The 1,153,433-nt window shown below is 42.0% G+C and overlaps 1 non-coding gene across 1 annotated transcript; it reads left to right on the top strand.

The window, feature by feature from the left end:
• Positions 1-127,045: 127,045 nt before the first annotated feature.
• Trnat-ugu lies at positions 127,046-127,119 on the top strand. The gene has a single exon. It is a non-coding gene; the product is annotated as a tRNA-Thr (tRNA).
• Positions 127,120-1,153,433: the final 1,026,314 nt, after the last annotated feature.

Genomic DNA, 1,153,433 nt, shown 5'->3' with positions numbered 1-1,153,433 from the left:
TTATGAAGCTCTATCATGAGAACACCAATCTGCTGGTGGGTAATAATTTTGATTTTTAATATATTTTCATTCGTTGTCAACACTAACAGTATCTGACGTTTTTGAGTCCCAGTGAGACACAGAACTGTATGCGAAATCATTGTAAATTCAAGGATGTTATTCCGAGCTGCTGGTGGAGAAAAATTCGGTAGCTGACGTCTCTTTGTGTGCAGTCAACAACGATATGTGTGGGGCTCGATTCCCAGTCAGCACTGAACTCTTCGTCATATTATTTGTAGTTCAAACATGCTCACATGTCGCTGCTGGTGAAACAAACCCATTTTTAACGTTAGTTTTCTCTAGAATATAACATCGATAGGTGCCAGGCTGGAGTCCTGAGAAAGAAAAAATTAATGTTTCGTATCGTCATGTCAGTTAAAACATCTAGCTACTGCCGAGAAAATCCGATATGTCACAATTGATTGTGCTTGGATGACAATCCAATTAGGTTCCGGGTTCGAATCCCTGTCCAACACAAAGCTTTACCTCACGGCATTTCAAGTAAGTTACTTGTGAAGAAGCAATATTTAACATCTCTCGTAGTTCGTAAACAAGAGCAATAGATGCTGGGTAGGAATTCGCGTCCGTTAACAATGTTTACGTTATGTAAAATGGCTCTGAGCACTATCGGACTTAACATCTGTGGTCATCAGTCCCCTAGAACTTAGAACTACTTAAACCTGACTAACCTGAGGACATCACACACATCCTTGCTCGAGGCAGGATTCGAACCTGCGACTGTAGCATACGTTATGTAATTTGAAGTCGATATTTGCTAACTGATACTGTCTAAAATCGAGGTATATCACTCTCTGTATGCCTAGTCAGGAATGACTGTTAGTTTCCGTCAGTCACGAAGTCTTTGCTTAGTCTGCATGACCTGGGTTTGAATCCATATGCAGAACGAGACGGTTCGTCGTGTCATTTGTAGTTCACACATATTTTCAACTAGCTGCTCGTGAATAACTTAAATTTTTAGTGTCATTTCGTGTTGAATAATCAGTACGGTATGCTATTTTGAAGAGGAAATCATGAATACGACAAACTCACTACGTGAATTAGCTATGTGACTTAATAATGGGAGTGGTAACATTTCATGTATGTCATTTATTGTAATAAATGTGAACTTAGAAGCCTGAAGAACCGTCTTATCTGCGCTAAGACGTTCCCTGATATTTATAGTACCTTGGTATTACTTTAAATCTTGAGTTATTGCGATACAGAGCAGTTTTTTGTAGTGGTGACTTTTTGGAACCATTTTCAATAGTCAAACGACTGTACCGAGGGGCGATTAGAGGACCTGATAGACAGCTGCGCTATGTGGGTTGCATTCGAATCAGGCGAGATGCAATTCGATCGTTCGGATACTTTTGAGCACGACTGTACATAGACAAGATATTGCAACAAGTACCTCTCCTTCCCCTGCCCCCCCTCCCTCCTTTTTTTCTTTAGACGCTGGCAGAAACAGTGAACGCCCAGAATGGGCCTGATAAGCGTCAGCGAGCGCACCTTCGCCGCAAAGAAACATACGGGAAATTACGGCGATACACCACTGCTGACGGCACTGTGCAAGGACTTCACCACGCCCAAGAGACAGGCCCACGGGAACCGATATTAACATGTCCTCAAGAGAAACATATGTATATTGTGCCATGAGCAAGCTAATTAATGTATCCGGCTCACGCCACGCAAAATTCGTAAGTTACTGCAAGAATGAGACTTGAAACTTCAAGAGAATACATCAGAAATAAACGCTCTTATATCCACACAAGACAATCAAATCCTCAGTGTTGAAAAACAGTAAAACCAGCTTCACTAAAGGACTTTAATAAAGTTTGAGAGCCTCGTTCGAGTTGCCTGGCGTAAATTTACACTACACTTCCTCCTAAATCCGAGTGATTACTGTGGAACTGACAACCAGTCGCCACACTAGGGCTGGGCAAACGATACCCGCATTCTAACGGGCTCGAAATTTCCCTGTACAGTTCGATATAGTATCGGGCTTGTTCAAACACGTGACACTTGCCACGCGTGGTGCGAGTGCAAAGGATGCGAAAGAAACTACGTACTTACCACATCAGTTAGCTACGGCTCAGCAGAAATTTCAGTGGAGGAAATAGCATTAAATCCTATCACTACACAATGTCTCGTTGCGTTATGCAAATTTACAGTACGAGATTTCATACAGTATATAAGGATATGTAGACGTTTACGCCGATTTTTGAGTAAAGATTACAAAGATGAAAATGTTCTCCTCAAAAAATATTGCTTGACTGAACTCAGTATAGTACAAGAGACGTTCAAAAGCAAACGAGCCGGAGGCAAAATTCCAGAAATCAGTACCTGTATGTCAGAAGTACTGACCTGGCCGATGAGACACTTGTCCCACTGTGACACAAAGCAGTGAATGGCTGCCTCATAAACTTCCCAGGGCTGCGACGTTAAACAGTCCTGGACGGACAGCAGGACGTCGTCGTCCGAGGTGAATCTTTGCCCCTCAGAGCCTTTTTACGGGGACCAAAAATTCATTCCTCATTATTCACTTCCTGCAACACGGGACAACAGCCCAGCGTTACTCGCAAACCTTGACAATCCTTCGCCAAGAGATCAAATCAGAACGACCAGGCAATCTCACCTGTGAGGTCATTCTGCCCCACGACAATGCGAAGCCTCATACGACCAACACAGTCGCGGCACTCCTGCAGAAATTCAAATAGGAGGCTCTCGGCCACCCTCCACACAGTCCGGACCTTCTCCCTGAGATTACGCCATTTTTGGTCCCCTTAAAACGTCTCTGAAGAGCAAACGATTCACCTCGGACGACGACGACCAGCTGTACGTGCGGAACTGGTTAACATCGCAGCCCCGGGAATTTAATGAGACAGCCGTTCACCGCCTTGTGTCACAGTGGGACAAGTGTCTCAACTGCCAGGGTCAATACTTCTGACATACAGGTACTGGTTTCTGTAATTATGTCACCGACTTGTTTCTTTTTGAACGCCCCTTATATATTATTTGATTGTCAGTGGCGATAATGATTTACCAAATAGTTTGGAAGTAAGCAATTCAATCCCTGTTCACATATTTGTAAAACTTCAGCAAATTGAAATCAGTTTGGAAACAACGCGGCTATATTCAGATGAAACAATCAAGAGAATTTATGAAGAATCAAGTTCCAAACAAACGAAACGTATCGTAATAACGCATAATTTTTATCGTGGATTTACCCGTCTTGAAGACAGTACCATCAGACCGCACCATTTCGGAGGTCGACGGAATTAAACAGAATCATGATCTGCAATCTTCTATTTATTTATTTGTTGCCGTTCTTACGCGTGACATACACGCTTAAAATTGCTTCACTCTGTGTTTCACATTTATTATTATTGGTGAAATCCATAGTACATTAAAAACAAGACATATGGTTGTGATGTTGTTGTTGTTGTGTTCTTCAGTCCTGAGATTGGTTTGATGCAGCTCTCCATGCTACTCTACCCTGTGCAAGTTTCTTTATCTCCCACTACTTACTGCAACCTAAATCCCTCTGAATCTGCTTAGTGTATTGACCTCTTGGTCTCTCTCTCTACGAGTTTTATCCTCCACGCTGCCCTCCAATGCTAAATTTGTGATCCCCTGATGCCTCAGAACATGTCCTTCCAACCGGTCCCTTCTTTTTGTCAAGTTGTACCACAAACTCCTCTCCAATTCTATTCAATACCTCCTCATTAGTTATTCTTCTGTAGCACTACATTTCGAAAGCTTCTTTTCTCTTCTTGTCCAAACTAATTATCATCCATCTTTCACTTCCATACATGACTACACTCCATACAAATACTTTCAGGAACGACTTCCTGACACTTAAATCTACACTCGATGTTAACAAATATCGCTTATTCAGAAACGCTTTCCTTGCCATTGTCAGTCTACATTTTATGTCCTCTCTACTTCGACCATCATCAGTTATTTTGCTCCCCAAATAGCAAAACTGCTTTACTTCTTTAAGTGTCTCATTTCCTTATCTAATTCCCTTAGCATCACCCGACTTAATTCGACTACATTCCATTATCCTCGTTTTGCTTTTGTTGATGTTCATCTTATATCCTCCTTTCAAGACCATGCCCATTCCGTTCAGCTGCTCTTCCAGGTCCTTTGCTGTCTCTGACAAAATTACGATGTCATCGGCGAACCTCAAAGTTTTTATTTCTTCTCCATGGATTTTAATACCTACTCCGACTTTTTCTTTTGTTTCCTTTACTGCTTGCTCAATATACAGATTGAATAACATCGGGGATAGGGTACAACCCTGTCTCACTCCCTTCCCAACCACTGCTTCCCTTTCGTGCCCCACGGTTGTGATAGTAACAGCAAAAGTCGCCAGATCACACGATAACCAAAACATCGAACAGAAGCCGAGATTTCCCGATCTGTGGCGTAGACTGTTCGAAGAGTTTGAGTCTCATTTCAACAAAGTCCTAAGCCAGACCAAACAGGAGTGGCCGGGGAAACAACAAATTCACACAGTGATGGCAGCTAGCCCATCGCCAGTGCTCAACACGGTGGTTTCATTTTACATTAGGGAACCGAACCAGTAAGCGGCAGCCCCCGGCAGAGTTCAAGATAACAGTCACAGTGAAAACATGCTGAATAGGTGAGACAGTACATCAGTCGTGCGAGGCACGACCAACTTGAACGCGCTCACCCACTTTCACTTGAAAGAACCAGCCATCACCAAATCCAGTGGCAAGGAGGGCAATAGCAGCGGAACACACTAGCCGCTCTCCAGAACAGAGTCGGACAGGTCACGCCGGACGTCTACGTCACAGCCCTGGCGACCTGGCCGCGCAAGAGCCCCATCCCGGCTCTACTTGTTCCAGTCGCTAACTCCTTGCAGTGTCGGGCAGACAGACGAAACGTCTGCTGTTCAGCAGTGTCCGTCCCTAACTGTCTGAGACGCCGAACCACCCCTCTGAATCGCGCGGGACGGCCAGCAGAGGGCAATGCGGCTCAGGCCAAGCGCAGAACGGAAACCAGCCGAAGTGTCCGCGTCGAAATACCGCACGCAAGCCACACGGCTCAGCATTCATTATATAGGTATCCCTAATCATTATCGCAGTGATATTATCTGCAATAAAACTAGTACGTCAATTATTTTATAATGTAACTGTTTTTCATTTTAGAGGGAACAAGGTAACCCGACTATAGCATAATATATTATTGCTGTTATTTTCGTAGAAATTACCAAGATAGCTGTATACATTTGTAAATAAAAGGTATTTCAAAGAATTCTATTGCGGGATCGAGGTAAGGCAAATTGCCGAAATCTAGGCGCTAGCCGACGCTCACAAATTCCGCACTTGACGCCAGGCAGTAGGCTCTGCAACTACAGGTACGACTTTGAAGTAGTATCAGCTTTTTGCGACATTTCTGTGGTGCTTCGCAGGCCACATATGTGACCTTCGCCGCAGAAAGACACGCCTGTGCGAGTGCGAGAGTGGTTTGATAAGCCTGGTAAATTTACATGAAAGACAGGAACATTTTTGTTGTACCTCCGTAGTTGGTAAACGTGATTATTCCACGTATCATACAAAGAATTTCAACAATGTAGAGCGAAGAGAAAATTGCTGACAGCCTTCTGAATTTGACAGTGTATCCATCAAAAATGGAGAGAAACGATTTTCGTGCTGTTATTGAACATTTTCATTTAAAGGGTTAGCTGCAGCACAAATCGAAGCATAACTCAATGACGTCCGCAAGGACTTCTCTCCATCATTAAAGAGTGTTTCCTTTTGATTGATGATTTTAAACGTGGTCGGACAAACACCTAAGACCAAGCGCGGTCCATCTGTCCAATTGAGGTCAACACTAAAGAAACCATTGACCTAATCCATGATATGGCAATATAAGAACGCAGATAGTACTGATACTATAGGCACTTCATCTGAGCAAAAGCATAACATCTTGCAGGGAGAAATGCCTATGAAGAAGCTGTGTGCGAAGTGGGTGTCGCACTTGTTGACAGTCAAGCAACAGCGCATCTGACACAACGTTTCTACAGAATGTCTGGCAATGTTTCGTAGCAACCAGATAGACTTTTTGCTCCGATTTGTATCTGATGATGAAATCTGGTTCCAACATTGCACACAAGAGTCAAAACTGCAGTCAAAACAATGGACAAAGGCTGATGAGTACGCACAGAATATGGAAAAAACCATTTTGTTAACTGTTAACGAGATGTCCAATGTCCTCAGGTATTGCCAAGAATAATCGTCAGAGTTTACTTGGGAAAAGGAAGAAACATAACTGGATCCTTGAAATTTTAAACATTTGATTGGCTGTGATCCAGCAACCGTAAACAATTTAATTACAGGACGCATAGACATCCACTCTGTTGCACAAACTTTTGACAGTTGACCTCGGTTTCGATTGCACTAGGGCATTATTTAAAAAAATGGTTCAAATGACTCTAAGCACTATGAGACTTAACATATGAGGTCATCAGCCCCCTAGACTTAGAACTACTTAAATCTAACTAACTTAAGGACATCACACACATCCATGCCCGTGGCATGATTTGAACCTGCGACCGTAGGAGCAGCGCGGTTTCGAACTGAAGCGCCTACAACAGCTCGGACACAGCGGCCGGCGGCATTAGTCACCAGAATAGAAAGTTACAAGGAAGCATGTAATCAGACAATGGTTTAAAACATCTCAGGAAAAGTGCTCTCGTCAAACAGAAATGTCATAGGAATAAAAACCAAAATCTGAAAGTATAACATGGTTGTCAACCAGATAAAATACTCCATGGAATATTATGACAACCGCAAGGTCGCTTAGGACCAAAGCGGCATAATATACCCACTAACCTCAGACTAAACGGCTAACACGCCGAGGCAGGCACTAGGTGGACACGAAAACAGATTCACGCCATCCAGCAGGAAGTAATCGAAATATAGATGACTTAAGAGCAAATGAGGCACTGAAAGGACAATTTCAAACGTTACTCGTAAGATACAGGAACCAGTGGATGGAAGTTACAACATAACGTAATAGTCTTTTACCGGTAATATACAGCGAAATTTTTGAACACTTATCTCTGAAGGACGGTCTCATTCCTAACGAACAGTTGCAATTATGCAATAAAAACTTTTTTCAAGGTATAGAGCCGCTAAAGGCAGTGCTGGCCTAGCTGCTGCAGTGTGCGGAGCTCGCCGCGAGTGGGGCGCGTCGCCGGCCTGGTGTTGCTCAGACGTGTGTGAAATCTTACGGGACTTAACTGCTAAGGTCATCAGTCCCTAAGCTTGCACACTACTTAACCTAAATTATCCTAAGGACAAACACACACACCCATGGCCGAGGGAGGACTCGAACCTCCGCCGGGACCAGCAGCACACCCCATGACTGCAGCGCCTAAGACCGCTCGTCTAACCCCGCGCGGCCCCCGGGTGTTGCTGTAGCTTGTGAGTGCATTTCAACGTAGACTTCCTAATCTGAGCTTCCATAACTGGATAGTAATGGAAGTTCAGGTTAGGATGTTTACGTTGACATTTTCGTTTCCGTTCGGATACGACAGACCGAAAGTTTATGAAATCGACGACTGGTTGTTCGAAAAGATGGGTTTACAAGATTATGACGTTCACGTGTTGTTTTATGATTTCCTTGGTAACACAGTGTATGTTAAAGTGAGAGACGTTGAAACATGTGCCAGCATTTTTGACGAACTTTCTTCATTCCAGTGGCGAGTCTAGTTCAATTGCGATCAGTTACGCTGGTTTAGGATTGCGATCTGTGCGCATAATCAACCTTCCCTTTGAACTGAAGATTGATCTCTTCAAACAGGCGTTAACGCCTTATGGAACGGCTTTGCAGGTTACTAGCGAGAAATGGACAGCAACAAACATTTCATTGTTGCCAACGGTGTGCAAATGTTAGAATTGATTTTCATAAGCATATCCCTTCGTTTGTTATGGTTCAAGGCTTCAAAGCCTTAGTTGTTTACGATGGCCAACCAAGGACCTGCGTCTTGTGTGGATCCACGGATCATCTTAAGGAAACCTGTCCCAGTGTCAAATCTTTGCGGAAGAAATACGAGGCACTCACCTCCGCTAACGATGTGCGACATCAACAGAAAATATCATATGCGGAGACCTTGTCAGCCCAATTACAGCAAACCGGGAATGGACAGGGTCCTGATATAAAACGTCAGGGAGAAAATGAAGGAAAACAGGATTCAACTACACGTAGCGGATTGACAAATGAACAGAGTTCAACGGTTACTGTGTCAAAACATTCTAATCAAGCCTTTCTAAGAGAGAATAGTTCCCAGGTAGCAAGAAATGTAGAAAAGAAATTACTATGCCTATTAAACATCCCGAGGTACCACTAGGTTGCGTTCCCGATGGTGTTCCAGTGTAATCAGCAGGTAGTGATATGCTTGTTGACAAGGACACAACCCCAAACAACCAAACATTAAGCGACCGGTCTGATCACCCAGTACCATGTAAGTACAATTCAGAAAGTCGTCTAAACAAACGAAACGGCCACTAGAATACGAAGTCAGGAAGAGACACAGGAATTAGAAAGGAAAAGAACACGCACAAGAGAAATCCTTAAGGAATCTCAGACAGGGGAAACGGCCGTGGCTGATGCAGAGAGGGTAATTCCTCCCATTCGGAATGAGGGCGTTCAGATGGAGCTAGACAATCACGTGCATACAACCGCATTAGTATCTTCCGGGTCTTTTCCGGTTGCCATCACGCTTTCGTCGGAATGTAGAGCAGTAGTAAACAGTTACATGCAGACTTTCTAGCTGGCTACAGTTAACGTCTCACTGATAGGTTCGGTGGTAAAGGTAAAATTTTTGAATGATTATATTTATGCCGCTGACATAGATGTCGCCATGTTACAAGAGGTTGTAACAACTAAAGTCGAGGACATAACAGGTTATAAAGCTATCATCAACGCCGTAAGTAAAGGAGGAACGGTGGTTTTATTCGTTTGTCGAGCTCAAGCTATTTTAGAGATTGTTCTACTTCATGGCACTATTTTAATTAATGTATATGGATCATCCGGGACAAATGAAAGACGGCACAGAAGTAACTTTTATCGGAACGGGATGGTTGAACTGTTAAAGAACGTTGGGGCCGGCGCTATGCTCGCCAAAGATTTTAACTCTGTGATGCGCCGTGAAGACTAGACGCCCAGTTTTAACACTTGTCAAGAGCTCCAAATATTGGTGACTGAATTAGAACTACAGGACACCTGGACTTAATTGAATCCCCACCATGCCTGATACGCTTACGTCAGTAGCACGTCAGTAAGCAGGTTAGATAGAATCTATGATGCTAAAGAATTCATGTGCAATTTTGATGATTGTGAGATATGGCTTATAAACTTCTCCGATCATTGTGCATACCATATTGCATTCAGGTATATACGAGAAAAAACTTTTCGTGGACGTGGGGTATGGCAACTTAACATCTTACTATTGCAGGATGCTGAACTTAGGCAACAGTTTAGACAGACTTGGCACAGTTGCTTGCACCCCCAAACCTGGACGGGGTGCTTACGCGAGCCCGAGGCAAGGACCGTCTTATGCAGGAACGTACGTCGTTATACCATGTAATAACGGAGGCACGTAGAGGGAAACAGAGAATAATAACCACGCTAGCATACGATGACGGAGAAGGGTACACTACTCAGACCGCCATAAAACAATGTGTGGCGAAGTATTACAGGGCTCTACGGTGGAACGGAAGTAGACAGACTGGACGGTGAAGAACTTTTGACAAACGTTACGAAGGTAATACGTGATGCCAGTGAGGATGATTTCAGTCTAATGGAACATGTAACTCAGTACGAAATGAAAACCGTACTTAACGACGCTCCGAGGAACAAATCAACTGGTCCCGATGGGATCCCGGTCGAATTTTATGTACGCATGTGGGACACAATAGGGAATAGTTCACAGATATGTTCAAGAGTTATTAACTAACCAGTCGTTCCCTCCAGTATTTACGGAGGAAATGATTGTATTCATTTAGAAAAAACCAAGAAGCAAAAGGATTCACGATTTACGACCACTTACCTTACTCAACGCTCACTTTAAAATTCTCACTCGCATTCCGAACAGAAGGATGAAGCCACTCCTGCAAAATGTCATACGTCCTTACCAAACGAGTGAAATAAAGGAAAGATCAGTGCTAGATACCTTATGTGAGTATAGGGATGTCATGCACTTGGATAAGTGACAGTTGTCCTTCTTTATTGTTTTTAGATTTTGATAAAACCTTTGATAGGATCAGTAATTGCTTCTTATTCAGCACCGTACAGAAAATGGGTTTCAACGACCACTTTATAACTGTCATACTTAAGCGTATCAGTGTTTTTTTTTTTCAAGGATTAAAATCAATGGACTGCTGACTGAAAAATTTCCAGTTCATCAATCAGTATGTCGAGGATGTCCCTGTCTATGACATTATATGCCATCGCGGTTTAGCCTTTGCTTTCGGCAATGCACAAGAAATTGAGAGGGCTACACATTTTAAGTATTAAGATGGTTTGTCACGGTTATGCTGACGAGTAAGCATTATCGTAAATTCGAAAGGTGAGGTCGATGAAGTGAGACGTTTGGTACACCGGCACTCGCAATTCTCTGGCGCAAAACTGAATCTTCCAAAATCCAAAGTAATGCATCTCGGTTCTTACAATAGTGCAATAGGTGAATAGGTGCGCACTGGTTAGATATAACTGAAGAGAGACTCAAACTGCCGGCCGAAGTGGCCGTGCGGTTAAAGGCGCTGCAGTCTGGAACCGCAAGACCGCTACGGTCGCAGGTTCGAATCCGCCCTCGGGAATGGATGTTTGTGATGTCCATAGGTTAGTTAGGTTTAACTAGTTCTAAGTTCTAGGGGACTAATGACCTCAGCAGTTGCGTCCCATAGTGCTCAGAGCCATTTGAACCATCTTTAGACTCAAACTCGGATTGTGGTTAAGGGCGAATACCAAGCTCATGGCTACGAACAATTGGGAGCGGAAACTTAATGTCATCAGAGCCTTGCTGAAGGACTATGACATGTGATCGTAAGACCGATTGCAGAAAGTTCAGTTTATAAATACATACATACTTAGCAAAATATATCACGTCTCGGCAGTCTTACCATTACCGCATCACTGCAGAAAAAAAATACTAGCTGCAGCGTGTTGGCATGTGTGCAGAATAAAATACTAACTGCAGCGTGTTGGTGTGAGTGGAAACAAAATATCTTCAAAGTATCCTTCGACACGGCGACTTTCCAGAGACACAATGGCGTACTTGGAATTAAAGGCGTTGATTCTAGATGTGACGCACTGTTTCTAACTCGTGCTTTTAAACTAATACATCCCACTAAGACAGGCATTACGAAACCTCTATACCTCTCGTTAGATCCTGTGGACAATAACGCTTCGGATAATGTAGCACATGTAGATGCCAGCCTGTATTACGTCCGAAATTACTATATCGATTGGAGCTGTATAACACTTCCACCAGCACAAACCAACGCTAGAACCGTCTATGATTATATTACCACAAATCGTCTTCACAACACAGTTCAGGTAAAATATCCTGCTAAAAACTGGACGATCATTTTGAAAAATACCAGCAACAAAATTCTACCAACTAGACTCAGTGCCGTATGATACGACGTCGTAAACGAAACCTTACTCACAGCGGAAGGTTTATGGAAAATCAAATTGAGACCGTCTCCATACTGCATCTACATCTACATATGTACTCCACTAGCCACCAAGCGGTGTGTGGCGGAGGGCACATTTCGAGCCAAAATCATATTTCCGCTCCCCCACCCCGTCTCTGTCCCACTCGCCGATCGCGCGAGGGAAAAACGACTGTCTCAACACCTCAGTACGAGCTCTAATTTCCTTTATCTTAGAATGGTGATCATTGTGCGATTTGAAAGTTGGTGGTAATAATATATGCTTTACATCCTCGGTGAAGATCGGATTTCGGAATTTAGAGGACAACCCCTTCCGTATAGCGCGTCGTCTATTTGCAAGTGTGTCCCATTTCAAACTTTCTATGAGATTTGTAACGCTCTCGCGATGGCTAAATGTACCAGTCACGAATCTTGCTCATCTTCTTTGGACCTTCTCAATCTCTTGAATCAGACCCAACTGGCCAGGGCCCCATACAGAAGAACAATACTCTATGACTGGATGAACTAATGTATTGTAAGCAATTTCCTTTGTTGAAGGACTGCATCGCTTCAGGATTCTACCAATAAACCGCAATCTAGAGTTCGCCTTACCCGTTACTTGTGTAGTCTGATCATTCCATTTGATATAACTTCGAACAGTCAACCCCAGATACTTTACGGATGTTACCGCTTCCAAAGTGTTGGCATTTATGTTGTACCCGTACGTAAATGGGGGTTTTCGCCTCGTGATACGCGCTAGGTTACACTTACGAATATTGAGGGATAACTGCCAGTCATTACACCACGCAATTATTTTCTACAAATCCTCATTGATTTGTTCACAACTTTCATGTGATACTACTTTCCTGTAGACTACAGCATCATCGGCAAACAGTCTATTGGCGCTGTCAATACCATCAACCAGATCGTTTATGTAAGTAGTAAAAAGCAGCGGTGCCATTACGCTGCCCTGGGGCAAACCTGAAGTACGCTTGTTTCTGTTGTGGTCACCCCGTTCAGGACAACCTACTGCTCCCCGTCTGTTAGAAAACTTTCTATCCAACCGCATATATCATCGGATAGACCGTAAGCGCGCACTTTTTGGAGCAAGCGACAGTGCGGAACTGTCAGCTTGTAGAAACTGTTGCGTACATGTTCTTATGTGAAAATAAAATTAGAATTTGGATCGGAACTAGGAAGAAATAGCACTTACCAATAGAACTACAGAGAGTCATATGCCGATAACTGAAGCTTTACAACCCGACTGGAGATGTTACCCGCCCGCAAAGAATAACAGTTACCCGTGGCTTCTGCGACAGTTTGTGTTTCACGTGTTAACGAAAAAAACCTCGAATTTAGTAGAGAATATGTTTTATATTGCAGACGAACATTTCAAATTGAAGAGTAAAAGTAAATATAAGGAAGGGTTTCAAATTTTTTATCTATTTCTCTATGTGGGCTTCAAGAAGAGGACAGTTTATTGATTAGAAGCAGAATACTTATTTTTTCTTACTATTACTCCTGGAATCTTTTTCTGTTGGTTCTAAAATGAGAACAGTTCTAATTTGACAAAGCCCTCCTCCCCCGAATTTTATTTCATTTGTTGAAAATTATATGACACCATAAACATCTAGTGCATAATAACTTAAATTGTGAAAATGTTTATGAATGAAAGTTTATTACGGGTTTTGCCCTACAAGGACCTCACGCCATTGGAAGAGGCAATCAGTTACTTATTTTACCATAATAACTACTTCTGTTACGTTCTACAATTTAGGACATATATGGGAATAAACAGGAGAATACATGGATATAATGGAGCAACTCAGTGACAGGTATGGGGGCACTGTGGCCAGGCATCGGATCTTCGACATCTGCCCCCTGTGCCTCCACCTGCCAGTGGCTGAAAGACTTCTCAAAGATCATAAAAAAATAAGAACTAAAACATATTACACAGAATGTGAGTGGGTGAGATATGCGGGCGGCATCGTGGAAAGGCCTCAGAATTCTTGACCCCTGCCCTCTTTGCCGCCACTTGCTCGGCTCTCACTCGCAAAAAAAACAAACAACCAAAAAATCCTGAGTTCGACTTCTAGTTCGGCGCATATTTTCAGATTTACAGTAGTCGCTGCTTAAAAAAAAAGTTAAAATTGTCTGAATGGCGATACTCTCCTCAATGTAGTTTTCCAAACATCGTTTTCCTTTCCAATTTGATGTTTTGTCTGTATGTTACCTGAACTGTAATTTCTTTTTTAAAGAGACACGTCGTGTTGCTATTTTCATACACAGGTTCCTGTTTGTTTCTAGTAATGTTTAAGATTGTCCTTTGAATGACTCATTTGCCCTTGAGTTATCTGTATTTCGATTACTTACTGCTAGATGGCGCGAACCGTTTTCGTATCCACCTCGTGGCTGCCTCGGCTTGTTAGCCGTTCAATGTGACGGTAGCGGCTGTATTATGCTGCTCTTGGTCCTAAGGGACCTTTCGGTTGTCATTATACTCCATGGAGTATTTTATCTGGTTAACGATCATGTAATACTTTTACATTTTAGTTTTTATTCTTATAACATTTTGTTTGACAAAAGCACATTTGCGAAGAAGTTTAAACTATGGTGTGATTACATGTATTCCACGTAACATTTTATTGTGATGAAGATTGCTCTTGTGCAATCGAAACCATGGTCAACTGACAAAATTTTGTGCAATCGAAGTGGCTGTAAATACGTCCTGTAATAGCTGGATCCTATTATTCTTAGTTTTCAATCGTCTGAAACTTGCGTAGACTGGAAAAAGGCCTACGTTGCCACGCATCACCCTACGTAGCGAAATCACTTATAACGGACTTTGAATTGGTGCCTCATCTACCCTATTAACCCGACTTAGCCCTAGGTGAATTCACTGTGAAACTTGAAACTTGAGCTTGGTGGGTAGAAATTTTCATCATATGGGGAAACGATAACTGCAGTCAACGAGTACTTAACAAAGCTTAACAGAACCCACTCTTCCAATGGGATGCGAAAGCTAGAGGATCACTGAACCAAGTGGATATCCCTCAGAGGAAACTACGTCAATGAGTAAGGGTAGCTGATTAAGAAACAAACATTATTTTTGATTCAAATGGCTCTGAGAACTATGGGACTTAATATCTGAGGTCATCAGTCCCTTAGAACCTAGAACTACTTAAACCTAACTAACCTAAGGACATCACACACATCCACACCCAAGGAAGGATTCGAACCTGTGACCCGTAGCAGTCGCGCGCTTCCAGATTGAAGCGCCTAGAACCGCTCGTCCACGCCCGCCGGCCATTATTTTTGTTTCTGCTCTTTTACCAGCCAAGCCAAACCACCTGGTGGTAATGCTGGGTGATCCATCCACTTGGCAATGCTGCTGCAGACTTAGATTTGAAGCTGTAACTGTGGCAGAGCAGGCAAGGCCGGGCGCCCGGGCAGCAAATTCGCGTCCAGCGGCGTGGGCGCCGCCGCCGAGCCAGCGTGCTCACGTGTCGGGCGGTCGCCTCCCAGCTGCGTGCGAAGCGCCGCTGTCTGGCTGCCTCGTCGGGCGCACCGACTGCAAGTGTTAGGAGGCAAAGCCATACGGCACAAGGAGAAGAGAGCACACGAATTTGCTCACACACCATTTGAAAGCCGGCGGCTTCCGAGTTTAATTTATGAGTTGCCGATGTCATTTTCAAATAGCATCAGCCCGATTCGTAATCGGATAATTTTGTGTTTTAATTTGAGTGTGTACCTCTATTTCTACACTACAATTTCATTGTTGCTCTCTGGTTCTACTGGCACCATTGTACCGTTGGTTGTTTTGTGTTTTCTATTTTGGGTTTTCCTTTTATTTTAAGTACGTCTATAATTCTCACATTGGCATTTCATGTTACCTACAGTTCTGTTCATCAGCTATTGTTGTACTTACTGTATGATGGACAGTATTTACCCTCTAATGTTTTGTCTATTCTGTAAGAGGATGTGTATGTTTGTCAAGTGCTGTATAGTGCTATTTGCAAATCTGCTCCAACATCATTGTCATCACTGTCGTCGGCTTTCTGGTGTCTGTATAATTGCGCTTTTTGCTTTAAAAGTGTGTTTATATGCTGACATTGTCATTTTGTGCTATTCTGATTTTTTATAATTATGTTTCTTTGGCACTTTATAAATGGTGTTGCCTGTATGGTCCTTGTAATTAAAAAAAAACAAAAAAAAAGAAAAGCACCAGTTAGCTTTTGTTCTACAATATAACTTTTACTGTTAACCGGTTTTCGGCTTACTAGGCCATCTTCATACATTTACCATTACCACCAAAGAAGTTAAATGTTAGCAAACAACAACTGAAGTCCTGTTTCGTTCTGCCAGCGCACTACACTAATTCCAACTATATCTAACATTAACATATCCAGTAATGAAACTTCCTGCCAGATTGCCGCGCAGGGTAGCCGCGCGGTCTCAGGCGTCTTGTCACGGTCCGTGCGGCTCCCCACGTCGGAGGTTCGAGTCCTCCCTCGGGCATGGGTGTGTGTGTTGTCTATAGCGTAAGTTAGTTCAAGTTAGATTAAGTAGTGTGTAGGCTAAGTGACCGATGACCTCAGCAGTTTGGTCCCGTAAGACCTTACCATAAATTTTCCTTGCAGACTAAAACTGTCTGCTGGACCGAGACTCGATCTTGGGAGCTCTGTTTTTCGAGGGGAAGTGCTCTACCACCTGAGCTACCCAAACGGTACTCACGACCCGTCCTCACAGCTTTAAGTCTGCCAATACCTCGTCTGCTACCTTCCAAACTTCACAGAAGCTCTTCTGCGAAACTTGCAGAACTAGTACTCTTGGAAGAAAGGATATTGCGGAGACATGGCTTAGTCTTGGAAGGTAGGAGACGAGCTACTGCAGAATTGAAGCTGTGAGGACATTTCGGGAGTCGCGCCTGGGTATCTGGGTTTATAGCACACTTACCCGCGAAAGGCAGATGTCCTGAGTTCGAGTCCGGTCTGTCACATAGTATTAATCTGCCAGGAAATTTCATGTAGAGCTCGCTCCACTACAGAGTGAAAATCTCATTCTGCATATCCCATAATCTTTTTAATTTCTGTGGCGTCTCTGCCTTATTGAGAGATCTAATATTGTAATCTCTGAATCGTAGAACGACAGTTTTGTTTTCTCCTGATGATGATATCGCGCTGAGTAATTCCTGTCTGGAGATCCTAATGGGGAACTATGTTATCTCCAGAATATTTTCCGAAGACAATACCGTCACCATTAAGCCATACAGCTCTTTGAAGTAAGAAAACAGCAAGGCCAAGTTTGCTAAACATTACACGGCCAGATCAGTCAATTACACTGGCTGTTTCCCTGAAATTGTCGAAAGCGCTGCTGTCCCTATTCAGGATAATATGTTTGCTTAGCCTCTCTACAGATGCGCCCGAATGTGGTCGCATGTGAGGTACTGCTTTCTCTATCGTCGTTGCACAGAGACTATCCTACCGTACAAATCCTTTGGATTGTGGTGAAATAAATAAATTATTGAAATTAGTGTCGTAGTAGTTTCTGGATAAACAGTTAAAACACCAACATTCCCGTTTTCTGGTATGAAGTTTTTTGAATTTATTGTGCTAAACGGGAGGGCAGTTCAAGTGAACACCCGCATTTTCGGGTAGATCAGTTTGGCGAAGCTGAGCATCAGGCTACTGCTACAGCTCACATATGCAAGGTAATTCAGCTGCCCCTAGCGCTATCGTGTTATGCAACACGTAATGTTATAGCAGGCCATATTTAAACCTCATGTGATATGTTCATATTCTATTGCTTGATAAGAACGAGCTTTTACTCCTACAGAAAACAATTTAACACGACCTTGTTATTCGAAATTTAATGTAGTTACATTCTTCACCAGCACGAATTTTCGCCAAAGAGCGTACTTTCCGAGTTATACAGGGAAAAAGAAAAAAAAATACCTTCAAACGCGTCCCCGCTCCCACACTCAGCTCCCACTTGTCAGGATTTCTAGTGTGCTGTTCATGGAATTCCCTCCAATCACTGTGCAAATATTTAGTACAGCAAGAAATACGTCCCACATTCCACTTTCTTTGACCTTCATTGTGTGGCCTTATTACGCCATCAGCTTAGGCGAGCATTTACCAATAGCAAAATTGATATTTGTGTGAATTTTACCTAGCAGTTTTGTGGCTATTAACAACATAAAATAAAGAATAACGCCGTTGTATTCGTCATGTCTTCTGGTTACGAAACTACTGTGCTTGTATCAGATAAATTCGGATTAAATTGTCAACGTGATTAGTTTTAGCGTAACGTTTACAAAATTCCTTTATCATTCATTACCTTCGCGGGCACGCTTAGATTGATAATGCTTACGAAGTTGCCGACTATACATGTGGCTTGATAGCCCAAACAACAGAGATAAAAAAGGGTTGAATACTGACAACAGTTTACGTAGTCGGAATATTTTGTAGAGTGGTAGGTGGAAGTGCCACGAAAAGCATACTAGATATCCTGAGTGGTGAGAAATGAGCTTGCGGATGGAGGTAGGCTAGTGTTTGAAGGTTACCCCAACGCACTGCTGGTGGTACCGACAAGACGGTGATGTATGTAACTGGGTCTCTCAGTATGGCAAGAGCTCTAGACTGATGGAATCTGTCCCAACAGCCATCTTGGCATTCTATCTATTGTAGGTGTTCGTGTAGTACGCGTATGACGGGATACAATGTATACCCATCACGCCTACCCGAAATATCGCTTCTGCTATAAGTAGCTAGATCTACTGAACAATTCTGAGCAACTGACACGAACGAATCATGCTACACAGTTCTTCCCACAGCACATTACAGCATGCGATATGCATGTTTGTGAAACCCTATGAATGATTTAAACGGAGGCCCCTCAGTTGTATAGAGGCAGCCCCTCATTGTGATAATTATGGAGATTGTGAGAACTGGAATTAGCTGAAATGTGTAACTGTTGAGGCCTGTTCGGTTAGTTTTGGATGCTTTGTCCGGTGGAACTGGGCGTGCAGGGCTCAACTGAACACCTTGCTCACGGCGGCTTTGTCTGTTCTGCCGCATTTGTCGGTTAAATCTCGCATACTTTAACATGTGGCGGATAATTGTGCGCAACAATACCACGGATAAACGAGAGACACGCCGTTGAAAGTAAAGGGATGAGGGGAACAGCGGGGTGAGTGGAAACACTAAATAAACCATCAAACGTACCAGGCCTGTGCACTTTTTTTACATAATCGGATCGGAGGACATTAAATTTGTGGCTGAATGCAATAAAATTATTTTTATAATGTGGTAGAATCACAGAGCTCAGGTTTACTTTTCTTTTTTTAATCCTCATCAAGCAACGATTAACGTCTTAAAGTGTGTAATAGTAATGACATTCAATGTGTGATTTGTGCCAATTATTTGTTACCTCGCATGCTTAGCAAATCAAATCGACAGGTCGACAGCTGACAAACTCCTGCAGGCAAGAAATATCTTTTTCTTATAATGTACATTTACGTAGTGCTTTATATGTCATCATTCTGTTATACTGGTAAAGGCTACGTATTTGAGCCCAGAGAAGTGTAAACACATTATAACAAGTACACGATAAGGTTTCAGCAGCACGAACAGGTTAACACATTTTTAGTTTGTACTTAGGGATTACTACAAGGATTTATGTACTCCCTCTGTCAGAAAGCATCCAGAACTGGTATTTTTATTTCTGAGTCTGCAATACTAACAAGGAACAACTGTTGTTTGTATGTTACTTGGTATGCGTGCGTTCTTGAAATGATCTTGGCTGTGTTCACGTGCTAACTCAGTAGGTGGAAGGGCTGTGCTTTGCAACACACTATTTGGATTCTTGGGGCATTACTTACGGAGACAGAATGGACGCTGATTGTGAACAAAGAGTCAACATTAAGTTCAGCGTTAAGCTCGGGAAAATCCGAAGTGAAACGTGAACAACGTTTAAACAAGTAGATGCAGGCAAGGCACTTTCAAGAAGTCGTGTTTCCGAGTGGCACGAAAGGATTCGTGAAGGCATAAATGCAGTGCAAGATAATCCCAGAACTGGTCGCCCGTGTAGAGCACATACAGTGCAAACGCGGAGCCTGTAAATGAGTTATTGCAAGGAGACCCTCATACAGCTGTGCGTGCGATGTCAGAAGAACTTAATATTCAATTGTGATGTGAGTCATAAGATTTTACGCGAAGCTTTGGAAACAGAATCTTAATGCAAAACTAGTTTCTCACACATTAACGGACTATCGAAAAGAGGAAAGACGAAGAATTTCTGCTGAACTATTGAATAGAGCTAGATGTCATCCCACATTTCTGTCAAAAATTATTGCTGGGGATGAAAGTTGGTGCTACCAGTATGACCCTCACACGAATCGTTAAAGTGCTGAATCGTGGAGCCCTGAAGCACCAGCATCGAAAAGAGTCAACCTTCGAGAACAAAGACCGTATTGATCGCATTCTTTTATTGTAAAGGATTAGTTAACCATGAGTGCGTTCCTCCAGGTTAAACAGTGACGCAAACTCTTTTCATCGAAGTCTTGAAACGTCTGAGACAAGCAATTCTATGTCCCCATCCTAATTTGTGGCTTTCTCAGGACTGGTTCCTACTGCATGACAATGCTAGACCCCATACTGCTTTATCTGTTACCGAGTATCTGTCCAGACATTCTGTTACTGGTATCCCCATCTGCAATATTCGCCCGACCTCACCGCCTTGTGATTTTTCCTTGTTTCAAGTAGTGAAAAAGCTGAAAGAAAGCTTCATCAAGATATCGCACACATCCAACGGGCTGTGACAAATGAGCTTTCAATTATCTCAGTTGAAAGTTTCCCCGCTTGCTTCCGTGACCTCCAGAAACACTGGCAACTGTGTATAGATAGTCAAGGGGACTACATCGATAGGAGCTAGGATCATTAGACCCTAAGTAAAATTTTCTGTTTTTAAAAATAGCCTGTCCTGCAAACTCTCTGACAAAGGAGTATACGGTGTGAACCCCAATTTCACCGAAAAGCTTTCTAAAGAAATGCTCCTGATCTATATAAACGATCTGGGAGACAATCTGAGCAGCCGACTAGGGTTATTTGCAAACGACGCTGTCGTTTATCGACTAATAAGGTCATCATAAGATCAAAACAAATTGCAAAACGATTTATAAAAGGTAAGTGAATAGTGTGGAAATTGGCAGTTGACCCTAAATAACGAATGAGGTCATCCACATGACTCCTAAATGGAATTCGTTAAACTTCGGTTACACGATAAATGAGTCTAATCTAAAGGCCGTAAATTCAACTAAATACCTTGGAATTACAATTGCGAGCACCTTAAATTGGAGGGAATACATAGAAAATATTGTGTGGGAGGCTAACCAAAGACTGTGTTTTGTTGGTAGGACACTTAGAGAATGTAGCAGATCTACTAAGGAGACTGCCTACACTACGCTTGTCCGTCCTCTTTTAGAATACTGCTGCGCGGTGTGGTGTGGGATCCTTACCAGATACGACTGACGGAGTACATTGAAAAAGTTGAAAGAAGGGCAGCACTTTTCGTATTATCGCGAAATATGAGAGAGAATGTCACAGAAATGACACAGGATTTGAGGAGGACATTATTAAAAGAAAGGAGTTTTTCTTTGCGACGGAATCTTTCCACGAAATTTCAGTCATCAACTTTTTCCTCCGAATGCGAAAATATTTTGTTGACACTGGCCTACATAGGGAGAAATGATCACCACGATAAAATAAGGGTAATCAGAGATCGTACGGAATGATATATGTGTTCGTTCTTTGCGCGCGCTATATGAGATTGGAATAAATATTTTTGACACCGACCTACATAGGGAGAAATGATCACCACGATAAAATAAGGGAAATCAGAGATCGTACGAATTGATATGTGTTCGTTCTTTCCGCGTGCTGTATGAGATTGGAATAATAGAGAATTCTGAAGGTGGTTCGATGAACTCTCTGCCAGACACTTAAATGTGATTTGCATAGTATCCATGTAGATATAGATGTAGATGTACCGGGATAAACCAAAGCAAGACAACGTTTCTAGCAAATATGGGTCATAAAATCCTTATTTTGATCTTCGATACTGTGAAACACAACTCTTGTACTGTAAGCTCTTTGATTTACATGTTTTCGAACAAGGTACTATGAACCGAAACGAGATAATAATATCCAGTAAACATTGGCTCTAAAATGCATACCTTCACAGATAAAAGCAATTATTCAATAGAAGAGTGGCATGCACAGTAGCGAATATGAAAAACTGCTCATAGCTCTTAAGATGCGTATTTTCAATCCCACTTTTGTCAAACTCTTTTTCTTGTTTTAGACCAAACTCCGAGAGTTCGTCATTGGTGTTCTGTTTTATAGATAACGACAATCTTCGTATATATGCATTGCTTTGAATAAAGAAGGAACGGTTTTCTAATATTTATTGCTTCCGAACTGTGAAAAATAGAAACTCAATTCCAACTTTCCTGGAATGAGAAAAGTTCAAATTTTTATGTATGCAGTGTGAACACCATGAGTTATAGGACAAATACCAAAATCTTGGCTCCTTTCCTGACACAAACGAAGCAGCTGGTTTCTCGTTATCGAATTCACAGCTTCAACGACATAATGTCAAGAGCCTAAGACTTAGTGGGGATAAACACGCGGTCTTTTAAGTAAGCCCACAAACAAAAGCCACAATGTTTGAGGGCTGGAGACAGACGATGAAGTTCATTTTCTGCCCCTGCTCTTCCATTCCAACGTCCTTGAATAGTGTCATTCAGGTAACGTCGGACGTATATATATTTATATATACTACGCATAGTCGGCGTTACTCTGTGCGGATTTCTCATCTGAGGATAGCTTTCTGTTTTAATTGCGATGACACCTACAAGTGCTTTTAGTTCGTCTCAATTCCCATTTAGAACCGCTGAGAAGTAGCCGTTCCTATCTTAAATGGCCAGCGGTCGTGATACTGTGGTTTTATTTTAGTAATTTACGACTAGCGAAAACAGGAAGTGGTTTTCTACTGACAGAGAGTTCTCTGATTTTACATAGCGGAGAGGTTGGATGTTTTTATGTTAGTGTGCTCAGTCAGTGCCAGTCCCGTAGGTGGTACTCGTTCCCTTTTCCTAGAAGAGGAAATATTGACTAAGAGCTTGTATGTTAGCGGGAACTCAAGTCGTTTAGTGCCAATCGCACATGGAGGACTCGTTCCCCTTCTTAGAAGCGGAAATATTAACTTGGATTAATGGAAGAACAGTTGAAGGTAATTTTATTTCCTTCTTATTAGTTTCAAATTCTTATCGACGCTAGATAAAGGGCGTTGGTGTTCCATCATTTTCAGAGAATAATAAAAATATGAAGTTGAAATTCTTGGCGACTTGAATTCATTTTTATTTACCAAAGAGAAATTAACTGTTTTATGCTGACAAAAACATGCTCTAAATCCTTAATGATTAAGCCTGAACATTTAAAGTCATTTAGCGTTTATCTCCCACTTTTAAATAATGAAAATGAAGCAGTATTTACATCTTGTTTAAATGCTCTGCCATCAGCAAATTTATAGATCACTGGTGAATTTTACGGTCATAAGAAATTCGAAACATATAAGTATTGCACCTATTTCTGTCACAGCCAGGCCGACTATTACAGCACGTGCAATAAGACTTGCAGTTTTAAAGGCCATATTCTCTACACAGAGAGCAGTAAAACAGTATTTACTTGATTTAACGGTGACTAGGATAATCATCTCCAATACTGTTGTTGTGGTCTTCAGCCCATAGACTGGTTTGATGCAACTCTCCATCCTACTCTATCCTGTGCAAGCTTCTTCATCTCCCAGAACCTACTGCCACGTACATCTTTCTGAATCCGCTTAGTGTATTCATCTCTTGTTTTCCCTCTGCGATTTTTACACTCCACGCTTCCCTCCAATACTAAAGGGGTGGTCCCTTGATGCCTCAGAACATGTCCTATCAAGGGTCTTCTAGTCAAGTTCTGCCACAAATATCTCTTCTCTCTAATTCTACTCAGTACCTCCTGATTAGTTATGTGATCCACCCACATAATTTTCAGCTTTTTTCTGCAGCACCACATTTCGAAAGGTTCTATTCTCTTCTTGTGTAAAATATTTATCGTCCATGTTTGCCTCCCATACATGGCTACACTCCATACAAATACTTCCTGACGCTTAAATCTATACTTGATGTTAACAAATTTCTCTTCCTCAGAAATGCTTTCCTTGCCATTGCCAGTCTGCATTTTATATCCTCCCTTCTTCGACGATCAGTTATTTTGCTCCCCAAATAGCAAAGATCATCTACTACTTCAAGTGTCTCATTTCCTAATGCAATTTCCTCAGCATCACCCGATTTAATTCGACTACATTCCGTTATTCTCGTCTTGCTTTTGTTGATATTCATCTTACATCCTCCTTTGAAGACACTGTTTATTCCGTTCAACGGCTCTTCCTGGTCCTTTGCTCTCACTGGCAGAATTACAATGTTATCGGCAAACCTCAAACTTTTTATTTCTTCTCCATGGATTTTAATACCTACTCCGAATTTTTCTTTCGTTTCCTTTACTGCTTGCTCAATATACAGATTGAATAACATAGTGGATAGGCTACAACCATGTCTCACTCCCTTCCCTTTGATGCCCCACGACTATTATAACTGCCATCTGGTTTCTGTGCAGATTGTAAATAGCCTTTCGCTCCCTATATTTGACCCCCGCCACCTTCAGAACTTGAAAGAGGGTATTCCAGTCAACATTGTCCAAACTTTCTCTAAGTCTAAAAATGCTAGAAACAGATTTACCTTTCCTTAATCTATCTTCTAAGATAAGTCGTAGGGTCAGTATTGCCTCACGTGTCCCAACATTTCTACGGAATCCAAACTGATCCTCCCTACATCCTTTCCTCCCCCCCCCCCCCCCCCCCCCCCCGGTTTTCGCATCCGTCAACACCTGCTTTCTTTCGATTTGGAAATACTATATTCTTCTTGAAGTCTGCGGGTATTTCGCCTTTCTCATACATCTTGCTTAGCAGATAGCAGTGTTTTGCCAGGGCTGGCTCTCCGAAGGCTATCAGTATTTCTAATGAAATGTTGTCTCCTCCCAGAGCCTTGTTTCGGCTTAGATATTTCAGTGTCTGTCACATTCTTCACACATTACGATATCTCCCATTTCATCTTCATCTACTTTCTGTTCCATTTCCGTTATATTGTCCTCAAGTACATTGCTCTTGTAGACCCTCTATATACTTCTTCCACCTTTCTGCTTTCCCTTCTTTGCTTAGAACTGGTTTTCCTTCTGAGCTCTAGATTTTCATACAAGTGGTTCTCTCTTCTCCAAAGGTCTCTTTAATTTTCTTGTAGGCAGTATCTATCTTACCCCTAATGAGATATACCTCAACATCCGTACATTTGCCCTCTAGCCATCCCTGCTTAGCTATTTAATGCGTTTTTATATTTTCTCCTTTCATCAATTAAATTCCATATGTCTTCTGTTACCTGAGGATATCTACTGGCCTTCGTCTTCTTACCTATTTGATCCTCCACTGTCTTCACTATTTCATCCCTCAAAGCTAAACATTCTTCTTCTATTGTATTTCTTTCCCCGTTATTTTCAATCGTTCCCTAATGCTCACTTTGTAACTCTCTACAACCTATAGTTCTTTCAGTTTATCCAGGTCTCGTTTCCGTAAATTCCCAACTTTCTGGAGTTTCTACAGTTTTAATCTACAGTTCATAACCAATAGATTGCGGTCAGAGTGCACATCTGCCCCTGCAAATGTCTTACAATTTAAAACCTGGTTCCCAAATCTCTGTCTTCCCATTACATAATCTATCTGAAACCTTCCAGTGTCTCCGGCCTCTTCCATGAATACAACCTTCTATCATGATTCTTGAACCAAGTGTGTAAGTTATGCTCTGTGCTAAATACTACCAGGCATTCCTTACACCCATTCCACATTCACCTACTACGTTTCCTTCTCTTCCTTTTTTTACTATCGAATTCCAGTCATCCATGACTATTAAATTTTCGTATTCCTCCTCTATCTGAATTATTTCTTTTATCTCATTATCAAACATTTCATCAGTCTCTTTGGCATCTGCAGAGCTATTTGGCATATAAATTTCTACTACTGTGGACGGCGTTGGCTTCGTGTCTATCTTTGCTACAATAATGCGTTCACTATGCTGTTTGTAGCAGCGTACCCACATCCCTACTTTGTTATTCATTATTAAACCTACTCCTGCATTACCCCTATTTGATTTTGTAATTATAACCCTATATCCATCTGACCACTTGTTCCTCCTGCCACCAATTTTCACTAATTCCCATTATATCTACCTTTAACCTATTCATTTCCCTTTTTAAATTTTCTAACCTGCCTGCCCGATTAAGGAATCTGACATTCCACGCTCCGATATGTAGAACGCCAATTTTCTTTCTCCTGATAACGACGTACTCTTGAGTAGTACCCCCCATCCCCCCCTGGAGATCTGAATGGGGAACTATTTTACGTCTGTAATATTTTACCCAAGAGGACACCATCATGATTTAACCATACAGTAAAGCTGCATGCTCTCAGGAAAAATCTCAGCAGTAGTTTCCCCTTGCTTTCAGCCTTTCGCAGTCACAGCACTGCAATGCTGTTCTGGTTATTGTTACTAGACCAGATCAGTCAATCGTCCAGACTGTTGCCCCTGCAACTACTGATACGGCTGCTTGCCCTTTTCAGGAACTACACGTTTGCCTCGCCTCACTACAGATACCCCTCCATTGTGGTTGCACCTACAGTACAGCTATCTGTATCATTGAGGCACGCAAGCTTCCACACCAATGGCAAGATTATAAAATTATTTTTTTCTTGCAGTGACAGGATCGGTGACGTCAATAATCATAAGCATTTCAGGTGTTCTGAATACTCCACATAGAAAGAATTCGGAACAGTACACTATGTTCAAAGCAGTTTGATATGTATATGAAGAGATCACAGATTGGTAAATTTCGTTTCTTAGCGAGGTCTTAAGCGTAAATGTGCGCTACCATATTACACACACAAAAAAGATCATGCTATGTCCAAAACTAACGAGCTCACACATATCGATGTACAGTGGACTGGTATATGTTGGTGTTGCTCCCTCACAATCTCACACAGTTTTCACAGCACCTTAATTTTGCTCCTACATCGTCGATTTACTTGATACCATACACACCAAGTACATTTTCTTGTGTGGATGTTAGTAAGCGAATCCAATGTACTCGTCCAATTCCCAGTTTATAGCACACTGTTGAGAGACAAGCTACCCTCTCACCAATTTTTTGTGTTTGGAATATTGTTACAGATTTTGTTACAACCTTATGCACCTTTAGCGAGACTCTAGAATGTTAATGGTCTGAGCGGAAGTTGATGGGCCTGGAAGGGCACCAAAAGCATTGGGTATTTTTATGGTTCTTAGTTCATAGACACGGCATGTTGGGAGTTAAAAGCAATTGGCGGCAAGGCCCATCCCTTTGTAAATCTTCCTGGCCAGGTCCACTGTCATACAGGGCAGACAGAGCAGCCCGTAGTTGGGACAGGTCTCCAGCAGAACAATGCCGAGCTACCTGCTGGGTCACAAGCGAAAGGCTGGGCTGAGGCTGACAGACTGAAGGGACATGTCCAAACAGAGGAGTCTTAAACCGGGCTTTGTGTGCCGAGTCTTGGGTAATAAAAATTCACAAGCTTTTGTGTTCGCTGATACTGCAAATAGGACTGTGACCCACTTCCATTGGCCACCAAGAAACTCTGTCATCTGAGAAACGTTTAGAGGTATAATCTTTATTACACCTCATAGCTAGTATTCACAAGCTCCAAGGCACAGGCGAATTAGATAAAGATGTGTAAGATTGTATCTGTTCACTTGTTGCCGTGGGAAGTGACATGACTTTGGGGAAAAATCTTCTCTCTCCTTGAACACTTAAAACAGCCAGTGATTCGCAGTATTATTTTTTCCCAGAGATGCTGGTTTCTTAACTCTTGTGCTGGTTCGACATGGGTCTTTGCTGTCGTGAAGGAGGGGAAATTTAGCACCTCTAAAGTCCTGTGGTTGGCTCAAGATGGGGGTGTAGGTGGTGTCGTTCACTTTGTAGGGAAACAGAATTATTTATCTGGAGAGGTGTGAGGCACTCGGGTTTTGACGTCAGTCCGGAAGCAGCTTCTGGTGGAAGCTCTGACATGTGTGGTTGATCCTTGGGTCCTGTCCCGAAACTGACTTCACTTGCAGCTAATTAGACTGGAGAGCTTGTTATGAAGTTCTTACTGTACCGACAGTGTGACTTCAAACATCTTGGACTACTCATTTGCTGAGGGCACACTTACTCGTTTTTGGTTTACCAATATCAACGTTATGTAACCTGGTGCGCATTATCGGATAAGTGAGCCAAATATGTCCATGGTATGACCAGCGACCGAGTGTGGCACACACTGAAATCTACCGTGATTCCAGGGCTCCAGTAGAGAGTGAATTGCGATCCATCTGCCTGATCGCTAGACCGTGAGATGTTTTGCATTTCTTTAGTGGCCACGTCCGATTCACAAGTGCCGCCTCCATTTATTTCCACCACCGTGCACTTCTCGCCAGCTGCAATTTACATCACCACACAAAGAAAACAGGGTGACGTACTACTGCTCCAGCCTTGTCAGAGCGTACAAATCTCAATCGCTACTTGCTCTCAGCTGCACCTATATTGAGAAGCGTCTGTAGATTATCAATCAAGGTCTGCTCAGCGTCAGATCAATTCAGATTGCATTATCCACATTTTTAGGGCCAGAGTCCTTGACTCACGTCTATCACCCAAGATCCTTGTCCATTGTTCTCTTAATCCAACTGTTAGTTGTTTACAATGTTCTATCAATAACTGTAATTTATATCTTTTTTCTTATGAAAAATAAATGTTGTTAAATTTTACTACATTCTCAATTATTTTTTAATAGTCTGCACAACGGGTTAACTTTCACTATGGCATCCCATGCCAGGATAACACATTATACTAAAATATATTGGACGAAGAGAAGACATGCAGTTCATTGTGACATACATTAAGCTGACTAAAGTCATCGGGTAACGATATGCACTTATGCAGATGGCCGTAGTATGGCGTACACAAGATATAAAAGTGCAGCTAATTGGCCGCTCTATTGTTTGAACTCCGGTGATTCATGTGAAAAGGTTTCCATCGTGATTATGGGCTCATGACGGCGATTAACAGACTTCGAACACGGAATGGTAGTTGGAGCTAGACGCAAGGGCATCCCTTTCGGAAATCGTTAGGGAATTTAATATTCCGACAACAGAAGTGCCAAGAATGTGGCGAGAATACCAAATTTCGCACTACAGCAACGCAGTAGCCGACGGCCTACAACTGGCGACAGAGAGCACTGGCGTTAGCGTATATCAGAACTAACTGGCAAGCAACACTGCGTGAAATAACCGCATAAATCAATGTGGGACGTACGACGAACTTTTTCGTTCGGCCAGTGCCGCGAAATTTGGGTTTAATGCATTACAGCGACAGACGACCGGCCTGAGTGCCTTTGGTAATAGCACAGAATCTCTTGCAGCCCTCCTGTGATCATGATCAAAACGTTTGGAGCATAGACTGTTGAAAACCTTGGATTGGTCAGATGAGTCTCGATTTCAGTTGGTAATATCTGATGGTAGGTTTCGATTGTGGCGCAGACCCCACAGTGCCATGGAAGTTGTCAACAGGACACTGTGGAAGCTGGAGGTGGCTCCATAATGGTGTGGACTGTGTTTACATGGATTGGATCGGGTCCTCTGGTCCAACTGATCCAAATGAGACAATTTGCAGCTATTCGTGACCTTCATGTTCCTAAATCAAGATGGAATTTTTATGGATGACAAAGTACCTTGTCACCAGACCACAACTGTTCAAGACCGGTTTCAAGAACATTCTGCAAATTTCGAGGGAATTAATTGGCCACAGAGATCGGACGACATAAATGTCATCGAACATTTAGGGGACATAATCGGGTGGTCTCTTTGTGTACAGAGTCCAGCACCGGCAACGCTTTTGCGTTTATTGACGCAATTAGCTGCAGCATGGCTTCGTATTTCTGCAGGGAACTTCCAACGACTTCAGTCCACGGCACGTCGCATTGCTGCAATACGCCAGGCATTAGGAGGTCCGACACGATATTAAGAGTTATCCCATAATCTTTGGCACCTAACTGTAATAGGCACTACAGGGTGGTGATCCATTTCATTGATTAAATCACAGCTGTAATGTGGTGACGTGAACAGGTTGTGCTACACAATTACGACTACATAACATATCAGGGTGATGGGTACACTGCAGGTAATGCACGGTTTCAGACTACTCGCTACCGGCAATAGAACGCAAATAAAAGGTTATAATCTAATTACTAATTAATTAATTAATAGAGCCACATTAAATCGTTAGCTTCCTTATAAACATACATTCAGGTAAACTTTAATGCTGGCAACAACAATCACGCCAAAAATTTTCTGCGGATTATTTAATAAAAAATGGTTCAAATGGCTCTGAGCACTATGGGACTTAACTGCTGAGGTCATCAGTCCCCTAGAACTTAGAACTACTTAAACCTAACTAACCTATGGACATCACACACATCCACGCCCGAGGCAGGATTCGAACCTGCGACCGTAGTAGTCGCGCGGTTCCGGACTGAGCGCCTGAACCGCTAGACCACCGCGGCCGGCTAACCTAAGGACATCACACACATCCATGCCCGAGGCAGGATTCGAACCTGCGACCGTAGCGGTCGCGCGGTTCCAGACCATACTGCCTAGAACCGCTCGACCACACCCGGCCGGCGATTATTTTTCAATTTCGTATTTTAGTAGGGTAACAACTATATCTATATGTAAACGTCACCAGTATCTCCTTCTTCAGGCAAACCCAGTTCATTCAAATAATTACAAACTGTATTCCATGGAAACAGAACTCTCATTCCGTGGAGCACACCTTTGGAAATTGTGCTCCGGTAATTTACTTTTCAGCATAGTCCTACGCCAAATATGCAAGTCAAAATATCACTTTACTCATAGTTGATTACTTAGTACAGTGCTATCTCAAATAATTTGGTTCCAGAAATACACCATTACAGTTCTAAAGAAATAACTCTTCAGATCGCTTTCTCGCCATATTCGAAACAATTTTGAATTATTGTTGTACCCATACTTCCATCAAGTTCGGGACTTTTTCTTCTCTTTACTGGACAAAGCAGAGCCATTGTTCTAGGCACTGAATGTCCCCTTCAATGGAACTCCCTCGCTCAGATGTTATAGGAGATTACAGTTCCGAGAACAACAGCGGGAGAGAAGCAAAAGCTTTTCATTTGTATTCAGACGACATTATCTGAGGTCACGAGCACCCGTCATAAGAGCCCATTACACACTCACCAAGTCCTGCACTACTTACTGGCCTGGCGATCATACACACCCTATGACTTTTCTAGTTGCTATGTTTGCTGTATCTACAAGTACGTGAATGATCCTAAGAAAACACTGTGCAGTGTGTGGTGGAGAGTACACTGAGCCAATGTCAGTGAATTCTTATCCCACTATATACGTATCTTCAGCGAGAGAAAGATGTTTACAAGCATCTACAACTGCCTTAATCGCACTTACTCTCATGCTCCTAATTCGAGACGTACGCAGCACACGTGGCAGAAAAACTGTTATACTCTTTTTCCCGAACTTCTGTTCTCTTAATTTACCCAAGAAGGTTTCCCCCATCATATCTGTGACACTCCGTGTGGGGTTTATCGTCTTGTTACGATCCTAGCATCGCGTCTGCGAACTCGTTATACATCTGCGCTCATGCCTACTTGCCACAGACTCCAGAAGCCGGAACACTACTCGAGAACTCGGCGCTCCAGCTTCTTCTATGCAATTTCTTTTAGCGATTCGGTGTACTTTCTCAGTACCATTCCCAAACCATTTTCATAAATCTGTCTTCCGTTCGCTTTCCGTACTATTGATTTTATATGTTCTTTTATTTCATAACGCTTCTCGGTATTAACCTTGACCAAATAAATGGGATATGGTGCTCTAGATGTTCTCCACTAATTCTAAATTGGAATAAATTTCCCATCCTCTCTTTGGTACGGAAAATGTCTTTAATTATCCGCATTTAAATTGACGAGTCATTTATTACACAACGTGTAAGTTATGTCGAAGCCTTTCCGCAGCTTCTTGGTATCGTACAACGACGATACTCTTCTCTATACACTAACATCGTGAGTGAACATTCTGATAGTGCAGCTGATTCTATCTGACAAAACATTCATCTATACTAAGAATACTGACCTTTTCGGACATAACAGATTTCTTTTTGTTTCTATCGAATATTTGCTGTCCAGTGTAGCATATTGGGTTCTATTACTCAAAAGTTCAGACATAATAATTGTGGTAGTGGTTTACTCAAGGTTGTGAATAGAGTCTCTCATCTCTGGCTGCATCAATCACCTTTCAGATATTGTAACTACTATCAGATCCAGCACTTCCTAAGAACAACTGGGAAAACATTCATCCTTCTGCAAGAATCAGTTAATTTACCTCTATTTCACCCACATACATGAGCACTTCATGCGCTATCCCCTGCAACGCTATCAGTTACTTAGACTTGTAGTACCTTACGAAACATAATGTATATAATCGATCTAAGTTTTCAGCTACTGTCGTCTAGTTTATCGTTGTTTTAAAAGTGTTACGACACTTTTTGCGTCCACCATTATTGTTTTTAATTAAGATTGTTGTTCTTGTTGTGGTCTTCAGTCCAAGACTGGTTTGGTACAGTTTTCCTTCTTACCGTATTCTGTGAAAGCCATTTCATTTCCGAATAACTGCTGCAGTATACAGCCATTTGACCTTAGTGTGCTGAACTATTAGTCTCACCCAACAACTTTTACCCATCACGCTTCCCACCAATACCAAACATAGGATTCCTTGGTCTCAGAATTTGTCCTGCCAACCGATCCCTTCTTTTGGTCACACCACAATTATCTTTTCTACCTAATTTGATTCAGAACTTCCTCATTACCCACACGATTTATCCACCTAATCTTCCTCATTCTTGAATAGCACCAAATGTCAAAATTTTCTATTCTCTTCTTGTCTGAAATACATATCTTCAACGTTTCACTTCTTTGGAAGCACTTTTCTTTCCTCTCCAGTCCACATTTCATATCCATTCTACTTCGGCCATCGTCATTTATTTTACTGCCTTTCATAGCAAAACTCATTTACTACTTTTACGATCTCATTACCAAATCTGATTCCTTCAGCATCGCCTGATTTAATTGGACTAAATTCCATTACCCTTGTTTTTAGTTTGTTGGTGCTGACGCTATGTTCTCGTTTCAAGACACTGTCCATTCTGTTCAACTGCTTTTCTAGTCCTTTTCTGTCTCCCACAGAATTACAGTATCATGAACAAACTTTGATGTTTTTATTTCTTCTCGCTGAATTTGAATTCATGCTTCAAATTTTTCTTTGGTTTCCTTTACCGCTTGCACATTGTACAGACTGAATGACATGCGACTCTTTCATGAGCTATGACCAGTACAAATGTCGCCCTGTTTCTATATAAGTTGTATATAACCTTTCGCTCTTGTATTTTAATCCTGCTCCCTTCAGAACTCCGAAGAGTATGTCAACATTCTCGAATGCTTTCACTAAGTTGACAAGTGCTGTAAACATAGGTTTGCCATACTTCAAGTCATCTTGTGAGAGTAGTCGTAGGGTCAGTATTGCATCGCGTGATTCTTCACTACTCTGGAACCTAAGCAGATCTTCGCCAAGGTCGACTTCTATTAGGTTTTCCATTCTTCTGTGAGTGATTACTGTCAGCATTTTGCAACGGCGACTTATCAAAGTGATAGTTGGGTAATATTCACAATTGATTTCTTTGAATTTGTAAGTATTACGTTCTTCTTTAAGTCTGAGGGAATTTCCTCTGTAATATTCTCCTAGCGTACCAGATGCAGTAGTTTTTTCGTGGCTGGCTCTCTCGGGAATATTAGTAGTTCTAAAGGAATATCACCTACAGCAAGGGCCTTGTACAAATTTAGGTTCTTCAATGTTTTGTCAAATTCTTCTCGTAGTACCATATCTCCCATCTCATCCTATTCTACTGCGTTTCCCTTTCTATAATATTCCCTTCAAGTTCATATCCTTTGTTTACTTTCTCTATACACTCCTTCCACCTTTCAGCTACCCCATCTTTCCTTTCTCTCCATTTGAGCTCTTGATATTCTTACAGTATCTTCTCATTCCTCCAAAGCTGTCTTTAATTTTCCTGTTGTCATTGTCTTTCCTCTAGTTATACATCATTCTGAGGACTTGCATTTGTTCTCTAGCCATTCCTGCTTAGCCATTTTGCAGCTGCTTTCAGTCATATCTTTTAGGCTTCAGGTATTCCCTTTCGCTTGCTTCATTTGACGCATTTTTATATTTTTTCCTATCATCAATTAAATTTAATATCTCCTACGACATTCAAGTATTTCTAGCAGGCCTTGTCTTTTTACGTATTTGATCCTATGCTGCCTTGCCTATTTCACCTCTCTGGTTGACCATTCGCATTTTACTCTATTCCATTCACCTGTTATTGGCGATCAATGCCCCCTCTGAAATTCTGAATCACCTATGGTTCTTTCAAATTATCCAGGTCCCATCTCCTTCAATTCCTACCTTTTTGCAGTTTATGAAGTTTTAATCTCCAGTTCATTACCAATGTGTTATTGGCAGAGTCCACATCTGCCACCTGGAAGTGTCTTACAGTTTAAAATTTGGTGATGCGTCTGGGCTTCGTGTCCGTCTTGGCTACAATGTTACAATTACTATGATGTTCATAAGTTGGTTGGTTGTTTGGGGAAGGAGACCAGGGAGCGTGGTCATCGGTCTCATCGGATTAGGGAAGGATGGGGAAGGAAGTCGGCCGTGCCCTTTCAGAGAAACCATCCCGGCATTAGCCTGGAGCGATTTAGGGAAATCACGGAAAACCTAAATCAGGATGGCCGGACGCGGGATTGAACCGTCGTCCTCCCGAATGCGAGTCCAGTGTCTAACCACTGCGCCACCTCGCTCGGTATGATGTTCATAGTAACTTTCCCAAATCCCCATTTTCTTATTCGTTATGAAACCTACTCCCGCGTTACACTATTTGGTTTTGTATTTGTAGTCCTTTATTCACCTTCCAAAAAGTCATGCTGACACTGTCACCGGGCTTCTCTAATAGTCACAACATCTAATTTCACAACATCAATCTATCCATTTCCTTTTTGCATTTTTCTAACCTACTTACACGATTAAGGAATGTAAGATTCCACGCTATGATCTGTAGAATGTCAGGTTCGATTTTCCTGACGACGGTGTTCTCCGAGGTAATCCCTGCCCATAATTCCGAATGGAGAAGTATTTTACCTCAGGAATATTTATCCGAAGAGGAGGTCATTATCATTTACCCATACCGTCGTGCTGCATGCCTTTGAGAATAGCCGTAGTTTCCCCTAACCTTTGGCCGTTCGCAGCACTAGCATAGCAGGGCAAATACAGACTGATATTAGAGGGTCAGAGCAGTCAATCGTCCAGACTGTGGCCCCTGCAACTATTGAAAAGTCTGTTACCCTTGTTCAGGAATGCCCAAGTTCTCGTTGAATCTCTATCATTGCAGCACGCAAGCAAACCCCATCTCGGCGAGGTTCGTGGTTCGTCGTTTTTTTTTTAACTGTTACTGTTACTGTTACTATACATCTTATTGTGGATTTAGCGACTTGCAGCTCGTTGCAGAATGTTTCAGTTTCCAGGCTGCAAATAAACAAATAAACAGAAAATAAAACGAAAATAACTAAAACAAAATGGCAGTGACACTAAATGTAGTAAGGGTCTAAAACTGTCCGATACCATGATAAACAATATGAAAGCAAAAGGAGAAACTTATACAGTATTTTCCACAAAATATCACGACCACTTAATAACAGGCAGCGTTGTATGATGCAAAATAAATACGAAATTCCGTGCAAGATAGTGCGTAAAGTGTTCAGATACATATGATGGAAAGACACATAAATACTTTTAGTCCAGGTAGGGCCAAACTTCTCTCCCATCTGTTGTGAGTTATGCGGGTACGATTAATGATTGTCCGACATATCGTTTCGCACCTGTTGTGTTTCCTTAAGTGAATCAGAGGAATGGAGAAGCGAAGGTAAAGCCAAGTACTGACACGCGGCCCATGCCTCTAGAATAACATCAGACCTAGTTTAAAAGAGATCTGGGACTTTACTCAGCAGCAGTTTGACACGAGGTCACATGGTGTTCTAATGCGTGCCATCACCTCCTACACCGTCGACAAGCTCTACAAAACAGGAGTAGACCCTGGAGCCCTTTGTTGCCAAGGGTCGGCCTTTTTCGAGGCACTAAGATAATGTTAACAATGTCCTGCTTTTCTCTGTGTCCTAGAAGGTGGCGGTACTAGGGGCAGAGAATGATACTGACTGTAGCTGCCTCGTACTGTGCTATTCCCCATTAATTATGCTTCGGTTAAGGCTGCTTAGTCTTCTGACCGCCGCGATACCTCGAAGCAGACGTTACGAAAAAAATACCTGGCCTATATTTTACTAAATATCCCATCTTAGTACTATTAGTGGAGCACTGCTCCGTTAATAATTCCCACGTGAACTTTTGCAGCATGCCCTCTAATATTATTAGCCTTTTATTTTTTTCTGATTACCTCATTACAAACAACACTGGCGAACTGCGTGCTTCGTGTGTACGCATTGGCTCTGGAAACTTCAGCTCCTCCTGAATGTATTCATAAAAGCGTAAATTCAAAATCTTTGTTCTTCTTGTTAATCGAAGTTTCTGCTTTACCGCTTACGGTAATGGTGTTATTTTATTCATGGCTGTTGTGGCCTTCAGTCCGAAGACAGGTTTTTTGCAGCTCTCAACGCTAGTCTTCTCTGCCCAAGTCCCTTCATCTCTGCATAATTACTGCAAACTACGTCTATTTTAACCAGCTGACAGTGTTCAAATCTCCTTTTACAATTCTCCCTCTTTGCATTTCCCTCCATTAACAATTTAACTACACTTCGTGCTTCAAGATGTCTTCTCAAACGATCCCCCTTGTAGTCAAGCTGCGAAATAAACTTCGTTTCTCCCCAGTTTGTTTCAGGAACTCTTAACTCGTTAACCACTTAATCTCCAGCACGTTTCTACAGCACGTCTTTTCAAACGATTCTATTCTGTTTTCGTCTCACTTGCTTACCGTCCACCTTTCATTTCCTCAGAAGGCTACTTTGCAGCCAGAAACCTCTAGAAAATATATCCTGGGACTTACATTTCATGGGGTGGGTTCCTGTAGTCATGTCCTAGTTCATGAACCACGGGCAATGTATGAGTGGCCAAGTAAGTGGTCCCGACAGTCGGGATACCAGTTACTTTGGAATAAGGCTGGGCATCTCGGATATATTCTGAGTCGTGGTCACCTTTGTGCTCATACGGCAAAGACTACCAAATCCACCGGTTAGTCCCTCAACCGCTAGGGGTAAAACTCAATGGCACTCGGGGAAAGTACGGCTAGCAACCTGCTTCCCTGGTACTTTAAATATGGTGCTGGCAACAATTAGAACAAAATGCCTCGGTCCTTTGGAGGTGACGGAGTCCCACCTCTAACTGACAAACCAGGGACTCCTAAGATACGACTTGGCAAACAAATGGTAATGAGATGGGGAGCAATTAATACCAATGGGAGCTACTCTAGGAAGAAGATAGAGCTGTCAGAGGCTGCAAGTAAGATGGGGCTGGACGTTTTAGCTGTTAGTGACATTCGGGTAAGGGGTGAGAAAGAAGAGGAAGTGGGAGAATACAAGGTCTACCTGTCAGGAGTCCAAGCAGGATTAGCACAATGGGGTGTAGGGCTTTACATCTGGAAAGGAATGGAACCCAGTGTAGTTGCAATAAGGCATGTAAACGAACGACTGATGTGGATAGATTTGACAGTGTCTAGCAAGAAAATTTGGATTGTGTCAGTATATTCGCATTGTGAAGGGACAGATCAAGATAAGATGGATAGTTGTTATGAGGCACTCAGTGATGTAGTTAGAGTAAAGGACAAGGACAGTGTGCTGCTCATGGGTGATTTTAATCCAAGGATTGGAAATCAAACAGAAGGGTATGAAAAGGTTATGGGTGAATTTGGAGAGGATATGGAGGCCAACAGGAACGGGAAACAACTCTTGGATTTCTGTGCCAGTATGGGCTTAGTAATCACAAACTCCTTTTTTAAACATAAGAACATTTACCGGTATACTTGGCAAGGCAGGGGAACTAGGTCTGTTATTGACTATACAATAACAGATCAGGAATTCAGGAAGGCTGTGAGGGACACACGTGTATTCAGGGGATTCTTTGATGAGACTGATCATTATTTAATCTGCAGTGAAATTGCGATTGAGGGGCCGAAAGTGCAGGAGGTCAGGTCCATATGTAGGAGGATAAGAGTGGAGAAACTTCAGGATAAGGAAATCAGGTACAAGTACATAACAGTGATCTCAGAAAGGTACCAGTTAGTTGAATATAGTCAATTACAGTCATTGGAAAAGGAATGGACAAGGTACAGGGACACAGTACTAGAAGTGGCTAAAGAATGTCTTGGAACAGTGGTGTGTAGAGGTAGGATGAAGCAAACAGCTTGGTGGAATGACACAGTCAAGGCAGCCTGTAAAAGGAAAAAGAAGGCATATCAAAAATGGCTACATACTAGAACTCAGGTAGACAGAGAAAGTTATGTTGAAGAAAGAAACAAAGCCAAACAGATAATTGCAGCATCCAAGAAGAAATCTTGGGAAGACTTTGGAAACAGGTTGGAGACTATGGCTCAAGCTGCTGGAAAACCATTCTGGAGTGTAATTAGCAGTCTTCGAAAGGGAGGTAAGAAGGAAATGACAAGTATTTTGGACAGGTCAGGAAAACCGCTGGTGAATCCTGTGGATTCCTTGGGCAGATGGAGGGAATATTTTGAAGAGTTGCTCAATGTAGGTGAAAATACGATCAGTAATGTTTCAGAGTTCGAGGTACAATAGGATAGGAATGATGATGGATATAGGATCACATTTGAGGAAGTGGAGACCAATTAGAAGGTACCTGGATTCGGTTAAGAATGATTTTGAAGTAATAGGCTTAACATCAAAAGAGGCACCAATGTTAGCACTGAATAGGGGATCATGGAGGAATTTTATAAGGGGGACTATGCTCCAGACTGAACGCTGAAAGGCATAATCAGTCTTAAATGATGATGATGATGATGACTTAAATTTGTATTCGATGTTAACTAATTACACGTTTTAGGTTAGGTACATTGTGCTACAGCATTCTGCATTATCTATGCTCTCTGTTTAGATATAGTCATTTATCTTGCTGCCTAAACGGCAAAACCAATCGACTACCCTTATTTAATTTGATTACCTTCCATTACTCTTGTGTTAATTCCTTGATGTTCATCTCACAGCCTCTTTCAGCTGATCTTCCGTGTCCTTTCCTGTCCATCACAGGATTACAACGTCATCGAAAAGCCTCAAAGTTTTTATTTCTACTCCTTGAAGTATAATTCCCTTTCCTACTTCCTTATTTTTCTGATTCCTCAGTCCACAGATTAACATAGGGGAGAGGATACAACTCTCTTATCAACTCCTGCTCCCCTTTCAAGTTGACTCTGTAATAATTATATCCTTCAATGTGACGTTCTGTGCTTCAGTAAATTATTTCTTGCCGTGGATTGCACTGGCAAACAGTTGTTACAGGGGTACTACAGGGGTACACCGCACAAGACCTACGATAGTAACTCAAGAACAGCGAGCGGCTAAAAGAAATCACCTTAGAATAAAATGAAATTACGGTCGTCACTAGCTCCCCGGTGAAGGTGCTGATACGAACAGGAAGCCGGCCGAAGTGGCCGTGCGGTTAAAGGCGCTGCAGTCTGGAACCGCAAGACCGCTAAGGTCGCAGGTTCGAATCCTGCCTCGGGCATGGTTGTTTGTGATGTCCTTAGGTTAGTTAGGTTTAACTAGTTCTAAGTTCTAGGGGACTAATGACCTCAGCAGTTGAGTCCCATAGTGCTCAGAGCCATTTGAACCACGAACAGGAAAATCAAAACTAGAAGCTAAGGAGAACAATAACCGTGAAATATGTCAAAGAAACACACACGAGCCGAAGACACTTGCATATCGGATTGCTGCTTTTGTAACGACCACGCGCAATAAGATCCTTCTTCTGCAAGTTATAGCAGCTCTATGTGTGTCTAAAATGTTTGAAAGTTTGGTGACAATCAGTATGTAGCGCTTCAACTATATCGACAGTGAGTGCGTTAGATTTACTCCTCTAATAAGTTACAAAGATAGAAGACACTGCCGGCCGGTGTTGCCGACCGGTTCTAGCCGCTTTAGTCCGGAACCGCGCTGCTGCTACGGTCGCAGGTTCGAATCCGGCCTCGGGCTTGAATGAGTGTGATGTCCTGAGGTTAGTTAGGATTAAGTAGATCTAAGTCTAGCGGACTGATGACCTCAGATGTTAACTACCATAGTGCTTAGAGCCATTTTTAGAAGAAACTTCTGAAAAAAATTTCTCAGCCGCTGGCCGAAATCACAAGTGTAGGGTTAGCCATATGCTAATTTGTTTCTAAAATGTTTGTAGCGACACGCGCAGTGTCCGGAAGCCCTGGGGAGATGACTACCTGCCCGGACTGCGCCTGCAACGACAAGTGGTCAAGAAGACTCTGGCCGCTATGGAGCGTCGGGACGACACCGCTGCTGTCGAGATATTATAAAAATGTAATGTAACAGTCGTTAGTGTCTTGTAGAATTATACAAGGCCCGGTGATTTACTGAACTTAGTGATTGAAATGACTCAATATTTAAAAGGTAGATAGGAAAATACAGACCCCAGAGCATGTAGTATTCTCCTGAATATATGTTTAAATTGCATTCCAGCAATTAACTGGTTTGATTCTTAGCTTGAATGTAAAACTTTGATAGTGATATAATGTGATTATGGATTTGAATAATAATGATTCATCAATCCAACATTTAATCCCATTTGAAAAATACTTATGAGTATCAATGAGACATATTTACTCTTTGATAATCAGAATTAATGTGTTTAAAATTAAATTTTAAGTTCGTCTAGCGGAGAAACTGCGGTCTAGGAGTAGCGCCTTTGATTTCTAATCAATGCCTCTTCTGTCCCGGTATCGAACCCCATGACCGCTTAAGTTTTCGATAAAAATCATCAGCTTTGGGCACCTAAGACTACCGGCACAAGATATCACCCTCACGGCCTTGTCAACGACAGTGGAGGAGCGATTAGAGGTTCAGGGCACTCTCTGACAATTGGGGTGGAAAACTGCCCCTAAAGGCAGAAGAAGTGGCCATGATTAACTGCATGAGGATGCAGAAACAAAGGAAACCACGGCATTAAAGAAGCATAATATGTTTCCACAGGACCTGAACTTGTAAAACGCGGCATGATGATATATCCATTGGCACAGATTGCACGACAGTATGACATTCGGATCGGCGGGGTGGGACTGCCAAGCGGGAGGTGACCATGAGAAGAAGAATGAACAACTAATGAAAGGATAATATTCTACGAGTCGGGGCGCCAAATGTCAGTAGTTTAAATGTGGTAAGGAAGCTAGAAAACCAAAAAATTGAAATGCAAAGACTCAATCTGGATATAGTGCCGGCCGGTGTGGCCGTGGGTTCTAGGCGCTTCAGCCTGGAACCGCGTGACCACTACGGTCGCAGGTTGGAACCCTGCCTCGGGCATGGATGTGTGTGATGTCCTTAGGTTAGTTAGGTTTAATTAGTTCTAAGTTCTAGGGGACTGATGACCACAGATGTTAAGTCCCATAGTTCTCAGAGCCATTTGAACCATTTGATATAGTGGGGGATAAGAGGTGAAATGGAAGGAAGACGAGGATATCTGGTCAGATAAGTATAGAGTAGTATCAACAGCAGCAGAAAATGCTATAACGGCAGTATTCGTTATGAATAGGATGGTAAGGTAGAGTGTGTATTACTCTGAACATTTCAGTCATAGGGTTGTTCTCATCACAATCAACTACAAACCAACACCAACAACACATGCCGATGTCGCAGGCTGAAAATGAGAAGATACAGAAAATATACGAGAATACTTAAAGTGTAATTCAGTACGTAAATGGAGATGAAAATCTAACAGTCATAGGGGGGGGGGGGGGCTGGAATGCAGTTGTAGCGGAAGGAGTAGAAGAAACGGTTACAAGAGAGTATGTGCTTGAGACAAGTAATGAGAGAGGAGAAAGATTGAGTTCTGAAATATGTTTCAGCGAATAATAGTGAATACTCTGTTCAAGAACCAGAAGACGAGGAGGCACACTTGGAGGGGACCTGAAGATACGGGAAGATTTCAGTTAGATTACATCATGATGAGGCAGAGATTCCTAAATCAGAAACTGGATTGTAAGCCGTACACAGGCACAGGATCAGATATAGACTCAGCTCACGATTTAGTGATCATGAACAGTAGGCTGAAGTCTCAGAGACTAGAATAAGTGCGCAAAGAAGTGAGATACAGAAGTGCTAACGAATTAAGAGACACGCTTGAAACTTTCTGATGCGACAGATACTGCGCTAAGTAGGCAGTTCGGCAGAGGAGGAATAGACATCTCTGAAAAGACCAGTCACAGAGCCTGGAAATAAAAACATAGGTACAAAGAAAGTAACTGCGAAGAAACCATAGGTAACCGTAAAAATACTTCGGTTCGTCACGAAAGAAGGAAGAACAAAAATGTTCAGAGAAATTTAGGAATACGAAATACAAGTCGCTGAGAAATGAGATAAGTAGGAAGTGCAGGGCAGCTAAGACGAAATGGCTCCATGAAACAAATTGAAACAGAAATGATTTTTGGAAAGACGGACTTAGGGTGCAGAAAAGTTGAAACTCCCATAAGTGACATTAAGAGTGCAATGGGAATCCTACTGTTAAATGCAAAGAAGACAGCGGACAGGTGGAAAGAATACATTGTAGGCCTCCATTAGGGGGACGATTTGTCTGATGAGACAGAAGAAGAAACAGGAGTCGATACAAAAGAGAAAGGAGATCCGGTATTAGAATCAGAATTTGAAAGAACTTTGGAAGAGCTATGATTAAATTGCAAAAGGGATTGATAACATTCCATCAAAATTCCTCAAGTAATTACAGGAAGAGGGAACAAAACGTTGGTGTGCTCAATGTACGAGTCTGGAGATACACCATCCGACTTTCAGCATAATATCATCCACACCGACGACTGAAAGATCTGACAAGTGCGAGAATTATAGCACAATCAGCTTAAAATCTCATGTGTCGGTGTTCCTGACTAGAATAACACACAGATGAATTGAAAACTAAACTGCCGGCCGGTGTGGCCGAGTGGTTCTAGGCGTTTCAGTCCGGAACCGCGCTGCTGCTACGGTCGCAGGTTCGAATCCTGCCTCGGGCATGGATGTGTGTGATGCCCATAGGGTAGTTAGGTTTAAGTAGTTCTAAGTCTAGGGGACTGATGAGACTGTTAAGTCCCATAGTGCCCAGAGCCATTTGAACCATTTTTTTGAAAACTAAACTGGTGATGCTTTAGATAGCAATCAGTTTGGCTTTACTTTGAAAGGGAACGAGGGAGGTATTTCTGACGTTGCTGTTGATAATGGTTGAAAGAATAAAGAAAAAACAAGACCCGGTCATAGGATTTGTTGGCCTAGAAAAAGCATCGGCGTTCGACATTGTCAAATGGTGCAACATTTTAGAAATTCTGGGGAAACAGGGGAAAGCTGTAGGAGGAGACGGGTAATATACGACATGTACAAGAGCCAAGGTGGAAGAACAAAGTAGTCGGATAAAAAAGGTTGTAACACAGGGATGCAGTCCTTCAATCTTACTAAAAAGCAATGATGGAAATAAAATAAATGTTCAGGAGCGGAATTAAAATTCAAGGTGAAAGGATATGAATAATAAGATTCGCTGATGACACTGCTATCTTCAGAGAAAGTGAAGAAGTTTTACAGGATCTGCTGAACGGAATGAACAGACTAACGAGTGCAGAATATGGACTGGGAGTAAACTGAAGAAAGAATAATGAGCAGAAGCACAAATGAGAAAAGTCGGAAACGTAACATCAAAATTGGTGGTAACGAAGTAGGCGAAATTACGAACTTCTGCTACCTACATAGCCTAGTAGTGCATGACGGACGGACCAAGGAGAATATTAAAAGCTGTCCAGCACAGGCAGAAGAAAGAAATTTAATAATATCAAAGACACGGCTGTGAGAAAACAGAAACAGAAAAGAATCGAAAGATCTTGTTGAAACTTAGGTGGATTAATTAAGTAGGGAATGAGAGGGTTCTGCGCAGAATCGGAGAGGAAAGGAATAGATCGAAAACAATGACAAGATGAAAGACAGTATAATAAAACATCTGTTAAGAGATCAGGGTATAGCTTCCATGGTACTAGAGGGATTTGTAGAGAGTGAAACTGCAGAAGAAGAGAGAGACTGAAATATATCCAGCGGAAACTGCGAACGTAGGTTGCAAGTGCTACTCTAAGATTAAGAGGTTGGCACAGGGAGGAATCCATGGCGGACCGCATGAAACAAATCAGAAGATCGATACCCAAAAAGAGAAAAAAAAAGTTAAGAAGTGATATTAACGCGGTCAAGCGGTAAGAGCGTTTAAATAAACATTGCAGCTTAATAATCCGTTGCGCCTGTTGTGGAGATTTAAACACTACGGCCCGGTCTCAGGTAGTTTCACCCAGACCGGAGTTAGATTATTCTTTGAGCATGCAGGACTGGGTGTGTGTGAGGCGGTGCACGCTTGTAAATAAAATCTGACACCTCCTGATAAGAGGATCACCACACTGGTGACTTTTCGCCCAGGATTTGGGAGACATTTTATTAGAGGAATAGGTGATCGGGAGCGGGATGATGTAAATTTATTTAGTTTATGCAATACAGCAAATCTGGGAATGCTGCACGGTTTGTGATTCGGCTCATCCCTAGAGACTACGGCAGTAGCTCTAGGTGAATCTGGGGCGGATGGCACAGTGCTGACTCCCTAGACAGAGGTCCTAATTTCGATTGTACAGTCTTCGCCGCGGCACTGGTGGGGCAACTGTTGTGTTTGCTCATGTGTGGTCTGTCATTGTCATGTTGAGGGAGAGGGTGCTCCATGTGTTGACGAACTCTTCGAATTCGAAACTCGTACAGAACCGCCACTGGTAAGGGCTGCATTCAGTTACATTAAAGGAGTGGCACTGCACAGGCGCACAGCTAATGCCCGGAGGCCTGTGTCGCTGCAAAAGTAGCGCTGGAAGCACACTTTTAAACGCTGCAACCCACCGGTCGCTCATACCACCAGGGTGACCAGATTCCCAAAATCAAACTGTGCGACACAGATTAGAAGTTGACGAGATTCGACATTTTGTGAAAACTTTCGTTAATAATATACCTATAAAGTAGATTGGGTTAAAGTACTTGGTTTTCGCTACGTCTATATATATCATCCTACTTTCTTGATAAAACAAGCACTAAAATAAAAAACCTTGCATTACTACTCGAGTTAATATAACTAGGTCTTTAACTAGGGTAGATAATGATTATTACTTACGTAAGTCACTCATTTTGCAGAAGAAATTATGCCATTCAGGAGACTAACATTAGCAAACATAATTTTATAGAAGTCAACACATGAAGCTTATACGTACCGCTCCAAAGAAACTCACTATGAAAGATTAAACACCACAACGTCTTAGCTATATTTACTTCTTTAACGTGTTCTTCACTAAACCTATTCTTTTCATCAGTACATAAGGTATTTCTGACAGAACGCTTTCTCCTGCAGCGTAAATGAAATGTATATCTCATCCTTAAGCTTCTCGCACAATTGATGCATTTCATATGCAGCCAACGTATTTACCATTATAGATTCAGTCTTCGTTCTGGCTCACGTAATTTTTTTCTCAGAGTGTTTCCTGGTGATCGCAGCAGTTCAGTCGATTAAACTGAAGGAATAGCTATGTTTCGTTGTAGGAATAGCTAGCAAAATTTCCTATCTGCAAGACGCTTTCCTTCATCATTTACAATGGCGTTAATCTCGCGTTTTGTCTTAAAAGACGTCATACTTTGTGACAAAGTCTATTGTTTGAGTATGACCACATTTTTCCTCCATCAAGTTAGTCTACATGTTACTCAAAAACTTGCTACATCCAAATATACTGGATAGTTAATGTAAAATTGTACACTATACGGATGTATTTCGTCAGGACAACCGGATACTTAAAGTAAATAAGAGACATCCCATAAAATACGGGAGATCTAGCCACCCCACCATGTGACCTACGTTAACTGACAAAGCAAACAGTCCGTGTTTATTATTAAGCACTCAGGGAGACTTCAGGTATCCTAGATTTAGTTATAGACGTCATCGTTTATTATGAAGTAAGCATTGCAAGATAATTTGTGCTGTTATTCAGAAGCAGGTGTGGCTATTTTCTGTTAGCACAAAATATTCCTAGCTCTTTGGAGGATGTCCATCGTCCATGTCTGAGACTCTTTGTCAATATGCTGACATGCCTAGTACAGTTGTGTTTTGTGTATTAGTGTGTTAGGTCCAACTCCTCCTCACCAAAAATGCGGAAATTAAGCAGGGTCACAGTCGGAATTTTTTTTTTCAGTCATCACTCCTCTGAAGGGTTTGATGCGGTCCATAATAGATTCCTCAATTATTTGGCTTACGTACTCCAATCGCTGTCTTACTCTACAGTTTTTACTCTCCATAGCTTCCTCTAGTACCATGGAAGTTATTCCCTGATGTCATAACATATGTTCTATCATCCTGTCCCTCCTCCTTGCCAGTGTCTTCACATTTTCCTTCCCTCTCCAATTCTGCGCAGAACCCCCATTCCATACATTTTCAGTCCACCTAATTTTCAATATTCATCCGTAGCACCACGTCTCAAATGCATCGATTTTCTTCTCTTTCGGTATTCCAAGAGTCCATGCTTCACTGCCATGCATTACTATGCTCCAAACACACATTTTCAGAAATTTCATCCACCAATTGAGGCCTATGTTCTATCCCAGTAATTTTCTATTGGCCAGTAATGTCCTTTTTGCCACTACTAGTCTGCTTTTTAGGTCCTCCTTATTTCGTCCTACAAGGGTTATTTAGCTGTCTAGGTAGTGCAATTCCTATTCATCTATATCGTGAGCATCAATCCTGATGTTAAGTTTCTCGCTGTTTCCATTTCCGATACTTCCCATTGCATTCGTATTTCTTTGATTTACTCTCTATCCACTGTTTATTCTGTTGAACACATCATGCGATTCTTCTTCAGAACTGCCTCTTTGGTGCCTTTAATTTCGCTGAAGCCAAACTGATCGTCATCTAATACACCCTCAATTTTCTTTTCCATTCTTCTGTATATTATTCTTGTCAGCAACTTGGATCCGTGACCTCTTAAGCTAATTGTGCGATAATTCTCACACTTTTCAGCTCTTGCAGTCTTCGGAACTGTGTGAATGATATTTTTCCGAAAGTCAGGTGGTGTGCCGCCAGACTCATTCATTCTACACACCAACGCGAATAGTCGTTTTGCCGGCCGGAGTGGCCGTACGGTTCTAGGCGCTACAGTCTGGAGCCGAGCGACCACTACGATCGCAGGTTCGAATCCTGCCTCGGGCATGGATGTGTGTGATGTCCTTAGGTTAGTTAGGTTTAATTAGTTCTAAGTTCTAGGCGACCAATGACCTCAGAAGTTAAGTCGCATAGTGCTCAGAGCCATTTGAACCATTTGAATAGTCATTTTGCTGCCACGTCGCTCCCCCCCCCCCCCCCCCCCCCCCAATGACTGTAGAAATTCTAATGGAATGTCATCTGACCCTTCTGCCCTATGTTAAGTCTTCCAAAGCTCTCTTAAATTCTGATTCTAATACTGGATCCCATATCTCTTCTAAATCGTCTCCTGTTTCTTTTTCTATCTTATCAAAAAGTGTTCTCCACATGACTGCCTTCAATGTACCCTTTCCACTCTCTCCTCTGCAGTTAGCAATGGAATTCCCGTCACAGTCTTAACCTTACCCACCTTGCTTTTAAATTTACTGAAGATTGTTTTGACTTTCGTATGTGCCGAGTCAGTCTTTCCTACAATCATTTCTTTTTAAATTTCTTCATCATTTTGATGCAACCATTTGTTCCTAGCTTCCATGCACTACATATTTATTTCATTCCTCAGTGACTTCTACTTTACTGAATAAATTATAAGTCAAATACTTTGATTTAACGCAGACAACAAATACTGTCCGCAGTTGAGAAGAATGCGCGGGGCAAGAATGTAGCTGTAAGTCTAGCGATGATATGTGCATGGGATATAACGCGATGTTATAAAAACATATTCATGAATGAACCTGTATTGACCGACGTAAGAGTGAATATAATGACGGGGAAAAATCACAGCACAATGAAGAAGCTCTATGATGCAAACGAAAGGTAATCTGCTGTTTCTACGTATGAACGATGATGTCCACTCAGACTTCGTGCTGGTCGCGTAAGAGTGGGCTAATAGCTGTACTATGAGGACGCCAGTCAGGTTTGCTTTAAATACGTGCTGTAACCGTCTTGAGCGTTAACCAGCTTTAAGAATGGAAGAGGTGAGTTGATGTTAGCCAAGAACGTTCTGAAGGCGGCAAAAAGACCTTAGTGAGTTTGAGCAAGGTAGTGTGAAAGGACTACGAGAAGCTGAATGCTCGTTCTATGATATTGCAGAAGACTCTTGGCAAGAATGTAGTCAGTGCACATGATTGCTGGCAAAGGTGGTCACGGGAATGTACGAACGCAAGAAGACTCTGATCCTGACGCTCACGTGGCACTACCGAGAGGGAAGACAGTCGCGTTCGGCGTATGGCTCTGGCACATTGTTCTGCATCTGGAGCAGCAATTTCAGCAGCATTTGGCACCACAGTGACACAACGAATTGTTACAAATGCGCTACTTCAATGACATTGCCGAGCCACATTGCCTATAGCGTTTATTCCACTGGACCACAAGCCACCGCCATATGCGATTAATGATGTCCTGCGATAGCTCATTGGAGGGCGTGGTGTTGTGTTTTCTGATGAAAGCTGGTTCTGCCTCGGTATCAGCGATGACCGTGTGCTGGTTAGAAGTCGACCAGTTCAAGGCCTGCTACCAAACTGTCTACGTGCTACGCACACTGGACATACACCTTGAGTTATGGTCCGCAGAGCGATTTCATATGGCAGTACGAGCAATTTCGTAGTTATTCTACGCCCCAAGACTACAAACTTGTTCGTCGGTCTGCTGAATCGACCTGTTGTGCTCCCAGTCATGAACAGCATTGCAGGAGGTCTTTCCAACAGTATAACCCTCGCCAGTATAGGGCTGTTGTAAAACAACGAGCTGTACGGAGTGTCGACATTTTGCATTGGCCTTCTGGGTCACCAGCGCATCATCTACAAACAGCATTAACCATCCCTGTGTTGAGCGGTCAAGTACAAGAAGCAGGATCTTCATACCAGAAGCTGACATCCGGCACATGTACAACACATTGCATGCACGTTTGCATACTCGCATCCAACTTTCTGGCGGTTGCACCAGTTATTAATGTATCACCATTTTACATTTGCGATGACTTACCTCGCGCTTACATTAACCTGTGATCATGAAATGTTAACCACTTAAATATGTTACACAAACAAATGTATTCCCGAGATTTCATTGCTCGATGTTAATTTTTTTTGGTGTTCCGATTTTTTCCGCCTGAGTATATTAAATCTCCTCACGCCTTCACTGCAATTATACTTCGAAAAAATGTCTGTGAAATTATCGATTTGCGTATACGGTACAAGTAACTGCTACATCAATGATTTATTAATAGTAGTACTGTTTATGCAACTACTCGATAGGGTTTTTTCCTTCCGACACGCGTTTCCTTCCATTCAGTTAAAACATAGCTAAAGACAGGATTTTCTCGACATTTTCCTGCTTTTAATGTAAATGTGATGTCGTTTCATTAGAATTTTCCCATTGTCACTGGTGCTGTACATACTAATGAAAGAAACTGTGAGACTATTATCGGTGAACAACGAAACATAACAGGGCTGACATTAAAGTCTACTAGTACGGCAATATTTTTCAGACGACCAATAGCACAGTCCATGGGCAGTAGCGGGGCAGAAGAGAGTCAGTGGAAGGACTGCTTTCCTGCTCCCCTCCTCACCCCTCTCAAGCACTATCTAAGATGCCTAACTTGTAACTGTCACAAATTGGCGCCCAACACGGGGAATTAGGCAAGTGCTGTTAAAATGCATGTTTTGGCTATTGATATGACTCTAAAACAAAAGGTTCACAATATTTGCAACAACCACCTGCGAAATCATGCGATAACACTGAGGTTTCCGAGGCTGCAGTATTCATTATTAGTAGGTATTGCTATCTTCGAAGCACTGTAATGTGTCTGTATAAATAAATGAAAAGTTGTTTCTTTTAATCGCATACGTGTTAGCTTCCTTTTGTCTATATATCTTCCTACGTGGCCTCCAACACATCTTTTCTTTATGTTTACAACACACACTTATCCATTTTCCGAGGTACCTTGCTATATTACAATTTTTCGTTATTTTCTGGTTGTTAAATAAGAGACAACGTCTTGGAGCAAGAGCTTCGTAAGATAAAATTACTATTTGGTTCCACTCAATGTACATTCACTTACAGTAGAGTGTTTAAGTGAACTCGAAAACGCCGAAAATCAGATCTGTTGGAGATCGTAGGGTGACATATACGTACTAATAAAATCTCAAAATCTCGTGAGTACAACCTAACAGCACTTTATCCTTGCTAAACTTGCTGTTCAAGCAATAAGGCAATAACGAAAAACTGTAACATTCCTAGAAACATTCAACTCATATTTTATATGTAACCAATAAACATTTATTACAGGCCACTGAAGATATTTCGTAAAAAAAAAAAATAAATAAAAACCAAGCGAAAAGCATATGGCATAAAAGCAAACTGAACTTTATGATCTTAAACGTCGCTGCATATCAGCAACTGCGCATGCAAGTGCTTCGATGGACTGGAAATAACAGCTAACCCAATTGTAAAACACAAGTTTACGAAACATTGTCTATGATTTCGACAGTTTTTAAATGTTTTCTGCAGAAAATATTGTGGTATTGTACATAGAATCACGTATTATCTTTGTCCGATGTGGGAATCGTTGACTGTGTATGCTACATGTGCTTGTCATCCACATAATCACCATCTAAAATACATTATTTAAACGGTTATTAAGTGAATGGGAAGCACGGTTAAGACAAAGTCCTACTGTAGAGAGCTACTATTTTTAAATTATGTGTTTTAAATCGTTATTAAGTGCATGACAAGCACATGTACTAGACAGTCAACGACTCACACATCGGATAGAGGTGATATGTGGTTCCACGTACAATACCTTCTGAAGAAGACAGTTAGTTGTAAGGCTGTCGAAACCATGATCAAGGTTTAATGAACTTGTATGCTGGAAGTGGTTAGCTGTTACCTATCGATTGAAACAGTCTTTTATTTACTTGTAAATACAATCCGTATCTCAAGGAAGATACTAACAGTAACGTAGAACCAAGGAACGACGGGAAACCTAAAAATGACGATTATCGGAATTATCTAGTGTATAGCCCGCACGAACCGATAAAGACATTAGGCTGATTGCGTCCATAATTAACGGCGACAAAGGCATCTTCAGCAGCCATAGGGAGGGGCGCGCCGAAGTTTGTTCCCCTTCTCCCGCCCACCCTTTACCTCTCCTCCAAATCACCGATAATACAGCGTTCATTAAATCCGGACAGAAGAATCTAGCCCCACAGAAGAAAGTTGCCCGCCGAGCGCGAGGTGTGGTATTTTTATCGCAGCATGTTTCAACGAGACCTCATCGGACCAAAAGTATACAGGCACCCCTACCTAACGTAGAACTTATATCTGGATGTCACGTGATTCCGACCCGTTAGTAGAAATGGTGACGAGAGGGACTGTGTTGGTAGTAAAGAGACAGTAACAGCATAATTGGTCGATCAGGAGATTTCTGAGACTTCGTGGACTAGACACAGGACCTCAGCTGAGTGACAAATCCGTGAAAGACATTTCATCCCTTCTAAAACAGTCCAAGTTGACGGTTGGAGATGTGACTGAGGTGTGGAAACAACCACTGCTATACGAAGACAGACAGGCTTTATGTAACGAAGGACAGGGACCACCGGGCGGGTGGTTGCAAAAATAGTAAGCTATCATCGGAAGCAATCGCTCTGGTGTTCCAAGTGCTTCTAGCAGCCAGGTTAGCACATTGACCGTGCGTAACGAATTAAAGCCACACATTTCCGTTGTCAGTGCTAAGTGGCCCTTGCGGTGGTGAAGAAACGACGCCAACACACGCTGGATGCGTGGAAATCAATGATTTGGAGTGGAGAATGAGGCTGTATCTTGTGGCAATCCGATGGGAGGAACTGAGATAGGCGAATACCTGGAGAATCGCACCTGCTGTCTTGTGGAGTGCCGTCAGTGAAGTACAGAGGAGGTAGTGTTACGGTATGAGGTCGTGTTTCGTGGTTAGTGTGTGGTACCCTAAACGCGTTTAAGAACACGCTAATCGCGGAAGGGTCTGAACACATTTTACAGCACTCTGCACTGAATTCAGTAGAATAACAGTTCAGGAAGATGATTCTTTGCATCACCATGACAGTGCCCACAACCCTCCGCCCTCATAAAGCAGCAGGTGTGACGCAATGGTTTGTGAAAAATAGCATTCCTGAATTGGAGTGCTCTTCCCCTAGCCCGTACCTGAACATAGCACAACACCTTTGGAAAGTGTTATAACGTCGACTTTGCTACAGTCTTCAGCATCCAACATCACTACCATCTCTGGTTCCGGATATCGAGATAGGATGGGTTGTCATTCCTCCACAGACATTCAGGCACCTAGTTGGACATGACCACAGCAGAGTGGCGAACGGCGAAAACATGACATATTTATGTTGATTACGAGGTGTCTCTATACTATAAGATAGTGTGCTTTACTTATTAGGTGGGATAAATTTGTCATGGTACGTTCTCCCAAGGAACAGATTACTGTGAGCAAATGCTGTCCGCTCTAGGTGCTTTTTTTAGTTATGTTTTTTCCAAACTGTTCCAGATTCATCTCTCATTAGCATTTCTCCCATCTCATCCTCACTTACTATCGATCTCTTTCCAGTATTATTGTCCTCAATTACATTTCCTTTTTGTAGCTCTTTTTTGCATTCGTTTCACTTTTCAAGTTTCAATCTTTACGTCATGGCGACTTGCAGTATGAGCTCTTAATATTCAGAAAAGTGCTTCTCTTTTCTCCAAAAGTTTCTGCATCTACCTTTCTTATATTCGTACATAGTTATACAGATATTCAGCGTTTTCGTTCATGAATGTTAAGCAGCTGTTTGCAATGATTATATTATATTGTGTGCGAAGTTACACAAGGATGCACATCATTTCATTTCTTTCTCGTAGTTCGTGATCTACAATTATTTTATCCTTACCATCATCATGGTAAAGTTTTGATTTGTCTTACCGACGTAAATAGTTTGTTTTTTGTCAGCGCACTTCCTTTCATTATCTTGCAGAAGTAATAGGTATACAAGGAAGTGCTACTGTGATGGGAGCTTGGTTTCTATCCTGCCCACGATGAAGCTTTCACTGCGCTGTTATTAATGGAGTATTCACATCCCTACCTATGTTTTCGTTATTATACGTACTTCTTAAATGACAATTTCGATTTTTTGTTGATAATTCTGTACTTACCTGAACACAATTTCTGTTCCTTTTGTCACCACAAATCACTAGTTAGTGCTTTCTTTAGCTTTAACCTATTCACTTCCCTTATGAAACTTATAACCTACCTACCTGATCAAAGAGTCTGAGGTTCTATACTCCGATCCGTACACCGCAGGTTTCGCATTTCCTAATAACGACTTCCTCCACAGTAGTCCACGCTGGACGCTCAGAGTGGTGGCATGTTTTATTTTCTGATTATTTTTGCACGTATGATGGCATCATGATTAAGCAGTATTGTCGAGTTAGATGTCCTTGAAAAACATAACGGCTGTAGATTTCATTCGCTTTCAGTCGTTTACAGTTTAGTGAAAGGTCTTTTTTGTCAATTTTACAATGTCATATCATCCTATCATCCAACCATTATTACTGCCTGGCTGAAAAGGTTGATGCCTGTTTTCAAGTACCTTATATGTTTATGTGGCCACTCCACAGATGCCCCTTTGATGTGGTTATGCCGACGTGTATAGCTGAGCATGTAAGACAACCTTCCTTGGTGAGATCCACGACTACAGAGGAATTTGAAGATTACTCACTCAGTACTAGTTCTAATTTTAAGCAGCCTTCTACTGTGTGGTTTGCGTGTTCAAGCGTCTAATATGGCAGTTTACGTTGCTCACCATACTGGCGACGCACTCTCGAGGACCAGGAAAACATCTGAACATTCGTGTCACCATTCTTTATACACGTTCAGTATCCCCTGTTAGCTCTATCTGATATTGACTCCACACATTTGGGTAATATTCTAGGGCGCATCCCTAGTACATTCCTCTGTCTCCTTTGTAGACCGATTTCGTTTTCGTAGCAGCATTTCGATGAAACGAAGTCTCTAATCTGATTACCTACAATTGAACCTAAGTCTACACTCCATTAGATATCCCCACGAATTGTTACATTTAAATACTCGTTTTTGTAAGAGCTGCTTGATATCAACTGCGATTCGTTGATATTGTTGTTTCTGGATTAAATGTTTCTGTATTTTATGAATTGCGTGGCTTTAAGTTTCAGAACACATAAGGCAAGTTACGAGCCATTGTGTCACTTTAAAACATTTTCGTGGTCTCCTGCAAACAGATATCTAAGCCTCCTCGAGACAAATGTGATGGCGTTGTCCCCATCTGTCGATACACGTCTCCATCCAGCCAACTCCCTATGTCCTTCTGCCTCTACTGAAGATATCACTCATTTCATTGTCACTGTCCTTCTAATTCTCTATCAGTTCGGGCGTTCCCACGTCGCCATAAAGTTAATCTGGTTGCGGGTTCCGTGTTCCATTTAGATGCCTTTGGTATTATTTTCAAAAACACTCTCTCTTTTTATTTTCCCGACTAGAAACCCTCGTGTAATACTTTCCCACTAACGTTTGGGCAGCACACTTAATTCCATTACACCCTACTGCATGCAACACTGTGGAATGATATCTCCCGTCTTCACAGCCCTCACAAACTACACATAATAAGCATTTCAGCACATCTATGTCCATCCTCATCCTCCAACCTCTTTCCACACTGATTTCATCACACTGAGGTGTTCTGACCCATTACATTGCTTTAAGGTGCCCAATGTTGTTTAACATTAACGATAGATTCGTCACCTTCACTTTTGATAAATATTCACGGATGGCCCAAGTATTTATTTAATCAATTAATTTGATAAATCTTTAATTGAAAAACTTATCGTAACGCTAATACAGAGGGAGGGGGAAAGCAACCAAAGGAGGTGACTGAATGAAAGCACTTGCACCATTGTCTGACACGATCAGTAACCACATATGTTTACGATTTAGAGATTAGATCATTCAATATTTCTTTTATGCTTGTGGAACTCTTCACGAACAGTAGGATTGGATGTTTTATTGTTTTGTATATCGGGTGTATTTTCATTTTTATGGTTCAAATGGTTCAAATGGCTCGGAGCACTATGGGACTTAACTACTGTGGTTATCAGTCCCCTAGAACTTAGAACTACTTAAACCTAACTAACCTAAGGACATCACACATTTCCATGCCCGAGGCAGGATTCGAACCTGCGACCGTAGCAGTCGCGCGGTTCCGGACTGCGCGCCTAGAACCGCTAGACCACCGCGGCCGGCTATTTTCATTTTTACTAGCCAATTCTGTTATGAGCATTGTAAGCAGGTCGCGTGCAAGTAGTTGTGCAAACGTGTATGCCATGTGTTATGTAGATGGAAGCTAGGTGAGCGAACGGACAGAAGCAAGTGTGTACCTTGCAACGCGGGGCAAGGGCTGCTTTGCCAAGAGAGACATAGCAAATATGGCCATGGATAGCTGGGATAATGAATCGGTCCCAGCTGACCCAGAAAGAGCGCTGTTAGGTGAACAGCCTGGCACAGAAGACAACGTGGTCTCTGCCCTAGCCGCATGGCCTCCACGCGTTGACACACAACAAATAACTGTTGTCTCAAAGCTCAAACAATCGGATGTACTCACCCTATTTTTGCAATGTATGGATATGACCCAAAAGGAGACTGAAGTAACAGAAATCATTTAGTAAACAGATTGTTGATCAGTTTCAGATATTAGGAAATCAGAATAAATCATTTAATAAATAATTTGACGATAAAGAGAAACGTTTTCATGATCAGGATAACAAGTTAGATAAGAAATTTGATAATAAAAGGAAGGTTCTCAATAAGAGATTTAGTGACCGAAATAAGAGATTAGTTGAGATCAATAATAGAGTCTATTCTGTAATTCGGGAGATCTCCTGAACATGAAAACAATGCAGACTGGCATAAAAGAAACTAGGCCAAGCGTGAGTGGTGTGAGTTGGCCAGTTGTAGATCGGTTTTCTGTCAGTGAAACAGTTTGTTGATTCGTGGCGGTGTTATACCGGGCAATGGTTTTGCCGGAGAAGCAGTGGCAGATTGGATTTTAATAGATTCAGTTTTCGTTCCATGTATCCAAAAATGAGATGATTTTCGTGGGTGTGCAGCAAGTCAGAAAGTATAACATATAAAACGTAAAACATTTGTATATAATACTCATTACACCGATCATTTGTCAGGAGATTATCAAAACATGTGAGTACATTCCAGTAAACTGGAAATATTAATAACTTTTTTCATAATGCGCGCCGGCCGGAGTGGCCGAGCGGTTAAAGGCGCTACAGTCTGGAACCGCACGACCGCTGCGGTCGCAGGTTCGAATCCTGCCTCGGGCATGGATGTGTGTGATGTCCTTAGGTTAGTTAGGTTTAAGTAGTTCTAAGTTCTAGGGGACTTATGACCACAGCAGTTGAGTCCCATAGTGCTCAGAGCCATTTGAACCATTTTTTTTTTCATAATGCGGGGCCACAGTCATAAAATATTTCTTTAAAGTCAGTACCGCCATTAGACTGTTGTTTATTTCCAGTGTCACATTTACACTTACACAACCATGATTTCGGCTTCAAAGTGCCATTATCAAGTGTTTTAAGTGTTATACAGTGCCTAAGATGGCATACTGTCTTATTTAAAATACACTATTAGTAACATTGTCTAAGGGTCGATATTTCTGGTAAAGTCTACTGCATTGTTTTACCACTGAGTATACCATCTTGACTGAATAGCAGTTGGCTAAGTGTAAGTGTTACTTTTTTTTAGGAAACCACCCTTTTGGCTGATTGTTTCATCGGCAGCATTCATTCGAGCATTGCATCCACAACTCCAGAATCACCATGTAAGAGAACCACTCTTGAGTGTCGATGACATACTTATTGCCGAGAAATCCTGGGTAGAACGAAATCATGTGTAGGAACAGATTCTCCAAACGTTTGATTAGCCGCAGCAAATGTAATCATGGGAAGAATATAAATAAAATTTTTTGTGTATGTTTTTACCCCATGTGGAATTCGAAATGATACCGAGAAGTTATAGGCGGTTAGAGAGTATCCAGTATCCAAAACAAAAGACGTTTGTGGATATATCTTTGGCTTGTAAATTTTTACAAACGATTGAATTAGATGTTAATTTAACTACACCTGTGTTATGCACATTGACAGAAAAGCAGACATTGAGGAACTGGCACGAGGATGTGCAAGGGGAATTTGAAGCACTGACTGATGCACTTTTGCTCGTGCCACTACTCACACATCCACATCTTAGTTCAGAGTTTTGTGTCCCTGGGGCAGCTCATGAGATGTTTGTGTGTTGCACTTTTTCAAGAGTCTGAAGAGGTTGGAGAGGCTGTAGCCAAGCCAATAGCATTTGCGAATCGTGTCCTCACTGAGGCCGACAGCAGTAAGCTCTCACCAAACTGGAATTGTTGGCGATTACATGGCGTTTCTCTATATTTCATTACTATCTTTTTGGATGTAAGAAAAAAATTTACACCTAGCACAAGGCGTTACTTCTCCTCACGTACGCGTAAATGGCCCATTATCGCTTAACGACATGGGCACTGTATCTTCAAGCGTTCAAATTTAAAATTATTTCGACACTGGGTCCACAAAATGTTGTAACAGATGCACTTTTCTGTCGTCGGTTTGGGCTGATATGAGGTAATGATGCAGATCTAAATGAGAATATGTACGATTTGATGGACATGAAAGCAGATGCGTTTGAAAATTTTATTGGGGCAGATCTTACGTACATGGGCAAGGAGTTAGATAAAGATACAAATGGTTCAAATGGCTCTGAGCACTATGGGACTCAACTGCTGAGGTCATTAGTCCCCTAGAACTTAGAACTAGTTAAACCTAATTAACCTAAGGACATCACAAACATCCATGCCCGAGGCAGGATTCGAACCTGCGACCGTAGCGCTCTTGCGGTTACAGACTGCAGCGCCTTTAACCGCACGGCCACTTCGGCCGGCGATAAAGATACAGCCTGGGATATAATTAAAGCCAAGTTGAGAAACGAAGGGAAAGTCAGAATATGGATTTTGTTTAGTAAGAGGTGATATCCTATTTCATCGATGGCACACAGATAAGCCTAATTGTGTAGAGTGTGTTCCCGAGGAAGAGGTTAATAAATTAATTTGGTACTACCATCTGGGCTATGGAAGTTTTCGATATAGAAAGTGTCTTCAAACTAGCCAAGTCTGTGTATTTCATAAGTATGGAGCAGCGAGTGAGGCGGATACTTCGTGCATGGAAAGTTTACCAGAAGGCTATATCCTTCACCACCACCTGTAAAGCACCTTTGTACCCATTTGTACGAGGTCGTTTTAAAGAATTCACGGCGACTGAATAGTTTGGACCCCTACCCATAACGATAAATGGATATCAAAATGTGTGACTTTCATTACACTGAGGAAAGCAACAGCGAGGAGAGTGACAGCCGCTTTTGTGAAACGGTTCCTCAAGGATGTAGGTCATGTTGAAAAAGTTATTGCTGATAATGGATTGCAATACAGACTGAAGTTGTGACAAGCCATATCGAGATGAAACGTAGTTAAAACAGTGTTTACTTCGAAATTTCACCTTGCCTCAAACCCTACAGGACATCTAATTAAGGAACTGTGTACGTTATGTCGTACTTACTGCAATTGGAATCATCATAGTTGGATTTGTTCGAGCATGATGTGAATAATGAGATGCCATATGGGGTAACGATATGAGTCCAATAGCAGAGCAGAAGAATCGAGCACCACTTGATAGAATGAGGGACTAGTAGGTATTCCACCAAGCGCTACACAGCGACATTCAGAGACAGTCAATATGGCAATAAAAAAAAATGAAGAAAGAAAATTTAATTTGGCAGAGAAGACAGTAGGGAAGATTACTGGTGTTAAAGGAAGAAGACAAAATGTTGGTCAAACGGCATAGGTTATCTAAGAAACAAAGATTTTTGGCCAGTAAATTCTTTAATATCTATGTAGGACCTTTCCATGTATGAAGTGTGCTACACGAAAATGCAATAGAAGTAGAAACGCTTAGAGGTAATAAATCAGGCAGACTGCAGCACACCTTGAACGTGGAACCATTCAGAGAGCTAGCTTTTTTTCTCTTCTCGGCGTTTTGAAAGTATTCGTATGATATGTGATACTCCAGTGAAGTTGTATTGGTTTCGGTGTGAAGATATGTATTGGCTGGATGTTTTGATTGTGTAGTGATGTACTTGAGAATATTTGGCATGGGGTTCAGGGAGTAATCTATTGAAGGTGATGATGATTTAGTCACGCCAATGGATCATAGGAATCTTTTCTGTGTGTTTTTGGCCCATATATTTATACCCAAGAAAGAGCGGTGCCAATGCAACTCGTTCTGTTGTGCCGACGGAGCGCTGGAACCTGGTCAGGGCACTCTCAGAAGTGCAGATGCAGCATAGAGGCCTGTAGGTGAGTTGGGTCGAATGAACCCTGAGGATAGAGGATGCTGTAGACGCTCGTTTCAGAGAAGTTAGAGTACATCACAGCTCCTGTAGTAAGAAGGAATGAATGGTGACCAAAGGAAGAAGATATGATGACTGAACAGTTGTGACCAAAACATCGAACAGCAGAAAGTATAAGCACGTGGAATCAACTTAAGTGTACTGATTAATAAGAAAGCACTGCAGCTATGATTTACCTTTGTGGGATAGTAATTTTCCTATGTTTCTGTAGTTTTGGAAGAGTGAGTTATGGTTAATGATGTGTTTTCATTAGCAGGAGGAAATCCTTATTCAGATGGCGTATATAAGACGTGGTTGATGCATAGATGTTACAAAGATGAGACTGTGATGTGAGAACCCCCATATTCACACTTAGCCATAGCAAGTGAATGTAGAAAGGAAGTGAGGATTCCAAACGATGGAGGTCAAGTTATGTAATGTATCGTTACCAAGGGTTTTTCAGTAGATTTTCAATGGAATGAGTGTACGTGGACAAATACGAGTCGTTTTGTATTATTGATGTGTTGTCGGATGTTCATGGGGAATTCTAAGTGGATATATGCATATGAGGAAGTTGGGTGTGTTTGTCCACACTCCTGGATTATTTCTTTATGATCGATAATAGCTTTCATGGCCCCAGTGCTAATGATTTGGTAAGCTCTAAATGTGCGATTTATTCCTGAGCTGAACAACATATTTGTGTTTGTTATTACGATGCAAAAATAAAAATAATTTCTAACGTTTTGAATTATTGATGTGTTGTCCGATGTTCATGTGGAATTCTAAGTGGATATATCCATATAAGGAAGTCGGGTGCGTTTGTCCACACTCCTGGATTATTTCTTTATGTTCGGTAATAGCTTTCACGGCCCCAGTACCAATCATTTGGTAAGCTCTAAATGTGCGATTTATCCATGTGCTGAGCAACATTTTTGTGTTTGTTATTATGATACAAAAATAAAAACCATTTCTAACGTTTGAATCGAGCTAACCAAGGGTTTCTTAACTCAACCGAGAAAGAAGATTTTGTCGATAACATGAGTATATTACTAATGGGATGGTGGTGGTAATTTCTAAGATTGTAAACATGTTGCTAACAACCGTTAGCCATCATATGTCTACTGTCAACAAGAAAAAAACCCAAGAGAGAGAGAGAGTGAGTGATCACAAAACGTTTCCCTTTCCACTTCATTATAGTGTGAATTATATTCCACAACAGGGACTTTATTGATACTGGATTTGTAAATTAATGCTATTAAGTAAGTAATGTGCGTACTCTGCCACACTTGTTATGGTAGGACATAAGTACTTTGTAAGTAAAAAATGGGCTTTCTTTTCTGAAAGTTCTGATTTCGGAGGCTAGGCGTTCCAGTGTTGTATAGTTAGGTTATTCTGGCACATCTGCTGTATGTAATTAAGGTAGCCTCTGCTTTGTAAAGTATCTGTGAGGGAGGCGTTTTGGAGACTAAGCGAAATGATTAAAAGATTAATGTGGGTGATAAGTACATACGTTAGAGTTTTTTAATTAGTATCACTAAACTATTATTTGCACATTTTGTGTATTTTGAGGATCTTGTCGCTCACGATTGTATTTTGTCATAGTAACGTAAAGTGGTAATATTTGTAAGAGTTAAGTGAAAATCAAACAAGTAACTGCCAAGCACAGAGAATAGTAGAGTTTCAAGTCAGAAGAGAATATAACTGTGGGGCAGGAGATACTGATTCGATGCTTATCCCCATGTATGCTAATGTTACAAGTGACAGAAGGCACTTGTTGGTTGGCAGGGAGACTGATGCGGTCGCAGGCAGACTCATAATGGAGCGGTGAGTGGCGTGTCTACTTGCTTGAATGCCTCCATCCGCGCTCGCATACCTACTCGGAAACTCGCCTGTGGATTTCCCGCTACCCTTGTCCTTTTCAGCAGTGTGGAATATATAGGGAAGGACGAGTAATATGCAGTATGTACAAGAGCAAATACGTAGCAATAAGACTGGAAGACCAAGAACGATATATTATGATTAATAAAGGCTGAGGACAAGTAAGTAGCCTTTCGCTCCTGCTGTTCAAGTTCTAAATCGAAGAAACAAAAACAAACACCGTCCGAACAGGCCGTAAAGGCTCAACGGGACCGACCGACCGCCATGTCATCTTCAGCCCTTAGGCGTCACCGGATGTGGATACAGAGGAGCCTGTGGTCAGCACACCGCTCTCCAGGTTATCCTCAATGAGAGAGCTCCTTAATTGGTCTCACAATGGGTGAGCACACTCCGCTTGCCAACAGCACTCGACAGACCCAGACAGTGACCCATCGAAGTGTTAGCTAAGCTGCACAGCACTTGACATAGAGGATCAGCTGGGAAATTGTGTTACCACTGCAGCAAGGCCGTTGGCCTTACTTCGAAGGCGCAATGACGGAAGTGAAAGAAGAATTTAAAAATGGAATTAAATTCAAGGCGAAAGTATATCAATGAAATAATCGCCGATGGCACTGTTATCCTCAGTGTGAGTGAAGAAAGTTACCAGATCTCCTCAGTGAAAATGAAGAACTATTACAAGATCTGCTGGATGGAATGAACAGTCTAATGAGTGGAGTATATAATACCAAGAAAGACAAAAACAATGAGAAGTAGCCGGCCGGTGTGGCCGTGCGGTTCTAAGCGCGTCAGTTTGGAACCGCGTGACCGCTACGGTCGCAGGTTCGAATCCTGCCTCGGGCATGGATGTTTGTGATGTCCTTAGGTTAGTTAGGTTTAAGTAGTTCTAAGTTCTAGGGGACTGATGACCTCAGTAGTTAAGTCCCATAGTGCTCAGAGCCATTTGAACCAATGAGAAGTAGCCAAAATGAGGACAGCGTTAAAATTAAAATCAGGATTGTTGGCTGCACATATCTTCCTTCCTTACTGCTGCCCCCTTGACAGGTAGGTGATTCTTACCACGACAAAGATGATTTCCGGACCGTAGGTGATATGTGTACCATGTTTGGTTGAAATCGGTCCAGAGGTTTAGGACGGGATGTGGGACATACATACATAATGTACATCAGTTTTCATCATATGTATGGATTACCTTGAATGGAAGGTTCCAGTTTCATGTAGTGGTCGGGGGTGAATGACATCTACGACGGGCGGTGGAGCCAAACTAGAGCACATGATGGCGTTAGGCGCTCGCCTGCTCGATCTGGTTGCAGCAGGGCAAGGGCCTGAAGCAAATAGAATCTACATCTACATGACTACTCTGCAATTCACATTTAAGTGCTTGGCAGAGGGTTCATCGAACCACAATCATACTATCTGTCTACCATTCCACTCCCGAAAAACGCGCGGGAAAAACGAACACCTAAACCTTTCTGTTCGAGCTCTGATTTCTCTTATTTTATTTTGATGATCTTTCCTACCTATGTAGGTTGGGCTCAACAAAATGTTTTCGCATTCGGAAGAGAAAGTTGGCGACTGAAATTTCGTAAATAGATCTCGCCGCGACGAAAAACGTCTTTGCTTTAATGACTTCCATCCCAACTCGCGTATCATATCTGCCACACTCTCTCCCCTATTACGTGATAATACAAAACGAGCTGCCCTTTTTCGCACCCTTTCGATGTCCTCCGTCAGTCCCACCTGGTAAGGATCCCACACCGCGTAGCAATATTCTAACAGAGGAGTGTAGTGTAAGCTGTCTCTTTAGTGGACTTGTTGCATATTCTAAGTGTCCTGCCAATGAAACGCAACCCTTGGCTCGCCTTCAAAATTGGTTCAAATGGCTCTAAGCACTATGGGACTTAACATCTGAGGTCATAAGTCCCCTAGAACTTACAACTACTTAAACCTAACCAACCTAAGGACATCACACACATCCATGCCCGAAGCAGGATTCGAACCTGCGACTGTAGCGATCGCACGGTTCCAGACTGAAGCGCCTAGAACCGCTCGGCCACACTGGCCGGCGGCTCGCTCTCCCCCACAATATTATCTGTGTGGTCTTTCCAACTGAAGTTGTTCGTAATTTTAACACCCAGGTACTTAGTTGAATTGGCAGCCTTGAGAATTGTACTATTTATCGAGTAATCGAATTCTAACGGATTTCTTTTGGAACTCATGTGGACCACGTCACACTTTTCGTTATTTAGCGTCAACTGCCACCTGCCACACCATACAGCAATCTTTTCTAAATCGCTTTGCAACTGATACTGGTCTTCGGATGACCTTACTAGACGGTAAATTACAGCATCATCTGCGAACAACCTAAGAGAACTGCTCAGATTGTCACCCAGGTCATTTATATAGATCAGGAACAGCAGAGGTCCCAGGACGCTTGCCTGGGGAAAACCTGCTATCACTTCAGTTTTACTCGATGATTTTCCGTCTATTACTACTAACTGTGTTCTGATAAATCAAGAGCAAAACTTCGGCAAAAGTGTACTTAAAAATTTACAACAATAAAGGTGTGTCTTGGAGTCATAGTCGTGTGTCAGAGTCGTGTGTCAGCTCTGATGGGCATCATGGTTGATAATCTCAGCGATCAGCTTGGAGGGCATGGGCAAGCCGTAGGGACAGTATCGTTCCTCAGCACTCCGCAAGGTGGTGGAGAGGAACGTCCAGGCAAGTGCTCAGGCCCTGGGGGTGTGGAGTAGTAGTGGCCTCCGGGAGAATACGTGCTCCGACTGCCATCGCAGTGCAGGGTACACCAGTGCAGGCATAGTCGAACTGTGGACCCAGTAGTGGTGAGAGCGTCAGTGCTGGCTGCCTAGGAGTGTGCCTACCCAGGGCCATTAGCAGCAGCAGGGTGATGACGGTCAGCACCTTGGTGGCGCATACGTGAACTGCAGACCTCGATGTAAGCTACCTGCAGTGTTGGGAAGTCAGCTGGCAGGTAGCCCTGCACTTGAAGGCAAAAATCAACAGCATTCAGATTTAGGCACAGTTATTCACCCAACAGCTAGTGAAAATAGTATCTAGCGATGACAGCCCAGGTGAACAATTTCAAGGTGATGACCACTAGACATCCTCTCATAGCTGGTCGTATGCAGTTATTAATACCACTTGTCTCAAATGGGAAGTATTTATGCAAGCTCAGTCCACCACTTTCAGAAATGTGTAAATCGCAACAGAACCAATGCGGAAAAAGTGATTTTTAGGAAATCATGACTTCCCCACTTTAGTGTCCGTCCCCGGTAGCTGAGTGGCCAACACGACTGAATGTCAGTCCTAAGGGCCCGGGTGTTCGATTCCCTGCTGGGTCGGAGTTTTTCCCCGCTCAGGGACTGGGTGTTGTGTTGTCCTAATCATCATTTTATCCCCATCGACGCTCAAGTCTCCGAAGTGGCGTCAAATCGAACGACTTGTACCGGGCAAACGGTCTAGCCGACGGGAGGCCCTAGTCACACGACATTTACAGTTTTTTATTTACCACTTCAGTGTCAAATCTTTACTCTGTGGCAGCGGTATCACAGCTGTGGCTGTGCTATGTTGTGTAGCAACATACCCTTTCAGGGGAACTAGGTGCTGACTTCTGCGTTGGCAGCATGTTTGACTTCTTCTTCAAGATCACGCTCCTGCCCTTGAGGTCTCTTGCGGAAACCTGCCACGCTGTTTTTCTCCTAAGACGGTGATACAAGGCCTGCACTAGGTTTTTTCAAGCTGTGACGCAGCAAACCCCCCCCCCCCCCCCCCCCTTCAGAAAATCCGGTCCATCGGATCGCAAACTGCCTATGTTTCTGCACAAGATATCTGCACGTACCTTACAGTTAACATAACTGGCGGGAAAAAAATGACGGTACTAACAAAGAGTTGTCTGGTGTAAAGGAAATGTGTTAGGGGAGTTTATAAATCTGAATGAATATGTGTTATCAAATTTTGCACCAGCCGCGTAAGCGCTGGGATGAGGATGCAAATCAGCTTTGCTTTAAATAAGCTTTGTAGTTAGCCAATTTTGATACTGGACATGGTGAGCTGATGTTAGTTAAAATGCCATTAATGTGGCAGAGATACCATTATCAACACCTCACTGAGCTAGAACCAGGTGGCGTAATAAGGCGACAAAAAGGTGGTGGTCATGAGAAAGTACAGTCAGAAGATGACCGGACTCCAGACGGCCACGTGGCACTGCCGTGTTCAGCGCATAGTATTGCATCTGTAGCGGCAATTTCAGCTGCAGCTGGCACCAAAGTGACACATCAAAGTCTTTCGAATCAGTTACTTCAAGGACAGACCCGAACCATACGCCCTGTAGCATTCATTCTATTGATATCTGCGACTTCAGTGGTGTCTAGCGAGAGCCCACGTGGCCTGCTTTTTTGTGATGAAAGCTGGTTCCGCCTCTGTGCCAGTGATGGTCGTGTGATGGTTATCAGAACGCCAGTTGTGGGCCTGCCACGAACCTGTTTACATGCTAGACACATTAGACCTACACTTGGACTTATGGTCTGCGGTGCGATTTCTTATGATAGCAGGAGCACTCTGTGGCTATACCACTCACCATGACTGCAAATTTGTACACCAATCTGGTGTCTTGACCTGTTGTGCTGCCATTCATGAACACTAAACCAAGGATGTCTTCTAAGTGGGTAACGCTTGCCAACATAACGCTGTTGTAACCCTACAGTCTTTACAGTGCGTCGAATGTTACCTTAGTATGCTTGATCACCAGATCTGTATCCAATACGGGACATACGGGACATCATTCGACGACCAACATATTCATAAGCAGCATTAACCATCCCTGCATTGACTGGCCAAGTCCAACAGGCATGGAACTCCATCCCACGAATTTACATCCAGGACCTCTTCGACACAATACATTCGCGTATGCATGCTTAAATACAACATCCGGGGGGCTACACCGGTTATTAAGGGACCAGCAATTTACATTTTCAGCGGCATATGTTGCGCTAACATTAACCTGTGATCTTTTAAATGTTAATCGCTTAACTATTTACCTAGACAATTGTAAATACAAAATTTCATTACTCCATATAAACTACTTGTTTGACGATTTTTCGCGTCTGTGTACATATGCATAACTTTTCCATTTTCATTATACTAATTCGTCCTTATCTATGATGTTCATGGTCAAATGGTTCAAATGGCTCTGAGCACTATGGGACTCAACATCTTAGGTCATAAGTCCCCTAGAACTTAGAACTACTTAAACCTAACTAACCTAAGGACATCACACACACCCATGCCCGAGGCAGGATTCGAACCTGCGACCGTAGCAGTCCCGCGGTTCCGGACTGCAGCGCCAGAACCGCTAGACCACCGCGGCCGGCTGTTCATGGTCAAATTATTTAACTAACGCTCGCTTTCTTTTGATCTTGTTGACAAGTATGTCGTGCAAAGGGAACTAAGGCGTGTCGACACTATTTTGGCTGATATAGATTCAGGATGTACAAAGAAGTGTGAAAAGTACAATGGTAACCGAAATCGAAACACTCATTACCATGACCTTCGGTGGCGGCTGCTAAAGTTGCTGTACATGTTGGTTGATCAGCTCTGCAGTAATGTGTCTTTTCTAAATTGTGGTTAAGTCATCCAGTGAGGGAAGCTTCTCGAATTCCAAGTTATCGTTGAGGTAGGCTTGTTGCGGCGCTAGAAGCACATTCAGTTGTTTTTCTGGCCATTACAACAAGGATTCGTGACTTTTACAATGGTAACTCCAGTTACGGTATCTGGGAGATGAAGAGTTGGTCTTGAGACGTCGCAGACTATGCAGCCGATTAGCAAACAATCGCTCAGTGTTTACAGTTTTGTCGTACTCCCATGTCGACCTTGCTAGCAACAACCCACAACAACTATGGAATATATGACCACTGGTGGAGAGGGAGGATCTCATAACAGGAAATTGAAGGGTATATTGTTTATTTATAAAAAATTCAGTTTGTGTGGTTGGATTTCTCTTGCTCATCTTTCTCTGCTGTTTGGAAGCATGTAAGTCTTGTAAGAAGTAATAAAATGGAGCCAACATTTTGCATAACCTAATGTTTGGCACAGTATTCTGGGTGTCTTATTGTAATATTCAGCCCTTTGTCGGCACTTAACCTATTGTTCCGTTAAGTGGTCTTCCACGTCACCCCCCCCCCCCATTTCCTTAAACTACTGTGCAACCTTTGATACCAAGATAAGTAATTAAGTAATTACTTATGTCCTCCCACCATTTTCTGGTACACTTTTCGAATTTCACATACTTTTGAACGCCATTTCTGGCGCATTCTTATTTGTCACCCATCCCCTTAAACTACTGTCAGCGTTTTACATAAAAATTATTAAATTAACTTAGTGTTCTGCACTTAATTTACTGTTCTGCTCCATGACACCCACTCACACACACCATCCCCTTAACTATTGTACCGCTAACACCACGCTGATATAAAAAGATTATGCAAATTAATAAATCGATATACTTCACATGTATAGGGTAGGGTTTTTTTTTTTTTTTTTTTTAATTTGCAGCATCCTACTGGTCAGTGAAATCGATGGAATATAGTTTAAATTCATCCTGCCACCTGACGCCTGACGCCAACGCTGGAGTCGGGGAGCACCAGGTGCTGAGACATGCACAGCCGTGTGTTTGGGCCCTGCAAGCATGAGGCGGTGGCTTCCCTTCCATACTTGACACCTGAGAAATTCCTGTCGATGTACGTATTCACCTAAACACTGTTGCTGGGGTGATGTAGCAGAGTTGCGGGTTGAGCGCCTTAGAAATCTGTTTGACAGCCTTCTCTCCATTGCAGTCCTAACAGGACATGTGAGATGTGTCGGCCACGAGAATATGTTTACCTGCCCTGCGAGGCTGATGCATCGACACGAGATGTGTGTGTAGCGTGGCTGAAATTTTCGGTGTCCTACAGCTACTGGTCTGGAGAGATCCTAATACCTCAATGTCAGATAAAGGACTGCATCACGCCAGAGATGGACAGTCTGCTTCAACTTGTTTTTGAACACACGAACAAAGAATACGTGATCTTACACTCAGAACTTTCCGTAAATAAACCCCACAAAAGTTGTCTACATATCATCAAATACATACAAGACTCACAAGAATATTGGGAAAGAGGAACATATTTACCAGAGTAACTACAATTAAATGTTACTATTGCTGCTGCAGTCTGACACCGATCGATGTGGAGGTAATGTCAGTGAAATGGCCCTTGATGGCTGTGGTTCAGGAATGAATCTCAGTACCTACAGTGCACATAATATTCCACATAAAAATCTCTCTCATACCCTCGTGGTTGTCAGTAAGTTGAATCTATACGTCCCTCACGATAGTACATACACTCATTTTCTCTGGTCATGCCCCAATATAAGCCACAGTAACATTCCACTGTAATATACAGACATTTTACACATACAGTGCAGTGATCTTTTATACCTGTACAGCAACCAAAAAATTATGGTATGCCTACATTCACACCGGCTATATGTTGCGATCCTCCTCAGTCCTAGGAAAGGAGACGCGCTCCTGCCGTCGTAGCGGAAGGAGCTCTCAGCCGGTGATGGCCGCTGCAACGGTAGCTATTGGGGTTTAGGCCTCGCTGACCGCTCTGCTCTACAGAGAGTTCCTTTCGAGGCGCCAGTAGCGCTCGGTTGATCGGCGGAAGGTTGAGCTTGCTCCCTTTCGTCGAGAAGCCGCGTAGCTCGCGGAGAAGCTCTATTGTCGCCAAGAGTCACTGACTCACAGTAACCCGTAACTTCGGTTACAAGCTTAGCGAGACTCTCTCGTTCTTTGTTAGGGTTGATCAGTGCCAGGGGCCCGTTCACGTCGGACCACCCCGCGTACTGTAGGCCACTTCTCTTCCTCCGCACCTCCTTTAGGTGCCGCGCCACTGCACCAACGGCGCACGGTAGGCCGTAGGGTATTCCCCCTCTTCGTAGGACCTACTATTAGCCTTTTCTTTTCAGAAAAAGCATAATTGTCGTGCCCACCCACACCAAATAAAGCTCCTGCAAACACACGATGGCAGATTCCGCCGGTGTTTCCCCCGCCCTAACCCGCAGCAAGGCTGCAGCTAAAGAGGCGCGAGAGTCGGCTGTTCCCGTCGACGTCAGCGTCCCGCTTGCCGCTGTTGAGGAGGTGTTGGCCGACAAGGACCGGCAGATCGCTGCGCAAGCGCAGGAACTGCTGAGCCAGCGTCGATTGATAACCGACCTCTGTGGCACAAGTGAGTCCCCCACGCGGACAAGTACACTCCATATAACATTACATTCACCTGCATCTGGTGACTCATGCACCACTGTCCCACTGCGGCAACCGACTCCAACGGCGGAACCGGCAGCCGCAGATGCGGACACAGAACAACACTACACTGGGCCCTGGCAGGTGGAGGGCCCACGACGCAAACAAAGAAACACCACGCAAACAAGCGAGCAAACACACTCGCAAGGTAGCCGAAAGGCGCTGCTACCTACACCAAAACCCGCGCTTCATGTTAGGAACACCAATGCTACAACAACAAACACGACCCGACCTGCGGTCAGCAACACCACACAAGCACCAACCGCAGCTACGCCCACACAACAGAAGACTGGTTTTCCCCCAGTCGTAATCAAGAACTACGGGGACCTCAGCGTCCTCAACACAACATTCGCGGAAAGGCACTCACCTTGCACGCTACACACGAAGTACTCTGGGGATAGGGCCTCACTGTACGTATCAACTAACAGTGAATATAAAGATCTCCTTATCTTCCTCAAAGAAAAGGAAATCGAGCACTATACGTACAGGACCGCCGAAGAACGGACACAGCAGTACGTGGTAAAGGGGGTGGACCCCAACACCCCAAACAACACAGTACAAGCGGCGCTTAACTTCCTTGGATTCGACTGCAAAAGTGCTTCCAGGATGACAGGCTTCCGCTCCCACCACCGTCTACCACACTACCTGGTTGAGATGGCCGATACGGCCGCCTCCCGCGGCCTTCTCCAGATAAAAAGCCTTCTGCGGATGGACGTAAGGGTAGAAATCTACGAACCGCCACAAGTCCCCCAACAATGTAACAACTGCCAGCGGTTCGGTCATTCGGGCCTCCGCTGCGGCCTGGCACCCCGTTGCCGCGGATGCGCTGGCAATCACGCTTCCAACGCATGTACACTAATACATGAAAACATACGCCGTTGCGCCAACTGTGGCCAAGCCCATGCGGCCAACTACAGGGGCTGCAACGTATACAGAGAGGCGCAGAGGCGCAAAAACCAACAGTCGAAGCCACCCAACGTCATAACACGACCAAGGCCCGCACCAAACCCTGTCAGGAACGGAGTGTCGTTCGCCATGGCTACACGCCCTGGAGGAGCAGTGCAGGCCGCGGAACCTCTGCGCCCAGCACACACACCTATCACAACCGCTGCGACAGCAACACAATTGTCTCAGCCAACACATGACACTGCACCCACACCGGTACCAACACCAGCCCCCAGAAACAACACGACCCCACCCCCTGTAGCCACTGCCTGCGAACCTACACATGTCACACATGAAAACACACTAACACAGGGAGCCCCAGAACCGAAAACCCAGAGAAGGCGTAGGCGAACGCGTGGAAACAGGAGCGGGAACACGCGCGCACCACAACAGAATACCCAGCGACAACAAAACAATGACACACAGACACACAGTCAGCAAGCCAGCAACACCAGCACACACACTACTCCTCCCCCCAACACATCTAATACACAGGCACCACAAAATGTTCCACGCAACAACACCACAAGCGCCAACCCATCCATAACGCCAACACCCGCACCAGCGGCCGCTAACACCACAACTGAGCCACAGGCCGACACACACAACGCCAACACAACATCCGGGGGTTTATTGGAAACACTATTCCCCCGTCACACGACCACCCAGATCCTTCACAAGATCTGGGCGGCCGTCGCCACACTCCTTACACAGCTCACGACTGCCCAACCCGGGCAGTACTGGGCTGCCATACAAACAGCATTCACCACACTGTTTACACACATACATGGATAACACACCACACCCCGCCCCCATCGCAAACAACCAGACACTGACACAGATCCTGTTCTGGAATGCAGACGGGATCAATAACAAAAGGGCGGAATTCGCCGCGTTCATGGAGCGTAAGGGTATCCTTATCGCACTGCTGAGCGAAACTAAGCTCAAACCACGCAACCAACTAAACTTCACCGGCTACTGCGTCTATCGTACCGACCGACCGGACGGCTCCGGTCACGGCGGAACAGCCATCATCATACACAAAGACATAGAACACACAAACATAGTGCTCCCTGAACTCGAAAAACTAGAGGCAACCGCCGTCAGGGTCGTGTTCAACGGAGCCTACACTACACTGGTGTCAGTATACAACAGCCCTAAAAACATCAAAACACGCGACATCAGCACAATACTCAACACATCACCGCGCGTAATAGCCGCTGGAGATCTTAACGCAAAACACCCGGACTGGAACTCACGAATACGAAACTCCAACGGCAAGAAACTATACGAACATGCACTAGGACGAAACTACATCACACTAGCGCCGACCGAACCGACGCACATTCCCTACCGGAGGGGACACAGGCCAGACGTGCTAGACATGGCCCTCATCAAGGGCATAACAACGACACTCAACGTTGTCGTTGAAAACGATCTGCCCTCAAATCACCAACCCGTTATACTATACATTGAAGAAACACTGCAGAACATGGAACAACGTAGGATGTTAGACTACAGGCGCGCGAATTGGACCCAGTTCAAGGAAGCGCTTGACAGTCGCATCCCACCAACCCACGCGATTAACGAGACAGCCCAAATTGACGAGGCAGTCGAAACCCTCACCGGCGCCGTCCAGGACGCAATAGCCAACACCATACCAATCCGCACGCCACAACAACACAGTGCTGCCCTGCCCCAGGAAATCCTGGGCCTAATCTCAATGAGGAACCGCCTCAGGAGACACTGGCAGCGTACCAGGCGCCAGCACTTCAAACGGCACATTAACAGGCTCCAGGGTATAATCCGGGAAAAAATACAAACATTCAAGACACAACAGTGGGACCAGAAACTCGAAGGGCTAGACACCACGCGGCCTAGCGTGTGGCAGCTAGCCCGACACTTCACCAGGGAGAAACTGTACACCCCCACGTTACAAGGGCCAGACGGACCAGCATATTCGGCGGAAGAAAAAGCGGAACTGATGGCCCTCACACTCGCAGCGTCATTCACACCGAACCTGGATCCCTCAGACCCAGCATTCACACTTGATACGGACCAGGAGGTCACACGCATCTTGGCCCAACCAGCGCGCAACAACATCCGACAAGCTAGTACAGCAGAAATCAAATGGGCCATCATGCACACCACAGCTAGGAAGGCCCCTGGTCACGATGGCATTCAAAACCGTGTCCTCCAGGAGTTCACGGACAAAGCTGTAGACTACCTAGCACACATTACGAATGCCATACTCAAACACCAACACTTCCCCGCCTTTTGGAAGACGGCCAAGGTCCTGATGTTCAGGAAGCCGGGGAAAGACCACTCCCTCCCACAAAATTACCGACCCATCAGTCTGCTGAGCGCGCTCAGCAAGATCGTTGAGAAGGTAATATTAAAACGACTCACCAGGCACTGCATCACAAACGACACCCTGAGACCGGAGCAATTCGGTTTCAGGAATCACCACTCAACAACGCAACAACTCCTCCGCGTCGTTGAATACATAACACACGGATACAACACAAGCAAGGCAACTGGGGCGGTGTTCCTGGACATCGAAAAGGCTTTCGATCGTCTATGGCACAACGGCCTAATACGCAAACTCAGTGACGCAGGGTTCCCCGACGGGCTCGTACGTCTCATACACTCATATCTCACGGACAGGAGTTTCAATACTGACGTGCAGGGCAAACAATCGACACAACATGGTATACAGGCAGGAGTACCCCAAGGAAGTATCCTAGGGCCCTTACTGTTTAACCTCTACATCAACGACCTCCCAGCTACACATAACACGACGGTAGCAATCTACGCGGATGACACTGCCATCCTTGCGCAAGATTGGAAGCCGTCTAACATTAACTCACGACTACAGACCGCACTCAGAACGGCGGAGCCTTGGCTGGTGAAATGGCGTGTTAGAGTAAACGTCGACAAGTGCGAGGCCGTTCTGTTCACTAGAAGACCGAAGCAACTGCGCAAACATCAGCACTGCAACCCAATAACACTACACACACGCCCAATACGTTTCCGCGAGAAGGTCAAATACCTCGGTGTCTGGCTGGACAGGAAACTACTCTGGGGGGACCACATTCAACACGTGACCAACAAAGCTAACGCGAGGCTCAAACAACTCTACCCTATGCTTAACAGGCGTAGCACACTAAACAGGAGGGTGTCTAGGTCCATGTACATGACACTTATTAGACCCCTGATGACGTACGCAGCCCCTGTCTGGGGATACGCTGCGCCAACTCGCCTGCGCCGTCTGCAGCTCATACAGAACAAAGTACTCAAAATCATAAGCAACGCTCCGCGCTACACACGCATCGCGGATCTTCACCGGGAATACCGGCTAGATACTATCTTGCAGGTATTCCAAAAACTCTCCACACGACTGTACAATAACACGGGACACTCGCGCAACCCGTTTATCCTTTCTCTGGGTAACTACGACCACAACCATAGATGGAAGCATAACAGACCAAAGAAATTACTGGCTAGGAACTGAACATCTATGGTCTATAGAACGCTAACACGACAGTACTGGCGAGCCCCTGCAACACAGTTATTACTGGAAACCCAGATGTGCGACTAGCCGAAAAACAGGCAACCGCAGGGAAACCGTACTGTACACAGCACGCAAACCAGCCACACCCCCCCCCCCCCCCCCCCCTACACAGTCCGTGAGCCGATCTATGACCGATCGCCCACTAATCCACAACGACCTTGAACTGTTGCAGGGACGCAGCAACTGCAGCAAGCGCCGCAACAAGCTCCAACAACGACAAAGGTAACGATGCACGATACCTCGAACTAACACAACCACACCTTGCATGCACTGTCGCAGATAGCAAGCCGCTACTGCCCTTACTACCCGTCCTACTGTCGCAGAGGTTTTTTTCCCTTGGCGCTGGCCTTGGCACTTTTTTTCCTCTGCTCTTACAACCGCTACCCTTCGATCGCTTTCGACCACTTCTATCTCCTGATGGACCATGTTAATGAGTAGTCTTACCCAGACGCATGGATAACATCACAGCCTGCATCCTGTGACGCCTTGATTCAAAACTAACATGCATACGGAGGTGACAGTAGAACTTTTGTGTTGGTCACCACGTTGGTGCGGGCGTGGAGGGGCCCCATCCTTTGTTAAAAAAGTCCTAGGAAATTATCTGACAAAGTCTTTGAATCAGCGCTTCTGGAAAGTGCTGTATCCTGCCGTGATTCAGTCAATCAACTATTATGAAGGACATGCGTCCGGCACTATGTGATAATGAATACCGCACCAGCGGACGTAATGCTTGGAAAGACAGCAACAGCGCGGGTTGGTGGACTGTAATCAACATCCCTATCGATAGAACAACAAGGAAAACGCGAGGGTACGCTTCGGGGTGCTGATGAGGGGACATATTGATACAGCCGTATTGCTCGCCCTGTTTGTACACTATAGCAGGTCCAGCTGAACACTTCAATTGCTATATTGTACAGCTGTTTACGAAATGAATCTATCACCTTTTACGTTCGTATATACTCCTGAGTGCGTTGAAATCACAATTCACCATGTCCAATCTATCCCTCTATTATGACTGGACGTCAGTAATTTTTTTTGCTTTTTACGTGAATAGTAGTTTGATTATTTCCCACAAACGTATGTCGAAACATAAGCCACAGACCCTTTACGTACAAGCAGTAGCATAACGTTTCACACTATCAGTTATAAGTGCATAAAAAATTATGATACGTCCACACCTACACCAGCTGTGTGTCGTTTTCGAACTGCAAAAAGATCTCCCACCATCGCATACTTGTCGATAAATAAAGGATGTAATTATAATTTGAAAAAAGTCCTAGTCTTTTCGGTTTATCGATTTCACCACTTCCACGAAACCTTTTGGTATTTTCGATACTTGAAAATCTAGGCCAACACACAGTGAAATCTTTTATATACATATATTCAGATCGCCAGGTCGGGGTTTTGTCAATGAATTCCACGCATATCTTGAGTGGCAAAGATCACACAATTTTCCCTGACTAAGAAATTATTGTGAGGGCAAAATATACTCGAGCACTTTCGTTCGGAATGAATTTTCACGGGCAGAGTAGGTGGGTGGAGAAACCGCAAAACTGTTGTAGTCTAAGCACATTTTTAAGTTCATGTTGCTAGGCACCGTACGTACCTGTTTAACACTTTGGAGCAGGAGTAGGATCACCGCGAGACAGATCTGTTGTTTCAGTTGGCAAAATTGAGCTTCTTACGAAAAAACAAAACAGCCTGTTAGAGTGTCATACGAAGATTTTGTTTGTTACATGTGCGAGAAACGGATACTCAGTGATACAGACCTGTTAAGATACTATAACGTGTGTGTGTGCGGGAGATGAATTTTCAGAAATGAATATGATGTTACGTAGAATCCTCCTATAGGCCTGAATGCAGAGAATGCTTTATTACAAGCGTGAAATAGACTTTGTCTGTTTCAGTCAGTGCACTAGCTTTATGTAACCGAATAATCAATATAAATCCATCGTAATTCACTTATTCAACTTGAAGCGTATGCTGGATGTCTGTTAGTAAGGTAATGCCGTTGTTCTGAGGAGCGTTGGTGAGTGTAGTGTGCAAAGTACGGTCATACTTTAGTTATCGCTATTAAAGGGGGACAGTGAGTGCGCGACTCTGCTCGTTCAACAACAGAGCTGCAGCCACACATTAGAAAAGAATATTCCATAGCTCTTACTTCTTCAACATGTTACGACAATTAACCTTGAGAAATACGGATTCAAGGGCAAAGTGAATGTTACTGCTTAAAGTGTGTTTGAGCTGTTGAAACCGAGAAATGCATGTAATGTCCTCTTGGACATTTATATGAAACTGATGTAGAGTCATCGCCACGTGAACGCTTTTGATTATTACGTGCTCTCTACACAACTTGTACCACTAATACGTGATACATATTTTATTTGCCTCCTGACATATTTTCAAAGTATGAGCCACGCTTTAAGTACCATGACTCGATTACGCAGTACCACACTGATGAGCCACCAGCAATTAAGATGAATTGTATCGGGTGTGCAGCTGAAAACTTCAATATTGTTAATAATAACAATGTCTGTTCTGTAGCCATAAAAGATGCTTTTACATTTTTAGTGATAATTTCGTTACTTCATGGTTTCTATGATAATGAGCATAGATAGATAATATTTAAAGATATGGCGTACACAGAAGATCCAGGTATGAAGAGAAGTTCTAAGCAAACATTACATCACCGAGGTCTTTCAAGTATGTGAAGTCTGTTGAGACACGGAAGAGTGCAAAGTGGTTAACACATTTCTACCATGGAATTCACTGAGATGATCCTGGCATATCCTATAAAGAAATAGTCACGGCGCTTCAATTATTCGATCACACGTATACCATCATCCACGTGAACGGGAAGGAGAAGATCTCATGGATCCGTCGAATCCTTATGTTTGTTGTTTCTCAAGACCTGGAATTCTACGGGTGTCCCCTCCATCGACTCAACAAGAAGAAGAAGAAGATGTGTGAAAATAGTGTTGCTGTGTCTGCTTATGATAATGTAAAATTACTTTGAGAAATGAATGAATTTTTACCTCACACCCTCTATGTTGTTTTTTCTTTCAACCCTGTTACCGTTTTGAAAGTGTAGAGTTTTTTAACAAAATGCTTTCCATCTTATACTTCATCTCCTTAATAGCACTCATCTTCAGCAGAACTAAAGTCAGTTGAGACATGAACAGCCTTTATACACTCCTGGAAATGGAAAAAAGAACACATTGACACCGGTGTGTCTGACCCACCATACTTGCTCCGGACACTGCGAGAGGGCTGTACAAGCAATGATCACACGCACGGCACAGCGGACACACCAGGAACCGCGGTGTTGGCCGTCGAATGGCGCTAGCTGCGCAGCATTTGTGCACCGCCGCCGTCAGTGTCAGCCAGTTTGCCGTGGCATACGGAGCTCCATCGCAGTCTTTAACACTGGTAGCATGCCGCGACAGCGTGGACGTGAACCGTATGTGCAGTTGACGGACTTTGAGCGAGGGCGTATAGTGGGCATGCGGGAGGCCGGGTGGACGTACCGCCGAATTGCTCAACACGTGGGGCGTGAGGTCTCCACAGTACATCGATGTTGCCGCCAGTGGTCGGTGGAAGGTGCACGTGCCCGTCGACCTGGGACCGGACCGCAGCGACGCACGGATGCACGCCAAGACCGTAGGATCCTACGCAGTGCCGTAGGGGACCGCACCGCCACTTCCCAGCAAATTAGGGACACTGTTGCTCCTGGGGTATCGGCGAGGACCATTCGCAACCGTCTCCATGAAGCTGGGCTACGGTCCCGCACACCGTTAGGCCGTCTTCCGCTCACGCCCCAACATCGTGCAGCCCGCCTCCAGTGGTGTCGCGACAGGCGTGAATGGAGGGACGAATGGAGACGTGTCGTCTTCAGCGATGAGAGTCGCTTCTGCCTTGGTGCCAATGATGATCGTATGCGTGTTTGGCGCCGTGCAGGTGAGCGCCACAATCAGGACTGCATACGACCGAGGCACACAGGGCCAACACCCGGCATCATGGTGTGGGGAGCGATCTCCTACACTGGCCGTACACCACTGGTGATCGTCGAGGGGACACTGAATAGTGCACGGTACATCCAAATCGTCATCGAACCCATCGTTCTACCATTCCTAGACCGGCAAGGGAACTTGCTGTTCCAACAGGACAATGCACGTCCGCATGTATCTCGTGCCACCCAACGTGCTCTAGAAGGTGTAAGTCAACTACCCTGGCCAGCAAGATCTCCGGATCTGTCCCCCATTGAGCATGTTTGGGACTGGATGAAGCGTCGTCTCACGCGGTCTGCACGTCCAGCACGAACGCTGGTCCAACTGAGGCGCCAGGTGGAAATGGCATGGCAAGCCGTTCCACAGGACTACATCCAGCATCTCTACGATCGTCTCCATGGGAGAATAGCAGCCTGCATTGCTGCGAAAGGTGGATGTACACTGTACTAGTGCCGACAATGTGCATGCTCTGTTGCCTGTGTCTATGTGCCTGTGGTTCTGTCAGTGTGATCATGTGATGTATCTGACCCCAAGAATGTGTCAATAAAGCTTCCCCTTCCTGGGACAATGAATTCACGGTGTTCTTATTTCAATTTCCAGGAGTGTATAAATATACATATATAATGCAATAGGGGACAAGGTTTTCTGTAAATAACAATGACAAAAAAGTCGTATCGTGACAAGTATTTTTCTTGGTTGATTCAGTACACACAAATACAGTATAGTTCTTGAGGTACAATGTAAATCTTGAGGTACAATGTAGCTTGTGAGGTCCAATATAGTATTATTGAGATATAAATTGCCTCAGTTATTCCCTCTTGGAATTAGCTATCCACATGATCAGAAAGAAAACAACACATAACAAAGTTAAGGCTGCGATGACACTTGGCACAGAGGTGCTCAAAATGATCGTTATTTGCCGTTGCCTTTCCGTATACTGAGCGATATGTTGCACAAGCTGTTCTGCTGATATGCGCCCCTCTTGCTCTAAAATGAACTGGTTTACGGATCTCGACATACCTGGTTCCAGAGTTTGATTTAGCAAGGTCACATTTTGCCTTGGCAAAAACTCTAAAGTGGCTTCTGGCCAGTACAGCTGTGGCTGCGCAACATTCAATTGCGTGACTCCTGAAATTGACTCTGGCAGGTGGAAGGTTGGACCTATTATGTTACACGCAGTTCCATTGATTAAAATTCCGCTCCCGTCGAGCTCTATACGTTTCGCCTCTGCAAATACTGCCCGCTCCTAACAACTTGCTACTACTACCAAATTCTCGTAGGTGGAGAAGATCCAATGCATCCCGACCCGTTGTTAGCTTAATTTTCGCTCCACGATGTTCCTTGGACAGTCTGTTCCTTTCCCCCTGGCTAAAAATAACTGCACCGTGCACGTGTCCCATATTTGTAGCTTCACAGATTTTCCCCCAACATTCACTATATTTTATTCAGACTCAACACCGATTGTGTGACTACTTTCACCCTTAAATTACATTATATGAACTGTTGCAATAAACACGACTTTCCTGACCCAGCACTGCCGATAGTTAAAAATTGAAACAGGAAATTGAACAACTCTGACGTAGATCAACACAAATTTATTACGGCTTTGCCACCAAGTTTACTCCAACGCTTTTATTTCTCCAGAATTGCGTTCGATTTCTCCTCCAACAACACTCCACATACGTCAGAGGCTACATTTCCCTTTTCCGTGACCTGAGGACAGGGCCCATATGGGAAAATAAAATGTCTAATTACCAAATGATACATGACACGAAAACAAGAAAAACTACAAATGCTCTACTACTTTCTGGGTCGCAAAGCATACGGTACTTCATGCTGTACTGTATCTTCCTGGTTTTCTCTGTGCTTAGTACCTCTCTTCACTCTCTCTTTCTTCCTCTTTCCTTCTTATGGCACGCCTGGAATCACATCCGGGCAACTCTTAAATGGCCGTAACCGCCCAATGTGTACTCTCGTTGCTCTAGTTGGCGGCTGAAGCTCAACATTAACGGGGGATGTGGTTTCAACAACTTGAACTTGGTATGGCTCTTGATACCTAGTGAGGAACACCTTAGTTTTCCCTTTTTGTGTATAGGGGCTGGACAGCATTACCCATTGTCCCACTCTATACTGCGGTAAGCCGGCCAGAGTGGCCGAGCGGTTCTAGGCGCTACAGTCTGGAACCGCGAGACCGCTACGGTCGCAGGTTCGAATCCTGCCTCGGGCATTGATGTGTGTCATGTCCTTAGGTTAGTTAGGTTTAAGTAGTTCTAAGTTCTAGGGGACTGATGACCACAGATGTTAAGTCACATAGTGCTCAGAGCCATTTGAACCATTTTTATACTGCGGTAAACTTTCTTTCCGCTTTGCTGCGTCTTCCTACATTTCCAAAGCCTTGGTATTCGCATTTGGAACCCGTTTCCAAACATCCCGAATTTTCCTTGCGAATTGAGGTACAGATTCACCGGTCCTTCCTTTCTGTAGTTTCACTAAATCAAATTATTACGGCATTTTCCGCCTGTACACTACCTCATATGGAGGCAAACCGGTATTTGTACGGACTTCTGGATTGCATGCTCATACAATATGCTTCAAATACTCGTCCCACTGATGGTAATGAGAATCCACATAAAAACTCAGCATCTTTCCGATTATTCTGTGTACTCGTTCTGTCCTTCTGTTGGCCTGTGGGAGCAACGCACTCGTCCTCAACTTTTTTACGTTCAATATTTTACACATTTCCTTCATTAAATCCGACATGAAGTTGGTGTCTCGGTCAGTAATTGTCTCCGGTACACCAAACTTCAAAATCCAGTTGTTTACTAATGCTTGCGCGACCATTTCTGCCTGTTGATTTGGCATAGCCACCATCTCCACATACCACGAGAAATGATGTGTCAGAACGAATCTGTTCCCCGATGGTGTTCGCCTGAAAGGTCCTAAGACATCGATCCCCAACAAAGAGAATGGACACGTGTGCTTCCTTTGAAACCTCATCCCTCAGCTTCGCTGGCACTACTACCCTTGGCCCTAACTTCGTTTCCCTGCACAGAAGCCCGTCATACAGGGCACTGATGACCTCGATGTTGAGCGCCCATAAGCCCCAACACACCACCACACACACCCGTCATACATATTAAAATGTGGCTGTGCCTGATGCAATTTACAATCGTTGTCAGCGTCCTGTAATTCTTGCCATACCGCTAGGTCATAACCTGTGACTTCTACTATTGCCACCTTCCTACTTAGTGCATCCGCATTACCGTGCTTCTTGCCAGGCTTGTGCATCACGTTGTAGTCGAATTCACTAAGCATCACAGCCCATCTACCGAGTCTAGTGGACGGATCTTTCAACCCCAACAACCACCTCAATACAGCATGATCTGTAGCTAACCAAAATCTTCTCCCATGCAAATAACATTTAAAACATGTGATGCCATAGATTACTTGAGTAATTCCTCTCTGCTGCATTCAGTTGCCTAGACGCATAAGCTACATGATGTTCTTTCCCATCAGTTTCCTAAGATCACAAAATAATGCTTGATTCGATGCATCGCATGCTAGTACAAACTCCTTTTATAAATCTGCAAACACAAGAACCGGACTTGATGTTAACACTTCCCTTAGTTAGTCAAACGCTTTCTGACACTCTTCTGTCCACTCAAATTTCACACCCTTCCGTAACAATTCCGTCAACGGCTGTGCTAAATCTGCAAAACCCTTCACGAACATTCGATAGAAATAGCAAATTCCGATGAATGACTGCACTTCCTTAACTGTTTTCGGTTCCCAAAAATCCCTTACAGCCTGTACCAACCTCGGATGCGACGGACGGCGCTCACTGATGCACTGGTGTCGCGTTGTCGGAATTACTTGTCTGTGTTACGACGTCTGCTGGCTTGAGGTGAACTTGACAACACGATTCTCACTGCGTTTGTTCCTTGGAGAACTCTGTCGCGGACTTCTCTCTCTGTTGACGCCTAAGAGACATGCGGCCGGCCGGAATGGTGGAGCAGTTCTAGGCGCTTCATTCTGGAACCACGCGAGCGCTGCGGTTGCAGGTTCGAATTCTGCCTCGGGCATGTATGTGTGTGATGTCCTTAGGTTAGTTAGGTTTAAGTAGTTCTACGTTCTAGGGGACTGATGACCTCAGATGTTAAGTCCTATAGTGCTGACAGCCATTGGAACCAATTTGAGAGACATGCGAAGAATGGAGAGAATCACACAGAAAGCCACGATAATCACATACTCGTAATTCACGGTACGTCTAAATCAAAGCTCACAATTTTGTGTTCTCCTAGTTATATCTGCGCCCAAAGGATCAAAATGTAGGCAGCCGCAAAACGCGCGGTTATTTGTGCGCTGCGTCGCTCTTTCCATAGTCCAAACGAATGCATATCATTCGTTGGAAAGGAAAGGCGGTTGAAATGAAAGTACATGACTGATAAAAGTAGACTGTATTAGGACGTTACATTACGAGACACAACTACAGATGCGTGCGCGCAGCTTGGCGTTCACGACCCGTCTCCCTTGTCCCCGTCAATTCGTCCGTGCATTGTGTGAACGGGCGGGCAGAAAAAATTCTTACCTGCTACCAGCGTCCAGTCGCTGTGACGCCCTTGTGGCACATTGCACCAATACAGAACAAAGTCGTAATGTGTAATAGGCAGACATCTGCTTAGACCATCACACAGAAATTTCAAACTGCATCTGGATCCACTGCAAGTACTGTAACAGTTAGGCGGGAGGTGAGAAAACTTGCATTTCATTGTCGAGCGGCTGCTCATAAGCGCCGGTAAATGCCAAACGACGCCACGCTTGATGTAAGGAGCGTAAACATTGGACGACTCACAAGTAAAAAAACTTTGTGTGGAGTGGCGAATCACGGCACACAATGTGGCGATCCGATAGCAGGGTCTGCGTCATCTGCCAGCGTGTGTAGTGCCAACAGTAAGTATCGGAGGCGATGGTGTTATGGTGTGGTTGTGGTTTTGATGGAGGGAGCTTGCGCCCTTGTTGTTTTGCGTGGCACTATCACACCAGAGGCCTACATTGATGTTTGAAGCATCGTCTTGCTTCCCACTGTTGAAGAGCAATTCAGGGATGGCGAATGCATCTTTCAACACAATCAAGCAGCTGCTCATAATGCACGACCGTGGCGGAGTGGTTACACGACAGTAACATCCCTGTAGAGGATTGGCCTGCACAGAGTCCTGACCTGAATCCTATAGAACACCTTTGGGAAGTTTTTGAACGCCGACTTCGAGCCAGGCCTCACCGACCGACATCGATACCTCTCCTCAGTGCAGCACTCCATGAAGAATGCACTGGCCAAGAAACCTTCCAGCATCTGATTGAACGTATGCCTGCGAGAGTGTAAGCTGTCATGAAGGTTAAGAGTGGGCCAACACTATACTGAATTCCAGCATTACCGACGAAGGGCGCCACGAAGTTGTAAGTCGTTTTCAGCCAGGTGTCCGGATACTTTTGATCACATATGTACCTTGCAGCTTACTTCCGCTCACCCTGCGGGGTCGAATCCGTCCGCATGTATAGGTATCACTCCTCTCGGCGTTCTAGCATAGTAGTAACTCAGTTAGATATAAGATTTGCTAACTGTAGTTTGTAGCTGAGTTGCTTAATCGGCTGTAATTCGTAGTAAACTTAGCATGAGGCATTCATACATTAGGTACGCGTAGCTAGTTTAACGTAAAGTGTATTTAGTTTTAGTAAAACCCGTTCTTTTGTTCGCTTAATAATCTCGTTATATATAGTCTTTCCAAAATCTGTGTCTCTCTGTGTTTTTAATTGTTCGTGTGTGTGTGTGTGTGTGTGTGTGTGTGTATTTCCTTTCCAATTGTATATATTTCTTCACTGCCTTAATCTACTTTCTATTTTATCTACAAGTTCATGATGAATAGCAACACCGGCTCTACATTTTATCATGCAAATATTCAGAATGCTAGCTCGTTCCTGAAGATGCTCAGTGTCATATTCTTTACGATAAATATGTGCATAACTTTGTCCTGAATATTTAGACTACTTATTGCTACTTTATACTACACATGAATGTGTTAGCGCTAACCAACGAAGTTCTGTTTAGAATATTTACTCTCCGGTGAATTAAGAAATCTTTATCTGATCGGTCCAATTAATTACTCTTTTAGTTGCGCAGGGTAGGGCTTGTCACTTTGTAGGAAGCTGGACAAGATATTGCTAGCATTTTGCAGTCCTCCCCATGCGCGAGATGATTACCTTGTTCTCATGTAATTAAGTAAGAAGAATGAGTGTGTGTGTTTGGGGAGGGGGGGGGGGGGGGGTGAATAACCTTCCAAATTGTCTCCTTTCCTGCCGCACCGTAATACAAGTGAAATTGCTCTTAGAAACTAATTCCTTTGAAGTTATCTTTCTTACCTCAATTTACATTATATTTACACCTCTATCTATACACAAGTGCATGTTCGCTTGGTTCCTTCATCTTCATTTGATACGCGAACCCCCTTATTATACAGGGTGTTTCTTCAAAAACATGTGAGAATAGTTTCAATAGGGCACGTAGCTCATGCTTTTGTTCTTGGCTAAGTTTGGTTGACTCTTCAACGTTTTGGTGTGTATGTTATGGAGTGGTCACGTTCTCCAAATTTACATCGTTAAATGTTTCGTGTACGTACACATTGACACAATACCTCAACTGAATATTAACCTTGTCTGTCAAATGACTGTTTACCCTTACCTTCATTTTCAACAAATCAACTGAAATAGGCACTTAGCCTTGCCTAGATCAATCTTTATCTGATACATCCTGAAAAATTTCATGCCTGACACACTTAACTATTAATTTTTCGACTACTAGAAATATGCAAGTAAATGTATTTTCATTTATATTAATAGGTAAACCACTTCGCAGCCTGACAATCTTAGATTTAATACCGAGTGCAGTTAAAATGTGACAATTTTGTACTAGTAAAGTAGGCAAGTAGAGTTTGTTCCGCGGCTCATCAAACAAACTTTGCAAAATTAAATTCGCCACTATACCAATGTCTAATACAACCTATACGTCTGCGTCGCTAATTTGTGGGGTTTATAATAGCTTGTACTTCATCCTCCAATCTCTTACTATTACCATCTCTTCATCTACATAAAAATCGTCCCTCATGTCATTATCCTGATCGTATCTTATAAAATAGTTATTCAGAAGACTTATGCCCCCACTTGCGTTCACGATTGCTGGCAAGGGACCTACCGAACGCTGTTACCCTGTGGCGGACGTGGGGGCTTAAGACATTAACTATGTGTATCGTAAGTTCAGAATTGTAGCACGTAAGGCACTGTAATTGACCGGAGCCTGCATAACACTGTTCTGGGTTCCTGCCGCTCTCGTTACCACTGTTACTATTGCAGCTACTCTGTGGCTGGTTATAATTGTCACCGAAAGTTTGTTGTATGTTGCCATTCGTGCCATACGCATTATACCATCCATTCTGTTTATTACGGTGTTGAGAACCGCGATTTCCTTGATCGTATTCCCAGCCGTTACGGCCACTCTTACCGATTTTTCGGTTGTTTGCGAAACTATGGTTCACATCATGCTTCTGGCGTGATGCGTAAGAATAATACGGTTTTTGCACTGTACCATATTGGTTGCAGTGGTTGCTACTATTATTGTTGTTATACTTGCCCGCACTGGTAATATTTCCATTATTGTTGTAGTTAAAATTTCCATTTCCGGGCGCCTGACGGAATAAGATTTCATCGTTTGTCTTAGTGCTGCTTTCACATATAAAATCAATGGAATCGACTAATGATAAAAATTATTCTAAGTCAAAAGTCGGAGCTGTGAAAAGTTTCTCACGTAACTGTGTGGCTAACCGTCCTTTTAATATTCTTAAGACGGCAACATGTGACATCGTATTACTCCAGTAGCTAGGCTTGTTTAAATACTTTTCGAAGTACTTTCGCAATCCACCGTGTTTTGCAGTGAAACGTTGCAGGTCACAGACTTCTATTCGAAGATTCTCTTATATTCCCTGCTACCAGTATTTCTCTAAAATGGCTTGTTCAAATTCCTCGAACGTGTGACAATTGCCGGCTTCTCCCACTAACCATAAACGGGCGTCGCCCTGAATCCGTCTCACAACAAATTGGATTTTTTGTTGTCCGCACCAATGTCGAGGTAATAGGTTCCTAAATGCTCGCACGAATACTATTGGTTTGTATTTTTTGATTCTTGCGAGAAGATCGGAAACTTTTTGTTTTCGAGCAGGCCTTCCTCAGTAACCACTGACGATGTTGTTTGTGCTATTTCATCTGACTGTGATGTCGGTCTCCCCCTCTTTGTTGACGGCGTGGCAGTGTTTGACAACGCTGGCACAGTCGCGAAATTATTTTCAAATTGTTCCGGCTCGCCTGTCTCGTATTCGGGTAGCAGCGAAACCGTGTTCGCGCGATTGTTTTCTGTACCTCATCGATTTCTATTTGTAGCCACAGACTCACACGTGGTCTAGAATGTCGCCTTGCGCGCCGAGCGAGCAGGTCGTAGCTAACTACCGCCTGTGCGGCAGCGCCACTTGTGTCGAAACTACTCAATCTTGTTGGTGCATCTGCCGGAGTCACATCGTAGTTGGGTAGCGGAGTTTGTTGTCGTTTTCCTCTTGGCGGCGGTGTTTTCTGCCCGCGCCATGGTGTCTGTCGAGTCTCCTAAATCTATTCCTCGTCGAGCTACTGTTCGTTTCAGTTTTGACAAGAGTACGCGTCGTTTTCAACTTGGCCCTTCACAAATTCACGATTGGTTGGCTGATGTTATCCCTGTTACACCTGACCAAGTAGATACTGCTTACTTTGATTATGATTTGTATGCATTCTTGGTGAAGTTTGATGATCCCGTTCAAGCATAATGACTTCTCTCTAGGGTTGGTTCTGAAGTGTTGTTTACACATCGAGATGGTACCGTTGGTCATGTCCTCCTTTAAAATGTGGGACTCGAGTTTACTCCGGTTTAGAATTTATAACCTTCCTCCTGAAGTGGACGATTCATTTCTTAAAACAGCGTTGCTTCAGTTTGGAGTAATACGCCATATCCGATGGGAACGCTGGTCAGCACAACATCGCATCCAGTGTTATAATGGTATCCGGACTATGGACTTGTGCGTTAAAAAGAATATTCCTTCCCACTTAAATGTTTGTGGTCACCGAATTCATAATACATATGTAGGGCAAGAAGGAACATGTTTTCTCTGTAACTAAAGCGGGCATCTGAGATATTACTGTCCGCGCCGTACTACTGTTCTGACGTCGTCTTATCGAAAACGTCTTCCTTCAACGTTAGCAGACACAGTGCCATCGCAGTCAGCTGTCTGTCAGTCTCCAGCTTTAAGCGGTGTAGGGGCTACATTACTCCCTACTCCTCGCGAATTTCTACCGTTACCGACGTGTCCCAGTGCGGCCTCTGTCCAGGAGATGGCGACGGCTCCTGCAGCGCAAGTTAAACGTCAGCGGACTGAAGACGGTACAGATTTCGAGGACGCCCCACCCCAGTCTCGTTCTTCTGATACGGCGCTGACAGACGGTGCACCTTCTGGCGGTAATGAGTTGTCTACTGACGTTTATTGTGATTCCAGTATTATCAGAGATGATGTAGCTGCTTCTGTTGATGTTTAAATGTGTGAATCTGCGACCCCCTCTTCACCGTGTGCTCAGACGTTCCCGCAGAGACATTTCCTGCTGGCCAGTCTTTACAGTGTTCCAGTGCAATACCACCCCTCCTCCACGATGAGACGGTGCAGCAACAGGATTCTACGGGTTCTCTTCCTGATGATCAGGTGATGCCATCCGACACCGGCACTGCATTACCTGTCTCTTCTGTACCTAATGTTGCTGCTAATCGTTCTGAGTTGTGCTCCCCGATTTCCGATGAGTGCAGTAGCGATGGCTCCTCTATCAAAACGGAGCTTGACGTGCCCCCAACCCTTCCACATCAATAGTGTATGTTTTCACGCAGTGGTGTGAAACAGTGTTTTCAACCTGCACGTGCAGCGGCGCATCGTAAAAAGAAAAACGAGGCTCCTCGGCTTACGGTGGGGAGGAATAGAATTATACCTTGTTTCCCCCGCCTCCGGACGCTCAAAAGAGAAGGACATGATGAGTGGTTTTTCCTTAGTGTTGTTTCATTGACCTTACATGTGCTAACGGTTGCAGGTATATACATTTCTAAGCCCTCAATGATATTAGGAAATGTTCCCAATTACGGCTTGCTACGTTACACCAATTTATTTACAATTCTGAAAATTCTTCCGGTATGTTTTTGCTTTATCGAGATGGAATCCCGATAACGGAGCCGGCCGCTGTGGCCAACCGGTTCTAGGCGCTTCAGTCCGGAACCGCGTTCCTGCTACGGTCGCAGGTTCGAATCCTGCCTCGGACATGGGTGTGTGTGACGTCCTTAGGTTAGTTAGGTTTAAGTAGTTCTAAGTTCTAGGGGACTGATGACCTCAGATGTTCAGTCCCATAGTGCTTAGAGGCATTTGAACCACTGACGGACTTCGAAACTCTGGATGATGGTCCCGGTAGAGGCTTTAGTTTTTATGACCTCACCTTAATTTTATTTATGCTCCGTCTGGATCCGGTCGTTCATCCGATCGCCCGTGGTTTTATACGGAAGAAGTTGTTTCTTTACTCCGACGGAACCCGTGCAATGTTTTGTAGGGAGGGGTGGGGGGCGGGGCGATTTTAACTGTGTCTTACATCGTGCAGGTCAGACCCCCAATAATACATTTTGTCGTGAACTTAATGATTTGGTGACGTCTTTGCTTCTCCAAGATGCTTGGGTTTTCATTGGTGCGGTTTACGTTTTTTACAGCTACTTCAAGTAGCCGATTAGGCCGCTTTTATTTATCGGCTCCATATGTAGTCAGCTTCTATCGATTGATGTAATTCCTAAGAGTGTCACTGATCACTGAGCTGTTTCAACGACTTTTAACAACGTCCCGCACCGGATCCATCTTTCCCGCCCTTTATGGAAGCTAAACACTCTACATCTCACGGACCTCACTCTGAAAGGCATCATCGAAGACGTATGGCGGCGGACAACCCAGACCCAGGCGTGTTATTCCTCACTATTAGAATGGTGGGTGACCTTTACTATACCGCGGATTCGAAATACGCTCAAGCATTTTAGCGCTAAAAAAGCGGCTGGAATAAGGCGAACTAGATAATTTTATTATGTTATTCTTCGCGATCTTTACGATAATGCTCATGATGCCCCCCAGATAGTCGTCGACGTCCAAAGTGTGAAGGCGAAACATCTACAACTCATACTTAGGCAAATGGATGGTGTCCGATTGTGTTCCCAGCCTCGTTCAATCGTACACGATGAGTTGACCTCTCCCTATCATCTTCTTCGGCTTCACAGGCGATATCATAGGACGTGTCTTTCTACCATTCCTTCTCTAGATGGGCGTGAGTTGTCCTTCCAATCTGATATCATGCGTGAACTTTACCGGTACTTTTATGAACTTTATAATGAAGTGGATTCAGACGGTCCACTGGCTGTTGATTTTACTTCCCTCCTTGATAGTGTTGTTACGCCAGCTCTCCAGAAAGAGTTTTTCTCTGTATTCCATTGTGGCTCGTTCCCCCTCCCACATATCGCCTGATCCCGGTGGCCTTCCCAAAGAACTTTGTATTCGATTTTGGCCCCTGTTAAGAGATAAGATAACTTCCGTGGTGAATGAAGTATTCCACGGAGGCCTTCTCCTGCCCAGCTTTAAGGTTGCTAAAATTGTCCTGATCCCCAAAAAGGCGGGACGTTTGCATGCGGATCAGGCACGCTCGATAACCCTATTCAACTATGATTATAAAGTAGTGGCGCGTCGGTCAATAGCCGACTATCGGTATTCTTGTCTATCATCATCGCGAGTCATCAAAGTTGTCTTCCGGGTCGTGCTCTCCTGACTCCCGTTACTGAATGTCGAGACTTAATTTCGATTGCTTCCACCATCCCCGTGCCAAGCGCTTTGCTTTTCATTGATTTTCACCAAGCGTTCGACCGCGTCAATCATGGATTCTTTATGCGAGTATTGACGACTGTTGGTTTTAACAGTGCTGCACGACGGCTGTTTAGCTCCCTAATCACTGGTATTCGGGCGTCAATTGACGTAAATGGCCGTCTAACTTACCCCATCGCGATGTGTCAGGGCGTCCTTCAGTGGAGTCCATTATCAGTGTCGCTCTACGTGTTGTTTCTGGAACCATTACTGCGAACTATAGCTGCTCGTTTAAGTGGCTGGTCGCTGCTGGGAGAAAGGTTTACCGTTCGTGCATATGCCGATGACGTTATGGTTCTTCTTCATACCTTTGATCATATACCATTGCTGAAGGAAGTTTTGGATGCCTTTTGTCGTCTTATGAAGCGCGGGTTAATGACCAGAAATGTCGCTTACTCAGTTTGCGAGCATTTGACGCTGTTGAAATTCCATGGGCTTTGAAGGTGACACTATATCGATCGTTAGGTGTTATAATTGACAGTTGTCCGCTAATGATGGTTACGATAAACTGGAAGTCTCCTTTAATTTAATTTAACTAAAGGAAACTTATTACATATACGGGTCACTGTTTCATCGCGATGATGTCACAGCTTCTGAAACTGGAAGTCTGTTAGGGATAAGATTTAGGGACCAATCATTGAACACGAGCGTCGCTCCCTCTCACTTCTTCATAAGGTCCGGGCCATGGAAATCTACGTGTTAAGTAAGGCTTATTTTATTCCACAAATCTTTCCACTTCCTGCGATTATGTACCGCAAGTGGCAAAGTTTAGCTGGCAGGTTTATCTGGCGCAACTCTATATTTCGCGTGTGTTATGGGGTTGTGGCGCGCCGCCGTCTGCTTGGAGGTCTCGGCCTCCCTGACTTTCGGGTTAAGGCTTTTGCCTTATTCCTCCGTCGCACCGCTTAAACATGTCAACGCCGCTCGGGAATGGCCGAGTGATCTAGGGCGTTGCAGTCATGGACTGTGCGGCTGGTCCCGGCGGAGGTTCGAGTCCTCCCTCGGTCATGGGTGTGTGTGTGATTGTCCATAGGGTAATCAAGGTTAAGTAGTGTGTAAGCTTAGGGACTGATGACCTTGGCAGTTACGTCCCATCAGATTTCATACACATTTGAACATTTTTGAACATGTCATCAACGTGCACCGCCACCCCCCCACCCCCCAGGTCACTCACAGCTCGCCTTCATGAATGTATCCGACCGGCGAGTTTAACACCTCCTTTAGATATTGGCAGGACTGTTGTAGACTAGGACACCTTAATGAATTTTTTCTGGACGTCAGTTATACAGGAGTAAAATATCCGTTCCCTAAAAATGCTGTTAAGCCGTTGACCAATTACTCATAGTATTCCCTCTGTGGAAGTCCTGTCGCCAGTAGCAATTTGGTCAAACGTTAGCCTCCCGATTTGCACGATGGAAGTGGCGTCCTCGTGGTACCAAGTTGTTCATGATATTGTGTCTACCAACGTGCGACTTTTTCGTATTGGTCTCAATGTGATGGATCGTTGCAATCGTTGCCATGAAACTGATACATTATATCATCGATTGATCTCCTGCGGTCGTGGCCACTGGAGATGGCTTCGCCGACATCTGGCTTCTCTCCTCAGGACGCCGGAGGCAGCTCATCCGTGTGCCTTTTCCCAATGTATGGCCACAGCCAATTGGATGTGGCTCAGGATGCCCCGTTATCGTGAGCTTTTTTCTAATATGCTGTACCTGGTTTTTCATTGACAAAGAGTAGGATGAGTTGACATCCCCCCCCCTTTTTTTTGTGGACACTCTTGTTTGGATTTAGATGTGCCACGATGTAGAAGTGACGGAGGAAATAAGGTGTGGGCACGTTAAAATTAACGCCATATTCCTTCACGTACTTTTTCTGGTGTAACCCTTTTATTTTTGTCGATATGACTTCTTTTGTTTTATTTTAATTGATTGCCTTGAATAAGTGCTTTGTAGGGGGGAAAAGGTGGCTATCGTTGCTGCTAGTGGATCACGGGTTCCCAGGTATTAAAAGTAAGATAGCGTCTTTAATTAAGGAACAAAACGTCCGCGATCCAGGGTTCGAAATACGCCACCGCTTAAATTTTGATTAATAATCAGAACTGGCGGCCGAAAAACTTACTCTCATTCCGTCAACGGCCTTGCCACAGTGTTCGGAGGAGCGGACGGAGGTTCAGAGGTGAGAAACTACCCCTAAAGGCGGAAAAATCAGCAATTACCAACAGCGTGAGGATGCAGAAGGCACTGGTAACCACTGTATTAAAGACACGTAACGTTTACCCACAGGACATGTGGCCTGTAATTGAGAAAAGTGTCAAGATGAGTTTCCCATTGTCAAAAGATTATGGAACAGACCCCCACTCGGACTGCAAAGGGGCAGGTGAGCATGAGAAAACGATAGAATAATCAGCGATGGGGTAAAGTTCTACAAGTCGGGGTGTGGAATGTCAGAATCTTGAATGTGGTAGGGAAGCCAGAAAATTTTAAAAGGGAAGTGCAAAGGCTGAATCCAGACATAGTAGGGGTCAGTGAAGTGAAATGGATTTCTGGCCAGATGGGTATAGCGTAGTATCAATATCAGCAGAAAATGGTGTAACAGGAGCAGGACCCTCTATGAATAGGTAGGTAGGGCAAACAATTTGTTACTGTGAACATTTCTGTGATGGGGTTGTTCTTATCAGAATCGACAGCTAACTAACATCGACAATGGTAGATCAAGTATACGTGACGACATCGCAAGCTGCCGATGAGGAGACAGAGAAAGTACATGAGGATCTCTAAAGTTGCGTAAAGCGAGATGAAAATCTAATAGTCATGGGAGTCTGGAATGCAGTTGTATGGGAAGGAACAGAATAAAATGTTGCAGGATAATATGGGCCTGGGACAAGGAATGACAGAGGAGAAAGATTAATTCAGTTCTATAATAAATTTCAGCTATTGATAGCGAATAATTTAATCGAGCATCACAAGTGGAGGAGGTATACTTGTAAAAGGCCGGGGGATACGGAAAGATTTCACTTACATTATATCATGGTTAGATAGAGATTATGAAATCGGATACTGGGTTGTAGGACCTACACAGGAGCAGATATAGACACAGATCACTATTTAGTAGTGACGAAGAATAGGCTGAAGTTTAAGAGATCAGTCACGAAGAATCAGTACGCAAAGAACTCTGATACGGAAGAACTAATGGATGATGTGAGACGCTAGAAGTTCTCTAAGGCTGTTCTTACATTGATAAGGAAGAGCTCAGTAGGCAGTACTGCTGAAGAGGAACGGACATATCTAAGAAGGGTAATCACAGAAGTTGGAAAGAAAAACGTAGGTACGAAGAAGGTAACGGTGAAGAAACCATGGGCACAGTTGATCGATGAAAAAAGAAAGTGCAAAAATTTTCATTGAAATTCAGGAATAAAGGAATACAATTCGCTGGGAAATGAAGTAAGTAGAAGTTTAGGGAAGCTAAAACAAAATGGCTGCATGAAAAATGCGAAGAAATCTAAAAAAGAAATGACTCTCGGAAGGATTGGCTCAGCATACAGGAAAGTCAGAACAACCTTCTGTTACATTAAAAGCATGGGTGGTTAACATTAAGAGTGCAGCCGAAGTTCCATTGCTAAATGCAGAGGAGAGAGCGGATATGTGGAAAGAGTACATAGGAGGCCTGTATCAGAGGGAAGATTTGTCTGATGTGATAGAAAAAGAAACAAGTGTCGATATAGAAGAGATAGGGGATTAAATAGTAGTATAAGAATTTAAGACAGCTTTTTAGGACTTAATATCAGATAAGTTAGAAGGGATAGACAACATTCCATCACAATTTCTAAAATCATTAGGGGAAGTGGCAACAAAACGACTATTCACGTTGGTGTGTTAAATGTATGAGCCCGGCAACATAAAATCTGACTTTCGGATAAATATCATCCACACAGTTCCGAAGACTGTAAGAGCTGACAAGTGCGAGAATTATCGTACAGTCAGGCTAACAGCTTATGCAGCAAGGTTACTTACTAGAATAATCGCGGTGGTCTAGCGGTTCAGGCGCTCAGTCCGGAACCGTGCGACTACTACGGTCGCAGGTTCGAATCCTGCCTCGGGCATGGATGTGTGTGATGTCCTTAGGTTAGTTAGGTTTAAGTAGTTCTAAGTTCTAGGGGACTGATGACCACAGATGTTAAGTCCCATAGTGCTCAGAGCCATTTGAACTAGAATAATATATAGAAGAATGAGAAAGAAAACTGAGGATGTGCTAAGTGACGATCAGTTTGGCTTTAAGAAATGTCAAGGCACCAGACAGGCAATTCTGACATTGCGGTTGATAATGGAAGCAACTCTAAAGAAAAATCAAGGCAAGTTCACAGGATTTGTCGACCTGAAAAAAGCGTTCGACAACGTAAAATGGTGCAAGATGTTCGAAATTCTGAGAAAAACAGGGGTAAGCTACAGGGAGGGACAGGTAATATACAATATTTAGAAGACCCTAGAGGGAATAATAACAGCGGACGACAAAGCACGAAGTGCTCGGTTTAAAAAGGGTGTAAGACAGGGATGTAATCTTTCGCCCCTTCTGTTGATTCTCTACATCGAAGAAGTAATGATGGAAAAAAGAAGAAACGTTCAGCAGTGGAGTTACAATTCAAGGTGAAAGTATATCAACGATACGATCCGCTGATGAGACTGCTACCCTGAGTGAAAGTGAAGAAGAATTACATGATGTGCTGAACGGACTGAACAATCTAATTAGTAGAGAATATGGGCTGAGAATGAATCGAAGTTAGACTAAAGCAATGAGAAGTTGCCGAAATCAGGACTGCTAGAAACTTAACATGAGGATTGAAAGTTACGACGTAGATGAAGTTAAGGAATACTGCTACTTAGGCAGCAAAATAACCAATGACGGACGGAGTAAGCAGGACATCAAAAGTAGACTAGCACTATCAAGGAGGGCATTCCTCGCCAAGAGAAGTCTACTAGTATCAAATATAGGCCTTAGTTTGAGTAAGAAATTTCTGAGAATTTACGTCTGGAGTACAGCATTGTATGGTAATGAAACATAGACTGTGGGAACAGAAGAGAATCAAAACATTTCAGGTGTGGTGCTACGAATGTTGAAAATCGGGTGGACTGATAAGGAAGGAATTGAGGAGATTCTGCGCAGAATCGGAGAGGTTAGAAATACGTAGGAAACACTGAGGAGGAGGTGGGTCAGGATGACAGGATCTGTTAAGACATCAAGGAATCACTTCTGTGATACGAGAGAGAGAGCTTTAGAGGGCAAAAACTCTTGATAAAAAGAGAGATTGGAATACATCCGTTAAGTAATTCATGACGTAGGTTGTAAGTGCTACTCTGATGTGAAGAGATTGGCACATGAGTGGAATTCCTAGCTGGTCGCATCAAAACAGTCACTAAACCGATGACCCCAAAAAAAAAGCTACAGATGTGCCGCTTGAACTGTCCTTTTCGGTTATTAGCTCAGGTCGAATTTCATCTTCGAGCGTTTTCATGTCACTGTCAATTTTAGCAAGCGTTTCTTTTTTCTTTTTTTTCACGTTTGCTAATTACTTCCTCGACATTCGTCCTGTGTTCCCGGATACACTTTCCTGCGAGCGTGAGGTCACCGTCGAATATTCCGCTTCGGCTATTTCGTTTAATTTCTTTGCATTATTCTTAAGAGCTTCGCATTTGGTTGTTAGAAATGTGTGACTCAGTTTTAAAAGATAAACATCGTGTGTGAGTTTGCGTACGTCCTCTAGCACTTGTCCGCAAGTCGATTCAAATTCGGCTACTGTTGTCTGGATAGTCGTGATCTATTCGGTCAGATCTTTTTGCCCATTTTGCAAGGCTTCTTGCGCTTCTATTATCTTTCATACTTGGTCTGCAGCTTTTATTTGCTCCTATCTGATAACTTTTGGCTGAACTGTGTAGTCATGCTGGAACTAGAAAAGTTCGTGTCATGTTCGTTAGTGTTCCCCGTTAGAGCTGTAGTCCGGTTATTACGCGAAGTTTCAAGATCACCAGCTACCGTATTAACTTTTTATTTTACCACGATTAGGACGTTTTTGATCTATATTGCTGATTTCTGTTGCAACAGTCTTGATTTTGGAAATTAATCGTTTGTAACAACTATTGATGTTGCTACTTATTTTCATGTTATCTGAACGTATACCATAAATTTCTGCACGTGTGCTGGACATTTCTGAACTCATTTTTGATATTACCTGCAATATCTGGTTACTCTCTGTCTCGTCCTTCCCATTACATGCTGATCTATCCACATTACTCATTCTTGCGAACTCGCTTCGCTTGTTCAAAATTGAGCAGCAAAAATTTTCGTTGTCGGTTTCATTACTTCTTTCTCCATTACTGTCAAGAATTTCACCTTCCAACAGTGGTTGAGGACGCGTCTTATCAAGCGTGACCCCCGTAATATTGACAAAATGGATGTGTGGTTCTCTAGTAAAAGTCACTGAATACTCTCATAACTTGGAAAATTACAACCTTGTTGCGATTCATTGTTCTTCTCTCTATGTTACTTGGTAAATTTACACTATTCATATTTTCCACTATTTCGCACATATTTTCCGCTTCTGACTTATGAAATTCGTAACCTAACACCAGACCTTTTCGTGACAGGAATTTGCGTTTCATCCCATGCAAAAGAACATATAATTCATGTGTTAAGACGAATTACACCTGCATCGTGTACGGAATAAAATACAGAAAATCGTGACTGAAACCGTTTTTTAATTCATACCTCAAAAGACTTTTGAAAACTGTCCTGAATATATTTGCCCACTCTACAGTTATGTAGTACATTCATCAGGTTAATCGTACTTGGCGTGCGTACACATGCGTTCCGCCTCTTTGAGATCTGAATACAGAGAGACATGCAGCTACAAATTACATAGTGCGCGCTGAACTGCTGCTGAACAATCATCTCTGGCCTTTCTATCATTCATTGCTCTCGCAGTTGGTATTCCATTACAGTGCTCAGAGAAAGCATTCTTTCATCAACTTAAAAATTACCTCCACGTCGAGTTATCCATTACTTGATGGAGAAATACATCCGTCAAACTGAGTGTGGCGATTGATCTATCAAAGAAGTAAACGGAGGCAGTAGGTGGCGCTAGCTTTAATTGCAGAAAGCAAGCCAGGAGTTACTTTACTGATTTCTATTCATCGTGCTTAAGTACATGTTAGAAACTCATGAGCAATTTGACAAAAATACATTAATGCTATTTTTATGGGAGAGAAACTCACACGAACAGCATGAAATGTGGGTGCGTTAGGTAATACCGTGAACAAAGTTATAGAGAGTTCAAATTATTGCCATTTATCTAAGCTGACCTAAATGGTCATACTGCATCTCCTCTATTTTTTTGTTCGACTGCTGTAATGTTGACAGTTCGCCATACTCACGTAACATTTCCTTCTGTGAAGTTTGTAAACTGCTAGCAGCCGGGGTTTTATGACCTAACACTGAATTACAAATTATAAACAGTCCTTTTTATTGTATTAAAATCCCTTATACTGTATAACAGTTCTTCTTTATCCTAAGTTGTATTCACTAATTTGGGCTCATCTAAGTAATTCGTCACATCATTTACTACATTTTCGTCTACTGTAGTGTGACTACATATGGTGATACTTAAGTAACGTTTTATTTAGTGATGGTTGGGAACTTATTACTTCACAACTTATATTGGACTTATTATCTATACTGCTTTCATGTTTATATCGTAAGACACTAATTATTGTTTGACGATATCTTCTGTTTCGATTATTGACTATAGACTACCTACGTAACGTTGTTCGCTGTGTTACCCAACGCCGCACTTTCGGTATTGTTAGTACATGAGTTTATCGTCCATAAAAGTAGCATAAATGTAAATGTGTGAAATTGTTAACGAAGTTCTAATATGAAATCACAAAACTTGGAAGTCTATAAAATTTCGCTAGTGCTACCTATTGGCCTTCGTTTACTTGTTTGATACCTTAATCGTTCCACTCAGCTTGGCACTGGTGATATTCGAATAGACAATGGCACTGTCAAATATGCCTACATGAGATGAGATCTGTATTGTATCAGTCTCTGTGCTCACTTTCGTGAGCTTTGCACTAAAGCTTAATTTTAATGTAAATACAACACAAACTGAAATTTATATTTGGTGGAATACTTAGATATGTACTTATTTGCAATCATTAATCTTCTTTTACATTTCATTCCACACCTTGAGTCTGATGATAAAATTTTGAAACACATAGCGCTTAATAAAGTGCAATCAAGGCCTTTCTATATTTTAAAGTTGGCGTGACGAAGTTAGAGATTAGACTAGGTTAGATTCAGTTTCTGTCCCATAGACCCAAAAATGAGATGATTCTCGTTGGTGTGGAACATGTCAGAAAGTATAACATAAAAACATAAAACATTTGAATATAATACTTACTACCCTGATCATTTGTCATAATATTGTCGAAAGAGGAGTATACAATGCGAAAACTAGAACAGAATTAATATGCTGTCTGAATGAAACATTGTTATGCACTTTTAATAAATTTATAATACACAAAATACCTATTCTTGACTGTTGTGACCGAGTGCTGTAAAAACTGAAATCTAACAGATATTTTTCCTTATGCTGGCTTAAAAGTCTCTCATAGATATTCATCTATGGGGTAGAAGGAGTTGTCCATCAAAAAGTCTTTCGAACTCTGTTTAAACTGTTCTTTATCTGAAAACATGATTTTAGTGCTTGCTGGCTATTTATTGAAAATGTGTGTTCCTGATACAATGTCTTGAGCTATTGGTTGGAAACAGAGACGTATTACTTGCAAAATATTTCATTAAGGTGTCAATATACTGAGAAGCAGTGGTTAGAATACTAAGTTCTTTGAACAGGTTTCTTCATGATGTTCTAGGATTTACACCACAAATGACTCTTACCACACACATCTGTACCCTAAAAGCTTTTGCTCAGTTTGATGAGTTGCCCCAGAATATGTTCCCATATGATTTAGTAGACTGAAAGTCAGAAGAATAAACAAGTTATTCTATATTTATATCTCCTGCATCTGACATCATTCTCATGGCAAATACGAACTTGGTTAGGCGCTTAAGCAATTCTGTGGTATGCCCTTCCCAACTGAATCTATTATCGAGATGTAGTCCTAGAAATTTAGCACTGTCAACCTCTTCGATCTGCATGTCTTTATATCTTACACACATGCTAAAAGGAAATTCCTTACAGTTTGTGAACTGCATATAGTGGTTCTTCTCAAAGTTTAATGACGATGAATTAGCTCTAAACCACATATACTTGCAGCTATTTGTATATCTGTACTTGACTTGCTGCTTATTGTAGTCCTTTATCATCTGCAAACAAAACAAACTTAGAATCTGGCAATGTAACAGATGAGAGGACATTATTGTACACAAGAAAAAGCAGTGGGCCCAAGATGGAACCTTGAGGAACACCACATGTAATTAATTCCCAGTCAGATGCAGACTGACTGCTTACTGCTCAGGTATTTCGCAACGACACCCTTTCATTACTATTAGACAGATTGGACTCAAACCATTCTGCAGCATTTCTGGTGACACCATAATATTCTAATATATTTTATAGAATGCTATGGGTCACACAAAAATGGTTGAAATGGCTCTGAGCACTATGGGACTTAACATCTATGGTCATCAGTCCCGTAGAACTTAGAACTACTTAAACCTAATCAACCTCAGGACATCACACAATACCCAGTCATCACGAGGCAAAGAAAATCACTGACCCCACTGGGAATCGAACCCGGGAAACCGGGTATGGGTCACACAGTCAAAGACGTTTGACAGGTCACAGAAAATGCCAGTAGACTCTCATTTATTATCTAATGAATTATGTACATTCTCACTGCAAGTGTAAATAGCGTTCTCTGTATCAGAACCCTTGTTGTTGTTGTGGTCTTCAGTCCAGAGACTGGTTTGATGCAGCTCTCCATGCTACTCAATGCTGTGCAAGGTGCTTCATCTCCCAGTACCTACTGCAACCTACATCCTTCTGAATCTGTTTAGTGTATTCATCTCTTGGTCTCCCTGTACGATTTTTACCCTCCACGCTGCCCTCCAATACTAAACTGGTGATCTCTTGATGGCTCAGAATATGCCTTACCAACCGATCCCTTCTTCTAGTGAATTTGTGCCACAAATTTCTCTTCTCTCCAGTTCCATTCAATACCTCCTCATTAGTTACGTGATCTACCCATCTAATCTTCAGCATCCTTCTGTAGCAGTACATTTCGAAAGCTTCTATTCTCTTCTTGTCCAAACTATTTATCGTCCACGTTTCACTTCCATCTATGGCTACACCCCATACAAATACTTTCAGAAACGACTTCCTGACACTTAAATCTATACTCGATGTTAACAAATTTCTCTTCTTCAGAAACGCTTTCCTTGCCATTGCCAGTCTGCATTTTATATCTTCTCTACTTCGACCATCATCAGTTGGTTTGCTCCCCAAACAGCAAAACTCCTATACTACTTTAAGTGCCTCATTTCCTAATCTAATTGTCTCAGCATCATCCGATTTAATTCAACTACATTCCATTATCCTCGTTTTGCTTTTGTTGGTATTCATCTTATATCCTCCTTTCAAGACACTGTCCATTCCGTTCAGCTGTTCTTCCAGGTGGTTTGCTGTCTCTGACAGAATTACAGTGTCTTCGGCGAACCTCAAAGTTTTTATTCCTTCTCCATGGATTTTAATTCATACTCCGAATTTTTCTTTTGTTTCCTTTACTGCTTGCACAATATAAAGATTGAATAACATCGGGGATAGGCTACAATCCTGTCTCACTCCCTTCGAAACCACTGCTTCCCTTCATGCCCCTCGGCTCTTATAACTGCCATCTGGCTTCTGTAGAAACTGTAAATAGCCTTTGGCTCCCTTTGTTTTACTCCTGTCACCTTCAGAAGCAACATTTTCAAAAGCATTCTCTAAGTCTACAAATGCTACATAAGTAGGTTTGCCTTTCCTTAATCTACTTTCTAAGGTAAATCGTAGTGTCAGAACCCGTAAGAAATCCAAACTGTCACTTGAAAAATACATTATTTGCAGTCAGAAGCTTAAGGAGACGCTTGGACACAACCTTTCCAAATATTTTTGAGTAAGCCGAAAAAGAGCAATTGGTTGATGGTTTAATGGTATCCCATTATCTCCCTTCTTGTAAAGAGGCTTAACTTTAGCATATTTTAGCCAGTCTGGAAATTTTCCGATGATAAGAGACTGATTACAGAAATAACTAAGATAGAAGCTATGTTACTAGCAGTTTGCATACGGCTAAGTCTGAAGTCTCAGTCTTCCAGGTCTAGAATATATAATTTCTCATCTAACAACATCTGTGGCAAATTACGAATTTTTGGGCACTGATGTGAACTACTCTCCTGAATTTCATTGTACTTGTGCCACACTTGTACATAGAAAAGGTCACCCGTTTTCTTGATAATTATTCTCTTCCGCATAATACGTTGACCGGTAGTTCCGTTCCCATGATCGCCCAAAGTAATTTTGCTGTGCTTTATGGAACTCTATAATGCGAACAGAATATTAATGTCCTCGCACGCAGTTTAACGGGCTTGTCTCTAATGACAGACGAACAATGCGACAGTGCATTCACTGCCAGCGAATAAGAACATTCAGGGATCTAACTGCGTTGTTTATTAAAGCAAGAACTACGATGTTCGACTCATTACAGATGTTCGTCATACCATAATTAATGAAAGTAAGTTTGTTGCTGAACCAACACGAGCAAAATTACGATAAACCTTTGCAGCAAAGAAGTGAGTGGTGAAGACTGTGAAGTCTCTATATTTATAAGTTTTTCCTGTAATTAACGTGGTGAAAGAGATAGTATACTTAGGAGAATGTCAGAAGTAAACAAAAGTAAGTCAGAGATTCTGGATAACGGAACTACTGAACGCAAGGTAAGCCAAGTTTAGATGTTCCTCTGACTCACATACAGTATACTATTTGAACAGAGGTGATAGTCTCGGTAGTGAGAAATTTTATTTTGTAAATCAATTAATACACTTTCTTATGCCCATTTATTGACTTGAAATCTTAATTTTTTTACTGTAAGTATAAAAATAGTTTCTATCATTTCATACCGATCAAGGTTTTCCGCTGTTCTTCATTTTCAGAAAATGTACTGGAACTGCAAAGTCCCTCTAAACTGGCTCGATTTCGAGAGCTATTCATCCCACTCTGTGCCTAATAACGAACCTGATAACAATCAGACCTCCGTATCCATTAGGACAAGGAGTCAAATGTGTTAAAATATACAAAGAACTAAATTAGTCTGAAAATTGCATACTGGTTGTTCCATTTACCTGGATGCAATTAAACTACGTTTTAATTACAGCGCATCTGTTTCAACTGCATACGAAACGCATTCACGTAGGTAAACGTCAGCCAGTCCGCTGAGTGTTGCCATGTTGTGGGAAATGCAAGTTCAACTGCAGTACTCTATCCCAGTGTTTACCTCTAAAACTACTGAACTACAAGTGTGTCTATGGGTGTTCGGTTTTCTCTCTCTCTCTCTCTCTCTCTCTCTCTCTCTGTGTGTGTGTGTGTGTGTGTGTGTGTGTGTGTATGTATGTGTGTGTGTGTGTTTGAGAGAGAGAGAGAGAGACAGACAGGAAGGAAGGGAGAGAAGGAGAAAATGAGGGGAGGGAGACAAGAGAAGGAAGGGAGAAGATGAGAGAATGAGGGGACGGACAGGGATGGTGAGGGGAAAACAGAGAATTCGGGAGGAAAAAAGGAATATACCCATCCTGCAGGGCCTGCTTCGTTATAAACTCATCAGAAACTGGCCTGACAGTTATTTATTATTTGTGTATACTTCTGTGCACAGTTCCCCAGTGTTTTAGAAAATACTGGCAGAAAATACCATGTTTAAACTGTTCAGGCAGTTTTAAGATACAAAATTATAGCAGTGTGAATGTTTGTAAAGACATTAAGCAAATGGAATCTCGTAGATTGCATTACAAATAACTACGTAAGAAAGAAACATATGTGAAGATGCCACGTTGCAAATAGTATGTACAAAGTGTTGTCTGAATTAATGAAATGCCGATAGGAAGAGAATGCGAAAAGGAAAACAGTCTGTCGACGTACGTCATGAGGGTGATCTTTTAAACTGGAAGACCTAAAAATGCTAATTCTGGACAGTAGATAATGAAACTTACCTCTGAAAAGGAGGCTAAATACAGCGGGACAGAGGGGAACAGGATATTTTTGAAATTGGAAGTACGAAGCATCTGGGAATATAGAAACGAGCAAACAGCGGGCACTAGTCTCGGTATACAATCTCATTTTAGTAGGGACGGAACAGGGTACGATGAAACTGCATTAATGGATACGACAGGTACCCTCGGAATGGGGGATCCGTCGCAGCAGCTCCGTAGATTTATAGCGTCAGTATCAGGCTTGGGAGTCTATTTGCCTTTCACATCCGCAGCACCATCCTCAGCAGTTCTAGGCGTTTGAGAATCACTGTAGATAAAGAGTAAATTTCCTCTTCTGAGAAGGACTGTAAGGTGTCTTGAAACCGTCGAGTGGTAAGACTAGTGCGGATCAGGAGCCTAACGCGATCTACATGGAAAATAGAAGTGAATTTAGATTACTTCGTGAATCGGTGTACGTAATTTAGTGAGAGGATGTGAAGTTACATCCACATAAGTGTGTGTTATTCAAAAGACTTTGCGTAAGGGGAAGCCTTTGGTATTGAAATACAAGTAGTGCTTGAAGGAAATAAACGTACATTGCGCGTAATATGTGTTAAGCAGATATTCCTTCGAATGTGAATAATGAGCCACATATTTTAGCAGGGAAGGCTGGGCGTTAGGGCTTAGCAATGGCTTTTTAGAATTTACAGTGCAGATAGCAGAGAAAACATGGAAAATATTGTCTTACCTCGCACAAGCGAGGTGCCTGAATCGTACATGATGACCTCAGTGAAGACATAACGTCATTATGACAGCACAGCTTAACATCGGTCGAGAGAGCAGAAGTTTCACAAAACACCCGTCAGCCTGCCGATATTGTGGGAAGGTAACTGACTGAAGCCCTGAAACACATTATTGTGAAAGAAAGGAATCGTGAAGACTGCTGATAGGCTTGGAAATGTGGGCCACATTTGGTCATCGCTGGCCAGGCATAACGTCATTTCCCCACACAAACAATGACTATGCGGCCCCCTGAGTTTTCATAGGAACACGTTGCAGTGCACAGGCTATGAGCTGTGATGTGCTGCTACCATCCGCCAAGATGGCTACCGCTTTCGAAACTGGTAGCTGTCCAGTGTGCTGTACTTGCTCGCGGTGAAATGCCGACCTCTCAACCACTATCCAGAGCGACCTGAAGTGTAAAGTCACAAAGCGAAGTTAGTGGGAAAAGCAGATACCAGACTCAGATTCATCTGACGAATCTTAAGGAAATGCAACTCATCCACGAAAGAAGTGGCTAATAAGGCACTTGTTCACCCGATTCTTGAGTATTGTTCACCTATCTGCGATCCCTATGAGGTACGACTGATAGAGGAGAACAAACTCCACTGGCAGACGTTACAAGAGAGGCATTGTACGTCACAGAAAGATTTACTATTGAAATTTCGGGACACCACTTTTCACATCTCGCTACTGACCACGTGGAGAAAATTCGAGAAATTAGAGCCAATACAGAGGCTTACCGACAATCATTCTTCCCACGCACTATTCGCTGATGGGACAGGGTTGGAGGGATCAGATAGTGGTGCCGACAGCATCCTCCGCCACAAACCATTAGGGGGCTTGCGGAGTATGATGTGTAGATGACAAAACCTGCAGCCATCTTGCTGAGCCGAATTTATGGTGCCTGATACACTGTCAATCAGTAGCAGTATTGAGCACTCGCACTAACCTCTCCTGCCTCTGTCTAGTTCTGTAAGCAGTCGTCTATATCCCGGGCTTTCTTGGTTGAAGCACTGTGCTATTGTTCATTTCCACACCGTTCACAGCTGCTGAGAGATTAAGCACATCCATTCGACGTCCACAAGAGTGGTAACATGCGGTCACTGTTACGATTTTGCAAGAGGCATCGACAACCGGACAAAAAATGCACAGGAAGGCGGAATCACGAGACGCGTATAAGATGCTAGGAAGAAGCCGTGCCTCTCGTAGTTCCGAAGCGCTAGCGCGTCTGTCTAGAAACAGCGTCCCCAGGAGACCGGAGTAACGTCGTTGTGCTGTCTACTCGCCGTGACACAGCCAGTGTCAACCATCGGAGACTCAAGAGATATCCGTCTACTGTGAAGTGTGCGTACGCGCAAACGCTATCAGAACTGTAAGTGTCTACGAATTTGTGTTTGCTAGTGACTGTAGCGAAGCGACAGAAAGACTATTCTGAACTTGTGTCAATTGGCCATTCAGTGACTGTAACTCATGTAGTGCGTTCTGAGCCGCAAGCCTACGTGTACAGTTTCATAGCTAGAGCTGAGAATGGCGAACAAAGACATGTTTTGTTGCAATTAATAATGTATTATTTATCCTGAGTGTACTGCTTAACTGTATTACTACTAGCTATCTCAGTGTCCAAGAAGTCGTACACAACAAGTAACATGACGCCGAGGATGCTCGCAATTAGCTCACTGTGGTATACTGTATACCTAACCCTGTCTTGAAGCAGTGTTTTTTTCTGATTGTTTGTGATATTGTGTTTTCACGACGTCTTTTCCAGTTGTGACTTTAAAGCAAGTTATACAGTGACAGGGACAAAGCACTGAACAATTATTAAAAGCACTGATAGGATTTGTGCCAGGACCATGACTGCCTCCTGTAATGGTACTTGAATTACGTAACCATTACGGCAGCTCACCTGAACCTCTCGATACCAGCAATATTCTACTGTGTTTCTGTAAAGTAGTTAACATGTTTCTGAGACAATATTCAGATTTGATTTCATTAATATAGGGGTACTTTGATACATCGATATGTTTATGTTGCAATGATATTATTCTTGTGTGTATTCTTTCTTCTGTCACTATGATCTTTAACGTACTTGTAACTCCTGATTTTTGGGCGCGTAAGTAGTTAGTTGTTAGAGAGTCGGACCTTGAGAAAGTCAAGTCTTGGACGTCATGTTGGAAAGACGCATATTATCGTCAGCTTATAAAATGTGAACTTTAACAGTGAGGAAGATGTTTTCAAGTATGTTTTGTATTGCGAAGTGATGTTTTGTGTGTTACGTGATATTGCAATAAAAGCAATTAAAAGGAAGTGTAACTTAAATTCGGAGTGCTGATTATTTTTTTTACATCACCATTGTCCTGCCAAAGTGCAATCTTCAAGAATGGATGGTGAAATACATCTATAAAACTTTTGAATATCGCAGAATAAAAACCTAGGCCTCCTTGCATCCGAGCTTGGAATCTACACCACCCAGATTTTCGACGATTGAGCCATGATTTTACGACGAGACCAGCGTGGGAAACAAGAAGAGATGAGTGCCTAGTTTATTTATTATTACATGAAATGACTTTATTAATTGTGCTCTAATGACACCTGCCACATAAGAACTTTGTTGTTGCCCGAAAATGCAGTACTTAGCAGCGTGAGCAACTCCAAAATCATTATTAAATTTTGACCTTTGTTGTGGTAGTGTTGTTAGACTCCTCAACCTGTTCAATTGGAAACAATCTCAACAAACGGTTCAACTGCCTAAATTCAGACAGTTTATGGGGTAAAGCGAAGACTGGTCTGATTATGTTGCGCTGTTGACGACTCATTTCAACGCGTAAGGCATGACAGGTAATCAGCGTATTTACCTTTTCCTCTCCACCGTAGGCTCAGATGTATTGCGGTTGGTGGGAATACTGTTTCCAGATCAGCACCCCTACCACGACTTGGTTGACAAACTGTCAAATCTGGAGGAACTGTTTGCTACGCTCCTCAACCGCGCTACCTATGAATGTTTAAGTAGCCCACAGTTTCAGCGGCCACGTAACCCGTTGTCAGCATGCAATGGATCACCTGGCCACAGCGCTATTTCATGTGGTGTGGTGGGGCATTTTGGCACTGACAGCTTTGACACAAATTAATGCAACTGGATTTCTGGCCAATATTAATGCATTATGTGACGAGTACAACCCTCTGTTCTATAGTATTTTAGGCAAGGCCCAAGTGATCCAGGCCCATGTGACATGGAAAGACAATGCTCAACCCAAGATTTCCTAGCTCGTCCTGTCCCTCATGGAATACGGACCGGAGGTGGCCGCACAGTTGCAGCGGTTACAGAACACCAACATGATCAAACCAGTGTCGGCTAGTCAATGGGCGTCACCCCTGGTGATCCTTACTAAAATGTCGGGCGGATTGAGACTCTGGGCACACTTTAGAACAACAGGCAGCCAACAAACTGTTGTTGATTCTTTCCCTTTGCCCCACCCCGAGAATATGATAAATAATTAGGGAAGGATCATTTCTTTTCAGAAACAGATTTCCTGGAGGCCTACCTGCATCTGCCTTTAAATGATGATATTTGTGGCCAAGACACACAAGGGTTATTCCAGTTTCAGTGGTTAACATTTGATAGTGCTTCCACCCCAGCTATTTTCCAGGGGTACCTTCAGCAACTGAGGTCTCGTACAGTACGCCAGCAGAACACTTAAAAATTTAGACTCATTGTTTCAAGTATTGTGCAAAGGGGAGCTGACGTGCAACCGTTCTAAGTGTTTCTTCATTCTCATTGAAATGAAGTATCTTGGCATGTGATTAAAGCGCATGGCATCCATTCGTCACCACATTTAGTGGCCATCCGCAACTTGGATGTGCCAGCCAGTGTATCAGAATTGCAAGCTGTAATGGGGAAGTTATCATATAACATCCTGTAAGGGATGAGCCAGACAGTAAGAGATTTTACTTTATTTTATGTGCTTCCAAACGGTAACTTCATTTTTCCATAGCGGCCAAGCCACGGCCGGCAGTGTTAGGCGCCTGTAAATTCTTTCATCCCACGGTCTAGTAATAGGAAGTCAGCACCGACGAAGGGCACACGCCTCTCTCAGTTGCTGACGAGGTAACGCCGCCCCAGGCGTAGCTTAACCGGCAACGCTCTGGAAAGTTCCATGCCGCCCGCACGGTTTGCTCGGTCCACCAATCAGGGCGGAGGAAGTCGCGTGGTGCGTCGAATATACCCGGCCGCCCGTCGCTGGGCTCTCCTTCTGGTATTCTTGCCCACCCGCGAGTCGGATGCGCGCTCTGTAGCATTGAACATCTCCCGCTTCTCCCAGTGCTGCGGCACTGTGGACTTAGTTTTGGCAGACAACAACTTTCAGTAGCTTCGCGAACAATGTTTCGCCAAACTCTAAGCTCTGGCTCACCCTCACCTCCCTAGGCCTATGTAACCCCTTTCAACATGATTTCGCCAATAAATGGCCTTTCTCTAAAAATAACCCTAATCATTCCACAACGTCCACCGCAAGCCCATACGCCCGTCCTGTACAATCCGTTTTAACCCCAATGCCGCTTAGATCACCGCGCCTCTTAATCAGTTGCGCCACAAGGGCACTCCGTTCGTATGGACGACCGAGTTTCGGACCGCTCCTGTCACTGCAGTGACTCAGGAGAAATTCGGCTTTAGGAAGATTTTCCAGTCCTCTTACGCTATATGACGCAAGAGATGGCATCGGACCCGGTGTTGCCGATGTTATTCCAGTTTGTTTGTCGTGGGTGATCACGGAATCTGAAGCAGATTCGCCACCCGGTGGTTCGCCTCTACTTGGCTCTTCACAGTGCCATCTCTGTACCGATGGGCGTCCTCCTGAGGAGCACCAAAAGTGCCGATACAAAGTGATGGTCCCTCAGTCACTCCAGCTCGAAGCTCTTTAGTTATTGCATGAAATACAGTAGAGTATTGCCCGTACACCAAGCACTTGACAAGGCGCTATTGTACATGGCCGGGAGTGGATACACAAGCACAGGCCATGATTTCACAGTCTGAAATGTGTGCAGAGCATCAACCTGCTCTCCCAAAGTAGTACTTTGAGAGGCCTCGTCCTGATGGACCTTTGTTGGACCATATTGGAACATTCACTGGCTAGTGGCTGTCAACGCGTACGGTAAGTTTCCCTTCGTCGTTCCGATTAAGTCTTCCACAGCAGTCAGCACAGTATCAGGTCTTACGTCGGTCTTCTACACTGAAGGCTTACCTGAGGTGATAGGGTCGGATAATGATATGTAGTTCACGTCTTGGGAGTTCGAACAGTTCTGTGCAGACAATGGTACGAAGCGTGTCCTTACAGCGTCCTTTCATCCGCAATAGAACCGTGAAACCGAACGCTTCGTAAGGACCTTCACATCACACATCAACAAGCTGCTAGCCACCGACTCACGGGACAAGGCTTTAAAAGTTTCTCTGTTGTCATATCGCTTCGTACCCAAAGATGGAACGTCTTCAGCGGGGATCCGGCAATGTGGACTCCACTCCGTTTGCTACGCCAGCCACAAAGACGTTATGTTCCTCCTTTCGAGTCACAGTTTTGGACTCAGCAACCAGTGTTCTTTCGTTTGTTTGGCAGGAGTTGCAGGTGGGAATCGGGCATGGCGTCTAAGGTGTTATCCCGTTCCACCTACATCACCCACGATCCGACGGGGTTGCACAGACGGCATCGGAATTATCTTCGGCCAATCAACTCGAGAGACACTGCTGCCCCCTTTTCGTTCACTGATCCAGCACGCAACCAGGACATGCAGCAGCCACCGTCACAGTCAGAGACGTCACCTTCTTCAGTATGGCGAAAGGGAGAGTTTTAGTTTTAACGAATCAAAATTTACGATGTAAATTTTTTTTGTCCCTAACTATTTTCCACTTAAAAATTGGATCATAGATTTTGGCTCTGAGCACTATGGGACTTAACTTCTGAGATCACCAGCCCCCAAGAACTTAGAACTACTTAAACATAACTCACCTAAGTACATCACACACATCCATGCCCGAGGCAGGATTCGAACCTGCCACCGTAGCGGTCGCGCGGTTCCAGACTGTAGCGCCTAGACCCGCTCGGTCACTCCGGCCGGCGAACATGGATTTTCTTGAATTACATCGCCAACTACTAACAATGAAAACAAATGTTTAAACAAAATGTGCGTAGTTTTTTATGTAGGATCTGATTCTGCAATAAAATATGGGGGTTCCCATTTCCGATTTTAAAGTATCCTAATACCCTACCCCCAGGGGTCTGGGGTGGCGGGCTAATTTTAGCACCAGCAGATGTACCCCACGAAAATAATCAAATTTGCATTCTACGCGTTTTTTCGCATGAAGCTTATTTTTCGAATTATTCTGGTTTGTTAACTTAAAATTTAGACCCTGTATATTAACCTTGCTCCATTTTCACTAATGCTTCCCTTTGATGGCCATCGGCTCTTATAACTGCCGTCTGGTTTCTGTATAAGTTGGAAATAGCCTTCCGCTCCATGTATTCTATCCCGCTACCTTCAATATTTCGAAAAGAGTACTCCACTGAACATTTTCAGAAGCTTTCTCTAAGTCTACCAATCGTGTAAATGTAGGTTTTCCATTCCTTAGCCTATCTTCTACGACAAATCGTAGCTTAAGTATTGCCTCGAGTATTCCTAGATTTCTCCGCAATTCGAAGTGATCTTGCCCGAGGTCGGTTTCTGTCAGCTTTCCATTCTTCTGTAGACAATCCGTGTTTGTGGTTTGAAGCCACGATTTATTAAACTGATAGTTCATTAATATTCACATCTGACAGCACGTGCTTTCACTGGATTTGGAATTATTACATCCTTCTAGAAATCTAGGGTGTTTCGCATTTCATATACGTCCTGCTCACGTGATGGAATAGTTCTGTCATCGCTGTCTCTCCAAAGGATAGCAGGAATTCTGACGTAGTTTCGTCACTCCATAGGCCTTGTTTCAGTGCGCTGTCAAAATCTCCTCACTGTATCATATACTCCATCTCATTTTCATATACGTCCTCTTCCGTTTCTATAATATTGCTATCAAGTTCTTTGCCCTTGTATAGCGCTTATATACAATCCTTCTACCTTTCAGCTTTCCCTTCTTTATTTAGTACTGATTTCCATGCGTCCTCTTGATATCCGTATAGCTACTTCTCTTTTCCTCAAAGGCCTGTATAACATTCGTATGGGCTGTACCTATCTTTTCCTGCGTTAAATATTCATTTATATCCTTAAAGTTCGTATGTTATTCCTATCTACCAATTTTGAACGTCCTGTCACTCTCATTTATTAGATGTTTTCAGTCCCTTTCGCTTCCTTTATTTGCTGCAATTTTATAATTTCCCTTTTCATCAGTGAAATTCAACATCACCTGTGATTTGCAAGGATTTCTACAGGACCTTGTATGGTTACCTATATGAACATCTGCTGCCTTCGCTATTTCATATCTCAAAACCACCCAGTTCTCTTCTACTATTTTACTTTTCCCTATTTTCGCCAACTGTTGCCTAGTGCTGCCTCTGAACAATGTCTCGTTCTTTCAACCTATCCAGGTCCAATCTTCTTTATTTCCTACATTTTTGCCATTTCTTCTGTTTTAATCTACATTTTATAACCAATAATCTATGTTCAGAGTCCATGTCTGTCCCTGGAAATGTGTTACAGTTTAAAATCTGGTTCCTAAATCTCTGTCTTACCATTAAAAAATCTGTATGGAACCCTCCCGTGTCTCCAGGTCTTTTTCACGTATACAGCATTCTTTTATCATTCGTAAACCGAATGTTGACGAGGATTAAATTGTTCTCTGTGTAAAATAGTTCCAACTTGCTTCCTCTTCCATTCCTTTTCCCGAGTCCACATTTTCTTACTGTTATTCCTTCTCTTCGTTTTCGTATTACCAAATTCCAGTCCCCAATACAACTAAATTTTCCCTTGCCTTAACTTCCGGATTAATTTCTTTTGTTCCATCATAATTTTTTGTTCAGTCTCTACTACTAACTACTCCTGCTACAATAACATGTGAGTATTTGACACTTGTTATCACCTCTGCATCTCCTACTGCGCCACTGAAGAAACGCACATAGGGAAGAAGCACCATTTCAAAAGTGTACGACAAGTGTACCACAATAACGTTGACCGATGAGTTTACCGTGTTCAGAAATATGGACGTCACGCAAAGCCTGCCAATTCAGCGAAGTACCTGGGTGCTAAAATTACGAACAACTTCAGTTGGAAAGACCACATAGATGATATTGTGAGGAAGGCGAGCCAAAGATTACGTTTCATTGGCAGGACACTTAGAAGATGCAACAAGTCCACTAACTACACTCGTTCGTCTTCTGTTACAATATTGCTGCTCGGTGTGGGATCCTTACCAGGTGAGATTTACGGAAGACATCGAAAGGGTGCAAAAAAGGGCAGCTCGTTTTGTATTATCACGTAATAGGGGAGAGAGAGTGCGGCAGATATGATACGCGAGTTGGGATGGAAGTCATTAAAGCAAAGACATTTTTCGTCGCGGCGAGATCTATTTACGAAATTTCAGTCACCAACTTTCACTTCCGAATGCGAAAATATTTTGTTCAGGCCAACCTACATAGGTAGGAATGATCATCAAAATAAAATAAGAGAAGTCAGAGCTCGAACACAAAGGTTTAGTTGTTCGCTTTTCCCCCGCGCTGTTCGGGAGTGGAATGGTAGAGAGATAGTGTGATTGTGGTTCGATGAACCCTCTGCCAGGCACTTCAATGTGAATTGCAGAGTAATCATGTAGATGTAGATGGTACTCAAGATGTTATGGTGTGGTGAGACATAATGTTCCATGGCCTCCGAATATCTGAAAGCGGCACAGTCACCGGTAAACGTTATTGTGACAGTGTACTACACCACCTCTTCATGGGTGCGTTCGACGGTGACTTCGCTTTTATGGATCATTGAATAGACGGGGTGGAGGCGCTCTTCAGAGGGATGGTTTTCGGTGAATTGACTGACCTGCATGTTGCCGCCGTCTTCAGTCTCATCGAGCACGTGTCGGATGCGTTGTGGAGACATATCGCTGTACGTTTAGATGGCATCAACGGCCATCCACGAGTTACCAACTGCGCTGGTGGAGAAATGGAATGCTCTGCCACAAGAACTACTTACCAACTTTGACGAGCGGTTCTAGGCGCTACAGTCTGGAACCGCGCGATCGCTACGGTCCCAGGTTCGAATCGTGCCTCAGGCATGGGTGTGTGTGATGTCCTTAGGTTAGTTTGGTTTAAGTAGTTCTAAGTTGTAGGGGACTGATGACCTCAGAAGTTAAGTCCCATAGTGCTCAGAGCCATTTGAAACAACCCACTTTGACGTTCTTGTCCGTGGTGATCACACACTCCGTTAAGAACCATGAACCCTGTTTTGTAATCTCCATCTACATCCATACTCCGCAAGTCAACCGGCGATGTATGGCGGAGGGCACTTTGAGTACCTCTACCGGTTCTCTCTTCTGTTCCAGTCTCCTATTGTTCGTGGAAAGAAAGATTGTCGGTATGCCTCTGTGTGGGATCTAATCTCTCTGACTTTATCCTCATGGTCTCTTCGCGAGATATACGTAGGAGGGAGCAATATAATGCTTGACTCCTCGGTGAAGGTATGTTCTAGAAACTTCAACAAAAGCCCGTACCGACATAATGAGCGTCTCTCTTGCAGAGTCTTCCACTGGAGTTTATCTATTATCTCCGTAACGCTTTCGCCATTATCAAATGATCCTGTAACGAAGCGCGCTACACTTCGCTGGATCTTCTCTGTCTCTTTTATCAACCCTATCTAGGACGGATCCCACACCTGTCAGCAGTATTCAAGCAGTGGGTGAACATGCGTACTGTAACCTACTTCCTTTATTTTCGGATTGCATTTCCTTACGATTCTTCCAATCAATTTCAGTCTGGAATCTGCTTTACCGAAGAGTAATTTTATATGGTGATTCCATTTTAAATCACTCCTAATGCCTACTCTCAGATAATTTATAGAATTAACTGCTTCCAGTTGCTGACCTACTATATTATAACTAAATGATAAAGGATCTTTCTTTCTTTGTCTTCGCAGCACATTACACTTGTCTACATTGAGATTCAATTGCCATTCCCTGCACCATGCGTCAATTCGTTGCAGATCCTCCTGCATTTCGGTACAATTTTCCATTGTTACAAACTCTCGATATACTACAGCATCTTCCGCAAAATGCCTCAGTGAACTTCCGATGTTATCCACAAGGTCATATATATATATATTGTGAATAGCAAGGGTCCTACGACACTCCCCTGTGCCACACCTGAAATCACTCTTACTTCGGAAGACTTCTCTCCATTGAGAATGACATGCTGCTTTCTGTTATCTAGGAACTCTTCAATCCAATCACACAATTCTTCTGATAGTCCATATGCTCTTACTTTGTTCATTAAACGACTGTGGGGAACTTATCGAACGCCTTGCGGAAGTCATGAAACACGTCATCTACCTGGGAACCCGTGTCTATGGCCCTCTTTGAGTCTCGTGGACGAATAGCGCGAGCTGGGTTTCACAGGACCGTCTTTTTCGAAACCCATGCTGATTCCTACAGTGTAGATTTCTAGTCTCCAGAAAAGTCATTATACTCGAACATAATACGTGTTCCAAACTTCTCTAACTGATCGACGTTAGAGATATAGGTCTATAGTTTTGCACATCTGTTCGACGTCCCTTCTTGAAAACGGGGATGACCCGTGCCCTTCTCCAATCCTGTGGAACGCTACGCTCTTCTAGAGACCTACGGTACACTGCTGCAAGAAGGGGGGCAAGTTCCGTACTCTGTGTAAAATCGAACTGGTATCACATCAGGTCCAGCGGCCTTTCCTCTTTTGACCGATTTTAACTGATTCTCTATACCACAATCGTCTATTTCGATGTCTACCATTTTGTCATCTGTACTACAATCTAGAGAAGGAACTACAGTGCAGTCTTCCTCTGTGAAACAGCTTCGGAAAAAGATATTTAGTATTTCGGCCTTTAGTGTGTCATCCTCTGTTTCAGTACCATTTTGGTCACAGAGTGTCTGGACATTTTGTTTTGATCCACCTACCGCTTTGACATAAGACCAAAATTTCTTAGGTTTTTCTGACAAGTCCGTACATAGAACTTTACTTTCGAATTCATAGAACACCTCTCGCATAGCCCTCCTCACACTACATTTCCCTTCGTGTAATTTTTGTTTGTCTACAAGACTTTGGCTATGTTTATGTTTGCTGTGAAGTTCCCTTTGCTTCCGCGGCAGTTTTTTAGCTCGGTTGTTGTACCACGGTGACTCTTTTCCATCTCTTATGACCTTGCTTGGCACATACTCATCTAATGCATATTGTACGATGGGTTCTGAACTTTGTCCACTGATCCTCAACACTGTACTTGAGCCGTCAAGGGGACCATCATCAATCGCTATGATTACAGTGTTATTGCCTTTGAATAAAAATGTCATTTATATTCGTCTAACTGTGTATTTCTTTCAGTTACCTTCTGCACTTTACTATAGCAGTTCTCTTACGTGTGGTCCAAGTTTCATCGAGCTACATTAGTTGGCAGAGACGATACTTACGTCCTTAAGTTTTCCTACGAGTGTTTATAACATTACATCATACATGGATAAAATAACATAGTAGCTATTCAGGTAATGAAACTGATTTTCACTTACTGTATTGATTACTGTTCGACTGAAAAACTTCCATGCACCATGACACTTGTTTTCTTAGAATTACCTTGAGGAGTGAAGTAATCCTTTAACAGAACGCGGCCTCCATGGACGGCAGACGCCAGAGTTGGCCCAGGGCCAGAGTCCGTGCCGACGCTGGCGTGTTGCGGCCTGATCAGAACACGCATCAGGTGTTCGAGACCTCATCAGTAGTCCGCCACCGCTAATGCAGTTCTGTGAGAGGAGGGAGTGGGAGGGTCCAGCCGCATACAGCACCCTCGGCCGCGGGTACACAAACCCTGGCTCAGCCAGGCCACTCAGTTACAGAGACAGTGAGGGGGAGTCCCCGCTCACTGACGTCACCCCCTGTTAACTGGTGCCCTACTTCCAGTCCTCCCGTTACGCTCAGGTGCCCTGCACGAGCCCTTACCTATACTGTGCAAACGGTTCTGAAGCACGGTAGAAGGTACTTGGCGTTCTTCAAGGCAAAATGTGGTAAGGCACACACGGCAGTCCGCGTTTATCAAACATCCTATTAAGAACCATGACCCGCCCTTCCTAGTGTCAAGGGGACCATTATAAATAGCGGTGACGTCAGCGTAAGTGTTTTCCTGAGAGTCTTCATTTGATGAATGAAGCAAACCAGAGACCTTCAGACACCAGGTAATTTATTCTAGGTTCCTGTTATGACTACACACGAGATTGGATTCCTCCTACTTTACTTCCGAGAAGTGGCCTGAAGTTGGTGTAATGGAACACGGAAACTGATCCGTAAGTAAATTAAATGAAAAAGAGACGGCGGTACGTGTTTTAATTTTCTTTTCATACTGATCAGCTACAAGGATGAACGTAAAAGATTATTAGGGCTTCTTCCATTCGCATATGAAGCACAGGATGAGTAATTCCATAAATACCGCTGTGTGCCCTTTATTTAGCTTGCCCTTCCCATTGAGGAGCAACTACGGGATAGTAGTATATTGTAAGCGCGCTTTCAAGTGCATGCGGTAATGTTGTAGAATGACTCATGAGTTTTTTCTAAAGTATGCCTTTTGAGACAGACTGCATCATCGTAGTATAAATCAAAGAATCAAAGTGTGCCATCTCGCTTTAATTGCTCCTGAAAGATTTTGAAAATGCCTACATATCCTTGTATAATCTGAACTATTTCAGTTGTGACTCAGTGATATGTATTCATGGGACAGTACCTTATTTGTCTTTTTTGATGTACGCAGTTTTCCGTTTCCAAACAGTTCAGGCAAGTTCTTAGTCTTTCCAACCTTTCAATATTTGTGTTATTCTTTCCAGATAATATTTTATTATAGATAATTACAATAACAGTGCAACAAAGCGGTATCTGTGACAGCGCTATTCGAAATACAGCAACGAAGTGGCTCCTGTCAAGTTGAATTGTTGTCAAATCTCCTCTAAATCTGGCACAGCCTGCACTATTGCCAGATCTAATGCCTTACAAACCCACTACCCATTTCCTTTTTCCCTTCCCCCAAGCTCTAGGCAAATTCTGAGTTCTGTTGTCCAGGAAAGCTGGCGCAACCTGCACAATTGTCAGATGTATCCAAGTTTTGTTTGTGCTGTGGCATTCACTTATTCACTTACGCTAACCATCAGATGAACTCATCACTCATGTTCTACACACTATAGTGAAAGGTTAAACATCATGAAGTGCCAGCAACTGAGATCAGGCACCATCATCAAGCAGAATAAGGAAGATAAGTGACATGTAAGTATTAAAGCACTCCTCTCTGTATTCATTAATCTCGTGTATGTGTGTAAATTCACGATTACTTACGACATTTCTTCTCTTCCAAGGTGCAACAGCCCCCAAAAGCACTTCAAATGGTGCAAATGGCTCTGAGCACTATAGGACTTAACATTTGAGGTCATCAGTCCCCTAGAACTAGGAACTACTTAAACCTAACTGACCTAAGGACGTCACACACATCCTTGCCCGAGGCAGGATTCGAACCTGCGGCCGTAGTGGTCGCGCGGTTCCAGCTCATATGATGGAGCAGGATACGCAGTTATTTTCTGCATCGCTACCGCTCCCTGAGAAAAACGTCATACCTGAACTTTCTGAGCACGACTCACAACCACTCGCCGAAAAAGAATCAGCACTTGCTGATGCACAGCTACTTGATCCCAATGTGCTACTATTCGTAACAACATATACACAAAGTTTCGCATCATTCCGGTTCCTAGGACTGCTGAAGATAGACTTTGACTGTGGATATTGTATCACAGACACAGTCCCTTTCACTATCAGACATGTCACAAAACCCACCCAAAGACGTAAATAACCATTACACGAGCAGCTCCTATAAGACAGACGGGTCCTACAGCCGATAAGTTCCAGTCATTACACCAGGAATGAGGTACACGGCTCGCGTTGGGTGTAGTTCAGCCATGCGTAGGCGGTCAGTACCGCTGTTCGATCGCATCCGCATTGTTACTCTGTGCCAGGAAGGGCTCTCAACAAGGGCAGTGTCCAGGCATCACGGAGTGAACCAAAGCGATGTTGTTCGTACATGGAGGAGATACAGAGATACAGGAACAGTCGATGACATGCCTCGCTCAGGCCGCCCAAGGACTGCTTCTGCAGTGGATGACCGCTGCCTACGGATTATGGCTCGGAGGAACCCTGACAACAACGCCACAATGTTGAATAAAGCTTTTCATGCAGCCACATAATGTCGTTTCACGACTCAAACTGTGCGCAGTAGGCTGTATGATGCTCAGGAGGTTGAAAATATTAGATGAAGACCTTAGCACATTAGAGAGGATCGCGGTCACCCGCATGAAACCAGTTCCCATTAGAAAACAGAAAACTTGTATACCACTGAAATATACTAGTGCATTTATGTTATCAAAATAAGTTCTTAGCTATTACGAGATCATTAAACTACTATATTGTCCCAAGGTTTGCGAAGACTATTTTCCTTCTGTCATACTTTTTAATTTCAATACGTGTACGAAACAGCTGTTTTCATTAATACACGTCAATTTTATGTTACTATTGATGTGACTAAAAATAACATACGTTAATTTCAATTCACCTTTTACATTACGAATGGCTATCCCTCTAAGAATTGCATGAGAGCAGAATATTTGGTTGAGAGGTTTGTTGCTCGGCCAGAAGAGTCAGGAGTGGCCAAGGGCAGAGTGATGTTGCAGTTAAGGCGAGCCGTGAGTGACCAGCGGCTATTTGGTGCTTCACAGGAAATAGCGTGGAAGTCCCAAATGGTAAGGGCAGGAGGTTACAATGGCATGATTTCCGAGGCGACGTGAGATGACCAAGTGACTGAGTGTATAAAATAAGCCTAAAATATTAATTTAAAATACTGAAATGACTTACAGACATGCTACAGAAAAGCTAAAGACATATTTATACTCTCGGCAGTGAGACAAGTAGTCATGTGAATTAATAATCAAATAAGCAAGTACTTATAAGTTATTTGTTGAATAATTGAAGGAAATGTTGCTAAACTGAGATTTATGTATACAAATACAGTTGACTAGCACCAGCATGAGAATCCAAGTCAGCGATCGCACTGATTCCAATACTCACTTAGCAATAATGCAATTTTTCATGTACTTAAAGTTGTCATTTCGACTAACTTAGGGCTGCAGCGCCAACAAGAGCAATGTCGTTGTTTTTAGTAGTTTCATCGGAGAACAGGAAGTGGTGTTTAGAGCCAATATAGCTATTCACTTTTGCTAGATTTAGAGTTTAATGTTGTAATACAATTAATTCAAGTTACTAACTGTATAAATGTCTCTACATTGATTTAATCGATCTGTGGCAGGTTAACACATGACTCCAACTTTCTGACTGCCGAATGATACCATGATGCTAGCTATATGTGATAGCAATCGGGTACGATGTTGCAGTGATAAGAGCGTGCCAATCTCTAGTGAGCTCGCCGCCGATGGAATATTTAACTGTAATCTTTCTTCCTTTATTTCTGACAGCATCATTCCTAAGAGGTCATACGCAACTGCAGTTACCCTACACACGAATTTCAAGGCTTCTGGTGCTCTATTGATTATATCTGGTACTTTACTTTTAATCTTAAACATATAAAAAAGCTGTAGGATTTAATTTCTAACTTATTCATTTCCCTCCTGATTGTGACGCGGTACCCACCACTTAAGTAAAAAGTTGAAATACACCGTTTGTATAAAAAAGTGCTCGTTGCTGTTGGGGCCACCAAGCAACAGACTGACATAGCCATTCTGTGAGTCACACTCTCCAGTTTACCTACTAAAGCTCGATTTCAAAAAGCAGCATTGAGAATGAAAATTCGCAGTAGAATGTCTGTGAAGTTTGGAAGGTAGGAGACGAGGTACTGGCGGAAGCAAAGCTGTGAGGACGTGTTGTGAGTCGTACTTCGGTAGCTCCGATGGTAGAGCACTTGCCCACGAAGATAAGAGGTCCCGAGTTGTAGCCTTGGTCTGGCGCAAAGTTTTAATCTGCCAGGAAGTCTAATATCAGCACACACTTTGCTGCATAGTGAGAGTTTCATTCTGGAAACATCCCCTAGGCTGTGGCTAAGCCGTGTCTACATGATATCCTTTCTTCCAGGAGTGCTAGTTGGAAGTTTCGCAGGAGAACTTCTGTGAAGTTAGGAAGGAAGGAGACGAAGCACTGACGTAATTAATGTGAGAACGGGTCGTGACTCATGCTTGGATAGCTCAGTTGGTACAGCACTTACCTGCGAATCTCAAAAAGTGGCGAGTTCGAGTCATGGTCGGCAACATACGAGGGTTGAATGAAAAGTAATGCCTCCACCTTCGGTAACTGGGTGTGGGTGGTAATATTTTACAACCTCAAACGCACATATGATCATTAGAATGTACCCTTTAATTACCCATATTAACTTTTCCACACAGGCATCAGAAAATTGGATACACTTCTGCCAACGATTAACAAGTTTTCTGAAGCCGTCACGGAAGAAGTCAACACTCTGTTTCCGCAACCATCGGCTCAGAGTTCTTTCAACGTCTTCATCAGAAGCATAATGATGTGCCAGCAGATCGTCTTTCATAATCAGGAACAGATGGAAGTCAGACGGTGCTAAATCTGGACTATATGGAAGATGCCATATGGAGGTGAGATTCAGTCTCTGAAGTTCTGTTGTGGTGGCAAGTGAAGTGTGTGGTTCAGCATTGTCATGCTGCAGGAAAACATTTCCCTTTTCCCTTCGGACCCTTGTTAGCCGTCATTTCCGAGTTCGCAGCGTTGTGATATAATGCTCTGAATTTATTGCTGTTCCACGGTCAAGGAAATCAACATGGATAACACCATCTACGTCCCAGAACACAGTGGCCATGATTTTTCCAGCTGAGGCCTGCGTCTTGAATTTCTTTTTCTGGGGTGAGTCTTTGCGTCGATAATCCATAGACTGACGTTTCATCTCCTGGTCGTAATGGTGTACCCATGTTTCGTCGCCTGTCACAACTGAATGGAGAAAGGCGTCACCTTCATTCTCGTAACGAGAAAGGAGTTTCTGGCAGATTTCAAGTCTGTGCGCTTTCATGTCAGGAGTCAGCATCCAGGGTACCCTTCTTGCACAGCTCTTCCGATTGCCAAGCAAAGCAATAATGTGACCCACATATTCTTGTGAAATGCCGATTGTGCTTGCAATTTCTCTGTGAGTGGTACGACGATCATCCTCAATCAATCTGTCAACATTTTGTGTGTGAAATCCAGTGGTTGCTGTCTCACGACGTCCACCTCTTTGTTTGTCACACAGGTCAGATGTTCCCACCTCAACGTCTTTAAAAGTACTCGCTCAACGACGCACAGTACTCACATCAACACAATCACCGTAAACTGCTTTCATTCTCTGATGAATCTCCTTTCGGGTGACACCTTCTGCTGTCAAGAATTCAATGACTGCACGATTCGTAAATCGTATGAACGACCCTCTACGCAGGGTTCCATGCTTTACACCGTAACAACACAACCATTCAATGCTAAGGCTTCCCGCCAACTGGAGCTCTAGAGAAGAGCCGGCCGATATGGGCGAGCGGTTCTAGGCGCTTTAGTCTGGAACCGCGCGACCGTTACGATCGCAGGTTCGAATCCCGCCTCGGGTATGGATGTGTGTGATGTCCTTAGGTTAGTCAGGTTTAAGAAGTTCTAAGTTCTAGTGGACTGATGACCTCAGATGTTAAGTCCCATGCTGCCAACTGCTGAAGATTTACGAAGGTGGAAGCATTACTTTTCAGTCAACCCTCGTAGTTTCAATCAGCTACGAAGTTTCAAGCTACGCTGAGAATATCTGCAGCAGGCTAATCAGCATAAACCTATTTACGATTATAGTGCAGATCAGTCAAGTCGAAGTCTGTAATTACTGTCACTATGTCAAATAAAAAGTTGTTCACTATTTAAAGTCACTTCATTTGCTGCAGTACATAGTCCACTAGCAAAGTCAAACAAACTACTAACTTACCTTACTGCTCCACTGATATTCGACCACCACAAGCGACATTACCTGCGCTCCGCCAACCATCTACACAATCCTTCTCAGTCAAGGGATAGCTACCCATTCAAGCAGATTTTGTAACACATCTGATGCAGGGTTCATTAATTTTCATAGCTAAAATTATGAAAGACGGAATTACAGAGTGGTGGGATATTGAAGCTTCTGCAACTTGCGATATTGTTTCAATATGACAAAAATCCAAATTTGCAATATAGCCCTATTTAGTACTTGATGATGATTAGTTTCAGATTTTTATTCATAACATATTCTCAAATCATCCTGTGAAACAATAGACTAAAATTACGATTTTTACATAAAGTAAAAAAGAGCGAATGCGTGTCACAAAGTGCGATGTCGCACGTATGAAAATACATACCGTCCAGTCCGAATAAATATTACTCCACACAGCAAAAAATCAGGACAATTATTATCAAAAGGAGTACAATGTGAGTGATCATGAAAGCGGATACGAACACAAACTGACAGCCTAACCTCAGTCAGCATGAGGAAATTTTCCTGCAGTTGGCGTCCTTTTGGGACGTTTAGGGAAGTTTTTATTGCATACCATAATGATCATCTGCACAACAATATAATGAATGGAGGAGTGTGTAAGTCACATCGCTAAGAAATTATTCATCGTTTTCTTATGGAGGGTTTCTTAACTCGTAACAGGAAGTCAATTTTCAAAAGGGACAAGAAACATAGCGCAACACTCGGCGCACGAAATCATTACATGAGCCATCGTTTACAAACAAGCATACGTCAGGCCAAACAAATAGTCTAAAACAAAACCTGATAATGTAACCAATTCTAACTTTTTATGGAGAGACGTCAAATTTTAAAATTAAAATCAGAAAAGGCAGATAGTCTGGAAACAAAGCTTTATAAGTGAAATTAAATTTTAATCTTTTGGTAACGAGGAAGACGTCGATTTTGAATGTAAGAATCTCAGTAACAGCTACTGACAACATTAACAAACAATAATCTCTTAGTGCCTTGTAGGGTATTACTCAACACATTTTCCCACTATAAGTGGAACCCTTGTCTCCATATTCGAAAACAAGGATTTCTTCTTCTGCCGCCACATAACACAAAGGGGGGTACTACGCCCGGTACGAACGAAGTACGACAATAGCAGGGAAGAGAAAAGACCAACGGATACAACTACTAAAGTTACATGGCGTACTGCAGCACACCTTAAAAATTATCCTAGCTATCTGATTACAAGGTACTTCCAGCTCTGAGCTGGTAGTTCGTTAGGAAACTGATTTCCCCGTAAAATACTGTGTTACAGGCACCAGTCACTTCAACAAATCTAAAATACATTTCTTACTCGGTACTTAATTTAAATTACTTATAATAATTTGCTTTGAGAGGAGGAAATAAGAACCCCCCCCCCCCCCAAAAAAAAACTCGTATTTTAGCTCACTGTTTGACAGGATGAATGGAAAATGTGTTGTGAATGAAAGCCCGAAACTAATCATTATCTACTTGAAACGTTGAGAGTCTGTCATGTGGAAATTAAAGTTCTTGATGTTTGCACTAACCGTGATGATCGCTTATACCCACTCGGATAGACTATTATGAGAACTGTAGTACGTAAATTGCATCCCTACTGACGTACTGATTCTTATCTCTTCAAAGGCATGAAAGAAACAACTCCTTTGAGCCCAAGGGTTATTTCTTCACTCAAACTGCGCCTTACTTCGTTTCGCCGACAGTATAACCAATAACCAACCGTCTACGATTCGAGGAAAGCCGCGTTGGCCCCACTGCATAGTACGGCGTCCAACCACGTTAGTCTTCTCCGCTGCTCTCCAGTCCGGGGTGCTTTTCTTTTCGTCTCTCGGAACTATAACAGATACGGCAGTCGTGCACACTATTGAATCATGATGTTACGTTAGCGTGAAGACATAGGGATAACCGGCATGGTTGCTCAGCGTCTTGATTTCTTTTTATTATTATTATTATTATTATTAAAATGGTTGAAATGGCTCTGAGAACTATGAGACTTAACATTTGAGGTCATCAGTCGACTAGACTTAGAACTAGTTAAACCTAACTTACCTAAGGACATCACACACACCCATGCCCGAGGCAGGATTCGAACCTGCGACCGTAGCAGCAGCGATGTTCCGGACTGAAGCGCCTAGAACCGCTCGACCATAACGGCCGCTATTATTATTTTTATTATTATCATTATTATTATTACTAAGAAATTGGCCCCTCTTGTCTATTAATTCTTAATTTATTTAGCAGAATGCTCTTACACCAAGCGAGGCGTCGTTTGGTATTTACTGGCGTGGTGTGTGTTTTATGAGCAGGCGCTCTACCATGAAATCATAGTTTTCTCACCCCCCTCCTAACTGTGGTAGCACTTGCAGTGGATGCTGAAGCAGTTTGGAATTCCTGTTTCATGGTCTGGATAGATGACTGCCTATTAGACATTACGACCCGCCTCAACTGTCGGCTGTCCCTGTCAGTCAACATAGGAGGTCGGCCTGTACGCTTTTGTGCCGTACGTGTCCCTTCACGTTTCCACTTCACTATCACATCGGAAACAGTGGACCTGAGTTTGTTTAGGAGTATGGAAATCTCGCATACAGACGTATGACAGAAGTGACACCCAATCACCTGACCACGTTCGAAATCCGTTTGTTCCGCATAGCGCCCCATTCTGCTCTCTCACAATGTCTAATGACTACTTTTGATCACGTAGTGTATTTCTGCTCTTGTAGCCCGGTACTGGTATTACAGGATACGAGTACATGTCCAAGATACATAATGTGACTGACATTATGCACAATCTGAAACCATTAGATACAGTATGGCGTATAAAATGAGTGAGAAACGGTTATTGTGTTTGATTAACGATCAAAACGTCCTCGGTCCCGGGTTCTAATGAAACCACTGCTTACATCTTCAATAAAAATCGACAACAATGACGTCCTAAAGCTCGCAGCTTAAGATGTTACCCTCGTTTGCCAACAGCATTGTCAAAGACGTTGGAGGAGTGGACAGAGGTCCAGGGCACCCTCTTGCCATTCAGGAGGAAAAATGACCCTAAAAGGTGGAAGAATCATGAATGATCAACAGCGTGAGGATGCACAAGGAAATGAAAACCACCGCATTAGAGACACAAAATTTATATCCACAGGACATGAGGCCTGTAACTGAAATAGTGTCATGATCATCTCTCCATAGGCAAAAGCTTCCGGCAGAGTCCTCCATTCGGGTCTCTGGGTGAGGACTGCCAAGGAGGTGGAACCATGAGAAAAAGGCGGAATAACCAATCAAAGAGTATCGTTCCGTAAATAGGGGTATGGAACGCCAGGAGTTTGAACGAGGCAGGGAAGCTACAAAATCTGAAAATGGAAATGCTAGGGTTCAGTGTCGATATAATGAGCGTCAGTGAAATGCAATGGAAAGAAGACAAGGTTTTCTGCTCGAAGAAAGTGATATACCGACGGTAGGACTCGTTATGAATAAGAAGGTAGGGCAATGATTGAGTTCCTGTAATCACTTTAGTGACAGTTTTGTTCTCATCATAATCAACAAAAATTCAACACGGAAAATAGTTGAAGTAAAAACACCTAAGATGCAAGCAGATAAGAAGAAATAGAGAAAATGTATGAGGATATATTCGGTACTTAAAGGGAGATGGAAATCTAATGGAGTGGGGGCACTGGAATGCGGTTGTAGGGGAAGAGTACAAGACAAGGTTACTGGAGAACATGGGCTTCGCAGTAGCAAATGAGAGAGGCTCACCGGCCACTTGACCATCTTCTTCTTTTGTGTGAATGCATAAGCAGTGCCCGAACTCTTACGGGAATCGGCAACGCGCCGCGAGTAATGAGTATAATGGGCGGGGGCACTACGAATGTAGTGCGGTAAATTACGTTGAGAATGTGGGTTTCGCGGGAGCCGTGCCAGAGATAAATCCCTGTACTCGCACTATCCTCTGTGACCTCGGTGGCTCAGATGGATAGAGCGTCTGCCATGTAAGCAGGAGATCCCGGGTTCGAGTCCCGGTCGGGGCACACATTTTCATCTGTTCCCATTGACGTATGTCAACGCCTGTAAGCAGCTAAGGGTGTTCATTTCATTGTAATTTCATTCTAACTAGCAGATACCATCTTAGAATATATATATATATATATACATATATATATATATATATATATATAAATGAGATAGGAGGAGCTAGTAATTCAACAGCCAGAAGAGGAAGAGGTTTACTTCTGAAACGCCAGGGGATACGGGAAGATGGTAGTAAGATTGCATTATGATCAGGCATATATTCCGATTTCCAATGTTGGATTGTAAGGTGTACCCTGGAGCGCATATTGACTCAGATCACGATTTAGTGGTCATGGAGACTACTGTGAAGTCAAGAAGAACCGATGTGGAGAGGAGTAGGTTACGGACGTACGAAGAAATCTAGAGAGACAACTGTAGTTTTCTGAGACTACAGATACTGCGGTAATGAAATATATGCACTTCAGTTGAAGAAGAATTGACACCTCCAAAAATGGCAATCAAAGAAGTTGCAAAGGAAAACATATGTACAAGGAAGATAAATGAAAGAAATCATGGGTAACAGAAGATATACTTAAGCTGATCGACAAAGACAGGAAATACGAATGTGTTCAGAGAAATTCTGGGATCCAGAATTACAAGTCACATAGGAAATAAATAAATGGGAATGCAGCCAACCTAAGGCAAAATGGCTCCCCGAAAAATGTGAACAAATCGGAAAAGGAATGGTTGATTGGAGGATTGACGCAGCGTATTGCAAAGTCATAAAGTAAAAAAAAAAAAAAAAATAGCTCTCCTGTGAAATGAAAATCAAGGACTGTAAGAGTGCTATGGGAATTTCGATGTAAAATGTAGAGGAGAGAAAGGATATGTGGAAAGAATACACTGAAGACCTCTGTGAGGAGGACTTGCCTGATAACGCGATGGAAGGAGAACAGGGGCTGACACGGAAGAGATAGGGCACCCACTATTGGTATTTAAAAGGAACTGGACGATTTAAGATAAAATAAAGCAGAAGGGATAAACAACATTCAATCGGAATTTCTGTAATCGTTGGTGGAAGTGGCAATAAATCGACTGGTCACGTTGGTGTGTAGAATGTATGAGGCTGGCAGTCTGACTTTCGAAAAAAACGTCATACACACGATTCCGAAGATTACAAGAGCCGACATCCTCGAGAATTAGCCGACAATCAGCTTAAAAGCCCATGCATCCAAGATGGCGACAACAATAATATACAGATGAAGGGAAAAGAAAACTGAGAATCTGCTAGATGACCATCAGTTTGCTTGAAGAAAGACAAATGCACGCGAGAGGCAGTTCCGACACTGCAGGTGATAATTGGAGAAAAAACAAGACACGTTCATAGATTTTGTCGACCTAGAAAAAGCATTCGACAGTTCAAAATGGCGCCCAATGTTCGAAATTATGAGGAAAATAGGAGTAAGCCGTAGGGAAGACGGGTAACAAACAGTATGTACAGGAAACAAGAGGGAGTAATAAGAAAGAGATACCCAGAGCTGAGTGCAGGCCATGCAAAGGGTGAAGACGGGGAGGTAGTCTTTCGCACCTACTATGCAATCTGTACCGCCACACACCGTTGGGTGGCTCGCGGAGTATAAATGTAGATGTAGAAGGAATGATGGTAATAAAAAAAAAGATTCAACATTGGGATTAAAATTCAGGGTAATGGGTATCAATGATAAGTTTCGCTTATGACATTGCTACCCTCACTGAAAGTGAAGAATATCTACAGACGCTGCTGAATGGAATGAATACGAGAGTAAATCGAAGAGAGATGTAGGTAATGAGAAACAACAGGAATGAGAACAACTAGAATCTTAACATAAAATTAGGTGGTCGCGAATTGGACGAAGTTAAGGATATCTGAAACCTGGGTACGATGAACGAAGCAAGGAGGAGGTAAATAACAGACTGCCACTGGCAAGAAAGGTATGCCTGACGATGAGAGGTCTACTAGGATCACACATGGGTCTTAATATTACAAAGAAATTTCTGAGAATGTACTTTTGGAGCACAGCTTTGTTTACTAGTGACACATGGACTTTGGGGAAGCCGGAAAAGAAGAGAATCAAAGCTACAGAGGAATGCTGAAAGTTAGAAGGCCTGAATAGGTGTAGAATGTGGAGGTTTTCTGCAGAATGGTGAAGACAGGAACGTATGGAAAACTCTGACAAGAAAAACGAACAGGAAGGTAGGACGTCTCATAAGACACCAAGGAATAACTTCTGTATTACTAGGCTAAGCTGTGGAGGATAGAAACTGTAGAGTAAGACAGATAACGAAATAAATTCAGCACGTAATTGAAGGTGAAAAGGTTGGAATGAAAAGGTTGGCACAGGAGATGAAGACGGTGGCTACACCGAAACAGTCAGAAGGATGATGACCAAGAGAAAATCAGACCACAAGTTCGGCTCAGCTGTCTATTGGGTCATTAATAGGAAATTATGTACGGCGTATCTTTCTGCCACCAGAAGGTATTACTAACGCTGAGTAAGGCCGTGTCGTGGCGCTAGTAGAACACGCCTTTGGGAGTGTGCTGTGGAAATCTACGGCTGTTGGATGCAGGCCAATCACTAGGATGGTTGGTCAGCTGCGCCTTTGTGAGGACGATTGTCCAGGGGCTTTGAACTACTGTATTGTCTAGACGCCTAAAATAGTCGGTGTTTCTCATAAACCACCTATTTACTGTTGGCTAATCGAAATATTTGCGTGTAGTTACTGGATTGGATCGAACCATATAATTCTTCTAATTATAGGAAAATCAAATACAGCAGATTATGAATTCTCCTACTACGCTTCCACGCCAAATCGCCTCTGCGTTCGGTCTTGTAAATATCTCGTTTGTATTCGAGCCTCTGACGTAGAGTGATTGTGTGTTTTAACGTGAATTTGGTGGAAGCGAGTGAATGAGTGTCATGTTGTAGGTTTCCTCTGCACCGTGCGGCAACAATCTTTTGACATTTTATCCACAGTCGTTTCTTTTAATATGTGTAAGGTCACTGATATTCTTATCCTTGAGCTCCCGTAAGCTCCAGGCACACATACACACACACACACACACACTCGTGTACATATGTTTGACAAGTCGAGTGTATTACTATGGTTTCTTGAAATACGGTTTTTCCATGCATACATAACGAACAACGATAGGTAAGTAAGGAATTCCGACACATTACTGAAGGATTTCGTACATTAACATGTATTTTTGTTGGAAATCTAATTTCCTTTGTAAACCACATGGGACGTATGAACGGAGTGAAAATGTTCGTCTCTCTTTACATGTCACTGAATAAGGTGTATCAAATTTATCGCCTTTGCGGCAGTTCGTATCTAGAATCATGAACATGGTAGCAGTCAACAGCTGTAACATTATCGACGCAATAGGAATCACAGAGGCAACCAGCTGGTCCCCAAAAGATTATTCAAACCTTTACCTAGGATTCTACAGATATAGCACTGTCTTCCTCAGAAAAAATAATAATGAGTGTTACATATTTGTGGAAAGAGAAACGAAATCGTAAGGCTTAGTCAACAGTAAAATGAACCACATAAAGACCATGGCAAAGCGATAAGGCTAAGTCAACAATAAAATTGATCCATGTAAAATCTAAGGCAGACGTGATGACGTAAATAACAGTATGTGTGCTATGCTGTCACATCAAATCAGCCATCTATTAGTAAGATCTTTATTTAACTTTTCTAGTTATAAAACTCTCCATACTTACAGGTCCTGAACACGCAATGGCACCGACCGACCGACGGCTAGTAGTGTGAATTCTCGTGACTGAGCAAACGGAATAGGAAGCTGTGTTTTAAAATGTTCAAGAAAGGTTCAAGAAAATGTGAGTAAAAACAATATCCTAAAATTGGATGCCGGATTTAATTCAGAAATCTCCATTTCAAAATGATGTGTACGGAATAATAAAATCCAATAGTTCCTCCAAACAACAGAATAGTTACAATCAACAATCATCGAGAGCCTGGGTCCGTGAAGAACAGTACAATCAATTTTTCGCTTCTCGATCTTGAATGATTTTAAATAATTTGCAACCAACTCCTCACCTTAAAGGAACTTATACATTCAGTATAAAATCTGTCTTCATGAGACAATAACGGCCGGACCGTTACATTCAGGAGAATCCGAGAAATGGACAAATTACGAAAACGTTGTCGTACATATTAAAGATTTAACAGTATCAAAACATACACTACCGGCCATTAAAATTGCTACACCACGAAGATGACGTGCTACAGACGCGACATTTAACCGACAGAAAGAAGATGCTGTGATATGCAAATGATTAGCTTTTCAGAGCATTCACACAAGGCTGGAGCCGGTGGCGATAAGTGCAACGTGAGGACATGAGGAAAGTTTCCAACCGATTTCTCATACGCAAACAGTACTTAACCGGCGTTGCCTGGAGAAACGTTGTGGTGATGCCTCGTGTAGGGAGGAGAAATGCGTACCATCACGTTTCCGACTTTGATTGCGGTTTAGCGTATCGCGACATTGCTGCTCCCATTGGTCGAAATGCAATGAGTGTTAGGAGAATATGGAATCGGTGGGTTCAGGAGGGTAATATGGATCGCCGTGCTGGATCCCAACGGCCTCGTAGCACTAGCAGTCGATATGTCAGACATCTTATCCGCATGGCTGTAACGGATCTGCAGCCACGTCTCGATCCATGAGTCAACAGATGGGGGCGTTTGCAAGACAACAACCATCTGCACGAACAGTTGGACGACGTCTGCAGCAGCATGGACTATCAGCTCGGAGACCATGGATGCGGTACCCTTGACGCTGCATCGCAGACAGGAGCGCCTGCGATGGTGTACTCATCGACGAACCTGGGTGCACGAATGGCAAAACGTCATTTTTTCTGATGAATCCGGGTTCTGTTTACTGCAGTATGATGGTCGCATCCGTGTTTGGCGACATCGCGGTGAACGCACATTGGGAGCGTGTATTCGTCATCGCCATACTGTCGTATCACCTGGCGTGATGTATGCGGTGCTATTGGTTACATGTCTCGGTCGCCTCTTGTTCGCATTGACGGCACTTCGAACAGTGGACGTTACATTTCAGATCTGTTACAACCCGTGGCTCTACCGTTCATTCGATCCCTGCGAAACCCTACATTTCAGCAAGATAATGCGCGACCGCATGTTGCAGGTCCTGTACGGGCCTCTGTGGATACAGAAAATGTTCGACTGCTGCCCTGACCAGCACATTCTCCAGATCTCCCACCAATTGAAAACGCCTGGTCAATGGTGGCCGAGCATCTGGCTCGCCACAATACGCCAGTCACTACTCTTGATGAACTTTGGTATCGTGTTGAAGCTGCAGGGGCAGCTACACCTGTACACGCCATCCAAGCTCTGTTTGACTCAATGCCCAGGCATATCAAGGCCGTCATTAGGGCCAGATGTGGTTGTTCTGGGTACTGATTTCTCAGGATCTATGCACCAAAATTGCGAGAAAATGTAACCACACGTCAGTTCTAGTATAATATATTTGTCCAATGAATACCCATTTATCATCTGCATTTCTTCTTGGTGTAGGAATTTTAATGGCCACTAGTGTATGTAATGGGAATCATATAATGACCAGGATGGTACCAAAATTACTTATTTCACATAACGTAGAAATAAATTATTGTAACAGGCGGGACATAAAGGAAGAACTGAAGTATTTAATAAATTTCACTTGCTGTCTGCAATGTTTTCCACTGCAGATACAAGTGCAGTCTACACTGCTAGTTGAAGATGAGTGTGATTGTGAATGGAATGAATAACGTACTGATAAATGGTGGGAAAGTCTAGTCCCATACTGCAGGTCTTGTCTTTCACCGTCTGTGAAAGACGATGCAGAAAATTTCCACGAGATTTTTGCAAATGAGGCCAAAAGCAACTACTTCTGAATGTTCACCAGACATTCAAAAGCGGTAAAACAGAATATAAAAACGAAATACCTCGCAGGAAGTGCGCGGAGATGTGAAGAAAAGGCGGAGGCGTGCTCTCGCTAATTTCCTTCCTCTCGGCAGCGGTCGGACGAGCCCGTAAATTTTTCGTGCCTCCGTCGGTGCGCAGTGGGCTGGTAATCCCTTTATTCTGGGCGAAGCCTGCAAAACGCCACGATAATTTTGCGGCTGGACTTCCTTTCCGCTGGCACTGCGCAGCAAAGCCGTAAGATTAGTGCGAGCTGATTACATGAAAAAGTACCAGAGTTTGTAAAATAACAATATAGTAGCCCACTACAGGAAAGCGGCGGCGAAATTTTTTAATGCTTGTACGTAGCTGTTAAAGTGGAAAACTTAGTCCACAGACACATGAAAAATTTTATCGTTTAAGAGTTGAGTACACTCATTATAAATGGGTTAAACAGATTAGTGTCCCAACGCTTACTGCGTCGAACTACTGTACTTAAGGAAGAATAAACTAATTCTTTACAGTCTGTAAATTTAGCTGCCTTCTGAGTACCAGTATGTGACTGAATTACTTAACTGAATACAGGCGTATACTCGTTATAATATGAATTATAAACATGTAACTAGTTGGAAGGTGTTAGTCGTAGATAAGCACAGGCAAATAAAAGAGCCTGACTTCAGTAAAAGAGATCTACTCGCATCACACATTGAAAGAGGGAGCATTTGAAATGTATTATCAAACCCTGTTAAAACAAAATGAATGCGTAAGCTAATCGGAAAATATCGTATTTAAGAGCAGCCACATGAAATATAGCTTCATGGAACAACAAAGGTCAGGAAATTATTAAGGAATTCGAAGAGCATATAATAAGTGAATGTGCAGTGACTGAGGTAAATAGAAAAGCGAAAGGTTCAGTCTTAAAGAGGAGTTACACACTATTCTAGTGTGGTGTTGATAAATATCTACGATCACATGCAGGCGTGGGGCTTCTGAATCACAAGACTGACGTTAACTGTGTCAAGGATAGAGGAAGATGAATCCGTATTTTACACACTTTCTTTATGCGAACCTGACGTGGGAAGACTTAACAAGAAAGAAAAATGTTCTGTTATAATCTGCAAGCCGAAATTGACACTGTGCCCAAAAAGGGAAAAATCTTACTCGCGGGAGATCTCAATGGATTTGTTGGCATTTCGGTTATTCCAGGCATTAAGCAAATATTCAATGAAACAGACATAAATGAATGTGGGGGATACCTAATTCATTTTTGTGCATTGGACTAACTATGCATTAATAACATATACTTCGACACCAAGCCGCAGCACAAATACCCCTCGATTAATACAAGAGGTTAGTGCTCAGTTACTGACTAATCTTAACCAATAGAGCTGTTCATCGAAGTCAAATAGCACGTGTGACAATGTTAACATCAGCCAATGTAGGGTCGTATCATGGGCTGGTCATGTGTAAACTGAACCTGAAGCTTAGACCGAAACACACACAAGGTAAAAAAGAATTGAAAGGCTGATTAAAGAAAGAATTAAAATTGAAATGGGACGAGATTACGAAAATGTAGCATCAAAACAGATTAAAGGAGGAAATCCAGAATAACCCATGTTAGACGAACAAGCTGTAGAAGCTACATGGACTACGCTTAGATCGAATATACAAGAAGCAGAACGAGAAGCTATACGTACGAAAAGAGGAAATGTGACAGGATGCAGTATTACATAGAAGAGAGCATAGTTTAAGCATGATGTTAAAGAATTAGCCTTTCACTAGAAGGAAGCATTGCTAAAATATGAAGCCAGTCAAAGTCAAGACGATTATGTGGAGTATAAGAACATTGGTAAGTGTATGAACTTGGATATTATCGGGAGCGATATACAAAATGTATGAGACCTTTATGGTTCACAAGAGAGAGTATGGTGGATGATCCAAAACCAAAATAAGGAAATTATGGCACATATTCAGGTACTCAATGTTGGCAGAATTCATTGGGAAAATTATTTTAAATTATAGTATAACTATGGAACGAAGGTGGAAATTGGAACTCGTCACGAGAGCACAGAAAACGATAGCCACATGGAGTTCTCATTGGAGGAAATGTGCACTGCAACAGAAGTGCTTAAAGTAGAAAATCTCCAGGCCAGTAGGCATATACAACGAATTAAAAAGTATGAGAGGCAAGTATTATACTAATAGCTTCTTAATTTATGTAACAGTATCACGAAGGAAGGCATACCAAAAGAATCTAATTCCAGTGCATAAACAAGAAGATAACCAAGTATTAGGTAATTATGAGGGAATCATCTTGCTTGGGACCAGGCTGGTATTGCTATGGCTGTAGATGTTATCTTCTTAAATAAATGCTCTTGTTTACTAGTGTTAGTGGTAAGGTTCGAAAAGTTGATACTGTATCCTCCCAACTCCAATGTGAACTTAATCTTACTGAGGTGTAAAATTGAATTTTGAAAAACATTTTATTTCATTTCCAGGAAGTTCCTGCCCTCAAGCATAGCACATTATCCACATAACTGTAACTCAATCTGGACAGCTTCCAGAAAGTCCCACGGTACCGACCGATCGTCTTGTCATCCTCAGCCGGTAGGCATCCCTGGATACAGGAATGGAGAACATGTGATCAGCTCTCCCGCACGTTCCCAGTTTTCGTGACCAGTGCCGCTATTTCTCAGTCAAGTAGCTCCTCAGATGGCTGCAGAAGGACTGAGTGCACCCCGCTTGCCAACAGCGCCCGGCAGACCTAGCCAATTCTAGGCCAGCTGAATAGCCCTTCGCTTCGTCGATCTGACGGGAACGAGTGTTACTTCGGTGGCAAGTGTACCATTACCTGCTTTCTGACTAATTGTCACGATGCTGAATTAATTCAGTTATTCCGTATAAGTCAGTGCAGATTGGCACGTGCGGTTTGAAATACTCGAACAGGCGTCAGTGGCAACCTACAGCGGTGAGAATGTAACGTAGCAGTTTAAATTCTGAATACTCTTTTTGGAACGCCACGTATTTTTTGAGCACGAGTAAATGCATCTTAAGTATACTTAGCGTGACTTAATCCCAATACTCAGCAAAAAGTTATTTATTATTAACGGAAATGTTACGCTCTCTTTCAATGAATGACAACGTAACGTAAGCTGCAACTAACCCAGCGATAAAATACAGCGTGAAATGATTTCTTTCCCAGCAAATTAGTTTAATGTTACTTAGAAAGAAAGACTGGTACAAATATCTGCGTATTTCTTGAAATAATTGCAAATAATTTCTGTAACTTTATCTCTCTAAGAATTCAGTTACCTTTTAATCCTTCGAATCAACTGAAAATACTTTAAACCAAAGGTGAAACCTTACATAAACCTTGCGGTCTTAAATCTCCAAATAAGTTTCGTAATAAAAAAAATATGAACTAATTTTAATATTTAAAACTGACTGTAAAAATTCAGCGCCACCGAAACAGTGGAAGCCAGATGGGTAATAGACACCAATATTATTATTATCTTTAAATAAATTTCACGTGGCATTATGTACATACCTAGTCCAGTAATGTCGAACTTAGCAAATCTCTATGTAAAAATGTTTATTCAAAGTTATGGATTAACCTTTCAGTTAATAAGGGGCTCAGTCAGGATTGCACTGCTAACCCATCTTACTAGCTGTACTGAGTCTGTTGAAATTAGGGACTGTTCTGCTTCAAGCACAACTCAGTTGCGAATCTTATGTCATCTATCTCGATAGCATATGTTCTGATTTTCAACAGCAATTCTCTCAAAATTTTCTTAGCATCTCCCACATGAATATTGAAAAACAGGATGGTTACATCAAATCTTACTAGCTTAGCACTAGGTAGAACAGATGTTTGTTCTAGTTTTTTCACCAATGTAAGTTGGTTAGGTATTCCTAATTATCTTCCCATTAAACTTTTGTTTCAATTAATGAATCTAACTATTTGGCTAATTTACGACAAGGTGCTGGAGCTGAAGATGCTACAGCTAATACGGGAATACCTTCATTGTGAAGTTTAGGTTACCCATGGTGCTATTGGAGTAGTGATTGTTAGGTGTTTGATATCGATTTCAGTTATTATGGACAGGCAGCTTTTAATAAATTTCTTCTTATTCATAACATATTTCATTGTGCAATCGTTAGATAACTGAAGGAATTCAACAGGGTTGAGGAATGTAGACAAATTTTCAATATATTCTGACATATTAAGTAACACCAAGATGTTCAGAGTGTCAGCCATGTGATCAACACATTTTGCTAAGTACAACTAGTGATCAAAATACCTGTATTGACAGTTACATGTGCTGCTAGATGTTTTCTTGACATACAGTCTGCCAAAAAGTTTCGAGCTCCACTTACAGTGTGTCTAGCGTGTTTTCGGAGGTACTGAATTTCAGAGCATATTCAATTCTCGTGTTTAAGACCTAGAATTCTTCTGAAGATAAATTTAGATTTAATAGGTTAATGACATGTTCTGCAAACAGTCACGTTTAATGGATATTTGACTGGTTTCAGTTTAAATAACTGTTCGATTTTACCTTTCTGGCGGAGGTACATCAAGTTATTCATGGCAAGTGAATATCGTTGGACAACATGATTTTAGTTGAAATTCTAGCTATTAATAAATTCCTTCTCTTCTTTAGCTACTTCGGGCTACCGAGCGAGGTGGCGCAGTGGTTAGCACACTGGACTCGCATTCGGGAGGACGACGGTTCAATCCCGTCTCCGGCCATCCTGATTTAGGTTTTCCGTGATTTCCCTAAATCGTTTCAGGCAAATGCCGGGATGGTTCCTTTGAAAGGGCACGGCCGATTTCCTTCCCAATCCTTCCCTAACCCGAGCTTGCGCTCCGTCTCTAATGACCTCGATGTCGACGGGACGTTAAACACTAACCACCACCACCACCTACTTCGGGCTGAGGAATGTCGACAATTTATCAATGCATTATGATGTATTAAGTAGCACTAAGCTGTTCTGCTTGTCGTCAACACCTTTTGCTCCCTACAACCAGCGTTGAAAATACTTGTATTAACAGGTATACAAACTACCTGATGTTTTGCTGACACATAGTCTGACAATGAGTACTTCAGTAAGTCTAGCTGTTTTTCGGAGTTGTTAAATTTCAGAGCGTATTTAATTCTCTTATTTAAGATCCAGAACTCTTCAGAAGACGAATTTGGATTTCATAGGTTAATGGCACATTCTGCAAATTGTCACGTTTAGTGGATATTTCGATGGTTTCAGTTTAAAGAAACCGTTCGATTTTATCTTTCTGGGGGAGGTACGTCAAGTTTGTCACGACAAGGGAATCTTGTTGGACAGCATTATCAAATATATCGAATGCCACGCAGATGCAGGAATGACATAATTTACATTACAACATCTTTCAAATGTAAGCACAGAAGAAACAAAAGTGATGGTCTCCGTAGAGGAATTAAAGTCGGAAAACTGATTTTACTCGAAATTCTAACTATTAATAAATTTCTTCTCTTCCATAGCATATTTCATTGTGCGATCGTTAGGTACGTAGAGAATTCAACAGGGTTCAGGGATGCAGATACGTTTTCAATATATTCTGACATATTAATTAGCATCAACTATTCTGCTTGTCAGCCTTGTGGTCAAAACTCTTTACTCCCTACAACTAGTGGTGAACATGTCTGTATTGACAGTTACATGTGCTGCCAGATGTTTTGCATGTTTTCTTGACACACAGTCTGACAAAGAATATTCGAGCTGCGCTTTCAGTACATCTAGCTGTTTTTCGGAGGTATTAGATTTCAGAGCACATGTAATTCTCTTATTTAAGGTCTACAATTCTTCAGAAGACAAACTTACATTTGATAGGTCAGTCACACGTTCAGCAAACTATCACGTTTAGTAAATATTTGGCTGGTTTCAGTTTAAATATCTGTCCGATTTTGTCTTTCTGGCGGAGATACGTCCAGTTAGTCATGGCAAGGGAATGCTGTCGGACAGCATTATCAAATACATTGAATCCCACTCAAATGCAGGAATGACATAATTGCCATTTGAATATCTTTCAAATGTAACCTCAAAAGAAATTAAAATTAGGTTCTCCGAAGGGAAACTAAGGTCTGAAGACTGATTTTAGAGGAAACTGTAGCTATTAATAAACACTAATCAAAGGATTCATACCTGGTCCTTATTGACTAGCAACAACTTCTCACCACTAAATATGTGCTAGTTATAGCTGTTCCCATCCACTGCCCATAGCTTCCTTTTTCCCGTCAGCCCCAGTCCTCTTTTTCTCCTATTCAATACATTCACCAGTCTATCTGTAACCTCCCAGTTCCTTATGGCTGTATTGGATTGCGATGTACATGACCACGATCGCATATGCGTAATGAAGTTTTGCAGGGAATAGTGCTATCGTTACCCCAGGATAATAACACCTGTTAGTTTCAGCAGACATTTCTGAAGAAAGACTGTTATAAACCTAATCGCTTAAGAACCAAACAGTGGGGAAGGGCACCACGTAATATATAATGCAAAAAATTCTGTTGATGGGCGACTCCATAGAGCGCTGTGTGCAGAACGACCATATGACAAGTAAATTTAGCAATGCCGTAATTTTAATGATAGCTTCTGTTACTGCTATTAACTAGATACCGGTGCCTAAGAGATTTAATTTGTACGCTAAAGCACTGAAGATGATCATTATGTCATAGAAAATCGATTTTGCTGTTAATAAATCATCAAAATTATGGCCAATGCTACCTTCCTTCTAAATTTACAAAAAATTCTGGTTAGCAAAGACAAACGATAATTTAACGATCGCCAGCCCAATAGGGCAATGAATATCCAAAATCGTAAGAAAGGTAACTGAAAACAAAATTAAGCAAATAATCACAGGCGAGGTAACAGTAGGTTGTCACGCTTCTCCACAACACAACTCTTCACGGGAAAATAAATGAATCAGCAATCACTGAGTTTGCAATTACCTATTCTGAAATACTAAATTTTTAAAAAGGTAAGTTAAATGAAGATGCTGATTAAATAAATGACTGGCTGTAACTGAATTTAGTTATGTAAAAAATGACTTTCAGTAACCTCAATGTAATGCAATGTAATGCATAATTTGGAAGAAGGCCAGCAATTTACTTTTAATTACTGAGAGACTGAATTGATTTTACTTTAAGCAAATGAGCAACTGACTTACTTCAATAGAAGGAGAATAAAATACATACCAAACCACCCGAATCACCTGCTAAGCTAAATATAGAATAAACAAAACTGTGTACCCTTAATTTGTGCTGTATTTATAGTTATTAGTTATCCCAGAGAAATTTTACGTTACTTTTAGTGAGTGAAGTTGATACTCGATATTACAAATTATTAGATGTTATGCAGTACAAGAATAAGCAGAAAAATTTAGACTGAAACTGCTTATTAGGAAACAAATAAAAATGTAAGTAAATAGTTAATCAATTTTCATATTTTTACGACACTCGGTGAGTGCATGGAAAGGACAGGTACCCTACTTGATAACAATGTCTGAGGACAATGACAACACAGGTGCCCTACAAGTTTTAACTATTGCAGGATATCATTCAAGAAAGTTAGTCTCAGTTCGATAAACAACTGCCACTTGGTAATGGCTGTACAGTATTGGTTATAGTGTCAGTTAATAGTCTTAGGAGGTTCTAGCTGTGCAGACAACGAAGAAAGTAGCCGATGAAAATGCTGAGCTGCTGCTGTTGCTGCTGCTGCTGCTGGTTGAGAACCACGAGTCGTCTCCAGAGCCACAGATAATTGTGGGACAGGCAATAGTTAGAATCGCAGCTTGCTCCACCTGTCCACTCCGACCGTGCTGTGAAAACCCGTTGGTTAGCGAATCAGAAATGGCTCTGAGCACTATGGGACTTAACATCTATGGTCATCAGTCCCCTAGAACTTAGAACTACTTAAACCTAACTAACCTAAGGACATCAGACACATCCATGCCCGAGGCAGGATTCGAACCTGCGTCCGTAGCGGTCACGCGGTTCCAGACTGAAGCGCCTAGAACCGCACGGCCACATCGGCCGGCGTTAGCGAATCAGGCGCGCCTAGATTGGCGCGATCATATCTGCACACCGCGTCTGCGGGTGCGCCCAAGAAACACTTCCGCACTCATTCTTGACTCAAGATGCTGCGTGTCCTCCCTGTTTGCAGCGCGACACAGACTCTCCATACGTAAAGGTAAACAACGACACAGCTACTGCAATTTCGTCGTTGCTATAGATTCATTTAAACACCATTCTGTCGGCGATTACTCAGCAATTTACAATATTTACTTTATAGTTATAACCAACCATATACATTCACAAATAAATACTTTACTAAATCCATTATGTATTGAATATAATTTCTGTAGTAAAGGTTACAGGTTCAGAGTTAGAACTATATTACCGGTTAGCAACGGATATTGGTTGGTTTGTTGGTTGGTTGATTTGGGGGAAAGGACCAATTAACTAGACTATCGGTCCCATAGGATAGGGGAGAATGGGAAGGAAAACCTAAATCAGGATGACCGGACGCGGGTTTGAACTGTGAATGTGAAGAATTTACTGAATGGAATAAACGGTATGATGAGAACAGAATATGGTCCAATATTAAATCGAAGAAAGATTAAAGTAATGAGAAGCAGCAGAAATGAAAACAGCGAGAAACTTAATACCAAAATTTAGGATCACAAAGTAGATGTAGTTGAGGAATTCTTTTATCTGAGAGGCAAAATAACTCATGACAGACAGAGCAATGACGACACAAAAATCAAGCTAACACTATCAAAGATTTCATTCCTCGCCAAGAGAGGTCTACTTGTATCAAATATATGCCATAATTAGATGAATAAGTCTATGAGAACGTATGCTTGGAACACAGCATCGTATACGGTGAAACACGGACTCTGGGAAAACCGGAACAGAACAGAATCGAAGCGTTTGAGATGTGGTGCTACAGGCGACTGTTGAAATTAGTTGGCCTGGTAGTGTAAGGAACGAGGAGGTTCTGCGCAGAATCGCAGAGCAAACGAATGTGTGGAAAATACCGACAAGGAGAAGGGACAGGGTAACAGGACATCTGTGAAGAAATCAAGGAATGGTTCCGTGGTACTAGAGGAGCTGTAGAGGGCAAAAACTGCACAGGAAGACAGAAGCTGGAATACATCCAGAAAACAGTTGAGAACGTAGGTTGCATGTGCTACTCTCAGATAGAAAGATTGCCACAGAAGAGGAAGTCGTGGCTAGCCGCATCAAAACAGTCAGAAGACTGATGACACAAAAGGAATCTCGACATTGTAGGTTTTGTTAAAAGTTCTGCACCAGACAAAATACGCGACTACATCAAAGTGGGCTCAAGCAAATCCACAACAGTTGCCAAAGAACTGGGACAGCGGATCTATAGAGTTTTGAGATGGAAAGTGGCGTCCGAAATGATTCCGCATCAAAGGCGAGTATCAGTCTGCTTCTCCAAGGCGCACATATTTAATTCAGTTGATAAACTCCGTCGTAATATGGAGCACACACTGACAAAGCCTGTGGGATAAGGAGCCTGTCCTGTCCGCGATCCACTAGCACTCTCAATGGGCCATGGTGGTCTTTCCTTCATCTCAATTTTTGGCAGACAATATAACGTTACTAGTCCAGATGGCTCAGGGAGCAAATTTTCACTGACAGTCTCTTCCAGAAATGACCACCTGAGTGAGATCTTCCTCATTATTGTAGAACTGGATTCCATGCGAATTATTGGTTCGTTTCCTTCCCCAGCAAGAACCAGATATTCATGTCGCACTTGGCTTGATCCATCATGACCGCTGCATTGCCGTTGTCAGCTAGCATGATTGCACTCTTTTCAAGTGCGATTTATCTTTTTTACAGTGTCACTGGGAATGGTACAGACAGCTTTTTCAGCACCAGGTATTACTTCAGCAAAAGGGATACTCTGTGACGATGGTGCATAGCTAGGTCCCTTCTTAAATGGCGAGTTGTTACCCCATAGTTTTAAACTCTATCCCATGATGTAATGAAATCTGATGGAATTTCCGTTCGTCATTTTTAGTGGTTTTCTTGAGGTATGACATCCATCGTGCTACTGAGGCTGTGGCGACCCAGTAATAATCTAAAGATGACGGTCACTTCGTCAACTAAAGATGGACTGATAAGTTCGTGACCCAATGTATCCGACTGATTTCTGGAAACATACCAATAATGGTTAAGTAATACTGAACATCATGTACATTAGTATCAATATTAATTGAGAGAATAAGGAAAATGAAAATTTAAAAAGGTGACTGAATTTAAATTTAGTATGTGTTTCTTTCAGATCCCTCTAATAACACACTCTTGGTTTCGACTTACTAGGAAGACATCTTCACAGGGTTGTTTCGACGATGATAACGGCCAACAAATCGTTCAATGTGTTCTTTTTTTTGTTAATACTTATTAAAGTGCCGCTATAAGTGACAAACTACTTGTCTGTGTCGATGTATTGTAGTCTCTTGCTTCATAAAACATAGCTAACTGTGCAGTCTCAAGGTTAAACATACATTGCCGGAACCTAAACAGCCGGCAAGAGCGCAGCAGCTACGTACATATGGAAATGGTTACAATGATCAGTAGTGCCCCCACAACACTGCTGATCGTCACACCGTTTACCTATGTGTTCTACAATCAATGCAAGGATATCTCCGTAACAAATTTCATTTCAGCGTAGAATACTGACAGCCAAATATTAATCGTAGTTCCAGATAGAACCAGCTATTTCCTGTGCTACTAGGACTGGTCGGTGCAGTGATCTCAGTGCCAGGACGGATGGGCCTGCTCCACATCAGGGATTCATACCACCACCGGGGAATGTAGATGTGATGATGATCTCTGTAGCAGATAGAAACCGATCGTGCATAAATAAAAAGTAACAACTTATACGTGACCAAGATTGTGTTTACTAAATAATTATAAGATTTGTTTATTTCGTGAGCCAATACGATAGGCTCGCTGAGTGTTCATGAAACGAAGAACGAGTACTTGCAGCCTGAAAGGATACAAAATGAAATATAAAGCGTGTTTCCTATGGAGAAGGGACGGAAGTTGAACAAACGGCGTTAATACTGGACTTTTGCCTTTGTGCCGTGTTGTGGAGTGCGTTCATGCAGCGCGGTCGCCGCACGCTAAGACGCGGCCACAGCCCTCTCGAGTACCGTGTGCCAACGCTCCAGTGGCAGCAGCGCGGAATACTTCAAAGTACTCACAGTGGGGCCGTCACAAAAGATGTAGCAGTCATACCGCTGGTGTAGTCGGAGCCAATCAGGATGTATCGGCGCGTGATTAAGTCACGACGTCGAGGTCCGGAAGGGCAGTCGTCTGGCGGGCCACCTGGAGCACGGAGCACGTCTCCTCTAAGTCCTGACGCTGTTATTGTAATAGTACTTACGGGAGCTGAACTTGCGCTACGGACCTGGACATGAGTGATTACTATGAATTGCGTTTCACCTTGTTTTCAGAATGAATCTTAGAAGTTGTAATTAATTCTGACATTTGGTAGGTTGTACCTGGGATACAACATGCAGATCCGTCAGCTAGTCAAGTAAGCTGCTTAAACTGCTACTCAGAAACTGTTCTGGGTTTTTCCGGAGTGTAGCCGTAAGGGTGGACCTTCCCGGCTTTAGGGAAACGAACATCTCTATTTATACACTAAACACACCTGCTCATTAGATATACGAGGGTCGTCCACAAAGTAAGTTCCGTTTCTATTTCTATCTGCGGCAGCGATACGATTTCAGTTCCGAGCATGCGCGGAAGTTACTCTGACTCAAGGAAAAGACATGTACGACATTTTCAGATCGCTGCTGCAGACGTGGGCTTTGCAGTGTTTCTTTATAATGTAAGCCGTAATTGAAAATGCCGCCGGGTGTGAATTCAGATCTGTGATTTGTTTTCCAAATGCAAAGAAAGTTAAACCAAAGGAAATTCATCGGCAAATCGGCGAGGTTTACGGACAAAATGCTATTAGTGATTCAATGGTTAGAAGATGGGTCAAACTGTTTAATGAAGGACGTGATAAAGTGCACGATGAAGAACGAAGTGGACGCTCATCTATGGTTACTGATGAACTGGTTCACACAGTTGAAGAGAAGATTAAGCACAACTGTAAGATTACACCTACTGCCCTTGCCATGGAAGTTCCGAAAATCTCAGGATCACTAATTGATGAAACTGTTACTGAAAAACTGAACTTTCGAAAATTTTTCTCAAACTAGGTACCCAAAATTCTTACTGAACAATACGAAAAACAACGGATGGGCAGTGCACTTCATATTTGACACAATACAATGAAGAAGACGATGGTATTTCTTCTTGGATAGTGACGGGGGTGAAACTTGGGTATCGTACGACACACCTGAAACAGAACGGCAGTCAATGGAATGGAGGCACACTTCATCTCCAACGAAGGTTAAGCTTAAGCAAATATTGACACATTGAAAAATCATGTGCACCGTTTTTGAGACAGAAAAGGCATTTTGATGACTGATTTCTTGCCACGAGGCCAAACAATCAATGCACATGGTTACTGCGAGACCATTAAGAAACTGCGCCGCTCAATACAGAACAAGCCCCGAAAATTACTGTCAAAAGGTGTTTTTTTCCACGGTAATGCCCGACCTCACACGGTCAGTACTTCAACGATGACGATGAGCTTAAGGAACGTATCACCGCATGGTTAAATACACAGGTGGCAACGTTCTACGAAGAAGGCATAACAAAACTTGTGACATGCTATGACAAGTGTCTACAAAACTTCGGAAGCTTTGTAGAAACGTAGGTTAACAGTTGTAGATTTTTGTACAATAAACATTTTTTCTGTATCTGTACACGCTTTTTTATACAATCAAACGGAACTTACTTTGTGGACGACCCTCGTATATGTGTTTGCATAAGGAGGACAAGAGATATGCTCTGTTTTGTGTTCTGTATGGAGTACAGTTAGTTCAAGAACATCACGCAAAGCTAACTGCATGACGATTCAGATTAAAATAGAGCCAGCACTTCGGCTCTGTTAGTTCAGAAGTCACTGTTAATATATCTACCTAAACGATGAATATTAAGTATACATTTACGAAAAAGAACAAGTTCTGTGCTCACAAAATATTTAGAGACAGTTCTCGTGAAGTGCAGCAGTGGTTACAGCGAGTATTCAGTAAAATATGCATAAATATCTGTCATAACTAAGAAATAAAAACGTGAGTTTTTAGAAAATACACAGGCACTTGCACATCACAGTCAACCGATGCAGGCTGCTTTCCTCCTACTTGAGACACTGCATTTTTTCAGCTGCTGAGAATTCTTCCAGATTGTATGGCCGTAGTCATACAACCCGGAAGAATTCTCAGCAGCTGAAACATCCGGTCGTGAAAGCCGTCATTGTATGACTGCATTTTTTGTTGTTAAATTCAATTTCTGTTTGCAAACTGGGCCTAGGTAAAATTTAGATACAGTGTTTTACTAAATAATATAAAAACTATGTAAATCAATCAATTTATGTATGTAACTCACGTAATTTCTCTTGGAAAATGAGTCTGAATTAATTCCGTTGTTTTATTAAAGAAATTATTTCGTAAATAAAAAAATATCATGCATGAAATTGCAAACTTCTGACTTAAATTCACCTGAGCTAGCTACGCATTGGTGGGGCAATACCAAACAACAACAACCCGGTGGTGTACGTTTTAATTAATTAGGTAGATGCAATTTTATGTTAGACTGACGCCTTTTGGCTGCATTTTAATGTACCTCTGCCACAATATCTAATACAGATATATATATTTCCTTGTGAAGAATACGTTTTTATGAAAGTTGAAACCATGGTGACGGTGCTTCAAGAAACCTTTCAATTTGGAGCTGATTGACTGTTAACTATTTCTACAAGAAGATTTGTAAGAAATTATTCATCTTCTCATTTTAAATTGACCATTCACTGAAAGATTAACGTCACTAATGGCTTCACTACTGGAATGATAGCCCAAAGCTGTTACCAATGCTGGGAGAGATTGATAGAATTGGAAAGGGCAAGTTTGTGCTTGAGAACTCACATGGTGCACGTCAGAGGAAACATACGCATTTTGGAGAGTTGTGCATGAGCACAGTCTTGGTTCAATTTTCTTTCGACGGTATATAGCCATATGTCTCAACGCTCATAGGCCTTTTTCTGTATAATTTTAATATCATACTTGGAAGTTTTGTCAGTTCATCTGATGACTGGACGTTTATTTGTGGGAGTAGTGGATCTATGCCATAGGCAGGACAGCTCAAAGCTACCCTGTTCCATCTACCCATCAAGGTCACCCCTTACCCCCTACCTCAGTGACAGGCCTTAAGATCAGCACCTTTTCCCCCCAAAATCCACCCTCACGGACATCATTTCTTTACCAGTTTCAAGGTCACCCATTTCCCTACATCCTCCTAGTTACCCATCTCCTGCTCCCCCCTTTCCTTCCACCATGCCACATAATCATATTTCTAACTGGAAAATTTGAAGATGGGAGATCTAGTCTACTTGTGCTAGATACACTTACCCTCTCACGGTTGCCAGCAACACTATTCTCTACCTCCCTCTCTACCTCTCCTCATGTAGCATAGTCATATTTATGAACGGGAAAATTCCAACATGATGGGTGTAGACCACTTGTGCTACATAAAACTCAAAATGGTAGAAACAAGCCACTTAAAAAAGGGCCAGTAAAAATACTGGCAGATTGTTGATTAAAAAAGAAAATGTTGACCGTATCAGGAGTTTGAATCTGCATTTTGTCTACTGCTATGTAGGAGATAGATCACTTGTGCTACTTAGTAATTCCTACAATACCCTCCTCTTCAACTCCTTCTTCCATTCCTCCAAAATCCTCCCACCCCTTTCTGTGTGTGCTGTAAAAAATTTTCGAGAGCTTGAGATGTAGGCAAATTATTATTAGTGTTTGTTTATCAAAATCCTGTGTGAGTGCTGGAGCAGTGTAAGAGCACTCTAGCAGTCAGAGACCATACATGCAATGTACATTACAAGGAATTACTGGCTACTGAAGGGGCCCACACTTCACTTTCGGAGACCGCAGCTGCTCGCTGCGGTCACCAGCTAGAGGAATGGGTGTGGAGCAACTGGATGGGGCGCTGTGAACAAGGACTGTGGTACTGTCTTGTGATAAGGTCCTGTCATTTGAGCACAGTTTTAATGAATGATCTATGACTGTGTCATAGCTGCTGCAACCTGTCTGAATTGAATAGAAAAACAAGATCTGAAACACACCTGCTCCTTTTGCCACGCATCCAGGTGACTGCCTGGGAAAGAGTCAGGTGTGTTCTACGTGTTCTTCTTTCCAGCTCAGACTAGTATACTTTGTTCATGTCACAATCGTAGATCATGAAACAACGTCACCCAAATGACCTGACCCTGGTATTGGGGGTCTCCTTTTTCCCCTACTTCCATGGCACTTCCAGCGCCATGGCGCTTCCAGCGCCCGCAACACATCCAGAGTCTCTGGACAGCAGTTGTGCTCGCCCCGTGCGTGGCACAGGTCCCCTGTCATGCGCTGTGTGAACAGACACTGCCTGCTCCTGCATTGACATGGATATTGCTTATAAATAATAATAACAGAGTTCTCAGCTCTAAATCTCTGAAGTTGCTTAGTGCACCAACTGAAAGGGGATGGAGGACAGGGTGAAGGGAGGAAAAGTGGGCCATTGTGGGCATTTCTAACAAGCAGAAATACGTTTTCAAAACACTGGTTCTTTTCTGGTCATCTTTACATTTTTACTTTCTTCTAGAACAATCTCGCACTACCTATTTCCGTGATCTTGAATTTTAAGTTATGCAAGCGAGCTAGATGTGCCATCATGTTTTCTTTTTCTGTTTTTCCTGTCAGGAATGACAGTGTCTGTGGGAGGAGGAACATAGGGAGGGGTGAATTTGAAGCTGAGTGGAGATTGTGACCTTCAGCTGTCTTAGAAACGGCATTCACCCCTGCTGGTATCACAGCATTCGTGTACAGGCTACTGTTACTATTACCAACTATAATTAACAGTTTATCAGAGATCTCTAGGGCTCCATTTGAAATAAACGCGTGAAAATAAAAAGTTAACACTCATGTGACATTGAAATTAATTTTATTAATATCAGGGAATTTTGATGTAATATCTGCAGTTTATGTTGCTGTTAATGAACTTATTATATTCAAGGATTGGACTGTACAATGTGTAAGAGAAACATTTTCAAAAATGCGATTTTTGCTCCTCATTCGGTACCAAGCTAGCTGCCCTATTACTACACTATTACCTAAAATAATAAATAAATTTTAGTGTCAAGTTGCAAGCCGTGTGAGCATGGCTGTTGTCATCTTGGAAGATGGAAGAGTCCACAACAAACTCCTGATGAAAATGTACGTGATAGGGCTACAGCTGGTGACCGATTATGTTGAAATAAATATTACTATTCACCTTCACACTAATCTGAATGAGAGGACTCTAGCTATGGTACGAAAAATACGCCGTAATAGAACAACATTCAACCTGAACTACACTCTTCACATACTGTAAAGAGTGTAATGTTTCAATGGACCGTTGATGGAGTTGATACCTTAGTTCATTTGAAAAGTGGCAAAATAGTGAGTTGTTGCACAACTCTATATGTTTACAGTCAACTCCTGTCCTGTTTCTCTCACTGAAAGCAACAATTCCTGTTGGGTTTCGAAGCATATGTCATTGATAAAGCGTGACGTTTGTCTCCGGTCCTTGTAACGTAGGGTTACACGGCAACGAGTAGTGTACTCCTTCCTTTAGACTCATTTACATGTACACTTATATCCATACCCTGCAAATTACTGTGAATTGCGTGACAGAGGGTACATCACATTGTATTAATTTTAGGGGTTTCTTCTGTTCCATTCATGTGTAGAACGTGGGATGAATGACAGTTTAAGAGTCTCTGTGTCTACTGTAATTAAAGTAATCACGACGTCACGATCCCTATGGGAATGACTTGTAGGAGGTTGTAGTGCATTCCTTAATAACCATTCAAGGTCAGTTTTTGAAACTGTCTAAGTAGAGTTCCTCGAGCTAATTTACGTCTATCTTCAACAGTCTGCCAGTCCAGCTATTTCACTATCTCTGCAACACTCTCCCAAGGGTCAAAAAAACCTGTAAGCAGTCCTGAACAAACCTGTGATCATTCCTACTGCCCTTCTCTGCATATGTTCAAGATCCCCTGTTAGTCACAAGTGATCTGTATGCAGTCATTGCAGTTGACTGTTTGCCTTTGCCTAGTATCCCACCAAGAAATCGAAGACTGGACCTGCTTTACCGATGACTCAGACCAAGTGATCGTTCCATTTCATGTCCCAACGAGACGTTAAACCAAGTTGTTTTTATAAGCTGACTGATTCCAGCTGACACTCTTAGATGTTATAGTCATAGGATAGTACGTATTTCCATTTTGTGATGATCACAATTTTACTTTCTGAACGTTTATAGCAAATTATAAGTCTTCGCGCTACATCACAGTTTTATCAAATCTAGGTGAATGTTGGTGAAGCTTATTTCAGACTACATTATAGAAAACCATGTTATCAGGAAATGGTCATAATTTACTATTAATATTGTCTGCCAGGCCATTTATACATACCGGGCACAACACACTTTACTGTGGCACACCCGAACTTATTTCTACATCTGTCGATAACTGTCTATCGAAGATTATTTGCTCCTCCCTCCTTACCAACATATCCTCAATCCAGTAAAAAATTTTGATTTTTGATTGATACGTTATACCATCTTGCTGTCGGCAATAAGCGTAGATGTGGTACTGAGTCAAGTGCTTTTCGGCAATCGGAAAATACTGCAGTTACCTGACTGTCCTGGTCCGTAGCATTCGGTATGTGAGAAAACTGCGAGCTGGTTTTTACATCATCGATGTTTTCGAAATCCATGCAGACGGGACATCCTTTTCAAGATACCTAATTCTGTTTGAGCACTGAATATGTTATGAGATGCTAGAAGACATGGATGTCAAGGATACTGGACGGTAATTTTGCGGATCACTGCTGCTAGCTTTCTTGTAGACGGGTGTGATCTGTGCTTTCCTCGGTCGTTGTGCGGTGATCAACACTGATGTGACTAAATTCATGGGGTACCTCGGAATATCATGTCAAACGTACTTTCGCCCGCTCAGTGCAGCAACACAGTATGGAATGGACTCAACAAGTCGTTGGAGGTGCCTTGCAGGAATATTGAGGCATATTGCCTCTACGGCCACACGTAATTACGAAAGTGTTGCTGGTGGAGGATTTTGTGCGTGAACTGACGTCTCGATTGTGTCCCATAGATGTCTGATGGTATCCGTGTAGGGAGATCTGGCTGATCAGATCGTTCACTCGAATTGTGCAAGACGTTCTTCAAACCAACTGCAAACAGCTGTGGCCCAGTTACATGGCGCACTCTTATCCATAATAATTTCTTCGTTGTTTGGTCACCAAGCTGCCGAACATTTCCAGTCAGTGATCTGTTCAGTTCCTAGTAAACTGTACAGGGTGGCAGCCACTCATGGAGTATTTTAGGGAATTGGTTTAAATTTCAAAGGCCGAGTCAAATGTCTATGACGTACCTCTAAGCAACTTCCGCTATGCCTTCGTGATACAAGTTGCCCGCCTTTCAGAACCGAGGCAGAGAGGAATTGAGCCTTCTGCATAAGTTGCTAGCGAATTCACGCCGTCGCCTTTAGCCAATAGCGTGCGTGGGATACAGGTCACGTGTGTAGACGGTGTAGCGTTCCGCAGTACATATCACAGTTGCCTCGCTCCCTTCTGATCTAGACATAGAGCAGAACAGACGTCTTTCATGGGAGGCAGAGCCTCCGGCTGTGCGTTTTACGACCGGCCACCGACATGAATTAACATGAACCACCTCCCCTTCCGTTTCCAATTTCAGTTAGTTGTTCGTCATCCTAGACGAGCCTACACCCGGAAACTTCCCTCCTACGCGCGCCACTTGTATACCGTAACCTGAAATATATTCTCTTTATTATACCTAATTTAAAGGTAGCCCTGGATGTCCACTTACAATTCCTGACCGTTCGACCTCCTGTACATTGTCATCGTAAGCCGAATCCAACAATCTTCTTCCCGTCACATGATTATGGAACTATCACCAGCTTGCACAGTGCCTTGTTGATTACTGGGGTCCATGGCTTCGTGGGGTCCGAGCCATCCTCGAACTGTACCATCACCTCGTACCAACGAAAATTGGGACTCATCTGAACAGGTCACAGTTCTGCAGTTGCCGAGAGTCCAACCGATTTGATCACGAGCCCTGGAGAGGTGCTATTGGTGATGTCACGCTGTTTTTGCAAAGAGACTCGCGTCAGCTGCCGGCTGCCATAACCGCTTAACGCCAAACTTCGCCGCACTGCCTGTAACACTAACTGCTTACATAGTATGAGCTTACTGTTAACACATTTGGTTTATTACGTACTATACCCCAACAGAACATATAGTCCTGTCACGGAAAAGCCAATTATCACTGCCTCTCGTTTATGTTCTGAAACTATTTTGTTAACCAATTATGGCATTTAGAAGCAGTACAATATTACCTTCTGAAAGGAATTTTGTTGTTTTAACCGTGATGTACCTAAAGTAGGTGGCTTATCGGACGTGAAAGTCAAAATTAAGTAATTGTTCAACAAGTAACAGATGAAATTTACCTATTTAAACTGTCCAAATAATAAAGATAACGGTCGCCAGCCTAATTAGGCATAAGAATGTGTAACACTCCTGTTCAAAAAAATACATTTAAGTACCTTCAATGGATAGACACAACCTATACTTTGCCACAAGAGAGTGCAATGAACACAGTCACAAGCATATGTTAACGTTAAAGAAAGTACTGGCAATCATAGCAGAACAAACCTATCTGCATGGACACAACATATAGTACCACACACTCTTGCCCTCAGGGCTTAGTCCAAACTGAATGGTTTCAGTAACATTGCTATTGAAGTTCACTTTAGAATTATAAAATTAGACATGGATTTAGTCCCCTATCTGACATGAAATGTGAATATAGTTCACTGAAAAATTATGAATTGGGCATGGATTTAGTCTCTCTCTTTACCAAATACTTTTCTACTTGACATGAAAATTAAATGGAGTTCACTAGTAAACAATTCCTCACTGTCCACTGAATAAAAGAAATTACTATTTTGATAGATAATAATACTTCTGATAATTCCACTTTCAGTAGGCAAAAGACAAAAAAAAACAACAGGTAGGTGCTCATAAACTGACATTATCTCTTAACACACATAAGAAGCATAAATCTCAAGACCAGTTAGCATTTTCTTTTATATAGCAACCTTGAGTATATTGATTAACTTTCAAGAGCGGGGACCTTTAAACTTTACCACAGTAAGAAATCAAATTGACACATTTTAGGAAACACTGACTCACCTCTTGCACTGTTTCAATTGACTGCACAATAATTGTTTACTAAGAAGAACATTTAAAGCCAAACCTTAGTAAAATTTACTTTTGGCGTTAACCTCAAGATGGTTTATTGCCTGTCTATATTATCACAGTCTTCTACTTTAAAGTCAGTGATTAAATAGGTAACTTTGAAAGTCCACAAAACTTTAAATTGGACTGTTTCAGTCACTGGGAGGCTTTCACAAAGCTGCATTTACTACCTCCCACTGTAATACCAAATCCACAGTAAATATGAATACTCCCTTCTTGCCAAATATCAAACAACATTACATAATTAACTGTTTGGCTTTGAGGCTTTCATTTTTCCACAACAAGGACAATCGGTAATAATAGTTGAAATGGCGAGGAACCTGAGAGGTGTTTTGATAAGGAAAAAATCAAGGTAGATACATAAATTAATGTATGAGTAACCTTATAGCTGAGTACACTAAAACATCCAGTGAGCTGATCCTTCATTTACATATCTACATTTCCTCCATTCCATTACAGTTATTGTGCAATGCGGTGGTGAGTACGTCTTGGCAGATGGATTTGCAGTGGGTAATTTTGAGCTCTGTCATTTCTTGGTAGCGACGATCCTCAAATTAATAGGTAGAGGCAAAGGTGGAAAAATGGGCCCCTGCTGGTATTATGGGCCCCCTACATATTTGGAAGTACAGGCCATGAATTCTAGCGGAGAGCTCATGAACTACTAAAACTAGTTGGCAAACTTCACCGTACAGTGCGCCGACGTAGTAGCTGTCATGGTTTGTGAGTAGTTGTGCTGTGAATTTTTTCGCTGTCATCAAAATTTGAAAGGTTAGTGTTTACTTGAATAAAACTCAAATTTCTAACATGTTATCAGTAGAACAGAGGTAAGGTACGTATTAGGCTTGCTGTTGGGATACCGTTTTACGTTAATTAACGTCGGTTGCGAACCAAACTACCCGTAGGCAAGATCGTTTTTCCCAAGATGGCGAGGGTGGATATATGGGCCCCTTTTGCTGCTGGTATTATGGGCCCCGTAAATTCAATCAGATATTGCTACTCTTTATGTTTCAGATGCCTCGAACACATCTTGTACCACCAAAAAAATCGAAACGGCTATCGTGGGACAAAGCAAATACGGCAAATGCTATTGTAGCTATTACAGAGAAAAATATGGGGTTGAAAAAAGCGGTTAAAGTGTGCTCTGTCCCTCGTTCTACGCTCCAAAGGCTTTCCACCGGTTTTACCACAGGGACTTGAGGACGAACTGGTTAAATATCTTCTCATTATGGAATCCAAATTCTACGGCCTTACCAGAAATGACGTCAGGCGCATGGCCTACCAGCTTTGCACAAGAAATAAAAAGTTGGTGTTTCTGTCCCTGATGTTGACAACGCTGTATGTCTATTTTGTGAAGGGATTTTTTTAAATGACACAAAAGGTGAACATTGGGTCCAGTGTATAGCCTGTGAGATGTGGGCTCAAAACGAATGCGCTGGATGCGAAAAAGATGCTTATGTGTGTGACTATTGTAAATAGGCTAGGCGTAGGCTGTGAAAATCATCCCACTAGTTGACTAATTAACAATGTTCTGAGTGAATCTTTCTTTCATTATACAGAAAAATTAAATAAAATTATATTTTTAAGATTTTTGTTTCTTTTTATTTCAAACTACCTTGGGGCCCATATTGCCAGCACAACTTCTTGACGCAACAAAATGCAGAGTATCAGGAAAAAAATAAAATTTTGTTTAAAATATTAAAAAGTTGGACCAAACCATGTCGTAACTATTGCAGGCCATACTAGAGAAATGTTTTATGTTAATTTCAGGTGATTATACTAAAAATAAAAGGTGTTATATAAAAAAGCAGAGTGGGGGCCCATTTATCCACCTTTACCTCTATCATTTCCAGAGTAAGTGTCATTTCCAGAATAGAACCAGCTATTTATACATCCATCCGAGGCTTTGGCACATTGGTAAACGGCAGAAGAAGCCTATCTCGGTACCAGCACAATACACGACTTTAACATAAGCTGTTGACAGTTTGGTATCTCGTCACCGACTGACTCTTCCGACCACCTTTCTATCCATGCCAACCACAATTTGCGCGCGCTGCACGATTTCGTTCCCTAGGGGAACCACAACACCTTTTATACACATAAACAACTAATAACCCTAAGCGAGAATCAGCAAATAAAAAGTAGCACCTAAACCTTTTTAACAAAACATATCATTTGCACATATTGGTGGTTCAACATAAAATTATTTAAACAAATTTTCACTTATGTATAATAAATTTATGTTTCCCTCCAAGTGAGGCAAAGTGTTTAATGAAGGCAATTCATTGCATATGTTTTTATCAGGACACCAAAACTTTCACATAGAAAAAAGTAAACACTTTTATACAGTGACGAACCAATCATACAATAATTACCGAAGTTCAACGATGGAATGTTGAACAAAAAAGCAAAGTAAATCAGCAAAAAGTGTGTAGTGTCCGAGCTATGGTGTTACATGCCCTAAGGTATACGTTTGTCATACGTCCCACATTGATTTATGTGGTTATTTCATGCAGTGTCATTTGTCTGTTAGCACTGACAACTCTAGGCAATCGCTGCTGCCGTCAGTATTTTTGTGGAGGCTGATAGTTCCCGTTCTGCGGCCATAATCACATTGGAAACTTTTTCACATCAATCTTCTGAGTAGAAATGCAACACTCTACTGCGTTTGCGCTACTTCCGCCACCTGTATATGTGAATATCGCTATGCCGTGACTTTAATACGACAGTTTTCAATAGATTATAGTTAACCGAGGGGCTAACTCAGCCCCAAACTGGACGTACAACGTAATAGGTATTCCATTAAGTCCTAGAACTTAGAACAGTTTTAACGGTTTCAGCTGCTTCGCAAAGCCACTGACACTAATATTTAAACTTGGATAATACTTACTTTAGAATACATTGTGGGAGTGAACAGTGATCAATGTGTTACAAATATTTACTATCAAAAACAGTCTTCATCACAATTTATTTATTACGGTGACCGGTTTCGACCACTACTGTGGTCATCTTCAGACCAATGAACCTCCTTCTGGTGGTAAATCACTACTCATCTGCGAGTAGTGAATTACCATCGGAAGGAGGTTCATACTCATTGGTGTGAAGATGACCACAGTAGTGAACAAATCCAGTCACCGTAATAAATAAATTGTGATCAAGACTGTTTTTGATGATAAATTTTGGATAATACTGCAGAGTTTTCTTTGTAAAAGAACATTTCTAAACAGAATGAAGCATGGGTTGTAGGTCTGACGGTCTCGCAGTGGCTTCTGCAGCCAGTGAAGCCGCTTTGGCTGCCTTCCAGCTGCCGGCACTGACGGACGGGGAACACCGCAGTGGCTCCGCTCCCGCTTTTTACTGTCGATCCCCCTACACGCCCCGCCTGCCCCCTCAGACCAAGCTGTCCAGTGCGGAGAGCAGATTAGGCGCTACTCTACGTCACTGGCTGGCGGCCAGCGCTGCGCCACGTCACATCTGCGAGTCGTCGTCATCCGCTCTCCCTGCCACTGCAGTACGCGGGACTACTCTATGCTACACCGAAGATTATCGTAAACGAGCCAGGCGGTGCACTGTAGAAGAACTCGTTCGACGGTGCTGAAGTTCAGTCTGATACTGCGATACGGTGAGGGACCCTCGTGACAAACGTGATGCGCAGCCAGCAGTAGAGGTCTATTATGAAACCTAACATTCAGCAGGACGCCATATCCCATATGTTGCAAGAACTGGTTACGATGTAACAACACACAGTCCACTGAATTACACAAAGTGTACGCTAGTGTAGCAGCCCTTTTTCTGTTTTCGCTTTTTCGTCTAATAGGTGAAAGTTTGATTTTGTTTTTTACACATTGACTGTCATTGAAGGGTTTTGCTTTTATTTAATATTGTCCCGGCTAAGTATCAGTTTGATTACTTTTAAAACCCTATGTTAAACGTGTGTCACTACACGTATAGTCTTCCCAACTCCGAGAAAAAAAATCTATAGTAGCTTTACTATAATGTTTACAGACGACGATACCTTTAACCTTTCGTTCAATTGCTTTAGTTACGAATCGCTAGTTTGTTATTGGCATACATCACGTAACCGTAACGTTTATTAATCGAAGTTAAATTAATGTTCCAGATTTGTATTATGTTTCAAATTAACAACGTCAGTTTATTGGCAAGAATTATTAATAAATAGGTTCACTCATACGATCTCATTCAAAGAAGTTCTTTAATTAGATGTCTGAGTTGGATTCCCGCTGGCATCAGAGATGTTAGATAATATCCTGTCACTTTCGGTAAATACGTTATTTCTGTTTAATATCCGCAAACTGTCATTAACTATGATCACTAGTCGCGTGAAGTTAAAGTTCCCCACTACTACAATTCAAAGTCTGAATCCGGTTAAAATTCTCAGTTTAGTAAAGCGTTTAAATATTCACACGAATTAACATTAAAGCCAAAGACATTACTATTCACCTTCCCGTTTATCTAATCTGATAAATGTCCAAATTAAAGTCTTGAATCGACAATCCTCAAAAACAATCTCGTCACGATCTATTCCTGATCCCCGTTTAGTAAAGCCCCAATAGTTGTTCTCTCAAGCTGTACGTCCTAAATAACTTCCGAACTAGAACAGACTAAAGACTGGAGTATAGTAATTACAACGTATGGCTATTTTTACTTTAATAAACACTATCTTTGGTGTCCCAGACCTACGTTCTATGACTACAATATTGATTTTCTTACGTATTGGAATAACTAACATTTTAATATTTTCTACTGTTTTTCCCATTCCCATGTTTCTAAAATTTATAATTAAGTTTTCTTTTCCTTTTCTTTTGCTTTCTATACTATATATTTGCCTCTATTTGTTTTTTTATTTATTTTTCGTAATTACTACTCATGGAGGGACTTGGATCTTTTTGTGAATTAATATTTTAAGGACATGGGAGCTAATTTGGGAGCTATTTTTGTTTTTTCAACACCGAGAGGCGCTGTAGGTGTTACACTAGGCAGGGAGGCCGAAGCCGTTTATTGACAATTATATCGCCGCTGCTATAGGTGACGGTACTTCTACTTTAAAACGGTCCCTTTCAAACGTAACACTATCTTCATGTACATCTTGTGGCATGCGGCTGAGTCAATTTATTTGATGGTACATCGTTTACATATTGCAAATATAAAATACATATAAATCCCGGAAAGGGCACAATTGAATATAAATTAAATATTAAGACTAGAATTTGTCAATCATTGACTGGACCGCATGAGAGCAGACACTCTATTACCTATACCACAAACCTGGAAATCTGCGCGGTAAAAATGTTCTTACCCTTTTGTCTTCTTGCAGATTTGAGAAGCGCACAGCAGACACGAAGTATGAGATATGGTTTAACATAATATATCCATATATTGTTGAGCTAGGAGTTTATGTTTAGTTTACTGTCACAATTAACAGCTGCATTACTGCAAAGCCACTTAGCGCACATCGAAACCTTTTGAGTATCAACGGAATTATTACTTACGTCAGTGAGAAATAAATGCAGAGCAATGGTGATCGTATCCAGCTTTTACGAATACTAATGTCCGTCAGATACTGGAAAAGGGACTCCTTTCGCTGGTCCAGTATTAAACAGCTGGTTGGCGAACATCATCCTAATGAACGCAAAGTTATTAACAAATTGCTAAAATGAGATTTGTTTGTTATAATATGCTAGAATCTGTAGTCCAAAAGCGAGTTTTCGGTAGGCTTGGAGAGGGGTTTCTTACACCACTATCTCTTCCGCATTTCACTGACTTGCGAGTTGGTTTATCTGCCGCGTGAACTCTAACTTCTCTGTTTTCATTGTAGTGGTCATATTGCAAGATGTCTGTAAGTGGAAGTAATTTGGTGCCTGACTCTTTTCGACAACAGACCTTTCCGTGATTCACAACGCTTCTATTGAACGGTCTACCATGGGAGTTTTTCAGAGCACCTATGTAACAGTGTCGCGCTTACTATACGATCCTGTAACGAACAATTCGCTCTTCCCTGTCTCTTCTCTGTTTCATCCCTTAATACAAACTGTCAATGCTCTCAGAGTTGTGAGCATTACAATAAAGTTGGAAGAACAAGTTTTTTGTAAGCGACGTCTTTTGAAGATGAATTGCGTTTGCTTAAGAATCTTGCAAAGCGTCTTAGAACATTTTATGTGGTGATTCTACTTTGGGACGCCCAGCATGTCTACTGCTAGGTATTTTACGATTCTTTGCATTTCCACAGATTGATAGCCAATAGCGTAACTGAACAGCAATGTACCTCTCAGGCTACTTATGTACAACAAGCCACATTTACTTATTCTGAGAGTCAGTTGCCGACCACTGCACAAATCATCGATTCTCCGCAGGTCTTCCTATATATCTCCAATTTTCTGTCGTTTCAATCTTCGCACAAACAACAGCATCGACTAAGAGCTGCCTGATTATAGCTTCCAATATTACCTACTAGATCATTTAAATACAAGGTTAACCAGAACTCGAACAACTAACTTTTATAGGTTGTGGTATTGACAAGAACTAGATGTTTATTATGCTACGTCTCTAAAATGCGATCCATAAGAGCTATGAGCTGTAGCTCATCTTAGCTAATGTTAAACATATCTTTTCTACTGAACAAATGCTCATAGCCCTTAAGGTAGGCATTTTAGAGCCTATGTTTACTGTACACTTTTTTTCCTGTTGTGGTCCACACTACCACCTCCAAAAGGAAAACAACGAGGTAGCAGTAGAAAATACGTGTTTCACTGTATTAAAAATGAGCTAGTGTTCCTAGCTCTTAAGGCATCCATTTTGGAGCTCATGTTCACTAATTTTCTATTTGTTTTTGTCCACACTGACACCTCTGCAAGTTTGTTAGTGGAGTTCGGGTTCACCTTTCGTATTGCAAATATAACGCCCCTAAAAACTCATTCGAAATACCTACGACTTTACAATACATATGTTATTGAATTGGGTCCACCTCTAGCAAAATAATATTGTTTTGTTATCCCAGACATGTTTCACTGCAGTTGCAGCATCATCAGTGGGTTTTTTATTTTATGACTTTTAAACATAAAGTTGTGTTCTTTACTCTTTGTATACATGTAAATATTAGTTTGTAAAACGTAACTAAGGATTTTTGAAGAGCACATCAAATTGTCTATTCATATCTTTTTACTAAATGCTCTGGTTTTCCTGCTGTGTTGTGTTTTTATGTTTGGTTTCGCGTTCTCTTGATTCACTAGTTGTATATTTCCTGAAGCGAAGTCATGAACCCGTTACAAATTTAATTCAGTACTAGGTAAACTGTAATTTATCCACCAGACGACAGTATCAGAGGCTTTCTCGAAATCGATGAATGTGCATTGAATTTATGCAACGTAGTCTACGGTACACTGGATTTCATGAACGTACGAACCGAGCTTCGTGTCGGATGATCTCTATTTACAGAATCCGTGTTATTTTGGCTTAAGAGATTTTCGTTCTCTTTCAGTGGTTTGCTGCAGTCGTGTGACCAATTGTTCGTGGGTTTTCTTTTGCTACTCTCTGTACTCTACTTTTCTCAATGGCATTCACGTTACCATCATGTCTGCATCGTGAAATCGTTCCCCGTCCTAGACGTGCGATGAGGATAGGTTCATGTTGGTAGCGTCTGTTCTTTCCCTTTTTCTTAACCTTTGTGCTTTTTATGTGATGTGTACACACTGAAGAGCCATAGAAACTGGTACACCTGACTAATATCGTATAAGGCACCCGCGAGCACGCAGAAGTGGCGCAACGCGACGTGGTATTCACTCGACTAATGTCTGAAATAGTGCTGGAGGGAGCTGACACCATGCATCCTGGAGGGCTGTCCATAAACCTGTAAAAGTACGAGGCGGTGGAGATCTCTTCTCAACAGCATGTTGCAAGGTATCCAAGACATTCACAGTAATGTTCCTGTCTGGGGAGTTTGGTGACCAGCGGAAGTCTTTAAACTCAGAAGTGTGTTCCTGGAGCCACTCTGTTGCAATTCTGGATCTGTGGGGTGTCGCATTGTCCTGCTGGAATTGTCAAAATTCGTCGGAATGCACAATGGATATGAATGGATGCAGGTGATCAGACAAAATGCTTACGTACGTGCCACCTGTCAGACTCGTATTTACACGTATCAGGTATCCGATATCCCTCCAACTTCACACGCCCCACGCCATTACAGAGCCTCCATCAGCTTGAATAGTCCCCTGCTGACATGCAGGGTCCATGGTTTCATGTGGTTGTCTCCATTCCCCGTACAAGTCCATCCGCTCGATACAATTTGAAGCGAGACTTGTCCGACCAAGCAACATGTTTCCTTTCATCTACAGTCCAATGTTGGTATTGATGGGCCCAGGCGAGGCGCAAAGCTTTGCGTCGTGCAATCATCAAGGATACACGAGTAAGCCTCCGGCTCCGAAAGCTCATATCGACGATGTTCCGTTGAATGGTTCGCACGTTGACACTTGTTGATGGCCCAACATTTAAATATTCAGCAGTCTGCGAAAAGGTTGCACTTCTGTCACGTTGAACGATTGTCTTCAGTCGTCGTAGCTTCCGTTCTTTCAGGATCTTTTGCCGACCGCAACGATGTCGGAGATTTGATGTTTTACCGGATTCCTGATATTCATGGTACAAAAGTGGTTCAAATGGTTAAAATGGTTCAAATGGCTCTGACCATTATGAGACTTAACTTCTGAGATCATCAGTCCCCTAGAATTTAGAACTGCTTAAACCTACCTAACCTAAGGACATCACACACATCCAAGCCGAAGGCAGGATTCGAACCTGCGACCGCAGTGGTCGCGAGGTTCCGGATTGAAGCTCCTAGAACCGCTCTGTCACAGAGGCCGGCTATTCATGGTACAATAGTGAAATGGTCGTAAGTGAGAATCTCCGCTTCATCGCTACCTCGGAGGTGCTGGTCCCATCGCTCATGCGCCGACTGCAACACCAAACTCACTTAAATCTTGATAATCTGCCGTTGTAGCAGCATCAAACAACTGTGCCAGACACTTGTTGTCTTATATAGGCGTTGCCGACAGCAACTCCGTATTCTGCCGGTTTACGCATCTCCATTTTTGAATGCGCATGCCTATACCAGTTTCTTTGGCGCTTCAGTGTATGTGAGCTATCCCAGCAGATTGCGAACCTAGAGAGTGTACCTGTTAGCGTTTTAAATATACCTCCAGAAGTTTGATTCTCTTGCTCAGTAACGGCTTTTGCTAACATTGTACTTTACCTTATGGAATTAAGGGGCTCCGGAAAGGCTCAAAATCACGAAAAGTTCAATTTTTACTTTTTTGCGTTTTCTGAATCTGCAGACTATTACCTTTTAATAGATATATAATTTATTCAATTCCGAAGACTACAACTATTTTTAAATTTTTTTTGAAATGTGTTCTACATGGGCGTGACCCACTGTGGCGCTGTTAAACTGCTGTCAAATGGTGTTATTATTAACGTCCATGTTCATCAGGTACATTTTAGTGATGTGAGATAAAGTATGTGTTGTGGCTAACCTGTGATGGTTCAATATATATCGCTGGTGTGATTGTCGATTATTTCATGTTTATTTACTCTGTCGTTATCTCGAAAATTTTCGTAATTAATTCTGTTTCTTGAGTCTCTGTTTTGTTGAAGTATAATAATGAGTAAAAGTAAAGTTATTAGAAATCCTCTGAAGGCTTTTAAGAAAAGGAGAAATGTTGGAAAGCCAAAGGTATGTGTTATTACTGTAAACAATAAAGACGATAACCAAGTGAGTGAACCTAACCTCTCAAGTACACCTGCCCATAGCAGTCAAAGTGGGAAAGAAAATACTTCACAGAAGAAGCTTGGTTCAATGAGTGAAAACTATGAATGTTTTATGGGCGAATCGGATGTGAAAGAAATATTTGATATGTCGGTTCTCAAAGGAATTTTTTCAAACTGTGTAAAATGTATTCATTGTAGTAAAGTTGGTCTGGAACTCTCCATAATAAAGCACGTAGGACTTGCTAGTGGAATACAACTGAAATGTGATAAGTGTTCATACATGAACAGTGTTGCAGTGACTGCAACTGAAGAAAATGGTAGCAAAATCTACGAACACAACAACGAGCGATGCTTGCTTTAGACAAGGAACGCCTTCGGGCTGCAGACAGGGCTGTAAAGAGTCTAGAAATACAAGCAAGAGTCAACAGGAGGAGGAACAAGAGGAAGCTGAAGGAGGAGTTTGCAGAGGATTAAGATAATCCATCCTATGGACCTGGAATGCACTAAAAAGTTAATCCAGTCTTTGTCGCTCGATTCCGAAAACTTTTATTTTCTCATACTAATTACATGTTTTCTAAGGATCTTCCAAACATATTTGTTTCAAACTTTCCGTAAATGTTACACAGTACCTTCTGCATAATTTAACACAGCCTTTTTTCAAAAAACTGTATATTTTTGAATATATAAATAAAAAATTGCAAAAAAATGTGAATTTTCATTACAATTGAAAAAAAATCATCTTTAATAGCTGAACTAAAATTTTGTAAAATCCCTGAGTTAAGTTGTAGCCCATATTCCAATAAATAATCTGTAAAAAGTTCAACTTCCTACCTCAAATACTTTGTGAGGAAAGATGTAATTTACAAGCGTTATTTTAACATTGCAAGTATAGGGCGTTCCGGAGCCCCTTACATTAGTTACGTTTTACATCGTACTCCTTGCTTTCAATTGAGTGTGAAATCTTATGGGACTTAACTGCTAAGGTCATCAGTCCCTAAGCTTACACACTGCTTAACCTAAATTATCCTAAGGACAAACACACACACCCATGCCCGCGGGAGGACTCGAACCTCCGGCGGGACCAGCCGCACAGTCCAGGACTTTGCTTTCAGAGACCGTGAGGAGCCAAGATCATAGCTTATTCTTCCTTCCTGTACCTGTAACTACTGTTCATAAAGCATTTATGCACTTAATATAAAGCTATATTCGAGTAAATGTGTTTACTTGAACGAGGCTGAGTTCATGCTTAACACAGTGGTCGGCGGGACAGAGCAGCAATTTCAGGACAACCGGCGCTTCTTATCGTGTTGTCAGTTGAATGTGTTTCTCTTACACTTACGCGTACTGGGTTCTCTAGTTTAGGACTATATGCATCGGGGAGTAGGGAACTAAAACTGTAGGGGGAAGACTGCAACTGGAATACTTCCAACAAATAATTGAGGATTCTGTTGATCCATTTTGGACGTGCGACAGTGGCTGATCAATTATTTGACAAAGAAATTCGCAAACAGCTGTGCAGAGTGAGAAGTTATTTTATTTTATTTTCTCTACCTGTTTCGGTAATTCAGTATGCTACCTTGAGGGCCGATATGCTCCTCTGAAAAATTCGATTTTGGCGAAATGGGGTCATCTGTTTCTAGATGTAAGGACTTCTCAAGTGCTTCCTTCAAAGACTTGACTGCAACCGAGCACTCATACCGGTGTACATATCGATAATTTTCTAGAGATGCATATTGGGCCTGAAAATAGCGCATTAGACTACGGTACCGAAACTGATAGCAATAAGAAAATAAAATAACTTCTCTATTTGCACGGCTGCTTGGCGAATTTCTTTGTTAAGTAACTGAGGACGCTGAGTGCCAGTAGCACTCTGAGATCAAAGGTTTGGTTCAGGAGATGAATTCGTAGCGGGCAAGTCAATCCAGTCGGACCAGTCGGACGACTGACGAAAAATAAAAACCAAACTATCACATAATCACTTACCTTAGCACGTTGGAAATCAGTGTGCTGCCTTATATACAACTGGTATTTAAGACATGCTTCAATCACGAACATTTCTACTAGGAGAAACAGTCTTTCAGTGTACGATGACAGTCGACGAAATTGTTGTTCCCCGTCAAACTGTCGACATCATTTACAACCTTACGGTTTTTAGTATTTCCTCGTGCTTAATTACTCTAGTTGTCTCATCTTGTCTTTTCAACTAGATCTTACACGCTAATGATACATCTTTCTAAACTTTCGTTGCCGAAGTCAGATTTCATAAAACAGTTTCAGGGACCGCCTCAAGTTCTAAGAAACGCTGTGAGTGTAGATTATATTACATTGTAGAGACGGAGTGACGTATTAGGATCTGACTACAAGAACAAAGCAGCCACGTACGCCTACGTTTACATCTGCATACACACTCCACAAGCTACTGCGTGGTGTGTGGCGGCGGGTACCACGTACTACTACTAGTCCTTTCCTTTCCTTTTCCACTCGCAAATAGAGCGAGAGAACAACGACTCTCTAAAAGCCTTTATGTGAGCCCTAATTTCTCGCATATTATCTTTGTAGTTCTCGCGTGATATGTATGTTGTCGGCAGTAGCATCGTTTTGCAGTCGGCCTCAGATGCCGGTTCTCTAAATGTCCGCAATAGCGTCTAATGGATAGAGGTTCGTCTTTCATCCAGGGATTCCCAGTTGAGTTCCCGAAGCCTCTCCGTAATACCACCTCGATCATCGAACCTACCAATAACAAATCTAAAAGCCACTCTCTGAATTACTTCGATGTCTTCTTTTAATACCAGGTGATCGGGTATCAAACACTCAGGCAGTACTCGTATTCTACACGTGGTCTGTTTTACGAATAAACCACACTTCCCTAAAATTCTTCCCATAAACCCTAATCGACCATCAGCCTTCCCCACTGCCGTCTTTACGTGCTCGTTCCATTTCATATCTTCCATATATTTAATCGATATGAGTGTATCAAACAGTAAACTAATAATGTTGTATCCTAATATTACCCGGTTGTTTTTCCTGCTCATACGCATTACTCAACATCTTCCAACATCTAAAGCAAGCCGTCATTCGCCACACCAACTAGAATCTAATGTCATCCTACAGTCACTCAACGAAGATATGTTCCCCTACACCAAAGCTTAACTAACAAACAGTTCAGATTGCTGCTCACGTATCTGTCAGATCATTTATAGTTATATAGAATAAGAGCGGTTATGTGACACTTCCCTGGGGCACTCCTGATGATACCCTTGTCCATCATAAACACTGGCCGCCGAGGACAACATTCTGGATTCTACTACTTAGGAAGTCTTCGAAACATCACATGTCTGGGAACCTACTCCATCGATAGGAGTCTGCAATGGGGTGCCATGTCAAACATTTTTCGGAAATGTAAGAAAATGGTTTCTGTCTGCTTTCATTCACCTTGGTTCACAGGATATCATGTGAGAAAGTGTAAAACTGAGTTTCGCACGATCGATGTCTTCTAAATGAACAACATGATAAATGATCACCAGCAGTACATCGAAACGCATGCGGTAAACATACTCATTTCGAAGCAGCATGAACTTCCTGCAACATGAAAGCCAACGGACGTACAAACAGTGCACGCAAGGCTACCCCTTCCCTTCCCCCCTCCTCTTGTGATCACACATTTCTGCGAAGCTGAAGGCATACTATGAACTGCCTCCTCAGAACTCTTTGGACACCACATTTGTAAATATTATTTGTATTTTTACGCTGGTTCTGGCCTAAGGAAAACTATGCTATCGAACGATTACATCGATAGGTCGTGTAGAGAACCAAAGTGTGTAGGATCTTTGGTAGAGTTAACTCTGCCGCATGGAGCGCGAGCAGAGGGAGTCTGCCTGGAGTAGGGCCGTGGACCAGGTGTGTTGTGTGACGCTCCCGCGAGTTGCCGCGCTGTCGGGGTTTGGCAGCTTGTAATTGCGCTCGACTTGCTGTGATAGTTTCTGACACGGTGTCGCGGACGGGAAGCATTAGCTGGCGCACATCAAGAGCCCGTTTCGCCTGGTGACCGTGTCGAGAAGAAGGTGCGCCAACATCCAGCTTCTGCAACAGCGACGGCCGACAATGAGTGACTGTTGCCACCTCCTCAATCGACATCTTCAAACCTTGCCAGACCTCAGATTTTCAAAATGTTCAAAATTGGTTTAAATGGCTCTGAGCACTATGGGACTTAACAACTCAGGTCATCAGTCCCCTAGAACTTAGAACTACATAAACCTAACTAACCTAAGGACATCACACACATCCATGCCCGAGGCAGGATTCGAACCTGCGACCGTAGCGGTCGCGCGGTTCCAGCCTGTAGCGCTTAGAACCGCTCGGCCACTCTGGCCGGCTCAAAATGTTCAATTTGCCTCACAAAATTACAGCAACGTAGCATGAACCTTTGTTGCTCATTGTCCCAATTGCATTACCAAGCAAGGTCCCTTCCTTCTCCGGAATGAACCCAAGTGTCGTTGAAATTCAAACCCCAGCATTCAAGTAATATCACTCCATTTCACTGATTTAATTTGAAAATTCAGTTCAGGTATTCATAGCTGGTTACAATAATTAGATTACACAATCGCAAATTAAGAGTGCGAGTTTTGTTACCATATTTTAACTTACCTGTGACTGCAGCTGAGCTTGGTACGTACTAAATTTTACTATTGTTAATTGTTCAGAATCATTTAATACATGTTCAAAGTTAAATCTATTGTTTCTAAATCGCGTAGATTCAAGTAGCTTTTGAAATTATTGTTGAGGTAGCTCACGACTAACCTTATTTTATTGAATTTCGTAGTGCTAAAGTGAGGAAGCAGGCTAATACCTGCGAAGAGAAAAAGAGGGAAGTGGAAACGCTTGCGACAACTACTTGCCAAGTAATTACGAGAGTGTCGGAATTAGAAAAGAAACTTGACGAAGAACACAGCTATGTGCCAACCTGTGCACATTGTTCGGAATTGTTGACGAAAGAGGAGCGGTTCGACCCCTTGAAAAAAACCGGTATAAATACGACGGATTTCATTAAAAATTGTGAATGAGTTTTACCCAGATCATAGACTAATGAGAGAAAAATTAATACGGTTATTGACGTGTTGGCTGGTGATGCCAAGCGTTGGGGCTTAAACCTCATGATCACGAACCTGACTTTTGACGAGTTTAAAAATTTGTTTCTGGCTCAATACTGGTCAGAGCAAAAATATCAAAGTGCCTGGCACGAATTTGTCGTATCGAGGCCTTTTGATGGGAATTCGCGTGGCTCGATGAAGGAGTTTTGTGAGGGCTGGATCCGCAATTTGGAATATTTGCGTGATCGCCGCACGGAATCCGAAATAGTCTGGAAACCCTACAAGAAGCTTCCTGATGATACAAAACGCTACGTAGGAAGCAATTATAAGACAATGAATGATTTCCTGGAAATAGTTGAGGACAAGCACAATTTGCGCAATAATCGCGACAGTGGTGGAGGCCGTGGTAACAACAACGGATACCACAACAACCACAACAATGATAACCATGGCAACAATGCATACCGCAACCCTGGCAGCAATAACAATAATGTTCGGACCGTAATGACAATCGGTACAATGCAAATAATAGCAGGAATGACGGAAACCAGTATCATACTAACGTGATACGGGCTTCACAGAATAGTAATAACGCCAGAGGGTGTGATAAGCCGCCTCAGCAGCATCCGGGGAGCAGATCTGCTGGGACGAGACAAGGAAACCATTAGCCGCGCCGGTGAGGGGCCGACCGGGCGTGGAGAAAATTTGGCGGCCCAATAACAGGAGAAAATCCAGGTGTCGCCGTTCTGAAAATTCCGTATGGAATGACCATCGGCGGGAGAGTGTGCCAGAGTTAGGAGAAAGGAGTGCACCCACAAGTAGTAGATCAGCTGTAGACACGGCAGTAGAAAATACATTCACTGTCAGTAAGATCAATTTAAGTAGTGTTCCGGAAATCGATTGTAAAGTGGCAGCTGTAACACCCACAGTGGAACCGGAGATTGAGTATTAGAATGATTCGCAAGTGTTGAGAGAAGATCCGATGTCGGATAACACGTCCGTCATCGAGCGAGGGGATACCGAGAGGGATGAGGTCTGGTTAAGGCAGTTCGGTCGCTTATACGACGAACTAAGAGATTATAGTGGCCTGTATGGGAGAAGTGTTTATGGGGAGCGCGTGCAGGATTTGTCGCGTCTCGTCCCGCAGGAAAATAGTGTTTGTGAAGTGATAGAAAGTTCTGGCCCTAACCGGCACGCTTTACCAGAAATAGTTGATGTTAATGGGGAGCACGAGCAAGATTTGTGGTGTTTCGTCCCACAGGAGCTGGATGTTCTGGCCCTGACCTGCAGACTTTACCAAAAGTTATAGTGGTAGAAGTGGCCGACCCATACGACGCAAAACTCCAATTTATACATTGCGAAAGTATTAAGGAGAAAGATTACGAGAATTTTAGTGATAGTCGGACACGATTGGTAGAAAAGCACGTAGATTACAGCGTGTATGAGGTTAGAGCTGACGTTATACGGTCGGACGGTAGCAGTGTGGGTTGCGCAGATCCACAGGAAGTAATTGCAGATACTACTGGGCACATTCCTCCAGGTAGATTGGCAGATGAGATCTATCTGGCAAAACAGGAATCAACGAAGGTGACAATTAGTGAATTGACAGCAAAGCAACAGTCAATAGTTGACGAGTTACAGGAAGAGGATTAGGTGTTGGAGGCGAAGCTACAGACTAAGCCTCAGGACAAACGTGTTGAAATTAAAACTGTATGTGAACAGAGGCTGAAAAAGCCGCCATATAAGCTTGATTTAGGATCAAAGCCGGATGGTTTGTTTTGGAATGACCTGGATATAGACGAGGATTTACTGTGGGAAAATAAAGAAACAGTAGAGGATAAGTGTAGACAGATAGTAGTGTCTGTTAATATGCTCGGCCTACAACTAAACGTGTTGATTGACACCGGTGCAGAATTGAGTGCTGTATCTGGGAAAATATTTCAGCTACTGAAAGACAGACCTGGTATCGTATTTACGCCAGTAAAAGGAGTGAAAATTATCGGTGCTACTGGGAAGGCCAGTAAACCGGTCACAAACCAATTTTTTTCAACTTAGAGATACGTGGGGCACGATCAACTTAGAGATACGTGGGGCACGATTTGAACAAGAGTTTGTCGTCGTGCCAGACTTAGCTACGGAAGTAATTATCGGGTTAGATTGGCTATTAAAGTACCGTGCAGTGATTAATTGCGAAACCAAAACTTTCACATGTACGTCACAAGATAAAACAATAGTAGTTAGTGTTGACGAGGCAGGAGATAGTGTGCATTGTTAACTGGCCGGATGCCATTGACGTAGGCATGAATTTGAACTACTGCAACGTGAAGAATCTCGGCATTGCCAATAGTGTAGAAAGCGAATTGGGTAGCATTGTAGACGGCGTGTCAAACGAGACACACGAAGAAAGACGAGGCCAACGCGAGCTATGCCGATTTTGCCGTACCTATTGCCATCACAACCATAGGGCTTGGGGCAAATATGTAGCAGAATTTGAGAGAATTGCGAACACCTTGAGACATGAATCTACGGGATTTTCTCCAGAGGAAACCTGTTGCATAACAGAAGTAAAAGTTTAGTGGAAGAAATAATCAAATTCCCTCCACAGACATTAGTATTGGTGTGAAAAAAGGTCGTTTGCGAGAAATAATGAAGCTGAAAGTCGATGCTCGCATACGTAGTTATGACGCTAAAGCGCGTTTTGCTAAGTTTGCAATCGGAGACTTAGTACTTGTAAAAAGCTCATGAGAAAACGAGCGAGATAGACAATGACATCGCTAAATCTAAGTTTGTTTGTAGTGGACCATATAAAGTCATTGGTATACCTCACTCAAATGCTTATTGCTTAGAGTATCCAAGCTCTGAAAAACTATTAGGTATACGAAACGTTGTAGACTTGAATTTGTGCCAACCAAGGATTCATTAATACCACAGAATGGGTAATTTGTACAGTATGTAAATATAGAGTGTAAGATTTAAGGATTTGCTGGGTTGCCATGCTTTTGCCTGACCAAGAGGTCATTAAAGAAGCTGTAATTGATAAGTAATTAATTTTTATTAAATGATTTAAGAGTAACTGATTGTTAATCAATTGAAAAATCCAAGCTGCTAGTTTAAGTTTTCAGCTGAGTCACAGTAGATTAAGGAATGTAAATATGATTTTGTAACTAGCTGTAAGATTTCATGAATATGTGATTTATTAGTCATCGTCGATGTACTTAGACGCTGTTCTAAGTTTCAGGCTAGTACATGCGTGTGATGATGGATAGTGTTGAGTTATCCACTGTGATAGTATTGATGGACTCCTTGAAATTACTCGGGAGTGAGTTTTTCCGACAGAATTCAGTGAAACGGACGTTCTGGAAATGCCGTTACACAGGCCAGTGAGATCGAGCGTGCCGCACAGGCGGGCGCAACAGTACTGGCGAGGCGGAGCCCCTGTCGGCTCCTGTGTCGGTGGGCATTCTTTGTACTTGCGAGTACGGAAGGCGGAGTTGTTTTTCTTCTCGGACAGCTGATGTGAAACAATTCTACTGTCAATACTTATGTTTTTATCGATCTGCTGTATATTATTATCTTGTTTAGCGTTAAGTACACTCTCATGACCGGAATATTAATTATGAAAAGGCTATATAAAATGTGTATTCTATATAATTAATTATTAATTTGCGTATTTTGATGTACCTGTTTTATGACCATGTACTCTGATTAATTTTGCAAATAGTATTCCATTTCTTGATACTCCTAGGAATTTTGCTGATTTTAGAATGGCTAAACGATTTTCTATGTTTTCTATGAATTTTAATATGTTGTCAACCTGTTTTCTTTTGTGTAAGATGACAGAGTGGAATGAGGTTAGGACTGTCCCCACTCAAATATTACTGTCTAAAACTTGGTTTATGGTTAACTAGCCTAATGCTAAATTTTCTTGATGTTTTGAGCATATGCATTTCTGCTGTTTTCTTTTCCTTTTTGGGAGATTTTCTGAGTCTGTTTAGGTTACACGAACATCCTCAGCCAATGTGGGGCACGTATAACGCCGGAAATGCATATCCTCCTGTTTCCATCTATTGTACTATAAATTTTTTCCCTTGTTTTGTTACCTGAAGATATGACATTTCTGTGACTTTATATATTGTAATTGTTTTGCTTTATATATATATATATATATATATATATGTCGATGTATAATTGGTTTGTTTTGTAAATATTATTTGTATATTTACGCTGGTTCTGGCCTAAGGAAGTCTATGCTATCGAACGATTACATCGATAGGTGGGCTTACTGGTAGTTGGGAGCTCCAACGTCAGGCTCGTAATGGGGCCCCTTAGGAATATGGCAGCAAGAGAGGGGAAGAAAACCAATGTGCACTCCGTGTGCATACCGGGGGGAGTCATTCCAGATTTGGAAAGCGTCCTTCCGGATGCCATGAAAGGTACAGGGTGCACCATTCTGCAGGTGGTCGCTCATGTCGGCACCAATGATGTGTGTCGCTATGGATCGGAGGAAATCCTCTCTGGCTTCCGGCGGCTATCTGATTTGGTGAAGACTGTCAGTCTCGCTAGCGGGATGAAAGCAGAGCTCACCATCTGCAGCATCGTCGACAGGACTGACTGCGGACCTTTGGTACAGAGCCGAGTGAAGGGTATGAATCAGAGGCTGAGATGGTTGTGCGACCGTGTGGGCTACAGATTCCTCGACTTGCGCCACAGGGTGGTGGGGTTTCTGGTTCCGTTGGATAGGTCAGGAGTCCACCACACGCAGCAAGCGGCTACACGGGTACCAGGGGTTGTGTGTCGTGGACTGGGCGGTTTTAATAGGTTAGATGGCCTCGGGCGAGTACAGAAAGGGCAACAGCCTCTAAGGGTGCGGGGCAAAGTCAGGATATGCGGGGACCAAGCAGCAATCGGTATTGTAATTGTCAACTGTCGAAGCTGTGTTGGTAAAGTACCGGAACTTCAAGCGCTGATAGAAAGCACCGAAGCTGATATCGTTATAGGTACAGAAAGCTGACTGAAGCCAGAGATAAAGTCTGCCGAAATTTTTACAACGGCACAGACGGTGTTTAGATAGAATAGATTGCATGCAACCGGTGGTGGCGTGTTTGTCACTGTTAGTTGTAGTTTATCCTGTAGTGAAGTAGAAGTGGATAGTACGTGTGAATTATGGGTGGAAGTTACACTCAACAACAGAGCTAGGTTAATAGTTGGCTCCTTTTACCGACCTCCCGACTCAGCAACATTAGTTGCAGAACAACTGAGAGAAAATGTGGAATACATTTCACATAAATTTTCTCAGCATGTTGAAGTCTTAGGTGGAGTTCTTAATTTTCCAGATATAGACTGGGACACTCAGATGTTTAGGACCGGTGGGAGGGACGGAGCATCGAGTGACATTATACTGAGTGCACTATCCGAAAATTACCTCGAGCAATTATACAGAGAACCGACTCGTGGAGATAACATCTTGGACCTACTGATAACAAACGGACCCGAACTTTTCGACTCTGTAAGTGCAGAACAGGGAATCAGTGATCATAAGGCCGTAGCAGCAACCCTGAATATTGAAGTTAATATGAATATAAAAAAAGGGAGGAAGGTTTATCCGTTTAGCAAGAGTAATAGAAGGCAGATTTCAGACTACCTAACAGATCAAAACGAAAATTTCTATTCCGACACTGACAATGTTGGGTGTTTATGGAAAAAGTTCAAGTCAATCGTAAAACGCGTTTTAGACAGATACGTGCCGAGTAAAACTGTGAGGGACGGGAAAAACCCACCGTGGTTCAACAACAAAGTTAGGAAACTACTGCGAAAGCAAAGAGAGCTTCACTCCAAGTTTAAACGCAGCCAAAACCTCTCAGACAAACAGAAGCTAAACGATGTCAAAGTTAGCGTAAGGAGGGCTATGCGTGAAGCGTTCAGTGAATTCGAAAGTAAAATTCTGTGTACCGACTTAACAGAAAATCCTAGGAAGTTCTGGTCTTACGTTAAATCAGTAAGTGGCTCGAAACAGCATATCCAGACACTCCGGGATGATGATGGCATCGAAACAGAGGATGACACGCGTAAAGCTGAAATACTAAACACCTTTTTCCAAAGCTGTTTCACAGAGGAAGACCGCACTGCAGTTCCTTCTCTAAATCCTCGCACAAATGAAAAAATGGCTGACATCGAAATAAGTGTCCAAGGAATAGAAAAGCAACTGGAATCACTCAGCAGAGGAAAGTCCACTGGACCTGACGCGGTACCAATTCGATTCTACACAGAGTACGCGAAAGAACTTGCCCCCCTTCTAACAGCCGTGTACCGCAAGTCTCTAGAGGAACGGAAGGTTCCAAATGATTGGAAAAGAGCACAGGTAGTCCCAGTCTTCAAGAACTGTCGTCGGGCAGATGCGCAAAACTATAGACCTATATCTCTGACGTCGATCTGTTGTAGAATTTTAGAACATGTTTTTTGCTCGCGTATCATGTCGTCTTAGGAAACCCAGAATCTACTCTGTAGGAATCAACATGGATTCCGGAAACAGCGATCGTGAGAGACTCAACTCGCTTTATTTGTTCATGAGACCCAGAAAATATTAGATACAGGCTCCCAGGTAGATGCTATTTTCCTTGACTTCCGGAAGGCGTTCGATACAGTTCTGCACTGTTGCCTGATAAACAAAGTAAGAGCATACGGAATATCAGTTCAACTGTGTGGCTGGATTGAAGATTTTTTAGCAAACAGAACACAGCATGTTGTTATCAATGGAGAGACATCTACAGCCGTTAAGGTAGCCTCTGGCGTGCCACAGGGGAGCGTTATGGGACCATTGCTTTTCACAATATATATAGATGACCTGGTAGATAGTGTCGGAAGTTCCATGCAACTTTTCGCGGATGATGCTGTAGTATACAGAGAAGTTGCAGCATTAGAAAATTGTAGCGAAATGCAGGAAGATCTGCAGCGGAGGGGCACTTGGTGCAGGGAGAGGCAACTGACCCTTAACATATACTAATGTAACGTATTGCGAATACATAGAAAGGAGGATCCTTTATTGTATGATTATATGATAGCGGAACAAACACTGGTAGCAGTTACTTCTGTAAAATATGTGGGAGTGTGCGTACGGAACGATTTGAAGTGAAATGATCATATAAAATTAATTGTTGGTAAAGCGGGTACCAGGCTGAGATTCATTGGGAGAGTCCTTAGAAAATGTAGTCCATCAGCAAGGGACGTGGCTTACAAAACACTCGTTCAACCTATACTTGAGTATTGATCATCAGTGTGGGATCCATACCAGATCGGGATGACGGAGGAGATAGAGAAGATCCAAAGAAGAACGGCGCGTTTGGTCACAGGGTTATTTGATAACCGTGATAGCGTTACGGAAATGTTTAGCAAACTCAAGTGGCAGACTCTGCAAGAGAGGCGCTCTGTATCGCGGTGTAGCTTGCTCGCCAGCTTTCGAGAGGGTGCGTTTCTGGGTAATGTATCGAATATATTGCTTCCCCTTACTTATACCTCCCGAGGAGATCACGAATGTAAAATTAGAGAGATTCGAGCGCGCACGGAGGCTTTCAGACAATCGTTCTTCCCACGAACCATACGCGACTGGAACAGAAAAGAGAGGTAATGACAGTGGCACTTAAGGTGCCCTCCACCACACACCGTTGGTGCCTTGTGGAGTATAAATGTAGATGTAGATGTAGGTCGTGTGGAGAATCAAAGTGTTTAGGATCTTTGGTAGTGTTAACTCCGCCGCATGGAGCACGGGCGGGGGGAGTCTGCCTGGAGTAGGGCAGTGGAGCAGGTGTGTTGTGTGACGCTCCCGCTAATTGCCGCGCTATCGGGGTTTGGCAGCACGTAATTGCGCTCGACTTGCTGTGATAGTTTCTGACACGGTTTGGCGGACGGGAGGCTTTAGCTGGCGCACATCAAGAGCCCATTTCGCCTGGTGACCGTGTCGAGAAGAAGGTGCGCCAACATCCAGCTTCTGCAACAGCGACGGCCGACAATGAGTGACTGTCGCCACCTCCTCAATCGAAAACTTCAAACCTTCAGTCAAACAACAAGGAAGACTGGAAGCACGTAAAGTTTTAGAACTGTATGCCACGCCCCAGACTTTCAAAATGTTCAAAATTGGTTCAAATGGCTCTGAGCACTATGTGATTTAACAGCTCAGGTCAACAGTCCCCTAGAACTTAGAACTACTTAAACCTAACTAACCTAAGGACATCACACACATCTATGCCCGAGGCAGGATTCGAACTTGCGACCGTAGCGGCCGCGCAGTTCCAGCCTGAAGCGCCTAGAACCGCTCGGCCACTCTGGCCGGCTCAAAATGTTCAATTTGCCTCACAAAATTACAGCAACGTAGCATGATCCTTTGTTGCTCATTGTCCCAATTGCATTACCAAGCAAGGTCCCATCCTTTTCCGGAATGAACCCAAGTGTCGTTGAAATTCAAACCCCAGCATTTTAGTAATATCATTCCATTTCACTGCTTTAATTTCAACATTCAGTTCAAGTATTCATTGCTGGCTACAATATTTAGATTACACAATCGCAAATTAAGAGTACGAGTTTTGTTACCATATTTTAACTTAATAATTGTTGAGGTAGCCCAAGACTAACATTATTTTATTGAATTTCGTAGTGCTTCAGAAACAAAGTTCACTATTAATTTCAGTCACTATATTAACTTTCAATTTTCCAGTTTTAATAATTCTTATGCTAAATTAAGTCAGAGTGTGGCGAAATTTATTACTTCTGACAAATATTCAGTTTTCACACAACACATGTCATCCTTCAGTTGCCACACTTTTAGTGCTAATTGTATGTGCATTAATCTTTCATTTTCAGTTACTATAGTAGTTGTCCATAGGATTGGCGACCGTAATTTTCCACAAATCTCAAATATGTCATTAACGTCAATTAATTGTTAACGTAACGACCGCACATTTACTTTCATTACTTTTTCTCAAAATTAATTTCCACCAATTTCATTTGCATCTTTTCTTTCGTTTAGATGTAACCCTTTCCTCCCTCTTTACCGACAGATTAACTTTGGTGACGATTGCTTTTCCCAAATTTCCATTACGAACATGCGGATTAATTTTTCACTGTCATTAAGGTCGATTAGTGAGGGGGAAGTTACAACATATCACAACATACAATCCACCTTTATTGTCCAATGTGGGCCAACAAAGTTAATTTAGTTTTACCGTCAATAAAGAAAACTCAGTTCCTTTACTCCTCACTTCCTACATCCAGTTGTGTGACAAATTGTGTATAGTGGAAAACATATACACCAGCAGCGACTGGAAAAAATGTTGTTGAAGTGAGCAACTCGATTCGGTCCATGTAGATCATCTTCTGGCATATCGTACTGATACACAAAAGATGACAGTGTCACCAAATTGTTAAGGCTTTCGTGGCCACTTGACTAACTGGCTGTTGGCTTCTGACTCAGGTTCTTCACCCGACGTTTGTTTGATGAGTTTCTGTCGTTGCACAGGCACAAGTTGCTCGCACTCTCAGAACTTCACTCTCCACTGCTGTTGGTGGCCTCTAGTCCACCACCAGCTATGGAGGCTGAAGGTTTGACAGCCACTCATTTTGGTGAAACGTAAGGAAACTCTTCAAACAAACGTCGGGCGATGAACCCGAGACAGGAGACAGCAGGTCGTTTGTTATCTCAGTATCAGATCATAAACATCTACAAAATTCTTATGACGTATTCCATGACATCAGTAGGTTATGGGTGGTTATAATTATAGCTGCAGGTATTTGCAGAGATCCAGTGTGGACTGTAGTTATTGCAGTGTCAGCAGAACTTGGAATATATTGTAATGCGTTAATGTGGAATGGGTTTATGTTGAAAAAAATTAGTTCGAGTTTTGGCCACCAGGTGCCAATCTGTCGCTGTGAATGCAAGTAAGATGTATAGAGGTGTTTGCGTATGTAATGGAATAGGAATGAGACATGTGAAAAAAAGGTCAAACAAGCCAGAAAGGCATAATTCTCTCATATCCCTATTAACCACCAGTGACACAGTGTATTCAATATGAGAAGCAGGGCGTCAAGGGGATGCAATACTGCGCCACATTTGCATCTGACGGTCAAAACTGGAACTAATGTTTTTCCAGTGCAAATCGGTTCCTCATTAAGGCTTTAATTATCTACCAAATTTCGCCGAAACACGATAATTGCAGCCCACACCTCCATACGTTGATGCACTTTAATGATAAACAATGTATTTTTTTGGTTCTAATAAAATCCCATGTCATTCCAAGCATGTGTGTCAATTTGTACCTCTCTATCTATATTATTCCGTGATTTATACAGTTTTCAAATTTATATTGACTTTTGCCTGCCGTAGTGGACGATCGGTTCTAGGTTATTCAGTCTGGAACCGCGCGACCGCTAAGATCGCGGGATCGAATCCTGCCTCGGGCATGGATGTGTGTGATGTCCTTGGGTTAGTTAAGTTTAATTAATTATAATTTCTAGGGGTCTGATGACCTCAGATGTTAAGCCCCATGGTGCTCAGAGCCATTTGAACCATTTATACTGAATTTTTGATCACCTGGTATACACATTTCGTAAGACCTGTGATAAGAATCGCCTTAGAATTTAATCTTGGTAGTATATGCCAAACACAAATTTCTCCTTCCATCAGTATCCTGCCCAAGTTACTCTAATTACTCTGACAACACTCACGCTATTTTTAATGGTTATGTGGCTTTACCGAGTACATTACTTACACCAATGACAAACGATTTCAAGAGTGAAACGATGGTTCAGTCTATCGCAATATGAAACTTTCTTGAAAGTAGGAGACTTCCATAAAGTATTTCAAATAGGCAGAAGTTTAGTAACGGTGAGACGTGGAATAACTAAATTTTGATTGTAGAAGTAGTAACAGTTTTACGTCTTGGAAATGGCGTTCAATAAATGATCTGCTGTAAATGATCTGCTAGGTTCCAAGAGTTAAGTACATGTTTGTAAAACTATTGTGGGTGGTCATTAGTGATTTAATTTTTTTGTGGCCTTGTCACAATAGTAAGAGAGATTTTTTACTGATAATTGGAAAATAATCTAGCCATTTCAGATTACTTTATTTACTGTTGTGTGAACTGTGATGTAGTCTACTGAACAGCAAATAATTTTTTATCAAAGGAAAACCAAGAAATTATGGTACAGTAGAATATAAAGAGGTAAAATTGCCCTTTGGTGAAGACACGGTATTCATCTGCCTCGATAGCTGCGTGGTCAGCGTTGCAGATTGCTATCGCATGGGCCCGGGTTCGATTTCCTGCCAGATCGGAGCTTTTCTCTTCCTGGGAACCGGGCATTGTGTTACCCTTTATTCCTACCATCATAACTGACACGAAAGTAGCCTCAAAAACACTGTCGCGTAATCTTTCCACTACTGAGATGGGTGTATTGGTTCGAACAGAAAGCCAATGCACTGAAATAATAAAAAGGACGTTTTGAAGAGATGGTAAAAATACATAGATAAATAGTTTGACAGATCAGCTTTGTCGGAGGATGTAATGCGGAAAGAAGAGAAAGCAGAGGAAGATGACAAAGGAGATGACATTTTGCAAGAAGAATTTGAGAAAGCTCTTAAAGGTCTACGTGTGAAAAAAGCAACGGATATTGATGACATTCCCGCAGAAATAATAAAGAACGTTGATGTCAATATGTAAATGATGATGATGAAATTGATAGGGCAGCACAAAATGTTAAAGGTACTGAACCTTCGACTAAGTGTAAGAAAAATTCTCGTAAAGATAATTCTGAGGAGAACTGGAGAAAAGTTGGAAGATAGGCTGAGTGAGGATCAGTTTGGATTCACGAGGGGATAAGGAATAAGAGAAATAATTCTGGCACTGAGGCTTCTTATCGAAAAGTTAATACAGGTAAATTAACTAACTATATTTCCTATCGTACCTAAAAAGGCATATGATAGTTTTATCTGGTAAGAGATATTCAGAGTGATGAAGAAAGCACATATAAAATACAAATACACGTGGGTGATACACAGCCTCCATAATAACGAAGTGGCTTTGGTTAGAAGTTTTCACAAGGAGCAAGATGCAAAAATTAGAAAAGCCATGAGGCAAGAATGTATACCTTTTTCCTCTTATGTTCAGTGCATACATCCAGGAAGCTATACACCATGTCCGTGAATCTGCTGAGGAGGGGATCAAAATTAATGGGCAGAAGGTAGACATGCTGCGTTACGCAGATGATATTGCATGGAGACGAAAGGAGATGTAGAGCAGGTCCTCAATACAATGGAAACGATTTTCTGTAATCGGTGTGGCATGAGAATAAATAAGCCAAAGACTAATGTAATGGCATGGAATGCTGAAGAGGAGTGTAAACCTATGTTGTGGTGGTCTTCAGTCCTGAGACTGGTTTGATGCAGCTCTCCACCCTACTCTATCCTGTGCAAGCTTCTTCATCTCCCAGTACGTACTGCAGCCTACATCCTTCTGAATCTGCTTAGTGTATTTATCTCTTGGTCTTCCTCTACGATTTTTACCCTCCACGATGATCTCCAATAGTAAATTTGTGATCCCTTGATGCCTCAGAACATGTCCTACCAACCGATCCTCCTCTTCTCTCCAATTCTATTCAATACCTCCTCATTAGTTATGTGATTTACCCATCTAATTTTCAGCATTCTTCTCTAGCACCACATTTCGAAAGATTCTATTCTCTTCTCGTCCAAACCAGTTATCGTCCCTGTTTCACTTCCATACATGGCTACACTCCATACATATACTTACAGAAACGAATTCCTGACACTTAAAAATCTATACGCGTTGTTAACAAATTTCTCTTCTTCAGAAACGCTTTCCTTGCCATTGCCAGTCTACATTTTATATCCTCTCTACTTCGACCCTAATCAGTTATTTTGCTCCCCAAATAGCAAAAATCCTTTACTACCTTAAGTGTCTCATTTCCTAATCTAATTCCCTCAGCATCACCCGACTTCATTCGACTACATTCCATTATCCTCGTTTTGCTTTTTTGTTGATGTTCATCTTATATCCTCCTTTTAAAACACTGTCCATTCAGTTCAACTGCCCTTCCAAGTCCTTTGCTGTCTCTGACAGAATTACAATGTCATCGGCGAACCTCAAAGTTTTAATTTCTTCTCCATAGATTTTAATACCTACTCCGAATTTTTCTTTTGTTTCCTTTACTGCTTGCTCAATATACAGATTAAAGAACATCGGGGAGAGGCTACAACCCTGTCTCACTCCCTTCCCAACCACTGCTTCCCTTTCATGTCCCTCGACACTTATAACTCTACAAATGCTAGAAATATAGGTTTGCCTTTTCTTAGTCTAGCTTCTAAAATAAGTCGTAAGGTCAGTATTGCCTCATGCGTACCCATATTTCTACGGAATCCAAAGTGATCTTCCCCTAGGTCGGCTTCTACCAGTTTTTCCATTCGTCTGTAAGGATTTCGCGTTATTATTTTGCAGCCGTGACTTATTAAACTGATAGTTCTGTAATTTTCACATCTGCAAACGCCTGTTTTCTTTGGGATTGGAATTATTATATTCTTCCTGAAGTTTGAGGGTGTTTCGCCTGTCTCATACATTTTGCTCACCAGATGATAGAGTTATGTCAGGACTGGCTCTCCCAAGGCTGTCAGTAGTTCTAATGGAATGTTGTCTACTCCTGGGGCCTTGTTGCGACTCAGGTCTTTCAGTGCTTTGTCAAACTCTTCACGCAGTATCACACCTCCCATTTCATCTTCATCTATTACCTCTTCCATTTCCATAATATTGTCCTCAAGTACATTGCCCTTGTATAGACCGTCTATATACTCCTTCCACCTTTCTGCTTTCCCTTCTTTGCTTAGAACTGGGTTTCCATCTGAGCTCTTGATATTCACACAAGTGGTTCTCTTTTCTCCAAATGTCTCTTTAATTTTCCTGTAGGCAGTATCCATCTTACCTCTAGTGAGATAAGCCTCTACATCCTTACATTTGTCGTCTGGCCATGCCTGCTTAGCCATTTTGCGCTTCCTGTTGATCTCTTTTTTGAGACGTTTGTATTCCTTTTTGCCTGCTTCATTTACTGCATTTTTATATCTTCTCCTTTCATCAATTGAATTCAATATTTCTTCTGTCACCCAAGGATTTCTATTAGCCCTGGTATTTTTACCTACTTGATCCTCTGCTGCCTTCACTACTTCATCCCTCAAAGCTACCCGTTCTTCTTCTACTGTATTTCTTTCCCCCATTCTTGTCAATTGTCCCCTAATGCCCTCCCTGAAACTCTGTACAACCTCTGGTTTAGTCACTTTATCCAGGTCCCATCTCCTTAAATTCCCACCTTTTTGCAGTTTCTTGAGTTTTAATCTACAGTTCATAACCAATAGATTGTGGTCAGAGTCCACATCTGCCCCTGGAAATGTCTTACAATTTAAAACCTGGTTCCCAAATCTCTGTCTTACCATAATATAATCTATCTGAAACCTGTCAGTATCTCCAGGATTCTTCCATGTATACAACCTTCTTTTATGATTCTTGAACCAAGTGTTAGCTATGATTAAGTTGTGCTCTTTGCAAAAGTCCACCAGGCGGCTTCCTCTTTCATTTCTTACCCCAATCCATATTCACCTGCTACGTTTCCCTCTCTCCCTTTTCCTACTACCGATTTCCAGTCACCCACTAATAATAAATTTTCTTCTCCCTTCACTATCTGAATAATTTCTTTTATTTCATCATACATTTCTTCAATTTCTTCGTCATCTGCAGAGCTAGTTGTCATATAGACTTGTACTACTGTCGTAGGCGTGGGCTTCGTGTCTATCTTGGCCACAACAATGCGTTCGCTGTGCTGTCTGTAGTAGCTTACCCCCATTCCTATTGTTTTATTCATTATTAAGCCTACTCCTGCTTTACTCCTATTTGATTTTGTATTTATAACCCTGTATTCACCTGACCAATAGTCTTGTCCCTCCTGCCACCGAACTTCACTAATTCCCACTATATCCAACTTTAACTTATCCAATTCCTTTTTTAAATTTTCTAACCTACCTGCCCGATTAAGGGATCTGACATTCCGGGCTCCGATCCGTAGAACGTCAGTTTTCTTTCTCCTGACAACGACGTCTTCCTGTGTAGTCCCTGCCCGGAGATCCTAATGGGGGACTATTTTACCTCCGGAATATTTTACCCAAGAGGACGCCATCATTATTTATCAATACAGTAAAGCTGCGTATCCTCGGGAAAATTACGGCCGTAGTTTCCCCTTGCTTTCAGCCGTTCGCAGTACCAGCACAGCAAGGACGTTTTGGTTAGTGTTACAAGGCCCGATCAGTCAATCATCCAGACTGTAGCCCCTGCAGCTACTGAAAAGGCTGCTGCCCCTCTTCAGGAACCATACGTTTGTCTGGTCTCTCAACAGATACCCCTCCGTTGTGGTGGCACCTACAGTACGGCTATCTGTATCGCTGAGGCACGCAAGCCTCCCCACCAACGGCATGGTCTATGGTTCATGGGGGGGTGTAAACCTATATGAGTACGAAATGCAAGAGGGGAGCTAGAAATTACAGAGGAATTTACCTATTTCAAAAGCAGGAAAGAAATTACGAACAAAATGGAACAGGCTAAAATTGCATCCAATTTAAGAAAGAACAGAATGGCAAGATCATGAGTACGGAAATAAGTAAACGAGTTATGAAAGCATTTGTTTGGAGTGTAGCTCTATATCGCTGTGCAGCTTGGACAATAGGAAACATGAGAGATGACAGCTAGGAGTACTGGAGATTTGCTGCTGCAGACGAAGATCTCGCGGAGAAACAGAGTTACCAACAAAGAAGTGCTAAGAAGAGTACAGGGAACCAGATCTCAAAGGACGCCCATTCAAAGAAAAATAGACAAACTTATATGACCCGTTTTAAGACAATAACATCATTGGAACAATAGCAGAAGGAGCTATTGAGGGACAGGATCGCCGGGTACGAGTAATCGTGTCATATATGCAGCGGATGATGATGTGAGACGCACTACAAACGCGGAAATGAAGAGGAAGTCAGAGGGAAGAGAGTAATGGCGTACTGCTGCAAACCGACCTCGTTGTTGAACACTATGGAGAGAGAGGCTGTTGTAAATGTAGAACTGATGGTCTTACATTCAGATAGTTCTTTATTTACCTGTACGACTTTTACGTTACATTAAGGAAGAGTGTTCCTGATTCTCCAACTAAATGGTGGTATCCCACAGTAATTACATGCATAGGAAAGCAGCCTTTACATAAAACAAACATAGGTGGAAGTTAATTTTTTCGAAATGGTATTCAAACCTTTATGACCACTCCTCTTAAAGTTATATAAAGATTACTAAGGATGACAGTGAAAATTTTACCCAATTATGTTCTAGATTTTGGGACTCATGCTACAGGAATGCAACACTTTCACGTTCCCTTATGTAGAACACCGACTTACAGGTTCATGAGGTGGGAACTACGCCGTGCTCTCGGTCTTTTTGTGCGTGTTTAGCACACCTCACCTATCTTTGGGAGAAAATCGTTCGTTGGGTGCATTAAAAAGCGTTATGCTCCATATAATTTTTAGAGTACACCAGAAGCAACGTAACAAGTATGTGGACAAAATTCAAAAAGTGAATAATATGTCCTGCGTCTTGGCAGATGTAAATGTTAGGTCTCATAATGGAAAACTTTAATCGGTACCCCAAAGACTTTATTAAGCATGAGTGTTGTACAACTTACATCTTGCAGCCTGATTGTAATTTAATAACGATAATTCTCAAAGTAGTGATAGAATCTTACAAATTGTTCGAAGAATTGTTACCTAAAACGTTTATCATGAGTTTATGCGACCGTCTTTCATTCTTCGACATATTAATGTTTGTTGAAATACTGTGTACGCTGCGAGCGAGAGGAGAACTGTAAAACAAATATAATAAAAACAACAGGATAACTGCAGAGGTGTATTGGACGCCTCATATATATTTTACAAACAATTTCGAGAAATAACATTAAATTCCGAATACACCTATTATAAAATTTCAATGTTCTGAAATGAATTCACCAGTTTTATTATTCTAGAATAAACGGAAATTTTTACAATTATTCTTTCTGTTTGCTCTCTTTCTTTCCAGTCACTTTTGAAAAGTGCACAACTTATCAGAATGGTGTTTTCATCAACAGTTTTCAGTATTTATGTTAATAAACTAACAGACAAAGCATCCGGAAAAACAAGATGAATAATAGTAAAAAGTGAAAATATAAAGACAATTACATATGCAGTTAATGAAGTAGTGTTGGCTGAATTGGATGAATAACTGAATTATTTGTAGGTGAGCATTGAAAAATTAGTAAAATGGAATAAAATGAGGTTAAATAGAGGAACTACCAAAATGAAGAAATTCAGCAAATGTTACGGTTCCGGTAAAACACGCCTGGAATGAATGACCTTTGATAAGCAATCTGTCTAAGTTACGTAAGACGGAAAAAGGAAACTTTATGGATGAAATAGCAATTATAATGTACATGAGTAAATGGGCTCATATTGAAAAGGTCAAAGATTTGTTAGTAGTAAAAGAATTCTCATTTCAACTAGCATATTCGTTGCGAGAGAAATGAGCAGGTGTTTTGATATTTAAAATAATGTTGATAATACGTTCATTTTTCAGTCCCAGTTGTACCTTCTTTTCACAGTATACTATGTCGAGTTTCTATATCAATTGATCATCGTCAGATCTAGAAACAAAGTAAAACTAAATATGTTTTGTCTACAATTTTACAAAAACCAGAAAAATATTGTACACATCTGTTGAATTTTCCTCTGTCGTTGCGTCAGCAACCCGTCGTGTCTGTATGGGAACCACATTTCAGAATACTGTGAGGTGCAACTGTAGTCCATATTTTAAATAGGTAACTGGTGGAGACAGGGGAGAAGGAAGAGAACAGGAAGAGGGGAGGGAATGAAAAGTGAAGCAAGAGGTTTGAGAAAGGGGAAGGAAGCCAGTTGTACCGATACACGGCACAAAATATTAAATTGTGCGACGAAAAGTCATACACAAAACAAATTAATATCAAAATTGTAAGAAAATTCTGAAAATGCGCGTGCAATTAGCTGTCGTAACACTAATTTGTATTGAAGTGAAATAATAATGGTACAAGCAGACTCCATAAGATAACTTAGGATCTTTGTGGTAATTAATTATTCTTTTACTCGCAGACGAAGAGAAACTTAAAAGACCAGCTTTATTACTCACTCTCTGTTGTCTCGAAGCTAACGCACGCTACGGCGGCCATTTGGCATTTTAAGTTGTATATTTTAAGTAATTCGGCGTGTTCAAAAAGTCTCTCCGCAGTGCCATAAGATTGTTAGCCGAGCGTGCCGTATGATTGTTCTCCTGACTGGGTTGCTTCCCTTCAAGTGGACTCTCCCAACATTGCTCTGCTTCGTTTATCTCAGCTAGCGTCAGTAGTATAGTTGGTGTGTGTCGTTAAATGTTGACGTGAACGTTTAAGTTCCTTTGTTCGTTTGTTTCGTTTTTGTCATTGTTAAAATGCAAACCATTGAAGAACGTGTGTTTTTAGTCGAACAAGTGTTCAAAGCTGGCGGTAAGTACACAATTTCAGTTAGTCAAACATTTAATTCAGTTTTCCCGCGATACTGTGCGAGATTTCATTAACAAATTTCGAAGTACGGGTTCAGTGACAGATGCACCGAGACTCGGTCGTCCTAGCGTTTTGTCTGAGCATAAACTACTCGATATTTCCGATAAAATGTCCAACAATTCCAACAAGTCAGTAAGAAAACTCGACCAGGAAATCGATGTTAGTGTCGGAACAGCCCACAAAGCTTTAAGGAAAAAAATTAGAGCTTTTCCCATACAAAGTGACAGTCGTGCAAGAACTGAAAAATACTGATCATGGCAAGAGACTGTATTATTGCCAAAGGTTTAAAATTTAGTTCAACAGAATGCTAGGGATATTCTTAATGAAACGTTTTTCACTAATTAGGCGTGGTTTCATTTATCCGGGTACAATAACTCGCAAAACTCTCGTATGTGGAGTACTGCAAATCCATTGTGTATTCATGAGGAACCAGTTCAATCTGTGAAAATAGGAGTTTGGATTGCAATTTCTAGTCGTCGGATTGTCGGTCCCATATTTTTCAACGAAACAATATACGGAGAACGATACTGCAGTGATATTCTGTACCCATTCATAGGAGAACTTGTGTTAAGTGAAATACTGAACGGTTATTTTCAACAAGATGGTGTAACCGCGCATACAGCTCGCGTTTCAATGTCACTGCTTGCTGATGTTTTTGGTGATCGCATAATTTCACAGGGAATTTGATCTCCACGATCTCCTGACCTAACACCACCTGACTTCTTCTTCTGGGGTGCATCGAAAGTTCCTGTCTACAAAAATCGTTCAAAATCCATCGATGAACTGAAAACTGCAATATCCACTTTCACTGCTTCTGTTACAGAACAAATGTTAGAGCTTGTGCTTGGGAACATGATTAGACGATTTGAATTGTGTATTCAACAACAGGGGGGGGGGGGGGGGAGGCACTTTCAATATTCAATGTGAAAGTTTCTAAGTAAAAATGAATATTCAATAAATTAATAACTTATATTTCACTGAGTTTCATTTCGGTATATTCACTGCAGCATGCGGAACGTGCGGCTAACAATCATACGGCACTGCGAAGAGCCTTTTTGAACACCCCGTACATGATAATTGATGCTGATCTTGCTTTTTTTTCTTTCACATAATATACTTTCAAACTTAATTTCATTGCGTTCGGTCATCAACGGACGCTTTAAAGACTCGCACCGTAATTATTACGGAAAAGAAAGTGAATATATTAATTTATGTGGTACAAAGGTAAAAACTAAGAACATTCAATTAAGTTCAGACATAGGCCGCTTCTCGGCAAGACGAAGATTATAACGTTTGAAAAAGGGAAATACTTTCTTTCATTACAAGGTTTCTATTAATTAAATTTCACTTCAGTAAAGATACCCTGCAGTAATATTTTAATGTGATAACACGAAATACAATCCCTGATATTTTTTTTATTTCTTTTTTTGTCAGTATGAACGCTCGACGTAGACATCAATTTTAACAAAATCTGAAAGCGCCTCAAGCAATCCTATATTTACAAGGCGGTGAGAGGTGCGCTATTAAATAATCAGAGTTCAGAGAGCTTTTTTGTGAAAGTATAGATTCCTGTCTTCCATATTATCCTTATTCTTTCTTCTGTCCGCTCCGCCATGTAAGTGATCACGCTCTTGCCGGGCGTAAATATCAGTCGGGTTAGGCGGTAAGAACCTACACTCTTCTTGTCACACTCATTGAGTACAGCGTAAGTATACTTGAGACGGTGTCTGGACCGGGGCGTTAGCGGTACACAGTGTGGAGCACTGGATGGAATGCCGTGAGCTTTACGGACTTACATTCGGTAAAACGTTATAGTAACTTCCGTGAAGGGAGAGAGTCTCATGCTAAAATTATAAAGTAAGACTGTGGTACAATGAGTGTGTTAACTATAAAAGATATAGAACAGCACATATTTACTTTAATTCTGCTTTTTTTTTTTTTTTTTTTTTTTTAATACTAAAGATGATATAAGGCGACTGAAACTGTTCATTATGTAAAAATTATGAGGACTGAAAAATAAAAGATTTATTAAATCTGTTATACAACAGCGATAGAGTGAAAAAGACATTTACCAAGTGTTTTGTCTGAAGTGTAGTATTATATAGCAGCGAATAAGTTACTGTCAGCAAGATGAAGAAAAAAATACTTGGAGATTGTCATACTGTAGTCGTGGAGAAACATTGTAAAAGTGAAATGGGGTGACCGACGTTCGAACAAGCACTTCTGAGGATAGAATAGGAAAGGAAAGAAAAAAAGTGGAAATGATAAGAATTAGATAAAATTCTTGCCTGAGACATACACTGTGAAGAATTTGCCAGCAACGGAGGGACATTGAAAGAAAGATTGCAGTGAAGAGAACGAGTGGAAAAGGAGGGAAGGTAACCTAGAGTATTAAAACTGTCCGAAGGTAGCTACAGATTAAAGAAGAGACACGTCAACACGTTCCTTTCGTCCATGTCTTGGAGCTTTCTTGACGTTGCGCGAAAACATACTCGTGGACGCTGCGCCGGCGCGGTTACGTTCGTCCATTACCTGCACCCATCTGTGAAGTCGTTGCAAGAGATTGCCGGTAGGAAAGCCGAGCTGGAACCTACCGAACTGCAACTCGCACCAGGCTGCATAAACGTAACTATTCTAAGAATCGGGAAAAGGTCTTAATTTTGAATGAAAGGTGAGAATAATGGCAAAACTTCTGTGTATTCTGAACCTTCACTGCCAAGCTAGTGCTAATTTTCACACAGTCGTGCACAAACCGTTTCATTCACGCTAGAAAGTTTATGGTAACGTATTTCCCGAAATCTGAACACCTGATAAATACGGATTGTTCTCTAACAAAGAATGCTCGCCATACTGTTAAGTTTATCGGTGTCTCATGCACTCAAGTTCTTAATCAGCGATCTGCTGAATATGCCACGCGGAATTACTGACTTTCTCCTACACAAACTTACTTAAAAAACCGTACTTTCTAAAAAACACACTGGAATAAATATGCATTCACTATAAAACACTTTTGAAACATGTCGCACAGCTAAAACCGGCAAATTATAACTTCTTTCGGTGCTCGTACTATACACGACCTTACCACTGAAAGTTGGGCTCCGACCTCCTTAGACGGCTGTAAGCATTCTGCATCTCCAAGGGAAATGATGCGCGAAGAATACTCCGTTCTAACTGGTCAGTCTTCTTTAAGGCCAATAGAAGAACATTATTCTCCCGCGTTAGTCCGCACTTTTCATGACTAACCAATCAACAAACGACACACTTTCGAACTGTACTTTTTCCTCATATAAATATTTAATGATATTATGTTCGTGCTTTACATTATTAACTATTTTCATGTGCACTCGAATTAGTTTTCCTTTTACAATAAGCTTACTTAGCATATTATGATACAAAATTCCCTGTCGTCTGTATTCTCACTACCTTAAAACTTTCTCACACTAGTTCGTACAGTGTTCATTAGTATAACAATGATCTACATATTTGCTTCAGACCACGTTCAAGCAGCATTTGCACTACTAAAAGCATGTACAAAACTGTACAAACAGAAATAAACAAAAGGCCTTAAAGAAATAAACATAAGAATTCACAAAAACATTCTCTTGACCTGTTTCTTGAATGTTTCTGTGCACTACTGGACGCTGGTGGTCAAAATTCTTAACTTCATTATAGTTTTTCTGTTTAGTCCTGTCCGCTACTGCCCACTAGCAGATGAAAATCAGAACTACGCTCTCGACTGAACCCGCTTCACACCATCTGCCACTGTGAACGCATGAGTCAGCCTTCCGATACACAGGTTCTACACAGGAGTGATAAGAGATAAGAATCTACACGCTCCTGGCAATATGGGGCGCGCTATAACCCGATATAGAGCTTCACAGACGTAGTCTGACACGTTGACTCATGGACCTGGGTTACTTCTCAGCTCTGCATTCTAAATGCATGTCGCCCTGTCTTGTATTGACTCACGAGATTGGATTTAGCTTCTCACAACTCCAACGTCGATAATTAAAACCCCTTTAGCCTTCTAAATACTTGCAGGAAACGTTCCGAGGTTAGACCGCAGGTATGGATTGCTTTTTAACAGTTCAACTCACTGTAATCTAATGGCTACTGACAATCTCCGTCCATAGTTACCACAATAACGACAGGAGTCCAGTTCAATATCATTAAAGCGAAAAATCTCACAAAACACAACACTCAAATTTTCTTGAAAAGAAATGTTATTTTTACGCTTCATTTACGGATCACTCAATCCGTTTCATTCAGTAAAGCATTACGGTATCAATGAGGTGATATAAGTGCTGTGTATACGGGGCATGTGCACACTCGCTTAAAGGCATCCGCCGCCAAGTAGATCCGTAAAGTGAGTTCCACATTGAGTCACAGAAACACATTTTCGTTTTATGCAGACTTACGGTACCGGAAGAACGACTGTGTTCGCCGGCCGGTGTGGCCGAGCGGTTCTAGGCGCTTCAGTCTGGAACCGCGCGGCGGCTATGGTCGCAGATTCAAATCCTGCCTCGGGCATGGATGTGTGTGGTGGCCTTAGGTTTAAGTAGTTCTAAGTTCTAGGGGACTGATGACCTCAGACGTTAAGTCCCATATTGCTCAGAGCCATTTGAACCATTTTTTCGACTGTGTTCGTCAGTTATAGTGACCAACTACTGACTTCAGAAACATTGGAACATTACTTCATTCCCAGAGGGCACACAACACATCTTACACTCACTGTATGGAGGTCTTATGCCCACTCTGCCAGCAATAAACGTTACATACAAGTTACATGGGCAGCCAGCATCCTAGCAGACGAACCACGAAGGCTGCCATGCGTCACTCGTTCAATGGAAAGCAACCTAAGCGCTGTCTGAGGTCACAGGCCCCATAGAGTTTTTTCTTATGCCAGCCACGTGACAGGAAGCAGGACAAGCTGTACCCTCAGGTGTGGGGCAGTACCTAGGCCACTACTTTAGCCCTGAGGAGTCAGTTCAACCTGATTAGACTGCCTGGGCCAATTTCCAAATGCAACATCATTTCATTCATCAGGAGGTCAATACGGAGCATTCGCTACGCCATCACTGCTCCCCGTGCCATTCTTCACATCCTGGAACATCTGACGCAGCCTTTACAGAAGATTACGTGGTTCAGAGGATGTGCAGATCATGTAACTAACGAGGAGGTACTTAGTAAAATTGTGGAAGAAAAAAATTCGGATGTAAATAGGTTATACAGAACTGCAACCAGTCACTTTTTTGAATAATTTTGTTTTATTCCATGAACCGGTTTTCGAACCTTTGCACGTATATCTTCAGATGGTTTCAGGACGTTAATGATGTAACTTCCTGAAACCATCTGAAGATGTACCTAGAAGGTTCGAAAACCGGTTCATGGAATAAAACATAATTATTCAAAAAAGTGATTGGTTGCAGTTCTGTATAACCTATTTACATTCAATATACACTCACGGGTCTAAATTATCCGCAATAGATAAGCATAAAAAATTCGGAGCTTGACTAAAAAAGGAAGCGGTTGACAGTGAGCCATATCTGCTCGTATCGATTTCTTTCGAGTGACCTCTTCTGCTTGATATCTCCTTTGGTCGTCTGGCGGTGATGCCACCACGCCGAATTTATGCGGCGTGCAACTCTCGTTTGGACAGAAGCGGTAGGGACGACGGTTGGCCGATATTGCGGGAAGTGACCAAGGTTCTGTTCCGCGAGAGACTGACGGATATCGGTTTTCCATCGAAAGTGTATTGCTGCAGCCACCCATCATGTTGCCATCCGTCGAAGCGACTCCTAGGTAGCAAGCTGTCAGATGGTGATTTACTTGCAGTTTTTTCTTTGCGTGTGATTTCATCGCGTACTATCGTTGGTTGGTGGGTCGATCGTCTCAGCAGACGACGTGTATTGGGTATTTTGGCCACTTCTGGGTACTGTGCCCCAGAGTGCTTGCATTTCATCCCTATTGCTGCACAGTGGCTCGTTTTGGTATTGTTAGAGTTGCTTGTAACCTTTTTTTCTGTGTATCTGTGAAGGGGTCCATTTAATAGAAGTCCTGTTAGTATAGACAGAGAAATTACTGTGCCGAGTTATTAAATTCTTTTCTTTAAATTGTGTTTCAGAATTAGCCGTAGCTGCATACGGAGACACCTGTCGTATATCGGACGTAGTGGACTTTTGATAAATGCCCTCTTTTGGTAAGGTGCCATAGAATTTTTTCATGGTCAGTCAGTCTTAACATTATCCTAATACTGGGTTTGTGGGGACAACTTGTCGTAATTACCTTGGATCTTGTGATTAACTATTATCTGCTTGTTTAAATGTTTGTCTGTATATATATATAGTCCTGGGAAAAGTAATAGTTTTATTGCAGTTACCGTCAATAACTTGTTGGGCTTAAGTGTTATAACCTTATTCAAGTGTTTGTCATTTTTCCTATAAAAAAGAGGAAAAAATTCGCAGACGGTTTTAGTGGAGAATAATCCTAGTGTTTTATGTGGTTAGTGTCAAATTCAATCAGGAACTAATATCAGGGTGTCTGTCTTACAGGGTGGGCTAGTTCGCCATATTGTACGCTGACACTGCAATATATACATGGCAGCCATATATATACGGCAGCAATTACATATAGATTAGGTTAGGTTAATATATGCATAATTGCTGCCATTTTACCAAACCTTTAAGCCCCTAAAGGCTTGTTTGGTGTCACTGTTCTTACATCTACATCTACATCATAATCCGCAAGCCAACTAATGGTGTGTGGCCGAGGGTGCTTTCGGTACCATCCAGCCTTGGTCCATTCGCGAATAGTGCGTGGGAAGAATGATTGTGTATGTGGGGAGAAGTAATATGTTATTCGACTCCTCCCGAAAAGTGCTGCCCCGAAATTTCAATAGTAAATCTCTCCGTGATGCACAACGCCTCTCTTGTCTCGTCTGCCAGTGGAATTTGTTTAGCATCTCCGTAACGCTCTCTCACCAGCTAAACGATCCCGTGACGAAACGCCCCGCTCTTCGTTGGATCTTCTCTATCACCTCTATCAGACCCACCTGATAGGGATCTCAGTATTAAACATGGCTGCGTGATCAGTGACCGTTTGCAAATTAAAATAAAGCAATTACAGCCCTCAGTCGCAAAAATTTAATCTTTTGTCCTGGTTTTGGCACTTCCATGAGTGCCTTCATCAGAAATAAAACTTCAAAACTGGCCTATAACATAAGTACAAAAATTGTGGGAAAAATTTCTTATAAAAATACTGACTAACAGTACAAGAAAGAAACAGTACTTACATGTCACGTATAAAATAAATATCAAGCCATAAAGCTTGAGTCACAATTTTTTTTCCATTTGTTCTCCACATCTTCGTCCTTAACACCGAATATGTGATGCTGACTACTGACATGTTCTGAACTCTGTATCCTGCGACCCTTGCTGAGCAAATATATCTTCCTACCTCTCTTAATATTCCTTGTAGGACCTGTCGTCATAATTGCTGTCACAGCCTTATGATCGCTGATACCTTCCTCTACGGTAACTGATATGATAAGTTCCAGTCTGTTTGTTGCCAGGAGGAATAAGACGCTATACCCTCAAGAGTTGGATCTCTATTTGCTCATGGTAATTTTCGGACAAGACATACAGAACAATGCCACACGATTCCCGGTCTCTGTCACAAGTTTTTACTGCATAATACTCCCAATCTATACCTGTCAAGTTGAAGTCGCTCCCTATTAGAACGGCATGATCAGGAAAATTACTAACGATATTCTGCAAGTTCTGTCTGAAGCGCTCTACAATTACGGATCCTGACCCAGGTGGTCTATAAGAATATCGAATCACCAATTTTTACCGTTCTTTCATAGTCAATTTCACCCTGATTCATTCACATTCGGAATCCGTGATACCCTCGCCAGATATTACTGAATTTTTTACAGCGATAAACACGCCACGACCATTGACGACTAAACTATCCTCATAATAATATTGCAGTCAGAACTCGTTCATTGCCATTGATGTCCGGTTTCAACCAGCTTTCTGTTCCTCATACTATCTGTGCATTATATAGCCTTCAGTAAGCGATACTAATTCTGGGATCTTTTCCTGCAGTTTACTAAAATCATATTAATCTTTTCTATCTCCGATCTGCGAGGACCAAGATTCTCTGAGGTAGCTGTGGCCGATTTAAAAGGCAACTCGTCTTTGCTCTCAAGTGAGGGGTACTCTAACCCAAAAAAGCCCCATGGGCACGCCATACGTACTCCGTTAGCATAGCAGCCGCTTCCTGCGTGTAGTGGACGCTTGACCTATTAAGGGGAACCCTACAATTCTTCACCCGACAGCGGAGGTCGTGATATTCACATCAGATACCGTCGGAGGGACGTTTGAGCCTTTGGTATAGACCCTCCACACACCTCCATACCAGAGGACAGCGATCAACCCTGGGTACGAGGCTATAAATAGACTGCGTAGCCTGCACCCCACGTGCGTTGCTAGTTGCCTTCACCAAATGAGCCATCCACCGAAAGGAACCGAGGATAGCCTCAGAAACCAAGCGGTAGGCGTCATTCGTGCCGACATGTGCCACTACATGCAGGCGGTTGCACCCACTGCTCTCGATAGCCGCCGGCAGGGCCTCCTCCACATCACGAATGAGACCTTCCGGCAAACATACTGTATGCACACTGGAATTCTTTCCCGCTTTGCCTGCTACCTTCCTGAGGGGCTCCATCACTCGCCTAACATTGTAGCTCCCAATGACTAACATACACACAATTTGTACTTGTGAGGACTGGGTAGAAAAATCGATCGCTGGCCCAACAGGAGAGGCATCCAGTGCTGGCTCAATTATCAGTACTGGATAGCACCTCATACCTGTTGCTAAGACGTAGGGAGCCAGTAGCACGACCTGCTTCCTCTTTCGCCTTCCGCCCAGTGACACGCGAACCCACCACTGTGCGCCACGCACTTTGGACTGAAGACGGACTGGTCAGATGTTGCATATCAGAAACCGCAGCGATGTTTGGGTCCCCACGGGATTCCAGCGGCACCAAAGGTGTCGCAGGTCTGGTCACTGCCGCCCCGACGTCACTGCAACTTTGAGCACTAGCTAGAAGCTAGTCGACGGTAGACAACGCAGCTTCCAGCTGCTTACGGACAACAGTCAACTCTTCTCGTGTCCGCTCGCAACAAGCACAGTCTCTAGCCATATTGTACGCTGTATAAAATAGGTATAATGTCTCAAACGGTGATACGGAGTATGAAAATACACCGAAGGAGAATAAAGTAACACTAAAAGTTTCTATGCAGATTTCTGACTGTACTCTAAGACCGCAGGCTGTTAAGCAGAAATAAATCTTTCTACTTAAGTTGACGTATTTACAGATACCTGTTATTAGAAATCCTGTTTACCGAAAAGTTAGTGCACGAGATAAGTATTCAAACTAGAATGCACTGATCTAAGATGTGTGCTGTCTTCTAGCACAAAATTAAAACAGTGGCGTGACGGATTTTCCGGTGACGGAACAGTTTACACTGGGAAGCTGCCCTACACAAGGTTATCCACAAGACTTACGCAAAAACGAAAACTACGATTAATTTTCTAAACACTAATCTACACAGTAAAATATAGACGCACAGTTCACTTCTTTACGGAAGCACGTGAACAAACAACCAAGACTAAATGAACTTACAGTTTGTCAGACAAGTGCTGCTGCTGTTCTGCTGCGTGTACTCTCGGCTCGGCGGCTGCCGCTAGACTATGCATTTCTTTATATTTATTGTATTTCTGGTAGCCAACATTGTGGCCTCATTGTTTGCAAGCGGGCATTTACTCTCTTAAATTATTGGGAAGAATTGAAAAAAATATCTTGATATGTGTCTGTTAAAGTGTCTGCCTTTAATTTTGTAAAGGGAATATATCTAAGCCTTCTGGAGGTCTTCATTGACCTTGACCTTGTTGTAATGTGGCAATTCCGAAGCATTCTGGTGCTGGGTGATTTTGATCTTGTTGTAAATTTTGTAAGAGAGAATTTTATATGAATTTCTAAGCATTCTGGCGCTGTGTGATATTCTTGTTGATCTTACTGTATTTTTTAAAAAAGGAGGATGAATTTGTAAAGAAATTTTTAAGCTCTTCTGGAGGCTGTGATTATAGGTTATTTTCAACAGGCATTTCGCTTCATTTCATTGTAAAGAAAATTTTTATAATGTTTTCACGGATTAAATCTAGATGTGGTGAAGCATAAGTGATGAAATAAATATATCATTTCAGATAGGACACATTCTGAGACACCAACGAAAAATCAATTTAGTATTGGAGGGAAGTGTGTTATATACAAACTGCAGGAGAAGACCTAGAGATAAGCATAATGACCAGGTTCAGTGAATATGTATTACAGTAATTATTCGGAGATGAAGTTGATCGCACGTGACAGAATAGCACTGAAAGCTTCATCAAGCCACTTTCTCGACTGAAGGGAGTACAACAACCACACGCAGTTCAAAAATGGCTGTGAGCACTATGGGACTTAACTTCTGAGGTCATCAGTCCCCTAGAACTTAAAACTACTTAAACCTAACCAACCTAAGGACATCACACACATCCATGCCCGAGGCAGGATTCGAACCTGCGACCGTAGTGGTCGTGCGGTTCCAGACTGTAGCGCCTAGAACCGCTCTGTCACACCGGCCGGCCCACATGCAGTTGTGAGCATATCGTAATTCTACGAAAATTAGTTCAACTGCTTAGTTGATGAGTAACTCTCGACGGTGCTGTAGTGCTAATGGTGTTGGAACAAAGCAGAGCAAGGCAGCGATAAACAAAGCAAACATTGCGTTATTTCTACGACAACAGCTGTCGAAGTTGAATTTCGTCAGTAAGGAACGCGACGAATTTCACAGAGAGAGAAAGAAATGGCAGATAGAATATTAGCAGAATGTGTTATATCATATACGTTCGACTTTGCGGACAATGTACACGAGTATTACAATAAAAGGTACGTGCGTAACAAGCGAAAGTGCTACTGAAACAGGTGTCGAGCTATGTTCATCACCCTTGTCGTACAGTGAGCCACGAGTCAGGTCTCCAGTGGAACGTAGTAAAGGACAATCGTTGTCCAAAGAGCGGATGTTAAACATTATTACGTATAAGGAAAATTATCCGCAGCACACCAAATTGCGTACAACGTACGTTACAGTGATTTCAAGGGAGCAGTAGATGATTGCATGGTTGGAAGAAGTAAAATAACAAAATATCAAACAATGCGCAAGCTTGACGATACATAGCAAATAGCGAAAACGGCCAGAAAATTTGTATAGCAGATATACAAGCTTATCTCACCCTTACTGAAGTAAGTAATTTGTTTTCAAGTCCGACTAGTCAGGATGCGTATGAGAGTAACCCTGGAAATTAGAGGTATCGAGAGAGTTGTACCAAGATCAACTTTTCTCGTGTGCGTGATTTTGCAAGGACAGTAGGGAATACGTACGTAAGAGGAAGCAAGAGTGGGAAAATTGTCAGAGAACAGAAGCGTACTGCTGTTTGAGGAATGTACTTGGTAATGTTACGTAATTGTCTATATCAAAGATTTTCGAAGCTTCTCTGAAGATATTCACCGGTAATCTTGGGTGGATTCTCGTCATCACAGCACTTTCCACCGATCTGTGACCAAGGTTTCAATTAGTTCTCCTAACATACACAGATGAAACTCATCAATCTGTATATAGAAAAGAGATTCTTCTTTAACACATCGCTTGAGTGACAGCATTGTATCAACGGACGTAAACAGAGCTTCCCTCCTTTCAGTTCGTCTTCTAGATTTTGGCTGGACTTTAATAACATCAGTCAACGCAAACACTGTATCTGACATTCATCGTCAGCTACCAGGTTACTCCAATTTGTGGCCTGTCGAGTCCGTGGATGTATCTAGGTGGGGTAAACTTCACCACAACCACTAAACGTGGGTGTCTCAATCTACTTCTGTCTGCGGGATAATCAAACTTTAAACAGAAATACACCCTTGCCAATGCACGGCTTCTGGCTCAGATGAAATGCACTCTGGATTGTTTCTGATTTTACATATCCTTCTAGTCTCAAATATGAAACATCCATAAACTTAATAGAACACATACAGTGCTGTCAAAGGGTTCTAGACGTTTAATAATTTGTGGTTAATCCTCGGGTATCCCCCCACGTCATACCGATCAAAGTAAGATTCAAGCAGCAAGCTGTACCTGCTTTATATTGTGAGAATTGCTATAATTTTAACATCTCCAAGATTGGGATTCGTATAGTACACTGGGTTGAACTCCATCACTCTTCATTACGGTGAATCATACACCTGGATAGATTTCATTCATGCAATGGGCCTCCGACATGGTATTGGAGATTTGTATTGAAGCTCTAAGTGTTACGTCTGCAAAGATAACTCCTTGGTGGTGGATGTTTTTACTTCATTAACACGCAGCTCCATCTACAGTGGTGTCTCGGTGTATTATTCAGACGCAAAGCACCTGTTATGTTTTTAAATGTCTGGGTCGTTATGAACAAGTATATGTGGTGAATTTACCGGGTGGGTGTTATCGTGGAATAACACCCCTTCAGGCTGTCTTTGTAATCGTTCTTCTTGGACTGCGCCGGCGAAATACCTCAGATTTGACAATAAAGATCAGCAGTGATCGTGGTATGTGTACTGGCTATGGACAGAAAAGGCAGTTCCAAGATAGTTATATGGATTTCATTACAAGTCTAAATGCAAAACAAAAAGATTTTTGAAACACACAAAGTAACCATCTACTGGCCACTTCTCAGTCCCACAACGAATAAATTAAATCAGGAAAATGTTCCAGTTCAAACCCAAATGAGTACAACTACACAAGGCGGAAGTTCGAATTTCCCGTAAAAGTTACTCAAAAAAATGGCCTAGTAAGTCTGGCTGAGAATCGTCGGAAACCACGTAACCGTCTGGGATGACAGATGATGTAAAGATTTCCAGGTGTCGATAGGACGGCGCCTCTACTGGTGCCAGGAGCGGCTCCGTCAGTGTAGACACTTCCAGTGCGTCGGCGCGGGCCTACATAGTACACCCGCTGCAGCATACATTGCTAAGTATGTCCCGTCACGTGGTGTGCGGAAGAAAGTAGATAGTAGAAACTGTGACCTCTGGTGGCGCATGTAATGCTGTATAGTGGCAGCCGATGAGAGTTTGCGTACATGGGGGACCGGCAAAGCTAACCCCTACTCAGTCTGGAGCCGGCTTTACAGGTACGTTGCGCGTGTGGCCTGTATCGCAGGCGATCCGCGTGGACACATTAGATGGTTACAACTTACGCAAGCGTTTCGTTGTACGTTACACCGTCGCTGTTCCACCGGATGCATAACATGATTTTTGTGGATGTGCGTAGGTCGTTGTACTGGGAGTTGATGCATTGTTTGAGATCAATCACTGCTTTCTTTTTCCCCTACCTTATCATAAAGACACCGTGCTTGTCACCACTAACGATACAAGATGGGAATGGTTGGTACTGTTGGCGATCAGGCAGTATTACACTATCTGCTCACTTTGGACATTGACTCAGACCACACTCAAACTTATCACCCGATTTTTAAACCCCCTTCCCCTCTCACCCCATCGCCTTCAATTGTTGCACTATAATGGATGATGTAGGTTAATGCGTCAAACGATCTTCATCAACACCAGGCGAGTCGGTAATGTGAAAAATGAGAAAACCGTTTCCTTACCGTGCTCTGTTCATTGGCATTATCACCATACATACCGTAGAATTTTTCTAGTTGCCTCTGGTGCTATCAGCACTCTACTGAGCGTATCTAGAGCTGATACTGAAGAAAGTGCCAAGACATTTCTAAGATGGAACGCGGAGTTTCACACATTAAGGATAATAGGAGGAGAAATCTAATGGTTTACTAAGTTTTAACTCAATCTATTAAACGAGACTGGACAGTTAAATTGATTCGATTATATTTTTTTCTAAATAAAAGGACCTGATAGATTTCCTACGCAGCTTTCTGTCAAGAAATTTCAATTAAGTTATGTCGACAGTGCTTGATTCCTAAAGGAATCCAGCGGTTACGTTCACTTATGCCTGGAGGCATACTTTACTGCTGAGAACAACACCGGCAACAAAAAGAATTACATCGCTGCTGGATCTGTTTCACATATCCTTAATGGATATTGGTAATCTTACTCACTGTGTTATGCTTACTACGGCGGTACCTACGTTAGATTCATCTAGATTGAGCATTCGATATCCTATATCATTTTTCTGTGTTAGTACTGTACCTAATGACTTTCGGATAATTATAAATGTCTTGCTTCTTTCATCTGTGCTGTGTTTCATTCAAGCAATGTCTCCTGATTCTGTGTATGCTTTGTTATATACCGTCCAATCAGTACAGGCTAGTGCTCTTCGCTGTAACGAGAGCCCATTACTCCACTTGAGATTCATGGCAAATGTGATATCGACTGACTTGTTAATTAACAGCTATCTGTGGTGTTTACTAGCACTCAGAGCCAAATTCGTGGCGGAATTCAGTACGCAGTTGATATTGTGTGTGTATGTGTGTGTGTGTGTGTGTGTGTGTGTGTGTGTGTGTGTGTGAGAGAGAGAGAGAGAGAGAGAGAGAGAGAGAGAGAGTGTGTGTTGGTGGCCCAGAAAAGCGTTCGTTACCACCACAGGTGGACGAAGTACCAGGGTGGTATTTACCGTGCGATGGGGAGGAGAGAAAGGTTGAATTTATAATTGAGATTATGAGAATAGATTATAGTCTTACATTTTAGTTACTTTTCAAAGCTATATTTAGATCACTATTCCTTTCTCTCTTATATACGTAGCACCTTCAACGAGACTAATCCCTCACAATAATGTCCTTGAGTATGTGTGTGTGTATGTGTTTGTGTATTTACACTAAATACGAACATAAATTTCCTGTACATGTGAATTATGCTCTTTGACGGAACTTCGTAACTATATACCCTGTTACATCTACAATGATAAAGTTTGGGCGGCTTTCCCAACCATTTACGCCTATAGATAGTACGAACTGACAAGCGTTCTACCACCACTGTCCATTTACTATACTGTCGTAACGTTCGGAGACTACCGTCTTTTTACCATGTGTTGAAATTTACGGTAAATAGGGAAGTACGTTCCAGAGCGCTTGGAGGGACGTAAGAATTGACGAGAGATGTAGCATGACAGGGGGGGGGGGGCACATACACTATGTGAATGTGCTGCCACCTACTGCCATATACTCCATATCAGCGATCTCAATAGTCACTTGATATCGTGAGACAGCAGAATGGGGCGCTCAGCGGAACTCACGGACTTCGACTTTGGTCAAGTGATTGGGTGTCACTTGCGTCATACGTCTGCACGCGAGATTTCCACACTCCTGAACATCCCTAGGTCCACTGTTTCCGATGTGATAGTTAAGTGGAAACGTGAAGGAACACGTACAGCACAAAAGCGTACAGGCCACCTCGTCTGTTGACTGACAGAGACCACCGACAGTTGGATAGGATCGTAATGTGTAATACGCAGACATTTATCCAGACCATCACACAGGAATTCCAAACTGCATCAGTATCCACTGCATGTAGTATGACAGTTAGGCGGGAGGTGAGAAAACTTGGATTTCATGTTCGGGCGGCTGCTCATAAGCCACACATCACGCCTGTAAATGCCAAACGACGACTCGCTTGGTGTAAGGAGCGTAAAACTTGGACGATTAAACAGTGGCAAAACGTTGTGTGGAGTGACGAATCACGGTACTCTATGTGGCGATCTGATGGCAGGGATTGGTTATAATGAATGCCCGGTGACCGTTATCTGACAGTGTGTGTAATGCCAATAGTAAAAATCGGAGGCGGTGGTGTCATGGTGTGGTGGTGTTTTTCATGGAATGGTCTTGCACCCCTTGCTGTTTTGCGTGGCACTATCACACCACAGGCTTACATTGATGTTTTGAGGACCTTCTTGCTTCCCACTGTTGAAGAGCAATTCGAGGATGGTGATTGCATCTTTCAACACGATCGAGCACCTGTTCATAATGCACGACCCTTGGCGGAGTGGTTACACGACAATAACATCCCAGTAAAGGACTGGCCTGCACAGAGTTCTGACGTGAATCCTAAAGAACACATTTGGGATGTATTGGAACGGCGACTTTGTGCCAGGCTTCACCGACCGACATCGATACAGCTTCTCAGTGCAGTACTCGGTGAAGAATGGGCTGCCATTCCCTAAGAAACCTTCCAGCACCTGATTGAACGTATGCCTGCGAGAATGGAAGGAGTCATCATGGCTTAGTGGGTGTCAACACCATAGATAAGTTTTTTGTTACTCTGTAGTTTGCATCATGTACCACGTAAAGACCTGCATAAAGTTTCTGGTCTCTAAAGAAATAATTTCCAATCCTTATCTTCAACATTATACTGTGAGATGATCGGTTGCATACTGCTATGCCGTTGATATCGAGAACAGTTGCATGAATGATATGTGATTCAGGCAAACGATTATTTATTTAATTTCTTTATATTTTTCATCTTTTTTATTTTTTATTTTATTATTTCTTTTTTTTGGCGTTTGAGATCGGATAATGCAGTTGTTATCGGTTTCGAGCTCCTTAAATTAACTATCAGTTGACGAATCATTCCTCATGGACAGGCCTCAGAAAGTCATCCCAAAGTCTTGAGAGGGTCGCAACTGGTTGTGGAAAACACGGCAGCAAGCAGGCACGGCCAGAAACAGTTCAATTATTAGCCGATAGGTTTGTGCCGAAGGAAGCAGCCCACCAATTCAGAGAGTGGCCGCTGTTTGCAGAGGGAGAGGGGGGGGGGGGGGTTGCTCCAATAACGCCTCAGGCCAGTATTTGCAGGGGGAAATTGCCTTATGACCGCTGTCCACAGTTGATAGCCGACCCACCTGTCTACACTGGGACTATTTATGGTGCATGTACTTCTGTTTTTGGAAATTGTGTGTCTTCGTGGTTTATGTAGAAGTGCCTGGCGGTCGATAGCTGAAGTACGATGTGAAAGTGATGATTTGGTATGGTGCAGGATGTGAAATGTGTTTACTACAACGATTTAGTGATATGGAATGGTGATAGAATCATTTGTGGTGGTATATCCTGTTCAGAGATCGGTTTTACGTCGAAAAATTCAACCTTTCCTCCACAGTAGCAGAGCAATGTAATTGGCTAATTATCTTTGGCAGTAGTTTCCGTATTGCATGACCTGTAGACCACATTTGCAGTGTTTAAGTGTGGACGCAATATGACAGCTGTACATGTTTTTTAGTCTGTACAGAAATAGTTTTCCGCTGAAATTCCCGTAATTTGTCCATCAGTAGAAAGTTCAGACACTGCTCCTGCACCACCAGCGTCATTTTAGCAAATAAATTCAGTAAGAACCAATCAAGATGCCCCATTCACGGGACGTTCCCTGATGTCAGAAAGTCACGTGACGTCTTCTCTGTTCGAGCGTTCAGAAACACGTCCAAGCAGACCAGCCACCTCTGGTTTGAACAGGAGGGTTGCTATCCTTCACCCTCCAATATGGCTTTATAGCATCTCAAGACCAGCAGTTGTAGGACATCGAAAATTCACAAAAAATTCCAGCAATTTTCCTCGCCTGTAGGGCAGTGCTTCGAATTTTAGGCAAATCTTTCATACGTTACATCTGCTTTGTGACCATGTTTTTTCACGATCTCTTGTGGTTTTCTAATTACGTGATAAACCTTTAGTTATGTCATTTTTTCTGACTTTCCCGTCTGTGCTTAGACGACAGTCTGGGTTTGACACTGTAGAACTGTGCCTCGATAAATGAGGAAAACAAAAAGTAACTGCCTTAACATCCCTGATTCCAGCGGCAAATATAAACTAAGCCCACACATTGTTTTAGAAATGTGATGAACGCCACAGTAGCTGCAGTCCATGAAATTCTTTTCTCTCTGACAGTGTCTCCAAACAAGCAGCTGAAATTCGAAAGGCGGGGGATAAGGGGGCACATGCAGGGTGGAGGGAGACTGTAGGCTATCTTCGAGTACCCTCTGCCGGTGGTATTGTCAACTAGGGCTGTCCATCTTTAATCTGAGAGGTGGATATGTACAAGCACGAGCGAAAAAAGTGGGGATGGAGGACGGATGAAATTGGGGATGGGAGTGAGTAGATGGGGAAGGGCAATGCATCAGCAGGATAAAACCAACATATTTCCTGACAAAATAGATGTTTAAGTTCTAACGTCCTTCCTCTCCTGCAGCTCAGCACAGACTAACCATTTTCGCCAATTTCGGGGGTGGTGTGGTGATGGGTTCAGAGTGACGTCATAGGAATGGGGGTGAGAAAGTTGGGAGGAGTGAGGTTAATGGAGGTACTTCAGCATCCCTATTTCCATGATTGTCACACCTGTTGCCACTATCTTGTATGCGCCGTCTTGAATAAATTTTGCAACAATACAAGCTGCACCAGAAACCACCTAGCTGTTGTACTACTGATAACAATGTGTCACAGAGGACTGAACATATCAGTGTCCTTCAAATGAGCACTCAACATCTAACAACTTTCATCTCCCTTATGTGCTCCACCAAGCCTATTAAGAACACTCAACCTTAAAACACTAATCCACTCTGGTGACCGTTCTACCAGAAACAGGGAAATGCAACTCTAATCATTTATATTCGCCAATGATGTGTATGTGTACCTAGTTACAATGAAAACTGAAAATGTATTCTGAGTGCTTCACATTTTTTCAGACTGTGTACGCAGTCAATAATACATACGCAGTTATCCATAATGAAGTAATGCCTGAGAAAGCTGTACGAATATTCAGATGTATATTGATGAGGATTCAAAGTGGTGCAAATATAGGCAACTTGCTTTAAAAGCTGAGGTACGTAAAATTACAAAACGAAAAAACAAAGTATACTATGACTATAGTATCAAAAAATCACAATTTGAATCGTTCAACCCATACAAGAGCCTGGGTGTAACAATTTGTGGGGATACAAAATGGAACGATCACAAACGTTCAGTCCTACGTAAAGAAGGTGGCAGACTCGTTGCAATGGTAGACTGCTAGGGAAATGCAATCAGTCTAGGAAGAAGACTGCTTAGAAAACATTCGTGTGAATCATTTTGGAATACTGTTCAAGTGTGGGACCACTTTCAACGAGTGATACTGAAAGTGAGTTAACACAAGTTTTTTTGGCCCATGGGAGAGTGTCACAGAGATGTTGAAGAAAGTCAGCTGGGAGACTCCTGAAGTCACGTGCAAAGTGTCCTGAGAAAGATTACTTACGCACAGAGTTTCACTAAGCATATTTAACTAAGGAACCTAAGGATTTACGTCGATCCCTTCGTGTCGCTCCATAGAGACCGTGAGGAGCAGATTTGAGTAATTACAGTTCGCACAGAGGCATTTAAGAAGTCATTTTATCTCGTGCTTCATGCATAGATGGAACGGGAAGAAGACCTAATAACTTGTGCAAAGGGAAGTATCCATTATATCGCTCTTTAAGTTTAGTAAGTTGGTAATACTGGCTGTACTGAATACAAAATACAAAGGAGAGGAAGTGCGATTATATATAAAATAAGAAAAAACTAGCCACGAAAATCGGCTAAGCCTGTGTTGTAGGCTATCTTTAACACGGTGATACGTGACTGTTGAAAGATGATTCATCAGTTTTGCGCAGCAGAATTAACTCTGCAATAAAACGACGTTCACAAATCGGCAACAAACTTCGCTATCAAGCAACTGAATGTAGATGGATTCCTTTCCTAGAACGTGAATTGTCGGATGAGTACAAGGAGTAAATTAAACAACACAAATAAATAAAGTAAATATTCATATTAGTGTAATTCAGCTTATTTAAAATATCATGATGACGCACCACGTTTTAGTCCATCCCTTTAGCCACGAGAGGTCCGTAGCTCGTGGTCTTGAGGTAGCGTTTTCGCTTCCCGCGCACTGGGAACCGGGTTCGATTCCTTCACGAGGTCATAGATTTTCCCTGCGTCGAGATGACTGGGTGTTGTTGTGCCGTCTTCATCATCATAATTCATCCTCATTACGGTCGGAGAAAGGCAATGGCAAACCACCTCCGCTGGGACCTTGCCTAGTGCGGCGGTGCGGGTCTCCCGCATCGTACCCTACGCTCCTAGGAGTATAGGACCTCATCAGCATTAATAACCGGAAATATGATAAGTGTGAGGTCGGGAGTTCAATCTTTAGTAAGTCTCATTTGAAAGTTTTGTATTAGCAGTTATGGCAGAGAAAATATTAGCTGCTACAGAGTCACAATGTGCCTCATGAACGTGCACAGAAGAAAAGTGTCCGGGAGGTGCAGAGATCACCCTTCCGTAGGAAGTATGTACGAGTATTCCACTTCACAAAATGGACATGGTCGACATTAAAGACATGTTAAATACAAAGCATTAACTTGCACCATGAACATCGAAGTAAAAATGGCGCGTCACAGGAATCGAGCAAAAGGAATCGATTTTGAACAGCTGTAGCTCGCTCTTTCTGATGTAATAAGTATATTAACATATTCGGATGTTGTCGGAAAACCGTACTAATTGATTACGATGCATGAAGTACATAAACGATGAAATAAACTGGGTGGCAGCTGCTTATTCATGGTGTGTCCGAGACCGCCTTACATATTGAAATATGCAATTCTTAGCCATGAGTCGATGGGATACATATTTGATGTGCTGTAATTCATATAAATTAAGTTGTTAATGGGTGTTGTTTACTATCCGTTAAAACTGTGATTAAGAGCTTATTACATATTTTCAACACCAGGGAAGTTACCAACAAAAGGAATTAACAGCAGGAAAACTTTGTTGAAGTTATTTACACGTAAAAGTATATAAATAAGCACAATATACCGCCCAGTTTCAGCTGTCGATCTACACTATTCTCAAGAAATTTCAGTTGAGTGATACATCAATGTCGTCTCCATTTATGTTGAGTAAAAGAATCTAGTGCTTACCTTAGTTCACTTGTGCCTGGAGGCAAGGCTGTACAGCTGAGTACGAAAAAAAATAATCGTTGCTGAACCTATTATATAAAACTTTTAATGATATCGATAACCGTACCCAAAGTGTTATGGTTAATAGGGACTAATCCAAGTTACTTAGATTTAGGTCGAACATGTCCTGTAACATGGTCCCGTTTTAGAGCTCTACCTAACGCTTTTCGGATACATATAAACCTCTCTGCTCGTTAATATCTGTGCTGTGTTTTACTCAAGCGATATCTCCTGATTCTGTGAAACCTCTGTATTATACCGTACATGCAGTACCGGTTGGTGCTCTTTGCAGTTACGAGAATCAGTCATCGAAAAGGTTTTCAGAAATTACTGCAACCAGTCGCCTTTTATGTAGATGTATTTTATTTAACCATGACCGGTTTCGAGCTGCCTAGCAACTCATCATCAGATGGTATATACATTTAGTGCTTATTTGTACCCATTGTATGGGTGGTTGAGTATCTGTGGAGATAAATCTTTCTGCAGGTATATATATATCTCTCTTTTAGGACGTATTTTTGAAACCATTGTGTCTTGTTTTTCACAATTTCACAAGTTTAAACTTTCACTAGATGTATATTACTTTTATGAGGCACTGTTGGAAACATATATCTTGTTTTTCGTAAACATCGCTGAACACACTTAGCCACAGATACGAATACAGGATTTACACATTATAAACAAGCCAAAGATCAATCTTTGGCTTGTTTATAATGTGTAGATCCTGTATTCGTATCTGTGGCTAAGTGTGTTCAGCGATGTTTACGAAAAACAAGATATATGTTTCCAACAGTGCCTCATAAAAGTAATATACATCTAGTGAAAGTTTAAACTTGTGAAATTGTGAAAAACAAGACACAATGGTTTCAAAAATACGTCCTAAAAGAGAGATATATATATACCTGCAGAAAGATTTATCTCCACAGATACTCAACCACCCATACAATGGGTACAAATAAGCACTAAATGTATATACCATCTGATGATGAGTTGCTAGGCAGCTCGAAACCGGTCATGGTTAAATAAAATACATCTACATAAAAGGCGACTGGTTGCAGTAATTTCTGAAAACCTTTTCACACCACAGTCGCAGTGTTCCACATCCACAATGGATAAAAGTCCTAATCAGTCATCGCTCGTGAGATAATCGTAAATGTGATATTGCCTGACTCGATGTGAACAAATATCTGTAGTGGAGTTTCTTAATACCCAGAGCAAAATTGCTGGTGGAATTCGGTACACAGTTGTGTGTGTGTGTGTGTGTGTGTGTGTGTGTGTGTGTGTGTGTGTTGCGTGTTTTTGTGTTCATGAATACTATGCTATTTGGCAAGACTTGGTAAACATATTTTTCCATCGCACACACACACACACACACACACACACACACACACACACACACACACACACACAAAAGATCCGGAAACCGCCAAACACATATGTTTTTCATATTACCTCCATTGTGCTGCCACCAACTGCCAGACACTCCATATCAGAGATCGAGCGATCTCAGTAGTCATTAGACATCGTGAGAGAGCAGACTGGGACGTTCTGTGGAACTCATGGACTTCGAACGTGGTCAGGTGATTGGGTATCACTTGTATCATACGTCTGTACGCGAGATTCCCACACTCCTAAACATCGCTAGGCTCGCTGTTTCCACTGTGATAGTGAAGTGGAAACGTGAAGGGTCACGTACAGCACAAAGCATACAGGCCACCTCGTCTGTTGACTGACAGAAACAACAGACAGTTGGATAGGATCGTAATGTATAATAGGCAGACATCGATCCAGACCATCACACAGGAGTTCCATAAGGCATCATGATCCACTGCAAGTAGTATGACAGTTAGGCGGGAGGTGAGAAAACTTGGATTTCATTTTCGAGTGGCTGCTCATAAGCCACACATCACGCCAGTAAATGGCAAACTACCCCTCGCTTGGTGTAAGGAGCGTAAACATTGGATCATTAAACAGTAGAAAAACGATGTGTGGAGTGACGAATCACTGTACACAATGTGGCAATCCGCTGGTAGGGTATGGGAATGGCGAATGCCCAGTGAACGTCATCTGCCAGTGTGTGTAGTGCCAATAGTAAAAATTGGAGGCTGTGGTGTTATGGTGTGGTCGTGTTTTTCGTGGAGGGGGTTTGCACCCCATGTTGTTTTGCGTAGCACTATCACACCACAGGCCTACATTGACGTTTTAAGCACCTTCTTGCTTCCCACTGTTGAAGGGAAATTCGGGGATGGCGACTGCATCTTTAATCACGATCGAGCACCTGTTCACAAGGCACGACTTGTGGCGGCGTGGTTACACGACAATAACATCCCTATAATTGACTGGCCTGCTCAGAGTGCTGACCTGAATCCTACAGAACACCTTTGGGATGTTTTGGAACGCTGACTTCGTGGTAGGCCTCACCGACCGACATCGATACCTCTTCTCAGTGCAGCACTCCGTGAAGAATCAGCTGTCGTTTCCCAAGATAACCTCCAGCACCTGATTGAACGTATGCTTGCGAGAGTGGAAGCTGTCATCAAAGCTAAGGCTGTGTCAACACCATACCGAACTCCAGCGTTACCGATGGAGTGCGCCGAAAACTTGTAAGTCATTTTCAGCCACTTTTGATCACATAGTATAGCTTCCAGTAATATTAAATTCTTGCACATTTACATGTTGTTTTGGTCTCCCACCTACACAGGGAAAAAGAGCCACCATAATATAATTGTCTATACACCGAATTGATAAAATAAACATAGTATTAACGTGATACTTACAACTACTGTGGGCTGCTATTGAATTCCTTTATAGACTTCTTAGGTGACCATCATGAGCGAAAAATGAATTAATATTCCAATCTTGTGATGCAGGACGTAATAAATATTAGGCTGATAAGAACATATTTCTTTTACCGGATGAGAGAGAACTTAGAGGAAATATACAGTCTATGACATATTGTTTTACGTGATTTTCACGATACTTCAGAGAAGAGAAAAGGTGCATTTGCTCAGTCGCTACGAATACGAGGCAGGGACATACATTTGGGAAGTGGTGATCAGCAGACAGGTATTTTACCATGGTTCACAACGCAGGCTTATTTCAGCCTGCAGAAAGCATTTTCCCTCAGCTCTAAGAACTATCTTTGAAGCCAGAGTGCTCAACGATTCGTGGGATATTCTTGGTAAGAATTTCGTTAACGAAGAACTTTCTGCCCGACTGCTTGGGTACCATACACGCAGCTTGTGTTTGCCTTCGAGCATCCTCTGGTTTTGGAGAGGAGAGATGCTGCCTCCCTCCCGCCATTGGGGCTTGAGAGCATCTAAAGACCAGCAGTTGTAGGGCATCGAAAAATTCACAAAAAATTCCTGCAATTTTTCTTGACTGTAGGGTAGTTTTTCGAATTTTTGGCGAATCTCTTAGACATCCGATCTGCTTTTTGTTCTTGCTTTTTTCATGATCAGTTGTGGGTTGCGAAATACGTCATGAACCTCTAGATATGTTATAGTTCTGATTCTCCTGTCTGTGATGAGCGACCAGTGTTGGTTTTCCCTTGTAGAATTGTGCTTCCAATAGTGAGAAAAATATGAGAAAACTGTCATAACGTCCCTGACTCCAACAGCAAATGTAAACTAATCCCGTTAAACAATAGAGAAAGTTGATGAATACCACAGTAAATGTATGACACTGAACTTTTTTTTCTCTGACAGTGCCTCCATACAAGCAGCTACAATTGGAGAAGTGGTGGAAGGGGAGGGGGTTATATGGACAACAGAGAATGTGGATGGCTCTATGGTAGTTTTCAGCACCATCTGATGGCGGTATTATGGACTAGGATTCCTGTTGTTGTTGTGGCCTTCAGTCCTGAGGCTGGTTTGATACAGCTCTCCAAGCTACTCTATCCTGCGCAAGCTTCTTCATCTCCCAGTACCTACTGCAAACTACATCATTCTGAATCTGTTTAGTGTATTCATGCCTTGTTCTCCCTCTACGATTTTGACCCTCCACGCTGCCCTCAAATACTAACTTAGTGATCCCTTGATGCCTCAGAATGTGCCCCACCAACCGATCCCATCTTCTAGTCAAGTTGTGCCACAAATTTCTCTACTCTCCAATTCTAATCAGTACCTCCTCATGTAATCTAGCCATCTAATCTTCAACCTTCTTCTGTAACACCACATTTCTAAAGCTTCTATTCTCTTCTTGTCCCAACTATTTATCGTCCTCGTTTCACTTCCATACATGGCTACACTCCATACAAATACTTTCAGAAACGACTTCCTGACACTTAAATCTATACTCGATGTTAACAAATTTCTCTTCTTCAGAATCGCTTTCCTTGCCATTGCCAGTCTACATTTTATATCCTCTCTACTTCGACCATCATCAGTTACTTTGCTCCCCAAATAGCAAAACTCATTTACTACTTGAAGTTACTCTTCCAATAATGTAATTCCCTAAGCATCACCAGACCTAATTCGACTGCATTCCTTTATCCTCGCTTTGCTTTTGTTGATGTTCATCTTATATCCTCCATTCAAGACACTGTCCATTCCATTCAACTGCTCTTCCAAGTCCTTTTCTGTCTCTGACAGAATTGCAATGTCATCGGCAAACCTCAAAGTTTTTATTTCTTCCCCATGGACTTTAATTCCTATTTCGAATTTTTCTATTGTTTCCTTTACTGCTTGCTCAACATACAAATTGAATAACATTGGGGATAGGCTACAAACCTGTCTCATTGCCTTCCCAACATCTGCTTCCATTTTGTGCCGCTCGACTCTTATAACTTTCATCTGATTTCTGTTCAAATTGTAAATATCCTTTCGTTCCCTGTATTTGACCTCTGTCACCTTTGAAAGAGAGTATTCCAGTCAACATTGTCAAAAGCTTTGTTTAAGTCTACAAATGCTGGAAACGTAGGTTTGCCTTTCCTTAATCTATCTTCTAAGATAAGTCGTAGGGTCAGTATTGCCTCACGTGTTTTTCAATTCATCTGTAAAGAATTCGCGTTAGTATTTTGCAGCCATGACTTATTAAAAGGCCGGGCACAGTGGCCGAGCGGTTCTAGGCGTTACAGTCTGGAGCCGTGCGACCGCTCCGGTCGCAGGTTCAAATTCTGCCTCGGGCATGGATGTGTGTCCTGTCCTCAGGTTTAAGTAGTTCTAAGTTCTATGGGCTGATGACCACAGTAGTTAAGTCCCATAGTGTTCACCTGCTTTCTTTGGGATTGGAATCATTATATTCTTCTTGAAGTCTGAGTGTATTTCGCCTGTCTCATAAATCTTGCTCACTAGATGGTACGGTTTTGACAGGGCTGGCTCTTCCAAGGCTGTCAGTAGTCCTAATGGAATGTTGTCTACTGTCGGGGCCTTGTTTCGACTTAGGTCTTTCAGTGCTCTGTCAAACTCTTCACGCAGTATCATATCTCACATTTCGTCTTCATCTACATACTCTTACATTTCCATAATATTGTCCTCAAGTACATCGCCTTTGTATAGACCCTCTATATTTTCCTTCCACCTTTCTCTTTCCCATCTTCGCTTAGAAATGCGTTTCCATCTCAGCTGTTGATGTTCATACAAGTGGTTCTCTTTTCTCCAAAGTTCTTTTTAATTTTCCTGTAGGTAGTATCTGTCTTACCCCTAGTGAGATATGCCTCTATATCCTTACATTTGAGCTCTATCCATCCCTGCTTAGCCATTTTGCGCTTCCTGTCGATCTCATTTTTGAGACGTTTGTATTCCTGTTCGCCTGCTTCACTTACTACATTTTTTATATTTTCTGGTTTCATCAATTAAATTCAATATGTCTTGTGTTACCCAACGATATCTACTAGCCCTTACCCACTTGATCTCCTGCTGCCTTCACTATTTCATCCCTCAAAGCTACCTAATGTTCTTCTTCTGTCTTTCCCCCATTCCTGTCAGTCGTTCCCTAAAGCTCCCTCTGAAACTCTCTACAACCTCTCGTTCTGTCAGTTTATCCAGGTCTCATCTCCTTAAATTCCCACTTTTTGCAGCTCCTTCAGTTTTAATCTACAGTTCATAACCAATAGATTGTCGTCAGAGTCCACATCTGCCCCTGGAAATGTCTTACAATTTAAAACCTGCTTCCTAAATCTCTGTCTTACCATTATATAATGTATCTGAAACCTTCCAGTATCTCCAGGCCTCTTCCATGTATACAACCTTCTTTCATGATTCTTGAACCAATTTTAGCTATGATTAAGTTACGCTCTGTGCAGAAATGTACCAGGTGGCTTCCTCTTTCATTTCTTACTCCCATTCCATATTAACCTACTACGTTTCTTTCTGTTTCTTTTTCCTGTTATCGAATTCTAGTCACCCATGACTAATAAATTTTCGCCGCCCATAACTACCTGAATAATATCTTTTATCTCATCATATATTTCATCAATCTTTTCGTTATTTGCAGAGCTAGTTGACATGTGACCTTGTACTACTGTGGTAGGGGTGGGCTTAATGTCTATCTTAGCTACATTATTGATTCACTATGCTTTTTGTAGTAGCTTATCCGTACTCCAATTTTTTTTATTCATTGTTAAACCTTCTCCAGCATTACCCCTATTTGTCTTTGTATTTATAGCCCTGTATTCAACTGACCGGAAGTCTTGTTCCTCTTGCCACCGAACTTCACTAATTCCCACTATATCTAACTTTTACCTATACATTTTTCTTCCTGAATTTTCTAACCTACCTGCCCGAGTAAGGGATTTGACATTCCACGCTCCCATCCATAGAACGCCAGTTTTCTTTCTCCTGATAACGACGTCCTCCTGAGTAGTCCCCTCCCGGAGGTCGGAATGGAGGCTACTTTACCTCCGGAATATTTTACCCAAGAGGACGCCATCATCATTTAACCATACAGTAAAGCAGTATGCCCTCGGGAAAAATTACGACTGTAGTTTCTCCTTGCTTTCAGCTGATCGCATTTTAAGAACAGCAAGGCCGTTTTGTTAGTGTTACAAGGCCAGATCAGTCAATCATTCAGACTGATGCCACTGCAACTACTGACAATGCTACTGCCCCTCTTCAGGAACCACACGTTTGTCTGGCCTCTCAACAGGTACCCCTCCGTTGTGGTTGCACCTACGGTACGGCTATCTGTATCGCTGAGACACGCAAGCCTCGCCACCATCGACAAAGTCCGTAGTTCATGGGGGAGGGGAAGAGGGTTATCCATTTTAAGGGTATCCATTTTTAAACTTCATGCGAACATATTCATGCCTGACTGGAAAAATGTATGGTGATAGGTGGAACAAAGATTGGTCAGAAGGTGGCGGAATGGGGAGGACAATCCACCACCGGGATAACACTATCAAGAATACCTTCGATAATTTACAATAACGTTTCTTATGACGGCCAAACTCTTGTGGTAAAACCCAATGAGAGATTCCTGAAGGCAGAGAGAGTGCAGGATCTGAAAGCTTGCTTAGGATTTTCGTACGTTACTAACAGAGTAATTACGGATATCAAAAGTGAGGATGGCGGCAAGCTGGCGGCTGAAATTGTTGTTTCTTTTTCTTTTTAAAAAAATCATAAAGCCGGAACATGTGTTTCTGTTATGAATGGGATTTCATTTTGTTGGCGCTGAGCATCGTGAAGAACGGGCACGGGCCTTCCGATTACTTTCCTTACGAGGACACTGTTTCTATATCTCAGGAACTAAGGGTACAGCTACAAATCTGCTCGTAGCTGAATTACCAACGCCTGGTTGGCTGTGATGGGAACGCATAAGCTAGTGTAGGAAAATAGTGACATCAACGGCAGATCTGAATGTTTACTGGAATACCTACTGGAGAGCAACGAAGAGATCCTGAATAGGGGTATGGAACCTACCTTCAGGGAGCCGTAGAAAGTAAGAAGTAACTGGCACCGTCACTGGAACCGTCTTTATCTGACTACATGTATATTAAGTTTGAGACTGATAAGGGAGTTAAATAGACCATGGCTTATTGTAATGCTAGGAAAACAAACTGGGACTTATACAGGAAATACATAAACTGACACTTATCTGAATACAGTAGATTTAGAGAAAATGACAAACTAAGTGAAGTCTATGATTGTGACCTCTTATTTCGAAAACTGTCAAATCACCAAGTAGAGTACACAGAGGAATACGACTTGGAGGAGCAGTTTTCATGAACTGTAAGGAAAGGAGGTAATAAATCCAACTTCGCAAGAAGGAAAGTACAATGGATAAAACACCGGGATGCTCTTCCCAAACGCCATCTTCCTATTAAGAAAAGTGAAAAAATCATCCTCTAAGGTATTCTGTCTGGTGATGGAAGGTACAGCTATAAGAGTCAGACGTCGCAAAGTAGTTACAAGAATTCCAACAAATACAGGAGGCACTCTAAGGAAGCAGGGTGGTCAATAGAAAACGACGCATGAGATGCTGTAAGCGCTCCTCAAGACTCACATTCCTCTGTGCATTCTGGCAGATGATACGGACCAAGGTTGTCCCTGTGAGGTACTTCATTATATTCAACCAACAGGAGAACTGTAAATCTGCCAAGTAATGCGTTGACCTCAAGAAAATCCAGTGGGCAGTACGAACGTTGAACCATCGACTCACCAGGCCTAGAATATCTGGTTACTGTGCACGTTGGAGAAAAGATGTGAAAAAAAAATCTTCATCTACATAAAAACCCACATTCATATCACCCAGGCAAATTTTGATAAACATATTTTCACCAACTTGTTATGAAGGTAAAAGAAGCTCTGTATTTTCAGAAAATTGCTTCCTGTATCTTCCTGCGTATTGAAGGGGGGGTTGGGACGCCTTTATCAATAGGCTGTCTAATCCGCGATTAAAACTGCAAAAGAGCATGGCGTTAAGACCACTATACGTAGTTACTGAGTACACGAAAGATAGTAGCCACCGTAATGCATGCCAAAATGGTTATTAAAGCAGCCAGAGGGTGTCCACAAGGCGGTATTGTTTCCTGACTGTTGTGGGCTCCACTGGCGAATGAAATTTTTGAAGAGTTAAATGCTAAAGGTTACTCTTGCCAAAGATACACAGACGATTTAGTCATAGCATACTTGGGAAATGTTCCAGTACCTTTAGAATATAGGCACAATGCGCTCCTAACGATGTGCAAAACTGGTGTGTAGCGTATCGACTGCAGTCGGTTAGAAAATACACCAGAGACTAAGTGAGTTGCAACAGAGCCAGCAGGCGGGCGACAGTGTTACGCCGGCTGCCGCTGCGAAGCGGAGCCGACTGGGCGCGGTATACCCAGAGGCGAAACTGCAGTATGCTAAAGGAAGGACTGAAGCCTTTACTCACTTGCCACAAGGAAATGTCTAGGGTATGTGCCTTAAGCTCTAAACTACCGTAGTCCTTAGCGTTTATGTACTCAGCCAATCATGTACTAAATTATTAGTATCACAGCGTACATCAAGAGCCTGCGACACCCAGAGCACCATCCCGGAATGCAGTACAGGGTCCGCTGTTTGACCACGAGGCAGGGCAGCCTGCCGTGAGAAACGAGAGAACCACCCGCTCGCTGTAGGGCATTTATGACCATCGTCAGCTGCGCCGCCACGCTGTCGTAACGGGCGCAGCCGGAGACGTCGTTGACAACGCCATTCGTGTGATGCCGCTCTCGGTCAAGCTCTTTGGGCTGTCAGCAGTACCGGAAGTCTATTGCTTTGCATGAGAAGCAACTGGACGCTGCTCCTGATGTACTACGGCCAAGGCTCCAAATATAGAAATTACTTGTGCAAATCTATTATTGTCCCAAGTCTTATTTCATCCACGGGTGACAATCCAAGCGCTGTTTAACAATGGTGCTCCTTAGAGGGACCTTCAGCCTGTGGCGCGGTGAGTCAAAATAAAAATAAATAAAAAGAATTGTGTTTTGGTCGTGGAGATATGTTTGACAGTCGTGCTCCTCTCGATGCTACGATACCTACCGTCTATAGCACGGCGGGTGGCGAAGAAGTTATGTCCAGCGTCCCTCCTGCTCCCGGAGTGGCTCATACTGAGCTGCATGTGTGTGGAGAGAGAGCGGAGCCCCTTCCTTCGTCCTTGCCCTCCGCATTGGATCTTGACGCTCAGCTGTCTACCTCCTAATTGTGCTCGGTACTTTCCATACATCCCTGCATACCTCTGATCAATGACTCAAGCTTACGCGTTCCTTTCCTTAAATGTGAATCGTATGGAATCAGAACTGCAATTGGCTTCGCTGCGTCAGTTCATTTATGATTCGTATGTGGATATTGTGTTCTTACAGGAGGTGCTATTTAGGGATTTGTCCTTACCTGGTTTTCGTGTGATCCTTAATGTAGCACCTGAGTATTCTACGGGGACCGCCTTATTCTTTCGCGAAGTTATTCCAATTGCTAAAGTGGAAATGTTGGATTCTGGCAGGGGTATATATTGCCAACTTTTTAATCTTACCTTGGTGCTTGTATATGAACCTTCTGGCGCTGGTCACACAGTGGATCTTTTGCGTTTTTATAAAGAGAAAATTATTTATCTGTTTCGTAAGAGTCCTCCTATTGGGTGGTGATTTTAACTGAGTGTTGCGTCCTGCAGATCAGTCTCCAAATTTTAATTTCTCTCGTGACTTACATGAATCGGTCCGCTCCTTACTCCTGTAAGACGTCTACATATGTAAGTACCCGACGTTAGTTAAATTTACCCATTTAACAGCGACTTCAGTAGCAAGTTTGATAGGTTGTACTTATCATAGTAGCTGCGCTATAATGTTATTAATGTGAAAGTCATCTCAGCTTCCTTTTATGGATCACTGTGCTGTGACTGCAACTCTCAACCTCGAACGGCACCCAGTCAAATTGTTTCGCACTCTGTGGATGTGAAACGTTGCTCACCTAGCTGAACCCATTCTCGATGGCGTGATGCGAGCCTGTGGGAGCGTACTCTACAGTCCACTGGAAAGTACTCTTCCATCCACGACTGGTTGACACAGCTGGTAAAACCGAGGCTCAGGCTAAATTTGATACTTTTCTGTGTTGCCAAAGCGCGAAACATTTCAAGATCTTACTAATATTATTATTCATCCTGCGCGAACTTTATGCTGCTGCAGATCACACCCATCGGCGAATTGCGGAAGTTACGTGTATAAAGGCAAAATTGTTGACCTTGAAGAGAATACAAATGGAAGGTTTGAAAATGCGATGCAAGCCACGTCCATTCGTGACGGAGGATCTGACTTCGTTGTATCATTTGCTTCGGCATCACACCCGTCGCCGACGCGATTCTATTCATTCTCTCACAACAAATAATGGACGTATCGTAACGGCGCAAGCTAATACAGTGCGTGTCTTATACCAATACTATGTAGATATCAACGACACCCATGAGTCCATTGAAACCTGTTACGACCCACTAGTCACATTTTTGGATAGAATGATTACACTTGAAAAAAAAAGAAATTCTCTTAGCTGCCTTCCAGTCTAAGGAAGTTTGAAAACGTATTGTGAGATCCCCTTCTCAAAAGTCTCCGAGTCCGGATGGACTTCCCAAGGAATCTTACGTCCGCTTTTGGCCGTTGTTGGGAGCTATCTCTACGTCCCTTTTGAATGAAGTGATACAGGTGCCGACCTCGTTCAAAGTGGGAAAAATTGTTTTAATCCCGAAACGCCCTGGACGGGCTGCCCCTGATAGCTTTCGCTCAGTTACTTTGATAAACATCGATTCTAAGACTGTGGCGACGGCAGTTAGTAGTAGAATGTCGGCTCTGAAGTAGATTATGGTTGCAAAAAGTCAAAGCTGTGCACCTGGCCGAACCATTCTTATCCCTGTAGTCGAATGTCGTGACGTGGTTTCGGTTGCTGCTGGACGTCCGTCTTTTGTTCCCTTGCTTTCCTAGACTTTGATAAGGAATTTCATGGTGTTAATCACGAATTTTTGCTTCGAATTCTGGAGTCTGTTGGTTTTTCTTTTGACACACAGCGAGTGCTGTTTAATGTGTTTTCGGGTATTTCAACTTCGGTGGTTGTTAATGGCCAACTGACGTCCCCGATAAATATCCGTCGGGAAGTGCCTCAAGGAAGCCCGCTGTCAATGACTTCGTTTGTGTTGTCTCTGTAGCCCCAACCTCGGATGCTAGCATCCCAGATGAAAGGTTGGACGCCTTCCGGAGGGACTAGCGAAAAGTAGGGGAAACGTGGGCACCTAAGCGAAACTTTTTTTAAAATTTTGACTTCGTTAAGTAAAGTTTATTTTATATCAAAACTTAGAGCAACTATTCTAGTATCTATAAAAAATTAAGATAGCCCAAAATATTCAAAAATAAACACACCGAAAACAAAAGTGCGAGACACTACCTAAGCGCATGGTTTCCCAAACGTCGGGGAAACGTGCGCATCGGGTGGGGTAATTGTGCGCATGTTAGAAGAATTGATATGCAGTAATACCTGGAGAGGACAAAAAAATATAAGGTTTTTTTCAAAGTTTATATTGATAAGGCACATATTAGATTAGGTTAGGCATAAGTTTCAATCAAAATTTACAAAATTTAACATTGTTCAGGACTATGAGTTTTCAAACAAAATGCAGTTTTCGTTGATGTTAGGGGCCTACAATTTTAACAAGTTAGATAAGTTCTTCACAGCACATATCACATATAAAATCTTTAGCAGAATCATTTGCGGTACAAGCTGCATGGTACCATCTTCCGCACAAAATACATCTGCGCCACAATTCCCTGTCTTTACCATGATCTCCACAAAGTCCGCAAATGTCGTCGTCGGCTCCTTGAAGTCCGCCAGGGTCAAATAGCTCCATGTCGATATCAGTGGAACTTCAACATCTGAATCGTCTGATTCTTCTTTAATCATGTTCTTGTTGTTTACCTACTTTTGTAAGTGTTTCTCGTCAAAATTCTGATTACCCTTTTCCTTCATTTGAAGTCTCTTCTTGTCCATACCTTCTTTTGCATTAGGCTTAGGCCTATTGCCGAGATTAAGCTTTCTAGGAACTTTTATGTTTTTATTGGGAATTCTTTACTGTTTCACCTCTTCTTTTTCCTTTTTCTTTTCTATATCCAACTCAAGCTTTATTTTAATGGGTGTGCTAGTTTATATTTCAGAGCACTGCTTTTCTCTGGGCTTTCTTGTTTTAACCTCAGTAGGCTTAGGCCTATCAGATTCCTTCTTTAGGTCAAAAGCTGGTAGATAAGTCATAAACTTCTTATGGCTTTCAGTAAAACTTCCAGTGGATGTTGAGGAAGTAGGACTTGTAGCAGTCGATGGGATCTTATGTGCTGCGGATGTTGAAGGACTGTCATAATCTGTGGCTGCTTCCACTCTTAGCTCGTTTTCGAGCTGGGGCAAAATAAAATTCAGAAAACTTGTCAGGGTTGTATGGGTGAATATCAGCTGCACGGAAGTCAGATAAGGTTCAAATGGTTCAAATGGCTCTGAGCACAACTTAACTTCTGAGGTCATCACTCCCCTTCAACTTAGAACTACTTAAACCTATCTAACCTAAGGACATCACACACATCCATGCCCAAGGCAGGTTTCGCACCTGCGGCCGTATTGGACGCGCGGTTCCGGACTGTAGCGCCTAGAACCGCACGGCCACTCCGGCCGGCCCCCAGATAAGGCATTTGACAATGCAGCAACCTTAAGAAAAGCATTCTTCACAAGTTCAGCAACTTCGTACTCAGTAATTCTCTGGTGCCCTGTTCGTATCATGAAATGGTCATATTCTCTAGAAAGAGCATTCTTCAGAGGGCCAGAAAAGGTTAGATCCAAGGGTTGTAGGCCGTGGAACGTGTGCTTTGGCAGAGAGACCATGTGGATGTGGTTTTCGTTACAAAACTTATAAGACTCAGTGGCTGTTGTGGTTGTCCAGTATAAGGAGCACTGGTTCATCAGCTGTTGGGCGAGTATGTTTTTTAAATGAAGAAGCCACTCATTGGGTAGTTCTGTGTTGGTCCACCCATTGTTGTAACAACAGTAAATGGCCCCATCCGGTCCATTTTTCAGAAGATTTGCACTAATTCGTTTTCGTGGATAAATCATCATAGGAGGTATGAAATGACCCCCAGCGCTCATACAAAACACACCAGTGATGGTCCTGCCCCTCTCAGCGGAAGTTGCAGCGCCTACCCTCTTTGAACCATTGTTAGCAAACACCTTAGAACACATTTTTTGTACAACGGTTATTCTAATTTCACCTAGGTTGTACATTCTTGTGGGATCAAGATTCAGTTTTCCTTTTAAAGTTAGCAAATTCTCAAAAAATCGAGTAACTTCTTCTTCCTTGCTGAAAGCATTGATTCTATTCACACTAGTATTTTCCGGCTGCTGCAGTCTGATGGTCGGGTGGCGCTTAAGAAAACTGTACACCCAATCCCTGCCGGCTAAGCCACTCTCTTTGTTGAAATGGTGGTTAATAGCATTCTTCTCAACGTAGTCGTATGCCAATTTTCGCAAGCCTTTAGGTGTTAGGCAATAGGACAAGTTGCAAAGAAGGACGATAAAATCAACCATTTCTTGCTCAGTACTTTCTGGAATAATACACTTACACCCCAGACTTGGCTGTGCTACCTCGTTAATGGGCTTCGCCAGGTATTTTCGTATTGTTGATTCTGGTATTTTGAAGTTCCTACTGACTTCTCAGATTTTCCTCCCATCTGTTCTTACTGCATGTATTGCTTGTATAAGCATGTCTACAGTATAACTGTACTGCTCTGTTTTCCGGACGTACTTTCTCGGTAACTAAGAACAAAGAAAACAAAACGACTTGTTGGTGGCCTGCTGGTATTTAACTACATGAGGGGGAAACGTGCGCATCGGTGCACACCTGTACCCCATAGTGTCTTGGAAATAAATTTTGGCCGCAATTTTCTTAAAACTAATTACAACCAAACAGGACTCACGTCAAAACATACCCATAACGTACAGGCTTTAACTATATCACAAGTAAATTTAGTCATGGTAATAAATAGAGACTCACCGTCTTAAATCCAGGGGACTGCAAATTAGATCACAACGTCACGTTGCACCATTTGAAAACTTACTAAACGTAAGACTGTAATGGCGGCCCAGCGACCAGACGAAAGTAGTTCGCTAACCTGTCGTTAGGTGTAGCACTGGTTACAAAGTTCAACAAAGCTTTTAAATCAGAGAAACACCAATGCGCATGTTTGCCAGCTACGCACGTTTCCCCTACTTTCTCCTATATGTTTGTCCATACGCGGATGACGTGATGGTTCTAATCCGCAATCCGGCAAAGATACCTTGACTGAAGGCAGTAATCGTAGATTATTGTAAGAGTTCAAGTGCACTACTCAATGAAGGTAAATGCAGGCTTCGTACTTTGCGAGGTTTTCATGACGCGGTTGTTCCCTGGGCTGGATTCGTGACTAGTATGCTGCGGTGAGTTATTTAGGGGCTGACATTTTGTGGAGACCCGCCTTTATCATGAAATTACTAAATATTCGTTCGGAAGCAGTCCCTTGCCCGAACATCGTTGAAAGAGAATTGTTGCAAACACCTGGATGACAGTTTGATTCAATATCAGTCTTCCTATCTGGCCGATGGGCGTAGCGTCCTCGTGGTGTAAGGTAGTAAATAACTTGATTTGAACGAACGAGTGATTTCTCCGTGTTGGGCCTACGGTCGGAGGTTCGAATCCTGCCTTGAGCATGGATATGTGTGATATCCTTAGATTAGATAGGTTTAGGTAGTTCTAAGTCTAGGGGACTGATGACCTCAGATTTTAAATCCATAGTGCTTAGAGCCATTTGAACCATTTGCACCGTATTGGGCTTAGCTACACGGATTTATGTAGTCGCTGTACGTCTACAGATACGATCGACATTACTTTACTTGTGGAGGTCATATAGCGAATTGGTCTTGGATTAGGACACAATTGTTCTTCTTTATTCGATCTTCCGAAACTGTATACACTACGGGCATCGTATAGCGTCCGGATTCTTCTTTCTTTCCGCGGTCGAAAACTCGTATAGTTATGTGTTTGCTGGACCACTTCATTATGTTGTGCAAGTCGAAGGGGAACATCACAAGAATTTCATGCAGTACATGATCACGGCCTAATGGACATGCTTGCGAATGTCTCCATATCGAGATGCCTTCGTCAACATGTTGAAACATGTTTTCCGTCGGCAAGGTGTTGGTTAACTTAATTTTTTTGTTGATAGGTATTTTCTTTGTTATGTATGTTCCCATCTGATTTGTTTCGGCTTCTTCTCTCCCAGTTTCCTTGTTCGTTTTATTTTTTGTTTTGACTCTGCATCACTCCAGTTCTACCGTAAAATGTGTATAGATGAATTATATATACACATGAGCTATCTAACTTGAATTTTTCTCAATTTGCTATTTACAATATAATCCGATTTCCTTGTCTTTCTGGGTTTAGATACTATGAAAAAATTAAATCAAGAATCACAAAAAATATAAAATCAATAACAACTTTTTTTTTTAAATTACAGAAATAGAAAAAGCTACAAAACGTTATTGAAACGTATCATGAGTGTACATATCATGAGAGCTAAGTGGTTGTTTGTTGGCTATGTTCTCGTTTTTTTTCTCTTTTTATTTATTATTCTGTTATCATAATTAATTTTACTCTCATCTGCAGCTTATTTTACGTGATGATTTGACTGTGGTCTACTGAAATTTCATGATAGTAGCAAATCATTCTGATAATAAAGAAAAGTGGTAGCTTCTTTGATTAGTATCAAAATCGTCTTCGGTCCCATGTTCTAAATCCACCATCGCTGAAATTTTGATTAATTATCAGCACCGGGCACCGAAAGGCCTTCTCAAAGCGCGTGGAGGAGCGGACGGAGATTCAGGGCACTTTCCTTTTCTTGAGGAGGGAAACTGCTCCTGAAGTCGGAAGAATCAGCAATGATCAACGGCATGAGGGTGCAGAGGGCAACGACCAGTGCATTAAAGACACGTAACGCGTATCCACAGGACATGTGCCCTGTAACTGAAAAAGTTTCATGATAGTTTCTTCATTGGCAAAATGTTCCTGAATAGTCCCCATTAGGTTCTCTGGCTCTGGAATGGGAATACCAAGGAGGAGGTGACCATGAGAGAAAGACTGAATAACCAACGAAACGAAAGCGTTCTACGAGACGGGGCGTGCAATGTCAGCAGCTTGAACAGGAAGGGAAGCTAGGAAATCTGTAAGGGGAAACGCAAGGGGTCGATCTCGGAGGGGCTCAGTGAAGTAAAATTGCAAGAAGACGAAGATTTCTGGTCAGGTGAGCATTGGGTAATAGCATTGGATTCGTTATGAACAGGAAGGTGGGGCAGAGATTGTGGTACTGTGAACAGATCAGTAATAGAGTTGTTCTTATCAGAATATGCAGCAAACCAACAACCACAATGATATTTCAGCTATACATGTAGACGTCACAAGTTGAAGATGAAGAGAAAGAGAAAATATATGACGATACTGAACGGGTAATACAGTACGTAAGAGGAGATGAAAATTTCATATTCATGGAGGCCTGGAACGAAATTTTAGCGGTAGGAGTAGGAGAAACGTTTACTGGAGAATACGGGCTTGGGACATGGAATGAGAGAGGGATAAGACTAATTGAGTTCGGTAAAAAGTGTCAGCTGGTAACAACGAATACTCTGTTCAAGAATCACAAGAGGAGGAGGTATACTTGGAAAAGGCGGGGTGGCACGAGCAAACTTTAGATAGATTATATCATGATCAGACACAGATTCCAAAATCAGATACTGGGTTTTGAGGCCTACCCAGAAACAGATATAGACTCAGATCACAATGTAGTAGTGGTGGAGAGTAGGTTGAAGTAAGAGATCAGCCAAGAAGAATGAGTTCGCAAAGAAGTAGGATACGACAGAACTGAGAAGTGACGAAATACGCTTGAAGTTCTGCAGGTCTACACGTACAGCAGTAATGTTTAGTAGGCAATACAGTTGAAGAGGAATGGGCATCTCTAAAAAGGCCAATCAAAGACGTTGAGAAGAAAAACGTAGGAACACAGAAGGTAACTGAAAAGAAACCGTGGGTGACGGAAGAAATACTTCAGTTGACCGAAGAAAGAAGGAATTACAAAAATTTCCGGGGACATTAAGACGTACACAAATAGAAGTCACTGAGGAATGAAATAAATAGGAAGTGCAGGGAAGTTAAGTCGAAACGGCTGAATAAAGAATCTGAAGAAACTGGAAAAGAACTGATTGTCAAAAGAAACGATTTAGCATACAGGAAAGTCAAAACAACCATTGATAAAATTAAAAACCAGATTGGCGACATATAGAGTGCAACGGGATTTCCACTGTTGAATGCAGAGGAGAGAGTGGACGTGTGGAAAGAATACATTGAAGACCTTTACGAGAGGGAATATTTGTCTGATGTGAAAGAAGAAGAAACACAAGTCGATTTAGAAATAAATAGGGGATTGTTCAGGACAGTGAGGGGAAGGAAGCTAGTGTGCATTCCGTGTGCGCGCCGAGGGAATTCATTCTGGATGTGGAAAATCTGCTTCCGGATATGATGAAGAATACAGCTTGCAGCCAACTGCATGTCGGTACCAATGACTATGTCTCTTTGGATTGGAGGAGATTCTCTCTGGTTTTGGGCAGCTAGCGGAAAATGGTAAAGACTGTCAGTCTTGCAAGCAAGATTAAGGGGGAGCTCACCATCTGTAGCATCGTCGTTAGAACCGACAGTGATCCTTTGGTGCACATCCGAATGGAGGGTCTGAATCAGAGGCTCGGGCGGTTCTGTGACCGTGTAGGCTGCAGACTCCTTGACTTGCGCCGTCGGGTGGTGGGTTCCCGGGTTCCGCTTAATAGGTCAGGGGTCCACTACACACGGCAAGCGGCTAAACGGGTAGCGAGGGCTGTGTGGAAGGAACTGGGCGGTTTTTTAGGTTAGAGGGCCCCAGGGAATCATAGAAAGTGCGTCCATCTAAAAGGGGGCAGGTAAACCACAGAAAGTTAGTTGTAGAAACGATCGGTATTGTTGTTGTAAATTGTCGTAGCTGTGTTGGGAAAGAACCAGAGCTCCAAGCCCTAATACAAAGCACTGAAGCTCAAAAGCTATAGGTACAGGAAGCTGACTAAATACGGAAATAAGTTCACCAGAAATTTTTTTCTAACCATCTAATAGAGTTCCGAAAGGATAGATTAAATACAAATGGTGATGGCGTATTTATTGCTGTCAGAAGTAGTTTGCCCTGTTGTGAAATTGAAGTAGGTAGTTCCCGCTGAATAGTATGGTTAGAGGTTGTACTTGACAATCGGACTAAACTATTAACTGGGTCGTCTTACTTACACCCCGACTCAGAAGGTACAGTTGCTGTACAGTTCAAAGAAAACTTGAGTCTCATTTGAAATAGGTACCCCACTCATACAAGTATAGTCGGTGGTGACTATATTCTACTCTCCATATGCTGGACAAATTTTACATTTAAAGCCGGCGGCAGGCATAAAATGTCATCCAAAATTGTACAGAATGCTTCCTCAGAAAATTATTTTGAACAACTCTATCATGAGCCCACTCGAAGCGTAATTGGTTGTGAAAGCATACTTGACCTCTAGCAACAAATAATCCTGGCCAAATAGTGAGTGTCGTGACGAATACAGGGATTAGCAACCACAAGGCAGTAGCTGTTAGGCTGAATACCGTAACTCCTACAACCATCAAAAAGAAACGCAAAGTAAACCTATTATAAAAGAAGCTGATAAAAATGCTCTTATCGTCTTTTTAAGAGACATGCTGCACTCCTTCCGATCTGATCATGTGAGAGTAGAAAAGTTGTGGAATGATTTCAAAGAGATGGTATCGTCAGCAATTGAGAGATATATACCACATAAATTAATAAGTGATGGTACTGATCCCCCGTGGTTCACAAAACGGGTCAGAGAGCTGTAGCAGAAGCAGCGAAAAGAGAATGCCAAATTTAGAAGAACGCAAAATCCCAAGGACTGGCAAAGTTTTGCAGAAGTTCGAAATATAGTCCGTACTTCAATGAGAGATGCTTTCAATAATTTCCACAACGAAACCCTGTCTCGAAATCTGGCAGAAAACCCAAGGAGATTCTGGTCACCAGTGGCAAGACGCAATCAATACTTACACTGCGCGATTACAACGGTGAAGTCATTGATGACAGTGCCACTAAAGCAGAGTTATTAGACACGATTTTCTGTAACTCCTTCACGAAAGAAGACGAAGTAAATATTCCTGAATTCCAATCAAGAACAACTGCCAAGATGAGAAATATAGAAATAGATATACTCGGTGTCGCAAAGCAGCTTAAATCACTTAATAAAAGCAAGGCTTCCAGTCCAGATTGCATACGTCGGGTTCCTCTCAGAGTATGCTTATGCAATAGCTTCATATTTAGCAATTATATACAATCGCTCACTCACAGAAAGATCCGTACCTAAAGACCGGAAAATTGCCCAGGTCACACCAACACCCAAAAAGGGAAGTAGGAGTAATCCGTTGAATTACAGGCCCATATCACTAACGTCTATTTGCAGCAGGGATTTGGAACATATACTGTACTCGAACATTATGAAGTTCCTCAAAGGAAACGATTTATTGACACGCAATCACCACGGATTCAGAAAATACCGTTGTTGCGAAACACAACTAGCTCTTTATACTCATTGAGTAATGAGTGATATAGATGTCAAATAGATTCCATATTTTTAGACTTCCAGAAAGCTTTAGGCAAAGTTCCTTACAAGCACTTTCTAACCAAACTGCGTGCCTGTGGAATATCGCCTCAGTTGTGCAGCTGGATTCGTGATATCCTATCTGAAAGGTCACAGTTCGTACTAATAGACGGAAAGTTATCGAGTGAAACAAATAATATCTGGCGTTTCCCAAGGAAGTGTTATAGGCCCTCTATTGCTCCTGATCTATATTAACGACCTAGTAGACAATCTCAGTAGCCGTCTTGGATTGTTTTCAGATGCTGCTGGCATTTACCTTCTTGTAAAGTCATCAGATGACCAAAACGAATTGCAAAATGATTTAGATAAGATATCTGTATGGTGCGAAATGTGGCAAGTTTTATTCACATGAGTACTAAAATAAATCCGCTAAATTTCGATTACGCGATAAGTCACACAAATCTGAAGGCTGTAAATTCAACTAAATACTTAGGGATTACAATTAGAAATACACTAAATTGGAACGATCACATAGATAATGTTGTGTGTAGAGGCATCCAAAGACTGCGATTCATTGGCAGAACACTTAGAAGGTGCAACAGGTCTACTAAACAGACTGCTTATACCACGCTTGCCGCCCGCATCTCGTGGTCGTGCGGTAGCGTTCTCGCTTCCCACGGCCGGGTTCCCGGGTTCGATTCCCGGCGGGGTCAGGGATTTTCTCTGCCTCGCGATGGCTGGGTGTTGTGTGCTGTCCTTAGGTTGGTTAGGTTTAAGTAGTTCTAAGTTCTAGGGGACTGATGACCATAGATGTTAAGTCCCATAGTGCTCAGAACCATTTGAACCATTTGAACCACGCTTGTTCGACCAATTCTAGGGTTTTTCTGTGCGGTGTGGGATCCGCATCAGATGGAACTGACGGATGACATCGAAAAAGTAAAATGAAGGGCAGCTCGTTTTTGTATTATAGCGAAGTAGGGGAGATAGTGCCACAGACCTGATACGTGGAGTGGCGTTTTTCTTTGCGACGTTATATTCTTATAAAATTTCAATCACCAGTTTTCTCCTCCGATTGCGAAAACATTTTGTTGGCACCCACCTACATAGGGAGAAATGACCATCACGATAAAATAAGCGAAATCAGGGCTCGCGCAGAAAAATTTAAGTACTCGTTCTCCCCACGCGCCGTTCGAGAGTGGAACGGTAAAGAGAAAACTTGAAGATGGTTCATTGAACCCTCTGCCAGACACTTTACTGTCAATAGCAAAGCAATCACGTAGATGTAGATGTAGATGGGAGGCGAAATTTTGTGTTAATTGGCTATGACAGCAGACGACCGACGCGCATGTCTGCTAACAGCATTACATCTACATCTACATCCATACTGTGCAAGCCACCAGACGGTGTGTTGCGGAGGGAACCTTGAGTACCTCTATCGTTTCTCCCTTCTATCACTACATCGCCTGCAGCGCCTTTGTTGGGCTTCACACCATATCGGTTGGACGCTAGACGATTGGAAAACAGTAGTCTGATCAGACGAGTCTCCATTTTAGTTGATAAGAGCTGTTGGGAGAGTGCAATTGAGGCGCAAGCCCCACGAATCTATGATACCAATTAGCGCAGACTGCTGATGGCTGCATGATGGTTTAGTATGTGCGTACTTGAAATGGACTGGATGTTCTACTCGAGCTTAGACGATAATTGAATGGAGATCATTTTAAGCCATTCAGGGACTTGATTAATATGGATGATAATGCATCATGTCAGTGGGCCACAATCGTTTGTGACACTTCGATCGAATGGTTTGCCCACCCATGACATGAATCTTAACGAACACTTATGGGACGTAATTGAGAAATCAGGGCATGCATAAAATCCTGCACCGGCAACACTTTCGCAATAATGGACAGCTATAGAGTAAGCTAACGTAATACTTCTGCAGGGGCTTCCAATGACTTTTTGAGTCCATGCCACGTGGAGCTCCGGCACAACGCCAGACAAAAGGAGGTCTGACACGATATCACGCGGTTTGCCAAGAATTTTGCCACCTGTGTGTGTAATCTACCGGTTACGTGTTTACATTTTTTTCCAGTGCCGTGTGTGAATACTAAAGTCTTATAGTATGAATGGTTAGGAGACCCAAATGGGAATCTCATCCGCCTGAACTGGAAAGATTTTTTGTGTCTTTCGCACCCTTAGGAATCTTTCTCCTTTCTTCGCTAAGTGTGAACACCGAACACAGGTTACAAGCGGTAGCTAAAGGGTAATGCACAACACTTATGCACATTTTTATACTACGACACCCCTTCTTGGAGCGAAGGAAGTGTTCTACCACATTACTCTATATCACGAAGTGCATTTAGTTACAGAAACTAACTCTACCTGGAAAGTGGCTGATCTTGTGCTATCTGAACAGTAGTGAAGAGAGCCACGTGAAGAGTTAATTTCCTGGAGAGACGAACGGCGCTCGCTGTACTTCCCAAAGGCCAGCCGGGCGGTTCAGCTCGACTGATTAAACTGCTTTATACACTGAGACCTCATTTTCCCTAAAAGCCATAGCGCTAGAAATTTAATTTTCCTGCTTTGAGAATTCACGGAGCCACGCGCCTCTCAGAGAGGGACGTAAACTGGTTAGCGAGGCTGTTTCCTGGCGACTGGTGGGGATTTTGTCGAATTGTCGTCCGAGTTATGCTAACAGGATCAGCAGCAAGTAATGCGTGCGTCGGCAAACAGGACCGAGAGACACTCCGATACTTTCACTCTGTCTCGTCTTACTTACAAAACTAATTTGAAACAGACAGGATGCAAACACATACATACATAAAGGAATAGAAATGTATGTGTGCGTTCCAGCATAGATCGAAAATTTCTGGGGAAATTTTTACCAAACTTGTTTCGTATGTTGTTTATATCGAGGATAAAATCGCCGTGGTTGTAAGATACACTAGCATCCCCGTTTATGGGGTTGGGAGTGGGCTAGTGCCGACTATAAGCATAGATCTACAATGCAAATCGCATTTTCAACTAAACCTTGCATGTGTATAACTAACTATATGACGATAGAGTACTGTGGGGCCGGCCGCAGTGCCCGAGCGGTTCTAGACCCCTGTCGGGAACCGAGCGAACGCTACGGTCGCAGGTTCGAATCCTGCCCCGCGCTTGGACGTATGTGATGTCCTTCGGTTAGTTACGTTTAAGTAGTTTTTAAGTTCTAGGGGACTGATGACCTCAGATGTTAAGTCCCATAGTGCTCAGAGCCATTTGAACCAATTCTGTGGACTAGCATACGAGTCTCTCTTACATTCTAGAGAAATCTAGGACACCCTTAGCACCTAAGGATGTGTTTGATGGTGTGGAAGAAAAATGAGGGGCGATACATGAGCTTAACGATCTGTTGCTATTGTAGTTCATTCCGAATACTGCTTTGAAATAGATCTGGACACTAGTTTACCCTATTCATGCGTTGTAATCGCTTCGTAACTGCTGTATCCTGTACTCACATGATTTTGCGTACCGCAGTTAAGTCTTGGCACACCTCTATAATTTTTACCCCTACATTTCCTTCCATTAACATGTTGCCACATGGTATTCTAGAAACGCATTTCTTCTTTTTGAGAAACAATACCATACATAAACCGATGAGCCAAAAAATTACGACCACTGCCCTCCGCGAGGTTGAATGCCTCCTGGTGATGTTGCGGGCACGAGACACAGTAATTAGCGAATACAAGCGGAAGAGAGGCGAATGGACAGTAATTATAGTGAAGAAACGGGCCGTAAATGCGGAAATCCACTTATATAAGTGGTTTTGTCAAGGGGCACATTGTTGTGGCAATGCGGTAGGAAACGAGAATTTCTGAAACGGTGAAGCTGGTCGTCTGTTGGTCTACTACTGCCGTGAGCACCTATGGAAAATGGTTGACGAATGATAAAACAATGAGTATGTTGTATGGTACTGGACGATCATGCCTAGTCTCAAAACGTTGTGGTCAAATGATCCCCATTGTGTAGTCCAGGATAAGCAGTGATGTGTGGCAGATCTGTTGCAGGCACAAGCGTTTCGGAGCACATGGAGCTCCATATCACATGACCCCGTGTTTCTGTGTTAACCCTGCGACAGCGTGAGGTAAGGCTGCAGTGGGCACAGTACCGAGTTTTCACTGTGGGTGAATAGAAAAGTGTCGCCTGTAGAATTCATCGTATTTTGTGCCGCAGCAGGTTGGTGGTTGGGTCTTTACACGCCGTCGTCCATGTTAAGGCCTGCACAAAAGATGGACCACGCCATAAATGCAGGCCAGTGAGGTCAGAATTATACTATGGGGTGCACTGAGTTGGGATTCCATGGGATCTGTGGTGGCAGTCGAAGGCATTATATCGGTAGTGAATTACGTGAAAATTTCTTCGGAGCACCTGCATCGCTTCATGCTTAAAGTCTCCTCGTATGGTGATGACATTTGGTAGCAGGATAATTGTTCGTTTTTAATTTTAATAACCAACAGACTCAGTTGCACCGCTTACCTAGAATTTACCTAGGTTTCAGTCGGGATAACCCAACCTTCCTCAGAATAACAGTAACTACCGTTTGTCCAGTGCCTGCCCCATTGCGGTCGCGAAGTGGGGCCGAGGTAGTTTCAGACAAGTTTTTGCAGTTTGACAATAATTTATGTATTTGTATTTTTAGCTTGACGATGTCCACTATGGACAAACGGTAGTTACTGTTATTCTGATGAAGGTTGGGTTATCCCGAGTGAAACATAGGTACATTCTAGGTAAACGGTGCAACTGAGGCTGTTGGTTATAAAAATTAAAATTAATATTGATACAGTTGCTGATAGGACCGCGAAAAGTTGATAATTGTTCGTGTTGCAATGTCAGAGTCGTGCTACAGTGGTTGGGGCGTGATTATAGAGAAATCACATTGATGTCATTGATGTCTTCGCCAGCAAATGTGTCTTATCTGTACCCATTGGAACACGGATCGGGCGCCAACTTAGTGCCTGTAAACCACCCTCTCTTAAATTATGGGAAGTGCTTAACTTGTGCGTAGACATCTGGCACCATCTAGAATCCTATAAAGGACTTGTAGAGTGTATGCCAAACAGAATCTCTGTTGACTGCGTTTGAGAAGTCAAATAACACGCTATTAAGGGGGGACGTTGATGAAATTGACCAAAAATGTCAAATTTCGATTTATTTTTTATTTGTTAGTACAAATCATGGACAATAAGTTCCCAAAGTTTCAATGTTGAAATCGCATCCGAAGTGCCTGAAAATTAATTAAAAATGTGTGACGTGGCCTCCCTGCCACGCCCACATTTTGAAGCAGCACTACTATTCCAGCTTAGTGAAGAACTATTCTGTGCATTACTTTCAACCAAACGTGTGCCGGTTACATCTATAAGGCCGTGATACATACTCCTTGGTTTTATACATCATCTTTGACTCTGTTCCGTATCTTATAAACAATAACAACCTAGCTGCATTGGTTATGACGAAGCAATTCGTTTTTTGCCTTGTGATCTGGGAAGACGTGAGTAACAACGACAAACCAGCAATGAGGCTACGTCCGAAGTGAGCATCTGCTGAAAACGTGAACTTGTCTCCTAGCAGCTCCAAGCGAGAAATTCCTGATGTAAATGGTGCATACTACAGTGATGAATCTCGGTACACTGGATTTGGATTCATTGTCCTTGAATTATTGACTGCAGCAGTGAAATTTTCTTGTGTTTGTAAAATGTGTGGTAGTGATAAAATTCAGATTATAGATGATGGTAAGGGACTAGGCTTGGCAGCCAATCTGCATATTGTGTGCAAAAAATGCGAAGCTAATATCTCATTGAAAACTACTAAATGTAGAAGCTCTTACTATCAAGTTAACTGTGTACTGGAAAACTTAATTTTTTACGTGTGTGAGGACAGTATGATAGCAGCTACAATCGAAGCTTTTACGGACAATGACCCATTAGATGAGAACGATTCTGGTCGTGTTAGAAGAGATCTTGTTGTGTCATGTGATGGTACAGTCATGAAAAGAGGGCATACGTCTTTATACGGTGTGTCAAGTGTCATAAGTGTCGACACAGGGAATGTACTAGAGGTTCAAATTATGAGTAAATTCTGTCATAACTGTGCACTTAGTGGAGAATGTGAAGACAAAGTAAGAGGTAACTGTAGCAAAACATTTTCTTGTTCTAGAGGTGGAATGGAAAGAAATGGTATGCAAATTATTTTTAAGAGATTTGTCAAGGAAAGTGCTGTCAGATATACGAAATATCTTGGGGATGGTGACTCCAGTGCATTCAAGTCTGCGAATGAGAACAAGCCTTATAGAGAACTTGAATGCATAGGTCACATCCAGCAGAGAATGGGCTCATGATTGAGGAAACTTGTCAGTGACATGAAGGGCAAAAAGTTGGAAGATGGAAAGGGCACTGGTGGACAAAACAGACTCACAAAGATGATAGACTCTCTTCAAGCGTATTATGGCAAGGCTATCATACAGAATCTATCCGCTGTAAATGACATGAAAATGCCGTATGGGTTAAACATTGCCACACGTTGTCAACAGATGAACACCCTATTCATAATATGTGCCACGTATTATGCGTATTATGGCAAGGCTATCATACAGAACCTATCCGCTGTAAATGACATGAAAAGTGCCGTATAGGTTAAACATTGCCACATGTTGTCAACAGATGAACACCCTACTCATAATACGTGCCACGTTAGCTAGTATGAATATCTACAAGCTCAGAGGGATAACAACCCCTACATTCTCAAGGGGAGGCTTCCAAATTATATCCTGGATCTTGTCAAGCCCACTTACAGGTTTCTGGCCGATCCTGCACTACTCAAAAAGTGTGTTCATGGCAAAACTCTAGATCGAAAAGAGTCTCTAAATTCACTCATATGGAAACAATGCCCTAAAAACACATTTGCATCTGCTGTAGCTGTCAGACTTGCAACTTATGATGCAGTTATTGTATTTAATAATGGGAACGATGGGAGGATGAAGGTATTATAAAGAATGGGCTTCAAGATAGGAACTGTTACTCAAGACATCCTGAGAAAAACAGATTTCCAGCACGTCTCTGCAGCTGAAAAGTCAGTTAAAGACCTGGCAAAGGAGAGGAGACAGACAAGAAACCAGAAGAGAAGACTTGAAGGGAAAGACGACCCAGAGTACAATTGTGGTGTCTTCTGAAGAAGTGACATAAGGAAAAAAGTTAGGCTGAACTTTAAATTGCGTTTCCTGAAAAGTTTGATTTTTAAAGTTAATGTATCTTTTCCTCAGATTCTATAAATGCTAGAATCATAAAATTTTGTATACATATTTCTGTGGACATAATAAAAGTTGTCTCAAGAGCAAATTTTGAAATTCTGAATGCAGGCTGAGATATGGGACAAAGTGCTCGGAATTTTGTATGAATTTTAAAAATTGCACTTATGGAATTGTAGTAAAAAAATTATGAAAATTCTGCTATATGTCCTATTCCAAAAACCTCTTGAGAGAATTTTAAAACATATAAAGAGATGAAACAGAGATTTTTTTGTAGAAATCTCTTGAATACTTTCTGTGAAAAAGGAGCATGCATTATTTTTTGAAAATAAACTTTCAAATTTCATTAAAAAGTTGAATATATATAATCAAAGAATTTTATATGTAAGTGTGTTACTTTCATGTAAAGCGTGGACAAAATTTCATTGCCGTATCTCCAAAACTGTGGATCTGGTGCATTTTTAAAATGGTGTGTTTCGCATCAACGTCCCCCCTTAAACTTACTTCCGTACTCATTAGCGCTGCAGCCTATGTATGGCCTTGGCCTCCCTTACGATCACAATCCAATCCTGAGAGTCTTCTGCTCGTTTCCTCTATCTTATCACTGCCATCTTTCTCAGATCATTTTCCACGTCCTCCAGTCATCGTTTCAGTGGTCTCCTCATGGACCTCCTGCGGCTTGGGTTTTCTTTCCAGACGTTACTGACAGATCTATACTTCGACTCTCAATCTGCATGGCTCAGCCCCTCATTCTCTTACACTTGATTTCCGTAACTGAGACAGCATTATTGTACAGTTCTCCCATTTTCTTGTTTCTCCATAATCTCCATTCCCCCATCTCATTCACAGCCCCAAACGTTTTTCTTGATATTCTCCCATCTTCTCAATAAATTCTCTTCTTCTATAGTCATTGTTCACTTTTCTGAGCCATACATTACCACCGGCCTTATGACCTATAGACGGTCAATTTCGATTTTCTGCTCGTGCTACGTGACTGAAAGATCTTAATCAGGGCGCTTTTTTTCTACCGTCATTGTCCACGTTTCGGAGCCATACATTACCACCGGCCTTACGACTGTTCTATAGACGATCAATTTCGATTTTTGTGCTCGTGCTACGTGACTGAAAGATCTTAATCAGGGCCCAGTAAGCTCTAATTCCCGCAGCAATCCTTGCTTTTATTTCTTCTCTTATACTGTTGTCTTCCATAACATCACTCCCAGATATCGAAATTTCTCACCATTCTCACAGTTGCCTCCATTCAGATTAATATCCTTCTGTTTAAAAACAGTATTTTTCCTGAAAGCAAAGGGATAGTATGTTTAGGTTTTATTTACTTGGAGTCCTAACTGTCCTGCTTTCTTTTCAAGTCTGCCAAAACTTTCTCCCAATTTTGAACCTTCTAGACAGCATATACACATCATTGACATATTCTAGATATTGGCTCATACGGTTAAACAGAGTGCCACCTGCGTTGTCAGTCTTCACCCCTCGTATCACTCTCTCCAACATTATGTTGAAGGGTAGTGTGGATCACCTGGTCGTAACCCTTGGCTGATAGCAAATTCTTTAGAGAGTTTTCCTTCTACTTTGTCTTGGCATTTTGTGCTAGCGAGGGACATTCGTACCAGTCTGATTAGTTTATAAGGAAGTTCCACCTCCATTAGGGTCTGATACAACTTTTTCCTTTTAAAACTATCACAGGCCTGTTTGAAGTCTACAAAAAGCTGCTGTACATCCACATTAGATTCATATCAATTTTTCTTTATTTGCCTTAGAGTGAAGATCTGGTCAGCTGTTGATGTATCCCGTGGGGATCCACACCCGTAATCTCCAAGTACTTCTTCTGTAAGTGGAACACGTCTCGTAGAAATTGGCTAATATTTTGTATACAATACTGACCAAAATGATACCGCGGTCATTTTAACAGTTTGCTTTATGCTTATGAATTGGACTGTTCTGGCAATACTTCCTTTCCCCAGATTTGAAGTATTAGTGACGGGCCTGTGACCGAGCGGTTTTAGGTGCTTCAGTCCGGAACCGCACTGCTGCTATCGTCACAGGTTCCAATCCTCGGACATGTATGTTTGTGATGTCCTTAGGTTACTTAGGTTTAAGTAGTTATAAGTTTAGGGGACTGATGACCTCGGATGTTAACACCCATAGTCCTTAGAGCCATTTTGAAATATTAGTTGATGGACATATCTTTTCAGACGTTCTCCTCTATGCTAAAATTATATCATTACCTGGAGGATTCTAGTTTTTAGGCTTTTTATTGCTGTCTAACTTCCTCTGTTGTAGGTGTAGGTAGAGGTATTTCGCCCTGACTAACATTTTTCCACGGTTGGTTGCTCTCTGTTTCCTTTTCTTCCAGTACGTGTCTCTCTGTTGTGACGTTCAACAGCTCACAGAAATATTTAGCTCACCACTCTAAAATCTGTTCTTCTCCTCCTATAAACTTACCTTTTATCAATACAGAATACACTACGTGACGGAAATCCTTTCTTCAGTTCCTGAAGTCTCCTGTAGACTACCCATAGTTCTTGGTCTTTATATTCTTCTTCTAACTCCATAATTCATTCCTTTTCTAGCTCTAGTTTCTTTCTTCTAGAGTTTCTATCTGCTGCTTTCCTTTTCTTCATGAATCATTATGTTTATTATTTTCTTTCTTGACTCATTTCTCTCTTCCACCGCCTTTTTACACTCTTCATCAGATCATCCTGTCTTTTCCACTCTTTCTTCTGTACCTAAAACCACTTTTGCAGTTTCTTCTTATGCATCTTTCATCACATTCCACTTCCCTTCGATGCTTTCCTCTTTTCTCGTATTCGCTTCTCATTTAATTTGGGAACATTGTGTGTTCGTGGAGCTTTTCTATTCCCTCTGGGTCTAAATGAAACTCCTCATTGTCTGTATTTCACTCTTACGATACAATTACCCTAGTAGCAGTCACCCTCTGCAACTTTCAACCTCATAGATATGAGATCCTAGTCTCCTGTCAATTACTACATGGTCAGTTTGATTAAAAGTAGTGCCATCTGGTGTCTCATGGAGACTTTAATTTCCTGCTGTTTCTCTAAAATCTTATTCTTTTACCACTTTTACATTGAAGTCGCTATTAAACAGGTACTCATAATGTTTTGTCTCAGAGATGATTATTAAGTCCCTAATTTTATTACGTACCACTATCTACCCACTTCATCTACAGCATTCTTCTTTCACAGTGCATTTCAAGGCTGCAATTTCTTTCTCCTCGTCCTACTTTCACTTTTGTACAAGGATACAATATAACCGTAATGTTTTAGAAAAGAATTCATAACACTTAGATTTTTACGTCGCACTCATTACAGATACGATCTTTTTAGCTTTTGGCAATCTGTACCTTACAGCTTCTTTACTTTGGTAATTTTCAGTTATTTTGCCGTCCACACATCGCAATTGATGACCAACTTTTTCCGCCTCACTTCCTAATCTAACTCCTTCAGTGTCGCCTGATTTAATTTGACTGCATTAAATTACGCTTGTTTTACATTTTTTGTATTTGTCTTGTAGCCTCTTTTGAAGACATGGCCAGTTCCGTTTAACAAATCTTTTAAAGCTCTGTGCTGTCTGTGACACAATTACAATCCCTTCGGCAAACCTCAAACTTTTTATTTCTACATTTTGAGCGTTAACTTCCTTCGCAAATTTCCACTTGCTTTCCTTTATTGCTTTCTCAGTGTGCAGAGAATTACATCAGGGATTGGTTATAGCACCGTGTCACTTCTATCAGAAAAACTGCTTCTCTTTCATGTCCTTCTGGTCAATAATTTCAGTCTGATTTACATACGAATTTTAGATCTGACTCACTATCTCGACAAAATATGGCCAGGGAAGAGTATCTAGCGCTTTTGGATCTGGGGCTGGGCGTACGAAGGAAATTACATGTAACAGTAACCGAAAACTAACGACATTTGTCTCTTGTACTTGTTTTTGTGACTGCTGTGCTGATTGCTGACAAATCTTATAAGGATAGTCCTACTATTTATAATAAACCATAAAAAGTTTATTTTATAATGTTTATATTGTTTTTTATTTTCAACACGTCACTGACCCATGCTTATTATTACACTATACAGTGAGTCATTGTCTTTCCTGAATATGATAAACTGCAAATAAGGTAAGTATGTATCCAAGGAACAATTGTTAACCATTTATTATCTTATACAGAGGAAATTGATTTGTATAATCTTTTTGGTGCCTTGTGGGTGCTTTACGGGCGAAATCGTATGTCATGGTAGTTGGAGTCTTCCATCTTCTCAGCAATGGAACGCCGAATGAAAGTTGATACTTACGAGCGGTGAAATCCGTCACAGATTTACATGTACTATAAATGAATGATGGATTCCACTGTCTGGTGCACAGTTAAAGTTTCGGTCACTAGCCAGCGACAAAGACAAGGCGCAACAATTACAGTTGGAGACAGAAAATTCGAAGATCTAAGTTGACAGAGAAATAAATTTAAATAACGCATGATGGTGTTGGTGCGAAATTTAAAAACGCAAAGCTACACTGGCGGTAAACTAAAAAATTCGAGTTGGCGGGAAATGAAAAACGTCAAAAAACTTCAAAAATTAAAGACAACGAAGGTAGTTGTTCAAGGCCAGCAGTGGATTGTCGTTCCTCTCCCTCCCCCTTCCACAGATTTTTTCAGTGAATATCCTCGTAGAATTAACAGTCCATTTCACCTTTATAATCGATATTTCTGGAAAGCCTGCAACTGTGTCACTGATGATTTAAAAAATGTCGTAAGGGTTGTACCTCGCGCTATACTAACATGTAAAATAAGTCAGCACCACACGTGTAATAAGAGTTCGTTACTTGCACCTGTACTGCGTAAGTGGCGCCATGTACACAAACACATAAGCACACACGGATACACACACACACACACACACACACACACACACACTCACACACACACACACACACACACACACACACACACACACACACAAGCACACGCACACACACACACACACACACACACACACACACACACACACACACACACACACACAAACACAAACACAATAGGTGTCTAAAACATGATTGCAAGCTGTAGAAATCTTAACTGTGTCACAATGCTATTTTAATGTCCAAACACATGTTGCCATGCTAAACAGACAGCTAAAGTTCCTGTAGTTCGTAACGGCACAACAAGACAAAATTTTCAGCTGAAAAATGAAGGTAACTCTCTAACACAAGTCACTATTATGTTGGACTAGTTATGATATCGGAGGAGTTTTTGTCGATATGATGAACTTATTTACCTTGGTCATTGTCGTCGAATAGCGTTTTGTAAGCTGTGAGTTATGTCAGCTGTAGTGCCCACGTGTGTTTTACAAAGTTATAGTACCAGGTATTACTCATTTCGACTAATTTCATGCGTGGAACAGAGATCGAATTAAGCTCTTCTACAAACTATAATTTATTTCTATATTTGTAATAAGTAAGCTGCGTGTATTTCAATATCATATACAAAGAAGTTGAAAGGTCTCTGTTGAATTCCTTTCATGTTAATTTCTTAACTCTGTTGTCATTTACGGCATAAATTCCTATTCTAAATTTACTGTGGTGTTTCTGACTATCTGGGAGGAGACTGAGCAGTGAAACGTGTTACTTTTACACATAAACAAGAACGAGCTGTCACACTACTATACTTTAAAACACAGTTTATATGTAATTCATGTCACAAGGCCTCATATGGAACCTACATCCGCTTTCTTTTATATACTGTATATGATAAGATACTGTCATCCCCCTTCCCTTCTGTGTGAGAGGATGAATGAGCAAATGTATTTCTAGTTGCATGCTTGATGGTAGCAGACAAGCCTCTCTGCTAGAGAACAGTAGGACCAACGTCGGAACCGGTAGCCATGCTTTCTAAAAGCACAGAGGTTTCTATTATTAGTATGGTCCTGTCCGTTCCTTGTCATGTTGGTATAGGAAGCTGCCTCTCTGGTCACTTCCGTTTCTATCTGTTAAGCACGCTCGGCAGGGGCCCAGGTCAGTCGGTCTGCGGCGAGTGTCTGAAGTGGTAAGATCTCCAGCTAAGCACGTGTCTGCTAAGTCCATAGGACAATGGATTTCTTAAGTTCAGCCTAACTGAAAATTTAATCACCTTTATTTCAGGTTTAGCTCTAAAATATCTAATGTTATCTTAAATTGCAACACAGTATAATGTGAGTGTGAAGTTCAGAATATCTTCCAGTTGTTGCTTTGTCACTACTTAGTGAGTAAAGTGGAACCACGTATTGATCAGTAACTCTAAGATCATCAGTCTTAAATGCGAATGTGCATGAGATTATAAAGTCTCGCCTTGACAATATTTTTCAATATAGCAACTTTTCTTTATGATCAACCTACGTGGGGTGCACTTTGTGAGACCAGTACCACGTACTTATACTATTGTTTGACCCATCAGGTTAATACTAAGACGATAGTAACCAGTTCGAGGTTTTTCTTTTGTAAATTGCGTTTCGATGTAATTTATTTTAATTATAAAAATTATTGTGGAGTTACACTCTTTGTGTAAACCAAGTTGACCACATGAAGCATGTGGTGTAATCATCAAAGTAGCCCTCACCTATTCTTTTTGGGAAGATTTCACAGAGAGTTAGTATGAATTTAGTATACCAGTGTGTGGTAACTTCTTGACAGACAGGATTGCGCTACGAATGTAACTTCTTTGGGTGATAATTGAATCGGTTGGTTGTGGTTAATTTCCTCTTGGATATGTTTCAACGTTCTTCGTGTGTTATTTTATGAATGTAGTGTTGATTAGGTGGGTAGATCACGTAATTGATGAGGAGGTATCGAATAGAATTGGGGAGAACAGGAGCTTGTGGCATAACTTAACTAGAAGAAGGGATCGGTTGGTAGGACATGTTCTGAGACATCGAGGGATCACCAATTTAGTATTGGAGGGCAGCGTGGAGGGTAAAAATCGTTGAGGGAGACCAAGAGATGAATACACTAAGCAGATTCAGAAGGATGTAGGCTGCAGTAGGTACTGGGAGATGAAGAAGCTTGCACAGGATAGAGAAGCATGGAGAGCTGCATCAAACCAGTCTCAGGACTCAAGACCAAAACAACAACAATAGTATTGTATGTAGTCTCCCAATCTTGGCTCCCTATTTGATGTGTTCCGTAAGATTAGAAACTCACATTTTCACAATCCAAAATAAGGCACCAGTTTAGTTATGGATCAAGTATGATACGCTAAAATTTTAATGGAACAAAGATCAATGTTAAAACAAATGTACAAATATAAACTGATTTATTTCATTTTATTTAAACTGTTTATATATATATATATATATATATATATATATATATATATATATATATATATATATCTGGTTATGGTAAAATGAGTACTAAGAGATTATAATTAATGTTAGTCTGGTTGGGAATTTGGTAAGCTAGACTGGATACCTGGTGAAACAGTTGCGCAGTAATGCAAGGTTAACTTCCTCAGATAGATTACAGCTTTCAACCCACTTTTATGGTCTTGAATATCAGCACCGCAATCAGAACAAATTAGTGTACAACTTACGTATGGCGACCCTGTTCTGTGATTCTGCTAGACACTGGAATCTCTGAAACGTTAGATTGCGAGCGTTGTGTAATCTTAATTTTTTTCCCAGCAGCGCTCAAACTTCTGCATTGTTTCTGAGCAGACTTTCAAAAGATACACGGCGTTGTTGGGCGGCATTGTGTTGTTTGTCTTGTTTTGTTTTCTATATTTGTGTGTTTTATATGCACATGCTTTTTTCTCGCTTGTAAATTGCACTCCCCCCCCCCCCCCCACCGCCCTGAATCATGGACCTTGCCGTTGGAGGGAGGCTTGCGTGCCTCAACGATACAGATAGCCATACCATAGGTGCAACCACAATGGAGGGGTATCTGTTGAGAAGTCAGACAAATGTGTTGTTCCTGAAGAGGGGCAGCAGCCTTTTCAGTAGTTGCAGAGGCAACAGTCTGGATGATTGACTGATCTGGCCTTGTAACGTTAACCAAAATGGCCTTGCTGTTCTGGTACTGCGAACGGCTGAAAGCAAGGGGAAACTACGGCCATAATTTTTCCCGAGGGCGTGCATCATTAAATGATGATGACATCCTCTTGGGTAAAATATTCCGGAGGTAAAATAGTCCCCCATTCGGATCTCTTGGCGGGGACTACTCAGGACGACGTCGTTATCAGGAGAAAGAAAACTGGCGTTCTACGGATTGGAGCGTGGAATGTCAGATCCCTTAATTGGGCAGGTAGGTTAGAAAATTTAAAAAGGGAAATGGATTGGTTAAAGTTAGATATAGTGGGAATTAGTGAAGTTCGGTGGCGGAAGGAACAAGACTCTTCGTCAGGTGAATACGGGGTTACAAATACAAAATCAAATAGGGGTAATGCTGGAGTAGGTTTAATAATGAATAAAAAAATAGTAGTGTGGTTATGCTACTACAAACAGCATAGTGAACGCATTATTGTGACCAAGATAGACACGAACCCCACGCCAACTACAGTAGTACAAGTTTATATGCCAACTAGCTCTGCAGATGACGAAGAAATTAATGAAATGTATGATGAGATAAAAGAAATTATTCAGGTAATGAAGGGAGACGAAAATTTAATAGTCATGGGAGACTCGAATTCGAGAGTAGGAAAAGGGAGGGAAGGAAACATAGTAGGTGAATATGGATTGGGGCTAAGAAATGAAAGACGAAGCCACCTGGTAGAATTTTGTGCAGAGCATATCTTAATCATAGTTAACACCTGGTTCAAGAATCATAAAAGAAGGTTGTATGCATGGAAGAACCCTGGAGATACTAAAAGGTATCAGATAGATTATGTAATGGTAAGAGAGAGATTTAGGAACCAGGTTTTACACTGCAAGACATTTCCAGGGGGACTCAGACCACAATCTAATGGTTATGAAGAAGAGGGCTAGTAGAAAACCTTGGGTAACAGAATAAATATTGAATTTAACTAATGAAACGAGAAAATATAAAAATGCAGTAAATGAAGCGGGGAAAAAGAAATAGAAACGTCTCAAAAATGAGGCTGATAGGAAGTGCAAAATGGCTATGCAGCGATGGCTAGGGGACAAATGTAAGGATGTAGAGGCTTATCTCACTAGGGGTAAGATAGATACTGTCTACAGGAAAATTAAAGAGACCCTTGGAGAAAGGAGAACCACTTGCATGAATATCAAGAGCTCAGATGGAAACCCAGTTCTAAGCAAAGAAGGGAAAGCAGAAAGGTGGAAGGAGTATATAGAGGGTCTATACAAGGGCGATGTACTTGAGGACAATATTATGGAAATGGAAGAGGATGTAGATGAAGATGAAATGGGAGATACGATACTGCGTGAAGAGTTTGACAGAGCACTGAAAGACCTGAATCAAAACAAGGTCCCTGGAGTAGACAACATTCCATTGGAACTACTGACGGCCTTGGGAGAGCCAGTCCTGACAAAACTCTACCATCTGGTGAGCAAGATGTATGAAACAGGCGAAATACCCTCTGACTTCAAGAGGAATATAATAATTCCAATCCCAAGGAAAGCAGGTGTTGACAGATGTGAAAATTACCGAACTATCAGTTTAATAAGTCACAGCTGCAAAATAGTAACGCGAATTCTTTACAGGCGAATGGAAAAACTGATAGAAGCCGACCTCAGAGGAGATCAGTTTGGATTCCGTAGAAATGTTGGGACACGTGAGGCAATACTGACCCTACGACTTATCTTAGAAGAAAGATTAAGGAAACGCAAACCTACGTTTCTAGCATTTGTAGACTTAGAGAAAGCCAACAAAGTTGATTGGAATACTCTCTTTCTAATTCCGAAGGTGGCAGGGGTAAAATACAGGGAGCGAAAAGCTATTTACAATTTGTACAGAGAGCAGATGGCAGTTATAAGAGTCGAGGGGCATGAAAGGGAAGCAGCGGTTGGGAATTGTGTGAGACAGGGTTGCAGCCTCTCCCCGATGTTATTCAATCTGTCTGTTAAACAAGCAATAAGGGAAACAAAAGAAAAGTTCGGAGTAGGTATTAAAACCCATGGAGCAGAAATAAAAACTTTGAGGTTCGCCGATGACATTGTAATTCTGTCAGAGACAGCCAAGAACTTGGGAGACCAGTTGAACGGAATGGACAGTGTCTTGAAAGGAGAGTATAAGATGAACATCAACAAAAGCAAAACGAGGATAATGGAATGTAGTCGAATTAATTCGGGTGATGCTGAGGGAATTAGATTAGGAAATGAGACACTTAAAGTAGTAAAGGAGTTTTGCTATTTGGGGAGCAAAATAACTAATGATGGTCGAAGCAGAGAGGATATAAAATGTAGGCTGGCAATGGCAAGGAAAGCGTTTCTGAAGAAGAAAAATTTGTTAGCATCCAGTATAGATTTAAATGTCAGGATGTCTTTTCTGAAAGTATTTGTATGGAGTGTAGCCTTGTATGGAAGTGAAACGTCGACGATAAATACGTAGTTTAGACAAGAAGAGAATAGACACTTTCGAAATGTAGTGCTACAGAAGAATGCTGAAGATTAGATGGGTAGATCACATAACTAATGAGGAGGTATTGAATAGAATTGGGGAGAAGAGGAGCTTGTGGCATAACTTGACTAGAAGAAGGGATCGGTTGGTAGGACATGTTCTGAGATATCGAGGGATCACCAATTTATTATTGTAAGGCAGTGTGGAGGGTAAAAATCGTAGAGGGGGACCAAGAGATGAATACACTAAGCAGATCCAGAATAGTGTAGGCTGCAGTAGGTACTGGGAGATGAAGAAGCTTGCACAGGATAGAGTAGCATGGAGAGCTGCATCAAACCAGTCTCAGGACTGAAGACCACAACCACAACAACAAATTGTACTGACTTCGATCAAACATATAAATTTGTTTTGCGTGTGAAAAAGTGCGTACTAGGTTGGGTACCTTTCGTATGACTGTCGTAAGTTTTGGGTGATACATTTATTCTAATTAGTGTGTTGTGTGCCGGGTATAAAAAGATCTAATACAGACACGTAACCAAGCTAAAAGTAGGCGGTCCAACAACTTAAGCAACATGGACCAAGGGGATAATTTGATTTCGGATATTAACGCGTCGGACGGTTCCGAAAACGCATTGGGGAATACTTCAGAGGAAATGCAAAAAAGGACGAATAAGCTCACACCAGAGCCAGAAATTAATTTGCCGCCAACTAACCAAATTGATTTGGCAGAACTCATGAAAGCCTTATTCCAACAAAATAAAGAAAACGCACAGAAATCTGAAAAATCGATCCGAGAGCTAGGCGAACAAATGACGCAGAAATCTGAAAAATCGATCCGAGAGCTAGGCGAACAAATGACGTAGAAATCTGAAAAATCGGTCCGCGAGCTAGGCAAACAAATAGACAAAAAACTAATCCAGCACGCAAATAAAATCGACAAGTCGATGCAGAGAGTGTCCGATGATATCTCACAAAGAATAAACAATCTGGCACGAGAAATAAAAAGCGATTTTATTAAAGAATTTTGCCGTACATTTGAACAAATTGATGATCATCTGCAAGCCTTAGAACAGGGCAAGCGGAGTCGCGATGCGGAATCGAAAGAGATGGAGGAACAGCTGCTTAGGAATTTCCAAGCGCTGAGAAAAGAATGCCAAAGGGAATACCAGCAGGTACTCTCCAGGGTCCAGGAGGCGGAAACGCATTGTCCCGCGTCCGTTAGCAACACAGTAGCGGACAACAGTCAAGTAATTCACGCACTCTAATAGCAAGTAGAACAATTGAAGCAGACTGGGACAGAGGACAACAGACAAATACATGATAAGATTGCGGCATTAGCGGACATCATAGGCACGATGAAGGTGATGGAGAGCGATAACAATACTACACCGGTAGTGGTCGTAGAGACTGAAGAAGTAAGTTCGCTTCTTAGATTTCAGAAGGGACAGTTCGAAGTGAACAGGTGGCACAAAGCTGTAACAGGCAAATTACAAGAACGCGTTGCGCACCTGGAAAGCCGCATGGGGTGTAATTCTGAACTCGCCAATAGCACTAAAAATAACTGTACGAACAGTGCAGAGAGGAACTCCGGCTACAAGGGAGATTTTGACGACAGGGAAGAATGTATTTTGAGTGGCAGACATGAAAAAAATAGAAACATTCAAGGGCCTCGCTGGGAGGAAATGTGGGGATTTGATTTCAAACATTTCCTTACGGTGAGAAAGTTTGAGATATTTCGAAAGTCGCAATAAGGAATACATCCACGAGCATGGCTCGAGCAATTTCAGTTCTGTCTTCTCCCCGACTGGGCAAGTTCACATAAGATAGAATATATGTGTGGCTATTTGGAAGGCGAACCGGCGATTCGCATGAGGTCGGCAGCGTGTCACTGCAACTCCACACGGGAGTTTCGACAAGCCTTTCTGCCCGCCTATTGGTCGGAAGCGGCACAAGATAGGGTCAAGCATGGCATAATTATGCTGCCAAATTTGAATCAGTCTGGTTTCGGCAGCCCAGCACGCCTATTCGACCACATGCTGCAGGCAAATCTATTTCTATACGACCCATACGGGCCTGCGGAACTAATTAGGATATGCATCACCAAATTCCCAATGCACTTGCGCCACGTCATTCTTGTGGGACGATGCAAAGAGGACGTGGAAACGTTTAGGAACAAGATAGGGTCAAGCATGGCATAATTATGCTGCCAAATTTGAACCAGTCTGGTTTCGGCAGCCCAGCACGCCTATTCGACCACATGCTGCAGGCAAATCAATTTCTATACGACCCATACGGGCCTGGGGAACTAATTAGGATATGCATCACCAAATTGCCGATGCACTTGCGCCACGTCATTCTTGCGAGACATGCAAAGAGGATGTGGAAACGTTTAAGACACTTCTCCAAGAGTTGGAATACGATACAGGAGAATGCCCGCCTAATCAGGCACAAAGTTATTACCGGGTACATCAGCGCGATCGCAGTCGTGGCCGTAGTACTAATCAACGGCGTGACTGGCCGTCGCGACGCGAACGGAACAATAATCGGGACCGGCCGTATGGAAACTGGGGTAACAGTCGTGGACACAGGTGGAACAACGGAAATGATCGAGGACGTGGACAGGATCGTGAACGCAACAGTTACGGCAACCAGAACCGATACTATGATGAACACGGTGGGAATAGGATTGTAGGCAGAGCGCCATATGATATTAAAATTCGGCCTGCCAACCCTAGACATAATCCAGCAAATGGAAATGAACAAACCGGCAATCACAAATGATCAGCGCAGAAGGCGCCCAATCGGAACATATGAGTGACATGGCAAATGAGTACATAGTGAGGAGTAGAGAGGACGATGAGGAGAAAGAATTGATTAGTTTCCATTTGTGACGTGCATTTTGTATAATATGTTGGTAAAAATAATGGTAAAGATGTTTCTATGTGATTGATTGAAGTGATGTTTGTGGGTTTTTTTTCTTTCCTTGTGCAAGCAGGATTTAGGTTGGTTCAAATGTGAAGTTAAGAGGTTTCTTTGTGGACGAGTGAAATGCTATTTATGGTTTATTTTGTGTAAATTGAAAAGAGTCGGCCGGCCGAGGTGGCCGTGCGGTTAAAGGCGCTGCTGTCTGGAACATCAAGACCGCTATGGTCGCAGGTTCGAATCCTGCCTCGGGCATGGATGTTTGTGAGTCCTTAGGTTAGTTAGGTTTAATTTGTTCTGAGTTCTAGGGGACTAATGACCACAGCAGTTGACTCCCATAGTGCTCAGAGCCATTTGAACCATTTTTTTGAAAAGAGTCGCTCCTGAGGGAAGCAAGATCTGTGTTGAATTAATGCAAAACTCAGGGGAATATCCGATCTGTGGGTATTATGGGCCTGGCAAACCCAGGTCCCCAGCTGTTAGTAGCCTTGTTTCTGATTTTCTGCTTTCAGTGCTACTGTCTATCTATTACTATTCTATATCTGTCAGTATAAATGAGGATCTCTTACTATAGTATGTGCGCTGTATGAATATTTTAAGATAGGACAAATCTGAGAAAGGAATGAGTAAGTTTAGAATCTTGAAAACAGGATGCAGTAATACGATTGTTTAACCATTGGCGTCCCAGTATGCGATAATATGTTAATATTGATCATATATGTCTTTTTTGTTCTTTATAGCTGAGTATGTAAAGTGCTGTCCGTGGATTTCGTCAGTATATTGATTCCCTTCAAGGTGAATGAAGAATTGTGGTTTGTGTAATTTACGTGGCCCTGAAATATTATTGTGGTAGTCAAATACGAGCAGTTTTTCAGCAAATGGAGAATGGAACAGAAATATGGATCCTTTCTGTAGTCTTGATTGATGTTGAGCCAGAGGCTAAAAAATTATTCTGCGTTAATACTTGTCCTAGAATCCCAGGTGTTTTACTGATGCTGTGAGCATTACAGCTTACTGTTTTCGCTGGTGCGGGATGCACTGCAGCAGCCTATGTGAGTTAAACTGAAGAAATCTCCCTCTTCAAGGTAGAGGAAGATTAAATGATTTTGGTTATGGGACCGCAGGAAAGCTTGGTTTAATGTAATAAGGACGAAGTAAAATATTTGTCATTTAAACTACAGGAGGATTCGGATCTTTTGTGTCAGTTGTAAGTTCAACAGCATGTTAAGATGAAACTGTTTTACAGAATAGAGAAGACCACAATTTTGCCATTCATGAGAAATGAATCCAGAATAACCACAGAGGCAAAATAACTGATTTCGAAGCGAAAGGTAACTTAAAGAAGGAACGATATTGGAGCAAAATGGGTAAGAAAATGTAGTATAGCCTGTATGATGAAAATATTTTACCCTTCTCAGAGTCATCTGTGTGATTAATTCTTGTGATAACGTAATCTTACATGAAATTGTCTTACTGTTTTATGTATGAACATATGAGTATGATAAATGTATAATTGCGAGTCTCTTATCAGGTGTGTCAACTGGTATAAATGTTTTGGCGTGTAAATAACCACTGTTCTTTTTACTGCGTATGTTTAAGGAAAGTTTCTCCATTTTTCATCATGTGACATGACATATGCCGCGAGTGTCAGGAAGAGGACGAACTAGAACAATGTTGTAGTGGTATAAACGCTGTGTTGAAGTAGCATTGAAGTAGCTTGTTGGATTAACTAGTAGTGGATAGAAGTAAAATTTTGAGTAATTCATGTTAATGGGTAGTTAGTTTGTAGAACAGACAAAAGGTGTGCATGTATGTGTGTAAATAACATGTGAACCCTACGCTATCCTGACCTATACTTGCACAAGGCATAATCCTATTCATTTTAGTGGATTAATAAGTAGCATTTGATTTATTATAACGCAAGTGAACCACATTAGTGATGTGGATTTAGATATTATATTCTCAGTTCATTTAATTTTTATTTTTATACTGTCAAGTCATTTCACTTTTATATTTTATATTGTCAAGTCATTTAACTTTTATTTTTATATTGTCGATTCATGAAACTTTTTTATTTAAAAAAAATTAAGTCTCACTTTTGTTCTTAAAAATTGTGATGTGGTATTATGTATGACATTTTGTAATCACATAACTTTGATGGACAATTTCTGTGAATGCAGTTGAGATCGTGAAAGCGAACCAGCTAAACTCTAATGAGACAGCGGGAGCAGCGAGGAGGAGGACTAGTTGTAAACAGGAGGGTTTCCCAGCAGGACACACTGTCAACTGGGCCACTTCGGGAGCGCTGTCGACAACAAAAGAAGGGTACGGGACAAACACTTTCCCTTGCACTCAGAGCTAATGGCCGGCCGCACCTGTGCGACCCTTCGTGGTGGCGATGACCTGAGATGGCCGAGCGGTCCACCGCGCGGAAATCCATCTGCTGGCAACACACCACACGCACGCGACCGTGACGAGACAGCCGCGGTGAAACGACAGAAGACAGGGGATAAAGGGGCGTGAAGCCTTTTGACAGGTACTGTCCAGAGAAACTTGCAGAAGTCAATGACGACTATCAACACTTCTTGGCGGAAGCCCATTGTCAAGCGGCAGTAAATCATGGTTCGGTGTTCTCTGGTTGCTAAGGGTGGCACAAAGGAGAGCCCCTAAGTGTCATCCTTGCCCAGGAATATCAAACCGGCGAGCCAATTGAGGATAACTCAAGAATTTAACAACAGAAAGGGCGTGGAGCCTTTTGACACGTACTGTCCAGAGAAACTGGCAGACTTGAACGACGCCTATCAACATTTTCTGGCGGATGCGCACTGTCAAGTGACAGTAAATCAAAGTTCGATGGTCTCTGGTCGCTAAGGGTGGCACAAAGAAGAGCCATTAAGTGTCATCCTTGCCCAGGAATATCAACCCAGCGAGTCAAACGAGAATAACGCACGAATTTGACAACATAAACATGGAACCAAATCGAGATGCACATGACACAGGCCACTAAGAGAAACTTCATGAGAGGGCAGAGACGGCGGGATTGCACGCAATAGAAGGATAAAAAATCCCTACTGACAGCTGCGACGACCACCCTCCCCCCTCTTATATTGTACCTCGGAACAGTGGAACTACTAAGTGTGCCAGTGAACAGTGATTATACAGTTCTTAGTCCAATGCATATACATGTGTTCTTTCAGAGAAACTTTGATCATGTATTTTGCAGGGGTTCGATTTATTGGTATTATTTTTATTAGACTGAATCTTGTATTTTGCAGGTGTTTCATTTCTTGGTATTGTTTTTAGACGTTGACTACTCTACTTTCATAGTTGTTTTATTTCTCAAAGTTTGTTTTTGTGTGATGTATTAGATTTGTGATATTTTGTTTTGTAAATTCATTCCTGTGGCATTGCTTCATTTATCAGTCAGATAGCTATTCATTCTCATTGGACTGTGGTCGATTAGCCTTTGCATGTGGCATATTTATATTGAGGAACGCCTTAGGGGTAACAATCACATAATTAACTATAGTTTCAGTATAATGACACAGTGATCATTGTTTGCTAACTAACTCAAATATTGTAGAGTGATTAAATTAGTGCCACAAAGTTATTTTAATTCTACAATTTATTAGTTTTTAAGATATAAAATATTTTTTGTGATAACCACTTTGTAAAATATTTTTTTTCTTTTATCATTTTTTTTGCTTTTGCGGATTGTGCATTGTAATGTTCTGCTTTATAATACTGACGTTATTTTCAATTTTTTTTAATTGCTGTGGTACCTTTGCTATTTTCATAAATTTTACTTGTTAATAAACAGTCATAAATTTTCCTGTGATCAGTTGGCTCTTGCAATGAGCAAATACTGGTGAACTCCATAAGGGTAACAACCAGAAATTGTTTTCATATTAATGACACAGGGACCACTGTTCTTACTTGCTTACCGAATTAGGTGTACACTATCTTTAAATAGGTGTCACAGATTGTTTTTTTTTCTTTCAAATTGGTTGATTCTAAATATGTGTTGGAATTATTGTGTTTTAGCAAGTAGCTGGTGACCTTTGGCCTTTTCTTTACACTTTTGGTTTAAGTTGGGTGTGAGAAGCCTGCTTGGGAATGTCCTAGCATGGCCAGTAAATTCCCTGCACAGTCTTTTCCCGGAGAGCCGGGGTTATGAAAGGTCTCTGTTGGATTCCTTTCATGTTAATTTCTTAACTCTGTTGTCATTTACGGCATAAATTCCTCTTCTAAATATACTGTGGCTTTTCTGACTATCTGGGAGAGACCGAGCAGGGAAACGTGTTACTTTTACACATAAACAAGAACGATCTGTCACACTACTACACTTTAAAACACAGTTTATATGTAATTCATGTCACACAGTCTCATACAGAACTTGCATCCGCTTTCTTTTATATACTGTATATGATAAGATACTGTCATCCCCCTTCCCTTCTGTGTGAGAGGATAAATGAGCAAATGCATTTCTAGTTGCATGCTTGATGGTAGCAGACAAGCCTGTCTGCTAGAGAACAGTAGGACCAATGTCGGAACAGGTAGCTATGCTTTCTAAAAGCAGAGAGGTTTCTATTATTAGTATAATCCTGTCTGTCCCTTGTCATGTTGGTATAGGAAGCTGCCTCTCTGGTCACTTCCGTTTGTATCTGTTAAGCACGCTCGGTAGGGGCCCAGGTCAATAGGTCCGTGGCTAGCGTCTGAAGTGGTAAGATCTCTGGCTAAGCGCGTGTCTGCTAAGTCCGTAGGACAATGTATTTCTTAAGTTCAGTGTAACTGAAAATTTAATCACCTTTAGTTCAGGTTTAGCTCTAAAATATGTAATGTTATCTTAAATTGCAGCGCAGTGTAATTCGAGTGTGAAGTTCAGAATGTCTTCCGGTAGTTGCTATGTCACTACTTTGTGAGTAAAGTGGAACCATGTGTTGATCAGTAACTCTAACTAAGGTCATCAATCTTAAATGTGAATGTGCGTGAGATTATAAAGTCTCGCCTTGACAATATTGTTCAATATAGCAACTTTTCTTTATGATCAACCCACATGGGGTGTACTTGGTGAGACCAGTACCACGTACTTATACTATTGTTTGACCCATCAGGTTAATAGTAAGACGATAGTAACCAGTTCGAAATTTTTCTTTTGTAAATTGCGTTTCGATGTAATTTAATTTAATTATCAAAATTATTGTGGAGTTACACTCTTTGTGTAAACCAAGTTGACCACGTGAGGCATGTGGTGTAAGCATCAAAGTAGCCCTCAGCTATTCTTTTCGGGAAGATTTCACAGAGAGTAAGTATGAATTTAGTGTACCAGTGTATGGTAAATTCATGACAGACAGTATTGTGCTATGAACATAACTTCTTTGGGTGAAAATTGAATCGGTTGGTTGTGGTTAATTTCCTCTTGGATATGTTTCAACGTTCTTCGTGTGCTATTTTATGAATGTAGTGTTGTATGTAGTCTCCCAGTCTTGGCTCCCTATATGATGTGTTCCATAACACTACAAACTCACATTTTCTCAATCCTAAATAAGGCACCAGTTTAGTTATGAATCAAGTTTGATATGCTGAAATTTTAACGGAACAATCATCAATGTGAAAATAAATGTCCAAATATAAAGAGATTTATTTCTTTTTATTTAAATTGTCTCCTTATATATATATGTCACCGGTTATGGTAAAATGAGTACTAAAAGATTATAAATAATGTTAGTCTGGTTGGGAATTTGGTAAACTAGACTGGATACCTGGTGAAACAGTTGCGCAGTAATGCAAGGTTAACTTCCTCAGATAGCTCACAGCTTTTAACCCACTTTTATGGTCTTGAATATCAGCACCGCAATCAGAACAAATTGATGCAACAACATTACAAAGTTAGATGTGGAAGTAATTAATGTAAGGTCCATTGTACATGCACAGTGCGTTATCGGCTCGAAATCTTGCATATTTGGATAAATGAAAAACTTTATTTTGAATGTTGGTTTGCAATCAGAGATTGCACGTGTTTCGACAAATACCTTTATTTTAAAGGCAAGGAATTTACTTTCGAGATATCAATCCCATCTTGTTGCACCATCGTATTTAGTGTTTTTTTATCTTTGGCTTCTTACTACACCATCTTTGGCAACCTTGTGTGTATACGTAGATGAAATTGTCTATTTTTATTGCGAAAATATCCAGTTCAAATATTAAGGCAGAAAAAAAACCTTAAAAAACACCTCCTTCTCACCTTCATAAAATGATGTTTTGGCAGTTCGTTTGTCGTTTGGCTGTGACGCGTGTGTACGTGTGTGTGTCTGTGTGAGTGTGTGTGGGGGGGCTGTTTGTGTGTGTGTATGTGGTGCTTTTACACCTTGTATTTTTATTAGAGGTTTTTGTTATTTAGTGGTTATTACGGAAACACAGTTTTAGAGAGCCTTGGTATCATGGTTGCAATTGACAAATATTCAATCCTACATCAGAAATGCGCCTTTTATTTAAGATCTGCAATGTGTAGTTTAAAAAAATCTCAGGCTGTTAATAAGAATTATTATTTTCCAGTGTTAAACATGGTGCGTGCTGATACCATTGAAAACCTTTTAAAAACAGTAGGTAAGTATAGCATCTTCCATGACATTTTCTCAGACTGAAATGGCAACAGCCCTTGAGTATTTTGGATGTGGAGACACCACTGAAACATTACAAAATTCATAGAAACATTTGGATGTGAAAATATTTAATCTGAGGCTGCATTGGCTTTACAACGGGAATATCAAATAATAGATTTAGTTTTACTATTCCACTAACGAGTAGTAAGTTATACTGTCTGTTTGTTTGTTTGCCTCCTTAGCAAATTACTTTAGGTTATGAGCTATTCATTGGCAAGAGATACCGGAATAGCCCCCATTTATACCTTCGGGAGGGGACTGTCAAAGGGCATATGACCATGAGAAAACGGTTCAGTTGCCAACGAGAGGATAAAGTTCTACCAATCGCAGCTTGAACGTGTTAGTGATGCTACAAAATCTGAAAAGTTAAACTGAAAGGCTCAGTTTAGGTATAGTAGGAGTCATTAAACTGAAATGGAAAGCATACACGGATTTCTGGTCATATGAGTATAGGGTAATATCAACAGCAGCATAAAATGAAATAACGGGAGTAGGATTCGTTATGAACAGGAGGGTAGGACAGAGAGTGTGTTACTGTGAACAGTTCAGTGATAGGGTTGTTCTGATCATACTCGGCAGGTAACCAACATCGACAATGATAGTTCAGAAATACATACCGGCGTCGTACGCGGAATGTGAACAGATATAAAAAATATATGGGGATACTGGAAGGCTGCTACAGTACGTAAAGGGAGATGAAAATCTGATAGTCATGGGGGACTGCAACGCACTTGTTGGGGGAAGGAATACAAGAATAGGTTACAGGAGAATGTGGGCTTGGGGGAAGGGATGAGGAAGTAGAAGGACTAATTCAGTTCTGTAACCAAATTCAGCTAGTAATAGCGAATACTCTGTTTAACAATCACAAGAGGGTGAGCTATACTTGGAAAAAGCCGGAACATACGGGAAGATTCTTGTTAGGTTACATCTTGGGCGGACAGATATTGCGAAATCAGATGCTGGATTGTAAGATGTACACAGGGGAAGATATAGACTTAGATCACAATAAAGTAGTCGTGAAGTGTAGGCTGGAGTTTAAGAGATTATTCAAGAAGAATCAATACACAAAGAAGTGCGATACCGAAGTACTGAAGAATGACGAGAAGTGCTCTAAGGCTATAGATACAGTAATAAGGAATAGCTCAGTAGCCAGTACAGTTGCTGTCGAACGGATATCTCTAAAAAGGGTAATAAGAGACGTTGGGAGGGAAAACATAAGCGCACAGAATGTAACTGCGAAGAAACCATGAGTGACAGAAGAAATATTTCAGTTGATCGAAGAAAGAAGGAAGTACAAAATCGTTCGGGGAATTTAAAGCATACAAAAAAATAAGTCTCTGAGAAATGAAATAAGTAGGAAATGTGGGGAAGTTACGACGTAATGGCTCCAGGAAAAATGTTAAGAAATCGAAAAATAAATAACTGACTCAGCATATAGGAAAGTCAAAAGAATCTTCGGTGAAATTAGAAGCTACGGTGGTAACATTAAGTGTGCCACAGGAATTCCACAGTTAAATGCAGGGGAGGGAGCGGTTAGTTGGAACGAGTACATTGAAGCCCTCTCTAAGGGGGAAGACTTGTCTGATGTGGTAGAAGAAGAAACAGGAATAGATTCAGGAAAGATAGGTGATTCAGTTTTTGAATCAGAATTTAAGAATGCTTAGTAGCTCTTAATATCAAATAAGACAGTTGGGATAGATAAAATTCCATTAGAACTGCGAAAACCATTGGGGTAAGTGGCAACAGAACAAGTGTTCGCGTTGGTGTGTAGAAACTATGAGCCTGGTGACATACCAAATTGACGTTCGGAAAAATATCATTCACACAATTCCGAAGATTGCCTCAGCTCACAGGTATGCAAATTATCACAGAATCGGCTTGATATCTCAGGCATCCAAGTTGCTGACAAGAATGATATACAGAAGAATGGAAAAGAAAACTGAGAATGTGTTAGATGACGATCAGTTTGGCTTTAGAAAAGGTAAAGTCACCACATAGGCAATTCTGACGTCGTGGTTGATAACGGAAGCAAGAGTAAAGAAAAATGAAGAAACGTTCATTGCATTCGTCGAACCGAAGAAAGCGTTCGACACTGTAAAACAGTGCAAGAGGTTCGAAATTCAGAGAAAAACAGGGGTAAGTTATAGGGGGAACGGGTAATATACGATATGTCCAAGAGCCATTGGGGAATAATAAGAGAGGACGACCAAGAACGAAATGCTCGTATTAAACAAGGTTTAAGAGAGCGAGGCATTCTTTCGCACCCACTGTTCAGTCTGTACATCGAATAAGCAATGATGGAAATAAAATAAAGCTTCCGGAGCTGAATTAAAATTCAAGCTGAAAGGAAATCAATCACACGGTACGCTGATGACATTGCTATCGTAAGTGTAAGTTAAGAAGAATTACATGATATGCTCAGTGGAATGAACATTCGATTGAGTAGAGAATAGGGACTGAAAGTAAATCGAAGAAAGGCGTATGTAATGAAAAGTAGCAGAGATGAGAACAGCGAGAAACTTAACATCAGGATTGATGCTCACGAAGTAGATGAAGTTAAGGCATTCTGCTACCTAGGCAGAAAATAACCGATGACGGGCGGAGCAAGGAGGAAATCACAAATATACTAGCGCTGTCAAATAGGGCATTCCGGGCCAAGAGAAGTCTACTGGTAGCAAATATAGGCTTGAATTTCAGGAAGAAATTTGTGAGAATATACGTTTGTCGCACAGCATAGTATGGTATTGAAACACGGACGGTGTGGAAAACGGAACAGAAGAGAATAGAAGCACTTGAGATGGGATGGTACAAAAGAATGTTGAAATTTAAGTGGATTGATAAAGTAAGGAATAAGGAGAGTCTGCGCAAAATTGGAGAGGAAAGGAGTATGTGGAAAACACTGACCAGGAGAAGGGACAAGATGATGGGACATTTGTTAAGTCATCAGGGAATGACTTCCATTTTGATAGAGAGAACTGAAGAGGACAAAAACTGTAGAGGAAGAGAGAGATTGGAAAACATCCAGTAAATAATGAGGACGTAAGTTGTATGTGCTACTTTGAGATGAAGAGGTGGGCACATGAGAGGAATTCATGACGGGCCGCAATCAAACTAGTCAGAAGACTGATGACTGAAAAAAAATGATACTAATAATCTATGCACCCAACGCCACACATCTTATAACGGCTGGCGCAGTACGGTGTAGGTGGTAACCGTAGAACATCCGTCGAGAGGCTCAGGCCCCAAAGTTGTTGAGAACTTCCAGCACAGGATTCGGTGTCTGGTCAGGCATTCAATTAGCAGCGACGTGCATAATTAAAAGCACAATGAGGCTGATTAGCGCGTAATTATCGCGTTTCCTGTCCCGCTCCGCTCTCCGAGCGCTGCCGTTCCACATGAGGGGAGGCGTGATGTATGAATGCGCGTTATGGGAATAAAGGTGAGCGACCGTGCCTGATTAACGCGATTTATGGCCTGGGAATTAAACGAACATGATGCTCCAGTCAAGGGAGGCAGACAGAAATGCAGTGCAACAGTACAACTTGGCACACAAATCACAGCCGTTCCGCTGTATTATAAGCGTTTCCTCTCCCTGCTTGATATCAAAGAATGTTCGGACTCACTAGAGAAGCCAGATCCATTAGTTCGAAGCCTTCTTTGCTGTCTATTGTAATATAGTCTCTGAAGCCTTTTAATCTCTTAGTAACTATCACAACCTAAATCCCCTACAAAGCCTGTTGTAGTCAACCATAGTCTGTCTGTGACACGAACATTTCCACCTGCTACCAAAGTGACGAGTAGACCTCCAGCCTCAGAGCAAAGCGGAGATCAGCAGCAGCAGCAGCTTATTGGTTGTACATTCTGTTTCGTTTAGTTTAGTGTTCTAATTTACTTCTGAGCAGAAGTGACCAGTAGCTGATTATTTAGCTGTTTTAGTTGTGCTATATGTCCGTTTTGCAAGAATTTGCATATATATCTATCGCTTGCCTTGAGCGAGTTTACTTGCTCGTGAAGTTTCCCGCCGCTGAAATCGCTAGTGTCGCTTCATTTACTTGATTCCACGACCATTGCGAATCGTAAATATTCAGTAAACCTCCAGCCTCAGATTCTTAGAGTTTAATCTCAGACTTCCTAAGTGTATAATCAATTAGTCATTAGCGCAGTAGTTGCTCAGCTGTTTGCTTTGAGACTAGTGACCTATCTAGTCAGAGCAGTTAGGTGTTCAGTTCGCTGCCACCTATCGCCTGTGAGACATCTCCAGGGCATCAAGTTACGTATTTAGCTTCTCCTGTGTTTTCTTGAATATATGTTTGGTTTAACTACTTGCATGATTTGCTAAGTAACAAGTTTAGTCTCGTTTTCTTGATGGCTGAAAGTGTAAATTCAACAGTCTGTAGCTCAGCTGTCGTTTCTTCTGGATAGCCAGCTACGTAGTTCATTGAGGAGTGATCGTCCCTTGGTTACAGACCAGGAGCGTAACAAGTTGCTTACCGAGGTTTCTGCCAGGTAAGGAAACCACCCTTGGTTACACGACATCAGTGTAACAAGTTAATTAAATTTGTATACTGGGGAATCCCCGGTTATGTAGAACATTATAAAGACATATCTACGCCAGTGACTGTAACACTTTCCTTCTTTCACTATTGCAATTTCGGACTTGGGCCACAAAAATTTGCAGTGGATAATGGACTAAGGCCGAATTAGCTATCGTGAAATACAGAAAGTGCTACAGTCACTGGCGTAAATATGATCTCTTTTATAGGGTAATAAGTTGCTTATCTATGTTTCTGCCAGCTTTTAATGTTTACACTTTAGTAAGTCTTACTAAAATTGCTGTGCGCGGACGCAGGATGAGCTGTCTGTAGTTTGTGAGCAGTTGAATATGGTTTTGGCTGCGATCAATCACCTTCAGGCTATCGCCTCAATGTGTAGCGCAAGTGGAGAATCTGCAGGGTCGGATAGGACACCTCAGGTGTCGCTTGTTTCGTCCAAGGAATCCACTGCGGAAGCACCTTCTAGTGTACCCGACGCGGTGGACTCCCGAGTGACGGGTGGTAATGCGTTCGCGTCGATCGAGACAGGACCAATGTGGAGGCTGGCCGTGTGCCTCGACTATTCACCTTGTGAATGAACAGTTAGCCGTTCCTTCGACAGGGTCCGAGTCGGGGTATTGGTAGCTTCAATGTTAGGTGCATTAAGGAGCCCCTGAGATGATAGCGTTCAGGAATGGAAAGAAATACAATCTACACTCGGTATGTCTTCTGGGGCACCTCATTCGAGATGTGGAGGTGGCTGCCGAGCGCACAGGGCACAGTCGTCTGCATGTTGTGGCTCACATCGGCACCAACGACGCCCGTCACATGGGCTCTGAAGCCATCCTCAGTTCTTGCAGGCGGCTCGAGGAAGTGGTGAAGACTGCTTGCCTCACACGTGGTGTACAAGCAGAGCTGGCTGTTTGGACCATCATTCCCAGAGTTGATCAAAGTTCTTTGGTTTGGAGCATACATCGTCTTGGCTGCAATTTTTGGACCTGCAGTATCAGGTGTATTCGTAGACCTCATCTTGATAGTTCAGGGGTGCACTACACAAAGGAAGCAGTACTACCGTGGCAGAGTACTTGTGGTGTGTACATGGGATCTTTTAGGCTAGGCGGTACTTTGAGGTGCTCTCGTGAACACTCGCCAGTCGATACTCAAATAGGAAAATGAGACCATGTTCAGAATAAAGACACTTCGAATGTAAAAATTTTATCACTAAATTTTGAAGTATTCGTTCCCGAATTTACTGCCTTACAAGAATGTTGCCTACCTCGAATTGTTCCTGGGACTGAGAGGTATCGGAAAGACAGATTACAAGCCGTAGGACGTGGGGGGGGGGGGGTGTTTATTGCAGTCTAAAAAATCGCCACTGAGGTTGAAATTAAGTGTGATAGTGAAGCTATGTGACCACATGCGTAACAGGTCCAGGTGAATCCAAGATAATTGTTGAATGTTTTTACCGGCCGCCTGACTCCGCTGCGACATTTCTCGAGTCCTTCAAAAAAGGTCATGTTGTGCATAAATACTCAGAACATGAAGCACTAGTTGGTGGTGATTTTAACCTACCGAGTATGGACTGGGATTCACTGTAGGATACAGACAGAAGTCTTGTGAAATACTTTTGAACTTGTTTTCCGAAAACTGTCTTGAGCAGCTAGTTCAGCAGCAAGGCTGTAGCACTCTCGGTTCGAAAGAAGACACGCGAATGACGACATGCAATTAGTGGAGATAGGTGCGTCTGTGAGAAGATCCCTGCTCGAAGCCTTCAGCAGATACCACCGTCATAACTCGGCAGAGTATTTGGCGGAGAACCCGAAAAAGATTCTGGTCCTATGCAAAATCGATAAGCAGGTCTGACGCTGACATTCAGTTATTCGATTACCCGTCTGGTTTGGCAGTAGAAGATAGCAAACAGGCGGACGTTAAAAATCGTTCACCCGAAAGAATCGTACAAACTTATCGTTGTTTGAGCATCACATGGAGTCCCAATGGATGGTAAAAAGCATGCTTGGTACTTAGAAAGAACTGAAAGAGTTGCAAACAAATAAGACGTCAGGCCTGGATGGATTCTTAATTCGCTTTTACAAACAGTACTCTACATCATAGGCCCCTTAGTGTGCTTTTATAGCGAATCTCTCGACCAGCACAAAGTGCCAAGCGACTGGAGAAAGACGCAGGTGAGTCCTGTATATAAGAAGGATAAATGAACAGATCCGCAAAATTACAGACTAGTATCTTTAACGTCGGTTTTCAGCTGAACTCTAGAGTATATTCTGAGTTTGAATAAAATAAATTTGTTAGAGACCAAGAAGCTCATGTCTACGAATCAGCATTGTTTTAGAAAGCTTCGGTCGTACGAAATCTAGCTTCCTCTTTTTTCACATAACATATTGCGAACTAACTAAGGGCAACAGGCTGATTCCAGAGCATTCACGACGGTACCGCGCTGCAGACTGTTAACGAAGGTACGAGCATACGGAACTGGCTAGCAGTTGTGTGACTGGCTCGAAGACTTCGTAAGTAATAGGATACAGTATGCTGTCCTAGACGACGAGTGTTCATCGGAGACGCAGGTAACATAAGGGGTGCCCCAGGGAAGTGTGATACGACAGTTGCTATTTTCTATACACATAAATGAGCAGACAGACAATCATGTTCTAACAGATCCTGTCCCTTCTCCTTATTAGTGTTTTCCAAATATCCCTTTCCTCTCCAATCCTGCGGAGAACCTTGTCATTCCCTACCTTATCAGACCACCTAATTTTAAATATTCCTCTGTAGCATCACACCTCAAATGCTTCGATTCTCTTCTGTCCCCGGTTTTCCCACAGTCCTTGATTCACTATCATGCAATGGTGTTCTCCAGATGTACGTTCTCCGAAATTTCCTCCCCAAATTAAGGCCTATTTTTGATACTAGTAGACTTCTCTTGGCCAGGAATTCCCTATTTGCCATTGCTAGACTGATTTTGATGTCTTCCTTGTTCCGTCCGTCATTGGCTATTTTACTACCTAGGTAGCTGAACTCTTTAGCTTCATCTACTTGGTGACCATCTATTCTGATGTTAAGTGTCTCGTTGTACTCATTTCTGCTACATCTCAGTACTTTCGTTTTTCTTCGATTTACTCTCAACCAATATTCTGTACTCATCAAATTGTTCATTCCCTTCAGAAGATCATGTAATTCTTCAACACTGCCACTAGGGACAGCAATGTCATCAGCGAATCGTATCATTGATATCCTTTCGCCATGAATCTTAATTCCACTCCTGAACCTTTCTTTTATTTCAGTCATTGCTTCTTCGATGTAACGACTGAACAGTAGGGAGGAAAGACTACACCCCTGTCTTACACCCTTTTTAATTCAAGCACTTCGTTCTTGGACGTCCACTCTTATTATTCCCTCTTGGCTCTTGTACATATTGTATATCACCTGTCTCTCCCTGTAGCTTAACCCTATTTTTTCTCAGAATTTCGAGCAATTTGCGCCATTTTACATTGTCGAATGCTTTTTCCAGGTCAAACAAATCCTATGAACGTGTCTTCATTTTTCCATTAGTCTTGCTTCCATTTTCAACCGCTACGTCAGAATCACCTCTCTCGTGCCTTTTCCTTTTCTAAAGCCAAACTGATCGCTGACTAACTCATCCTCAATTTTCATTTCCATTCTTCTGTATATTATTCTTGTCAGCGACGTGGATGCATGAGTTGATTGTGCGATAATTCTTGCACTTGTCAGCTCTTTAAGTCTTCGCAATTGTCTGGATTATATTTTTCCGAAGGTCAGATGGTATGTCACCAGACTCTCATATTCTACACACCAACCTGAATAGTCGATTTGTTGCCATTTCTCCCAGTGATTTTGAAATTCTGGTGGAATGCTATCTATCACTTCTGCTTATTTGACCTTAAGTCCTCCAAAGATCTTTTAAATTCTGATTCCAATACTGGATACTGTATCTCTTCCAAATCGTCCTGTTTCCTCTTCTATCACTTCATGAAAATCTTCCCCCTTATAGAGGCATTCATTGTATTCTTTCCACCTATGCTCTCTCCTCTGCATTTAGCAATGGAAATCCCGTTACACTTAATGTTATCACCCTTGTTTTTAATGTCACGGAAGCTTGTTTTGACTTCCCGATATGCTGAGTCTCTCCTTCTGACAATCATTTCTTTTTCGATGTCTTCACATTTTTCCTGCAGCCATTTCGCCTAAGCTTACCTGCACTTCCAATTTATTTCATTCCTCAGCGACTTGTATTGCTGTATTACTGAGTTTCCTGGAACACTTTTGTACTTCCTCTTTTCATCAGTGAAATGAAATATGTCATCTTTTACCCATGGTTTCTTTACATTTACTTTCTTTGTACCTACGTTTTTCTTTCCGGCTTGTACGATGACCCGTCTTAGAGATGTCAATTCAACTTCAACTGTATTGCCTACTCAGCTATTGCTTATTGCTGTATCTATAGCCTTAGAGAACTTCAAGCGTATCTCGTCAATCCTTAATATTCCTGTAGCCCACTTATTTGCGTATTAATTCTTCCTTACTAATGTCTTAAACTTCAGCCTTCTCTTCATCACTACTATATTGTGACCTGAGTGTATATCTGCTCCTGGGTAAGCCTTACAGTCCAGTATCTGATTTCTAAATCTCCGTCTGACCATGATGAAATCTAACTGAAATCTTCCCGTATCAACCGGCCTTTCCCAAGTATACATCCTCATCTTGTGATTCTTGAACAAAGTATTCGCTATTATTAGCTGAAACGTGTTACGGAACTCAATTAGACTTTGTCCTCTCTCGTTCCTTGTCCTGTAACCTATTCTTCTACTACTTCCCGGACAACTGCATTCCAGTCTCCCATAAATATTAGATTTTCGCCTTCTCTTACGTACTGTATTCTCCTCTCAATATCCCCATATACTTCATCTATTTGTTCATCTTCAGCCTGCGACGTCGGTATATATACCTCAACTATCGTTGTCGGTGTTCGTTCGCTGTCCATTCTGATGAGAACAATCCTATCACTGAACTGTTGACAGTAACACACTTTCTGCCCTAAATTCCTATTCATAATGAACCCTACTCCTGGTATACTATTTTCTGCTGCTGTTGATATTACCCTACACTCATCTGACCAGAAATCATTGTCTTCTTTCCATTTCACTTCACTGACCCCTATTGTTTCTACAATGATCCTTTGCTTTTCCCATTCAAGATTTTCTAGTTTCCCTACTACGTTGAAGCGTCTGACATTCCACGCCCCGATTCGCCAAACGTTATCCTTTCGTTGATTATTGAGTCTTTTCCTCATGGTCACCTTCCTCGTGGCAGTTCTCTCCCGGAGATCCGAAGGGGGGAATATTCCGGAATCATTTGCCAATGGAGTGATCATCATGACACTTTTCAATTACAGGGCACATGTCCTGTGCATACACGTTACGTGTCTTTAATGTAGCGGTTTTCATTGCCTTCTGCATCCTCATTCCGTTGATCTGATTCTTCCGCCTTCTTATGCCGGAAGTCTTCGGCCGCCAGTGCTGGTTATTAATCGAAAATTAAGCAGTGGCGAGACTCGAACCCGGGCCGAGCACCTTTTAAAAATGGTTAAAATGGCTCTGAGCACTATGGGACTCAACTGCTGAGGTCATTAGTCCCCTATAACTTAGAACTAGTTAAACCTAACTAACCTAAGGACATCACAAACATCCATGCCCGAGGCAGGATTCGAACCTGCGACCGTAGCGGTCTTGCGGTTCCAGACTGCAGCGCCTTTAACCGCACGGCCACTTCGGCCGGCGAGCACCTTTTAATTCCTAATCAAAGACACTACCTCTACACCTAATATAGCATTGCTGCAAGAAATAGATTCAACATTATTATGAATTACGATTTCTCAATCCAATACCTCGATCCAAAACTCAACTGGGACAGCCAAGAAAGTGTGAACAGATACTGATGTTGTCGGCATCAGAGTTAGGCTATAATATGTGACCTACGCTTCCTAACGGAAGAGGGGGAGAAATGTTACCTTCAGGGTACTGTGGCGTGGCCGGCCGGTGTGGCCGTGCGTTGCTAGGCGCTTCAGTCTGGAACCGCGTGACCGCTACGGTCGCAGGTTCGAATCTTACCTCGGGCATGGATGTGTGTGATGTCCTTAGGTTAGTTAGGTTTAAGTAGTTCTAAGTTCTAGGGGACTGATGACCACAGATGTTTAGTCCCATAGAGCTCAGAGCCATTACTGTGGCGTGCGCTTGCTTCGATACACGACCAACACCCTGTGACAGACTTTCTTACCATTGTTGTTGTTGTTAGTGTTCTTCAGTCCGAAGACTGGTTTGTTGCTACTATCCATGTCACTCTCTCTTCTGCAAGCCTCTTCATCTCCAATTAAGTACTAAAACCTACATCGTTCTGAATCTGCATACTGTATTCATGCCTTGGTTTTCCTCTACGATTTTTACCCCTACAAGTTTTACACCCACACTTCCCCCCAGTACTAAATTAGTCATCCCTGATGTCTCAGAAACTGTCCTATCAACCGATAGGACAGTTTGTGACACGAATTTCTTGTCTCTCCAGCTCTATTCGGAATCTCTTCGTTAGTTACGTGAGGTAATCTTCAGCAATCTTATGTAAAAGCTTCTCTTCTTGTCTGAACTGTTTATTATCCATGTTTCACCTCTATAAATGGCTACTCTCCGGACCAATACGTGCAGAAAATACTTCCTAAAACCCAAGTCTGTTTTATGTTAACAAATTGCTCTTCTTCAGATATGCTCTTCTCGCTATGCCAGTCCACATTTTATATCATTCTCTACTTCGGCCATCATCAGCTACTTTGCTGTCCAAATAACAAAACTCATCTACTACTTTAAGTGTCTCGTTTCCTAATCCAATTCCCTCAGCACCACCAATTCGACAACATTCCATTATCCTTGTTTTACTTTTGTTGATGTTCATTTTGTATCCTCCTTTCAAGACTCTATTCCGTTTAGCTGCTCTTCAAAGTTCTTTGCTGCCTCTGACAGAATTACAAAGTCTTTGGCAAACCTTAACGTTTTTATGTTGTTCCCTTGAACTTTAATTCCGAAACCTAGTTTTCATTTCGTTTTCTTTATTGCTTGCTCAACGTACAGGTTGAATAACATGGGTATTAGGCTACAACGGAATTTCACTACCTTTTAAACAAACATTTCCTTTTCAAGCCCCTCGACTCATAACTGCCATCTGGTTTTTATATAAGTTGTCAATAGCTTTTCGCTCCCTGTATTTTACCTCTGCTACATTCAGAATTTCATAGAGAGTATTCCAGTCAACCCTGTCAAACGCTGAGTCTAAATCTACAAATAGTATGAGCGTAGGATTGCCTTTCCTTTTAACCTATGTTCTAAGATCAGTCTAAGGGTCGGTACTGCCTCGCGTGTTCCTACATTTTTCAGAAACCCACATTGATCTTCCCCGAGGTCACCTTCTACCGTTATTCCATCCTTCGGTACAGAATTCATGTAACTATTTTGTAAACATGACATATTAAACCAATAGTTCGGTGATTTTCGCACGTGCCAGGAACTGCCTTCTTTGGAATTTGAATTGTTACGTTTTTCTGGGAGTGTGAGGATATTTGGCCTGTCTCATACATCTTGCACACCAAAGGGAAGAGTTCTATCACTGTTGGCCGTCCCAAGGCTGTCAGTAATTCTGACGGAATGTCGTGTGTTCCTGGGGCCCTGTTTCGACTTTGGTCTTTCAGTGCTCTGTCTCTGCTGCGTTACATTGACAGATCTCATCCTCAGCTAGGCTTTTATTCGGACTTTTGAAGTTATCTCTTCAGTATGTGCACACTTTGAAGCTCCTTATTTATTTCATGTATCACGTAACTGCGATTGACCTGTTCAGTATGTTCAGAAAGGGCTTCTTAATACTGAAATTTATATTCGATAAAACAAGTTTTTCATATTCAGGAATGCTTTTCATACTCCTTCTAACCAACATTTTATATTCTCTTTACTTTGATCACCTTCAGTTATTTTTCTGCTTGAATAACAAAATTTTTCTGTCAACTTCAGTGTCCTATTCTCTAATGTAAGTCCTACGTACCACTTTCGAATAGTATAAGATAGGGAAAATAAGACTAACAGACTATATACTTTCTGCCACACACCATAAGGCATCTTGCACACTACGGACGCATCATTGCACTGTTGTGTAGCTCTTCCATTGCGTTGAGTGAACCAATCGACGACGTCCATGTCGGCCAACTCTTCTTCAGTAAATCTATCCATTGTACTTTCGTGTAGCACTATCAATGCACAATCAACACTGCTGTAAAAGAAAACCCTGGAAAGATCCGTGTACTACGGAATGCAAAAAATGGCTCTGACCACTATGGGACTTAACTTCTGAGGTCATCAGTCCCCTAGAACTTAGAACTACTTAAACATAACTAACCTAAGGACATCACAAACATCCATGCCCGAGGCAGGATTCGAACCTGCGACCGTAGCGGTCACGCGGTTCCAGACTGAAGCGCCTAGAACCACGCGGCCACTCGTACGGAATGTAAACGTGAGGGCAAGGAGGTAAAAATGACATTATTCTCGTCAACACTAGGTACAATAAGTCACAGGAAAAAAGACAAAAGGCGCATACCGGCAACATTTGCTCTGTTGTGCACTACTTTCAGTGATGTACACATACAAAACTAATTGGGATAGAGCATCAAACGATAGTAACGGGCCGCCAGACAGCGTGGGCCCTTTATACCAAAATACTCAAAAAGAATCCCTGAATAACATTTAAAAGTTTGTTGGTGGAGTTACAATTCACACAGAAGATGGCGGAGGTGTGGGTTTTACTCTTCTGCACAGGCTGCATATTAGAAATCACCTGCCTCAGAACGATGTCCCTCCACTCGGCAACGTAGATACTTACAAGATGATGTAAAAGCAGCGTTGATAGAAAACACCGTCTAATATCTACGATTACTGAGGCCGCTCATCTCTAATAATGAAATAAAGTTCTGTAGAAAAACCGTAATTAAAAAATTTATCGGGCTGTAAGAAAATGGATTGGATTTTGGAAAATAATGTCCGAAATTTCCACACAAAATGTTTATTTTGTCCATATAGCCAAAGAAACTGTATTATTAAGTCAACATTTAAACTATTGGCTATTACCTTCCCGTTCACAACTCATACACACATTTCGCAAGCACAGCAGCCAGAAATCTGTCCAAGTCCAACCTGAATTAAACAACATTTTCACAGTCATTAATTTCACCACTAACACGAGTTATTACATTCGGTCTATCTGCTGGACTTAAAAAAAGAAATTGCTTGCCAAAAATGCTCAGTGGTTGAATACTGAAACATGCCACCCGGATACTACGAAGGCCAAATTTTCTAACTCGAAAATCATTCCAACAAAACAGTTCTAAACCTTCCAAACTTCACAAAACTGTCCGTAACTACAGCGGTGTTAGACGCGTATCAAACGCGAGGAACCCAATATTCCTTCATTTTAGACACTATTTTGACTCGCACAAGTAACATGACCGTCCGCGTCCGAAGCTAGCGAGAGAATCCCTACCTCCAGCCTCACTCCCCGTACATGTATCAGGTAACGAGCGGGAAGCGTCTCAATTCTGATTGGCTAACCATACTCGCTACCAATCAGAATGCTCGCTCGTGATCATACTCGCTCCAAAACTGGCCTGCACCAATCCTTACATACAGACGCATCTACGTCATTCTCCTATACAAATATTAAAGTAATGTTTAGTAAATGAAAACGAAAAGGAAATAAATTTGGAAATATCCTTTAGATACAGATAATACTCCAGCTGACTTTGTGGCTGCTCTGTTACAATAGCAGTCAACCCAGACATACGTCATCACCACAGTGGGTTAATCCCCTATGAACATTATCCCACGACACGCTTGCGAAGCTCTTGCAGGTTACTTAAGACGGTATATGATGCAACATTAAAACTTGACGAATGACACACTTACACACTCTCATTCACTCGTATGTACTCGCACAACAATCTTAGACACCTATAATAATTTTGTCTGATTTTTACACTATGAAAGCGAAAAATAATTAAAGTTATAATTATAAAATCTCAATTAATTAATCCTGGACACTGAGAGTTCTGTTTATGCTTTTAGATAATACCAAAGGATAGACTATTATATTTCCTAACTTAATCTAGTTTCCTAAGTGTCGGTTTTTGACTTTTTTAGCAATTATTTTGTCTCCGAAACTATGATAGTTATAAAGCTAAAATTTGGATAGAATCTTATCCTGAATGTCAAAAGGTAGTGTATAGATTTTGAATATGATTGAATAATATATAATACCATTTATTTAGGTTCTTATAGGTGGTGAATGTACGGTCGCTAAGAAGTGACGCAGGAGCCGTTCTCACGCAGCCGTAGTAGCAGGTGTACATGACTCATTGGCTAAGACACAAGTGGCGATTTCTTTCACAGCTTCCGGCTCCAATACTGCGGGTTGTATAGCAGCGAATGTTATCGCTCATTAATTGGCGACGATAGAAGAGGTAATCGTAGGATATTCCACATCTTACTAAAAAAAAAGAAACGGAAACAAAATAAGATTGTTTGGGTTGCCCGGTACAAAAAGAAAAGGGTTTAAGGTGTTATGACACGAAAGCGCAACACATTACAACGGTCTCCGTACTGGAGGCCACAGAAAGCAGCTGCAAAACAAAGAGACACCGGTGTGCTGTTTACACAGTCCAGTCACACTATTGTGAACCACATCGAAAGTTTGGATAACCACCTGTTGGAGAGTGAAATGTGCAGTAAGGGATTAGAGCTAGAGCCATTCCGAATCCAGTACCATGGACTGTTGCACTATGTTTCTCGGTTGAGGATTCATGTCGCAAACAGCCCGGTCGATGTGGTCCCATAGATTTTCGACTGCATTTAAGTCCGTGGAATCAGGCGGCCAGGGAATACGATAAATTCCTTCTGGGGATCCTCGAACCACGCACGTGCACTGCGAACTGTGTGACACGTTGCATTCTCCTGCTAGTAGACGCTATCGTGCCAAGGAGAAACGAACTGCATGTACGGCTGGACATGGTGCCCTACGATAGACACAAATTTTTGTTGATGAATTGTGCCTTCCACGATGACAAGATCACCCAGGGAATGTCATGAAAACATTCTCCAGACCATAACCCTCCCTTACTGAAGCAGGGTGCTTGCTTTCAGACATTTCACGTCGTACACACCAACAGCCATCCATCCGATGAAGCATCTGGCGCTACTCAATTTACGCCCAGTTGCGGTACTGGTGTGCAAACTGCAGCTTTGGCGCTGATGAATAGCATCAGCATAGGTGCATGAACCAGGCGCCTATTGTTAAGACCCATATGGAGCGAAGTTAGCTGAACGGTTGCTCAACAGTTTCATGTCTATTCTCCAGTACACATCTCTGCAGCCGTCGTTCACCCCAGTTAACAACGGCCCGTGGTGCACCACGGTTTTCGATAGCGCATTTTTACCGTGGACGGATTACTTAATCCACAGATGCAGGCGAACAGTTTAGAAACTTAGCCATTGCGGAAATTCTTCCTCCGTTGACGCGAAAGTCAAAGATCACGCCCTATACGACATCAGATAAATCACTCCATTTACACGTTACGATAATGACTGCAGTGGTTTCCACGTTCCCCAACATGCTTTATATACCCTCTACTGCTGGTGCTGCCACCTGCCGTCCATGAGTGGTTATTGCACTCTGACATCGAACTTAGGTGATGGTCACATTAATGTGCCTGAACATTATATAAGCACCCACCCAGCCACGACGGTATCGAGGTGGTGTTTCAGGGATCCATCGGAGATAGAGCCATTCAGCTGCCTTGTGGCCAGATCAACCATCCGTTCAGCGTCTGCTGAGCTGCCTCAGTTCTTTCATCAACTGCCACGGTATGTCTGGAGTTCGAAATCGATTCATCACTGCCCATAGCGCACTAGGCTGGCGACCACAAGCAGCTAGGTCATTACTGCCAAATGCCGACGCTGCCGCCACCGCCATTGTAGCTCAAACTGACGTCCATACACTAAATGCATTCGCAATTGTGAATATGAACAACCATCAGCTGTAGAATAGGTTTAGCGCTTATCGTGAGCGGCAGCCTTACCATTTGGCTATCCGTGCGCCACTTACGACCAGATGCAAACCTCCGTATGTCGTCAACTATGGTGACGACTGTCGACGCATGTATAGGACACCGCTAGTCTAGCGCTGTCGCAAGTACTAGACGCCGTTGCCCAGTTCCTCGACTCTACACATGGTACAGCTTCCGACACCAGACCATACCCGCAAAATGTGAGCACGTGTTCTCCGAACTGCTTGGTCACTGACTCATTCTACGTGGACAATACATCATCTATATATCTAATATATGACATAATTTCAACGGGCTTGTTAATTTAAATGAGTCCGCTGCTCGTGGTCTCGCGGTATCGTTCTCGCTTCCAGAGCACGGGGTCCCGGGTTCGATTCCCGGTAGGGTTAGGGATTTTCCCTGCCTCGAGATGACTGGGTGTTGTGTCGTCTTCATTATCATCATTCATTCCAGTTACGGTCGGAGGAAGGCAATGGCAAACCACCTCCACTAGGACCTAGCCTAGTACGGCGGTGCAGGTCTCCCGCGTCGTTCCCCTACGCTCTGTCACGGAGTATGGGACTCCATCATCATCATAATTTAAATTAGTGCTCCAGTAAACACTACTAGTTAGTTTCTACCGTGTGTTCACTCTCCGACGCACAGTTGGATGTGGACGTGTCATTCTTCTAACTGTATAACGAAAATCACGTGGCATGCGTAACTGCACTTAGCAAGGTCATCAATGGTCACGACCTCACAGTAAGTATCCGTACACCCTCAATAGCGTACATTTACATCATTATTCATGAATTTTTCATCTGACAGTAACCAGACTGCTACAGCAATAATCACGATCCAGTATTTGACAGACATGTTGTGCTTCTGAAGGAACATACTTACACCAATGAGCCAAAATATTTTGACCATCTGCTTGAAAGCATGTTGATCCATCTTTGGAACGAAAATCAGCAACAAATTTGCATAAGCTGAATTCGTTAAGACCTTTGCAGTTCTTGGAGGTATATGCGCTTGCTATTAATTACAGGTTGGTGGGCGCAGTGATGGCACCCGTTAGTGTCCCAGATGTATTACACCAGGTTCAGATCACCCGAATTACGTGATCTCACCATTATGGCCCTGAAAGCACTGCAGCAAGAGTCTGTTCATTCGACACGGCATCTAGCCTGCTGCAGTACGCCACCGCCGTCACCTAAGGCCCCAAATATGAAGGAGTGCAGGTGTTCCGCAATAATTGCCACGAAAAGCACACCTCTCATGGCAACTTAGATTACTACCGCAGGTTCTACAGAATGCCTAGTGAATGTTCCCATAGCATAACACTGCCCCATCTGCCTGCTTCCTTAGCACAGGGTATGTTTCGATCTATAGTTCCTCTGGATGATGACATTTACTGACCCAACAATAGACCTGGTTTGAAAAGAAACGTGGTTCACAAGATCTGGTGACACGTTTCCATTGATCCATAGGTCAGACTCAGTGTCCCTATGCACATTGAACCTTGACTATTTCGTTTAGTCAACGTGGGAACAGGTGTGGGTCATCTATTCCGGAGTCCCATGTCAAAAAATGATTGCTGAAAAGTGTGCTGCGAAACGTTTGTAGATGAAGATTCATTCTGTTCTCTCGCCACATCTGGGGTCTGTCACTACCTATCCTACACCGCACAGCGTGTAAGCCTCTGACCTCGATGTTCTGTCACAAGGGGTGGATTTCACCGTCCTTGAACCATCTTCCATAAATGCTCACAACAAAGTAGGTCGCGAACAGAAAATAAGCTTCGGTGTAGCAGACACATTCGTTCCTAGGCACCAGTGTGTACCAATATGTCGTGTACTGTTGGGTTTCCCAATATGTCACCCGCATTTTCACTTTCTTTTAATATATATAACGTCACATATCGGCAAAACCAACCGGCAGCTTTCATTCTCGCGGTAGGTAGTTGTCATTTAATTTTGCCTCATCAGCTTCTATTCAGAAGTAATCGTGGGAAATAAATATGTTAAAAGTGATCTACAGGGTTCCTCAAATCTATGCTGGATACGGAGGCTATGTTTATCTATTTTAAAGCCACGTTCTAACTAATCAAAAGACGATAGTTCAATTGTCTATGAACCGTTTTTAAAGGTTACTTCAACTGAATTCATGCTAACCACAACTTACACATTTGTAATAGGAGGAGCAAGCATTGCAATTCCCTTAAATAACCTAATGGCGTTTAGTGGTCCTTTAATGGAAGTGAGTAGTCAGTGCAATTTGGAGAAAATATTTTGATTTTTAAATACTGTTATTACTCTTAAGATGCTTAATTTCTGAGACGTGTGTGACTGTAATAACTGTTGTGTTGTTAGATTTTGATTTGGTGATGGCATTGCCAGTGGTGCAGTTCTCCCACGTCCCGTTGTGTAATTAATTAGTTATGAAATTCTGTACGATCTTTCCACCTTCCGCACAACATCATTAGCGGTTATTCTGTTTTCAGTCTGGGATAGCTGCTGTGACTTTCATGTTAATCACGCAAACAATAATCACTAGTAACATATTCAAAGTGATTCCCGGGGCAATATTAATAAGACTAATCGTAAACAGGAAGCTCATCTGCTTGTGGAGCTGGTGACAATTTCTGCAGTGTTAGGATTATGGACTCCATTGAGACTCTGATGCCTGTAGCACTCCATAGGTAAGTAATATTGTGCACGTAAAGCGAGTTTGTCAGTTTTTTTTACGCTTTTTATGCTGCACCCCATGACTGCATATCTTGTGCCAAATTTTTCATCTCACTGTAGCAACTGCATAAAATGTCGTCAACTATTATCTCGATGTATTCAAGTCTCTGTCTACAGTTTCAGCCTCTGCAAATCCCTCTGTTACCATGAGAGCTGTTCTCTGATATCTTAACCCCTGTCATCTCATTACGTCCCTTCTTCTTGTCAGTGTTTTCCCCATATTCGTTTCTTCGTCGATTCTGCGGAGATGCTCCTTATTCGTTACCTTATCAATGCACTGAATTTTCGACATTCTTCTGCAGCATCACTTCATAAATGCATAGATTCTTTCTGTAGCGCTTTTCCAATAGTCCATGTTTCTCTTCCATAAATGCTGTGCTCCAAACATACATTTTTAGAAATTTGTTCCTCAAATTAACGTCTATATTTGATACTAGAAAACTGCCAGGAATGCCCTGTTTGCCAGTGTTAGTTGCTGTTTTTGTCCTCCTTTGTCCGTCCATCACGGGTTATTTTGCTGCATTGGTAACAGAGTTCGTTTACTTTTTGATCACCAATTCGATGTAAATTTTCTCGCTGTTCTCATTCCTACTACTTCTAATTGCTTTCCTCTTTCTTTGATTTACTCTGAATCAGTATTCTGTACCCGTCAGACTGTTGATTCCATTCACCATATTCTGTAATTCTTCTTTACTCTCGCTAAAGATAGCAACGTCATCAGCGAATTTTATAATTGAATTTTAAGCACAAACTGACACTTTTACTCCCGTCGTAGCTTGTTCAATGTGAAAACTGAGCAATTGGAGCGAAAGACTTTATCCCTGTCTTACACCCTTTTTATCCGAGCACTTCGTTATAGGCACTCCAGTCTTGTTGTTCCTTCTTAGTTCTTGTACATGTTACCCATTTTTTCCCATAGCTTATCCCTATTTTTCTCAGAACTTTGAACATCTTATACCAGTTTACATTGTCGAATTCTTGTTCCAGGTTGTCAAATTCTATGAACGTGCTTTCATTTCTCTTCGGGTTTGCTTACGTTATCAACCGCAACTTCAGAATTGCGTCTCTGGTGCCTTTACCTTTCCTAAAGGCAAACTGATCTTGATATGACAGATTACCTATTATCTTGTCCATTCATGTGTATGTTATTGTTTTCAGTTCGTTCAACGCATGAAATTTTGAGCTGACTGTGCGATAATTCTCTCACTGGTTGGATCTTGCAATCTGCGGAATTGTGTGTATGACATTTTCCCGAAAGTCTGATTACATATCCCCAGTCTCATACATTCTACACACTGACGTGAATATTCATTCTGTTGGCACATCCTCCTACTACACTCCTGGAAATGGAAAAAAGAACACATTGACACCGGTGTGTCAGACCCACCATACTTGCTCCGGACACTGCGAGAGGGCTGTACAAGCAATGATCACACGCACGGCACAGCGGACACACCAGGAACCGCGGTGTTGGCCGTCGAATGGCGCTAGCTGCGCAGCATTTGTGCACCGCCGCCGTCAGTGTCAGCCAGTTTGCCGTGGCATACGGAGCTCCATCGCAGTCTTTAACACTGGTAGCATGCCGCGACAGCGTGAACGTGAACCATATGTGCAGTTGACGGACTTTGAGCGAGGGCGTGTAGTGGGCATGCGGGAGGCCGGGTGGACGTACCGCCGAATTGCTCAACACGTGGGGCGTGAGGTCTCCACAGTACATCGATGTTGTCGCCAGTGGTCGGCGGAAGGTGCACGTGCCCGTCAACCTGGGACCGGACCGCAGCGACGCACGGATGCACGCCAAGACCGTAGGATCCTACGCAGTGCCGTAGGGGACCGCACCGCCACTTCCCAGCAAATTAGGGATACTGTTGCTCCTGCGGTATCGGCGAGGACCATTCGCAACCGTCTCCATGAAGCTGGGCTACGGTCCCGCACACCGTTAGGCCGTCTTCCGCTCACGCCCCAACATCGTGCAGCCCGCCTCCAGTGGTGTCGCGACAGGCGTGAATGGAGGGACGAATGGAGACGTGTCGTCTTCAGTGATGAGAGTCGCTTCTGCCTTGGTGCCAATGATGGTCGTATGCGTGTTTGGCGCCGTGCAGGTGAGCGCCACAATCAGGACTGCATACGACCGAGGCACACAGGGCCAACAGCCGGCATCATGGTGTGGGGAGCGATCTCCTACACTGGCCGTACACCACTGGTGATCGTCGAGGGGACACTGAATAGTGCACGGTACATCCAAACCGTCATCGAACCCATCGTTCTACCATTCCTAGACCGGCAAGGGAACTTGCTGTTCCAACAGGACAACGCACGTCCGCATTTATCCCGTGCCACCCAACGTGCTCTAGAAGGTGTAAGTCAACTACCCTGGCCAGCAAGATCTCCGGATCTGTCCCCCATTGAGCATGTTTGGGACTGGATGAAGCGTCGTCTCACGCGGTCTGCACGTCCAGCACGAACGCTGGTCCAACTGAGGCGCCAGGTGGAAAATGGCATGGCAAGCCGTTCCACAGGACTAAATCCAGCATCTCTACGATCGTCTCCATGGGAGAATAGCAGCCTGCATTGCTGCGAAAGGTGGATATACACTGTACTAGTGCCGACATTGTGCATGCTCTGTTGCCTGTGTCTATGTGCCTGTGGTTCTGTCAGTGTGATCATGTGATGTATCTGACCCCAGGAATGTGTCAATAAAGTTTCCCCTTCCTGGGACAATGAATTCACGGTGTTCTTATTTCAATTTCCAGGAGTGTATTTTACAACTTCCGGTGGAATATTATCTACCCCTTGTCGCTGGTGTCTTAGTATTCTGTAGCCTGGCATTCCACTGCCAGTGGTGAAACGGACCGCTACGTGCTGTGGCAGCAAGCAGGGATCTAGTTCCTTTCCTAACTGTTGTGTTGGTTAGTGTGGGAGTCAGCAAAGATACAAACTAAGAAGGAGACAAGTTGCGATGGCCGCTGACAGGAATCCAAATCATCTGTACAAAAGACATTCTAATTAACAGAAAATTTTATTTCTATTAAGGAAAGAAGCATAAATTGTCTCCTATGCTTCCTGTGCCCCCTACACACAAGTAGTTTACTGCCTGTCTAAGCTCTCTTCTATTACTGCAGTTACTCTCAAGTCTGCCACCGAACTGGGCCTGACAGAGATGGGCGGCTGCTGAAATCAGCGGTAACAGGTGGCACAGAACCCTGTCTTCCTGGAAGTGTGGCGCAGATCGCTCTTTCCGTTGTGCACGGGTCAGCGCCCTCTGAATGCCGTTTCACGGCGCTGCGCCTTTCCGTGCGCAGCCGATGCTTTAGGACTGCACACTAACAATCTCTTCCAGAGAGTTTACGTGTGCGCCCAGTTAACTTGTAGTGAAAACACTTAGGCGCCGTGCTGCTGACCTCCATAGTCTCTACGTCAGTTGTAACATACTTCCCAGCCAGCATTTTAGTCCTGTCACAGGAGAAAGCGAAGTTTAACACTACCGGCTACTACTAAATTAGCAATAGCTTCATAATGTTATTCTTGTGAAAGGATTTTAATTTGCCAGTGATCGTTCTTCATGGAAAGATGTCAGAAGCAGTAGCCGAAGAAACGGGATTAGAGCCAGTAAATGTAATGAATTAAACTGCGTAAAGGGGAATGGTCACCAGCATAAATCGACAGGTTCTACCAAGCACTAGCATTGTTTATAAAGAAAGTTAATTATTGGGATTTTCTGAACTTCATACTGAAATTCTGTTGGACAAATAATATAGAAGACAGTAGCACACTTTAGCGAGGAATGTAACGGTACGTTTCGCATTAACAACACACTAGGAACAGTAGTCGTTTTTGCAACAACTGCCACTCAGGAACACTTACTATCTATATAATAAAGAAACAAAGTAATGATCATTACTAATAAAAGATTTACTAATTGTGGAGCATTACTAACTTGGACACGTCGTACCTAGCTCTGGTATATTTTCAGTGGTAGTAACCAGTAGCTTATTACAGCACACAAACATTAGGGAATTAAGAATACACTTCATTAATACTGAAGTTGTGATATTAAATTTAAATATGGCTCAACAATTAACGTGGGAACCCATAAACCAATCTATCAACTGGCTTAGGTGAAGGCTGCACATTTGAGTCACAACACAATAAGAGAAACACTATTATCTACATGCATATGAAATTTTAAACACTGTTGCTTCCAAACCCGCAAATATTTAATCCTTATGGTGGCCCTTAAAGACTATTAGCCAGTAATTACAATGAATCGTAACAGTTTTTGCCGATACCTCTAGTACTGAACTGAGACTTCAATAAGAAGACTCTATACGATGAATACTTTAAATCTTCTCTTTGTAACTGTAATTTGATGACACTTTAATCATCGTTTTATGAAAAATACATGGAGTACTTCCGACTACAAAAAATTATCAAATTTTCTACTCCACAAAGTTCATTAGCGTTTGTTAAAGAAGGGAATTACTTTTTCAGTTCAGTGAAATAGGATACTCGGAAATGTTGTAGCACTTGGAACAGGACCCTGCCTATGTAAGTGACTAAGGGTGTAGTATGGATGCTCGATACAAGTTATAAAGAACACAAATTTAAGACTGAAAAAGAAATTGCATAACTGATTCACGCTACCATACACTACTCAACTCATAATTTGAGATGAAGGTGGTGGTAACGTGTGTCTCCTGTGGCTACTCAAATAAGCCGGATAGTTATCCATGGCTCTTGCTGTAGAACAAGGTCTGAAAATTCTCTTTTTAGTGATGCATTTTCGTAGTAGAGAGGTAACCAAACTAAGCCATGAATAAAAAACCAAACTGCTTCCACCTCCGAGGCTGTATTACGTAATACTGCTATTTTGCTCACTTCGTTTAGTTCAAAAGATGAAATACACGACTAAGTCTTGCCACAAACGAGCCTCGCAGTTCGATACCCAAATCCAACCTTTCTGTTCCCACCAAGCCAGTTTCGTTCCGTAGGGACTGCCTTGTAAGTTTGCCTATTCATGAACAAGTAATACAAGTAAGGTTATAATTATTCTATTCTTTTACAGATAAGGTAAGTATAGGTAATATCAATAACAGTGTTACACAGTGACTAGTTGAATCTATGATAAACCTGCTACAGCATCATCGAACACGGCTATCAACTAGGTATAGACGTTGTTCTATGACTCAGGCCCAGTTGTAGGACGGGGCTGGGGCTGTGAACCGTGCCGCTGCCCTGGGCGGCAGGTTTTTGAGAGTGGTACATTTTTTATTTTGATATGCTTCCGAAACAATGAATCAAACAAGGCAATGAAAGCTTTCCATAAATGATGAAATGTGAGAACAAGTTGAAAACGCAAATACATTCCAAAAATCTAGTGTCTTACTGGAAATTATCTACGGTCTCACGAGGTAGATGACATATAAAGTGCTGGAGTACTTCCCCTTGGACGTGTTGTAGGGAAGCAGCCTACTCATGCCGTAATAAATGCATATCAGTCTTTCCATTGTGTGCCAGCCAGTCCGCTGTAACTAGCTCTGACGTCATAAATGTTGCGCAATACTTTAAAAATCAAGTAAATAACCTAAAATGTTTCTAGCATGTCAGGAGTAATACTAAATTAACATGTGTTGAATATCAGTTCGATAACTTTAACCATTTTCGAAATTTGGACATTTTTCTGTAAAAATCATTGGCGCAACAGAAAAGAGCTAGAGATTTAAAAATTTATACTTAGATTCCTTTTCAATAATAATTTAATAGAAACAGTACTTTGGATCTCACAAATTAAGATTTTAGTTGAAATTCATAATTTTCTGGTTTTTGTCTTAAAACTTAAGGAAGCAAGACAGATTAAGTAGGCTAATAAATAAGGCTAGGATGTTTATATTTAAGTAGAATGGAGATCCACTATAATCATAGAGATGTGAGAAGTTTCATTTAAATAACTACCAAACTATAGCGATAGCGTATCTCCAAAGGGCAAGTTCAGAGCTCATCTACTGCGCCCAGTGTAATTAAATTAATTCTCTCGCCCAAAATATTTAACTTAGCCACATTAAACTTTTATTATGATTACTTACCTGTGTGCTGAATGCGCATTTAAATTGAGAGCTTCATCTGCCGTCAGCAAAAGAAGCTATGATTTATTCGGTAACTTAATGTGGTGCATTACTAGTCCAGCGGCTAGTCGGGAGAGCCGATTTGATCAGGCGTTCCCTCAACCGTCCGCACCGCGGCTTTATATATAAGAACGCTGCGCGAGGAAGGAAGGCCCCAGTTCTCTCCAGACGCTGAATAGCACGCCATCTGTGTTGGGAGTCGTGTCGCGTCGGTGTCATTGCTACAAACAGCCTCGGATGCCGTATTAAGTTACTCGGGATACGCGTAACCATGAAATCATTTTCGAGTGAAGTGTTAATTCTGGGATGACTTTAATTATCGATCTCCAGTTTGCGTATTGTCGTATTTTCACGTGCCGCCGCGGGACAAACATTCTACCATTATTTAGCGTGGCGTTTGATAAACCTAATCATCAAATTGTGGCAAGCATTCATTTAAACATTTAATTTGGACATTTATAGTTGCATCAGCGCATTGGACTCTGAACTGCTCTGTTAGTTAGATTGTGTGGATTCTTTTGTTTTCATCTGTGACTTTCAGAATACAGAACGTTTTTTCACGACCGTTTTTGATTATAAATCCCAGACAATCTCCTAATTCATCAGAGCTATAAGCTGTAACTATAAGTGTATTCTCAGATGAAGTGGGCACTAGGAATTCTAATTACAGGCTTCACGTTTTGCTAATCAGTTTCTGGTTGCCAATATTGTAGTTAGAGAGCCAGTGCTGAGAACGGCAAAACAACAGCATAAATAGAAGGAACACTTATATAACAATTAATACCACCTGCCACCCCACATATGGTAAAACGGCAAGGAATGCATCTTTTCTACATTACAAACATTTTATATAAATAACAACATAAAATTAACATAATTCCACCCGCCGACCCACATATGGTGCATCGGTCGGGAAGTGTTTCTACATTCAAACGTATATAACAACAAACAAATTTTCCAACCAGCCGCCCCAAAGTGTCGCTTTGAAAATACCAAATCTGTCTAGTGGCAGTGTTCTTAAATGGAACTGAGGCCACACAGCTCGTAAAATGTATCCACGTCAGCATGAACCTGTACAAGCGATAATCTTTATATTAGAGAAAGTGATAGATACGTATCGATTTCTCCCTCGAGTGGGCTACAATGGAGCAAGGAGTTACACTTGCTACTCGTAGCGAGTACTGTAAATCAGCTGAATATAGCAATGTTACCGAATACCACTGTATCACTCTGTTACGCCCCTCGACGCTCTTGAACTTGCTCGGCCTTCTGACAAAATACGGTGTGGTGGGTGCTGGCTTCAGGTCGGCCGTCTGGAGTCTCGGGTTTGACACACCGACGGCGCAACAGTTTTTACAGGGCTTACACTACGCGCTCCCCTCCTCTCAGGGAACGATAAAAAGTGAACATATTTTAGTTATTATTTCCGTGAGTGATTTTGATTGACATAATGATGAGGTGCGTTCAAGTTATGACACCTCCGACTATTTTCTCACAAACTAATCACATGAAAGCTGTAAAACTTAACGTAAGCTACGTGCAGCAGTACACGTTTTTCACAACGATCACGTCTTTATTTTATTACATTAGTGAGTGCTTCTTTAGGTATATGGTTTGAGTACCGAAAACCGCAAGCACGTCTCATCCATTGTTACAATAGATGGAAAGGAAGTGCCATTCATTCCGTCATCACTAGTCTGAATTGCTTGGTAACAAGCCAAGCGCGCAGCGTTCGTGGCCCCCACCTCGAAGACATTATTCGCAATTTTAACTTGCAAAAGCAGTCCACACACTCCGCTGCTACCGCTAGAGTGGTGTGTGCCATTCAGTGCCATAAAGTGCCACCTCTGTCAAGCATTCAGCTCGAGAGCGCGCGTAATTCAAAATAAACCGCATTTTTTATCTGTTTCCAGTCCTGATAAAGAGGATCGAACATGTTATAGCTGAAATGCATCTCGTAATATTTGAGTCTTCACGTAATATGTTTTGTTTTAATGCGGTGTGGGCTGCAGTTATCATATGGCAGTGGAATGGAAAGAAGTTCAAAATCAAATGGCTCTAAGTCTACGAGACTTAACATCTGAGGTCATTAGTCCCCTAGACTTAGAGCTACTTAAACCTAACTAACCTAAGGACGTCACACACATCCAAGCCCGAGCAGGGTTCGAACCTGCGACAGTAGCAGCCGGCTGGAAAGAAGTAATTACAGTTTTGGTCACCAGGTGAAAATCTGGCGCTGTACACTGTTGGTATAACGGTATGACATCCACGATTTTCTTTGATAAACCATAACAAGTGTGAGCAGTATGGCTATGGAGAACAGAGACCATGCGCTGTCACTGAAATTGTTTTACATGAACGGCAGCAACTACAGTGCTGCACGGAGAGAGTATCGCCGGCCGAAAGATCTGAGGAGAGGCCCAACATCATTAAATAGCTTGAAGAAGGTGATAATGAAATCTTGGAGCAGCCCCTGGAAGGACAAGGCATCCTATCCCGGTGGAAGATAGGAACGACGTTGCTGTTGCTGTAACTGACCATACAACAAGTTCCACGGATACTGCTGGTGCTCGTGCAATGTCATGAGAATTGTTCATCACATGGTCAACGATACGGAACGTTTCGTGGCCTATTTTACACAAGTGTCCATACAAAATCCGGACGGCACAACAACTGAAACCTCATGGTATGGAGTGACGTTTTGAAATTCGTTTTCGGTTTCCGTCATGGATAGAATTGACATGTGGCAAGGCAATATTCTGTGGAGTTATGATGTACATTTTACACTAGAGTGCGCAGTGAATACATAGAACTTCCGAATCTGAGGGGTGTTAAACCACATGTTGTGTACGGAGAATCGTTGCACTCGGCTTGTGTGAATACCTGGTGTGGATTCACAAGCCACTTCATTCTCTGTACGTTATTTTTTGAAGAGAATACTTCCACGGGGCCTGTCATGTGCACCGAGACCTCCTTGTGCATCTTGTGAGACCTGCTTCGGAGGAGTGGAACTATGTGGAAACCACTGTTTTCTTGCAAGGTAAAAGCACCAACTCATGTCGCTCGCCCAGTGAAAGATTTGCTTAATGCAGCCTTCCACGTTCGGTTTTTCTCCTGGCCTATCGCCTGTAAGATTCCTAGTGACTTTTGGCTCTGTGTATATCTAAAAGAACGTGTTTACCAAGGATACATTCAGTCTCCAACTGATCTGAAGTCCAGTACACAGGAACATTCTCCTCAGATTCTACCGGAACTGGTGCGAGCAACTGTTGATTACGTCGTTTCTGGATGCAGCATAACCTTGGCCTCTCCGGTGCTCATACTGAACAAACTCTGCACGGGACAGTTAAGGATAAAATCACCAACTTTGACTCCGTGCCGGCCGGAATGGCCGAGCGGTTCTAGGCGCTACAGTCTGGAGCCGAGCGACCGCTACGGTTCGAATCCTGCCTCGGGCATGGATGTGTGTGATGTCCTTAGGTTAAGTTAGTTTTAAGTAGTTCTAAGTTCTAGGGGACTGATAACCTCAGAAGTTTAGTCCCATAGCGCTCAGAACCATTTGAACCATTTGACTCCGTACGGAACCGTTGTCCACAACGACTGTATATAACTAAAATGAATGCTAGGAGCACAGTAATCAGTCGCAACCCCATCGATTTATTATTGTTGCATATCCAGATTTAAGCAATAAATAGCCATCTTCAGTACATTGGAATGAATCATGATACAACACACTCCCAGCAGTACATGTCAATATACGACTTTATTCATGTACAGGCAGTAGGAAACGCTTTCAGCCGTTTCTAAGCTGCCGCGGTATTCCGCTGTCTCAGCACAGTCCCAAGCTACTCACTGCCCACTACCGCTCCCGTCGACGCTCTCATCGACCTCCTGTACAGAAGCATCGAGTGATAAAGTGGCTTGTTGTTGAGCAAGTATTCTTGAATCTACGCCCGCTATGGTACTGGGGATCCCAACACACAGCTCTCTGCCCACGCCACACTGGAGTCTGGAGCGGCTGTACTCCAACAGCGGTGCCAGCGTAGTGGTCAAAGCACAATGAGACCACTACACAAAGGAGACGCTCGTTATCGATTGTAGCAGGTAGCGCAAGGTCTGAGTGAGGTATGCTAGCTGTGGTGAGCTGTGGGATCGGTCTGTGGTCTCTCCAGTTGTGTGTGTTCTGATGACAGACCACTGAGCTGAAGCCGTTTAATCTGCAGTCCACGGTCTACTTTAACAAACTGCGATGGGCGACTGCTTATGGACTCGTTAAGTATCATGACACAATGTCATGTGTAAATCTGACGTTTGACATATACGAGGGTTATTCGGAAAGTATAACCCTCGTATATGCCAAACGTCAGATTTACACATGACATTGTGTCTTGATACTTGTGTCATGACACAATGACTTGTGTCATGAGTCCATAAGCAGTCGCCCATCGCAGTTTGTTAAAAGTAGACCGTGGACTGCAGATTAAACGGCTTCAGCTCAGTGGTCTGTCATCAGAACACAGACCACTGAGCTGAAGCCGTTTAATCTGCAGTCCATGGTCTACTTTAACAAACTGCGATGGGTGACGGAAAGTTCTCGCCCCATGAACCATAGACCTTGCCATTGGTGGGGAGCCTTGCGTGCCTCAGCGATACAGATAGCCATACCGTAGGTGCAACCACAACGGAGGGGTATTTGTTGAGAGACCAAACAAACGTATGTTTCCTGAAGAGGGGCATTAGCCTTTTCAGTAGTTGCAGGGGCAACAGTCTGGATGATTGATTGATCTGGCCTTGTAACACTAACCAAAACGGCCTAGCTGTGCTGGTACTGCGAACGGAGGAAGCAAGGGGAAACTACGGCCATAATTTTTCCCGAGAGCATGCAGGTGTACTGTATGGTTAAATGATGATGGCGTCCTCTTGGGTAAAATATTCCGGAGGTAAAATAGTTCCCCATTTTTATCTCCGGGTGGGGACTACTCAGGAGGACGTCGTTATCAGGAGAAAGAAAACTGGCGTTCTACGGATCGGAGCGTGGAATGTCAGGTCCCTTAATCGGGCAGGTAGGTTAGAATATTTAAAAAGGGAAATGCATAGGTTAAAGTTAGATATAGTGGGAATTAAAAAGTTCGGTGGCAGGAGGAACAAGACTTTTGGTCAGGTGAATGCAGGGCTATAATTACAAAATCAAATAGGGGTAATGCAGGAGTAGGTTTAATAATGAATAAAACAATAGGAACGCGGGTAAGCTATTACAAACAGCACAGCGAACGCATTATTGTGGCCAAGATAGACACGAAGCCCACTCTTACGACAGTAGTACAAGTCTATATGCCAACTAGCTCTGCAGATGACGAAGAAATTGAAGAAATGTATGATGAAATAAAATAAATTATTCAGATAGTGATGGGAGACGAAAATTTAATAGTCATGGGTGATAGGAATTCGGTAGTAGGAAAAGGGAAAGAAGGAAACGTAGAGGGTAAATATGGATTGGGGGTAAGAAATGAAAGAGGAAACCGCCAGGTGGAATTTTGCACAGAGCACAACTTAATGATAGCTAACACTTGGTTCTAGAATCATAAAAGATGGTTGTATACATGGAAGAAGCCTGGAGATACTGACAGGTTTCAGATAGATTATATAATGGTAAGACAGAGATTTAGAAACCAGGTTTTAAATTGTAAGACATTTCCAGGGGCAGATGTGAACTCTGACCACAATCTATTGCTTATGACCTGTAGATTAAAAATGAAGAAACAGCAAAAAGGTGGGAATTTAAGGAGATGGGACCTTAATAGACTGACTAAACCAGAGGTTGTAGAGAGTTTCAGGGAGAGCATAAGGGAACAATCGACAACAATGGGGGAAAGAAATACAGTAGAAGAAGAATGGGTAGCTTTGAGGGATGAAGTAGTCAAGGCAGCAGGGGATCAAGTATGTAAAAAGTCGGGGGCTAGTAGAAATCCTTGGGTGACAGAAGAAATATTGAATTTAATTGACGAAAGGAGAAAATATAAATACGCAGTAAATGAAGCAGGCAGAAAGGAATACAAACGTCTCAAAAATGAGATCGACAGAATGTGCAAAATGGCTAAGCGGGCATGGCTAGAGGACAAATGTAGGAATGTAGAGGTTTATCTCACTAGGGGTAAGATAGATACTGATTACAGGAAAATTAAAGAGACCTTTGGAGAAAAGAGAACGACTTGTATGAATATCAAGAGCTCAGATGGGTACCCAGTTCTAAGGAAAGAAGGGAAAAAAGCAGAAAGGTGGAAGGAGTATATAGAGGGATCACCAATTTAGTATTGGATGGCAGCGTGGAGGGTAAAAATCGTAGAGGGAGACCAAGAGATGAATACACTAAGCAGATTCAGAGGCATGTAGGCTGCAGTACGTACTGGGAGATGAAGAAGCTTGCACAGAATAGAGTAGCATGGAGAGCTGCATCAAACCAGTCTCAGGACTGAAGACCACAACAACAGCAACATTCGGAAAGCAAGGAACGATCGGTTGCGAAATGGAAAATACAGAGGAAATCTGATGAAGCTTTGCACTGATGCGCTGGGCACTGTGTCTAGTAGGCCCGTCGATCGCATTTTGTCGCTCTTTTCAGTTCCGAGCTCGCAATAAGAACGTAAAGATGTCTAGAAATTAGCGTCACCCGCCAAGTATGAGGGCCTGGTGAAAGATGTCGCCTGAAGCTCTGCAATCCACATAACGTAACTGTCATGCGGTTCGTTCTACACGACAATTCTCGGCCGCACTCTGCAGAGGCAATGAAGATGCTCCTTTTGCGTTTTCGAGGGGAAGTGTTTGATCACCCAAAATACAGCCCGTAATTGGCTACCCCTGAGGTTCATCTCTGCTCAGTGAACCGCTGGCTATGAAGACAATATTTTGACACGGACAACGACCTGCAGTCTACAGTACAAAATTGTCGAAAAGCACTGGCGGCTGTCTTCTATAACGAGACAATTGAAAAGTTGGTACAACGTTACGACAGATGTCAAATCTGAGAGACGACTGTGTAGAGATGTAGCTGGAAGGTGTAGCTAACCGTTGTAAATACATCAGTTTTGATTTTCACTGTGGTTACCGTTTCGCGACCTATCGTTCCCTACTTCCCGAATAGCCCTCGTACGTACCAGGAAGATACGTCCACCTCAATTTGCGCACTCAAATTGAGCTAAAGCTCGACATTAGCAAGTAGTGCTAGATAAAGAACTCACTTTCACCAAACGATATGGTAGAAATTACGCTTTTCGTGAAATATTTAAGTAGGTTCCTGTAAGGAGTATGCCAAGACTGAAACTTCATTGTTTGCTTTCTTCGGAGATATGTATGGTATGTCAGCAGCTGCCGCGCTTTTTAGGGGAAAAGAAGGTTGGAGCAACGATCATTTAAAACTAATCGACAAAAATCAAGGATAGTGAATAGATTAGCAACACAATTTTTAATTAATTCACGATTGGGGCTATTCCTAGATGTTGAAAACGTTGATCAGAGAATCCGAAAAGCTTTTGTTGTACGATAGGATGTGCTGTTAAGGAAAAATATCTTTACGTTGCAATGAAGTGTCGTCAAACGTGATCTTCGTTTGCTTTCCTAAAAACGAACAAGAGAGCGATTTAAATTGCACATGAGACGTTAGTAAATATCGAACCCGAGCCAAAGGCTGAGCACTCTCTTGCGCCATAATCCACGTTGTGAAAACAACTTACTGTAACTGTACCTGGCGATCCACTTGAATTTACGCACGTAGCGTCCTGATTGATTAACGTCAGTGCTAAGTAAGTCGGAAATGGCGCAACCTATTGAAATTTTTTCTTAAAAATTACTAGTCAGCACAACCTACCTTGCAACACACTTACAAGCTCGTGATCACTCTGTATAAAGTAATTCAAGGGTTAACATATCGGTTCATACCTGTAAGCCAGAGGTAGTAATAAACATGGAAGATGTTTTAACGAATGTGAGGATAGTGTATTATGTATTTACTGTACGACATTACGCTTAGTAAATAACACTCTCTTTTGCGTGAATCCGCCTTGTGAAGGACGAGTCATTGCCTGAGCTTGCTTTGGAAGGTATTTGCTAGAAACCTGTCTTGCACAGAAGTAAAGTGTGGACGATAAAAGAAAAAGAAGTTCGCTCAAGAAGAGAATACAGTCTTTCGAATACTTGTGCTAAAGAAGAATGCTTAAGAATAGAAGTGGATATCGGGTAGTTAATGAAGATGTAGTCCACTGAACATCAAATTGATAAATAAAAATTGAAAGTTAAAGCATGAATTTATTAAAAAACAGTATCGATTGATAAGGAACATCTTGAGGCTTCGAATCGTCAGTTTTGCCATAGGCAGATTTTGGGAGGAAAAGTTGTAGACAGTGGGCAGAGCTTGAATAGATAAGGAAGGCTGAATTGTATGTAGCTACTTTCAGTCGAAAAAACTTGCTAAAGGCAGACTAGCGTGTGAAGCTGTGTCAAGCCACTGAAGTACACCAAAAAAAAATACAGCAGAACGAGATGTTTAGGGTAGCAGCCATTGGGAAACAATTATGTAACGACAAAATTGCCCACCACGGATGCACGTATTTTTACAACATCGTCCATACCTAACCAACATAAGTGATTTGAAGTTACGTGAGGGAAGGTAAATCGTGTACCATTATCAAACCCCCTAACACCCATCCAACTTCTCCCACACTTTTGTGTCCGCTTGTGAATACTAGGAATAATGCCTCGAAGTAGGCCTATGTTACAACTCTAACTTTACCCATAGCACCCTGTGTGGACAATTGCTGTGGTTTCTTAAATACTGACAGGTTATATTCTACTATTTAAACCTTGAGAAGAATCGAAAACACTGAAAGTTATCTACTCTCGTGGAATGAAAAACACTTTAAGCTTATCCGTGGGAAAGAGGGGAGTAGGTGCGACTTAGGGTGTCTTGACTGCCCTTATTGAATGAATTCCTGAATGTATTCTGTTGAAAATAGTTCGCTATGCGCAACAGGCAATATCTGTATACTAACGTGGAAATAAAGAATTTTACCCAATTGATTGGGAAGAACTGTTATATATAAGCCAGAATTGTAGTGTCTTGAATTTATAAACTTATTGTAAGAAACATAAAAACAGATCATGTTCAATGCAAGAGGGATGTTACGCTTCAGCTGTTTCTACGCACAATGTAGCCATAAAGATCATTTGTGGCAGCTAAACATCCTGCATCTTACTACATTTATACAGTTAAAGGCTGACAAGTAGGTACGGTTGCATTGACAAGTGGTGCGAAAATGTTCATTAGAAGTATGCAAAAAAGTAAAAATTAACTACAAGAGACACAAATATATGGTTTCGTTCACGCAGTCAAAAGAAAGAGATCCTACAAGGAATACCTATACCATCGATGTACCACTAGAGAGCGAGTGAGTTAATTCAGCTATAGACCAACGCAAGGTCGCAAAAATCCGTTAAATTTGCCATTTCTGAGATAGAAAGACATTTCCTGGACATTTAGCAGTTCGTTAGAATGTTAACTTCGAGTTCTACTAAAAAAAAAGTTTAAAAAATCGGCCTATGCAAAATGTTCGGGATAGAAGTACGAAATGGTCTGATGGACTATTCTATGCACATTTTCTTTTACATTTAATAATTCCTATATCAAAAGAACTCACTGATGAATCTATGTATTCGCCAGAGTGATAAGATTACGTACTCTGTACAGGAAGCACTGGTTCATATACATAACAGCAACACTTGGTTGATCTGATGGGCTAAGGCTAGGCAGTGTGAGTGAAAGAAAACTCGAGAAATTTGTAGAAATTCGGTCACGGAATAAAAATAGGCACCTCCTGCATAAGATACAAGATACAACAAAAGAAGTTTGACCTTGAGGGTTGAAGGCACAAGTACCATCGTGGGAACACAAGCGAAATTACTGAACACAGCCACATGTTTAACAAGCAAACTTCAAACAAAATCACTGCTAAGTGTTTTAAAGACACATGTGCTCCTACTAAACAGTTAATGCAGATCATCTCTCTGAGCTACTTGCTACACTCTACAGGCTGGGACCACTGTAATCCCAAGCTACAGGTTCCCATCACCAGCGAAAATTGCTATCAAAAGAACCATATAATCCACTTCTCATTCACAGAGTGAGAGAACAGAAGGAGCATAAATGTGCATACGGTATCAATACATAGAATGAAACATAAGCAGATAAGGTGAACACAACCGTTTTTTCTCTTACAGTGACTTGTTACCATCACACCAAGGGCAAGTAGAAACTAGAACAAATGATAAAATGTCTTAATTAAAAAATTTTACGGACTTGTTTCAACATGAAGAAACTGATACTGAATGTGGCGATCTTTACTCAGTTTCAAGTTTATGATTGTGAGTACAGCTCAGAGTAAAAATATACTCCATGGTAAAAAGAATCACACGGGAAATCTGAAACGTATATTGTAAGAGTTCACTTGGAATGTGTTCTATCAACCTACCCCTCCCCTTACCCAAGTTCTGCTATAAAGCTCTTTTATCCCGAATTCAATTAGTTATCCGAAGCGCCAGCATAATACTCATTATTCTTTCGTGATACATCATATCAGATAATTTGATTCTCTTCCTGTTTGTGCTGCTACTGACAAGTTGCGGCTGTACCACGATATGACATCCAGTATTTCTAAGTACTTGTATAAGATCAGATTTTCTAGTTTCTCATGCATAGCATTGTTGCCTCCGTATTACTTTGCTTTGCTCCATTGACTTTTATATTTGTAGGTGCTAGAATGAAAAGTAGAACCAATATTACAACATCTAAAAGGTTCTTCAGCCATTAATGTAACATCACGTCCTTTACACAATGATAAAGGCTATGGGCCCTTAATACAAGAAGCTAACTTTGATAATTACAGTTTCAGGAAACAAGAAAAGATTAAAATGTTTCTATTCACTATTCGACCCCGAAACCACAAGATGACATTATCATTTAACATTAACGTTTTATCAGAATGATACTGAAACGTTGCATGATATTCAGCCAAAATAATTGATAAAACACACAGGATTACAACATATTTGTGTATTTCTTATTGTATGTTGAACGCAGAAAATTATAGTATGTTTTCAATTCTCATTTTATAATGAACCTTTACTAAGAGTGATTCGTAGATATAATCTAGTAATCACAACGATATGTTTATAATGAGTTGGGTTTCATGGAACTACTGTGAAGTAGGTGTTCTCCTTATAGAAAGAAGCAAAATTATTAGTAGGAGTAACTGACACTGGAATACTGATGTTTCATTTAAGCGTCCACATTAGAAGCTTTGATGTTCTACAACGTTCAAGTCTTTCTCATCAAGTGGTAGTTACGCGCAATAATTAAAGTCGACAGTGCTGTTTGCACTTGTTATTACTATGCACTGTACTAAAAACTATTGTTTTTTATACGTGGTATAGTAAGTGTGAAATCGGGCTATTTTTCAAAACTGTTCCATTACGCAGAGCTGGGGGTCATGCTGTGTGCAAAAGGCTGGACACAACGTGGGAGAGCAGTGCAGTTTACTCCCGGAGTCGTCAGTGGGACAGTGGCATCTGCAATAACTTTCATTTTTTGCCGCGCGGTATTAGCCGAGCGGTCTTAGGCGCTGCAGTCATGGACTGTGCGGCTGGTCCCGGCGGAGGTTCAAGTGCTCCCTCGGGCATGGGTGTGTGTGTTTGCCTTAGGATAATTTAGGTTAAGTAGTGTGTAAGCTTAGGGACTGATGACTTGGCAGCTAAGTCCCATAAGGTTTCACACACATTTGAAATTTTTTTTTTATTTTGAAGCTTGAGGTTACAGCTGAGACAGAGTGTCGGACGGCAGCCAGGCATGCTTGCATGGTCCGAACATCTGCTGACGACTCTATAGAAAGTAGTGACCTCAGAGACACGGGTCAGTGAGCCATGGCCGTGTGTTGTTCTGGCGACAGCATGGGGCATCGCCCGTCCGACATTCTGCGGTACAGTCCGGTTCACACCTCAGCGCTGTCATAGACAGTGTATCGAACGCTTTGGAAGGAACACGCGACTATGTGGTACAGGATGTCGCTTTTCGTGGAGGCTAGGTCCTGGTCATCCACCATGAGTCTTCCAAGACCACACAAGACGTCCAAGAGTCAACCAGGAGTCTTCGTCAACGCACCATGCCTGGTTGATGTGGAAATGACAGCTTGCGAGTCATCCGTGATTGAGCCTCCGTGGATGAAGTCTGGCCGAAAACTAGTCTTCTCCTCGTCCGTGAAGTACCAATAGGTAACAACTGAAGTCACGTGGTTTCACCTCATATCACATGTGGTTTAGCACTGTGGCGTTTCTGTTTCACTGCTTGGCTCACTTCGAGGTTGTTTGGCAATGCTGTCTTGGTGCCATGACGTCCGCCGCAGCGGTGATACATCTTGTTCACTTTCAAAATGGCATACCAGACCGGAGTTAGTCATCTCGGTTCTGAGGTCGACAGATAGAACTAAAAAATTGAAGCATGTACACTGAATAATTCTGTGGCGAACAGTACTTAGAAGAAACAGTTCGTAATTTGAAGTGAAACTAACTTATATAGGTACCTAGTCTTAAGTTTATGCTTTGGGCAGGCTCCAGGATAATATACCCAATGTATACCCCCCCCCCCCCCCCCCTACTGATACAAGAAAACCTAGCTACTTCGCATATTATGTGACGATAAAATATTGCTAGTGGGAATGTGTGTGCTTTGTTCCTAATGTAATTACGAAATGTATTTACCTGTCCGGTAGAGCATTGCGATTAAATATAAATTTCAACCAGTGAAACTTTGGTCATTCAACAACATTTTTATTTTACAAGCAGTCCTTAAAGAAAATAATAACGGCAATGGTTTACTTCAGGTACACAGATGTAATACCTTGGTATCTAGCATTATTTCACTCCAAGAAAGTTTTAAGTAAAAACATACTTATACTTCTTCAGTGGTAAAGTTATCGATGGGTGTAAACATTAGAAATTGTATTTCAGCACATGTATCTGTGGTGTGAACGTTATACACCATGCTAGAGGTAGCGATAATCGATAGCGGTCCAGCACTTGCAACCTCTCTAGAGTCGCTGGCGCTTGCAGCGCCGCCGTATGGCACGGGCAGAGACTGGCAGATCGCACCGACCGAGTCAGCTACAGGTCGATTAGAATAGCCTTCAGCTAGCTAGGTTCACAGCCTCTAGTTCGCGGACGTATTACGCACGTAATACGAGAATTGTGTTATCTTACTTGTTGTATAATCCAGTTAATGTTTGTTAATGAGTCATTTGTATTCTATTAAGACAGTAGTTATTAGTTATGTTCCTGGAGTGCAGCAGCAGGACAAAGTTTAGTAAAAGTTATTTACTAAAGTATTCCAGTACTAATTATTATAGAATGTTCTAGATTCCTACAACCACCCCACTCGTGCTAGCCTCTATCATATCACTGCAAATCCCAGGGTTACCGATCGAAAAGCATCCTCAATTTGTGTCAGGTCATAACATGCTACCATCAACCTTCACATCTGAATCATTTTATGATCAGTTTACATTTGTAACTTTACAATTAATCACAGTGTAAGTGAAGTTAATTGCGTAATTGCGTACTTCATGGTGATATATCAACAATATACATTTGTTCCAGTCGTGATATGTGTCAGAATGTACTTGTAGTAAAATACAACTGCTAGAATACTGACAACAAATGTTAAGTTATTGCAAATGAAATACTGCTTGATTTATGAAAGATGACCCATAGGATTAGGGAAAGACGAGGAAGGAAGTCAGCTGTGCCATTTTCAAAGCAAGCATCCCGGCATTTGCATGAAGCGATTTAGGGAAATCACGGAAAACATCGATCAGGATTACCGGACGCGGGTTTAAACCGTAGTCTTCCCGAATGTGAGTCCAGAGTGCTAACCACTGAGCCACCTCGCTCGGATGAATATTATTAGGGCGAATATAGTAATTCAGGATACCAGATCATGCAGCACATGTTTAATAAAGCTTCGATATCCATGACCACAAAATATTTCTGTTTATTTATTTATTTATTTATTGTTCTGTGGGACCAAATTAAGGAGAAGTCTCCATGGTCATGGAACGAGTAAATACATGAAATTATAACACGATATTAGAAACAGATAAAATGAAATATAAAAAAACGTATTCAGGTGACACGTCGTAAGTTTAAATGAAGAAAATCAACGATGTAACACAGGAATTTGCTTCATTTTTTAGCTCTTCCAGGAGCTCCTCGACAGAATAGAAGGAGTGAGCCATGAGGAAACTCTTCAGTTTAGACTTAAAAGAGTTTGGGCTACTGGTAAGACTTTTGAGTTCTTGTGGTAGCTTATTGAAAATGGATGCAGCAGAATACTGCACTCCTTTCTGCACAAGAGTCAAGGAAGTGCATTCAGCATGCAGATTTGATTTCTGCCTAGTATTAACTGAGTGAAAGCTGCTAACTCTTGGGAATAGGCTAATATTGCTAACACCAAACGACATTAAAGAAAATATATACTGTGAGGGCAATGTCAGAATTCCCAGATTTTTGAATAGGGGTCAACAAGACGTTCTCGAACTTACACCATATGTAGCTCGAACAGCCCGTTTTTGAGCCAAAAATAGCTTTTTGAATCAGAGGACTTACCCCAAAAAATAATACCATATGACACAAGCGTATGAAAATATGCGAAGTAGACTACTTTTCATGTTGAAGTGTCACTTATTTCAGATACTGTTCTAATGGTAAATAAAGCAGCATTTAGCTTCTGAACAAGATCCTAGACATGGGCTTTCCACAACAGCTTACTATCTATCCGAACGCCTAGGAACTTGAACTGTTCCGTCTCGCTTATAATATGCCTATTCTGTCTGATTAAAATTTCGGTTCTTGTTGAATTGTGAGTTAGAAACTGTAAAAACTGAATCTTACTGTGATTTAGCATCAAATTATTTTCCACAAGCCACAAACTTATTTCATGAACTACATTATTTGTTACTGTTTCAATATTACACACAAGATCCTTCACTATCAAGCTGGTGTCATCAGCAAACAGAAATACTTTTGAATCACCTGTAATACTAGAAGACATATCACTTATATAAATAAGAAACAGCAGTGGCCCCAGCACTGACCCTTGGGGAACGCCCCACTTAACAGTGCCCCATTGGGACTGAACACCACTACCACTCTCAACATTGCGGAGAATTACCCTCTGCTTTCTGTTCTTAAAGTAAGAGGCGAACCAATTGTAAGCTACTCCCCTTACTCCATAATGGTCCAACTTCTGCAGTAATATTTTGTGGTCAACCCAATCAAAAGCCTTCGTTAAATCAAAGAAAACAACTAGCGTTCGCAACCTTTTATTTAATCCGTCCAAAACCTCACAGAGAAAAGAGAATATAGCATTTTCAGTTGTTAAGCCATTTCTAAAACCAAACTGAACATTTGACAGCAAATTATGTGAATTTAAATGCTCCAGTAACCTTGTATATACAACCTTCTCGATAACTTCAGCAAACACCGATGGAATAGAAATAGGTGTAAAATTGTCAACATTATCAATGTCTCCCTTTTTATAAAGTGGCTTCACTACCGAGTACTTTAATCGGTCAGGAAACCGACCACTCCTAAAGGAAAAGTTACAGATATGGCTGAGAACTGGGCTACGATTCATAGAACAATACTTCAGTATTCTGCTAGATACCCCGTCAAATCCACGAGAGTTCTTGGTCTTTAGTGATTTAATTATTAACTCAATCTCCCTCTTGTCAGTATCATGGAGGAGCATTTCAGGTAACAGTCTCGGAACACTTTTTTCTAAGAGCGCTATATGATTCCCTGTTGGGACTAGGTTTCTATTTAGTTTGTAAGTAGGCTGCTTACGTTTTCTTATTGGCAACGTTACGTAGCGCTCTGTATGAAAATCACTGGCTGTGCTGTGTGCAGTCTGTGGCTAGTTTGCATTGTTGTCTGCCATTGTAGTGTTGGGCACCGGCAGCTGGCTGTTAACAGCGCGTAGTGTTGCACAGTTGGAGGTGAGCCGCCAGCAGTGGTGGATGTGGAGAGAGAGATGGCGGAGTTTTGAAATTTGTAAGACTGGATGTCATGAACTGCTATATATATTACGACTATTAAGGCAAATACATCATTTGTTCTCTATCAAAATCTGTCAATTGCTAACTATGCCTATCAGTAGTTAGCGCCCTCAGTAGATAGAATCTTTTATTTAGCTGACAGTAATGGCGCTCGCCATATTGCAGTAGTTCGAGTAACGAAGATTTTTGTGACGAAAGTGATTTGTGAAAGGTATAGGTTAATGTTAGTCAGAGCCAATTTTTTTGTAGGGATTTTTGAAAGTCAGATTGCGTTGCGCTAAAAATATTGTGTCTCAGTTTAAGCATAGTCATGTATAATTTTTCTAAGGGGATGTTTCATATGTCGACCCTTAGCCGAGAATACCTCACTGGAATCTTCTGATTTTTTTCTTGTAGTTTGTGTAATTAGTGTAGATTGTGTTTATTGCTAGTGCGTCATTGTAGAGAGAATCTCCTTTGTAGTTGCAGTCTTTCATTGTTGTTGTGGCATGCATGTATATTTGCACCAAGTATTTCGCTGCTGCGCTTGCAATTAACCAGATATTATTTTCAGTGCTATGTTAATGTGTTCTCTTATTTTTGGTCTTCAAATTGTGTTTTTCTGTGTTGTCGTGTGAAATAGTGCGACAATAATGGCGTGTGAAAAACGTTATACTAGGCTTCAAAGTAAACTGAGAAATGACAGTGAAGACGAAAGCAGTGTGTTAGCGCCGCAGAGTAATGAATTAACTAATGTTCAAAGTAGTAATTTGGTAATTGTGCATATGGAAATTAAGTGGGCTGCAAATAATGGTGTGGGCAGTGAAACAATTAGTGAACAGGGAAGCATTATCGATCGATCGGTCGGCAACAGCTCGGCTCAGGATTCAGAAATGACAGGACACAATCTTGCAAATACTGTAGATTCAGGTTTTGCGTCCTCACCGTTTTCTCAAATAAATCACGGCACATTTTCTGCTTTTCAAAATGCGAATATTGCCGGTTCAAATGCACTGCCGAAAAGCACTGAGGAACATGTTTCAGACACCAGTGCACTGATATTACAGTTAATGCAACAAATGGGACAAAGGCTACAAAAGTTAGACACAATGCTTGAACAAAATCAGAAACAAATGGGACAAAATCTTCAAAAGTTAGACACAATGGAACAAAATCTTCGGAAGTTAGACACCACACTTGAACAAACACGTGAAGATTTAACTACTGAGTTACATAACATTGAATCGAAATGTCAAAAAGTCTGTAATGACGTAAAAACACAAATTTGTGAGCATTTTCAACCTATTTTTTCGCGGCATGAAAATGCATTACAGAATGACGAAGCAGCCATAGAAGAACTGCAAACCATTGTTCATGAAAATCATGAGACCTTGTGGGCTAAAATTGACTCAGTTGCATCTACCGATTCGGTTACGCAACTTGCAAAAACTCAGGAAAACTTAAAGGACACAGTAGTTTCGATTTCAACACAAATGGACACTCTGAAACTTGGTTCAGAAAAACACACTGAGGAAATGTGTTCACTAGCGGAGAAAGTAGCCGAACTTTCGGATCAGTTCACTAACTTATCCACAAAGGTGGATGATAATCTGAATGACACAAAACCGGTAGTCTTTAATGACACAGAAGAGTGCGAACAAATTAGGAAATTCAAACAAAATCAAATTAATACGCAACACCTAAGAGAAATCCGGGAAGTACAAGATCAGCTGACACAGGTAATACAAGAATTACGTATTTCAGAGGACACTCACGCCCCAATACGGGAAGAGGGACATAGAAATACGGAACAGCCACAAATTAATAACACAGCGCATTTCGGAAATTATGAAAGAAATTGGCAAGGTGCACCGAATTTTGAAATGGAACTGCCGAAACGACGTAACAATGACCGATATGCGACTCGCCGGCACGATGACTTTGACTATAAGCTGTTCATTACCACACGTGAATTCAAAACATTTAAGAATTCTGGCAACGACATTCATCCACAAGCATGGCTCCATCAATTCTCTCATTGTTTTCCTCCCAATTGGTCGTTAGAACACAGATTAGAATTTATGTGTGGCTAATTAGAGAATGAACCAGCTGTAAGAATGCGATCGGTCATGCACGATTGTCACAGTGAAGGAGAATTTTACCATGCCTTCCTCTCAGCATATTGGTCTCAAGCTACACAAGACCGAGTAAAACATAGCATCATGATGATGAAACACTTTGAACAATCTGAATTTTCCAGTCTTCTCAAATATTTTGAAGACATGTTGCATAAGAATCAAATCTTTCAAACCCATACAGCCCTTCAGAACTCATCCGCATTTGCTTAATGAAATTGCCTGATCATTTAAGAAATATTATTTTGGCAGGACGTTGCAGAGATGACATTGAAGCTTTTCAGGGACTGTTGCAAGAACTGGAAATTGACACTGACAATCGCGGAACGCGAAAACAGGAGCCCAACAATTACAGGTCACATCTGTCACAATTCCATGATGACAGAAATAATACACGACAAGGCTATTCTTACAACGTAAATCGCGTCCAAAACAGACACCACCCGTATGACAACCATTGGCAGAGTAGTAATAATTACAGGGAAAGATCACCTCTCCGCAGTAATGACTATCACAGAGACAATCAGAGAAACAGACAATATGGGAACCAAAATAATTATTATCAAGGGAGACAGAATAACTTCAGATGCAATGGTCCAGCGCACAGTTCCGATTCAGGGAGAAATTGTCCACCACGTGACCGACAATAAAGAAACTATGGAATCTACCGACATGACGACAGACGTTATGATCATAACGACAGACCTGAATTGCATCAGAACTGGCGGGATTCAAACAGAGCGGGGCCCTCTCGACAAGGTGAATTTGTAGAAATTAGGTCTCCAAACTCCAATAACGACGCGCACCAACAAAGACACAATAGGCAATGACTCATACCACTGGCAGCTACAAAACGTACTTATGAAACTGACGACGCAGCTACCATAACTAGTAATTACGTGAAAATGGAAGACATTAGGGACATCTTACTCCAGGAACACGATGTAAAACATAACAACATTGCAAATCCTGTGATTCACATTACTGTAAATGACGTAAAATTTACGGCAGTACTTGCCTCTGGCAGTCCCATTTCAGTAATTAATGAAACAGCTTTTAGCAAATGCAACAAATCGAACGATTGTCCCACACTTCCGTTACGTAAGATTAAATTACAAGGTGCAATCTTTGGAAAAAGTGTAGATGTACGCCAACAAACCAACATAGAATTATTTTGTCAAAGCCAAAGCTTCTCTATGAACTTTCTTATTGTTCCATTATTGTCGATGGACATTATATTGGGAGTAGACTTTTTGAATGAATACAAAGTAATCTTAAACTTTCACGATGCTGAAATAAGTTTAGAGAAAGAAGGTAGGTCAATAGCTTTGAAATTTAAAGATTGGCTCTCAAACCATGACGAGGAAAGTAATCGGCTTTATCCTCTGTTAGACAACAGCTCGGAATTTTCTACGGAACTAGACACTAACAATCACTCTGCAAGTACTGACAGGGATGATATCGACGGCATATTTGAAACTAATGAGTTAATTCAGAATAAAATTCAAACAATTGAGAATTGTAATGACACTGATAGGCAGGACCCTTTTGAGATTTTAGAAGCACATTCCACAGTTTTTACTCACAAAACAGGAACAATCAAGGGATTTCAATACCAGTTTCGTATTCGTGAGCATACTAAATTTTGTGTTACACCATACGTAATTCCAGCACATTATAGGGACCGTGTTAGAACAGAAATACAATCTATGCTTGACGAGGGCATTATTGAGCCTGCAATAACTTCATACAACAATTCATTACATGTTGTTGAGAAGAAAAATGGATCGATCAGGCTTGTCTTAGATTCGAGACAAATCAATACTATCATTATTCCTGAAACAGACAGGCCGCAAACGTTGGAAGAACTTCTTCAAAATTTTAATGGTGTAAAAGTGTTGTCTTCCATTGATCTCAGATCCAGCTTTTATCAGATCGAACTTCATCCAGAATGTAGAAAATACACAGCTTTCCTTTGTTTCGGCGTTTGTTATCAGTTTCGGAAACTTCCTTTTGGTTTGAACATTTCTTCGGCAGCATTCATTCACGGGCTAAATTCCATATTACCTGAGTTCTTAAAACGTCACATCACCTTATATGTGAACGATATTCTGATAGCAGAAGCCTCATGGGAACAACACAATCACATCCTCAACAGCGTGTTTATATATTTTTGCAGAATCTGGAATTACAGTTAACTTGGAAAAGTCTGAATTCGGTAGGACAAAGGTGAAGTTTTTGGGACATATTATTTCTTCTGAAGGCATTCAGCCGGATCCTGAAAAGTTAGAAGCAATCAGAGCCATTCCAGTTCCATCCACAAAAAAAAAACAAGTCCGCAGTTTTCTAGTTCTCGTAAATTTTTACCGTCGTTTTCTTAATATGCAAATTCTAGTTCCACCAAAACTTTGTTCTCTCACTGGAAAAAATACTATTAGGAACTGGGACGAACAAGCACAGTTGGAATTCAATTCTTTGAAAGAAGCGTTACTTAACGCGCCAATACTAGCTCATCCAGATCTGTCTGCATTAGCACGGATTCTTCTAAGTCGGTCTTGGTGCCCATTTATTTCAAGAAGCCATAGAAAATGACACTACTGTTCAGAAAACCATTGCTTTAGCTAGCCGAGTGCTAACAAAATCTGGAAAAAATTATTCCGTTACGCAATTAGAAGCTTTAGCTATCGTTTGGGCATTTAATAAATTCCGCTTCTTTCTTTCTGGTAAGCACGTAAAAGTATACAGTGATCATCGTGCATTACAATTTCTTATGTCTTCAAAATTTATCATGACAGGTTAAAACGTTGGGCATTGTATCTGCAAGAATTCCACTTCACAATAGTCTACATTCCCGGCAAGGAGAACATTGTTGCGGACACACTGTCAAGGGCACTGGCTGGGCTTGGGAAAAGTAACACAGAAGGCAACCTCGAGAAAAATTTCAGTATTCTTTACATTCAGAAAGTCGCCTTTGAAAACTTCATCACCACATCTTTAAAGGACATTGCTCATGAACAAGATAAAGATCCGATTTGGAAAGGCATCAAGAGCAAATGGCATGAAAAGACACACACACAGATTCGGCATTATTATCTGGTTAGAAACAACATACTGTTCAAACGCTGCACTGTTGATGACAAGCTATGGGTACTTTGCATTCCTGACGATTTTGTTAATAAGCTCATTTGGTACATTCATTTCAGCTACGCACATTTTGGCCCACGAAAATGTTATCATATTCTTCGAACGACTTGTTATTTTAACAATATGGAAAAGAGAATTCAAAGAGTCTTGTCTATTTGTAAACTTTGTCAAATGGAGAAACCATCTACTATCTCCCATCGTGCTCCGCTGTTTCCTATCATTCCTTCTAAATTAAAAGAATTTGTTGCTGTTGACCTCTTGGGACCGCTTGTTAGAACATCTAATGGATTTTCGTACGTTCTAGTCGCTGTTGAACTTACTTCAAAATTTGTTTGTTTCACACCGTTACGTAAAGCCACTGGACGGCCTGTATCCAACGCCTTTGTTAAAAATTTCTTACGTGAAGTTGGACACGTTAGTAAAGTCATTTCAGATAACGGACCGCAATTCAGATCTGCTGTTTGGTCACGCATGCTTCGGAATCATAAAATCAAACCTTTGTTTATTTCATTGTACTCACCACATTGTAACCCGTCTGAACGGATTATGAAAGAAATCAATAAGCTTTGCAGACTTTACTGTCACAGAAAGCGTCAGCATTGGGACGGATATTTACACTAATTTCAAAAGGTGCTGAATGAAATGCCTCATGATTCCACTGCTTTACCACCTACTCTTGTACTGAAGAATGGAGAACCACCGATCAGAATCAGAGAGTTTATACCATTCCCGAATACACGTAAACTTCGACACAAAGACATAATTGATTTGGTTCTTAAAAATATAAAATCTGCAGCAGACAAAAGGAGAAAACTACACGGTAAAGCAAATGCAAAGAAATTATATGTTGGTCAGAAAGTTCTCATTAAAGCTCATTCATTGTCACATAAGAAGAAACACTTGAGTCACAAATTCTCTCTAGTTTACAATGGAACTTACAGAATCCGATGTATACCGCATGATAATTGCGTTGAAGTTGAAACTCTGTGTACTAGGAAAAGTTTCACATGTAAAACCGTTTGTTGAAAGATAATCTGCTTTTTAACTTTGTCTTTGCCATAAAACTTTTCACTTAACATTTCTAGTATGCTCTGTCAGACTTAGAATCTGTTAATATGCAACAATGTTTAAAGTTCAATATCCAATCAAGAACCAAGAGAACTTATTTAAACAGAAATTACGAATGCATTGTTATAGTGAACAGACGACACAGTGTTATTGTGTGTGTACATTCTTGCAACAAGTTGCACGATTACGTAACGACTATCAGGCTTACTTACTTAGAACTTATACTGCTAATGAGATATTAATGCAACATTTTGGTTTACTTGAAAAGATACTCTTTATTTGAAGTACATTCGGTGAGATGAAAGATGACTTAGCATTTGGTTTCTGTGATTGCTACACGATTATATCATGACGCTATTAATATGTGACACAATTTACAATGTTGCTTTTGCGGTGTATCTGTTTTATATCTGCACAGTTTTTCTGTATTATTCTGGAAAGTAAAACATGTTTTAGTAGTAACTTTTGTGGTATAGCTACAATGAGACTGCCTTTTCAGTAGCACAACAATACGTTACAGCCCACTACTTTCTTCATCACAGTAATAAGCGTAATAACTAAGATATCTATACGCAAAGCATTTCACTTTTGTTTATCATGAGGTAAGTACATTGACTTCTGCAGAACTTAGCTTTCGGAGGACGATAAGTACGACACTTCCACAGAGATTATCTTACAACAATACGCACAGTGTAGCACTACAGTACACGTATTTGAGTGATTAATTTGTGCTTAAAACATTTATTTTTAAAGATATTTGAAGTACAATGATACGAAGGTTTTCCGTGATACATTTCATTCCATTGCTGTAATCTGTAACACCTGAGGGTATTATTCGTTAATCCTCAGGGGGGTACACGCTTACTTTGTGTACCATGTGTGTGGCAAGCACAAGGAGCCCTAGCTAATATGGTATTTGCTTATACAACTTTACACATCGGTACCATATTTCTCCAACTCAGAATTACACAGCTAACTGATTATTTAACAGAGAAACAAACATTTTTTTACTACATCAGTGGCACATGTTTACGCAATTACACAGTTGGGTAACTTCACACTTACGAAATTGTGTTTTGTCTGTACTTTGTGAACTGTACATATTTTTTGGAACCATTGTGATTCTATGAGAGCTTTGAATGATGTATTTGATATGGGATCATGATTTTTATAGTACATTTGAGGCAGATGACACTTTTGACATGAGCAGAGAATTTTTTTTAGGTTTTGAAATTATTGGAGGAAGCTACGACGATTTTGAGAGTTGACTGTGGTGTTATGATGTTATTATTACGACGACGATGTGTATTATGCTGCTGAGGTATGTTTATGATCAATAAGCTGATGCTCTATGAGGAATTTATTATGATGAAATATTGAAGAAATGTCGACGAATATGCAAATGTGTAATAAGGTAAGGAATAATGAGTAGTGGTTAGGGACTCTGACTTGTGAAAAAGGATGTCGGAAACCAAGATTTGTACTTTAAGTGTTATGAAATGTATGTACATGCATGAATGTTTCACAATGCCGACGAAAATGTTTTGGACACTGTTATATTTGTAGGATTTTGTTTCTACAGATTTGTAACGCAAATTCTTGACCTGTGAAATTTTTTTTACATAAGACTGTCACTGTAGCGCAAACTGCTGTCGTAAATATTTCGATACGGAAGCTAAGTGACCCAGGTGGCGCCCAGGTGTGCCAGATGCCTGGAGAAAAAGCCATTAGTGTGTGCCTTTTCAGAGGCACAGGTAAAAAAAAAAGAGGGAGGCCATTATCCTCGCTATTGACATTCCTTTGTAGAAAGCATCGTAAATACGACACCCTCAAACTTGAAAACATGATTACACTGTAGAGTTCTTAATTTATGATATTTACTGAAATGAACTGATGAGAAACATTTCGCGTCTATTGTCTTGCTAGTTGAAAGATTGTTTACTGCACTATCAAATGCCACATGGCTAGTGAATGACGTTTCACGCCTTGCTTAGCCTATTTTGTTTAATATCTAGTTCCTAGCTGCACTGCAGCATTGGTTAAAATAAAATTTTATAGATGTACTAATATAAATATTTTATGCCTACCGATCCAGTAAAAAATAACTTTATGATGGATGTACTCAAAAAAATGAGGGAGCACAAAAAGACATTTCCACTTCACAGGAATTGCATACATAATTTTTGTCAGTGACTTGGTAACTTGTCTGCTAGAGCAAGTTACAGTGATGCATCACTCTAGTGTTAAGATGTGACATAGGTATTAAACATGGCCATTTTTACTGTAATATTTTTTCTGCTTGAGCTTTCTCATGTTTAGATATAAGTTATTGCATTTGCTGCTGCTGTTTGCCAGGCATAGTGTTATTAAATTTCACTTTGTACTACTCTGTTAATCTAGTTTTATGGCTGATTTATTTTTCTTGTTTGCTGCACATTGCCTTATATTAGTTGTAATATTGCATTTGCTTTCCTAATTTATGCTGTGTGTTTTGCCATTTGTATTTTTTATCATTGCTGTTTGTGTCAATTGTTTTGTGCTGCTGCATTGCCTCGTTCCTTAGTTTAGCATCTGAGCTCAGTAGATTTAAGTTAGCTTAAGATGGGGTAGGCCATATAAGAGAACACGTTGTGATGAATTGGAAGAAATGCATTGAGAAGCTATAAGAAAATGGTTGGGCCAAAAAAGTACTTTGAAAGAGGATATGAACCAAAAAAGTACGGTTTAGGGACAACAGGTTTAGGTAGGATTTTCTTGGAAATAAATATGTGAACATATAAATGCAGAAAGCATGCTTGGATAGAATTTTTTTGGTGGAAACAAATGTTGAAATAAGAGGAAAGACATATGGAATGAAGTTTTGGGGTGGACTGCAGTACCAAATGTCACACTGAAAACAAACCCTGTCCTGTCTCTTTGTGTTATTACACTATGTATATTTGTGTTTTTCCTGTCTTTATGTGTTTATCTGATATGATTTATGTTGTAGAATTTTTCTAATACTCAGCTACATTCACTCTGATGGGGATTCTGTTATCCTCAAATATAATTTACATTTATAATATGTTATTTTCTTTGTAAAGATGTTTAGACATTATTAATTCTGTTCTGTTTCAATTATCATGTGTGAAATTAATGTTTCGAAAACTATTCTTATTATTTTATTTATTTACTTATTTCATAATGCCTGTAACACTGATGTATATGTTTAATTCTATTCTTTTGTAAATTCTGTGTCACTGCAAATGTTATCTGTACTATTATGTTTTTAATGATGTATTTTGTGCCTTTGTAATTGTATTCTTATGTTATAATATTGTAATTGACACCAGTTCATCAGATTAAGTAACTTGTAAGCTACATTTCACTGCACACGTTTCTGTTGGTCATAGTATATGGACAATATGTGAGAAGGAGGGACTGTTAGTGTTTGCACGTGTTTTAATAATTCAGCAAGGGACTGGATAACAGCATTGCTGGTTCTAAGGACAATTCCAAAAACTTTGGGAGTGCACAAGTGGTGGTTATGGACTTGCTATATTATCTGCAAGACTCTTCAATGGCGATTGTGCACCTGCACAGTCACAACAGATGGCTGCTGGCCATCTTTACAAGGACTGCAGTGGGTCTGCATCTTTGATGACCCACTAATACCATTGTTTCTACAAGGACTACAGTGGGTCTACACCTTTGCTGACTCACCAGTACCATTATTTCTACAAGGACTGCAGTGGGTCTGCACCTCTGGTGGCCCACCGATACCATAATCTCTACCAGGACTACAGTGGGTCTGCTCTGTGATGACCTACCTACCAATAGTCTTCAAAACATCGAATGACTCTGTTGTGGGTTTGCTCTGTTGTGGCCCATTACCTGTCTGCATGTCAAGAGTCAGCACTGTCTTTTCGTTGGAAGGACAACACTACTTCTTCAAGACTGCATGGAAATCCACTACTTCCGTGTGCATTTTCTTCTACTGCTCAGACTTTGAGAAAAACACTGCTATTTTACTGTGATGAACGATCTGGACTGTCTTTATGGACTGTGAGAAAATTTTAGCTTTTGACCAACATTTTATCAATAAGTGTGTGCATTTGATATCTTTGTTACTGTAATTATGAAAAATTTTATCAAATCGTTATTGGCCACTGCCCAAAACAATTTGTAAATTTTTTTGTGGGGAGCATGGGGGCTGTGTAAATAGGTTGTTTATGTTTTCTTATTGGCAACGTTACGTAGCGCTCTGTATGAAAATCACTGGCTGTGCTGTGCAATCTGTGGCTAGTTTGCATTGTTGTCTGCCATTGTAGTGTTGGGCAGCGGCAGCTGGCTGATAACGGCGCGTAGTGTTGCGCAGTTGGAGGTGAGCCGCCAGCAGTGGTGGATGTGGGGAGAGAGATGGCGGAGTTTTGAAATTTGTAAGACTGGATGTCATGAACTGCTATATATATTATGACTATTAAGGTAAATACATCATTTGTTCTCTATCAAAATCTTTCATTTGCTAACTATGCCTATCAGTAGTTAATGCCCTCAGTAGTTAGAATCTTTTATTTAGCTGGCAGTAATGGCGCTCGCTATATTGCAGTAGTTCGAGTAACGAAGATTTTTTTGAGGTAAGTGATTTGTGAAAGGTATAGGTTAATGTTAGTCAGGGCCATTTTTTTTGTAGGGATTTTTGAAAGTCAGATTGCGTTGCGCTAAGAATATTGTGTGTCAGGTTAAGCACAGTCATGTATAATTTTTCTAAGGGGACGTTTCAAGTTCACCTGCTATATTCAGAAAGTGATTATTAAATACTGTACATATATGCAACTTATCAGTAACACGGACATTCCCACTATGCACTGATTCTATATCCTCGACCTGTCTCTGCAGACCAGCAACTTCCTTTACGACTGACCATATGGTTTTAATTTTATCCTGAGACTTAGCTATTCTATCTGCATACCACATACTTTTTGCCTTCCTAATAACATTTTTAAGCACCTTACAGTACTGTTTGTAATGGGCTGCTGCATTTAGATTTTGACTGTTTCTAACGTTTTGATACAATTGCCACTTTGTTCTACAAGAACACCCAGCCACCCAGGCTGCCTGTTTGTGCTAGTACCCTGTTTTAAACGTTCTAACGGAAAGCAACTTTTAAAGAGCATGAGAAAAGTCTTGAGAAAAGCATTATATTTATCGTCTACTGTATCAGCGCTATAAACATCTTGCCACTCTTGTTCCTTTATAAGGTTTACAAAGGTCTCTACAGCAGCTGGATTAGCTTTCCTGAACAGCTGATGACTATATTTAACACGTGTTGCAGCACAAAAATCTTTTAAAGTTAAAATTTGTGCATCATGATCTCAAAGGCCATTCACCTTTTTGCTAACAGAATGCCCTTCTAGTAATGAGGAATGAACAAAAGTGTTGTCTATGGTTGTTCTACTGTTCCCTTGCACTCTCGTTGGAAAGAATATGGTTTGCATAAGATTATGTGAATTGAAGAGGTCTACCAGCATCCTCTTCCTTGCACAATCACTTATACAATTAATATTGAAGTCACCACATATAACTAACTTTTTGTATTTCCTATAAAGTGAACCAAGAACCTCCTCTAGCTTTAACAAAAATGTTGTGAAATCGGAGCCTGGGGATCTATAAATAACAACAGTTAGTAGTTTAGCTAGGTTAAATTTAACCACACCTGCACAACATTCAAACACCTTTTCAGTGCAGTACTTTGAAACATCAATTGACTCAAATGGGTTTCCGTTTTTCACATACATGGCTACTCCCCCACACCGCAAAGAGCTCCTCGAAAAGCTGCCAGCCAATCCGTATCCTGGTAAAGGAAGCCTCTGAATTATCTCCTTATTTAAGAAGTGTTCAGATATACCAATAATTTCAGAGTCAACATCTATAAGCAATTCACTAACTTTATCTCTAATACCTTGTATATTTTGATGAAATATACCAATTCCCTCATTACTCGGATACCTAAGCTTTGTCAAAAGCGATTCCCTTGTTAGAGAGACTTCCCTTAAGCAGGAATACCTATCAGCTGACTTCAATCTAAAAAAGGTGCAGCTCTAACACCCACTACTGCAGGAATTTTCCCATGAGTGATCCCACCAACCCCACCTATGCTGTCACCTATAAACTTTGCCAACCTCCCCTTCCCATACCTGTTGAGGTACAGGCCATGTCTAGTGAAACCCGTCCTGCTGATTGACTCCACCGACACCACTGAAATGTGACCCATGCTTTCTGTCATCAGCACACCTCCAAGTCTCATGTTATTACACCTGACGGCTGTATTAAGATGAGGCAGATCGTGACACTGAAACAGTTCCACGAAATGCACATTCGTGTTGCCAGTCTGAGTGGCTATCTCTTTAGGAAAATCCCTACTAGGCCCCCTATGTTAACAGTCACCTGAGCCAACCCTGCATTAGGCTCCACAATGCTGGTGACCTGGTACTCACTCCCCAGCACATCCTGCAACTGCTGGCCTACACCTCTGACATGAGAACTACCTAACAGCAGAACCTTCTTCTTCCTCTTCGACTTTGCAACTGTTCTAGGCACAGTAACTACTGAGGTCTGCTGCATACTTCCTACATCTACAGCTCCTAGAGATTCCTCTCCACTAGACTCTGACAGTTGGTCATATCTATTGTAAACACCAGTAGTAAAACTATCTGAAAATCTTCTTCTCCTAGCAGATTTCTTGCCAACAGCCAGCTCCCATTCCCCAACCCCCTTCCCCCTCCTCATCCTATCTAGCTCCTCCTGTGCGTTTTTCAACTGCACCTGAAGGGCACAGATCTTATGCTCCTGCTCCTCTATCAACTTACTCTTGCCACATAACCTGCAGTTCCAGGAGAGGATCTCACCAGAATGCCCACTGGCTTCCCCACTGCATTCCCCCCAATGAAAATACTTCGAACAAGTCTCACACCGCAAACCACTACTCACGAACCTACGGCAAAGCCCACACTTCTCAGTCACGGTAAAATTTTACTTTTTCTAAGTTCCGCTACTACAATAACAAGACGTTAAAAACCTGACTACAATAATCACAAACTTACTCTACAAGGGAAGCAACGACTATTATTAACAGTATTAATAGACAACAAATGTGAACATAACAAAAGACTAATACAGAAAGAGAATCAAACGTCTAATGACACAGTAACGAAGCTGAAAACAGTTCCCAAAAGGTTCTTCTGAAATTATTTCACCAGGAAACACCAAGCACACCGGTTGAAGGCTACTAAAGTTACTAAAAACACCACTATACACAAACAATTAATTAGTACTTAGCTTTCGATGCGCCACTACAGCTGCAACTGGTCAGCGCGGAATGTAAACGCAGGCAAGAGGTTAAGTTTCTCGATACGAAACACTCACAAATATCAGGTCACAACACAAGAAAGGCAGAGGTGAATGAAGAAACCACTAATACGTCACTTATACAGTAAATATTATCACAAAAACCGTTAAAATACGTATCTGAAACCTAAAAAATATGAAAACTTAGAGAGCGATCTCACACGCAGTCACTCGCTTAAGACGTCACACAAAAGACCTTAGTGTGTTCAGCTTTGTGGTTTTTTTTTGTTTTTTTTCCATCTACAACTCCTGTGGTGTGTCCTGTTTGTTTTCAGTTTTATCCCATGGACTTAGTTCAATGGAACAAGGGACCGATGACCATGTAGTTTGGTCCATTTCAATATCAAACCAACCACAAAATATGTAATTGTCTAATCCGTTATTATCCTGAATATAGTTTCTATTCTTCTGTTGTAGGCGAACTGAAACATTTATCACACAAACAATTATTTACCTGTAGTCGACTTTCCCACAACTACACTCCTGGAAATGGAAAAAAGAAGACATTGACACCGGTGTGTCAGACCCACCACACTTGCTCCGGACACTGCGAGAGGGCTGTACAAGCAATGATCACACGCACGGCACAGCGGACACACCAGGAACCGCGGTGTTGGCCGTCGAATGGCGCTAGCTGCGCAGCTTTTTTGCACCGCCGCCGTCAGTGTCAGCCAGTTTGCCGTGGCATATGGAGCTCCATCGCAGTCTTTAACACTGGTAGCATGCCGCGACAGCGTGGACGTGAACCGTATGTGCAGTTGACGGACTTTGAGCGAGGGCGTATAGTGGGCATGCGGGAGGCCGGGTGGACGTACCGACGAATTGCTCAACACGTGGGGCGTGAGGTCTCCACAGTACATCGATGTTGTCGCCAGTGGTCGGCGGAAGGTGCACGTGCCCGTCGACCTGGGACCGGACCGCAGCGACGCACGGATGCACGCCAAGACCGTAGGATCCTACGCAGTGCCGTAGGGGACCGCACCGCCACTTCCCAGCAAATTAGGGACACTGTTGCTCCTGGGATATCGGCGAGGACCATTCGCAACCGTCTCCATGAAGCTGGGCTACGGTCCCGCACACCGTTAGGCCGTCTTCCGCTCACGCCCCAACGTCGTGCAGCCCGCCTCCAGTGGTGTCGCGACAGGCGTGAATGGAGGGACGAATGGAGACGTGTCGTCTTCAGTGATGAGAGTCGCTTCTGCCTTGGTGCCAATGATGGTCGTATGCGTGTTTGGCGCCGTGCAGGTGAGCGCCACAATCAGGACTGCATACGACCGAGGCACACAGAGCCAACACCCGGCATCATGGTGTGGGGAGCGATCTCCTACACTGGCCGTACACCACTGGTGATCGTCGAGGGGACACTGAATAGTGCACGAAACATCCAAACCGTCATCGAACCCATCGTTCTACCATTCCTAGACCGGCAAGGGAACTTGCTGTTCCAACAGGACAATGCACGTCCGCATGTATCCCGTGCCACCCAACGTGCTCTAGCAGGTGTAAGTCAACTACCCCGGCCAGCAAGATCTCCGGATCTGTCCCCCATTGAGCATGTTTGGGACTGGATGAAGCGTCGTCTCACGGGGTCTGCACGTCCAGCACGAACGCTGGTCCATCTGAGGTGCCAGGTGGAAATGGCATGGCAAGCCATTCCACAAGACTACATCCAGCATCTCTACGATCGTCTCCATGGGAGAATAGCAGCCTGCATTGCTGCGAAAGGTGGATATACACTGTACTAGTGCCGACATTGTGCATGCTCTGTTGCCTGTGTCTATGTGCCTCTGGTTCTGTCAGTGTGATCATGTGATGTATCTGACCCCAGGAATGTGTCAATAAAGTTTCCCCTTCCTGGGACAATGAATTCACGGTGTTCTTATTTCAATTTCCAGGAGTGTATATTCCAGTGACTAACTACTGTGATTGAGACCTTCAGGAATGTTCATTCATTCTGAAATGCACTACTGGTTGTGGAATTCAGCATCACAGACACAGCTGCGAAAGCACATCATCACACCGCATTGTCTCCGCATGCCACGTCATTGAGCGTTGCTTCTCTTAAACTTCAGATTAGCGTTCATTGTAAGTATCCTGTGACCTGAGTCTGTATCTGACACAGGTTTCGCCTGACAATCCACTGTCTGGTTTCGAAGTCTGGAGCACCCTGACGTAATCCTTGACGTAATTCTCCTGATAGCGAAGGGAGACCTCTCAAAGTTGTTATCGGAAGCGTGCGATTCGCAGTAAATTTGGTTTGGTTGCCTGAAATATGTTGTACACTGTGTGTGTGTGTGTGTGTGTGTGTGTGTGTGTGTGTGTGTGTGTGTGTCGACAGCCTCAAAGGCAGATCAACAGTTTACGGTGGAGATGGTTATGAAATTGGGATCAGTGTGTAGAATGTTGTAAACACCTTATTGTTTAATATCGGCAGTTGCGAATGTATCATGAAAATGTTACGGAAAGCGAAGACCTTGGAGCAAGGAAAATACATTAGGTTCTTAGGTAATTAGGAAGTTAGCTGATACCCTGTGTCGAAGAGATAAGGAACAGAGAAACAGATGTGCAATACATGTGGATAAAAGCACTTTTGAAAGGTAAAAGATTCATTAAAACCGAACAATTTCCGACGGACACAGAGTTAAGCAACCACGCTGTTTGGAGCCTTTATTAAATGGCAGTGAGTCTCCGACTGCTACAAAACAGAGGAAAAATTCAAGGATAGTTTTGAAATGTTGCTGCGAAGTAAATTACGTCAAGTGAAGTGCACTGATAGATTGAGTATTTCAGTTGTACTCCTCAGAGGAATAGTAATTAAAAGAATTTTCATTGTAATACAGGATATTACATTTCCTTGGATACATTTTGCATGGAAATTGCCTGCAACAGGGAATCATTGGAGAAAAGATTCCAGGGATGAAGTGACAGGAAGAGGGTTGGAAAATCTAGAATTCTAGATGATGTGAGTAACCACGAAGATAGGAACACGTCAAAGAAGAGACACGGAAAAGGGGAAAGTGGTCACTCGATTCTGGTCATAACACAGATATGCTAAAGGAGAAAATTGTGTGTGTGTGTGTGTGTGTGTGTGTGTGTGTGTGTGTCTGTGTGTCGGAGTTTATCAACAGCTGCACCTAGAAGACAAAGCACTTCGTCAACTGACATGAATAGAGGGTCTGAGCTGAAGATAATCATGTCATCTCTGTATATGGCCATCAAATTGTAAAACGACTAGCTGGCCATGATAGGGGAGTTATTCAACGTGATTCAGCTGCTCCTACAGCTGATGTTTTACGTAAGACACTGTGTTGTACCTGGCCTACAAAAGCCTGCCGAGATTTTCATATTCTGTCACTCGCTAGCATCAAGCTATTAGTGGCACAGAAAATTGAGAGAGACATTTTTGTAAGAAATTTAATACAGTTAAATTTTGTAACGCGATATCTTTTCGCTGGAGGCCACGGTTCTCTAGTTATTCACGAAAAACGTACAAAATGACCTTCAAACGCACATCCTCCCCACACTCTTCCCTCACCAGTCAGGATTTCTTGCATGTTGGGAATTATAAAATTTCCCGGCGAACTTAATGTTCAGACATACACTCCTGGAAATTGAAATAAGAGCACCGTGAATTCATTGTCCCAGGAAGGGGAAACTTTATTGACACATTGCTGGGGTCAGATACATCACATGATCACGCTGACAGAACCACAGGCACATAGGCACAGGCAACAGAGCATGCACAATGTCGGCACTAGTACAGTGTATATCCACCTTTCGCAGCAATGCAGGCTGCTATTCTCCCATGGAGACGATCGTAGAGATGCTGGATGTAGTCCTGTGGAACGGCTTGCCATGCCATTTCCACCTGGCGCCTCAGTTGGACCAGCGTTCGTGCTGGACGTGCAGATCGCGTGAGACGACGCTTCATCCAGTCCCAAACATGCTCAATGGGGGACAGATCCGGAGATCTTGCTGGCCAGGGTAGTTGACTTACACCTTCTAGAGCGCATTGGGTGGCACGGGATACATGCGGACGTGCATTGTCCTGTTGGAACAGCAAGTTCCCTTGCCGGTCTAGGAATGGTAGAACGATGGGTTCGATGACGGTTTGGACGTACCGTGCACTATTCAGTGTCCCCTCGACGATCACCAGTGGTGTACGGCCGGTGTAGGAGATCGCTCCCCACACCATGATGCCGGGTGTTGGCCCTGTGTGCCTCGGTAGTATGCAGTCCTGATTGTGGCGCTCACCTGCACGGCGCCAAACACGCATATGACCATCATTGGCACCAAGGCAGAAGCGACTCTCATCACTGAAGACGACACGTCTCCATTCGTCCCTCCATTCACGCCTGTCGCGACACCACTGGAGGCGGGCTGCACGATGTTGGGGCGTGAGCGGAAGACGGCCTAACGGTGTGCGGGACCGTAGCCCAGCTTCATGGAGACGGTTGCGAATGGTCCTCGCCGATATCCCAGGAGCAACAGTGTCCCTAATTTGCTGGGAAGTGGCGGTGCGGTCCCCTACGGCACTGCGTAGGATCCTACGGTCTTGGCGTGCATCCGTGCGTCGCTGCGGTCCGGTCCCAGGTCGACGGGCACGTGCACCTTCCGCCGACCACTGGCGACAACATCGATGTACTGTGGAGACCTCACGCCCCACGTGTTGAGCAATTCGGTGGTACGTCCACCCGGCCTCCCGCATGCCCACTATACGCCCTCGCTCAAAGTCCGTCAACTGCACATACGGTTCACGTCCACGCTGTCGCGGCATGCTACCAGTGTTAAAGACTGCGATGGAGCTCCGTATGCCACGGCAAACTGGCTGACACTGACGGCGGCGGTGCAAAAAAGCTGCGCAGCTAGCGCCATTCGACGGCCAACACCGCGGTTCCTGGTGTGTCCGCTGTGCCGTGCGTGTGATCATTGCTTGTACAGCCCTCTCGCAGTGTCCGGAGCAAGTATGGTGGGTCTGACACACCGGTGTCAATGTGTTCTTTTTTCCATTTCCAGGAGTGTATTTCAGGTGTAAGTGATTTTCCGTCCACTACCTAAGATCGCAGACTGTTTGTAATTAGCGAATGACGACTTCCTATTGCTGAAGGTCGTAAATTACAAAATATCTTGTCAGGGTTGTATGACCTGCACAGGACTGTCAAACAACGGTACACTGGACATCACCGTAGCGCTCGCTTTTTGCAACCAAGTAAGCCCATTATTTCTCCGTTATTGCTGAACACTGTGGACATTCAATGGAGTAAGATAGAACTATGAATCCGAACACAGCAAACTTTTTTTGAGACTCCGTTATTAAAGAAGCCATAGAAATACGCATAGCGGAAAAGGTTATGAACCGTAATAGTGCGTACGAGTTGCACACCATCAACGGCGTAGCCGCAGTGGTAATACCGGTTCCCGTCATATCACCGAAGTTAAGCGCTGTCGGGCTGGGTTTCCGCGTGAATGGGTGACCATCCGGTCTGCCGAGCGCTGTTGGCAAGCGAGGTGCACTCAGCGCTTGTGAGGCAAACTGAATAGCTACTTGAGTGGCACTGGTCTCGTAAACTGACATACGGCCGGAAAGAGCGGGGCGCTGACGACATGCCCCTCCGTATTCGATTCCATTGCCCCCTTAGGCTTATGATTACACGGCGGTCGGTCGGTACCGTTAGGCCTTTCTGGCCTGTTCGGGCGGAGTTTAGTTCAGTGCAGCTAGTTGTACACCATGGATCCCCATCACCTCCATGATTTGTTCTAATTGAAGGCGATAGAGTGCACCAACGGCAGCGGCGGGGAGAGGGCAGGGTACAACTGAATTCTGCGGTTCTGTTAGCCAGGACACTGCCGCCGGGAAGTGTGTTCCGTCTGTCAACTCCATTTGACGAATGCGGGAACACTCGTAGTGCGGTATACATGGTGTTACAAAAAGGTAGTTGTGTTCCATCTTGTTTCCTACCTTGAACTTACACCGTCGGAGAGTGGTATGGGACTTACCGTCCCACCACCACACCTCCAGCGTGCACTCCAATGAAGTCATTGTATGACAGAAAAAATTTACTCTTGCACCAATACAGAAAGCCCACCACCCACCGGTGACGCTGTACCTCAGCCTACCGCCCAAGAAAAGCACGTGTTCAGTCGAAATAATCGTGGAATGAATTAAACGAGAACCGGCTGCAAGCCCGAAAGTTGGTTCAACATTTCTGTGTGTTGTTCATGGCACCCCCTCCTACCACTGTACAAAAATTTCCGACTACACGATATTCCCGGTATCCGAACTTTTTTCTCTCTGTTGATTAGACTAACCAACACCATGACATTATTAATTTAATGTGCCTGTGACGGAAACGAAAGACAAACGACATCCAGTTAACTATAAGCCAAAACTAATTACGTTGATAATTCAGTCAAACTCGACTCTTATACGCACAGTAGCTTCGTAGCCAGAAGGCCTAACGAATACAACGACGTAATTGTTTACTTTATACTGTTAAACTTCACAAAATTGTTAGGTAATTTCATACAAAAATTAATTTTACAAACTGTACATGCTCGACCAAGCTGGCGTTAATGCCAGTCAATGAAGATCAAAGAACGTAAATGTGGGAAACAATTCGCAGAGTCGTAAATATTTGTACAGTGGTCTGAAGGAGTGCCGTGACGAACATTCTAGAAATCCTGAGCCTGAAGAGTGGGAGTAAGTTTGAAGGCCACTTTCTTACATTTTCTTGAATAACTTTAAAATTACAGGTAGTAAAAACGTATCGAAATACAGCATTTATCCACTTTAAATTTACTACAGAAAAGGCCAGTCTGTTCTTTCTGAGGGACAAATAGTTTACTCGTGGTTTACGTCATTGCGGGTTGCATAAGTGGGGCAGTGGGGCAACTGAATCATCCTGCATAAGAGAAGTCTGACGATAACCTCGATTTTGTTTATTATCAGTGAGAATCTACATGATTCGATTTAAAAAATCGTTCACTTTACTCTTGAAGAGACGAGGGGTGACAAAGAAAATCTCCCGGTATCTTTCCTTTTTCGGTACAAAGTTGGTCCGTTTTGCTATACGACAGTTTCCTTTGGCGAAGTTTCGAGATTTACAGCCCCCGGCAGAGAAGCCGTTGATCGCATCTCCGAGGGGATTCGAATCGAGAAAAACTCTACAGAGTACCACGGCGTGCTCGCGGAGTAATACATCCCAGTCTCCTCCACGAAAAAGTTTTGTGTCCACACGCGGAAAAGCGAGGGCCTGCGTCGTATCATCTGATTCCAAGGCTCGAGAGGTCGTTCTGAGAGTTACTCACCGTTACTGGCTTTATCTGCGCATTGTTCGTAGTTGAATATCTTTACAAAGACATGACATTTGCGTCCAAGTACATAATAATTTTGTGTTCTCTAAACCATCAGTTTGGTGATAATTTTGTCGTGTGACAGAATTATTGATCCTGTTGCTTTATAAACCATAATGTGACCTTACCCACTATTACTTGGTAAGTATTTACCAAATGCTTAGCTTTTGATGTTAATGTTGAAAGCGCAACACAGCGTCGAATACTTTGTTGGGAGCGGACCATCGGCGTGGTGGTCAGAGTGAAATTTAGCCGACGGTCAGTGAGGGCGAGAATACATCAACTTTTTTTCTCGTTCCCTGTGGCCACTGTTTGAATGTTATATTTGTAAGACAAACAAAAAAATGAAATCCTAAGCTGTATAAATTAACCATTGTAACAAACATTGTAATCTTGTATCTGATACCCAATGGCTCTCTGTCTTTTAACTTATAGAAATCTAATCGACTTTAATCACAACTACAACTCATAAAATTCTCAATCATACTACCGCAAGGTGTGAGATTACTTATTTGTTGATGAAGTGTCCAAATGAACTGTACTGCCTGAGGACTTTACTTTACTATTATCTATTGGAAGCTTTAAACGACAAATGAACGAAAACAATTATGCACTTGTAAGGTATGAAACAAAGATGACATACGACTGACTTATTAATGTGGGAGGATGTACAGCCTAAGGGACTTCCAAGGTTACAATATGTTAAGAGGTTTATTAAAAAGAAATCCAGAAAAAGTGTGCTAGCACTGAAAGTATCGAAGATTGGGGAACATAATTTCATGAAAGGCAAAGTTGAACTGTATGTCAAGCAAAGAGTGACAAAGTTTATCTCTGGTTGACGCTGTGGCAACAATAATTAGCGATATCCGGAACCGATAACGTACTTCGTCGACCAATTTGTCATAAAATGCCATAATATCTGGATGCTAATAATAATTTTTTATGGATAGAATTTTCGATTACACAGAAAATACATATAATACAACAGCTATGCAATTACATCCGTACCTACATGAAGTATGTTGTTAACGATACACATGAAACGATGACATAACAACGAAGTGTATCACGACACAGTGTGCTTTTATCCTCTTCTTTCTATCATCGTTGTGGCCGTGCGGTTCTAGGCGCTTCAGTCTGGAACCGCATGACCGCAACGATCGCAGGTTCGAATCCCGCCTCGGGCATGGATGTGTGTGATGTCCTTAGGTTAGTTAGGTTTAAGTGGTTCTAAGTTCTAGGGGACTGATGACCATAGATGTTAAGTCCCATAGTGCTCAGAGCCATTTGAACCATTTTCTATCATCATCCTCATACATCTCCTTGATACTTCATTTTAAATATTTCTCAATTTTTTTTTTTCTGTCGTCAGTCCTTAGATTTATTTGACGCTCTTCAAAATCTTGTGCTAATTATTTAATCTATTAATAACTTTTGCCCACAATATCATCTTCAATTTATTTTGCAATCTCTATTCCTTGTCTAGTCCGTGTGGAATTCCCCTTTGGAATTGGGGAAAGCTCGCTGGCTCTGCCGCCATCAGAGTCGGAGGTTAGTGAGGAAATAAAACACTCACTGTGGAAAAATAACTGATCTGGTCCTCCAGGCTGATGGTTCTGCAATGTGCTAAGAACTCATGCCATGAAAAAGAGCTAGTTACGAAACGTCAAGAAAATGCCTCGGAGGAAAGTATAAACAAGAAATTTAGAAAATGGCTTACGAACAAGGACTTACGATTTACAACTTGGAGCATTAAGACTTTCTCCATACCTAGACCTCTAATTATTCTGTCACAATAACTCGGAGAATATGAAGTAGATCTTGTAGCACTGCAAGGAATTAGATATCTAGGAACAGGAAAACTGGAAAAGGAAAGGCGCACACTATACTACAGTGGATTCGAAGATGCAAAGTTCCAGGAGGGAGTATGTTTTACGGTCACCAAAAGCTTAGCAGCGGCAGTAACTGATTTCTAACCGATTGATGATTCAGTAGCTGTAATGAGACTGAAAGGCAGAAAGACGAAGATTAGGAAAGTTTTAATGAAATTCTCTAAGAGGTAATTAGGAAGACACCAGGACATTATATGGAGCTCATTGTGGGAAATGCCAATGCTAAAGTTGAAAGGGAGATCTTCTGGACAGGAATAGCAGGGACAGAAAGCCTACATGTTGAAAGTAATGATAATGGAGTGAGGCTACTAAGCTGTGCAGGTGAAGGCAACCTAGGGGTTATGAGCACACACATTCCTCAGTTGATGATGCTGATGATGTTTGGTTTGTGGGGCGCTCAACTGTTCGATTATCAGCGTCCATATAAAGTCCCAATCTTTTCACAGTCCAGTTTTTTTTCACAGTCCAATCTAGCCACTGTAACGAATGATGAGGATGATGATGAAATGATGAGGACAACACAAACACCCAGTCCCCAGGGAGAGAACTGAACCTACGACAGCGTGATCCAGAGGTAACAACGCTAGCCACTAGACCACCAGCTGGGAAACACACATCCCTCGGAAGGACATAGACAAGGCAACTTGGGTATTACCAAATGGAAGAACAAAAAACCAAATAGATCATGCCCTGATGAATCAAAGACATAAAAGCAATATAATGAATATGAAAATCATAAGGAGAGCAGAAGCAGGCACAGATCATCATCTTGTCGTAGCAGAAGTACACCAAAGGATTGCCATAAAAAAAACCAAGGGGGGAAAAGAACATAAAAGACCATAACATTGACACAGACAGGTTGATGGATAACGACAAAGCACAGGAGTTTGTCATTAAGCAGCAAAACCAATTTGGTGTTCTAACAATGGAAGACAACCTTGACAATGAAGACCACTGAGAAATGATACAAACAAATGTGGAAGAAGAGGCAATAAAAATATGAGGAAAGAGAAAAAGAAGGCAGAAAAATCTATGGTTTTCAGAAGAATGTGAGCAAAAAGTGGAAGAAAGAAGAGCAGTGAAGGAAAAAGATCTACAAGAGGATTCCAACGAAAGCAAAGAAGCATATGAAAATGTTAATAGAGAAACTAAAAGTCTTCTCAGAAGGAAAAAGGGAGAACATGTCGATAGTTTAATAAAAAGAGCAGAGGAGGGTAAACGTGCAGGGAATGCAAAAGGTTTTTTCATATCACTCGGATTTTTCGGAAAATATACATACCACGGTTGTATGGGATTAAGGGAGGACAGAATAGAAAAAAATTGTTTTTCTCACATTTTCGGCTTTTTATCTCATTATAAAATTTGCAATTTATCGAATAATTGATATATACATCACTTATAAAATCAAATGGGAAGTATTTTATTTTAATTTTTAAATATAATTTACACTAGTTGAAAATGTTAAAATTTTTACATGCACTACTTCAATATCTAATGAAAATGGTAATTTATTATATAGAAGGCTGTGGATTGCTGTGTTATAAAGGTTCAATTACGTGTTTGTATTGGTAGCATTGTCAAAAACAGTATCGCATCGTTTCCTAGTATAAACAAGCGTTGTATGTCGAAGTGCTAACGTATTTCTGAGGAAAAGTGACGAATAGATTGGTAAATCTCTCAAAAGGTAAAGTATTATGCCAAACCGAAGTGTTTTCATGGTAATAGATTTCCGAATGAAGGGAAAAATTGCGTTCAACATGTGGCGTGTGAAGTTATTGACAATGAAGTACAGTCAAACTCATCGTTATCTAGAGAAACACCCATTAGTGCTTCGAAGATTAAAATAAAATGTTTTGATACACAGTTGTTTCAAAACAAAAGTGACGTAAATGATAGGTTAGGTAATTTTCTAATAGATTTACACATCCTAACAAGGGTGTTAGGTGAATGTATGTGTTGTAGAATATGTGGAGGGCCAGTTAATTTACATGAAGACAGTGAGGCATCAAATGGACTGCCCAGGAAACGTATCACTCATTGTGCCATTTGTAAATATACATTTTCATTTGAAATTCTGTTAAATTCAAAGATAATTATTTTGACGTAAATATGAGATGATTTTATGGATTGGGAGCTATTGGCAAAGGACACGGCAGCAGAATCAATGTGTGCTGTGATGAATATGCCACACCCACCTCGTAAAATCGACAAGTATGCAGGATTTATGGGAGCTGCTCTGGAATCTGTCGCATTGGAGTCAATGAAGGGTGCTGCGGATGAAACTGTTTGTATGACTGAGATACCAGTAGCTTTTGACGGCACTTGGCAGAAGTGCGGCTACTGTTCTAAGAACTCTGTTGGTATGGTGACCAGTGTGGATACTTAAAAGATATTAGATTTCCAGATTTTAACCATACATTGCTATAAATGTAAGTCAGGGAATGAAGAAGGGCATATCTGTGACAGGAATTATGAAGGAAAAAGTGGTGATATGGAGGCCTCTGCAGCTACTGAAACTTTTAGTCAATCTGTGACTGAAAGCGGAAGGTGTTACACTAAGCTCTTAGGTGATGGAGACTTAATATCATATAACACTGTAGTAGCCACTCAGCATTACGGTGAGAAGATTATCAAAAAACTGGAATGTGTTGGTCACGTCCAGAAGATGTTGTTGTAAAAGTTAAAACGAAGTTTAAGAGACAAGAAACTTTCTGATGGTAAAACCACAAGAGGCAGGCTGGCAGACAAAATTATGGATGAACTACAGCAGCATTATGGGATGTCCATTAGAAATGCTACCTTCTTCCACAGACCGTCAACCGATGAAAAACCAGTACACCACCTTTGCCCTCCCGGACCAGATTCATGGTGCAATTCCCACAACGCCCAATACTCCAGTAGTTCATGCAGCCGTAAACATTCCATCCTAACAGCAGTCATGGATATCATAAAACTTATTTACAGAGACCTGGCAAGACCTGAATTACTGAAGAAGTGTCTGCATGGTCAGATTCAAAATCCCAATGAGTCGTTCAGTAATCTTATATGGACTCGCTTAACACAAAATGTTTTGTTGGAATGAAGACACTAAAGTGGGGGGTCGGTGATGCTGTTATAGTTTTCAATGATGGCAACATTGGCAGGGTGAAAGTGGTACAGCATATGGGAATTAATCCTGGAGCAAACTGCATAAGAGAACTTCAACGGTTGCACAAGGTTCGCATTTATAAAGCACAGTATACAGCACAGTTGGCCACTGTGGAGTGCAGAGAGAAGAAAAGAAGAAAAAACTAGGAAAAAGATCAAGTGGATGATGTACAGTATGCTGCAGGGTGCTTCTGAGTGGCTAAAAATAAAAAGAATTAAGCATATATTAAGTGAGTTACAGTCTTTTGAAACTTTAGAAGCCATTCCTCAAAATTTACATTTTCTGTTGCATTTTTCCCAAAATTTCAGAAACCACTTTGAGTAGAGTATTCAATTTCCAGGAGGTAATAACATACATCCTGAGTCTACTGGACTAAAAGATGAACGTAATGTTATGTGCATTTAAAATCATTAAGGACAATGTACCAAAAAGTACAAAAAAATTTAACTGTGTACTTAAAAGAATTCTATTTCCTAAAGCAGTGGCTGAAATGCAATTATTGTAGTTCAGTAGACTCACAATGTGCAGTTTAATGCCCTGTAAAAGTTTCATGTGAATGGCTACAGTAGTTCGTGAAATACAGGGAAGCCGTGTTACTAAATTTAACACTGTTGGGATAGGGCGTTCCAACTCCCGTTACAGATAAAAGTTCAATACATTTCTGGAAAGATCCAGAGGTATGGAAATTAGAAGGGAATATTTTGAAGAGATTCTAAATATTGCAGCCAGAAGTGCAGAAATGCAGCAAGAACATGATAATGAGAGTGTACATCCCTTTGTGGAACCGCCGACAATTAAAGAGACAACAGATTCAATAAGAATACTAAAAAACAACAACGGTCCAGGGAGGGACGGCTTAACAACTGAATCGTTTAGGAAGGAAGGAATGAAAATTTCAGAATTAATACATACACTTGTTACAGAAGATCTGTAATGAAGAAAGAATCCCAAAGGAGTGAACAGAAGCGATAATAATACCAATTAACAAAAAGAGCGACAAGCAACAGTGCAGAATATACTGAGGCAACTTATTAATTAGCACCGGCTGTCAAGTGTTGTCCAAGATCCTCCAGAAGGAATTCGAAGCTTATAACCATATACAAGAGAGATAATAAATGAAAAACAAGCGGGATTTATGAAGAATCTTTCAACTACTGACAAGATATTCATACTGAAGGAAGCTATATCCAAATATTGGGAGGATAATAAAACAATGGCAATACTATTTGTTCATTTTAAGAGAGCCTGTGACAGTATATCCAGAGACAAGTTGTGAGGGGAAATGCAGAGATTCGGAATGCCGAAGAAGGTTATAAATCTTATCAAAGTGGCACTGAAAGGCTCAAAAGGGGTCAGGAAAATGGATGGAGAATATTCTATGGTGTTTGACATAAAAAAAGCCGTAGGCAAGAAGATGGAATATCACTCCTCTTGTTCAGCATTGTAATACTGGAAGCAGCAAGTGAAGAATGAATTAAGATAGGAACAAAAATAAATGTACTAGCCTTTGCAGATGACGTAGCACTAATCGCTGAAAATCTGGCAAAAAGACTCTTTCTAGAAGCAAAGGAATTGGATTAGAAGTAAATTAGGAGAGAACAAAATTTCATGAGAGTAGAGGGTGTAAGACAAGGCTGTAGCCTTTCGCCCCTACACTTCAATCTGTACATCGAGGAAGCAATGATGGAAATAAAAGAATGGTTCAGGAGTGGAATTAAAATACAAGGTGAAAGGATATCAATGATACGATTCTCTGATGACATTGCTATCCTGAGTGAAAGTGAAGAAGAATTAAATTATCTGCTGAACGGAATGAACAGTCTAATCAGTACACAATATGGTTTGAGAGTAAATCGGAGAAAGACGAAGGTAATGAGAAGTAGTAGAAATGAGAACAGCGAGAAACTTACCATCAGGATTGATGGTCACGAAGTCAATGAAGTTAAGGAATTCTGCTACCTAGGCAGTAAAATAACCAATGACGGACGGAGCAAGGAGGACATCAAAAGCAGACCCGCTATGGCAAAAAAGGCATTTCTGGCCAAGAGAAGTCTACTAATATCAAATACCGGCCTTAATTTGAGGAAGAAATTTCTGAGGATGTATGTCTGGAGTACAGCATTGTATGGTAGTGAAACATGGACTGTGGGAAAACCGGAACAGAAGAGAATCGAAGCATTTGAGATGTGGTGCTACAGACAAATGTTGAAAATTAGGTGGACTGGTAAGGTAAGGAATGAGGAGGTTCTACGCAGAATCGGAGAGGAAAGGAATATGTGGAAAACACTGATAAGGAGAAGGAACAGGATGATAGGATATCTTCTAAGACATGAGGGAATGACTTCCATGGTACTAGAGGGAGCTGTAGAGGGCAAAAACTGTAGAGGAAGACATATATTGGAATACGTCAAGCAAATAATAGAGGACGTAGGTTGCAAGTGCTACTCTGAGATGAAGAGGTTAGCACAGGAAAGGAATTCGTGGCGGGCCGCATCAAACCAGTCAGTAGACTGATGACAAAAAAAAAAAAAAAAAAAAAAAAAAAAAAAAAAAAAAAAGAATGAAAGAGATTACAAAACAAAAAGACGGGAAACTCTGCTGATCGATAACAACGTGTCTGAAGAAGTAGATGAGTTTAAATATGGGGGTAACAGAAAACAATAAAATCTATGAGAAGCAAGAAATAGAGACGAGGATCAAAGTTTCATCAAGAGCATCGTACACATTCAACAAACTACTGTCATCTAAAATGTTTTCAAGAGGAACCAAAGTAAGATATATATATATATAAGACAGTTATTACTATATGGAGCAGAAATATGGGGAATAGATAAATACACGGAGAGAAACATAAAAGTTTTGTAAAATAAAATCCTGCCAAAGACATCTTTACCAATCTACGAGGGAGGAGAACAGCATAGAAGAAAGAGCTCAGGGAGCTATAACAATGGATCAGATGTAGTTGCGGACACCAAGACAAGATGACTAAAATGGACCGGCCACGTCTATAAAAAAGAACAAGTGCCTTTACTGAGAGAAGTCTTAAAGAGTAAACTAGAAGGACGAAAACCTCTAGGCAGGCCGAAAATGAGACGGAGAGACCAGGCTGCTAAAGATCTCCAGGTACTGGGAGCAAAGAAAGAAGATGCCCAGGAGAGAATTATGTGGAAGAGACTACTTGACGAGCCAAAACCCGACTGCGGCTTGTGGGGCTAGGGGATTAAGAGTAAGTATTCTTTGCAATTCCTACCACTCTCCCCCCCTTAAGTCAGGGGTTTTACCTGCCTCGAGATGACTGGGTGTTGTTGTGTCGTCTTCATCATCATCATTCGTCCTCATTACGGTAGGACGAAGGCAATGGCAAACCACCTCCACAAGGACCTTGCCTAGTCCAGCGGTAAGGGTCTCCCACATTGTCCGCTACGATCCTCGGAGTAGGGGACCTCATCATCATCACCATCCCTCCGTAAAGCTCCTATCTGCGTCAAGATAATCATTTCTAGATTTTGTAGAGCACAGAAGGTGCCCCACGTCTTATGAAAAGGAGTTTCGTAGAGTTCCTGCCTTCATTATTGTTGGTAACGCGACGGGAACAGCTTGTAACATTGCGTCCAATCTGAAGATGATACCATTCCGATCGGAGCCGACTACGGCATTGCGATATGCAGATATGACTGTTTACATGTGAGTGATCATACATGTGAGTGATCATACATGTGAGTGATGTCTCTTCTAACGAGCACATCCGAGAGAACAGACATCACTCCTGATGACGCGGCTGGTGCATACATTTCTATGAAACGGAGACTTGCGGTAAGAAAGGGGAGGGATGGACATTGTGGTAATGCAGTGGCGAGAGCTGAAAATTTGTGCCGGACCGGGACTCGCACCCCGATATACGTCATGAGCAGATGTCTTAAAGGCCTCGGCCATCTGGACACTGCTCTTGAAAGACACCAATTTCCCACTTACCTCACATTGCAATGCAGCGTCCATTAAACTCAGTTCTCGAAGAATCCTTATTCCTTCATGACTTCAGAGGACATTTCTGCATTCCCACAGAAAGAAACATAGATGAGCCATTGCCCTCTTTTTCAGAAATGCATATTTCTGAATAATGTGTAATAATGATTTAGGTAAGATATCTGTATGATGCGAAAAGTGGCAATTGACCCTGAATAAAGAAAAGTGTGAAGTTATTCACATGAGTAATAGAATATATCCAGTAAATTCCCATTACGCGATAATTCACACAAATCTGAAGGTTGTAAATTAAACTAAATACTTAGGGATTATACAAATAATCTGAATGGGAACGATCACATAGATAATGTTGTAGTTAGAGAAATCCAAAGACTGCGATTCATAGGCAGAACACTTAGAAGGAACAACAGGTCTACTTAAGAGACTTGTCCGCCCTATTCTGGAGTATTGCTATGCGGTGTGGAATCTGCATCAAGTGGGACTGACAGATGGCATCAAAAATGTACAAAGAAGGGCAGCTCGTTTTCTATTGTCGCGAAATAGGAGAGACAGTGCCACAGATATGATACGTGATTTGGAGTGGCAATGATCAAAACACAGGCGTTTTTCGTTGCGACGAGATCCTTTCGTGAAATTACAATCACCAGTTTTCTCCTCCGATTATGAAAACATTCTGTTGGCACCCACCTACATAGGGGGGGGGGGGATGATTATCACGATAAAATAAGAGAAATCAGGGCTCACACAGCGAAATTTAAGTGCTCGTGTTTCCCGCGCGCCGTTCGGGAGTGGAACAGTAGAGTGACAGGTTGAAGGTGAGACATTAAACCCTCTGCCAGGCACTTTATTGTGAGTAGCAGAGTAGTACGAAGATGTAGATGTAGATATCCGTTATGCGGGCATGTCCGACGGGACAAGCGTCACTCCGATCTATACATTTCTGTAAGAGTCCGACGGCTCCTTGACGTTTGTTTCAGTGCGGATGCACTAATATCGTCCGAGCTCTAATGGGATTGAATTATCTGCGAGTAGGAGGCTGATGGACAAGGAGCTCTGCACTGCAGTGTGCCCTAAGTTGGAAATTTGGGTCGGGTACAGAAGGTGTCTGGATGGCAGAAGCTATAATTCCGCCTTTTGCACCGAGGGATCTGGTCGTTGTTTACTTTTTAACCGGTCCACTGTAGCGTCGCAAGTGTTTGGGTGTTTATCACCTCAGTGGTGTTTGTGCCTTTGTGTGTGCGTGTGTGATATCGTCGTTGTCTTGTCTCGCCCCTCGTTGAGTGTGTAACGATGCCTAGTCCGTAAGAGTGTTCCACGTAAAGGTAGTTACAGGTCATCATTTGGTAAATGATTCAAATGGCTCTAAGCACTATGGGACTTAACGTCTGAGGTCATCAGTCACCTAGACTTAGAAATACTTAAACCTGGCTAACCTAAGAACATCACAAACATCCATGCCTGAGGCAGGATTCGAACCTACAACCGTAGCAGCAGCACAGTTCCGGACTGAAGTGCCTATAACCACTCGGCCACAGCGGCCGGCATCATTTGGTAAGTCTACGCATAATCTGCAGTCGAATGTTTTGAAATCCATGACTACTTACTGATACTTTCCATGTTGCCTCGGACCAAGTGCATGCCACCTGTTTTGACACTGAGAATTAACTGTTCTTTGTGAAATCCGTAGTTCCTATTAAATGATGGTAATCAGGTTTCCTTCCAGCATAGAGATGCTGCCGTCAGTATGGCGCTGCTTGCGAATGCAGACATTGAATGTACCAATCTTCTAATATTGAGTCTTCCTCTGGAGGTATAAGACATTACTCTCAAGGACGCCATGGTGCAATATGGTGGCGTGAGAGGCATTCGCCGTGAACGTTGGTCAAGTCAACGCAAGCTACAGTGTTGTAGCGACACTCATTTGGTGGAGATGCAATTCAAATAGAACATTCCGTTTCATTTTCAAGTTTTGGCTATCGTATTCATGTTACTTACAGCGGAGGGTGGTAATGTGTTTACTATGAAATGAAAGAGGCCATCTCACACCCAGCTGCCCGCGGAGAGATTTCTCTTTACGGTCTTCCTTGGAACATCTCCGTATGTTGAGCGTCGCTGACGATGTCCACCTTGGTAATGAATTTGGGACTACATCATCGCTTTTTTCTTGTGATCATCCGACAGCTCTCATTGTATCTGCGGTTGATTTACCGTCGTTGCAGGCAAAGCTTGATCTCGCTCCTGCTACTGCTTGCATGGTGGCGCGCGTGGTTTATAATAGGCGGCGACGCACTCAAGAGGTTGATGATTTAGTTCTGCCCTCCCCGGTCCCAACTTCTTCTGAGCGTGTCTGTCTGTCACTGCTACCAGTACGTGGTACTACGTATCCCTGGAGAGGTGTGATTAGAGAGGCAGCCTCTAGTATTCCTGCTGCTGCAGAAGTGGTTCATATGGGTCCGCCGAGAGAGTGTGTCGGAGTCGTCTCCATCTCTCCTTCGCACCCTCTACCTGCTATTGATAATGCCTCAATGCCCTCCTGTTCCTCTGACTGCTCTCAACGATGGGAATCGTGATTTGCTACCTATTGTGACTCCCGTTGTGGAAACTGCTACCCCAGAGTTGTCTCTGAGATGCACTCTGCGTGACTTGCACAATGACCCTTCTGTGGGGCTGACCTCTGACCCTGGGAAGTCACACATTGATATGGACGTGGTACAACATCCGCCTATGCTACCGGTTACAGAGGCTTTTATGTCTCGTAGCGGGGTTAAACAACGAGTATAGTTCAAGCGTGAAGCGGCGCGCAAAACCGGAAGGGTAAAGATTCAGCTGGGGTCAATACTGCTCCCCTCTCTCAGATTCGTTACTGGACTCCACAGTGGACTCGACTGGACGGACGACTGTTGAAATAGACATGCTGCACTGTTGTTCTTCCTGTGATTTTTTTGTTTGATATCTCAAGCTTGAATGTTTATCTCGCCAAATGTAGCGTCAGAGCTGCGAATAGCTTCGCTGCGTCAGTTTATATATGACTCCAACGCAGATGTATTGTTCCTGCAAGAAGTTTTATTTCCCAGTTTACCTATCATCGTATTTGAACAGCTTTTAATGCGGCGCCATAATTTTTGGCGGGAAATGCTTTATTTTTTCCGGAAAGAGTTCCCATCGTTGAGGTAGAAGTTCTTGTGTCTGTATTACGCTGTAGTCTTTTTGACTTCACGTTCGTTACCTTTTATGCTCCTTCCGGTTCTCGTTACACAACGGAATTTAGACGTTTGATGAGGAGGAATTATTCACCATTTACGTAAGAGTCCTTGGGGTCAGCTGCTTGGTGAATATTTTAACAGAGTCCTGCGTCCTGTTTATCAGTCTCCCCTTTTTAACTATTGTCGGTATTTTGAACGAGTTGATAAATGTGATGCACTTGAAATGTGTTTGGCAGTGTCAACATCCGATGTTGGTCATACTTACACATATTCCTGCTGCAAGTATCAGGACTGACCGATATTAGTTATCGGTTTGGCTTGCACTATGTCATTCTTGCAGTCGTCCTTATCCTTGCTAATCCTTATCCATGTTAACTTTTCTGAGTACTATGGTTTGGCCTCCGCTCTCCGACTTGATCGGCAACCGGTGAAACCATTCCGTTCTTCGTGGATCTTGAATGTTTCACACATGGCTGATCCTTCTCTCAATGATACGACACACTATGCGTCGGGGTGTAGTCCTCCATCTGCTGGGAGAGACACCACCACTTTGGAATGGTGGACTGTCCTTTTCTATAGCTGAAGCTCCATCAAACTTTGATCACTTATTGTGCTGATAGTAGGGCGTGGAATTTTGTTGGAGAACTCATGAACCCCCCCCCCCCCCCGTGCAGACTGAACTATGTATTAAAGCAGTTATTCCAGCTGAAGCAGTGACAGATGGAAGGGTTGCGGGTGCGATCGAAATGACGATCACAAATGGCGGAGAGTTGACTGCTTCGACATCAAGTGCGGTTTCGCTGTTGTTGATTCACTTCTCTTTCAACAGCTGATTGCCGTCAGCTGACAGCATAGGCTGACCCAGTTGACATCTTGCATCACTACTATGTAGATCTTTACGATGCGGATGCATTTAGCGACATTTCCTTCGACCTGGCAATTGGGATTCTAGGTAAGCCACTCAAGCCTGAGTAGAATATGAAATTCTTGGCCAACATTCACCCAGATGACGTATATGATGTATTGTTCTCACTGCATTTCACAAATTGACACGTATAAATGGGCTCCCCACGAATCTTTATGTGCATTTTATTTTTGGTCCCTCATGAGTATCATATTTAGGTGTATGTCAGCTGATAAGAGGGGGGGGGGGGGGGGGGGGGGGGTAGGGATTAATTGTGCCGTGCTACATTCCCGATGGGGAAAATTCCGTTGATATCTGGACATCCTTGTCGTAGTTGAGAATTTTAGTTCTCTCAGGTTATTGAATTTGAAGATAATACAGTAGCGACGGCGGTAAATCGCAGAATGTCTGCTACGCTGGCGACTGTTTTCGGCGAGTATCCGAGCTGTCTTCCTGGTCGCTCTATTCTTACCCCTGTGGCTGAATATCGCCGGTTTCTGTTGCTGCCATTACTTCTGCCCATTGTGCGTTTGCCTTTTTGGATTTTAATAAGGATTTCGATTGTGTAAATAATGAATTTCGGCCTCGCATTTAGGAGATAGGGTTTAGTCAGAGGCTCGTAGTGTTCCCAAACCTGTTCACGGGCATTGCAGCTTCGGTAGGAGCCAATGGGCAATTGAAGACCTTGGTTACCATCCGTCGTGGGGCCCCACAGGGGCTTCAGAAGCTTCCGTCTCAGCTTCAGGATTGGACTCTTTTTGGAAAGACCCTCGCTGTTAACGCATTTTAGTCCGTCGACGTGCAGAGAGGACATGATAATTGCTGCCGTCTCTTGAGAGAGCAACTAAGCGAGGGAAAAGGGAAACTTTCTCACTTACGGGGCTCTGCTGAGGATGGACAAACGTCAATTTGATTTATTATTATTCGTTGTCTGCTCAAAATAGCGACTCTCAATTGGTAACCGATTACTGATAAGATCCAGTGGGCAATACTGGAACAACTCTCCTACCCTATTGTAGAGTGTACGAGTTTTGTGTATCTACAACTTATGCAAGGCATATTACGTTGTACATAATTTCCCACTATCTTCCATGATGGCTAAGAAACTGAAGCAGCTGTATGGTCGCTCTTTATGGAAGCGTCATATTTTCAACTTGCGATAAGAAATTCTGACGAAGCCACGTTCCCTCGGGGAAATGGACCTTTCTCACATTGAGAGGAAGGAGCCTGTCTTATGTGTATGACGCACCATTTTGACCATCACTCAGACTCATATAACTTTACGCCTCGGCTGTTCATCTTAACGTTTCCAGCGAGTCCTGTTCCCTTGCTGACGAACTTCGTCTGAGTTCTAAATTAGCCGGCCTCTGTGACTGATCGGTTCTATGCGCTTCAGTCTGGAACTGCGCGACCGCTGTGGTCGCAGGTTCGAGCCCTGCCTCGGGTATGAATGTGTGTCATGTCCTTAAGGTAGTCAGGTTTAAGTAGTTATAAGTTCTAGGGGACTGATGACCTCAGATGTTAAGTCCCATAGTGCTCAGAGCCATTTGAACCATCTGAATTCGAGAATTCTGCACAGCTAAAAAAAATGGTTCAAATTGCTCTGAGCACTATGGGATTTAACATCTATGGTCATCAGTCCCTTAGAACTTAGAACTACTTAAACCTAACTAACCTAAGGACATCACACAACGCGCAGTCATCACGAGGCAGAGAAATTCTGCATAGCCGTGAGCTCTTTGGTGGCTGACATATTATAGCGGCCGATGCTCGCGACGAAGTTTTTGTTTCCGCACTGGGGAGGGACTCCCCGCCCCAACCCCGTTGAGTAATTATCACCGTGAATATCCTTGAAAACTGTGTGGACCAGCATCAGCCACCCTTTTCTAACAAAGGTAGCGGCGTCTTCCTACAACGGGGTGGTCAACGATTTGATTTCCATCAGCGAGCGTCGGTGTCGCATAGGGATTATTGACACACATAAATACAATAGATACTATGCAGCACTGGTTCACTTGTCTTTCTCGCCTAGGAAACTGGTCGTGGCTCAGGAAACAATTGGCTTTCGTCACAAGGTATGCCGAAGCTGCATATTGCACTGATATGATGCTGCTCTCAGCGACTTCTTTTTTTCCGAGGGCAAAAATTAATACGATCACGTTGTTGGTTAGCCACTTTATACGTTATGTCGTTGCTGGTGAGTGTGGTGATGACCATTCGGTTTTTCGTCACTTTTTGGCTTACAGGTCCAGCTTACAACTGCCCAGATTTCGAGAGCTTTTTACCAGCATGCCGAATATTACCCTTCAAAGACGGGACGTTGATGGGTTCAGGCAGTAGCTGATGTCCTAATTGCGTTGTGTTTTCTTGTCTCTGTTTTTCCTCTATATTCCATCCTTTCGCACTACTGGTACTGTGTTGGGAGAATTAAAAGGAACCAAAAAAGGAGCCATGTGAAAGAGCAGCTCCGGCGGAGGTTCGAGTCCTCCGTCGGGCATGGGTGTGTGTGTTTGTCTTTAGGATAATTTAGGTTAAGTAGTGTGTAAGCTTAGGGACTGATGACCTTAGCAGTCAAGTCCCGTAGGATTTCACACACATTTGAACATTCTTGGAAGAGCAGCTCAAAGAAAGGGTGGAGGGGAGTGTGGAGAGGAGGTACCGTGGTTAGGCCTCGGGTTATGACCACTGACCACTTTGTCTCCAACACCCTGAAGTGTATTGTAACCATTATTGACTGCTTTTCGTAAAATGTTAATTTCTGTTTTCACGAATATTCAAATACTTCTGTTGTGCTTTCTCTAATTAAATCTATTTTCATGTACGTAAACTATGTGATACCCAAGTTTAATATCTTTATTTCAATGTAAGTTAACTGCACTTGTCAATGACTCAATAAATTACTGTTATGAAAAAAAAGAGGCTAAGGCAATCGCTCATGAGAAGCGGTAAGTGTGGATTCGAGTTCCGGTCCGTCAGAAGTATTCAACATCTGCCATTGCATTATCACAATTTCCTGTGCTGTTGGAAGTCACGAATTTCCACCCATCCCTGCCCCTACTTTTCCCACTGTCTGTTTGTTAAAGATGTGATTGTTTCGTAAATATTAAGTGAATCACATAATCTCTATGACAGTCAGTTTTTTGTATTTTGGTCTGTGCTGCTTCGTAATGATGTGGCATTCACACTGTACTCACAGTTAAACTGAGACTCATGGCTTGCAGTTCGATCCTTCGTCTTACACCTCCGCTCTCCCTGACGTTTTGTGACTGCTGAAGGGGCTTTGTGTCTCATTTTTGCTCCGTTTACTTTACGTTATGAGTTAATCGTTTGTGATCTGTCTGTTGTTATCTGACTTGAAACAGTTAATCTTCGAATGGTATCCCTGCTTTCTGATTTTTGGTCTGTACCTGATTTTATTCCGGATTCCCGCGCTTACTGCTTACTACAATTCTTCTGCGACGTAGTGGTTGTGGTAGTACCAGTAGCATTTAATTTTACTCGTCCACCACTGCTACTCGCCAAATCAAAGACTTTTTTTATAATGCACTGGATAATAAAGCTTCTAACACAAGAAAAGTGATATTTGGGATCCTGAACATTATTAGAGCTGTGCAGCTGTCGTAGAGCGGCCTTTAGAGATACACAAAGAAACGCAAAAGACTAAGCCTCGACATAGAACTAAATTTTTTTCACAGCGACATCTAGATAGCGTTTGTAGGCCGGCGAGTTGAATATGTAATTGGAGGGAATCTGAATAGTTGTAAATATTGTTGAGTATTATTCGCCGTCTTCTACGAGAGCCTGGTAAATGTTTCTGTGGTGAGCCAGAAAACAATGTAGATCATACCGACCATAGTTTCCAGTCTGCAAGTCCACATTCTTGTCCAGCCCACTAAAAGAAATGTTTCTGCTGTCAATTTGCTTAGCGTGATCATTATTATAATTATAAATGAAGATTTAGAGTTCTAATTGATACATATATTCGGTTAAGTTTCACACGCACAACAATGTAATTTTCATTCTGTTCATACTGTCAGTAAATCTTTATATCCTGAACAGCACCGTGGGCAGTTCAGAGGCGACCTCTATGGTAAGTTCCTACCAAATTTCTTTCGCCCTGACTATTGATAATCAAAATAAATGCTCGCCATGAAAGTGGAAAATAATTGTCACCACTTGCCATACGGATTTGTAAATATCACGGAAGGCACAATAACAGTTACTTTTACGAAATCCAAGCGATCAAGGACGGTGTACAGTCCTCGCGAGTTCACTATCTAACGTTACAGAAAATAAGCGTTTTGCAACAGTCTGTCTCTGACGTCATCCGAGGCAGCGCGCACTCAGGTGTCTTACAGTGGCTGGGTGCGAAGTGAAACCTCGTCTTGCCTCTCGGGCTGTATTTGTGTATGTGCCGCAGCTGATGGCCAAGGGAACACCTGCTGTCATCCGCCCTATGCACTCGGCAGCAGTCTCTGAACTGCCGCTTTCTCACACACACAATGTTTAATAGCAAAGTCATGAATTAATTCAGAAGCTTCTTAATTTTTGCGTGCATGTAGGTAAGTTGGTTGAAATCGCAGAAAAAATTTCAGCTCGCTTTCATAAAAACTTTGTCTTCTAGAATTTTTAGAACGGAACTGACAGTAGATCGTTACCTCTGAACTATAACTTTAAGACACCTTGTCTTGGTTGTTGTTAACATCAAGGTCCTAAAGCTCGTTATAGCTCTATTACTTAATAGGTTTTATCATGTGCTGTAAGCAAAATTTTGTAGCATTAATATAACAGATACCTAATCTACTATAAGTAAGGACGTTTTAGTTCCAAATTTAGTTTTAATTCAATTACTCAAAAATTGTTAGAGGTAACTTAATGGGGTCACGTTGTTATAAGTTTTATGCTGAGCTGAAGCATCTTACAAATTTTCACAATTCTAAGTCTAATATTTAGCGTCTTAAATTTTTCTTTAAAACGTAGGTTCTGACCACAGTTTTTGTTTAATCACGTTGAGACTGGCGCCAGTTAATTTTGACATACATCTGCACATTATGACCAATTTCTGGCTTTCTAGCTTTATTAGTTAGCGCCACATTTTTTCTTAAAACGAAGTATTCAGCTAAAATATTTACCTAATCAATCTGACACTTGACGTTTAAAACATTATTATATTAAAGTATATGTCGACAAAGTTTGAAAAAGCAAATTAAACTTTTAATATTATTTTTAATTATGGTGCAATACTTGTGTGCTACGTGCAGATGCTTTATGGTGACGTGGCGCTACTAGCAGTGAACTGAGGTAAGTCCCGGCACGCTCGCTCGCCTCTGAATCTCTCAAACGATACAGCGCTTGTTTTGCCACAGTGTCTGTTCCTGACGTAGACGCGGTGCTTGGTTTTGCAATGCGTTTCCCTCATACTGAGTACAAATGTTAATCGAATGTCCAGTATAAATATTTTTTCCACGACTTCACCGCCCCATCGCTAACAGATAAGTGTTAGGAAGACGGGCAGATGCAACACCACTACTCATGGAACTTTTTTTGTCGGCTTCACTGTTCCTATTCACTCAACAGCTGGATATTACTCTACCAAGTATCACGTATTTACCATCGATAAACTGTCAGACAGAACGTGAGTGAATAAGAGGTATAAAAATAAATAATACCATGCTGATATCCGAGTATTACGGGTGCACACGAACCTCACATACTAAAGTGCCCGATCCAAGCTAGCCTACAGAACATATAGTTTTCTTTTTCTTATTATACTACTCATTTCTCTTTAAACCATGTTGTTAAGAAGAAGAAAGACAAGTCCATGTTTACATTACCATATATGTTTCGGTAGAGTAGTTTTATTATTATCCATGTTTAGGCCGTACTGGAACGGATGATTTCAGAGTTCTTCTAGCTACTCTTTGTGACCACGTTAATTTCATTCTCTCGGTTATGTTCAATTCCGCCCATCAGACCAAATTTTTCCGGATTCTCCTCCTGCCAGGCCAACTGCCCAGTCATAAGGATTCTGCTTCTTAAATTGTGATATTATTCTTCCTTCAGGTCTTTTTTAAATGTACTAATCCACTTTATTGTACGCTGATAACCTTGGCGTTGAGCGCCCATAAGCTCCTTCTTCTGTTTTGTTGTATTATGTTTGAAGAATGAAGTGTGCCAAGATAGCTAATAATTCTGTCAGATTTCTACAGATCTACGCTGTCATTACCGGATCGTGTAACATTAATAGATGTACGTGAATTTTACGAGTCTGAAAGTCACATATTAGCATGACTGTGTGTTTCGAAGTATTCCATTATCTGTTTAGTTAATCTAGTTGGCTCCATTCTTTTAATACACCCATAGCATTTCAGCCTGTGTTCCCTAACATGAGACTCTTTATTATAACATTTACCAGCTTTGGGTGCTATATTTATGAGACTGTACGTCTATTATGGAAATGATTTGTACTAAAGCACATTTTCTTGACTGTTATCTGGATGTTCCTTCATCGCTGCTTCTGTTAATTCGTAGATCGAAAAGTGTGTATGTGCATTGTCCCGTATCTTTTTTTAGAAATTTTCCGGTTTTAAAGCAAACTTTACTCATATCTGTTTTAAAAATGTGATTATATACATAAGGAGGTTACACTTCGTGGCAGATTTAAACCGTGTGTCAGACCGGGTCTCAAACATGGGAACTTTGCAAAGCTCCCGTGTTACACCTCTGCTTCTGAACACAGTTTTAATCGGGCAGGAAGTTTGCTATCAGTACATACGACTCCGCAGAGTGAACAGTCATTCTGCAAATAAGGTGTCTAATGTCACATGCTTCTGGTATACATCTTCTTATCATCCAGCTCTTTGTCTGGGAAACCTTTCACTAAAGAAGAAGAAAGGAAGTTACATGCTGTTTAAACTATTTTATTACAGTTGTTGTTCTTGCGGTCTTTCCTTCTGAATCTGCTTAGTGTATTCATCTCTTGGTCTACCTCTACGATTTTTACCCCCCACGCTGCCCTCAAATACTGAATTGGTGATCCCTTGATGCCTCAGAATATGTGCTACCAACCGAGCCCTTCTTCTAGTCAAGGTGTGCCACGAATTTCTCTTCTCCCCAATTCTATTCAATAATTCCTTATTAGTTACGTGATCCACCCATCTAATCTTCAGCATTCTTATGTAGCACCACAGTTCTAAAGCTCCTATTCTCTTCTCGTGTAAACTATTTATCGTCCATGTTTCACTTCCATACGTGGCCACACTCCATACAAATACTTTCAGGAACGACTTCCTGACACATCTATGCTCCATGTCAACAAATTTCTCTTCTTGAGAAACACTTTCCTTTCCATTGCCAGTCTACATTATATATCCTCTCTACTTCGACCATCATCAGTTATTTTGCTCCCCAAATAGCAAAACTCATTTACTACTTTAAGTGTCTCATTTCCTAATCTAATACCCTCAGCATCATCCGATTTAATTCGACTACATTCCATTATCCTCGCTTTACTTCTGTTGATGTTCATCTTATATCCTCCTTTCAAGACATTGCCCATTCCGTTCAGCTGCTCTTCCAGGTACTTTGCTATCTCTGACAGAATTACAATGTCATCGGCGAACCTCAAAGTTTTAATTTCTTCTTCATGGATTTTAATTGCTACTCCGAATTTTTCTTTTGTTTCCTTTACTGCTTGCTCAATATACAGATTGAATAACGTCGGGGATAGACTACAACCTTGTCTCACTCCCTTCCCAACCACTGCATCCCTTTCATGCCCCTCGACTCTTATAACTGCCATTTGGTTTCTGTAGAAATTGTTAATAGCCTTTCATTCCTTGTATTTAACCCCTGCCACTTTCAGAATTTGAAAGAGAGTATTCCAGTCAACATTGTCAAATGCTTTCTCTAAGTCTACAAATGAAAGAAACGTAGGTTTGCCTTTCCTTAATCTATTTTCTAAGATAAGTCGTAGGGTCAGTATTGCCTCACGTGTTCCAACATTTCTACGGAATTCAAACAGATCTTCTCGGAGGTCGGCTTCTACCAGTTTTTCCATTTGCTGTAAAGAATTAGTGTTGGTATTTTGCAGAGGTGGCTTATTAACCTGATTGTTCGGTAATTTTCACATCTGTGAGCACCTGTTTTCTTTGGGATTGGAATTGTTATATTCTTCTTCATGTCTGAGGGTATTTCGCCTGTCTCATACATCTTGCTCACCAGGTGGTACAGTTTTGTCAGGGCTGGCTCTCCCAAGGCTATCAGTAGTTCCAATGGAATGTTGACTACTCCCGGGGCCTTGTTTCGGCTTACTACAGTATACCGTGAAAAGTAAAATAAAAATTACCTTAAAAATTATGTTGTCATATGTGTTATTATTGTAAAATCTTCGAATTATTTATATGTTTAGAAAAGTTATGTGTACAACGTCCCCAAAAACTGGGGTTCTAAATAGAAAAGATCACTGCATTTTTGCTGAATTTAATTTTGTGGGCCTTAGCCTCGTGAGCTGGGGTGTCTCATTTCACTGTCAAAAAAATTGCTCTGAGCACTATGGGACTCAACATCTTAGGTCATAAGTCCCCTAGAACTTAGAACTACTTAAACCTAACTAACCTAAGGACATCACACACACCCATGCGACCGTTGCAGTCCCGCGGTTCCGGACTGCAGCGCCAGAACCGCACGGCCACCGCGGCCGGCTCATTTCACTGTCGGTAAGTTTTAGTTGGCGTCTTACCAGTTGTGGTGAGGGGGCGGGGTGACTCCATTGTGAGGCTATCGTTGCTTCGCCCAGTCTTTAAAAGCGGTCACTAGAGTCGTGTCTGAGGAGAGAGGCCTCCGAAGAACGCAGGGTCGGCAGTTGACGGGAGTTTTCGCACAGCGTGGAGCCGGAGGCAGCAGCAGCGCTTGCGGCGCGCACGCGGCTTGTGCTTAGGCACGACGCCTTTCCCGAGTTGTCGATCACTGTTCTTAGCCAGGACTGAGCAGAAGGCGAGGTCGTTTTCGCTTATGTTGTGTGCATCAAGTTGTTCAGCTCTGTGCACTGATTTCCTGCTCCACAAGCTGTTTGAGCAAATGTTCGCGATTGTGTTTCATTGAGTTGTCATGCAAGCCTTGCTACTTGATTCTGTGACTGGGAATGGTGTATTCCCTTGTCACCTCCGTGCGATTTAGAAATATCTGGCCTTAATCTGCTTCTCTCTCAAAGAATTTCCCACTGTTAATGTTGTTATGATTATGTAATGGGAGCAGTTGTCACGCATAACTATATCGGATCTTATCCAGCTTTCAAAAAATATTCAAAAATCTTGTGCAAGAGAACCAATTGTTCTAAGTTTTAACGTCTGTTTTCCCGATGTTTGAGAGGCTGGTGGGCTCTCTGGTACTGTTATTATCTGGACGTTTTAAGCATGTTGTGAGGTACGGCTAATGGTAACACCCTAGCGAGTAGTTTATTCCATTTCGTCAAATGCAAATGGCTCTAAGCACTATGAGACTTAACATCTGGGGTCATCAGTCCCCTAGACTTAAAATTACTTAAACATAACCATCCAAAGGACATCACACACATTGAGGCCCGGGGCAGGATTCAAACCGCTCGACCACATCGGCTGACCACATTTCTTCCTGGAAGAAATTATAGCTCCATTTCTGTATTTCTGTTAGTGAAGCTTATTAATTACGGCATATCAGCTAACTGAAAACGCTCTGTAAGTGCAATCATAATTTAACGATAACTTTACTAGCAGTACGATCCAGTGAGACACTTATCTTTCTTATTTGTTATCTGCACTTTCTATGTTGCTGGGAGAGTGTTACGTGTCGGCGGCTTCTTGCCGCGCGGCACTGGCTTACCTACGGCCCTGTGTTCGGTCGTCGAGCGGTTCCTGCCCTGGCTGGCTGTTTGATTAGAGTCGCGAGTCCTGGCTGTCTGTGCTCGAGTATCTTTATCTCACTTGCACTGTAAACGGGGTTTGTTGACAGCCAAGAGGCCTTGAACTGGCTTCGCACAGGAAATTTTCTCTTTAATGTTCAATACATATTGTATTCTTGTTCTAAGTCCTATTGCAAATTTTTTGAATAACCTTTTCGATAATCCCTATGTTAGTTTTGATAGTATTTACCTATTGGCGGTCCGACTAAAGTCTTGGACTAGAATTAGCTTGAAGAAAATCGTCTAGAAATGTTTTAATTATTTTAATTGGCTCTTTTGTTTAAAACTTTTTAGTCTAAAAATTTGAAAAAAGGCCAATATTTTTAATATCTTGTTGTAGTGAATTATTGCAATTTAACGCCTGTCTTACTAAGTGTTTTGTACACCCGTAATGATAAATTAATTCAATTTTACTACATGTTGTTCAAAGGGGAATTATTATCAAAGAATAATTGCACAAGTAAAACTTGTTGTCTTTCAAGAACAAACGACGTTAGTTAAAGTGGCTAGTCCTACTATGTCATTTCACTGATCCTGATAATTCCCGATATGACCGTGGTCTGAGGACTATTTCTGTGCCTAATGTTTCGTATCTTGATGCTCGAGAAATCATCAGAGGCTGGAAAGACTAAGATAACAGTTTCAAACTTAAATAAGCTTAACGATCCGAACTTTCGTATGTGTCCTAGCAACAATCGGATTGTGAAGTCATCAGGCCGTTTTTAAGATAGCAGATTTGCACCGATGTGTGATGTGGAGATTGTGATGGAGAAGAGCTCGTGCCATTTTATTTATTTAGCGTTAAGTTCTACAGCTTCTTTTAATTTCAGTTCTCTTCCTCTTTTGATTATGCCTCCAGCATTAGAAGCCGTAACGTTTGGAACAATAATATGCATCAGACCACTGTATAATGTTCATAATACTAATTACACCAAGGTTCTAAATGCCTGCTGCCAAAGCCTGCAGGAATCGGAAGTGTTTCTAGCATTGTATCTCGCTGTACATTTTCCAGTACGGTTGTATACTTTTAACCATAGTACGCTTGATCACTACTGTTGAGGATACCCTTGCTGTCATTCACTTAACTGTATGTGTGGTGTCACCGCCAGACACCACACTTGCTAGGTGGTAGCTTTAAATCCGCCGCGGTCCATTAGTACATGTCGGACCCGCGTGTCGCCACTGTCAGTGTTCGCAGACCGAGCGCCACCACAAGGCAGGTCTCGAAATACGGACTAGCACTCGCCCCAGTTGTACGGACGACTTTGCTAGCGACTACATGGACGAAGACTCGCTCATTTGCAGAGCAGCTAGTTAGCATAGCCTTCAGCTAAGTCAATGGCTACGACCTAGCAAGGCGCCATTTGCATTACATTGCATTTATCTAGAGAGAGTCTCACTTGTATCATCAAGAACGCTGTATACAAATGATGGATTAAAGTTAAGTATTCCAGCAGCTACGTACTTTCCTTTATAGCATTCATTACATATTCTGTTTCAGACCTAACGCCCGCCTGCGGGAGTTAGCGCATGCATCTTGGCCACCTCTTTCTATTAGTGTACGTAGTGTTGGCAAGTCTGCAGACACTACACATATTTTGGCGACGAGGCTTAAAAGAGGAATTAGCGTTCGTATTGCCCTAATTTACTTGTCATGGCTTCGCCACAATCTCCAGATGTACTGTCCGAATTTTATCGCTTGCAGAATCAGCAGACGCAGGCCTTATTGGATGCTCTTGGACAGCTCGTCCAGGGTCAACGTGCAATGCAAAGCGATGCGGCAGCCGCCGCTTCACCGCTACCGCAGCCACAACATGCAGTTGCACCCCCTTTTCGACCGTATGATGCGGCGATGGAAACATGGATGGAGTGGTCACGCCAATTTGGATTTCATCTCGCCACCTACAGAATTCAAGGTAACGAGCGGCAGCCTCACTTATTGTTGTGTGTAGGGGTGCAAACGTACCGTGTGATAGTGAAATTATTTCCCCGACGCGATGTAGCAACTCTGTCCTACGAAGAAATTTTGTCTGCATTAGATGCATATTTCAAGGAATCAGTCAATGTAGTTGCAAAATGGTATACGTTCTTTCGTACAAAACGTACGGCCGGTCAAACTAATCGGGAGTGGGTTGCAACTTTGCAAGGCCTTACAAGGGATTGTGCTTTTCAGTGTGAATGTGGACTCCCGTATTCAGATACTATGGTCTGTGATGCAATTGCGCAGAACGTTTCTGATGTTCGTATACGGGAGCAAATTTTGAAACTCGTCAATCCCTCCCTTCAACAAGTGATAGACATATTGGATAGGCAAGACACACTTGACTTTGCTCAGGAATCATTTGCCACTTCGCCAGCCGTGTGTCACATTAACCGGCCCGCCGGGCGCGCTGCACAGAACGATAAACAGCCCTCGTGCACGTCCGCATAGCTGCCGCTACGCTCTAAACCAGATGTGCCGCGCAAGCATGCAAATGCAGTGAAATCATGTCCGCGGTGTGCTACTAGACATTCGCGTGACAATTGCCCGTCACGCCAAGCTATTTGCATTTTCTGTAATAAAAAAGGACATGTTCAAAGTGTTTGCCAGAAAAAGCTCAGATCAGACACTAAAAACCATTCCAGGCCCTTTGCTTCGCGCCGGAATCGGACCAAGAATACTCAGGCTCGTGAACCTTCACCCATGGACATTCATGTCGTTAATTCCACTCCGCCCAGTGCCACTCTTTCTAACAGTGACTGTGTTCGTCCCACAAAAAGTGTGCGTCGACGTCGCTGGAAATCACGTCAATTAGCAAGTGATTCTGTACCAGTGTCTGTTCACGTTGCACGAGACAGTCGCTCTTGTCGTCAGCAGGACAATAAACTTTTTGTAGACTTTGACATTAATAGCAACGTGATCCCATTCCAGTTCGATACAGGAGCTGCAGTGTAATTGCTCAATAAAGACACGTACAAATAACTGGGCACTCCTCCGTTGCGTGCCGCAAACGTTCAGCTAACTACATATTCAGGTCACACGATCCCTGTGTTAGGACAGTGCAGCTTTCTTGCGACATACAAGGGACAAACAAAACTTGTGTTTTTTTACGTCCTTCGCTCTTCTTCTGCAGTGAACATGTTTGGTTTAGATTTATTTCGGTTGTTTAACTTGTCAATAGTCTATCAGGTCCTATCAGTGAACCAGACTGTGCCTTCCGCCAGTGTTTCTCGTCTATGTGAAGAATTTGCAGACATTTTTGCACCGGGCCTTGGTTGCGCTAAGAACTATAAAGCACATTTGGAACTGAAAGTAAACGCGCAACCGAAATTTTTCAGAGCGCGCAATGTTCCCCACGCATTGCGTGATGAGGTCGCAAGAACATTACACGATTTAGAATCACCAGGTGTGATTGAACGTGTGCAAGCTTCTCTCTGGGCATCACCCTTAAGTGATTTTGCCAAAACCTTCCGGAAAACTGCGACTTTGTGTGGACTTCAAGGACACAGTGAATCCACAACTAGTGATTGCCACTTTTCCTTTACCCCGCTCGGAAGATCTTTTTGAAAAACTGTGCCTGGGTACATATTTTTCTAAGTTGGACCTGGCCGATTCGTACTTGCAAATGCCGGTGGACGAAGAATCCCAGCGCGTCTTGGTAGTTAACACGCATCTTGGTTTGTACCGATTCAAAAGACTGCCATTCGGGTGTGCATCCGCCCCTGCATTGTTTCAGCAATACTTACAAACTGTTTGTGCGTCGGTTCCTACTGCAGCGAACTATCTGGACGATATTGTGATCTCCGGAAAGACAGCAGATGAACATTTAGCAAATCTTCAAACATTATTTCAGGTTTTGCAACAAAATGGTCTTCGGTTGCGGAAGGACAAATGTGTGTTTTTTGCTCGTGACTTGCCATATCTGGGACATGTATTCAATGCCCAAGGCATAGATCCCAGTCCAGAGCACCTCCGTGCCATACAAGACTTGCCTTCACCGCAGAATTTGAAGCAGCTACAGAGTGTGTTGGGAAAAATTAACTATTATCATAACTTTCTCCCGCATGCCTCTTCCATTTCAGCTCCGCTTCATCGCTTACGCCGCAAAGGTGTTCCGTTCGTCTGGACGACGGAATGCGAACGCGCTTTTCGCCAGTTGAAATCGGAGTTGCTTTCAAATACTTGCCTTACGCCATTCGATCCCCAGAAACCCCTTTTGTAATGGTAGATGCATCGGATTTCGGTATCGGTGCTGTGCTTGCGCACAAAGATGGATCGCATGATCGCCCTATTGCCTTTGCGTCAAAATTGCTCTCGTCTGCGCAAAGAAATTATTCACAAATCGAGAAAGAAGCTTTCGCTCTCGTGTTTGGTGTTACTAAGTTCCATGATTTCTTGTATGATCGTCACTTTACCATCATCACAGACCACAAACCTTTGACGTCACTTTTTCATCCGAACAAGCCTGTACCTCCACGTACAGCGCAGAAACTCATTCGCTGGTCTATTTTCCTCTCGCAGTACCACTACGATATCTTGAATCGGTCCACTGCTAAGCACGGAAACGCTGATGCGTTGTCCCGTTTGCCTGTTGCTGAGGATAGAGCATTCGATTCTTCCGTACTTGCTTGCATGTTCATTGATTCGGAAACCGATGACGTGGTCGAATCGTTTCCGATTGATTTTCGTCGTGTAGCTACAGCCACAGCTGCTGACCCTGTCCTTGCTACGGTTTTGCGTTTTGTTGCTACGCAATGGCCCTTGTCAAAGTCACGGATAGAGGATCCGTTGGTTCGCAGATTTTTTGCTCACAAGGAGAGACTTTTCGTACGACGTGGTGTTTTGTTGTTGCGTTCTGATAATGATCAGTCCAGAGTCGTGGTCCCACGTTCGTTACAGTCCTCTGTTTCACGGCTTCTTCACCAAGTACTTTGGGGTATCGTGCGAACGAAACAACTTGCTCGCCAGCACTGTACTTGGTTCGGAATCGATGCTGCGATTACGAATATGTGCTCTTCTTGCATGGCGTGTGCCGAACAACAATCCGCACCGCCGTGGAAATTCTTTGCATGTCCAAAAGCCACTTCCCCTAGGCAACGCTTGCACATCGATTTTGCTGGGCCATTCTGGAATGCTAGATGGTTGGTTGTGGTAGATGCCTTCAGTAATTTTCCTTTTGTTGTCCGGATGTCTTCCACGACGTCATCTGCCACCATCCAAGCGTTGTCTGCTACCTTTTGCATTGAAGGTCTTCCGCAGACTATTGTTTCCGACAATGGCCCACAATTCATGTCTGCGGAATTTCAGTCATTCTGCAAGGCCAATGGTATTCAACATCTGACATCTGCGCCGTTTTCGTCTCAGTCAAACGGTGCCGCTGAACGATTGGTCCGGACTTTCAAGTCACAGATGATGAAGTTGAAAGAGTCGCATTCTCGGGAGGACGCGTTGTTGCTCTTTTTGTCATCGTATCGCTCTCAGCCCCGAGATGGTCGCTCGCCGGCTGAGTTGCTCCACGGTCGTCCTCATCGAACCTTGATGTCTTTGCTGCATCCGCCGCATCAGGTTCCTGTGCAGCGGCAGACTCCTGCTTTTGCTCCGAGCGACGTTGTATTCTATCGCAACTATCGAGGTTCACGGCGTTGGCTCGCAGGGCGCATTCTTCACTGCCTCGGCCGCGCGATGTATTTGGTTTTGCTGGCCTCTGGTGAGGTGCGTCAGCATCTCAATCAGCTGCGCCTCTGTCGTCGCACGGGTTCTGCCGCTCGCCGTCTGCTTTCAGCGACGGTGCCGTCCGGTCAGCGCCCTGGGGACCCATATACTGGCTCGCCTCATCCCCAGGTGTTACCGACGCTGCCTTCCATTTTGCCCCATGGCGACGCGCCGCCGCCGCCGCCGTCGCTTGTTCTCCCGCCAGCGCCGCCCGCAGTGGACGCTTCGCTGCAACCGCCAAGCGCCTCCCTGGGTCACGCGCCGCCGATCGCTTCCCGTGACCAGCTGTCCTCCGCCATGGAACTCTTGCCCGCTCCGGACCACATGGCGTCTTCGCGCGTCGGGTACCCCGACGCGATGGAGGTCGACCCTTCGGCCCCTCCTGTCTCTTTACGGGCGCATACACCGCATGTTGAGGTGCACCCTGGACTAGGTTTTCAGACGTTTCCTAGCTCCCCTCGGACCGAATGTCCGGGTGCGGGTGGCACAGCCTCGCCTGTTGTTAGGCTCCCCACCTCATCGCATATGTCAACATGGGGTCCTCCCCACGGCGGGCGGAAGCCTTATCACACAACCGTTCGCGGATTTGCGGGGGAGGAATGTGGTGTCACCGCCAGACACCACACTTGCTAGGTGGTAGCTTTAAATCGGCCGCGGTCCATTAGTACATGTCGGACCCGCGTGTCGCCAATGTCAGTGATCGCAGACCGAGCGCCACCACAAGGCAGGTCTCGAGATACTGACTAGCACTCGCCCCAGTTGTACGGACGACTTTCCTAGCGACTACAAGGACGAAGACTCGCTCATTTGCAGAGCAGCTAGTTAGCATAGCCTTCAGCTAAGTCAATGGCTACGACCTAGCAAGGCGCCATTAGCATTACATTGCATTTATCTAGAGAGAGTCTCACTTGTATCATCAAGAACGCTGTATACAAATGATGGATTAAAGTTAAGTATTCCAGCAGCTACGTACTTTTCTTTATAGCATTCATTACGTATCCTGTTTCAGACCTAACGCCCGCCTGCGGAAGTTAGCGTGTGCATCTTGGCCGCCTCTTTCTATTAGTGTACGTAGTGTTGGCAAGTCTGCCGACACTACAGTATGGATGTGTGTGATGTCCTTAGGTTAGTTAGGTTTAAGTAGTTCTAAGTTCTAGGGGACTTATGACCACAGCAGTTGAGTCCCATAGTGGTCAGAGACATTTGAACCATTTGAACTTAACTGTAATGTCTGGTAGTTCACTTACATTGTGTGCCATCCACCTTTAACCATCTGGTGTTTTCTTATTTTGTATACTAGTGAAGCCCCCAAAGATTTTACCATTTCCTGATTTGATCGGTGCTTGGCAAGTATTTCCGTTCTTTTGACGAAAAAACCAGTGGCTGATTTATTTTTCATATTTGATTTCACTACTGGTACATACACACATATTACAAATGCTCATTTGAGATCTGCGCCCTAATGGACGCAAAATAAAAGGCTGTTTAAATTGGTCCACTGCCAACAATTCTTCCCGAAGGACATGATTCAGGAGGTTTGGAGACGGTTGCATCTACAACTTATGACTTTCTTTTCGTTTTCCGCAAAGACTTCTTAATAACCTACATGTATCCTCAGTGGCAAATCAAACAAAATGCAATTTTAATCACGTTTTCACCTTGCAAGGTTAAATAGCAATTCTTTACCCTTTAGTCCCCGAATATTATTTATGACTTCCTCATCCGAAGCAAATATTCCGTCTTTCGCCCCAATGTTCCCAATCATCATTTGTTATGATACATTCCGACGATTCTAGTTCTAAACTACCGCCTTCGAATTTTCGAGGAGTATTTTACTGATTCTTGATGACTGATTCTATTTAAACTATACCAATATCACTATACTGTATTAGACTGGCTCTAAGTATATGCCACTACTCGATAAATCCTGCCAATGCTCCCATCTCTTCATGAAGATTTTAGTCTCAGTTTGGTATAACCGAACTCGATCACTAAGAATAAAAAAGCGACTTGGTCTGTTTCAGATTTGTTTTTGGTTGTCTATAGAATCTGTGTCTAAAATTATTGGTTTCGATGTCTACGTTCCCCATTACAACTCTACAAATGTAAGTGCAACGAGTGAAACGTCGATTCCTCTAGCAGTGAAAGTGACTATTATTGTGCAGTTAGTGTGCAGTTATATAGACGATGTTTTTATGCAGATGGTAATCTACGGAACAGTACTTGAAATTACGTATTTCTAGCGTAAAAGAAAAGGACGACTAATTTGCTGTAGTAGTGCTTAGTAATTACGGGCTATGTGTTAATGGTACAGGACAAATTAAACTGTCACCCTGTTGTGGATGGCTTGTGTTCGCGGACAGTGGCAACAGTTCTAACCACCAATAAATTTCACCACGACATGTCGCTATTTGCACTCCACGCACCTGTTCCGCCCATACTCAGCTTTGCTTTGAATGAAAACGTTCTATAGGTGACTAAACAGCCTGGTGATTACCATCACTTCAAACGAACGATGGAAGTCTTTACACTGATCGATAAAAATGAGAACACACTATTCAACTAAAGCAGGACTACTGTGGCTTTTCCTGTGTTAAGTGTAATCGTTTATATAATATATACTATTTGTACTTCATGAGTAACGTTAGTTGTATAGCTATGTATAGAGATTTTTCACAAAGGGACAGTCTCCAGCGTGTTGATTACTAATTATTTTACTGTAATTGTAATTTATTTCAAGTTATTCTCTGATACTACCGCTCTTAGGTTCTTCCATTAGTTGTTGTATTTCATCTGCATTAGACGTAAACAGAATAATGTCATCAGTGGTTAAGACGTTTTCCACTAAACGTTTTTCACCTTCCTTTCCAATTTACATATCTCAAAGCAGCTTCCAAGAGCGCTGAGAATAAACTTGCACGTATTGAATCTGCTTACCTCACACTTTTCAACTTCAGATATTCTCACATAGTAGATGAAGAAGAACGAAAGCTGCATTGTTCGGACCAAAATTTGTTGAGGAAAATTTCCACTGAGCTGCAAAATCTTTTCAGATATTTCATTTTATTATCATGACCAGTTTCGGCTTATTATGGCCGATAGGACACTTATTATAGTTGAGAACTCAGCAGCATGACGTTAGTTCCCCTTTACAAGGTTAAGTGGAAATGAGTTATATATTATAGACGAAACGCTAACGTTCATGCAACTGAGAACAAATAAAGTGAGTCTTTTGCTTACACATCTTTTCTAGCCGACAACGTTTTGTCCCTTTCTTTTCGTTATGCATTTTGGGAAAGAAGCAAAAAATTTCGTTTGCAGGCAGCATGCACACGTCACACAGTAAACTGTGGCAGCTGAACGTTTCACATTGTTTTTTGTTCACATGTGTTTCACACAGATTGTTATTGTTTACAACCGAAGACATTCCACCTTGCTAAAGTGTTTAACTGCCTGTGGAGCTGTAAAGTAAATCCACATACTAGACATAGCTCCCCATAGTAGCTTAATGACAGATCTACAGTTTCTTAAGCTTTCGTCACACGCTGTTTTTGTACTTATACTAAAAGTCATCTGAAATTTCTCAAGTTCGTAATTTTTGCATACTCTGAAAAATTCTATGTTTGTATAAATAGTAGCTTCCTCTGTGCAGGAGACTAACGTCCGTACTTTGGTTGGGTATTAAATGTGCTTTCAGGCTAAGTGTCACATGTCATTGACGAGCTTGCAATAGAATTTGGACCTGATTGTCGTTACGACGTGCCATTGTTTTACAGAAATTTCAGGTACTCGTAATTCGACACATCTACGTCACTGCTGCTCCAATTACGCAATGGAAAAACCATCGCTTACACCAACAGGAACCGCAATACCGGCATTACAGCTTTCATAAAGCCGGAATTACATTATCAGATTCTTTGACAAAGAAATTTGATGAAATATTCATCATATTCTTTTCACAAAGATCTCTGACGTAGAAAACGCGTATTACGTCGACATCAAATATTTTGTCGTAGTTCCTTCAGAATGGTTGACAAGTACTGTTACTGTGTTCTGTTGCTGCGTGGGCTACAGTTGCGCAGTGCTTATATTTGGAAGAGGAGCAGAAAAAAAGAAAATATACTAGGCTGAAGCCGTGGGCTTTACGGAGAAGTAATAAAAGTATCCAACAAAATTTGTTACATGAGTTGCAAGTCACGGACGTAATGTTGCAAGAAAATTACTAGAAAATGGGCGAGAGTACACTTCAATATGTGCTCAGGAAAATGGCCTCTCATGTTACGAAGCAGAACACTCACATCCGAAAAGCTATTTCAGCAAAAGACAGACTTCCCATAACGCTACGACTTCTAGAAACATTGAACACATATCTAGTTTACAAAATAGCACTAAAATACCTCACTGTACATTAACAAAAATAATAACAGGAACGTGTGAAACAATTTCTAAAGCACTGAAGGAGGGTCACCTGAAGGGGAACAGATGTTTAGTACACAATACAGCTATTACTAACTATTTTCATTTGCTAGCAGTTGTAGATTAGAGAAATTTACAGACCTTACAGAGTGCTTTTCTTCTCTATCCCTAATTCGTGAAATGTTGTTTGAATAAAACCGAGGTACAGGTAGAAGGCTGTGGCGACGTACGAAGCAGACTAGCACTGGCAGAAAGGGCACCTCTGACCAAGAAAAGTCCACTAGTATCAAACGTAGGTCTTAGTTTCAAGAAGAAGTATTTGAGTATGTACATTTGGTATTGTGTGGTACTGAGACACAGACTCCGGGAAAACCATAACAGAAGAGAAGAGAAGCATTTAAGATGTGATGCTACAGAAGAATGTTAAAAATTAGGGGGGGCTGATCAGGTAAGAACTCAGGAGCTTCTCGACAGAATTGTCGAGGAAAGGAATACATGGAAAGCACTAACAACAAGAAGGGACAGGATGACAGTACATCTGTTAAGACATCCGGGTGTAACTTACATGGTACTAGAGGGAACTGTGGAGGATAAAACTGTAGAGGAAGACTGAGATTGATATACATTCAAAAAAATAATTGGGTACGTAAGTTGCAAGCGCTACTCTGAGATGAACAGGTTGGCGAAAGAGAGGAATTCGTGGTGGGCCGCATGAAACGAGTCAGAAGACTAGGTAGACATTGACGGCGTTTGGTTGTGCACTCGGTGTGACAGTTCTGTCTGTCTGTCAAAACGCGCTGCATCTTTTCCGTTTCAACCCGGTGTGTGAAAGAGATAAGGGCATGGTTGTTTTCCACCGCTGCCACACGGACATTCGGGAATTGGGCACAGGTGTTTCACCCTAATCTTTATTGTTGCATTTCCTTGATGGACCGGTACAACATGATGAATCAATCTGGTGTTACATCTTTTACGAGAAGAGCTTCCTACAAGTATTCTGTGGCTCTTTTAATATGAAATTCTGTCAGCTGCTGTCATAGTGGGATTCACCAAGTTTCATGCTTCCCATCCGCTGCCCCTATTGTGTTACAAGCGTTTCACTTTTCCTCGAAAACATGTAATTTTAATCCACTTTCTTCTTTTTCTGTGTACGGGTAAATATTTTTTTTTTATGTCTAATAGAATATGAGCCTACTTGTATTCGTTTCTCCAATAAAAGCAGGAGATATAGGCTCACGACTCACGACCAGCCCTCACAGCTTCAATTCTACGAGTTCCTTGTATCCTACCTTCCATACTTCGCAGAAGATCTTCTGCGAACCTCACAGAACTAGCACTCCTGAAAGAAAGGGCATTGCGGAGACATGGTTTAGCCACAACCTGGGGGATGTTTCCAGAATGAGATTTTCACTCTGCAGGGGAGTTGTAGGGCACTTGCCCGCGGAAGGCAAAGGTCCCGAGTTTGAGTCCGGCACACAGTTTTAATCTGCCAGGAAGTTTCATATCAGTGCTCCCCAAGGCTGTGGCTAAGCCATGTCTCCACATATCCTTTCTCCCAGGAGTGCTAGTTCTGTGAGGTTCGCAGAAGAGCTTCTGTGAAGTTTGGAAAGTAGGAGACGAGGTACTGGCAGAATTGAAGCTGTGAGTTCGGGGTGTGAGTCGTGCTTGGGTAGCTCAGTTGGTAGAGCACTTGCCCGCAAAAGGCAAAGGTCCCGAATTCGGGTCTCGGTCCGGGACACAGTTTTCATCTGCCAGGAAGTTTAAACCTGAACGACAGTTTCGTTCAACATCAGTCCGGATTTTGCCGAGCGCCTAGCTCCCTCGTGGTATAAGGTAGTAAATAACTTGATTCCAACGAACGAGCGACTTTTCTGTATTGGGTTTAGCGACACGGATTTGTGTATTCGTTGTACGTCTACAGATACGATACGACGAAGCTTTACTTGTGGAGGCCGCATGGCAAATTCGTCTTTGCTAGGACACAATTGGCCTTGGTTATACGATCTTTTGTATGCACTAAGGACATCATATTGCGCCCAGATTCTTCCCTCTTTCCATGGTCGAAAACCCATAACGTTACGTGGTTTCTGGACCACTTCATTGCGTTCTAGAGGGCGTAAGATCACATGAACTTCACGCAGTACATGATCGCAGCCTACTGCGCATAATTTCGTATGCCTCGATATCGAGACCTCATCGCCAACATGTTGAATCTTGTGTTCGGTCAACAAGGTGTTGGTTAATTTCATTTTTCTGATGATAGGTGTTTTTCTTTGATGTGTATTTTTTCATCCGATTTGCTTTGGCGTGTTCTCTACTAGTTTTACTGGTAGTTTGGTTTTGTGTTTTGACTCAGCATCGCTCCAGTTCTGTAGTAAAATGTGTATAGATGAAGTACACAGTCCTCACAATTAAGTTGGGATTTTTCTTAGTCTGCGATTCAGAATATAATCTGATTTCGTTATCCTGATCTTACATCCTATATAAAAACAAAAAAAAAATACTAAGGAGAAAATTAAAAACCTGCTAAAATATAAAAACGATATACACTCACGCTCATAAATTAAAGATAATTGCAGAGTGTGGTGCCACACAACTTGACACTACACAAACTTAGCGTTGATAGCATAGGCACATAACGAACACACACGACACAGATCTGTAAGTCCACGTTATTGGTGATAAGTTGAGAAAACTGTCCCGAAAGTCATGTGCTACAAAACTCCACTGTTTCCTGCGCATGCACCCCGACATCAGTATGGGATATGATCACCATACACGCGTACACAGGCCGCACAACGGTTTGGAATGCTCTGGATCAGGTGGGCGAGCAGATGCTGGGGTATAGTCTCCCATTCTTGCGCCAGTGCCTGTCGGAGTTCCTGAAGTGTCCTAGGGGTTTGAAGATGTACAGCGATACATTGACAGAGAGCATTCCAGACGTGCTCGATGGGGTTTAGGTCTGGAGAACAGACAGGCCACTCCATTCCCCTGATATCTTCTGTTTCATGGTACTCCTCCACGATGGCATCTCGGTGGGGCAGTGAGTTATCATACATCAGGAGGAAGGTGGGACCCATTGCACCCGTGAAAAGGCGGACACACTAGTGCAAAATGACGTCCAGATACACCTGACCTGTTACAGTTCCTATGTCAAAGACATGCAGGAGTGTACGTGCACTAATCATACTCACACCTGTAAGGGGTCCGTAGGCCCTTACTATAAGTTTGCACTCGGCACAGGTCGACAGGGCAAACAATCGATAGTGTCGGGTTGCGAGAGCGAGTGTGAGTTGAGTCAGTTCCCCGGTCGCGGGCCGTGCCGTGTGGAGGCCTGTTGCGGTAATGCAAGACTGTACCGACAAAGGGAGTGGCCATCGCCGCGGTTGAACCCCTTTGTGTTAGAGTAATACGGGAAAGTGAAGAAGTACAATTACGAGAGTGATAAGTGATATTTCTGTGCCGATATTTGTGGTTTCGCGTCTACCGCGCCGGCATCATTTGGATTGCAGTGTTGGATTGCAGTGTTGGATTGCAGTGACTGTATTTAGCGTGTGACGATTATGAATAACGAAAAAGCCTGTGCTGAGATTAGCCGTCATTAAATATGTATGACGAAGGCAGTGGCTGTCTCCTTTTCCTTGTGTTTTTGAGACGAATATAGGTCTTGATTAGTGAGGCTGTGTTGGCGTTCTTCTTGTCACCAGACATTTCATTATTACAGCATTTGAGAAGGACAAAATGGAATGAAACAACTCCGTAGCAGTCAAATCCGATTGCCAGCCCCATTAGGTACACGGTCACATTAATTAATTATTGTTTGGGCTGCTATCAGATCCCGATCGAGCGGGATACATAAATCGGACTTGTTACACACCCCACACCGTCAAACCACGAACGCCATACAGGTCCCTTTCAGCGACATTGAAGGGGTTGGTATGTGGTTCCTGGTTCACTCCAAATGAAAACCCGGAGAGAATCACTGTTCAGACTATACCTGGACTCGTCCGTGAACTTAACCTGGGACCACTGTTCATATGACCATATACTGTGTTCTTGACACCAGGGTTTACGGGCTCTCCTGTGACCAGGAGTAAGTGGAATGCACCTTGCAGGTCTCTGGGCGAATAAACCACGTCTGTTCAGTTGTCTATAGACTTTGTGTCTGGAGACAGCTGTTCAAGTGGCTGCGGTGAGGTCCCGAGCAAGGCCCCCTGCAGTACTCATTGGCCGTCTGCGGGCACTGATGATAATATATCGGTCTTTTTGTGATGTTGTACATTGTGGACGTCCGTACTGCGGCGACTGGACACGTTCCCTGTCTGCTGGAATCGTTGCAATAATCTTGAGATCACACTTTATGGCACACGGAGGGCCCGCGCTACGACCTGCTGTGCTTGACCAGCCTCCAGTCGCCCTAGTATTCTACCCCTCATAACGTCAGCAGTATGTGTTCTTTGCGCCATTTTCAACACACAATCACCATTAGCAAACGTCAGCAAACTTACTCGTTGCACCATACTCTGACATCAACCAACACACTCTGCCTATGTGGACTGCTGCCAGCGCCACTCTGCGACGACAGCAGGTCAAATGCACCGCATGGTCATAGCTCGTGGTTATTTTAAACGCGCAAGCCGCCCACCTGAGCGTTGTTTCATGATGTATCAGCACTATCCTTAATTTATGAGCATGAGCGTAAAAACAGTTGTTAATGCATATCATGGGGGCTAGGTGGTGGTTTGTCGGCTATGTTCTCTGTTCTTTCCTTTCTCCTTTAATTTATTATACCGTTATCATAGTTCCGTTCAAAAATGGCTCTGAACCCTCTGGGACTTAAGTTATGAGGTCATCAGTCCCCTAGAACTTAGAACTACAGAAACCTAACTAACCTAAAGACATCACACACACCAATGCCCGAGGTAGGATTCGAACCTGCGACCGTATCGGTCGCGCGGTTCCAGACTATAGCGTCTAGAACCGCTCGGCCACCCCGGCTGGCCATAGTTTAGTTTTTCTTCCATTTTCTGCGTATATTATTTCATGATCTGATTATGGTCCACTGAAGTGTCATGATAGTACCAAGTAATTCTGATAAAAAAAGAAGTGGTAGCATCTTTCGTTAAAAATCAAAAGTCCTCGGTAAAGGGTTCGAACCCCATTACTGCTTAAATTTTGAATAAAATTTTGAACAAAAATCATCATCAGTACAAGTCTACGACTGCCGGCATAAGAAGTGACTCTCATTCTTTCGATTGCCTTGTCAAAGAGGGTGGAGGAGCGGACAAAGTTTTAGGAAAACGCCCTGAAAGGCCTGAAGAATCAGCAGTGCTCAACGGCTTGAGTATGCAGAAGAAAGTGGAAATCTCAGCATTGAGGACACACAACGTGTGTCCACAGGACACATGGTATCTAGTTGAAAAGTGGTATAATAGTCGCTCCTTCGGAAGAAGATTCCGGACTAGCCCCGCAGTCACATCTTCCGGAGGAGATCCAGACTAGTCCTCCATTCACGTCTCGGGGAGGGGACTGTCAAGGGAGAGGTGACCACGAAGAGGTAACAGAGAATGGCGAAGAAGAAATGTATAGATCTTCTGCACCAATTTTCAGCAAATGTCATTAACATTAAACTCAGTCAACTGTGAATTACGTCGCAGCCGTCAAGCTACAATCCATAACACGACAAGCTCAGGTGGAGCTACCTACCACGCCACGTATAACGTCCTTCAGAAAAGACCAGTCGACAGGAAAATGTATTAAAAGAATATCCAACAATGACAGAGTGCAGGGTCTCGTATATGTCTTGTTAACAGAATGTTGTGATAGCGTTATTCCTTGGTTGGATTTTTTTGCAGGCATCATAAGCCCTCATATACTGTGGAAAACAGGAATTCAAGACTGATGTAACAATGATTGCAGTGGACGGTGATAGCTGTTGAAGAATTTCTTATCCAGCTATCTTCAACGCGAGAAGTTCCAGTTACTGAGCTTGGCGGCTCCATGCCGATATCTCCGATAGTATTTTCGATCCCTTATCTTTGGGGCAGCGTGATGGTGGCGTCCTCTGAGACAGAGCCGCGCAACACGTCACAGATACCCGCCCGAACCTGGCTGCCGTCGACCGCTCCGTCACGTTGCGGATAGTCGAGCTCAGCAGTACCAGCAACGAAGTAAGCCGCGATGAGTAGTCGAGGCCCGCGGCTCGTTCGGGTACCCGGACGAGTCCACGTGTCATCAGGGCTCGGGGTGCAGCAGGGAAACCGACAGCGCTGGAAATGCGCTGGGACTGGCAAGTGGAACTTCTTTTTAAATCTTCCGCTTTTCTTTGGGAATTATAAAGGTTTGATATGTTAAGAACAGCGCGTTCTTGATCCTTTACAAAGAAAAATAACGCGTAATGTAAAATAATGAATGTAACACAAAACGTATATCCTGTAACATGCAAGTAATTGAATACAGTGCCAATGGTTTAGTATGCCTGATGCTTTTATAATGTTTTATGTTTCACCTGTACCATATCAAAAGGGCTAATGAAGCTTTTGCACAATGGAAAGTTCTAGTATACAATGTTAAATGTATTTTTCACTTTTCCATTAATCTACAATTATTCATTATGTAAATAACTGTCTCAACCCTTCTTCAGAATGTGTCACCATCTTTGCAGCTGACATAACTTTGAAATCAAGAAGCACAGAAGGTAAATACTGTCTCAAATTGTTTGCGCTGAGAAGTTAATTTCTCGATTTATATTTTATATATATGTAAGACGGAAAAGCCTTCTCGCACAGGTATGTAGAGGCGACATGCAACAAACTTGTTAGCGCTTTATTTGATAGCACAGGAAACTTCGCATTTAATCTTAATCAGAAACCCATCGATGGCAAAGGTTTATTTTCTGTAATATAAGTCATTGGAAGTTTCGAATAATTGCTCGTTTCAATTTGCAATTCAGGAAGATTCCTAAGTTATTGTCTTTTCCAAGCGACTGCGAATCCAGTTATTACTAGACAGAGCAGGGAAGGATTCTGAAATACATCCAAATCCCTTCAAAAGTTCCGTAACTGTACTATCTACATTTTCGTCGGAATTAAGAAGAATTTCTACTACGAAATAGCGAAGGGTATCGAAGAAATCAATTTGATTGGAATCTACACAGATTTGCCAAACTGCAAGGCTTTTATGGACGATTTGATACACTCGTGCACATTACGCAGGTTTGTGTTTTGTGTATGAAGCAATACATTTAAACTGTCGATTTTTAACAAAATATCTGGAAAACAACCAGAATATACCAAGGAAAAGCATTACCAGGTGAGAAAAACATAAACGTCATACAATATTAGGACAGTTCTACAACGATATGACCATTTTAGATCCCTGTGAGTAATTAAAAACTATTAAACATTGAAATTAGTGTTACAAAAATGCCCTAAATAATTGGATAACTAATATAAAATAATCTATTCTCACTGCATCGAAAGGTACGAAGGATTCTACATGCACGTAACAACAGGTTGATTAAGTAATTGCCGGCCTGAGTGGCCGTGCGGTTCTAGGCGCTCAGTCTGGAGCCGAGCGACCGCTACGGTCGCAGGTTCGAATCCTGCCTCGGACATGGATGTTTGTGATGTCCTTAGGTTAGTTAGGTTTAATTAGTTCTAAGTTCTAGGCGACTGATGACCTCAGAAGTTAAGTCGCATAGTGCTCAGAGCCATTTGAACCATTTCATTAAGTAATTACAAGCAAAACGGTGGTTCCAGAATGAGATTTTCACTCTGCAGCGGAGTGTGCGCTGATATGAAACTTCCTGGCAGATTAAAACTGTGTGCCAGACCGTGACTCGAACTCGGTACCTCTGCCTTTCGCGGGCGAGTGCTCTACCACATGAGCTATCCAAGCAAGCGCACGCCCCGTTCTCACAGCATCACTTCTGGCAGTATCTCGTCTCCTACCTTCCAAACTTTACAGAACCTCTCCTGCGAACCCTGCAGAACTAGCACTCCTGAAAGAAAGAATATTGCGGAGACATGGCTCGGTCCGGCACACAGTTTTAATCTGCCAGGAAGTTTCATATCAGCGCACATTCCGCTGAAGAGTGAAAATCTCATTCTGGAAACATCCCCCAGGCTGTGAATAAGTCATGTCTCCGCAATATCCTCTCTTTCAGGAGTGCTAGTTGTGCAAGTTTCGCAGGAGAGCTTCTGTTAAGTTTGGAAGGTAGAAGACGAGGTTCTGGCAGAAGTAAAGCTGTGAGGACGGGGCGTGAGTTGTGCTGGGGTAGCTCAGTTCACAGCCGACACTGTAGCTCAGCGTGTTCGGTCAGATGGCCAGCTGCCCTCTGTAATAAAAAAAACTGAGTTAATGGATTAACAACGAACTGAAACAGGTATCTTTCAACGTCCGCCTAGAGCAGATACAACGAACGAAAAAAAGAAAAACGAAAAAAAAAGTTGGTACAGCACTTTCCCTCGAAAGGCAAAAGTCCCGAGTTCGAGTCTCGGTCCGACACGCAGTTTTAATCTGCCAGGAAGTTTCAAAACGGTGGTTATTTCAGTAACTATTTTGTTGCAGCCATCTGTTATGTTGTTATAAAACCGGAGGTGAAGTAGTCTGCATGTAAATACCGTGCGAAGAAGAAAACAGCTTGCAAAAGGGCCACAGAGATATCTTTTCACGCCCGCAACTGTGTGATACCTGGCGGGTGGGCGACGTGACGAGCAGCTGGGCTGCGCTGCGCCCGGGCGGTTACTGGTGGGTCACCGCTCAGCTCGGCGGGCACCGGTGCGGCCCCACCGCCTGACCGGACAGCGAGAGTCGAGACTCGTCCGGCAGTCAAGGCTACGGTCTCGGGTGGGCCGCGCAGTCTCGACGCACGCCTCTGCTGTGTGGTCTTTGACGGGGCTGTGAAGCGAGGCTACAGCCGCAGACCTGGAACAAGTCCCACCATTCACCCCACTCCACCCCTATCCCCATGCTAACCGGAATAGTCGTGGGTAAAGTCTCTGCTCCAAGCCACATAGCGCGTATTGCATGGTTTCATGGCCTTCTGTCGTCACCGTGTGGGGCGCCTGTGTTTATGGAGCCAGTTTTACAGCGAAAGCCTTTATATGATCCTCACTTTTTGTAGTGTTTGTAGAGTGAGCGTTTACTTGTTTGCCGTGTTTTACAACGTGCGCGATTTGTACTGTGTTGCAGTGTCAAAATTTGCTTGTACTCCGCCTTTTTGTAGCCTACGTGTATTACCGCGGTTGCTTGTACTGGAAGTGTTTCGTAGTTAAAAGTATTAAAAGTAATGGCATTGCAGTGTGAAATTTGTGAAAACGAATACAACTACTGCAGTACTCCGAGGCGATGTATTTCCAAACCGCACCCCTAGCGGCTGAACGAAATCATACATCATATTACAAATGATGGACATTCATATTCCCACCTATCCTACACTATGTGATAAAAAGTATCTGGACAACTCGCTCAAAATGACTTATAAGTTCGTGGTGACCTCCATCGGTATGCTGGAATTCAATATGATGTTGGCCCACGCTTATTTTTGATGACAGTTTCCACTCTCGCAGACACACGTTCAATCAGGTGCTGGAAGGTTTTTTGGGAAATGGCAGCCATTCTTCATGGAGTGCTGCACTGAGGATAAGTATCTATGTCGGTCGGTGAGGCCTGGCACAAAGTCGGCGTTACAAAACATCCCAAAAGTGTTCAACATCTACATCTACATACGTACTCCGCAATCCACCATACGATGCGTGGTGGAGGGTACCTCGTACCACAACTAGCATCTTCTCTCCTTGTTCCACTCCCAAACAGAAAAAGGGAAGAATGACTGCCTATATGCCTCTGTACGAGCCCTAATCTCTCTTCTCTTATCTTTGTGGTCTTTCCGCGAAATATAAGTTGGCGGCAGTAAAATTGTACTGCAGTCAGCCTCAAATGCTGGTTCTCCAAATTTCCTCAGTAGCGATTCACGAAAAGAACGGCTCCTTTCCTGTAGAGACTCCCACCCGAGTTCCTGAAGCATTTCCGTAACACTCGCGTGATGATCAAACCTACTAGTAACCAATCTAGCAGCTCGCCTCTGAATTGCTTCTATGTCTTCCCTCAATCCGACCTCATTGGGATCCCAAACGCTCGAGCAGTACTCAAGAATAGGTCGTATTAGTGTTTTATAAGCAGTCTCCTTCACAGATGAACCACATCTTCCCAAAATTCTACCAACGAAACGCAACGACTATCCGTCTTCCCCACAACTGCCATTACATGATTGTCCCACTTCATATCGCTCTGCAATGTTACGCCCAAATATTTAAACGACGTGACTGTGTCAAGCGCTACGCTACTAATGGAGTATTCAAACGTTACAGGATTCTTTTTCCTATTCATCTGCATTAATTTACATTTATCTATATGTACAGTTAGCTGCCATTCTTTACACCAATCACAAATCGCGTCCAAGTCATCTTGTATCCTCCAACAGTCACTCAACGACGACACCTCCCGGAAACCACAGCATCATCAGCAAAAAGCCGCACATTGCAATCCAGCCTATCCAAAATATCATTTATGTGGAAAGAAAACAACAGTGCACCTACCACACTTCCCTGGGGCACTCCAGATGATACCCTCACCTCCGACGAACACTCACCATCGAGGACAACGTACTGGGTTCTATTACTTAAGAAGTCTTCGAGCCACGCAAATACTTGGGAACTAATCCCATATGCTCGTACCTTAGTTAGGAGTGTGCAGTGGGGCACCGAGTCAAACGCTTTCCGGAAGTCAAGGAATATGGCATCCGTCTCATACCCTTCATCCATGGTTCGCAAGATATAATGTGAAAAAAGGGCGAGTAGCGTTTCGCAGGAGCGATGCTTTCTAAAGCCGTGCTACAGGATTCAGGTCAGGACTCTCAGCAGGACAGTCATTACAGGAATGTTACTGTCCTGTAACCACTCCGCCACAGGCCGTGCATTATGAACAGGTGCTCGATCGTGTTGAAAGTCACAATCGCCATCCACGAATTGCTCTTCTACAGTGGGATGCAAGTCGGTGCTTTAAACGTCAATGTCGGCCTATGCTATGATAGTGCCACACGAAACAACAAGGTTGTAGGCCCTCTCCATCGAAAACACGTTGGCACTAGAACATTACAACCTCCGATTCTTACTGTTGGCACTACGCACGCTCGCAGATGACGTTCATCGAGCATTCGCCATACCCACACCCTGCCATCGGATCGCTACATTGGGTACCGTGATTCGTCACTCCAAACAACGTTCTTACACCGTTCAATCGCCGAATGTTTACGCCCCTTACACCAAGCGAGGCGTCGTTTGGCATTTACCAACGTGATGTGTGGCTTATGAGCAGCCGCTCGACCATGAAATCCAAGTTTTCTTACCTCCTGCCTAATTTTCATAATACTCGCAGTCGATCCTGATGTAGTTTGGAATTCCTGTGTGATGGTCTGTATAGATGTTTGCCTACTACACATTACGTCCCTCTTCAACTGTCGGCGGCCTCTGTCAATCAACAGACGACGTCTGCCTGTACGCTTTTGTGCTGTACGTGTCCCTTCACGTTTCCACATCACTATCAGATCGGAAACTGTGAGCCTAGGGATGTTTGGGAGTGTGGAATTCTAGCGTACAAAAGTACGATGCAAGTGACACCCAATCACGTGACTACGTTCGAAGTCCGTGAGTTCTGCAGAACGTCCCGTTCTGCTCTCTCACGATGTTTAATGACTACTGAAGTCACTGATCTCGAGTACCTGGCAATAGGTGGCAGGAGAATGCAGCTAATATGAAGAACGTATTTTTTGGGTATGTCCGAATACTTTTGATCACATAGTGTGTATATGCGAAAACAGTTTTCTTGGAAAAGAAGTTTGAAACGTCACCAACAAAACATTCATGGCGTAATGCAGCAGCAGAAGAGGTTAAAGTGTGAATGTTACATTTGAAGCTGTGTCTAAAAAGTGTTTGATTTGTCATCTTGTAAGAGGTCCATGATTAAGAAATTGGTTGCTAGCGCACTCGAGCCGATGTAATTCCGATGTATTGCTCACGCGCTGCCTGCGATATGTAGGGTATAAGAGAATCTCAGACCAGAGAGCAGTGTTGTCAGTAGTAGCAGTAAGGCGTTGCTAGCGAGCAGTCGTGTGTATGGAGTTGGCTGGGCCGGTCGTGGTGGAGCGATGGCGGAGCATGAGCGATATAATGTAAGGTAAAAGCAGCCTCGCGCATATGTAGTACTGTTATATCAAGTCCCATGTAAATGTTCCTAAAAATATCTTAATAATAACCTTTCTTATAAAAATATTAACTTTTGATAATCATTCATCGCAATTTAAAGAATTTACTAATTTCTCCAATCCATGGTCATACCGATTATTGTAAAGAAAAATCAGTTGTTTCCTTCTATACATGACAAATCTATCGGCCAGCATTGCACTGAGCTGTGCCTTATAGGAGCTGTGCTCTTATACCCTGCGTTATCCGGCGACCTTATTGAGGTAAGAATTTTCAATTTTTTCAGAATGATCTTTCAGGGCCATGACGCAGCACTGCTGACGTCCAAAATTCACCAGTTTCAATTCACAGTCATTATGGAAAGGTTATAAGTGAGCGACAATTTTTTATTGAGAGATTAGTCACATTGTATTATTGGTAGGTTTATTTATATTTATTTTATTTTGTGGGGAGGTTACACCATTCACATTTAGTGTAACCTCTCAATAGTAAAAGTTCCGAAACCTACCAATAATACAATGTGACTAATCTCTCAATAAAAAATTGTCGCTCACTTCGAACCTCAGGCTCCGCCATCGCTCCACCACGACCGGCCCAGCCAACTCCATACACACGACTGCTCGCTAGCAACTCCTTACTGCTACTACTGACAACACTGCTCTCTGGTCTGAGATTTTCTTATACCTTACATATCGCAGGCAGCGCGTGAGCAATACATCGAAATTACATCTGCTCGAGTGTGCTAGCAACCAATTTCTTAATCATGGACCTCTTACAATCTCTAAACCTCTCATCAAATACGTGTGAAATCTGAAGATCGGGAGTTCTCTAGGAAGGCGAATTTTGAAAGTGGAAAGAGCAAATGTAATGCCCTTTGACAATCCAGATTCATCAAACACCGTAGTACTAAGTTTTTTGTGGACTACTCAACCTGTATGTAGGTTTACCATCGTTCAGGCAGGTTATCTTCAGAGGTGAAGAGACAAGACACCTAAAATTGTAGGTAGTAACAAAATTTATGGAAAGTGCCCTGCGAATATGAAAGTCCTCAATAGGGAAGGAAGGTGTGTTGCTAACAATTCATCGAATTACGTTGGCTTAAGTCATTTGACTCTAACACCACAAGTATGAGAACGCATAATGCTTTAGGTTGTGGCATGACGATCTGTAGAAACTAGCCTCCTCTGTGGTACATTTCTCTTCTGACTCCTTTCTGGGCTAGTGACAGAACTGCTCCTATACCTTCGAGTAGCATCTTCTTTTGCCTTCAATGATGTCACCATTTTTTGGCTAGGTGATATTCCAATTTCAATGTGTGTTAATTAAATGAATATTACTCAATATAAATTATCAATGTTTCAAAACTGTGGTTAAACTGGGAGAAAAGAAAAGTAATGATTGTGGTCTTCTGCCATCCCGTTTTCCCTCTTACCATTACTTTATCAGCAGCGTATTGACACAGTTATCCTCCTCACACCAGGAATTCTCAGGGAGTTCTTTTTCCAAGTTCGAGTAGCCACACAGGAAGTTGCTTAGCGCTTTAAATTATTAACATTACTCTTGTGCGTTACTTTCTTTGGACTGGGGAGCTGACAATGTTAAAGTGAAGTACATTTGCAGGAGTTGCACTGTTACTCAGTGTAATTTGATATACAGCCTAGAGGAATATCGTTCACCTTAAAGTTTATTGAGGCTGTTGCGACATTTCAAAATAAATCTTCAATATATTACGTATTTGTGCTCTGCAGTAGTCTACCCATATATCTGTGGTCCTCCTAACTATTTATGTGTGTATATGGAACTAAAACTACGTATCTACTTTGATTCCTGTGAGTGTCAATGTGGCAACTCGTTTCTCATGATTTGAGCAATTGTATTTGCAAATCCTATTCCCAATTTGCTGTATTTTTTGTGTCCAGTGTTTTGATTTGACATACATAATGTCTATGTGATATCATATCCCTATCCTAATTTTTTACATTTGGACACCCAACGTACAGAGTACATTCTTTTTTTTTATTTGTGTGTTTGCCTGATACTTTGTTGTTTTGTGTGACCTTTACTAAACAAATACTGATTTTCAGTTTTAGATAATTTTAGTTGTATTTCTCCAATTAAAACTCTTGGCGCCCTAAAAATGTAATTATTTGTTTCAAAGCTTTTGAGAAAGATTTAAATTTTGCGTGCAGTGGGAATAGGTTTTAGTTTTCTTTAAGTGTTAAGAGTTTAATATCTCATTTTAGTAAGCACTAAAAGTCCTTTAATCATCTATGATAGTCAAAAGTGAAATCATTTGTAACCATTAAACTTTTTCATTAACAATCTGTTGAGTGTATATCACTCTACCAAAGACAGTTGATTGGCTATTTTGAACTAAAGATACCCAATAGGTCACGTACAACTTATTCCCACGTTTGTTTTATTCAAATGTCTGTCGTAGTTATAAGAATTAGACTGAGTAATTAAAAGTATATTGATACAGAATTTGTATCTTATTGATTGCTTTGCCCATTTCACATAATTACAGTTACACATTGGAAATATGAAATGATACCATTGAAATCTCATCACTTATGAAGACTGATAAGTATTTGTAAATGAAATTGTCATTATAGCAATGTTAGATAGTGATGTACACCTTGCAAATGGTGCTGCATTGCATCTCAGCAAAAGTACACAATGTATGTTCCCAGCTCTTACCCATCACAAATATCTGAGTAGTATATACTGCTGCCTATATCCTTCACAGTATCTGTGCCTGCCTGAGTTGTGAACAAGCGTTGACAACTTTCAGTGTTTTCTCATTGTATCTATACATTATATAATTCTTAATGTTAGGCTCTACATTGAACAGGTAAGATGATTTCATCACAAGGATTCTTTCTGGTTAATCAAACTTTCATCACAGTGTGAATATACTTTCAAAATTGAAATCAAGCAATAGAAAATCCAGGATGGAATAACAGTGATATCAAGAGAGGATAGATTGGTACCATACAGATGAACTGCTGAGTCCCTGAGAGGCACCATAAAAATCCTGCTATATATTTGAGCCTTTGATCGAAAGATCTTTTTCTAACACAGAAAATACACACACCATTACAAACACATTCATGCAGCCAGAACTATCACACAAATGAGCACTGTTTCTGGCCATGAACAAGGCCCTTTTGTCTGAAAGCTCAGAGATATAGGAGTATTTTTGTTGGGCTTGTCTGTGCCTCAGTATCTCTAGCATATGCTGAGTTGCAATCTAGACTTTACAAAATTAAAATATTAGACCCCTTGCAGCAAACAGTCCACAATATTGAGAGCCTGATGGAGAATTTTCGAACACTCATAGAATAATGTATCTTCCTTTGTCTCCATCTGGTATTTTCACACGAGAGTTGGGAACTCTAAGCTGTTACAGTGAACTTGATTATTAATGATTATTAGACTGTTAGGAAACAAAACTAATCAATTCCTTGCATGAGAGGGGGGACCTTGCCTTAATGAAGAAGGTAAAATGTTTTCCTGTGAGTACTGATTGTGCATAAAATTCTATTCAGACACTGCAGAATTTTTATAGACCCTTTATGCATTTGGCTATTGGGTACCCTTACAGCATAATGAAATACTTTTTCATGCATGCTACAATAATCATACACATTCGTAAAGCAACTGAATCCTTAACAGTGATGGAAAAAGTTTTCTCAAAGTACATTGTCTTGCATACTTTTATGATTGTGGTGCGTTTTCTAGGTGAAATACTACTTTACTGTGGCCATGGTAATGTATTCCAGCTTTTATTGACCAAGGACAACACATATTGCATTATGTGTTGCAACTTCTATTTTGTCTCATTTCTTCAGATTATAGTGAATTCCAAAATCTATAAACAGGAGTTTTATTTGAAAATTTCATGAAAAGGATAAATTCCAAGTCATTGTAAAGATAACACATTAAGGTGCAGACAGACATGGTGAAAAGACTGCCATCACCAAAAGAAATCCCTCCTATACAGACTGGCCCCTGAGGACGGCATATCTGCAGTGATGGAAGCTCCCTTGCTCCATATGTTAAAGGTTTCATGAAAGCTTTCACAGGCAGGCACTACCCATACATCTATTCCACAGACAGGTTTCTTGTGCCATATCCCCACACATCCCAAGAACTAGCTTCAAAGGAGTGCCATCTCCCAGTACCACTACGAATTGCAAAAACTGAAACACATCCTTCATCAGGACTTTGAATATCTATCATCATGCTCTGAAATGAGGGACATTCTACCCACGCTCCTCCCACCCGTCCTAAAGTGGTGTTTTGTCACCTACCCAACATAGTAGTGCTTCCCTGTACCACTCCCAATCCATACCCCTTGTTGCAGTGGTCACATTCCTGTGGAGGATCCATGTGCAAGACCTGCCCAATCCTCTCACCCAGTATGTTCTATTGCAGATTGCAGTCCTGTCACATGTTTATCTTATCCCATAGAAGATGTTGGGCTTCTTTGAAGGCAGGTGCTTTATATATATATATAATATATATATAATATATATATATATATATATATATATATATATATATATATATATATATATATATATAAGCTCTGCTGTAGTCATTGTCCAGATTTTTATAATGGTATGACTATCAACCAACTGTCTGTGAGGATAAATGGCCATCACGAAACTGTGGCCAAGTAAAGAGTGGCCCACCTTGTGGCACAACATGCAGCTTACGTAACACACTTGATTTTAATAGCTGATTCACAATTCAGGCTATCTGGATCACCTCCTTCACCACCAACTTTTCTAAACTGCTCAAATGTGAGTAATCCTTACGACAAATTGTCCGCATCCAAAATCATCCCCTCCTCAACTTACATTGACCTACTGACCCCACATCTTCCACCCAACTGTCACCTCACAATTCGCCTTTCCTTACCTTAATTATGTTGCTGTTGCATCCATCGGCATTTTTTCCTTCTCTGTGTCTTTTCTTTCTGCTCCGAGTGTTTCCCCATCTCCTTCTCCCACAGCCTCCAGATGCTGCATCTGACAGTTTTATCCTTCCACCTCTAGTCCCAGTATACTCTGCAAGGCAATGGCAGTTCCTGTTTCCTCATCCGAATCTGATTGTTCCTCCCATTTCCCCACCCTGGTCTGAATTCTTGCTCCTGTTCAGCAAGTTTCTGTTGCAGTCAGGCTGGAAGTTGCTGTGTGAGGTATTACAGCTTGTGTGAAATTGTGTATGGCTCTCTTTTTTGAATGTAACAATCTTTTCAATGTAAATGTCTGCAGGTCAACGTATCTTTATGGAGAGTAGCAGTCTATCCTTTTCATAATATTGTTGACTTTCCATTGTTAGATTTTTATTTGAAATATTAACGGACGATCGAAATTGTGCACTGGCTGGGAGTTGACTGCAGGTACCTGATTATATAGAGGGGTACACTCACCAGAAGGAATAATTCAATCTTCCATTAATGTTTGAAAAATTGCTTACACTTAGCTGCAGAGCGAATGATTTCATCAGGAGACAAGAAAATTGGAACAAAAAATGCAGGGATACAAGTGCATGAGAGAAATGAGAAAGAGAGGTGAGAGGAAACAAGAAAGTCATTTAAAAATGGCGTTCTGAGGGAGTATATACAAGAAAGAAATACATGCGCAAAATTTTTCTAAAATTCAGTTTACTTATGTGTAGACTGCTGAAGAAAAAGCAATCCACCTTGTTACTTAACGTGAAATTCTGTCAACACTTCAGCTTGCTGTTCGCATGGTAACATATCTATATTGAAATAAACTATCATGTTTGAATCCTCTGACAACATTATCAAAACTTAGTGTTCATTATAAAGTTACAAAAATGTGGACAAGTCTTAGTACAGTACTTGAGAAAGAGCCCTCGTCGATGCAAATGATCAATACTGAGTAATGTAATGGCTTTCTGATTTTGTTCTGCACAAAAACTGTAAGGCAGGAAAATGCACTCAGTATTGAGTAGGTGGTGGCTTTTATGAAAGCAAAGGTTGACAGTCAACCGCCCTAACCTCCTTCTTCGGTAGAACTACAGCCCTTGGTGATTATTGGCTGCTTCAATAATCTTCCTGTACATATATCGGTAGTTTGCTGCTCTTTTACACCCCCAGACTCCCATACTGGTGAGATCCACTATTACGTCGTCACTCCCTTCGTCACTCCCTCAAATTCTAGGTTTCCCTTTTCGCCTAGCTGAATAGATCACACCTTTCATCTTTTTCTTTGGAATTATATCCTCTGCCATTCTCTCCACCTGTCCTAGCCACTGCATTCACTGTGATTTCACAAATTTTACTATGTCCGTACTTGCAATAATACTTGAAAATCGCCATTGTAATACATTCTCCAGCCTTCATTCTCCCTTATTGGCCCATAGATTTTTCGTAGTATTTTCCGCTCAAAGGTTCTTAGAGCATTTTGTCATGTTCTGTCAACGTCCATACCTCTGACCTGTACGTGTTAGCTGAATGGACTATGGAGTTATATATTAGCAGTTTTGTTTTTATGTAACAAGGCTATTTAAGAAAAGGTGCATGTTTTCAAGGGAAGCTCTGTTTCCTGCGTCTATTCTTTCACTGATATATTTTCCAATCCTGTTATCAGTCGTTATTAGAGCTTCCAAGTGGTCAAAAGAGAACACTCCGTTGAAACATTTCCCATTGATTTTTAGGTCTTTAGGGATTCTTCTGGCCTCAAATTGTGACATTAGCATATATTTTGTTTCCTTTTCATTTACTATGAGGCCATTTTTTTAAGGCTTCTGTTTCCACTGTCCCCCACGTTTCTTGGAGTGTATTGATATTCATTCCTACTATAGCAATGTCATCAGCATATACAAATATCTGGCTAGTTTTCATAAATATGGTGCCTCTTTTGTTGATTTTATGTACTGCACTACCCTGGGCTGAATTGAAAAGGACAGTCAGGAGACTATCATCTTGCTTCACGCCTTTACCAAAGTCAAAGCTTTCACTTGTTCTTCTAAGGACTTTAACTTATGCTCTTGTCAGTGTCATTGTTATTCTGAGTAGTCTTATTACTTTAGCACATATACCAATTCTTCCAATACTCTGTATGGTTCTTGTTGGTTTATGGTGTCCGAGCTCATTTGAAGCCGATAGATAGGAAATGCAGATCTATATTATATTCATAGAACTTTCTATCATTTGTCTTATCACAAATATTTGATCAGTCGTTCCTCTGCGTAGTGGAAAGCCGCACAGAAATTCCCCTAGTCTGTCTTCTGTGCACTTCTGTATCCTTTCGTTTAATGTATTTTTGAAGATCGTATAAGCTGTGCTTAGGAGTGTTATACCTTTACAGTTTTCACATGCTATTCTATCCCGTTTATTATAAATGGGGATTATTATTCCAGTTTCCCAACTAACTGAAATATAGGATGAACTAACCTAATATAATAACGAAAACAGTCAATTGACAAAATTATTCCTTCTCATCCCGTACTGTAGACTCCTCGCACCTGAGGTTGTGGTTGACTTTTCCTAAATATGCTCCTTTTCCTAGACGTCTTCAGTCCTTTTCCTTCACCCCCCTTCCTTTCCCTTCAACCCTTCTGTCTGAACAAGGAGCTACTGGCTCCGAAAGTTTCGGCAATTACAGCCGTCTTTTATGTGCGCGTTCTGCCGCCGCTTGATGAATAGATTTGCTAAACTAACCTAATTGAGATGAGAGAGGCTGCCAGGGTGGGGGGGGGGGGGGGGCTGCGGGTGAGGTTATTTGTTTGATTTCGAAATAATGTGATGAACGATTGCACATTATTCGGTCATTCTTGTAAACAACACAAAAGGAAAACATTTTCAACTTAAAGATCTGTGATTTACTGTATTCAATGGTCCTGGTGAGAGGTGAAAAATACCAATTTATGGAGGTACATGATAACTTGGTGGAAAGGTACAGGATTGAAAATTCAGAAACAATGAAACTTACACTTGTATGTCTCAAGTTTAAGTACTAAATTGTGGTTGCAATCCCGGAACAGCAATGAAAATTCTGTCATTGGAAAATACGAGGGTCATTCAATAAACGAAGAGAAAAATTTGTCTGTAGAAAAAAGCGTTAATTCTTACAAAACAATACTTCTCCTGCTGTTCAACATAAGCACCTTGAACATTTATGCACTTTTTCCAATTGGCTACAAGCTTTTTTATTCTGGCTGCAAAGAACTCTATATCTTGATGTTTGAACCTATTTCTCACAAACTTCCTCACTTCCCCTTTGTCCTGGAACCTCTTCCCACGTAATACTTCCTTCAGTGCACCAAACAAATGGAAATCACTAAATGATAAATCAGGACTCTAAGGGGAATGAGGCAGTACTTCCCAGCCCAGTATGTCGATGGTTTCACGGGTTAGTTGAGCACTATGTGGATGTGCGTTTTTTATCTTGCTGGAGAATCACATCTCTCCTCTGAGATCCTCGAGGCCTCTCTCTCATACCTGGCTTCACCTTGTTTAAAAGCAAATACGAGAAGTATTGTCTGTTCATTTTACGCTGCTCTTCGAGATAATCATAAAAAACTGGACCTTCAGCATCCCAAAACATCGTCAACATGGATTTTTCTGCTGATGCTTCGGTTTTGAATTTTTTCTTGAATGGTGAGTTTGTGTGCTTCCCCTCCACGATTTGTATTTTTGATTCTGGCTCATAATAGTGAATCCAAGTTTCATCACAAGCTATAATTTTGTTGAGGAAGTGCTCACCTTCTCTTTCATAACGTTCCTTTAGCGCCGTGCACATTCTCAACCTTGTTTCTTTACATAGCTGGGTCAAGTCCTTTGAGACACATGATGCACATGTTTTGCAGTACTTCAACTTGTGACCGATAGTGTTATGAACTGTACCAGTACTGACTTCAAACTTATCAACTATCATTTCCACAGCCACACGGCGGTCGGAACGAGTAATATCATCAATTTAGCAATGATACAGGATTCATTATATATATATATATATATATATGTATATATATATATATATATATATATATATATATATATATATATATATATATATATATATATATATGAGGACAGGTTAGGTAATTTACACTTGTAGATGTTATTTAACATTATACCACCCAACATTCCCCCATATTCTACTATAACACTTTTGTTAATGAAATTGATTTCATATTTATGTTATGAAATGTACAATGACAGGAAACTCAGTGATATCGACTAACATCATATTATAACAAACAATAGAAAAAAAGTACTTGAAGAAGATAGATTTCATGTCAAAATTGTTATCATGCAATACATGCAGGAGTACAGAAGAAGGTAAGTACTTTCATGTGTGAGCATTAGTATCCTTTGATTTTTCACCAATATGGATGACAGATATTACAAAACCCAACACTGTGACAGGTACTTCTACACAAAATGTAGGTGAAGATCACTGCACCTGAAATTACATCAGATTCTTTAAAAACAAATATTCAGTGTTCACGTGAGTGGCTTAGGAAGAAATAGGCATCATTGTGGGGAAAAGCAAAAGCTGAAAACTGTCCCCTCAATGTTGGGGCATATTTATGTAGCACAACCAAAAAACATTAAGGGGAAGAACTTAAAGAAAGTGGAGCAACACACTAGCTGAGAGGTAAGTTTCAGAACTCAGACAGTATGTGTGACAAAATACAAATGTTAGCTGAAGTTCGGCAGCGGAGACAAATTACTGTATTGTTGCAAGTGCAACCCAAATTTTGTGTGTGTTTAATTCACATAACTTTAACTTTTGCTGCACAGTCTTAGAGATGAAAAAGAATTTAGCAACGTCTCAAGAACTTTGGTTATGGCCATAAGAAAACACCATGTTGTATTTGTTTCAAGCCATTCTGTTCTGGAAGCCTGTTTGTTACATCCACATCCCAGTTATTAATATTAGATTAGATTTAATTTTCGTTCCGTAAGTTCAAAATTAACTGATTCTCATGCGTGCAGAACAACTCGGAGAGTATAAAATAAAAAAACAAAACATCTGAATATGATACTCACTACCCTGATCATTTGTTAGGATGTTGTTAAAACATGTAAATACACTACAGCAAACGGGAACTGCTAGTATTTACAGAATTAACAAATTGTCAGAATGAAACATGGATATGTACTTTTAATAAATTTATCATACTAAAGTACCAAATCTTGACTGTTCTGACCAATTCCTGAAATCTAACAGACATTAAAGTACGATAACAGTCAGCTCTAAGACGAAGAAAGTCAACAGATCAATTTACTAAGACGCTTGCAACGACTTTACGGCGGCTTCTTTGACACTGATTTATTACACAGCACAAGCTAGGAATCTTTCAAACACTAAAGAAGAACTCAAAGTTAAATAATCTCGTGTCTGCAACAGGCAACCAATCGCAAGAGTTCACAAGTAACAATTCGCCCACAGATGGAAATACTAATACAATATGTCATATGTAGAGATGTCTGACTGCTTTCATTAACAATTTCTCACACTTATATTGTTTAATTTTGAAGAGATAATCAGAAAGAAATCAAGAAAATTATTTTGGCTTGTTTATGCACCACACTGACTTTAGGCAGTCGATAGAATAGACTGCATTGTTGGCGTTACTAGCCAAAGATATTTCCCAACAGACTTTCTTACACTAAGTGAGTTAGTTAGTGAGGCACTTTCATGTTGTGAGTTGATGGAAATTGGCGCCCACTGCAAATAACAAATGTCACATTTTTAAGATACTCTAGATGTAAGATCATGAAACAGAAAAGACAGTATGGATCAAAATTTTATTTAAATTCAATTTTTGTTTTTTACTGATGATATTTTCAAGTCATTACTAATATAGATACATTTATTTCTTTAATAATACTCTCTTTTCGCAGTGGGACAGAAAAACTGAAATTCGTTCTAATTACTGATTTTTCCCTTGTTTTTATGACTGGCATATCTGTGATACTAAGAACTTCCGTGTCGCAACATGGTGTGGAGGCGAGTGAATGGGTGGGACTTGTTCCGTGTCAGGGGCTGAGCCGGTAACGTTACTTGCGTGGAGGATGTGAGCTGGCTTTAGCCGGCCGATGAATACAGAGGGGAGCCCAGTTAGAACATGACAGCTGGACCCATGGAGCCGAGTGGGGTTTCTCACGAACGTTTTCCTGGGTCCTGTCGGCAGTTTGGGCGCGGTTACTACACTTGATGTTTTGAAAGGCTGAGGCTTAGAGAGTGTGCTGCGACACAATTAAAGTAACCTGTCACTGATCTTGCGTGAGTTGGTTGCGAGTGGATCGGGGCAGGTGGATCCTGTGTCGTCATGAGCCGCTGTTTACCGGCTCGTCTGTTTTGAAGCCTCGTGCGTGCATCGTTGCAGCGTTTCAACCCCCCCCCCCCCCCCCCCCCCCCCACCCGGCCCCCGTGCTAATCAATCCGCCGCTACTTGCAGTGTTCACTCTTTAAGATAAGTTCATTTGGCTTTCTTTCAGTCCTTCTCATCTTCGGTAAATCCTCACGCAATTTTAGTGAGCCAAAAAATGTAACCTAAGGTCATTTACTATTTCTATTGGTAATTATGTTTTCTTGGAGTCGATGTGATGAACTTTATGTTAAATTGTGTATAGCAGATGTCAAATTTTGCTGTAAATTTAAGAACATTGAGATTATTTGTTCTCATCTTTTAAATGCTGTTCGAAATTGACCTTTGTTGGACCCACCGTGCTCGGGATTTATGGTAAATTCACGTACAGTGCATGTGAGGCTTTCCTGTAAATGTAAAGGACTTTAAGATTATTTATTCTGACCATTTAACTGCTCTTTAATATGCCCTTTTCTAGGATCTATGGTGCTCAGACCTCATTGTAGGTTTTATGTACGCTAGATATCAAATGTGGGTATAAGTTTAGAGTATTTAATATTAATTTTTCTGATCGTTTAACTGTTAGTTAAAACTGAATCATCTTGTGGCTGTTGTGGTCTGGCATTAGTTATGCTGTCAGATAACGTAGGATAAAGAAAATTACTGAGATTTTCTAATTCATATTGTCGTCAAATGTATTAGCGTTTAATTGCGTGTAAATAAAAGATCTCTTACGAATTGTAAACAATGAATGAAGCCATCCGATCCCTCAGGTACTCACCTTCCGTCAACATCCCCTGGCGTATTCGTAAGAATACACGTATCGACAACTCAGTGATAGTTTCAGAGCTTCGTTGTACTCTACTGATTAGGGAAATTTTCCTGTCCAGTTTTAGGGAGAAACTTTGTGCTATGATGTGTTGGCTAATTCTGAAGGTACACATAAAACATCATCCGAAATTGAGCTATACGCAGTCTCTGAAAATTATTTCGAGCAGTTAGACCATTAGCCCACGCGAATTACAAACGGTTGTGAAAACAACTTGACCTCTTAGCACCAAATAATCCTGAGCTAATATCAAGGATCAAAACGGATACAGGGATTAGGGAACACACGGTTGTTGTAGCGAGATTAATTATTGTAGCCCCAAAATCCTCCTACAATAAACGAAAAATATACCTATTCAAAAAAGCAGATAAAAATTCCCTTGACGGCTTCCTGAGAGACAATCTCTACTCCTTCCAAATTAACAATGTAAGTATAGTCCAGATGTGACTTGAATTAAAAGAAATACAAGGTCTTCAACATTGCTTCTGCCGTTTTTTCTCGAAGTTCGAGACTTTATTGTGAAAAACTTACAAAAACTTTACTATTCAAAATATTGGCCTTTGTCTGACACTGCTTTCTCCTTGCTTTAGGGCAGCATACGAATCCCGCAGTGTATAAACTGGGCATCTTTTGAGAGGAACCATGAATCGATCGAATTTTGCACTTGTTCATATGATCCCAAGTGCTAGTCAGCTGGGTCCTGTGTCTCAGATCGAGAGGGTGTAATTTGTGGAGAATACAGAGGGTAGGGTAGAACTTCCCATTTCAACGTTTCCAAGTGTGTTTTGACGGTATTTTCGACATGGGATCGCGCTCTGTCATGCTGCAAAATAATTTTTTCATGTCTATGTCTATCGCTGTAGTACGGCCGTTTGCGTTTCAATGCTCCGCTCAAATACATAAATTGCTTTCGATAACGATCACCTGTGATTGTTCCCGTCGGTTGCAGTAGCATCGAAAGCTTTCCCTCTTCCACAAACATGGCGGCCTTCCACGACAAAATTACCATTCTTGGAACATGGAAACCATTTTCTGCGAAGTTCCTTCACTAACAGGCGTCTCATCATAGTTCTTACCCAGCGTTTTATGAGCTTTAGCCGCAAGTTTCTTCATATAAAAGCAGAAAATTAGAACCCCCCGCAGATGACGAGAATTGGACTCATAAGTTGGCGTATTAAGTCGAGAATAACTTTATGATGCAATCAAAAATCGACTGATATTTTGATGCCGTTATGTTCTCAAATGCCTAAGCTTACTGTATGACACTTACGACGAACGACTTGCGATACTACTTTCAGTTACTGCTGTCTAATGCAAAACGGCGGAAGAAAAGTTGTAGACCTTATAGTATCGGCAGCAATTGAGACATTTATACGAAATAAAGTAACAAACGACGGCGCTGATTCTCCTTGGTACACAAAACGGCTCAGAACACTGTTGCAGATACAACGAAGCAAACATGCCAAATCCCCAAGATTGGCGATCTTTTACAGATTTCAATGTGAGACGCTTATAATAGTTTCCACAACGAAACTTTGTCTCGATACCTGGCAGGAAGTCCAAAGAGATTCTGGTCGTATGTGAAGTATGCTAGCGGCAAGACACAATCAGTGTCTTCCCTGTGCGATAGTAATGGAGATGCTATTGAAGACAGTGCTGCGAAAGGAGACTTACTAAACGAAGCCTTCCTAAAGGCCTTCACAAAATAAGACGAAGTAAATACTCCAGAATTCTAATCAAGAGTAGATGCCAACATGAGTAACGTAGAAGTAAATATCCTTGGAGCAGTGAAGAAATTTAAATCACTTAATAAAATCAAGTCTTGTTGTCCTGACTGTATACTAATTAGGTATCTTTCAGAATGTGCTGATGCCATAGCTCCATACTTAACAATTATGTACAACTGTTCACTCGACGAAAGATCCGTACCCAAAGACTGGAAAGTTCCATAGGTCACACCAATATTCAAGAAAGGTAGTAGTAGTAATCCCCTAAATTACAGGCCCTTATCATTAACGTCGATATGCAGCAGGATTTTGGAACATATATTGTGTTTAAACATTATGAATTACCTCTAAGAAAACGGTGAATTGACACACAGTCAACATGGATTTAGAAAACATCGTCCTTGAAACACAAGTAGCTCTTTACTCGCATGAAGTGTTGAGTGCTATTGACAATGGATTTCAGATTGATTCCGTATTTCTGGATTTCGGGAAGGCTTTTGACCCTGTACCACACAAGCGGTTGTAGTGAAATTGCGTGCTTATGGAATATCGTCTCAGTTATGTAACTGGATTCGTGATGTCCTGTCAGAGAGGTCACAGATAGCAGTAATTGACGGAAAGTCATGGAGTAAAACAGAAGTAATTTATGGCATTCCCCAAGGTAATGTTACAGGCCCTTTGCTTTTCCTTATCCATATAAGCGATGTGGGAAACAATCTGAACAGCCGTCTTAGGTTGTTTGTAGATGACGCTATCATTTATCGACTAATAAAGTCAACAGAAGATCAAAACCAATTGGAAAAAGATTTAGAAAAGGTATCAAAATTGGTAATATGCCAAAAATAACGAAAAGTGTGAGGTCATCCACATGAGTGCTAAAAGGAATCCGTTAATCTTCAGTTACACGATAGTGAGTCAAATCTAACGGCCGCAAATTTCACTATAAAACCTAGAAACTACAGTTAGGAACAAATTGTGGGGAAGGCTAACTAAAGACTGCGTTTTATTTGCAGGACACTTAGAATACATAACAGATGTACTAAGGAGACTGCCTACATTACGCTCGTCCGTCCTCTTTTAGAATACTGCTGCGTTGTGTGGGATACCTACCAGATAGGTTTGACGGAATGCATCGAAAAAGTTCAAAGAAGGGCAGCATGTTTCCTACTATAGCGATATTGGGGAGAGAGCGTCGTTTAAATGATGCAGGATTTTGAAGGGGGGGGGGGTCATCGCTAAAACAAAGGCATTTTTCGTTGAAGCGGAATCTTCTCACGAAATTCCAGTCGCCAACTTTCTTCTCCAAATGCGAAAATATTTTGTTGACAGCGATCTAAATGGGGAGAAACTATCAGCATGATAAAATAAGGTAAATCAGAGGTAAGATATAGGTGTTCGTTCTTTCTGCGCGCTATATAAAATTCGAGTAATAGAGAATTGTGAAGGAGATTCGATGAACCCTGTGCCAGGCTCTTGAATGTGACTTGCAGAGTATGCATGTAGTCTAGATGTAGATGAAGGTGCGGACGTGTCACATTAGTGGTTGTCTTCGGCGTGTACAGCTGGAATACGAGCTCGGGATGCGCGGGCAGTCCACCGAGGGAAGCGCATCATCGCCTCGCACCCCGTAAGCATCACTCCTGACAGCATTGGCGAGGTAGGGTCCGCAATTACATCTTGTTCTTCGCCCGAGTTATAATTCGCACAAAACGTAAATTTTCTCCAAGATAAACAGCCTGCTAGTGCGGAAGTGCAGCTTGCACACTGAAATAATCGTTTGTGGAATTTTAAAAGGCTACAGTTAAGTGCCTCTCAGACTAATACAGTGGAGCAATTTCTTGGCAAGGTTAAGGATTTTCAGGTTAGCGTTAGCGTTATTGGGTTAAATGCAAAGGGGTGGGGGGGGGGGGGGCATATTAGAGGCACCCAGAACCAGATCGCAGATGCTGTTAGTAGTACGTTCTAGGATCAAGACGGTGTGGAGGAAGAGCAGGATACTGTTGTACCCTCCACAGCTGTCGTACTGACTGAGGTTCCCAGACCTGAAATGTAGGCGGGATGAAGATTTTGATGCCGCTCTCATTAGGCATCGATAGCTAAGAGGTGAAGAAGTTGAAATTTACGTTTTGAGGAAAGGCCCAAATTCTTACAAGAGGAGTACGAGTATAATTAAAGATTTGTCTCCCCCGCTATTTCCCGCTATTTTCGTAATTCTGTCATAGGTGGGCACTTAGGAGTGTACAAAACACTTGCGAGGATCAGAAAACATATCACCTGGCCTTCACTCTATCAGGATGTTCGGTATTTGGTGGGGGAATGCGAGAATTGAATTCTTGGAAGGGACTTCTACAGTCCACCCCGGAGCAGGCCCGTATGGACGAAGTTTGTATCGATTACATGGGCCCTCTCCCCCGGATGAAGAGCGGCAATCGTTACGTTCTTGTTGTTGTCGATGCCTTTTCAAGTTCTAGTGGCTACAGCCCAGATGGGTGGGTTACTGTAACCATAACTAGTCAACACCTGAGCAAAATTTTCTCGACTTTCACTCTCCATAAATTGTTGGTCAGTGATAACGCCCTGGCGTTTGTATCACTGGAAATAAAAAAAGTTGCTAACGCCGTCCATCATATCAGAACCACTTCGCATTTACCCCAGCCTTCCTTTGCGTAAGGATAAATGGGAATCTTAAGTTCGCCGTGATCATTTTTCACACTAAGGAGCAGGAGAGATGAGTCACCTCTATGCCTTGGCTCAACCTTGCCTTTTATTCTGCTTAACATGAATTGACTGGAACTAATCCACCTTCATTGACCTTCGCATATCCGCTTAACTTTCCACTCACTCATTTATGGTAACTAGACGAAATTCTTGAGGAGAAGGTCGATTTAGAGAACATTGAGCGTAACTGGAAAAGTGTTAGAAGAAATATCCAACTGGCGCGTCGGCGACTTACTCACTCTTCAGTTAAAGACTTATGGAGGAGTGAAGTGCATGACTACAACTGGCAACCTATCTTACCACAAACTTCCATGCTCCACCTCTCCACCTGCCCCTAACTACCAATTAAACCACAGGAACACAACACATTCCTTAACTATTGTTCTTGACACATTTCAGTTACTATAACCAAAAGATTTTATGCTATTAAAACAATAATTTAAATAAACTGCTATGTACCGTCCCGTGCAACACTGAACTTCTAGTCCTAGAGACAAAAACTAGTGGGGGTCTTTTTTTGTAAGAGATTTAATGTAGTTTAGTTTTTCTCTGGTAAACACTGAAGTTGGGAGTTGCGGTTTTTTATTTATTCAAGAAAATCACAAGAAAGCGACATTCAAACGCACACTGCTCCATCCACACATTCGTTACACTGGTCAGAATTTTTAATACACTGCTTGGAGTACTACCTCCCACCACGGTGTAATAATTTGTTACTACATTAATTTTTTGCTCCAATTTTCCATCATTGACTGACATGTATGGTACAGATGTAGTTCTAGTGCAGAAATGTACTGAATAAGGGATGGATTATTCTTCGAGAGTGCTGTGTGTGTCTTTCTAAGCTTTGGCCACTGAGTAGTTATGCCTTGCGCTTCTATATTTGTACAGTTTCAAGATCATGAGTCTCATGTACAGGACTCATCGTAATGAATTAGTACACCGCGTTTCACAAAGAAGTCTCTACCAGTTAAACTGGCATAGGATACCTCTAGTTCCCCTCCTAACAGATGAAACTTAGATTCCATTCTTCATTCAAGATTTATTTCCAAGATCTAAAGTCCCCCCCGCCGCTGGTACGTATGACTGGACTTGCAATACCTTTAATTTACCTTTAAATTTATACTTTCTTCCGTCTTACGCTAAATCTGATTTCACAGATAGTTTTCATGAAACAAGCTACTGCATACTCCATTTTCTATAAACAATTTTAATGGACTTTCTCTGTGGACAGTTCAATTCAGCCTATTAATTTCTGTTTTCACAGTAAAATACTTTTCTCAAATTCAGAAACAGGTGATTGCAGTCTTAAGCGTTTCTGTCATTACATTCCAGGAAAACGTGCTGAATTTCGGTCATTTCCGCTTACCTTATGCTACATAAAAAGCAACATGTCCTCAAGTGCTCTGTCTAGGCGGCCGGTGTGGCCGAGCGGTTCTAGGCGCTTCAGTCAGGAACTTCGAGACCGCTACGGTCGCAGGTTCGAATTCTGCCTCGGCATGGATGTGTGTGATGTCCTTATGTTCGTTAGGTTTAAGTTTTTCTGTGTTCTAGGGGACTGATGACCTCAGATGTTGAGTCCCATAGTGCTCATAGCCATTTGAACCATTGTTTGAGCTCTGTCTAGCCACGTGACACACACATCATGACTCTGGCATAGCTTCCTCAAGGCTTTTTTTGCGCCAACAAATTGTAGCCTTGGTGTCTCAGTGTTTTGTAATCTCTGACTTGCCACGGAAATGTCTCATACCTTTTTCCTGGGTTTGGTTTTCAGGCCTCTACATTCTTGAATCAATTCTACTTTACAAATCATTTTTCCAACTCACAGTCTCAGGCTTAATGAACCGATTTACCACATTTTTCACTTGATGTTACTTCTGCAATTCATTCATGTGTGCCCCGTATATCCATATATGTAAGGTGTACGGTAACGTTTCTCATGTTTCCATAATGATTTTTATCTCCAAATATATTTTCTTTGGTGGACATAATTGACAGCTCTTCCAATAAAGTACATCAGCGGCCTCAGTGTAGTAGTTTGGCCTCTTGCATCCACATTCATCTGTATGCACTCATCATAAATTCACTGAATGAATATTGTTCTACTTAATTTTCCTAGTAACGACAAAGATCCCACCAGTTTACCACCTGGCGATCCACCATGCTAAAGCACACAACCTAAAGCAAGTGATGCTGAATTGAATCTAACTTGCCATGTCCAAAATCAAGTATCCTTCTGAATGTCTTCTGGAGAACGTTGTATAAGCATAATAATATAAAGTACACTTCCGTGCGTAACTTTCTAAAAATATTTTTAGTTCCGCCCCTATGGTCCAAAATTCATGTACAAGGAGTGTAGAGCACAGTCAGCAGAGGTCATTATAAATTTTAATGGTTTTGGATGGTTTGTTTCATCCACTATTTCGAAAGCTATATCCACATTATTATTATTATGGACTTCGTACCATCTAAGGCCAGATACATGAGTTTAATGGCTATGCTATTATTAACTCAAATGTTGTTGTGGCCATGACTTACTTTCTACTTGAGGAGATGTTCGTAGACAAGTTCGTGCGACTGTTGAACCCTCTTTGCTGCATGTACATTGGGCCGAGATGTGAGAGCGTGACATGCGCAGCGTGATGTGCTGAACTAAACTGCTCCCTCTGAGGCACTGCTCGCTGTCCGCAGACTTCCTGGCCACTGCTGAAACTCACAAAGACGCTTCGTGTGCTCCATCCCTGGTATGCACTACCTCCCATGCTGTCATCTCTGCATTCTTTGCCCTGGAAGTCCTCACGGGACTGTGAGCGGCTTTCCGGATCATTGTCGCTCAGTTGCTCCTGCAACCTTCACATTATCGTGTAGTCATAAAGACAGGCTGCCTTGAACACGACATCTGTTGTCCCGCATTAAGCTCTGGCCCTCCGATTCTTTGTTCTGCTCTTCTCACTTCCGCTGTTCTAACAGGAGCATCTTATAAGCGTCTCAAAGCCATCAATCCTGTTGTGATACTGAGCTGACAAGTGAGTATGTACGAAGTGCCTATCTGTCTTGTGCACCAGAAAAACTACAACATACCTTGCAGGAGAAGTTTTCTACCTACGCTGTGTCCTGGCATGGACTACAGGAAGTGTATGAAGACTTAAGGGGGCTCTCAACTCAGTTTACAGTTTCTAAGGGAGAGAATGCAGAAAGGCAATCTTCCAGTGACAGCAGGGTTAGCTCAGATCAACACCAATCATTTTCACTCGACGCCTACTTCCGGTTGCAAATTTTGAGACTCGACGAGAAAATTTGTAGTAGACGCATGGAAGTCAAAGGTCTCAGTTGTGGCTTTTTACTGTAGGTAGACTAAATTAGGTTTGAAAAAAAAAGAAAAAAGAAATCAAGGTGGTCAAACACTGCTACAGCAGAAGTCAAGAGCTGAGAACCAACGACTAGCAACACATGAAAATCACAAATTTTTGTAATCAGCACTCGCAGTCGGAAAAGGATTAAGTGACAGCAACTCTACGAAGTTTATTTTGGAGGAGGAGTGAGAAGATTAACGTTCAACGTCTCGGCTACAATGAGGTGGGTAGAGACGGAGCAGAAGCTCATATTAGGGAAGGATGAGGAAGGAAACTGGTCATACACTTTCAAAGAAGCCATTCAGGGAGCATTCTTTTCCCCTTCACAAAACTTGTTTCCTTAGTGATTGTTGAATATGTTAGCGAAGGAGCTTGAGATGTCCTTACTCAACGATAAGCCTTCTCTCTGTTGGTAGATCATATGATTAAACGAGAAATAATTTCAGGACTGCACTACTTCAAGCATATCAACTATATCTGAAATCTCTGGCAGGGTTAGTTTTATGTGTGCAAAAAGGTTTCTTCTAATGAATGCAACTTTGAAAGATATGTTTGAGAGACGATTTGTTCATAACTTATATGCATATCCACATTTTCGGCATATTACCCCATCATATTGTAATTCTACAAAACGCTAACCTGACGACATTCGAGGCTGTATAACGATGTCGTGCACAAAATAAGAATTGTCATAACATGCAAATGGACATTACCGAACTTTTTATTTTTGCCAAATATATTTGGGCAGAAACCTGGCGAAAAATATCAGACTATGTTCAGCAAATAACAGTTAGCCTAATATAGATGTAGATACAGGTATTACAACTAAATTCGTGTTAAGTATTTCTGACATGGCTCTGTATGTTTCATCCAATCTTCACCATAACTCTGTTAACAGGACGTGTCGATGTTCAAGGAGTCAGAGCTTAAAATGTGTGGATTTTTTTATTTGAGACCAATTTTCTTGTCCTTAATATTTTGCTCTGTCAGTATAACGGCAAACTGAAAGCACACATGCATCAGCCATAATGGTTCTCAAGAGTCTCCACTTTGTTATTCTCCTTGTAAACAACTGTAGTGCTTTCTACGCTTTTATTTCGATTCCACTCTGTGTGGCGTGCATCACCGAATGGTCAAAGCTAACAGCGCAACTGACTCAATTAACAAAGCAAAATGTGACATTAATGGATGTTCTCGCTGTATCGGACAGCCATTTCCGTTTTTCTTTGCAAATGGTTTTTAGCATTGGCTTTTATTCGTACTGCCGTTAAACTGTAGGTCTGTATCTCCCTTGTATAAAACTGTCAACTTAGCGCAGAATTATTGTTAATATACGATCTCTCCACAAGATTTCATTTTTCTTTTCTTTCTTTAAATTTTTTTCCCGATGGCAGTTTCTGTCAAAACTCTATATTCGCGTTAGTAAATGATTTTCTTCTCTTATTGTTTAAAAAATGTATTTACGCAGCAGGACAATTTGGCCGTTCTATTTTTCTCGACAGAACGGTACCATTTGCCATATACTGAAGTATTATTCCCTGAATGAAATGAAAGTGTAAGAACAGTACTAGCCTTACTGATTGTTATACAACTGCAACATTCTCCTGAACAAAACAAATGTCTATCTACAGTTCTGTTTGCTATTCGGTATATGCCAAACACAACATTTAAAGGAAACGAAAAGAGGAAGCTTGTATGGTTTCGGAAGGGAAATTCTTCAGTTTTACAAAGGATATTTCCCACGTTGCTACTAACGTGTTAATGTGGTACATACCTAGAAACAGCGACATAACATTTCAGAAACTAGAGCAGTAGCTATCGACTCATCTACCGTATCCGATTGCAACGGGTAAATTTTTCTCAATAAATAGTCAGACAACTGATCGGAATCGTATTTGTGAAACGAAAAGTACTTTCCAGCTGCAAAAATATTTTCCAATGTATTAACAGCATCGTAAATACTGAGATTTAGCAATTCTGAATTCCTCTTTTTCTTCCTGGCAAAATGCGTTTCGCCTCATTTCATTAGGGCGGATATGTTCACTCTGCCTGTAGCATTGAAAACAATATTCAGCAAACGTTACAACACTCTTCCACCATGTTACCTATGTTCAGTGTTATGTACTGTGGCCACGAGTGGAATCTTTTTTATGTATGTTGTGAAAGGTTATATTTGTTTGTTTGTTGTGTGTGTGTGTGTGTGTGTGTGTGTGATTATGTGTGGGTGTGTGTGTGTCAGCTCCTAGGACAGATTTAGTAGTGAGCTCTTCCTTAGATATATCTCACTGTATATCAATTGATGCCTTCTGTGGCTTCAAAAACATGATGGTAGAGTGTTATGAGTCTTGTATTTGAAAATGTGTTTAGAGCAGCAGACAGAATTGCAGCGCCACAAGCAGTACACCAAGAGTACATGAGAGCAAAATAAGCACATAGAGTAAGTAACAACGCTTATACTGAGGAGAATACGCCTGGGTCACAACTGTGTTTAGCTTAGTCGTACAATAACAGAATAGGTAAGTAGAAAGTACCGCATACAAATGAAAATACACAAGGGCGTGCTAAAAAGTAATGCCTCCAAATTTTTATCTCCAGAGTCTAAAAGATTTTTTAAACAAAATAAGCGTCACTAATTTCCCGCACTTTTATTTCTCATGTCTACCTATTCGTTTAGCAAAACAGTCACCCTGGTGATAAACATATTTTCCCTAACGAGCGATCATTCTGTTCATAGCGTCACTGTAGATTTCTGCCTGCAACGCTTCATCAGTGTCAAAGTGACGTCCTCGCGTGGGTCCTTTTAATGTTTTGGAAACAGATGAATATAGTATCGGGCCAAGTAGGGACAGCGTGGAGGCTGATCGACGACAGTGAACCCAAGCCATCGGGCTGTTACAAATCTCGCAGCTCTCACGTGTGGTCTGGAATTGTCATAACAAAGGAGAGCGTGCCCCACGTGTGGAAGAACTCTCTGAATTCGAAACTAGATTACAGCACGCTGTTACCAACCACCGACATAGTTACTTTACGAATGGCATGTTAAATGTTGAAATTTGGAGACCTCTTGTAGAATCGTGGAAAGAGTTGCAAATACAATAAGGAAGTTTATAAAGTTTGTTTTAGCATGAAAAGTATTAAGAGTTTTCGCATAAAAAATTCGGAGGTATTAGGTTTCAGCATTCCCTCATTTAAGTATTTCAAACCCACTTATGATGACTTAAGAGACTAAGGAAATTCATCTAACAAACTTTATTCTGTTATATGTGTTGTGGCGTAACAAGCTAGCTACGCCACACTGAGAAGGGAGCCGAAAGGCAGGCACGCGTACACACACGCCGACTGGCGTAAAGTCTGGAACAGGATAACTATTGAATGGTAGCAAGAAAAGTACGTAGCTGCTTTATACTTAACTTTTAATCTTTGTTGGTTTACAATGTTCTTCTTGAGACATTTATACGATAACTCTCAAACTAGGTAAGGCTAATGGCGCCTTGCTAGGTCGTAGCCATGGACTTAGCTGAAGGCTATTCTAACAGTCTCTCGGCAAATGAGAGAAAGGCTTCGTAAGTGTAGTCGCTAGCAAAGTCGTCGTACAACTGGGGCGAGTGCTATTCCGTATCTCGAGACCTGCCTTGTGGTGGCGCTCGGTCTGCGATCACACAGTGGCGACACGCGGGTCCGACATGTACTAAATGGACCGCGGCCGATTTAAGCTACCTCCTAGCAAGTGTGGTGTCTGGCGGTGACACCACAATATGGAAGCTGCCCTAACCTAAGAATCGTTAAATGATGTTAACAGCTCTGTTACGACACAGTATAACACAGGGCTCAGCTAAAATCTAGCAATTACTGCCAATTTGTGTGTGGTTCAATAGTAAGACTGTTGTAAATAAAGTGAAGAACATTACAGAGTACATAAATCGGGTGATGTATCTCATAGCTTTAAATTTCCAAATGTACTATTCGAGTTTCATTTACCCCCTGTATTTGTTCTTACTGCGACTGATACGAGAGAAGTGTCAGCACCCTTTTGCCTCTATGCGATATGTATGTAGGAGAAATGAGCATGTTTTAATCATTTTAGGGCGTGGGGTCTTGGTATTTTGTGAGTGAAGCTCTCCGCAATGCTCAACTTCTCCCTTACAACGTCTCCTGCGGCAATTGACTGAGAGTTTGTGTGACATTCTGACACTAACTAGAAAGAGCCGTGACTAACCTTGCAGCTATTTTTTGAATGTTTTCCATCTATTCATTCACTCAACTGGGCAATGTTCCAAAACTGTCTGATGATAATGAAGAATCTGAATGTGGCAGCTGCCTCTCCCACAATCAAAGTTATATTGTCATCCCACGATATATAAATTCATCTCCCTCTTTCTTCACTTCCGTTGTGCTTCACGCTGTATGTGTCTGACATCACAGGGATGGTTCTGAGATGGGGATGTATAAGTAGACAGCACTGCAGCACGTAAGTGTAGACCTATCGATGTGTGCAATTTTTCACGCGTCTTATTTATCATAGTATAGAGACGAGGGATACGCATGAGTATTCAAGGAAACACTGGGAAATATTTTGTGCACACTATGCCACACAATCTTCAAGGGCCGGCCGGGATGGCCGAGCGGTTCTAGGCGCTACAGTCTGGAACCGCGCGACCTTTACGGTCGCAGGTTCGAATCCTGCCTCGGGCGTGGATGTGTGTGTGATGTCCTTAGGTTAGTTTGGTTTAAGTAGTTCTAAGTTCTAGGAGACTGATGACTTCAGAAAATATGTCCCATAGTGCTCAGAGCAATTTGAACCATTTTTTTTCTTTTTGAATCTTCAAGAGCATTATACTGCACTTTTATGATTCAGCATTTTTCCCTTTATGGTCGTCTGTGTGAAATACTCTTTGTGGAGAGTGAGGATTCACTTTCTTTTGTTTTTGTGGTGTAAAACTGCGGTGTACGTATTCATCTCAGTGTGATACTGATTTTCCTTTATTAGATTTTCAGCATTTGTGGAATAGGTACAATCACTATTCAGTGTGAGTCTAGTATTCGAACTTGTTATTAAAATTTATTGCAATCATGCAAGTGCATTTACTGTTGCAACGATTACATTTTATTTATTTGTTCGCACTATATTGTATTCATCTTTCTCTTCGTTTGTGGTTTTTGATTTCTTTGATATTCTTCAATTTGTCTTCTATTCTTTTTTAAAGTGTTAAAAATTTGAGTGTGTTTATCCTGGTTGTGGTATTTGATGGTGTGCTACTTTGTGTTCGTATTGTGAGACGTGTTACCTGGCTTCAGTGTGCATTTTGTGTTACATTTGTATGTATTTTCTTAATTTTTCTGTCTTCGAATCTACCAGATAACAATGGTGTTGCGTATCTCGTGTACCATCTTGCTGTTGTATCTATGTTTTTGTGTCATATTGATGATCTTGTTTACCTCTCCTTAATAATTATTCTTACGTAGAGACGTTCTGCACTGGTTATATGCCATATGCCCTTTCCTTTTTTTTTTTTTTAAGAACGTTGGTACTTTCATTCCTTGTCTATTATCATGTCTGAATCACTTTCTTTTCTGAATATGTAGTGGGTTTTGTGAATCAGGTGAAGGTAGTGAATTGTTTTACCTGTATCTGTGGTGAACTGACCAATGTGGTGGATGTAAAATATCTGTATGCGTAAACTGTTTACATGCTTTTGTGAAGCAAATGATATCTGCATGTATGTATCAGTATTAGAATTTATCTATTCTTTTGTTTTAATTATTTCTGCAACAATTTCATTTTTGAAAGTTATTCACGATGTTTACTAAGATGCATGAGACTAAGCTTCACACAGGGAGATCTTCCTTTGTAAACAGAATAAATTGTTAAAGTATGCAGTTTCGTTTGGCGATTGCTTTCATCATTTGTATCACTTCTTCCAAGGCACTGTTTGAGAGTTCTAAGTTTCCTCTTTAGATATGTTGAGCGTGTCACCAATTGGCATTGCATTAGCCATCAAGGGAAATGAGTTTTGCAGCTGGTAGCATGCATGTTCTCTTAGCTCTTGGATCAGTTCTAAGAAGTTTTATGCAGTTTTTCTCTAGTTTTTCCTATTCAGCTAAGTATTGGTATGCGAAGTTTGCAAGGTAGTATGTAGCAGAATTCTTGAAATTTAATCCCGGTGATACGACGCCAGCGTCTATTTGTATTTTGGGCTGAATTCTGAGCGTTGCCGCTGTTGAATTTGTCTCTCTCTCTCTTTTTTATATGATATTTTGTTTTTGTCGCAGGCATATATAGTTTTGACGTTTTAAATGTTTCTCAGTTCATTTGGAATCGAACAGTAAGATCAGACTTTAGTTTGTCAACATTATTTTAATGTATTAGTCTTCGTTAAAGTCATATATCTATATATGTATGTATGACACTATAGGGTTACTTTTACCTACTTTTGTTACTATTGCCTCACTTTTCTGTGATTTTTCTTTTTTTTTAAATAATTGGTAGACCTCCTTTGCTACCTTTCTATTTCTTTCTATGAGTTGTCCCGATTCTGATTAGACTATTTTCTTACTGTCCTGTTCATTCCCTGATTAGTGTTGTGTTGAAATCATTACCTCCCTTTTATACTTCTTGTGCCATAATAACATGTATTTCTGTTATGATGACTCTAATGACTCATTTTGTTAATTTGTTTTGTTTAATGTTATATTTGAGGTATTTCTTTGCCAGTTATATTTTCATGTCACTTAACTGCATGCCAGTCTCATTTATTGTTGTTAGGAGATATATGACGTTCTTGGTGACATTTTTTTTCCTTCTTGTTTTGATTTAGTTTCAAAGTGAGAGGAGGCTTTGGATTGGTCAATTAGATTACCACTTGTATGTGAAAATTGTATGGTATAGGCGTAGTCCAAGTTTTTGTCCACACTGTTATCTAATTTTCTTGTTTAACCACAATGTCTGTGCTAGTAACTTAGCTTCGAGAACAGCTTGAGAACTGCTTCTATATACAAATGTAATCTACAGTCAAACTTCCTGTTTCTATTTCACATTGTTTTTACTGTAGATGAGGATCTTCTTGAATATGTTGTACAACTGCAATGAAATTGCTTGACTGGCAGTAGTACCATTGTTAATATTTGTAGCAGTTCTCACTCAGTTGCAGCATTAGCTTTTTTATCAAGCAGATTAGATAAAAATTACCCATCTCTGAGCTGTAGCTCAAGTCATAATTAATAAAATGCTACAGCAACTGTCAATAATGTCAAATATATTTTCTTGTGTAGGGGATTATGCGTTATCATCTCCTACTCTATCAAGGTGGTTAGCGGAATGCATCATTCTTGAAAAACTTCTATTAATGTGATGAGCGTTCATTATCCGTACCCAACGTTTCTTGAGCATTATTTACAATAACAGACGATGCTCGACATTGTAAAGAATAGTATCATCAAATACAGAAAGTTTAGCATGATATATAATGAAATAATAGTGCAGAACTATAGGGAAATGTAAGTAAACAAATCGATTTATAGCTCCTTCACACATATTGAAGACTCATTTTCAGAAATTACATCCCTTTGAACAAACTGGTAATAGGTTATTAGTTTACATGTGGAGTTGGTTGTAAATTGAAATCTTTCTTCGCACAAAACTTTGAAATATGGCGCCCGCATCTCGTGGTCGTGCGGTAGCGTTCTCGCTTCCCACGCCTGGGTTCCCGGGTTCGATTCCCGGCGGGGTCAGGGATTTTCTCTGCCTCGTGATGGCTGGGTGTTGTGTGCTGTCCTTAGGTTAGTTAGGTTTAAGTAGTTCTAAGTTCTAGGGGACTGATGACCATAGATGTTAAGTCCCATAGTGCTCAGAGCCATTTGAACCATTTTTGAAATATGGCCTATAGCCAACCATCTATTGATGGGGTCTGTTTGATCATGTTTAGGCACACACTGCTCACAATAACTACATAAAAAAATAGAAAATCTAGCAATGGTACGATGTTATATATTTTTGATCTCCTCAAAAGGAAACCATTGAAAGTGGAACAACAATATATGCATTCCAGTAAACAATGCACTGCTCTGGATAGCAACATTAAAACAGAAATCTATTAAAACATGCCAATGATATCTCATCTAAATGGTTAATTGTACTATATTTCACTCTTTTATCACCCTCCCCCTCCTATTTCTTTGTCTCAGGGTATGGAAAATGAACTAACACTGGCGATGACGCAAATACGCCATTGGTAACACCACTGCATGAGAACAATGTCATGAACCATCTATCCTGGCAACAGGAAGTTCTCTGATTAGCCTGTTTCCAAGATGATGCAGAGAAAAGGTAGGAGAGGTGTAGCTTAAGAAGGAGTTGAGAAATGTAATTGCACAAGCTGGTATGGTAGTAAAATAATGCCCTACCTTTGCGAGGACTGCCGGATCCCTCCTCAATTCCGCGAGCTCCAAACACTTTGCATGAAATTATTTTAACCTACAAGCGTTTGGGCCAATCATCCTCCAAAGCAGAAATCAGGCAATTCAATTGGACATTTCCAGCTAACATTCGTAGTATCTGCTGCAGGGTACCGCTTCCTGCCGAATCTTTAAGGTGTTTCTTTCCCAGAGTGTATTGGGAAACGCCAACTTGCCTGTGAAAATCACTTGCGATTTTAAAACATCAGTGTCGGCTCTGAACCTCATACGTTTAGGTTGATTAATGGAAGACCGGCCTTTGCCTTCAGGCTGCAGAACAGTCACCGTCCCCCAGATTCTGCAACAGTGACCACCACTATCGAACGGGAACCTCCAGCAACTAATATAATATAAAGCGTCATGGAAATGGTCCAGATAACTGGTAATATCAGCACGTGGCTTTCAGGGAAGGTCTTCACAATTAAATAAAAAACAACTGAAAATTGCGGTGTTTTAAATTCTTCGGAATGAGGTGAGATAAAAAGCTTTCTTGGAAGTATGACGTTCAACATTTTGTACTGAATTTAAGTGTTGCTGTCTTCACTACAAGAGTGATCACCATTGTCTGTCGCACTGAAATGCAACGGATAGTTTACGTTCACTTTATAATTTCCCATGTGATATTGTGGATCAATTCTGTCCACACACCAAGAATATTTGTGTCAGTTGGTAAACTTTGTGTAGACGTATTTCACTTGTAGCGGAATCCTATCTCAACCATCATTCTTACAGGTACACTCCATTGTTCTATATGTTGTTGAAGAGATTGACTCGTTCAGACAAAACTGCAACATTCATTCAGTGAACATTAGACGGGAAAACGATTTGCACTTGGATAACAATTTCTAATGCATGCTACATAAAAGTTTAAATCGTTTTCTTTCCAGTAGGCTACCGGACGAAGAGCGAGAGAAAAAAGAAAAATGAATACATAAAAAAGCTGCAAGTCTTCTAATCGAAGTTGAATGGTTTCAGTTCCTCACAGAATCTGAGAACTGTTCTCTCTTCTTGTATTATTTCTTTATTTTCATACGTTTGTTTCTATTTTAAACATCATACAGTAAAACTCGTATCGCTACGTTCCATCACGAAGCGGCTGCGGCTCCAATAGTCCCACCTACTTTGATAAATGAATAAAATAAATTACGAATAATGTAAATCTGTTCGCTAGGGAGTCTTCAAAAAAATGGTTCAAATGGCTCTGAGCACTATGGGACTTAACATCTGTGGTCATCAGTCCCTAGAACTTAGAACGACTTAAACCTAACTAACTTATGGACATCACACACATCCATGCCCGAGGCAGGATTCGTACCTGCGACCGTAGCGGTCCCGCGGTTCCAGATTGAAGCGCCTAGAACCGCACGGCCACAGCGGCCGGGGGGAGTCTTCAGTTTAGACGTATACTCAACAGCGTATTCCGTTAGCACTTTTTTGTTTACTATGCGACACAAATTATGACGAGAAACAAAAATATGGTTAGAGAGCAAATTAACAGCGGAACTGGAGTCCATGAATTAGACGAAGTGACAGAATTTACACTACTGGCCATTACAATTGCTACACCAAGAAGAAATGCACATGCAAAACGAGTATTCGTTGGAGAAATATATTATACTAGAATGACATGCGATAACATTTTCACGAAATTTGGGTGCACAGATCCTGAGAAATCAGTACCCAGAACAACCACCTCTGGCCGTAATAACGGCCTTGATACGCCTGGGCATTGAGTCATTCAGAGCTTGGATGGCGTGTACAGGTACAACTGCCCATGCAGCTTTAACACGATGCCACAGTTCATTAAGAGCAGTGACAGGTGTATTGTGACGAGCCAGTTGCTAGGACACCATTGACCAGACATTTTCAGTTGGTGAGAGATCTGGAGAATGTGCTGGCCAGGGCAGCAGTCGAACATTTTCTGTATCCAGAAATGCCCGTACAGGATCTGCAACATGCGGTCGTGCATTATCCTGCTGAAATGCGTTTCGCAGGGATCGAATAAAGGGTAGAGCCACGGGTCGTAACACATGTGAAATGTAACGCCCACTGTTCAAAGTGCCGTCAATGCGAACGAGAGGTGACCGAGACGTGTAACCAATGGCACCCCATACCATCACGCCGGGTGATACGCCAGTATGGCGATGACGAAAACATGCTTACAATGTGCGTTCACCGCGATGTCGCCAAACAAGGATGTGGCCATCATGATGCTGTATACAGAACCTGGATTCATCCGAAAAAATGACGTTTTGCCATTCGTGGACCCAGGTTCGTCGTTGAGTACACCATCGCAGGCACTCCTGTCTGTGATGCAGCGTCAAGGTTAACCGCAGACGTGGTCTCCGAGCTGATAGTCCATGCTGCTGCAAACGTCGTCTAACTGTTCGCACAGACGGTTGTTGTCTTCCAAACGTCGCCATCTGTTGACTCAGGGATCGAGACGTGGCTGCACGATCCGTTACAGCCATGCGGATAAGATGCCTGTTATCTCGACTGCTAGTGATACGGGGCCGTTGGGATCCAGCACGGCGTTCCGTATTACCCTCCTGAACCCACCGATTCCTTATTCTGCTAACAGTCATTGGATCTCGACCAACGCGAGCAGCATTGTCGCGATACGATAACCTGGAATCGTGATAGGCTGCAATCTGACCTTTATCAAAGACAGAAACTTGATGGTACGCATTTCTCCTCCTTAGACGAGGCATCGCAACGTTTCAACAGGCAACGCCGGTCAGCTGCTGTTTGTGTATGAGAAATGGGTTGGAAACATTCCTCATGTCAGCGCGTTCTAGGTGTCGCCACCGGCGCCAACCTTGTGTGAATGCTCTGAAAAGCTAATCATTTGCATATCACAGCAGCTTCTTCCTGTCGGTTAGATTTCGTGTCTGTAGCACGTCATCTTCGTGGTGTAGCAATTTTAATGACCAGTAGTGTACGAACCTTGGAATCAAAACAACGAATGGCGCGCAAAGGAAGAAAGGCACAAAAAGAGTACTACCACAGGTAATGACGATATTTCCGGGTGAGAGAAACCTTCTAGTGTTAAAAATCGACATTAATATAGGGAACGAATTTCTCAAAAAGTATATTTGTAGCATGGAATTGCATGGAAGGCAGCCATGGACTGTGCGCTGAAAACGGGAAAAGAAGGAAATCTAGTCGTTGGAGATGTGGTGGCATAGAAGGATGTGGAACATTGGGTGCACTGATGAGACATGAAACGGCAAGGTTCTCCGTAGAATCGTCGAGAAAATGAACGTACAACGGGTATAAGTGTTAATCTGAGATGAAGAATTTGCCACAGGAGGGAAAGTGTTAGGGAGCCGCATCAAACCACTGTGTAGACCGATGACAAATAACAAGATGACAGTATAAAAAGTATCGATGGTTAACTGGAACGAAAGCTGCCTTACCATGAGCTATGCTGCCTAATGCCATTTGCTTATCATTAATTAAGAGAGGTATCTCGGTTTCGTACTGTCGAAGATTGTGGATACGATATCGATACCTACATATGAGTTGTTTGCACCCCAGACAGTCACCACATATTAGGCCTACTTATTTTCAACAGATAATTTCACTATCTACCACCATTATGATATCGAAAGACTTCCAATCGACGATACCGTTAATGGGAGAAGTACTGCAACCAGCAGTGTGAACTATACGGTTAAATATTCTGCGTCTAGAGAGTAAATTAGCATCAACTGTTTCTCCAACACTTCTTATTGGTATCGAATTACTCCACCAAAAACGATGTCGGAATAACCCTGGACGAGCATCTATTTGGGAAAGAACAATGGTAGGAAACAGCTCTCATGCCAACATACAAGTCAAAACTTTAGTAAAATATTTCAAACTAAAATCAAACAAAACTTATTTTAGCCTTTAGATTTGCCTTTAGATTTGCCATATCTTTAATACTGTGAAGTAATTCAACACGACTGTCTCAACACAGCAAGAATAGAAGCTGTATCAGAAAAAAAAATGAAAAGTATGCCACCAACGTCAACGCCAGTGGTAGGTGTGGTGTCACCGCCAGACACCACACTTGCTAGGTGGTAGCTTAAATCGGCCGCGGTCCATTTAGTACATGTCGGACCCGCGTGTCGCCACTGTGTAATCGCAGACCTAGCGCCACCACCAAGGCAGGTCTCGTGATACGAGAGAGCACTCGCCCCAGTTGTACGAGAACCTAGATACCGACCAGATGTACGAAGCCTTTCTCTCTCATTAGCCGAGAGACAGAATAGCCATCAGCTAAGTTAATGGCTACGAACTAGCAAGGCGCCATTAGCCATACAGTGATTGTACTTAAAGTCTCCTGCGTATCGTCAAGATCGATGTACCACCATGATTGAGTAAAGTTAAGTATTAAACCTGCTCCGTACTTTTCTTCCTAACATTAATTACGTATCCTGTTCCAGTACTTCACGCCCGTCTGCGTTAGTCTCGCTTGCCTTTTCAGCCATCTCAACTTCACGGTGTCGGCCCAGATACCGACACAACAGTAGGAGTCGTATTTTGGTATTAAAAATTGACCTACACTTTTCAGTGCACTAATTGCTGAAGAATTAAGACATAGACTACACGACATTAACAAAACAGTCACATCTTTCGTGTGCGAATTGTATGAATGAATTCAAGATAGAGAGATAGACGACTAATTTTTCTTCAAGTTCTCGGGAAGGTGTGATGTAACACATTCAGTCTAGACAGCAGTCAGTAGCAAAATCCGTAATTAATTGCAGATCTGAATTTTGACTCTAACTTAGTCATCGCCGGAGCATTACCAAAAAGAGCCATACAGATCATAATCATGGGATAATTGATGCAAGCATTTACATGGGAGCAACAAAACTCTGCCATGTAAATTTTGACGCCAGTTGTCACGTGTTCATTCTCTGACATGTTTAAACCTGTATGATGTTTCTGGTAATGCACCGATGATGACTGTTCTATGGCCAGAACCTAGGTCTGCAATAGCTTACAGATTCTTAAACTGATTGTTGTCCTTCTTCATCTTTGAATTCCCTGTTTCCTTCAGGCGTATGGGGTCAACATGTAAGGCTGCTTTTTCTTGCGTACTAAATCCGGTAGTTACGCCTGCCATGCACTGCTTTACGACTGTTTTCCTATCTTTCGTGGGAGAAACGTCAACTCGTGGTGGTCTTCCACAACCGGAATAGTGACCACATTCGAGAGTCGGTCACGTTTCTTTAGTCCGACACTTTTTTATTGCATTTCCTCGATTCTCTGGCACCACTTCAAGAATTCTTCTTTCATTGTGGTATGTGACGATGGTATCTGTTCTTTCGGATGTGTAAGTAGGAGATCCTGAGTTCGAGTCTCGGTCGGGGCACACATTTTCAACTGTCCGCGTTGATCTTTATCAACGCCTGTAAGCAGCTAATGGTCTGGGTTTCATTGTAATTTCATTGTGATGTCCTTTACCTTTGCATGTCTTTCGCCACTTCTTTCTTCAAGTGTAGGATTTTGTCAGTATCTGTCGTGTTAGGATTCGGGATGTGGCAAAGGGTCAAAACATTCTGTACAGTTGTGTTGTTTCAGTTACATTGTGCCCCGTTCTACAATTGTTCTTGTGCTAGGTGGGCTTACGCCTGATTGTTGTCGGAAGTTTTCTTCAGGTTGGCTTGTAGCTTGTCGCAGCTACAGAGCTTCTCCTCGTTGATTTCGAACCATTGTTAGGCTGTTCCGCCAAGTAAAAGTACACATTTGCAAATACTTCATGCTATCCCACATTTCCTATTTGGGAACACTGTCGAGTCCTTCCAGGTATATCGTCGAGCCCTTACAAGCGTCTCCGGAAAACGCTAATTGATACCTGATGTGCAGTTGTCCCACTGCTGTTTTGGAATGTACGTGTCCCCTAGATATGCTGTTGGTAGTCTACTGGTGTAGGTGACGGCTGTTGCGTTGAATAATTCGAGCCACGTTGATGTGATACGGGCCGGCCGGTGTGGCCGAGCGGTTCTAGGCGTTTTAATCTGTAACCGCCCGACCGCTACGGTCGCCGGTTCGAATCCTGCCTCCTGCATGGATGTGTGTGATGTCCTTAGGTTAGTTAGGTTGAAGTAGTTCTAAGTTCGAGGGGACTGATGACCTCCGATGTGCTCAGAGCCATTTTCGATGTGATGGTTTTGAAGTACCCGGCGTCTCCACCAAACAATGTCATGATTAGTCCACAATCAAGTCCAAACCCGAAGGCACGGTCGCCGATAAAGTTCAACTCTTGGTACTAAAAACACGTTCATTAGGAGAACAGACGTACACCGAGAGCAGAATTTGCCTTCTAGTTGGAGAGTGCAGCTATTTATACAAATATAGGAGATTAAAGAACGCTGTTATTTATACAATATGATAGTTTCTAGTATATCAAACATTAAAAACTTGTAATACATCAGATTTCTTCTACAAATTCAAAATTATAAATAACGCATGGTTAGTGGCTGTCGGGTTTGAAGGTGATCTGCAGCACATTTTTCCGTGGTTCCAATCTCTGTTTCACTCATCGTGGACTACAGCCGACACTAATATCCCGAATAAGAATTTTTGAAAGGTCGTTATGAAATTATTCTGTATATTTCCACCAGTATTTTTGTTCTTATGTTGTTGTGGACTGCCAAATTTGATCTATAAATAACTTGTTCTTCTAGTAAATGCATACGTAATCAATACTCTGAAAAGCCGCTCTCGTATTAGACACATAGGAATACATTGTTTTCACTCATGAACCCAAATTCACCATGTCAGTTTCATACCACAACCTTACTGCTTAAACATATACACGGTCCAGTCACATTAAAGTGATCACCGCCTATATTCTACGTCAAGTCACAGTAACCACCCACAGACAACAGGTAGCAACAGTAGCAGTGCGTGGTATTAAAGCGTGTCTGGGGGACGCGGAAAATAGTAAAATCGTTGTAACGCGGAAAGAGAAGTATTTATCTGACGTTCAAGAGTACATTGTCATTGGCTTCCGCGCTAACTGTAAAGCATTTCCCTAACGATTGAGTTTTTAAGGTGTTCGTATTCCGTCATGGTTGAATTATACCTTGCATGACCATATGGCACGGTCTAAAACCGTCGCCGAGGCCACTGTGGTGCGCCACGGATCATAGATGAGAAGTGAGAGCGACAGCTGCGGAGAAGTGTGCGGGCAAACAGACGCGCAACTGACGAGTAGCTGACCGTCCAGATGAACCAAGAGGCTACCAACAGTGAAGGAAAACATTGCTGCTTATACATCTCCACAGCAGTCGCCTGCCTTATGCACTCATGCTGACTGCTGTTCATAGGCGACAAGGGCTGGAATTTGCACGCCAAATCGCTTGTAGACGTCCACCGAGTCGCGATAGGGGGCCTCTTCAGATCAGTCATATTTTATGCTCCATTAGCCTTAAACTTATGGAAGCAAACACCGTGCAATAATCGCTGCTATTGTCCGGCAAGAGGAAGGAGGGTTTTATTGTGGGGAATATTTCTGTGGCGTACCCAGGCTTATGTCGTCATTTTGGAAAGCATAATGGATCAACACAAATACGCTTCTATCCTTGATGATTATGTCCCACCCCATATGCAAATTGTTTGTCCTCAGCACGATGGCATCTACCAGCATGACAACACACGTGAGTGTTTGTAGTTCGAAGAGCAACAGGACGAGTTTACCGTACTCTAGTGGCCACCCAACTCCATGTTTCTAACCCCAGTCGAGAATCTGTGCGACACCATGATCGGGTTGTTCGCGCCATGGATCTTCAGCCGAAAAAACTAGCGCCGCTGGCCATGGCACTGGAATCAGCATGGCTCCATACGCCTCTCAGCACCTTCCAGAACCTCACTGACTCTCTTCATGCACAACAATCCGTGCGCCGAAAGGTGGTAATTCAGACTTTGGACAGGTGGGCAGATTGGTGTGACTGAACAGAAACGATATATGAAGCCTCTCATGTTCGCATAATTACAACAACGACCAACGGCACATCCTAAAGTGGGCGTCATTTACGACGGCGGCCGAGTTTAGGTTTGTTCTGCGCATCTACGTCACATAACACAGACAGCCAATGAACAGAGAACGACGTTGCCAGAGCTCGACTGCACTGCAAAGCACGGACGATTGTCTTCAGTTTTAGAAACTTTCAGTCACATGTAAAGTAATTGAACAAAAGCAATGTCTTGATAGCCGACTTTCTTTTATAGAAAGTTTGGAAAAAGCATTCTTTGTACCAATTGCTTCATATTCTATTAATTAATTAAACCAAACAAGCAATAAGCTTCCTAGTTCAGGCGATAGCAAGGAAAGGCGTTTGTATCATTCTCACTATCCACTTTTTTGCAATAAAGAACAGCGGTAATTGTTCCTTTCCTATTGTGCTTCGACGAAACGTGAGTAATTCGTAGTCATACCAACAGCGTTTGTCGGTATTTTGCGTGCTATTTTAAAGCCCTTCGAAAGGTCTAATGAATGACGAGCTGCGTTAGCGTAATGGTTGAAGTGTTTGGCTGCTAAGCGAATGGTTCTGAGTTCAAGCCGCCGAGACGGGAGCGCAGCGTGTTCGGTCAGAGGGTTATCTGCCCTCTGTGATAATAAAAAAAAACGAAAAAGACAGAGTTAACGAATCGACGACGATTGAAACGGGTGTCTTGCGACGTCCGCCCCGAGCAGATGTAACGAACTAAAACGAACAAAATGAGACATAAAAAAAATCTTGTTCGGCGTATAATATTTTCTTTACAATACCGAAGTTTCTTACTTCATGAATTTTATTCGTATAATGTAATTTTTTGAAATTTCTAGTGACAACTAAAATCGATCATACGGAAAGTATACGCTATGGACTTTTACCTCTGCAAACTCTTCAAAATTTCGTGCAATGGTTTACTACATCTAATGCTGTACAATAACTGCGATGAACATCGAAACAAAATTAAGTCATTTATGGGGGGAAGGTATCGATCAAGAAGATGTGCAAAAATGAAATTATTGGGCCAAATAGTTTTAGTGAAATCGAAAGATAAGTGTGTCAAAGCAGTCGAAACACCATGTGTCTGCACAGGCGAGTAGTGCAGAGATGAAAAAATCGCGAGCGGAAGGCGGGGAGCACGTGTCTGTAACAGCGAAAGGGTTAATGCCGCCGTGGTGGCTTTACTTCATAAACTGCGCGCTTCCCCCTAAACTAAGTTTGCGAACTATACTATACTATGGCGCTGCTTGTCTTGGCGCGTGCAACTGGCAACGAAATAATGCTCATGATGTCTCATCTGTACATGTCAGAACGTCTGAACTTTGTAAGTCAGATGACGTACTTTAAAAACATGGTAAGTTATAATTTATAAGCAGTTTTAACAGAATATGCAGAGTGATGTGTAGCCCTACTTATGCTTAGCCGACGAATGATGGACATTTAGTAATGAGAAACAGGAAGCTGAAATTTTTTGTCATCGGTCTTACGCGGGACGTGAGTGCGGATGCACGCCTAGCTTCTTCATGCTAGGACGGCGATCGCAGTATTATTATGCGTTGCGGCACCTGCGTCGGCTTTCTGTCACCTCCATTAGATTTCGTCCCCGTTTCGAGTAGCCCGGTGCACCACCGAACACGCATATGATGAATGACGTCACTGGAGAACAGGAAAACCTCTAAACGACTGTCAGAAGTGTCATTGGGTGTCTGATATCAAGCTGTACAGACAAACAGTGTTTCTTATTACTAATTGTTGAAATACTGTACACCAGGATGATATATAAGGGCTTGTTGAAACAAGAATAATTTCCATATGTGTGATGTATGTTCTTTCCGACGTGGCCGAAAGATCAGAAAGCTTTCATGATCAAGTACACAATCGTAACAAGGAAATTAATCTTCCGGTCTTCGCCGCAATCGGATTTTCAAATAAACTCAGTGGCGACAACTAAATATCTGTGCAAACCAGGACTCACCTGGGTTTCCCTCTTAACGAGAGAGGCACCTCACGTTAAGCGTGCTCCAAATTCCTAACCTGTCACATACTAAGACGTAGTCTCAGCTGAACATTACCGTCATTGTTCACAGCCTCATCCTGATACCCGCAAGAGTTCGGATGAAAAGTGCATCTGAAACCAAATGGTTATTAATTCTCTTCAAAGCGCATATATGTGTCCTACATATTAGAAGGAACAGACACCTCACTGAGAATGTACGTTTGGAGCACAACGTCGTATGATAGTGAAACATGAACGGTGGGAAAATCAGAACAGAAGAGAATCGAAAGATTTGAGATGTCATGCTACACACGAACGTTGAAAGTTGGGTGGACTTATAAGGTGAGGAATGTGGAGATTCTTCGTAGAATCGATGAGGAAAAGAATATGTGGAAAAGATGAATGGACAGGATGGTACGACATTTATTAAGATATCATGGAATAACTTCTATGGTACTAGAGGAGCTGTAGAGTGTAAAAAGGAAGGCACACATTGGAATATTTCCTGCAACTAATTGAGGACGTAGGCTGAAATTTCTACTCTGAAATGGAAAGGTTAGCACAGGCTCGATAACATTACATTACAGCATTATTTACTTCATCTACAAAATAATAATTATTGCCATTAGGAGTACAATGTTTTTAGATGTGGTAACAGCAAGCTATTAATTCTCATTTTCCCAGGGCAGGATGTCAGGTGTTGAAGTACGAACGCGTGGACACGAAACGGTTGCTTCATACTGAGAGGCTTAGTCGACTTAATGGTTCAATTACGACTGTGCAGAAAACATCACGTAGGAAACAATGTGATGTGTTTGCGGGAAGACTGTTTGATGCAGGGAAAGAAATAATATATACACGAAAGTTGTTATACGTTAAGATATCAATGATCATAATGTGTTTATACCATAATGTGTTTATACCCCTAGCACCGTTTATCTTTGAAGTGGAACTTTGCATTCTGGTGACCGTGACGGGAACCAGAATAATTCTGTGCTATAAAACGATAAATACTAAGAAATGTCCATATTAAATGGAACGCAAGGAGAAACTGGTATTTAATGGAAGATTAACGACGATTATCACTGTTGTCCTTAGTACTGAAGACAACAGCAGAGAGTTATGACGAACGACTTCTAAGAATCTGTAAAGTTTGAAACTCGGAAAAACGGCGGCCGATATTACAAAAGGGTAACGGCTGCTTCGTTACGTCGTAGCAGGTAGTGGTAACGTCAGCTGCGCACATACCAACACAAATCCTGTTCACCGAGTGCCACAGTCCAGTTTCTCGTCATTCATTGCGATGTTGCGAGCCACACAATCAACTTATATGAAGTATGTTAAAGCCAAATTGAATTTATTCATATGTTTTCTGTTGCGGTGTGTGTTATGAGGTAATTAAAGCAAATTGGTGTACTAAATAATTCTTTTTAACTGACTTTCCGATCCAATGTGAGAGTTGATTCTACGAGAAGAGTAATTTTAAACTGAATATTATTTTAACAGTATGCTCGTATTGACCAGCTATATCGAGGAAGAGAAGTAAATGTAGTGAAAAACTGAAACAGTTAGGTACAAATTTAGGTGCATACAGTGACATGTGTGTACATACATACACACAGGTACATAAAAATATTGCAATGATTTAAAAAGTGTCCATAATACGAAGCTATACTGATGTAAAGCGTGAAATAAAAGCAAAGACATGTGCTCGAGGTGTTACCTCTAATCAAGCTTCCACTGGATTAGGTGCCATTAGCGAGAAAATATAAATAAGTTTGAGAAGTCCCGTCAGGGAGATAGAGACATAAGTAGAAGATTTCCCGAATTATATCCTACCATATTAAACACAACAGGTGAGTCACGTTCTACTGTATCCACACAGTCTGATTTTGGCAATGATTTGTTGTATGCATTTCATTTCTAAATAAATACTAGTTTATTGCGTCAGATAGAGTCTTACGTGGTGTTACATTACAAAATATCACCACAACTGAGTGGTGTATAACCCGACGAATGCTTAGAAGGCGAATTGGGACAGTTAAACCGTATGATAATTTAGTAATTAGCAACACAAATCTGTTCGCGAGTTTTCCGTCATCGATTTTTCTTGTGACGTGTGTAAGGATGGACGCCGCGCACCTTCAAGGAGGGCTGGAGATTTCTGTACTTCTACGAGTAGCGGTACCTACGTGGGGAGTGTGTAGCCTTAGTGAGTCGACATCTCAGTTCGGTGTAGCACGGTGCACCACCGAACAAACGCATGTCCATGACAGTGATGTAGACCTCACCATGCAGCATAATACGTGTAAAGATCTATCAAAATGTTTTCAGTTGGATAACTGATATCAAGCCGTACAGACAGTCCATGGTAATACGGTATCACACATTGGGATAGAAGTAAGTAGTTGTTTAAAGAAGAAGCGTTTCGTATTCATTTGTAGAAAGTTGTTACTTACTTGATACTGATTATACTTCAGCACAAGCACATATTCAGCGGTCACAAATACCCTCAAGCTGTGCTGGCACGTTTCAAAAAGAAAACCTAATTATAGGTTAACAGTTCAGATAATAACAAATACGAAGTTCAGCACACATATAACACAGTCAGCACCTCGAAGTCGACCAACCGTCATTATTTGCTGGTAATTCAAAAGATAGTATAAAAACTACAAAGACTGTCATCTTACACTTTCAATTTGGTACAAAGTAGAGTAAGAACTCAAATGTAACACTGTTTGGCCTATACAAAAATTATTTAGAATGTGTGCAAAATTTAGTTTACTAACAACATTTATTTTCCCAAAACAAAGACAGATACAAATTATGCTGAACAAGTTTTTATTGTATACCGTACACAACTAACTTTTGGTTTAAAACTGCACTGTACACGGATCCTGGGTGGCAGAAGTGAGTCAAGTACTCTGGCCCTAAAAATGTGGATAACACAATCTTAAATGACCTGAGCACACTTTGACTGATAATCTACAGAAGTTTCTCAATATGGGTGCAGCTGAGAGCATGTGGTGATTGAGATCTGTATGCTCTGGCAAGGCCGGAGCGGCAGTACGTTACCCTGTTTGCTTTGTGCTGTGATGTAACTTTCGGCTGGCGAGATGTGTGCGGCGGACGCGGAAAGTGGGGCTGCACCTGTGAATCGATCGCGGCCATGAAAGAAATGCAAAACTCTTCTAGTCTAGCAATCACGCAGACAGATCGCAATTTACTCCCTACCAGAGCCCTGAAATCGCAGTAGATTTCAATGTGTTATACGCTTGTTCACTGCTCGTGTCAAGGACCAATGTGGCTCACTTATGCGACAGAGTGCACAAGGATATGAAACGCAAGACTGGTAAACCAAAAACGAATAAGTGTGCCCTTGGAAAATGAGTAGTCCGAGACGTTTGAAGTCACACTGTCGGTACGGTAAGAACCTCACCACAGGCTCGCCAGTCTAAACTCCTCACAAGTGAAGCAAGTCTCAGGATAGGTCCCAAGCACCAACCAGACAAGCCCGAGCATCGGCCAGAAGTCTCAATTACCAGACCAAAGTCCAGAACTCAAGAGCGTCGCACCCCCTCAGAAAAAAAAAATCTGTTTTCCTACTAAGTGCACGAACGATACCACCTTCTCGCTGTCTGGAGCCAATCATAGGGCTCTATAATCGCTAAATCTCCCCTCCCACACGGCAGCAAAAACTCCTGTCGAAGGGCAAGAGTTAAGAAACCAGCATCTCAGGAAAAAGAAGAAACCACAATTACTGGCTTTTATTTAAGTTTTCATGGAGGTGGAAGATTTTTTTCTCCGAAATCGCATCGCATCCCTTGGCAACAAAAGAACAGATACAATCTTAAAGATCTTTATCTAAATCAACTGTGCTTTGGAGCTTGTTAGTCCTAGCTATGAGGTGTGATGAAGATTCTATCTCTAAACGTTTCTCAGATGCTGGAGTTTCTAATACAAACGAGGCAGCCAATGGAAGTGGGTCACTGGTGTATTTTAAGTATCAGTAAACACGAATATCTGTGAATTTTTTATTACTTGTGACTCCACTGTGCAGATGTGTCCTTTCAATCCGTCGCCCGAGACCAGCCTTCAGCTGGCGCCAGTGCAGGTATAGCAGCATTGTTCTGCTGGAGACCTGTCTTGACAATCGGCTGCTCTGTCTGCCCTGTACAGCTGTGGGACTGTCCAAAATTTATGGACGGATGGGCCCCGCCACCAATTGCTTCCAACTCCAAACAAACTGTTTCTATGGGCTGTTATGGGTTGGAGTCCAAGGAGGTGCCGCATTAAAGCTTGGCGAGAACTTTTCAAATTATTTATTTGCTTCCTCTACAGTGTTCCGTTCACTTTGGTCTGCATCACAGGGACCCACAATGCTGAGGAAGCACCCCAGCAGCCTGTGCAACGCAACACTGTGTCGTGCTCGCCTTGTATGCCAATTGCGGAGTTCCAATTACGTGAGGAAGGCTGAGCCAGCAGGCAACTCAGCAGCCACCATCCCTGTTGACTCTGCACTGCTCTGCCGGGGACCACCAAGTGGCCTGCTGCTTCCTTCCTCGTTGGCATAGCTGGGATCATGGCGTCAAACAAGCGCCAATGATCCAGCATCCGAACCTGTGGCCCTCGCCTTGGGAAGTCTCTGGCATATGTCGGGAGCCAAGACGACTGCCCACTGTAGCGAGCCGAAGAGTGGCCCACTGCTGGCTGGCTGTGGAACTCGCATCAGCCTTAGAGGCTCGAAACAACGACCCACTGTGGACTGGGATGTTGGAACCCCATCGGTTGCTGCATGTAGCGGTGATACGCTCCACTGTCCAAGAGAGCTGCCACACTTGAATGAATCTCATTATGAAATTGCACCTATTTATACTCTGTTTTTCCAAGCTCATCGCTTCGTGCCACTTATGCATAACACTTTGGTTGGCCAGTGGCCCTCTTTTGCCTGTGACTTGCGCTGTGGAAACTGCTATGTGCGCCCTCTCAGGCAGTGCCATTCCCCTGTGGCCTCTATTTGCCTTCGCAACTACTGGTATGCATAACTTACTGCAATCCAGCCGGCACCTGGCTGTAACTCATGCTCTGAATTTCGCAAAAAACTAACTTTCCCTAACCTAAATGGTGGTGCCGCTACATGGCTAAGTACCATAAAAATACCTAATGCTTTTAGCGCCCTACCAGGATCTATTAATATCTTTTCAGGCTGTTAACTTTCTAGTCTTGCTCAAGGTGTGTCAGGATGTAATAAAATATTTAATACTTTTACATATACAAAAAATAGGCGAGGCAGTAACTTGTCCTCTCTCAGAACACCCTGATACTTGGTTAGTTTCATTGCACATGCAGCTTATGTAGGTATTGGTCAAAAACGCGTATTTCATATTCGGGATAGAGGGATGTATTATTCGTAAAAGGGAAGCTAGTTTTCAAACTCGTGAAAAAATTACAGTAGTTGTCATTATGTGGAATTCTAATAACAATTAAAGAAACATAGGTAGAGATTGCTGAAAAGGGAATCCTAAATTCTTTAGTGGTGGAGGATTCATGTGAACTTAAACCTTCATTAGTGTGACCACCTGTCAAAAGCCTGAATAACTACACTTTGCAGTGCCAGACCGCTGCAAGAGATGCAGGAATAAAGTCAGTAAGATTCTAGAAGGTACCGACAGTGATATGGAGCCAAGCTGACTCCAGTTCTGTAACCATCTACCACTGGTTGCTTGGTTGAGCATCTAAGCACGAATTGTCCTATCAAATTGGCCACACTGGCAGTCATCTGGTTTTAAATCCGGAGTGCCTGGTAGTTGGGAGAGTATGTTAAACTCGTTTTCTCGCTCTTCAAACTACACACGTACAGTGCAGTCTCTGTGACACATTCCACTGATCTACTGTCAGATTCCATAATGTTGGGGAAAAACAAACACCATTTGAGGGGGGACATGGTCCCCAAGAATAATGCATATTTTTGTTGATGTCCTGGATTGGTGATATAAACCAGGTGTTAAATGACCCACGGATTGTCACCCGCGGACAGTGAAATAAGAACTCAGGATAATAATAAATTTATTTAATTAACTCCTTTATAGGCGACCTCGGCTGTAGTATATCAGGAAAGCGAGGCGGTGCCGTCCAGTTACGTCTAATGCTAAACATTAGACGTGCGGTATTGCTGGCAGTGCAAAGAGAGGGTTGCATTCCGTAGAAGATAGTGTTTGGAAAATGCGAAGGAGGGTAACAGAACTACAGCAGGTTATGCTGCAGGCTGTAAGAGGTCAGCTAGAGACAAGCTTCTTGTCTCCAGAGTAGCATTTGCAGAGTCTAAGGAAAGTACACAAGAGAGAGGCCGAGCATGGCATCACTTGAATGTCACTGTCAGCAGCGTCTCTGGCTGCGACTGTGATCACAACGCAACAACGCAGCTGAAGATACTGCAGAGGTGGTGACGACCTTCCTCCAGCGAGCAGGCGGCTCTCTGCTCTGGTGGCGGCTGCCTTCGTGACACAGGGCAGGTTGCCCCGTCCTGTCATCTAACAGCACACTCCACACTTCATTCGAGGATGTTGCTCCGGGTGCTAAATGGTCATGGTATAGGCTGAGAATATTTTAGTACATGAATGGCTAAGTACTTACGAGCTTCAGCGTTGTTCATTTAGGCATTAACGCATGTGCTCGAAAACTTCCATGGTGGCAAATGAGGATAGGCTTCCATCCAATAGCATATTGCAGCGTCAGCTGTTACGTTATCGCGCCCAGCTGGCTCGGCTTTGTGACAGCTATTGACAGTGAGTTGAAGATAGTGTTTTTCTTTCAGCTGCCGAGGATTCTTCCGCGTCATACGGCCGTGGTCCATGGAACTCAGCACAACCAGGAGCACCTCCGAAGTTGTGCAACGTAGCTTTGGACGAAAGGTCAGGGATAGAAGACTTCCATGGACCACGGCCATACAACCCGGCAGCTGAAACATCCGGTCGTGGAAGCCTTCTCTGTATGATAGTGTTTTTCTTTTCAACGCATAGCACTCTTGCCTGTCCGCAGCTAGCTCTGTTGCAACGCACTTCTGCTCTGGCATATGTTTTGATTGAATTCGGTCTATATGCAGCATTGCTCTGTTTTTCATCGAGACCTGGTCTCTCCGTCGACCAGAATAAATTGTTCTTTACACCAGAGTTCCTTGCGACCAGCCCTTCTGGCCCTATTCGCCTCTTAAGAATTATTCTGACGACCAGATTCCTTAAACCTATGACTTAATTTTACACGTTTCTGTTGGACTCCTTGTCCTGCTCCTTAACTCAAACACTGTGGAACTTATTTCATTACTAGGCTTCTTGCACAATAACACTCTATTCCAAAGTTACAAGCTCAAATGTAGCAACTATCCTTAATACTGCCCCTTTGTGCGTTCATCTTCCTTATGCTGCTTCTCTACTTGGGTTCACTAAACTATTAGACGATGTTCGGCAGAAAAGTGCTTCAGTGGTATGACAATAGTCCAAGGAGTCTCTTTTCAGTACTGGTTTTCCCAATGTTAATTTACATGCTGCATTAACGTATCCAGGGAGAATCGTCCATCCTGCTGCTTCAGAAGCGTGTTTGTAGACTGTATTAATTCTCGGTACAGAGTTTGATTTAAAATGGTTAGACTTGTAGCAGGTAGCACTTTCATGGGGGTTCTCGGGCTAAAACTAAAGAGGGTGCAAAGTATTCAGATAAGCTATCCCTTAAATCGTGGCTGGCAGATGGAAAGTAGGCTCTATTATCTCGCACGCAGTTCCATTTAATAACAAGCCACTCCAGTTTAATCCTAGTCTCTTTGCCGACGCAAGATTTCCTGCTGGAAACAACTTGCCACTACTACCATCCTGTCAAAGGCAGCGTACAACCAACGTGTCTTGACCAGCTGAAAGCACAATTCCCCTTCGATCACTTCCTTATTGCTTTCTCTTACCTCCTTTTGTCCCATTAGCAATTCCACTACGAAAGAATCCTGCGGCTCTCGTATTACTATATTAGGACAGACTATGATTTCCCCTCTGCAGAATTTTTGTAACTTTGCTTCATTCATTTCCACAAATCTTCCCTTGTCTTTTAAAATTAATAATAGTATTTGTATTTTTGCTCCTGCAAATATCTTCAGTATCCCCAACTTGACCAAATATTCATGAACTATGTAGCACTCGTAACTTGCTTGTTTCCCTGCTACTCGTATAAAAAGGCAAATGTTAATTTCCGCGCCATCAGTTCTAACCAATACTGTGCATATCTTGAGATAAATAGGTAAGTTTTTGTGCTCAGGATCCAAACCCAACCTCAACTCCGGGGGTAGTTACTTGTGTACTTTCCTTAGACCCTGCAAATGCTGCTCTGGCGACAAGAAGCTTGTCTCTAGCTGACCTCTTACAGCCTGCAGCGTAACCTGCTGTAGTTCTGTTACTCTCCTTCGCATTTTCCAAACACTATCTTCTACGGAATGCAACCATCTCTTCGTTATTACTTCACTATCTCCGACGTATCTTATTACTTCTCCAGTCAGTTGCCATAGTAGTCTTGTGTTATTCAATACATTATTTTCTAAACTTGCAATGTGCGTAATGTACCAATAACTCACGGCATTGTTTCCTTTTGCCCACTCCTTAACCTCTTTTAGGCGTCGTTCACCCTCTGAATGTCTTCCTCATTAGCTGTGCCAAATATTGTTTTCATAAGGAGACCACCAGCGTCGATCCAAACCTTCTTCTTTCACGTACGTGGAGCAACCCCCAGTACTAGGGTCATCTCACTCCTTAATTTCTAGCATGCTACATGTTTTCCAGTCTCCCGTGAAAAGATTTCAGTCACACTACATGCACAATTTTCGTTCTCGTCGGAAACTGAATATTGACGTTTACTGGCGACGTAGTTTCTACCACTTCGTATGGTCCCTGACACTTTGTAAAAGACATCTTTGACTTTCTCTTCGGTGAATTCAAAGATGATTGCATCACCCACTGACCAATCTTATACTGTGGCATTCTTGCTGTATGGCCCAACGCTTCTTCCTGTATCTCCAGTGCTGGTGTATTTCCCCTCTGCATTCTATTTAGAATTTGCCTAATCACTCTGGCAAGTTCTTTAACAGGCTCTCTAATCTCTCCTTTGTTCGTTTTCAAAATGTAGAACGATGATGGCATTTCATGACCTTATACTGCCTCATATGACGATAATCTTGTATTCGTATGCTGTTTTGGGTTGTAGGTGGACACAACTCCAAGCAACTTCCCGATTTCCCTAAGCTCTCTCTCAGTTCTTCCATTGGCTTGTGAATGAAGATGACTCGTCCTTAACTTTTTCACATTCAATATCTCATTCAGTTCCTAGAAAAGATCTTACTTAAAGTTCATTCCCTGGTCTGTTAGTGTTGTTTCAGACTGTTAGAACTTCAGTATTCAATTATTCAGATGAGCTTATGCCGCAGTTGGTTTAGCACGACGACCACTGATACGTATTTTGTACGTACTTCCTCCCTGTAGTCTGAATGGGCCTAAAACAACAACAAACAGAGATTCTAATGGGATTAATGCCTCAGGTAACCTTTGCAGTGGTACTCTTGTTTGACACATATCCGCTCACTGTGCGCACCGTATGCAATCCGCACATACTCATTTACACCCGTCTGCCTATTCTTCTAATAATACGTTTCTGCTGCTCTTCTGTTGGCAGACTTGCAACCTTCATGACCTGCTAATATACGATCATGAGCTTCTTGTAGCACTCTATTCCTTTGCTTCGCTGATACCACTATCCGTGGTCCCAATTACAACTTTGACTGCTTAAAATACTGTTTACATTCGTCATCCGCTGTCTGTGCAGTCTGATATTACTGGTTGTGGTGGTTAGTGTTTAACGTCCCGTCGACAACGAGGTCATTAGAGACGGAGCGCAAGCTCGGGTTAGGGAAGGATTGGGAAGGAAATCGGCCGTGCCCTTTCAAAGGAACCATCTCGGCATTCGCCTGAAACGATTTAGGGAAATCACGGAAAACCTAAATCAGGATGGCCGGAGACGGGATTGAACCGTCGTCCTCCCGAATGCGAGTCCAGTGACTGATATTACTGTAATACTGCTGCTGTCGTACTTAAGTCATTTGCATTTCCGTGCTTCTTCCCAGCATTATGTGTGACTCCGAAACCAAACTCATTTGGTCTTACAGTCCATGGTTCACCACGAAGAAAAAAGTAACATTCGAAATATATGATTCCATAGGTAAGACTGAACACCTCTTTCTATTTTGCGGAATAATTTATTTATGCAGAGTTCAGTCGCCTTGATGCATCAGCTACCAGATGTTCTACGCCTTCTTCCCCTTGTGACAACACCCATCCAAGTTCATGGTTTGATGCATCACATGATAAAACTGAGCCGTGGCGGCCTAATCTAGCGCCACTAACTACTTACGTTACTTATATCGATTCCATCGTGTGCCGCGAGATAACGTCTTAGGTTGAAATGTGCATGTGTGTTATTGATTTAGCGGGGCCTGGGCAGTGAGTTGGCTGGAGGGCATGTGAGGCCAAGTTGCTGCTTTTGGGGGACTCCGGCTGTCCGGCGTGGGTTTCGAGAAGCCGCGAAAGGTTAAATCGGTTGGGGGCAAGCCTTGCCGGCTCCCTTAAGTATTCCTAGCGACGGGCTACGGGAAGACCTACGGACGTCGAGTGTAACCTGGCCGGCAAGTTCCTGGCCTATTCTGCAAGCTTAAATTTTACGGCACCTGGACGACCGTCTGTAAGGATGGGAGGCAATAACGCCTTGACTGGAACACTGCAAGTCATAGCTCCTTCACACCTGAGTAGACTAAAGTGTTGTTTTCTTGTTTTTGAGTACTTGCTATTGTAAGGCCATGTCAGTTTTATATGAGATAGGACCTGTTATATTAATGTGCCTACGAGCGACTGAGTGCATGATCATCGGCCAGTGTTACAAATCACAATTTGTGCTCCAGGCCATATGTCGTACAAGTGTTTGAGTATTTCCTGTTATAAGTTTCATGTGGGTAATTATGCTGTGGCATAATCTGTGTGGGACGCAAAGCAATCTTGGTAGATCTGTATGTTTGAGTTATTGCATCAGCAGGTGCTGATATTTTTCCTTCCGAATAACAGCAACTTTAAGGGGCGTTAAACTTGTAACCTATATCAATAGCCGCTTGAGCAATTAGTTCACATTTTCTCTCCTTAGGGAGTCTTGTGTGTTAGACTTCTTTGCGCAGATTACTGATCCCTTTCGATGTGTTCCTAGGGGGCAGAGCAGAGCCGTGTTTGCTTTCTGCCGTGGTGGCACTTTGGTCGTCGCACTACGTCAGGGTGGGCCGGCAGTCTGGTGCCCATACCAGTCTAGTGGTGGTGGCTCAAGTTATGTAAAGTTGATAGTTTGATGCGTGCCACGGCGGTGTGTCGCCGACTAAGCAGCAACCAGTAGTTTGTTCTATTTGGAAAATTTAATAAGCTCGTTAGTCTTAAGGCATATTTGCCTAGTCTGAGGTTCCTCCCCATTATACCTTTTTAACGACTCATTTAAACTTTGCACCCTTAATACTTCCTGACAGCACGTTAGGCTTAAGACCTTTTCAACGGGTTAACACTACCTTGGTCCACTGCTAAATCCACTTATTGTCAACCTTGGCTGCTGGTTCTTTGTTGACAGCAATAGCCGACTGATTTTGCTTGAATTTTGGGCAATTGTATATTTCTGAAAGGTTGTTGTCAACGTTTCTGCTGGCTTGTACCAGTATAAAGTACATTTCAATAGCATGTATTTCCAACTTGTCTGGAATTGTGGGTAACTGTATATTTATTAAAGGTTATTGTCAATGTTTTTGCTGAATGGCAACATTTGGAACTATATTTCGGTTGCATGTACTTCCAACTTTCAAGGTCTCCCATAAGTACCTGCACATCCTCGGGAGCCTTATCAGGAAAGGTAGAAATTAAACTTGCGACTAACAAATCTACATCCCACTGTGATGACTGTGATTCTACCAGCCAATGCAGTTCTACTCGTATATTATCCACTGTTAATTGTGCTACCTTTTCTAGCAACGTGTGTATGGCTTTAGGCACTGACACACCTTGCGTCCCTTGTTCTGTCAAAGCTTTGTCCTTGACAACACTAATTTTGAGGACTAACATTCACAAAACAAGGAAATAAAATACAGTAACTTTACTCTTACATCTAATCGTGAGTCATCTCGACTCGCGGCATGGCCTAGCCATATTCCCCCAACGATTACATGTTTAATATTGTACCAGAATTAGTGCGTACATGGTGCTGAGTGCTCCTCTGAGTTACACTGTGTTCAACTAACAGGCAATAGCCAATCCTGACTCACCTCTAAAACTACAAATCCACAGGTTCTCTACTTGCGATAAAATATACCGGGTGATCAAAAAGTCAGTATAAATTTGAAAACTGAATAAATCACTGAATAATGTAGATAGAGAGATACAAATTGACACACATGCTTGGAATGACATGGGGTTTTATTAGAACAAAAAAAAATACAAAAGTTCAAAAAATGTCCGACAGATGGCGCTTCATCTGACGAGAATAGCAATAATTAGCATAACAAAGTAAGACAAAGCAAAGATGATGTTATTTACAGGAAATGCTCAATATATCCACCATCATTCCTCAACAATAGCTGTAGTCGAGGAATAATGTTGTGAACAGCACTGTAAAGCATGTCCCGAGTTATGGTGAGGCATTGGCGTCGGATGTCGTCTTTCAGCATCCCTAGAGATGTCGGTCGATCACGATACACTTGCGACTTCAGGTAACCCCAAAGCAAGCAACCGCACGGACTGAGGTCTGGCGACCTGGGAGGCCAAGCATGACGAAAGTGGCGGCTGAGCACACGATCATCACCAATCGACGCGCACAAGTGATCTTCCACGCGTCTAGCAATACTTTGTTTTTCTTGGTTCTAATAAAACCCCATGTCATTCCAAACATGTGTGTCAATTTTTACCTCTCTAACTACATTATTCCGTGGTTTATTAAGTTTTCAAATTTATACTGACTTTTTGATCACCCGGTATTTTAAAAAATGCATGACCATCAAATAAGGCTTTTCTCCATGACCGAAAAACAACCACAATTTTTTCATTCACTGTACCGCAGACTCTAGGTTCAAACGTTGCTTTAAGAAGGTGGCATCAGTCGTTCGACACCTGTGGTAGATTACCCGTCGATTGTCAACCGTGAAGAGAGAAATGAGACGTCGGGCGACAATGGATTTCTTTAATGCACTTCTCTATTTCTGCCTTCAGCTGTAGCACATCAGGAACAGTTTTCTGGCGGCGTCCAGTCGCCTATCATGTGAAACAATAGATGTCTAGTACTGCTGACAGCCCAAAGAGTGGGACCAGGTGTGGCATCACTTGAATGCCGCTGTCAGTGCTGTCTCCAATGCGACAGCGTGACAGTGCAGATGACGAGGTGACCTGACCTCCCTCCAGTTCTCTGCTCCATTGGCAGCTGCTCTCGTGCCTCAGGACACGCTGCCCCGCCCCATGGTAGAACAGCAGAACCTGTACGGCGTTCCGAGATGTCGCTTCAGCTGTCATGGGATCGTGGAGTAGGCTGTCTTACTGAGATGAGAATATTTTAGTACACGAATGGCTGAGTACTTACACACACCAAACTACATTCGCTTATGGCTTGAAGGACATACCTTAAACACTTGCATGATGCCAAGTGAGGAAAGGCATCCATCGTTCCGCTAGTATAGTGCAGTTAAGTTACTGCTATGCTGCGCCCAGGTGGCTGTGCTTCGCAACGCCTGTCAGCCGTATTTTGCTTCACAACGTATAACAGACTTGCCTGCCTGCGGCTCTGTTGCATCTCACTTCCCCCCTGGCGTACTCTTTGACCGCACACGCTACACAGAGAATGCCAAGAAAACGTTCCTCAGACCATAACACTCCTTCTTCCAAGTTTGAGCCCTTCTGACGATTGTTAAAGTGTACTTGGCTGCAGGCGTTTCACATCCTGCACAAGATTAGCCAGCTGTCTGATGGAGCTAACAAACGTGAACTATCTGAAAAGGCCACCTGATCTCCAGTTACCACAACAGCGTGGAAATTCTAGCCTTCATCGCCAATGAACATCAGTCACCATGACTGTCGTTCAACGCTGCGGTGAACCACAGTTGCCTCAGTGCCAGTTTTGAAGAGCATCAGTTTTCCATGCACTATATATTTTAACCATGGAGTACACAAACTTAGGTTATAAGAATGCTTCCCCCGTTGGACCTGAATGTCCATAAACATGCTGTCTATGAACGTTAGAAGAATCGCTTCGTTTCCGCCTTAAGACAACGACTTTTCTGCTCTTTTCAGCGTCTTCCAATCCCCCACCTCTTCGTCACCCTTTGCAACACACTTTGTATACCCACACCTGCCATCTGTGATTGGTTGCCGGCCGAAGTGGCCGTGCGGTTAAAGGCGCTGCAGTCTGGAACCGCAAGACCGCTACGATCGCAGGTTCGAATCCTGCCTCGGGCATGGATGTTTGTGATGTCCTTAGGTTAGTTAGGTTTAACTAGTTCTAAGTTCAAGGGGACTAATGACCTCAGCAGTTGAGTCCCATAGTGCTCAGAGCCATTTGAACCATTTTTGTGATTGGTTATCGCACTCAGACGTTGCGATCAAAAACCCCAAAGATGTTCAGGCTAGCATGAGGTTCCTCTTCATCGAAATGTCTTGGCTCAAACTCGTCTAGGGGTTGAAGCGCACGTGTTGTGTCAAACATTCAATGTTAATATAATATTTAACAACAGTATAAATAATATCGAGTTCTAAATTAACTACCCGTAAATGATATAGGACACACAGAAGCGATTTGGTGAGAATAATGTTTATTCAGAAAGCCAACTAATAGCGAAAGTGGTCGTATTTTTAATTGCTAATACACTCGAGCCATATCCATTTGACACACTTCAATCATTCAGTCTCATCACGCATTACACGTCCAGTACTCCACCTCGTTAACTACGCGAAAAGTTAGAGTTCACACCAGGCGCGCGGCCTCTAGCCGCAGCTTCACCACTTTCACGTTCTAAATAACGTAACAATAGTATCCATTACATAATAAACGGTTAATTCTTGTACAGAAAACCAATACAATTTCATTCTCAACTTTGAATGTCACGGCCAGTAGCTCTCCACCAATGTGTTTCTGATAAATAAATAAAGAACAAAAATAACTATTATGCACTAAACTCTACAACAAGTATTCTGTTACCTAATGATTCAATGAGGTGTCATGCTGTCATCGTTTAATTGGTTTTGGGTGAATTAAATGATGATACGTTGCTTAACTGAAAATACTGATAATTTAAATTCTCTATATCTCTTAAACAAATAAAATTACAGAGTTGGGATTTACAATATTCGTGATTTTAATGATGCGCTTCTGTGTGAAATGTCGATCGTTAAGATCGACCAAGCCGTTCAGATTTTAGCATTCAGTTTAGTTGCAAAACTTGTTAATTTCATTTTAACTGTGAGTCCTAAACTATTGTAGATATGATCAGTATTCAAGTTTTATTGTGATCACCATGAAATTTTATAAAGGATGTTAATTAAAATGACTGTGGTTCATTCCCTGAATTACTGCAGAGTTTCATAAATGTTTCCCTTTATGGCCGGTCTTAGGTTCGCCATATTTCACACTGCTATGCCTCCTTGGTCACAAACAGCTTCTGCCGGGTTTCCGTATGACGTAGGTTCTTGCCTGTTTCACTCGCACACTACAGCGCTTAGGCCTCATTCAGCACGATAGACTTATGCGAGTTTCCTCATGTCATGGCGAATCTGCGATCTTTGTGGCAAACGGTCCTGGACCACAGGGTTCGTTACACAGCTCCTGGTTGCTGACTCCTTCGGCCACATGCTTAAATGGGAGCGAAATGCTTGTTAACTCACAAACCTCCATTTCATGACATGTTGGCATGCCATATATGTTATGAAGTAGCACCCAAATTTACAAGACAAATGTTCATAATACAATAGCATAAATATCCTAATCGCCAGATCAATAGTCTAATTATTTGTAGTGGTGTTGATGCAGCATGCTTTAAATTTAAAGAAACTTTTATCTAACATAAGTCATGAATTGCGGGATATTAATTAAATGCCAAATAAAACTACATATTTATCATAGTCGACGGTCTGTTTAAATGCCGCAGAAATATCAGAGCCACTGCGCTGACTTTCACGGAACGTTTCCGTCACAAAGAAGTCTTCAGCGGCGCTCCACAGATTCGGAGACGAGTACATCGCCGAAATTCTGTATGGCTCTGCATTCCATCGCCATCGTTTTTCGGGAACAAATCTGTTGAACTTCGAATCTGGTGCAGATACCAGAAAACAAATCTCTCTGAAACCAGCCAGGATCAGCACTGAACACTTCCTCCAGTGGAACCGATACAAACAGACCTAAACTATACATTAAACAATTGATTTGCAGCGTAGGCGAGATGCTCGTAAATTCTTCAATGGTTCTGACACTTTATTCAAGTCCCATTAGAGACATGCGTCTCGTGACAGATTCCCAATCGACTTCATCGCCCAATTACTATTTTTTTAATGTAAGCAACTCCCTCTGATTCAATACTAACAACAAATGTGAATAAATCTCACCACTCGTTTAATTCTGTGCAGTGAAGCTGCGTACACAAATCGATACTCCATACAACAATAAATTATTTCCCAAAATATTCTCAGATCAGTAGATAAACATACGTCTTAGAATGAAATTTTCACTCTATAGCGGAGTGTTTGCGCTGATATGAAACATCCTGGTAGATTAAAACTGTGTGCCGGACCAAGACTCGAACTCGGGACATTTGCCCTTTGTGGGCAAGCACTTGCCCGCGTAAGGCAAAGGTCCCGAGTTATAGTCTCGGTCCGGCACATAGTTTTAATCTGCCAGGATGTTTCATGTATCTGCCTTGCTAGGTAAGCATTATTAGTTTTCATTTTCCAAATTTTTCTGACCTCCATGCAACCAAATTTGTGTGACCGTAACTTATAATTACGAAATTACAACAAACGTAATTCATCCAAAAACTTAAGCCTTATGCATATACACACATAAATAAATCCCTCATATACTCCAAAACCTAATTTATATGCGTAGAGTGCATTGATTGTTGACTTGATAACGTTCACCGAATAATTGAGTTCTCCGGTCTCCTCGCACCCAAATGTGCAACTAAACTATCTCTTTATAACTGCACAGACCCTGTCCGAAAAAAATCCTTATGTGACGAAACAACAAACAGACTACAATAAATCCTAAAATAAAACATTGCAAATTACCCCTTCAAATAATCTTATAATCTAAACACGGGTACGCTTGTCATTCTTCAGTTTATCCCAGTGTACTACTTCTTGTTGAAAGAGTACTGCTGGTCCATAGTGTGCAACGGGCACAATATTTCTGCGATCAGACATGTCGTCATCGTCAGGTGTGCTGGCAAACACAGCTCCTGAGGGTGGGCTTCCGTCTTAAATCCCGTCCCCCTGCGCGTCTTGCTAAAAACACTGGTGCACACCATTTCTGACGCTGAGAGTCTGCCCCATGAGCTGGAACACCTCAAAACTGTATTCCGGAAAAACGGGTACTCAGAATGTCGGATCAGACGCGCTCTCCACCCCACCTCTACAGTACAGTGTCTGGAGATGGAAGAAGTGACGGAGGAAGAGATAGCCGCCAAACAGAGTAGCCGCACACTTTGAGGCGTCATGTCATGGACTGCGTGGCCCCTCCCGCTGGAGTTTCGATCCCTCCCTTGGACATCAGTGTGTGTGTGCTCTTAGCATAAGTTAGATTAAGTTAGTTTAAGAAGTGTGTAAGTCTAGGGACCGATAACCTAAGCAGTTTGGTCCCTTAGAAATTCATTCTCATTCAAACATTTGAAGAGATAGCCACTGTCCATATACCGTATGCTGGCGCACTATCAGGGAAAATAGGACGAATATTGAGGAAACGCGAGTAGAAACTGTCTTTTGCCCACCCAAGAAAACACGAGTATTATTTCAAAGTGTCAAAGACGATCTCGGTTTGTGGAAGTCCGGCATAGACCATATTCCGTGTTAGTGTGGGAAGACTTATGTTGGACAGGCAGTGCACACCATCGAAGATCATTGCCGGGAACATCAGAGGCACACTCGACTTAGGTACCCCAACAAGTCGGCGGTTGCAGAGCACTATTTGTCCGAAAATCACGAAAAAGACTACCAAAATACCAGGGTCTTGACATCTGAACACTGGGACAGCGTCGTTAGAGAGCCTGTCGAAAGTCTATCAGGGATGGACTCATCAGCTGAGATTGAAGCTATTACGTTAGCAAGGCAAGGGAACCAGCACTGAGTCTAATTAAAAACACGCTCAAAAAAAAAAAATAATAAACGGATGGGCGACAAGGGCAGACGAGGAATTACACCGATGCCACCACAAACGCCGACCGACGCCAGTTTCTCAGCGACCGCGGAGAGAACGCCTCGCAGCGCGAGGGGATTTAAGATGGCCGCTCGCCCTCAGGAGCTCAGTTCGTCAGCGCACCTGATTTCCGAAATATTGTGCCCGTAGGACACTATGAACCGGCAGTACACCCATGGACCGTTTGAGCAAGATATACTCCGGGTAAAGCTGAAGAATTACATCACATACCTCTACGGGGAGGAGATGTATCGCAGCATGAAGAAATTCGATAAGCTGTGCCACTGAAGGAGCCGTTTACTGAGTCCTCTTACTTTTCTGAAGAGATGTCGTGCCGATCAGGTTGTGCCAAACTTTGCTAGGTTCATGCATCACATTGATTCTGTAGCAGCTAAGAGAATTAAGAAGCGTGCTAGTTTCACCTAGGTTCGTGAGAGGGTGCCCTTTACCAGCCGCAGCCTTGAGTACAACTCCCAGGAACTACTTGAACTACATCTACAACTAGCCAATCATTTTAATTCCGAGACCTGGGACTGGGTTGATGGTGTTACCTGGATGACCGCCGATTCTGCACATAAGAAAGCCTCGAGACGTCAGATATCTAAATTCTCTCGTCTCTCCGACAAACCATCGCTGGAGGCTCCTCGCAAGACGGTCATCAATCTCACGAACATTGAGCTGACTGGGGATGCAGTTTCTGTTCTGGAGAAGGGACTTAATTTTGCTCTCACTACTACGTTCACGCTGCTAGTGGACATTGTCAGTGCACTTGAACAGGTTACTACGCAACAACCACCTGAAGCAGCTGAAGAAGTACGCCGGGAAACCTGCCCTGATCTTGCGAGAATAAACTCGTCAAATCGAATATTATCAACAGGGAGAGGGCAGCCATTCGAGACCTGAGACAGAGCCCTGAGATTGTTGTCTTATCAGCTGACAATGGAAATGCTATGGCTGTTCTTTCCCATAAGGACTAGATTGAGGAGATGCAATGCCTGCTAAGTGACGAATCTTACAGGAAGCTCAATGCGGACGGCACAAAGAAGGTTGAGAACAAGACTAGGGCTCTTCTCTAGGACGCGGATTTACCAGAGGGTGTCACCATGAAATTGACACCTCAAAGACGCGTACCGCCAAGACTTTATTGACTCCCTAAAGTATACAAAGAAGGGGTGCCGTTACGCCCCATTGTCAGCAACATTAGGGCAGGTACATATTTTCTGGCCAAATACCTGGCAGAATTACTAAGCCTTTATGTGGGTAGATGCCCTCATCACACTCGTAATTCTGTGGATTTCGTAAAACGTCTCGACAAATTCAAGCTGCAAGACTTAGATATCCTGGTGAGTTTTGACATCGTTTCATTATTCACCAGGGTGCCTCTTCTAGAGTGAGTTGAGCTTATTGCACAGAAATTTGACGAGAAGAAGACCGACCTTTTCAGGCACGTTCTGACCTCCACGTATTTCCTTTTTAATGGAGAATACTGTGAACAAACAGAAGGAGTCATAATGGAGAGCCCATTCTCGCCTGTGGTTGCGAATTTCTAAATGGAGTATTTCGAGGAGGAAGGTTTGGCGTCTTCCAAATGGAAACCTACCTGTTTTCACCGTTATGTGTATGACGTATTCGTGATCTGGCTCCATGCAAGGAGCAAGCTCCTAGACTTACTTTCATACCTGAACTCCATACATCCGAACATCAAATTCACTATGGAGACCGAAGTAGAAGACAGATTACCATTCCTGGACGTCATGGTCAAAAGAGGAGCGGATGACACCCTGGGCCACATCGTATATAGGACGAAACCACCCTTCGCAGAGGAATGGGATGCTAAAAGCACTGGAGCACAGGGGGCGCACCATCTCTGATAAAGAGAGTCTGCCTCATGAGCTGGAACACCTCAAAACTGTATTCCAGAAAAACGAGTACTCGGAATGGCAGATCAGACGCGCTCTCCGCCCCACCTCTACAGAACAAAGTAAGAAGACGGAAGAAGTCACGGAGGTAGAGATAGCCACTGCCTATATACCGTATAATGGCGCACTGTCGAGGAAGATAGGACGAATATTGAGGAAACACAGAATAGGACTGTGTTTTGCCCACTCAATAAAACACGAGCATTATTGGAAGCATCAAAGACGTTCTCGGTTTGCGGAAGGCCGGCATATACCAGATTCCGTGACAGTGTGGAAAGTCTTATATTGGGCAGATAGTGCGCACCAGCGAAGACCGTTGCTGAGAACATCAGAGGCACATTCGACTTAGGTAAAGCATCAAGTCGGCGGTCGCAGAGCAGTATTTGTCCGAAAATCACGAAATGGACTACCAACATAACAGGGTCCTAGCACAGACATCTAAATACTGGGACACCGTCGTTAGAGAGGCTATCGAATTCCGTACCAGGGACGGACTCATCAACCGAGATTGCGGCTATAACCTCAGCAAGGCATGGGAACCAGCACTGAGTCTAATTAAGAAGATGCTCAGCAATGAAAACGACCGGGCGACTAGGGCGGACGAGGCAATTACAACGACGCCACCACAGACGCCGACGCCAGCGTCTCACCGGCCGCCGACGCGCTTCCGCAGTCGCGGGTGCGACATGCGGAAAGAACGCCTCGCAGAGGGAAGGGATTTAAGACGGTCGCCCGCCCTCAGGAGCTCAGTTCGTCAGCGCCCCCGACGAAGGTGACATATCTCACGGCCGAAACATTGTGCCGGTTGGACACTATATACTGGCAGTACAACTGCAGACTGTTTGAGCACAGATACTGTGGTGTTACCGCCAGACACCACACTTGCTAGGTGGTAGTTTTAAATCGGCCGCGGTCCATTAGTACATGTCGGACCCGCGTGTCGCCACTGTGTGATCGCAGACCGAGCGCCACTACAAGGCAGGTCTCGAGATACGGACTAGCACTCGCCCCAGTTGTACGGACGACGTAGCTAGCGACTACACTGACGAAGCCTCGCTCCTTTGCCGAGCAGATAGTTAGAAACAGACGCAGTCGAGTTCGCGATGCCGACGAGCGAGGACGATGCGCGCGCGGCCGGGGCAGCCGCCTCGGACGAGCCGGAGTCGGCCGCTGGTCGGTCGGTTGGTCCTGGCCCGCCGGACGTTCCAGCGGCCGCTCCACACTGGACGGATCCCAGGTTGACGACCCAGGCTACGGCACCGGTTCATGACAGGATAGAACGACGATCGACAGGCGCTATTCGACCGCAGAAGACTACACACCACACGACGAAACCGTATTCGGACGTCGGTCATACGTCACATCACGACGGACGCAGCAATGAAGACGACCGCCAGGACTACGCCAGAAGACTCGATATATGTCGGGAGGAGGACAAAGAAACGCTGAAGGACATACAACGCCTTATCCGCTATTCACGGGACACGCAAGAGCAGGATAACGACACCTGTCTGGCATCTCTATCTGTGGACTCAGATGTCGAATCACAGCACTCCCACCAAACGGTCGACGACGCGGAGATGGCAGCGGCCTTTCCAGCAGAAAACGACAACGACTCCCCACACGCAGAGGGGGACTTTACGCTCATATACAACAAACGGCGCAGAAGCAACGCATTAGCCAAGGACTTAGCCCACCCGGCTAAGAGACGAACCGAGACCAGCCCCACAACGAACCGATTCGCCCCACTGGCACCTCAAGCTGCGCCTCCATCAACCACCAACAAGCCGCAGGCACAGACTTCTAATGCCGCAGAAGCCGTGGACAGAGACAAGAATGTGCTTCGCAAAGTGCCCCCAGTCACAATTTATTACACAAAGGATTACGTTCACCTCAATGAAACGCTCAACGGACTTCTAGAGGGCAACCTTAAAGCTATATACCAAAAGGACCGCATCAAATACCACTTTGAGTCCTTCGAAGACCAAAGGCGTGCAATAAAATTCTTCACGAACCATAACTTCTCCTATTTTACGCATCAAGCACCAGACGACAGGGAACTGAAAGTAGTTGTCAAACGCCTTCCGGCGGAAGTTACCGAAGAACAACTTTCCTTTGCCCTCAAGGAAAAAGGCTTCAAAGTGCTACAAGTCTACCAATTTAAGGAACGCGACGAGAAGACGAAACAGTTGATACCGCAACCTGTGTACCGAGTCACCCTCACATCCGGAAAAGACAGTGACAAGATCTATGATGTCAAATACCTGCTCTACACACGAGTGATAATAGAAACCTATAATAGTAAAGAACGACCAGTCCAGTGCCAACATTGCCAACGTTTCGAGCATACAGCGAACTACTGCAGCATGCCAGCACGCTGCGTCCGCTGCGGTGGAGCCCATAAATCATCGAATTGTACCCATCCTAGGACGGCGCTCCCAAAGTGCGCCAATTGTGATCAAGAACATCCAGCGACCTTCCGTGGCTGCCCAAATTTCAAGAACTCCTACGGAAATATACTAGAAGGACACCAAAGAAGTCGACCCCACAACGGCCTATAATTGTTAAGAAATCGGCCATGGCAGCGATTCCGGCCACCCAACAACAAGCGGCACATCTCCCTGTGGAAACAATCGCCTCTCGACCACAACCGGCACCCAGAGTGACTCTACGACAGACAAGACAACAGCACTCGTACTCCGAAGCAATACATGCCCATCCACCGACGCCAACACCAGTGGAGACATCATCTGCCTGGTCGACCACCTTTACACCAGCGTCAACAGATATTTTTCAACTACTCACCGCCCTCCAGCAGAGGCTGACGTCTATCCTCTCGCTTGTCGAAAGCGTACTGACAGCTTTTCAAACACCCTAAATGGATAGACGGCATCACACGAGGAATCTTAACTTCTGCATTTGGAATGCCAACGGCCTGAAACTGAAGAAAATAGAATTCACGGACTTCTTACATCGCCACAAGATAGACGTAGCATTTGTCTCCGAAACACATCTCCGCGAGTCAACCGACCTCCGCTTGAGGAACATGCAAATCTACCGGACGGACAGACGGGACCAACGGGGTGGTGGGACCGCAGTTCTGATCAAAAAATGCATTCGTCACCACCAAGAACGTTTACCCCAACTCCAGACTTTAGAGGCCACGGCAGTAACAATCCACACGACGCTCGGAAACATTACCTGTATTGCGGCTTACCTTAGCCCAAAGAAGCCTCTCCACCCCGAAGATCTTTACGCCGTTACAGAGGGTTACGACAAGATCCTCCTTGGAGGGGATCTTAATAGTAAACATGTTGCCTGGAATTCCCGTAAGACTAACCCAAAAGGACATATGTTGTTTGCACTGGCTGAGAATTTACATGTTTCCGTCCATGGACCACGGGAACCGACGAGGATACCTTACGTCCAGACACAAGACCCTGATGTTCTAGACATCGCCATAATCAAGAACATCAACCCGAATCTCCAACTGCGGACGCTGGATGATCTTTCGTCGGACCACAGACCGGTGTTAGGAGTCATAGAGAGGGCTACTTTGCAACTCCCACTGCCGACGACAAGAACTTACGACTGGCAGCAGTTCCAAGCGTACCTCAACCACAATCTGCGACCAACCCAGGTTGTTACTACCAGAGATGCGATTGATGTGGCAGTCGCAGTACTCACGAAGAAGATTAACAATGCGAAACAACGAACACTCATGGAGCACCTGCAACCAGAAGTCAATTATGACAAGTTTCCACCACCACTGCAGGAACTTAAGACAAGGCGCAATCGATTTCGGAAACGATGGGTCCGTTACCGCCATCCGGATGATAGACGGGAGACTCACAGACTAACCCGAGAACTCCGGTGGAAGGTTCAGGACTGGAAGCAACACACGTGGAAACTCAAAATGGACAACTTTCTATTACGCACCAAAGATGAATGGCGAATAGTTAAAAGTCTCAGACCGCAATAGCCCCCCAAAAGGGCAATTCGAGGACCCCATGGCCTCTTGTACGACTCACTGGCGCAGGCGGAGCTGTATGCGGATACATACCAACAACAGATGACTACGCCCCCCACGGAGGATGTAGATGATGCACTCCACCGTGCAGAGGAGGACACAGTGGCGGAATGGGAAGCTATTCGGGACGCCCCGATCAACACTATGCCCCGGCTGACAACGCCGGAGGAAATTCGGAGGATTATCAAGTATAGCAAACACAACTCACCTGGAGCAGATAGAATCAGTAATACGGAATTGAAACAACTCCCGAGAAAGCCTGTTGTGCTTCTCACCCGGATAGTGAACAGCTGCCTCAGGACTGGATACTTCCCAAAGGCATGGAAGATTGCCAGAATAGTGCCAATACCAAAACCGGGCAAGGATCTCTCACACCCTGACAGCTACAGACCCATAAGTTTACTGCCGACGCTGGGAAAGGTCCTGGAACGTGTCCTATTGAACCGCATGCTGGACATCCTTGTGGCACACAACATCATCCGACCGGAGCAGTTTGGCTTCCAGGCGAAGCTATCGGCTGAGTTACAACTACTGCGCATCACGGAATCTATCCAAGACAATTTCAACAAGAAACGACATACTATTGGAATATTTCTCGATATAGAGAAGACTTACGATAAAGTATGGCGACGCAACTTGATCGTCAAGCTCCGACGTACCACTCCCCTACCAGACTGCTACTTAAAACTTCTCGATAATTTTCTTCAGGATCGCAGATTATATGTTCGCATTGACAACAAGAATTCAACAACACGGCCTGTCCTTGAAGGACTTCCACAAGGATCGGTCATATCTCCACTGCTGTTTAATTTATATATTAATGACCTCCCAACAGTGCCACATGTACTGCCAGTTTCTATGCCGACGACACAGCGCTCCTGACTGCAGGCACCAGAATGGACCACCTCGTCACACGGATGCAGCGCCAACTAGATTTAGTGGACCACTGGACCCACATGAACAAAATAACGGTCAATGCACAGAAAACCAAAGTTATTGTCTTCACACGTCGGAGACCCATCGTCAATGCACGCCTACGGATATCAGACCAGCCACTCCCCTGGGCAACAACTGTAAAATACCTGGGAGTGCATCTGGACGCCAAACTGTTGTATAGTCATCACATTATGGAGAAGAAGACGTCTGGCCTCAAAATGCTGGGAGCTCTCCTCCCATTTCTGAAGAGCTCATACCTCAGCCAACGCACGAAACTCCAGTTGTACCATGCCACAATCGAACCATCTATTTTGTATGGATCGACCTCTTGTGGTACTACGTGTGCCACTAACTACAAGAAGCTACAGGTTGTACAAAGCAGATGCCTACGATGGATCACAGGAGTCCAATGGTGGATCCGAAATCATGACATTCATCGAGCCTTAAGCGAATCTTACCTCTCAGACAAGGTCAAGGAGAAGGCACGAACCTTATTTCGGAAGTTGGACATGATACGTGATAGTACACCACCTCACCACAGTAGGTGTGGTAGAACCATTACGCAACCACAAATATAAAGTACCGAAGGCGATAGTATTTGAGCCTCCGTAAATGATATCCCTACGTAATTCCCCATAATTTAAGGACATATCGTTCTTTAGCACTTCTACACACATGTTTTCAAACACACACCAAAAGCAGCGAGTTAAAGGACCCTTCTGTGTGCCCAAACTAAAGCTGAAAGAAGGATAAATAAATAGAGAGAAAATTTTTACCCCTTCCATTCCCTACAGAAGTAAAAATCAACGAAGTTGATCAGACTTCAGAAAAAAAAAAAAAATAGTTAGAATAGCCTTCAGCTAAGTCAATGGCTACGACCCAGCAAGGCGCCATTAGTAACATTGCATGTATCTATGGAGTCTCACTTATATCGTCAATAGCGATGTACCAAGGATGGATTAAGGTTAAGTATTCCAGAAGCTACGTACTTCTCTTTATAGCATTCATTACGTATCCTGTTACAGACCTATCTGTTGCCTGCGTGAACTAAACGCGTGCCTTTCGGCTACTTCCATGGCGTGGCTGTCTTGCTACGCCACAACAGATACATTTATTTTTTAACCTACTTTCACCTTCTCTTTCAACTCTAGAGTACACGCATAATGTTTGATCCACCCCTCGATTTCTTACTCGTTCCAAAATTATCATTATACGCTTATTTCGGCCCAATTTCATTTTTTCTCCCTTCTAGACCTCTTCCTATCTTAAACTTCTCTTGAGTCCACAAATGAGGCAATAACGATAGTAAAGTTCTACCGTACCATCGCCAATCCTCCAGATACCAATCTGTCCAAATAACACTTCCCATGTTAGAATCAAACCCACTGTATTCTCCCTTAAAATTATTGACATTAGTAACTACAACAACATTATCATGAAATAAAGCATTACGTTTTACTTCCACGTCATTTCCAACACCTTTACAAGCAGCACTTTCAGCAGCCGCTGATACATTATAGTCTACAACACGCTACATAAGACCTCCTTTACTTCTGTCAACAAATCATGAATATAAGAACCGTTCATATTTTCACCATCCTCTGCCGTTACATTACATAAATTATAGCTATAGCGTCGTGAAATTTCAGAATGAACGGTACCATTCAATTCCGCCTTGATTTGATTAAAACCTGACCATAATATCTTTTCCTCTCATACACGCTCCTGCGCCACATTAATTGCAGATCGCACATCACATACACATTCACTCTCAAAAACACATTCAAGATCCACAGATCCATCCAGAATTTCGGGTTCACCTCCATTAGTTCAAAGATATGCACAGATTTCTTCCTCTGAAGTATCAATACTAGCAGCTTCAACTTTCGTAACTTCAGCACATAAAACATCATTACTACATTCCTTCAAAAAAAATTCACCAGTATCCGCCGATACACACACAAATCCATCAACAGCTGACGAACCTAATGCTACGCCGCCCTTATTAACATCCTTAACAACTTTCGCCATCTCAATATCACCTGAAAAATTATAACCTTCATGACTATAATCGTTACTGCTGGTTAGTACCTCTTTACAATTTTCTGTACCATCTAACTCCACCTAATTCAGCTTCATCTCAGCCTCCTTTTGGCACTTAGGATCTTTCACTGTATTAACATTCACACGCTCTTTCGTCTCACATTCAAGAAACAAATCATTTAGACCTCAATCGTAGTCACCGCCTTTGTCGGTATCTTTCACTATCTTATGATTACGCCTTTTATGTACGATCTCATTTGAAAATTTACCTATTTGGTTCTCATCTCTTGCTAACTTCATTTCAAAATCCTGACGCATTTCTGCCGATTTATTAACATTTATTGCATTTCAGTTTACTCGCGTCCTAGTCATCAACGGTTTATTTTGCCTTCTCTGGACCTGAGATACGGCGAAACTTATTTTCCCGATCTCCTATTACAATGGTTCAATTCGCCAGGTGCCACGTCCTCAAATCTAAGTTCTTGGTGTCAGCCCCAGCCGCAAAAATATCCGTTCCCATTACCCCTTTGAAATTTATGATTGGTTGTGTTCCTATTACCGTTTTCCAGATCAAAAGTGCTGTTTGCGTTCCGTTGAAACTTCCCGGATGTCCTACGTAGTAGTTACTCGGACTGTAGTTACGATTTGCACTCTGAAACCTATTTTTCCTTGCTTTGCGATTTAAATTTCAACCCCGTAAAATTTTTCTACAAAGTCCAAAAATTTCTGTATTGAGTTGCTAGGACTGTGTACTAGATCCCGCAGCAAATTTGAAGGTAACCACCTTTTCAACGTCGTAATATCAGTAATGGACGTTCCATATGCATTAATCGCGCAAGTTCACGTTTACAACATTCTCGCATCGACCCGTTCCCGTATTTAAATGTTGGCCCGTTCGGAAACTCATTTTGTAGTCGCGTTTGCTTCGCATCATTCCAGAACTTTTTTAGGAAACTGCTTTCAAATATTTCGTTGGTAGTGAACGTATCACTGTGTATATTTGCCCACGATTGCCGCTCACCTTCCAAATTTCTATTCACCTATTTTATTTTCGCCTCGTTGGACGTTCCCCTTATAAAGTCCTCCTTGCATTTTGTTACAAAATTTACTGGGTGATACTTCCCGTCCTCTCCAAACCATTTTACCGTTCCCATGTTCATTCACGGAACACTAAGCACTGTAGAGGTTCGACGTGCAGCTAAGGAATTCGACTGGCTTTTTATTTCACTAATTTGCTTTTTAACTTCACCATTTCCAATTTTAATCCCAGATTCTACTTGTTCCTTTATTTTATCTACTTCTTTCTCCCCTTTCCATATTCGAACAGGTAAGTTACTAATAGCCTCTGTGGTCTCAGCCATTAGAGCCATATCCGAAAGAACAGATACCATCTTCCTATATTTGAGGCTAACCGGCAATTGACCTTCTTCTTTTGTGCTAGATGCACACGCATTGTCCGAGCTCTTACGGGACTCGGTAAGATTGTCTGCCGTGAGTGACGAGTATAATGGGCAGGGGCACTACGAACGTAGTGTGTGAACATTAAGTTGCGAATGTGGGTCTCACGAGGAGCGTGCAAGGGGTAGATCCCTGCAGTCGCACTTTCATGTGTGCCCTCGGTGGCTCAAACGGATAGATCGTCTGCCATGTAGGCAGGAGTTCCCGGGTTCGTGTCCTGGTCAGGGCAAACATTTCCAACAGTCCCCGTTGATGCATATCAACGCCTGTCGACAGCTTAGGTTCTTGATTTAATTATCATTCCATTAGAGCATCTTGCCTACTCATACTATTTCTAACGTTGCCTTCCTGATCAGCCTGCAACTTCTCCACCTTGTTATTGTTGTTGTTGTGGTCTTCAGTCCAGAGACTAGTTTGATGCGGCTCTCCATGCTACTCTATCCTGTACAAGATTCTTCCTCTCCCAGTACCTATTGCAACCTACATCCTTCTCAATCTGCTTAGTGTATTCATCTCTTGGTCTCACTCTACGTTTTCTTGATGCCTCACAACATGTCCTCCCAACCGATCCTTTCTTCTAGTTAAGTAGTGCCACAAATTGCTAATCTCCCCAATTCTATTAAAAAACTCCTCATTAGTTATGTGATCTACTCATCTAATGTTCAGCATTCTCTCTAGCACCTCATTTCGAAAGCTTCTATTCTCTTCTTGTCCAAACAATTTATCGAACATGCTTCACTTCCATACATGGCTACACTCCATACAAATACTTTCAGGAACGGTTTCCTGACATTTATATCTATATTCGGTGTTATCAAATTTCTCTTCTTCAGAAACCCTTTCCTTGCCATTGCCAGTCTACATTTTATATCCTCTCTACTTCGACCATCATCAGTTATTTTGTTCCCCAAATAGCAAAATTCACTTACTACTTTAAGCGTCTCATTTTCTAATCCAATCCCTTCAGCATCAGCCGATTTAATTCGACTACATTCCATTACCCTCGCTTTGCTTTTGTTGTTTGTTCATCTTATATTCTCCTTTGAAGATACTGTCCATTCCATTCAACTGCTCTTCCAGGTCCTTTGCTGTCTCTGATACTATTACAATGTCATCGGCGAACCTCAAAGTTTTTATTTCTTCTCCATGGATTTTAATTCCTACTCCGACTTTTTCTTTTGTTTCCTTTACTACTTCCTCAACATACAGATTGAATAACATTGGGAATGGGCCACAACCTTGTCTCACTCCCTTCCCAACCACTGCTTCCCTTCCATGTCCCTCGATTCAAATCACTGCCATCTGGTTTCTGTACAAATTGTAAATAGCCCTTCGGTCACTATATTTGAACCCTGCCACCTTCAGAATTTTAAAGAGCGCATTCCATTCAACATTGTCAAAGGCTTTCTCTAAGTCTATAAATGCTACAAACGTAGGTTTGCCTTTCCTTAATCTATCTTCTAGGATACGTCGTAGGGTCAGTATTGCCTCACGTGTTACTACGAAATCCAAACCAATCTTCCCCGAGGTCGGCTTCTACCAGTTTTTCCATTCGTCTGTGAAGAATTCGCGTTAGTATTGTGCAGCTGTGACTTATTAGACTGATAGTTCGGTAATTTTCAAATCTGTCAACATCTGCTTTCTTTCGGATTGGAATTATTGTATTCTTCTTGAAGTCTGAGGGTATTTCGCCTGTCTCATACATATTGCTCAATAGATGGTAGAGTTTTGTCAGGGCTGGCTCTCCCAAGGCTGGCAGTAGTTCTAATGGAATGCTGTCTACTCCCGGGGCCTTGTGTTGACTCAGGTCTCTCAGTGCACTGTCAAACTCTTCACGCAATATTATATCTCCCATTTCGTCTTCATCTACATCCTCTTCCATTTCTATAATATTGTCCTCAAGCACATCGCCCTTGTAAAGACCCTCTATATACTCTTTCCACCTTTCTGCTTGCCCTTATTTGCTTAAAACTGGGTTTGCATCTGAGCTTCTGATATTCATACAAGTGATTCTCTTTCCTCCAAAACTCTATTTAATTTTCCTATAGGCACGATCTATCTTACCCCCAGTGAGATATCCCTCTGCATCGTTACATTTCTCCTCTAGCCATTCCTGCTTAGCCATTTTGCACTTTCTGTCCACCTCATTTTTGAACGTTTGTATTTCTTTTTGCGTGCTTCATTTATTGCATTTTGATATATTGTCCTTTCATCAATTAAATTCTTTATATCTTCTATTATCCAAGGATTCCTACCAGCCCTCGTCTTTTTACCTACTTTATCCTCTGCTGCCTTCACCATTTTATCCCTCAAAGCTACCGATTCTTCTTCTACTGTATTTCATTTCCCCATTACTGTCAAACGCTCCCTAATGTTCTCCCTGGAACTCTCTACAACTTCTGGGTCTGTCAACTTATCAAGGTACAATCTTCTTAAATTCCCACCTTTTTGCAGTTTCTTCAGTTTTGATCCACGGTTCATAACCAATAGACTGTGGTCAGAGTACACATCTGCCCCTGGAATTGTCCTACAATTTAAAACCAGCTTCCTAAATCTGTGTCTTACCATAACATAATCTATCTGAAACCTTCCAGTATCTCCAGGCCTCTTACATGTATACAACCATCTTTCATCACTCTTGAACCAAGTGTTAGCTATGAATAAGTTATGCTCTGTGCAAAATTCTACCAGGCGGCTTCCTCTTTCATTCCTTACCCCCATTCCATATTCACCTACCACGTTTCATTCTCTTCCTTTTCCTCCTATCTAATTCTAGTCACCAATGAGTATTAATTTTTCGTCTCAAATCACTATCTGAAAAATTTATTTTACCTCATCACACATTCCATCAATATCTTCGTCATCTGCGGAGCTAGTTGGCATATAAACTTGTACTACTGTAGTAGGCATGGGCTTCGTGTCTATATTGGCCACAATAATGCGTTCACTATGCTGTTTGTAGTAGCTTACCCGCACTCTCATTTTCTAATTCATTATTAAGGCTACTCCTGCATTACCCCAATTTGATTTTGTATTTATAACCCTGTATTCACCTGACCAGAAGTCTTGTCCCTCCTGCCACCGTAATTCCCACGATATCTAACTTTAACCTATCCATTTCCCTTTTCAAATTTTTAACCTACTTGCCTGATTAAGGGATCTGCCATGCCAGTTTTCTTTATCCACCTTATCACTTTCTCCACCTTATCACTGAAATTTTTCTCAGCTTGATCTACCTTAGAGTCAAGTATTTCCGAATCATCAAATATTTTGCCCATTTCATACCGAATGGCTTTTAATTTTCCGCTAGGAATTTTACCTACTTCGTCTTTCAGAACCAAAGCTAATTCGGATTGATCGGAATGAATTTTTAAATTTGCGTCACCCATATCGGTTATAACAGGAGCAATTTTGGATCCCACATCGGTTTTAACATAATCAGTCTTGCATCCCATTTGCATTATTTGCCGCGCTGAATTAGCTGAGCGGTCTAGGGCACTGCAGTCATGGACTGTGCGGCTAGTCGCGGCAGAGGTTCGAGTCCTACCTCGGGCATGGGTGTGTGTGTTTGTCCATAGGATAATTTAGGTTAAGTAGTGTGTAAGTTTAGGGACTAATGACCTTAGTAGTTAAGTCCCATAACATTTCACACACCTTTGAACTTTTTTGCATTATTTGCGATATCATGTTGTAATGTCCCCACAGAAAATACCCTCTACCACGCACCAATTAATCATTGTCAATTAAACCATCCCCATTCATTCAACTTGGATAAGTATATGATCTGATTTTCTCGTAACATATGCGGCGACAGCTCGATGACGCCAAAGTATTTTCTAGTGCGTTTATTCTTTGAAATAACAGAGATGCATATATGCATTCTCCATGGTTGTTAGAGTGGTAACTAGGACAGCTTCTGGAGTATCTGTTGAGGGTTTGACGTGTTTCTGAGAGATACATATTCTGCTTTTCTTCTCGCTAAATCGAGCCAATTAACATTTGTGCCGCTAGCGGTTTGTTTGAAGAGAAAGTGATGTGTTGGCAAATGTGCCAACACCTTGTAGATAGATGAGGCCGAAATGCACGCTATCTAACGCAGATGGGCGTGAATTCTGGAACAGGATAAGTAGTGAATGCTAATAAGAAAAGTATGCAGCTCATCGAATACTTAACTTTTATCTATCCTTGTTGTATACAGCGTTCTTGATGAGACATTTCATATGATAACTATCAAACTATCACTTGCTATGTAAGGCTAATGGCGCCTTGCTAGGTCGTAGCCATGGACTTAGCTGAAGGCTATTCTAACTATCTGCTCGGCTAATGAGCGATGCTTCGTCCGTGTAGTCGCTAGCTAAGACGTCCGTACAACTGGGGCGAGTGCTATTCCATATCTCGAGACCTGCCTTGTGGTGGCGCTCGGTCTGCGATCACACAGTGGCGACACGCGGGTCCTACATGTACTAATGGACCGCGGCCGATTTAAAGCTACCACCTAGCAAGTGTGGGCAAGTGTGGTGTCTGGCGGTGACACCACATTCCTCCCCCGCAAATCGGCGAACGGTCGTGTTATAAGGCTTCCGCCTGCCGTGGGGAGGACCCCATGTTGACGTATTCGATGAGGTGGGGTGCCTAACAACAGGCGAGGCTGTGCCACCCGCACCCGGCCATTCGGTCAGAGGGGAGCTAGGAAACGCCTGAAAACCTAGTCCAGGGTGCACGTCAACATGCAGTGTATGCGCCCGTAAAGAGACAGGAGGGGCCGAAGGGTCGACCTCCATTGCGTCGGGGTATCCGATGCGCGAAGACGTCACGCGGTCCGGAGAGGGCAAGAGTTCCATGGCGGAGGACTGCTGGTCACGGGAAGCGATCGGCGGCGCGTGACCCAGGGAGGCGCTTGGCGGCTGCAGCAAAGCGTCCACTGCGGGCGACGCCGGCGGGAGAACAGGCGGCGGCGGCGGCGGCTGCGGCGGCGCGTCGCCATGGGGCAAAATGGAAGGCATCGTCGGTAACACCTGGGGATGAAGCGAGCCAGTAGATGGATCCCCAGGGCGCTGACCGGACGGCACCGTCGCTGAAAGCAGACGGGGAGCGGCAGAACCCGTGCGACGACAGAGGCGCAGCTGAGTGAGATGCCGACGCACCTCACCAGAGGCCCCCAAAACCAAATACATCGCGCGGCCGAGGCAGCGAAGAATGCGCCATGCGAGCCAACGCCGTGAACCTCGATAGTTGCGATAGAATACAACGTCGCCTGGAGCAAAAGCAGGAGTCTGCCGCTGCACAGGAACCTGATGCGGCGGGTGCCGCAAAGACATCAAGGTTCGATGAGGACGACCGTGGAGCAACTCAGACGGCGAGCGACCATCTCGGGGCTGAGAGCGATACGATGACAAAAAGAGCAACAACGCGTCCTCCCGAGAATGCGACTCTTTCAACTTCAACATCTGTGACTTGAAAGTCCGGACAAATCGTTCAGCGGCACCGTTTGACTGAGGCGAAAACGGCGCGGATGTCAGATGTTGAATACCATTGGCCTGGCAGAATGACTGAAATTCTGCGGACATGAATTGTGGGCCATTGTCGGAAACAATAGTCTGCGGAAGACCTTCAATGCAAAAGATAGCAGACAATGCTTGGATGGTGGCAGAGGACGTCGTGGAAGACATCCGGACAACAAAAGGAAAATTACTGAAGGCATCTACCACAAACAACCATCGAGCATTCCAGAATGGACCAGCAAAATCTATGTGCAAATGTTGCCAAGGGAAGTGGCTTTTGGCCATGCAAAGACTTTCCGCGGCGGTGCGGATTGTTGTTCGGCACACGCCATGCAAGAAGAACACATATTCGTAATCGCAACATCGATTCCGAACCAAGTACAGTGCTGACGAGCAAGTTGTTTCGTTCGCACTATACCCCAATGACCTAGGTGAAGAAGCCGTAAAACAGAGGACTGTAACGAACGTGGGACCACGACTCTGGACTGATCATTATCAGAACGCAACAACAAAACACCACGTCGAACAAAAAGTCTCTCCTTGTGAGCAAAAATTCTGTGAACCAACGGATCCTCGATCCGAGACTTTGACAAAGGCCATTGCGTAGCAACAAAACGCAAAACGGTAGCAAGGACAGGGTCAGCAGCTGTGGCTGTAGCGACACGACGAAAATCAATCGGAAACGATTCGACCACTTCATCGGTTTCCGAATCAATGAACATGCAAGCAAGTTCGGAAGAATCGAATGCTTTATCCTCAGCAACAGGCAAACGGGACAACGCATCGGCGTTTCCGTGCTTAGCAGTGGACCGATACAAGATATCGTAGCGGTACTGCGAGAGGAAAATAGACCAGCGAATGAATTTCTGCGCTGTACTCGGAGGTACAGGCTGGTTCGGATGAAAAAGCGACGTGAAAGGTTTGTGGTCTGTGATGATGTTAAAGTGACGACCATACAAGAAATCATGGAACTTAGTAACACCAAACACGACAGCCAAAGCTTCTTTATCTGTGAATAATTTCTTTGCGCAGACGAGAGCAATTTGGACGCAAAGGCAATAGGGCGATCATGCGAGCCAACTTTTTGCGCAAGCACAGCACCGATCCCGAAATCCGATGCATCTACCATTAACAAAAGGGGTTTCTGGGGATCGAATGGCGTAAGGAAAGTATATTGAAAGCAACGCCGATTTCGACTGGCGAAAGGCGCGTTCGCATTCCGTCGTCCAGAGAAACGGAACACCTGTACGGCGTAAACGATGAAGCGGAGCTGAAAGGGAAGAGGCATTGCGCACATTCACTCACACCTTGTGATTCTAAATCGCATAAGTTCTTGCGACCTCATCACGCAATGCGTGAGGAACATTGCGCGCTCTGAAAAATTTCGGTTGCGCGTTGACTTTCAGTTCCAAATTTGCTTCATAGTTTTTAGCGCAACCTGTGCCCGGTGCAAAAATGTCTGCAAATTCTGCACATAGCCGAGCAACACTGTCTGAAGGCACAGTCTGATTCACAGATAGGACCTGATTTACAATAGACATGTTAAACAATTGAAATAAATCTAAGCCAAACAAGTTCACTGCAGTAGAAGAACGAAGAACGAAGAACGTAAAATGACACAAGTTTTGTTTGTCCCTTGTATGTTGCAAGAAGAGTGCACTGTCCTAACACAGGAATTTTCTGTCCGGAATATGTAGTTAGCTTAACAGTTGCGGCACGCAACGGAGGTTTGCCCAGTTGTTTGTACGTGTCGTGATTGAGCAATGAAACTGCAACTCCGGTATCGAGCTGGAATGGTATGACCTTGCCATTAAAGTCCAAATCTACAAAAAGTTTATTGTCCTGCTCACGACAAGAGCGACTGTCTCGTGCAATTTGAACTGATACAGGTACAGAATCACTTGCTAATTGACGTGATTTCCGGCGACGTCGACGCACACTTTTTGTGGGACGAACACAGTCACAGTTAGAGAAAGTGGCACTGGACGAAGCGGAATTAACTACATGAATGTCCATGGGCGAAGGTCCACGAGCCTGAGTGTCCTTGATTCCATTCCGGCGCGAAGCAAAGGGCCTGGAAAGATTGTGATTGTCTGATCTGAGCTTTTTCTGGCAAACACTTTGAACATGTCCTTTCTTATTACAGAAAAAGCAAATAGCTTGGCGTGACGGGCGATGTTCACACGAATGTCTAATAGCACACCACGGGCATGATTTCACTGCAGTTGTATGCTGTCGCGGCACATCTGGATTAGAGCGTGGCGGCAGCTGCGGGGACGTGCGCGAGAGCAGTTGACCGGGCCGCGCAGTGCGCCCGGCGGGCCGGTTAATGTTACACACGGCTGGCGAAGTTTCAAAAGATTCCTTAGCAAAGTCAAGCGTGTCTTGTCTATCCAATATGTCTGTCACTTGTTGAAGGGAGGGATTAACTAGTTTCAAAATCTGTTCCCGTATGCGAACATCAGAAACGTTCTGTGCTATTGCATCACGTATCATTGTATCTGAATAAGGGAGTCCACATTCACACTCAAAAGCACAAGCCCTTGTAAGGCCTTGCAATGTTGCAACCCACTCCCTATTAGTCTGACCGGCCGTACGTTTTGTACGAAAGAAAGTATACCGTTTTGCAACGACATGACTGTTTCCTTGAAATAGGCAGACAAAATTTCATCGTAGGACAGAGTTGCTACGTCGCGTCGGGGAAACAATTTCACTATCAAACGGTACGTTTTCACGCCGACACAAGACAATAAGTGAGGCTGCCGCTCGTTACCTTGAATTCTGTAGGCGGCGAGATGAAATCCAAACCGGCGTGACCACTCAGTCCATGTCGCGTGCGCCGCATCAAAATTGCGAAACTGCGGTGCAACTGTATGTTGTGGCTGCGGTAGCGGTGAAGCGGCGGCGGCCGCATCGGTTTGCAGCGCACGTTGACCCTGGACGAGCTGTCCAAGGGCATCCAATAACGCCTGCGTCTGCTGATTCTGCAAGCGATAAAATTCAGACAGTACATCTGGCGAAGCCATGACACAAGTAAATGTAAGCAATTAGAAAGAACAAGACCCTGGCCATTGACTCGTCGCCAATGATGTGTTGGCAAATGTGCCAACACCTTGTAGATAGAGGAGGCCGAAATGCACGCTATCTAACGCAGATGGGCGTGAATTCTGGAACAGGATAAGTAGTGAATGCTAATAAGAAAAGTATGCAGCTCCTCGAATACTTAACTTTTATCTATCCTTGTTGTATACAGCGTTCTTGATGAGACATTTCATACGATAACTATCAAACTATCACTTGCTATGTAAGGCTAATGGCGCCTTGCTAGGTCGTAGCCATGGACTTAGCTGAAGGCTATTCTAACTATCTGCTCGGCTAATGAGCGATGCTTCGTCCGTGTAGTCACTAGCTAAGTCGTCCGTTCAACTGGGGCGAGTGCTATTCCATATCTCGAGACCTGCCTTGTGGTGGCGTTCGGTCTGCGATCACACAGTGGCGACACGCGGGTCCTACATGTACTAACGGACCGCGGCCGATTTAAAGCTACCACCTAGCAAGTGTGGTGTCTGGTGGTGACACCACAGAAAGATACTGTAAACAGAAAATAATTAAGACGTGATTACCAAGACGAAGGACTCCACCAAAGATTCTATTCGGCTGATTTCACGTAATGAAATATTATATTAAAAACTGTACATAGATAAAGGAGAGAAAGAGAGAGAGAGCGAATGAAAATGGAGATAATACTAATAATCCTCCATTAGTCCAACTTTTCTCCTGTCTTATCACGGATCAGCCAAGAAATGGGAGGCCCTTACTTTACTGTATAGATTTATGTGTGAAGGTGAAGGGATCTTAAAGGCAACAGATACACGTCTATACAGACAAGACACACATAGTTAGCGGCTAGCTGCATTCATCATCTATTCTTAGATGAAGAGGCGCCAACTTAATATCCTTAACATTTAAAAAAAATTAAAATGGCGACTGTACAGAACACGTTTTTGGACGTTGCTAAAATAATTTTGTTCTCTGTTTCATGTCAACTACGACGATCTAACCTAACAGACGCTTGGAAAAGAGAGGAAAGACTCGCAGGTGATATAACTGGATCTACAAATAAAGCCGAAAGACAGCAGGTTGGGCGCAGAGAAAAGGCTAGATCTATATATTTATTATAAAAGCTAGCTAGTATAGTTGAAGTTTGGTTTTCTGTTTGGTGTTATTTGATATTTGAACACTGATTAATTGTGTTCATGTTAGATGTATATAGATTGACCTCTCCCAGTTGCATTTTTCTGTATATGTACATTAAGAAAGTAGACACAGAAGTACTCTTGTGTGAACGGAGTTACATACAGTGACAGTAGAAGGGAGTTATATATAGTGACAGTAGAACATTTATATGGTTTTAACTAGGGCAATGTTTAGGATGAGTCATGCAGAGCAAAGCAGCACGCAACAGCCTTCAGCTGTTAGCACTGATAATAATGATGCAGTAAGAAGTGTTGTAGGACCGATGGCTACGGACAGCGCAATAGAACGCCGTGTAGACACGGCTGGAGGTGTACCGGCAAGGACGCAGCAGGGATTAGATCCATTGGTAATTATCATGAGACAGATGCAGATGATAACCGAGAGCATGAATACTTTGAAAACCGACATTAACGCGAAATTAGCCTCAGTTACTGAAGGGCAAAATGATTTGAATACGAAATTAGCCTCAGTTACTGAAGGGCAGGAAACTCTGAAAACCGATATTAAAAGCACAATTAGCGACAGTCACTCAAACTCAAGAAGAAATGAAATTAGTCCAGACTGAGATTAAGCAGCAGTTACAAGACAGTTTTTCCGAATTAGAGCAGCGGATAGAGGCGAAGACCAAGGAACTCAAAGATCTGGCCGAAGACACGGAACGAAAATTAACTGCACAAATAGAATTGGTGAAAGCACAATGTGAGGAATCTATTCAACGCGTACGTGTCGAAATGAAGGAGTATGTGGCTATTAAGATAGATACTGTACGGGAACAAGTGGAAATAGTTCCGCAATTAGTACAAAAGCAAGACGCCATGTCATGTGCAATTGCGCAACTTCCTGAATTGGCACGTACACAGACTAACCCAAAGGAAAGCGTTGAACATCTGACAGAGCGTCAAGACGTTATAGACCACCAAATTAACGTATTAACGGGTAAATTATCCGAAATTACATTGGAAAACAAGAGGCTAATGTGTGAAAACGTTGAGCAAAATGTTAAGGCAGCGTTCCAGAGTTTATCTGGCAAACAGGAAGAGAATTTCTTTGCGAAAGGACTTGAGGAGGTGCGACAGCAGTTAGGTGCTGATTTGGAGCATTGGAAACAAACGATGGAAGAGTCGATGCGCGCTTCACAACAAAGCTCAGAACAAATGAATACACGGCAGCAGCAGAAGTTGGCAGCGACTATAGAGCCAGTTACTGCCCATTCGCACACAATACCTACTTGTGTAAGTACTTCAAACATTAAATTGCCACAAGCTGGTTGTTCGCGTGAATTCTTATCTAACGGAGATTACGAAAGCCTTTGCCATGCCGAAGAAAAAATGATAAAGCATCGGTAATTCCAGATTTTTAACCCTGACAAAAGGGGGGTCCATCCAATTGTTTCCATTCGAAGTTTCAGAGGAGTGCTACCCAGAAATTGGTTGGAGTGGCAGAAGATCAGTTTTGTTACAGGATATATATACAAGGTTCGGGGGCGATCTGGGCCTCGGACATGACTTCTGTTTGCTCGACATATGACGATTTTGAGAAGGCGTTTTTAGCAAAGTTCTGGTCAGAAGGGGTACAGGAACGCCTAAGGCAGGAGGTGCTCTACCCAGAGCCTTTCTCCCTTTCGAAAGGAAGCCTTAGAAAGTATTTCGAAAAATGTATAAATAAAACGAGATACTGGGACAGACCTATGCCCTTGCCAGACATAATAAACATACTTAAGGCAAGACTACCAACTAGCATCCGGAATCAGTTGATTTACGGCAACGACAAAGACTTGGAGTCGTTCCTCACGACGTTAGACCATATAGATATTATCGAAGAAACAGCCAGAAAGCCCGTAATAACAGATTCCAATATAGGGAGATAGAACCTCCGCCAAACGGTAGGCAAGGTGGAAGTATGTGTTATACCAATGGCGATCAATCGACACTTAAAGGGAATGAACAGAGATCGTTAAATAACGGAGAAACGCCTCAAAATCTCAGTAGTAATCTCGGCAATGGTCTTGCGACGGGCTATTCAAGGAACAACAGGAACGGGAAAAGATACAATTCCGTGTAGGGGAACGAAAGAAATTTCAGGCCCCAAGCCTGGAATAATAACAATAATAGAAAGTGGAATCAACCGGGAGGAATGAATTCAAATAGCCAACATCAGTGGGGACGGACATCTACGAATCAACCGGTAATTACCGAAGTGACGGATGATGTCAACCAGCAGACAAATCAAAATCCAACAAACTTGTAAGGACTCACTCGTGCCCCGGAGGAGCGGTCAACAACTGGTTGAGGGGCAACAGGATATGTGTACCCATGCTAACGTATAATGATGGCCGATTACTGGCAGATGAACTGACCGAGGACTTAGAACCACAAGATGAGGATAAGGAAAAGGTGGCAGTAGCCGAAGTGCAAGTCATTATGGAGGCCGTACCTATAGTGGCGGTTTTAGACACAGCTGCAACCACAAATGTTATTTCGGAGGCACTGTTCAACAGGATCAGAAATATAAGACGAGTACCTATTTTTCCAGTTCAAAATTGCAGAATAATAGGCACGGTTGGGGCTCGATCGGCTAACGTAAAGGTGCAGTCACTACTTGGTGTGGAATTCGGAAATGTAGCAATATTAGCACATTCCTTGCTGTGAAAAATTTGGTGGTAGATTGCATTATCGGAGTCGACAGCCTACGTCAATATGGATGCAGAATAGATTTTAAAACAGGAAAAATTTGCTTGAATGTTAATAAACAAGAAATTGAGTTGGAGTTGTTGCAAAAAAAAAAAAAAAAAAAAAAAAAAAAAAAAAAAAAAAAAAAAAAAGCCTTGCGAGAAAATATAATTGTGGGATCAGTGTGCAAGTAATCAGGATGGCCCAAAATTCTAAAGAGCACGTAATTAATGAGTTCCAAGTCAAAGAAGATTTCGGTCACTTAGTGTTTGAAAAGTTAAATGAATCCGACTGCATTATCGAAGATCAGAAGAAGCAGCTCAATGCATTATTATTCACGTATGAAAACGTTTTTGATGAAAGGCCAGGAGTTATTAAGGGATACATATGCCATCTCTACGTTAAGCCGCACGAAACGTATTGTAGAACTTTCTATCCTGTTCCCTGGAGGTTAAAGGCTCAAGTTCAAAAGGAAATAGATCGCATGTTGAAGTGGAGTTTGATCGAACCCTCTGCAAGCCCATACTGCTCCCCATTGCGAGTGACAGAGATGAATGCTCGTAAAAACATAACAATAAACTGTGTGTGTTTAGTGTTAGAAAACTTTAAACTGAAATAATTAATCAGTGACACAGATTGTAGAAATAGTGACTAACTATTACTATCGAGTGCTGCAAAGAAAATAGTGGATATAGGTTTCACCTGTGTTTGGGTAAACATGGAACTTTAGCATTGCTAATGTCATCACGAATTATAAAGGATCTGAATGACCTTCAAGAAGAAAGAAATGTTTCCCGAAAATGACGGTGCATAATCAAAAGAGGTTCCCAGTGAATGTTCATATATAATTTCTAGTACACACTTAGATGTGTAAACGTGTGAAGTGATGCGTTTAGGCAGTGAATCATGAGTGACGGTTAACGCCGCAAAGATAATTTCCCGCGAAAAACAATTGACGTCGGCGCGAGAGTTAGAATCGATATAGACGACACAGATATGCTTTGTAAGAGACTCGCATCAAACGCGAGGGGAAACTGATTGATGTTGAACTTCAAAAAAGTGTCATAATTAGACGTTAATTGTTCTTGATTTATTGTTGAATGTCAAAAGAAAGTAATATTCATAGAATTAGTAGTTATTTAATGGGTCTTGTTCACTTTGAAATTTTGTTTGAAAATCCATTTCCATATATGTGCACGTATGAATGCCGGATGAATCAGAGAATAAAGGAAAGAAGTAAATCCACATTCCTGACTACTAATAACTTTTACATTACAGCAATCAATTTGAGAAATATATGTATTTAGGATAAAAATTTTATGAGTATGGATAAATGATATGACTTTTCAAGGAAATGATGGATTATGTTTTTGTATAAAATGAACCACACTTTCCATTATTCAATTATTTGAATCCAAAATCTACTGCAAGTTCCATGAATCCTTTAAATTACGAAGAATAAATAATTGACAGAATATGTGTCAGAATTTTTGGGCTTATAAGCACAAGTGGTGATGCGAAGTCCAAAAGAAAATTCTAACTAGAGTAAATATTATGATGTTTTCGGCAACAGCATTAGTCAATGGATAAATGGACATCCATAAGTCAATGGCTAAATTCCTTGCAGTACATCGTAAGAAAAAGGATGCATGAAGCCATAGGGATTTTGTTTTCAAAAAGGAGAATCTTGGACGGTGCAACCTAACCAGCTCTTTTACAGGAAGAGTTTCCCTTTCGGTCATTGCTAATTCCTTTGGAATGAATGTTGCATGTGAAATCTGGTATCCCTGTCCCTTCTACCCTTCCCATTGTGGGACGCGTAGAAGACCGGCTACAAACGTGGACGTCGGGGACATGCAAGATCCGGGGGAGTTTCAGCACCGCAAGATATTGTCCTGGGAACAAGATTGTAAAAAAAAATTCGAGTTATTTATTGTAATTTTTTTTTTTTTGCTAGAGGCACAAATCACTCTTCTCCAAATCGTTATATAAATCGATCCCTATCTTTCCTTTAGAGATCAATTTCAAAATTATTTTTCCTCTTCTGTGTGCTTTCCTATCTTCTATGTACCGTAGGCTGGGGGTCTAAGCTTAAGAGGTTTTCCAAGGTTTCCCTGCTTAAGAAAGTTCCCGAATGGGTAGACCCTGATAACAGTTTCATGAAAGATCATCTTCCTTGGTTGTGCACAGCAAAAATTTCACCTTGATGCACGTAAAAGCAATACGACCGCGGTACCTGTCTCTTCATTTCTTCTGTTTTCAATGTTTCTTTTCTTCGTCTGTCTTAAACATAATTAATTTTTTCAATCGGAGGACTGACGCTGATCACTTCCGGGTTACCCACACTAATACATAGCTCGCGAAGTGTGTTCGGTAAATCAAAATTAGGCTCACAAACTTCGCTCGCTGCGAGGGGCATTCTAGTTTCCCCACAGAAAATACCCTCTACCACCCACCAATTAATCATTGTCAATTAAACCATCCACATTCATTCACTTTGGAAAAGTATATGATCTGATTTTCTCGTAACATATGCGGTGACAGCTCGACGACGCCAAAGTATTTTCTAGTGCGTTTATTCTTTGAAATAACAGAGATGGATATATGCATTCTCCATGGTTGTTAGAGTGGTAACTAGGACAGCTTCTGGAGTATCTGTTTAGGGATTGACGTGTTTCTGAGAGATACATATTCTGCTTTTCTTCTCGCTAAAGCGAGCCCATTAACATTTGTGCCGCTAACGGTTTGTTAGAAGAGAAAGATACTGTAAACGGAAAATAATTAAGACGTGGAATCACCGGAGATCTGGACATGTAATGGAGATGGATTTAATACACAAATTCCTTCATAAATAAGGTTTGTGACTTTTTTGTTCTGGAGTGAATGAACGAATGAGTTTTTTTCTGAATCATTTGATGATCACGTTGGCCCTGTAATTAGTGAGGAAGTTTCAGCTGCGTCGAAGAGAGCCTGCAATCACTGAGTCTGTGTTAAATCGTCCAAAAAGGCTTCGCACACAACTGGAATTCGCAATCTTTCGTAAAAGGAACAAATTGTCCACACGATTGATTCTCCCGACAGAATGCAGTGTTTAACAGTAGTAATAAATGTATAGATCTCTTACAGCAAGCCAGCCGCTGATTACCAAGACGAAGGACTCCACCAAAGATTCTATTCGGCTGATTTCACGTAATGAAATATTATATTAAAACTGTACATAGATAAAGGAGAGAAAGAGAAAGAGCGAATGAAAATAGAGATAATACTAGTAATCCTCCATTACTCTAACTTTCGCCTGTCTTATCACGGATCAGCCAAGAAATGGGAGGCCCTTACTTTACTGTATAGATTTATGTGTGAAGGTGAAGGGATCTTAAAGGCAACAGATACACGTCTATATAGACAAGACATTACACAAAGTTAGCGGCTAGCTGCATTCATCATCTATTCTTAGACGAAGAGACGGCTACTTAATATCCTTAACATTTAAAAAAAATTGAAATGTCTCCCCCAAATGCATCTCCCTTGCCTGATTTCGAACAATTTGCCCAACTAAATTCACCGCTCTTTCGATCCGACTTCGGAACAAGAGGCTCCCTAGTACTTTCGGACCCACACAAAATGACCTACTCCTTAATATTAGCGACGTCTATTATTAGCGATTGAACTACAGAACCACACATAATCTCGCTATCAGCGGAACTATTTAACTTTATCGTGCTGGATCCTTCTGCCATCGTATTGCTGCCGATGTTGCAGTTGAATCCGACGTTGAAGATATCTTAACCTCTGCTGTGATACTGCAACCGTCGCTGCGAGATGAATCGAAGTTGAGGATGCCGCTGCTGGCTGGAATCACGTGCTTTCGATGTCGCCTGTTCTTCTGCATTACGTTTTTATCAATCCTAACCACTGCTAAACTCGGTGCACACAACAGTTGCAAAATTCGTAGCTCAGAGCCCCAATGCATAATGCCTAAACCGCTGCAGACTTGAGACCTAGATCACAGAATGTCGTTAACTGTGAGAATTATAATTGTAATTTCACAACTGTTAAAGAAACATAATATTCAGTCCTGAACCGATCTCACATTTAGCTTTTGCGAGAGATTCTGCCAATCGCACTTCAGATAATACTTTTCGGAACACTTTGTAGAGTTCAAATCCAGCTCTAAAACTTTCCATAGTACATATTCCCGCAATTAACAGCTTCGAAAATCCAATCCTTTTCCAGAAATTTGCAAGATTCTTATCCCACTAGTAACACTTTCCAATGTCCTATCCCAGACGAGCCCCAAGTTGCGAGCTAACATCCCAAAGATGTTCGGGCTCACATGCGGTTTCTCTCCGTCGAAAATTGTTTGTTCAAACTCGTCTAGGAGTTTAATCTTAATATTACATATAACAACAGTATAAATAATATCGGGAGCTAAATTAACGACCCATAAATGATATAGGCCACTTAGTAGCGATTTGGTGAGATTAATGTTTATTCAGAAAGCAAACTAATAGCGAAAGTGGTCATATTTTGAATAACTATTACACGCGAGCGCTTATCCATTTGACACAGTTCGATCATTCACAATCTCATGGCGAATTACACGTCCAGTACTCCACCTCGTTAATTAAGTGAAAAGTTAGAGTTCACACCAGGCGCGCGGCCTCTCACCGCTTAGAGACTAAGACCCGCGATACCACACATCGCGAAATTTTCTAAGTCGTTTCACTTCCGTCCCCTTTCGCGTCTCCCCCAGCACTGTCCACTTTGCTGTCTCCAGCCGAACTGTCCGGGTCACCAGCGCTGTACCCTTTGGTGTCCAGCCCAGAACTATCCCTCTTCCCCGCTCCCGCCGCGTCTCCGGCGTGCCGAAAATCGTCGCTCAATTGACTAGTGCAGTTTCCTTTCCTAAAGCCGTCCATCTGATTGGCTGCAGACTATTCTATATTATTTTACATTTTAACATATTTAAATAATCAAGAATGACCACTTTCACGTTCTAAATAAAGTAACAGTAATATCCATTACATAATAAACATTTAATTCTTATACAGAAAACCAAAACAATTTCATTCTTAACTTTGAATGTCACGGCCAGTAGCTCTCCACCAATGTGTTTCTGATAAATAAATAAAGAACAAAAATATATATTATGCACTAAACTTTACAACAAATATTGTATTACCTAATGATTCGTTAAGGTGTCACGCTGTCATCGTTTGATTTGTTTTGTGTGGAGAAAATGATGAGCTGAAGCTTAACTGTAAATATTGTTAATTTAAATTCACTATATCCTTTAAACAAATAAAGTTACAGAGATGACATTTACAATATTCATCATTCTAATGATGCGCCTCTAAATGAAATGTAGATCATTAAGATCGACGAAAGCGTTCAGAATTTAGCATTTAGGTTTTATTACAAAAACAAGTTTTATTATGATCGCCATGAAAATTTATAATGGATGGTAATTAAAATTACTGTATTTTCATTCCGTGAATTATTAAACAGTTAAAAAGTTCTCATAAATGTTTCCCTTTATTTCCGGTCTCAGGTTCGCCATATTTAACACTTCTATGCCTCTTGGTCACAAAGAGCTTCTACAGGGTTTCACTATGACGTAGGTTCTTGTCTCTCCCAATCGCACACTACAGCGCTTAGGCCTCATTCAGCACAATAGACTTCTGTGAATTTCCCCATCTCGTGATGAATCTGAGCTCTTTGTGACAAACAGTCCCGGACCACAGGGTTCGTTTCACAGCTCCAAAGGGCTGACTCTTTCGGCCTATACGTAAATGAGAGCGAAATGCTCGTTAACTCACAACGTGGTCACATTGATGGAAATGTACCGTGTGTTAATTTGCACTGACCTTCTCACATGGTTAGTCCTGGTGTCCCATCTTACTTTTTTTCAGGTGTACAGTTTAAAAACGAGCTAAGGTGAAGCTAGTAATGCTTATGTGAAGACAATACAGTTTCAATCAGATTTTGAACAAAATTCAAGTAGGTTATTCGAGGTTGCTGTCTTTTATATTTATCTCTACTTTATATCAGACAGGAAAAAGAGTGACATGTGCAGACTGTGTTCAAACTAAATTATTTGCATCTGTGAACGTGTACGCGTTATACCGGTCTTGGAGTCATGTCCATCTAGAAACCATTTTATGAGGTTACCAAAGGTGATGTTGGCCTGATGTACTCGACGATGCCCTTTACCTACACTGTCTAAATGATCGTCCTAAGAAATAAGGATCAGCCTGAAGATGCCTAAAAAATGTAAAACGCGTAGTTGATACGTATAAAAATTAAAATTGCAGCCAATACTGTTTTCAACTAATACTTTTTTCCATTAAATTGTAAATATAAGAAACGATAACTGAGATATCGATTTTTCAAATTATGTTAAATGCCTTTGATTAACTGTTAGAAGAAAATGAACTAACCAGTACTTGTTAAAGAAACCAAGATTATATGGATGAATGTTTACAATAGTTATAACTACTGTTATTATAAATATATTATATTTTGATGAAGCTAATAAAAATGCCGGGATCCACTATGGGTTTTAAACCCGCGTTGAGTGGATGACCTTGGAGCACATTGGCTTGGAATAAAAGAAAATATGATAGTCGCAGTCAGGTTAACCTAGTGTACGGACGTAGCTGGCGATATTAATACTTACTGAGTGCTAGAATTGTGCATATTCAAGTGAAAGTTGCTATGGCTGCAGCATTTCTGTCGCAAAGTCGTCTCCAGAAATTATGGATTTTAGAAACCAAAATAACCCAACATTAATCTTCAACGGAATTTGGAACCAACGTTACATATGGACAAATTACTATTGCAAGCAACGCGCTCATAGTAAATAAATTCCATGAAGATGGAGACGTGAAAAGTCTAATTAATTATCATTCAGCAGTTTTCAACTACAGTGTCAAAACAGCTATGATAGACATGGCAAGAACCGTTACACCCAAACCTACAGATGCCAGACACTCAGATCGATACCAAACGTTGTGTTTCGATAGAGTGTCGACCAAAACTGCACTATAGTTCGTGCTATGTGCTGTCGTCCTAGTATAACGGGCGTTAACGATAACTGAAAGTAACACCCAAACTACAGAACACAGGAAAAGCATAACTGTGAGTAGCTGATATCTATAATATCCGTGGGGAAGTTGGTAGAGCGTTAGATCGTTGAACCAAGCGTCCTGGGTTCATATCTCTATGATGACAATTCTTTTTACTGTTCTATGCGTCAAAGTGTTACATGGAACTATTAATACTTCCGCACGTGTGGTGCAATTTTTTCTTATTCTACTGTTCCGATTGCTTATGTTTGTTCTGTGAAATTACAAATGCACTAGCTGCTTTATCACGAGTGGGGTGTGTTCTGTCGCACGTGTCCAACAGAACACTACACCTATCTATACAAATGTACTCTATAGGGTTGCTAGTTTCAACTAACAAAGCGAAAGCAGACTGCCAAAACAAAGTTGCTACAAATTCCGAAAAGTCCTTTTGCATATCAGGAAAATGTTCTACCATGTAACAGTATCATGCGTAAACAGTTAAAACAAATCGTCATCAGTGAGGTTTGAACGCAGGACCTTGCCACAACCATCTCACGTTCTACCAACTCACCCCCCTCTCCCTACTTGTTCTTTCTATATAGATTCTAAAAGCAGAAGGAGAGCGACATTAGATTATATTGTAAATAGCAAACTAAAACAATCCCGCTTTGATTAGAAGGGCTGTATACGCTCATGTGTACACATTCTTTATCGATACACATTTTGCAATAGAACTGGAGCGATATTGAGTCAAAACTTAAAACAAAACGAACAAGGAAACTTGGAGAGAAGGATCCGAAGCAAATCGGTTGGGAGCATACATAACAAAGAAAAACACATACCCTCAGAAAAATATAATTAACCAACGCCTTACCGACGGAAAACAAGATTCAGCGTGTTGGCAAAGAGGTTTCGACATCGAGGCAGTCGCAAGCGTGTCCAATAGGCCGTCATCATGTACTGCCTCAAGTTCATGTGAACTTTCCCCTCACCTTCTACAACATAACGAACGGAGTGTCCCAGTAATCACATAACGGTATGGGTTTTCGACATTGGAAAGAAGGAATAATCTGAGCACAATATGATGTCCGTAGTGTATACAGTCTCAGAAGATCGGATAAGAAAGGACCATTGTATCCTTATCCAAGACAAATTTGCTATAAGTTCTTCACAAGTAAAGCGATGTCGTATCATGTCTGTAGACGTACTATACGGAAAAGTCCCTCTTTCGTAGGAATCAAGTTATTTACTACCTTGCCGGCCGGGGTGGCCGAGCGGTTCTAGGCGCTACAGTCTGGAACCGCGCGACCGCTACGGTCGTAGGTTCGAATCCTGCTTCGGGCATGGATGTCTGTGATGTCCTTAGGTTAGTTCGGTTTAAGTAGTTCTAAGTTCTAGGGGACTGATGACCTCAGACGTTAAGTCCCATAGTGCTCAGAGCCATTTATTTACTACCTTATACCACGTGGACACTACGCGCATCCGCAAAATCGGAAGCCTGATATTGAACCAAACTGTCGTCCAGGTCGTTTGCGGCGATTTTCTATCAACGATGTTCAAGCAAGGGACTGCTTCCCAACAAGTCTTTAGGAATTTCATGTTAGCCCCTAAATAACTCATCGCTAGATAGAATCCACGAATGTGTTTTTGTGCGACCAACATCATTAGGTGGTTCAAGACTAGCAGGACAGAAACAGAGAAATAAACGAGACACAAATGAGTGAGTTTTTTGTGTCGTCGTCAAAACAGTACGAATCACATTTAGTATCTGCATCTTCCTTCGTATATCAGTCAGGCCCAACCCCCGAAAGGAGCGAGACTTCGTGATCACCTGATACTGCAAGCGAAACATATGTCTTTTCCATAAGAAATGACCACACCATTGTTGTTGTTTCTTCGCCATCATCGAAGGAAACAGATAAACTTGGACCATATCATTAGATTTGCATAAGACATATGTATCCAGTATTCAGATTTTCTCGAACAGAGTAACAGAACGCCTTTCAAGCTCTAGTAACGCTCCTTGAATTTTAGCTGTAACAGACTTCCAGTTTAGTGTCGCCATCTTCAGTGAACAACGATCAATGATGATATCGAGAGACGTTTGCCTCTCCACTACAGTAGCCCATGGAACAACCGCGTCATCCAAATATCGCAAGGTAAGAAGCCTGCATTTACTTCATTAAGTAGTGCACCTGAACTCGGACAAAATTCACCGATTACAGCCTTCAGTCCAAGTATATTCGCAGGATTGCGAAGTAGAATCCTCACGAACAGCTATAGTCCCGCCGGAAAGCGTCAAACGTTTCAGCTAGGATGCTAGCATCCGAAATAGGGGCTCCAGAGACAACACAAACCAAATCACTGATAGCGGGCTTCCTCGGGTCACTCCTCGACGGACATTTATCGATGGTGTCAGTGGTCCATTAAGAACCACAGAAGCTGAAATACCCGTAAACAGATGTGAGAACACTTGTCGTGTGTCAACAGTAAAATGAACTGCTTCCAGCATCCGAAGGAGAAAGTCATAATTAATACGATCAAATGCCTTACCGAAGTCTAGAAAAGCAAGGGAACAAGGGATGTAAATTAAAGCAGCATCGGAAACCACTTCACGACACTCGGCTGCCGGGTTAAGAATGGTACGACCAGGTACGCAGCTTTGATGATATGCAACAATCGTGTCCATCATAGCCGACACGCCCCAGTCTTATGAACAAAGTAGTTGGGCGAAAGCTATCAGAGGCAATCGGCTCTGGGCGCTTCGGAATTAAAACAATTTTTCCCACTTTGAACGAGGTCCGCACTACTCTACCGTGCAACACTACATTCAAAAGGGACGCAAAGGCACCTAAAATTCCTTGGGAAGTCCATCCACACCCGGGGACTTTAGAGAAGACGATGCCACAATAAGTTTGTAAACTTCCTCAGGCTGAAAGGCAGCTAGGAGCATTGCATTATGTTCTGGTGTAATTTTCGTAGCCAAGATGCTGACTAGTCGGTCGTAAAAGGTTTCACTGGACTCATCGATGCCGTAGATGTGTACATAGTACTGGTGTAAGATACACACTATATCAGCTTGCGCCATTACGATACGTCCATCATTTATCGTGAGAGGATGAATACAAGGGCATTGGAGACGGTACTCATGCTGTAGCAAGTGATATAAGGTTCAAAATGGTTCAAATGGCTCTGAGCACTATGGGACTTAACATCTGAGGTCATAGTCCCCTAGACTTAGAACTACTTAAACCTAACTAACCTAAGGACATCACACCCATCCATGCCCGGGTCAGGATTCGAACCTGCGATACTGCCAAACGCAAAGGCCCATTTTCCCCTGTCCAGCAGTGTTGCCTTTCGCGGTAGAGCCTTATTAGATCTTTCCCGGAATGAACCCATAATCTGTCTCATTGTCTGCGCGTGAATTGTCGTTCGTCGTTCATCGTTCGGGCACTCAAGCATTCGACATTATGCGCTCCTCAGTAGTGTAACTATGACCGCTTACATCTACCATGGCTAAAAATTGAAGCTCGACTGCGTCTCTGAAAACATGTAAATGTTAATATCAACAATTGACAAGTAACACAGCTATCAATTTGCATAATAACATTTGATATTAAACAGGAGTTACAGGCATTCCCATGTAGCCTATACATTATAGGCCAGCGGTTTCCCATCTCGGAGTTGACACTCGATAGAGGCTGGTCGGGTGGCCAAGATGTCACCACAAAGATAGCGTAATTTTTCTAAACCCACTGTAAAACGATTCTGACCTTTTGAAGTGGACAGTTATACTGTTGGAAAATGTCATCGCCTTCAGGAAAGACATCAAGCATGACGGGATGCAATGCGCCTTCAGTCATGTTGTAAGTAGGCTGTTTATGTTTTCTTATTGGCAACGTTACGTAGCGCTCTGTATGAAAATCACTGGCTTTGCTGTGTGCAGTCTGTGGCTAGTTTGCATTGTTGTCTGCCATTGTAGTGTTGGGCAGCGGCAGCTGGATGTGAACAGCGCGTAGCGTTGCGCAGTTGGAGATGAGCCGCCAGCAGTGGTGGATGTGGGGAGAGAAATGGCGGAGTTTTGATATTTGTAAGATTGAATGTCATGAACTGCTATGTATATTATGAGTTTTCAACACTATTAAGGTAAATACATTGTTTGTTCTCTATTAAAATCTTTCATTTGCTAACTATGGCTATCAGTAGTTAGCGCCTTCCGTAGTTTGAATCTTTTATTTAGCTGGCAGTAGTGGCGCTCGCTGTATTGCAGTAGTTCGAGTAACGAAGATTTTTGTGAGGTAAGTGATTTGTGAAAGGTATAGGTTAATGTTAGTCAGGGCCATTCTGTTGTAGGGATTATTGAAAGTCAGATTGCGTTCCGCTAAAAAAAAATATTGTGGTCAGTTTAAGTATTGTCTTATATAATTGTTCTAAGGGGACGTTTCAACCTGCAGGTAATCCACTGTTGTAATAATACCATCAATTACTTCCTCTCCTCCCAAGAAATCTCACTACCACCAACATAATGTGAAACGAACCTTATTTCATCCGACCACGAGACAAGACTCTATTAATCCATGATCTAGTGTCACTACTACCACTGCAACCAGGCGACAAGTTTCCGCTAATCAATGGTCCAGTCTAATCACTACATTTCAGCCGTAATTGAGGATGATATTTGGTAATAACGGGAATACATTGGAAACGTCTGCTACGGAGCCCCATATCCAACATCGTGCGATGAACAGTGGGCTCCAAATTAATAGTGCCCGCATCAGCTCTGTACTCTGTCCTTAGATCCGCCACAGATCGCTGCCTAGCCAGCTTCACAGAGCGGCTGAATCCTGCACGTTTTGTGATGTTGCCTAGACGTCCAACAGCTTCCCTGCGTTTCGCCCCATTTCAGCAACTTTCCACGTGTCCTCACGACAATAGCACGCGAACACCCGACCTGCTTGGCGTTTCCAAGACGCTCGTTCGCAAGCGCCGGTTTATAACAATCAGCCATCTGTCAAGTTGCTTACATCAATGAATTTCTTCACCTGTGGTCCATATCGTCGCTAGAATTGTCCCCTATTCGTCCCTGCTCCGCTTATTTTCTTTCTTTTCCGCATCACGTGCCGGCGTTCCACCAGACGGCATTCATTCTTGCTTGTGGGGGTGCTCAGAATGTTTTGTCTCATCAGTATGCGTCACTGTTCTCCTCGTGTGATAACAAATACGTTACACTCGAGATATATCAGAGCACCTGGCAAATACATGTCGAAAGGCTGACGTTACGAACACGAGCCTAAGGACGCTCAATATTAACAGCACTACACTATGGGAATGTGGCTATGAAAAAGATCAAAGAAACTTCATGAACTGTATGAAAATCCAAGGGTCAAATTATTAAAAAAGTAGAAAGGGTGGGCCTTGATTAACATCACACTGAAAACAAGTAAACTAATTGGACACCTATTTCGACATAAATATTGAATAAAGAAACCATCGTAGGAGGAAAATACTGGGGAAAACTTATACAGACTCACAAAATTCGTGTTACAAAGTATTATAATGGGAATTAAGCGCACGAATTATGATCAGATAGTACGAACGGTGTGTGACAGAACGACAGCTACACCGACAACGCATTGATTTTGGTATCTGATGATGACCGTATGAAGCAAAGAACCACACTGTCACTTGAACTTCCTGGAGCCTCCGACAAACACGAGCAGAGGTCTCCAGAGACTTGTATCATGTGAGCGAACTTGGGGAAAACCTGTGACTGCCTCGGCACGACATCAAAGCGAAAGGCGCCTGTGGTGCCGTATATAAAATTCAGGCCGCATAAGGGGAAGAATTTTGTTTACCTCCAACTGTAGGTATACATCACAAGCACCATGCAGGAAAACATCCGAAAAAATAGAAATAAAAATTATGTAACATATTTTTAAGGGAATTATCTGCCATCATCGTAATCAGTATCATCGTTAAAACTTACCCTCATATGATATCAATCCTTGGGCCTTGCCACTCTACTTTTCTGCAACATTTCCTTCACTCTGCCTGTTTCATTTTCATGTAGTCATTTTCTGGCTAGAAAACCTTTATTATGTAAAAATTTGTATTCATTTTTATGCGTCTACCACCATATCTAATATTTAAACTATCACATAAAAAGTGAATCGAGACATACCGACCTGTTATGGCAGCCACGTTTTATGGTTAGCCGAGAAAGTGATTATATGACACTTGATCATTATTATCTGACGTTAACGAATTCGTACATAAATGTCTCCGTTTCGACTACTCACAACTACTCACCGCTATTTCAAGAAGTTAGTTTACTACTGTTTCTCATGTTGAAAGAACTGGAACATAAACCCAATGGACATAATGCTCCTGTTATTAAGGGTGATAAAGTGAACTCCAATATTTCCATAAGATAATGCTTTAGCTACGTAATAATTTTCGCAAAAGACAGGAGTGTAGTTTCCTTTATCACCATAAATAACAATAACGCCATGTTTCTTGAATTTATGTTTCAGCTTTTTAGTGGTTTGAGCGCGTTTCACTTCAGCAACGCTGTTTATTGAGAATTATTAAGGGTTTTAGCTATGTAAACTCTTAAATTTTCTTCAGAAAACAGCATTACTCGACTGAACCATGATATAACCGCTAAATTCCATAAAAAACAAATAAAATCCCTACCCGATGCATGTCCTGTCATCCAATAAACAAAAAAAAAGTACTAAGTTAGTCAGAACTATTGCCCCAATCTCAGAGCAAAGCCAAAAATCAAAAAACATAGTCCTCAAATTACACATATTATTAACTCCAACAATACACTAGCGTACAAACTTTGTTGACTACTAACTTATCGCCATTGGGTACTTCATAAATTAGATCCTATGTACTCAAAAAAGAATACAGAAATTCTGATAACTTCAATCGAAGTTATAAAAATTCCCAGAGAATCTAGATTTGCCTTATTTGACATTTTTAATGTGTTCACAAAAGTACCTGTAAAAGATACAAGCGAAATAATTAGAAAAAGCCTTACTAAATACAAAAACTACAGCCAGATATCACAGAAATAATCAACTTACTTTAACTGGTATCATTGAAAGGTGTGTGTTGATTCACTCGCCTTTCATTTGGGTACATATGGCTGGTTCAAATGGCTCTGAGCACTATGGGACTCAACTGCTGTGGTCATAAGTCCCCTAGAACTTTGAACTACTTAAACCTAACTAACCTAAGGACAGCACACAACACCCAGCCATCACGAGGCAGAGAAAATCCCTGACCCCGCCGGGAATCGAACCCGGGAACCCGGGCGTGGGAAGCGAGAACGCTACCGCACGACCACGAGATGCGGGCTGGGTACATATGTTCTTGCATTTATTACAGAAGTACTCCTTGCCTTTATTTTCTGAACGCACGTTGATAGATTTCGATATTTATCTTTGTTACATGGGAGGTACTTGAGTTTTACTTGTAGTCTTAATAGTTGGTACGTAGGTCGGTCAATGAACGGCAAAGGCATGATTGTGTCGTGTGAACAGGTAGAATGGGAATCCTAAGTGGTCTCGTCCATATAGTGCAGTACATGTTATTGTGAGTTGGTCGGCGCTCAGCAGTTTTACGTATGAAGTTCCTGTTTTTGTGAGTTTGTGGAGGCAAGCAGCGCTGAGTAACAAAAGGCTGTTTGTGGGAATCAGACAGACTGTGGTCTCATAATCATGTTGCTACTCAACTGAAAAGGAGAGTGTAGTATTGGAACTGGTACTGAGAGTGGCCGCTCTACTATATCCTCAGAGATTGTGATACGTTTTAGAATTTATTGTGACAGGAACATGGCGCTCCTTTTATTCTGTTCAGCGATGAGCTATGTAGTGTTATTGTTTACTTCACTGTTTGGTGTGCTATGTAGAGGCAGTGTGACTGATTAGGTTTCCCTATGAACCGTGCAGCAGAGAGACGATTAGATAGAAATCGTTATAGTTCCCTACCGCATTATAAATACGCTCGCGTCCCACGTTTACCCACGATAGATAGTTCGTATGGTGTTGCTTCGTTCGCCAGAAGGATTGGTAATGTTTCTATCTTTCCTTTTCTTTTCCGATTTTTAATATCGCCGACTCAGTAGTAATGTTGAACGGAATTGTATTAAGTGTAGATGGTTTCTAATGATGTGAGGTTTTGTCATAATAATTATTCTAATAAATCAAACGTTTATGGGAAATTTCCATTTCCAACACAACAGTTGCACTAAGGTTCCCACCTCATGCCTTTTGAAGTAGTAACAAACAAACATTTTGAAATTAATGCAAGTCGAGTTTCTTAATATTTCTGCGTAGATACGCTGGCTTTGAGGAGTAACTTGTATAATAGGATCAATTATGTAAATATACGGCCGCAGCTAGTGGACTAGCGGTAGCGTTGTCACCTCCCGACCACGGGGTCCCAGGTTCGATTCCCGGCGGGGTCAGGGATGTCCACCTGCCCAGAAATGACTGGATGTTGTTGTGTAGTCTTCATTATCATCATTCATCCCCATTACGGTCGGAGGAAGGCAACGGAAAACCACCTCCGTTAGGCCCTTGCCTAGTACGGCGGTGCGGCTCTCCCGCAATGTTCCTCTACGCTCTGTCAAGTGGCGTGGGACTTAATTTCTATGTAAATCTATGAAATGGTCACGCTGCAGAACGACGAAACTGTGCCAGCCGAGCTCTTATATTATTCTTTTAATGTGCTGTGGTATTGTGCCGGCCGAGCTCTTATATTGTTCTTTTCATGTGTTGTCGATCCCTGTTTCATTAAAAGTACCTACAATATAGGCTAAAGTCTTTATCCCATAAGTGAGAATGGGAACCAAACGATAGTGGCGTACAGCGGTTGTTTATTGGTTGAGCCACACCAGAATATCTTCAAATCAATGATAGATTGTACCGCTGCGCAATATATGCGTGTTTAAAAGTTCTTGGGTATAATCCGATGGATATCGATACGATTACTAGACGACTACACGTGACTGTTACGAGATACCAGAGACTGCTCCATAGCTATTTCTCATCTAGTGATAAGATTAACGAACACAAAAAAGACTTAGCTATGGGTGACCACACATCGAGTCTCCTGGAAGGTACATTCATCAACCAGTTAGAAAAAAATCGTTGGATGGAAAATTAACTTGCTGAAAAGACTATTCATTGCAGGAAGCTTGTGAGTGACACATTAGTCCAATTTGCTGTCACAAAGATAGTCTTGGAGAATTTGTAGCATTATTCGGTTCACTACGTAAAAAAGTCAAGTTCACAACAGAACATGAAACAAATTGGTTCATAAATATTTTTAGACCTCACATTTCGTAACAACAACTAGAACATACCTTTTAAATTTGCGTGAAACCGTCCTACACGGTAACACAACACACAAATTATGAAACCATCAAAACACGCTCAAGTATCCTGCATTTATGTCGATGTTGAACAGGGCTCTTACATTACCGTTGAAACTCAAAGCATCGACACAAAAATTAGATACCATCGAAGCGGTAGCAATGAGTAAGCGGTACTCAGTAAAATCGACTGATAATTCAACAAAAGAAACAGAGGCCAACATCAATAATAGAAGCACTAACGAAAAAAAAATTGGTACAAGACATATGTTCACAAGCATTCTCTACTTAGTCACAGTACAAGAAAAATTTCCATCTTATTTAGAAATACCGATATAAAAATACTCTGAGACTTGCACTTACCCCCAAAAGGCAAAGGTCCCGAGTTCGAGTCTCGGTCCGGCACACAGTTTTAATCTGCCGGGAAGTTTCATATCAGCGCACACTCCGCTGCAGAGTGAAAATCTCATTCTGGAAACATCCCCTAGGCTGCGGCTAAGCCATGTCTCCGCAATATCCTTTCTTTCAGGAGTGCTAGAGTTCTGCAAGGTTCGCAGAAGGGCTTCTGTAAAGTTTGGAAGGCACGAGACGAGGTACTGGCAGAAGTAAAGCTGTGAGGACGGCGCGTGAGTCGTGCTTCGGTAGCTCGGTTGGTACAGCACTTGCCCGCGAAAGGCAAAGGTCCCGAGTTCTAGCGTCGGTCCGGCACACAGTTTTAATCTGTCAGGAAGTTTCATATCAGTGCACGCTCCGCTGCAGAGTGAAAATTTCATTCTGTAAAAATTCTGGAAAAAAAATTGGGAGGACCAGTAACCTAACACATTACTACGCCCAATACGCCGTACGAAAACCGCAGGCATTCGATACAGTTTCAGGTATTCTCTGAATGGAGAAATGTAAGTTGTGTATGGTTTACAAGGGGATCCTTTTCCATTTTTCCTGCAAAATAAGTTATTCTTCTGCGCTTTTGTAAGTTAATCGTCTTTAATATGCAAAACAGTTCACTCTGACACCTTGTGCCGGATCCAATTATAGGTTCAGTTCTTCAGGGGAAAAGACAGATTTTTACACATTTCACATTTAGCAATTGTAATGATACATATTAAAATTTCAAGGTACTATCGAAAGCCTCTTCAACGATGGGACTTCTAAAAATAGGTTACACATCATTACCGCTGGCCAAATTACTTCTACTGATTACTGATCAACACTTCAAGCGACAAAAATACATCATAATATTTTTCAGTTTTTCACTAATCTCTGCAGAGCACGGACGGACCGTTCTAAGAGTTGTTCAGTTCGTCAATGATAAAAGTCTGCTGCTCGCTCACGGAGCCATTCGAGAGGCACGGTGTGAACGTCCTCAACGTGGGAAAATCTGCGACTGCTACGATTGGCCCCTTCGATTGCTTGGACATAGTCGTCTGTGGTCAATAGCAAAGCGTTGCTTCCCGATCAACGTTACTGACGTGTGTGCGGCCACGGCCATATTGTTGGCACTATTTCACTACCGCTGCGCGCGGCACTGCATTCGTTCCGGCGTAACATGAAGCAGCGGCATGTCGGCCTGGAACGATACATTAGAGAAGGCTGTGAGACGACGACAGCCAATAGAACGCTGACTAGGGCGACACCACGACAGGAGCTGCACCCATACGAAGAGAATATAAGTGCCGCTCCAACTAGCCTCGGCCGCACTAGAAGAGCCGCACTAGAAGACGAGTCGTCATCTTAACGTTTTAGCCGTGACCTGTAATCTGTATTAATTGCTTGTATGGAACTTGTACATATTAAAGGACATCGATTATTTGCGACACCTCTTTGTAAAAAGGCAAAATTAAGTATTGTCATATTAAGTTACTGTAATAAACTTTATTAATAAGATTTGCTGGAGCTGCGGTCTAGCTATCCAAGAAAACTGGTTCCTAGGCACCCTATATTAGACGAGTGGGCAGCACACTACAGCTTTTGCTCCATACACTGGCAGAATTTCATGGTGAATCTGTGTGCAGTTTAGCCTCTTATCCCACAACAGCTGTACAGTCCCACGTACTGCAGCTTTGGGTTATGTTTCTAGCTACTGCGCTATTTGATCCCCACACTGTAATGCATTTGTTATCCGCACCGCAGCAGAGCTGTGTCTGCAGGAGACTCAGAAATACCAACTCTTTTCTGACGATGTGTCACTTTTGTTGCGCTCTGGTCTTAACTTGACGCCAAACACGTAATTTACTTTTGGAACTCCACTCGTATCTCTTAAGGTGTGGATGAGCTGCAGAAAAAAAACTGTCGCTGGTATTGTTGTCCACTTTGTCGATCACACAACCCATTCACACATACTGTAGCTGTAATGAGTGTTCATCGCAGTTGGAGGATTAGTACAGGGTGGTCCATTGATCATGACCGGGCCAAATATCTCACGAAATAAACGTCAAACGAAAAAAAACTACAAAGAACGAAACTTGTCTAGCTTGAAGGGGGAAACCATATGGCGCTATGATTGGCCCTCTAGATGGCACTGCCATAGGTCAAACGGATATCAACTGCGTTTTTTAAAAAAGGGCCCCCCATTTTTTATTACATATTCGTGTAGTACGTAAAGAAATATGAATGTTTTAGTTGGACCACTTCTTTCGCTTTGTGATAGATGGCACTGTAATAGTCACAAACGTATGGCTCACAATTTTAGACGAATAGTTGGTAACAGTTACGTTTTTTAAATTGAAATACAGGACGTAGATACGTTTCAACATTTTATTTCGGTTGTTCCAATGCAATACGTGTACCTTTGTGAAGTTATCATTTCTGAGAACGCTTGCTGTTACAGCGTGATTACCTGTAAATGCCACATTAATGCAATAAATACTCAAAATGATGTCAGTCAACCTCAATGCTTTGGCAATACGTGTAACGACATTCCTCTCAACAGTGAGTAGTTCACCTTCCGTAATGTTTGGACATGGAATGACAATGCGCTGACGCATGTTGTCAGGCGTTGTCGGTGGATCACGATAGCAAATATCCTTCAACTTTCCCCACAGAAAGAAATCACGGGACGTCAGATCCGGTGAACGTGCGGGCCATGGTATGGTGCTTCGACGAGCAATCCACCTGTCATGAAATGTGCTGAAAATTCCTGGCAGATTAAAACTGTGTGCCGGACCGACACTCGAACTTGGGACCTTTGCCTTTCGCAGGGAAGTGCTTGGTAGAGCACTTGCCCGCGAAAGGCAAAGGTCCCAAGTTCGAGTCTCGGTCCGGCACACAGTTTTAATCTGCCAGGAAGTTTCATATCAGCGCACACTCCGCTGTACAGTGAAAATTTCATTCTAGAAATATGCTATTCAACACCGCTTCAACCACACCCGAGCTATGTGCCGGACATCCATCATGTTGAAAGCACATCGCCATTCTGTAATGCTGTGAAACATCTTGTAGTAACATCGGTAGAACATTACGTAGGAAATCAGAATACATTGCACCATTTCCACTGCCATCGATAAAATGGGGGCCAATTATCCTTCCTCCCACAATGCCGCACTATACATTAACCGCCTAGGTTGCTGATGTTCCACTTTTCGCAGCCATCATGGATTTTCCGTTGCCCAATAGTGCATATTATGCCGGTTTACGTTACCGCTGTTGGTAAATGACGCTTCGTCGCTAAATAGACCGCGTGCAAAAAATCTGTCATCGTTCCATAATTTCTCTTGTTCCCAGTTGCAGAACTGTACACGACGTTCAAAGTCGTCGCCATGCTATTCCTGGTGCATAGAAATATGGTAAGGGTGCGATCGATGTTGGTGAAGTATTCTCAACACCGACGTTTTTGAGATTCCCGATTCTCGCCCAATCTGTCTCCTAATGATGTGCGTATTATCCGCGACAGCAGCTAAAACACCTACTTGGGCTTCATCATTTGTTGCAGGTCATGGTTGACGTTTCACATGTGTCTGAACACTTCCTGTTTCCTTAAATAACGTAACTATCCGGCGAACGGTCCGGACACTTGGATGATGTCGTCCAGGATACCGAGCAGCGTACATAGCACACGCCCGTTGGGCATTTTGATCACAATACCCATACAGCAACACGATATCGACCTTTTCCAGAATTGGTAAACGGTAGACGTATCGCGAAGCAAAAAACGTCTGCAGTGGCGGACTATTACGTGATACCAGGTACTTATACGTTTGTGACTATTACAGCGAAATCTATCACAGAGCGATAAAAGTGGTCCAACTAAAACATTCATGTTTCTTTACGTACTACACGAATATGTAATAAAAGGGGGTTCCTATTTTAAAAAAGCGTAGGTGATATGCGTTTGACCTATGGCAGCGCCATCTAGCGGGCCAACCATAGCGCCATCAGGTTTCCCCCTTGGAGCTAGACGAGTTTCGTTCTTTGTAGTTTTTTCGTTTGATGCTTATTTCGTGAGATATTTGGACCGGTCACTATCAATGGACCACCCTGTATAGTTGTTTGCATTTGACCAACATGTTCAAAGGTAGCCTAAAAATAGGTGCAGTGGAAGAAGTGGGCTTAATACACGTCGTTAACCTAACTACTAATCTAACTGGCACCTAAGAAATTTTTCTTCGTCTTTCATGTTGCCAATAGTCACTAGCCCACCTCGTAGATATCTGTGAAGGTTCAGTACTCGTTTGGTAAAACAACGTGTCCTGCTACGTGAAGAAGTCCGTAACTGCCTCCTGCCCATATTCGTCCGACAGGAATCGTCAACCTCTGAAAGCATTTTTTTAAGAGACCGAAGTCTTGATAATCGTGTGGTGTTAGATGGGGACTATAGGTCGGGTTCTCGAGTGTCTGCCACTTGAGTTGGCCTGCTGGATGAGGCTGACCTCCCAGATGGACCGTGTCTTATGTCGAATTGCGACCACCATTGAACTTAGCGCATCATTCCAGAACGGTGGTTTTCGATAAACAAGCTCAACCATATACATTCCTGATTCTGAAGTGCACGTCCTCCGATGTTTTATCTTTCGGCAGGCAAGAAAAGAATAACAACACGTTAGTCCTGTTTGGACACATTTGGTAACAACGTCGACACAGTTCACTTTTTCGCATTTACTGGACGCACTTAGGAAAGACATAAATGCCACACTGATCCCCTGCCTGTTCGTCAGTGCTTCATTGCAGTGCTTATATATTTATTACATCTCATGTATGCGGCAGCAGTGCCCTCAGACGGAAACTATTTCAGTGTCTCTTAAAACATGGACACGTAAATTTCTCATGCGCAGCAACAACCTCACTGGAAAGATGAATGTATTGCTGATACACCTCCTTTCTACTACCTTGTTGGTACTTTTTTTATTTGAATGGCTCCTTAATTCCATTAAGTTGTAACCAGTTCTGTACTAAGAGTAACACTATATAATATTGTCAGATTTGTGACTTATATTTAAGAATGACCTTTACACAACAAAAAATCGTACAACACCATCAAGCAGCGGGAAGTGTATGTTTATAACTTTTTGTTCTTGCGTGATTGATAGGCCAGCAACATGAAAAAAATAAAGACAAAGAAAATGTATTGGAGTAGTATTGAAACTTCTGAGTTTAACTCTACTGAAATAACTGAGTAGGTGAAACTTCTTTGTGTTTACATAAACTGCTGCGTGAAACTGAACCAACTTTCTCGTTCCTTACTTTATCATTTCAACACTGACCTACGGAATTTTCCCTGACAAAGACAACTCAGACTTAACCTACTCATTTATTACCCACAATATGCAAGCGCAACGCAATCTGATTGCTCTGCAATGACAAAATGACTTCTAATAATTAACACAAAAGAATGGCCCTGAAATGGAGGCAATCCTAACAATAACCCAATTTTTTTCATAAGTCACTTACCTCACAGAAATCTTTATAACACGAACTACAGCAATCACAGAAAGCAACAACTACCACCAGCTAAATAAAAAGCTTATACTATAGTCTCTAACTACTAGGAGGTATATGGTTAGCAAAAGAAAGATTTTGTTGAAGAGAAAACAATGTATTTAGCAGATTTTATCCTATTCATGTGATATCCAGTTCCCAAAATTTTACTGTCGTCGATAATTCCACTACCCAAACATTACCAACTGCATCTATTACCATTTTACAATGCATGTCCTACCAACACTGAGTCTCCACGACGGACATATGTCCAAGGCATCCGCTCGCTGACTAACAGTTACTGCGTATTTTCCAGTCTTCATTTTAAACTAACCTTCACCTCGCAACGATGTGAAGAATCGCTAGAAAAACAAGTAGTTCGCATTTCACGTTAAGCTGTAGATCCTCTTTCACAGGTTGGATAACAGGGATACGTTAGACACACGAAAGTCGCCTTAAGTGGCGCCCAATTGAAAGATTTGCACCAGGCCAGACAGCTAAACTCAGTTATTGTTATTATTATTAACTGCTCGTCCGTTAGCAGCCTCTTTGTTCTGTGTCCAGCGACTTAACATCCCCAATGTGTGGTGAGTAGCAGTTTGTGGCTTTCCTAACATTGTCGTACATGTAACATATTTTGACATTCGCAAACTAAATCACTAAAACCTTTATACGAACTTCCTAAATAAATATCTGGCGTGGTCCCCTAGCGGCAAAGCGAGTATACGGATACAGAGAGGTAGCAGACCCGATGCTCGGTCGGACTACGTATTTTCCTGTCTTCATTTTAAACTAGCCTTCACCTCGCAACGATGTGAAGTATCACTAGAAAAAACAAGTAGTTCGGATTTCACGTTAAGCTGTAGATCCCCTTTCACAGGTTGGATAACAGGGATAGGTTAGAGACACGAAAATCGCCGAAGTGGCGCCCAATTGAAAGATTTGCACCAGGCCAGTCAGCTAAACTCAGTTATTGTTATTATTATTATTGTCTGTATACATAATCATAATTAAATGTAAACCAATCCTCAGAGCGCAAGTAATATTTCCACTAGAGCGTTATTTTTTTTTGTTTTTTGTTTTTTTTTTCCAGTTATATCACCAAGACATGCCCTACAACTAGCTGATTAGCTGATGAAATAAATTATGTAAGTCTTTCGCTGTTACAGCGAATAATGTATCCGCTATAACTTTTAAGTATTTAATGGGTGAAAGTTACTGTTCTTCTGGAAATAAGTTTGTATATTTTCGAGCCATGTTACCTGTATTGTAGCCGGGGTTCTTCACATCTTTTTTAAAATAACTTTCTAGGATAGTCTCGGAAAATCTGATTTGTAGCAAGCGTCCGAATATCCAGACTGGTCAGAAATAACCGCCTCGAAAGTATCTTAGTCTCGGATAATACATTCGAACAACTTGAAATCGAAAAAAATAAATTATCAGTCTACTAAAAACGGTCTATTATTTAAAAACGTTGCAAGGCAGTGTGGGGTACTTTCGCATTACGCCCCACCTGTTCCACCTTAGAGACACAGTTTAGGTTATGAAGGTTAGGTCACCCTAGAAAGATACGTAAGCATTTAACTACATGGAACTAAAGGCAATTAAATATACTTTGAGCCCTTACGGACAGTAGCATGTGTACCTAATCTAGCTTCGAAAATCATCACAAGTTACAAGACAGGAGAAAAGTCACTGAAGAGAACTCCATGCCTAATTGCTCAAAGTAACTATGAGGGCGTGCTCAAAAGTAATACCTTCGAATTTGTCACGAGGAAACTTTAAAAGCTCTTTATGTGAAAAAAACGTTATTAACATTCCATATCTTTATCATTCATGTCTACATATTTATTTCAACATAATCACCCTTGCAACGAACACTTTCCATCCAGCTTGCTAATTCCGTCACCGTAGAAAATTTGTTGACGGAGCCACAACCTTACCTTTCCTTGTACCGCTTCATCAGGGTCTGTAGTTGTAGAGAGCTTCAGATAGAGCTTGCGGAATATCACTATTAATTTTCCTGATCATGCCTTGTAATAGTAGGTGAGTTCAACTTGCCAGGTATAGAATGGGAGCGTTATGCCATCAGAACTGTTGCCAGAGCCAGGGAATCGTGTTGCATTGTTCTGGATGTCTTGTCCGAAAATTACCTTCAGCAAGTAACTACAGAATCAACTTGTGAGAGTAACGACTTGGACCTCCTGCCAACAAACAGACCTGAACTTATCGCATCAGTTAACGCTGAGGAAGGTTTCAGTGATCATACGGCTGTGACATAATCTGTGACGACGGGTCCTACGAGGAATGTTAAGAAAGGTAGGAAGATATATTTGCTCAGCAAAGGTGACAGGATACAAATTTCAGAATATCTCAGAAGTCAGCATCAAACAAACGGGGATGAGGACGAAGATTTGGAGAACAAATGGAAAAAATTCAAAGGCATCGTTCAATATGCCCTCGACAAGTATGTCCCGAGTCATGTTTTAAGGGATGGCAAAGATCCACCACGGTTTAATAGGTTTAATAGGCATGTTAGAAAAGCGCTAAGTGAACAAAGAGCACTTCATCTCAGATTCAAGAGAAGTAAAAACCTAACTGACAAACAAAAGCTGAACGAAGCGAAAATGCGCGTAAGGAAAGCAATGAGAGAATCGTTAAGTGATTTCGAAATTAAGACTTTGTCAACCGATCTGAGTAAAAACCCTAAGAGATTTTGGTCGTGTGTAAAATCAGTAAGTGGGTGAAAATAACATATTTATTCCCTCAGCGACCACACCGGCACCGAAACGGAAGATAACAGACAGAAGGTGGAAATAATGAATTTGGACATCCGAAGTTGCTTCACCGCGGAGGATAGTAACACTCTCCTTCCTTTCAATCGTCGTGCGGAAGTCGAAATAGCAGATACTGAGATAACTGATCGCGGAATTGAAAAGAAGCTACAATCGCTAAGTAGTGGATAGGCTTCAGGACCGTATGAGATACCTATAAGATTCTATAAAGATTATGAGAGAGAACTTGCTCCCCTTCTAGCAGTAATTTATCGTATATTGCTTGAGCAACAAAATTTACCTAACGACTAGAAAAAAGCGCAGGTCATTCCCGTTTTTAAGAATGGCAGTAAGACAGATCCACACAATTATAGACCTATACCATTGACGTCAATCTGTTGTAGAATTATGGAACATGTTTTTATGTTTTATTCTCAAGAATTATGACATTCTTGGAAAATGAGCCGCTCCTCTACAAAAATCAACATGGAGTCCGCAAACAGAGATCCTGCGAAACTCAGCCCCCTCTGTTCCTCCATGAGATCCACAGCGCAGTGGACGACGGAGCTCGGGCTGATGCCGTGTTTCTTGATTTGGTACGGCATTTGACACCGTCCCGCACTGCAGTTTAATGAAAAAAAAAACAGCTTATGAAGTATTGGAGCAGCAGCAGCAGAGTTTCTTGCAGATAGAGCTCAACATGTCACTCTTAACAGAACTAAAGCGACAGATGTACAGGTAACATCAAGAATACCACAGGGAAATGTGTCGTGACCGGTCAGAGATAGGAAAGATTAATATGATTTTAGTAAATTGCAGGAGCATCCAGGGAAAGGTACAAGAATTAGTATCACTTATTGAAGGGTACAAGGCACTGGTAGTATTGGCAACGGAAAGCTGGCTGAAACCAGAAGTCAAGTCCTAAGTTCAGACTGGAACGTTTATTGTAAGGATAGGTTAGTCACCAATGGTGGCGGCGTGTTTATTGCAGGAAAAAATTCTATAATATCTGGAGAGGTTATCACAGATTCCGAATGTGAATTAATCCGGGTGAAACTGAGTATCAAAGAACGTTCAAAAATGGTGATCAGATGCTATTATAGACCACCTGTGGATCTGTAGTTGTAGAGCGTTTCAGACAGAGGGTGCAGAATATCATTAGTAATTTTCCTGATCATCCCGTTGTAATACAGGGTGATTTCAATTTGCCAGGTATAGATTGGGAGTTTTATGCCATCAGAACTGGAAATCATGTGACATTGTTCTGGATGTCTTGTCCGAAAATTACCTTGAACAGATAGTTAGAGAAGCAACTCCTGAGGGTAACGTCTTAGACCTCCTGGCAACAAACAGACTTATCGAATCAGTAAACGTAGAGGAAGGTTTCATGTTCATAAGGCAGTGACAGCATATATGATGATGGTCATGTTAAGAAAGGTACGAACATATATTTGCTCAGAAAGGATGACAGGATACAAATTTCAGAATATCTCAGCTATCAGCATCAAACAAACTGGAATGAGGACGAAGATGTGGAGAACAAATAGAAAAAATTCAGAGTTATCGTTCAATATTCCCTAGACATGTATGTTCCGAGTAAGGTTCTAAGGGAAGGCAAAATTCCACTATTAGTTAATAGCGGTGTTACCAAAGCGCTAAGTAAACAAAGAGCACTTCATCTCAAATTCAAGAGAAGTAAAAACCTAACTGACAAACAAATGCTGAACGAACGCGAAAATGAGCGTAAGGAGAGCAATGAGAGAAGCATTCAATGATTTCGAAAGTAAGTTGTTAACCGACCTGAGTAAAAACCCTGAAAGATTTTGGCCGTATGTAAAATCAGTAAGTGGGTCAAAATCATCTATTCATTATCGCAGTGACCACACCTGTACCGAAACGGGTGATAACAGACAGAAGGCCGAAATATTGAGTTCGGTCTTCCGAAGTTGTTTCACTGTAGAAAATAGTAACACTGTCCATCCTTTCAATCGTCTTGCGAACGTCGAATGTCAGATACTGAGATAACCGTTCGCGGAATTCAAAATCAGCTACAATCACTTAGTAGTGTAAAGGCTTCACGACCAGATGTAATACGTACCTATAAGATTCTGTAAAAAATATGCGAAAGAACTTGTTCCCCTTCTAGCAGTAATTTATCGTAGCTCGCTTGAGGAGCGGAAAGGTAACTGGCGACTGGAAGAAAGTGCAGGTCATTCCCGTTTTTAAGAAAGGCCGTAAGACAGATCCACACAAAGTAGAGACCTATATCCTTGACGTTAATCTGTTGTAGAGTTATGGAACATGTTTTATGCTCAAGAATTATGACGTTCTTTGAAAATGAACAGCTCCTCTATGAAAATCAACATTGATTCCGCAGAGATCCTGCGAAACTCAGCTCGCTCTGTTCCTCCAAGAGATCCACAGTGCAGTGGACAACGGCGCTCGGGCTGATGCCGTGTTTCTTGATTTGAGTACTGCATTTGACACCGTCCTGCATTGCCGTTTAATAAAAAAAATACGAGGTTACGGAGTATCGTATCTGACCTGTTATTGGATTCAAGACTTTCTTGCAGATAGAGCTCAACACGTCGCTCTTAATGGAACTAAATCGGCAGATGTAAAGGTAATATTCGGAGTACCACAGGGAATTATGATAGGACCGTTGCTGTTCACAACGTATATAAATGATGTAGTAGAATGCAGACCTGCAGAGAATTGATGAATGGTGCAGTCTCTGGCAGTTGACCCTCAACGTAAATAAATGTAACAAATTGCGCATACATAGAAAAATAAATCCACTACTATATAGCTACACTATTGACGACAAACAGCTGGAGACAGCGTCTGACGCAAAATACCTAGGCGTAACTATCCAGAGCGACCTTAAGTGTAATGACCATATAAAATAGATAGTAGGAAAAGCAGACACAAGACTCACATTCATACAAGGAATCTTACGGAAATGTAACTCATTCATGAAAGAAGTGGCTTATAAGGCACTTGTTCGCCCGATTCTTGAGTATTATTCATATATCTGAGATCACTATCAGGTAGAACTGACAGAGGAGACTGAGAAGATCCAACGAAGAGCGGCTCGTTTGGTCACGGGATCGTTTAGCTGGTGAGAGAGAGTTACGGAAATGCTAAACAAACTCCACTGGCAGACGTTACAAGAGAGACGTTGTGCATCATGGAGAGATTTACTATTGAAATTTTGGGACAGCACTTTCCAGGAGGAGTCTGGCAACATATTGCTTCCCCCCACACACATCTCGCGTATTGACTACGAGGAGAACATTCGACGAATTAGAGCCAATACAGAGGCTTACCGACAATCATTTTTTCCACGCACTATTCGCGAGTGGAACAGAGTTGGAGGGATCAGTTAATTGCACCGAAAGTACCCTCCACCACACACCATTAGGTGGCTTTCGGAGTACACTGTGGATGTATTTAGTCGAGGTGGTAGTACAACAAATTCAGACAGACCTCTCCGAGAACTCTGTTTTCAGAGTTTTATCAACCGTGTAGCAGTTGTTAAAACTTTTCCGCCTGGTTTCATCCCACACGTCTGCGGACCTATTAATTCCGCTTGTGACTATTAGCCACATACACAACTACTGTTGCATTGACTTTGTCATTATGGAGAAGGATAAGGCTATCTTCCTCATTCAGGTGTTTTGTAGTATTCCTCTCAGAGTTATATTACATGTTTTTAACTTAATCTGAAGAAAAGGGTTTAATGTGAATAGTGATCGGATTTGGCTGATAAAGATGTACCAGTTACCAGCGAGGGACGATTAGCAATAATGGATGACAACAACCAAGAATTGATAACTGCAAACAGATTTGGAAAACATATGACGTCACGCCTCTCAGAGGGAAACGTCGAAATGGAATTTTAGTGGATTCGCTAACATTCCAGAACGTGAATCGGACATAGAAACTACGACCTCTCTGTAGATTTCCTCTAAAGACGAGTTCTTTTCTAGGTTTTGGCAGCGTTAATAGTACAGAATGTATTATTAACTCTTTCTCTATTATTCTGTACATGTTTGTCCTATAAAGTTGTTGTCTAATACAAATTACGATTCACTAACGTCTATTGGTATTCAGTGGTACGTTGTCTTCTTTGTTTCCACTTTCAGCTCCACATAGCTCAGATATAAGTGCCATTACCATCACTTTATAATTTGAAAGGTCAAAGGAGAGTAATGTAATTTTCATGAAACTAATTATCCACATATGAGAGAGAGTAGCCTGTTCATTACACGCGTAAAATGAAATTTCAGTGAAACATAATTTTATTTCATGTAATGTAGGGGCCCATAGCTTGTTAAACAGAGATAGATCTTCCCCAAAATTAAACACAAAAAAGGAAAATACAAAAATTTGCTGAGAGAAATACTGATCCCTCCAGCCGGACTCTCTTGCTACGTTTTCGATCTAATCTCACTCGCCGTTAAGCTACCAGCTCCAGCAAACAGAAAAACGTGACATGTCCTGACTAGAGTTCATTAATCTCAGATTGTGTTAATAGTATATTCCATGGGCAAGGACAAGCAACAATATAACGCACTTAAGTTTAGTCTTCAAATAACAATTATGTAAGAATATTTTAGACTGCTACTACAGTAATAACAGAGGTTTCCAGAATAAATAAACAAGGTCTCGATTGCCTTCAGTACTTTATTATATACGTTACATGTTACTGGAAGCGTTTCCTATACCCACATGAAATGTATCTCCTTATTGTTGCGGGAGACACATCCTTCTAAGTATACCTAGAAATTTCCGTCTGTTTTTCTCTCGTTGAGTAATATTTTGGTAGCAACAGATAAGCCATTGTAGCATAGCCCACGCCCAGGTCGGGGCTACTTCTTTGATCTCGCGTAAGTACAAAGCAGCAGCGAATTTTTCTTCCTCGCTGATGGCAAACGCAATTTTCGCAGTACTCTTTATCTGCTCCGCAACTCGGAGAAGCTCGTTAAGTACGGGATATGGCAGCTAACGCTTACATTATACTCGTATAGCGAACACCGCGCTCCACCTACACAGGCTCATACTTATTCATTACTTTGCTTCGTCTCTGCGCCTGCAGTTCTTCAGCAGTGCTCCAGCTACTTTTGATTCTTCAGCGCCTCAACTTTTTAAGGATTCCTGTAGAGGATTTGCGACTTTCGCCAACACTGGTTTTGCCGTCTTCGTACTGCTTTCACCATCAACCTTCAGTCCAGTTATCACTCGGCAAGGCGAACCGTAGAACCAGCACAAGAAGGAACCGACCCGGTCATGAAACCAAGTAAGTCACGGTCCTATTCAAAGTGGCACGCTTTGTTACCGCGATGCGATAGCTAGGGAAGTGACCGGCAAATCGTTATCACTGGCACTAGGTATGCCGTGACGGATTGCTGTTGACGTCATTAATCTTACCGACAGTGAGAAGGAGAAAGAAGTGACCGCGCTGAACGGGAAGGTCACAGAACGTTCAAGCAGTTGATAAGAAAATAGCCAGTCTACGTTTCGTTGTTGTGTTAGCAGCCAATGGTATGGGTCTCGTCTCGCATTCACTTCTCCTGTACGTCCACAACAGCAGAACTTCGGACTGTCATAAAAATTGGGACAGCTCTCTAATAATTTGTACCAACAAATTATCATTAATGTGGACCACGCCTCTGCTATTTATTCCATCACCAAATGTTTCAATAAAGTCCCGACACATCATTTAAACCTGAAACCTAGAGAACTGATCTGGAATTATGTAAATAGTGAGTTCTATAATCGTAATACGTCAACTACATGGCTCACGATATCGAAAACAATAACTGTCGTGTGTCACTCAGCATGCAGCAATTACGTAATACTGGGTGGAGTTAATAAAAGTGGCCCGGAGATCAAGAGTTCCAACGTGCAAGGAAACACAGCAGAAAAAAAACTCAATACTAAACTGACTATAGCAGCTGTTGAAAGTGACCACCATTCTTGTGTTGGCTCTTTTGGGCCCTGGTCAGCAAGCTGCTGAAGGCTGGACTGCTAGAATTGCTGCAGTCACATCCGAAATCTTCTGTTGCTGTTCCTCAAGGCTATGCGAATTGTTGCGGTACACCACAGATTCGAGAGCTCCCGACACTAAGTGATCGTACACTAACAGTATAGTTGATCTGAGTGGCCGCTGCAGACCCAGGTGGGGTATTCGTCCGCATGATCGTCCTGATACGCAGGTCTCTTGCGACAGTTGTCGGAGTGATTTGAAAGTACTCTGAAGCATTTCCCCATGAACTGCAACCATATTTTCTGGGGTTCGGGCACGTTTAACATTGTTTTTGACTTGTTCAAAACAGATCCTGTCTGACGTTATTTTCGGACTATGCGTTGAATGGCAATCTTTACTGGCACTTCGACACCATTAAACTTCTCGCAAACAGCTGACCACACCGTTTCCGCTACTTTGTTGTCACATAACTTTCCACAATGAACACCCGCTGCTCCACTGTGAGTAACATCGTCCCCTTTGCACTGCTCCACTCATTGGCACTGCCGGCACCACGCTCTGAACCGGTGTGGATCACAAGGCGGGCGTACACAGGTCTGCACGTCACGGGATGTGATTATATGCATACATTCAAGTCCAATCGTAAACCATTCGTCGGCGACACTAATTTTTCTCACCCAGTACATAAAGTACCTTGCTCTTGAATATGGAAACAGTAATTCCCCCCCCCCCCCCCCCCCCGATGCTTTTGGAGTCGACAAATAAAAGTCGTGTTTCACCCGGTCTGAGGCACATCTTTGGATATGCCGCCACTACCAAGCCTTGTGGGCCTGTTTCGCTGCTTTTATACTACAGCTGTTTTTATATCCATTTAGCTTCCACCAAAGTAAAATCGGAGGTTGTCACTATAAATGTAACTTACGACCTCCTCGTCCAAAACACTAACAATGGGAGGAAAATTTTTTCTGGAATTACTCTCATTTTATTTCCCTAAAGAAAAATTAAAAAAAGGCAATGTGTTTTCTAATGTGACATTAGAGGAGTGGAAAGGCCGTAAATGGCATCAAAAATACTTTGTGATGAGTACTAGAGGGAGACGCTTCGACAGGCGTCGAAACATAAAATAAAATAAAATGGGTAGGCATGGATTCGAAAAAGTGTCGTGATTACCATGCGCTATTGAACAGCTGTGGAAGGTAACAACATCATGGGGAAAGAAGATCACATGGATACTGCTTGTTAAGCGTGGTGAACAACATAGGTGAGGTATACAGAAGTCCCTGTTTATGTTCTTGTTCTAAATGGCCATTTCGTACTGTGGGAGGAGTGTTCGCATGTAGCGTGCAACAGTGCTCTGCTTGTGAGAATACTTGTACGCGCGCTGTTACTAGCTCTCCTCGAAGCTAAATACCTACCACGCCATAGCGTGAGGCAACTCTTCCCAAATTGAAGCTGCCATTTGCAGTGATGAAAATGGGTGCATGCGATGTTGCAGTGCTTGTGTTATTCCACATTACAAGGCAATGTTTTTTCAGACATGTATGCGTGTCCCAAGTAAGTGGCACTGCGGTGACTACTGATGTTTCGAAATAGAAGAAATAGATTCGCAGTTGCTAACTTGGACAAGCACCAGCTGTATAATAGAATAGCGACCGGACCTGGACTCGAAATCGGATATACCGCTTATAGCGGGCGGATGGCTTACCGTTAGGTCATGCGAGCACAGTTCACGGCCAGACTCAAACTTCCATATGTCCTCAACTGTGTGCATACAGGCTGTCCTCGTACATGCATTACAGCGATGACATTTTACTTGAAAGTCGCTTGCCCGATGTCGGCTGATAAATACGATACTGCAATGCCTGTGTTATTCCGCATTGCGATGCCATGTTCTTTCGGACATACATGCATGCATAGCGGTAGACACATGGTTGATGGCATAAGAAGATTGGATCTAGCAGTGAGTCGTGCTCGGAAGCCTAATGGCAGGGCGACCGCTTGCGATTAGCGGGAAATCCAGCTTCGAGTTCCAGTCCGGCACAGATTTTTGTTGTCGTCATTCCATTACACAGCTAATGGTAGTCCATATTCGCAACTGCCAACACATTTCTTGTATATGTAATGTGAATACAGGCCTAGTGATTTTAAGGGTATGAGAGACACCTAAATGAAATCAAAGAGCAAAATAAGAGAATGTGAAACGTCCCCTTTTGAAAAATTACAAATTACTGTGCTGGTAAAACTCTACGTTATTTCATACAAAGACAGCTGAGTAAAACTATACGTATTCAGACAGTCCTCTCTTTACTTATTCTGACCATCACTAAACTGACACACAATATTTGTAACACAACGCAATCTGACTTTCAATTATCCCTACAAAAGAATGAGCCTGACTAAAATAACCTATACTTTTCATGAATCACTTACCTCACAAAAATCTTCGTTACTCGAAGTACTGCAATACAGCGAGCGCCAATACTGCCAGCTAAATAAGAGATTCTAACTACTGAAGGCAGTAACTACTGATAGGCGTAGTTAGCAAGTGAAACATGTTGATAGAGAACAAACAATGTAGTAATAGTGTTCAAATGTCATCATATATATATATATATATATATATATATATATATAGTTCAAATGTCATCATATATATATGTATATGATGACATTTGACAATGTAGTAATAGTGTTCAAATGTCATCATATATATATATATATATATATATATATATATATATATATATATATATATATATATATATTGTTCAAATGTCATCATATATATATATATATATGATGACATTTGAATACCATTACCACATTGTTTGTTCTATATATATATATATATATATATATATATATATATATATATACAGGGTGAGTCACCTAACGTTACCGCTGGATGTATTTGGTAAACCACATCAAATACTGACGAACCGATTCCACAGACCGAACGTGAGGAGAGGGGCTAGTGTAATTGTTTAATACAAACCATACAAAAATGCACGGAAGTATGTTTTTTAACACAAACCTTGAAACGTCCCCTTTGAACAATTTATACAAGACTGTGCTTCAACTGACATACAATATTTTTAGCGCAACGCAATCTGACTTTCAAAAATCCCTGAAAAAAGAATGGCCCTGAGTAACATTAAACTATACCTTTCAGAAATCACTTACCTCACAAAAACCTTCATTACTCGAACTACTGCAGTACAGCGAGCGCCACTACTGCAAGCTAAATAAAAGATTCAAACTACGGAAGGCACTAACTACTGATAGGGATAGTTAGCAAATGAAAGATATTAACAGAGAACAAACAATGTATTTACCTTGATAGTCATAATATATATAGCAGTTCATGGCAAATTACAAAACTCCGCCATCTCTCTCCCCACATCCACCACTGCTGGCGGCTCACCTCCAACTGCGCAACGCTACGCGCTGTTAACAGCCCAGCTGCCCAACGCTACAATGGCAGACAACAATGGAAACTAGACACAGACTGCACACACCACAGCCAGTGATTTTTATACAGAGGTGGCGTTACCAATAAAAAAACCTAAACAGCCTACTTACATAGCCCCCATGCTCCCCACAAAAAAATTTTACAAATTGTTTTGGACAGTGGCCAATAATGATTTGATAAAATTTTTCATAATTACAATAACGAAGATATCAAATGCACACACTTATTGATACAATGTTGGTCAGAAGCTAAAATTTTCTCACAGTCTATAAAGACAGTCCTGATTCATCACAGTAACATTACAGTGTTTTTCTTTTTTTTTCAAAGTCTGAACAGTAAAAGAAAATGCACACGGAAGTAGTGGATTTCCATGCAGTCTTGAAGAAGTAGTGTTGTCCTTCCAACGTTAAAGACAGTGCTGACTCTTGACATGCTGACAGGTAATGGGCCACAACAGAGCAAACCCACAGCAGAGTCAGTCGAAGGTTTGAAGAATATTGGTAGGTAGGTCATCATAGAGTAGACTAACTGTAGTCCTGGTAGAGATTACAGTATAGGGGTGCAGACCCACTGCAGTCCTTGTAGAATTAATGGTATTGGTGGGCCATCAAAGATTCAGACCCACTGTAGTCCATGTAGAGACGGCCAGCAGCCGTCTGTTGCGACTGTGCAGGTGCACAATCACCATCAAAGAGTCTTGCAGAGAATATAGCAAGTCCATAAACCACCATTAGTGCACTCAGAAAGTTTTTTTTCTAATTGTCCTTAGAACCAGCAATGCTGTTATCCAGTCCCTTGCTGAATTACCAACCCACGTGCAAACACTATCAGTCCCTACTTCTCACATATTGTCCATATACTATGACCAACAGAAACGTGTGCAGGGAAATGGAACTTACAAGTTACTTAATTTGATGAACTGGTGTCAAGTACAATTTTAAAAAACCTAAACAGCCTACTTACAACCTACGTTTTTTTTAAATGGAACCCCGTTAGTTTTGTTAGCACATCTGAACATATAAACAAATACGTAATCAGTGCCGTTTGTTGCATTGAAAAATGTTAATTACATCCGGAGATATTGTAACCTAAAGTTGACGCTTGAGTACCACTCCTCACGTTCGGTCTGTGGAATCGGTTCGTCAGTATTTGATGTGGTTTACGATATATATCCAGAGGTAATGTAAGGTGACTCACCCTGTATACAGGGTGTAACAAAAAGGTACGGCAAAACTTTCAGGAAACAGTCCTCACACACAAATAAAGAAAAGATGTTATGTGGACATGTGTCCGGAAACGCTTAATTTCCATCTTAGAGCTCATTTTAGTTTCGTCAGTATGTACTGTACTTCCTCGAGTCACCGCTAGTTGGCCCAATTGAAGGAAGGTAATGTTGACTTCGGGGCTTGTGTTGACATGCGACTCATTGCTCTACAGTACTAGCATCAAGCACATCAGTACGTAGCATCAACAGGTTAGTGTTCATCACGAACGTGGTTTTGCAGTCAGTGCAGTGTTTACAAATGCGGAGTTGGCAGATGCCCATTTCATGTATGGATTAGCACGGGGCAATAGCCGTGGCGCGGTACGTTTGTATCGAGACAGATTTCCAGAACGAAGGTGTCCCGACAGGAAGACATTCGAAGCAATTGATCGGCGTCTTAGGGAGCACGGAACATTCCAGCCTATGACGCGCGACTGGGGAAGACCTAGAACGACGAGGACACCTGCAATGGACGAGGCAATTCTTCGTGCAGTTGACGATAACCCTAATGTCAGCGTCAGAGAAGTTGCTGCTGTACAAGGTAACGTTGACCACGTCTCTGTATGGAGAGTGTTACGGGAGAACCAGTTGTTTCCGTACCATGCACAGCGTGTGCAGGCAATATCAGCAGCTGATTGGCCACCACGGGTACACCTCTGCCAATGGTTCATCCAACAATGTGTCAATCCTCATTTCAGTGCATATGTTCTCGTTGCAGATGAGGCTTCATTCTAACGTGATCAAATTGTAAATTTTCACAATCAACATGTGTGGGCTGACGAGAATCCGCACGCAATTGTGCAATCACGTCATCAACACAGATTTTCTGCGAACGTTTGGGCAGGCATTGTTGGTGATGTCTTGATTGGGCCCCATGTTCTTCCACCTACGCTCAATGGAGCACGTTATCATGATTTCATACGGGATACTCTACCTGTGCTGCTAGAACATGTGCCTTTACAAGTACGACACAACATGTGGTTCATGCACGATGGAGCTCCTGCACAGTTCAGTCGAAGTGTTCGAACGCTTATCAACAACAGATTCGGTGACCAATGGATTGGTAGAGGCGAACCAATTCCATGGCCTGCACGCTCTCCTGACCTCAATCCTCTTGACTTTCATTTATGGGGGCATTTGAAAGCTCTTGTCTACACAACCCCGGTACCAAATGTAGAGACTCTTCGTGCTCGTATTGTGGACGGCTGTGATACAATACGCCATTCTCCAGGGCTGCATCAGCGCATCAGGGATTCCATGCGACGGAGGGTGGATGCATGTATCCTCGCTAACGGAGGACTTTTTGAACATTTCCTGTAACAAAGTGTTTGAAGTCACGCTGGTACGTTCTGTTGTTGTGTGTTTCCATTCCTTGATTAATGTGATTTGCAGAGAAGTAATAAAATAAGCTCTAACATGGAAAGTAAACGTTTCCGGACACATGTCCACATAACATATTTTCTTTCTTTGTGTGTGAGGATAGTTTCCTGAAAGTTTGGCCGTACCTTTTTGTAACACCCTATATATATATATATATATATATATATATATATATATATAAATTCATGATATCGATCTTTACAAATTTCTTTTTTCTGGCGGACACACGTCCAGATCGTCCGTTCTCAAAACTGGCCGCTCTCTATCCACATCCACCACTGCTGGCGGCTCACCTCCAACTGCGCTACGCTATGCGCTGTTTACATCAGACTGCCCAACACTACACAAGCGAATAATCCAACAACGCCAGCAAGCCACAGAGTGCATACAGCACAGTCAGTGATTTTCATACAGAGCGTTACGTGGCGTTACCAACATAAAAACCTTGACAGCCTACTTACAGATGTTTACTTCGCAACTCCTACTGAGTAATCAGGTCTGTCTTAAGCGAGCATAGTTTCCTAATTTTCTGTATAGGACCTGCATCAAAAGATTTGAATTTATAAATAGCTATTGAAGAATAATTTAGGGTTCATTTTTTACAAGTACGTGCGAAACTGGGGCATGTTATCGAATCAAGATAGTTGCATGAAGCTTACGAAATAGAAGTGAGATTATTTTATCAGTCACTAAGATACTTGTCTAATACTTCCTGAAACATCTTCGACGTCTTTCTTTCGCAAGAGGACATGCATTTACTCTATCAGCCAAAGCCAAGTCGAATAACTGCCCGGGCAAGGGCCAGAATTGGACCGAAGCGATATTGACTTGCTCAATTTGGAAAGATCTTTCTCTTCAACAAATCATCCAATTTTTCTGAAATTGTAACCATTTTTTTTTTTGTCTGTAAATGTATGTCACATCCACAGTTCCGTCTTATTCGGACAATTTTCTTTTGCAGTACTTCGATTTTTGTCTTAGAGAGTATTTTTATTGTAAGCTCTCAGGACGTAAGTATGATATGAGAATAAAATAACATTTTAGAAATAATGTAACACTGAGAAGTTGGAAGACATTAACTTCATTTTATTGTGAAGGAAAAAAAAGGAGAATGGACAGAATGAGTAAGGCCGCATCAGTTGCCACTCCAGATACTAGGGTCTCGCTAATACAAATGAAGCCACTCGCCATTGCGTATCATACTAATTTCTAATCCTCTTGATGCCCGCCTGTACGGGATCGTCTAAATATTAATGTAGGATCGCTACCTTAAATATATCTACTACGTTAATCTTTTCTAGTTTTTCTTCCATTCAATTGTAATGCGATCATATTTCTTGCATTGTTCTCTGTTTGTGTAGGTATCGTATATAATTTCTACCTATTCCGATTTATATATCTATTGTAGGCGTAGCCCTCCGCATACGTGGCTTCGGCATTTATAACCTAGTTCACATACGTTTTATATCTAGGGGGTGGGAGAGGGGGGCGGGGTGCTTCTTGTATAATGTAGATGTTGCAAATTTAATGTACCTATTTAGGGCAGACTCTGAAACGGTTATGGCTTGTTGTGGTCTACAGATACTGTAGCTTGGTGTCTTCGGTTTGTGGGTGGTTAAGCGTCAATCTCTCACTCATTAGTTTAATTTGTGTGCTCCATTTTTCTCCTCCTACGTTGTCCATTATTTATGAATTAACATAGGTAGAATATAAGTTCTGTTTCTTCTCGGGTACTTCTCACGGATCAGATTCATCTTGGAGTGATTGCCTGTTAGATCGGTTTTGTCTTACCATTTGCCTTGGTCTCTCATAGATTCATAGATAACGCCATAAGTGAAATTTGCTTGTTGGAAATTATATCGAGGAACAGATGAAAACAGCGTATTTTGGAGTTTCTTACTGGAAACCCACCGATAAATTGAGAGATTGCAGACATTGAATGGGCAATCACTTTTGTCTCCAGGATGAAATAACGTATTAATTGCGACCAATGGTACCAACGTTGGTGAAGCTTGTGTGCTATAACACACGGAAAAAGGTTGCAGATCTTATAATACACCCCGGGCAATTATGAAAATTCTTATGATGTGCCTGATGTCGTTCGTGATTCACTGAGGGTTCTCCCATCATCAAACACTCTGAGATGCCCTCGCCAAATGGCGGTGATTTTTTGGCAGAAACTCGCCACTCTATAGGTCTTTGAGGAGGTAGCCGAACATTGCTTGATACAGAATGATCTCCTCCACGCTAACCAACATGGATTACGAAAAATTCTGGCATGCGAAGCCCATCTCACCAACATGCAGCGAGTCATGGATCAAGACAGTCAGGTATTTCCTGACTTCAGAAAAGTATTTGACACTCTGCCACATGACCGTTCCTTAATAAAAGTACGTTTCTACGGGGTATCAATGTATTATCAAATATGACTTCGATCGTTTATTTTGCTTTCATAATTCACGTAATTAGGTTTGAGTATTCCCCTTTTAATGACAACATTCGAGCGCTTCATTGTATTTCGCACTGTATTATTCCTTTTCTTTATTTATTGTCCTTTATACCTTGACAAAATGGAGCACATTTTGTGAATTACTTATTGCACACCTAAGTTAAATAATTTCGATTGCTTTTCCGTTGTTTAGACAATACCTTCACGGTCAGAAAGCGTTAACGATAATGATATTTGGAAAGTCCTGGGCGACTATTCGAGACACAGAACGAGAATATCGGAAGCGCTCTCTCTTAAAATCAATAGCCAGAACTGCAATAGCATGGTAACCTCGAAATCATAAGAAATATTGATAAAGTAACTGCCCGTACAGATCTGGCCACGTAGGAATTTCGCTGATGCCTGCTGCAGCATCTGTTCCTCACGTACTAGTTTCGGGATGAAGTGGTTGTTGAAACACTTGCTTGTTCAAGTTTGTGGGACCTCTTACAGTGATCCGATATCCACTTCCGGAATGACTCCTTGTGTGCAATGCACTGGAATGACCACTTGATTATTTTATGGAATAGAATGCTGCACTAACTATTTGGCGTACTGGACGTTTCCCTGTCAAATAGCATCGTTAGAAAAGTTATTGCAAACTGCTATACTGTATCTGCCATTTCCTGTTGGAATTATTGGATTAAAGTTTCACTTTTTAAGTTGTTTTCACTTCACTGAATCACTAATCTTGTGCTGAAGCCTGCGCTATTTCGAAACGCTATATACAGGGTGACAGAGATAGAAACGCTGTATCTGACAACAGCGTTACAGGACGGTCTAGTACATGCTGTCGCTACACTTTCTGCTATGAAACCTGTTGACGTTTGACAAATGGAGCGGCACTAGCTCTCAAAACGGTGAGAAACCAGACCCACGCGCATCGTAAAGGATAACGTTTATTTTTCCTCACTGTTCTATGTTATGTAGGAAATATTTTTTTATATTCCTTGAAAAGTGTAATATCAGAAGCCGTGAATAATTGTGAAATAAATGAAAAAACAGACGAATTTCACTGATTCAATGACATAAGCTGTAACTTACTCATGAAGAAATACTTTCGAATATGTATATAACTGCACCTTACTCCACTGAAACTAAGAGAATATGTATATTTCTGTTGATGCATATTCTTATTATGCTAGGTACTTTCCTTGACACTTCTTCATTTTGTATGTTGACAAATTATTAGCACACTCTAACGCTTCATTGAAAGTTCTGTATTTAACATTTATTTTTCGTAAATAGCAAATGTGAGTAGATTATTGCCAATTGTTGCTCAGATTTAGCAACAATTGTGGAACTGGTTTCTTCTGTACTGGGAAATAGTGTCATTGTCCTTGGCATTTTACTATCACGTCTGAGTAGTTTTCAGTACACGTACAGTTTATTTGGTAAGTTATTAAGGTAGATAATGTATTTCAAGAAAGTTTCCAAAGCTCTACATTCACTGACTTTACAGTAAGTGTAAATATACGACGTTTTTCTACAAAAGGTAAGGTCTTCTGCTGTTTACTAGCCATTTCTTTTGTTCTTAAAGGAAATTGTCACCCTTCAGTAACTACCTGAAGGTTACAAGATTCTCGAAAAATTTACTGACCTGTAACGCAGTGTTTCATGCCTCTCATGGTACTTAAGGAACCTCAAATAAAAACAATAGCGGTGTCTCCTTCATGTTGGTGCTGCAATTTATTGGGTTACAGGCGCTCCCTTTTGTAAAAAATAGTCTACAGACCGACCTGTACAGTTGAGAATCGTATTTGCACTCAAAAATTCTCGCCAAACTGTACAGGATTACTTGCTGGCTGCTTGGCGCGCTGTTATCATAGTGGATAGTATAAACGAGACAGAGTGTCGCGACCGTTAAGTTAGACTGCGCTTACAGTCAGAGGTCTAAGTCGAGAAATACACAACCAGTGAAATACGAGCAATTAACGGCAACAGGAAGACAGCATACACCACTTAGTCGTCATTGATGACATAAGAGAAATGGAGCGTATTTTATCAAGAATTTGTTCAAGGACATATGTTTATGTCAAATTTTTCCCACTTTTCATCGGTATTGCCTGCTGTTAGAAGATGTGACATCCTTTAACTGAATGTTAGCCATCATTTCCATATAATTGTGGGCAAGCTAATGTGTTTATGCTTGAATCACAAACCGGTATTACGCAATTCTAATTTCCGGCACTTCATGGTGACTGGTTTAGCTTGACAATGCTCAGAAGCAAGTTTACTGGTTATGTTCCTGTACAATACCATGCAGAGCGTTGACGCCCAGTTTTTCTTCATTTTCAGCTCGATAAAAGGAGCAAGGAAGCACGATTTGATATAGCGTCCCACCGACGACTATATCATTAGAAATTGGACACAGGCACGGATGTGGAAGGAAGTCGGCCACGTCCATTCGAAAGATCCACCAAAATACTGAACTGTCATCATCCCGAATGCTAAACTAGTGCTTTACAAGTGCACCACTTCGCTAGGTTTCTCCGCCGAATAATTAGAATTTCCCAGATGCATCCGCATTTAGCAGTCAAGTAATAGCCCTATGTCTAGTTGGTATTAGGTGTTGCTTATCATTCCTCGAAGATACATATTAACTGCAAACTTCATTTACTTTTATTTATTTATGTAACCTGATCAGGCCGGGTCCATCAGGCCCTCTCCTTCAACGAACCAGAGTTTCATAGATACAGTTCCTCTTTTACATCATAATTACCTAAGAATAGCAATTTTAGTGTGACAAATAGTATTAAAACGATTGTGTCCACAGCATCAGTATGCGTAAATAATAGTTATTAACTAACGAAGTTAGACCTAGGGGGAATTAAATTGAACAAGAATATAAAGCTCTTCTACCTATACACTGGTTCACCTCAGTCTACACTGTTTTAGGCTCTTATCTATCAAGAATATAACTTTTGATGTCGGTTACGAGACTGATTAAGTTTCTGGGATTGGTGCAAATGATTTACATAAATCGTTCTTGTTTGTAGTAATTTTATACAGAGTTTCTTTACACAGTACAATCGTAAGACTAAACAGATTTTAAGACGGTATTCCGATAGTGGCTGACTCCAGCTTTGTATCATATTTCGATTTTTTTCCTTATGTTGATAGTGGCGCAGTACCTATATACATACCTTTTCAAAAACATTCATCCGATTTCACAAGACCATACATGATAGAGGATAAAACTTGGGTTCTCTTTTTACTTACGGATCGAAATTTACGTTGGCACCAGTTGTAAGTTGCCGGTTCTCGTGATGAACGCCATGGGCTTGCATGGTGCAGCTATACTGCTCGGTCGTTAGCTGTTCAGTCTGTTTTGTCGGGTGCTGAAAACGTGGCAAAATATCTTTTTTTTTATCAGGACGCCAGAACACCGCAATTGCATGTGCGTGTTGGAGTATTTCTTAACATTGATATGACTCAACGATAGATCGGCCGTAATGGGGGTACGGATCTTCCACAGCGCCATTGGTCTCCAAGGCCTAATTTCACAACATGTTCTTTTTTGCGGGCGCTTGAGAAAGGATCCGCATGTGTGTCTCCCTTGCAAGCAACTTTGGGTGAAATGCGGCGCTGTACAGCAATAGCAGTGAATGAAGCAATTCCGGAAACGCTCGCAGAAGTTTTGGACGGATCTGACTCTCTGGATTTATGTGTTCCTTCAGGTGTAACTGATTATTAAACGTTTATAAAATGTAAATGGAGATTTTGATCCGAAGCATACTTTATTGTACATGCTGGTAAAAGAAGGAAAGGAAGCTTAACGCTACGTTGACATGGACACCATTGCTGATGCCACTGTAAAATGTATATTCTTCAAATATCTGATAGCAATTTTGAAAACGAGACCCTGGTAATCCTATGCCTAAATTAAAATTCAGCCCAAGTTCCTGTCTGCACTCATGCAGGAGATATAATATTTGGAATTGGATAAATCTTTCTGAAACACCCTGCTTTGTGATTGTAGCGACAGTAAAACTGCTTTGAATTCATGTGCGCTGGGGAAAGAAAAAGAGAAACGACTGACCCAATTTCCTACTTCATTATCTGTATCATGACGCAAAAATCCTATGTTGGCCTTCTAAAACTATTGCTGTAACTATTGCTATTAAGTAGAAACGGTAAACATTGTTTTCCGTTGACATAGGTTCATGAGAGCAATGCTGCATTTAACTGCAAACTGAACAGCGTGCTGAGGTAGGTTGAGCATTATGAACCTTACTCTGGTATAGTGTTAAATGTCCCATAATTCGCAGGTACAACGTGAATTAAAAGTCAGTTGACGTTTTCCGTTAATGTTAATCGAGGCCGAAGGTCAATCTAGTGTATGGTTTATTGCGTGATAGGAAAAAAATTGAGAATCCACACATTGTGCTCGTTCCGTGTTCCTGCACTTCATTTTCTTGATACAGCGGTTGCAGCAGATTGATTTCTACAAACTCGAAACTGAAATTTACCGTGAAACCAAAAATTAAAATGGACTTGTATGTTATAATCATGTGCTTTAATATTTAGCATTTGTTTACGAAATGTGATCCTGGAAACAGGTTTCAGGTGGGCACCATGCATGAAAAATAATGTATGTCTTCTTATTGATGCTTTAATTAAGTAGCATTTATTAAAATACAGCCCTGTGTAAGAATCAAGTTGATTGGCTGCTCTCAATGAAGAAGTTAATTGCCTGAGAAGGTAATTTCTAAGAAAGTCAAGAAAATTGGGTAGTGCATTCGTATCAGTTATGTTTGGATTAATGAACCAACTTTTACCATGCAAACTCAAAGATCACTTAGTGAGAGTCAGACAATCAGATAGTTAGTTAGTTAGTTACGTGCACTATAGATCATTTTAACGATTATTACATCGAAATGACGTGGGATGAGTCAGTTTATAGAATATGTATACATGATTAATGTTAACATAATCACCACATTATTAACTTAGTCCTACTCATTCATCTTCTTTTAAAAACAAGTTCCTTTTATTGGTTAACAGATTTTTGAGTAGAAATTCGTCATTGAAATAGGAGCTACCCTGGAGAAATTACTCAAGTTAGATTTAATGATTTAAGTTAGATTTAAGACATTTTACGTTAAGTGCAAATGATCGAAGACTTTGTTGCTGCATATAGAGCTACTTTCTGAGCCATTGATAGCTTAATAATCGATAATACAGGTCAATTCTTCGCTCTACTGTCGAAAGTATGGACATCACTGTTCTTCTCTAATTGTGGTGGATTATTTGGCGAATTTGATTGGCGAATATATGTATTGTAACGGGGCAGTTAAATTGCTCAGTTCCTTGAAGAATTATTCTTAGCACTCTTTTTGGGGATCACTGCTTTCTAAGTGCTGAGCATTCCATACAACACTACGCAGTAGAAACACAAAAAACACGTCAGAAGGTTATTTCGTTTATTTCCAAGACCATCAATAATACTAAGAGCCAAAGTAGCTTAACTTATTTGTATCAGAACTTGAGTATTATTCCTCTTCCAGTTCAAGTTTTCGTCACTCCATACACCCACTAATTTGGAGCAATTCATCCCGTTTACTGATTCCTGCTCACATGCTACATCGATCATTGGTATGACTGTAGTTAGGAGGAGGCCATGTTCTCAGGACCACTTTGTAACTCTTTGGAAAACATCATTTACCATCTCTTCTGCTGCTCTCTCTCTAATATGATTTATTATAACAGTTACATTGTTTGCAAAAAGTAGAAATTCTGATTGTTACATTTTAAGTGGAAGATGTTTCACATTTATAATGAATAGGAGTGGCTCCAGAATTAAACCCTGTGGGACTCTCTTTATAATTTTTTTTCCCATTCACTAAAACTTTTTACCTTTCCGACATTGTTTGAATTGCTCATTATAAAATTTGTCATTCTGTTTGTATGATTCACACAAGGTCTTTACACAGGTCTTTCTAAGAGAGTAATATGATCTACAGAATCAAATGTCTCAGAAAAATCACAATGCCAAGTGTGTGCTGTCGTTCTTTCGAAGAGGACCTTACTAAAGATAACTACTGTGAACGTAAGTCAAAATTTTTATTCCTCAGACTACCAAGCATTAATGTGAGTTTGTACAGCAAGGGAGTTCGCTACCAACAGGGAAAAATTCACGGGAAAAATGACACTTTTAAGGATACTTATTTAGTGTTTACAACAGTCTCTCCAAACACTTGATGCATCAGGATGAGAAATATGACAAGAACAGACAGTAAGAACTATTCAGGAGCGAAAGACCACACCGTTTTCAAAACAGCTACAGTTGAAAATGTGTGCTGGGTACGTGAAAGAGCCCATAGTCTTCCAAACTATGATGGACACGAGATCGCTTGCTCATGTTTTTCATGTTTGTGTACACAATGCAAAAGGTCCTATGTGTAAACTGGTATTGACAAGTCAGAGGTTGTTTAACTGGGCTAAAGAACACATTTAATTTGATGGCGTCCTTTTCCAATGACGACTATGGACTATGGGCAACCATATGTTCTAAATAGCTTATTGAAATCGCTGATAACTCAGATGTACAATAATTTCATCAACTGCCGTTACACAGAAAACGTTATTAGCTGTTGGTAGTAATAATTTGAAAGAATTTCTATGTGGACTCTGTTTTAATTATAGGTGACCATCTACCGTGTACAAAGTAAGTCAATAAATAAAAAAGTTCCCAAAACTCAGTTACATTTTTACCAATTGTAAACACTACCTTAGAGGGACATTACCGACTATAACTTGAATGAAGCAAAACAAATTCCAAAACGAGTAAAATAATTAGGATGTACTGACACAATGTAGTAGCTGATTTACTGAGATCGCAATTCATATCGGAGGCTAGCACAAATTCTACACTATGCACCATTCATTTATAGCATTCAGTATGTACCGAAGCTTTCGGAACGAACTTAATGGCATGTAATAGTTTTTCTCCATCTTATAAAAAGGTGGGTGAGAGCCTAATCAAATATTTCTCTGCTCTAAAATGATCCTCAATGTCTTCAGAGCTAAGCTGAGGATGTATTCTTATTCTCACTGTAACAATGTGTTAGACTCTGTTAGACTCTCCCTAATTTCTACACATACAAAGAAATAAGATGTTATGGAACGAGGCGTTACTTAGTTATATCGGAATATAAACATGTAGTCATGAATGGAAGGAAATTCTGTGCCCTCAAATTGACACTTATCAAGTAAATTACTAGGAGATTATATTTCTATTAATGCTGTGGTACTCTGATAATGGCCTAAACGAGAGATTTTAAAAGGAACTTAGAGTGTAATTAGTGTCAATGTTATGTTTCTTGCATATTGCTGTGTTTCTGGTACATTATAGATAAAGTTGATGCCTTCTATCTTACGTTCAATACACTTCCACGAATACACCTACTAAAAGAAAAAATACGTGAGACAGAATATACGAACATAAATACGAATGGATGAAAGACTTCCTGGCAAACAGTAGAGAAGGTAGTTGTCAGGGCACCTGGAGGAAGAGCGATACGGCCGATACCGTTTGCTCCATATAATCGGTTAGAAGTAGAAAAGTTTTCTCCCTTTAATTGTTCCTGTGAAGCATTATCACTATTTCTGAGTGTCAATGTTAGCACGGTCAGTCTTAAAAACCTAGTACGCACATGATGTAACGTTCCAACTGCATCCGCGATTATCCTACATTTCATTGATCGATCGAATTTCTTCATTAAACCTCGATTAAAGTAAGATATTAAGATATTATGAGGCAAAATGATTGTAATTGTGGTTTCAGGATATAGGCAAGATTTGTTTGTGCAGCAGTTCACTGTTTCCTTTCACGTGATGGGAGGATTTGAGTCATTGTGCGCCAATTTAGTTTTCCATTTATTACAGTACAGTGTAAATTACTTTTCATTTAAAGCGGGGAACTGTTTAATCCTTGGATCTATTACGGCGTCCACTTTGATGCCTGCAGGATATAAGTGAAGATTAGAAGTCATATGCAACTTTATTACCACAGAAAGACTTGATCTCCTTTGTCCGTTGCTATAATTGCGATTTTTGTGTTAGGTCCCTTTTTATAGACGGTTCACCCGCGACTATTTGCATTTTTGTTTGAGTCATCAGTATTCTGGCTGGTTTGATGCTGTCGACCATGAATTCCTCTCCCGTGACAATCTCAACTCATAGTAGCACTAGCAACCAATGTCCTCCATTATTTGCTGGATGTATTTCAACCTTGGTGTACCTCTACAGCTTTTGCATTCTACAGCTCCCTCTAGTACCATGGAAATCATTCCTTGATATCTTAGATGATGTCCTGTAATCATGTCCCTTCTCCTTGTCAGTGTTTTCCACATATTTCTTTCCTCGGCGATTCTGTGGCAGAACATCCTCATTCATTATCGTATCAGCGCGCCTAACTTTCAACATTCGTCTGTAGTACTCTCAAATGCATCGATTCTCTTCTGCTCCCATTTTCCACATTCCATATTTCACTGCTATACAATGCTGTGCTCCAGACGCACATTGTCAGAAATTTCTTCTTCAAATGAAGCACTATGTTTGATACTGGTAGACTTGTCATGGCCAGGAATGCCCTTTTTGCCAGTGCTTGTTTGCTTGTGATGTCCTCCTTGCTCCATCCGTCATTCCTTAACTTCATGACCATCAATCCTGATGTTAACTTTCTCGCTGCTCTCATTTCTGCTTCTAGTCATAACTTTCGTTTTTCTTCGATTCACTTTCAGTTCACATTCTGAACTTATTAGACTGTTCATTCCACTCAGCACATCCTACAGTTTCTCTTCACTTTCACTGCGGACAACAATGTCATTAGCGAATCGTGTCATTGATATTATTTCACCCTGGATTGTCATTCTGCTTCTGAATCTTTCTTTTATTTCCATCATTCCTTCTTAGAAGTACAGATTGAACAGTAGAGGCGAAAGACTACATCTCTGTCTGGCACCCATTTTAATCGGAGAACTCTGTTCTTGATCGTCAACTCCTTTTAATCCCTCCTGGCTCTTAACATATTGTATATTACTCCTCTCTCCCTATAGCTTACCTTTATTTTTTCTGAATTTCGAACATTTTCCACCATTTTACATTGTCGAACGCTTTTTCCAGGTAGACAAATCCTATGAACGGCTCTTGAATTTTCTTTACTCTTGCTTCTGTTATCAACTGCAAAGTTTTAATGGCCTCCATGGTGCCATTACCTTTCCTAAAGATAAACTGACCGTCATATAACACAACCTCAATTTTATTTTCCATTCCTCTTTATATTATCCTTGTCAGCAACTTTAATACATAATCAGTTAAGCTGACTGTGCGATAATTATCGCACCTGTCAGCTCTTGCATTCTTCAGAATTGTGTGGTTGATTTGTTTCCATAAGTCAGATGGTACGTCGCCAGACTCATACATTCTACACACCAACATAAATAATCATTTAGTTGCCACTGCCCACTCAATGGTTTTAGAAAGCCAGATGGAAAGCCATCTGTCTCTTCTGCCTTGCCTGATCTTAAGTCCTCCAAAGCTGTCTTAAATGGCGTTTCTAATACTGGATCTCCTAAATCGATTCCTGTTTCTTCTTCCATCACACCCGACAAATCTTCTTCCTCATAAAGCCATTCAATGTGCTCTTCTTGTCTACTGGCTTGCTGCTCTGCATTTAGCAGTGGAATTTCCCTTGCACTTTTAATGTTACCACCCTTAGTTTTGATTTCACGGAAGATTGTAGTTTTGACTTTCCTATAGGCTGAGTCAGTCCTTCCGACTGTCATTTTCTTCAATTTCTTCTCATTTTCCATGCAGTCATTTCGCCTTCGCTTCCCTGCACTTCCGATTTATTTCAATCCACAGCTACTTGCATTTCTGTATTCCTGAACTTCACAGAACGCTTCTGTACTTCCTTCCTTCGTTGAACAAATGAAATATTTCTTCCGTCAACCATGGTTTCTTTGCAATTACTTTCTTTGTACCTATGTTTTCCTTTCCAACTGCTGTTATTGCTCTTTTTATAGATGTCTTTTCCTCTTCAACTGCACTGCCTACTGAGCTGTCCCTTGTTTCTGTATCTATAAGCTTAGAGAACTTAGTGTGTGTCACCATTCCGTAGTACTTCGGTATCCCACTTCTCTACGTATTGGTTCTTCCGGACTAATCTCTTTAACTTCAGCATACTCTTCATCACTACTACATTGTGATCTGAGCCGATAGCTGCTGCTGGGTACGCCTAACAATCCAGTGTCTAATTTCGGAATCACTGTCTGACCATGATGTAAATATTACAAATATTACAATAGCTATAAGCGGCTCTGTGAGTGTGTTATGTTCAGGCAAAAACATGAGCGTGTCTCGTCGGGGCGCAAAGAATAAAACGATTGAGGACGTTAGCGCTCGAAACTGGAGATTAAATTTCTATCAGCTAACTCCAGTGTTTCAGGCGGTTAATTAACAGAACCGCCTCAAAGATCTATGAGATCTATAAAATCCTCAGAATGCTCCAGGATGTTTTCATAAATTATTGCTCTGCTGTGGCTTCCATCGTTAGATAACAAATTTACAGTGTTGCTTCGTGACAAATAACAAAAACATTGGAGCACAAAAGTCATTGCTAAAGTTTCTACGTTACACGCACCCTCGCGCTGCTGAGATATTTGTAGGTTCTACAAATGACTTCTGAACGACTTACAAAGAGATACAGTCTTAGAGGCAGCTTCCCTCGTCAAGATTCTGCAATATCCAAAGTCTGTACTTTGGCAGCTGATTTATCCTGTATGCCGTGAGAGGTTCCGATGCCCGCCTCTCTATTACATCGCTCTTACGAGGTGTGTGAGCGACGACTGCTTTTTCCTATTAGCCCACTGAGATATCGTTTTATTCTTTGCTGCCACGGTAAGACACGCTGCCATTATTGCCTGAACCTAACACAGCGAAGAGTCTCCTGTAGCCGGCCGGAGTGGCCGAGTGGTTCTAGGCGCTACAGTCTGGAACCGCGCGACCGCTACGGTCGCAGGTTCGAATCCTGCCTCGGGCATGGATGTGTGTGATGTCATTAGGTTAGTTAGGTTTAAGTAGTTCTAAGTTCTATGGGACTGATGACCACAGAAGTTAAATCCCATAGTGCTCAGAGCCATTTGAACCATTTGAAGTCTCCTGTAGCTGTAGTAATATTTGGAATTTTATGGTCAATTAATCGTTCCCTTGAGGATAGTTCATTTCACAGGACAGGGATTTAGTCTGCTGACTGAGGAAAATTAATTTCATTAGTGTTGACTTTCGTTAAATATACACGGCTGTGCAGCGCGACACAGTGCGGAACTGCCTACGTGGAACCGGAAATGTGGAACCATTTGGGTAACATTCTGCGTCGTCTTCACACACTACATGCATGGACATTCACATATAATGACAGGGAGCAAACCGTTTCATACTTCCCACAGGTCGCTTCAAACATTTCCTTATATAAAGGTGAAGCAATCCTAATCATCTGAATGGCTCGTGGTAAAGAACAGAGAGCTCATGTGCGACTTGACAGCACAGTTAGGAAATGACGGAGTGGAATGACCCAGCCGCATACTCCATATTTCGTGCGCAAATTGGTTCGATGAGTTACTATCAAGTTTTCTTTTCGTTACCAAGTTTGTACACCGTTTGCAATCAGTAAAATGTACGTGTCATCCCATAATATAGTATCCGTAAAACCATTGACAATGTGGTGCCTAATGTCTGCTTGTAACTTGACAGCAATATTTTTGTCATGAAAAGTGGATCAACAGGTCAAAGTATCCGCGATCGTGCACCGTTTTCGCTGTAAGGGTCGAACATCTTTACTGGATTCGAGATGACTGAGAAATAACGTGCGTTGTGTACGAGGGCATCCACTTGAAACGCATGTGTGAACTGTTAGTTATGTAACAGCACTCTCACAACTTCGACAGTTAAGCTGATTGAGTAACAAAAGTCCGCTCTCTCAGAGAAGGACATAATAAAATCTTACATCAGCACCGAATAACTGTTCTCTGTCAGGACAACGCAAGTAGTCATACTTATCAGTAGAATGCTACCAGCTAAACCGGGATTAAGACAGACCAATTACTATGCTACCTGACAAACTGATGTGAACTATTCACCACCTAAATCTATTTAAGCATGACTAATTTGAGTTCAGTAGAGGGCGACTCTGCCCCGTTGATTTCAGTCGCCAAATCTTAAAGTAATAAACATACTTGATCCATTTAAATAGCAAGAAGATGGGTTAGTGCAATAAAAGTATGTGACACATAAAATAAGGAGAAAATGGAAGAAATAGTAAAAATCTTGAAGGACAGTAATGTAAACTAAATTCATCTGATGAACAATAAAGGCGAATGCTTATTCTACAGGGATGTAAACGGTGATGTTTCATAGACTTGTAAAAAAGTTGATTATTCAGTTGTAACAGTAATTTATTAAGCAGTGGAATATGAGGTGCAAGCAGAGCATTTAGAGCAGAGTGCGTGAACAAGGTCATTAACTCTCCAAAGTAAGCAACAAAATGTTGAAGCCTGTCAACATGAGTATTAAACTAATAGTCCTTATGAAAACTTAAGTTTATTATTTGTCACTTTGTAACGCCGGAAATGCATATCCTCCTATTTCCATCTATTGTACTATAATTTGTTTTCCTTATTTTTGTTACCTGAATATATGAAAATTCTGTGTCTTTACATATTGTAATTGCTTTACTATTTGTATATATATATATATATATATATATATATATATATATATATATGCATTTATGTCGATGTATAATTGGTTTGTTTCGTAAATATTATTTGTATTTTTACGCTGGGTTTTGCATAGGGAAAACTGCTATCAAACGATTACATCGATAGGTCGTGTGAAGACTCAAAGTGTGTAGGATCTTTGAGATTGTTAACTCTGCCGCGTGGAGCGCGGGCAGAGCTGTAGGAGTCTGGCGGGAGTAGCGAGTGGAGCAGGTGTGTTGTGTGTAGCTCCCGCGAGTTGCCGCGCTTTCGGGGTTTGGCAGCATGTAATTGCGCTCGACTTGCGATGATAGTTTCAGACATGGTGTCGCGGACGGGAAGCATTAGCTGGCGCACGTCAAGAGCCCGTTTCGTCTGGTGACCGTGTCGAGAAGAAGGCGCGCCAACATCCAGCTTCTGCAACAGCGACGGCCGACAATTAGTTACCGTCGCCACATCCTCGATCGACGGCTTCAAACCTTCATTCAACCAACAAGGAAGACTGGAGGCACGTAAAGTTTTAGAACTGTATGGCAGACCTCAGCTTTTCAAACTATTCAAATCACAAAATTACAGCAACGTAGCATGAACCTTTGTTGCTCATTGTCCCAATTGCATTGCCAAGCAGGGTCCCTTCCTTTTCCGAAATGAACCCGAGTGTCGTTGAAATTCAAACGCCAGCATAATTCCATTTCACTGCTTTAATTTCAAAGTTCAATTTAAGTATTCATAGCTGGCTACAATAGTTAGATCATACAAGCACAAATTAAGAGTGCGAGTTTTGTTACCGTATTTTAGCTTACCTGTGACTGCAGCTCAGCTTGGTACGTACTAAATTTTACTATTGTTAATTGTTCAGAATCGTTTAATTCAAGTTCAAAGTTAAATCTCTTCTTTCTAAATTGCGTAGATTCAAGTAGCTTTAGAAATGATTGTTGAGGTAGTCCAAGACTAACTGTATTTCGATGTGCTTCAGAAAGAAAGCTCACTATTAACTTCAGTCACTAAATTAACTTTCGATTTTCCGGTTTCATTAATTCTTTTGCTAAATTAAGTGTAGCGAAATTTATTACTTCTGACAAACTTTCAGTTTTCACACTACACGTGTCAACCTTCAGTTGCCACGCTTCTAGTGCTAATTATATGTGTAATAACCTTTCCTTTTCAGTTATTATAGTAATTGTCCATAGGACTGGCGACCGTAATTTCCCCCAAATCTCAAATATCTAATTACCGCTAGTTGATTGTTAACGTAACGGCCGCACATTTACTTTCTTTATTAACTTTATCCCTATTTCAATATTAATTTCCACCAGTTTCACTTGCATTTTTCCTTTCATTTAGATGTAACCCTTTCCTCTCTCTTTACCGACCGGTTAACTTCGGTGACGATTGCTTTTCCAAAATTCCCATTAGGTACACGCGGTTTCATTTTTCACTGTCATTAAGGTCGATAAGTGAGGGGGAGGTTACACGTGGCGACCTGGTGACAGGACTATCTTCAAATTTGAGGTTGTTCTGGACACGAATTTTGCATTGTACAAATGTCGTAACAAAGTACTGGTTACGAAATGGTCGATGCGTCAGCGAGAATATTAGTGTGAGGAATCCTAATTAGATTGATATTTGGCATTTATATTGAAAATTATTAAAATGAGTGAAGGCAACAATTACTAAAATTTGGTAGGCTTGGATAAGGAACAATCGGTCGAACAGTGGGGAAGGCGCACCGCGGTACCCATTGTTCAGGGACAGGCGGCTAGCATGAAAGACGCGACCGCCGAAACGTAACAAAGAGCAGAAATGGAATTCCACACTTTAGAAAATGTTTCGGAGTCGGAAGTGAAAATCCAATTCGAATCCCTTGATGACGAATACGGGGGGAGAATTAAAGAGGAAGCCGCTACGGAAGTAAAACCGCTAGTTTCCAGGAATTTAACTGATTTATTGAATGTTTTGATTAACGAAATCAAGAGTCAATCGGCCAAGCAAGAAGCTCAGTCTGAAAAAATTAAACGAAAGCTAGACAGTCACAACAAAGCTATTAATGTTGTTAGCAACAATGTTGGAGTTGTTAACACAAAAGTTGATAAAATCAAAGAAGATATTGTTGTGATTAATAGCGAAATCGGTAATCTTAAACAGGAAATGATAGGCGTTCAGGCGGAAATTGCGAGCATAAATACTCGTTTTTATTCCGAAATTAGCAGAATCGAGAAAAGTGTAGGAGAATCAGTTGCTCCGATCATCGAGAATAAGGTGACGGATCAAACTCAATTAGTGAAAAAAGAGGATCAAAAGAAGGTGGAAACTTTAAAGGCTTTAGTATCCGAAGTAGATACCAAAGTGACGAAGAAGGCTAATACCTGCGAAGAGAAAAAAAAGGGAAGTAGAAACGCTTGCGACAACCACTTGCCAAGTAATTACGAGAGTGTCGGAATTAGAAAAGAAACTTGACGAAAAACAGAGCTATGTGCCAATCTATGCATATAGTTCGGAATTGTTGACGAAAGAGGAGCGGTTCGACCCCTTGAAAAAGGCGGTATACACGCGACGGATTTCATTAAGAATTGTGAAAGAGTTTTACCCAGATCATGGACTAATGAGAGAAAAATTAATGCGATTATTGATGTGTTGGCTGGTGATGCCAAGCGTTGGGGCTTAAACCTCAACATTACGGACCTGACTTTTGACGAATTTAAAAATTTGTTTCTGGCTGAATACTGGTCAGAGCAAAAACAGCAAAGTGTCTGGCGCGAATTTGTCGTATCGAGGCCTTTCGATGCGAAGTCGCGCGGTTCGATGAAGGAGTTTTGTGAGGGCTGGATCCGCAAGTTGGAATACTTGCGTGATCGCCGCACGGAATCCGAAATAGTCTGGGAACTCTACAAAAAGCTTCCAGATGATACAAAACGCTACGTAGGAAGCAATTACAGAACAATAAATGATTTCCTGGAAAGAGTGGAGGTCGAGGACAATTGGCGCAATAATCGCGACAGTGTTAGAGGCCGTGGTAACAACAACGGGTACCACAGCAACCACAACAACGATAACCATGGGAATAATGCATACCGCAACCATAGCAGCAATAACAATAATGGTTCGTATCGTAATAACAATCGGTACAATGCAAATAATAACAGGAATGACGGAAACCAGTATCATACTAACGTGATACGGGCTTCACAGAATAGTAATAACGCCAGAGGGTGTGATCAGCCGCCTCAGCAGCATCCGGGGACCGTATCTGCTGGGACGAGACAGGGAAACCATTAGCCGCGCCGGTGAGGGGCCGACCGGGCGTGGAGAAATTTTGGCGGCCCAATAGCAGGAGAAAACCCAGGTGTCGTCGATATGAAAATTCCGTGTGGAATAATCAACGGCGGGAGAGTGTGCCAGTGTTAGGAGAAAGGAGTGCGCCCACAAGTAGTAGATCAGCTGTATACACGGCAGTAGGAAGTACATTCACTGTCAGTGAGAACAATTTAAGTAGTGTTCCGGAAATCGATTATAAAGTGGCAGCTGTAATACCCACAGCGGAACTGGAGATTGAGTTTAAGAATGATTCGCAAGTGTTGAGAGAAGATCAGATGTCGGATAAAACGTCCGTCATCGAGCGAGGGGATGCAGAGAGGGATGAGGTCTGGTTAAGGCAGTTCGGTCGCTTATACGACGAACTAAGAGATTATAGGGGCCTGTATGGGAGAAGTGTTTATGGGGAGCGCGTGCAGGATTTTCCGCGTATCGTCACGCAGGAAGATAGTGTTTGTGAAATGATAGAAAGTTCTGGACCTAACCGGCAGACTTTACTAGAAATAGTTGATGTTAATGGGGAGCACGAGCAAGATTGGTCGTGTTTCGTCCCGCAAGAGTTGGATGTTGAAGTAGTAACGGAAAGTTCTGGCCCTAACAGGCAGACCTTACCGAAAGTTTCAGTGGTAGAGGTAGCCGACCCATCCGACGCAAACCTCCAGTTTAAACATTGCGAAACTATTAAGGAGAAAGATTGCGAAAATTTTAGTGATAGCCGGACACGATTGGTAGAAAACCACGTAGATTACAGTGTATATGAGGTTAGAGCTGACGTTATACGGTCAGACGATAACAGTGTGGGTTGCGCAGATCTAGAGGAAGTAATTGCAGATGCTACTGGGCATATTTCTCCAGGTAGATTGGCAGATGAGATCAATCAGACTAAAGAGGAATCAACGAAGGTGACAATTGGTGAATTGATAGCAATGCAACACTCACTAGTTGACGAGTTACAGGAAAAGGTTTCGGTATTGGAGGCGAAGCTACAGACTAAGCCTCAGGACAGACGTGTAGAAATTAAAACTGTATGTGAACAGAGGCTGAAAAAGCCGCCAGATAAACCGGATTTAGGATCAAAGCCGGATGGTTTTTTTCTGGAATGACCTGGATATAGACGAGGATTTACTGTGGGAAAATAAAGAAACAGTCGAGGACAAGTGTAGACGGGTAGTAGTGTCTGTTAATATGCACGACCTACAACTAAACGTGTTGATTGACACCGGTGTTGTATCTGGGAAAATATTTGAGTTACTGAAAGATAGACCTGGCATCGTAGTTATGCCAGTAACCGGAGTGAAAATTATCGGTGCTACCGGGAAGGCCAGTAAACCGGTCACAAAACAGATTTTTGTCCACTTCGAGATATGTGGGGCACGATTTGAACAAGATTTTGTCGTTGTGCCAGACTTGACTACGGAAGTAATTATCGGGTTAGATTGGCTATTAAAGTACCGTGCAGTGATTAATTGCGAAAGCAAAACTTTGACATGTACGTCACAAGATAAAACAATAGTAGTTAGTTTGGACGAGGCAGGAGACGGTGTGCATAGACAATACCAGCCTATACACATTGTTAACTGGCCGGATGCTATTGACGTAGGTATGAATTTGAACTACTGCAATGTGAGGAATCTCGGCATTGACAATAGTGTAGAAAGTGAATTGGAAGGTATTGTAGACGGTGTGTCAAACGTAACACACGAACAAAGACGAGGCCTGTATGAAGTAATAATGAAGAATAAGAGTGTGTTTTCAGACAAACCGGGACTTGTGGAAGGATACAAATGCAAGTTGCATGTGATTCCGCACGAACCATTCTTCGTGAGACCGTATGCTATACCGCTGTCCAAAAAGGAAGCAGTGCAACGGGAGATAGATAAGATGATCGAATGGGGAGTGGTTGAAAGAAGTACGAGTCCATATAATAACGGTTTGGTCATTGTAGCAAAACGGGATGGTAGTGTGCGTATTGTGATTGACGCACGCACGTTGAATAGGGTCGTTCAACGTGAAACAGACAGACCAGAGAGTATGGAGGACATTTTGCAACGTTTTCATGACGTTAAATTCATGACTAGCCTCGATCTGACGGCTAGTTACTGGCAAATAGAACTCGAAGAAGAATCTAGGCCATACACCGCCTTCTTGTTTGCGGGCAGGTGTTATCGTTATAGAGTACTGCCGTTTGGACTTAATATATCTGTGTCCGTATTCATCAGGGCCCTAGATAAAGTGCTAGGACCGGCTTTGAGTTCAAGATTAACTGTATATGTTGACGACCTATTGTTGGCCAATGCCACTTGGCATGACCGTTGTGACCTGTTAGATGAAGTTTTTAGAGCATTGCGCCGTGGCGGAATGGCTCTAAAGCTAAAGAAATGCGAATTTGTGAAGCAGTAACTGAAATTTTTAGGGCATGTAATTACCACTGCTGGTATTACAAAGGACCCAGAGAAACTAGAGGCAATAAGGAATTGTCCTCCACCCAAGTCTAGGAAACAGTTAAAAAGTTTTCTGGGGCTAACAGGATTTTACCGTAAATTTGTAAAAGGACAAGTGTTTAATGATGAAAATTTGAATAACCTCTTACGCAAAAACGTTCCGTTTGTGTGGACTGACGGGTGTCAGGCCGCTTTCGAGAGATTAAAAGACGAGTTGTTAAGATCTAACATACTATTTCATCCTGATTTATCGCTACCCTTCCATCTGGGAACGGATTCGTCGAATTATGGGGTGGGGGTAGAACTGTTCCAAGAAGTTGGTAAAGGAGAGGATAAGGAACACCGGATGATAGCGTTCGCGAGTCGAACTTTATCAAAAAGTGAGCGAAACTACACGATTTCTGAGAAAGAGTGTCTCGCTATCGTGTGGGGATTCAAAAAGTTCCAGGGGTACCTATGGGACCGTAAGGTGATTATTCATACGGACCATAAGGCGCTCACTTATCTGAAGGATTGTAAACTACTTCACGAAAGACTGACTAGGTGGTCGCTGTATTTACAGCAATTTAACTATGACATCTGTTACGTAAAAGGGACCGACAATTGCGTAGCGGATGCGCTGTCGCGTTTGCCCGAGTCTAATCAAGAGATATTGAAAGATGAGTCAGATGGAGTGGTCAAATTATACTATTTTAAAGAAGTTGAGGGACGTAAATTAATAATGAACATCTGTAAGAATCTACGTCGTCATCAGAACGAGGACGGTTGTTTAAATATGGTGAAAACCCGATATGACGAAAGGAGTCCAGAAGGAGAAAAATTAACGAAGTATTACAAGATATACGATCATATCTTGTACATATGTAAGAGTGAAGATAGTAATATTTGGCGGGTATGCTGTCCCACCAAATACGTCACGGAAATAATTGACTACTACCATTTGGCGTATGGTCACTGTGGACCAAAGAAATGTACGGAAAAGCTGAGTGAAGTAGCGCATTTTAACAACATGTTAAAACGCGTTACTAACAGAGTGAAAACTTGCGAATTATGTCAGAAGGTGAAGGTTACCAACTGTACGAGTCGTGGTCCTATGCAAAGTATAAGGCCTAACGACACCTTTGAATTACTGTGTGTGGACTTGTACGGACCTTTGCCCAAGTCATCAGGAAACTTCGCCTACATTTTAGTAGTGCTACAAGCTTTTTCCAAGTTCATCAAACTATACCTGATTAGGAAAGCTACAGCCAAAGCGGTCTATAGCAAGCTTGTGAACGATTATTTTGTTCATATTGGTAAGCCCAAGGCGATTCTATCAGACAATGGGGCACAATTTACTTCTAAGTTGTGGAATGAAGGCATGGAAAGTAATGGGGTCGAGGTGATCCATATTTCAGTTTATTGTCTGGCTGGGAATCCCGCTGAGAGGTATATGCGCGAGCTAGGCCGACTTTGCCGTACCTATTGCCATCACAACCATAGGGCATGGGGCAAATATGTAGCAGTATTTGAGAGAATTATGAACACCTTGAGACATGAATCTACGGGATTTTCTCCAGAGGAAATCCTGTTGGGTGACAGAAGTAAAGGTTTAGTGGAAGAGATAATCAAATTCCCTCCACGGATTGACATTAGTATTTGTGTAAAAAAGATCGTTTGCGAGAAGTAATGAAGCTAAAAGCCGATGCTCGCATACGTCGTCATGACGCTAAAGTGCGTTTTGCTAAGTTTGCAATCGGAGACTTAGTACTCGTAAAAGCTCATGAGAAATCGAGCGAGATAGACTATGAAATCTCTAAATTTATGTTTGTTTATAATGGACCATATAAAGTCATTGGTATACCTCACACAAATGCTTATTGCTTAGAGTATCCAAGCTCTGGAAAACTATTAGGTATACGGAACATTGTAGACCTGAAATTGTACCAACCTAGGATTTATTAATACCACAGAATGGGTAATTTGTACAGTATGTAAAATAGAGTGTAAGATTTAACGATTTGATAGATTGCCATGCTTTTGACTGACCAAGGTCATTAAAGAAGGTGTAATTAATAAGTAATTAATTTTGATTAATCAATTTAATTTTAATCAATTTAATCATGATCTAATCAACTGAAAAATCCAAGCTGCTAGTTTAAGTTTTCAGCTGAGTCACAGTAGATTAAGGAATGTAAATATGATTTTGTAAATTGCTGTAAGATTCCATAAATATGTGATTTACTAGTCATTGCCGATGTACTTAGACGCTGTTTTAAGTTTCAGGCTAGTACATGCGTGTGATGATGGACAATGTTGAGTTATCCACTGTGATAGTGTTTATGGACTCCTTGAGATTACTCGGGAGTGAGTTTTACCGAAAGAATTCAGTGAAACGGACGTTCTTGAAATGCTGTTACAAGGACGAGAGAGATCAAGCATGCCGCACAGGCGGGCGCTACAATACTGGCGGGGCGGAACCGCTGTCGGCTCTTGTGCCGCTGTCGGCTCTTGTGCCGCTGGCGGCATTCTTTGTACTTGCGAGTACGAAAGGCGGAGTTGTTTTTCTTCCTGGACAGCTGATATGAAAGAATTCTGTTGTCAATATTTATGTTTTTGTCGATCTGCTGTATATTATTTTCTTGTTTAGCGTTAAGTGCACACTCATGACGAGAATATTAATTATGAAAAGTTTATATAAAATACGTATTCTATGTAATTAATTATTAATTTGCGTATCTTGATACACATGTTTTCTATGACCATGTAATCTGATTAATTTTGTAAATAGTATTCCATTTCTTGATACTGCTAGGAATTAAGATTTTTAGAATAGCTAAACCATTTTCTATGTTTTCTATGAATTTTAATATGTTGTCAACCTGTTTTATTTTGATCAAGATGACAGAGTGGAATAAGATTAGGAGTGTCTCCACTCAATTATTATCGTCTAAAAATTGGTTTATGGTTAATTAGGCGAATGCTAAATTTTGTTGATGTTTTGAGCATATGCATTTCCGCTGTTTCTTTTTTTTTTGGACATTTTCTGAGACTGTTTACATTACACGAACATCCTCAGACAATGAGGGGCACGTGTAACGCCGGAAATGCATATCCTCCTATTTCCATCTATTGTACTGTAATTTGTTTTCCTTATTTTTGTTACCTGAATATATGACATTTCTGTGTCTTTACATATTGTTTTACTATTTGTGTATATATATATATATATATATATATATATATATATATATATATATATATATATTTATGCATTTATGTCGATGTATAATTGGTTTGTTTCGTAAATATTATTTGTATTTTTACGCTGGGTCTTGCCTAGGGAAAACTGCTATCGAACGATTACATCGATAGGTCGTGTGAAGACTCAAAGTGTGTAGGATCTTTGAGATTGTTAACTCTGCCGCGTGGAGCGCGGGCAGAGCTGTAGGAGTCTGGCGGGAGTAACGAGTGTAGCAGGTGTGTTGTGTGTAGCTCCCGCGAGTTGCCGCGCTTTCGGGGTTTGGCAGCATGTAATTGCGCTCGACTTGCGATGATAGTTTCTGACATGGTGTCGCGGACGGGAAGCATTAGCTGGCGCACGTCAAGAGCCCGTTTCGTCTGGTGACCGTGTCGAGAAGAAGGCGCGCCAACATCCAGCTTCTGCAACAGCGACGGCCGACAATGAGTTACCGTCGCCACATCCTCGATCGACGGCTTCAAACCTTCATTCAACCAACAAGGAAGACTGGAGGCACGTAAAGTTTTAGAACTGTATGGCAGACCTCAGCTTTTCAAACTGTTCAAATCACAAAATTACAGCAACGTAGCATGAACCTTTGTTGCTCATTGTCCCAATTGCATTGCCAAGCAGGGTCCCTTCCTTTTCCGAAATGAACCCGAGTATCGTTGAAATTCAAACGCCTGCATAATTCCATTTCACTGCTTCAATTTCAAAGTTCAATTTAAGTAATCATAGCTGGCTACAATAGTTAGATTATACAAGCACAAATTAAGAGTGCGAGTTTCGTTACCGTATTTTAGCTTACCTGTGACTGCAGCTCAGCTTGGTACGTACTAAATTTTACTATTGTTAATTGTTCAAAATCGTTTAATTCAAGTTCAAAGTTAAATCTCTTCTTTCTAAATTGCGTAGATTCAAGTAGCTTTAGAAATGATTGTTGAGGTAGTCCAAGACTAACTGTATTTCGATGTGCTTCAGAAAGAAAGCTCACTATTAACTTCAGTCACTAAATTAACTTTCGATTTTCCGGTTTCATTAATTCTTTTGCTAAATTAAGTGTAGCGAAATTTATTACTTCTGACAAACTTTCAGTTTTCACACTACACGTGTCAACCTTCAGTTGCCACGCTTCTAGTGCTAATTATATGTGTAATAACCTTTCCTTTTCAGTTATTATAGTAATTGTCCATAGGACTGGCGACCGTAATTTCCCCCAAATCTCAAATATCTAATTACCGCTAGTTGATTGTTAACGTAACGGCCGCACATTTACTTTCTTTATTAACTTTATCCCTATTTCAAAATTAATTTCCACCAGTTTCACTTGCATTTTTCCTTTCATTTAGATGTAACCCTTTCCTCCCTCTTTACCGACCGGTTAACTTCGGTGACGATTGCTTTTCCGAAATTCCCATTAGGTACACGCGGTTTCATTTTTCACTGTCATTAAGGTCGATAAGTGAGGGGGAGGTTACAACTTGTATCGTGACAAATAACTGACAAATTCGCCACACTATTATCAGCAATAAATGTAACGAAACAATTGCCTTAAACAGCTCAAAGAACATTAAATTTCGCAAGGTCATAAAAAACTATTATTGAAAACAATACAAATATTTCTTTGTAATTCACGCAAATAGAAGTCCCATCGGAATTCAACGTACGGAAGTCACTGTCAGGAAATCATTCTGAGTCACGATAAATTCTTATGTATCATTTCATTACCTAAAGCAGTTTTCTAAGTCCAGCGAACGTTAAGACTGTCGGCGCTCGCGGCAGAAATACCACTCGCCAAATTCCCACACCTATTGCTCACCAATGGAACACACCGCTTGCACCTGTGCAGACTCCTTTAACCTTTTAGCCACGAGATGGCTACTGAATTTGTTAACATGGAATGCAGATTCAAGTGTTAGGCAGTAATTTCTGAAAGTATTTGTCTGGACTGTAGCCATGTAGGCTAGTGAAACAGGGACGGTTAACAGTTTAGATAAAAAGAGAACAGAGGCTTTCAGAATGTGGTGCTACAGAAAAATGCTGAAGATTAGATGAGGAAGTGCTGAATGGAATAGGATAGACAAAAAGTTTGTGGCACAACTTGACCTGAAGAAAGTATTGGTTGATAAGACACTTCTCAGACATTAAGGGATCAGCAATTTAGTATTGCTGGGGAGTGGAGGAGGAAGGGGAGGGGAGGCTAAAAGTCGTAAAGGGAGACCAAGAGATGATTACACTAAGCAGACTCAGAAGGATATAGGTTGCAGTAGTTACTTGGAGCTGAAGAGACTCCCACAGGATAGAGTAGCATGGAGAACTGCGTCAAACCAGTCTTCGGAATGAAGACCACGACAATAAAACACTCACAAATGGCCACCGTTCAATCGCAATAGAGGGAAATTTGTCGATCAGGTTGAGACCTCTCATTAAAATATTAAAATACTTGTGCGTATTTATGACAGATATGAATAAAATGCACGAATACCTTGCCATAAACGGAGCTGCAATGAAATCAAATTCAACTAAAATCACAAATATTTCCCTACACATCAAACTATTCTTGCTGAAATGTCAGAATTTGTGGATAATGATCGGAGATGGTCTTGCTGATCAGCTGTGCTATCTCTCTACGTGGAGAACTCATAGAACGGCAAAAATTAGCTTATGACTTTAGTAAGTTGCTAGCTGTTATATGTATTAACTTCAGACAACTAGAAACCTTTAAAGCGACGCACAGAACAAAAAGTGTGATAGTGTGCTGTGCTACAGCTAACCCCCCTCCCCTACACTCCAAAAAATGTGTACGGTTTACACATACCATTGTTTCACATTCGTGGTAGACGGTGTTGTAATCGAAGGTTATCAAAGAGGTATGTTTTTGCATTGAACAACCGACGCATTTGATTCGACATTTCAGTTACGATCTAAATGTAAACTTTCATTTTCTAACGATTTTTGTATATGTGATTTAAGAGTAAATATAATATGACAAAGTATTGACATTTCTGCCGGCCGGAGTGGCCGAGCGGTTAAAGGCGCTACAGTCTGGAACCGCTACGGTCGCAGGTTCGAATCCTGCCTCGGGCATGGATGTGTGTGATGTCCCTAGGTTAGTTAGGTTTAAGTAGTTTTAAGTTCTAGGGGACTTATGATGACAGCAGTTGAGTCCCATAGTGCTCAGAGCCATTTGAACCATTTATTGACATTTCAGGCAAATATGCTCCATGTACGGGAACATACTTTCCTTTTCCCACCCTTTTCCTTTTGACTGTGATTAGTCCCCAGCACACCAGAATGTTGGATTTCGGTGGCCGCTCGCGAACCCCGCCATCAGGATGACTGACTTCGGTTTGTGTTACCATCCAACCGTTGGAAGTCTCGCGTAGGCGGAATACAAACTACCGCCACTGTGGTAAGATAGAATGACCATTAAGTGGCAGTGACAGACTACTGTGGTAAGATAGAATGACCATTAAGTGGCAGTGATAGACTACCATCCAACCGTTGGAAGTCTCGCGTAGGCGGAATACAAACCACCGCTACTGTGGTAAGATAGAATGACCATTAAGTGGCAGTGACAGACGCACTTCTCGTGAATACTCAATGAAATCAAGCATCACAATGGTGAGAGGCAAGAGGACTCTCCGATTTCAAGCATCGCGATGGGAGCAGAAGTCTATTATATCAATATCATTGTTCTTGGATCACGGTAAACGCAGTCTCCAACGAGATATTGGAACGACCAAGCGTACACTGAGGTAACAGAAGTCATGGGATAGTGATAAGCATTTAGAGATGGCGGCAGTATCATGTACACAAGGTAAAAAGGGCAGTACTTGGCGGAGCTGTAACTTTTACAATGGTGATTCATGCAAGAAGACTTCTGACGTGATTCTTGGCCACACGTCGGGAACTAACAAACTTTGAACTCGTAATGGTAAATGGTGCTAGACAGATAAGACATTCAGTTTCAGAAATCTTAGTTGATTCAGTATTTTTGGATCCACAGTGTCAAGAATGTGCTGAGAATAACACTTTTCAGGCTTTCCCTTTGACCACTGACAACGCAGTGACCGGTGGCGTTCACTTAACGACCGGGAGCTGCGGCGTTTGGGGTGAGTTGTCAGTGCTAACAGACAAGCAACATGGCGTGAAATAACTGCAGAAACCAATGTGGGACGTACGACGAACGTATCTCTTAAGACAGTGAAAAGACGCTTGGTGTTAATGGGCTGTGGCAACAGACGACCGACGCGAGTGCCTTTGCTAAAAGATTGACGTCGCGTGCAGTACCTCTCCTGGGCTCGTGACAATATCTGTTGGACCCTAGATGGCTGGAAAACCTTGACCGGATCAGATAAGAGCCAATTTCAGTTGGTAAGAGCTGATCGTTGGGTTCGAGAATGGCGCCGGCCCCACGAAGCCGTGGACCCAACTTGTCAACAAAACACTCTACAGGCTGGGGGTGGCTCCATAATGATGTAGGCTGTACTTGATGGAATGTGAGGCGTCGCAGCTAGGGCGTGATCGACAATTTGTCTATTAAATCTTTCTTGTATGAATGTATGTGGGCTGCAGTGTAAGCAGTCAGAATCCTATACGATCTGCAACGGGCGAGGTGTGTCCTGCAGACTTGCGTCATGACCATATGGCGTGACTGCAGCGTGAGGAAGTAGCGGAGAGGCTATTACAGAGCAGTTACATTCTCTGGAACTATAAAAATTAATAACTGATCTAGAAATAGCCTGTTGTGTGATTCAACAATCTGTCAAAGTTTGTAGTCAATAACTGTCATACTTTTGGAAGTTACAGAAAAAAAAAAGAAAAGTCAGTAAAAAACTTAATTATCCGACACTTAAGAATCTATATATATATATATATATATATATATATATATATATATATATATATATATATATATATATATATATGTTAATAGTTCACCAACTGTGACTATTTGAAAAGATAAGATGACACCTTCAGTGCTTAGATTAAAATTTGGGAAATTCTCATTTTAGAAAACCTTTCTTAATTTTGCTGTAGTAATAACTTTAAGAATTTCAAGTAGATATTTATGTTTTGTGCTAGGGTGAGTGTGAAAGAGAGTACTTGTGTGAGTGTATGTGGGACATACGCTATTGTTAAATTTTCATTTTGTAATTCTCTATAGGAGCTTTCAAGTGTTCCACCTTTGTATCGTGGGAACGAATCCACCTGTGGTTCCCCTACTAGTGGATGACGGATGTCCAACCATGTTTGAGTATGTAAGAGACAGCCCGAACGTTCGTGACTATATAGTTAAATTCCAGACGTAAGGTACAGAGAGAGTTTTGAGTTGCTTATTTTAATGACGACAATGTGCAGTGAGCGGTGGTTGGTTCTTGCTAGAGTTTGGCACGAGCCACGCCCTGGAAGTCAGTTCTGCTTGGCCGTAATTCTGTACAGCCAATAAGAAGTGAGACGGTTTTCCACCTAACGCATGAGATAGAGGGGTTTGTAGAGGCAGAGAGAAGAAGGAAGGGGTGGACTAGCTTTCAAAGGAGCCGGTCATGGTGAAAGTGTCTGAACGCATTATGTGTAAAATGAAGTGATATTGTAACTACCCCCGTTTCGGTACCATGATAAAGGTAGCTGGTGTTTACCATTAACTATCTGTGAAATTTTAAGACTCGAGAGATATTTTGATATGGAAAAAATCGCGTGTGTAAACTTTGAACTTAAAGCGTGGCGGTGCTAAGTAATGTTTTTTACTGAGTATTTATGTCGAGCAATAACTTTACTTAAAGACAACCACTGAATGCCGAGTGCAAAGGTAAATATCAGTTCATTGACTGTGTTACTCTCGCAAATGATTTCGGAATTGGATAGGAAAAGTTCTTGCTGTTTGAGTGTGACGACGACTGTGAACAGGAACTTCAATGATCTCAACACATGTGGGCTGAAGATCGTACTTAATAGCAATAAAAATATCCCAACGCATGTTTAAAAGGACCTTTTAACTTAGAAATTTGAACTGCAACCAATTTCCGATTTATTCTTTAGAGTTCACAGGACTGTTTTCAGCTTTTTGTTCTTTTAGCAGCCTCCGGCATGTAGTTGTGAAATCTCAGTTTCTTCAACACTGCTTTTCTGAGATCTCTTAAGCAGCTGCAGTCAGGAGTTACGTGTGCAGATCTGCAGCAGTATCAAGGTAGGTGGACAATTTATGTGCGAAAGAGCGCGTTACGTCGCAAATGGACCCAGTTCTCTTGTGCAGCTGAAACGATCTTGACTGTAAATGGTACCTTTGGCTACTAGGAGACAATATGCAGCCATTCAACACTGTTGGAATTATTATGGGTAATAATGCGCCATGTCATTGGGCCGCTACTTTGTTGAACAACATTCTGAACAGTTCTACCAATGATGTGGCTACCCAGATCGTCTGACATGAATTCCATCGAACATTTATGGGACATAATAGAGAGGTTAGTTCGTGTACAAAATCCTGTACTGGGAACACTTTCGCAATTGTGGACGCCTATAGAGACAGCATGGCTCAATGTTTCGGAAGATGACTTCCAGCAATGTGCTGAGCCCATACCACGTCGATTTGCTGCACTGAACCGTGTAACAGGTGGTCCGACACTATTTTTGGGGGTATCTCGACTTCTTTCCACCTCAGTGTATGGTATGGTACAGCCAAATTTTCAACACTAACGTAAATTTCGAACACAAATATCAACCGTTAGAAGACAAAAGTTTTACATTGACATCATGAATGAAATATAGAATCAAATTCGTCTTTCCTTAATTGCAATTACAGGCAAACTTGATATTCGTGGATTACAGCATCATCTGTAACGAATGGGAAGCTATATATTGAGTAACCAGTACGTATTTTGTAGTGCAAAATCCGCATGAGCAATAAAAGAGCGGCCGGATGCTTCGTCTGAAATATTGCACAAAGACTTGATAGGAATGTAGCTCTTGTACTTGATTTTTCGCAACGTTGGTCGTGTGAATGTGCGGTAGCAGGAAGACCGGGCTCCGGATGTCCAGGTGGCACTCGCGTGTCGGAAGACTGTAGTGTTCGACGCATGGCTCTGGCGCATCATACTACATCTGTAGCAGCAATTTCAGTAGCAGTCTGCAGCACACTGTCGCAACGAACTGTTACAAATCAATTACTTCAAGGCTATCTCCGAGCCCGACTCCCTCTACTGTGAAATCATTTGGCTCCAAACCATCGCCATTTGCGACTTCACTGGTGTCAAGTGAGAGCCCATTGGAGGGCATGGTTAGGTCTGTCGTATTTTCTGATGAAAGCTGGTTCTTCCTGGGTGCCAGTGATGGCCGAGTGTTGAATAGAAGGAGACCAGTTTAGGGCCTACACTCGACCTGTCTGCTTACTAAACACACTGGACATATATGTGGAGGTATGGTCTGGGGTGTGATTTCGTATAGCAGTAGGAGAACTCTCGTGGTTATCCCATGCACCCTGACTGCAGATGTGTACGTTTGTCTGGTGATTCGATTTGTTCGGCTCATATTCATGAACAGCCCTCAAGAGAGTATGTTCCAATAGGTTAACGCTAGCCCACATGCCGCTGTTATAATCCAAGATTCTCTACAGAGTAGCGACTTGTTGGCTTGGTCTCCTCGATCGCCACATCTGTCTCCACATCAGATGACAATTTCAGCACCATTCACAACCAGCGTTAATCACCCCTGTATTGACCGGCCGAGTCACTTACGTTACCTAGACAAATATATTCCAGAAATTCCATTATTCTACATTAGTTATTTTCTGTTGTTTCGATTTATTTTCTGTCAGTGTACGTAGACTCATCAGTATTTTGGTTGCTGTTTGTCTGGTTCAACAGGATTCACACAAACACAGTCGCAAACCTTACTACTTGATGTTTTCTGAACGGCCATAACTGCACCACTAAGAGTTAACATTTTGTGTCCGTGAGTCGCACGTCAACACCTGACCATCCCCCCAGGGGAAATTAAACATTAATGTCTTACTCATCGACTAAAGCAGAAGTAATATCCGGCGTTCCCGAAGGAAGCGTTATAGGCCCTCTATTGTTCCTGATCTATATTAACAACATAGGAGACAATCTGAGTAGCGGTCTTAGATTGTTTGCAGATGATGCTGTCATTTACCGTCTTGTAAAGTCATCAGATGATCAAAACGACTTGCAAAATGATTTAGATAAGATATCAGTATGGTGTGAAAAGTGGCAATTGACCCTGACTAAAGAAAAGTGCGAAGTTATTCACATGAGTACTGTAAGAAATCAGCTAAATTTCGATTACGCGATAAGTCACACAAATCTGAGGGCTGTAAATTCAAGTAAATACTTGGGGATTACAATTACAAATAACCTAAATTGGAACGATCATATAGATAATATTGTCGTTAGAGCAAACCAAAGACTGCGATTCATTGGCAGAACACTTAGAAGGTGCAACAGGTCTACTAAAGAGACTGCTTACACTACGCTTGTCCGCCCTAGTTTGGAGTACTGCTGTGCGGTGTGGGATCCGCATCTGGTGGGACTGTAATATCGCGAAATAGGGTAGATAGTGTCACAGACATGATACGTGAATTGTAGCGGCAATCATTAAAACAAGGGCGTTTTTCGTTGCGACGGGATCTTCTCATGAAATTTCAATCACCAGTTTTCTCCTCCGATTGCGAAAACATTCTGTTGGCACCCACCTACATAAAGAGAAATGATTATCACGATAAAATAAGAGAAATCATGGCTCGCACGGAAAAATTTAAGTGCTCGTTTTTCCCGCGTGTCGTTCGAAAGTGGAACGGTAGAGAGACAGCATGAAGCTGGTTCATTGAACCCTCTGCCAGGCACTTTATTGTGAATAGCAGAATAATCACGTAGATGTAGATGCAGATGTACTCTTGCCACATGTACTTAGAAGGTGTTAAACAACCTAAAACATACTTCGCCTAATAGCTGTGCAAAAAACCTACATACTGATATAACGTGATGTAATATTATTCAGTAAACAGCCCACAGTCACCAACAGAAACATCTCCACTTACACCCATTATGCCCTCTATAGAAACAGAGTTTGAGGGGTATTAGTGCAGATATTTTTATTGATCACAGGACGGTCTACCGAATATTACTACATCAGTACTTACTTCACTTGCCGATGAATACTATCCATTACGAGTACTATGCTCATGAGTTGGTCAGTATGTCCAAGTATGTGCAGCACAAGCAAGCCATTAATGTTCAATTTAACTAGGGCAGTAGCTGTGGTGCTGAAGTTTGACGCACACACAGCAAATGGATAATCTATACTGACAGATATAGTCCACAGTGGAGTTAGTACCGGTCAGAAAACATTAAAACATTGAGTACTAAATTGTGTGATGTGCTTGTGGGAAGACTGTTAGATGCTGAGAAAAATATAACTAACACCTATTGAGGTGTCTGTCGTCTCTTTGGAATGTTTCGCGTGCTACTGTTTGTGGAATTTTATTCAGTATAGTAACTCGATTTGGTTATGACTGAAAGATCACCTGGTATCGAGTACGTTTCTTATGTTAATCCACATATTACGTAATTTGTTTAAATTTGACGTACACGTTGATTGTTGAGGTGATAATTGCCACCGCCGTCTTAAATACGCGTTAGAAAAGAGTCGACAATGGGCAGTCAGCTTTGTAGGGATATTTCTTACATTCGTTTCGGAAAAAAATTTACTCTTAGAAACACTGTAACATCGGAAGTTTTTGTTACAACGAGACTTAATTATGCTAGAGACCGAAAAATAGTTCGTAATCCGCCTTAACCGAAATAAGTGTGAACTGAAAAAACTTCCCATCAGAACTGTTGTACTCCCGCTTGGGCCAATACTTTTTTTCGCGTTAACCGCGTGTTCGCCTTAAGAGAGTTCGTGGTATGCCTGACTAAAAGTAATATGTTATACGTCATCCTGATACCATCAGCTTTCGTATCTTATATGACGTCTCGTAATTGCGCATTGTTTGATTGGTTCGTTTGTTACTAGTTTTATTAATGTTTCGCCCTGGAGCTTTCCTTCAATGATTATTTTCAATGATTTTCTCCATCTCTTCACACAATATGGCTAAAAAGCTGGAGAATATTTTGGTTGACACGAGAAGAAAGGTGCTTGGAGGTACTGAGTTGCTCAGAACACAGACATTTGTCCTTCTTTCAGTCCATTTTATGCTCTGCATCCTGCCCCAGCAATAATGCTTAAAGACATCAGTGCGCTGCTTGTAAAGTTCCATGTTTCGCAACTGTAAAAGCAGACGGAAAACATGTGTGATTCAGCAAGCTGGACATTTGTGGTGTACGTTATAGCTCTATTCTGTCAGTTATTGTTGATTTTCAAGGCGTCTCTATAGCGTGATTCGTCTGCATACCTTATCCTCACAACTTCCCATGTCATAGACGATTGATCCAAGATGGATGACTTCCAGTTCCTCTAATTGATTTGTGATTGGAACAAGTGCTCCCCGATCAGTTATCATCAGTTTTCTCCATCTCTTCACACCATATGGCCAAAAAGCTGGTCAAAGGCTTTCCTACAGTCAAGCATGCAGATGAGGACAGGATCATAGAACTCTGACGTTATCTCGACAATTTGTCGTGTATTGAGATGATATTGAGGAGTTCCCTTTCCTGCAACAAAACATACTTGTGCTGTGGATATATGAGGTTGAATGCGTGATTTCAAATATTGTTTCAAGATATAGAGTTAAATTTCGCTAGCGTGGTGTGATATGAGAGTAGTTGGAGATGTTCCTGATAGACGCTTTCTTGTGTAGGCGTATGAAGAGATACTTTGACCAGTCTTCTGGCCGCTCCCCAGTTTCAAGTATTCTTGTACACACTGAATATAGCTCGTCCACATATTCCTGTCCCATTCCCTTCATGATCTGACAAAGTGTAATGTCTATACCGGGAGATTAATAGTTCTTCAGATGTACCTTCCGGTCTTTATTTCACTACATAAGATTGTAAATTCGAGTGTAAGTTACTTATTTACTTGACTTTCTGTAGTGTCTTTAATCTCAGAATACAGCATTTCACAGCACTGCTTCCACACCGCAACAGCTTCTTCCTTGTCTCACATAAGGTTGCCACTCTCATCGTCTACCATTCATGTACGAAGATAAAATACACCAGTGATGCTTTTGAGTTTCTTAAACAGATCACGCACTTGACTGTGATTATGATATATTTCTGACTCATCACAGGTAGGGCTTACCTTTAATGAAGAGCGATCTGTTTTTTCCGCAGTTCTATCAATTTGTCTGCAATGGTTCTTGTATCTGCCATTATCCTCAGTGGTGTGGGTATTAGTTTTTTTTAGACTGCTCCTCTCTTCAATTAGCTGTTGAGCGGACTCTGATATTCAAGGAAGTTTTACACTTTGGAGTCGTTTTGATACCGGAAGTGGTGAGGAAACAACCTCCTTCACATGGCCCATGTTTGTGATGCTGATGCATCACTATCAGGAATGTTGTGGTGGAATTTTGTTTATACATGATCATCAGATACCTTAAGGGCTTTCTCGTTTGTGAGTCTTGGCTCTCTTCCTCCGCTATTCTTGGTTCAATTGAACTTAATCCTCATTATGATCGCTTCCACAATCGGCTCCAGGAATGATCTTACAGTCAAAGACTGGAGTGTGCCAACGTCTTCGAACTAGGATGAGGTCAGTCCGGTTTCTACATCTATCACCAGGGGATGCTCAAGTACGCAGGCGTCTTGGATGACACTGAATATAGTGTCACAGACAGTCAAGTCGTTAGTCACGCAGACCTCTGTCATTTCCCTCACAGGGACCAAAACGTCTAACCACAAGTTGTAAGTGTGTGTCATGGTTAATATCACCATTTTTAACATTGAAATATCCTTGAACTATTACCTGCTCTTTTCTAGCGGCCTTGCTAAGGACTTGTTCCAGTTGTACATAGAATTCCTCCATCTTCTCACGCGATGCTGCAGCTGCAGGGCAAAGATATGAACGACGTTCGGTTTACACAGAGAAGTAATCAGTTTGATTGAAATAATAATGTCAGCAGTGGATTCATAACAGAGAGCACAGTTGCTTAGGCAAATTGGAGTTGACAAAAACCGCGCAGTTTCGCTGCGTTAAAGCATCAATAACAAACTATTAGGAACCGGGACCCGTGGTTTGGTGCGATTGAAATCTGTCCAATGGTTTCGGAGGAGATGTGAAACATACATACTTGCATAAATAAGTACAAAACCGAGATTCTCGGTTGAGTAGTTAGTTTTTGTTGAAGACTCTGCTTTAACACAACAAAACCGGCCATGAATAAATGTCAATTAACAGCTGTCTGAAGTTTTAAGTTCAATTTACAATGAATATCAAAGACTGTTATATGTTAAAGTTGTTCGTATTTCTGGGAGAAAGTGTTGCAACACTATTCCTGTTGTAGTCGCCACTCCATGAAAAGTACACAGTGTTCCTTTCTTGGGTCATGGAATGGCTACCCTCTTTAGAGAGGCACAATAAGCCCAAGAATTTCCGTGTTATTCGCATTCCTTACTCTTCCCACTATATTAAGTTTCTCGTTTGAAGTAGACACGTTCATTCATTGTTGCAATATTTCTTACAATGAGAAGTGAAACAACGCGTTGTCACGTTGATCTAATGACTTCCTTCAATTACCTCCCACCCCCCACCCCCTACCCCTCCCCCACTCCCACCTAGGCCAACAGGGGGACTTAATAAAGCCACGGGGTTCTGTCTTCTCACTGACTTAGTTCCCTGCCAGGGCTGGTTACCCATCCTTCTGATGAGTTGCTCGCCTAACAGGGGCTCGCCTAAAATGGGCATCGAAATAAGGGTCGAAGGAATAGAAAAGCAACTGGAATCACTCAACAGAGGAAAGACCACCGGACATGACGGGCTACCAATTCGATTCTACACAGCGTACGCGAAAGATCTTGCCCCCCTTCTAACAGCCGTGTACCGCATGTAGAGGAACGGAAGGTTCCAAATGATTGGAAAAGAGCACAGGTAGTTCCAGTTTTCAAGACGGGTCGTCGAGTAGATGTGCAAAACTATAGGCCTTTATCTCTGACATTGATCTGTTGTAGAAGTTTAGAACATGTTTTTTGCTCGCGTATCATGTCGTATTTGGAAACCCAGAATCTACTCTGTAGGAAACAACATGGATTCCGGAAACAGCGATCGTGTGAGACCCAACTTGCTTTATTTGTTCATGAGACCCTGATAATATTAGATACAGGCTCCCAGGTAGATACCATTTTCACCGGCCGCAGTGGCCGTTCGGTTCTAGGTGCTGCAGTCCGGAACCGCGGGACTGCTACGGTCGCAGGTTAGAATCCAGCCTCGGGCATGGATGTGTGTGATGTCCCTAGGTTAGTTAGGTTTAAGTAGTTCTAAGTTCTAGGGGACTGATGACCTAAGACGTTAAGTCCCATAGTGCTCAGTGCCATTTGAACCATACCATTTTCCTTGACATCCGGAAGGCGTCGCCTGATAAACAAAGTAAGAGCCTACGGAATATCAGACCAGCTGTGTGGCTGGATTGAAGAGTTTTTAGCAAACAGAACACAGCATATTGTTCTCAAAGGAGAGAGGTCTACAGACGTTAAAGTAACCCCTGGCGTGCCACAGGGGAGGGTTATGGGATCATGGGTTTTCTTAATATATATAAATGACCTAGTAGATAGTGTCGGAAGTTCCATACGGCTTTTCGCGGATGATGCTGTAGTACACAGAGAAGCTGCAGCATTAGAAAATTGCAGCGAAATGCAGGAAGATATGCAGCGGATAGGTACTTGATGCAGGGAGTGGCAACTGACCAGTAACACAGACAAATGTAACGTATTGCGAATACATAAAAAGAAGGATCCTTTTTTGTATGATTATATGATAGCGGAACACACTGGTAGCAGTTACTTCTGTAAAATAACTGGCAGTATGCGTACGAAACGATTTGAAGTGGAATGATCATATAAAATTAATTGTTTGTGAGGCGGGTACCAGGTTGAGATTCATTGGGAGAGTCCTTAGAAAATGTAGTCCATCAACAACGGAGGGTGGCTTACAAAACACTCGTTCGACCTATACTTGAGTATTGCTCATCAGTGTGGGATCCGTACCAGATCGGGTTGACGGAGGAGATAGAGAAGATCCAAAGAAGAGCGGCGCGCTTCGTCACAGGGTTATTTGGTAACCGTGATAGCGTTACGGAGATGTTTAGCAAACTCAAGTGGCAGACTCTGCAAGAGAGGCGCTCTGCATCGCGGTGTAGCTTGCTTTCCGGCAATCCTTCGTCCCACAAACCATACGCGACTGGAACAGGAATAGGAGGCAATGACAGTGGCACGTAAAGTGCCCTCCGCCACACACCGTTCGGTGCCTTGCGGAGTATAAATGTAGATGTAGATGTAGGTGGGAATTTGGAGAACTGACAGCTACGGGAACGCTCTTGCTGACATTTTATAATCGCATATCACCCCCATTTTCTCTTGCCAAAGTCTTAAGGCGTTCACGGGGACTCAGCCATGTGTAGTCATGTCCTAGTTCATGAACCACGGACAACGTATGCGTGGCCAAATAAGAGGTCCCGACAGTCGGGATACCAATTACTTTGGAATAAGGCTGGGCATCTCGGACATATTCTGAGTCGTGGTTACCTTTGTGCTCATACGGCAAAGACTACCAAATCCACCGGTTAGTCCCTCGGAAGTTAGGGGTACTACCCAATGGGTCTCGGGGCAAGTAAGGCTAGCAACCTGCTTCCCTGGTACTTTAAATATGATGCTGGCAACAATCAGAGCAAAATGCCTCGGACCTTTAGAGGTGACGGAGTCCCACCTCTAACTGACAAACCAGGGACTCCTAAGATACGACTTGGCAAACAAATGGTAATGAGATGGGGAGCTATTAATATCAATGGAGGCTACTCTGGGAAGAAGGTAGAGCTGGCAGAGGCTGCAAGTAAGGTGGGGCTGGACGTTTTAGCTGTTGGTGACATTCGGGTAAGGGGTGAGAAAGAAGAGGAAGTGGGAGAATACAAGGTCTACCTGTCAGGAGTCAAAGCAGGAATAGCACAATGGGGTGTAGGGAATTACATCAGGAAAGAAATGGAACCCAGCGTAGTTGCAATAAGGTATGTAAATGAACGACTGATGTGGATAGATTTGACAGTGTCTAGCAAGATAATTAGGATTGTGTCAGTATATTCGCATTGTGAAGGGACAGATCAAGATAAGATAGATAGCTTTTATGAGGCACTCAGTGATGTAGTTGTTAGAGTAAAGGACAAGGACAATGTTCAGCTCATGGGTGATTTTAACGCCAGGATTGGAAATCAAACAGAAGGGTATGAAAAGGTTATGGGTAAATTTGGAGAGGATATGGAGGCCAACAGGAACGGGAAATAACTCTTGGATTTCTGTGCCAGTATGGGCTTAGTAATCACAAACTCCTTTTTTAAACATAAGAACATTCACCGGTATACTTGGGAAGGCAGGGGAACCAGATCTGTCATTGACTATATAATAACAGATCAGGAATTCAGGAAGGCTGTGAGGGACACACGTGTATTCAGGGAATTCTTTGATGACACTGATCATTATTTAATCCGCAGTGAAATTGGGATTGTGAGGCCGAAAGTGCAGGAGGTCAGGTCCATATGTAGGAGGATAAGAGTGGAGAAACTTCAGGATAGGGAAATCAGACACAAGTACATAACAGCGATCTCAGAAAGGTACAAGTTAGTTGAATGTAGTCAATTACAGTCATTGGAAAAGGAATGGACAAGGTACAGGTACGCAGTACTAGAAGTGGCTAAAGAATGTCTTGGAACTGTAGTGTGTAAAAGTAGGATGAAGCAAACAGCTTGGTGGAATGACACTGTCAAGGCAGCCTGTAAAAGGAAAAAGAAGGCGTATCAAAAATGGCTACATACTAGAACTCAGATAGACAGAGAAAGTTATGTTGAAGAAAGAAACAAAGCCAAACAGATAATTGCAGCATCCAAGAAGAAATCTTGGGAAGACTTTGGAAACAGGTTGGAGACTATGGGTCAAGCTGCTGGAAAACCATTCTGGAGTGTAATTAGAAGTCTTCGAAAGGGAGGTAAGAAGGAAATGAAGTATTTTGGACAGGTCAGGAAAACTGCTGGTGAATCCTGTGGATGCCTCGGGCAGATGTAGGGAATATTTTGAAGAGTTGCTCAATGTAGGTGAAAATATGATCAGTAATGTTTCAAATTTCGAGGTACAATGGGATAGGAATTATGATGGAAGTAGGATCACATTTGAGGAAGTGGAGAAAATGGTCAGTAGATTGCAGTGCAATAAAGCGGCTGGGGTGGATGAAATTAAGTCGGAACTCATCAAATACAGTGGAATGTCAGGTCTTAAATGGCTACACAGGATAACTGAATTGGCCTGGGAGTCGGGAGAGGTTCCATCAGACTGGACAAAAGCAGTAATCACACCAATCTTTAAACATGGGAACAGAAAAGATTGTAACAACTACAGAGGTATCTCTTTAATCAGCGTTGTGGGTAAAATCTTCTCAGGTATTGTTGAAAGGAAAGTGCGAGTATTAGTTGAGGACCAATTGGATGAAAATCAGTGTGGGTTTAGGCCTCATAGAGGTTGTCAGGACCAGATCTTTAGCTTATGGCAAATAATGGAGAAGTGTTATGAATGGAACAGGGAATTGTATCTACGCTTTATAGATCTAGAAAAGGCATATGCCCGGGTTCCCAGGAGGAAGTTATTGTCTGTTCTACGAGATTATGGAATAGGAGGCAAACTTTTGCAAGCAATTAAAGGTCTTTACATGGATAGTCAGGCAGCAGTTAGAGTTGACGATAAATTGAGTTCATGGTTCAGAGTAGTTTCAGGGGTAAAACAAGGCTGCAACCTGTCTCCACTGTTGTTCATATTATTTATGGATAATATGTTGAAACCTATAGACTGGCTGGGTGAGATTAAGATATGTGAACACAAAATAAGCAGTCTCGCATATGCGGATTACTTAGTTGTGATGGCAGATTAGATTGAAAGTTTGCAAAGTAATATTTCAGACCTAGATCAGAAATGTAAGGACTATGGTTTGAAGATTAGCATCTCCAAAACGAAAGTAATGTCAGTGGGAAAGAAATATAAACGGATTGAGTGCCAAATAGGAGGAACAAAGTTAGAACAGGTGGACGGTTTAAAGTACTTAGGATGCATATTCTCACAGGATGGCGACATAGTGAAAGAACTGGAAGAGAGGCGTAGCAAAGCTAATGCAGTGAGCGCTCAGCTACGATCTACTCTCTTCCGCAAGAAGGAAGTCAGTACCAAGACTAAGTTATCTGTGCCCCGTTCAATCTTTCGACCAACTTTGTTGTATGAGAGCGAAAGATGGGTGGATTCAGGTTACCTTATCAACAAGGTTGAGGTTACGGATATGAAAGTAGCTAGGATGATTGCAAGTACTAGTAGATGGGAACAATGGCAGGAGGGTGTCCACAATGAGGAAATCAAAGAAAAACTGGGAATGACCTCTATAGATGTAGCAGTCAGGGCGAACCGGCTTACATGGTGGGGTCATGTTACACGCATGGGAGAAGCAAGGTTACCCAAGAGACTAATGGGTTCAGCAACAGAGGGTAGGAGGAGTCGGGGCAGACCAAGGAGAATTACCTGGATTCGGTTAAGAATGATTTTGAAGTAATACGTTTAACATCAGAAGAGGCACCAATGTTAGCACTGAATAGGGAGGGGAACATGGAGGAATTTTATAAGGGGGGCTATGCTCCAGACTGAACGCTGAAAGGCATAATCAGTCTTAAATGATGATGAATATGATGACGATAGTGTTATACAGACTCTTAGTTCACCCTATGGAGCCTCCAAATTGTCGCTGTTGAGCTAGCGAGCAGTCCCCAATCACACTATAGGGATGCACCCTTCCGTGGCTGTGGTCAGTCAGAGCCTCTAAGCATGCCTGCGACCTTCACCCGGGCTATCCATCTCAATGACTTGGTCCACTTTGGGTGATTCTTTTGTTGCAGTCTCACACAACTATGCAACATTTATTAAAACGCAATAACTTGTTCAGCCACTGTTTCATGACGTAGCCTTTTACTTTTGCACTTATGAATTGCCGTTGTTTTCTGCCATTTCTCACGTAGCTTCCGTTGATCTGTATCAGCAGTGTAATCTGTCTAGACTTCGTAGAAATAAAAGAAATAGCGTCGAGGTTTTGCTGCTCCCTATAGGCAAAATTTTTTATTTCGTATCATTACAAAAATGTATTACTAATTTACATTATTAATTTTTGTTTTGTACCCCGTAACTGTTAATATGGATGTAATGAAATGTCCCCAATGTAAATTTATGTAACTTGCGTGAGGGGTAGAGAACTGTATTATGTTTCAAATATAACCATTGTACTTGCTTAAAGGCAAGCAGCACTTTAGCAATTCCGATGTGGTTGGTGACAGTGAGAGGTAGATTGAAGAGTTGTGTGGCATCAAAGTGGCGCTTTGAGGTCTCAACAAATACCTACACTGCCAATTCCAGTGGATCAAATGGCTCTGAGCACTATGGGACTTAACTTCTAAGGTCATCAGTCCGTTAGAACTTAGAACTACTTTATCCTATTTAACCTAAGGACATGACCCATACCCATGCCGGAGGCAGGATTCCAACCGGCGACCGTAGCGGTGGCGCGGTTCCAGACTGTATCTCCTAGAACCGCTCGGCCACTCCGGCCGGCCCTAATTGCAGTGAATAACATGTATTCGTTAGTAGCTGAGTAACCAGCACTGCCCTGGTATGTATCTATTTCAGTCCTATTAATCCATATCCTCCTTCACCTCCTCACTATCCATATCCTCTGTCCTTCTCCATGTCCATCTCCTTCTCCCCCTTCTCTCTATTCACCTCCGCACTCTCTATACGTCTCATCCAGCCCCTCCATCGGTTCATCTGCTACACCGACCTCACTATGACCATTTCTTCCTCCCTTTCACTCAATACCCCATTTCTTTTCTATATCCATCTCCTCTTCCTCCCTCTCCCTGTCCATCTCCTCCTTCCCCTTCCTCTGTCCATCTCTCCCTTCCCTTCTGTCTGTCTATCTCTTCCCCCCTCTCTCTATCGATCTCCTCCTTCCCTCATATCTCCTTAGCTATATGTCGTACAATGATATGAATTTTCAGACACATTCAGCAGCATATGTGGATACTATCTGCGAAATGCGTTGCAGATATAGTTAGTAGCAAACAGACAATAAAAGATGTTATGAGGTCATACCGATGCGACACTTTTACTGCATGAACAGCTAAAATATATTGAACTTAAGAGCTCTTCGTTTCATCGTTTTGCGTGCTTTGTCAGCGAGAAAAAGTTTCGTAAATATTTGGCATTATGTGTGAAGTTTGTTGCAAGTAATTATGTTCACTCGTTCGCAAATGACTTGGTTCAAATGGCTTTGAGCAGAACTTAGAACTACTTAAACCTACTTAACCTAAGGACATCACACACATCCATGCCCGAGGCAGGATTCGAACCTGCGACCATAGCGGTCACGCGGTGCCAGACTGAAGCGCCTAGAACCGCACGGCCACACCGGCCGGCACTACATTTTCAGTTTTATTATTTGCACCAGGTGTGACGTTTTAATTTACTACTTTTTTAGTGCAAATTGCATTCGGGACACATTTTCGGACGCTGTTCACTTAAACCACTGAATGTACCTGCTAAAATATAATGACACATAGATCATGATCTATGACGTCGTAAACCATGAAACGCGTGAAAAACTGCTGCATGACCATTATTTGTACTAACCCACTGAACGGATTTCAACTGAATATGGCAAGGGGAAAGACATTACTGATTTGAGGAATGTTACAGAAGTTAGGGAAGAATATTTAACATTTGAAAAAAAAAAACTACCTCGCCTTTGATGACTTTGGAGTTTATCATAGTTGTGAAAATGATTTCACAGTTGATATAGCTACGTGATACGATTCAGTGTAATGAATACAATTCTTATACAATCTTCAGTATATTTATTCCATACTTCCACATCATTTATTGGATAATATGCACGTTGCATAATGTGTAACTTCAAAGCTCGATATCAGTTATTAGGGGCCGGCTGGCGCTTCAGTCTGGAACCGCTCGGCCACTACTGCCGCAGGTTCTAATCCTGCCTCGGGCATGGATGTGTGTGATGCACTTAGGTTAGTTAGGTTCAAGTAGTTCTAAATTCTAGGGGACTGTTGACCACAGATGTTAAGTCCATAGTGCTCAGAGCCATTTTTTTGAAAATTTTGTAAACGATGAACATTTTTCCTTCGATTATGATGGGAAGGATCGGTTGTTAGCAAGAAAAAGTTTCTTAAAAACTAGAAATTAAATGTAAAATTTCTTGCGAGTAGTCTCGTTACCAGATACTGGTTGAAAGAAATCTGTGTATTCTCTCGTCGTGACCTATAATTTTATTTCGGCCTCATGCCGTTGACGGATAGGATTCTTAATAGAAAGCATTCTTTCCGGGCGTTGTGTGTTGCGTTGTTTTGAGGGAAGAGACCAAACAGCGAGGTCATCGGTCTCATCGGACTAGGGAAGGACGGGAAAGGTAGTCGGCCGTGCCCTTTCAAAGGAACCATCCCAGCATTTGCCTGGAGCGATTTAGGGAAATCACGGAAAACCTAAATCAGGATGGCCGGACGCGGGACTGAACCGTCGTCCTCCCGAATGCGAGTCCAGTGTGCTAACCACTGCGCCACCTCGCTCGGTATTCTTTCCGGGCGATGAATGATACGTGTGTCAAGTATGATTGAAATTAGAACAGTGATTTCGGAGGAGATGCGGAAGGTGCATACACAAATTCTTATAACACATATGAAGGTCTTCTTTTCCCAGAGATTTTGATTTCCTATTACCTATACAGAGCCCCTATCTACACTTAACCTACCTATGAAAATCATATAGAAGTATATGTAGCAGTTCTGGAGATTAGTGGGTTCAGAGAGACAGTTAAACCTGAAAATGTTTGTAAACGTTTAAATCAAGAATTTTGTTGTTTTTCGTGGTCCGATTTTGATGAAATAAAGCCTAAATTGTACGCCAAATTTTTCTTAAGTTAATTCGCATAGTAATTTTAAAGATCAGCATGTTCAAAGACAAGGAGACACACACAACGGTTTTACAGATTTATTATTAGTACAGATTTAAAGGTTCGAGAAGTACGGGATGGGGCAAATAAAAGTGGCCTGGAGTACAGCATAGGTGACCAACACAACCGCGCTTCGGCATGCAGCTTTGTGTTCCACTACGCAGTCGAGCTGCGACTCACGGAGTGAACAGGCTTGCTTCACACAGAGAACGCCTCAGAGTGCCTGTGACAGAGAGCTTCAGCAGCAAGAATAGTTTCTTGTCTTTTGGCGAGATCAATACGTAGTTTTTATGGGTGCCACGGTTTCTTATTTATAATAATACAGTTAAATCATCAACAAGATTTACAACTTCATATACACCAGATCGTTTACACCACACATAAATAACTTCATCCTTATCCACCTTACGTCATCCAGGGAGTACTCATAATAAAAGGCATTGATGATTAGAAATAGCCGGCGGGGTGGCCGAGCGGTACTAGGCGCTTTAGTCTGGAACCGCGTGACCGCTATTGTCGCAGGTTCGAATCCTGCCTCGGGCATGGATGTATGCGATGTCCTTAGGTTAGTTAGATTTAAGTAGTTCTAAGTTCTAGGGGCCTGATGACCTCAGATGGTAAGTCCCATAGTGCTCAGAGCCATATTTGATTAGAAATACGATGTACCATTATCCGTATGAAGGTCTTCAGAAACATTAAACGTGCGGTAAGTTATCACATCACGGTTATTAAAACTTACATGGTCGCCCAATACTCTCATTACCTCCACAGCCAACAAAAGCCACGATAAAACATCCAGACGTACCGCATACATACACGTTCAACCGTCTCTACTCGTCCGGGACACTTTTAATCGCTCCACGCTGAATATATCACCTATAGGAAAATTAAAAAGGAATTTGGAGAAAAGAAAAGCAGCTAAAACTAAAATCAATTTTCAGATATCTGTGCTGTATGCTAGGAATAAACCGTGTAAATCATTATAAAAAATCCTTATAGATACTTAGAGTGACATGAGATGGAATGAGAAAGAAAGGAGGATGATGTGGTGCAAGGGGGAGGAAGATATGGTCACAGAGTGGTTAGAGGAGATGGACAAAGAGAGGAACGGGGAGGAGTTTGAGAGACAGGGAGACTGGAGGAGATGGATAGATGGATAGGTAAAGATGGGTGGATGATGTGGATAGAGACATAGATGGTAAAAGAGGTGTGTACCAAGACAAGCGGGAGGGGGGTGGGAGTGTTAGGAGGTGATGTGTGCTATAACTACACGAAAGAAAATGTTATTCTTTTAATATGGTGCCAAAAATTGTAATCCTCTATAATAATAGTTGTTGTTGTTGTTGTGGTCTTCAGTCCTGAGACTGGTTTGATGCAGCTCTCCATGCTACTCTATCCTGTGCAAGCTGCTTCATCTCCCAGTAACTACTGCAACCTGCATACTTCTGAATCTGCTTAGTGTATTCATCTCTTGGTCTCCCTCTACGATTTTTACTCTCCACGCTGCCCTCCAATACTAAATTGGTGATCCCTTGATGCCTCAGAACAAGTCCTTCCAACCGATCCCTTCTACTAGTCAAGTTGTGCCACAAATTTCTCTTCTCCCCAATCCTATTCAGTACTTCCTCATTGGTTATGTGATCTACGTATCTAATCTTCAGCATTCTTCTGTAGCACCACATTTCAAAAGCTTATATTCTCTTCTTGTCCAAACAATTTGTCGTCCATGTTTCACTTCCATACATGGCTACAGTCCATACAAATACTTTCAGAAACGACTTCCTGACATTTAAATCTATACTCGACGTTACCAAATTTCTCTTCTTCAGAAACGCTTTCCTTGCCATCGCCAGTCTACATTTTATATCCTCTCTACTTCGACCATCATCAGTTATTTTGCTTCCCAAATAGCAAAACTCCTTTACTACTTTAAGTGTCTCATTTCCTAATCTAATTCCCTCAGCATCACCCGACTTTATTCGACTACATTCCGTTATCCTCGTTTTACTTTTGTTGATGTTGATCTTATATCCTCCTTTCAAGACACTGGCCATTCCGTTCAACTGCTCTTCCAAGTCCTTTGCTGTCTCTAACAGAATTACAATGTCATTGGCGACCCTCATTGTTTTTATTTTTTCTCCATGGATTTTAATACCTACTCCGAATTTATCTTTTGTTTCCTTCACTGCTTGCTCAATATACAGATTGAATAACATCGGGGAGAGGCTACAACCCTGTCTCACTCCCTTCCCAACCACTGCTTCCCTTTCATGTCGTTCGACTCTTATAACCGCCATCTGGTTTCTGTACAAGTTATAAATAGCCTTTCCCTCACTGTATTTTACCCCTGCCACCTTCAGAATGTGAAAGAGAGTATTCCAGTTAACATTGTCAAAAGCTTTCTATAAGTCTACAAATGCTAGAAACGTAGGTTTGCCTTTCCTTAATCTATTATCTAAGATAAGTCACAAGGTCAGTATTGCCTCACGTGTTGCAACATTTCTACGGAATCCAAACTGATATTCCCCGAGGTCGGCTTCTACCAGTTTTTGCGTTCGTCTGTAAAGAATTTGCGTTAGTATTTTGCAGCTGTGACTTATTAAACTGATAGTTCTGTAATTTTCACATCTGTCAACACCTGATTTCTTTGGGATTGGAATTATTATACTCTTGTTGAAGTCTGAGGTTATTTCGCCTGTCTCATACATCTTGCTCACCAGATGGTAGAGTTTTGTCAGGACTGGCTCTCCCAAGGCTGTCAGTAGTTCTAATGGAATGTTGTCTACTCCCGGGGCCTTGTTTCGACTCAGGTCTCTCAGTGCACTGTCAAACCCTTCACGCAGTATCATATCTCCCATTTCATCTTCATCTACATCCTCTTCCATTTCTATAATATTGTCTTCAATTACATGGCCCTTGTATAGACCCTCTATATGCTCCTTCCACCTTTCTGCTTTCCCTTCTTTGCTTAGAACTGGGTTTCTATCTGAGCTCTTGATATTCATACAAGTGGTTCTCTTTTCTCTAAAGGTCTCTTCAATTTTCCTGTAGGCAGTATCTATCTTATCCCTGGTGAGACAAGCCTCTACATCCTTACATTTGTCCTCTAGCCATCCCTGCTAAGCCATTTTGCACTTCTTGTCGATCTCATTTTTGAGACGTTTGTATTCCTTTTTGCCTGCTTCATTTACTGCATTTTTATATTTTCTCGTTTGATCGATTAAGTTCAATATATCTTCTGTTACCCAAGGATTCTACTAGCCCTCATCTTTTTACCCACTTTATCCTCTGCTGCCTTCACTACTTCATCCCTCAAAGCTACCCATTCTTCTTCTACTGTATTTCTTTCCCACATTCCTGTCAATTGTTCCCTTATGCTCTCCTTGAAACTCTGTACAACCTCTGGTTCTTTCAGTTTATCCAGGTCCCATCTCTATAAATTCCCACCTTTTTGCAGTTTCTTCAGTTTTAATCTACAGTTCATAAGCAATAGATTGTGGTCAGAGTCCACATCTGCCCCTGGAAACGTCTTACAATTTAAAACCTGGTTCCTAAATCTCTGTCTTACAATTATATAATCTATCTGAAACCTGTCAGTATCTCCAGGCTTCTTCCATGTATACAACCTTCTTTTATGATTCTTCAACCAAGAGTTAGCTATCATTAAGTTGTGCTCTGTGCAAAATTCTACCAGACTGCTTCCTCTTTCATTTTTTCTCCCCAGTCCATATTCACCTACTACGTCTCCTTCTCTTCCTTTTCCTACTACCGAATTCCAGTCACCCATGACTATTAAATTTTCGTCTCCCTTCACTATCTGAATAATTTCTTTTATTTCATCATACATTTCTTCAATTTCTTCGTCATCTGCAGAGCTAGTTGGCATATAAACTTGTACTACTGTGGTAGGCGTGGGCTTCGTGTCTATCTTGGTCACAATAATGCGTTCACCATGCTGTTTGTAGTAGCTTACCCGCACTTCTATTTTTTTATTCATTATTAAACCCACTCCCGCATTCCCCCGTTTTGATTTTGTATTTATAACCCTATATTCGCCTGACCAAAAGTCTTGTTCCTCCTGCCACCTAACTTCACTATTTCCCACTATATCTAACTTTAACCTATCCATTTCCATTTTTAAATTTTCTAACCTACCTGCCCGATTAAGGGATCTGACATTCCACGCTCCAATCCGTAGAACGCCAGTTTTCTTTCTCCTGATAACGACGTCCTCCTGAGTAGTCCCCACCCGGAGATCCGAATGGGGGACTATTTTACCTCCGGAATATTTTACCCAAGAGGACGCCATCATCATTTAACCATACAGTAAAGCTGCATGCCCTCGGGCAAAATTACGACTGTAGTTTCCCCTTGCTCTCAGCTGTTCGCAGTACCAGCACAGCAACGCCGTTTTGTTTAGTGTTACAAGGCCAGATCAGTCAATCATCCAGACTGTTGCCCCTGCAACTACTGAAAAGGCTGCTGCCCCTCTTCAGGAACCACACGTTTGTCTGGCCTCTCAACAGATACCCCTCCGTTGTGGTTGCACCTACGGTACGGCTATCTGCATCGCTGAGGCACGCAAGCCTCCCCACCAACGGCAAGGTCCATGGTTCATGGAGGGGATAATAATAGTAAAACTGTAAAACCGCCATGTCTGTCTGTTCATTGTTTTAACAAGTTAGTCTACAGAACCACTGGATCAATTATCATGGTGTTTCACAGGTAAGTTGACTGTAGCTTGGGCTACATTTGGGGTTTATTTCATCAAACTCAGATCCAGAAAAGAGATATCCTTATTAGGAGCTTAATACAACTTAGGGAAACAATTACACTGTTTAAAAAAGCAGATTACTTTTTGACACTGACCTGTATCATACATGTGAAAATGCTGTTATTCATTCATATTTTCTAAGAACATGATTCAAAGTAATAAATACAATGCTGAACACTGTTTCAACTTTTTTTAATACATAATCCCATACAAATATTATAACATGCGAAAGTTTCTACAACTAAATTGCTCAATTGTTTCCGATAAAATTTGATATGGGGTGTGCTTCAGTCGCAAGAAAGTAAAAAGAAAGAAAGAAAAGCTCGGCCTGTGAAGGAGTCAAGTAGAGTATGAAAAATATTCATCACATCAGTGAACATGAACTCTGTGAAACAAGTATTAAATATGTTGCACATTGACCACGTTGTATGTAGTTACTTGAGTAACATGATGCACGGATATGTGCTGCTGCCCACACCCCTTCGCTCTCACCACTCATAAATTATAGACGCTGGGTATGCTGCCACGTTGTGCATCGCGACAGAGGAATGGTGGGTGGGGGAGGGGGGGCGTACATCATAGCTATACTTACCGGAAAAGTCAGACACATAAGGACTGCTTACTTGTTTACCATTACTCATCAAAACAAACTACTGATATGCTAGTGCTGAATAGGTAACAGCTATAACCGAGTCTCTGCAAGAAGGTCCCTGACACTTGCACTGGGCTGGGAGCAGCAGCGTTTTGTGTCTAATGCAACCAGTTGCGCTGCATTTTTTTAATAGTCTCTGTGGTAGTGTGTCAGTGTTCCGCTGTGTCAATGTTTTCCCCTGTGAGCGGCTGAGCTTCATAGTTGATATGTGGCAAGCACTGAGCTGTTAGGGATTAACTATGCCGACTCCACTACAATTTGGTAATAAAATTTGTATATACGGTATATCATTTACTTGATTTGTCCTCCATTCCCCTTCAGTTCAAATGGCTCTGAGCACCATGGGACTCAACTTTTGGGTCATTAGTCCCCTAGAACTTAGAACTAGTTAAACCTAACTAACCTAAGGACATCACACACATCCATGCCCGAGGCAGGATTCGAAACTGCGACCGTATCGGTATCGCGGTTCCAGACTGCAGCGCCTAGAACCGCACGGCCACTTCAGCCGGCTCCCCTTCAGTAATATGTTACATAAGGAGAGATGAAATTTACTCAAGAGAGAGAATTTTAATTGTATAATAATTTTTTAAGTTGAAAATACTCTTAGGGTGACATTTGGAGCATGGTGCTTAAATTCAGGTTTGTGTGTGTATGTATGTGTGTGTGTGTGTGTGTGTGTGTGTGTGTGTGTGTGTGTGTGCGTATGTGCATGCACTTGTGTGTCTGTGTGTACATTTGGATTAATAGTTCTGCGGGAAATTACTGTAGTATAATTGAATCCTTAGACCATGGCGGGCTATGGAAAAAAAAGAAAAAAAAATACTGTGCTGTGATTGCCCGTAAAATATTTCCTGCCAGCACCATCTGATATGTTTTAAATTTAGAACCATTGCCATCTTTCATTTTTAAATATCCCAATCATGACATACATGCATGTGTCAAGGTCGTTAACGACGTCGTATGTTCCTCGTCAATATTCGCAGCTGACGTCACCAGGGTTCAAGGTTGGTGTAACTGTTTTGGGAACGCCATAGATTTATTCAGAACTATTTAAGATTTCCATTTGGCGTGTTTGGGTATCACCACCATCATATTTTACTTCGATAGAGAGTATATTGTCATATTGCTAACATTTCTTCTTAATTCCTGATGTTATGAAGTAACTTTTGTAATATTACAAGATGCAATGTATCGAAGATCGATTCTAAGATTGTGATAATAAAACGTCTCATGAGAAGCAAAAAATAAATAAAATATATAGCTTATAACGGACATTAAGTGCAGATATTTGTGTTGGTGACTTTTTAAAATGATTTCGTCTTTTTAAACACACAATGACTCCAACTAATAATTTTTTACAATAACATCCAACAAATGCAAATCTATTTCCACTACTATCAGTGCTGCTTCCATTTTGACCTGTTGTACACGTTGTAGTTTCTTCGTTCCTCACCAAGTCCATACTTCAGAATCCTCTAACTGTTTTCCGTCATATATCCTCGTTGTTAAAGTTTCATCACCATTCGGTAGGGGATTACAAACACAGTACGCCTATCACAATCGTAATCCCAGTTCTGTATCGCCACAGAAAATTCTTTGTCACTAATTTCAGTTTAGTAGCTATGGTGCTCCTTCAGCTGAACAATTTCCAATTTCTCTCCACTCAGAACTATTTTTACCTCTTCATCTTCTCCTGTTACAATTAATTTCATTTTCTGAACGTTCGTTATCATTCTATCGTGCTCGGCACCCTCTACCACTTCTTGGAGCTCTTTCCTGCAAATGGGTACATATACCAAGAGATGGAAAAATTTCGAAGAATAGACGCACGAATGGACATAAATATTTTTGGCCAGTCTGAATGTGGCACAGACATATTGAAGAAATTATAGTGGAAGACTCACCAAGAAGAAGGTTAAAAATCTTTGGTAGTTCTCAGAACCTACATCCTAAACAGCTGACAAAAATTTAACCACTGAACATACATCTCAAAAAATGACTCATATGGAAACATAAGAGGACATGCAAACAGGTGTCCAGTAAATATTCTCATTCAGTAGAATCCAAATCGCTCTGCGCTTCGTTGGTTATCCTAAAAATCTTTACTCTCAGAATATTTCGGTCGCATTGCTGACAGTGTCATGGGGATTATTACTGCTGAAAGGGAAGTGGAGTCTAGGGTTCCACATCGCGTCGAAATGTGTGTGTGTGTGTGTGTGTGTGTGTGTGTGTGTGTGTGGGTGGGTGGGTGCCTGTGGGAGGGGGGGGGGGGGGAGGGGAGGAGAGGGGAGTGGTGGATGGTCACTAGAGACAGAGGGACGGTTAGACTGTTGGAAGGAAAAGAAAATCAGGCGTGTTTTTTCGGATAAACCATTCCAACATACTCCTCAAGTGATTTGAGGAATTTAAAGGTAACCAGATATTGGATGGTCGCACTGACACTGAAAACCTGTTCCTCGAAAATGCGAGTCCAACGTACTGCCTCTGCGAGTATTTCCAAAGTCTACCTCCTTTAGAGTGATGTAGTCTGAACTCATGTAAAACACATTACAGTACTTCCAAAGCCGACCGATTACGTTTCTTCAGTCCACCATGGAATCCATAGCCACCTCGCTCGGTATTGTGGTGAAGTGAAAGAGCGTTTGTATTTTTCAAATAGAACTGTTGGTGTGGAATACAGCTTGCTTTATTCACCCATTGTATCTTCTAAACCAGATATAGAGTGAACCAGTTGCTTCGGTATTGTCAGTTTTCTGAAAGCTTAATACAAAGTCGAAAAATGATCAAGATATTATCACAAGGAATATTTTCATAGATGAGCTTGATACATTTTTAATAACGGTATCTGGTACATAATTCTAGATAGTTATCTTCCCACACAAACGAAGTTAATGTACAAGGTACCCCGAGGAAACGTATTAAAGCCTGTAAGGTTCAAAACATACGTAAACGATTAATGATCTATGATGATATGCCATATCAGATTGTTAGCTGATGATGGTATGTTCTCAATTGTATCGTCCTTTGGCAATCGTAACGAAATAAAGGAGGTTTATACAAAAACCTTTATCTAGGTATTATGAGTGAAAGCACTCTACAAATGTAGATAAATTAAGAATAATTTTCATAATATAGAGAAATTACGTTAGATAAATTAAGAATAATTTTAATAACATAGAGAATTTAGGTGCCTGTATCTGATTATAAGGTTACTGAAGGAAGTCTGGTAAACATACAAATTCTTAGAAGCGGTATGAAATAGGAGCAATATGCTCAATCAGTTTTTGGGAAGGAAAACGGAAGACATGGGTTAGTAGGAAGGGTTCTGGGAAAGCACAGTAGATATGGAAGAGAAATCGCATACTGGAAGCTAGTGCGACCTATTCTTTAACACAGCCTAGTCCGCCTTTGCAGCTCAGTGTTCAGCATGGCTGACTTTCCCACGGTATGTCCAGGTTTGACTTGCGTTGGGTTCGGAGACTTTGCCCCTAGGGGACTGGCGGTTTTATTGTCTTTATCATCATGATAAACATGCAAGTCTCCAAGTGGCGTCAAAAGTAAAGACTAGCACTAAGCGAACGAATAACCGCAGATGGGATTCCGCAGCCACTAAAGCTATACGGTCATTTCGTTTAATTTTATTCATAATGCTGCTTGAGAATAGCGATACAACAGATAGGAACCACTTCAGAGCCATATACGAATATCTAGCAGATATATTAAGGAAACTCATATGGGCCACTTTTGAAAGAAAACAGTGCTTTTCTTCTCGTGATAACCTGTTGCGTAAATTATATAAGCGGTACTCGAGAACGCTGTGCGACAGTTACATTGCTTCCATTGTTTATCTTTTTAGGGATCTTGAGAACAAGAATACAAAGATTTGAAAACGTAAAGACTTACAGTCATCTTTTATTTCTGAGCACATACTTCGCAGGCCATTATACAGTGCTTGGCTATTCAGCTCGAAACAGCGCAAGAGAAAAACGATTAGCTATATGCTTCCGTAGAAGTGATTTTTCTTACGCAATATATACTTTGGTGACAGCATAATCCTTCTGCAGGCTACACTTCCATACTGTTCCCACCTACAAACATAACGCGACATTCCACCTCTCCCACAATCGTCCTTACGTGCTCGTTACGTTACACGTCACTTAGGGAAGTGACGCCTAAGTTTTTAACCTCCGTGACGGTTTCAAGCAGAACACCACTAATGTTGTATTAGATCGTTACACAATTATTTTTCCCTCTCTTCATCATTAACTTATACTTGCCACGTTTGGGGAAAGTTGTTATTCATCACACCAAAAGGATATTCTGTCCATCCCTACTGTTTAAACTAAAGTCACTGAACGACGGCAGTTTCTCGTACTCTTAAGCGCCATCAGTAAACAACTGCAGATTTCTCTTCACCCAGTGTCAGGTCGCCCATGATGTTAGGGAAGGAGATTGAGCGTATCACATTTCCCCTAGGGCCCCTGACATTATGGGTCCCTGACATTACGTTCGTCTCAGGTGAACACCGAACTCTCGCCGTCCAGGACAACTTACTCGATTTCATTGCTTAAAAACACTTCGAGACCCCCACATATCTGACAACCTACGCTGCACGCTCGGACGTCCGTTAACAATCAGCAGTGCCACACTGTGCCAAATGCATTGCAGATTTCTAAGAAAATGGGATCTACCTATTGCCCTTCATCCATTGTTCGCAGGATATCGTGCGAGTTTCAAATGTGCGATGCTTTCTAAATCCGAACGTTCTTTCTCTTAAGCAGTTTTATTGTACCAGAAGTGCTCAAGTATCCTATAAGAAATCGATATCTAAGAATATTGGTCCGCAATTTTGTGGATCCGTTCTTTTGTCCTTCATGTACGCAGGAGTCAAACACGCTCTTTTTTCAGTTGACTGCGTCTGCACGATGAGTGAGAGATACACGATAAATGCAAGCTAAGTAAAAGTGTAATGCTTAATACCTACAAGACTATTCGCGAAGCATTTCAACGTGGCATGCGTACAGTGTTTTCTCGACAGAGACTTATATTTATCCTCGCCCTGCTGAGGTTCGCAGTCGTCTTCTAGATAGATTCATGGGGTGACGATTTGAAGTAAGGAGCAGGTTAATTTCTCGAAGTATTCTGCGCCATCTGGGCACTCGCGCCAAACTGCCAGACCCCTTGCTGGGTCATCCAGAGAGTACGTTCGGACAGAGGGACAGACGTACCCAGCTCGTGGCCTTGCTACTTCGCAGTCCAGGGCCGCCTTTGAGCGCCGCCCGGCGCGCTGTCGCTGCAGGACAAAGCACTATCGCGACCGCCCGCCATGTTGGCTAATCGCTTCACCGACCCCTACAGTTCCTCCAGATGTGGACCCTCTGCAGTGCTCTGCACTCTGTGTCAATACTCACTGCCTCTACAGTCACAGCTTCCCGGGTTAACTGCGGTGGCGATACCATTATTTCGCGCTTAAAGGTTGACTCCGAATCCAGATTATGACATGTGGTGGAAAAAATTATTCTGTATTCATCGCCGTTGCTGCTACCATACATCTATTCCTTAAAAATGCACGGAACCACAGACTGTCGCTAAGCCTCCCTATGCGTCCTAATTGTTCTGAATTTCCGGCGTGATCATTTCACAAACTTATATGGTAGGTGCAATGTAACTCACTTAGGACTAAAATAACAGGAAGTGCAGGAGAACCAAAGTGAAACGCCTACAGAAAAAAGGCGAAGAAACCAATAAATATACCACCGACCGAATGACTGATACAATGTGTAGAGAAGTAAAAACAGCTTTCCTTGAAATTCAATGCAAATCGTCACATTTAGAGTGCTGGAGGAAGTCTAATGTTAAACACAGAGGAGAACGTGGATAGATGGAAAGAGTACATACGAGGGTCGTTCAGTAAATAATGGAAACTTTTTTCTCGGCTAATTTCGATTGAAGATATACAGAATTTGTTGTGGGACATGTGGAATATTCCCGCTTCGGCCGATATTGTTTCGGGAAATTCCGTAGATTGCTGAGCTATATGTAGCCTTCAAAATGGCGTCTGTAACAGAGGCGCGTTCCAAACAGGGAGTTATCATCGAGTTTCTGTTGGCTGAAAACCTGAGTATTTCAGATATTCCTAGGCACTTACAGAATATTTACGGAGACATGGTAGTGAACAAAAGCACGACGAGTCGTTGGGCGACGCGTCTGCCATCATCGTACCAAGATCACGCAAAACTGTCTGATGTCCCACGTGCCAGTCAGCTGCACACAGCTGTGATTCCAGCAATGTTGGAACGTGCGGTCACTCCCATCCGAGGTGATCGATGGATCACAACGGAAAGACCTCGCTACACACCTGGAGGTCTCTGCTGGTGATACTGACACACTCGTCTACCAGTCTGGGTTCTCGTAGGATCTCAGAAAACTTCAATGTTCTTCCTCATCCATCCTACCACCCGGATCTCGTGCCTTCCGACATCCATCTATCTGACTGAATGAAGGATACACTCCATGGGAAGCAGTAGGGCCATATTGATTCAGTAAGACCTTGGCACCGACGCTGAACTGAAGAGTGAAACCAGGCAGACAGATCAACGCCAGGCTGAAGGCCAACACTTTTAACGTAGAATACTTTGAAAAACAGTATTTTGTAGCCAAAAGAGTGGAAAGCCATAGTGTGTGTTAAAATCCTGAATAAAAGCAACCAGCATTGAGAAAAAAAGGTGTGTTGCACTACCTATTGATAGCCATACATAGGAGTTTTCGAAGAGGCCAGCTGTCTGATGGCACGGTAGAAGAAGAAATTGCAGTTGATAAGGCGAACTTAGGTGATGCATTTCGGAGTTTAAAAGACATTCGGAAGATTCGTAATAAGTGGATACATTATATTATTTCGAAATTTCCTAATGCATTGGGAGAGAAGTGGTCGCTAACACGTATTTTAGTTAGATGTGTAGACTCCATGAGTTTCGAGACAGCCATAAGATCTGCATCTTCATCTACATGATTACTCTGCAATTCACATTGAAGTACGTGGCAGAGGGGTCATCGAACCACCTTCAAGCTATTTCTCTACAGTTCCACTCTCTAACAGCTCGCGAGAAATACGAGAACTTAAATCTTTCTGTGAGAGCTATGAGTTCTCTTATTTTAGCATTACGGTGATTTCTCGCTTTGTAGGTTGGAGCCATCCGAATATTTTCGTATACGGTGGAGAAAGTTGGTGTTTGAAATTTCACGAGAGGATTCTGCCGTAACGAAAAACTCCATTGTTTTAATGACTGCCACCCCAATTCATACGTCTTGACAGTTATAATCTCTCCGCTACTTTGAGATAATACATAGCGACTTTCCCTTCTTTGAACTTTTTCGTTGACCTCAGTCAGTCACATTTGATGCGGATCCCACACTGCACAGCAGTATTCCAAAAGAGGGTGGACAAGCCTGATGTACTCAGTCACTTTAGTAGATCTGTTGCATTTTCTAAGTGTTTTACCAGTAAACCGTAGTCTTTGGTTTTCTATACTAACATCATTATCTACTGATAGTTCCAATTGAAGTTATTCGTGGTTGTACTCCCTAAGTATGTAGTACAATTTACAAGCTTCAGATTTGTGTGCTTTATGGTGTAACAGTCATTTAGAGGACTTCTTTTAGAACTCATGTGGATAACTTCACACTTTTCATGACTAAGAGTCAATTTCCCAATTTTAACCATACAGATATATTTTCTAAGTAGCTTTGGAATTGTTGCTCATCGTCTGATGACTTTACAAGACGGTAAATGACAGCAACGTCTGCAAATAGTCGAAGAGGGGTGCTCAGATTGTCTCCTATGTCGTTTATTTTGATCAGAAACTGCAGAGAGCATGTAACGCTTCCTTGGGGAACACCAGATATTACCCCTGTTTTACTCGATGACTTTTCGTCAGTTACTACAAACTGTGACCTACCTGAGAGGAACTCAAGAATCCAGTCTCACAACTGGGGCTATACTCAATATGCACGCAATTTAATTCGAAGATACTCGTGAGGAACTGTGACGAAAGTCTTCTGGATACTTTAAAAATCAGATTTGACAACACCTGTCGATAGCACTCATTACTTCGTGAGGATAGAGAGCTATAACGATATTTCCTGAATTCGTGCAGACTATTGGTCAATAAATGGTTCTCTTCGAGATAATTTATTATGTTCGAGCATGGAATACGTTCCAAAGCCCTACTGCAAATCGACGTTAATGATATGGGTCTGTAATTCAGCGGATTAGTCCTGTTTCCTTTCTGGGTATTGGTGTGACATGTGCTACTTTCCATTCTTTAGGTACAGATCTTTCAATGACCGACCGGTAGTGTATCATTGGTAGATATGGAGCTATTATATCAGCATATCCTTAAAGGAACCTGACTCATTGCAAATCTTAGCCGGAAGCCTTGGCTTTATTAAGTGATTCAAGCTACTTCACCACACCAAGGATATCCACTTCTAAGTTAATCATAGTGGCAGTTGTAGATTCTAATTCTGAAATATTTACCTCGTTCTCTTTGGTGAACGAGGAAGGGGGGGGGGGGGGGGGGGGAACTGCCTCTAAAGACAGAATAATAAGCAATCAATGGAATGAGGAAGCAGAAGGCAACCGAAACCACTGGATTAAAGACACAAAACGTGTACTCACATGACATGTGGCCTGTAATTGAAAAGGTATTATGATGATCTCTCCATTGGCAAAAGATTGCGGACTAGCATTCCATTCGGGTCTCGCGAGGGTACTCCCAAGGTGGAGGATGACCATGAGAAACAGATTGAACAAGGAACGGAAGGATAACGACCTACGAGACGGGGCTTGGAATGGCAGAAGCTTGAACGTGGTAGGCAAGCTAGAAAATGTTAAAAGAGAAGTTTTAAGACTCTACATACAGTCGGGAACAGTGAGGTGAAATGCAAAGAGGATTCAGAGGAGTATAGGGTAACATCGACAGCAGCAGAAAATGCTACAGCGGGAGTGGTGTTCATTATGAACAGGATGGCAGGGCAAAGAGTGTGTTACTGTGAACATTTCACTTATAGGTGTTTCCTTATTAGTATCGCCAGCAAACCAATATCGACAACGATATTTCAGGTATACAGGCCGAAGTTGTGGGCTGAAGATGAAGAGGTTGAGAAAGTATATGAGGATAGTGAAAGAGTATTACAGAACGTAAAGGGAAATGAAAATCTAATAGTTATGGGAGACTGGAATGCAGTAGTAGGGGACAGAGTCGACGAAAATGTGAGACGAGAATATGGCCTTGGGGCAAAGAATGAGAGAGAAGTTAGGCTAATTTAGTTCTGTAATAAATTTCAGATAGTAATAGCGAAACACTGTTCAAGAATCACAGGAGAAGGAGGTATATTTGGTAAAGGGCGAGTGATACTGGGAAGATATCATTTAGATTACATCATGGTCGGACAGATATTCCAAAATCAGATACTGGATTGTAAGGCTACCCAGGAGCAGATGTAGACTCAGATCACAATGTAGTAGTGATGAGAACTAGGCTGAATTTTGAGAGATTTGTCACGAAGAATCAATAGGAATAGATTTGGGATGCAGAAGTACTACGGAATGATGAGATACGCTTGAAGTTCCCTAAGGCTGTAAGTTCAGCAATAAGGAATAGCTCTGTAGGCAGTACAATTGAAGAGAAATGGACCTCTTGAAAAAGGACAATCACAGAAGTTGGAAAGAAAAACATAGGTCAAAGAACGTAACAGTGAAGAAACCATGGGTAACAGAAGAAATATTTCAGTTGATCAATGAAAGAAGGAAGTACAAAAGTGTTCAGAAAAATTCAGGAATACAAGTCTCTATGGAATGAAATAAATAGGAAGTGCTGGGATGCTGAAACGGAATGGCTGCATGAAAAATATGGAGAAATCGAAAGAGAAATGATTGTCAGAAGGCCTGATTCAGAATATAGGAAAGACAAAACAATCTTCGGTGAAATTGAAAGCAAGGGTGGTAACATTAAGAGCGCAACTGGAAATCCACTGTTCAGTGCGGAGGAGAGAGCAAATAGGTAGGAAGAGCACACTGAAAGCCTCTACGATGGGCAATATTTGTCTGATGTGTTAGAAGAAGAAACATGAGTCCATTTAGAGCACATTTAGTATTAATCTTATTAGTGTAATGCAACCCGCGGGATTTTCTGCCTTGTTTCCACTAACGCCCCAGTTACCTGCCCTGGAGATCAGCATACTTTCCTGGCAGTGTACCTTTTCTCGTCCTGTTGATACTGTCCGACACGGCGAGTAGTTCGACAGCCTCTTGTATTGTACTGTGTATATATTCTGGGAGGTCTACCTTGGTTGTAGTGTTTTCTTCGGCCTTGCCTGCTTTCTGAAGACGTAGTGTTGTCTGTCTCTTCGCCCTTACCAGAAATATTCCATCGTAGTAGCCGTGATCGGACGTTAGTCGTATTGGTTAGTCTGTCGGTCCCTGCTTAAGCTGCCCTAGTTTGAGTTGCCATGCAGTTATGTGAGTACAACTGTTGGCTGCCTGTCTCACCATACCTTATGTTTGAGTTACCTTTCAAGGCCGACCCTTGGAACACTTTCTGAGAACCGCTTGTCCTGATTCCTTAGATTGTGATGTTTGTTTTGAGGATAATTTGTAATTTTCTCATTATTGTTGGTGCGGTCTTCAGCCGAGCAATAATTTCACAATAAGGCCTTCAGCTGTGTTACAATAAGTTCTTTTAAAAAAATCAAGCTTGTTTTAAAAGCAAAGTGTTCGTTGAAATTTGTGCTATGTGGAATTGTACTTCTGACTTCTAATTCAGGCCTTCAGCCGTTTGTTATCTGAAGTTGTGTGGACCTTCAGACGAGTAATAATTTCACTTCCTTCGTGATAAGGCCTTCAGCCGTGTTACAGTAAGTTTTTTAAGCAAAGTGGGTTTTAAGTGCAAGGTATTTATTTTAAAAGTGCTATTTGGAATTTTTCTTCTGACTTCTAATTCAGGTCTTCTGCTGTTGTTTGAGGTTATTGTTGGTGGCATTCGGCCCCAAAACTGTGGATTTTTTTGTGATAAGGCGTTCAGCCGTGATACAGTCAATTGTGTCTTTTTAAGAGATTGCTTTCAAATTTCAATTTCCTTAAATAAAGTTTACGTATTTGTTGTGCAACCGAGAGTAACTGATTACGGCCCTATCCACAATCGTAACCTTCTCCTGCCCCATCCTGAGAAACAAGCTCTCACTTAGGTCGAACATAGAAGAGCACAACAAACTTTAATTATGAAAAGAGTGCATTTAACAGGAGGCAGTACTAGATACAAAAAATCACCATGGTCTATCCAAGATCTTCATCTACATTTATACTCCGCAAGCCACCCAACGGTGTGTGGCGGAGGGTACTTTACGTGCCACTGTCATTACCTCCCTTTTCTGTTCCAGTCGCGTATGGTTCGCGGGAAGAACGACTGTCTGAAGGCATCCGTGCGCTCTCCAATCTCTCTAATTTTACATTCGTGATCACCTCGGGAGGTATAAGTAGGGGAAGCAATATATTCGATACCTCATCCAGAAACGCACCCTCTCGAAACCTGGACAGCAAGCTACACCGCGATGCAGAGTGCCTCTCTTGCAGAGTCTGCCACTTGAGTTTGCTAAACATCTCCGTAACGCTATCACGGTTACCAGATAACCCTGTGACGAAACGCGCCGCTCTTCTTTGGATCTTCTCTATCTCCTCTGTCAACCCGACCTGATACGGATACCATACTGATGAGCAATACTCAAGTATAGATCGAACGAGTGTTTTGTAAGCCACCTCCTTTGTTGATGGACTACATTTTCGAAGGACTCTCCCAATGAATCTCAACCTGGTACCCGACTTACCGACAATTAATTTTATATGATCATTCCACTTCAAATCATTCCGCACGCATACTCCCAGATATTTTACAGAAGTAACTGCTACCAGTGTTTGTTCCGCTATCATATAATCATACAGTAAAGGATCCTTCTTTCTATGTATTCGCAATACGTTGCATTTGTCTATGTTAAGGATCAGTTGGCACTCCCTGCACCAAGTGCCTATCCGCTGCAGATCTTCTGCATTTCGCTACAATTTTCTAATGCTGCAACTTCTCTGTATACTACAGCATCATCCGCGAAAAGCCGCATGGAACTTCCGACACTATCTACTAGGTCATTTATATATGTTGTGAAAAGCAATGGTCCCACAACACACCCCTGTGGCACGCCAGAGGTCACTTTAACGTCTGTAGAAGTCTCTCCATTGATAACAACATGCTGTGTTCTGTTTGCTAAAAACTCTTCAATCCAGCCACACAGCTGGTCTGATATTCCGTAGGCTCTTACTTTGTTTATCAGGCGACAGTGCGGAACAGTATCGAATGCCTTCCGGAAGTCAAGGAAAATAGCATCAACCTGGGAGCCTGTATCTAATATTTTCTGGGTCTCATGAACAAACAAAGCGAGTTGGGTCTCACACGATCGCTGTTTCCGGAATCCATGTTGATTCCTACAGAGTAGATTCTGGGTTTCCAAAAACGACATGATACTCGAGCAAAAAACATGTTCTGAAATTCTACAACAGGTCGACGTCAGAGATATAGGTCTATAGTTTTGCGCATCTGCTCGACGACCCTTCTTGAAAACTGGGACTACCTGTGCTCTTTTCCAATCATTTGGTACCTTCCGTTCCTCTAGAGATTTGCGGTACACGGCTGTTAGAAGGGGGGGCAAGTTCTTTCGCGTACGCTGTGTAGAACCGAAATGGTATCCCGTCAGGTCCAGTGGACTTTCCTCTGTTGAGTGATTCCAGTTGCTTTTCTATACCTTGGACACTTATTTCGATGTCAGCCATTTTTTCGTTTGTGCGAGGATTTAGAGAAGGAACTGCAGTGCGGTCTTCCTCTGTGAAACAGCTTTGAAAAAAGGTGTTAAGTATTTCAGCTTTACGCGTGTCATCCTCTGTGTCAATGCCATCATCATCCCGGAGTGTCTGGATCTGCTATTTCGAGCCACTTACTGATTTAACGTAAGACCATAACTTCCTAGGATTTTCTGTCAAGTCGGTACATAGAATTTTACTTTCGAGTTCACTGAACGCTTCACGCATAGCCCTCCTTACGCTAACTTCGACATCGTTTAGCTTCTGTTTGTCTGAGTGGTTTTGGCTGCGTTTAAACTTGGAGTGAAGCTCTCTTTGCTTTCGCAGTAGATTCCTTTCTTTGTTGTTGAACCACGGTGGGTTTTTCCCGTCCCTCACAGTTTTACTCGGCACGTACCTGTCTAAAACGCATTTTACAATTGCCTTAAACTTTTTCCATAAACACTCAACATTGTCAGTGTCGGAACAGAAATTTTCGTTTTGATCTGTTAGGTAGTCTGAAATCTGACTTCTATTACTCTTGCTAAACAGATAAACCTTCCTCCCTTTTTTATATTCCTATTAACTTCCATATTCAGGGATGCTGCAACGGCCTTATGATCACTGATTCCCTGTCCTGCACTTACAAAGTCGAAAAGTTCGGATCTGTTTGTTATCAGTAGGTCCAAGATGTTATCTCCACGAGTGGGTTCTCTGTTTAATTGCTCGAGGTAATTTTCGGATAGTGCACTTAGTGTAATGTCACTCGATGCTCTGTCCCTAGCACCTGTCCTATACATCTGAGTGTCCCAGTCTATATCTGGTAAACTGAAATCTCCACCTAAGACTATAACATGCTGAGAAGATTTATGTGAAATGTATTCCAAACTTTCTCTCAGTTGTTCTGCCACTAATGCTGCTGAGTCGGGAGGTCGGTAAAAGTAGCCAATTATTAACCTAGCTCGGTTTGTTGAGTGTAACCTTCACCTATAATATTTCACAGGAACTATCCACTTCTACTTCACTACAGGATAAACTACTGCTAACAGCGACAAACATGCCACCACCGGTTGCATGCAATCTATCCTTTCTAAACACCGTCTGTGCCTTTGTAAACATTTCGACTGAATTTATCTCTGGCTTCAGCCAGCTTTCTGTGCCTATAACAATTTCAGCTTCGGTGCTTTCTATCAGCGCTTGAAGTTCCGGTACTTTACCAATGTAGCTTCGGCAGTTTAGAATTACAATACCGATGGCTGCTTGGTCCCCGATTGTCCTGTCTTGGCCTCGCACCCTTTGAGGCTGTTGCCCCTTCTGTTCTTGCCCGAGGCCATCTAACCTAAAAAACCGCCCAGTCCACGCCACACAACCCCTGCTACCCCTGTAGTCGCTTGCTGCGTGTAGTGGACTCCTGACCTATCCAGCGGAACCCGAAACCCTACCACCCTATGGCGCAAGTCGAGGAATCTGCAGCCCACACGATCGCAGAAACGTCTCAGCCTCTGATTCAGACCCTCCACTCGGCTCTGTACGAAAGGTCCGAAGTCAGTCCTGTCGACGATGCTGCAGATGGTGAGCTCTGCTTTCATCCCGCTAGCGAGACTGGCAGTCTTCACCAAATCAGATAGCCGCCGGAAGCCAGAGAGGATTTCCTCCGATCCATAGCGACACACATCATCGGTGCCGACATGAGAGACCACCTGGAGACGGGTGCACCCTGTACCCTTCATGGCATCCGGAAGAACCCTTTCCACATCAGGAATGACTCCCCCCTGTATGCACACGGAGTGCACATTGGTTTTCTTCCCCTCTCTTGCTGTCATATCCCTAAGGGGCCCTATTACGCGCCTGACGTTGGAGCTCCCAACTACCGGTAAGCCCACCCTCTGCGACTGCCCGGATCTTGCAGACTGAGGGCAACCTCTGGAACAGGACAAGCAGCCATCTCCGGCCGAACATCAGTATCAGCCGGAGACAGAGCCTGAAACCGGTTCTTCAGACAAAATGGAGAGGCCTTCCGTTCAGCCATCCGGAATGTCTTCCGCCCCCTGCCACACCTCGAGACGACCTCCCACTCTACCACAGGTGAGGGATCAGCCTCAGTGAGGGCAGTATCCCGGGCAGCCACAGTCGTAGTCCGATCTACATCTACATCTATACTCCGCGAGCCACCTTACGGTGTGTGGCGGAGGGTACTTATTGTACCACTATCTGATCCCCCCTTCCCTGTTCCATTCACGAATTGTGCGTGGGAAGAACGACTGCTTGTAAGTCTCCGTATTTGCTCTAATTTCTCGGATCTTTTCGTTGTGATCATTACGCGAGATATATGTGGGCGGTAGTAATATGTTGCCCATCTCTTCCCGGAATGTGCTCTCTCGTAATTTCGATAATAAACCTCTCCGTATTGCGTAACGCCTTTCTTGAAGTGTCCGCCACTGGAGCTTGTTCAGCATCTCCGTAACGCTCTCGCGCTGACTAAATGTCCCCATGACGAATCGCTCTGCTTTTCGCTGGATCATGTCTATCTCTTCTATTAATCCAACCTGGTAAGGGTCCCATACTGATGAGCAATACTCAAGAATCGGACGAACAAGCGTTTTGTAAGCTACTTCTTTCGTCGATGAGTCACATTTTCTTAGAATTCTTCCTATGACTCTCAACCTGGCGCCTGCTTTTTCCACTATTTGTTTTATGTGATCATTCCACTTCAGATCGCTCCGGATAGTAACTCCTAAGTATTTTACGGTCGTTACCGCTTCCAATGATTTACCACCTATGGCATAATCGTACTGGAATGGATTTCTGCCCCTATGTATGCGCATTATATTACATTTATCTACGTTTAGGGTAAGCTGCCAGCTGTCGCACCATGCATTAATCCTCTGCAGGTCCTCCTGGAGTACGTACGAGTCTTCTGATGTTGCTACTTTCTTGTAGACAACCGTGTCATCTGCAAATAGCCTCACGGAGCTACCGATGTTATCAACTAAGTCATTTATGTATATTGTAAACAATAAAGGTCCTATCACGCTTCCCTGCGGTACTCCCGAAATTACCTCTACATCTGCAGCTTTTGAACCGTTAAGAATGACATGTTGTGTTCTTTCTTCTAGGAAATCCTGAATCCAATCACAAACCTGCTCCGATATTCCGTAAGCTCGTATTTTTTTCACTAAACGTAAGTGCGGAACCGTATCAAATGCCTTCCTGAAGTCCAGGAATACAGCATCAATCTGCTCGCCAGTGTCTACGGCACTGTGAATTTCTTGGGCAAATAGGGCGAGCTGAGTTTCACATGATCTCTGTTTGCGGAATCCATGTTGGTTATGATGAAGGAGATTTGTATTATCTAAGAACGTCATAATACGAGAACACAAAACATGTTCCATTATTCTACAACAGATTGACGTAAGGGAAATAGGCCTATAATTATTCGCATCTGATTTATGACCCTTCTTGAAAATGGGAACGACCTGCGCTTTCTTCCAGTCGCTAGGTACTTTACGTTCTTCCAGCGATCTACGATAAATTGCTGATAGAAAGGGGGCAAGTTCTTTAGCATAATCACTGTAGAATCTTAAGGGTATCTCGTCTGGTCCGGATGCTTTTCCGCTACTAAGTGATAGCAGTTGTTTTTCAATTCCGATATCGTTTATTTCAATATTTTCCATTTTGGCGTCCGTGCGACGGCTGAAGTCAGGGACCGTGTTACGATTTTCCGCAGTGAAACAGTTTCGGAAAACTGAATTCAGTATTTCTGCCTTTCTTCGGTCGTCCTCTGTTTCGGTGCCATCGTGGTCAACGAGTGACTGAATAGGGGATTTAGATCCACTTACCGATTTTACATATGACCAAAACTTTTTAGGGTTCTTGTTTAGATTGTTTGCCAATGTTTTATGTTCGAATTCGTTGAATGCTTCTCTCATTGCTCTCTTTACGCTCTTTTTCGCTTCGTTCAGCTTTTCCTTATCAGCTATGATTCGACTACTCTTAAAATTATGATGAAGCTTTCTTTGTTTCCGTAGTACCTTTCGTACGTGATTGTTATACCACGGTGGATCTTTCCCCTCACTTTGGACCTTAGTCGGTACGAACTTATCTAAGGCGTACTGGACGATGTTTCTGAATTTTTTCCATTTTTGTTCCACATCCTCTTCCTCAGAAATGAACGTTTGATGGTGGTCACTCAGATATTCTGCGATTTGTGCCCTATCACTCTTGTTAAGCAAATATATTTTCCTTCCTTTCTTGGCATTTCTTATTACACTTGTAGTCATTGATGCAACCACTGACTTATGATCACTGATACCCTCTTCTACATTCACGGAGTCGAAAAGTTCCGGTCTATTTGTTGCTATGAGGTCTAAAACGTTAGCTTCACGAGTTGGTTCTCTAACTATCTGCTCGAAGTAATTCTCGGACAAGGCAGTCAGGATAATGTCACAAGAGTCTCTGTCCCTGGCTCCAGTTCTGATTGTGTGACTATCCCATTCTATACCTGGTAGATTGAAGTCTCCCCCTATTACAATAGTATGATCACGAAACTTCTTCACGACGTTCTGCAGGTTCTCTCTGAGGCGCTCAACTACTACGGTTGCTGATGCAGGTGGTCTATAGAAGCATCCGACTATCATATCTGACCCACCTTTGATACTTAACTTAACCCAGATTATTTCACATTCGCATTCGCTAATAACTTCACTGGATATTATTGAATTCTTTACTGCTATAAATACTCCTCCACCATTGGCGTTTATCCTATCCTTGCGGTATATATTCCATTCTGTGTCTAGGATTTCGTTACTGTTCACTTCCGGTTTTAACCAACTTTCCGTTCCTAATACTATATGCGCACTATTTCCTTCAATAAGAGATACTAATTCAGGAACCTTGCCCTGGATACTCCTGCAGTTTACCAATATTACGTTAACTTTTCCTGTTTTTGGTCTCTGAGGACGGACGTTCTTTATCAACGATGATAATGTCCTCTCTGGTAAGCCGTCAGGTATTTTATCGTTTCGCCCAAGGGGGGGTCCCTCTAACCTAAAAAACCCCCGTGTGCACGCCACACGTACTCTGCTACCCTAGTAGCTGCTTCCGGTGTGTAGTGCACGCCTGACCTGTCTAGGGGGGCCCTACAGTTCTCCACCCAATAACGGAGGTCGATGAATTTGCAACCATTATAGTCGCAGAGTCGTCTGAGCCTCTGGTTTAGACCCTCCACACGGCTCCAAACCAGAGGACCGCGATCGACTCTGGGCACTACGCTGCAGATATTAAGCTCAGCTTGCACTCCGCGTGCGATGCTGGTTGTCTTCACCAAATCAGCCAGCCGCCGGAAGGAACCAAGGATGGCCTCAGAACCCAAGCGGCAGGCGTCATTCGTTCCGACATGTGCTACTATCTGCAGCCGGTCACACCCAGTGCGTTCAATAGCTACCGGAAGGGCCTCCTCCACATTACGGACGAGACGCCCCGGCAAGCACACCGAGTGCACACTGGCATTCTTCCCCGACCTACCCGCTATTTTCCTGAGGGGCTCCATAACCCGCCTAACGTTGGAGCTCCCTATAACTAATAGGCCCGCCCTCTGTGACTGTCGGGACCTTGCCGGAGAATTGGCCACTGGCCCAACAGGCGAGGCATCCTGTGGTGGCTCGGAAACGATGCCAGCACCACTAGGAAGCACCCCGTACCTGTTGGAAAGGGGTAAGGCAGCTGCCACGCGGCCAGATCCCACCTTCGCCTTTCGGCCAGGCACGCGCGAGCCCACCACTGTCCGCCATTCACCCTGGAGTGATGGCTGACCGGTAAGATGCTCACTGCCGGAAGACGCAGCGACATCAGGGGTTCCATGTGATTCCAAGGCCACCGAAGTAGGCATAGGTCTCACCACAGTTGCCCCAACGCCACTACGAGCCGACGCCTGCGCCTCGAGCTCGATGAGCCTAACAGATAAAGCCTCCACCTGCCCCCGAAGAGTGGCCAATTCTCCTTGCGTCCGCTCACAACAACCACAGTCCCTACACATGACTATGTTTACCCTACTCTATACGGTGACAAATTCCCAAGATAATCTTCTGATGAGCTACTCTGATAATCAAGAAACACTCACTGAAATACGAGACGCGAAAACTACGCTAGGTTTTCCCAGAAAAACTATTTAAAAGCTAAGCGCAGCAAATAAGTACAAAAACGCTTTATACAAACAGTACTCGCTGCTGCTGGTGCTCTCGCTCTGGCTGTCACAAGACAACTGCTGATTCAAGTGACTAGTGGCTAACGGCCGCGAAACAAACAAAAGACGGTTTTAGGGCGCTTTCTGTTCTAAACGATCAAGAAAACACTAAGAAATCTAACACGAAAACTACGTAAAGTTTTATCAAGAACTGTTAGTTACTATGCAGAGCAGATAAACACAAATAAATCGAGAGATGCGTGGGACGAGCTGGCCGTCCCCGACAAACCCCCATCCGGACCCCCACAGTGATGCCCATTGGCAACAGCCTCATGCTGTGTGACCGAAGCCAGCACTGCCTGAGCTGGGAGCGAAGGGATGCCAACTCAGCCTGCATCCGAATACAGCAGTTGCAGTCCCTATCCATGCTAAAAACTGTTGTGCAAAGAAAGTCTGAATTAATCTACAGAGAGCACAAACAAATCGACACAAACCTTAAACGGTTATTAAAATACAAAATTGCCTAGTAAATGCAGTAATGTTGCTTCTTGTGCACTGCTGACACACTGCTTGGCGGTGGAAAGAGACTACACGATTTTACACTATTCAGGTACTAAAACGCGACGCTACAACTCTCAAATACCATAATACGCCCGAAATTTATGAATTAAACAATGCAAGTACCAAAAACACGCAAAGAAATTAAGAATTAAACTATGTAACAAATGAGTGAGCTAGGAGTATACAACTTTCTGCGGGCAGTTGCTTATCCAACGGCGGCAGGGAGCACACTGGCTGTGACCAACCGACACTGGCCGTTCAAAACAAAAACAGAAGACAGACGACTACGCGAATTTACACTATTCAGGTACTAAAGCGCGATGCTACAACTCTCAAATACTATAATACGCCCGAAATTTATGAATTAAACAATGCAAGTACCAATAACACGCAAAGAAATTAAGAATTAAACTATGTAACAAATGAGTGAGCTAGGAGTATACGACTTTCTGCTGGCAGCTGCTTATCCAACGGCGGCATATGTGAGAGTAGTCAGGGGAAGGAAGCATTCGTAAAACACAAAGCCGGCAAAGTCAGGATGTATAGTTTAAGGTCATTCATAGCAGTGCAAACTCAGATATTCAAAGATTAAAACCGGGTTATTGGGAGATATACACAAAATGTGTTGAGTGTGACTTTATGGAACACAGTAGAAAGTGTAGAGATTACTCATAACAAAAGAAAGATATTAATGAACACATTCAGACAGAGTGTAAGTAAAATTCAGTGGAAATGTTATTTTAAATTATAGTATGAGAACGTAACAAATATTGCAATGGGAACTATACAACAGAGCAAAGGAAGTGTCAGCCAAATAGACTTCACACTGGAGGATATATGCACAGTAATAAATAAAATTGAGAACAGAAAATATCCACAGACAGATTGCATATATAATTAATTAATAAAATATGTGGGTAAGAATTATATCTCCATTTTAGTACTTTATTCTACAATATGGAAGGAATGTAACATACTAAGAGAATGGAAAGATACTAATACAGTTCCAGTGTGAAAAAAGAGATAAACATTACTTAGAAAATTGCTGAGAAATAATCTACTTGATCCCACTTTAAAACTGTTCGGTTCAGTAATTTGAGATAGAATTCAGAATGATGCAAAGGACTCATGAAGCACACTGATGTTCACGTTAATAATGGACCATATCGTTAAGACCGTTAGAAAGAAACCAGAACATGAAAAGGGAAATAAGGCGGTAAATGTAATGTTTTGCTGATGATTCGGTACTTGGGAAATACTGAGGTAATTTATAAAACGTCACTTCAGCAATTCAGTAAACCAGCTGGGAAGTATAATCTGAGAACCTCATCTAAAAATCAAAGATTATGCTAATACAATCTGTTAAGACACTTTGTCCACCATCTTTAGGAGTACTGCTGTGCAGTGTGGGATCCACATCAGATAGGATTGAGGGAGGACATCGAAAAAGGTCAAAGAGAGACATCTCTTTGAATAGGGGAGAGAGTGCCACGGACATGATACGAGAATTGAGGTGGGGCTCATGAAAAGAAAGGCGATTTTCATTACAGTAGAATCAAATCATCAAATTTCAGTCACAAACTTTGTCCTCAGAGTAATAAGAGAAATCGGGGCCCTCAAAGGAAAATATAAGTGTTCGGTTCTCCCGTGCGCTGTTCAAGAGTGGAACAGAAGAAAAATAGCACCGAGGTATCTCGATGAACCGTCTTCTAAACACTTAAATGTGAATTACAGAATAAGCGTAGAGATGTAGACGTAGATGTATATGAATATGGTAATTTCAAAAACACTTGTAAGTTGTAAATTATAAGTGCACGTTTGTCAACTGAACTAGTTATGAGCTTCAGTGATCATGCTTTTATCACCAGCTACAAGAAAAAACAAAAAACCAAGTGACAAATATAGTAAGGGTAGATGGATGCCTAGAGAATACTGAGTGGATAAATAAGTTTATGACAACTGAGGATAAAATAAAAATATATGAAACAATGATGCGTCCTGTTGTGAGATATGCAGCAGAAACTAGAGACGAAAAGAAAAAGATACATCAAAAGATTACAGCAGTGGACGTGGTACTAAGATGGATCCCATGAGGAAACTTCTTAATAAGGGAATAGCTGTATTGATAAGCGATCAGTGTGTAATACAAGAAACAAATAAGTCAATAAGACAACAGTTACAAACAGGAAGGGTCAAACGGAAAGGGTGGACCACACTGATTAATACTTAGAAACAAGGACGACCACAAGGAAAACGGCTGCCCTGTATTGCACACTAGAGATGGGCAAAAAGCTAGAGCAGTACATTCTCGGAATGAGGCCGTCCTACAGGCAAACCCTAGGCAGCATAAGAAGAAGAAGAAGAAGAAGACTAATTGGTACTCTAATGCAGACATGAATATCAACAATGCTTGCTTATTTCTTTTGTAGGTTGTTAGTCCTACTAACAACCAGCTGATAGAGCATTTAGTTTGTTTTTGTTTTTGCTTGATTCCAAAGTTACCACTGGACTGGCAAAAGGCCATTAGCTAGATTATAGTGTTGTAATCTGTGATGCAGTGTGCAATTGAAATGGAGGTACTCTGGTAATAAAGAATTGTGAAAGTTAATAAAAAAAACACCAAAACTCCAGTCACCACACAATCGTTCTTTTGGAAATACCAAACTATTCTATTGCCACGTATAAGTAAAAAATTACCCTACGTTCCTGTCTACATTCATATAGAAGGTACGCATTGATGCTAACGCATTGAGATGCATTGATGTAGAAGACATGCCAATGTAAATCTGGATAGATCTTTCGAAAATAAGAAACACTGCAATGCCATGAGTAACGTAAAACACATCCCAAATTAGATGAATCTTTTTGAAACACCCTTTTGTTAGAAAATGGTGTCTTTCATCATCTGAAGTCACTTACTTGTCAGTGGCAGTCACGTAAGTGTAAACTGTTATGATTGTGATGATTGCAGTTCAGAGCGACCATTTGCTGATGACGAGCCTTACGCAGTGGCCCACATTTTAGTGCGGTGCTACAGCTTCACACGCTGTAAGCCCAGTCGGCCTACCTGCCAGGCGCTCACGTCCAGGGGCTAGGTTACATTACGAGGCGGGCCTGCGGTTCGGACATCCAGCGTCCACTTGGGACGCGCGGTCTGCGTGGTCTGGTGAATCGAGTGAAGTTTCCTAGCAGCCCTGCGCCCGCCGTTTGGCTCTCTCTTTCATTTCCACTGGGAGCCGCTGCCAGCTGCAGCGTCAGAACCACAAATCTCCGCAGCAAACCGTGGGGAGGCCCTAACTTCACTCTGATGTCCGTGCACGCGCGGGACGCAAATCTCACTGGGGCCGTGGCTCACCACTGTGCAAATCGTTTATTCTTTTGTTTCTTTGCAATAGGCCTAGACAGGGATTGTCTCGCTAGAAGAATGCCATATGTGACGTCACGGATCCAAGCAAGTGTTTATAACGGAACAGACTCTCCACAATGGGGGATGAACGCCACAAGTGCACCACAGAGTGATATTAGGTCCACTCTTGTTCTTCTTTATTATATGTACTGTGGAATCGTATGTCGAAGTAGATGTAACAGTTCTATTTGCTCACAATACTAATACTATAATCAAGTATAGTGTACAGACATCAACAATTGAAGAAGAAAATAAAACTTCCTCGATTATTATTAACGTATTATTGTGAGTGAGCAATCAATGAATTTCGTTGGGAAACGATGAGGTCCTGTACAGCATTGGAACGAATTACGCGGCTATAAATAATGCTCGACGGAAAAACAAGAACTGAAACAGAATTTTCTAAATTCTTGGGTGTTCATATCGATGAAAACACGTCATAAATTTCTTAAAGGTCTCTACTTTCATACATTTGCATTATGGCTAATAGCAGATTTTTCCGGTGAAAATGACAGAGGGATGACTTACGTTTTCTTTTCCCAGTGAGTAATGCCTTAAAGAGTAGTGTTTTCGGAAGTTCATAATTGAATTCTTAATTGATCCAAAATGTCTTGCTTTCTCAGAAACGTATGATGGGGTCCGTATGTGGTGTCGACCCTACACACTCTCATAGATGGTTCTTTAAACAGTCGGCTTTACTGACAACAGCCTCAAAGTACAGTGACTACTTTATTAAATTTATTGTCATGAGTCGAACACACTTAAAAACCAAAAGAATATTCATCTATACACTACTAGAAGAACAAAGTACTACAGTATCCTTCAATCCATGCGAAATCCCTGCAGGATTTTGCATTAATTACGCCATGGATGACTGTGCGACCTTCATATTTCCACCAACGTATATTCAACATACTGATACTGAGAAAAACGTAAAAGATTTTAGGTCACCCAAGAAGGTGTATACACAGTTATTATCCATTCGCTCAATAAGCTAAAGAAATGATGAAGCTGATAATGACCTTCGCTATGCCATGTACAGTTTGTTGTGCATGCTTCCTTTTCATATAGATGTATATATAGACTTTGGTCATTGTGTGTAGATATTATGTACAACTGCGCAGTAGAAATTCTTATCCAGGCAAATTTGGTCCCTTGAATGTGTACGACTTTTTCTACTAATTGACCATAAACTCTCTCGAGAAAGCCTACAGTTTGAGAATTTTCGTGTTGTTCGAAGTAATCACCACTTTGCATTCTTCATCGAAGTGAGTCTCTATGGGTCATTTCAATCTCAAAACCTACGCGATTCCGATAAACTGTGTACGTCACATTATATTTCCAGCCATTCTTCATATGCAACCACAAACAGCACCAATTCTCCCATCTTCCACCACAATGCAGGTTTATCCGTTGTCTGTTCCGTTTCTCCACTCCTGCGTTTCCTCTGTACTGTTGATGTACCTAAACTGCAGTCCGCCCGTCCATCTCCTCCATTTCGTCGATGACATTCCTTTCCTAGCTCTGTTTCGCACCCTCCAAGGTTCCCACTATCCATTCAACTCCATTTCAATGCACAAAGTAGTTTCTGAAGATCAGTCCTTCCAGAAGTCATGAAATAATTACAGGGCGAATCACCGCAACTTGTGCTGACCTAATTCTTACGCCATCATTCACAAGTAGAAATTTTGGTACCATTAGTATGTTGAATAGTTTGTTCCGACCCAACACGATAATCGAGAAGAAAATGAGTATGTGGAAAACACTATTTAGAGGAACGGGAAAATGATCGGTCATGTATTTTGATATTAGGAAATATCTTCCATTATATTAAAGGGTGCCGCAGAGGGAAAAAATTATAGGACTGAAGACTATATAAGAATAACTGAGGACGATTTGTGTAACTTCTGCTCCGAAATAAAAACACTGGCAATGGTAGAAAATGGTGAAAGGCAGCATCAACATAGCACTAATTTGACGACAAAAAGGATCAATAAAGACCTCTTGCGTCATCTAATGACAATGTAATCTTACAGGAAATAAAGTCGAAAGAATTCTTTTAAGTCGTAAGGCTGACACACAGATCCTGTATTCTTACAGGCTGCAAGAATGAAGACCTAACGTAGGGCATTGGGTGACACGGGTGACGTTTACTATTGTCACGTATCAAAGCTGTTATCGGAGGGAAGCCTTGTGTGGAATGACGCAGGCAGGCGGGAGGGAATATCTAGTGCAGCTTTCTCCGCTGCTGTGGCCTGTATCTCGATCGGCAGGGGAGGTCAGCTCCGGTGTGGACAATGGCCACAGCAGCTATTGTGGTGCGGCGCACACGGCTAGCCCCGCCACGCACCTCACGGAGCAACCGCCGCTGTATAGATAGCCGGCACAGCTATTCACCACGTCTCGGACACGTTCTTAGCCTTTCAGGAGCGCCTAAACCCTCTCCCTACATCCTATGGCCCTCGCTTGCCACCGCTGCGTGAATGATAAAATTGTCAGGTGCTACAACACACTCACTTCCTGAACGTCACTCGCTTTTCTCACCGGCCTCTCAAGATACTCTTATTTCCTTCAAAAAAGAATATGATAAAAGCACAGTGCGAATTCTTCGTTGAAAATTGCGTAGACCCTTACCACCACCCTGTGGAAATCTCTCCATTTGTAACTCCAACACACTTTGTTTCATCTTAAACGTAAGTACGTCAATTACTCTGTAAGAAAGCTGTTCGCCAGATGTTAATCGACAACACCTTAAATAATTTTCAGAATTTTTTTGTGACCTGTGTATTAATGGGATACCTCGCATAACATCGTTTGGTTTCGAAAAAGAGTCACTCACCCGAGTCAGGTATTTATGCAGTTACAGAGAACATAATGAAATTTTATGGTAAAGAACCACCATCTTGCTTCTTCTGTAACATATCGTAGGTATTTGATTATGTTAGTCATAATATTTTTTTACAGAAATTAAGCTTTTATGGAATAGATAGCTCACCAACCGCCTGATTTTATTTTTAATAAGGAAATACAATGAAGGACGTTACTCCACGCTGTTCGAGTGGGACGCCACGTCGTCTGAATCGTCAAAATTTTCCATTGAAGTCAACAGGGCTCGATCTTTCGCCAATTATTATCCTTGTTTTATTTTAATAATTGACCATTTTTCTTGAATCAAGAGACAGATATATTTCCTTTTGCAGATGATACAAACATTGGTGGGGAGCCGAGCAAATGAACACCAGCAGAGAAAATAATTAACGGTGTTTTTGTGGGAGCTACTAAGTGGTTTTGCACACATGAACTAGCTTTCAACTCCGAAAGTGGAAAAACAATTTATTCAGATTTGCACAGAAAAAATCATCCCATCTCTTCTGAACTAACTATATCAGCAAGAAATAATATACATAGTAGAATCTTCTTAGTTCTTAGCAGTGTAAACTGATGAAAACATAAAAGAGGAAAGCCACACAGTACACCAAATAAAACTGTTAGGTTTGGCCATCTTCGACGGCACAGAACACGGCAAGTTAGCATATTTTCCATACATACATTCAATGGGTTTTGTGAACTAAAGTCAGTAATTTGAATTATGAGTGGGGTTCAGACACAGTCTTACTTCTTGCTGATGTCTATTTAAGCAGCTGAGAATATTATCCACAACCACACAGAACATCTATTCACTTATAAAACCTGTTATAAAAACCCATCTGCGATTCAAAAGCAACAAAGATATTCGTAAGTACAGTACTAGGAGACATGATCTGCATTACCTTTTAATGGCCGGCAGCGGTGTCCTAGCGGTTCTAGGCACTTCAGGCCGAAACGGCGCGACTGATAAGGTCGCAGGTTCGAATCCTGCCCCGGGCATGGATGTATGTGATGTCCTTAGGATAGTTAGGTTTAAGTAGTTCTAAGTTCTAGCGGACTGATGACCTCAGATGTTAAGTCCCATAGTGCTCAGAGCCATTTGAACCATTTTTGAACCCTTTAATGAACATAACGTTGGCAAGAACGGAGTGAAATTAAATTCTTTAACAATCTACCCATTGAAGTGATGTGGCTGACAGATGTCAGCAATTCTATCAAATGTAGATTGAATGTATTTCTCTTTAGCAACACATGATGTAACATGGCAAATGTAATGTGACCAGTGCCTATATTCCACGTCAACGTGGAATAGCCAGACGGCACGTGAAAGCAGTAGCAGTGGAGGGTATATGAAGCATGTCTGGGAACGCGGAAACAGTGCAGTCGTTGGCATTATGCTTAAACGGATCGATTAATCTGACGTCCCAAAGGGCATGATTATTGGCTTCAGGGCCGGGGGTGGAAGCATTTCGGTAACTTCTAAGTTGGTTAACTGTTATCATGCTGCCATGGTTCAAGTGTACTGCATGTGGCAAAATTTCACTGTCCAAAACCAGCAGTGAGGCAACTGTGGTGCACCACGCACCATAGATGACAGGGGTGAGCGATGCCTGTAGAGATGCGTATAGGAGAATAGACGTGCAGCTTTCGACGAAGCGACCGCCCAGACGAACCAACGAGCTACCAGTAGCGTCTCCTCGATGAGCATTCAGCGTACGCTACTGCAAATGGTCCTTTGCAGCAGGCACCTTGTTCGTGAGCCCATGCTGACTGCTGTTCATTGCCGACGGAGGCTGGAACTTGAATTCGAGTACCACAACTGGATGTCCACACTGTGGTAGCCATTTCAGATGAATCGCGTTTCAAGCTCCATCGCACAGATGGAAATTTTCATGTACAATATGAATCGCTTAAAAGTAAACAGCCAGCGACAGTCGTCTGAAAAATCCAAGCTATCCTGAAGGCACTGGAGCTGATAAATCGTATTCGGGGCAATCGATTTCTCCTCTGCTCCGATTCTCTTAGTGCCTTACAATCACTGCAGAATCTGTACCCAACTGAGGTGATGGTCCAGCTGATATATGACCAACTCTACCTGCTCCAACGGCGGGGAAAGGAGGTGTCGTTCTGCTGGGAGCCTAGTCATGTAGGAATATGGGGCAATGAACAGGCCGATCGGGCTGCCAAGGAGGCCTGCAGAGAGCATGGTGTGGTCCAGTATCCTCTTCCCTGGCAGTCTGTCTTTTCTGCACTCCACAAGAAGTGCATGGATTTGTGGGAGAAAGAATGGCTGGCGGTGATGGCCAATAAACTGCGGCTGGTGAAGTCATCAACTCGGTCGTGGCGTTCCTCCTGCCGGTTGCTCAGGCGGGAAGTAATAACCCTCAAACGTCTTCGGATCGGGCACTGTCCTCTCACACACAACTTTCTATTACGGCGAGAGGATCCCCCATTTTGTGATGCTTGTGGTGTGCACGTCTCTGTCCGGCACATGTAAACAGACTGCATTTTATACCGTGATGCAAGGGCAGAAGCACAAGTTGATGGGATCTGCCTTATGTTTCAGCTAACGATGAGACGTGTGTGTCTAGGGTTTTAAAGTTTTGTGATGTGTCAGGACTCTGGCCTAAACTTTTAGGCTGGAGGTTTTAGTGTATTGCAGAGTGGCTGGCTCCTCCCTTTTTTCCTTGCGGTCACCAGCCACTTCCATCAGCTATGTTGTTTTAGCTCCCTCAACCTCTTTTTTCCTGTGTTGTCCATGTTTTACTGCTGACGACATGCTTCGTCCCACACTGCGGTGTGGGTAGGCACATATTTTTTAAACCTTGTTACTTGTGTTTTACGTTCTCTTTTATCTTACTCTTCTGAGTATTTTCTTGACACCCGTCTCAGTCTGTTACTGAGCGGGCGCTGAAGACCTTGCTGTCGTGCGCCCACAAAACTCTCTACTAAAATGCATCTGTCCTTGAGGACCACGTGTAAGACTGTATGCAGTTCGTTTTTCTTGGGCAGGATGCCACCTTCCGGCACAAAAAGCATCGTGTCACAGAGCTCGCAAAGTACACGCGTGCTTCGAAGAGCACCAGAAAGAGTTTACCGTACTCACCAGGCCACAAAACTTTCCAGAATCTAATCGAGAATCCGTGAGACCAACTTAATCGGGTAGTTCGCACCCAGGATCCTCAACCAAGGAACCTAGCACAGCTGGCCACGGTACTGGAACCAGCATAGCTTCGCATCCATGTTGGTAGCTTCCAGAACATCAATGACTTACTTTCTGCACGTCTCGATACGTGCTGCTAAATATGGTTATTCAGACTTCCGACAGGTGGTGACATTAATGTGGCTGTACAGTCCGCCCTGAGAGTCGTCAGGTACATTTCTCCGGTAATTTCGGCAGATGCTTGCTATTTAGTTTTTATAGTGGGTAGCTAGAGTCGGCCGAAACAAATACTGTTTGTCATGTCTTTCATGTGATTCTCAGTGTATACGAAAAGCTATGGCCTGTTTCGCGTTTTAAAGAACATGATTTCCAAAGCTATTCAACAGCACCGCCCTTACCGAGACAGACTGCTGCCACCATGCAAGAGCGCTGCTCATTCACTGCTGGAATACTGGCTATTGTTCGTTTTTTCAAAATTCAAATGGCTCTAAGCAGTATGGGACTGAACATCTGAGGTCATCAGTCCCCTAGACATAGAACTACTTGAACCTAACTAACCTAAGGACATCACACGCATCCATGCCCGAGACAGGATTCTAACCTGTGACCGTAGTCGCAGCGCGGTTCGTGACTGAAGCGCCTAGAACATCTCGGCCAGAGAGACCAGCGTTCGTGTTCTAATGTCCCTGTTAATACAAGTCTTTAAACCAAAAATTGTGGGCACATAAAACTACACTTTAAAAAGCATTTTGTTATTAATGGGGAAAAATACCGAAAGTTTCCGTCGATGCTGGGCGTCGCAAGAAAGACGTGATGAGCAGTATTTGATCAGGCTGGCTCAAGCTATACACTGTAAAAACGAATTTGCAAATATCTACCGAAGCACCAGAGCAATTGTGCCTTTCGCCTCTTAGGAGGAAGAGACCCTGTGTGTGAATATCCGTGTCTTTGTTTGTGTATGTGTGTGTGTGTGTGTGTGTGTGTGTGTGTGTGTGTGTGTTTGTGTGTGTGTGTGTGTGTGTGTGTGTATGTGTGTGTATGTGTGGGTGGGTTTGTGTGGTGTATATGCGTGTGTTTGGGTTCTACATTTATTTTGTTGGCACATTGATTGCAACACTTATAGTGGATGTAATACACAGAAGAGGTACCGAACTAACTAACTTTTCCGATGACCAAGTTGTCAGACCAAGAGACGGGGAGGATGAGAAATAAATATGAAATCAGTCGGCAGTGGAATAAAAATTTGTAATCTGAACATTAAGGATAAAAGCACAGTATATTAGCGTTGGTATGTATGAAATGAGCACCAATGTGAACGAAATCCGAAATAGTAATAACTTTTGTTACATGGATTACGAAGAGGGAAAATTGGATTTTTAAATTAAAAAAAAAGATCACTGATGTTGTCAGCTCAAATCTATGAAGCAGGAATTTGGTGAACAGAATTAAAAGAGTAATTACCAAGTCGAGAGTATCCTTGTCTGAAGCACAGAACTGAACAATTGATTAGAAACGTATTAATAAGATGAAAGTATTGGAAACTCATTTCTGGTGATAACCAAGAATTTAAAAAATAGTAAATAAATCAAGAGGGAGCTGTTCTTTACGAGTGATGTACATGACACTGTGTGAGAAATCTTTCTTTTATTTATTTTTAGTTAGGAACTGTTTTGAGAAGCTACATTCATACAGCAGCGTAACAGTTCCTATACGATTACACAATGCAATGGACTTAATGATACAGATCTACAAATACTTCGATATAAAAGAACAATTCCTGGAACTATATATTGACTGAAAGATTGGTACCCTACTTTTTTTAGAATTCTGTAGACGGGGTTTTGACTGTAAATTGGTGAGCCAGGGATGATAGCAACACTCTAACTATTGGTCATCAGGAGATTAGGAATATGGATTTTCATTCTTGATCTTAGTGTACTTAAGTTATAGGGAATTCATGGATTTCGCTGACAAGAAAGTTGACGCAAAATTGCAGAGTACAGCAGTGAGTCACAAGCGTTGGCCATCGCACAGTGGTACGTAATATGTGTTCTGGTCAGGCAATAATAATTGTGTGAGCCTATCCAACACCTGCCGTCAAAATCTGTAACTATGAAGTGGTTCTTGTTAAGTGCAACGTTAAAAAATTTATGGAGCACCCTTATTTATAGAATACAACATTGACTAGACAAGACATTATTGTCACTCAAATCGAAATGTTTAAATATTTGTCTGTGTTGTTTACCACAAAGCTTTCATTCTTAAACGGCAGATTTAATTATTATTTTATTTCTATTTGCATATGCTAGAGTTATGAATATTCTTTATTTCAGTTACACCTTATGTTTTGACATATCTGTTGTGATTTAAACATCTGCCGACATGGGAATTGTCAAAGCACATCTACCTTCGGTAGGTAGAGTGATTCATTCCTTGTGTTTCGATAACTGTTAGAAGTGATATTTTGTGTTAGTTATAGAGATTTTGCACAAACAGATAGATACTGTTCTAAGACCGAACAAGCTCATGTAATAGTCCACCATCAGAACCTAACTACAGAGGTTAATTTTATTTGAGCACATTTATATCCACATCTATATCTACAGGATTACTCTGCAATTCACAATTAAGTACCTGTCCGAGGGTTCATCGAACCATCTTTAAGCTGCTTCTCTACCGTTCCACACACACGCATACATACCACACAAATACAAACACACACACACACACACACACACACACACACACACACACACACACAAACACACAGATATACACACACAGGGTCTTCCTCCTTAGAGGCGTCAGGCACATTTTCTCTGGTGCTTCGGTAGATACTTGCAACTTCGTTTTTACAGTGTGTAGCTGGTGTCAGCCTGAACAAATACAGCTCATCAAGTCTTTCATGCGACGCCCAGCATCACTCTTATCACTGATAGCGGTGGTTTGGAGACAGTGAAAGGCACGCTAGTGAAAGGCACGCTACAGGGCCTCTGGTTCGGAGCTGTCTTTCACTTAGCCAATTTTTAGCAGTTCGTTACGTCACTGTGGTGTGAACTCCTGCTGAGACTGCTGCTGCAATACTACGCGCCGGAACCAGATGCCGAATACGATGGTCTTCCCTCTCGGTACTGCCTCGTGGCTTTCCGGAGCCCCGTCTTCCTGCAACTGCACATTCACGTGACCACCGCTGCCAACAGTCATGTACTGTGGCTGCATTCCTGTTCTTTTTGCCTTACCGCAGAAGGAACATCCAGCTTGTAATGTTATGTGAGCCCCACTGCCCCTTTTTTTAAAACTAATTTGTGCCTGATTTTATTCTGAGAAGCTCAGTAATGTATGTAAATACCGTAAATCTAATTGTCGTTAAAAAAAGTACTTGAAGTGAAGTGAAGCGGAGCTGGACAGCAAGAAACTCTTGAGCGCTCAACCCCCGCAACGATAGTATTAGAGAATCTTTGAGTATGGACTCTAAAAAGAAGACGATTTATTAAAAAAAAGAGGACTGTTAATCCGTATCTTGTGGAAAGAGGGCGTGTTGCTTTGTCGTCGCTCAGAACGTATTGTTACATTTAATGAAAATTGATATATTAGTGATAAACATTTATGTATACAAGACATTTATGTACACAAATTTTCTGGAAGTTAAGAACAGAAATAGCTTGTTTTTCGAAAAGGAGTAAATTTCGTTGTTGTTGCCGTCTATCAATCGACAGAATTGTAAGTGTACAAAGTTAAGTAAAATACAGGAAAAGAAATGCATTTTCTATAGTTGTCAGTCAATATGTAACAAACATACATAATTTCTTAATTACAGTAATTGGATTATGTTCTTGGGCAATAGTATGGTGTTGAACTCCACTGACCAATTTTGATGTAGCAGGACGTGTAGTTTGAAGGAAGTTTGTGTCCAAAGCAATCTCCTTTTCTCACGAAAAGCAGATTGCTATTTGATCTTATTTACTTACAACAGTGCTCCCTTAGGTATGAAAAGCTACGAAAATTTGGGCTCAAAGCTATCCGCAATACGGCCAAGTAACTAACAGAGTCGTATTTTAAAACTTAAAGATCAATAACTTCCTCCAAATTGTAATACGTCACCAACTGGTGCAGGAGCTGATCATTCAAGGAGGCAGCAACCAAAATTCGGGTACCTGTTATAACTTAAAGTAAAAATCTCAATCAAAAATCAATCTCTCTCTCTCTCTCTCTCTCTCTCTCTCTCTCCAAACACATATCTAAATATTCATATTATTATACAAAAAAGTCATTTTATAAGCTTCTCGTATCGCTATTACACGACCTCCTTCAAACTCAGCGAGGCGGTGATACAGGCGTCTTCGTCGCATTAAAGGCACTCCTGACTGACATAAACTCACCAACTGCAATATCAAAGGTACCTAAGGCTCACGGCCGTTAAAACTCGTATTTTAAGCAAATGTAATTTGCGTTTTCATAGAGGCGTTGCCAGCACCACTCTTTAGCGAGTGGTTGTTTCATTCTCTCCCCATTAAACTGAAGTTAAATTATTAAGACTGAATAATGCCTACTTAATTGAATGGAAACTTTTGGGAGAGAGATGTCGCTTCGCAATATTTTATCACAAATATCCCCCACACTTCCACGTATAAATTTGATTCCTGTTTCAGTTTTCAAGTACTTAAAACAAAGCGAATGGGCATTTACAGTTCATAATCATACTCTGTCTGGTTCTCGATTCCCGGCGGGGTCGGGGATTTTCTCTGCCTCGTGATGACTGGGTGTTGTGTAATGTCCTTAGGTTAGATAGGTTTAAGTAGTTCTAAGTTCTGGGGGACTGATGACCATAGATGTTAAGTCCCATAGTGCTCAGAGCCATTCTGGTTCTCGATGTCGAAGTCAGAACATTGAATAAAATTTCTGTGACTCTGCAGAATTCCGGCGCTCGTAAAGTCTGAAAATTCTTAAAATAGTCAGAGGCACAATCGTACGCCGTGGGGAAGCCGTCTAGGGTACTATGACGTACTCACTCTGCGACATGTGAATCAGCGTCCAGGTTGTGTATCAATTTCGATGAAAGTCCAGAAATTAGTCTCTCAAAATAGAGCGTAAATGACCATGGTGCAAGCTTTACTGATTCCCCAGGATATAAAGTTCCCTACGATTTATGACATACCAAATAATGTTCCCAGCCACCGACAAGGGGCAATTTAAAACAACCAAGAGTTAAACCTACCTTTTCCATTCATGAAATTATATTTTTCCATAAATTATCTTCTTAGCTCCATTTCAGGAAACATAATCCCCTAGCATGAGATGAAATGCTGCCATTATCAATTAAATTACATTCCATATTCAAAATGGCAGCTTACAAAAATGCCGCTAATTACGGTTGAGCTCTGATCATACTCTCCGCAATTGCTAAATCAGAAGTAAGTAAGTCTATAGTATAAGTGATGTTTCACACTCTATTGACAGGATTTTTCTACCACGAGTCAGTGATGATCTTTTTCTCTATCGTAGTCGTAATGAGTCCTTGATCTTTATAGATAACTTGTGCAGATGTGCATAAACATTTGCGCTAGAAGAAAAAAATAGAAAAAGTGTGATACTACAAATGCGCCTCGTGGGAGCAAGAAATTTTAAATTCCAATTAAATTTGGTGCTACCAATTAAAAAGTGGCTGTCAAATATTATTAATGTACTGAGATTGAATAACAATTAGTTTTTTCCATTTGAAAACAGTCCAAAATTTTGTGTCTTAACCATTTCTTACAAAATTTCTATACATTCGCTTTAGCTTACCAGCATTGTCACAAAGCTACCTAAGGTTGCTGACTTTCAAGCGTGGGAAAGCGTATATCTCATTCTACCACACAACCATGGAAGATCACAGTAAACTCAGGTGTACCCTTTAAGGAGCTGTATTCCAGAGGAAAACCATTCAAAACACCGGATCGACCTTTAGCTGTTAGCGATATGTGGATAAGATAGACAGCAGATATCAAGCAGGGTGTAAACTACAATTTGTATGCTTAAAACAGTTCGGTGAACAATTACAAAATGACAACCTGTTGGCTTGAATAGACGGTTGCGACGAAGGTAGGTAGAGATGGAAGGAATGGATGGCTGGCTGGCTAAATGGCTGGATGCTAGAAGTTAAGTGGAACTCTTGGAGTTGATTAAGGAAGAACCTTGCGGGAAGCAGGAACCAGGTCGTAGGGATGTGGGATGATTTCAAACCTGACGGCGCCAGACAGGACCAATACGACATGAAACAATATTCCAAACACTTGATAAGTCGTAGACCTTTACATCAAACACTCCAAAAGAACGGGTTAGTAGCACATTTCTCGATAGGATCTCTAGTTCATTCAGTAGATTCGGAAAATGAACGATCCTCTGCTTAACAAACGATTTTATCTATCTTAAAATAATCCCTTCCAAAGTAAATCACTGCTTATGATCTTTTCATTACATTGGGTGTTCTTCGACTATATGAAGTCAGGCAGTAGTAGCCGACCGAAACAGACACAGCAAAAGGAAAGCAACCGCTTTTGTGACATTATGAGTTCCTAACCAGGAGCGAATTTTATTATATCATCTGTGTGCTTTTCATAGTTTAGTTTCTGGGATAATGGTTAAGACAGCAGATTTTACACCATCTATTACAGCCTGATTCATCTGCTGTGACTTCGCCTTTGCCCAGTTATCGATTTCCTCCAAAAGGCAACGCTTAAGTACGTCAAAATTTTATTTGATTTTATCTTCCTGTTCTGAAGAAATATCTTGCTATGTTTTGCTCTGCATGTAAATTTAATATCTAGTAGCCACAGTTCTCTCGTTTTCGCTTGGTTCGAAAAGTAAACCGATTTTGTGATATATTACAAGTTCCTAGTCAGGGACAAATTATTTAGTTTCACCTGAGTGCTTCGGTAGTTAGGTTTTTGAATATCTGCGTATTACTAGACACAGTTCGTGCATTTCGTCAGGGTCTACAGTAGATTTGCGCAGCATGTGCCGATAGTCCGTTTATGTGCATTGTGTTCTTTCCACGGTCTTTAGTATGGGCAGGGACTGCGATTGTTGTGTGCGGATGCGAGCCGAGATGGTAACACTTAGCTCTCAGCTTGAGACTGTGATGGCTTCGGTTACACGGCTTGAGACTGCAGTGGATGGGCACCACTGTTGTGGGCCGACTGTGGGGATCCAGCGGACGTGCAGCACGCCAGTGTCCTCCGATCGGTCCTCGCCGGTGGCCAACACAGTTACTGCTCACACTGAGGCTGACCCCTCACCTGTGGTCGAGTGGGAGGTCGCCCTGGGGCCACGCAGGCGACGAAACATTTCCCAAACGGCCGCACGTAAGGCCTCCCCGGTTATCCTGACGAACAGGTTCCAGGTGTTGTCTGCAGCTGACACTGCCGCTGAGCCAGGTGCTGTCGCATTTCCTGTTCTAGAGGAAAACACTCAGCCTGCAAGATCCGGGCAATCACAGATAGTGGGATTACTGGTAGTTGGGAACTCCAACGTTAGGCACGCTATGGGGTCGGTTAGGGACTTGGCTGACAAGAAGACTAAGAAATCCAATGTGCACTCTGTGTGCATACTCGTCGAAGTCATTCCAGATGTGGAAAGGGTCCTCCCGGATGCCATGAAGAATACAGGGTGCAGCCAACTGTAGGTGGTTGCTCAAGTCGGTACCAATGATGTGTGTCACTTTGGATGAGAAGAGATTCTCTCTGGTTTCAAGTGGCTAACAGGAAGTGGTATAAGCTGCCAGTCTTGCTTGTAAGATGAAAGCGGAGCTGACCATTTGCGGCATAGTTGACAGGACCGATTGCGGACATCTGGTACAGGGACGAGTGGAGGGTCTGAATCAGAGGCTCAGACGGTTCTGCGACCGTGTAGGCTGTAGACTACTCGACTTGCGCCAGAGGGTGGTTGGGTTTCGGGTTCCGCTGAATAGGTGAGGTGTCCACTATATGCAGGAGGCGGCTACATGGGTAGTAGGGGCTGTGTGGCGTGCACTGGGTGGTTTCTTAGGATAGAGGGTCTCTTAGGTTAGTTAGGCTTAAGTAGTTCTAAGTTCTGGGGGACTGACGATCTCAGATGTTAAGTCCCATACTGCTCAGAGCCCTTTGAGCCTGTTAAAATTCGTCGTAAGTCCGACACGATTCCCATGCCTCAGTTGAATATAATCTTATACATAACTTACCTTCTGTGCATCAGTCCAGTTCCTTGCTAAAGCTCCCTGAAGCTTACCACGAACGCTGCGGCATTTACCTTCCGCTTATCTGGATTAAATGTCTGAAACTGACGACACTTGTCGATTTCTCTTCGATATTAGGTGTAGACTACATGTACTGGTCCGTAGCTGCTTTTTGTGGATTATATGGGGGACTATGGTACGGTGAATACACGTCAGGATTTCCGTAACTAGATATGTCACCCGAAATTTTTTCACGTGGAGATTAAAATACCTTGCTACCACAGTTCACCGATGCTAGAGACTCTTCTAGCTTTCCTTTGGGCATCTCATTAGATTCCTTGACTTGCTCCTTCCGTTACACGAAATCGGACCCTAGATAAGTCTTAACCTCTTCGAATCCTTTCTTAAAGAAATTCTCTTCTGGCAGTTCATCCTGGGATAATGGTTAAGAGAGCAGATTTTACACCATCTATTACAGCCTGATTCATCTGCTGTGACTTCGCCTTTGCCCAGTTATCGATCTCCTCCAAAAGGCAACGCTTAAGTACGTCAAAATTTTATTTGATTTTATCTTCCTGTTCTGAAGAAATATCTTGCTATGTTTTGCTCAGGCTTGCAACCGTTTCTTTAACCTACTTCTGTCGATTCATAATTTCATTGACGGTCTACCTATTTTTTTATCTCTATTGGAAATTGGTCTTGAGCCTATCGCTATTCTAGTAACTCATTCGACAAGGCCTCGTGCTTTCTGATAAGATCAGCTATCGTCTCTTGCCTTTCGTTTTCATTTAGCACGATCAGCGGAATTAAGTCAGCCTGTGGTTGGATTTCAGACGGCACTTGTCCCATGACTTACTGAGATTGTGGCATCTGATCGACTTCAATTTTTTTATCTTCTTGCGCTTGTGCCATATGAGACATACTATCAGACAGCAAATGAAGCTTTTGCGTATTTACGGTGAAGGAATCCACCGCGGATGCTGAGGATCTAGCTACACTATGTGATCAAAAGTATCCAGACACCCGCAAAAACATATGTTTTTCATTTTAGGTGCATTTTGCTACCACCTACTGCCAGGTACTCCATATCAGTGACCTCAGTAGTCATTAGATATCGTGAGAGAGCAGAATGGGGCGCTCCGCGGAACTCACGGACTTCGTACGAGGTTAGGTGATTGGGTTTCACTTATGTCACACGTCCGTATGCGCGATTTCCACACTGCTAAACATCCCTAAATCCACTGTTTCCGTCGTGATAGTGAAGTGGGAACGTGAAGGGACACGTACAGCACAAAAGCGTACAGGCCGGCCTCGTCAGATGACTGATGGAGACCGCCACCAGTTGAAGAGGTTCGTATTATGTAATGAGCAGACATCGATTCAGACCATCACACAGGAATTCCAACTGCATCAACATCCACTGCAAAAACTATAACAGTTAGATGGGAGGTGAGAAAACTTGGATATCATGGTCGAGCAGATGCTCATATGCCACACATAACGCTGGTAAATGCTAAACGACGCCTAGCTTGATGTAAGGAGCGTAAACATCAGACGACTGAACGGTGGAAAAACGTTGTGTGGAGTGACGCACCACGGTACACAATGTGGCGATCCGATGGCAGGGTGTGGGTATGGCGAGTGCCCGATGAACGTCATCTGCTAGCATCTGTAGTACCAACAGCAAAATTCGGAGGTGTTGGTGTTGTTGTGGAGGGGCCTTGCACCCCTTGTTGTTTTGCGTGGTGCTATTACAGCACAGGCCCACATTGATGTTTTAAAGACCTTCGTGTTCCTCACTGTTGAAAAGCAGTTCTGGAATGGCGACTGCATCTTTCAACACGATCGAGCACCTATTCATAATGCAAGGCCTATGGCGGATAGGTTACACGACAATAACATCTCTGTAATGGACTGGCCTGAACAGAGTCCTGGCCTGAATCCTACAGAACACCTTTGGGTTGTTTCGGAACGCCGATTTCGTGCCAGGCCCCACCGACTGACATCGATACCTTTCCTCAGTGCAGCAGCCCGTGGTTAATTGGCCGTCCAAGAAACCTTCCAGCACCTGATTGAACGTGTGCCTGCGAGAGTGGAAGATGTCATCAAGGCAATAGGTAGGCCAACACCATATTGAATTCCAGCATTACTGATGGAGAGCGTCACGAACTTGCAAGTCATTTTCAGCCAGGTGTCTGGATACTTTTGGTCACATAGTGTAGATCCTGCGCCGTAGCTGTCGGGTCGTCTATAGTGTCCGTTACGTTAGCTGACTGCATTACTCTTTGTTGTACCGCTTGTATTTTAAACTACGCGTGAGTAAAACCATGAAACATTGCCAACAGTCTCGTAAACTCTACTTTTCTTATGAATACACGCAATAAATTGAATCACTATTGCCGGCCGTTGTGGCCGTGCGGTTAAAGGCGCTTCAGTCTGGAACCGCGTTGACTGCTACTGTCGCAGGTTCGAATCCTGCCTCGGGCATAGATGTGTGTGATGTCCTTAGGTTAGTTAGGTTTAATTAGTTCTAAGTTCTAGGCGACTGATGACCTCAGAAGTTAAGTCACATAGTGCTCAGAGCCATTTGAACCATTTGAATCACTGTTTCACAGGCACTTAAAATTTCGCTGCAGTTCACAAACTACCGCTACAGAATTTTGTCTACAGAATGATAGCAAAAATGGGTAACTATTCTTTACGTAGAACAGCAACAGAGTCCTTGCCATTTATACTCGCTACAAGAACCAAGTTCTTAAGATAAAAGATGGGGAAACATACTGTTTAGAGAACCTTTCTTTATACGTGTTGTTTCGGGGAATTTCTGGCCTTAAATTCGCTTGTCACTCACTCGCGTAGTCGGAATCCAATGTGGTATCAACAGTGCTTGTTGTCTTGTGGCATGAAACAGATACACACGAATATTATACACATAGTCCAGGCCTAAGCAATGGCCATGTTAGCTTCTCTCCCCACTAAACTGAAGTTAAATTATCATAACTGAATAATATCCAGTACATTGAATGGAAACTTTTGGGTGAGAGAAGTCACTTCTCCAATATCTTAATACAAATTTCTCCCACACTCCCAGGTATAAATTAAATTCTTCTTTCAATTCTCAAGTCTATAAAACAAAATGATCAGCAGTTACAGTTCATAATCATACTCTGTCTGTTGCTCGAACATGGAATAAAATTTCTGTGGCTCTGCAGAATTCCGGCGCTCGTCGAGTCTGAAAATTCTGAAAGTAGTCCGGGGCACAAACATATGGCGTGGGGAAGTCGTCCTGCCTGCTATGACGTACTCATTCTGCAGCATGGTAATCAATGTCCTGGTTGTGTATCAATTTCGATAAAAGTCCAGAAATTAATCTCTGAAAATGGAGCATAAATATCGTCGTGCAATCTTTACTGATTTCCCACGATATAAAGTTCCGTACCATTTATGACATATCAAATAATGTTCCGAGCCACAGATAAGGGACAAGTTAAAACAACCTATGATGAAACCTATCTTTTTCATTTATTAAATTATATATTTCTTTAAATGATCTTCATAGTTACATTTCAGAATACACCACCCTCTTGTGTGAGATGAAATGCTATCTTGATTAATCAAATTACATTCAAAATGGAAGCTTACTACAGTTCCGCTAATTACAGTTGCGCTCTGATCATACTCTCCGCGTATGCTGAATCAAAAGTAAGTAAGTACACAATACACGAAATGTCTTACATGCTAACCACAGAGTTTTTATATCACGAATCAATGAAGAACTCTTTCTCCATCGCAGTGGCAAAGAGTCTCTGATCCATATAGGTCACTTGCGCAGCTATTCTTAAACAGTTGCACTAGAAGAGAAAATGTTATAGAAAAAGTGTGACACTACAGTGGGCAAAGTCATCATCTTTCAGATGTAGAAACACTCCTACCACCTTTCGTTAATGTAACACAACTCGTTCTAGGTGTTCGAATGTTTTTCCGTCGGTGTAGTAAATACTTTCTTCGAGATGAAGGAGGATCTCATTATCTATAGCATCGTCTATAGAATCAACTGTAATCTTTTGATACACAGCCGACACGAGGGTCTGAATAAGTGGTTCAGACGATGCTGCAACCGTGTGGGATGCGTCATAGGGAGGTGGTTCAAATGCCTCTGAGCGCTATGGGACTTAACATCTGATGTTATTAGTCCCTTAGAACTTAGAACTACACACATGTATGCCCTAGGCAGGATTCGAACCTGCGACCGTAGCAGTGGCGCGGTTCCGGACTGAAGCACCTCGAACCGCTTGGCTACCACGGCCGGCCTAGGGAGGTGGGTTTTGTGGATTACGCTCCTTAGCTCGTGAGTCAATTACTCACAGGAAGCGGCGGCAAGGGCAGCGGGAGCAATATAGAGGGGACTAGGGGGTGCTTCAGGCTAGGTGACGGACGAACAGAGGAAGAGGGTACAGACAGGAACAATGAGTATTGTAGCCGTGAACTGTAGTAGCTATGTTGGAGAGGAACCAAAGATCCAAGCGCTAATTGAAAGCCTGAATCTCAAATGGTTATAGATGCGGAAAGCTCTCTAAATGCGTAAACAAGTTTAGCTCAAATTTTTACAAGGTTCCCAACCTTGTTCAGAAACGATTGGTTAAGTATAGTTGATGGTGGAGTTTTTAATTGCTGTCAGAAGCTTTTAAGTTTGTTGTGAAACTCAAGTAGCTAGTGTAACACCATAGCTTAGACATTACATAACTTTTGTTGATTCATTTAGCTTTCTATTTTGTTCAACATCCCACCTTTGAACTTCTATAATTAGTGTACGATTAATTCGATATTGTAATGAAGTATAATCTCTGTAATGATCTTTTGTGTTCCTCATATAATCTCTTTGGTTATCTTTAAAATTAAATAAATTTATTTAAATAATTTAGTGTAGAACTACCAATATATGCAAATGTTCTGTTTTACTTAAAATCTTTGTTTGCTGTTATGTAAACTGCTGACCTTCACTTAGGGTTCTTAGTTATTTCATATGTAAACGGTGTTGTGGTTCCCCTCGGGAACAGAACTGAGTAGCGTGTTCAAATTGTGGTTGGTCTAGGTAAAAAAGGTGGAACAAAGAGTCAGTCGGGGACGAGCTACCAAACTGTGAACTGCCCATGTAAAAGTTGGATATTGTGCTGGTTCCGAGAGGCTTTTCCCGACGCTTTCCAATGCCTCGGATTGATGGATAAATAGCTGGAACTATTCTGGAATTTGTATCTATCATCGCCACCAATAAATGAGAGAGTCCAGCAATTCTACCTGCAAATCCACCTACCAACATGCAACTGCCACCACATCGCGCAATCACTGCAATGGAACACTATACTAATGTACAGTGATGGATCAGCTTATTGGATTTGTTAGTGTGCTCAAATATAAGGTAATTTACAACTGAACTCTTGCACCTACCGTGATTTATCCTCAGTCACTTATCCACTTAGGGTCCTTCCCAAGCAAAAGTGCTTACCGAGTGTCCTTTATTGAAAGAAAGTTAATGTAGCAAGAGAGTGAGCTAAAGTACATGTTGCTTGCTGAAAATTATTTTTCTATTACAACTGCTTATTAATATGTTGTTGCCAATTTCAAAATTAAAAGTTCCTAAAACTGAGGATGGTTGAATTTTGCTTACTAAATGATCACATTGCTGTGTGTTACTATTCGCAAAAGGTGAGTCAGTTTCTGTTAGATATGTAATGTTGTGTTTTACTGCAGTAAGAGTTGAGAACTAATACCTTGTTTCTTTAGTGTATTGAAAGTGTGTTTAGTATGCTCTATTACAGTGGTCAAGATTAAGGGCCCCCTCCACTGAAAGTAGTTTAAATGCACAAAGTTCCTTAATTGTAGCAAGTTTCAATTACTCTTCCTATTAAAGTGAACTCCTGTACAATATTGGACACCCCTTGTATATTAAAAGTGCATATTAATGTTGTAACAGGATCTATAGTTTGTTTATTGTGCTCATGCTAAATAACAATTAATAGAAAGAATACTATCTATGGAAACAGTAACTTCTTTTATTCAGAATTCAGTGAGAAATTTTTTGTTAGTGAAATAAATTTAACTTTCATCCGAAATAGAAAATTATTTAGCTGAGAGAGAGACTTAACTTATGATCAGTTCATAATTTTGCAGTGAACTACATTTACAATTTTTATGTAAGATAAGAAAATGTTAGAAGAGTAATATTGAACCTATGTCAAATTTATGATTCTACAGTGAATATTAATAGTAATGATATAAAGACCATTCAGTTTGAATAATCCATGAAAGTAATAGTGTGTATTGTTATCTGTTATATTTATGCCGGTAGTTTGTTCTGATCTGTTAACTCCAACCTTAACCTGAACACACTGTATTCAGGTGCCATAGTTCATTGCACTCTCATGTGGCAAAGTATAGGTTGTGTTTGTCCATTGAAGTTAATCATACCTATTTTCTTAAACAAGAATGTTAATGATTCTCTTGCCTAATTAGGCTGGCGACCGTTTCTTTATTCTTTAAACAGTGTAGCTAGGTAAAATATTATTTGTTACTGTTTGAATATTTACGTAATTCTGACTTTCACTTCCGATAAGCCACCTCCGTTAGATACAACATGGTCGGTATAACAAAATTCCTCTCAGAGGGTAGCACTGCTCTGCTTCTTCATACTATAATTACTTGAATAAGAATAATTTCATTATACGGACTGCCTTCAGCTTTGAGGTTATGGTATAGTACTAGCACACGGTAATGTTGTATGTGGCTTTTCCGTGACAGGACTAGTTGTTCTGTTTGGGCACAGTAAGTAATAAACAAAATTTGGTATTTGATTGTATAAACTACGTAAACCAGTTGCAGTGTTATTGTTGTGTACATAGTTCCGCGTAGTCAGCCCGTACACAACTTTCCCAATAGAGCGCGCCCCGCTAAGCACAACAGCGCAGGCGCAGCGCTCGTCCATCTCCGCTCTACGGGATGGCGCTGTCTTAGAGATCGACCAAATTCTGCTTCCACCGATCGGCGTATTAATATGTAACGCAGCCAATGAGATTGCTGCTAATGTAGAACCTTTTCTCCTCGCGGATCACACTCGCGCAGTGATATCTGAACGCTCGAGGTATTATAACGAGTTTACAGACCTCCGATTAGTCAGTCTGCATTAGTCTGCATTAGTCTTTAGTCAAGTTTCAGTCTGCGCCTAGTAAGATTACCATATTCCTGTACATAGCAACGAAGATAAATGTATCGTGGCGTGTTTATCTTCTGCCGTTAGGTCACACGATAGAAATGCCACTTACACGATTAGAGTACTAGATTGATGGTGACCCACTTTAAACAGAACTTGATTATTTCACACACATTTATTAAAATAATAAAAAGCATAGAAATAACTTAACTTGGTTCTGGATGCTATTTACAATTGACGATCTGAAGTTCCTTTGGTCTTGGTAAGTTAATCTTATTCTCACATATCTCTGATACTTGACAAAAGTGTAAAACTAGGTGATTTATGGAAAGCCACAGAACATGAGATGCACGGATGGCTATCTCCTGCCTTGATACTGCTGGGTCAGTTTCTCGTGGATCTGTTCCAGGCATGGGAGGAAGTACCAGTTATGCTGGACATTATTGTATTTTGAGAGGAAAATATTTTGGCACTGAGCTACCATCTGGCAAGAGTGGAGGTCAGCGTCAACCGCGCCTGACTCCATGTGTTAGTACGCTTGACAGCAAGGTATACGTATACCAGGTATGAGTGCCACATGTCCCTAACACAGGAGAATTTAGGGCTCTTCGACACCGTACCGTACGATGGAGATTCTTCTGGTTACACAATAAGAGAATAGCCCTGCATTGGTTTCAGCCGACAAGCTGCAGCGATGCCAAGAGAAGCAGATTGCTGTATGCCCTTCTATAGTGGTCCAAACTTTCACGATGTGAAATAGAGCTACTGATCCAGAGGACAGACACGGAAGGATGCCTACTGTACATACAGCAGCACCTTGTTTTCAGAAAGCAGGACCTTAACAAGTATGTTCAGTGTGTATGTCCCAGTTGTAGATATCACAAATTGCTTAGTACACTCAGAATTACCCGGACCGACGTTCCACCTTTCAGCAACAAAAACAGGGACCGCTGCACTATGTATAAGATACTGTACACCTAACAACGACTTGTAAGCTACACTCCAGATGACATAGGGAACAATAACCAAAAAGGGACAATAAGGAGGTAAAGCACAAAGTACTGAGACTGAAAAAGGTTTAAGACGGGTATATGGTTCGCCGATGATATTCAGTCTTCAGTGAAAATGAAGAGGAATTAGAAGACAGGTTGAATGGGATGAACAATCTAATTGATATAGAATAAGGAGTCAGAGTAAACTGAAAGGATTCTGAGCTAATAAGAAGGAAAATTTGGTGCCATGAAGTAAAAGTTGAGGAATTCTTCTAACTGGGAAGCCAAATAACCGACGACAGACGAAGCAAGGACATAAGCAGCAGATGAGCACTGCCAAAGAGGGCACTCCTGGTCAACAGAAGTGTGCTATCAAACATAGGCCCTACTTAGAGAAAAAAGTTTGGAGAATCTATATTTAGACCACAACATCGTATAGCAGCTCATCATGGAAATGGGAAAACCGGAAAAGAAGAGAATCGAAGCATTTGTGATGTGGATCTACAGAACGGTGTTGAAGATTAGGTGGGCTGATAAAATGAGGAACAGGGAGGTTCTCAAAAGATTTGGAATGTAAAAGAAGATACAGGAAACTGGCAAGAAGAAGGGGAAGGATAATAGAACATGCCTTACGACATCAGGAATAAGTTACACGGTACCAGAAGGAGCTGTGGAAGGTAAAAACCGCAGGATCAGAAAGAGACTGGAATACTTCCAACAAATAACTGAGAACGTAAATCACAAGAGATGAGAGGAATCCTTGGCAGACCGTAACCAACCAATCAGAAGTCTGGTGACGTCAGTAAATGAAGGATAAAAAGTAACAGTCATTATGTTGGGCTGCTTCTTATGCTTCAATTGATTCTGTAGAAACAAGATCTCGGTGAGGTTTGGTCGTCATCTCTTAACAGAGTTCTTTCAACTGCCTTGATAGCTTCCAGCCTCCATGGCAGGCAAATTTAAATAGATTTAAATGAGATATTAAATTCCGTTTGAGGCAATCTGATAGCAATATTTGTAAGAAAATGCCTTGCATCTCAAATATTACTTCTTTGTTCCGTCTGACACTAAGGTGGGCTGTCACTCGATACACACGTGTGGGTCTGCATTTCGTGTTACACTGAACGGTCTGTTCTGTTACGTTGATGGCACAAGTGTTGTAGTGGTTGGTGTCTTTACTCTTAAGATTAATGTTAACACTTCAGCTTGTCCATCCTCTACAGATCTCTTCATCTGTGCATAACTTCTGTAAGTTACATCCACCTGAATCTTATTGGTATACACATGCTTTTGACTTGTTACTTGGGGCAGTCACCTCTGAAACCTTCCCCAACATATTTCAGAATATATTACGCTCATTTACCTTGATCAAACACCTAGTCTGTCACTGATGGTGGATATAATAATTGCAGACGAGATTCAGTATATCTGTGACTGCTCATTTTATTGCTTTCTCCTTACTTCTCATCTTTAATACAGTGGACTGACTGCTCATCTGAGAGCCTTTTGGATGCCTAGCGAAAGATAATGGTCCTTTTAAGAAGAAAAATTGTTCCAGATGCGAAGCGAAGTAGCAACCTCAGGTAAAACGGAGAGACATTTCGCTCCATTCTCTGCCGACAGGATTTTGGGTGGTCGCCTTCTGTCGAAAAAGATACTTTGCTGAAGCCTTTTCAGCAAGATAAGAGATCCCTAGCCAAGTGTCACTTCCCAGAGGACCATCTGAACTTCAGTTAGGAGGGTTCTACACAATGTTCAGTTTATACTTCCAGAACCCAGCTTTTTAGCAGTTTCTTACTGTTATTTTTTCGCATAGCATGCGGTTCCTCAGCTATGCTTACATGTCTGGCTTCAGATACGTCCTTTTGAATACTGTGCCATGCAATGGTAGAGATTTTCCGTCCCCTCTCCATGTCCTCGCTCCACCCCCTCCCCATTACCACAGATCACTATTGATCGAAAGTAGTAAGAAGCCACAGTTTTAAACATGGCTTTTTCTCAGCAACCGTATATTAGTTACAACACAGGAATTATACAGCCAACTGGTTTCGAATAACTGTTTGATTCATTGAGCTAGGTATCGACACTGCTAAGCATGTCTTCATCAGAATTTAAGTTTGAGAAATGTAAAATTACATTGCGAAAAAGCAATGGTCAGAATTAAGAGCTCAAGTCAAAAAAATTAAATAAAACACATTCAAACTTATGGCACGTGTGCCTATCTAGGAACATCAGACTAAGGAAAGCCTGGCTGTCGCAGAAAAAGACGTCTTCACCTGAGTACTGAGGGCAGGAAGAGCGCTAAACTCTTAATAGGCGGCTATTACTGCCGCTGCCTTATGCATAATGTGTGCTGTAATATGCGCCATCAATGGAGTTTGTTATTTCACAAGGACTCCCTTCAGGAGTCAGTTACCCCATTTTAATACTTCGCAGCCAGCATCTTCCTTTTAGTATTGACTTTGGCGTTCTCCCTGATGCTCGATCCTATTTTTCCGTATTCTTATCGTAATTTAATAATCAAGCGTAAAGAAACTTCTCGTATTCGTGTATTACCTGCGTAATTTAGCATTTATCTCGCCCACTCCTCTGTCCTAAGGTTACAGTTGACTACTAGAACCACCTCGTCCAAGTATTTATGTTCGTTTTCTTTATTTTTTATTCCAGTGGATGATTCTTGTACTTTACGATAGTAAAACTGATTGTTGTAGTGGCCACTTCCTTCTATTATATAATATGTGCTCCCTACTCTCATCAATATGTTTATGTGCATTGTCGTATTTGACTGGGCCAACCCCCTTAACATGTATTCAGCAAGCTGTTTCATTTGTGGAACGTCATTGTTTCCTTTAATTAACTTGTATGTCCATATGGGTTACTTACCTTCTCTGTAGGTCACCAGAGATCGGACTTCAACATCACAGAGCTAAGCAAAACAACACAACCGACATCGCACTGTCTCGGGTCAAGATTTGTCATATCAGCAGGTTCCTTCTTTCATTGAAATTCTGCTATCAGCCTCATTGCTCTGTAGTTCTATTCAGTAGCTTTTTATTAGTTATCTGACCAAGCAGTTTAGGTTTCCAAATTTTTCTATATCACCACAATCTTATGTTCCTTCTTAGCTATGTTGTATATCGTCGACGTTTTTCTGCTGTATAAGGTTACATGCCTTAAAATTTCTTTGACAAAAGATTTCGTAATAGGTTAATTTATATTAGATATTAACATATTTCTCTATTTCAAAAACGCGTATATTTACACTGCAAGTCTAAATTGTACGTCATCTTTGCTTCTGCCATCGTCAGTTATTTGCCTGCCAAAATAAGTAATTTTGTCTACCACTTTTAGTATGTGGTTTTTAATCTAATCCCCGCGATTCGCGTACAATCCATCACTATTATTTGGGTTCCTTCATCTCCATTACGCAAATGTATTTTCAGGAATCTATCAGTATCACTCACCCGACCTTCCTCGTACTTAGCCGTCTCCTACAAAGTAACAAAGTCCATGGCCAACGTTAAGAGTTTATTTATTGTTCTGATACTGTTATTCCTTTTTTAAGATATTATTTTCGGTTTCCTCTACTGACTAATGTACGCACAGACTGAGAAGTATTTGGTGATAGGATTTAACCGTACCTCTCTCCCTTCTCCAGTGTTGCCTCTCTTCCCTGAACCTCAGTCCTTATAAAATCACTCTGGTTTCTGTAAAAACTTCTGACACCCTTTCCCTCCCTGCACGTTACCTTTACCACAGTCAGAATTTTGAAGGGCGTTTTCCAAAACTAGGCTACAATTACTAACAGATGTTATTCACGTTCATCTTGTCATGAACTTTAATACACACTTCCGCTTATGAGCTCAGACAGTACGACAGTCTCCTTGATAATGTGTTGGTCCACGTTTGCAATGCTTTACTCCGGAGATTTTGCGTGATATGAATTCAGCATGTACGTGGTATGTTCTGAAGGTGTGTGGCACGGTATACGTGTGTGTGTGTGTGTGTGCGTGTGTGTGTGTGTGTGTGTGTGTGTGTGTGAGAGAGAGAGAGAGAGAGAGAGAGAGAGAGAGAGGGAGGAAGAGAGAGACAGAGACAGAGTGTGTGAGTGTGTGTGTGTGTGTGTGTGTGTGTGTGTGTGTGTGTGGGTGTGTGTGTGGGTATGTGTGAGAGTGTGAGGCGGTGGGCGACCCACACCTGTGGCCTGTGTCACTGCAGCGCCCCCTCTGACCTCCCATCCCTCGCGCTGCTCATTCGGCCCACGCCACGCCTGTGATCCGCAGAGCGACAGTGACGTGACACGGCGCCCTGGAACACTTCCAGCTGGACTCCAGCCACAGCCTCCCGTCCCCGGCTGTCCCCTGATACGCATATATCGATCCAAGTGTCATGAATCGTGCTTTAGGGAGCATGCTCAAACTGTATGCAGCTGGTTCACCGTATGGGCATCGCAAACACTCTTGTTGTTTACTGACTGGGTGGCTACACAGTTCCGCACACGCCACTTCTGTGGACGGATTGAACGGGCAGTTGAGGTGTGGGAGCATGGAGGACACAGGCCACGGACGGTTATTGCGCCGCAAGCATTTGTCTGTTACGCTCGTTGAGTTGAGTGCAGATCCAAGCTCTCAGCGTGTGCTTTATGCTTCACTACTCGCCATTAAAATTGCTACACCACGAACATGACGCGCTACAGACGCGAAATTTAACCGACAGGAAGAAAATGCTGTGATATGCAAATGATTAGCTTTTCAGAGCATTCAAATAACGTTGGCGCCGGTGGCGACACCTACAAAGTGCTAACATGAGGAAAATTTCCAACCGTTTTCTCATACACAAACAGCAGTTGACCGGCGTTGCCTGGTGAAACGTTGTTGTGAAGCCTCGTCTAAGGGTGAGAAATCCGTACCATCACGTTTCCAATTTTGATGAAGGTCGGATTGAAGCCAATCGTGATTGCAGTTATCGTATCGTTACATTGCTGCTCGCGTTGATCCAATGACTGTTAGCAGAATATGGAATCTGTGGGCTCAGCAGGGTAATACGGAACGCCGTGCACGATCCCAACGGCCTCGTATCACTAGCAGTCGAAATGACAGGCATCTTATCCGCATGGCTGTAACGGATCGTGCAGCCACGCCTCGATCCCTAAGTCAACAGATGCAAGACAGTTGCAAGACAACAACCATCTGCACGAACAGTTCGACGACGTTCGCAGCAGCATGGACTATGAGCTCGGAGACCATGGCTGCGGTTACACTTGATGTTGCATCACAGACAGGAGCGCCTGCGATGGTGTACTCAGCGACGAACCTGGGTGCACGAATGGCAAAACGTCATTTTTTCGGATGAATCCAGGTTCTGTTTACAGCAATATGATGGTCGCATCCGTGTTTGGCGACATCGCGGTGAACGCACATTGGAAGTCTGCATTCGCCGTTGCCATACTGGCGTATCACCCAGCGTGATGATATGGGGTGCCATTGGTTGCACGTCTCGGTCACCTCTTGTTCGCATTGACGGCACTCTGAACATTGGACGTTATATTTGAGATGTGTTACGACCCGTGGCTTAACCCTTCATTCGATCCCTGTGAAACCCTACATTTCAGCAGGATAATGCACTACCGCATTTTAAAGGTCCTGTACGGACCTTTCTGGATACAGAAAGTGTTCGACTGCTGCCCTGACCAGCACATGCTCCAGATCTCTCACCAATTGAAAACGTCTGGTCAATGGTGGCCGAGCAACTGGCTCGTCACAATACGCCATTCACTACTCTTGATGAACTGTGGTATCGTGTTGAAGCTGCATGGACAGCTGTATCTGTACACGCCATCCAAGCTCTGTTTGACTCAATGCCCAGGCGTATCAAGGCTGTTATTACAGCCAGAGGTGGTTGTTCTGGGTACTGATTTCTCAGAATTGCGTGAAAATGTAATCACATCTCAGTTCTAGTATAATATATTTATCCAATGAATACACGTTTATCATCATCATTTCTTCTTGGTGTAGCGAGTTTAATGGCCAGTCGTGTATTATTACTCACGGATGAGAAATCGAAGACCGTCGTTTATTTCATACAGCCAGAAGACCATAATCTCCAGGGTATTTGAAGAATTAAGTGGTGTTGCTTCGTAATTCATATCATTTTATAACACAATTAAAAGTCCTACAGTGGCTTCGTACTGATGATTTCCCCGTCATAATACAGATATGACAGATGCCTTGCTTCAGAACTACTGTCGTTAATCACTTACAGTTGTAAAATGTTGATTTAATTTGTGCATATAGTAAAGAAGTACAGCTTCATTGTTCTGGAAATGAACACTTTGTATATACTTCATTTTTATGTACATACAGGGAAACAAATAATCTCGCCCGAGAAGCTAAATAAGGAAACAAATTTGAAAAATACTATTTAAATGAATAGTTTAAGTTCATCTTATGTTTCCTCGTTTATTGATACTTGGCTGTTAGCTGTTTGCTTGTTTCATTTCGTAGTATCTGGCAATAGAAGAAAGCAAGTACAAAATGCACGGTAGCCGAGGAGACCAGGGAACGTATATGTTCATTCCGACAGAATGGGATTGCAAAAAGTTAGATGAACATTTTTGTCAGTAATCGAATCATACGAAAGGTGTTTCTGCACTGAGCATGTCAGATTTAAGGAATAGTTCAGTTACACCTATTGTGTTAATGGGGTTTAGCGATACCACAGTGGTTTTAACGTGACAGAGACCTGTTTCATAGTAAATTATAGAGACAGAGGAATAGTGCACACATTGTCAATAAAACAACGAATGACAAGAGCTGGCCTTAGTATTCCATGCATGAATTTAATTACAAATTTAACACTTTTTATTTTTTACAGAGACTAAAGTAGCCGTGCTTTGTAGATTTAGATGAACTGAACACGAATATCAAAGTTAAAATTGTCTCCTAGCTCAAGACCACAAGTAAACAAGGTATTTACGTTCCACAGTCACTCTTACGGGATATTATAAGAGCTACGTACAAAGGCATTTTGACAAGGGTTCCTCTGCTGTAAATGAGTAAAGTAGTCGCTTACATTACAATCTAGCAATAGTGATTACACCATGATTCGTGTAGAATCAATACAGTCATGTGAGCTTGTCTAAGATTAGATTACATTAGATTATATTCAGTTTTTGTTCCATAGACCCAAAAATGAGATGATTCTCGTGGGTGTGAAACAAGTCAGAAAGTATAACATAAAAAACGTAAATCATCTGAATATAACTCTGACTACCCTAAGCAAGTGTCAGGAGGTTGCAAAATATTGAAATGTTACTGTAAACGACAATTGCTAATATTTACAGAATTAATACACTGTCAGAATGAAACATACTTACGCACTTTTCATAAATTTATAACAGGCAGAATACCTAATCTTCACTGTTGTGACAAAGTGCTGTCAAAACTGAAATCTAACAGACATTTTTACTTAATCTGGTCTACAGTTCCTGTTAAGATATTTATCTATAGAGTAGAAGAAGTTGCCTATCAAAAAGTCATCCAAACTCTGTTTAAACCATGCTTTATCTGAAACCAAGTTTTGTTGTGGTTGCTGGCAATTTATTGAATATGTGTGTTCCTGCATATCTGGCCCCTTTCTGGACCAAGGTAAAATATTTGAGGTATTCATATAGACTGTTCTCATTTCTGGTATTGGTACTTTGTATTGATCTATTGGTTATAAACTTAGATGTGTTTCTTGCAACAAATTTCATTAAGGAATAAATAGACTGAGCGGCAGTAAAAATCAGACAAGATTAAATGGTCGTTTGTCCAGGTCTGTGTACTTTTAGGATGCGTTAGTTCACTTGTTACAGGAACAAGTTTCGTGGGGATTAATTGTGAATTTATGTGAGATGAAATTTTGAAACTGAAAAACTGTGTTACTGTGCGTGATTACGCTTTCACAAAGAGGTACCATATCTGCAGTAACAAACCTGGTAACTTTTGCTACGTTGGTGCAGAAGATATTCTTGGTTCAAGAAGGAGTGACGAGGAGCACACGCCTTTTATTTCGAGTGCCGAACTGGAGAACAAGATATATTGTGGGCTTCACATTTGTGTCCCACCTCGTGTTTATCGATACTAGATGCTTTAATGCAAGGTAAAAAGGTGTCTATGACGTCTGATGTGTATGCTATTTTGTTTGATCTTCCAAATCATGCACCGCATTACTATTTTTATATGGTACCTCTCTTGAGAATGTTTTGATATCAAGAGGAAGAGGAGTATAAAGAAGCCTGGCATTCCATCTGTAGTTTGCCATGTGGCTCATGGCGAACTATTGACAGTTCCTTGTCCCCCACATGTACAACCATCAGGCAGAGATAGCAATGATACTGAAGTGAAATATAGGCCTACAGCCAGTGACACTGAGCCTCCATTTGCACAAACATCGTCATATGGAGAACCATACAAAATCACACACTGTGAACCATGTGGTTTGGTTAGGGATTTAAATCTTCCAAAGTGTAAAGCAAAACTCATGGTCTCACGACTGCAGCAGTGATATCTCCTCGCTGACACAGTATATGTATTTGTTTTTCCGGAGCATCATGAAACACTTGAGTGTCACTAAAGTACTGAAGGGGACATTACATCCTACAGTGACACTGACGATTTGTTCCAAGACCTGAACTTTACATACAAACCAGAGTAGTGAACAGTATTTTATAGATGGCTCAAAAACGTGCCTGAAGGCAGTTATCTTACATAGTAGTAATGAAAGGCGAGCCATCCCTGTCGCATATGCTGCTTTAAGTAAGGAAGGTTATTCCATCTTGAAATCCGTCGTAAACTGTGTTAATTACAATAAGCGAGAGTGGCTAATAATAGAGATCTTAAAATCACTGTGACGCTGTTGGGTTCGCAAAAGGGTTACACTAGGTATTGCTGCAGCTTGTGTGAATATGACAGCTGCGCAAGAGACGGAAAGGCCTCCCCGAGCAGGTGTGGTGCCTGGGTTAAAAATGTTGAAGAATCTCTAGTACATCCGAACAAAATTGTTCTTCCACCACTGCATTAAAAGCTGAGACTCATAGCAGCATCTGTTGAGACAGGAATGAAGCTACATTTTAGTGTATCTCTGAGAAGTTTCCACGACTCAACACAGAAAAAATCAGAAAGGGGGTATTTATCGATCCACAGATACGCCAACTTTTGGAGGACACACTGAGTCCACTATGACTCGTGATCAGCTGCGTGTGTGGCATTGTTTTCGTAAAGTGCATTTTTCTTGGGAAGCAAGAGAGCTTAAAGTTACAGGGAACTGTTGGACGAACTCATTGGAAACAACAATACTTCCATTACTCACATGTCAGTGTGATCCCAGAGAGCTGCGGTCCATTAGAGCTGTGGTCCATTCAGTGATGATCATGACGAGAGGTTCCACCAGGAAATATCTCATGGGACAGCGGTACATAGGACGGTGGCCCACTGCTGAGTTGGCCGATTTCTACCGGAGGCTTCAGACAGATGTTCCGGACACCAGCCACAAGAGGAAGCAAGGAAACGAAAATCACAATTTACTTGTAACTCCGAGCTGGGAGACAATTTTAATCATGATATTCGTGTTCAGTGCATCGAAATCTATAAAGACCGTCTACTTAGGTTTCTGCGAACAGTTCACTGTGGAACAGTGTTACCAGAAAGACAGTACTTTTACACATCAGTGGCGTCTCATTAACATGTTAACAAATCCGGTAGGCGTACTGTTGTTGAAGAGTGAGGGACTATTGCAAGAAACAGTCTGAGATCCCATCGGTGTGGTTCACGGGGAGGGGGGAAGAAGTACGTAATACGGCCGCGGGAGGGGAAGCAAATGCGGAGGTACTGTTGTGGTAAAAAATGTTCAATGGAAGTACAGGGTGATAATAATTAAAGTTAACCTTACAAAACGCTGTACAAGTAGCACCACTGGTCAGATCAATAGACGGCGCTGTGTTTGTCAGAATACTTAAATGAAAACCACCTGTCCGCAGCTCGTGGTCGTGCGGTAGCGTTCTCGCTCCCGCGCCCGGGTTCCCGGGTTTGATTCCCGGCGGGGTCAGGGATTTTCTCCGCCTCGTGTTGACTGGGTGTTGTGTGATGTCCTTAGACTAGTTAGGTTTAAGTAGTTCTAAGTTCTAGGGGACTGATGACCATAGATGTTAAGTCCCATAGTACTCAGAGCCATTTGAACTATTTTGAAAACACCTGTCTTGCACACGACCCACTGAAGTTTGTATAAACACACTGGGCACACGGCTTATCCTCCTTTCTCGTCTGCGACGTTCGCCATGAATGTCTAAATCCAGGATCGCGCTCTGCTTGTAAAGTTATATTACAAGAACGATGACTGTACACACGTCGCTCTGCAGAAGTTCGGGACACTGAAGGATTTGAAAATAGGTGTTGTTCCGATGACTGCCTTGGGTCTAGAGAAAATGATTCGGAAGTTCGAAAAGATGGGTACTTTTGGTGTGCTACCTGGTGGAGGAAGGAAACGAATTGATTTGACGTCAGTGGGAACAGTGGCCGCAGCAATCCAGGAGGAGATGTGTGGTGGTGTGCAAACGTCCAGTGCATAGAGATTTGCCCGAACATTGGATATATCCGTGAGCTTCCTATTGACCTGTCAGCAAGAGAGAACTTTGCTTTCGAAATTCTTGCCCGAATGGAAGTGGACAGTGATGGCCGTGGAGGATCTTGTGGACAGACGAAGAACACTTCCATCTGACAGGATATGTCAATACACAGATTTGTCGAATATTGGCAACGGAAAATCTAAACGAAAATCAACCAGTACCACTTGATCCAGAAAAGGGCACTTTGTGGTGTGAGTATACGGCATCATTAATTGTATTGTTGTGCTCTTCAGTCCAGAGACTGGTTTGATGCAGCTCTCCATGCTACGCTATCCTGTGCAAGATTCTTCATACCCGAGTAACTACTGAACATATACCCTTCTGAAACTGCTTAGTGTATTCATCTCTTCGTCTCCCTCTACCATTTTTACCGTCCACGCTGCCCTCCAATACTAAATCGTTTTTACTTGAAGTCTTAGATCAAATCCCGCCAACCGAGCCCTCCTTTTAGTCACGTTGTGCCACAGATTTCTCATCAATTCTATTCTGTACCTCGTCATTCCGCCCGTGAACCATGGACATTGGCGTTGGTGGGGAGGCTTGGGTGCCTCAGCGATACAGATGGCGGTACCGTAGGTGCAACCACAACGGAGGGGTATCTGTTGCGAGGCCTGACAAACGTGTGGTTCCTGAAGAGGGGCAGCAGCCTTTTCAGTAGTTTCAGGAGCAAAAGTCTGCATGATTGACTGATCTGGCCTTGCAACACTACAAAATCGGCCTTACTGTGCTGGTGCTGCGAACGCCTGAAAGCAAGGGGAAACTACAGCCGTAATTGTTCCCGAGAGCATGCAGCTTTACTGTATGGTTAAATGATGATGGTGTCCTCTTGAGTAAAATATTCCGTAGGTAAAATAGTCCCCCATTCGTATCTCCGGGCTGGGACTACTCAGGAGAACGTCGTTATGAGGAGAAAGAAAACTGGTGTTCTACGGGTGGGAGCGTGGAATGTCAGATCCCTTAATCGGTTAGGTAGGTTAGATAATTTAAGAAGGGAAATGGATAGGTTAAAGTTAGATATAGTGGGAATTAGTGGGGTTCGGCGGCAGGAGGAACAAGACTTTTGTTCAGGTGAATACAGTGTTATAAATACAAAATCAAATACGGGTAATGCAGGAGTAGGTTTAATAATGAGTAAATAAATAGGAATGTGGGTAAAATACTACAAACAGCATAGTGAACGCATTATTGTGACCAAGATAAACACGAAACCCATGCCCACTACAGTAGTACAAGTTTATGTGCCAACTAGCTCTGCAGATGATGAAGAAATTAATGAAATGTATGATAAGATAAAAGAAATTATTCAGGTATTGAAGGGAGACGAAAATTTAATAGTCATGGGTGACTGGAATTCGAGAGTAGGAAAAAGGAGAGAAGGAAACATAGTAAGTGGATATGGATTGGGGGTAAAAAATGAAATAGGAAGCCGTCTAATAGAATTTTGCACAGAGCATAACTTAATCATAGCTAACACATGGTTAGAGAATCATAAAAAATCATAAAAGGAGGTTGTATACATGGAAGAATCCTGGAGATACTAGAAGGTATCACATAGATTATATAATCGTAAGACAGAGATTTAGGAACCAGGTTTTAAATTGTAAGACATTTCCAGGGGCAAATGTGGACTCTGAGCACAATCTATTAGTTATGAACTGCAGATAGAAACTGAAGAAACTGACTAAACCAGAGGTTGTACAGAGTTTCAAGAAGAGCAAAAGGGAACAATTGACAGGAATGGAGGAAAGAAATACAGTAGAAGAAGGATGGGTATCTTTGAGGGATGAAGTAGTGAAGGCAGCAGAGGATCAAATAGGTAAAATGACGAGGGCTAATAGAAATCCTTGGGTGACAGAAGAAATACTGAATTTAACTGATGAAAGGAGAAAATATAAAAAAGCAATAAATGAAACAGGCAAAATGAAATACAAACGTCTGAAAAATGAGATCGACAGGAAGTGCAAAATGGCTAAGCAGGGATGGCTAGAGGAAAAATGTAAGGATGTAGAGGCATATCTCACTAGGTGTAAGATACACACTGCCTGTAGGAAAATTAATGAGACCTTTGGAGAAAAGAGAACCACTTGTATGAATATCAAGAGCTCTGATGGAAACTCAGTTCCAAGTAAAGAAGGGAAAGCAGAGAGGTGGAAGGAGTATATAGAGTGTCTATACAAGGGCGATGTACTTCAGGACAATATTATGAAAATGGAAGAGGATGTAGATGAAGATGAAATGGGAGATACGATACTGCGTGAAGAGTACGACAGAGCACTGAAAGACCTGAGTCGAAACAAGGGCCCGGGAAGAGACAACTTTCCATTGGAACTACAGATGGCTTTGGGAGAGCCAATCCTGACAAAACTCTACCATCTGGTGAGCAAGATGTATGAGACAGGCGAAATAACCTCAGACTTCAACAAGAGTATAATAATTCCAATCCCAAAGAAATCAGGTGTTGACAGATGTGAAAATTACAGAACTATCAGTTTAATAAGTCACAGCTGCAAAATACTAACGCAAATTCTTTACAGACGAACGCAAAAACTGGTAGAAGCCGACCTCGGGGAATATCAGTTTGGATTCCGTAGAAATGTTGCAACACGTGAGGCAATACTGACCTTGTGACTTATCTTAGATAATAGATTAAGGAAAGACAAACCTACATTTCTAGCATTTGTAGACTTAGAGAAAGCTTTTGACAATGTTAACTGCAATACTCTGTTTCAAATTCTGAAGGTGGCAGGGGTAAAATACAGGGAGCGAAAGGATATTTACAATTCGTACAGAAACCAGATGGCAGTTATAAGAGTCGAGGGGCATGAAAGGGAAGCAGCGGGTGGGAAGGGAGTGAGACAGGTTTGTAGCTTATCCCCGATGTTATTCAATCTATATATTGAGCGAGCAGTAAAGGAAAGAAAAGAAAAATTAGGAGTAGGTATTAAAATCCACGGAGAAGAAATAAAAATTTTGAGGTTCGCCGATGACATTGTAATTCTGTCAGAGACAGCAAAGGACTTGGAAGAGCAGTTGAACGGAATGGACAGTATCTTCAAAGGAGGATATAAGATGAACATTAACAAAAGCAAAATGAGGATAATGGAATGTTGTCGCAGTAAGTTGGGTGTTGCTGAGGGAATTAGATTAGGAAATGAGACACTTAAAGTAGTAAAGGGGTTTTACTATTTGGGGAGCAAAATAAATAATGATGGTCGAAGTAGACAGGATATAAAATGTAGACTGGAAATGGCAAGGAAAGTGTTTTTAAAGAAGAGAAATTTTTTGACATCGAGTATAGATTTTAGTGTCAGGAAGTCGTTTTTGAAAGTATTTGTGTGGAGTGTAACCATGTATGGAAGTGAAACATGGACGATAAATGGTTTGGACAAGAAGAGAATAGAAGCATTCGAAATGTGGCGCTCCAGAAGAATGGTGAAGATTAGATGGGTAGATCACATAACTAATGCGGAAGTAATGAATAGAATTGTGGAGAACAGGAGTTTGTGGTACAACTTGACAAGAAGAAGGGATCGGTTGGTAGGACTTGTTCTGAGGCATCATGGGATCACCAATTTAGCATTGGAGGGCAGCGTGGAGGGTAAAAATCGTAGAGGGAGACCAAGAGATGAATACACTAAGCAGTTTCAGAAGGATGTAGGTTGCAGTAAGTACTGGGAGATGAAGAAGCTTGCACAGGATAGAGTATCATGGAGAGCTGCATCAAACCAGTATCAGGACTGAAGACCACAACAAAAATCCTGCCGAGACGTTTGAAACAAATGTTATGCCTCGGCGCCTGGGATGGCAGTAGCAGACGCCTCCGGACAGCGGAGAGAGAAATTACACTATATGGAGCGTAATAATGAATTATAATGAAATGAAAACACACTATAATGAAACATTATTTTTAAACAAATGAAACAGAGGAATTTATTGTATATCTTTAGATTTTATTTGGTTGCTGACACACAACTTGCACCCGCCTAGGAAACACCACTCTTCCATATTAATTTCTAGTTGATGAAGCACTGCCTTTATGACGATACTTGACGAGAATACTTTCAGAAAAAAGCGAAAGAAACAATATTTGCGTAATGCGGAGAGAACATTCAGGTGAAGCTTAATCTTCAAAGGAAAAGTATTAAGTGTGCACTGGGAACTGCTTTGGAACAAGCGTGTTCAGTCACCAAAACCTTAGTTGATCGTTCTGGACTCATGAACTTAGGTCACTAACGACCGGAACATTGAGTCACGTGGAACTGAGCCCGATTGGACAGTTTTGGGTTCCTAACTGATCGTGCTAAGCGTGACATTTCACTGAATTAGACAGGAAGTGACTCCTAATCGACGCGTTGCCAACTTGCATTATCGGCTGCCCGTTTCCGAGTGCCTCAGTGTATTGAACTGCGTTGCTTTTTCTTCAGTACCCGATAAGAGGTTGACTCCAGTTAGCAATGTTGTTTCTTTTGTGTAGGTGTATGTGCAGACGGCCTAAGAGACATTGCAGTTTCTGGATGATGAAGCTGAATTCGTTTTAAAGTAGAGATACACTGACGAGAACAGGCTACGAGCTGCAAAACCAGCGAAATGGCCCGTTGACAATATACTGTACCCTCATTTGGTGAGTCCAAGCAACACATCTCCATCTGGCCAACAGACTCAGTTTTAGACTTACGGTCAAACCGATAGGAGACAGCAGTATCCGTGTCCATTTCTGTCCAGTTCCCATTCTTTTGCTACGTCTCCAACGATCTTGTTGTTATGGAATATTAAAGCACAATTTATTACCTCTGGAACACCTCAAATTGATGTTATGGTGCCAGTCCAGACATGCAGCTCCCTCTGCTAGTTTGTCATACACAAGCCTCCTGATCTATACATGCCTACTGCATCCTACCTCAGTTTGAATCTGTTTTATGTACAGGATGAGGGTACAGCTGAGTTTTTGACTTAACGCTCGGGATGTCAAAATTATCTGCGTGTGTTGGACTAGCCAGTACTTCACTCACCGTTGGCTCATGGTCATTTAACAAAAGTTGTTGCACAACTGATAACTAATAGGACAAGGGTGACCCTAGCAAACATTAGACGTGGATGTTCCATTCCACAAAAGGTAACAAATAAGTTCAGCAGCTAAATTTGAAATGAAGCAGTTGTCCACGATAGTCTTTATTTGTTACAAAGTTCTCTGTTAATGTACATGAAGAACAAATTATTACATCATCTGTCCGGACACGAAATGCAAATAATGTAATAATTAACAATTGTTGATATCGAGCAGTACTAATCCAACGTCTGAATGTCCTTGCAAAAAATGGATAACTTTGGTGGATGATATAAAAGCCTAATCCAAGGATGAATTACGGAAAGATAACTTTGTGATGGACAAGCAATGATTGTCTCAATCCACAAAAGGAATAAAAAGAATAACATGCAAATGACATTGAGGATCAAGTCATTTAGAACTCTTTAGTCACACGAGCGGAAGTACCGAACTGACAAAATGGATCCGATTCTGAAAACATAATTGCAAATGAACGGTAATTTTCATATCAAGCTCTCCTAAGCTGAAGTTACTCACCAAATTCAGCACTCAGTTGTATGGAAAGCAGACTGCAAAATATTAGTGCTCTATCGGATCTCCAAACATAGTATGTTCTCTCTGATTTCATAGTTCGAAATGCTCTCCTCATGATGACTACTTTCCACCATATCCTGAAAAAAGTGCGCTCTCCACTGAAACAGAGTCCTTTCTCCTCTCAACATGACTGCACAGTTTCCATGTGTCAATGCGGAAAGCTCTCCAAAACGCTGGCCTAACAAGGCAACAATTTCTCCTTCTAGCAAAAGTTTTACAACATTAACCAGTCATTATACACCCATATCTGGACTTCTTAAACAATTTCAAGTTACTCTTCCCGCCTCAGCTAAGTTTCCTACTTCAGCCCATATCCTTTTCTATTTATCAGTATTTCTCGAAATTTGGTGTCCTGACAACTGCTACCGTCCCATTTTTCTGGTTTAACCAATAAGGAGCCCTCTTACCACTTTCTGGGCCAGAGGTTGTTCACCACACGAGAAACAGTGCTGGAAAGTCGGCTGAACATTTTACAAAAAGAGAAAAGTCCCTCTCCAACATGCAGGTCTGCCGCTTCTGGCGCCGTGCTGAGATCGCTACCTGTCATTGATTTTCCAAGTCAATAGTGTTCTAGGAATTCAACTCTTCTGTACAAAAGAAGGTCCCTTTGAAGTTTGTTTTGGTTGGATGCTACTCCTTGTAAACACTGCGACTGTGTGTCACTGCGGGTGTTCGTCATGCTACGTTATACGGTTTAGCCCTGGACTCCATAGTTATGTGTAGAACTGTAAGAATGTTACACGCAGACGCCAGTAAGTGTCTGCTGCCTGCCGCGAGCTGTCAGCTCGTCTCATTCCTTCACTCTTTCCTCTGAAAGGCAAGATGAATTTGTCAGGGAGTTCGGCTCAAGCACCGAGTCACTGGCCTGGACCGCTGTACCATTGTGGCCAGCACGCTTCATCGAAACTACAGAGAATATTATATGCGAAGGGATTAAAATAAAAGTAGATATCTTAAACTTGGCAGTCGATTATTTTCCTAAGTAAAAGTTTTAAATGATTTATTAACTGATATGAATAGGATTCAGATTGTAATGATTTTAAATCAGTTATGAATAACACGAAATGTGCTAGTCCACTTCTGCACTGGCCCTTCTCACGTGATGTTGAAGGTTCTTATTGATCTGTTTCAGTCCACTTATGGACCCAAATGTATAAATGAGAACCTTGTTTTACCACTACAATACCTACATCCTCACCACACACCACACTTCCTTGTATTACCAATTTAACGATCTCTTAATGCTTCAGGATATGTCCCGTCGCCCTGTCCATTCTTATAGTCAGGTTCTGCCACGTATCTCTTTTCTCCCCGATTCAGTTTTGTACATCTTTATTAGTCACTTGATTTAGCCATTATAATCTTCAGCATTCTACACCAGGACCATATTCCAAAAATTCCAGTCACCTTCTTGTCTGAACGGTTTATCATCCACGTTTCACCCTTGTACAAGGCTACACTCTAGACAAATATCTTCTGAAGAGACTACCTAACTCAGTAATGTGTGTTTGAGCTTAACAGAGTTCTTTTTCTTAGAAACGCTTTTCATGCTACGACCAGTCTGCACTTTATATCATCTCTACTTCACCCATCATCTATTATTTCGCTGTCCAAATAGCAGAACTCATCTTCAACTTTTAATGCATCATTATAAAATATAATTCCGTCGGCAGCATGCTTGCTTGGCTTCTTTCGATCTTCATCTTGTAAGAGTTTCTCAAGTGCCCTATTACCGTTGACCAAATTACAATGTCTTCAGTGAGTGTTTAAGATATTGTCTCTTCTGCCTGAACATTAATTTCCTTTCAAAATGTCGCCTTGGGGCCCTTTACAACTTCATCAGATACTGCCTGAATAACATCGAGGTTGCACATCTCATCTACTGGTTCCCTTTCGTTTCAGTCGACTCGTCTCGTATAACCGCTGTCCGGTTTCTGTACAAGCTGTAAACAATATGTTGTCCCTTGTATCTCATCACTCCTACACTCTTAATTTCAAAGTGTGTAACACAATCAACACAGTCAAAAGCTACAAATTCTCTAACCGTAAATTTGCCTTTCTTTATCTCATCTTCTAAGTTACGACATCGTGTCAGTAATACCTCATATGTTCCTAAATCTCACCAAATCATAAATTAAGCTCCTGAATGTCCACTTCAGTTCAATTTACATGTCTCTGCAAATAACGTGTGTCAGTATTTTGCACCCATGCACTATTAAACAGATAACTCAGTAATATCCATGCCTGTTAGAACATGATTCTTCTCGAACTGAATTTTTATATTCTTCATGAAGTGTGAAAGTCTTCTCCCTGTCTCATAGATGTCTTGCACGCCACATGGAGTAGCTTTGTAATAACTCGTTCAAGCACCACTCTAAACAGTTTTCAGAAAATTTCATTTTCTCCAGGGGCCACACTTCCACTAAACTCTTTCAATGTTCCGTTAACTTTCTCTTGCAGTATCGTATCTCCCACATCATTATCATCCAATTCCGCTCTTCACGTTCGTTTTATTTGTATAGCCCTTCTGTATATTACTTCAACCTCTCAGATTTCCCTTATTAACCTATTAATACCGTCTTTCCGCCTCAGCGTTGAATTAGTGGTCTATCGATTGTTCCTTAGATATCTGGCACTTTCTACCAATCTTGTTTCTAAAGGATGCCATTCTTGATTACCTGCTTGATTAGATACATGTTTACAGCCGGCCGTTAGTTCGCCCCCGGTAGCTGAATGGTCAGCGTGACGGATTGTCAATCCTCTGGGCCCGGCTTCGATCCCCGGCTGGGTCGGGGAATTTTCTACGCCCAGGGACTGGGTGTTGTGCTGTCCCCATCATCATCCTTTCCTCCTCCATCCACTGCAGATCGCTGAAGTGGCGTCAAATCGAAAGACCGGCACCCGGCGAACGGTCTGCCCAAAGGGGGGCCCTAGCCTTACGATTAAATAAATAAAACAGCCGGCTGTTGTGGCCGAGCGTTCCTAGGCGCTTCAATCCGGAACCGCGCTGCTGCTACGGTCGCAGGTTTGTATCCTGCCTCGGGCATGGATGTGTGTGCTGCCCTTAGGTGAGTTAGGTTTAAGTAGTTCTAAGTCTAGCTGACTGATGACCTCAGATATTAAGTCCCATAGTGCTCAGAGCCATTTTTGAACATTTTTACATATATTATTTTAGTCCTTTGTGTTTATTATTTCTTGAGTTATTGTAACGTCCCTACGTAATGTAATATTACGTAATATTCCGGCTGCGAGTATCAGCGATTATGCGCTACCGTAATTGAGACGACAACGCTCTTTGCTATGACGACAACACTGTTTCCTATGAAAGAAAAGGCAGCTAGCTTTTTTTTGTAATTGTTGGAGAGAAGTAACGCGGATTAGACATTGTGCTTTTGAGACCAGATAACTTTGGATGTAGAAGTAATTTTGAAGTGCACAGAACATACAACTCGCAATCGCAATTATCAAGAATAAAATATATTTCTCTTATACAAGAAAGGTCCTCGCCCCATGAACCATAGACCTTGCCGTTGGTGGGGAGGCTTACGTGCCTCAGTGATACAGATAACCGTGCCGTAGGTGCAACCACAACGGAGGGGTATTTGTTGAGAGGCCAGACCAACGTATGGTTCCTGAAGAGGGCAGCAGCCTTTTCAGTGGTTGTAGAGGCAACAGTCTGGATGATTGACTGACCTGGCATTGTAACACTAACCAAAACGGCGTTGCTGTTCTGGTACTGCGACAAGCTGAAAGCAAGGGGAAACTACTGCCGTAAATTTTCCCGAGGGCCTACAGCTTTATTTTTTTCAAAGGAATGGAAAAACTGGTAGAAGCCGACCCCGGGGAAGACCAGTTTGGGTTCCGTAGAAATGTTGAACCACGTGAGGCAATAATGACCCTACGACTTGTCTTAGAAAATAGATTAAGAAAAGGCAAACCGACGTTTGTAGCATTTGTAGACTTGGAGAAAGCTTTTAACAATGTTGACTGGAATACTCTCTTTCAATTTCTGAAGGTGGCAGGGGTAAAATACAGGGAGCGAAACGCTATTTACAATTTGTACAGAAACCATATGGCAGTTATAAGAGTCGAGGGACATGAAAGGGAAGCAGTGGTTGGGAAGGGAGTGAGACAGGGTTGTAGCCTCTCCCCAATGTTATTCAATCCCTATATTGAGCAAGCATTAAAGGAAACAAAAGAAAAATTCGTAGTAGAAATTGAAATCCATGGAGACGAAATAAAAAAATTGAGGTTAGCCGGTGACACTGTAATTCTGTCAGAGACAGCAAAGGACTTGAAAGAGCGGTTGAACGGAATGGACAGTGTCTTGAAGGGAGGATATAAGATGAACATCAACAAAAGCAAAACGAGGATAATGGAATATAGTCGAATTAAGTCGGGTGATGTTCAGGGAATTAGATTGGGGAATGAGACACTTAAAGTTTGTAAAGGAGTTTTGCTATTTGGGGAGCAAAATAACTGATGATGGTCGAAGTAGAGAGCATATAAAATGTAGACTGGCAATGGCAAGGAAAGCGTTTCTGAAGAAGAGAAATTTGTTAATATCGAGTATAGATTTAAGTGTCAGGAAGTCGTTTCTGAAAGTATTTGTATGGAGTGTAGCCTTGTATGGAAGTGAAACATGTAAGATGAATAGTTTCGATAAGAAGAGAATAGAAGCTTTCGAAATGTGGTGCTCCAGAAGAATGCTGAAGATTAGATGGGTAGATCAAGTAACTAATGAGGGGGTATTGAATAGGATTGTGGAGAAGAGGAGTTTGTGGCACAACTTGACTATAAGAAGGAATCGGTTGGTAAGACATGTTCTGAGGGATCAAGGGATCACCAATTTAGTATTGGAGGGCAGCGTGGAGGGTAAAAATCGTGGAGGGAGACCAAGAGACGAATACACTAAGCAGATTCAGAAGGATGTAGACTGCAGTACGTACTGGGAGATGAAGAAGCTTGCACAGGATAGAGTAGCACGTGGAGCTGCATCATACCAGTCTGAGGACTGAAGACCACAGCAACAAAAAGAAAGGTAACTATCTTCTATGAACGTTTATTCGATGTTGGATCCCTGGACATTCATAAAAACCATTAGTGTGTTTAACAAATCACTGCATAGTGATTTCTTAGCGAACTAACAACACTGGGCAAATCTGCTACTATCACGGTCCGAACGACGCGCAATATTTCGCCGTCAGCTTACGTGTTCAAGACGTTCCCTTAGCGTCCAGTTTATTAGTCATACGATACAACACTGCCACTGTTGTTCAACCTTCTCATTCTGTTTCCTAGAAATCTTGGCGACTGTGAATATTTTTGCTGCCAACAGAGACGGGGTGTTCACCGGGAGTTGTAGCAGTTTTCCCCGACTTTGCCTGACTTTCTGTGACAACCAGAGAAACGGAAACCTCCGACCGCCAACTCGTCCTGTACCGAATCTATCCTCTCCTTACAGCAGCCACGAAGAAAACATAATCATCTATAGTCAAAAAAATTTTCACAGAATTTTATCTTAGACAGGTAAAAATTTTTAGAATGTATACATCTAGGAAAAAGAATCAAAAGAGAGTTTAAGTCCAGAACCTGTCCTATCTGTTCGAAAGTAAAAGGTCAAGCAAAAAGTTGATTGTTTAATTGTTTCTTTACTACGTACTGGTCTCATTTTATTATCCAAGGATTTCTACTGTCTCTTGTTTTTCTGTCTGTTTGATCCTTTATTGCCTTCAGTATTTCACCTGTCAAAGCTACCCAATCTCCTTCTGATGTATTCCTTTCCCTGTTTCACTCAATCGTTGTATAATACTCTCTTTGAAACTCTAAGTAACCACTCGTTCTTTGAATTTTACCCATGCTCCATCTCCTTTATTCCCTAATTTTCTATAGTTTTGATCTGCAATTCATAGCTCACGTATCTTGGTCAGAGTCCATCCGATCATAAACCGTTTTGTGGTTTAGAATCTGGGTTCCATACCAGCACCTTACCAGTATATAACCGATCTGAAAAATACCTGTACCTCCAGCTCTCTTCCACATCCATCACCTTCTCTCATCATCCTAAAACCAAGTGTTTGCAATGATTAATTTATTCCCTGCGCATAATCCTGTCAAGCGGCTTCCTCTTTCATTCCTTTTTCTCCGAACCATGTTGTTCTACAATTTTACTGCGCTTCATTTTATTACTATTGGATCTCAATAACCCACCACACACGTTTTCGTTCGCATTAACTTTCTAAATGATGTCTAGTATATCATCTTACATTCTTTGCGCCCGTGGTCCACGTGTAACGCATTTGACAAGTAATCAAAACTTCCCCAGTCCCGGGGACGAGTCCTCCATTGCTTTAATTCTGAATAACGATTATCAGCAATGGCAGCCGAAGACTTCGGGCTTAGAAAGTCACCTTTGCTCTGCCAACGGCCTTGTCAAAGAGGACAGAGAAGCAGAAAGAGGCTCCTGGCATTGCCTTGTCCTTGGGATGGGAAACTGCACCTAAAGGGCGGAAGAATCAGCCATGATAAGCGACATGAGAATTTAGAAGGTAATGGAAACTACCTCATTTATGAAAAATATTGTGGATCCACAGACATGTCACCTGTAACTGAAAAAGTCTCACGATATTCTCTCCACTGACGAAAGATTCCGGAATAGTCCCTCTTTTGGTCTCCGGGAGGAGATACCCAAGGTGGGGTAACTATGAGGAAAAGATTGAATAACGAACGAAAGGGTAATGTTCTACCAGTCACATCGTGGAATGTCAGAATTTTGAACGCGGTAGTGAAGCTAGGAAATTATAGCATTCAGTTTAGATACAGTGTGAGTCAGGGAAGTGAAACGAAAGGAAGACAAGGATTTCCGGTCACATGAGTATAGTTCAATATCAAAAGCAACGGAAAATGTTATGATTCCTTACGAATAGGGAAGTAGGGCAGAGAGTGAGTCACTTGTTGACCAGTCTGGTGTGGCACTTGAAGATAGTAAAAGAAAGCCGAAGTTTTAAATTTCAGGTTCAACAAAACTTTCAGCAGGAGAAGGGTACAAATATACCACCGTCTGACCAATGAACAGATTACCGTATGGACGACATAGTAATAAACATCCCTGGCGTAAAGAAACAACCGAAGTAAATACGAACAAATAAGTCATTAGGTACGGGTCAAATCCTGATTCGGCTTTTCAAAGAGTACTCTGCGGTATTGGCCTCTCTCTTAGCTTTCATTTATCGCGAATCTCTCGCCCAGCACCAAGTCCCAAGCGACTGGAAGAAAGCGCAGATGACTCTTATGTAAAAGAAGAGCAAAAGTACGGACACACAAAATTACAAAAGTTGATTTGCTCCAGAATCCTTCCACGTGTTCTCAGATCGAATGTAATAAATTTTCTTGGTACCGAGAATCCTAAGTTCAAGAATCACCATGGTTCTAGAAAGCATCCCTCGTGCGAAGCTCAGTTTGTGATTTCCTCATACGATATAGTGCGAACAATGGATGAAGGACAATAGGCAAATTCTGTATTTCTAGATTTACGAAAAGCGTTTGACACGGTGCCCCATTATAGGCTGTTAAAGAAGGCTCGAACTTATGGATCAGGTTAGCTGATATGGGAGTGGCTGTACTATTTCTTAAGTCAAGCAACCCAGGATGTAGTCTTCGACGGCAAGTGTTCGTCAGAGACAAGAATATCGTCAGGAGTGCGCCAGGGAAGTGTGATAGGACCACTGTCATTCTCTATATATTAAATGATTTTGCGAACAGGCTGGGCAGCAATCTGAAGAACGATTCTGTAGCGTCCAACACACATTGCACGTAAGGACAAGTAAGATGAGATAGGAAAAATTGATGCTTATATGGAGGCAAGTGGAATAGGAAAGGGTATGACTAGTAGTGGTACAGGACTGCCTCCGCTAAGCGGCGTAAGATAGATTATAGATTATCGATGAAGACATAGAATGTGAACAGTTCAGTGACTCGCCTGTTCTCATCAAAAGCAACAGCAAATCAACAAATACAGCGACAGTTTAGGTATATATGCAGACGTCGCAAGCAGAAGATGAAGAGATTGAGATAGTATATGAGGATAGTTAACTGGTAATTCAGTACGCAAAACGAGAAGAAGATTTAATAGCCGTGAGGGATTGGAATGCGTGTTGTAAGGGAAGAAGTAGAGGAAACGGTTGAGAGAGAATACGGGCTTGGTGGTAGGAATCAAAGAGGACAAAAACTATTATTATTCTGTAATTAATTTCAACTAATAATAGGGAATACCAGACAAGTCAGGAAGAATCAGTCAGAAAAGAAGAGGGATATGGAAATACTAAGGAACTAAAAGGTTTCCTTGAGGTTCTCTGAAGCTGTAGATAGTACGGTAGTAATCACTCAGTAGACAGCTTTTCGAAAAGGATTGGACATCTCTAAAAAGATCAATCACAGGAGAAGGGAAGAAGACCACAGGTACAAGGAACGTAACTGCAATGAAATCGTGAGTAACAGAAGGAATACTTCAGTTGATCGACGAAAGAAAGAAGTACAAAAGTGTTCACGGAAATTCAGGAATAGAGAAATACAAGTCACTTAAGAACGAAACAAACGGTACGTGCAGGTAAGCTAGGGCGAAATGGCTACGTGATAAATGATGTGAAAAAATCGAAAAAGAAATCATTGTCGGAAGGATTGACTCAGCATACAGAAAAATCATAACATTCTTCGTTGAAATTAAAAGTAATGGTGGTAACATTAAGAGTGCTATCGGTGTTCCAATGTTAAGGGCAAAGGAGAGAGTGAATAAGTGGAAAGAGTACACTAGGAACTTCTCTGAGAGGGAGAAACTATCTGATGTGATTGAGGATGTGTTATATGACGATCAGTTTGGCTTTAGGAAAGGTAGGTAATAGAAGCAAGACGGGAAAAAATCAAAACAGGTTCACACGATTCGTCGCCATGGGAAAATGTCCGACAATGTAAACTACTGCAAGATGTTCGTAATTGTGACGAAAATAAGCTATAAGGAAAGACGGATGATAAGCAATATGTACAAGAACAAAGAAGGAACAATAATACTGGAACTAGGATTAAATAAGGTGTAAGATAGTTATGTATTCTTTGGCCCCTACTTTTCAATCTGTAGATCAAAGAAGTAATAACGAAAATAAATGAAGGGGTCAAGAGTGGGACTAAAATTCAAGGTGAATGGATATCAAACACAAGATTCACTGATGACATTGATATCCTCAGTGAAGCTGAGGACGAATTAAAGGATGAGTACAGAATATGGACTGAGTATATAATGACCTCTGCGTCATATGACGACGCGTTGTCGACTTACACTTCCAATAACTCAGGGTTAATTTGTGTACCATTCTTTACCTCCGTTAATATCAGTGTTACAATTGTACGAAAAGAGAGTGAAAAAGGTCACAGAACAATAAACCTTCAGCTACACACAAGAAATATAATCACACTTTTAAAATATTTTGGATTACTGTCTCAGAAAAAAGCGGCGATCTGTAAATATTATAACTTATTTAATAAAAACAGTCGTGATCAGATTTAAATGGTTAAATTTTAATTTTTAGGTGTCAGGCTTCGATAGTCAATGAGATCATCAACAGATATACATATTTTGACGAATGTGGATCTAATAATGATGTCATAGAAGGTCGAAACCGGTCATCAAATACATAAAAATAAAGAAATGTGATCAAGAGTGTGTTCATTAAATAAGTTACATAATAGTGCCGTACAGTCAAAAACAGTTAATGGAAAGGAAGGTTCCTAGTCACCTGTGGTCTAGGGGGAATATCTTTGATTGGTGATTAGAATGTCCTTGGTCCGGTTGTCAAACACATCACGGCTTAAATTTTAATTAATAATCAACACTGGTGGCCGAAGACTTCCGACATAACAAATCACCGTCACTCTGCCAACGGCCTTATCAAAGGGGACGGAGAAGCGAACAGAAGTTTCAGGCACCCTCTTGTCCTTGGGTTGGGAAACTATTTCTAAAGGAGGAAGAATCAACAATTATCAAAGCCATGGGGATGCAGAAGACAATAGAAACCACTGCATGAAAGACACATACCAAGCATCGACGGGACATGTGGTCTTTAACTGAAAAAGTGTCATGACGATCTCTCCATTGGCAAAGGTAACGGAATAGACCAACATTCGGATCACCGGGAGAAGACTGCCAAGAGGGAGGTGACCTTGAGAAAATAATTCAGAAACCTAAGAAAGGATAACGTTCTACAAGTCGTGGCGTGGAATGACAAATTTGAACGTGGTAGGGAAGCTGGAGAACCAGAAAAGGGAACTGCAGAGGCTTAATCTAGATATAGTAGGGGGTCAGTGAAGTAAAATGGGCAGAAGACCTAGATTTCTGGTCAGATGAGTATAGGGTAATACCAACAGCAGCAGAAATTGGTATAATGGGATTGGATTAGTTAGGAATAGGAAGGTAGAGCATACAGTGTGTTACTGTGACCTGGTCAGTGATAGGATTTCTCTTATCAGAATCGACAGCAAACCTACACCGACAGCGATAGTTCAGGTATACATGCGGATGTCACAACCTGAAGATGAAGAGATGGAGGAAGTGTATGAAGATATTGAAAGGATTACAGTACGTAAAGGGAGGTGAAAATCTAATTTTAGTCAGGGACTGGAATACAGCTGTAGAGGAAGCAGTAGAAGAAAAGGTTACAGGAAAATATGAGCTTGGGATAAGGAATGAGAGAGGAGAAAGTCTAATTGAGTTCGGAGATATACTTGGTAAAGGCCGCGTGATACAGGACGATTCAGTTAGATTACATCATGGTCAGACAGCGATTCTCAAATCAGATACTGGATTGCAAGGCGTACCCAGGAGCAGATATAGACTCAGATCACAATGTAGTAGTGATGAAGAGTAGGCTCAAGTTTAAGAGATTAATCAGGAAGAATCAACATGGAAAGAACTGGGATCCAAAGTACTCAGGAATGATGAGATACGCTTGAAGTTCTCTAAGGCTGTAGACAGAGCAATAAGGAGTAACTCTGTAGCAAGTACAGGTGAAGAGGAATGGACATCTCCAAAAAGGCCAATCACAGAAGCTGGAAATAAAAATACAGATATGTAAAAGGTAAATGCTATGAAATCATGAGTAACAGGAGAAATACTTCAGTTGATTGATGAAAGAAGGTAGTACAAAAATTTTCAGTGAAATTCAGCAGTACAGAAAAACAAGTTGCTGAGGAATTAAATAAACAGGAAGTGCAGGGAAGCTAAGACGATATGACAATATGAAGAATGTGAGGGAGTCTAAAAAGGAATGATGATCGGAACGACTGACGCAGAAAGTAAGAAAATCAAAGCAAGCTCCGGTGAAACTGAAAGCAAGGGTGGTAACGTCAAGAGTGCAACGGGAATTCCACAGCCAAAAGCCGAGCAGATAGGGGATTGGTGAAAAGTATAGATTGAAGGCCTCTATTAGGGGGAAAATATGTCTGATTTGATATAAGAAGAAACAGGAGACGATTTAGAAGGGATAGGGGATCCAGTATTAGAATCAGAATTTAAGACGGCTTTGGAGGACTTAAGATCAAATAAGGCTGAAAGGATTAATAACATTCCACCGACATTTTTAAAATCATAGTGACCATAAAACGACTGCTGACGTTGGTGTGTAGAATGTATGAGTTGTCGAAATATCATCTGACTTCCGGAAAATTATTATCCACAGAAGGATGTATTAGATGACGATCAGTTTGGCTTCCAGGTAGGTAAAGGCGCCAGAGAAGCAATTCTGACGTTGAGGATGGTAACGGAAGCAAGACGAAAAAAAAGTCAACGCTCGTTCATAGGATTTGTCGACCTGGAAAAAGTGCCCGACGATGCAAAATGGTGCAATATGTTCGAAATTCTGTGAGTAATAGGTCTAAACTGTAGGGAGAGACGAGTAATATACAATATGTACAAGAGCCAAGAGGGAACAATAAGAGTGGACGACCAAGAACGAAGTTCTCGGACTAAAGAGGGTGCAAGGCAGGGATATAGTCTTTCGCCTTTACTGTTAAGTCTCTACATCGAAGACGCAATGATAGATATAAATGAAAGTTTCAAGAGTAAAATTACATTCCCTTATGGCATTGCAATATTGAGGGAATGTCGTGTCCTAAGTGACTTGGATTGGGTTGTTTGGGGGAGGAGACCAAACAGCGAGGTCACCGGTCTCATCGGATTAGGGAAGGATAGGGAAGGAAGTCGGCCGTGCCCTTTCAAAGGAACCATCCCGGCATTTGCCAGGAGCCATTAAGCGAAATCACTAAAACCTTAATCAGGATGGCTGGACGAGGGATTGAACCATCGTCCTCCCGAAAGCGAGTCCAGTATGCTAGCCACTGCACCAACTCGCTCGGTGTTCTGAGTAAATTCTGCTACTACACAGCAAAGTAACTAATGACGGTCGGACTAAGGAGGACATCAAACATAATTCTTAATTTGAGGAAGAAATTTCTGAGGACGTACGTTTGGAGCACACCATTGTGTAGTAGTGAAACATGGACTGTGGGAAAACCGGAACAGAAAAGAATCGAAGCATTTGAGATGTAATGCTACAGACGAGTGTTGAAAATTAGCTTGACTGGTAACAAAAGGAATGAGAAGGTTCTGCGCAGAATTGAAAGCAATATGTGGAAAACACTGGCAATGAAAATGACAGGATGACAGTACATGTGTTGAGATATCAGGGAATTACTTGTATGGTACAACAGGGGTATGTAGAGGGCAAAAACTGTAGAGGAAGACAGAGATCGGAATATATCCAGCAAATAATTGACGACGTAGGTTGGAAGTGCTACTCTGAGATGAATTTTGGCACAGGAGTGGAATTCGAGGCAAGCCGTAACTAACGAATCAGAAGACTGATGATTAGAAAAAGAGGTTCGATGGAGCGGCTCGATTTCGCTGTTTCGCTGTGGATATTGGAAATAGGACCATTCCAGTGTCATTCCAGCGTCATTAAGTATACCCTGTTTTGAGACGTTTTAGCGGTTAGTTGTTTCACGAAGACTTAAAGCAGCAATTGAAAGAGAGCAAGATGTGCATTGTGTTCTTGTACATGACTGGTATTATGAATTGTGTGAATTGAAAGATTGTAATGATTAAGTTTCTGCATCTTTCTGTGGACAGTACGAGTAAATCACAACGTTTTGTCATACTCGCTAAAATAGAGTAAAGCGCTGTGGGTGGAGGCTGGGTGTTAATTAGCAATCCTGTTCGAGTAGCCTTGATTGAGCAACTTCGAATTTTGTATAATTTTGTAAGTAGGCTGTTTATGTTTTCTCTATGTAAGTAGGCTGTTTATGTTTTCTTATTGGCAACGTTACGTAGCGCTCAATATGAAAATCACTGGCTGTGCTGTGTGCAGTCTGTGGCTGCTTTGCATTGTTGTAATACTCGCCATTGTAGTGTTAGGCAGCTGGCTGTGAACAGCGCATAGCGTTGCGCAGTTGGAGGTGAGCCGCCAGCAGTGGTGGATGTGGGGAGAGAGATGGCGGAGTTTTGTAATTTGTCATGAACTGATATATATATTATGACTTGTTCTCTATTAATATCTTTCATTTGCTAACTATCCATATCAGTAGTTAGTGCCTTCCATAGTTTGAATCTTTTATTTAGCTGGCAGTAGTGGCGCTCGCTGTATTACAGTAGCTTGAGCAGCGAAGATTTTTGTGAGGTAAGTGATTTGTGAAAGGTATAGTTTAATGTTAGTCAGGGCCATTCTTTTGTACTGTGTATTGATTTGATTTTGATTTTGTTTGAATTTTCTAATTTGTTCATACTCTTCTGTGTCAGTGAAGGCTACAGGTGTTGTGTCATTCAGATCATCATCTACCTTTGTAGATAAGTTAGTGAACTGATCTGAAAGTTCGGCTATTTTATCCGATAGTGAAATCATTTCCTCTGTATGTTTTTCTGAACCAAGTTTCAGAGTGTCCATTTGTGTTGCAATCGTGTCTACTGTGACCTTTAAGTTTTCCTGAGTTTTTGCAAGTTGCGTAACCGAATCGGTAGATGCAACTGAGTCAATTTTAGCTTGCAAGGTGTTGTGATTTTCATGAAAAATAGTTTGCAGTTCTTTTATGGCTGCTTCATGATTCTGTAATGCATTTTCATGCCGCGAAAAAATAGGTTGGAAATGCTCACAAATTTGTGATTTTACGTCATTACAGACTTTTTGACATTTCGATTCAATGTTATGTAACGCACTAGTTAAATCTTCACGTGTTTGTTCAAGTGTGGTGTCTAACTTTTGAAGATTTTGTTCCATTGTGTCTAACTTTTTGAGATTTTGTTCCACTGTGTCTAACTTTTTGAGATTTTGTTCCACTGTGTCTAACTTTTTGAGATTTTGTTCCACTGTGTCTAACTGTTGCTGTGTTTGTCTCTGGTGTTGTTCCATTGTGTCTAACTTTTCAAGCTTTTGCTGTGTTTGTCTCTGATTTTGTTCCATTTGTTGCATTAATTGCAATAATAATGTATTAGTGTCTGGAATCTGTTTCTCTACGCTTTTCGGCAGTGCATTTGCACCGACAACATTCACATTTTGACAAGCAGAAAATGTGTCTTGACTTATTTGAGAAAACGGTGATGACCCAAAACCTGAATCTACAGTATTTGCGAAATTGTGTCCTGTCATTTCGGATTCCTGAGGCGAGCTGTTGCCGACCGATCGATCGATAATGCTTCCCTCTTCACTAATTGTTTCACTGTCCACGCCATTGTTTGCCGCCCGTTCCATTTCCCTATGCACAATTACCAAATTACTACTTTGAACATCAGTTAATTCATTACTCGGTGGCGCTAACACACTGCTCTCATTTTCACTGTCATTTCTCAGTTTACTTTGGAGCCTAGTATTACGTTATTCACACGCCATTATTGTCACAGTATTTCACACGACAACACAGAAAAACACAATTTGAAGAGCAAAAATAAGAGAACACATTAACATAACACTGAAAATAATATCTAGTTAATTACAGCTGCGAAATACTTGGTGCAAATCTATATGCATGCCACAACTGTTTTACTGTACAACAATGAAAGGCTACAACTACAAAGGAGATTCTCTCTACAATTACGCGCTAGCAATAAACAAAAGCTACACTAAATACACAAACTACTGTGCATTTTCTTCTACTGCTCAGACTTTGAGAAAAACACTATATTTTACCGTAATGAATGATCAGGACTGTCTTTATGGACTGTGAGAAAATTTTAGCTTTTGACCAACATTGTATCAATAAGTGTGTGCATTTGATTTCTTTGTTATTGTAATTATGAAAAATTTTATAAAATCATTATTGGCCACTGCCCAAAAAAAAAAATTTGTAAAATTTTTGTGGGGAGCATGGGGGCTATGTAAGTAGGCTGTTTATGTTTTCTCTATGTAAGTAGGCTGTTTATGTTTTCTTATTGGCAACGTTACGTAGCGCTCAATATGAAAATCACTGGCTGTGCTGTGTGCAGTCTGTGGCTGCTTTGCATTGTTGTAATACTCGCCATTGTAGTGTTAGGCAGCTGGCTGTGAACAGCGCATAGCGTTGCGCAGTTGGAGGTGAGCCGCCAGCAGTGGTGGATGTGGGGAGAGAGATGGCGGAGTTTTGTAATTTGTCATGAACTGATATATATATTATGACTTGTGATGATATTAAGGTAAATACATTGTTTGTTCTCTATTAATATCTTTCATTTGCTAACTATCCCTATCAGTAGTTAGTGCCTTCCATAGTTTGAATCTTTTATTTAGCTGACAGTAGTGGCGCTCGCTGTATTGCAGTAGCTTGAGCAGCGAAGATTTTTGTGAGGTAAGTGATTTGTGAAAGGTATAGTTTAATGTTAGTCAGGGCCATTCTTTTGTAGGGAATTTTGAAAGTCAGATTGCGTTGCGCTAAAAATATTGTATGTCAGTTTAAGGACAGTCTTGTAAGAATTGTTCAAAGGGGACGTTTCAATTTTAGGCTTAAGTAGGTCATTATGAACAAAATGTTAGTGGTGGTTTTCACTAAAAGTTTTCATATAGTTTGTAAGTGCTTTGATAATCAGTAATTCTTTTTTTTTATCCTTCGAAGCCCACACTTTTTATATGTTAGCCTCCTTGGTCTCGAATATGACTATATGTTATTCTGTTTGAGATGCCAAAAAATCATCTACATTCATTGGCACTTATTTAGATGTGCATATTATTTAACAGTTATTACACTATAGACCAGTCATGGAAACTACGTGTCCTAATGGAGGAAACAAGGCACCTTGATCGGGTAGATGACATTTGTTCTTATCAATTTCCAGGATCCTGGAAGGCATGACGTCAGAAAATTTATGTTTTACCAAATTATACAATAAATTGCAGAGAACCGTCGAAGCTACAGTATTAATTTTGTTTATTACTTTAGGACTGGTTTCTAATCTAAGCTCGTTACCAAATCATCTCCCAATCTATGCAGTAAGATACATTATTACAGCCACATGACTAACTCATTCCAGTCGAACACGTCTTGTAAATTAGTGCAAGGCTGAACATTAATTTTGTGGGGTCAGGTGTCAACGATCTAGATGTAGTCAGTAGCCTCCTTTGAAGCCGTTAAGTGTCTCTCATCAACGCTTTGGTTTTGGCAGTTCCCGAGTTTGAGCGTCCATTTGTGGTTTAAACGGGTGACTCTAATTTAAGAGACGCAGCTGTTCTCTTGTAGGAACATCAGAGGAGTGCGGCGTCAGGCCGCTTGCTCGTCGAGGGGACTAATGCTGACCAAACTTTAGTATGTAGTGTGTGAGTGGGAGTCTCTGACAGTCCTTTTCTCTCGGAGAAGTTAAAGGTTTTACCTGGAACACAGAGAACTCACCTCAGAAAAGGAAAACCAGGCACGTGGCAGGGTATTGTCGCACTCCAGGAAAATGGGCAGGATTGTGAGGTGGGCTGTCCGTTTTCCGATTTACAGCCAAGCATATTACGGGCCCGTGAGCAGGATCGCATATGTATTAAGCCGCATGTTTGAAGAAGATAACTGTGGATATGTAGAAGGTAAAGCCCAACATGTTGCATGGATGTCTGTCGTCTTGACGTAGATGCCATACTTGTTTGATCAAGACCAAGCAGGAAAAAGACCCTATGATTGATTCAGTTAAGGAAAGGTTTATTGGAAGGGGGGAGACAGGTTTCCAGGATTGCCTTAAATAAAGATATTATCTGTTGTAAGAAGCTGGGCGCCAGGAATTTTAAGATTTGTTTACATAAGTAATTGGTACATCCGATATTCCATTAGTTGCATAATTCCTTGGTGGGCAGCCATTTGTGTGTTCACAAAACTCTTTCTAGGATCCGAGAGCATGTAACTTGGCCCGCCTTGCATAAGGATATTTGATGTTGGGTGTGCAAGAGTGAATTATGTGAAGATGGCATATCCAACCCCAACTCACATAAGGGACAGCTGACCTACGGGTAAGTTATTTTTGATTACATGGAGCCCCTCCCTCCTACTCGGGATGAAAATCGTTATACCCTTGTGGTGATGGATGCCTTCTCTAGGTTTACTTGGTTAATTTCGAGCCGTGGGGTACTGCCACCTTGTCTCTTTGTAATCTCTCCAAGTTATTTTCCCTAACTTGGTCCATCAAAGTGCGTGATGAGTTACAGTGCTGCCATCTTTATTTCTAAGAATTTTAAGAGGTTTTGTTTTGAGAACACTGCACGGCGTATGAGCACTACCCCTCGTTATTCACAGCCTTCATTCTCGGAGAGGATGAACCGAAATCTTTAGTCTGCATTAACTATATTTCACGTAAAGTGGCAGAAGAAATGGGACGTTTCAATACCTCCGCCCCACTTCGCCTTTAATTCTGCTCAGTGTGAAGTGATCAAGACAATGCCTGCTTCCTTAATGTCTGTTTACACGCTCAGTTCTCTGTCGGGCATTTTGTGATCCATAAATGAGATCCTTCCTGAGAAGGTAACTCGTCAGGTTATCGAGCAAAATGGAAGAAAGGCGGGACGCTACTTCAAACTGGCACATTACAGGATGGCGGGTCGTCAATGGATACGCGAATTTAAGGCAAAGGTTGGTGATGGCGGTTATGTCGGGAACATCAGTATTGGAACAAAAGTGGTGTCTATAGTAATTTGGTAGCCTGTTTTTTACCGCTATGTGAGGTATTTATTAAGCTTATTGTGTCCAGTCAACCTCCTAGTATTAATATGGCCATCGCGAAGATGATTAGGGTTCTTATTAGCCAGGTCAAGGAAAGTCGATGAGCTCATTCTATTTCTTACTTTTCTGGAAAGGAGGGCGATGGGGATACGGGGGTTGAGAATTTCTGGCCCTAGTGGCGGAGTTCGAGCCGTGGCAGTTCGTTTCGTTTCGATCCATCACTTCGTTCGTATCTCAGGTTCATTGCCGCGTCCTGTGGTTGGGTGGCAATCTGGGGCCGAAAGGTAAGCTAAGAAAGGGAGAGTTGGCGTAGCGGAATGAGGCAAGTGCGACGAAATTGGCAACACTGACCACAAGGAAGTGTGCTGTTGGGCATGTTGTACTATCTTGGTGATTATGCCATATTTAGGTTGCTCGTAGGCCGACAGACAGAAATGGATTTCTATTAAAACCATATTGTGTTACTGTTCCGAACTCTGTGACCAAGCATTGTAAATTCTTACTTCTGCATTTGTATTATCAGGATGGCTGAAAGCTAGCTTGAGGCTGTATCTTTAATGACTGCGCCGGCCGGTGTGGCCAAGCGGTTAAAGGCGCTACAGTCTGGAACCGCACGACCGCTACGGTCGCTGGTTCAAATCCTGCCTCGGGCATGGATGTGTGTGATTTCCTTAGGTTAGTTAGGTTTAGGTAGTTCTACGTTCTAGGGGGCTGATGACCTTAGAAGTTAAGTCCCATAGTGCTCAGAGCCATTTGAACCTTTAATGACTGCCTTCGCTTGCTTAGGCTCTGGCTATGTATAATGTGAATAAGTTCATATGTGAGCAATTTGTTTTAACTTAATGCAATTACTTGTATCGTAGCTTGTTCTGGTACAGCCCATGTGGACCGCAAAGTTTAAACTATTGTTACATTGGCCGGTGTTTCTGTTGTGTGTATATAAGTTTTTGTTTACTCTTGGGCACAGTGTTGGATCTGTGATAAACAGTAAGCTATTGAAGCTTGATGTGCCTTTGTGGTGGTAATTTGTAAAGTAGGTAATTGGAACTACTGCCGGCCTTGGGAGAGCCAGTCCTGACAAAACTCTACCATCTTGTGAGCAAGATGTATGAAACAGGCGTAATACCAAGCATTGTAAATTCTTACTTCTGCATTTGTATTATCACGATGGCTGAAAGCTAGCTTGAGACTGCATCTTTAATGACTGCGCCGGCCGGTGTGGCTCAGACTTCAAGAAGAATATAATAATTCCAATCCCAAAGAAAGCAGGCGTTGACAGATGTGAAAATTACCGAACTATCAGTTTAATAAGTCACAGCTGCAAAATACTAACACGAATTCTTTACAGACGAATGGAAAAACTAGTAGAAGCCAACCTCGGGGAAGATCAGTTTGGATTCCGTAGAAACACTGGAACAAGTGAGGCAATACTGACCTTACGACTTATCTTAGAAGAAAGATTAAGGAGAGGCAAACCTACATTTCTAGCATTTGTAGATTTAGAGAAAGCTTTTGGCAATGTTGAATGGAATACTCTCTTTCAAATTCTAAAGATGGCAGGGGTAAAATACAGGGAGCGAAAGGCTATTTACAATTTGTACAGAAACCAGATGGCAGTTATATGAGTCGAGGGACATGAAAGGGAAGCAGTGGTTGGGAAGGGAGTAAGACAGGGTTGTAGCCTCTCCCTGATGTTGTTCAATCTGTATATTGAGCAAGCAGTAAAGGAAACAAAAGAAAAATTCGGAGTAGGTATTAAAATTCATGGAGAAGAAATAAAAACTTTGAGGTTCGCCGATGACATTGTAATTCTGTCAGAGACAGCAAAGGACTTGGAAGAGCAGTTGAATGGAATTGGCAGTGTCTTGAAAGGAGGATATAAGATGAACATCAACAAAAGCAAAACAAGGATAATGGAATGTAGTCTAATTAAGTCAGGTGATGCTGAGGGAATTAGATTAGGAAATGAGACACTTAAAGTAGTAAAGGAGTTTTGCTATTTGGGGAGCAAAATAACTGATGTGGTCGAAGTAGAGAGGATATAAAATGTAGGCTGGCAACGGCAAGGAAAGCGTTTCTGAAGAAGAGAAATTTGTTAACATCCAGTATTGATTTAAGTGTCAGGAAGCCATTTCTGAAAGTATTCGTATGGAGTGTAGCCATGTATGGAAGTGAAACATGGACGATAAATAGTTTGGACAAGAAGAGAATAGAAGCTTTCGAAATGCGGTGCTACGGAAGAATGCTGAAGATTAGATGGGTAGATCACATAACTAATGAGGAAGTATTGAATAGGAATTGGGGAGAAGAGAAGTTTGTGGCACAACTTGACCAGAAGAAGGGATCGGTTGGTAGGACATGTTCTGAGGCATCAAGGGATCACCAATTTAGTATTGGAGGGTAGCGTGGAGGGTAAAAATCGTAGAGGGAGACCAAGAGATGAATACACTAAGCAGATTCAGAAGGATGTAGGTTGCAGTAGGTACTGGGAGATGAAAAAAGCTTGCACAGGATAGAGTTGCATGGAGAGCTGCATCAAACCAGTCTCAGGACTGAAGACCACAACAACAACAACAGGTAATTTTTATTGGTAATTATATTTTTAAGGTATCTGTATTTTTTCTGTTGTCAAGTCAGCAGATTGATTATATTTTACCAAGCAAGCAAGGCTGTTCACGTTATCGAGGGCGCAAAGAAGAAAGGCGCAGGTATTTCTGGCGATTGATCAAACTGTGTAGTTACGAAGCATGGTGGCCTAGTGCAAAATTTTCTAAAGGAAATTCAACAATCTTACCATAGTTCAAATTTGGCTTACCCTCTGTGGAGTTAACGTGAGTTTTCCTTTTGTACCTCTACTAATAAGTTTTTGTATCCTACATATGTCTCCCATCCTAGTTTTTAATGGACTTGCTTGCGTGTTGCTAACTTGCCTGGTTCAATCACCCACGCTTGGCTCGCTGAAAAGATCGCCCTGACCAATCCGCATATCTGCGACCTAGAAAGGACGCCTTGTTGAGAGCACCTGTTCCGGAAGGGATCCATCTGTATGTTTCACCTGTTTCAACTGGTTTATACAAGTAATTAAGTTGTTGTTTTTGTTCATTGCGGTTGGAAACTGGCCTCGGGCCTTTAATATTCCATGTAATAAATGGAACTTACTTGTCTTTCATATTCCAAGAAGTTCCTTACAGCACTGTTTGATGTTCTTGTATCTGGTCTGTTACTGTGTTGAATAACAGTTCAGGGGCGTTGTCTTCCCTTAATTGTATGTTGTTCTGACTGTTACTTCCCTAACGCAATATTATTAACAAAATCAAAAGTGGAATTAACTTGAGCCAGCTAATTTTGTGACAGACTGAAATTTTTTATTTAACTAATTATGCTTAAGGTGCTGGTAGCGTATGTTAACTCAATCCTTTTTTCCTTTATCTTTTTTTAACAGAAATAATTCAATGTACACACTTAGCCCGAGCATTAGTCAACAAGTGAACCTTGATTTTGATGTTATTAGTTATAATCGAATTATATATTCTTGAGACGTGTAGAGCAAATTGTGAATTAATTGATGGATTAAAGTAAGCTCCTTTTAATGGATTAATTGTTTATTTAAATTGTTTCTATCTGAATGGTTTTGATAACCATGTATTTGTGTTATAAATCAAATGGTGAACACTGTTGAACAATCTTCAAGTTTTGTAGTCCTGTCTTCCTCAGTTGCGTGTAATATTACGGTGTGTTGATAATTTTTACTTTATGGAGCGTCTGAGTACAACTGCCATACGCGTCTCCTTTATTTTCTGCGAGGCATCTTAGTTTACATTTTCTTCAACATACCTATAGGTTATAAACAGTTCTGGTTGTTGGTCTTTGCTATTCTTTAGTAATATTTTTTAACTGTACTTAGAGGATGCGTGGACGATTTATTACATAACATGCTACTGCTCCATTTTTGTGCTGTACCTTTTCTTATAAATGCCAATTTACTGTTTTTTCCCATTTTTCACAGCACTAGGAACTTAACACTTTTTTTGATGCAATGTTTTGATTTGTATGCCGACTGTCAGATGTTACTGCCAAAGATCGAATGTTACTGCCAAATTTCGAGTGTAATTATTGAAGTATCTGTGATCTGTTTGTGTATACATTTGTGTGCGTGTGTGTGTGTGTCCAGAAGGCGAAGGGGAGCAGGAAGTTTGTTCTTTCCCTTGGTTGTGTGAGATGGACGATTTTTGTCTTATCATTTCCTTTATTAAGTCTAGTAGGGAGCCTGTGCTGATGTGTTTTGTTCATTTAACACATGTTTGTTTTCAGTGATGGCTTTCTGAACGTGGAAGTTTTCCTGCATTTGTATAAGATGTTTATCATGACTGTTTATCCTCATTATTTTCATGTCTTGTTCCATATTTGTAGGATGGTGATCATGGTGTTTTAATGTGTTCTTTGTATCGTGTTTTAAAATTTCTGTCTATGTATACTGCATCACAACTTTGACATTGAAGTTTATATATTCCTGGGTGTTGGAATTTGTCCCTCTTGGTAGCTGCTCGGCTTAGGTGTGATTGGAGGGTTTGCCCAGTCTTGTATGCTCTTTTGAAGCCCTATCTCTTTAGGATGTTTGGAACTCTGTGTGTTAATTTATATGTGTATGTCATGATGTCCAATCCTGTTCTTTTCTGTGTGGTGTTGCCATTGTATCTGTTAATTGAGTGCGTTTGTAAGTCTTCAGCTTGTAAGTTCTCTTGTATTCTGGAAATGTGTTTGCTGTGTATTCATGTTTTTATTTTTTTGATGTCATCCACATATCTGTACAAATATAAGATTTTGAAACTATCATTAGTGGTTATCTTTCCTCATATCTGATTTTCGAGATGACTGATGAAAATGTTTGCTAATGTTCCTGCTAGTGGGGTTGACATTATTTGCATGGTACATGAGTCAAGTGAAAAAATATATAAGCTCCACAGTGAAATCAACAAAACTCATCAGAACGTAAAGCTCACACTTGAAACAGAAAAAGAAAATCAAATAAATTTTCTTGACATAACAATAAAAAAAGAAAACAGCAAACATGCATTTGACATCTTTAGAAAACCAACAGCCACACACACAATAATACATCCCACATCTAACCATCCCTATAACCAGAAACATGCAGCACTACGACATGGGTTACATAGATTAAACAGAATCCCACTCAACAAGAGGTACTATGAAAACAAATGAGTACAACCACACAAATAACTAGGATCAATGCGTATGACAAACACGTGGTACACAGGCTCAATCAAAAAATAAAAACAGAAATACAAAACAAACACAACATATCCAGAATGAAAGAGAACTTAGAAGTTGCAAACTTACAAACACACTCAATATGCAGACACAATGACAACACCACACAGAAAAGAACCAGATTGTACATCATGACTTATATACATAAATTAGCACACAGATTCGCAAACATCCCAAAGGGACAGGGCTTCAAAATTGCATCTAAGACTGGGCAAACCCTCCAATCACACCAAAGCCAAGCAGCTACCAAGAGGGACAAATTCCAACAATCAGGAATATATTAACATCAATGTCAAAGTTGTGATGCAATATACATAAGCATGACATGCAGGAATTTTAAAACACGATACAAAGAACATATCATGTGTAGGATATACGAAACAAACCATTGCACATTTGCAGAACATTTAAACAAACCATTGCACATTTGCAGAACATTTAAACAAACCATTGCACATTTGCAGAACATTTAAAACACCATAACTACCATCATATATATTTCAATAATTACACTCGAAAGTTGGCAATAACATTCGAACTACATCTACATCTACATCCATACTCCGCAAGTACCCTGAGTACCTCTATCGGTTCTCCCTTCTATTCCAGTCTCGTATTGTTCGTGGAAAGAAAGATTGTCGGTATGCTTCTGTGTGGGCTCTAATCTCTCTGATTTTATCCTCATGGTCTCTTCGCGAGATATACGTAGGAGGGAGCAATATACTGTTTGACTCTTCAGTGAAGGTATGTTCTCGAATCTTTAACAAAAGCCCGTACCGAGCTACTGAGCGTCTCTCCTGCAGAGTCTTCCACTGGAGTTTATCTATCATCTCCGTAACGCTTTCGCGATTACTAAACGATCCTGTAACGAAGCGCGCTGCTCTCCGATGGATCTTCTCTATCTCTTCTATCAACCCTATCTGGTACGGACCCCACACTGCTGAGCAGTATTCAAGCAGTGGGCGAACAAGCCTTTGTTTTCGGATTGCATTTCCTTAGGATTCTTCCAATGAATCTCAGTCTGGCATCTGCTTTACCGACGATCAACTTTATATGATCATTCCATTTTAAATCACTCCTAATGCGTACTCCAAGATAATTTATGGAATTAACTGCTTCCAGTTGTTGACCTGCTATTTTGTAGCTAAATGATAAGGGATCTATCTTTCTTTGTATTCGCAGCACATTACACTTGTCTACATTGAGATTCAATTGCCATTCCCTGCACCATGCGTCAATTCGCTGCAGATCCTCCTGCATTTCAGTACAATTTTCCATTGTTACAACCTCTCGATACACCACAGCATCATCTGCAAAAAGCCTCAGTGAACTTTCGATGTCATCCACAAGGTTATTTATGTATATTGTGAATAGCAACGGTGCTATGACACTCCCCTGCGGCACACCTGAAATCACTCTTACTTGGGGAGACTTCTCTCCGTTGAGAATGACATGCTGCGTACTGTTATCTAGGAACTCTTCAACCCACTCACACAATTGGTCTGATAGTCCATATGCTCTTACTTTGTTCATTAAACGATTGTGGAGAACTGTATCAAACGCCTTGCGGAAGTCAAGAAACACGGCATCTACCTGTGAACCCGTGTCTATGGCCCTCTGAGTCTCGTGGACGAATCACGCGAGCTGGGTTTCACATTACCGTCTTTTTCGAAACCCATGCTGATTCCTACAGAGTAGATTCCTAGTCTCCAGAAAAGTCATTATACTCGAACATAATACGTGTTCCAAAATTCTACAACTGATCGACGTTAGAGATATAGGTCTATAGTTCTGCACATCTGTTCGACGTCCTTTCTTGAAAACGGGGATGACCTGTGCCCTTTTCCAATCGTACGGAACGCTACGCTTTTCTAGAGACCTACGGTACACCGCTGCAAGAAGGGGGGCAAGTTCCTTCTCATACTCTGTGTAAAATCGAACTGGTATCCCATCAGGTCCAGCGGCCTTTCCTCTTTTGAGCGATTTTAGTTGTTTCTCTATCCCTCTCTCGTCTATTTCGATATCTACCATTTTGTCATCTGTACGACAATCTAGAGAAGGAACTACAGTGCAGTCTTCCTCTGTGAAACAGCTTTGGAAAAAGACATTTAGTATTTCGGCCTTTAGTCTGTCATTCTCTGTTTCAGTACCATTTTGGTCACAGAGTGTCTGGACATTTTGTTTTGATCCACCTACCGCTTTGACATAAGACCAAAATTTCTTAGGATTTTCTTTGGCAATAACATCTGAGAGTCGGCAACACAACCCAAAATATTGCATCAAAACAAGTGATCAGTTCCTAGTGCTGTGAAATGTGGGAAAAAACGGCGAATTGGCATTTATAACAAGAGGAACAAAATCATAAATGGAACAGGAGCGTAATATGTAGTGAATCGTCCAAGCAACCTGTAAGAACAGTTCAAAAATATTAGTACATGATAGTGAAAACTAACCACCAGAACGGTTTATAACCTATAGTTACATTGACCAAAATGTAAACTAAGTAGAAAAAATACATACATATTCTAGGGCGCTGAAGATGCCTTGCCGAAAATAAAGACGAAACACGTATGTTACGAAAATTATGTTTCGTTCAACTGTAGTCAGATTGTCCATATAGCTGTTGAACAACTTGGAGTTATGTCTTTCTAAGTGAGTGTTTTCCTTGAAATTCCTTGTTGCGTAATTTGCTCATTTCACGTTAAACTTATGTATTGGCTCTTTTACAATTATAATGTTCTCGTAGACCGACAATATATATTAGAAATGGAGCAACATTTTTTGGAGTTATGTCTTTCTAGTGAGTGTTTTCCTTGAAATTCCTTGTTGCGTAATTTGCTCATTTCACATTAAACTTATGTATTGGCTCTTTTACAATTATAATGTTCTCGTAGACCGACAATATATATTAGAAATGGAACAACATTTTATTTAAAGGAGAAAAACTGGTACCTTTGAGACCATAGATTTACTAAGCAATCGATTTCAAAACTCCCCAGTTATACTACATGTCATCTCGTTGGAGGATTCCATGGCAGTCAGACGACTTTGGCACGAAATGCTGATATTTCACGATTACGCTGTTGAAATAACATATCCAGATCCGATAAGTGTGTTGCAGGTAATGCTGAGAGTCCTGTGCCATCACAGCTGTAGAGGTGAGCATGATGCTGTGAGATGGTACTTCTGCATATCCGGATGTGCAAAATTTCAAATATTTTGCACTGACATATTTCTAGAGTGTAATCACCTACAACATGCCATAATCCGCGGCACCTGAGAAACAATTTCAGTTCAATGGGACGACACAGTTGAAGACCTATTCACATCAATGCATTGTCCTCGAACTGTTCGAACCTGGCCTAACTCACATGTTTTACTTCACCATTGACCCGAAAATGCTCTTAATTCATCCACGAGCAAAGGCGCTCTGTTCAGCTCACAGTTCATTCAGTATCAATCACTGCCTTCCTGTAGTTCACATTTATACAGTGGATATAGTAATTCATCCTTGCCTTTACGCGCCAAAAACCAGTTAACCAGTAATACCGTCACATCCAGCGTGTCTTATTTGACACCATTCTGTCACTCTACTATTCAGTTCTCACAGTCGAAAACAGGCTTTCTTTTGACAAAGATACATCAGGACACATGCAATCATTTACGTTCTTGTTATATTTGAATAATATGACATTAATTGATAAACGTAATTAATAAAATGCAAAATTATTTATTGTGCTCATTATAGACTTTAAAAACGTTCCTTAAAATTTGTAAGATATAAAAGTAGCTCTGTACCTCTGCAGGATCAAAGGCGTAGTGTTCCACACTCTGTGGAAAACTTTACAATCAACCACACCCATTTCTAAAGGCAGTTCTTCATGACAGTCCCTTGGGACATCATTGCTCGCTGTCGATTTTTAAAAAAGTTCTTCCTCCGTCGATGATGGTTTCTGTAAGATTGAGGAAAACACAAACTAACCACATTGAGATAGGTCTTTTATTATATTGAAAAACATATGTAGTGCGTTTTCCATACCTCTCGCATGAACAATACTTCCGAATAACATGAACTGAATGCACAAAAAAGACATGAATGCATCGACGGGAGTGAAATCGATGAAGATGCGAAGGCGTGAATTGATAACAGCATAAACAGTTTACATATAGTGAAACTGCTATGACTTAATATGTAGTCAGAGCTACACCTGGAGTCAACGCCAGATTTTATACTTGTACCATATAGTGACCTATGACAGGGTGAGCCACGACTCACCATCGGCTCCATTTCCCAAAACGCGCTGCTGTGTTCCCACATACCACGTAGTGGGAGAAACTCTGGTAGTTGTCACCGCAAACTACTGGTGCGAACATCAGTGACGACAGCTGGTGATTAGAAAGGAATCCGGGCTTAGTACCAGGTCTAGCTGCACTCTTCAGTTTCCATTTATTAATCAAGAATATTTCTGCAACTGTTTCTATTCTGTGACTGTATCAAAGCCCAAACTCGGATTACAGAAGGACGAGAAAGGAAATCATCAGTTCCTTAGTGAAACGGAGGTCACGGAAAATCTAAATCTGGGTGGCTGGACACATACTTGTTATCATATACTGCACATCATCTCCATTCCCGTGTCAGATTGCATACGTCGGAAAAAGGTGAAAAATGGTTCAAATGGCTCTAAGCACTACGGGACTTAACATCTGAGGTCATCAGTCCCCTAGAACTTAGAACCACTTAAACCTAACTAACCTAAGGACATCACACAGATCCATGCCCGAGGCAGGATTCGAACCTGCGACCGTACCGGTCGCGCGGTTCCAGACCGAAGCTAATAGAACCGCTCGGCCACTGCGGCCGGCGCAAGAAGGTGAGTTGCCTATACCACTGAAAAATAGGTTCTAACGATAAATATGAATTATTCTTTCTGTTTCAGTCTTTCCGTGTCTGTCTATATTACTTTGTTGTTTATTTGTAACAGGATGAGACACAGTCCAGTACCCTGTAGTTGTATCTCGATTATTCCCCTTGATCAGTTAGATAAATCTTGCCAGTCTCTCAGTAGTATTGCCTCTGAGTAACCCGGCCCACATCCAGCCACCAGCCGCCCAAGCAGAAATGACACAGACAAGATTGAATTCTCGTGAGCAAAAATGTTGTCAGTTAACGGCAATCTTAAGCAATGTTATACACATTTGAAATTGTAACTTTCTTTTCGATTCAATTTCATGGCTTCTAAAAGAATACGCGTTACGCCAGACCTCAAACCGTTGCAATGAGGTTCTTCGCAGAAAGCCATTGCTGCTGAGCACCATATTGGATGATCTACTATTTATAACCAAACTTCAAGAGATGAAGAGATGATCAAAAGTGTAGAGAAAAGAAAGATGACAATGATGAAGAAGAGCACATGGGAGAACATGACCATATCTCACGCTGCTGGTGTTGAAGCTGCAGATATCTTTCTGAAGTACGTAATTCAACAATCAGAAATATTGCCTGTAAAGTCGTTGTGTAATAAAGCATACTGCCGACGCGTGAGAACTAAAAATTCGGTTCATGTTTCATAGTGAGTGACACTACCGTATGTGTATCCACTGAAGGCCTAAGTTTTCTGCGAAAATTAATGTATCTTTGGATTTAATAAAGCCTAGTTCCTGTGTGTTTACACTATATTTAAGACGCTCTCGATAATACGGCAATTCCATTGTTTCGATACCCATATGTGCAAGGAATGGCCGGACAAGCAAGTGTAGTGTTGTTACAAAATGACTTGTCGCTAGTAAACTTACAGGTGCTCTTGCATATTCGTTTCGAGGTCGTTACAATACACAACTGGCAACGAGGTTTTAATTGCTATATATGTAAATTACTTTGATTGTTAGGAGCAAGGCACTACTGAAGTCTGCTACAGACATTGTAACGTACGTTGTCTCCTGGAAGTGCTCCACAACGACTTCACATAGCGAGAAGACGTCACAGTAACAAGCCTATTTCACCATTTATAGACAGGGTGTTAAAATAAGTGTCCCACAGTCCTGCACGAGATTGTGCTAGTCGAAACTAGCAAGAAGTCCTATAAACACGTATTTGTAAACAAATACTTGCTATGTCATTCTATAATCTGTCCCACTATGGCCGTCTGTTTGTTGACCTTACAGGAATTGTCCTATACAGTAACCACTCTTGTCTATACACCCTTCAGCTCACTTCTTGAAAGTATCACTGACTCTTGCGAACACATTTGAATATCTTCACTTTTGGTCACATGTCAAATGTCCCTCCCCGGTAACGTTGTTGATGGGTGTGGAGTACACCAATGCCTCTAAATCTCTCCACTGCCAGATATTCTAAGATATTAAACTCAGGGTAATGGTGAGTCCGTTCTATGGGACTACCTCTACCAATACTTCGATTTATGTGAGGTACCGTCGTACAACGTGTAAAGGCTAGGGTGGTGCCGTGTCGTGCCTATACCTTTACCGTTCCGCGAGGATTCCATACTTCAATAGTGCTGGTAGTATCTGGCTCGGAAATAGGCGATATGATTCCATGAGTCCGTCACGCAAAATTCCTTTCGTATGTTCATACTAAGTGTCTCTAATACCTTGCGACTAGGAGTCCAATTTCATCCTTATAGGTGGAAGAAGAAGAACTGTGGAATTGACGTATAATCTAAAAGATCAGGCATTAGTGTCGAATTATTGGGGTTAATTGGCGACGGCTGTGAAAGCATTTCTCTGCTAGAGCTACGGAGTGACTAGAATATCGATGGGAAGATCGTGAAGTAAACAATAACTGTAAAGAATGTGTATGTTGAATCCACGTTTGCAACACGGGTTACTTTGTGTTGCAACCTCAAAAGAATATGCACCCCAAGAATTATTTATTCGTGCAGCTATAGGGGAACTAAGTACATTGTGCTTAGTAATTTTTTTGTGTTAGTTTTCCGTTGCTAATTATTTGTAATCTTTGCTTTATTATTTGTTTACTACATTTATACCTTAAATAAGTGTAAATAAATTGAAATTGTCTTTACACCATAGTTTTTATCCTATCTGATATGAAATTGGGGTAAAAATGCGGCTGGACAACGGCTTGTATCAGGTATTTACATACAGTTCATAGACAGATCGGACGCACAGGTACAGCGTTTTTTAACAACTCGTGAAGAGGTAGAATAGCGGCCCAGTCCTATCCCCCTTTAATTTCCTCATTGTGCATTCCGAAAGCGGGAACGACGAAATTCCACCGTGTCAGAGGCTTGCATTCTGCAATCCCACCGTAGTTTATTTCGCTCTGTCCACCCGAAACACCTTTCCTGGCAGAAACAACAGTTTTAATTAGCCAAAATGCCCGTGGAAAACTGTTTTAGACAATTAGTTTTAATTACAACTGGTATGGCAATTTTCATGAACTTATTTGTCCTATTATGCAGAGCCTCATTTTTTTAAACAAATTGTAAGTTACGGAAACAGATGTGCAATAAAAATGAGTGAAAGATTGTAGCAATTGGATTTTGCGGCAGTAAACTCTTGTTACTTGACCCACAGCTTGTTTTTGTAGTTTTTTCATTATTTTACTTTTTTTCCTAGTTCATCCTTTCTCGCTACATCCTTCTTCCTCATGTTTACTTCTCTTTTGATCGTCTCCCACTCTCTCTGTCTTCCGGTAGTGTGTCTGTGTGTGCGTGTGTGTGTGCACGCGTGTGTGTACGTTCGCATATGTACACGGTCTGACGCCATCCTGCTCGAACTGCGATTACGCACTTTAGTGCAAAAATAGTTTACTTTCGGCTTTGAAATATCAGTTTCTTACTGTAACGCACGCTGTGTGTTTTCCACGATGCTTTTAGATACTGTCTCTCTCTTTGTCTGAACATATTCGTCCATACTTTAGCTCTTCGACAGTGTGCCTATAACACTTTTAAATATGTAACAAGCCTATGTGTTTCTGCCTCGAGCAAACGCAATTTGTCATTTCTTACTGCCCATACATGTGTCGGGGAACTTTCTCCATCTTCCATTTCTTTTATTTATTGACTGTTGAAAAGTATACAAGGTATTTATGCACTAGGATATTTACCAATGTTTTGACATTATAGTATTTACAGTACTGTATGTATGAAGAATAAACATGTTCCTTATTATACATACTGATGTTCAAATGTCTGATATTTCTACCCCAGCTACGTTATTGTTTTCCAGTATGTCATCTGCAATTAATAATATCAGTGTTTTATTACGTAATTTCTCAATTTTTAGACCTAATACGATATCTCGGCTTCTTTTCTTTTCCATTCACTAATATCGTTACATTATGTTGTATTGTAGGCAAAGAGTCGCTGTTTTACTCTTTGTCTAGCGTTTTTTAGAGTACGATGTTATTACACGACTAGTGCAGAAATGGGTGCTGATTGTGGCTAGGCTTTATAAAATGTTTATTGGGGAGGGAGAGCAGATTCTTTATGTAAATTTGTGTAATTACTTTTTGTGGACCTCACCTTTTCGTGCTTCTACAGTGTGTTTGAATAGAAATTCTTACCACACACCATTTCACTGTATGTGTGAAGTTCATTTGTCCCGCCGGTTTGTTCTGCGTGTCCTAGGCGGGAATTTTGAATTTTGCAGTGACGTGGCCTATTAATCTTAAGCGCACTTCTGAGTTCATTGTATCTGATATTGAAATTTCAGCTTGTTTGTACGATATAGACTGCGTTGCCTTCTTGTCTGTGTCAGTATTAGGTGGTCCAAACCACGACAGCGCATTGTATCATGTCTCCAAGTAGAGCAGTCATTCTCTGCTAATGTTATACAATCTACTGGTGCATACACTCCATGAATTCTGACAGTTCTGCATTGTCTGCCTCGCTCCAAATCGACCAGTGTTCTTTTTTTTTTCAAGGAAACTTATTCTTGAATACACTACCGTAGAGTGTACAACTGTCTTTTGTCTTAAGTGCTGCCATTTAAGATGTTGTTGAAACTGAATAATCCATATTCTTAAAATCTGTGAATCCTTCCCAAAGTTCTAATTCGAAATTGTTGCCCTTGCCAAAAATTCTTTTCACGGCTAGCAACTAATCGATTCATGTTTGAGATGGCTGCATTACGTTTAAGAAAGTGTGAAGCAATGGTTATAGTGCTCGAACACATGTGTCACACGACATCAGTTGAATAAGAGAAGTAACCAACAGTCGTTCTTCACGGACACCATTCGCTAAAGTGTTGTGGTACCGGAGGGAGTGACTGTAATGCACGATTTATCTGTCATAACACACCGTAAGGAGCACTATGGCGTATCATGTTGATGTTTATGTGCCCAGAACTAGATCTGCTCGGTTACAGGCCTCAGAACGTTGCAGCTAGAAGACAAGGCACTTGGTCTTCGCTAGGATGCAAAGTGGCGACGGAGATGTGGTGGCGAGCCTCGCTCATTGCCTGTGGATTAACTTGTGTCCGAGATACGCCGAGGACAGGAGTAATTATAAAGCGGAATGTGGAACTCAGACATAACTGCTCCCCACGCAATTAATTGCGAACGACAACTGGGCAATACCTGCGGAGCTGGAATTATAGCCCACCTTACTTGATTTATCTGACAAAGATCCAGTTCTCATTACGTACTAACAGTGATCAACGTGAAAGTTGTCCATAAAGTCTCTGTATAAATAAAAAGCTGTTACGCAGAGAAATAAAAACAGAGAAATCGATAAATTTGGTGCACAGTGAGACATACAGGGTGAGCCAGGAGGAAAGGTATATGCTTAGAGGGGTGATTGTATTAGTAATTCTGGAAAAAAATTTCATATGGACATATGCCCCATTCCGAATTGTATCCGAGATAGAATACATTTAATATCGCTTTTATTTGTTTTCCTTGAAAAACCGCAAAACCGCACCCTCCAACGGAAACGTGTCGCAGTACAAAAGTAAACAATGTTAAATTTCCTACAACAAAGGTCCTATTCATTTTTTTATCTCTAGAACTAATGGTTTGTGCTAAGAGAGCGCGAGGATGTTGAGAAACTCACTCGACGCGCATACGCTATAGCTTATGTATTTTTTGTAGGCCAATTTGATGTAACATATTGAAATACCAAACTGAGACGAACCGTTTGATATAGACACTTGTTGTCTATGAAGTCGGGAAACTGCCGTGGGGCCGCGGGGTACTGATGCAATTAACATATATTTTAGCAGCTTTTAGCCTGTCAAAGACGAAGTATGAGTTCTAATGACGCACAAAAAGCTGCTGTTGAATTGCGTCCAGCAAATGAGCTCCTCGCTTTGCAGTACACATAAAACAGTAGTAAATAATTAACCACAAATAATTCCCCCTTAAACTAAATTAATGGTGTGTCGATTGCAGTTGGTTGGCTTAAGGGATGACGTAAAGTTAGGAAACTTATGTTTCTGAGTCCAGTAAGCTCGTTCCAAGCAGAAACTACAACCACTCTCGTCTTTTACTTGCAAACTATCCGTCTTGTCCCTCACTAGGGCATAGAGAGAGCTCCATGCGACACTTATCTGCTAGCTCAGCGGTAAAGTGTTCATCTTTCAAAGAGGAGACTGTTGTAGCTGTTGCTTGAAATATCGCTGGAGACAGGATTTTTACTTCTTCCTTGACAATGTTGTAATCAGACCGATCTTCTGTCAGTAAACAAATCTTTAAAAAACTTCACCCTCATACGATTTTTTGCTACCTTGATTCAATGCCATATGGATCTAAAAGTGAAAGGCTTCCAAATTTACACACTTGTTGCGCTGCTTTTTCTGCTTCTGCTGATAAATTCTAGGGTTTTAATGAAGAAACTATGTCAATGCCAACTTTGGAGCATGAATAGTTTGTTAACAGGATTAAGAAATATGTCTGAGAGCACTACTACATTTCAATACTTTCATGGTGGTTCTGTAAGGCTACCTCAATGTCATCAAGGAATGCACATAGCGACAGGCGGTTTCTATGCCAAATATGTTTAATACCCTGTTAATTCGTGACGATTTAAGGATGTTTGTGTTACGGGCACTTTTATTTTTATTATATAAGACTCCTGTTGAAAGGTTGTAATTGTAATTGTCAACTGTCGAAGCTGCGTTGGCAAAGTACCGGAACTTCAAGCGCTGATAGAAAGCACCGAAGCTGAAATCGTTATAGGTACAGAAAGCTGGCTTAAGCCAGAGATAAATTCTGCCGAAATTTTTACAAAGGTACAGACGGTGTTTAGAAAGGATAGATTGCATGCAACCGGTGGTGGAGTGTTCGTCGCTGTTAGTAGTAGTTTATCCTGTAGTGAAGTAGAAGTGGATAGTTCCTGTGAATTATTATGGGTGGAGGTTACACTAAACAACCGAACTAGGTTAATAATTGGCTCCTTTTACCGACCTCCCGACTCAGCAGCATTTGTGGCAGAACAACTGAGAGAAAATTTGGAATACATTTCACATAAATTTTCTCAGCATGTTATAGTCTTAGGTGGAGATTTCAATTTACCAGATATAGACTGGGACACTCAGATGTTTAGGACGGGTGGTAGGGACAGAGCATCGAGTGACATTATACTGAGTGCACTATCCGAAAATTACCTCGAGCAATTAAACAGAGAACCGACTCGTGGAGATAACATCTTGGACCTACTGATAACAAACAGACCCGAACTTTTCGACTCTGTATGTACAGAACAGGGAATCAGTGATCATAAGGCCGTTGCAGCATCCCTGAATATGGAAGTTAATAGGAATATAAAAAAAGGGAGGAAGGTTTATCTGTTTAGCAAGAGTAATAGAAGGCAGATTTCAGACTACCTAACAGATCAAAACGAAAATTTCTGTTCCGAGACTGACAATGTTGAGTGTTTATGGAAAAAGTTCAAGGCAATCGTAAAATGCGTTTTAGACAGGTACGTGCCGAGTAAAACTGTGAGGGACGGGAAAAATCCACCGTGGTACAACAACAAAGTTAGGAAACTACTGCGAAAGCAAAGAGAGCTCCACTCCAAGTTTAAACGCAGCCAAAACCTCTCAGACAAACAGAAGCTAAACGATGTCAAAGTTAGCGTAAGGAGGGCTATGCGTGAAGCGTTCATTGAATTCGAAAGTAAAATTCTATGTACCGACTTGACAGAAAATCCTAGGAAGTTCTGGTCTTACGTTAAATCAGTAAGTGGCTCGAAACAGCATATCCAGACACTACGGGATGATGATGGCATTGAAACAGAGGATGACACGCGTAAAGCTGAAATACTAAACACCTTTTTCCAAAGCTGTTTCACAGAGGAAGACCGCACTGCAGTTCCTTCTCTAAATCCTCGCACAAACGAAAAAATGGCTGACATCGAAATAAGTGTCCAAGGAATAGAAAAGCAACTGGAATCACTCAATAGAGGAAAGTCCACTGGACCTGACGGGATACCAATTCGATTCTACACAGAGTACGCGAAAGAACTTGCCCCCCTTCTAACAGCCGTGTACCGCAAGTCTCTAGAGGAACGGAGGGTTCCAAATGATTGGAAAAGAGCACAGATAGTCCCAGTCTTCAAGATGGGTCGTCGAGCAGATGCGCAAAACTATAGACCTATATCTCTTACGTCGATCTCTTGTAGAATTTTAGAACATGTTTTTTGCTCGCGTATCATGTCATTTCTGGAAACCCAGAATCTACTATGTAGGAATCAACATGGATTCCGGAAACAGCGATCGTGTGAGACCCAACTCGCCTTATTTGTTCATGAGACCCAGAAAATATTAGATACAGGCTACCAGGTAGATGCTATTTTTCTTGACTTCCGGAAGGCGTTCGATACAGTTCCGCACTGTCGCCTGATAAACAAAGTAAGAGCCTACGGAATATCAGACCAGCTGTGTGGCTGGATTGAAGAGTTTTTAGCAAACAGAACACAGCATGTTGTTATCAATGGAGAGACGTCTACAGACGTTAAAGTAACCTCTGGCGTGCCACAGGGGAGTGTTATGGGACCATTGCTTTTCACAATATATATAAATGACCTAGTAGATAGTGTCGGAAGTTCCATGCGGCTTTTCGCGGATGATGCTGTAGTATACAGAGAAGTTGCTGCATTAGAAAATTGTAGCGAAATACAGGAAGATCAGCAGCGGATAGGCACTTGGTGCAGGGAGTGGCAACTGACCCTTAACATAGACAAATGTAATATATTGCGAATACATAGAAAGAAGGATCCTTTATTGTATGATTATATGATAGCGGGACAAACATTGGTAGCAGTTACTTCTGTAAAATATCTGGGAGTGTGCGTACGGAACGATTTGAAGTGGAATGATCATATAAAATTAATTGTTGGTAAGGCGGGTACCAGGTTGAGATTCATTGGGAGAGTGCTTAGAAAATGTAGTCCATCAACAAAGGAGGTGGCTTACAAAACACTCGTTCGACCTATACTTGAGTATTGCTCATCAGTGTGGGATCCGTACCAGGTCGGGTTGACGGAGGAGATAGAGAAGATCCAAAGAAGAGCGGCGCGTTTTGTCACCGGGTTATTTGGTAACCGTGATAGCGTTACGGAGATGTTTAATAAACTCAAGTGGCAGACTCTGCAAGAGAGGCGCTCTGCATCGCGGTGTAGCTTGCTCGCCAGGTTTCGAGAGGGTGCGTTTCTGGATGAGGTATCGAATAAATTGCTTCCCCCTATTTATACCTCCCGAGGAGATCACGAATGTAAAATTAGAGAGATTAGAGCGCGCACGGAGGCTTTCAGACAGTCGTTCTTCCCGCGAACCATACGCGACTGGAACAGGAAAGGGAGGTAATGACAGTGGCACGTAAAGTGCCCTCCGCCACACACCGTTGGGTGGCTTGCGGAGTATCAATGTAGATGTAGATGTAGATGTTACCACGGTAAGCTGCAATTCATTTGTATTGCCACAGTGTACACTTTATAGCGTTTTTGCTTTAGTTTATTAAGTACGGCAGATAAATGTAAGGAATAAGTTAATCATCAACAGTGTAGTCTCTCACATGCACTGTACTCATTCACATGTTTCATTTTCTTCAGTGACTTTTCAGTACAGCTTTTTGGTCATTCATAAAGATTCCCTGGCACTGTTTGCTTTTGGAATTTGAAGCTGTGTGTTATTTTCAGTTCATTAAATACCTTTGTGTATGTTAGTGTTTTGTAATCAGTGGTATGTTACCTTGTCATTTGTGTTATTATTGTTGAAGGCGGTGCCAAGAGAACATTTTAAGGATAACCGTTTTAAGTGAATAATGTTAAAAAATGTTATTTTCTCAGAATGTTAATTGTATCACATGACGATAAAGAAGCTAATCAGTTCTGGTGAATGAGCATCAAGTTTGCAGTACGCATAAGACGTGAGCTATGACAGCAGCTGAATGGTGGGGCCATTTGAATAATTCACCCTGTTTGTGATTTCTGTGTTACAGTCTATGAGCCGGATATTATTTATAACTATGCTTCAGATCAGAATTATAGTTACATAAATGCAAATACCACTCGTTGGACTATGCTTCAGACATTTCGGTTGCAAGTCAGTGCACTAACAGCTAGCTTTGTAGTATCTTCGAAAGGTGAGCTTCCCAACTGACACCCAATTCTGTACATTGGAAGAGCGAACACAACCTTCTTGTCGCTATTCCTATGGAGAACTGGTAACACTGAAGAATACGTTTGGCAACTATGTGTTCGTCGATTTACTTCTCGGTGTGGTTCACAACTGACCTGCTAAATTAGCTTAATATTTCGTTATCGTTTCCGATAAATAACCTGGACTATTCGGACAGAGCTGTCAAATTTATTATTTAATTCTAGGTGTGTCATTCCAGCCAGAATCAATAACTAGTTTCATATTTAATAGTACTAACTATCTCTGTTAATCAAGAGCATCAGAGTGTGAGCGGGTTATTGGCATCACTGTCTCGGTAGCTGAGTAAATGGGAACGCTGCGTTAGCCCTAGGTTCTAATTCTTCAGGAGACAGTACTTCTTTATTTTTTTGCATTTTACGTCGTCTCTCACGGAGCTGTAAGCATCCAGATAGACAACGACTGAGCCAATCATAACTTCATCATCTTAAGAACCATCGCAGAAGAAGAAGAACAATAGGGATTGTTTCCCAGCCAAGCTCCTGCATAGGTTATTTTGCGAAATCAGCGGAGTGTAGACGGGCGTTTTCGTACAGTAGCAACAGTAGTGTCAGCTTTCTACGTAGCTTTTCGTATGTTGCGATTACAAGGTGCGTCAGTTGTTGGAACAGATGCCAACTGCTATGTATTCACCACTGCAATACAATTATTAACAAGAAAACATCAGCTTTGTGCCACATGATGCATATAATTATATTTAAAGCACTCACATTGGCATTTACTTTAGTTTCTTTTGTTCTAAAGTTCCCTTTATGAAGATAATAAGCAATGGTTCAAATCTTCTTTATTTCCTTAGTTCAACTGTTTTTTGCCATTTTTTGCTCTCCTGTCAAACCGTTCGTCTCTTAAGACCTCTTTCTCTCAGGAACGGGTAGTGTGATGTAGTTGACATTTATTTCAGTTACTGATGTCTACTGCCACTAGGCGGTATAAGAAATTTAAGGCTCTAATTTAGTGCAATCAAAAGACGGCCGCCTGCAAAGCTCCTTTTTTCTCAAAAACGGATAGAGCCTTCAAGTTGAAATTTATATCAAATACTTAAGTCTACGATTCCTTGTGGGTGTAAATAATTTAAGCTTCTGAGTTAAGGCAGTCAAAACGTACGTCTGCAATTGACACTTATTTTGATACTCGCAAATTCGTGAATCAGATCCTATAGAATAAGAAGATGTAGCCGTCCTCGTTCTGCTGGTCTAGAGGTAATGCACGTGCGTGCAAAATGAGAGATCGTGAGATCGAATATCGATCGGATCACCGATTTCTGGAATACCGTTTTACACTAGCCTTCACCTCTCAATGTTATGAGGAGTCCACGTTGAATTAAAGGTGCCCTTTGCTGGCTGGATAACTGGCTTAGTTTACGGACACTGCTGGTTCCGAAGTGTTGCTAAAATCATTCTTTATTTTCTAAAGAATGTCGCCTGATATTTTCAAAAAATAGATATTTTTATTTATCACTTTACATGCAAAATTTTACTTATGTAGTACGTCTTAATTTTTTGCTGTCTACGAGTAAGACATTATTCTTTATTTCAGGAACAGATTATTTACTTACTTTATTGAAGATACTTCTGTTAAGGAAATAGGAGCAATAATGGTGAAGAAGCAACCCCGATAAAGGTGCTTATGGTGAGCGTAAAGAAGTGCATAAGGGAACTACAGAGGCCGGTAAACAAACAGAAAAGGCTAATAAAAACAATAAAGTAGAGTCCAATCGAAAGATGTTTACCAGGGCATTGTGCCACATGGAATTATTATTGATATAGTTATTATTGTTGACTATAAAAATTAAGAACCTTGGAGGGAATCACCAGAATGTGAGTGCTACTCACAGTGTTTCAGATTCTCAGATAATTTTTGCCCTCATGCATTACATACATCAATACTCTTCACTTACATGCTGCATGAGACAAGGTCGCTACACCCTTGCCTACGTAATTATACCAGATGAGATGTCGTTTATAAGCTTGAAGATAAGAATTTATTCGATTTGCGGCCTTTGCGTTTACAATGTGTTATTTTTATGACCAGACTATAAATATGTACATCAGCACAGAATCACATGTAAAAAGCAGCAATACCAAAAGTAATTTCCACATCCTACCATGTTGTCAGTTTGTGCAACTGGCCATTCTGTGCACTTCTTTGAATGATTACAAATTTTGGTTCCATGTGAAACATTCTTATTTACGACCGGCTTTACGAGACCTTCATTAACCAGTCCGCTGTATGAGTTGGTGGACAGCTGCAATGATTCTAGCTATATATTGTTAAGATCTGGGTTCGATTTACACATCAGACAATCGTTTTTACTAAGCACAAGCAGACCCTCTTCACCTCTGGTACCACAAGTTGACATAAGTGATTCCAATTCTACATTAAACTTGACGTCCCTTCACTACCTACTTCAGAAGCGTCGTTGTAGTTTGAGGCATGACAGAAGCGGTAATAACGTCAGGTAGAAATTACATCGCGAATTTGCTTTCTTGTATGAGTTTAGTCTTATTTTTGGATTAATGAGAGAGTCATCATATAAGTTCAACAGGCTCTTATTTCTTATTGTATCTGACCGTGAGGTATTAAAAATATTGATGCTGGACTGGAATTCGAACTCAGATGTCTCCTCACGCTGCGGCTGACGCCTTTGAGACGATGCAGTAACATCGTTTCATTTTTCGCCTAAGATTCGGAACTCCTCGGGATCTGTAAGAAGACTGTGCGTCTCGATTCGAATCCGAGACAATCACAAAAGTTTCCATCCAATCATTTTAAGTTGTAGCATGCGCACACCAAACTGCAGATGACAAAAAGTTACGATTTTTAGCTCCTCTCCATGCGTTTTCAATAATATACATTAGTATCAGTTTCGACTTCCAGTCAGACACAGACCTTTTTGTCATATCACTTTAGGTTCAAACATATCACTCTCAGGTTCTGCTAAAAAATACTTCGACAGTCAAAGTTTCTTCAGCGATGAAGATTTTGTCAGAGTTCGACTCTCAGTCAACACACAACTTCACGTCACGTTATTTCCAGTTGAGACACGCACATATCTCGCTACTGGTGAAATAAATCTATTTTTAAAGTCTGTTCGTGTCTAGAAGTCAACGACGATAGGTGCTGTGTTCGAATCCCTGTAGGTCGGAACTTCTTAACCTCGTAATTTCACCTTCAGTCAGCTCGCTTTTGGTGAAAAATTTCGATTTCAAACGTCCTACTGTGCGTAGGTAATCAGATTAGATACAGTGTCCGAATCCCTATCCAACTGAAAACTTTATGCCATGTCATTTCAAGTTTAAACCTCAATATGGTGCTACTGGTGATCGAAACGACATTTAAGAGCTTTCGTGGTTATTTAACAGCAAGAATAATTTCTTGATTGGAGTGCCGGGCCCCAGTCCAGGGCAAAAATATTCGAAATGTAATATCAAGATGAAACTTTCCTTTTGACATGTCACTTACAGTAATAATTTTCAGTTTACAAGCGTAACGTTCGTGTCATATCTAAAATAATGTGCTTTGTGATATCTACGTTAATGTGATATTAATTAGCGGGAATGATAGCCATACAGATCAGGTATCTCTTGTGGCCTCTTGTAGTAACGATTTTGCACAGTCAAACTACTGTACCGAAGAGTGCAGACCATCTCTAAGACTGTTGCGTTAAGAGAGTTTCATAAAAATCCGGCGAAATGCAATTCAGGTTTTTCGGATACCATTGAGCATGGCAGTACATGATGTACGAGAAAATGTCGGGAATTCCATAGGGCTATTAACAATTGGTGTGGTTGTCTACTAGAAGATATCAACCCGAGAGAAGATAACCATTAGCAAATGGACCTATAGAGGATTGATGACTGATGCAAGGACAGGCAGTTGACCCTGAATGTAAGTAAATGTAATGCATTGTAAAGCAGAAGAAATTAACTATTGCACGTCTACACTATTGACAAATGTTTATGAGTTATTATCCAGAGCGACTTTAAGTGGACTGACCACTTAAAACAAGCAGTAAAAAAAGCAGTTCCCAGACTGAAATCCGTAGGAAAAACATAAACAAATGTAATTAATCCACATAGGAAACTGGCTTAGATCTGTTTCGACCGATTCTTCTTGTTGTCCATCAGTCTAAGATCCTTATCAGGTAGGAGTAATAGATGAGGTAGAGAACATCCAACGAAGAAGGGGCATATCAGGATGGGTTAGGCGGTTGACTGCATTACAGAGATGCTCAGCTGACTCCAGGGACAGATGGTGCGAGAGAAGTATGAATATGTTTTGGGAGAATTGGGTAACACATATTTCCTCCCACATTCATCATGAGAAGAGACCATTACAAGACATTTTAAGAAATTAGAGTTGATACAGAGTTTTTTTTCAGTCATTAGTCTTTTAACTGATTTGATGAAGTCTTCCACAAAATCCCCTTATGTGGCAACCTTTGCATTTCAGAGTAGCACATACAGAACCCATCTATAATCATTTGCCAAATGCATCCCAAAGTCTATCTTCCTCTACTTCTTTACCATCTACAGCTCCGTCTAGAACCATGGAAGGTATTAGCCGATGTGCTGTTAGGTATCCTACCTTCATGTTCCATCCTCTTATCAGCGTTTTCCATGTATTCCTTTCCTCGACGATTCTGTGGAGAACTCCTCATTCCTCACCTCATCAGTCCAGCTAATTTTCAACGTTCTTCTGCAGCACTACATCTCAACTGCTTCGATGATCTTCTAACTGCCATACACTGCTGTCCTCCAAATGTATATTGTTAAAATATTTTTCCTCAAACTTCTCACCATTCTCATTTCTGCTACTTCTCATTACTTTTGTCTTTCTTTTACTCTCAATCCATTTTCTGTACTTATTAAAATGTTAATTTTATTCAATATGTCCTGTCATTCTTCTTCACCTTTACTGAGGACAGAAACTCCATAAGGGAATCTTAACATTGATATCCTTTGGCCTAAAGATTTTAATCCCACTCTTGAACATTTCATTTATTTTTGTTATTGGTTCTTTGATGTATAGATTGAACAATCAGGGTGAAAGACTACATGTCTGTCTTACACCCATTTCAATCTGAGAAATGTGTTCTTGATCTTCCGGTCCTAGTGTTCCAGCTTGGTTCTTCTACATATGGGTAATTACCCACCCTTCCCAATAGTTTAATTCCTTTTCCTCATAGTTTAGAACACTTCAATTGTTGAACGCTTTTTGCAAGTAAACAAAACTCAAAAATATGCCTTGATTTTTCTTCAACCTGGCTTCCATTATCGACGGCAATATCAAAACTGCCTCTCTTGTGACTTTACCTTTCCTAAAGCCAAACTGATTGTCAACTAAAAGATCCTCAATTATGTTTCCTATTTTTATGTATATTATTTTTGTCAGTAACTGGGATTCCTGAACTCTTAAGCTGATTGTGTGATAATTCTCACACTAGCCAAGTTTTGCAATATTTGTAAATTCCTGTATAATGTTTTTTACGAATGTCTCATAGTAAATTGCCAGTCTCATACATTCTACATAGCAGTGTGAATACCTGTTTTGATGCCACTTGTCCCAATGTTCCCAGAAATTCTGAGGGGATGTTTTCTATCCCTTCTGACTTCCTTGATTTTAAGACACTCAGAACTCTTCTAAATTCGGATTTTAGTACTGAATCCTCTAAGTAGTAGGCTAATGAGGGTACGAGTGAATACTACTACAGTAGTACGGTAATGGGGGTATAAGTGCATCTTGTTTACATGGGTTGCATTGATTAAGGGGATAATCTGTTCTTCTGAGAAACCCCCACACCTACCCCATCCCCTAGTAGTAGGAAATCTCAAAGCCCTCTTGTCCTCTCCACCACCTGGACATTGGTGGGGAAAAGACTCAGTCTGTGTTGAGCTGCTGGAGAGGAAGGACATAGGGTGGTTCATTTTCTTTGTTTTCTGTGCTACCCTGTTGGGAATTGGTGGGATGACCTCAGCCCCTCCCTCCCCTCCCTGCCTCCATGTGGAGAAAAGGTGGAAAATCCGCAGTGTGTGCTCAGCTACTGTATTGGAAGGTGCCAATATTACCTAGTCAACCAACTACAAGTTCTAATTAAAAAGTTACACTCATAAAAATAAAGGAGTTAACATGTTTTATATTTTTTTCTAAATTGGAGAAAAAAAATGCTTTGTGTGCACTCACCTTGACATGCAAGGATCAACTGAGCATAATGCCACCACCAGAAGCCACTATTCTCCCCCCCCCCCCCCCCCCATCGACTCGTCTTCCTCCTCCCACTCCTTACTCACAACTCCCAGAAAAAATAGTCAGGAAATGTCATTTAACAGGACTGAAGGATATTACCGCCAGAGATTCACTTACATTGAAGTGGGCGTAATAAATGATAATCACATATTACTTATTTATCAGCTTGAATCTGTGTACCCACTCATAGGCGTTGGATCTCTGTTTTATTTAATCGCGAAAACCCATCATTCTCTGCTGTTTGCTTAATTTTTGAAGCTGCAGGTCTTATAAAATACATCAAATGTAAAACTCTTTAGTTCTGCAAATATAATTTGGTAATTAAATCATCGTAAAATACTCACCACATGTAATTACAGGGTCACTTCAATGTGCGAAAAAACACTTGTGCTGCAGCTGTAGCATAAGACCAGATGCACCCTTTCTAGTAGCTGCATCATCAGCAGGACTGTGCTGCACTGCATGCAATGAAACTGCAGTCAGGGGCCACACTGCACATTCATACGATTGTTGGGTCCTCCATATTGGTGTGACGTACTGGGCTTTTGCCACTGCAGCAGCCACTGGATTTTTCTAATCCCCCTCAACAAATCATCACGTGCTCTCATACCTTTGATACTAAGCTCACTTCCTGCCTCTCCCTGTCTCTCTCTGTCTCTCTCCCTCTATACCTGTGTCTCAAGTGGCTACTTCCTGTTTATGTGTGAACCAAAGTGGGCAAACGCAAACAGACTGAGATGTCTCCTTCAGCCTTCCAATCCCTCAAGGAGACATTGCCTTTGTAGTCAGTATATCCCTGTGTTCTCATGCTTTCGGTGGTATGGGAACGTGTAGCGGATGGAACAAAGGCATTCCAGAAGAGTTAGATAGAATTTCTCAAGTTCCACCAGAAACTACACAACCCCTTACTTTGCCCTCTATGTGGAGCTGTTTCTCCTTGCTTCCTATATGTGGATATTAGGACTGGTATATGTGGTTAGAAATTTTGGGATCTGATCCAACAACTGATTGGTTTTCTAACTCTGTTCTTTCCTGTTTCAGATTTTTATCTTACCTCCTACTAGTAGGTACTGACATGGTTAGGTCACTTGGCAGGAAGTCCGTAACATTGGAGATTGCTGAGAATTTAAAATTTTAGCTCATTTACACAATGTCCTTCAACAATTTATGGGAGGTGATGGACAGATGTGTGTTCACAACACCACTATCAGAAACAATAAATTAATAAATTGGGGAATTGGTGTTGCATTTCGGTTTTTAAAGCACTATAGGATTCCTCAGTTGGTTCTCTTCACTACATTCAGAATGGGGAGAAGACTCTACTACATTATAGAATTTAGAATACAAAAAATACCACTGCAAGACAGAGTCCACTGCAATGTGTTGATAAGCACTATACACAATTTAGTATAAATAGTGGCTGGTTTCCCAGGATGTCTCTACCTGGAATACAGGTGCATGGCAGAGCTAGCCAGTGACTGGAACAAATGGAAATTTCCACCTGAGGGTGCCAGTTGCTGCTGCGCCCCTCATCTTGACTGTCGGCCTATGAGCATGTATTTGACCTAATCGTGTCACCCTCTTGGCGGGTCAATAGTGAACTAATACCCAGTATGTATTGGCCAGCCTTCAAAATTGTGCATGTAGCATGTACTCGACTTTTCTGTGGAGATTTTGGAAGTTTCAATAAGGCTAGTGTTTGCATTGGATGATTATTCTCCCCTATTTAAATTGTCTGGTTGAATGACCAGCAAGTGTGGTAACTGTCTCACCATCCTCTGAATGTCTGGAATGGGTGGTGTGTGGCTGCCATGAGATGTAGGTACTGCTAGTGGCATGACCAACATGTGGCGATCACCTTTGGAAGTTTCAGCCATCTTTGACATATTGCCATGACAACTACTACTATTCAATGGGTCATAGTTTAAGTGTGTTATGTTTAGTGCTTCTCAATACCTTGCAGTGGACTCTGCCTGGCAGTGATATATGTTATTTTCTCTATCTATCATACGGCACACCCATCCTCCTCCTTCAAAATGTAGTTGAGAGAACCAACCTAAAAATCTGTAGTGCATTAATACCCAATTGCAATATCAAATTCCTGATTGATCAATGTATTTTTTCTGATAATGGTATTACAAGCACACCCCTGTCCAACAACTTGCACGAACTGTTTCAGCACATGGTGCAAATGAGCAGACATTTGAAATTCTCAGCTACCGCTACTGTAATGGGATTCTTACCAAACGACCTAACCTTGACAGTATCCACTACTAGGAGGTAGGAAAAAAATCTGGAAGGAAAAAGAGTAGTGTTTGGAAACCCAGTGGTTCTAGGATAGATTCTCAGAATTTCCTGCTTCAAATAAAAGTGCTAGCATCTACCAATAGGAACCAAGGAAAACTGCCCCACACACAATGTATCAATCCAATTAATCAGTTAATCAATCTGATAGAGTGGAAGGTAGCACAAAATGAATATTTCTTAAACATCCATTGCCCAGCCATTTTAGAATAGCTGGGTGTTTCCCAGGTATCCATTACTTTGTTTAGGAGACATTACGTTTAATGTGGTTTCTTATGGCACACAACAGAGGCTATCTACCTAATCTGGAATACCTTTGTTCCATCAGCTACAGGTTTTCATGGCACCAAAAGTGTGATAACAAAAGAATATACTGATTACCAGCACCAGGTCTGCAGGAGAGGTGAGGAGGGTGGGCAGAACATCTTAGTCTGTGTGTGTCTACTCATGTTGCTCCACACAGAACCAGGAAGTTGCAAACTGAGACTCTGGCAGCAAGAGCCTGACAGCAGTTTCCACTCTCAGCATGGCTCCTCACCATGGTTTGGAAACAAGTGGTGTGGCACAACTCCACTGGCAGAGTGGCTACTACAAAGAAAGCAGGACGCTTATGGCCTTATGCTGCATCAGCAGCACAACTGGTTTTTCATGGAAGAAATTGACCACTGTAATTATGTGTGGTGAGTGTTTGTTGTCAATTACATGACAGTAGTCATCCACAAATGGAAAAATGCTGTGTGTTTGCATATTTAACTACTTGTCCTAATCTTGATTTAAATCAATGTATTTTACAGGACCTCCATCTTCCAGAATGAAATAAACAGCATAGACTGATGAGCCTTCCCTGCGAATTAAAGAGAGACCTGACCCCTATGAATTAGTATGCAAACTGAATTTTGAAATAAAAATATATTAATTTCATTTGTTTGGGGGGAAGGGGTTTTGGGAGGAAGGGACACCTTCTGGTGCTGGCATTGTGCTCAATTGATCTGTGCATATGAAGGTGAGCACACACAAAGCTTTTCCCAACAAATTTCGACAAAAATTTTCCAACAGGTTAATACCTCCAATCTGTATTGGTGTAATTATGTAATTAGAACACATAGTTTCTGGACAACTGAATAATAGCACCTTTTGGTCCAGTAGCTCAGGGAGGCAGTGCTGAGATTTCTCCATCATTCTCCAACAGTGTAGCAACCAAAATAAAAAAAATCAACTGCCCAGTGGTCTTCCTCTCCAGCACCTCAGTATACAATAAGATTTTTTGCTACCACTTTCCAGATTATGATGGAGGGCAGAGCTTCGGAATATCCCAAATGGTAGGGGAAACTAATTGATCAATTTAATTATCTAGTCAATTAATTTGCTATCAAAAGTGTGCTTGGATTAGAAAGTGGGAAGGGGCATGTTGTGGTTTTTGGGGGTTCCTCAGATTGATGAATTATGCCTAGGGGTCATAAATCAATTAGCATAACAGTTGGTTCATTGGATTGGGGGGGATAGGTGGGGTATTTCTTAGAAGGACTCATTATCCCCAGAGGGTCGCAAATCAATCAAGTTTGCACTGAATGTATGCAACCCACACAAACCAACTGCACTTGTTCCCCCATTATCGTATTACTCCCCTATATCTTCCCTATCGATTCTTGTTCCTTTCTCTATCAGATCACCCGATAATATGTCCCCTCAGGGAGCCCCTCAAAGTAAGCTTTAACCCATCTGCTCTCTTAATGAAAACGCCCTTGCTTTTAATTTCATCAAAGGTTTCTTTGACATTTCTGTATGCTGAGTCAGTCATTTCGACAAACTTTTCTTTTTCGATTTCTTTACATTTTTCTTGCAGCCAAGTCGCCTTAACTTCCTTGCACTTTCTATTTACTTCATTCCTAAGCGACACATATTTCTTTGTTCCTGACTTCCACTGAAAGTATTCGATTTTGGAATCCCTGCATGTCCATGAGACAATCCAGCTGAAATCTTTCTGCATCATCAGGCCTTTTCGAAGTATACCTCCTACTGTTGTGCTTCTTGAATAGAGTATTCACTATTACTATCTGAAATTTATTGCAGAACTCAATTACTTTTCATCCTTTCTCATTCCCAGCACTAGGTGCTATATTCCCCTCAACTCTCCCTTCTACTTCTTCCCCTACAACTACATTCCAATTTCCCATGACTAATATGTTTGCATTCACCTTTACATAATAAATTACCCGCTCAACATCCTGATATACATTCCCTTCACTTCAGCTTTTGCTTGCAATATGGAATGTGTATCTCAATTAATGTTCTCAGTGTGGGTTTGTTGACGATTCTGATCAGAAAAACATGGTCACAGAACTGTTCACTGTAGTCCACTCTCTGTCCTATCTTCTTATTCATAACGAATCCTACTGCTGGTATAACATTTTCTGCTGCTTTGGATGTTATCCGATACTAGTCTGACCAGATATCCTTGTCTTCTTTGCATTTCACTTCACTGACGCCCACTACATATAGACCCAGCCTTACCATTTCACTTTGCAGATATTATATCTTTCCTGCCACATTAAAACTTCTGACAATCCACATCCAGACAGATCGTTTTCCTCTTGTTGAATATTGAATTTTTTCTCATGATCACCTCCCAATTGCTAGTCCCCTTTCCGGATCTGAATGGGCAGTAGACAAGTATGTTTGGCTAATGAAGATGTCAACATGACACTTTCTCAATTAAAGGCCACATGTCCTGGGGACACTTGTTTTGTGTCTTTAAAGTTTGATAGACATAAATTTCACATTTCCAGGACTCACAACAAAACAATTTTTGTCTCTAGAAAGAACACAACGAAACAAGGCTCCAGAACAAGAAAAAAATACACTCCTGGAAATTGACATAAGAACACCGTGAATTCATTGTCCCAGGAAGGGGAAAATTTATTGACACATTCCTGGGGTCAGATACATCACATGATCACACTGACAGAACCACAGGCACATAGACACAGGCAACAGAGCATGCACAATGTCGGCACTAGTACAGTGTATATCCACCTTTTGCAGCAATGCAGGCTGCTATTCTCCCATGGAGACGATCGTAGAGATGCTGGATGTAGTCCTGTGGAACGGCTTGCCATGCCATTTTCACCTGGCGCCTCAGTTGGACCAGCGTTCTTGCTGGACGTGCAGACCGCGAGAGACGACGCTTCATCCAGTCCCAAACATGCTCAATGGGGGACAGATCCGGAGATCTTGCTGGCCAGGGTAGTTGACGTACACCTTCTAGAGCACGTTGGGTGGCACGGGATACATGCAGACGTGCATTGTCCTGTTGGAACAGCAAGTTCCCTTGCCGGTCTAGGAATGGTAGAACGATGGGTTCGATGACGGTTTGGATGTACCGTGCACTATTCAGTGTCCCCTCGACGATCACCAGTGGTGTACGGCCAGTGTAGGAGATCGCTCCCCACACCATGATGCCGGGTGTTGGCCCTGTGTGCCTCGGTCGTATGCAGTCCTGATTGTGGCGCTCACCTGCACGGCGCCAAACACACATACGACCATCATTGGCACCAAGGCAGAAGCGACTCTCATCGCTGAAGACGACACGTCTCCATTCGTCCCTCCATTCACGCCTGTCGCGACACCACTGGAGACGGGCTGCACGATGTTGGGGCGTGAGCGGAAGACGGCCTAACGGTGTGCGGGACCGTAGCCCAGCTTCATGGAGACGGTTGCGAATGGTCCTCGCCGATACCCCAGGAGCAACAGTGTCCCTAATTTGCTGGGAAGTGGCGGTGCGGTCCCCTACGGCACTGCGTAGGATCCTATGGTCTTGGCGTGCATCCGTGCGTCGCTGCGGTCCGGTCCCAGGTCGACGGGCACGTGCACCTTCCGCCGACCACTGGCGACAACATCAATGTACTGTGGAGACCTCACGCCCCACGTGTTGAGCAATTCGGCGGTACGTCCACCCGGCCTCCCGCATGCCCACTATACGCCTTCGCTTAAAGTCCGTCAACTGCACATACGGTTCACGTCCACGCTGTCGCGGCATGCTACCAGTGTTAAAGACTGCGATGGAGCTCCGTATGCCACGGCAAACTGGCTGACACTGATGGCGGCGGTGCACAAATGCTGCGCAGCTAGCGCCATTCGACGGCCAACACCGCGGTTCCTGGTGTGTCCGCTGTGCCGTGCGTGTGATCATTGCTTGTACAGCCCTCTCGCAGTGTCCGGAGCAAGTATGGTGGGTCTGACACACCGGTGTCAGTGTGTTCTTTTTTCCATTTCCAGGAGTGTGTGTAGATATCCAAAACCTACACCATTAAAGAGAAGGGGCTACACAATGGCAAATAAAACATGTTAACGTGGCAACATCTGCCACTTCCAATGAACTGGTGAAAACATGGGGTCAGCATCGTTGTCGCGCCTGACGACCTAGTGGCAGTAGTATCCAAGGAGCCCTACAACCGAATTAGTTTCCATCTGAGGGCAAACAAAAAGCCTGGACATAGATCTTCAACTGGGAAGCAGCTTCAGCTGATCAGGTAAGGAAAGCCAGTTGGCAGCGAATCCAGTGCCAGTGTTCTCATCCACAAGGGACATGCCTTTGTGCTAATGTATAAGGGCAATGACGTGTCACACAGACCAGTCGGTCCAAGACAAATGCGATGGAGGCATAGGTGTCAAATTGTGAATGACCCTACACAATGATGAGGCAACTTCCGTCTGGAGGATAAGAAGACAAACATGAACCACACTGTTTTCTAAGATATCAAATGCATGCCATTTCCACATAGGGAGGAGGGCAGGGGATGATTGTACTCTCTAACTGGAAAGAAAATAACTGGCGCTAATATACGCCACTGACAAAATGTCACCTACCAAAAAAATACTTATAATATCCACATTTGTCGCTATTTAGAATTGATCTGTCCAACAAGCTTAGAGGGAGCTAGCCTGGCATGTCTAGTGCATGTATATAAGCGAAATGTAATGGAAGGAGTACATCTAAATACGTTATGCTCTATATACAATACTGAAGCCTGCACCTGGATAGTGCGAAGTCCTTACCCTCCAAGGAGACAGGAGTAGTTGGGCAAAGCAGGCGCCACCCCACTGTGTGTTTTTGCCAGATCGCGCATCCAAAATGGCGACCATAGAAGTGGCCACATTGCAGTGACGTCACGGCGGGATGTACAGATTTCGGTGGAATAGGAAGCCAATTGTACAACCTCCCACAACATTACCCCACCCATCCACCTTCCCCTCCAATCAGTACCCTCCCCACCCCACTTGAAAACTTGTGGTAAAGGAACTTAACCTGTGCTGTTCGACAGGAGAGATGTAAGTCTTAATTTTGTATGCATGGCTCCCCTCTCCTCCCCTCTCCCATCAGGCAACTGATGGGAACATGACTCAGACTGTGCTGGGCTACCAGATAGAGTGGATATAGTTAAGCATTGTTTATTTAAACAATTTGAGTTGTATAGGCAGTAGCCCCATCGTTTACCATTATGTCAGGAGTCCAGTTGATACAGTTCACAGCACCACTATTAGAGGGCACTGTCATCCCTCCACCTCTCCCCTCCCATGATGTAAAACTAGATGGCGGTTGTGGCGAGTGTGTGTGTGTGTGTGTGTGTGTGTGTGTGTGTGTGTGTCGTGTCGCTGGAAATGGATGTTCAAGTCTGGTTGACACAGGTCGGCTTCTGTCGATCGCGACAACTCCGATCTGTAACTGTTAAAACACACTCATTTCTTTGTTTGGTTAGTTTCAGATACTTATAATTGAAGCAATGGTGTTCGAAGGATGACTGGCTTCTTTACTGCTACACACAGCGAGTGCACCACTCGGTACGCTGTAACTCCTTTTCTCTGAAACAATAAACCAAATATCCTTCTGTGTTTGTGACAGGCTTACAAGCTTACGCGAAATTTGATAACAGTAGTTTTTATGACCGGTTTGCAAATGAATGTTCAAATGTAGATAATATGATTTCTCGAATTATAAATTCCACCATTCAAGCCAATGCCACATTATAGTCTTGGGAGCAAGTTTATTTGCGAAGTATTACAGTGTCGTTAATGCGTCGCTACAGTGCTAATACAACAACTCCTAGGTCGTAAATCCAGAGATAATGTATTCTCTAAATAACATACAGAAAGCGTCGTAATACAATGTTCAATTACTGTTCCCTGTTAATGTCACACAATAACATTTAGTTTCGGCGTGCTATCAAGAAAATAGTTATTCACAGTTACACAATAAAGTTCAATTAAATGATGTAGATGACACGAACTATTATAGTTATAACTGAGTTTATTGAATTTCAGAATTATCTAAACACTGCACTGGAAAGCACACCAATCTATCATTCAGGGAATTGAAGCTACGATTTACATCAGCAATTCTGACATTGGCTACAGCGTCCGACAACATGGTGTATCTGTGAATTCTTCATGACTGCGTGTATATGTTTCCTACTTAAGTCTATTTGTAGAGTCTATGTCGGCATCTGGTACACTGCTGTGCCCTTCAATGTTCGGGATAACCCGCATCACACGAATTACTTTTCCCTCGAGTATAATATCTTTTCCGTTGCCTGGCTAAAAGTTAAATGTTCTATCACCTTTCTTCAGAATTTTGACTAATACGTCAAGACGACACATGAAAAAATTTAAAATTCAGGATCGTTATGAAACATTCTAATATCAATCAGCTTGCTTCTATCGCGACGTCTACAAGAGAGCGAATTAACACCTCTATTGAAGTTTTTCATTGTAGTCGCAGCGAACTTACAGCTCAATGCGGCTTTTGGATAAATGTTATCTCTGGTCACTTTATCTCGTCTGGGTTTTAACATTCATAAAGCATGTATTTTGAATTCTGTATTTACAGTTTCACACTCGTAGATTAAGTGATCATCTGATAGTCTTTCATTTAGTTCTTTCCATGGGATAGATGATGTTAGTTCCCTAGTATTCCTTTTGTTCAAACTCTCAATATTGTTACTATTTTGTTGCCAGTAGCTAACGTCAGGGTCGTGATAGCTAATTTTTATATCTTTTGCTCTCAAAAAGGATGTCATTAGGGACTCTATATCTGGGGTGTTATACGGTCTGAGGAAAAAGATGGGAAAGGGACACAGTCTCTGAACAGTTGCTGGACTGTGAGGACAGACATAATTGTTTACTGTTTTCAATGGATGAATGTCTGTGTAAAAGTAGGAGTAGTATATTATCATGTGAGTACATTGCTGACAACAATGACATTTGATGAAGATGAATACATTTCATGAAATAATGAACGAGTACTAGGATGGGGTTAAGTTACACTTCACAACTCGTACTCATAAATGCGTATGCTGTAAATGTAGGTCTTTCAATAAAAGTACCGTCAATGAGACTTCCAAAGTGCAAGAGGCAAGATGTTCACCCCACAGTCCCTGCACCCCACTGGAAGAGAGGCATCACGCCGAATTACAAATCCCCAAGAAACAACTCGCCAGCTTGTGGCACGGCCAAGTAGTAGCTGCAGGGCCGTGCTCTAAGCACTTACTGACACGAAAATATCTGTGACCCTCCTTCTTCCCAACCATGGGACACTGATTCCCTTCGTCACTGAACTCTAACTACTTCAGGAGTTATTACATCTGTTGTTGCAGAATATTGTCACATACACAACTTGAGGATGTCACAGGAACTAAATGCACCACTGCACAAACAGAGAGAGAGAGAGCTTTGCAGATGGCGTGAAAATATTTAAACAGTTACATGTTCTATTCTGAAGAATACCATAACCAACACATTTCTAACACAGACTTTAAAAATGTCGTGACTCACTTGTCAAAAGGTCCCTGAGACACTTTGCATGCTTATGTGGGATATACCCTTGCTCTTTAGCACGAGATGCTTCAAGAGTTCCTAAATCTAACTGAATATGTCCCTAAATCCACTTTCAAAAACATCGCTGCACAGTAGCATATTTTAATTTTGCGATGTATACCGCCACACTGGAACACAGACTCTAAAAAAGGTAGCTGCAAGCTTGTGAAAGGTCCCAGGGACACATCAGACGTTTTTGTGGTTAACAGATCCCGAACCCGATATCAGTTGCACTATTACAAATTAAACATCAAAATATTTGAAAATACCTACCTGGTAGGAGGTGGCAGCACAATGCAACTGATATGAGACACGTACATTTCTGGGGGTGTCCAGAAACTTTTGATCAAATAGTGTGTTAAAAGGCAGTATGCGAATTATAAGATGATGGGGATTTTGTTACTGCATTGTGGTACGTCTCCAAACTGCATACAGGTACTGAAGTCCAAAGCAGAACTGCATCCCTCAGAGTATATTCAGGTCTGCCAACCAAACATTTTCTCTGTAATTGTTATTTTGTACCATCCAACAGACAATTATAAACTAAAAACTACAAAAACCCTGCTATCTTCATCTGATAGAGAACTTGATAAGATATTATGCGAGCCTGCTATCCTGTAATACACAGAAGCACCAAAGAAACTTTTATAGGCACGCATTCAAGCAGAGAGAGATGTAAACAGGGAGAATACGGCGCTGCGTTCGGCAACGTATATGTAAGGCAACAAGCGTCTGGTGCAGTTGTTAGATCATTTACAGCTGCTACAATGGCAGGTTTGAACGTAGTGTTATAGTCGGCGAACGAGCGATGTGACACAGCTTCTCTGATATAGCGATGAAGTGGGGATTTTCCCATATGACCATTTCATGAGTAAACTGTGAATATCAGGTATATGGTAAAACATCAAATCTCTGACACTGCTGCGTCCAGAAAAGCGTCCTGCACGAAGGGTGCTAATTATGCCTGAAGAGAACCATTTGGCGTGGCAGAAGTGCAACCCTTCCAAAAATTGCTGCTGGTTTCAGTGTTGGGCCATCAACAAGCCTCAGCGTGAGAACCATTCTACGAAATATCGTCGATTTGTGGTCACAGAGCTGAGGGTCCTCTCATGTCTCCTTGATGTCAGCATGACACAAAGCTTTATGCCTCACCTGGGCCCGTTAACACTGACATTATACTGTTGATGACTGGAAACATGTAGCCTGGTCAGACGAATCTCGTTTAAAATTGTGTTGAGCAGGTGTATGTACACAGATATAGAGACAACCTGAAGAACCCATGGACCGTGCATGTCTGCAGGGGACTGTTCAAACTGGTGGAGGCTCTGTTATGGTGTGGGGTGGGGACGTTAGAGCGATATGGGACCCTTGATTCGTCTAGATATGAGTCTGACAAGTGTCTGCTCACCTGCATTCATTAATGTCATTTGTGCATTCTGACAGACTTGGGAAATTCCAGCAGGACAATGGGACACCCCACACATCAAGAATTACTGAAGACTGGTTCAAGGAACACTCTTACGAGTTTAAACACTTCCTGGGCACCAAACTCCACAGATATGAATATTAATGTGTATGTGTTGTATGCCTTGCAATGTGGTGAACACGAACATTATTGTGCACATCTAGGATGTCTTGCAATGTGCCTTTTAGAAATGATCTGCAACCTGCTGTATGCATACGGCTTTATGGACACCTCTGCAGCATTTATAGTGTCAATTCCCTCCAGCAATACTTCAGACATTAGTGGAGTCCACGCCACATCCTGCTGTTCACTATTGCATGCTCCTGCAAGTCCCACATGGCAATAGGTGAACCTGTTTCTTTGGTTCTTCAGTGTATAAATATCGAAAACAAATACCATCTGCAAGCTGGCATTGAGCACATACACCAATCCCATTAAATATACAGGTGTTGATCCACTCAGCGATTGAAGTTGTTCCCACTTTCTGGTGTAAAGTGTTATCGTATTCACTGTAGGAGCACTGTATCCCACAGACACTCTATGTTGTTGTTTGATACACTGGTTTTTCTGCTGTAACAAATCCAAGCAGTGTATGAGTACAGCTTTGTATGCTGCCATAAATTTTGTTTTTCCATCATGACTTTGAGGTCTGTCTCAGGTTCTAAACTAACATTAACATGTCTTGGTGGACTGGAAGCTGGGCATCGCGTGATATACATTATCATTCTATTCCCACAAAACACACACTGAGGATGATTTTAAGTAGACAGTCACAACTCGAAGAGTTTTGTGGTGTTGTCCAAAGGTGACTAATTATCTTTATATTTAGACCTTATCTTTCACAGGTGACAAGGTAGCTGATGGGTTATTGTTCCACAGCCATGGAGAGTGTTTGAAGCATTTTACGTAAAGCAACTGCACTATTAATTCTAAAGTGTTATTCTAGTGTCTGGGATCGCTATCAAGAAGGTATTGTAAGAGAGAACAGAAACACATCTACTCCTAAGGCTACACATTTCTGCACTTAAAACACACTATTATGCTAGAGCATTGTGGCTTCTAAACTATTAGTCATGTGGAATGATACACTGTGTAAGAAATATTTTTCCAGTGCTTGACATACATGCGGTTATTTCACACAACTGACGCACCTTGACCGAACAATGGACAAAATGGGTAAATTACCTACAGCAGCATCCTCTTCTCTCTCTAGAATGCATCATCAGTCTACCATTAAATCATACCTTGTTACAATCCCATCTCAACTGATCATTCCGTCCACTTTCTGTCATCCTTCAATGCAGATGCAAATAAGTTTAGAGGCAGATGGTTCTCTGTCTTCAGGGGGAGCATCAAAGGCAGCAGTCACCTCATGTTTATCACTGTTACCTTAATAGCCATAGCGTAGAATGCTGCCACAGAGCATATGTTTGGTTGTTAACTCAGTGAGGTTGTGATTGGTGGAGACTACAGAGAAGCACATTGTAAATACTGTGTGTTAGGGTTTGAAACACTTAAACAGGCCTGCAGAAGGTCAAACACTCGATCCATTCTGTAGTTGTATATTACAGTCCTACAATGCGCTAACTCTTTTGCTGAGGACACATAGCACCCTGAATCTGCCGGGCTGCAACACAGTCAGATGTGCACACCTCAGCAGGTGCAAATCCTAGGCAGACTTCCTGTCTCTCAGGAAATACCTGACTCTTCCTTCCTCGTAACCACATGAAGCCAGCAGCAGGTCCGAAGCCACTCTGTCTTGTTCCTGAACAATCCTCGATAGATAGTGTAATGGTGTCTTCTGCCAAATGTATCTGGATGACGAAATGTAGTGGATGGCGACACCAAATGTAGTGGGTGTTGCTAGGAGGTGCCGTATTAAAACTCAGCCAGAACTTTCCAAATGATTTATTTGTTTCCACTACAATGCTCCATTCACCTCGGTCTGCGTCACAGGGTCCTACGATAATGAGGCCACCGCCCCAGCGACCCAGTGCAATGCCCTGTGTGTCGACCTTCTGCGCCAGAGGAGTGCATCGTCGTCAGGAAGCCGCGAGTTGGCTCAGCAGTCTGCAGCTCTGCCAACTTAGCACAGCTCAGAGTGAGCTGCAGGGAGCCAGCTGCATCCTTCTTCTCGCTGGCGTGGCTGAGATCGTGGCGACGAACAAATGCCCATTATCCGGCATCTGAATCTACAGTTCTCGCCTCAGGATGTCTCTGGCATGTGTCAGGAGTTAAGACAACTGCAAGCAGTAGGTAGTCGAAGATTGGCCCGCTTCTGGCTGGCTGCAGACCCCGCGTCGGCCTCAGAGGGTCGAACCAACGACCTCTCGGGGACTGGAACGCTGGTGCTCTATCTGCTGGTGTGTGTAACCGGTGATGTGACACAACCCGCCGTCCAGGAGAGCTGCCACACTTGAATGAATCTCGTTAGAAAATGGTACCTATTTATACTCGGCTGGTTACCTCTGTTTTGCTAATGCGCCGCTCCAAGTCATATACTTGAAACATTTAGGTTGTGCGAGTGGGCCCCCTTTGGCTGTAGCCTGTGCCATTTGAACCGTTCAATTTACTCTTTTCAGCGGTTCAGCTGTCCGGTGGCCTCCATTCTACTTCGCAACCATTGGTCAGCATAAGCTATTGCAATCCGGCCTGCACCTGGCTGTGACTTGGGCTAGGAATGTCGCACAAAACTAACTTTCCCTATCCTAAATGGTGGTTCCGCTAGCACAGACACACAGAACCCAAAGCAAACGCACTGCAGTTGTGTTCATCTACAGTGCTATATTATACCACCGAACCAGAAAAATAGAGCGTTTACACTAGGTGCTGATTGTGCTACCACATTTACAGCCAGTTTTAGAATACGTGGCGTGAAGTGATGTCCTGTAGTGTCGCCATTTCCGCTGGTTATTTAACCATTTCTTTTCATTGTTGTGTTGGGGTGTATCCGTTGTGTGGCATAACCTGTGTTCAGCCCGTATGCAACTTTGTGTTGCTTGTATGACTTAGAGTAGTATCTACATGCGATCATTAACAAGAAACTTCTCACTCATCGAGGGCTTCCACCTCATGTGTGATGTTGATCAAACATGTCCATCTGTTTTGGCACTTTCCTCTACATGAACAAACATTTATGTGACATGCAGCATTCCATTGCCACATCTTGGGCATAAAATCGAGTCTTCAGTTTCATAACTACGATAGTTATAAGTTAGCGTCAGTGTTTGTAAGGTACTGCAATCCCCATATATACATCTGCTTGACAGATGTCCAGTTTGTGGAGTTTGTGGTGGCATGACATTTAATTTGTAATTTGACATGCATTTTTCCGTTTTTTAACAGGCAATCTCCATTACTAATGATCGTTTTATCTAAGACTGCTGCAAGTATAGTGTAATTTCTCAGCTATAATCAGATGTGAACCTCTGCAAAGCTATATTGTGCATGTATCACAAACTGTCGATGTTTTAAGCAAGTCGGTTTTTTATTTTACAGTTTAACACCGTAGTTTTTTGTAGAGAAAACGGCAAGGAGAATGTATTCCATGCACTGGAAATATATATCTTACACTGAAATAGTAATAGCATTGCATTCCGCATGATTAGTAGGTCAGAAACCACAATGATATGACATTACAACACTTTCTAAGTGTATATTCGAAGTGCCTAAGCTAGCCATAGGAGTGCATGTATTTATGTTCTCTCTTACCAATACCTTCTTGCTAATAACCTCACACACTAGAACAGTTCTTTAACATTGATAGCGCATTTGATTTACGTAAAATGCTTCAAACACCATCCATCTGGATCTTCATCATGCATAAACACCACCAGTCTCTTATTCTTAACCGCCGGTTATATCATTACAGCACATTCATATCTACTATACACCATAAGCAGGTGCTAACCTCCTCAATATGCGTTCATCTGAAGAATCTAGTGACCTTGGATGGGTACCGTGAGAAAGATTTGTGTGCTTTAGCAGTCACAGACTTGGTTTGACCTGGTCCTTCACAAGATGTGGAATGTGGCGGTCTACTTCTGGTTAGCTGCAAATTTAATCGGTGATGTTTTTGCAAGGAGGGTTGGTGAAAGACAATGCAAGTAGATCTTTCAATCTCTAGCTTTATCCTAAGAATATGGGAATGCCGGTTACTCCTATCCACATAGAGAAAGATCATAAATTATGCCCTATTATCGAAACGTTAGAAATATATATGGTGATGTTTGGTACACTTTGGGGTATATGTTCGAGATTTAACAATGAATGGACGTACTGCACAGTCCTCTGTCTATATTCGCAAAATAGTATACGGTGAATGGAAAGTAGTGGAGTGACGGTTTAGCAATGCTGTCGCCTCACTGGTTGGTGTTGAAATTATGGTAAAATAGCTAAAATTGATGGAACTATCAATTGTGATTCTTATTATTACAATTCATGTATGGTGTCTTCTCCATTACATCCATCCAGTGGTACACTGTTGGCTACCACATAATGATTGACTGACCTCACTTGTTTGAGATGGAGAAGGAGACCTAGTGAATGTACAACGCCTTCCAGGGATGGCTAGTATCAAAACAATGATTGTGTGCACGACTGCAATATGAGGAATCCATAGAAAGAGAACAGCAAGGCATCACTGCTGAAGATGAGTTTAACTGTTGACGTTGTCATTCACTTTTCTACAGCTGTCTAGAAATTCTCTACAATGCTACAAAACTCTTTAGTTTCCATATGTGTTGAGTGTCTTTATTTAAATTCACCCCATGTATATATATATATATATATATATATATATATATATGTGTGTGTGTGTGTGTGTGTGTGTGTGTGTGTGTGTGCATTTGTCGTAGGAGCAGTAGCATAATTTACACCATGCGATATCCAGCTTTAACTCAGAGCCAAAGTATCGAAATGTGTTAATGTCAGTTTAGACCCTGACACAGACCTCGAGGTTGTGGTGGAGAAAACAGAATGTATAGCTGTGTACAAAGCTGTTATCATATGCTGCTTGGATGTGTTACAGCAGAAAAACCAATATTTCAAACAACAATACAGGGAGCCTCTCTTGTGACTATGGGTCTGTGGGATGTAGTCCTCCAACAGCATTAATTTACTACACTCCTGGAAATGGAAAAAAGAACACATTGACACCAGTGTGTCAGACCCACCATATTTGCTCCGGACACTGCGAGAGGGCTGTACAAGCAATGATCACACGCACGGCACAGCGGACACACCAGGAACCGCAGTGTTGGCCGTCGAATGGCGCTAGCTGCGCAGCATTTGTGCACCGCCGCCGTCAGTGTCAGCCAGTTTGCCGTGGCATACGGAGCTCTATCGCAGTCTTTAACACTGGTAGCATGCCGCGACAGCGTGGACGTGAACCGTATGGGCAGTTGACGGACTTTGAGCGAGGGCGTATAGTGGGCATGTGGGAGGCCGGTTGGATGTACCGCCGAATTGCTCAACACGTGGGGCGTGAGGTCTCCACAGTACATCGATGTTGTCGCCAGTGGTCGGCGGAAGGTGCACGTGCCCGTCGACCTGGGACCGGACCGCAGCGACGCACAGATGCACGCCAAGACCGCAGGATCCTACACAGTGCCGTAGGGGACCGCACCGCCACTTCCCAGCAAATTAGGGACACTGTTGCTCCTGGGGTATCGGTGAGGACCATTCGCAACCGTGTCCATGAAGCTGGGCTACGGTCCCGCACACCGTTAGGCCGTCTTCCGCTCACGCCCCAACATCGTGCAGCCCGCTTCCAGTGGTGTCGCGACAGGCGTGAATGGAGGGACGAATGGAGACGTGTCGTCTTCAGCGATGAGAGTCGCTTCTGCCTTGGTGCCAATGATGGTCGTATGCGTGTTTGGCGCCGTGCAGGTGAGCGCCACAATCAGGTCTGCATACGACCGAGGCGCACAGGGCCAACACCCGGCATCATGGTGTGGGGAGCGATCTCCTGCACTGGCCGTACACCACTGGTGATCGTCGAGGGGACACTGAATAGTGCACGGTACATCCAAACCGTCATCGAACCCATCGTTCTACCATTCCTAGACCGGCAAGGGAACTTGCTGTTCCAACAGGACAATGCACGTCCGCATGTATCCCGTGCCACCCAACGTGCTCTAGAAGGTGTAAGTCAACAACCCTGGCCAGCAAGATCTCCGGATCTGTCCCCCATTGAGCATGTTTGGGACTGGATGAAGCGTCGCCTCACGCGGTCTGCACGTCCAGCACGAACGCTGGTCCAACTGAGGCGCCAGGTGGAAATGGCATGGCAAGCCGTTCCACAGGACTACATCCAGCATCTCTACGATCGTCTCCATGGGAGAATAGCAGCCTGCATTGCTGCGAAAGGTGGATATACACTGTACTAGTGCCGACATTGTGCATGATCTGTTGCCTGTGTATATGTGCCTGTGGTTCTGTCAGTGTGATCATGAGATGTATCTGACCCCAGGAATGTGTCAATAAAGTTTCCCCTTCCTGGGACAATGAATTCACGGTGTTCTTATTTCAATTTCCAGGAGTGTATTATTTGGTTTAAGAGACCATTACTTACTTTCAGTCATCATATGTTTCAAGGTGTACTAACAGTTTAGTTATTTTAGATAGACACTCAGTCAGTAGAAGCGACATCTACCACTGGATAGATAAATATCTGTGTGTTTAATCGGTTGAGCACATATGCTCTGTGTCAGCATATATAAGAAGAAATGGTCACATAATATCTCATCCAGTTCCTTGTTGTATGATACTTCATTCACTGTCGAATATCGTCAGGCTGAGACTGCAATCGCAGTATTTAATTGTAAGCTCAGTGATGAAATATATGTGACTCGTTTCCTAGGTCGATTCTGTCTGGGGTGCGGGGGCGAGCGATGTGGTAGTAGGCTGGCAACCTGTCGCCTGAATGATTGACGTTTTCGGCTTACAGTTTGAACTTTCCAAACTGGAGGAGCCAGCTGTGGTACAAGAATTTACCTGACCTAACCCTTTCGCCCTCTAGGTGGGTGAATACCGAAGTCATACTCAGTATTTGTTGGACAGCCTTCGTGATCACGTGAGTTTTCTGTGGGAATGTGAGAAGATCCAATATGGGAGTGCGTTTGCGCTGGATAATTATTCCCTCTCATGCAAACTGTCCGATTGACTGCCTCTACACGTTTCCCATCACTATTTGGTTGAAAGAACATCGATTGTGGCGTGCATTTTGTGCATCTGGGTTGTGAAAGACGGCTGGAAGATCCGTTGAAGGTTCTCTAGATATGAGAAAAACCTTAGTTGACTTTGTGAAGTAGAAGTATGATTTGTAATCAGTTATATCACTGACATCGGTATTCGCTAAAGGAACTAGCAGTTTCCTCTATTTTTTCGAGTATTCACGCAGAGATCTTCACAGATGAGATACGTTTCAAGTTAGTGGTTTTCAACACGTTGCACGACAATGCACCTCGCTAAAGTTTTGGGTTTCTCGAGAAATAATCTTCGGAATTATACCGTGCAATCGATACTGTTATGCGAGCGATATCTGTGTTCACTACACTGATATGGTATGTGGTGATATAGCCCAGTTGGAGATTGGTTTCAAACTGAAGTATTCAACCACTTATAGACAGTAGCAGAACAGTGTAAATGAGGAACTGTCTTTAGCGCCAGTCTTCATATTACATGAGCTGTAGATCACTTTTGCTGGGTTAAACCATCGGTGCCATACAACTGCTGTATCTTATTTTTCGGTCTGTTCAAAATAGTTTTTCCACTGAAAGTCTCGTAATTGGTCCGTCTGCCGAAGAATATGGCAGACAGTGCTCCCACACTGGCAGCACACCGAAAAATTTAAACTTTCTCGTCAACAGCACAGTAGTGTAACTGAAGAAATGTCTTTGGCCATAATACCGTATCTTACCATCTCTATAGCACATTTGCAGGGTTTAACTGTCAATTCAATATGGCGATCTGTACAAAATAGTTTTACTGCTGAAAGTCTCATCTGCAGAAAATGGCGCACAGTAATTCCACACCAGCAGCAGCAGCAGTTTGGCGAGTAAATTGAGTTAACTGCCAATCAGAACTCCCCATTAACAAGACATCCTTTGTGTGGGGTGAAGGAGCCCTTAAAAACTGGTTCGAACAAGATGTGTGCAAGGCATCTACAGAAAGTTCTGAGAATCATGTGATGTCTTGTTTGTTTGACAGTTCAATGACAAGTCCAAGCACACAATCCTCCTCTGGCAGAATGTTGTCCCTCACCCGCCATTGTGGCTTCAGACCATCCCCTGACCAACAGCTGTATTACATCGAAAGTTCTCCGAAAATTCCAGCCACTTTTCTCGTCTGTAGGACAGCACTTCGAATTCTGTTTCTATAATTGTTCTGATTTTCCCGTCTTTGCTTGGACAACACCGTGTAATTCGAGAAATGAAGAATATAACGATCCTCACTCCAGCAGCAGCAGAAAATATAAACTAAGTCCACTCACTGTTTGAGCCAAGTGATGAACACCACAGCAGCTGAAACACTTAGAAATTTTTCTCTGGGCAGTAACTTAAACAAGCAGAAAAAACTCTAAAAGTGGTAAGCGCCCTGTTTTTATAGTTTCAGCGATGTATATTTCAACTTACAAACATTGTCGTTCTGGTGTGTAACAGCAGACGTGCAACTGATATCGGTTTCGGGATGTGTGGCCCACAAAAGTGTGAAGTGTCTCTGGTATGTTTCACAAGCGTGCAGCTATCTTTTTTTAGAGTCTGTCTTCAAGTGTGGCGGTATACACGGCAAAATTGAAGCAAACTACTGTGTAGCGATCTTTTTGAAAGTGCATTTACAGACATATTCAGTTGGATTTAGGAACTGCTGAAGCAGCTCGTGCTAAAGGGCAAGGGTATATCCCACAGAGACGCACGAAGTGTCTCAGGGACGATTACACAAGTGTCTCGCGATGTTTCTAGGGTCTGTGTTCAAGTGGTGTGGTCGTAGTGGTATTCCACGGAATAAAACATGTAATTGTTTGGATATTCTCGTGTCATCTCCAAAGATCTCTCTCTCTCTCTCTCTCTCTCTCTCTCTCTCTCTCTCTCTCTTTGTGCAATGGTACATTTAGTTCCTGTGACGTCCTCAGGTTTTGAATGGACAATATTCCGCAGCACCAGATATAATAACGCCTGAAGCAGTTTGAGTTCAATGACAAAGGGTATTCGTGGGCTGGGGATGGGCAGGAGGAGGGGGAGGTGGGGGTTGGTATTTCCAACACGACAGAAAGTGCTTAGCATGTGGCCATGCAGCTACTGTGTGCACCTGCTATAAGTCGGTGTGGAGATTCTTGGGTGTAGATAATCTGGAAAGTTGCCTCTATTCCAGTTGGGTGCGAGAACTCTGGGTTGAACGTCTTGCGTGTTGAAAAATGGTTCAAATGGCTCTAAGCACTATGGGACTTAACATCTGAGGCCTCAGTGCCCTGGAACTTAGAACTACTTAAACCTAACTAACCTAAGGACATCACACACATCCATGCCCAAGGCAGGATACGAACCTGCGACTGTAGCTGTCGGGCGTTTCCGGACTGAAGCGCCTGCAACCGCTCGGCTGTCTGGTGCACTCCAGAAAATTTAATAACTGGACTTTTATCCAATGATCTACATTTACAGCATGAGAGATTGCAGGGCACTCTTAGTTCTGATACAGTGCTATGCTGCGCAACGTTATTAGGGAAGTTGATCTTAATTACATGGTTGCTATACCTGGAGACGATCTGACTTCATTCGCATGACGACATGGTTGGCAGTAGTTACCGCTCTCGCTTGTGTTCTCTACGGAAGGAATAGCGGTAAGCTTTATCTGTATTCAAAAGAAGAGGGTGCCAATTTAAACGACTGCAGTAAACGTGTGCGGCGGCTGGGCCGAAGGGAGCGTGTTTTCGGCGAAACTTGGGTGAAAACATTTGCAGTCTGTCCAGTCCCTAAGTCTCATTGTGCAGACACGTTGGATGCCGTCAGTCGGTCAACGGCCGCGTCCTGGTAGGCTGACTAGCAGCAAGGACTTACCGTTGCTGGGGGCAGATCACTCATGACCGGCAATAAAGAGGAGAATGGGCCCTTTTAGGCAGGGAGCCGATGAGACGACAGTTTCCTTGAATTTCCGTTGCACAGGTCAGTGGCGCTCACACGTCCAGACTCTGCTACAAAACATATTTGTGAAGGCACTAGGCTTTTAGGGAGTTTATAGCTGTCCTTTGGAAAGTTCGAAATGGAAATAGCAGGGGAAACAAAGAACTTTTTATGTAGGGCTGTGGTTCCGTCCAGGTCATGCTATTAGCAAAAGGCACAGCATAAAGAAGAAAGAGTCGATGAAGCTGAATCTTCTTTCCTTTTCTCCCAACAAATTTTTAAAGTCGCTGTTTCGTCAAATCTATTATTCAGGGCACAGGCATAACTTAGTCCTGTCCTGCAACATCTTCATTATTTCATAAAGTGTATTCGTCTTCACCAGATATCATTGCAATGTGCACAGTACTCATGGGAGGAGATGTGGAGGACGATAGCAGCCTCTGGTGGTGGTGCTGTGAACTAGGTCAGTTGGAACTTAGACCTCGTGGTTGACACACTAATGGGATTACTGCCAATGACGATTCAAACAATGCATACTTATATTCATCCTATCTGGCAGCCCAACACAGTTTGAGTCCTTTTCCCGCCAGTTTTCGGATGGGGAAAGGGAGGGGTGGGTGGGGGGCAAAGTGTACAAAATAAAGACTTTCTTGAATAAATACGGCAACAACGCGGAGTGGGGTAGCTCCCGCTCTGCCCTTCTACTGATGGGGCCTCGCTACCACTCCATGCCAGAGTTGAAAAATATGGCGAATCCAAGGGAAAGACCGGATAAATGCCTCAATTTAAGCGCCACCATCGCGGGGAGCGGAAATATTTGTGCAACATTGTATACTTTACGAACAATATGGGTATCTAAGGTATGTACTTTGTGAAGAGTGATAAGCGAATGACGTTTGCGTTCACGAATTGCCCTTGAAATCGATTCGCCATCTCCCACTAATAGAGTGCAGCCTTTTTCATCGTGTAGCGATTCTTGGTATCCCCATTAATTTGTGGCGTAGAATCACAATTTCCCATGGAATGACAGTTCGATAAAAAAAAACCGCAGTGCTAACAATGTACGTTTCCAATCATTAATGCTGGCCCCAGAGACAGAACAAAATCAGTCCTATATATCCATGAGTAAAGATATGTGATCGATATCAAGCAGCAGTGCCATAATATCATCCGTGTACACTCGTTCTGAGAGGATATCTCCCAATATTTTCCAGCCATATAATTGATAAGGAATACGACGAAACCGACGTTGTAGGGACAAGAGAAAAAGCGACATGGACAGCGGGCCCCCTTGCAATAAGACAGGTCGGACGGTGAACTGGGGAGTAAATCCTCCATCCTCTACGTCCGATTCTGAAATATCAGTAAGGAAAGATTGGATAGCGATTGACATACAGTATGACTGAGACCAGTCGTCTTGAGCACCTGCAACAAGAAAGTGTTAAATTCAATGGAAACTGAGACTCTAGAAGCAAAAGCAGCTGCAGTCACCCAGACATCCCAGCATTCGACTACAGTCGGACCCGCCTATCAAGGCACACTACTTTGGTGAACTGCAAAATTTTTCTCTATTAATACCGACCAACGGCTGTTAACCGCCCGGGCGCCAGTTTCGTAATCGAAATTAAGCTGTGTGATAAGGTGGAATTTATCAATGTCATCTTCGTAAGTAGAACGATTTTACCAACATTGCTCAGCAGTGTGGGATCCGTACCAGATAGGGTTGATAGAAGAGATAGAGAAGATCCATCGGAGACAGCGCGCATCGTTACAGGATCATTTAGTAATCGCGAAAGCGTTACGGAGATGATAGATAAACTCCAGTGGAAGACTCTGCAGGAGAGATGCCCAGTAACTCGGTACGGGCTTTTGTTGAAGTTTCGAGAACATACCTTCACCGAAGAGTCAAGCAGTATATTGCTCCCTCCAACGTATATCTCTCGAAGAGACCATGAAGATAAAATCAGAGAGACTAGAGCCCACACAGAAGCATATCGACAATCCTTCTTTCCACGAACAATACGAGACAGGAACAGAAGGGAGAACCGATAGAGGTACTCAAGGTACCCTCCGCCACGCACCGTCAGGTGGCTTGCGGAGTATGGATGTAGATGTAGATTGAAAAGGTCAGGAATCAACACCCCCCACTCCCCCAATCGCCATATCACCTCACTTACCAGTGACGCAATGGTATCGCCTATAAGAGGCCCAAAATGTACACAAAATTGTTCAGGAATTTTGTGGAGTCACAGCGATTTTTACGATGGTGAACCATTATCATCTCGAGTGAAGTCACGTAGTAATTCATCATTTAATGCAGGAGTAACCTAGCAATCCAGGACAGAGGTAAATGCATCAGGGACAATCGTATCAGTAGCACAGACGTCATAAAGGTCGCTAAAGTGGTTATAGATGGCACTGGAAATGTCACGTTGACATCGGCGCGAAAGAGGGGCGCAATACAAGCTCGGTTTTGAAGCGTCCACAACCGGATAAGGTGATATAAAGAGAAAATCTTGATATTTTAAACATTTTGTGGCCGTGCGCTCAGCAGTCATGTATGCAATTATATGTGGCACGAATACATGTCATTTGACGATAGCACTGTTGTTGAAAATTTAAAAGTTGTCATGTGAATTCATCTACCGTTTATTGTTCTGATGAAGATATCTTGGAGCTATCAAAACCTGGTCAATGTGATTGTTTTAAAAAATTGTGTTCAACCGGTTGACTGACTGTTAAAATTTTATGTGAATGCATACACGATTGCCGAGTGCACAGTCACAAAACGGTTAAAATATCAAGATGTTAGCCTGCACACGTAGCCAAGGCTGTCACTAAATATAAAATCCTAAAATTAAAATTCTCAAAACAGATATGGCTACTAATTATAGTAAACCTTGCGAAGAAATCGGATTTGTGCCTAATTATGTTAAAGCGTATCTAAATTTAAAGCGAACCCCAAAAGAAACACGCACTTTCCAACGTTTAGTGCAAAACGTAATGTCACGCAAAATAAGTATGCTTTACGCTAAGAACGATGCCCTAAATGAAGAGGCTTACTACCTACATTTAAAAGTAACTAAAATTTTTCGTGTTCAATATAATATTCATATTGATGATTTTTTCGTTGTCATTAATGACAGTCTAGATAAATGTAAAAAGACTATTTTTAATAGGCATGAACAGAAAGTAATTAAACTGCCTCGTCTGATACCTGTAAAAAAGCCTTGTAGTACTACTACATTTAAAAAAAGTGATCACTGCTTTTATGGCAGAATTATAAATAAGAATGACAAATTTTACAAAACATGTGGTCTCTTTGTTTGAAAAAGGTTTAAAATACAATGCTATGCCACAAAAATATAATCGAAAATATGTTGTAGCTTTGAAAACTAGCCTTGACAGTGCTAAAATATATAGCTCTCGTCAGACTAGAATAGCGCCTGATGTATGCAATATTGTTAGCAAAAATTTAACTGTTTCCCATAATTCTGTTATTAATGATATAAAATAATTAAAGCTATTGCTAATAAACTCTAAGTAAATGATGCTTTAACAACGAATAATGATACAGGGAATGCCATCGTCATCGCCGAAAAGCAAGAATATGTTACGCAAACCTTGGAGTGTTTCGAGGAAAACGATATTTCCGAGCTACGTGAGGATCTCACTCCTGTCTTGCAAAAACAAATCAGAGCCCTCGTGACGATGCTAAATATTTCTTTAATCTTACCAAAACAAACAGTTCATTGCCGCCGGTGTGGCCGAGCGGTTCTAGGAGCTTCAATCTCGAACCGCGCGACCGCTACGGTCGCAGGTTCGAATCCTGCCTAGAGCATTGATGTGAGTGATGTCCTTAGGTTAGTTAGGTTTAAATAGTTCTAAGTTCTAGGGGACTGATGACCTCAGATGTTGAGTCCCATAGTGCTCAGAGCCACTTGAACGAAACAGTTAATTAACATTAACCCTCAAGCTCCAAAGTTACCTGTACATTTTAAAGTTCATAAATTAGGACATCCTCACCGCCACACCTTCACCTGCCCATGTTAGGCAAAATTTTTCTGCCTGACACATGTAGCACTATCACCGTCAGAGGGTGGTATGGGACTACAAGTCCCACCGCCACACCTCCAAAGTGAATTGCTGTGATGCAATCACTGCCCTGTGGAAATTTACTGCCTCACCAACACAGTTAGACCGGAATAGACCGGTGATGCTGTATTGTAACATATCACCCCGGACTACAAGTCCATTAAAAAAAAAAAAAAAAAGGACATCCTATACGACCCATTTCGAATACTGTGAATAATGCCTTCCATGACACAGCTAGATTCCTGCACGACAAATTGAAAAAAAAAAATCTCCAGCACTACAAACTTAGTCAATAAAGTTCTTCATCTACATCTACATTGGTACTCTGCAGTTCACACTTATGTTCCTGGCAGACGGTGCATCGAACCATTTGAAAGACATAAACTGTGATGAAGATACTAGGTTAATTCTTTCGACATTAAAAATCTCTGTACGAATGTGCCAGTCAAAACAGCGTTGTACATAGCAGAAAAAAATTATCACGTTTTAAAAAAGATATTTCTGACGAAAAAATTGACGATTTTATGAAATTACTTCGAATTGTAGTTAAATATAATTATTTCGAGTTCAGAGGACAGTTATATCAACAATCTGATGGTCTTGCGATGGGAAACCCGTTCGCAGGAATCCTAGCAGACATTTTTATAAACTACCTAGAAGTTAAAATTTTTAAAAGTTTTTCAGCTGCTGCTTTATGCGTTATTTCATATTCTAGATATGTTGACGATATTGTGATTATTTATAGAGGACAAAACCAGAGGATTGATCATCTATTCAAAATTTTCAACCAACTTCATGAAAAAATTTCTTTCAGCTGCGAACTTGAAAACGAATTCCGACAATTACACTACTTACACCTACTCTGACAATAGTCAGTGACAAAACACTACAAGAGCCAAGAAAAATTAATAAAACACCTTTAGTTTTGGAACTTAATTAGCGGCTGAATCCGCCGTACAATCTCATGCCTTAAGGGCAAGAACACTTTAATTTAAAAACGGCAGAAAAGCAATAACTTAAAGCTCAATCAAAATCAGAAATTTAAAAGGCAAAGCCTTGTCGTAAAATAGTTCCTTAATTAGGCTGAAAGCCTAAAGAATCTGACACTTTAAGAGCAAACAACTTTAATTCAAAATCGGCTGAAGGCCCGACACTTAAGACTCAATAACATTAATGTGGTGTCACCGCCGGACACCACACTTGCTAGGTGGTAGCTTTAAATCGGCCGCGGTCCATTAGTACATGTCGGACCCGCGTGTCGCCACTGTGTGATCGCAGACTGAGCGCCACCACAAGGCATGTCTCGAGATACGGACGAGCACTCGCCCCAGTTGTACGGACGACTTTGCTAGCGACTACACTGACGAAGCCTCGCTCATTTGCAGAGCAGATAGTTAGAATAGCCTTCAGCTAAGTCCATGGCTACGACCTAGCAAGGCGCCATTAGTAACATTGCATGTATCTAAAGAGTCTCACTTGTATCGCCACTATCTCCAGATGAACCACAAGGATGGATTAAAGTTAAGTATTCCAGCAGCTACGTACTTTTCTTTATAGCATTCATTACGTATCCTGTTTCAGACCTCACGCCATCCTGCTTTAGCTTAGCGCGTGCCTTTCGGCTTCCTCTCACTGTGTCTGGGCTGTCTTGTCTAGACACAACAATTAATTTTAAAAATGGTAAAGGCTTTTACGTAAAACAGTTCTGAAATTAGGCTGAAGACCCAAACCATCTGACGCCTTAAGGACAAAACGACCTTAATTTAAAAATCGGCTAGAAGCCATACAAGTACAAACAACAAGAACAAACAAGAAAAGGCAGTTCACCCAAAGACTCTCAGAAGTTCCGAGGGTCGGCCTGGAATCCGAACAGTAACGCTCGCTTAGGTGAGACAGGCAGTCGGCCCAACAATTGTCGATCCAACGACAACCCAGCCGACAGACAATCAACGGACCCACCGACAAGACAATCTCCGCTTCACCCGACCAGCACACAACAGAGAGTTCAATGGGACAACATATAAGATATTGGCGCTCACAACCAATTATGCATAGAGCTGTCAAACCAAACACACAATGAGGAAAATACACTGCCTGAATTTACGTCAGTGGCCAGGGCAGGTAACCGGAACCTTAACACCCACAAGACAGAAGATTCGTCTGGTGCTCTTCAATTCAAACAACCAAGTACAGTTATACTCCACCGTATTGTGGCTAAAATTTGCCAACTTCAAAACACACGTTGTTGCTCTTGGGAATATCACAACAGCCGACAACGAACACCAAACGTCATAATGTGGACAGTCGTGACTTGCTGGTAAATAAAGTCAAAACTTAACTTTCATGTATAGCAGGGACGGGCAAATGTTGCACGCGGCTCATGAGCACACAGCGCTGCACGTGTGCTGCTCGCGTGCAATCGTCGACCGGGACAGTGGCGACAGCCGGCATGTTGCGGCAGTGTAGTGTTATGCTAAGCTGCGGACGTTGAAGCGAAGCGAGGACTACGTAGTGAACGTTGTATTTCAAGAACTGGAAAATGCAGAGTGAGTCAATGAAACGGAGACGTGGAGATTTGCTATCTTTTAAAAAGGAATGGGAGAATCATTTTTTCTTTGTGCAAAAACGTGAAAATTCGAATTGTATAATATGTGGCAGTATTCTCGCTGGTCAGCGTAAGTTTAATATTGAACGCCATTATAATAAATTTCAATATGTTCCCGTACTTAGTGCAATAAAAGAAGAATTTCTCAAGCGATTATCGGGATATATCACACTTATCACAAGGTTTTGAATAGTTCTCGAGAGAATTTGCTGTTTCTGTAGATGATATTCAACCCAGTTTGCAAATGGAATTAATAGATCTGCACTGTAGATTCTACAGCATAATTCTCGTCTGAGAGACAAGTTCCTTTTGGCAAGACGTGTAGTAGATTTTTATCACGACTTTCCACAGCAAGAGTTTCCTCGTCTCCATCGTGAAGCCGCGAAGATAATGTCAATGTTTGGCTCGACATACGCTTGTGAGAGACTTTTTCTGTTATGAAAATTAATAAGTCTCGGTTAAGAGCAAACATCAGTAATGAAAATTTACGTAACTGTTTGCGTTTTTCTGTATGTAGAAATTTTGTTCCAGACATTAAATGTATTGTAAACTCCACCTCTGATAATTAAATAAAACGTATCGTAGGTAATAGGTACTCTTTCAAACCACGATTTCTTTCAAGCACTCCTGCTAACCTTATTCCTTCATTCAATAAAACATGCCACGAAACAAAACGCATTACAGAGGAAGAAGCGGAGAGACGGTATGGTGGGGAGTGGAGAGAAGCGGGAGGCCAGCTTGCCCCTGTGTGCACGCAGAACACCTGTTAACTGCACACGTGCAAGTGCATCGCACACGTGCAGGATTCCTGCCCGCCCCTGATGTATAGGATCGTTGAGCCACGAACCTCGTAGCAATGGGAACAGCCCCACACACTCAGACACTGCATAGAGGCCGCCAGTGGGCATGGCCAAACTACGTGCTGTGGAGATTTCTCTAGCTGCTCCTCGCCAACAGACCACCTGCCAGCACCTAGCCCAGCCAGAAACTATAAGCACCAGGTCAAAGATAGTCCATGGTGCGAATATCGATACACACCGCTGCTGTCACCCGCGGAAAGAGAGGATAACAGCATAATCGCTATAACTGCGGGAGACTAAACACAGAATAGCAACCAAGGTTTAATTCAACGCATAGCATGAGCCAGCTACGGCTCAAGGAGGTCAATTCATGCTCTGGAAATGGGCAGGATTTTGATCGCACCCTGATCCTTCCATTTGTTGTCTTTTTAACCACAGAAGCTTTGGCTTAACATGGCGGACATCCATAATTCACAAGGCGTCATTTCTGTCACCTTCGTAATGTTGTCGTAAGCAAAAGAATAAAATTATTGAACTTGCCAGAGATCCCTCTCTGCGCCGTTATACTTTAACTCTTTGTGGAGAAACGGTTTTGTGTGCCTTGACCGACATTTCATATGAGAAGTATAAAGGTCTTGCGAACGCAAGCCGGCCGGGGTGGCCGAGCGGTTCTAGGCGTTACAGTCTGGAACTGCGCGACCACTACGGTCACATGTTGAAATCCTTCCTCGGGCATGGATGTTTGTGATGTCCTTAGGTTAGTTAGGTTAAATAGTTCTAAGTTCTAGGTGACTGATGACATCAGAAGTTAAGTCCCATAGTGCTCACCGCCATTTGAACCATTTTTTTGCGAACGCAAACTACGGTCCGAAACCTCACGAACGATATCTCGAGGGAAGGATGCTTTAAGAGAGATGGGTTCAACATGCAGCGGTAGCGTTACAGTTTTACTGGTTGTGGCATAAGATTAAAAGTTACAGCTACGGTACTGTTAACATGAAACAAGTGGCTATCACTTTCATCACTAAATGTAGTCCAAATAAACAATCATAAGGCTAAAAAGTAGCTGCAAATTGCGTATACCTGACGAGAGTGCGACAGACCCATGCCACACGTATTTGCGAAGAGCGCACCAAATCGTCTACTCCCTCACCGAAATTGAAATTAGAAGTCTGATCCTCAGGATGCAAAGCACAAATAAAATCACCGACTAACATAAGTTTCTGCAGAGTTTTACCAAATAAATAAACTGTATGCTCATGGCAGAAAAGCGCTCGACCTGTGAAACGACCAGATCCTCAAGCATCTTAAAGAAGACTTAAAGTAAGGTCACAGAAAATGCAGCCTATCCTACCGGCGTTATCAGGATATTAGAACTCAGTCAGTGGTATTCCATCTCCGCAAAATAACGTAATACCAGTACATAGTAGCCCCCTCGGTTAGCCATGCGGCCTAAGGCGCTGCTTCCCGAGCGGGAAGGCGTGCTGGAACCCGGCACGAATCCGCCAAGCGAGTTAGTGTCGAGGTTCGGTATGCCTGCCAGCCTGTGGATGGCTTCTAAAGCGGTTTTCCAACTGCCTCGGCGAATTCGGGCTAGTTCCCCTTATTCCGCCTCAGTTACACTATGTCGGCGATTGCTGCACAAACACTGTCTCCACGTATGCGTACGCCATAATTACTCTACCACCCAAACATTTGGTGTTACACTCGTCTGGTATGAGATGTTCCCGGGATGGAAGAGCGGGTCCGTTGGGCGCCGAACCGCACCAGAACCCTGGGTTCTGTATGGGTCGGCGATGGGGTGGGTGGACTTCAGTGGGGTTGTGAACCACTGAGGCCTATGGCAGGACGAAGCCTCTCCGTCGTTTCTAGGTCCCCGCTTCAATACACACATGAACACACCATTATATAGTTCAGGAGCCATATTAAAGAAAGTAGAAAAGCCGGGAAGAGGAAAATAAAGTAACACATCTTACAAAAATATCATGTCGGCACTTGAATCGCAAATAAACTGTCGCACCGCTGCATCTCTATGATCGGAAGTAATTTTTTAATATTCAGAGCAATAAAGGTACAGGCCTGCATCTAGCGATTATCACTATTACCAAAACTGTTCAGTTGTTTACTTGCAACTGACCTTTAAAGCCATGTATCATAATCCATAACAGAGTTAACGGATGAATCCGAATGTGGAGTACCTCGCCCTCTTCATTTTTTCCACAGTCCCGTGCTTCCAGGTTGAAGATGCGGTTTGTTTCGGCTTTGCGGGAAGGCGACTGCTACTTTGGGAAGGAAGGTTCACGCGGAAATTCAGTATCAGGTGCAGAGGATACAGCCCACTCTTCCACGGGTGGGCGGTGCGGCTAGTGAGGATCAAAAGAAACGAAAATCGACAGTATGTCTTTTACCGTCACCACTTGTTCCAATGGCACGGTTCTATCGACCTGCGTGGAATCACCAGCAGCCTGTGGCCTGCTCTCTCCAACGAGGGGCGCAAAAGAAAAGTGGGATCACTTTACAGACCCAGGGATTCACGAAAAGTCCGTCGATAAAGTACGGAGATCAGGAACCGGTCTATCCTAATGCGATCAGGAAGAGACGGTCTTGTTTTCGGGAGATACATCGGAGGGGGGAATGGACTCTTTCGAATCTTGAACAGCAGTTGACATGTTACCGTCCGGTCTGAAGTCGGGGACGGGAGAGGTCTCCTTAATGGAATCTTTTCTATAGGACTCAGAAGGTGGGACTCTTCATCATCTTGCGTCCGTCTTACTCTTGTTTTGAAGTGGAGGTGGCGGTGGCGGTGGCGAGCAAGCTGCAGTGACAAAGACCCTATGCGAAATTATTGACGGAAATTCAGTAGGGTCATCAAGCAATGGCTCATGTTACCCCTGGGACTTGGTTAGGCACAGGTCCGCTATAATTTGCCTTTTATGACGTTCGTAAGTGGATTTTAAGACCGTGAAACGACGCGGGAAATTTGTGCGGAGGTGTTCACTTTCATTACATTCAAGACCTGTTCTCTCTAGTGCTGTGTAAATAACATGTATGCGGTATTCACACACCTGCAAATGGCAGGTGATATTCCATTTTAGCACCACGTCTACAGATGGAACGCCACTATAAACTTGTAAACGATGCTGAGGAGACCAGCGTTCCCTCCGCATATTCTCTGTGTCTCCAAACAGAAGCAGGACAGTTTCGTGGAAACTGTCACCCACTTTGGATGGAAGATTAAACGTAACCTATTATCCGTATATTCCACCTCTGAGGTCTCCAAAACAACCATACCATTAGAGCCATCGTGGTGAGTGAAAGGGGGCTTGTTGCCCGTGCCGCGAAAGGAGCTGAAGCTGATCTAGAAACTTACGTGAAATAAATAACATCCAGAATGAAAGTAAGGCGTGTCAATCGGTCCTGAAGTTGCGGTGATCGTGTCAACAAACCAGTCATAAGTTTCTGGCGAACTTCACCTCACATGCTACGTGGACTTGTCGAAACAACAAGTGATCGTATCTGTACGTGCAGTATTCCTGGGAGCCACGGACGACATCACGGCCGAAGACGACGGCGTTTCAAAGTTGAGTCATAAACTCGAGACGCTAAGAGAGAAACAACGAATCGACGAACACAAGGACTCACATGACACCAAGAAACAAGGAATCTCTCGCAGTGATACGACATAGGCTGGAAGGGGCCGAACTTACTAGACTGACGCGCGAGGCGAGAATACCGCCAGACCATGGTTTAAGGTCTACCGACATTCATTCTTCCCACCCAGATTTCGCGAACAGAACAGGGGAGCGCGAACAGAGTACACATGCAGAGTATTGGTGTACAAGTAATTTTTCATTCTTGTAGTGTAATTACATTCAACACTATTCCTTATCAACTGTGGTTGGTTGTTTGCAACAATGTACTTGAGAGACTAAATATATTGTGAAGCAGTAGTCAAAATGTCTTACTGCTGTAGGAATTGTCTAGAAGATGATCGGGGGGAGCGCCACATATTACTCTCACAGCACATTCCTGAGGAATGAAACCTTTCTTTCTTAAAGATGAGTAACTCAACGACATTATTACATACGACACTACTAAATTAACATAAGCCAAATATTCCGACTGTACAGATATACACTGATTTCAAATGTAATTGAGGCTGAAATTATTTAGGAGTTCAAAAATGTCTTTCATCCAGATTCTACCCTAGTTATTTCTTCAACAAGTTCTTCGGTTGTCATTCATATAGTACCTCTACATGTGTACAACTGAATAAGCCGTCCCTCTTTCACATCATGAGTAGGACCATTTACAGAAAATCATTCATCAATATTTTTAAGAACCCTGTTTACACATCTACTGCTCCTACAGATACGTTTGAAGTGAATACAACGCTAGTGTCATTTTCTAAAACGCTAATCCTGTCTGTTGTATATTAGATGGAAGAGGGGAGGAAAGACTGAGCCTTGTGGAACTTTATCTTACATTATCTTGAGGAATATCATACGTTATTTTCGCCTCTGACTTTCCATTAAGAAGTGCTGTTTGCTATGCTAGTGCCCCTGTTCTCTTATCGCTCGACGATGCACATTTCACGTCGGAAGCTCATGTAGTTTGAGAATGGTTAGACGGGGAAGAAAGCGCAGCCATTGTTAAGCAATGCTGAGCCGGTGCTAGAGCGTTATCAACCCAGCAAGGCTGCTACCGTGACACAGTGTACTGTACTGTACTCGCCAGTAAAGCAGCCACCGGCGAACAAAGGTGGAGCTACAAGCGGCCGCGGCGAATATCCTAATTAACAGCGGCCGCTGGTTTATGCGGCGTCCATATTAGCCGGCGCTGCGGGCGCCGTAATCCGCGGGATTATAATGTCGGCCGTTTGATCCCACAGACAAAGCGTCGCGGCGCGCCGCCTGGGAGCAGCGGAACAGCAGGTACGTGGTCGGCCCCGTCCCAGGTACCGGCCGACGAGAACGCTGCCGACTCCGTGCCAGCAAGTGGCGCAGCAGGTAGCGCGGGCCGGGTACACTGACTGATCAGAACTATCCGGACACCCCTATGTAGTGCGTAGCCGAACGCTAGATGTCGCGAGAAGGGCACCAGCCAGTATTAAAGGACTCGTGAGGTATTGTGTTGTCAGCAGAGAACACGAGGGTGAAACTCATATAGGTAATACGCCTTTAGTTCGCTGTCACGCCACTTGGAGCCCTGCAAGCTTATCAATCCATCATTTAGCTTTCTCACTGGCAGATGTTTAATCTTCCACGTTTGCTTTCATTTCATAGTTAACAGAACTTGAATTCATCACAGTGTGCTTCTGATTACGACTTCTCGTGTGTAGCACTCTTTAGAACGCGTCGTAAACAGAGTGAGTCAAACAGTACTTTACAACTTTGGAATGACATAGAAATTTATTCAGATAACTTAAAGAATAGGTATATGTATCACTGTTTTGCAAACAACCTCAAGTTTCAGATTAAATTGTCAAGTGACATTTTGGTTCATTGTGACTACCATCTATAACAAGGCGAACATTCCTCCGGTAATCAAACTCGTTGCAGAAAATGGGACGTAGCATATACGACGGTAGATTAGATTCGATTATTCTGGTCGGCTAAATAGTTAGGTATGGGAGGAAAAAACACACGGTCTTTAACGAAACCCCAGAGGAACAAATACAGTGGTGTCAAGTCTCGGAAGCTAGGGGGCCATGGGATGGCCCTTCAAGGCTAACGATCTGGAAACCTCGAACTTCCGTGACGAAATTTAGTGGTGCACCATCTTTCTGGTAGTAAACCATCCCACCTCAGTAGCCTTCATCGACCTGCGTAGTTAAAAAGATTTCATCGTTATTCCGATACAAAATACCAGTGACAGGTTTCTCCATGAAGTGGAAAGGGCTGTACAATTTTAATTTGCTAAGGGCGAAACACATTAGCTTTGGGCAGTGGCGGATACAGACAAACCTCAAGAAGGGGGCGCTAAAGACATCTTGAGCTACCTTTACTTTTATCGTAATAAAAAAAAAGAAAAACAAGTCACATGCAAAGTTTAAGAAAGCCAGACATAAACATATAAAATACTATGACGCGGACGCGCGTGCTACATAGGAAAGTACAGCTACTCGATAACTCAATTCAGTCGAAAGAAACGAACGAATAGCATACGGGCTGACTGGTGGTGGCGGCAGGGGTGGCAATACGAACCGCCCCGCAAGGTGGGTGGAAGGGAAAAGGGGGGGGGGTCCTCGGGCCCCCATATGCATCCACTATTGACTGTGAGGCTACCATGAACGTGTTACAGGTTTGCATGCGGTTTTCGCTGCCTGATATTCTGCAGTTGTGGGTGTTCACCATGACACTGATATGAAATGTTGAGTCACTGCTGAAGAGTATTGTGTTCAGTAATGTCTCGCCGAAATCCGATGCATCATTTCCGCACACAATTGCCCACGAGCAACCTTATCTGCATCAGTATTGTGCTGCGCCTTTCGTGGAATGCCATTCTCACGCGACACACGTTGATACTTGAGGACCTGGTGATTCATCATGTCGCTAGGTACAAACCGTCTCAGCAGAGGTCTTGTGCCAGGAGTAAACTGTAGACCTTCTTGGACATTCTGTAGCGTATTCGGTGCAGACAGTGAGTACGTTCCGCACCTGTGAGACTAGTCATTTTAACTGTTGCACTACGCTGACAATCCTGGTGGCGGAATGGGCTACTGATGCATTACGTCAATCAAACCTGAGGTTGTTTGCTACAAAATTACACATTTTCCTATTCTGTAAATCATCCCAATAATTTCCTATATCATTCCAAAGCTTAAGCTCCATTTTTACTCAATTTGTACGCTGATCGAGTTCTGACTGCGTTCTTCTCGCATCCATAATACTAAGTGGGGTAAATGATTCCAGACTTGTTTTTGTTTCATATAAAACAGAAATGCTTTGGTTACGTGGTGTTCTGAGTACTTACATGTATCTGTCATTTCTAACGAATTTGTGTTTGAATTGCTCGGTTTAAATGCATTCTAAGTATATTGCTCGTATTCTACATGAGTTTTGTCTGCATACGTTTCCCGTAGTTTCTCGAATTTCATGGAAAATTCCATGATGACAGGTATTGACAACACTGGTATTCAACTTTATTACATCTTGTCACGGAATGAGTATGTAATTCGGCCTGTAATAGTGTTCCTTCTTGCCACTGACCGCCATGCACTTCACAGTGGCTTGCAGGGTATGGATGTTGATGTGGTTGAGTGTTCTTTGTAGTGTTGGTGACTGGAGCATTCATGCTTACAAATGCTACAACTGAGACTGCAGTTACGCAAATGTTTTCTCACGTTATTAATAGTTAACTACAAACAGTATGTTTTAGCTCAAGTTAATGAAAATGACTGTGACCTCCATCAAATGCGAGCACAAAAGCGAGTTGGAGCAAAAATGACGTAGAATGCGAGCAATGTACCAACAGTGATTTAAATGGAGCAGTTTACACACGCATTCGTAAGCAGTAAGAAACACATATGAGCCCACAGAATACCATGCAACAACAGTAGCTTCTCTTTCACGTGAAACAATAATAAATACGGAGTCATTTACCCAACGAAATATTACGGATGAGAACAAAAGTGAAGCAGAATACGAGCCAAATATTTCTGTTAATTTCAAAGGTTGCAATACAGACAAGAAAGCCGTAATCAGGAACATAGTTTCCACTTCATAATAGCCACAACGCACAAATTATAATATTGGGTTCTACAAATAAATACACTTTACCACCAGACCCACCCATAAAATGAAAATAAAAAATACACACATCAATAAACGTTATCTATCATCTCGGTTCCGAGAGTTCCGGAACCTGTACAGAAAACTGGAATAGAGATCAACATAAAAATCATTTCTACCCTTCTTATTGCTCGTGAAAACCACACATTGCGTGCTGTAAGACCTTATAGCGAGAACTTCAGAGGTGGTGGTCCAGACTGCTGTACACACCGGTACCTCTAATACCCAGTAGCATGTCCTCGTGCATGCCTGTCTTCGTCGTGGCACACTATCCTCAAGTTCACCAAGGCACTGTTGGTCCAGATTGTCCCACTCCTCAACGGTAATTCTGCGTAGATCCCTCAGTGTGGTTGATGGGTCACTCGTCCATAAACAGACGTTTTCAGTATATCACTGGCATGTTCCATAGGATTCATCTCTGGACAACATGCTCGCCAATCTAGTCGAGCGATGTCGTTATCCTGAAGGAAGTCATTCTCAAGACGTGCACAATGGTGGCGCCAACTGTCGTCCATGAAGACGAATGCCTCGCCAATATGATGCCAATAGTGTTGCACTATCGGTCGAAGGATGGCATTCACGTATCGTACAGTCGTTACGGCGCCTTCCGTGACCACCAGCGGCGTAAGTCGGCTCCAAATAACGCCACCTCAAACCAGCAGGGAACCTTCACCTTGCTGCACTCGCTGAAAAGTGTGTCTAAGGCGTTCAGCCTGACCAGGTTGCCTCCAAACAAGTCTCCGACGATTGTCTGGTTGAATGCATATGCGACACTCTTCGGTGACGAGAACTTGATGTCAGCCCTTAGCGGTCCATTCGGCATTTTGTTGGGCCCATATGTACCGCGCTGCATGGTGTCGTGGTTGCAAATATGGACCTCGCCACGGACCTCGGAAGTAAAGTTGCGCATCATGCAGCCTATTGCGCACTGTTTGAGTCGTAACACGACGTCCTGTGGCTGCACGAAAAGCATTATTCAACATGGTGGCGTTACTGTCTGAGATCCTCCTGGCCATAATTCGTAGGTAGCGATGAACCGCTGCAGTAGTAGCCCGTGACATGTCATCGACAGTTCCTGTCTCTTTCTGTATCTCCTCCATGTCCGAACAACTTCGCTTGGTTCACTCCGAGAAACATGGACACTTCCCTTGTTGAAAGCCCTTCCTGGAACAAATTAACAATGCGGACGCGATCGAACAACGTTACTAACCGTCTAGGCATGGTTGAACTACGGACAACATGAGTCGTGTATCTCCTTCCTGGTGGAATAACTGGAACTGACCGGCTATCGGAACCCCTCCGTCTAATAGGCGCTGCTCATGCATTGTTGTTTACATTTTGAACGGTTTAGTGACATCTCTGAACAGTCAAAGGGACTGTGTCAGTGATACAATATCCACTTTAAACGTCTGTCTTCAGGAGTTCTGGGAAATGGGATGATGCAAAATTTTTCATGATGTATGTATTATCCTTTAGTTCTCGTATTTCACAAAGCAAATACACAGATTATCGCGCCACGTTTCCCGGAGTTTGAAGTTCACTGCCAGGCCACTCAGAACGCTACTGTCAGTCTTGGCTTCCGTCTCGTACCCTTGGCCATGCACTTCAGATATTCTGATGTTCTTCGGTAGAAAAGTAGTAAGAGTAGAGTAGGACGGAATGGTCAAATCTGGTCAGTGACTTCTAACATGGACTAATCATTCGATGTCATCTGAGTAACAGTTGCATCTGTAACATTGCAACCCTTCAGCAGCTTAACATATCGACTGTCGGCGATGTAACTGTGCAATGGAAAGGCGAAGGGACAACCACAGTTATACAAAGATCAGGCAGACCTCATGTATTGGCGACGGTGACCATCGAGCAATGAAGAGAATGGGCGCAGAAAATGGTATGAAATCAGTGGAAGAAATCACTCGCGAGTTTCAGAGTTTTTCTTGAAACCCAGGTAGCAAATTTTCTGTGCTTATTGATTTAACAAGAATATGGTACAATGGTCGAGGAGCTCCTCAAAAGCCACACGTTACTGCAGTCTGTGCTAAGCGATGCGAACTGTAGGTAAAGAGCGATTCCAGTGGACATTGGATGGCTGTAAACGAGTAATTTGGAGTGATGAATCACGCTATATGCTGTGGAAATCCTATCGAAGTGTTTGGGAATGGCGAGTGCCTGATGAACGTTGCCTGCTGCTCGTGTGTGCTAACAGTGAAGTGCGGAGGAGGTGACGTTTGTGGTATGGCGGTAGTTTGGATGGTTATGGCTTAAGCCCGTTATTACGCATAATAAAACGATAAATGCGGAAGGAATGAACACGTTTTACAGCATCGTTTATTGTGTAGAGGAACAACTAGGAGACCGTGGTCGTTTTAGTATGAACGTGCACCCTTCCGTAAAGCAATATGTGCACAATAACATTCCTATAACATCTTTGGAATGAGTCAGAGCATTGATTTCAGACCCCAGCGTCCAACATTACTATTGAAGTATCTGGGCTAGCAGAATAGAAATGCGGAAAACACAGGTCCAAAAAAAATTTATTGGACTCACCAAAACGAAACAATAACACAATCTCCAAAAGAACAACAGACTAGGTCCCAAATGCGGATCGTCACCAATGTACAATAACAAATAATAATAGAAAAGACCCGACTCTTCACGAGGAAAGATCACAATAAAACATTTCTGCAATGTCAAGATATTCGTCGACTATACCATGTCCATCTGCAAGAAATCGGCGAGATAGAAGAGATGTCTGGCTGTGACTGCCAGGGTGGCAGCTGTGTGTACTTCCAAGCGTTGCGTCGAACTGTCCTTTGCCGCCAATGAACCTCCCTATAAAGCTCGTTTGGCGGTTGTATCTGCCGGAAATACTTGTGATCACGTGCCTGGCGTATCAAAGTAGTTCCTGGGCTAGCTACGACCTCTGGTGAAGCTGTTCTGCAAGCTCCGCGAACAGGTAGCGGTACCTGGCGGCCGTTGGTGGAGACCTGGCGCTGTGTTGTGTTTTGGCCGCCGGTAGATATTTGTGTTGACAACACAGACGGCGTAGGTTTCCCTGGTGAATATACGCCCTGTGATGCAAGCATCCCGTGTTAGTTGGACGTGAAGTGGAATGCCGATGCAGTTAGTGTTGCGATGTACATAGTGGGCGGCCACAGCAGACAACGTCTCCCCTCCCGCCCTCCACCCTAGGGTGAGTGTAAAGCTCATCTCGACGTCAGACCTCAGGACCATCGGCAACAGGAGACTGGGGGCATTTGCAGGTGCAAGTGCAGGATCCAATCCACTTGCATGGGCGTAGGGATCTCTAGGAGACCAGTCCGCCTGGGACGTGACTGACAGCGAAGGCGGAGGCGGCGGTCGGGCGGTCGGGGGGGGGGGGGGGGGAGAGGAGCATCGTCATTCCCGAGGAGCCAGCTGTGGACCACACTGGGGGTGAAGCTGGTTTGCCTGCTTCCGGCACACCATGCCATCGTCGAGGGTGATGGCAGCCACAGGGCGGACGATGAGCGACGAGACCCTGGTGGGGACCCACAAGGGACAATTCCGGATGAATACTATCGCACAGACAAGATCCTGCAGAAAAAATGGGGTACTGCCGAATGCAGAGGAGATGGGCGGAACCAGTAGGAGGAAAGAAAGATGGTAAGTGTGTAGTCCAAGTAGTGTTCGGGATGCAATTCCGACATATGTACTTTTAATGTACGGACAAATCGTTTGGCTAATCTGTTATATGCAGGATGAAAGGGAGCAGTATGAATCAACAGGATGCCCAGGGTGTCACAGCAGGAGGTAAATTCAGCAGATGTAAATTGAGGGCCATTTTTGGGCACCAATGTCTCTCGAAGGCCTTCAGTGGCAAAGATGTGGGAAAGAGCTTGGATGTTATGGGCAGATGTTGTGGAAGACATACAGTAGACGTAAGGACACCCACTGTCTGCGTCAACAAGGATAAGCCATGATGAGCCAAGGAACATGGCCACGAAATCCTAGTGTAAACAGGACCAAGGAGAAGGAAAAGGCGTCCACGGGGACAGGCATCGCGGGGTTTCCGACTGGTGCTGTTGACAGAAGGGACATGAGGCCACCATTTGGGTGATGGAGGCGTCCATCCCCCTCTAGTAGAATTGCTGGCAGGCAAGCCATTTCGTCAGGACAGTCCCCTAATGACAAACGTGCAGGAACTCCATGGCCTGCTGGTGGAGGGAGACTGGCAGCACAAAAGGCCATCCATCATTATCACCCCATCTCTGACAGACAGGTCCTGGCAGTGGTGCCAGTAGGCCCAGACATCCAGCTGTGGCTGCTGATTAATGGCCACCCATGTTGAGCATGGTAGGTCAGACCATCTGCCATGTAACATGTGACTAGCTTGGCATCCAGGGGCAAATCAGCTACAGCCTGGGCAGTGGCGTCATCCAGGTGGAAACAGGCATCCAGGTCTGAATCGAACTCAGTGTCCACCAGGAGACAAGAGAGAAAATCCACATTGGCATGGAGAGCTGTGGCCCAAAAATGGGTGTCGTAGGAATATTCCATAAGGAACAATGCCCAGTGCTGGAAGCGGCGAGCAGTCCTCGTGGGGATAGCGAATTTAGCACTGAACAACGAGACCAGAGGCTAGTGATCGGTGTATAAGGTGAAGCAACGGCTGTAGGTGCAATCGTGAAATATCTTAATCTCAGAAATTATGGGCAAGGCCTTCTTCTCAATTTAGCTGTTGTTACACTGAGCCGGGAATAGCGTTTTGGAAACGAAGGCCACCGAAAACTTCAATTGGTCAATGATGTGAGAAGAAATGGCCTCCACAATATATTTGGATGCATCAGCAGCCAACGTGAGAGGCTTGATGGGGGGATCATAAGGGAGAAGGAAAGCCGGCACCAGGGGTGAAGACTTCTGATGGTGGAATGCTCTATCACAAGCTGGCGACCAGTCCCAGGTAACATTCTTACAAGCAGGCAGTGAGGAGCTTCGGTCAGAGCTGTGGCCTGTGGGATAAAATGGCGGAAGTAATTGAGTCGACCCAGGACTGACTTGAGCTGGGAGATGTCCTTCAGGGGTGGCAGCTGCTGAATAGCCTTGACATACTGGAGCGTTGGTCAGATGCCATTAGTGCTCAAAAGATGTTCAAGGTAAGTCACCTAAGGAACAGAAACAAGACATTTCTCCTTGTTTGCAACGCAAGCCAGTACCCTGAAGAACATGGAAGAGGCGCCAGAGGTTCTGATCCAAGTCAAAGGGGAGACAACAGCGACTAAGATGTCACTAAGGTTGTTAGCAATCCCCAGAATGTCTCTTGTCAATGTTTCCAAATAGCACTGGAAAATGGCCAAAGCACTGGCGACTCGCCTCGTGATGACTGGGTGTTGTGTGATGTCCTTAGGTTAGTTAGGTTTAAGTAGTTCTAAGTTCTAGGGGACTGATGACCATAGATGTTAAGTCCCATAGTGCTCAGAGCCATTTTTTGACTGGCGACTCCAGACAGGAGGTAGTTGTAATGGAAGAGCCCGAAAGGGGTATTGATTACCAAGAACATTTTCGACAACTCATCCAAAGGCAACTGGAGGTAGGCATCTCGCAGGTCAATGTGAAATCCATTCTACTTCTCAAGGGCCACAATAGACTTGGATCAGGATGCCCTCAGACTCGGGTGACGAAGCTCCTTTTGAAGTTTGTCATGGAGGGCGAATGGTACTGAGAGAGCCTTCTGGAACTTCATGACCGCCAAGGGGAGGAGTTTGATATCAGATTTGAACCCGGAGACCCCCAGAGGTGTGGCAGAGAACATGTCTGGGAAGCCATCCAGAAGCTGCAAGTGTCTGCCGACAATGACTGGATGGCAGGGCCAGAGTCGTGGTTCTCAAGGCCCAGTAATGGAAAAAGATCCATTCCCAATAAGCTGGTGGCCTTTGGGGTGGCGAGGACCAAAGCCCACGCTGAGTGAGGTACTGCACCTGAGCCAAGAACCACAGCTGACATTGTTGCTGTAGCTCTTCAGGGAAGGATGGAATGGACGAAGCGGCAGTGAACCCAGATGATGGTGGGATCCGCATCGATGATGGTGGTGACGGACCCTGTACCCACTTGAAAAAGGAGAGGAGTGCCATCAAACCACACAGTTAGAGTGATTGCTGCCATCATGTGTGGAAAAACCGACTGCACGAAGGAAATTGGCGGCAGCAGGTCAGTCTCATATACCACAGAGTCAGAGGCGTCCAAATCAGTATGGTCCATGACCATCAACGATGACGACTGATAGACCTCGGCTTTGTGACCCTACTTTCAGCTGGCTGAAAAGGTCACCCTCCGGAAGTGGCAATCTTGCCTCTGATGTGTGACAAAGCATTGACTACAGGAGGGCAACTGTTGTTGCTGCTGCCGTTGCTGCTACCACTGCGGCCACTGTTGGTCCTGGAGGGAGGGCGCGGCCTCAGGAGAGGCCCCCAGCGCGCCGCTGCTGCTACAGTGATGTGATGTCATGGGGTAGGGGGGAGGGCGAGCGTCGAAGGCCTGCGCCAGGGACGGCAGCGTGAAAGCAGAGCGAAAGGACTGCTGATGAGTGTGAATAATGAATAAACATGTGTCAAGAGGGATCTTTCATCTTCAGAAGATCAGTCCATAAGGTATGATCTGGGGCATGGACAACAATCATATCACGAATGTGTGCCGAACCATAAGACTGTTTGCAAACAGAGTTGCCACAGAAAAAACGACAGTCATAGGAAAGACCTTGCAGTGTAGCAATCCATTCCCTGTACGACTGCACGGGAAGCTTCTCACAACAGAAGAACTTACGGCGTGCCGCCCCAAAGTGGACTTGAAAGTCAAAATAATCCAATAGGGAAGAAATCAACGCCTCATAGGTGAGAGCACGAGGTTCTCCTTCTGGAGGAGAAGGTGATAAACTTCCTGGCCCACACGGGCGAGGAAAAATGTGCTACGCTAAACGTCGAAAGTGACTTCATGAGCAATAAAGTGTTGCTCCAGAAGAGCCACGTAGTTGCCCCAAAGCTCAACGCACGGCACGGATCCCCAAAATTGGGGAAGCTGGGTGAAACGCCCGCAGATGCACCCAGAGGAGAAGGGGACATCGCCTCTAAACGCTGAATAATGAGCTCGTTCGTTTGTCGCATACTTTCCACCAGCCCTATGACTCATGCGGAGGGTTATGAATACCTGGAATACCGTCTGCCATAGAGGACAAAAACTCAGCATAAACGTGGTAAACTCTAAAAGCAACTCATCACCTCTAAAGTATGTACGCTGTCACAGTAGAAATGGGGAAAACACAAGTCCGAAAACAATTTCTTGGACTCACCATACAATCTCCAAAAGAACAATAGACTCGATCGCAACTGCAGATCGTCACCAATGTGCAGCATCAAATAATAATAACAGAAAATACCCGACTATTCACGGGGAGACATCACAATAAAACGATTCTAGAATGTCAAGATGTTCGTCGACTACACCAAGTTCACCTGCAGGAGATCGGCCAGATAGAATGGACGTCTGGCTGTGAGTGCCGGGGTGACAGCTCTGTATACTTCGAAGCGGTGCATCTAGTTGCCCTTTACCCACAGAGCGCCGCTCTATAAAGCCCGTTTGGAGGATGTATCTGCTGGAACTATTAGCGATCGCGTGCCTGGCATATCAAAGTAGCTCCTGGGCTAGCTGCGCTACCTCTGGTAAAGCTGTTCTGCAGGCCCTGTGAACGGGTTGCGGTCCCTGTCGGCCGTTGATGGAGACCTAGTGTTGTGCTGTGTTGTGGCCGCCGGTAAATATTTGTCTTAACACAGACAATGTAGGTTCTCCTAGTGAATACGTGCCCTGTGTTGGTTGGATTTGAAGTGAGATGCAGATGCAGTAGACGCTACGATGTATGAAGTGTGTGGCCACAGCAAATATCTTCTCTGGTTTCGGCTCTTGAGGAAAAATATACTGCCACACCTCCACATATATTCAGAGGCGTTATTGAAAGTGCCCTCAACATCGTTCAAATCATCAAAAAGGTTTAATGTAAATTAATATGTTTTCTGATACCTTTGATGAAATAGTGTAGGTCCAAGTCGGTACAGCTGTGCTACATATACGGCCAGTTTTTAAAACTGGGACAGCCAAAGAAACTAGTACATCTGCCTAATTTCGTGTAGTACCACCGCGAGCTCACACAAGTGCCATAACACGACGTGGCATGAACTCGACTAATGTCTGAAGTGGTGCTGGAGGGAACAGACACCATGTATCCTACAGGGCTGTCCATTAATCAGTAGGTGTGCGAAGGGGTGGAACTGTCTTCTGAACAGCACGTGGCAAGGCATCCCAGATATGCTCCATAATTTTCATGTCTGGGGTGTGTGGTGGCTAGCAGAAGACTTAAAACTCAGAAGAGTGTTCCTGGAGCCACTCTGTAGCAATTACGTATGTGTGTGGTGTCATTGGTGTCATTTTGTCCTGCTGGAATTCTCCAAGTCCATCGGAATGCACAATGGACGTGAATGGATGCAAATGATCAGACAGAGTGCTTACGTGCGAGTCACCTGTCAAGAGTCGTATCGATGCAGCAGGGATCCCATATCACTCCAACTGTGCACGTCCCAAACCATTACAGGGCCTCCAACAGCTTGAACTGTCCCCTACTGACTTGCTGGGTTCATGGATCGGTGAGGCTGCCTCAATACCCGTACGTTTCCATCCACTCGATACAATTTGAAACGTGACTCGTCCGATCAGGCAACATGTTTCCCGTCATCAACTGTCCAATTTCGTTGTTGACAGGCCCAGGTGAGGCGTAAAGCTTTGTGTCATACAGTCATGAAGGGCAAATCAGTGGATCTTCATCTCCGAAAGCCCATATCCATGATGTTTCGTTGTATGGTTCGCCTGTTGACACTTGTTGATCTCCCAGCATAGAAATCTGCAGTACTTTGCGAAAGTGTGGCACTTCTGTGATGCTGAACGATTCTTTTCAGTTGTCATTGGACCCTTGTTGCAAGATCCTTCTCCGGTCGCAGCGATGTCGGAGATTTGAAGTTTTACCGGATTCCTGATATTCGTGAAATGATCGTACTGGAAAACACCCATTCCATCGCTACCTCGGAGATGCTGTGTCCCATCGCTCGGACGAAGACTATAACACCAGGCTCAAACTCACTTAAATCTTGATAACCTGCCATTGCAGCAGCAGTAACCGATCTAAAAACTGCACCAGATACATGTTGTCTCATATAGGTGTTGCCGGCCGCAGCACCGTATTCTACGTGTTGACATATCTCTGTATTTGCATACATGCGTATACCAGTTCCTTTGGCGCTTCGGTGTATAGAATATTAGCAATGCGGCATTACTAAATCTGAAGATGATTTGAGGTTTTCAGGGATGCGAAATTCATGTACAGAGCTTGCAACTCTGTCAGCAGCACTGGTCAGACCTGTCTGGGTACCGATTCAAACTTAAATGCCATGTGAGGGCATCTTTCATTCAGCTCTGTGCCAGACCTAATCGACGTTAGTGAGATGGCGTGCCAGTCTTTTGTGATCCCATGGCCAGACGTCCTCAATCAGTGAGAGATCTAGAAGAGAAGCTAGTCTGGCCAATAGTTGAACGCCTTCTGTATTGAAGTGGGTTAGCAAAAGAAATATCTGGTTTTGCGTTAGCTTCTTGAAAGATGACATCACCGAGACTTCTACGTTATGGCACAGTCACCGGTCTTAACACATCGGAGATGCGACGTCTGTTGCCCAGATCGCCGTATGTATAAAGCAGAGTTGATTGTGTTCTGTACTCAGTTGCGCCCTTCATCATCATGTCAGCTTCTGGACCTATAATTCCATGGCGGATACGCTCTGGCAACGTTCCTTTATTTCCCGCAGGCTCTATACTTGGCTACTGAATAACCGACATGGCGTCCCTTCTGTGTCCAGTGCTATTGTTCAGCACTGTATTGACGTAGTGCCTCTCCCTGCCGCGATATCAAGTGAGGCCGCGGTAATGATCGCCGTGCTGACAATTAGACGTTCACCAGACGTCGCGTTGTCCACATCGATATTGTCTTGCTGCAAACATGCCCATTTCCAGACTGAGCGGAGTAGCGCTGTGGTTTACATACTGGACTTGCACTAGGGAGGACGATAGTTCAAACCCGCTTCCGTCCATCCTGATTTATGTTTCCAGTGATTTCCCTATATCGCTTAAGGCAAATGCCGTGATGGCTCCTTCGAAAGGGCATTGCCGCTTTCCTTCCCCACCCTTCCCTAATCCGAACTTGCGCTCCGTCTCTAATACGAAGGGACGTTAAACACTAACTTTCACCACTTCCATTTCCAGACACAATACTCGTGGAACGGGCGCACGATGGTGCATGACAGAATGAAAAATGACTGTGGGTGGCCTTTCGGATGTTGTGCGGCAGTTGACATTCACCTGACGGTGCGCGATGCAATTACAAGGCAGTGGCGGGTACCTGACCAACGCGAATAACAATTTCGCGGAAGGATAACACGGCACCATCCTGCCGCTGTCGAACTGCAACCCGTGCAGGTAGATGTTTATCATTCTTACACCAGGCGTAACAAAACTTTCCCACAAGCAAGCAACATCCAAATGATGCTGAATGAGAAATCCCGTATGTATCATTTCCCTACAAACAAAATCTACATTACTGTTTTTGAAATTTTAAAAGACAGCAATGCATTTTAGATCAATCTGGTGTTAAATTCCTGCTGAATCACTAATAGCAATAAAACTATATGACTGTCTACGAACACACAAAATTAATAAACTCAGCAATTAGTTGACCAAACTGTGCCAACTCTGTGTATCTTAACATATTTTTCTCAATTTCACTCACTAAAGTGTTATGGCATAATTTTTGGGGATAATCATCTCTCAGAAAATAACAATAGATGACTCAAAAACGAGCGGTGCCAAGTTTATGTGGTGTCCACCCATTGTTGTCTTATAAAGGGTGAATAACCCAAAGCTTGCACCGCAAGTATTTCGGGAACGGAAAGTGCTCATGTTGTCAACCAATAAACAGTCTGTAATAATACTTTGAAAGTGTATTCTTTGTACAGAGATTCACTTTTTTTAAATCTAACAATTCTTATTGACCTTAAGAAACTAAAAGTAGGTTAAATTATAATGTAGGAAGTTTTTGTGGAAGGAATGCTAATTCGAGTCGTGTAGGAGATAGTGTATTTTGAAAAGTTCCTACTTTGACATTTGTACAATACCTGTGGTAGCGCACACCAAGGAACAACACAAGTGCATACACTAATTATGTGGATTCTGAGCAGTAACGAGACAATTGACCATCAAGGGTTGCGTTCAAATTTACCGCCGGTGGCGGCAATACTCGTGTCCAGTCTGGTGTGGAACGACTGCTCCACACGTGTTAGCGTTACAGCGGAGATGTCCAAGCATGCTGCAGTAGTTGTGGTTGCAAGTCATCACGTGTAGTTGGTATGTCCTTGTAGAGAGCGCCTTTCAGCGTTCGCCATACAAAAAAAGGCTACAGGTGTCCTATCGGAGCTGGTCTGACCAAGGTATAGGTCCACTACAATTCGTGGAGGCATGTTGTAGTACCTCGTGCTCTATAGGCTGGACAGCCATCATGGTGGTACCAGAGGTTCTTCCTATTCTGCAGAGCAACATCTTCTAGCGTCTGTTGGATATGGTTTGTTTGAAGGCTGCGATACTTTTGAATGTTTAGCCTATGAAACACAGGCCTATGTGGCTATCGTTCACAATGCGACACCACACGTTTCCTTCCATGGACGCAGCCAATGGCGATTGTTAATAGACGAACAGCAGATGTTTCGGCTATTTACCTGGCCATCATTGGTAAATATGGCTTCATCACTAAATAAGGTACATGATAGAGCCAGAGTATCATGTTTTAATGCACTTGTACAGAAGTTAACACTATTCTCATAACAATGTCCATGCAACTTTTGATAGCTAGAGATGTGATAGAGATGAACCTATCTCCATGGAGAATTATTTGAACGCTTGCCTGGCTCATGCCACTTCCTTGGGCCATTGCGTGGGAGCCAGTGTGCGGATCAACCACAAAAACAAATTGTTACGTTTCTAGGTGTTTCACTATCACTTTCAAGTATCTGTTTGAAGAGATTACTAAATAGCTGCCGAGATGGTTGACGGCTATTGGGATATCTTACCGCAGGCACCGTACAAGAATGAACTGCATTCTTTCTACACTCTCCATACACCATGAGCATAATAGCTCTTGCTGTATTGGTAAATCCCGTCGCCCACTCGCAACCTACTGCTTGGGCTGTCACACATTGGCTGACTAGGAAGTCACAGTTTCCTCAAGGAATGCAGAGTCACAATGGAAGCAAACATGACAACATCGTACCTAGCAACTACGCGGGTTGAATTGCACAAACAAATGTCGATGTGGAAACATTTCAAAATACGATATCTTCTAACCGACTCGCACTAAAGTCCTACAACAAACACTACTGACGTCATAATTTATTCTCCTTTTAGTTTTTTAATGTTAAATGCCATGGTTCCGTTTAAAAAAGTGTATGTTAGCGTAAAAACTCCAAATTCTAAATATTAATACAATCTGCTTTCTGCCTAACAATACAGCGCCCTGACTAAAAATATATCCTGTGAAAACCTCACATATATAACTCCTTCCGTTTCCGCAGTATTTGTGGTGCACGTTTTAGACGATGCACTCCATGATGTCACTAAGAGAAGCTGGGAATTCTGAGTGATTCTTTACACTATGCGTGATTGATAATCCAGTTAGTCACAAGTAATTCATCACCATTTAAACACGTGTAATGAAAAATGTATAGAGCAACAACGGAGGTAGATGCTCACCGAATGCTTCATGAGCATAATTGCTGACAGCCCATGAGCATCATACCAGGTACACTACATGTCCGATCCAGCCCAATAGCACTCATACACACCACAGCAGCTGCGCGTGAATAACGCTGCTTTCGATACCCAAAGTGGAAATATAAGGTACAGCTGAAGCCACCAACAAACTCATTCACAGGATGTCTCTTCCTCCTCTTTTTTTCCTTTATTGTTATTTCATCGCCCCACGCACATGGACTGTTAGTGGTACAACACTCCCCTCTTGAGGCAAGAAATTTTTGGGGATAAAACAAAGATGAGAGTAAAAAGAACATGAGGACGGTTTTCGTTTTAAATTAAAAAATATTAATGACAAGTAGCTAAAAGGACGAAAAGACTCCACAATTTACACAAAAATGCCCAACTGCAATACGTTCATATTCTTCTACAAAAAATCGCTGCAGAACTGCAGTTTCACTTAATTTCTGAAGGACCTACACTAGGTGAGAAGTTTTTTAGAAGCAGAGGATATGTTCCAAAGAGTTTTAGGGGTATGGATAACGACAGGAGGTGAGGAGAAGTATGGTGTGTGGGGAGGGTAGTGGCACAATAGCAATGGGAAAGGGGTAGGTGGAGTTGGATAGGTGGGGAAAGCCTAAAATTGGCAGGACCGATAAATATTCTGAGCACATCTTATTGTCTGGAAGTCCACCTCGACAGCTCAGTGGTTAGTGCGACGGAATGCCATGCAAAGGGGCCCTGGTTCGATTCGTGGTCGGGTCGGAGATTTTCTCTGCCCAGGGACTGGGTGTTGTGTTGTCTTCATCATTACCATCTCATCCCCATCGGCGCGAAAGTCGCCGAAGTGGGTCAACTAAAAAGACTTGCACCAGGCGACCTGTCTACCCAACGGGAGGTCAAACGAAATTTCACTGTCTGTGAGAGGGGGTTATTTTAAGTTCCGATGAGACAGAAAATGGAATTTGTGTAGGTGCAGGGATGGAGGGATGTGTTTATAAAGGTGTGGTATCATAGCTGGGTTGCTGAGCAGAGGAGAGACAATGTGGTTATTGGAATCTAGTTTGCGGATAGTACAGATGGGAGTAGAGGTGTTTGATGTGCGTGAGGAGGGGTGGGGGTACCATAAGAAAGTAGAGGATCCATAAGATGGTAGAGAAATTATGTGGAAGGAGGTACACAGATGTGAAAAGCGGGACTGAATGCATAGTGTTCAATAACTTGGAGAGTCTTGAGGAACTTGGGGGAGGGAGCAGCAGGCAACGATCCATGTGACACTTACAAAGGAGAGGAGTGATATCACGGATGTGTAGATGCAGAGAATAGTCGAGGAGTGTAATCTCCAAGTTCAGCCTGTTAGCAGTTTTGGTAGTTTTAATCTGTTGTGGGCTTTCTATTGGATGGTTTATAGGTGAGGCTTCCACGTTAGCTGCCAGTCCAAAGTATTTTAGTGTGTAAGTTAACTAAGTAGGACGATCGTAAATAATCAAATAGAAATAATAGAGGTGGGAGGTTTGTCCTACGTTATTGTCTGGATTGATCTCGAGGGGCCATTGGTTACACCATGAGATAAACTGATTGAGGTGAATTTGGAAGGGTCGTTGGGATGTCTGGAGTGTAGGGTAGAGCGCGAATAAAGCTGTGTCACCATTACACTGAAGGAAGTGGGCTGCTGGGAGTGGTTTGGCCATACCAGCAGTGCAGAAAACCTTAGGAGAGCAGAGAGGACGGAGCCTCAGGGTAATCTTGCAGTGTGATGGAAGATACAGGAATTAGTATAGTTGGTAATGACAAAGGATGGGCGTTTTAATGGGAAGGATGCGATAAAGCGTTAAACACAGTTAATTGGAAGTATGTATGTCTGGATTCTGAAAAGAAGACGAAGATGCCATACATGGTCGTGGGCTTTCTCTCTGTCGAGGGACACAAAAATAGCAAATAGGGTCGCATGGGTGACGAGAAAAAAGAGGGGGCGTTGTTTAATGTGTCTATAAGTGTTGCGGTCATGACCAGTGGTTGCGCTGCGTTTTCTGTGAAATACTTGTTTAATTTTTTGTGCTGCGATTCTTGTGTTTAATTCTGTTTGTCAAATATTGCCCAAGTACTTTAAGGTGGAGCTAGGGGTGGGACAGCAGTGTTGGTAAGTTTGTGGATGGCAGGGAAGAGAGAGTAACTAAAATGAGGGTAATGAGGGATGGAGAAGTTGTCAGACAGACAGGATGCAAAGTGGTCAGTTTTGCTCTGATTGTCAAATCAGGAATGAAACTTGTGGAGGAGTGGGTAGCGAGGTACGAGTTTAAAACCTATGATTCAATGGAAGTGTTTACATGGAGTCAATGGAAGTGTTTACATGGAGTGTAGCGTTGAGTCTGGTACGTATCTGGCGCCAGTCGGAAACGATTTTTTGCGTTTGAGAAATTCCTGAAGTGTCTCTGTGGCGTTTGAGTGAGTCTCCGTCAGAAGTTCGCAGAAAGGAGTAGTACATGCGATGCGATTCGCGAAAGAGGACTATGGCTTGCGAGTAGAGGGCGGTAGAGGAGGAGGAGATTAGTGTTTAACGTCCCGTCGACAACGAGGTCATTAGAGACGGAGCGCAAGCTCGGATAAAGGAAGGATGAGGAAAGAAGTCGGCCATGCCCTTTCAAAGGAACCATCCCGCCATTTGCCTGAAGCGATTTAGGGAAATCACGGAAAACCTAAATCAGGATGGCCGGAGACGGGATTGAACCGTCGTCCTCCCGAATGCGAGTCCAGTGTGCTAACCAAGAGGGCGGTAGAGTGAGGGTATATGCCCTTGGTAGGAGTGTCAGTGGACATGGCGTCTGAAAAGGTCTCATGCAGGAAGGATGTGGCTTGCGGGTTATCGTCAGGGTGTTGGAATTCTTCTTCAGTGACTTTCCTTTTAAGTTTTAAAGCCTCTTTTTACATGCTCATGTCATTCTAAAAATGGTTGAAATGGCACTGAGCACTATGGGACTTAACTACTGAGGTCATCAGTCCCCTAGAACTTAGAACTACTTAAACCTAACTAACCTAAGGACATCACACACATCCATGCCCCAGGCAGGATTCGAACCTGCTACCGTAGCGGTCGCGCGGTTCCGGACTGTAGCGCCTACAACCGCTCGGCCACTCCGGCCGGCTATGTCATTCACATTTTCCGTTTTCGCATTCTTTGACATGGCAAGACAGGTAGTGCCTTTGTAAACTGAACTTTCTGAAAGTGGTCGTATTCATTACCTTACTACATACTAAACACTTTACGAACCTATCTTTTTGTGAAGACACTATTCCTCGCACTGCGAACTGAACTGCGGTGACACTGTCCTTGTTACACAATACCGACTTGCAACTGCTGCAATTAGATGGCACCGCTGTCACAACTAACCACCCCATTTTTCTTAGTTGCCAGTTCCCGATATTTTCTTGACGACAGCATTCGCGAGTATTGTCTTCACTACCCACCACGCCCCCTTCCTGTACTCGCGAGAAGGAAACTCTGTGGGCGTCAATGCTCAAGCTCAAAGTTAGCGAGTTACTAAACTCTGAACTACTATCTCTTTATATGAAAGTAAATGCTCTGACTCACTAAATGTCTGACTCATAGCCGGTCCAAACCGCTAAGGATAGAAACGTGAAATCTGGAAAGGGTCTTACACTTTAGGTATTGTTCAAGAAGGGATTTTTCGAAATTCCACTCCAAAAGCGTGGAAATAGCGAAAAAATGGCTCTGAGCAATATGGGACTTAACGTCTAAGGTCATCAGTCCCTTAGAACTTAGAACTACTTAAACCTAACTAACCTAAGGACATCACACAACACCCAGCCATCACCAGGCAGAGAAAATCCCTGACCCCGCCGGGAATTGAACCCGGGAACCCGGGCATGGGAAGCGAGAACGCTACCGCACGACCACGAGATGCAGGCGTGGAAATAGCAGATGAATAGCTTTTTTTTTGAATATGTCTCCATTTATGTAGTTTTGCAGCTATAACGACGAAATGTTTTGTTAGTATATCTTACAGAAATAAATAAATACGTATGGAACTTTAATCCCTATGTATCTGAAGCAGTAAATAATTTTTGAAAATAAATTATTACTAAAGAACTACAAAGCATTTATCAAGCGAATTCAACAACTATTGGGGTATGACTTTTCGGTTAGAAATAAAAAGAATACGTATTTCATTATTTCTGGAAAATTCAACACCTAAAGATATTTTGAAAATAAATTATTTTTAAAATTCCAAATCAAGCATTTCTACAGCTGCATCTACGAAAACTTTGCAGTTAAAAATTTCAAAAATATATGTTTCAGTGTTTTTGGAAAATCAACCCTTATGGCTACAATAGGAGATGATAACTTTTACGAAAATATTTCATGATGAAAGCGTTTTTGCTACTAAATCTCTGAGATTTGTACTCTGCTCTTTGGTTAGAAATTTGAAAAATACATTTTTAAGCGTTTTTTGTAATTTCAACCCTAAGGGAGTGCAACAGGGAATGAAAATTTTTATTTTTGTTAAGGTAAATCAATGAAAATTAGTATTTACTTCTTGTTTGGAATGTAACAATATTATTTGAAGGAAAGCTGCTACTCACCATATAGCGGTGATGCTGAGTCGCAGATTAGCACAACAAAAACACTCTTATAGTTTTCGGCCATTAAGACCTTCGTCAACAATAGATACACATACACACACGCACAAAAACTCACGCAAACGCAACTCCCACACACGATTGCTGTCTCAGGCAACTGTAACCACACGTGGTTTCAGTTGCCTGTGACTGCAGTAGCGTGGGAAATTGCGTTTGCTTGTGTGTGTGTGTGTGTGTGTGTGTGTGTGTGTGCGTACCTATTGTTGACGAAGGTCTAAATGGCTGAAAGCTATAATTATCAGAGTCTTTTTGTTGTGCCTGTCTGCGGCTCAGCAACTTCGCTACATGGTGAGTAGCAAATTTCCTTCTCATAATATTGTTATATTTACTTCTAGTTAGAAATAAAGAAATTTGTGTTAGAAGATCAAAGTTTCTGTGGAAGTATTTTGACAAGAACTGAAAAGGCAGGAGTGACAAAGACCTCCGACTCCAGCTACAACAAAACCTGTGATATGACTCGTGCATGAGTTCTCTTCGGCGTCTAGGGCCCTCACCAGGTAAAACTAAAAGGGGCTTCTGGCTTATAGGAGGAAATGCAGTGAGAATGGTCACAGATGTGTATCACTGCATGTAAGTCTTTCGAGTACCCTGTATCAGGGCAAAAACTATGAACAATTAGCAGTCATCTCCATATCTATCCTGTAGAAACAGTGCATGTACACACAGTTAAAAAATAGCTTGCTGAGAGGTGTGCAATAAATCACTGTAACCGAGATCCATCCTTGATTCGGATGAGGAGGAACTTAGTGATATAGTTAAAAGTACCCTTAGCAGACATAAGACAATGATTGTAATGGTATAGATGTAGAAGTAAAGGTCTGTGCCTCTCTTTGTGGACGCTGAAATTATGTTATAACTCTTTCAACGCAATTAGAACCGTTCGGAATTTACCACTTACTTTCTTCTTAGTTAAGGGAGAATGTGTGCTATGAGAAATGTAGACTCTCGTTAAGGACTTATCTGAAAATGTCTCGCCTTCTTCAGCATTCTTTATGCATTTTGAATTCAATTTCACTTTCCTGAAAGAAAGTCGAGAGCTCATTATTTCCTAAAGAAGTTAATACCGAGCGTCGCGTAGCGAAGCGGCGCCACCATCTCAGCCCAGACCGAATAAGATTCGCGCACTCCTTCATTTCCATGCTGATGAGAAAATTTGAATCAGAACATGCTAACGTAATGGACAAAGCTATTGGATTACCTTTCTAAAGTGGACACGGCGTAGATGTTCTCCAGTGTTTTTCTCTCGTATTCGTTCTAGGTGTACCGTTATCTCACTGCTCCTGCCAGCAGACAGTTGGGTAGAAATGACCACCGAGGTTCATCAAGGAAGTGCGACTTGTAACAGACATCTTAATCTGCAACTCATGAATCAGTTACAGGCTACCTCTCTCATTTCTGTGCACGGAAAGAAAGTACAAGTCATTTTATATTCTTCAATAGCATGTCTTAGGTTGTCAAAAGGCTGTAAAAACGTATTGACTTTTGTGAACCTTGCGCCTTTCCCGACGCATCGCATATTTAAATGGCTTACACCTGTGCAGTCGGGTAACTTGTTCGACAGTTGGAGAAGTTCCACGCTTGTATTCCCGTAAGCTATTTGGAATACTGAATTTCGTCCCAATTTTCTCGTCCGTATAACTTGCATGTGAGTTAACTTGGCATGAGCAAGTAATGATACCCACAGTCAACGCAGGGTAAATTGCTTTCGGACTAGACATCAGATTATACAGTAGTCTCGTCAGATACCGTTTATTTACACTTTTCGCTGGAATTTCCCGTGACTCAAACACGTTGAGATAATTAACGTGGTAAGTGAGTCTATAAGGAAACTCAGAAATCGTTACTGAGATTGAAAACCTTTCTCGTTAACGTCTCAGTAGAACTTCTTGTACTCTATTGAGAGGGTTGTATCCGTGTGACGTAAGGTCCATTTTACAGCTGAATAGTAAAAGACAGTGAACAGAGGATTTCTCACGCTTCATACTCTCAACTGTTGTATGTACCGAGATGATGAGGCAGATTTTTATTGCTGCGTCCGAAAAAGCCTTGAATGCCCAACGGTACCGACCAATCGCCGTGTCATCCTCATTCCATAGGCATCACCGGATACAGATATAGAGGGAAGTGTGATCAGCACACCGCTCTTCCGGTCATTGCTTGCTTTTGTCAAGGGAGCCGCTACTGCTCAAGCAATTAACTTCTAAAATCGCTGAGTGCACCCCGGTTGGCAACAGCGCTCGGCAGAGCGGACCGTCACCTACCCAGGTGCTAACCAAGCCCATGAGAGATAAACTCCGCTGATGCGATGGGAACCGATGTTACAGCTACCACATGGCCAATGGCAGTTTTCATAACATCAAATGGTTAATTTTTGTGGGTTTCGAAAGCTCTTCAGTATTCGAATACTGTCATATGATAGTTTTTAAGGTTGACAATAAACATTTCCTATTAGTTGTCTGTGAAGTACAGTGAGCAAAAGGTTTTGTGCTGTTTGTATATTAACCCGACTGTAGTTCTGAAAGCAGAAAGGCTTCATAATAGGGCAGCTGTTGAGAAGTCCGACATGGTCATCTAATCTGTACACAGAGGAAGCAAGAAAGGAAAACAAAAAGAAATTGGAATAATGAAATTAAGCGACACAAATTAAAATCCTAAAATGTTATCGATGCCGTTGTAACTACGTTGGAGACTACAAAAAACTAACCAAATTTCCGGATGATGTTTTGAAAAAGGGTACAAGAGGAATATCAACAAATATAGCACCAAAGTGTTGTCCAGATGCTGTAGGAATTATTCACTGCTTGGCTAGAAGCGAGAAGCATCTGGAAGGAGAGGAGGAAATGAAATGAAATTTCACTGTCTCAAAGGGTATGAGATTTTATTGCAATGCTTTCAAAAGTGAGTCAATGACTTTCACCATATCAGGCATGGATCTAAGCACCACTTCGGTTGTAACCTCTTTTAAGGCAGGCTGGCCCATACGTAGTGGGACAGAGCTGACATACAAACTGGTCCCGAGGATCTATATAGGAGAGATATGGGGATTTAGCCGGCCACTGGAGTACCTCGACATCACACATAGAGTTCATAGAGACGCTTGTCATCTACCGGGTGATCAAAAAGTCAGTATAAATTTAAAACTGAATAAATAACGGAATAGTGTAGATAGAGAGGTACAAATTGACACAGGTGCTTGGAATGACATGGCGTTTTATTAGCACCAAAAAATACAAAAGTTCAAAAAATGTCCGACATATGGCGCATCATCTGATCAGAATAGCAATAATTAGCATAACAAAGTAAGACAAAGCAAAGATGATGTTCTTTACAGGAAATGCTCAATATGTCCACCATCATTCCTCAACAATACCTGTAGTCGAGGAATAATGTTGTGAACAGCACTGTAAACCATGTCCGGAGTTATGGTGAGGCATTGGCGTCGGATGTTGTCTTTCTAGCGTCCCTAGGGATGTCGGTCGATCACGATACACTTGCGACTTCAGGTAACCCCAAAGCCAATAATCGCACGGACTGAGGTCTGGGGACCTGGGAAGCAAAGCATGACGAAAGTGACGGCTGAGAACACGATCACCACCAAACGACGCGCGCAAGAGATCTTTCACGCGTCTAGCAATATGGGGTGGTGCGCCATCCTGCACGAACATCGTACGTTCCGGCAGGTGTTTATCAGCCAGGCTGGGGATGATGCGATTCTGTAACATATCGGCGTACCTCTCACCCGTCACGGTAGCAGTTACAAAACCAGAATCACGCATTTCCTCGAAGAAAAAAGGCCCGATAACGGTAGGTGTGGTAAATCTAACCCATACCGTGACTTTCTAGTTTTGTAGTGGAATTTCCACGACAGTTTTAGGATATTCGGTAGCCAAAATTCTGCATTTGTGGGCGTTGACAGACACTCGGAGCGTGCAATGAGCTTCGTCGGTCCACAACACGTTACTCAACCAATCGTCATCTTCCGTCATCTTTTGAAACGCCCACACCGCATATGCCCTACACTTCACTAAATCGCCTGGTAACAGTTCATGATGCCGATGGATTTTGCACGGATAGCGTCGGAGGGTATGCCTCAGTGCCAACGAACAGTAGTGTGTGGAATGCCGGTGTGACGTGCGACTGCACGAGCTCTGACTTCCCCGTGCATAGACGAACCCGCTACAGTCTGCATTTCTTCCTGAACTGTATCAGCAGCATTACGCCTTGTGCTCGGTCGGCCACTACGAGGTCTATCGTCTAAATAACCCGTGGCTTCGAACTTCGAAATCATTCTCGCCACAGCTGTATTTGTCAACGGACCTTTACCAGTTCGAATCCCCTTCCTGTGGCGATATGATCGTAACGCTGAACTAGCACATTCCCCATTCTGATAGTACAGCTTCACTTAAAGCGGCTTTTCAGGTAACGTCAACATGCTGCGACTGCTGGCGCATCTGATTCTCTCTTTCATTACAGCTTCTTTTATACACGATTGTCATGCACAGTCACTGACGTTTTGCTGTCCAGCGCCATCTGTCAGACATTTTTTAAACTTTGTTTTTTTTTTTGTTCTAATAAAACACCATGTCATTCCAAGCATCTGTGTCAATTTTTACCTGTCTATCTACATTATTCCGTGGTTTATTAAGTTTTAAAATTTATACTGACTTTTTCATCACACGGTATGAACGAGAATTGTCCTGCTCGTATACGGCACCACGATACTGTCGCATAAGGGATAACAGGAGGGCGTAAGATGTACTTCACGTACCGTTGCACTGTCAGACTTCCCTCAGTAATTACCAGCCGTGACCTGTAGTTGTACCCAGTTTGACCCCACATCGTGAGTTACACCGCGGTGCCCCTCCAAAACAATGGGAGAGTTCTAACTCTCCCACGTCGCCTCCATGCTCGTCGACGATGGTCATCAGGGGTAGTGTAGAACCGCTACTCCTCTCTTAACACCGTGAGATGCCGTACACCAGGAGAGCACGCTTCCCTGTGTCAGTACCACTCAACACTCAACCATTTGCTTTCCTTTCCAATGTTAAGGGCAGCCAACGTATGGGACAGTAATTTCCCAGTCTCATTGCTGCTAGTGTCCGAGTAGTGGTACGGGACGATTCAGAATGTTGCATGGAGTTTATTATCGGTTCTCGAAGAAAAAGGCGCAGCTCTCGAGAGTACACAATGTGTTTGGTGCGATCCTACATTGTGGTGGTCAGGCATCGTCGACCAGAAACGTGTCGAGCTCGGTCCTCACGTTCCCATGGAGTCCAGCATAAGGAGTCTGTCACATCCGAAAGCCCCACAGATGTGTATATGGAAGTATTCGGCCAACTTGATAACAGAAACCCAAAACGAGGCTCCTTTCGAACACTGATAGGTGTTCCTGAAACGAGTACACAGCATAACCTGCTGCCCGTCTCCTTTAAAAAAGTGTACGGCCTATTTCCTTCCCAATTCCTACGGAATCCGAAACAGTTCTCCATCGATAATCACCGTGTTATTATTCTTATCTACCCACCTATTCCCTGACCTTAATAGGCATCATTCAAAATCTGACAGTGTTCACAACCCTACATAACCTGTCAGGCCTGATAACAACCCTAAACCGAACAACAGTTATGCCTTCTGCAGGCCGCCGTACTTGTCACAGGGCATTGTAACTAATCATTTACACATGCACCGATCGTGTGACGTGGGCGAAATTACAGTTCCATATAACCATTTCATCTGGATTCTTCAATTCTTTGGCAGGCAGTGTGCTAGAAAAAAAATCACAAACAATAGTAGATGGGATTTACTGGGACGCATAATTAATGAGGATAAAGAATGTAGGCCGACGTTAGTAAGAAAGGCTTTTTAAAAAAATGAAAATATGTTAAGGGTCTCCGTACAGGTTAAAAATCCCTATCTTCAACAATATAAAACGTTTTCCTGTAAAATATACCTTTTCTCTGAAACCGTTGGAATAAAACTCTGAAAATAATATGACTTATAGCTTACACGTTTCTAAAAGTGTTCATTAGTTTCCTGAAATAACTATTTTTTTGTCAAAAGTGGATATAAAATAAACACACTGTCCACACTTTTCTAAGAATGGAGAGCTCTAACTTGTTTGAAATTTACAAAATAACGAAACCCCTATGTTGCAATATTCACAATATTTCAGTCAGCATACCACGTAATTTCGTACAAATTTTAGCAAGCAGGAGCTGAGAAAAAGCATACTTCTTTGTTAAAACAATTCAACTCATTAGCAACAGCCATTCTAATTATCAATGCTTCTAACTCCATGTATGGATTTGTCTGCAGCCACGTCCATCTCCTGAAATTTTCTTCTTCCAGTTCGTAAGCGCTGTCTTGACCCCGTTTCAACGTCTATAAGCTCTCTCTGATGCCAGTCTTCCTTTATCTAAATTTAACAATTGTTTTGCTGTTTAACAACCAACTGTTGGTACCGGTTTTTCCAGGACTACACACGTTGCAATATTTCCTTCATTGCTACTTCGTCAAAGACACCAGAATGCCGTGTGCTAACTGACACAGACAGTCTTGAATATTCTGGCCCATATCAAGTTTTTGACAGACTCGTCAGGATTCTGGGTGTGGCACTTCTTGAATAATCTTTCGTCTGTTAAATTTTTGAAAGTTTCTTTCTACTATGGCAAAAGTCAAAGCTGGTTTGTGAATAAATTTCTCACAATTTTACTGTGCTTTGTTGTAATTGCGCTATGAATCCATTCCTAGAGACTATGGTACATGAACGGATTTATCTTCTGTTGAAGAGAGGCGAAACAAAATTGCCATCACAGCTTTTCTCATGTGTTCTACGAAACTAAAATTTGGCTTGATGCCCACGTCGTAATAATTTTTAATTGCATCTACGACAGATTTTGTGAGTCCCTTCTTGTAATGTAATCCTCTGCCCTCTTCCAATTTTTTTCGCTTGTATGCAGTGTTCAGTCGTCGCTGCCTCATATCCATTCACTTTTGTACATGATCTATGCAGTCGAGTTTATTTTTGATACTTACATTTTTTTCCAGATGGAGTGTCTTCCTCAACTGTTCTGGATGCTTTTGAATCCCCATCTCCTAAATAATAGCCCTCGGCGGCGGATGATTAAAAAATTCAAATTTGTCTGAGAACTGTCAAATGAACGTGGTCACGCCTCTGACAGTGTTTTGTTAAATGAGTGAATAAACCAGAAATAAAGGAAATAACATGTGTGTGTTATATATCGTTGGGAATATTCTGCAGATTAGAATCAATAAACCAGAAATAAGGGAATAACATGTACGTATTATGTCTAGTTGGAAAAATTCTGCACATTAAAATCAATGAAAGAAACAAAAATTAAAATTTCAAGATTTCATCATGCCTGTAGCCCCTTTTCTGTAGTGTAGCGTGGTGGAACTTATTTTCGACAGTATTTGTTTGAACTGTAGTGTTGTTATATGGGAGTGACACGTGTCACAATAAACGGGGCAAAAACAGAGTATGGCGTGCGCAGAAGAACGCTCACAAATGGATGGATAGGTCGCATCTAATGTAAAGTTACTAAATCGGTGTGGCATGAACACAAGTGTACGGGACATTTCACTAAAAGAACGAATCATGAAAAAATTAATATACTATATAAGGGGATAAAAATTATAGAGGAAGACGGAAGTTAGAAGACAGTACGTGAGTCCAAAGGGATGAAGTTCGCTATAGCTATATAGAGACGCAGAAATTCCAGATGGATAAAGTGGTGAACAGACTTACAATAAATCAATCTTCGGCCTCAAGACGCAAGAACTGCAGCCGAAATACATCTAAAAATTCATTGAGTTGGTCGGCGGGATTGCACTTCAATAACATGTGGTCATCTGACGCTTCTCGCTCAGTTGTAGACAACTTGTACCCTTCGTTCTCTGTCATGAACAGTATCATAATACTCCATGCAACTCACCTTGCCGATGTTCGTTGAAGGTATGACCCAAAAGTACAATGGATAACGTAAATCAAGTGTGGTGTAAATGTGAATGATGTCGACTCTTTGCTGTATGTATAACTCACCAAATTTCCGCGAAAACACCTGGGCATAGAAAACCCTGCAATTGTGGGCACAGCTCGCAGCAGAGTATAGGCTATCCCGGAAGCCGTCAGTAGGGCACATAAAACACACTGGGGCCGCGATAAAAGTTGCTGCGAGAGGCCATAGCTGCCGCCCAGGGGTCGCCGGTAGTCACGTGGCACTGCCCCCATCCCCAACACTAGGGCCTCCACCCCGCCAAATACCCAAGGGAACACGGCGCGGAAGGCCAGGCTATAAATACTTCATCGGGAAATTGAATTTCCGCACACAGGATTCGGTCCACTGCAAGGCGACGTAGCTGCGCACCTGCGTACCCTAGGTGTGCGTTGCACTCGATTCCCTGGCTCGGGACTTCGACCGAGAGCTTCTCGTGACGCTGGCCAGTGCATAGCGCCATAGGCAGTTGGCAGAACTGAGAAAGCACCTTACTAATACACAGTATTGGCCATTAAAGTTGCAACAGGACGAGGGCATCATGCAGCAGACTTCCATGAAATGTACTGCAAGCTTGTATATGTAAATTATACGCATTTCAGTGAAACGACAGAAAGAAGGTATGAATCACGCCATCAGCATTCAGTCTAAAAAGGTTTTCATGGTGTTGACCCACATTCATGCAACTATTTTTAACACATTAAACCGCTATTTGAATGCCTATTACTATATTTGTCTTCTGTACTATCTAGATTTAGGCTCTTACGCCATTCAAGTACACTACCATTATTATATAGTATCCGTTAACACAGTTCACAACAGGTAAACAAGTCATGTTTACCTACCCTAACAGATATTACGTAATAATCGTCCAACAGTTTTTAATGTTATACTTGATAATTGACATAAGAGCAGAAATTTAGGTAGTACAGAAGATAAATACAGTAACACAAGTTGTCTGTAAGGAGATATCATTAGGCCTCGTGTAGCATGGACACTCTGCAAATCACAATTAAGCGCCTAGCAGAGGGTTCATCGAAACACCTCCAAAATAAATCTCTACTAGCCCATTCTCGAAAAGTTCAAGGGAAAAATTAACACTTGTATCTTCTGTGAGAGCTCTGATTTCTATTATTTTATTATGGTGATCGTTTCTCCCCATGTAAGTCGGTGTCAACAAAACCTTTTTGCATACGGAGGAGAATGTTGGTAATTGATATTCCGTGAGAAGATCCCGCCGCAAAGAGAAACGTCTTTGTTTTAATGAGTACACCCCAAATCCAGCATCGTGTCCGTGACACTCTCTCTCCTATTTCTCGATAATACAAAACGTGCTGTCCTTCTTGGAACTTTCTCGATGTACTCCGTTAATCTTGTCTGGTAAGGACCCCACACCGCTCATCAGTACTCCATAAGAGGACGGACAAGTGTAGTGCATACAGTCTGTCTAGTACATCTGTTGCATCTTCTAAGTGTTCCTCCAATAACACGCACTCTTTGATTCGCTTTCCGCACAACATTTTCTATGCATTCTTTTCAGTTTAAGTTGCCTGTAATTGTAATTTCTAGGTGTTAAGTTAAATTTACGGCCTTAAGATTTGATTGATTTCTTGTGTATCTTTTCTAAAACGTCTTGAAATTTATTCTGATCATCTGATGTCTTCACTAGTCGTTAAACGACAGCGTCATCTGAAAACAACCTAAGACGGCTGCTCAGATTGTCTCCCAAATCGTTTATATAAATAAGGAACACCAGAGAGCCTATAACATTACCTTGGGGAACTGTGACTTCTCTGATAGAAAATCACGAATCCATTCGCGTAACTGAGATGATATTCCATAAGCACGTAATTTGACTACATACTGCTTGTAAGGTACGGTGTCAAAAGCCTTTTGGAAATCTAGAAATACGAATTTAATTTGAAATCCCTTGCCGATAGCCCCAACACTTCTCGTGAGTAATGAGCTAGTTATGATTCACAAGAACGATGTTTCCTAAATCTGTGTTAACTCTGTGTCCACAGACCACTCTCTTCGAGGTATTTCGAAATGTTGGAACACAACGTATTTTCCAGAATCTTGCTACATACTCGTGTTGCCCTTCTGGTGTGACCTGTGCAATTTTCTAGTCTTTGGGTACGGGTCTACCTGTGACTGTCGCGCGTAGTAGCCGCGCTGTCAGAGGCGCCTTGCCATGGTTTGTACAGCTACCCCCGTCAGGGGTTCGAGTCCTCCCTCGGGCATGGGGGTCTGTTGCCCTTAGCGTAAGTTAGTTTAAGTTACATTAAGTTTTGTGTAATCCTATGAACCGATAACCTCAGCAGTTTCGTCCCTTAGGAGCTTTTTCCAGTTACTGTCGAAATTCGCAATCAGCAGGATCGTATGCTTTCGACCCCAGTTTGTTGATCCACAATATTACTTCTGTCGTTGATCATTCTATTATGGAATCGAACAGCGCATGTGGCCGGTGTCAAACGCTATGCAGGAACTTCGTGACACCACAGGACCAGCTTCCGGGAAAACAGAAATATTTCTCGTGTAGCCGAGCAAATTCGTATAGTCAGCCCCGTCACATACCTTGAGTCACAAAGACAGGTATCGACATCGATGTCAGGAAGACCACAGTCTGTCAGCATCATGATAATTTTTGTGGTTTGCTTTAACGCGGCAAAAGAAAGTGATGTAAGGACGGTGATAACCTCAAAGACAACACAGGACATGGGGATGGCAGTACGTCTTCTTTTGAGAAGTGTTGCAGTTCAGCTTAGGTCATAACGATGGAAGATTCTGCATGTGAAATTTCCGAGCAGAAACAAGTTTTCAGAATGGAACCATTACTTTTCCGGCATGTTAACGCAAGTGGCTGAGGCCTTAACAAGGTAATGCAAGACCGCATGTTGCCAGTGTTACCCTGGCGTACGATATGTGGCTATGAATGACTGTTTCAAAAACGTTCATATTTAGTTATTCTTACACAGGGCCGGATATAGGGGGCAGCAGGGGTATCTGTCCTGGGTGCCAATTTCAGGGAGCGCGAAATTCATATTCTTCAAGGAAAAAGTCTTGTTTCACAAAGTGCATAGCATCCAACGCACGTTCGTCCTTCGATTTCAAACGAATCCCTGTTGGTTGTTGAACATTTTTAACTCATTCTATTTCTAAACGACTCTTAAATTCATTTTTGAATGCGTGCATAGTGTAGGTGAGGTTTCTGCCAAGAGAATTCCAATCGCATCTAGTAATAATATACTTTCCCGCAGACAAAAGGGCGCGAGAATATACGAGTTAAGCGGAATAAATCCGAACGGGTGAATGCCAGTCGCTGTTTGTTTAAGAGGTTTGATTGGGTGTGCGAATGATAAGCGTTGTTATAATTACTAGCGAAATCGATAGTCAGACTACCAGAGTGGAAATAAACAACTAACAGGAACGACACATAGGAAACATTACATATTATCTTCTCGGTATATCCCATAAAATGAAATTTTGACAGACAGTTTTTCTCGGATCGCTGCACTATTAAGAGCTAGTTCTACGGTCCCCGGTTAGCAGCAACATAAGTTCTGTTCATGGAATAGCGCGGGAAACGCGTTGTACGAACATATAATAACGCATAACTGGAGAATATACACGGAATAACTTCATTGGTGATTCTGGGAGGTTCAGTGAAGTCAACTGGAGAGTAAGTTTTGACAGTGGCAAGAATAGATACAGAATTAGTGATGACAAAATTGTTTGTTAGAACGAGTAAGGAGAAGAAACGGAGACATCACACAAATTATATGGAAGAATGTGACAATGCCAAGTTTATTTAAAAATTTTGTACGGCTACTGTAAGTTTTCTATCTCACACTGGAGAAACTGGACCATGTCAATGAAATGTGAAACTGTTTCCTAACACAAAACTTTTTACTTGTAGTGGGCGTAATAGGCATTTGATGTTGGTACTTCGTGAATTATATTCTGTCGCTTTAATTATCTAAATGAGGTAGATGTAAATGACCATTTGTGCCAAAACAGTCTCCCTTACTTTGCGTGTGTTACAATTACTGCAATATTAAAAAAGTCTATTCCGCTTTATCTAGCAGACAGTGGCAAAATAGATGTAATCAAATTAAGAAACCTCACCAGTCTTGGATACTATTCGTATTAACAGCTTTTACAGTATCAGAAAACGATATTTAAATTTTCGTATAGTAAAACGTTTGACGAAATTTGATGAGGTAATAGTTGTTTAGCATAAATGAAAGTACCTTGTGTAAAGCAGTAGGAAGACAAAGAGAAAAAAGTGCTGAGACCTAAGTATTAAAAAAATAAGTAGTGTGTTGCTTGTCCCTTGTCTTTACTGCATTTATGTTCCCTTTACTTAATTTTAATTCACACAAAAGAGAAAGATATTAGCTAACAGGCAATAAAGAGTGCAAATTTTCTGAAGAAGTCTTGTTCTCTCGGTCACAAATAATCCTACCAAGTATCAATGGTGGGTTTTTATGAGGGGTAGAATGTCAAACCGGCCGACTGGGAGCAGGAGAGGGACCACACGACGTTTTAATTTCCACTGTCCGGAATATAGGTTTGATGGCATCCATTAAAAAATATACACGTTTGAATTCCACAGAGCGAAATACAGTGACGCGCGATAGCACAATGCTGTGTGAAGAGGCGTGGCATTGCGCTCTGGCGCACATAAGACGAAAAGATAATATTTCTTACATTTCCTCTAACATACATGAGCCGTGGAAAAAATTGCTGTTTTGAAGAGCGCGCCGCAGCGCGTAGTTTGAATCAGTCGTCCTCCGTTTCTGGTGGTGGCGCCGCTGTGGCAATCGCAGCTTTGGTGTCTCCCTCTGGTGGGAAAGGGGAAAGGTTGCCCGTTCACGCGCATCTAAGGGGCGCTATGAGCTCGCCAGTCAGTTAGTCTGGGTCAGTTTCCCGTCCCCAGCTTACTAGTCTGTCTCTCGTCCGCATTTGTTTGGCAGTTAGTGTCTGTCTGTCGTTCGGAGTGCTAGTATGTCTGTCGTTCGGATCAGCCTTTAAGCCGGAAAAATGAGTGTCTTTCCACTCCGCCAGTAAGAGAACTCAGCGAGTGGTCGCCCGGTCCTGCATCTGAGTCTGCGCGTTAGGCCGCCAGTCTGCTCGAGTTTCTCAGGCAATGGTCATTGGCGGTTGGATCGATCGGTTGGTCGGTCGTGCACTGAGACACAAGATGACTTGTCTCTCTTGAGTGTCGGCGCATGTGAGGTCGGCACGTGAGTCCAGTGGGCCGCGGCGTATAGGGAGGGTAGTGACTTCGCGGTCGCACCATTCTTCTCCATTTGCCCACCCGCGGGAAGGTGGTTCTTTATAAATTGGGTGGTCCGTTTTTCCCTTGTTGAGTAGGGGCGGTTTAGAGCAACCTGCAGTTCGGGTTGTTCGGTAATCTCCCTATTAATCTACCGTACATTAGTAGCTGCCTCTGTCATTTTTGTCGCATTTAACGAATTTATTGCTTGGAGTGTAACGGCCTAGTACCTGAAATATGTTTTGATCTTTGGAAACTTTGATATTATTGCCTATGATCTTGAGAGGCGGTATCTGTGCACTGTAGAGCATCTTGTTTGGCCCATCTTGTAGAATTTTATATAAGATTGCATTTCATGGGCTTTTCTTTAAATGATCATTTTAGTATATAAAGTTGCCACCTTTCACCGTAAGACTTTTCTTAGAAGTTAAAATGAAGTTGCACTTTCGGTGGCAAGGTTAATATTTTAATTATTAGTGTTTTGTATCATTTCCATCCCTCCTACGGGGGGGGGGGGGGGGGGTGCATAATTTTTGTGCTTGTGTAAATTGTTAGAACTCTTAGTTTAAAGTTATCTGGTGTGTTGCAGATATGCACCCGTCTAGTCTTTCAGAGACTGTTGTGAGCGGTCGTAATTACCGCCGTGTCAAAAGGGAGCGGCAAGGTTCTCTGCCCGAAAGCTCATACAGTCAAAACTTATCTCTTTCTGCCTCTGAATAAATTGTAACTTTAATATTTAGAGGGTGCTTTCTGATTAAAATTTTAAATCTGTTTCTTTTAAAATTTGCTTTTAGGCACTATTAAAGTGAATAAAATTCCCATTTGTTAAATGGAATTTGGTTATGATTTCATCAGGTACTCTCTGGCAACTAGTTCCATGCTTATATAGTGTGATTAAATGTGTTAATGTTCTTGATGAATCGCTAGTAATTAAAATAAATTGTTAATAATATTCTTTGAAAATAAATCACGGTTCAATACATGTTTTATGTCTTCAAAAATATGTACGCTACAAAATGAACACACTTTTGAAAAAATCGACTTTCAAATTTTTGCCGTCCTGCCTCTAATGCTCGAAAGGGGGGGGGGGGGGGGGCGCCACTACCATGTTTTTGACCCAGTTCGGAAGTATCGTAGATCCGAGGCTGTTCTCACTCTCAATATACTCCTCTACCTCTATAGCGCTCCGTGTGAATATTTCCGTTGAGGGAAAGTGTTCCTCTGTGAACTCCTTGATGACGTGGGCTGCTTTTCTTTTCATTTCTCCGTCGGACTGAAATCTGGATCCTTTTAACGCTAATTTGACTTTGGGAAGTAAATGATTAAGATGGGCTAACTAAGATTAGAATGCTGTGCCTTGCTAGAAACCTCTTTACAGAAAATGCGGTATGAGCTGGTGCATTTTCTTGATGCAGAATCAGTGACAGATAACTTCCACAGTTCTCATCGTTTCTTTCTTATTTTCTCATTGAGTTGAGTAAGAATCTCAATTGTTTGAGTTTCAGGATCCCAGCGAAGATACACATTTCCATAAATATAGAAAAAAAGAATCATCGTCGCTTTGAATCTTGATTTGTTCATTCGAGCTTTTTTCCTCTCTCTGTGAGGATGGGTCCTTCGAAAACATGGATTGGCGCTTAGCTTCTGCACCACAAGTGAAAAACCAAGATCCGTCATATATTACCAGTATTTCCAAAAAAATTAGAATTATTTTCGTATCCAAAGTGTCAATACAAACATTTTTACGAGCTTCTTTTCGTTCGATCGTGAGAGATTTCCGTTCCAGTTGCACACACACTATTTCCGTGTTAAATCAGTTTTATAAAATTTGCCTTGGGCGTTCTTTGTCCATTCCTACAATTTCAGCAGTCGATAAAATACCCAACCAATGGTCATATGCTGTCAGATTACCACCCTTTTAGATGTCTTCAACTGTTGTTGAAGCTGAAGGGCGTCCCAGGCGTCAGTCAACTTCAACGACTTATTGGCCATCTTGGAAATTCTTGGACCACTTAAAAACTCGCTTACGTGACAAACAGTCTTCTCATAGCAAAATATAGGTTTCAGGAGCAGTTTCATGCGAAACTGCGCAGCAGTTAATTACTACATTATTAAAGTTATTGCCGGCCGGGGTGGCCGAGCGGTTCTAGGCGCTATAGTCTGGAACCGTGCGACCGCTACGGTCGCAGGTTCGAATCCTGCCTCGGGCATGGATGTGTGTGATGTCCTTAGGTTAGTTAGGTTTAATTAGTTGTAAGTTCTAGGGGATTGATGACTTTAGAAGTTAAGTCCCATAGTGCTCAGAGCCAGGGCCATTAAAGTTACTATTTTTCCGGCAAAACAGTATAACAGCTCTTACACAAACAAAGGCGAAGGCCACACTGATTTGTCTGCAGACGACACAGATACCGCATTCTACTGACACGGGTTCATACTTCACGGCTTTTGGTTGTCCATCTTTGGGACGTGCGTATTTACTCTGAGACTGCATCAGTCTCATTATTTTAAAGCCACACGTCACATCTCTCTAAGGAGTATGTTCGAGAGTTCCTCTGGTCGGCGTGTTTTCCAGATCTGTCACTCGTTATAAACATCTGGTCATGGCTTGCCAAGAGTTTGGCACGCCATCGCTTGTCAGCCACCACAGTTGTTTAGCTATGACATAGATTGAGGCAGTCGTTTCTGTCAGCGAAATTCAAGTCGACTATATCCTGATTAGTGCCTTGTTGCTGGCGTAGTTGGTAGACTGGCTGATACAGGGTGACAATTACTGAACTACATAAAAAATATATTGTTTACAACCTACGGCGTGCACACACTTCATTCAACATGAAAATGTCACTACAGATATTCGGATTTAGTTTTTGACATGATCGATATGCCTCTCATCGTTGGCGTTGATGTGACGGAGTCGACTATCGAAATTCTTCACGACCTGCCGACGTGTGGGAACATCTATACTGTCGATGACATCTTGAATTGCTATTTTCAGCTCCGCAATGGTTTTGGGGTTACTGCTGTTCACCTTATCTTTAATATAGCAACACAAAAAGGAGTTGCAGATCCCGAGAATATGGCGGCCAATCGAAGTCCATGCCTGTGGACTCTGTCTACCACAGAGGCAGAATGCGATCCCCAAATGCTCCTCCAGGACATCAGACGCTCTCCTACTAGGAGGGGGTCGGGCATGGCCCACATATTGTCGAAAGCAGGACCACTTTTGATTATGTGAATGAAATAATTTTCCAAAATCTTCACTCACCGTTCTGTAGTCACCGTGCCATCAAGGAATGGCACACTAATTCCGAGACTGGACATTGCACACCACACAGTCACTCGTGAAGAGACTTCTCGATCACGAAATGCGGACTGTCAATCCCCCAAATGCGCCAATTTGTTATTGATGAACCCATCCAAATGAAAGTTGGCTTCATCACTAAACCAAACCATATTCACATACTAATTCCCACCTTGCCCCGCGTCCAACCATGCAGTTTGAACGTCTTAACGCAAACCATTCACCAACTATGACGATTTTTTTCATATAGTTCAATAATAGTTACACTGCATGTGTAGTGATACCATGTATTCCTCATACAATAAAGTATAAGCATACTTAGTAGAACTTTGTTACTTGATGTTCATGTTTGTGCAATATTAATAGCTAACAGCGTTGCTGCCTCTCGTAGTGGAGTATACTCACTTGTAGTATCGCCTCTGCATGAGCATAAATCCAAGATGGCGTTGTTCATTATCCTGATTATAAAGATCAGCGAAATAAATATTGTTGATCGTAAAGTTAACGCAGATATGAATATTCGGCTATATATTCCCTTCCACTTTATAATAATGCCATTGAATTCTCCATCCGGCGTAATGTAAAGCACGCCGTACGGAGTAGAGTCGTGTGCGCTTCCTACAGGGTGTTCCAAAAAGATTTATCTAATTTCAGAAGCCTATATCATCAACATGACTCACGACACAAACTATGTGCGAATTTTATGATTTTATGATAGAAATTAGGAAAAATTTGAACTCATCCTGCTGTAACAAAAAACTGAAGAACTAATGAGAGAGAACCAGTAGCTATTTAGGAAAGGAAAAGGTATCATAGACGCCATCGGCATGGTGAGGACTTGCCGGAGAGATTATTAAGTTTTAACGAAGAATTTTGTGGTTGTTTCATAGACTGGTAAGAGGCCTTCGACAGAATCGACTGGACAAAATTGATGAACATCGTTAAGAAGACGATTTGTACCTGGGGCATAGAGTAAAGGTGTGATTGAACTACGGAGAAACAAACGGCATGGAAATAGGAAGAGGAGTCAGACAAAGATGTCTATCGTCACGTCTCTTCAACCTACAAGAGAAAAGTTTTCAAAGGATGAAGGACAGGAGGACGACTCATAAATTCCATCAAATATGCAGACGCCCTGTAGTGCTAGCCGAAAATCAAAGGCAGCTGTAAAACATGATGAACCCGTTGGTTGAAACTGGAAGGAAATATGGCCTGGAAAACAAATCGAGAAATTAAAACCGTTACGGTCATCTAAACTGGAGAAACCTTCGAGAGTAGCTGTCGGCAGTCGAGCACTAGAGAATTCAAATTTCAAGTACTTCAGAAGCTTGGTGACTGAGGAAGCTCATTACACGAACGTAATTCGAACAAGTAGTGCTATGACGACAGACGCGTTCAGCAACATGAGGACCCTGTGCACTAGCAAGCTGGTCTGGGAAGTAATCAAGAAACTGGTGATTAGCTACACCTGGAGAATTATACTATGAGGAGTGGAGACGATAACGATGAGGGAAATGGAGAAAAAAAAACAGTTTTTTTTTTTTTTTTTTTTTTGAACCGTCGGTCATCTGCCTAGTTATACACTTCACAATTATAAACAATCTAAATTGACATCACAACACGAAAGTAGCTATTTGACGGTTACTGAACTGCTTCAGGACTTCACACTATGCTATTATTATTATAATTTATTACTATTATTATTCACGTATGAGCCCAATAGGACCACACGAGGTGAAATTCATCAATGTCACTTTTGAAAATTGGCCTTTCTCTGTGTCCAAATTTGTTTCATCCTTTCAGAATGAAGTCTCCTTCTTTCATCAGACCACAGTGTTCCAGTGCGTTTTGTAATTTCCCATTGACCAATTTCCCAGCAAATATCTTCTTCCTGAATGTTTTTCTATCTGTAACGTCTGCCTGAGTTATAACGGCTACTTTAAGGTCCTCCTTAAGAGCACCGATCCATGTAACTGGCTCAGTTTTGGCCTTACTTCTGTTTTCATAAAATTCTACTATTTCTTTTGTCAACCTGTTGGGTGCCATTCTTTTAATGTGTCCACAAAATTTAAGTCTTCTTTTTCCCAGGTCACCATGTATGTCTATGTATTCTTCTATTTCCTTATTACTTCTCAGCCTCTGAAGTTCTCCATCAGTAATTTTGGGGCCTAATATTTTCCTAATAACCTTTCTTTCTTTCTTTCTTTTGAATTTCTTCACTATCCCTCTTCCCGTTCAAAATTAAATTTTCTGCTCCATAAAGAGATCCAATTTTGATTACAGTGCTGTAATGCCTAAGTTTACTGAATTTAAAAAGTGATTTTTATTATAAATATTTTGTGTTAATCTGAATACAGTTGCCATTTTTTGAAACCGATCTTCGTTTGCTGCTTTTCCTAGACCTTTTCCTTGTATGATTTCACCCAAAATTGAAACTGGGAAACCCTTTTTATTTTTCTATCTTTCATGTTCAAAAACTTTAACGATTTCAATTTTTTTTGAGCTGTGGTAATATCACTAGTTAAAATTGCCATATCATCTGCAAAGGCTGGGCAATCTACCCTTACTTCTGCCTAACTTCATTCATTGATCTCTATTTTGACTCGACTTTTGCTCTTACCATTCTGTAATCATCTTCTCCAAAACACAGTTAAAGTGTAAAGGGCAGAGTCTATCTCCCTGTCTAACACCAGTCTTTACACCAAATGGTTCAGAAGTTTCTCCCATGAATTTATTTATTTAGTTATTTATAGTACCAGAATTGGAACCTGAAGCTTTCCCATATCTGCCAATTCAGAAGTAAGCTGTCCACCAATCAAGTCATGTCATTTGTGCCAGCAGGCGTTGTGCAAACATTTCAATACGGTTGATTTTAATGGAGGGGGGGGGGGGGGGGGGAGGAGTGCCAGATGAGGATAATTCAGTCCCTAGGGAGAGACATAGTGCTGAGGACGCATGCTTTGTAAGAAATGTCTACTCTCAGTGTGGACAGCTTTCTTTTCAGTGAAGTTGTTTTAGGTGGCATTTGTGATGGACTCAGAACTGCGTCATCACCCTGTAAAAAAAAATAAAAAATAATGAAGCTGATAGAAATATATTGTCCCAATAACCCACTGGGCCATTGTTTAATGGGACACCAATAAAAATTAAATATCATTTAACTTTTGTCTATTCAAAAATGAATATGTTCATTGTGTTTCACTCTTAAGTTTAGTTTCTTGCAGATGATGGATGTGGTGGTCAAGATTGAGTGGCGGGGGGGGGGGGGGCCGTGCGTACTAACAAACATCTGATTATACGTACTGTTTAGGCATTCTTCGTTTTTGGCTTGAGGAACTCTTAGGTGGTCTATCTCTCCACGATTGGCCCAGTAAATCTTCAATACCATATGAAATGTCTAGAACTATTTGTAATAACAGGTGAAAATTTACAATGAGCATCCCCATAACCTGGTAGATCTACGGAATCTGATGATCAGTGAGTAGCTCGAGGCAGACATGGTACACTTGCAGAAAGCTGAGGCCATTATCAAGATCAGATGCAGTGCTACACTCTTTTAAGATAATGTCCCCTGACCGTAAGATTTTTTTTTCTACCGGTGTGCCTGGTACAGTCACCAACTTCGATTCTCTCTAATTTATATCAAAAGGGTCACTGAACGATACAAGCTTTTATGGTGCCACACATTCCCAGAGCTGGTACATAGGAAGCGTCTCTGTGCTCCGCGCATCGTAATCTAGCTGCCTACAGCCGAGATATTGGCACTTTAAACCGTATGCAGACGCGTGTCGCTGCACAGAAAGGAAGGACTCGCTCCCCGGAATCGTCCCGGACGACTGTCATCTGTCTCCATTACGGTGGCGCGCCGCGTAACAAAACAAAACAAGCGCGGCGTGACTCGCTGGCGCTCCGGCGCTCGGTGTATGTGCCTGCCTGTCGGAGTGGAGCGCCACTGCCGGCGATAAACAAGCGGAGGGGGCGGAAGTTCCGGCGCGGCCGACGCCGACGCCGACGCCGACGGCCTGGCGCCTTCCGCCGCCGGAAGGGGAATAGGAACGGCGCGTCCGTCTCCCGCCTCGTCTGGTGCGGTCCACTGCTACCTGCGCCGACTACGATGCCCCCACTTCACAGATTCTGGAAGCACGCGCAGCGGCAGGAGACATTCGTCACATGTCGACCAGAAGGGCAAAGCACGCGCGGTTACGTATGGCTTAAAGAGGCAAAGATCTCAAAGAAGACCAACCGAAAACGGAATTTGCTCTTTTATCTAGCAGAGCTAAAAGCTAGACTGAGATACTGGGTCCTTTCTTCGACATTAGAAGAAGAGTTTAACCATTATTTTAGAGAAAAGGGAGTGTCTGGTTGGTGGAGGGGTAGCTCAAGGTCCAATACTATATTTTGTTGTAGTATCGTCCGTGGACTCATATAGATATTCATAAATGGAAACCAGTAGGTTGATTGCCAGAGACAACAAACCCATAAGAGGTTTTAACCTGAAGCTCACTTAGGTCGTATAAAGATAATGGTACCACAGGGTTCTTTTCAGCGTCCGTTGTCTCCGTTGATTAATAACAGTCATCTGACACTAAACTTGACAAATGGCACAAAAATTTTACTCTTTCCAGACGATATTGAAAAATGGTAGACGCTGTGGCCTCTTCATACACTTATTGACGGTCATCAAACGAGCCTGTCTTGCGTTTCTAAAATCTGATTTTGCTTACATTATGTTAATGGTTCAAATGGCTCTAAGTACTATGCTACTTAACATCTGACGTCATCAGTCCCCTAGACCTAGAACTACGTAAACCTTACTAGGCTATGGACATCGCACACATCCACGTCCGAGGGAGGATTCGAACCTGCGACCGTAGCAGCCACGTGGTTCCGGACTGAAGCGCCTAGAACCGCTCGCACACAGCGGCCGGGCGTGGTGTTAATGTCTTTTCGCTACCGTCGCCTGATAAACAAAGTAAGAACCTACGGAATATCAGACCAGCTGTGTGGCTGGATTGAAGAATTTTTAACAAACAGAACACAGCATGTTGTTCTCAATGGAGAGACATCTACAGACATTAAAGTAACTTCTGACGTACCACTGAGAAGTGTTATGGGACCATTGCTTTTCACAATATATATAAATGACCTAGTAGATAGTGTCGGAAGTTCCATGCGGCTTTTCGCGGATGATGCTGTAATATACAGAGAAGTTGCAGCATTAGAAAATTGGAGCGAAATGCAGGAAGATCTGCAGCGGATAGCACTTGGTGCAGGGAGTGGCAACTGACCCTTAACATTGACAAATGTAATGCATTGCAAATACATAGAAAGAAGGATTCTTTATTACACGATTATAAAATAGTGGAACCAACACTAGTAACAGTTACTTCTGTAAAATATCTGGGAGTATGCGTACGGAATGATTTGAAGTGACCATACATATTAATTGTTGCTAAGGCGGGTGCCAGGTTGACATTCATTGGGATAGTCCTTAGAAAATGTAGTCCATGAACAAAGGAGGAGGCTTACGAAACACTCGTTCGATCTATACTTGAGTATTGCTCATCAGTATGGTATCCGTATCAGGTCGGGTTGACAGAGGAGATAGAGAAGATCCAAAGAAGAGCGGCGCGTTTCGTCACAGGGTTATTTGGTTAGCGTAATAGCGTTACGGAGATGTTTAGCAAACTCAAGTGGCAGTCTCTGGAAGAGAGGCGTTCTGCATCGCGGTGTAGCTTGCTGTCCAGGTTTCGAGAGTATGCGTTTCTAGATGAGGTATGGAATATATTGCTTCCCTCTACTTATAACTCCCGAGGAGATCACGAAGGTAAAATTAGAGAGATTCTAGCGAACACGGAGGCCTTCCGGCAGTCGTTCTTCCCACGAAACATACGTGACTGGAACAGGAAAGGGAGAAAATAACAGTGGCACGTAAAGTGTCCTCCGCCACACACCGTTGGGTGGCTTGCGGAGTATAAATGTAGATGTAGATGTAGATTAGACGGTCATACGTATTAGGTATGCGGATGGTATGCACCGGTACGTGAGTGATCAGGTGCATGATGCAGACATGTCGTGATCTTGTACATTTCACGTTGGACATGAGCAGGAATGTTGGCCTATGAGGAGGTCAACTGCTCAATAGCGCCCACTAGTCCGAAGACGGAGGCAACATCTCATTACTGGAAATTGTGGACAGAGTTCCGACACATTATGTCCGGTGGCCTTTTTCGAAGTTGGGTCTCAGGGACAGAGTGACGGAGGCTCGCCATTTTTAAAATTGGAGGGTCAGTTTTCTCGCGAAAGTCTCATGTTTTGGGCAGGAACACGCCAGCTCCGCGCCAAAGCTGTGGTATTTTTTCGGGAAATTTCAGAGAAACGGTCACTGAGCTCCATACGATAGCTGATAGAACGGCTCCAAACGTAGCTCCCTAGCTTTCTGTTTGGCGCCCATCGCCAAAAAAGCTCCCTGCGCAGAATCGGGGCAGTGGCTTTGGTACGCTGCTCCACTGTTGTGTCAGCACACATTAGCAGTCACCAAAGGGAATTGGCAGGAAGGAATTCCACTGGCGCGCAGTACGGCGATGTGCGATACTAGAAGTCTAGACAAATTTGTTGTGAGGCCATAGTAGGCGAAAGCTTTGTTTATCGGAGACGACTGGACATATTCTGTCACAGTGGAGCGCTGCTCTCTGGACGGGGGGGGGGGGCAGAAGAGAATTTTGGAGTAGGTTGCGCACTTTGCCCCTTTTGTTGCTTAGTAATTTCATTCACAATTTCACCTGCTCGACCACCCGGCAAACACTTAGCTTTTTCGCTCTCGCACTTTCATCGATCGCCATGCAGCGGAGCCAACCACGAGCAGCAGACGCCTTCATTACGTCGCCTTTCGACTTGCTGTTGATAATACACTTATCTCCCGCCTGATGGTTTTGAGTTGATTTTTCAGCCACTGAGAATTCGAAATGAGGTTTCTGAACAGAGACAAATCGTAGACCCCCTTTGTCTCCTTAGGCGATATCCTGGATACTGCACCCAGTCGCCAACTTGTTTATCGATATTATACGTTTCACCTGTTCTCTGTCCTCCTCTTTCTCGTAGTAGGGAAGCACACTACAGTCCTTGCAGTGTCGTATCTACTATGTTCCTGCCAACATCTCAATCAGGTGAGGACTATTTCCAAGTTTGGTTTAAGTTAATACACATGATTGCCCCTTGTACAAATTCATGATCAGCTCTTGTTCCGTTTAAGGAAAGTAAATCTAAGTGTGAGATTTCAGGTTGAGATTTATCTGTACACAACCACACTCAGCAAAATCCTTTCATCATCATTTTTAGATGGGAAATTTGATCAATTAATTTAATGAATAAATTATTTGAGAGAGTAGCCACCCCATACAGGATTTAGTCGTATATTAGGGCAATTATAAGATTTCATCATATACAGTGAGCAGATTCAGTACAATCCCAGTTGGTTGTGATTTACATAACATCGTGATTATGCCCCCTAACTTGCATATTAGTTGAGAGTCCCACCATAGCAAACACGCGACTAGTTTCCAATATAAGTTTCACTGTGAAAGACATGCATCATCATATATATGATTTAGCTAATAGGGTAGTCAGTAACATGAGCACGCAGAGTTCTGAGAAGAGATAAATGCTTAACTTGAACAAAACGCAATGCATAAGGTTTCTGACAGAGAAGTGCTGTAAAAGTTAAATTTTGTTGTCTGAAGGTGATCAAAGTGCCAGAGAAGTTGACCTTTCTGATTTCTTAGCACTGTGGGTAGATGCAAGGCTTTATTGGAAGTATCACTTTCGACATCTCGTGCAGAAACTGAATGCTGCTATCTTCATAATAAGAATGATCTGCGCTTTCGCTAACACTTAAACGTTAAGGCTTGTTTACTTTGATTACTTTCACTCTCTCATCTCACGTGGTGCTACATTTTGAGAAATTCTGTGCACTTGAGAAGAATATTATTAGACCAGAACAGGACGGTCTTACTGAACTATGCCTCCATCTGGAGAAGCTCAAGTGTCTTGGAATTCCAACTCGGTCATCCATGTACAAATAGTCGATGATAGGATTCATTATTGTCATTATTGACTCATTCAAAAGAAACTGAAATATTCATTCAAGGAGCAGTAGACAGAACACTATATACTTGGATAATACTTCCTTAAAGCATTGCCCAGTAAGATATGCACTATTCAGCAGGTTTCGTTTTAATTATGCTTCCAGAGGTATTGGCAAAAAATAGTGATAAAGATCAAGTATTCAAATCCAAGACGAAAGGTTTCCTTGTGGCAAACTCCTTGTATTCTGTACAGGATTAATTAACAGTAGTACAGAAGATTTGTCTGTAATGTGCTATTTACTGGTGCTTCTCTCATTATTGACTTTTATCGTTATTACTCTACTGAACATTCTGCAAACTGTGTAGTACTTTCTCTGATAACCAAATGCTTTGCCTTGCGTGGCTCCGCAGAAGGTGATAAATGAAAGTACAATAAGAAATACGTAACAACAGACATGGCATGTTACTGTCTTAATACCGCCCTACTGCGAGGAGAAGCTATCATATAGACTTAACATGATCAGGAGCTGTGTATTCCGGCCTTGTACATCTAATGAGTGCAAGCTGTCACATCACTGAAAGTGAACTAAAATTGTTCATACTTACAGGTGTGAAACGGTTTATATGAAATAAAAGTAGCTACAAGGGAACTCCATGCGTTAAGAGGAATGTAAGCGTTAATTATCTCTACATCCGATAAAGTATATAAATGTAACAACTTCACAGTACATCGAGAAGTGTCTTGGCCTAGGTAGGACATTTATTGTACACTAAATATTCAAAGTAACTTGGAATCTCATATGATAAGAAGCTTTACATAGATGGGACAAGATGAAGACTCTACAATCAATATTTAAACACCATATTCGAACAAGTCTCCTAAGCACACAAATACAGGTATCTAGCAGAACCAGATATGGAAATGGGAGACTAACATAGAAATGACTGCAAAACTATGACTAGCGGACAAACTCACTTGGAACCGTGCAACAAAATTCTGTAGCACATAGGGATATTTTAGTTTTTAAATATAATCTTGTTATTCATTTTAAACCATGATAGTAGGTGAAAAACTCCCCTCCACCCCTCTCAAAAAAAGACAGTGAATGAGTAGGGAAGAAAATGCTTAAAATCAAATGGGAAAATGGAATTAAATTAAAAAAGAAAGGAGGCTTACCAAGTTACAGATAGGTGTAATGGTAACCTATTCAATAATAGTCTCACAAACAAAATACTGACCATTATATATGTGGCAATTTTTGCCAGCAAATATCAGTCAATACATTCATGATACTACATACTCATCCCATTTCGTCAGCGTCATCGATTTCTTTCGTCACAACATTACTGCATTTAGTATCCAGTACTGTCAATTACTGTACAGATAAATGCTCCTTCTGTTCCCTTCCTTTATTACAGTGAGGGCTTTGTTATTTTTCTGCAGAGCTGAAAGCTTCCAAGCTTGTAGAGGTGCCACAAATGTTTACTCAAAAGGGCCAGGAGAGGCAATAGATATGTTCAGTACTGAGGACTGACTTTCAGCACAGGTAATCAAAAGCAGAATTCGCTTCGTCCATTCTTGCACTCTGGCCGGTCCAGATGGTCAGCTGTCTGCAAACAAGAAGTATTGTTCAAGACAGTGGGAAGAATCCTTTTAGGAGAGACAAAAATGTAAGCTGGGTAAAGCCCTTCAGAGTCGTTGGGGCATGTGAACTGCCGTTTGCCTCTGCAGACACACACACACACACACACACACACACACACACACACACACGCACATACCATGGACAACCACGAACACCGTATAATTTTTATTTTCTGTAGACCACCTGCTTCTTATGTGTCTCTCTGTGCAAGCTGTTCAGTTTGTGAGGTTCAGGGAACCATACCATGGAATGGAAAAGGTTTGCTAGCTACCCCTTCATCCCACAGTGCTATTGGTTTATAATAGCAAAATCTGTAGCTGTAAGAGTTTGTTCAACTTGCTTACAAAGTTATTGCTGGATAAAACTTTCAATGTCTGCTACTGTTGGCCAGTGAGATTCCTAATGTGGCAGTAAAAGACAAGTTTCAGAGCTTAAAGATAGAGAATACTCACCGCTGTTCGATCAAGAATTAAACACTCTTGTGCCAGCGACTGACGAGCAAAAACCTGCTGCCTGGAGACACGTCTTGCTGTTGTATAGAAGGACGACTTCACATTAATAGTAAGTACACAGGGGGAGGTGAACTCAGAATCTCTAACCACAACTGCTACCATGTTCCTCCTCCCTGCTGTACGAGTGCTGTAAGAATGGGTCGACACTGCTCTCTCCAAGTTGGTAGGATTGCGATTTTAGTTAACTCTTGCTTTTACTGGTGTTTGTATTTGTTTTCCAATTTCTTTCTTTAATCAACTAATCGTTATTTCAGTCACTGGCCACATCCGTGATATTTTCTCATAATGATGACATGGTTAGATTTCACAATTACAATCCCCTGTCCATTTATTAAATGTTCATTTGTTTATGTAAGTGGATAATTCCTATGTTGATGCATAATAATAATAATAATTATTATTATTATTATAATGTAGTGTAGCTGATGGCGTGGTGCTAGTCTTCTAATGGGACACCACTGTTATCCAACCAGGAAAAGGGGCTCACTGTTCAATGTGAAATATGAACCACGTGTTTCCTGATGACTCCTGTTACTGTTAGGAGGTGAAGGCTAGGCTAAAACATAGATTGAAAAATTCAGGTTCTGACCACGATTCAGTCCCATAACCTCCCGATTTCCCATCAAACGCTTTGCTGCTAGGCCTCCCGGCCCGACCTTTATGATAATAAACCTGATCGCTACTCTGCCAGCTGGTTTCTGTTATAGATAGATGATTCTTCTCTTATTAATATACACGTGTGGTGTGTTTCCCATATTTTCATGCTTGATTGGGCCATCTCTATTAATTTTCATTCAATATGACGTTCCCATTTGTGAGAAATTGTCATTTCCTTAAAATTGCACGATCTTCTGGGGAGCTTGTCTTCTAAGCAGATCACCAGAGGTCTGACTATAGAATCTGAGGGGTATGCTAAACGGCTAAACTGGCATACCTTATCGTCAAAAAAGCCACAACTGACTAAAATAAGTTAAAATCTTCTGGGTTGTTAGGCCAAATCACATTTCTTCTAGACGTTCGATTATTCGGCCCCTCTACTAGGATCTTCTTCGGAAACATCTGACGTCCACTGCAGACTTAGTAGGATCTACTGTGCTCAGTCTACAGTTGATATTGCAAGACCCCGAAGAAGATCCCACCAGAGGCTTCTAAACGTCGATCGTTTAGATGAAATACGACGTGACCTGACAACCAAGTAATAGGGATATACTACTTGCAACAAATTTCATTAAGGAATAAATATACTGAGAAGCAGTGGTTAGAATACAAAGTTCCTTGAAGAGGTTTCTACATGATGTTTTTGAATCCAAACCATAAATGAGTCTCATTACATGTTTATGCACGCCAAAACTTTTGCTTGGTTTGTCAATTTACTCCAGAATAGGATTCTGTATGACATAATAGAATAAAAGCAGGCAAAGTATGCATGTTCTTTTGTATTTATATCTCCTACATTTGTCACCATTCACCCTGCAAATACACACTTCTTTAGTCTCTTCAGCAATTGTGTGGTGTTTCCTTCCCAGCTGAATTTATTATCAAGCTGTAATCCCAGAAATTTATCACTGTCAACCTCTACCATCTGCATGTCTTCTTATGTTGTACACATGTTCAAAGGAAACTTCATACAGGTTCTGAACTTCATATAGGGGTCTTTTCAAAGTTTAATGACAGTGAATTAGCTTCAAATAATTTATTAATGTCAGTGAAAATTTGTTACCAGCCACTTATAAATCTGTGCTTGACTTGCTACTTATTGTAATGTTAGTAACATACTAATCATTTGGCAATAAAACAGATGAGAGTTCATTAAAGTACAGAAGAAGAAGCAGTGGACACAACATGGAACCTTCAGAAACACCACATCTAATTAAGCCCCAATCAGCTGAAGACTAACTGCTTGCTGCACAGGTATTTCAAAACGACACCCTTTTTTTCCTGTTAGTTAGATAAGACACAAACATTTTGCAGTACTGGCGATGACTCCATAATATTCTAATTTACTTGAGAGAATGCTGTGATTCATACTGTCAAAGGCTTTTGGCAGGTCACAGAAAATGCTAGTAGTCTCTAATTTGTTATCTAACGAATTAATTACATTCTCACTGTATGTGTAAATAGCTTTCTCTGAATTTAAACCCTTAAGAAACCCAAACTGCGGCCTGGAAAATAACTTATTTGCAGTCAGATGCTTGAGGAGATGCTTGAACACAACATTTTCAAATATTTTTGAAAAACCCATCAAAAGTGAAATTGGTCAACAGTTTGTAGGTATCTCTTCATCCCCCTTCTTGTAAAGAGGCTTAACTTCAGTATGTTTTAGCCAGTCAGGAAATATTCTGCTGATAAGAGATTGATTACACAAATAAGTTAAGATACAACGCAGCTTTAACTAACTTTGTTGACAGGTTATGATAACTTATATTTTATGGATGTTGCAACTTTGGGAAACATGAGTGTCACTCCCATATTACTGATATTATTTGTAAAGACTGGTCTCAGATACTCCACTGCACTGTTTACCAAACCTCATAACCACAAGATGTCAGTAATTGAAACAAATTACTGATTTAGGAGGTACACAACACACGTTTTTGTTTTTTAAGTCAGCTCGTCATAAATGGAGTTACCATGTATTAAATGTGACATGTTTATCTTTTCTTGCGGTACACTAGACTGGACCATGTGTGTGTACTGTCAGGTAATCCTGCTGACATAATGACATTTCGTTGCTGTGTGTCTAGTTGTAGAGGCAACTATAATGGACACATAGAAACTGCTGTATTTAAATATCTGGAGGAATAACAGTGAGGAAGAAATGATTACCAAGAATTCACAGAATACCTTTACTCATTCTGTAAGTTCAATGGAGAGTTTTTGTTTTGTTTAAGTTTCTCAGAGAGTTTAATTTTAATGACAAAGACTAGAGTTTATTGTGATTCTTTTTCTACAGATATTAGCTTCTTTACATTATACAAATTGTTTATTACCATAACAGCAAGCATAGAAATTTGCATAAAACTGATACTTGAGTTCTGCAGAGGGTGCTTGTAGAACATTAGATTCTTACACTGCATTTACATGGCACTAATTTTCTCCTTAGTATACATTTCTAGTAAATCAGATCGATTTCCGTTGAAACTTGAAATTTACAGAATGTAAGTAATTTATACGTGGGCTGTCAGTAGTATTCAATTCTGCTCTCTGCTTTAAAAGCTTTCAGTAAGCAGCCTGTCGAAAAAGGCCAAAAATTTGGAATGGATCAACCCAGTAAATCAAAACTAAATTCAGAGTAGCCACCACACTAGCACATGTATAATACAATATATCCAGCTACTTGATGAGCAAAATCCCTGTAAGTAATTTTGGGCATAACAATGAGTGAAAAACGCTTGTTATGTCACAATGCACAAATAGTATATTTTATTTAGTGATGTGGACAGAGTACTACAGAAGAGCACAATGCAAGTATAGGTTACTGCAAATGGAAAGAGAGAAACTAATCCTAAGTTCTAGGATTTATGCTAGTAGTCCCAGTAGATACAAACAGAAAAAATCTGTGAAATATGCAAAAACAATTGCAAGTGTTATGTATCAGTTCTTTCCACAAATTGACTTAGTTTCTCAGTTTGAATTTCAGATACAGGTGAGTGCCTTACACAAAGGTTTTGATAGCTGCAAGAGTCCTCAATTTTTACTAATTATATTACTTTCTTTCTTTCAAGATAGCTTCTGTAGAGACTAGTGGTCTCTCTCTCTCTCTCTCTCTCCATCTCTCTCTCTATCTCTCTCTCTTTCCCTCTCTCTATCTATCTGTGTGTGTGTGTGAGTGTGTGTGTGTGTGTGTGTGTGTGTATGTGTGTGTGTGTATGCGTGTGTTCTCTCTCTAGTGAATTTATGAAGATATAGCCCCCACCAGATTTCTGAGATTCAGGTTACCAAACTACAAACACTTGCGTTATCACCATTATTAATTAATAATATTTAGGCATTTCTACAATACCAAATACGTTTACTGTATTGTGAAACCATTTAACTTCTTTCCTCATCCAACATTTTTAGGTCTTCTGTGAAATTTATTATAATGATACATTGGTGAATGCAGCTGCAGTCCCTCCCCCATGTTCCATATTTGTGAGCGTACCTTTGTCTTTGATACAAAAGGTTTGTTATGTTTTTTACAGCAGGATAGTAACATACGATATTCCTGGTTATGCATTTCTCATTTTGTATTCATTTCTATTTACAGGTATGCTGTATCCACTTTCAGAGCATGATCTGTGGGAAACAGAAATCTAGTATGAATGCACAGGACATGCTCCTCTCCAAAGTCCACGTTTGTAGCCAGGTGCAATTCCATTGATATTCCCTGACTGTCCTCATAACTTATCAAAAGAAGATAGCACACATGAAGGGCCAAAGAAGCAATAGCTAAGCTAGAAAATTAACAACTGGCAGCATTACTGCAGTATAGTCTATCTACTTAGACTATAATGAAGCTATCAGCTTGAGTTCTCTAAAAGAGATTCTATTACATGCCAACAGCTGAAATTGCTGTATGAATGGAGTGTAACTGAATGAAAGACTGAGTCGGTGCACCTTTTTTTTTAAGATAACAAGGAACCCAGGCTCACTGACTAATCATTCTGTTGTTGTAGATACAAATTTAAATACTTCATTATTTAAAAAAAATCGCAGCTTAAGGTATTAGGAGATAGGTCTTTTCCACAAGCAATAAATAATATACACAAAATTGTTACTCTGTTGCAAGAGTTTTCAGACATAGATGCTGCATGCTGTGAAAGTTGCATAGAGAATAAAATAGAGGTAATGACAGAGTTTAGGAGTATTGGAAAATAAAGTAGAAGAGTTTGAAAACTAGATGTTAGAAAACATATATGAACAAATCAGGCGTATATATGTAAAAAGAAATTTATTCAGCTTGTGAAATTTTTATTGACTGTTTTCTGTTTCTTTCATGCCTTGACAGGTTAAACAATTCAATTAATAATAAATAAATAAATAAAATACAAGTTGATAAGTAGCAATTCATTTATGACAATGCTGCATTCCAATGGTGTACATAGAATCTGCAGCAGATTAAAAATGAACCCAACATATGAAAAGCTTGGGGGGAGTAACTCCCTATCTTAGGCAAAACGAAAATTTCTGTATTTGATTAACAATGGTGTTAATGTTGGTTTCAATGTTGTTGAAATACAGGTAAACTCTTACATGGATTACAAAGGAGGCAGCATATTTCTCATTTCAAATTATTCAGAGTATACTGCATACTCAACATTTTGTGTTTACACTGCACCCTAGTGTGAGGACTGCTTACAGAAATGTTGCTTACATCCCGCCAGTGAAAACCATTTCTGCTCAGTTGTTACATGATGTGTTACTGGCCATAGTAAATAGCCTTGAATTTATTGGCTATAGGGTTTCTTGTATTGCACCTTACAACAAAAAGTCAATAGCAAAATAATGTCGATGTTTTCTGAGGAGACAGATATTAATATTGTTTTTAAACATCAGTCTCACCCTGATAATCAACATTTCTTTGTAAATGACCTAGCTCACATCTTTAAACGAATTACAAATATATGTTCTATCCCAAGTTTCCAGTCAGAGACAACCAATGTAGGTTTTCTGTAGCTTCTTTTAAAACACTAAAAAAATCTTTATGAAACAGATTCCAGTATCATTGTTAAATATGATCATACTCTTATTTTGAAGTCACTTTGCCCTACATCATTAGAGAACAGAGCACGAAGGAAGGGTTGCGAATATTGAATCAATGTACTTCAGAGGACCTTGAGGTAGCTAGCAGTAAATTTAATATCCAGTTTCGGTCATCAACAACTGAGTAGATTAGAATAATAAAAAATAGTTTGAGGTAATGAATGTCAGCCCAATGTTTAAAGGGAAACATAAGCGGAAAGCATATATGGAGCCTCTGATAACTGGTAGTGTTACTAAGAAATTTTAGCCAGATTTAATTGACTGGCTTGATTTGTGTAAAGCCAAAGCTCTGTCAGATGGATTTCTCACAAGAGAGACAGTTTTTCCGTTTGGCTCACAACATATGCCATTATAGAAATTCGTAGTGTCCTTTTTGGATATACAAACAGCTAGCAGGGTCACAATATAACGTTTCACTAACAGATTCATGAAATAGAAAGGAGGCTTCGCATTCAGAGTGTAACAACTCTACTTTTAAGCTCTCCTTCTTATGGCGGTACCGCAGTAGGGGCCATTATGTTTTCAGAAGTTGAGGAGACAGACTCTTTAGACATAGAAGTAAGTATAAACGAGGAAGACATCTGGTCATTTACGAATATTACACCTTCTTCAACTTTCATTGCAACCTATTGTGCTCATGCAGTAATAAAGGAGTTGAAACATGGGATTTGCCTTACTGAAACTGTTATTGATGAAGAGTTGCCTGTAACTGAACATTTTAGCTTAATACTGCAAGTTGACCATGTATAATTAAAGTATCTATCATGCACTACTTTTAACATTATTGTTTATACTTATATTATCATAAGTAAATTACTTAAAGATCATTAACGATATTTCCTTTCCTTCAGCAATCAATAAGCTATAGCACTTCCAGAACCACTTGCTACTAACAAAGAAACTGACATTTCTTTGGTTGAAAGGATTTGCTCCAGTGTACATTCGTCAATCACATTGATTAAAGTGTTGTTTAACGGGAACCAAATTTCTAAGAATACCTGAAGAAAACTGCAAACTCTTTCTAATTAATTTTTCTGTTTAGTGTGAATAGAACTTTTTTGTGAAAATGTTCTTTTTTATTTGTTTTAGTTACTTATATGTAGGAATGAAATATACCGCACTTCATACATTTATTGTTGTGTTATTGGTGCAGACTGATGAATAAATGATTAATTTCCAGTTATAATGTTTCCTTTCTTTTGCTTCACATTGGTTTACACTGTAAAAGATGATAAATAATAATAAAATTAAGATTATTTCCTACTTAATACATTTAACTTGATTGTTTACTTTTAACTATATTTTACTGGAGTATTAAATATCCGGTTCTGTTTTTAATGATAGAAGCACCTCTTTAAAAGGCCTGTCAGATAGCTCTCTGAAAATTTGATTTATGACGTCCGTATCAGATTGCGACAGCCTGTAGTGCCATTTATAAACTTCCCAGAATTCAATGCAATTTTCCCACACGCTGTACTGTTATTTTTGTGGTACATTTGCAAACGTTCATGAAAAATTCTATCCCTGTAAGCCTAGCCATTTCAAAAAAAAAAATCGTGTTTACTCTGTTCTCTCTCATATGTTTTGGCAGTGACTACACTCTTTCACCTATTAAATAACACTGCCAGCAATCATAATTTGCATTTAATTCTTAAAATGTCTTTCATTTCAAAGCCTGTAAGCATCTTTTCAGGTGTTGCATGTGTTACATTTTTCGTCAGTGTCGTCCAAATGTGATGGTAAATGTATGAAGTATTCCTTTCTCGTCATCATCTTTTCAATAACTCTTTGTTTCTGTGCTCGGGTCTTACACACCCGAGTCGATGTATTGTGATGAGATGACAGAAAATTTCTTCTTGAACGTGTCAGCAACTTACTTGTATTAACGGTAGGAGGTAATATTGTAGTAAACATCAGGTAGCTTTGTTCATGAAGGAAAACAGAGGTGTTTTTTCTATGTCCATTATCTAATAAACGTTTTCCGAATTTAGTTTGCACTTTCAGTTTATATGATGAAACGAGCATAAAGTGTGTTTAATTATGACGTGAACGTAAATATTAGGTTATGCCATAGGTCAGTCCGTTACCACAAACTTTACTTGGATTATTTATTTGTTGTCCTCATCAATTCTCGACTTTATTATTTTTCTTTATAATCTAAACCATGAGCTTCTCTACGACTTTGGTGGGGAGGGCGGTTTCAGGGGGTTAAAGATCATTAATGGCTAACTTAGCCAAATATATTAGCGCTGTTTCCAGGTAAAACACCACATGTAAAAATTTTCTCAGAGGAAATTCGCTTCTGGGTTCATTTCTTCAATCATAGATGGTATATACATTCATAGGACGAGAAGAAGTTCTTAGAAAAAGGTAAGAACGTCAGTAAACAGATGGCATATTACGCTGAATATTATAATGCTTAAAACTAACTTGCAGTTGTTACTTGTGACCTAGGTGTCACCGATCGTACCCAGGTGCTATGAAGTTTTCATTGTAAAAACTGTGATGTCTCAATTACTATTATTTTAGTGTGAAAGGTGTTTCACTAATGGAGAAGAGGATGAATGAACACCGTTTGCGTCAGATATTACTTGTAGGCTAACTAAACCTAACAACTATAATTAGGACAATTTAAGTCTACTTGTGATGCCACCTCTACAAATGAAATAAATGTTTAAATTTTTTTTGCTTTGATTTAGGGTATTCGTATGTTTAAAGATTGATATTAGGTGTTACAAACAGATGTAAAAGAAGTCAGGAAATGAATGCGTAAAGGTGTTACGTTTGTATGCAAAGCTCTTTGACACAAAGGAATTACTTCATACCCAATTGTTAATTAACGATAAGGAAAATGTTATTGACATTCAATGAAAAAATTGTAATGCCTGTAACCACCTCCGAGCAAATTTTCATGGTTAATATTACACAAATGTACAACATAAGATGAGGGGAAGTACCAAGGGTTTTAAGTGACCAGTTGTGCAGGTGACCTTGGCGAGAGGAATTCCAAGAAAAAAGACTGTGGAAAGAAAGTCAGTTGCGTGGGAGCCTTCACAGCGTGTTTATCGGGCTGTGATAGGTACGCTAAAGTGAGAATTATATGGTGATAAAGTTGAGAAAAAAGTGCCAACAAATATTCAGACGGCAGCGGCTTTTCTGCAACAAACTCGTCTCCAGTATGTATCAATTCGGAAAGCAAGATTATCCGAATAATTTTATGATGGAATTTGGCCGACGCTCCAACGAGTAAAGATGGCTGCTGCTTGTGGCTATCAATAAGGAAATCCCTTACTGAGGATGTGAAGAGCCGACCGAAATTGTTGTACCAACAGTACTATGAGCCCTCCAGCATGCAACTGAAGTCAAGCACTAATCTTACAGAATGGTTTGTTTGACCTGAGAACATATTACTTTGAAATGAAAAAATAGAGGATGTGCAAACTTGTTCTCCTAAAATTTCTGCCCCAACCCAACACAAGACCTGTTTCTTGGTCATGTTTGTTTCGTAATGACGGTTTGAAAGTTAAATTGCTTGTTTCTTTAATAATTGGGTAAAAGGTACGATAAGTAAAGGCTTTATTATTCCGAACTGCTTCATAGTAGAGAGAGGGAGACATGCAATTTAAGAAATTGCTTTGGTTTATACAACCATCCTTAAATGTGGTCGCTTTGTTCAAAGAAATAAACTACAGTCCGTTGAATAACATTTATGTTGCTACAAATTTAAATTTGCTTTTCTTGCTGATTCATGATTTACGTAATAAGTTTTTCGAAAGTAAAGATGGCTGCCACTTGACCAGTCCCAGTTTGCTTCCATATTGTTTCGAAGTAAATTCACGTAATAAGAAAAATATATATAAATTACAGCCATTGAAAGGCACTGTCACCACTATAAATAATTAAAAGAAAAACGTTTAACGATTTCAAAATTGCTCCTTCACAGCTGGCGACCGAAAATAAAATTTTAGGAATAGTCTTTCATACAGTGGGCCTAACTAAGGTAAGATTTCGAGACTTCTATGGTGTGCTACTGTGGATGGATCTGATAGCAGGAAGGTCAAACATTGTGCAATTCTGCGTGCCCCACAGAATTTGCGCATCGAGCCCCTTCATTCACATTGTGCTTTGGGTAGAAGCCGACGTTAAATGATCGCCTTGCAGTGTAAAGTCTATTAGGTTACACCGGTCATAGGTTTTGTTCAACTTTTTTTTTTTTTTTTTTTGGTCATCAGTCTACTGACTGGTTTGATGCGGCCGGCCACGAATTCCTTTCCTGTGCTAACCTCTTCATCTCAGAGTAGCACTTGCAACCTACGTCCTCAATTATTTGCTTGACGTATTCCAATCTTCCAATCTCTGTCTTCCTCTATAGTTTTTGCTCTCTACAACTCCCTCTGGTACCATGGAAGTCATTCCCTCATATCTTTGCAGATGTCCTATCATCCTGTCCCTTCTCCCTATCAGTGTTTTCCACATATTCCTTTCCTCTCCGATTCTGCGTAGAACCTCCTCATTCCTTACCTTATCAGTCCACCTAATTTTCAACATTCGTTATAGCACCACATCTCAAATGCTTCGATTCTCTTCTGTTGCGGTTTTCCACAGTCCATGTTTCACTACCATACAAAGCTGTACTCCAGACGTACATCCTCAGAAATTTCTTCCTCATATTAAGGCCGGTATTTGATATTAGTAGACATCTCTTGGCCAAAAATGCCTTTTTTGCCATAGCGAGTCTGCTTTTGATGTCCTCCTTGCTCCGTCCGTCATTGGTTATTTTACTGCCTAGGTAGCAGAATTCCATAATTTCATTGACTTCGTGACCACCAATGTTAAGTTTCGCGCTGTTCTCATCTCTACTACTTCTCATTACCTTCGTCTTTCTCCGATTTACTCTCAAACCATACTGTGAACTCATTAGACTGTTCATTCCGTTCAGCAGATCTTTTATTTCTTATTCACTTTCACTCAGGATAGCAATGTCATCAGCGAATCGTATCATTGATATCCTTTCGCCTTGTATTTTAATTCCACTCCTGAACATTTCTTTTATTTCCATCATTGCTTCCTCGATGTACAGATTGAAGAGTTGGGGCGAAAGGCTACAGCCTTGTCTTACACCCTTCTTAATACGAGCACTTCGTTCTTGATCGTCCACTCTTATTATTCTCTCTTGGTTGTTGTACATATTGTATATGGCCCGTCTCTCCCTATAGCTTACCCCTACTTTTTTCAGAATCTCTAACAGCTTGCACCATTTTATATTGTCGAACGCTTTTTCCAGGTCGACAAATCCTATGAACGTGTCTTGATTTTTCTTTAGCCTTGCTTCCATTATTAGCCGTAACGTCAGAATTGCCTCTCTCGTCCCTTTACTTTCCCTAAAGCCAAACTGATCGTCACCTAGCGCATTCTCAATTTTCTTTTCCATTCCTCTGTATATTATTCTTGTAAACAGCTTCGATGCATGAGCTGTTAAGCTGATTGTGCGATAATTCTCGCACTTGTCAGCTCTTGCCGTCTTCGGAATTGTGTGGATGATGCTTTTCCGAAAGTCAGATGGTATGTCGCCAGACTCATATATTCTACACACCAACGTGAATAGTCGTTTTGTTGCCACTTCCATCAATGATTTTAGAAATTCTGATGGAATGTTATCTATCCCTTCTGCCTTATTTGACCGTAAGTCCTCCTAAGCTCTTCTAAATTCCGATTCTAATACTGGATCCCCTATCTCTTCTAAATCGACTCCTGTTTCTTCTTCTATCACATCAGACAAATCTTCACCCTCATAGAGGCTTTCAATGTATTCTTTCCACCTATCCGCTCTCTCCTCTACATTTAACAGCGAAATTCCCGTTGCACTCTTAATGTTACCACCGTTGCTTTTAATGTCACCAAAGGTTGTTTTGACTTTCCTGTATGCTGAGTCTGTCCTTCCGACAATCATATCTTTTTCGATGACTTCACATTTTTCCTGCAGCCATTTCGTCTTAGCCACCCTGCACTTCCTATTTATTTTATTCCTCAGCGACTTGTATTTCTGTATTCCTGATTTTCCCGGAACATGTTTGTACTCCCTCCTTTCATCAGTCAACCGAAGTATTTCTTCTGTTACCCATGGTTTCTTCGCAGCTACCTTCTTTCTACCTATGTTTTCCTTCTCAACTTCTGTGATGGCCCTTTTTAGAGATGTCCATTCCTCTTCAACTGTACTGCCTACTGCGCTATTCCTTATTGCTGTATCTATAGCGTTAGAGAACGTCAAACATATCTCGTCATTGCTTAGTACTTCCGTATCCCATTTCTTTGCGTATTGATTCTTCCTGACTAATGTCTTGAACTTCAGCCTACACTTCATCACTACTATATTGTGATCTGAGTCTATATCTGCTCCTGGGTACGCCTTACAGTCCAGTATCTGATTTCGGAATCTCTGTCTGACCATGATGTAATCTAATTGAAGTCTTTCCGTAACTCCCGGCCTTTTCTAAGTATACCTCCTCCTCTTGTGATTCTTGAACAGGGTATTCGCTATTACAGAACTCAATTAGTCTTTCTCCTCTTTCATTCCTTGTCCCAAGCCCATATTCTCCTGTAACCTTTTCTTCCACTCCTTCCCATAGAACTGCATTCCAGTCGCCCATGACTATTAGTTTTTCGTCCCCCTTTACATTCTGCATTACCCTTTCAATATCCTCATACACTTTCTCTATCTGTTCATCTTCAGCTTGCGACGTCGGCATGTATACCTGAACTATCGTTGTCGGTGTTGGTCTGCTGTCGATTCTAATTAGAACTACCCGGTCATGTGGCATTGGTGATTTTTTGCACTTTCGTAAGGCCCACAAGCTGTTTTCACAGAAACCTAACAGTAGTTGAAAATAGAAAGTTAATTAACAATATTTACAGCAACACTTTTCAGCGTAAGGTTTACGTCAGAGGGGGTGAGAGAACGGCTGTGTTGCGGCTTGAGGAAAGCAGCGGAATGCGGCCGCGGAGACACCGTTATAATTTTTTTTGCCGGTGTCCGCTAGGCATCAGGGGAGCGGCGGCCACTACCCCCTTCCAGAGGGTATTCGCTTTCGTCCGGACAGCTGGTGCGGAACTTTCTCTCAGCAACAAACAACTAACTTTGTTATGTGCACTGAAAATGTATTTATTTAAACAAATGGATCAAACGGCTCTGAGCACAATGAGACTCCACTGCTGAGGTCATCAGTCCCCTAGAACGTAGAACTACTTGATCCTAACTAACCTAAGGACGTCACACACGTCCATGCTCGAGGCAGTTATTTAAACAAAGAAAGATGTATGGAAAGACGTACGTAGTTAACAGTTTACTTTTTTTTTTCAACTACGTTTCATAAAGACAGTACGATTCTGCGCGATTTAGTAAGAGAATTATTTAATGCTACGAATTGGTCACATTTGGAATGGGCGGGTTCGGTCACATACTTACTGTTAGGAAAGCGAGCATTAAGAAAATGAAACCATTCTCTCCTCATCGCTATGAAACCAATCTCTCTTCATGACTATTAGGCCTAACGAAGTGCAACTTTTGATGGTAATCAGTAATTTGGTGCTATGTATACCACCACTTGAAGAGATTTACTGAAATACGGTTAGCCGACGGACGAAAACGAATGCGATGATCGTATTTATGAAGCAGGCCTGCGGTAAGTTTCTGACGACAATAACCTTACTCATCTTGAACAAATGGCACATTTGAATGGATACGTGTTTTGTAGAGGAATTTGAATGGATACGTGTTTTGTAGAGGAGGCCGTGTGGACTGTGGAGGACAGTAACTTCAACATCTGCAATTATTCTTATTTTTCTCGTCTTATGCCTGCTGAAACTTAAAAGAAGTTCTTCACCAGATGTATTTTGCTTGCATTTACCACTCATCGTGTGTGCTCACTGGTGTTATTTCTTCTTGTTTACATGTTTTGAATTACGCTCCTTTGTCCTGCATTCTTAGGGATACTTGGAATCGAAAAGAAATATAGCTGCACATTTTCCTTTTGCAATTTCTCGCTTTTTACAATTTCGCTTCTTTGTGGCATTGGTAATTTCTTGCACTTTCGTAAGGTCCACAAGTTGTTTTCACAGAAACCTAACAGTAGTTTCACGAACTCCACACTCAGCACTTGTGCCAGCAAATTTTTCGCGGACTCAAACCTCCGCTAGTAGTGAAACAAAAGACAATGCACTTTAAAACATGTAAACAAGAGGAAGAGGCACGAATGACCATAGAAGATGTCTTACAATTATATGTGAAATGCTTCTGCTGAAATACTTCTTTTAAATTGCAGTAAACGTAAGACGTGAAAAAACAATAAACGTAATTTGTTAATAAAAACAAAACGAATCTGGTGAACACCTCCTGTTCAATTGCAGTAAGCTTAAGACGAGAAAAATCAATTTATATGTAACATCTGATGAGGGGAATCGCCGAGCAAATAAACGTTTTGCATCGTCTCTAAACCATTCTGATGTCCTGAGCAATGCTTCACAAGACTAGGCGGGCTCAGACTGCCTCGGACCCCACATGTGTCGTCACAGACCAGTGCACAGGCTTTCATTCCTCAGGCGGTGCTGCTCCGGCCCACCGCGGAACCAAGTGACGTCAGATGGCGGGAGCGCCCGGCGCCACGTTTGAAACTGACGCTCCCGCGTCCCTACAAGTGTCAAGACTACATGTTTTCTTTCGGACACTGAGTGAAACCAAAGACGTAGGCTTCACGCTTGTAGGGAAGCAGGAGTGGGAGTTTCAAGCCGGCCGCGGTGGTCTAGCGGTTCTAGGCGCTCAGTCAGGAACCGCGCGGCTGCTACGGTCGCAGGTTCGAATCCTGCCTCGGGCATGGATGTGTGTGATGTCCTTAGGTAAGTTAGGTTTAAGTAGTTCTAAGTTCTAGGGGACTGATGACCACAGATGTTAAGTCCCATAGTGCTCAGAGCCATTTGAACCATTTTTTTTTTTTTTTTTTGAAGTTTCAAACGTGGCGCCGGGCGCTCCCGCCATCTGACGTCACTCGGTCCCGCTTTGGGACGGAGCCGCTAGGACAGGCTGTTCCAGCTCGTCGGCTCCGTTGTGAGCCGCGGAGCGCTCCCTGCTCCAGGGAGCCATGTCGCTCGCTGTGAATATTCAAGTGGGCCGGCACGCCGGCACGCGGCACGGCTGGCTGTGGCAGGCGGCAAGGCAAGCGTTTTGATGTGCCAGCTGCGTCTTACAAAATCGACAACCTCATACTCTTAGCCGCTAAGACGTGGAGACATGCTACACCAGAAAATACGATGTTCAGGAAATAAATAAGAAACAACTGTTTCACAAGAAATTGCATACTAAATTTATTGGACCTCTGTAGCTTGACATTTTATTTTCATCCCAAGATCGGAAATATCAGGCGTCAAAGTGTTCGCAGCTTTAGTGCGGAGGATAGCTTTCATTGTTGCATCCTGAAGAAACGATCGTTCCTTACTTTTTACTCTTTTTATTGCTGAGAAAAGCTTCTCACAACAATACGTAGATCCAAACATGCACGTGATCTGAGCGGCATTGCTGTGAAGCTTTGGAAACGTTTTTTGCTGTAATGAACGATACCATCGTGATAAATCCAACGTGTTGTAGTACTTCTCATTCAACAAAGTTGAATTTTGCAAATCAATAATTTCCAGTTGAAGTGACGATGACAAGTCATGATGGGAAACTGAAAAAGGAGTGCTGAACACATTGTCTGCTTCGACAGGCAAACCCCTTGAATTGCCTGCACCTCCCTTGGAAACAAACATTCTGCAACTGCTACCATGCACGATTTTACGAGTGGTCCCACCGAAAACGGCTTGCCACTCGTCGCAATGATGTGAGCGACCCTGTAACTTGCCTGAATTGCAGATTCTGTAGTGTTTTCTCCGCTCTCATTCACCTCAAAATAATAAACGCATTACAGAACACGAACTATGTTGCATGTTTTGATACCCTCCGTATTACGAAACCGTTTTTAAACTTACGTCTCCTAGTATGTCGTTCTTAAGCCTGACTACCAGTTCTCTGCGTGCAACACCTTCCACCTGATAGTAGTGCGCTGCGAGAAGACGTGTATAAAGTCGTTGTATATTGTACCTCTTCGCAGAATTAAATACTTTATGACATACAAGACACTGCAGACGACCATCCCTCTCAATGAATAGAAAGGTATCCTCCAATAGAGGTACAGGGCTCCCGCGGCTAGTCATAGCTGTCATTGAACACGGATTATTGCGTCAGTTGCGGCTGCATGCGGCCAGGGGGCAGTGAGTTCGCTTTCCCCCTCCACGCGGGCTCCGAGCTGCAGCAGTGAGCGCTCCTGCTCCCTGGAGCTCGGTTGGAACAGCCTGCGCTAGGAGCTGCCCAAGTTGCCTTAAGCGCATGCGCCACTCCGGCCCTTCCTGGAAGTTTCCAGACGCTGCCTTTACATCTACATAAGCGGAACACCGTGCCAGGCCCGGCAGTCAGTGATTTCAACTCCTAATGACAACGGCAGAGTGTTTTATTGGAAATGACGCGGCTTGTAAACCGAGAAGATCTTGTTGAAGCATGCCACAACGAAAGACTCCGAGGAAACATGTCCTCGTTTTGATAGATATTAAGCTAACTTTTTTATTTATTTAACGCAGGGGCCTGCTGAACGTACAACTAGCACGATGAACCACTAAATACTAAGACCTGTTTTCAAAGGATAAGTAACGTAGCAGATGTTTTTTGGTGGGACTACACAATTGTGGGTTTCAACAGCTATCAAGGAAAGAACATCGTTCGGAGATGTTTTACGGTTACCTTGTCGAAAGATTTATGACGTAAGCTTTTTGGGTGTCCCGCTAAAACCACACCTCACCCAACTTCGCAGGCATCACAATTTTTTTTAACTTAGTCCACTAATCATCCACACTTCTCGTTTGTTTTATTCCTGCAGCTATAATTAACTATGTGACTTTGATATATTCAACCCTCAACGCCTTTATCTTATACCATCCCACTTATTTCTTCATTTCATAGTTTCTGCAGTGCTCAGTTAGTGAAACATGCCTTACATACGCTAATGGCCATGAGTTGACGAGAAGAAGTTATAATTTGAAAAACAAAAAATTTGTATTTTGGGCCTATTAATAAAAAGAGAAACAGCTTACGTACTCAATCACTCACTAGCCACATGACAGACACAGGAGAGCGTTATTAAGTCTTTAGAATCTTTCAAAATTTGCTAGTGAAGTGCAGAATGTTACAAATTAACAGTAAAATGTAAACCTTCCTGGCCGGAAGTGTCACAATCAATAAAATACTCCAGATTTTAAGCAACGGTCTTATGAACTTCACTTTGAAACCCACCATTTCCTTCCCATCTGCGAAAGACAGCTTCCAGGGGTTCGTAGCGTCTTTGAGTGTCGAATTGACCCCCAGGCTCGCTAATGAGCGCAGCAAACTTCCGTCTACACGGGCTACCGTGAAGTGACATGCCGCCACATGCTTTGAATACCCGCGCGCAATTGGCCGTTGTCGGTTGCCGTCGCCCGCTGTTGCTATCACCTCATGCTGGAAGACTTCAATCCACTGTGACGTATCCTGGGAAGACATTTACCAAATTATTGTAATATATATATATATATATATATATATATATATATATATATATAAAATAATAAAAACAAACATTTATCTGTGTTATTATTATTTCATTACTGTATTGTAGATTATGTACAAAAGGAAGTAACAATTTTCCATTTTTATGTTTGGGCAATATTTATTTATCTATATTTCACAAATAACGTCTGTGGTCGACGAATGTATGTATCCAAGCAGACAATGATAATTGATGATGAAGCCCCATACTTTTTGGACAGAGCGTAGGGGAGCGATACGGAAGACCCGCGTCACCTTACTAGGGAAAGTCCTAGTGGAGGTGGTTTGAGATTGCCTTTTCCGACCTTAATGATGATGAATACGACACAACAACACCCAGTCATCTCGAGGCAGGAAAAATCCCTAGTCTCGCCGGGAATCGAACCCGGGACCCCGTGCTCGGGAAGCGAGAACGCTAACGCGAGACCACGAGCTGCGGACTAGAAATGATAACAATGATGGATACTAAGTTTCCTATAAAAAGTGGAAGTTAAAACATTACTGTCTCTGTCTTCTTGTAGCCGTTAAAGTTGTAAGAGCCTGTGACGTTCACTTGAATGCTTATGTGGCCTTCGTTTGTCCTTTGATCGAGAAAGACGCCATTGGAGGTTGATATTTATAAAAGATGTGTACTTTCAATTTATGTTGATTTTTTAATATTGAAATTGTTAAAATTATAACCTGTAATAATTTATTGCTAGCTTACCCAAGATTTCATTCCACATTCTTAGCCGTTTTCAGCATATTAAGAATTTTTCATGACGCAGAGCCGTGCAGCGATCGCGGTAACCGCTGCCGCGGCAAATTCAAATTAAATGGAATGAAAGCAGTTTTCCCGCAACATAGCGGGCAGGTAAAGGTACATTAAAATTATCTCTTTCAGCTTCCTGGAAATTGTGGATTTTATTATGTCACTTTCAGGTGGGCATGGGCAGCTGCTATCATGTTATCAGTTACGGAAATAATTTATGAGTGATAAAATTTCACTGTGTGTGATCATAGACTGATGTGCAAAACCCGTTCTGGCTAATAACATAATAATCAAATTCCAATTTTTTTTAGTTCATGCTCCCATGTTAGTCGTGGCAGTTAATAGTGTTCATACTTATACAAAAAAAATCCGCTGCAGCTTTTACGTTTACTGAACATAACATACTGTAACTTCTGTACAAATAATAAGAGTAATTTTCAGTGCATTCAGCAGATGAAAGTAGCGAGGGACATTTTTTTTCTTCCATAATTAGTTACAGTAGTGATACCATGTTCCATATCTAACAAGCCAGATCACTGTTATATAAAAATAGTTTCCAAATTAAAGATCGTACGTCCACAGAAGGAAATCTTTCAGTGTTGTGCGTATCCCCACATAATAGGTCAACGTGTATAAAGTTAAAATATTTTCAACTGTAGAAACTAATAATGAGAATCGTATTTTACCTGTCGTGCTCATAACAGTAAGCAACATAAAATTAATTAAAATATTATGCCATATAAACTGCATATAAAGTAGAACGGGTGTGCGGTGGGGATTACGCGACAATTTGGCGCCCAGAAACGCGGGGCCCGAATGAGTAGTGGCCACAAAAGAAGAAAATGTACTAACAATTTTAGGTTTTTTTCTTTCAAAATAGTTAATGGATACATATAACTAATGACAAATGTACATATGTATTTTGTAACAAATGCTATGTCTTAATGCATGTAAAAGTCTTTCATGAAAACTACACCACTGCGAGCAAACTGAACGAGTAAAGACTGATTCTACAGAGGAATTGCAACAACATAACCTGGAGTAGCCGAAATCAGAACCTTGCAAATTAGCGGTAAGACTACAGTGTAGTTTTCCTGCCAGTAGAGTATGATTTTCAGCGAAGTCATCTCATGTCACTCATGATGTGTGTGCAGTTTAAAGATAGTTGTTTGTGACAGGACAGAGTTTGAATGTAGATAGAATTTTTCATTGTGTAGTGTATTGTGTACCAGTTCATATAATTTGTGTGCAACGAGTAAGACGATAGATATTGTCTCCAACTTCGGAGCCATAAATATGGTCAAACTGCATAGGCAACGCACAGGCAACATGGATACTGAGGAACATCAATTAACCAGTGCAGTAAATGTAGAAGCGAGTGTTTTAGACCGCACAAGCAATCTGTTTGAGTAAATACCCTGTGAAACTGTGGGGGCGGGGAAACAGAAAGTGTTGCCACATTCCACCAGTACCCAAGCAAACCAGATATTGGTAATCTGACTGGTGGATATTCGATTCCGGCTATGTAAGAGTGCATGCTAAATTATCAGGCGAAATTAGCGCAACAGCAAGAGCAGAAGTACAAGCAATTGGAAGCTTTTTTCTGCCAACAAGCTGAGCGGGATCGCCAGCAAGAGGTAAAGGACGAAAAACCCGAAAGTTTTCTTGCACAGCAAGCGGAGTGGGATCGCTAGCAAGTGGTATAGGATTAAAAATTTGAAATTTTCTTGCACAGCAAGCTGAGCGTGACCAGCTAGTATTACAGTCCTTAGAATCCGTGCAAAAGGGGATAGCAAATATGATACAAACCTTTGAGTCAATACCTGAAGCTGTACAGGAGTCAACAGCGCAGGTAAATATTCTGCAGTTAGCGAATACTAACATTGTAGATGAAATGGGCATTTTAGCTAACCGAATCGAAAAATTAGAACTATAGACAGCTTGTCGAACACAAACTGAACGAACAAGCTACTAAAATTGAGGCTGAGTTTAATTCTTAGTTAGAATCGACAGACGATTTAATCCAGAAAAAGATTGATTCAAAGGTAAAAGCAGCTTTTGACGATAAGGACTGTGAATCTCTTAGCGCTGTAATAATCAGCCAGGTACAGAGTGATGTTCACACTATCAAACAAATACTAAGTGATGATATTCCGCATTGGCAGATGAATATCGCAAACTTGGAAAAATGTTTAGCCGACAGTAGCAAACGTGCCGAAAGTGAAAGCGTGTCGCCAGTAACCAATGTATCTGGTAACGCACAGACATATGCGCGACGCAATAATGAGGAGTCGCCTTCGTGTGACAATGCGAATAGCCGCAGCTCCAGATCAGAGCAGGCAGCCTATGCACGAAGCGCAAATGCTTACAATTCAAAATATTGGTCGAAGAAAGTCTAATTAAGAATAGACAATTCCAGGCTTTCACTACCGAACGGAAGTCAGTGCACCGGTATTGTTTATAAAAGTTTCAGAAATATCTTGCCAAGCGCATGGAATGAAGCGCAGAAAATATAATATGTCATGTCCTATATTCAGGGTGAAGCAGCATTATGGGCTACTGATGTAGCGGACAGCTGCATGACATATGCGCAATTTGAGAAGGCATTTTTAGCAAAATATTGGTCGCCTTGCATCCAAGAGTGGCTTAGGAAGCAGGTGTATAATCCTGAACCTTACTCAACTCGTCTTGGAAACCTGAGACGATATATTAAAAAATACATTAACACTACGCCCTACTGGGACGAGCCAAAAGTTGAGACAGTAAAGAATACTTATGGTGTAAGCAAGGCGAACAAGAAAGTGTAATAATGGGCTAGATAAAGACTTGCCTACAGACAGATGAGTGCCCAGAAAAAAAAAATATTTCATGCTCACCAAGTAGTGAACAATTTCTGGTGTAAAAAACATTAAACAATTTCTGGAGTCATTTTTCACTAAGATATGTATAGAGAATTGATGATTAATTTTCATGTAATAATATAATAGATTTAATTGTATTAGGTTAATGCAATGCCTTGAGAGGATATTTATTTAAATGAATCCCGTGCCCGGGTTCCAGGGTTCGATTCCCGGCGGAGTCAGGGATTTTCTCTGCATCGTGATGACTGGGTGTTGTGTGCTGTCCTTAGGTTAGTTAGGTTTACGTAAGTTCTAAGTTCTAGGGGACTGATGACCATAAATGTTAAGTCCCATAGTGCTCAGAGCCATTTGAACCATTTTTATTTAAATTAAAATAACTTTTGAGTCGTACGATGATTAGGTATACAGTATTACGACTAATAGTGATATGAGAGTGACACTTAAGTTCAGTCTAAACCGAACCCATTTTATATGACGTACACTTTGTACGTACCAGTGCTTCAATTGAAGTCGGTATATTTCGTACATGTCTTTGAACATTGACTGCGCATTATGCGAATTGACTCACTCTATGCCGGCCGAAGTGGCCGCGCGGTTCAGGCGCTGCAGTCTGGAACCGCGAGACCGCTACGGTCGCAGGTTCGAATCCTACCTCGGGCATGTATGTGTGTGATGTCTTTAGGTTAGTTAGGTTTAACTAGTTCTAATTTCTAGGGGACTAAAGACCTCAGCAGTTGAGTCCCATAGTGCTCAGAGCCATTTTTTTTACTCATTCTATGGGGAAACTACACTGTAGTCACGTAGGACAGATTATTCACGAAAATTTTGTCACAGAAAAGTATTTATTGAACAATATTCCCAAGTCCAGCTGATATGCACATGATAAAATCTGTTTACGATAGGAGTGATAACTCCTTAGTTACATTAATGATAACATGTTCCGTATCTAACAAGCCAAACCAGTGTTGTAAAAAATAGTTTGCAAATTAAAGATCGTACGTCCACAGCAGGAAATCTTTCACTGTTGTGCGTATCCCCACATAATAGGTCAAAGTGTATAAAGTTAAAATATTTTCAACTGTAGAAACTAATAGTGAGAATCGTATTTTATTTGTCGTGCTCGCAACAATAAATAATATAAAATTAATTAAAATATTATGCCATATAAACTGCGTATAAAGTAAAACGGGTGTGCGGTGGGGATTACGTGACACCACCTAAAATTAGTTGACAGTTGTGTCCGACGCCTGCCGTTACAGTCTTGCCACATACTATGTAGGCTACGGCTCGGTTTTAAGTGTCACACAAACACGGCAGGTCAGTTCACAAATGCTGCTAATGCGCAACACGGACCAATGCTGGAAGCGGCGGCCGCCATTGGATATGACGAAAATGGGCGATGCACTGTCGACAGCTGATTTTATGTGCCTACTGACTCAAGTGCGGGCAGACAACCCGTCTTGTAGCTCTGAATTTAAGCTCACGTGCTAACCTAACCACAATCACGCGATTTGCAGTGTATCCGAGGAAACGGAGATCAACAATATGCAGCTTTGTTCACGGCGATTAAGCCTAACCTCTACGAGCAAATGCAAGACAGAAAAAATTCATAACATGTTTGTTTGTGTAGTCATCTTCCGTAGAAAAATTTCAGTTATAGCGGGAAAAACAAATTGTAAATTCTCGCTGTCATTGGTTTCCTAAAACTATCCTTTTACTGGCTACGCGGAGTGACATGTTACTAACCGATGAGCAGTCCTGGTTGGCACTTGGATGCCGCTTCGGGACGACACAAGCAGATTCCCAACGTAAAAGAATGACAGAAGGAAAAAAAAACCGATACCGTGATGAATACGAAGAGGGGAAGTATTACAAATAAAAAAATGAAATTTAATGCCATTAACTGAATAAAAATGATGATCAAAATCTTTTGATTAGACATTTAAAACATAAGGCGTGATAACATGGAACCCTCTGTCTCATCCAATGAGCATTCACCATGTATTTTCGAAAAAGAAGGGCAACGGTATTGTTCTCATACCCGACTATATAGTGCGTGTGATGTCCGAGGAGTCATACGATTGAATCAGTCTTAGTCTGAGGGAAAACGGAAAAGTCTGGACACAGAAGAAGTTCAACAGAGAAAAGCCAGTTGTAGGGGAATACAGTGCCAGGATGGTCGTCCACAAGAGTCAGACCTGTGTGGTAACGTATCAGGCTCATGACATGTATCGCAAGGAGCAGTCGGACTAAGATCAATGCAATGGAGGAGCTCGTTGGTCGGGATCAGATTGTGAATACCCTATACTACGATGAGGCGACTTCCATTGGTAGGATAAGAAGACTCACCTGAAACCACACTGTTTTCTAAAATCCGGACTTTTTGAAGAAGACCAAGGAAAAAGGCGTTGGTGTTCACAAATTTCCCCTGGAATTCGATTTGTCACCTCCAGCTGAGAGCAGTAATTTTCATCGGACAACGAACCACGGTAATTTCCAATGGTTTGTGCGAGCAACAGTCCTTGCCCACGGAATTACAACGTGTTGAAAACCCAATGGTAGTAGGGTACATTTCTGTTCATTAATGTGCTCCCCAGAGAGAGAATAAAAGGAATCCAGGACGTCCTTGAGCAAAGATATATCATCAACATGACGTAGCTATAAGTATGCGTGTACGCCCCGTACCGAGAAGGTTTCTCCTAATATCTTCCAGCCGCTTCATAGATCAGCAATAAGGTGAGGCAAAGGTTCCAAGGATAAGACAAAAAGTGACATGGGGAGGGGGCTCTCTTGCGGTAAGCCCCGTAGGATGCTGATCTCGAGAGTAAGTTGTCCATTCACTACAATAGACGTCACCTTGACGGTGACTGGCCCGGTCAAATGCCTTATTACAATCAATAAAAAGTAAGGCACTAGAGACAGAAGCTGCAGCCATCGAGACAACGTCCCAACATTCGACTACAGAGGTCAGAATAGCGCCCTCAGATACACAGCTTCGGTGAACAGAAGAATTGTCTCTAGTAGTATCGACAAATGACTATTAACTGTCCGGGCGACGGTTTTGTAATCGAAATTAAGCAGTGTGATAGGGCGGAATTTATCAGTATCTGGGCGTCTGGATGTCTTTGTAATTAGAAGGGTTTTACCAACCCTGAAGGGATCAGGAATCAAACCCTCCGGGATCACCTCATGTACCACTGATGTAGTAGTATCACCTATAAGAGGCCAAACTGTACAAACAATTCCTTGGGAATATCGTCGAGTCCCAGTGATTTTTGCGATGGTAGATCAACAATAAGGCAATATACATCATCGCAAGTGAAGTGCCTTAAAAAGTTCTCATTTAATGTGGGAGAAACCACGCCATCGAGGAGAGATGTAAACCCATTAGGGACAATCGTATCTGTTGCAGAGTCATCGCAGAGGACGGTAAGTAAGTGTAGATCATTATGGAAAACTCACATTGCGATGTCAGCATGGATCCATCGGTGTGAGTAATGGACGAGATACATTCTCGTCTGCGACGCTTCCGCATCCGGATGATATAAGGAGATAAGTTCATTCTGTAGGAAGGAGCGGGATTTTGATCGCTCCCTGCGTTATTCCAGTTGATGCCTCCTCAACTGAAGAACTTTCGCCTTAACATGGCGGATCTCCATAATCCGTAAGGGAACTTGTCAGGCACCGTCGTCAAGTTGACGCAAGACGAAATAATAACATTTCTGGATCCGACGAAGATCCCTTGCCCTCTCAGCGCCGTAACGCATTAACGCTTTCCGGAACAAATGTCTGGAATGGCCTGCCTACCATTTCATAAGAAAAGGATAACGGCCCTGCGAACACAAGCTACCGGCCGAAACCTCTCGAACGACAATATCGAGGGAAGGATCCTTTATGAGGGATGTGTTCAACGTACAGGGGAGGCGATATAGTGTTACTGGTAGCGTCAGATAATTTAAACTTATAGCTACGGCACAGAGATCAGTGAAACGAGCAGGTATCACGTCTATCTCTAACAGCTGTCCACATAAAGAGTCAGAAACATAAAACCGAACGAATCGGCTGCTGGAAGTACCTGTAACATAGGTATGCCTGGCGAGAGCGGGACATTGACATTTCGTATTTTCTAAGAACCTACCAAATAATCTAGCTCCTTACTGAAATTAAAATTGGGGGTGTGATGCACAGGACGCAAAACACAATTAAAATATCCTGCTAACAGAAATTTCTGCGGAGTTTTACTAAATAAATAAACGATACCCTCTTTATAAAAATGCGCACGATCTGTGAAACGACCACGTCCTGAAGAGGCATATAGAAGAATTAAAGTAACGTCACAAAAAGTGCATCCTGTTCCTCGGCCATTATCAAGAACTTGGAAATCACTCAGTGGTATTCACTCTCTGTAAAATAACACAGTACCAGTAGATGGTTCAGGAGCACCGTTAAAGAAACTAGCAAAATTTTCAAATAACACTTCTTGCAAGAATGTGACGTCTGCACCTCAATCATGAATAAACTGTCGCAGTGCCCCAAGTCTACACTCGGAACTAATTCTGTTCACATTACAGGGAATTACGGTAGTAGTAGTAATAGTAGTAGCTTTACTCATTCGTAGATTTCTTTTTACAGCGATATAGGACATGTCAAAGTATTTACGAGTTTAGACCAGTTTAAAATAAGCTAATTCGTATACACATATTTTTACAGACTTCTAGTTACAGACAATCATTAGATTTACTACCGGTATACAATACCTTATTTTCGAATAGCCTATTAAATAATGTAATGCCACACTGTTCACTCACATCTCACTATCAGTCACTGCACTCACCATACACACATTGTTTCATGACACCACACGCCTGCATCTACTGACTGCCGAAACAATGCAGCTGATTACTTGCAAATGACAGTTAACAGTAGCCGGGCTCTGTGACCGAGCAGGTTCAAATATTGCCTCGGGCATGGATGTGTGTGATGTCCTTAGGTTAGTTAAGTTTAAGTAGTTCTAAGTTCTAGGGAACTGATGACCTCAGATGTTAAGTCCCATAGTGCTGAGAGCCATTTGAACCATTTGAACCATTAAGAGTCCATGCCGGTGTCAACGGATGAATCTGAAGGTAAAGATGTGGATTCCTCTTTTCCAACCTCTTTCAGTTTTTTTTTTTTTTTTTTTATCGGAGATCACGCGCTCAGTTTGGAAACGTTGTTTGTTGCGGCTGTGCGGGAAGGTGACTGCCACATGGGGCAACGTGGAGGGTCCTGCGCATATTCAGTATGAAGTACGGAGAATACAGCCCACATGTAGGCGTTTTAGCTTCTGGGAATCAACGGAAACGGATAAACGGAAAGTACGACTTTTACCGGCACCACATGTGCTGCTGAAACACTTGGGCCGGTCTGGTTCGGATCAGCAACGGCTTGTGTCGTGTTTTCCCCACCCGGGGGTGGAGAAGAAGAGTGGGAATACGCTACAGACCCCAGGGCAGGTTCGTAGATATAGTACGGAGCTCGGAACAGGTCTACCATCATGTGATTCCGAAGACGCCGTCTCGGGAGTCAGGTCGGAGGGAGTGCTGGACGCTTTCGAATCTGGAACAGCAACCGACATGTTATCATCCGATCTAAACTCAGGGAGGGGAGACGCCTCCTCCGCCAGAATCTTTCCTTTAGAGCGGAGCAGCGAAGAGGAATCGTTAGACTATTCGCTGTCTTGCGGCCGTTTTCGCTTGTTTTGAAGAGAAGGTGGTGGCGATGTGCTTAAGCCAGGTTAACGGCGGAAATGTGCTTCGTTCATTAGAAAATGGCTATCCTTGCCCCTCAGAAACGTGTCTAGGCGCAATGGCTGTCACTTAGGGATCCAGCTATATCTCTGACATCGATCTGTTGTAGAGTCTTAGAACATGATTTTTGGCTCGCGTATCATGTCATTTCTGGAAACCCGGAATCTACTCTGTAGGAATCAACATGGATTCCGGAAACAGCGATCGTGTGAGACCAAACTCGCTTTATTTGTTCATAAGACCCAGAAAATATTAGATACAGGCTCCTAGATAGATGCCATTTTCCTTAACTTCCGGAAGGCGTTGGATATAGTGCCGCACTGTCACCTGATAAACAAAGTAAGAGCCTACGGAATATCAGACCAGCTGTGTGGCTGGATTGAAGACTTTTTAGCAAACAGAACACATCATGTTGTTCTCAATGGAGAGACGTCTACAGGCGCTAAAGTAACCTCTGGCCTGCCACAGGGGAGTGTTATGGGACCACTGCTTTTCACTATATATATAAATGACCTAGTAGATAGTGTCCCAAGTTCCATGCGGCTTTTCGCGGATGATGCTGTAGTATACAGAGAAGTTGCTACATTAGAAAATTGCAGCGAGATGCAGGAAGATCAGCAGCGGATAGGCACTTGGTGCAGGGAGTGGCAACTGACCCATAACATAGACAAACGTAATGTATTGCGAATACATAGAAACAAGGATCCTTTATTGCATGATTATATGATAGTGGATTAAACACTGGTAGCAGTTACTTCTATAAAATATCTGGGAGTGTGCGTATGGAACGATTTGAATTGGAATGATCATATAAAATAATTGTCGGTAAGGCGGGGCCAGGTTGAGATTCATTGAGAGAGTCCTTAGAAAATGCAGTCCATCAACAAAGGAGGTAGCTTACAAAACACTCGTTTGACCAATACTTGAGTATTGCTCCTTAGTGTGGGATCTGTACAAGGTGGGGTTGACAGAGGAGGTAGAGAAGATCCAAAGAAGAGCGGCGCGTTTCGTGACAGGGTTATTTGTTAAGCGTGACAGCGTTACGGAGATATTTAGCAAACTCAGGTGGCAGACTCTGCAAGAGAGCGCTCTGCATCGCGGTGTAGCTTGCTGTCCAGGTTTCGAGAGGGTGCATTTCTGGATGAGGTATCGAATATATTGCTTCCCCCTACTTATACCTTCCGAGGAGATAACGTATGTAAAATTAGAGAGATTCGCGCGCGCACGGAGGCTTTCCGGCAGTCGTTCTTCCCGCGAACCATACGCTACTGGAACAGGAAAGAGAGGTAATGACAGTGGCACGTAAAGTGCCCTCCGCCACACACCGTTGGGTGGCTTGCGGAGTATAAATCAAGATGTAGATGTAGATGTAGTTAGTCTTTTACGTTGTTCATGAGTGGATTTTAAGACCGTGACACGACGCGGAAAATGTGTGCGGAGGTGTCCACTCTCATTACGTATAGAACGGATCCCTTCTTGTCTTGTGTCAATTATACGTTCCAGGTATCAACGCACCTGTAAATGAAAGAGAATACGTTTGACCACTGATCGAACTATGCTATGAACTTGTTAACGATGTTGAGCGGACCAGCGTTCCCGCCGTATATTCCGTATATCCAAAGACGGAGCAGGACGGTCTTGAGGAAACTGTCATCAGCTTCGGATGGAAGGTTGAACACCCTAACGTTCGTATATCGTACTTCCGCGTTCCCTTGAATAACCATGCTATCAGAGCCAAAGCAACGAGTGAAAGGGACTTGTCCGTGCCGCAAAAGGAGGCTGTCAACCTGAAGTGGGTCTGTAAACTTGTTCGTAAGACACATAGGATTCAGAATCGATGTAAGCCATGTGAACCTCTTCTGAAATGACCTTGATCGTGTCTACAAGCCAATCATGTATTTCTAAGGAACTCTGCAACACCTCACGCTTGGACATGTCAAAGCCAAAACTAAGGCTATGTCAGCGTGGAATGCTCCTGGGGAAACATGGACGACATGAAGGCGAAAGACAACGGCGCGTCAATATGGAATCACAGACACGAGAAGCCGACAGACAGACAACGATGTGACGCTCACAATGACTCACACGACACGTAGAACAAACAAGGAAGCTCTCGGAGAGCAATGATAGAGGCGGGAATAGGAGGATCTTTCTCGCCTTGCCTACGAAGCGGGAATGACCGGTAGACCATGCCAGTAAAATGCCAAAACCTCTTGTATAAGTGACTCTCGTACCCAAGTCGCAACGATTGATTGCAGCCTTCAAAAACTTGGCTTCACACAATGTCGTGAGAAGCTTATCTAACGTAAGCCAATCTCTGTAATTATAACGACTGTACAAATGACACTGAATCGTGTTTTGTGCGTTAGAATCTAGTAGTGTTTGGTTAGTGTTGTTATGAAACGTTCGTATTTAGTTAACATCTTTGTGTGTGTGTGTGTGTGTGTGTGTGTGTGTGTGTGTGTGTGTGTGTGTGCCATTTTTAGTGGTTAGCGAGTGTGAGGAAATACGAAATATAATGGCCACACATAGGATTCGGGATCCAATCACATGAAGAAAGAAAACCGGACAAGGAACTGGAAACGGAATAATTGTTGTGGCAGTTTGGCATGTGCGAACTGTTTTGGCGTGACGTTGAGCGCTCTGACTGGAGGAAACCAGCTACAACGCCTGAAGTGTCTACTACCAAGTAATTTTAATCGCAATATAGTACACAACATCTTCAGCATCGCGATTCATTTGTCACTGAATTTCACCCCCTCCTTCTTCCTACTGAAATTCCTGGTTGTGTTCAAGAATGTCTGTATACCGACAACGGCCAGTTGCTCTTTGGGTACTGAAAGCATGTGTGTCAATCGGACACTCAAAGAAGCTACGGTCCCCGGCGACAATGTCCTTTGCAGATGGCGACGAAACGTCGGTTTTTCATGTGAAATCCATTCGGCCATGGGATAATAGCTGGAATATTGAATTGTTTGTGATAAATTAAGACAGAAACTAAAATTGCATTCACCTGAAAGCACTTTCTGCTCCAAAGAAGAATTTTCTCTAGTCTAATAAGTGTGTGTGTGTGTGCTTGTGTGTGAGTGTGTGTGAAGAGAGACAGAGAGAGAGAGAGAGAGAGAGAGAGGGAGAGGGGCGGACAGAGAGAGAGAGAGAGAGAGGAGAGAGAGAAAGGCAGAGAGCTGCTCATAGAATTAAGTATAAATTACTATATATATCATATTAATTAAGAAACTTGAGATTAATGTAAGCCAATAATGTAAACGATTAGTATACTGCCATATTTTCGTAAGCTCACTAACACGCTACACATCACTTTGAGAGACTACAATCACGGGCCACGTGACATGCTTTCAAATTCGCATGTTTGAAACATGGAGATTATCCTATAAAGAACAGTCTACGTATTATTACGATTTCGGCAGCCATCAGGGAAAGAGCACCCACCGTGACATTATTTATAGCTGCCTACAGATAAGCGATATTTTCACACCCACGTCGTTACCTAAGTAATATGTTTCCTGCCGTACTCAATTCAATGGCTGCTGCGGACTGTTGAATCGCGCAATTGCCGTAACACCTACGTTCCATTTCCAAATCACGGGTAGCATGTAACCGCCCCTAGAGGGACGTAGCTGGGGGGCCCCATTGCCTCCGTAATTTGTGTTCCTCGGTGGCAACTCGCGTCAGGGTCCCACTCTCTCAGATGTAGCCGGACGCTCATTCGAGTCCTCTCGCAGTTAATTCCGTCGCCAATTACTTAATGGTCTGATTCATCATTTTGACCGCCATGCTGTTGATTAACACATGTTCGCTCTCGTGTGACGTGTGTCTGCGAGACCAGAGACCGCGTGTAGCGGGCGGCGTGTCAGCGCTAATGCCGTCCAGTGCGATGCAGTGGCGCCCCAATGTAATTATCACTGAATTCCGGACGTTACGCCGACCCAGAAAACGAACAAACTTATCGCTTATCTGAAATTCAGTGATATATAAATTTAAAACTTAAAAATCGCGACGTAACCAGTGAGTATAAGTTTTACCTACGATAAATCCATCATCTGATGAGTCCCAGAGTTTAGCTCGGGGCATTACACTTCCATGAGCAAGTTCATGGCACTCCATGAAAGTTCGCAAGAAGACGCGAAGAACTGCAGGTATTTCGACAACGTTTGTCTTAGTAAAATATTTTCGGTTTCCAACGCACGTCCACTCGAATAAAATTTTCGAGCCATTGACAGAAGTAAAATCCACTAACTGACGTGGCCAGATTTTTCCTTCATTCTTATTTCAATTCCCCAGAACGAGGTCGGGCTGGCAGCGGACAAAAACGTCTCTTCTGCCGAAATATACAAAAACGATATTTAAAAGTGGTAAAAAATATAAATTGCGACAATAACAGATAATTTTGTAAAAAGATACGTAGGTAAACGATAGTAACGATCCTTACATAAAAACAAGACACACTAGACGAGGATTTGTAAAACACACACATATTAAAATAATGATGGCTTTTAAAACTCGTATGACGGTTTTCAACTGAAGTTGCGACTTGAGCGGTATTCATTATCGGCGATTCTACAACCTCAAATAACTTCAAGCATATCTCTTCATCCCTTAGTATCTCCATATCCCTTCTTGTGTACTGATTCTGAACTTCAGCCTACTCGTCAACATTACTAAATCATGATCTGTGTCTATATCTGCTCCTGGGTACACCTGATCTGATTTCGGAAACAATGCCTGATAATGATGTAACCTGTGTCTTCCGGCCTTCTCAAATTAAACCTCATCCTCTTATGGGTTTTCAGCAGAGTGTACGCTATCACTAGCTGAAATTTATTGCAGAACTCAATTAGTCTTTCTCCTCTCTCACTGCTACTACCAAGCCTATATTCTCCGGTAACCCTTTCATCTACTCCTTCCCATACAGTGGCATTACAGTCCCCGACGACTGTTACATTCTGATCTCCCTTTAATTACTGAGTTTCCAGTCCAGTATCCTCATATCTTTTCTCTAGCTCTTTATCTTCAGCTTGCGACGCCGGCATGTATATCTGAACCACTGTTGTCGGTGTTTGTTTGCTGTCGATTCTGATGAGAACAACCCTATCTCTCAACTGTTCACCGTAACTTACAATATGCCCGCCATTCCTGTCCACAATAAATCGTAATCATGTTAACATCATTTTCTGCTGCTGTTGATGTTACCCTATAGTCATCGGACCAGAAAACCTGGTTTTCTTTCCATTTCACTTTACTGATTACCACTAAATCTAAGACTGAGCATTAGGGTTTCCTTTTTCATATTTTCTAACTCTCCTGCCACTTTCCAGCTTCTGACCTTTCACGTACCTATTCGTAGTACGCTATCCTGTCGTTGGTTATTCAGTCTTTATCTCATGGCTGGCAGTACGCACTCGGACACCTGAATGGAGAACTAGTACGGAATCTTTTGCTAATGGAGAGATGAAGCTGACACTGTTCCAATTACAGGCCTCATTTTCTGTGGATGCATATTCTTTGTCTTTAATGCAATGATGTCATTGCCTTCCACATCCTCATGCTGTTAATCATTGCTGATCCGTCGGTCTTTTAGGGACTCATTGATTTGGCCGTTGCCGGAATGACAGTGACTTCTTATGTCGGAATTCTTCGGCCGCCGTCGCCAATGACTTTTATTCAAAATCTAGGCAGTGGCGGAGAGGGACCGGGATCGGGGCGTATTATTTACCAGTCAAAGACACTACTCGTAGACCACATGTATCACCATTCCACCAGGAGTGATAGTACAGGAAGACATCCGATAAAGGGTCTATGGTGCGTTAAAAAAATGGCAGACCGATTTCAGGATGTTTAACTTTCATAGAACGTTGAGACGTACTTACATAACGTATTTGATTTCTTAACAATATTGTTCCAAAAATACACGATACCGGATCGAAATCCTTCTATAAGAGAGAGTTTTAATACTCCAACAAATAATCTTCCCAGCGACTACTACGCTACAGATTGAATGATTTATTCCGATTGTAGCATGTTGAGTTAGCCAGCATTCAACATCAATGAGCAGATGCTATTATTAGGTGTACTTCAACTAAGAATTTCCTAATTATAACGGTGCAATCCTCTCCTTCTCTACAACCAAGTTTCCTATTTACAGAACGTTTCACTTATGTGACTGAAAATATGAAGCGAATGTATTTCTGAGAGGTGATTTACACAAATGCATCTCTCTCAAGTGCACGGACAAGAGCTAACACTAGTACGGTGACTAGAGAAACATCTAACCTCAAAGGGATAGTACTAAAATTGATTCAATCCTACAGTTTTCACTGTGGAAACGAATATCACTTTCTATATTTCCGCTAGCTTGCTTCTCCTGCGGGTAATTTTTGACGTTTCGGAAATAGCTTTTAAATTGGATCTGTCAATAAGCCATCGCTCTCTTTGCATTTAGCGACCTAATTTCCGGACCTAGACGGCAAATGGAAATATTGTGCCATGCCTCTGAAACCCTGGCCATAAATATTTGCAGGTTAGTCAGTGGTTAATCTTCTTGAGTAAATATGCTTTTACTTGTGGTGTTACTATTTCATTAATAGTGGTTGTATTGTTCAGTCTGGTTACTATATGTTACAACTATTATCAGAATCTGTAAACTCAATGATAGAATCCGTTACAGTTGTAAGAATTATTTATTTCTACAAAGGCAGGACGTAAGTCCCATCGTCATGTGTATAATAAAAAGTGAGCCCTCAAAGGATGTGCAACTAAAATTAAAAGACGTTAAAATATAATATGGATATCCCTATGAAGAGAACTGTTTGTAGAATCTGAAAAGTTCTTCACTCACGACTTAATGGATATGGCTGAATACATTAATATCTTTTTCACATGATTAATCGTGTATCCAGTATAGACACCACGAACAGTTGCAACTACGCCCTTTCTTCCTTTTCGTTCAATAGCGTTTCGATCTTCGTATGTACCTGAAGGTTAATAAACTTTCAGACTCTATATACCTTACAAGAAATTATTGAATAAAATACATACTGCAACTCCTGATTCTTTCAAATACTTTTCCTCTCTGCGACCGATTTCTCTTTTCATCAGAACAATCACTTCGACATACGACAGCGTACCAGGTCCAGAATTAATTTCATAGCAGTATAAATCTTCGCAAAAAGCTAATTACATAGTCTGGATACGGTGTAATCATATTTCATTACAATATGTGTACAATTTTAATATAATAAGTTGTGATGAAGGACCTGACACTGCTGCCTCTGACTTCTCCCGGCAGCTGGCCGTTGGCTGCTTAATTATAGTGATCTGCACTACCACACGCCTACTCAGAAGATAATTCACTATGTGACAGAATGCAACTGCCCTTGTGTTGAAAGTACCATTTCATGGCTGTTTGGCTCCAAAAGTATTGAAAACCTCATAATATCCCATAAACATCGATTTCATATCATTATATTGATTTTATTTTTCTTTTCAGTTTTAGATATGTGGCTGTGTCTTGGGGTGATAGTGTTGCTCAAAACTGGTTCAGTGATTTGTATATTCAGTTTAAATCGTATAGAGATAATAATCTGCGACCATTTTATGAGAACAAGAGCAAATAAGTACTCAGTACATGAATCATGTAAGGTGTGTGAGGCCTACAAAGTACATTTCGGCATGGCTATTGGAGACCAAGACAAACTCTCGGTGCTTCATTTCGCCAGTGGAAATTTTTAAAAAGCTTTGGAACAAAAGGACGCATTTAGCTGGGATGAAATGAGCACAATAAATTCCACGTGTAGCTTGATATTTTGTTCTTATGCCGGGTGGTACAGAGGGGAAAGGAAGTCCACGAAGTTTGGTATAGCAAATATTTGGAGAGAGCCTACTACTTATTGAAGCAATTGTTGTTCTTGTGCTGTGGACCCTTCAAAACGTAGAACTCACAAGGATGCAGCTGGTACCATTTATCCAGATATTCCGTCATTCGTCACCCCGGCTCCGCATGGTCCAGACCTCAGTGTGCTCATTTGGTCTGGGAGGAAAAAGCAAAGTTCTGATTCGGATGGAATTGGACAGACAGACCATGCGAACGTTGCAGATCCCGACTTTGTAGTGGAGACCTCCACTGCGCATAGAAATGGGGCTTATGAAGCAGTTAGCACAAAATCCAGAAAAAAATTCTACAGGTTTCAAACAACTTGTAACATTATTCTTAAGTTGTCCGAGAAAAAGTTCAGAGAAAGTGTTTTCGTGGGACTACAAATAAAGAAAGTCCTTCAATGCAACCTATTTTCACAGCTGCTCAACTGGGAAGGGAAAGCTCCTTGTGTAACTAGGTTGTTTGTGTGTTTGTATGTTGGCAGCGCTATGTAGCCCTCTGCATTAATAACTCTGACAGTGCTGTGCGCACTCTGTAAGAGACTTCCTTGCTGTCGGACAAGCAGTTGGAAGTTAACAGTCAGCGGTGACAGTAGTTGGAAGTGAACAGCCAGCAGTGATGGAAGTTGGGAGTGAGTGGTCAGCAGTGATGGAGGTTAGAGGTTAATAATTAGCAGTGTTGGACGTTTGCAGTATTAGCGCGAGCGGATGGTATTTCCGTCATTCAGATTCATTGATGATGATTATATAATTTTTCCATATTCTTAAGGTAAATACATTGTTTGCTCTGCAACAAAGACAGTACATTCTGTTTCACTCAGCAGTTGGAGTAAAAAACAAATAAGTTTCACCTGTCGAGCCTTAGCCGAGTATACCTGACTGGAATCTTCTGATTTTCTTGTAGTTTGAATAATTATTGAGTATATTAGAAATTTGTTATTGTTGTTGCTAACGCGTAATTGTATAGAAAATTTCATTTGTATTTTTAGTTTCTCATTGTTGTAATAAATTGCAATGAGCAAAGCAGTTGTGGCTTGCATGTGGAGTTTGCACGAAGTATTTTGCAGTCGCGTTTGCAACTAATTGGATATTTATTATATTCATTGTTATTTTAGGGTGTCTTCTTATATTTTCTCTTTCTTTGTGTTATCGTGTGAAGTATTGTGACGATCATGGCTTGTGAAATAGGTGATACCACGCTGAAAGTAAATTGACAGATGACAGTGACGACGAGCGTAGCTTCTTAGTACCATATAGTAACGAAGTGATAAATATTTAAAATAATACTTTGGTTATTCTGTATAAGGACTTGGATCACGCAGTAAATGACGGTACAGAAATGGAAACAATCAGTCAACAGAGAAGTATTGTATATCGATGGATCAGTAACCCTTCGAATCAGAACAGAACGAAATCTGGCTTATTCCATAGATTTAGATTATTCTTATCCATTACGCCCCCCATGAACCATGGACCTTGCCGTTGGTGGGGAGGCTTGCGTGCCTCAGCGATACAGATAGCCGTACCGTAGGTGCAACCACAACGGAGGGGTATCTGTTGAGAGGCCAGACAAACGTGTGGTTCCTGAAGAGGGGCAGCAGCCTTTTCAGTAGTTGCAAGGGCAACAGTCTGGATGATTGACTGATCTGGCCTTGTAACAATAACCAAAACGGCCTTGCTGTGCTGGTACTGCGAACGGCTGAAAGCAAGGGGAAACTACAGCCGTAATTTTTCCCAAGGGCATGCAGCTTTACTGTATGATTACATGATGATGGCGTCCTCTTGGGTAAAATATTCCAGAGGTAAAATAGTCCCCCATTCGGATCTCCGGGCGGGGACTGCTCAAGAGGATGTCGTTATCAGGAGAAAGAAAACTGGCGTTCTACGGATCGGAGCGTGGAATGTCAGATCCCTTAATCGGGCAGGTAGGTTAGAAAATTTAAAAAGGGAAATGGATAGGTTGAAGTTAGATATAGTGGGAATTAGTGAAGTTCGGTGGTAGGAGGAACAACTGACCTTACGACTTATCTTAGAAGAAAGATTAAGGAAAGGCAAACCTACGTTTCTAGCATTTGTAGACTTAGAGAAAGCTTTTGACAATGTTGACTGGAATACTCTCTTTCAAATTCTAAAGGTGGCAGGGGTAAAATACAGGGAGCGAAAGGCTATTTACAATTTGTACAGAAACCAGATGGCAGTTATAAGAGTCGAGGGACATGAAAGGGAAGCAGTGGTTGGGAAGGGAGTAAGACAGGGTTGTAGCCTCTCCCCGATGTTGTTCAATCTGTATATTGAGCAAGCAATAAAGGAAACAAAAGAAAAATTCGGAGTAGATATTAAAATTCATGGAGAAGAAATAAAAACTTTGAGGTTCGCCGATGACATTGAAATTCTGTCAGAGACAGCAAAGGACTTGGAAGAGCATTTGAATGGAATGGACAGTGTCTTGAAAGGAGGATATAAGATGAACATCAACAAAAGCAAAACAAGGATAATGGAATGTAGTCTAATTAAGTTGGGTGATGCTGAGGGAATTAGATTAGGAAATGAGGCACTTAAAGTAGTAAAGGAGTTTTGTTATTTGGGGAGCAAAATAACTGATGATGGTCGAAGTAGAGAGGATATAAAATGTAGGGTGGCAATGGCAAGGAAAGCGTTTCTGAAGAAGAGAAATTTGTTAACATCCAGTATTGATTTAAGTGTCAGAAAGTCGTTTCTGAAAGTATTCGTATGGAGTGTAGCCATGTATGGAAGCGAAACATGGACAATAAATAGTTTGGACAAGAAGAGAATAGAAGCTTTCGAAATGTGGTGCTACAGAAGAATGCTGAAGATTAGATGGGTAGATAACATAACTAATGAGGAGGTATTGAATAGGATTGGGGAGAAGAGAAGTTTGTGGCACAACTTGACCAGAAGAAGGGATCGGTTGGTAGGACATGTTCTGAGGCATCAAGGGATCACCAGTTTAGTGTTGGAGGGCAGCGTGGAGGGTACAAATCGTAGAGGGAGACCAAGAGATGAATACACTAAGCAGATTCAGAAGGATGTAGGTTGCAGTAGGTACTGGGAGATGAAAAAGCTTGCACAGGATAGAGTAGCATGGAGAGCTGCATCAAACCAGTCTCCGGACTGAAGACCACAACAACCACAACAACATATCCATTACGGATATTTTATAACAGTGACTGTATATTGAATGTAAATAAGTAATACAGAATTCTCTCAACTCCCGTAGAAAGGTACTTGTCATAGTCAGATGTGTACTCGTATGCATATTTCTCATCAATTCATAAGCATTTCAGTAAGCAGCACAAAGTACAAACTCCAAAGTGTAATTATATGTATCGAAGTAATAGTGTGTCGTGTTTGTGGTGCATTCTGCAAAGAAATATCAATGGCGAGGTCAACAGTCTCTCTTTTCTAAAGCTTTGCTATGGTCGCAGGTTCGAATCCTGCCTCGGGCATGGATGTGTGTCATGTCCTTAGGTTAGATAGGTTTAAGTGGTTCTAAGTTCTAGGGACTGATGACCTCAGGAGTTGAGTCCCATAGTTCTCAGAGCCATTTGAGCCATTTTTGCTGATGGGTTCACCACTATAAAGTGCTTTGCTTCTAATGGTATCAACAAGAAATTGCAGTTTTTAAGTAATGTTTTCATTTTATCATGGAATTTGGGACATACAACATAGAAATAAGTTTCTTCACATCAACAAGATACAAAATAAAATCATACACAGCACCAAAACCACTATACAACAGTATCAAAAGTCGGGTGTGTACAAGCTCATTTGCAACTCATGTCCAAGCTTCTACATTGGACAACTGGTAGAAGCTTCACAACAAGTTTTAAAGAACACATAGATGCACTCTGTCTCAACAACTTGAACAAGTCCAGCTCTGCCTCACATCTTGCCCAACACAATCATTCTGGAAACAACATAGAACAGAATCTCCTAATACTAAATGTTGCCAACAAAGGCTCAATACTTGACCTTTTTAAAGAAATTGAAATATTTATCTACACAATTACAGCACCTGACTACCAACTCAATGACCAAACTGAACTGAGAAACAAATTTTTCCATCAGAACTTTGAAGGTCTACTAGTTCAAAACAAGTAATCAATCAACAAATCCTACACTGGCTCCCCAACCCCCTTCCCTCTCCTTACATCCAAACCACACTGGTGTCAATGTACTATCCTACCACAGAATAAAACCTGTACTATATTTCTAAATGTTAAGGCCCTCTACTGCTAGTATAAATCAGTACTTTTATACATATTAATTCTAGCTGGAACAAACAGAAGCTGCCTTTACCGATATTCCAGATCATTCTAATGTAAGAATAAAAATGAGTCAACAGTTAAAGAACTTTTGTTCATGATTTTTTAACTATAAAGTGTACAGCCATACAAACAGCTTTAGTCCATTATCATCACTGTAACTATTATACATATACCTTTAGCTAAAATAAACCGAATCTACTCTTCATAATACCCCAGATCATGTTAACATAATATTAATTTAAATATAAAGGTCCTAGTCATACAGACAGCTGCATCTCACTGCAGATGCAATAACTCTGTATTATTGATTCCTGGGTATTCATGTTAATGCCAAACATGATAAAAATTGCTATAAACTGCCTGTAATATACAATTAGAAATAAGATATCAGATCACCTGAGGTTTGTTCGTGTAGTAATTAATTTATTTCGTTTATCTTGTGCTCTCATGTTATCACCATTCTGATTAAAATACTTGCTCTTCTATCGACTTTAACACATGTAAAGAACAACAAATTACATCTCTGTACAAAGTTGGCCTATGCCATATCTTTCTGTCAAAATCTTTGTTGCAAGCAACAGTTGTAAAGCGCATCCTGGATGCTCGAAAGGTCTCGCAGTCAAAGTGTAAATTAATATAGTGTCTGTGGAAGTGTATGTACTGATATAACTACTGGACATCAAAATGGAGGCAGACAGATGGACACTATCCGAAAAAAGCCGCCTATACTGTCACAGTACGTAGAAACTAAATTTACATCCATATCGACAGATAAGCTATAGTCATGGCGATACGTTAAAGTGTGACCCATCTTTCTGCCATGGAGCCAGGACCCAGCAATTTACTACCAGTAATGATGTAACTTCATGAAACCATCACAAGATGAACAAGAAATGGTTCGAAAACCGGTCCATGGAACAAAACATAATTATTCAAAAAAGTGACTGGTTGCAGTCCTGTATAACTCATTTACATTCCATAGATTTAGGTTTTGCATCATTGCCCGTTTATGAATTTACTAATGACACACTCTCTTTTTCACGATATATAATTACTGCCAGTGTGAATGCATTGCTGAAAAGCACATTGGGACATGTTTCAGTCACTCCTGAATTGTTACTGCTATTACTTCAAAAAGTTAATCAAATGAACCTGGAGCTTCAATATTTTAACAAGATTGAACAACCACTTGAACAAACATGTGAAGATTTAATTGCTGAGACATTAAGAATCGTATCGAAAGATTACAAAGTTTCTGAAGATATGATAACGCAGATTTGTGAACATTTTCAGCCTTTCTTTTTGCGACATGAAGACACATTAGAGAATCATGAACCTGACACCAAATATCTACAGATTATTGTTCACGAAAATCACTACACCTTGCAAGCTAAAATTGACTCAGTTGCATTAACCGATTCGGTCACGCACCTTGTGGCAGATCAGGAAATCCTGAAGGACACAGTAGATACGATTTCCACATAAATGGATAATCTAAAATTTGCATCTGTAAAACACCAGGAGGAAAATAGCTCATTATCAGATAAAGTAGCCCAACATTCTGACCTTTTAACAAATTTATTTACGATCGTAGATGATGATTTGAATGATATAAGAGTGGTAGCCTTCACTAACACAGAGGAGTATAAGGAAATTAGGAAATTTAAACAAAATCAGAAACAAATTGATACGCAACACAAAAGAGAAATGTGGGAGGTACAAAATCAGTTGGAACACGTTTTACAATACCTACACATTTCAGACGATAGTCGCGCTCCGACAAGAGGAGACAGATTTAGAAATATGGAAAAGTTGTTGTTGTTGTTGTGGTCTTCAGTCCTGAGACTGGTTTGATGCAGCTCTCCATGCTACTCTATCCTGTGCAAGCTTTTTCATCTCCCAGTACCTACTGCAACCTACATCCTTCTGAATCTGCTTAGTGTATTCATCTCTTGGTCTCCCTCTACGATTTTTACCCTCCATGCTGCCCTCCAATACTAAATTGGTGATCCCTTGATGCCTCAGAACATGTCATACCAACCGATCACTTCTTCTGGTCAAGTTGTGCCACAAACTTCTCTTCTCCCCAATCCTATTCAATACTTCCTCATTAGTTATGTGATCTACCCATCTAATCTTCAGCATTCTTCTGTAGCACCACATTTCGAAAGCTTCTATTCTCTTCTTGTCCAAACTATTTATCGTCCATGTTTCACTTCCATACATGGAAAAGTTACAAAGCAATAATACAAGGTATTTCGGAGGTCTTGAAAAGAGTCGGCATGGTGCAGCGAGCCTTGTGATAGAACAGCCGACACGACGTAAGAATGACAGATTTGTCACTCGGCGTCATAATGATTTTCACTATAAGCTCTTCATCACAATGCATAAATTCAGATTACTTAAAAATTCTAGTAATGAAATACATCCACAGGCTTGGCCATTTTCTTATTGCTTTCCTTCTAATTGATTATTAGAGCACACAAAAAAATAAAAATTGCGAAGGATTACACCACATTTCTCGTGTAAAACCGATTATTGAGAAACGATTTACCTTCTAACTTAGTCTTTGCCAATAAATTTTTAACTTCAAGTTACTATTACGCTTTGTTATATTTCGCATGCAGCGATGTTTTGAAGTCAACTATCCAGTCAAGAACCCATGGAAAATATTAAGAAATTGATTTTACGAGTTCAGTTTTATTAAGAATAGACGACACAGTCTCATGGTGTATACATTGTGCTTCTTAGTTTCACGATTGCGTCCCGACCATAAAGTCCACATTCTTGGTATACTCCTTATGAGGTTTTACTGCCATATTTTCGTTTATTTGAAAAGACATTTTGTAGTTAAAGTACTTTCTGAGAGCTCACAAATGACACAGTATTTGCTTTTTTTTGTTAGCTACACGATTATACTACGACGCCACTGATAAGTGATACAATTTTCATTATTGCTTTTACACTGTATCTGTTTTATGTCTGGTCAGTTTTTCTGCATTCTTCTGTAAACTAAAACATGTTTTGGAATTAACTTTTGCGGCATAGCTACAGTGAGACAGGTATTTTTCGTAACACAACAATACGTTACAGTGAAGTACTTTCAAGGTGATGGCAATGAACACACTAACTACGACATTTATACCCATAGCTCTTTACTTTTGTATATGACAAAGGTAGGTGCATTGATTTTTGGAGGACTTTGCTTATGAACGACGATAACTACGACACTTGGTACATTTTTACCGTTAAGCAATGACAGAAATTATCTTACAGCAAGAAGCATAGTTTACCGCTACATGACAGGCATTTAGTGATTACGTTTTGTACTTGGAACATTTTTAAGAAATATTTTTGAACTACAATTATACACACAAGGTTTACAGCGATACATTTCATTCCACAATTTAACCTATAACATCTGAGGGTATAATTACTTTGTGTACTATGTGTGTGGGAAGCGCAAAGTGCCCTAGCTAATACGGTATTTGCTTACACAATATTACTCATCGGTACCATATTTCTCTAACACAGAACTAAACAGCTATCTGATCATTTAACTGAGAGAGACGAATTTTTTTTTACAATTGAAATTCCACCCACCTCTCCCGCCGAAATTAGGAAGATAATATAGTCTCTCAAGAATAAAATCTCACATGGAATTGATGGTATTTCCAGCAGGATAATAAAAGCTTGTTCCCAAGAAATAAGTGGGATTCTTAGCCACATATGTAATAGCTCTATGAAGCAGCGTGTGTTCCGAGATAGACTGAAGTATGCCATTGTTAAACCACTGCATAAAAAAGGGAATACGTCTGATGTCAACAACAACTGCCCAATCTCTCTTCTGACTGCCTTATCCAAACTTTTGAAAAAGTAATCTATTGTAGAGTAGCTTCACACCTTTGTAAAAATAAAGTTTTAACGAAATGTCTATTTGGTTTTCAAAAGGGTTTTTCAACGGAAAATGCTATATATAGTTTCACTACTGAAATATTAAATGCCCTGAGTAACTGGAAGCCACCCGTTGGGATTTTTTTGTGATCTATGAAAGGCTTTTGATTCTGTAAATCATGGAATACTTCTAGATAAGCTCCAGTACTGTGGTATGAATGGGACAGTGCTCCAATGGTTTAAATCATACCTAACTAGAAGAGTGCAGAAAGTTGAAACAAGCAGTTCACATAATATGCAAAAAACTGGTGATTTCTCAAACTGGGGAACAATCAAGAATGGGGTGCTGCAAGGTTCAGTCTTGGGTCCTCTGCTGTTCTCAATATATATTTACGAGCTGGTGCTTTTTGCCAATGATACAAGTATAGCTATCACACCCAACAGACAAGAATTAACTGGTGAAATTGTAAATGATGTTTTTCATAAAATCATTAAGTGGTTCTCTGCAAATGGGAACTCAGTAAACTTTGACAAAACACAGCATATACAGTTCCACACAGTAAATGGAATGACACCATTGAAAAATATAGACTTCGATCAGAAATCGGTAGCTAAGGTAGAATATTCAAAATTTCTCAGTGTATTCATTGATGAGAGGTTGAACTGGAAAAAAACACACTGAGGATATGCTGAAACGTTTGAGTTGAGCTACTTATGCTATTAGGGTCATTGCAAATTTTGGCGATATACACCTGAGTAAATTAGCTTATCATGCCTATTTTCATTCTCTGCTTTCCTACGGCATCATATTCTGGTGTAACTCATCATTGAGTAAAAGAGTGTTCATTGCAGAAAATCGTGTAACCAGAATAATTGCGGGAGCTCATCCAAGATCATCCTGCAGACACTTATTTAATGAGCTAGAGATCTTCACTGTAGCCTCACAATACACATATTCACTTACGAAATTTGTTATTTACAATCCGAACGAATTCAAAAGTAATAGCAGCGTATGTGGCTACAACACTAGGAGAAAGGATGATCTCCACTACTCAAGATAAAATAGGACTTTGGCTCAGAAGGGGGTAAATTATGCTCCCACGAAAGTCGTTGGTCACTTTCATAATAGCATCAAAAGTCTGACATATAACCACATAGCATTTAAAAGGAAATTAACACAATTTCATAATAGCAAGTCCTTCTACTCATCAGATGAATTTTTGGATATAATAAGATAGTAATTTCCCCAATCCCCCCCCCCCCCAAAAAAAATTAAAAATATTGTCATGTAATATTTTGTGTAATGTAATATCTGGTAAAGACACCTTTTATTAACCTGACACATTCCAAATCAGTACAAAGTGTCATATTCATGATCTATGGAACAAGTACTAGTCTAATCTAATCACTATGTCACTCATATTCGTCTAGGTAATTACACAGCTGGATTACTTCACACTTATGAAATTGTACCTTTTCTCCATTTTGGGGACTGTTCGTATGTTTTTGGAACCATTGTGATACTGTCAGAGGTTTGAGAGATGTTTATTGATGGGATCATGATTTTTTAAATACATTTGAGGTAGAAGACACTATTGAAACGAACAAAGAGCATGTTTTTAAGTTTCTGAAATCGTTGAAGGAAGCTACGACGATTTTGAGATTTGATTGATGTGTTATGATTACGTTATTACATTGTCAATATATATTATGATGTTGATACATGGTTATGATCAATAAGATGATGCTACATGAGGAATCTGATAATGCTACATGTTTATTATTATGAAAAATTGAAGAAGTATCGACGAATATGTATGTATGTAATAAGGTAAGGAATAATGACTAGTGGTTAGGGACTCTGGTTTGTGGGAGAAATGTTAGAAACCATAATAATACTTTAAGAGTTATGAAAGATGAGTATATATATGAATGTGAGTACCACAATGCCGACACAAATTTTTGGACACTCTTATTCATATATGCTTCCAACATAAATTTTCAACCTTTGATACTTTTGTTTGTATGAAACTGTCACTGTAGCGCAAATTGTTGTAAATATTTCGTTAATGAGTACATGTGACCTTGATGTAATGCTGCATTGGGCTACGTGCTAGCCGCTTTGAAATATACATATTGTTGTGTGGACTTTCATCTTTCATAATGTTGCTTCAGCTGCTTTGAAGCAATTCTGTAAGTGCTCGCAAAGCTTTAGAAAAGAGAGGCTGTTGACCTCGCCATTGATATTTCTTTGCAGAATGCACCACAAACACGACACACTATTATTTCTTAACATATAATTACACTTTGGAGTTTGTACTTTGTGCTGCTTACTGAAATGCTTATGAATTGATGAGAAATATGCATACGAGTACACACCTGATTATGACAAGTACCTTTCTATGGGAGTTGAGAGAATTGTTAGTGACTTATGAAATTCCATATGGCTTTTGAACGATGTTTTCATGCTTTGCTTTGTACATATTTCCTTATTTTATTTAATATCTAGTTTCTAGATTAATTTGTATTAATTTTATTAAAATTAATTTTATTTTTAAAATAAAATTTATTTATTTTATTAAAAATAATTAATACATTGCTAATGTTTACACTCTCTGTCAGCAGATCTATTAAATAATAATTCTATGATCCACATTTTTAAAAAAGGAGCACTTGGAAAGGAGAGAAGCATAAGAAGGAGCAGGGGCTAGCAACAGGAATTGCATACATAATTTTCTTTTCAAGGACTTCGTAATTTTGTGGTAGAATAAGTTGTTGTGGTGCACCACTCGAGTGTTAAGAAGTGACATAGACATTAAGATGTGAATAGACGTTTCTCTTAGCTGGTGTCTTCATTGTAATATTTTTTTCTGCTTGTGCTTTGTCATGTTTGGGTATATGTTATTGAATTTGCTGCTGCTATTTGTCAGGCATTGTCCTACTGAATGTTTTCTTTGTATTACTTTGCTAAGCCACTTTTACCACTGATTTACGTTTCTTGTTTGCTACATTTTGCTTTATATTAGTTGTAATATTGCATTTTCTTTACTAATTTAGATATACTGCTGCTTACTTTGCCAATTTGCATATTTTGTTTGGTGCTGCTGCATTACCTTGTTCTCTAGTTTATGTAGTTGACCTCAGTAGATTTAAGTTAGTTTAAGAGGGTGTTTGCTATATAAGAAAATTATTTGTGATGAGTTATGAAGAAATGCATTGTGAAGCTATAAGAAAATAGTTTGGCCAAAAAGTATTGTATAATGAGGAACAATTATTTTGTCAGGCAGGATTTTCGTGGAAACAAATGATGAGATAAAAAATATATAAAAGTAAATACAGATAGATAGGACTTTATTTTAGGAACAAATTTTAAAATAAGGGAGATCTCCCATAATTAAATGAAGTAGTTTTGGCTGAAAGTTATAGAGTGATCAGTATGAAGGATATTATTGGAAAAAAATATTAAAAAGGATTATAAAACGCTCACCATGTACTGCAGTACCAAATGTCACAGTGAAAACAGACAATCTCCTTTCCTTTTGTGTTACTCTGCTAATTGTTTGTGTGCCCTTGTATGTCTGTGTTTTCCCTGTCTCTGTATGTTTACTTGATAAGATAGATTTGGTAGAATTTTTTTCTTCTAATACTAAGTTGCGTTCATTATGATGATGAATACTGTTATGCTCAAATCTAACCTGTTTCTTACTTTGAAAAGATATTCAGACATTATTTATTTTGTACTGTTTCCTTTAATACTCATCCGTCAAGTTAATGTTTCAAGGATTATTCTCATTTTTCATTTATTTACTTATGTCACAATTCCTATAATACTCATGTATATCCTTATATCTATTCTTTTTGTATAGCCTGTATTACTACAAATGTTATCTGTATTATCATGTTCTTGATTAATGATGTTTTGTGTAGCTTTGTAACTGTATTCTTATGCTGTAAAATTGTAATTGTATAGACACTAGTTCTTCAAGTTAAGTAAATAGCGCAGTGGTTCCACACTGGACTCGCATTCGGGAGGACGACGGTTCAATCCCGCGTCTGGCCATCCTGATTTAGGTTTTCCGTGATTTCCCTAAATCATTCCAGGCAAATGCCGGGATGGTTCCTCTGAAAGGGCACGGCCGACTTCCTTCCCCATCCTTCCCTAATCCGATGAGACCGATGACCACGCTGTCTGGTCTCCTTCCCCAAGCAACCAACCAACCAACCAACCAACCAACACACTAAGTAAATAGTAGGGATTCATTTTACTGTACACTTATGTTGGTCATACTACATGTATGAAATGTCTGAGGATATATGACTGTGTTAGTACTTGCACATGTGTTGATAACTCTGCAAGAGACTGGATAACAGCATTGCTGGTTCTAAGGATATTGCAAAAAAGTTAGTGAGTGCACAATTGGTGGTTTATGAACTTGTTATATTATCTCTAAGACTCTTCAGTTGTGATTGTGCACCTACACAGTCGCAATGGATAGCTGCTGGCCACCTCATTAAGGACTACAGTGTTTGCACCTTTGGTGGCCCACTACTATCATTATCTCTACAAGGACTATAGTGGGTCTGCACCTTTGGCGGCTCACTTGTACCATAATCTCTACAAGAAATATTGTGGGTCTGCTCTCTGGTGACCTACCAATTCTACCAATATTCTACAAGACTTCGACAGACTCTGCTGTGGATTTGCTCTGTTGTGGCCCATTATCTGTCTTCATGTCAAGAATCAGCACTGTGTTTGCTTTGGGAAGACAACACTACTTCTTCAAGACTCCATGGAGGTCCAATACTTGCGTGTGTATTTTCTTTTACTACTCAGACTTTGTGCATAAAACTGTCAGAGATTACTCTTCTGATGAATGATTAGGACTGTCTTTAGGGGCAGTCAAGTGAATTTTTTATTTATTGACCAACACAATGTTAGTAATTTTGTGCAACTGATCTACCTGATATTGTTAATATGAAAAAATTGTAACAAATTAGACTCGGTCAATCCCCTACAAATTTTGCAGAATTTTTTGAGAGGAACAGGGGGGCTACGTAAGTAGGCTGTTTATGTGTTTGTATGTTGGCAGAGCTATGTAGCACTCTGCATTAATAACTGTGACAGTGCTGTGTACACTCTGTAAGAGACTTTGTTGCTGGTCGTAGTAGCAGTTGGAAGTTAACAGTCAACGGTGATGGCAGTTGTAGGTGAAGAGCCAGCAGTGATGGAAGTTGGGAGTCAGTAGTCAGCAGCGATGGATTTTGGAGGTTGATAATTGGCAGTGTTGGAAGTTTGCAGTGTTAGCGCTAGTGGACAGTCTGCATGTATATCCGTCATTGAGATTTATTACTGATGATTATATAATTTTTGAACTGGTTGTCGCATTCTTAAGGTAAATATATTGTTTGCTCTGCAACGAAATATTTCCTTTGCTAACCACACGCCAATCAGTAGTTTGAGCCTTCAGTAGTTAGAATCTTTTATTGAGCTGGCAGTATTGGTGCTTGCGTCATTGCTGTAGTTCGGGTAGTGAAGATCTTTGTGAGGTAAGTGATCATTAAATGTATAGTTTATTGTTAGGATTACTACTAACTCAGGGCCATTTTTTTGAATTAATTTTAAAGCTATAAGATCACGTTATCCTTGAGTATTGTGAGCAATTAATGAATAGGAAAAGTTTGAGTTCTGTTTGTTGGGGCAAACTCTGTAGGTCAGACATGGAACGATAAAGAATAGTAAAGAGACAGTACATTCTGTTTTACTCAGAAGTTGAAGCAAAAAACTATTAATTTTCACTTGTACCACCTTCAAAGTAGCTGATCATTGCTTTGCGGGTGACAACAAGGACTGGTAGATAACTTAGTGAAGAAATACAGTGCTACGGGCTCCAGAATGTCGCTAAAGCTTTATATGCTTGAGCTCATCCGGAAACGATCAAGGAGAAGACGGGAGCTTACTTGGAGGGACAATGGGAGTGCTTCCATCCGGATATTCCACTATTCGACAGCTGCAATAAGGGACAGAATAATTATAGTATGAAGGGACAGTATATTTGAGGGCTGATTGGTGACAGTGATTTCGAGAATAGAAGTCAATCTCGAGAAACAACACACTTAAAACTGTGTGCCGGTATTTATTTGTACTACGTTTTTACTAATTTCCGTGCACTTCCATGCATTTTACTTGCATTCAACATAATTTTTCTTTCTTTGCTAGTAATAAATAAAAGGAATGGCAAATTCGACACTGTTCCAAATATAAATAAATTAATTTAACAAATATCATAATCCTGATTACGAGAATAAAGTTTGACATAAATAATTAAATTTTTCCTAGCTTTCCAGACACAGTCAACCGGAAAATAGCATGTACTCTCCACAAACAAAATCTGTGCTACTTACAAACTCACTGGATGTAGTGTCACGAACTCGTGCGCTACATATGAAACAGGAAATATCAGCTTATTTTCGTAAAACAATGTTCATTCAACAATAATGTTCAAAATTAAGTAGTCATTACTTGAATGATGTCACTCAGGTGAGAATAAAACGTGGATGTTACAAATAATATTTTGAAACACTAAATATTGTGTAATTTATTTTGCAAGTTGGTATTTGACCATTGTACACCTTTTCTACCGAAGTTCTAAAATTATTTTCTGATGTCATCAAAAGAATCAGGATCAATTGTACACCTTCAAATAAAATTTGTTCCGAAAATGGGACTATGATAGCCACTGATAAAACACACCTTCAAGTCACACTAAAAACTATCAGCAACATTTCCAAAGAGTTACTGATCAATATCTACTTTCAAAACGCCGCAGTTATGCCGGTTACCAAAAGAGAATAGATGAAGTGACCACCAACTTAATGTGAAACATACCTGTGAGACTGTACATAAGCAAATACTTAGGGTACTGACTAACATAAAAATGGAATCATGATGACCAGTTTGCAATGAAGGACAGGAAGTGGAAAATTCAAAGCTCACTCTATACATATTACCTGCAGAGTCTGTAGCAGCTTCTTCGTTGGATGGTTGTTGGTTCGGTAAAATAATATTCTGGCAGTATGAGTGGCTGACACTGTCGAAAAATCATACCACATCGCTCATAACGGGAATGAAATTAGGATAGTGTGTTAGGAATACAACTGGATGCTGTAAAATCTTGAACAATCAAAACATCATCAATGATCAATTGCTGGGTGAACGTAACGACATGTGTTATCCTACGGTTAGATCATGGGACCAATGGTGAGGACCTTTACAATAAACGTAAAGACCTTGCTTTCATCACCAACAACTAACGAAAGAAAGCAACTTACTTTAGCACATATTCCGAACATTTAAGCCGAGCATCGAGCAGCACGCTATAGAGGTAACGCGGAAAAAAAAGAAAAAAGGCAAGAAAAAACAAAAAGAATACGGGCACCTGATCGGAGAAGACTTTTGGTTCCAAATTCTCTTAGAGTGGCCCTAGCATCCCAGCCATATTTGTTAGAACAGCTGATAGCAGAGGAGAATATACTACTATGGAAGACATACTTTGGTGCAGAGATGACACCCAAGGAAACATAAATCAATCTTTCAGGCTTATATAACGCACCTACACCTTTATTATTATAAATTATAAGTCTTCTGACTAGTCAGAGGCACCTTGCCACGAATTCCTCTCCTGTGCCAACCTTATCATCCCACAATTCCATTTGTTACAACGTGCTGCATTATTTGGTGGACAAATTCTATTCTATCTTATTCTCTTCTGTTTTTACACCCCCCACCCTCCCCGCACAGCTCCCTCTAGTACCAAGGAAGTTCTGTCCTGGTGTGTTAACCGAAGTCCTATCATCCTGTCCCTTATTCTAGACAGTATTTTCAGTTTAATCCTTTCCTAGCCAATTCTGCAGTGAATCTCCCCATTTCTTACCTTATCAGTTCACCTAATTTTCAAAATGTTTCTGTAGCTTTACATATGAAATGCTTCAACTCTCTTCTGTTCAGGTTTTCCCACACTCCGTGTTTTTCTATTGTAGAGCGCTGTTATCCAAATGTACATTCCCAGAAATTCATTCCCAAGTAATGGCCCATCTTTCAAACTAGTGGACTTCTCTTGGTCATGAATGCCCTTTTTGTCAGTACTACTCAGTTTTTTATGTCCTGCTTGCTCCGTCCGTCATGTGTTATTTTGCTTCCTAGGTAACAGAATTCCTTCATCTCCTTCATGATCCCTAATTATGATATAAGATTTTTGCTGTTCTCATTTCTACTTCTTCTCATTAATTTCGTCTTTCTTCGATTTACTCTCAATCGATATTCTGTAGTCGTTAGACTGTTCGTCCGATTCAACATATCCTGTAATTCTTCTTTACTTTCACCCAAGATAACGATGACTTTTAAACCCAGTCTTGTTACTTATTTTCCCGCCATTCATTCTTCGATGTGTAGTTTGACTGACCAGTAGGACTGAGAGAGTATATCACTGTCTTACACCTGTTTTAATCGGAGCACTGCGATCTTGGTCTGCCGTTCTTATTGTTCCCACTTGTTTCTCCTATATACTGTATATTCTCCGTCTTTCCATGTAGCGTGCCCCTATTTTATTCAGAATTTCTAACATACTGCACCATTTGATGTTGTCGAACTCTTTCGCAAGTTGAAAGGTCCTATGGTGGTGACGTCCCAATTTCTTTTAAAATATGTCTCTATCATTGGATCCCCTTACCTTACCTGTCGACTCATGATGTTCTTCTGTCACGTCATCAGACATGACTCCCACCTCCGCGACCTACAGGCCTTCAATGTACTCTTTCCACCTACTGGCCCTCTCCTCTGCATTTACCAGTGGAATCCCTATTGCACTCTTCATGTTACCGCCATAGCTTTTCATTTCACAGAATGGTGTTTTGACTTTTCTTTATGCTGAGTCAGTTCTTACGACAGTAATTTCTTTTTTTGTTTTTTCACGTCTTTTACGATGCCATTTCACCTAAGCTTTCCTGCACTATCTGCTTATTGCATTAATTTGTCGCTCGTATTTTTGGATTCTGAATTGCCCTCAAAGTCTGCTTCCTCCTTTCGTTCTAAGTTGAAATTTTTCTTCTTTTACGCATGGCTTCTTCGTTGTTACCTTACTTGTACCTACCGGCTTCTGTGATTTCTCCTTTTAAAGATGTCCTTTCCTCTTCAACTGAATTGCCTACTGATCTACACTGTTTATTATCGCCGTACTTACAGCCTCAGAGAACATCAAGCATATCTCTCCATTCCACAGTATTTTCACTTTCACTTTTACGACCATTGATTTTTCCCAACTAGTCTCTTAAACTTCAGCCAACCCTTCACCATTACTAAATTGTGATCAGAGCCTATATCTGCTGCTCGTTACGCCTTACACTACAATACATGATTTCGGGATCTATGCTTGACGATGATGTAATCTAACTGGACTCTGTTAGTATCTCCGCCTTTTCCTTGTGTACCTTCTTCTCTTACGATTCTTCAATAGAATATTCGATATTACCACCTGGAATGTATTACAGAACTCAGTTACTCTTTCTCCTTTCTCATTCCTAGTGCCAACCCCACATTGTCCTGTAACCCATTATTCTTATCCCTCCCCTGCCACCGCATTCCAATTCCCCTTGACTATTAAAGTTTCGTCTCCCGTTGTATAATGAGTCACCCATCGAATATCCTCATTTACTTTTTTTTATCTCTTCATCTCCTGCTAGCGACGTTGCAGTGTGAATCTGAACTGTTTTTGTCGGTATTGGTATAGTGTCGATTGTCATGAGAACAACCCTACAGCTGAACTGTTCACAGTAACTCACTCTCTTCCGCACCTTCCTATTCATAACGAATCTTTCTCCCGTTATACCATTTTCTGCTGCTGTTGATATTATCCTATGCTAGGCTAACCATACCCAAGTGAAAGTCTACGTTACCAGGTTGGTGCATAACTCCGTAGCGTTTTATTTTTCACACACGTAACAGAGAGTTTAGTCACCAACAATATATTCTACTTCTCCGCATACAATAGTCCACCAAAACTGATGTAACTTCTCGATTCCACGACTTAAGAAATCATGTGGACATAAGACGAGGAACTCATCGAGACATGTTCGAAGAGCCTTTTCTTCCGGAAAGAGAGTTCCTTGAAGGCTGTTTGGCAGAGAGGAAAGGCGAAACGTAAGGCCTCAAGATCAGGTGCCAAATGTGGCTGGGGAATGACTTCCCAAACCAACTCTTGCGTAGTGTGTTTTGTCAGTCTGACTGAATGCAGGTGGGTTTTACCGTGGAGTAGCGTTACTTCGCGCAGTCTTCCTAGTCGTTGTTCTTGGATTGCGTCTTCAAGACGTCTCAGTTGTTGACAATAAATTTCAGCAGTTATGGTTACACCTCGGGGAGCAATTCGTTGTACACACACCGTAGCGGTTCCGCTACATCCATAACATTATCTTTTGTGGATAGCACAAGTCTTTGTAAGGGGAGTTTCTGCTTTTTTGTATTTAATAATTCTCTTCGTCTCCTTATGTTAGCATAAAGACACCATTTCTAATCACCTTTAAGGGCACGAAACAGAAACGGTCGGTGTTGTTCACGAGCCAGTTGATGAAGAGCAAGAGCGATATCCATACACACGAGTGTAGAATCTTTCCTGTTACATGCAAATGCCGCACGATGGTGGAATGGTCGATGTTCATCACTTTTGTAGTTCTCCATTCCAGAAGCCGATCGTTGTGGATTAGTGCTTGTGAACAATCATTATCTTACCTTGAATCTTTTCCTGAAGGTAGAGAGTCAAAGCAATTCTCCTTAAAACGAGAAAATCATTTTCTTGCCGTGCTCTGCCCACATACACGGCGCAAACGTTCCTGACTACCTCCGTTGCTGCCACGCCACTGTTGAACTGTGACAGAAAAATATGTCGGAAATGTTCAGGGTTCTCCATGTGGCACCCCATTTTCTAGAATTCACAGCTCCACTCGCTATCTCCAAATGGCAGAGGGACGATACGTGAAATCAAACAACAACAGTGAACCACAAATGGTTGGTTCAAATGGCTCTGAGCACTATGGGACTTAACATCTATGGTCATCAGTCCTCTAGAACTTAGAACTACTTAAACCTAACGAACCTAATGACATCACACAACACGCAGTCATCACGAGGCAGAGAAAATCCCTGACCCCGCCGGGAATCGAACCCGGAAACCCGGGCGTGGGAAGCGAGAACGCTACCGGAACCACAAATGAAAAAATGATAAACGATAAGTAAACTCATAAACGCTATGAAGTTATGCACCAACGTAGTAAAGGACAGAGTGGACTAAGTCGTAATGATTAGGATCAGGAGGAGGACGAAGAGCGCAGTCCGAAAACGCGGGAGACATATCAGGGGTCAGCCATCCCAACAGGAGATACAAAGGTTTGATAATGAACAGTTCCTGTCTGTGAGAAAATTCGACGTGTTTTGCAGTTCAAAAGGGATTCAACCTCAGGCTTGGTTGGATCAGTTTGTATTCTGTCTACGTCCCACATAGCCAGATCGACATTAAACGCAATTTTCATGCCCCTAGAAGCGGACCTGCTATAATAATCGGGTCAGTTTCTAGGGAACGTGCGACTTACCGTGAGTTTTGTAATAGTTTCTTGTCGATGTGTTGGTCTGAGGCGGCACAGGATCTAATGATGTATGGAATAATAATGAAGCCACGTTATAAACCACTCGCAGTTCCCCAGCTTCATCAAATTCTTCGACCACACGACGCAAACAAAACCATCCGTGGAGAACGCGGAAGCGATCCGCATGTGTATTATCAAACTGCCAATACATTTTCAGCGCATCGTACTGGCGGGATGAGGCAAAGAAAGCATCATGGCTTTTAAGAACTTATTGCAGGAGTTAAATTATAACGCCAGAGGTAGTTCGCTGAATGATGGGCAGTGTGGATCTAACGGATGTGACCATCAATCTTAGAATGGCGGACACAGTTATTATACATTCAATAGTCGCGAAAGGATGCACAGACCAGGAAGGGTTGAAGGAGACCGGAAATCGTATAACAGAGTTTGGAGCAGGGGTGACCACTAAGAACGAGGTAGGAGTCGTTGTAGACATAGTCCTAACACGAGAAACTGGAACAGGCGGATCTTCGGAAATGCGAATCAATGGGGACCAGAGTCAAGAACCAATAACAACAGATTTGTGGCTCCAGCGGGGGTTGGGACTCGATTAGAAGATCCTAGAAATGAAATGCCTGTAATCAGGCCATCAAGCTCACTGTGAGAAATAATGCTGGCAGAAATTTTGTGGCCAGAGGAGACGCGAAGAATGACCATGAGAATGACTATAACATGTCACTGGAAAGTTTGATAATAAGCCATGAAGGAGAAGAGTAGGGACTGTGCATTGTGCAGTGGCCGATGATTTGAAACTTACAGTGAGTGATGTTTTCCCGTGCAATCAGATCACGGTATTAGATTTTCTTTGCACATAATTAGGTGGCACTACGGCTCTCCTTATTAGTTCAGTTATCTGGCATATCGCGAGAATTCCGATGTGTGAGGTTAAATCTGTACATATGTAAGAAGAGTTGGCATAATGATTAGTTTTGCTTTGTGTTTGGGTAACTTGATTGTCGAATAGATGGTAGAATTATTTGTGTCGTGAGACATAATCTGAAAATAAGGTTGAATGAGGAGTATGTGTTAATGCCTGAATACATTGTATTTTATTTTAATATGATAACTAAGTACAAATAGTATTGCCACAGGGCTATCCAATACAGTGAGTGTTCTTGACACTGTTAATTGTTTCATGTTGATGTCATGTGGGGTAACTAAATCACTGAAAGCGTTTTCTGATCAATTATGTTATGTGTACGAAATGTTCACTTGCCTTGATAATAATATGACGACACTAAATTTGTTTGTTTGGAGTGTATAAATATTTCTTTTTTTCTGGCAAGTGTTTGTTTATTTTGGCTCCCCCTCGTCTGGTTTCGGATTTTGTTTCGGCTACTGGTTCATGTGATTCAAGTATGTAAATTGATTTTTGCTGTTAGTGGCTATTAGTTAGGTTGACTGTGAAATTTTTTTTTTTTTTTTTTTTTTTTTTTTTTGAGAGAGGAGGTCAAATTAATCACCTCAGGGGAATACACGATTGCGCATGTTATGGGAATAGTCACCCCAGGTCACCCAGCTGTTAGTAGCCCCATTTCTGTTATTGATTTCCTTTGTTGCTATCTCTTCTTGTACTATGTTTTGTCCATGTGAATTAGGATCTTTTAGTTGCATGTCGTGAGAGTGTTTAACATCAGTTGTGTACCGAACAAGAGTACGTATGCCACAGCTACAGGTGATGAAGTTAATTAATCCATGTTCTTTGCTAAGTTTTGCGGGAGGGAGAAATGTCTGTGAGGCCCATTTGATGACGGTGTGTCCTAAGAGCGTTTGATTGCTTGTATAAGCTATTCCACATCTTGGTCGTGTATAGAAGCTGTTGAGAAAGATGTGCTTCTGTGTGGGGCTAATTTAAGTGATGTTGTCAGTGTTTTGTGGCTTGATTGATTCCCTCCGAAGTGGAGGACGAGCATTGAGATTTTGATTAACTTGTCGTCACGAACACAGGTACTGTAGATTGAATGATTCCCTCCGAGATTGAGGGAAGTGTATTTGACTGATCTGAGTCATCCTCACGAGTAGTAAGACAACTTAGTAATGACCAGTGATTTCTCCACATACGGATATTGTTACAGAGAAATGATATTTCTTGTAGTTTCTTGGTTGAAGTTTGGGCCGTAACTCCCACAATTTCTGCTGTGTTGTTACTGTTGTTTGGTTCGTTTGTTGTTTAAGAGGACTAGTTAATACTGAGATGAAGTGGTTGGCATAGGAGAGGAATTCGTGGAGGGCCGCATCAGACCAGCCAGAAGACTGATGACTCAAGAGAAAAGTCAATACTGGTCCTTGAATACTGGCGTAGACGGTACTAACTGGTGTAGGAAGCACTACGCATGTTAGGGATGATTTTGTATAGGTTATTAGATGATGCAGGGGTGCTGCAGCTTGTTCAGGATGAAAGTGTATATTGTTCCTCACTGGTGCTGGACGCTCTGTAGACGATTTGAGATGATTTGTGGTTTGTTTCCCTCCGGAAAGTGGAGTATGTCTAATTAATTGACTACGGGAACTGAGGAGAGCACTGTTGAATATATCGGGAAAATAGCATCCCAAGTTAACTTTTTGGACTGTAGGAGGATTCAATTCTCTTGTGACGATTGTAGTTTTGGACGGATACTAAAGACAATCTGTTTTGCAGAGTATAAAAGGCCGCCGTTAGCTGTTGACTTTTTCATACTTACAGCATAGGCATTCCTGATATGAGTGGAAGAACTGGGTCAGAAGTCAATCACGACTCAAAAAGATCCGGAACAACGACGATAAGTTCCGTTAGTTTGTTGGAAGACGGTAATTTATGGATAATGGTGGTAGAAAGTTGAGTCGGAATGAGTAAACCGAGTTTGAGTTTTGTATTTCATAGAAAATTTAGATATTTGGGTAACTTTTTCAGCTGATGTAATGGTACTTTGACTTCCGCAAAGTTATAATTTACGATCGCCCACGCAGAAGAGCGCTGCGCCAGCGACCGATTTTATAAATAATTTTGTTCTTTTTTTTTACTTTTGCGTAGTTTTTTTGTTTTTTAAGAACGAATGGATGTCTCTCTCTCTCTCGTCTTGATACGAAAGACGTGTATTTTTTCCATGATGTGTTGACTGTGCTTTTGGTGAAAATTAAAATTACATAGCGAAGCGATGTTGTTTCAATAACTAATGAGGAGAAGATAATAAAAGGGAACACTACAATTGGCGTCCTGGTGACAGGACTTGCAATCTTCGGATTTGATACAAGTGCAGTTCGGATTTGATACAAGTGCAGTTTGGATTTGATACAAGTGCAGTTTGGATTTGATACAAGTGCAGTTATTATAAATTTTGGACATTTTATCTAATTTTAACCACTTAATAGCATCAGAAAATGAATTTGGACTAAGTCTCATTCTTTTCAATTGTAATGTTACGTGCATGAAATTTACAACAATATTGTTTTGCCTGTTATTAATTTGTGTTAATTTTCATTTTCATGCTGAGGAAATTAATTTGGTAAAAAAAAGGAAAAGGATAACGTTCCATAAAATAATTTGCACGGACGCGAAAGAAAAATTTTGGATTGAAAACTGTATAGTTGACGCTACATTTGCAACATAAGACTGAAAAAAATTGGTGAGTACAGAAATTTACATTTTTTTCCAGTTTCAGACAGCCATCTGTATTTCCTTTATTCCCATCCATTTATTTCGAAATTATTTTTTTCAAATTGTGGTTAAAATTGATTTACTACTATTATTGGAAATGGTAAGTGAAAAGCATATTCACAGTCATTTATTTGTGAGAGGGAAATTTCAGTACCAGTTTAATAATTCAATTTCTAATTAGAAATCATATAGAAATATCCATTTCCATAAGAGAAATTTCAGATTTCAACATATCATATTAAAAAAAAATTTTTTTTACCATTGGAAAATTTTATTTGCAATTAATTATGAAAATCGCAAGATGGACGCTAGACGCGTAGAGATTGTTTCCGCGGACGAGCTTAGTGAAAGTGACACATTGCAAAACATGTCCGACAGTCAAATGAATATTGAACTTAATAGGGAGGATGTTCAAGACATAATTTTACTGGATCGATTAAGACAACAACCCGTATATTTAAACAGATATACAAGCGAATGGAGAGTGAGTACTACGCGACAAAACGCGACATTGACAACGTCAACTTCAGAACCAGACATCAATCAGACACGAAAAAATGACGAAACTAAGACACAGGACTCTGACATGCTCAACCAGATTCTGAGGTTACTTGGTGACCAAAACAGAAAATTTGACAAAAGATTTGACGCTTTAGACGAGAAAAATTAAAATTTAAAATGTGACATTGGGAAATTTGACACTAAATTCGATGAACTGACACGGGACATAAAACAAAATTTTGAAAAACAATCGAGACAAATTGCCGACTTGACAGAAACCACCAGTAGTCTTGGAAGGAAATTTACTGACTTATCAGACAAGGTTACGAGACAAGAAAAGGTATTTGTGGAATTCAGTGACGAGACAAAAACTGACTTACAACGATGTAATGAGAAATTGTTAACAGTAGTTTTTGAACAACAGAAAACCAGTACCCAAGTTGACGAATTACGACAGTCACACAATTCCGTAAAAACAAACCAAGAACACTTAGACCTGACGATTACAGACCTTTCAGACAGATTAAATGATGTAACATTGGAGCAGAAATCCTTACAGGAAAAGTTAGAAAAGCTTGAAGACAGAGCTGATGCAGCATCTTTAAAGAATGACACAACTCTAACAGAAAAACTTGTACAAGAATGCAAATTATGTGATGATTATTTAGATGAGAAGTTTGAGACAATGACACAGATCATTTTAGATAAGACAAAGGAACAAGTAAAGGGAGAAACCGATAATATTCAGAAAGAGGTACGTAAACTTAAAGGGAATGTAATACCAAGTTCGTCAGTGATACCAAAACCCATAACAGACAACCAAAACACAAATGAGAATCATAATAATGCTAGACCCAGCACACAGCCGAAAATAGAATTACAAATGAGTGACACAAATCCCAATGAACCATTTTCAATGCTACCACAAGATAAAATTACTATCAGACATCACCACATACTATGCACAGTTTGACACAAAATACAGGAAACCCAGTAGAAAGAACATTTCGAGAATTTGGACAGTTTATGAGAACACACACACCAGAGAAGCACACAAAATGGGTAGAATACCTAGCACCATTTGAACAAATAGTGAACAATTTAACTCACATTTCTACTGGATACACACCAACTGAATTAATTATGGATAAAACAGAAAGAAATGAATGGACAGACCCTCTACCTAAATTTACAGCAACAACAAATCATGTTAGTTTAGAAGAAAAGGTAAGACAAGCTTACACAACATTATGTGACAAAGCTAAGGAAAGAAAGCAGAAATATGACAGAGGTGTCAGTAAAGCCCAAACATTTCAAGTTGATGAGTTAGTTTTACTAAGAACACATCCTAAACCCACAAAACTGAAACATTTAAACAGGAATTGGCAGATCTTATACTCTGGACCATACCGAATTGCAAATATTCCACACCCTGGCTGTTATTCATTAGAATATCCATTAACACATAAACCCAGAGGTCTACGTCCACACAGACATTTGAAAAAATACATACAGTAAAATGTTAGCTACTGAGGAGAAGATAATTAATATGATATACAGTTATGATGAGCCTACATTTAAGTTATACAGATACTTACAATCTAATGAATGCAGGTAAGTCTAGAAAGCAATGTGAACCATCCAATAGCTAATAAGATATTTGGTTATAAGAGGAGTTGCTATTGAGGCATATACACATTAGAGGAGGCATATACACATTAGAGGAGGCAGAGAACTAAACAGAATTATTTTCTTTAGGAGGCATGTGATAATAGTAATGTTGATATGAGTGATGTGAGTGACTGATTGAGATGAGTGACTGTAATTTTAGTTTAATAAGAGGACAAATAGTAATACAGAGAGAGGTAAATGGTATATAAGATGAGAAAATGGTATTATTATTGTTGTTGTTGAAGTAAAAAGTAAGTGGTGATGAATAAGAGGAAAATATATATATAATGCTGAGGAATAAGTATATGTTATTTTGTGAAGAATGAATATTGGATAGGTGAGAATGTTATGAGTAACTGAGAATATGTTGAGAGGAGAGAAACTAGATTTGAACGCTATATCACATGTACTCATGGAATACAGAATGAAAGTAGTGGAAAGAATATTATTCATTGAAAGATTGGTATGCCTGAGATAATAACTTATGTGGTGTCTTATATATTCTTATAACTAAAGGTGAAAGTATAGATTTAAGTGGAAAGAATTATTTACAGCAGCCACTGTTGGAAATATACCAGAAGATTTAAATCTATAACACTTTAACACTAATCTAATGGGAACTTGTAATGAAATTTTTGGAGTTATGTAGGCTTGACACTTCAGATTGGAAGAATTATTTAAGAGAACATATTTAGCAGTCATCTAATGACATAATTAAAGCTCATCTACTGTACTGAACTAATGCACCATTAAATAGAAAGGAGAATAAGGAGAAAAAAAAACGTCAGTCCTCTGTTGCGGTTCATACCCTCATCCCTTCCTTAGAAAAATTTATACATGTTGATGAAATATTTGACATTATATAATTCATGATTATCTGACAGTATGGAGAGACATACACACATATTTATTTATGAACAGAATTTTACAGGTACCACAAGGTAAATACAGAATGGATATACAGCATGGAACACAGCAGCAATTATCTAAGAAGATTTATTTATTTATTAAGTAAAACATTTATTTATATTGCTTGATACTGATGAAAGGAAGGAGATGAACTATACAAACTTCATAGGAACATGATTGACTTGAACTATATATACATACATATATATATATATATATATATATATATATATATATATATATATATATATATATATATACTTACCACACTGATGTACATACTTGTAGGATCCTAAGATATTTAGAGGTGCACCACTCTTAGAAACGTTAATAGAGGGGTACCACTCTTAGAAACAGCAATAGTGGGGACACCACACTTAGAAACGGTATTAGGTATAGGAACTTTTACGTTATATTAAGTTAACATGTATTTTATTTATCATATTTTATTTTGTGTAGTCCACTGTAGGGGATGACTTTACTAGTATTTATGAAGTAGTTAGCAACCATCCCATGAACCTATCCCCCTACAGAGGGCTGTCTTGAGGCTTGAAATATGTGTAAATTTTATTCCAGGGTGCAAGATGAATTTTAAGTTGAATATTCTAGCGAGTTGCCACAATTATCTTCAAATGTTGCAAGTGTAACAGGGAAAAAAAAAGAGAGAGAGAGGGAAAGAGAGAGAGAGCTAACAAATAAAATAAATAAAATGTATATTTCAATCTGAATGTAATGTAATTCACATGTCAGCACAATGATATTGAATGTAATGTAAAAAAAATTTACTATATTTTTCATTTAATTCTGTATATGTAGTATATGACAACAATGTAACTATCTCATGTAATGATTAATTGTAAATATTTGTATATTTATGTACTTACTATATCAAGAAATGTATTTTAAGGAGATGTTAACGAGCTGCAAAGGACTTGTGCATGTAGCACATGATTCATATAAATGGAACTGAAAATACAAAGAAGAAACCATCGTGATGGAACACTGGTCAAGCAATGTTTACGTAGTGTCAGTATGCTTTGAAGTGTATGGTGTTGTGGAAGCCGGCAGGTCTTCAGGTTGGTGTAAAAGACAAGCTCATCACCTGTCGTAGGCAGTGAGGTGTTTCCTGTGCCCTCATTGACCATTTATACCCCGGTAGACGCCACCAAAATTCGACTGCTGGAGATCACAATTTCGTGTTGACACATTGAACAAACTTTGGATTTTCTTCAAGTCACACGCACGAGATCCAGGCAGTACACACACACACTCAGAATCCGATACTACGTTTAAAGACATTGGAGCAATATAATAGAAACATTTATTGTTCGAATTAATTCCATTGTAAACACGAATCATGTGAACTGAATTCAAACGCTGTGCTAAGCAACGATAATACGCTGCAATTCAAAGACATTAATGTTACGACTCCTAAAGAAGATACACACCAATAAGACTGTATACAAAGACTGATATGCAAAGAGCATTATGCTCAGAAATATTTTTTGTAATATGTAAATTTCTTATTTTCTCATATATGTATGTATCTATGTAAATTTTCTATACTGCCACGCTCGCTTGCGGAGCGTGTCAGTAGAGGAGGCATTGTAATGGTACTTTGACTTCCGCAAAGTTATAATTTACGATCGCGCACGCAGAAGAGCGCTGCGCCAGCGACCGATTTTATAAATAATTTTGTTCTTTTTTTTTACTTTTGCGTAGTTTTTTTGTTTTTAAGAACGAATGGATGTCTCTCTCTCTTGTCTTGATACGAAAGACGTGTATTTTTTCCGTGATGTGTTGAATGTGCTTTTGGTGAAAATTAAAATTACATAGCAAAGTGATGTTGTTTCAATAACTAATGAGGAGAAGATAATAAAAGGGAACACTACACTGAGTAACAGAATGTATACAATAAGGACCAATATAGACAGAGATCTTGTCGAATTACTATGAGAAGTGTTACAATAAATGTCATTTTGCAGCACCCACCTACTTACAATAGCATCGAACAGAAAAGTAAAGACGTTATGAGGAAGAAGAGAGTTACAAACAAACGTAACTAAAATATGGAAAAACCCCGAAGTAAAGAAGATGTAGACAATAGCGGAATTAAAGGTATCAAAGCTAGGTAGAGGCTGACATTCCATGGCAGAGTTATGAAAATGAGACGAAAAACATTTGAGTATTACGAAGGCACGATACTAAGGAAGAATTTTGGGAATTAACCTTATTTTCATTAAGAGAAATCCCAAATTTATTACGAAAATATGATTGTGATAGTGTAGTATTATTTCCTTTCCTGAGCATGTGCTGCGCTAAGTTGTAAATTTTCCTTTAAGAAGATACATGCAACACGAGGATAAAAAGTTTAACAAGGAGTTCTGGTGAGTAGATAGGTCACTAATATTTTAATTTTTACTTCCCAAACAATCTAGTGATCCTTAATATCGTAAATGTACGTATATGTGTATAGTTCATAAGATTTTAAAATCCATTAGCTGCATTTTATATTGTGTTCATATATTACAAGCTAGTATAGTTCTTGGAACATATTCAAGCCGAAATTATTTTGAATGTTTTGTAAAAGTTTCATAGCCATCACTGTATGTCTCATTGAAGGAACTTGTAAGGAATTGTTCCTGATAGCCTACTTAATGAAGCTTATTGCATGAAGATTAATTTTATTCTGTGAAAAAAATCTTTTGAATACTCAGCAGTCTTTGTAAAAGCTTTGTGTACTTAAATTAAATCCTTATTCGAGCTTTGTAAAACTATGTGCAAAAGGCACAGGACCATTCACCAAACGCTGAAACGGGGAAACTGATATAGTGCTCTAACGGCCATGCGCGGTAACTGCTCTCAATGGAGAGCGAATTAGGCAGACTCAATGAACGGGGCGCAGCCAGCGCTCAGCCACTGAATTGACCACGGCAGCGAGCGGCGAAACTTGCCGTCGATTCTATCTTTCACCTGCTGTGGATATTCGCTCCAAGAGGCGGGCCCTTGAAGGACATTCGCCCCGACGAAAGCGAGCGCGCCTCCGATCACGAGCTGCTTCGGCCAGAAGAAAAAGTGTCACCTACCAGCCTCTTCTGGTGTCCAGTTGCAGGACCTGAAAGTCTAGTAGCCATAGGTGTTTCGCCATTACTGGCGGGATGTCTCGTAGCGAGGTTAGTGAATTTCTGTGACCCACTGCGGTGAGCACAAACCACTAAGCTGACAGGAACAATCGTCAGTGGCATGCATGCCAGACCTAGAGATAGGTATTTATACTCACATTTGCTATGATGGAGACTAATCTCGCGCCAAAAAGAAATCCGAACGTTAATCCGGTTGTACTCTGCCGCAACCACCAATCTAGTGTTTCCTGTGTCTTAGTGTATAACTCAATTTTTTTCATATTTGCGCCCTTGTGTAGTTTACTGGACGATTACAATGCTATTATTACTATTATTACACCAGTTTATTCATGGCATCTGTTTGCAACGACTAAGTCGATTTCAGAAGCATACCTCACTGCATATCATGTACAAACCATTTCTTCCTGGTTACTGTTCTGAGCTTTGTTGCTCAAGCAACGTAAGAAGGGAAGAAACAAAGACTGAACTGAACGCCTCACAACTTGTTACCTTGTCTGTCTATGACTTTGAGTTATGTGCTACGGAAGTGTTGCTCAAATTAGAATATACAGAGGTACACATCTCGTGCGTAATTTGTGAAATTGTGGGCAGGATTTTAAAACGCAAAAACGAATAGTATTAATTTTGACTCACATATTTTTTTGTGTAAGTAAACAACATTATTTTCAACTAAAGTAAAATATTTCCTTAGTAAATGAGTGGTCTAACATGTGATGCAATTGAATTAAGCTACAAGCTTTATGCATGCGACAATATTGCCACAATGATTCTATAGCTTTGACATCTTTGTTGTATTGATACCATCATTACCTCTGGGATTCATGTGTTTAGTGTCGTGATAACGAAGTGCGACAACAAACATCCATTTGATAGTGCCACATTTTCTTTTCTAGGTTACCGTGTTTTGATCATGTCACTGTCTTGTCACGGTGAATGTATTAATTGTACAGTGTTTTGATTATTAACGCTGACTGGGCTTCCAGAAGGTACAATATAATTTTGTAGTAGTCGTTCCATTTGTACAATGAAGATTCTATCTTGTACACCGTATTTATTTAAGGATATTGACGGGGCCTTGAGAACGCATTATAACATTTTCGTAGCTACTCCGTGTCGTTATTATTTTATTCGTGTTTCTGGGGCATTTTACTTTCTTTTGTGATAAGGTGATACTTCCGATGTCTCAGAGTATTGGTGCTAACTCGTTCTCGTAGGTTTCACAATGCTTTCTCTCGTTTTGTTAACATGAATTCTACTGTTATAATTAATCTGTGATGATGATGTTGATGCTAGTGACATAAAATTTCGCAAAATTGCTGATATGAATGGTCTGACGTGGCGACATGTTAAAATTAAAGTGTGATCGAGTTGCATTTCTATAAGAGCGTCACATTATATGATGTTATCACTGGAACACCACAATTAGAAACGTGTGAATCTACAAATAGCGTAGGCATAAGAGTAAGAGAATGAGCGAATGCGGTCACAAAATATAAAGTTAAACCTAGGAATAACTACTTGTATTATATAAGTGCTTATCATGGATATTTGTAACTTAATTTGAGTGCGCTTAGAGTTTGCATGACTGACAGAACGAGTGAGAATAGCACTTAGGTGCTAATAAGAAAACATTAAATTCATGTATGACCACACTCTTTGCCTCAATCCTACAACAGAAAGGAACCTGGAAATGCTTTCTAGCACATTACAATCACAGTGTATTGACAAAAACAAAGAAAAAAGTATTCGTCCGTATGTCACATTATCCGGCCTCTTTGTGAGAGAAACGATAGTAAATCTTTTGTTCGTCCAGTCGGGAGTGAAGTGTGTGTCTAACTGAAATGACAGCTGCGCAGTCGCATTGAGAGCAATCTCTGTTTACACGATTTACTTAACTACCATCCTCTTTCATTGGGCAAGATGATAGTAACTATCACAAAATTATCCTTTGCTAACCTCTGATTTTAAACATAGATACTGTTTCTTGCCTGCACGGATTATGAGCCTCTATTGTAGGCTTTTTATTCAACTTAACATTTTATAAATACCGCAAATGCTGGCTCCTAGCCTCAGCTCTGAGGTTGACTACGGAAAGGGTGAGTCCCTTGTGAAGGAGGTGCCTAACAATTGTGGGAAACACATTCCCACTCACCAAACCCTCTGCAAGCAGTACTTGCCGTGGCGCTCTATGGGACGCCCTCCGTCACAATAGCCACGAGTTGCGCATGCTATGTAGGTATTCCTGTCAGAGGGCGAAAGTGAATTGCTTTGTCGACGCTTTGTCGAGCTGCAGAATGCACTTAAGCTTTCTCTTTACCCACTGACAATGGAAGCACTCTATAAAGCGTCGTCCGTTGATGCCAGGAGAGGGTGTGGCAACGTTAACAATTTTCCCAGAATACGCACACAGACTCGTCACGACTCAAACAATCCAAGCAGAGACTGTCTTTGTAGTTGCGACGAAATGTACTTTTCTAACAGAAGAGCGATTTAGTCCACCAAGTTGGCTTCAGACTTGGGGGACACAAACAAGTATTAATCTCCCTCATTCATTATCGCCTCTCTTTCTTTCTTTCTCTCTCTCTCTTTCTCTCTCTCTCTCTGTCTCTCTCAGGTCTTACCCAGTAATTATCCATTATAAATTTCTAGCAGGGCAGGTCATAATTTCTTCTTCTCTCTATCATATTGAACAGACAGCAAATACACTGAACAGCAAAAACAAAACAAAAAAACCTGGTACACCTGCCTAATATCACGTAGGTTTCACCCGAGCAAGCAGAGGTGCCGCTACACAGCACAACACCGAATCGACTAATGTCTGAAGTAGTTCTGGAGGGAACTAACACCATGAATCCCGGAGCGCTGTCCATAAATCCGTAAGAGTACGACGGGGTGGAGATCTTTTCTGAACAGCACGTTGCAAGGCATAACAGATGTGCTCAACAGATTTCATGTATGAGGAGTTTGGTGGCCAAAAGATGTTTTTAAACTCGTAAGTCCCACTCCGTAGCAATTCGGGACGTGTGGGGTGTCTCATTGTCCTGCTGGAATTGCGCATGTCGGTCGCAATGCACAATAGACTTGACTGGATGCAGGTGATAAGACGTGTCACCTGTCAGAGTCGTATCTAGATGTGTCAGGGGTCCCATATCACTCCAACTGCTGAGCCTCCACCAGCTTGAAGAGTCCCCTGCTGTCACCCAGGGTCCATGGACTCATGAGGTTGTCTGCGTACCCGTACACCTCCATCCACTCAATACAATAAAACGAGACTCGTCCGACCAGGCAACACATTTCCAGTCATCAACAGTCCAATGTCAGTGCTGACAGCCACAGGCACGGCGTAAACCTTTGTGTCGTGCAGTCATCAAGGGCACACGAGTGGGCCTTCGGCTCCAAAAGCTCATCTTGATGATACCTAGCATTGAAATCTACAGCAATTTGCGGAAGAGTTGCACTTCTGTCACGTTGAACGAGTCTCTTAAGTCGCCGTTGGCCCCGTACTTGTAGGATCGTTTTCCGGTAACAGCGATGTCGAAGATTGGATGTTTTACCGGATTTCTGATATTCACGGTACACCCGTGAAATGGTCGTACGGGAAAATCCCCACTTCAACGCTACCTCGGAGATTCGGTGTCCCGTCGCTCGTGCGTCGACTATAGCACCATGTTCAAACTCAGTTAAATTATGATAGCCTGCCATTGTAGCAGTAACCGGTTTAACAACTGTGCACACACTTGTTGTCTTGTATTGGCGTTTCCGACCGCAGCACCATATTGTGCCTGTTTACAGATCTCCGTCACTGAATACACGTGTCTATACCAGGTGCAACTCATTGTCGAGAGTTGGTGACCATAACAGGAATTTCAACAACACAGGTCCTGAATGGAGGACACGCTGAACTCAGATGTGACCCTTAGTACTTGGTGATAAGCACTGCTCTGCCAGTTGCGTGACAGGTTTGACTGTGGGTTTTTATCACTATGAGACTGGAACTTTTCGTTGGATAACTTTCGGAATTCCCAGTAAATTTCAGTCATTGTTCATAAATGAATTGGAGATTAGTTTTAAAATTTTTGATACTTTTTCGCATGCATTGCTCATACAAACGTCTAATGCGTAGTTCTGGCTTCCTTTTAATGCATGGTTACCGCGTGGTAGTCATAATACAACGACCTATGTAGTTATTTATGATATTATCTGGTAATACTTGCTTGAAGTCCTAACTGGTAGAGAGGAATGCATTGTTTCCTTTGCCTGTCCCTCCTTTCCCATGATCTGGAGACGTGAGAAATGTACAAGTAACATTTGCGATCCACTAATGACTATTCTAATACACACACCCTGAAAACAATATCAGATGACTATTGGTCACATGGGTTAAGCGTTTCTTCCCTACAATTACTGCACTTCCCATCATACTCAGTTAGTAGAGTGTACATATGCCATTGTCTGCAAATTTTAATGATATTTTGACCTCAGGTCGCTTCCCTATGCTAGGCAGGATCTAAATACCTTTCTGTATCTCCACACAAATCCTCCGTCATGTCCACGCCTCGAAATAGGCTTCGATTTGAGAAGTGGAGACACCTGTTTTTCCATTTATGAAATGAAAAAAAAAAGGTTCGGATGTGTGTGAGTTCCTAAGCGACCAAACTGATGAGGTAATCGGTCCCTAGACTTACATACTACTTAGTATAACTTAAACTAAGCTATGCTAAGACCAACACACACACCCATGTCCGTGGGAGGACTCGAACCTCCGGCCGGAGAGGCGGCGCAATCCGTGACATGGTCACTCCGCGCGGCTGAGAGATCAAAGTTTTTCAGATTAGTCAGCTTACTAACATCAACTATTTGCTAGTCTGCCACTTCCTCTTGCCGAAGACAGGTCTGAGAAAACAGATGTCAATGGAAAGAATGCCCCGCTATAGCTGTGTGATGACAACAGTTAAAGATACTCAACCAGTGTCGCAGAGCGACTTTTGAAAGAATTGGAAAATTTTCCGAGTCTGTGATTGTTGCTGGGCACTGAAAGAAGTAGTTCAACTTGCAAATTAATGCTAATGTAAACAAGGGATTTTACGCAAGAGTAGGCACGAATTTTCTTAAGATAACAGTATATACAACCGCAGTAATAAACGCCATGCCAAAGGATAATGCATATTTTAGCTGGTCCATTCTGGCAGAATTGTATCCTGTAAATGAAAATGCACATCAAAAGTCTAAATATCGAACATATTTAAATAAATTAAATTTATCTACATACTGTTCCCTGCAGCGCACAGAGATATCCACATTTTCTAAAAGTAGAATGAAGACGTGACTGTAAATTTGTACGGCATCTTTTATTCACATTATGTATGGATGATTGAGCAAAATAAGAGGAAAGACACATTGCCTATTATAAAATACTGTCACGTGAAACATTCGAAACTATTAAGGTTGCATGTAGCTGTTGATACAAATATGTCATTTCTATTCCGTAAAAAACTTGTCAATGTTGTGGTATGTGAACACTCCCGTGTGTTATTTTCATTCCCAGGAAAGACTAGATGCTCATTTAGTTGACTATGTGCCTTTTAAAACGATTACTAGTATAATACGTAATGCCGAAAACCATTTTGTACAATTTACAAAGTAAACTGAAATAGCCCTTCACGATTTATTCTGGTTGGCGATGTGATTAGAACCAATCACTGGAAACAGTAGTATTATGTACTCTAGTTGGTATCCCCATCGGGTACATTTGCATAAACCATTTAGTGTTGCTTATCACATACTTTGCAACTATAACCAGGAATATTCACCAGGAATATTCACCCGTGACAGGGAATATTCGCCTTTTATATTCCACAGAGGGAGCGATTGCATGGAATAGTTTACTCTACAGCTCTACGCCATCGCCGAGACTGCAAATAACTTTTTGTTACGAACTAAACCTATGATATTAGGTTCAAAAGAAGAATCCGCGGTTTGCTCAGCAAGAGAGAAACACCTGGAGGTAAACCATGTAAACCGCCGAGACACAACACAATGCAACGTAAACTGCAATGATCACTACAACTGTCCACCATATTCCACAATTTGAACATTTATGATGGGCATTTCTTGATCGCAGACCTTTCTGAACAAACGTCAGTAGCTTAGAATGAAGCAGAAGTGAAACAAATTCCAGTTCTCTATTCTACCGTCAAATACTGAAAAATGTAGATCTTTTACTAAGAATGCTCCAGTGTGCATCAGCAGACTAGATACAGTATGGAAACGCCATGAATGCAATGTATCATACTTATAACCAGATGAACTTGAGATAATGAGAACATGTTATCACGACGACTTCACAGTGGCGGTAAGTTCAGACTTGTTGTTAACTAGAAGCGAATTTTCACATACGAGTTAGCAATGAAGTGATTCTGCTGGATTGCCACGTGCCATCGATAGGTAAGTTTAAAAGTCTGCTGACAGATGATAGCACAGGCTGAGTGCCAGGGAGCCTGCTATGTATGGAACTCATAAAATTCTGAGAAATTTCTATAACACTCCGGTATTTATTTGAAAACTGATGTGCTGCTTCTTGCTGACGTTTGAAAACCTACGCTATCTTTGTCAGAAGACAAATGTGTTGGTCCTATGCATTATATTTCCTCATCTGACTCGGCATCGGGTATTCTTTTGAAAATTATTATAGCAGAATTGAAGCATATTACTGATACCGACCTACACCAGTTATGTTGAACGAGGTATTAGAGAAGGAACTGTTCATTGTTCTTGCGTACGTGTAGCTGCCCATAATAGATTCTCGTCCGATTGTGATTACAAAATCGACGAATCTTACATCACTTAACTCGATGTGAACAGCCTATACAGTTGGACGATGTTACGTCTTCCTGTGTCTAATTTTTAATGACTCCCTTCAGAGACCGACACACGTTTCGTGGTGGAAGACTTTCCAGATGATTCGAGCGTAAGGTACACACTGGAAGTTGATTTTGAATACCCTGAAAGTATAAACGATTTATACTTAGATACACACCCATGCCCAGAAAAAATGGTGTCACCGTCATACAGCACGGAAACAAGGAAATCCTTTTCTAGCTTTAATGACAAGAAAAACAATGTCCTTCACTGTAGGGATGTAAACAATGTGCACAAAGTAAACTGGCGTTAAAAATATTCGATTCTTATCGTTTAAGCAAGCTCCATGGATGAAGCCTTATTTTGAGATGAACGCACAAAATCGCATGAGTGTACGCAATAAGTTGCTTCAAAGAAATCACTAATGTCATATTCAGCAAAACTATTCAAAATGTACGCCGGTTGTGGGCCATTAGACTACCAGCATCACGATTTTAACGAAAGTTTAGTCGCCGTCACACTGACTGCAATTTGAATGTCGATTTTAGATCTTCCAGAAACGTTCCTATGCAACTTTCATTACGGATATATACTGAACAAATTGCAGCCGAATTGTGTAAAACCATCCTACACAGAAACTGATAACCTCATATGCCACATGAAAACCCCAAGCACATACGAAGATATTAGGAGTGATGCACATATGAGGTTCGATGCTTTAGGATTCCCAGTGAATACCAAAAGCAATATTCCATTGTGTATAAAAAAGTGGTTGGATTAATGATGGACGAACTGAATGGTGAGCCTGTTGTATAGTTTGTAGGCTTCCAGCAAAAATTTCAACTCTTGTGACAGGGCCTGAGGGCAAAGTGCGCGTAGGCTAATCATTGACGATTAAAGCCGGTGCATCCTCATTCCGAAACTGAACAGTATATCATTTATTCGAAGCATAATGTTGTTTAAAGTATTAAACTACTTAAACTTTCTATATCTGCGGAATACGAGAAACCTTATCTTCTACCCAATACAGTACATACACAGGCTTGGGGTCATTGTCAAATCAAAATTGATGACTGTCTATAATATTACTACATGACGGGTTTGTATTGCTCAAAATAAAAAAAAATGTGAATAGTAATTGAGAAACAAATACAATGTGAATACTATAAACACCTATATAAACGTAAGTAATGAAAACTTACGAAAGAAAGTTGTAAAGTTGTTTGTAAAGCAACATGTTGCGTGAAACTAAATTCAGAATAAATTTAGTATTCAGAATATAATTTGTTTAATTTTCTTTCCTTCTTACCCCCTCTGTTCTGTTTGTTTTCGCTTCACGCAACACTCAACATTAGCGAGTGTGTCTGTCTCTCTTATTAGGATAGCTAAGACTTGCGGGCATATCACCCATACTGAGCTCTTTCTGCATCGTAGCACCAAGTGAAGATTTCTAACTATTCATAGCATGTTTATTGCGTGCCCGTGTTGTACCGGCGAAATACATTGATAGTTCTGGTATTTATACTTTTCCTCAAAACGTTGTGAGTGATGGCGTTTAACGAAGAGACAGAGGTGGAAACGTGTTCATACACATATGTGAGATAATATCAAACGAGAAAATGTTTTAATTTAAATTACGAGACAGTGCAGGACGTAATTTAGCAGAATTTGCTACAGTTTCACGTTGAGTTGTTGCATTAACTGAGAAAACTGTCGAGAATTGATTAGTGATAAAGTGTGTTTAAGATATATATATATATATATATATATATATATATATGTGTGTGTGTGTGTGTGTGTGTGTGTGTGTGTGTGTGTGTGTGAAAAAGGGATTGGTTAGTTGATTGATTTCGGAAGAGCACCAAACAGCGGGCTCATGTCATTGATCCCATAGGATTAGAAAAGGATTGGGAAAGAAGTGTACCGTGCGCATTTAAAGGAACCGTCCTGGTATTTGCCTGAAATTATTTAGGGAATTCACGGAACTCTACAAGAGGCCGGCCGGACACGGTTTGAATCGGCGTCCTCCCGAATGCGAGTGCAGTGTGTTAACCACTGCGCTGCCATGCTCGGTTGAAAACGGCGGATAGAGAGAACTCACTTAACTGTAATGAATACTATACGAAATAAACATTAGGATTGCTCGCGATGTTTAGGGTAACATCAAAAAAATGGTTCGAATGGCTCTGAGCACTATGGGACTCAACATCTGAGGTCATCAGTCCCCTAGAACTTAGAACTACTTAAACCTAACTAACCTAAGGACATCACACACATCCATGCCCGAGGCAGAATTCAAACCTGCGGCCGTAGCGGTCGTGCGGTTCCAGACTGAAGCGCCTAGAACCGCTCAGCCACACTGGCCGGCGGGTAACATCATTTATTAGTAAAAATTACATCCTCAGTCTCCAGCCCCGCTACAAATTAAATTTTGAACAAAATTGATCATCACTGGTGACCGAAGAGTTTCGGTGTAAAAAGTAGCTCATATCCAGGCAGCAGCCGTGTACAAGAGGTCACAAAAAACGGACAAAGATTCAGGACACTCTCTTGTCCTTGGGATGGGCAACTGCGCCAAAAGGGCGAAAGAATCAGCAACGATCAACGCGTGAGGATGCAGAAGCCAATGGAAACTACTGCTTTAAAGACACATAATGTGTATCCACAGGGCCATGGAGTCTGTAACTGAAAAAGTGTTATGATGATCTCTCCAACGGCAAAAGTTTCACACAAATCCGCCATTCGGATCTCTGGAAGAGGACGACGAAGGGGTGGAGACACTGACAAAATGACTGAATCCCAAATGAAAGGCTAACGTCCTATACGTCGTAGTGTGGAAAAATCAGAAGTTTGAACCTGGTAGGGAAGTAAAGAAAATCAGAATAGAAAAGTGCTAAAATTAGGTTTAGATATTGTGGGGACCAATGAAGTGAAATGGAATGAAGACACAGATTTCTGGTCAGATGAGTGTAGGATAATATCAGCAGCATCTGAAAGTGGTTTAACAGGAGTAGGATTCGTTATGGATAGGAACGTAGGGCAGAGGGTGAGCTACAGCCAACAGTTTAGTGACAGGGTCGTTCTCATGCAAATCGACATCAAAACAAAATCGACAGCAGCGTTACATGTATAGCTGCCGGAGTCGCAAAAGAAATTGAAAAGATGAAGTACTTGAGGATATCGAATAGGAGATGAAAGTGTAATAGTCATGGGGTTTTAGAATGCGGTTGTAGGGGTATCAGTAGAAGGGAGCGTACAAGAGAATATCAGCTTGATTTTACAAAAGAGATGAGAGAAACTAATTGAGTCCTGCAATAAATTTCAGCCACTAATAGCCCATACTATGCTCAAGAATCACTAGAGGAGGAGATAAGGATATACGAGAAGATATTGGTTGGATTACATGACGGTCAGACAGAGATCCCCACATTGGATATTGGACTGTAACACATACCCAGAAGCAGATATAGAATCAGATCACAATTTAATAATGGCGAAGAATTCGCTGAAGTTTAAGAGACTAATCATGAAGAAAAACTGCGCAATGTTGAGATACAGAGGCACAAGAAATGAAGCGATACACTGGACCACTTGAAATCTGTGGCTACAGACACTGAGATAATCAGTAGCTCAGTAGGTGGTTCATATGAAGAAGAATGAACATCTCTAAAAGAGCATTCACAGTACTTAGAAGGAAAAACATAGGTTCCAGCGAGGTAAGTGCAAAGAAACTGTGGCTAACAGAATAAATATTTCAGTTGATCGATGAAAGGAGGAAGTACAAAATTGTTCCGTGATACTCATGAATACAGAAATACAAGTCGCTGAGGAATGAAATAAATAGGAAGTGCAGGGAATCTAAGGCAAAATGGTCCCATGAAAAATGTGAAGAAATCGAAAATTAGACGATTTTCAGAAGGACTGACTTCTTATATTGATATTAAAAGCAAACATACTGACATTAAGAGTGCAGTGGGAATTCCACTGTTAAATGCAGAGGAGGGGGAGGATAGGTGGAAAGAGTACAGTAAAGGCCTCTCTGAGAGGGGAGACTTGCTTGAACTTGTTTGATGACGTGATAGGAGAAGACTTAGCAATCGATATACACTCCTGGAAATGGAAAAAAGAACACATTGACACCGGTGTGTCAGACCCACCATACTTGTTCCGGACACTGCGAGAGGGCTGTACAAGCGATGATCACAAGCACGGCACAGCGGACACACCAGAAACCGCGGTGTTCGCCGTCGAATAGCGCTAGCTGCGCAGCATTTGTGCACCGCCGCCGTCAGTGTCAGCCAGTTTGCCGTGGCATACGGAGCTCCATCGCAGTCTTTAACACTGGTAGCATGCCGCGACAGCGTGGACGTGAACCGTATGTGCAGTTGACGGACTTTGAGCGAGGGCGTATAGTGGGCATGCGGGAGGCCGTGTGGACGTACCGCCGAATTGCTCAACACGTGGGGCGTGAGGTCTCCACAGTACATCGATGTTGTCACCAGTGGTCGGCGGAAGGTGCACGGGCCCGTCGACCTGGGACCGGACCGCAGCGACGCACGGTTGCACGCCAAGACCGTAGGATCTTACGCAGTGCCGTAGGGGACCGCACCGCCACTTCCCAGCAAATTAGGGACGCTGTTGCTCCTGGGGTATCGGCGAGGACCATTCGCAACCGTCTCCATGAAGCTGGGCTACGGTCCCGCACACCGTTAGGCCGTCTTCCGCTCACGCCCCAACATCGTGCAGCCCGCCTCCAGTGGTGTCGCGACAGGCGTGAATGGAGGGACGAATGGAGACGTGTCGTCTTCAGCGATGAGAGTCGCTTCTGCCTTGGTGCCAATGATGGTCGTATGCGTGTTTGGCGCCGTGCAGGTGAGCGCCACAATCAGGACTGCATACGACCGAGGCACACAGGGCCAACACCCGGCATTATGGTGTGGGGAGCGATCTCCTACACTGGCCGTACACCACTGGTGATCGTCGAGGGGACACTGAATAGTGCACGGTACATCCAAACCTTCATCGAACCCATCGTTCTACCATTCCCAGACCGGCATGGGAACTTGCTGTTCCAACAGGACAATGCACGTCCGCATGTATCCCGTGCCACCCAACGTGCTCTAGAAGGTGTAAGTCAACTACTCTGGCCAGCAAGATCTCCGGATCTGTCCCCCATTGAGCATGTTTGGGACTGGATGAAGCGTCGTCTCACGTGGTCTGCACGTCCAGCACGAACGCTGGTCCAACTGAGGCGCCAGGTGGAAATGGCATGGCAAGCCGTTCCACAGGACTACATCCAGCATCTCTACGATCGTCTGCATGGGAGAATAGCAGCCTGCATTGCTGCGAAAGGTTGATATACACTGTACTAGTGCCGACATTGTGCATGCTCTGTTGCCTGTGTCTATGTGCCTGTGGTTCTGTCAGTGTGATCATGTGATGTATCCGACCCCAGGAATGTGTCAATAAAGTTTCCCCTTCCTGGGACAATGAATTCACGGTGTTCTTATTTCAATTTCCAGGAGTGTAGAACCAATTGGGGGATCCAGTATTACAATCAGATTTTAAGAGCTTTGGAAACCTTGAGATGGAATAAGACAGGAGGAATATATACCATTCCATCACAAATTCTAATTTCATTGAGGCAAAGGGCAAGAAAAGGACTCAAAATGTTCAAATGCGTGTGAAATCTTATAGGACTTAACTGTTAAAGTCATCTGTCCCTAAACTTACATACTACTTAAACTAAATCATCCTAAGGACAAACCCACACACCCATGCCCGAGGGAGGACTCGAACCTCCGCCGGGAACAGCCGCATAGTCCATGACTGCAGCGCCTCAGACCGCTTGGCTAATCCCGCGCGGCAACAAAAGGACTATTCACGCTGCTGTGAAGAATGTGTGAGTCTGGCGATACACCTTGGGACCTTCGGAAGAACATCAACCACACAGTTCCGAGCACTGCAAGAGTTGACAAGTGCGAGAACTATCGCACAATTAAATTAACAGCTCCTGCATCCAAGTTGGTGACAATAATAATATATAGAAGAATGAAAAGAAAATTGAAGACCTGTTATATGACGGTCAGTTTGGCTCCAGGATAAGTAAAGGCGCCAGAGGGACAGCTCTGATGTTACGGTTGATATTATAAGCTAGAATAAATTAAAATCATGACATGGTCGTAGGATTAGTCGAACAGAAAAAAGCTTTCGATAGTGCCAAGTGGTGCAAAATGTTAGAAATGCTTGGAAGAATAGGGGTAACAGGGAAAGACGGGTGATTCGGAATATATACAAGAGCGAAAGGGAACAATAAGAATGAGAGACCAAGAACATAGTTCTCAGATTAAAATAGGTGTAAGACGTAATGCAGTCCTTCGCTCCGACTGTTCAGTCCACACATCGAAGAAGCAATGATGAATATAAAAGGACTCCAGAGTGGAATTAGAATCCAAGATGTCAGGAAATCAGTTATAAGATTCACTCATGACATTGCTGATCTCAGTGGAAGTGAACCAGAATACTGCTCTCTTGAAAAACCGGAACGGAAAAGAACATAAGCGTTGTGCTACAGAAAAATGCTGAAAATGAAGTGGAGTGATAACGCATGCAATGAAGTGGTTCTCTGCAGAATCATCGAGGGAATGAATATATGAGAAACACTGAGAAGAAGAATAGATGAGAAGGTAGGACCTCTACTAAGGAATCAAGGAATTACTTCCATGTAACTAGAGGGTGCTGTAGAAGATAAAAACTGTAGAGGGACATATCCAGCAGTTAACTGAGGATGTAGGTTCCAATTGCTACCCTGAGATGAAGAGGCTGGTATAGGAGAAGAATTCGTGGTGAGCCACACGAAACCACTGGAAGGACTGAAGACTCAAAAAATTACTATTTACGTTGGTACAATTTTAATATTACCTCTAGTACCTTCCGCCGCGGAAGTCGAACACGCGCCAGAACAAATGGGCGTGGTCAGCCCATAGAGGGCTCCGCCTCCGCGGCTGCTATTCCGCGCACCGGCTCTCGTGCAGTGAGGGCACCGCCGCTACGCCGCGTGCAGACAGCGGCCAATAGCCGCTCCCTCCGGTTTCGTAGATAGGCACCCGCTCTGCCCTAGTCCAGTCACCTCCGTGTTCAGTAAGGTCTTCCAGGCCATCCTCTCTCGCCGTATTCACCGCCACCTTAACCAGCACCGCCTCCTTCCTCTTACCCAATGTGGCTTCCGGCCTTCCTTCTCCAGCGATGACCAGCTCCGTAACCTTACCAATCTTCTTTCCCTCCAACTTAACTCCCGTCGCTCCGCTATCTTTGTTTCCCTTGATCTCCAGAATGCCTATGACCGTGTCTGGCATCCCGGGCTCCTTTTCAATCTCCAGACCTATGCCCTCCCCATCAACTTCGTCCGTCTCGTTGCTTCCTTCCTCTCCCATCGTCCTCCTATGTGACTATCCACAATTCCAACTCCCGTACTTTCTACCCCTCTGCCGGCGTGCCTCAAGGTTCTGTCCTTTCCCCTCTCCTCTATCTCCTGTACACTGCTGATATGCCCACACCTCCCCTTCCTGTTCATCTTCTCCAGTTCGCTGATGATACCGCCTTCCTAGTCCTTTATCCTACCCTTCAACGGTCCCAACGTACCCTCCAAACCCACCTTGACCAATTCACCGCTTGGTGCAACCAGTGGTTCCTCCGTGTTAATTCCTCCAAGACCCAGGCGATCATCATAGGCCGCACCACACGCTCCTTCCACCTCGATGATTTCTACCTCATCATTTATGGCTGCTCTATCCACCTCACTCCTACCCTCAAATACCTTGGCCTCACACTCGACCGCCACCTCACCTGGACTCCCCATCTCCTTACGACCCAAAACAAAGCTCACAACCGCCTCCACCTCCTGAAACTCATGTCCAGCTGTACGTGGAGGTCTGCATCCTTCCACCATTCTTCACACCTACAAATCCTTGATCCGCCCATTCCTTTGTTATGCCAGCATCGCTAGGATTTCCGCCCCTCCCCGGTTCTATAAAGCCTTCCAAATCCTTGAACACCATGCGCACCGCCTCGCCTTTCGCATCTGCATTCCGTCCCCCACGCACATACTCTATGACGTCATACCCTTCTCCCACCCTCTCCTTTTCCTTGAACACATCCGCACACAATATATTGTCAACCGCCTTGATCCCCCTCACCTCCTGGTGTCTCTCTTCCTCTCCACCGCTAACCAGTTGCCGCACCTTTACCATTGTGTTCCACCCTTTCTCCATCTCCACACCCTCTATCTCCTTTCCCAACACAACTTCCACTGCCTACCCCTCCCGGATGATGAGCTTCGCCCTGACATCTACCCTTCCTGCCAACTCTAACCCTATCTTCCTGCCTTCTCTTCAGGGCTCCGTCTCCTCCCCTTCCCTCCTCCTGAGCGGCATCACCCTCCTATTCCCCCTCCATCTCTTTTGCCTGCTTTCAGTGTCTCTGCAATCCCTCCTGCCCTCTCTTCCCTCTTCCTCTCTGACCACATGTGTCTCCTGCCTCTTCGTGAACCCACTGATGCCCCTCCTCTCTTCATCCCGCTGCTTCCCCATCTGCCCCATGCTCTCCCCTCCTTTTCCATCCTCTCTGACCTTTCCCTCGGCAGGTCCGACCTGACAGTTTTATTTTTCATCGTGTGTGCTCCAAGTGGGTTTTAAGTGTGTTGCTCCAAAGTGTTTTTAATACTGTGGCCGACCTTTAACCTGTGCATGCGCATTCAGTGTCTTCTCTGTGTTTTAAGAATCGCCAACTGTGTTTTCAACTTTCTGGTGACTTTTTTAACTGTCCCCCATGAACGTCTCCATGTCCATGTATTTTTGCCTTCATTTTCTGCCCTTACTCTGTTTTATGTTCCCCTTTTTTATCTCCTTATGTATGTATCATTTTATTCTTGTTTTAGTAAGTCGTGTCACTCGGCTGAAGAGCGGCGGATTGTGCCGCTGACAGCCCTCCCCTGCCCATATGGGGCAGGGGAGTGAAATCACAATAAGGGAAAAAAGAACAACCTAGTCCAGCCAGTCTGGTTCTCGCTCTGGATTTCGTTTCTATCTTGGCGGTACTGCGTTCTGGTCGTTGCTCTTTGTTGACATTTGCCTGGCTCTGATTCTGAGTGGATTTGTGTTTGGTGTTGTGGTTTCCACAAGCCTCCGTCGTTTATCTCTTCCTTGTTGTGTCGCTCATAGTCAGTCGTGGTCGGTTGTTGTCAGTTGTCGTTGGTCCGTCGTCCGACTCGTCCTGTGTTTACCCGGTGGTGCGTGCTCCACCGCCGGCGGCTTCCCCGCCTGGCGGCTCCGATCCACAGCCCAAGGCGTTCTCGCAGTTGGTTTTGGTTACTACATTACCTCAGAAATACATTTACGTAACTTCACACCATTTGTATGACTCATAATAAATAGTGGTATTACAGGATTATGTACAGGGGTGTGGAATATTTTTCGGTAAATTTTAATATCATACAAGAAAATAATGCACATGTCTGACTTCCAAGTTGAAGTTCTGTAATTTCTTATGGAATATCTGGCACATCATTTTTACACTACAGCTTTATTGGCTGGAGAGAGGAGCGGGCATAGGGTTTAGTGCACAACTTGTCTATTTCCATTAAGTTGAATATTTTTTACTGGTTGTAGCTAGAGGAGGAGCTGACGGGCCAAGGGCTGTAGCTTTAGGTGTACGTTGGAAATAATGTAATTTGTGATCATTTTTACATATAATATTAATGCTACACTCTGAGTGGTTGGAAGGAGAGCAGAGTAATGAAGCACAGCTCAGCTAGTTCCCCCACGTAGGATTTCTGTTTCATTTTTAATACTCTGCAGTTGTTGGCTGAAGGAAGTGGTGGGGCAAAAATTAAAGCTCTGCTAGTCCCCCATACAATATTTTCTGATTCGGTGGAGATACGAGGATGGTTGCAGAGGGGGGAGAGATTTTAGTTTTCCACTAACACAATTGGTTTAGTTCTATCATCTCGGATTCTTTCACCAGTTATTTCACTTCTAATACTATCTATAACAGCTGGTGGTAAAGAGAAGGAGAGGGGGAGGTGAAGAATTTTTAATTTAACACTATCACAGTTTGATTAGTTCCGCCATGTTATATTATTGACTCGTTCTTTGATTTTTAGTACTGCACTAAGACTGGTCTGAGATGGGGTGGAAGATAAGGGAATGGGCATGGTCTCCCACCGATAAGGATGACAATGTCACTGATTACAGTGTTTGTGTCAATGGTGATGCCACTAGATCAATGATCTCACTCATGTAGTGTAAACAAAGTTCCCCAGTAATCCCAGTGTAAATACAATTTTCCAGGACACGCACAGCATTACTATTCTTGAAGCGCAGCTTAACGAAATTCTTTAATTTCTTGAAAATAAATTGAAAGCTTGATACTAACAAAAGTAAAAGAAGGGTAGTGGAACGCCATAGAATTAAAAGAGGCGATGCTGAGGGAATTAGGTGTGAAAATCAGATACCGAAAGTAATACATGAGTTTTGCTGTTTTGACAGCAAAATAACTGATGACAGTACATACCTACAACAATAAAACATGTATTTCTGAAGAACAGGATTTTGTAAATATCGGATGTAAATTTACGTATTAGGATGTGTTTTCTGAAGGTCTTTTTCCGGATTCTAGCCGTGTGCGGAAACGAAACGTGGACGACAGGCAGTTCAGCCAAGAAGAGGGCAGGAGCTTTCGAATTGTTAAGATACCAAAGAATCAGTAATGAGGAGGTAGTCTGTCGTTTCGGGCAAAAAAACAGAGGCACAGGTTTGCTGACAGAAGGGTACTCTGATAGGACATATCCTGAAGTATCTAGGAAATGCCAATTTTTGAGTGCAACACACGAATACAGACGCAGGGCAAATAGATTTATGCTGCAGTAGTTATGAAGAGATGTAGAGGCTTGCTCAGGATGGGATACCACATAGAGTGGTATAAAACCAGGCTTCAGACCCAAGACCGCTCCTACTTCCTTTGTGTGATGGCACCTCAGTGCTAATGATTTACTTGTATGAGCCTGTAGAACGCTTCATTACAGTACCTCGTTCGTTGCATTCCATATTCATGGTACTACCGTTTTAATGGGCAGTAGTGTAATTAGTGCCTATAGTAGTTGGAACTCTAGATTTTACTGAGGATATTGTCAGTGACGGTTGCTGCGTAATAGCACAAGAGCACGTTAACATCCTAACTTTTGACACCCTGAAGGTTTATCGGGCATTTTTCTTTGAAAGTTGTTAAACGTAACATAGAGCGGTAATGTGAAATATACGGCACTTCAGCCTACCGCGTTATGCTGTCTTGCCACTCGCATAGACGCCGTGAAACTGTCAGGCTGCAGTCATGGACTGTGCGGCTGGTCCCGGCGGAGGTTCGAGTCCTCCCTCGGGTATGAGTGTGTGTGTTTGTCCTTAGGATAATTTAGGTTAAGTAGTGTGTAAGCTTAGGGACTGATGACCTTAGCCGTTAAGTCCCATATGATTTCACACACATATGAACATCTTAGTGTCAGGGTCACAAGCACAACTTCAGTTGAACACGTGTTTAGGAGCTTTTACGCATGCACAACTGGCATGATGTAAGGCCTTATGCGTCAAATACGCGTGGATTTGATAAACAACGTGCTCTCTTGATAGCGTGCACAGTTAGCCCTTCCTGTGCTAAGAATTATCATCAATGCCACTGGGTTGTAGCGCAATTCAGCAGACGTTTATGCCAGTTCTCTGAGCATAAATGCCGCTAGACAAATAGCACATTCTTAAGATATGCCATTTCACTCACCATTTAGTAAAATTATCGGCATGTGTTGTATGTATACCGATAGAGAAATTTATTTTGTGTGTTTCTTAAGACGTTATAGTGAATTTCCTCATATAGTAATCCTTTTGAATTTCTGACATACACTTCACCTGTTTATTGGGTTTCTTTTACCTGTAGTCAAGTGATCATGTGGATAGATTTTATTGCTTGGATTTAATCATTTCCACAGACGACAGTTTGTGTTGGAAGTTGGTTCATTACAGTGTGTGTGTCAGTACAAACACTGTTTCCGTGTGCAGTGTCAACATGAACTATGTTAAATCTATTTCAAGTGCTAACAGAAAAGTAAATTACCAGGAAATGTAACCCGCTAAGTAACCAAGGCCTCTCAGACGAAATCCGTTGGTACAGAAAGTGAAAAAATGAAATAAGGGTGACTACAAGCTAACACTTAACAAAGATGTGTAAAATAACCATATGTTGTTGCGTGCGTGCAATGTAAGAATGTCTGATTTTCAGCGTGGAAGTCAATTCGTGGACTAACAGAGGTGTTAAGGACCTTATAAATGTGCCCGAAAAATAGTTCGAACACTCTCATTTACACAAAAATGCGAAACGGAAGTTAGCGAAAGCCTATATATTATTTCGTTCTTGCCCCAGACTGTACTTTATTATTACGAAACAACAAATTTCCACAAATAGAATTGTTTCTTTCGTCAGACAAGCTAGGCAAGCAAATCGTAGGAAATGCACGTGTAACGACAAAAGTGTGAAGAAATAAGCGTGTTACCTCGACACAAACAAAGTAAAAGCACCACAACAAAAAAATCTATGACAAGCTGTTAAAGTGTGTAGCAGACGTATAACTACTAGCATAAACATCCAGTAGCTTCATGTGACAATAAAAATAAACAAATGAACCCACTGAATCACGGAAATAAGAACTGCAACATTGAGAATATGATTAGTATTTTTATTGATGTTATTCGCAGTGGATGTAGTTATATAAATGTGTTCATAATCACGTTTGTTATCAACTGTATCTTCATCTAAAAATCTGAGAACACCAAAAACGCATACTTACGAGCCGTCGCAGGATATTGTGACGAACGCAACGTACGGAATTGTAGCTAGTGGGCAAACAGATGGACCATCTGTCATAGTGAGGGCTGGCGGTAGCAGACACCAGTGGAAGCCATACAAGACGAGGGCCATGCAGAACACGGGGCAGCAGTTCCCGGCATCCGCCATTTGTGTGTGCCCTGCACAGGGCGACCGGGCGGCTAGCACTGCGGCTCTTGATACTCCCATGTAGGGCCAGAGGCCTTCTTGACCAGAGTGTATCAGCAGAGTAGTGGAGAGGCACTCACGCTTAATTTGGTTGTGTGCGCTCTCGTGCCAGTAGCAGTCGTGCTGCTGAAGCCACAGTCGGCTTTGCCATCTGGGAAAGGGGTGTGCGGAATATTCTGCGCGCAGGCTAGGCGGCTGCATGCGGCTGTGCGTACGCAGAGGCATGCAATGCGCCGGTGTGCGCCACGTGTGCTAGTCTCCTGACTGCGCACCATTCGCATATATCTGCGTTGGTAGTGGTCTGCTACTACGTTTCTCACGTTATCTGACAACTTCTAATAACAAAGCGTTCTAATAAATCTACCTTAATGAGAATATAGTTTTTTACGGCAACGTCCTGCATAAATGTTTTCGGTTTTCTTGCTCGTCAGATTTGTTTGCTTAATTAAAACTTTAACGACTTCCTCTGTCGTCATCGTCAGATGTCGTATCTCGTAGCGACAGGCAGTGTGGTACCAGAAGGTTACAATTAAAGGTCAATTACTCACGGAGGTCCAGTGTGGGCTGTTATAAACGTATGGCAGCGAATCCTGGAAGATGGGATTTTGTGCGTTTCTTGGTAACTCAGCCTAACGCCAAAGCTAGCGCTGCATTTTCAATTATTCCTCACATTGCACAGCATCTGTTATATGTGGTAATTCTCCGTCGAGCGTCATTCTCCATCACTTACACCCTGCGGACTTGTCATCACTTTATAAAAATTCGGTAAGGTGGCTGACTTTATTACGACCTTACAATGCCGGCCGAAGTGGCCGTGCGGTTAAAGGCGCTGCAGTCTGGAACCGCAAGACCGCTACGGTCGCAGGTTCGAATCCTGCCTCGGGCATGGATGTTTGTGATGTCCTTAGGTTAGTTAGGTTTAACTAGTTCTAAGTTCTAGGGGACTAATGACCTCAGCAGTTGAGTCCCATAGTGCTCAGAGCCATTTGAACCATTTCACCTTGCAATATGTGGTGTCCCACTTTCTGGCAAACGGTCCTGCACTTACCATCGAGTGGTTAAGACGTGATTAATGTGAACACAACCAAGGTGAAGTGTAGCATTTGTAACTGGTCGTATAAGACCGTAGTTTTTTAATGAATCGCAGGAAGAAATACCATACCTCAATACTATACTTGCAAACCCGATTTATAAAACCAAGTATATTTTCAATATGAAAGTCTCTCTTCTCCGAAGATACACTGGTATCACTCGCTAGGAAAAAAAAAATATCCATCCCGGAATGTTCCTTCAATTTTAGTTATCGTGTTACTGTTTGGTCCTACCAGCATTGCATTACTGACGAAGTCTTCTACTCACCATAGTGTGTGCAACTTGCTAGTTGAGAGTATGATTAAGGACTGTTGGATGGTGTTAAGTGCTTATTTTGTAGTACGTTCAATACAAGATTGAATGTCCCTGGTTCCATATTCATTGTAGCAAGCATCAGTTTATACCACAACAGTGAGTTTATATTTATTTAGCTGGACATCTTAGCGGGCATAAGAATTACACCTACAGAATACGCTATGGTAGTACTTCTTGCAGCAAATGAGGGATCGCGTTTATTCAGTACCTTTTTTTTAAATAAATAAGCTGACACTGTAGCAACTGAGCTGTTAAGAACGGCAATACTCTAAGCACACACGCAGTGTGTTACTCCACAAGGAGCAAGTGAGCTGTGTAAAATTCCTCCACCAGGTAGTCAGCTGTAGAGTAGGAAAGCTGCACTTTAAACACCAACCTCCCTCAATGATTGTGTGTATATACTCTTCCTAGAGCAAGTTTCAACCACCCGTGCATATACCTAGAGCATTGTCGACAAGGAATGTACTGTTGTGGATGTCGCTAAACGTGAAATTCTGTGAGACAAGCGTTATATATCATCCTTCCGCAGTGTATAAAACACACAGCCGCATACAAGAAGCTGTTATTCGATACAGCGTATAACACTATCACTGCCTCTCGTTTATGTTCTGATACTATTCTGTTAACGAATTATGGTATATAGAAACAGTACGGTGTTACCCTCTGTAAGGATATTTGCAGTGTTGACCGTGAAATGCCTAAAGGAGGTGGCCTATCGGACATGAAATTTAGCATTACGTAAATACACAACTAGAAGCAAATACTGTTTGGAAACTGTTTTCATAACTCAAATTGCTGTAATGATGAAGAATACGGTCGCCAGCCTAATTAGGCATAGAAATGTGTGACATTCCTTTTTAAAGAAAAAGAAAGCAGTTTTAGAGGAAAGACACAGCCTATACCTTTCTCATGCGAAAGTGCAATGAACCCAGTCACAAGCCACAACAAACGTTATAGTGGCTAAAAGTAGTAGCAGCAAGATGTTCACAATCACAAATCACATTCATCAGTATTAAATGCATTGCTAAACTGAATAACTTCATCAACACAACACATGCAATCACTATTAAACTGGAAATTGGGCGTGGGCCTACTCTTCCTTCATCATATTTTCTGCACAGTACAAATTTAAATAATATTCACATGCAATAAGATTCACACTATTCTTTAAAGACAAGGAAGTAACTGTTCACATGGATAATGACATTCATAGCAACTCTACCTTCGGTGAGAATAAACAGTAAATGGGTGCTCATAAACTGATATTACACTTTTTAGAACATAAGGAGTACAGAGCTCAACGTAAATATCGAGAGTAGTTAGAACTTTCTATTATCATGTAACTTTGTGCATTTGAGCAACTTTCAATTGGGGGGGGGGGGGATATCTTAATCTTGACCACTGCAGTAAATCAAAATAAACACAATTCCGTAAACCATCTAAAGAATACCAGCTTAAGAAAACAGTTTTTTTTTCTTTTTTTTTTTTTTTTTTTTTGTAACTTGACTCACCTTGTACATATTTTTAACAGATTCCACAGTCAATATGTTCACTAGGTATTGCTTTTCAAACCATTTGTTTACAACATTTGATTTAAATTGACCTCAAAATGGTTTGTTGGCTATTATTTATAACCTTAGTTTTTTACTTTTTAAAACAGAACTTAAGTGAGAAATGTTGAAAGATCACAAAACAAAAAAAATATGAAAAAGTGTAGATACCGGGAGGTTCTCACAAAAGATACACTCACTTCCTCCCTCGGCTTCACCAAAATCCACAACAATTTTAGATAATTTATTTCCCTCAGTATTGAACTAATTTAATTAGGTAATAGTCTTTGCTTTTTAATATTATTTTTCAAAATCAGGACACTTGGAAGTTAGCCGGCCACGGTGGTCTAGCGGTTCTAGGCGCTCAGTCCGGAGCCGCGCGACTGCTACGGTCGCAGGTTCGAATCCTGCCTCGGGCATGGATGTGTGTGATGTCCTTAGGTTAGTTAGGTTTAAGTAGTTCTAAATTCTAGGGGACTGATGACCATAGATGTTAAGTCCCATAGTGCTCAGAGCCATTTGAACCATTTTGAACACTCGGAAGTTAAAGTTCAAACAAAGAGGAAACTGAGAGGCGTTGTGGTAGCGAAATAATCAAGATAGGTACATAAAATCAGGTTTGAGTTACCTTATATTTGAGCACACAAAAACATCCAGTGAGCTGGTCCTTCACTTTACATATCTACAATTCTTCCATTCCCTTACATTGATTGCGAAATGTGGTGGCAAGTAAATCTTGGCAGGTGTATTTTCTCTTGATAATGGTAAGCTCTGCCATTCTCTTGGTGGCAACGTTCCTCAGAATTTTGAATACCAGAAACAGAGCAAGGTAATTAATCCATCCATCCATCCGAGGCTTTGGTGCAATGGAACCAGGCACAAAAAACCTTGCTTGGCACCAGCACAATACACTGTTCTATCATAAGGTGCCAGCGGTTCGGTAGTTCGTTTCCGACTACCTTATTGGTCCACCTTTTCATCCACGCCAACCACATTTTGCACGCGCTGCAAGTTTCCGTTCAAGAGGAGAACCACCACTTTTTTTACACATAAGCAACTAAGAGTCGTAAGTGAGGATCAGCAAGTGCAGAGTAGCAAACAACCATTATAAATAAAACATATCATTTGCACACATTAGTAAGTTATCAAAATGTTGTTCAACAACAGAGTATCGAATTAATCATACAATTATTACAGAACTCAGCGATGGAACGTGGAACAAAACAGAACGTAAAATGAATCGGCAGAGCATTTGAGCTATGGTGTTACAAAAGGAGTGTCTGAAACATCTTCCAGACAGCCTTAGAACGGCTTACATTAAGAAGTAGAATAAACGCGAGAGAGGACGGATTATAACTGAATTCAGTGATATAGTTCAGTATTTGCCAGTTCAGCAATGGTGTTTGGGTTATTACTATACACCTCCTATTTAATATAGTCCCACAAAAGGGATTCGCATGTATTCCGATACAGAGAATATGGCTGCCAAACGACGCCCATGCCAGTGGCCTCTGGGTTCCCCAAAGTCAGACTGCAGTTCCCAAAGAGTTCCTTCAGGACATCACTCTCCTGCTTCGATGGCGTCGACCTCCGTCATGCACGATCACCATTTTGTCGAATTCAGGGTCGCTTTGGATAGTGGGGATGAAATCATATCCCAATACCTTCACGTACGGCTCGGTAGTCACAGTGCCATCAAGGAATATCGCATCGATTGTTCCGTGACTGGGCATTGCACACCATACAGTCACCCATGCAGGGTGAAGAGACTTCTCAACTGCAAAATGTGGAGTCTCAGTCCCCCTAATGCACCAATTTTACTTATTGACGAACCCATCCAAACGAAAGTTGGCTTCGTCGTTAAACCAAACCACATTGACATCAAAGTCCTGCTCTTCAGTTCTGTGGTCAATAGTGTAAGCGAGACACAACCGCTGTGCCGGCCGCAGTGGTCTCGCGGTTCTAGGCGCGCAGTCCGGAACCGCGCGACTGCTACGGTCGCAGGTTCGAATCCTGCCTCGGGCATGGATGTGTGTGATGTCCTTAGGTTAGTTAAGTTTACGTAGTTCTCAGTTCTAGAGAACTGATGACCACAGCTGTTAAGTCCCGTAGTGCTCAGAGCCATTTGAACCATTTTTTTGAACACAACCGCTGTTCCATGACCCTGGGGTTTAATGGCTGATGGGTTTGATTCTTCTATGGCAAGAGATGACGTTCTTCAACAACAATTTGTCACCGTGTATCCCAGTTGATTTCCACCTCTTGTGCAGCTCGTCTGATCGATTTCCTGTGGCTGGTGTGAAACACAGCATGTATCTTCTCAATGCTTTCAGGCGTTACCATCCTTATTGGACGACCGACATTGTCAATACTGTCGTCGCGAACACTACCCGTTGGGTGGCTTGCGGAGTATCAATGTAGATGTAGATGTAGATGTACCCGTTCTCTCAATCTTGCGGATAAAGGTCTTGATCGGTAGCACTCTTGGACAGGTTGCCTTCCGCTTGAACTCACTCGCAAACTTCCTTTAGCCGCAGTTCAGCTGTTATTGCTCGCCCAGTAGGCCTTCACAAGCGTTACACGCTCAGTCACAGGCCAACAACAACAAGGTGTGTGCGCATGCGCATACTAATTCCCATCAAGCCCCGCGGCCAACTGTGCAGTTTGAACGTCCTAATGCTAATCGTTCAGAAGTTATGGCGATTTGATTTCATATAGTCACTAGGAGTAGCGGCTTTTATTAGTAATCAGAACGTCCTCAGTCCCGCGTTTGAATCCGGTCACGCTTTTAATTAATAATCAGCATTGGCGGTCGAAGACTTCCAGCATAAGAAGTCACCCTCATTCTGCCAACGGCCTTATCAAACAGGACTGAGGAGCGGACAGAGGTTCAGGGCACTCTCTTGTCCTAGCGGTGGCAAACTGCCCCTGAAGGCAGAAGAATCAACAACGATCAGCGCCATGAGAATGCAGAAGGCAATGGAAGCCACTGCATTAAAGACACATAACGTGTATCCGCAGCACATGTGCCAATGGCAAGAAGGTCGTTCTTGGCCAAAAGAAGTTTATTAGTCTCAAACATAACCCTTAATTCGTGTGAATGTACGTCAGGAGTACAGCATTCTATGGTAGTGAAACATGTACTATGGGAGAATAGTAACACTAGAGACTCGAAGCAATTGAAATCTGTTGCTACCGACGGATGTTGAAAATTAGGTGGACTAATAAGGTAGGAAATGACGAGATTCTGCTTAGAATCGGAGAGGAAAGGAATATGTGGAAAACACTGATAAGAAGGAGGGACAGCACGATGACACGAGCTCTGTTAAAATATAAGAGAGTGACTTCCATCGCACTAGAGGGAGCTAGAGAGGGCAAAAACTACAGAGGAAGACAGAGATTGGAAAACATCCAGCAAATAATTGAGGACGCAGGTTGCAGGTGCTACTCTGCGATGAAGAGGCAGAAAAAGGAGATGAATTCATGGTGGACCTCATCAAAACAGAAAACTGATGACCCTCCAAACCCCAAAGAAAATAATGGTTCAATAATTGCCACCCTGTACACATTTTCAGCCCCAGCGGAAGTATCTATTATATGACATTAAGTACAGAAACGCTGCATTGAGTTTCCCAGATGCAGAAGTGCATAACTAAACAAACAACACCGCTGCTAAATTATACAATATCTGCTGTTGATCTGCTATTCTCACTGCTTCTGTAAATTATCGACAATCTGATCGTGTCAATTAAATGGTTATGGAGCGCTCTTCGATTACAAGAAGCTGTCACGCTCGATTTAGTAAGAGGGATTGCAGCAACCCCTAGCAGCAAATTCTCGTTCTACAAGTTAGCAACATTATCACGCGCTTTTTCTTTTCATAGAATTCAACGTCAGCATCGTCTAAATAAGAATCCATTCTGCAGACCCTGCTTTCCCTTACTGGAACTATGTCACAGAACTGAAGGGATCGCAGTGGTATAATAAGCCTACAAGACGTAAGTTAACCATTCAGGACGTATTCCAGCACACCAGACACCCCTACCCACAGTTAGTCTTGTATTTCGAGGGCAGCTCGTCGAGGACTCTGTATGTCGTCAACAGACGCCCGGCTCAAGAAGGTATCATATTTGCTTTTATTTCAGCTATACAATACCAGTTTCGCGAAATTAAAGCGATAAACAGCCCTCGGTCGCTAAATGAAGTCTTTTTGACCTAGGTTTCGTCCACTTCTAAGAGAGCCTTCATCACAAATAAATCATTTAAACTGGCCTATAACATAAGTACAAAGTTTTATAAAAAAAAATTTATAAGTGTAAGTACTGACTAGCAGTACAAAAAGAAATGGCATAGTATTGACATGTAACGTATAAAATAAATATCAAACGATAAAGCTTTAGTCACAAAATATTAACATACAAAACACAGGAGACAAGCCACTATGGGCTGCTCACACATGGCAGCTGCGGTAGCATCAGACTGAGGCGCCCGCGTTAGCAATTGCGGGCAGGTGAATATTACACCGAAAGTGCCACCTAGTAGCCACAAATACAAACAGGCTACATAACATTCGAAATATAGACAGACGAATATTGCGATGAACATTAAATTATGAAGCTAGAGGCAATATTTTATCTGTCAGCAGCAACATGGTAACAATAAGTCTATATTACAACTTAGAAGTACTGTGTAAAGGCTGAAACCGCCATTACAGAGTTATAAAGGGAGCTCAGTAATTCAGCGAGTAGAAAAACGGTAATAACTTGAAAGGTAGTTAGTACAATAACATGAAATGTAGTTTATATAAACCATTTAATGAACAAAAGTTATGGATCGACGTAGAAAATATATTTGGGTAATTCCGCGAGGAAACACGAAATCAAATATCAAGTAACGGCTTTATACCGTTGGAAGCTTCTATTATGTAGTTGTAGCTGCTCTTTAAGAATGAGGTCATCATTTTGAGAAAAATGTTTAAAAATTCGTAACTCTTTGAGATCATCTAATCTACGCCCTTTCCTCTCAGGGGGCAAAATGTTATCGTGAACAGCTTTAAGCGCGTGACTTATAATCAGGAGGTAGCCGGCAAAAGAATAATGTTGTATGCCAGTACCAGTTTGTCCTATGTAGTAAGAAGAGCAGGTGTCGCAAAGAATTTCATGAACACCATAGTCTTTCAAAGGCGAACGGGTCAATTTTAGATTATGAATAAAATGTTTTTTCAAACTATTAGTGCTTAAAAAGTCAGTTTAAATGTTTCTTTTCTGATGAAGGCACTCTTAGAAGTGGCCGAAAGCTAGGTCAAAAAGACTTCATTTTGCATCAGAGGGCTGCTGCTTATTGCTTTAATTTCACGTTGTAAAGGTCGCTAACAAAGCAGCCATGTTTAAAACTTTAACTGTCTCGTGCTTTGGAGAGTTGTTCGAATAGTTAGCCCCAGAATGCCTTACATCCATTGTTCTATTATCTCCCCTGACTTGCTCTGTACCTCATCGTTATACGCATCTGTTACCTTGAGTCGTCCTATCTGAGTTTGTGACGGTTCACTGAGCGATATTCGGAAGCTGCTACTGGTTCGATGATTTAATGAGAGGTTTGAATTCATTCTCAACGACGAAGTAGATCATTTTGGAAGTCAACCCTGTGCACAATGGTATGATGCGATCTGAACTGTAAATGTATCGAGGCTGTATAACCTAATGATTGATTTATTATTATTATTATTTACGATATCCCGTTGTTTCCTATACACGATTTTCTGTCACAAACACCAGAATTCAGTTCTCTAATTGAGATATCGAAGTGAGGTTTCCCTGAAGCATAGTAAATAGCACCATCAAAACAACTTAATTTTTATGGATTACCGTATCTAGAAACAAATTTCTGTGTAGATCGTTTTATGGCCATGAATTTTTAATTCATATTTCAATATTTAAGGTACCTTGGGTACTGTAAATAAGCAACTGTCATTCTGTTCATGTATTTCATGTGCAGTAGCAGTTAGAGGTGTTTCTTTTCCCCACTACATCTGAATGCCGCGTTTGAACAATGCGCTGATTTATGCCAATGTATAGATGCGGTGATAATAATGATAACGCGGTGGATGAGCGCTAACGTCAACTCTCAGATTACTGATTCAGTGAGGTGTTGCTTATTTAAACACCCCTGTGAACATTGCTCATTTATACAAACCTACAGAGCTGCTCTATGGTACTGCTGGTATTTTTATGCAATAACGTCCGAAGACGAATATTTTATTCTTACAACACGTTCTAGACGCATGGTTCCGTTTCAGGAATGTAGTGGAAGATGAAGATGTACTGTCTGTTGCTCGAATATGGTTGAACCATTTTTATATTTCCCTGAGAACATTGTACTGGCTACTACTAAATTTGCAAAACTCCGATAATGTTACTACTGTGAAATGATAATTCTTTGAATGTGAACGTGCGTAATGGAAAAGTATCGGACTATTTTTGTTTCCTTATAGATTTATATAGAAAGGAGGCAGCATCAGAACAAACTGGAGTCGAATCAACGCCCTAATTAGTACTCAAGTAAATAGTAATAACGTAAAAGGATACGTTCGTGAGCCTAATTGTGCAAAATTGTACCAAGTATTCGCAAGGTTAATAAAATAAGTCAACAGTTGGGATTTACTTGACACTGAAATTCTGTTTTGCTGATAAGGTACTAGGCAGTAGCTCTATATAGCAGGTAACGTCCCTGTAATTTGACATTAACTGAACAAGAGGAGTATTAATACATCTAGGCATCAACTGGCTCTCAATAGCACGTACTATCCGAGCGTTATTGTTGGAAGCTAATGATCGTTTAGGTAAATAAGAACTATTGGCGGAGCACCACTAACTTGGACAATGGATTCTTTTGTCAGTTTAATTATGGAAATTACAACCACTGAAATAGTTAGCAAGTAACAGTATCCTCTGTGCTGATTATTATTTGGATTCTCAAGAAACGTTCACTTTCTTATGCTATTTAGATCAAAAGGGACTTGTGATACCTGAATCTAGAAGATGCTGAACAATTTTGCTTACTATGGTACACACTGTGATATCGATAGCTACGATGCCACAACGCAGGGGCGCTCTGCTAGGTTGACACTTCGTAAGACACCGACACCGACGACAGTGCCCTCTAGCCGGTGCTGTGCAGCTCTACGAGCGCCGCTCCGGATTCAGCCCATTTGATCACGAGCAGACGACCTAACTGTTGTGTCTAGACAAGACAGCCTAGACACAATGAGAGGAAGCCGAAAGGCACGCGCTAAGCCAAAGCAGGATGGCGTGAGGTCTGAAACAGGATACGTAATGAATGCTATAAAGAAAAGTACGTAGCTTCTGGAATACTTAACTTTAATCCATCCTTTTGGTACACCTGAAGATTGTGGCGATACAAGTGAGACTCTTTAGATACATGCAATGTTACTAATGGCGCCTTGCTAGGTCGTAGCCATTGACTTAGCTGAAGGCTATTCTAACTATCTGCTCTGCAAATGAGCGAGGCTTCGTCAGTGTGCATCGCTAGCTACGTCGTCCGTACAACTGGGGCGAGTGCTAGTCCGTATCTCGAGACCTGCCTTGTGGTGGCGCTCGGTCTGCGATCACACAGTGGCGACACGCGGGTCCGACATGTACTAATGGACCGCGGCCGATTTAAAGCTACCACCTAGCAAGTGTGGTGTCTGGCGGTTACACCACATTCCTCCCCCGCAAATCGGCGAACGGTCGTGTTATAAGGCTTCCGCCCGCCGTGGGGAGGACGTATGCGATGAGGTGGGGAGCCTAACAACAGGCGAGGCTGTGCCACCCGCACCCGGCCATTCGGTCCGAGGGGAGCTAGGAAACGCCTGAAAACCTAGTCCAGGGTGCACGTCAACATGCGGCGTATGCGCCCGTAAAGAGACAGGAGGGGCCGAAGGGTCCACCTCCATTGCGTCGGGGTACCCGACGCGCGAAGACGCCATGTGGTCCGGAGCGGGGAAGAGTTCCATGGCGGAGGACTGCTGGTCACGGGAAGCGATCGGCGGCGCGTGACCCAGGGAGGCGCTTGGCGGTTGCAGCGAAGCGTTCACTGCGGGCGGCGCCGGCTGGAGGACAGGCGGCGGCGGCGGCGGAGGCGGCGGCGGCGCGACGCCATGGGGAAAAATGGAAGGCATCGTCGGTAACACCTGGGGATGAGGCGAGCCAGTAGATGGGTCCCCAGGGAGCTGACCGGACGGCACCGTCGCTGAAAGCAGACGGGGAGCGGCAGAACCCGTGCGACGACAGAGGCGCAGCTGATTGAGATGCCGACGCACCTCACCAGAGGCCCCCAAAACCAAATACATGGCGCGGCCGAGGCAGCGAAGAATGCGCCCTGCGAGCCAACGCCGTCAACCGCAAAAGTTGCGATAGAATACAACGTCGCCTGGAGCAAAAGCAGAAGTCTGCCGCTGCACAGGAACCTGATGCGGCGGGTGCAGCAAAGACATCAAGGTTCGATGAGGACGACCATGGAGCAACTCAGCCGGTGAGCGACCATCTCGTGGCTGAGAGCGATACGATGACAAAAACAGCAACAACGCGTCCTCCCAAGAATGCGACTCTTTCACCTTCAACATCTGTGACTTGAAAGTCCGGACCAATCGTTCAGCGGCACCGTTTGGCTGAGGCGAAAACGGCGCGGATGTTAGATGTTGAATACCATTGGCCTGGCAGAATGAGTGAAATTCCGCGGACATGAATTGTGGGCCGTTGTCGGAAACAATAGTCTGCGGAAGACCTTCAATGCAAAAGATAGCAGACAACGCTTGGATGGTGGCAGTTGACGTCGTGGAAGACATCCGGACAACAAAAGGAAGATTACTGAAGGCATCTACCAGAACCAACCATCGAGCATTCCAGAATGGACCAGCAAAATCGATGTGCAAGCGTTGCCAAGGGGAAGTGGCCTTTGGCCATGCAAAGACTTTCCGCGGTGGTGCGGATTGTTGTTCGGCACACGCCATGCAAGAAGAACACATATTCGTAATCGCAGCATCGATTCCGAACCAAGTACGGTGCTGACGAGCAAGTTGTTTCGTTAGCACTATACCCCAATGTCGTTGGTGAAGAAGCCGTAAAACACAGGACTGTAACGAACGTGGGACCACGACTCTGGACTGATCATTATCAGAACGCAACAACAAAACACCACGTCATACAAAAAGTCGCACCTTGTGAGCAGAAAGTCGGCGAACCAACGGATCCTCGATCCGAGACTTTGACAAAGGCCATTGCGTAGCAACAAAACGCAAAACGGTAGCAAGGACCGGGTCAGCAGCTGTGGCTGTAGCTACACGACGAAAATCAATCGGAAACGATTCAACCACTTCATCGGTTTCCGAATCAATGAACATGCAAGCAAGTTCGGAAGAATCGAATGCTCTATCCTCAGCAACAGGCAAACGGGACAACGCATCGGCGTTTCCGTGCTTAGCAGTGGACCGATACAAGATATCGTAGCGGTACTGCGAGAGGAAATTAGACCAGCGAATGAATTTCTGCGCTGTACGCAGAGGTACAGGCTTGTTCGGATGAAAAAGCGACGTCAAAGGTTTGTGGTCTGTGATGATGGTAAAGTGACGACCATACAAGAAATCATGGAACTTAGTAACACCAAACACGAGAGCCAAAGCTTCTTTCTCTATCTGTGAATAATTTCTCTGCACAGACGAGAGCAATTTGGACACAAAGGCAATAGGGCGATCATGCGACCCATCTTTGTGCGCAAGCACGGCACCGATCCCGAAATCCGATGCTTCTACCATCAACAAAAGGGGTTTCTTGGGATCGAATGGCATAAGGCAAGTATTTGAAAGTAACGCCGATTTCAACTGGCGAAAGGCGCGTTCGCATTCCGTCGTCCAGACGAATGGAACACCCTTACGGCGTAAGCTATGATGCGGAGCTGAAATGGAAGAGGCACGCGGGATATACCTGTGGTAGTAATTAATTTTTCCCAGCACACTCTGTAGCTGCTCCAAATTCTGCGGTGAAGACAAGTCTTGTATGGCACGGAGGTGCTCTGGACTGGGATGTATGCCTTGGGCATTGGTGACATGTCCCAGGTATGGTAAGTCACGAGCAAAAAACACACATTGGTCCTTCCGCAAGCGAAGACCATTTTGTCGCAACACTTGAAATAATGTTCAGAGGTGTGCTAAATGCTCATCTGCTGTCTTTCTGGAGATCACAATATCGTCCAGATAGTTCGCTGCAGTAGGGACTGACGCACAAAAAGTTTGTAAGTATTGCTGAAACAATGCAGGGGCGGATGCACACCCGAATGTCAGTCTTTTGAATCGGTACAGACCAAGATGCGTGTTAACCACCAAGACGCGCTGGGATTCGGCGTCCACTGGGAGTTGCAAGTACGCATCCGCTAGGTCCAACTTCGAAAAATATTTACCCGGGCACAGTTTAGCAAAAAGATCTTCTGGGCGGGGTAAGGGAAAAGTTGCAATCACTAGTTGTGGATTCACTGTTGCCTTGAAGTCCACGCAAAGTCTCAGTTTTCCGGAAGGTTTTGGCAAAATTACTAAGGGTGAGGCCCAGAGAGAAGCCTGCACACGTTCAATTACTCCTTGTGATTCTAAATCGTTGCATGTTCTTGCGACCTCATCACGCAATGCGTGAGGAACATCGCGTGCTCTGAAAAATTTCGGTTCCGCGTTTACTTTCAGTTCCAAATGTGCTTCATAGTTCGTAGCGCAGCCAAGGCCCGGTGCTAAAATGTCTGCAAATTCTTCACATAGACGAGAAACACTGTCTGAAGGCACAGTCTGATTCACAGATAGGACCTGATTTACTATAGACATGTGAAACAACTGAAATAAATCCAAACCAAACAAGTTCACTGCAGTAGAAGAACGAAGAACGTAAAATGACACAAGTTTTGTATGTCCCTTGTATGTTGCAAGAAGAGTGCACTGTCCTAACACAGGGATATGCTGTCCTGAATAACTATGTAACTTAACATTCGCGGCACGCAACGGAGGTTTGCCCAGTTGTTTGTACGTGTCTGATTGATCAATGAAACTGCAGCTCCAGTATCGAGCTGGAATGGGATCACTTTGCCTTCAAAGTCCAAGTCTACAAAAAGTTTATTGTCCTGCTGACGACAAGAGCGACTGTCTCGTGCAATTTGAACTGATACAGGTACAGCATCACTTGCTAATTGACGTGATTTCCGGCGACATCGACACACACTTTGTGTGGGACGAACACTGTTACTGTTAGAAAGAGTGGCATTTGGTGGAGTGGAATTAACTACATGAATAACCATGGGTGAAGGTTCACGAGCCTGAGTATTCTTGGTTCGATTCTGGCGCGAAGCAAAGGGCCTGGAATGATTAAGAGTGTCTGATCTGAGCTTTTTCTGGCAAACACTTTGAATATGTCCTTTCTTATTACAGAAAAAGCAAATAGCTTGGCGTGACGGGCAATTTTCACGCGAATATCTAGTAGCACACCGCGGGCATGATTTCACTGCATTTGTATGCTGTCGCAGCACACCTGGTTTAGAGCGTGGCGGCAACTGCGCGGACGTGTGCGAGGGCAGTTTATCGGTCCGTGCAGCGCGCCCGGTGGGCCGGTTAATGTGACACACGGCTGGCGAAGTTGCAAATGATTCCTGAGCAAAGTCAAGCGTGTCTTGTCTATCCAATATGTCTATCACTTGTTGAAGGGAGGGATTGACGAGTTTCAATATCTGTTCCCGTATGCAAACATCAGAAACGTTCTGTGCTATTGCATCATGTACCATTGTATCTGAATAAGGGAGTCCACATTCACACTCAAAAGCACAATCCCTTGTAAGACCTTGCAATGTTGCAACCCACTCCCTATTAGTTTGACCGGCCGTACGGTTTGTACGAATGAACGTATACCTTTTTGCCACGACAGTGACTGTTTCTATGAAATAGGCGTCCAATGCCGACAAAATTTCTTCGTAGGACAGAGTTGCTACGTCGCGTCGGGGAAATAATTTCACTATCACACGGTACGTTTGCACCCCTACACACGACAATAAATGAGGCTGCCGCTCGTTACCTTGAATTCTGTAGGCGGCGAGATGAAATCCAAACTGGCATGACCACTCCGTCCATGTTTCCTTAGCTGGGTCAAATTGCCGGAACGTGGGTGCAACAGCATGTTGTGGCTGCGGTAGCGGTGAAGCGGCGGCGGCCGCATCGTTTTGCAGTGCACGTTGACGCTGGACGAGCTGTCGAAGGGAATCCAATAACGCCTGAGTCTGCTGATTCTGCAAGCGATAAAATTCGGACAGTACATCTGGCGAAGCCATAACACAAAAAAATGTAAGCAATTAGAAAGAACAAGACCCTTTCCGTTGACTCGTCGCCAAAAATGTTGTGTCTAGACAAGACAGCCTAGACACAATGAGAGGAAGCCGAAAGGCACGCGCTAAGCCAAAGCAGGATGGCGTGAGGTCTGAAACAGGATACGTAATGAATGCTGTAAAGAAAAGTACGTAGCTTCTGGAATACTTAACTTTAATCCATCCTTTTGGTACACCTGGAGATTGTGGCGATACAAGTGAGACTCTTTAGATACATGCAATGTTACTAATGGCGCCTTGCTAGGTCGTAGCCATTGACTTAGCTGAAGGCTATTCTAACTATCTGCTCTGCAAATGAGCGAGGCTTCGTCGGTGTGCATCGCTAGCTACGTCATCCGTACAACTGGGGCGAGTGCTAGTCCGTATCTCGAGACCTGCCTTGTGGTGGCGCTCGGTCTGCGATCACACAGTGGCGACACGCGGGTCCGACATGTACTAATGGACCGCGGCCGATTTAAAGCTACCACCTAGCAAGTGTGGTGTCTGGCGGTGACACCACACTAACGACATTGTTTCAATTTCATAGGGGGCTAGCCATTACATACTTCGGTACTTCAGTTACTTCAATGATAGTTTGTCCAACTGCTAGTAGCTGTTAGCGTTGTTACCTGTACAGCTTCGCACCTACGTGCTCATATCAGCCAAAGTTAAGTAAAACCACTTTTAAATTGCTGTACCAAGAGTTCTACCTAACCTGCTCCTCCTAGCATCCTACATTTGGCCTACCCTTCAGTATTCAGGAGTAGATCCACGCGCCGCCTACCAGGCGGGATATAAATCACATCAGACATAAAAAAGAAAGTTGTAGTTCTTAAGTGCTGCTATTGTAATATGGAATCTAGATATGGCTCAACTAGTCCATCATTAGGCTCTGATCTAAGCTGAAAATTTTAGTCACAACACAATACGAGAAACACTGTTAACTACATTACACGTGATATTACAAACATTACTATTTCATGATTCCCTACACAGCTTACTGTCAAGAAATTTCACTTCAGTTATACGTCAATGCTGTTTCCTTTTATGCCGACAGGGTTTGATTCCTTAAAGGAATCTAGCGGTGTCATGAGTTCACTCGTGTCTTGAGGCTATAATTTACAGTTGAAAACAACAACGTCAACTAAAAAAAATATATCTCTGCTGGATCTATTTTATAAATCTTTTACGGATATCAGTAACCGCCACTGTGTTATGCTTACATAAGATATATTCAAATAACTTTCATTTTGGCTGAACATTCGATGCCCTGTATCCTATACCTAATGCTTTTAACACACATATATGTAGGGTGTTTCAGAAGTGATGGTCAGTAATTCAGACATGGAAAATACAGGCCAAAAGTAGATAAAAAGCTCCAATAAACATGAGTCCGCAAATTCCGTTATTGAACCAACTGTAAAAGCCCCTGGATACCACGGTATTTACGTTGGTACCTGAAGGTTTGGAATCGACTATCTGTTCCTATAGGCAAGCGCAACTACTTCTCTTTCGCCCTCCGAGCACTGTGCCGTATCGGCCTCACAATCAGTTACGAAAGTGAAGGCACCATGGCCAGAGGTTACGAGAGTGAAGAGTGCGCTGACATGCACTTCTTGTATGGCAAAGAGAATGGCAGTGCCCTTGATGCTGCACATTTATATGAAGAAGATCTTCCTCTTCGCAGGCAGCCCAACTGGCGCACGTTTAGCCGGCTACATCAGTGCCTTAGAGACACCGGGAGTTTCTCACACCATGTACGAGTAGGTCGACCCGGATCCATAACACCCGATGTTGAGTAAAGGGTGTTACTCATTGTACACGGAGAGAATTTGTGCCAATGGGTGCAGCAACAGTGTACCCTGAATCCCCTACTTGTATGCTGTATTCTGCAGACGGGTGAGTCTGGATTTACCCGTGACGGTATTTTTAACTACGATATTTGTCATATTGGAGCCGATCTTAATTCTAATTTAATATAAGTATCACGGCATCAGCAGAATTATTCGTTGATTGTCTGGGCAGGACTGCTCGGAAACAGCATAATTAGACCACACTTCCTACTACACAGTCTAACCGGACAGCAGTACATGCGGTTCTGCGGATGTACATGATAATGTCCCAATGAACCAACGCCGGAACGTATGGCTTATGCACGACAGTGCTTCAGCATGTTTTTATTTACGAGTGCCTCGGATTCTAACTAGGACATGGTAAACATTGGATAGGTAGAGGAGGGCCTGCGCCGTGGCGTCCAAGGTCCCCGGATTTAATTACCATGGATTTCTGTGTGTGGGGTCATGACAAAGGCGTGGTGTGCACTACCAAGGTCAACTCTCTTGAGCCGGCCGGTGTGGCCGTGCGGTTCTAGGCGCTTCAGTCTACGGTCGCACGTTCGAATCCTGCCTCGGGCATGAATGTGTGTGATGTCCTTAGGTTAGTTAGGTTTAAGTACATCTAAGTTCTAGGGGCTGATGACCACAGAAGTTAAGTCCCATAGTGCTCAGAGCCATTTTTTTTTTCAACTCTCTTGAGGAATTACTCTTGCGGATCGAAGCCGCCTTCCAGGAGTCACAGAATTCCCCAGGACTGCCTGAGACGATTCGCAACCCTTTTCAGAGATGAGTTCAGTGTTGTATTTAGACACATGGACAACATTTCGAGCAGCTATTTTAACTTTTACAGGTGCTACGTGTTCCTAGACACTGACGAACCGCAACAGAAAATGTATCTCGGCAACGGTTGATTTGCGGACCCAAGTTCAATGGAACTTTTTAGCTACTTTTGGCTTTTTATTTCATCGTGGTTTCTTCTGAAACAGCCTATGTATATAAATGAAAGGAATTAGTTACAGTACTAGACCAGGAACATGATACAGGGCATCGAATGTTCAACCTACATAAAAGTAACTTGGATATGTCACTAGTAAGCGTAACACAGTGGCTAAGGTTATCGATATCCGTTACTGTAAGATCAGCTGTGAGGGATAGCAGACAATACGATGTTTGCTGATAACAAAAGATACGGAAACTTGATTGGTTTACAGCAGTGTGAAACAGTTCATCTGAGTGCGGTACTTTTCCCCTACTTATTTTAAACCAGCAGCTTACAGTGCAAGCGTTTAGGGTATAAAGATTTACGGGATTCCTACTTTTCTCGCAGCTGGATGTTATGAAATAATACAGGTGGAGTAGTGCGGTGTTTCCAAACACACAATTTCGTGTACCGCAGTGCACTTTTATACAAGCTGTATCGCCCAGAAAATATCATATTTTTATCGTGTGTGTGTGTGTGTGTGTGTGTGTGTGTGTGTGTGTGTGTGTGTGTGTGTGTGTGTGTGCGTGCGTGCTTATATTTATGCTAAATACCAACATAAATTCCGTCTTAGTGAATGCTATGCCATTTGACGAGACTTGGTAACAAAAAAGCCGTTTCCTTCGAGAATGTTATAGTTTCGGCCGCATTCCCAACCCTTTACCCCATTAAATGCTATTAAATAACACTTGTTTTCCAACCACATTTTCGTTTACTACAGTGCAGTGTTATAAGCGATGGAGGAACGTTTAGTAATGTTCAGAAAAGTCCATATTTTCAACACGTGTACATATTTGCGCTAAATACCGATGTATATTTCAGAGCGCTTGGAGGGATTTAAGAATTGAGGACAGGTGTGTCTTGACACTTGGAAGCTAACTTCAGTGAAGTTATAAGTTTGGTCCCTTGTGCACGTGGTTGTGATCTCCCCGGCGTTCATCATGTGATGCAGGTGCTGGTCCCAGCATCCCGGCTTGCCGGAGACACGCCACGGACCCAACTAGCGCAACCACATCTCGTCATCTTTTTATGCGATGTTTATTAGTTATATATGAGGAACATGTGATCGTAGAGATGACATATTTTTTTGATGGAAGAAGTCGCCGAGAGCAGTGGTTTTGAACTCGAGTAATTTGGTAAAACGCGGTGAAATTACGGAAAAACCTGGTAAAACCGCGAAAACTGATGGAAAGTACCTACAACTGAGGCATATACAGTGAAATAGCGAAAACTGATGAATAATACGATAAAAATGTGGATGAAGGAGAGCAGTTACATGTTCTTGTGGCTATATGAAAGTCATTCCATTGTATTCCTCTCTCCGTTACGGTGGCTCACAGTAACGGAAATGCACCTAGGGTTTCAAACAGCACGATGGAGTTCAGTACTGGACTCCAACATATGCGCCATCCATTGAACCGTGGATCATTCTAGTGACATCGCAAGGACCGGATACATGAGAATATCCCGAATATCCACTATCTATCACATCAATGTATAATGACGCAGGACTCATCCTGAAGTGCGCAGACCGATCCCTTTATTTACGACATCAAAAGAGCAGAATACCTGCAGTCTGTTCTCGATTCTGATTGGCTGGAAGACCTATATGTTAAAACATTTCGTGGAAGTGGCGTTGTCGAGAGATCTCGAGGGGATGAGGTGATGTCTCCATAGAAGTTAGCTAGACCCGTATAAGTTACTCTTTCTACACTGAGCACGTCATTTCTTCCTGATACAGCATACGCCAACTACCCTGAAAGAACGTACTTGACGTAGATGAAATATGCGAGGGCTTTTTAATTGCAATTAAGCCCTTTATTTCTAGACAAATATATAATAACAACGATGTGGCAAGAGCGCTTTGCTACTGGGATCCAATGGTAGGCCGTACGAAACGATACCAGCTGGTGCGAGGGTGGATGTACCATCATTTTTCTGATGCTGTGCACGTATAAGTGATAATTACGCTACTTGTCGAAAATTCTTGTGTGTTAGTGTGCATAGTTACTGCGGTCAGTCCCGACATGTGCCAAGGAAATGATGTGGGCGAAAATTGAACAGACGACGTCCGGTTATAAGGAAGGTAGAGAGTCCCCGATTTTTACGTTGAGAAATACGATTCCAACGCATATCCAGCCGTAGGGGTACGAAATATTTTACATGGAAAATTACGTCCAGTCAGAAGCCGAATATAGATTTACGCAGGAAATGGACATTTCCAGAGAGGCCTCGTCATGAGGAGGTATTTCCGATGCTTGCTCATTGTAAACTGTCACATACGTTGCCTTCCTTTCGTGTCTATTTGAGACACATATTTAAAAGTCTCTCTCTTTGTGGCGTCGGTCCTGCAGATCCAGGAGTTCCAGAAACCTTTGTCGGACTATCAGTTAGACTACGGTTCTACACGTTTTTCGTATTTATTTGGTTGAGACAACATGGATTGTTATGTGTTGTTTGCATTTTCTGGTTCTCTAGACAGTAGAAACACATACGATTATGAGTATTAAAACCTTAGTTGACTTTGTAATGTATAAAGATGATCTGGAATCCATTATATCATTGATATCGGTATTCATTAAAAAATACGAGTGAATTTGCCAGTTTATCCTAATTTATAGTTTTCACGTAAAATTTTTAGCAGACGAGGTAGGTTTCTATATACTCAGTGGTTTTGCAGCATTTCTCACGTAATTACTTTTATGCAGCTTCGGGTCTCTAGAGATATAATTTCAACTCTTTATCTTTTGAATTATATTCTGCACCCGATCAGTACCATACTATAATGTGATTCACATCGAGAACAGGCGGGTAAATGGTATGATATTCCGTTAAACCATGTGAAATTGCATGAAATTCTGGAAATGTTCTCAGGGCTGTATACTTCAGATGGACTTTCTATTTTCATCAGACTCATAGATGTCTTTGAAGAATGCAGTGTTCCCTGGAAGCATCGTTTTTTCTCGGTGAGAGCAGATGTTCACCATTATTTTCTAGGAAGCTCTTTGAAACAGCCGCTTCTGTCAGAGTGAGACAGTTTCTGTTTAAATTGCCCTTTCATCGGCAAGCCAGATTCCTGGTATTCTTCCCCTGGGGTTGCAAGGATACCTCTGAAGCATCGTTGTTTGGCTGTGTTCACCACCATTCTTTTTAGGGGAGCTTTGAAACCACTACCACCATAGGGGTGGCGGGGCCCCCAGACCGATGTCATAATGGTTTCCGGTATCCACTCGGCATAAGAGGAAACCGCAGACGTAATAGAGCTTCGTTAAGTCACAAAAGCTCGCTGCCACCTCTCTGCACCCGCCTCCCACCGCCCCTCTCGTGGCAGCACCAGATTCCGCTGGCAAGCTTAGTCTGCTAACATACACCAGGGAGGATAAATCGTTATGGTGGGGAGCGAAATATTTCCGATGTCTGTGTGACGTAATTACAATGCTTTATAGGTAATTTCCGATGTATGTTGCATTACTGCTCGTTGTTTGCGAGTAGGGGAGGGAGTGGGTGGTTTTTCACATTAATTTCGATGTGCATCTTTTTTCCATGAAAGCATTGAAGCATTCACCATGATCTGCGAGTGTGTGTGTGTGTGTGTGTGTGTGTGTGTGTGTGTGTGTTTGTGTTTATTTGTTTGTTTGTGTGTGTGTATTAGAAGCTTCAAGGCTGTTTGGTTTCGAGTAGTGTTTAGTTGTTGGATTATTGACTTTTTCTTTAAACCGATGATTCGTTCACTTACTGTTCGTGTAGTTGGTTTTTTACTGCCTTTTTTTCCTGCGGCATGTACAGCCAGTGAATATCTCTGGTGCTTCTGCTGCTGAATCTGTGACTGCTGACTTTGGTTTGTTATTCTGCTGGATTTGTTAGGGGTTATTTTCTCAGTGGTTTGTAGACAAGCCAGGGCAAATCTGTGGTGCTGCTGCTGCTGAAACTATGGCTGCTAACTTTTTGTGTGTGATATTCTAGCTGACCTATTAAGGTTTTCTTTCTCAGTAGCATGTAGACAAGCCATGGCAAATCTCTGCGCTTGTCCTGAGGGTAGCAGTAGGAAGGAAGCTGTCCAGTCAGATGCTATCCATTCCTTTCATGCCAAGTGCTGTGAGCATGTGTTGGAATGTGTGAAATTGTGAATACGTCCCGTCCCCAGCAGCTGTTCGTATGTAATTGTGCAGAAGGCAACTCATTCGGTACTTCTGTGATACTTTTCCATCCTTGCATACTAAGCGTTTTGAACGATTTATGTGTACGAGGCGTGTGATACAGTACTTGAAACGAACTGATTGAGCGCGAAAATTTTGGTGGTGAATCTCAGGCTAGCATACACAGAGCGTTTCCAACCGATCTATAGCACTGTTATTACGTAATTAGGACATTTACTAATATTTGCACAAAAAGCCGAGTTTTTTCCTCAGTGGGACGGCTGTAGAACAGTTTCGAGTGGACTGCTGCCTACCTCACACACGCGATCAGTAAAAAGTGAGAGCGGGAGAGGTAAAAAGTGGGGGCGAGGGGTGGTGGAGTGTCAGGATAATTGTAGTACAGTGTGAATTCACTCTCGTGGCCGTATTGTAAACTAGAGCCGTCCATCTTCGAACTTGAAGTGAACGTATAAACACGCGATCGGGAAAAAGTAGGGGCGGGGAGTGGCGAAAAGTGTGTGAGGGGAGCAGCGGAAAGTGGAGGCGGGGGATAGCGGAGTGTAGTGGCAGCTGTAGGACCAAACAACATCAGGATAACGCCACCGTAAACACATTTCCCGCCAAAAAAAATTAATAAGTGAAGATTACACCTTCCTTTCCAGCATCTCAGCACAAACTGAGTCTGGGGGAGGGTAGAGGGGGGATCCGTCTGTGTCTCTGGTGGTGATATTCTGAACTAAGGCTCCAAAATTTAAAATTCCCACTATTTTTTAATTTCCCGTTATTTTCTGAAATTTCCATCATTTTCAATTTCCCATGATTTTGGAATTAATTAGTTTGCATATCAGTTCAATAATTTATATATCAATTTAAATTGCGACGTTGCCTCATCTACAACACAGGGAGAGGAGATTGGAGGACCACCTAAAAAGAGCCGCCATATTGGATAAATTTGGCTACATCCAAACTGTGCCAGATTTAAGTCTGTTACCCTACTATCGTCGTATTGTAAGGGCAGCAGTGGCAAATCGTGCAACTACCACAGCACAGATGAGAGGGCTTGTAGGATTAGACTTGTTGCAAACTAGCAATTAGCCGTGGGATAATAGGCACTCACATCTCTAGCCCGTCTTCCGCTCACGCCACAGCATCAGCATTCAATGCTCGACTGGTACCATCAGAGCATCACCTGGAAGATGGAATGGCGCGCCGTGGTCTTCAGCGGTGAAAACAGATTCTGCCTGAACGCAAAAGATGGTCGTTTGCGTGTACGACATAGAGCTGACGAGCGCTGTCTCGTAGAGTGCATTCGTCCAAGACACAATGCCCCTCCCCAGGCCTTATGGTCTGGGGTGCGGTCAGCTACAACTCTCGTTCAGCTTTGGTGTTTCTGGAGGGAACGCAGACCAGCGCTTGGTACGTGCAGGGTGTTGTTAGACCTCTTCTTTTGCCGTTCTTGCAACAAGAAGGTTATGTGTTGTTCCAACAGTATAATGCTCGACCACACTTCACCCGTGAAACTCAACGTAGTCTGCAATACAGGCCATAACTTTCCTGGTCAACACAATCTGCAGCTCGGTCGCACACATGGGGGAGACAATGGAACAGAGAAGTGACTCGTGTGACTTGTCAACCAGGAACTCTTTCATGAACAGGTGGAGCGGGTGTGGCGTAACTTAACCCATGACAGTAATCGCCTTGTGTACGATCGACATGATGCCAGACTCACGCCTGAAATGCCGCCGTGGAGGCTACACCACATACTAATGTTGGTGTTTCAGCATTGGTCGAAACCTGATAGATCAGTACCGGTTGTGCTATTGATCTGTAAATGTAATCATTTCATATACTCCCCGTGCACTGCTGCATCAAAAAAAAAAAAAAAAAAAATCTTTAGTAAATAGGAAACCTCCAAAAGTGTCTATTAATTTTTCAGGCAGTGTATAATCTCATAAACTTCTTGTAATTATAGTCTACAGACTCTGTCAGTTATTTAAACACCGTAATTTGGTAACTAACTTTTTGCATTGTGGTATTGCTACTTTGCCTAATGTTCCACGGTGAAGAGCTAAGTTCAGTCCACGTTACGGCACAGCAACACGTTAAAAATCACAATGTTCTGTTAAGGACTGTATCGTTCTTCATAGAAACGGCGTCATTAGTTGCTAACAATGATCCAAGTACCGTGGTGCATCAACTTGTGTCATTCATAAGCAATATGAAATACGACTGCCGCTTTATCTCTGATCCGCGTTCAGTAACTTTGTATAACTTCTGTTTACGTGCACAACACATTACAATTTATCTAAATCTAGATATTTTCACCAGCACCAGCACCAGCACCAATTTTCTAACTCAAGACCACAACAACAACATGATTTCTTTGACGAACATAGATACTTGGGATATATTTTCACATACGCTGAGGAATATGAAGCTTTTTGACGCAGGACAAGGATCGGGATTAATTCAAGGAAATCTTGTGGAAGAGTGGCGCAACTTGATACGCCATTTATCATTCACAAACAAATATTTTTATTTAACGAAACTTCTATCATAAGTCAGCTAACAGTTACCAAGATTCTTGCCAAATTCATACCAGTAGTTAAGGTTTCTAGATTACTATCACAATGCATAAGGACATTTCCATTAGACATAATATTACAAAAGGTACTCGAAAGAGATGCCACCTGAGCAATACAATGGTGACCGGATTACAAACAGTTAACTGATTAAATACAACTGGGATGACACTCTGTTTGCGGGACTAGTATTACAACTACGAGCTAATTCCACAACACGACGTGAATATAAGTTCAACAAACGTTAAGTAAAAGAAATAAAATGCGTACATCGTCACTGGTTATTCTGCTCTCATATAGGCATGATACGGCGAAGTTGACCAGTCGCTACCCACTTGTCAAAACCGAAGCAGGAAGTAGCACTTCGCTGACTGTTTCATATAAATAAAGTTAGGTACTTAAAGAAACTACTGGGCACCTAAAATAGCATTACAATGATAATATCATTGAAACTCTTAATTTTTTAAAGAAATAAAAAAAACTCAGTGCTCAGTTTGCCCAAAGACTTTCATCACGCTCCCGCAAGGGCCTAACAATAATCAAATTACTGTGTTCACTGCTTCCTAATCCGGCGACAGACCCACCGTGGAACGATACCAAAAGAATAATGATTAACTACAGAACTTGAGGTTGGAACGGAAGATCCACAGAATCACGTGTGACCTGCCAACATTTAGGCCTCGTGCGACGACAGGAAATCCGCCGAAGCAGCAGAATAACGCATTCCTGCCCCGGATCAGCATCTACATACATACTACGCAATCCACCATACGGTGCGTGGCGGAGGGTACCTCGTACCACAACTAGCATTTTTCTCCCTGTTCCAATCAGAACGAGGGAAAAATGACTGCCTATATTCCTCTGTACGAGCCCTAATCTCTCTTATCTTATGTTTGTGGTCTTTCAGCGGAATATAAGTTGGCGGCAGTAAAATTGTACTGCAGTCAGCCTCAAATGCTGGTTCTCTAAATTTCCTCAGTAGCGATTCACGAAAAGAACGCCTCCTTTCCTCCAGAGACTCCCACCCGAATTCCTGAAGGATTTCCGTAAAACTCGTATGATGATCAATCCTACCAGTAAGAAATCTAGCAGCCCGCCTCTGAATTGCTTCTATGTCCTCCCACAATCCGACCGATGGAGAACATGAAAGCGTCAACCGCTGCCGACACATGACCCTCAACTTGCACCAAGCATCCAACAGCAAACAAGTGTGATAGAAATTAACAAACACACCAATACGTAATCTGCCAATTACAGATTATTTCCTAGGAAATCAACTATTAAAACTTCAGTATAGGAGCGGGCCGCTCATAAATATTGCAAGTTAACATTCTTAGCAGTAACAAGAAGCAATGAACAATTCCTTTAAAAGAATTATCACACAATATGCAAACAAGATTATATAAGTCAAGGTATGCTTCCGCTGGGGCCTCTTAGGGACCAATGGACACTGTAATTTGGATACGCACCAAATGGCAGACCGCCGATCAAAATGTACACCTATAACGTGCAAAACGGAGTTAGAGCTGTGCAAATACAAGCACGCACACATATGACTAACACGCGCGTACCTTAGGATGAGCGCACATAACTTTAGTTACATGCCAAATCCAATAACTCGTCCCAGTAAGGGCAATAAGGTCTTCATCAAACAGAAATTACAATCGGTAGTACCAAATACTCAGTGATAACAAACAACGATTTTAAGTATCAGATTGTTGTTGTTGTTGTGGTCTTCAGTCCTGACAGTGGTTTAATGCAGCTCTCCATGCTAATCTATCCTGTGCTAGCTCCTTCATCTCCCAGTACCTAGTGCAACCTACATCCTTCTGAATCTGCTTAGTGTACTCATGTCTTGGTCTCTCTCTACGATTTTTACCCTTCACGCTGCCCTCCAATGCTAAATTTGCGATCCCTTGATGGCTCAGGACATGCCCTACCAACCGATAACTTCTTCTAGTCAAGTTGTGCCACAAACTTCTCTTCTCCCCAATCCTATTCAATACCTCCTCATTAGTTACGTGAACCACCCACCTAATCTTCAACATTCTTCTGCAGCACCACATTTCGAAAGCTTCTATTCCCTTCTTGTCCAAACTATTTATTGTCCATGTTTCACTTCCATACATGCAAATACTTTCAGAAACGACTTCCTGACACTTAAATCTACACTCGATGTTAACAAATTTCTCTTCTTCAGAAACGGTTTCCTTGCCATTGCCAGTCTACATTTTATATCCTCTCTACTTCGACCATCATCAGTAATTTTGTTCCCCAAATAGCAAAACTCCTTTACTAGTTTAAGTGTCTCATTTCCTAATCTGATTCCCTCAGCATCACCCGACTTAATTCAACTACATTCCACTATCCATGTTTTGCTTTTGTTGATGTTCATCTTATATCCTCCTTTCAAGACACTGTCCATTCCATTCAACTGCTCTTCCAAGTCCTTTGCTGTCTCTGACAGAATTACAATGTCGTCGGCGAACCTTAAAGTTTTTATTTCTTCTCCCTGGACTTTAATACTTACTCCAAATTTTTCTTTTGTTTCCTTTACTGCTTGCTCAATATACAGATTTATTATATCGGGCACAGGCTACTACCCTCTCTCACTCCCTTCCCAACCGCTGCTTCCCTTTCATGCCCCTCGACTCTTATAACTGCCATCTGCTTTCTGTACAAATTGTAAATAGCCTTTCGCTCCTTGTATTTTACCCCTGCCAGCTTCAGAATTTGAAAGAGAGTATTCCAATCATCATTGTCAAAAGCTTTCTCTAAGTCTACAAATGCTAGAAACGTAGGTTTGCCTTTCCTTAATCTTTCTTCTAAGATAAGTCGTAAGGTCAGTATTGCCTCACGTGTTCCAACATTTCTACAGAATCCATACTGATCTTCCCCGAGGTCACCTTCTACCAGTTTTTCCATTCGTCTGTAAAGAGTTCGCGTTAGTATTTTGCAGCTGTGACTTATTAAGCTGATAGTTCGGTAATTTACACATCTGTCAACACCTGCTTTCTTTGGGATTGGATCTATTATATTCTTCTTGAAGTCTGAGGGTATTTCGCCTGTCTCGTACATCTTGCTCACCAGATGGTAGTGTTTTGTCAGGACTGGCTCTCCCAAGGCCGTCAGTAGTTCTAATGGAATGTTGTCTACTCCCGGGGCTTTGTTTCGACTCAGGTCTTTCAATGCTCTGTCAAACTCTTCACGCAGCATCGTATCTCCCATTTAATATTCATCTACATCCTCTTCCATTTCCATAATATTGTCCGCATGTACATCGCCTTTGTATAGACCCTCTATATACTCCTTTCACCTTTCTGTTTTCCCTTCTTTGCTTAGAACTGGGTTTCCATCTGAGCTCTTGATATTCATACAAGTGGCTCTCTTTTCTCCAAAGGTCTCTTTAATTTTCCTGTAGGCTGTATCTTTCTTACCCCTAGTGAGATATGCCTCCACATCCTTACATTTGTCCTCTAGCCATGCCTGCTTAGCCATTTTGCACTTCCTGTCGATCTCATTTTTGAGACGTTTGTATTCCTTTTTGGCTACTTTATTTACTGCATTTTTATATTTTCTAATTTCATCAATTAAATTCAATATTTCTTCTGTTACCCAAGGATTTCCACTAGCCCTCTTCTTTTTACCTACTTGATTCTCTGCTGCCTTCACTACTTCATCCCTCAGAGCCATCCATTTGTCTTCTACTGCATTTCTTTCCCCCATTCCTGTCAATTGTTCCCTTATGCTCTCCCTGAAACCCTGTACAACCTCCGGTTTAGTCAGTTTATCCAGGTCCCATCTCCTTAAATTCCCACCTTTTTGCAACTTCTTCAGTTTTAATCTACAGATTGTGGTCAGAGTCCACATTTGCCCCTGAAAATGTCTTACAATTTAAAACCTGGTTCCTAAATCTCTGTCTTACCATTATATATACTATCTGATACCTTTTAGTATCTCCAGGATTCTTCCATGTATACAACCTTCTTTTATGATTCTTGTACCAAGTGTTAGCTATGATTAAGTTATGCTCTGTGCAAAATTCTAACAGACGGCTTCCTCTTTCATTTCTTAGCCCCAATCCATATTCACCTACTGTGTTTCCTTCTCTCCCTTATCCTAATGCCGAATTCCAGTCACCCATGACTATTAAATTTTCGTCTCCCTTCACTACCCGAATAATTTCTTTTATCTCATCATACATTTCTTCAATGGCATGGGTTTCGTGTCTATCTTGGCCACTATAATGCGTTTATTATGCTGTTTGTAGTATCTTACCCGCACTTCTATTTTTTTATTCATTGTTACAGCTACTCCTGCATTACCCCTATTCGATTTTGTATTTATAACCCTGTATTTATCTGACCAGAAGTCGTGTTCCTCATGCCACCGAACTTCACTAATTCCCACTATATCTAACTTTAACCTATCAATTTCCCTTTTTAAATTTTCTAACCTACCTGCCCGATTAAGGGGTCTGACATTCCACGCTCCGATCCGTAGAATGCCAGTTTTCTTTCTCCTGATAACGACGTCCTCTTGAGTAGTCCCCACCCGGAGATCCGAATGGGGGTCTATTTTACCTCCGGAATATTTTACCCAAGAGGACGCCATCATCATTTAACCATACAGTAAAGCTGCATGCCCTCGGGAAAAATTACGGCTGTAGTTTCCCCTTGCTTTCAGCCGGTCGCAGTACCACAACAGCAAGGCCGTTTTGGTTAATGTTACAAGGCCAGATCAGTCAATCATCGAGACTGTTGCCCCTGCAACTACTGAAAAATCTGCTGCCCCTCTTCAGGAACCACACGTTTGTCTGGCCTCTCAACAGATACCCCTCCGTTGTGGTTGCACCTACGGTACGACCATCTGTATAGCTGAGGCACGCAAGTCTCCCCACCAACGGCAAGGTCCATGGTTCATGGGGGGGGGGGGGGGGGGGTATCAGATTAACAGTGGAAAATACTAGCTTCGTCCTTACAGAAACCTGCAGATTGACACACACAGCCCCCCACAAGGTACGAACGAACCGGATTCCTGGAGAACTCACACTGGGGCAGAATTAACAATCTTTAAGTACAGTACTTACTGAATAGTCTTCATAGATAATTTCAAATCAATGCAAGAAGGCCAATAGCTTCAGGATTCAAGGTAGGCGTCGGATAATACTGCCCTCCTGCTCGAAGCTGCTAACAAGCAGTTCGGTACACCTCGGCATATTTAGCACACTACAGTCGACTGATGCACTTCGTAACCAGGTTTCACGCGACGAGAGCCTCTATTTGCGTGCTAAACTCGCCAGTAACAATGGTCAACTCTGCAAGAAAAGATGGGCCTCCAAACACCGTGACAAATGCAGGACTGAACGTAAATGTAGATGTTACCAACCCTGCCGGTTACGTTCACCACGAACGTCACGTGTGTGATATGCTGCATATGTTGCAAGTGTCAGGCGCTGTCAGAACGGGGTTACGCGTAGTTGTGAGTGAGTTATATTGGAGCTAGGTGTCTTCGAACGTGGCTAGATAGTTAGTGCTCTTATGTCGGCTGCTTCCGTATCCATGGCAGCGGAAATGTTTGGAGCTTCAGGAGGCGTCGTATCTAAGACTTGTACTGCATATAGAGAAAGCAGAAAAACAACATCCGCGAAATGACACGGAAACGAAAATATGTGTTGAGTGATAGTGATGGACGGTCACTGATGGAGAGAAGGAGGAAACATAAAAGGACGACAGCTGCAAAGCTACAGCAGAATTTAATGGCACATTCGCGGAACATGGCAGCTCCAAAACTACACGAAGGACGCATCATAAGATGACCGATCTAGAATTCCAGAAGCACTCAGTGATGCAAATATTCAAAACGGAAAAAAGTGGAACCGGAGCCATGTGATAAACTGTAGAGGAATCGAAGAATGTCATTTGGTTGGTTGGGTCTTGTTTCACACTATTTCAAATGTTTGCGGAGCTTACGTTCGAAGTGGATGGTAGGGGTGGGAGGGCAATTCACAGATGATTTCGCCAATCATATCGCAATATTTCGTTGGCCTTATGGCTACTCTGTAAGGTCGCGCTATTGGAAAGGATTATGTTAGGAATCTGGCTGATCAGGTTCACCCCATCGTACAACGTTTGTTCCCCAAAGGCTGTGCTGTGTTCCGAGGGAAGGACGCAAGACGATGACTTGTCGCATCTCCCCTGGCCATCATCGTCACCAGATCTCATTAATACTGAGCGTTTGTCGTCCACTTTGGAGAGAAGTGCGAGCGATTGTTATCCAACTGCATCATCTTTACCTCACGTTGCCACTATTTTGCTGGGAAAATAATAAAAGATTCCCTTGAAAACGACACAGGACCTGTATTTATCCATTCCGTGACGACTGGAAAGTGTTTTCAATGCCGACAGTCTTCCTACGCCGTATTATATATGATAATATGTTGCGTTTTCTTTGTTCCCATAATTTTCTCCAAGCCCTCTAGCTGCACCAGGGACACCTCTACCGATAAAGACTCTAATCGGCAACTAACAAGTGCTTAGACAGTACACTTCCATTTTAGATGCATAGGTTGAAATCTACCTCGTCCTCCTCATTCATGTGGGAGATACTGACTTTTCAAATCGGATAAAGCATTTTGAAACTTTTTAGCAGCTGGAAGTATGTTTATCTCTGAGTGATTCTGAAAAAAGTTAAGAAATACGGCTTATGTACGAATGCACGCAGAGATCTTCTCTGTCACTGCCAACTGGTTGCCGCTGCCGTGTTTACATAGCCTCTAGGTTGCCATGCCATACTTGTGCTCGGTTCCGCAATATCTACGGTAATGTTTAGGTGGAACGATCGCTGCGCCCGCTTTAACTCTCCAAACACAGGTTCCCAGGCCATACATACGCAATCCACTGTCTTTCTTGAAGGTGTTGCCCGGTATTTTGATGTATATTGCTTCGTTTATTACGCTACAACAGAAGCCGTTGGTCCAATTTTAATGTATCTCTCATCGAATGCAATTCAGCGTCCGTTTTTACGATGGAAGGGCGGTTTCTCGCCGTTCCTGGACGTGGTTGTCCGCCGTTAACGCAATGACTGTCTCGGTCACAACGTTTACCGCAAGCCCACCTACTAAGAACGGTTTCTGCACGTCACCAGCTATTGCCAGCCAGTAAAGGAACCGTCTGTTCTGAGGACCTTGGTACGTCGAGGTGAAGCCATCTCAGATGCTGAAAACCGGGAGAGGGAACTGAGTCACTTAGGTAAAGTTTTCAAGAATAACATTTACAACAACAGACAAATTTCCCATGCAGTTTCATGGAAGCCACAAAGGCAGATGGCCCCCCGAAGAAAACCCGAAGGCGACTGCGTTTTATCGTTTTGTGGCTCAGTAACAGTGAAGGCAAGCCGGCTCCTGAAGAGACGTAAAGTTGACAGTCTTCAAGCCCCCAGCAACATCCGGCAACTAATGAATCCTGTGAAAGACTATGTAGTCCTCAGAAAACCCACAATATACAAAATAACGGGTGGATGCGCGCAGTTTTAAGTTGGTCAGACTGTCCGCTTTATTGAAAAGTGCCGCATAGACATAAAACATGCTTGTGCAAAGATTAATCCGATAAATCAGCTGCAGCGAAATATGTTTTGGAGAGCGAACACCTGGAATGCATTCGACGAGACTTCTGTTGGTAAACGGACCAACAAATCAAATGGCTCTAAGCACTATGGGACTTAACATCGGAGGTCATCACTCCCCTAGACTTGGAACTAGTTAAACCTAACTAACCTAAGGACGTCACACACATCCATGCCCGAGGCAGGATTCGAAGTTGTGACCGTAGCGGTCGCGTGGATCCAGACTGAAGCGCCTAGAATCGCTCTGCCACAACGGCAGGCACGAACCTACAGCCTCTGGGATAGCGCACTACATGAAGCAATAGAGATGAAAATATTGAACAACACCCTGCGTAAAGACTGTCGTCATCAGCTGAGTATGGCCTAGGGCCCAATTATCTGGGAGTTGAAGTAGGCGTGGCGGTCGCATCACTAAAACTCCATATCTGTTTGTAACATAACCAACCCCTCCAGCATTACTATAATATTCGATACCCGGAATTTGTAGCCAGGTATCGGTACTTTCTGTTACACAAAGAATAAAAATCATGCCTCTGTGGCACCTTTTCCTGTTATGTAATTGTACTGTATAACACTATGAATGATATTTAAACAAAATGTACGAATAATTAAACAATACGTAAATAAGTAACATAACAATCACTATGAACCATCAATATTTACTCAGAACTATAATAATCAGTATGTAATTAATTTGATTAGAAGTAGTTATAAATGTTAGCGTCGTTATTACTTTCGTTAATTAACTGCAATTAGACCTCCAAAGTTCAGTTTGGAAAAATTTATTGTAAATCGATCACAAAGCAAGAACCAAATTTTAATTCACGTAATTTCAAGTGAAATGTAATTTCAAACTCAGATTTGTAAACCAGAATTAATCATCATCATCATCATCTTGGACAGTTTCCAGCCACTGGCTGGGTCTGTCGGGAACGTAAGCCTCTCCATCGTGTTCTGTCTTTCCACCATTCCCCCTCTTCCACCTTCGTGCAGTTCTCTCCTCTTCTCGTCACACATTCCTTCACTCCCTTCACCCATCTATCTCTCGGTCTTCCCCTGGGCCTCTTCCCCTCCAGTTGCAGATCAAACATCCTCTTTGGAATTCTTCCCTCATCCATTCTCTTCATGTGTCCATACCACTGCAGTCTTGATTTTTCTATCCTGTCCTGTACTGGTTCCTCCTTTAGTCTTTCCCTCACATACACATTTCGCAATCTGTCTCGTCTTGTTACACCCAACCTGCTCCTCTGGAACTTCATTTCACGAGCTTGTATTCTACTTTTGTCGCTTTTGTGCATTACCCATGTCTCACTTCCGTGTGCCAATATGGGGACAAAGTAGGTTCGGTGTACAATTCCCTTGGATTTCTGTGGCACCTCCTTGCTCCAAATAAGCCCCCTAATGCATTTGAAGAACTGCCCTGCTTTTCTGCACCTTTCATTTATTTCCATTGCGTTTCTTCCCTTACTTTCAATCATGCTTCCCAGGTACTTGAAGTTCTCTACCACTTGTAGTTTTTTCCCTCCACAAGTTATATCCACATTTGGCCTATTCTTCTTTCTTGTTGTGACAATTATTTCACTTTTCTTTGCAGAGAAATGCATTCCATATTGTGCTGCCGTTGCCTCCCATACATCTAACTGCTCTTGCACCTCCTTCTCGCAATTTCCCCATAACATCAGGTCATCGGGAAAAAGCACTGCTTTCATTTTATGATCTCCAATTGCATCTGATACTTGCTGTAGGATTTCATCCATAACAATAATAAACAATAAAGGCGAAAGTGCACTTCCCTGTCGCAGCCCATTTTCCAGCTTGAACCATGCAGTACGTTCCCTCCCCACTTTCACACAACGCTCACTTCCCTCATACATTTTTCTGTCTTTTCGTGTTATCTCTTCATCTATCCCTTTTGCGTTCAGCACATCCCAGAGCTTGTCCCTATAGATACTGTCATACGCCTTCTCAATATCTAAAAAGGCCATGATTAAGTCCTTCCCGTACTCATAGTGCCTTTCCTGCAGTTGCCTTACTGCAAATATGAGGTCCGCTGTTGATCTTCCCGGTCTGAACCCATACTGCTCCTCTTGCAGTCTACTTTCAATACTGCTTCTTATTCTCTTTTCCAGGATCTTTTCATAGATTTTTCCACAGTGGCATAGCAAGGTGATTCCTCTGTAGTTCTCACATCTCCTTTTATCCCCTTTCTTGAAGATCGGGACTATAATTCCCTTCTTCCAAGCCTCAGGAATTCTGTTCTCCTTCTACACCACCCTCAGCACTCTGTATAGCCACTGGGTTCCTACTTCTCCTGCTGCTCGTATCATATCCACTGTTACTTCGTCCCAACCTGGTGCCTTGCCGCCTTTCATCCTCTTTATGACTTCTTCCACTTCATTCCAAGTTAGATCATCTATTTCCCCACTATTATAATCGTCTGCTGCCTTAGGCTCTCCATCGCTGTTAGTTACCCGCTTGACGGCATTCAACAGATCTTCAAAGTACTCCTTCCAAATCTTTTTGAGCTCATGCATTTCCTCTACAACTCTTCCATTATTATCCATGATCCTCAGGCACTCGCTTCTGTCGTTCCTCTTATTTCTTACCATGGTGTAAAGTACTTTTTTGTTCCCTTCACTGTCCTAACATTCTTGTCCATTTTTCCATCCACTTCTTCTTCTCCGCCCTTACTATGGTCTGTGCCGCTTCCTTTCTTCCCTTATATTTTACCCTAGCTTCCTCTGTTCGGGTCTGGAACCATTCTCTGAAGGCTTTGTTCTTTCGAAGTACTGCCTCTTTACATATGTTGTTCCACCATGGGGTTTCCTTACTTCTCCTCTTTGTGCTAGTTCTTCCGCACACAGTCTCAGCTGCCTCAACTAGAGCCCTCTTAAAATCTCCCCATTCTTCTGCCACTGTTCTCTGATCTTCCTTTGGCAGCTTCTTCCTGATCAGTGTCTGGTACTGGGTCCTCCGTTCATCCTCTTTCAGCATCCATGTCTTCAACCTTTTCTCCTGTATGTCTGTTGCCCTCCTATCTTTTTTCTCTCTCAGGGTGGCTACCAACAGCCGATGGTCACTGTCTAAGGCCTCAGATGGAATGACCTTAACATCTGTGAGGCTGCTCATCATCTGCCTATCCACTAGTACATAGTCTACTACTGAAGTTTGGGACCAGTCTCCACTGTACCAAGTTATTTTGTGGCTACTTCTCTTCTTGTACCAGGAATTTGCGATCGCCAGCCCATTCCTCTTGCAGAATTCCAGCAACAATTTTCCTTCTCTATTTCGGTTCCCCCAGCCCTCTGGTCCCATTATCTCCTCGAATCCTTTCCTGTCTGTGCCAACATGTGCATTGAGGTCCCCTATATAATCTGATTACCTCCATTTAGCTGCTTTTGGATGTCATCTTCAAATTTCTCCTTCTCCTTTTTTGTACACATCACCTGTGGGGCATATGCTTGGATGATTTCAATGCTTTTTCCTTTCACTCGTACTCTGGCTTTTATCATTCGATCATTGATACCTTCCACCTCCTCCTGCAGACCCTCTCTGACCACTATTGCCACTCCATTTCTTCCCCTCTCATTCCCTATCCAGTACAGTTTACATCCTTTACTTAGTGGTTTTTCACCAACTCCTCTCCACCTAGTCTCAGCAAGTCCCAAGATGTCCAATTTCCTCCTTTCCATCATTTGTACAATTTCTTCTAACTTCCCAGTTAGAGTCCTTAAGTTTAAGGTGCCCAGTCGTAAATCATCTCGTAATCCTTTACCATTGCAAGGTCGGTTTCCTTTAAATCCGTTCCGTGATCCGAGGCATGTTCCCTTTTTGAAAGCAGTTGATTTATCCACTACTGGCTTGCTAGGCCTATCGGAGCTTCACCAGAGCCCCGTTAGCCGTCACGTTTCAGGATTCCCATAGGGCCTTCCCAGCTACCGTAGCGGTCCTGGGGCACACGAAGTCCCCGCTGTACATCGCCCCTATAGGCAGTCCCCTACTTTGTGCCGTTGCCCATCTCCCACGACTTGGACGAGGGGTTGGACTTATGGGAGACAAACCAGAATGTGCTAACAGTGATCAATTAATTATTTTAGTAACGGTATTAATTAAACCAGAATTAATACCGTTACTAAAATAATTAATTGATCACTGTTAGCACATGTAATTAACTCCATTACTTAAGTTTGGATACATATTTCAAAATAATGAGCCATTAAAGAGGTTAAACAACTTGTGTATATATTACGTAAATGTTAGTAATATTTTCCGATCGATAACTGACTTGCATTTATTAAATTAATGAAACGCATTATTGTAAAAAAGTCATATTTAATTTTCAATCTTAAATTGTACAGTTTCTAACCTAAAATTGATTTATAATTAACTAATACTTTATGCTGTAAGTAATCTGACTGTCGACCTTTTGCATATTTGTAACTTTTAATTGTAACTATTAATTTCACGATGGTGTAATAATTGAAGTAATGAACACTCATTGTTTGGAATATGTACAGGGTGTTACAAAAAGGCACGGCCAAACTTTCAGGAAACATTCCTCACACACAAATAAGGGAAATATGTTATGTGGACATGTGTCCGGAAACGCTTAATTTCCATGTTAGAGCTCATTTTAGTTTCGTCAGTATGTACTGTACTTCCTCGATTCACCGCCAGTTGGCCCAATTCAAGGAAGGTAATGTTGACTTCGGTTCTTGTGCTGACATGCGACTCATTGCTCTACAGTACTAGCATCAAGCACATCAGTACGTAGCATCTACAGGTTGGTGTTCATCACGAACGTGGTTTTGCAGTCAGTGCAATGTTTACAAATGCGGAGTTGGCAGATGCCCATTTGATGTATGGATTAGCACGGGGCAATAGCCGTGGCGCGGTACGTTTGTATCGAGACAGACTTCCAGAAAGAAGGTGTCCCGACAGGAAGACGTTCGAAGCAATTGATCGGCGTCTTAGGGAGCACGGAACATTCCAGCCTATGACTTGCGACTGGGGAAGACCTACAACGACGAGGACACCTGCAATGGCCGAGGCAATTCTTCGTGTAGTTGACGATAACCCTAATGTCAGCGTCAGAGAAGTTGTTGCTGTACTAGGTAACGTTGACCACGTCACTGTATGGAGAGTGCTACGGGAGAACCAGTTGCTTCCGTACCATGTACAGCGTGTGCAGGCACTATCAGCAGCTGATTGGCCTCCACGGGTACACTTCTGCGAATGGTTCATCCAACAATATGTCAGTCCTCATTTCAGTGCAAATGTTTTCTTTACGGATGAGGCTTCATTCCAACGTGATCAAATTGTAAATTTTCACAATCAACATGTGTGGGCTGACGAGAATCCGCACGCAATTGTGCAATCACGTCATCAACACAGATTTTCTGTGAACGTTTGGGCAGGCATTGTTGGTGATGTCTTGATTGGGCCCCATGTTCTTCCACCCACGCTAAATGGAGCACGTTACCATGATTTCATACGGGATACTCTACCTGTGCTGCTAGAACATGTGCCTTTACAAGTACGACTCAACATGTAGTTCATGCACGATGGAGCTCCTGCACATTTCAGTCGAAGTGTTCGAACGTTTTTCAACAACTGATTCGGTGACCGATGGATTGGTAGAGGCGGACCAATTCCATGGCCTCCATGCTCTCCTGACCTCAACCTTCTTGCCTTTCATTTATGGGGGCATTTGAAAGGTCTTGTCTACGCAACCCCGGTAGCAAATCTAGAGACTTTTCGTGGCCGTATTGTGGACGACTATGATACACTACGCCATTCTCCAGGGCTGCATCATCTCATCAGGGATTCCAGGCGACGGAGGGTGGATGCATGTATCCTCGCTAACGGAGGACATTTTGAATATTTCCTATAACAAAGTGTTAGAAGACACGCTGGTACGTTCTGTTGCTGTGTGTTTCCATTCCATGATTGATGTGATTTGAAGAGAAGTAATAAAATGAGCTGTAACATGGAAAGTAAGCGTTTCCGGACACATGTCCATATAACATATTTTCTTTCTTTGTGTGTGAGGAATGTTTCTTGAAAGTTTGGCCGTACCTTTTTGTAACACCCTGTATAAGCAAACGCGGCAGTGTAGCGTCAGTTCGCCTAGGGGTTCACTTTGTAGTCAAGTCTTTTCGGTCAGTAAGTCAGTCTGTCAGCTGTTGGATTGTCAAAGAGAATATATATGAAGTTTGATGCATTCTGCGATGACTTTGGAAAATTTTTATCCTCAACAAATAAACCTCCGCAACCTGGAGTTTTAATTAGAAGGAGACACCAGCTATCCGAATCAGGAAAATTACAAGATCAGTACAACAAACATGGTTTGTTATGGATTGCCCTTACTTACGTCTACTCCAGATGTAAGTAATTATATTAACGCACAGGTAAATATATCATATGCATTCATAAACTGAGGGAGATGACATATGGTGCAGGACTGAGGCCAGTGACGTCAATGGCGACGGCGCGGCTATAATTACTGCTGCAGCATCCATATGACAGTCTACACAGCGGCAGAGGAGATGTCTGCCGGAAGCTCGTAGGCAGGTAAGCTCTGCACATGGTTTGAAACCCGAGAATATTTTTGTTATAACTTAAGCACTGTGTATATAGTGCGAAGTTTCTGGCCTGACAGACAGCTGCGAGTGTAAATAAACGATAACTTAGTTCGCCCGAGAGGAGAGGAGCAGTGCGGGATTGGCACTTGTAATGGGACTTGAATTACGCAACCATTACGGCACCTTAACTCAACCTCTCCATACCAGCGATATTCTACTGTGTTTCTGTTAACTACTTAACATATTTCTGAGTCAACATTTAGATTTGATTTCATTTGTGATACATCGATATGTTTATATTGCAAAGACATTATTCCTATGTGTATTCTTTCTTTTGTCACTATGATCTTTGACGTACTTGTAACTCTGATTTTTGGGCGCGTAAGCGATTATTAGTTAGTTGTTAGAGAGTCGGACCTTGAGAAAGTCCAGTCATGTACGTCATGTTGGAAAGACGCATATTGTAGTCAGCTTATAAAATGTGAACTTTAACAGTGACTGTGAGGAAGATGTTTTCAAGTATGTTTTGTATTGTGAAGTGATGTTTTGTGTGTTACGTGATTCTGGAATAAAAGCAATTAAAAGGAAGTGTAACTTAAATTCGGAGTGCTGATTATTTTTTTTATATCACTATTGTGCTAACTTTGAAAGATTTAATCTTCAAGAATGGTTTGTGAAGCGCATCTACAAAACTTTTGAATATAGCAGAAAAAAACCTAGGCCTCTTTGCATCCGAGCTTGGAATCATCACCACCTAGATTTTCGACGATTAAGCTATAATTTTACAACGAGACCATCGTTGGAAACACGAGAGGATGAGTGCCTAGTTTATTCATTATTGCATGAAAGGACTTTAATAACTGTGCTCTAATGACACCTGCCACATAATAATTTTGTTCTTGCCCGGAAATGCAGTATTTAGCAGCGTTAGCAACACCACAATCATTATTAAATTTTGACCTTTGTTGTGGTAGGGATGTTAGACACTCTCCACACGTGAATTGTGCTTCTGCAATAACATAACTCTGGCATCGTCGAACCCTTCTGGTGTCGTGAAAGTCATATTAACCCTGTGGAGGACGGGGATTAGTCTCTTCACTCATTTTAAAATCATGAAAATTGTCCGATCTCAAACGGTATCTTATGCTGCCCCACCCGCTCAAACGTATCACTTCAAATTGTCCGCATTCTATAAAGGGAAGCTAGCGTCCACGTATTTCAGACGAGCTACAGGGCGTGTAGGTCTCGTGGGGCAGGTGCGCAATATCGGATAACGGTAAGGAGGTGACGGGTTGTGCGGCGGTTTCCTCGGGTTAGTGTGGCGCCCCGGAGCCCTACGTGCTGCGGCCGGGGGCGCGGGGAGCTCAGTACTCGCTGCGACCTCACGTCGTGCGGATATTACGGGGGAAGTGACGGCGATAATCGCCGGGTGCGGCAATTGGCCGGCTGCGCCGCGCTCACCGGCAGGCGGCCACAAATTGGATCGGCACAGGCCGACAACTACCGGAACTCCTTCCTCCATCCCAGAGGTCAGGCGAGGCGGTGTGGCCCTCTGAGACGAGTCCCTCAGCCTCCGTATGGCGTTCTGCATGGCCGTATCACGGTCTCCGTCCGGCTGCAGGAATTTGCATGCCGAATAATACAGTGGAAAACGTCACCTAATGGTCCATCATTCAGACACCTATAAAGTGCGTAGTAGAGAGTTGTTGTTGTGGTCTTCAGTCCTGACACTGTTTTGATCCAGCTCTCCATGGTGCTCTGTCCTGTGCAAGCTTCTTCATCTCCCAGTACCTACTGCAGCCTACATCCATCTGAACCTGTTTAGTGTATTCATCTGTTGTTCTCCCTCTACGATTTTTACCCTCCACGCTGCCCTCCAATACTAAATTGGTGATCCCTCGATGTCTCAGAACATGTCCTACCAACCCATCCCTTCTTCTAGTCAACTTGTGCCACAAGCTCCTCTTCTCCCAAATTCTATTCAATACCTCCTCATTAGTTATGTGATCTACCCATCTAATCTTCAGCATTCTTCTGTAGCACCACATTTCGAAATCTTCTATTCTCTTCTTGTCCAAACTATTTATCGTCCACGTTTCACTTCCATACATGGCTACACTCCATACAAATACTTTCAGAAACGACTTCTGACATTTAAATCTATACTCGATGTTAACAAATTTCTCTTCTTCAGAAACGCTTTCCTTGCCATTGCCAGTCTACATTTTATATCCTCTCTACTTCGACCATCATCAGTAATTTTGTTCCCCAAATAGCAAAACTCCTTTACTACTTTAAGTGTCTCATTTCCTAATCAAATTTTCTTTTGTTTCCTTTACTGCTTGCTGAATATACAGATTGAATAACACCGGGAATAGGCTACAACTCTGTCTCACTCCCTTCCCAACCGCTGCTTCCCTTTCATGCCCCTTGACTCTTATAACTGCCATCTCCTTTCTGTACAAATTGTAAATAGCCTTTCGCTCCCTGTATTTTACCCCTGCCAACTTCGGAATTTGAAAGAGAGTATTCCAATAAACATTGTCAAAAGCTTTCTCTAAGTCTACAAATGCTAGAAACGTAGGTTTGCTTTTCCTTAATCTTTCTTCTGAGATAAGTCGTAGGGTCAGTATCGCCTCACGTGTTCCAACATTTCTTCGGAATCCAAACTGATTTTCCCCGAGGTCGGCTTCTATCAGTTTTTCCATTCGTCTGCAAAGAATTCGCGTTAGTACTTTGCAGCTGTGACTTATTAAACTGATAGTTCGGTAATTTTCAAATCTGTTAACACCTGCTTTCTTTGGGATTGGAATTACTATATTCTTCATGAAGTCTGAGGGTATTTCGCCTGTCTCATACATCTTGCTGACCAGATAGTAGAGATTTGTCAGGACTGGCTCTCTCAAGGCTGTCAGTAGTTCTAATGGAATGTTGTCTACTCCAGGGGCCTTGTTTCGACTCAGGTCTTTCAGTGCTCTGTCAAACTCTTTACGCAGTATCATTTCTCCCATTTCGTCTTCATCTACATCTTCTTCCCCATAATATTGTCCTCAAGTACGTCGCCCTTGTATAGACCCTCTATATACTCCTTCCACCTATCTGCTTTCCCTTCTTTGGTTGGAACTGGGTTTCCATCTAAGCTCTTGATTTTCATACAAGTGGTTCACTTTTCTCCAAAGGTCTCTTTAATTTTCCTGTAAGCAGTATCTATTTCACCCCTAGTGAGATAGGCCTCTACATCCTTACATTTGTCCTCTAGCCATCCCTGCTAGTAGAGAGTACTTTGTAGAAATATTACCAGGTTGGTCGATAAGTTCGTAGCGGTTTCGTTTTGCATTTTGGTACTCCCGTTATGAATGAATTGATTGTTGGTGTTAATAACTACAATCCTCCTTAAGCTCATCTGCATTACTGCAGATGACGTGTCACTGAGCACATTTGTTCTGTGTATGCAGTACACGTGAGGCGCCTAGTTGTTTCCACTGCACTGTTTGGAATACGAAGGTTCTGTTATAGTTCACCAACCTGCTGTCTTCAAGATGATGTACCCAGCGCAGAAAACAGCATGCAGCTCGTAGGTTCTGTATCTTGAGGCTGAAACTAACTTTTAGCGAGATTCTGTTGTGATATAACATATCACTTGTTCGGGATGGCACTCGCTTATTTTAATATAGCCATACGCGAAGACTACACGAACTTAATGCAACATATCCTGCCACAGACAACGTGACTGTACATCTCGAATGCCTAATCCAGAGTGACGAACAGGAACTTAAATAAAAATTGGAAACACATCCCACGGCAGACAACATGTCTGTTCCTCTCGACTGTCTAATACAGAGTGACGAAAGGCCCGAAACACTTCGCGCTCCACACCAGAAGAGGCATGACCCTAACGCTTCCGAAGTGCTATGTCTGCAATTCCGTTGTAAGGTGTCAGGAAAATCCAACACCTTCCATGAAAACCCTGACATGATAAGCAAATCCGGTAGTATGTCACATAGCTCCGAATAAATCGTGACATTAAATTAACCAAAGTAATACGAGTAACGAGTAAGCATATGGAATACCACAGACTAACACAAGAATGCCTAAATGCATGTCATACCTTCCCACCATGACACAGACGCAATTCCGAGTGGAGAAACGAGAACAGAAGCCGAGAGCAGAACCGTGTTAAGCTGGAAGGCCGTACAATAAGGGACGGACACCCACGTCGCCAGCTAACCGCTAGGACCATCCCCCAGCCCATGTTAAAAGCTAGAGCCCTCCAGAAGAACAGTATAGATCTTACGATAACACAAAAAGGGCCACCCCAACCGCAAATTTTAGCGTGAGACTTTTTCGCGTCTCTGTTACGTCAGGACCACCCCACAGCCCATGTTAAAAGATATAGCCCTCCAGAAGAACAGTATAGATCTTACGATAATACTAAAAGGACCACACCAGCTGCAAGTTTTAGCGTGAGACTTTTTCGCGTCTCTGTTACGTTGCAAACCTTAAAAAACATTGCCCCATCACGAAAAGTATAACGTTTCTCATTGGATAAACAGAATTTTTGTAGGCGGTGCTTAAGGTTAACATTGAGACCCTGATTGGTCAGATGACTACACAGCCAGGTAGTTTTTTTTTTTAAACCAACTTCGGTAGATTGTAGGAAGGAGAAGTTAGGAGAGAGTTGCTTCCGAGACGGCGAGGTGAGCGGAGCTGTGCTGTCCACCGCCCCCTGACGAACACCGACAAGGTAATGAACGCACGCAATGCTGCATAACAGCGCATAAAGCTTCACTCAGAACTGCAGAAGTCTCATCTGTTACACCCGTTTTTGCGTAATACTAGTGTCGATCGTCAATTAAAGCTCATGGTGTTCACATTTGCCACTTGAAGTAAAAATCTGAAACGTGATGATTTTTCTGTTATATGGTTATTGAGAAGCCACATCACTCACTGTAATTTACGACAAGTTAGATAAGTAATTAAAGATAATTGAGGGTCACTGTAGACCAATTGATAGTTTTCTCTTTTGTGAAACTTAATTTAAACCTAGATTATGGATGTGATATGGCATAGGTCATCCTTCGATCCATTGTAGAACTTGGAAACCCATTCAGGGAATATTCGTTCACATTTTTGGTGAACGTAGTTGGTTTTTACCATCCTGTATTAAAACATATCCTTTTATCAATAGTGCAATTTATAAACAATGTTTTGTGAGTAAAATAAAATTTCCAATGGTAAACTTAACTGCTTTTTCGACGTTATTTTACCAGCTAACTAAAAATAGGAAAGCCTTGAACCCCTTCCACTAAATTTAGTTAGTATTAAGATTTTTTTACAGGGAGTGCAGTTGAGCCGACGCTGAAATCGTTATGTATTTGATTATATCATCGCTAGTCTCATTGAACTCTTCTGTACTCTACATGTAATGTGTGGTCTGACTTCTCCTTACCAGCAACAGGTCCCAGGTTCAAACTAGTCAATTCTCTAAAAACACACTCAGAGCGTCATTGTGCGAAAGTGGTAGGGAGCCACGATATAGAACAAACAGACACCATGCAGAATGTTAGAAAATGGCGACCCTTCCAGGATGGTAAAATACCATGATTGAAGGTCGACCACATGCCTATCTAGGTCAGAAAAACATCCTGTTATAAATTTTTCGTAATAAAAAAAATTTTTTTTGGAAGGCATAAATAGTAAAAACAGTAGCTGCAGAGATAGATAGTGAGACATTCTAGCAGAGACAATTGCATAATTAAGTTGTGAATTTTAAAAATTGTTGGAATTTAATTTTCTCTCCGATGCAAGCGCACAGGTGGCGGATACATCGTTGACAAGTTGGTTCTGACCCAACAAGTAAGTGAATGGATTGTCAGTCTTGGGTATAATAAGCGTCAAGTCGTGTGAACAAAAAGTTTATGAAACGCGTGAGATCGTATGAGTGCATGTTGACTCGAAGTAGGGCGCGTGAATTGCTTTTAAAACAGAAAATAATGGATTCGGAATGATTAGCAATGGCAAATCGAAACCTTGACCGAATTGAGGTAGAGATCCAGCATGAAAATGGACAGAGCATAGAGGACAGTACAACAGACGATGCAGTATCGCGAGAAATAGGATATATAACGCACCATAACGAGGATACGTAGGATACGTAGAACCCTCAGTACAAGTAATCAGAGTTCTCTCACCACAGAGCACAAGCAATGCGAGCAGAAACGTGTCACAGCACAGTTCAATGCAATCGGCTGCGAACCAACACTTGGGCGAAAACACAGAGCGTAAGACGTCGGAAGAAAACGCAATAGGACCCACCAACATGGCAGAATTATTACAACAAATTACGGAAACCATGACAAGGCACAATAAAGACATAGCGAACCAAATTCAAATTCAGAATGCAGAAACCACGAGACAAATGCGTGAGATTAAAGAACAAAACAAAAAAATTCAGTTTCACTTAAGTCGTATTGAGGACGAGGCAAAAGAATCTCGAGAAGTGATAGGAAACTTAATAACAGATCACAATCAATTGAGAACAGCTATTGACAAGGTACAAGCGGACGTACAAACATTGCGTAATGACATTCAGGACGAGATCAAAACATTACGTAACAACATCCAGGGAGAAGTCAAGAAACTAGAGAAACAGATAAACGAAATTACTAGACAAGCAGCAGGTACAGCGCGTGAAGTTGTTGAAAACAGTTTGTTACACAAACGTATCACAGAAGCAGCGCTGAAAATATATGATAACCGCATAGTCAAAATAGAAGCGCAAACGAAGCGACAATTTCAGAAATTGCGAACAGAGTTGTTGCAAACCATTGAAGAGCGTAGTGAACAGGATCGAACAAGCACAGAGTCTGCAACCACATCCGTATCTGTAACAGCACCGTAAAAACAAGCAATTAACGAAGATACTACGCATTTGCGATTCCAATCAGAGGCGGAAAGTAACATACGTGAAATCAGACAGCCTGCACAGCAACAAACACGTTTCGAAATTCTTGATGAACAAACGTCATCACAAACACATGCGGAACCACAAATGTATGTTTCAAGACAGTTTGGATTGTGCAATGAAGCAGCAAGGTTAGCCAGACAAGATACCGAACCAATACCTGACAATGGAAAGTCAGGTCGCGAAGAGTACAGTGCAATGCATTCAGCTACACGTTCACAACCGATGGAAGAAAATTGTCGCGTACCACTCCAACGATACTACGCAAGGGTAGGCGAAATTTACGGTGGGCAATATCCAATGGATCTACCACAACCGGAAAGAACGACGGGAGAAATGATCAGAAAGAAAATGGCGAAGAATCGCGAATTTCATATGGAACTATGACGAAGTACGACAACGATCATTTCCTCACAGTCAGAAAATTTCAACACTTTCGAGAAGGAAACTCATTCCATCCACGAACTTTTATTGATCAATTCTGAGTAGGATTACCAGAACACTGGACGCTAGCACACAAATTAGACTTTGTATGTGCACACATGTCAGGAACAGTCGCAGAAACTATGCAGAATGTTGCAGCGTCATGCCGATCGTACGAAGATTTCAGAGAGAAGTTTCTCTCACGATATTGGTCCAGCGAAGCACAGAACAGAGTGAAGTACGAATTATTACAGAACCCACATTTTGAAAATTCAGGAGAGAAGAGTGCCGTGAAATTTTTCGAAGTAATGGCAAAGAAAAATCAATGCTTAGATTTGCCATACAGTGACGGAGAGTTGATTAAATTATGAGCGATGAAGTTACCATTGAAATACCAGCAATCATTAGTAGGTCGCGGAGGCAACGACGTCGAAGCATTTAAAGTTATTCTAAGGGAACTAGAGTTCATACTTTCGGAAGATGACGCAAGAAAAAGACGAAGCGCACGTGAAAACGAAAGCAAAAAGCAGTGGAATCCACACGACACAGTACGAAGAAACAATAATTACGAACCATGTGATAACTTCGCACCAAGAAACGACAGTAGATTTCAACAAAGAACCGGTTATGAATTTAGAACAGAATATGGCAATAATTATATTTCACCCAGGAACGGCAACAACTATTACAGAGGGAATAACGACAACCGGAACGGGTACTGGAGAACCAATAGACCGACAAACTATCAACAAAGAAACCACTATCAACAAGCTGAACAAGAAAAGAGAATACAGATAGAAGAGGTAGAGGTAAGACCACCAAACCCCCATAAACGTTCGAATTGACAGCTATGCTCCCATGCCAAAGAGAATGACGCACCGACCCAGGAAATTGCAGCACCTTGAACAGAGAAGTAAAAATCTTATCACGAGAAGAGAAGAAGGAAGAAACAAATCCGCAGGAACCAGATGAAAACGAAGACAAGAAAATAACAATATCGTGTTGGGACGAAATTAATTGGGAGAATACTGACGAGGAAGATGAATTGCCAGAGGCACGCACAACGAATGTAGGAGGAAAGCACGAAGTAATGAGTATTGCTGAGCTATGTGAGATGGAAACCAGGGAAAGCGAATTCAATGAGGATAATGCGCAGTCGACAGAAGTTGAAAATTAGTTACGAGTGGGCACACAACCCAACGTATATAATGAAGGAAGTTATGAAGCGATAATTAGAACGTTTAGATGCGATTATGTGGAAGTATCGACGAAGAAGGAGAAGATAGACGAGGATGAGGAAAAAGTAGAGGATGTTGAAGAAAGCGTAAATGAAGGAAGAAATAGAGAAGAGGAAATAAAAGAGAGAGAAGTAGTAGTCGAAGCTTATCCTACAGAAGGTTCGAATTCACAAGGGAAATTCCTAAAAAGGCTCATGTATGATTCAGTGGAGGATTCGTTGATGCAAGAACAAGAACTGAACCAACCCTTTCAAATTCAACCAATTGTGAAGGCCATGGTAAAGCATATCCCAGTCAATATTGTAATTGATAGCGGAAGTGAACTGACTGCTATCTCAGAAAATTTATTCATGCAGTGTAATGCCAATGAGGAATTGCCAGTTCTGAAAACACGTAAGATTAAAGTAAGAGGTCCTATTAGAAACAATGCTGCGGAAGTTACGAGACAAACAAGGTTAACTCTTTCGTGTCAAAGTCAAAAGATCGAAGCCAACTTCGTGATTATACCTAAACTAACTGTAGATTTTTTAAATGAGAGACGAATGATAATAGATGTGGGGAAAGGTAGCGTAACATTCGGGAATGTCACACCTCTCTTTGAGCAAAAGCTAAAATTAGAAGAAATACCAGTTATAAACAAACAATTAAGAATGACACGAGATAAAGAGGATGAAGAATTAGAATGGTATTCACAAAAGGGGGAATAGACTCAACTCATGTTAGAAGTCCATAAAGAAATCGATGAAAAATTGCAAGAAGTTCAAAGTATTTCAGAACACAGTAAAAGAGAATTAGAGGATATTTTACGAGATAAAGCAGAGGTATTTTTACCTAAGACTGGCAGTATTAAACACTTTCAGTACAAGTTTGAAGATTAATTTTATTACTGGTAAATAATCAGCACAATATTTCAAGATTATGTTGCAGGTAAGATCGTCAGGAGAAAGAAGAATGAAGAGAGAGGAAGGGGGGAAAAAAAGTAATTTCAGTAAAAACAAAAACAAAAATAACACCAATAGCACCATAGATTAAGGTGAAGGGATAAAACGTAGATGGTCTAACAGCATGAAATACTAAAATGCTATACACCATGACACTACACAAAAATAAAAAACGAATTTGAGGATTTTTGTAGAAGTTAAGACTCAAAATATCTGAGAATTGTATCATGGAAAGGGCGCCGAAATTTGTAAAGCTTTTTAAGAAGGCGTAAAACAATGCAGGTACTAGACATAAGTTACATGATTATAAGTAAAACTTTTTGTAAGAACCATTGTAAAAACTCCAACAAAGACCAGATGCAACGACCCACAAGTTGCAACGCGAGAAGTATCAAGAAAGAAAAGGACGTAATTAACAAGACACGATTCCTACAAGGCAGAAGTGTCGAGAGAAGGGAAAGTACAGCGAGACCAACAGAGGGTAGCTGCAGAGGGCAGTAAATCTGCTGAACCACAGGGTCGCGGAACCCTGCTGAGGCAGAAGACGGAACCACAAAGTGCCGGAACACGGAAGGGATCGGTGCAGGGACTGACAAGCAACCACCGGACTTCCACCGCTCGTAATCCCCGGGATGTCCCGACTCCGTGGAGTGAGCAAAAAATGGCCCGATGAGAAGACAGCTTGGGTAAGCCACCACTGGCCAAAAAATGTGTGTAAAAGTCACACTACCGCTATTAAACAGCTCACTGATGCACGAAACTGAAGAAAACGTCCACAAAGTAGAAATGACATGCCCCAACCATTTATCAAACAGTTATTAGGGGGAGAACTTCAAAGCGACTATTTATCAATAAATATTTCCATATCGAGCCCAGAGAACAACCAAGAAACAAGTAAGAAGCAGAGAAAAAGCAAGAAGAACATAAGTTGAAGTTTCGCAAGATTGAGACCAAGAAAGATGATGGGTGAAGAATAGACGACTCACCTTCCCAAATCCCTATCCTATTGTGAACTAGTCATGTGCGAAGTATTACAACGAAAAACAACCGCTTTCAGCGACACATAATGATGACTTTCACGCATACAAAGCCAGTAAACCACGAGATTCTGCACTCACAGCTCCATTCCATTATGGGACCTCCACAACAGCAACACACACTTGCAAAGCCAACAAGGAACGACGAAAGAAGCCGTACATCAAATACTTGCCCACATCCATCTCGCTCAAGTCCATCACCTTCGTGCAAAAAAAAAAAAAAAAAAAAAAAAAAAAAAAAAAAAAAAAAAAAAAAAAAAAAAAAATTCGCCAACCTCATGCTTAAACATTCATAGGGTAGTGTGAATGTGTGAAATCCAATTATGTGATGTAGGAACTGTGCAAAGGAAATGTGTGAAAAACTAAATCAGTTAAGCTCACCAGACAGCTAATAAACAACAAAATAACAGTCATTGACTATGAACTTAAGTAAAATATAGACTATCGATAAAAATAAGTCATTATTTCTGAAATGGACAGTATATAAAGAACAAAAGTAAGGCACAATAAACACTAAAACTACATGCCAATTATTTTCTCCTCATAAAAATAAAAGAATAACTATATATTACTTAGTTTCTCCTTATAAAAGCAAAGAATAAAAAATTATCTTGTTGGATGTTTTCCCTTTTTTTAAACATTTGTACCATTTGTTAGGATAATATCTCAATACTTGTGTATGTATATTTCTTTGTCAAAGCAATTCTTGGAAATAATTCTTATTTGTTAGCGTAACAATGTTGAAATGAGTGTCTAGAAACAAAATCATTTTACTTGTACATGATATTTTGAAAATGTATTAGGAATAGGTTTTACTTAATTACTACATTTATAAAAACAATATTTCTAAGAAAAACGATGTGAAAGACTCCTCACTTTCGATAACAAACTTCTTAAAAAACTAACTTTACAATCAAATAAAGAAAGAAAATAATTAAAAAATAATAATTATAATAGAATAAAAATATTCTTCCCATGTCAATATAAACATATTTTTGATAATAATGTGGAAGAATATAAAAATATAAATTAGTAATACAAACTAGCATAGAACAGAATAGCGTGGCTGAACAGTAGGCAACAAAATATAGATAACGGAATAATTTTTGACAGACTTAGACAACGATTCAATCATTGCCTAACTTCAGTGCAAAAATTAAGTTCGAAGGGTGGTGAAATGTCAGGTGTCAGGCAAATCCAACACCTTCCATGAAACCCCTGACATGATAAGCAAATCCAGTAGTATGTCACAAAGTTACGTATAAATCGTGACATTAAATTAACCAAAGTAATACAAGTAACGAGTGAGCATATGGAATACCACAGACTAACACAAGAATGCCTCCCATGAGACAGACGCAATTCCGAGTGGAGAAACGAGAACAGAAGCCGAGAGCAGAACCGTGTTAAGCTGGAAGGCCGTACGATAAGAGAAGGACACCCACGTCGCCAGCTAACCTCTAGGACGACCCCCCAGCCCATGTTAAAAGCTAGAGCCCTCCACAAGAACAGTATAGATCTTACGATAATACTAAAAGGACCACACCAGCTGCAAGTTTTAGCGTGAGACTTTTTCGCGTCTCTGTTACGTTGCAAACTTTAAAAAACATTGCCCCACCACGAAAAGTATAACATTTCTCATTGGATAGACAGAATTTTAGTAGGCGGAGATTAAGGTTGACATTGAGACCCTGATTGGTCAGATGAAAACACAGCCAGATAGTTTTTTTAAACCAACTTTGGTAAATGGTAGTAAGGAGAAGTTAGGAGAGAGTTGCTTCCGAGACGGCGAGGTGAGCGGAGCTGTGCTGTCCACCGCCCCCTGACAAACACTGACAAGGTAATGAATACACGCGATGCTGCATAACAGCGCATAAAGCTTCACTCAGAACTGCAGAAGTCTCATCTGTTACACCCGTTTTTGCGTAATACTAGTGTCGATCGTCAATTAAAGCTCATGGTGTTCACATTTGCCACTTGAAGTAAAAATCTGAAACGCGATGATTTTTCTGTTGTATGGTTATTGAGAAGCCACATCAGCCACTGTAATTTACGACAAGTTAGATAGGTAATTAAAGATAATTGAGGGTCACTGTAGACCAATTGATAGTTTTCTCTTTTGTGAAACTTAATTGAAATCTAGATTATGGATGTGATATGGCATAGGTCATCCTTCGATCCATTGTAGAACTTGGAAACCCATTCAGGGAATATTCTTTCACATTTTTGTTGAATGCAGTTGGTTTTTACCATCCTGTATTAAAACATTTCCTTTTATCAATAGTGCAATTTATAAACAATGTTTTGTGAGTAGAATAAAATTTCCAATGGTAAACTTAAGTGCTATTTCGACGTTATTTTACCAGCTAACTAAAAATAGGAAAGCCTTGAACCCCTTCCACTAAATTTAATTAATATTAAGATTCTTTTACAGGGGAGTGCAGTGGAGCTGACGCTGAAATCATTAAGCATTTGGTTATATCATCGCTAGTCTCACTGAACTCTTCTGAACTCTACATGTCATGTGTGGTCTGGCGTCTCCTTACCAGCAACAGGTCCCAGGTTCAAACTCGTCAATTCTCTAAAAACACGCTTAGAGCGTCGTTGCGCGAACGAGGTAGGGAGACATGATATAGAACAAACAGACATCACGCAGAATGTTAGACCGTCAGTCTTTTGTTTTGGATTTAAATTGTTTTTAATAATTCTAAAATTACTGATTGATAGTCAGCTGTTGAGAGATATGTATATTATAAAGTTCAGTCATTGCAATGAGTAGTTTAACTAATAATAATAACTATAACATTTTGGCGCCCTTGCTCCGAACGCAGTAGCCAATCACAGAGCAGTAGCTTTACGCAGGCAGTCTATCTCACGGGTTCAAAATGGCTCTGAGCACTATGGGACTTAACATCTGTGGTCATCAGTCCCCTAGAACTTAGAACTACTTAAACCTAACTAACCTAAGGACATCACACAACACCCAGTCATCACGAGGCAGAGAAAATCCCTGACCCCGCCGGGAATCGAACCCGGGCGCGGGATGCGAGAACGCTATTGCACGACCACTTTCTCACGCGAATGGTACCGAATCTAACACCTGTCACAGGTACCTCACACCACATTTCGTCATCTATATACTTCTGGCATCTCCACTGCTCTGGGAACAGCTTCTTGGAGCCTAATACGATGGCTGACTAAGCCAGAAAAACTACACGGTTAGTATTGGTTTATTTATAGATTGCCAATTTTTATTTCTACTTCACTGTTGCTGTCTGAGTACACATATAGTCATTTTGTCATTAGGGGATACTGAGTGGAGCTGTGAACGGTAGAAATGAAGTGCCAAGTGGAGATATCGAAACGTTTTCGATATATTCTGCTATTTCAGTCCGGTAGAGGAGTGACAATATCGGAAGCAGCCGGGAACAATTGCGTCGTGTACGGGACAGAACACCCCAAGAAAATGGTTTTCTCGATGTTAAAGGATCGTTTCGATGTTAATGAATCTCCACGTTCAGGAAGACCTTCACGGTTTGATGAAGATCATTTGAATACATGGCGTCTTTGTGCTGTCATAACGAAAAGAAAGGAACGGTTGAACTCAAACAAAGCAGCAGTTCCCCCTGCAAAGAACGGCGCATATGCATAAAAGACAGCTTTGTGCACCTGTTGGGACAGCGACTGTGTGGGGTGCTACGACTTGTTTCATCGGGGTGTAACCATCGTTGTTGATATTTGTCAACATCTGAGACGTCTGGGAGACACAATCCAAAAACAATGACCAAGAAGACTGCGTGAAGCGATGCTATTCTACGATAACACCTACCACTGTTCTGCTACCCTGACAAAAGACACTATACTCTATTTCAGTTCTCTATCGACCAAGCTTCAAATAACTTTCTTTTCGTGTGAAAACAAGCTCCGAACATCGCTCGACAAGTTCTACGCCTCAAAGCCTCAAAACCTTCAGGGAACGTTATGGTACATCAGCATTGGCAGACTGTTGTAAATAGTGAAGGAAAATACATTATAGATGCATAAAGTCTCTATTATGTGTACCTGTTGTCTTCACCGAACTTAGGGAAAAACGCTAAGAACTTGGGCATCAACCCAATAGTAATCTTCCGTGCCATTGTATTTGCATATATCCGTACAGAAATATCTACTGTCGGCAGGTGTCTGTATGCACCCTAATCTTACTTTATTCTCATTTTCCTTGATCCAGATATTCATTGATCGCAGTGGATATTGAGTATAGTCTTGCTTGAACAGCGCTTTGCATAAGGTGCCCAGATTGTATTACCTAAGCGTCGCTAAGCACATATTCAAATAAGACATGTTTTGGCTTCAGTTTCAGCACAATGCCGTAATTTAACCAAAGAGCTACATTCACTAATTGAAACTAAAACAAAAACAAATTTTGGAAATATATTTGTCTGGATAGCCAATGATCTTGATGTTGTGGTATCACCGGTACCCTTTCCGATCACCGAAGTTGAACGCTGACGGACATGGCTAGCATATGGACGGGTCACCATCCAGTTCTACCGGGCGTTGTTTGCAATGAAGGTGCATTCAGCCCTTGTGAGGCCAATTCAGAAATTACTGCATTGAGATGCAGCGGCTCCCCTCACGAGAACTGCCTACGGCCGGGAGAGCGATGTGCTGACCTCATGGCCCTCCATATCTGCAACCAGTGACATAGGCTGAGAATGACACGGTGGGCTGTCAGTACCGTTTGGCCTTACGTAGCCTGTTCGGACAAAGTTTGGTTTTTAGTTTCAGCATTTATCCGGTATATCCTAAGGTTAAGATAGTCTCATTTGGTGTTGGCTGCCTATTTTCCACCATTGTTGTCGGAAGAGATATGGAACGTTAACAGAAATGTTATATAAAACTTGAACAAACCAACTGGAGACGGGGAACATGTGACTAGCAATTGAGAGATGCTTAAAGCGAAATTATTTCAATTTTATCACTAGACAGTCAGTCAGGTAGATTGGCAATGGGGTCCCAGTTACTAGCTGAAATGGTCATAGATAATTATGAACAAACATTTTTACACAAAGAACCCCCGGGTTCTAAAATACAATACTGTACCATACAATTCGAAGATACAATGCGCATGTGGACGTGTACCGGAAAGCACTTAAAAAAGTTTTTTCAGCATATAAATTCACAATACGATAATGTTAATTACACAATAGGACTGGTTATGTAATAAATAAAAGTAAGTAACTTCTTCAGACACAATAACGCTCGCGTGTTCCCAGCATTTTTTACAGCCATCACTCCTAGGTGCACAGCCCTCTACTTATGTCACAAACCGAAACAGATTTTCATAATCAATTAAAAATAATTAAAGAAACAGCATACAGTAATGTTATCGTCGTGTCCTAGTTGATAATGTACTCAGGAGAAAGAACATACAGAAAGAATAATTCTTCTTTAAACTCATCAGATAATAATAAATCATTTTAACAACAAATTGACCGTCATATCTGTGTGTTTTCGATATTCTTACGACAGTTCATTAATTTTTGCATAGTTTAAAGACTTTAACAAATATTTGAATAACTGTTCTACTAAAATATGTTTCGCTCAGTCAAACAGTTAGATTATGAATTAATATTCATATCTTTTGAGTCTAAAACATTCAGTACTTCTTCAAATGATATTCCATGTTTTGTATCTGTATCAAATTGTTTAAACATTGTAACCTCCGAACAGAGAAAATAGTCATAATATTCGCATTTAGTGTAAACTTCCAACTGAAAAAATCTCTTTTAAGTTCCCAATAGAAAGATTTCTTTCCAACACTAAAATTTCAAGTTTTAATGTGACCTTCCATTAAAGACTGACAGCATATCGAGATTAATAAGTTTTGACGTCAGCAGCACTGCGTCATGGCCCTGTGAAATCATCCTGAATAAACTGAAAAATTCTTACCTCACAATGATGTCGCTGGATAACGCCATCTATATTTCTGCTCCTATAAGAATTTTTTTTTTTTGGCACAGCCCAGTGCAATGCTGGCCACTAGATTTCTATTTGTAGGAAAACAACTGATATTCTTTTGCTTCAGAAATGTTCAAATGTGTATGAAATCTTATGGGACTTGACTACTAAGGTCATCAGTCCCTAAGCTTACACGCTACTTAACCTAAATTATCCTAAGGACAAAGGGAGGGAGGACTCGAACCTACGCCGGGACCAGCATTCTTTTGCTTAATCAACATAAGTATACACAGGGAAAATTCGTGAAATCTTTAAACTCTGATAAATGACTGGAAAAAGTTTTCTTCGGAACAAAATTTATTATTGAAACATTTCTGCAAAGAATTACATGGGACTTTAACATTACAATTGTGGTTAAATCAGTTGTGGCAATTAACATACGCGCGTAGTAACAAAGAGCAATAATATTTTTTAAATCCTATACTATATCGCTCAGGCACTGCCATCGTTGTGCACGACCGGCCAACACAAGTTCAAAAATGGTTCAAATGGCTCTGAGCACTACGCGACTTAACTTCTGAGGTCATCAGTCGCCTAGAACTTAGAACTAACTAAACCTAACTAACCTAAGGACATCACACACATCTATGCCCGAGGCAGGATGCGAACCTGCGACCGTAGCGGTCGCTCGGCTCCACACTGTAGCGCCTAGAACCGCACGGCCACTACGGCCGGCCCAACACAAGTCAACCGCTGGACTACCCTGTCCGAGTTCCATAACCGAAGAGTAATTTTTGACGTAACGTTGACACTTGGGCAACTCCTCAGTAGGTCAATCGTATGTATCGGAGAGAACCGAATTAATTACGGATACAAAAAGGGATACAAAGAGAACAGTGATGTAACGTACGTACAGAAGGAACATGAATAGCACTTTACAACCACATGCTGATATTTTTATTAGTCTTTTCTCTGAAGAATACTGTACGGCACTGATTTGTTGAAAGAAAATTTATTTTAACATGAGAATGTAGTTAAACTTACAAATTTGGTTTTGTTTTCAATTACAGAATGTAAAAGGGTGTGTCCTCACATTTCAGGTCAATAAATGTCCAAAATGGGGCCCATCATTTGATGCAAACATTTGCAATCTAACGCGTAATGAATGTCTTCCACGACGCAGTACATCTGATGTAACGTTGCTAGAGGCTGCCTCAATACGATGTTTCATATCCTCTGGGGTTGTAAGCAAGTCACTTGTACGCGTTCTCCTTTAAAGTACCCTACAGAAAAAAGTCTAAGGATGTAAGATCACGAGAACGGGCTAGCCAATTTATGCGTCCGCCACGTCCTATGAAACGCTCCTCGAACATTGTGTCATGGATCAGCCTAGTGTTCATTGCAGAATGTGCAGGAGCACCATCATGCTGGTACCACATACGTGTACGCGTTTCCAGCGAGACATTTTCTAGCAATATTGGCAGATCATTTTGTAGAAACTCGATGTATTTTGCAGCTGTTTGGGTGTCTTCAGTGAGGTGAGGACCAATGAGATCGTCGCCAATTACTGCGCACCACACATTTACATTCCAAAGTCGCTGTCGCTCTACCTGTCGAAGCCAGCGATGATTGCCACGGACCAGTAATGCATGTTTAGTAAATTCACTGCACCGTTGTTTGTGAAACCTACTTCTTCGGTAAACAGATAGAACTACAACGCATTCTTTGTTAATGCCCATTGGCAGAAATACACCCTATTATTAAAGTGATCTCCATGTAATTGCTGATGCAGCGACAAAGGATATGGGTGAAATTTGTGACGATGAAGTAAGCGCATTACACTACTTTTGACTCATTGCAGTGCCTCTAGCTATGTCACATGAACTCACGTGTCGGTTCACGGCAGCAGAAGCTAACACACCAACTGCACCTGCCTCTGTGTTGGGTTTGTTACAGACCCATTTGCGTGTTACGACCATATCTGTTGCATACAATTCTTTGTAGATGTTTCAAAATGTGCGGCGCTTTGGATGATCTTTGTCTGGGTACCTTTCCGCATACAACCGGCATTCGGCCGCTGCATTTTGTTTACGGTCGCCACAGATGAGTATCATCTCTTCCTAGAATAAACCATTTTCACAGTTCTTACGACACTGTACACACTGTTGTACTTGCGACTTTCTCACGTTCCTACTGTGCGTACTTCTGCTTTTACTTGTGTACAGTACACCATCACAGACGTCCTGTAATACAGTGTACTACAGTTGTTCTGAGTACAAGGACTAATTCAGCAAGCGCTACATGCAGACACTGAGACAGACAAACTCGTAAACATGGTAGTCTTCGTAAACATACCCCTACAGGTCTTGTTTTTTACAACACGCGACTGAACGTCTAACGTTTCAAGCGTCAACTTTATGTTACAAATTACTCTGGATGTAATTAACGTTTTACGATGTAAGAAACGGCATTGATCAAGTATTTTCTTCCATTTTCAGTTGTGCCAAAAATAATAATAGTTTCCATTTAAAAAAAAAAACAGAAGCACGTGTTGAAAATCATACTTCCGTGCATTTCTCAGTGGTTTGTATTAACCAATTCCACCAGCCCCTCTCGTCACTTTCGGTCTGTGGAATTGGCTATTCAGTGTTTTTCTGTGGTTTGGGAAGTGATTCCAGTGGTAATGTTAGGTGACTCAGCCTGTATTGAACAGAAATATTGTTATGCAATAGCAGTCATGTGTGTTTCAAATTTTAATGTGTCTCTGCACCCAGTAGTGACGACAGAATATTTAAAAATTTTTCTTTCTTCCTTGTACACTTCCATAGCAAATTCATCTCGAAATTTGCACTTAATCCTCATGCCTTGTTTATCTTTGACTTCACAGATAATGTAATCATAAATTTAGCTTAATAATGCAACATTATTCTTCAAATTAATCGATGCGAAAGTCCACTCCCAATTTCGTTGTCAAACGGGTCTTTATGACATTCGTTGTCAGTTCCATCACTGTTCTACGTCAAAAAATATATTGCAAACACCAGAAGCGCAGCATTGTCCGTCTGCACATTAATTTTTTGAAAAGGTTATTCAAGATTGCGTGGTCTCAGTGTCACTGACTGTTACATGTTGTTTCCTCCTCAGGATCTTCGGAAGATATATCTACATCTACATTTATATGAATTTTATGCAAATCACATTTTGGTGCCAACAGAGGGTTCATCGAACCACCTTCACAAGAATTATCCGTCATTCAAATCTCGTACAGCGCGCGGAAAAAACGAACACCTATATTTTTCCGTGCGAGCTCTTATTTCCCTTATTTTCTTATGATAACTCATCCTCCCTCTGTAGATCGGCGCCAACAAATTGTTTTCGTATTCGGAGGTGAAAATTGATGATTGAAATTTCGTGAGAAGCTTCTGCCTCAACGAGAAACGCCATTGTTTTAATGATATCCACCCCAAACCCTGCATAATTTCGGTGATACTCTTTCCCCTATTTCGCGATAATACAAAACGTGCTGCTGTGTTTTCAACTTTCTCGATGTACTGTGTCAATCCTATGTGGTAAGGATTCCACACCACGCAGCAGTAGTCTAAGAGAGGACGGACAAGCGTTGTGTAGGCAGTCTCTTTAGTAGATTTGCTAAATTTTTTAAATGTCCTGCGAGCAAAACGCAGTCTTAGGTTAGCCGTTTGTTTGACGATTTTTTTTCTGATGTTTCCTTATCACGAACAGGTGACATTGTTGTACACCCTTCACTGCTGATTTCGTCGCCGTCATTGTAGGGTGTACGTTTCACAGCGCAAGCCACTAGTGCTGGGGAAACAATCTTCATTAAACAAACGTCACCCAAAGATACTGTGATAGACACCAACAGGCCGTACGGCAACAATTCGCCATGAAAGCCTCAAAAATTTTACAGTCAGAATCATTGTTTGTGGAAATACTCTGTTATTTAACATGCCCCATATTTCCTTAACATTGATTGTGACTCATTAGTACACTACTGGCCATTAAAATTGGTACACCCAGAAGAAATGCAGATGATAAAGGGGTATTTATGGGACAAGTATATTATACTAGAACTGACATGTGATTACAGTTTCACGCAATTTGGGTGCATAGATCCTGAGAAATCAGCATCCAGAACAATCACCTCCGGCCGTAACAACGGCCTTGATACGCTTGGGCATTGAGTCAAACAGAGCTTGGATGGCGTGTACAGGTACAGTTTCAACACGATACCACAGGTGATCAAGAGTAGTGACTGGCGTATTGTGACAAGCCAGTTGCTCAGCCACCATTGACATAATGGCTCTGAGCACTATGGGACTTAACATCTATGGTCATCAGTCCCCTAGAACTTAGAACTACTTAAACCTAACTAACCTAAGGACAGCACACAACACCCAGCCATCACGAGGCAGAGAAAATCCCTGACCCCGCCGGGAATCGAACCCGGGAACCCGGGCGTGGGAAGCGAGAACGCTACCGCACGACCATGAGATGCGGGCACCATTGACATATCCATTGGTGGGAGATCTGAAGAATGTGCTGGCTAGGACAGCAGCAGAACATTTTCTGTATTCAGGAAGGCCCGTACAGGACCTGCAACATGCGGTCGTGCATTATCCTGCTGAATAGTAGGATTTCTCAGGGATAGAATGAAGGGTAGAGCCACGGGCCGTTACACATCTGAAATGTAACGTCCACTGTTCAAAGTGCCGTCAGTGTGAACAAGGGGTGACCGAGACTTGTAACCAATGGCACCCCATACCATCACGCCCGGTGATACGCCAGTATGGCGATGACGAATACACGCTTCCAATGTGCGTTCACTGCGATGTCGCCAAACACGGATGCGGCAACCATGATGCTGTAAACAGAAGATGAATTCATCCGAAATAATGACGTTTTGCCATTCGTGCACCCAGGTTCGTCGTTGAATACACTATCGCAGGCACACCTGTCTGTGATGCAGCGCCAAGGGTAACCGCAGACATGGTCTCCGAGCTGATAGTCCATGCTGCTGGAAAGGTCATCGAACTGTTCGTGCAGATGGTTGTTGCCTTGCAAACGTCCCCATATGTTGACCCAGGGATCGAGATGTGGCTGCACGATCCGTTACATCCATGCGGATAAGAAGCCTGTCATCTCGACTGATAGTGATACGAGGCCGTTGGGATCCAGCACGGTGTTCCGTATTACTCTCCTAAACCCACCGATTCCATATTCTGCTAACAGTCATTGGATTTCGACCAACGCGAGGAGCAATGTCACGATATGATAAACCGCAATCGCGATAGGCTACAATCCGACCTTTATCAAAGTCGGAAACGTGATGGCCCGTATTTATCCTCTTTACATGAGGCTTTACAACAACGATTCACCAGGCAGCGCCGGTCAACTGCTGTTTGCGTATGAGAAATCGGTTGAAACGTTGCTCATGTCAGCACGTTGTATGTGTCGCCACCGGCACCAACCTTGTGTGAATGCTCTGAAAAGCTAATCATTAGCATATCACAGGGACGCCTTCCTGTCGGTTAAATTTCGCGTCTATAGCACGTCATCTTCGTAGTGTAGCAATTTTAATGGCCAGTAGTGTATTAGCTTGGTGTGTAAGTTCGTAGTGTTATTCCGTTAAGTTCAGTAAACACAACAGACACACGTAACAAAGAATTTAGACATGTACAATGTAGTTTCCTTCATTATTTACAAGTCTGCCAACGCTGGGGTACATTATCCATTCCGCGACAGCTGAAATCACGTGGTTTTGAGACGTAGAGATCGTCGAACCATAATCGGAGCCCATTTCCTTCCGGAATGGAAGTTCCTTGAAGGTTGTTTGATGCAGAGGTGAAAAGATGAAAATCTGAGGGCGCAAGATCAGGTGAATGGAGCTGGTGTGGGATGACTTCCCAAACCAAGTGTGGTTTCTGTCAGTCTAGCAGAACGTTGTCGTGGAGGTGCACCACTTCCCGCAGTCTTCTTTGTCATTGTTCTCAGTTTGCTTCTGCAACACGTCTCATTGTTGATAACAAACGTCAGCGGTGACAGTTAAACCTCAGTGAAAGAATTCGTAGTACACCACCCAGTCGTTGTTGCACCGTATGCGTAACACTATTTATTGTGGTTGCGCGTAGGAGGTTAGTACAGGGAGTTGCCGCTTTCTTTGCATTCATTCATTACTTTTTTTCTTATTTTCGCATACAGACACCATTACCTATAACCAATAACGATACAGGATAGTGTTGTTCACGAGCTAATTGACGATGAGCAAGCAGAGATACGCATATGACCACCCGCCGATTTCCGTGACTTTGGCTTGGCGGTACCCATACACCCGTTGAAGTTTCCCTATTGCACGCAAATGTCGCACGATCGCGGAATGACCACAGTTGATCACATTTGCCAGTTCTCGAGTACGTTGACGTATATAATTGTGGATTAACCCCTTTAAACGATCTTCATGAAAACACAAATGTCTTCCTGAAAGTGGAGGGTCACTAAAGTCAAAACTATGCTCTTCAAAAGGAGAAAATAATTTTCTTGCCGTGCTCTGAGCAGTGGTATTACCCTACACACGGCGCAAATGTTTATAGCTGCCTCCGCTGCCGTGACTCCTTTATTCAACTCAGACAGCAGACAATGTCTCAAATGTTCCGATTTATCCACTCGGCACTCCACTTTCCAGAGCCACAGCTCCACTTACTGTCTCCAAGTGACAAAAAGGCAATATACAAACTCGAATAGCAACAGTGAACAAGAAATAAAAAATGGAAATCGATGAATAGACACACAGCAACCGGGATACCAACATACAGATCGAAAACACTACAGAGTTCTGCAGCAACCAAATAACTGTATCAGTTTGGGGTGAGGCACCACTACGATGTAGAGGCTGATGTGCGGTGCAGTCTGCAGATAGTGGTGCTACTCAGAAAAGCACTCCGTCTTCAGGCCACGAGTAGCCTACCGGGACCATCCGACCGCCGTGTCATCCTCAGTGGACGATGCGGATAGGAGGTGCGTGGGGTCAGCACACCTTACTCCCGGCCGTTATGATGGTATTCTTGACCGAATCCCCTACTATTCGGTCGAGTAGCTCCTCAACTGACGTCACGAGGCTGAGTGCACCCCGAAAAACGGCAACAGCGCATGGCGGCCTGGATGGTCACCCATCCAAGCGCCGACGAGGCCCGACAGCCCTTCGATGATCTCACGGGAACCGGTGTATCCACTGCAGCAAGGTCATTGCCCGGTGCTACTCAGAGGTGGCTAAGAAAACACGGCTGGAAGATACAACTTGTGCTGCAGTATTCGTTGTGTGGTGCCGCCGCAGCCACGCCAGTTTGGACATGCGGCTGGCCGTTGCGAAAGCCGGTTACCAGCGCGTGTCTGGCTATGACGTCCGTACTCAGTATCGCTAAGACTTGTTTTTCGCCGATCACCGACGCATGTAACAGTTCGTACATTTTGGAGGCGTGCGACAAGTGCCAGGAGTACGATCGTACACCAGAATTCTCGAGGAGACTCCAGGAACCGGAAGAAGAGGTCATCCCCACTGGCGAACACGTCGAGTGTCGGTAACACCTTATACAAAGGGTGGACAAAATGTTCCTATTTGAGGACGTAGCAGCAATACATATGCAACCTAGCACGATCCTGATGCGGCTATATACATCGAAACGTAGGCGAGGTGTCAGTATAGCCTTCAAACGGAAACTTTTTGATTGCCACTTATACACAAATGGAAAAAAAGCGCAACGCCTAGTGAGCCGTGGCGCCTGCGGTTAGGCAGCCCGAGCGATCCGAATGGCACCACTTGTGCTAGCGTTCCATCGATTCTGGCCCTCGTCGTATCAGCTTTGGTTGGTTATGTGTTCTCTCCGGATCTGTGTGGTAGTGAGTGGTGTGTTGAACACGGAGCCTGACGGGTATGAATGAGTACTCAGGATCCTCGAGATTGCAGCGACTTGAAACCGTTGGCCGTTGGCCTATAAGTCCCCGCCGTTTCCTGTAGCGTTGACCGGGCTACCGGCGAGTTTAGCGAGTAAGGAGCGGTTCTCGTCGCGTGAAACCTACACTATGTGTTCAAAATTATCCGGACACCCTAAAAAAACATACGTTCTTCATATTAGGTGCATCGTGCTGCCACCTACTGCCTGGTACTCCGTATCAGCGACCTCAGTAGTCATTAGACACCGTGAAAGAGCAGAATGGGGAGCTCCGCGGGACTCACGGACTTTGAACGTGGTCAGGCGATTGGGTGTCACTTATGTCATACGTCTGTACGCGGGATTTCCACACTCCTAAACATCCCTAGGTCCACTGTTTCCTTGCTACCAGCGAGCTTAGCGGGTAAGGACCGGCTCTCGTCGCATGAAACCCACGCTATGTGTTCAAAATTATGCGGTCACCTTCATATTAGGTGCATCGTGCTGCCACCTACTGCCAGGTACTTCATATCAGCGACCTCAGTAGAAACGTGGTGGGACGTGAAAGTGGAAACGTGAAGGGACTTGTCCACCACAAAAGCGTACAGGCCGACCTTGTCTGTTCACTGACAGAGACCGCTTGCAGTTGAGGAGGGTCACAGTGTGTAATAGGCAGACATCTATCCAGACTATCACACAGGAATTCCAAACTGCGTCAGGATTCACTGCAAGTACTATGACAGTTAGGTGGAGGTGAGAAAATTTGGATTTCATAGTCGAGCGGCTGCTCGTAAGCCACACATCGCGGCGGTAAATGCCAATCGACGCCTCACTTGTTGTAAGGAGCGTAAACATTGGACGATTGAACAGTGAAGAAAAAGGTTGTGTGGACTGACAAATCACGGGACACAATGTGGCGATCCGATGGCAGGATGTGGGTATGGCGAATGCCCGGTGACCGTTATCTGCCTGCGTGTGTACTGCCAACAATAAAATTAGGAGGCGGTGGTGTTATGGTATGGTCGTGTTTTTCATGGAGGTGGCTTGCATCCCTTGTTGCTTTGCGTGGTACTATCACAGCACAGCCTACACTGATGTTTTAAGCACCTTGTTGCTTCCCACTGTTGAACAGCAATTCGGGGATAGCAATTGGATCTTTCAACACGATCGAGCACCTGTCCACAATGTACGGACTGTGTCGGAGTGTTTACACGACATCCCTACAATGGATTGGCCTGCACAGAGTCCTGACCTGAATCCTATGGAACACCCTTGCGATGTTTTGGAACGCCAACCACCGCTGTTGTAAACCAACATGCTCTACAGAGTGTCGACATGTTACCTTGGCCTGGTAGATCACCAGAACTGTCTCCCGTAGAGCACATACGGGACAACATGGGAAGGTAAATCCAATGTCTTTCACAACCAGAATTTACCGTCCCTGTATAGCCTGACAAAATGCAACAGGCATAGAACTCCATACCACAGTCTGACATCCGTTACCTGAACAGCACAATGCATGCACGTTTGCATTCTTGGAATCAGCTGTCTGGAGGTTACACTGGTTATTAATGTACCAGCATTTCACATTTTCAAAGACCTTCCCCACACTTGTATTAACCTGTGATTTTGCAATGTTTATCACTTAAATATGTTACCTAGACGAATATCTTCCCGAAATTACATTATTCTGTATTAATTAAATTTGGCTTAGTGATTTTTGTCTGAGTCTATGCCACAGTGAGCGATTTAGCTGCTCAAGTATCTTTTTTTAGTATTACTGCCCATGTAGATAAAATTCACAATTCATCGTAAAGACTCTGATCGGCACTCATGTTGAGGCAATGATGTGCGCTGTACTACAAAAGCCGTAGTCTTTAGGAATTTAATGTTAACTGCTGGTTATTCACAGACCATGACTCGAAACCCAGGAATGAAGCATTCCTATAAATGGTTCACAAAGTGAGAGGATCAGGATATACGATGTTGGACCTGAAACGACATGGAGCTTGCATTGCTTATGGTGGTGATTCAGTGTGGACTTGCAAGGAATTAGAATCCTTAGCATTGTAATAGCAGCGGGGCGTACAGTGTTCCGCCTACACAATGTTTTGGGCTCATAAAGTGTGACTCATAATAATCAAGAACTCTGAAGAAATCCGGTAGTTTCCCGCAGACTGTGCGTTTTCGCAAACTAAAAGGTTGTGTCTTGGAACTTCAACATTAATAGCAGCTTTATGTCAGTTCCATCGGAGCTTTAAAAACTGTGCGCATTTGTGTTTCCGTGCAAGAATTTCAAGTAAGTTCCACAGAACTCTAGTGAATATACAGAGACTCTGAACACTGACGAAATTCAGTTACTCTGAACAGATTGTCATGCTGATTTTGTCTATGCAGGCATCTGCTGGAAAATGTCAAGGCACATTTAACCTGAGCGGATGCTAAGGCAAATGAAAACGTTCGTTACGTCCATACAGCGCACCACTATGTGTTGACTGCAATTTATAAGTTGATGCTGGGTTGATTTGGGGGGGAGGTTGGGGGAAGGAGAGACCAAACTTCGAGGTCATCGGTCTAATCAGATTAGGGAAGGATGGGAAAGGAAGTCCGTCGTGCTCTTTCAAAGGAACCATCCCTGCACTTACCTGAAACGGTTTAGGGAAAACATGGAAAACCTAAATCAGGACGGTCGGACGCTGGATTGAACCATCGTCCTCCCGAATTTATAAGTGTAATTTCAATACGCAAATACTTAAATTAAAATTAAAATACACGGGTATTGCCTATGGTAGTCTGGGCAACAAACCTACAATCGATTTAATAGCTCATAAGAGTGTTGAGTTAATAGTTCTTAAGAGTGTTGGGGACCAAATGTATGATCACACCCAGACGAACAATGTCTGTATTGACCACGCATTGTCCCACCATCCAGCAGGTAAGTTGTTCTCAGTTGGATCGAACATACTCTCCCAGTGAGGAAGTGTAATCAGCAAGCTTTGTTGGTAGCGTGGAAATACGACAAAATCCTGAGGCATCATGGAATAGTTAATTAATTACTGGAGGGAAGTGTGAGACGAGGCAGTGGTATATGTATCCACTGCACAATGATTTAAAGAACTGAGCAAGTATAAGCATACGCAGCAACTGATCTGAACTCACGAGTGTCACAAACCAGCAGTGTCGTCAGCTGTTGTCACAGAGTAGGGCAGGGTGCCCCCAAAAAGACTCGTGATGAGGACGCAGCCAAGGCGATGGTACAGTTTCAAATAGTGGCCGGCGGATACCAACTGCGTCTCGAACAAAAATACTGTATAGTAAGCAGCAGCGGAAACCCATTTTTGACGACCAGGTTGCAAGAGACCACAGTGCTGTAGAAAGAGGGAAAGTATGACATAATGATGTTACGAATAATAATAGTTATGAGATAAGCCAAATTCTGTTAAATATCGTCCTGCAAGCGAATCCTATCGATCAGTCAAATAAAGTTATTATTTTTCAAAACCACTAATAATTTTTACAACGGGCGGTGTGACGGTGACGCCATTGTCAACCATGACGGGCGGCAGTGGGGAGGACCTGAATTTTCGGTGCGGCCGGACGTGATGGTGAGAGTCAGCTCCACAGTTATGCCACAAACAGCTTTGTTCTTGCGTGTATTGAGTAAGTAACATCTTCAGAGCTCACCTTACGTAGGGGGTGAATTTGGTTGATGATTACAAGTATTATTTGATTTGAGACAAATTTGCAGGCCTAGACAATGTCGGACAGTTCTCTGAGCTTATGCCAGCCACGACGTCCTTGCTACAATTCATGTAAGTAAGTTGACTGCTTTGACAATTCCATTGTTTACTATCACAGACCTCCCCCGGTTGCTGAGTGGTCAGTGCGACAGAATATCAATTCTGAGGGCCCGGGTTCGATTCCCGGTTGGGTTGGAGACTTTCTTCGCTCAGGAACTGGGTGTTGTGTTGTCCTAATCATCATCAATTCATCCCCATCGACGAGCAGGTCGGTGAAGTGGCATCAACTTGAAAGACCTGCACCCGGCGAACGGTCTACCCGACGGAAGGCCCTAGCCATAACACATTTACATTTTTTACTACCACCATGTTGTGACTTTGGCGTCTCGAATGACCACTTATTCAATCTGCGAGCAACAGCTTGCTTACCTAATATGTTCCAAAACGCCGCGGATAAGAACGGGATTTTCCGGTGCTCATATCTCGGGTCCCATAGGTAATAAAAAGGTAGTGTCAAGTGTTTTGGAGACCCCTTGGCCTAGGGACCATTTACATACCCAACAGAAAGATCACCTTAGTGCCACTATCCTACAGTACAGGGTCAAAGTACGAATATTAGACACTTCCTCCTGCTTAGGCAGATGGAAGAAATCGGTTGGATCTTCGTGCGGTTGATGTGGTCTACGGTGCGCTTGGTGGAGCTTATAGAGGCACTATTAGCGCAAGGGCACTTGTTTTACTATATTTTCGCCATGGCCAAAATACCAGAACCCAGCCGAGTATTCCAAGACGCCGGCCGAAATGGCCGGGCGGTTCTAGGCGCTTCAGTCTGGAACTGCACGACCGCTACGGTCGCAGGTTCCAATCCTGCCTCTGGCATAGATGTATGTGATGTCCTTAGGTTAGTTAGGTTTAAGTAGTTCTAAGTTCTAGGGGACTGATGACCTCCGATGTTAAGTCCCACAGTGCTCAGAGCCATTTGAACCATTTGATTCCAAAACGGCTAGACGCAGAAAATGGCTGAAATTTTCACGACATGTTCCCGAGATCCCGATCTCGAACAACCTTGAAAATTTTCTATATATCTTCACCGATTTCCGAGATACAGCGGTTCATATTTACCCTGCTTGTACATGTAAGCTACGCATGTAAAATGCAGTGTTAGGCGAAAACGTTGTTATAAAGCGACTTGGCATAGAGAAATACGCTGTAAAGTGTCGTCGTTATCATCTAGGAACCCCTTGCTGTAGTACTAAAGCACATGCAAAATTGGTTTGCATTTAAAATCTGGTCTGAGGTGAAAAATTAGTTTCCTGTTACTTCAGTTTCAATGAACCATATATTTCATCGGAATTACATGTCCTGATTCAGCAGTGAAAACAAGGGGACCAGAGGAAAAAATCCTCATATTGGAACACAAAAAATTCGGATATGATCCTGTTGATTTAAAAGGCTCTGACTGAAAGGCGAGGTAGTACATGCTTCAATCTGCCTTCCTCAGCAACTTTAAAAATTTCCTCAAAAATTTTGACACCTTAACATATTCGCGCTTTTTTATGCTGAGAGAGAAGAATACAATGGCAGAGACAAAGAGACGGAAAAGTAAGGAATATTGGAAGATACTAGACAGTGGTTGTACTATAGAAAGAGCGAAGGAGGCAATGAGAGTGTGAGAGAAAGACAGGGGAGCAGTGGTAGTGGAACATAGTTGATAGTGACAGAACACTGCTAGGAAAAGAGTGAAGCAGACGATACCAGGTTAGGGGGAGGGGGGGGGGGATAAACAGAAAATGGAAGTGGCTAAGAACGAATGATAATGTAAGACATAGCATTTGACAATGACAGCGAGGAAGAATGACAGTGAGGACAGACAGAAGCTATAGGAAGGAAGATTCGCAGTAAGAGAGAGCAAGTGGGGGACAGTGATGGTTAGAGGAGACTGCAGTAGTGGGACAGAACGAAGGTGATTGTTGGTGTGACAGTGGAGACTATGTCAGAGAGTTACAAAGAGATAATGTCAATGAGATGGGCTGAATAGTGAGTGAGATAGGGGAACTGGGACAGAATGGATAAGAGTGCGTTACAGCGATGGACAAGATACTGTATGTCACTTACAGTTAGGGGAGCTTGTGGTGTTTGAGGTGAGTTCTACGTTAAAAAAACTCGAATATGTTGGGGCGCCAAACTTCTTGGGAAAATTTTCAGTGGTATTGAGGAAGGTAAAATGAGGCAAATTACACTGCAACAAACCGCAAGTTTTCTTGAAATGGTTTTATTACACCATTAGTAGCTTCAGGCCTGAGCCCATCGTCAGCTCGTAGCGTTGACTTCTTTTACATCTGTGTCCTAAAATATAACACAATTTTAATGATGCATAGTTTCCAAAGGATTTTTCTTTTGCGTTCTAAAATTTAACAACGTTTTTGTGATTACATAGTTTTACACTTATATATGCTCTAACCATACTACTCACTTCCTGAAAAGCCCTCCTTTACCATTTATAGAAGTTTGATTTTGTCTTACAAACCTTACTGATCAATTAATTGAACTAAAAAGTAAATGACGGATACATTTGTTTAAATCGACTGCTGATCAGCAGTCAACGCTACCATCTGATGGTGGACTCAGGATCGAAACTAGAAACGGTGTAATAAAATGTTTTCAAGAAAACGTCTTGTTGGTTGCAGTATTTATGCAGTGTAAACTACGAAAACAGCTACCGTATATTCCAAGCTAAACGGATAAAATGAGGCAGCTGGTATCACACTTTTCAGTCAGTCTTTTAAATAAATAGGAACATATTCGAATTTTTTGTGCTCCTGTAGAAGCATTTTCCCTTAAAGCATGGTAGAGGTGTAGCTGGTTCATATTGTACATTCTTGTGCAAGTACGAGTATCTTTCGCTTGCGTGTCAGTAGTATCGAGGTGAGAATAAGATGTTATGTTCAAGTCAGTTTTGTGAATACTGATCGAAGTATTTGACGGAAGTGCACCGACGAAACTTGAATATAGTGGTCCGCGCTAATATATTAAGCTTTTACAATATCTGTTTCTGGTTTCCAAGAATGTTTTTTGTTATAAGACATTCGTTCCCTGTTTTCATATGCCGGAGTGCAAGGTGCTGATAACTGTCCTGGAGGCAACATCAGGTCCCTCTGACAGGGGAGACTGTGCGGTTGGACTTCGAAGCGGCAGAACGAAGTAGATACCTCTGCTGCGCACTTGATCCAGGCACCCCTATTACAGTTTAACTTTCTGATATCTACATATTCCGTATGCTACTTGTTGGTTATTTTCTCTCGTAGCTGAACAATGTGTTTTGTTTCATTTGACACTAAAAACAAAACCAGTCTGTCAGGTAAAATACGAAAGGGACAAGGAAAATGTTGCGAGATAGGCAAAACTGTAGAATGAGACCTTGGCTTAAATATAAGACCAACGGTCAAGTGGTTGCAGGGTGCAGTAGTTATGCAGCAATGCCGTGATATTGATGTAATACGATGGCGTCGAGAGCTGCACCTAAACGATCTTAAGACTGAAGACGGCAACAAAGAGTTTATGAAGCTAGTAAGTTCAAAATATTCGTCTTGTTAATAATCGAGAAAGGTGTAAATGGAAATAGAATTCAAACAGCCACGAATTATTGCTGCACTGTCAGATTACGAAGCATTACATTCCTGATACAGTAAAAAATAATCACATCATTATATTGCAGATAGGGATTATTCTGTTACTCTGAGATCGTTGAGAAGCAATAAAGAAGAAAAAGTACGACAAATAGCGGAGTGCTTGGCTCGCAGCGGAGATGCACTTTGCCGAGACATTTATCAGGCAGAATAAACTCCGAACGTGGAACTTGTTTCGAATATTAGCTCGCCCGCACTATTTACGACGCAGCCTTACAACATAGATTAAGTGTTCCGGACGTGGCGCGATTTCCAAGTTCCCGAGCACTTCTTCCTCTGAATTATTTACACATTAAGAAGGAATACCTTTTCTAGATGGCTGCTCAGAATCTTTCACGGTCCACTCGTAGCAGTTACTCCGCCGAAATGATGTATTGTTAGTAATATGCCAAATACGCATATTGGTATAGATATTTCACTCTCTTTCTGTACTATTCACACCGAGGTAACAGAGATTTCCTTTCGGTTTCTAAGAAATTAAAATATTAGAAAACTAGGTGCTACTGGAAAAAACAAGTGCACCACTGGTTGCGATCCAGGAGTGCACGTTCCAAAATCCTCATGAGCAGTGTCATATTCCAGAGTCAGCCTTGCGGCCTGCATTCATTTGCTTTTCCTTCTGATTTTGCTATTTACATTCGGTGCCTAGCGGGAAATAGTTTTCGTCTATATCAGTTTGTGCATGAACTGAGACTACTATCCGCACATTTTGTGAGTGCTTCTCAGGTAAGACACACAACTCTGTGATACATTCTGCAGGTATTTTCTAAACGTAGACCCTCTGTACGTTTAAACAAAATTCAATGTTGACTGAAATACACTTCTTGATATTATAATCTTGTCAGAGATAAAATATAATAAACTAGAGGTTATCAACAACTTACATAGAAACCTGACTGCCGTTACAAGGGCCAAAGGACATGAAAATTAAGCTGTAGTTTTAGGAGAAATAAGACAGGGTTGTAGGCTACCCTTATGTTCTTCAGTCTGTGCGCTGAACAAACAGTATAAGGAAACAAGGAAGATTTTCAAAAGATAGTTAAGTTCAAAGTGAGGAAATAAAAAATTTGTAGTTTGCCAACGACACAGTAATTCTGTCAGACACCACAACAGAACAAAAAGCATTGTCTATAGAAAAGACGTTATGTGGTGAATGTAACTAACAGTAAAGGAAGGGTAATGGAGTGTAGTCAAATCACATCACACGGCACTGGAGAATTACAGCAGTTAAAGTAACAGACCAGTTTTGTTATTTGATCAGTGACATAACCGACGCTGGTGGAGGTAAAAGAAATATAAAATACCGACAGGCAATATCAAGCAAGACAGTGACCCACGAGGAATGGTCAGTAATCAGGGACATGAGAGAAACGTGTGTTTGAAGCGAAGCATAAAAACTCCATATGCACATATGCCCTATTCCGAATGGTTTCTGAGATACATCACATTTAACCTACATTGTTATTGATCGAATTGAAGGCCTTACACACAACTGCGCACAGCTTGCGCCGTCGGCATGTACACCTGAACTATCGTCGACGGCTTTGGTTTGCTGTCGATTCTGATAAAAACAAACCTTTCACTGAACTGTTCCCAGTAACACACTCTCTGCCCTACCTTTCTATTAATAACGAATTCTACTTTCGTTATACAACTTGCTACTGCTGTTGATATTACGTTATACTCATGTAACCAGAAATCGTTGTCTTCTTTCAATTTCACTTCACTGGCCCCCACTGTACCAAGACTGAGCACTAATATTTCCCTTTACAGATTTTCTAACTTCCCTCCCACGTTCAAATTTCTGGCATCCATGCCCCGACTCGTAGCACGTTATCCTTTCGTTGGTTATTCGATTCTTTTCTCATGATCATCTCCCTCTTCGCAGTCCCCTCCCGGTAAACCGAATGTGGTATTATTCCGGTATCTTTTGCCAATGGAGAGATCAGCAAGACACTTTTTCAGTTATAGGCCACATGTCCTGTGGATACACGCTATGTGTCTTGAATGCAGTGGTTTGCATTGCCATTTGCATCCTCATGTCGTTGATTATTGCTGATTCTTCCACCCTTAGGGGCTGTTTCTCACCCGAAAAGCAAGAGAGCGGCCTGAACCTTTGTATGCTCCTCCGCCGTGTCTGACAAGGCTGTTGGCAGAATGAGGGTGTCTTTCTTCTTACGCTGGATGTCTTCGGCCGTTAATGCTACTTTTTATCCTAAATTTAAACGGTACCGTGTTTCGAACCCGGACCTGGGGACGTTTTGATTAGTAATCAAAGACCCAACCCTTAGACGACGGGTTATTCAGATTGTCTCTTTATGTTTAAGTGCTCTTCTTTCCTTCTTTCTTTATTATGGCAATAAGTAGGTGGTATTCTACTTACTGACATGGCAGGTCAATGATAAACAGTACAGAAAAGAAGATTACAAATGTTTTGAAATTTAAACTTGTAGATATATGTTGAAAATTATGTTGGTAGTCTACATAACTGATGAGGAGGAACCGAATCAAATCGGGGAGAGCAGAGCTTCAGGTCACAACCTGACTAAAGCAAGTCATGGGTCGATAAGAGACTTACAGAGGCTCCGAGGATCAGGTGTTCTGGTAATGGAGGGAAGTGTGTGGATTGAAGTTGGAGAGGGAAACAAATATTTGAGTATGGTGAGCTACAGTAAAGTGATGTGGGTTACGGCAGTGATGAAGGTGAGAAGAGACGTGTGTAGGGCACACCAGTGTCGAGAGCTGCGTCAAACCGATTTTCGGACAGACGACCACAAAACACTTCTTGTGTTGGCTGAAGAATGCTGAAAATAAAGATTAAAATATCAGGAGAAAGCAGAATAGCTCAGAAGAACCAACCCCACGCAGCAACCAGGGTGTTGACTCCAGAACAGTGGATGAGGAAAAACGTTTGTAACGCCGCACATGGAACTGAACTGGCAAAAATGAATTTTTCGTGTCCTTTAACTTGAGGTGTATTATTTGAAAAACGTTGTTCTTTTGTTTCAGGAATGTAGTTCTTATTTTAAGCGAAATGAGCTATTAATACCAAATTAAATGGAAGAAGAAACTCCGCCAAGTGCGGGCCACGTGCTGCGATCCGCTTCCTACTCGCGGAAGGTATAACGCCTATCAAAATTATTTCGCGAATCAAAACTGTTAACGGCAAAAGTGTTATCAACAGAACGAGAGTGTTTATGTCGTGCACGGAGTTTAATGAAGGCAGAACAAATGTTCATGACGAACAGTGCAATAGAAGACCTTCCCTTCAGACTGATGAGTTGGAGCAAAAAGTCGAAGAACCTGTTCGTGAAGAACGGTGATTGTCAGTTGATGGATTTTCTGTGATGTTTACACAAATCTCCGGAACTTTCTTATACGAGACACTGACGGGAATGCTCGTATATTGGAAGCTGCGCACAAGATGGTTTCCAAATCAGCTGACAGGGCAGTACAAGAAATATCGGGTCAATATTGCCCTCGCGTTTCTTGAGAGGCTTGAATTGGAAGGTGGGGATTTTCTGAGCTATGCTGGGATTGGAGAGGAAAGTTGGTGGCTCATTACCTGCCTGAAATAAAAAAAACGTCGTCACAGCTGTGTCACCCCAATTCCGTATCTGCCAAAAAATTCAAAACGACAGTTTCGCACAAATACTCATGACCTCATTGATATTACTTATACTCATCTGACCAGAAATCCTTATCTTCTTTCAATTTCACTTCACTGACCCCCACTGCACCAAGGTTGAGCATTATTATTTCCCTTTCCAGATTTTCCAGCTTCCCTCCCACATTCAAATTTCTGGCATCCACGCCCCGACTCGTAGAACGTTATCCTTTCGTCATTATGGTCCAATTTCTTACTCAGGGGGAGTCTATCAATGCACAACGATATTCGGAGACCCTAAAAAACTCAAAAGGGGCATTCAAAACAGAAGGAGGAGAATGCGGACGACAGGCGTCTGCTCGTTGCATGACAACGCCGGTCCTCAAACATCCGTAGTGACCATTTGGAAGAAATGTTTTAAATCGACCTCGTCCCCCCCCCCCCCCCTCCTCATGCTCCACCAACTGGGCGCAATGAAACAATGTCAGGCTCCAGCCCTCAGTTGATATACTACTATAGCGCAAGAAGTTATTTACCTTTTTTCTATGTGTTCGTCGTAGTGTATTCATTAAATTTCGTAAGTGCTTTTCTGTTTAAGAGGTTTAATGTCGTGATGTTGTAGACGTAAATTCACTCAGTCTGTGCCACAATAGTCGGTCACTGAACAGCCAGCTACGTAGCTCATTAATGCATCATCGTCCATCGGTGACATATCAGGAGGGAAGCAAGTCGTATATCTTCATTTCTCATTACTTTCCAAGATGGCTAGGATGTGTGCATACTGTATGTGGATGCAGGACGAGCTGGTCGCATTTCCTGAACAGCTGAATGTGCTCTTGGCTACGGTTAGCCACCTTCAGGTTGCTGCCTTTGGGTGTAGCGGCGGCAGAGAAACTGGCGCGTCACGCGGGACACCTCGGGTGTCGCCTGTTTTGCCCACGGGCTCTGCTTTCAAGGCACCTCCTAGTGAACCCGACGTGGTGGATCCGCTCTTACAGCAGGGTGACTGGCATCGCTCGAGAAGGAGGGCCAATGTGGAGACTGGCCGTCAGGCCTCGCCCATTTATCCTGTGAGTGGACAGGTGGCCCTCCTTCAGCAGGGTTCGAAGAGGCACACAGGGGGAGCGGTTTAAGACTGCCGGTATCGCACGCAGGGTGCAAGCCGAGGTCGCTATTTGAAGCATTGTTCCAAGAGCTGATCTGGGTCCTTTGGTTTGGAGTCAAGTAGAGGGTCTCAGCCAAAGGCCTCGTCGACTCTGAGGCGCTCTTGGCTGCAGATTTCTGCGTTATCGTGTGGTGATTTTTAGGACTCCCCTTGATAGGTCAGAGGTGCACTACACAAAGGAAGCAACTACTCGGGTAACAGAGTACTTACAGAATGCAAATGAGGGTTTTTTAGGGTAGGCGGAAGTTTGAGGTGCTCTGATGAAAACTTACCTTTCGACGTGCAGCAAGGGAAGTCAAACACCATTCAGGATAAAGACTGTTAAACTGTAATAATTTTATCCATAAATTGTCGAAGTATTTGCAATAAAGTTCCCCAATTTACTGTCCTCCAGCGAAGTACTCGCGCTCAAATTATTCTTGGGACCGAGAGCTGGCTAAAACCCGAACTGGAAAGCTCTGAGATGTTTAGCGAGTCGTGCAACACATATCGGAAAGCAAGAGAGATTAGAGACCGTAGGAGGGAGAGTGTTCACTGCTGTTGACAAAAGTATTGTCTGTAGTGAGTTCGAATTTGAGTGTGACAATGGAGTTATCTGGTTGCTTATAATAGGTGTAGGTGAAACCAAGTTAATTTTTGGATGTTTTTAACAGCCACCCGCTTCTGCTGCGACAGTTCTAATGCCATTCAAAGGAAGTCTGAGTTCCATAGCGTGTAAATACCCATATCATGTAATACCAATTGGAGGTGACTTTAATCTACCAAGTATAGACTGGGATGTCCATGGATTTATTGGCAAAGTTTAAACAGACTGTAATCAGGAGAGTTATGCGCCTAGTAAGCGGATAAAAGATGGAAAAGACCTACGATGGTTTAATATCAAAATTTGGAGGATGCTGAGAAAGCAGAGACCGTTGCACTCTAGGTTGAAAAGGGAACGCACAAATGACGACAAGCGGGCGTCTGTGCAAAGATCTGTGCGTGAAGCGTACGGTAACTACGACCGTCTCACAGTAGCGAAAGATCTGGCAGAGAACCCAAGGAAATTCGGGTCTTACGTAAAATAGCAAACCGGGCCCAAGGCTTCCACTCAGTCTATTCTTTACCAGTCTTGTGTGGCGATAGAATGTAACAAAACGAAAGCAAAGTTTTAAATTTCAAGTTAAAAATATATTTCACACGGGGGAATTGTACAAACATAACCTCATTTGACCATCGGACAGATTCCCGTAAAGGCGACAGCTTTAGCAAAGGCAAGCAACCGAAATATTTGAGAGTAAATAAATCTCCAGGTTCGAATGGAATCCCAGTTCGATTTTAGAAAAGGCACTCTAACGCGTTGTCCCCTTACCGAGCTTGCCCAGCATAAAGTCCCAAGCGACTTGGACAAAGGCACAGGTGAATCCAGTGTATATAAAGGGTAAACCAATAGACCCACAAAATTATAGACCAATGTCGCTAACTTCTGTTTGCTGCAGAATCCTTGAACATATTCTCAGAATATAACAGGTTTTCATGACACTGAGAAGCTTATGTCAACGAATCAGCATGGTTTTCGAACGCATCGCTCGTGCGGATCTCCGCTTGCTTTTTTCTCACATACACTGCGAACTATGGATGGAGGGAAACAGGCAGATTCCATATTTGTAGATTTTTGTAAAGCATTTGACACGTTGCCTCATTGCAGCCTGTTAACGAAGGTATGAGCATATGGAATAAGTTCACGGATATGTGAGTAGCTACAAGACTTCTTAAATAATAGAACCCAATAAGTTGTCCTCAACGGCGAGCATTTAGCAGAGACAAGGGTATCGTCAGGAGTAGCCCAGGGAAGTGTGATAGGACCGTTGTTGTCCTGTACACACATAAATGATTTGTTGGACGGGGAGGGGGGGGGGGGGGACCAATCTACCAATCTACTGTTGTTTGCTGATAATGACGTGGTGTGCGGGAAGGTGTCGATGTTGAGTGAGTGTAGGAAGATATAACACGACTTAGAGAAAATTTCGAATTGGTGTGATAAATGCAGCTAGCCCTAAATGTGGAAAAAAGTAAGTTAATGCTGATGAGTAGCAAGGTCAAACCTGCAAAGTTTGAGTACAGTACTGCTAGTGTCCTACTTTACACACTCAAGTCGTTTAAAAACCTGGACGTAATGTTGCAAAGGGATATGAGATGGAACGAGGATGTGAGAACTGTGGTAGGGAAGGCGAATGGTAAATTTAATTTGATTAGGAGAATTTTAGGAAGGAGTGGTTCACATGTAAAGGAAATCGTATATACGACGCTTGTGCGACCTATTCTTGAGCACTTCTCCAGTGTTTTGGACCTGAATCATGTCAGGTTGAAGGAAAACATCGAAGCAGTTTAGAGGCGGGTTGCTAGATTTGTTCCCGGTAGTTTCGAACAACACGCATATGTTACGGAGATCTTTCAGGAAGTCAAATAGTAATCCCTGGAGGGAAGGCGACAGTTTCTTCGAGAAACAGTAGAGAATTGGCATTTGAAGACGACTGCCGAATGATTCTACTGCCGCCTACATACATTATACGAAAGGACTACATAGATAAGATGCGAGAAATTAGGGCTGGTACGGAGGCGTACAAAGTGTCGTTTTTCCCTTGCGAGTGGAACAGGACAGGACATGACGAGTAGTGGTACAAGGTACCCTCCACGAAGCACCGTGCTGTTGCTTTCGGAGTATCTATGTATATAATGATGAATCATCTTTTCATCTCCCTGAATGAGTGGAATTTAATTTTCAGCCAACGAGAAGGTGCAGAAAGAGTTTGTGCAGCGGAGGAAGGAGCTCGCGGGAAAATTCTTCGAGGAGAGCACGAAGAAGCTTGTGACACCATCACCACATGCACTGAACGTGATGGCTGAACGTGATGGCGATTATGCGGGAATACAGTCAACAAGTGGATCAAGAATAACATGTAACTTTTTTCAAATACATATCTTCTAAAAAAATTAAAATGTCTAGTACCTTTACTTTCTGACCATGTCTCGTATATTTTACTGACTGTATGCGGATGGGCCCCGATATCAGTTGGTAACAGATCTGTTTTTGGAGGTCCTTGGCTTCCTACCGCTGTTAAGCTGTAACTTGGCTGTGCTCATTAACATTACCGAAAATTACACCGCAGGATTAATATGGAAATAAGAATAACATCATTTAATCTAAGATTTATGATGACGAGAGTATGTCAAATGTTCCCAAAGGAAGATTTTCATCTTGAGGTTGAAATTCAATTTACGTACGTGTTTACTTTCAAATAAGTAGGCTCTGAAACGATTTCTGCCTAGAGGAAACACAATCCTCTCCTTTAGCGCCCATATATGTTTCTGGTTTTACCATCGTGAGTGGATTAATTTTATTTTCTTACTAGCACACTCTGGTGTTCATTTGGCCCTTTGTCGTCTGCAGTGCAGCTGATGTTGTGGTACAGTCCCTCATTGGTAATTTTTTTGGTCTGGACGTTATCATGAGTTTATGAATACCCTAATCATCAACATGCACCGTTGAGTGACTGTAGGAGGATACAACATGACTTGGACAGGATTTGTGATTGGTGTAAAGAATGGCAGCTAACTCTAAATATAGATAAATGTAAATTAATGCAGATGAATAGGAAAAAGAATTCCCTAACGTTTGAATACTCCATTAATACTGTAGCGCTTGACATAGTCACGTGGATTAAATGGTTCAAATGGTTCAAATGGCTCTGAGCACTATGGGACTTAACATCTGTGGTCATCAGTCCCCTAGAACTTAGAACTACTTAAACCTAACTAACCTAAGGACATCATGCACATCCAAGCCCGAGGCAGGATTCGAACCTGCGACCGTAGCGGCCACGCGGTTCCAGGCTGAAGCGCCTAGAACCGCACGGCCACAACGGCCGGCGTCGATTAAATATTTGGGCGTAACATTGCAGAGCGATATGAAGTGGGACAAGCATGTAATGGCAGTTGTGGGGAAGACGGATAGTCGTCTTCGGTTCATTGGTAGAATTTTGGGAAGATGTGGTTCATCTGTAAAGAAGACCGCTTGTAAGACACTAATACGTCCTATTCTTGAGTACTGCTCGAGCGTTTCGGATCCCTATGACGTCGGATTGTGGGAGGACATAGCAGCAATTCAGAGGCGGGCTGCTAGATTTGTTACTGGTAGGTTTGGTCATCCCGCGAATGTTACGGAAATGCTTCAGGAACTCGGGTGGGAGTCTCTACAGCAACGGAGGCGTTCTTTTCGTGAATCGCTACTTAGGAAATTTAGAGAACCAGCATTTGAGGCTGACTGAAGTACAATTTTACTACCGCCAACTTATATTTCGCGGAAAGACCACAAAGATAAGAGAAATTAGGGCTCGTACAGAGGCATATAGGCAGTCATTTTTCCCTCGTTCTGTTTGGGAGTGGAACAGGGAGAGAAGATGGTAGTTGTGGTACGAGGTACACTCCGCCACGCACCGTATGGGGGATTGCGGAGTATGTATGTAGATGTAGATGTAGAACCAACGTCGATAGCTGAAACATGTGGGGTCAGGATTCAGAAATTTGTGTCTGCTAAAGACATAATCGTTTTCAAAACTACTCTCCCAAATAGAAGATGTCATGCTTTGCTGTAAACATCAAAAACCCCCTCAGAGGCGCACAAACGACGCGGCCGCCATTGATGCAGTTTGGCAGCGTAGGGCCGGTGAGGTGCTGCGATGCCGGCAGAGGGCCCTTGACGGCTTCGATGAATACATCAGGCGGACTAGGCCGGCATGCATAATTCACCGCCGGCGTTTCCGCTTCCCTTCCCCGTACCTCCCAGCACCGGAGTGACCGTTCGGCCGGCTCGAGCAACCGGCATAATTTTCCCATAACAGCCGGCGGGCCGGCGTATTGCCCGGCCGAGAGAGCAATTTCATCAGCGCCCGCCGTACCCTGCCGCGCCGTACAGTAGTTCCAGCAGATCTCTCCAGCCGGCCGGCTCCGGAGCCCGCGCCGGAGCGGCCTCCCAGCGGCGCGCCGACACAAGGCGGCCGCCGACATTCCGCAAAGTCCCGCAAGTAACCGGCCGCCGGCCCGGCTCTCGCGAAATCGAATCCGTAAATTACAAGAAGCGGAAGGCGCCGGAATGGCGATAGCGAATGGTCCCAGCCCGCCTACGCCGTGGCGCGGCGCGCTGGTGGACCCCGCACAGGAGCTCGTGCGGCAGACCGGGCCTTCACGTTGGTCGCGGACCATGTGGTTCTGGTGGCCGAGACCTGTTGCCCGTAACGCTGCCGTGCTCTTTTGCGTGTATCACCGTACTCCGAGCCCGATTATCAGTTTACATATACATCTACATCTGCATACATACACCGCAATCTACCATACGGTGCGTGGCGGAGGGTACCTCGTACCACTACTAGCATCTTTTCTCCCTGTTCCACTCCCAAACATAACGAGGAAAAAATTACTGTCTATATGCCTCTGAACGAGCCCCAATCTCTCTTATCTTATCTTTGTGGTCTTTCCGCGAAATATAAGTTGGCGGTAGTAAAATTGTACTGCAGTCAGCCTCAAATGCTGGTTGTCTAAATTTCCTCAGTAGCGATTCACGAAAAGAACGCCTCGTTTCCTCTAGAGACTCCCACCCGAGTTGCTGAAACATTTCCGTAACACTCGCTTGATGATCAAACCTACCAGTAACAAATCTAGCAGCCCACCTCTGAATTGCTGCTATGTCCTCCCTCAATACGACCCGATAGGGATCCCAAACGCTCGAGCAGTACCCAAGAATAGGTCGTATTAGTCTTTTACAAGCGGTCTCCTTTACAGATGAACCACATCTTCCCAAAATTCTACCAATAAACCGAAGACGACTATCCGCCTTCCCCACAACTGCCATTACATGCTTGTCCCACTTCATATCACTCTGCAATGTTACGCCCAAATATTTAATCGACGTGACTGTGTCAAGCGCTACACTACTAATGGACTATTCAAACATTACGGGATTCTTTTTCCCATTCATTTGCATTAATTTACATTTATCTATATTTAGAGTTAGCTGCCATTCTTTACACCAATCACAAATCCTATCCAAGACATCTTGTATCCTCCTACAGTCACTCAACGACGACACCTTCCCGTACACTACAGCATCATTAGCAAACAGCCGCACATTCCTATCCACCCCATCCAAAAGATCATTTATGATGATAGAAAACAACAGCGGACCTACCACACTTCCCTGGGGCACTCCAGATGATACCCTCACCTCCGATGAACACTCACCATCGAGGACAACGTACTGGGTTCTATTACATAAGAAGTCTTCGAGCCACTCACATATTTGGGAACCAGTCCCATATACTCGTACCTTAGTTAGTAGTCTGCAGTGAGGCACCGAGTCAAACGCTTTCCGGAAGTCTAGGAATATGGCATCTGTCTGATACCCTTCATCCATGGTTCGCAAGATATCATGTGAAAAAATGGCGAGTTGCGTTTCCCAGGAGCGATGCTTTCTAAAGCCGTGCTGATGCATGGACAGCAACTTCTCTGTCTAAAGGAAATTCATTATATTCGAACTGAGAATATGTTCGAGAATCCTGCAACAAACCGATGTTAAGGATATTGATCCGTAATTTTGAGGATCCGTCCTTCTACCCTTCTTATATACAGGCGTCACCTGCGTTTTTTTCCAGTCGCTCGGGACTTTACGTTGGGCAAGAGATTCGCGATAAATGCAAGCTAAGTAAGGAGCCAATGCAGTTGAGTACTCTCCGTAAAACCGAATTGGAATCCCATCAGGGCCTGGCGATTTATTTATTTTCAACCCATTCAGCTGCTTCACAACCCCAGGTAAGTAAAATTCGCAAGCGTGGTGCTTCCAAAATAATACTCAGTGGTTATTAAATACAAAGAACAAGCTGACTAGGAACCATTCGAACAATTCTTGTTTTTAAAATGATATGCTATTTACACTACCCACCAGAGAAGATTGAGCGGACTGTTTCACCTCTTCAGCCATTCGTTTTGCAAAAAATGTTGAGGTTGGAGCGTCACGCGTACGCAGGTGAGTGATTTGGCCACCTGGATTTGATAGGAGATAAGGCGAATTTGCTTGTGCCGGCCAGGTGCTTAGGGTCTGGCGTGGCCGCCTTAGCCAAAACGCCGTGGTTGGGCAAGGCGCAGCAATCTGTCCCAGTCAGCCGGGTGCGCCGAGTTGCGTGACCGGATGTAAATAAATCCCAAAGCTGGGAATTTCGACGATGGTCACCTCGTTTACGGGGGTGTGGAATGACCAGCAATGGCGGCCTTAGAGACAAACGAAAGATGACTTCTTACAGCTCTTTCAGGATCTTCAACACTTTACAGTCCAGTATTAAAGCTCATCTGAATAAATGTACGATCTGAGGAAAATGCGGCGCATCTATTCACACGACAGTATTTCGATATGTCTAAGGCTACGGTCGATAATATTTAACAGCATTAAAAATGTACACGATGAACCTCTCAATCAACAACTTTTGAACTCTTCATGTGATTTCAAGGTACGATATCTCAGATGATAGCACTGCACTGCAGCTATTATCCCTGCAAGCTACTTATTTGCGTCTACCTTATTTCTTGAGTAATTACGTCTATTGTATCTTTTTATTATTGACACATTTCCCATACCGTTGTAATCTCTACATTAAACATCAATTGAACACAGCAACAGTACGTCATATTTTGCGTACTTGTGCATTTACTTAATGAACAGTTTACTGTATTGTCGCTAATTTTGTTCAAATGTTGGTTTTAAGTGCTATTAAAAATTGTGCTAATTTTTAAGTGGTCAATCGCGTGTTGTCAATCACCTGTGTTAGCAGACACCAAAACTGAAAAGAGAAACAAAAAATCACGCTTCTGTCAAGAAGACATAAAAAATTGTTCAAACAAAATGTAGTGACAATTCGCACTTGTGCAAAAATACTGGTATGTTTATTTTTGATCAGACGAATACTAACAGTTATTGTAAATGATCTGAGTGGAACCGAATGTTTATGACATTTCTTCATTTAAATATTAATGTATTATATTAATTTAGTCTGGATAATGGTCCTCTTGAGTCAAATCGTATCTGTAGAGCTTACAAACGATGTAATTTTAGTGGGACAGTATTCAGTCAGTGGAAAAGAAGACAGTAATGGAACTCTACGAGATTGAAGTGCACTTTTCGAGTGAAGAACTGAAGGAAGAGATCTGCACACTTGAATGGTCTTCTGGAAGAAGGCAAACCTGCCTGTAGAATCCTTCAGTTTTTGATGGAGTGGATGATACACTGTCGATCGTGAAAGGCCGCTACCAAACTCCGCAGTAGCTCTCTAACTTTTAGCATTTGAATTACTGGACTCAGAACAGCCACAATATGTTACTATTCTTTGCATCGTTTGTGTTAATTTATGAATCATTATGTTGAACTCTTAAATGAAGAAGGTGACTGTTTTTGCTTTGTGATCACAAAATGACATTAGTCTTGATGTTCCTTTGATGAATATTTAATTTCGGGATTTTGCTACTACTCTCGTAACGGTCTCAATGTAACTCTACTACATTTGATAAGGGTATTTTCTGTTTGTATTTTAACTGAACATCGCACGACCTTAGCCCGTTTATTTAAGATGTCCTACATAGTTCTCATTCATCTGCATCAATTACATGCTATAGAATAGAACCCTTGTTATTAAATTTTCATTTTACTTTTATCTTGTAATTCGGTGTATTACATTAACTCGCAATTCTTGCCAACACATTCACTATTTGATTGCAGGATCACAGCTACAAGTTACTATTCGTAGGGAATAAAAGCAGTCGTTCATGGCTCGACCCTATGACCAGATCGAGGTATTATTTTTAAACAGAGCCAATAATAGCATTGGTACTTAAAGTACGACTGATCACAGGTAAACACACAACTCTTTTGCTCTTATGGGATGCTGTTCAGATGAGCAGCCACACCAGCAATAACAGTTAGGTACGGTCGCAAGATTAAAATACAATTTATGAAATTAAAATACAGATGGTAATATTTATGAAAATATGATGGTGACGTACATCCAAATATAGTGAAGGTATGATAATGTTGGCTGCTGGAAACTGAAAGTGTTGATTGAGATGTAAGAAGTATTGGGGATGTTAGCTTTCAAACGATGGGAGACGTCTTTGTTGAAAAAAGCTCATAATTAGGATGCAACTTTTAGGGTGTAAATGAGATGCTAGCTAGACGAGAAAGGGATGAGTTGGAGTGATCTTCTGATAAAGGATTGCTGGGGTGTGTTATGGTTGGAGGGAGAGATTTATTTATTTACTAGTGAAAGAAATGTACGAGGGTCGTCCAGAAACTACGCTCCGATCGGTCACAAAACGGAAATAACTGTGAAAATGTAATGACTCTTTGCACCGATGTTTTCAGCAATATCTCTGGTATGCCCATCGATCACGTCACGTCACTCTTTGCAGTTCTGAGCTCATGTCGAGCACTTAAACATGCGTAGAAAACCATCTCTGTCGCCAAATAAGGATGCTTGACGAGAGATTTCACCTTATTTCATGCAGTCCCTCACAACGTTGCTATCATGCATTTCTTTTTCCTGGGCAGTTCTCGACCACATACTGCAGGGGCAATGAAACTCTAGCAGCATTTTCGATGGGAAGTGTTTGGTCACCCACCATGCAACCCAGACGTGGCTCCCTCTGATTTTCATCTTTGCTCACATGAACCGCTGGCTGTGAAGACAACATTTTAACAGAGGCAACGAGATAACGAGCTGCATACCACCGTAGAGACTTGGTGGAAAGTGGAGGTCGCTGCCATCTATGAACAGAGCATTGGAAAGATGGTACGGTGCTAAGACAAATGTGTCAGTCGTAGGGGAGACTATGTAGAGAAGTAGCTCGGAGGTGTTGGTAACTGTTGCAAATGAAACATTTCTGATTCTGATTATGGTTTACATTTCGTGACTGATTGGAACTTACCTTCAGGACAATCCAAGTACACTAAAACTCACACGATACCACACACATTAACAAAAGTAATCCAGACACAATGCCAGTAAACAATATCATTTCTGCTAACAATTAATTATATTTTACGAAACAAATATGTTGAGACAACCATGCAGAGGATTAACATATTTCTTTTGTGGAGCCAAACACATTCATTGGAGAACACGTACGAGGGTGAGCTGAAAAGCAATGCCTTCGAATTTTTAACGTGAAAACTCTTACAGATTTTTCAATAGAACGGGCATTATTAACATTTTATGTCGTTATTCTTCATATCTACATTTTCATTTCTTAATACTGTCACCCAGGAGACGAACAAACACTACTGGCCATTAAAATTGCTACACGATGAACAAATGCATATGATAAACAGGTATTCAATGGACAAATATATTATACTAGAACTGACATGTGATTACATTTTCACGCTATTTTAATGCATAGATCTTGAGAAATCAGTACCCAGAACAACCATCTCTGGCCGTAATAACGGCCTTGATACGCCTGGGCATTGAGTCAAACAGAGCTTGGATGGTGTGTACAGGTACTGCTACCCCTGCACCTTCAACACTATACCACAGTTCATCAAGAGTAGTGACTGGCGTATTGTGACGAGACAGTTGCTCGGAAACCATTGAACAGACGTTTTCAATTGGTGAGATGTATGGAGAATGTGCTGGCCAGGGCAGCAGTCGAACATTTTCTGTATCCAGAAAGGCTCGTACGGGACCTGCAACATGCGGTCGTGCATTAACCTGCTGAAATGTAGGGTTTCGCAGGGATCGAATGAAGGGTAGAGCCATGGGTCGTAACACATCTGAAATGTAACGTCCACTGTTCAAACTGCCGTCAATGCGAACAAGAGGTGACCGAGACGTGTAACCAATGGCACCCCATACCATCACGCCGGGTGATACGCCAGTATGGCGATGACGAATACACGCTTCCAATGTGCGTTCACCGCGGTGTCGCCAAACACGGATTCGACCATCCTGGTACTGTAAACAGACCCTGGTTTCATCTGAAAAAATGACGTTTTGCCATTCGTGCACCCAGGTTCGTCGTTGAGTACACCATCGCAGGCGCTCATATCTGTGATGCAGCGTCAAGGGTAACCGCTGTCATGGTCTCCCAGCTGATAGTCCATGCTGCTGCAAACGTCGTCGAACTGTTTGTGCAGATGGTTGTTGTCCTGCAAACGTCCCCATCTGTTGACTCAGGGATCAAGACGTGGCTGCACGATCCTTTATAGACAAGCGGATAAGAAGCGTGTCATCTCCACTGCTAGTGATACGAGGCCGTTGGAATCCAGCATGGCGTTCCGCATTACCCTCCTGAACCCACCGATTCCACATTCTGCTAACAGACATTGAATCTAGACCAACGCGAGCAGCAATGTCGCGATACGATAAACTGCAATTGCGATAGGCTAAAATCCGACCTTTATCAAAGTCGGAAACGTGATGGTACGCAGTTCTCGTCTTTACACGAGGCATCACAACAACGTTTCACCAGCCAACGCCGGTCAACTGCTGTTTGTGTATGAGACATCGGTTGGAAACTTTCCTCACGTCAGCACGTTGTAGGTGTCACCACCGGCGCCAGCCTTGAGTGAATGCTCTGAAAAGCTAATCATTTGCATATCAAGGCATCTTCTTCCTGTCGGTTTAATTTCGCGTCTGTAGCACGTCATCTTCGTGGTGTAGCAATTTTAATGGTCAGTAGTATATTTCTCCCAACTTTAGGTATGTTATGCACAGCGACGATACAAGCTATAATTCGGAGCTCTCTAGCGGTATGGGGTTGTAACTTGCCACAGCGAAGCAGGAAATTTGACTGAGTAATAAGCATTACATATAATAGCTCAACCGATATTGAAAAGAGAATGAAAATTTGGAGTCATTACTTTTCAGCACGCTTTCGTAGATGCTGACAACTTGCTGATAAATTTGTTCATTCTCTGTTCTTCAGCACATTCACATAAAGCTGAGTCGCAGGCTTATTCCCACTTTCTCGTGTTAATCTTCATTCTGCCAACCACAGTGCAGCCTGTTGAAAGTCTGCCAAGTACACCAGCTTTCTTCATGACCTGAAGGGATGATTATCGAAGGCATCACGCATTGGACAACGTAGCTGCATCTGGTTCACCATTAATTTATTCTGAAGTGTGAAGATGATTCAGTGAGACTTTTCTTCGCATGAAGGGACCTCTTTCTTGATTTGTACTTTTGGTTGCCGGTTGATTTCCATTTTTCATATGGGCCTTCGCATTCACTGAGATTTCTCCAGACTGTATGCCCACTCACAATGGAAATTTGGAAGTGGATTACCTGGCATGTAGTAAGCTATTTCAAGTGCTGTAGAACTTAGACAATCTGTAATGAGTTTTTAGGTACAATTTAAGCTGACATCTACTTGATACGTGTGACAAGATCGGAGGAGGCAGGCATCTACCGCAACTGGATAACATAGGGTTGTGTCTGAAGTTATTAGGACGGAAGGGTACATCCCGCAGACTGTTTCACTAGTATTCCACACGCCTCCAGAGCGGCTTCCTCCAGTCACCGGCTCCCGATGTCACCAAGGACTAAATAATGGTTTGACGATGCTCTTATAACAGACCGAAATCCATTAATCAAATGACATGAAAACATCCAAGCGAACATGTTCATTTCAATAATTTTAACATATTTTTTACCGATCGTTGTTTTTCTTAGGACAATGTTCCAAAAAATTCTTAGAACCTGAATGGCTCACTACGCATCTTTGCAGATTTCAAAGTGACGGTTAATCCTCAATCTATTGTTGAGTCTTATCCTATTCCCAAGGTGGAGGAACCGTTGTCAAAATTAGCTGGTGTAATTTGTCAGACTGAACCCTAAAGTAGCAAATTTTGAAAAATCTTTTGTATTGAGACACATAGATATTTATGGCGATAAATAGTCGATTTGGTCCATAATATCACAAAAGGATACCCTTTCGGAATGTTTCTTTCTTCTGTCACGTCATTAGACAATTCCTCCCATCACAGTTCACAGTACCCTCAGTGTACTCTTTTCACCATTCCTCTCTCTCTCTCTCTCTCTCAGCACTTATCAGTGGAATTCCCATTTTACTCCTATTTTTACCACTCTTGCATTTAATTTCTTCGAAGTTTGTTTTGCCTATCCTATATGCTCAGTTAGACCTTCTGACAAAATGCAGCCGTATTCTGGGTGTAGAGACTTTAATCAGTAATCAGAACGTCCTCGGTCCCGGGTTCGAACGCCGCCATAGCTTATTTTTTAAGTAAAAATCACCAGGCATGGCGGCCGAAGACTTCCGGCATAAGAAGAGAGGGGGAGAGAGAGAACAGAGGTTCGGGGCTCTCTCTTGACCTTGGGGTAGGAAACTACTCCTAAGCGTGAAAGAGTCAGCAACGATCAATAGCCTGAGGATGCAGAAGCCAATGGAAACCCCTGCATCAAAGGCATATAATTTGTATCCGCACGATATGTGCCCTGAAATTGAAAAAATTTCATGATGATCTCGCCATTGGCAAAAGATAACTGACTAGTCCCCCATTTCGACCTCCCGGAGGAGGCTACCAAAGCGGCGGTGATCATGAAAAAAAGACTCAGTAACGAAAGAAACTATAACGTTCTACGAGTCGTGGCATGGGACATCAGATATTTTAGGGTGGTAGGGGAGCTAGAGAATCTCAAAAAGGAATTGCTAAGTTTCAATCTAGATATATTGGGTGTAAGTGAAGTGTAATGGAAAGAAGACAAGAATTTCTAGTCAGAAGAGTATAGGGTAATATTAACAGTAGCAGAAAATGGTAAAACGGGAGTAGGATTCGTTATGAACAGGAGGGTAGGCAAATGAGTGAGTTACTGTGAACAGATCAGTAATAGGCTGTGAGCTGTGTTGCGGCTCGTGTTGGTGCTGTTTGTAGGTTTCTGCCCCCTGTTGCAGGCCAGGTTTCAGATGTTTGTCTTCTTCTCGTGTTGACTGGAGCCACTCGGTTTCGCAAGAGTTGCCTGTCAGCTAGTGGCAGCATCGGCGGTTATCCGTATATAGTAACTGTGGCCTTATCTTTGGGGCGACGTCGTTGTTTTCCCTGGTCGTGTGAGTGGGCCAGTTCGGTTGGGGACTCAGGAGGAGCCACGTCCGTGCAGCACGTGCAAGAGCACGCCGGGACCATGCATGAGTGGCTGTGGTCACGAGGGTGCACAACCTCGTCGTAAACTGGATCCAGCAAGCTTTAAGTTGCGTGCATTTCAATCCAAGTAGAGCAGAGTCTCAGTCATGGACTGTGCGGCTGCTCCCGGCGGAGGTTCGACTCCTCCCTCGGGCTTGAGTGTGTGTGTTTGTCCTTAGGATAATTTAGGTTAAGTAGTGTGTAAGCTTAGGGACTGATGACCTTAGTAGGTAAGTCCCATAAGATTTCACACACATTTGAACATTTTTTTAGAGCAGAGTCAGTCACCCGTGTGGGCCCCGTAGTACGCCTGTGATGTTGTGACAGATTATCATCGCGCAGCCATGTGCAGTTGGGTGGATCTGCGTACCGCTTAGTACTTGAATACCCTACTGTGTTAAAAGCACTTGGCTCAGTGATTAGACGGCGTGGTTACTCAACTGTGAATTAATAAAGCAGTGAGGATATTTGTTTCATTCTGCCAACCGTCGTCAGAGTTGTCACAGTGAGTTCAGTGTACGTTTACGTGCCTAATGAATTTGATGTCACACATTAGGTACTTGGTTTTAGCTCGCTTTGCGATTGTTTCTGCAATGACGTGTGGTTGGTGTTTTTGGTTGGTTACATTTTGGTTTCGTCTCGCACGCAAATCGAGTGGGGTTTTAGTTACTGTTAGTTTGTCTGGTGTTCTGTACTGTGACTTGTTTGTTCAAATTTTCGGATTTGTGGAATCGGACGGAAATCTGGTAGTGGTTCCTTTCTCGTTCGCGGCGCTCTAAACACTGTATTCTGGTGACGTAGTGCAGAACGCCGGTTCCGGCTTCGGCGTATTGTTCCATAGTTGCAGTTGGTTTATCTGACGCCAGGTAGATTCAGCAAAATTATTATTAGTCATTCGTTAGACTGCCACCATTCTGAGTTACCATCTTGTGGAGTGAATGCACCTCTTGGCTGCCTATCTCATCGCTCGCGAAAGTGTTTGTTGCCGTACCTTCTCAGAGGTCTATTCCTGGAGCACCGTCTGGATCAGTTGCTTGTTTTTTAATAAACTTTTGCTACTGTATTTGCTGCTTTACAGCAGGTTTCCAATTTTTTTTATATTATCGCCGTTATTGGGGTGTAAAGCCTTCAGCCGTGATTGTGGTCGCTTGCTTTGAAATTCTAATTTGTATTTGTATTTACGCAGTAAGCCTTTAAAACCTTATTTACTGCCATTCCTGGCCTCTGATGCCGTCTGCTGTGTTTGTGGCCACTTACCTTTTAATATTTCAGTACCTGTAAGTTGTAATTGCAGCGAGTTCTTAAACATTCTTAATTTATTGCCATTCTTGGCGTGTAAGGTCTTAAGCCGTGATCACAGTACCTAGTTTTTGAATCTGTATCTGTGTTTTTTGGTGATTTGCTAAATTGTAGCGCACTGAAAACTCTACTATTTACACAGTTGTTTATTCATTCATTAATAACTCAGGTAATTTTTTTTATTGTTGACTCTGGAATTACTGTTTTAAAAATTAGTATGTGTAACTGTAAAAGACAACCAATAGTGACTGATTACGGCTCCGTCCACAATCGTAACCGAATCCTGCCTCCCCTAGACTATCAGGTTTCAGGCTGCTCTCATCAAAATTGACAGTAAACCAACATCGACAGCTATAGTTCAGGTATAGAAGAGGACGTCATCGCAAGACTAACACGAAGTGTTAGAGAAAGTGTACGACGATATTGAGCGGATAATTCTGTACGTAAATGTGGATGAAAATTTAGTAGTCGTGGGGATTTGGAATGTGGTTGTAGGTGAAGAAATAGAAGAAAGATGTATGCGTGAATACGCTGGAAAGAAAAATATAGGTTCAGAGAAAGTAGCTGCGAAGTAATCGTCGGTAACAGAAAAAAATACTTCAGTGTTTGGACGAAAGAAGGCAGTAAAGAAATGTTCACTGTAATTTCGTAGTACAGAAGTTCAACTCACTTAGAAATGAGATAAATAGGAAATGGAAGGAAACAAAGGTGCAATAGCTGTAGGAACAGTATCTATGAGTGTCTGCAAAGTACTTAGAGTTTCAGATACCAAACAAAAGACTGCCAGGAGACAGTAAAGTTATTTGGGTTGGGCTGAACTACGTATGGGACTCAAATGGCAAGAGCTCTACTACTAAGAATGTTAATTTACTCTTAATAATGTTAATAAATAATGTTTATGCTTTTAAATTGTGTTGCCACGTTTGTGTTCTAGTGCCATCCTGAGACCCTTATACACTGCCAGATAGGACGATATTTTTCCGAAAGTCAGACGATACATTGCCAGACTCATATTCTACACTCCAACGTGGATAGTGATTTTAGAAATTCTGAATGAATGTTATCGATCCATTCTGCCCTATTTGGTCTTAAGTGCTCCAAAGCTCTCTTAAATTTAGATTTTAATACTGCATGCCCCATCTCCCCTATATCGACTCCTGTTTCCTCTTCTATCAGATCTGACAAATCTTCCCACTCATAGAGGCCTTCAGTGTACTCCTTCCACATATCCGCTCTCTCCTCTGCATTTAACAATGGCGTTTCGGTTCCACTCTTAATATTACCACCTTTGCTTTTAATTTTACCGATGGTTGTTTCTACTTTCCTATATGCTGAGTCACTTCTCCCTTCTATCATTTCGTTTTAGATTTTTTTCAATTTTTCATGTAGCCATTTCGCCTTTGCTACCCTGCACTTCCTATTTATTTAATTCCTCAGCTACTTGTAATACTGTATTCCCAAAATTCCCTGAATATTTTTGTAGTTTCTTCTTTCATCGATTAGCTGAAGTATTTCTTCTTTTACACACGGTTGCTTTGCAGTTACCTTCTTTGTACCTAAGTTTTCCTTTCCAACTTCCGTGATTACCCTTTTTAGAGATGTCCATTCCTCTCCAACTGTACAGTCTATTGAAGTATTCTTTATTACTATATCTACAGCTTTACAGAACTTCAAACGTTTCTCATCATTCCTTTATAGCTCCGAAACCAACTTCTCGGTGTGTTGATCCTTCCTGCCTAATCTCTTCTACGTCAGCCTCCGCTACTAAATTGGGATATGAGTGTATTACTACTCCTGCGCACGCCTTGCATCCAGAATGCAGAGATTTCGGAATCTCTAACTGAAATCTTCCCGTATCACCCTGCCTTTTCCAAGTATACCTCCTCCTCTTGTGACTCTTGAACAGTGTATTCTAGCTGATATTTGTTACAGAACTCAGTTAGCCTTTGTTCTCTCTAAAACCTAGGTCCAAGTCCATGTTATCCTGTAACTTTTTCTTCTACTCCTTCACCTACAAATGCATTCCAGTCCCCAATGGTTATTTGATGTTATTTCCCGTTACGTATTGTATTAACCTTTCAATATCCTCATATACTTTCTCCATCTCTTCTTCTTCAGCTTGCGACGTCGGCATGTATACCTTCCATATGCAAGGTAATATTGTTGAACGGTTTAGCAGCACGATCAAAGACCAGAAGTCGATGCAATTTGCCGGCTGCTGTGGTCGAGCGGTTCTAGGCGTTTCAGCCAGGAACCACAGTGATTTCTACGGTCGCAGCTTCGAATCCTGCCTCGGGCATGGATGTGCGTGTAGTCCTTAGGTTGCTTAGGCTCACGTAGTTCTAAGTCTAGGGGACTGATGACCTCAGATGTTAAGTCCCATAGTGCTTAGAGGCAACTGATCCATTTTTCGATGCAATTTAATCTTCAAGGATTACACAAATGGCTAGACGTTCTACTACAAATTACTGATAAGTATAATCAGGCTACTATCATTCAATTAAGATGAGACCTATTTGTATCTTTTATAACTGATTTCTAAATATAGCATACTATTGAATTAAGATGGCGGATCTATGCAATCAGAACTTCAGCTTAAGTGATTCAGTACATATCGCGAAATACAAAACTGGGTTAGAGAAGTCCTACATGCTGAAATGGTCAACGGAGAAATTTTCAGTTTCCAAAGAACAACGCACTAAGTCAAGAACTTACATCTTAAACGGGAATGTTGGTGAAGAAACAGAGAGTAGTTACACAAAACCTTTTAACCGGAAGTGATCCTCGTAGAGAGGGTCATAAGATATCTAAGCAGCAATGCATTAATGAAATGGTCGCACTTTCCATTAAACCCGAGCAATTTGGTGAATGATCACTATATGATATATAACGGGACATGCAACCGTGCACTATGTGACATAAGTGCTAGGAATTGCCTCAGCAGAAGTGGGGGTGGTGTTCACGATAATCTGACAGTTAAATACAACTTTTGTGGACCTAGAACAAAACTGAACACTTTTCTACCTTTTGGTGATAAGAGATTTAATATACTAAATGCTGCATGTAAGGAGTGCGACATTGTTTACGCCCGAAATAAATATCCTCGCTTTGAAGACTGAGTATTAGCATATAAAGCTGAGCAGATAGGTTGAAGAAAGATCGCTGGTGTAGTAAAATGTACTGATGCTGCATTTGCGGCTGATAAAATTGTGTACTGTAGAAGTTTCAGACAAATTGTGAATGCTGCTCATCGCAAACTAACGTAGAAAGCAAAATCAATGAGATGTTTAAAAAATAGAATCGATTCAGTGGTGTCCGTGGCGACAGGTGCCGTGTGGCGAAAATCGTGAAGATAAACCGTGATGAAATGCCTAGAGGCTGCCAATACCTAAGATGTTTGGTGGAATAACTCTATTTATAATCCCTGAGTGTACCAGGATGTCGGACATTGGTTCCTTAGCAGGAGCAGCTGCTGCCATAACTCAAGCAGTAAAGAGTGCACGAAATGCATAGAAGCAAGTACAGGACATCAAAGGAAGTATTATCTCAATGGACATCGCAGAATTCAATCAAGGGCCATGATTCAAAAAATACAGGAAGAGGCTTGGGCTGTTCATGAAAACCCACATAGCAATACAATCAGGCAGGTGGCTTACAAACATAAACCTGCCTCAACTTGTCGGAAAACTGAAAATCCCAATATGCCAGACTGAGATTCATTGCAAGAATCCTAAGGAAATGCAATCCGAAAACAAAGGAAGTAGGTTACAGTACGCTTATTCGCCCACTGCTTGAATACTGCTCAGCAGTGTGGGATCCGTACCAGATAGGGTTGATAGAAGAGATAGAGAAGATCCAACGGAGAGCAGCGCGCTTCGTTGCAGGATCATTTAGTAATCGCGATAGCGTTACGGAGATGATAGATAAACTCCAGTGGAAGACTCTGCAGGAGAGACGCTCAGTAGCTCGGTACGGGCTTTTGTTAAAGTTTCGAGAATATACCTTCTCCGAAGAGTCAAGCAGTATATTGCTCCCTCCTACGTATATCTCGCGAAGAGACGATGAGGATAAAATCAGAGAGATTAGAGCCCACACAGAAGCATACCGACAATCCTTCTTTCCGCGAACAATACGAGACTGGAATAGAAGGGAGAACCGATAGAGGTACTCAGTGTACCCTCCGCCACGCACCGTCAGGTCGCTTGCGGAGTGTGGATGTAGATGTAGATGTGTTTATGAGGGATACATAGCCAGAGACGGAGACGAAACTCACTGGGTTGAGTATGTAAAAAGAAAAAAAAAAAAAAGGACCACGATTTCTGTCGTCACTTCACTGAGAAGAACCAGGTTTTTATACAATTTTTCGACGTCAGCAAAGCCGGAATTCATATCTCTGCGGTCATCTGGGCCTCATGTTTCTCCTGACAACTGCACAAAAACAAGCGGTACGCATTTCACTGCATCGGTTGAGATCTATGCAATGTAGTACACTCTTGTCTTTAAAGAACTACCTACCTCCAATAGATCTAAGCAAGTGGGAGCGAATTTTCGAAATGATCGATCTGGAAACTCACAATTATATAGCTACAGTCACCGAGGCAAGCAAAAAATTGCTTGTAAAATGGTTGGAGTTATATGCAAATGTTAACATGTTTCAAGAAGAGATAAAACAACATAAGAGGCAGTAGATTTTTGCCACGAAGTTTCTGTAAGACCGCTGCTGCTTTCCTTGAGGGATTAAGTACTGGAGCATAGCCCTGACAAAATTTATGAGTCAATTGTGTGTGTGCATTTAATACCAGTCAGAGTAATTCGAGTGTAATACCGTGATGAATTCATTCCTTAACGACAGATTAGTCCATAATGTATACGGATTTTTTCCTATGGTGGATCCACGTTCTACATTTGTCGAGGTTACCAATAACCAATATCCCTCTTAGTCACTGTTGAGACATTAGATCATCTTTAGCTGAATATTCGATCAGAAAGCGATTCTGGTTGATTTTTGCGGTGAGAAAACTATAGTATGTTTTCATCTGAAACAGCGTTACTGGTATAAAGTACAAATAGGGCTTACACAACCATCAGGATTCCATTTTGCAGCGTAAGCAGAACGTGATGACATATAAAAATTATGAGTTCATTAAACCCGGTAGATTGAAACGTCGCAGTGACATTACTTGATATAAAGGTCCTGTGCAGTATGACAAGTATATCATTAGTCGGTAACATTTTTCCCGCAAAGCGTTTGCCTCAGCAATGTTTCATAATAATGATGTGATAAAAATTATTAGTCAGCATGAAATGCTTTAACATGTCCAATCGAGAGGGTACTTAGACCTATGAAGACTCCAGCAGCAACAGCAGGAGTGGCGACATCACACTTTACACATAATGCATTTGCTTTTCTGTTTCAAGAAACAAGACACGAACTTCATGACATTGCAACCAACCACACGAGGAACGTTGCAATCATGCTGCCTCGAAATTCATATGTCTTTGCATCAATATCTGCTCTGAATGCCCTTAAAAGCCCTGTACGGTTCATACAAGAATCAATAGATAAATCCGTTACCGGTAATGTGTACCCCCCCCCCCCCCCCCCCCGAAACGTTAATGGACTTCTTCCAAGACAGTTAATGTTTTTCTATGAATGTTAAACAGCAGCTGATTCCAGTTCGAAGTACTAGCGATGATAATGCATATATCTATCGTAGAAGATGGAGAAGAATTTAAAATTATGCTAGATAAATCGATATGGAAAATTCCACATAATACTCTCTCAGACAAAGTTCACGTGCCATTAATTTCCATTCATTAGAGCTGTTTGATTATCCAGTCCTTCCACAGTCACCTCGCCAAGCACGGACGATTAAGACTTCTGTTCAGCTAGAAATGAATAGCTTTATTAATATAGCTATGCAGACGGGCAGGAAGGGGAATCTGAACAAGAATGCGAGTGTATTTGACTACTCTAGTAGAATTTACCTATACTCCCAGATTTTTCTATTACTACTTGAATGGAACTAAAACTATATGGATTATTGTATGACATGTATGCAAGGCTGTACTCAACACACTATGAGACTGACAATATTTTTGGATGCACACTCAGCCCACAGAAGTTTAACGAATAACCATCCATAGTGGTGATAAACTGTATAAAGTAACATGAGGCAGTGAAGACTGGAACTGTGGATACACATACTGAGTTCAATCATCACAAAACATCCCTTTAGGCTCTGCAGATTACACATTATTATTACATGACCATTTCATAAACTACTCAGTGCTAACCAGAACTTTACAATGTGCAGTATACACGTAGAGGTATTACGCGACATGTAAAGTAGTCACAATGGTGCTCCAAACTGCAAAGATCATCACAGACATATAGGGGTTTTACAATTGTGGACAATTTTTGTTTGAAGAAGTCGCATTCATCGCATTCTCCAATACTGAAGAGTATCAACAAGGCGCTCCACAGGCATTACTTTAACAAAATCACTTACATCAGAGCAGTATGTTGGCACTGATACGTTGCTTCTCAGGTCACACGGCCACACCTGATGTGGGTCATGTCACCACTGTCTGTAACCACACTCACTTCATGACAGTTGGAGAGACATGTATCATGGAATTTTTTTGTCATGGGACAGTGTGAGAGCTCCTGGTCACACACCACTGTCACAGAAAAAAATGCGTGAGAATGAGACACAGCTCTCTGTTGCAACAGGATCAGCGTAATGTGCGGAGAATAAAGCACCATGCAGCGATTTTTTGTTTCCACAATAACAGTACATGTTGCCTCCTGATTCCTCTTTCTACTCGTGTACCTGCAACTGAATGCATGTGCATCCTGTGCACCAACTATGTATAACCAGCACTGAGCAGCTCCTACTCACTACAGTCTGATCACCATCAACCATGAACCTATCTGCACAAGCTGATAGTGATGGAGCTTGTATAGGCCCCTACTTCAAGGATCAAGTCATTATCCCCTCTTCATAAAGCATAATACACAATGTTAATGCAAGGGGAGAATATTCCAACTAATTAGCGGTTATTTCATGTGTGTTTGTGTGTGTGTAATTTTACATGACACTTGTATGCTATTGTGATGCGTGTATCCCAGAATTACTTGGCAGGGTGGAACAGCCTCCAAATGTATGCAGATGTGATGCTGGTGTTGATGATGATGTCAAAACATTTCTCTGATTACATCATAAATATGTCATACCAGCTCTATTACCCCCACTCATAACATCCCTAGTCAGGCTCTTAGATGAGGAAATGATCGTGGGATGAAGTTCAATTTTTCAGTTTGTGTCTATATACACTTGTGTGTGTGTGTGTGTGTGTGTGTGTGTGTGTGTGTGTGTGTGTGTGTGTGTGTAGTTTCACATGGTACCTATGCACTCTTGTGTTCTGTATGTATCAGAGTTGACAGCCTAGTATTGCCACCTTTCTGGGGTGTCCAGAGTCAGGCTAAATGCTACACCTTGACTACTGTGAGCACCAACAACACGACTGCTGGACCCATTGTTGCCGCTTTGTTCACACCATGTCAACTCGTGTGAACCCATTGGCTACCATTCCTGGCATAACAGTAGAAAAGTTGACCTGTCGAGGTCTATGTAGTGTCGCGACCTTTGCAAGAAGCGCAACTGTCGCTGAGACTTGGGCCATTGGCAAGGGTTCTCCATAGTATGAGTGGTGACCAACTATCAACGAACAGCAGCCCCTTCACCCATTCTGACACTGAGGGTGAGAATGTTTACGTATGTCAAAGAGAATTACCATTTTCAGTGGGCTGAGGTGGGCTTGGGGGCATGACACTGCTTACTTGCATTAGTAATATGGTCGGGTACACAATCTGAATCATTGCATTGATAGTTAGGTGCCTATTCTGGAAAGGGAAATTACCAAGATATTAAACTATCTGCAGTACCCAACATTATATGCCAAGCTATGATATGCTGCGAGTTCCCTCTCCCCTTAAGGAGGGTGTCACAAAGAACACACTTATGCATCAATAAGTGCGGTTATAGTGACGAGATATCGAGGGGTACCTCAGCTGCTGAGTGGTTTAAGATTTTACCCTGATACCTGTACAGAAGTGGTTCTCTGAATTCCTAAACGGAGATTTGGATGTAACTCCATATAGAGCTCTGTATTCACACGTTGATGTATAGGTCTTTGATCAAAGACATGGAGGGTCCACACATATCTGCCTTCCAATGAATAAAGCTCTTAAAAAGGCTGTTGTTAACATCCAAAATGAAGACCAGTATTACTTACTGCAGCCACCTGTGGTGTGTGAAATACATTATAAGACACATAAGGAGTGTTCAGAAAAATACCACATGAATATTAGTGGGTATTACAAACAAGATGGTATTATATTGTCCATGAACCTTCAGCAGAGATTTGAGAGCCAGAATCCTCGTATACCTACTCATTTACAGGGTGAGTCATTAACTATTGCCATCTCGGATAGCTCCGAAAGTATTATTGTATCTGAAAAGTTCGTAGGAAAAAAGTTGCATCGTACAACGGGGGCCACAATATGACGTCGGGTTTTGGTTGCTAGGTGGGGTCGCGTCAGAAATATGAAGGTCAACTTTTTTTTTTTAATAGGATGGTATAGTTTGGTCTTTTCTGATAGCGGTTATCGACACGAATCCAGTGACGTCTAACAGTAAGGTCTTTGAAGGTCAACGAAGGTCAAGAAGGTGGCATGAAAGTCCATTTATAGAAGGTGTTCGAAGTGATGACCATTGGTATCAATGCAGTACTGCAACTGCCTTATCATGGATTGAGTGGTACTCCTTATCAATGCTTTACTTATTGAAGCACGTCCTCTGACAATTCTCTGTCGCGTATTTTAAGGTGTAGTGAGAACGTCTTTATAAACAATGTCTTTTACGAACCCCCGTGCAAGGACACTAGATCAGGAACGCATTCCACGGATAGCAGCTGGTGCTGTGGGCCGCCCAACTCTTGTTCCCAGCTAATCACTACTGCTGCCGCTGATGCTGGCCCTTCATCCTGGATAACAAATGCTAATGTACAGGGAACCAAATTATATTGTCGCACCAGGAACTGAGTAGCACAGTCACCATGGTGTAGTGGTTATAAAACTAGACTGTTGCATCGAGGGTCGTGAGTTCAGAACTCACCTGAACTGTAACTTCATAATTTCCAAATTCGTAGTATCCACAAACGTCAAGAATCATTGTACTGGAATGTTTTGTAACTGTATATATACCGTATGTGTTCTGACCGGAGACAGTTCACTCGGCGCTCTTGTCTGTGAAGTGCTGAATAAACCTTCGTTAAGTGAAGTTAGTGTTCGTCATTCATCTAATAACACGTTCTTCTGCGTGACATTATTCTGGTGGAGGCATCGGATTTTGGAACTTGTGATAGCGCGCGTTATTGACGACACAGTGTCTCCCATCAGGCCACGAAAGAGCCGCCGTTTACGTGGCGAGGAACCCGAGTTTGAGCAACATTCAACAGATCGTAATCTATCAGAGACAGAAGAAGAAGAGGACGTAATGCTGACAGCAACTGTGTAACACCACATGAGACATCCTTCCCGGTTCTGTGATGACGATGGCCGGGATCCAAACAAGTGGCTGAAGGTATATGAGCGTATAGCCAAATTTAGCAAATGGGAGGACATCGTGTGTTTGGCTAACGTATTTTTCTAATTGGAGGGCACTGCCAAGCAATGGTATTAGAATAACGAGGAGAAGTTCACAAGGTGGGAAGTATTCCAGGCGGAACTGCGCAAGTATATCGGCGACACACAACGACAGAAGTGCAAGGCTGAAGATAAATTGAAGGGCAGAGCACAGCGTCCAGGAGAAGCTACAGCATTCTACATATAAGACGTCTTGGAGCTGTTTAAAATAATGGATCGTAGAATGAAGGAGGAAGATAAGGTTTCTCATCTCATGAAGGGTGTTGCTGAGGACATGTCTCAAGCCCTAATCCTGCAGGATATTTCGAAAGCAGACGACTTCATAAAATGGTGCCAGCACATCGAGCAATGCATCGAAAAAGAATTATACGCAAGAAATTGGAACGGATTCCACACATCGCATAGATATCTGTGATGGAGAAAGAAACAGATTTCACATGTGTTCTTCGTCAGATAGTGAGAGAGGAAGTTCAGAAGGCACTTTCATTGCACGGCGAGCAGAAAACCTAGACGCTTCGAGAGGTCATAAGGGAGGGAGTGGAATAGACTTTGAACCCACTCTCTCGTCCTTCATTTTCTTTTAAATCGGTGAAAAGTCGAGACTCAGGTGACGATACGTTCCTACAATGCCGCATGAGGAACCAATTTGGTCACCAAGGAAGACTGACGTCTGGAGGACACAGGATAACCAACCAGTATGTTTCACGACGAAGATGTACAAGAAGATGTGGGAGCAGGACGACGCAGGTCACCATCGCCGCAAATTAGCCGCAGGAGGGGACGCTCCCCAACACGCTGATCAAGGTCTCCATCGCTGTTTAGAAGCTGCAGCCGATCACCTAGCCGCAGCAACCTGGAAAACTACAGGGTGTGACCTTCCCTGAAGGTGAGGCTGAAGAAGAGAAAACTACTCCACCGTCGATCACAATCAAAATACTAGGAAACTACGTCAATATCCTCATGGATGGCCGACCAGCCCAAGCTCTTGTGGACTCTTGAGCATACTATTCAGTCTTTTCGGAGAAGTACCCTCGCCAGTGGCAGAAAACCGTATTCTGGTGAAGGTGGCTAATGGGAAATATGTAAAACCTCCAGGAAGATGTGTCATTCGTGTGGGTGTAAGTGGCCATATAAAGCCCTTAGACCTCATCGTCTTAAAAGAGTGTATTCATGATGTCATTCGCGGATGGGACTTTTTGAAAGCTTCTCAGGCAATTATAGATTGTGGTCGATCGAAGATTATGCCAGATGAGATGAGATACTGTGAACAGGATATGCACATCCGAGTGTGTGGAGACTATGTGTGCTGGATGAAGTGATCATTCCTGCAGTCAGCGCTTGAAAGGTAACTGTCATGTTGTAACTGTCATGTTTCATGCCATGCATCAACCCATGGATCTTGTAGTGGAATGTAAGAGAAGCATACCACTCAAGAATAACTTGGCCATCCCAGCCTCTATCGTGTCTTTTAAGAACGGATTCGGTGAATTGTGGGTAGTTAACTATCGCCGAGAACCACAGACCCTTCCAAGAAGCATGTGCGTACCAAACGCTGAGCCGTCAGTGGCAGAGCAGCTGAACGTCGTAGAAATCTCCCATGCCGAGTCTGTGGGCTAAACTAGCGCTACCACTACGAGACAAATTTTCTAGCTCCACTATGACCAGATCCCACTAAGGAACAACAGAATAAGCTACTTTCCATTCTTCACAAGTTCTCTGAATGCTTCAATCCATAGGTGAGGAGCAAATTAGACAAGCACCGGATTAGCACTGGAGACCATCGAACAATGAGCCAGAGAGCATACAGAGTGCCAGCAACGGAACGTCGAATAATTTGCGACGAGGTAGAGAAAATGATGGAGAATGATATCATTCAGCCTTCGCAGAGCCCATCGTCGTCACCAGCGGTTCTCGTCAAGAAGACGTATGGCAGTTGGCGTTTTTGTGTTGATTACAGGAAACTTAATAAGGTAACTAGAAAGGACATTTACCCTCTTCCACAAATTGAGGATACACTAGATTGTCTAAGGGAGCTAAGTTTTTCTCAACCATGGACATGTAGTCGGGATACTGGCAAATCGAAGTAGATGGGGCTGATCGTGAGAAAACTGCATTAATCACCCTTGTGGACCTGTATGAGTTTAAGGTAATGCCGTTTGGTTTGTGTAATGCACCAGCAACTTTTGAATGGATGATGGATAATTTTCTAAGTCACTTGAAGTGGACGATGTGTCTTTGTTGTTTAGATGACATTATAGTGTTCTCAGAGACATTTGATTAACACATAAAAAGACTGAGGGTCGTTCGTAAGTGCCTCCAACAAGGCAGACTGAAACTTAATCCGAGAAAGTGTCTCTTTGGACCAAAAGAAATCAAAATATTTGGACACCTTGTGTCAAATGAAGGTGTCCGGCCAGGCCCAGAAAAGGTGATATCTATAATGGAATTTCCTATTCCTAAGAGTATCTGAAATGTCAGAAGCTTCCTCGGATTATGTTTTTATTACCGTCGTTTTATCAAAGTTCTCTGTATCAAAGCCAAGCCACTCCAAGAGTTGTTAAAAGCCGATGCTATCTGGATTGGTGCTCAACAAGATTCTTTCGATGTGCTGCGAAAAGCTCTGACTACTGACTCTGTACTTGGTCTGTTTGATTGGAGAGCACCTACAGAACCACACACAGATGCTATTGGGTATGGGATCAGTGCTGTTTTGGTGCAAATTTCGTATGGAAAAGAGGTTATAGCCCACGCTTCTAGGAAAGCCGAGAGAAATTACTCAACTACAGAAAGAGAATGTCTTGCTGTAATCTGGGCCATGTGCAAATTTCGACAGTATCTCTGTAAAAAGGCCATTCACATTTGTTACAGACCATCATCTACTTCGTTGGCTAACAGGTCTTAAGGATCCAACAGGACGACTCGCCAGGTGAACACTATGTCTTCAAGAGTATGAGATTGCCATAGTGCACAAAATTGGAGGAAAATAGCAAGATGCCGACTGTCTCTCAAGAAACCCAGTGCAAGACCATCAAGACTTTGATGAAGATAGTGATTGCACTCCAGAATCTCACTGCTGAGCAGAAGAAGGAAGCCAAGATATCTCAAATTATACTTGCCTTAAATCGGTCAGAGGATGTGAATGGAGAATTTAAGATCATTAATTGATTACTTTGCAAGAAAAACTTTGATCCGTTTGGAAGGAGGTGGCTACCAGTGATTCCTAAAGACATGCGCTTAGATGTTCTACAGACATTCCATGACACACCTTCAAAAATGTGTGTGAAATCTTACGGGACTTAACTGCTAAGGTCATCAGTCCCTAAGCGTACACACTACTTAACCTAAATTATCCTAAGGACAAACACACGCACCCATGCCCGAGGGAGGACTCGAACCTCCACCGGGACCTGCCGCACAGTCCGTGACTGCAGCGCCCTAGACCGCTCGGCTAATCCCGCGCAGCTGACACGCCTTAGGCATATGATAGGATCCGAAAGAGATTTTTCTGGCCAGGTTGATTTATGAGTGTCCGTCACTGTGTGTCGCACTGTCGAGAGTGACAGAGGAGAAAGGCAGTTCCTCAGAAACCACGTGGCTGACTCATACCAATTCCACGTGCCGAAACGCCTTTCCAGCGTGCTGAAATTGACCACCTTGGACGAGTATTAACGTCTGCTAGTAGCAATAGATGGATTATAGTTTGCACTGGTTATCCGACACGCAACGCCATTACGATGGCCGTGAAAACAGCCAAAGCTTTCGAGGTAGCCAAATTCATCGTTGAAGATATTGTATTAAGACACGGTTTCTCAAGGTCGTTAATTACGGATCGAGGGAAAGTTTCTGAATCGAATTTTGTGACAGAGATAAACTGTCGGTGCAATATTACTCATCACATGACGACTGCCTACCAACCGCAAACTAACGGGCTTACTGATTGCCTTAATAAGAGCTTGGCCGACATGCTATCAATGTTCGTCAATGTTGAGCAGAGCAACTGGGATGAGGTGCTACCTTTCCTGACGTTTGCCTACAATACCACCAAACAAGACACCATAGGATTTACGCCATTTTTTTTTCTTTTTGGTGCATGGGTGTGAGGCGACGACGACGATTGCCACTGTGTTTCCGTTACATCCTGATGACGTGGACGACGACTACATTGGCCAGGTGTTAACCAGAGCTGAGGAAGCTCGGTAGTTAGCTCGTCCGCGTACGCGGCAGGCTCAAGGAAACGATGGCCGGAGGTATGACGCGAGCCACCGCCATGTTGTCTACCAGCCTGGTCACCTCGTCTGGATCTTCACTTCAGTTCGAAAGGTTGGTCTCTCTGAGAAGCCCATCAGGCGCTACTTTGGACCTTATAAGGTTATGAGACAGTTGTCTGATGTTACTTATGAAGTTGAAGATTTCGACCCCGACACAAGACGACGAAAGATCAGAGATACGGTCCACGTCCTTCGAATGAAGCCCTATAGGGATCCTGCAACCCAGGGTGAATTCGAAGCTCCAGTGACAGACAACAAGCGGAAAGGTGACGAAGAGCGTAGGAGCAAACAATGTTCTAAGAATATCACCGCCGGGGCGAGAATCTGTCATCGGGAGGTACGTAGGGCCGATGCCTCGTTCCCGGACTAGGAGGACGTAACACCGAGACGCTGTTTTCTTAAGTAGGGAGCAATATCGCAGAAGAAGCTGAGTAGCAAAGTCACCGTGATGTAGTGATTACTACGGTCGTAGGTTCGAATCCTGCCTCGGGCATGGATGTGTGTGATGTCCTCAGGTTAATTAGGTTTAAGTAGTTCTAAGTTCTAGGGGACTGATGACCTGAGAAGTTGAGACCCATAGTGCTCGGAGCCATTTGCACCATTTGTAGTGATTATGATACTAGCCTATTACATGGAGGGTCGTGAGTTCAAAACTCACCATAACTGTAAAAATGTCAAGGATCATTGTGTTGGAATGTTCTGTAAGTGTGTATATATCGTACGTATTCTGGACAGAGGCAGTTCGCTCCGCGCTCTTGTTTGTCCAAGTGCTGAATAAACCTTCGTTAACTGAAGTTAGTGTTCGTCATTCATCTAATTACACCTTCTTCTACGTGACAACATAAAATCTGTACTTGAAGGGTAGTGAGCTGAACATGCATGCAACTGCTGACAGCATTATGATGTCGACAATGAGGGGCGCTGGGGCACTTTGGATAGGGCAGCGGTGCAGGGCACAGAGGAGGACAGGTACGCACAGAGAGGTAGGATGTCCTTGACAATAGGCAAGTGCTGATGCTGATGTCAGCGAAATGTAGCAAGAACAATTGCCTGAGAAGTGGCTGCAGTGATGTCATGAACCTGCAGCTAAGGAAATGCTGACGAACGCCGCATCAGAGGAATTATATGCCGGAGCGCTCTCTGTGTACTTACTGTTGAGGGGATAAAGGTTGGTACTGCCTGATATATGGGTCGCCCTGCAAGACTGTATCTTGTACGGGTAGTATCGGAACATACTACAGGTAGTGTAAGAGCAGACATGCATGGCAGAACAGAAAGAAGGGCGATCAGGGTATGGGTGGAGAGAGGGGATGGAGGAGATGTGTGCAACATATGTAACACACGTGTAAAAATCAAAACCAAGGATAAGGAAGCTAGTATATAACACAAGTACACAGGTGTGTAATTGAAGGCTGAAAGTACACTACTGGCCACTAAAATTGCTACATCAAGAAGAAATGCAGATGATATAAGGGTATTCATTGGTCTAATATATTATACTACAACTGACATGTGATTACATTTTCACGTAATTTGGGTGCATAGATCCTGAGAAATCAGTACCCAGAACAATCACCTCTGGCTGTAATAACGGCCCTCATACGCCTGGGCATTGAGTCAAACAGAGCTTGGATGGCCTGTACATTAACAGATGCCCATGCAGCTTCAACACGATACCACAGTCCATCAAGAGTAGTGACTGGCGTATTGTGACTAGCCAGTTGCTCGGCCACCATTGACCAGACGTTTTCAGAGATCTGGAGAATGTGCTGGCCAGGGAAGCAGTCGAACATTTTCTGTATCCATAAAGGTCCGTACAGCACCTGCAGCATGCGGTCGTGCATTATTCTGCTGAAATGTAGGGTTTCGCAGGGATCGAATGAAGGGTAGAGCCACGGGTCGTAACACATCTGAAAAGTAACGTCCACTGTTCAAAGTGCCGTCAATGCGAACAAGAGGTGACCGAGACGTGTAACCAATGGCACCCCATACCATCACGCCAGGTGATACGCCAGTATGACGATGAAGAATACACGCTTCAAGTATGCGTTCACCGCGATGTCTCCAAACACGGATGCGACCATCATGATGCTGTAAACAGAACCTGGATTCATCGGAAAAAATGACGTTTTGCCATTCGTGCACCCAGGTTCGTCGTTGCGTACACCATTGCAGGCGCTGCTGTCTGTGATGTAGCATCAAGGGTAACTGCAGCCACAGTCTCCGAGCTGATAGTCCATGCTGCTGCAAACGTCGTCGAACTGTTCGTGCAGATGGTTGTTGTCTTGCAAACGACCCCATCTGTTGACTCAGGGATCGAGACGTGGCTGCACGATCCGTTATAGCCATGTGGATAAGATGCCTGTCATCTCGACTGCTAGTGATACGAGGCCGTTGGGATCCAGCACGGCGTTCCGTATTACCCTCCTGAACCCACCGATTCCATATTCTGCTAACAGTCATTGGATCTCGACCTAAGCGAGCAGCAATGTCGTGATACGATAAACCGCAATCGCGATAGGCTACAATCCGATCTTTATCTAAGTCGGAAACGCGATGGTACGCATTTCTTCTCCTTACACGAGGCATCACATCAACGTTTCACCAGGCAACGCCGGTCAACTGTTGTTTGTGTTTGAGAAATTGCTTGGAAACTTTCCTCATGTCAGCACGTTGTAGGTGTCGCTACCGGCGCCAACCTTGTGTGAATGCTCTGAAAAGTTAATCATTTGCATATCACAGCATCTTCTTCCTGTCGGTTAAATTTCGCGCCTGTAGCATGTCATCTTCGTGGTGTAGCAATTTTAACTGCCAGTAGTGTAAGTTTCGCATTATGTGTCGCTATCAGGTAACATAACTCGATACTAAAGGGTTTCAGATAGATTATATGATGGTAAGACAGAGATTTAGGAACCAGGTTTTAAATTGTAAGACATTTCCAGGGGCAGATGTGGACTCTGACCACAATCTAATGGTTATGACCTGTAGATTGAAACTGAAGAAACTGCAAAAAGGTGAGAATTTAAGGAGATGGGACCTGGATAAACTGAAAGAACCAGAGGTTGTACAGAGTTTCAGGGAGAGCGTAAGGGAACAACGGACAGGAATGGGGGAAAGAAATACAGTAGAAGAAGAATGGGTAGCTTTGTGGAATGAAATAGTGAAGGCAGCAGAGGATCAAGTAGGTAAAAAGACGAGGGGTAGTAGAAATCCTTGAGTAACAGAAGAGATACTGAATTTAATTGATGAGAGGAGAAAACACAAAAATGCAGTAAGTGAAGCAGACAAAAACGAATACAAACGTCTCAAAAATGAGATAGACAGGAAGTGCAAAATGGCTAAGCTGGGATGGCTAGAGGACAAAGGTAAGGATGTAGAGACTTATCTCATGAGGGGTAAGATAGATACTGCCTACAGGAAAATTAAAGGGACCTTTGGATAAAAGAGAACGACTTGCATGAATATCAAGAGCTTAGATGGAAACACAGTTCTAAGCAAAGAAGGGAAATCAGAAAGGTGGAAGGATTATATAGGGGGTCTATACTGGGGCAATGTTCATGAGGACAATATTATGGAAATGGAAGAGGAGGTAGATGAAGATGAAATGGGAGATATGATACTGCGTGAAGAGCACTGAAAGACCTAATTCGAAAGAAGGCCCCGGGAGCAGAGAACATTCCATTTGAGCTACAGCCTTGGGGGTGCCAGTTCTGACAAAACTCTACCATCTGGTGAGCAAGATGTATGGGACAGGTGAAATTCTCTCAGACTTCAAAAAGAATATAATAATTCCAATCCCAAAGAAAGCAAGTGTTGACAGATGTCAAAATTACCGAACTATCAGTTTAATAAGTCACAGCTGCAAAATACTAACGCGAATTCTATACAGACAAATGGAAAAACTGGTATAAGCCGACCTCGGGGACGATCAGTTTGGATTCCGTGGAAATGTTGGAACACGTGATGCAATACTGACCCTACGACCTATCTTAGAAGAAAGATTAAGGAAAGGCAAAGCTACGTTTCTAGCATGTGTAGACTTAGAGAAAGCTTTTGACAATGTTGACTGGAATACTCTCTTTCAAATTCTGAATGTGGTAGGGGTAAAATAAAGGGAGCGAAAGGTTATTTACAATGTGTACACAAAGCAGATGGCAGTTATCAGAGTCGAAAGACATGAAAGGGAAGCAGTGGTTGGGGAGGGAGTGAGACAGGGTTGTAGCCTGTCCCCTATGCTATTCAATCTGTATATTGACCAAGCAGTAAAGGAAACGAAAGGTATTAAAATCCATGGAGAAGAAATAAAAACTTCGAAGTTCGCCGATGACATTGTAATTCTGTCAGAGACAGCAAAGGATTTGGAAGAGCAGTTGAAGGGATTGTCTTGAAAGGAGGGTATAAGATGAACATCAACAAAAGCAAAACGAGGGTAATGGAATGTAGTCGAATTAAGTCGGGTGTTGCTGTGGAAATTAGATTAGGAAATGAGACACTTAAAGTAGTAAAGGAATTTTGCTATTTGGGGAGCCAAATAACTGATGACGGTCGCAGTAGAAAGGATATAAAATGTAGACTGGCAATGGCAAGGAAAGCGTTTTTGAAGAAGAGAAATTTGTTAACATCGAATATTGATTTAAGTTCAGGAAGTCGTTTCTGAAAGTATTTGTATGGAGTGTAGCCATGTATGGAAGTGAAACATGGACGATAACTAATTTAGACAAGAAGAGAATAGAAGCTTCCGAAATGTGGTGCTACATAAGAATGCTGAAGATTAGACGGGTGGATCAAATAATTAATAAGGAGGTATTGAATAGAATTGGGGAGAAGAGGAGTTAGTGGCACAACTTGACTAGAAGAAGGGATCGGTTGGTAGGACATGTTCTGAGGCATCAAGGGATCACCAATTTAGTACTGGAGGGCAGCGTGGAGGGTAAAAGTCGTAGAGAGAGACCAAGAGATGAATACACTAAGCAGATTCAGAAGGATGTAGGCTGCAGTAGGTAGTGGGGGATGAAGAGGCTTGCACAGGATAGAGTAGCATGGAGAGCTGCATCAAACCAGTCTCAGGACTGAAGACCACAACAACAACAAACTCGACGGAACTTGGACTACACGTAGGAAGAACTGCTGCAGTATAGTATAAAAAGGAATTGAAAGAATGCATAGTGGCACTAACAGATATGACACTTATATTCAAAGACAATAATTACACCGAAATCACAAAGATTATTGATGGTCACCTGGGCATTACAAGAGGCAAGACATAGTCCTTAACAGAGTATGTGATCACCACAAGCAGCAAAGCATGCTGTGAAACATATTCTCGTGTTGGCGACAGAGTTAGTAAAGAGAGCTTGTGGTATGGCCTTCCATTCCTCCACCAGCACAGTTGACAATTGCTTAATGGTCATTGGGGCATTTAGACATTCTGAAAAACGTCCAACCAACGAATTCCACATGTGCCCGATGAGATTTAGGTCGGGGAAATGGGCAGGCCAGTCCATTCGCCGAAGATCATATCGTTTCAGAAGGTCCTCCACCTTCGCTGTGGGTTGGTGTCGCGCGGTATCATTCAAGCGAGAGCCGAATGCATCACTTAAAAGACGGACGTGGTGGGTGTGCATTCTCATAATAACTCATAATAACGTCGACTGATGAGTTCACTGTGTTCAAAGATTCTGGCGTCAGTACTCCGCTGCAACATTATGCCTACCCAAACCATAACCTCCAGATAACCAAGACGACCATATAAAACGATGATCTTGCATACATTATGCGTTTACACCTCTCGCCGCTTGAAGTTATGTCCACGATCATTACTCAGGCTCAATTTGCTCTCATCTGAGAATAGCACATGACCCCATACCTCGTTGGGCTGTTCTGTATGTCCATGTCATTATCTTATAAAATACTCTCCTGGAAATGGAAAAAAGAACACATTGACACCGGTGTGTCAGACCCACCATACTTGCTCCGGACACTGCGAGAGGGCTGTACAAGCAATGATCACACGCACGGCACAGCGGACACACCTGGAACCGCGGTGTTGGCCGTCGAATGGCGCTAGCTGCGCAGCATTTGTGCACCGCCGCCGTCAGTGTCAACCAGTTTGCCGTGGCATACGGAGCTCCATCGCAGTCTTTACCACTGGTAGCATGCCACGACAGCGTGGACGTGAACCGTATGTGCAGTTGACGGACTTTGAGCGAGGGCGTATAGTGGGCATGCGGGAGGCCGGGTGGACGTACCGCCGAATTGCTCAACACGTGGGGCGTGAGGTCTCCACAGTACATCGATGTTGTCGCCAGTGGTCGGCGGAAGGTGCACGTGCCCGTCGACCTGGGACCGGACCGCAGCGACGCACGGATGCACGCCAAGACTGTAGGATCCTACGCAGTGCCGTAGGGGACCGCACCGCCACTTCTCAGCAAATTAGGGACACTGTAGCTCCTGGGGTATCGGCGAGGACCATTCGCAACCGTCTCCATGAAGCTGGGCTACGGTCCCGCACACCGTTAGGCCGTCTTCCGCTCACGCCCCAACATCGTGCAGCCCGCCTCCAGTGGTGTCGCGACAGGCGTGAATGGAGGGACGAATGGAGCCGTGTCGTCTTCAGCGATGAGAGTCGCTTCTGCCTTGGTGCCAATGATGGTCGTATGCGTGTTTGGCGCCGTGCAGGTGAGCGCCACAATCAGGACTGCATACGACCGAAGCACACAGGGCCAACACCCGGCATCATGGTGTGGGGAGCGATCTCCTACACTGGCCGTACACAACTGGTGATCGTCGAGGGGACACTGAATAGTCCACGGTACATCCAAACCGTCATCGAACCCATCGTTCTACCATTCCTAGACCGGCAAGGGAACTTGCTGTTCCAACAGGACAATGCACGTCCGCATGTATCCCGTGCCACCCAACGTGCTCTAGAAGGTGTAAGTCAACTACCCTGGCCAGCAAGATCTCCGGATCTGTCCCCCATTGAGCATGTTTGGGACTGGATGAAGCGTCGTCTCACGCGGTCTGCACGTCCAGCACGAACGCTGGTCCAACTGAGGCGCCAGGTGGAAATGGCATGGCAAGCCGTTCCACAGGACTACATCCAGCATCTCTACGATCGTCTCCATGGGAGAATAGCAGCCTGCATTGCTGCGAAAGGTGGATATACACTGTACTAGTGCCGACATTGTGCAAGCTCTGTTGCCTGTGTCTATGTGCCTGTGGTTCTGTCAGTGTGATCATGTGATGTATCTGACCCCAGGAATGTGTCAATAAAGTTTCCCCTTCCTGGGACAATGAATTCACGGTGTTCTTATTTCAATTTCCAGGAGTGTACCTATAACAGAAAGAAAACGACGTTTTAGCCAAGTTGCAATGACCATCATCATGGCAAGACCTAATTGTCTGGGGAGTGAATGTTTCAGTAAATCACCTTTCTATCAGTTTCTCTAGGTCACTGACGTCGAATTTGTTAGATTTTATTGCCACTAAAGCAACAATAATTCGGTGTTAGAAGAGATAGTGGATATGTGGCATACTATTTGTGGCTTGCACGGCTCGCTAATAAATCGGTATTCTGCTACTAATCGGGGGGGGGGGGGGGCGTATTTTCTTGGCAATACAGTGGCAATATGCCTCAACACTTTCCTGACAGTTCACTGCTAAGAGGCAGTTCGCTGACAACGACTGGTACTATACACCAGCGTCAGTAGAGGATAGTCTGTAAACTACTCCATTGGTGTGGAGGTCTAATACGTGATGTAAGATCACCCTGGAAAATCAGTGCGCAGACAAGATTATAGCTCAAATGAGACCCAGCTATACTCATGAGTAGCAATAATTAAATAGTAACTATTATTTAATTTTGATACCAGACTAGCGTATAGAGACAGGAAGCTCCTGATCTGGTAAAAAAATACTATAAAATTTTATTAGGACTGAGGAAACAGCTGTTATGTGATAAGCCGGCATTTCTTGGAGAGTACCATCTCAGCGGGACTAGTTCTCTGCACAAGAGCTTTTGTGAGACGGAGAAACATTCTTCTCTTCCTTGATCACAGACAGATATTGGGCGAGTGGCAGGGAACCTAGGTGCAGCTTTAGCAAGGGTTGATCTTGGTCCTAACGCTTGTTGGTTGTCTTCTTCCAAGCGTTAGTTGATAGACGTTCTAATATTTTTATTATGCGTATAGTAGTTTCAGCAGTTACTATCTAAACAAAGATTTTATTTTCATTGTCGTTGAAAATGTTCTCAGAAGCGTGTCCTGTACTAAAGCGGTGAGGATTTGTTGATAATTCATTAATAAACCACTTATTAGATTCACCTAAAATGTTACTGGCTTCTCAATAATCCTTGCGTCCGTTCCATAATGTGTTAATGAGTAGTCCACATCGCTGTGATGGCCTGTTTTCCATACAACTTGAAGTGCCATACCTACATGCTGGATATCCGATGACAGATAAATTCAGGAGAGAGTCACATGGCCAACGACGTCATTCCTGCCTAGTGTCTGACTTTCCTCAGTCAGCCTCACTGCAGAGCTGCCAGTTGAACATGATTTGACCCTTTGGAGTGTAGTGAGGCAGCAATTTTTGCTCTGGTATAGGAGGTGGAACCACAAGGGACAGCGCAAAATCATTCAACGGAATCTGAAACTGTGTTAATGCCTTTTGAGTATCCTCTTTCATGCCTTCCTGCGGCACGGTCATGGAGGTATGCAGCATTGAGATGTATGTGTATATATTGGTAAAGGTTGCCTCTAAGACACCCCGTGTTCGGTAACACCCTCGGTGCCATACTTGCAAATTTGTTTAACAAATTAAAAATGTAGCAGCCAGTGACTTCATCTATATCTACATCTACATGGATACTCTCCAATTCACATTTAAGCGACTGGCAGAAGATTCATCGAACCACCTTCACAATTCTCTGTCATTCCAATTTCGCATAGCGCGCGGGACATACAGTGAGTGGTGCATCACATCTGGTCTAGTGCCTGAGGGCAGGCGGCCCCACCTAAGGGGTATCGAAGGGGTTGCCTGGCTTGGGATAAAGTGAATCTGATCTACCTCCAAACTGGTTACTGTACACTAACAGATGGGCTCATACTCAGGCGAGAGGGCCCCAGCCAATGATGCCTATGATGTGCTACTTACTGCAAGCCACATTTTAACTAAGTGCATATTATTTCGTGAAATGCCTGCTGAAGCAGATTTAGGTTGGGGTGTGCTCTATATTCTTACAGATGAGGCGGAGAGTGTGGTAAAGAATTAAAAAATGTTTGAAATGTCCGAATTCCACGCTAAGCATTTACTTACAGAGCGGCTACTTCATCCGTTTATTTCACCAATCAGCCAGCTGTATTATTTTAATGCTTTCCACAAGAATTTTCATTATTACAGTAAGTTTTACACTTGACAATGTGATTTTCGTTGTCGTTGAGTTTTTGTGTTTGTTTGTTTGTGTGTGTATGTGTGTGTGCGTGTGAGTGTGCGTGCGTGTGTGTGTGTGTGTGTGTGTGTGTGTGAGTGTGTGTGTGTGTGTGTGTCTGTGTGTGTGTGTGTGTGTGTGTGTGTGTGTGTGTGTGTGTGAGAGAGAGAGAGAGAGAGAGAGAGAGAGAGAGAGGGAGAGCGCGAGAGAGAGAGAGAGAGTCACAGAGAGAGAGAGGGAGGGAATGTTTTTAGGGCGTTATTTACGATTTTTCTTTGTAGTTCACGTTTTAATAATATGGTAACCTTTATCCACATTGGTCTCATAAAATTTTAGTGCGGATACTAACAGACTTGCTGTCACACCACGTGTAACACCACAATTCTGTGGATGATCATAAAATTTGTATGTGTTTTGCGAAGTTTGCTTTATTAGTTGTGCTGAACACTATTCTTGCAAATATGTTGTCAAGCTGTAAACGCTATTTGTTATTTAACAAAGACAATACGCATGCAATTTTAACATATTTGCAGGTAGACACGCTGGCCGAGTCAGGGAAAAACTATTGTCAACGACTATAATAAATTGTAAATGCATTATCGGTGGGCATACGAACTCACCAGAAGTAGTAGCGGTTGGGAGTCTTGAGGACACTAATGGTGTCGTTGGTTGTATGTACTCGCCGGCGTGGCTATGCAAAAGTGCGGAGACAAATAGTCTGTTTCTGAAGTTCGGAGCAGTGAAATTGAATTGGTTGTGTTGGCGGATATTTAATATTGGCAAGCTATGGCATTTATTAGGCACAGTACAAATGCACCAAGAGTAGTTCACATAACATCAAGAGTACTGTGGGCCCTTGTTATTGGCTATGGTATGGCATAACTTATGGTATGGCATAACTTAATCATAGCTAACACTTGGTTCAAGAATCTTAAAAGAAGATTGTATACCTGGAAGAATCCTGGAGATACTAAAAGATATCAGATAGATTATATAATGATAAGACAGAGATTTAGGAACCAGGTTTTAAATTGTAAGACATTTCCAGGGGCAGATGTGGATTCTGACCACAATCTATTGGTTATGAACTGCAGATTGAATCTGAAGAAACTAAAAAAAGGTGGGATTCTAAAGAGATGGGACCTGGATAAACTGAAAGAACCAGAGGTTGTAGAGAGTTTCAGGGAGAGCATAAGGGAACAATTGACAGGAATGGGGGAAAGAAATACACTAGAAGACGAATGGGCAGCTCTGAGGAATGAAGTAGTGAAGGCAGCAGACGATAAAGTAGGTAAAAAGACGAGGGCTAATAGAAATCCTTGGGTAACAGAAGAAGTATTGAATTGAATTGATGAAAGGAGAAAATATAAAAATGCAGTAAATGAGGCAGGCAAAAAGGAATACAAACGTTTCAAAACTGATATCGGCAGGAAGTGCAAAATGGCTAAGCAGGGATGGCTAGAGGACAAATGTAAGGTTGTAGAGACTTGTCTCACTAGAGGTAAGATAGATACTGCCTACAGGAAAATTAAAGAGACCTTTGGAGATAAGAGAACCACTTGTATTAATATCAAGAGCTCAGATGGCAACCCAGTTCTAAGCAAAGAAGGGAAGGCAGAAAGGTGGGAGGAGTATATAGAGGGTCTATACAAGGGTAACGTACTTGAGGACAATATTATGGAAATGGAAGAGGATGTAGATGAAGGCGAAATGGGAGATAAGATACTGCGTGAAGAGTTTGACAGAGCACTGAAAGACCTGAGTCGAAACAAGGCCCTGGGAGTAGACAACATTCCATTAGAACTACTGACGGCCTTGGGAGAGCCATTCATGACAAAACTCTACCATCTGGTGAGGAAGATGTATGAAACAGGCGAAATACCCTCAGACTTCATGAAGAATATAATAATTCCAATCCCAAAGAAAGCAGGTGTTGACGGATGTGAAAATTACCGAAGTATCAGTTTAATAAGTCGCAGCTGCAAAATACTAACGCCAATTCTATACAGACGAATGGAAAAACTGGTAGAAGCGGACCACGGGGAAGATCAGTTTGGATTCCGTAGAAATGTTGGAACACGTGAGGCAATACTAACCTTAAGACTTATCTTAGAAGAAAGATTAAGAAAAGGCAAACCTACGTTTATAGCATTTGTAGACTTAGAGAAAGCTTTTGACAATGTTAACTGGAATACTCTCTTTCAAATTCTGAAGGCGGCAGGGTAAAATACAGGGAGCGAAAGGCTATTTACAATTTGTACAGAAACCAGATGGCAGTTATAAGAGTGGAGGGGCATGAAAGGGAAGCAGTGGTTGGGAAAGGAGTGAGACAGGGTTGTAGCCTGTCCCCGATGTTATTCAATCTGTATATTCAACAAGCAGTAAAGGAAACAAAAGAAAAATTCGGAGTAGGTATTAAAATTCATGGAGAAGAAGTAAAAACTTTGAGGTTCGCCGATGACATTGGAATTCTGTCAGAGACAGCAAAGGACTTGGAAGAGCAGTTGAACGGAATGGACAGTGTCTTGAAAGGAGGATATAAGAAGAACATCAACAAAAGCAAAACGAGGATAATGGAATGTAGTCAAACTAAATCAGGTGATGCTGAGGGAATTAGATTAGGAAATGAGACACTTAAAGTAGTAAAGGAGTTTTGCTATTTAGGGAGCAAAATAACGGATGATGATCGAAGTAGAGAGGATATAAAATGTAGACTGGCAATGGGAAGGAAAGCGTTTCTGAAGAAGAGAAATTTGTTAACATCGAGTATAGATTTAAGCGTCAGGAAGTCGTTTCTGAAAGTATTTGTATGGAGTGTAGCCATGTATGGAAGTGAAAAATGGACGATAACTAGTTTGGACAAGAAGAGAATAGAAGCTTTCGAAATGTGGTGCTACAGAAGAATGCTGAAAATAAGGTGGGTAGATCGCGTAACTAATGAGGAGGTATTGAATAGAATTGGGGAGAAGAGAAGTTTGTGGCACAACTTGACTAGAAGAAGGGATCAGTTGTTAGGACATGTTTTGAGGCATCAAGGGATCACAAATTTAGCATTGGAGGGCACCGTGGAGGGTAAAAATCGTAGAGGGAGACCAAGAGATGAATACACTAAGCAGATTCAGAAGGATGTAGATTGCAGTAGGTACTGGGTGATGAAGGAGCTTGCACAGGATAGAGTAGCATGGAGAGCTGCATCAAACCAGTCTCACGACTGAAGACCACAACAACAACAAACAATGGCAATAAGATCAACCTATGTCCTATTTACCGCTAAATGAAGCCACTGGAGAAACTAAAGGCATCATGAAGTGAAGTAAGTTTTTTATAAGTAGAAGTGTAATAGACTGACCAGCGTAGTTGGAATTTTAATGCTTGAATAACATTGTTTTCGTGCGTATTGCCACGTATATCATTTTCCTAACTCATTGTCCAAGTGGTATCCATCCTATCCCTTTGTATGAACCGAGATAATCAGAAAATGAACTGAAGTGGCCGCTAATTTATTAGATAAGCAAAACAAAATTTTTCCAACGTTTTAACAGTTAGGTAACAACGATATCATTGGCTGTAGTATGAATAATGTCAGTAACAGAATGATCCAAATCTCTGTATTATTTCATTTGATAATAATAGAGTAACTTACGTAATAAAAAATTGGTAGTAAACCTTTACATAACGAGGACACTGAATTTTTATGGTCAGAGCACAGTTCTAATTTACAGTGTGTGGCATAATTTGTAACTTTTATTACAAAGAAATATTAAAGTAAGTGCTGAATTCAACAATCTTTCTGCTTGCTAAAATTACGACAGTCAGTATTACGGTGAGTAACGTAACAAAAATTCTCTGTCCGCAGCCAGTGAACAATCTTACTTTAATTGATCTTTTAAAATTAATATAATATGTTGTATATGTCTGCTATTTGATTATTATCTGACTACTGTGACATGCGTGGTGTGAAGTACTTGAAAGTGTGCGTTAGGTACTGTTCCTGTGTCAAGACGCCAATAACAATTCTTACGTAAGATTACTTATGAGTATAAAGTTCAGTTTCAATTTCATTATTCTTGTTCCGGTGAGGAACTGGCGACCGTTGGTTATTTCATTAATGACATACTTTGAAATGCTTTCTTCCAAATTTTCCACTAAGTACTGATAATTAAAAAACTAGTTTACGTAATTAAAATATATGAGGTTAACCGAACTTGGTTTCTAATCGTAATTGCTAAAATACTGAGCATTGTTGATTCGGTCATAACTTCATCTACTTCTCTGGATTTTGCGTTATTTTTCGGAGTAGATGTCTTTTCCCCACAGATTAGGGACTTTAGGTACATGATCATACAGAAAAGCCTAATTAGCCGGAGAGGTAGCAGGGTTATACACTGTATTACAAATCAATAACATCAGATTTAGACAGAAACCATCTCATTGCAATCTTAAGTCTTCCTTCACTTTTTGAGTAGGTGTACTATAATTTATGGCCATCGCTGTTTGTGTTTTGCCTCAAATATACTTGGTGGCGTAATTAATGTCATTTATGTATTTTCAATCCATTAAAATGTCTACACATTCTTTGTACTTCATGCATACCATGTATTCCAATGTAATGTTCTTGGAAATACTTCAATTTCGCCACTGAAATCCGCTGCTACAATTTCGACCTTGTGATCCTTTTCTCGTAGGTAACAGGTGCTGCAATACAGCAATAATCAGCTTCAAAAGCAATGAAAATAACGTGAACTTCTAATGCTCATGTCAGCCTTAGTTACATACACCATTGTTATGTGACAGACAGGAAAAGAATACATGAAATAAAACTGGTGCCTACTCCACGTGTCACTAACGAACATCTAGTAAAAAACATATTTTCTTTTTCCTTTGTTTTTTGTTACCATTACGCTGCTACCACTGACATGTGCAGTAAGGAAGAGGTCATTTTTATAGCTTTTACTAATGACTATGCTGTGCTTGCAGCACCTGTTACCCACTTTAAAGTGACCACAAGCTCGAAACTTCAATAGTGCGTTTTTAACAAACGTACAGTCAGTGCTTAAAATGAAGTATTTCGAAAAATATTACGAGGGTGTGAACTCACAGCATATACTGCAGTCTGATGTAATCTATTGTCGTTCTGTTCTGCTTTGGTGCCATTCATTCAGTAACGTGAAATTTGGTGCTCTTGCACACTTATACTGTCGTTTAGTTGCTCTCATCCAGCATAAGGTACTGCTAATTGAGTATCCGAAGCACAAAAAAGAATTATAAGAATTATGCGTTATTGAGTCTCTTGTCTTAAAGCCCGTGAGAAATTTGTACTGAAACAAGCGTCTCGAACAGTACCCACAATTTGCTTTGTACTTTGTACAGTTTCCACTTCTTTCGCTATACAGTTGTACCGTACATTAGCAAGTCAGAAGCACTGACTGTTGTATCATGCTTGACACAAATCACAAATGGTGAACTCTGTATCTCACATTTCCTGCTTTACGTTGCGACCGATATTCCGTACAGCTGTTTATATTTTTGTTGCAACGGAATGTACTGTTTTGTCTGCTAGTTAATTGCTCCAGATGACGATCTTATAAGCAAAAAATTGTAATATATAAACACTGGTAAAAAACACAATTCATTTACTAATGATATTTAAAAATATGTTATTTAATTATTATATACCCAGATTCGTAGATGCAGCACTTACGAATAGTTGCATTCTTTGCTGTTATGTAGGGTGTCCCAGGAGGAATAGTCCGTATTCAGTAACGTAACAGGAAAGATCATCTGCAACAATAAACTTCATATGGATATATGCCCTGTTCCAAATGGTTTCCCAATTAGAACACATTTAATGTACATTGCTATTTATTTTCTGTACTGTTTAATTCATTGTCAGGTTCAAAAAATGGTTCAAATAGCTCTGAGCACTATGGGACTTAACTGCTGACGTCATCAGTCCCCTAGAACTGAGAACTACTTAAATATAGCTAACCTAAGGACATCACATACATCCATGCCCGAGGCAGGATTCTAACCTGCGACCGTAGCGGTGGTGAGGTTCCAGACTGTAGCGCCTAGAACCGCTCGGCCACTCCGACAGGCTGTCAGGTTCTCATTTGGGCGAATCGATAACAGTTAGTAAACATCACAACACTCGTCATACAAAATATCATTTCAAAAATATGTGTTTTTAAAACATTCACCTCTAAGCATAATCTACATCTCACATTATAGCTGTTGTACAGTTCGCAATAAATGTTCTGATGCTCCACAGTCAACTTCAAGAACTTGCGCACACCTTGGAGAAAGTGTGTTCCTTGTCCGAGTGACCCTGTACGTTCCCTAACAAGGGAGGCAGCGTCCATGATGTGATCAAATAGTTCATCTTTCGTTCGTACATTTCCAACCCCATGAACAGAAACCTAGCTGCGTAAGGTCTGGCTATCATTTTGGCCAATTTAATTGTGCTAACATCACGAATCACAAGTCTGTAAAGGGACACCGTCATGCTGGAAATACATTGCAATCCGCGTGTCCAAAGGAAGGTCCTAAAGCTATTCAACGAACGAAATTTCCGAAAATGCAGGTAATTCTTTCTCTTTATTCCTCTTCTAAGATGACGGGAACCACCGACATGTTAGTTACCACACCGTACCAAAAAGTGATCGCAAAAATATTTGGGAAACGTTTTCCACTCTAGCGTGTTGATTTTTCAGCGACCATTTATAAGTTTTACGTTTGTTAATTTGATTACATATAAACATGGCTTCATCAGTGAGTAGTATTAATGGAAGCAAGTGACGATTGTTATATAACCAGTGATAAAATTCAAGTGGTGTGGCGTTGTCGCCTGTGTGAAGACCGGGTCGTGCTGTGTGTGAAACGGGTGCAAGTCTCCCGTTGTACATGTATTCGTGGGACATTAATAAGTGCGAAAAGCCCGCGTTCCGAGCAAGAAGTCTGAAATCAAAGAGGTAAGTTGGGCTACAAATAAACGTAAGAATGCTTCGATGAGTAAGACATGAGTCTACGTGTGCGCCACTAGCCGAAAAGAATGTACATTGCGTGTGTTCTGCCACAGAAACAATTTGGAATAGGATGTCTGTTAATGAGAGGTTTTTTACTTCAAAAGAGCGTTGTGCCATATGCATAAATATTGATCACACCTCCTGGGACACCCTGTATGTCTTACTCTATCCACTTTTGCATGTTCTATGCTCCTTCCATAATCTACTGGTAACTTCAACCATTTTAAGTGCTGTCCTGCCTTATTCTTCCTCTCTCTCTCTCTCTCTCTCTCTCTCTATCTCTCTCTCTCTCTCTTGTCTGCAATCTTTCCTTCGATGATTCCCCGTTGCTGGCTGCTTCTTCACAACGTACTATATATCCCAGCAAATAGGTTTTCCCATTCTTACCATTACCCCCAATTTTGTGACATATTTTCGAGGGTTGGAACTTAAATAGTGGCAACTATCTATTCACAATCGATACAAAAGAGTTACATGTTTGCACTGTTACTGCTCTTCAGAGTAGTCAGCAGCGATGTGTAGAACCCGTCGCCAGAGATGTGGAAGGGGTAGTATGCCGTTAGCAGAGCCTGTTCTGTTGAGGGTGCGAATGGACCCGTCTACTGCCTGTCGAATCTCTAGAACAGTTCTGAACCGAATGCCACGAAGTTGTTCCATCACCTTCGGAGTCAAATCAAAGTCACAAGGACTTCAGTCCGGGGAGTATGGTGGATGGTACAGTACTTCCCAGTCCCATCGGCCGTGCAGAGCAGCCACAGTATGCTCTGTATGCGCCAGCGCATTGTCGCGCCATTGTTCTGTGTGGCAATGCCTATTCCCGCACTCCTCTTGACGACCTTGGTGACACTGTCATGCTGTACGACTTCCGGCACAGTCAATCTTGATCCAACTCCGTTGTTCCAGTTTCGAAAACATAGTGACACTGTTACGTTAGACCGCTTGCTCACAAGAGACTGTTTTTCCCTCGATTGAGCACACGCCGGTGACGTGGGACGGCAGAGTCCATTTTATCGGGGGTAAGGTAGGCATGTCAACAACGTGTGCTATCAGTGACAATAGTACATTCCATTCCATAGTGTCTCCACAGCGGTGTTGCCATTATTTAAGTTCCAACCTACGGATAAAAGTGTTACTCCAGTCCTTATTCTGTCACTATATTTCAGGTTATTCAGTTATCTCCTCAATCAAAATCCAGAACTATCCACCAACTGAGAATTAGAAATGTTTCGAAAATTATAAACAGAGGCTCCTACACTCTAGTTTTAAGTTGCACACAGAACGTTTTAAAGATGTTAAGTACGCTATACAGCAATAGAAAATTCGGATATCCTTAATTCACAGACACTCTCACGTAAAGCGGGAAGTCGCTGATGGTCCATTCTGATGTATCGGCGGGCAGGAACAAGAAACTCGGAAGCTACCGCTACACAGGGGCAGGAGAAGAGCAAGCAGCTGCAGTTACCTGTGCCGGGGCAACCGGAGGAGGTGGCTCAGCTTTCCGTCTGAAACGGAGTGGAGAAACAGCGCTTCGAGGTAGGATATCCGATTTAGTGTCATGTGTCTGGCGCGGCGATCAGTTTACTCCCCACCAGCAATTACCAGAAACAGCCTCAGTTCAGAGAGCGAACGGCTCACTACACCTGGGTCACGGGCGTGGGGTATGTGCGTACCACTGGCGATGCTCCATCGCATTCCATTAGCGTGCTGAGATAGGGAAAAGTTCTCATCACCCTTCCGCCAGTTGTGCGATACTGTTAACGGAGATATCACACAGTTATCGAACTCGACTTCTTCAAATTCTTCAACAGGATTTTGCGGAAACTACTCTAATTAAGGCAGCTGATGATGCGGAATTATATTAAGGCAGGAAAAAAAATTAAAGGTATACGAGGGTAATCCCAAAAGTAAGGACTCCAATTTTTTTGTAAATACATAGATCTGTATATTTCTACAATGGTTTGCATCAGTTTACTGCTTGAACATTTACCGATTTTTCGACATAATCACCATTCCAGTCGATGCATTTTTGTAGACGCTCTGGCAATTATTGTATGCTCATGGCATACCAGCTCGCCGCCATAATGTTTAGAAAGTTATGAACTTCTTTCATCTCGTCGTCGGAGCTGAATCGCTGGGACCACAATTAACGCTGACAGGTACTATGAGACGCTGTAAAAACTCAAACGGGCAATTCAGAACCGGAGAAGAGGAATGTTGAGCAAGGATGTACACATCCTCCTTGACAACGCTCGTCCATACATGGCTTGGCAAATCGTTGCTCTCCTGAAACAGTTTCACTGGTACATAATCACCCAAACACCCTACAGTCCTGACTTGGCGCCCAGTGACTATCACCTGTTCCCTAGGTTAAAAGAACATTTGGTCGGAATAGTGACTCATCTCCGACGACGAGGTCAAAGAAGAGGTTCATAACTTTCTGAACAGCATGGCGGCGAGCTGGTATGATATGGGGATACAAAAACTGCCACAGCGTCTACAAAAATGCATCGACGGAAATGGTATTTATGTCGAAAAATAGCTAAATTTTCAAGCTGTAAACTGATCTAAACCACTGTAGAAATAAACAGATCTATGTACTTATAAAAAAATAGGAGACCTTACTTTTGGGTTTACCCTCGTAGGTGATAAACGGATTGTCCTCTTGGGCGGCAAAGTAACTAAAAATGAGATGACATAAAAGCACACTGGAAAAAGATTTATTTTTTTACTACACGTAATTTATTAAATGTTGGGAAGTCTCTCATAAAAGTAACCGTCAGGAATGTACCCTTATATGGAAGCGAAACGTGGACTGGAAACATCACAATCCCGAAGAGAATCGAAAATTTCAAGAAGAGTTGTTACAGATATATGATCGACATTTTCTCGACAGATTGCATTGTTGTTGTTGTGGTCTTCAGTCCTGAGACTGGATTGATGCACCTCTCCATGCTACTCTATCCTGTGCAAGCTTCTTCATCTCCGAGAACCTACTGCAACTTACATCCTTCTGAATCTGCTTAGTGTATTCATCTCTTGGTCTCCCTCTGCGATTGTTACCCTCTACGCTGCCCTCCAATACTAACCAATCCCTTCTTCTGGTCAAGTTGTGCCACAAACTTCTCTTCTCCCCAATCCTATTCAATACTTCCTCATTAATTATGTGATCTACCCATTTAATCTTCAGCATTCTTCTGTAGCACCACATTTCAAAAGCTTCTTTTCTCTTCTTGTCCAAACTATTTCTCGTCCATGTTTCACTTCCCTACATGGCTACACTCCATACAGGTACTTTCAGAAATGACTTCCTGACACTTAAATCTATACTCGATGTTAACAAATTTCTCTTCTTCAGAAACGCTTTCCTTGCCATTGCCAGTCTAAATTTTATATCCTCTCTACTTCGACCTTCATCAGTTATTCTGCTCCCCAAATAGCAAAACTCCTTTACTACTTTAAGTGCCTCATTTCCTAATCTAATTCCCTTAGCATCACCCGACTTAATTCGACTACATTCCATTATCCTCGTTTTGCTTTTGTTGATGTTCATCTTATACCCTCCTTTCAAGACACTGTCCATTCCCATCAACTGCTCTTCCAAGTCCTTTGTTGTCTCTGACAGAATTACAATGTCATCGGCGAACCTCGAAGTTTTTATTTCTTCTCCATGGATTTTAATACTTGCTCCGAATTTTTCTTTTGTTTCCTTTACTGCTTGCTCAATATACAGATTGAATAACATCGGGGAGAGGCTAAAACCCTGTCTTACTCCTTTCCCAACCACTGCTTCCCTTTCATGTCCCTCGACTCTTATAACTGCCATCTGGTTTCTGTACAAATTGTAAATAGCCTTTCGCTCCCTGTATTTTACCCCTGCCACCTTTAGAATTTGAAAGAGAGTATTCCAGTCAACATTGTCAAAAGCTTTCTCTAAGTCTACAAATGCTATAAACGTAGGTTTGCCTTTCCTTAATCTTTCTTCTAAGATAAGTCATAAGGTCAGTATTGTCTCACGTGTTCCAGTATTTCTACGGAATCCAAGCTGATCTTCCCCGAGGTCGGCTTCTACTAGTATTTCCATTCGTCTGTAAGGAATTCGTGTTAGTATTTTGCGGCTGTGGCTTATTAAACTGATTGTTCGGTAATTTTCACATCTGTCAACACCTGATTTCTGCCGGCCGTGGTGGTCTAGCGGTTCTAGGCGCGCAGTCCGGAACCGCGGGACTGCTACGGTCGCAGGTTCGAATCCTGCCTCGGGCATGGATGTGTGTGATGTCCTTAGGTTAGTTAGGTTTAAGTAGTTCTAAGTTCTAGGGGACTGATGACCACAGATGTTAAGTCCCATAGTGTTCAGAGCCATTTGATCCATTTGAACCTGCTTTCTTTGGGATTGGAATTATTATATTCTTCTTGAAGTCTAAGGGTATTTCGCCTGTTTCATACATCTTGTTCACCAGATAGTAGAGTTTAGTCAGGACTGGCTCTCCCAAGGCCGTCAGTAGTTCCAATGGACTGTGGTCTACTCCGGGGGCGCTGTTTCGACTCGGGTCTTTCAGTGCTCTGTCAAACTCTTCAAGCAGTATCGTATCTCCCATTTCATCTTCATCTACATCCTCTTCCATTTCCATAATATTGTCTTCAAGTACATCGCCCTTGTATAGACCCTCTATATACTCCTTCGACCTTTCTGCATTCCCTTCTTTGCTTAGAACTTGGTTTCCATCTGAGCTCTTGATGTTCATGCAAGTGGTTCTCTTATCTCCAAAGGTCTCTTTAATTTTCCTGTAGGCAGTATCTATCTTACCCCTAGTGAGATAAGCCTCTACATCCTTACATTTGTCCTCTAGCCATCCCTGCTTAGCTATTTTGCACTTCCTGTCGATCTCATTTTTGAGACGTTTGTGTTTCTTTTTGCCTGCTTCATTTACTGCATTTTTGTATTTTCTCCTTTCATCAATTAAATTCAATATTTCTTCTGTTACCCAAGGATTTCTACTAGCCCTCGTTTTTTTACCTACTTGATCCTCTGCTGCCTTCACTACTTCATCCCTCAAAGCTACCCATTCTTCTTCTACTCTATTTCTTTCCCCCAATCCTGTCATTTGTTCCCTTATGCTCTCCCTGAAACTCTGTACTACCTCTGGTTCTTTCAGTATATCCAGGTCCCATCTCCTTATATTCCCACTTTACTAATGCAAAAGTACTGATTGAAATCGATGAGCAAAGATAGTGTAAGTAGCCTGTTTATGTGTCTATATGTTGGCAGGCCTAAGTAGCGCTTTGTGTTAATAATTCTGACAGCGCTGTGCGCACTCTGTAAGATACACTGTTGCTGGTCGGATTAGCAGTTGGAGGTGAACAGCCAGCAGTGATGAAAGTTGGGTGTGGGTAGTCAGCAGTGATTGAGATTAGAGGTTTATAATTAGCAGTGTTGTAGGTTTGTAGTGTTAAAGTATTAGCGCGAACGAAAGATCTGGTAGTGTCCGACTTGGAGATTGAATATTATTCATGTTTATATAATTTTTGAAACTGGATCTCACGGACGATTGTATGTTTTTTTGAACTGGATAGCACATTATTAAGGTAAAAAATACATTGTTTGCTTTGCTAGAAAATCTTTCCCTGGCTTCCCTTATGCCTATCAGTAGTTAGAGCCTACAGTAGTTACAATCTTTTATTTTGCCTGCTCTATTGGCGCTTGCTTGATTGCAGTAGGTCGAGTAATGAAGATTTTGTGACGTAAGTGACTTATATAATGTGTAGGCTATTGTCAGGATTTCTTCTCATTCAGGGAAACTCTTTTGTATTAATTATTTGAAGTCAGGTTATCATTTTTAAGTAGTCAGATTGCGTTGCGCTAGGTTATTTTGGGTCAGTGTTGAGATGATAAGAATAAGTAAAGAGAAAGTAGGCTCAGTACGTTCAGTTTCAGTCAGCAGTTTAAGAACATTGAGTAAGCATTCAGCAGTTTAAGTAAAAAATCTTTAATAAAGAAATCTCAACATTTAATGCAGAATGTGAGAAAAGGAGAAATCATTTGACAGGACACTTACTGAGACACAGAGGAATCGTAAATCTGATAGAGGATGGAGATGTGGTAGTGGTAAATAGTGTAATAGGATGCCAAGGTTGATTAAACTAAGCAGTTTAAAATTGACGAAGGGTACAGCAGATACGACAAGCAGAGGTAAAGAAACTTTCCGTGGGTAGGCTAGCATGTATTACTGCATGAAAGCTGTTCTGAAGATGAAGACGACAACGTCAACAGCCACGAAGGTAATTGCCACGGTCTTGAAAGAAAAAAAAGGCAGTGAACGAGAAATGCGAATCTGAGTACGATGAAAAGAGAAATACATTTCCAGTTCTCCTACGTCCTTGCATTCCTACACAACTAACGCTTTCGTAGAATTATTAGGCTATGCTAACTTTTCGCCACGCGAATACTACCGGGCGTCATTCTCTGTTGGTATGCATGTTTGTTTCAGATGGAGGAGGAGTACTGGTTTCAAAACGTAAAGTCTATGTGAGTGTCGCCAAACACGGCGAGCCGGACATTTAATTACTCGTAAAACGACTTCTGGATGGCAGCGACGGATTCATTACGTTACGCCCGGCAGATGGGCGGCACTATTTCTGCTGCTGCTGCTCTAATTTGGCGCGTATGACAATTTGCGTCACCCTCTCTAATTACAGCCGTGGCGATACGTCACAGAGAAGCCTTTGTGAATGCGTTATTTCTTTGTCGGAGCGGCAACTGGCTCCCTGGCAACAGATGAATTTCCGTTTCTGACCGGGACTCTGCTGTTTTATACAAACGTAATACAGTTTTAGTGCGACCTATGTTCCACACCCGTCCTCTGCTCTTTCAGACGAATGCACTCGACAGCAGTATACTTATTTAAGTGCATAGGATTGTTTTAATTTTCTGCTATTTCAGTGAAAGGGTCTGACTCAAAAGCATCTACAAACATCTGTATTATGCAACTCAACATAAAATGCTCTGTAAGGAAAAAATTATACGGATTTCCTCTACTCGTAACAGAGATTTGTGTTTCGACTACCAACGAAAACTGACTGTAAATCATTAGGCAAATCACGACAACAAGCCTCTCGGAGACTGGCGCATCTTGAGAGGAGGTTTAAAAGTCAACCGAATCTGCAGAAGGAAATATGCTGCATTCATGCATGAATATGTTGAAATGGGGCACATGAAGATCGCTAATCCTCAAGGTATTATTGGTCCAAGGTGTTACCTTCCACATCATGCTGTCTTCAAAGAATGCAGCTCCACTACTAAGTTCAGGGTAGTATTTGATGGCTCTGCCACTTCTAATGGAGTATCTGTCAATGATATCTTGATGGTTGGTCCCACTGTCCAGCCAGATTTATTTTCCATTACTATAAAATTTCGCTCTTTTAATGTGGCTCTGTCAGCTGACATAGCAAAAATGTATCGCCAGGTGTCTCTCCATCCTGATGATAGGAACTTCCAGAGAATTCTGTGGCGGGAATCACCGTCTGAACCGATGGAAGAATATAGACTGTGTACACTCACTTATGGAACCGCTCCTGCTGCCTTTCTTGCTACCAGATGTCTTCAACAGTTGGCTTTGGAGAATCAAAACAGGTTTCCAATGGCATCGCAAGCCTTGATGTCTAGCTTTTATGTAGATGACTTCTTAGGTGGCTCAGATAAAGAAGCTGAAGCTCAGGAACTTGAAATCCAGCTGACTCAACTACTTGCTTCTGGGGGGTTTCCACTGAGAAAATGGTGTTCCAATAATCACAAGGTCATGCAAAAAATTGCTGTGCAGGACAGAGAAACGTTTTTGCCTTGTCATCTTACTGGTGAACAAGCCATAAAAACGTTAGGGATATTATGGCACCCTGGCTCCGACACTTTCCAGTGCCATGTACAGCTAAAGAGTCTTCGGCTCTCAAAGGTTACCAAACACAGTGTCCTGTCTACAGTAGCATCAATCTATGACCCACTGGGGCTTTTAGGTCCAGCAGTCATAAGATGTAAATTGTTCTTGCAACGCTTGTGGCAACTAAGCCTCGATTGGGATGAAATTCTTCCATCCAACCTCACTGATGAATGGAATGCTGTTTGTGTGCAACTGCCTTCCCTAAATGGCATTTTCATTAACAGGAAGATCATTCCGTGCCCCCAGCATGTTAAATTAGAAATTCTTGGGTTTTGTGACGCTTCACAGTTGGCATATGATGCGTGTGTATTCGTCAGATGTGTTCTTCCCAATAACAGTGTGTTGGTCTCATTGGCTGCAGCCAAATCTTGGGTTGCCCCTGTAAAACAATTGTCTCTTCCACAACGGGAATTATGTGGTGCGCTGCTTCTTGCCCGACTCGTTCACAAGGTGTCCAATACCTTAGGCATCATAGATAGTGGCGACATTCATTTGTGCACAGACTCCACAGCAGTTCTTTCTTGGCTGCAGCGTAGTCCTTGTCACTGGAAAACCTTGTAACCTCCCTGCAGAAATTAATGAATGAAAATTTGAAATGGAAAATGGAGCCAAGCGTAAACTCCCTACAAAATATTGTTAAATGGTAATGTGCCAAGTGTAACCTCCTCACACAAAAATTAATGCATGATAATTGACCATAAACCCACACAATAATATTAATTAAATAATGAACCATGAACCAAATGTAACCTCTCAACAGAAATAATAATATCTGGTAAATTTTATAAGGGCAGCAGCGCTGACCTTCGGCCCTGTATTCTGAATAAAAAAAAAAAATTCTTACCTCAATAGAAGACTGCAAATATATCTGCTCTTAATTATACGTTCCTCGACACAGCTTCGTGCAATGCTGGCGTATATATATTTTTTGATTCTTGGAAGTAATGATAATGCATTGGAGATTGAAATGAATGCTTTTCTTTAAAAGAGTTACTTTATATTATAAAAATTATTATTGGGACATTTTTTCTGAACAAATTAAATTACAATTAACATACATTATTAATTATGCACAAGGCTGCTTCTTTACCTTCTACAACAATACTCATCGTCCAGAGTCCTGACCAGAGTCGCGACCAGAGCACACAGCCGACGCATGCCGACTGCCCCAGACTACCACCGTCAACTCGCTACTGTATCCGATCGACTACTACTGCAGACTGACTACTATTGTATCCGACTGACTACTACTGTCGACTCGCGCAGACTAGTACTGTCGACTCGCGCAGACTAGCGCAGACTAGCGACAAGCAGCAACTAACAATAAACTACTCTCTGATCAGAGATTCTGTCATGCTTCGCCCATCGCCGACGAAGCATACTCCTTACATAACCCTCCACTGGGGGGGGGGGGGGGGGGGGCAAAAATTTGGCAGCGATGGTGAGTCAATTGGACTTGCCGTGATGAGCAACAAATTTTTCTTAATTAACTGAGTTTACAATCACAGAATATTTACAGATATATAAGTGCAGAACATGAAAAATATAGTGCACACGCACTGAGTACAGAACGTATCAGGCAATGACAAAATGTATACACAATGAGTACAAAACATATTAACAAATGGCAAAGGTGCACACGCACTGTAGTTCAGAACATTACAGCAAATCACAAAATGCAATGAATACGAATCATATTAACAAAATGACGAAAGTGCACACGCACTGTGATACAGGACATATCTGGGAATCACAAAAAAATTTATACGTAATGAGAACAAATGGCATGAAGTGCACACGCACTGTAAAACTCTCTAATATTTTTACAACAAATAAACATAATGAGTGCAAATCATATTGACAAATGACATAGAGTGCACACGCACTGTATATGTCTTTATCATTTTACAAGAATTAGGAAAGGAATGGGATGGATTGTGTCATGGTTGTAGCACTTTAGGTTGCACGCAGTTGCACTGAAAGTCCATATCTTTCTACAGAAGCACAACACCAAGTGAGACAATCTGAAGCTCTTTTCCTTGAAGTATTAATCAGTGTAGCCAAGACACTGAAATGTCGTAATAATATTCCATGCTATCATTTTGGTAGTACACTAGGTACACCAAACAGTGGGACCATAATAACATCTCCATCGCTCAAGGTGGTGGACAGCATGTCGTGTCAACACCATGTTCTTGTAAAGTAGACCAACGTAGAATTAGTGCAAAAACCAAATATAGTGCTCCATGATCATGAGGATAGACAGGACAAATGGATATTGCAGTAATTTCTGGTAATTAGGTCAGAAGGTGAAGGACATTAAGTCACATATTAGTCTTCATTGAGAATTACACTAGTCTAACAACTGATTTGAGTAACTGGTGGCACTCATCGCCCAGTTACTGAACATTTCTGTACCATGTATGTAGTATTACAGAATAATGTTCATAAATTATCTGAATATAGTAATTATTGGCACTCATTGCCCAGTTACAAACCATCAGAAGTCATCATTCAAAACAGAAGCTAATGAATGGCATAGTATTAACATAATTCACTTAATTATAGTTATCATTGGCATCATAGGTCGTCATATTACAGTAATCAGTGGCATTCATTGGCCAGCTACAAAGCATTTTTTTTTTTCAAAATGAGTTAATTATTGGCATACCATTTATACATAATTAATCTAATTATAGTAATCATTGGCATCATAGGTCATCTTATTACAATAATCAGTGGCATTCATTGGCCAGTTACAAAGCACTTTTTTTGTATTCTTTAGAAGTCATTATTCAAAATGAGTTAGTTATTGACATAGCATTTATACCTAATTAATCTAATTATAGTAATCATTGGCATCATAGGTCATCTTATTACAATAATCAGTGGCATTCATTGGCCAGTTACAAAACATTTATTTTTGTTTTCTTTAGAAGTCATTATTCAAAATGAGTTACTTATTGACATAGCATTTATACATAATTAATCTAATTATAGTAATCATTGGCATCATAGGTCATCTTATTACAATAATCAATTGCATTCATTGGCCAGTTACAAAACTTTTTTTTGTATGTATTATTCAGAAGTCATTATTGGAGTGACATACTATTCAGAGCTGATCAGTATTACTCAGAACTCTCTTAAACTAGTAGCATTATTTGGGACTGGTAATTACTTTGTTTGCTTTTGAGTTATTGCTGCAAGTGAAGATGTGTAACGTCATTCGTCGTGAGTCAGCTGTAGCAAGGTTATGAAACAAGTAGAGTATATGTGATCACATTCATAAACGACATAGGTTTCATAAACAACTATTTATACCACATTAATTTCATGAATAGTTTCTCCTGCAAAATATACAAAATGGATTATGAAACTGAAAGAAGAAACGCATATTATGCTGAAAAGTAGTGAACTTCGAATTAACAGGTAGTGAAATGTGTATAAAAATATATATCTTCTCTAGCTGTCCTTTCGAAAACCTTCAGTCATCATACCATACAATATAAGACATACTGTCAAAACGAACTGCAACAAATACTTAAATAACTACATAGCATATCTTAACTAACAGTAAATATATAAACTTCATCATTATTCTCATCTGCAAAGAAAAAACTTCATTATCCACATTATCATAACTCCATTATTATCATCCCCTGTAAAGAAAAACTTCATTATCCATAGTAGCATATTCTTCATCATTATTCATCATCATTCATTATCCTCATCTGCAAAGAAAAGTCACTGCATTATTCATTATACAACTATTCCTTATTTCTAGCATATTTCATCACTAAAACTAAGATGTGCAGTTCTGTCTGACAGCCTGCATTAATCGCCTCGTATTCTGAAAGAAAAAATTAGTTAAGACTGCTATCATACGATGTGTATAGTATATTCTTGTTAATGCTTGTTAATTCTGATCCATTTACTCTTTATCACGAGGTATTGCATCCTCTTTCGTTCATTCCGAAGGTGAAATTCCCATTTCTGTTTAATTTATTTCGTTTACACGTTATTTTTTTCTGAAAATGATGAACAAGGATTAATGTCTTGCATTTAATTCATATACCCATTAGATAAAAACTGGTTTATAGTAACATAATTGAGCATACAGCATAGCATGACAGAAAACGTAATATGGCAGAAACATCGACAGTGTTCAGAAGCAAAAATGTACACAGTGTATCACAATGTAGCAGCAAAAAAAAAAAAAAAAGTAAAGTAGTCACGATGTTGAGATGATATAAGGCAAATATGTTAAAGTCAACTGGTGATTGTTATATCTTAAATATTCCATAGTGCATACAAACAAAACAGGAAAACAATTATACATACATAAAAAAATGGAGAATATGCACGGTCTGATGTGTAACGACAAGAAATATGATCTTCTTTGTGTACAGCTTGTATGTTGTGTAATTAATGGAGGCGAGAATTGAAGACTTTAATGGAGAGAAAATTTGATAAAATTAGTATATCACTAGATAGAATTGCATAATTATTCGTAAGATACGTAATTTTATCTTGAAAATGTGCACTGTCTGATGTGCAACAACAAGAAAAGCGACCTGCTAACCTTACCTTGCCAGGCACTTGCCAAGAAAAAATACGACAGTCATCAGTAAGTAGTCACATAAATACAATTGCATAAGTGGTCATAAAATGTATAAGTTCATCTGGAAAAATATGCACGGTCTGATGTGTAACGACAAGAAGAACGACCTGCTAACCTTACCTTGCCGGGCACTTGCCAAGAAAAAATTACGATAATCATCAGTAGGTGTTCATGTGAATATAATTGCATAAGCGGTCATAAAAAGTTAGGAAATGGCATTACAGTGTGATCTTCATTCAATAAAGGTTTGACGTTCGACACGTGGTGGTTCCCTATGGTTTTTCTGGTTCTCAAAGTTTCGACGTGTACTACATTGGGGTGAGGAATGCTGCGAATCCGATATGGACCTGCGTGTAGAAGCTCAAATTTACTGCATCTACTCTTTCCTTTGTTGGATAAATATTGTGTACGTACTAATATCTTCTGTCCAATGTGAAAGTCACGGAGTGCACAAACCTGTTTTTGCTGTCTTCTCCAGCGCTCAGCGGCACGTTTGATATTGTTCAGCGCAATGTCAATTATTTCATGGTGTCGTAGTCGACGAGATGTAGGAAATGTTACTAATTCTTTAATTTTGTTAGGTGGTTCAACATTTTTCAGTATAACAGACGGAGATAGCATAGTAGATTCATTTGGTATGGGATTAATTACATATAGGAATGAGAGTATGTGTGTGTCCCAATCAATATGTTTTTTATGGTACTAAATTCTACACATTTTACCAATTTCTTTCATTAATCGTTCACAAGGGTTCGAAGAAGCATGGTACCTGGATATATAGACCAGAGAAATGTTTCTAGCTCGTAACATACGTGTCCATACAACAGATTGAAACTGTGGTCCATCGTCGGAAATTACTTTCAACACATGCCCTACATGAAATAGAAAATGTTTTACAAATGCTTTCGAAACAGTTTTAGCAGTAGCTTTGCGTAACGGAGTGAAGGTAACAAATTTTGAAGTGAGTTCAACAGCGACAAAGATGTAGCAAAAACCTCTATTAGTTCTGGGAATTGGACCAAAAATGTCTACAGCTGCCATGTGTCTTAATTTAACAGGTACAATGGGATGTAATGGAGGAATATGTCAAGTCGTATCTGATTTAGCTTTCTGGCAGATTTTACATGACGCTAAAACTCATCGAATACGTTTCTCCATGTTGGTAAAATAACAGTTCTGTCTCAGTATAAGAAAACATTTTCTAGCTCCGTAATGGGCGTAACTTAAATGAGTATACCAGATTAATTTGTTAACAAGTTCGTCAGGAATGCATAATAACCAGTTATTGCTGTCAGGATGAGAGCGGCGAAACAGAATGTCATTGCGTACAGAGTAAAGGTTTCTAATGGTAACATTATTCCTATCTTGCCAAAGGTGTTTAATTTCTTTCCAGACGTTGTCTTTACTTTGCTCTTGTGCTATGTCTTGTAATAACGACGAAATGAAATTTTCAAATGCAACTTGTTGAATGTACATGACGCTGAAATTTGCTTTGCAGAAGTTGGTAGCGATGTCTTGCTGATTGTTGCTGAGAGAACGGGATAGTGCATCTGCTACAATATTTTGTGTACCAGAATTGTGAACGATTGTAAAATTAAATTCCTGCAAATAAAGTTTCCATCTACTTAATCTTTCGTGCGTAAATCTAGCGGAAATTAAAAATTGTAACGCTCTGTGGTCTGTGTAAACGGTCGTATGTCTTCCATAAAGAAAATGCCTAAATCTCGTAAAAGCCCATACAACACATAATGTTTCAAGTTCTGTAACAGAATAATTTCGTTCAGCAGGTGACAGAATGCGACTTGCAAAAGCGATGTTTTTAATTCTGTACAACCATCTTCTTCAATTTCCTGAAAAATATTTACGCCTAAAGCGGTGTTAGAACTGTCGGTGGCAATGGAAAAATTTCTGGTAAGATCTGGGTGTGATAAAAGTGGTGCATTCAATAAGGCTTCTTTCAGGTTCACAAATTCAGAATGTGCTTGCCTATCCCAGGACCATATAGTGTTTTTACCTGTCAATTGACATAATCTAGGGGTGTCTAAAGCAGAGTAATGAATAAATTTACGAAAAAAGTTAATTCAGCCCAAAAAACTGCGTAGTTGTTTCTTCGTCGTAAGAACAGTAATGGCACGTAAAGCTTGAAGTTTTTCCGGGTCAGGCGCAATGCCTTCTGCTGAAATTACATGTCCAAGAAATGTTATAGAAGTTTTACCAAAGTGCGATTTACTGAGATTAACTGTGAGTCCTTATGCGCGAAAAGTTTGCAACAGTTGTTCAAGAACCAGATTGTGTTCAGACCAGTTAGCTTCTGCAATAAGAATGTCGTCTACGTACGTTGTGATTCTGTCTTTAAGTTCTGTCGGAAGTATTGTATTCAAACCGCGAATAAAAGCTGCTGAAGAAATTGTTAAACCGAACGGTAATTTACAAAATTGATAACAGTCACCAAAACAGAGAAATGCTGTGTACTTTCTGCAGTTCGGATGGAGTTGAATTTGCCAAAATCCCGATTTCAAGTCTAATGTGCAATAAATAGCAGTACCATGAAATTTCTGTAGAAGTTCTTCTAGTGTCTGTGGGCGATCTGTTTCATTAATAATAATGTCATTGATGTGACGCGAATCAAGTACGAGGCGAAGTGAGCCATCCTTTTTCTTAACAATATGGAGCGGGTTTATGTACGGACTAACGGCCGGTTCAATAATTCCTTGGTCAAGCATAGCTTGCCATTCTTTCTTAACTTGTTCTCTGTGAGTATATGGAATGGGATAATGCTTGGATTTAAATGTGTCGTGCTGATTAACTTGAAATTCATACATAAAACCGGACATAGTACCAGGAACGTTGTAAAAACTGGAGCTTGCTGTAAAAGAATATTGTGTAGTTGCGTGCGTTCGTCGTCTGTATATGCACTGCTCTGTTTAACTTTATCAGAAATCGTCTGTATAACGTCATAGTCGGCTTCGTCAGGAGTATTATAGTTGTGTACGTACGTATCTGTGAACAATGTGGAATTACAGTCTATGTTACGAGATGCGGAAATCACCTCTGTACGATTAATTGTTTGTTCTTCTGCAGATAAAGAGTGCTGAAATTCTAAAGCCACTTGTACATTTTCATCCTTCAACATTAAATAGGAATTTTGAAAGTCAATAATGGCATCGTGTTGTACCAGAAAATTCGTACCTAAAATAATGTCTGTTGTCAATAACGGAATAATCCAAAAGTTTGAGTGAAATTTATGACCTGCAATGCAAAATGATAAATGTGTCTGTAATTTTACATCTACTCCTTTACTCGATACTGCTCCATTCACTTTCGTTTTGCCTAATGGTAACGTAGGATAGGTATTCTCTTTGTTACACACGTTGAAAGTTTCTTCATTTATAACTGACATAGATGATCCAGAATAGATTACTGCTGAAAATTTCGATGATCCAATTTTAACTTCGATGACAGGGTGTGAAATGGTTTTTTGAACAACTGGTCTTTTGAGTGTCTCGGATGTCGTCAAAAGTAATAACATTTTCGTGAACAATATTCTGTGTATCTGAAGTATTGCTTACGTTGCTGGAAGATGCAACCTGCACTGTATCTAGTCAAATTCTATCTGACGTGTTATTATTTTCAGGAGGATTCTGTGGCATTTCGACTATTTGAACTGTTCTGTTATTTCTTCCTGACGTATTACGTTCCGGATGATATCTACTGTCTGGTTCATCCATGATAATGTGTTGTTGCGGATGTTCTTGCTGCTGATAAGACCGACTGTTATTAAATGTACGCTGAACGTTATGCTCATTATTTCTACGTCTGTCATGATAGTCATTTCTATACGGTGCATTCCGATAGGAATTGAAATAGTGTGTTTTCTGTACGTACTGATTCCCTTGTTGCTTTACAGTACTATTTGTTGGGGCCGACGCTATGCGTGTACGCGGCGAAACATTAAAGCTCGGTTGACCTTGTACATTACATTGTTGGTTAGGTATGTTAACCGGTTGGTTTTGTTGCTGTTGTTGGGAAAAACGTCTATTGTTACCAAAATGTGGTTCCTCTTGCTGATAATTTTGTCGATATTAATAATTAAAATTTTGTCTGTTATTAAAGTGAAACGTTCCCTTTTGAACAATTGTACACGACTGTGCTTAACCTGACAAACAATATTTTTAGCGCAACGCAATCTGACTTTCACTAACCCTACAAAAGAATGGCCCTGACTAACATTAACCTGTACCTTTCACAAATCACTTACCTCACAAAAATCTTCGTTACTCAAGCTACTGCAATACAGCGAGCGCCACTACTGCCAGATAAATGAAAGATTCAAACTACGGAAGGCACTAACTACTGATAGGCACAGTTAGTAAATGAAAGATTTTAATAGTGAACAAACAATGTATTTACCTTAATAGTCATAATACAATCCAGGAAATTGAAATAAGAACACCGTGAATTCATTGTCCCAGGAAGGGGAAACTTTATTGACACATTCCTGGGGTCAGATACATCACATGATCACACTGACAGAACCACAGGCACATAGACACAGGCAACAGAGCATGCACAATGTCGGCACTAGTACAGTGTATATCCACCTTTCGCAGCAATGCAGGCTGCTATTCTCCCATGGAGAAGATCGTAGAGATGCTGGATGTAGTCCTGTGGAACGGCTTGCCATGCCATTTCCACCTGGCGCCTCAGTTGGACCAGCGTTCGTGCTGGACGTGCAGACCGCGTGAGACGACGCTTCATCCAGTCCCAAACATGCTCAATGGGGGACAGATCCGGAGATCGTGCTGGCCAGGGTAGTTGACTTACACCTTCTAGAGCACGTTGGGTGGCAGGGATACATGCGGACGTGCATTGTCCTGTTGGAACAGCAAGTTCCCTTGCCGGTCTAGGAATGGTAGAACGATGGGTTCGATGACGGTTTGGATGTACCGTGCACTATTCACTGTCCCCTCGACGATCACCAGTGGTGTACGGCCAGTGTAGGAGATCGCTCCCCACACCATGATGCCGGGTGTTGGCCCTGTGTGCCTCGGTCGTATGCAGTCCTGATTGTGGCGCTCACCTGCACGGCGCCAAACACGCATACGACCATCATTGGCACCAAGGCAGAAGCGACTCTCATCGCTGAAGACGACACGTCTCCATTCGTCCCTCCATTCACGCCTGTCGCGACACCACTGGAGGCGGGCTGCACGATGTTGGGGCGTGAGCGAAAGACGGCCTAACGGTGTGCGGGACCGTAGCCCAGCTTCATGGAGACGGTTGCGAATGGTCCTCGCCGATACCTCAGGAGCAACAGTGTCCCTAATTTGCTGGGAAGTGGCGGTGCGGTCCCCTACGGCACTGCGTAGGATCCTACGGTCTTGGTGTGCATCCGTGCGTCGCTGCGGTCCGGTCCCAGGTCGACGGGCACGTGCTCCTTCCGCCGACCACTGGCGACAACATCGATGTACTGTGGAGACCTCACGCCCCACGTGTTGAGCAATTCGGAGGTATGTCCACCCGGCCTCCCGCATGCCCACTATACGCCCTCGCTCAAAGTCCGTCAACTGCACATACGGTTCACGTCCACGCTGTCGTGGCATGCTACCAGTGTTAAAGACTGCGATGGAGCTCCGTATGCCACGGCAAACTGGCTGACACTGACGGCGGCGGTGCACAAATGCTGCGCAGCTAGCGCCATTCGACGGCCAACACCGCGGTTCCTGGTGTGTCCGCTGTGCCGTGCGTGTGATCATTGCTTGTACAGCCCTCTCGCAGTGTCCGGAGCAAGTATGGTGGGTCTGACACACCGGTGTCAATGTATTCTTTTTTCCATTTCCAGGAGTGTATATATAGCAGTTCATGACAAATTACAAAACTCCGCCATCTCTCTCCCCACATCCACCACTGCTGGCGGCTCACCTCCAACTGCACAACGCTATGTGCTGTTAACAGCCCAGCTGCCCAACACTACAATTGCGAGTATTACAACAATGCAAAGCAGCTACAGACTGCACACAGCACAGCCAGTGATTCTCATACAGAGGTGGCGTTACCAATAAAAATACCTAAACAGCCTACTTACAAAAGTTCTGGTAGTTATCGTTCCCAAAGCGTCTATTAGCTTTGCTATTGAAATTGCGTGGCTGATCGTAATTTCTGTATGTTTGTTGACCTTGGTTATTAAATGAAAAATTTTTGTTTATAAAAGAATAATCCGATTGTTGCACTTCCAAAAGCTGTAACAGATCTCTGAATGCCGAAATATTTTCCTTCTGCTGATCCGTTAAAAGCGACGCTCTTAATGATCGTGGTAATTTAGAAATACATAATTGAATAAATGAAGATTCACTGTATGGTTCACTTAAGTACTGGTTTTGTTGGACCATGTGTTCAAAAAATTGCGTGACAGTGGAAAAATTCGAGTTCTCATAATTCGGTAAACTAATTAATTGATCCTTAATTCCACACTGTGTCATCTTTGACCAATACGCTGACAGCAAAGCATTCTGAAATTCTTCTACCGAATAGCATTGCCTCGCGATCGGTCTCATACGAGTCGCCGGTTCGCCTTCCAAAAAACTGCAAATAAATTCAAGTTTGTGCATTACAGGCCAAGTCAGTGGAAAAGCAAAGCTAAATTGTTGTATCCAATCCAGGGGGTGAATCCGTGTTCTGTCATTTTTAAATACTTTAAATTTTCTCGCTGATAGAAAATGTTTGTAATCAAAATCATCGTCTCTGTACGTCTGAACAGGTTCACGATTGTATGAGAATCTATTTTTCTGGGACTGTTCGAAATCTAGGCCACGTACTCTCTGTAAATTACCTAAATTATACTGGCTGTGTGAGTCTGACAAATGTTCGCAAAGTGGCGTCTGCTGTGATGTATTAAACGCTGAAACATTTTTCATCTCTGTTACCTCTTGCTGTAAAGTTGACAATTTTCTACGTAATGTATTATTAGACGAATCTATCTCACTGGTCGTCTGCTGTAAATTTTGGAATTCAGATGTATGATTAAACGAAATCGGTGAAGTATCGTCTGATTTGGTGTCATTATTACTTTCAATAACGTCAATACGACTGGCCAATTCATCATATTTTTCAGTCAGTATTTTTACCTGATCATCGTTTTTAGTGTCAGAAACATTAATCTGTTTTTGTAACTTACGTGTGGTTTCGTTCAATTTTTTAACGTCAGCTTTGATGACATCAGGATCCTGAATTAGTTCTAATTGTTCAAGTCTGCCGGTCACTGTTTGAAAGTCTACTGTGTGTGTATCTGTTTTTGATTTAAGATCGGAAATTTCACCACGGAGTTCGGTGTTTAACTGTTTGATGGTATTAATTTCGTCTGATACAGTAGCAATATTGTTGTCTACGTATGTTTTTGCTTTCGTAAACAATTTACGTATATCTTCCTGTCTCTGTGCGGTAATTGTTTCCATGACTTGTCGTTTTACATTATTTTGTTCCTGTATAAATTTACGGAAACGCGTTTCACTGTTTTGCAGGTGGTGATTAAAACGTTCGTCAATTTGACTGTTCTGTTGGTCGAATTTCGCGTCTACTTTTGCATCCAGTGTGCGCGAAAGTTCTGCTGTCATTAATTTAAACTCGTCGCGTAACTGTGTTGCTTTTTCAGAGCATTGTTTACCAACTGCACTAATTTCGTCACTAAGTGTTTCTGTTGGAGCTGTTTGCATATCCCTTAATTCTTGAGCAACAGATCTAATTTCTTCACTACTTTTTCTAGCACAAGCCTCAATTTCCTCACGTAACTGTTCTTTAGTATCATGACATTGTGCGGCAACGGCTGTAATCTGTTCACTAAGCTGTTTGAAATTTTTCTCTTGTCTATCATCCTACTGTTTGCCATTGCTGTCTATTTTTTTATTCAACTGTTTGTAATTTTCGTCCTGTTTTTTTATTATGTTCATTCTGTTGTAGCAATATTGCCATAATTTGATCCAACCTAAAATTAACAACACTATTCTCTGTGCTCTGTGATGGTGTATCTGCAATTGTCACGTTTTGTGTATCCATATGGACATTCTGTGATTCTTGAAAATGTTTGCTAATCGGATGTGCACTGTTAGTCACTACCTCGCAATTAAATAAATCTGTCGTACTCTGATTACACTGTTCATATTCATTAGAAAAATTTATCTGCTTGTCACGTAAATCCTGCAAACCGGGTGTGTCAAGCTGGGCAGCGCTCATTGCAACAGAACGCCCCGCGTCATCAATTGTCATTAAATTAACAGAGGACACAATTGAATTCGTCTGTTCATCACTGGGATCAAAATCAATATTAGTGGTCGGTACGCACTGATTGTCTACAAATGGAGGATTGTCATCATTACACTGCGTGTCGCAAGTACTATCGGTCATATTATTTGACTCGGCTATTTCACTCATTATACATCGCGATGTACTGATAACAGTTTTTCGCGGCATTTCTCACTAATCAAAATTATTCGCAAATGAAACAAAGACAATGCAAAATGCAACAAACACAACTATAACAAAGAGCAACAAATTGCCGACGATCTGTGAAAGAAAGAGTGACAAATTAGTAAATGCGTTGCGCCAAATGCTAATTACATTTAAGTAAATAAGAGCAGATATATGACTACTTCTCAGAAGATTCCCAAAGAAATACGATCCTGGCCAGATGTCGCCAAGTGTAACCTCCCCGCAGAAATTAATGAATGATAATTGACCATAAACCCACACAATAATATTAATTAAATAATGAACCATGAACCAAATGTAACCTCTCAACAGAAATAATAATATCTGGTAAATTTTATAAGGGCAGCAGCGCTGACCTTCGGCCCTGTATTCTGAATAAAAAACAAAAATTCTTACCTCAATAAAAGACTGCAAATATATCTGCTCTTAATTATACGTTCCTCGACACAGCTTCGTGCTATGCTGGCGTATATATATTTTTTGATTCTTGGAAGTAACGATAATGCATTGGAGATTGAAATGAATGCTTTTCTTTAAAAGAGTTACTTTATATTATAAAAATTATTATTGGGGCATTTTTTCTGAACAAATTAAATTACAATTAACATACATTATTAATTATGCGCAAGGCTGCTTCTTTACCTTCTACAACAATACTCATCGTCCAGAGTCCTGACCAGAGTCGCGACCAGAGCACACAGCCGACGCATGCCGACTGCCCCAGACTACCACGTCCACTCGCTACTGTATCCGACCGACTACTACTGCAGACTGACTACTACTGTATCCGACTGACTACTACTGTCGACTCGCGCAGACTAGTACTGTCGACTCGCGCAGACTAGCGCAGACTAGCGACAAGCAGCAACTAACAATAAACTACTCTCAGATCAGAGATTCTGTCATGCTTCGCCCATCGCCGGCGAAGCATACTCCTTACAACCTTTGTTGCTAACAGAGTCTCTGAAATCCATGAACTGAGTTCAGTAGCCGTCTGGAGACATGTCAAATCAGAGGATAATCCTGCTGACCACTTATCATGTGGTATTAATCCAGCTGCCTTGAGTTCACTTGTTCAGTGATGGTCTGGCCCGTCATGGCTATCCACTTGTGACCTCGACTGCAACACTTGCACTCCACTTCGTGTAGAAGATGTGCCCGAGAGAAGGTGTACACAAGTATCCTTGGTGTCGGTCATTTATCTTGATGACGAACTGCTGTGTAAATACTTATCATTCAAAAAAACACAATTTTGGCCTATTAACTGAGGTTTGCTAATAACACTAGGCTTCAGAAATCAGACAGCATAACAGGGCCACTCACACCACAGGAATGCCACAACGCTATCAAAAGGGCATTTTGCGCAGCTCAACATAGGGAATATGGTAATGAGATCGCTTTGCTGATGGTCAGTTCCTCTATTCCACCTCATAGCAAATTAAGGGATCTGCACCCGTTTGTTGATGCCGAAGGTATTTTACGAGTGGGAGGGAGATTAATGAATTCTAGTGTACCATATGATGAGCGCCATCCTATTATCGTACCGCCTAAGCATCACTTGACAAAAATTCTCATAATACACTCCTGGAAATTGAAATAAGAACACCGTGAATTCATTGTCCCAGGAAGGGGAAACTTTATTGACACATTCCTGGGATCAGATACATCACATGATCACACTGACAGAACCACAGGCACATAGACACAGGCAACAGAGCATGCACAATGTCGGCACTAGTACAGTGTATATCCACCTTTCGCAGCAAAGCAGGCTGCTATTCTCCCATGGAGACGATCGTAGAGATGCTGGATGTAGTCCTGTGGAACGGCTTGCCATGCCATTTCCACCTGGCGCCTCAGTTGGACCAGCGCTCGTGCTGGACGTGCAGAACGCGTGAGTCGATGCTTCATCCAGTCCCAAACATGCTCAATGGGGGACAGATCAGGAGATCTTGCTGGCCAGGGTAGTTGACTTACACCTTGTAGAGCACGATGGGTGGCAGGGACACATGCGGACGTGCGTTGTCCTGTTGGAACAGCAAGTTCCCTTACCGGTCTAGGAATGGTAGAACGATGGGTTCGATGACGGTTTGGATGTACCGTGCACTATTCAGTGTCCCCTCGACGATCACCAGTGGTGTACGGCCAGTGTAGGAGATCGCTCCCCACACCATGATGCCGGGTGTTGGCCCTGTGTGCCTCGGTCGTATGCAGTCCTGATTGTGGCGCTCACCTGCACGGCGCCAAACACGCATACGACCATCATTGGCACCAAGGCAGAAGCGACTCTCATCGCTGAAGACGACACGTCTCCATTCGTCCCTCCATTCACGCCTGTCGCGACACCACTGGAGGCGGGCTGCACGATGTTGGGGCGTGAGCGGAAGACGGCCTAACGGTGTGCGGGACCGTAGCCCAGCTTCATGGAGACGGTTGCGAATGGTCCTCGCCGATACCCCAGGAGCAACAGTGTCCCTAATTTGCTGGGAAGTGGCGGTGTGGTCCCCTGCGGCACTGCGTAGGATCCTACGGTCTTTTTGTGCATCCGTGCGTCGCTGCGGTCCGGTCCCAGGTCGACGGGCACGTGCACCTTCCGCCGACCACTGGCGACAACATCGATGTACTGTGGAGACCTCACGCCCCACGTGTTGAGCAATTCGGCGGTACGTCCACCCGGCCTCCCGCATGCCCACTATACGCCCTCGCTCAAAGTCCGTCAACTGCACATACGGTTCACGTCCACGCTGTCGCGGCATGCTACCAGTGTTAAAGACTGCGATGGAGCTCCGTATGCCACGGCAAACTGGCTGACACTGACGGCGGCGGTGCACAAATGCTGCGCAGCTAGCGCCATTCGACGGCCAACACCGCGGTTCCTGGTGTGTCCGCTGTGCCGTGCGTGTGATCATTGCTTGTACAGCCCTCTCGCAGTGTCCGGAGCAAGTATGGTGGGTCTGACACACCGGTGTCAATGTGTTCTTTTTTCCATTTCCAGGAGTGTAGATGAAAATCTGTTGCACGCTGGGTCACAACTTTGTTGGCTATGTTGCGTAGGAGGTTTTGGATCTCCAATGGGCGTAACACTGTCAAGGGAGTTATCATAAAATGTTTAAAATGCTTTAGGCTTAAGTCCAAGACAGCAGTTCAACTCATGGGTCAGCTACCTGCAGGTAGAGTTAACCAGTCTCATCCATTCCAGCTCTATGGAGTAGATTATGCAGGCCCTATTGCTGTAAAGCATGGTGGAAGACAGAGTAAAGTTACCACCAAGGCTTATATTGCTTTATTCATTTGCATGGAAACCAAGGCCATCCACTTAGAATTAGTTAGTGACTTGGCAACAAGTTCATTTTTGGCCACCCTCAGGAGATTCATTGCAAGAAGAGGGAAACCTTCTCACATGTACAGTGACAATGGCACCACATTTGTAGGTGCAGACAATGAGCTTAAACGTTTTCTCTCTAATGATGCTACTGTTCAAGGTGTGGTGAATTTTTCGACCTCACAGGGAATCAGTTGGAGGTTCACTCCACCTCGTGCCCCTCACTTTGGTGGTCTCTGGGAGCCAGGAATCAAATGCATGAAGTCGCGTCTCAAACGTGTCATCGGCAATGCAGTGCTGACATTTGAAGAACTGACTACTGTGTTAATTCAGATAGAAGCATGCTTGAATTCAAGGCCGTTGTGTCTTCTCTCTGATGACCTAGATTCTCCTGCTGCTCTCACTCCTGGTCATTTCCTAATCGGACAGCCCCTTTGTGCTCATCCTGAACCCTCTCTCCTCGAGGTTCCCACCAACAGGTTGCGCAGATGGCAACTTGTGCAGCAACTGCATCAGTCCTTTTGGAAGAGGTGGTCCACAGAATACATACATGATCTGCAGCAAAGCAAAAAATGGACATCAGAAGGAGCATGGCAACCCCAGATCGGCGATCATGTGCTGGTCAAGGAGGATAATGTTCCTCCCTTGGTGTGGAGAGGTTGGGTGTCATTGACCAGCTGTTTCTCGGTCCTGATAAGTGTGTGCGTGTGGTAATGGTAAAAACTGCTAATGGGCAGATTAAGAGTCCTATAGCAAAATTGTGTCCCCTACCTAAGCAGTGAATCAGTTAAGTGTTCCCTCAGATCTGTGTAGTGGTGTATGATACAGAGCCACTGACAAATTGCCATTCATGGGAATAACCTCATTCTTCATAAGATCAGCTTGGGAAGCTGTGGATGTTTATTGTGGACTAACTGCTGTTAGTATTGATTTCATGTTTTTATGCAGTATAATATTAATACTTTCTTGATTTGTGTCCTGCATGTTAGTACCCATCATGTTTCACATGCAGAATGACAGTGGTGTTTTGGTGAGGTGGGCATCCCAAATGGTATTGTATTCATGTTTTATGTTCATTGATATTGTGTCTAGTTATATTTTTATTGTTTACTTGTTTTGGTTTTGTTGTTTTTGGTTATTTGTAAAATGAGAAAACTCATTTTAGAGTGGGAGTATGCTTGGACTCTGCTACTCACTCCAACTGCCATCTTGTGGCAGCTTCAAACTGGGCAGGTCAGACTGTCCAGTATAGTCTGCTCCCTGTCGGAAGAATTTACAACCTACGTGCGGAAGTGGTTCTCCCAGGTTCTTTGTGCATGCAGGTAGGATTAGCCGTTGTAACGGCCGAGCAGGTAGCTGCAAGACCCCGTAGCGGACGGGAGTGTATGTATTCCAGCTAAGCCAGAAGCCACAGTTGGCACGCTGCCTGTGCAAGTTGTAAAGTTTAATGTAATAAACACTTATAACAGACAACTTGTTCCGTCTAGTTATTGTGAGTGGAAACAAGGGGAGGACAGTAAGTCCTCCCGCACTATACATTCACGCTCCAATGTGCCACCACGGGAGGAAGAGCCCGTGTGCACAGTATCAGTGTTGAATTTTAAAAATTTGTTCTTTCTTGGAAACCTTTTCCTCTCCTTAGCATTGACGTAAATGTAACCACTGCTTTGTACAGATGGAAGCTCGTATGGTATTTTAATCCAATTCAAACAGTAGTTTAACACTAGTTTTCTTTCATTTCTCGCGTGCTACATTCTGGACAACCTGCATTTAAAGTTATTCACAACGCCCAATTTTCAGTTAACACAGCACCTTTGATTGTTGAAAATTTATATTTACGTAAAACCACACGAGCTGAAACTGGCATCAACTTTGGCTTGAGCCTGACGTAGTAATATACCAAAATTAAAGGAATTTTCAATTTGTTTCGAGTCATAAAGAAAAATACATAATAATCTTACCAGAGGTAATATCTAACAGCAGTAAAACATATCTAGGATCTCTCAATAATAATTGCTAAGATACGATATTTTCACTTTACGTAAAGGATATATTTTAGCACATTTTCCTTTATTAAATGTAGCAAGAGAGTTGATAACGATAAAAGGTATATATTCTTGCTTTCTCGATAATTGTTTAGAGACATATATTCTCAATTCCTCATAATAAAATCACTCAAGTCATGAGAAAGCACAGGTAGCATCTAGTTTCAGGGAAACTACTAGTTGAGAGGGGAATGAGAAGGGCTCTAGTTTCTCCTCCATATTATTAACACTATAAAGTTACCAAGCGGTAAAGGGGATCGATGGGAAACTTGAGAACGGAAATAATGTTCGGGGAATAGTGTCTTGAAAAAACTTTTAAGGTGAACATCAGCAGACATAAAGCCAGGGTTATGGAACGCTCTCGAATTATATAAGTTGATTGCGATACAGGGAGACCACTCACCGAAAGGCAAAAGCGTTGAGTCGTTCGATGGGCATACACAAAGAAAAAACAAGAAAAACTTGCTAGCTTATGGACTTGTCCTTTCACGACGCAGAGTAAACAAAAGTACACATACAAATCGTACTGGCTATACTGACAGTACCAATGCTATTTTGCTGCAAGTGGGCTGGTTGTGATGTGGGTAGCCTATGGTGCTCTTGGTAGCGAAAGAGAGACACGGGAGGTAAGGATAGTGACTACTGGGGGTGGGTGGCTTTCGGATTGGAGGAGGGCTGGTTTATTGGCTAGAGATGCAGGAGGAAGGAATGACAGCTGTAGCTGTAATGACCGATCAGGAACGGCACATGGGAAAGTATAATGGGAGGGAGGGTATTGGGACAGTGGGTTACGCAACACTGACGCCAGGATGGTTATGGGACGTGTTGTAAGGATAACTGCTATATGTGTAGTTAAGGATAAGTGCTATCTGAGTAGTTCAGAATAGTTGGTAGTGGAGGGGGAAGGACTCAGATGAAGCAGCCATTGAAATTGAGAATGCTGTGCTCAGCTGCATGTTGTACCAGTTGGTGGTCAACTTTCTTCTTGACTATTTTTTGACAAAGGCCATTCATCTTGGCTGACAGGAGGCTGCTAGTCATAACAACATAAAAGTCTTTGCAGTGTTTGTAGCAGAGCTGGTAAATGCATAGCTGCTTTCACAGGGCCAAGCCTCTGACAGTGTGGGATAAGCCTGTGATGGGACTGGAGCAGGAGGTGTTGGGTGTGTGGATGAGCAGATTTGGCATCTATGTCTACCACAGGTAAATGATATCTGTGGCTAAGGGTTGGAAGTGGGAGTGGCATCCCTATGAAGCACTGATGCTGATAAAGTTAGGTTAAGAAATGTGACAACAGAAGTAGGAGAAATATGTTTTCTATTTGGGCAGCAAAATAACTGATGGTGGCTGTAATAGAGAGGATATAAAACACAGACTGCCAACAACAAGAAAAGTTTCTGATAATGATAATTTGTTTAATTCGAACCCTTTTTCAGAAGCTATTCATATGGAAACGAAGAGAATAGAAGCTTTTGAAATGTCATGGCTCAGAAGTATGTTGAATGTTAGATGGCAAGATCGAACAGTTAATGAGCAGATATAGTACTGAAAAAGAAATTTGTGGCAGAGCTTACCAAAGAAGAGATGGGTAATTGGACAAATCCTGAGACGTCAAGGAATTCTCAATTTCTGAATGGAAATCAATGCATAGGGTAAAAGTTGTAGCGGAACACCAACGCTTGAATACTGTAAATAAGTTCAAGTATATGAAGACTGCAGTAGATACGTTAAGATGAATGAAATTCCACAGATCAGACCAGCATAGAGGAATGCATTAAACCAGTCTTTGCACTGAATATCACAGCAGCAACATCAACAATGCAGATTACAAGTTAGATAGGCTAAAAAAAACAAAGAAAACTCCATTACTTTGGTACAGGCCATATAAGATTCCTGGTTCTTTCTACCAAAATACTCAGAAAATGTACCTGGACAACGTCCAAAATTTGCCTGTGGAGTTCGGATTCTACTTGTAGAAGTTGCAGAGAAAAAGCAGGTCACCAATCCAATATGAGATGTGTAGCGACGCTACATCTGTATTGGTGTAGTGAGCAATGCATTGTGATCTTGGTCAAACATAGCATGGTGAGTGACAGAATGAGGAAGTGAGTTTTGGTTTTTCTTTCAGAACCTGGATTTCACAATAAAAAGTATTTTCATTACAGAGTATTAATTGCAAAAGGTTTCAAGAAATCTGACAGTATTTGGAAGCTTTGCTTGAGAAACTGTTGTGGATCCTGAACTTGAAGATTAAACTATTGCCTATTAGAACCCATTTAGGGGCCTTGAGAAAGCTAGATTATTAATTGTGCATGTAAACATGTATTAATAGAAAATGAAGTTAATGAAACTTTAGTGAATTCTTGCAGGGACTGAACATTGCTAGTGAAATTTAAACAATATCCTGTCGAATCTGTTTCAGGGGTCTCAACTAAAATAGTCTTCTTTAACAGATCATAACATCAAATGAAGTTAATGAAACTTTAGTGAATTTTTGGAGGCCTCAACCGTTGGTTTACTTCAGCAGTGCTTAGTGATAATCCTGTCTATGCAGTTGATGTGCTTGAGTCAGATCTGCCCGGTATATGACTAAGTAGTTGACTGATAGATAAATTCATTCATTGTGTTCCAAAGACTCTGCCAAGGGAAAGAATGTTCAGGAATTTGGAATGACTTGTGACACACCTTCATAAAATGTTGTGAAGTTTTGGAAACTCTCTCCACATTGTGTATTAACAATAATCATCCACTACAGTTCTTAGTGCTGTTTATTCTTAGGGTAGTCAGAATCAGCCACATAAACTATAAAGAAAGATGCTACTTTAAATTAAACAGCTCCCTTCTCAGTTACACCAGGTAGCTGATGTTTCCCTCTTTTTGTAACATAATATAGACTTAATTATTATAGTCTTTAAAGACTGTGTTTACAATACAATGTTTGCAGTGCATTAATACTTGTCATGTAGCTAACATACATTTGTCATGTATAATTCTTCAGGCCTACTGCCTGGGTACTCAGATAACATTTGAATAGAATGCCTAGTAAAGTATGATTTTAATTTTCACTTCTGTCAAATATATGATAAATACAGATGTTGCATTATATCCACACCGTGATCCATCAGTTATGATTGTGAATCTCAGTCATACATTACTATAAAAAAATTAAATAGAAATCCGAATTTGTTGCTTGAAATAGTTGAGGCCATTTATGTACAGACCTGTAGTGATATAGCTTCATGTGTATATATATATATATATATATATATATATATATATATATATATATATATGTGTGTGTGTGTGTGTGTGTGTGTGTGTGTGTATGTGTGTGTATGTGTATGTGTGTGTAAGGGGGGGGGGTGAGGGTGTGTGCAGTGCTTTGTAAAATTAACGATGTGGTCATACTACAGCAATCTGTGATCATCTTTACATTATCGTTATTATTTCTGTTAATCTCAAGATTTTTTGAAAAGAGTTATGGGTTATGGCTGTAGAATAGCCACCTTTAGAATGTCTCACATTACTGCACTGCAACAAGTTATGACCATGTAGAATTGACACTGGATACTTTCAAAAAATAGAAATGAATAACTGAGTGCCCTGGCACAGTCGGAGGACGACTCACATTCGGGAGGATGACAGTTCAGATTCCTCTACAATCTCAAATGCGCCTGTTAGCTGGTTCTTTTATTTTCTCACCATCTATTTTAGCTTTCTTAATTTTATAATATTTATTTTACTTCTATCTTTGAAATATTTCATTAATTACCTTCAATATACCCACAGATCGATTCAGATACTTTTGCAAAATTTTGCTAAGTTGCTGCATTGCAAGTAGTCTTTGCAGAATCAGTTTGCTACCAGCTAACAGCATATGTACGTGATCTAGTGTGCCATGAGAGTCCCTGTTCAAAGGAAGGCATGAATTACATTCATGTGCAGAACCCTGGAGCGTTAAGATGTGTCTTATTTAGGAGCCATACACGAAGATCAAATGTTCTGCTGAAATTACTTTGTTTGCTAGACAGCCACTGTTTTGAACAGATCAATTCAATTTCATTTCAATCCAGAAGTACAATTTTGAGTATTAGCTTAGTCAGTAAGTAATATTTGGGGACACACTAAGTTTTTATCGTAATTAAAATGCATGGTTTTAATTGTTTGTGATGAAGTGGGGCAACCCAAATATACAGTACTACTAAAAAAATAAATTCAACCAAATATCAGCAACAAAACTGACCGAAAAATCAATTAAATTATGAATTTAACTGTATATGAAAGTGACTGAAAACTATAAAACTTATAAATCTTTAAACAAACATGAAATTTAACTGGCAATAACCATATTATAAACTTTTTACTGAATAAAAAATCTTGTCCATGAAAATAATGAAAAAATAGGTTCTTAAAACATAAACCTAATAAAAATTATTAAATTAGAAGCTCTATATTTTCAATCCCACCAAAAAATATCAACAAATTTTTTTACTTTTAAAAATTTATAAATCGTTTATCTCATAAACTAACTCTTCAAAGTTAATATGCAGATGTTCGCAAACTATGTAAATAATTGACCATTTTCTTTGATTTTAAATATCTATTGTGTATTGGCTACCCAAATCTAGTATTAAAGTATTATCAACCTAATTACAAGATATTAACTCCGTTTTTTTTTATTTTTAAAAGTCTAATAAGATTTTTGTCTTATAAATTGTAACAAATTAACACTGACTGTCATGATGAAATTTGGACAATGTGTTACTATGCTATATTGAAATCATGAGTATTACTTCTGAAGCCATATCGATTTTTGCATTACATGTCTTCTTTTGAACATGTAGAATTAAGTTACTTGATAAAATGACAATTTTTGACTGATCTGGACTGATAACAGGTGGGAGCCATATATGGCTCACATGGCCCAACAGCAACAATTTAACACATTATAGTGTATGGCCACATAAGCCACGTGTTGGTCACATGATTTAAAACCACAATAGGTATAAAAATTGTTTTCCAAGATATCATTCAAACACTAAGTTTATTTAATATTAGCCACATATAATATTAATTACAATGTTTTTTACTTGGTCTGACCATAATGTTCATGAATGAAGGTCTTAGAATATTCTAATTCTTCAACACAGCATTGTGAATGTCACTAAAACACTCATTGCACATAGAACTGTCATATTTATTGCATTTTGTGCACAGCCTCTCACACTTTCTTTGCAGCATCCTTTATTTCTTCTGTTATTCTCTGGCGCTTATAACAGCCCAAACATCTCTGACTGGTCTGATTTGGTGCCTCTACTATTACAAGGCGATGGCTGTTATCTTCGTGGAATAGTTGTAATGTTGCTCGTAGTTGTCGATCTTTGGCATTCAATAGCAGTAGAGTCAAGTGCTTGCTGAAAGGGATTATTTATTTGCTAAACTTGGATCCTTTGTTTGCATAGTTGTACATCACTTGAGCATTTACAGCAGATGTTCCAAAACGGGCATTTGAACATGGAGATTTTTATGTTGTCCTGTGAACATACTGTTGGCCCTTCTTTCAGTTTTTCAGATATCACAGTTTGTGGGTTACTTTTTTTGTTACTCGTAAGAATGCCAACAAGGTGGTTAGACATATTCATTAGTTCTGTAGCCAATGATACTCCACTGTACCAATTGTGACAATACAATGACCTACCATCATGCAACAAAGGGTCCATTAACCCTATAACTAGCTTTTGTGGAACACAAACATATGTAATTGCTTCCTTGCCAGCATAGACTTTGAGGTTACATGTATAGCCAGATGGAAGGCCAATTTTGAAGACTTTTATACCAACCCATACCTTTTGTTGGGTAAATATGGCCGAAATGACAGACATCCACTAAACGGGATACTAGTATCATCAGTACAAATATCCTCTTGAGGACAAATTGTGTCCTTGAATTTTCGTACTATCATGTCCAAGAGAGGTAGGATTTTGTGGAGTCTATCTGCTTCAAGTCTGGTTTCATTATTAGAAGCATGAAATATAATCTGATGAGTATTTCAAACCGATTAGGTAACATAATGGAGCTAACCTTGTTAGATTAAAGCATCGACTTGCTCCAATAACAAGCTAAATTTGCTATTCTTTACCAAGCGAATCCACATTATAATGCCACAGAAACGTCTCATCTCTGTTATATATTTTCGTTCCATGTGTGACTGAGTTTTTGAGATTCTATTTTTTGTTTTGCATAATGATTTGATTCAGCCACAAGAAACCCAAACACATTAATATGAATGAAAAGAAAATACCCTTCCTCTGGTGAACAATTTCTAAACATATCCAAAATGTCATTTGATAGATCAAGGGGAGAGCATATAGGAAGTATCTTTGGCTTCTCAGTAGCATCTGTCCATATTATATCTGTGCAATTGGTAATATTCCCATCTGGAGTTTCATTGGCGACATTTTCGGAATTGTAGTCTTCATGTATAGCAGTCACATCCACATCATTTTGCAACAATGGATGTTTTAAATAATTATGGTCTCTAGAGCAGGTATGGTCTTTTGGTTCTAATGCATCTTGTCAAGAGGTAGACCTGATAAGAAAAGTATTACCTAGATTATGTGTATCACAAATATTCAATTCCTCAAAATGACTCTCTTCATCATCAATTTCAATAAACCTATGTTACGTTTAATGGTCTCTAACACAATGTTAATTATCAGGCTCATAACCAGGGTCGCTGTCTGTGTTATCAAAAATATCACTTTCACAACTTGATAAGTTATCTTGCATAGCCTTATTCACTAGCTATTCAAGTTCTTCAGAAGTTTGTCTTCTTTTGGCCATAATAATAAACTAGGAAACTAATCAAATGCACAAATGTAACCTCAACTAGCATATATGACAAGTCAGCAAAACTAACAAAAGACTACTATAAATGCGTCATTGTTAAGTATAAGTCTGATGGTTGCAATTACTAATCACCATAGCTACCTACTGCAAAACTATTGAGTGCTACAACCACTAGAATGCTCAGTGGAGCCACCATTTTTAAACCAAAAGTAGAAATGCGTTATCTGTGATCCAAATGAGGGTCATGAGGCCTCTTAAGACAATTCTGCATACGAGCCAGTTATGGCTCATGCAGCTCACAGTACAATGTACACAAATGTGGCTCATGTGGTGTCACAACCCATGTAACTGTGAGCCACAACTGGCTCATGTGGCAGTCAATGTGTTAAATATGAAACATGTGTAGTGAAATTTAAATTTAACAGAATATTTATGTAGAGAGATGTAATAAATCAAGAGATAAGCAATTTAAATGAAATGTTGCAGAAAGGTAAATTTGAACTTATTACAAAAGATATGACTAGAAAAATTAATGAAGGTAATACAGAAACAAAGTTGTAAGTTACATTAACAATGTAAATTACAATAAAACATTAGAACATAAAAATCTAGACACACGAAAATCGTAAATATAAAAATCAAAACAAAAATAAAAAAATCACAAAATGTCAAGAAAACTAATTATTAAGGTTTTCACATATATTAAATATATATTTGTGTTATTTATTAAGGTTTTGCAAAATATGACCAAGAATTTGTTGAAAACGCCATATAAAATCGAAAGAAAAAAAATAATTATAAAAACTGAGGAAACAACCTGGAATAGAATATTAAAAAATATAACAGAAAAAGTTCAAAAATGAATTCAAAGTTACATGGTGATATGTTAAAGGCTGAAAAACAGATCTTTTGTTATAATTGTCATTAATAATTATAATAATTTTATGATATACCATCCAGCAAACAATATAATTATATGTTACAGATATCACAAATTCAGCAAACATTCAGTAAATACGAGGATGACACAAAAAATTTAAAAAAGTTAAAAGATGAACAAAAAACATTAAAATAAAAGTTTTCTGCAGAAATGTATCAACTATAGTGAAGATTTATTTTATCCATTAACACCTATTGGTGTATTTAGATTTAGAAGATAAACAGTAAAATTTGATGGAGTTAAATTAACAGTTGGTGAAAGGAGATATTATGACGCATATGGTTCAATGAATCTTTTAACTAAAATACAGATTACCATGAATGGTGTAGGAACAACATTTCAGATTAGTGATTAGTCAAATTATGCTGGTCTATTACTTCATTCAGGAGCATTATATTCATAAAGGAGTATGAATAAAATAAAATCAAGTATAGGTAATTGAATTTCGATAGGTAATGTTAGAAATTTATTAGACAGATTTGATAGTATCCTTGGAAGTGAATTACATGGAAATAAAAACTATTGTAACCAAAGATTAGGACAATAACTTTAACATACAAATTTAAGAGTTTTATTATTAATAATTAATGAGGTATATATTATATAATTATATTTATCGATATTTTACCTCATGATTTTTTGGAAATCAGAAATAGTATAGTAAATACCTTAATTAATAAATCAACTATAGATATCTGCCTTTCTGGTTATAATTTTTGGGGCCCAGGACTATATTCGAAGAAATGTTGTTGAGCAAAGGCTAAATCAATTTCAAAAATCTTTTATAAAATTATATTTTTATAGAGGTAATAAGGAATTATAAAAAAGCTGTGAAGTATGTTAAGAACTTCAAAAAGTCACAAAAGCAAGGCTGTGTACTGAAGACTGAATACAATGAGGAAAATTAGCAGCAACAACAGTAAGAGGAATCGTGCTTGATAAAAGAAAATTTGGTATGAGCCTCATTGAAAATATTTCGGGATTATAATTTTTTAATTAGTTAATTTTACAATTTTAAATATATTAAATATATTAATCACACTTCAATTTATTAAATACTTATGAAGCATGAATTTACCAAAATGAATAATTGCAGTATCAAACATCCCTTGATACCAAGTGATAAAACTATAAAATGAGCTTAATAATGAACAGTTAAATGGTATTAATAAATATTTTACAGTTACTCAAAAACTTGGGAGGATGTGCTTATAACAATAGAGATACCTGTCATGACCAAATTTTTGAACAATTAAGAAAGAAATGAATATCAGTGAGGTTTTCTTATTTGATTATTGGGTGATTATAATACTTGCCAGCTCCTGATGTATTATCTGGTGCTGCAGCTGCTATAAATAAAAGGTGTAGTGAACAAGAAAAAAGCACATAAGAAATGGAAAAGATACAATTTAACAAAAAATTGAGACCAGAAAGTATTTCTAAAAATAATGAAGAGTGTAGTAAACCTTTCCCAAATTGATATAACAATCTTGCTAAACAATTTAAACATTTTCGAGTTGTTTGTAAGATTAATTTATTACCAAGTAAATCCAAATTTTTTCACTGTGGTACAGTTACTTCAGGTATTGCTTATAATATTCACACTTATTGGATTTCTTATTGTGAAAGAAATAATGGTGGCAATATATGGAAAGAATTAGTTATTTGGAAGAAAATGCTTAATATTGTAATTTTAAAGAAACACAAAATTTTGACGAACTTATTTGTAGGTATTTCTCTTGAAAAAGTCAGCAGACATTTATAAATACAGTGGAATTTTAAGTTTTGTAACTGGATATGGTAGAGCACTTGCCCACGAAAGGCAAAGGTCCCGACCTCTAGTCTCGGTCGGGCACACAGTTTTAATCTGCTATGAAGCTTCATATCAGCGCACACTCCGCTGCAGAGTGAAAATCTCGTTCTGGAAACCTCCCCCAGGCTGTGGCTAAGCCATGTCACCGCAATATCCTTTCTTTCAGGAGTGCTAGTGCAGCAAGGTTCGCAGGAGAGCTTCTGTAAAGTTTGGAAGGTAGGAGACGAGATACTGGCAGAAGTAAAGCTGTGAGGACGGGGCGTGAGTCGTGCTTCGGTAGCTCAGATGGTAGAGCACTTGCTCGTGAAAGGCAAAGGTCCCGAGTTCGAGTCTCGGTCGGGCACACAGTTTTAATCTCCCAGGAAACTTCATATCAGCGCACACTCCGCTGCAGAGTGAAAATCTCATTCTGGAAACCTCCCCCAGGCTGTGGCTAAGCCATGTCACCGCAATATCCTTTCTTTCAGGAGTGCTAGTGCAGCAAGGTTCGCAGGAGAGCTTCTGTAAAGTTTGGAAGGTAGGAGACGAGATACTGGCAGAAGTAAAGCTGTGAGGACCGGGCGTGAGTCGTGCTTCGGTAGCTCAGATGGTAGAGCACTTGCTCGTGAAAGGCAAAGGTCCCGAGTTCGAGTCTGGGTCGGGCACACAGTTTTAATCTGCCAGGATGTTTCAGACTCATAAATTAATTTATTATCTATGGGCGCTTTCGGTGCACAGATTTGCAGAGAAAAAAGCACAGAAAAACAGCTGGAAATTATAGTGCACATAAATTCACCAACAAAAATGGCACGCTGCTCGTAGAACTTTCCCAGCACCACAGCCTGAAGCTCATGTTGACATCCATCTTAAATCTCCCTGATAACAAAAAACCCTGCATTCACCCATCCAGCAGTTAGGCGAGTTCCAAATTGACCATGTGGCAATCTTGTACCCAGTACAGAAGTATATACAGGTACGCAAGGGAGTCAACATTGATTCAGACCACTACCTAACATGCATCAAAATGAAGTTCACTGCAAGAGAATTTTCTGTAAGAAGCCTCCCCTACTGAAATTTGACAAGAAAAAGATCGCTGACACTAGAGTGAAAGAGGCTTAGGAGAAAGAACATACAAATGACTGGCAAAATTTTCGCCAAAAATCTCATAAAAACCACAAGCTTCATTTCTCTGAAGAAGAACGCCAAGCACCTCTGGTGGGACACTGATTTTGAGAATGCACTCATCACAAAACTGGCATACCAGAAATACACCAGTAACAAATCCCCAGAAAATTTACAGGTGTTCAACGGAACATGAAAGACAAATGCAAAAATTATTAGAGAGTCCAAGATGAAATACCTGAAGGAACAAGTATACTCTACAAGGAAACCTTCCGCAACTAAAATGCAAGGGACTTCTACAAGACGTGTGGAGGGCACATCCGAGGATGCACAACACTGAAACTCTGCCTTAGAAACAGTGATGGAAAAGTGACACTGACGGATAAGGAGAACTGCAAGATGTTGGCACAGTAATTCTCAGAACTTCTCAATTAGCCAGAACCCAGATAGAGATTCCCAGATGAAGAACCTAGTGAGAGACACACAGACTCACTACCCCCAACACAAGAGGTAGTCCACAGGCACATCTTCAGCTCAAAAACAACAAGACATCTGGTGAAGACGGCATAGTGGCCGAATTACTGAAAAATCTCGGACAAAACTCACTCAGACGACTTACACAGATCATCACAGACATATAGATGTCTCGGACACCTGTAAATGTGCACTGATCCACCCTCTGCACAAAAAGGTGACTCCACAGACGATGAACAATTAGAGGGGCATCTCACTAATACAACTCGTATACATGGTATTCTCAGCATGCCTACTCCAAAAGACACGGAACCAACTGGAAGATGAGATCGGCAAATGCCAGGCGGCCTTCCGCCCTGGTCGTTCCTGTGGAGAACAAATCTTCAATCTGAAGATTACCATGAAAATCAAAGCCCGCAGGAACAGTCCAGTCATATGTAACTTCGTTAACTTCAAGAAGGCATATGACTCCATCGACTGCTAGTCATTGTTCAACTTTCTAAATGAACCAGGTTTGGACAGCAAGACACTGCGACTGATCGAACAGACACTGACTGACGACAGCTAAGGTGAAGTTCAAGGTGGAAATCTCCAAACCCTTTGAGATCAAGACAGGTGTTCACCAAGGTGATGGACTCTCACTGCTACTCATCAACCTAGTTCTAGATAAGGTCATCAAGGAATGGGAGACAGAGCTGCAAATACAAGGCCACTAAAAGCCAGTGCGACTTGGACGACCCAAGGACAAGCTGGAGGTCAGCTGTCGAGCCTTTGAAGACGATCTGGCACTACTCACAGGTAACGAAACCACAACAATCAGACAGACAGAAGTACTCAACGAGTGTGCAGAAAAAGTAGGGCTACAGATCTGCTTTCTGACTACTGAGTTCTTCTGCATGAAATTAAACACACCAAATTTGAACACAAAGTATGACAAGATCGACAGGGTCACACACTTAAAGTACCGAGGTGAAGTGCTCAAACCAACAGGAAACGAGAAAGTAGCTCAGAACACTAAGTTATTGAAAATGAAGAGAGCCTTATACAAAACACAGGGTGTTTACAAAAATAAATGTCTGTCCACCTGCATCAAAATTCGTCACTACAACACTAATCAAACCTGAGGTGGTTTACACCAGAGATATACTGTTGTCAAACACAAAGGACGATCTTAAGAACATTCTCACACAGGAAAGTAAAAACATTAGGAAAATTATTGGACCAAAACTCAAGTACAAAGGATGTAAGCTTTACTCGACGGAGAGAAGTTGTCCAACATCGTAGTGGACATTAGAAGGAGGCGACTAAAATTTCATGGACACATCATCAGTGCCGGCCGTGTGGCCGAGCGGCTCTAGGCACTACAGTTTGGAACCGCGCGGCCGCTACAGTCGTAGGTCCGAATCCTGCCTCGGGCATGGTTGTGTGTGATGTTCTTAGGTTAGTTACGTTTTATTAGTTCTAAGTTCTAGTGGACTGATCACCTCAGAAGTTAAGTCCCATAGTGCTAAGAGCCATTTGAACCATTTTTGAACATATCATCAGTCTCCCACAGACCAGATTGACCAACAGAATCGTCAGGTACATCCAGGGACTCAAGAGCACTACACCCTGGATGCCACAAGTCAAAATTGATCTGGAAAGAGCTCAGATAGATTCAGCGGACGTCGTGTACAAAGGCGTCTACAGACACAAGGTGTTTCAGGTGGGAAGTGATGTAAGAGAAAACAGCACCTAAAGGCCAAAGGCCAAAGTGGAATGAAAAATGGAAGAGAGCCTTCAGTGAACGAATGAAGGAGTACTGGAAGATCAGGAAGGACAAGTATTCATCAATGTTTCGCGTGGTCTGATAAAAGACCTGTAACGTATGTAAAAACAATAATAATTAAAAATATGAATAAGTCCAAAAATAGAAAAAATTATGAAACAACTTTATTAAAACTTTAACTGCTGGAGGCGCACCATCTGCTAGCCGCGCTGAGGCGCCGTGGCCTGAGGCGTAATCCGGCTACCTGCACTGCGTGTCTGTCCCTCGAAGTCGCCAGCGATACCGGATCGGCCCGAGCTGCCCAACCCGTTAAGTGCTGAATACTTCTCGGCTGATTACGACTCCCGCACAGTCAGCGTGAATTTTTAGCGACTTTGAGCTGTAATATCCCTGGCGATAGTTTTGTAAGAAAATCAGATTTGGCCATCTTGTACAACTTTATACGTTCTCTTGAGAATAATAACGAAAAAAAATTTATTAGCTACATTGAGCCAGAATATTATAGGTAAATAGGCCGAAAAATAGGCGTATGAAAATATTTTGAAATTTGGCTTCTTGCATCTCCTGAAGTAATGCTATGACGAACGTGAAATTCGGCATGTAGTAACCTAACAACTCAAGGTTCTTAAATATAAAATTTCATTTCCATAGCACTTTCCAATACTGAATGAATTAAGCAAAAAATTGAAGATTCTGTAAAAACGCCAAAAATGCGGTATATTCATTCTGATTTTGCAAAAAAACTATGCTCTGAAAAACATACCAAGTTGTATAACTCGAATGAAAGTTGGGTGGCTAAATCAGGAGCAGAAACAATGTAAACTTCGGATACGTATATCAATTAGAGTGAATGGAAGATGAAAATGAAATTTAGAGTGCAACAGATAGACAGCATAACGATAAGGAATAAAAATTTTTTTCCCTTACTATTTCCCAATAATCTAGACATTAGTCGAAAATCAGTAGATTTTTATGAAAAGATGAAAGCACGGTGTATTCGATACTTCTTTTATAAATACCATTTTCTATTATTGCTTCAAAGCCAGTGTCATTCAAACAACAAATTTTAAGCCCCTCACCCTCCCCAGAACAATAAGTTTTATTTCCCATATTGACTAATAACAGAGGCAAAGTAGCAATTAAAATCGCTCTGAGAACACAGTTTTAACTTTGGCATGTGGTTCCTCGTTGATCAAAGGCGTTTAAATCAGTTATGGTGAACAGGTTTTGTACGAGTGGACCGAATGTGATCGGTACTTGTATTACTAAGGATAAAAGATTATAACTTCCATGTTATGCATTAATAATTTAAATGTATTTTACGTAGACTAATATATGTGGGTTTTGTTATACTGGTGTAATGTAATCGGAATAATTACGTATGTTTTTGCATAGGGCCCGCCTTTAGCGAAACACAATTTTGTTTTTAACCCAAACATGTTTCACTGCAGTTGCAGATCTTCAGTGGGCTTTTATTTGCTATCTGTTAAAGACTGTTCTTTACTGTCTGTATACATGTAACTATTAGTTTTTAAATCGTAATTACAGATATTTGAAAAAACATTAATTATGAATTCATACCACTTTACCACATAGTGTGGTTTTCTGATGTGTTGTGTTTCTACAGTGACTGTTTTGATCCACAGTTTTTCATCTGCAACCACTTACACCTTAAAGTAGATAAATTGTTTAAGTCAAAATTACGATTTGAAAATTATTATTTCTATGCCTGAAATTAATTAATTCTTTGTGTGTGTGTGTGTGTGTGTGTGTGTGTGTGTGTGTGTGTGTGTGTGTGTGTGTGTATGTGTGTGAGTGTGTGTGTTTGTTTGTGTGTATTTACATAATGTTTCACTTACTTTTTTTCCCTCATCTTCATCACTGTCAAACACTAAATATTGAGTTCATTCATAAGTGTCAATAGATTTTCTAAGATTTCGTTCCCAATGATTAGTAATGCTTCTTTGTATGCTAAGTCTCAACTCAGGGTACAACACATAATGAAACGTTGAAAGTTTTGTATTGGTATCTATTTTACCAGCGCACTTTCTGTTTCGTGCAAACCAGGCATCTGCCCATTACTGTACTTTTCTGCGAATGTTCACTCATGGTAATAGCCGAAAAATGTCTCCATGTGAATCGCAGAGGATTCTCGTCATCGTAGCGCCTTCCCCTGCCAGCTTTTTCCCGTTCTGTAGCATATTTTTCTACAATCTCCCATATGAGAGAAAGGTAAAACTCTTCGAGTTCCATTTTTCGCCCTGTTACTGACTGGTGGAGAGCATGAGCATTTAGAAAGCACAAATCCAGAATGTGAAAAAAAAAAATGTCTTGTACTATTTCACAGTGTTGTGCACTGATCCCACTGAGCTCAGTAACATGTCACAACGGTCAACTGTACCCATACTGGAATTGTAATCTACAATGCATTGCGGTTTCTTCATTTTTTCGCCATATTTCGGTCAGTCTTCTCTATTTCAACCATTTGTGTTGTCTGACTTGAGGTCAACTTGCACACCTCTCTCTTATCGCACAACTTGATAGCAACGATCTTTTCAGTGGACTTAATCTCAGTTTCTCCTCGTTTTAATTTTTTCTGCAGTTTTGGCATGTTGTGCCTATTCTTACAAACAGTGCTACATGCGGCTGTTCCATGGTTGTGAAGCCAGAGGAACAGGTCTGGGCTAGAAAAAAATGGTTCAAATAACTCTGAGCACTATGATACTTAACAGCTGAGTTCATCAGTCCCCTATAAATTAGAACTACTAAGCCTAACTAACGTAAGGACATCACACACATCTATGCCCAAGGCAGGATTCGAACCTGCGACCATAGCAGTCATGCAGTTCCAGACTGAAGCACCTAGAACCGCTCGGCCACAGCGGCCAGCTTCCAGGCTGGAATATCAATTAACGACATATAGAAAATGAACCCAGATCCAAATACAGTCCCATAAGAGTTACCACTATGTCGCCACTTTTTCCCAAATTGTGAAACCCAGTTTCTGCTGTTGCCCCTGTATATACAATAAAATCCAAAGTACACCCACTCTGACAGTCACACAGTACAAAAGTCTTGGTTGGAATAAATTTCTTAAGAGATAATCGTCCTTTGAACAGGGAAAGACTTTCATCTATACAAAGCTTGTGATATGGGCGAAACGAATTACAAAACACCTTACGAAATTTGTCAACAATCGTCAAATAGACTGTCGCTTCCAGTCGCAGAGTTATCACTGAAATGTAACATCCTCAGAAATAGACGGAAATGTCTCAAGGCATAATTTTACTGAACGCTAGTGTGTTCAAAAATGTATCTCTAGACCAATAATTACTTAATTTTCACTTCTTACCTTGCGCCATTGGAAAGCGAATAGCAACAAAACAATACATTTGCTATAATACAATGTCTTTCCACTTTTGACAGTCGAGAATTCACCTATTTTGTAGTATTTTCTCTGGTGTATACTTGAAAACGATTTGTTTCGTCTGCAATAAATTGTAATAGTTCTTGAGACATAAATATCACCAAAAATGAAAGAATGCTTGTGTCTGTATCTAATTGACATTTGTATCCTGAACTCGAATCTTCGAAGTAGTGGTTTAATGGCTGGAAATCGGTTTCCTTCCGGTCAAATGTGTCACTTAAGTGTGATCATTTCCGAATCGTTTCACTGTCACTTTCTGATTTCTCGGATTCTGAGGAAATGCTGACTAATTCTTGCTCTCCCCCTCTGATGAAAAGGGCTCAGGACTACAGCTTCGAGATTCTGTTGAAGATTCATCATTGCTATTAACACGAGTTAATTCACAGTCACTGTCCCTCATAGCATATCCTGGATTTCTTTATCTGTGCAACCATGGGGACGGGATATTTCTCACATATAAAACAAGAAACTGACGAAAACACACGAATACAAGTCGAATTCTGCAAAGAGGGAACACAGCAACCAACATACATGCACTCTCGAAGTATACAGTCAGACCACTGAACAGCTACTGGAGGAGCGGGGTGAAGAAACAGCTCTGCGTGTTTACACACCTGTAGCGCTCAGGTAGCTGTGACTCACGCACCTAAACTCGTCCCTAGCAGTGGGAAGGCCTGTGGTGCCATACACACCAACACATCCTTGCACTGTAGGAAAAACCCAAGGGCCACACATACACATCAGGTGTGCCAGGGGAATGGCGATGCATGACGAGTTAACACGTCCCCAGCAGTCAAAGGGTTAAGATTTGGATGATATTTCTAACACTACTAAGAGATGCATTGATTTTAAAAGGAGAAAACTGTTTAATGTAGCTAATCCTTTGAATATCTATAATGCTGTCACAATGAGATATTGAAAAAGTAATTTAGTCTCAGCTAAAACTGTTACATTACCAAACGCAAAATACAAATATCTTAACGCAATTTAATAACGATGTTAGTGAAAGTTATATATAAAACGAATTAAAAATTTTGACAAATCTCAGTATACATGTATTCCAACACAATTCATTACAATAAATACAACCTATCATAATGCTGCAGAATGTTATCATAAGAAGATAAATAACATGAATTCAACATGTAATAATGCTTTAACGTAAGGCATTAAATATATGGTATGTAATAAATAAATATGAGATTTTTCATTTATAGCTGTAAATAAACGATAAAAAGTAGTTTTTAGTATATATTTATTCGCAAAATAGTCATCGCTATTGGTAACTATATAGAGGAAGATTTATAATTTAATAATTTTGATATTTCATTTAGTGTCTTTGTTAATCTTTACAAAATAACTACTGCTAACCAGTAGAAAAAAATATTGCGTAAATCAAAGTTTGTAATAGTAGCTACAATTAAAAGATAAAGTCAATATCGTTTCAGCTGATGTAAAGATAATTTCAAGTGAAGAAATTTAAACTTAAATAAAGGGATGTACATATTTGGTGTCAGAAGTGTAAAAAACTAACTGAAACACATCGCTCTTAAAGGCTAACAACAAGAAAAGGAGAGCACAGTATAGAAGGTATTTGTACATTTTGGTTTATAACCCAATTTTAACATATAATAGTGAATTACATGTTAAAATGAGAAAAGGATTTAAAAAATAAGAATATTCCTACTTTTGATACAGAAGATAAATGGCAAGCAGATCTGTTAGAAATACAGTTTGTTCATTTGAAAGCTATCCGAAAATTAAATAAAGGATATATATATTTATTAACTAAAATTAATTTTTTTTCCAAATTTTCTTGGGCCATTTAAGTCAAAGGTAAGACTGGTGAAAATATTTCAGAGGATTTAAGAACATTTTAAGGCTAAGAACGCAATGAAATTTACAAACATATAATGGTAAGGAAGTTTAGGATAAGGTTTACCAGTAACTTAAGAAATAATAAAAAATGAAGTTTATCTCATCAGTTTTGGAATAAAGAATTCAATTGTTCAAAGGTTTAATAGACCTCTAAAAGACGTAAGGTGGAAAAAAATTTGCTTTTCAATATAATTATAAATATATTGATTTAGTTAACAATGCAGTTCATTAAAATGGTAATGCAAAACAGTAAACTATAAAAACGAGGCCAATAGAAGTTATGGAAAAAATTTAAAAAACGTTTTTGCTGAATACAGTAATAAAAAGCATAGTATAGGAGATTAAGCTCAGATCAGTAAACCAAAAGACATTGTAGTGAAAGGAAATTTTGCTAATTGGGCAACATAAAGTTTCGAAAATGAGGACATTGTATAACCTGATCCAATTAAATATAAAGTAAAAGACATAAAAGAAAATTATTGTGAACAGAAAACATAAAAATCAAAATTTCCACTCATGTACCTTGTAGAAGAACTGATAAAAAAGAACAATGATAAAATTTTTATAAATGGTCAGTTTTAAATAAGTCTTATAATACTTTGATATGAGAAAGTTATCTTATAAAATACTAATATTTAAAATGAAATTCTCGAGAAAGTAAATAGTATATTAATTTTTTCAAAGTGGATGACATTAATTTTAATTCTTGAATGTGTATTATATTAAAGTAAACGGAGATATCGTAGAGGATTCGATCTACTATAGCATGAATAAACTGTTCTGGTGAGTCTAATATATTCAAATAATTTCGATGTTGTTCAAATCTTGAGTTTCTTTGATATAGATTTACTGAATTAGATTAACAAACAAATCCTATTATTTCTTAACAGTTAGCATGCTAACTTCTAATTTACTTTAATTGTCATTGCTGTTTTTGTAGCGTTTTAATGACATATTAATTACATCCAAATAACATCATATAATTTTAAAATAACTACTGTTGGCCTTAAATCTTAATTATTTGTTCAAAAAGTTTAATGTGGAAATTTTCAATATATGTCATCATTATTTCACTCATTATCCTGCAGTGATATTATATATTTCTCTTAACTTTCTATTTGTCTCTCCACCAGTTTAATTATTTCTTCATCATTTTCATTTATTTTTCATATCATTACTTGCTTTGATGTTAATCTGTACAATTATTTATTTGTTTCATTTGATTTCAGTGTGAATTTTTTAGTTGTTTCCTAAATTTACCCAATCATATACTGTTACAGTTGGTAAAATATCTCCAGTAAACCATTATAAAAATATCTTAGCTCCTTTTTTTTCAGAAGATAAAATTAAAGAATATACACAAGATACATTGACTACACTATAAAACACAAGTTCACTATGTTTAATTTGTCTGTTAATTTCTTGAAAAAATGTGATTGCACTTTATATAGTTCTTTTTTATATGATTAACTTTTCCTTTTTTACTTGATTTTTTCCATTATTTGTTTTTCTAAATAAATGAAAGCTAATATTTGTAAAAATTTTGGGGTTGAGAATTGCAGAATTGAGAAATTAACAGATAATTTGGTTCACAGAAGTATATAAAAGAGATTTATACAACAAATAGCATAAAAACTACATAACAAAAAGCAGATTCTTTGTGTGTTGAAAGTACACATCTAAATATTATTACAGAGATTATTTCAAACGAATTTCGACTCATGAACACAAAAAATATTATAATCGATTAACAGTGATGGAAACATATATTCCAATAAGAAAGAAACACAAATACAAAAATGTGTTAATTGTTAAGAAATTTCAAATGAAATTGAAAATTTTAATTACCTTTATAAGAAACCATTATTTAAGGACAAATAGTCATGTAAATATACAGAATGTATTCTAGAATTTAACAAATATAATATAGTTTGTGGTTATTCTTAATTCACAAATTTCTTTTATAAAAACTTCTATTCCATTTTTATTATTAAAGATTAATTAGAATTCTATCAGCATCAGCTAGTTAATGATTTGTACAATGCTAAAATTGTAGTGTAATTATTTTGTCATATAAAACTTATACCATCGAATGGAGTCCTGTATAGATGACATAATCATAAGCATCCAAGGCATAGAGAAACACCTGAAAGTGTTGAAAACATGTAAGTCATCAGTTCCAAATGGAACCCATGTTCAGTTTTATAAAGGCCACTCCAGGTCACTAGCCCATTACTTAGTTCACATTTACCATGCACCTTACAACCAGTATGAAGTCCCAAGCAGCTGACAAAATGAGCAGGTGTTCATGTATTTAAAGAGGGTAAAAGAATGGACCAACAAAATTATAGATCAATTTTGTTAACATTAATTTGCTGCAGAATTCTGAAACATTTTCTGCGTTCAGACATAATAAATTTCCTAAAGACTGGGGAGTTCATATAGAAGAATCAGCACGACTTTAGAATGAATCTTTAAAAGAATAGCCAGCTTGCTGTTTTCTAACATGACATACCGCAAACTATGCATGAAGGGCAACCGGCAGTTACCATATTTCTAGATTTCTGAAAAGCATTTGGCATGGTACACCACTGTAGACTGTTAATTCAGGCATGTGCATATAGAATAAGCTCGAACACTGCTTAAGTATTAGCACCTAAATTCTTGTCCTCGATGGTGAGTAATGCCAGGGGTAACGTCAGGCGGTCTCAGAGATGTGTGATAGGACCCTTGTTATTGTCTATATATGTACATGAACTGGCTGATGGCATGGGCAGCAATCTGTGATTGTTCACTGATGATGCTGTTGTGTATAGGAAGGTGTTGAAGATAAGTGACTGAAAGTTGATATTAGATGACCTAGACAAAATTTTTAGTTGGAGTGGTACAAGGCAGCTGGCTCTCAATGAGGTAATATGTAATAAATTCAAGTAAGTAGGAAAAACAAATCTGAGTGTACAGATACAACATTAGTAATGTCCTGCTTGACACAGTAATGTTACTCAAATATCTGAACACTAAGATGGGAGGGGATATGAAATGGAACAAGCATGTGAGGATTATGCTAGGGAATGCTAATGGTAAACTGCAACTTATTGGGAGAATTTTATAAAATTGTGGTTCATCTGTTAAGGAGACCACATATGGGATGCATGTGAGACCAGTTGAGCTCGAATGTTTGGGATCCGCATCAGACTGGATTGAAAAAAGACATCGAAGCAATTTGGAGGTCAGCCGCTGGTTTTTTTACCACTAGCTTCCATCAGACATCAGACATTGCTTGTATTGTGGTTTATCAGAAGGGCACTGAGCTGTCAGGGCACTGTTCACTGTCATTTTTGACTGTCATCCCCATGTGTCTAACGAAGTACTATTGAGGGTCAGAGTGGAATTATTAGACAGGATTTGAGAACACTGTTGATGTTGACATATTACTGATGAGTGGTTCTGTTGGTGAAGAGTATACTAAATTACTGAATCTTCTGCTTCAGCTATTGGGAGAAGTCACTGATCTTTCAGCAGATCCGATCTGAAAATCATGCAAATGCATCAGGCGTTTCACAAAAAAAATTATGTAGCTATTATGCACACTAACTTGGGGGTTGTTAACTAGGAGTCTTTTACGAAATACTCTAAAAGCAAGCTTCATCAAGTGGACTCAGGAAAAGTATAAGACAGCTTAAATTCCCCCCTCGAATTAAAAAGATTCGAGAATAAATGTTTTTGGCCCATGCAGTCCATTGATGAGAACTTAGCTGACGCTTGTGTCTCCATTCTATCTGAAGCAAAACGAGCTTCCAAGATATGGTAGACTTTTTAGAGCGATTCAATGGCCAACATCTTATTATAATTTGTTTGACATAAACTTTTGTATCTGTGGGGCCTGTAAACCTTTAGTCAGTATAAAGTGCTGTGTTCTAGGAAGTAACTTCTTTGGAATGTTAGCAGTGGGCATTAGTGTACTCATTACCTGTTGTCTGCATTTCAGTTCATGTGTTTTCAGTTGTAGGTGCATTGTAATGTTTAGTATTACCACTTACCATACATGTTTAACTGTACATATCTTAGTGTGTCAGTTTTACTGTTTTACTGGCCTGTTGATGATTTGTTTTTGTTGTTCTGGTTTCCTTGAAGCTAATGCCGCAAGCCTGTGATGTCTATGAAATTATACAGTGTGTCTGATCTACGTGATAGTCTTCAATAAGTTTTAGTCTGTTCCAGGACCCATGTGTTCTCTTTGAAATGCGATGGACTTACGTGTTTATGGATGAGCTTTGGATGTCATGCGATTGTCCTTGTGGCTGCTCCAATAGTTTGCTAAAAGAAAAAAATTCTGATACTGCTATTTTATTTTGAAATTAATTTTTTAAATATTTCTAGAGGGATCTTGCATCTTTTGTTTGTCATGGTTTTTGGCAAGAGGTAAGATTAATTAATTCTAACCTAAATGTTATTCATTTGATATACAGTTGTGACCATTTTAGATTCTGCTGAAATTTTGTATTTACAGCTCCATGTGTCACAAATGAACTTTGTTAAAGTTTTAAATTCGCCATTGAAACAGTTGTTGAGATACAGGTGTTTGTTTCAGCCCATATCCTCACCACGTGCAGTACAATACTGAGATTTCACCAACTTTAAAACCTAATATCACTCTTGGTAATCTTTTTTAAAACATTGGGCGTAGTTAGCTTATACAATTTTTCCACTCTATTTAATGGTAATAATAATTATTAGTTCTGTGTGTGCCACAAGTAGGTATATCATATCAAAGTGGGCCTAAAAAATTGGAGCTCTAAGAATAATTAAAAGTTCAAAGTTTTGTAGGTTCTTAAATATAAAGTAAAAGATGTCAAATAGGAGTTTTTCTGTTTAATGTTACTAGATCTTTCTGTTGTTTCACAAATTTAGATTAAAATTTGATGAGTCTGATTAAAGGGCTCAAAATAGGGTATTTTCAATCGCATGTTGAACAAAAGTATCTTCTAGGAACGTTTTAAAACCACTCTCATTCGAAGGAACATGTTGTAAACGTAATTGAAAAGTAGTTATGATTGATAAACGTTGGCATACAAAGCCCTAAGAAAAGAGTGAAACTTATCACCATTTCTGTACAACTAATTTTATTTTATTATTCAGATTCTACCTTTCTTTGATTTAGACTTTTCTCATCCCTTTTTTTATTGAGAAATTATTAGTCTTCCATTGTGGTCATAGAGGGTGAAATTGTCACCACCAATGTAGAACTTTAACTGCCAACCCCATCAGGGGCACTCCCGATAGCCATGGAATACCAGCCCTGGTGGGTTTCTTAATCCAAGTTCCGTGGCCCATAATTTAGTTTCTTACTTGAGGTTCCAAAGTCTTTAAGTAGGTGTCACCCTGGTTCCCAAGCCTATGATTGAGCATCTTTTCTTAAGTCCTCAAACCTAAACTGGGGATCTTCAATGGTTCCCAAATGAAGTCCACAGCTTGATCTTAACTGATGGTAATCTTTCTTCATATTCTGTTAAATTTACAGGCCATTCCCTTCAGCATGTTTTCTGGAAATAGGTGCTGTCGATCATATGATGTGACCGAAGGAGCGGGGAGCGAGCAAATTAGGTGTGGCTTCGAAATCCCACCTATATCTTGTCTTTCTGGCCAATATAAGAAATGAGGACATGCTGGATGCATAAATTTTAACACTGTATCATTTTATGCAACTGAAACTTCAACAACTTGGCCAGTCCGCCACTTGTTGTCATAAATACAGGCAATGTAACAACCAGGGGACAGCTCAATAATTTGAAATACGGAAAAGTGGAACACGCAATATATCATGATACTGAAAACTTTGTGGAGACAGATTGCGTTTGAGTCAACTGTTCAAATTGGTGATGCCTCCTGGTATCTTTCTTGACATTTTACTCCTTGAAACATTCTGCTTTCTTCAGCTTCAGTTTTGTTGAGAAAAATATATTTCATTCAATTTATATTTGTATCACAAAAGTCGAAGAGATCCTTTGGAATCAATATTTAGTCAGATGAAGGTCTTTGGATGCTTATATAGGCCATGTCCCGCATTAGAGGTACTGAGACACCTTGGTTTACAGTTAACTTTAAGTTTCTGTAAATTATTTATCTTTGCATTGATTTTTAAATGATTCTCATTACTTGGGCTTTATATTAATTAAAGGAAACGCTATGTGATTGAAATTGTATAAAATAACGCTATGTGATCTCGCAGTGAATGAAATGTGAAATCCCCACTGATCCAGCCCTTCCCAGTTTTCTTACCTGGTTGAATTAAGAGGCCATAATTTTCACTTCAACTTGTTTACACAGAGTGTGGTAGTGCTCTAAGCACCTTCATTCAGTTTCTTTTTCTTTTTGCAGAAATGTAATTAATTATTGTAGTGCTGCAGGTAAATGTTATTGTACTATGGAGGCTCGCATTTGTCCTGGAATAGGTCTGCTTCTCTGTGTGCAGCTCGAATATGAGTTAAAAATACGTAGCCAGAAAACTAATGGGAATGTAAATGTATTAGCAGTATCTTGATTATCTTGCTACTGAGCAACCGGTAAAGATCGCTTCCGTCAGTATTCTTTATTCTTCAGCCCTTTTAGAATTCTGTCAACATATTGCCTTTCTCAATGACAGTCTACCTACCCGTACACAGTGGCATGAGGTGCATGCGCCACTGGTGCACTGATGTAACAGAATATCTGACTTAAAGCAATTATAGCATACAGCCGAGTACCCTAGCTAGGTGGAACAAATGATTAGCGAAATTAAAGAGTTGCAGGTTAAGGTCAGTCTTCTTGGATTAGAAGAGGAAGGGAGTACTAGAAATTTCGATGTTTGTGCTAAGATCTGATGGGACAAAATTGCTGAGGTCATCACTTCCTAAAACTACACACTATTTAATCTAACTTAAACTAACTTAGGATATGGACAACACACACATGCATGCCCGAGGGAGGACCCGAACCTCCGACGGAGGGAGCCGTGCACACCGTGCAAGACGCCCAAGACCGCGTGGCTAAGGAAGTACTATTGAGGGTCAGAGTGGAATTAATGGACAGGTTTCGGGAACACCGTTGATTGCGAGATATTACTGACGAGTTGCACTGCTGGTGAAGAGTATACTAAATTACCGAATCTCCTGGTTCAGCTATTGAGAGAGGTAACTGATCTTTCAGCAAATCCGATTTGAACATCTTGCGAACACATTAGGCGTTTCACAAAAATAATCATGTAGCTGTTATGCACAGTAACTTGGGGTTGTTAACCAGTAGTCTTTTGCGAAATACTTTCAAAGCAAGCTTCATTAAGTGCACTCAGGAAAAGCATAATACAGCTTAAATTACCTCTTCAAATTAAAAAAAGACTCGAGAATAAATATTTTTGGCGCGTGCAGTCTATTGATGAGAACTTAGCTGATTATATTGAGAGGGTTTCCACCATTGTGGACGCTTTAGTGCTTCCACTAATAGAGTTAGACATTGTTCATAATTTTCTTGGGGGGAGGGGGGGGGCGGGAGTGAAACCCGAGGATCGTTCAAGGGTTACCTTTTCCACTAAACCCACTTCTCCGATTGAACTTGAGTATTTGCTTGTCTCTACTGAAAAACTGCGGTTGGCCGATGAACGCCGCGACAAGACAGGGAGTGCCCGTTTTAGTGTTTGCCCGGTTAAGAATATCCCTAAATCGCACCAGGGTCCGTCATACAAGCTTTGGTGGACGAGGATGAGCCGTGGCGGCTCTCTCGCAGTGTATCGATGTCGCTAATCTTACGATTCAGAACGAAATTTCCACTCTGCAGTGGAGTGTGCGCTAATATCAAATTTTCTTTTAGTTTCATATTTTTACGATCTTGGACTAAAATGTTGCCGTAGGGGCACAGCGCCATCTGGTTTAGCAGCTCCAGGAGTGGTGGCCAGTTTGCAGGGCAGTATGATCTGAGGAACGGAGCTGTGACGAGCTTTCTGTGGGGTCTCTTGGTCGTGGCGTTAGCCGTTGGGGGAAGTCCAATTTTGAGGGTCTTGTTACTCTGTGTAAGTTTGTTCAAAATGGTTCTGAGTACTATGGGACTTAACATCTATGGTCATCAGTCCCCTAGAACTTAGAACTACTTAAACCTAACTAACCTAAGGACATCACACAACACCCAGTCATCACGAGGCAGAGAAAATCCCTGACCTCGCCGGGAATCGAACCCGGGAACCCGGGCGCGGGAAGCGAGAACGCTACCGCACGACCACGAGCTGCGGACATGTGTAAGTTGTTGAATATCAACATGTCCTTTGCTGTGATTTATCAGAAGGGTACCGAGTTGACTGGGCAGTGTCCACTGTTGTTTTCTTCTGTTTGCCTTCTGTTTACTGGGCGCGGACGCTATTGTCTACAAGGTATTCGAAGGGAAATGAGACTTCAAGATCAGACAGACATTTTTGACTGATTCACTGGCAGATATCGTACTGTAATTTATGTATCTGTGGTGCTTGTGAACCTTCCGCCTGTGTAATGGGCCGTGTTCCATAAGAAAGCTTATTTCGAAGGTTGGCGGTGCGCATTAGTGTATGCGTTACCTGTTGTTGTCTGCCTTCTGATTTTTTTAAGCAAATTGGTCATATAGTCTTCAATTGGAGGCGCATTCTAATGTTTAGTATTACCTGTTACCACAGATCTTTAATTGTTCATGTCAGAGTGTGTCAGGTTTGCTATTTTACTGGCCTATTTATAACCTGCTTTAGTTGTTCTGGTTTTCTTGAAGCTAATGCTAAAGGCCTATTCTGTTTAAGAAATTAAATAGTGTCTCTGTTCTATTTAAGTGGCTCGTATATGGTTCAAATGGCTCTGAGCACTACGGGACTTAACTGCTGAGGTCATCAGTCCCCTAGAACATAGAACTACTTAAACCTAACTAACCTAAGGACGTCACACACATCCATGCCCGAGGCAGGATTCGGACCTGCGACCGTAGCGGTCGCGCGGTTCCAGACTGTAGCGCCTAGAACCGCTCGGCGACCCCAGCCGGCTAAGTGGCTCATACAAATTTTAGTCTGTTCTCTTCGAAATGGTATGGACTAATGTGTACAGAGAAGCTTTGAATGTCAAGCGATTGCCCTTATGACTGCTCCAGTGGTTTGCTAAGAGGAAAAAATTCTAATATTACTGTCTTATTGCTGAAGTTACTTTTTTTAAAAATAACTGTAACTGGTTCTGAAATCTTTTGGTTGTCATGGTTTTTGTTAAAAGCTCAGATTAAGTAATTCTACCCTAAGAGTTATTTATTTGAGGCTGAGATAAGTGTAGGAAATCTAGTTAAAATTATTTTTGCTGCAGGGAACTGCCACTAATACCCTTTTGTATTCCGCTGCTGGTATGTGTTACCGAGGGTCAGTCGGCACATACTATCTGTTGGCTTGCATAGCCAGGTGTTTACATAATTTGGATTGCACACTCCAGGTAGCTCCCGCCGCTGTCTGTCTTTCATGCTGTTTCCTCCAACTGCAGTTGCACTGCCTAGTGTTCCTGTTCAAGTTAAGTTTATACTTGGAATAACTCTGAATTTATGCCAGTTAGCTAGCTTGTGGCCTTCAAGTAATCAAAATTTGATTTCTGTTGGGATACCAACATATAACTTAATTATTTTTATGTTATTGGAAAATTTGTCAAACCTTCAATTGGTGGGTGTTTTGGGGTCAAAATTATCTTGACTAAATATTAGTGTTAAATTGTTTTTCACTTTCTTAAGTATGGTTTTAGATTTTTATCAGTCAGGCTCTTCTGATCTTTTCTGGTAGTAGATTTATGTTTGGCTGCATTACTTTACCCTTATTTCATTCTGTGTCTTACATAGGCCATGTCTTTCCTTAAAGAATATTAAGTCATCAACAGTTATAGTTAACTTTAAATTTTCTGTAAATTGTTTAACTTTGCATTACATCTAAAATGCATCTCATTATGTGGGCTTTTAATTAATTTAAAAAAGTTTAATTGGTTGCTATGTGATTGAAATGTAAAATAAATTTGTGTTCGACCAGTGAATGAAATGTGAAAAGTTCCCACTGCTGCAGCCCTTCCCAGTTTCCCTATCCACCTGAATGAAGAAGCCATAATTGTCACATTTAAGACATATTAGTTATACATTCGATGTTCGAGATGCTATCAACTGAAACAGGAAACAATATATTAGTTATTTTTCTTCTAGCTCTATAGCAATATTTTATAATTACTTCGTCTATCTGGATTTTTACATTTATGTCTATCTACCAGATGTAATGGTGAGCCTAAAGACGATGGAAGACATTTCTGATCATGATTTTTAACATGACTACAAAATTTTTCCTTGTTTTTCTGGTAGTTCTGTGTAAGATGAACCTCTTGAAGGAACTTACCTGTTAATTTCTAACTGTATCCCAATACTTCTGTTTGATTTCCATCCTGATCCATGTATTTTAAAATGAAATATTTCTGTCTCAATATTTTGTTTCACTTTCTTTAATTTTTTAGATATGTCTTTTTCTGTAACAATCCTATAATTTTGAGTCTGATGGCCAAATTCCATAAATTCATTACTGGTCTGCATTCTGTACTCACAATAAAGTGTAATATTTATTTTTAATCCAATATATAATTTTAAGTTTTCTTTACTAGTGTAATAATCTTGGTTTCTGTACATTTAAGACATGATAAGGTTTAATTGACTATCCAAATTTATAGACTATAATACTTTTAAAACACTTTATTAAATCACTCTTTTTTTTGTTTCTCAGATATATTAGTGGCATGTTGAAATGTTTCTTTTGTTTGCCTCCAACATTTACAAGAACTTCCTCACAGTTTTCAGTATTAGAAAGAGGCACCTGTTTATAAATTTTTTCTTTGTATTCTTCTCTGACAGATGCTGTGTTTAGTTATAAATCTAATTAACTTCTCTTTTACTGATTTATAATATCCTGTTGAGTTATTTCTTTTACAGTAGTGATGGACTAAAGCTATAGTGAAGTTGTTTAACTACTCAGTCATTTGTAAGGAAAAAAGAGTAGGCTTCAAAAATGGAAAAATAAAAAATAAGAGATTAAAATTAAAATGAATAGTATATAATTATTTCACATTTAAAAAAATGAAAGAACGAATTTATATTTTTTACATAGGTTGCGAGTATTTGAATACTAGATTTCGGCAGCTAAGTTATAAGATAAAAAAAATTATTGGATTTGTGTAAAGATAAAACATGAAAAAATTCTTAGATATTTCAACAATAAAGAATGAACTAATTTTTTAAATTAGGTTTTGAATATTTGAATATTGGATTTGGGAAACTAATTCATAAGATAAAAAATTATTAGATTTGTGTAAAAGTGAAAAAATTATTAGCCTTTATAGAAATAAACAATAAGAGTGTAATTTTTCCATTGGTTGTGGATATTGAATACTAGATAAGTGAAACTGATCTATAACATTTTTTAATGAAATAACGAGTCATATTTTTATTAGGTTTATTGTCATAGATTTTAACTGATTATGGTAAAAAGTGGGGCGGCACCTTGAAATATCACCTACGTTAGTCAGATTGCTCATTTGTATTGGTCCTCATGTTGGTATCCTTCTGCGTGTTACGTGCAGTGGTACAGGCTTGGAGAGATTGTGAATTAGTACTAGGAAATTGGTTACTGCATCATTCTAATTTCAAGTCATTCTAGAATACCTTTAATTTTTCATAATTAAATGTTCAAGGAGCGCTAGGTTACTTCTGTATGAATGACTTTGGATTAAATTTGCGATAGTAGAATCTTGATTTTGTACTTAGTAATGTGTCTGGAATTACCGTCATTATAATTGGATTGACAAACGATGGAGGTCAGGCTTAGGCTAGTTCTGCGCACCTATGTCACGCATTCTCCTGCAGCTAATGAGCATATAGCAGTGCTCTGAGCCAGGGACGGCGTTTATCGATGAAACAACTGTTAAAACGGCAAAAAAATTACCGATTTAGCAGAAAACCGGTTTTAGGTTTTAAATCCTATTATTTCCCGTAATTAACCTAAATATCGAACAAAGGTTGGATAACTGACTCCCTCAGGTTCACGATACGTAGAATCAAATTATTACATGAAAGAGGGAAGTAAAAGAAGAATTATCCTGCCCACCCTTCCCTGTTTTTCTCCAAAACTTGTAAGTGCCTGAATACTACCCAAAAAATCGCCAGTATTCTCCCTTTCATTCTACTTTTTTGTTTGCAAACTGTGCTCAAAGATTATGTTGTAATCGAGGATCATACCGATATTTGGAGATTACGTATAGTCAGTGCAAAAGGATGAACACTGAGTTTGGAGTCGTGTATTTTCCTTGTTAATTTGTCTGTTTTCAAGGCCTACAAGCGGATAAAAGTATATGATGTAGGCACAGGCAGGATATCAGCGCACTTCTATGTAAAGTTCTTTCATACCAGACAGGGTGCAGTTCTGAAATAAATTTGACGTCAGACGACGACAGCGAGAAACCACCAAGCAGCCCAAGGTAGGATAAGTCTTGCACACAACATGTACACGCATACCATCTGATAAGCCTATCCACCCAGTAACAGGTACATTACTGTCTTCGCAGTGCTGCACCAATTCGTATGTCGTGTGTTACTAAACTATCACAAACCGCTTTTCCTATATAAAAACGCAATATTTCGAAGCAACATAAATTTTACGAATACAAATTATGGGTTAATTAAAAAACGTTTTTATTAATAATCGAACATTTGAGCACAGCTGCTATGTCTAATTGATATTTCGGTTTCGTTACCTGGTTATTCGTGAAAAATAAAAAAATACCTGCTATAGTCGAGACCAAACAAATACCGAAATGTACCGGTTATTCAGAACTAAAATAAAAGTATCATTTTTAAGCAGTCGATGTTTCCCATTCATGGTCTGAGCGCTCTATTGCTGATGTCGTACCCAATGCGAGCATTAAAGGTGCTGATACATCTATATCTACGTCGATACTCAGGAAATTACACCATAATGCTTGGCACATGGTTTCAACGAACTACCTTCGTAATAATTCTCTGTTACTCCACTCTCGAACAGCGCGCAGGAAAAACTTGCACCTATATCATTCCGTGCGAGCTTTGATTTCCCTTATTTTATTATGACGATCGTTTCTTCCTATGTACGTCGACATCAACAAAATATTTTAGCATTCGGAAGAGAAAGTTGATCACTCAAATGTTGTGAGAAGATACCAGCACAACGAGAAAACGCTTTTGTTTTAAAGTCCACTCCAAATAGTATATGACGTCGGTCGCACTCTCTCTCTCCTATTTCTCCATAATATAAAACGTACAGCCCTTATTTGAACTTTCTCGATGTACTCCGTAAATCCTATGCGGTAACTATCCCATACCGCACAGCATTTCTCTAAAACAGGACGGACAAGCGTAGTGTGGACTATCTCTTTAATAGGGCTGGTGCATCTTCTAAGTAATAATAATGAGCGTATGGCATTGGTGGCCGGGAGGCCCCTCGCGGAGCGGTTCGGCCGCCGCTCCACAAGTTCTTTAACGCATCTACGGCGACTTGCGAGTGAATTATGATGAAAGACACACAACACCCTGTCATCTCGAGGCAGAGAAAATCCCTGACCCCACCGGGAATCGAACCCGGGGGCCCGTGCGCGGGAAACGAGAACGCTACCGCAAGACCACGAGCCGCGGACATCTTCTAAGTGTTCTGCCTATAAAACACAGTCTTTGGCTCACTTTCTATACAACATTTTCTGTACTTTAACAAGTTATTTGTTGAATTTTTATTCTCGTTGTTGCGGGTTGTCATGGTGATGTTGGTAGTAAGCAACAAAAATTCTAAACAAGCAAGCGAGAAACATTAACTGTAGTTTACATACTCTGCTATCAGCTGGCATCATTCAACAGAAATAGAATTCTGATGAAATATATCTGTTTTAATTCACATTCCAAATTCTATTGTCTGACCAATTAAATGCTTTGTCGATAATCATTGGAGAGTTTTATGGATAATTTTACATGTAAAAGAAATTCAGAACTTGTGAAAACTTTAACTTGCACTCTTGTGAGATCATTTCTAGGATATTGGTTAGTCTTTGGTGATACTACCAATCAGTGCATAATGGAGAAATCTATAGTTAGAAAAAGAGAGACCAACAGAGCAGATTTTGGGATTAGTAAGACATGAGGAAAGGAATTTAGAGCTATAGAACTTTATAAAATACGGGTGTTGTCAACTGCTGGTGCTCAGATGAATGATAAAGCATTTAATAGTGATTTTGTTGTTGTGTCTAGTAGTCAAGATGAGAGTGCTGCAGGCAGTGATGTCAATATTTAAATTCGGGAAACCAGTAGCGTTTTCATGAATGAAATTGAAGTTATTTCCGGTGCTGTTTAGCAATATAAGTCTGCTAGTAGTGGTGTTGTATTTGCAGATCCTTCTACTCCTTGTACAGATTCTTCTTTTCAGATTCAACAGCCGGCTAATCGGGTAATGGTTTAGTTCCTACTTACCATTGAAACAACGTTTTCGTAAACCATTAGTGGTACCCATAAATTAGGGGTTAGTTACGGCGTACTATTTGAAAAGTTAAGGGCTGACTCGAAAGGACTTGGAACAACCATAAAAGAAGTTAGTGAGATATCTGAATATAGCACAAAGGAACTTGGGGTTGATGTGAGAACTGAGAGCGGTGCTGTTTCACTGAAAAAGGTGATGAAGGTGGATGGCTAGAGCGGAATTTAGCCACGCATGGAAAAGTTCAAAATGGTTGAAATGGCTCTGAGCACTTGTGACTTAACATCTGCAGTCTTCAGTGCCCTAGAACTTAGAACTACTTAAGGGGGGTAGGACGCCAAACGGGCCGACTTGGAGCAGGAGAGGCACCACAGGACATTTTATTTTCTACTGTCTATACGTTTACAAATAAATTCATAAAACTTTGTCAGCAAGACCAGGAAGGATTCAGGATTCACACTCGTAGCAGTGGAAGTGCAAAAACATAAAAAACTAGATTTTTTTAGATATGAAATTCCATCGTTTTTTCACTTACTGGTCGCTGTATTTGTTGCTATAGGTACATTTTTCTTCACACGTAAGAGAGATTCTCTGATGAATTTTGCACAGCATACAAACCATACTTACAGGCGTACGAGAATTTTCCAAATCTATTAAAAACTGTGGTAAAAATTGAGATAATTAACTACAAAATTAGATTTCTGTCTAAACATAAAGTTTAAAACGCAACAGGTCATTCATTTTTTCATAAATTAAAAACATTCCAGAGTTTCAAACACCTGTAAGTATGGTTTGTATGCTGTGCAAAATTCATTGAACAGTCTTTCTTACTTATAAGAAAAGTGTACCTCTAGCAACAAATCCAGCCAATAGTAAGTGAAAAAATGATGAAATTTCACAAGTAAAAAAATTATTTTGTTATGTTTTTGAACTCTGCTGCTACGTGTATGAATCCTGTATCCTTCCTGGTCATGCTGACAAAGTTTTATGAATTTGCTTGTAAAAGCATAGACAGTGGAAATTAAAATGTCCTGTGATGCCTCTCCTGCTCCAAGTCGGCCCGTTTGACGTCCTACCCCCCTTAAACCCAACTAACCTAGGGGCGTCACACACAACCATGTCCGAGCCAGGATTCGAGCCTGCGACCGTAGCGATCGGGCGGTTCCAGAGTGAAGCGCCTAGAACCGCTCGGCCACACCGACCGGCCGATGGGAAAGTAATCGAAACAAGTATCCTGCTTTCTCCAATGGTTTTGAGGAATGCCTTTCATATCCAGTGGCTGAGGTATAATTCCACAAGAGATAGCCGTTACCCAAACGAAAGTGGATGGACGTATGGCTATGTGAAAACTAGGTACGGAATGTATCCATCCTTAGCTCCTAGGGTAACCAGTTTCTTAATTACACTCTGTATAGTGTCACCTGACCTCAACGCGTAGCAACAGTGACTCAAAATCAAAATAAATATTTTTACCGATGGCATGTAAGGTAAACGAATGAAAGTCGAAATACTAACAGTGTCCTTTCATTTTTTTCACAAAATTTATTCCATTTTTGTGAAACGACATCGCAACGCTATTTAAACTCAGTTTACAGCGTCATGTACTGAGAAGAGGGAACAGTTCGAAGAAGACGACTGTTCGTATTAGCAAGACCCTGCAGCAGCTGTGAGGCAATGGCTTGAAGGATAGTAAATTCCTGATTAGGATAGGCCCTCCAAGAATACCGACCTCAACCAAATGGAATATCTTTGAGATGAACTGCAGCTCCCGCTCCAGATACTAGCGCGCAACAACACTACTTTCTCTGGTTTCGGCTGTTGAGGAATAATGGGTTCTATGCCTTCGCAGCAAGCCAGGCACCTCATTTATATGGTCACACTGCATATTGAGCACTAACAATTGTCCAGATACTTTCCATCAGGTAGTGTATTTCGGATCCGTCACCTCAGCGATGTTGAGGCCACTGGCCTAGGCAACACCAACTCGGTACCTACGTATGCACGTGGATGGAATCACCGGGGTGGGACATGACGCACTTCCGTTATGGGATGTATTGGGGGAGCAAACCTGAACATTTCCGAGAAATGGCCGTCCTCTAGGGCCTCGTAGTGAAACCGTAGCGGCGAATCTAATAGCGCGCCGTCGTGCCAATAACGTTAAAATATGGAAAAAAAATAAAGGAACGTGGCGCAGCCGCAAGTGCGAGGAGCAGTGGCAGAGATAGGCCCGGTGGATGAAGGGGGGGGGGAAGGGGGCGAGGGGGGAGGGGAGAGGAGGAAACGACCGCAGGAGATAATCGCACCCATGCGGGAGCGCTTGCCCTCGCCTTATTTTTTATTACCACACTTTCTTTTCCCCCTTTTCCTTTTTTTCATTTTTCGCATTTTTCTCTTTATTCGGGCACCAATTGCGTTTACTGCTAGGGGAATTATGATGCAAATTGTGTATGAAACACGTAATGTACACCGTGCAGCGACAGTGGCCCCGACGGCCGTGAAATGGTCGTGCGTGGGAGGAAAAGAAATTTAAATAAGGGAAGCAAAGTGTTACATGTGCCTCCGCCAGGCCACGGCGCCTTCGTCACAGCGAGTTACGACGCATTTATCCTCGCCCGTACTGCTTCTTAAAAAAGGGCGAAACAATGAAAAATTATGCTCCCCTTTCTCAAGGAGCTTAAAATACCTCCAAGTCGCTGCAACATCTTGACATCAGTTGCTGTAAGTTTTGCCTGGGCCAGGTGAAAGACAGAGCGAGGTTGCGCAGTAGTTAGCACACTGGACTCACATTCGGAAGGACGACGTTTCAGACCCGAGTCCGGCCATCCTGACATTGGTTTTCTGTGATTTTCCTAAATCGCTTTAGGTAAACTCCGAGATGGTGCCTATAAAAGGGCACTGTTGACTTCCTTCAGTAATCCGATGGGAGCCATGACCTAGCTGTATCGTCGCTCCACCTAATCAAACAGCCAACCAAGTGAAAGTTACATATTAGCTTCCTGGGAAGTTCTTGGCAGACATTTCGACATTCAGTGTCCATAGAATAAATTACATTACATATTGTTAACGCTATTTCCTCCCCAATCGACAGCATTGTAATACTATAATTTTTATAATTGAAACGCCAACCAACCACAAATATAGTCAACATGGTTTATTTGGATCAAACCACGACCGGTTTCGGATTTTTTACAAATCCACCTCCAGATGGTTGTTATACGTTTCGTTTTATTTTCTTTCCGGGGCCTCGATATGTATCCGTTATAGTTTTGCTGCGCTGGGATATACAGATAGTTTTTTCTTCGCTACTGATAAAAGTTTACGAGAAATTTGTTTCTTATGACCTCTATCAAGGCATTTACGAAAAAGTTTTACAAGCTATAAAAACGTCAAATGTAGTGAAAATTTATGTGCTGTGTGCTTCTGTATAACGGAAACGCCCTATGTTTTTGTCATGAATTTTGAAGTTTATGCATATTTTGACGTGTTAATTTCACGAGTCAATAAAAAACACATGGCGATTCCGTCACACAAAAGCACACAGCACCTTAGTTGTCACGATATTTCAGTAACTTTAAAAACTTTTCACAAATGCTTTGAGTTCATAAGAAATAAACCTACCGTCAACTTTACCAAATAGTCAACAAAAATCTTCCTGTCTATTCTAGCGCACAAAACCAATAACGAACACAAATCGAGGCCCCAGCATGAAAACAAAGCAAGCCGTATAAGAACCATTTGAAGATGAACTTGTAATATATCTGGAACTGGTCATGATTCGACCCAAATAAACCTGTGTCTGGTTACTGTTAAACCATACCTATGGCTGGTTACTATTTCAGCTACAAACCTTAGATACATATTTTTCCCCCAGATACATACTGAGGAGTACCTCAAGGAAGTATAATATCTAATTAAACAAGATTGCATATTACATACTGATATTAATATTTTGTCCACAGGTCCTAAGTGGTTTAATTCTCATGGATGTGGAAGAAGTAAAAACATCTTAAACATATTTCCATCAAGAGGTAACAATGAACTAATCACAGACACATGTATGTGTAATGCTCTACATAAAATGTTTTGGCTATTGTAGACACGCATCATCAAGCACTAAATACGTGTACAGGACTTTCCATATTGGTCACATTACTCAATTTGCTGAACTCAAAAGTTATCTAACACTCACGCAATTATTGTTAATAACACAAGCATCAATTGGGTCTGTTAATATATTAATCAATGGAGTAACACTAATTCGTCACCAGTAAGTCTTACAGGTTCCTCTGAAACTAAACTGTATTAATAATAAAACATTTTATTTTTGTTGATACCAGCAGTTACTGAAATCATGTGTTCGTGATATACGAATAGGCCCACCTCTCTGGACCGAAGAAGGGGACTTTATGAAGATTATTCTTGGTTATAGTATTAATTGGATGGACTGAGCTTGAAAGTTACTTGCTCAATCCGCACTAACATTCCTTCCCCTTATATTTTACTTTTTAGCACATCGCAATACCTGCTTTGCATTCTCATTGAAGCAATTTGGAGAGCAGAATGCGTTTGTCTGGTGGAGTAGCATTCTGGTGCGAAGATCCTACAATGAATAAACAACTAGATGCGACCATTTCAGTTTACTTGTCGGGGTAAATCTTAATTAAAGCAGTGAGGCTGTACCGACCACAATCCGTGAGTAGAAATGGGGCCGTGCACTTGACTGTAGGAGAATGAAAACGTACAGTTTGCTATCAATTAGCTGAATGGGCCTGTTTATAGTATTACATGTTCTCTTCTCACTACGTCGTGATGTAAATTCAAGTTCAAATGGTACAAATGCCTCTGAGAACTATGTGGCTTAAAATCTGAGGTCATCAGTGCCCTAGAACTTAGAACTACTTAAACCTAACTAATTTAAGGATATCACACACATCCATGCCCAAGGCAGGATTCGAAGCTGCGACCGTAGCGGTCGCGCGGTTGAAGACTGAAGCGTCTAGAACCGCTTGGCCACACCGGCCGGTGTAAATTCAAGTCTGTTATAGCATCGTGAAATACAAATTACAGCAGTTCCTGCTTTGTTCAAAACCGTGAGGTGAAGACATCATATGGACTGCTTGTCGTGACTCTTGATCTTGTACTAATGTGGTTGACTACCCATGTAGGCTTGTAACATAATTTCTTCGAATTCACTTACGGTATAATTGCTTATCAATATAAATATTTCGGATTTATATCGATATACACGTCATCTTTCCGGCTCTTAACGCACTAGATGGTGTGCCGCACTGCATGGTAGCATCTTGTGTTGTGGTTGCGCCTCACTACCCATGTATTCTGTGAACCACTGACAATCACATAGCGAGTTACAGACGGGAGGCATTAGCAGCTAACAGTTGTTCTTTCCATGCTGTTAGGTAGGGAAGAGCGTTGTACTGTGGAACACTTATAAGGCTTTCGCCTCTGGACAGCGCTCTAGTAGAAGTTCGATGTACATTCTTATCCCGTTCTAAAATGATGGTATTCACTTGTTATATGCTGCGTTTTTTTTCTGAAATTACAAAAATGACACCAGAAAATTAAGAATCTACCAAACATAAAAACGTGTTCCAGGGCACAACATGGTCTGTACCCAGCAGCAAAAATTTTGTTTGAATGTAAAAGCGCTGCAGAGTCGAGAAAATCGTGTCACTACTGCATTTAGTCGTGTGTACGTTACATTATTACTCTGCTATACAGCAATATTCAGTAGGTGTAATCAAATTAAGCAGATGAACTATTAAGAAGCAGATACATGTTAAACTCTATTGAAACTGAAGCTACTGGAAACAAATATAAATTTCCACTTTCAAGACAGGTGAATTCGTTAAAAATTAACGGAACTCTATTAATTTGCAAATATCGCATGTACTTGTAAAGAGGTCTTTGTTTGTTTCATGTTAAGAGGCACTGCACGACTTCCACAAACTATACAAATAGTGTTAACAAAGTACAATGTTATACACGCAGTTACGATTGCAACTAACAATTTACTCCAGACAGCTTTTTTATGTTACTAGTGAACTTGGCAATACTTTGCAATTGTAAAATATATACGGAAATCGGATATAAGTCTTAATTTCCTTCTCCTACCCTTTCTTTATTCCTCTCCTCCTCCCGCCGCTCTTTGTCCATCGCCCTCCTCCTCCCTTATCTCTCTCTGTCACCTTCCCTCAACTCCCTGTACACGTCTTATCCCACACTCTTCTATCCATCTCATCCTCCCTCATCAATCTGCAAATCTTCCTTCCCCTTCTTTTATGCATTTCCTCCCTTCCTTCTCTGTCCATATCTTCCTCCCCCCTCCCCCTGTCTCTGATCGTATTTATTGTTATTGATTATGGTACATTCTTTGGAGAAAGAAGTCAAAAGGATTGGATGAATCGGTTGGAATTATTCGTAAGCAGGGCATGGAAGGGAGCCTTCCAGCTGATGGATCTGTGAAGACTGGAGCTTTAATGACAATATTTGGCATGGTTTCAATGTACGGATAGTTAGTATTCAAATTTAGCCGTAAACACCACTTTCCTGTTTTCTGTTAAAAATGAGTGCGGAAAGGAAGACAAAACAGTAGAGGTTATCAAGTTCTTTCTCTCAGATGGTTTAACAGGAAATATTTATTGTATAATTCTTGTTCCACTTGTCCCCAAATGCTGTCCAGACTCTTCGTCAGTCGGATTGACCTGACGATCATGTAGCTGGGTTGCGTTGCGTGCACGATGACCGATTTTCGACGCCTCACTGGGTGCGTTTTTTCCAAAGACATAACTGAAATCAATTGAATGGTTGCAATACAAAATATTACCGTCCGCCACCGGTAGCTGAGTGGTCAGCACGACAGAATGTCAATTCTAAGTGCCCGGCTTCGATTTCCGGCTGGGTCGGAGATTTTCTCCGCTCAGGGACTGGGTGTTGTGTTATTGTAGTCATCATCATTTCATCCTCATCGACGCGCAAGTCCTCGAAATGGCGTCAAATGGAGAGACTTTCACCCGACGAACAAATTACCCGACGGGAGGCCGTAGTCACACGACATCTACCAGCCAGCCGCGGTGGCCGAGCGGTTCTTGGCGCTCAGTCCGGAACCGCGCGACTGCCACGGTCGCAGGTTCGAATCCTGCCTCGGGCATGGATGTGTGTGATGTACTTAGATTAGTTAGGTTTAAGTAGTTCTAAGTTCTAGGGGACGGATGACCATAGATGTTAAGTCCCATAGTGCTCAGAGCCATTTGAATCAATTTTTGACATTTACCATAATTCCACGAACTAATATCAATTCAATCTTCACAACACATTAAAGATATTATCACCACCGATAAGACGCTGAAATATCGCTTCCTTCTATTCTTATTTTTCAAAATATCAGTATTCAATATGAAACTTGATGTTGTTATGAAAAAATGTGACAGCAGAACTGCCAATCAGAACGCCACCTTTTTTTTAGTGAAACCATGTGACTGGAGAACTGCCAAAGTCACGTTTCTGTCATTGAAATTTTCGTACGAAAATACCATCTACATTTACGACTTTTGCGACGGATTTTCCAAAAATTGACGTTTATACAAACCTTGACCTGACAATGACGAACAAAAGTGAATTCAGCCAAGTCGGTGGATCCGTTCTCAAGTGATGATCTCTCACACACGTAGCAGTTCATTTTTATTTCTATAGATATAACACTTTAATATGTAGTACACTAAGCACTTCAAGATTTGCTCATTACTAATTATCAATAGAGGATACTTTTCGAGTTAGAGATAGAAGAAAAACTGCTTAATTAGGTGTTGAGACAACAATGCTTTCAGTCAAATTTAAGGTCTGTGTCGTATACTGTGGATACTGTCTGCTTATGCCCAAGATATTATAGACCCTGACAAAGCTGTTTCGGCGTTTTGTTTAGCATTTCTTGACTCACACATTAAAAAACCTTCCAAATACCCATATGGGAATCCGTTTCAACTAGAACATGAAAGCAGCTATTACTTCCACTAGCTACACTGTATATTCGGCACAAAAAACAGCTGATTATTTTTCAAGATAACATCACAGGAAATCGAAGTCAAGTCGAATAATTTTATATTAGTGAGATCTGTCTTCGATTGCACTTATTATTCTCTTAAATATACCGTCCAGTCACATTAATGTGATCACCCCTACCTTCAAAGTCAACATGCAGCATCCACTCACTGACAGCAGGTGGCAGCACTAGCAATAGACTGTATATGAAGTGCATAGAATGTATTCACAATTCCGAATATGGGTAATCATCAGCCACATAATGGACTGCCGACAGTAAAATTTTGTGCCGGACCAGAACTCAAACACGGATATCCCACTTATCGTGAAAAGTCGCCTAACCATTTGGCTATCCGAGCGCGGGTCACAGCTAGACTCAAACTTCCCTATCTTGTCAAACATTCCATATTACTCAGAATAACACACCAGCTGCAATATCCTGTCGTATATAAAATATGTCAGGGGGAAGTGGAAAACAGTGGAGTTGTTGTAATGCGGAAATGGAGCAATTTTTATGACGTCCTTATAGCTTGATCATCGGCTTTAGGGTTAAGTAAGAATGGAAGCAATTCCGAAATGGCTGAGTTCGTAAACCGTTCTTTTGCCGCCATGGTTCAGGTATACCGTGCACACCAAAATGGCGGCTATCGAAGACCCACGCTGAGGCAACAGTGGTGCACCACGGGCCATAGATGACAGGATTGAACGACGACTGCGGAGACGTGTACAGGCAAATAGACGTGCTGGTATTGACCAATTAAAACCCTTGCTGAACGAAGGGACTACCAACTTTGTCGCCTCATAGCACGGTTGTGAGAGGGCAGTCCTCAAATATCTCACTAGGCACTGCATCACCAATAACACCCTAAGGGCGGAGCAATTCGGGTTCAGGAATCACCACTCCACAACACGACTGCTCTCTGTAATGGCACATGTCACAGATGGCTACAACACCACCACATGGGCGGTGCTCCTGGACATCGAAAAGGCCTTCGATCGTCTATGGCACAACGGCCTCATTCACAAACTCAGCGTTGCTGGCTACCCCAAAAGACACCTACATCTCATACACTCTTATCTCGCCAACAGATGTTTCGACACTGACGCTTAAAGTAAACAATGAACAGAGCACGGTACACCCGTGTGAGTATCCCATGGCTCTATCCTAGGGTTCCTCTTGTTTAGTTTCTACATCAGTGGCATCCCAGTTACCCAAAACACAATGGTAGGCACTTGACTGGGTGACCCATAGGTTCCCAGACCAGCAGTATTCCCTCCTTGATAGGACTGACATTCTTTGTGACGACCTTAGCTATGACAACGGTACCGAGCATTTCACAGTATCCGAAACTAACAACAACTTCACCCTTTCATAATCTGTAGCAAACAGCAAGAAAACAGCTACTGCTCTTACTACCTGACCAGACTATAGCACAGGTCTTTTTCCCTTAGCGCTTGCTTTAGCACATTTTCCCCCTGTGCCCTTGTAACTGCTACCTTTCGTTCATTTTCCGTCCACTTTCTATCCCCTCGATACGACCGTATTAGTGGGTAATCCTACCCACGTATGTGGATAGTATCACGGCCCCAGATCACGTCCTCGATTAGCAACTAACAAATACAAAGGTGGCAACAGATCTTTTGAGATGGTCACTGTAATATCTCTTTATATTCGATGAATTATTCTGATACAATTCTACCCTTGAATGACGTTTACTAATTTTTCTATCTTCATACTCGCAGAATCCATGCGCAAAGTAGTTTCATACAATAGCTATACCATGAGCGCATAATTATTCTTTGTAGTACTCTCTCTCTGGTGGTTGTTAGAAGAAAAAAAAGCTTCCGAGATTGTCTTCGTGCCGATTAGCCTGAGCTTGGTTTGAAGAATTGTAATCTTAATATTGAGATTTATGACAAAAAATAACTGAGACGAAATTGTACGATTAAAAGGGAAATATACATATATATTGCTCCTTCATACAAAACGTGTGTATTTGACATTTCAGAATTAATTATATTCATCGATATATTGCGTATTTGTTAATAAGAAGGGAACTTCTGAAAGACTGGATACGAACTTGCATTTAATAATCCAAGAGCTCCATTACTTCTTCGGAGGGTTAAACTTCATCAATGCCAAATATTCGCTTGATCTGAGGTTTCGCGACTGATTATACAACGCTCTCAAAACTACGAGGCATTTTATTTGTACAGTTTAGGAGACTGCCGCAAAGCACGAGCCTGCAGAGAAGAAGAATCATCGCCTGATTTCATTCTAACAAGTAAAATTTCTGAATCATGTTGAGTGACTGAGCTATGACTGTGTTTCCTATTATCAATGATTGATTGCTCGAACAAGTTGAGAACTACATAATTACATAGATAGGAGGAAAAATTACATCACCATGTCTGTGTGGGCATGGGGGGGAGGGGGGGCTCCACCCTTTAAAAAGAAACGACCATTTAGCGAAATGAGCCGCAGCAGCAGGCGATACGCAATTGTTGACCTCTGGTCATCGTAAGACGAAAGCTTTGTGAACCAAGCGTTCTGTTACTTTATAAACCATGTTACCGGTAGACGTCTATTCGGTAGTAGTCCTTTCTTCATCAGGCTCCTCGGGCGAAGTGACATTGCAGAAATTACACTATAACAACAGGGTGCACGCACAGTCCCCAGCCGACGGATGGGGTTCTTCTCGTAGGTTGAAGATAGAAACACAGGGGAGCAGGGGAGAGGAGAACTTTCGTACTTCTAGCCGTCTAGTAACCGTCAAGCCGTTAGGTTTCTTTTTTTTTTTTTTTTAGGTGAACAGATTTTGCGCCCCACGGGCTTCGTATGGTGTCACTCTTCACTGATCTGAACTATGATTTGCGATGATTACGTGTATCATCGTCGTTCACTGGTTAAAGCGCCACCACGCTCTTTACATAGGAATCTCATTAAGTTACCAAGCGGCAGAATTGAATGCATAAATGGTTGGCCAACCCAAACAACATGGAAAATGAATGCTACCTTCTACAGCTACTACTCAGGAGAATTCATATTTGATTCATATTTGACTCTGGGATGACGGTTAACACACCTCGTTGACAAAAAATTTCCATGTATCACGAGGATGCGTTCGTGATACCATACAAATTAATGTCCATCAGATATATCACCCACGCCAAACACTTCGATAAGGCAATTACTTATTTTTTGTTTTATCTGCAGTAATATATCGCCCAATGCTTGTTAAAAATTGATAACAAGGTATGAAAGTCACTTTTTTAATGTTACTTTCGTATAGTGGATGGTTTCATAAGTAAGGGAGCTGAAATGTTTGGTGCTTCAAGAGGCACCGTATCAAAGATTTATATCTTATAAGGGAAAAGAGAAGAAACATCATCCACTAATAACGCTCAACAAAGAGAACTGAGACGAAAAATAAGCCGTCGGCAGCTGCAAAAGTCACTGCGGAACTGAAAGTTGCGCTCGAGAACACCGTCAGCACAAAAGCAGAACGAAGGGAGCTTTGTAAGCAGGGAATTGCAGGGCAACGTGAAAGTCGAAAACCTCCCATCCATGATGCAAATTCCCATGACAGGAGAAGTTGTAAAGAAGTCATAAATCCTTGGGTGCGGAGCAGAGGATGAATACCAGTAGTATGAATGCTATTTCACATTGTCTCCAACTTCTGGCAGAGTACGTTATAAGACTGAAACGTAGCAGGAGTTCGGTGATGATTTGTGCAGCCATTTCGTGGTATTCCGTAGGCCGAAAGGTTACTGTGCAAGATCGCATCACTGCCAAGAACTATCTGACCATTTTGGCATATAAGGGCCTTCTCATGGCATAATGTTTGTTTCGCAATGGTGATGTTGTGTCTGAAGACGGCATGGCTCCTCTTCACAATATCATTCAGGTCTACTTTCGTTAGCACGAGAATGAAGTGTCGCATCACCCTGGCCATTGGTCACCATATGTTAATCATACTTAGCATTTCTGGTCTACCTTGGAGGGAAGGATGCTTCATCCCTATTCAATTTCGTCATTGTTACATGAAATTGTCACAATTTTTCAGAAACAATGGTATAATATTCCCTTGAAAACCATGAAGGACACGTACTTACGATTCCAAGACTACTGCAAGCAGTTCTGAATGCCAACGATTTTCCTACGCCATTTTAGTCATGGTAATGCGTTGTGTTTTTGGTAACGAACATCGAGGTACTACAGGCAACAGTGTAAATGGGGGCGCTATTCCAAACCAAACATTAGGGATGTATATGTATATGCACAGCAACTGAAATGGTTTCAATTCTATTTCCAAATCAAACATCTATGGATTGACATACACATACACTCCGGGAAAAAGCTCTACAGTATTCCTAACCTAGGACAATTCCGGTATATTTAGTGTACACTAAAATCCGATCTAGATACTGCAGTGGGGTTTCGTGCAAGGTCGAAGTGGGATGGATCCTTCTTCGGACACATGAGATGCGATGAACAGGAGCGGTAGCGGCCACGACGATGGCGACTCCAACTGCAGCTCTCGCAGGAACCCACTGTGCCATTTAAGCCACACAGGGCAACTTACACTACAAAGTAAAAGCATTATGACCACTGACCACCGTGACGCTGAATGCCGCCTGGTGCCAAGCATGTAACCGAAGCAGACACGGACGGCGGATCACACCAGTCAAGATAAGGGGAAATCCATTGAGGTAACTGACTGTGACAAAGTGAAGATTATTGTTACGCAGAGCCTGTGGACGAGTCTCTCAAAAGAGGCGATCTGATCGAATGTTCATGTGCTACTGTCTTGAGCATCTACGAAGAGAGCTAGAAAGACAGTGAAACTACCAGTAGGCGCTTAGTGGTTTGACGAGCGCGACTCTTCGCAGAATGTGGGGTTCTAAAACTTCTCTGCTCTACAGTGTAGGATAGATTATGATCCGTAGCATCTTTGCCGAGGGAATACAATGCTGGTGCACGCAATATTGTTTCGGAGTACACCGTTCTTCGCACATTATTGAACACGGAACCCCACAGCAGCCCATCCCTATGTGTTTACATGTAGTCAGTTACGATTGCAGTGGGCACGGGACCAAAAGGGTTTCGACGGTCGATTAGTGGGAAAGAATCGGCTCTTTGAGTGAATCACATTTTTGATACATTACATAATTGGTCGTCTCCACAAACCCGTCATCGAGGTGAACAGCTGCTCGAGACGTGCATTGCGCCACGGATGCAGGCTGGTGGGAGAAGTACTATGCTATGGGAGACACTCTCCTGCTCTTCATAGTAACTGAAGACACACTGGCAGCTGCGAACTACCTGAATCCCTTTGCTCGATATATTCTACGACGGCGATGTCATCTTTCAGTAGTATAAGTGTCCGTGTGTCGGAGCCAGAATTGTGCTACAGTGGCTTGAGGAGCATTATGGTGAACTCATGTTGAGAGTTGGCAATACTCTCATAGGATTTAAAGGTTGGCTACAGCGCGCATACACAAGCTCTGGAATCTAAGATATTTTTGTCGCGCTTCGCAGCGTACGGATTAATTAGTGGCAGTTTGGAAGCCAGTGTAGGAGCCCGCCTGCTGTGGTGCGCAGGTGTGTTGGGCGAGGGGTCGTCGCCGAGCTGCCGTACTGCCGTGTCCGCCAGTAGCGACACAGGATTTGGTGTTTAGTTGATATATTTTATAATTTGCAGCGCGCTTATTAATTTAAAGAAAAGGGTTTGTGTATGTGCGTAGCAGCAGACGGTAATTTTGATAATGGTAGGAGTTGAATTGTTAAGGGAAACCATTGTTACGTGAATAGATTAAGTATTGTCATTGATTTGTTTTGCAATTGTCAGGGAATTGTTTCATTATGTATTTAATTGAGAAGTGTTTCAGTCTATTTCAAGAGTTTGATTAATTTGTAATATTGCTTTATGCCACTGGAGGCAGATTTACATACGAAGCGATTGTTCAAAGAGCTCCTAGCGTTTTGTTAATTGAATGAGAAAGAATCGCTCCAGAACAGTTTTTGAAAAATGGAATTACTTGTTTGGGTTATCATTTATCGAGTTTAGATTTGATCAAACCCTTTCTCTTGAATTATATGTAGTTGTAGTAAGCAGCAGCCGCAGCAACAGCAGGAGCCGCCATACAGAACATGCATTGCACTCAGCGTGAATAATACGTTTTTTTAATGTTTTTGTTAAATAATGGAATGCAGCAGATCACGCAGTGGCAGCAGAAAGACCAAGTAAGTTATTTGTTGCGCACAGGACCAACTAAAAAAAATAAAGTCTAGGCGATCTCTGTAATAGTAAAGTTAACAAGAGTACAAGCACGAGATTTTCAGTAGAAAACACGAGATAAGAAGATAGAGCTCGCGACTTTCAATGTTGATGTCTCGGCGACCAAATTTACCTGGTGTAAGTCCTGTGGAACCGACCTGGGTCTCTATCGGGGAACATCACGGAGTACGAAAATGAGCAGCTCGTTTTTTTCGCGATTTACGCGACCTCTGCGTAGACATCTAATGTCACATACCTCCACAAACCTACCAACAAAATGTTGAATCTCTGACACGCAGAATCAACGACGTATTTCGCTCCAGTGACGGACAAACAAGCTATTAAGCTGTTAGTCATAATATTTTGTCTCTGCCACTGTATATCGTGGCGTGCAGTCATACTGAGATCCTCAGTGTACGTTCCACTTGATGTGTAACATCAAACGAAGTTCCGCTATGCTAGGACCTCTGCAGAAGGCCGATAGTATTAGGGGGATCGTCTGGCGAGCTGGCCGTCCTGTAGCTTGGTATGTTCGAGAGAACTTGCAGCTCACGGCCACAGTAAGAAATATAATTAGTGTTCTATACAACTAAATAAAAAGAGAACAACAAAAATGTGTTTTAAAATGAGAGGAAGCACACATGTGATTCAAATAAAGTTTATGCAACAGATCAGTGTTACGTACCCGGTTTTGTCTTAAAATTCCACGCAACATGCTTCATAATGATGTATGCTAAACCCTTTTGATCAATGCCGTCCTATTACTCTGCTTCTTAAGTGCAGATGGCTTCCTGTTTATTGCCTTCTTTTCACTTCTCTATTGTACTCGTAGTATGGTGAAGAGACTGTAGAGTTCAGAGCACATGAGGTGGCTAGCAAAGCATGCGTGTTTTCTTAAAAGGAAGAGGCTAATCCATAAAAATGTTCCAACACTGACACTCAGCTCAGGTAACTGAAACGACATTCATTTCCGCCTCCCCACAGTCCAGGCGGCGGACGGGAAAGCTGTCTCCCAGAGAAAGGCGCAGTGTTATTAGTAGAGTCCTTTCAGAAATATAAAGAATCTAACGGGTTGTCACTTTCCACAGCCCACCGTGAGAAACGCACTTTGTCTGAGCGGCCCGGCCACCGTGCGGGATAACGTTATGTTTAAATTCCTAATACGAGAATCATATCATGGAGTGGTAGAATTATCCTAGCTTCTTCGTCATACGACAACACAACTGGTTAGTTATTGAAATCCGCAATAGTAGGACTTTATTTAACTTAATTTTTAAAGTTTTACTGGACGGAAGCACAATGTCTGCTTCTGGGCGAGATTCCTAGGCTGACAAAACAGTGAATTCTGATGGCGGTAAAGAGGAGAACAGATTCGCGCTAATGAGGGAAGAGTGCAGACGACTGACGAGACGAGCCCAGCTGTCGAGTTGAAGGATGTCTCCGCCTGAGCACTGAATACAGGGCTGAACTCCGGCCTGTACCGCCACTGCCCTCTACATTCACGCTACGAGCCTGGCAAGGTGGGCCTGCGTTGCAAGCACCGATACGATAGCTGCACAAAGCGTGTTCAGTCCCTACATGAACCAGCTGTACAGTTACTTGCTCTCATTCTAAAATTAACTAACCAAGTTTGCAGCCACTCGTAATATTCCCCCAATATTTATCCTAATTGTGATTTTACCATGCTCACTACCTGTGCCAAGTGTAAATGTTACAGTTATAACCCCTTCTCCAGTTATTATATATTTATTCAGTTATATCAGCGGGTAAGTCTTATAGTGACCACTTGTTTCTCTCGTAGAGAGATGTTCCCTGCTCTCATTAATATACCACGAATATGGTGTGGCATCTATAATTTCATTTTCGATTGGGGCACACCTATTAATTACAATTTCAGTAAGACTTCCAACTTCCACGACGCTATCATTTGCTTTAAACTAATCTGCATGGCCATAAGATAAAATGTTCAGATAGTTATAGGAGATGAAAATTTAATTGTGATACGATTTTGGAATTCAATATCAGGATAAAAGTAGAGAAGGAAAAATAGAAGTTGAATATGGATTGGGGGAGAGAGGAATGAAAGAGGAAGCAGTCTGGTAGAATTCTGCACAGAGCATCATTTAACCATCACTATTTTTTTTTTGGTCATCAGTCTACTGACTGGTTTGATGCGACCCGCCACAAATTCCTTTCCTGTGCTAACCTCTTCATCTCAGAGAAGCACTTGCAACCTACGTCCTCAATTATTTGCTTGACTTATTCCAATCTCTGTCTTCCTCTACAGTTTTTGCCCTCTACAGCTCCCTCTAGTACCATGGAAGTCATTCCCTCATGTCTTAGCAGATGTCCTATCATCCTGTCCCTTCTCCTTATCAGTGTTTTCCACATATTCCTTTCCTCTCCGATTCTGCGTAGAACCTCCTCATTCCTTACCTTATCAGTCCACCTAATTTTCAACATTCGTCTATAGCACCACATATCAAATGCTTCGATTCTCTTCTGTTCCGGTTTTCCCACAGTCCATATTTCACTACCATACAATGCTGTACTCCAGACGTACATCCTCAGAAATTTCTTCCTCAAATTAAGGCCGGTATTTGATATTAGTAGACTTCTCTTGGCCAGAAATGCCTTTTTTGCTATAGCGAGTCTGCTTTTGATGTCCTCCTTGCTCCGTCCGTCATTGGTTATTTTACTGCCTAAGTAGCAGAATTACTTAACTTCACTGACTTCGTGACCATCAATCCCGATCTTAAGTTTCTCGCTGTTCTCATTTCTACTACTTGTCATTACCTTCGTCTTTCTCCGATTTACTCTCAAACCATACTGTGTACTCATTAGACTGTTCATTCCGTTCAGCAGATCATTTAATGTTTCTTCATTTTCACTCAGGATAGCAATGTCATCAGCGAATCGTATAATTGATATCATTTCACCTTGTATTTTAATTCCACTCCTGAACTTTTCTTTTATTTCCATCATTGCTTCCTCGATGTACAGATTGAAGAGTTGGGGCGAAAGGCTACAGCCTTGTCTTACACCCTTCTTAATACGAGCACTTCGTTCTTGATCGTCCACTCTTATTATTCCCTCTTGGTTGTTGTACATATTGTATATGACCCGTCTCTCCCTATAGCTTACCCCTACTTTTTTCAGAATCTCGAACAGCTTGCACCACTTTATATTGTCGAACGCTTTTTGCAGGTCGACAAATCCTATGAAAGTGTCTTGATTTTTCTTTAGCCTTGCTTCCATTATTAGTCGTAACGTCAGAATTGCCTCTCTCGTCCCTTTACTTTTCCTAAAGCCAAACTGATCGTTACCTAGCGCATTCTCAATTTTCTTTTCCATTCTTCTTTATATTATTCATGAAGGCAGCTTCGATGCATGAGCTGTTAAGCTGATTGTGCGATAATTCTCGCACTTGTCAGCTCTTGCCGTCTTCGGAATTGTGTGGATGATGCTTTTCCGAAAGTCAGATGGTATGTCGCCAGACTCATATATTCTACACACCAACGTGAATAGTCGTTTTGTTGCACTTCCCCCAATGATTTTAGAAATTCTGATGGAATGTTATCAATCCCTTCTGCCTTATTTGACCGTAAGTCCTCCAAAGCTCTTTTAAATTTCGATTCTAATACTAGATCCCCCATTTCTTCTAAATCGACTCCTGTTTCTTCTTCTATCACATCAGACAAATCTTCACCCTCGTAGAGGCTTTCAATATATTCTTTCCACCTGTCTGCTCTCTCCTCTGCATCTAACAGTGAAATTCCCGTTGCACTCTTAATGTTACCACGGTTGCTTTTAATGTCACCAAAGGTTGTTTTGACTTTCCTGTATGCTGAGTCTGTCCTTCCGACAATCATATCTTTTTCGATGTCTCCACATTTTTCCTGCAGCCATTTCGTCTTAGCTTCCCTGCACTTCCTATTCATTTCATTCCTCAGCGACTTGTATTTCTGTATTCATGATTTTCCCGGAACATGTTTGTACTTCCTCCTTTCATCAACCAACTGAAGTATTTCTTCTGTTCCCCTTGGTTTCTTCGCAGCTACCTTCTTTGTACCTATGTTTTCCTTGCCAACTCCTGTGATGGCCCTTTTTAGAGATGTCCATTCCTCTTCAACTGCACTGCCTACTGCGCTATTCCTTATTGCTGTATCTATAGCTTTAGAGAACTTCATTCCTCAATACTTCCGTATCCCACTTCTTTGCGTAGTGATTCTTCCTGACTAATGTCTTGAACTTCAGCCTACTCTTCATCACTACTATATTGTGATCTTAGTCTGTATCTGCTCCTGGGTACGCCTTAAAGTCCAGTATCTGATTTCGGAATCTCTGTCTGACCATGATGTAATCTAATTGAAATCTTCCCGTATCTCCCGGCCTTTTCCAAGTATACCTCCTCCTCTTGTGATTCTTGAACAGGGTATTCGCTATTACTAGCTAAAACTTGTTACAGAACTCAATTAGTCTTTCTCCTCTTTCATTCCTTGTCCCAAGCCCATATTCTTCTGTAACCTTTTCTTCTACTCCTTCCCCTACAACTGCATTCCAGTCGCCCATGACTATTAGATTTTCGTCCCCCTTTACATACTGCATTACCCTTTCAATATCCTCATACACTTTCTCTATCTGTTCATCTTCAGCTTGCGACGTCGGCATGTATACCTGAACTATCGTTGTCGATGTTGGTCTGCTGTCGATTCTGATTAGAACAACCTGGTCACTGAACTGTTCACAGTAACACACCCTCTGCCCTACCTTCCTATTCATAACGAATCCTACACCTGTTATACCATTTTCTGCTGCTGTTGATATTACCCGATACTCATCTGACCAGAAATCCTTGTCTTCCTTCCACTTCACTTCACTGACCCCTACTATATCTAGACTGAGCCTTTGCATTTCCCTTTTCAGATTTTCTAGTTTCCCTACCACGTTCAAACTTCTGACATTCCACGCCCCGACTCGTAGAACGTATTCCTTTCGTAGATTATTCAATCTTCTTCTCATGGTAACCTCCCCCTTGGCAGTTCCCGCCCGGAGATCCGAATGGGAGACTATTCCGGAATCTTTTGCCAATAGAGAGATCACCATGACACTTCTTCAATTACAGGCCACATGTCCTGTGGACACACGTTACGTGTCTTTAATGCAGTGGTTTCCATTGCCTTCAGCATCCTCATGTTGTTGATCATTGCTGATTCTTCCGTCTTTAGGGGCAATTTCCCACCCCTAGGAAAAGAGAGTGCTCTGAATCTCCGCCCTCTTTGACAAGGCCGTTGGCAGATTGAGGCTGACTTCTTATGCCGGAAGTCTTCGGCCGCCAATGCTGATTATTTATTAAAAATTAGGCAGTGGCGGGGATCGAAACCGGGACCGAAGACGTATTTGATTTTGAATCAAAGACGCTACCCCTAGTCCACGGGTCTAGACAAACATGAATAACACTTGGATTAAAAGTCATAAAGGAAGGCATCTATACGTCGAAGACATCTGGAGACATCAGACTGTTTGGGATTGATTGTACAATACGAATGTATGAAGATAGTATTGTTCGAACGAACGGATACAATCTTCATATAGATAAGGCTTACCGGCCAATGATCTTCAGTGCGGATGCACTCACTTTGCCGAACTCTTGCGGCAATCGGTAGATTGAGTGCAGCGAGTAATGAGTATAGCGGTCAGGGGCATTACAAAGTGTAGTACGTGGACAGTAAGTTGGTAATGTGGGTCTTACGGGGAGCGTGTCAGATCATGTCCCTGCAGTCGCACTATCCTCTACGTCCTCGGTGTCTCAGACGGACAGTCTGCTTTAGGCAGTGGCGCGGCACGGACCTGCTGTCCCGGCCGCGGGCGCGCGTGAACGAGGAAGTGTTTACACCGCCGGTACTCGCGCGTGTTGTTGTCTGACTCGATCGCCATGGCACACAATTTTCGAAAGTCTACGCTCCAATTTACGTTCGACAACGAATTTACCAGACCCAAAGCTTTCGAAATAGAGCGTTTTTTGAGGGTAGAAGTTCGTTTACCTGCTGCAGACATAATTGGAATACACCTGTCCATTGTAAGCAGTACAATGTACGTAAAGATGACCGATGAATCTGCGTGTGAAAGAACTCTCTCCGCTGCTCAAAGAGGCTTTAAATTTAGACACTCTGATGGCCATATCAGCGATGTAACGGTAGCTCCTTCAGGATTGGGTGTGAGGGTCATTCGGATCTTTGAGTTGCCGTTTGAGGTGCCAGAAACGATGGTTACTGAATCGCTGCGACCATACGGAACGGTACTTAGTCATACGCCTGAACGCTGGGCTAGTTTTAATACCTATCCTGTGCTAAACGGCGTGCGACAGGTGCGGATCGTCCTTACTAAACATATCCCGTCTTATTTATACATTGGCGGATGTCGAGCTATTGTGATCTACGATGGCCAGCCACGCACCTGTTCTGGCTGTGGTGGAGAAGGACATATCCGCTCGGAGTGCATACAACGCCGCGTCGTGCAACTGCCACGTGGAGAAGCGTCACAGCGAGACGTTCCCACGCAACTGCCGATGACGTACGTGTCGGTGGCCCGCCGGGAAGTGTTGCCAAGTTCGGAGCGTGACAAGGACGTGTTTATGCAAGAGCAGACCGAGTTACGGGAGCATGGAGGTGACTCGGAGAATGTCCCTGCACCCATGTCACGACAGTTGAGGGAGGAACCTTCCGAAAACTCACATGTAGCAAGAGACGTGGAAGTGGAGGTCCAGACGGTGGCGCCGGCAACGGACCAGCGAACGACCGACGAACACAGTGAGGCAGCAGAGGGCAGGGCACGCTAACAGCGATCGCCGAAGCGTCGCAAAAAGCGTCGCCATAGTTCGGGTGACACGTCCCCCCCTAGCCTAAGGGACACGGAAGGTATCCTAGCCGAAGAACTGTCTGACACAGAACACGTGTCTTCAGAGGACGCTGACAGGATTCCGTCCGATGGTGACCGGCTGTCCTGCCTTTTAGATGGTCCCTCTTCATTGACACCGACTGACCCAGCGCTGCCGACGAAGGAGTCAGGGACACCAATGTCCCGGCAGCCACGTCGAAATACATCAGAGGACGTTTCTCGGATGGATGACCACTGCGACTGGGCGGAACCAGTCGAAGACCTACAGGAATTGCCACCCCCAAATGATGACCACTCACCTACAGGATGCACACCACGGAACGACAACGAAGGAGGGCAGCCCGTTGGCGGGCACCCCTCTGAGCACGAATAGTGGACTAAAGCCCTTGGAGTTCTCAATGACATGACACGAGCATGACAACGACAACGAACCAAGCATATAAGGTGGGCACAGTGAACGTTAACACCGCACGTTCGCTTGCAAAGATGCAACTTCACCGGGACATGATTTACGCCACAGACGTTGATATTCTGCTGATGCAGGAAACCTTCAATGCTGCTTTTCCCGACGTGCATGGATACAACACTTACCTAGCGCCGACTCCAGATGGAGGACGTGGCACAGCGATACTAGTCCGGGAAGGGATTCCGATGTGTGACCTCGATTACCTTCCTTCGGCTCGGGGTTTGGCTATGACCGTGAACGGCATTCGTATCGTCAACATCTATGCACCCTCCGGATCTGACAATCGACAGGCGCGTGCACGATTCTACTCGGAGGAGATTGCCCCCCTATTCCATGGGAGGTATGACCACATCTTGGTAGGGGGGATTTTAACTGTGTACTCACACCGAAGGATCAAACTCCTAATTTCAGCTCCTGCCACACATTGAACACGATCTGCCGGGACATGGCCCTTATGGACACGTGGAAAAAGATCCATGGGCAGCGAGAGGGCTACACGTGTTTTACTAGCCACTCGGCGAGCAGGCTGGATCGGATTTATGTTTCTGACGGATTAAGAGATCACGTGTTGGCTGCTGAACGTTGGCCCACAGCTTTTACGGATCACCTTGCGTATTTATGCACGTTAACCCTCCCACGGCAGCGGGTCTGGCGGAGTCGTAGTACCTGGAAACTTAATTCCTCCTTATTGGTGGATCTCGAATGTCGCCAGCGGATCGAAGAAACATGGCAGACTTGCACTCGCCGTCTGCCGCTGCACCGTACGGTTCTTTCGTGGTGGCTGCAGTGTGCAAAACCGGCGATACGAAGAGCTCTCATAACGTATGGCAAGGAAAAAGCGAAATGGCTCCGAGATACACTTGACTATTACTACATGGTGCTCCGCGACCTGTCCTCCAGGGCCCCATCGCCCGAACGTCAAGCGGAAGTCCATCGCATTCAGGCCTGCATTTTATCGATCACGAGACGTCGACTGGAGGGACTTTCGATCCGTGCTCGGTGCTTGGACAACGTCGATGGAGAACGTATTGGCATGCATCATGTGTCCAAGGGACATGCGCGTAATCGCCGATCCCTAATCACAGTCCTCCATGATGACGATGGTCGGCCCTTGACGTCACGACAGGCCATTGCTGCTGAGTTTCTGGAGCATTACCGCCTCCTTTTCACTGGGACGCCGACGGACAATCGGACAGAAGAAGAAATTTTGCGACAGATGCAAACGGAGGTGGATGGTCCGGATGCAGAGGTGCTATTGGCACCCCTAACGGAAGATGACATCCGGGGCGCACTCGCGAAGGGTGAGGTGCATAAATCCCCTGGGCCAGATGGGTTGACACTCGAATTTTACCGTGCATTTGCGGATTTAATTATGTCCCAGTTGGTATTGATGTATAACGAGTTATTGAGCCCTGACACGGATGTTCCGTCGCAGTTCATGGCGGGACTGCTTATACCAATACCGAAATCGACAGCGAGTGACAGCGCCCATCAGTTTAGACCGTTCACGATGCTCAATACTGACTATAAGATCTTTGCGCGAATGTTGGCGGCAAGGCTCAAGATTGTAATATCCAAAACAATACCACCAGACCAGGCTTGTCTAGGGGTTCGGAGCAACATACATTCTATCCTCGGCGAATACCGTGACGTAATTTCCCTGACGGAAGCTTGTCGCATGCGAGCGGCGTTCGTATCGGTGGATTTTGATCGTGCCTTTGACAGGATCAACCATGATTTCCTTGATTCGACCATGCGACGCATGGCGATACCACAGGATTTTATTACCGTCCTCATGCGCCTCCTTCGCGGCGCTTCTTCGACGGTGAGAGTCAATGGCAGGGAGGTAGGAACGATTCCTGTTCGCAGCTCAGTTAGGCAAGGATGTCCCTTGTCGATGATACTGTTTACAATAGCGTTCGAACCATTGATGCAGACTCTTAGACGGACTCTAACAGGCGTCCGACTCCGTGCGAGCTCCTTCACGTGTCGTGCATATGCCGACGACTTGATGATACTCGTCCGGTCGGAGAACGAAGTAAGTCAGGTGGTTACCCTTCTTACTACGTACGGGGTAGCAGCGGGAAGCAGGGTCAACATGAATAAAACCAAGATCATGCACATCGGTCGAGGGCTGGACGCTCTGCGAAGTCCGTTTACGACGGTGGACATCTTGCGATGCTTAGGTGTCTTGTTCACCCGATCGCTACGGCAATCAGCGGCGGCGAGCTATCGACGTCTCCTCCAGAACGTCCGACTGCACATACGCAACAATTCACTCCGAACGAACGACCTGCTCCAAAGGGTGGACTACACTAATGTTCACCTGGCCTCGCGACTGCCGCACTTGGCACAGGTACTGCCAATGCCACATGGTCTCGCTGACAGATTAATGGCGGCCTTTGGATACTATGTCAGCCAAGGAATGTTGTTTAAGATCAAATACGAGACTTTAACTCTTCCATACCACTCTGGAGGACTTAACTTCACGGATGTGCGGAACAAGGCTCTAGCTCTATACCTGCGAGCGACGCTGCGAACTTGGAACCAGCGGCAACACGCCGTCACGTCGGCCATCCTGGATGTGCTTCTTCCCACGTCCTTTGAACCACCGGTAGCAGTAGGCACCATCTCGCCCTCGTTTTCTCACGTCGCGCGATTTTTTGTTGATTTTAGTTATGTTCAGTTACAGATACCTTCTACCAGAATCCCCACTACCCGTGAGATATATCGATACTTGCGGCGTCATCATGGCAGCAATGTTGTCGAACTTAAATACCCAACACGAAACTGGCGACAGATTTGGCGAGCTGTCCACACACCTCTCCTCACCACAGCAGCGCGATCGTCATGGTATACACTAATCAACCGCAAGACAGTCAACCGCCAACGATTGTACGACATTCGCATGGTAGATTCCCCGCTCTGCCTTATATGTGGCATGCAGGACACCGACGAACATTCTCTGCAGTGCGGTGAGGCAAAGGATGTTTGGCGGCTGACGCAACGCATCATGGCCCTCCTCCGACGCACCGACGAATCCAGGATCACGACGGACGCTTTATTTTTCCCTGACCCTGTCTTTTTCCCCTCACACAAAACATCGGCAATCCGATGGATTGGAGGACACGCATCACACTACGTGCTCTCGCAGACCTTGATATCGATCATGGACTATTGGCATTATCTACTAGAACAACACGAAATCATCAGACGCCACTCTAAATATAAAACGCATTTTGCGAACTTCCTAGGCAGCATGTTTCATAACCCCCCGAAGCGGTGGGGAGTCCCAGGTTTACGTTGTTTCGAGGGATAGGATTTACTCCCAGTGAAGTGACGAGGATGTCACTTCGGCCCTATATTATTTCCTTTCTTTTTTATATATGATTTGTCTTTTGGGACATTAAAATTAAATGAATAAATAAAATATTATTGTCACTAAAAAAAAAAAAAAAATAAAAATAAGACGGATAGAGTCTCCCATGCAAGCAGGAGTCCCGGGTTCGAGTCCAGGTTGGGGTATCGATTTTCAACTGTCCTTCTTGACATTTATCAACGCCTGTAAGCAGCTAAAGGTCTGGATGTCCTTGTAATTTCATAATTATACATTATTGGCCATTAAATTTGCTACAACCAGAAGAAATGAAGATGATAAACGGGTATTCATTGGACAAATATATTATACTAGAAGTGACAGGTGATTACATTTCCAAGCAATTTGGGTGCATAGATCCTGAGAAATCAGTACCCAGAACAACCACCTCTGGCCGTAATAACGGCCTTGAGTCAAACAGAGCGTGGATGGCGTGTACAGGTACAGCTGCCCATGCAGCTTCAACACGATACAACAGTTCATCAAGAGTAGTGACTGGCATATTGTGACGAGCCAGTTGCTCTGCCACCATTTACCAGACGTTTTCAGTTGGTGAGAGATCTGGAGAATGTCCTGGCCAGAGCAACAGTCGAACATTTTCTGTATCCAGAAACGCCCGTACAGGACCAGCAACATGCGGTCGTGCATTATCTTGCTGAAATGTAGGGTTTAGCAGGGATCGAATGAAGGGTAGAACCACGGGTCGTAACACACCTGAAATGTAACGTCCACTGTTCAAAGAGCCGTCAATGCGAACAAGAGGTGACCGAGAGGTGTAACCAATGGCACTCCATACCATCACGCCGGGCGATACGCCAGTATGGCGATGACGAATACACGTTCCAATGTGCGTTCACCGCGATGTCGCCAAACACGGATGCGACCATCATGATGCTGTAAACAGAACCTGGATTCATCCGAAAAAATGACGTTTCGCCATTCGTGCACCCAGGTTTGTCGTTGAGTACATCATCGCAGGCGCTCCCGCCTGTGATGCAGCGTCAAGGGTAACCGCAGCCATGGTCTCCTAGCGGATCGCCCATGCTGCTGCAAACGTCGTCGAACAATTCGTTGCAGATGGTTGTTGTCTTGCAAACGTCCCCATCTGTTGACTCAGGGATCGAGACGTGGTTGCACTATCCGTTACAGCCATGTGGATAAGATGCCTGTCATCTCGACTGCTAGTGATACGAGGCCGTTGGGATCCAGCTCCGCGTTCCGTATTATCCTCCTGAACCCACTGATTTCATATTCTGCTAACAGTCATTGGATGTCGACCAACGCGAGCAGCAATGTCGCGATACGATAAACCGCAATCGCGATATTCTACAGTGCGACCATTATCAAAGTCGGAAACGTGATGGTATGCATTTCTCCTCCTTACACGAGGCATCACAACAACGTTTCACCAGGCAATGCTGGTCAACTGCCGTTTGTGTATGAGAAATCGGTTGGAAACTTTCCTCATCTCAGCACGTTGTATATGTCACCACCGGCGCCAACTTTGTGTGAATGCTCTGAAAAGCTAATCATTTGTATATCACAGCATCTTCTTCCTGTCAGTTACATTTCGCGTCTGTAGCACGTCATCTTCGTGGTGTAGCGATTTTAATGGCCAGTAGTGCACAATGGTTGGAGAGAGATCTAGGAGCCAGGTTTTAGATAGTAGCATATTTCAAGGGGCGGACGTGGAGCCTGACGGAAATATTTTGGTTATGAACTGCAGGTTGAAACTAAAGAAACTGGAAAAGGTAGGATATTATGACGATGGGACCTGGATAAGTTGAAACAACAAGAGCATTCTGGGAGTTGCAGAAGAACCATTAGGTAACGGATCACTAGAACAGGTGAAATGAATACAGAAGAAGCCGAATGGATAGCTTTAAGATATGAAATGGAGAAGACAGCATAGGATGAAATAGGTAGGAAGATAAGGACTAGTAGAAACCCTTCGATAACACAGGAGATACTGAATTTAATTGCTGAAAAGAGGAAATTTAAATATGCAGCAAGTGAAATAGGGAAAAGAGAATACAGCGCCTAAAACGTGAGTCTGACAGCAAGTGCCAAATTGGGAAGCACGAGTGGCCAGAGGACGAATGTAGGGATCTCGAAGCGCATTTCTCTACGGGAAAGATAGATACCGCCTACTGGAAAATTAAAGAGATCTTTGTGAAAAGAGAAGCATCTGTATGAATATGGAGAGTTCATATGGTAAACCAGTCCTAAGTAGAAAAGGGAAAGCTGGAAGGTGGAAAAGGTTTATGGAGTGTGTCTATATAAAAGCGATCAACTTGAAAACAGCATTACAGAAAGAGAGGTGTGAACAGCTCATGATAAGAGAGGAGATGTTTGACAAAGCTCTGAAAGATCTAAATTGAAACAAGGCACAGGGCGTAGACCATATTCCGCTAGAATTACTCATAGCCTTGGGAGAGCCAGCCGTGCAAAACTCTTTCGCCTGGGATGCAAGACGTATGAGACAGGGAAATACCCTCAGACTTCAAGAAGAAAGTAATAATTGCACTTCCTAACTAAGCAGTTGCTAACAGCTGAGAAAATTACCGAAATATCAGTTTCATAAGAGATGGTTGCAAAATGCTAACACGAATTTGTTAATGAAGAATGGGAAAACTGGAAAAAGCTGACCATGGGGAAGATCAGTTTGGGTTCCGGAGATATGTAGGAACACACGAGGCAATACTGACCCAACGACTTCTCATAGAAAATAGGTTAAAGAAAAGCAAACCTACGTTTAGAGCGTTTGTAGACTTAGAGAAAGCTTTTGATAATGTTTACTGGAATAAAAACTTAACTTCGCCCCAACAGGCCATGGACACGCAACGGTATCGACCGGCCTCCGTGTCATCCTCAGCCCACAGGCGCCACCGGATGCGATATGGAGGGGTATGTGATTATCGCACCACTCTCTTGGCCGTGTGTCAGGTTCCAGGACCGGAGCTGCTACTTCTCAGTCAAGTAGCTCCTCAGTTTACCTCACAAGGGCTGAGTGCACCCCGCTTGCCAACAGCGCTCGGCAGATCGGTTGGTCACCCATCCAAGTGGTATCCCAGCCCGACAGAGCATTTCTTCGGTGATCTGACGAGAATCGATGCTACCATTGCGGCAAGGCCGTTGGCCGTTAACTCTAATACTCTCTTTGAAATTATGAAGGTGGCAGGGGTAAAATACAGGGAGCGAATAGCTGTTTACAAGTTGTATAGACACCACACGGCAGTTATAAGCGTCGAGGGTAGTGAAAGAGAGGCTATTGTTGAAAGGGTAGTGAGACAGGGTTGTAGCCTATCCTTGATGTTATTCTATACGTACGTTGAGCAAACAGTAAAGGAATCTAAAGAAAAATGTTTAATAGGAATTAAAATTGACGAAGAAGAAAAAAAAATTGAGGTTTGCCAATGGCATTGCAATTCTGTCAGAGATAGCAAAGGAATTAGATGAGCGGTCGAACGAAGTGGACATTGTCTTGAAAGGGGGACAGAAGCTGAACATCAAAAAAGAAGAACAAGGATAATGGAATGATGTTGAATTAAATGAAGTTCAAATGTGTGTCAAATCTTATGGTACTTAACTGATACGGTCATCAGTCCCTAAGCTTACACACTACGTAAACTTAATTATCCTAAGGACAAATACACACACCCATGCCCGAGGGAGGACTCGAATCTCCGCCGGTACCAGCCGCACAGTCCATGACTGCAGCGCCTGAGACCGCTCGGCTAATCCCGCGCGTTGAATTAATTCAACTGATGCTAACAGAATCGGATTATAAAACGAGACACTTAAACTAGTGGACGAGTTTTGCTATTTTGGCAGCAAAATAACTGATAATGCTCGAAGTATAGAGGATATAAAATGTACTCTGGCAACAGCAAGGAAAGCATTTCTGAAGACGTAAAATTTGCTAACATCGAGAACAGATTTAAGTGTTACGAAGTTTTTCTGGAGGTATTTGTCTGAAGTGCAGCCATGTACGGAAGACGATAGCTTAGCGAGGTAGCCGCACAGTCTGGGCGTCTTGCACGGTCCGCGCGGCTTCCCCATTCGGATATACGAGTCCTCCCTCGTATATGGGTATATGTGTCGTCCTTACGGTAAGTAATTTTAAGTTAAATTACATAGTGTGTAAGCTTAGGGACCGATGATCTTAGCAGTTTGGTCCCATAAGACCTTTCCAAAAATTCCAAATTCCACGGACGATAAACAGTTAGTGGCCACTGTGGCCGAGCGGTTATAGGCGCTTCAGTCCGGAACCGCGCAGTTACTACGGTCGCAGGTTCGAATCCTGCCTCGGGCATGGATGTGTGTGATGTCCTTAGGTTAGTTAGGTTTAAGTAGTTCTAAGTCTAGGGGACTGATGACCTCAGATGTTAAGACCCATAGTGCTTAGAGCCATTTGAACCATTTTTGTGATAAGCAGTTAACATCCAAAGGGAATAGACGCTTTCGAAATGTGACGCTACAGAAGAAAGCTGAAGATTAGATGGGTCGATCAGGTTAATGATGAGGAAGTACTGGACGGATTTGGGGAGACAAAAAATTTGTCGCAGAACTTCGTCAACAAAAGAGACCGGTTGATGGGAGACATACTGAGACATCAAGGCATACCACTTTAGTACTGGAGGGAAATGAGGGGGTAAAAATTGCAGAAATCGTAGAAGGAGACCAAGGGGTGAGTACAGTAAGCGGACTTGGAGAGATGTAGGTTGCATTAGTTATTCGGAGATGAAGAGGTTCGCACAGGATAGAGTAGTATGAAGAGTTGCACCAAACTAGCCTTCGGACTGAATATCACAATAACAACAACACTATCTGGTGCCTCCCATCTCTGTAGGTGGGCAGATATCGGATTACAGCATCTACGGTTGTTCTAAACAGCACAACCAATACCCCACATTAGGTACATAGCAACACACGTGTAATGAAAATTTCTGTTTTGTACTTAACTTCTTCCTTTGAATTTTCATCTTAGTGGTACGTCACTAAAGGCTGATATCTGAAGCTGTAAAAGGTAATCCTGCGTGGCATTTGTATGCCTAGCCAGACTTTAAATAAAATGATTGCTGCTGAACCCTGATAAACCGACAGGTAACACATAATTTTCAGTTTCTTTTCCTTTCATCACACCTCAAAGAACTTCTAACAGATAACTTTCGTACTTCCCATTCCATCTGAAAGCTTTTTTACTCCGTTAAGAATTTAAAAAAAGATAGAGTACTATAGAATTAGAATGTGAGGTTTTACTTTCTTTGTGGCATTAGGCAAACTGAGTAAACAAATTCAGGAACTGTGGTTTATCTCGTAGAATGCGTCATCAACGATAGAATATGTGCTAACAGTAAGACAGGTCTTTGCTTTGATATCGTCTGTTGAGGACTTCATGCATTGCATTTTTGATTGTCAAGCACTGTTACCTCTTTCCTGTGACGTAGTTTAGTTCGTAAATTTTTTTAATGTTTCCTGGCATTTTAGTATTCCGCGGGGTACTCTGACGTTTTTGATTATGTGGCTATGTACATATTTTTGCTAGACCTTGATCAACATATTACTTGATCTTCAACAATGGTTGCTCGTAATCGTCATTTCCCAAATCAAATTGATGCAACTCCTGCAGGAAGAATAAGGAGGCCTCGTATTACTGGACTGTCGAATTTCAACGACAGTTGATTACTGCTTTGTATCTATACCAATGAGCCACGCAAAGGTAATGAAGCTAGATTTTCCGAGCAATGGCCCTTAGAATTTCATATTGTGATGCACGGGATACCGAGAGCCGATATTTTGCGCCTCCATGACTTATTTGCACGACATGTTAAACTTTATGTTGACACGTTACCTAAATTTCATATTCCACAGACAAATATCACATTTGGCTGCCATGTACATTGGCAACTGGTTTCTCGAATCCTCAGTCGTTACTAAAAGACTCCAACAGGTATAACTGGGCGAAAATGCAACGATACCGTGAAAACTTACAATCTGAAACTGTTTGGCAGTTTGTTCATTCACATTTGACGACTGCTACTTTGACGGGGACGTATCTGGGACCAAGAGCTGAGTGTATATGCTTTTGGCGATATTTCTCTAAAAACTTAATGTAAATTACTGCCAGCTGTTCTTTTGTTTGTGGCTCATCTGTTCCTTTCATTTGTGATTTTTCGATTTCCATAGGGAGAAAGTAAACATATGTGTTGGAGGAGCGCGGAATTTTAAGAAGAAGCACACCAATGTAAAGTATTCTCGGTTTTGCAAGCTGCGTAATGGTTGGATTCAAGTTCAAGCTTTCAAACATTTTCATTGTTTCCTTACTCAGGAACAGAGTGATTTGTGTATTTGTGGTGTGGCTCACTATTTCTCGAGTGAACCACAAGGGGTTGGACGAGCAGTCGCTTATGCAGGAAATGGAAGAGAAGAGGGAACAGCCTAGCTACACCTCACCTCCATATCTCCTCATGCCACAATAGATGGGGCAGAATGGGACTTTTTATGGATCTCTAACAAAGCTAGTTTCAAGAAGTTCTGACCGGGATCCAGAAACGGGAAATTTAGCTGGCGTCTATTGTACATATTCCACATTTTCGCTGGCAAGGTGCTCCCAGGTTCAGTTCCTCCGAAGTTTACGTCAGCGTATCAAAAGTCAATAATGGTGCTACTAAACTGCCCAGTCACATTTACTGACCGCCTGTCAAAAGCCTGAATAAGCGCCTTTTGCAGCGCCGACCGCTGCAAGACGTGCAGGAAAAGAGTTGATGTGGCTCTGGAAGGTACAGACGACGATATCGATGCGTGTCGACACCAGTGCCGTGGCCAGCCGCGTTAGTTTTCTCGATTGAGGATCGACTGCGCCAACAGCCCGATCGAGGTGATTTGGCAGATTCTCGATTTGGTTCACATCTGGCAAGATCAGGGAACTACGGTAAACTCCACCTGTTGCGCATCCAACCACGCACGTACACTGTGGGCTATGTGACACGTTGCATTGATCTGCTGGTAGACGCCATCGTGCCGAGGAAAGGCAAACTGCATGTAGGGATGGACATAATCCTCTAGGTTAGATGACAACATGTGTTGATCCACTGTACCTTCCAAAATGGCGAGATCACACGGGGAATGATACGAGAACATTCCCCAGAGCAACGATTATTGCAGAGTATTTGCCTTCAGACGTTTCACGCCTTACGCGCCAATGGCCGTCTGTCTGATGGAGCGTAAAACATGATTCATACGAAATGGCCATATGTCGCTACTCAGCGGACGTCCGCTTTCGTCCGCTTTCGGTACAGGTGTGGGGATGCCACCCTTCACCGCCGAAGATCAAAAGTTAGTAGGCTGCATGAACAACGCACCTGCTGCGGAGGCTCATATGCAGGACCGTTCGACGATCGGTCGTTGAGAAGACACTGTTGGCAGCACCTTGGTTCATCTGGACGGTCAGTTGCTAAACAGTTGGACGTCTGTTCGCCCGAACAGATCTTCGCAGTTGAAGTTCGCTCTTGTCAGTTATGGCACCTCAGTTGCCTCGGCGGCAGTTGTGGATAGCGCCTTTTCCACACTTAACCCAATGCTTCCACTCTTGGCCGAAAACGAGTGATCATGCTCTTTTAACCATTGGACAAACTGCTCCCTTTCCGCATTACAACAAAGATTGCACTGTTTTCAGCTTCCACCGACACGCTTTATGTACCCTCCACTTCTGGTGCTGCCACATGCCGTCTGTGAGTGAATATTGCAAGTTGACGTCGAATGTAGACGACGCTCACATTAATGTTACTGTACCGTGTATGTGACAGAAGCATGTCGGCTTCGTAAGTCAGTCAGTACGTTCTGGCGACTGTCGTGAGAACCTTGGAAATATCGATTTTCAACCATACATGATGTGGCTTGAGCAATGAGAAAAATATTACAGTTGATACATGTCTCTGCTACTTTTACCTTCCAAAAGATCTTATTACCACTTGATCAGATACTTACAATTGTGCGTTGAGAAACTGTTGGTCATTACCAACGTAGAGGGACAATCTGTAGTTGCCGATATTGAAGTGAATGTTAGATTCCAATTTTGTCATTAGTCGCATTCCTAGAAACCAGATAACAAATTCACTGTATAAAGAACTTCGCGCGCGGAGATTGCGCCAAGAGGGGGAAGGGAAACTGTTGTGGAAAACGGCTCTAATAGTATTTAATTAATCTCATGATTTTCATAGTGGCTTCACTGGGATACGTCTCACAATTCGAACATCGTCTGCATAAATATTCTTTCATTTCTGTTTCTTTGTTAAACACGCACAATTACATGACTGCAATAATCACGTGTGTAGAGCAGAAGATGTGGTTCAAATGGTTCAAATGGCTCTGAGCACTATGGGACTTAACATCTATGGTCAACAGTCCCCTAGAACTTAGAACTACTTAAACCTAACTAACCTAAAGACATCACACAACACCCAGTCATCACGAGGCAGAGAAAATCCCTGACCCCGCCGGGAATCGAACCCGGGAACCCGGGCGTCGGAAGCGAGAACGCTACCGCACGACCACGAGCTGCGGACGCCGAAGATGTGGCTAGACTACAAGTACGTTGTAATGAAAATCCTAAGAGTGACATCCACTAATATAATAAGTGGTTAAGACAAAAAAACAGAGCATCAAGAAAAGCTTTGTCTTTTCCAGCCAAAAACAGGTTAGTCTGAGTCTAAAATTTAGACCATGTAAAGGCAGTGTAAACTGGCCGGTCAGCAGGGTTGTTGCCCCCCTGCCTCCCTCTCCACCACTCCTACCGGCTTGTCTACAGTTTTTTTTTCAACCTTTGCTATTTTCTTAATTTAGCCGAGGTTCGTGGTGAAGTCGTCCGTGTACATCAAGAAGCTCACTACGTCCTTCAGCCACCCTCGTTTCTATTTATCAATCATTAAATTTCGTTTTTGGGCACTGCAGAGTTCACCGATGCTAGTCCAACGTAACGGAATGCAGTCCCGTTATCATACCTTATTACATTCCAACTATTACGTAATAGGTCGTAACTGGCTTCAGGTCCTAAATTGGTAATATCCATTACTTGTTGAAGAATGTCGTTCTGCGATACCTCAGTTCACAAACTGATAATGATGTACTATCAGCTCCGGCAGGAAAGCGTATTTGCCTGAAACTGGATCCTCAGACCAACATTGTGTTTTCATCTTTGCGATATCAGTTGAGAATCACAGCCGCAGGGCCAGGAGGGGTGGGGGGAGGGGGATGAGAGAGTATGAAATGAGATCGCATGTCCGCAGGCCACAATTCCTCATATGTGGGCCCAGGGCGGCAATATCGCTCGCATGCCAACGTTTTGTGACGGTGAGGACGACGTTCTGGCCAAACACAGCGCATCCTCAGCGCGAAATGTAACCACACATTGCTGCGATATTGAGAAGAGTTTATAGGAATGCCAGTAGTAGTCATAACATGCCTCTGAAACCACTTCTCTCTCTTGCGTTGCTTCGCAAATTGAAGTGTAGACGATGACGCCAATGTCCTGAGATCACAATCTGACTCACACTCGCAAACGTTAATCTAATTAGGAGAGGTGAATTATAACTGTAGTCTCCATTAAAAAAGAGATATTTTAAAACAAGAATGTTTGTAGTATTATTATCCTTTCGTTTTGTTTTCAGAATGGCTTCAATTGATGTATCTCATTACACTTCTGGTTATGTCACTTGTCGGTGTACTGCAGTTTGGAGAAAAAGCTGTAACTGCTAAATCTTCATCATATACCAGTTAATTATCATTACCGTTCAGCTGAATACAATCGTCAGATATTACCACATCTTTCAACCGCCTCGTTGGTGGGTAACAGCAGAGTTGCTCTTTTGGTAGATGACATCCTTGTCGTTTTGCGCTAATGCAGTGGAATTTTACTTTAAAAGCCCTGTTCGTTTGATAAAGACAGCAGCACACCTTGCACGTGCTTAAGTCATTTACGAACAAAGCAAGAAGCAATACTATCGTAAATCTGAAGCACTTGTAAGGGTCCAAAATCCTGTACAACGTTGCTGTAAACATGATTAGTCAATCATTTCAGAATTGCGACACATTTTCAATAGCTAAAGGTACAGATTTTAGTGTCATATTTTGAAAGAAATACTTAGAATGCAGTTTTACGTATCGATTATCCTTATGAACCCAGTGATGGTTCGGACGCGTATATAGACGCTGCCACGTCAGAGAGAAGTTGATGGTCATGTGGCCCTCAAAACATAAGTAGATAAGTAGTCGAGTATTTATTGCTCTGTCTGTGAAACTAACGTAAGATGCGTATAAGAAAGGAACAGCGGACTGATGAAGAAGAGGTTAATGTCAAATTTTAAGAATAACACTACAAGATACTGTTGTGCGTAACCAACAGAGAATCATGACAGTTGTAAGCGTTACGTGATTTGTGAGCAGTGATGGGCGACTCTGTCTGCCCCCGTGGCTGTTATTAGTAAGACTTGGATTCTCGGTATTGCCACGGATTTTTCAATGGTGACAGCACTGGAACTGGGAGCACTCAGCATCCTGATGCCAGCTGAGGAGCTGCCTGAGTGAGAGGTAGTGGCTCCAAAGTCAAGAAAGCGTACAACAGTGGGAGAGTCGTGTCCATACATCACACCGCTCCATACCGTTACCCACTATGCCACTGGCAGAGGATGACGCGGCGGTCAGACGTTCGCGATTGGTCATACAGAGCGAGAACACAAAGCTCTCCTTTCCTTTGTTAGTAGACGACTCTTGGATTAAATGCTTAGTTTAGGGACAGTAATACCAGAAGGTAACTATAGCCACTAACCTAGTGTAATATTTGAATTTATGTGAAAGAACAGTGTCCCCTTGAACTTCAACCGTTACGCAGTAACAATAGTTCACTAGAATTTAGCATTCAGGCTATGAAAGAATTATCAGGAGAAACTACCCCCCTGCATACAGAAGAAAGCCTTCGACTGCGTGTTGTGCGGATTATGGTTAAAATGGTTCAAATGGCTCTGAGCACTATGCGACTTAACTTCTGAGGTCATCAGTCTCCTAGAACTTAGAAGTAATTAAACCTAACTAACCTAAGGACATCACACACATCCATGCCCGAGGCAGGATTCGAACCTGCGACCGTAGCGGACAAGCGATTCCCGACTGAAGCGCCTTTAACCGCACGGCCACACCGGCCGGCTGTGCGGATTACATTTGTTTGTTTGAGATTTATCAAAACTGGGGTCCCAACATTTAGGAGTACAGATTTCCGATTGATACTGATCGTTTGTTATATTTGAGAATAAATTTCAGTCATATTATCTGCAATCTCTGTGATAGAAAGTCGGATAAGTACAGATAGATGAGCATACGTCGGGATTATTCTATTCTCCCACAATGACCTTCCTGTATTGTGTGGGGACCCATAAACGTCTCATGTGGCAGTTGTTTTATTAATCGTTGTCATCCTAAACGTGAGTCATTTATTAGAGTTTCTTACATGATAACCCTGCTGTCAGGACGCGACAAATTATAATCAGAAGTACGGATCGCTGTTTTGACATGAGGCTAAGCGTAAACACATCTAGAGAAGGTATCACTCTAAGAACTTGTAACAGAGATTCAAAGCTGGTCAGTGGTCCTAATTCGGCGGGGAAGTTTGTCCACGAGTTTCTTTACGCATGCCATATCCAGATAAAACAAAGCGTTGATGTTTAGATTCCCTGGACATATAGAAATTGGGGGATGCTGACCGCTACGTTTTCTTTGCTGTTCAAAATAGTCCCCTACATTTTCTGTGGGATTATGCTTGGTTGATTTAGTTGCCTGGTCTACGTTCAGTATGATCCTCGAGTGACTCTAAACCGGGAGCTATGCTTGCAACCCTGTGAACACGGCTGTTGACATCTTGCAAAACAGAAGTGTCCACAGTATGCTCGTCACGAAGATGTAGAAGAAACAGCAACACTTGGTCATCGAGAATGTTGAAATAAACATCAGGCAACACAACTTTGAATGAGTGGGTCCATGTCATGGTAATAAAAATATCACCATACTTCCAGAAAAACCTAATCTAGCTTGATCTACACCATCCACACACTGTGGCTTGAGCGCACCATATTGCCGTCGATGTATTTTACTCTTTGCATCATCGGATCACACTGCAGTTTCTTCTCCCACTGCAGATTCTGCCCTAATTCTACGTTTTCTGGCCTTCTGATTGCATGTAGTATTTTTTTGCTCTGTGTGCAATGGTGTTTTTCCAAGTAACGGACTCGAATCATCCATTGCTAGCAAATCCACCACAACACTCTTTCGGAAATTGGTTGTGATCGACCTGCAATTTCTCCCAGCAGCAAATTGTTCTGAGTTTCAAACCAACAACTGTCTAGACATGAAAGACGGTTGGGATCTTTTTATGACCACTATCTTACGCCGAGTTCCATGGCTACGAGTGATGAACTTGTAGCCACGTCAACAATGGCCCACGTTGATACAACAAAAAGTAGGAGTAGTTCATTCTCATATCGGTCATGGGCACGTCGAAATATGATCACTCTTTTTTCCTTTTGTGAGGTATCCGAGTGGACTCATCTTAACTGTGCTAATGACACACAATCGGCTGGTTCGTATATACCACTTCAGTCCGACGACCTACGTGAGAAATTAGACTCACGCCACTGCCTGGTACCAGTACTACACTACCCACAACGCTTCAAAGCGATCAGTGACGTCTTTGATAGAGGTGGCTAATATCTTGCTCACTGACCTTAATAAAGTGGCATCCAATTTGGAAACGAAGACCTAAAGTATGAGAGTAATTCCACTTGTACCGGTAGCCAGTACTGTTTAGTATCATATGTGTTAAGTTGGTGCATCATAAGTTTGTGGCGTTTCCGTTTTGCATGTTGGCTTTCCAGTTGTGTGGGCTTATTGTTCGATTGCCATTCTTTGTTTGTAGTTCATTGGTTCTATCTGAGTTTACATATAGCCATTTCCAGCATATTCCTCTCTTTGAGTTCAACAGAGGGGTGACATTAGTGAACCTCCAGGTTCAGGAAGACCTTCGGGGTTTGATGAAAGTCGTTTAAAAGTATTAATCGACAATGATTGACGTCAGGGTAATCGAGAACTGGCATATGTGATGAACATTGATTATTCCACCATCGTGCGACATTCGCATGCAGTGAGGAAGGTTCCAAAATCGGTTGTATGTGTACAGCATGATTTCAGCCAAAATCACAAAAATTAACTAGTAGCCATATGTGTAGCTCTGCTTGCTCGTTATCACTTGGCTCATGAAAAATAAAAACACCGGCTATTACCGTCCTGTACAATTTTGTGGCGAGATATGATGTTTTTATGCTAACATAAGGAAAAGGAGGGAATGGTTGAGCAAAAACAAAGCAGCAGCTCCCCTTATGAAGACCTGCTCGCATCCACCAAGGATAATGTTACGCATCTGGTAAAACAGCTTCGGGATGATGTACTATGAGAATTGCTTCTTGGAGGTGCAACCATCAATGCTGAAAATTACTCTCAACAACTGTAACGCCATGCAGATGCAATCCAGTAAGACTGCGTGAGGTGGTGCTACCACGAAAACAGCCACCCGCATTCTTCTAGACTGACTAGACTAGACTAGACTAGACTAGTAGGGTAATGGGGGTGTCAGCACAATTTTGATATGAAACTGATATGCAAATTAATGAAATTGATCAATTAATCACTCCCGCTCCAGCGCACCCCCGCCCATCACCGCCCCCAACCACGAAAGCCCCCGCTCCCAGATGACGTCACGTATTTTTCTCACCTGCACGTCTGCCCCAGCCCCCTCCACCTCCTCCCCCTCCCGAGCCCCATTTCCCCAACCTACTCTAATGGAGGGAACTTCGAATTTTGGGGAATGTTGAATTTTGGCGGTAATTTCGAATTTTCTTCGGAATTTCTTTGTCCCAGGGCTGTGCTGACATCCCACCCCACCTCCACGCCGGAATTGATGGGAAAATAAAATTGGCAGTGTTCTTTCTGGGACCTGAACCCTGGTCCTCCTGGATGGATTGCCCAAATGCACTAAACTAACACAATTACACCACCAGAGGCGCGTGGATTTTATGGTAAATTAAAAATGACTGCGCCCTTTCCAAAACTTGAACCCTGGTGCCCTGAATGGAAAGCCCAAGTGAACCACCTAACACATGGAAACTGTCCAGATGCAGGAGAAGAAGATTAGGTGCGGGGGGGGGGGGGGGGGGGAGGAATGCAGGAGACGATGGTTAGGTTAGTGTACTTTATTTATTTTGGCTGGGAAACTGACACAATATGGATACTAATTACGCATTTTATCACAAAGATCAGGCCTAATTACACACCTATATGCGTAGTGCTAAACAAGGATGGGATAAAAGCGCAATACAACGCAAAAACTGACGATACCATACAACTGGTGTTTTCGTACTGGGAAAAAATTTTGCAATACCAGTCGAAACTAGCGACAGACCAACTCGAACTCTACCCTACACCTACAAGCTGGTGGGAAAAAGGCTGAGGCGTAGGGTACTATCTTTATCCTTTTTGGTTGGAAATACTGTCAACGGACGAGATGATGGTATCGGACAGAGATGAGTTGAAAAAGTGCATTACCTGTAATCATACTGTATCTATTGTTGCTTGACGTCTGAGTTTGCCACAGGTACCTCCTCAAACGCCACGTCTGAGTTCGCCAGAGGTACCTCCTCAAACGCCATCCTGCAGCCCAGGTAATCGAAGCCAATACACGCTACCACAACTGATAGAAAAAAAATGCGTCACAATTCTATATATATTTCGAAACTTTTGTGAAAAAACCAGCACTCGTGATAAATGGGTTATAATGCACCACATGTACTGGGGAAAATCCTTATCCTAAAAGACTGTAATGGAGGCGGTAGTTGAATGTGTGTTCTCGTCAATATGCGTCCACAAACTGACGAAAATAAGGCCCCCTTCATCCCTCCCTCCATCGACATACGGCGAGACACACACACACACACACACACACACACACACACACACACACACACACACGTGCTCCTTCAAATCGCCAGCTGATCCACCAACTGCCTTGGAGGGCGGGCAGGTCGCTCTCCGCCCTTTGCTGCCACCCTCTGAGATCGCTCGACACTCTCAGCTTTGTATCATCTGGCCACAGCTTTAATGCAGCGGTCCCAGACAACACAAACAGGAAATTAAGTAATATAACACCACCCATCCAGTTGCGCACCACGTTAAGGAGATGCACCTACGCGAATAACGTGTATAGTCAACTACAAGATAGGAGATAAAAGGACGGCCACCTCCCAAGTGCAACCTGTTCGTCTAAATCTGAGTGGTCGAAACGCACTCCTGTCGCATTAACTCAGCTCTTCCTGTTTCCCCACAGGTTGCAGGTCTTAAATATAGTTTTCAAGAGTCGGATTACACTCGCCAGGTAGGATAACTGGGAATCCATGTAGGGAACACGATGCTCTTTTCGAGGAACACTATTGAGAAAAGACATCTGAAGCTGGCGACAGAGGGATTCTACAACCCACAAGATACATTTCGCTTAAGGACCGCGCCATTGAAAAACACAATCGTAACGCCTATGTTACCATCACCCTGCTTAATAAGCGGACTTGAGTCCAAAAGCACACACGGTCGCTGATAGAGTTAAGCTTTCAGGCAGAAATGCTGTCCGAAATGCTCTCCGCATTTTGGCATGTAGTCTATCCATTCAACCGCATATTTGCGTTGGATTCTGTTGACGTCTTTTAATGTTTACGGCGACTGGAGAATCATATTGGCCGGCCGCGTTGGCTCAGCGGTTTTAGGCGGTTCAGTCTGGAACCGCGCGACTGCTACGGTCGCAGATTCGAGTTCTGCTTCCTGCATGGATGTATGTGACGTCCTTAGTTTAGTTAGGTTTATGTAGTTTTAAGTTCTAGGGGACTGATGACCTCAGATGTTTAGTCCCATGGTGCAGAGCCATTTCAACTATTTGAATCATATTGGTGCCACTGCCGTATCTCGAAACGAGTAACCATTTATTTTTAACCTAATTGCTAAGGATCCCATACACCAAGAACTCCAGCGCTGTTTTTAGACAGCCACTCTGTATCTTGTAACTGCTCCTAAGTCTCTGCCGCGCCCTCCCTGAAGCTTAGTTCATGTGATCGTCCCAATTTAAGTCTGACCTGTAATTATGTCAGAGAGCGCTATATCTAAGACCTGCTACCTGTGGGGAAACATGACGAGCTGAATTAATGCGACAGGAGTGCGTTTTGACCATTCAGATCCAAACGAACAGGCTGCACTTGGGAGGTGGCCGTCCTTTTATCTCCTATCTTGTGGTTGACTATACACGCTACTCGCGTCGGAGCGTCACCTTAACGTGGCGGGCAATAGATCAATAGTGGAAAGCTGAGTTTCGCGGGCTAACTGGATGGGTGGTGTTATACTACTTAATTTCCCGTTTGTGTTGTCTAGGACCGCTGCATTAAAGCGGCGGCCAGATGATACAAAACCGAGAGTGTTGAGCGATCTCAGAGGGTGGCAGCAAAGGGTGGAGAGCGGGCTGCCCACGCTGCAAGGCAGTTGGTTGATCAGCTGGCCATTTGAAAGAGCACGTGTCCCTCCCCCCCCCTCTCCCGCTGGTGGATAGAGGGAGGGAGGGGTGGAAGAAGGGAAGAAGCGGGCCTCGATTTTCGGCAGTGGACGACTATCGAGAAGAATGCACGTTCAACTATCACCCCTTCTGCACTCTGCAGTCTTTTAGGACGATGTACTGCATTATGACCCTTTCATTGCGAGTCCTGGTTTTTTCACGACAATTTCGAAGCGTATTAAGAACTGTGATGCATATTTTTCCATGAGTTGTATTAGCTTGTATTGCCATCGATTACCTGGTTTCCAGAATGGTTTTTGAGCAGGCATCTGTAGTGAACTCTGACCTCAAGCAGTGATAAATGCTATGTGCGTACAGGTATCGCACATTTAAACTCCACTCTGTCCAAAACCAACATCTCGTCAGTTGAACATATTTCCCAACAAAAAGGATAAACGCAGTACCTTACACCCCAGCCGTTTTCCCACTAGCATGTAGGTGTAGGGTAGAGTTTCAGTTTGTTTGTCGCTAGTTTCGAGTGGTATTGCGAAACTTTTTCCCAGCAGGATAACATCAGTTGTATGGTATCGTCAGTTTTTGCGTTGTATTGCGCTTTTATGCCATCTTTGTTTAGCGCTATGCATGTAGTTGTGTTATTAGGACCGATCTTTGTGCTTAATTACGTAACTAAAATCGATATTTGCGTTAGTATCCCGACCAAAATGAATAAAGTACACTAGCCTAATCTTCCTCTCCCGCATCTGGATATTTTCCGTGTGTTAGGTGGTTCACTTGGGCTTTCCATCCAGGGCACCAGGGTTCGAGTCTTTGGAAGGGCACAGCAATTTTTTAATTTCCCATAAAATCCACGCGCCTCTGCTTGTTTAATTGTATTAGGATACTGCATTTGGGTTTTCCATCCAGGAGCATCAGGGTTCAAGTTCCGGAAAGGGTAACGCCGATTTCAGTTTCCAGTCAATTCCAAGCGCCTCTCGTTGGTTAATTGTGTTAGGGGCGTTCACTTAGACTCTCTGCCCAGGAGGACCAGGGTTCAAGTCCCGGAAATGGCACCGCCATTTTTCATTTCTTTTCAATTCCCGCATGGGTGGCTGGGGTAGGAATTCAGCACTGCCCTGGAACAAAGAAATTCCCACCAAAATGGAAATTCGCGCCAAAATTCGAAATTCCCCCCATAGTATAGGTTTGTGGGATGCGAGGGCGGGAGGGGGAGGAAGGGGCTGGGGCACACACGTGCAGCTAAGAAAACACGTGACGTCATCTGGGGTTGGGGGTAGGAGAGGGCGGGAGTGGGCGTGATCAGAGAGGGGGTAGGGGTCAGTTTAATTAATATGCATATCAATCTGATATCAAAATTGCGCTGTCACCCCAAGTACCCTACTACTAACAGTAGTTTTGTATGGAAGTCATTCTGCAGCCACCTTATTCATCAGATCTTGGACCATCAGACGTTCACCTTTTCCGCTCTCCATCGAACAACCTTTAAGAAACTTTCTTTCCAGATGAAAATGTGCACCGAACAAAGATCGACGAGTACTTCGCTACAAAACCACGTGATTACTAAAGTCGCGGAATCGAAAAGTTACTCCAGCAGTGGAAGGATGTTGTGAATAGTGAAGGAGTATTAATTATTGATGACTAAAACTTGTGTCATGTGTATTCCTTGTGTTTATTAAACTTATGGAAAAACGCTACGATCGTATGCCACAACCCATTCATAGATTTATACATCGTCAGAAGTTTCTTCCTCAAATTAAGGCCTATGTTTAATACTAGTAGACATCTCTTGGTCAGGAATCCCCTTTTTGCCAGGGGTAGTCAGCTTTTTATAACCTCCTTTATTCGTTCCTCAAGGCTTATTTTGTTACCAAGGCAGCAGAATTCCTTAACTTAGTCTTTTAGTGACTACTTATTTTTAACTTAAACTTCTCCCCACTCTCATTTCTGCTACTTCTGATTGCTTTAGAGCTTCTTCGGTTTAGTTTTAATCAACACTCTGCACTCATTACGCTGTTCATTCCATTCAACACATTGTGTACATCTTCTACGTCTTCACTGAGGACAGGGAACGTTGTCACTGTATCCATTCAGATAAAATTTTAATTCCAGTTCTGAACCTTCGTTTTATTTCCGTCAATCCTTCTTCGATGTGTAGACTGAACAGTAGGAACAGAGGCTGCATTCTTAATTGACACCCTTTTAACTCCGAGCACTTCGTTGTTGGTCTTCCACTCTCATTTTTCCCTCTTGGTTGTTGCACGAATTATATTTTGCACGTCTGGCCCAATAGCTTACACCCAAATTTCCCAAATTTCGAACATCTTGCACCATGCGCATCTTTATGTTTTCTTGCGGCGCAGCGCTTCCTTCATTAAATTTCGGATGTGCAGTCGCATTTAATTCAGCTCCTTCTTCTAATGTTTTGGCTGTATTCCGTTCAGCCATCTCCAGAGTGAGCCAAAAGACTGAAGCTCCAGCAGTCTCTCCGTCCTTATGCCGTTCTTATGCCTCAGCTTGTATAAGTCATGGAATCCTGCGCTGCCTGTAAGGACGTTATAAACATGTCGCGATAGTGCAGCTCAGAGTGGCACATCGACTTCCCAGTGTGGATCTACTGCGCAGCTTTAGATGTAATCCATACGTATGTATACTACTTTGTCGCAGACAAACGTCTCTGTCCTCTATGTATCTGTGGCTACATGCGCAGTGGCGCGGTCCCCGAGTTTAGGTGGATGGAGCTAGTCCTGGGGCATTAGATGCGCGGCTCTCTCTGAAGATGGTTGAACGAGATATACAGTGGAAATAATAGAAGAAAATGCTGAGTTTAGGCGGCGTCTTGCATCACTGCCGGAGAGACCTCAAGACTTTGTGCTGTGCGCGTATTCTACATTCTTGGCTTCAGTCCTTATCGATAGTTCACGCTCTCTCTTTGGCTCTCGAGGTGTCGAGGTAGTCCCCAGCCCCGCGAGAGGTCGGTTGGTGCCCAAGCGCAGTGTACACGGATCGCCAAAAAACTGGTATAGGTGTGCGTATTCTAATACAGAGAATGTAAACAAGCAGAATACGGCGCGGGGTCGGCAGTGCCTACGTAAGACAAAAAATGTCTGGCGCAGTTGTTTGATCGGCTACTTTGCTGCAATGGCAGGTTATTAAGATTTAAGTGAGTCTGAACATGGTGTTATAGCCGGCGCACAAGCGATGGGACACAGCATCTCCGAGATCACGAAGAAGTACGGATTTTTCCGGTACGACCACTTCACGAGTGTACCGCGAATATCAAGAATCAGGTGAAACATCAAATCTCCGATATCGCTGCGGCCGGAAAAAGATCCTGCAAGAACGGGATCAACGACGACTGAAAAGAATCGGTCAACGTAACAGAAGTGCCACCGTTCCGCAAATCACTGCACATTTCTTTGCTGGGCCATCAACAAGTGTCAGGGTACGAACCATTCAACGAAACATCATCGATATGGGCTTTCGGAGCCAAAGGCCCACTCGTCTGCCCTGGACGACTGCACGACACATAGCTTGTAAGAGGTCCATGACCAAGGAATTTATTGCTAGCGCACATGATCAGATGTAATTTCGATGGATTGCTCACGCGATACCTGCTATATGTAAGCTATAAGAGAATCTCAGACGAGAGAGCAGTGTTGGCTGCAGTAAGAACTGTAGTAGTAGTAAGTAGTAGCTAGCAGTCGTGTGTATGGAGTGTGCTGGGCCGGTCGTGGGGAGCGATGGCGGACCCTGACCGATGTAATATTAGGTAAAAGCAGCCGCGCGCATATGTAGTTTGTTACAAGAAAATTTGTACTATTGTTATATCAAGTCCCATGTAAATGTTTCGATAAAAAATCTTTTAATTATAATCCTTTTTTATAAAATTACTTTTTTGAGAATCATACTTCTGAATGTAAAGAATTTATTAATTTCTGCAATCCATGGTCATCCCGATTATCGTAAAGAAATATCAGTCGTTTCCTTGTCCCATGTAAATGTTTCGATAAAAAATCTTTTAATTATAATCCTTTTTATAAAATTACTTTTTTGAGAATCATACTTCTGAATGTAAGGAATTTATTAATTTCTGCAATCCATGGTCATCCCGATTATCGTAAAGAAATATCAGTCGTTTCGTTTTATACATGACAAATCTAGCGGCCAGCATTGCACTAGGCTATGCCAGAAAAATTCCTTATAGGAGCAGATATATACGCGTTCTCCGGCCACTTCATTGAGGTAAGAATTTTCAGTTTATTCAGTATGATCTTTCAGGGCCTGGACGCAGCACTGCTGACGTCCAAACTTACCAGTTTAGATTCACAGACAATTATTGAAAGGTTACATATGAGCCCCTTTTTGTATTGGTAGGTTAGTCACGTTATTATTGCGAGATTAAGGAAGTATACTGTTGGGAGTTTACACTGAATGTGAATAATATACATAAATTTTTTACTGTTCGGAGCTTACAATCTTTACGCCTCGCCTGGACCCGTCTACAGCGACATTGAACTGCTTGAAGACTGAAATCATGTTGCCTGGTCGGAAGAGTTTCGTTTTAAATTATATTTAGTGGATGGACATGTACGGGTATGGAGACAATCTCGTGAACCCATGGAGCCTGCAGTGGACTGTTCAAGCTGGTGGAGGCTCTGTATCCTCGTGGGGCGTGCGCAGTTGGAGTGATATGGGACTTCTCATACGTCTAGGTAAGATTGGTTCAAATGGCTCTGAGCACTATGGGACTTAACATATGAGGTCATCAGTCCCCTAGAACTTAGAACTACTTAAACCTAACTAACCTAAGTGCATCAGACACATCCATGCCCGAGGCAGGATTCGAACCGGCGACTGTAGCAGTCGCGCGATGCCGGGCTGAGCGCCTAGAACCGCTCGGCCACACCGGCCAGCGGCGTTACCTTGCTGAAATATAAGCCCAGGATGGATTGCCATGAAGCAGGACGAACGGAGCTCAGAATTTCATCGAGGTATCGCTATGCTGTGAGGGTGCCGTGGATGACAATCAAAGGGCAGCTATGAAAGAAGTGGCACACCAGACCATCGCTCCTAGTTATTGGGCCTTATGGTGGGTGAGATGTCGGTACCCCACCGCTGTGAGGCACCTCTCCAGACACCTATTAGGCCTGCAGTCTCATTGGGCGGAGTACAATTGTCCTCAGTGTTGAGTCCAGCTTCGAATTAGCACCCAGTGACCAGCAATGTCGTGTCTTCAAAAAAATGGTTCAAATGGCTCTGAGCACTATGGGACCTAACATCTGAGGTCATCAGACCCCTAGAACTTAGAACTACTTAAACCTAACTAACCTAAGGACATCACACACATCCATGCCCGAGGCAGAATTCGAACCTGCGACCGTAGCAGTCGCGCGGTTCCGGACTGAGCGCGTAGAACGGCGAGACCAACGCGGCCGGCAATGTCGTGTCTTGAGGCGCCTCGGAGAACAGTGGATCCCAACCTGATTCTCGTGAGCCGTATAGCCTAACGACGAGGAGTGATGATGTGAGATGCTAATTGTGTTCATCGCAGGACCTCTTTGGTTGTCATACGCGCTACCCTTAAAGCACAGCGGTAGGTCAGCGATACTCTATGCCCCGTTTTGTTGTCCTTCATGGTAAGCTACCCTGCCCTTACATCACAGCAATAAATTTTTTCTCTCATGGCGACTTTTTCTACTGCTCGTCTTCGTGTTTGCTAAACCATACCTTTTCCGGCAAGGCCGACGGATCTCTCCCCAAATGAGAAAGTTTGGAACGGTATGGAGTTATGGGAAGAGCCCTTCAACAAACGTGGGATTTTGACGATCTAACGTACTAATTGAACAGTCTTTTTCTACTGCGTGTCTTCGTGCTTGCCAGATCATACCTTGGCCGGTAAGGTCGACGGATCTCTCTCAACATTCGAACGTGTGGAACGTTATGGAAAGCACTATTCAAAAAATTCAGGATTTTGACGATCTAACGTCCCAACTGGACAGAATTCCGCACAATATCCCTCAGGAGCACATGCAAGAGCTCTATCAATCAATATTATGCCGAAAACCAGCTTTCATAAGGGCCAGAGGTGGGCCAACACGTAACTGACGTCATCAATCTGTCAATTTCCTTTTCTTGAATACATCATTCAATTTTTCTGAAAAATTTCGAAATTTGTGGTAAGTTCCTATGGGATCAAACTGCTGAGGTCATCGGTCCCTAAGCTTACACACTACTCAAACTGACTTACGCTAACGACAACTCACACGCACCCATGCCCAAGGGAGGACTCGAATCTCCGACGGGGGCAGCCGCATGGACCGTGGCAACGTGCCGCAGACAGTGCGGCTACCCTGCGTGGCCAATTTTTCTGAAATTGTGGTAGTTTGTTTCTCTGTAAATGAACATCATGTCCACCGATCTCCTTCCCATTTGGATAATTCCTTTGTGGTGTGACGGTTTTTTTAGTTTTTACAAGTATACCTGGCGTGCAACCAGTACAGAGTACTGGAGAGCGTCAGAGTAACATCATAACCGAAATCAAAGCGCAGTTACTGTACTGAGGATGTCAACATACGATCCTTATCAACGTCGTTCGATCGTAGATTTAAGAGCATATGTAACCTCTCCCTCACTTATCGACCTTAATGACAGTGAAAAATTAAACCGCGTGTACCTAATGGAAATTTGGAAAAAGCAATCGTCACCGAAGTTAATTTGTCGGTAAAGAGGGAGGAAAGGGTTGCATCTAAATGAAAGGAAAATTGCAAATGAAACTGGTGGAAATTAATTTTGAAAAGGGGTAAAGTTAATAAAGAAAGTAAATGTGCGGCCGTTACATTAACAATTAACTTGAGGTAATTAGATATTTGAGATTTGGGGGAAATTCCGGTCGCCAGTCCTAAGGTCAATTACTATAGTAACTGAAAAACAAAGGTTATTGCACATATAATTAGCACTAGAAGCTTGGCAACTGAAGGTTGACACGTGTAGTATGAAAACAGAGAGTTTGTCAGAAGTAATAAATTTCGCTACACTCTGACTTAATGTAGCAGAAGAATTAATAAAACCGGAAAATTGAAAGTTAATTTAGTGACTGAAATTAATAGTGAGACTTGTTTCTGAAGCACTACAAAATTCAGCAAAATAGGGTTAGTCTTGGACTACCTCAACAATCATTTCAAATGCTACTTGTATCTACCCAATTTGGAAATAAGAGATTTAACTTTGAACTTGAGTTAAATGATTCTGAACAATTAACTATAGTAGATTTTAGTACATACCAAGCTGAGCTGCAGTCACAAGTAAGCTAAAATACGGTAACAAAACTAGCACTGTTAATTTGTGCTTGTGTAATCTAAATATTGTAGCCAGCTATGAATACCTTAACTGAACTTTGAAAATGGATCAATTTGAAAAGCTGAGGTCTGCCATAAAGTTCTAAAACTTTACGTGTTTCCAGTCTTGCTTGTTGGTTGATTGAAGGTTTGAAGCCATCGATCGAGGAGGTGGCGACAGTCACTCATTGTCGGCCGTCGCTGTTGCAGAAGATGGATGTTGGCACGCCTTTTTCTCGACACAGTCACCAGGAGAAACGGGCTCTTGATGTGTGCCAGCTAATGCTTCCCGTCCGCGACACCGTGTCAGAAACTATCATAGCAAGTCGAGCGCAATTACATGCTGCCCAACCCCGAAAGCGCGGCAACTCGCGGGAGCGTCACACAACACACCTGCTCCACTGCACCACCCCAGCCAGACTCTCTCTGCTCTGCCCGCGCTCCACGCAGTAGAGTTAACACTACCAAAGATCCTAAACACTTGGGTTCTCCACACGACCTATCGATGTATTCGTTCGATAGCATAGTTTTCCCTAGGCCAGACCCAGCGTATGAATACAAATAATATCCACAAAACAAACCAATTATAAATCGACATAAATGCATAAATATGTACAAATAGTAAAACAATTACAATATATAAAGACACAGAAATGTCATATCTTCGGGTAACAAAATAAGGAAAAATCTATAGCACAATAGATGGAAATAGAAGGATATGCATTTACGGCGTTACACGTGCCCCACATTGTCTGAGGATGTTCGTGTAACGTAAACAGACTCAGAAAATGTCCTAAAAAAGAAACAGCGGAAATGCATATGCTCAAAACATCAAAAAAATTTAGCATTCGTGTAATTAACCAGAAATCAATATTAGACCATAATAATTGAGTGGAGACACTCCTAATCTTATTCCACTCTGTCATCTTGCTCAAAAGAAAACAGGTTGACAATATATTAAAATTCATAGAATACATAGAATGTGGTAAAGCTATTCTTAAATCATAAAATTCATATTAGTATCAAGAAATGGAATACTATTTACAAAATTTATCATTTTACATGGTCATAAAAACAGATAGATCAAAATATGTGAATTAATAATTAATTACATAGAATACACATTTTATATAACCTATTCATAATTAATACTCTCGCCATGAGAGTCCACTTAATGCTAAACAAGAAAATAATATACAGCAGATCGACAAAAACATAAATATTGACAACAGAATTCTTTCACATCAGCTGTCCGGGAAGAAAAACAACTCCGCCTTCCGTACCTGAAAGTGCAAAGAAAGCCGACAGCGGCACAAGAGCCGACAGCGGCTCCGCCTCGCCAGTATTGTTGCGCCCGCCTGTGCGGCACGCTTGATCTCACTCGCCGTTGTAACGGCATTTCCAGAACGTCCGTTTCACTGAATTCTTTCGGAAAAACTCACTCCCGAGTATTCTCAAGGAGTCCATTAACAATATCACATTGGATAACTCAACACTGTCCATCATCACACGCATGTACTAGCCTGAAACTTAAAACAGCGTCTAAGTACGTTGGCAATGACTAGTAAATCACATATTTATGAAATCTTACAGCTAGTAACAAAATCATATTTACATTCCTTAATCTACTGTGACTCAGCTGAAAACTTAAATTAGCAGCTTGTATTTTTCAATTGATTTATAATGACTCTCTCTTAAATCATGTAGTAAAAGTTAATTACTTATTAATTACAACTTCTTTAGTGTGCTATTGGTCAGGCAAAAGCATGGCAATCTAGCAAATCGTTTAAATCTTACACTCTATATATACATACATACTGTACAAGTTACCCATTCTGTGGTATTAATCAGTCCTAGGTTGGTACAATTTCAAGTCTACAATGTTCCGTATACCTAATAGTTTTCCAGAGCTTGGCTACACTAAGCAATAAGCATTTGTGTGAGGTATACCAATGACTTTATATGGTCCATTATGAACAAACTTAAGAGATTTCATTGTCTATCTCGCTCGATTTGTCATGAGCTTTTACAAGTACTAAGTCTCCCATTGCAAACTTAGCAAAACGCGCTTTAGCGTCATGACGACGAATGCGAGCATCGGCTTTTATCTTCATTACTTCTGGCAAACGATCTTTTTTCACACCAATACTAATGTCAATCCGTGGAGGGAATTTGATTATCTCTTCCAATTCACTTTCTACAGTTTTGTCAATGCCGAGGTTCCTCACGTTACGGCGGTTCAAATTCATTCCTACGTCAATGCCATCTGGCCAGTTAACAATGTGTATAGGCTGGTATTGCCTATGCACACCGCCTCCTGCCTCGTCAAAACTAACTACTATTGCTTTATCTTGTGACGTACATGTCAAAGTTTTGCTTTCGCAATTAATCACTGCACGGTACTTTAATAGCCAATCTAACCCGATAATTACTTCCGTAGTTAAGTCTGGCACGACGACAAACTCTTGTTCAAATCGTGCCCCACATATCTCGAAGTTGACAAAAATCTGTTTTGTGACCGGTTTACTGGCCTTCCCAGTAGCACCGATAATTTTCACTCCTGTTACTGGCATAACTACGATGCCGGTTCTGTCTTTCAGTAACTCAAATATTTTCCCAGATACAGCACTCAATTCTGCACCGGTGTCAATCAACACGTTTAGTTGTAGGTCATGCATATTAACAGACACTACTATCTGTCTACACTTGTCCTCGACTGTTTCATTATTTTCCCACAGTAAATCCTCGTCTATATCCAGGTCATTCCAGAAAAAACCATCCGGCTTTGATCCTAAATTCGGCTTATCTGGCGGCTTTTTCAGCCTCTGTTCACATACAGTTTTAATTTCAACACGTTTGTCTTGAGGCTTAGTCTGCAGCTTCGCCTCCAATACCGAAACCTTTTCCTGTAACTCGTCAACTAGTGAGTGTTGCTTTACTATCAATTCACTAATTGTCACCTTCGTTGATTCCTCTTTGGTCAGATTGATCTCATCTGCCAATCTACCTGGAGGTATGTACCCAGTAGTATCTACAATTACTGCCTCTAGATCTGCGCAACCCACACTGCTATCGTCTGACCGTATAATGTCAGCTCTAACCTCATACACGCTGTAATCTATGTGCTTTTCTACCAATCGTGTCCGGCTATCACTAAAATTTTCGTAATCTTTCTCCTTAATACTGTCGCAATGTTTAAACTGGAGGTTTGCGTCGGATGGGTCGGCTACTTCTACCACTATAACTTTCGGTAAAGTCTGCCGGTTGGGGCCAGAACTTTCTATCACTTCACAAATACTATCTTCCTGTGGGACGAGACGCGGCAAATCCTGCCCGCGCTCCCCATAAACACTTCTCCCGTATAGGCCCCTATAGTCTCTTAGTTCGTCGTACAAGCGACCGAACTGCCTTAACCGGACCTCATCCCTCTCTGCATCCCCTCGCTCAATGACGAACGTGTTATTCGACATCTGATCTTCTCTCAACAATTGCGAATCATTCTTAAACTCTATCTTCATTTCCGCTGTGGGTGTTACAGCTGCCACTTTATAATCGTTTTCCGGAACACTACTTAAATTGTTCTAACTGTCAGTGAATGTATTTTCTACCGCCGTGTCTACAGCTGATCTACTACTTGTGGGCGCACTCCTTTCTCCTAACACTGGCACACTCTCCCGCCGTTGATTATTCCATACGGAATTTTCGTAAAGACGACACCTCGGTTTTCTACTGTTATTGGGCCGCCAAAATTTCTCCACTCCCGGTCGGCCCCTCACCGGCGCGGCTAATGGTTTCCCTGTCTCGTCCCAGCAGATACGCTCCCCGGATGCTGCTGAGACGGCTGATCACAGCCTCTGGCGTTGTTACTATTCTGCGAAGCCCGTATCACGCTAATATGATACTGGTTTCCGTCATTCCTATTATTATTTGCATTGTACCTGTGGTGTCACCGCCAGACACCACACTTGCTAGGTGGTAGCCTTTAAATCGGCCGCGGTCCGTGAGTATACGTCGGACCCGCATGTCACCACTGTCAGTGTTTGCAGACCGAGCGCCGCCACACGGCAGGTCTAGAGAGACTTCCTAGCACTCGCCCCAGTTGTACAGTCGACTTTGCTAGCGATGGTTCACTGACAAAATACGCTCTCATTTGCCGAGACGATAGTTAGCATAGCCTTCAGCTACGTCATTTGCTACGACCTAGCAAGGTGCCATTATCATTTGCTATTTATCTTGTGATGCACGTACCGTCAGACCGATGTTCACCAATTATGGATTAAAGCTAAGTATTCCAGAAGCTAGGTACTTTTCTTGCTAGTATAATTACTTTACCTGTTCCAGACCTCACGCCAGCCTGCGTGAGCTTTAACGCGTGCCTTTCGGCTATCTCCTAGTGGCTTGGCTGTCTTGCCAAGTCACAACAGTACCGATTGTCATTACGGCCCGAACCACTATTGTTATTGCTGCCAAGATTGCGGTATGCATTATTCCCATAGTTATCGTTGTAGTGGTTGCTGTGGTACCCGTTGTTGTTACCACGGCCTCTACCACTGTCGCGATTATTGCTCCAATTGTTCTCGTCCTCAACTCTTTCCAGGAAATCATTGATTGTCCTGTAATTGCTTCCTACGTAGCGTTTTGTATCATCTGGAAGCTTCTTGTAGAGTTCCCAGACTATTTCTGATTCCGTGCGGCGATCACGCAAATATTCCATCTTGCGGATCCAGCCCTCACAAAACTCCTTCAACGAGCCACGCGAATGCGCATCGAAAGACCTCGCTACGACAAATTCGCGCCAGACACTTTGATGTTTTTGCTCCGACCAGTATTCAGCCAGAAACAAATTTTTAAACTCTTCAAGAGTCAGGTTCGTAATGTTGAGGTTTAAGCCCCAACGCTTGGCATCACCAGCCAACACATCAATAACCGCATTAATTTTTCTCTCATTAGTCCATGATCCGGGTAAAACTCTTTCACAATTTTTAATGAAATCAGTCGGGTTTATACCGCCTTATTTCAAGGGGTCGAACCACTCCTCTTTCGTCAACAATTCCGAACTATGTGCACAGATTGGCACATAGCTCTGTTTTTCGTCAAGTATCTTTTCTAATTCCGACACTCTCGTAATTACTTGGCAAGTGGTTGTCGCAAGCGTTTCTACTTCCCTTTTTTTTTCTTCGCAGGTATTAGCCTGCTTCATCACTTTGGTATCTACTTCGGATACTAAAGCCTTTAAAGTTTCCACCTTCTTTTGATCCTCTTTCTTCACTAATTGAATTTGTTCCGTCACCTTATTCTCGATGATCGGAGCAACTGTTTCTCCTACACTTTTCTCGATTCTGCTAATTTCGGAATAAAAACGAGTATTTATGCTCGTAATTTCCGCCTGAACGCATATCATTTCCTGTTTAAGATTACCGATTTCGGTGTTAATCACAACAATATCGTCTTTGATTTTATCAACTTTTGTGTTAACAACTCCAACATTGTTGTTAACAACATTAATAGCTTTGTTCTGATTGTCTAGCTTCCGTTCAATTTTTTCAGACTGACTCGTGATTTCGTTAATCGAAACATTCAATAAGTCAGCTAAATTCCCGGAAACTACCGGTTTTACTTCCGTAGCGGCTTCCTCTTTAATTGTCCCCCCGTATTCGTCATCAAGGGATTCACATTTGATTTTCACTTCCGATTCCGAAACATTTTCTAAGGTTTGGAATTCCATTTCTGCTCTTTGTAGCGTTTCGGCGGTCGCGTCTTTCATGCTAGCCGCCTGCCCCTGAACAATGGATTCCGCGGTGCGCGTTTCCCCCTGTTAGACCGATTGTTATGTATCCAAGTCTACCAAATTTTGGTAATTGTTGCCTTCACTCATTTTAGTAATTTTCAATATAAATGACAAATCTCAAATCTAATTAGGATTCCTCCCACTACTTAATCTCGCTGACGTAACGACCTGTTCGCAACCAATACTTTGTTACGGGATTTGCACAATGCAAAATTCGTGTCCAGAACAACCTAAAATCCGAAGATTGTCCTGTCACCAGGTCACCACGTGTAACCTAACCCTCGTTTATCGACCTGTTGTTGACAGTGTAAAATTAAACCGCGTGTACCTAATGGATATTTGGAAAAAGCATTCGTCACCGAAGTTAATTTGTCGGTAAAGAGGGAGGAAAGGGTTTCATCTAAATGAAAGGAAAAATGCAAATGAAACTGGTGGAAATTAATTTTGAAAAGGGGTAAAGTTAATAAAGAAAGTGAATGTGCGGCCGTTACGTTAACAATTAACTTGAGGTAATTAGATATTTGAGATTTGGGGGAAATTACGGTCGCCAGTCCTAAGGACAATTACTACAGTAACTTAAAAACAAAGGTTATTGCACATATAATTAGCACTAGAAGCTTGGCAACTGAAGGTTGACACGTGTAGTATGAAAACCGAAAGTTCGTCAGAAGTAATAAATTTCGCTACACTCTGACTTAATTTAGCAGAAGAATTAATAAAACCGGAAAATTGAAAGTTAATTTAGTGACTGAAATTAATAGTGAGATTTGTTTCTGAAGCACTACGATATTCAGCAAAATAGGGTTAGTCTTGGACTACCTCAACACTCATTTCAAATGCTACTAGAATCTACGCAATTTAGAAATAAGAGATTTAACTTTGAACTTGAATTAAATGATTCTGAACAATTAACAATAGTAAAATTTAGTACATACCAAGCTGAGCTGCAGTCACAAGTAAGCTAAAATACGGTAACAAAACTCGCACTCTTAATTTGTGCTTGTGTAATCTAAATATTGTAGCCAGCTATGAATACCTTAACTGAACTTTGAAATTAAAGCAGTGAAATCGAATGAAGCTGGCGTTTGAATTTCAACGACACTCGGGTTGATTGCGGAAAAGGAAGGGACCCTGCTTGGTAATGCAATTGGGACAATGAGCAACAAAGGTTCATGCTATGTTGCTGTCATTTAGTTAGGAAAATGGATCAGTCTGAAAAGCTGAGGTCTGCCATACAGTTCTAAAACTTTACGTGTTTCCAGTCTTGCTTGTTGGTTGATTGAAGGTTTGAAGCCGTCGATCGAGGAGGTGGCGACAGTCACTCATTGTCGGCCGTCGCTGTTGCAGATGATGGATGTTGGTGTCACCAGGCGAAACGAGCTCTTGATGTGCGCCAGCTAATGCTCCCCGTCCGCGACACCGTGTCAGAAACTATCATAGCAAGTCGAGCGCAATTACATGCTGCCCAACCCCGAAAGCGCGGCAACTCGCGGGAGCGTCACACAACACACCTGCTCCACTGCACCACCCCAGCCAGACTCTCTCTGCTCTGCCCGCGCTCCACGCGGTAGAGTTAACACTACCAAAGATCCTAAACACTTGGGTTCTCCACACGACCTATCGATAGCATAGTTTTCCCTAGGCCAGACCCAGCGCATATATACAAATAATATGTACAAAAGAAACCAAATATAAATCGACATAAATGCATAAATATACACAAATAGTAAAACAATTACAATACATAAAGACACCGAATGTCATATCTTTGGGTAACAAAATAAGGAAAAATCTATAGTACAATAGATGGAAATAGAAGGATATGCAGTTCCGGCGTTACACATACAGTTCCAAGGTACTTTAGAAAGTTACAAGTTAATCAGAGCCCACAAAGGTTTGCTTACACGTTGGAACTACTGTCAGTGTGCACGGCCAGCACTTCAATGCTGTTGGCAACATGTTGTAGTCAAGACGCTACTCTATTAGAGTTGTTTTATTGTGAGAGAGAATACTGCAAAATAACGCAAGAAAAGAGATATTTAAAAAACTGGAACCAAATAGGACCTTCCATGAAAGTTCAGTTATTATCCGAAAATTCGCCTTCTAGATCTTGAACAGAATCTATTAGAAGAATGGATTCTCTTCATCGGTACTTCCTATCCAAAGGTTCAAAAACTTGCGCTGAAGTATTTCAGCTGGTCATGAAAAATGACAACAGCCGGGAGTGCGATGTGACGATCACATGCCCTTCGTATCCGCATCCAATAACGCCTAAGGCCTGAGGATGACAGAGTGGCCGGTAGGTACCGTTGGGCTTTCAAGGCCTTTTCAGAACTTGTCCGTTTGCTTGAAGAATTTCAGCTGTGTAACGACATCGTCTGACTGTGGAAGACTGTTTTGGAAAGTAGGATTTGCTGTCTACAACGCAATATGTGCAACCACATTGTCTGCCTGTGGAAGACTGTTTTGGAATGTTGGATTTGCTGTCTATAGCGCAATATGGTGAAGATGAAAATTCTCTCAGAAATGTTATTTTACAGTCTGTTGTTGCGGGATATCCACAGTTAATGATTACTGTAGTCATTGAATATTAAATATTTAATTTAGTTTTGGGTAGTCCACTCTATATGATCAACAAGTAAGATCGATGTTTTCAGCTCGACTGTTACTACCTGTCACCATTAATAAATGGATGAGGAAATCCAAATAGCATCAATGGTTTGATAATATCACACATTTCTCATTTGAACAGAATCCTCTCCACGGGGAAGGACTTGAGCTCGAGGCTCTTGTCATTTACATACAGTCCACATGGTATTCACACTACCCGACTGGCTAGATTAAGTTTTATAATGTTTCTGCCCTACAATTTCATGAAAATACTGTCGTAGATGCTTTTGCGGAGTTTGTACTTGCAATGATAAACTATGAGCAGCACGGTCGGTATTCAATGAAGATGTCTCTGGTTCAGGAATAGTATGAAGAAAACAATTCCGTAGCAGCATTTGTAAGATCTAAGTTACAAGGAGTCGAGAAGAGCAGTTCAAGCGTAACAAAGTCTGTAGCGAGAGTCAAGAAACTGTCTCAGCGAGTATGTAACGATAGGGTCTGCAATAAACCCTGAAAACACTGTAGCCTGAATAACTGGCGCTGTAATTTCAAACCAAGGGCAGAGGAACTGTCCGGTGGATTCGACGGAAACTGGGATTCAACTGACTTCATGCATCTCTATCGATCTGTAATAAACAGGATGTTGGCATGCAACTGTCTGACAGTGCCTGACAAAGATACCGGCACTTATAAATTCATTCCGATTCAGCACATACGTGAGCCAAGAGCGTCGGATGTTCCAGATTTCCGGAGAGAGGAAAACTAACAGTTTCAGTAATTGCGCTTAGCAGCGTTTCTGTTTCGCAGCATCGTTTCTATAACAACAAATCTTTTGGTTGAAGAAAGGTTCACTGGAAAATCGATTCAGCTGTATTTTAAATTGTACTTTACCTATGCATTTTACATTCTCTGAATAAAAGTATCTGGATACCTATATACAATGCGGAAATGATCACTATATGTCGCCTGGTTATAATTAAAATGCCGCTGATCACAGAGGTCCATCGTGGGCTGTAATTAACCATTACACAACGAAACTTATTGGGTATCCTAATGCGTTAAGGTGGAACCGATCTGCGCTAGAAGAGAGTAAGTTCCAGTTTTGGCCACCATGTGGTAATCTGGTGCTGAAACGAGAATGACATACAGATATCTTCATGTATATAATGGATTAGGAACGGGTCCTTGATCAGTGAGAATGCCATAATGTTGACTTTATTATTAACCACCATTGCAATTGGTGGCAAAAATTGGAACTTATTTTTTTCAAGATTAAATAGGTTACACATTAGCACATTAGAATATCTACCAAGTTTCAGTGCCGTACGACACTTACGGTCCTCGCTGTACCTCTGTGAGTAGGTTTACTATGATTATAACCACCCAGTTATAATTAAGCACCTTCTATGAAGCAATGGTTTGTGGACAATAGTATTCCTGAAATGGTCTGGCCTCCTGAAGTGTCGACTTGTACCAGATGACCACTTTCGGCATGAGTTAGAATCTCGACTTGGCCCCAGCCTACAGCGCCTGACAACATTATCTTCACTGATATAGGTGCCCATATACGTTTGATCACAAAGTGTACTATCGCATAAAACAACGGCATGAAAAACATTGGAAATTGATGAAGTAGCCGCATGGCAGTGTATCACAGAAATTTGTAAAATCAAAGGCCATCAACAAGTAGTACGCCTTTTGAGCAAGATTGACAGAGATAAGCCACTACTGACGATAAAAGCCGGCCGTTGTGGCCGAGCGGATCTAGGCGCTTCAGACCGGAACCGCACAGCTGCTACAGTCGCAGGTTCGAATTCTGCCTCGGGCATAGATGTGTGTGGTATCCTTAGGTTAGTTAGGTTTAAGTAGTTTCTAAGTCTAGGGGACTGATGACCTCATATGTTAAGTCCCACAGTACTTAGAGCCTGAACCATATTGACGATAAAAGTTACGAATGATTTAAGCTGGTGTTCACTGAGCGTGAATTGTTATTGATGTGTGCCAGAACAGCTACGTGTCAGCCTAAAGTAAGATACTTTATTTCGTGCTTGTTATCAGTAGCTTTGCATTGGCTACCAGCATTTATGTTTCTGCTCAATAAAACACGGACAGGCATAGCAAAGATAAAAATATATAGAGCGGTCAGAAACAGCCTGTAAAGCTTCTAAATGTTTACAGTGTAGGCTGTGATGAGAAAGAGTTATTAAGAAAAACGTCGATATTTTGCGCCCTTTGTGAGATAATTAACCTTGTAGTTAGCCAACGAGGACGTTGCGTGCGCAAATTCAAGCGACCAGAGACGGTGTCGCCAAACGTGTTCTTATTTTGATTTTTCGAAGCAGAACAAGAGAGCCATACAAAAACAGTATGTGGGACAGTAGTAAGGATCGAACTCGAGCAAAATGCTGAGCAGCCTCCTGAGCTATCATCTACGCTATGAGGACAACTGACTCTGAATCTGACGGGCCACTTTAATCTGTGCGCGCAAAGGCCTGATTTGGTAACTTCAATGCTAACTAATTCGTAAAGGGCGCAACATACCGATTTTTTTCTTGTTTCTCAGCACAACGTAACAGACAACACACTTAGAAGCTTGTCAAACTGTTTCTGACAGCCCTGTATTTCTTTGACTACGATATTGTATATCGATGTTACTTTATCCATGCTTGATCTTACTGAACTAAGTGAATGTTATTCACTTAATTCCATCAACACTCTTTATATCCAGTTTTCACGAACATTATCTACAATTCCGTGTAGTACATGTGGTCTGTTTTGCCAACAGAGATGCAAGTAAACTGTTACATACAACGTATTTCTGGAATAATGTTGCTAATGCTTTTCCGTTTCCTACAGGACATAAACAGTAAAGAAACGAACTGCACAGTACTTTTAGAGGACTTGATTTTCTGTCATCGTTTCCTTTAACAATACGGCAAGCGATATTATTAAATTCGCACTTCACGTGAAGAAGGAAATATTGTGGTTATGTGGGCTTGTAATGAAGCACTGCAATATTCTATTTGTCTGATAATTCCCTTCTTCAGGCACTTTTGAGAGAAATGATGAACCGTGAGGTAACGAAAGTCCTAGGATACCTCATAATATTTTGTTAAACCTCCTTTTGCCCTGCATATTGCAGAAATTCGACAAGGCATGGACTCAGCAAAGCGTTGGTCCTCTGCAGAAAAATTTAATTATGTTGCCTCTATAGGCGTCAGTAATTGCGAAAGTGTTGCCGGTGCAGGATTTTGTGCACGAACTGACCTGACGATTATGTCCAATAATATTCATGTCCAGCGATCTCAGTGGCCAAATTATTCGCTCGGTTTGTCCAAAATGTTCTTCAAACCAACTGCGTACAGTTGTAGTCCGGAGACATGTTGGGAATAATAAGTACGTGAATAGCTGGAAATGGTCTCCAGGTAGACGAATATAGTCATTTCCAATCATTGATCGGTTCAGTTTTACCAGAGGGTCCAGAACATTCCATGTAAACACGGCCCACACCGTTATGGAGACACCACCAGCTAGACAGTGCCTTGTTGACAACTTGGGTCGATGGCTTCGTGGGCTTGCCGCCACACTCGAACTCCGCTATCACCTATTACAAACTCAAATCGCGACTCATCTGTCTAGGCCACAGTTTTACAGTTGTGTATGGGTCAAACGATAAGGTCACGAGGCCCAGGGTAGGTGCTACAGGCGGTGTCGTGCTCTTAGCGAAAGCACGCCTTCGGTCGTCTGCTACCATAGCCCAATAATGCCATATTTCGCGGGACTGTGCTAACGGATACGTTAGTCATATATCCCACATAGATTTCTGTGGTCATTTCACGCAGTGTTGCTTCTCTGTTAGCACTAACAAGTCAACCCAAAAGCCGTTACTCTCGGTCGTTAAGTGAAGGCCGTAATCCACTGCGTTGTCCATGGTGAGAGGTTATGCCTGAAATGTGATACTCTCGGCACAATCATGACACTATGGGTCTCTGAGTATGGAATTCCCTAACGATTTCCGAAATGGAATGTCCTAAGCATCTAACTCCAACTATCATTCCGCGAACAAAGTCTGTTAATTTCTGTAGTACAGCCATCTTGGCGGCCAGAGTGGCCGAGCAGTTCTAGGCGCTTCAGTCTGGAACCGCGCGACCGCTACGGTCGCAGGTTCGAATCCTGCCACGGGCATGGATGTGTGTGAGGTCCTTAGGTTAGTTAGGTTTAAGTAGTTCTAAGTTCTAGGGGACTGATGACCTCAGATGTTAAGTCCCATAGTGCTCAGAGCCATTTGTATTTTTGAACAGCCATCTTCACATCGGACAGGTTTTCACATGAACCATCTTAGTCCAAATGACATCTCCGCCAATGTACTGCCCTTTTATATCTTGTGTACGCTATACTATCGCCATCAGTACATGTGTACATCGGTATTCCACGACTTTTGTCATGTCATTGTAAAGTAAATAAACCTCAGCCACGACAGAGCGACACATACTTCCCGTAACCTCCACAGGACAAGTACGTGCCACCATCCACGGAGGTTGAGGTTCACATCTCTGTCTGACAGCAAAGTAAGCTTAAGCGAAGCGTTGAAAGTGAGAGACACGCACTGCCAGAAGCAACCATGTGAGGGTGGGTCTTGAGTCGTACTTGGATAGGGCAAAAATGTACCTCAGTCGGTGCAGCACTTGCCCGCTAAAAGACAGAGGCCTCTGTTCTAACCCCGCTCCGGCATACGGTTTTTTATCTGCCAGGAAATTTCAGCAAAGTAAGGAGTCAGTCAGGCAGCAATAGCCGGCCGAGACACAAGCAGCAACAGCGAAGTAACCGATTTAGTGAATTTTACAAGTTTCTAACCAGGACCGAATTTTATAATACCATCTGAGTGCTTTAATAGTTTAGTCTGTTGAGTTTCTGCATGTTACTTTAATATCTAAGAGTCCCAGTTCTCGCGTTTTCGTTTGCTTCGGAAAGTAAATCGATTTTGTGACATATTACAAGTTCGGAATCAGGGGCGAATTATTTAGTTTCACCTGAGTGCTTCGGTAGTTAGGTTTTTGAACCTCTGTTTATTAATCTAATTTATTAGACACAGTTCCAGCGTTTACGTCAGGGTCTACAGTAGAGTTACGCAGCACGTGCCAATAGTCCGTTTATCTGCATAATTTAGTTTTCAACAGTCTTTAGTATGGACAGGGATTGCGATTGTTGTGTGCGGATGCGAGCCGAGTTGGTGACACTTTGCTCTCAGCTTCACGCTGTGATGGTATCGGTTACACAGCTTGAAGCTGCAGGGAATGGGCACAACTGTTGTGGGCCGGCAGCGGGTATCCAATGGACGTCAAACACGTCCGAGTTGTCCGATCGGTCTTCACCGCTCGCACTGAGGTTGACCCCTTCCTTACCTGTGGTCGAGTCTGAGATCGCCCAGGAGCGCAGTAGGCGACAAAAGATTTCCCAGGTGGCGACACGTAAGGCCTCCCCGGTTTGTATGACAAACAGGCTCCAGATGGAGTCCGCCGCTGATACTGTCACTGCGCCAGATGCTGTCGCCTGTCCTGTTTCAGAGGAAACCTCTCAGCCTCCAAGATCCGGACAGTCACGGAGGGTGGGATTATTGATAGTTGGGAGCTCTAACGTTAGGCGCGTTATGGGGCCCCATAGAGACATGGCTGCCAATAAGGGAACTTAAAACAATGTGAAAACTGTATGCATACCAGATGGAGTCATTCCAGATGTGGATCGGGTCCTCTTGGATGCCTTGAAGAACACAGGGTGCAGCCAACTACAGGTGGTTGCTCACGTTGGTACCATATACGTGTCTCACTTTGGATCAGAATAGAGTTTTTCTGGTTTCGAACGGCTAACAGAAGTGATACAGGGTGCCGGTCTTGCTTGCAAGGTGAAACCGGAGCTGACCATTTGCAGCATAATAGACACGACCAATTGCGGACCTCTGGTACGTAACCGAATGGAGGGTCTGAATCAGAGGCTCAGGCGGTTCTGCGACCGTGTAGGTTGCAGATTCCTCGACATGTACCAAAGGCTCGTTGGATTTTGGGTTCCGTTGAATAGGTCAGGTGTCCACTACACTCAGGAGGCGCCTACACGGGTAGCAGGGGCTGTGTGACGTGGACTGGGTGTTTTTTTTAGGTTAGAGGGTCTCGGCAAAACACAAGAAGGGCTTCAGTCTCAAAGGGTGCAGGCAGAACACCGGAAGAACGTATCTACAGGATGTGGTGTCACCGCCAGACACCACACTTGCTAGGTGGTAGCCTTTAAATCCGCCGCGGTCCGTTAGTATACGTCGGACCCGCGTGTCGCCACTATCAGTGATTAGGACCGAGCGCCGCCACACGCCAGGTCTAGAGAGACTTCCTAGCACTCGCCCCAGTTGTACAGCCGACTTTGCTAGCGATGGTTCACTACCTACTTACGTTCTCAATTGCCGAGACGATACTTTAGCATAGCCTTCAGCTACGTCATTAGCTACGACCTAGCAAGGCACCATATTCAGTTACTATTGATATTGTGAATCATGTACCGTCAAGAGCGACGTTCATCATTAATGGATTAAAGTTAAGTATTCCACCAGCTACGTCCGTTTTTCTAAATTCTAATTTCCTGGTCCTGTTCCAGACCTCACGCCAGCCTGCGTGAGCTAAAACGCGTGCATTTCGGCCTCCTCTAGTAATACGGTGTTGGTTCTCCTGCCAACCACAACACAGGAACCATCGGTATAACAGTTGCAAATTGTCGTAGCTGTGTTCGGAAAGAACCTGAGCTCGAAGCTCTAATAGAAAGCACTGATGTTCAAATCGTTATAAGCACTGAAAGCTGGATAAAGCCGGATATAAGACCAGCCGAAATTTTTACGTAGAAGCTAACGGTGTTCCGAAAGGACAGGTTAAACATGGTTGGCGTGTTTTTTGCTGTTAAAAGTAGTTTAGTTTGTCGTGAAATTGAACTAGATACTTCCTGTGAGTTAGTATGGGCAGAGGTCATTGTTGGCAACCGGAATAAAATAACAATTGGATCCTTTTGCTGGCCTCCCAATTCAGATTGATTTCAAACCCGTTCCTGTCTCATACGATTATAGTTGGTGGTGACTTTAATTTACCCTCGAGAAGAATGCTGAAGATAAGGTGGGTAGATCACGTAACTAATGAGGAGGTACTGAATAGGAATGGGGAGAAGAGAAGTTTGTGGCACAACTTGACTAGAAGAAGGGATCGGTTGGTAGGACATGTTTTGAGGCATCAAGGGATCACAAATTTATCATTGGAGGGCAGCGTGGAGTGTAAAAATCGTAGAGGGAGACCAAGAGATGAATATACTAAGCAGATTCAGAAGGATGTAGGTTGCAGTAGGTACTGGGAGATGAAGAAGCTTGCACATGATAGAGTAGCATGGAGAGCTGCATCAAACCAGTCTCAGGACTGAAGACCACAACAAAACAACATGTTGGCAAAAATAAATGTTTATTTCTGGAGGTAAGCATAAAACATCATCCGAAATTGTGGTAAATGCATTCCCTAAAAACTATTTCGAGTAGTTAGTTCGTGAGCCCACGCGAATAGTAAATCGTTTTTCACAGTAAATAATACTGAGTTAATAACGTGCATCAGAACCGATACAGGGGTTAGTGAACACAAGGTAGTCGCAGCGAGATTGAATATTGTAATCCCCAAATCCTCCAAAGCTAAACAGAAAATATACCTGATAAAAATTCACTTGACGCCTTCCTAAGGGACAATCTCCATCCAGATTGATAAAATAAGTGTAGACCAGATGTCGCGTGAATTCAAAGAAATAGTATCGTCAGCATTTGAGAGATTTATACCAAATTAATTAACAAGCGGAGGATCTTTTCCCCCTTGGTACACAAAACTTGTCGGAACGCTGTAGCAGAACCAACGAGACAGACATGTCAAATTTAAACAAACGCAAAATCGCAAAGATTGGCGATCTTCTAAAGAAGCTCCAAATTTAAAGTGGACTTCAATGCGAGACGCTTATAACAGTTTCCACAACGAAACTTTGTCTCCAAACCTGGGAGAGAATTCAAAGAGATTCTGGTCGTATGTGAAATGTGTTTGCGGCAAGAAACAATCAACGTCTTCTCTGCGCCATACAAGTAAATATCCTCCGAGTAGTGATGAAACGTAAATTACTTAATAAAAGCAAGTCTTCTTGTCCATACTGTATACCAATTAGGTTACTTTCAAAGTATGCTGAAGCATCGTCTCCATACTTAACAATCATATACAACCGTTCGCTCGACGAAAGACCCGTACCCAAAGATTGGAAAGCTGCACAGGTCACACCAATATTCAAGAAAGGTAGTAGGAGTAATCCATTTATGTATAGTCCCATATCGTTAACGTCGATATGCAGCAGAATTTCGGAACGTATATTGTGTTCGAATGTCATGAATTGCCTCGAAAATAACTGTCTATTGACATGCAGTCAACATGGATTCAGAAAACATGGTTCTTGTGAAACATAACTAGCTCTTTATTCGCATGAAGTGTTAAGTGCTATTGACAACGGATTTCAGATCAATTCCGTATTTCTGGATTTCTGGAAAGCTTTTGACATCGTACCACCCAAACAGCTTGTAGTGAAATTGCGTGCTTATGGAATATCGTCCCAGTTATGTAACTGGATATGTGATTTCCTGTCTGAGAGGTCACAGTTCGTAGTAATTGATGGAAAGCCATCGAGTAAAAGAGAAGTGATTTCTGGCGTTCCCCAAGGCAGTGTTATACGCCCTTTGCTGTTCTGTATCTATGTAAACGATTTAGGAGACAATATGAGCAACCGTCTTAGGTTGTTTGCAGATGACGCTGTCGTTTATCGACTAATGAAGTCATCAGAAGATGAAAACAAATTGTTAAACGATTTCGAAAAGCTATCCGAATGGTGTGAAAATTGGCAGTTGACCCTAAATAACGAAAAGTGTAAGGTCACCACATGAGTGCTAAAAGGAATTCGTTGAACTTCGGTTACACGATAAATCATCTGAAAACTGTAAATTCAACAAAATACCTAGGTATTACAATTACGAACAACTTAAATTGGAAAGAACACACAAAGTGTTGTGGGGAAGGCTAACCAAAGGCTGTGTTTTATTGGCAGGACACTTAGAAAATGTTATTGACGTACTAAGGAGAGTGCCTACACTACGCTTGTCCGTCCTCTTTTAGAATACTGCTGCGCGGTGTGGGATCCTTCCCAGATAGGACTGACGGATTACAAAAAAGTGGTTCAAATGGCTCGAGCACTATGGGACTTAACTTCTAAGGTCATCAGTCCCCTAGAACTTAGAACTACTTAAACCTAACTAGCCTAAGGACATCACGCACATCCATGCCCGAGGCAGGATTCGAACCTGCGACCGTAGCGGTCGCGCGGTTCCGGACTGTAGCGCCTAGAACCGCTCGGTCACTCCGGCCGGCGACGGATTACATCGAAAAAGTTCAAGGCAGGGCAGCACGTTTTGTATTATCGTGAAATATGGGAGAGAGTGTCACTGAAATAAAACAGGATTTGAGCCGGACATCATTAAAAGAACGGCGTTTTTCGTTGTGACGGAATCTTCTCACGAAATTCCAATCACCAGCTTTCTCTTCCAAATGCTAAAATACTTTGTTAACACCGACTTACGTTGGGAGAAACGATCACCACGATAAAATAAGGGAAATCAGAACTCTTACGGAAAGGTGTATGTGTTCGTTCTATCCGGGCGCTATACGAAATTCGAATAATAAAGAATTGTGAAGGTGGTTCTGTGAACTCTCATCCAGCCACTTAAATGTGATTTCAAGTGTATCCACGTAGATGTAGAAGCACGGAAATGATACCTATCAATGTTGCGCAGTGATTAATGAGCTGGACTCACAACACGTCAACGTCTTAAAATGGAGTTATGTGCAACCAACTCCAAAATACATTGCGAAGATTATGAATTTTGTTTGGTTTGACAATACATGGGTGTAAGGCGCTGCAGCCATGGACTATGCGGCTGGTTCCGGCGGAGGTTCGAGCCCTCCCTCGGGCATGGGTGTGTGTGTTTTTCCTTAGGATAGTTTAGGTTAAGTGTGTGTAAGCTTAGGGACTGATGACGTTAGCAGTTAAGTCCCATAAGATTTCACACACAATGCAACATTTTTTGACAATGCGTGTGGGTGTTTCGTGCACAACGTAGCTTGTGGTCATTCTTCATTCCACGAGTGGGTATTTGGTTTTTACTTACGCCATGGTAGGCTTTACCATTTTGGGTTTGTACTTTCCGCTCGTATTGTTCGGGTTTGCGCAACATTTATGCGTAAAGTCTTAACGGAACAAGTGATTTTAATACTAACAAACAGTTCAGCGCATACTTTTCACATGTTCAATGTTAGTGCGTATACCCGGCTTGGGGCTTTTGGCACGTGCTGAACTAGGAAATATGCCGTAGATTAGGTCACTAAAGCACGACTGTGATATGGCGCTTGATTCGGAGGTGAACGAGTTCGAATCCTGGTAGTGGAAAATTTTCACTACCAGTATTTCACAGCCGAGGAGGAGAAGTCGTGGCGTCAAGTTCCTGATCACCAACGTCCTGAAATGTATTCCAGAACCCTCCGCAGTTTCTCAGTAAGGGAGGGCTTGTGACACTGTCGTTGGTGACTCGTCATTCGGATGATGACGTGAAACTCAGGTGGCCACCTGGATGCTATTCGAGGGGAGTAGGCAGTGTGCTGTTTCCAGATTTCACCCTCTCTTTTCCCTTTAACGATAACAACAGAAACGTAACAGAACAATGTAGAAGCACTTACCACGGTTATCCACACGACACAGATACACGCTTAACACTTCGTAACAGGTCGGAGGAAGGCAACAGTAAACAGCCTCGACGAGGACCTTGCCCACAACGGTGGTACGGGATTCCTGTCCACAGCGAGCATTCCCTGAGTATGGTATTACTTTACCTGCTATACAGGCTAATGCAGTTACATTTTTCACTGAACTGATAATGCAATGGACAATTCTTCGCGTTAAACAACTGCCAGGGCCCAAGTAAAATTGTATACTATTAAACTATCTTTTGCCACAAGGCTGTATTGTTCACGGTTAATTTAACCGTACCTTTTGCGGAAAAGATCTTTCATGTTGTTAACTTTAATTTTAATTACTTCGAGTAAACTAATGGCTGTCTAGTCTCGATAGTGTAATTCTCTTTGAGAGATGTTTAAAGACGGATGCTTCGTCCATCTATACTAATTTCATTCCAATGAACGACGCTGTGACAGCAGCGAATATTTATTTACTCCATTCTTTAACGGGGTTTGCAGCTATCATTAGTTCTGTGCTCCTACAGTTTCGATGATTCTTTTGAGCTGCTTCATATTGATATCTGTATTCCTCTGCGTACTGATGCCATGTCTTTCATGAACTAGATAATGAAGGTTCTAAGATGAGAACAGTGACATCTACTATTACAACGGTATTTTATTTGTTCGTTTGTCACCCATAACCCAAGAAAAAATAATTAAAAGCACAAAACAATGTACGCTACGATAAACGTTTAACACTGTAATTCTTGATAATTTGTCTGTTCCTAAGACGAACGCATTTTGCGTTCATATTCTTTCATGGCCTGGTAAAATATTAATCGAGTCATTTGAATAACGTTTTACCACGATTATACCACATCAGGGCATAGAACCAAATTCTAGAGACTAAAACAACTATCACAGACTCTCTTCAGCCGATCGACAGCCGGTTGTATACCTACCATCGGTAGCTAGCCAGAAACCATGTCAAAAAATAAATAGATAACAATAGAAAACTAAATAATATCAAGTGGAAGTATTATTTTTAAGGGTACACGGATCTTACACGCTAGAATACAAGTTCACACCCTTGCAGATTGTAGCTACAGAGAGACAGCACAGCAGACATTGCTGTTATTGGTGTTGTTGTTGTTTGTGTTGTCGTGGCCTTCAGTCCGAAGAGTAGTTTTACGCTGTCCTCCACGCCGGTCTGTCCTGTGCCACAGTTTTAATGTGCCATGAAGTCTAAAGAACAGCGTAAATTCCAATGCAGAGTGAATATTCGTTACGGCAATTTCCAGCTGACAGAAACCAACTTCTGTCTCCCAATCAAATAAATGATTGTGTGATGCCTCATGTTGTGTCCTACCAACCAATCCCTTCCTTTAGTTGTGCCATAAATTAGGTATAGAATACACTACGTCATTGCTGTAGGGGGGGAACGAATGGCTGTAGCACTGATCTTTGAGATATTTGCTTGGTATTGAGTTCTCCCTTAACAGATTTCCAATTGATTTCAAAAATGGTTCAAATGGTTCTGAGCACTATGGGACTTAACATCTGTGGTCATCAGTCCCCTAGAACATAGAACTACTTAAACCTAACTAACCTAAGGACATCACACACATCCATGCCCGAGGCTGGATTAGAACCTGCGACCGTAGCAGTCGCGGGGCTCCGGACTGCGCGCCTAGAACCGCTAGACCACCGCGGCCGGCCCCATTGATTTAAGCTGCGTACAAACTATAAGGCCATGACAGATATTCAAGTCTCTTGCTTGCAGTTCATGACGAATCGCAAAGACACATCCCATTGAATCTGGTCTGAAGCCATCCGTATTACAGACGCCTGTCTGACATTTTGCCCGGGTACGTTACTGCTGCGGCAGGTGGCTGACGCCCGTAGCGCCGGCAGCAAATGGCGGCTGTCCGGCGGGTGACACTGAGCCGGCACGTATCCGCTCAGACCGCCGCACGGCGTCGATCACGCAGACAGCGGCGGCCGAATTAAGCGGCTTTGGTGTCACGGCCGCAATTACCGCACCTGCAATGATTAACAGCGCCCGGGGACCACAGCGAGCAGAGGTCGCCCCACTTAGCACCACTCTAGGGAGTCCGTTGGTCACCTGATTCCTGGATGCCGTGCTTGCAAGCTGTGCCGTAGAGTACAGAGTCGATACGTCTGCGGTGGATTATCCACGGACTGGGCTCCACCCTCAGGATGTAGCCAATACACGATTCGTTTTACATAACTGAACGATAAATTCACTTACACAACCGTCTCGCGAAGTGGCCGTGCGGTTAAAGGCGCTGCAGTCTGGAACCGCAAGACCGCTACGGTCGCAGGTTCGAATCCTGCCTCGGGCATGGATGTTTGTGATGTCCTTAGGTTAGTTAGGTTTAACTAGTTCTAAGTTCTAGGGGACTAATGACCGCAGCAGTTGAGTCCCATAGTGCTCAGAGCCATTTGAACCATTTCAACAACAGTCTCGGTACCCGGACGGCAGCCATCGAATACACTCCGGCAACACACTGTGGGCACCACGTAGCTTGTGTTGTCAGCCGCTACGAACACTATTACATTTGCGACAAACACACATAAGCGTGTCAGTTCCGGACCCAATATTTTCCTGAATAATGTTAGAAGGGGTCATCGTCCGTTGCTCGGAATAGGCCCACAGAAATGAATGTTAATTGGTAAACTGATGACAGTTCGTGATTTTGAAACAGACTGGGCATTGAACTTTGATTATGGTTTTACCAAGTGATTTCCTGCCAGAGAGGTCACAGTTCGTAGTAATTGACGGAAAGTCATCGAGTGAAACAGAAGTGATTTCAGGCGTTCCCCGAGGTAGTGTTATAGGCCCTTTGCTGTTCCTTATCTATATAAACGATTTGGAAGACAATCTGACCAGCCGTATTCGGTTGTTTGCAGATGACGCTGCCGTTTATCGACTAATAAAGTCATCAGAAGATCATAACAAACTGCAAAACGATTTAGAAAAAATATCTGAATGGTGCGAAAGGTGGCAGTTAACCCTAAATAACGAAAAGTGTGAGGCCATCCACATGAGTGCTAAAAGGAACTCGTTAAACTTCGGTTACACGATAAATCAGTCTAATCTAAAAGCCGTAAATTTAACTAAATACCTAGGTATTACAAATACGAACAACTTAAATTGGAAGGAACACGTAGAAAATGTTGTGGGGAGGGCTAACCAAAGACAGCGTTTTATTGGCAGGACACTCAGAGAATGTAACAGACCTACTAAGAAGACTGCATACACTACGCTTGTCCGTCCTCCTTTAGAATACTGCTGCGCGGTGTGGGATCCTTACCAGATAGGACTGAAAGAGTACATCGAAAAATTCAAAGAAAGGCAGCACGTTTTGTATTATTGCGAAATATGGGAGAGAGTGTCACAGAAATGATACAGGATTTGGGCTGAAAATCATTAAAAGAAAGGCGTTTTTCGTTGCGACGGTATCTTCTCACGAAATTCCAATCACCAACATTCTCCTGAAAATGCGAAAATATTTTGTTGACACCGACCTACATAGGGCGGAACGATCACTACGATAAAATAAGGGAAATCAGAGTTCGTACGGAAAGATACAGGTGTTCATTCTTTCCTCGCACTATACGAGTTTGGAATAATAGAGAATTGTGAAGGTGGTCCTGCCAGGCACTTAAATGTGATTTGCAGTGTATCCATGTAGATGTAGATGTAGATGTAGATGAAGGCTGAGAAGTTTACCTAGCCACGCCACATGTCACTCTGCGGCATTCTGTAATAGCTCCCTGTACCGTTTAACACAGCATTGCACACACCATAACACGCAACTCAAAAGTTGCGAAACCAGTTGTCTGAGTCTCTAATCGACTTCAATAAAATCCACTACAACGGACCTTGGCGTTATCATTCAGTTTTATATTTTAATTGCTTTATCACCTGTATATATATACCTCAGATGCTGTATGAATAGGTCTGTCAATTATGTGTAACTACTTTACCTGTGGCTGTAACACCATTCGTTGTCGTGTAGTAAGCTTTAGAGAACCCTTCTGTAATAAGTAGATAGGACAAAAATAATTAGTTACTGGTACCCACAGAAGGCTACACTCTAATAAAGTAAAACATTCCATCTAGCCTTGACATGACCTCACTTCCGTCAGGAAGACAGTCCACAATTTTTTCCAGGTATGCCGTATCTAGTTGAAACTACTCAGTGTTAATAGCGGCGATGCAAATTGCTTCGATTCATCCGAACTTTCACATTGTCCTAGGCACTCTCTCTGAGATGAAGATGCAGTGATTTAGCGGTCCATTCAAGGTGCGACACAAAACGCTTGGATATTCGATAAACCAGGAATGTAAACATGCGGCTCTCTAAACACTTGGAAGTCAGGAACATCATAGAGAGGTCACGGAAATGGTAACAATTGATTACTGACAACATTCAATTAAACATCCTGGTTCGGGCTCACGGTAATCTAAACCAGTGAACCCAGTCATGATATGAAGACATTACAAAACTACGTCCGCTCTGAACCATGCCGTCCATACAATGCACGCTAATCCCTCATTGAGCTGTCACGGCGCTAAACGACTTGTATTATCTGAAAAGGGATGAAATTATGAATCGCTTGGACACGCCTCCACTCGGCTTCTGTTCGATTTTTGTGTAGCGTGACATAGAAGATGTGAAATGTTGTGAACCACTGAAAGCATAGGAATTTTTCAAGATAATCGACTCCTTACGTCCTTTTATGCACTTACCTTCGTAATGTTCACTCGGGAATTGGTTGAACTTCACCTGCATTCACTTTAGCACCAAATTCGGTCGCATTCAAAACCGACTATCGTTGACCAAGCGTGAAATTTGTCACTTTTCCTTGTAGGGTAATAAGTAGGGTAATAATTGTTTTACGTTTTGTTACATGGCTATGAGTGGTACACCATTCCTTGTAGACACGTGGGCATTCTACGTTTACTCACTACCAAACTGGTGAATTTCATTCACAATATGTCCATGGTCATCTTCAAATACGATAGCTACTTTCAGTCATAGTGACACATACACATGTCGAACCTCCTGAAGTTTTAGTGATACAGATTTTGTTCTCTGCCCTCCCAACGGTGTTTCGTGTCCTCCCTCGGGCATAGGTGTGTGTGTGTGTTGACTTAGCATAAGTGCGTTTAAGTAGTGTGTAAGTCTAGGGACCGATGACCTCAGAAGTTTGGTCACTTAGGACCTCATACACATTTGAACATTTTTTTGTTCTCTGCCACTGAGTATTTCGACACCCACGAGACATAAGGTAAGGAATAATATATGCTATAATAAAGTTAACGATTTTATCTTGGTAATAGCTATGTAATGCCTAACTATTAGTTGTTTTTACATTTACTTTTGTTGTGTGCACTGGGTAAGAGTTTATAAATGTCTTTTGATTTAAAAACCTGTAATCGCAAGAAAATCTATTATTCTTACTGCCGATTGGGCCTTTATTTGATATATTTACTGTTGGCGCTGCTCAGGGGCCGTTACCCTCTTCTAAAATCCCGTCGTGGATCTGGTGGTTAATAAATTCTGATCAATTCTCATGATATTGAATTCGGTGTGGTTTTCTTAGTGCTGGTCGTTCATTCCCAGTGGGAATTCTGTACTGCTTCAGCAGCGTAAATGGCAGTGGTCTGGGAGTCTTGCGTTACGTACAAATCCAAAATATAATAGTCGTCTACACGTAGCTGTTGCGATATTCCAGGGAGCTCCTCCATTAGGACATCTGTTTTAACGTCAGATAATTCCACTTTATTTGGTATAGCCACAGGATTTTTATATTTCTTTGAATTGTTTCCAGTGCTTCCTTACCGATTTTTTCCCGTATCCCTCTTGCTGTGACACCGTCGTTCCCGTGTAGGAGAAAAGGCAGCTCCGCCTTGGCACCATGTCTTGCAGTCACGGAATTGGAGAATATACTACGTAGATAATAGTTAATGAGTCACACATCTCCTTCTTTAACATTGCAGATCGGCCTCTTTATAAGTGTTCTTGACAATCCACTTGGTCACAGAATTTAATCACCGTTATACTATCGCAAAACGGTTCTGAAATAGATGTAAGCACTTTTACATTCTTCTTGCTATGTGGTTTACAATTTTCGATGTAATTTATGTTGCCAATGTCAGTAGCCAGATTGTCCAGGTTCTGCTGTAATAACCACAAACCGAAGCGTTGGTCCGCTGGTCTTGTCTTCCTCCCTAATAGCTCCCTTTACCACTTTGGAGGAAACCATGTGGACACTTTCAACTACAGCATAAGACTGATCAGTTCCGGCTGTCAAGCCTTCTTTTATACTCTAAAGATCCAAGATGGTTGCACTTCCGGTCACGTGATTTCGGGTCATACACTCTACTTAACGCCTAGCCAAATTACGCTACTATGTGTGCCAGGTGTCCGTGGCAGGGAGAGAAGACAACTGCTGTAAAGGATGAATATAAACTGCAAATTGAAAAGGAAGAGGCTATTTCGGATGTGCAGACCCGGTTTACGTATGGCTTTAAACACAATGTATGGAGAAATCCAGCTACGACTGGGGAATACAAGATAACGGCCGCAAAGAGCAGTGGTAAGTGGCCATATGTCGGAATACTGGCCTAAAACGACGGACTGGAGCATGTTTACTATGTTAAAGGACACACGAAAAATCTGTTTATCGAATTCCATTCCTTCTTAGAGCTTCTTAAAAAGGATATATACATTATATCTATATGTGATGTGCTCGATATCATACACTTAGCAACAAATCAGCCGTTTGCAGAGCTTAAAACTAACTGAAAAAGAACCATTAATGGTAATTCCTTTGCAAAAGTTGTAAACTTAAAGTTCCATACCCAAATATAGCAATAATTTGCAGCAGAAGAACTTGCAGCTCACACCCAGGAACATGTGGAGTGATTTAACAAGAGAGTCATGCAGGAAATAAGAGAAAAAATTAAAGTCCCCAAATGCTCTCGTCTAGAAGAACTGCCAGAAGGAACAGAACCAACTGTTAAAGACATAAAAGAGGTAGTTTACAGGAAAAAGTAGACATATACTGAAGTTCGAAAACATACCTTCTCTGCACTTGTCAAATTACTGGCTGGAGAAAGAAATAGATGATTCAGATGTGGATTTATGTTATAATTTAAAAATTTAATTGAATATTATTAAAGCTACACCTACCAAAAATAAGGAAAGAGTTGTTTTCTGTACGCAAATGTATATGCAAACGTTAGTAAGAATTTGTTACTAGACTTATTCGCTAATCTATCAAAATTCCTAAGACATGTCCTATATACAATGAACCATGGGCATGTATTTCGGTTGTGGAAATTGGGTAGCCGTGTGACCTTGAAAAGTAGTGGAAACTGGGTAGTTGAAAGTATGGTGACCCGATTTTCGTATCTACACTCCTGGAAATTGAAATAAGAACACAGTGAATTCATTGTCCCAGGAAGGGGAAACTTTATTGACACATTCCTGGGGTCAGATACATCACATGATCACACTGACAGAACCACAGGCACATAGACACAGGCAACAGAGCATGCACAATGTCGGCACTAGTACAGTGTATATCCACCTTTCACAGCAATGCAGGCTGCTATTCTCCCATGGAGACGATCGTAGAGATGCTGGATGTAGTCCTGTGGAACGGCTTGCCATGCCATTTCCACCTGGCGCCTCAGTTGGACCAGCGTTCGTGCTGGACGTGCAGACCGCGTGAGACGACGCTTCATCCAGTCCCAAACATGCTCAATGGGGGACAGATCCGGAGATCTTGCTGGCCAGGGTAGTTGACTTACACCTTCTAGAGCACGTTGGGTGGCACGGGATACATGCGGACGTGCATTGTCCTGTTGGAACAGCAAGTTCCCTTGCCGGTCTAGGAATGGTAGAACGATGGGTTCGATGACGGTTTGGATGTACCGTGCACTATTCAGCGTCCCCTTGACGATCACCAGTGGCGTACGGCCAGTGTAGGAGATCGCTCCCCACACCATGATGCCGGGTGTTGGCCCTGTGTGCCTCGGTCGTACGCAGTCCTGATTGTGGCGCTCACCTGCACGGCACCAAACACGCATACGACCATCATTGGCACCAAGGCAGAAGCGACTCTCATCGCTGAAGACGACACGTCTCCATTCGTCCCTCCATTCACGCCTGTCGCGACACCACTGGAGGCGGGCTGCACGATGTTGGGGCGTGAGCGGAAGACGGCCTAACGGTGTGCGGGACCGTAGCCCAGCTTCATGGGGACGGTTGCGAATGGTCCTCGCCTATACCCCAGGAGCAACAGTGTCCCTAATTTGCTGGGAAGTGGCGGTGCGGTCCCCTACGGCACTGCGTAGGATCCTACGGTCTTGGCGTGCATCCGTGCGTCGCTGCGGTCCGGTCCCAGGTCGACGGGCACGTGCACCTTCCGCCGACCACTGGCGACAACATCGATGTACTGTGGAGACCTCACGCCCCACGTGTTGAGCAATTCGGCGGTACGTCCACCCGGCCTCCCGCATGCCCACTATACGCCCTCGCTCAAAGTCCGTCAACTGCACATACGGTTCACGTCCACGCTGTCGCGGCATGCTACCAGTGTTAAAGACTGCGATGGAGCTCCGTATGCCACGGCAAACTGGCTGACACTGACGGCGGCGGTGCACAAATGCTGCGCAGCTAGCGCCATTCGACGGCCAACACCGCGGTTCCTGGTGTGTCCGCTGTGCCGTGCGTGTGATCATTGCTTGTACAGCCCTCTCGCAGTGTCCGGAGCAAGTATGGCGGGTCTGACACACCGGTGTCAATGTGTTCTTTTTTCCATTTCGAGGAGTGTATATGAAAAAAAAGTTAGCCTTATCGATTTTGATCTCTCTCGATATCATCTATAGACTCACTGTTCAAAACAGTGCAACCAAGATTGTATACATACTTACAGTGCTGCCGATGCTGCTGCTGCTGATGGAGCAGCTGGTGCCACTGTGACTCCTGTTGCACGTTTGGTTTCAAATCATCTACGCTTTGGTGTTCGTGGATATGCGCTAAAACAAGAAGAAGGAGAAGAAATGGATTCAATACTATGAAATTCTTTGTGGAAACGTTACAGTTACTATTTGAATCTATACTTACCAGGTAATTCCCCATAATTCCCCATCATGCTCTAATGGTGTGTTTGCCGCCACTGGCACTACTGCCGGTGCTTGATGCTGAACGTTTCACTTTTTGTATCTGAACTGGTGACACGCACGCAAGAAAGGAGAAAACTGATGCGCACGAACGAGAACAAGACGATCGACTTCACACTACGGTGGTCGACGACTGGTGGTAGAATGGTCTCTACACACCTTCTGCCCCATCAACCTACCACTTCCCTCAGGGTGCCAATAGAAACCCAGCATTCTACCCCACTAGCAGGTGAATGCTTGTCTGAGCACTCTGGATAGATCGGTGCCAGTCTGACCATGCTAGACAAGTCTGTGCTGGACTACGGGCACTGCCTGTGTCCAGCAGGTTGTGGAATTTTTGCTATTCAACAAAACCGAACGTAAGATTTATCGATAACTTTACATTGAGCTTTCTATGTATCTGGAGCTGACACAGTTTCTGGCTGGCGAACTGGAACATATCTCTTAAACTGAAAATTGGGAGACAGTGTGCAACTTATCTTAAGGTTAAAAGGATTGGATGAAAGGCTGCTTTTTGTTTGACATTGTTGGGCGCTAAGAATTATTTCACAATTCTCTCGATTTTGTTACGTCTAACGTCTGTTTTGGGGGTTCGGAAATATAAAACAGTTTGGAGCTTAGCGTGAAAGTATAGTTCACTGATTGCTAGGTCATGATGAAGTGTAATGGTATGACGGCACATTGCTAATTTCGCTGCTGTTACAAACTGCCCCTGTTTCAATGAATTTGAAACAAATTAACTGTCAGTAAGGCAGCTACAGGGGTGTCACCCCACTCGCTATTGTTGTCAGATGTATCCAAGATGGCGGCGGTGACGTCATCCAAGAATACGGCTGTAGACTAGGCAACAGCACATGAGCGCATGACGTCATCTGAGATGGCGAACATGACGTCAGCTCATGACGCAGGTACAATTATCCAAGATGGCGGCTTTTGTCGGGAAAGAGCCACACCCATCTGCCACACCCCCCTGGCGGGAAGTTCACATTCCATCGGGACAATACAGCCCCTACTTACCTAAGAAAATAGTGGGAAGATAGGTCACTTGGGCTACCTCCGCTAACCTAAGTCATCCAACTGCTACCTCTTCCTAAGTACTGGTGGTAAGTTGGAATTTTGGAGTTAAGATAGGTCAATTGGACTATCTCTGCTAACCTAGGAAAATGGCAGCAAAGAAAGGGCAGTTGCACTACCTCAACTAACCTAAGTCACCCGACTGCCACCACTTCCTGCGAATTGGCAGAAAAAGCATTCACTCTGTGCTGGACATAAGTCTCTATTATTTTGCATGCAGGCTTTATTTAAACAATTAGGGACAGCACCACCACCAAGTGTGTTCACCACGAGTTTTGGACCTAGTGCACAGTACTGCCACCAGAGGGCACAGTTGAACCTTCTGTGACATAACCCAAAATGGCCCTCTGAAGAGGAAAATGACTCAGCCTGCACTGGGCTGCTGGAGAGAGGAAGGAGTATACTTTATTCATTTTGGAACAATTTATTTAGAGACGGATTTGAGACAGAATATTTATCACACTGATACAAAACACACTCTCTGACATGCTTGGGGTCACGCCACACAGCCTACAGACCTGTAAACCACTCATAAATTACTGAAATAACCCGCTACAGACACAAAAACAACTTGTAAATTACCGAAATAATGCAATACATTTATATCCAGAGAACCAAACAACTCGTAAATCGTCAAAATAATAATCCGTCTGAAAGACTCTGCAAACATGCTTGATAATCGTGAACTGCCGAAACCATGCACTGGACACCTCTTCACAAAATAATGGAACAAACACCAAAACAACTTCTAAATCGTCAAAAGGTAAGGCATTTGTAACGCTCACAGCTCTTAAACAGCCAAAAATAATCCAGTGCACAAACACTCAGTGCACGTAAAAAACGCTTCCAAACTATCACCAACTGTAACTATCAGAGGCTCCAATGTTCTCTGCAGGGCCGGCAGCATGCAAGCCAGTGCTGGAGTGCAGCTGATGGCATGTCAAAGTCACTTCGACATGTAAAGTTCTTTGAGCGTTATACTGAAGTCACATGTCTAATTAAATAAGACCCAAGTCATCCAATGGGCCATGTGTGTATGTGTTCACCACTGCTTTTGTGATCCTTCTCTCTATTAGCTGTCCAATGAAGACCTAATTGCCGGGCAACTCACCCTCACAGACACTGCAGAAATCCGTTCCAGAATAGCACAGGTTGCACTGTTCCTCGCGATCCTAACACGCCATGCAAGGCACGTCTAGCTGTGCTTAACTGCCCAGCGTGACTGACGCATCGCTGCGAAATATCTGTGTGGGAATTCACCATCCAAAAGGTTGTCAATGTTATACTGGCATCACATGGCTATGTAAAATAAGAGCCAAATCGAACTCTCAGAAATTGTATATTTTCCCACAAATACACTAATGGCCATTAAAATTGCTACACCAAGAAGAAATGCAGATAGTAAACGGGTATTCATTGGACAAATATATTATACTAGAACTGACATGTGATTACATTTTCAAGCAATTTGTGTACATAGATACTGAGAAATCAGTACTCAGAACAACCATCGCTGGCCATAATAACGGTCTTGATACGCCTGGGCATTGAGTCAAACAAGGCTTGGATGGCTTGTACAGGTACAGCCGCACTGTGACGTGATTGACGTGATTCGACATGGCTGCTGTGATGTCAGGTCATGACACAATTAAGTTCATTCAAGATAGCTGCCATGACGTCAGCTGCTGACGCGAGTACCGTTACTCAAGATGGCTCGAAAGTGCCACACCACCCTGCCAAGCCCCCCTGGCGTGAAGTTTGAACTTTGGAGGGAGGATAGGTCAATTGGGCTACCTCTAGACGTCGCATGGCGTAAATCAAATTGTTACTGCTGTGACCATAACACACCACACACACTGGATGATCTTAAATAAAAGTCATTTACAACATAAGGAAATTGGAAGAAGTTCTCGGCGTTGGCGTTGGTTTCCAAACTACATTTAAAGTTGTCTGTCACACTGACGGAATAGCTAATGGCTGTGCATTCCATTGCGACTTATTCCTCATATTGCAGTCATATACGCAATCACTGCTTCGGTGCTAGCTTTCGCCAGAAAGTGTCACTCCTACACAAAACTCTTTCTCCAACTAAAACAAGCATTGTCAGTCAGTCATTATGTTGTAACCAACAGCATGCCAGTGGAAAAATGGGATGGAAAAGACATCACCGATATACTGAAATAATAAGCATCACAGTTGATACTGTGAACAATTTTAGCAATTTTACAATACTTTCAACACCGCCCAATGATGTTACACCAAGTTTCCCAATTTCAGTGTCATAGATAAACCACCCCTTCTCGACTTTGCGACTATCATTGCGGATGTGGATAGATGACTATGCAGTTCGTCCATTCATTGTTTATTATTAAACACCTACATCATCAAACTATATCAGACAATGCTCTACATGTTTCTAACACCTCGAGCACAGTGCTTAATTTACAATCTATCTCTATGCTTGTGGGAGTCACGGAACATTCTCGAAATTTTAGGGTAAAATTAGAGACTGAGAGACCCCCCTTACACTGTCATTGACCAGTCCACCCTGCAGCACCGTTACCGATTTAATCTGCAACCGACCAGAAGTAGACTACGGAATTCCATGTCTCGTGAATGAATGGAGCTTGCCGAGTTCTCAACCATCCAAGTGCTCGAGATTTTTCCAGATGCGCCTATGTCGAGTAGCTTATCACTCCTTATCGATGTATAGCAACAGATTTGAATGCGTCATGATGTAATAGCAGATGGTTAAAGGGAACAAGAAGCGGATGATTTATATGCATGATGGAGCTCCAGGTGGATTGAGTTCGACACATTGTTATGTAAATCAACCAAGCTATCGATTTTAAAATATTACTCCAGAGTCTATAATAAGTACCTGACTGTTGTGTGTAAGAGAGAACATAAACACAAGCACTCCTAAGGCTACAACTTTCTGCACTTAAAACGGGCTATAATGTTACATCGCTTGCGTTTCATTCCTATCATAGTATGGAATGTGCGTTGTTAATATTCCAGTGTAAGATATATATTTCAAGTGCATGACATACAACCTTCTTCCCGGTTTCTCTACGATAAAGTATGTTATAGAACCGTAAAAAAAAAAAAAAAAAAAAAAAAAGAAAATCACAACCGTGGTGAGATGTGACATATTCCTCTAAACGAACAACGATTTTTGGGTTGTACTCCATCCCCCTGTCGCATATTGGAAGTAAAATCGAGACTTCTTCCTTATAACTAAGTTAGAGATGGGTGGTTGTGAGGCACTGCAATCCACTGCAATCCACGTGTATATGTATACCTGACAGAGGTGCTGTTCACAGAGTTATTGGCGGAATGGCTTGCAATTTTCACATGTACGACTGTGCTGCTATGTGCTTATCTGTTTCCTTGTCAGAGATATTCCCTCTTACTAACGATCATTTTATATACGGCTGAGGCAGGCATAATATAGTTTCTGAACCATGATCGGATGTGGACAGTCGATGCAATACACCAGTGGAAAGCCATATTGTGCTCATATCACACAGAGCCAATGTTTTAAGGCAGTAGTTTATTGTAGAGAAACCGGGAAGAAGGATGGTTGTAACACCCTGGAAATATATTTCTTACAGATGAATATGAACAGCGCTACATTCCATACGACTGATAGTTCGGAAATGCAAGCGATCTAATATTATAGCCCGTTATAAGTTCAGAACGTTGTAGCCTTAGGAGTGTGTGTGCTTATGTTCTCTATCACTAATAGTTTCAGGTACTGATCCTAGACTCTGGAATAATACTTTAAAATTGATGGCTTGCTTGATTTACGTAACAATGTGTAGTACTCCATCCATCTGGAACTCCATCACGCAAAAAAATTATCCGCTTCTTTTTCCTTTTAACCGTCTGCTATTACATCATGACATATTCAAATCTGTTGCTATACATCGATGAGGAGAGATAACCTCCTCGACATAGGCCTATCTCGGCAAATCTTGTGCACTTGGATGGGCGAGGACTCGGCAAGCTCCCTTCATTCATGAGACATGGAATTCCGTAGTCTACTTCTGGTCGGTTGCAGATTAAATCAGTAACGGTGCTGCAGGACGGGTTGGTCAATAACATTGTAAGGGGGGTCTCTCTGTCTCTAATTTTACCCTAAGACTGCGAGAATGCTCCGTGACTCCCATAAGCATTGAGATAGATTGTAAATTAAGCACTATGCTCGAGGTGTAAGAGACATGTAGAGCATTGACTGATATACTTTGATGATGTATGTGTTGTATAATAAACAATGAATGTACGAACTGCATAGTCATCTATCCACATCCGCAATGATACTCGCAAAGTGGAGAAGGAGTGGTTTAGCTATGATACTGAAATGGGGAAACATGCTGTAGATGTTGAAATTAGTGTGAAATTGCTAAAAATGTTCACGCTGTCAACTATGATACTTATTATTACACTATATCGGTGTGTGAGGTACTGGAAATACTATTCACATAAAAACAAAAAAAGGTTACATATGTCTAGACGTAATGGAAGGATAGATTGGACATGTGAATTGAGATTTCAGCGCATTGAGGAGTAGATCAGATCGTAATTGGTAATAGATTCATTTCGTAAACAGCTGCACAATGTAGTAATGTAACTGGACCGGCTATAGTGTACAAACAGGATGGGCAAGATGGCTGTAACAACATGTCCCCTCATCGGCACCCCTATGTGTACCCTTGCGTTTTCCTTGTTCTATCGATAGTGATGTTGATTACAGTACACCAACCTTGGCAGGATACAGCACCCTCCAGAATCGCTGATTCGAAGACTTTGTCAGATAATTTCCTATGACTGACGAGAATCGAGACATATAGCCGGTGGGAGTGTAGGCTTACCATAATTTTTTTGGGCACTGTACAGTTATAAATGATAATTGCACTGTTTGTGTAAAATGTGTATATATTGGAGTGTAATGTTAGTGTTGCTTATGTTGTGGCATCACCAGGGAAGATGAGTGTGTGTCCTATCGTGAGGGACATATAGATTCAACCCATTGATAACCACGAGCGTATGAGAGAGATTTTTATGTGGAAAATCACTTGCGCTGTAGATACTGAGATTCGTTCCTGAATCACAGCTGTACATTGATCGCTGTCAGCCAGCAGCAGAAATTGTAATATTTAATTGTATTTACACTGGTAAATATGTTCCTGGCTCCCAATATTCTTGTCAGTCTTGTATGTATTTGATATCTGCAAACATCTTTTGTGAGGTTTCAGTGTCAATGCAATCTAGTGATCTGTACAAAATAATTTTGCCACTTAAAGACTCTTCTGGAGAAAACAATGGCAGACGGTGCTCCCACACCGGCAGCAGCAGTAGTTTGATGAGAAATTTCAGTGACAAACTGGCTGTCCTGTTAGGATTGCTAGGAACAATGCACCCTGTTCTATTCTGGGAAGCATTGGAACTTCTCTCTCGGCGCTGGACCCGCACTGCAGCTATGCATCATCAAGCCAGCAATGGTGCGTAGGTGAACACGTATTTTGACAGGAATTTCTCTGGTGTCATGTATGAAATAGATGCCACCACCTCATCCTTGAAGGACCCAAACTGACACCTACAGATCGCTTGGCTGCTGACGACCGCATTGTCACTTCATGGGGACAGCCAGTGCATTCTGACTATTGGGGAGGCATGCAGAGTCAGCAGCGTCGAAGTTGGGTGTCGAATGGTGGGATGTGATGTTTAGTAGCGATCTTCTGTTTAAACTATATTCCATCGATTTCACTGACCAATAGGCTGCTGAGAATTAAAAAAGAACAACCCCATATTTGTGAAGAATATCAATTTAAAGAATTTGCATAATTTTTTTTATATCAATGTGGTGTTTGTTGTACAACAGTTGAGGGGAAGGTGTGGGTAAGTGGGTGACATGGAGCAGAACAGCAGGTGATGTACAAACCAAACGGTTCATTTCCATAATTTGTATGTAAAACGCAGTACAATAGTTTAAGGGGGCGGGTGACAAAGAAGAATGCGCCAGAAATGGCATGCAAAAGCATGTGAACTTTGAAAAGTGTACTTGAAAATGATGAGAGGACATAACTAATTATTTAATTTGGTATCAAAGGCGGTACAATGGTTGATGGAATTGGGGGTGACAGGGAAAACCACTTATCAGAACAATAGGTTAAGTGCCGGCAAATGGCTGAACATTAGGTTAAGACACTCAAAGTGCAACACCAAAAATTAGGTCATGCAACATGTTTGTCCCATGTAATTACTTCTTACAAGACCTTCATGCATCCAAACAGCAGAGAATGATGACCAAGAGAAATCCAACACCGACAAACTGAATGTTTTATAAATAAACAATATACTTTGAATTTCCTGTTATGAGATCCTTTCTCTCCACCAAAGAGACACCAATTTCCATATATTCCATACATTGCTGTGAATCCTACCTCAATTGTTGAAATAAACAATATTTCACACATTGTCTAAATTGTTTAAACAATACTCCATATCAGCAATCAATTTTCCTCCAAATGACCAAGCAACTGAACTGTTTGCCACCAATTCCCAGGAGGGACTGTAGGAGGGGAGGGGGGTTTACCAGAGGGGAAGAGGTTAATTAATTGATCAATTTAATTAATTAATCAATGAAATTGATAAGAGTGAGAGGGGCTCTTCCAATAACACAGACCCGAAAGTGTACCTGTAGCAGCGACACAGAGAGGTGGGTTGGTGGTTTCCTGAGGGGGGAGGGGAGTGGGAGGGGGTGTGGGAATAAGAGGTTAAGTACCTGTCAGTCAAACGGAAGGATCCTTTTAGCAGAACAATATGTTAAGTACCTGTCAATCAAAGGAGAACAATAGGTTTACCCCTGAGAGCGTACATGCCCGTGATGTAGGCAACCCATACTAACAAAATTTGCTGATGCCTGCTTTGTTGTACTACTACTGACACATAGTACACTGTGGTAAATTGCTTACATCATTCAGAGACTGCTTGACATTACAAGGTCATGATGGTTGCTTCCTGAAATACAGCGAGAACAGAAGTAGAACCACTCATTAAAACTATCCTCTGTCTCTTGATGAGATATAAATGGATCAAGTAGGCAATAAATAAGTTGATAATGAAGTTACCGCTGACAGTACGAACAAAATGCACTGATGCCTGCTTTGCTCTACTATTGTTGGTCAGTAAATTATTGAACCTATCATTCTGATGGGCCAGACCAAGACATTTGTAGACTTCGTTTGTTTGTTTTTAGAGCTCATGGCTGATTGTTGGCGTCACTCATCTAGTCAGGCAGCAGCAGCCGGCCGAGAAACAAACTGCCCCAGCGAAGGAACCAATTTCATCACATTTCACGAGTTCCTAACCATGAACGAATTGTATAAACTATAAGCATTGGGAGTTTAGTTTCTTGACTTCCTGCATGTTAATTTAAAATTTAATAGACACAGTTTTAGCGTTCTCGTTGCGTTGGAAGGTACACCAATTTTGTGACATATTAGAAGTTCCTAATCAGGAGCGAATTATTTTGTATCAACTTTGTGCTTTGGTAGTTCCGTTTTTGAATCTCTGCGAGTTAATCTAATTTATTGGTCACAGTTCTTCTGTTTACCCTTATGTCTACAGTAGAGATATGTAGCCCATGTCGACTGTCCTTGTTTTTCTGTGAAGTGTAGTTTTCCACCGCCCTTAGGATCAATTAGGAACTGTGAGGGCTGTGTGCAGATACTAGCTCTGTTGGTGAAACTTAGCTCTCAGCTGCAGGCTGTGATGTCTTCGGTTACACAGCTTGAACCTGCAGGGGATGGGCATCACTGTTATAGGCTGGCCATGCGGATCCAGAGGACATCCAACACATCTGAGTTCACCGATTGGCCCGCACTGGTGACCACCCCAGTTACTGCTTGCACTGATGTTGACGACGCACCTGTGGTAGAGTGGGAGTCGTATTTGTGCGTGGCAGGTGACAAAAGATTTCCCAGGGAGCTGAAAGTAAACCTTCCCCAGGTATTCTGACAAACAATTCCAGGTTCTCTCTGAGGTTGACACTGTGCCTGAGCCAGATGCAGGCGCTTGTCCTGTTTTAGAGGAAATTCTCAACGTCCAAGATTCGAGCAATCAGAGAGAGTGGGATTATTGGTAGTTGGGAGCTCCAATGTTAGGTGCATTATGTGGCCCCTTACGGACATGGCTGGCAAGGAGGAGAAAAAAGCCAATGTGCACTCCATGTGCATACTGGGTGGAGTTATTGGAGACGTGGAAACGGTCCTTCCAGATGCCAGGAAGAGCACTGGATGCAACCAGCTGCAGATGGTGGCTCATGTTGACACCAATGAGTGTCACTTTGGACTGGAACAGATTCTCCCTGGTTTCAAGCGTCTAACAGAAGTGGTGAAGGCTGCCAGTTTTGCTTGTGTGATGAAAGCAGAGCCCACCATTTGCAGCATAGTCTACTGGACCGATTGCGGGCCCTTGGCACAAAACCGAGTGGAGGGTCTGAATCAGAGGCTCAGATGATTCTGCGACCGCGTAGGCTGCAGATTAATCGACTTGGGCAATAGAGAAGTGGGGTTTTGGGTCCCGCTCAATAGGTCAGTAGTCCATTACACGCAGGAGACTGCTACAGGATACCAGTGACTGTGTCGAAAACAAGAATAACGTAGATACAGGAACCAGCGGTATTGGAGCAGATAGTTTATGTGAGTTAGTATGAAAAGAGATCATTCTTGGCAACAGGAATAAACTAATAACTGGTACCTTTTACGGATCCCAGCTCAGATGATACAGTTGCTGAAAAATTCAATTGAAAGTTGAGTCTAGTTTCCTGCTTTCAATTTACGCTCGATATGATGTCAAAATACATGTTTCAACCCGGAGGTATGCATGAAACATCACCTGAAATTGTGCTAAAAGCACTCTCTGAAAATTATTTCGAACAGTTAGTTCCCGAGCCTACGAAAATAGTAAACGGTTGAGAACACACGCATGCGCTCTTAGCACCAAATAATCCTGAGCTAATAACGAGAATCAAAACGGATACAGGGATTAGTATACACAGGGTTGTCGTAGCAAGAATGGATACTGTAACCCCCAAATCCTTCAAAACTCAACGAAAAATATACCTATTCAAAAAAACAGATAGAAATTCGCTTGACGCCTTTCTCAGTGTCAATCTCCACTCCTTCCAAATAAACAATGTTAGTGTAGACCAGATGTGGCTGAATTAAAAGAAATAGTGTCGACAGGAATTGAAATATTTATACCAAATAAATTAACAAGCGACGGAGCTGATCCCTCTTGGCACACAAAATGGGTCAGAACACTGTTGCAGAAACAACGAAAGAAGTATGCCATATTAAAACGCACGCGAAGTATCCAAGATTGTCGATCTTTACAGAGACTCGAAGTTTAGCTCCGACATCAATGCGAGATGCTTGCAATAGTTTCCATATCGAAAACTGATCTCGAAACCTAACAGTAAATCCATAGATATTTTGGTCGCATGTAAAGTGTGCTAACGGCATGACACAGTCAATAGCTTCTCTGTACGATAGCAATGCAAATACTATCGACGTAAGTGCTGCGACAGCATCCTTTAGAAATTCCTTCACCAAAGAAGACGGAATAAATATTTCAGAATTCGAATTAAGAACATCTGTCAACATGAGTAACTTATAAGTAGATATCCTCTGAGTGTTGAAGCAACATAAAACACTTCACAAAAGCAAGTGTTCTAGTTCAGATGTGTATCAATTAGGTCTCTTTCAGAGTATGCTGACGCAATAGCTCTATACTGACAACCACATACAACCGATCGCTCCATGATTGATCGGTACCCAAAGATTGGAAAGCAGCAGAGGTCACATCAATATTCAAGAAATGCAGTATTAGTAATCCACTAAACTACAGGCCCAAACCATTAACCTAAAAATGCAGTAGGATTCTGGAACCTCCGTATATTGTGTTCGAACATTATTAGTTACCACGAAGAGAGATGTCTGTTGGCTCACAGTCAACAGGGATTTAGAACACATCTTTCTTGTGGAACATAACCAGCTCCTTGCGTACACGAAGTATTGAGTGCTATTGACAAGGGATTTCAAATTGATTCAATATTTCTAGATTTCCGAAAGCCTTTTTACGCTGCACCGCACAAGCGGCTTGTAGTGAAATTGCGGCCATATGGAATGGAATATCATCTCAGTTATGTTACTGGATTGATTATTTACTATAAGAGAGGTTATAGTTCGTAGTAACTGACTGGAAGTCATCGGGTAAAACAGAAGTGACCTCTGGCATTCGTCAAGCTAATGTTGTAGGCCCTCTGCTGCTTCTTATCTATACAAGCGATTTATTAGACAAGCTCAGAAACAGTCTTAGGTCGTCTGCAAATGATGTTGTCGTTTATCGTCAAGTAAACTCATCAGAAGACCAAAACTAATTGCAAAACCACTTCTAAAAGATATCTGAATGGTGAAAAATTGGAAATTAACGCTAAAGAATGAAAAATGTGAGGTCATCTACATGAGTGCAAGAAGGAGTCCGTTGAACTTCGGTTACAATATAAATCAGTCTGATCTAAGGGCTGCAAATTCAACTAAATACCTAGGAATTACAATTACGAACTATTTAAATTGGAAATCACAATAGAAAATTTTGTAGGAAAGGCAAACAAAGCACTGCGTTTTATTGGCAGAACACTTAGAAAATGTAACACATCTACTAAAGAGACTACCTACACTACGCTTGTCCGTCCCCTTTTGGAGTACTGCTGTACGGTCCGGGATCGTTACCAGATAGTATTAACGTAATACATCGAGAAAGTTCAAAGAAGAGGAGCACGTTTTGATTTATAGCGAAATAGGGGAACGACTGTCAAGAACGTGATACCATTAAAACACCGGCGTTTTTCGTTGAGACGGAATCTTCTCACGAAATGTCAAACACCATCTTCCTCTACCGAATGTGAAAATATTTGGTTGACGCCATCCAACATAGGGAAAAACGTTTATCAAAATAAAATAAGGGAAATCAGAGCTTGCACAGAAAGATGTAGATGTTCGTCTTCTTTCCGCGAACTGTTCGAGAGCGGAATAATAGAGAATTATCGTGGAGGTGGTTCGATGAACCCTCTGCTACGCACTTAAGTGTGTTTTCCAGAGTATCCATGTAGATGATAACAAGCTAATCCGGTTCTTAAACCAGTTAGTAGGCACTCGAGATTGGAGGTTTTCAGTAGAACAGATGCTTCAATGTAGAGCAGTATCGGAAGGAGCTGCAGCACATGATCAACATCATAAGCGACCCGTCCCCGGCCACCATGTTAGTACTGACTCTGATTCGCAACGCCTTCGTCTGCCGTAATCAGAGAACCATTCGCCAATGCAGTCCTCCAGTACCATCGGGCTGTTTAGCTGTTATAACATAAGAAAATACGACGACTGAATTAAAGCAGTTCCACGTAATTTCTTAAGCGAACCTATTTGTACACCGATAGGTGGCAAGGTAAAGCAGCACAATCGTGTAGACATCGCAGAAAGGCCAAGCAACGGCATATGACCTGCGTTATATATCCATGCTGGTGGGACATAGAGGTGCTCATCTGTCCATACCCGGAAGCAATGTCATGGCATTAGGGTGTTATTAATCACAGTAAACACCCTCTGTTTATGGAACACTAATGCACAGTCTGGCTGCAATCTCCACGATATAATTTTTCGTCAGTCTACAACATGCTATGGGCTAGGTAGCAGCCAATGACAGTCTGGGCAGTTAGCTCTTCCAGCTCATGAGTCTAAATGTGCCCCGTAAGCTTAGGCTACACAGTGGGGAGCCATCTCCCATTATTCTATCTGCAGTGGACGTCTGTCTTGGAGGGCAGCTGCTCACAGCCACTACTCTGCACTACGGCAAGGTTTAACCCAGTAGACGTGGCCACCTACTGGAATTCAGTGAACGTGAACTTGGCTAACACTGCTCACTCAGGGTCAAATAGTGCTAACTCAGGTACGCATTGCTGAGTAAGGCAAACAGTGTCACCAAATCAGGACGCAGACGTCCAACCGCCCTCTCTTCGCTGCGAAATTCGTATGTCACTAACATAAGCAGTGGACTAATCGCCTGCTGAGGATGAATTCAGGCCACCGCAGCATAATGGCGTTGTAATCCAAGACCAAAAATAGTTTTTGTATCTTGCAGCGAAATTTCCTAGTTTCTCTTGGCCAACGTCAGCGCCTCCGCAAAATCCCACTCCTACACACAGTGGCATCCCCACTCACCACACGTCCGTATAGCTTAATCACGGAAACTTTCTATTACAAATGTAATACAAGAATCCTCATTAATGTAATGGTCTACAATAAAACACCTAGATAAACTAATCACAGCATACATCGTGAATCATCTCAAATCTCCTGCGCAAATATTGTGGAAATGGAAAGTCCTGTTAATGTGTTGCATCGCAGGATAGATTTGTTGTAGGGGGCTTGTACTGTTAGCCAATAAATCGACTGTAAAAAATCAAGAGCATTTCTTGTGCAAACATACACTTTTTTAAATGGAGCAATGCTTATTGACATCAACAGGCTAAAATTAGGGCGTATTGGTATGTCAGATTTTCGTGCTGGTCGGTTATGGGCTGTCGTATTTTGGAAAGTTTTCTCATCAACACTTGGATGTGCCATTCACCCCACTTAGTTTCTGGGTACAATGTTGCTGTGTTTACTTTCAGTGTGCTTGTGTCTTTCTTGAGTGCACTGCGACTTGTCAGTCAGTTGGTGTGTGGCAGCTCAAGCAGGATGTGTGGATGATGGGGTTACCAATGCAGAAAATACCAACGTGCTTGTGGTGTATGGAGAGTGTAGGAAGAATGCAGTTCGTTCCTGTGCGATCTATGCAGCATGATATCTCAATAAATGTTAGCCATCTAATCAATTATTTATCAACCTCTTCAACCAGTCACATGAAACTTGGCGTGTAACATCTACACAATGTAACAGAAGAAAATAAGTAACGACATAAGAGTGGGAAATTGATGTTGCTGCTGCTATTGCTGTAGATCTGCACATTAGCTTCCGTGCAATTGCACAAGGAAGTGGTATGAGTTAGGCAGGTGTAATATGCATTCTCCATTAACGTTGGTTCCATCCCTATCACATCTCTCTCCATTAAGAGCGGCATGGAAACGATTATGAAAATCGTGTTAATTTCTGTACATGATCATTAAGGCAGAATACTCCAGATGAAGCCACATTTGCCAATCATGGCCAGGTAAATCGTCGAAGCGTGCACTTTTGGTCTGTTGGTAGCCCTCATTTACTTCGGCAGAGGGAGCGTTAGCGTCCGTAGAGTATAAACGTGTGGTGTGGCATAATGAACCATCAGTTAATAGTCCTGTTATTCACAGACGGCACACTGAATGCCCACAAGTACAGCAGCCTCCTGACACATCATCTTCAATGTATGCTAGAAAATGTTCCTCTGCAGACTAGGAGGAACTTGTGGTACCAGCATGATGGGTGTCCAGCCCATACTGGAAGAAGTACTACGGTGTGTCTTCATGAATTGTTTCCAAATCGTTGGACTGGACAGAGTGGACCTGTATGTTGGCCAGTCATTTCCCACTTATGAAGACTGTAGACTTTCTCTGTGTGGAAAGCAGAAAGATGTTATCTACAAGGACATACCAAGTGCACCCGATGACATGCAACGTCATATTACTGCAGCCTGCTTGAACATCTCCAGTGAGATGCTAGCAAGCAAGCAGCAATCATTCCACATCAGAATGGATGCATGTATTGCTGCTGCTGGTAGTCATTTTGAACACGACCGGTGGTGGCCAATTATCTCGTTATTATTCAGAATCCAAATAACTAGTGTATGCATTTGTGTTGTTCTTTAGTGTGTGCTACCACAGGTATTGTACGAGTGTTGGTGTAGAAATTTTTCAAAATACGATTGCTCGTGAACGACTCGCACTATATTGCTGTAAGAAATACCACTGACGTTCTAATCTACTTTACGTTTAATCTGGTAATGTCAACAGACATTGTTCCGTTTAAAAAAGTGTAAGTTTGCTCAATAAGTACACTTTCTAAGTATTATAACGGTGTGTTGAATGGCTAACAACACGAGCCAGAATCTATTCTAAGAAAACCGCGCATCAATGGCAGTTTCCACTTCCGCAATATTTAAGGTGCAAATGTTAGGTGTTTCACCCTGTAAATAGGCTGTGTCGCTATAACTAGAACGCCAATTTTGTAAACAGGTGTCTGAATATAACAGTAGATGAGCAGAGAACGTTGTTCCCATAGCATATTTTTGCAATGAAAGTTTTATTCTCTCGGCAGAATACTTCGTGTTCCGCCGGCCGCCGTGGCAGAGCGGTTTTAGACGCTACAGTCCGGAGCCGCGCGACCGCTACTGTCGCAAGTTCGAATCCTGCCTCGGGCATGGATGTGTGTGATGTCCTTAGGTTAGTTAGGTTTAAGTAGTTCTAAGTTCTAGGGGACTGATGATCATAGCAGTTAAGTCCCATAGTGCTCAGAGCCATTTTTGAACTTCGTGTTCCCGTATAAGCCACCTGCCCTAATCTGCTTCACTTCCTCTTCTGTCATTTCAACTGATGAGTGTTAAACCAAACCGAAGCAAAAGCAGTTTGACAAAGCTGTTGTCGCCTCCATAGCTGAGTGGTCAGCTCTGCTGAACGCCATTCTGAGGTACTGGTTCGCTCTCCGGTAGTAACAAAGGTTCTACTATGGGGGGGGGGGGGGGGGTTGACTGGAATGGGGTGCACACAGCTTCGTGAGCCCAGTTGAGAAGCTGCCTGAGTAGTAGCGACTCCAGGTCATGGAAATCGATAAAGGTCGGAAAAGAATTGTGCTGACTCCACGCTCATCCACACTGCATCCATTGACTCAGAGAATGGTCGGTTGATACTGTTTGGCCCGCCAAGTCTTTTACATTTTACATTGTCTCTCTCTCATCTTAGTAGCCTTGTATCATTTTGGTTGGAATGTAATGATTTCCTTGACAGATGCACAGTTGGTATCTTTTTCATGTAGACATACGACTTCTACATTTACGGTATTCACTGTCACACGTAAGAGTAGGCTCAGACGGTACATTGTATAGTCTTAATGCTATTTCTTAACTCATACATCTAATAAAACACTACCTGATACAATCATTTACAGCATTATATTTCTGTATATTCTGTACCACAACTGAACTAATTTTTTATATATCGGTCTCTGTCGTGATATATTTCAATTAATTTACATGTGCTATTATTTTGTTATTTATCACTATTCTTGCTCTTCTTATGTATTTCCCTTCAGTTGCCATCATTTTTGTTTTATTTATTGTTATAACAATTTCATAAGTTTGTAATATGTTACTGAATTTAAAAGCACTTCTTTGCAAAATGCTCTCACTGTCTAGGTCATTTGCAAATAAAATAGAGTTAATAAATTTGTCCCTTTTGGAATATAAAAAAAAGGCTGGCGAGAGACCACACCTTCGGTTTACTCTTTGGTTTACAATCAACAACTCTTTGTTTTTACTTATCTTATTGTTACCTTGCAGTGACTTAAATGCATTCATCGAATTTACGGGTACATTGTTATCAGTGAGTATTTCCCATAATTTCATTCCGATTGCATTACCATAGAACTTCTCACAGTCTAAGATGAGCAGAAATAGTGGCTTGTTGAACTCTCTTCTCTTTTCCATAAATTGTTTTAAAATAAATATCTGGTGCAGTATCGAGAAAAATTTGTTGGTTTACATGTTTTCTATTGTGTATCTACATATTTCACGCTTCCGATTTTTTTTTTGCGTTTTCAACATCCGTAAGGCACTCTTCCCCCCCCCCCCCCAACTCTTTTTCCCATTGGTGCAAACAAGTCCACCAACATTAGACTCCATTGACTCCATCAATTCCACACTAACTTCGTAACTGTGTTGTTTTTACATTTATCCCCCTTCACATCATCCACGGTCGCCGCTAAGTGTGTTGACTGTCCCTTCAGAAGTATATAGGTTAAATTACTTCAGAGTAGCAGCGTTATGGTTATATGCCACCGTTTCTACACCCACAACCACTGCAAATATGTGTGGCATGAAATATTCTTGTCCCACAATACTTATCATATGTTCATAAGAGGTAGAGAGACACGCTGAGTTCAAAGTAATGCTGCATCATAATACTTCAGTCAAAATAAGAAATAATAGTCCATTTTATGTAACGCTTTATTTACCTGTGAACTGAAAAGCATGTAACTACTTTAGAAGATATACTGAGTACACTGGAAAAGATATCAGGGAAAGAGATGCTCAGATTTAATGTTGAAGGGAATTAGACAAACCGACCACAGATATTCGTCAGCCTGAGGAAAACAACAAGTGAAAATACTCTCAAAAGAATAAATTTACTTGGTAAATTTCATATATATCTTACATAGAAGTGAAGTTTTGTTTACAGTAATTCAGCTTGACACAGGTTGTATATATATGAATATATGTGTATATAGACCGTTACACGCCGATTTCTTCTTAGGGCCTTCATTAGCTCCAGGTTGAAATTGTTCCTACACATTAAACCACATCCATCTTGTGGTGTTGGAGCGTACAGGAAACAAAATCCATTTTGGGTCTCTAAAAAAGAAGGAAAAAAACGATTGTTGAGAAACAATGAAAGGTGTTCATTTTAATTTTTGTAGTAATTTTTCTTCTTTTGGATGTCTGAAATCACGCTCGTAAGGTCTGAATTGCTTCGATGTGTGTGCACTGCCTCGACAGAGACAAGCGAAAAAAAAATCGAAATTTTTGCGATATGCGGTATTATAAATCAGAAAATGTATTCTGGAGTGGAAAAGAGTTTTGATTTATTTTGATAAAATTATATTTGTGAAGACTGCATTACAGGTAATGACTAAGATTGTTTTGATTGTGGCAGCGGTTTCAAAATGCAGCATTCTTGCTTCGTCAGATATCCAGATGAGGAAGATTTTATGCTTTTGAATTTTTGCTAGGAGAGAGAAATTGATTTGAGAATTAGATTTTGGAATTGCGTGTAACGAGATTATATACACGTGAAGTTCAATTTTTGTAATTCTCAGATTACGTGATTTCAGAGAAAGCTTCACAATTTTTGAAATTTCATAAAACGTTATTAAGTCAAACGAAATGAAACATGAACTGAATTCATTTAAACCAGAATCACTGTCCACATCCCAAGAGTCGATTAATTTTCAATTTATTTAAAAACAGTTATTAAAAACCATTAACCAAGGATGTTAGTAATGTCTTTAGAGTACGCATTACACCTCTGCGTATCTCCGCAAATAAATTTCGCAACTCTTTTATCGAGAAACGTTGTAGCTACGAGAGCAGTTTTCACCCAGGTAAGACACACGGGGTGGTGAACAGACTCTTCCTTTCACTAAACTTCACAGGGACCAACTTTACTTTCGCAGTAATCAGTTTTCTTTTATCAAAGATAATACTCAGACTTTGTGATTACAATAAGTTCCAGATACGGCATGATTTTCTTGAGGTTTTCGCAGTTAAACTTAGCTATGCTTTCTCGCAGTTGAATTTTCGTCATCAACACAGCGTTAAGTTACCTACATAATCCGATTCTCTTTCACATCAACTTTCACTCTGATTCACAAAAACAAATAGAAAGAGATAACTTTCTCTTGGTTGGGCATCGGGGTGTCTGCTGAGATTTTCTTCAAGTTATCAGATCAAGCGTACTCCTCTCGAAACTTCTCGGAAAAAAGCAGCAGAAGTTACAATACAGACCATCAAGCACTTCGTCACACAACCATTAGCACGAATTCTTCGCAGAAAAACGTTGTTGCACTTATTTTTCAGCACTTATTACAATAAACCCACAAATTAATTTAAAAAATTAAAAGAAAGTAATAAAATATTAACTAATATTTTATCAAGTCACATTGAAACGAAGTTACAAGACAACAACAAAATAACTGAGGCAACATTACAAGGAAGTAACAAAACACTAGCAAATCAATTATCAAGGCACCATTAAACAAAATTACAAGAACACAACAAAATACTTGAAGCAAATCAAGAAGAAGGTAAAGTTTCAATGAGAAAGAAAATAGAATTAAGTAAAATGTCAAAAACAGAAGAAACTGCCAAAACGCAGATACAATTACATTATCAGTTTTATCAGAGGGTGGCTGAGGTTGACACAGAATTTAATAAAGTTACAGATACAAACTGAAAACAGCAAACTATGTTATAGAAAGTCTTTAAAAGGTATTTCCAAGCAGCGCAGTCGCAAAACTACAGCGGAAATCACAAAACTATGCGCAACAGTTACAGACTTTGGAAACAGGAAAGAATCAGACTGACACCAGAACAAAAGTAAAATTTGAAACACTGAAAGTACAGATTGATGAACTTTCAAACTTGAGCAATTCCAAGTAAACACAGACAATTACTTCGCAGACACACTACGAATAAACTATAAAGTAACCGAAAAATTTCAATTTTAGAGCGTTTTAAGGAAGAATGAATGACAGTAAACAAGCAATACAAACGTGAAATAAATAGGTTACGTACCTATCTAGTTGACATTGAAAAGCATTTGACAGACGACCAAGAGACACGTGATTATAGTAAGAGCTATCACGGACGAGAAAAACATTAAATGCAAGAGCAACGCCGACTCTGACGTGAAAGATAATCTGAAAATTAATGCGAACCGTCACAAACGCATTTCAGCGACACAATTTTAAAGACCTAACAACACGCAACGGATTTGACTACCAAAATTTTTTATCGATTCAAAAGTTTAATATTTTTCGCAATGTCGTCAGTGACTTGCATTCCTGAGATTGGATCTAGGAGGTTAGCTTTTCTTTAACACCAGCCTGGCAGTAACACACAAGTTAGAATATCCTTGCAGCTGTTTGGAAGATGAACCTTTGGCACGGAAGCGGCTCACAGCAAGACAATCCTTCTCTTGAGAGGAGTTTCAAAATGCATTTCTTGCAGCATACCGGTCAGAGATTACATAGCGTGGTAGTAAGGACAAACTCAACAGTTTGCCATATTTTGAAAACTCGCCATTTGCTAATTTAACGCATTTCATCGAGTACATGGTACTGCTGAAACAACATTTAATAAAACCGTTCATCTAATGTGCTTTTGTGTTTCTAAACTTCGTAGATCTTTAGTTGTTTCTTTGTTGACAGGATACCAGAAAGAAAATATCGATGCATTCCATGACTCTTTGCAATTGCTTGAGATTCAAGTATCTGAATGTACGTACAAAAAAAGAAATATTTATCACAACAACCACAATCAAAATGATAATAGCGATCAGGGACATTTCACATCATTCAGCGACTACAGAGACAGAAGGTACGGGAAAAAAACAGTGAAAAAACCAATATAAGCGGAATAACAATTTCAATAGGCAACCACAGTAAAACCAGCAAAAAATCCGATTTTTTATCACAAAAACCAGTGCTTTCGTAATTTCATGGGGAACATGAACAGTCTTCCACAGCAACATTGCAATTTTAAAAACACTTACCGACAAAGGAATAACAATTTGCATATGCGTAGGCAGCCAGCAACCATACAATCACAACTATCATGACAACAAAATCACGATTTCCGAGAAAATGATAGGAGAAATAAAAATTAGAGCCCACATCATAATTTTGTTTTGAATGAATCGGACTGTCGCTACACCCATGACAAATTAATTCTAATACTGCAGAACAGAGACTATCTGTACAAATAGTTCAAGTTTCGTTACCTACCACAGCGATGTGACAGTGGAGGACAACAGTGACTGCAGGAAAAGTCTGCAGAAGATTCACACACAGAGACAGCACGATGAATTACCAGTCCTACTGACATTACTGAAAATATCATTTGTTTAGAAGACCTCAGGAACACATTGTTGCAGGAAAAAGAGGAATCTCAAAAACAATCTTATCCTGTCATCAGCATAAAAATAGCCAAACATACTTTAAATGCAGTTTTAGGTCCAGGCTCTCCAGCTTCAGTAATTGGTGATGCAGCATTGAATAAATGTAATTCAGATTAAACTTGCCCTACTTTACCATCCCATAGAGCAAAAGTTAGAGGAGCTGTTTCAGATAAACATGTCAATGTTACATCCGAAACACAGTTACAATTTAGTGAACAAGGTCACACTTCCTCTGCAAACATCAAGATCGTTCCACAACTAACAACAGAAACTGTGCTTGGCACGGATTTCTTAAACAGACAAAAAGCAATATTGGATTCTGAGAAATCTTATATCTTGCTACAAAATAATGATGCGCAGGTTACATGGCATTTTGAGAAGAGTTTTTCAATGGAGGAACAGGAAATACACAGGCTACAGTATTTCACATCAAACAAGAACATCAATTAATTTTTCTAACTAATTCTTTTTCCTCCTTTTTATGCTACGTAGTACACATTTCTTAGCATAGTTATGTTTACGTACATGTGATTTTCTCGATAACGAGTGGACTATAATATATATATATATATATATATATATATATATATATAAAGTTAAATCATGAGCCTATGTAAGTGTAAATCATAATTGTTTCCTTGGATAAGGTATAACAGACTTACCATTCCTTTGTTTTTCTTCTACCCTATGTATTTCCGTTAATATAATGTACTTTACTATACAAATGTAAATTATAATGTGACTAATGATGAAAATTTTCGAACCGTGTGTCTCACACAAAGATTTAAGCCAAACTACACTCCCAAAAATGATTCACCAACATTTAAACGAGTAGAATTGTGCAATGGAACAAAACTTTGAGTGTTGGATGGTATCATCGGATACTGCGTTAAGTAATGGAATTTTTCTGGAGGCTGACTCACTGAACTGTGCAACAATTGGCTATTGTATGACAAATGTTGTACAATACGCAATTGTGGAGCAGACCCAGAAATTTTGTACTGAGCACTTGTCATAATAACACAAAGTAATAATTGTAAGTGTGCCGTTTATGAACTTTTTTTTTCTTTTTAATGTATAATCTGTGATGGAATTAATTCTGAATTTATGATGATGAACCAGATGATTTTCTGACTTATGGATTGAGGTGACATGTTTCTTTAACTTTTCAGGAGCTAAGGAATGACGTTACGAAATGTTAGGGATTATGTGATGATTTGTTTGTAGTCCACACTCTGAGCTGTTGTATTTTAGTAATTTTTGTCTAGAGCAGGAGGCTTCTTATGAGCGATGACTAGATGTGTTGGGAAATTTATTAGTTTAACTGAGACATCACAATGAGAACTTTTGGCCTGTAACAATTTTTCTGTATGAGTAGTGAGTGATATTTATGATGGATAACACTTCTGTTCATGTGCTTCACTTGACAAATGTTTGATTTTGCTTTTACTAACAACTCTTCTCTCTCATTTAACCAGTTAATGACTTTTTTACTTTTTCAGCTCAGCTTAAGAGATTCGCTTACGTTTACTAACAGTTTAGCACAACAATTCTTTATCTTATTTATGGATAGCTGTAAGACATATTTCGTACCACTTACTCTTTCTTGCATATGGGATATCCCAAGCATGCTTTTAGATGAGAGTGATTAGGTAGCAACTGTGACCACATTTCCGCCTTCATTTAATTTCTTTTTACAGGTACAACAATAATTTTGTGCTCAAAACTTTATTCCCTCATCCACTACCCCTCTAAACAGTTGCTCGAGCTAAAAGTTTTTATAGCATGTAGTATTATTACTATGTACAGTATCTAAGAAAGCTTTTACTTTTGTAACTACTTCGACAGATATTTGTATGAAAACGCTACCATTTTTATTCTCAATTAATGCCGTTTATATACACAATGTTTTTCTCACATTTTCTTACCTAGGATACTGTGAACCACTTATGTAAAGAATTTCGTGTAATGTTAATATTCAACCTTTATTGTGATCTGTCAGCCTTAGCTGTATGTTGTGGACTGGTCTTGAATGCAGCCAAGTAACTCTTTCTCTTATGAAAACTTACTTTAGGTTATCGTTTGTGTTGCCATATGGTAACATACACACATTTCAGTTTTTATTCTACCTGATGTATTTATTATTTTGTAAACGCGTTTCTTATTATGTCTTTCGCTGAATCAGAACATTTATGGACTTGTATAGGCATTCTCTTCTGCCCTAAAAGACTCTTACGTAACGAGTGGACGTATTTTTACAACAACGATATATTAGTTCGCTTCAACTGGATTTATGCAATTATTTCCAAACATTTCGTGAGAAAATTCTACGTTTTTGTATTACTATGGAACTTTACAGTACTACAGCCAGTGACTTTAGCTCTGAGATGTCAGCAGAATATTTATAGACCAATACTGCAGTCTCTGAGTCTGCCCTTAGCTTCCTCGCAGATAAACCAGTACAATAATGTAAATGATTTTGCACTCAATCGTTGACAAATCATGTTTCCTTCAATAAACATTTCGAAGACTTTCTTCAGTGGTGTACTGGGCACAATCAGGTTAACGGCGATTTTCACTGAGTACATATAATTCAACGATGACCACGTAGCTTTTGCATTGGCGTATAAAACAGTAATTTTACCATATTTGTTTTATCACTGATGCTTTGAGCGCGCTAATATTTAAGGACTGTTGGTGCTCCTGTGCACGATGATTCAAACCAATTTGTTGTGGACTGTTTACACGCCTGCGCTCGATTCAAACCAGTATTTCAAGAACTACTAGTGCCCCTCTGCACAAAAATAGAAAACAGTTTTTAAATTATGAAACCTGTTATCGTTTTACACTATTTCCGGTTATCACTCTTTTACTTCTACTTGTGCCATTTTTGTTGGAACTTCGTTAGCGAATGTTGCAATCTAATCTTTGTTAATTGTAGGCCTCATCCTGCAAAATTCTGGCCAAAGAGGCCGACGGACAGTTGTGTTTTGGTTTTGCAGCAACAAGAGACAAACAATGAAGATTTTCGAATTATATTATGAATCAGTAGAAGATTTATTCCGGAGAGGAAAGAACTTATTTTAGGTTGATACTATTATATTTATGAAGAATGGATTACAGGCGAAGATGAAGTTTGCATTATTTGCACAGCTGTTTAATAATGCAGTATTCTCGGTACGTCAGACATCCAGATGCAGAAGCTTTTTGCCTTCGATTTTTTGTTAGGATTTACGAACTTTGAGAGATTTATGGATTTCAGACTTTGATTTTGAAATTATACATATGAAGTTCACATTTTGCAATTCTGGTTTTACTGTTACTCGAGTTTACAGACAGCTTAACTGTTTTTGAAATTTCATAAAATGTTGTTAACTCAAAGGAAAGGAAAGTGGAATTGAGTTCATTTAAACCAGAGTCATTGTCCACATCCCAATAGTCAATTAATTTTCAGTTTACTTAAACCGCATGATCAAAAATGATGAACCATGAATGATAGCCATATTTTACAGTACGAATTGCATCTCAGCATTATCTCTGTACTTAGATATTGCGGTTCTGTTATCGATACGTGCAGTAGCTATGACAGCAGATGGCACCCAGGTAAGACAAACTGTGTGCTGAACAGATTCTTCCTTTAATTAAATTTCACAGGGACCAACTTTATTTCCAATTAATCAGTTTTCTTCTATCGAGGTTCATAGATCTTGCGATTACAACAAGTTCCAGACAGAGAATGGTTTTCCTAAGATCTCGCACTTAGATTTATCCATGCATTCTCTCAGGTTAATTTATATGGCCAACAGTTAACATAAGCTACCTACAGAATTAGATTCGCTGTCAGATCACTTCTCATTATCAGTCACAGAAACAAATCGAAACACGTAACTTTCACCAAGAATTCTCGAATACAATGAGAGACACAGGGCAGAAAATAACAAATGCTTCTCAGACTCCATAGAGAGTATGTGTGGACGAGAGCTGGAAAGAGAGCTAAATAGTCACTCGCAATAATTAACTACAAAATAATGAAAGTCCGTCTTCGATTCCACTTCTATCAGTTTCCTACAGAGTTCTCATTACCTCCTGTGGAGTACGACCAAAAGTCTTAAATTTTCTGCACACAGTAATTATCTGGTGTCATCAAGTTCGCATTTCTAATATCAAGTGCTGTAGCGACGTTAGATTTTAGTACGTGACCATACAACAGCGTCTAAGCTGACCGCGTTCTCTGATAATGTCACAACTTCTCCTTCTGCAGCCGACAAGGATTTCCTTTCTTTGTCTGCCTCATTCCACGGACGAATTAGACCAACTATTGTCCCGCCTGTTGGTTGATCGTCCTGGCAGTCTTTTCCCTTGCGATGGACCATGTTTACAAATTTTAATTTGTCTTGTGGGGTTAACATTTACTTATTATCCTTCCAGTTTCTTTTTCCTGTCGTCGTCCATTAATTTATATATTGTATTCCACACTGATCCCCTATAGATATATTTCTTCTCTTGTCATGCATGGTTACTGCTTGGATCTTCCTTAGTACCTTCATTTACTTTGCCATTAACTGTTGTTTTACATTCCTTTCTGTTTCCGCTCTTGTTTCTGCTGAATATATCACTGAAACATGCACTGTCTCCTTAATTATTTTCAGATTTTCCTCAGTGGTTTCTTCATGCAGTATTTTGCGTTAACAGAAGCTGATCACTTCTTATACGGACACACCATCTACTTCTAAATTACTCTTTAAATGTGTTTTTCATGCTATCATACTTTATCGTTTTTTAGATGAGATTTCCATGTTATATTGTTTAGCATGTATACTGATTTGGTGAGCCAATTTTTGTAAATTATCCTCTCTATATGCATAACGTATAACATTTACCACATTTTCTCTCAATTTATATCCTGGTTTCTATCTTATGGCATCAGTTATATCGTCCGTTATTAAGTTAAACAGGAGTGGGTGTAATTAGTCCCTTTTATCTGCTATAAGTTCGTCTCTCAGTTCTTTGTATGAGTTAATTCTCTCTTTGTTAACTGTATATAAATTGTCACTAAACCTATTGAGACTCCCTTGCCAATTAAGGTCTGAATTTTATCCCTTTTCTGTTTCTATCGAAGGCTTTTGACAAGACAACACAAAACGGGTAGGGTGGGTTATTGAAATCTATAGATATCTCCACAATCTTTCTTACAGCGAAAACAACATCTATTGTGCTTCTATTTTCGTTAAGTCCTTGATGTTCTTCAGCTATTTTCACGTTCTTCTATATTCTATCTCTAATTACTGATGGTAACAGTTTTAAGACAGTAACTGTCTATTAAGTAGCTATTACTTATTGATCCATTTTTTATATGGTGTTGTTGCACTTCTTTGTTTCCATTCTAATGGTATCCCTAAATAATACTGTTAAAGAAAGTATGAATCTGGTAATGTGTTTGTCTGTCTACCCTCATTGCTTAAGATTTCTTAATATTTAGAGTAATCTGACAGTATTTTTCGCAGGCCTTGTTCATCTGCTAGTCTGTGTACATTAGCAACGAGTTTCCAGTGACATCACCTGTCTACAAACAACTGCTTGTTCCACAGACAGCCTCCTGAAGGGTACAAACGACGTCTACAAGGCCATTAATGTACAGGCTGCGGCAGCCAAAGAGCACACGCTAAAGGTATACCCATAACGATGAAATATATCGAGTATCTGTGTCTTTGGTACAGTTCGTGTAATCACCTGTGCCCTTGAAGCCATTAGACTGTCCTCTGCTGTCATGCTGATCAAAAAACGACTTTCTGGTGAAGATATCAGATAATGTCAGTGTATAAGTAGATATGATTCTTTGTGTGTGTGTGTGTATGTGTGTGTGCGTGTGTGTGTGTGGGTGTGTGTGTGTGAATTCCTAAGGCACTAAACTGCTGAGGTCATTGGTCCCTACACTTACACACTACTTAAACTAACTCAGACTGACTTATGCTAAGAACAATACACACACGCATGCCCGAGGGAGGACTCGAACCTCCGACGGGAGGGGCCGCGCAGTCAGTGACATGGCGCCTCTAACCATGCGGCCATTATTTATTATAAGAGGTGGAGCCCTTCACGCCCACTCCGACATGATGGCCAAGATAAAAGTTCTACTGCCATCTCTGCAAAATTGTTACTTTTCACTAGTGTGAGGTCTCGCAGGATGTGGGTACTGCGATGTTTGCGTACTTCTAGTTAAGGTTAACCATTAATAAGCGCTCATCTGGAGACAGACTGGGTCGAAAGTTGAACGAAAGCTAGCGGTTAGAAGGGCAAAGGGGAAAGTGCCAAGGGAAGAGCCAAGGGAAAGAAACATCAGCGATAGTTGGGTCGAGTTTTAAGAGCAGCGGCGGTTTTCTTGCTGTCTGCGACAGGTCATGCAAGGGTAGGCTTTGTTGCTAGTGGGTATCATGCAGGTCGATACCTTTGACGTGTTGCGGTGGTGTTACTCTTCAGCTGCCACCGAGTGCCGGCTTTGTTGTTTCGAACAGCGACAGCATTCCTGTAACAGTTACATTCAACATAGTCTTGTGTCCGGTAGGTCATATATCAGATTCACAGTGTAGGGTAATGTTGGTGGGTTGTTTGTGCGTCAGTGTGCGAGTTTGTCGGTCTCCCTACTATAACCTGTTGATCAGCTTTAATAGCAGCTGGTATATCCAGTCAACGTTGTTGATATGTAGGGTTCTGCCGAACTTGTCGCTTGTGGGTGTACGTTAGCTTGCCACCTATGGTTGTGATTATAGTTTGCCAGAGTAAGGATGAAAGGGTTGTTCGAGTGTCGGCGCTACAGTCTGGAGCCGGGCGACCGCTACGGTCGCAGGTTCGAATCCTTCCTCGGGCATGGATGTGTGTGATGTCCTTAGGTTAGTTAGGTTTAATTAGTTCTAAGTTCTAGGCGACTGATGACCTCAGAAGTTAAGTCGCATAGTGCTCAGAGCCATTTGTACCTCTTTTTGTTCGAGTGTCTCGAGTTCCTGTATAGTCGTGTGGCGTGTGTTTTGAATACTTCCTTGACGGTTTCAAGACGGTCTTCATTGTGAAGATCCACGGTGCGCGCGTAGCGTGGAGCGTTGCTAATAATGCGTACCACTTTTTTCTGTATTATCTGCAGGCGCGCAGGCGTGGAGGAGCTGCGTATCCCCAGACGGGAGCTACCTACGTCATCAGAGGTCGGCCACTCTGCGTGGCTTTCTTTTATGATGGAAGTCAAGAAACAGAGGAGCGGTGTGATTGTATGCCGAAAGACACTCTGTACCGCTCTCTCATGATCTGTCTTTCTATCATCATCATCATCAACATCATTAATGTTCTGCTACCTTTGTGAGCGTTTTGTTCTGGGATCCATTGCTTCCTTCTAATATTGCAGTAGGCGCTTTCTTCCATCACATCATGCAGAATCTCAAATCTCTTCCTTCATCCACTTCACTTCCCTTCCATATACCTCTCTAACACTGTTTCTACAATCCCCTAATTCCCTCTTAATGTTTGTCCAGTCTAGCTTCTTTTTCTTATTTTCATTATATACAGTAACTGTCTTTGCTCTCCCACTCATCAGATTATCTCCTCAGTTTTCAGCCTATTGAACTTTTTTTATTCCGTCCTCCACCATGTCCACATTTCACAGGGCTCCAGCTTTGTTCTCTCTCTCTTCCTCAGTGTCCAGAGCTTCAGCACCATATATAACCACACTCCATAGAAACTCTTTATTTTCCAGCAATCTTTGCTCATATTTCTGCAGAGAAATCTCCATATCTTATAAAACACCTCTTTCCCCAGTGATGTCTTGGTTGCAATTTCTGTGCTGCTCTTCCAGTCGGTTTCTATCATGCTCAATAGGTATTTAAAACTTGGCATGTTCAAATAGTTCACCATGCAACATAGCCTTTACTCTTTTATTTCCAGCTAATGTCATTACTTTGTTATTTATTTTTCAAACCATTGCCATCACTATACAAAAATTCGCTACATTGCACGTTTTACTTAGTTTTTTATATACATTGTTGTTTACTGTTCCTTTTCAGTCATTATTAAAAATGTCATGATAATGCAGGTGTGGGTAATAAAATGCGCCAACTAACAATAACGCCAGCTGCTGAGAGAAATGCAACTAACGTCTTATTAGTGCTTACTCATGTCACTGTGGCGCAATTTCAATATGTTGGTTGGATCAGCAAAAGACTACTCTGCGTGAATTATGTCACAGTGCACTTCACGATTTCCACATTGTGCTCATATCAGTTCCTTCACGACAATTTTCAAAATAGGTTACAGTTTGTGACGTTATAAACTCGTTGCATGAATGAGAATGAAGACTGGCAGATCGCAGGTTCAATATGCTAAGGCCTTCGGGCCTGAAAAGTAGGCGCTAAAGAAGGTAGATGTTAGCGAGCTGGAAGGATGTGCTAAGTCCACGCCTGGGCTGCAGTTGGCGGAGATCGCTGAATGCAAGCAAGTAAAAGATGGGACAGTGGCAGTGACGTATCAGAAAATTCGTTGGGAACCAGTAGAGGGTAGCAGTTTATGTTCTGATTGTGGGAAGTACAGTGGAACACAAAAAATAATGTTGCGGAAAGTAAACTATCCATTTGGTACGCCGGCCGCGGTGGTCTAGCGGTTCTAGGCGCGCAGTCCGGAACCGCGCGACTGCTACGGTCGCTGGTTCGAATGCTGCCTCGGGCATGGATGTGTGTGATGTCCTTAGGTTAGTTAGGTTTAAGTAGTTCTAAGTTCTAGGGGGACTGATGACCTCAGATGTTAAGTTCCATAGTGCTCAGAACCATTTGAACCGATCTGGTACGTAACAAGCAAGTACACGGAGCTATAGAAAACGCAAAAGCACAACTATACACACAATACGAGACAAAAAAGTACGACTGAACTTCTAAAATGAGTGACACAAGAAATTCTTACAACATTTTAACGATTTAGATGTCATCGAATACCTGATGGTAAGACAATTTTCTGTGTCCTCCAACGTACACGAGATAGTACCTACCACACATGTTTGCGTTCCAGATTACAAACTATCCAGCATGTGACTACCATCTGCATCCACGATATTCTGGAAGCACACTAGGAAGATCATTGTGTGTTGCACTTTTCGGACTGTCTACTATGGAATAAATGTTCGGCTGTCGTAAAATAGCTTGTGGACTTCTTCAAGATTGCATATTCGTTCCAGGACTCACAGCTGTGCTAGCAATAACTTCTTCAACACCATGTGGCACAATTGGCAGTCGGCTTCTCTCATGAGAAATTCGCAAACCGCCATGTTCTTCAGCTCTAGTGTAGATAGAGAAACTCCCCGTATTCCTATAGTGCATCGGTACTCACGAAGAGCAGCAACACTGCTGCTGTCGTTTTGATAAAATAGCTTTACTTGTAAAGCTTTGCTGATCTTGTCCACAACCATGTTGACTGCTGCAAATGTAATGCACGCTGATGCTTGTGTTTCAATCCTAAGTCGGTGTGCCATTGACAGGGCAAAGTCTGGGTACCCATACTGTAAATAGAATTACATCTGGACTGGCTCAGGTAGTGAAAGTTTAATTATAAGGACCATGTACTAGTTCTGTTAGTCATCCTTCACTGAATGCAGGACTAAACCAGTGTTCAAAATTAGAATACAGCAGGAGAACTTATAACAACATTGCCAAGCATCATTTTCGCACTTAAATTCGTCATGTATATTTTCTTTTAATCAATGATTGTAAATTGTTGCTGTTTTATGCTTCCTTCAGTTTTGTCGTAGTTCGGCTGCGTGTCGAGGCTGTATAGATTGTTCACGTAAGGAAGTAATTTTAGTAGCAGCAATTATTTTCAATGGTAGGGAGTTCTCTTCCTACGACATTGACTTGGACACCAAAAGTATTTGCAGAATACAACAAAATCACTACAGCTCCTCAAAATAGTAGAACAATTTACTGACTGCACAAGAATAAAACATATGGTTTAAATGGCTCTGTGCACTATCGGATTCAACATCTGAGGTCATCAGTCCCCTAGAACTAAGAACGACTTAAACCTAACTAACTTAAAGACATCACACACACATCCATGCCCAAGGCACGAATCGAACCTGCGACCGTAGCGGTCGCGTGGAATAAAACATATTTCAGTTCCCTAATACATTAGCTTGTGATCAAGTATCAGTAAAACAATTTTAAAAAGTAAAACACGTATGTTTTATAATAAAAATAGTCAGAAAACTGTAGGAAACGATTTCGTATAGTAATGTCACTGTACATATGTCTGTGGCGCAAACCGTCGACTGGGCTACTGAACTGCCTGTTGATAGAGTACAGGGTTATTTGATGCGGCACTAGAGGCAGACGGGGTGTGAGCGAAGTGCCCCACCACTTGTAACGCCAGAAAAATCGCTAGTATCTCCTCCGATCTGCCGCCGTATTTTAAAACGAAGGCGGCTCGATATTTCGGCGCTCCACATGCCCGCCATCTTCAGGGGAACTCTGCTGCCGCTGAATCCTGCCGAAAACTGAGGTCACAGGTGCAACGGTGTCTTAATCCGGGTTCACTCACGCAACGAAAGTATCGCCACAAGTCAAGTCATTCCGAAGTGGCGCTGTGAGCTACCGTTCACACAGGCCGCCACAAATTCTTCGTAATTGCGCGGTTTGCAAAATGGCGTCACCTGTCTCAGGTGATTAAACGGCTGTACATATTACTAAATAAGATGTTTTGGAAACATAATGAATGTAAAATATTACTTACCAAAGTGTTTCTCGTCTCTCTTGTCTCGACTAAATGTTTTAAGAACCGGTCTGCAGCCTCAAACCAAGCAAGGCTGGGTTTATAAATACCGTCTGTAGACGTACCACTCTTAAGTGATTTCAGTACTTTTTTATGTTCATTCACGGAAGCATTTCGAATGCTTCGAATTTTTAATTTTGTTGTAGCTACATCAATTTTAGTTACATATTCACGCATACTGTTTACTATTTCAATTAATGCAGCATCTCTCGAATTTCTGTCTTTGTATGATCCGCTTTTGTGGTTCCAAAGGCATTCTCGTTCTTGATACACCTCCAAGAATCTCATAATTGTCGCTGTTGACCACTTTTTCGACATATTGATAGCAAACGCACAAACAAAAGCGCTATCTACGAACGAATACGCGCTAGAAATGTCTGAATCCAGCCGCGAGGTAGCAATCGAATAACGTTATTCGATTGTGGAGAAGGCAAAATGGCGCAACAAAGTAGAACCAAGATCAACTTTTTGTGGCGTGACAAAAGTTGCGCTTCTTAAATGGTGCCACCGAAAACTAGGAGTTCACACATGCAACTACAAAGCAACTGCAGTTCGCCATTAGCAGTGGCGATACTTTTGTTGCCTGTGTGGACCCGGCTTTACGTACGCCATTGTACCGCACACAGTGTGTACGCCGTCCACCACATTTGCTGCCCCTATGAGTGGGTTAGTGGCGGTGCTCCTAGTAGAAAAACGGCGGCAGTCATATATCGTACTCTTAGGCTCGGGCTTGCTGCACCTAAGAACATGAGATAGTACAGGTTTTAGCTTCATTGAAATCTGGTTTCGTAGAACAGAGCGGATCAGGTTGTGGAAAGGGGCCAAGATCAAATAGTGTTAGTTATATTAGAACACACACAACTTTATTCCTTAAACAAATGCACAGTTTTCTCTTTAAAACAACATAGATCAATTCACGGCTGAGGGCCCAAGTAACTTCGCCAATATAAGTTTAACTGATTCCTTCTAAAGCACCAGGATTTAGAGCAGCGGCTGAAGGCCTTACTTAAGTAAAATTGCAATATCTTCTCGGCTAAAGGCCGAAATAATATTTCAGATCAGCCAAGGAAATTCTGTAAAAGCCAAGAATTTGCAAATTTCGGCTAAAGCCCATGTTAAGGAAAATCCAAATTATTTCTTCGGCTGAAAACCCAATTTTTTTTGTTACATAATAAAAGAAAGGCGTTAAAGATGAGCTTTTACACACTACAACAGAAAAACATTTTAAGAATACTTGGAGTATCTTGTCGGTTGAAGGCCCAAACAACTACTCAAGAATAATTAAAAACAATCTTAAGATAAAAATTTACAGAACAAGGCTGAATGCCGTTTCAAGAATTCAAGATAATTAAAGAGAAACTTTGGAGACAAGCATTTACATATTAAAGCCACAGATTCTGAAACAAACGCGGCTGAAGGCCTAAATATAGAGCTACAAGAATTTTAAATGAAGCACGGCTGAAGGCCTGAACTTAAAATAGTTGAGATGAAGTTCGGCTGAAGGCCATATACGAAACATAAAACAGACAACATTAATAAACGGCTGAAGGCCTGGCACAGTACCTGCGACCAAATAAAATGACAGTCACAAATAACAAAAGTGGTGCTCAGGAGTGTTCCAAGGGTCGGCCTGGGGAAGAATCTGTAAGCAAGGTTTAGGTAAGACAGGCAGCCAAGCGTAGCACTAAACAACCGGGTGGCAACACGACGTAGGGACGGCTGAAGAGCCTAATCAATTCCCTTCCCCCGGACACACTCCCTCCTCTATTTCAACCGACCGACTGACTACTCCAGTAACCAGTACGCAGAGAGCATTCATCTGCTCAGTGGAAATCACAGAACCTACACACGGTTTCACGTAAACACACTTGCACAAGAACTCGAACAATCGTAAAGGCCAACACTGTGGAACAATAAGGACGAATCAATTCGACAAACAGAGAATTTCCACAAGCGATCGGCGACCAAATACACGTCGTCCGATGAGATGACCGATCCAGGTCGTTCCCACTAAAGTTGCGTGTGTCGGAAACGGTAGGGCGAGTCTTGGCTGTCCGAAGCTGACTGCAGCACCTACCCGACTCAACTCGATGTCCGTTTGGAATTCGGAGACACGGCGACCCGGGCACATTGGCATGGACCCGACCGTGCACAGGAAAACTCTTGCCCGTTGGCCACGACATCTCTGCACAAGGAAGGAACCGACCCACGTCCGGCAAGATGACCAACTGACGAGGCCCAGAAACGGTCAAAGGACCAAATATGCGTCGTTCGATGAGAAGACCAACCGAACGACCAACCAAAAGTCGTCTCGCTCCAATCTCCTTCTGCCGGACAGTTCATATGTGTCGCCAGCGGTCGGCAAGAAATGGTTGTCAGCACCTCACTGGCGCGCGGTCCCCGACTATATAGAGGAGATAGGCAATCCAGTATTAGAATTTAAGAGAGCTATAGAGGACTTACGATCAAATAAGGCAGAAGGGAGAGATAACATTTCGTCAGAATTTATAAAATCATCGGGGGAAGTGGCAACAAAATGACTGCCACCTTGGTGTGTAGAGTCTGGCGACATACAATCTGACTCCTGGAAATATATCACCCACACAATTCCACAGATTGCAAGGGCTGACAGGTGCGAGAATTATCAAACAAATCAGCTTAACAGCTCACGCATCACAATTGCTGACAAGGATAATATACAGAAGAACGGAAAAGAACACTGAGGATTTGTCAGATAAAGGTCTGTGTTGCGTTCGGAAAAATAAGAGAACAGACAGGCAATTCTGATGTGGCTATTGATAACAGAAGCAAGACTAAAGAAAAACCAAGACACGTTCATATCACTTGTCGACATAGAAAAAGCGTTTGACAATCCAAAATGGTGCAAGGTGTTCGAAATTCTAAGAAACGTATGGGTAGCTATAGGGAGAGGCGGTAATGTAAAATATGTACAAGGGAACAATAAGGGCGAGCTACCAAGAACGAAGTACTGAGGCCGGCCGGGGTGGCCGAGCGGTTCTAGGCGCTACAGTCTGGAACCGCACGACCGCTACGGTCGCAGGTTCGAATCCTGCTTCGGCCATGGATGTGTGTAATGTCCTTAGGTTAGTTAGGTTTAAGTAGTTCTAAGTTCTAGGAGACTAATGAACTCAGAAGTTAAGTCCCGTAGAGCTCAGAGGCATTTGAACCATTTTTTTGAAGTGTTGAGATTAAAAAGAGTTTAAGACCAGGATACAGTCTTTCGCACCGGCTACTCAGTCTCTTACTAAAATGTAAACTTTCACGGCCGGAAATATCATGTCCATTATAATTATCCGGGCTGTTATGCCGTGGTCGGTTGATGAATTCTGAGGTGATTCCCAACGTTTCGTCTCCGACTGCGGGAGACATCTTCAAGGGGGTCCTTTCCTGGCTGGAAAGCATGCTCCGCAACAGCTGATCGTTCCGTTTCTCCTCTTCTACAATTTCCCTTGTGCTCTTCCAAACGTTTAGAAACAGTTCTTTTGGTGGTACCCTTATAAACATCACCGCAGCTGCATGGGATCCTATACACTCCAGATATTTCCAATGGTTTGCGAGCGTCCTTGGCAGGCCTAAGGTATTCCTGTATCTTCCTGGTGGGCTTGTAAATTACGGTAATATTCCGCTTCGTCAAGATCCTCCCTATTCTTTCCGTTACATTTTTAACAAACGGTTTGGAAGAGGGAAATTGTAGAAGAGGAGAAACGGAACGATCAGCTGTTGCGGAGCATGCTTTCCAGCCAGGGAACCACAATATTCGTTTCGAGGAGACGCAAGTACTAGCGGCCACGAGCGGATACTACGAAAGGCTCTACAGGGAGGCAATCGAAATCGCTAAACACCCAAATAATTTCAACCGAAAGGAGGAGGGCGGCAAATTAAACGGTGTATGGATGCCGGTGTTAAAGAAGATGTGTACCACTCGTCCACTACTGGGTGATGGCAACGGCGATCGACGGCGACGGACAGCGGCCAATTGCACTGACGTTTTCAAAACACGTGACGTCACACCGCGGCGCGGGGGCGCGCGGATACGGAATTTAGTGGCAGTCAGTAGCGAGCCAGTGTGTGTGTTGGACCTTCCATCAAGCTACGGACCCCCCTGAAGATGTCTCCCGCAGTCGGAGACGAAACGTTGGGAATCACCTCAGAATTCATCAACCGACCACGGCATAACATCCCGGATAATTATAATGGACATACTCAGTCTCTACATCGAATAAGCAATGAAGGAAATAAAAGAAAGGTTCAGGAGTGGAGTTAAAATTCAAGGTGAAACGACTCGCTGATGATATTGATATCCTGAGTGGAAGTGAAGAACAATTATGTGATCCACATCAGATGACCATGGAATTGAGAATAATGACTACCATCAGCTGTAGAATGGAATGACAGGTGGTGAACCTAACATCAGGATTAATGGTCACCGAGTAGATCTAGTTGAGGAATTCTACTACCTCGGTAACCAAAATAACCAATGACGGACAGAGCAAGGAGGATATAAAAAGCAAACTAGCACTGGTAAAAAGGGCATTCCTGGCCAAGACAAGTGTACTAGTTTGAAACATAGACCTTAATTTGAGGAAGATATTTGTGACAATGTACGTTCGGAGCACAGATTTGTTTGTTAGTGGAACATGGACAGTGGGAAAACAGGAACAGAAGAGAATCGACGTATCTGAGAAGTGGTACTACACATGAATCTTGAAAATGTGATGGACAGAGCAAGGAGGATATAAAAAGCAAACTAGCACTGGTAAAAAGGGCATTCCTGGCCAAGAGAAGTGTACTAGTTTGAAACATAGACCTTAATTTGAGGAAGATATTTGTGACAATGTATTTTCGGAGCATAGATTTGTTTGTTAGTGGAACATGGACTGTGGGAAAGAGAATCGACATATTTCAGAAGTGGTACTACACATGAATCTTGAAAATGTGATGGATTGACAAGGTAAGAAATAATGATGTTCTTCGCAGAATTGGAGAGGAAAGGAATATGTGGAAAACACTGACAAGGAGAAGGGCCAGAATGACAGATCATCTGTTAAGGCATCATGGAATAACTTCCATGCTACTAGAGGGAGCTGTAGAGAGCAAAAGCAATAAAGACGGAAACTGGAATACATCAAGCGAATAATTGAGGATATAGGTTGCAAATGATCCTCTGAGATGAAGCGATTGGCACAGGAGAGGAATTCGCGGGGAGACGCATCAAACCAACGAGAAGACAGATAACTGAAGAAAGAAAGAAGACACTACCACAAAAGGATTCTACAACCCTTAATGCTGCCCCTGCCATCAGTTAACGATCCAACATTACGGGACACTAACCTCCCCCGATGTAGGGAAGAGCGTTTTGTCACCCATATACACTATTGGCCATTAAAATTGTTACACCAAGAAGACATGCAGATGATAAACGAGCATTCATTGGACAAATATATTATACTAGCACTAACATGTGATTACATTTTCACACAATTTGGATGCATAGATCCTGAGAATTCAGTACCCAGAGCAACCCTAATAACGGCCTTGATACGCCTGGGCATTGAGTCAGAGCTTGGATGGCGTGTACAGGTACAGCTGCCCATGCAGCTTCAACACGATACCACAGTTCATCAAGAGTGGGGGCTGGCGTATTGTGACTAGCCAGTTGCTCGGCCACCATTGACCAGACGTTTTCAATTGGTGAGAGATCTGGAGAATGTGCTGGCCAGGGCAGCAGTCGAACATTTTCTGTATCCAGAAAGGCCCGTACAGGACCTGCAACATGCGGTCGTGCATTACCCAGCGGAAATGTAGGGTTTTGCAGGGATCGAATGAAGGGTGGAGCCACGGGTCGTAACACATCTGAAATGTAACGTCCACTGTTCAAAGTGCCGTCAATGCGAACAAGAGGTGACCGAGACGTGTAACCAATGGCACCCCACACCATCACGCCGGGTGATATGCCAGTATGGCGATGACGAATACAAGCTTCCAACGTGCGTGCACCGCGATGTCGCCGAACACGGATGCGACCATCATGATGCTGTAAACAGAACCTGGATTCATCGGAAAAAATGACGTTTTGCCATCGTGCACCCAGGTTCGTCGTTGAGTACACCATCGCGGGCACTCCTGTCTGTGATGCAGCGTCAAGGGTAACCGCAGCCATGGTCTCCGAGCTGATAGTCCATGCTGCTGCAAACGTCGTCGAACTGTTAGTGCAGATGATTGTTGTCTTGCAAACGTCCCCATCTGTTGACTCAGGGATCGAGACGTGGCTGAACGTTCCGTTTCAGCCATGCGGTTAAGATGCCTGTCATCTCGACTGCTAGTGAAACAACGCCGTTGGGATCCAGCACGGCGTTCCGTATTACCCTCCTGAACCCACCGATTCCATATTCTCTGTTATATCCTAGCCAGTAATGCCACCCGAGCCCGCTGCCAAAAGGTTGGCAGCATCAAAGTCCGGACGCCGTCCGCATAAGCAGCGCCAGCGAGACAGGAAATCGCCGCAAGTCTGCGCGCGCCACCGCTGGCTTCTGGTTTCTTAAGCGCTGGAGTCGCGAGCGCTAGGACAGTTCTGTATTCGCCGCTCAGTAGTATACTCGCCACCGAATTGTGTACTTGCTAGTCAGTTGTGTGTTCATCGCAGCAGAGTTGTTGTTTGTCGTCAGCCGACGCTGACCTAGCCGCTCCGACTCGAACTAGACAGATTTCTGTAGACACGGAGTTCACTACTGTGTTTCTGTATCTTCGTTAATAAAGATAAGTACCGACTTTTATTTAATCAGAGTGTTTGGGTTTTCATCTTTCTGTTCACTGTTCCAGCGGGCCGGTCGGCCCGCTATTAAAAGTGTGGCGGTGACTTCGTAAGCCGTTTCTACAGCGAATTGCTTGTCGCTACGAACGCCGCCACAAAATTCTCCTAACAGTCATTGGATCTCGACCAATGCGAGCAGCAAAGTCACGATACGATAAACCGCAATCGCGATAGGCTACAATCCGACATTTATCAAAGTCGGAAACGTGATGGAACGCATTTCTCCTTCTTACACGAGGCATCACAACAACGTTTCACCAGGCAATACCGGTCAACTGCTGTTTGTGTATGAGAAATCGGTTGGAAACTTTCCTCATGTCAGCACGTTGTAGGTGTCGCCACCGATGCCAACCTTGTGTGAATGCTCTGAAAAGCTAATCATTTGCATATCACAGCATCTTCTTCCTGACGGTTAAATTTCGCGACTGTAGCACGTCATCTTCGTGGTGTAGCAATTTTAATGGCCAGTATTGTATCTCCTGAGGTAGAATATGTGACATTTAAAAAATTATCTACAGAACAATTGGAATGCTGCCGTTCGAAGTGAAATCTATTCGTTACCTGTTGGCACATCGGCGTTGACACCGTCAAGTATCCGGACGTAGAACTAATGGAGCATATGTTGTAGGCATTTATCCCAGGTTTATCAGACTGGGTGAGGGCTACTGCGATGTGGCATTCTGTGGAGGACTTCACGCGCCATGAATTGGCAAGAAGACATCATAACTGCCTACACAGTTATACGTAATTAGGGCTTTAGTTCACTACTGATTAGCTTTTATAACCCAGGTACGCTATGTCTGAAAAAGCTACGACGTGTCACTATTATCGCCTTTCCGCCAAGAAGGACATCTGTTGCATTTAGTTTCCAACTTTCGACACATCGTTTATCCATGACAACACTAAGTGAAACGCTTATTCATTCAAATAGCCACTGTGTAAACATACAATGAGGTGACGAATGTCATGGGATAACAATATGCACGTAAACAGAAGGTGGTAGTATTGCGTACACAAGGAATAAAGGAGTTGCACATTGGTGTAGCTCCTATTTGGCCGCGTGATTACTGACGCGCGGCAGGAACTGGGGGAGTTTGAAAGCAGAATTTTGACTCGAGCTATACATGTGGGACAGTGTTCCGAGATCCACAGTGCTAACAGAGTGCCGAGAAAACCAAATTTATTGAATTACCTCTCACCACGGATAACGCAATAGCCGACGGCCTTCACTTAACGACCGAGAGCAGCGGCGTTAGCGATGAGTTGTCAGTGCTAACAAACATGCAACACTGTGTGAAATTACCGCGCAAATCAATGTGGGACGTATAGCGAAAGCATCCATTAGGAAAATGCGACAAAATTTCCGTTAATAGCCTATGGTAGAAAGTATCCACAAATGCGACACAATTTGGCCCTAATGACCTATGGTATCAAGCGACAGACGCGAGTGCCTTTGCTAACGGCACAACGGCGCTTGCATCGCCTCTCCTTGGCTCGTGATCATATCGGCTGGACCCTAGCGACGACAGGAAACGTGGACTGATCAGATGAGTCCGATTTCACTTGGTAAGAGCTGATGGTAGGGTTCGAATGTAGCGAACACTCCACAAAGCCATGGGCTCCTGTAGTCAACAAGGTATTGTATGACCTTATGATTGCTCCACAATGGTGTGCGCTGTGTTTACATCAAATGGACTTCGTCCTATGGTCCAACTGAACCTATCATTGATAGTAAATTTTTATGTTCGGCTACTTGGAGACCATTCGCAGCCATTTATGGACTTCACGTTTAAATAACTATGAAATATTTATGAATGTCAGTGCTGTCTGTGAGATCATTCTGGAATATTTCAGCGAATGATTTGGCCACCCAGATCACCAGACATGAATCCCACCGAACATTTATGGGACATAATCGAGAGGTTAGAACTTGCACCGGCAACACTTTCGCATTTACGTACCGCTATGGAGACAGCGTGGATTTGTATTTACGCAGGGAACTTGAATGTCTTATTGAGTCCATGCCGCGTCGAGTTGCTGCACCGCGCTGGACAAACGAAGATCCGACAAAATATTAGAAAGTATCTCATGACCTTTAACACCTCATTGTACACCGTGAACTTCGCCTATTCACGTTACTTGTAAGAAAAGATTGTAATTTTGAGATTTGACAGTATGTGTACTACTAGATCATTTTTAAAACCAAGTAAAGAACTAACAAGCAGAAAATAGAGAAACAAAACCACTTACACATCAGCTTCAGGTGGTTTATTCAAAACTTTCAGCATTGTGAGCCAATATTTTTCATTCGTCCCTGGCCAGGGTTTGCATGGGAAACTCCTGAAGCCGTTCTCCTGAAATAAAACACCAAGTATTAGGCACCTGCTGATATGCGATGATGAATCTGTATTCGTTTCGTTTGGAACCAGTTGCTGGTTAACTGTTCTATCAATTAAGGTAATCGAATTATTGGGACAGTAGCTTAATGGATGCTCACTACAAATTACATGCAAATATCTTGTCGATGTACTTGTTGCTATAGTGGCTAAGAGTTGTTCTTGCGCTGAATTATTATAGTTCTTGTCTAGTGACGCCAAACTGTGTGTTCAAACTGTCAACAAGATGAAGCATATCCGCATATACTGTTAATACCATAAAATCGTTGTACTGATGTACTTGCATAAGTCCAAAGGCAACTGAGCATTGCGGGTTCTTCCGCCTTTAGCGGCAGTTCGCCATTCCAATGGTCATGAGATCACCCGAACTTCTCTCTGCTCCTCCACAATCTAGACAAAGTCGTGGGAAGAACGACGGTGAAGTTTTCAATGGGAAGAAGTCGTAATAACTGGTACCAACTGCCGGACCTTCACAGAGGTTCACTGAGTATGACTGCAGATGTAGATCCAAAAATTTAGTTATTTGTCAAAGACGCTACCCTATAACACGGTGTTGAATCGGATGTCAACTTTGCTATCACTACACTGTACAATAATCGAGGTGTTCCCATTCGAAAAATTTCGCGGTGGGGTAAGGATGTAAGGGATGATAGATGGTGGATTGAGGGAGTGTGAGGAAACTCTGACGGAAGAGGAGGAGGTATGCAGGTCAAGCAAAAACACTGAAACAGCCTGCTTCTGGCTTTGTAATAGTTGATAGTTATGGAAGAAGACAAATCAACATTTTACGTTATAATGTATTTTTCACTTATTTATATCGTATGACGTTAGTTTAAGGGCAATATATGCCTCGGAAAGAACAGTGCAGGTAATGTGCGTAGTTCGCCCACATTCATACTACTGACAACCCTCCAAGGTATTAGACATTTTAATCACCTTTCACAATACATGCATGTGCTAATAAAACTACAAAACAACAGTATATCTCAGTTTCAGAATGATATTCATGTCCATAGTTACAACATTAGTAGAAAAAAAGGAAGCGTAGCATCAGTCAAGACGACGGAATCATCATAGAATTTGACCAGTATGATACATATCTTAGGCATAACTTAACGTGAATAATATGTTAGGTATACTTCAAGTGAAAAGTTTAGGAATTTTGACTGTATCAACATTCAGACTCAGTATGAAATACTCGAAACATCCCTATGGTAATGGACTGTACTAATTTACGTAAATATTAGTGTCTACATTGCAATAAAGTGGTTTAATATTTCATCTGTTGTAGAATTTCGGAATATCTAGCGCAATTGGAGGCCGATTTTACTGTATACAACAAAGCAGGTATGGACTGAAATGCTTTCTTTTTGTGACAGATGGCGCTGTAATAGTCACAAACATATGGCTCACAATTTTATACGAATACTTGGTAACAGGTAGGTTTTTTAAATTAAAATAAAGAACGTACGTACGTTTGAACGTTTTAATTCTGTTGTTCCAATGTGATACATGTACTTTTGTGAACATATCATTTCTGAGATTGCATGCTCTTACATCGTCATTACCTGTAAATACCACATTAATGCAATAAATGCTCAAAATGATGTCCCTCAACCTCAATGAATGTGGCAATACGTGTTACGACATTCCTCTGAACAGCGAGTAATTCGCCTTCCGTAATGTTCGCACGTCCACTGACAATTCGCTGACGCATGTTGTCAGGCGTCGTCGGTGGATCACGATAGCAAATATCCTTCAACTTTCCCCACAGAAAGAAATCCGGGGACATCAGATCCGGTAAACGTGTGGGGCATGGTATGGCCTATCCACCTGTCATGAAACATGCTATTCAATACCGCTTCAACCGCACGCGAACTATGTGCCGGACACCCATCATGTTGGAAGTACATCGCCATTCTGTCATGCAGTGAAACATCTTGTAGTATACATCCGTAGAACGTTACGTAGGAAATCAGCATACATTGCACCATTTAGACTGCCATCGATAAAATGGGGGCCAATTATCCTTCCTCCCATAATGTCGCACCATATATTAACCCGCCAAGGTCGCTGATGTTCCAGTTGTCGCAGCCACCGTGGATTTTCCGTTGCCCAAGAGGGCATATTAAGCCGGTTTACGTTACCGCTGTTAGTCAATGACTCTATGTCGCTCTTGTGCCTAGTGGCAGAATTGTACACGACGTTCAAAGTCGTCGCCATGCAATTCCTGGTGCATAGAAATATAGTACGGGTACAGTCGATGTTGATGTAGCATTCTCAACACCAACGTTTTTGAGATTCCCGATTCTCGCGCAATTTGTCTGCTACTGATGTTCGGATTAGCCGCGACAGCAGCTAAAACACCTACTTGGGCATCATCATTTGTTGCAGGTCGTCGTTGACGTTTCACGTGTGGTTGAACACTTCCTGTTTCCTTAAATAACGTAACTATCCAGCGAACGGCCCGGACACTTGGATGATGTCGTCGAGGATACCGAGCAGCATACATAGCACAAGCTCGTTGGGCATTTTGATCACAATAGCCATACATCAACACGATATCGACCTTTCCCGCAATTTGTAAACGGTCCATTTTAACATGGGTAATGTATCACGAAGCAAATACCGTCCGCCCTAGCGGTATGTTATGTGATATCACGTACTTATACGTTTGTGACTATTACAACGCCAGTTATAGCAAAGCGAAAAAAGTGGTCCAACTAAATCATTTATATTTCTTTACGTACTACACGAATATGTAATAAAAATGGGGGTTCCTATTTAAAAAAAACGCAGTTGATATCCGTTTGACCTACGGCAGCGCCGGCCGGAGTGGCCAAGCGGTTCTAGGCGCTACAGTCTGGTTCGAAACCTGCCTCGGGCATGAGTGTGTGTCATGTCTTTAGGTTAGTTAGCTTTAAGTAGTTCTAAGTTCTAAGGGACTGAAGACCTCGGAAGTTAAGTCCCATAGGGCTCAGAGCCATTTGATCTATTTGAACCTATGGCAGCGCCATCTAGCGGGCCAAACATAGCGCCATCTGGTTTCCTCCTTCAAGCTAGACGAGTTTCGTTCTTTGTAGTTTTTTCGTTTCATACTTATTTCGTGAGATATTTGGCCCGGTCACTATCAGTGGTCCACCCTGTATGATGAGGGTTGTCAGCCAACCCCACAAGTTGGTTTGACATTGGTTTCGCCACGTGTTGAATACACTCACGCAGTACTCCTCGAACTCCCCAAAAGTCGTACAGTTTCCGAAATGCTCGTGCTGAGCCTCCAGCCATCACAATCTGGCCTCGGTCAAACTCAGATAAACAACACACCTTCCCCATTCTACATACGGATAGACACTCACTGATACTACACGCACCATGCATGTGTCTGACTTCCACACATTCCTCGCCAGGTGATCTGCTACCGCCTGGACGTTTGTATAGTTAGTAGGTCGGTGGTCATAATGTTCTGGGTGATCGGTGTACGAATAATAAAGATGAGGATGGCCAATGACCTCTTTAGTGCTGATGCACACCAGGTTCGAACTCTTGTGGTGGCCGGCCGAAGTGGCCGTGCGGTTAAAGGCGCTGCAGTCTGGAACCGCAAGACCGCTACGGTCGCAGGTTCGAATCCAGCCTCGGGCATGGATGTTTGTGATGTCCTTAGGTTAGTTAGGTTTAACTAGTTCTAAGTTCTAGGGGACTAATGACCTCAGCAGTTGAGTCCCATAGTGCTCAGAGCCATTTGAACCATTTTTGAACTCTTGTGGTAACCGTCGAAACGCCGCGAATAAAAAGGGTAATGGGCAAGTGGAAATTCTTAGTGGTCAGAGTAAGCAGGAGACTTTGGTTCGAATTCCGGTCTGGCACTAATTTTGACATTCCCAATTGAATCCCAAGGTTAAACACGGTTGGCGGTGGCCTGCTACTTGCTGTCAGAAGTAGTTTAACTTGTCGCGACATTGAACTAGATACTTCCTGTGAGTTAGTATGGGCAGAGAGCATTGTTGGAAACCGGAATAAAATAATAATTGGATCATTTTACCGACCTCCCAATTCAGATGATACAGTTGCTGAAAGGTTCAAAGATAAGTTGAGTTTGATTTCAAACACGTACCCGACTCATACGATAATAGGTGGTGGTGACTTTAATTTTCCCTTGATATGTTGGCGAAAATACATGTTAGTTCCGGAGGTACGCATAAAATACTATCCGAAATTGTGCTAAACGCATTCTCTCAAAATTATTTCCAGCAGTTAGTTCATGAGCCCACGCGAATAGTAAACGGTTGTGGAAACACTATTGACCTCTTAGCAACAAATAATCCTGAGCATCAAAACCGATTCAGGGATTAGTGAACACTGGATTGTCGTAGCAAGATTTGAATATTGTAATCCCCAAATCCTCGAAAAATAAACGAAAAATATACCTATTCAAAAAACTAGATAAAAATTCACATGACGCCTTCCTGAGATACAATCTCCACTCATTCCAAATTAATAATATAAGTGTAGACTAGATGAGGCTTTAATTCAGAGATATAGTATAGGCAGCAAATGAGAGATGTATACCAAATAAATTAACAAACGAAGGAGCTGATCCTCCTTGGTACACAAAACGGGTTAGAACACTGTTGCAGAAACAACTAAACAAACACGCCAAATTTAAACAGACACAAAATCCCCAAGATTGGTGATCTTTTACAAAAGCTCGAAATTTAGTGCGGACTTCAATGACAGATACCTATAACAGTTTCCACAACGAAACTTTGTCTCGAAACCTGGCAGAAAATCCAAAGAGGTTCTGGTCGTATGGGAAGTATGTTAGTGGCAAGAAACAATCAATGCCTTCTCTGCACGATAGCAATGGAGATACTATCGAAGACAGTGCTGCCAAAGCAGAGTTACTAAACACAGCCTTCCGAAATGCCTTCACAAAAGAAGACGAAGTAAATATTCCAGAATTCGAATCGAGAACAGCTGCCAACATGATTAACGTAGAAGTAAATATCCTCGGAGTAGTGGAGCAACTCAAATCGCTTAATAAAAGCAAGTCTTCTGGTCCAGACTGTATACCAATTAGGTTCCTTTCGGAGTATGCTGATGCATTAGCTCCATACTTAACAATCATATACAACCGTTCGATCGATGAAGGATCCGTACCCAAAGACTGGAAGGTTGCACAGGTCACACCAATATTCAAGAAAGGTACTAGGAGTAATCCACTAAATTACAGGCCCATATCGGTAACGTCGATATGCAGCAGGATTTTAGAACATATATTGTGTTCGAACATTATGAATTACCTCGAAGAAAACGGTCTATTGACACTCGGTCAACATGGGGTTAGAGAACAGCGTTCTTGTGAAACACAACTAGCCCTTTATTCACATGAAGTGCTGAGTGCTATTGACAAGGGATTTCAGATCGGTTCCGTATTTCTGGATTTCCGGAAGGCTTTTGACACTGTACCACACAAGCGGCTCGTAGTCAAATTGCTTGCTTATGGATTATCGTCTCAGTTATGTGACTGGATCTGTCATTTCCTGTCAGAAGGTCACAGTTCGTAGTAATTGACGGAAAGTCATCGAGTAAAACAGAAGTGATTTCTGGTGTTCCCGAAAGTAGTTTTATAGGCTCTTACTTGTTCCTTATCTATAAAAACGATTTGGGGGACACTCTGAGCAGCCGTCTTCGGTTGTTTGCAGATGACGCTGTTGTTTATCGACTAATAAAGTCATCAGAAGATTAAAACATACTGCAAGAAACCGATTTAGAAGAAATATCGGATTCGTGCGAAAAGTGGCAGTTGACCTTCAATAACGAAAAGTGTGAGGTCATCCACATGAGTGCTAAAAGGAACTCATTATACTTCGATTACACAATAAACCAGTCTAATTTAAAAGCTGTAAATTCAACTAAATACTTAGGTATTACAATTACGAACAACTTAAATTGCAAGGAACACATAGAAAATGTTGTGGGGAAGGCTAACCAAGGACTGAGTTTTATTGGCAGGACACTTAGATAATGAGACTGCCACGCTACGCTTGCCCGTCTTCTGTTAGAATACTGCTGCGCAGTGTGGGATCTTTACCAGATAGGACTGACGGAGAACATCGATAAAGTTCAAAGAAAGGCAGCACGTTTTGTATTACCGCGAAATATGGGAGAGAGTGTCACAGAAATGATACAGGATTTGGGATGGAAATCATTAAAGAAAAGGCGTTTTTCGTTGCGACGGAATCTCCTCACGAAATTTCAATCACCAGCTTTCTCCTCCGAATGCGAAATTATTTTGTTGACACCGATTTACATAGGGAGGAACGATCACCAAGATAAAATAAAGGAAATTAGAGCTCGTACAGAAAGATATAGTTGTTCATTCTTTCCCGTGCGCTATACGGGAATGGAATAATAGAGAATTTTGAAGGTGGTTTGATGAACCCTCTGCCAGGTACTTAAATGTGTTTTGCAGAGTATCCATGTAGATATAGATGTAGATGTAAATCCATGCCCACTGATAGCCAATGTCGTCAATTCCTTTGTGCCTGAAGCAATGTTTATTTCGTGAGTCCATTCTGGAACACACCATGCTATGTTTTACTCGGTCTTGTGTAGCTTGAGACCAGTATGCTGAGAGGAAGGCATGATTAAATTCTCCTTCACTGTGACAATCGTGAATGACCGATCGCATTCTTTCAGCTGGTTCATTCTCTAAGTAGCCACACATAAATTCTAATGTGTGCTCTAATGACCAGTTGGGAGGAAAACAATGAGAGAATTGATGAAGCCATGCTTGTGGATGAATGTCGTTGCCAGAATTCTTAAATATTTTGAATTTACGTGTAGTAATGAACAGCTTATAGTCAAAAATCATCGTGTCGGCGAGTAGCATATCGGTGATTGTTACGTCGTGTCGGCGGTTCCTTCTCAAAATTCGGTGCACCTTGCCAATTTCTTTCATAATTTCCGAAATGCCCTGTGTTATTATTTTGTGGCTTTTCCGTATTTCTAAGTCCCTTTTCCCGTGTTGGAGCGCGAATGTCCTCTGAAATATGTAATTTTTGTATTACTTGTGCCAACTGATCTTGTACTTCCCGGATTTCTCCTTTGTGTTCCGTATTAATTTGACCCCGATTTTGTTTAAATTTCTTAATTTGTTCATACTCTTCTGTGTCAGTGATGGCTACAGGTCTTGTGTCATTCAGATCATCATCTACCTTTGTAGATAAGTTAGTGAACTGATCTGAAAGTTCGGCTACTTTCTCCGATAGTGTACTTATTTCCTCAGTGTGTTTTTTTGAACCAAGTTTCAGAGTGTCCATTTGTGTTGAAATCGTATCTACTGTGTCCTTTAAGTTTTCCTGAGTTTTTGCAAGTTGCGTAACCGAATAGGTAGATGCAACTGAGTCAATTTTAGCTTGCAAGGTCTCATGATTTTCATGAACAATAGTTCGCAGTTCTTTTATGGCTGCTTCGTGATTCTGTAATGTATTTCCATGCTGCGAGAAAATAGATTGGAAATGCTCACTAATTTTTGTTTTTACGTCATTACAGACTTTTTGACATTTCGATTCGATTTTATGTAACTCAGTAGTTAAATCTTCACGCGTTTGTTCAAGCGTATGTTCCACTGAGTCTAACTTTTTAAGATTTTGTTCCATTGTGTGTAGCTTATGAAGATTTTTTTCCATTGCGTCTAACTTTTGTAGCCTTTGTCCCATTTGTTGCATTAACTGTAATAACAATGCACTGGTGTCTGAAACATGTTCCACAGTGCTTCTCGGCAGTGAAGTTGCACCAGCAACATTCACATTTTGACAAGCAGAAAATGTGTCTTGACTTATTTGAGAAAACGGTGAGGACCCAAAACCTGAATCTGCAGTATTTGCAACATTGTGTCCTGTCATTCCCGATTCCTGAGGCGGGCTGTTGCCGACCGATCGATCGATAATGCTTCCCTGTTCACAAATTTTTTCACTGTCTACACAATTGTTTGCCGCCCGCTCCATTTCCCTATGCACAATTACCAAATTACTATGTTGAACATTGGTTAATTCATTACACGGTGGCGCTAACACACTGCTTTCGTCTTCACTGTCATTTCTCAGTTTACTTTGGAGCCTAGTATTACGTTTTTCACACGCCATTATTGTCACAATATTTCACACGATAACACAGGAAAGCACAATTTGAAGAGCAAAAATAAGAAAACACATTAACACTGAAAATAATATCTAGTTCATCGCAAGTGCAGCTGCGAAATACTTGGTCCAAATCTACGTGCATGCCACAAATGTTTTACTGTACAGCAATGAAAGACAGCAACTACGAAGGAAATTCTCTCTATAATTACGTGTTAACAACAAGCAAAAGCTACACTAATTACACAAACTACAAGAAAAAATCGGAAGATTCCAGTGAGGTATCCTCGGCTAAGGGTCGACATATGAAACGTCCCCTTATGAACAATTATACGTGACTGTGCTTAAACTGACAAACAATATTTTTAGCGCAACGCAATCTGACTTTCAAAAATCCCTACAAAAGAATGGCCCTGACTAACATTAACCTATACCTTTCACACACCACTTACCTCACAAAACTCTTCGTTACTCGAACTACTGCAATACAGCGAGCGCCACTATTGCCAACTAAATAAAAGATTCAAACTACTAAAGGCACTAACTACTGATAGGCATAGTTAGCAAATGAAAGATTTTCATAGAGAACAAACAATGTTTCCAGAATGAGATCTTCACTCTGCAGTGGAGTGTGCGCTGATATGAAACTTCCTGGCAGATTAAAACTGTGTGCCGGACCGAGACTCGATCTCGGGACCTTTGCCTTTCACGGGCACGTGCTCTACCAGCTGAGCTACCCAAGCACGACTCACGCCCTGTCCTCACAGCTTTACTTCTGCCAGTACCCGGACTCCTATCTTCCAAACTTTACAGAAGCTCTCCTGCGAACCTTGCAGAACTAGCACTACTGAAAGAAAGGATATTGCGGAGACATGGCTTAGCCACAGCCTGGGAGATGTTTCCAGAATGAGAATTTCCACTCTGCAGCGGAGTGTGCGCTGATATGAAACTTCCTGGCAGATTAAAACTGTGTGCCGGACCGAGACTCGATCTCGGGACCTTTGCCTTTCACGGGCACGTGCTCTACCAGCTGAGCTACCCAAGCACGACTCACGCCCTGTCCTCACAGCTTTACTTCTGCCAGTACCCGGACTCCTATCTTCCAAACTTTACAGAAGCTCTCCTGCGAACCTTGCAGAACTAGCACTACTGAAAGAAAGGATATTGCGGAGACATGGCTTAGCCACAGCCTGGGGGATGTTTCCAGAATTTTCACTCTGCAGCGGAGTGTGCGCTGATATGAAACTTCCTGGCAGGTTAAAACTGTGTGGCGGACCGAGACTCGAACTCGGGACCTTTGCCTTTCGCGGGCAAATGCTCTACTAGCATGTCTCCGCAATATCCTTTCTTTCAGGAGTGCTAGTTCTGCGAGGTTCGCAGGAGAGCTTCTGTAAAGTTTGGAATTTAGGAGACGAGGTACTGGCAGAAGTAAAGCTATGAGGACGGGGCGTGAGTCGTGCTTGGGTAGCTCAGGTGGTAGAGCACTTGCCCACGAAAGGCAAAGGTCCCGAGTTCGGGTCTCGGTCCGGCACACATTTTTAATCTGCCAGGAAGTTTCATATCAGCGCACACTCCGCTGCAGAGTGAAAATCTAATTCTGGAAACATCCCCCAGGCTGTGGCTAAGCCATGTCTCCGCAATATCCTTTCTTTCAGGAGTGCTAGTTCTGCAAGGTTCGCAGGAGAGCTTCTGTAAATTTTGGAAGGTAGGAGACGAGGTACTGGCAGAAGTAAAGCTGTGAGGACGGGGCGTGAGTCGTGCTTGGGTAGCTCAGTTGGTAGAGGACTTGCCCGCGATAGGCAAAGTCCCGAGTTCGAGTCTCGGTCCGGCACACAGATTTAATCTGCCAGGAAGTTTCAACTAACAGTGTATTTACCTTAATAGTGTTCAAAGGTCATAATATATGTAGCAGTTCATGACATACAGTCTTACAAATTAACTGTCTCTGTCCAGATCATCCGCACTCAAAAATAAGCCATCTCACTTCCCAACATCCACCACTGCTGGCAGCTCACCTCCAACTGCGCACCGCTACGCGCTATTAACATCCAGCTGCCCAACACTACAATGGCCAACAACAATGCTAACCAGTCACAGACTGCACGCAGCACTGCCAGTGATTTTCATAAAGAGCGCTACGTGGCGTTACCAATATAAAAACCTAAACAGCCTACGTACAACCATTGTTGTTAGAGGTAGGAGCATAAACAAAGTTTCATTTTCTTGTCCCCACGACTTCCAGATTTGTCTTCTTTTATTTGTGGTGGTGGTGGTTAGTGTTTAACGTCCCGTCGACAGCGAGGTCATTAGAGACGGAGCGCGAGCTCGGGTTAGGGAAGGATTGGGAAGGAAATCGGCGGTGCCCTTTCAAAGGAACCATCCCGGCATTTGCCTGAAACGATTTAGGGAAATCACGGAAAACCTAAATTAGGATGGCTGGAGATGGGATTGAACCGTCGTCCTCCCGAATGCGAGTTCAGTGTGCTAACCACTGCGCCACCTCGCCCGGTCTTTTATTTGTCTTGCAGGTCTTCGAGAGATCATTATCTCAGACAATGGACCACAATTCACGTCTGTCTATTTCCAATAGTTTTGTTCTGCCAATTTCAAACACCATTTGACTACTGTTCCTTTTCATCCTCAGTCCAGTGGTGAAGCTGAAAGTTTCGTTTGAAACGTCTCACGGGAATACTCCATTTCCCCACACTCAGGAGCAAGCTTTACAGATTTTCCTGTCGTCCTACCACACTTTGCTACGTGACGGGTCGTCGCCAACTGAATTGTTACACGGTCGTATACACCATACTCTGTTGCATCTTATGCGGCCACTATGGAAACAATTATCGTTCCACTAGGTCAGACAAAGATTCGGCTACAAAATGAGGTCTCCTACAGATGAATTGCACAGAAATAGTTTTGGTAGCACGGAGGGGTTGCGGGAGGGATACAGACGTGCTCCTTATTTTATCCACGTTTGTGTAAGGCTGCAGGGGCAACACCAAAACTAGCTATGGTGTTCTTATGCGTATATAATTGGCTTTGCCGCAGAATGCCTATCCTCAGATCAAGCACGTCGGCGGAACCCAAACCACCAATCTCATCTGTCTCTCTGCAAATCTGACGTCACCGACTTGGGCACCTGTCCAGCAGCCTGAACCGATGTCCGCCCCCAGAAGTGTCTCGTGCCGCCACAGATGACCACATTGTTCAAGACACCACAGTGTCTGCGTATCTGGATGCAAGTGTGCCCCCTGACACTGGTTCTTCGACCAGTGTTCCTGGTCACCACAATGTGGATACCATGGTGTGGGCCCTCTTTACGCTCGCTTTGTCCTCAACTGTGTCGGCATTCAGTTATCCCCCCAGCCCTTCTCTCTTCCTGCATGACGACGGTGCGAAGATGCTGGTGGCGGGGAGCGGCTGGGATGTGTAGTCGTCCAAAGAACAGGGCGCCAAAACAAGGTTGGCACCTCGCACCGAAACCATAGAAAACAATAGTCGCTTCATGCCGTCTCTTCAGGCCGTACCAAGGAATGAGGTGTGTCACCGTAGCGCCACCTCCTGGAGATACGGTACACCACTGGAGTCGATCGTCTAGTTGCAGCTAAACAGAGGGGAAGTTCACCCCAGTTCTCAGTCACCGTTATCTTCTATACTCCGCCAGCGCGTTAGATGTCTTAGACAGAACCAGCTTCGCGTCGGCGCCGTTTCAAAATATCCAGAGAATGACAATGGTATTTCCCAAAATATAAGAAACATGTGGAGATAACAAAAATATATGTATAAATAAGTGCAAGCGAACATTTATGCAGCATACTGAAAGTTCGTCATATTTCAAGTCTTACATTTCCGACCAGGGAGCTTATTTTCTCTCGGCACAAGAATTAAAGTTGTCGGTCGCCGAAAAGGTGTTCGATATTGCGCCGGATGGCCATACTTATGTAACCTGTCGTTGAGAATATCTCTTAATTTTTTATATTTCACTGTATAATTTCATGTTGCCTGTTTTTGACTTCCACACTTCCCACTTACATCCTCTGTAATAAACTGCTAAAGAACTGAAACTTCTTGGCAGATTAAAAGTGTGTTTCGGGCCAAGACTCGAACTCGGGAGCTTTGCCTTTCTCGGGCAAGTGCTCTACCCACAGGAAGTTTCATGTTAGTGCACACTCCGCTGCAGAGTGAAAATCTCATTCTTATAAAGGACTCCTAGATGTTTTTTCCATTGACTCATAATGTTTGCCAAGTAACAAAACAGATATTAAAACTGGCCTACAACAATTTCTCCTTGCCAAATTCATCTCCCCCATACGATTTTTAACTGCAAGGGGATCACATGAATGAAAAAGTGCAAGAATGAAATGTGAGTTACCACTGGTTACACGAGCAGTATTCAAGACATACGCTGCATCATGTAGGACGGCTTCCTTATGTTCCCCTGCGCCAGTGATTTGGATCTTAGCGCTATGTTTGGTACTCCTGTCAGACACGTGACCGAAGAGACCGTCGACGTGGCGGTGCTGGGGAGAGGCGCGAAGGACGGCGGTCAGTTGGACTGAAGTAGAGAGAACAGACACTTCCTGGAAGCTAGCGCCGAGTCTGTGGGAGAGGCCGCTGCACGTTGTCGAAATTCAGCGAGGGGGAACAGAGGGCTGTGGCGGCCGCCGAGGCTGGGAGCTCGACCGGTGCGTAGAGATGGACAGTGAATTATGGGACCTTCTGTAGAGACCCCAAGAAGAGCAGTTCTGGTGGCAGGTAAGCCCAAGACTCTCACTAAGTTGGCGTGTGCAGCGACACAAAACTGACGTGGTCAACACGGGCAGCCCTGGAACTGGCGTGCGGAACGCAACCTGTTCTAGCGGGTGCTGTTTCCACCAGTCACATACACTCAATTGGTGGTAGGCGAGGAATGGCTTCATCAGATTGCAGCGAACACAGCGAGAGGGCCTTTGAGTTAATTTTGGGATCCTGATGCCCTTGTGTTAAATTCCATTGCCGGTGTTTCACGCAAGGGTGCATTAAGTGAAGTCAGTAATAGCTCACTTCTTCCAGAAGTTGCGATCGTTATCACTTGATTTGCAAACTGGTTCATATCGGTACATGCAGTGCTCGTGATTATGCAAAAGTAACTTAGAATCTTGTGACAACTGTGGATCTCTTCCGTATTCCGTACTCCTTGGTTTTTATGTTGATTCAGTACAGATCCTGTAATTGAACCTGTGGTTCATCCATGCGTACGGCGAAATTCTGTGTTAATACATTCTTAATATGCACTCTAAAAAAAAAAAAAAAAAAAAAAAAAAAAAAAAAAGAAGAACTGTTCGCCACTGAATCGGTACATGCGATGTGCATGTAGACATAAACAAATGATTATGATTTCAGAAAAAATTTATGATTTATTCAAAAGAAAAGGCTTCACAATTGAGCAAGTTAATAACGATCTAGTCCACCTCTGGCCCTTATTCAAGCTGTTATTCGTCTCTTGATATTGATTGACAGAGTTATTGGGTGTCTATGTGAGGGGTATCGTGCCACGTTCTGTCCAATTAGCGGTTACATCGTGAAAATACCGAGCTGATTGGAGGGCTCTGCCCATAACATTTCGCCATTTGCGGGCGGGAACTACATGCTGAAGTTTAAGAACAGAATGGCTTGGCGTGATTGGCAAGAGCGCAGGGCGTGGAATGTCATCTACGTAGCACTGTGTTATAAGGGTACCGCAGACGACAACCAGAGGGGTCCTGTTACCAAAAGAAAAGTCACTCCAGACCGTAACTCCTGGTTGTCAGTCCATATGGCAGGCAATGATTAGGCTGGTATCCCACCGCTGCGCACGGCTGGTCATCAATGGAGACCACTCAACTTCAACCAGTGAGATTTCGGTTTTCTGTTGCATATAAATGAATATTTACTTTTACAAAAAGTTGATATTATCATAACAGTTGAAGGCCATAGGCTTCATAATGTAGTGTTAGGCTGTTATTTGGATTCCCCATTTGGGACCATGTATGATGGTGTTGTATTAATTATTGTCTTAAATACTGTCAGCATTTCAAGAAGATATATGGTACTATCCATATTTTGTTGAAGTTTATTCGGGCCTCAACGAGTATTTCGTTTATAATACTGTTTTAGATATTGTTAAATGACTTTCTCATGGTGAATAAAGTGGTAATAAAAATGCTGAGTCCCATATCACTTTTTGAAACCAACAGCTGAGTACATGGAATCAATACTAGAAATAAGAATAATCTTCACAAGGATTTAAAGTCACTTAGTCTTGTACAAAAAGGTGTGCGTTATTCAGTAACACACATTTTCAACAACTTGCCAGCAGCCATAAAAAGCTTAACAACCAATGAAATACAGTTTAAGCGAAGCGTAAAGGATTTATTGGTGGCCAACTCCTTCTACTCTATTGATGAATTTCTCAGTGCAACCAGCTGATCACAATTTCAGTGCAGTAATGTGTTCATTGTAAATAAGTGTGTGTGTGTGTGTGTGTGTGTGTGTGTGTGTGTGTGTGCGTGTAAGTACAATCTAATTCCGGGACCATTTCAGTGCAGTAATGATTTCTTTGTAAATAAGTATTATAGTACTTGTATTATACGTTTACTACCTTATAAATAAATAAAAACATATTTATTTTAAATTCAGTGCATTAGTAATTGTAAAATGATCCTTTCATACATTGTTCATTAAAAAATTACGATCATTCCACTTGGGACCTGTGGAATGACACATTGCCGAGCGGGATTAGCCAAGCGGTGTATGGCGCAGCAGTCATGGAATGTGCGGCTGGTCCCGGCGGAGGTTCGAGTCCTCCCTCGGGCATGGGTATGTGTGTGTTTGTCCTTAGGATAATTTAGGTTAAGTAGTGTGTAAGCTTAGGGACTGATGAACTTAGCAGTTAAGTCCCATAAGATTTCACCTACATTTGAACATTTTGAATGATATATTAGCTTATTTGTTTGAGTTGTAAATATCTGTCATGTATTGTTGTCTTTCTGACATGTTCTACATCCTGGAGGACCTCCTCACTACGGATCAATTGCAATGAAAGTAAATCTAATCTAATCTAATCATATCTGCGCAATCCCAGTCCGAACACCTAAATCACCATCTACAATAGGTTAATTCTTATCAGATAGCGTGTAGAACACTCTTTCGAGACCTTTAAGCGGAAAGTACTAAGGAAAATATCGTGTGTCATTGGCCTCTGAACTGACGCGTTTGACCGATTTTGGTGAACTTTGTGTACGAAAGAGCAGAATAGGTAAATGTTTTTGCTCACCACAGTCTCCTGATCCGGGTCCCTCACCGGTCGGCACCACATCGAGCCGAGGTCGAACGTCTCGAGCCAGTTGTACTTCTGGAACAGCGGCGACACGGATACACGATCGCAGACGAAGAACAATTCGCAGGCGAACCAAACGGACGCCACCCCTTCCTCGAGGCACTGTAACCTCCTGACCCTGGAACAAAACAAGAGAGGACGACATGTATACCGACCAACCGAGGTACTGCCAACATGTTGAACATACACTGAGGAGACCTTCCCTTACGATTAAAGACTTTTAGTACGTGATATAAAAACAGAAATAACCGTTTCCTCCTCATTACTTGTTACTCCACACCAACATGCGTTCCTTTCTCTGACAACTGCGTCAACGAGTATTAAGATGAACAGCTACGTTATGATAGTCTGCCTGGATAAATTTTTGATTTTAGGTTACTGGTCACCAGTTTGGAATGCCGCATCAATGTTGGTGTTAGTCAATGATGTCTGAGAACTTGGTTGGGACCTTAACCACATGTTCATTTTGGGATGTATGGAGATCTTTGTATCTGTGTGAGTTGTCAGTTGACCAAATAATTTTAGATCCTCATGTGTAGCCCCTTGAGAGTAAAATGCCTGGATTGAGACAATGAGTAAGAAGTTGACTAACTCATCTTTAGTCTTTCTGGCAATCAGCTATGGTAGTCACTGAATTACGTCACAAGGACCTTTATTTGTCTGTCTGAGTGTACTCTTCATCCTGTCAATTCCGTGAACATATGAATTGTACGTGAAGATCCTTGTGAGCGATTAGAGTGGTTTTGGCGCTGCGGAAGTAATCTGCAGGTTTCAGGTGGCTTGTCCTGTTCATTAGTTTGCTGACTTAAGATGAGCAGGGGGCGCATCTACACACGATAATTGGTGCTTTCCCACAGCGAGATCTATGGTAGGCTAGCCCCCTCGCACGCAGGTACAGTCTGTGGTTACGCAGTCCCATCACATCCGTGCTGCCAGCAGGTCATACAGAATGAGGTATTACGGATCATAAGCAATGATCCAAGTTACGCATGTACCGAGAATTTATATAATGGAATCCTCCTCGATACTCCCGTAGAGGTATTTAAAATACTCGCCACACGACTTTACAACAACTCGAGACACTCGAACAAATCCTTCAATCTGAATTTGAGGAACCGCGATCATACCCAGGTGTGGAAGTATAACCGCTCAAAAATACTTTCCCTTAGCAAAAGTTAACCATCTATGCAGGGCTTAAATTAAGTAGACAAACTTTGCAGCTAAATGATTGGCACCGCCAGCTGTACATTTATTGCCAACGAGTCAACACAAGCAGGGAAGTGTAACATACTGTGCAGAAATAAAACTCACAAAACTCTTCACAACAAGCGGCCAGTTTTATGGTCAACGTTAGTAGTAATATGACGAATTGGTGCATTGCAAGTATGCTGACGCTGTTGGTGGCACAAAAGGTTTCGCCAGAAGCCATTTACACCGGTATAACCTCTCCACTAACATTTTCAAAAACACAAGCATGAGTTGCCGCTACTGGCACAAATTTATCGGAAGTCCTACTTCCCGCCCAGACAACCGCAGAGGTTTCTTTTCCCAAGTGACTTGACGTAGCGCTCTCCCCCCCCCCCCCCCCGCCCCACCCCCTCAGCGCTTAAAACCGCTACTCTTCAATCGCTTTCCGTCTAGTGTCTCCCTGATGTGATCGTATCAACGGGTATCGCACCCAGACGTACAGATGTTACAGACCCGCATCCTGTGACTCCTCGATTCTAAAACTAAGCCGTAGAGGTGACAGTAGAACGCCCTGTGTTGGTCACCATAATAGTGTTGACTTGATGTGGCTCCACTACTTGTTAAATAACAAAGAAAAAAAGGCTTCATCGTCTTTTCGTGACATATACACAGTAAGAAGGAATGTATTTGTTGACTCTTCTAGGTACGTACGCTCTCGGAAACTTATGTTGGCTTAGCATCCTTCTGATGCTTTCGAATTTACTATACGAACCTTCAGCGGTGCGTTTTGCTTTTTTTTCGATCTTCTCTGTTTCCTCCATGAATCCTATCTGTACGGATCCCAGAGTGGCAAGGAATATGTAAGTACTGGTCGGACGCGGGTTCTGTAAGGTACCTCTTTCTTGGGAGGACTATCTACTTCCTGAAGATACTTTCAACGGATCTTAAACTGTCATCTTTTGCTCACAGTTTGTTTTAAAATACCCAGAGATTTATTGGATGTGACTGTTTTCATTGATTATGTTGCAATCGTGTAATCATAAAAAATGGGCCTTCCTCGTTATTTATACGTAGTAGTTACATTTGTTTGAATTGATATCACAATATCAGGTTCCTGAAAGAAGTGGTAACGTAACTTCAGTGTATTTAGCACACTTCATTGCTGTTTGCTGGGTGGTCTTCTTGATGCAGCTCTCCATGCTACTCTGTCCTGTGGAAGCCTCTTCAACTCCGAGTAACTACTGAACCCCACATTCTTCTGAATATGCTTACTCTATTCAACTCTTGGTCTCCCTCTACCATTTTTCCCCCTGCGCTTCCCTCGATATTAATTGGTGATGATGTTTCATAATATATCCTACGAACCGAACCGTCCTTCTAATCAGTTTGTGTCACAAACTTCTTTTCTCTCCAATTCTATTCAGTAAGTACTGATCTATCCATCTAACTTTCAACATTCTTCTGCAGCACCACATTCCAAAATTTTCGATTCTCATTATGTCTGAACCGTTTATCGTACATGTTTCACTTCGGTAAATGACTACACCTCAGACATATACTTTCTCAAACGACTTTCTAACACTTCAATCTCTACGTTACTCTACGTTAACACATTTCTCTTCTTCAGAAATGCTTTTCTTGCCATTGGCAGTCTACATTTTATGTCCTTCCCATTTTGACCATTATCAGCTATTTATCTGCGCAAATTTCGAAACTCATCTGCTAATCTTAGTGTCTCATTACCTAATCTAATTCCTTCAGAATCGCCTGATTTAATTTGACTGCATTCCATTATCCACGTTTTGCTTTTGTTGATGTTAATCGTTTATCCTCCTTTCAAGACACTGCCCGTTCCATTCAACTGCTCTTCCCAGTCCTTTGCTGCCTCTGACAGAGTTATAATGTCATCGGCCAACCTCAAAGTTTATGTTTCTTCTCCCTTCATTTTAAGTCCGACCGCATATTTTTCTTTTGTTTCCTTTATTGCTTGCTCATTATACAAATTGAATAACACCGGGGATACGCTACAATCCTGTCTCACTCCTTTCTAAACCACTGCTTTCCTTTGATGCCCCTCAACTCTTATGACTGCCATCAGGTTTCTGTGCAATTTGTAAAGAGCTTTCGCTCCGTGTATTTGACCCACACCACCTTTAGAGTTAGAAAGAGAGTATTTCAGTGAACATTGTCTAAAGCTTTCTCTATGTCTACAATTCCTATAAACGTAGGTTTGCCTTCCTTTAACCTATCTTCCACGAGGAGTCGTAGGGTAAGTACTGCCCAGCGTGTTCCTATATTTCTCCGTAATCCAAACTGATCTTCCCCGAGGTCGGCTTCTACCAGTTTTTCCATTCATTCGTAAAGAATTCGTGTTAGTGTTTTGCAACCATCACATTTTAAACTGATATTTCGGTAATTTTCAGTTCAGCGTTTTAACGTTTTCATTTCTTCACTCTCGAGAGAACAAATGACACCAAGAAGATTCATTGGGTAAGATATTACTCAAGATATCTGTAATTTGGCTCATATGGAAAGCTGCAGCTTGCGCTGAAGTCGTTCCATCTTGATTTGGGCTTAGGATGGTGTGTAGAAGCAGCTTTCAGTTTACAGCCCTTAATACATGACTAGTCTCGAAACATACTAGAATGAAAATTCATTCTCGATCAGTCACACCTCGTTGATGTGCCAACCCAGCAGTTTAATGTATGAGGCTTGAGGACACAAAGAGCATTTTGACAATATGCCGTAACCAGCGCGTGGCAGCGCAGTGGACTCCAGACTACAGTAAGACATACCTTAAGTTGTCGGTCTGTGCTTCTTGAAACCAGCAAAATACTTTGTGCACCGATGAATTCCTGCGTCATTATGGAGAAAAAAACTCGTTCTGGTTGCAGTGCGCTATAATGTCCATCTAACATTTTAACAAAATATCTACACTCGCAGGCTAGAAAAGACAGTTGGATGTAAGCATTTACATAATTAAAACCATGTGGAGTCATGTGGTCTTCTTTATTCTCGCATCATCTGGTAACGTGTTGTGTGAATCATGGTTGATTGATTTCTGGCCCAAATTTGTAATACACTGTAAATATCGGCACAAATGTGCAAAAGTCGACATTACACGTTGTGTGTCTTGTATGGAAACGAACTTGTTTAATTAATTAATGGTTCAAATGGCTCTGAGCACTATGGGACATCTGAGGTCATCGGTCCCCTAGAACTTAGAACTACTTAAACCTAACGAGCCTAAGGACATCACACACATCCATGCCCGAGGCAAGATTCGAACCTGCGACCGTAGCGGTCGCGCGGTTCCAGACTGAAGCGCCTAGATCCGCTCGGCCACAACGGCCGGCAATTAATGGTTATTTGTGTGCTCGCGGGTATACAGCCCAGCCCAGTTGTTGTTCAATTTTTTACATACATTTCGACGAGTGATGCAGCTGTCGTGTTCAAGTTTTGTGAGTTGTGCTGCTACGTGCACTCGCCACCTGGACTCCAGCCACGCAGTTAACTAGTGTTAATACTACTCCTCTGTTAATGGCTGATTGCGAATTCGACTCCCGACGCCCAGTACACCCGTTGATGTTCTTTTGTTTTTCAGATCCAATACGGTACACGCACATTCTGTCTGAGTTTCCCAACCATGATGGATGTGATAGCCGGCGAGATCTTAATAAAGTGCCCTACCTCAATCATAGTTTAAATTGTAACCTCTGATTCCCGCTATTAGATTTTGCATCATCTTCATACAGACACATTACTTTACACGTGTGTGTTGCTGATGCTCACTGTATTTCGCCTCGACTTCTCTAATTGTATACCCCACAAAAGACGCACCTCATTCGCATGGAATGAGATACACACCAGACTTTCGGCAAATTCGATCGTCTTTAACATTATATAATATTTTTATCTTTTTATCTGAAATAGAGGGTGGGGAAAGAATGGGGAAAGAAGGGTGGGAATTCATGACTCCCAATCGCACTGGATATTGTCGTAATGATATGCCCAAAGTTTAATTTGCGCTTCTGTACAACGGTTTCACTAACTTCCTCTGCCATTCGGACATGCTTACCATCCGAACAAATTCTCAACTTATCGCACTCTGCAATGGAGCGTCTCTCGTCCATTAATCGTCCTAAACGTGATTGTATGATTCCTGTAGGAGTGCTGACAGTACTAGTGCATCCGTAGGTCTACTGAAGCAAACGTCAACTAGTCGTCACACTCTTTCAAAAAAGCATTTATTTGTGAATCCGACAGAGTAGACGCCATTCAGATCTAAGCTTTTTATCTTTTTTGACGTGAGCGAAACACACCAGATGCCATTGTTTCCTATGAGTTCACCAAACTCTCCTGAAATTGGGCGGGCGTCAGATAGATTAGCGATTCGTGGCTTCTCTTTCGGAGCGAGTGCGCATAACATCGCAACCCACGGCACCTGAAGAAGAGGACTGGGTCGTCGAAATATTGAGCAAAGAAATGGAAGCTCATCATTAATCAATGACGCCGAGAAAACCTGAAGGATCACGTCAGTGGCGGTACTTGCCACTGGCAACAGTAATTCCCGTTTTCTTCTTTGCACTCAAGCTTGCATTCGCTACTGCTCGGTTTTCTCTTACCTTTGCTTTCCCATTAACAGCGATGCACAGCAGTATGGATAGTCTTAGTTCTGAAGAGTGGGCCGTTATGCACGCTGTGTTTGTGTTGGGTGCTGAGCTGTTAACGCAGCAGCGTCCGGCATGTTGCAGCACTTTTGCAACTCATGCAGTATAATCACGAGAATTATCTTTATCAGACGGGAACGAGTTGTAGATGTGAGTCTGGCGCCAGATCTGTTTGGGTTCCGAAGGAATGCAGTAAAATGATAGGTAAAATTGACCTATAGCGTATTCTATAAGACAGATTGAAGGAAGATAAACCTTCTTTCATAGCTTTAATACGTCACATAGATTATTTCTCAAGTCAACAGTCCTTTTTCTCAACACATACTAATCGTACAGGGATTAATGAAATATCGTTAGAAAGGTTTTCAACCGGCTTCTCAGAATGCACAGCAATTTTGCGCTACGACTTACTATTTGTGGAAAATTTTAACATAAAATGACTATTAACTAACATAGGCAAAAGGGCGTCATGGATGTCCAGCTTCGTACTTGCTCTTTACGAAGCTAACTTACTGATAACGGCCGGCCTGTGTGGCCGTGCGGTTCTAGGGGCTTCAGTCTGGATCCACGTGACCGCTACGGTCGCAGGTTCGAATCCTGCCTCGAGCATGGATGTGTCTGATGTCCTTAGGTTAGTTAGGTTTAAGTAGTTCTAAGTTCTAGGGGACTGATGACCACAGATGTTAAGTCCCATAGTGCTCAGAGCCATTTGAGCCATTTTTTTTTTTACTGATAACGAATAAGAGACTGCCTTTTCATATTACCTTATTATAAATACTATTTTATTTGTTCTAATGTAGTTATTAACAGGGTGTTTTGCGCAGATTGTCATCGACAGTGACCGTGACCACTACAGTTGTTCATTATCTCTGCCCGTCATACGCACTGGCATTTCGAAATAAATATATTTTCCGTAGTGATTAACACATTTATCATTGTCGCTTAAATTATGATTTACCTACTGCTACTCGGCATAACGTGCTTCTGTTACTTAAACTGTTTGTCGAGCTAAAGTTATATATTATTTTGCCCTCCTGACAGCCATTCGGCTCATTTTTGAAGTCTTTTTCTCTTCATTTGCACAATTACCGTTATCCCATTCCCAACACTGCCATTATTTGAAACTACGAATATAAAAGTTTCCCATGGGCACCTGGTTTTGAGATTGTTTTGACATAGCTGAGTTGACTACACTGTTTGAAATTCTGAACTGAACAAGGTCAAAATACAGGAACTGAAGAGTTATGTGGTCCCCATACAGAAATCAGATGGCAGTTGCAAGTGTCGAAGAACAAGGGAGTAATGAGGCAGTAGTAACTTATAGCTTCTCCCTCGCGTTATTCACTCCGTGCGAAGAGAAACAGTAAAGGAAGCCAAGGAGAAACTCTGACAGACACAGTAAATGACTTGTAGTGTCAGTTGAACGGAATCGGTTGTTTCTTAACAAGAGGATGTAAGGTGAATCAATAAGACAGTAGGATTAATTCTGATATGACGTAATATAATCTGATTAATGCAGGTGAATTGGGGAGCTGGATTGGGGAACGAGAAGCGAAAGTTATAGACGAAGTTTTCTTCATCACCAGCAAAGTAGCATGACAACAGTAATAAAACAGATACGAATTTTAGAATGGCTGTACCAATAGTAGGCTTTCTGAAAAACTTTATCGTTAGATATAAATTTAAGTGGAACGTGAAAGAAAAGAAAGGAATGTAAGAGTCCCGAATGTGGAGTTACGTTTTATGGCACAGCATGACTGAAGAAGGAACAGGGCACAATCTCAGGCGACGAATGATAGGTTTTTTCGCAATGGAGGGAAGTGTGGGAGGTCAAACGTTGAGAGCAGAGCAACCACGTTCACACAGATGTATGGTACTGTAGTCAGCCAGAGATGAAGAGTCTTGCTTGGAGACATACATCATATCCTTCTTGGAACTGATTAGTGCAACTGTAACATGATTGTCCGCAGCTCGTGATCGTGCGGTACCGTTCTCGCTTCCCACGTCCGGGTTCCCGTGTTCGATTCCCAGCGGGGTCAGGGATTTTCTCTGCCTCGTGATGACTGAGTATTCTGTGATGTCCTTAGGTTAGTTAGGTTTAAGTAGTTGTAAGTTCTAGGGGACTGATGACCATAGATGTTAAGTCCCGTAGTGCTCAGAGCCATATAACATGATTGGTACGACGTATACTTCCTAATGAAATCGGTTAGCAGTGTTTCAGAGGTACCTTTCTACTAGTAATTGATTAATGCTGATACTTCTTATTCCACGTAAAATCTTTTTTGTGAATTATACGCCCCACTGGCTAAAATTATAGATTTTCTGTCAATACCAACCGTTTAAACCTTACCTGGAACCAGTATAACCCTGCGAGAAGAACAGGACCTGTAGAAATAAAAAATACGCGTTAAAAATAACAATATTAACTGTACTAGTAAGATAATATGCGCCGCAGGCAATGGACAGAGTTTCAATAACACGAAGCGTCTCCAGTTAACAGATGGACACACTATCGAAGCGCTTACGTAATTCGTTCAGAGAATGTTTATTAATTAAGTCGGCGCTTCCCTCGTTTTATATACAGTTGTGAGGCGAATCATTATGTCCACTGTCCACCGCAGGACAGAATGCCGCTTGGTAGCGCTGTGACACGTGTCGCGGTAAGGGACGTATACAAACGAAGCAGTGACGAACGAGGAGCTGTCTAGCGACGCTAGGGGCGCATATGAGGCATTTACAAGGCGCAGATTATTATAACACGAAAGATCTACTGAGTCACATATAAAGACTGATCCTACGAACACGGTATCGAGAGGTAATTCTAAATATAGTGCAGGTACACACTAAGAAAATTCGAATGATCAGTGTCTGATGGAATCACATAGCAGCTGTAGGAGAATACTGTGCAGTCTTACTGCTGGAGTGATGCTAGTTCCACAGCCAGAGCCGGCCAGAGTGGCCATGCGGTTCTAGGCGCTACAGTCTGGAGCCGGGCGAGCGTTACGGTCGCAGGTTCGAATCCTGCCTCGGGCACGGATGTGTGTGATGTCTTTACGTTAGTTTGGTTTGTGTAGTTCTAAGTTCTAGGGGACTGATGACCTAAGATGTTAAGTCCCATAGTGATCACAGCCATTTGAACCACAGAATCTAAATGGGGCAAAATGAGATTTATACCACAACTGCAGTAAAGGGAAGGATCGGTTCATGGGCCAGGTCGTATCCTGGTAAACTTGGAGCTGTTGTCTTTTCGTAAATGTGGTTTCCTTCCCTTTTTCGTCGACAAGTAATGTCTTTTCACTATAGAATTTCTCCCGTCAACATCTCCGTGGCAGCGTCGGGCTTATTGTCTTATTGTAGGTTTCCTGCTCGGAATTGCCATAAGGGTGTATTGGGTCAGGTGGGAAGTTTACAAACATGAAACAACTGGCGAAAGTTTTGCTTGATTTGACTATTTCTTCAGTACGTTACAAAGTCGAGGCTGTGTCTCTAATTTTGGGAGACACTAATTCACAACACCGGATTTTTACTGTAAATAGCCGCATTACTCACGAGAAGTTGATAGAAGAGAAAGAGAATTTTAAGGACAGAAGAGTTGGCTTACTCCAGCCTGGGGCACGTTAAAAATACAACACCAATATGGCAACTGACCAATTGTAAGTAGGCTGTTTAGGTTTTTATGTTGGCAACGCCACGTAGCGCTCTGTATGAAAATCACTGACTGTGCTGTGTACAGTCTGAGGCTGGTTTGCATTGTTGGATATTTGCTATTGTAGTGTTGGGCAGCTGGATGTGAACAGCGCATAGCGTTGCGCAGTTGGAGGTGATCCGCCAGCAGCGGTGGGTGTGGGAAGAGAGATGGCAGAGTTTTGAGAGCGGACGATCTGGACATGTGTCCGTCAGAAAAACGAAATTTGTAACAGTGGATGTCATGAAGTGATACATATGTTATGACTTTTGAACACTATTAAGGTAAATACATTGTTTGTTCTCTATCAAAATCTTTCATTTGCTAACTATGCCTGTCAGTAGTTAGTGCCTGCAGTAGTTAGAACCTTTTATTTAGCTGGCAGTATTGGCGCTCGCTGTATTGCAGTAGTTCGAGTAACGAAGATTTTTGTGAGGTAAGTGATTCATGAAAGGTATAGGTTATTGTAAGTCAGAGCCATTCTTTTGTAGGGATTATTGAAAGTCAGATTGCGTTGCGCTAAAAATATTGTGTGTCAGTTTAGTGTTGATCAGAATAAGTAAAGAGAGGAATGTCTGAGTACATTCAGTTCTGCTCAGCTGTTTGAAAATCAAATAACGTAAGAGGTTTAGCAGCACAGTCTTTCATAAATTTTTCTAAGGGGATGTTTCACAATTAGACACAATTCTTGCGTAAAGAGAAAGGTACTTCTTAGGCTCAACATCCTGTAAGATATACAGGATTAATTTACTTAGTAAACCTGTTTTCGGTTTACAATGGCGCGTTTACAATGGTGCATTAGACTTTAACTGGTTTTCATCATCATAGAAGTTGTAACTTAATAAATTAATTTATCAAGTAAACCTGTTTTCAGTTTACAATGGCGCATTTACAATGGTGCAATAGACTTTAACTGGCTTTCATCGTCAAAGAAGTTGCAACTTAATAAATTAATCATGTATATCTTACAGAATACTGAGTCTAAGAAGTCACTTTCTCTGTACGTGAGAATGGTAGCGAATTTGTCATTTGCCATATTGGTGTTGTATTTTTAACGTGCCACAGGCTGGAGTAAGTCAACTTTCTTTTCCTTTAAATTCTCTTTCTGTTCTATTAATTTCTCCTGATTAATGGGGCTATTTCCATTAATAATCCGGTTTTGTGAATTAGTGTCTCCCAAATTAGAAACACTGCCTCAACTTTGTTACGTACTGAAGAAATAGTTAATCAAGCTAAGCTTCTGCTAATTGTTTCTTCTTTGTAAACGTCCCATCTGTCCCAATACAACCGTATAGCAATTTTGAGCAGGAGCCCTACAATGAGACAATACGTCCGACGCTGCCACTGTCGTGTTGACAGGAGAAATTCTATAGTGGTAAGACATTTCTTGTAAGAAATGTTACTCACTTAAAGTGAGGTAAGAACACAGAATAAATATTGTTTTTGTCAGTGGAGTCAAAGCTAATACAATTATACGATGAAAAGGAAAGTTCTTACTCATCATAAAACGGGGAGTTGCAGATAGGCAGAAAAAAAGACTGTCACAAATAAGCTTCCGGCCAGCAAGGCCTCCGTCAATAAAAGACGGCAGACATACGCACACACACTCACACGCACACGCACACACAAACACATATGCAAACGCAACTCACATACAGATGACTGAAGTCTCTGGCAACTGAAGTGTGGCTTCATACACCAAGTCACACAAGTCATGCGTGTGTAATTTGAGCTTGCGTAAGTGTGCGTGTGTGTGTGTGTGTGTGTGTGTGTGTGTGTGTGTGTGTGTGATTGTGTGTGTGCGTGTGCGTGTGCGTGTGCGCGTGCGCGTGTGTGTTTGTGTGTGTGTGTGTGTGTGTGTGTATGTGTGTGTTGTCTGTTGTAAGTTTAGCAGAACCAAGTGCTATAGATTTTCCATAAAACGACGAGGACAAAAAATTACGCGCAAAACAGGGGCAGCTTTTTCCCGTAACAGAGAAGGAGTTTAGGGATGTTTTATACTATAAATTGGCACAGAACTTGTGCGCCGCAAGTATCCAGACTTGGTGAATGAAGCAACAATGTGTTGAAATAGATGGAAGTTTCAGTAGTAGTTCACACAAGCAACCGTGGTTAGATGTAACCAGCTAGACTTTTCACTACTAATGCAGTGTATGAATACGTTGCAGTAGAGGAGGTTCAGCAGAACGTGTGATTCCACGGGATTATTTTTTATAGCCTGAGGAATCTGAAACCCCTGGATGGTTTAAGCACGCACAGATGTCTTCCTGCAGCTGATGACAGTAATTATAACTTAGTTGAGCTGTTCATATAATGTTACATCAAGTTATTCATATTTTCCTGTTATACTGGTCTTAAGACACCATCGAAAGAATAGCACGGGTTAATGGCCAGAAATCTCCTTTACTCAGTTTGCGAGGATTTGACGCTGTTTCAATTCCATGAGCTTCGAAGGTCACCCGATATCGATCGTTGGGTGTTATAATAGACAGCTGTCCGCTATAGATGGCTACGATAAACTGGAAGTCTGTCACGGATAAGATTCAGGGTGCAATAATTGAACACGAGCGTCGCTCCCTCTCACTTCTTCATAAGGTTCGGGCCATGGAAACGTATGTGTTAAGTAAGGCTTATTTTATTGCACAAATCTTTCCACTTCCTGCGATGGTGTCCCGCAAGTTGCAAAGTTTAACTGGCAGGTTTATCTGGCGCTACTCTGCATTTCGCGTGCGTTATGGGGTCATGGCGCGGCCCCGTTTGCAGGGAGGTTTGGGCTTTCCTGACATTAGAGTTACGGCTTCTGCCTTATTTATCCGTCGCACCGTGTTAACGTGTCAACGCGCCCCCCAGTCACTTACAGCTCCCCTTTATGACTGTATCCGACCCGCGAGTCCGCGAGTTTAACACCTCCAGTAGCTATTGATACGGTTAGTTATAAATTACAGCACGTCAGGGAATTTTTTCTTGAGGTCGGTTATTTTGGAGTAAAAATACCTTCCCAAGCGAATCTCTCCCGAAAAATGTTGTTAAGCCGCTGGCCAGTCCCTTACAGTCTGTCCCTTACAGTCTCCCCTCTGTGAAAGCCCATCAGCCTCCCGATTTTTCCGATGGAAGTGGCGTCCTCGTGGTACCAAGTTGTTCATGATATTGTAACTACCAACGTGCGACTTTTTCGTATTGGCCTCAGTGTAATGGATCGCTGCAATCGTTGTCATGAAACTGATACATTATCTCATCGGTTGACTTCCTGCGGTCATGTCCATTGGAGATGGCTTCGCCGACAACTGGCTTTTCTCCTCAGGGTATTGGAGGCGGCTATCTCGGGGGAGATTCTCTTGCGTCCCGATTCAACCTTCTTTCCTCGATCGAAGAACAATACCGTCCTGTGGCTTGTTGACCACTATGTCCACTACGTGATGATGAGTGGATATGACGCAGATCCGTGTGCCTTTTCCCACTATATGGTCTCCGCACATTGGACGTGGCTCCGGATGCCCCGTTACCGCGAATTTTTTTCTAATATGTTGAATCTTGTTTTTCATCGACAACGCGTTGGATGAGTTGCCATGCCCCCTTTTTTATTTTTTATTTTTGTGGACGCTTCTATGGATTTAGATGTTCCACGATGTAGAAGTGGCGGAAGAAAGAATGTGTGGGAACGTTAAAATTGACGCCCCATTCCTTCCTATACGTTTTCCTGATGTCACCCTTTTGTTTTTGTCGAAATGACTTCTTTTGTTTTATTTTAATTGATTGCCTTCAATGAGCGTTTTGGAAAAAACTAGCTTATTTTCGTTTTTTGAAGGAATACACTGGCATTTGAGTGTATATTTCGGTGTGTTTCCTGTGTCTGGAGCGTGATAGGTTGATAATTTATTGCATTTCACGGTTGGCTGGTTTATAAAAATAAAATAAAATAAAATAAAAAAACCCTCCCTGGTGCCAATATTATTTCTTTTTTTTTTCACTTTATTAAAATTTTTGTCTGTGTCGTGGCATCTATTAAAAAAAAAAAGCAGAGGTAACCGTTGTGCATTCTGAACCTGTAGTCATGTGTTCGCCTCTAACAATTTGTTTTCACATTTCGGCTCAAAAACAAAAAAGGTGAGTGAAGTGGATAGCGTTTTTGGTTAGCATCCAGGAGGTCGAGGGTCCGATTCTGGGTCGAGGCTTATTTGTTTTATCTGCGAAGAGTATTCTGCTTGGCACGGTATCTGACGTTTTAATCGTCCTACAGTGATTACAGTGAGTCTTCTACAAAACGTAAAAAAAACTTGGTAACGTGCGTTGTTTCCGCCTACGATATCTGTGAATCGAGACCAGCTGGCGCAAAAAATTTTGGAAGCCTCTTCTGTCTCAATGCTGAAGACGTGAATGTAGTGGTAGCCCAGATTCAATCTATTTCACTTTCTGACTCCAGATTCGATCTATTTCACTTTCTGACTCACCGATAACAAAATTATATCCAGTAACCATTTTGCGGCAGATTTATTGCAGACTGTCCTCCTCTGGACGCCGTGCGCGGCAACGCTCCGGGATCCATTTGCTGGCTACTGGCAGCGGCCGTGGCGGCAGCAGCACTCCCCCGTTCTTTATCGAAAGCGACTGCTACCGCTCATCGCTTTTGATAATTTAAAGCGCTTTATTATTATTAAATGTTGCTCAAAAAAAAAAATAAAGAAAAGCGCTGCAGTCATGGACTGTGCGGCTGATCCCGGCGGAGGTTCGAGTCCTCCCTCGGGCATGGGTGCGTGTGTTTGTCCTTAGGATAATTTAGGTTGAGTAACGTGTAAGCTTAGGGACTGATGACCTTAACAGTTGAGTCCCATAAGATTTCACACACATCTGAACTTTTTTTCTTCTGCCTAGTCTGATCTTAAGTCCTGCGTAGATCTTTCAGATTTAGCCCCTTAATTCTTCAACGTCGGCTCCACTGCGAAATAAGTAAAATTCAAGAGACAGAAACGATTCAGTTAAGATTGACACGGATTGTCACGGGTATCCTAAGCAAGAATGAGTCACAAAAACTAGGAGATTACAGGAAAGACATGTGAAATTTCAGAAATTCTTATAAGTAATTGTGAAATAAATTTTTAAATAAGTCTTAAACAAATTTCAAAACATGTCGAGAAACGATCTACTTCCTGCAACTTACATTTCGTGTAATGGTACAAACTTTATAATTAGGCATGTTCCGGTACACATGGAGAGGTATCAATAGTGTTTCTTCTCATGGACTATCCATAAATGTAGTAGAAGGGGCAAACAATACGCGTACGCTCTCCCCACATCGAGCGGTTGCTTACAGAGTGCAGTTGTATGTATAGAAGTAGACGAAGGTGTCGATGCATGTGCAACATTTTATCCATTGCCAAACGTTAGCGTCAGCGTAACCCCAAAACAGTGTCTGATCTCCACCATTAAAACTAGCGAACAAAATCTCAAGTTACTGAGAAAACAAGGCGACAGACACACTGAGCCATGACTTACCGCTAAGACAAAGGAGAGCGCCAAACATGCGGGTGGTGACATCATGATTTTTGTACCCAGTGCAGATGGCGTCACCAAAATCCAGGAACACTTCCGTTTGAGTGGTTATGCTGAAATGAGATGCCACAGGGTAGGAGAACTGTATAAATCAGATTTCACGAATTTATCATCTAAACAATAGCTGACGAATATATAAAAAACGAAAACATATGAGAAAATGAACCAAGTAGGCAGATTCGTTGGTGAAGAACTGAAGGACTCACCTGCTTTCCTTGCGCTGGGTGATGTAATACAAGTACTTGTTCGGGAACAGTTTGCACACGTGCACCCCACGTGGAAATACTCTTCTAGGTACCGTGTCTGCTTATATTGGCGTCCTGGATTCCTACATGGTAGCGTTCGTCACACGGCGCATAATTATCCAAATATGAAATTACGCTCGTACAGCCTCTGGGTTTATAGTACCCATTGTTTTCTATTTAGACAACGGACCATTGCTTGCACGGGTGAAAGTCTTCCGGTTCTAAAAAGTAGCAATATAGCTCGAAGAAAAAGAGACATTGAGTAGAACAATTCAGCATACTAATGCTTGCGAGCGAATGTTAACTTCTCACAATGGCGATTGTTCTAAGGTTATGCTAACGAGTGCTGACCGACGTATTTTTTTTTACCTCTGTATGCTTCCTGTGTCATTAATAACTCATATGGTACAATGGCTTGATCATGAAAAGATGTTGCATCAGGGCTCAGGTTTTCGTTTTACAATACTGCTAGCAGAAAATTATTATATGCAATGATCGTTCTGCATACAGACCACATGTGCATCTACGTTTTTATTTCGCATGCCGCCTTAGAGTGTGTGGAATAGGCAGGTGGAGTGACAGTGTTATTCACTCCTCCCATGCTTCCACACCCATACACACCCTCTCCACAAACCTATCCTTCTTAACACTTTTGGCGGTGGTATGTGGGTAGAAATAGTTTGTGCCATTCACTATGAGCCCTCGGTTCCCTAATTTCGGCATTGTCGTCATTAACCGATATGTACAGGGTGAGGCACCTCAGACAGGCCACCGCAAATACATCCAGAATGAGTGAATATATATGGGTGAGGATAAAATGCCAAATTTCCTGATGTTCGTAAGTATTTTTTGTCCTTTATAGTTGCCGCATTACAACAACGACTTAGCTTTTTCTAATGTAACTGTATACCTTTTCCTGTGGCATTTGAAACAAGAGTTTAAAAGAACCTCAGCGACATAACAGTATCACGATAACAGCGCCGGAAACCACTGCCCCACGGTCAGCCGAAGAGATTCCACAGACTTTCGCCCTGTTATACCAAAAGCGAACAAAACCGTAACACCAGATTTGGTGCTTGTGTTTACCTGTGTGATTGAAGACCATTTGCATGCGTTCTGCTGTTGTAGCAAACGAATAACTTGCTCCTATAACAACCGCAAAATTGAATATCGTTTGTAGCTAATGTCACAAAACTGTTGGAGCAGCACGCAGGTTTTCTGCTTAAGAGTATCCAGATCATGCCAATCACTCACGCTCTGTCTTTTCTAATATTATAAAAAAGTTCTACATACTAGAAGTGTGGAAAATAAAATATTCGAAGAAAAAAGTTGAACAACTGATGAAGAAAATGAAACTATCGTCTTAGCAACAGTAACACCTAAAGTAAGTGACACTAAGAGACGATATGGATTCATATTTGCTGCAGCTGTAGCTTATTGGAAATAACTTCTTATTTTGGTTGCGGTTCTCCGAATGTTTTCTATGAATAGCGCAAAGAGATGCGGCATGCAAAATTTTGTTTAAGGAGAAGGCGATGTTTACGAGCCATGAGCAAGTCAATATTCGCAGTATGCACTAATGGTCAGCTGAAAACCGACGCTGAGTCAAAGAAATGAATAAAAACAACGGTGTTGGTCTATCAAAGCTTGGTGCGTGTTCTTCAAGATCCGCACCATTGGCCTCTGTTTCATTGACGGTAACCTAAATACAAGTATCTCGAGTCCCTAAGATATGCTGCTACCGCAGTGATTTGAGGACATCCCACTGAACGTAAGGGAATCAGTGTGGTACCAACATGTTGGATATCCCTTAAATTCGGGACATGTAATGACAGACAACCTGAAGAAAACATTTGGATAACATTGTAACGGTCGTTCAGGAAACGCTAATGGTCTGCACATTCACCAAACTTAACGCTTCTGCACTTTTATTTGTGGTGAAAATTAAATAAGGAGTCTGTTAGGAGATACTGTCGATTCTCGAAGGCATGAAATGCCTTATAACACTAGCCTGTGCTGCCGATTACTGCACATGAAATTCAACGTGCGGTATAGTACCTCCAGAATCAGTTTACAGCGTTCAGTAGCGCTCAGTGTCATTTTTTGGGCACGTGGTATGAAAACCGTCATGATAAACGCAGGAACCATACCTCAGTTACTTGCTTGCTGGGATTAGGAACAGTAGGAATGTTTGCAAAGCCCCTTCTTGCGAATGGTGGTACAGTGGTTTTACACCGCTGTTGTGTAGGCACTATTTAATCAAGTCCCATACATGTTGCATCGTTGAAGTTCTCTTAGAAATTCCTTCAAATGTCACAGGCAAAAGTATAAAGTTCTATTGGAAAACAATAACATCAGTGGCTTAATTTCGCAACTATAATGATAAAAAAAATACTTGTGGGCGTCAGAAAACTCATCATAGTGTAACTTAATGAAACTTTAAAATAAACCGCATCTCGATATACTTATTCTTCCTGGTTATATGTGGTTTGGCCGCTCTTAGACGTCACACTCTGTATAATGGAGGAAGTGACATCTTCCTTTTGGAATATGTTTGGGTACGGCTGCCCGGCTAAAAGTAACGCCTTTCTTGTGACGTATCACAACGCCGTTTGACGATCACTGCAATTGCAATCTTCCACCTATTACAGAAATTCGTGATGAATTTTTCAGTACCTCTTTGAACCCACTCTATCTTCTATGTTAATCAAATACTGAGAATGTCCCAGACCGAGTAACAGTACATGAGAAGGGATCAAATGGAAAGTGTGGGTGCAACTTCATTCGAAGGAAAACTGTCTTATTTAGTATTCTTCCTGTTTATCAGAGTCGGTCATCTGCTTTCTCCAAGGTGATACTTATGTAGTCGTTCTACTTTAAATCATACCGAACAGATATATCTACTGTAACAACTAAAACAGCTTCTGACACCCAAATGTAACAGTTGTGTTACTACATGTGACACTTCTGTCACTCGATGTAACTGTGTTTTCTCTTTGGATGCTGTCAATTGTCAGGATGAGCATTCTAAAGCATTCTGTCAGGGTGAAAATATTAAATAAATTAACTTTTCTCTCTTAACAACATGTGGGCAGGGTGGGTTCTTCCTTGGCTCGGGTATGAGGTCGAATGAAACATCATTTTTACAAAAGATAACTTTTATTGAAGATTTATACAAAAGTATCTTACGGGATGTTCTGGTTCGGAGAGCGGCAGCTGTGTCGTTTGTGAAGTCCTCTGCTGCGGCAGCGGCAGTGGCGGCGGCGGCGGCGGCGGCGGCGTCTGATTACGCGTAGCGGTGTGTATCTCGTGTCGCCGTCTCGCCCAGCTGACCGGAGACGCGCAGCACGAGGTGGCCGGTTTAACTATTGCGAGCGAAGTCGTGCATCGGATGATACCTTGGGTGCGGCGTCCCAGTGTTTCTCTTCTCTAAGCAGCCGCGTGTGTTGTGCGTCGACCAGCGGAGCGGCGCGGCGGGGCAAGGCCAGTGTCCCGAACTCGAACCACGGACTCCCGCTTGCCAGTCTTCGGCTGTCAGGTCTTTATCCCAGCTCACAGGTGACTGCTGAGGTGAGGCCGTCTCCTTCCCGTCCTCACGAGTCACCCGGGTACGTAAAAATCAGACTTCCAATACCTTATAACTTCTGTCTTCTGGCGCTGCGGCTGCTGCTTGCTATTCCATTACAGCGGCGGACTTGGTGCGTCTGTGCATGATGCAGTCTCTTCTTGCATGACGGTCTTCAGCACCGAAACTGACTGAAAACTACTGCTGCTCTTCTTTTCTTCCTTCGTCTCTCGTCTTCGTCTCCGTTCCCGTCTCCGTCTTCGTCTTCGTCCCCGTCTTCATCTGTCTTCCTCTGTCTTCATCTGTCTTCATCTGTCGGGCCCACCGCGTCTCGCGTATTTATTCACTTCAGTTCACTGGAGGTGAACGACTTCACGGCCATTGCCTCTTCTGTCACGTTGAAATGCTTCTCGAAGAATCTTCTTAACGTCGGTCATTGGCTCTTGGATTGTAGGCGGGGGCCTCTGATCGCATGTGACGACTGAGAAACACGTGAGCCGGTCATTGCCTCTTCCGTCACGTTGAAAAGCTTCTCGAAGAATCTTCTTGACGGCCGTCATTGGCTCTTGGAATGTAGGCGAGGGCCTTTGCTCACATGCGACAACTGAGAAACACGTGAGCCGGTCGGGCGATGCCCGGACGGCTGAATCGACAGCGTCCGCTTATGTGGAGCTCGCTGACTTCACGGTCATTGTCTCTTCTGTTCTGCTGTTCCGCCCGCTGAATGTCAGTATGTAACTCTCTAAACCAAGTTTTCCATTTATATTCTAATTTCTAGTTCACTTTGATTTCAATAATTTATTTACTTAAGTACCACTCAACACTACATATTTCAAGGTTTTGGCTGATTCTTGTGACAAATCGCTAATCGTTTAGTCAAACTGTATCAAACCTTTCCGTTGGTTTGTAAACAAGATACGTAGATACGGAACACCGGGACCGGGTGTACTGAAGATTTCCTCGTAAACGGCAGCTACCTTCACTTTTGACAATGCCTCTCTACTATGAACCACATATTAATTCTTATGGAGGGGACGCTAACCAGCATTCGGCACGTCCAGAAGGTTGTTAGACCCGTTCGTTTGGCTTTATTGCAACAGGAAGTTGATGTTGTTCCAACAGGGTAATGCCCGCCTACACACTGGCCGTGAAACTTAAAAATGGTTCAAATGGCTCTGAGCACTATGGGACTCAACATCTGTGGTCATAAGTCCCCTAGATCTTAGAACTACTTAAACCTAACTAACCTAAGGACATCACACACATCCATGCCCGAGGCAGGATTCGAACCTGCGACCATACCGGTCACGCGGTTCCAGACTGAAGAGCCTTTAACCGCACGGCCACACCGGCCGGCCGGTGAAACTTAGCGTGCCCTGAAAGACGTGCAGCAACTTCCTTGGTCGGCAAATCTCCGTACTTGTCTCCAATCGAACACATGTGGGATACGATGGAACGAGAAGCGTCTCGTGCTTATTGCCAACCAACAACTCCTACAGAACTACGCGAACAGGTCAAGCAGGCGTGATATGACCTATTCGAGGACAGTGTTCGCCATCTGTACGATCGAATGATTGCCAGAGTCAGCGCCTGCATTGCCACCCGTGGAGGCTACGCCACGTACTAATATGAGTGTTCCAGCATGGATCGATAAATGAAACCCCAAAGGCGGTTGTGCCATTGATGGTTGGTTGCTTGATTCGGGGGGAGGGGAAGAAACAGTGACGTCATCGTTCCCGTCGGATTAGGGAAGGATGAGAAATAAAGTCGGCCTTGCCCATTCAAAGGAACCATGCCGGAATTTGCCTGAAGCTATTAAGGTAAATCATGGAAAGCTTAAATGTGGATGGCCGGACATGGTTTCGAACCGTCGCCGTCCTGAATGCGAGTCCATTGTGCTAACCACTGCACCACCTCGCTTGATTTGTGCTACTGACCTATGAACGTATTTATTTAATGAACTTCACAAGCCTTGTTGCAGCAAGAGCCTTTCAGTGACTTAGAAACTTCTAAAGGGACGTACTAATTATTTTTTCCATACTAATCATTTTTCCCACCACTGTATTTGTGCCAGGACTGACCGGTCCCGCCTCTTCTTTATGTTGTAACCCTATTGTAAGTGCGTATCAGCGACGGTTCGTGCAGTACACCTTTTACCGCTGCTATTTCTTGCCGCAGGTCACTGACCGGAGCAATCAATTTTTCTCGCCATTGTGGCATTTAGCGCTTTCAGTTTGATTTTCGTCATTTTGTACCTTATTAAGTCATTAAATGTGCTGCACTCGTGTACTTACTTCAGGATTACATTTCATGCAGCTGCGCATAATTCTGTGCTTTGCTACTCATTGCGTCCGTATCAAGGACGAAAAGTCATTCGGAAATTCCTGAGATCACCAACAAAACTGTCTCTGATATTTTTTCTTGCTCCACAACTAAACTTTGAAACTGAGTTGTGAGCCCTTGCACAGACGTTTTCATTGTCGACTGATCCCTCTTTAACGCACAGACTTCGTTCAATAGGTGTAATTCTTTTCTTGTGTCCGGGATACCTTGAAACTCTTCATTTAATGTCGTAATTTCGGAACTTATTCCCGCGCTAAATTCGCGTTGATATCGTCAGATTGTTCCTTCATGACCTGATCAAGTGTCACTTTAACTCTTCTCTAGATACTTGATATAGTGTTTTTTTTATCTGTTCTGACTGTTCTTTGGCAATTTCATTGAGTGCGCTTTTAAGCTGTTCTTATTGCTCTTTGTCAGCTTGATTAACATTCATTTTCACTTGTTCGTCTAAACTTTTTCTTAGTGTTTGAAATTAATTTTTGTTCGGGTATCTTGTCCTTTTCACGCTGATTTAATTTCTTCTCAAGACCTTCATAAATGTGGAATGTGATCAAAATTTTTCTTCATCATATCCTCTAATTTCTCTTATAACATCACAAATGGAACTGCTACTGCAAATGGCTGTTGAACTGTTTTGCTTCGGGGTGGGCTCTTCCGTCTCAATGGCAGCCGCGTCAGCAATTTCGACGTTCGACTCCGTTGCGCTGCCGTTTACGACATTTTCTTGGCATGTATTCGACCTGATACATGTTATCTGTTATTTGTGTTGTGGTCTTCAGTCTAGAGACTGGTTCGATGCAGCTTTCCAAGCAACTTTATCCTGTGCAGGTTTCTTCATCTCCAAGTAACTACAGCACGCTACATCTTCTGAATCCGCTTAGTGCATTCATCTCTTGGTATTCGTCTACGGTTTTTACGCTCCACGCTGCCCTCCAATACTAACATGATGATCCCTTGATGCCTAAGAACGTATCCAACCAATCGATACCTTCTTCTAGTCAAGTTCTGCCACAAACTCCTCGTCTCCCCAATTCTGTTCAGTAAATTCTTATTAGTTACGTGATCTACCCATCTAATCTTCAGCACTGTTATGTACTACCCCATTTCGAAAGCTTCTAACCTCCTCTTGTCCAAACTCTTTATCATCCATGATTCACTTCCATACATGGCTACACTCCATATAAATACTTTCAGAAAAGCCTTCCTGACACTTCAATCTGTACTCTATGTTAACAAATTTCTCTTCTTCAGAAATGCTTTCCTTGCCATTGCACGTCTACGGTTTATATACTCTCAGTTGCTTTACTCCCCAAATAGCAAAACTCTACTACTTTAAGGTCTCATTTCCTAATCTAATTCTCTCAGCATCGCCTGATTTAATTCGACTACAGTCAACAATCCTCGCTTTGCATTTGATGATGTACACCTTATATCCTCCTTTGAAGACAGTGTCCATTTCGTTCAGTTGCTCTTCCATGTCTTTTGCTGTAACTGATAGAATTGCAATGTCATCGGAAAACCTCAAGGTTTTTACTTCTTTTCCATGGTTTTTATATATATTCAAAGATTTTCTTTAGTTTCCTTTACTGCTTGTTCAATATACAGATTGAATAACATCGGGGATAAGCTACTATCCTGTCTCACTCCCATCTCAACCACTGCTTCCCTTTCATACCCCTCGACTCTTATGACTGACATCCGGTTTCTGAACAAATTGTAAATAGCCTTTCGCTCCCTGTATTTTACCCCTGCCACCTTCAGAATTCGAAAGAGAGTATTCCAGTCAACATTGTCAAAAGCTTTCTCTAAGTCTACAAATGCAAGAAATGTGGGTTTGCTTTTCCTTAATCTATCTTGTAAGATAAGTCGTAAGGTCAATATTGCCTCACATGTTCCAACATTTCTGCGGAATCCAAACTGATCTTCCCCGAAGTTGGCTTCTGCCAGTTTTTCCATTCTTCTGTATAGAATTCGATGTTAGTATTTTGCAGCCGTGACTTATTAAACTGATAATTCGGTAATTTTCACGTCTATCAACACCTGATTTCTTTGGGATTGGAATTATTATATTCTTCTTGAAGTCTGAGAGTATTTCACTGTCTGATACATCTTGCTCACCAGATGGTAGTTTTGTCAAGAATGGCTCTCCCAAGACTATCAGTAGTTCTAATGGTATGTTGTCTTCTACCGGGGCCTTGCTTCGACTTATGTCTTTCAGTGTTCTGTCAAATTCTTCACGCAGTATCATACTACAATTCCATCTTCATCTGCGGCCCCTTCCATAATATTGGCCTCAGGTACATCTCCCTTGTATAGAGCCTCTATATAGTCCTTCCACCTTTCTGCTTTCCCTTCTTTACTTAGAATTGGTTTCCATTTGAGCTCTTGATATTCATACAGGTGGTTCCCTTTTCTTCTAAGGTCTCTTTAATTTTCCTGTAGGCAGTATCTACCATACTCCGAGTAATATATGCCTCTACATCCTTGCAATTGGCCTTTAGTCATCCCTGCTTAATCATTTTGCACTTCCTGCCGATCTCATTTTTAGACATTTGTATTCATTTTAGATTGCTTCATTTACTGCTTTTTTCATATTTTCTCCTTTCATCAGTTAAATTCACTCTCTGTTCTGTTACCCAAGGATTTCTACTAGCCCTCGTCTTTTTACCTACTTGATCCTCTGCTGCCTTCACTATTTCAACTCTCAAAGTTCTTCTTTACCTGTATTTCTTTCCCTCAATCGTTCCTTGATTCTCTCTCTGAAACTCTTTACAATCTTTGGTTCTTTCAATGTATCCAGGTCACAGCTCTTGAAATTCCCACATTTTCGCAGTTTCTTCAGTTTTAATCTGCAGTTCATAACCAATACATTGTAGTCAGAATCCACATCTGCCCCTGGAAATGTCTTACAATCTAAAGCTTGTTTCCTGAGTCTCTGCCTTACCGTTCTATAATCTATCTGAAACCTTCCAGTGACTCCAGGCCTCTTTCACGTCTGCAACTTTCTTTCATGATTGTTAAACCAAGTGTTAGCTATGATTAAGCTATGCTCTGTGCTAAGTTCTACCAGGGGCTTCCCCTTTCATTCCTTACCCCCGTTCCATATTCACTTACTACTTTCTTTCCATTCCTTCTCCTACTATCGAATTCCAGGCCGCCATGACTATTAAATTATCTTATGTCTTCACTATCTGAATAATTTCTTTTGTCGCATCACACATTTCTTCACTCTCTTCATCATTTGCGGAGCGATTAAACCTGTACTACTGTGGTAGGCGTGGGCTTCGTGTCTATCTGGGCAACAATGATGCGTTGACTGTGCTGTTCGTATTAACTTACCCAGGCTCCTATTTTTTATTTATTATTAAACCTACACTTGCATTACACCTATTTGCTTTTCTTTTTATAATCCTATATTCACCTGACCAGTAGTCTTGTTCCTCCTGCCACCGAACTTCACTAATTCCCACTATATCTAACTTTAATCTACATATTTCTCTTTTTAAATTTTCTAACCTACATGCCTGATTAACGGATCGGACATTCCACTCTCCGATCGACAGAACGCCAGTTTTCCTTCTCCTGATTACGATGTCCTCCTGAGTAGTCCCCGCCCGGAGATTCGAATGGGGGGACTATTTTACATCCGGAATATTCTACCCAAGAGGACGCTGTCTTCTTTTTAACCATACAGTAAAGCTGCATGCCCTCGGGAAAGATTAGGGCTGTAGTTTCCTCTTGCTTTCAGCCGATCGCAGTGCCAGCACAGCATGGCCGCTTTGGTTGATGTTCAAAGGTCAGATCAGTCGATCATCCAGAACGTTGTCCCTGCAACCACTGGAAACACCGCTGCCCATCTTTAGGAAGTACACGTTTCTCTGGTCTCTGAACAGATAACCCTCTGTTGTGGTTGCACCTACGGTACGGCTGTCTGTATCGCTGACGCGCACAAGATACCATACCAACGGCATACTCTATGGTCCATGGCGGGCAGGTTATCTACCTTGGCAATTTTCGTCACAACACAACTAGTAATTCCAAAAGTAATGCTATTTACTTCACTTTGGCTTGCGTGCTTATAAGCAATGCGGTTAACTATCATGCCGGCCGCGGTGGTCTCGCGGTTCTACGCGCGCAGTCCGGAACCCCGCGACTGCTACGGTCGCAGGTTCGAATCCTGCCTCGGGCATGGATGTGTGTGATGTCCTTAGGTTAGTTAGGTTTAAGTAGTTCTAAGTTCTAGGGGACTGATGATCACAGCTGTTAAGTCCCATAGTGCTCAGAGCCATTTGAACCATAACTATAATGAGATTCTCACTGAATTTTCGAGGGGATACAAGGCACATTACAAAACCCAGAACAACGTAGCGACAAAATTTTAGATTTGCAGAATGTAGAAGCGTTCATCTTATGTCATGACCCCTCAACACACAAAAATTTTAAAAGCATTCATGTAATTGTAACTGAAAAGTTTGTAGTGAGATGTAAGTTTAACGTGAGGCCTCAACATTCGTGACATGATAAATTAAGGACATTCTTGACTTATAATACTCTCTTCTCTTTATACAAGGACCCTAATATGGTTTTATTGTAGTGGACAGTATTTTTGGTTTCCAATGGATAAAAATGGATACGCCATTTTAAATTTTTCTTTCTGCTTCAATTCAGCTACGTATTTCTTTCTCTTATCAGGCGTCGCATCGGCGAACCACATGCAACAAACAGATTATTTTGTAATACTTGTACACACGATCTTTCCAGTCGCGCGTCCCCAGTTTCAATGCCAAAAATAATTCATTCGAGCAAAAAGTACGCGATACATGAATGTTGTCTCAGAAAAGGTACGCCACAAATGCCATAGCACGATGCTGTCACTGTTATAGCTAACATAAATATGAAATCAGCTGTATTTTTATATTTTATCACCTTCATTTTATTTTTTCGGTCATCGCTTGTTATTTTTCCTTTGCTGCATCAGACCCCGTCGGCTATTGTACATCATCATAGTTTAAAAGAGTTTTAGATCGTAAAAATGTTACATTGACTTCCACATAAAATGTGATAAGTACTAACTTGAACTTTGTAGAAAAGAATATTGAGATAAGACTTCCTAAGAAAGTAGTATTTAAACGACATGATTCGACAAGCTAACGGTCGATCTGACTTCTAAAAATGCCTTTACAACTTCTGACACATTCGTCTGCAACATAAAAACTCATTCAATAAAATTGATACGTCTTTAGTAAAAGCGTTCTACAATGAATGCATACATATTTACTTTTGATATAACAGTTATTATTATTCAACAAATGAGACAAATTACAGAGTTCCGTCTCACATATCTTCTTTAAGTCCCTAGGCAACAGCAAAAATGAGCTACAAGCAGGAGCCCTCACTTCCGAATCGTTTTATAAAACTTGGATGTGCTTTACAGGTTTCTCTTATAGATGGTCTTTGAATTGTAACAAATAATTATTAACTGGTCTTTGACGTTACATACATATTTTATGAAATGGTTCTCTTACAGGTTAATTATTTCACCGCAAACATTAAAAAATGAAAGAAAAATACATTTTTCGTACGATGCGTCTCAAGCGCTATATTTATGTGGACTTTCTACCTAAAACACATCTAGTCAGATATTTCTACACACGTGAAGAATGTGATGAATGGATAGTGGAAGGTTATCTGACGTTTACGAGTGTGTACTGGGACTAAGTTAGATGTTTGAACGACGTGCTGGCATTATACACGACTCTCCATGTTTCTTAACTCTTCTAACGAAATCCACCTTCAACGGCCTTGAGGTTACGCACGGATCCCAATTAGTAACCTGACCTAATATAATCACGACAGTAACAAAAGTTAATCACATAACTAAATTGCGTAACACAATTAAGGGTCGCTCTTTTCAAACTCCGTAATTTCCTCGAACTGCAACGCAGAAGTTTGAAATATGGCTCAAACAAGCCTACGACTCTCCTCCGTAGTGGTGCAAATTCTGGCACACTGCGGCGCCACCTTCGGTCTCAGCGACGCTTCAAACAGCGATGAAACGTCCACTGCTAAGTAGTTCATGTGAGCTGCAAGGTGGATTAATGAGATCGCAGTGGCACAACACTCCACCACAGTTCTATCAAATGGCACCGTGGACGTTACACGCTATGTGGAAAGTGTTCTCACCTGCTCTTACGCAAATTTCACCCTAGGCATCTAGGCACCTAAGCCTCTGCTATGGAGTTTGTAACCGCGACGTACAGCATTAAAAAACACGAGGTTTTCTTATTAGTGACTGACGAAAACATTTGTGACAACCCGCCACTCAGAATCTACGCACAAAGTCCTCGTGAGGTGGCTTGAGGGGCATCAAAGATACAACCACATCCCTTGGAACGTTGATTGATTCCCACACATTTCGCAGTAGAAAACAACAGTTCTCAAAGCGATTACCAACAGTACGTCATCTGTGGTAGCGTTCTACACTGCTGACATCTCCTGGAAGTTTCAAAACTTCTCCAATTTCGTCATGTAGCGGCAACACCACGTGAACACGCCCTGACCACCTTCGAATGCAGCGTCATCGCAGTTTTTGCTTGGTATATACGATGGAGCCACTACGGACCGTTCAGATACTTTCAAATGATTCATTAGAAGATATTTGAACGTAGTCTGAAGCAGCAAAAGGTATTTATGCCTTTTCAACCTTTCTGTGACACCCACCCCACCCCTGGGAGTGATACATTGAGAAGTGCGTGAATAATAAGGCGAACACACTGAGTATTGCATGCGCTCCTTTATTGAGCACATAAGAGAAAGGTAGAAGCGTCCAGGGTGTGTCAGAAGCATACTACATTGTCAACAAAGTCGTCCTGTTGTCCACTGCAGCGGAAACTGTCGTTTTCGACAGCAACATATGTGGTCTCATTGATTCCTTTTATGCTACGTTCTAAGATCTTTTTGTGTCGATTCGGATTTGCGACGTTCCTTAAATGTTTTCCTCAGCCAACCATAAGAAAACCACGTAATATTAACGCTGACCTCAATCGCCAGGGCATCAAAAGAAAGGGTGAAGTCTGGATAAGAGGCGGTGTGACGACCTTCCCATCGTGCGACACATTCACGGTGGCGTAGGGCAGAGTTGGGATGAAATTTGATGCCAATATGACATCATTAGCCTGCCTTACACCCGAAATGAACTTTCGAGGTCTGGCCTTTTTCTTCGCATGTGTTGACATCTCGCTGTTTGAAGCGTCACCGAGCTTGAGGGTAACATCGCAACGCGGCACGCTTTTGCACCAGTAGAGAGGATGGTTGTAGCCCGTTTGAGGTAAAATTCAATCTTCTGCATGCTAATGGAGGACATGTACGGGGTTTCAAAAACTGATCTTTTAATTGTTTTGCGCAGTGTATATAATCCAAAATCATGTACCATTCAATAGGACATACTGTTGCTGGGAAGTTAAAGTACAACTGCACGCAACTATGCGAAGATAACCGTTTAGTAAAACCCGGCACTCAATTTCAGTACAGTAAGTTGCAAAATATAAGTTCACTATAATGTCATCTTTAAGCAATAAATTTTAAATCAAGAAATCGAGCCTGAATAACTAAATTGGTCGCATTCGATGCTATCCTAAAGAACCTAATACAAACTTTCAGGACTTGCTTTTCTGAACTGCTGTGCCAGAAATTATAGCAGAGGCAGTAGCCAGTTCAACGCACTCCTAGAAATTCCACCTCTAGACCTGTCGTGTGTAAAATCGGCTGCCAGTCCCAACAGTAACGTGTGCACTGGTTGGTAGTCAGAAATGAATGAACGGTGGAGCGTTAACGTTTTACTCTTCTTCTTCTGCACTCTCTGTATTACGCCCATTGGGGCCTGTTATGGTTCCCAACTTTCTGTCAGTCTGTCAGGATCTGTTACCATTTCGGTTTAAACTATTTTGTCTGACGTGGTGGTTCATCTAGATCCATTCTTTGTAGACATTCATTCCATTTACTTTTGGTTTTCATCTTTTTTTCTGTAACACTGCATATTTTTTTAAGTCTTTTCGAATATCTTCGTTTCGTACTTCATCTATTCTTATACATTCGTATACTACTCTAAGAAATCTCATTTCTGTTCCTTTTACGGGTTTTGCTTGTCTCTTATTCAGTACCCACTATTCACGTGTATATACCAGTGTTGGAAATGCGACTGTTCTGTAAACTTTCAGTCGTGTTTCATCCCGTTTTTTTTAACTTAGAAGTTCTATTATTTGTTCCACAGACGCTTCCAAATCTATTCAGCTTAATCTACATATCTTTCTCGCATACATCCGATATTTCATCTCCCAGACAGTAAAAATATTTTACCTGTTCCACTACTTTTTAAATAACTGCTCGCTTAATTTCCACTGAATATTTTCAATAAAATGCTGCTGACCTCGTTTTACTAGAAGACTTTTTCATACTACATTTCGCACGTATTTCATGCAGAGAATAAACTGTAAATTATCCGCTCATCCAGGAAGGACAGTATAAAAGCTACAACATGTAGGAGTAATTCTGGCCTTATCGAGTTGTTTTACTATACCTCGGTGTTTGTCCTAAAATTCTATTTGCGAACAGCTTCGCTATTGTAAATAGTGAGCAAAGTATTATTCATTTGCATCGGGTCTGTATACATTCCTCCTACACCCGAGATTACTGGTGTTTCTTTATATGAAATTTTGATAGGTGGTGTGAACCATAAAGTACAACACCCATTCTCCATTATTCTCTATAAATTTCTGCATTGTTAAGTAACTTTTTTAAAAAAAGTACTCTACACTAGGGAGAAAGCAAATGATGTTGCGCTCCTTTCAACGAACAGGTCTTATATTCCGTAAGGTGGAGGCTCCAATTTTCATCCGCCCATCTTTGTCACGGGTTTCCGTGGTTTCTCTAAATTACCTCATTCGAATGCCGGGATTATTCCTGCTATAAAGCCACGGTCGACTGCCTGTCGCCTCCGATCCTCGGAAAACTCGGTATGTGTCTAAATCCCTGTATGTTTGTATTACGTTTTCATTCGTTTGTTCTTCAGCTGTAACACCGCGACATGTCCAACAATTTCGGAAAAGTTGTGGGGCGGTGGCATAATAGTAATAAATCTTAAGTCATAGGAAAATATTGGAATATTGTTTGCCGTCTTTTATGAGAGCATGGAAACTATTTTTGTGGTCAGTCAGAAAGCGATGGAGAACGTACTGACCACAGTCTCCAGTCTGCAAGTCCACATTCTTGTTGAGCCCACTGAAGGAAATGTTTCTATTCTCTATTTACTCATTGGGGTCAGGAAGTATGATTGTAAATGAAGATTTTGAGTTCTAATTGATGGGTAAATTTGACAAATTTTCACATGCACAACATCGTAATATTCATGATATTGATACTAATAATAAATCTCTCTAAGCTAAACAGCACTATGAGCAGGTCAGAGACGACCCCTACGGCTGAGTTCCCACTACATGGTCTTTCACCCAGACTTCTGATTATCAAAATCAGTGCTCGCCACAAAAGTGGAATATAATTGTCGCCACTAGCCACGCGGAATTGTTAACACTACGGACCGCACACGAACAGATACTTCCGTGAACTCTAAACGATCCAGGACGGTGTACAATCCTCGCGAGTTAACTTTCTATTACTACTGAAAACACGCGTTTAGTAACAGCTTGTTTGTGACGTAATCCGAGGCACCGGGTACTCCAGCGTTTGACCGACGCTGAATATATGGTAGCTGGGTGCAAAGTGAAGTCTTACCTCTCAGGCCGTATTTATATACGGGAGCTGAGTATGGCCAAGGGTACACCTGCTGTCATCTAATCTATCCACCTGTAGTAGCCCCTAAACGGCTGGTTTTCCGGACACACAATGTTTTACAACAAAGTCATGAATCAATTTACAATCTTCGTAATTTTTGTATGAATATAGTTAATTTGGTTAAAATCACAGAGAAAGTTGTAGCTCGCCTGCATTTAAACTTTGCGTCTAGAATTTTTAGAACGAAATTGACAGTAGAACATGACCTCTGAACTACAACTTTAGGGGACCTTTTATTTGTTATTATCTACATCCAAGTCTTGAAACTTGTTACAGCTCTATTATTTAATACCTTTCATCATGTGCTGTAATCAGAACTTTCTAGCATTAATATACGAGATACTTAACTAATACAAATAATGCCTTTTTTCTCCAAATTTAATTTTCAGAAACTATTAGAAGTACCTTAATGGGGTCACATAGTTACTATTTTTATCTTGAACTGAAATTTTACACAAATTTTAATATTTCTATGTTTAATATTTAGCGCCCTCAATTTTTCTTAACAACGTGGATTCTGACCAAAATATTGCTCTAATCACATTGAGACTTGTACCAGTTAATTTTGACATATATTTGCACATTCTGACCAATTCTTGGCTTCCTAACTTTATTGTTTAGCGCTAATTATTTTTTTCTGAAAACAAGTACGGGTGTATGTAAAGTCTGGGAACTCTTTAAATTATAATTATTTAATGCACAAGAACTAAACGTTGTACAGATGTCATCCATGTTGCATTTTGAAGAGAAACTCTGAAAGTTTCTTTTTACAAACATTCGATATGCCAATTATGTGTGATCCGGCAGACGTCAATATTGTGATCGGTTTCTTGCCATAACCGCCCCAGCATGGCATCGTCGATTGTGGCAGTCGCTTCCCGTATTCTCTCCCGGAGCTCAGCTACATCACATGGTAGAGGCGGTACACACACCAGAACTTTAATGTGTCCTTGCTGGTGGCTGTTTTCCATACGTGGTTCTAAACATCCGTTGCACAGTTGTAGCACACTTGTTTTTGTCGAACTCCAACACACAGAAAGCTGTCTCCGCATCTGAAGCCGCCATGTTTGCGACTAGCGCTGACTATCGGCATATTACCAAACTACGCTGTGGCATTATACATGAAAACGAACTTTAAGGGTTTCTCTTCAAAATGATACATATATATGATACCTCTACAATGTTTGGTTCCTGTGCAATAAATAATTGAAAGTGTTCCCGGACTTTATGAACACCCTTAGGGAAAGACAGTCATCCGATGACCTTGAGATTTGACAATTTAAACATTAGTGTACTAAAGCACAAGCTAACAGAGTTTGGAAAAGCAACATTAACTTTTAATTTCATTCTCAAATTACGGTGCAATACTTGTGTGTTAAGGTGACGTGGCGCTACTAGCTGTGAACTGGGGTAAGTCCCGGCACACTCCCTCGCCTCTGTAGCTCCCAAATGATACAGCGCTTGTTGGGGCACAAAGCGATCCACGAATGAAAACTACTACTCTTACCTCTGCTACTCACGCTAATAATACAGTTATTTACAGTAAATACACAAACGACACGCCATGAAGGAATCAGCCGAATGTGACTGTAATCGGAACATGTACAGACAAACAATTAATTACAGATTGAGAAAAATTAGACTATTCATTCAAGAAAAAGAGCTTCACAAATAGATTAAGTCAATAACCTGAGAGCCGGTGGTCAAGGAAGGCAGGATTCGGATACGATTGTGGACGGGGCCGTAATCAGTTACTATTGGTTGGTTTTTCTTTTAATCACAGACAACTTATTTAAAATCAACAACAAATTAAAATAATGGCAATAATTTAAGATTTGTTTCATGGCTGAAGACCTTAATGGCAATAAATTAAGAATCCATTTAACTTGCTGCAACTTACAGTTTCAGTTATTGAAATATAAAAGACAAGTGACCAAGGTCTCACAGCTCGCTGCAAAAATACAATTCCCAAATTAAAATATCAAGACAAATAACGACACTCACGACTGAAGGCCTTAATGTCAGTAAATTAAGAATTGTTTCACTGCTGAAGTCATTAATGGCAATAAATTAAGAACTGTTTAACTTGTTGCAACTTTCAAACTACAGTTTTTAAAATATTAAAAACAAATCACAAAGGTCTTATAGGTTAACTGCTAAAATACAATTGTCACGTATAAATTTTAAGACAAGTCGCGACAGTCACTGCTGAAGGCCTTTAACGCCAAGAATGGCAATTATTAAACAATTTTAACAAACATACTGTCAAACAGCAAGGCAATAGCAAAAGTTAATTTAAAAGACAGGCAACTGATCACCAAACAGGTGAGACAAAACGTTAGTAAACTTGGTAGCACAACCGTCTAAACTTGCTGTAACGCCAAACATGGCAATTATATTAAAAATGATGGTAACTTGGTAATACAATAATAAAATAATAACACAATAGTAAATCACAATGGCTGGTCACAGACGGTGATCCAGGAATCGACCTCGGCGTAGGTCAGGCCAAAAACGCTTTCGCGAGCGATGAGTAAGGCAACCAAGAGCTGCATTCGCTTCACAAGATGGTAACTCAGCCAAATGGCAGTCTAACGAATGACTAATGATAATCTGCTGAAGCTACCTAACGTCCGATAACCAATCCAACGATGGGACACCACGCCCAAGCCAGCTGTGTTTAGAGCGTCCAAAAGGAGAAAGGAACCGACCTACAAATCAAGGAAACTGTCAAAACTACACGCCTTACTGGACAGCAGCGGCAAGGTGAGTAAACGTACGTTGTCATTCCATACACTAACCTCCAGGGCAGGTCACTGGGGCGTTAGCGGCCCCAAGGCAGGAGAAATAGCGCTGGTTGAACAAATGCTGACACATAGAATGCAGCAATTAGTAACAATAAGTGGAGGAAAGCTAATTAGATCCTCCTTCCCCAAGCACTCCACTCCCTGCTCTTCATCTCGCCGACACTGCGAGCAGCCACACGAACGCAAGTCACTGGAGAATTACGAGATCTCACAATGGTGGAGGTTTCACTGCTAGGATAAAATCCACTCAACTTAAAACTTGTTGCGTCCGGTTGACGACTAGGTGGTGTAACCTCGCGACGACAGCCCTTCCATCTCGCAGTGCATGCAT

Source organism: Schistocerca americana, chromosome 4 (genome assembly GCF_021461395.2).
Source record: "Schistocerca americana isolate TAMUIC-IGC-003095 chromosome 4, iqSchAmer2.1, whole genome shotgun sequence".
NCBI lineage: Eukaryota > Metazoa > Arthropoda > Insecta > Orthoptera > Acrididae > Schistocerca > Schistocerca americana.
Note: the sequence above shows the minus strand (reverse complement) of the source record. Positions and strands in the feature narration are given on the sequence as shown.